Raw genomic sequence first — 1,153,433 nt, forward strand, 5'->3', positions numbered from 1 at the left:
GAAAAAGCTATTGAGCCACATGCCTAACATAGTTCAGAAAAATGGGTTAATCAAGATGTGAGAGTTAGCCAGTGAGAGGCAAGAGCTAATGGGCCCATCAGCTTATAATGTGTAGAGATCTGTGTGTGATTTTCTTTGGGGCTAAATAGTTGTGGGGTACTGGGCAGGACAGAAAACAACAAACATCAGTCCTAGCCCCCATTCACATTACAGATACAAACAAGACAGGTAATAAAAATATTTTCTTTTTTTCCTAGACACATGCCTTCTTACCTCCCACAAAAAAAAAAAAAAAAAAAAAAAAACAGATGTGAATGGCAGTGAACAGAATGCCTTCTCAGCCACACCTCTTGCTGAGCATGAACCCAGCAACATCCAGCTCTCCCCCTCCCCCATATCACCTCATGCCTACAGGAAATATCCAGACTTGAGTCCAAACTCTTTTTTCCAAAGAGAGCCTAAATGTTAGTCATAAATATTACCTCAGCTTCCTGTCAACCCTTATAGAGTCTAAAATGTAAATCCTGGTCTCTGGCCTCGATCTTTGAAGGCCTCGCTCCTGTGCCCCTTGAACCTTGACCCCTCCCCAGGAAAGATCAAGACCACTCCCCTAGGCTATTTAAATTGCCCTCCCAAATAAACATGGGGCTTTTCCCCCTTTCCCCAGTGGTCATGTTGGCAGCTTTCCAGTTCCCATTAGGGTCACCTGTAAGTGCAGGAGTCCAATTAAACCTGGATATTTTTTAGTTTGGTCTGATTTGGTTTGATTTGGGTTATTTTGCATTGGCAGAGAGCTCATGTTAGAAAATATCCTGTGCATCCATCAGGGAAAGAACGTGGGAACTTCTCCCTAGTAAGAGCATAGTGCCAAAACATATTCTCTCTCTCTCTCTCTCTCTCTCTCTCTCTCTCTCTCTTTTTTTTTTTCAGCTTCAAACAAGTACTATTTTGGCTTTGTAGACATCCATCAAAAACAATTCCAGTTACCCTCCCTGTTTAAAAAAAAAAGGGAATCTGAGAGAAGGCTGTCTGTTATGGAAAATTATATAAGACAGCCATAGATTCAGTTTTGAATGCATACAGTATATAGTAAGCAAAGCAAAAAAAAAAAAAAACAACAACAACAACAAAAAAAACCCCACAAAAAAGCAACAAGGATGGCAATTAGCAAATATACAGAAGGAGTAGAAGCAGAATTACAGCAAAACATCATCAAATTATGTCCTTACAATATCCAAGCAGGAAAGCCTAGGGAAACCCTGCTGAAACAGCCATGCTAGAGTTCCTGATTTAGATTCCTAGACAGAGCACAAGGTTCTCGCCAAGCATAAATTACTAGCTTCTCATTGTCATGACAGATATTTTTATACCATGAGACGAACAATAGTAGCCTCTGTGGGAAACAGTTTATCTTTTAGCTATTCTCAGTGGAGTAGTATTTTTAATATTGCTAGCTATTAGTTATGCTCTTTTTCCCACTACTATAGGGGCAGCAGGCCAGCCTGGCTCAGTAGAAAATTTTCGAAGACACTTGAAATAAACATACTAGGGTTAAGGAAAGGAAATAATCTCCTCATTTCTAGAGTGAACTTTCAATGATCAAAAATAATATGACAACTTATCTAAATGTTACATGGGTTTATTACAGAATGCTTTATAGGGACACACAGTGATACAGGAAGACCAATATTCTACTGTCCCTGCTTCAACACTAACCTCACATTCCTGCTGTGAGAAGATCTCACATGGGCATTAACAGCTACTCACAATTCACTTTATCCTCTGCTTATCTTCTGAGAAGGTGGCATCTCTTGGATGTCACCCATGGGAGATGCTGTGGAACCTTTGCACCAGAGCAGAAGTGCATTGCTTAAAAAATCTCTGGCAAGCTTAGAAAAGACAAGGGTACCTCAGGATGAAACAGTGATGTGTTGACTCTACTGTGTGATTTTTAGAAGCATTCACATTTCTTTTTTTTTTCCTAATGATAACCTAAGTCATAGATTGGGAATAGCCTCCCATTACATACAACTGACAATAAACCAGCTGCATGCCAGATCCAAGCATTTGTGATTCAAAGACTCTGCATTATTTTTAGTAAATTATTTTGGTCATGGTAGCAAAATCTTTATCTGCAAACTGAGAAAAATATTTACATTTCCCATGACTTTGTCACAACAACAAATGACATATACAGGGGCACAACATAGGTCAGCAAATGATGCCTCAGTTTTTCTAGATGTGTGTATTTGTGTGTGCACCTGTATATGTGTGTGTGTGTGAATGTGTGTGTTAGTGTATGAATGTTTGTTTGTAACATGACTTTGTGGAGTGTGTGTCTGTGTATATATGTGTGAGTGTGTGGTATATGTGTGATTATGTGAGTGTGTGTGGTGTGAGTGTATGTATGTATTGTGCAAATTTGTGTATAAGTATGTGTGTATATGTGGAATGAGTAATTACAGGTAGATTCTAGGAGTCAAACTTTAGTATCATTCCACAGAAGCCATATACAGCTTTGTTGAGGTAGGATTACTCACTGGCCTAGAGCTCAGAATTTTCCCTAAACAGATTGGCCAACAACCATGGGGTCCACCCTGCCTCTGGCTTCTGGGTGCTAGGACGTAAGAGCATGGCACTTTGCCTAGCATTTTGTTTTACAAGGACTGAAATCAGATTTGTATCACAAGTACTCTGTGGGCTCAGTCATCTCTCCACCCTTCTGATAAAACATTACAGTCCACTGATGACAATATTTGACTCATTTCAGAGCTCCACCCTCACTTTTATCTTGATAAAATGTAAAGAACAAAGTTCATTATGTTTTATTGAGCTACATATTTTCTTCACTCCCCTCCATTCCCCTTTCCTTTATTTCTACCCTCTCCTATGGTTTCTGTCCTCCCAACTTGCTGTGGGACAATGGTCTTGTACTTTGTAAAGATTTGACACTTGTATTTTAATAAAAGGCTGATTGGCCAGTATCCAGGTAGAAATGATAGGCATGGCAACCAGACAGGAAGTAGAAGTGGGGCAATCAGGCAGGAAATAGAAGGGGACAATGAGTACAGGAGAATCCTGGGGAAAAGAAAGCTCAGTATGCAGTCTTCATCCATACACAGAAGAAGTAAGTGGAGACTGTCATGCTGATAAAAGGTACCAGGCCACATGGTTAACACAGATAAGAACTATGGGTTAATATAAGTCATAAGAGTTAATAAGAATGTAAGTTCAAGGCCAGCCTGGTCTGCAAACGCTAGTTCTAGGACAGGCACCAAAGCTACAGAGAAAGATGGTCTTGAAAAAAAAAAGAGTTAATAAGAAGCTTGAGCCAATAGGCCAACCAGTTTATAATTAACGTAGACATCTGTGTGTTTCTTTGGGACTGATGGGATTGAATGGCTGTGGGACGAGGCTGGACAGAAAACCTCTGGCAACAAATGGTGACAACATGAATAACTGTATCCACATAAAACCTAAAAAAGCTTGGAAAGTAATTCTAGACACAAAAGAACAGAGTTAAATATGGCTTCTTGATAGCAGTATTTTCTTGGGTTGGAGAGGCTGAGAAGCAAGCTTGCTAGAAGCAAGCACATCTCTTTTAAGAGAGGCTTCCTGACTAAGCTTTACCTGCACATACTTTGCAACCCTTTTAAAAGACTCTACTACTAAGCACTTAAATTGTGTTTATGAATAGCCAACAGCATGTTTCTTGGTGGTGGCAGGAATCTTGAAACTCCAAAAAGTTGTGGCAATAAACAATGCTCTCACCAGTACCTTCACCATGAAGATAGAATCTCAGAAAGCCAAGGAATGGTCTGGCTCCAACAGTCAACATCACAGTTTTAATCCTAGAAATATCACTTAGCAAATTAATGACTCATACGGTCTGAAAAGAAGAGATACAGTAATGATAGTTTCAGACAAAAAAAGCCTCTAAAAAGTTTATACTGAATTTAAAAATAAATGTAGGCTTGGGAGAGAAAAAAATGATAAAGTCCTTAAAATAAAAAAGCAAAAAAGAGAGTAGTTGAGTGTGGAACACACCTTTAATCCCAACTCTTAGGAGTCAGAGGCAGGCAGATCTCTGTGTGTTCAAGGACAACTTGTCTACAGAGTGAATGTCAGGACAGCCAAAGTTACACAGAGAAACCTAGTCTCAACAAAAGAAGAAAAAGAAAAAAAATAGAGTTTAAATTAAGCTACTTATAGATGGAAAATACACAGACAGTCTGGATACTTCATATTATTGTGTTATCTTTGAATTGTTTGATGGCTGAGCAAGGAGCAACAGCTGCTAAAAGACGTTGATTATAAATGCTGCTGTATTAATCCAAGATAGGTATTTTGAAAATGCCTTGACTTCAAAATTGATATTAAAAGATGTGTTTACTTTGGAGAAGAGATTTTGTTTTTGTTCCCACAGTAAATGAGAGGCTGCTGATTAATTCTGGGCTAATAAAAATCTAGTTTAATCAAGAAAGACCCCCCTGAAAAATCTCTGATAGGAGCGGATGGCCCAGATGTCTGAGTTCTACATTCAGAACAGATTCAAGACTGCTGCCTGAGATAGTCAAGCCTCACAGGATACTCCTGTCAGGACTTAAATTTAATTCTAAATTTTCTTCAGGTACCCATAAAATTATCAGCACCCCCAATCAGTAAGAAGTAGCCAGGAAATCAATGCACACACACACATTCCCAATAAATGGACTATGGATATTTTTCTTTATTTTGTGTATTGGTAACAAGTTGTTATTGGTAATGGTGAGGAAGAAAGCTAAACAAGGGGATTAGATTCAAAATTCTTGCTTTAAAAAAAGTGGGAAGTGCTGTGGGACAACGGTTTTATACTTTGTAAAGGTTTGTCACTTATATTTTAATACAATTCTGATTGACCAGTAACCAGGCAGAAAGTATAGGCAAAGCAACCAGACAGGAAGTAGAGGTGGGGCAACCAGGCAAGAAATAGAGGCAGGGCAACAAGAAGAGGAGAATTCTGGGAAGAAGAAAGCTTGGTCAACAGTCGTTATCCAGACACAGAAGAAGCAAGATGAGTCTGCCTCATTGATAAAAGGTAGCAAGCCATATGGTTAACACAGACAAGAAATATAGGTTAATATAAGTTATAAAAGTTAATAAGAAGCCTGAGCTAATAGGCCAACCAGTTTATAGTTAATGAAGACCTCTGTGTTTCTTTCAGACTGAATGGCTGTGAAACCAGGCTGGACAGGAAACCTCTGCAAATGCCAATTTACTCAGGAGAGCTTTACTTTTTCTAGTTCTCATATAGAACAGATCTATGTATGTCTCTCTTAGGATCCTCATTGTTGTCTAGGTTCTTTGGGATTGTTGTAAATTGTAGGCTGATTTTGTTTGCTTATGTCTAAAAGCCACTTATGAGTAAGTACATGTGATATTTGTCTTTCTGGGTCTGGGTTACCTCACTCAATATGATGTGTTCTAGATCCATATATTTGTCCACAAATTTCAAGATGTCAGTAATTTTTTTCTATTGTGTAGTATTCTATTGTCTAAATGTACCACATTTTCCTATCCATTCTTTGGCTGAGGGTTATTTAGGTTGTTTCCAGGTTGTGGCTATGACAAACAATGTTGATATGAGCATAGTTGAGTACATGTTCTTGTGGCACGATTGAGCATCCTTTGGATATATGCCCAAAAGTTGTATTTCTGGGTCTTGAGGAAGATTGATTCCTAATTTTCTGAGAAATTGCCATACTGATATACAAAGTGGTGGTACCAGTTTATACTCCCACCATGAATGCAGGAGTGTTCACTTTACTCCACATCATTTCCACAATAAGTTGTCATCAAAGGTTTTGATCTTGGTCATTCTTACAGGTGTAAGATGAAATCTCAGAGTTGTTTTGATTTCATTTCTCTGATGACAAAGGATGTTGAGAATTTCCTTAAGTGTCTTTCAGCCAATTTTAGATTTCTCTGTTGAGGGTTCTCAGTTTATGTCAGTACCCATTTTTAATTGAATTATTTATTCTTTTGCTGACAAACTTCTTGAGATCTTTGTATATTTGGAGATAGATCAACCCTGATGTGAAGTTAGTGAAAACCTTTTCCCATTCTGTAGGTTGCCATTTTACCTTGTTGACCATGTACTTTGTATTACAGAAAATTTTCAGTTTTAGGAGGTCTCATTTATTAATTTTTTCTGTCAGTATCTGTGCTACTTGGATTATATTTAGGACATGGTCGTCTGTTCCAATGCATTTGAGTGTATTTCCCACATTCTTTTCTATGAGGTTCATTGTGGTTGGGCTTATGTTGAGGTCTTTTATCCATTTGGACTTTTGTTTTGTACATGGCAATCAATATGGATATATTTTTATTCTTCTACATGTTAATAACCAGTTATGTCAGAATCATTTCTTGAATATGCTTGCTTTTTTACACTTTATGTATTTTGCTTTTTTGTCAAAATCAGGTGTTTATAGATGTGTGGATTATGATTCAGTTCCATTGGTACTCCTTTCCAATTTTATGCCAGTACCAGGCTGTTTTCAGTGCTCTAGCTCTGTAGTAGAGTTTGAAGTCTGGAATTGTGATGCCTCCAATTTTTTTTTTTTGGATTGTTTTGGCTATACTGTATTTTTTTTTGTTTTTACATATGAAGTTCAGTACTGTACTTTTGAGACCTGTGAAGAATTTTGCTGGGTATGATATTGAATATGTAGATCTCTTTGGTAAGATTGCCATTTTTACTATGTTAATTCTACCTACCTAAAAGCATGAGAAATCTTTCCATTTTCTGGTGTCTTCTTAAATTCCTTTCTTCAAAGATTTGAAGTTCTTCTCATACAGGTGTTCCACTTGTTTGGTTAGAGTTACTCCAAGATATTTTATGCTATTTGTGACTATTGTGAAAAGTTATTTTTCTCTGATTTCTTTCTCAGCTCATTTATCATCTCTGTAAAGAAGCACTACTATTTGTGTGTGTGTGTGTGTGTGTGTGTGTGTATGTGTGTGTGTGTGTGTGTGTTAACCTTAAATCCTGCTACATTACTGAAGGTATTTATGAGCTGTAGAAATTTCTTGGTTGAATTTTTGAGGTCACTTATATAAACTATCGTAACATCAGCAACTAGTGAGAGATTGACTTATTATTTTCTGATTTGTTTCCCTTTGATGTCCTTTTGTTGTCTTATTGCTCCAGCTAGAAACTCAAGAACTATATTGGATAGAAATGGAAAAAATGGACAACCTTGACTTGTTCCTGATTTTAGTGAGATCACCTTGAGTTTCTCCCCATTTAGTTTGATGTTGGCTGTTGACTTGCTGTGTATTACCTTTATTATGTTTAGGCATGTTCCTTATATTCCTGCTTTCTCTAAGACCTCATGAAGGGATATTGTATTTTGTTGAAGGTTTTTTAAACATCTATGAAAAGATCATGTGGTTATTTTTTTTTCAGTTTGTTCATATGGTGGATGACATTGACAGATTTTTGTATATTTAACATGCCTCCATCTCTGGGATGAAGCCTAATGATCATGGTGGATTATTTTTCTGACCTGTTCTTAGATTCAGTTTGCCAGTATTTTATTGAGTATTTTTGCATCAATGTTAATGAGTGAGATTGGTCTGTTATTCTCTTTCTTACTAATGTTTTTATGTGGTTTGTTTTTATTTTTTGTTAATTGTAGCCTCATCAAAAGAGTTTGGCAATATTTTTCCTGTTTCTATTGTGTGAAACAATTTGAAAAGTATTTGTATTAGTTCTTTGAAAATCTTGTTGAATTTTGAGATGAAACCATTTGGTTCTGGGCTTTTTTTCTTTGTTTGTTTGGGGGGCTTTTGATGACTGTTTCTATTTCTTTAGTACTTATAGGTCTATTTAATTTCCTTATCTGGTCTTGATGTAATTTTGGTAAGTGACATTTATCCAGAAAGTTGTCAATTTCATGTTCTATAAGCTTCTTGTATCTTCATAGGCATATCTTTCTTTAGGTTGGTAAAGTTTTCTTCTATGATTTTGTTAAATTTATCTTCTGTGTGCTTCTGATGTGGACATTTTTTTCTTCTATCCCTATTATTAAGTTTGGTCTCTTCATTGTTTCTTATATTTTCTGGATATTTTGTGTTAAGCTTTTGTTAGATTTAATGATTTCTTTGACCAATGAGTCTATTTCCTCTATTGTATCTGCAACACTTGAGATTCTCTCTTCCATCTCTGTGAATTCTATTCATTTTTTTTAATTTCCATTTCTATAATTCCCTCGGTTTGTGTTTTCTTATTGTCTCTATTTTGGTTTTCATGTCTTGAGTAGTTTCTTTCATCTGTTTGATTGCTTTTCTTGATTTTCTTTAAGGGATTTTTTAATGTCTTCAATTTTTTTTGTTTGTCTTTTCCTCCATTTTTTTTGAGGAATTTTTTTATTTCCTCTTTAAGGTCCTCAAACATTCTCCTAAAGTTAATTTTTACATTATTTTCCTCTGCTTCATCTATATTTGGTTGTTCAAGTCTTGCTATTGTAGGGCCACTAGTTTTTACTGATGTCATGTTTCTTTTTATGGTGTTGCATGTGTTCCTAACCTCGTTTACCCATCTTTTCCTCTGGTTTAGTTGGGGCTGTCTGTGATTCTGGTTATCAGTCTTGCAGGTGTCAGTAGATCCAAGGCTCAGACGGTTGCTCCTTGAGGTGCATTCAGGGCCATGATTCCAGTCACCTTAGAGGTCACTCTTGTTCCTGGAGGTCACTCAGCACTCCTGGGGGTTGCTCTGCAATACCAAGTGTTGCTTGGGCCTGTTCCCATGGTGGCTGCTTGCTTGGGGCTGGCTATTCCTGCTGAGGTCACTGTCTTGAGCCTGCTCCAGCAGAAGTCACTGACTCAGACCTGCTCTGTAGGAGGTCACAAGATGGTTGTTCCTCATGGTACATTCAGGACCAGTTATCCTGGAGGCCCCTCAGTGCTCCCGGGGGTCATTCTGCAATACCAGGGGTTGTTTAGGCCTGCTTCCATGGAGGTAGTTTGCTTGGGGTTGCTCTTGCTTAGGTTGCTGCCTTGGGCCTGCTCTGGCAGAGGTTTCTGTCTCATGCCTGCTTCAGCTGAGAGGTCATTAATTCATCTGGCCCCACAAAGATATCTGGCTCTAGCCTGCTCCCTTGGCAGTCACTCCCTTGTACCTGCTCCTGTGGAGGTCTGCTGTGGGACAATGTTTTTGTAACCTGTAAACATTTGTCACTTGTACTAGTTTAATAAAATGCTGATTGGCTAATAGCCAGGCAGGAAATAAAGGCAGGGTGACAAGAACAGGAGAATTCTGGGAAGAGGAAAGGCTCAATGTCCAGTCATTACCTAGACACAGAGTAAGCAAGATGAGAATGCCTCACTGATATAAGTACCAAGGCATGTGGATAACACAGACAAGAATTATGGGCTAATGTAAGATATAAGAAGCCTGAGCTAATAGGCAACCAGTTTATAATTAATGTAGGCCTCTGTGTGTTTCTTTGGGACTCCACATCTCTCGGACCAGGTGGGACAGAAACCTTTGTCAACAGAGGTAGCTGTCTCAGGCCTGCTCCCACAGAGGTCTCTGGCTCAGGCCTGTTCCCTCAGTGGTAGCTCCCTTGTACCTGCTCCTGTGATCATTGCCTCAGGCCTGCTCCAGTGGAGGTCACAGGCTCAAGCCTGCTCCTGTGGAGGTCACTGCCTCAGGCCTGTTCAGGCTGAGGTAGCTGACTTAAGCCTGCTGAGGTCATTGGCTCAGGCCTGTTCCCACAGATGTTCCTGGCTCAGGCCTGCTCCTTTGGAGATCCGTGACCCATACCCAGTTCTACAGAGGTCTCTGGCTCAGGTCTGCTCTCTCAGCAGTGGCTCCCATTTACTATGTTCATTATTTTAAGTGTTCAGTTTAGGGATATATAGCATTGTTCTACAGCAACCTCCTGCTTCCATAATGTTTTTTCTTCTCCCTAAACTGAACATCTGTGCCCATCAAATAGAAATAATTCTCCATTCTCCTTTCCATGCACCCTCAAGCAATTGCCCTTGTACCCTTTGTCTCTGTGACTTTGACTCCTCTTACTATGTCATACAAATAAACCAGTCAGCCTTAAAAGGAGTTTAGATTACAATCATGAGACCTGGCAGACAAGCACAGGTGTTACATTCTCACAACCAGAGGGTGAGCAAAGAAAGACACTCTGCTTACTTATGAAAAGTGATGCTTGTCCACTTTCTGCCAAAGCTGTTTCCACTTTCCTCTTGCGTAAGACAGATAGACCCTCAGACAGATTTGAATTCTCAAAGGCCCTTTTGAGCAGTCAGAGTTCCTGGGAGACCATGGCTGAGACAGATTTACCATTCTGACTAGTCAGCACTGTCATGAGTGCTCATATTTCCTCCTCTGTGGTAGATGCTGCACTCAAAGAGAGATCTGGCTTTCTGCAGCAGCCTGACATTCAGGTGTGAGTGAGCTGAGTCACAGCTTCTATATATCTGGGAGCTCTGCCACCTTGTCTTTGGCTTAGAATAGCAATCATTGTGATTGTGAGATCAAAGTTTGACCCAGGAAAATTCCTTTCATGAACAACCATGAAAAACAACTTAATACTTGGTTGGTATGAAACTTAATGTTAGTGTCCTGCACAAAAACTTACACTAAGATGAGAAGCAAGAAAATGCCATTTAGAAGTCAGATCTTAGGGCTAGAGAGATGGCTCAGTGGTTAACAGCATTGCCTGCTCTTCCAAAGGTCCTGAGTTCGGTTCCTGGCAACCACATGGTGGCTCACAACCATCTGTAGTGAGGTCTGGTGCCCTCTTCTGGCCTGCAAACATACACACAGACAGAATATTGTATACATGATAAATAGATAAAATATTTTTTTAAACAAGAAGGCATATCTTAGAAGGTGATTAGATGGTGAGCTACTGTCCACATGAATGAAATCCTCACAGTTACAAATGAGGAAACTTCTCTTTTTACCATGTAAAGGTGGAATATGAACACAACTTTATTTTTTCTTTATTTTATTTTATCTTTGAAGTAGGATCTCATATAGCAAAGGCTGGCTTTGTACTTGATATATAGCCAAGGATAACCCTCGACTTCTGAACCTACTACATCTACTATCTGAGGACTGGGACTACAGGAATGCACCACAACATCTATTTTTAAAATGTGTTAGAGATCTAACCAAGGCCTTCCTGCCATACATGAAGGGCAAGAGCTCTTTCTTGGGAGTTTGATAAGAGCCTAGTCACCTTGGTACTTTCCTTGTAGACTGCCAATAAAAAGGCAGAAACAACAACATCAACAAAGTTTTGTGGCTCATAAGACAGGGAAAAAGAAGATAGTCAGCTGGTGAGATTGTAGGAATTTATTAAAGCACCTTGGGATTTGAAGTTGAAAGTTTCCATCCCCATATTCTGTCTGTTCTCATTAGAGATATTCTTTTAGGAAGTTCACAAGAGACTGGGGGTTTCTGCCCAGCCAACCAGGTAAGCCCCAGGCCAGTGAAGACCCTATCTCCAAGATATGAAGGTCCATGGTTCCTGAAGAATGTCATAATCACCTGACATTGTTTTCTATTCTTCATTCATTTATACACTCATACATCTGCATACCTGTGAACACACACACACACACACACACACACACATACACACACACATAGAGCAGGGGGGTTTCATTCTTCATTCTACTATCTTAAAGCAAATGAAGACAAATACGCAAAAGTGGATGCCACGTCACACAGTCTTCCAAAAACTTATATCATTCTTTCAGTAATAATGGTCTCACATCCAAAATATAGCAAAGAAATTCAATATTGAGTGAATAAAATTGTTTTAAAGTCCTTTGTGTGCTGAGATAATGAACTTCAGCTTAAGAAGCCATACATTGTTTACTGGCTTTCAGCTGCTTGCAACGCTTAGAATCTGAAGACACAACTGCCTTGCTAGAAGCCTTTGAGGTAAGTTAACTAATATTGAAAGCTACTGCACATATTTATTTTAAGATTATTTTTTGGTTATTTATAATCATGCCATCTCTTTCAAGCAGGCTATCTAACCAAATTTCTACAAATGATATGCAAATTATATTTATTCATGACTAGGTTAAATTATGACAGTGAGAATCAGAGAGCAGATGCTACTTTTAGCATCACCCACAAACGGCCACTGAGCAGGGGTTCCACATGCATCCAGGAGTCCACTTCTCAGTGGTGTACATAACTTGTTTTCTAAGAATTATAAAATGACAGGGGACAGCAGGGGTGACTTGGTTGGGAAGATCTTCCAACGTAGCTGTAAGAAGCTGACTCCTATCCCAAGCACTCATATAAAGTAGTTTGGCAGCAGTGCCTACCTGATCCCATTCTGGAATGACAGTTACAGAGATAGACAAATGTCTGGGACTCACTGGCTCATCAATTTAGTCCAATTGCTGAATCAGATAAAGTGAAAGAAAGTATGTCAACAATATAATGTCAAGAGAGCTTGAGAGACATAGACTTTCACTTGCCTATATGGTATAGATTCTTTCTCTTCCTCCCTCTCTCTCTCTGTCCATTTCTGACTCTGTCTGTCTCTCTTACACACACACACACACACACACACACAGTAATTTTCAAGTAAAATTTTGGAGGACCTCAGTGAGTATATACTTAGCTCGTTTATCTACAGGAATTATTTAATTCAGAATTCAGGATCTGTGAAAATTCAATTTTGTTTTCTGATTTTTATTAGGAAATCTGGGCATTTCCGTGCCTAATTCTGATTCACAAAATTGGGTGTTGGGATATTAAGGGATTGCATATAAAGGATGGGTTTTTCTGGCTCTTATACCCATGCACCTCTTATAGTCTGTGACTGTGAGTCTTGATCCATGAATCATGTAGTCCTCAGCTGACTTCCAATCTCTTTCTCCCCCAGTTTCTTTATTAAGTGTGTCTAATAAGGAACCTAAGTATATTTTTAAAGGAGTCTCCTGTAGCCCATTTCCATCCAATAATAGCATCCATTTTTCTACCCAATATAAATACAACAAAAACCTTTACACAATCCATTTGTTGTGAAAATCAAATATTCATTCTTTGGATTTCTTTTTCTTTTATACTCTCCTGCCTTCCATCAGCAAACTTCTTTGATTCCTTCCAGTCTCAGATACACAGGGAATCTCCTTTACTTCTGTTTTCCCAATGCTGCATTCTTCATAAATCTTAGCTGCTTCTTTTTTCTCATTCCTTCTTATTTCTCTGGAATGAGCAGTTTAAAATTTTTGTAAATATTCTGTCTGACATACTTAATCCCTTGGTAGACAGATTATATAACTCAGACTTGCCTATAGATCTCTATGTAGCCAAAAATGACCTTGGACTTTTGGTCCTATGGTCTTCACTTCCTGGGGAATATTGAGGTAGTAGCTCTGTACCAAGATGACTGCTTTATTTGGAGCCGAGGATCACACCTAGGTTGTTTGTGCATATTATGAAGTCATTTATCGACTGAGCTACATCCCCAAACTATTAAATCACTTTTAGATTTTATTGATAATTCTGTGTCCACGGGATGACTCCTAAACACAAGTATAAATAAACACTATACAAAAACAAATCTAGTCAACAAGAATGTTTGCCTGCTTTTTCAAACATAAAGCTATTATGTAAGTAACACAGTGACAGTACTCCAGAACAAGGAAGTATAGGCAGTGTAAGACACAAGGTACAAGTTTTGTGAGGGACACTGTGAAGGGGTCAGCAGGGCCATAGGATTTCTGGGAGATGCTGAATTCAGGATAGTTCAAGAATGGTTTTTACTAAATCAGTGAGCTTGTTCATGTGCACTTTTGTGCCTGACGTGCAGTTTGGTATGATTCAGTTAAGCATAAAAAAAAAAAAAACCCAAGACAGTACTTTGAGATGCACTTAAATCAATAAACCTGGACAGTAGGAGATTTGTGTGTTTCATGGGTCATGTTGGCTAGGAGTTAATGATCTGAGAAATCAGAGTGGGCTCTCAGGGATTAATTACTTGACTCCTCATTAACCCAAAAACAACACAGAAAGACATATTTATGTTCCACACAAAATGATACAAAATTTTTTCTTTATTAAATATACAATATTTACAGGTAAGTCTTCTGTACAGCAAAAAACATAGAAAACAAAGAAATCTAAGGCTAACTTTAAATTTCCCCATACAGTGTATTAAGACATGTTACATGGCATACAAAAAAGACTTGGGATGAGGAAACATCACATGGGGCTGGTGATTCTTCTACAGGACCAAAATCTATGATATCCAAAGAAACAAGGAGTCTCCAGCTAATTCCCAAGGATATGGTTTGCTTTGCCTCTGTTGTGCTTTTGTCAAAGAAAGCCTGTATATATCATTCATGTATATTAACAAAGTATAAAAGAACCTCTCCCAATCATATACACTTATGCATATAATTCATATATACATAAGTGTATATGATTGGGAGAGGTTCTTTTATACTTTGTTTATTATTTGCTAAAAGCAATCTCCCTAGCCTCTCGTTTTTTTCAAAGCAGGTGCCAGAAAAACTTTAATTTCTCAATTGAAATGAACATGGTAATTTTCTTAGGGATTTAGGAATTTCGTGAACGCTTGCCTATTTTATAAAATATAATTAGAATGTGTCATGTGTCTTCATTTCCCTATGTTCTATCTTCCTGCCATAGGCTAGTGGGCTGTGGGAAGTGTCTATCTAAGACAACGTAGGCTATTGGGAAGCCTGTCTGTTGACAAGTTCAAGAGAAAGTTATTGATTTTTATCCTCACCAAATATGAAGTTCTTCTCATGATATAAATACAATACTTTAAGCAAGGTATAGTTACTTACTGTTTTTTTGAAAGAGTATTTAAGGCAGGGCAAGGCTACACTGTTTGCTACTGCCATTCAAAGAGAAAAGATTAACCTACTTCATGTATGTCCTTTGCGATATGGCTGACTATAATGTGAAAGTAGAACTAGTCAGAGGTCCATTCATATTATCCTGTAAGGTTGCAATGAAAATGGCTCCCCCTGGGGAGGCCATTCAAGGAGGCTTCAGGGTGACAGAAGGCCTGTTCCGCACACCCAGTGCCTTTTTCATTTCCTCTGAGATTTAGTGCTGGGATCTGAAGCATGGCATAGTATAATGCTAATGAAAATATGAGCAGGCTTTAATCACTGGCTCATATCACCTTTTTCATAACTTGGTATTAGCCTTCTAATTTTAACCTGCTACTCAATGCAAGCTTCACTTGTGTGCTGAATGGCAGAAAGGGAGCAGGGTTCACAGTGTGTCCGGTAGTGGCTTTCCGAAGTACACACTGTAGGTGATAATAAGCTCTGTACCTTTCTATCATGATGCCGTGCCTATAGATGGCACGACCAAGGAAAGGGAAAGAAAGATCACTAGACTGACTCCAATGTTTCAGGATTTCTATCCATGGAGTATCTGATTATGGGCAGTGGACCTGAGGATCATGACAATACTTTATTTTGCTTAAAGTGGCCACCTGGGTGCTCACACTGGCCAGATGAAATCACTGTGGTGATAATTCAAAAGCATTCCAGGACTATAATAGTGAAACATACAACTTAAAATTCACTGGGATAGGGTGAAAATGCCATGTAACGATGAGTAAACCATTTTTCGTGCAACATCTGTAATACTGCCTCTTCTCTAAGTGTTGAGACTCCTGAGTTAGACTCCTGAGCCAAGAGAGTGTGGAGAGAAACTACCCTTACTTCATGGTGGAAGCTTTGACCCTTTTAACCTCCAGCAGCCACTGCTTGCTCCATGAATTCCCTCTTCCTCCTTGACAAGCTCCCATCAAGTCTGCTTTAACACAAAAACCCACTGTTCCTTGATCCTCTTGTGTCCCCTTAACCACTTTATGGACAATAAACATTACACACCACAGAGGACTAGCTTACAAAGTACACTGTCTCACTACATCATGTGCTTCTTATTCTTCCTCAGAACACCTTAATACATAATAATACCATGGAAATCATTCAAAAATAACAAAACAATCACTAGAAACTTCTATGAGGCATTTAAACAGTTTCCAAGATAAAATGGTGATAAATCTCTGGTTACAAAGTAGGTATGGATATAATTTCCTGGATAACGTTTGAGGAACAGCCCTATTCCTTTTCACTTTTGTGTGTGTGTGGGGGGGGGTACACACATGTGCCTGTGTACGTGTGTGTTGCAGCTCCTCTCTTTTTAGGTTAATCAACTATTTAGAATTAGTGAACAAGAGCTGAGAATGAAGAACAACTAACATTTTCAAAACAAATGATTTGAGGATGACTGTGAGCAAGGCCTAAAGAGAAGTTAAGAAAGCCCCCAAACCTGGTACAGAAGTGTTTCAGTGTTTGAAAGTGTGAGTCTTTCAAATAAACAGTTCCAATATGCATGAGAGACATAAAACAGTACGCAGGCATCCTTCCAGAACCCAAGCATGTTTGCGCTTGTCCGTACCACCCTTCCATTAACCTCCTTTGCCACTTACACGTACAACATTGCTTGTTTATTTATTTAGTTGAAACTTGACCTGTGGGTCAGCTGAGGACAAAGCAAAGGCAAACAATGGCTTCAGAGAGTAATGAGTGGCAGGATTCTATAGGTTCCTCAGGAGACTCTTGCCAGACTGCTGTTGCTAAAAGGTTGCTAGATTATAGCTCTAGGGAATTCAAGAGAACTGAAATAGATAAAACAAGCAATGTTCCACAGGCTTGGTGCCCTAGTCCATGGATTCTATGGGGATACTATAAATGCAACTCGCTAATGTTAATGTGTGTCTTCTAATTGAGGCGACATTATATGGAGAGATTACATGCATGACCTTCAAGGTTGGAAACATATAGATACAGAAGTATGATCTTGATTAGGGGGATAATACATCAATAAATTATTCGCTCAATAGGTGACTTCTAGTTCTCAGAGGTTTACCTAAATATAGTCAAATGCTTCTTTAGGCTGAATAGGGAGAATTAAAAATGCCAGAATATCAACCAGTTAAGGGGGATCTAGAAGAGCCATGATCATCAATGAATGTCCACCAAAGAAATGAAATCAGAAGGGGGGTGGAATTAAAGACTTCTATTTTATGTCTCCAGTCTTTCCACGGGTCTGCCCTATGCATACAGCCTACATTTGGAAAGCTTTAACTGGAACTAACATGTGAGCATAGAGAATTTAACACCTTTCGAATATATCTGATATAGTCAGAAATGGAAATCCACACCTTGGCGGAGTTAAGTGGTTCTCTGTGAGTTTGAGGCCATCCTGGTTTACAATAGAGAGTCCTAGACATGCCAGGGCTACCAAATAAAAGCTGTTTAAGGAAAATATACAGGGGCCATTATTTTCTTTCTCTGTCCAAAAATTCCATTTACCAACTTCTATAGAAATTTATCTCTGTGACCCAGTACCTTAAGGAAGATAAACAAAGCAGTCATTTCTGGAATAATTAATAAATATGACACAAAATTAAAAGATTTGTCCAAAAATATGTTTGCTTTTAGAACCCTCTGGAATGGGGTTTGCACATGAACTGTGCCTAGTACTAGTTCTCTGCTACCTGGTGTTGTGTGGACATTTCCGTTGTTGTAAGATATGCTGTTTTATTTGCATATCTAACAGAACACTGGAGTCATGGGCACTTCACATATGTCTTATGTCTGAGTACAGGAAAAAGAACTGCATACTCATTTAGCTGTGGTGTTACTTCTGCTTTGATGTGGTAGTCACGATTCTGTCAAAGGCTGATAATTAAGATAAAGCCACATCTTATTACTAAAGTGAATAAAATGATATATCAGCTCCAGGATTCTTCAGATGAACACAGCTGATCTATTTCTGAATAGAAATCCAGAAAATGACAAATATCAGTTGTCCTAACCTAATTCTTGGAGAAACCATGGCTATTGCTAAAATTTCTTTAGGAGAAATAAACATACAGCTGCTTTCATTGATAGATTTGTTCATGGGATAATATCAGTACTATCCCTTGGGATGGAATATTACATAGATGTTTTTTGGTCTTACTGTAAAGGAATCATATTCCACAAGTTCTTTTTTAAACAGCAGGCATCAATGACTGAGCATTATGTAATAGGGGCATCATGAAAACTATATACCATAGGGAGAAGTGGTGGCTAAAGGAGGATTAAAACACACTGACTCTTGTTTTAGGCTGTAATTGTTTGAAGGTGATAAACACAGCTGAATAATTGTACAAACCAAACAGGCCTTGCCACCACCTCTGAATTGAGCTCTTGCTTCTGGCTGTGATGTGCATTCAGGGGGAGAAAACAAATTGCTAGATTTTTCACCCGATGTGTGTTGTGGGGATAAACTCTGATTTAGCCCTGAGAATACTTAAATATACCATCTTGGTGTGCATCTACCATTTGGTCTCCATGCCCAGGGTCCTGGCATGCACAGCCTGCACATACAGGAGTGAAGTCAGTAGAGTGTGTGCTATGCAGAGGGCAGAGACTAGCTTCACAATTTCCGTACAGGATTATCTCTAAGGACATACTTGTGGTGAGGGAACCATACACATTGATTTGGCTTGCACTTCCACATCTATCCAATCACATCGTGCCAGTAAAACGTGGTGCTTGGTTCTGAGGACTCCAAAAAGAAAGTGTTTGAGTATGGGTACTCTCTCTTACCTGTTGTTTTACTACCAGAGGTGCTTAGCGCTAAACTTCAGCATGACTTTTATTTCTTGTGGCAAAGAAGCAAAAAGGTGACTTATACAACCTTTTATAGAGACAGAAAATTCAAATTCAAAAGAACAAATTGGAAAACAGGGAATGAAGGGCATAGGGAAAGAGACTTTCAATATCTTTCATTTTATTAGATGATCATTTGTCATATTAAAGATAGAAAATTAAAAAGGGCATCTTTGTTAAAACTGCTTTAAAATAAATTCAGTAGCAAAATGATAAAGATATCCTAATAGAGGAAGAGGGTGTATAAGAATCATAGAAAATTTTAAGGAAAGAACATATATTTAGGACAATATCTCAGAGCTGTGGACTGTGATGCCACACCCAATCCTTACCTCTGTAGTTCTGCAGTGAGAATAGCTACAGATTGATACCTAGATGAAGCCAGTGATGGCTTAACTGCGAGCCTTCTGTTCAGGGCACTGCTGAAGAGTCAGAGATAGGACACACACTAAGAAGATGGATGACCTACTGACTGTCAAGGCACCTGCTTTACAAATCAGGTCTGCCCTTCAAAGAGAATTGGTCAGTACCGTATCCATCAAGGATCTTGCTTCTAGCAGTTCCTAAGTCCTAAAGTGTTTGGGTGATTGTTTTTATTCCAAGGTGGTACAAGGGCAGAGTTAAAAAACGATCAGGATGACTCACCATGAACAAAATCAAGATGCCTTTTGAATCGACTATGTGTTCTGCTACCAAAAGAACCTGAAGCCTGAGGTGCATGAGATTACCTTATTTAGGCAAGCAAGGCAAGTGCATGGGCACCTTTGTGTACATGAGTACAGATTTGAAAATGAGATGTGCTTCATAGGCGAAGGGATTTCCCCAAACCCCTGATCTAGAGGGTTCCACACTGTCCCACACGATAGCCAGGCCCTTGCCTCCTAGGAAACAGCTCAGATGTCAGTGAACTTATAACATGTGTTCTAGATGGTGTACCCTGCTTCTCTGCACCTGCTTCCTTTACTGGATCTTTCTGGGTGGGTGGTTGTGGAGAAGTCTGCTCAATATTTCTCATTTTTTCCTGCACCTCTTTTCTGTATTTTAAAAAGTTTTCCTCCAACCTGAGTTAAGAGGACCTTAACATTTTTTTTTTATGGAACCATTTTAGATTTTTATTTGAATTCCATTTAGGTTTCCACAATACACACGTGTATAATTTTTCTTCAATATAGCAATTTTAGGAATAACCTATCTAACAAGTTCTAGTAAAGTGGAGAAGGCAGTTGTTACATTTCAGGAGCAGCTATTTCCTCACAACTTTCATGAAACCCCCTTCTTTCAGGCTACTGCATCCATGCCTCAAAACAGAGCAGCAAGAGAGGCCCAAGTAGTTCTCACTACTCTGCCATTCTCTATTGGAAAGAACTGGGACTCTAGGGGAAGGAAGATGAACAGTACTGGGGGATACTCATGATGCCCACACTAAACAAACACAGATGTGTCTGGTTGCTTGTAAAATGCCATCAAAACAAACAGGCCAGAAGGATCTCCTTCTGCCCCAGGCACCCCATGGGTGTTCTCATAGCCTAGGTCCTCCAAGTACAGTGTCTGTTCTCAAGGGTGCTATGAAAGTCTTCCACCTCAGGCAGACCTGTAGCCTCTCTCCCCTCAGCTCTCAAGGGAAGCATGCTCCCATGGAATCAGATTTTTTCAGTTATTTAAGTCTGAACTGGAGAAGGTTACCGGCAGCACACATGATTGTTGACTTGTCAAGGATCTCACACCCACTTCACTCATTGCTCTTTAATCAGTGTCTTGGGAAAGAATGTCCTGGATACTTTACAAATACCTGCTTCAGCAACAAAACAAAATAAAGTAAATGAAATAAAAGAATTAAAATGTCTTTAAGCCTGGCCAGATGATGTCTGCCTTAGAAGAATTTCTGTGTGGCATAATATCTCCCAAACTTCTGACCACACTCAAGGAACCTAAAAGAACAAACATTGCTTTCTCTGGGCTGGTTACTTTCCCTTGTACACTACTGTTCTACCAGCATCCCTGATAGACATTTTACTTAAACGATGATCTGATTCTGTCTTTCTATGTCACACACACACACACACACACACACACACACACACACACACATTTCTCTTCTTTCAAGCCATGATACCTACCACTATGGTATGGGGCAGGGTGCCAGGGATAATTGTGAAACACCAATGCCACAGAGCTCGTCTAACGGAAGATATCAAGACCAAGTGCCTGAGAAACTGACTTTTAAAAACTCAACTACAAACATCAAATGTACATAGGTGCACACGTGTCTCCTGTTTACAATAGTGAAGTCTGTGTCTCCAGTGGTTACTTTCACAATGATGCACATGTCAGTGAACTACAGTAGCCACAGCTACCTGACCTCCTGAGCTGGATGAAGGAGATCAATGCTTTCGGTGGATGCAGGTGTGTTCCAGAATATTAATGTTGAAAGAGAGAAAAGAAATGCCTAAATTAAAAGATAGGAAAGAGAAGAGAAAAGGAGAGGGAAAACCCTACAAAATAAAAGAGGAGCAGGTAACCCTGTGTCATTTCAGATGAAGTATTCCCGTTTGCACTCGCTGGCTGTGTTTTGCAAGTCAATGTCATTTCTAAAGGAATTGTCCAAAGTCTCTGGGTATTCCTTCTCCTTCATCTGATTGGTACGGTGTGACTGCTTATGCTGATATAGAAAGCGGGTCATGATGCCGATGACACAAAAGGTGATAAATGTCACCACTGCTATGACACCTGCAAAGAAAAGAAGGGGAAAGAGAAAAAAGGTGTCACTGAGGAAATCCAGGCTAGACAAGCACATACATTGGAGGGAAAAATCATAAACAAATAAAATACACAAACAAAAATCTACTCTTTATCCAGAGATAAAGACCTGCTCAGAATCCCTTGACCTTCAGTTTGAACAAATGTTTCTACAAGTAGAGTAATGAGGGAGAAAGGCTGTTTCTCCTAGAAGGTTGTGTTTATGACCTAATAATGCACATGGAGTTGGAACAGCAAAGGATTTGTGTGGTTTCTGTGTTGTTTTATTTTTGTTAATAGGGATCAAACTCCGATTTCAGAGATTTTAAGTACACCAAAATTTTCCAAGAATTACTTGGACTAACTACCACTCCCCACCTCTGTCTGTGAGAATGTAAGGGTGTGAGACGATGTATCTGTCTGTGCACCTGTGCGTCTGTGTGTCTGTGTGAGTAGGTGTGTGCAGGTGCTTGGCCGCCATAGCACTTGTGCGGGTATCAAGGAGCAACTTGAGAGTCTGTTCTTGCCTTCCACTTTTTTTTAATGTAAGATTTCTCTTGCTCTCTCTGACATTTCTCAGTCCCGGGTTACATGGTGGGCCCTTATTTCAAAAGCAACAAACAGCATGCATGTAAAATTAATAATTAATAGAAGCAAAATACTTAGGTTTTGGTCATCAAAAATAATTTAATTTCTGACTAAGTATACACATTTGCATGTTTCATATCTTCTAATTATTTGTTGGTCATCGTTCATTACTGTTTATCTGACTAGATACCAAAAACTTAAATATATACACCCATCTTCCACCAAATTTTTAAAATTTGTGACGATAACTAAGATCATTTACATTTGCTCATTGGGTAACATGTTTTACAACTATTTTAGAAAAAGGCAAAGTAAAATACCAAAGATGATAGTCTAATCTGGGTGGCAATGAATGAATCTGAAGCATGAACTGCAGTTTTATAATCTGGCTGAGGTTGCTTCTTTTCTACTCCTGGGTTGAAGGGGTTATTGCAGGCTGGAAGCTGGGCAAGCTTCCCAGGATCTCCTGTGGAGCTGTGATAATCTTCTCATTCATAGAGACTCAACGGGGCTTGCCAATGAGTGGGGGAAAACCAGAACCCATGATTTTTCCTCATCAAATGAAAACTTACAGGAATAGAGAGAGTTATAAAATTTTCCGTGACATTTACTGATTTCAAAGAAAAATCAAGTTCAACTCTCTTCCCTGGAGAAGGCATTCAGCTCATATTTTAAGTACTTCCCTAAGGAAAGTCCTTAATTGTCCCCCTGCTCTGGGATGCTACTCTGGGGGGTTCTTCTGGTCGCATTCATCTTTGGAACCAGCTTCTATGCTGTTATTGCTGTCTGATTGCCTACCTCTTTCCTAGCCAGTCTGCTCATTCTAGGAAGACAGTAATTGTATCTCCCATCCTGCATCTCTATGTTTAGTACAGGTCTGACCCAGAACTGGAGCTAATTAAATAGAAGTGAAATGAATGACTCCTGCAGACTTTTAAAGAACTCCATCTGGTGTGGAGTCATTCATCCCAGCTGCCAGAAGGCAGGGTTGAGGCACCTGCTATGGTTATAAGTCACCAATGGAAATGGATTTCCATATCTCAGGCATCTTACATTAAGCAAAACTTGGGAGACATTCTGTGTTGCAAAATCCAGATGGGAGCATCAAACTCCTGTAGGCATTAGAGGGGCTGTGACAGAATAAAGAGTAGGGTAGGATGAGACCAGCACACAGTTTAACAACTATAAAGCACGGGAAGGTGGTAGGAGAAGCTATAAGCAGAGCAAGCAAACTCTACGTCCATAGCCAGATGGACTGCAGGATTTGGAACTTCAGTCATATGGGCTTCACCCTACTCATTAGATCCAACCCAAATCACTCTGTAAAGGAAAACCGAAAACAAAGACTGCTCTGTTCATCTGTCTGCCCCAATGAGACTTCTTTCCATATGTAATTTTATTGGTCTATTTTGGTTGTGCTTTAGAAATGACAACGGGATGCAATGAACAAATGCAGACTGCCTATCTGTAAGTAAATGCCCCAGCTGTTGGCTCAAAGTTCAACTGCCTGCTGACTTTGAGGCAGAATGAAGCCACAGAGCCACAGAGCTGCTGGCCCTGGAGGAGAGTCTGCTATTAATCTTGAACCATGAAAGAAAAGGCTAAGGGATGGAAGACAATGCCTGATTTGGTGTGCTAAATGATCATGAGTAAGGAAGGCTTCAGATAATTTTCTGCAGACCACAGAACCAGATATATTTTTCCTGCTCTTATTGATGAAGACAGGTTACCTCCAATGACTGCTGAGTCACTTCGGACGGCATTTGTGAGTGGTTCACGCTCATCTGTCTTTCCAAAGGGATCTAGATGGAAGAAAAGACCAAAGCTTAAACTTTACTCTTCCCTCAACCACAGGGAGAACATAGTCAGTGGACAACTGTACAGTGTAACAAGATTCCTATAGTGAGATATGAACTGGCGTTTTGAAGGAAACTGAAATAAATATCATTTAAAATGATTAGCTGAGCCGGGCGGTGGTGGCGCACGCCTTTAATCCCAGCACTTGGGAGGCAGAGGCAGGCGGATCTCTGTGAGTTCGAGACCAGCCTGGTCTACAAGAGCTAGTTCCAGGACAGGCTTCAAAACCACAGAGAAACCCTGTCTCAAAAAAAACAAAAAAAAAATGATTAGCTGAGTTCAATCCCAGAGGCCACATTAAAAGCTGTATTTTGGGGATCCAGTCTGTAATCCCAGTGAGGGAGCAGCTGGTCCCATGTGCAGATCAGGTATAGATACAAGGAAACCTGTGCCTCTGAAACAAGGTGAAAGAGAATCCCAACTCCCCAAACCATGCCCTCTCACCTCCACATGCTTCATGACATGTATACACACACTAAATATAAAAGATGAATAAAATATACTGCTTACAACCCATATTTCATGCCATCATTAGCTTCTAATTAAGATTTGAGAGAGCCTTGGGCCAGTGAGGTTGGTGCCCGGCCTGTGCACCTTCTGTCATCAACTCAACCTCCTTCACTTTGCTGGAGAATTCCTAGGAATGACAGCTGTCTTTTAATTCAAACACTCATTCCCTTATGCCCCAGTGGACTCCTTAACTGTGTGAGGTCCTCAGTCAACTGACAAGGAAGACCAGAGCAGTGGAAGAATTAGCATCTCAGAGCAGCCCTCAGCAGAAGAGCAACTGTCCAGGCTATACTCTTAACCTCTGAGCCATTGCTGTCACCCAATTTATTTTTCTTGACTTTCAGTTGCTATGTAGTAGAAGGTGACCATGAACTTGCCATGTAATAGAGGATGGGAGATGAGGAGAAGAAAAAAAAAGAAAGATACGAAGAGATATGAAGACATGAAGTTAGGGAGGCAGGGAGAGACAAAGGAAGGGATGAAGGGAGGAAAAGAAGAGAGAAAGAGATAGCTAGGGACAGAAGAAGAGAATGAGGAAGAGAATAGGTGAAGGACCCTCACAGTCCTGGGCCTGGTAACATGGCTCTGTCGGGCTTTGCCCTTCCCCCTTCACTCTTGTTATGTACCACAGATTGTATCCCTAAAGCTACCCACCAAGGTCTAATACTTTATTTAGACATTTTCTAATGCCAGACTCATTCCTGAGAATGACTACCAAAGTTCAGAAATTGAAAGCCCCCTTTGTTTGAGCTAATAATATAGCCAGTAAAAATATACCACTGCATCATAACCCGTTCTAACACGGACCTCCCCATTTTCTCTCTTAAAAGTTACACCAACAAGATCATTTACTTCCGTTTTTCTGCCTGAGTCAGAAAGCCACCACTTTTTCTTCACCACTTAATGAAAGGGAAAGCAAGTGTTTAGATGTTGTTTGTGCCTAATCCAAGGTCTTGGAGAGAGGAAAGAGTCCCTAGATTTGCAGGTCTCTCTTCCACAGGGAAGGAGATAGAGAGAGGTAGAGATAAGGAGCTAGAAAAATGTAAGAAGGGAGTCTGCATTATAGGGAGTAAATATTAGATGGGACAATGGGAGGGAAGAACTATGATGAGGGGGATAGTGGTGGGACTGACAGAATGGTAGGGAGAAAGGTAGGAAGGCAGAGAGAAGCAGGAAGGTATGGATAGAGAGGGCTGAGGAGGGAGAGAGGAAAGGAGAGTGAATGAGAAATATTTAGCTATTCTACCTCCTATGTCCTTACAACCTCCAAACTCTGACATATTTCTATGTCAAGCTTCCTTCCTGGAATTCATCCTGGTTCTCCATGAATGCTCAAATTTTAACGCTGTACAGTTAAGATTTTTCCTTTTTCTGCTCAGATCCTACTGGTTCCAACATTATTTAGTACATGCACTGCTTTTAACGTTATAAATAACAGAGTTATTTATAACTATGTTAACCAAGATTTCTCCATTTCTAACATGTTTTGATGTTGATAGGTTAATATATATTAATTTACTTCATTAATTCTAATTCTCTAGTGTTTACTAATGCTACAGAGAAAACATCTCAGATTGGCTAAGATAATATTTTCAGTAGTATGTTTGGTAATCAGGTTCTGCAAAGTAACCCTTATCTCAGTGATGACTCATTTCAGGAGTGCCTTCTTTTCATAACTGATCAACATTAAATATTATATTTTAAAATCAATCTTAGCTTTAATTCTCCCTCCTTGAAAAAGAAATGCCTTAGCCTAAATGCAGAAATGCATCCATGCATGTGTTTCCATCCATCCTTAACCTGCCATCTACCATCTATCTACCTGCCATTTATATGTCCATTTCTTGATCTCTAACATTTGTCTGTCAATAATTTAATGCTATATGATATATATTTGCTTATCTACACTGTTTAAGGACTCCCATTTTTAAGTATAATTCTAGACATTGTGTGATGAGTAAGCAAAGGTGAGTTTTCACCCAGTACTAGGTCTCACCAGAAATATGTAACAATACTTAAGACATTTTCTCTGAGAATGGTCTTCTGCCATTTGAGAATGTCAAAGAACAATTTGAATCAGGACAGTGTTGCTCCTTTTTCTATATATAATATCAGTCTATAGCTGAATACTGATATATCAGAGTTTTTCAGAAAACTAATAATTTAACACCTTTCTCTGTAGACCTTGCTGGTCAGGGTGTAGATATGATTGTCAGGTGTGAAACACTTTTCTGGGAGTGATCCATTCTCCCTTCAAGAGGGTTCTTTATGACTCGGAATGTTCTAAAGGGAAGTTCCTTAAGGCTCAGAGAATAAACAACTCAGTAACTCCACTAACTGAGCAGATGTTTTAGTGCCCTCCTTCCCCAAGCTTATATAAGTAGAAAGGATGGATAAGAGATACTCTCATATAAGTCAAGCTTCCTTGAAGGTTCTCAGACCATCAGAGCTTCCTGAAAAGGACAGATATTAGCAAGACTGCCTGCAAGAGATACTCTCTGAGCTGTTGAGCTGCCCATAAATCTTGCAGTGAGCTTCAGAGTTTCAGTCACATAAGCCATCGCCTATGCCAGGGTAGGCTTTGAAGCTTTCTTGAGTCATTTCTATTGCAATGAGTGACCCATCATCCACAATCCTGAAAATGACCCCAGGGAAACTCACTGGTTCTTCATATTGGAATTTGGAGGTATCCTAACTCTTGTCTATCACCAGTTCTCTAAATTGAGTAAATATTTTTTTTTTTACATCTCCTCAGGAATATTGTCACACAGTGATAGGCTAATTAGTTCCTAGAGACAATAAATGTTTTACACACAAGCATGCCTTACACACACACAAATCAATCAGTCCACAGCCTACCCCCCCCACCACAACCACTCTGTTATCTAACTTATACTTCCCAAGCCAATGTGCCTTCTCCATCAAACACCATAGAGATAATTATGGGACTGCTAGCAGTAGTCTCCATAACACAGGTTTGGTCAAAGTTACTCAACAGATTCAGCCCTACGGGGCTCAGTCTTGCCAGCCCTGCCTCACTTCCTTCTAGTAGAGGACACAATCAAGTCCCTAATTCCTGTTTTCCCCCAATTCTTTGTGAGTGTGTGTGTGTGGGGGTGGGGGGCTGTTCGACACAGGGTTTCCCTGTGTAGCCTTGGAGCCTGTCCTGTAACTCACTCTGTATACCAGGCTGGCCGTGAATTCACAGAGATCCACCTACCTCTGCCTTCAGAATTCTGGGATTAAAGGCGTGTGCCACTACTGTCTGGCCCCCATTTTTTTTGTTGTTGTTGTTGCTGCTGACTAGTCCCTATACTTCTTTATGTAGATCAGATAAATAGATAGACACTCAGATAGATTGATCAATTGATAGATTATAGATGGATATGTGATAGAAAGATGATACATGTGTGTTAATAAGTGTACACACACACTTTCCTTTTTCTGAGGAATATCAGTAATGGATCTTCTTTCTTTTTTCCCTTTTTTCATTGATCTTATTGAGTTATACATTTTTCTCTGCTCCCCTCCCTGCCTCTCCCCTCCCTTTCTACCCTCTCACATGGTCCCGATGCTCCCAGTTTACTTAGGAGATATTGTCTTTTATTATTTCCCATGTAGATTAGATACATCTATATCTCTCTTTGGGTCCTCGTTGTTGTCTCGGTTTTCTGGGATTGTGATTTGTAGGCTAGTTTTCTTTGCTTTATGTTTAAAAACCACTTATGAGTAGGTACATATGATAATTGTCTTTCTGGGTCTGGGTTAACTCATTCAATATGATGTTCTCTAGATCCATCAATTTGCCTGCAAATTTCAAGAAGCCATTATTTTTTTCTGTTATGTAGTACTCCATTGTGTACATGCACTACATTTTCCTTATCCATTCTTTGGTTGAGTGACATTTAGGTTGTATCCAGCATCTGGCTATGACAAACAATGCTGCTATGAACATAGCGTGTGTCCTTGTGGTATGCTCGAGCATCCTTTCGGTATATACCAAAAACTGCCATTGCTGGGTCTTGAGCAAGGTTGTTTCCTAATTTTTCTGAGAAATTGCCATACTGGTATCCAAAGGGGCTGTACCAGCTGCTGGTGAATCTTCTTTCTAACATCCACCCTTTGCCTTTTGACCACAGCTCTCCTGAGAGTGATAAAAAAGCATTTTATTGCCAAGGCTTTGCCACCCCCAATGATTGAAGTGTTAGTGCTTTTCATAGGGTCATACTTTTCATGTGTCAATTTTCTATTGGTGATTTTTATGTCACTTTGGCATAATGTATATGTGAATGCTTTGCCTAATTTTAATAAGGTTTATTTATTCATTGGCTTTTGAATTAAATCAATTAATATGTCTTGAAAATTGAATACCAAGAGATATCGAATCCACAAGTCTTTGATCACAGCCAACGCATTTTACTAATCATTTCATTTTCTGTGGAGAACCAGTTCTAGCTGGATGCCATTTTACTCACTCATTTATTTTTGCTTTTGCTATATGCATTTTAGTCATATCAATACAATATCATTTTCAAGAGTAATATCAAAGATATTTTTCTATAGGTATTTCTGAAAGTTTGAATGTTTCAAACCTTATAAACCATTAATGAGTCCCATGTCAAGTATTTTTTATAGATTAAGACAAAGTTTCAATTATATGATTTTCTTTTAGTTAGCTAAACCCAAGGCACTTATGAAGCAAGTGCTTTTTCCCAGTACATGCCAAACATGAACTGACCACATATGCCCATGTTTAGTTCTTCGTTCTCTAATCTACTGTTTTTATCTTTATATATGTATCTACGGCAGTATTATATAATTGATTATTATGCTTTTCCAATATAATGCAAAATCGGGGAGTGATGCCTACAGATTTCTATAATCTATGATCATTTTAGTATTGTTCACAATAGTCAAAATGTGGAAGTAGCTTAAGTATCAATAGATGAGTATAAAAAGAATTTGTACATCAACACTCATAGCCATACATTCATAGATATATAAACACACATACACATACATTACATGCACACACAAATATACACTAGAATTTTGCTCAGTCACAATAGTTGATTTCTCCATTAAAAAAGAATGTGGATGGAAACAATATCAGATCAGTGAAAATCATCCATAATAAAGAAAAGGAATGTAAATTTCACTAATACTCAGAATCTAAAAAAAGAAAAACAAAATTGGTTGTAGAACATAATGATACTTGACAGTAGCTTGGGCATCATTGGTTAAAGAATACCAATTTTATCATGAATAAGCAAAATCATAAAATGTACAAATATGCTTTTATGATCAAGTGTTCTCATCAGACACATAAACACATACAGTGTAACTATGTAAAATGATGTATGTACAGAATATGCATTTGTATATTTATTTATATATGTATGCATTTGTTTATACGTGTGAATGATACACATGTATAGGCAGGTATGTTATCCAATGAGGGCCAATGCAGAGGCAAGAGATTTATTTCCGATGTTTTCTTCAGTTATTTTTTATTGGCACTTTCTGAGGCTACATCTTTGACTGACTCTGGAGGTAACTAATTCAGAGAGGTTGACTGGTCAGGAAGCCCCAAATATCTCTTGTTTTTGCTCCAGCACTGGGGTCCAAGGGCTCACTGCTATACTCAGCTTCTTATCTGGCTGCTGGGGATTTAACTTAGCGCTCATGATTGTACAGCAAGCATTTTAGCATTTGAGCCTTCTTCTTAGCGCCTTCCTGCTAATTTAATAAAGGAATCATCAGATAATACATACAAACTATCATATTTTACACTTTTTGTGTCTATAATTTTATTACTTCTTCCTTAAAAAGAACTAGAGAACAATACTATAGTTACTATTATCCAAGTCCCCATTATGATGCCTTCACAACCCTTAAATATTTAGTTCTCATATCACTTTCCACTAAAACAATAGTGATGCAATAATGCACATGCATATTATGAATATGTGTATTATATGTACTACAAGACGCTACACATTAATTAAAACTGCTCATTGCCTTAAACTAGAATTATGTTAAATATGTGTAGGTAATTTTAATTGTTAATTTGTTAACTATTAATTTTCAATAGGCTAAATGCACAATATCTATTTATTGCTAAATTTCATACTTAAAGTATATTACTAAATATATTACCAATTAGATTAATTAGTATTCTAATATTCACACCATTTTTTGTTTATTTCTATCCACTACTGTTTTTGTTAAAAGTCAATTTAATAGAATCTAGAATCACCTGAGAGACAGGCTGCTGGGTATGTTTGCGGGATTATATTGATTTCTTAACTGAGGTGAGAAGAGCTAACCACTGTGCTTGGCACCACTCCCTGGATGGGATCCTCAACTGTATAGATGGAGAATGATCAGAATACTAGCATGTTTATAACATGCTCTGCTTCCAGATTATATGTGTGACATGACCAGCTACTTAAAGCTCCTGTTGTCTTGATTCTTTGTTATGAAGAACTGGATGCTTGTACTGTGAAGCAGAATAAACCTTTTCTCCATTAGCTTGTTTCCATCAGAGTATATTGTAAATACAGATATGACCTGTGAGAAGCCAGTTACAATTTGTAACCACCTATAATCATGAAAGGTAATGAGCTGAGTGCTGTTGACCAGCTGTTTAACTCTATAAGACAGCAGAAGAGTGATGGAAACTCAAGAAAGCAACCTCTCGGAAGTACCTGATGAAGAATGCACAGTGGTCACTGCATTCATATCAGAGTCCACCATGAAGCCACAGTTGGATTCTGTCAAGGTCCCTTGGACAGTCACAGGTGCAATGTTGGCATGACGAAGGGCTGCCTTCAAAGGTGCTATGTGGTTGTATTGGACTGAAGAAAGGCATCCAACAAAACCCAACGTGTTTGCTCGAGCAACTTCCGGATCCAAGCCAAGTGTCTCTGCAATAAAGAGAACCACAGATCTTAGTTTTTCAAATAATCCGTGTTTTCCTTGACCATTAGCTAAAATGACTGAAAATTCTTTGTTACTCTCTAAATAGAGCTATGCATACCCCTCTTCCTCGTCTCAGCAGCACATTCACTGCAGGCACTAATTGAAATGACTGAAACTTTCTTATTATTCTCTGAATAAGGAAACTATACACACCTCTCTTCCTTGTTTCAACTGCATATTTACTGCAAGCATTAACTGAAATGGCTGAAACTTTCTTGCTATTCTCTGAATAAGGAAGCTATACATACCCCTCTTCCTCGTCTCAACTGCACATTTACTGCAGGCATTAGCACACGACTCAACTATCTCATAGAAAAGAGCTACGACTATCTCTGCTTTGATACAAAATTGTTTAAAGTTTCTAATTTTTAATTCATGTATGTTTTGAACTGTGAAAAAGGGTAATGCAGCTTTATTATACTCTAATAAAACACTAGATAGCTGAAAGAATTTGTATCTCAGTCCTCATCACTATTTATCTATGGATGCAGGTGATTAACGCAAGCAAATCATAATGCTTATTACAACATTTGATTCACAATTGTAACACAGGAAAATGATAAGAAGGGAACAAAGGGTTTAGAAATAAAAGTGTGTCTCCTAGAGGTGTATCATGCTTGTCTCAAGGAAGCTGAATAGACTGAGAAAAGGTACATCTCTACCTGCATCAGTTCCTTTCATCATACTGATTGGACACTAATTGGGGAGATGGCTTTTGCCTATGAACATATTCAAATTCCCAGGGCATTTTTAGTCTTTCTGAAAGATGAAGATGCAATCACTTGGGATTCACAGCAAGATCAAATGTCTCATTTTCTTCAAGACATCTCATTCCTTTTCTTAAAAGGGGTCATTTGAACAAATTGCTATGGTGCAATTACATAAAACTGCAAATCATAATGAACAGTATTTTTCTTAAGGTATAATACTTTCAACACAACTAGATGGCTCAACTGGTTATTTCATTATGATAAGCCTTTCAGTTTCAGGAAGAAGGGCAGGGATTTTCTTATCTACCAGCATACATTATAATTTTATTTTGATTCATAAATGGTCAAATGGTGTCTTCTTTGAACTCTAAGAATGCATTATGCTGACAGCATTAAGAAAATATGTCAGGAAAGTGTGGTAGAAAATGAGACGGTTAATAGTTCTTAGTAATTCTTGCTCTCCTATATCACCCCTAATTATTTTCTTTAAAATATTTATTATTCTTAGATATTTCTTTCTCTTTGTGTGTGTGTGTGTGTGTGTGTGTGTGTGTGCTTCTGCATTTGCACACACCATGTGTTTTTGTGTGAGTGCTTCTAGAGGACAAAATAGAGTATCAGATTCCCTAAAACAAGGATACCTTTGTGAGTGCTGGGAACCAAACTAGCTTCCTCTGGAAGAGCAGCAAGTGATCTTAACCATTGAGCCATCTCTTCGGCACCATTAATTTTTGTTCTCATCTTACTTTTTCACTTCAATGGGAAAAAATAGCTTGTCACTTGTCTTTTCTTACATACAAAACCAGGAATGACACTTTACTTCATGTGACTAGTATAACAAACTACTACAAATTTAAATAAATTGATTAAAACACAAATTCCTTATCTTTCAACTCTCTAAACTGGAGGCCTGACAGTGCTCACTGGGCTTAAAATCAAGGTATCTGTATGGCCAGATTTCTTCTGGATCTTTTGGGGAATATGACATTCCTCTCCCATGACCAGCTTCTATAGCCTTGATTCATACCTAGCTTCCTTTGACTTTCTTCATGATAAGCAATATTGTTGCATTTCTCTGAGTCTTTTTATCATACTCATTTTAAATTATGATTCTCTTCTTTACCACTTTTTTTCACTCTTAAATACCATTGTAGCTATAATGGTTTCATCCAAATAATCTAAAAGAGTCTGGATCGAGGAGATGGCTCAGCCATTAAAGTGGTTGTCGAGTTCGATATGTAGAACACACAGTAGTTAGTCATTTATTGGTAGTTAGTGGAGGGTGGAGTTATTCACTGAGCGGTAGTGCATGAAGGGCAGAATTATATCTCAGGAATAATAGAGAAGCAAAAGACTAGAGAAGGGAAGTATAACCTGGAATGTCATTTTAGTATTGAAGGATTTCAAAGTAGTAGAAAGTGAAGTTTCACTGAACTATGCCTTCAGGGTCTAAGTCAGGTGTGCCTCTTCTCACGCTGTGAGCTCACTGGAAGGAAGCTTTTACTGATCCAAAGAGAATATCACCGTACAGGTTGTCACAAATCAAAGTTTTTGCAACAAAAATAGACATATAGAGAAATTGTGTGAAATGCTAGGAAGTGACATTCTTTCTTTAAGGAAAGGTTGTGTGGAACAAAACCTTATCTCTAGAAGTGTTTATTCTAGACACATTAAGACTGTAAATAATGAGAGGTTTCAGAAAAGGAATAAAAGAAACTTCTATATAAAGTCAGAGGTTTTTTAATAGGTTTCAATTGGTTCAAAATACTGTACAATGTTCCCAAGTTCCATCTGAAAATACCACAATAGGAAAAGGGAACCAAGGATGTGTGTTTCACATGTCTGTACACACATACCAAAAATAGGAAACTAAAATTTTATAAAATATAATAAAAAAAACACACTCAGTTTGATGGATGAGGGAACTATTTATTTGATTTTTACAAAAATAGAATGGTTTTCAAAAACCATAAAGGACAATTTAAAATATTTTTACATGTCACTGTATTATAAACTTGTAATAGCAATTAATAATTTTCTTCCTACAAATAAGTGAAGGAAGGAATAAGAAGGGAAATAAGGATGGAAATCTTCAATATTTATTACTCATTGAGTAGCCATAACAACACAACATTTATTTACTTTTAAAAGATATTATTTTCATTTTTAATTCTGTATATATGTGTTTGTACATGCTCACAGATGCACTGTATATAGAAGCCAGAAGAGGGCATCAGTTCTCAAAGAGTTTAGTGAAATAATTTTACATAAAATACATAAAAGAGATCACAAAACTAAGAGAAACTCAATACTTTGGTCAAATATTACACACTTTACTGAATTCTGTATTAAATATATTATACATTTTATAAACTCTTTATTTCAGTGCTTAGGTTACCATTGAACTAGATAAAGAAATAGGTAGGTGAGGTGTCCCAAGCCAGATAAGCAAAACCAAAGGCAAGTTTCACTGACAAGAATGCAGTGCTACGCACTGTTCCCGAGATTTCTTAATATATGTGAATTCTAGTCAAAATAGAAAACCATGAAGTTTCTTTTCATAAAACATGTTATCACTTTGTAGAAACATGAGAATTTATGAAGAATAAAAACTAATTTCTAACTGCCTTACTAGGAACAGCTTGAGGTTGTCTCTCTAAACACACTTGAAGATACTAACAAATATCAGTGTCTCATTCCCTTCAGATTTCTCCCCTGCCCCGAAGTGCTAACAGGGAAGTGGCATGGAACACTGACATAGTGCAGGCAGACCTGTGTGGACGTGAGCTGATGAAATTTGCTACAATACAGAAGACCTCCGTCTTTATTTCTAAGCTTTGGTTTTGCCCACCGTTAACCAACAGTCATTATGTCTGCCACAAAAAGAGTGGGAAAATAAAACAGTATCTATAAATCTTAGCTAAGTGTTCAGAATGTGTTTTGATGACTATTATTTTTGCTTACATGTTCTAATATACATTTATGTTGCCCACCTTCAATTTGATCTGGAAAGTAGCTCTGTAATTATGCGTGCCTATTACACATGCTTGAGAACTTGTGTTTGAAGTCCCATAGCTTACAGAAACGAGCTAGGTTTCATAGACTTTGCCTCTATCACCTGAATTTTGGGGTTTACGTGGGCAGATTCTGGGAACCCCCTGTCCCAGTCAGGGTAGTGTAATTAACCACCTTTCATTTCAGTGAGAGACTGTCTCAAGGGGATGAGCTGGAAAGATGTAATGGATAGTACTTGATATCCTTCTCTAGCCTCCGCCTGTTCAAGTATACATACACACACACACACTATACATGTATGTGTATGTGTGTATATATGTACGGTGTGTGGGGTGAGTTATACTCACAATTCACCCTCTGTCTTTGTCTGGGGGTAAAATCTCTTAAAATATAATCTTTCAATTCTTTCAAATGAATAGCACGTTCTTTTCATGGGTCTGTTCATTCATTTGTTTGCTTGAGACAGGGTCTCAGCAGACAGTTCAGATTATCTTGAAACAGAGTTCTCCTGACAAACTCTCCCAGGTTATGGGATGACAGGCCTTTGCTAACTCACCTGGCTTACAACATATTTTCATTAACTGAATTCTTGAGCTTGGTACGCATTACTGAAATTTTGAGTTTTGATTAACATTTCTCCATATTAAATATATACTGTTATTTGTGCACTGTCAGACATGTTGTCTCTTTATTGCTTCTTTATTTGTCAGTTTCAGACTTCTTTGCCTAATTTTGATGTCCCTTCAGTATATTGAAGAAATAAAATGCCCACGAATTAAAATGCAGGTGTTGCTCTACTTATTAGAAAATTTGAATAAATGTTATTAAAGCATTGAATAGCTCAGTTGATAATTTACTAAAAACTTTTTCCATAATTCTAAATATTTTATTATTATTTTTATGTGTATGCTGAATATATACCAAACACGGGTGATGGTAAATGAACTGGGGGTACCCTGGAAGAGCAGAAATTTCTCCTAAGTACTGAGGCCCCCCCTCCAGGCGCTTCTTTAGACATTTTTTTTATTTAAATTTATTTATTTATTAAGGATTTCTGCCTCGTCCCCACAACCGCTTCCCATTTCCCTCCCCCTCCCCCGATCAAGTCCCCCTCCCTCATCTGCTCGAAGAGCAATCAGGGTTCCCTGACCTGTGGGAAGCCCAAGGACTGCCCATCTCTATCCAGGTCTCATAAGGTGAGCATCCAAACTGCCTAGGCTCCCACAAAGCCAGTACGTGCAGTAGGATCAAAAACCCACTGCAATTGTTCTTGAATTCTCAGTATTCCTCATTGTCCGCTATGTTCAGCTAGTCCGGATTTATCCCATGCTTTTTCAGACTTTCCACATTAAATTGCAAACGCGCCAGAGGATTTGCAAGGGCAAAGAAAGAAACTCAAATCATTCTTAGTCTGATCAGCAAGTTTTGATAGGGAGAGAACAGGGCTAGTCCAGAAAAACTATTGAGGCAGTTTTAGTGAAATTTTTTATCATTTAAAGAAAGAAGCAGAGGAAGAAGTCACAAATTTGCTCAAAATAGACTCAGCTCTGGAATGTAACATGACATTTGCTATATGTGAAAAGTCATTTATGATATTTGAATCTGAAAGTGTCATAAAACAAGCCAGGTAGGGCCGCATGACCCTGGCTTATAAAAGTAAAATGTTGTACCGATATAAAATATAAATAAAGGGAACTGTTGTAAATGGAGATGTGAACAGAGAATACAAGCAAAGTGGTTATCCCACTAGAGTTCAGTGTAGCTGAAACAAGCTTCACTAAGTGAAATGTCCAGTGTTAAGGTTGGGGGAGATAGTCCAACCCTATCTGAATTCAAATCCTCAGTATCTACATAAAAGCTAGCCATGGACATTGACCCCTGGAGCGCCATCATTTGGCTGTGGTTGTGCAAGTGAACATAGAAGAATTCCTGGGGTTTGATTGCTGACAGCTTAATCCAGGTTTCTTAAGAAATCCTGTTTCAAGAGAATAAGTTGTAGGAGGGTGCTTGGACAAGCTATGGTCTCTGCATGTTTCTCTATTTTTCTAAGAAGCAATTGTTTCAGGTGACATGACTTACAGAAGAGAGAGATGCCTGGAAGTGAGAAGATGGAGATAAATGCTGACACATCTAAGACAAGGGGGTGGGATAGAATATGAAAATTCCCCCAGGGAAATGAATAACATTATTTTCATAATCTTTGTGCAAGCAGTATTCTGAGAGGAAAAGGTTTAGATGCTTAGGCCATGCACTGGAGCAGTGGAATTTATCAGCGAACAAGAGGATGGTTTCCCTTCAATACATGAAGTTCAGAGATGTGGGGATATGAGGTGAATTAAAGAAGGTAGGTGTTGGAATATGATAGTAGTTTATTATAAACATGTATGAAATTCTCTAGGATAATGTGTAATAATACAAAACTAAATTCTCTCTTGGTTATAATAATATGTTTGAATAGTAAAGATGATGTTGTATAAAACTAAAGCATTTATAAAAACTAAAAATGAGAAAAACTATTTAGATTTTAAAATAAATGATTGGACAATTATAGCATAGATGATACAGGGCCCTCATTTTCAGAAGCACTAATTGCGTCTGATTCCAATTTGAATCATTTCTTCCCTGTAGGTCGCTCCTTAAGTCTCAGGATGTAAATAAAACTTTTAAGGCCCAGATAACAAAATACCTCAAGGTTCTAAGACGTTTTCAGAACTTAAAATATTCACAAGATAACAATTGCGGGGGTGAGGAGACTCTCCAACCAATCAATCTTTCTGAAAGGTGTACAGAGATCTCGAGCGGTGCAGCTTTCCGAGTCATCATTGGGGATGGGGTGGGATTTTCAGGGATGCCACTGCTTTCCAGTCTACATGCTCCTGTAATTGACCCCTCACTCATATTTCCCTAAGTAACACAATATATTCACATGCTCTGTAAGCTGGACTGTAGTGGGATTGTTACTGTGATCTGCAGTGGGTTTCCTATCTAGGGCAAATAGAAGTTTGCTTGCCTTTCACAGGAAGTCACAAAACTGACTTAAGAAAGTTTTCTTATTTATTTCTAGAAACCAATTATGAGTGAGTACATCCCATGTTCCTCTTTTTGGGTTTGGCTTACCTCACTCAGGAAAGTGTTTTCTATTTCAGTCCATTTGCATGGAAAATTCAAGAAGTCAGTGTTTTTTACTGCTGAGTAGTACTCTAATATGTATATATTCCATACTTTCTTCATACATTCTTCCATTGAAGGGCATCTAGGTTGTTTCCAGGTTCTGGCTATTACAAACAATGCTGCTATGAACATAGTTGATCATATACTTTTCTTGTATGATAGGGCATCTCTTGGGTATATTCCCAATTGAGCCTATAATTTGTGATCCTAGAGAAGCTAAATAATAAGAAGGTGAACCCAAAGAAAAACATATAGGCATCCTCCTGGATATTAACCTGCATCAGGCGATGAAAGGAGACAGAGACAGAGACCCACATTGGAGCACCGGACTGAAATCCCAAGGTCCAAATCAGGAGCAGAAGGAGAAAGAGCATGAGCAAGGAACTCAGGACCGCGATGGGTACACCCACACACTGAGACAATGGGGATGTTCTATCAGGAACTCACCAAGGCCAGCTGGCCTGGGTCTGAAAAAGCATGGAATAAAACCGGACTCACTGAACATAGCAGACAATGAGGACTACTGAGAACTCAAGAACAATAGCATTGGGTTTTGATCCTATTGCATGTAGTGGCTTTGTGGGAGCCTAGGCAGTTTGGATGCTCACCTTACTAGACCTGGATGGAGGTGGGTGGTCCTTGGACTTCCCACAGGGCAGGGAACCCTGATTGCTCCTGGGGCTGACGAGGGAGGGGGGCTTAATTGGGGGAGGGGGAGGGAAATGGGAGGCAGTGGAGGGGAGGAGGCAGAAGTAATAAATAAATAAATAGAAAGTTTTATTAGAATGGATCTTGTTGAGCTAATCTATTTGTTCTTTCGTTTTCCATTTCTTTAATAAACATGGTGAGCAAAAGCAACTTGGGAAAGAAAGACTCAAACTGGTTTACACTTCAAAGTCACAATCAGTCACTGAGGGGAATCAGGGTTGGACCTCAAGGTTGTAGCCATGTAGGAAGAATGCTTATCTGGTTCACTCTTTCTTGGGTTTTTGTGCTCAATCTCAGCTAACTTTCTTATAAGGCCCAAATATACCTGTGTAGGGATGGTGTCACCCAGAGTGAGCTATACCCTCCTCCTGCATCAATATAATTGGTCAAGAAAATGTCTCTTAATCATGGCCACAGGCTGATCAATCTTGGCAATCTTCAGAGTGAGACCTTCTCAGACAACTCTGGACTATGTCCAGTGTATTTCTGAAGCTAATGAGGACAGTGGTTATAACATGGGATAAATGTTAGAATTTCCAAGGCATGGAGAAAGGCACACACAAGACAAATAATCACACCAGGAAGAATCAGAAAGGTAAAAGATGATTTTGGAGAGGTAGGTGGGAGCCACATGAAGATGAGACCCTCTATCTTCCAAAGCACTTTTCTTCCACCCATTCATTGTACTGATTTTACTTCACCATATGGCTTGTCTTCTGCCGGGTTGTTGGAAGCCTTTTCTCAGTTTTCTACCTTTGTCAACTAGAATCCATTTTTTTCCTATGAAAAGTGGTTCCTTTACTCTAGTAGAAGAAAATTACAGAGAAAAAACAAACTGCAACCACTTTCTATTATCAACTGTAATGCAGCCTTATGGGGTTATAGATACCAGTATATCCTATGTGCTCTCACTCTGGCCATTTAAAACATGGAGCTCTACTTCTACATCCATACTAATGACCTGTCAACTGAAACTTTCTTTGAAGAGACAAGATGTATTCTTATGACAATGTCATTTGTTTCCTTTGAGCCTTTCCAAGACTGAACAATAACATTTCTCTCTGATATCCTGAGACTTCTGTGATTGTATTTGGAATTATAGAGGTAATCTAAGTCTGTTTGACACAAGCACTATCAGCTCTGTTTATAATGACCCATCACATTTTATAAGTAAGGGCATATACATTCGGTCTTTATGTGCTTCCAAGGAGACTTCATCCACAGGTAACATGGCAGATGTTTTCCTCCATGTGGCAGACTGAATCTTTTCTTCAGGAATCCTCTGGGCTCCTAATTAACAAGTGAACTCCCAATTTTATTTTTTATTTATTATTTTTGTTTGTTTTTCAAGACAGGGTTTCTCTGTAGCTTTGGAGCCTGTCCTGGAACTAGCTCTTGTAGACCAGGCTGACTTTGAATTCACAAAGATCCGCCTCCCTCTGCCTCCAAGTATTGGGATTAAAGGCATATGCCCCCACTCCCCAGCTTAACTCTGAATTTTATATCCTGAACTTGTGATGTTTTATAATTGTAACCCTCCCTCCTTTTCCCCCCCATCCCATATGTACCTATACATATATGCTTAATGGTTTATCTTTTATGAACTATTACAGTTGATAAATTTTATGAAGAAATGATGACAAATTTGTATACAAGTATAGAGGAGTTTATTTCTTTGAAAATGCAAACTTTTGGTGATAGAGATTGAAAAATATACATTCTTAGGTGTTCAAAGAAGTCAGTATTGCATAGGGTCTAGAATATATTAGGTCATATATCTTTTATTTATTTAAAATAATTATTATATTTAGATATATTATTATAATTATTAAAAATACAATATTATTATATTGCTATAATTAGATTATATATGGATGTACTAATAGATTATGTGATAAATGGATGAAGAGATGATAGATTGGATAGATGGTAGATGGGTAAATAGATGTGATACAATATAAGATGGCAATCAGGAACAAAATAAGCAGGGTAACTAAAGTACCAAATGTCTATCATAAAGTCTCAGAACAGGACAGAAATAGAGTGGGTGGAGAAAAGCCCAAAAGGCCTCCATCCCAAACAACAGGGAACAGAAGAATTCTGAGACCAGGGAAAATACTTTTTTGCAAGTAAGAGTACATAAACCAATTACACAAAACCAAATGACCAGTTCTGAAAACACATATAAATAACATTGTACAGACCATGGTGCTTTTATATATCTAGATATATGCAAATATATATTTATATATTTATTTATATATATTTAATAAAAAACAAAGCCATGAATTTGAAAGACAGCAAGGAGGGGTATATTGAAGGGTTTGGAGGCAGAAAAGGGAAGGGAGAAAATATGTAATTAAAATAATAAAAAATGAAAGAAAACATTAAAATTCTACCTTTGAGAACCCATTACTTCAACTTAACAATTCACTGACTGAACAATTGAAAACATATTAATTGGTTGCCTAGCAACAGGCATTATGCAATGACACCTCAGTGGATATAAGACAGTGAATGCTGAATTGCAGAGACATTAGCAGCATGACTAAATTTTAAAATTCTAGGTATCATACACTTAGAGCATATTCTGCATTAAGTATATTTTCCATAGAGAAATTAGTTTTGAGGTTTTATGTTAATATTTAAAAGTGACTGTAGAATTCATTTCTTTGAATTAAAGATACAAAAGGATTTCCTACTCCCAAGATATTTTTTATTGATTTAACAAGGAGTCAGAACTGAGTAAGGGCCATGAACTGGTTTATTCCTGTTTTAGACTTTTTAAAAGTGAATGAGCAAAACTAGGGCATTTCATGTCCCAATAGCAACTCTTTGAACAGGCTCAAATGAGCTACAGAAACTTATTAACTGCCCTGAAGTGGGACTTCATATCAGAGTGGTAGGAAAGCCACTAAGGGAGAGAGAGTCATATTAGAAACCTTCAGGGTTTTTATGCCCTTCCCTTCCTAAGAGTTGGAGTTATATAGATTTTATGCACTAGAATGTTTTATACAACAGATAGCAAAGCTCAGTGTAGAGGATCTAAATAAGAGTAATTAATTCTCTCAAAGAGTAATGTGCTTATAGCCATGGGCAGTTCTCAGCACAGGAATTTAGGGAAGCCCCTCTGAGGCCAACTCATTCTCAGGCTAGACTAAGGGGATCATGCAGTCCCTTATGTCTCAAGAAGAGAACAGAGAAAGAAAGGAGGGGCTGGGGAAATAGTTCCCTCAATAAAGGGCTTGCCACACAAATGTGAACACTAAAGTTTGTATCCCAGTACCATGTGTAAACTGAGAACAGCACTTGGCAGGTGGAGACAGGAGTGCCACTGGGACTTGCTCACCAGACAGTCTAGGCAATCAGTGAGCTCCTGGTCCAGTGAGAAATCTTTTCTCAAAAAAATAAGGCAGAGTAATTAACAAAGGTATTAACATCAACTCTTGTCTCAGCATGCAGGGGCACATACATACATGTACACATGTACATCCAAAACACCCACAAGCAGAAGAGTCTGCCTCATGCCACAGGTCTGTTCAAAATTTGGTGATCAAAACTTAGGTTCAGAGACTTTGCATGCGTCCTTTTACTGTGTAGACTGTACCACATTTTATTCTTAATATAACCATGACATTAAAACTGAGACATTTCCATAATTCAGGATTTTTTAAACATTCGGACCACGGGATCTTTTATCAATATTTTAAATTCAGGTAATTTTTAGATACCTACATGTATTTTCAAATGTAGTAGTGTTACTTTGTACAAATAAAGTTGAGAACATTGAAAGCAAGCACATGTCCCATGAACTGGCCTGGCAATGCTAGAGGAAACAGAATGCAACCTCTGGAAAAACTACTCCCCTGTATGTCTAGGATTGTGCATAACAAGGTAGAAGGTGTGGATGAAGGTAACTTATGTGTTGTCATTTTTCAAGTCAAAGTTTTCCTTCTTTAGTATCCTTGAGACAACAGCTGAAAACTACAACTAAAGCCAATTAGAGGTAACCCTCAATATCTGCCCATGGTGTAACTCCCTTGGAGCACTTGACTTTGAAAAAGAAGAAGAGTTCTTTCACAGAGCTGGGATTTATCTAGGAGGGACAGGACCAGTATTGGTTAATATTGATGATCACCTAGGCACCATGGATAGCCACCTTTGATAACATCTGTGAAGAAATTTATAGCTTTCAGTTTTGAGGTGGGCAGCACCATCCTTTAAGCTGTGGCCTTAGAATGGCCCCATTGCATCCAAAGTCAGGAAGCAGAGAGAATGAATGCCAGTGTGCAGATGACTTTCTTCTTTTGTTCAGGCCATGAATGCTTCATTTAAAGTGGGGCTTCATTCCTCAGTTAATTCAACAGCCATGCCCAGTCTGTGTCTCTAAGGTGATTCTAGAGTCTTTCAAGTTGACAATCAACATAAACCATCACATCCGGAAATGAATGAATGTGGAGTTCAGAGGAAATTTCCAACTCCCAATATATCTATCTGGCTGAGCCCAGGCAAATGATCTTGGTGTGGCCAGCACAGTGACTCCAAGTCTTCTGCTGAATGAATGCGATTTTCAACTGAAATGAAATTCTTTCTAAGTGTTTTGCTCAAAATTTAGTAAACATTTTCTCCATGACCTCATTAACCTCCCACAAAATATAGCCCCATATATCCAATCTCATTTCCTACTAAAGAAAACCAAGTTTAACTGACCAGGAAATTAATAAGCTAATTATGTTTGATGATTGCTGACTATGCTCTTCTTCAAGAAGGCACTTGTGCATGTGTCTCTGTGTGTGTGTGTGTGTGTGTGTGTGTGTGTGTGAGAGAGAGAGAGAGAGAGAGAGAGAGAGAGAGAGAGAGAGAGAGAAAATGGTTGTGTGGAGGAAGTCTGGGGTCAACCTTAGATGTCTTCCTTGGCCACTCTTCACTCAATGTTTTTTTTAAGATAGCCTTGCTCACTAAACCTGGAGCTCAAAATTTTGGTTCTACTTGTATATATAATCAGATGCAGGCTTCTTCTACAATTTATTTCCTTGGGTACAATCCGCAGTCATTTTCTCCTTTATAAGATGGCTTTAAAGTGTGCATTCATTACTCCAATTTCAGTCAAAATTACATGGATTCTCCTGTATATTCACCTTCCCCCAGTACTGGGGTCACAGAGACATATCTGCTTGTTACATGGGCGACAGGTATCTGCTCTCAGGTCTGCCCAGGCTTTTCCATATATTTTGAAATGAGTCTTTGAACATGTCCTGATGACAGGACGTATATCTTTGGGATTTCAGTAGAAGGTGTTTGGAACTAGTGTGGATAATAATTGCTAGTCAAGGAGGCTGAGGCACAGCTCAGCACACATCAACCATTGGGATTACCAGCCTAGATGCCCTGTGAGCACTGCTTCTTCTCTCCTGTCTGGGAGCAGCCACCATCTGAAGCTACAGACCTTCCTGTGGCTCTAGCTTCTCACTAAACTGCATGCTTCCTGTTTTGCCTACATATGAACTTTAGTCACAGTAAGGGACCTCCACATTTACATGTCCCAGCTTGTCCACTGACGTCTCAGTGGGACCAGTGACTTCTGAAGGATCGCCCCTGGCCTCAAAGTCACCAAAGGTCAGTAGTGATACATTAATTTAATTAGAGCATGGAGACCAGACCAGTGACCCATGAGGGATAGCCCCTTGTCTCAAGTTACCATGACCATGACCCAGGAGGGATAGCCCCTTTTCTCCAGTTACCATGACCAGTGACCCATGAAGGATAGCCTTTTGTCTTAAGTTACCATTGCTTGTCATTTTTATCACAAACGTTTATCTTAGAGAATGTAAATTTGTCCAAAATGGGAAAAATCATCTTTCCACTTTTACATTGTGATTCCATAGGTCACAAGGTCACAAATTATCCTTTTCCATATATAATTTATGCATCAGAAAAATCAGTTAAAGGATTCTCAACGCGAAGTTTCCTTTAACTCAAGTTAATAAAAACTCTAAGACTAGGCAGCCCAAGCCTAGTACTTTATTATGGCTATAGATATTATCAGACATTCCGTTTTTATTTTTATTTTTAGATTTTTCTCCATTTTCTACATGCTATACCTTTTATCTCCTTCTGTATAAAACGATGTTATAGGTTCCAGCCACCATCTCTCTTCCAGGCACAAAAAGAAGAGTAAAGATGAACATACTTCCTCAATCAGCCTTCAGAAGAACACTAGTGACTTCTGCTTATAGTGTGCCTAGCATTCAGAAGATGGGCACATTACCATTCTTAATTCAGTGGAAGTGTTGTGCCAGGTTTTAAAATCTAGGAACATTTCTCCCTTAAAAATTATATGAAAACCTCAAACTGAGAAATGGCACACTGTTCTATAAAGGAAGGAAAATTAATACTTGGTAATTTCATAAACACTCCCTGGAAATGTTGTTTTTCACTTTTTCTTTCAATTAAACATTTATATAACACTTCCTCCAGAAACAGTGTTTATCATTAATATATCAGAATCCATGGATTGAACATTCAGTTTTCCTATTTATTAATATTGTTCTTGTTGACATCTTACAAATTATCTTTTGGGAACTTCTAAGTCCCTTACACATAGCTGACTAAAGATAACAGGAGTAGCTCACATCTAAACCCTCAAACTCATGGGATGTTTCAAAACAGATGCTAGTTATGCTGTTAGACCATCTGGTACTTTAATACCTGCTAGCTGGTTCTTGGAACTGTGTGTTATCTTTGTGTTGAGTGTTAAATGCAGTACTGAAGGTTAAACCCTTATAGTTCACTGCCAGGCACATGGCATACAATGTATAAACATCACATTCTCATACTGAAGAGCCTAATCATGGAAGGAGACCCCATCCAGTGCAGCAGCCTCCCAGCAGCACAAAACTGCATCTGTTCACATGTTGATTTCACTCAGATTTTCCATAACTGATTCTCTATCTGGGTAGTTATTTAATGTCTGTCTATAATTCTACATAGTGTAGAGTTAGGCTTATGCCTCATGTGCTTTTCATCAAAGACTGGATGATATAGTGTAGTACAGATAATCTTTGGAAAGTAGGCAATCTGGGTTTGCTTTACAACTAAATCAATTCATAAATGGAAGAATGGCTGTTACTATATCTGAAGAGTAGAGCAGGGATAGAAAGGTACAAGATTAATGTGTTAGCACTGATAAGATGTTTCAGTGGATGAAGCACTTGTCCTAAAAGCTTGAGAACCTGAAAGATTCATATTGTTCTAGAACCTAAATTAAAACAAGGCAATCACAAAGGTGGGCTGTAATCCCAGTATTTGGAAGATCAAAATAGGACATGTTAGGTGCAAGCAACTTAAACAGACTAGCTAATTAGTGATCCCTAGGTTAAATGAAGAGACCCTGACTCAGTAAATGGAAATCTAGATCAATTGAGGAAAATATTCAATGTGAACTTTGGGCTCCTGAACACACATATATGCTCAGCTACATGCAGACAAATTACTACAGGTATGTTAACAAATACAGACACATGTGCACATATATACACATGAAAAATGGTTGCTATTGGAAAACCTGAAAATACCTCCTGATAGGGCTACTTGTATGGGATAGAGCTTGCAAAAAACAAGCCCAAGATTTACAAATGACCCTTCGAGGGACAGCAACCTGGGTTCTTTTGCCTAGCTCCATGAGTTTCTAATTCTTCTTAACAATCTGGTGTCCTGCCACCGTCATTAGTGTTCTCCTAATAAGATCTCTTCATCACTATCCATGTGCCCCTGTTCCAGTTCCTTGTTCTAAGACACAGGGAAGTGGAAATCAGAGCAAGGGCCCTAAGAAATCTAATCCACAGCTCTAATACTATAATTTGAATTCTCCAAGAACTGTATTAGAGTACAAGTAGTTTATTTGAAAGGAAAAAAAATCAAAGGACAAAGTAGTAGAGTGGTTACAGGTGTGAAAGAATCATAATGGGTGCAGTATGTCACCCAGAACTTCCTCACATAGAGCAACTATACTGATGTCTCTGAAGACTGTGCATGATCCTCCCCAAGTCTAACTACACAAAAGAACAAAGTTAAGAAAACAGTCAATGCAACAACTAATATTCAACTAAAATTCAGTGGTCCTGTTAAAATGAACAATGGGTAAGTGTGTCTAAAATATTTGTGTCCAAGAAATGGCTCAACATGTAAGAGACACTTGATAAGCAATAGTGGATGCTGAGTTCTGATACCCAACACGCACATTAAAAGTTAGGCACACTGAATGTGTCAAACTGAATGAAGAAAAGACTGTTAGTCTTCAACCCTACACAAAGAACTATAGGCAACTGAGAAAAGATGGGGATGAGAATGGTGGCCTTACCCAGGGAAGAACACATGAACCACTTATCCAGTACTAAACAGACAGTGCTGAAAAATACAAACAGGTAGCATTATATGAAGTGAACAAATTATATTTAGGAATATATACTTGTAAACATATTTATATATGCATGCAACACCAATTAGTGAAAAAAAGAGGTCATGAATTTGAAAGAGAGTAGGGAGGGATATATGGGAGGATTTAGGGGCAGAAATAGGAAGGGAGAAAAGTAGTAACTAAATTATAATCTCAAAAATGAAAAAATAAAAACCTTTTTAACATTGTAAAAACAAATAAATATGTGGTCAAGATTGTCTATGTATGTGTTCCTGTGACTCCAATATGGTGATCCTGGAAACTGGGACATTTCTGTGGGTTGATGGGGCTACCGTAGCTCCAGGTTCAAGGAGAGATCCTGCCTCAAATTAAAAAGATGGAAAGTAATAGAGTGAGGCACCAGACATCCTCCTCTGGCTTCCAATGAGCAGAGTAGGCATATATGCATGCATGTGGGAATGCATGCCCCCTCTTAGACACACAACACATTAACACACAAATACACAAAGTGCTCCTGTTAACTGAGAAATGGCAGAAATATAATGAAATTGTAATAGTATTGCTTTGGTTTAAAACACTCAAATAATTACAATACAATACTGAGTAAGAGGAAAATCTTTACATAAAATAGTGGCAATTTAAAACCAAAAGCACTTCCTACATGTTTATTGCAGAGATTACCAACATTATCTGCAACAGACATGAAGTGTATTTTGATATAACATTATGAACTGCAGTGACATCAAAATAACATCTTTGGAAAACCCACAAAAGTAGTGCAGACTACAATCAAAAACAAAACTACAGTCTGGGAAAAGAAGGAAAAATTTTATTCTTGAGAGTCTCCACTTTTCTATATAGCACCATCCATGATTATGTTGCTTTTCCGTGGGGGGATGGAGATGCAGCTCTGCATCACAAGGCTCCACAGTCCAAGGAGTTCTAGAGTTTTAGGGACTATGGCTTGGGCTACACCAAGCACTTCAATGCAGAAATGAATGCTTCAGTGCTGGGAAGAGCTTTCGTACGAGACAGTTTATGAAGCCGAATGGGATATTTTACTATATTTAAATATGAGAGTACTTACATGGGTTAGGAGGAAGAGAGGCACTCAGCAGAAAGCATGACACTGACTAGAGCATGTGTGTGGGCTTCTCAAGGAAGAAGAGTCACAGTAAGAAAGAAATACGCAAGTGTGGGAACCAGTTCCCGACAGGAAAGTGACTCATAACTCTCTTGACATTTGCCATAGATAGCATACCATTTTGGTGGTTCTCAAGTTACATCTCAAAAGGTTGCTAAGAAGCTGTTTTTCTCCCTGTTCTTTGTTTCCTCTGGTAAGAGACATAGAAAGAGGGTTCTGGAAATGACTTGGTTGCAACTATAAGCAGATCAGTAAAATCAGGGAATACTCAGAATGCACGTGTGGGTTAACATGCTCTTCACCTTTAAATGGACTTCCCCTGAGATTCCTAGAGAATCGCTTGTTCACAGTAGGAAGGAGTAGGTCTTGTGAGGTGATTAATTAACTGAGCTTGGAATCTGCTGATCAGAGGCTTCACTTGATTCTAGGCTGAAGGGATTCTCTCTTCTCATACCTGCAAGATGTTTCCACCCTTTCTATTCTCTCTCAGGGTAAAATGAGACATGAAGTCCTACTAGCAGAGAGCTCAGTATGCTGGACTTTTTCCTACCCAACTACCAGGGCTTTCATATAATTTAGATGTACAAACCTGGAATTACGTGGGAACTACCCTGTTAAAAGACAGAAATCTAGGAGGTATGGAAGTCGGTGAAGTTTTGGTATGACTTTCAGCTCCCTCATGTTTAAACATCTTCAATTACTATTTAGATATCATGTAGCTCTTACATACTGGGCAATGTGCACAAAAACATATGAGCAGCTTGTGAGTCCAGCTCCCAAGACTACCTCCAGACCTGGTCAGAAACCACAGAGCAGCGAAAGGAACTTAGGCTATTTCAAATCTAAAGGGTTCTGAATAACTCACACACATGCTATTCAGGTCTTGTTCTATATTTTTCTGCCTCTAGTTTCAAATCTCTACAGTGTTTAGTTCTCCTTTGTTTCATTTCTCTGTTCCAATTCCATAGTTCTAAATCTTTCTCTAATTCTCTGTTTCAATTCACCTTGCTTCTGTTTTTTATCTAGCTTAAAAAACACTTTTTTTTTTACTGGAGGTTTAAGGCAAGAAAAAAGTTACAAGGTCACATCTCATTGGCCATAGCAAATTCCTAAGGTAAGTTATAAAGGCAGAGCCACTTACTGTGACAAAACAAAGTTTCAAGGTTTCTGGTATAAGACTCTGACCAGATGCCTAGAACATAGTTTTTTTTTTTTCAGCTAGATTTGGCAAGCAAAGAATTGGCATCATTTAGTAGGTTTCTTTGTGTTAACATCCTTGACTAGACACCTGGGACTTTCCCCTTGTGCTTAATTGTCAAGTTTTTAACTTAAGGTCTATATACAAAAATCTTTAATCAAGTTTGAAATTGCTCTAGGGTAAAAATGAGCTATGTGTCTTAGACTGAAGAGAAATTGTTATTTTCTAATATATGTCTGAATAAAAGGAACAAAACAGACTTTTAAGTCCCTTATAGCCATTGTGGGACAATGGATCTAGTTATGAAGCATATCCTAGTATATTTTCTTCATTTAAAAATTATACAGATTACTGAGAAGTCATCTTTCTGACCACCCATGGATATGAGTGACCATAACACTGAGATGGCATCATGAGATTACACATACATATCATATGAAAGTGCACACTACAGTGCAGGAGAAACACCATAGTTGCTTTAGCAAATGTGAAATTATAGACAGGAGCAATAGTTTCTAGAGTTGTTCCTGCAGACCCTGCCTGAATGGGATTCTTCTCTCTCAGAGAATTATTCCTCTGGTGGCTTAACATCTAAATATTAGTTATCATATGCTATATACTTCCATGGCCCTCAACAAAAACACACAACATATACCTGATTATACCACTTAATTATCAAACCAATCATGGGATGGAGAGACAGCAAAGTTGGTATAACATCTGCCTTTTTCATGTGGGGAGCTGAAATCTGTTCCTAGAAACCAAATAAAAAGCAGCGTGTACTGGTGCACAATTGTAATCTCAGTACTGGAGAGGAGGGGACACTGGCCTTTTGGAAGTTCATCAGTAAGCTACCCTGGCCTACATGGTGAAGTTCTAAGAAAAGGAGAGACCCTGATTCAAAAACACCCTAAAAGAAGACTTGGTCCCAACACCAGAGTATGGTCCCTGACTTCCACATAGACACTGTGTGCATGCACACACACACACACACACACACACACACACACACACACACCACTACCACCACACCACCACCACTCAAGAAAAAAACTATCAAAAGCAAAATTAATATCATAAGTTTGGGTATGAAAACTGAGGAACTCCCTTAAGAATTCAGTTCACATTTTGACGCCAGCTTTTCATACAAACTTTTCAAGATAGAGCTTGGGCACCCACCATTTCACACTCTACTTACAGAACGGGGACATTCTAGGCTTTAAATCTCAGATGTGCTTTCATTAGATATTCTATGAGTAAACATTTCCCTGTCAAAGGACCAGGACACTCAATTTCCCTTTTTATACATTTTTTAAAAAATAGTATTAAATATGACCCAAGAACTGCCTTGGCATCGGACCTGCCAGGTTTTCATCAATTTTTCATCTATCATATGATATCATTTTCATATATCATACATTATAATTTCATAACAGATCCCTGGACCATCCCTGAAGTTTGAAAGAGGATGAGTTTCCAGGCAATAGGTTTGAGCAGGTACTTGATATCACACAGCAAAGTAGTGAGCATAGGCATCCTGCCTGCTGCCCTACTCCTTAAACCCACACTGTGGCCAATACATCCTTGAGTCTCACATTGAACAGACTCATACTATTACCAGTGACACTTCTGATTGATCTTTGAGATGCATTTCTTACATTTTTTTGTTATTTCAGTAAAATACCCAACTAAAGAACTTAAGAAGAGAAGCACACATTTTGTCTCATGTTGAGAAAACAATTGATCTTGACATATAAGTCATGGAGGCCGAAGAATGAGGTTTCTGGTCACACTGCATCAGCAGCAGAAAGAGATGAATTATGGGGCTCAGTGGACTTTCTGTTTTGTTTATATTCTAGGAACTCAAATAATGAAATGATGACCTCCATGCTTACAGTCTTCCAACCTTAGTTAACCCTACCTAGACAGTTTCCCACAGACAGGACAGAGGTTTGTCTAATAAGTTATTGTACCAATGTGAAATATATGAATAGGTCCCTCAATAAAGACGATTTGAAAGGAAGCTGTTGACAGGGGGCTGAACAGACTGAAGAATAGTCAGTGGTTACCAGGAATCTTTTCTTGGTTATGAAAATATTTTGGAGCTACAAGAAATCATGGTTGGTGGACTAACTACTAGTGACTTATATGCTTTTAAATATTTTGACCCCACCATACTTGATAATGTGGAGCAGTTACATCTTCCCAAAGGCTAAGTACCTAGAATTCAATTATGTTCTATCGGGGTCTAGCAAGAATACATATTATCTTGTGACCTGTGGCAGTTACTTTGTGCATTGTGAAATCTTGAGTACTTAGCCTTTGGTAAGATGTAACTGCTCCACATTATCCAGGATGGTGGGGTCACTTTTGTCAAGGAGGGCCTTGCCCTCTGATCAGGTTTAGGAGTGTAGCTGCCTGACAAAATGGTTTCATGTTTGCTTTTTCCTTTCTCTAGAAACAATAACCTCTAGGCTTTAAAGACCACCTGCTCTGGAATTAATTTCTTGTACATAATCTTACTTATCTATTCTAATTGAACTTTTAAGACCAGAAGTGAACTCAAGACTTGAACACTCTTGATTCAGTATACCTGACTGAAGCCCAGTAACTGCCTGTCACCATGTACTCACAGATTAGTTTTCACTCCTTCCCCAGCCTCTGCTAACTAATCTATGACCACACCTTCCTGGATAGTGGCAGTAAGATCCAGCTGTCCATCTGTCATTGTTAAAAACAAAACCAAAAACAAACAAGCAAACAAACAAAACCCTGAGGAAACAATGGCTCACCTGATATTTGGTGCTGATTCCAATTCCATCCAACCATGAAAACCTCTAACATGAGCAAGATTTGGGGTAACCTATTATCTCAGCTGGACTAAATCCAGTTCAGTCTTCAAACCCATGATCTTGCACCCTGAAAAACACCCCAGTCAAGAGAAGCCCAGAATGGTGTCCATTGTGGTTTGAATGTGAAAGTTGACTGTAGGCTGATGTACATAATCATTCCACCCCAAGATTTCTGCTGTTTGGAAAGGAAATGGAACTTAAGGGGGTAGATATTCTTGGGTGGAAGTCCTTCTCTAGAAACAGTGTTTGAATATCATAGCATGGTAGCAGCTTCTTGTCCCTGATGTCATGCCTTCTCTGCCTATCTCCATTATAAATGGTTACCTAAATAAAATTGTAACTGAAAAAAGCCAGATATTTCACAAATTACTTTTGTTGTCAGAATTTTTATCAAAGAAACTGAAAATAAATGGATAGATTTTAAAATCAATGGAAGGGAGGTAGTGATGAGGCAAGCTGGCCTGCTTTTCGTGCCACCCGGCTCCTGCATGGCTAGCTTCACACCCTAAATAACAACTCACAAATTGTATTCATTTAAACACTGCCTGGACCATTAGCTCTAGCCTCTTACTGGCTAACTCTCACATCTTGATTAACCCATTTCTATTAATGTGTGTAGCACCACGAGGTGGTGGCTTACTGGGAAGATACTAATCTACATCCATCTTGGGCCAGAGCTCATGGTGTCTGCCTCATTGCCTTCTTCCCAGCATTCTGTTCTGTCTGCTCCACCCACCTAATTTTCTGACATCTCAGGCCAAGCAGTTTCCGTATTAATTAACTAATGAAAGCCACAGCTAAATAGAAGACACTCCTACATCAATGGAATGCAGGCCTCTCCATCCTGCACACTATCTGCAATGCACTAATGAAAAGAATTGCAGAGTAAAACTTGCATGGAGCCAATGCAGATCATAAAGATCCGTGGATCATGTGGGGGAAAAGAGAAGAAGGTGGATAAGAAGGATAACACAAAAACCATAGTCTTCCCAGGGAAGAAGCTGCTAAGAAGTGCAAGAGAATACTGAACAAATTCAGGGGTTGGTGTATGGTTTGGGAAATGGGGGCAGTTCCCAGTAGTTGTGGAAGTATATGAAGATAACCACTGTGATATATTTACTGAAAGTCATCTTGACAGGATGGAGACTCACCAGGAAACAAACCTTTGTATGTGTCTGTGAAGGAGTTTCTAGAGATGGGAGACCAAGCCCTACTGTGGGTAGTGCTATTCCATGGGCTAGGGTCTTGGAAAAAATAAAAATTGAGAAAAAGAGCATCCATTCCTTCCTGCCTGACTGCAAATACCATGTGACTATCTGCTTCCCACTTCTTCTTCCTCAACTCCTCTGACATGACTTGCTGGAACACTTAACTGTGAGTCCATTAAACCCTTCCTTCTTTAAGTCTCAGGTCAGGTATTTTGATACAACAAAGAGGTAAATTATTAACACAATCACTCTGCAGGTTCCAACTAAGGTTCCCTCCATGGTAAGATGGTCTCTTTATTTTTCCTGTGGTCAGGTTGCTAGTTGTAGATCAGAAGAACAGGACTGGAGATCTTCAATTGGGAAGGCAACACAGCAGCTTTATAATATTGTGATGTGTGCCCCAAAGCAGCAGTTTCATGAGACCCTCCAAAGTTGTTCAGAGAGTATATTACTCTTACAAGAACTCTCTTCAGTTCATTTCCTGGTCATCATTGATATTTACAATACCAGGTCACACTCCCCAGGCAAAGTTCATAAAAGTCAATAGCAGTGCCATGGGCCAGGAAGAGAAATGCCAGTGAGAAAGATTAGAAGACAGCAGTGTTTGCAAGCTTAGGAGCAACTCCTGTCTTAAAAAGCTGCATGATTCCACATTTTATGCCTGATGATGTATCTTCACACAAATCCAGTAAGGAAGTATCCCCACTCCTGTATCACACATCAGGAAACTGAGGTACATTGAGGTTGCATAAGTTACTATTTTTGTTGATGAGACAAAACAGTTTAAGGAAGAAAGGGTTAATTTGGGTTTATGGCTTGAAGATACAGGCAATCACCTCAGGGAGGTCATGTATGTAGGACATGAAGCAGCTGCATGCATTGCATCCAGTCAGGAAGCAGAGTGAAATGCAAGCTGGTGCTCGGTTTTCTTTGCCCTTTTTATTCACCCCAGTTCCATAACCATGGAATGATGCTGCCCACATTCAGAGTGAGCATTTCCACTTCAGTTTATTCCTTAGGCAATTCTAGATTCTATCAAGTTGTTAATCAATATTATTCATAACAAAGATCACTTTACTGGTGACTAATCTAGCCAAGTGGTCTTCAAAAAATGTCAAACCAGAGCTATTTAATTCCATTTGTTTTCCACCTGACTGCCATGTAAATCACTGTAAGACTAAAGATAAGTATAGGTACTCCTACAGATCTGAAGTCCTGACTGCAGAGCATGATACTGCATTGTAGTGAGTTAAGACAGAATATGATGCCTTTCAGGCTCTTACTGCACACATATGCATATACACATTTGCTAACACACACACGTACACACCCCTATATTTCCATGAGTACATACACACAATGCACATGTACGCATAATTGTGAATGCATGTAAACATATATGTACAAATGTGTGAGCACATTTTTACATAATAAAAAGCACCATGTGATGTCAATAGTGCAATTTTAGTAAGAGGATAAATTTATGAGTCTCAGGTCCTCTATTTGGTACCTCATAGTTTAACAATGCTGAAACAGAGAGAAATGATGTCTGAAATCTTCAAACATCAAAGTAGATTCTATGATTTTTAATGCTAGCCCACCAATTACCTCTAGTTCTGAAACTAAGGGTGTTCACCACTACCACTTGGTTTTTATAGCAAGATAATATGTCAACTGGAATTAAAGGTGTGTGTCATTGTGGCTACTTGGATTAAAGGTGTGTGCCATTGCTGCTGGAATCTAAGGTTGGCCAGTGTGGCTGTTTCACTTTTCTGATCTTCTTGCAAGCTTTATTTTTAAAATACAAATGGAAGGCCACACAAAGGTAGGTAAAGAACCTTGCCACATCATCAAGATCATGATCACCACTACTGCTGTGAGACTTTCTCCTCTGACTTTCGAGTACAAATCAAGCAAACCATGGACATGATCACCTAAATTCACAGAGAAGACCATTTATCTGTCTGTGTTGCATTAGCCAGCAGAGAGTGATGATAGAAACTCTAGGCTGACTCCAACACATGACTTCCAGGAAATTTGCACCATAAAGTCCTACTCTACCTGGGACATTTGCTGTACCCATTTTAAAGAGTAAAGCATTGAAGAAAGAGCTCTCATCAAAAAACAGTATGTGGGAATCATTGTTTTATATCTGTTTTTATTTTGTTAGGGATGCTATTCCATAAAAATTAAAATGAAGCTAAACTGAATAAGAAACTGAAATCCCTGCCTTTAAATGTTAGTTCTACCACCTACTACACTGTTGATATTGGGAAAATTCCTAACCTACATTATTTAGTTCCTCTTTTCCTCTCCATCTCCTTCTTTTCCTTCTCCCCCACATCTCTTTTCCCTTTCTACCCACTTCTCTGTTTCTCTCTGTGTCTCTCTTTCTCTGTATCTCTCTCTCTCTCTCTCTCTCTCTCTCTCTCTCTCTCACACACACACACACACACACACACACACAGAGAGAGGGGGGGGACGAAGGGAGAGAGAGAGAGAGAGAGAGAGAGAGAGAGAGAGGTATCTACATTTGCATGTGTATGTGTGTGCAGATGTTCTGCCTGTGAATGAATAAGAGGGGTACGCAGACTCATGGAAAGTGTCTTCGTTCATCACTCTCTACCATACTTTTTAAAGATTTATTTTATTTTTCTTATTTGTTTGTGACTGTGTGCCTGAAAGTTGTTGCCTATGGAGACAAGAAAGAGGATCAGACTCCAGACAAGTGTTGATAAACAAAGTTGCAAGCTGCAAGGTGTTGAGAACCAAACTCAGGATTTCTGGAAGACCAGTAAGTAGATTTAACCACTAAATAATTTTAAGAATAAAATATCATATGGTCTTGGGCCAGGTCTTAGTGAACTTACACTTCACTAATTTGGCTCTATAGAGCAGTAAGAACTCAGGATCCATTCCTTCTGTTCCTGACTCTAGAAGAACACTGAGTTTAAAGATGTCTGCTGCCATGCCCCGCTTTTTTTCTGGGTTCTGGATATCTAAATTAAGTCTTCATGCTTGAATTGCAAGTATTTTGTCCATGGGGTCATCTCTCCTCATCCAACTCCATGTTCAAAGTCAAATAACACCAGCGTGATGAGGAAAAAAATATGAGTCAACCTAAGAAATGAGCTTTTAATACCTCATAGCAATATATTATCAGATAATGATGATAATGAAAAAATGAACACTTTATTCTAAATTAACATTCTAAAAATTTTCCATTTATATTAGAATTATTATTAGGTATTATTTGGGTGTAACAAAGAAAATCTAGGGAGAAAAACTACAAAAACACTACAAAATTTCATAAAAATTGACATTCTTAACCTCACCTCAACTTGATGATATTTGTTTGAAAGAAATAATTTTAAATTAAGCAGAACATATGGAACCAAAGAAGTGTTTAACTCATTTTGAGCAGATAATGCTCTTGCAGAGGACTGTAGCTTAGCTCCTAGCTTCTATGTGAGGTGGCTGACAATACCTGCTTCAGAGATGATATCTATACAGTCATATGTACACCATCACCAATAATTAGAAACCAATAAATATTTTAAAGCACCATTATGATAGAAATTGTTTGTACTTGATTTATGTCTGATCAATAGTAGTGATCCACAATTTTTGCTTGAAGATAACTAATTTGAAATTTTTCTCAATAATAGTCTTGTTACCTGCATTCTGGTCATACATAAGACATTCTTTACTATCACAACCAGACACAAATATATAGCCTAATCCAAGATGAAAATGCTTTCCTTTTTTTTTTTTGGAATGGTGTAGTAATTGTTGCTCCAATCAAAGGACAATCAATATTTGGGGACAACACTTTACTGATGCCTTTGCTCCAGAAAATAACTCACCTTTCTGCTGCATTAGACAAGACTAAGCTATTTACTGAATTTCTCCATGGGGAGAGATGTAGTTCATTTCCTTTAAGAGAATAACAACAGTCCCATATTACCCACTTGTAAGTCTTCCTTAATCAAAAATTAAGATGTATGTATCTGAAAAGTTAAAGGTTGCTGAAATCTAGTATTTCAGTTTGTGTTTTCAGTTAATGATACAGAAGATCAAATTGGATTAATGAGTCTAAGATATTTTATGACTCAGAGAAAATAATAATTAAGTACTATCCAGATGCAGCATTAAAACACAGTATTGCAATTGAAGTGAGGTAGAGTCTGTGCTTTAGGAAGTTTTATTTTTATTATTACATTCCTTGAGACAAGTTCTCATAAAATCAAGCTGCCTTTAAGCTCCCCAAGTAACCAAAGATGACCTTGAATACTAATTGTCCTGCTTCCACAACTCACATGTTCAGATGTGGCACCACAGTTCCTACAACGCTGCAAATCAGAGCAGCTGTCATGCATATCAGACAAGCACTGGATCAATAAGCTACATCCAAGCCAAGGGTATTTTAATCTTGAAGCACCAGGCACAAACATAAATTGAAATTACTTTTTATAAAACTCTATGCATCTAGACTGAAATATTGCATTAGAGTCACATGATGTGATGGCTAGTTTTAAATCAACTTGAGAAAAGCTAGAGTGAAGTTGATACACACACACACACACACACACACACACACACACACACACGAGGAGGATACCTCAATAGAGAAAATGCTTTAATAAGTTCAGCCTATAGGCAAGTTATTGATCTTAGAGGATCCAACCCATTATTGATGGTGCCATTCCTGGGCTGGTGGTACTGGGTTCTATAAGCAAATTGGCATTTAAGATATTCATCAATTTGACCACAAGGCAAGGCAAATTCAGGCACCTTCTTCTCTATTGCTTAGGGTCTTAGCTGGAATCATCCTTGTGGATTCTTGAGAATTATTCTAGTGCCAGGTTTCCTGCTATCTACATAATGGCTTCCTCAATTAAAATATCTCTTTCCTTGCTCTCATCTCTGACCTTCCTCCATCTCTACTATCCCATTCCCTCAAGTTCTTCTCCCCACTCCTTCCACCCTCCCTTCTCTCCTCACTTTTGTGCTCCCAATTTTGTCAGGCGATTTTGTCTATTTCTATTTTCCTGATGGATCTATGTATGTTTTTCTTAGGGTTCACCTTGTTACATAGCTTCTCTAGGATCATGAACTATAGGCTCAATATCCTTTGTTTTACATCTAGTATTCACTTATGAATGAGTACATACCATGTTCATCTTTCTGAGTCTGGGTTACCTCACTCAGGATGTTTTATTTTTTCTAGTTCCATCCATTTGCACGCAAATTTCAAGATGTCATTGTTTTTTTTACACCGAGTAGTACTCCAATCTGTAAATGTGCCATATTTTCTTTATCCATTCTTCAGTTACAGGACATCTAGGTTGTTTCCAGGTTCTCTCTGTTACAAATAATGCTGCTATAAACATAGTTGAACAAATGACTGTAATCAAATGAGTAACTTAAATGTCACCGTAGAACCTTCTTCCTTCAACTGATGGAAACAGAGGCAGAGACCCGCAATGGAGCACTGGGCTGAACTCACAAGGTACAGTTGAAAAGTAACAGGAGTGAGAATATGAGCAAAGAGGTCACGACAATGATGGTGACACCCACTGAAACAGTTCATTGAGCTAATGGGAGCTCACCAACTCCAGCCAGACAGGGAAGGAACTACATAGGTCTGAGCTAGTCCCTCTAAATGTGGATAACAGTTGTATAGCTGGGGAAGACTGCAGGACTACTGGCAGTGACACCAGGATTTATCCCTACTACTTGTACTTATTCTCTTAGGATGGTTACCTTGCTCAGCCTAGATATAATAGGGAGGGCCTTGGACCTTTCACAAAGCAATGTGCCTTAACTGTTCTGAGGAGTGGATGGGGGTATGGTGAGGAAATAGGTGGAGGGAATGGGAGGAGAAGAAGGGTAGAAATTGGGATATGTATGTAAAATAAAAAAAATATTGTTTTCTCTTTTTAAAAAATGAAACAAATTATTAAAAAAAAGTGAAGCTATTTAAGCCCAAGGTTGAGGAGTGCTGGTGTGTGTGTGTGTGTGTGTGTGTGTGTGTGTGTGTGTGTATGATATTATTATATTTTAATTAAAAATAAAATAAATTAAAGAAAAAGAAAGAAAGAAAATGGGCATAGAAAGTCATCAGGAGCAAGACTCTAAGCAACATTTCTCCATGGACTCTGCATCTGTCCTGATTCCAGATTTCCAGCATGAGTTCCAGTGCTCACAATTTTTTATGATTAACTATTTTATGGGGATGGGAAGAAAATAGCACTCCCGTCAAGTTGCTTTTGTTCACAACAATGTAACCCTGACTAAGAAAAAAAAATGGTACCAGGATTGTGGGATCTAGCTGTGACAGACCTGGCTGTGATTTGGGGAAGGACTGTAGGAGAACTTTGGAATTTGTCAAGTGAAAAACCATTGATTGGTCAAAACCTGTTGAACTGTTCTGTGGGAACATAGAAGATAGAATATTGGGAGAAGTTCAGATTCTAGAAACCTAACTGGTAAAATTCCGTAGGGAAATTTGAGGTGTATTTAAAGAGTCTATCTGGGATACTGCATACTTTAAATTAAGAATCTATGGGTCTAGACTGGTGGGGCTGAAGGTTGTCTGTGATTGAAAAGATATTTGAACCAATAAAGTGAAACCTTTGTTTGCTGGGACAATCAATTCTGCTCAGCTGGAGCTGAGAAATTTCCGGTGACTGAGAAGAGACCAGTATTGTTGATTGTCTTCTGGGAAGTGTTTGCTCAGGGTCAGCACAAAGAAGCTGTGTTCCAGAGGCAACCAAGGTTGTACCTCATACTGGGAATCGAATCTGGTAGTGCAACAATCATCTTGATGGCACGGGTTTGAAGGCATTAAGAGGTGATAGAGAGCAGCTGAGGCTTGGCATTACACAGCCTTGATAGACTCCTTGAACAGAGCCCAGAGAAAGCTATTGGTGAAAGTGCAGACCAGTTGAAGCAGAAGATCTCAGGATATTGAAACTGTCCATACTGTAAAATGTCCACGAAGGCATCAGCAACCATGAAGTGCACAGTCCTGAGCCTAAGAAACAAGCTATATGGGCAGCAGAGGGTGGAGTCAGAGAAGAGCCCACAGATGAGAGACTGAAATTTAAAGATACCTACGAGTTTTAGAAAGACTTTTGAATATTATAAAGAAACTTTAAAACTTAAGTGTTTGAATTTGAAAGACTGTGGGACATTTAAGTTTGTAAAATGTTTTATGGTGTGGTATTAATGTTAATCTGTGATCTTAAGGGTGAACAAAAGGGGAAAGCCTATGGTTAAACAGTAATGTGTTTATAAGTCAAGTTGACATTGGATCAACTGTGGTCGTTACTAGTTATTTTAAATTGATATAAGCTAGAGTCATCTGTGAGGAGGAAACCTCATCTGAGAAAATGTTTCCATAGGATCAGGCTATGGACAAGCCCATAGGGCATTTTCATAATTATTGACTGATGTGGGAAGTTTCAGCCCATTCTTAGCAGTACCCATCCTGCACTGGTTTTCCTAATAAAGCAGGCTGAGCAAGTCATGAGCAGCATAGCCTCTGCATCAGGTCCTGCCTCCAGGTTCCTGCTGTGTTTGAGTACCTGCCTTGGCTTCCCTTAATGGACTCTTACTCCTGATATCTAAGTGAAACAAACTCTTTCCTCCTCATGTTGCCTCTGGTCACACCATCTCTTCATAGCAAGAGAAAAGGAAGCAGCACTCTTGGAAAGATCTAAACATGTTCCAGTGCAACCACACACACCGATTTAAAAGAAAAACTAGTCTCTCTGATGTGGGAAAAGTGGCTCATGGTTAAAAAGTCTTGCCTTGGAAAAATGAGGATAGAAATTATGGATCTCAAGAACCCACACGAATGCTGGGTGGGCATGTGGTAGCCTCCCCTTTAATTACAGTCTCAAAAGGTGGAGACAAGTTTCTTGGAGCAGACTAGCCGGCTAGGCTAGCTACATAGGTGAGCTATGTGTTTGACTGAGAAACTTTGCCCCAATGAATACGATGGAGAGTAATCAAAAAAACTTCTAATATCAACTTCCAGCCTCCACAAGTATCCCCTGCATGCACACACACACACACACACACACACACACACACACACACACACACGTACGCAGACCACATAAAAAAGACAAAAGTGAAGGCAGAAGTATGTGAATCCTCAAGATCCAGAATAATTGGATATGAAATGGAACACTCACAGTTAACAAAGAGAGCCGCCACCACATGAAAAAGCAAGAGCCTGCCTTCCACTTTCTTTTAAAGGAATTACATCAGCAGGGAGGAACTCAGCCACCATCTGGCCAGATAATCCAAAGTCATGGGTGGGTCGAATATCCAGTACAAAAAAGTTTAAAATTCTCCCAAATATCATTTCTTCAGTTGGATTATTGCTAAAGATAAGCATATCCCAGAGCTAAGATTACCTACCATTCCCAGTTCCTTCTGAAGCTGCAACTAATTTCTTCTCTTTTACTTTTGAATCAAGGTTGATTATTCCTTCTCGTAGTCTATATCTCCCAGAAAAGACCACCTCAGTTTCCTGTTTAAACATTTTTCTTCCTGTTTCAAATATATGCACTTGATTGATAGCCTTTTGTATTGCTATAGACAGATGCCATAACCAAAGTAACCTATCTATAATAAATCATTAAATAATGTGTCAATAGACACACTGGTGTCAGGATAGTCATTACTTGTTTGTAACGATTTTCACAAAGGAGAGATTTTACTCAGTGGGATACAATTGTAAGGACATGGAAAACTTTACAAAGCTTTACTTGATTAGGATCTGGTTAAGACACATGCCCTTTGTAACATCATAGGAGCCATGGGCACAACACAATGAACTGGCAGTGTTTACTCCTTAGGACACCGATTTCATCACTTTTATCGCTAACATTTCGTCTGACTAAATCCGTACAAATGGGGGAATGAAGTCAGGTGGAGTCAGAAACAACCAGACAGGTCCAGGGAGACTGAATGCTGGTGCCACCTGTGTTTCTGAATCCATCAGAATTCTGTGAGCTGACCTGACTTCACACTCAAATTCTCTCTCGTCATTATGCTGACCTGCAAGTGATATATGTTTAAGACATTAAGAGATAAGGAGCCATACTCACCTCCCAATGTACCTGAGAGATAAATTCACTGTATCATTTTGGAAGTCTCCATTCCAAAGAGTCTGCTAGATACATTACAAAGTCAGTTCCCTTTAATATTCATATAATCTTTAAACTCAGAAACCTAGCTTGGTAGATGACTCAGTAGGTGAAGCACTTGCTGTGTAAACATATTTCTCAAAACCCACAAGTAGTTAGAGGTGGGTGGGAACATGAAGCTCCTCCTTTGAGACAGGAAAGAAAAAGAGGAAGATTCTTAACAGCTTTCTATCCAGGCAATCTGCTCAATTCAGTGATAAACAAGAGACCCTTTGTCTAATGAAGTGGACATCATGGGCCAACATCCAAGACTGTCCTCTGACCTCCACACACATCTGTGACAGGCACATATGCAACAGTATTCAAACAAATAACAAACACACATATACCCATAGATAACACACTGCATCATACATACCAATCATTATCCATTTAATTTTGTTTCTTGGTCTTATATTGACTGTATCAGACCTGAATCATAAGAAAACCCAACTGTGAACACAATCAAAATAAAATCATAGTCTTTAAAAACGAGGACTGCAAAAAATACACTTTTCATTGATAGTGTAACCCTCTTCTTTGACATCATCTATATGTTGTATGGATCATTCAGGATTCTCATTTAGCTATACTGTGCTGCTGAGGAAGATGCTGTAGACTTGAAATACAAATGAAAGGAATCTGAGAACTAAACAACCCATTCAGTAACAGGCGCCATTAGAATTTGCTTCAGCTTACCAGATCAAAAGCATTTGAAGGTTATCACTAATTGCTCTAAGAATTCCTGATTAATGGGGTTCTATGCAAAGTGAAGTGGAATTCATCTTATTTCGTTGTAGCTTTTTAGATTTGAGTGGATACAGGAGGCCACATGAGCAATTGTTTAACCCATTTATCCCTTAGAAATAATGTCTCTGTTAGGTTTATGGTTTGAGCTACCAATTCACCAAGCAGGGGAGGGTTGTCAGCATCACCTGTAAAAACAAATACCTATCAGTATCCTATGAATACCATATTAATGTCAATTTAGGATTGTATCATTATGATTATTTTCTATCTGACATTAACATGTTTCCATATTTTAAAGAGTATTTTTCCCTAAATCTATATAGATCATGAAGAAGTTACTTCTTAGGAAAACATTAATAACAACCCTTTAATTCTGGCTTTTAGGAAAAATATATTAGAATAGAGTTGGTCTGGAGGTAGGTTAAGAAATACAGCAATTGCCTATCAAGTGGAGCCCCTAATTTCTGTCCCCAACCAGAAAAGTCTCCACCAATTGCAATGTTGTTGCAGTTATTAAGGGTTGCTGAATTTAGGAACTTCAAATTTTTTGAATTCTATGATCTATTGGTTCTGATGAAAGGATCAAGTGAAACAAAGGCTTTAAAACACACAGATGAGCTGATTTAGATGAATGCCCAAGGGTACCTTCTGAGGCATTAGGAAATTGTCCAGGAAAAGATGGCTTGTTCAAATGATTGACTTGCTTAAATATGTTTCTCTCTCCTTCTTTGTAAAATGTTACCTTATCTTTCTCTTTTTGGTGTGTATGTTTGTACATATATAGATTTGTGATTGTATGTATGAATGGATATACACATATGTGTGATTGTGTATGAGGTGGGGGTGTCTCTTAGGGTTTCCTCCTAATACTGCAGTTCTCTTTGGGCACCACTTTCTATCATACCACTACAGTGCATGTGTACCAGAAAACAGCCCTAACTATCATTTCTCAGGCAGTGTATGTTTTCTCTCTTTTATTCAATTTTAGTGTCTTTTATCTTACAGTTTTATTATTGCCCTGGAGCTTATTAAGGAGGCTAGACCAGCTGAAGAACCAGCTGCAAGTATCCACTCTACTTCTCCAGAACTGGGATTTGAAGTGCATGCCACTATGCCTGGGGTTTTCTGCAAGATTTGGGGCAACCATTCAAGGCAATCACTATTTTTTGAGTCACCTCATCAATCTCCCATACAACTTTCTCTTAATGTCATTAATTTAATATTTGCTATAAAGAAGTAAAACATTTGAAGAGTTAGGCAAAATGACAGTGAGCAATTAAAAGTCCAATTTGGCAGCATCTTATGATTTTCCCTAGAAAAGCATCTTCATTCATGGATATTCAACATATTGTGGCTTTATTATTTAATTATTTTGTGATATATATATATATATATATATATATATATATATATTTGAGTGCTACAGTACATATATGTAGGTTAGAGGATGATGTGGGAAACTTAGCTCTCCCTCCCACCAAGGGAGTTCCTGGAGCTCAAACCAAGATTCTCAGGCTTGGTGGCAGGGATCTTGCCAGCCCCACGTCAGTTTTAATATGGACAGTGGCATTGATTCTCTTCATGGGCTAGAGTCTCCATTGCAGAAGTCCTCAAAAAATAATCTCTTCTATTTATCGTGGTGCCTAAATTGCCAGAACTAGTACAGAGTATGTACTAAATCACCAGGCTTTAGGACCTTGAATTGTTCCTTGCTCTCACAGAAAGAAAATGAACAAACTCTGTTCGACTTTGAAATGGAAGGCTTTTGAAGAAAAACAAGACAAATTTTATACACATTTTCCCCTTAGAACCTACTATGAAAAATGCTTGCAAATCTTTATTTTACAGTAGAAAATGTCCCTCAGAGTAATCTTTCCTGAAATCGTGGAGTGGGTGACATTTGTTGTCAGGTGTGTATCATTTCTACTCTACCCTTGCTTTCTCTTTGCCATGCTACCCACACATTCATTTCTGCCCAAACCTGTCTTGTTTTCTCCATTTGTGTACCTCTCTAAAGCCTGCCCCCCCCCCCTCTCTCCTTTTACTTTTTAGAAAAAACATGGATTTGTTTACTTGGTAGGAGGGGTCACATGTGTAGAAATCAGAGGAAATTTTTCAGGAGTCCATTCTCCTTTATCATATGGGGGTTGGGAATTAAACTCAGGTCATTATGTTAGTAAATAGAGATCTTACTCATTGGAGCACCCGACCCACCCTTCCCTGCTTTCCCTCAGGCTACTGTGTCCCTTCAATCATGAGCCAGATATATATGGCTCCATTCATTTTCTACTGGAGTTCATTCATCACCACAAATTTGAGCATAATGGTGATTCCAAATCATCATCCTAAAAGCATTTTTGGTGTGGAGGGAAGCTATGTGGCTTGCAGAAAATATTTTCAATTGAAAAGTGGTGAAGTTCATTCAATTCTTTATTCAGTCATAACCTACTCCACTCCTACGTGACACCCAATATAAAAGCACCATAAAAAGAGAACAATATGGCACTCAAACTCTTAGGCATCTTTCTTTACTCTTTCTTGTATGCATGCCATTGTTGGGTTGATTCAGATAAGTGAAGGGTTCTATGAACATTGTGTCCAACATCAAGCTTCCTAGAGATATTTTAGGAGAGAATGTTATTCTAGCTTCTATTGCACGTGGATGGTTTCATCTAAGCTTTGGCTAGGCAGATGGGTTAGTCAATAAATTCATTGCCTTTCAAGTATTAGGACTTTCATTTAATCACTGAACAGAAGTAAAATACTAGAATGAGAGGTGAGGCATGTGTCTATAACCCTAGCGTTGGGGAGACAGAGACAGACATATTCCTAGACCTGCTGGTCAACTAGGCTAGCACACTCTATAACCTTCACTGTAGAATTAAGATGAACTAAGCCTGAAGATCAGTACTTATCCTTGTGACTTCACATGTATACACACACACACACTCACACGAGGCTGAGATTGATGATAGGAAAGCTTTAGCTTTCCCCTCAGATTCCTACTATGTCAGTTAAAATGAAGATTCAATGACTCAAAACACTTTGAAAATACAGGATGAGCTAAGCCAGATGAATGCAAATGAATCACAGTATAGGAAAAAGCACTAGAGTCACAGGCCACTTGGGAAGGTAGAGTTAAACAAGAAGAAGGGTAGGAGAGAGCAATGAGGGTGAATATGAACCAATATGAAATCTTGAAATGATAAATAAAATAAACTGTTATACAGCATGATACTAGCATAAACACCCTTTATTCTAAGAAGCTCTACCAACAGCCTTAATATATTGAGTTTCAGACTTCAAATTTGTACTGCTGTTCTATCCAGGAATGAACAAAATGAGAGACTGGAATTATCCTCATCGGTATCTCCATGTGTCACCTAGTATAAAAAGTGCAAATCCTACAAGGAGGGAAATGCTCCATTTTCTATGCTCCAGGTTCTCAGATATCAGTTTCAATTAAATATGCAAGTATGTGTTTGTTCATGTGTATGTCAGCAAACAGATATGCACACTCACACACATTCCTGCACACACACACACACACACACACACACACACACACACACACACACACCATACACAGAATAAAGAAGCTGCCAGAGGACAGATTTACAACTAGAGTCAGACATTGGGTCTAGCAGAGACACCATATTTGATACAGTTATCAACTTGCTTTACAAACAGACAGAAACCAAGAAGAAACAAGTAAGGACAATGGATTTTCTTAATTACTAGTTTTACTGGTGATACAATAGAATTTTAGTTTTAAAAACAAAAAGAAAAATTATCAATAAAATGACTCACATATTATGTCAGTTATAAGTAATCACACCTGAGGGAATTAAAACATAAGGAGAATAAAGGTAAAGAAAAACTCATCCCAAAATGACTCCATGGCTAAACTGCTTACTGTGCAAATCTAATAAGCCTGAAGAAGCACTCAGTGGCATCACCCATATTACCCTCCTTACACACAGACAAACACACACCAAAAATTATGATCAAAAATTAAAAGTGTTTTATATTCTTTGAATTCATACTGTTTTGATAGTATTTGATGTTTTTAAAATATGTGAGGGTGAAAATAGAAAGTCCAAGAATTATCAAATTCAGACCTCAAAGATTTGAATACATAAAATGTAAAAGATGCAATAGTTGGTATATTGAAAACTTGAGAGTTAATACATACAAATTAATACTGCATGTGACTAGATACAAAGATACATAGGAACTAATTGGTAGACTTAGAAAGTATAAAAATATTTGAAATATAATACCCTTTAGCTCTCTAGGCAAAAGATCTTCCAAGACTCAAGGTAAGATAAATACCTTGCTTCAGATAAAAATTTATAATTCAGGGACTTTAAGACAGAAAAATATATATCAAAAAGATTTGGCTCATAAAAGAGAAAAGTGACAATTTTTGCCAAGCAGAAATGTCTAAGATTCAGGAAATAGGAAATTAAAACTTACCAGATATGCATTAGTGAACCAGAACAAACAACTTCAAAACAACATTTTTATTATTACAATATTATTATTATTAGGCATATGGGGTAGGGTAAGAAATTGCCCATTCAGAAGACATTCATGCTGACTGAGTTATCTGTCTCTCACTTGGGTAAGTGAAATCAACATTTTCTAGACTAATTGTACATTCACATTATGCTCTGGAAATGTTATATTCTCGATCATCTGGAAGACTAGAGAAACAAAAGATCATTTCTGGTCCTATCTAAGTTATTCCACTGTTAGCAAAACACATTTTCTATACGAATTTTTCATAGAATGATTCCTTTGCCTTGCAAATCTATATTCTGTATGAGTTAAAGCAGCTCCTAGACTCATGTTGGGGATTACTAAGCAAATAAGCATTCCATATTCCTCAATAAGACCCCCAGAATTTATAAGAATTCATTCCAAAAAGTGCTATCGAGACTCAGAGATGAGGGCTGAAAAAATTTCACAAGAGAGCGATTTCTTGAGTTGTTCATTCTTGCTAGAGATACCCAAAGTTGTAAATGTTTTCTTAATCTTACTGAGACCAATAGAACCACAGAAACCATGATAGAAACACACACACACACACAAAAATAGTTGAATTTCTGGGAAATAAGGGGTCAAGCAGAAGTCCAAATGTACACAATATTTCAAAATCTGAAAAAGACTTGCATTTGCTAATTTGTACAACATAGATTTCCAGATTATATAGAGAGAAAAAAAAAGAAAAAGAAAAAGAAACTGGAGCTAGCTTCTTAAAGATCTGAATTTCAATCCCCCAAACCCATGTAAAGTCAGCCTCAAGGGTAGATAGATCTGAAATTCCAATGCTTTTACAAAATGATGGGAGGAAAAGATAGAATCCCTGGAAACTAATAATCTAGAATCCTCTACACTTGTGCACAAAGCACAGAACCAAAGATCCTATCTCAAAGAAGGTAGAACAGTCAACATTCATGTTGTTGAACACCTAAAGCATCCCATGCTACATCCTTGTCCACAGCCACACATGTAAATGGGCATAAATCACATATTATACATGTACACATGAACAATACACAAAATTAAACTTTACTGTGTGTTCTACACAAGATAATACAAGCTTAAAAAAAACTAAAACAAAAAGATGGATCAAACTGTGACCAAACCAAAGGCTTCTTATCTACATTAATTGTAAACAAAATAAATTTAAGATCTAAAAGTCATTGTTAAAGATAGAATATTGTTTAAAATATTCATTTTTTTCAGGAGAGTATGAAAAGTTCAGTGCTGAAGATGCAATAAATATTCTCAAACAGAAAGTGAAATTTCACAAAACCTGTATGAGAACAAGAGGAGAACCCACTTTTCTTTCTTTCTTTTTTTTCTTTCTTTTTTTGAATTTTCGAGACAGGGTTTCCTATAGCTTTTTGGTTCCTGTTCTGGAATTAGCTCTTGTAGACCAGGCTGGCCTCGAACTCACAGAGATCGCCTGCCTCTGCCTCCTCCCGAGTGCTGGGATTAAAGGTGTGAGCCACCACCGCTCGGCTGAGAACCCACTTTTCTAATGTGAAGTTTCAATCCTCATTCTTCATTTATCTCAGTTTCCTACTTTATTTAAGGAAATTCAAGTATGTGTGAGTACACAGACACACATCCACACACACACACACACACACACACACACACACATATGGAAATTCAAGTAAAAGTTGACTTTCTAGAAAAATAGTTAATGAATATAAAATTTAAATTAAAATGTTATTTTACTTTATTACCTGATTACTTTTCTCCCTGATTACTAACAATTAACCAACAAAACAATTACCATAAATAATGAACCAATAATGATTAACTAGTGTTCTAATAAAGTAGACATGAACGGTTTTCTGCACCATTGCCACATGTGTACCTGCTTATATCCTGCTTCAAAGACAATAGATGGGTGCAATGTCTGCAGTTTCTGACCACAGCAACAGAGACTACTCAGTCATTAATTTTAACAACATCCACCATAAAGTATAGGAAAGAGAAACAGACCTGTGACTTTGCCTAGAACAAGCGACCTTGCTGTTCTGAACTCAACTTCTGGGGAGAAGCTATAGCTGAAGAGTTGTTGGTCCACCTGTAGGAAAACAAAACAACACCATGCATGAGCCCAGGTTTTTATAAGGCGTAAAGCAAAACTTTTGTTAAAAAGTTTACAGTCTCACACAATTCTGTTCAGGGGTTTTCTTTCAAGGGAGATTTGAAGTGTCATGGAACTTGTTCCACAAAACAAACAAAGTACCCTTTCTTTCTTCCTTGTAAAATAAGATCTTTTTATAGATTTCTATTTCCTTGGAGAGCCTACAGACCTATTGTCAAGTATTTATCTCCCTACTGAGAAGTTTTCACCCAATTTTTCAATGACAGCAAGTAAACAGAGAAGCCCATCTACTCCCTGCAATGGCACAATAAATGGAGCCCAATATATTCACTTATTCCTCCCCTTTTATTCCTATAGCCACCACCTCTTTCTTTTCTGAGCTAACCCTGACCTGTTCTTGGGTGTGGACTGTAGGGCTTCCTATTCACTAAACATAGTTTGGTAAATACTCGAGGAAAGCTGCACATATTGTTACCAATAAGAGAGACAACTGATTATGTCACATTGGAGGCTCAACAGAAGTCACTGCTGGATTCTCCAGGGCTTTATTTTTAGGGTCCTCTGACTTCACATACCACTGATTCTGGCTTTTTCCCATTCTCTTTCTCCTTTTGGGCTACACCACAAATATATTCTCATTTTTCTCCATCTAGTCAAAGCCAATAGATTCTTCCAATCTCTATTACTTTGGTGAAGAGTGTACATCTATGTACATAAAAGTCAGGGGACAACCCCAGGTGCCATTTCTCAGGTGTCTTTCACTTTTTGTCTGAGACAGAATCTTCTTTTGGTCTAGAACTTCATCAAATAGGCTAGGGTACCTGGCTAGCAAGCTCCCAGGGATCAACCTGTCTCTATCTCTTCTCTTAACATCTCAGAGTTTACAAGTATGTGCTTGTCATCTCTTCTAGGTTGTTATAATGTTTCTGGGATCTGAACTGAGTTCTCCTACTGACAAGGCAAATGCTTCATCAACTGAACCCTGACTCCTGTCCTCCAATCTCCACTCTGAACTTCTATATTATTCTATCCACATCATTTCCTAATACATATGCTAGAAAGAAAGACAGACAGTAATACAATGTGGTGAACGAGTTTGCTTTACTTAAGGAAAATCAAACGGATCAGGACTAATATCTAAGCTATCTACCCAATTCGTCATCTTATCACTTTCTTTCTATACACATCTGCTAAGAGTGAATCTCTTCGGGAACCTCCTGACCTTGCCATTTATCCTGTGACTTTAGTACAAACTATGATCCATAATATGTGAATTAATACTACATTCTGCTCTGTGAATTAGACCATAATATTTCTTATTTAGTAAAAAAATATGAAACTTGATATAAATGCATACTTCCAAATGTCTTTCTCCTTACAATGCTGTAACATAGATCAACCTAGTGACAGATAACTCACAAAGATGAATAAGTTAGCCAAGCCACACATTATTGTATTAACAGTTGTCTGTGGCCATGTAATTTCAGGAACTTGGAATCCCTCTCTATGTCTCCAAGTACCCAGACTTGTCTACCTATCCATGAAAAGGCAATTTGAAAATTCAAATTAGGATTATGGGGACAGTGAAGAGTCTTGTGATATTGGTGGTTGAGTGCATTGATAAGCACCTGTTCTTTCTCTCTGACAGGTAGGCGGCATTCCAGAAATGTTCCTTACTGCCTGAGCAGAGACTAAGGATATACCAGGGACCTGCTTTTTGCTCTTGCTTTGTTTGTTTGTTTACTCTAAACAGCTTTTTCCAGATGAAAAGAAAGAAATATAGATTTGATTGAGAGGGGGTAAGGATGATCCAAAAGACAAACATGCTGCCTTCCTGAACCAATAAATTGACCTAAGGATAAACATATGAAGTCTCTGCTCTAGTCTTTTCTGCTGCCCTCAGCACTTTACAAATAGCAAGAGGCTGCTTATTATTGACTATCAATTGATTGGTGAAAATACGTAGACCGAGAAGGCAAACACATACATCTTACTGCTCTCTCTGTGTTCTACTTCCCTGTTTTTTTATTTGTGAAGAGCACAGAAAATAAAACGGTGCTAAAAATGTTATATGTGAAATGCTCTACAGGACATGCCACAGTTTTCCATCAAGGCTTCATTAAAAGTATAAACAAACAAAGCTTGTATGGATAGCTCAGTCAGTGAAGTGTTTGCCATATGGATCTAAGAACCCGAGTTTGATCCATATAACCCATGTAAAATATCAGGTGTGGTGCAATGTATTTGTCATCCCAGGGCTTGGGAGGAAAAGTCAAAGAGACCTCTTGAGCTTGCAGGAGAGCCAACACAACCTCCTTTCTAGATTTCTAGACCAATAGGAGCCCTTGTATCAAAAAAAAAAAAAAAAGAAAAGAAAAGAAAAAAACCTTGAGGAGGAACTGTGCCTCCTCAGTAATGAGACCTGAGGTTGTCCTCTGACCTCTACATGGTACCTACACACAGTACACAAGCAGGAAGTTACCATTACTATTTCTACCATTTACAGTTCAACAACAACATTCTCAATCCAAACAAGCTCAAAGGTGTGACCCTCTACTCATTTCAGGAATATTGTAACTGGTAATAATTTACTTTCTGAAGGTATAGGAATTATTCGCATGAAACATTCAATAATTATTCCTAAACATACATCTAATTAGAGTAACTAGTAATCATTCTTCCTCACAAAGTCCACATTAAAATGGACTCCATTTCTGCTCACTAGTAACCCTTGAAACTCTCTCCATGGTCCCCTATGAAATGTTTCAAGGACATAGAATCTTCCTGGATTATTTTGGTCTCGTGGTACTCAAGGTGCTCTAAAGCATATCTTTCCATGCACGATCATAGATAATTCAAAAATGAAGACTAGACCCAGTATACCCCCAAGCTTAAAACCAAAACTCATCCCACTTGTCTTAGTTTAGTAATAAACTTGAAACAGCCCAGAATCACCTGGAAAAGTCTTAAAGAGAGACTGCCTATATTGCATTGACCGGTGGGCATGTCTGTAAGGAATAATCTTAAATTAATTGATGTGAGAAGACCCATCCCATTGTGAGCAGCCCTATTTTCTAATCAGGGAGCCCTAAACTGTATGACATTAAAGAAATTAAGCTAACACAAGCAAACAAGTGGTCATAGATACATTCATTTCTCTTTGCTCTTGAAAGCTGAAGGGACTATTTTTTTATTTCTGCCACCCTGACTTTGCTCTAATGGTGGACTGTAACGTAGAATTAAGAGCAAAACTAAATCCTTTTTGCCTATAGTTGGGTTTTGTCAGAATATTTATCATGGCAACAGCCATGAAGCTAGAACATCTCCCCTTTTCCACAAGGTCACATCTATTTTAATTACACAGCTCCTGCAGCCATGTGGAATTCAGCTATTTTGTTCACAAATGTTCACTGAGGACCTAGTGCAAGGGACTGCTAGGTAAAGAACAAGCTTGGCAATAACAAATGCAAACTAAGTTTCTGGTTTTACCACACTTACATTCTAGAGTTCTAGCAGAGGGGTACTGAATATAAAGCAAATAAATACATTATATTCCCTATTAGATAACATGAGTTCCTAAGAGAAAGCAATAAAATGAGTCACTATATGGTAAAATCAAAGGAATAGGTTACAGGACATCAGGAAAGGTCTAGATAAATATAGACACTGCTATATTGAGAAATTTATACCATTAAAAAGCACCTAATTGACAGGGCAGTGGTGGTGCACTTGAGAGGCAAAGGCAGAAGCAGGCAGAACTCTTTGAGTTCAAGACCAGCCTGGTCTACAAGAGCTAGTTCTAAGACAGCCAGAGCTGCTGCACAGAGAAACCTTGTCTCAAGAAAGTACATAACTGAATTACATAACTATAGATACAAAACTGCAGGAAGTCTAGCAGAATCCTGTGTGCACAAATGGTTAGGAATGATAGAAGAGATAACAGAAGACTCACAAAGAGACAGCAGAGATTGACTTATGGTGCAGAAAAAACCTCACGGACTGATAAAAAAATATGTGTAAGTCAAGACCCAAAGGATGGGGGGCAATCTCTGCTTCAGATGTCAGCAAGACAAAGGCTGGCATGCCCCCCATGGTGGGTAGCACCTTTGTCAATTGGAGGAAAGCTTGGGTCTAGGAAACCATGGAGTTGCCCTGGTCTAGTTGCTATGAAAGGCATGCAATATAGTAATGGGGGGATTAGAGTCATTGACTCCTGGAGTACTGGGTGCCTTCTGTTCCTGGGAAAGTGATACACCCCTCAGGCAGTGAAGCCTTCAGGCCTCTTTATGTTTCTCTGTATTTTTTCCTTTGAAGTCAAGAAAGTGTGAAAGCTTAACAGGACATTAATCACATGTATCCTGTATAGCATGGAAATGTCATTGAATCCTGGTTAGCACAACTGTATTGATCCTGGCAATTGCAACTATATTCTGTAGAAGTGGTTTCGGGCAGGCCTGCTTTTTGTCCCACCTGGCTCCTGCATGGCTAGATTTACACCCAAAATAATAACACACAAACTGTATTCATTTAAATGCCTCCTGGCCCATTAGTTTCAGTCACTTATTGGCTAATTCTCACATCTTGATTAACCCATTTCTAATAATCTGTGGAGCACCATGAGGTGATAGCTTACCGGGAAAGATTTAGCATGTCTGACCTGGTGGCTGGCTCCATAGCATCTGACCTAGAGAGGAGAGGCATGACGATTGCCTCACTTCCCTCTTCTTCCCAGCATTCTGTTCTGTCTACTCCACCCACCTAAAGGCTGGCCTATCAAATGGCCAAGGCAATTTCTTTATTAACAAATAAAATCAACACAAAACAGAAGACCGTCCCACATCAATATTCTGTTCCTGACAAGGGTCTAAAGAGTCTGATTTCTCTCAATAAAATTGTCACAGGTTCAGTCTATCTGGGGCTCCTCCAAACCAAGTATGGTTTTATGCCTTGACAGCCATATCAGGTAATCCTGGCTTGGTAAGAACGTGTGGGCATTTACACCTAGGGATGTAATATATTACATCTTACAGGAAAGTTCATTAAGCTTAATAAGTAACTAACTCAAAGGCTTCAGGAAGGCCCTGAAACTGACCAGATACACTAGGACTAGGCCCATAGTTCCCCAAAATGAGTTGCTTGATCTGACTTCAAGTTGTACAGTGCATCCCAGGTTTCCAGCTTTAGTGAGTTGCCACCTATGCTAAATTGAATTGTAGTCATGTTTTTAAATCACTTCTGTTCCTGTAAACACTCATCTACACCCCTGTTTGTAATCTCAATAAAACTTAGTGGTTCATTGATTTGGAATTAGAGACATCCTAATCTTGGTTTGTTGTTTATTCTCTGTATGGAGTGTGTAGACATTTGTTCATACTTCTATTGAAATATTTCACACAGCACTTAACTATTGGGCTCTGCAAATACAATTTCATTCATATTTTGAACAGTACAATTTTGAGTAATCTGGTGGGACTATGGGGAAGGAAAGCAAAATAATTAATTTTGATTGTCAGCTACATGAAATTTAGAATTATCATGGAAATAAACTTCTAGGCATATCTTTGGTCAAGTTTCTAGATTGGATTAATTGAAACAGAAAGACCCATCTCAAAAAAGTATCACCACTACATAAAACTGGGCTAAAAAGAAGAAAGTGAGCTAACACCTTCATTCGTCTCTGCTCCCATACTGAGGACAGAATGTGACCAGCTGCCTCATATGCCTGGCACAATAACAGAATGTACTTTCCAATTTCAAACCAGAATCATGTTTCTTAGGCATTTTGTCACAACAAAGAACAAAGTAACTAAATCAGAAGTTACACTTTGGAAATTGGAGTATATTAAGTTTTCCAAGGAATTTGAAAATAAAATGTTAAAATTCTGGAAAAAAAATGGAATTCTTCCCTTGATCCAGAGAGATCTTGGTTGACTTGTTTGTTTTCTTGTTTCTAATGCATTCAATAATTACATAGTTTGTGTTTCAGGGAGCTATTAGTGGAGTTGGAAAGGTGGGAAAACAGGAGGTTGTAGAAGCTATGCTTGTTAGACAGGCATGAGAGCTGACTCACACAGGCAGTTGGGCAGGCCTTAAACCTTTGAGACATTCAGCACTCAAATGTCATGGGAGGAATAGAGCCCTCATGTCCAGGTAGGAGGAGATGGGGCAGGAGGAGCTAGGCTAATGAAATTGTGTGATATGTCTTATAAAGAATACACTGTTTGCAGAGAAAGAGAGCAAAGTCATCTTCTAAGAGGGCAGATTTCACTTCATCTGTTGCTTGTAAGGAAAGAAGGAGAACATTTGAAGTGACAATTGTAGAGAACATATATGAATGGATTAAACTCACCAATGCAAAATGGTGATTGCTAAGCTGATGAACACTCTCCCTTGAGGTTATGATGAAAGAGGGCTCATCCAGACTTTGGCTGAACTTTATATTCAGCTATGCCCTGCTCTTCTTTTGACTCTTTGTACAGAGTCACTAATCTTTCAGAGAAGCCTTCCATACTGTTTCCTTAGATAGCTATGCCTGTGATTATACAAATCATTTTTTCTTTATTTTATTGATTTTTTGAGCTCTACATTTTTTTCTCTGCTCCCCTCCCTGCCTCTATCCTCCCCTTCAACCCTCTCCCATGGTCTCCACGTTCCCAGTTTACTCAGAAGATCTTGTCTTTTTCTACTTCCCATGTAGATTAGATCTATGTATATCTCTATTAGGGTCCTCATTGTTATTTAGGTTCTCTTGGATTGTGATTTGTGGGATAGTTTTCTTTGATATATGTTTTAAAACCACTTATGAGTGAGTACATGTGATAATGGTCTTTCTGGGTCTGTGTTACCTTACTCAAAAATGATATTTTCTCGCTCCATCCATTTTTGCCTGCAAAATTCCAAATGTCATTAAATTTTCTGCTCTGTACTACTCCACTGTGTAAATGTATCACATTTTCCTCATCCATTCTTCAGTTGGGGGACATGTAGGTTTTTTCTAGGCTATAGCAAACAATGTTGCAGTGAACATAGTCAAGTACATGTCCTTGGGGCATGGTTGAGCATCCTTTGGATATATATACAAAAGTGGTATTACTCGGTCTTGAGGAAGGTTGTTTCCTAATTTTCTGAGAAATCACCACACTAATGCCCAAAGGGGCTGTACCAGCTTGCATTTCCCCTGGCAATTCAGTAGTCTTCCCTTTACCCCACAACCTCTCCAGCATAAGTTGCATCACTTGAGAACTTTCTCTGTCTTCTTTTTGCCAGCCAGCTCTTCCTTGTTGTCAATACCCACTTTGTACTAGGAAGTGAGTAGTGATGCATAGAGGAGACCTGTTCCTTCCTGAGGGTTTCCACAACACCTGTGTCCTCCACTGTTCCCACCTGTACCCTATGCCAATTCCCATGTAGCCCTTGCTGGAGTCTTCTGTACTTTCCTCTTTGCAAGCAACCCTTCATAGCTCAATATGGTTAAGACATAATTAAACGAGCACAACCAGAATCGACAGTGCTTCCTCTTCCTCTCAAGTAGTTTCTGATGGAATAACTCTGGTGAGGATTCAAAAACTTACATTTCTATCTATTTCCCAATTGATCACAGTACCAGTGAGAAGAAGGAGCATGTCTCAGGGATTGACTGGAGTCTAAGGCAACTCTATACTACAGTATGTGGCTGGGGATAGAAGCTCAGACATGTGTGAGGGAGAAGCCTTGGTATGCAAGCTGAGTAAAAAAACGAGAAGTGAAATACCTGAACAGAAAGCTCAGGCCCCTCGCGGCTAATCTTCACCTGATGCACCCTTTTGTTGGCCAAGTTCTCTGTGCTGATGGTGAACACATGACTTTCTTCCTTGGTGAGCCGATAGCGAACTTGTAAACTTCCTTGAAAGCAAAAAAGTAGGAGAAGATTAGAATTAAGAATAGCAAGCACATGTTCTCCCTCCTTCTGCTCCTCATTGGGACCTTGGGAGCTCAGTCCAGTGCTCCAGTGTGGGTCTCTGTCTCTATCTCCATCCATCACCAGATGAAGTTTCTGTGGTGATATGCAAGATATTCGTCAGTATTGCTATAGGATAGGGTCATTTCAGGTTCCCTATCCTCAGCTGCCCAAGGAACTAACTGGGGACATCGCCTTGGGCTCCTGGGAGCCACTCTAGGTTCAAGTCTCTTGCCAACCCTAAGGTGGCTCCCTTAACTAAGAATTGTGCTTCCATGCTCCCCTATCCAACCTTCCTTTATCCCAATCATCCTCTTTCCCCAAGTTCCCCCCATCCTCCCCTTCTCACTTTTCTCTCTCCATCTCCCCTTACCCCCATCCCACCCCACCCCCAAGATCCCAATTTTCTCCCCGGCAATTTTGTCTACTTCCCATAGCAAAGAGGATAACTATATGTTTTTCCTTTGGTTCACCTTCTTACTTAGCTTCTTTAGGTTCACCAATTGTAGACTCCATGACCCTTATTTATGGCTAGAAACCAATTATGAGTGAGTACATCCCATGTTCATCTTTTGGGGTCTGGGTTACCTCACTCAGTATAGTGTTTTCTATTTCCATCCATTTGCATAGGGACCACGAGGGTTGCACCCACCCACTGAGACAGTGGGGCTGATCTATTGGGAACTCACCAAGGCCAGCTGAACTGTGACTGAAAAAGCATGGGATAAAACCGGACTCTTTGAACATGGCGAACAATGAGGGCTGATGAGAAGCCAAGGACAATGGCACGGGCTTTTGATCCTACTTAATGTGCTGGCTTTGTGGGAGCCTAGCCAGTTTGTATGTTCACCTTCCTAGATATGGACGGATGGGAGAAGACCTTGGATTTTCCACAGGGTAGGGAACCCTGACTGCTCTTTGGACTGGTGAGGGAGAGGGAGAGGAGTGGGGGCAGGGGGAGAAGGGTGGGAGGAGGGGGAGAAGGGTGGGAGGAGGGGAAGGGAAATGGGAGGCTGTGAGGAGGCAGAAACTTGTTTTTTTTTCCTTTTCTTAATAAAAAAAAATTCAAAAAAAAAGAATAGCAAGCACAACACAGAAAAATGGGATTAAATTGTTCATGAGTTATTTGTTTCTGTTTTCTGGGTCTCAATGACTTAGCACTAAAGATTTTTAAAATTCATAAATTCATCAGAGTTGAAATATAAACTTCTGAATATCTCTACTAAACAAAATGAGTGTGTCTCTGTGTTGTTCTTCTTTATTCTATATGTACTATTTTAAATTAAAAGTCTAATTTGAGATCATCATGGTGGTGTAGAGCTATAATTTCAGCATTTATGAGGTGGAGACATGAAGATTGGGATTTCAGGACAGCTGGGTTACAGAGTGAGATCCTGCCTCACAAGAGCAGCTAGAAAGAAGGAGAAAGGGGATAAGGAGAAAGAAAGAAACAAAGAAAGAAAGAAAGAAAGGAAGAAAGAAAGAAAGAAAGAAAGGGAGAAGGGGAGAAGGGGGAGGACAGAGGAAGTAAGAGGAGCACTTTGGCAAGCACAGCCACAGACCACTTTTGTAACTGGAATATGAAAACATGAGCATGACTTGATTATTCTCATGGCATGGTTCTCTCAAAGTCACCTTCCTCCTTCTGAGGTTGAGGAAGAAGAAACTTACCTGTTTCCATCCATTGATGTGTAATGTAATGTTTCCAGTTTAAGTATGGTCTCATTAAGGCTCGTTGGCCAACCTAAACCTTCATGACAAAAGTCAAATTTTGCCAGGAGAGTGTTTTTCAAGTAAATTTTCACTATCCCTGGGGTCAGGAAATCAATCCACTGATCCTCAGAGGTACAAAACAGATGGAAAATAAATGGAATTTAGGAAGTATATGAAGGTATATGAAAGGTGTATGAAGGACTTTCCTCCTTGCCTTTTTTCCATGGGAGGGGAAAGGAGAGGATTGGGGGAGTGAGGAAGACAAAGTGTTGCAGCATAAATGGAATGGCTACTTTAGTGTGATTTCCATTTTCAATGGGAAAGCTACTCTACATGGAAAAAGTGATGTGGAAGACAAACATTCACTGGCTTCTTTATCCCAGACATGTTTTCCCATTTCTCCTCTTCAACATGGCTAATGGCCTCAATTGCTCTGTCCACTCTGAGGGTTCATGAGCACTGTATGTACAGTTGGGGTCTTCCTCAGACACCAGAAGTTCTCTCCCGTAGTACACACAGGAGCACAAAATGCTGGGAGCAAAGTACAGTATCATATTCTGAGAGCATTATGGAGAAAAGTACATTTACTCAAATTTGGGCTAAGAAGTATGATTCTAATCCATACCTTCACATTTTCCCGTTGCTTTTATCTTCCTCAACAGACTCATTTTTCTTATTGCGGTCAACCATAGGAAAACAACAGGGCTTGTGTTCAAGACTGATATTCTTGGTCACCATGCCAGTGCTTGCATACTCTTTGCCTTTCTCTGCCTCTTTCTATGACTGTTAATATTCATTGTCTCTCTCTTCCCTTGGGTTCTCTATCACCACACTCCTTTCTCAAGCCTACACAATGGTAAACACTTTAGATTTACAGTCCCAAAGGTAGCAAACTGTCAAAGGGAATGTACTATCAATATAACAAACCAAAGAATAGGCTAAGTGCCAGGTCAGAAGCACACTGAGAGCAATGCATCATACCGCATTTTTCCCACTTGGTCTCGTTTTTCTCTCTAGTATACATTAGTAGTGTTGTGCATAAATGGGATACTTTTTCTGTATGAATTTGGGCAGAGATTTGCTGGTTATAATATGGAAATTAAAAATAAAAATGATTTTTGGGATGCAGTTATCTCCTTCTTTCCACATATGTTCCTTAAATAAATATTTGTAATAGAATGCACTCTGGTCCCCAGCAAGTACTGCATAAAATTTTAGTGGGTTCTTTTAATGTTGATACACTCAAATATATATATATATATATATATATATATATATATATATATATATATATGAGCCAAATCTATACCTTTATTTCTTTCTGCACATGAGAACTATACAACAGTTATTATCAATACTGCTTAAAAAATAACAATTGGACCTAGTGAGATATCTTAGCAGGCAGCAGTGCTTGACTATTTGCATTCCATCCTTGGGTTCCATGCATAAGAAGGGGAGAATTGGCTCTGAAAACTTGTTTTCTGATTTCTACACACACAGCATGGCACACTGTGCACTCATACAGAAACATACAATGAATATATTAGTATAAAAAACTCTTTCATTGAAAATAGTAGTGTGAAACTTACACAAAAACAAACAAACAAAAAAAACCCTAGAATTAAACGTGGTGATGAGGATCCTTTTTCAAAAGAATCACATTCACATTTTTAAAAATGCCCTTGTCAAGCTGAACAGAATTACATTGCTTGACTTACTAAGCAAATTCATTATGATTGAGTTCCTGCCTTCCATGTTCATCTAGAAAGTTCTTTTTCTTAATTTTACAGTTAAAAGAAAGCAAATGAAAGTTTTAGAAATTGAAGAACTTCTTAATGTATTTATTTAATAGATTTTAGAGTCAGGTGTAGAAACTATAGCTAGGTGGTTACAAACAATGGTTGCAGGTTTCCTTTAGAATGCCATAGCCCCAGTTAGCTAGTCATCCCTTCCTAAAGGGGTCTTTAGTGAGAAGTTTTCACATTAGGTTCCTTTCCACTATCCTTCAGAATTCAGCATGATGCTTCTCTTGGGAAACAACCTGGATTCTGTAAGCTCTGAGGCCTGTCCATCATTATCCTAGCTTACACTGTGTGATATTGATCATAATCTGCACTCTCTAGAAGTCAGGACATAGCGTGTGTGTGTGTGTGTGTGCGTGCGTGTGTTTGTGTGATGTTAATTTGTATTCATATATAGTGTGCATATCCATTTTTGCACCTGTAGAAGCTAAAGGTCAATACTGAGCCTTTCCTGGTTCATCCCCACCTAACTTTTGAAATGGGGTCTCTCACTGGTTAACCAAGAGCTCACTGACTGGTTAGACTGGGTGGTGACGGAGCCCTGTAAAGCCTCATATCTCCACATTCTCAGTACTGCAGGTTTTACATGAACACTGGAGATCCAAGTTCAGGTCCTCATGCTTGCATAGCAAGCAATTTATTGGTCAGGCCATCTCTTCAGTCCACTTAGTTCCATATTCTATATCTTCCTGAAGTGTGTATCTTTAAAATGTTTTTAATCTAGTTGAAACAGACTAAAACAACAGTCCTTCCTGGTGCTATGACATACCTGGCAGGGATGAGCTATGTAACTCCATATCAGATATGTTTACCTTGAATTAGGAAGTGAAAAATCAGGGCTGAGGATGTATGTTGCTGGTAAAGCACTTGATTCCCACAGGTAAGATTCTGCCTGGATTGGATACTCATCCATGCAAGCACAAAATACAAGCAAACAAACAAAGCTAACCAATGTCTATTATAGTTTGAGCACTTTGTTTGGTGGTACCATTATTCATTTATTTATTTTTTGCTCATGTTAGAATCCATATATATATATATATATATATATATATATATATATGGATTCAAGTCCTTCCTGCGTTTCTCACCAGTGTTGTCACCCATAGGTTCCACATTCATGACCTACTGCTCTCCATAAAATCAACCGTGAAGCTGCGTTTCACCCACACACTTTAAAGTAGCCTGGAAGACATTTACTCCGAGTGCTTGTGACATCTGAATGAGTCACTTTGGTTGCTGTCACACCTCTCCGTCTTTCACATTTGTGTAATTTTATACCACATATTCAAATAAGTATGCAACCTGTGAAGCAACATCGCTGTTTCAATTGTTTTAGTAGCTCCCCAATGTCCGTAGATTGAGCCAAACTTGGACATGGTTAAAAGACACTGTGTTATCTTTTACCATTTCCCTTAAACTTAGTTCACTGCATACTTTGCCTCACCTCTATGCTCCCTGACTATATTTTCTGTTGCTTTTTTTTTTTTTTGCCTTTTACTTAGTACAATTGTTTCTCTTTTTAGTTAGCAATGTCTTATACATCTTTACCAAGGAGCAGCTCCTCATTCATTAGTTAGGTCCAAAGCAGTCAACCAAATCATGTTTTCTTTATGCATGCAGACATCAATTTTAACACTACTTGTTTGGATGTATTATCATAGAATCAATATCAAACTTCAATATTTATTATTGCTTTCAACTCTAGAACTGCTACAATACAAATCAATTATCTATCTCTTTCCATTATCTTTTACCCCTTCCTCTAAGACCCAGTCTTCTCTCTAAAATGTAAGATTAACGGTCATGTTCAACATTTTCAAGGCCTCTCTTCTCTCAACAAAATTACCCAGATCATCACCCTGACCAAGCTTATACAAACTTTGGCCCATCATGGATCACTGTGGGTGGGTATTGGAGTGGCAGAACCAGAACCAATAACACTGTTCTTAGTGGCTGAACTGAGGGAAGAAAAATATAAATAATGTGAATCATTTGTTGGCCACATTAAATTTATGCCCACCTTTAAGTGAGTATTTCTTGTGTGGTTTCAATAAATGTACTTCTTATGCCCCATCACCTCTTGGATCAGAACCTTTAATGCCTTTCTTCTTTCTCAGACCACAGTTTAGGATTTTCTTTTCTCAATCTCAGCTAATGACCTTATTTCCTATTTAAGAATACTGAAGCAATAAACAATAACATCTGTAATTCTGGAACAGTATATACTGTGACCTGTTAATACCAGATTTTGGCTCATCTGCCATCCTTTCTGTTAGTTCTTGTGTGTGTTTATATGCACACTTCTGTGTAACATCAGAAAACAATGTCATGTGTCCTCCTTTGCTTTCCACAGTTTTGGAGACAAGGTCTCTTGCTGTCTGTCACTGTCCAGGCTTATCTAGGTGGTCTGGTCTGTGAGCTCTGGGTATTCTACAGTCTTTGCCCCATAGCATCTGTCTCACTTTAGGATTGTTGAGAATATAAATATGCACTACTGTGTTTGCTTTCTATGTGGGTTCTTGGGATGCAAACTCATATTCTCAAAGTTGTGCAGCAAATGCTTTGCCCATTGGGCCATCTTCCGAACTCCACATTTGGGAGTCATATCAAAGAGACTACTTGTGCTCTCATCCAGTGTCAAAGTATATTCTTCTCATCCTTCATTTCTAGTTAAAGACAGTTCCAAGTTGTCCTCTCTGCCTTCCACATGTGCACTGTGATAGCATGTGCAAACACACACACACACACACACACACAATCAGACAAATACTATATTGAAGATTTTTAGATGGAACTCCCATGTGATTTAGCTATCATAAATATGTAATATTGTATGTAATACATAATATATATCCATAGATATTGAATAAAATGAGAATTTCAAAGAAATACATGCATCCCCCATGCCTTTCTGCATAAGAGACACACTCCAAATATTACAGTAAACCCTAGAGGTTTGTTGTGGCATGAATGAAGGAATTGTGGTTTGTGTATACAGTGTCTTGTGAGAAAGAAGTACATTTTTCCATTTGTGACATGGCTGGGCCTAGGGGCACTCTTGTAAGTGGGAAAGGACAGACACAGAAAGATGGGTATCACAGATTCTCACTGACATATGGTCTCTGAAAGTGCAGACCCACAGACTCCATGAGGAGAGCGGTGGGTAGTACAGGGTGGGACAATCAGAGACATTGATCAAAGAGCACATCTCTCCAGCTATAAGAGGAAAAACAGTTTTAAGATCATAATACTTTGAGATCTAGAAATGAAACAGTTATATTACTTTCTATATATATTTAATCTTCAAAAATAAAGAATTATGAAAAAGACACTAGTTTTATAATTAGTACCTGAGTGAACAACCAAATTTCCCAAGGAAGTTTATTATAAACTCATAAACTACAATATTTTTACACGTTTTTATAAATTCCCGATGATGACAATTAGAATCTCAGCTTGAGACACGGCCACTCGCCCACAAGAATAAAAACAAATACAAGGACCCAAACACCTCTTTCCATTTATGTGTGGTTTCTGCTGTGGATAAGAGTTCCAAGGCAGGATGATAGTCACTAGAAAGTCCTAACTAAGCACTGATTTGGTGTTTACAGACATTGGTGTCTGTTGTAACAGGGACAATATGCACTGAGATAAACTGCAATGTTATCAAAAAGTTGTATTGCTTTGGGTCAGGAATCAAGAAATGTTAATATTGTGCCATGGCTTAGTCACACTCCCTGTGTCTCCCATACAATGATATGGAAAGGATAACAGTTTTTTTCTCTCTCTCTTTTACTAAGCCATTTATTCATTTATTGTACATCCCTGCTGCAGTTTCCCCTCATTCTTCTCCTTGCATTCCTTCCCCCACCTTCCTTTTGACCCTCCACCCATGACATCACCCCACCTCTGCTACTTTTCAGAAAGGGACAGGCTTCCCATGAGTGTCAACAAAGCAAGGAATATCAAAGTGAAGTAGGATTAAGCTCCTCCCCCTGTCCCAAGGCTTGGTAAGGCAACCCAGTATGAGGAAGAGATTCCCAAAGTGTCAGGAACATGCCCTGCTCCCACTGCTCAGAGTACCATATGTAGACCAAGCTATACAACTGTAACACATTTGTAGAGGACCTAGGGCAGTGCCATGGGGAACCTTAGCTGTCAGTTCGGTATATGTGTGTGCTCCTATGAGACAAAGTTATGGAACTGTTCATTTAACTGAATCACTTACTACAGAATTATAATTTATTTACTCTGTAAATATGGAATATTTGTCAACCTAAAGAAGTAAGATAGGGAACTGGAATGATGGCTTAGCACTTACAAGCATGTGCTACTTTCAGAGAGGACCCAAATTCAGTTCCCAGCACCCATGTGAGGCAGCTTGCAACTGCCTGTAACTCTAGTTCCAGAAACCTGATGCTATTTTCTGGTCTCTGAGGAAACCTGCACACATGTACATATGCACACACACACACACACACACACACACACACACACACTATTAAAATAGAAAAAATCTTTAAAAACAGAGTAATATTATTCTGCTTTTACAAAATCTATTATTTGGAAGCCTATTGGCAAAGCTGTATTCTGTGGAAATTATGGTCACCTTTGGAGCAAAGGTAAATATTAAGGTTATTTCACACAGTTCCTATCTTGCACCAGGGAAGGGCAGGGTAGTTGGAAGAAAGTCAGTCACCCAGGAGCTCTTTGAGACTTCCTTCTAAATTAGTAACCTCAATGCTCTGAGCTTCCTTCATCCACTCTGCTCTTATGGCTTTCTTGGGCTCAATTCATTCCTTATTCAAAATGTCCTTGAAAATCCTCAGAGGAAGTAATAAGCGGATGCCAAGGCCTGAAGCGCTTTCAGTAGATGGGCTCCAGTTTACTTTATTCAGCCGTATTCTGAGCACTTTAATAAGAAACAATTATCTTCTTCTATTTCACTGCTTCTGTTTACGCTAGCACAAAATATCCCGCAACCTGTCTTACCTTTAGCTCAAAATGTGTTTGCATAGAATCAAATCCCATTACTGCAACTGAATGCAGACCTCTCATCTCCTTCTGTGGCACTCTGTTCTTATCTATTTCCCTATGCCTTGCATCATGGAATAGGAACCTTTCCTGAATGACAGGGGGAAATGCTGAATGATGAAATTAAGAGTTTCATTATTTTTAACTTCTCACATGACAAATATTAGGTTTTAACGATTGGTTTGACACCATCTGAAATCATCTAAAAAGATCATCTTAAGTGAAGAAATCTCTAGATCTGCTTAGCCTGGAAGAATGTCTTGGGGAGGGACAGTCTGCACTGTTAATTGAGGTGGGAGAAGCCAGCCCACCTCGGGTAACACTATTTCTGAGCCAGGGATCCTGAACTGTATATACAGGTGAGAAAAAAAAAAATCAAGCGATGAAGCAGACAGGGCATTTATTTCTCTCTGCCAGACTTACACTCTGAGCTTAGTCTACATGTATATGAGATACAGGGTCCATGGGAGAGACTGGTGATCCTTTATGTGTTAAGAGATTCCATTAAGTTACTAAGGATGTGTGTTCCTTTCTTTGGAGACCAAATTCGAATTCGCTTCCATTAAGATGTGAACATTTCTCCTATTTGTGTATGATTTATATTATTTGAAAGCAACAGTCATTAGAACTCAGTGCAGTAATTAGTCTTTGAAGTGGTCCCAATGAGGCAGCTTTGTGAATATCACATTATGTTTTATGATCCAATTTCTCTTGACAATAGCCACTCTTCATAACAACACTTAAAATTTGTAAATATTTGGCAATAATGTCACTCATGTGTGTCTTTGAATACTCTTTGTTTCAATGGTCATAGACAGTGATGGAATGAAAGAATACTAGGTGACCACCTGAGGCCTTTTCGCCTGTTTGGAGGAATGTTGCTCATATCTACTCCTTCTCTCTCAGAAGGATCTCCCTCCCGTGTTCTTATCTCTCTTTTGTATTGCCAAGGGTTCTTATTTGCAGACTGTCTATTGACATGTTCCATCGAAGGGGAATATCCCTCCACATGCACAGAGTCATAAAAACAAGGCACCAGAAAGCAATGGAGAGCCATCAGCAGTCAACACAAGGGAATCAGAAGACCATGGAAAATTTAGCAATAGAGGACTGAAAAAGGCTAGTCTGTAATGTACTTTTTAGAAAAAAAAAACATGAGAACTTGTTTTTGCTAGTTTCTTTGTTCTTTTCCCAACATCAAAATAAAAGCTGGGCACAGGGTGCATACCTACAACCTCAGTGCCAGATGAAGTGAAAACATGGATCCCTAGTTATCTGGCCTGTCAGCCTACCCACCCAAAGAGTTTCAATTTGTAGGGGATCCTGTTTAATAAAATAGCATGAGGAAAGACATAGAGGAAAACACAGACTTCCACTACTGACCTCCAAATCCATACACACATGTGCACATACATACAAACATCTACACATGCGTAACATATACCTATACACATATAGACATACCAAGTACACACAAGAGACAAAACTAAAATGTTTTACTAGAGAAAAGAATGTTTAAAAATCATGGAGCTAGGGATACTTGGAGACAGCTAACTGGGTAAGGGCACTCGTGCAAGCATGGGGACTCAAATTTGAATCCCCAGCATACACATAAAATCTGAGTATGGCAATAGTTGCATATAATCAAAGGACATTGAAGGTACACAGAAAGGTGGAACCTGGGTTGTCTTCTCAGTCAACCTTGGATTGAGTGGGAAATCCTATCTCAAGGGATTGAGGTAGAAAGTGGCAGAAGAAAACATCTAGTGTCTATCTTCCCATATGCAAGTATGGGTGTAAACACACACACGTGCACACACGTGCCATCCTATTTGCAAATACCCCTTTAATTGGAACTGGAAAAGGGATCATGTTTGACTTTATGTCCTTCCTCGAAGATAGAATGAATGTCAAGATCTCAGTCCTGTCTTGGCCACTAATGTTGCATTCATCATATGAAGCTCAAATCTCTGAAGAGTTTGAATGCAGGCAAGCTGGAGTTCCAGCTGTGTAGTATCATAGAAGACTGATTTTCACACAACCAGCCTTTCTAAACAGAAGCCTGTGGTCTTAAACAGAGGAATGAGAAACTACTCCTTTTTCTTTCCATAAAAGTTTGATTGAAAATTAAATGAAAAAGAGGGAGAAAGGAAAGGAGTGTGTGTTTGGATGGAGGTAGGAATGTATGTGAGGATAAACTGAAAGACAATGCCTAGCACAAATTTTGGATATGAAACAAAACTGACCTGAGGGATACTATTAACTCAAACTGTGAGCTTTGTAAAAAGCCACCATTTAATGTCTTCAAACTACTACTCAGAACAGCTCAATGTGAATGGAAGCTCTGAAGAATCACTGCCCTATGTTCAGGAAAGCAGTGGATGGCAGCCAACCCATTCAACAGCCGTCCACAGGACAAGGAGCTGAATCCTACTCTGATTTAATAACATTCTCTAAAGCATCTCAGTATCCAATATGTAGTGTTCTTTAAGAAAGTTGTCTTATTTAGGGTTTCTATTGCTGTGATGAAACACCATGGCCAAAGAAAAGTTGACAGGAAAGAGTTTATTTGGTTTACATTTTTACATTTAATTGAGATTTCCTCCTCTAAGGCCACTGTAGTTTATGTCACATTGACATAAAGTTATAACACAAAATTGACCACTTGCCAACTGAACATAAAACCACATCACTGGCACAGTCATATCTGGTGGGAACTGCAAAAGTCATAAAGCCTGCACAGCTGCTTGACAAAGATTCAGCAAAGCTGAGATGCATGATAGTTGCCAGTGACTTTTTTTTTTATTTCTGCCTGTTGCATACTTGAGGAACCTTTAATATTTGTACAATTTGGGGGTATTGGGAACTGATCAAAAATTTCTTATGAATCATTTATTCATTTTCCCAATAGTTAGTGCTACTTCTAAGCTTTCCCAGGAAAGTACTGAACGTATTACCTCTCATGCTTTTAGGGAAATATCCTTATCTACTTGAAGGTCTTCCCTGTTCCTTTGAGGTTGTGACAAACAAAAAGAAGTCAGAGGTCTCTTCATGAGGCTATGGAATATTCTTAAAACATCTGCCTTGTACTTACTCAGGATCAAGATCATCAAAACAAAGTAAACTTTAAAAGATCAAAAATATTTGTTGAGCTGGAGAAGTTGCCCACAGATCAGATTACAAGACACTTCCTAATATGTATTGACTATTATGTGTCAAATATAGCAACAAAGTTAAATTAGCTGAAGTTACTTCTGCCCAATGTGGAGACTTTCATTGATTGCAAAGAATGATATAGAAAGATGATAAAAGAATGAGATGTCAAGTCCTCCTTTTCAGAGAAAAGTTAGCTCATGCAGAGTCATCATGATCAAAGAACAAAAGAGTGCCAGAATTAGATATATAAACCAATTATATAAAGATATAAAAATGTAAACATTGTCAGAATTTGAATAATGATGCTACAGCTTTGGCCTGAGGATTTTTCTTGAGCATTCTGTCCATTTATACTGTTTGGGACATGGCAATCTGCCTGAACTGGCTTAGAGTTTTCATTTTTTTTTTTTTTTGGTGACCTTGAAGCCACAAAAGTCACTATCCTGAGTAGAAGCTGTCAAGTGGGCTCTGGATTCCTAAAAATTGGGTAATGGGATTCATGAGTAAAAATCATTACAAAAGATAAGGGTTTATCAATGATGATAAAATTTAAGGGGGAAAATTACTGTAAAAGGTAATTCTTTTCTGTCATGGTTTATCAACGATAACTAAAAGATACGTAAGAGGAAGTGAAACACACATCCAAAACCAAAAATGATATAATGTATGTTTTGGAACAGTATGAATCTATACTGGCTTACTGCCTTCTATATAAACAAACACTCTGGCTGCTAGTCAGTCAGGCTGAAAGATCCTCCAGTCCATCATTCCTGTCTCCTTTTCCCTCACTGACTCCTTACATCCAGTCAACTGCTGGCTCTTGGTACATCATCATTAAGCCACAACCCTTCCTTTCACATTCATGAACCTTCAAAAATACCACAGTATTTACAAATTCAAGCACGTTAAATGTTCAATCCCTTTAAAAGATCCAGTGTGCTTTAAAAAATTGTTTTTTTTTTAATCAAAATATTTCTACTGTGGGCTCCTAAAAAATTAAAACTAAGTTAAATACTTTCTTATTTCAAAAAGGAAGAAGCTGGGCATAGTTACAGTCTGAACAATGTAAAACCAAACTCACAATGTTGTAAATAACCTATTGATTAACGTCTGGGAACCACTCATGATCTTCTGGGCTCCTCCAAGGGCTTGGGTGACTTCTCTGGTTCTATCTTCTTCAGCACACACAGATTGTCTTCCAGGCTCATATTTCCTCCACTCTATACTTGCTGTTTTCCTTGGTGCCCATCTCATATTACTGGGTCCAAATTCTGGGGTTTTCTTCTGCAACTAGACTGCACTTTCCTAATAGCCTCTTTAAGGCTCTCTTCAGGGACTTCAGAACTGACAACTAGTGCCAGGCCTCAGACAACCTTGATGACCCCTCCATACTAGTACTAGCTGGATGATTCCTATACTACTGAGTTTGGCTGCCAAAGGAGGTATATGTCTGGCCATCTCTGGGACACAGTTTGTGTATGCTGACCCTGAAAAAATACTTCCCAAAAGATTTCACCTCACTGATGCTATTCTCTTCTTAAACATGACTGATATTTAATCCCAGCTAAACAGAATCATTATTCCAACAAAACAAATGTTTCAATTTAGAGGTTTTGTGTTTTGTTAATCACAGCCAATTCTTCAGGCACTGAACCACAGCCAACCTTCAGCTAACATGAATCACAGATTCTTAACTCAAATGACCTGGTAGAGTCTTGCTTCTCTTTCAGACCTTCACAAGCCAGGCCTTCATCATCTGCACTGCTCTCAACATTCTTATCCCTTAAAGTCCTACATCTCACTAAGCTCTCAACACTCAATGGCTTTTCTAACCCAAAGTGCTAAAATCCTTCCAAAGTGTTATCTCCAAAACACGGTCAGTTTTGTCACAGCAATTTCCCCACTCCTGGTACCAACTTGTTTTAATTAGTGTTACTATTGCCATCATGAAATGCCATGACCAAAGAAAGTTGGAGAGGAAAGAGTGCATTTAGCTTATATTTTTATATTTTAGTTCATCACAAAAGGAAGCCAGGACAGGAACTCAAACATTATAGGACCCTAGGAGCAGGAGCTGATGCAGACACTGTGGAAAGATACTGCTTACTGACTTGCTGCTACTCATGAGTTGCTCAGCCTGCTTTCTTGCAGAATCCATATCCACCAGCTCAGGGAGGGTACCACCACAATCATTAGGCAATCTGGCATCACTCTCTAACTAAGACAATGACTTTCAGGTTTGCCTACAGCTTCATTCTGTGGAGTCATCTTCATAATTGAGGTTCCTTCCTGTCAGATAACTTTAGTTTGTGTCAAGTTGACATGAAACTATCCAGCACAGAAACATTAAAAATAGGCTTTTTGGGTAACGAGCAAGATGGCTCATGGGTAGAAATGCTAGCTGAAATGGCATTAGATGAACTGTGGGGCTTACACACACACACACACACACACACACACACCTGCTGGGCTTAATATGATCTTACTCGTTTAGTGGTTTGAAATGTGTAGCTTGATCAAAATAAAAATCCACATGTTTGGGCCTTGTATCTTCTCAGTGTCTCATAGCACCACAATAGTGTTCTTCCGAGTACAGAGAACATAAAGCAATTTTAACTAGCATCAGGCAAAACCATAAATGAAAATATAAATGATGGTCAATTAGAGATGATTTCCTAAATCACTTTCTGAAATCATTAACACACAGAATAACTAGCCCTTAAATAGCTTCAGGCATTTCCCACATGCAGAATATTACATAACCATAGTGTTTTGCTAGTTGTCATGGAGCCAATTCATTTTTGAGTTTCATGAAGTAACTTGTGTGGGGGGAAGTTGCATCAGGTTCCGACTCTGAAATTTCTCTTGTGCAGAAGCAAGAATCCTATTTAAGATGTTGTTATTTTTGGATTCATTATTCTGTCTTGTTTTTAACATTTCCTGGAAATGGGAACACACATTTGTATTCATCTAGATGTTTCCAGAGAAGAGGAAGTGAGGTCTACAGAGTGCCTACTGTGTGCCATGCTATGTATTTATGCGTCTTTGAATAACAGTGGAGCTCTTGAGGTTAACTAGGATTCAGGTCTGTGTAATCTGTTTCTCGTCCTTTCATAAGTTTCCTGCCCACTGTCCTTAAGAAGAATAGCTTTTCCCTGGAATTAGAACTATGATGGCATAATAATTTGCAAAAGCTATTACTATTTTTAAAGCTAAAGCTAGTGAAGTATTCAGTGGCTAAGTACTTGCCAGTCAAGCAGATGACCTCAGCTCAATCCCATAAAACCTAAACTTATAAAACAGCATGGATGTAAGTATTTTACAGGGCAGGGAAAGTATCCCCTCTGATTTGAACTAGAAAAGAGATAAGAAACAAAGTCTAAAATAATTTCTAATTACCTCCTCAGACCTTCTTTAAGGTATGTAAAAGAAAATAAAGTATACCATCACAGGCTTTTACTAGTGTACATGCAGCATGCCCTTGTTTAGATTTATATGGCTTAGTCCCCAAATAATGAAGGATATTCCCAATATGCCTTGAGAGATATTCCAAGGATCCCAGTTGTTTAAAGACATTGAGAATACCATTGAACATCCTTACATAATTAAACTCAGGAACGAAGAGCAGTAATTTCCCTTGAAGAGAAAACCAGAATGATATAATTAATGTAACTGACTACTGTCACACTGTAAGGGTCACATATTGATTAAGCCTCACTCTTCTACCCAGATAATGTGTGACATCTGTCCCATAACCTAAACCACATCTAACCCTCTTTCCTGCCTGTGATATAAAGCTTAGATTCCATATGAACTCAGGTTACCTCTCAATGCTGTAAGCTCTTACCTACCCTCAGTCCTTGATGAGTACACACCTTGCTTTGTTTGGAAGGCTTGATACTTACTTCATACTCTGATCCTACTGCTTGCAGCAGTGTTAAATCTCTTTTCTGACAAATGGTTAGATTCGGTGTTTCTCTCTATGTGTGCTATCCATCTTTGACCCAAACACATCAGGCCCGTGGTAGCTTCCCTGTACTAGGAAAAAGCTTTTCAATTAATTACATAATACTATCCAGTTTGTGATTTATAATTTCATACTATGTATGAATTTGTCTTTGGGATCTATTTTCAGGAAGGCTTTCCTGGAGTTCTGTATTCTATTTATCAGAAGCCCCACCTTCACAAATTAATCATTCATACTTTAGCAAGTCAGGGTATTCTTCAAGCTCTTCACACCTTAGCAGGTCAGGAGCAGAGATGGGAGTAGAAGCACTATCAATCTGCTATCCAGAAGGTTCTTCCCTTTCTGCCTATATTTCCCAGCTAGGCTCACAATGTTTACAGTTTCATAACCTTCTAGAGCATCACCCTGGTACTAAGTGTTCAAACACTCATCTCTATTGGTGACATTTCAAATCCCAGCTATAACATATCCCCCCCGCACCCATAGGTTAATGATTATATAACAATAGGAAGTCACATAGTCCAACCCTAAAAGTCTCAATAGAATTTTGACTGTTCAAATATTGTTAAGTAGTCCAAATTCTTTACTAAGACTCAAGGTCCCAATAGATCAGCCCCACTGTCTCAGTGGATCAATGGTAGGGGATAAATATTTCCATTAAAAGTGGGAAGAATGGGAGGCTAGCAAGGAAAAATGAGATAGCTTAACCTGAATTCCAAAAGGGCAAAAGCAGAACCCTACAGCATATCAGGTAGGGAAAACATGGTGGATGGAAAAATTCCATAATTCTGTAGTTTGCTAATATAGGAAAAACATAATGGCTGGAAACACTGCACAATTCTACAGTCCCTCACTGTAGGGAACGGGTGGCAGGAGAGACTCTATCTGTAGTGGCTGGAACAGAAAATGGCAACTCTTCACATCCCAATAGATCAGAAAGGAGAAAGAATAAACAGGACCTGCATTAAGGTTAGGAAATAACCTTCAAAGCACTCTGCAAGAAGCCTAGGTCCTACCTCCCAAAGGTTCCATGACTTCCCAAAGCACCACTATGAGAAGATTACATGTTCTCACATACAAACTTGTTGTAGGCAGGTGATGATCTAAGATTTATTTTAGAAAATTTTCAGATCAATTCTTCAGTCTCACTTCAAAGATACTCTAGGGTAAATGGAGATGGTAAGAGGGAAAATAAAGAATTATGGGTAGAAATCAGGAAAGACATGATAAGAGAAGCACTCATTTTGACATGATGTGCTGGCAGGTGGTATGCATGAAGACAGATGAAACACCTTTACCTATAAATATTAGAGCCAGGGGTAATATGGACCTAGCGTGGTTTGTAGTCCCCTCTCACAGGACTCAGTATGTTTGCCCATAGCTCTGGACCTTCTTCCAGCTTCTTCCCACTTCTACAGGCTTTATTTTCCCAAGTCATTCTCTTTGCTGGAGTCAACTATTCCAAAATCAGCAAGCATATCTACCATCAGATCTCAACTGAAACATTTCTCCTCTAGAGAATCTTTTCCTGATTCCTTGCCCTCCTCCATCTTGAAATAGGCTCACATAGTATTAAAAAAGTAATAAAGTGTTATGTATTCTCTCACTTGAGGCTTGACAAAGTATTAAATTATGTTTCTACTAGGGTATATATTATATTAAAATGTGATCCTTCCAGTGCAATGTGAGCTCTAGGAGATCTGAGATTATGGCTCTTTCATTCATCTTTGTTTCTTCTGTGTTGCTTAGTACTTAATAAAGGTCAACAGAAAGCATTAATACAATATGAAAGAGGAAACAAAAGGGTTTTACCACAAAAGTTCAAATAACCTCATGTTGCATAGAATATTATTATTCAAGTAACTAGCAAGAAATGTGAGACTGTAATTTTGAGAGAGGTGGAGACTGAAACTGCCAATCTAAGAATCATGCCCAGTAGCCTCCTATAGGCAGATGACTGACTTGCTCAATTCAAAGTGACCACATATAACATGACATTGCCGTAAAGTCATGTTTCAAGGTCAATTTCATGTTAGCTCCTACTAGGTCATCAAGCTAAAGTCTGACTATGCTTTATGAGATCACAACCATGTTCTTCTATAAAACACTGCTCACTTCTTTAATAACAGAATCACTGTAGAGCTCTAGCGTATGCTGGTTCCATTCAAATCTTGAGTCTGTACACATATTCATCAACATGTATTTTTCTAAAATGATAAAATGAAGATAGTACTGGCTTCACCTAATCAGTTTGGGTCAGATTCCAGGACCTCAAGATATTATATAGATGGCAGTAGTCAGTCATTTAAGCACCCAAGCATATTATCATCTGGCTGCAAAATGAATATATAGTTTATAAAATTGTGCAGAATAAAGATATCTGAAATACTTTGAGAATTTGGAGTGTAACACTGAGAGATGTTAAGTTGCATTGCGATTATCATTTTGATGATTGTTTTTTATCCTCTTTGATGCTACATCTTCAGCAATTCAATAAAGGACCAAGATAAACACTGCAACACCTTCATCACTATTATCATTACATTCACCGTCATCTTTATCTTCATCCTCATCCTTTTTCCTCCGAGTCATCATTTTTGTCACTGTTAAAATGATTCTGAATAGAGCTCAGTTAATGCCACATCACATGCACACCACGGGGATTTGGAAAAGAAGCAAGTGTAGTGCAGAACACAGAAGACTGCCTGCAGAGCTCATCTCATTAGTGACTGCGTGTATACAGTTTGCTGGGTAGGCAGAAGCCTCGCAGAATGCTCAGATGCCTAATCTTCATCTCAAGTTTAGACTTCAGTGCTGTGAAAGAAAACTTTAAAAACAGATAAAATACTAGAGTAGTTTATATAGAAAGAAACCAAAGCTTCTTATTTATTTGTTTTAATGGGAAAAGTGACTAAAGCTCATTTGGTAAATTCTAACTCAATTGTATTTGAATTCATGGGTAACCAAAGAATGACCCTCATATCACTTTCCCCCTTTTCTCTGGATAAGGGAAGGACAAAAAATAGAGCAAACTGTGATGCAGAGGACACCTTATTTGCATTCATTTCATCTAGAAAATTCCCTGTGCTAGCCCAGAGTTCGTCTTTCAGTCATGGAGATGGAATTAGACAGTGAGGTACTTCAAAGGCAATTCATTAGTTTCCAATTGTAGAATCCTTGCCTATGCTTTAAACTGTTCCACTGCATTCATCATTATAGCTGATCAACACAATATGTAATGCCCTATAGTTAACACAGGACCATACATAGTTTTCATACTAAAAGCCGCTTACTGTCACCTCCGTGAGCTTAAATCCTCAGTTTACATGATCATTCTCTCGTGTATCCGAGATTCAATTTAGTACAATGTGCCTGATGATAGCTTGCAATGTTTTCCCCAAGAAGACTACGTGTGTTTACTTTTGCCCTTTGACAGTTGTGGTGCTGTTACTGTTAGCATGCTTAGAGAGGCAAACACTTAAGTTGTCAGTGATGTGTGTCTTAGAAATCCAAGGTATTATTTATTGTTTGCAATTAATATTTTTAAAGTGATTTGAGGTCCCCAGGGAAATCGGGAATAGAAACACAAGGTGTGTGCATAATTAGTCATGCTTCAATGGGAATTACAGCTTCTTCAGAGAAGAGTGTATTTATATATTGATACACACAAGATATTAAATGATTTCAAAACAGTCCAGAGTATAGGCTTGTCTGGCTATAGGATGAATTCATTTAAAGATGGTTTAAGAACACAGTACAATCTAATCATAGGTATAACACATTGCAAGCTATTCTCAACTTCAATGTCCACAGCAGACTTGCACAAATTATCACAATGGCACCATAGTACATTGAGGGGGAAAGGGGCATTGTGATATTCAAGATCATGCAGGAAGAATTTGGATATCACGATGAAGAAACTGTATCAGAAATCCTCTCCTAATCATGAAGCAGATTTCCAATTGTTTTCTCTGTAATTAAGTACATAGAATTTGAGGCATTAAACATATACCAGTGGATCTCAATATTTCTAATGCTATAATCCTTTTATATAGTTTCTTATGTTGTGGTGGCCACCAATACATAAAATTATTTTGTTGCTACTTTATTACTCTAATTTTGATACTGCTAGGAATCATGATATAAATATTTTATATGCTTGATATCTGATATGTGACCCCAAAGGAATTTTAATAAACAGGTTGAGAAATGCTAACCAATACAGATGGATATGATATAAAACATGAAGGGGGCGGGAATTTATTTTAGAGACTTTTTCATTTCCACAGGGTATTTTAATCTCAATATTTTCCCTGGCATGTTAATTTCCAGATAATACTAAATACAACAGTATTCTTGTGAGCATGACAAAGCACCTTGCTAATATTTCTTCACTTTGCTTCAGAACTTTTCATGAGGACTAAAATAAGACTAACTTCCTTAAATCTGTTTTTGGACATTAACTTCCTTATAGTCATTGTCATGGTTAATATTGCCAGCTTGACAGGATCAAGCATTACCTAGGAGACAAACCCCTGGGAAGCCTGCAATGCAGTATTGTTTAGATTGAGCAAACTGAGGTGGGAAGCATTCTAAATGTGGTGTCATAATTCCATGGGATGGGATCCTGGACATGGAGTGAGCTGAGCATCAGTATTCATCCCTCTCTGTTTCCTGAGTGCAGATGTCATGCTGCTGCCTCCATGAGCTCCCACCATGACGGACTGTACCCTAAAACTCTGAGTCAAAGCAAACTGTTAATTCCTCAAGTTACTTTAGTTAGAATTTTTGTCATAGTCATGAGAAAAGTAACCAATACAATCATTCTCTGAAAAAAAAAATAATTTCCCCAGGATCACAGCTTTCTTCTTTGTAATTTCGCTGTACTTAAACCCAGCTTTGGTTCATCAGCAACCACAAAACAAAAGTATAGTTCCCTCACAGAAGATAATAATCTCAGTTCTGACTCCTCTTTAGTCTTTTTTTATTTCCACTAAAATTTAGAGCAGATGTATATTGTCTGAGACACTAAGGTCTTCTTTTGATTACAATATATATGGTATGGATCAAGAGATAGCCCCATGAGCTTAGTCAGGTAAAAAAGAGGTAAGCTGTCCTTGATGGTATGAATTCCGAAATGTCATCAGCCACCTCTGCTTCTTATCTACAAGATGAGGGTATTAATGTCTGCTTCATAGAGATATCTGTAGATTTTGACAAAAGGTGAGACAGCAGTCTTGATCCATCCATTATAGGTGTCCATTGGATGGTTTTCTTGTGTTTTATTTATTTTTGTGTATGCATGGCTATGTGTATATTAATGTGTGAATGTAAACTTGTGTGTGTGTGTGTGTGTGTGTCTATCTGTCTGTCTTTCTGTGCACATGCAATATAAAGAGCTTGCAGTTAGCCCCCAAATCTATGTCTCTACTCTCTGTTGCTGGGGTTACAAGTGCACGCCACCACGCCTGATTTAAAAATAGTTGGTTCTGGAGATTTCATTTAGATACTCATGTAGATTAGATCTAAAGGAAAAAAATCTTTTCCCATCTGCACAGATGTGATTGAGAGTATTTGATTATTTCTTTTTTATGTATATAGTCACTTATTTTTAATTTTTCTTCATTAAGTATTTGCTAATAGTAAGTTAACTTGAAGTTGCTAATAGGGTTGGGGTGATGACTCAGTGGGTAAAAGTTTCTCTTGTAAGCATGAATAAAAGAGTTCAGATCCACAGAATCCGTGTAAAGCTAGACCATCCATCTGTAACCCCGGAACTCCTACACCAGGCAGGGAAGCAGCAGCATGAGCATCTCAGAGGCTTAAGGCCACCCAGCTCAGTGTATGAGGTACAGACCTAGAGACCCTGTTTCAAATAAGGTGGAAGATGAGAGGCCACACCTGGGATTGTGCTCTGACCTCCACATGCGCAGTGGAGGAAGATGGTGGGTAAAACACAGGAATGGGCCCATTCTCCGCCGTCATCAGGTTTCTCCCTGGGAGGGTATATCCCTTCCCTCAGCAGGATATAGAACAGCTGCTGTCTGTTACTTACAGATCACGCTGCTACCAGCCCCTGCTCCTATTGCCATTCAACAAGAAATATCTTCTGACAGCTTGCACAGGCTTCTGCTACAGCACCTCTCCTTTATAGCCTGGATATTTAAACATGAACTACCTCTCTGTGTATGAAGCAGCTGGCTAGGAAGCCTGTGCCTTAATTAGCATCTTCTCCCTGGGGATTGTGCTCAGTAAATTCACTCTACAGAGAAAGTACAGCTGGTGAGATGAAACAGCAGAGCTAATTGTCTACAATTTCATCTTTAGGGGAAACTTGTGAAGGTTTGTGTATACACATGCCTCTTGAAGGGGCTCATTGATATCACAGGTATTAGAGGTCAGGTTCTCTCTGAGCCAATCTTTCCTAACTTATGCTTTGCAGAGGCCATGCAGACAGATTTTTTTTTCTTATTGAGCTATATCAATTTATCTGTTTCCCTCCTGTCCTCCTCCTCCCTTTATCCTCTCCCAGGATCCACACTCTCCCAATTTATTCATGAGATCTTGTCTTTTTCTACTTCCCATGTAGATAAGATCCATGTATGTCTTTCTTAGGGTCCCCTTTGTTGTCTAGGTTCTCTGGGGTTGAGGACTGTAGGCTGCTGTTTCTTTGCTTTATGTCTAAAATCCACTTATGAGTAAGTACATATTATATTTTTCTTTCTGGGTCTGGTTTAACTCACTCAATATGATGTTTTCTAGATCCACCCATTTGCCCTCAAATTTCAAGATGCCATTATTTTTTCCATTGTGTAGTACTTTGTTGTGTAAATGTATCACATCTTCTTTATCTATTTTTCAGTCTAGGGGCATTTAGGTTGTTTCCAGATTCTGACTATCACAAATAATGCTGCTACGAACACAGTTGAACACATGACCTTGTGTCAACTACAAGGTTCTATGTGTACCCTGTATCCAAAGACTCTCAGGTAGCCCATTATGTTCTCACATTCAATATATAGCCAAGGGTGATCTTGAACTTCTGATCTATCTGCCTCTACTTGGCAACTGCTGGGATTAAGGACAAGCACCATTCTGCCCAGTGTACATGATACTGGGGTTGAAACCCAGGATTTCACATAGGCAAGACAGGGTCTTTACCAACCCAGCCCCAGCACAATCTGCTTCTTTACTAAGGGAAAGTTTTTTTAAACCCACTTTGTCTCGTTTTTCTCTGTGTTGGTTTGAAATGATCTTGGTAGCATGTACCACATAAAATTACAAACCTGAACATGTAGCAAGTGCTAGGGGACTTTATTATCTGGTAAATCTGTGTTTATGCACAAGGCTCATGGCAAGTCTTTCTTAGACAATTCCTAAGCAAATAACCACACTGTAATAATAAGAGGTCATTTCCCAGGCATATTCAACTACATATGCACAGTTCAAAGAGGACTTAAAGGTTTTTTTTTTTTTCAATTTAAACCTCTTTTCTTTGGAATGGCTTTTTGTTTTCTGAGAAATTATCTCCTACAGATCACACTGACTTCAAACTCATCATGCAGCTGAATATCACCACAAAATTCTGGGCCTCTAGCCTCTCCCTTCCCAACAAATGTCAGTCGTATATGATGCACCACTATGGCTGGTTTGATGGGGATCAACCCAGGATAGCCTTCCACCAGAGCAGCATCCCTGGGTCTCAAATGGTTTCACAAATGTTTGTCACAGAGGAAAGAAACAATTCAGACACGCTTACTAGGATGTCATGTGATATTTCAGTATCAGTACATAATGTGTCACGTGTTATTTCATTTATTCTTACACATTTTGCCACTTTTAAGTCAGTTTAGGCAAAGCAAACTCCTCACTCATCATTCCTCTAAAATGAAAACATTTGATATATTTTCTTGTAGCTTTGAGAAAGTCACATTGTATTATAATTTGTCATCACTGTAATGAATGCCATACAAGTGAACATTTTATACATCTTAGTATCCACTGGTAACTTTAGCCTTTATGAGTATGCAGTTTTTTCCATTGTTCTGTGCCGCTTGCTCTTCTGGTATCCAATAAGTAATACTCTACCTTCAACTTCCAGGAGTCTAGCATTTTAGATTTCACATATATACAAGATCTTGTGGTTACTGGTTAATTAATTTAACTTACTATGATGGAAGTTATATTGGTTATTCTTGTGTGTGTATATATACATGTATATGTAAATAGGTGTTCCTATGCATGTGGTGTGTCAGTGTGGGTATGTATATATACATATGAAGGACAGAGGTTAGACAAGGCTCTCTTTCTTGATTGTTCTTCACCTTATCTTTGGAGACAGAGTCTCTCACCATACCTGAAGTTCATGGAATCAGTTAGAGTAGTGGACAAGCTAGCTCTAAGAATCTGCCTGCCTCTAGGTCCTAGCACTAGGGTTAGAGACAAATGGTATTATACCCAGCTGTCTTATATTGATGCTAGAGATTCAATTCAGGTTTTCATGTTTCTGTGCAAAGGACTTTACTGACTGAGATGTCTCCCAGCCCTTTATTAATTACCTTTGTCTAGTGCTACCAAATACCTGACAAAAGAAACTGAAAGGAGAAAATGCTCTTGACTTCCAAGACACTGTAGCTCACAATGGCAGGAAAGTCTGGCGGCACACCCAGTATACGTCTGCACTGCCCAAGGTAGAGGTCCCTTCATTTCAGAAAGCAGATATAAAAGACTGGATCTTTCACAGAATACAAAAAGTAGATTCTCCATCAATCAGTCGCCAGTTCCTAAAGGATCCACAGCCTTAAAACTGTGCTACAAGCTGGGACCAATCATTGAAACAGAGAGCTGGAGGGGCACGTTCAGATTCAAACTGTGACATAGACATTGCTATCAAATTTTCTGGCTGTATTCTCTGAGAGAGTAAAGCACTCTTGCAAGATTATCCACTGGTGATGATAGGTATGAAATGTTGATCTTCTTCTAACAGTTGGAATGACATCTCAGTCATTGCTTGTAAGAGAAATTTGGAGGTCACATGGATGCTCTTTGCTTAAACATTTCTCACAGACTATAGGCAATTAGAGGCAATGAGACTAGTGGCAACTATAGGTAAAAATTTAAAGGCTATTGTTTTCAAAGAGCGTTGATCAGAAATAATTGATGGTAAGAAAAGTGTGGGGGGGGATTATGCAACACAGAACAGAAAACTCAGTTGCCTTAAGAATGGCTCTATCAAGACCCAAACTAGGCATCAATATTTCATTGCTAGCTGCATTGGGTTGGGTTGGTCACTGAAATAATAGGGGAAAGGTAGCATGAATGCTGAAGCTGTAATATTTTACTGATGAATCACCTTCTCTGGCTTTCTTGAGCAAGCTCTCTCCCTAGCCTTCATGAGGCTCGGGTGCAGGGAAGCTACAGCTGTTGGCTGAGGAGGTATCATGAAGAACACAACTGCAGATGGTCTCAAATCACATAGGTAATGTAGGAAGAAAGGAGGTTAAGTCTCAGAGTACTCATAAGTTTGAGGAAGGACAAAAAGGCAGGAAGTTTTTATCTTGGGAAGGAAACAAGCCATCCCCACAGCTGAGGATAAACCTCTCAGCTGCTGAGAAGAGTTGGAATTCCAGCACAACCAACATTTGCTGTGAAGATTGCCGATACCAAAAACAATATTTCTTTTATATCAAAATGTTTTCAATGTTAAAATAGCAATACAGCAGAGTTAAGGATTTTTCTACTTGCATTTCTTTTGCTGTATTAAATTCTCTTGAACAAAACAAAGTCGGGGAAAAGGGGATTTATTTCAGTTTACAATTACAGTAAATGGTTCATCACTGTTGGAAGGTCAAAGCAGGAACTTCAAATGTCACACTCACAATCAGGAGCAGAGAAAATAAATTTATGAATTCTCACTTGCTAATGTTTAGCTAGCTTTCTCTACTATTACATAGCTCAGGTCTGGACCAGTGCTGCCCACACCATTCAAATCCCCACAGACAAACCTGCTCTTGTCATTAATATTCTCTTCCCAGATGAATCTAAATTATGCAAAGTTGATAGTTAAAGGTTCTGGCAAATACCACCTTGGGGAGGATCTCATTTCCTTTGCTAATTAGGCTAGGCTGGTCAATGAGTCCCTAGGGATCCACTTGTGTCCACCTCCCGCACATTGCAATTGCGATGGTATGCAACTGTATCAGATGTTGCACACATTGTTTTTGAGGATGGAATTCGGGTCTCAGTGTTTGCATGGCAAGCACTTTAACAACTAAGGTTTCTTCCCAGTACTCAATAGATGATTTATGATGCAACTTCTTAAATGAGTGAAGTGTCTTCCTCAGGTCACTCAGACATTTGCTTATCTCTGGTCTAGGGCTAGCTGGACACTAATATTCAATACAGGCACACTGTGCTGGCTCTCCTCCTGGGGCCAAGGCAACTCCAGAATTCTTCCCAGGGACATTGTCACAATCGGTGATTGCTATACATGTTCCCAGTACAAGAGAATCTAGCACCCTCTTCTGGTCTCCACAGATATATGCAAATACATCTCTCACTCACACATAAATAATTCTTTGAAAAAAAATCTTTAAATGGGAATCTTTAAGCTAGGTGGATGGCTCAGAAGGCAAGAGATCTTGCTATGCAAGGATAAGGACCAGAGTTGTAACCCTCCATACCTCTGTAAGAGGCCAGATGTGGTTGTGCTCCCGTAACCCCAGTGCTACAGAAGGGGTTCACTATCCTGTGCTTGCCACCAGTATAACCACAAGACATGGGGTTCCAAGCTCAGTAACCTCTCTCAATGGAACAAAGCAGAGAGTGATAGAGGAGGTCACCGGACATTCTCCTCTGACCTTTGCATAAGCATGCGTGAGCAGGTGCTTCTGTAAACACACACATACCTGTACACACAGATGTACCCATACACACAAAAATAAGTAAATAAATAAAAGAAAAACTAGATATTCACAGGTGAGCACAAACATGATGGTAACCTTGTAGTTAACAGTGTGTCCAAGGTCATACAGTAAGGTCAGAATACCTAGGTCTACCTACATCACTTATTAGTCTGATGGTACCTAAGAATAATGTAAGCATCAGCACTGATGAGTTCTTTCCTAGTTTCAAGAAAAGTACAGTGAGAGGCCTTGAGAAACAAAACCCAAAGTTGTCTCTCATCCTCCGTATGGTCATATGTGTGCTACACACACACACACACACACACACACACACCAGTATAACAACATTAGATCTTCTAAACCCTCACTTCTCATTTTGCATTTAATGGTGAGCATAGAATTGGTGTGCTGAAAGCCTGCACAGATGTGAATGTCTGTTATGATTGATAGACACAAAGTATTGGCCATGAGTCAACTTTGGAAGAGCATTCCTACACTCAATACAAAAAAGATCAATAGGACAAGACAGCTTATTTCCTCCAGCAGTAGCTCTGCTGCCTGAGGTAGCTTTCCTAGAACAAACTTCAAAGGAAAGGCTGGTTCTCAGCCTGCTCCAGACCTATAGATCCTGTGCGTATCCAGCATGCCGTGCATGCCATCTGTGTCCTGGGTAGATTTTAAAGTTAGATTTGCTGTGTTCTTGAAAATATAATCAGCACACCTGAACTCTCAGAACCTCTCCTAATCATTTCTGGTTTCATTAAACCCACCATTTGTGGCAAAACTTTGTTTACTTTCTAGGTCTAATTTTTTATTACTTTATGTACAGATGTGTATATCTGATTGTCTAAATGTACCACATGTGCGCTGACATTAGAGATGGGCAGAGAGGGGGGTGGATTTTTTGGAATTGGAATTACAGTTAGTTGTAAGCTATTGTGGAAATGCTAAGGGTTGAACCCATGTCCTCTGTGAGGACAGCAGGGGCTCTAATAACTATTGAGCTTTGTAGTGCAGGATCACAGGGACGGTGCCTTTCACAGCTCTTTATTCCTGGTTTATTTTGATTGGACACATGGGTCCAGCTGAAGCACAATCTTATTCTTAGAGTCCATCTTGCTGGTTCTCCACTTGAAGTACTTCTACCTCTATTTTTGTGCAAGATCTATCTAATTTCTTTACTTAAATTTTCTTTCTGTGTTGCCAAAACACACACAAGCAGAGCCCACAAAAGCTCCCCAACTCAATTCAAGACTCTCAGTCTCTGCTCTGCAGACAGTAAACAGAACATCTGTGTTTGCCCATAAATATCACAGATGTGGAGCAAAATGACTCAGTCTGCCTAGATATCATGGCAACACTGATCCATTTCTCTCATTTTCTGAAAATATTTTTTTTCTTTCCTTTCCTTTCTGTACTTAAGGGAAAAAGTATTTCTAGGTACCGAAACACTTTTCCAAAATGACCATGTGGTGAGTTGGAAGAAGGTTTCTGCTGACATCATGACTTCCAATTTTTACACTATGATTCAGTACTGAATTACTTGCATATAATAAGAAATGAACATCCAATAGTCTGACTATGATTGTTTAATGCACTGGCTCAGGACCTTAAATTTAGTCTCAAAAATGAGGGGAAAAGTCAAATAGGTAAGGTCCTTAAGTTTTAATGGGCATGACCCTTTTTGGGAAAAGAATGTATGCATGGTTTACACATGCATGCTCACATGTAGCTTAACATTTGAGAGTGAGTGGATAAATGTGCACATAGAGACTAGAGGTTGACATCTACCTCTTCCTCTAATAACACTCACTTTGTCAAGCGGGAAGGCCTATTACTGAAGTTGTTCTAATTAACCATTTTGCTCTGTACATCCTGTCTCAGCCTCTCAAGTTCTGACATTACATTAAGGTCACATGCCTGTTGGGCTTTTATGTGGGGATTCAAATGTGTTTATGCACCAAGTGCATTACCAACTGAGCCAGCTTCAGAGGTGCAAAGTCATGGATAAAGTGACTATGATACAGAGGATGCATTGGCTCCTTTCTCATTGTGAAAAGGCAAGAAGCATCTAAAGGCTGGGAACTTGCTTGGCTCACAATTTGGGAGGATACAATCGATTGTGGTAGATCAGACATAAAGAATGAAAGCATTATAGCAACAGGGGTATATTCCAGTTCATAGCTCCATAGACCAGCATGCAGGGCAACTGGTACAAAAATCAGGGTTGTATCTATCCTCAAAGCCTGTCCCACAACCACCCATTTCTTCCAGTGACTTCTGCCTTCTAAAAAGTCTATTGTCTCCCCAAACTGCTATGAGCTAGGTAAAAAATGCTCAAACACATGAGCTTCGGGCGACAGTTTATTATCAAACCATGGCTGATTTTTCAAGTCCTGGACATCCATCTCCATAGGAGAGGTTTGGAAACCCAAACCCAGGGTTTATTTCCTCAGGCAGAAATGAATATTAGAGCTAAAAAGCACAGAGGCAAAGGATCAGGCAGGGGGAAAGTCCCAACTGAAGGTAAGTCAATGCAACAGCAGGGCTCCAAAGATGAACAGTGACTGCTGTGAGAAACCACACAGAACGATGAAGTTGTAAGGTGCCATCGCACTGTCCCATTTTGCTTTCATCTTCTTTTATTTTGAAATATCTAATCTCTGTTAGATTTAGTCTTGAACTGACAGGAATCATTTAAAGACATCAAGCTTACTAGGTCCTAGTTCTTAACCTAGAGACAATTTATTCCCCAAGAGGACTAAATATTGCTTCCATGTAGACAACCCTTCAGCAAAAGTCATAAGAAAATTAAGCATGGTTAGAGAGATTGCTTTGCGGTCAAAATCGCAGAGGACCACAGGGAAATGTGCTCAACTATGCTCATAGCAGCACTGTTTGTCATAGCCAGAACCTGGAAACAACCTAAATGTCCCTTGACCAAAGGATGGATAAGGAAAATGTGGTACATTTACACAATGGAGTACTACACATCAGAAAAAAAAATAACATATTGAATTTTGCAGCAAATGGATGGAGCTAGAAAACATCATTTTGAGTGAGACACAGAAAGACAATTGTCACATGTACTCACTCATAAGTGGTTTTTAAACATAAATCAAAGAAAAAGAGCCTACAAATCACAATCCCAGAGAATTTAGACAACAATGAGGACACTAAGAGAGACATACATAGATCTAATCTACATGGTAAGTAGAAAAAGACAAGATCTCCTGAGTAAATTGGGAGCATGGGGACCTTGGGAGAGGGTTGAAGAGGAGGGGAGAGGCAGAGAGGGGAGCAGAGAAAAATGAAGAGCTCAATAAAAATCAATTTAAAAAAAGAACACAGAGGACCAAACTTAGTTCCTACCACATGTCTGGCAGCTCACAACTGCAATTACAACTCCAGGAGATCTGAGAATATGTCTTAAAATTTTTTTATGCATTGTTCCTTGAGCCACGTGAAGAATATAATAAAGTATCTCATGTTGTGGAATAATCTTTTTGTAACCTGTGAAGATTTGTCACTCATATTAGTTTAATAAAAAGATAAAAGGCAAATAATTAGGCAGGATTTTCAAGACAGAGAAGGATTCTGAGAAGAAGAAGGGCAGAGACATGGAAAGTTTCCAGCTAGACACATGGGACATAGCTTTGGCATTACAAAGCAAAGGTAATAAAGCCATGTAATGTTGCCCATGCCCCATAGCCATGCACATAGTGGTAGCACTGATTGGATTCAGTGAGCTATGAAAAAATACATAAAGTCATGAGGAGGGTATAGCAGACAGGGGACTGAAAGGAGTTCATGGGGGATTCAAGCACTGATCAAAATAAAATGCATGATAAAAGTAAGAAATTCACAAAGAATAAGAAAAAAGTATCACTAAACTTTGCTGATAGTGTGTTAAAATTCTATACCAACCTTAGGAAGTGGTTTCAAAGAAATTTTCTCTACCATTTTACTGGTTGAGAAAATGTTACTAGTAGTGAGGTAATAGGAACCCCCAATGGTTATGTGGAAACAACCTATATACTTTGTGGGAAGTAGAATACACAAACTGTAAGGATTTAATATCAGAGTCCAACAGCAACATTTCCCTTTCATAGATACCAACAGACACCTTCCTGAGACATGGTCTATGTGTCTCATCCATAGGAATCAGACAGGCTTGTGTTGTCACCCTCCCGCCATCCTCAGAAAGCTAGATGAACTAACTAGCTGGAGTGTCCAGCACATATGGGATCTGATTCCTTTCAGGAACCTCGTCAGAGCCTGTATCATGTTGTTACCTTCTTTACTGTCTGATCATGGCATTAGTAATTCTAATAAACTCTTTACTCCCCTAGTAATTTACCCCAGTGGCCTCTTGAATCTCCCACCCCAATCTATAACCCAACATAGAATGTCCCCAATAAAATCTGTGCTAGCCCAGTATGAGACAAGAACTTCACATCTAATGTCTACACAGCTGCTCCAGATTTTATACCTGCAGGCACACTCCGATGCAAGGGCTTTGAAGAGGGTCAAGGCCAGACCTAGGTCACACAGAAATTGTTTTTGCTTTGTTTTGTGCTGTTTAGATTTTCACTGAGGCGTAATGCGTAGTTATATTAGAAAAAGAACGTGTATCCTTTATAATACAGTTCACACACTTTCACAGATGGATGAATCCAGATCAGGAGACAAGAGTGCGGAGCCCCCACAATCTTGCTCATTCCCTTGCCATTGCTAACAGTGTAGGTTAACTGCTCTGTTGCCTAAAAAAAAGCACAGATTGACTTCACAAGATTTTTAAAATTTATAACAAATTGAATCTTGGAAAATGTGACACTTTTATCGGTGATTTTTGTTAACATTGTGAGATTTGTTAATTTCACTTTTTGCAAATATAGTACAGATATTTTCACTGTTTAAATGAACTACATAAGAACACTGAGCTTTAATGACAAAGAGGAAAGGTGAACGAAAGCTGAGGGCAGCCTTCATGTCCACCTCATGGAGAACACAAACCTCTGAGGAAAGCAGGACTTATAATCCATTTCTCTAAAGAACATTTCTACTTAAAAACTTTCATTATGTTCTTATTATAGTCTTTTCCCTCCCTTGACTTCTCCCAGATCTTCTCAACCTCCCTATTTATCAAACTTCACGCTCTCTCTCTCAAAAAGGAATAAATGAAAATAAAAATGAAATCAGATAAAGTAAAAAAGAAAACAAATAAGAGAGAAAAACAAAAGAAAATAAATTAAAAAGCAGAGAGAGAAAGAGACAGAGAGAATATGGGAGTTTTGCTTGTGTGAACTATACTGAGCATGGAATCTGCCTTGGAATGTGGTTGATATACTCATTCAAAGAAGAAAACTGCTTTTCCCTTTTCCAGCTTGCAGCAATTGTAAATATTATTTTTGTTCAGACTGGGTCTTGATGCCACTTCCACTTCTTAGTGATGAGATTTTGTCTGCTTTGAACCTATGCAGCTGTCACAAGTAATTAATACCATTATCCTCCAGTAATATTCAGGTTGCCTTCCAGCACCATGGATGCTGGTGAGGAGGGATAATGATTTGAGCTGGGCACCAGATGAACTTCTCTGTTGTGTATGACATAAGCAAGCGTTTATATGTACTTTTGTTTGTTGCTGTCCACCTGGAATTATAAATTTGTATCTTCCCAGGAAAAGTTGGTGGAACACCATAAAGATACTCATTATGTGAAAACCAAGCAGATACCTGATAGACAGGTTAGCATCTTTTCTAAATAACGCATTCCTCAGAGTAACCAACTTGATAAACACAGAAAATGCCAACTACAAGTCCTAGCATTGTAATCTGAACCTTCTAGTGACCATATATACTTGAGAATCCTTTGCTCATTATTCATACAGAAAAATAAAAAAGCAGTTGAAGAAAATGAGGTTGGCAGCTTAAGACTCTACTCACAGAGGAGAAAATAAGAAGAGAAAGGAAAGCAGAGTTGATATGTTTTCAGATATTTAGGGATGCTATTTCCCACATATGCATATAAAGCACTTGGAGCACTGCCAGGCAGGGTGCGGTGTGGCTGTAAGTCAATATCCTTACAACATAGGCACTTAGCAGGAAAACATGCCTGATGCAGTCCACCTGCAGGCATGGGGAGAAAGCTGGTCTGCTCTGGGGAAATAAGTTTCCGATAACCTGTTTCTATTCCTTTTTACTTTGTCCTTGATTTATTGCCTTTGTTCCACTCTGCCAGGACAAAAGCTTCAGCTTTCAGCATGAAATGATATTCCAGACTCCACTAAATATATTTGTAAGACAAGGGCAGCCAACAAAATTAAACTTGGAGCACAGAGATGGGCTGTTATTTAAAGCTGGGGAGAGATTATGGGAGGATTATTACTTTATCAAAAACTATTTCAGCTACGACACGAGCACTGCGCTCTTCCCGTACCTTTGGCGGTGTGCTAATTTATCTCTCACCTTGCAAGGATTTAGACTTTCATTGCCAATTTATTGAAAAGCCTGACAAATGTCAGTGGCCTTTGTTACAGGACATCCAGGCTTACTTAGTTATTGCTAGGAGAGTGGGGAGTCAGGACCTTCAGAGGGGAATTGTGTGTGCTATTTCTTGGAGTTTTATTGCTCTCCTTTCATTTGAATGATCTATTTGAACATCCAATTGGATCTCCTTCATTGTTTTAGAGGTCCCTCCCAAAAAGGGCAATGCAAATACACACAGAAAACAAATGTATTACCATAAGGAGCCACACTCTTTCTTTTCTTTTTTCCCATAATGTAGTATATTTCATGCACTTTAAATTGTCTCACTCTTAAAATTTATATGTCTTTGTATATATGTATGTGACTATCTGTGTGTGTGCAGATGCATACATACCACAGTACACACGCAGAGATCAGAAGATAGCCTCTGGTATTAGTCCTCACATTCCATATTGTTTGTCACAGGATCTGTTTTTCTGGGATGCACTTACCAGGGCAGAAGGTCTAGAAGCTTCCAGGGAGCTTCTGTGTTCAACTCTCACCTCAACCACAGTAGCATTGCATTAAGGACTTGTGCACATGCAAGGTTTATGTGGGTTCTAGGAACCCAATCTCAGGATCTCATGCTTGTACTGCAAGCTCTTTACCAACTGCTCCACCTCCCCAGCCCTGCATCTTTTATAGTATCCTCCCACCTAAGTCTTTAATATACATTGAGAGGATAAACAATCATTAAACTTAACAGAGAAATGATGACTGCAATCCATTTTCATTACTGTCTGTAAACTTTGCAAGTTTCTTCTCTAATTTATTTCACTCCAGATTTTTTTTTTGTTTTTTTGTTTTTTCGAGAAAGGGTTTCTCCGTGGTTTTGGAGTCTGTCCTGGAACTAGCTCTTGTAGACCAGGCTGGTCTCGAACTCACAGAGATCTGCCTGCCTCTGCCTCCCGAGTGCCGGGATTAAAGGCGTGGACTCAGAACTCTCTGAGGTTCTATATTAGTGTCAGTGAGTTCTGGAATCAATGTCTTCACAGGGATAGTAGCTTCTGTCCACTTGTATAATGGGCTACTAAGCAAGTGCTTTAGGAGGGCACCCAACACAGCCTTTGTGGAAGGAGGAAAGAGAGTTCTCATTCGAATCTGTTTTCATAGGCATGTTATTGGACGGAAAAGAGGCAGACAGGAAAAGGAAGTTTCAAACAAAAGCAGTGATGTGCAGATACCCAAGGGAAACTGAGTAGGAAGCCTTCAAGGACACAAATGTAGAAGGACTGAATTCAGGTACAGGTTCGAACTGAATATGTGAATACTAATAGCACAGATATCATCAGAAAGCAAGAATCTGGAAAGTGGGAGATTTTTGACATGGAGCCAGGGACAATGGAGAGCGGTGGGAAAAGAGAGGCCTCGATGTAGGATTGCCCTCTGTATGCTGTGAATACCATTGTTTAATAAAGAACATGTTTTGTGCCTGTGATAGGGCAGAGCAGAGCTAGGTGGGGAAAGCTAAACTAAATGCTGGGAGAATGAAGGCAGAGTCAGTGCAAAGCCATGTAGCCTCACCAGAGACAGACGATAGAACTTTATCTAGTAAGCCACAGCCTCATGGCAATACACTGATTAATCGAGATGGGTTAATTTAAGATATGAGTTAGCTAGAAATACGCTTAAGATATTGGCCAAACAGTATTGCAAATAATATGGTTTCTGTGTGGTTATTTTGGGTCTAAGCAGCCAGGAAACAAACAAGCGGCCTCCTACAACAGTGGCCTTTTTGAATTTCCAGAAGACTGCTGTGGTCAGAATAGAAAGTGAATTTATAACATATACATTTATAGATTAGAAAACTCAGTAAAAACTGCAGTGATAATTTGATTCCAAGATTTGGATATCTAGAACAAAACAAAAACGACTGAAGTAGGAGTTGGTTGAGAGCTGAGGACATGGCACAGTCAGTAAGGTATTTTCAACTAACTTGAGGACTTAAGCTCAACCCTCAGAACTTGTATAAAAGCACTGGGTGTTGTGGTCTATACTGCTAATCCCAGCACTGAGACAGCAGAGACATGCAGATTTCTCAGGCTGACAGGTAAACCAGCTAGCTAAGCCAACAAATTCCAGTATAGCAAAAGAACAGGCTATCAAAAATTAAGGTGGACAGCACCTGAGGAAAAATACCTGAGTCTGTCTTCTGACATAAACATACATGTTTATGCACATATGTGCATGCACATGTGTTCCCACACACAGGGGTGGGGAGGAAGGGAGAGGGAAGAAGAGAGAGATAGAGGCATTCACATCTCTCTTCGGCTACAAATTTGTTAAATAGTCTAGCTAGTCAGAGAGCCACGAAGATTTGTCTGTCTCCATTATCTTAGTGCTAGCATTTGCACAGTTTTTCCCAATGTGTGTGTTGGTGACAATTACGTTATACACTGAGACATTCCCCCAGCCTTTCTATGCCTCTTTAGTAAATGAAGCACATGACAGCAAGCTGCTTCTACTGCAGCCTTTGATCATCCCTGCGCCCCACTCTTCAGCCCATATATCATTACCTCCTATAGTGTACTAACCGCCCTCCATTTCTGCCAGGTTCTTCTTACTGCTTTCCCCGATGGGACAGAACAGCCATTTCTGATGAACATTATTAAAAAGCAGGGAGCTGAAAGCCCCTGTGAGCAGGCCCAGGAGGTAACTTAGAAGGGGTCTTTCAGATTCCAACAGTTCAGGACAAGGGTCTGACATCTTTGGAGACCACAGCTAGTATTTTCCAACTAAGCCAAGCCCAGGCATTTCCAGAAGAGTGTGCCATGGTAATAGTTGCTGTTTTAAGATGTTAACTTTGGCTAAGTATTACACCCATAAGGGAGCCTCTCAGGAAATGTCCTGAGGAAGGCTCAAACAGCAATATCACACGTGACTGATAAGTTAACAAATCCTGTAATTGCAGCTTAGAAATTATTTTGACTTAAAATTGTGAAGAAAGTTTTTCTACCATCTCCAAAACACCCAAGTTTTCCTTGAGAACTTCTGTCCTACTCTGACACCTAATCACCCATCTTTAGATTTAGACTCATGATTTGCCTCAGTTCTACTCACTGAGCTGCATAAGAAAGATTGCAGGGCAAAACCTGGGAACTTGGGGGTGAGGTGGCATGGAGCTAAGGGGAAATGGGGTGAGAAACGTGAGAAGGGGAGAATGAGGGAAGCTTGGGGGAATGGGATGGTTGGAATAAAGGAAGGGTGGACACGGAAGCAGAGAAATATATATCCTAATTAAGGGAGCCATCTTAGGGTTGGCAAGAGACTTGACTCTAGAGGGGCTCGCAGGTGTCCAGGGAGATGTCCCCAGCTAGTACCTTGAGCAACTGAGGAGAGGGAACCTGAAATGACCCTATCCTATAGCCATACTGATGAACATCTTGCATATCACCTTAGAACCTTCATCTGGCGATGGATCGAGATAGAGACAGAGACCCCAAATTGGAGCACCAGACTGAGCTTTTAAGATCCAAATGAGGAGCAGAAGAAGGGAGAACATGAGCAAGGAAGTCAGGACCACGAGGGGTGCACCCACCCACTGTGACAGTGAAACTGATCTATTGGAAGCTCACCAAGGCCAGCAGGACTGGGACTGAATAAGCATGGTATGAAACTTGACTTTCTGAACGTGGAGGACAATGAAGGCTGATGAGAAGCTAAGGACAATGGCACTAGGTTTTGATCCTAATACATGAACTGGCTTTGTGGGAGCCTAGCCTGTTTGGATGCTCACCTTCCTGGTCCTGGATAGAAGTGGGAGGACTTTGGACTTCCCTCAGGGCAGGGAATCTGGACTGCTCTTCATTCTCGAGAGGGAGGGGGAATGGAATGGGGGAGGGGGAGAGGGGTTGAGGAGAGGGGGGAGGGGCGATGTGTGCGAGGAGGGGGAGGGAAATGTGAAACGGGAAGGAGGAGGAAATTTTTTTTTTGCAACAACTAAAAAAACTAAAAAAAAGAAAACATTTTTTTGTCATTTTCATTTCATAAATTATTTTCAATAATATATTTGCTAATACCTTCTTCCACATCTGATCTCTCTTTTTGAAAATCCCTTAAGGTATTAGACATCCTGTTTAAAACTTATAATTTCCTCTCTTGTTCCCATATTGAATGCTCCATAGTTTCCCCCATCCCCTTCATTCCTGCTCACTTCCCGGGGAAATTTTTTAGATTCTATCTTCCAAATTCATAGACTTAAAATCTCTGCCGCCGGATGGTGGTAGCACATACCTTTAATCCCAGCATTCAGGAGGCAGAGGCAGGCAGATCTCTATGAATTTGAAGCCATCCTGGTCTACAAGAACTAATTCCAGGACAGGCCCCAAATCTACAGAGAAACTCTGTCTCAAAAAGCAAACAAACAAACAACAACAACAACAAAACTCTTCTGTCAAACTGCCAAGACTTCTTTCTCTTTATCTTTCATTTTCATTTTAAAGAACCATGCTTTCATCTCACAGAATTATATATTTTCCTATCTTTATAAAGATATGTGTGTGTTATATATGCTTCTTCATATGGGTGTTGTACATATTTGTGGACATGTATACATAAATATTGAACATACGGGAAAGGCTGAAGTGAATTCTTCTTCCATTCTCATGCACTTTATTGTTTTAGACAAGGTCACTCTCTGAACTTGGTATTCATCAAGTAATGAAAATAGGTGGTCAATAATATCTGGAGATCAAACTCTCTCTGCCTCCCAGCACAGTGGTTACAGTTCCATGATGCCATGGGTCAGGGTTTTTCAAAGGTGGTAGGGTAGATATCTGGCCCTCCTTCTTGAGCAGCTTAATCTGTCTCCACAGTTCCGCTGATGTGTTCTTTTTCTGCAACTCACTTCATTCCTATGAATACCTTGGTCTTTCCTTTGATTGCTCATTCCTTATCTTGGAAGGTTTATGGAACAGAGGTTTTTGTTTCTTATTCAGACAGATGATTGAGACACTGAAAATCAGAATGGAAATTTTACAATGTGGGCTAAGTTTATTACTGAGTAGAGATGATTACATGATGATTACATGAGAGAATGATATTCAATGGCGGATTACGTATATTTTTCATAAAGCTGTTCATTCTCTGGAAGAATGCTCTCCTTTCCTGCATTGAAGAAGTAAAGTCAGGCTTGGATCCCAGAACTCAGTGTACAGAGTACACTGCATGTCTGTTGGCTGCTGCATCTGCAGGGAGACTTCATCTCTGGCTAATTGTTGGTTCCATTTTTATAAGTCAAGGTTAAAGGTACAAGGAACCTCTTGTCTATCATCCTGAACAAGGACAAATGGACTGAGGTTCGACATCTCTCTTCATTACCAGCCTCTGCTGTCCCCCTGTTTGGTGTTCAAGCCCAGGCTCTAGGATAAAGTGAGCAGCCCCGTGATAAACAGCTGTAGTGAGGCAGGCATACCTAGAACCTGCTTGGGTTAAGCTACAGTCAGCTGTCTCCCAACAGTGCACTTAGCAAGCTGGCTTCCACTTCTGCAGGTCTAAAAGCACACCCCTTAGGAAGCAATGGAGTTCCTCGAGAGCCTTCAGTAATTGCCCTTGTGTGCCCAAACAAATTCCGAAGCATATCTCAGAGCTAAGGCCAGTTCACCAATGCATTCTATGCAAGATTTGGATACATGTACAGCAATGCAAAGTAATTTAAGGGAAAATCCTTTATTTTCAATTTCATGCAAAAGCATGATGGGTATGCATATGACTAAAATTAGATGCATTGTGGGGTAAGATATGTGCAATGAATAGATGCTTACATAACCCAAGCCTATCAATAGAAATAGAAAACAGCTCACATGCTATCCCTAGCAACCAACTCTTCTCTCCCAGAACCTACAAAAAGAAGTTCCAGACGGTGAGCAGGGGCTCTTGAATAAATCCCATTCAAGCTCATTGTTCTCTTAGACAGTATCTGACTTGTACTTTCATTTTGTTTTTTAATTTGATTCCTTGCTATATTGTTATTTGTGTGCATGACTTCAAATCTTCGAATAAAATACCAAGAATCTTTAGAGACAAGGTCCCAGCAGAGACCACCAGTGACAGTGCAAGGCGTTCTCATGAACTCACTCCTAGTATAGCCTGGAAGAGAAACCATCCCTTTCTCTATCTGTTCTTCAGTCCTACAATTCCAGCAGTTTGTTTACATTTCAGGTCTACCTCTATCTGTCTTCTATTTTCTTTGATTTGTGGGGGGTAGCATTTTTAATTCTTTATAAAATCTCTTTATGTAGTTTAGGAGGTGTTAAAAGGGAGACTTCATAAATTTGTCCATGCTTAAACAGGATGACCCCAAATCAGTTTGTCTAAACCATAATACTGCTAAGCCTTATTATTAATATGAAGGTCACTTGCTCTTAGAGGATTCTCCAATGTTTTATTCTACTGTCAAACTTTGCTTCTTGCTCTCACAGATAGGGGCTGCATTGCAACTGGGCCCTCCAACATGTGTGATAACAGCTGGCACCGATGAAGAAGTTTTCTTCCATCCAGATTTCTATGTGCATCTGTATGTGCCACAGTACAGTTACAAAACACAGGAGCCCCGTGGCAGTCTTTTCTTATTTTATGCTAACAACACGTTTCTAAAATGTTTTACCAGGGTTTTTATCCTCTTATATTCTTGCCCATAATTTCAACATGAACCCTCTTTAAAACAAATGTCTCTTAAGTGAAGCATTAAGGTTAAGAAAAGTCAGGATATAACTTATCAACCAGAGACCTGGTTTGGCTGTCTACACACACCACCTGTCAAATAAGCATGCACATGGCAGCCTGAGACATTTACCCACAGGTACTATGTGGACCCTCCCAAATCTGAGCAATCCACATAGCAATCAGACAGCAGCATCAGCCCCAACTGCATCCAGCTGCACACGCACCCCTCTCTGACCAATGGAATAAGCTTCTTCTCAGTTCAAGGAAGATTAAATTTAGACACATTCTATTCATTCATCCTCTCTGATGTAGCTTGAACTGGTTTGGGATTATGTGTAATAAGGCAAAACTGTGTTGCTAAGTAAAGTTATAGGGAGAACCCTCTATTTACCACCTCATGGTTATGTATAATCAAGAAAGCACATGATTAATATCACATACATTATGGAAAGGGACAATCAGAGTAGAAAATTTATTCCACCAGAAAGGACCCCAAAGACTTGTGCAGCTAGGGTATCTTCATTTATGTGTGGCACTGTCAAACATGAGGGTTCATTTCTTTCTGTTCTGTACCACTGCTTTGTTGGGGCCTAATACTCAGCAATCTCTTTGTGCTTTTATTACATTCTCGAGTAAGAGGTCTCTAACACTCAGCCTAAATCTAAATCATCAAGAACAGTATAACCAAGGATGGGGTGGTATAGGAAGCAAATGCAGTGTTTGCCACAAAACATATACACTCCTTGAAACCTCAAACAAACCTAGGAAGGCAATTGCCTGTCACAGGAGATAAGCAGGCATATATGCATAGGGAAAAGGACAGAATACAAGACATGCTAAAGTATGAGAAACCAAGCCTCACACTAAGGTAGAAGTGCATTTTGAATAACTTTGAAGTACAGGAAATTAACGACTATTCAAGGCATACTTGCACACAAAAGGAAATGAACTATACAGAAGAAGGCCCGAGTTAGCACCTTCTGCAGAATTCATTTCCCATCCTAAGATGCAAGTGTTTACAGGTCAAGGACTGCAGGAAGAGTAACAACACATCTTTTACCCAAGAAAAGCTTTCCTTACACAGATGTTAAATATTTCCTTAATCCTTAAACCTCTAATTAGAGGTCTATTCCAAAAGTTAAATATGCAATTGCCCAATCTCTCCACCCCAGCATTAAAAAAAAAAAAGTCCAGGTGGCTCAGTGTGCATTCAGCTCTTTGGTGCATCCTGTAATAACCCTATTTTGTATTTATCCCACATCTTTCATCTGAATTCTGTAAACCCTTTACAAACAGGATCTCATTAATCCCTAAAACCTGCTGAGAGACCCTTGACCAGAACAATTCTCCCAAATCTACAGATGAAAACTAAGGGTACTTCGAGCACGCCTTCCCCTTTTCAAACAACTGCATCCCAAGGGAAGATGATAATTAGAGGCTCACACTATAATGGGAAGAAAGCAACCTTGCTTGAAAAAAAAAAAAAAACAAGCATTGCTCAGCTTTAAAAATATTTTTGAGACTTTTTTAAATTAAGAAAGTACAAATTGAGAAGGTACATCGTCTTTTAAAAAGTACAGCCACAGAATATCTGGTCAATAGTGGGACCTCCTAACTCGGTACCTCTGCAACACATGCCAACACATGGCCAAATGGAAATCCAAAGAGGATACTCCGAGGAACCATAACACTCACTTCAGCCTTTGTTTCTGCCCAAGTTCACTCAGAAGCCTTTGTTCACACAGCAGGAATGAGGCACATGACCTCCCCAGAGTGACTCCACTGAAGACTGTGACACTGTCACCCTCAGGCAGTTGGAGGTGGGTACTTTGTTGCCTCTTTGAATGAGTGTACATTGACCCTCAGTTTTCCTTCTTTTAGCTAAGATGCTCTGGAGAAACTTGTCCTTCAAAATTGCCACGTCATTCTGACTCTTTTTACAGGACCTGATGCAGGCAAGTTTTGCTCATTCTAATACCAATTGCTCTGCCTGAAAGTGTCCATTTCTGTCAGTTGTTTGAACATGTGAATCTGAACAGAAAACAGTAGCTACTGCACATAAAGAGAGATTCCTCCATAAGTGTGCATGTCTATACCCCAAACCCTTTGCTTTCTTTGGGGAGAGCATTGACTGAAGAATTACTTACTGTAATAGTAAACCTTCCTCTGTGAAAAAAAGTTCCTGAAAAGATGCATACTTTCTGGAACCTATGTACACTTTGTCATGGGCCATCTTTAACAACCTCAATAGCCATGACTTGCCCATCTTTATGTCTGAACTAACACATTTATTATTGACAAATAAAGCCTTTTGGGGTACATTAACTTAAGAGGTCATGAGCTCTCAATGACCAGGAGGCTGAGTGTCCTCAGCTAGCAACTGATATAACCTTCCTATCTAATAGTTTCCAAATGTATTGGATAAAAGTCTTTGCTGTTGCTATAAAAACTTCATCAAACTGCTACCACATTGAAATGTAAAATTTGAGGTACTTCAAATCTGTGTTCTCTGAATACTCGGTGCTCTGTGGTCATGGTCCCTCATAGCCTACTCTAGAATAAAATACATCTTAACCCCTTTGGCATGAGAGTTGTGTTTTGATGTTGATACTTTACCTTTTTTGTCTCATCTTTTTGTTGGCTCTGTGGGTCTCAAGAGGCTGAACCATTGCACTTTGGTTACAAAATCTTCTCATGGACTCTATGGGAACTTTCTACACTTGCTAGCTGTGTGACTCTTTATTTTATTAAAGGCGGAATACATATTTCTTTTTTTTCCGGTACAGGATTTCTCTGTAGTTTTGTAGACTGTCCTGGAACTCGTACTGTAGACTAGACTGACCTCTAACTCACAGAAATCTGACTGCTTCTCCTCTTTAGTGCTGGGATTAAAGGCCTGCGACATGACTGCATGGCTCAGAATACATATTTCAATGAGAGAACACTCCATGGACTAATCTCCTTTGTTCATCGATGATATTACTAAGAATCAAACATGATTATCTCATGAATTTCCTAAAAATCAATAATACTCTTAATTTTTATTACATATACATAGGTGCATATCTAGTACTTTTTAGGTGTTATGAATAAAATAAATTTGTTGAAGTCTAACACCTAATGTGGGTACATTTGGAGATGATAATTAAGATCAATATTTACATTAAGAATCTACCTCTTACTATCATTACATCTTCCCTATGAGTTAATCTAAATGAGTTGATCAACCAGCTGTTAAAAGGATCCATCCTCAGGACGGCTGACTCACACTGAGCCAAGCTAAAGAGATGGAAAGGATAATTATTCCTTTAATGTGCCTTTCTTTCCCAGAATCCATCAGTGCAGCTCCATAAACATCCTGAGGTTCTGTCGGGTGTGCGTTCCTTTGTGGGTGTTGTAACTCTTCTTTTCTGTATCTTCTTCCTTTCTTCCAGAAGCTGTACAGGGTCCACCTGTGCTCTTTCTGACATTCTGAGCTTTCTGTAGTAATCGGAGAGGAGGGGATGCATCCCCAGCACCCAGCCGCCCCCACGGCTAGCTTTACCCGAAATAATTACACGGAAACTGTATTCTTTTAAATACTGCTTGGCCCTTTAGCTCTAGCCCTTACTGGCTAATTCTGATATCTGGATCAACCCATCTCTAATAATCTGTGAGCACCGGTCTTATCGGGAAGATTCTAGCCTACGTCCATCCTGGGTCGGAGCTTCATCGCGTGTGTCTGCCCTGGAGCCGGGCATGGCGTCTCTTCTGAGGCGTCTGCTCCCGAGAGGAGAGCTGTCGAGTCTGAGCTCACTTCCTCTTCCTCCCAGCATTCTGTTCTGTTTACTCCACCCACCTATGTTCTAAGCTATGAGCCCAAGCAGTTTGTTTATTACTTAACCAATGAAATCAACAGATTGATATATGACACTCTCACATCAGCTTCCTTTTCTCTTTTTGCCATGTGGCTGATCTCCATGCCTAGTGCATATGGCACAGTTCTTTCTTTTTCTTCTGTGTCTCTGTCCTCTCGGCAGCTGCAGTGAGTTTGCCAGCTTTGAAGCTTTTTTGTAGACTCTAAGAAAGTTATCCTTACCCTCCTTTTTGAGCCCACTCTTGAATACTTTCATTAAGAAACTTAGAACCTAAAGAGGGAATGTTAATTTCCCCAATAACAATGATGTCATCAAGGATATTCCCTGATCTTACAGAATCCACACACTTCAAAGAAAAGATGTGAGAGAATTCAGAATCCCCTCCCCCCCTTCTCTCTCTTCTCCTTCACACACACTTCCTCTCTGGCTCTTTCACCATTGCTCCCTCTCCTTCTTCATCACCCTTTTCTGTAAATGCATAAGCCCAAGAAAAGGCAGACAACCCAACAGAAGAACCCTCAACAGACAACAGCTTCATCAGCTAGCACTTGATTTTGCAATCCTAGCTTACAAATGCTGTACAGAGATGAGTTCTCGTTCAAGTTACCAAGTCAACAACATTTTGACTGCAGCCCTCGAAGACTAAAAATACACTCAATAGGTGTCTTTAGATTTACTTATAACTGGTATTACATTAGTTTTAATTCTATATAAGGCTTTGATTAGTGTTCTTTGCTCAAGGCTTAGAAGACTGATTCAGAAATTTCAACTTTCCCTGTTTTTGTTTTCATTGATGATGGTTTATGCAGGCAGATAGCTCCAAACTCACCATGGCTGAAACAATAAAATGTTCGTAGCATGTTTAAATGTATCTACTGATGGGGGCTTAGAGGATTTGCCCTGGCAGTATACTAGACTATAGCTCATCACATACACTCTCTCTTCCTTGAATGTTATCCCTTATGCTGAGTTCCCTACCTCTCGTTGGAAGCTATGTTTCACAGGGCCTCAGAAATAAAGCCATATCTAAACATTCTTACCTTATCTTGCTTGTACATGGATAAATCTGCTCTCACTGTGCCATGGTAGCCACCTGATGTGAGATTACCCATACCCTTATTTTTCACCCCCCTCTACTAATTTTCTGCCCATAAAGTACTCACCCCTTAGGCTGTTATCACTTTCCATTTCCGCTTTTAATTATTCTGTAATGTCAAATGTCCTAAATATTAGTCTTTGTATTCATGCTCTGATAACATAATATTAAGGTAATAATAATTCATATTATTACTACTATAAATAAGATGATGAAATGCTTTGTAAATTACTATCTATGAAATACATATATGTATTATATTATTTTGTCTGTACTCAATTGATTAAAATAAAACAATATATTGAGTAGTCTTTGGCTGAGCTAGACTTTTTTTTCTTATTCTTCTACCAGCTAAAGATGATAGATAAAGTTGTTTATCTTTTCTTCTAGGAGGGCTCTTTTCGTTGCATGTTGAGACTGACTTCCCAACCCTGTCCTAGATGCCATGAGAAAAAAAAAGATAAAGTCCTCCAGAATCTTCTTTGGGATCAGGGATCAAGCCTCCATGACCTTGTTTAACATAATTACTCTCTTTCTCCAGTTCTAGCCATAACGGAAGAAAGAGAAATCTGTACTTCAATGTCTAGCTGGAAAAGAGGGACAAAATTCTGTTTATATTAGATATTATTACATCCAAATAATATTTAGATACTTAGGAGACAAAAAAACTTTAAAGGGTTCAATTAAAAGAGAGAGAGAAACAAGAAATAGTATTCACATCACATCCCACCCATATGGTTTATTTCTCAGCTCAGACACACCACTTAGCAGTGTGGGTTAGTAAGGTACTATACACTTCCTGTCCTCAAGGAGCACTTATGGCCATTGCTAAAGGTTATAATGGGTCACAGTCACATAATTATGAAATGGATTATGAAAGCGAGGTAAGAAATTATTTAAAGGTCATAAGTATGTGGAATGATGCGAATCAAGCCTATACTGGAGACTGTCAATAGATAGAGAAGTCCCAGGGACTGAAGTGTATAGGGCTGCGTGAGGCTAAGAAAGTAACGTTCTGGAGAATACCTCTCCAGCTCTTTGCATCAGATCTTTTTGCCCAGAGGAACTCAAGCATATACTGATGTCAGAGAAGTGTGCGGCAAGAGGAGGCAGTGACCTCTGAAGGGCTCCCTTGAGAGGAAGCAGGAACAGTAAGGACATCCTATAGTCAAGTTAACCCTGTCTGGCAACTGTTAGGTTTTGCACTTTGAAGATACTTCCTGGCATGACTCTTCTTCTTTCTATTGCCCTTGAACTAGAACATATGAAATACAAAGTATCCCATGTCATAATTATTCCTTTTGAGATGTGGGCAATCAGAAATTCAGACTGCAAAGCTTATAAATTTCTATTCCAACAAAATTGATAGAAGAGAAATGCTGAAGCAAAGGTACACAAATCCCTCAATTCCAAAGGCAGCTGAACAACCACGAAGGGAAGGTGACCTGGGAGCTTCATTTGGATTTTGTACTGAATTTCAGCATAGATCGATGGTTTTATTTGTCCATCTTCCAACTTCACTTATTTATTTCAAACAGAAGGGAACAAAAAAGACCAATTAAAATATTTGCATTGAGGGTACATATATAGACAGTGTGAGAGTTAATATTTATTGTCAACTTGTCAGAGTCTAAAAATCACAGAAGAGGCAAGCCTCAGGCCATGCCTCTGAGGGTTTGTCCAGACTAGGCTAACTAAAGTTAGAAGTTAGGAAACATATCCCACACATGGGCAGGACCATCCCATGGCCTGGAGTTCTAGACTGGAGACAAAGGAGGAAGTGATCTGAGCACCAATATTCTTTTCTCCTTTCTTCCTACTGCCTTCAGCTCCTTGCTACCATTCTTTCTCTTCCACGATGGACTGTACCCTCAAACCATGATTCTTTCTTCTTAAATTGCTTTTTTAGTATAATTTATCAGAGCAAAAAGTGAAGAAAATAATTCACACAGGTGCATATGCACACACATTTTATAATATATAGAGAAAATAGCATGATAAAATGAAGGAAACACAATAAAATATTTTTATTAAAATTTTGTTTACCAAAAGAATATTGACACATCACCAGTGATTGAAAAGTCACTTACTTCATGTAATGTTCTGTGACTTTCTCGGTGAGAATGTGTTGGCACCAATGTGGCAAACTAAAATACACTTAACCTGAGAGGGCTTGGAAAGAAAATCTATGGTGTAGGAGGCCCTTCTGTCTATATGTTGCTTACATGGTTAATAAAGAAACTACCTTGGCCTGTTGATAGGGCAGAACTTAGGTAGGTGGGAAAGATGGAACTGAATTCTGGGAGGATGAAAGTAGAGTCAGAGAGATGCCATGGATCCGCTGGAGACAGACACTGGAAATTTTATCCAGTAAGCCACTGCCACATACCAATATACAGATGAATAGAAATGGGTTAAATCAAGATGTGAGAGTTAGCCAGTAAGAGGCTGGAGATAATGGGCCAAGCAGTGACTTAATACAATTTCTGTGTGGTTATTTCCGAGCTAAGCAGGCCATGTGACCAGGATGAACAAGTGGGCCTACTTGCAACGGTTCTAGACACAAAATAGCAGAGTTTTACACAGTTTCTTGGTTGACACAAATTTTTTTCTAGATGAACTTGCAGCTAGTATGGGGCACAGTAAAAACTATTTGGATTCTTTAAGAAAAAAAAAAAGGTGGCTTCCTGATTCACCAGCATGAACGGCTCGGGCTCTTTTGGGAGGTTTGGCTAAGAAGCATATAAATGGGGTTTGTGGATACCATACTACAAGTTACTTGGTGACAGCATGGACCAACTAGTTATCAGAATTGAGGGGTTGAGGATGACTCCCACCCAGCAGTCTCAGGCACTAAGGGCCACCACATTGGACTGTACAGAACAAGCAGGAAGTAACATATATACCCTAGCAATGCCACAGCTTAAGTTTTTAAGTAGCGCTTATCATATCAAGAAGCATTCCTGGACAGTAAAGAATTACAGATACGCAATAAAGACAAACTGAGATAGAAACGATCTCTAAATGAGACCCAGTGTGTTTAAAATAAGTACATACATAGGCTTGAGCGAAAGAAGAAAAACAGTATAGAGAGTTATAAAAAGAAGTTAAAAAATGAAATAAAGTCTTTAAAGAGACAGAGTACAGACAGTTATTGATTAAAAGGAATATAGAAAAATAAGCAACATAAAGACAGAATATACATAAACAGAGTCTGGATTATGTATATTAATGTGTTATCTTTGAATTTTTTTTACGGCAGAGATATTTGATTCTTGGGACTGCTAAGCTAAGCCAACATATTTATTTCAAAGGTATCTTAAATTCAAAATTTGAGTCTAAGGATATGTTGTTTTGCAAAAGAGTATCTGCTTTTGTTTCCACAGAGGATGAGGACCTATGAATTGCTTCCAGACTAATATGACTTGATTGACCAAGACCCCATGAAAAGTTGTCTTAAACACCCCAAAAAATTACTTTGCCCAATAAATAGCAAGAAAAAAAATGGACAGAACTATGCCCATAATCCCAAATATTGTCTATAAATGTTTGTTTACACTTAAATGTGTTTAAGCGATAAAGATTTGCATTGGTATGGATCTTGCTTATTGATACAAATTTAAGGTCAGTTTTGTTGTATGTATATTTCTACTCTTGATTAAAGTATTTTGTTTGTGCAGCTCATTTAAAATGTAATATATAATTAATAAATATAGGTTAATAGGTAGTCATCTATAGTAATCAAGCTTGTAGTCACGTTAGTTAGAGTTCCTAGATATTCAGAGATGTATTTCAGGTGGATAGACATTCTTCAAACCTTTCAAAGACTACAGAATATGGCACTTAAAATATTTTAAAAATTTAGGTCTTATCATGACAAGGAGACACATCTACTCCTGGCAGCACTATTACTTTAAGAAGAAGATGGGAATTGAGGAGGTTCCTTATGAAGTTGGTTAGCCATTTGGGCAATAAAAGACTGCTCTTGCCTGGACTGCCTGATGAACTGGACATACAGGACCCAAAGAAAAATGACTGCTAAACTTGTGTAAAGGTGAGACAATTCTTTGAGGTTCCTGCTTAATGAATGAGTCTGCAAGACATTGTGTAGGACACAGAAGAAAGTGACTGACAAACTGCCAATATAGGTGGAACTGTCTTTGAAATTTCCTGCTTCATGTTAAAGTGTGCTGGATTCTATGGGCCTATAAGCTTAAGATGGATGCTTCAACGATACAGAGAAATTTGGGTGACTGTTCAGGTAACAAGATGCCTCTGTTAGTTCTATAGTTTTGGGAGTTGCTTATAATGCACTTCCAGTTTACTTAGGTAATATTATATCCTTCTGGAGTCTCTGCTGGAGTTGAAGAATTGATAGTTATAATTATAGTTTTACTTAGTTATGATAAAAGATAAAGAAGATATAAATATTGTAACTATAATTCTTACTTGATACCTGCTTTGTTATATGTAATTTTACTATGTTAAAGTTAAAACCTTTCTTTTTATTTAAACAGAAAAGGGTAGGTGATGTTGATTTCCATCTGCATGCTATGAACACTTGTTGCGGGAGGTCCTCCCGCTCCTCCAGCCTATAGCCGCTGAGATACCAGCCCATTGGGGCGTGGTCTCTCTCCATTTAGAAAAGCAGTCACTTCCCTCTCCTCTCTCTCTTCACTTCCTCCTCCGCCGGTGACTAGACTCCCTTCCTGGTTGCCCAGAGGGCTGTTGTCTTGGACGGTGATCTGTAAGTTTTTTTCCCTTTTAAATAAATACCACCCTATTAATCATAATTCCAAACTGGTTTGGCATTGTTTGTGACTCACGCCTTCAAACACTATTGGTTAATTAAACAACTGCTTTGGGCCTATAGCAGAGCTATAGGGGAACAGAGCTGGGGTAGGGGGAACTAAGCTGAATGCTGGGAGAAAAGGAAGCAGAGTCAGAGAGAAGCCATGTAGCCCTGCCAGAGACAGATGCCAGTTGGAATCTTGCCATTAAGCCACAGCCATGTGGCAATACACAAATTACTAGAAATGGATTAAATTAAGATGTGAGAGTTAGCCAATAAGAAGTTAGAGCTAATGGGCCAAGCAGTGTTTTAAATAATATAGTTTCTGTGTGATTATTTTGGAGCTAAGCAGCCAGGAACTAACTAGCCACCTCCTACTACAAGAATGAATGGGACTCTTTGTTCTCTCCATGTTCCTAGTATTCAGTCTTCTTTGAAGAAGATAGTCTCATTGTATTCAAGCTGTGTGAACCTTATGCTTGTGGGAAGCTGATACTTATATATGTTTCTGGCTAAAAACCAGATTCTTAATGGCAGGGTCCATGTCTGTCTCTCTGAAATACTAAATGGTTTCTGCCATTGGAAGGAGTGCTGAGAATATTTGTTACATTGGTAATTTTGAAGAAAAAAAAATGTTAGTATTAAGGGGAAGGGAGAATTGTTATTTAGTAAAAGGTACAGCTGGACTGGTGTTTTAGTTAATACAGCACTGACTTTGCAAGCATAAGGACCTGAGTTTGATACCAGGTGTGGTGGCAGGTACCATAACCTCAGCACCTGGTAGGTAGGGACATACAGAATCTTGAAGCTCATAGGCCAGCCAGAATATCATAATTGGTGAGCTCATAGCCAATGAGAGATAATCTCCCAAAGAAATGGAAGGTCTTGCTGGCCTCCATGAAAGGTTATCTTCTGGCCCCCACATGACCTCCACATGGCTTCCTCCTTCTTTGGGCATGTGTACGTGCGCGCGCGCGCGCACACACACACACACACACACACACGCACACACACACACACACACACACACACACACAAATAAAATAAAATAAAATAAAATGTAGAGATCAAGGGTAAACTTAGAGTGTTCCCCCCCTCTGAATATTCTAATTCCATTTAAAGCTTCTGCTCCAATTGCCAAGTTTCTGAGTAATTTTCTGTAGCTCAAAACCTGTGTCTTCTAAGGACTCTCCCACCTCTTATGTGTCTTGTGTGTTTGTGGGTATGTGTGCACGTACGTGTGTGTGTTTGTACATGTTTGAGAGAAAGAGAGAGAGAGAGAGAGAGAGAGAGAGAGAGAGAGAGAGAATTTACATCCCAGAATTTACTATCATTTCCTTTATTTAAACACCAGGCCCTTTATTCACTGAAAGTGACAGCAGCAACTTAGGGTGAGTATGTCCAGAACTGGAGACATCGACACTAAAAAGAATAACAATGAAGAATTACATGAAGTCCTGCCAGATCTAACTGCTGCCAGGCCAAGGCTCACAGCATACTTCTGAGTCACAAGCATATTCTCACATCTGGCCTGACAAGCTATGTAAAATAAATTTGCCTGGTGAGAACTCTGTTGACTGTTCACAAGATTTATCCTTTTAACTCTACACTGTGGCTTCTTAGCCACAGTGCTGGCGTTAGAGTTTGCATCCTACTGAGAGACAAAATGGGACCCCTTTTAAGCTGGCCATCTTAGCATCACCACCAAATTGCCAAAAGTACCTTAAAACCAGACAAAGTAATAATCTTTCTAACACAAGACTGTTGCTTCTGCCCAGGGATTGCTGTGAGTGCATCCCAATTCCAGAAGGTTTCAGGGTAAACATCTTCACCAACTGAACTTTCATTCTCCTTACCTTCCTTCAACTTGTAAGGACCCCTGATGCCCAAAGGGAAACTGATTCTCTTCTTTTTTTTTTTTTTGAGACAGGGTTTCAAGTAGCCCAGGAAGGTCTTGAACATGCTACATAACTGAATTTGTCCTTAAACGTTAGTCCTCCTGCCTCCACTTCCAGCAGTGGGCCACTGCTTTGGGCTCAGATGCACATTTTTCACTAAATAAACCCAAATTTCATTAAAATGTTCTTAGTTTCTGGCCCACTGTTAATCAGGTCAATGGCTTAATGCTGTAAATAAACTAGGAACATGCTGAAAATAGGAATTCTTGATAATTCCTCAAGCAGCATTTCAAAATCTGCAAATGAAGCCTTCACAGACAGAAATATCCATGGGAGATGATTCAAGGTGGGAATAAAAAAAAAATCCCAAAATCTAAGACTTAGGAAGAAATTAAACACTTGCTGGTTGTTATTTTGCATCTCACCTACTCCTCAAATTACTATAGTTTCCTCAGCAAATGTCACTTAATTGTTATTTGAAGACCTCTAATGGTAAGGAACTTAAAACCACTAAAGGCTTTTGTTTCAATAGTATAATTTCTAAGCTCTGAAGTCTATTGTTAATGTTAGTCAAAGACTTCTTTCTAGCTAGTCTACTACTACAGAAATCAGATCACTCCAAGTCTGTCTAGTTTGTTTTTTGCACATTTTGGGCAGTTTCTGAATCTGTCTCTTTTCATATGTCTCATTTGGAGACAGCACTAGGTTGCTGGTTGTTATTTTGCATCTCACCTACTCCTCAAATCTCTCACATTAGTCATTCTAGTGATACCACCAGGAGAATTAAGGAAACAATGGGGATAATGTCTTAGCTGTGTGTTGAGTGATAAGGTGTCAGGAGCCACTTTCTCCTAGGATTATTGCAGGAACCATCACCCTGGGGAGTCTGCAGAGAACCCCACACCCCTAATTGTGTTAGGAATCGTTCTATTGACAGAGCCTACCCCATACCCAAATTGGCTGTTAATGGAGAGCTATCTGTTAGCGGAACCCACCCCACATTCCAAACTATCTAGAGAACTAGGTGTGGTCAACTCCTAGTTGTGACTTCCTGGCCTATGTGACCTGACCGAAGGTAACCTGGACCACGTGACCAACATGAACCACGTGGCAAGAGCCCAAGCCCCTGTGCCCACCCCCCAACTCCTTACCCTATATAAGCTGTACCCCGTCTCTAATAAACGGAGGCTCTGACAAACCTTGCATGGCCTTCTTCCTCTCTCTCAGCTCATATATTCCAGATAGTGCCTCTCCGGGACCCTGGAATAACTGACTGCAGGGTGGGTTACAATCTCTAGACTGAGTAGCCCACCCAAAAGCGGTCAACAATAAGGAGATGGGTGGAAGCACCACAGATGCTGAATTCACCATCTTCTACACTACCTGACTGCCCACTGCATGGGGTACAAGGGTGGTGGGAGGGCAGGGGTTAGAGGAAGGGAATCAATGAGTGTATAAAAGCCCCTTAGCAGAGAAATCCCTCCCCCTGAATAAAACATGTGATCAAACAGAAAATGTGCAAGTTAAATTCCTGGGCTGGGAAAAGGAAGGTTTCTGTATCAAGAGCCTCTTCTGTTAGCCAGAGAAGCCATGCTGCATACCTGAGCTTTCACATCTTCCTGAGTCCTCCACAGTCAATAGTAAGGATCTATGCATCTCTGATTTCTGAATTTCATTGGAGTTTTTTAAATGTAAGTATTTATATGGTCAAGTTGGTTGCAGTAGAGACTTTAAGGACGTATTGAAAGGAAGACACAAGTAAATATTCCAGGGAGGATTCAAGAATGATTTCCCACTAAAGAAATGTCAATTATTTAAAAGAATTATGCGTTTCAAAGATTAAAGGATTAGCATTTTTCATCCAGCCCTAGTAACTAAGAAAACAGACTTGCTGTGGTGGTGCACATCCATAATCCCACCACTCAGGGGCTGGGGCAGCAAGCCTGAGAGTTCCAAGGAAAGTCTCCCACAAGAATAAACCAAACAACCAAATACTATGGCATTGGGCTGAGTAAGGGAGGTTGCATCCCCTTGCTGAAGCTTGTTTGTTGTTGTAAGAGCTAAGGTTCTTCTGTAAGCCCACATGTCCATGGGCAAGGTAACTTCTTAAAATTCGGGGAGTCATAGTTTTGGGGAAACAATATGTCTGGTGTTTTTACCTCTCAAAACAAGAGTTTTTTTTTTTCCTTTTCCTACTACACCAGATGTACTTGATCACATGTATATGGGAGGTACATACATCAGGATGTAGCTTTGCCTCTGATTGGACCTGATAGGAAATGCAAAGGTTTGTCTTTTTAAAGTGTGACTCTCGCAGGAAATCAGAGTGATTCTGACCAGAGTTAATTTTTCTAGTCAATACTTAAGTCAACTTGCTTCAAATCAGTCTCAAAACTGTGAAACTAGTTTTTCTCTCCAAAATCTCAAAATAAACTCTGTGCTATTATGAACAAGTTATTTGATGTCCCTGTACCTCAAGTTTCTAGAACTGTAGAAACCTGCCACAGCAAGAATATTAATTTCAATGGCGAGCCAGATACTAGGAGAGTTAAGCACAGTATGGCCTCATTAGAATAATTGGATGCGGTGATTCCTGTTGTGCATTTCATGTATTCTTGGCAGTTATATTATCAGAAGTATACTGTGAGTGGTGCAGGCATGTGAAGGCCTACTCTAGAAACACTTCGGGGACAATTGTGTCTGTATACCCATCTTACTGTGGCCCAAAAACACCAGGAGAAAGAGATACAGGTTAGAAGGGAGAGTACTGGCTGACTCTAAGGAGACCATTCTAGCAGTTCCATGGATTATCTGTCTGCCCAATATGTACCTGCTCGAATTGTCCATGCCCATGGTCCAAAGACAGCCTCAGACACTCAAAAGGCTTGACATGGCAAGACTCAAGATCGAATCTGTTGGCATATTTTTGTACATAACCTTAAAAGTGAGAAGCGGGTGATTAAAGGGCCCTTGGGCTTGAAAACTTAATCAAACCTCCTCCTCTTTACCTTCTTCTTCCTCCCATTTTTGTCTTTCTCCTCCCTTCCTCTTTGCTCTACTCCTCTGCTTCCTCTTCCTTTACCTCCTCCTCATTATTCTCTTCTCTTTCTCTCCCTTCTTTCTTGCCTATTCATATTTTATTTTTTCCCATCTATTTTAGTCTCAGAATAAATGACATCTGTATCATCTTATGGGCTCTCGATTATTATTTTTGACCTTTAGGCTGGTTCATCCTCCACATTCCCCATGTTCCATTATCAATTATTATGAATAAATGAATAGTTCTTTATATTCAAATCATACATAGTACACTATGAGAAAGATAACGCACACACAGAAAGAAAAAAAAACAAACACCAAAAAAAAAAAAAAAACCAACGTAGTTTGCACCTGAGATGCAGACAGGGTCGTGTTCATGCTGCCTTCCATGTGTGTCACTTCTGCTGGACCACACCACCCTCCACCATAGATCTTAGCTTTGTGGTTGAGATGAATTGTTCAAATGTCTGAAATCCTGTCATGGTACATGGAATAGAACCATATTCCTAACCACAGGATAGTGCTTGTGTGAGATCATGTGATAGGGAAGTATGTATATGTTTCAGTAGCTCATTTGTTCAAACAGCTATACACAGTAGGATTCTGATTTCATAGAGTACTTGGTCAGCTCTATTAGGAGGTTCTGTCCTGGAATAGTGTGATTAAAAAGAAATCATATGATCATAAAGCTTGACTTTCAACTACTGCTGTATGTGTTACCATCAATATTTCTTGCATGATACAATTTCTGTCTTTTTAAAACATTCTTGTATCCATGAGGTCCCTTCTTTCCAGAGGTCAATTCACATCATCATCATGTGCTCATGAACATCTCGACAGCTAGATGCTGTAGATAGCTCGAAAACCAAGAAGAGAAGGTTCCTTTGCAAATTCTATTGCACTGGGAATGTCAACAGCAAAGAAGCAAGATAACAACAAACTGTAGCCTTCAAAAGACATGAGTTCATCTATGCATGTGATTTCAGGGGACTAAGCCCTGGAAGAAGGCATACGTTTTACAAATAATTGAAATAATTGCCAGAATTGAAAGAAATAGCAAAATTCCATTTATGAATCAGTAGTGCTCTTTAGCTAATTAGAATACTCTAAGCCTTGCCATTTCAGTGTGGCAAATATCACAGATTAACAGTCAGTGACTATGGAGAAAGAGTTGGTGTCTAACGGAAAGTCAGATTCTCAGAAGTGAGGTTCTGTGCCACAGCATATGGCTCCCACATCCTACTTCTCTGAAAACCTAGACAATGCCCATCTATAAACCAACCACTATTTATGCTTTGCCAGGCCACAGTTAAGAGCATGGCAGCAAAGATGACAGATACATGTGGAAACTGCCCTTCTGAAATTCAGACCTCCCTATGACCTTTTATACTTAATGGGTTACAGCACAATAAAGAGTTACCACAACATAATCAAGACAAATTAAAGTTGATGAGTTTGATATCTTGATGGCAAATGAACATGGTCCCAAGATACGAATTATGGCTCACGAAGGTAAAGTGGAAGGAAGCATTCTGCTGAGGCTGCCCAGCTGCTAGGCTGTGCATGGCATTGCTGAGCAGGAGCTGTACCTTCCATCAAGGCTGGTCTTGTGGCTTCCTGCCACCAACACTCACCATTTTTGCAGAGCAGGAGAGCCAGAAAATCATGAGAAGAGGAATTGAGGAAGAGCAAGAGGCTGGGGGCCTGTGCTGTCACAAAGCTCAGTGTGATGGTTTCCTTTGATGGAGCTGTATCTGCGTAGATAGCTGAAGATGACAGGCTTGTGTTCTTGGTCACCGGGTATGGTTCTTGAAACATGTATATAACTGAGCTGCCGGAATCAAAAAGAGCTGAAATCTCTGCAAAAAAAGAAGACGAGAACATACTTTCAATCACATAGCCACTAAGCTACTTGAGGTATGTATAAGGCCTGCTCATTCTTTCCTTGCACAAAGCACTGTGTGAGCAGTGTTTAAAAAAATCAGACAATGGGCTTCTTACTAATTTTGAGGCAGATCAAATCTATTCTTGTGTATGTGTTCACATGTGCAGATGAGCATTCGGGTTGATACTGGAGATATGTCCTCCCCTGTCACTCTCTACTTTATTGAGACACTGAACATAGAGATCATGGACGGGTTAGACTGGCTGGCCAGGGAGCTCAGGACTCTTATTATCTCACGTCTTCTAGTGAAACTTCTTTTTTTTTTCTCAAATGCCATTCTTTTTTTTTTATTTTTTTTTAAATTTATTTATTTATTAAGGATTTCTGCCTCCTCCCCGCAACCGCTTCCCGTTTCCCTCCCCCTCCCCCGGTCACGTCCCCCTCCCTCATCTGCTCGAAGAGCAATCAGGGTTCCCTGACCTGTGGGAAGCCCAAGGACTGCCCACCTCTATCCAGGTCTCATAAGGTGAGCATTCAAACTGCCTAGGCTCCCACAAAGCCATTACGTGCAGTAGGATCAAAAACCCACTGCGATTGTTCTTGAGTTCTCAGTATTCCTCATTGTCCGCTATGTTCAGCTAGTCCGGATTTATCCCATGCTTTTTCAGACCTAGGCCAGCTGGCCTTGGTGAGTTCCCGATAGAACATCCCCATTGTCTCAGTGTGTGGGTGCACCCCTCGCGGTCCTGAGTTCCTTGCTCATGCTCCCTCTCCTTCTGCTCCTGATTTGGACCTTGAGATTTCTGTCCGGTGCTCCCGTGTGGGTCTCTGTCTCTGTCTCCTTTCATCGCCTGATGAAGGTTAATAATCATGAGGATGCCTATGTGCTTGTCTTTGGATTCACCTTCTTATTTAGCTTCTCTAGGGACATGAATTATAAGCTCAATGTCCTTTATTTATGGCTAGAAACCAAATATGAGTGAGTACATCCCATGTTCCTCTTTTTGGGTCTGGCTTACCTCACTCAGGATAGTGTTTTCTATTTCCATCCATTTGTATGCAAAATTCAAGAAGTCCTTGTTTTTTACTGCTGAGTAATACTCTAATATGTATATATTCCTACATACAACAAAAGTATATGCTCAACTAGTGAAACTTCTTGTTTATCTTGTTTTCTACTGTGGTGCTGGGTATCTGGACTCAGACTCTTACGCTTTTGGGGCAAACATGCTGCTGGCAGAGCCATTTGCCCAGTCCTCTGCATCCATTGTTTATAATTACAAATGTGATTAAGGAAGTTGATCAGAACACTAACCCTTTCTTGGTATTACTACGTTGTTTAGTGAGACAGTCTTCATAAAGCACTGAGGAGGATTGCCCAGCAGGGTTTGGACTTATGGAACCTCTATGTTGCAAGAAAGTGTCACCTAGAGCTGGGGAGATAGCTCAGTTGGTAAAGTGTTTGCTGCACAATTTTCAGGAGGTGATTTTAGACCTCCAGCACCTACATAAAAAGATAGGTGTGGTGGCATGTATATGTAACACCAGAGCTGGGGAGGCAGAGACAGGAAGAACCCCAGTGTTCCTTGACGAGTCTAGAAATTGGTGAATACCAGATTTGTTATGAAATCTTGTCCCAGAAGATAAAATGAAGAGCAACTGAGGAAGGCATTTATTAATGATCTCTGGACTCCACATAAGTGTTAATGCATGCATGAGTACACACATACACCAGTCCACAATGCTGCAAATACACAAACACAGAAAAAGAAGATCATTTAACCTAAGTCCATCTCAGTTGCCCTTAAGTAAAATGTCACATTGTTGACTGTATGTCAGTTAACATGCTGAAATAGTGAAATACTTATTCTGCCAAGGTCCAGCTTGATCTTGAGCTAGATTTGACTTTCTTCTTTTTATATCCAGGTATGAAAGGAAAGTTGCCTTGTATAGTAAGACAATTCAGATCTGTGTGCACACATCTGACTGGAACACTATGTGGTAAGCTTGAGTTAATATGGATATGATAGGTTTCTTTCCTTCTCAAATGAAGGGTGGAGTGTTTCTAATCTTTCTCAACATTCCCTGGTATGTGTGGGACACTGAGAACATAAGCAAACTTGAACTTACTTCGTAATGCCCTTGCCACTTTTCTGCCTTGTGAGAACTCTGCTGTAGACGTGCCACCGAAGGAATGCTACAAGTTCATGCATACAGTCTGCCAGACCAGGACTCCAGTGCACTTTGGGCAAGGTTCAGAAAGAATGTTCGGTTTTAATCAAGGAAGTCGTATCAGTGATTCTTATGTTAAAAATAGGAGGCATACACATATGGCCATGAAGATGTTGGCTCATGATCTGCTTGATACAGGTGTTTTCCTTAAGGACTTAACAGGTGCATTTTGAGCTAGTATTTTCTAGTTAACAAAATAAAAGCCTTTACTTGATGTTTATGTATACAGTCAAATGTATATGTGATTCATAATATATGAAAAAAACATATTAGATATGGGCATATAGATTATGATTTTTTCATGTATAATTAGATGTGCTACACAAAAATGTTCTCATTCTTTCCCTGAAACTAGTATTAATTATTCCTCATACTTAGACATTGTTTCAATATAAAACTTAATTCAACAACATGTGTAGATTCTGCTTTTCAAACATTTTCTTCTGTTTCATGACAGGAAATAAAGCTACTGGAATGGGTTTAGTTTCCCCATATTACTTATAAATAAATTCTAAAGTATATTTAGTGAATTTTATTTTTATTATTATTTTAACTTCTGATAGTATAACGTTTCAAAAATACTAAAAGCGAGCATTTGGAGAGAATTTGAATGCTGTATGCAGTATGCACTGAGTGCTAAACATGATCCCTATTATAAAATTCTGCATTTTCCACTCATTATAAATGCAGAAATCAAGGAATTTTGAGATTAAATACTTAACTACTGTCTCAGAGGGACAATGGTAAATGAATAAGAACCAGAACCCAGATTCTTTCTGTAGAGATTCAGTGGCAGGTGAATTAAGTAAGAGAAAATAGTGCTTACAAAGGGAACTATTATAATGGTTAAAACATATGTTTACAAGTATTTATGATATATGCAGGAAGTAATTATAAGATGAAATATGTGGCATAAATACAAGATACACCATGATTGCCACATCTCCACTATATCAAATATAATCAATATTTTTGTTCATTTGTTTATTAAAAGATTATGCCGTTAGGTTTAACTTTCTAGATTTGTAATCCACTTCCAAATTTATTATCTAGCAGTTTTAGTGATGGAAATATTCAAGTGATAGAAGTGATCATTCAGTCAACAATGGAAGAGAGCTGAAGGCAAAGAGGTACACATGGATAAATCATGATCAGGTATATGGATATTAGCAGGAAAACGAATCATGTCAAGTCTACCAGCGTGGCTGAGAGGATAAAGAAGTCTGCAACCAAGCCTGAGGATCTGAGTTCAGTCAGTTCAGTTCAGGCCATGAGGCAGACTGAAAGGAGCTGCTCATAAAAGTTGTGCTCTGGCATCACAGTGCCCTGGCATGCTGGTAATCTCTCTCTCTCTCTCTCTCTCTCTCTCTCTCTCTCTCCCTCTCTTTCTCCCTTCTCTCCCTCCCACACACATGCACACACTAGATAGATAGAGAGCATCTATTAAATAAATAATAAAGTAATTGAAATTTGGCAAAGTAAAGAATAAAAACATATAAAGACCAATCTTGCATTAAATATAAAAATAAACTCAAAATGTAACAAGATCCTGAATAGAATAGCTAAAATTATAGTATACTTAGAGGAAATCATAGATATAAATTGTTGTGTTCTTAAACCCACCAATTGTTTCTCTTGTATGACAATAAAAGTAGTATCAATAAAAGAAAGGAAAGATAAATTAGGTTCCATCAGAATGTAGGAATTTTTTTGCCTTTCAAAGATAAAATGAAGACTGTGAGAAGAAAACTCACAGAATGAGAGGATAAATTTGCAAATTTTCTATAAGGAACATATAGTCAGAACAAAAAGAAAAAAAATGAAAATGAATGGCAACCAGAATAAAGATCTGCAAAAGATTTGAATATGCCGTTTTTCAAAAAAAGACGTAGTGATGAATGGTAATGATGTAAACAATGTTTAGGATGACTAGTCGTTAGGTATGAGCAAGTTGGAAGCACAGTATGACACCATTTCCTATACAGTAGGCTGTCTGCTTAAAGACTGACATACAATAACAGGTGTGTAAGAGTGCAGAAAAGCACTAGAGCTTTTGTGCACTTCTGGTAAGGATGGAAAAACTGCAACCTACTTTGAAAAATGATTGGGTCATTCCTCAAGAAATAAAACACCCTTAGCAAGGTGGTTCAGTAGGTAAGTGCCTTGGTCACTCACCAAGCTTAGTGACCTGAGTTTTATACCCAGTGTTATACAACGATGTTAGGTCTAAAGGGGAAAACCCCATGTATCCCCAAAAATAGAAGGCCAATTTAGTTGGTCAAAAATGAAAGTCTGGGCTTAGTTCAAGATGAACTCTAGGAGGATTTCTGGTGGATATATCAATCAAAGCTCACAGGCAGCATTTCTCAGGAACCTGTGAAATGGGTTTCAGCCTACTGGAAAGGGCCAGTTCCCTTTGCATACAGCTGTGGTTACCTATCAAAGCCCAAGGATAACATTCAGCCTCCCCTGGTACCTGACAAATGTACCTGTTACACAGTTCAAATGCTACACTAGAATCCTGGCCCACTGAGCCATCTCACCTCCTCCACTATGCTACTTCCCAGGTTATTTTAAATTACAAAACTGGCAAGTCCCCTACTGCTGCCCACACTCCTGCTTCTCTTGCTAGTCTATCTCATCTATTTTCTTCTACTTCTTTGCCAGCCCCCAACCCCCGCAAGGGAGGTTGCCCTGGCCAGTCCTATTTTCTTTTTTTCTTTCTTTTCTTGACTCTTCCAAATGCTGCTGTCTGTTATCTCTTTCATATCCACAATCAACAAAGGTATGCTCTTCATGGAGCAGCGATTTCCATGGTTTCTCCTCTGCGCCATCACTGACAGGGGGAAGACAAGAAACCTGTTTCTGATGGTTTCTTCACTGTATCGTCACAAACAGAGAGAACAGAAACCGAGTTCTGAAAGTTGTTTATCTTCTACAGGACCACATGGCACATATGGACCCCAAGAGCTTAACTTGCTCAAATAAATAAATGCAGCAAAGTAACACAAAATTAAAAAATAAATCATGGCATTTCCAAACATGCGCATGAGTCTCAGTGGTAGTAATACTGAGAAGCATCAGAAAGTGGGGAAAGTTTAGTGTCCACTGACTGACAAACTGCCAAGCACAGTTAGGAGTATCCACAAAACACTTTAGCAATAGAAAGAAAAAAATCGTCATGGCATGAATGAAGTGACAGCACTATCTACTGGGAGAAAGGTGACACAAAGAAGAAATATGTATTAGGCTTCTTTTATAAGAGAGTTCCAGTCTCAACAAATCCAGAGACAGAAAAAGGAATGGCTTCCAGGGTGGCAGAAGGTTGCTGGTGGCCAGGAGCGTTTGAAGTGGCTGACAAAGAAAAGAATCTGAAACTGCTTAGGGAAGAGCATGTGCAAAAGCAACAAGAACCAGGACAGCATACCCCTTAACAAATAGGATTACTTTGGATTTGAATTGTAACTAACTAAAAGACTAGCAATAAATAAATGTTTTTAAAACACACACACACACACACAAAGCTACATTCCTGGAGGGATATTTCTATCATAGTTTCATTCAGAATGAAATCAGAATCTCAAATGAGAAAAAGTCCTAAAGCAAAGCAGGAAAACAAATAAATCAAATGTTCTCAGCAAAAAAACGTGATTGGCTTTTACATCTCTTGGTCTAGAGAGATGGCTCAGAGGCACAGCGCTCTTCATCTTCCACAGGACCTTAGTTTGGTTCTTGGCACCCATCTCAGGCAGCTAACAACACCCTGTATCCACAGTTCTAAGGAATCCCTGATTCTCTCATCTGGTCTCCTTAGGCACCCCCACACACATGACATAAAGTTACATAATAATCCGAAAATAAAAATAAGCCTTTATAAGCAACCCAAGAAGGTAGAGCCTGCTGGATAGCAGCTGGGAGAGTGATGGCATGATTTTGAAAGGGAATTTTGGGATCTCCACACACCTCTCTTTTATTTTTGTATCACAAAAGCTGTAAGAAATAGATTTTTCTCTGCCACATGTACCTGTTATGTCCATGTCAACAAGGACACAAAAGCTCTAGCCAAGTAACTGTGGAATAAAATGTCTGAAACTATAAGTCCAGATGAATGTTTCTTCCTTGTTATAGTACTATAATGAACAGGAAATGGGTGATTTGGCCCAGGACTGGTAAATGAACACGCATCCTTAATTCCATCCTTGATGTCCCAAGTGATAACAAACCTCATCTCTGACATACATGACGCCGCACTAAAAACCAGGAGGAACACACCAGCAGGGAGCACTCTTTGTTCAGGGTTCTCTCTTAGAGCATGACTCTCCTTTCCAGTTCCAAATTACATTTCCCAGGGGGAATTGTAAAGACGAATATTTGGTTAAGAACATCTTATATCCATTGGTTATGCAGGGGATCATTTAATTTCAATAAAGAGGTAGAAATCGGAAGTCCCAAAGTAGGCAGGACCCTAAAAAGGCTAAGAAGGACACAGATGTTTATTTAACTGATGGGTTGAAATGAGAAAAATGTACTTTACCAATGCAGGCAAAAGTTGTATCAGTATTGACAGAGGAGGATGGATACAAATGTTGGAGGAAAGGGGCCTGTAACAGTGAAGCTACAGCTATAGGATGGGTTAGGTGATATTTGGATGTCCCTTGAGAGATGCAGGAAGGGTCTTTGTTCAAGTCCCCCCCCCAGAAGATTTTGACACAGAGGCTACAGGACACTGTAAACTTTGGTGTCATGTCTGGCCTGTATCTGCATTTGCTCCTTGTAATGAGGGGACTACTCATGAAGGTCCTCCAACCTTGCAGAGAGTGGTAGCAGAGTTTTCCCCATGTGAAAACTGAGAACACCTTTGTCTTTGAATTAGTTTATAATGTATTTTTTAATTACATGTTGTTGTTGGGCCTCATGAGGCCCAGGCGGGAGGCCCAGTGTAATTTCCTTAGCCTAACTTGGCTTGTTGTGAGGCCTAGTCTAACTTCCTGAGCCTAGATATAGTTTGGAGACCTTTCTCTGGCTATCCAACCTAGACCTGCCTCAGCCCAGCCACCTCTAGCGTGTCAGAATATTATTGGCCCTTGTTCCTTACTCCACCTCCACCCATCCCAAGCTTCTCCACCCCTATCACAACCCGGTATAACTCCCTGCTTGATATCATTAAACAAGATTCTGCTTTGACAGACTCCTGATTCAGTGGGTGTGTTTCTCCCCAGTGGCCAATAGGGGTGGGGAGGGTGGCTGGGTTGTACTCACCATCCTGCTCAGCCTCAGGGAGAGTCGGGGAGTTCCAGCTTTCTGCCAGAGAACCCGGCAGATTGGTGCCCCATATAAGGAATGGAAGAAACGATGATGGGCCTATTGGTCTGTGGGTGAGTGGGTGAGTATACCCCCATTAAAAATGGGGCAGTTCTTTACTAAACAAATCCTGCTTTGGAACCAAGTTCAGTGTACCTGACTAAACAAAATCCCACTTTAGAATTTAAACAAAATCCTGCTTTGGAATTCAGTCTGCCAGTTCCAGCCAAGTCTGATGTGCCACACACCTTATGCCCCTGGTACAAAAAGAGATTCCATTGGACAAGGGATTGTAGGTCCAAGTTCAATCTCTAGAGAAAGCCTTTAAACTTCCTGAGGGGCCATCTCTAGCCCCTTTAAATAAGGGGAAAAGGGCAGTCAAAACACATTGGACCTTTGATACCCAGACTAAGACCAAAGATGGCCCTAACAATATGAGATAGAACCTTTAGGTTCCTTATAGACACTGGGGCCAATCTCATGGTCATCAGAAAAGAGGAGCCCCTCCCCCTCTTGGCAGCTGGTCCTGGGAGAGATGTTGGGCCTCATGAGGCCTGGGCGTGAGGCCCAGTGTAATTTCCTGAGCCTAACTTGAGCTGGCATGAGGTCTAGTGTAACTTTCTGAGCCTAACTAGAGTTTGGAGACCTGTATCTGGCTACCCAACCAAGACCCACCACAGCCCTACCACCTATAGCTTGGCAGAATATTATTGGCCCTTGTTCTTTACTCTGCCTCAGTCCATCTCAACCCCATTATAACACTATATAAGTAACTGCTCAATACTTTAAATGAGATCCTGCTTTGATAGACTCCCAATTCAGTGTGTGTGTTTCTCCTGGTGGCCAAGGGCGGGTGGGGGGTGGCTGGGTTGTTCTATACTCATCATCCTGCTCAGCCCTAGGGAGAGTCAGGTGATTCTGGCTCTACACCCACTCTTTCTGTCAGAGAACCCAGCATGTTGTCTTTGTTAGGGTCAAGGTAAACCAGGAAGAGGGAACTTAAATTGAGAAAATTTCCTCATCAGATTGGCCTGTAGGGAAGTGTGTAGAGGTCATTTTCTTAATTAATGATTGGTGTAGGAGATCCAAGTCTACTCTGGACAGTGATACCACTGGACAAGTGCTCCTGGATTATCCAAGGAAGCATTCTGAGCAAGTCATGGGAAGCAAGCCAGTACACAATGTCCCTCTTGGTGTCTGCTTTAGTTCCTGTCTCTAGGTCCCTGCCTTGGGTTACAGCCTTGTCTCCTGATGATGGACTATGACCTGTAAACCAGATAAATCCTCTCCAACCCAAGTTAATTTGGTCAAAACAGTTATCATAAGAGAAGAGAAAAACTGAAACAGAAGTTGGGAGCAGTTTCATGGTATGCTGCTGGATAGACATAAATGTACTGCTTTAGGGAGGACCGTGGAATGTATTTGGCACTTTGGGCTGTTTTTTTTTTTTGTTTTGTTTTTTTTTTTTTTGACACTGTGTGCTAAGAGTCTACTGGGGTATTCTGTAAAAATTTGAAACATAATATTGAAAGCAAAGAAGATGATGGAAGCCTAGCTTGTTAAGTTTCAGGGGGAAAAAATAGACTCTTATCAGGATTGTTTGTATGATATTTTGTATTTACTATCTTGATACTACAAACTGGAAGTCCAGTGTGAGCTAGCTAAATCCACATAAAATCTGAGAGAGCTTGGAAAAGAATTCTAGACAGTAAAAAACAAAGTATAGCCTCCTATTTTTCCCATAATGGTTTTTGCTTGCCGGTGCATGTTACAGCTCTTCTAAGAGAGGTCTTCCTGATTCAGTGGTAGCAGAAAAAAAAAAGCTTTGCTTTTGAAATGACTTCCTGGGCTGTGCTGCCAGCATGAACTCTGACTCTTTCTGAAGGTCTGGCTATGGAACATTGAAATGACGTTTGGGAGCAGAGTGCTACAACTTGCTTCTTGGCAGCACAGACCTGCTGCAACCCGATCCTGATTCTGGGGTGGAGAGAATGCCTCTTAGAGGCAATAACTGGATGTCCTCCTACATGTTAGACTGGGCAGAGCTAAAAGGCAAAGTAGCCTTAGTCATAGTTATGTAACTTAGCTTTTAAGGAAGTACTTCTGAGCAAAGAGGGGCTTCCAGGTGCCCAAGGTGAGGTCCCGAGTTAGTTCCTGCGACAGCTGAAGATAGGGAACCTGAAATGATCCTATCCTATAGCCATACTGATGAATATTTTGCATATCACCATAGAACCTTCATCTGGCGATGGATGGAGATAGAGACAGAGACCCACACTGGAGCACCGGAATGAACTCCCAAAGTCCCAATGAGGAACAGAAGGAGGGAGAAGATGAGCAAGGAAGTCAGGACCAAGAGGGGTGCACCCACCCACGGAGACAGTGGGGCTGATCTATTGGGAGCTCACCAAGGCCAGCTGGACTGTGACTGAAAAAGCAGGGGATAAAACCGGACTCTCTGAATATGGCAGACAATGAGGGCTGCTGAGAAGCCAAGGACAATGGCACTGGGTTTTGATCCTACTTCATGTTCTGGCTTTGTGGGAGCCTAGCCAGTTTGGATGCTCACCTTCCTAGACATGGACGGAGGGGGGAGGACCTTGGACTTTCCACAGGGCAGGGAACCCTGACTGGTCTTTGGACTGGAGAGGAAGGGGAAGAGGAGTGGGGGGAGGGGGAGAGAAGTGGGGGGACGGGGAGAGGAGTGGGAGGCTGGGAGGAGGCGGAATTTCTTTTTTCTCAATAAAAAAAAAAGAAGTACTTCTGTTCAGAAGAAAGTTACAGATACCCAATAAAGACAGATTCAGATAAAAAAAAAAAACCCTCTAATTGGGTCACAGTGTTTGGATAAATTTATTTTGGCTTGCTAGACAAAAAGAATATAGTTATAAAAAGAAGTAAATGTTTTTTTAAAAAAATAAAAGAAAGTCTTTAAAAAGAATACAGACAGTCATAGATTAAAAGGAGTAGAGAAAAATAAGCCATGTAAGATAGAATATACATAGTCTGGATCATGAATATCACTGTGCTTTCTTTGATTTTTTTGACTGTGAAGGATCTGAGTAACCAACATATATATATATATATATATATATATATATATATATATATATATATATATTGAAAGTATCATGACTTCAGAATTTGGGTCTAAGAATATGTTGCTTTGGAAAAGAAGTTCTTCATTTGTTTCCACAGAAAATGAGAATCTGTGGATTTCTTCCAGACTAATGTGATTTGAAGGATCAAGACACCCTGAAATGTTGCCATGAACACCCCAAAAAATTACTTTGCCCAACAAAACTCAGGTAACAATTTAGAGAGAATTACACCGATATTCCTAAATATTGCCTATAAATGTTTGCTTACATTTAAAGGGGCATATGACATAGATATGAATAATTTGCATTGGTATTGATCTTGGTCTATTTATACACATTTAAAGTCAATTTTGTTATGTGTATTTCTGCTCTTGATTAAGCTATTGTTGTGTAGCTCATTTTAAAATTTAATACATAAGAAATACAGGTTAATAGAAAGTCATCTATAATAGTCAAGCTTGTAGTCTTGTTAGGTTTTCTAGATATATAGATATATTTTTCAGTTCTATACGTATTCTTCAAATCTTTCAGAGACCTTCATAATATGGCATTTACAATGCTTTGAGAGCTTAAGATTTTTCATGACAGTGAGACACATCTGCTCCTCAAAACCTCAAGCTACATCAAGAGGAAGATGGGCATCAAAGAAGCTACTTAGGAAGTTTGTTAGCCATTTGGGCAAGAAACTGCTCTTTTCCCAGACTGCTTGCTGTTATGCTGTATGAATTGGACATGTAGGGAAGACAGAGAAATGACTGCTATATTTGCCTAAAAGTGAGATGGTCCTTTGGGATTCCTGCTTTATGAGAGAATATACAAGACATTCTGCAAGACACAGAAGAAAGCAGCTGATGGACTTTGCCACTACAAGGCAAAACAGATTTTCAAATTTCCTGCTTTATGGAAATGTCTCCTGAATACTATGGGCCTGTAGATTTTAGATAAATGCCCCAATGATACAGAAAACTTTGGGTGACTATCCAGGCAGCAAGATGGTCTCTGTCAATTTTAGAGTTTTGGAGGTTGCTCACAATGAACTTCCTGTTTACTTAGGTAATACTACATTCTTCTGGAGTCTTTGGTGGAGTTGAAGAATAGATAGTTATAATTATAGTTTTCCTTAGTTATGATAAAAGATAAAGTAGATATAAATATTGTAACTGTAATTCTTGCTTAATATCTGTTTTGTTTTATATAATTTTATTACATTAAAATTAAAACCTTCCTTTTATTTAAACAGAAAAGGGGAGGTAATGTGGGATTCCCCTCTGTATGCAGTGAATACCATTGGTTGATAAAGAAACTCTCTTAAGCCTGCACAAGGCAGAATATAGGTAGACATGGAAAACTAAAGTGAATACTGGGAGAAAGAATGCAGACTCAGGAGAAGTCATGTAGCCCCACCAGAGACAGATACTAAAACTTTACTCAGTAAGTCACAGTCTTGTGGCATTACTCAGATTGATGGAGACAGGTTAATTTAGGATATGAATTAGCCAGAAATATGTTTAAGCTGCTGGCCAAACAGTATTGCAAATCATATGGTTTCTGTGTGTTTATTTCGGGGCTGAGCAGCCAGGAACAAGCAAGCAGACTCCCACAACACAAATCTCTGAAGGTGAAAGGTATAATTCACTGAAAAAAACAGATGCTGCTCAGGTGGAGCTGAGGAATTAGCTGTAATTAATAAGAGATCAGCATCACTATGGCAAAAGTTTTTGGGAGCTATTTACTCAGGGTTAGCACACAAAGCTATAGGCCAGAGAGGCCACAGTTACATTTCAAACTGGCACAAAACTTGGTATCATCTAAGAATCTTCCAAATGGTTCTGGTATTGGTGGTGTGAAACTGAAGAATTGAAGTAGTCATAGAGAGAAGCTGAAGCATAGCACCATGAGAGACCGTTGATGAAGGTATATCTTCAGGTACAGCATAAACCCCAGTTTTAGAGGGGTCATGGGAGAAGTGGAACTTTGGTACCATATGGTAATGTCAGAGTCACCAAAGGGAGTCATTGGTGAAGATAGAGATCTTATCATATTAGCGATGCCAGGACTGTGGGACAAACAAGGTAAGCAGCAGTTGTGGGGTAGAGCTGGTATGACTGTAGAAGAGGAGCTATGTGTACTAGAGATAGGAGAACCAGAAAAGTGGAGCTGGTGAGGTCCTCAGAAGGTATAATCATGAGTGAGTTCCAGTGCCAAGCACTGAGCTTCTTACACTGTCTACATTTAGTTTTACTTTAGCTTGCTTGTAACTGGGCTCTATTTCTTTTCTTCAAATAAGAAAGGATGTTACTTATTTTTTATTTTAGAGAAACAAATACTTCAGGGACTAGAATAAATACTAGAGAGACTTCAGATATTTAATAAATAAACTTTTAAAAGTGTTTAAATTTTTAAAAACTGTGGGACTTGTAAAAATTAGAATACAAGAGCTAGTTCCAGGAGAGCTAGGACTGTTAGATAGAAAACTCTGTCTCAAAATCCCCCCCCCAAAAAAAAGTTGGAATGTTTTATATTTGTGATACTGATATTCTGATATTAATATGAGATCATAGAGGCAAACAAAAAAGGAAAGGTTATGGTTTAATAGTAATATATTGGTGTGTCAAGTTGAGTAGGGGGCATTTGTCCTTGTTAATTTTGTTAACTTGATACAGGGTGGGAAAATCTGGGAAGAGGGAAATTTAATTTAAAAAAAAATGCCTCCATCAGATTGGCCTATAGGCAAGTCTGGGTGGACATTTTCTTTATTAATGATTTGTGTGGGATGGGATAGTGCTGCCCACTCTGGGCAGTGAAACACCTAGGCAAATGGTCCTGGGTTTGGCGAGGAAACAGTCTGAGCAAGCCAAGAGGGGTAAGCTAGTAAGCAGGATTTCTTCATAGATTTTACTTCATTTCGTGATGGAGGTGGGTCTTGTATCTTATCTGTTGCTTTCATTGGTTAACTAATAAAGAAAACTGCTTGGCCTGGTAGGACAGAAAATTAGGTAGGTGGAGTAGACAGAGGAGAATGCTGGGAGAAAGAAGCCAAGTCAGGCAGTCGCCATGATTCTCCCACCCGATACAGCCGCAGGTTAAGATCTTCCCTGGCATGCATGTAAGGCCATCTGAGATAGCATGGACACAGGAACAGTGGTCATAACCCTAAAGAAAACCAACTCTTCCTCAACTAATCAGCTAACCAACTGTCAATAGGTTGTCAGCTAGGGGCAGGGCCTCATGAATCCCTCCAAATCCATGTGGAATATTGACCAGATTGATCTTTTGCAGGCCATGTGTAAGTAGCTACAACTGCTATAAGTTTATGAGCCCTTATCTAGAAAAGTTTTAGGGCTAGCAAGTTAGCTCAGTGGGTAAAAGCACTTTTCACCCTACCTGAGACCTGAGTTTGACCCATGGACCCACATGGTAGAAGGAGAGGACCAGTGGTCACAAGTTTTCCTCTAACCGCCACATATGTGTTATAGCACATGAATTCCCTCAACAAAATAAACATAATAGAAAAACTTAAAGTTTTGTCTTCAGTAAAGGGCTATTGGTTAGGGGCTATTTTATTATTCAACCTCTGATTCTTGACTTAATATCTGGTTGGCACTAAAGTTTGTTCCAGTGTTTGTTTTCCCTAGGATTTTATCATGTTTCCTGGAAATAACAAGCAAATAATCCCAAGTAGTTTAAGAAAAGCACACAATGAATGAGAGGAGAAATTAAGTTATAGAACCCTTCAAGAAAAACACTGGGTCCTTTTTTTTCTTTAATTTACAGATTAATTAGACTAAATAAAAAACAATTGCTTGGTGGAAGAGCTTGAAAATGTATTTACAAGCTGAAGAGATGGCTCTGTTTTTCTAGTGCTTACAGTTTTATCCTTAAAACCCATGGTAAAAAATAGTAACTAGTGATGGCTGCAATTTAAATGCTGGAGAGACAGAGTCTGGCATATCCCTATAGCTTGCTTGCCAGTCAGCCTAGCCCATTGGAGAGCCTAAACCCCTAAGAGATTCTGCCTCACAATACAGGGTAGATGTCACCTGAGGAACACATACCCATTTTTTCCTATGGTCTGTACTGGCATGTATATTCCTTATACATAGAAATACACACACACACACACACACACACACACACACACACACACCAAAAGAGAGTGTCTTCATGAATAGATAAGTGTCATGTAGAATGACTGGGCCCTGCATCAGTTAAAATATTTCATTTTAATATTAAATATTGTTCTCTTGACATTGTTTACATTGGGTGCACAGCAAACTCTTCTTTTTTGTAAACAAAAGTTTAAAAATAACTATAATTATTTTTTTTTTTTGAATTTTTTTGAGACAGGGTTTCTCCGTAGCTTCCTGTCCTGGAACTAGCTCTTGTAGACCAGGCTGAATAAATTTTTTATATTCTTCACATGTATACTTTCAAAAAAATTAAAGATAGCCTAAGTGATTCTATAGCTTATTTTGTACTCAACTCTGTGGTCCTTTTATAAATTTTCTAATTGAGGTACCAGAACTAGAAATGTTAGTAAGTTTCCAGCTATTTCTTTAGTCTGGATGATGTGTCCATTTTCAACTAGACCAAGCACAATTGCACTGCCTGCAAACATGCAAGTCCAATACCAGGAGAGAGGATATGATTATGTTGATGATCAAGCTAAGTTAACATGGGAGAACTTGAGAGTACAAAGCCAGGGCAACTGCTTGAGGGCATGGAGAATATTGCTTTAACCATTGCCACACAGAGAAGCAATGGTATGTATTTGGGTGGAAGCATCACTCTAGCCCCTGGCATTCATATACCCGAAGAGTCTGGAATGTTTACTTGAAGGCATCACCCCAGACCCTGGTATCCACATATCCATAGAGTCTGGAATGTAAGGGTAGAAGTTCTACCCCAAGCTCCTTCCCTTGGGAGTTACCTCAGTTCAGACTCTGCCCACAAGAAAGCCTGCCAAATGATGACCCCCGAGCCCCAGAGATGCTCAAGAACATTCCTATAGGGTATTTAAATTGCTCCCCAGAGAACAAATATGTGGTTTTATCATCTTCCTTTCCTGTCTCCTCTCTGGGGGATGGGGGGGGGGGCTGGAAGGTAACCTGAGAACATTTGTATTTATTAAACCTGGGCCTTTTCTAATATGGTTTGATTTAGTCTGATTCAGATTATTGTGTCAGCAGAAAGGCTTATTGGGGTGTAGAAACTTTTCAGTATATAGTTCCCAAAGTCTTTGGTACCATTGGCTTGACCATGCCACGTGGGTATAGGGTATCACATACATGGACATACAGGAGTGTTGGGATTACGGGCCTTGGTGTGCAGATGCTACTGGACTGGACACAGTAGTGGCATGCATACCCAGCTTACCTTTCTGGCAGAAAGGTCCTTCATATGGTGAACTGGTACAGTCACAAGAGTAGCCACTGTGCTTTTCCACACACTTGCCACCATTGTGGCAGTTGCTTCCATAGCTGCTGCAGTGACCTGGGCAGCCAGGCCTGACCCCAGACGTGACCTTTGCCCTCTCTTCCAGGTCCACTTTCTGCCCATTCAAGTGTAAAGAACGGATGCATCCAAGAAAGCCCTTCTGTCTTGATGATGTGCCTCCTAGGGGTAACAAATAAGAAGGAAAACATGAAAGGTGTCTTTGCTGTATTTCATAGATGTGACTGGTAGAACACAGAACCTCTGCCTGTCCCCTCTCCCAGAAATCAGACCACTTCCTGCTATGGGATCTCTCTTTGGGCACAATGGGAGAGCCTGCTGTGATCATCCAGCTCTTCACAGCTTTGTAGTTGCTAAGAAGGCCAGCCCCTTCCCTATTGTCATGAACCTAGAGGGCCTTGAGTTAAAGCTGGATGCTAAAAATGGAATTTAACATGGAGATTGGGGCTTTTGGTGTGGGACTTATGACAGGCTTCTTGAAAACCTATAACATCAAGATGCCTTCTCTTTGCTCTTTGAACCTAAGAGCTCCTCATTGTCATTTCAGGCTGTTGGGCTTTTGTGGTCTTGATGCTATTACTCTCTGAAGGAAGCTCATCTGTAGGGTAATTTCATCTCACCTTCCTTCTGCTGACGTGTAACATTGTATTTTGTAAGAGTCACTTCTTTTTGTTAACACTTAACTGAGTTGTCAGGGCTGCTGATCTTTTCTTTAAGATCCCAGTGAGAGAAATGAATTTAGAGAATCTTGAAGTCAGGGCTGTGGCTGTAATCTAGTTAGTAGAGTACTAGCCTGGCATACATAAAGTCCTGAGTTCCATTGCCAGTACCACTGAATAAAGCAAGCAACTTGGTACACATCAATACTCTCAGCACTAAAGATGTGAAGGCTGGAGGATCAGAAGTTCAAGGTCAGCTTTGACTATAAACCATGTTCAAGGCCAGTTTAGGAAACATGAGACCCTGTTTCAAAGGAAAACATTCCCAGAGAGAGAGAGAGAGCAAGACTAAGAGAGAGATATACCTCTTCTTAGATGCTTAAGAATGAATGTTTACATGACCATGATCTCTGCATATAAATAAAATATGGATAGTTTTTGCAGCCTATGGTGTGTTTTATCTGATATAAAAGGGATATAGTCAGATTTTGCCTCTTGGCAAATTTCAAAGAGAGCTGTCAGGTGCACAAGAGAGACAAAACTGCAACCTGTTATGCAGCACAGGGCTATGCACTGGAAGAGGGATAGACAGGTATTGGGGTTCAGCACCATCTCCTTCGCCATATTGAGTGCTGAATTCTTTAAATTTCAGCTGTTCCATCTCTCATTCCATGTTTTTATAGTAAAGTTTACTGTAGACCACAGAGTATAGTGTGTGTTCAGTTACTGCTGTCCTCTGGGCCTTTCTCTCGAGTCTTTACCTACTGCCTAGACTCAGTAGGTACATTATATATTATCTGTTTATTGATCTGAGAGTTTATCTATAAAATACTATTTTGCAGATAAGATTTCTCCACTCAAATTGAGACTTCGGCTGTAATCTGACTGTCAGCAGATAGACATCTGGATGCTGTCAGGAGACAGTTATATACCATCCCTTGTGCATTGAGCAGATTTTAACTTTCTCATTGTTTTGTTCCACAGAAAATCCGGCTCTTCCCAGACGTAAGAGAAATGTGTGCTAAGAGACAAGAAGGTGTAAAGTACAGCTAAATCCCATTTGCCTGTATGTATGGTTGCTGAGAATTCTGAGATCCCAGAAGAGTCAGAGGCCCATTCTTGCTATAGAAAACAGGCATTTAGCATCCTATCCTTGAGCACAAGGTTATATCATAGATGAGTGGAGAGTGCATAAAAGTCCTTAAAGTCTGCCTAATGAACTAATGAAAAATAGAAAGAAGAGCAGGAGAATGAAAGGAGGAGGATGGGGATGAGGAAAAAGGGGGAGAAGAAGGAACAGGAGTAAACACTGAATGTAGAAAATACACATCAGTTATATTCTGTGTTTATAGGATGACATAACTGAGACTCATTCCTCTCTACACTTTATGCTACAACTCTAATAAATTTGGTCTAGAAAGTAACTCGATCTGTGTGCATGCATGTCAAAGAAGACAGGATAGGCATTGGAAATTTGCCATTTTTGTACAAGAAATATAAATGTAAACAGGAAAATTAACTGTAAATTGATGCTGGTTTGATGGGTCAGCCAGTAAACTCACAAACATGGAGACCTGAGTTTGATTCTCAGAACCTAGGGAAAATCTGGGTGATGTGATGCATGCCTATAATCACAGTGATGTAAGATGTGAGATGGAGACAGGATGAACTCTGGAAAATCACGGCGCAGATGCTTAGAAATACACTTTGCTTATTCCAGCTCAGGTATGGTGGTTTGAATGAGAATAGCCTTGTTAGGCTTATGTTTGCATACTTGCTCCCCAGTGGGTGGAACCGTTTAGAAAGGATTAGGAGGTATGACCTTGTTGAAGAATATGTGTCACTTGAGACTGGCTTTGAGGATTCGAAAGTCTATGCTATCCCAAGGTAGTTCTCTCTGCCTCATGTTTACATATCAAGATGTAAGCTCTCAGCTATTGCCTCAGTGTGATGTCTTCCTGGTTGTTGTCATATTCTCCATCAGGATTGTCATATACTCTACCCTCTGTAACTATGAGCACAAACTAAGCATTCTCTTGGTCATGGTGTCTTGTCACAGCAATAGAAAAGTAAGTAAGATACCAGACCAGGAAACACATGAGTCACTGCTTGAGTCCAGAGAATAAAATAGAACATTCCCGTGGTACAAAGCTAGTCTCTTACTCTGAAATAATGAAAAACCTTGAGTTTGCTTCCAATTCTGATAAGAATGCAGGCCAAGAGGCCAAACCTCAATTGCACTGTCTTGTCTGTTTCAATTTCAGTGAGTAAGTCTCCTTTAACCACAAGATAAATCAATGGCACATACAAGCCGGTCACAAAGGAAGGCTCATTATTTCTTTTCTGGGGGTTATGCACAATAAAGAGGGAGGATTGATGGAGTCTAACACTTGCTCTGTTTCTCCGACTCTGTAGTCACTCCCCTTCGTGGATTTGAATAACTCTCCATCTGTCTTCTTAGTGTCATTTTTCTCCGAGAAGAGACGGCGAATGCAAGATCTATTGCACATTTTCTTGTGTGTGTGGCTTAGTCAACAAGCTTATAAATGAAGAAGGGGTGACTGAAACAATTTTTTTGGTAAAAATGTACTTCTTGATGCAGAGATATATGAAATGTAGTGCGATTTTTGCCAGACTAGCTGTTCATGCCCTTCCACATGCTGATAGACCAAGATGATACAAGGCATTGGGCAACTACCTTTCACATGAGCTAAATTTGTGCTTTTTTCAGGCTACATTTTGTTTTTTTCAAAGGAGAAACATCTATAGGACAGATTCTTTTTATTATAAGAAATGAACAGACTGGGCTACATGTTGAATAATTTAAAAAACACATGCCAACACAAACACACACGTGTATACATCCATGTACTCACGTACAGAACAAATACCCATAAACATACACATAGACCACACAAAAATACATCTATTCACACATGTACATGTAAAAATAGAGACAACACAAGCACACATACACACATACATACACACATGTGCACACAGAGCCAACACAAACATACACACAGAAAAAACCACGAATACATGTATACACATTCATGTGCATGCACACACAGAGGTACATGTACACACATCTTAAGGGACATGTTGCAAGAGTCTGTTCTCTTCTTCTACCATGTGTGTTCTGAGTACTAAACTCGGGTTTTCAGGCTTGACAAGTGCCTGTATCTGCTAAGACATGTTTTCTTTCCAAAGTTGCCAATTTTTAAATGGAAAAAAATACTTGCAAAATTCAAATATGTTTTCCATTGAGAAATCAGATGATGATGTGTGGGCTTTCTTGCTGACTTCTTTCCAAGACTCCACCAATATAGAGCAGGTGGAATTACTTTGCTGTCTTTGCACAGACATATTTCAGCCATCATTCTAATACATTTTCCACTTTGCATTTCTGAATCTTGACTTATGTACAGTTGTTTGGTAGCTATTTTTTCCAAATCATAACATTCCTTCCTAGAGAGGCTCATTAAGAAAAATCCGTGACAAACACAAAAGTTGCACCATTCACAAGCCTCATCCAAAGGTTATATATAACTATTTTTTTTTATTTTTTGGGGGCCTTCTACTGGCTCCCAAATAAATACATGGAGACTTATTATTACTTATGAAAGCCCAACTTTACCTTGGCTTTTCTAGCAAACATTTTAACTTAAATTGTCCCATTTCTTTTTAACTATGTTTTTACCTTTATTTATTCTATACATTTTTCTTTCCTTTTAACTCCATAGTTGACTGTGTGTTTCAGTTGTTCTCCCCAGGCATCTTCTCTTTCTCCTTTGTCATTCATCCTGTTAATCACTTGAGTCCAGATTTCTCTTCTTTTTTATTCTCCCTATCTGGCAGCCTTGCCTATCCTTTCTCCTGTCTAGCTATTGGCCATTCAGTTCTTTATTTGAACAATCAAGTGTTTTAGGCAGGAAAAATAACATAGCTTTACAGATTAAAATAATGCAACATAAAAGAATATAACACATCGTTGCATATTTAAACAAATACTCCACAAAATAAACAAATGCAACAATTTTAACTTAATGTTCCAGAACAATTATATAAGTAATAACAATAACTTGAATAATGATATATGCTTTAACATCTCCCCCCAACATTCCTGGAAGTGGTTCCAGAACCTTGAGGGATGCTTTTTTGAGTTATTTTTCAGGAAAGACTGAGCTGTCAATGTGGCAGCTACCTGAGCTGCCCAAATTCTGTGAACAAGCCTCATCTGTAATCATGAAGAAATCAGTAAATTCCAACATAAGTTGTCATCAGTGTTTTTGATCTTGGCCATTCTTACAGGTATAAGATGGAATCTCAACATTGATTTGATTTGCATTTCTCGGATAACTAAGGATGTTGAACATTTCCTTAAGTGTCTTCAGTCATTTTAGATTCCTGTATTGAGAGTTCTCTATTTATGTCTGTATTCCATTTATTTATTGGATTATTTGTTCTTTTGATGACCAATTTCTTGATTTCTTTGTATATTTTGGAGATCAGACCTCTATCTAATGTGGGGTTAGTGAAGATCTTTTCCCATTCTGTAGGCTATCGTTTTGTGTTGTTGACCATGTCCTTTGCTTTACAAAAGCTTTTCAGTTTCTGCAGGTCCCATTTATTAATTGTTTCTCACAGTGTCTATGATACTGGGGTTATATTTAGGAAGTGGTCTCCTGTGCCAATGCGTTCAAGTGTACTTCCCACTTTCTCTTCTATAAGGTTCAGTGTGGGTGGCTTTATGTTGAGGTCTTTGATCCATCTGGACTTGAGTTTTGTGCATGGTGATAGAAATTGGTCTATTTTCATTCTTCTATATGTTAATATCAGAAAATTACAGCCTTTCTCAAGACCCAGCAGTACCACCTTTGGGTATATATCCAAAGGATGCTCAATAGTGCCACAAGGACATATACTCAACTATAACTATGTTCATATCAGCATTGTTTGTCATAATCAAAACCTGGAAACAACCTAAATGCCTTTTTACTGAAGAATGGATAAGAAAAATGTGGTATATTTACACAATGGAGTACTACACAGCAGAAAAAATAACAACATCTTGAATTTTGCAGGCAAATGGATAGAGCTAGAAAACATCAATTTGAATGAGGTAACCCAGCCCCAGAGAGACAATTATCACATGTACTCACTCATAAGTGGTTTTTAAACGTAAATCAAGGGAAACCAGCCCACAAATCACAATCCCAGAGAACCTAGACAACAATGAGGACCCTAAGAGAGACACACATAGATCTAATCTACATGGGTCATAGAAAGCGACAATATCTCCTGAGTAAATTGGTAGCATGGGGACTTTAGGAAAGGGTTGAAGGGGAGGGGGTGGCAGGGAGGGGAGCAGAGAAAAATGTAGAGCTCAATAAAAATCAATAGACAAAAAGAATCAGTAAACTCATTGTCTCAATAAACTAGACTTTAGTGGAAATGCTTCTTTGGTTTGTTATTTATTCTTGATACCAACCTCTTGCCTCTCTACATTTATATGTGTGATCATATAAAATATGCTCACACATATGCAAACATGCATACAAACCACACACATATATGCATATATAAAACCTCACAAAGTATAAATTATGAACTGTCAAAATTACCAAGGGTGAGATTGCACCTCAGCTACACATTACATATTTAAAGCTACATTCTATACAATTTCTTGTATTCTAATAACTCAATGCAGGGGACAACATGGCCTTGTTGCAGCTATCCCTTACTCTCATGGTGACAAAACCATGTTGAGTTGCAATATCGATTCTGGGACTCCATCAAGCAATGAGTGATTGATCAGCACTTTTCATGCTGTCACACTGAAATAACCAGCGCAGTGCCAGAAGATGCATCCTGTCTTATAAGATGCAGTCTGTGTTTGGCACACAGAAAGCACTCCTGATCACAGCAGAAGACCAGTGATCAAAATGCTGCTGGACACTGTACTCTGATTTAAAAATTCTCCCATGCATGACTGAAAGTAGCTGGAAAGGTATATCCATACTGACACTTTAAAAATGCCATGCTAAACCTATCCCAGTCAAGAAACATACTCCAATAATGGTATCTTTTGCTACCTTTGAAAGACAAACATGTAATGTCTCCACATTTCTGAGTTATAGAGGACATAGTTCTTCATTTGGGTAATACAACTGTGATAGCTAGTTTTGCTAATTTGATGCAATATAGAATCATCTGTTACAAGATTCTCAATGAGACTGCCTTGATTAGTCTGGCCTTTGGGAATGTCTTTGGGTATCTAGATTAAGTTAATTCATGTGTTAGGACCTATCATAAAAGTAGGTAGCACTATCTTTTGGATTTGATCCTGGACAATATAAAAGAAAAGAAAGTGAACTGAAAGTACCCATGAATGTATTCATTCCCTCTCTGTTCTTGACTGTGGATGTGAAGAGCTGTTTAAAGTTTTTGCCTCTACTTTTCCTAGTGATGGATTCTACCATGGAACTATACAACCCTGGTGCTTTTATTGGGACATTTTATCACAGCAACTGGATAGGAAATGAGGGGAGTAAGTAAGAAAAAAGTTCATTCATTCATTCATTGCACAGATAAATTGCACAAAAATGCAGTTGTTGGTTCTTCAACTGCCTTTGACCTGATAACATCTGCAAATATACCTATTACTGAACACTAAACAGTGAGGCATAAGCCAGCAGACAAAGATGGCCTTTAACAGCAGTTTCCCCATTTTTGGTTTCATGGAGATAAACTCAAAGAAAGCAAAGTAATTACTACGATGGGACTCACTGGAGGGAAGAATAACAGAAGTGAGTATGCTCATTAGACTGACCTTGGCTACAACTCTGTCAAGGTGTCTCATTCAGTCCTATTCACATGCTTGTACAACTCACTGATTTGTGATCAATTTAAATGTCTAGTGAAAAGAACTTGGCACAAAACACTGCTGCTACTCTTCCATTTTAAGTTGTCCAAAGTTCACCTCATCTCTTTTCTTGGGATAGTCAGGTAGCTATGATGGCATAAAAAAACAAATCCTCCACCTTTAGTTTCTGGTTCAGATAGAAAGATTCAAAAGCACTGCCTAAAGATAAATTCGACTTTCACATGGAGTATAATTTATGAAAATTATAAAATACTTGAACTGATTCCACCAAAAAAGATATTAAATCTTGATGAGTAGCAAACTTCTTCCAAGAATAAAATGTGATGCTTAAGTAGAACTAAAACAGCAAAATATATTAAAATTTTTTCAGTAGTAAATCATATTACATACAGGAGTTATTAATTAAGGAAAAGACCTATAATCATTTGAAGGTTTTAAATCACTTGATATTAGATTCTAGTGGATGTGTAAAACACAGTTAATGAAGATACATGTATGGTGGGTGATACTATGAAAATCTGATGTTCTCGAATTCTCCTATCTCTTTTCCTTTAGCAATTGTGTTTTCAGTGGTTATATTTTCAGGTTTAGAAATTACATTAGTCCGCATATAAAGAAAACAAATGAAAAATGCTCAAGGAATTAAGATGGAATTTTATGACTCATGGTGAGCTATATACAGTGATATATTGTATTGATAGAAAACAGTATAATTCCTGGTCTTATATCAGTACTAGACGAGCATATCTAAAATATTCCCCATCCTTTCTCTGTCTCTCTCTCTGTCTCTGTCTCTCTGTCTCTCTCTCTCTGTCTCTCTCTCTCTCTCTCTCACACACACAATCTCATACATATACAGGCATGCATACATACATGCATGCACACAAGGCACATGCCCACACTTATAAACAAACACATACACACACACACACATGCACAAGCACCCTGAAAAACAGTGACTATTCTTAATTCATATTTCTATACCCACTATCAGACAAGAAATGTTTGAATAGAATTGGTTTCTCTGTGACTATTGATGGGAGAAATGAGTAAGGGAAAAGGGAGGAAGAATGGGGAAAAAAGAAGGAACAAATTCAAAAGGGAAAAGGGAGTGACTTCTGAACCTATCCACTCCCACCACTGTCAGTGGCCACGTATTCAGAGATAATATAGTTGCTAATGCTGAGTCTCAATCAGGGAATGAGTACCACCTTACCTTAGTTAGTTTTTCTATTGTTGTGACCAAAAGCAACTTGGATATATATATATATATATATATATATAGAGAGAGAGAGAGAGAGAGAGAGAGAGAGATTTTCTCAACTGAGAATCCCTCTTTTAAGTATGTAGCTGGTGTCACGCTGACATATATCCAGTCAGCACACTTCCTATATTTTACGCCTGAAAACTGAACTTCTTTGGGTTAGTCAAACTTTTTGTTCACACTGTTAACAATAGTAATTAGGATTTGGGGCACTAAGAAAAATGATGGGCTAGAATCTCTATACCTATGCTGTAAATTTTTATTACAATAAGTCAAAACATAAAATTCCATAGATATCTGAACACAAAACATACAAGGAGAAACAGTACCAAAACAATCTGAGACAGCTCCTAATTTTGTAAAGGAGTAGCACAAACTTTATTTTGATGATTTATGAAGCTAGAATAAAACAATTTATAAAATGAAACAAATAGTAAAAGTAATAACATATTTAGTTTTTTAGTGTAAAATACCAGGGAGTTTTCTTGAGCTAGGGCAAAAAACTACCTTGTAAGTATTTAGTACAAAGTATGCTGTATGATGTATCCTACCTACAAACAATTGGCTATTCAGCTGAAGTCGGAAATGGCCTTCCTCTGAGGTCTCCCTTGTACTTCGAGGAAGATTGTCCAGCTGTAGGGAAGTCTCCTTGAGGTTTCTCTCAGCCCGGATATAATGCCATTGGTTGTCATTCAGAGGAGAAGGGGACTGGACGAGGAGCTCAACAGGGCCATTCCCAACATCAATGGCAAATGTGACCTCAGAAGGAGCTGTAGCCAAACAAGAAAGAAGGATGAAAACCATTGTCAGTGTGTTGCAGGCACAAGCATGTTCAGGATGTTTAGGGAAAATCAATCTCCATCAATGTGGAGAGGACATCTCTGGACTCCCTGGAACACTTGGATCACCATCAGCATTATCAACTGCTAAAGACTAAGAATGCATGTGTTCTATACACTGTCCACTTGAGTTGTTCCTGGTTCTTCAATACAGGTAGCAGGAACCTGTGGCATTTGCATCTGTCCGAATCTCTGCTGAGGCTCTTGGTCTCCTTGGTCTACCCTGATTTTACCTGTGTCCAACTGTACACAAGGGTCTAGGCAATCATCTTCAAGCTGCAGAGACCCATATCTTTAGAACAACAGTACCACTTGTAGGGATATTTAGTCAATGTATGTGATCCAAACTCTTGTATTTCCATGTCTGAAAATGCCAAAATCAGGCTGGAAAGAAAGTTCAATGGGTAAGAGCATATGCTACTCTTGCAGAGAATCAGAGCTCAGCTCCCAACACTCAGATAGTTTAGCCTATGACTGCCTAAAACTCCAGTGCCAGGGATATGATTGCTCTCTGACCTACACAGGATCCTGAACACATATGTACATACCCACAGAGAAACATACACTTAAATAAAAATGAATATGTAAAATATTAAGATGGATTTTATGTCCGTTGCTTGTCCAGTGGAAAAACTCTGAAAATAGCACTGCTTTAAATGACTCAGAACCCCACCCTCCATGTTGGATACTGTCCAGAAAGTTTTTCACAATATATTATGGAAATCAATTGACAGCTATTCATTAATATTAATACTGATAATATTAAAATGATGGTGGCACTGAAGATAGTAATGGTTCTGGTCATGCTGGTGGTGGTATTAATAATAATCATGGAAATTGTGGTGATGTTATTGGATAGTAGGGATGAACTCTGGAAGAAGGGATATTGGAGAGCATGGTGATAGTACCTCAGATGGTAGTTATGTTGGTGGTGATGATAAACATGGCAAATGTAATGATGGTATTAGCAATGGTCAGCATTGTGAGCCTGATGGTTAACTATCAACAGGCTTCAGAAGCACCTATGAGATAAGCCCCTGGAGAAGATTGTGAGGGCAGAACTAGATTGAGTTCGCTGAAGTGAAAAGATCAATGTGAGTAACAATATCCCTTGTGCTGTAGCCCTAACCTAAACACTGAAAAGAAAGTGAATTGAACAGTTGCATTCTTTACTCTGTTTCCAGTCTGCATGTGATGGCACAGACTGCACGGTGAACATTGCTCCTTGCCAAAGTTCAGCTCCAGCATTTTGACATTGCAGACCATACTTATCCAGCAACTTTTTATTTTCCTTTTCAGTGATGCTCAATATTAATGCCTCCCCATTTGTGAAATTTTGTAGGGGCTTTAGTAAAGGATAAAAATGTGCACAATGGTGGCCTCTCTAAACAAAATAATCCTCTTGGGGAAACAAATCAACATGTTAATCTTGATTAACTATTCAAACTGTCTTTGAAGAAGACTAGACGCTCATAAATGATGGTTGTATTATTTCTGTATCATGTGATTTTCCAATGCAGGAAAATTTGTTTAGTTTACAAAGCCATTCATTGAAAGAATGGGATTGAAACAAACAGAGGAGGCAATAAAGAATTAAAAAAAATTCCTTGAACCATTTTATGAATCTACCTTTTTCATTTCATTTTGTTTCTCTTTTATCCTTCCCCCTTTCTCCTTTCTTTCCTCTTTCTCCTCTCCCTCCTTGTTTTCTTTTTGTTGTTGTTGTTGTTGTGTGCATGTCCAAGTATGTACATATTCATGTGTATGATGTGTGTTTGTATGTGTGTGTGTGGTGTGTGTTGTACATATTTGTGGGTGCATGTGGAGGATAAAGGTCAACCTCAGATGTCATGACTCAGGTGACATCCACTTTATTTTTGAAAGAGTTTCTTATTTTCCTGAAGCTTACTGATGAGGCCAGGCTGGTTGACAAGCCAAGTCTCTTTTTCTCAATAGTGGGATTATAGCACATGCCACCACACCAGATTGTATACTGTGTGCTCTGAGGGTTAAACTCAGGTACTCAGGATTAAGTAATTTTGTATGTTTTATCTGACTATGCCTGTGTAACACATGCAAGTCTGATGTTGACAGAAGCCAGAAGAGGGTAATGGATCCCCTAAAACTGGCATTGCAGATGGCTGGAATCACCATATATGTGCTGGGAACTGAAAATAGGCCCTCTGTAAGAATAGCCAGTGCTATTAGCCAGTGAACCATCCCTTTTGCCTCCATTTCTTTTTCTTTCCTTCTTACCTTCTCCCTTTCTCTTTCTCTATATCACACTCACTTTCTGTCTTTCTTCCTTTTTATTTGTTGAGACAGTGTTTCTCTGTGTATCTCTGGCTGTCCTGGAACTTCTTTGGTAGACCAGACTGACCTTGAATTCAGAGACATAACCTTGTTTGTGCTTTCCCGCTGCTGGGATTAAAGCCACACACACCACCACTTTTTGGATATATTTTTTTATTTCTTACTTAGATCAGTGGTTTCATCTTGAAAATCTTCCCATTTCAAAATCAAATCTTTATTGAGAGATGACTGGTTTTCTCTCTCTCTCTCTCTCTCTCTCTCTCTCTCTCTCTCTCACACACACACACACACACACACACACGGAGAGAGAGAGAAGGAGAGAGAAAAAGATTAATAAGAATATGGGGCAGAAATATTAAAGATTTGGGTAAAATTTTCCCTGATGATTAGTCTTAAAGATATTAGGCTACCATCAGACAGCATATCTTTGTAGGAGGCTTGATGCTCTGCTGTGATTACTGAATTCTGTCACCAAGTTGGGTTTCTTGTCTGTGCAAAGGTTGGCTATACCATGCATCACCTGTACCATATGATCTGACTGCTGTCTGTCTCTCCAGCTCATCTGCAAGCTGTAGAACAGTGACTCTCAACTTGTGGGTCATAACACTTTGGGGGTTGAATGACTCTTTCACAGGGGTCACACATCAGATATCCTACATATCAGATATTTACATTATACTTTATAAGAATAGTAAAATTATAGGTTTGAAGTAGCAACAAAAATAATTTTATGCTTGGGGGTCACCACAACATGAGGAACTGTATTAAACGGTAAAAGCATTAGAAAGGTTGAGAAACAGTGCTGTAGCGAACTTTTACTTATCACAGACCCGGCCACTAACACTGTGCTTGATTAGAGCAAGCTTACTTACTACAAGCCCAACCCCGACTCCTCTGCTTGTCTGTATATAGCTCTGGCAAAACCATGGCTAGACTCCTCAAAATGAATAAATGCTGCACTTCCTCTTTATCTTGTTTTTTTTTTTCTTTTCGTTGTTGCTGTTGTTTTGCTTTGGTTTATTTGCTTTGTTTGTTTGCTTGTTTTCTTTTTTGAGACAGGGTTTCTCTGTGTAATAGCTATGGAACTTAATGCTGTCTGCTTTTTCTTTATAAGCTTGGGTCCTTGTAAAAGTCTTTTTAAATGTTTTGATAATGCTGATATTTATTGATGTAACTATCAAAGACCAATAATATGTAAACCACTCTTGGCTGTTGAAGAATCAGTGAAATAACATTAGCAAAAACATTAACATTTATTAAGTGCATCACACAAGCCAGAAATACTGCTAAGCATTTTCTGTTATTGAATTCAGTTGGGCCTCAATACACACTTGACAGGACTATTTCATAAGTGAAGGAACTGAGCACAAGTTGTCACAGTGGCTGGAAGAACTAAGATGTAAATCTCAGTAATATACTTTTAGACCTTTTCTACTTTTTGTGACATAATTGTTTATTAATTCTTTGGGTATTTCACATCATGCACCCAAATCCCACTCACCTTCCAGTCCCTCCATGATCCCCTCACTTCTGCAGCATCCCTCAAAAAAATGCTCCAAAGTGTCAACTGAAAACAAACAACAAAGCACCTCGCTCCTCTGTCTTTCCAAGACCTCCTCATTCATCTTTGTGCCATTGGTTGCTGCAGTGTATCTACTGTACACCAATTAGCCTCTAGCACACCAGCATCACTGGACTCTCACCAATACCCCTCTCACATAGCCTACTGTTGTCACAAGTCATGGAGATGCTGTGGCTATTGTTCCACAGGACCAGTCTCTTCATGCATTACAGCAGGTCACAGACGGGGAAGATGTTAGGGTGGACCAACCCAAGGCTCAGGATGTGGGTCTCTTTGGTAGTTGAACTACTTGGTCAGGACTACTGGGGCTGTATCCCTCAGGGGAGATGTAGATCTTGCTTTCCTAGGCCCATCTCATCCAGGCAAGGACTCCTATGTCCATGGTTGGTGTGGGAAGCCCTTCCGTATACGTGTTGCTTTTGTTGGTTAATAAAGAATCTGCTTTTGTCCAATGGCTTAATAGAATGTAGCCAGGCTGGAAGATACAAGTCAGTGAGAAGCAATGTAGTCACCACAGGAGACAGATACCTCCATCAGAGCCAGCTGGAACCTTGCCAGTAGGCCGCAAGCCTCATGGTAAAATATAAAATAAAAGAAATGGGTTAATTTAAGTTATAAGAGCTAGCTAGCAGTATGCTTAACCTATTGGCCAAGCAGTGGTTTAAATAATATAGTTTCTGTGTGATTATTTTGAGTCAGGGAAGTTGGAAACGAATGAGCAGCCTCTGCCAACAAATTGGTGCCCAATATGGAGGCTGAACCCACAAACCTGAGATTAAGAGTCTCATGCTCTAAAGTAGAAATAAATGTTCTAACAGTAATTTTTGCTTGATACCAGTTTTGTTATATGTAATTTTACTATGTTAATGTTAAAATCTTTCTTTTTATTTAGACAGAAAATGGGAGGTGATGTGTGATTCCCCTCTGTATCATTGGTTAATAAAGAAACTGCTTTTGGCCAATGGATTAACAGAATATATCCAGTCTGGAAAAGATATATAGAGAGAGTAGGCAGATTGAGGGAGAAGCAATGTAGCTGCCTGCAGAACACAGATTCCTCCACTGGAGCTCTCTGAAACTTTGCCTGTAGGCCATGAGCCTCGTGGAAAAATATAAAATAATAGGAATGGGTTAATTTAACATATAAGAGCTTGTTAGTAATACAGTAGAGTCATTGGCCAAGCAGTGTAGTAATTAATATAGTTTCTTTGTGAATATTTCAGGTCAGGGCAACCAGGAACGAACTAACAGCCTCCAACAACACCTGATGAGGGTTGGGGACATCTCTCCCACGTGGAAGGGAGAGCTCTCTCATGGGGGTGGGGCCAACTCACCTGCTATAGTATCCAGCAAGGTTCAGAACCAAAATTCCCGGGGCCAGTGAGGGGCAGAGCCAGCTCAGCATGGCCCTTGGATTTCAACATGTATAATTCCTATGAACCCTTGCTGCAACACTGAAAATGGGCATCATCACAGACCTCAGCTGTAGCAGGACCATAGATCCAGACATGACCCTTGTCAGCAACCCAGGCACGGAAGATACCACGGCCTTGTGTGGCAGCACAGACTACCCGGGTTGGTACGGCCGTGTGGCAGCATGGCCCTTAGACTTGACAATGGCTACAGTTTGTTGCCTGGACATCCACATGGCCGTTGGTGTTACCATGGGTAGAGATATCTTTTTTAATATCTTGTTAGAGCTTCTGCCCCGTAATAACAGTAGTAACAAGAACAATAATCTTCATAAATTTAGGGAATATGAGACCTTAGAGTTTGTTGATTTTATGTTTATGTATTTGTTTATTTTCTATTGTAGGGACTGAACTTGGGGTCTTACATATCCTAGCCACGTTCTTCACTCTACTACTGAACTGCATCTATTTTCAGGTCATACACTTAAAAATATTTAATGCAAAATGTTTGTGTTTTAAACAGTAATAATTGAGAGTATGATGATAGTAAACATCAAACAATTACATTACAGGTTTCATTTGTGTGTTTTTAAATAATTTAATGCTAAATTGAATTTTGAAAAAATGGTACAGCCTGAAGGGCACGGTGAACTGCTACAAAGCACAAACAAATTGGACACTGATCTGTAATTAACACTCACTCACTGGTGATTATCTTGTGATAATATACCATAACATTGATTTCGGCTTTAATGAATGAAAACGCTTTAGGGCCTGTTTTGTTTTTTTTATTAAATTTTACATTGAGGTTATTATGTCCACACTGTGGAATGGTTGGTATTCAACCTGCTCTTCAGAGTCTGAACAAGTTAGGTATGAAGGATTTTTATTTTACACAAAAATCATAAGATCTTCCCCCATTAGTAGCTTGTGTCCTTGAACAATTAATGAAAAGTTACATGGAGAAACTTTCTTTTCCTGTGTGTAGTCTGCAACTGCATAAGAAACACTTAGCCGCTCCCCCATGTGCTGGAGACCCACATACCCCTTCACCATGCCCTCTGCAAATGTACTTGTCTTTTGTTGGGGAACGCTCAAATTTCCAATATCTGTGGATAAGATGCTTGCTTAGCTTTCAAGGGTATCTCATGGAGTTACATCACTCTGATACGGCCAATCACCTCACTCACACTATTGGAAAACGTCCACTTCACAAGGGTAGAGGGATGCTCAAGGACAAGCTCGAGTAGGTTGTGGTCAAGAGAAGATTAAGAGCGAGGCAGGGTACAGGTAATGGAGTCCACTTAGTGTAAGGAACTTAAAAGCAACAGAAAGGGTAGCTAAAATAGTTCTAATGTTTCTTTTTATGTATTTATCTGTGTTTTTATGTATTCACACTCATGCTGGTACATAAGTGAGCAGGTGTATTCATTCACGTGTATGCACATTCATGAAGTGGCTAGAGGACAATATTGGTGTCGTTCCTCAGGATTACCCCCAAACCATGTTCCCTGACACAGAGATTCTCACAGGCTAAAGGACTCTCTTGGTCTCCTCAAACTGGGATTATAAGCACAAACCACTACACCACATCTGGCTTTTTACTTTTTACTTGAGACCGGCAGATAATATTCAGGTTATCATGCTTGCAGAGTAAGGACTTTATTGACTGGGCTATCTCTCAAGCACTGAATATCTGTTTGTTTACTTGTTTGTGTGTGGTTTTGTAATCATGAGCCACTAGTAATTCTAAAATGTTTTGATGATTAAGCACTCCTGCACCAAATGCATGTACAAACACAACACACCCTAAAGTCACTGTCAATTTTTAATAATACATGTGTGACTCTTAAATAGGTCCAATTTACTGCTTGTTGCATAGTAAAAGTTATACCCTAGAGAGTAGCCTCCTAAGCTCCACCGGCTCCACGAGAACCAGGTGCGTGTGTTTGTTTGGAGGAACAACTAGGCAGTGTCCGCCTTCCACCTGTATGACTCACGCTTTCCTCTGTGAACAGACTCTAACATGAGAGTCCACACAGGACACAAGTGTCAACACAGAAATCAGAAGAGCTCTAGCCATTGCACACCCGAAAGGGGTCTGTTTAGTGTCTACCTAATGTGGAGAAAAACCTGTGATGAATTCTGCATTAAAATAGTTGCTGGAAAGATTTTTGATTATTTAGATATTTTGAAATCATTAGAATTGGGCCTGGTTAAAAAAAGTTATGGAGAGTGTTATAATTTTTGGAGTTGAAATAAAAATGGTTTACTTTACCAAACTTGTCCTTAAGCTGAAAATTCTTTCCAAACTTTTTAAATATCTGTGACTTTTTATGAAAAAACAATCATATCAAAAATGAATAAAAATATTTCTTCTAAATGCAATAAAAGATAAATGGGCTAGTACAATTTGTAGTTTTATTTGAACAAAAGCAGCTATAGGAAATTAACTTATATGAAGCCATTGACAACATTGCAGAAAATCAGACTTATGGACAGACTTTTAAAGTTCTTATTACTAAAAGAGACTAAATTATTGCTATTTTTCCATTTTCATGAAAATTAATCATTGAAAATTTTTCCTTTTTTGTGCTTTCATGTATTTTTGTTAGCATGCTGATATGCAGTGTCCCACTGTAGAATGAATGTCTTGTCATCCATATTTCTTTAGTGTCCATTTGGCTTAATGATCGGTAAAGCACAGATCCCACAGATGGGGGCAGGGCTATTACAAAGTTGTAATCCATGCATTTAACCCTGAACGCACACTGCTACAGACAAGAAAGACGAGGGAAACTGGCATAAATTATCACTGACTTGTTACCCTATCCTATTGGAGCAAGAGAAGAAATTGAATTGTGCATACTTGCATGCGTGTGTGTGTGTGTGTGTGTGTGTGTGTGTGTGTGTGTGTATTACCTGGTCAAGATGTGCTCAGACTTGCCAGAGGTCAATGTCCAAGTTCCTCCTCAATGATTCTCCACCTCATATTTTAAACAGAATCTCTAACTGAACCTGGAGCTCACCAATTCTGCAAGAGGAGCTGCAGGGCTCCACCTGTCTGTGCCTCCTTTGGCATGGGAATGCCTGGCTATGTTACATGAGTTCTGGGGAACTGAATCAGGTCCTCAGGCTTGCATGTATGTGCTTTATTGGTTGAGCTGCCTTCCCAAAAAATGACTTCTGAAGCATGGGTACAGTACTAATATGAGGAGAATGTTCAATAGCAATTATCCCTGCTTCCCACAGAGTGCAATCCTGATGCATGAAAACTTAAAGCAACAGGTAAGGGATAACAATGTTGTAGTAGAGATTGGAGCCTGCAAGAGGAATGCACAGATACTCATGGAATGCACGTATCCCTTATAAATCAGCTAACCAATGATGATAGAACACCCTAAGTCATAGCACATTAGCAGGGATCTGACAGCTTCAGAGCTAGTTCTACTGATAACTGGTGATATTAGCTTGATACTTAAAGTCGGTACAGTGCCTGGTGACAGAGATAAAAAGAAGCCCTCTCCATGGACCACTGACATCAAACTCATAAATGAAGGCACTTACAGCTCATTTCAAGTCGGATGAAGTCTTTAATGCCAAGGTTCTCTAGGAAAACTCCAGATAAAGCGGTGGTTTTAAAAAAGAAGGAAATGTCAGCGCTGAATTCGGCATGGAAGGTAGGAAAGTGGAGGTAAGAAGCTTCGGTAGAAAATGAGACAGCATTCCAGTAGTGCCCTGTGAAGCAGAGAGTCTTTCAACATGGATTGTGTCTTTCCACCAGGTATAGGAAACAATGGGCTCATGGGTAATTTTTAATACTAAAAGGACACTAAAAGGAAAACGGATAAGGGATCCAAAACATCTTCTGCTCATGCAATTCAGAAAAAGAGGGATGTAGTACTCACGGTCACCATAGCAACGCAAGGGGCCAATTCTCCAAGCAGCTTCTGAGTTTGATCTGTTGGTATCAGTGATAATTATCTGAGTAACAGGCAAGTGATCTTTGAAGGAAAGAAAGCCAGTATCCTTTGTCCTGAGAAACACAAATTTAAAGGGGGAAAAAAAAGGAAGGGAAATGTAGATTATCTAGGGAATCTGTGTCAAGACCCCTCTTTGCAAAGTGACTTGGATTGGATTCAGCCTGGCTAGGGTTGGGAGGAGCATAACAGAAGGCCTTTCATCTCTGGGCCTATGTGAATAGTTGGGATACCAATTACAGAACCCATGGCCTGCTTCCAAACACCTCTGGATTTTATATCTTCCCTAAATGTGCTGGCAGGAGCACAGGTAGTTTACAAAGTTCGTTGTGCTTATTGTTGGCGAGAGGACCCCAAGGCTCACTGCAGCATTAATGTGACATTAAACGTCACTTCACTTTCCCATAAAAGAAGATCTGCTATCTGAGGAACTAACTTGAAAACAGATAACACAATTCCCTCTCAAAAATTACTCAGAGTACGTGGATGAACCACCTGCCAACAGGTTTTAATCAGGTTAGAATGTTCCTTATCACCTTCAAAGTTCTGTTCAAATGAATCTTTATAGTTATTGGTTGCTTTTTGCTTTATTCTTTAGGAAGACCTTGGTTGTTAACGACTCTGACTTTGTTATTGTTAATTATGCAAATAAGGAAGTACCTAGTTTTGTGTTTATAGGAAAGTTTAAAAAGAAATAGAGAAAGTCAATATTTCCTCCTCTTTTAAAGCTGTCTTTTGGAATCAAGGTGAAAACGGTACCACTAGGTGTGTGAATATGAAGACATGAATCCAGATCTGCTGTACCCAAACAAGAAGACCTTCCCTTTTGGAAATTGCTTGTAATCATAGGACTGGATAAGTAGAGATAGGTAGGTATCTGGGACCTCTTAGCCAGCCAACCTAGCTAAATTGTTAAGCTCCAGGCCAATGAGAAAACTTGCCTCAAAAAACAAAAATATTCTCCAGTACCCAGGGTATAATAACAAAATCTGGTTTATAGCCTCAGTATATGCACTCATAAACATATACACATGCATCAGTCTACAAAAAATAAAAATGTACACACACACATATATATCCATATACACACAGGGCACACAAGGGGGAGCTAGAAAAGGGAGTGTAGAAGATGGGTGTTATCCAAGTATGCTGTGTGTGCATGTATGATATTTTCAAAAATAAATAAAAAATAACATTTGAAAAATAATAATATCAATTCAACTAAAATAAATAAATACACATCGGCAGTGAAGACACTTCCAGGATGAAATTTGTTAAAGAAAAATGTCCACACACTTCTCTGCAGCATATACCACAGTGTCCTCTGCAATGTACACCACTGTCTCCTCTGCAATGTACACCATTGTGTCCTCTGCAGTGAAAACCTTTGTGCCCTCTGCAATGTACATCACTCTGTCCTCTGCAGCGGACACCACTATGTCCTCTGCAGTGTACACCAATCTGTCCTCTGCAGTGTACACCACTATGTCCTCTGCAATGCACATCACTATGTCCTCTGCAGTGTACACCACTATGTCCTCTGCAGTGCACACCTCTTTGTCTTCTGCAGTGTATACCACTCTTTCCTCTGCTGTGTACACCACTCTGTCCTTTGCAGTATACACCACTGTGTGTTCTTCAGCATCGAGCCCTGTGTCCATTTACAGATTTTGACACTGCCTCAGAGGAACATAGTCATTGCCTAGGGTCACAGGACAGAAAGAGCAGGAACCAAGTCATGTTTTTGCTTTCCTGGTATCTGTCTTGTGTTTAAGTACACACATTAGGGTCAATATTTCCTAGTTCGGTAGTGTGGGTGAGTAATATCTTTTTGGAGATGCTTGGTTTGCTGAGGCACATATGAATAGCAGCGTGCTGTTGAAATTGGGAGCGGCAGGGCTGCGTCCCCAGCACCCCGGCCGACTACATGGCTAGCTTATGCCCCAAAATAATTGCACACAAATTGTATTCTTTTAAACATTGCTTGGCCCATTTCTATCTAGCCTCTTCTAGGCTAATTCTGATATCCTGATCAACCCATCTCTAATAATCTGTAAGCACCGGTCTTACCGAGAAGATTCTAGCCTACGTCCATCCTGGGTTGGAGCTTCATCACGTGTGTCTGCCCGGGAGCGGGCAGCATGGCATCTCTGGTCCAGAGAACAGAGCTGTCCAGTCTGAGCTCACTTCCTCTTCCTCCCAGCATTCTGTTCTCTTTACTCCACCCACCTATGTTCTAAGCTATGAGCCCAAGCAGTTTGTTTATTACTTAACCAATGAAATCAACAGATTGATATATGACACTCCCACATCAGCTTGCAGAGGATTAAGTGAGATTTGCAGCTACTGGTCACAGTGTCTGGTCTGTATCTAATGCTCAGAACCGGTTTCACTGACACTTTACTTTTCTTCTTTGTCCCTAAACTATTTTGTGGCCTCAGGCAAGACAACTTATTTCATATGCATCCAGCTCTGATCTTGGATTTGAGATTTCTTGCTACATAGCACATGTGGAAAATTAAATTTTAAGATTTTCAATTGAGCTCATGAGATTTGGAGAAAACACTCAATAATTTATCTAGGTTATAAATAAACCAAATATCCACCTTAACCCTTACCCTACAGATCTACTAAAATGCAAAGAAATATATAATATAATATAATATAATATAATATAATATAATATAATATTTGTAATCTGAGTGCTTTTTTAACAGCCATTCAAATGATAAAATTTTGGTTCAGCTAAAAAGCACACTATATGTATTGCACAGACAGAGAGAAGAGAGTTGCCTTCTTGTTAAAAAATATTCACAAGTAAAATTGTAAAGTAGAGCTTAAACATCCACGGTGAAGTAAAGAAAAAATCCCATTCTGATGCTCCTCTGAAGAAACCATAAAATGCTATGTCATGATACTCCATCCCATTTTTATTTTCTGGATGCCCATGCTGGTTTCTGATGTCTGTCATTAATGCTGCGTTGTCCCACCCTTAGATTCCATGATATCTTGTCTACACATACTTGATGACCTTGTAACAGCATATTGGCACATATAAAAAGCATGCTAAGTATAAAGAAGCTCTTCCTAATAACACAGGAAAATTTATATTTGGTTTAATAGTATAATTCATTTTATCAAGAATGATTTTTATCTGGTAACTTTAAACAAGAAAAATAACCCAGGATCTCTTCCTAGGGAGTGGTATTTTTCAGTGAACTTAGTCTTCTTGCATAAGACAATCATCCCCAGGCCAACCTGATGCGAATCCTCAATTAAAGCTGACTTTCCTGAAATTCTAGGTTATAGAAAGTTGATGTCTGATCCTAACAACTGTTGTAATATGAGTGGCGGGGCTAAGTTCCTGGCACCTGGCCACCCGCATGGCTAGCTTTACCCGGAATAATTACATGGAAACTGTATTCATTTAAACACTGCTTGGCCCATTAGTTCCAGCCTCTTATTGGCTAGCTCTTACATATTGATCTAATCCATTTCTAATAATCTGTGTAGCCCACGAGGTGCCTTACCAGGAAAGATCTTAACCTGCATCTGTCTGGAGTGGGAGAATTATGGCAACCCCCTGACTCAGCTTCTTTCTCCCAGCATTCTGTTCTGTTTACTCTGCCTACCTAATTTTCTGTCCTATTAAAGGGCCAAGGCAGTCTCTTTATTTGACCAATGAAATTAACACAAAACAGAAGACTCTCCCCCATCAAACAACCACATTGGAGAATGCAACTGGTTCACGCCAGTGAGGAGAAAGATGTGCCATGAGTCATCTGCAGCTGTTGAATCACAATTGTGTGCCATGCAAACTCGCAGTTTCTCCATTTACCCTGTCTATGCTCTGACTAACACTGACAGCATCCACAGAGGTATTCACTTCTAAAATACTACTGGTCACTTCTGTTTTCACATCTAAGCTTTGTTACGCAAATGGCTACTCTGAAATTCTTTCTCCCAGGGTCCAGGATGTGAAGTGCAATGACCAGTTTGTGAAACCAAGAGTGGATTCCTAAATATTAACACGTTAGTGTGTGGGCATACCCTCTGATGTCCTCCTGGCTGGAAGCTGGTGCAGCACCATGCGGTCACTATCTTTCCCAGACATTGCTGGATGCAAAGCAACAGCCCCGAGTCCTTGATCTGTCATCCTAGGTTGGTCTCTGGCTGACCATCCTCATTTTGTTCACACAGGCTTTCTCCACACACAACACAATTCCATTGATTGGGTTTCAGTTTACTAATTTGCAATCATTTTCACCACTGACTCCCTGAGATTACACCTGGGTCACCTTGGCAGATGCTGTGGGAGACCACAGCTTCCTCAGTTCCACACTAACAGCCGTTTTGCTACATTCAAACATGCAGGTCTTGCTACTGCATGGTGAATTTACCAGAAATACCATTTGGGAGTGTTTTAGATTTCTGAGCTATCTCCTTGCTCCATCCAGAATTAGATGGTTGAAGGAAATTTTATTACTCTAGCATGGTGTTTCTTTCTTGGTGTTAGTCCTTTGAATTCCCATATATATTAATTCATATTTTTCATAAACATAAATTTAATATACAAACCAATGTTGCCTCTTATAATTAATTTAAGACTTTGTAATATTACAAAAATAGTAATAAAAATAACTGCATACTTTTTCAAAGTTGACGGCATGCCATATATGAGAGCTATGAAGATTATTTGTTAACTCAGTTAGCAATCTCCAGAGATAGCTACCCCACCTTTCTTCATTTTTAAAAATAAAATAAGGACCTGAATTTCCAAGAGACTGAATGATTTAGAGTCTCTAATTAAGAGATGACAAATGTGTGATTTGATTATCCTGTTCCATAATAAAAAATTAGTTAAGGATTTATTACAGTTAACATCCAGACTGTGACAGTGCTAGTAGAAAAAAAAAGACTTTAGGAAAAGCTGTGTGTGCTAAACGCATGAGGAGCTCACAATATGAGTGCTGTAGATGTGCGAAGGAGGAGCATTAGTTCTTTCCCCCATGTATAATGAAAATTATGTGCTTTGAACACACAGTCATTGAGATTATCTCCAGAAAGCTGTGTGCTTTTTCAGGGGCTGTGGAAACACAACAAAAGGGATGACATTGGGACGGATATGAGGAGCAGACTGCTCCATCAACTCTGTTCTGACCCTCACCTAATCAAGGGCTCCAGAAATTTCTCTGGAAGAGGCTAAGGGATCTCTCTGGGTGGGGCAGTGTGAGACTGGTGAGTACTCAGCCTCCCTCACCTCCCTGCAGCACATGAGTTACTTCACTGATTGGCGTAATAAGGCAACGCATGAAAGGAAAGGTTTATTCTGGCTCCCAGGTCAAGGGAAATGTTCCACACGGTGTCAGAAGCTTGAGGCAGCTGGCCACAGTACAGTCAGGATGCAAAGAGGTGAATGTTGGTGCTCAGCTCACCCTTCCCCTTCACTCTGTGTGGACCCCCAGGACATGGATTGGTCTTTGGCTCTCAGTTGACTTAATCATATTTGTCTTCTGGGTGATTCTAGATCCTGTCAAGCTGGTTATCAGTGTTGAGCATCACATTTGCTGTGCTATCCTGTCAGTGAGTGGGAAGTTCTCTACATGCTCTGAATGACCAGAGCAGCCCACTTGGTATTGGATCTGTTGAAATCAGCAAAATGATAAAAATCTCCTTAGTCATTTTGCTCAATCTGTCATAATATATCCTCTAAAGATTCTAGTCAATATAATAATGTATAAAACAATAAAAAAATAGAAATCAAAAATCAAGGTATTTTGATGCTGCTCTATTTGCTAATAGCATAAAAACAGCCACAAGTCAAATGCTCATGATGGAAAGTTGGCAATAAGTAATGATAAAAGCAGAATTATGGAGGACTTTGTATCAATTAAAGTCATCAAGGTGCCTTAATTTGTATGTTGCTTTAGTGAAGTCAAGGAAAAGGTTTATAAGAAATTTTTTTCTGGAAGTAGAAAGTTGGAATTTAATACATTTAGCTTGATAAATGTTTAGCAATAAATACTCCAATCATATTCCACAGGAGTATTTTCTATGTGGAAACATATTAGTGGTTACACCATTGATGAAAATGACACTCATTCCCATGACTACAGTTGACTTTCAATAATCCTTTCAGGAATGGTCAGATTTCATGTGTTCCTTCTTCATCCATGATGATTTTAAAGGCTGATATTATTCAGGTCTTACATACTGACTGCATCAATAGTGAAATGGCTAGACATGTACAAATAGCACGTTTTCAGTGCATTTCTCTTTCTTTGACTCTTATATTTTTCCTACTACATCTTCTGTGGTGTTCTTTGATCCTTGGACAGAATGATATCTCTGTTTCATTTAAGAATGAGCAAACTATATTTTTGGTTGTGAACCTAGCCTTTAATGGCTGAGCCATCTCTCCAACCCAAAGAAAAACATATATTTATCCTCCTGCATATTGGAAGTAGACAAGATCTCTGGGCAAAAGTTGGGAGCACGAGGGTGGGGGTAGGCTGGGGGGAAGTAGAGATGGGGAGAGAGAAGGGAGAAGTAGAGGATTGGAGGGACCTTGGGGGAATGGGATGGTTGAGATGGAGGAAGGGTGGATATGGGAGCAGGGAAGAAAATATCTTAACTGAGGGAGCCATTTTAGTGTTGGCAAGAGACTTGGCTCTATAGGGGTTCCTAATTGTCCAAGGAGATGTCCCCAGATAGGTCCTTGGGCAGCAGAGGAGAGGGTGCCTGAACTGGCCTTATCCCATAGCCACTGATGAATATCTTGCATATCACCATAAAATCTTCATCCAGCGATGGATGGAGATAGAGACAGAGACCCACATTGGAGCACTTGACTGAGCTCCCAAGGCCCAGATGAAGAGCAGAAGGAGGGAGAACATGAGCAAGGAAGTCAGGACTGTGAGGGGTGTGTTTACCCACTGAGAAGATGTGACTGATTTAATGGGAGCTCACCAAGGCCAGCTGGATTGGGACTGATGGAGCATGTGACCAAACCGGACTCTCTGAGTGTGGCTGACAATGAGAGCTGACTAAGAAGCCAATGATAATGACACCGGGTTTTGATTCTACTGCATGTACTTTTTTTGGAGCCTAGTCTGTTTGGATGCACACCTTCCTAGACCTGGATGTAGGGGGGAGGGCCTTGGACTTCCCACAGGGCAGGGCACTGTGACTTCTCTTAGGACTGGAGAGGGAAGGGGAGGGGGGAGTAGGAGGGAAATGGAAGGAGGGGAGGAGGTGGAAATTTTAAATGAATGAATAAATAAATAAATTAATTAATTAATAAAATTAAAAAAAAGAACGGATCAGGAGAAAAATGAGCAAACTACATTCCCACTCTCAGCACTAACATTTCTGCATTGCTCCTACTCTAGTAGGTAGCCTCTCACTCTGTCTTGGGCAAGTAATTATAATTAAATTCAGTGGCCAAACACAAAATGAAGACATGAAAGTAAAAGGGGGTTTACTCAGATGGGCTCCAATAGGGAGCACTGGGCTCAGAGACAGGAACGGAAGAGTTACCAAAGTTCATTATAGAAATGTAGGAAGCTATCAATCAATTAAAAATAAAAATATTTTACACATGGGCTAGATAGATGAAATTCAAAGCAGTGGTGAGGTAAAAACTTTTTTATTCATATATTCTGGAATCTTTGAATATCATAATAAAGGTGTATTTCTTTTTAAATAAATATTAAAGTTACAAATTCAGTGAAATCATTAACCTTATGCATCATTTGAAGGGTGGCAGAGGAGGGCTTAGAAGTGTAATGAGGCTTGAAGAGCAGATAAAAGATTAGAGGGCTCATTTTGTAGAATCAGGTCTGAGTGTGGGCTACACTTATAGTAAACGCTGGGAGTCACTGGCTCCCCACATTATTTATGAAGGCAGGTCTTCTTCATGTCCTGGAACTTGCTGACTTGGCCATGCCCCACATATTACTAGGGCTTGGTGTCTCTGTAGGACTTGAAAGATGACAAATGCAGACAGAAACCTCAGACTACATCTTCATTTCTGTGTGTGTCTAATGTTTATAAATATGTGGATTTACCTGTATGTATGGATGTGCTTGAATGTGTGTACAAATGTGAGCAGAGTCCACATGTATACTTTTGGATGTCATTTTCTTGGAAGTTTCCACCTAGCACCAGGATGTGTCCTGTGTTCACGGACTCAACCTTGATGCGCATGACTCCTCATGCCTGGTTCATTTACATGATCACTGGAGACGAGACTTAGGTTCACATGCCTATTCACCAGGTACTTTGACCCTGAGCTATCTCTGTGGCCTCATCTTTGTTTCTTACAAACTTTAGAAGGATGTGCCACAGAGCTGAAGTCAGTCATAGCTAGTCATACTGAGTATGTTCTTTCGGTAGATGATAAGATGGCTGCATCATTGAGTCTATTTCCAGAAAGCTTCTTAATGCTTCTTTACAAAGCACCAAGTAATTCCATTCCATCCAGAATTTTCAAAAGAAAACTTGTGACATTTAGCTATAAATTTCAGTCATTTTTTATAAGGACTCCCTACCTCTGTTTTGCACTTTCCTGTCATCTCTGGAGTATGCAATACCATCTACTCTCTCCACTGGCTACACTACAAGTCAATTTTATTTTTTAAAACATGTTAAAACCAATCTTGGGCTTAAACAAGCTGTTATAAAGTGACCTTAGCCTGTATATGCTTAAGGGGCAATCAATGATTCAGGCAGCAGGAAGGGTTAGGGGAGGAAACTTGGTACTAGAGAGACTTGGTTGCTTCTCAAGAACCAGAAAAGAGACAACAAATAAAACACAAAGCAGCACAACCACGTAAGGCAGAGAGCAGCGTTAGCCAAGAGGAGATAACAGAAAGGAGTCTTTCCAAGGCCTTCTCTTCACTCGCTCATTCTTTGAACACTGAAAGCAAGGCAATCTCACAGAGGGCAGACACACTCCTCTCCAACAGAAAGGGCTGACTCGCTGCCAATTCCAGATATGCATGGGAACCCAGTGACTGACAGCTCCCTCAAAGACTTAATCACTTACCATTTTGCCCTCTGGGAGAATGGTTCCAAAACAGAGCAAAAAGTAGATTAAGAAACAGATAAACATTAGCAAGTAAAGTGTTCTGATGAGACAGGCTGGCAGAGCCTTCAGATCTGTTTCTGTCCACCTGTCCAGATCAGGAACTATAAGTGCTTGCAACATGCCTGGATTTTTTTCCTTTTTAGGTTCTGCATCTGCCTTTTTAATTGGATATTGAGGATCAAACTAAAGTTTGATGCTTTTGTGGTGCACACTATCATCCAAGTTATCTCTCCAGTCCCAAGAACCACTTTTGAAATAGATTAGAAAATTAATTCACAACAAAACTGCATACAAAACACGTGGTAGTTAGTTCTTATCATAATGTTAGAGATGAAAAAATGTGTTCAACACTGGCTAAGTCTGAATTGGATTTAACTCACCTACCAAAAAAGAGAAGGAAACATTTGTCTAAGAGACGTTCTTCAATCATCATCCATTCATGACTGAAGAATTATACCATAATTAATTTCTATAATTTCTATACAGTACTTTAAGTCTCTGGGGTTCTATATAATGAAAAAAGAAAAGAAAAGAAAAAATCCCCTAAAATTGTAATGTTTTTAAAAATAAGAATGACAGTTTCCCTGTTGACAATCCAACAGAAACACTGTTTCACAAGAGAAAGCACCAAGGGCAAATGCAAGGACTAGAACTCAAAACCTCCAAATCCTCTGCATTTTCAACAGTGAAGGGAGTGTCTGGAAGGTCTCTGTGAAGGGAACTTCACTTTTATTGGTCCTGGTATCTAGATGTGAAACCTTGCATTTCAAACTAAGGGTTATCACCAGGGTCTTTATTCACAGACTCAAACTAGTATATAGAGAAAATACTTAAAATAAAATTGTGTTTGACTTGGGCAAGGGCATTTTTTTCTTTTTTATTGATACTATTGAGCTCTACATTTTTGTCTGCTCCCCTCCCTGCCTCTCCCCTTCTCCCCTTCAACCCTCCCCAAAGGTGCAATAGCAATTTTTAAAGCTTGTCAATGTTCTTAAAAAATAACCAGGTAAAACTATTTAAAGGCTATCAACTTTATATGAGGCAATACAATAATCTGATGATTGACAGAGGGCTCTATAGATTCCATGTAATTGCTATGCCATTTTATATGAAATATCAGAACATCTGTGGATTTTAGTATGAGTAGTAGGCCAGGAACTAAACACCAATGAATATGTGAGCTGAGTATGTCTTTGACTGATATATCCAAAATGGTTCTTCTAGAAATGCTAATTGAGTCATATGTATTTATATTTTTCCCCATGTGTCTCTATCTAATTCTCAGCTGCCTTCCCCTTTCAGCAACCATATGATACCCCCTCATTTTCCTAGTTTACCTGATCTCATTGGAACACATGGCAATAAGTGCTCAGTTACCCAGGTCTATTGTAATAGAGCAAAGAGAAATCAGTCATAAGCACTGAAAGAGTTTGCCTAAGGCTCCACAAGAAGCCTCACTTAACAAGAAGGAAGATAGATGCTTCTGAAGTCTGACTTCAGAAAGTCTATGAAACCTCTCTGAAATCCTCACTGTTGACCTGCTTCATAATCCCCACATTAGCAGTTTCTGTGGTGGAGTTAAGAGGATCCTTTCACTCAGCTGGAATAGCAAAGGTGCTGCTCAGTCACGTGATATTCACTATGCCATCACCATCAGAATCTCCGGGATAGATTTTCTGGGATGTGAATATTGTACATGAAACACTTCAACACTTTTAACTAACATCTTTGTCTAGCATATAGAAAGGCTTAATGTGCTCCACAACCCATTTTTTGTCCTAATAATTTTACCCAATAGCCAAAATTGTTGGAAATTTAGAGGGAAAAGATCTTGAAGATTCTAACATTTACTCAGAACAGTGGAGATACAAGAGGAATTATAAAGGTCGGAAACAAAAATATTGAAATATGTAGAAATCCAGCTGAGATCTATGTTAACCATGAATGCAGGGGCTGTGGAACCTGATCTATTTGGATTCCTTCAGTTTTGTCGTCAGTAGACCCTGGAGTTGGGTAGAGAAGTGACAGATGCATTTTCAAATTCTACCAGATTTGTGGCTAGCACAAACACAATACTTTGTGCTCACTGGTATTTCCATAAGAAGTTCTGTGATCTGGGCTTAGTAGATAGCTGATAAGGAAATTGCTTGTCATACTAATATAGAGAAACTGAGGCAGGCAATCAAGGTATAGTAAGTATGTATAGTGCCATAAATTCACCATCCTGGAGTTGGGGAGATGGAGATAGGCAGATCCTTTGCATTTTCTGTCTGACTAACTTAGTCTTCTTGACACCCTCCTGGTTCTAGTAAGAGACACATCTCAAAATAAAGACAGACAGCACATGAAGGACAGCTGAAGTTGACTTCTAATCTACACACACACACACACACACACACACACACACACCGTACACATTCCATCATCCAATGCTACCTCTTTCTATTTTTTCATTTCAAATACCAACAACCCCAGAACGCTTATGTAGTGACTTTATATGCTTACACGTTTCTCAGTTTGAGTGACAAGGTTGTTTCTTTTTTATGTCACACTTGTGTATTTGCTCCACCTTAACTCCCTCTTCTCTTTGAACATCAGCTCCCCCAAATTCTAGACTCTGGTTCTAGACTGAAAATTCTTAACTGCTACCAAATGTATCATATTGATCTACTCATGACTAAGGAGCACTTCTCCCCTATCCTGTGGATGCTTCAGAGACAGACACTCGGCTTTTCTCTGTCTTTTTCTTGACTAGTTGGCACAGAGTGCTATTCAACCAATACACTTCAAATTCACAATCTCACATGCAGCAAAACTTGCACTGTCATATAGTATAGTATTTTGGGAATCATATGAAGGTCCTTGTAGTGAAGATTGTCTTAGCTCCATACCCATGGCAACTAACTGAACAGAATGATACAGAAGGAGATAGGTCTATGATCATGGTTATGGAGTTACAGTCACTCTCTAATAGAAGGAGAGGAGGTGATGTTAAGTTCTCTCTCTTGGATTCCAGACATTACTCCTTCCTGTCTTACCCCACATGAATTGGAATATACTAGAGTACACAGGATGTGGAAGGCCTCATGAAGCAGAGACTCCAGGATGTGGTTTCTATAAGGTTATTATTCATGATTGGGTATGACTTTGAAGTGACAAAACTGTTTGGATTCACTCATGTTTCTATAAGTGCTGTATAAGTAAGTTTAGTAAACTCCTTGGTTCACTTACTGAGACTTGGAAGAAATTGGCTCTTGGAACTGTCACTGGTTCCCTAACTCAGGTGAAGAGATATTTGGGAAACTCCTAGGAAAGTTAACTCAATGAATCTTTTCATAATGGTATGTCCTAGAAAACACCCACCACAGGATACAACTTCTTCTCAAGGCACCAGTGAAATTTGGAAGAGTTGACTCCAATTTTAGCCTCTTTTTCATTAGCAGAAAGATGTGAATGTCTAGATCTCTTCTCCCTTAGACTTTACACGTACTTGTTCAACATGGACTCTATTGGGTAAAGCGATCATCCTAATAGGAACTTTCAGCCCTTTCCTTTGGGTCTTAGTAGGTTGGATGTGGTGGTTGAATGAGAACATCAACCATATGCTCAGATATTTGAGTGTTTGGTTCCTAGTTGGTGGCGCTGTTTGAGTAGGTTTAGGAGATGTAGACTTGATGGAGCAACTAAATCACTGGGGGCCATATTTTAGGTTTCAAAGTTCCACACCATTTCTACTTTACTCACTGGATTCTCTGCTTGTAGTTTAAGATGTGAGCTCTCAGTTTTGTGTTTCAGCCACCATACCTGCCTGCTGCCAAACTTTCCTACAATTATAGTAATACACACTTATCCCTCTAGAAGTATAACCCTTAATAAAATCCTCTTTCTCTAAGCTGTCTTGTGCATTTATCACAGCAATAGAGAGCAAATAAAGACAGCTGTTGAACAAGACCTGTATTTAAAAATGCTGATAACCCTAAGAAAAGTTGCTTATTCCATAAAGAAATAGAAGGATTTATGAAACATGTGTTAAACTATATGATGCTAAAAGGTCTTACAAGTACTGAGGAAATGACTCGTTTAGCCAACTGAGTGCTGTGCAAGCAAAAAACCTGAATCTGACATCCAGAACCCAGATAAAATTAAGCTGGAGATGGCAGCACATGATTCTAATCCCTCTCCTCTGTAGAGTAGAGACAGGTGGATCCTTAAGGATGACCAGCAAGCTGACCTTGCTAGATAAATGAGCTTCAGGACAAACTGAGGTAGATAGAACTTGAGGAACATCACCTAATGTTGGCTTCAGTTCTCAATATACTCATGTGTATGTGCATCTGTATGTATGCATACCAGTGTGCTGGCAAAGAAAATTGGGGAAGAGGAATTCTGATAAGTTGCTATAAGCACAACATAGGTGAGGAAATTAAATCAGCTTGTAAGTGATTCAGAAGTAAGTGAACTAATAATCAAGTCAATAGAGGGTAACTGGGATCGGAGTGGATAGCATAATCAGTAGAATGTTCTGGAGAAGAAAGTACAGGAACACTTCATCTTCAGTAAGTGAGGTATGGCTATTATCTTCACTCTTTACTGTACAATCAACTTAGCCTTGACAATTTACTTTCAGAAGGGATGCACAGTGGCAGTGTCTCTGGGTGAAAAAAGTACACAAAAGAAGAAACGCTCTACTTTCAATGGCAGCTTCCACCTTGCATTTTTTCCCTGTGTCAGCTTCTCCAATCATATGATTTCCAGGGAGGGCATTTTATGCTGAGCCTATAAATCTGTAAATGCTTTCTAATAGTAGACACAGTGAGGGGACATATGACTCAGATTTACGAGTGAAGCCGAGTACCTTGGATTATCAAATTTTTAGTTGACTTTTTGTTTATTTGTTTGTTTGTTTTGTAACACAATCACCTAACAAATCTTCACACATCTCTCCTAAGCTTGAAGATGATGTTTAGTTTGATTGTTCCTCTTGACTCCTAGCTTAATAGGATGTAGAAACAAACATCTGGTTACTTGAAGTAGAAAGGTTTATTCTAAATGTGGGTAGCACCACTTTCTGGACAAAAGTGAGCTGAGCTGCAATATTAATCTCTCTGCTTGCTGATTTTGGACACAATATGATCAGCTGTCTCAAGCTCTGGTCACCACGATTTCCCAGTCATTATGGACTACACCCTTAGACTATAAGCCAAAATAGATCATTCCTTCCTGGGGTTTCTTCCTTTTGTATAAAGAAAAGCAATTAATATATCCCTTTCCAAAGATTTTCTGAATTTGTTTCCATGAAACTTTCATCAAATGTCTATTGCATCAGGACCAGATAGAATGAAGGCTAGTGGTAGATAGAGATTTGTTTTCCATCCAAGACACAAAGGGGAGTTATGTGTAGGCCTTAATAATGCTGCAATAAATTTTACTGCAAAGTAAAGAGGAGGACCAAAGAAGAAAGAAGCTGACATATGGCGTTCAGTCAACTTTATTTTTCCACATAAAGTGTTTGGGGTAATGGAGGCATCTAAAGGAACGCATCTCTGTGTTATTCTGAACTCGTGGTCTTCATATATCAGAAGCAGATGGAGACATTGCTTATTCTTTATCTAAGATTAGTTGGGTGTGTGTGTGTTTTCAGAAGCACATGAGCATTTGCACATGTAAATATGGAGCCCAGAAGACAAATTTGGCTGCCATTTTCCAGGTACTTTCCATCTTTTTTTTTTTTTGTTAGTTGTTTGCTTGAGTATCTTTTTGGATGGTTTCTCACCTGGAACATCCCCAGTGTGCCCAAGGACATATGTGTTTCCACATTACCAGTGCCATGAACTCAAGGCCATACCAACATGGCAACATGTTTAAATTATTTAGTTATGTGTGTGATGGGAGTTCAATTCAGAACTCCATCCTTGTGTGGCAGACACTTTACTGAGTGAGTTATCTCTCCAAAAATTAGCTTATTTCAATGTTTTGATTAGACATCAAGTCTCACTGAACTGGACTTTACCAGTAACAGTTTCAACAATGAAATAAACTATTGTATGCGACAGGAATTGCAACTGGTCTGAGAGAAGCATCTCTGGGCTTCTCAGATAGAGTTGGGAGATATTTGATGAGGAGAGAGAAAAACCCAGCAAAACTTGAAAAGACAGACTGAAGTTCATGAAAAAGAAAAGTGGATATGCTGTATGCACATTTTTATAACTGATAAAGTGAAAACGGAAGAGTTTGTCTGGAGATTGAAGAAGATGTAGACCTAATAGATATGAGAGCTTAGACATCACTCTGCATAAAGGAGATACTGTAGGAGAGCACTGGAGACTGAGTATCCAAGGAACACGGGTTGCATTTTTGGTCTTTCCATTTGACAGAGGTGTATATCATCAGAAACAATCATTTAACTCTTCTGTAACAAATATTTCTCAAGGTAATGCTCTTATGGAATATCAAGATTATTATGAGAATTATATGATCACTAACTCAAAATCAGTAAGTAAAATAAAATTTTAATTTTATATTAAAGGTCTCTTTAACAATGGTGGTAAGTGCACTAAAACATCCAGTGAAAGATAAAAAACATCCATATAGTTACACATCTTTCTTTCCAGGCCTTTCCCATCATATGTGTTTCAAATCTAACTCAAGATCTGGAGTGATGGTTGGGTGGTAAAGTGCTTTCCTTAAACTTGAAGGGCTTGAACTAATCCCCAGAATGCAGTTTAAAGGCTGGGTGTGGTAGTCAGAGTATATAATCCCAGCACTGAGGAATCTGTGACATCATTGCCAGCCAGCTAGCCATGCATAGTTGGCTAGTTCTGGGGCAGTGAGAGATCCAATTTTGGGAAATCAAGGTGTGTGATGACAATGAAAGTTGTTTGCTGGCTTCCATACACATACATGAACACATGCATAGACACTCATACACAGAAGAGCATCAATACACACACACACACAAACACTCACACACACACACACACACACACACAAACACACACACACACGGGAGGGTGTAGAAAAAAGGAAAAACTGACCAAATAGCACATCTCATATTACATTGCATTCTTTGCATTGAATGCAAACTTCATAATTCAAAGAGTTGACATAAACCTTAGTATTAGTTCTGAATATACAAGGGCAGACTTTTAGCATTTTTCTTTTTTGTATATGAGTTTCTTGTTTTGAAGCATGTTTACCATGTGCATGCAGAGTTCAGAGGGGCCAGAGAGAACCTCAGATTATTTGGAATTAAAAACAGTTGTCAGTCAATACATGGGTGTTGAAAAACAAATCCAGGTCCTTTGGAGTAACAGCCATTGCTCTTAATTGCTAACCCGTCTTTCAGCTCAGGCTCCCGGGTCCCTTTCTTTCCCTTCAGCCTTAATTCCCATTGCATTTTTTATCTGCATTGTTTTCTCTTAGTAGTGATTCTGTGCACCAGACATTTCCCATCATTGCAGGAAAATCGAAGCTCTTCTTACCATTCGTCTGTGTCTGCATCACAATTGCAGAAGTGTCGAATGTCCAAACAGCTCTCCTCTAGGCCACATCCACACTGCTGGACCCCAGGAACAGAGCCTCCCCAGTAAGGGTGTCTTTCATTAGACCTCCCAATCCACCAGGTGAATGGGGCTCCATCTGAAAGACAAGAAGTTTCCTAAGTCAGGAGTGTGAGTTGAAATAGGACAGAGGATCTCATGGTGGTGGTGGTGGTGGTGTGTGTGTGTGTGCGCGCACATGTGCAAACATATGCAGTCTCTCCTGCCCTCTTTTTCTTACTTTCTGGCTTTAGTTTCTCTTTCTTCCTTTATCTCTGTTATTTCGCTATATGTTTTAGTATATATATGCATGCACACATACAATTATGCATGTGTAAACTTTTTTTATTTAAAGAACATATTTAAACACTGATGAATGATAGCACTAGGAGTCGGGGACATAAACTAAAACAGAGAACAATTAAACAATATTACAACTGAGTTAGTCAGATGAGTTTAAAAACATTTAAAACCATACTTTATTTACAAATGTAGCAATGCAAAATTTACAGTTTGAATAATGCATAATAGACCGATTTGACATAGTTTTAAGTAAAATAAAGTGGAAATTACAACACACAAATTCTTTTTCTTAGAAAAATAGTTTTGAAAAGTTACTTTAAGCGGGTTAGTGCCACATGTGTTTTGAGCGACTGGGTCTTATCTGTGTGCTATTGCACCAACACTCAGTGGAATTAAAAGGAAAACGGAACTTTCACAGCCAGTGCCTCAAAGGAATAGCATATTTGGATACTTTTTGAATGTTAAGATGATCTAGATGGTCTGCTTCACAACACAGAGAAATGAATTCACATATACATCATGAAAAAGAACAAAAACATAATGAAGTCAAAACTAGAAAAATTATCTGTATAGTCTCTTTCATGACCCGTGTGTCATTTCTCTTGCATTTGTTCATCCACGTCAACTTAATCACTAGACATTACTCTCTCTCTGTCTTCTAAAGTTTGAATCTGTTTTAAAGCAAACAACACATATACAAACACACACACACACACACACACACACACACACACCTCCATATATGTGGATAGAATGGCTTCCCTTTGAAACTACCCAAGACAAAATAATACAGTAAGGGCCAAGATTAGCCAATGCTGTGTTCTTTTTGGTAGATATCAAAGAGGGTGGAAATTAAGGTGAAACAGAATGTAAGCACATACAAGAGGAATCTGACACACTGATTTGTTTCAACAATACCAGAAGCACAATGACCTCATGCTCTAAGAGATGTCATAAACTTTCAGATTCACAGACGTAAGGGAAAAATGCCTGTGAAGACCATACCCTGGAGACCTTCAGGGAACTATGATTCATTAAGGAGGAAAAACAGAAAACCTACCTCAGGGTCCTAATTTCATTATGATACTTCTGTAGTCTTTAATGATTGTGAATACCACAGTAGCCTATAACTGCTATTCAGAAATTGATAGTTCATTCCAAGCAAGAGCAGGCAGAGATATGGAGGCCCTGTGCAGCATCAGCTGAAGGATCCAAACATGCTTCCATTGGCTGTCCTCCTGTTGCTTAGTAAATGTCAGACACTTCAAATTTAAAACAACAATAAAAATTACAGGTTCCTTACCTAATTTTTTTTTTAATAATTTTTTTTATTAAGAAAAGAAGAAAAAAAACATAAACAAAAAACAAGTTTCCACCTCCTCCCAGCCTCCCATTTCCCTCCCCCTCCTCCCACCCTTCTCCCCCTCCTCCCACCCTTCTACCCCTCCCCCCACTCCTCTCCCCCTCCCTCTCCAGTCCACAGAGCAGTCCAGGTTCCCTGCCCTGTGGTAAGTCCTAGGTCCTCCCCCCTCCGTCCCTATCTAGGAAGGTGAACATCCTTACCTAATTTTTGAGATGTAATATTCCTCTCTTGAGCTTGGGGATATATATAGTCCAATGGGCACAGAGCACTATGCTTGCCTAGTATGTACGAAGCCCTGGGTTGGATTCCCAGCACCACACTCATAAACTAGGCATAGTGTTGCAGGCCTGGAATCCCAGAATTAGGGATGTGTAGACAAGAGGATCAAAAGTTCAATGTTGTCTTTAGCTATACAAGTCAGGTGCTCACCTGTGCTATAAAAGATACTGCCTCAAAGCAAACCAAACAACCCTACTGCATGTATTGGCTTTGAGGGAGCCTAGGCTGTTTGGATGCTCACCTTCCTAGACCTGGATGGTAGGGGGAGGACCTTGGACTTCCCACAGGGCAGGGAACCCTGACTGCTTTTCGGGCTGGAGAGGGAGGGGGAGGAGAGCAGGGGAGGGCGAGGGAAATGGGAGGAGGAGGCAGGGAGGAGGCAGAACATATAGTTATCCTCTTGGCTAAGGGAAGTAGACCAAATTGCCGGGGAGAAAATTGGGATATTGGGGGTGGGGTGGGATGGGGGTAAGGGGTGATGGGGAGAGAAAAGGTAGAAGGGAAGGAGGGGGGACTTGGGGAAACAGGAGGATTGGGATAAAGGAAGGGTGGATAGGGGAGCACGGAACCACAATTCTTAGTTAAGGGAGCCACTTTAGGGTGGGCAAGAGACTTGACCCTAGAGGGGCTCCCAAGTGCCCAAGATGAGGTTCCCAGTTAGTTCCTTGGGCAGCTGAGGATAGGGAACCTGAAATGACCCTATCCTAGAGCAATATTGACGAATATCTTGCATATCATCATAGAACCTTCATCTGGTGATGGATAGAGATAGAGACAGAGACCCACACTGGAGCACTGGACTGAGCTCCCAAGGTCCCAATGAGGAGCAGAAGGAGGGAGAACATGAGCAAAGAAGTCGGGACCACGAGGGGTGTACCCACACACTGAGACAGTGGAGCTGATCTACTGGGAGCTCACCAAGGCCAGCTGGACTGTGACCGAAAAAGCATGGGATAAAACCGGACTCTCTGAACATGGCGAACAATGAGGGCTGATGAGACGCCAAGGACAATGGCACGGGGTTTTGATGCTACTTAATGTGCTGGCTTTGTGGGAGCCTAGCCAGTTTGGATGTTCACCTTCCTAGATATGGACGGAGGGGGGAGGACCTAGGACATACCACAGGGCAGGGAACCCGGACTGCTCTGTGGTCTGGAGAGGGAGGGGGAGAGGAGTGGGGGGAGGGGGAGAAGGGTGGGAGAAGGGGGAGAAGGGTGGGAAGAGGGGGAGGGAAATGGGAGGCCGGGAGGAGGTGGAAACTTGTTTTTTGTTTATGTTTTTTTTCTCCTTTTCTCAATAAAAAAAAAATTAAAAAAAAAGTAAATTAATATTACAAATGTTGAACAAACTAATAAAACATTAAATTAAGACAAAAAAAGAAATAAAAAATAAAAGAAGGAACTAATTTCAGTTTGCATGTGCTAATATATGGGACTTTTACACCAGCAAGATTTTGTTTTACAGGGACATCTTTATTTGCCTACAGTCACTCTCTGCATATACAAAGTACCCACTAAATTGTTCTCTGAATTGTCCCCACAGCTGACTTCTCCTGGAAGTCTTCACGGCAAGCAGACAGTGAGAAGACAATTAGAAGACCAATGCTATAAGCCATGAGAAAAATTGGGAACTATTTATAAGAAGCATAGTTATTTTGATGGGCTGCTTCACTGAGAAGAGCTGGAAATATCCACCTCCAGCTACTACACGTGTCTTATATTTTACAACCCCGTTGGTGCTGTCTTCCTGCTTAGAATTCCCATGTGGATGATTGAGAACTGGTACTCTTCTCTTCCTGAATGACAAAAAAAAAAAAAAAAAAAAAAAAAAAAAAAAAAAAAACCTCTCTCATTTCAAGTAAACGTCAGATAAATTGCCTTCCTCCTAAATCCCTGGCTACAATTCACTCTCAAGGATCCTGAACAGCTGACAGGTTATTTATTTTGACTGTATACAAAGAAAGGAAAAGGAAGGAAACAAAAATACTTAAATATATCCATATTTAAATATGTGTGTATGAAGGTTCATTTTTTTTTATTGGGCGATCCGTCTTTATTTCTTCACCATTGTAAAAGTAATGGAGAGAGAAAATAAGGAAACTGAGAACCACAAACAACTGTGGCTTGCCTTAACTCACAACTCAATCATATAGTCAAGGAAATCATCTACACTTTAACTGCAAATTTTGGCCTTTGAGACATTTCTATTGACAGAAAACGGCTCAGTCAGTGAATGGATAAAATATTTTAATTATTTATATTTAAAATATTAAGTTATTCAACAAACATTTATAAAAACTTTTAATCTATTTTGGACAATATCTTAAGCACTGCATCATCAGGGATAAATAACAGAACAAAAGCTAAGCAAATAAACAAATTGTGCCTCGGACTTTACTTTGTTAACAGCAGAAATTTATTCAAATTATAGGTGAGGAGAAATCATAGGCAGTCAAGTGCTGGTCTTGTTAGCTAAAGACCTGATCCCTACCCATATAACCTACATTACAAAAAAAAAAAAAAAAAAAAAAAAGAAAAGAAAAAAAAAGGAAGAAAAAGAAAAAATGAAAAAGAAAAGGAAAGTCCAGATACTGTGGTGCTCCCTTGTGACTCTAGTGTTGAGAAGGTGGAGGCAGACGGATGTCCAGGCTCCATGGCCAACTAGCCTATACTTCGCAGAGCTCCAGTCCAGTGAGGGAGAAAGCATGGTGGCAGGAACCTAGGGAAAACAGTCAATGTTGTTCTCTGACCTCCACATACATGCATGTGCACACATGCACACAAAAGAAAGAGTCATGAGAGCCAAGTGTGTGTGTGCACATGTGTGTGGGTGTGCACAAGCATGCATGTGTGTGAGTGAGAGAGAGAAAGACAGGAAGAAGTAAGAAAAAGACAGGAAAAAAGGATAAAGAAAGAGGAGGATCAAGAAAAAAATGGAAGGAGGAAAGGAAGATGAGAGAGGAAAGAGGAATATTAGCCCATAGGTACTTCCTCATGAACTGTTAAAGAACAATATTGGATCTGCATTCCAACCATTGTATAAGAACAAATCCAAAATTTTTATTAGTAAGTAAGACCCACCAGGCTACTCCTACAGTTTCCCCAATGAATGTGAATATGTAACTTACAGAGAAATGGCTTAAAAAGAGAAGAAAACATAATATATGTGTACTTGCGTGTTTATTCATATGTGTGCAGGTACAGATTACAGATGAGTGTCCAGAGTCTTCCTCAAATGCACTGCACCTTATTTTTTAGATAGGATCATTCCTTGAACCTGGAATATAACAAGTTACCTAGACCAGGAGGCTCTAGGGATCCTCTTGTTTCTATTTCCCCTAAACTAGGGCTGTATATAATGATGGGCATACCCAGATTTACAGCACCACATCTGGCTTTTTATTTTTCTTTTTTATTAAAGTAAGTACTGAGGATTAAACTCAGGTTCTCATAATTGAAAAACAAACACTTGAGCCATGGTGGCACCCCCTCATCCTGAAAACAATCCATTGAATAAAATAATTAGGTATGAGACTATTTTGTGAAGGCTTAGGTCAATTATGGTTTTCCTGATACAATATATCCACATGAAGCCATGGACCAGCCTCTGTGCACAACTGGGGTTTATGAACAGAATTCAAACTGGAGATTCTCTTGAGTTTTGAATTGTTAAAGTTTAAAAGACTGTAAACACACAGACTCTCAGTGATGTCTGCACAAAAGTCAGGACAGTTTAGCTGTACTTACTTATAGGAGTAGTGCAGGCAGCTCATGAACAATACAAGCAAGGAGCTAGAGAGCTCTGGAGTTCAGAGGCCTGCTGTGCTGAGCTGTGGCTGCCACAGTTATTACTGCTTTAATTCATTTTATTTTGTTTTGTCTCACGTTCTTCAGAGAATTAGTTTTCTCCTTTTCTTATTGTTAATTTTAATTAAGATGTAATTGCATCATGTTCTTGCTTCCCTTTCCTTTCTCAATCCCTGTCAATGCCCCACTCTTCCAAGTCCTTCCTTTTACATTGCTAGTCATTATCTTTTTATTAAACATATATGCATGAATATATAAATGCAACCTGCTGAGTACATTTATTTTTGCTTGTTTGCATATGATTTCTGGGCTGACCACTTGGTACTGGAAAGCCAATTAGGGGACTAATCGCTAGGAAAGACTAACTCTCCCTCTCTCCGCAGCTGAAGCTTCTTGTCTAGCAGTGGGGCCCCGACAGAATTCCCCTTTCCATATTGGCATGAATTTAGTTTTATCATTATTTATGTCTTGTTTAAGCAGCCCCCTCGTTGATGTATCATGGATGTAGCTTTCCTGTTCTTTCTTGGAGAAGTAGTTTCATAGCATCTTCCTGACCATCTGGCTCTCACAGCTTTCCATTCCTTTCTTCATGATATTCCCTGAGCTTTTGTTGTTTTGATATGGTACATGGGCACAGGTTTATATTCTGGCAAGCTCAGTAAGTCAAAACGAAGAGTAAGATCAATCTTATCTTCAACCCAGACCTGTTTTCTGCCATGCAACCTTTATATCTACACCTATCAGCCCTTACAATAGGGTGTTTGTAAGTTTCTTCGATATATATGGCCAAGTTTACTAAAAATGATGTTCTCAACTCATCTCTAAAGCTTTTTTCTTAAGACAGCGTCTTTTACATTCCTGGGTGGTCTCAAACTCACTATGTCACCTAGGATGACCTGGAACTCCTGATCCTTTTGTCTCAGTGTGATACCTAGTATATGCAGTGCTAGGGAGAGAACCAGGGCTTCAGGCATGATAGATAAGCAGTTCACCAAGTGAGCTCCACCACCAGCTCTTCCTCTGTGTCTAACACCTTTCATTTATGTGTTCACTTAGCATCTCTTCTGAAAATGTTGGAGAAACTATTCTCATGGCTAATCACTTACAACCTCATTAAGCATGCACTCTTTTCTACAACTTCAAAAGAAATCTCTAACCAAGTCAACTTAAGGGGAAAAGGGTTCTTTTGGATCACTGTTCCAAAGCCTATCATGACAGAGAAGACATGGTGGCAGGAGCAGAAGGCTGGATGGTCACATTTCATCCGCACTCAATCCATACTAGGAAAAAAGGGAGGTCTTGAGCTACAAACACTACTTCTGTGACTTACTTTCTCCTATGAGACTTCATCTCATAAACTTCCCCCAAAACCCCCTCAATGCGGAAGTAAGTGCTCAAAAACATGAAGCTGTGTGGGACACTTCATATCCAAACAACAAAACCACAAGTCAACCCCCCATGTGTGTGTATATATGTGTGCCAGACATACACATATATGTATATATATACATGCAAAGCATATATGAATAATTAAGTATGATGAATTATTCATGGAATAATATAAAAAGTATATACAATCATTATATTTACAGTTTCTCATATCTATGTTGTGCAAGGTCATGCTGTGATTCATCAGTCATAGAAATTTTAAAAAGCTTTGCCTACATTGAATTTCTCTTAATTTCTAGAGGAAGAAAAGAATATCTTCAGCTATGAATAACATAAATCTGAGTGAGATAAGTATTCAAATACAACTCAGACCAAGAGTCTGACTTTTGCCAAATAATCCTAAAGAGTCTCATGGAAACATTGACTCTTGTCTGGATGTTCCATGTTGAGGACTTCCACCAATACTGTCTTAGAGAGGGAAGTACTTGGGCAGGTGAGGACCCCACAGAAGAGAGATCTGATATACTACAGTATCCTTAGAGAAACAGGACTCCACATGTACATTGTCTGTTATTGATTGCAGCTAGAGGGTGTGGGAATAGAAAATAAGAGAGAAAGTTGAAGTCACTGAAATTTTAAGGCCAAATAATTACTTCTATAATGAGAACACAATGCAACTTGGTGTGGGAAGTCCTTCTATAAATGTGTTGCTTTTATTGTTTAATGAGTAAAGCTGCTTTGGCTTGTGGCAGGGCAGAATGGAGCTAGGCAGGAAAACTAAACTGAATGCTGGGAGAAAGAAGGCAGAGTCAGACATCTGGGAACTTTATTGGTAAACTCCGAACATTGTGGTAAAATACAAAATAATAGGAATGGGTTAATTTAAGATGTGTTAGTTCACAAGAAGCCTGAGCTAATAGGGTAAACAGTGTTGTAATTAATGTAGTTTCTCTGTGATTATTTCGGGTCTGGGCAGCTGGGAACGAACAAGCAGTCTCTGCCTACAGTAAGTCAGCTAAACAATGGTATAGGAGAAGAAATAGACACACAGTAGGGCTGGAGAAATGGCTCAGTCAGCAAAGTATTTTGTTGAACATGTGTGAGGACCAGCCCATCTAAAGCCAGGGCGGGCAGTATGTCGGTATCCTAGCACCAGACAGCCAGAGCCAGGTCATGGTGCCTACCTGTCAGCTAAACTAACTGAATCAGTTAACTCTGGTAACAGACTTTGTCACACACAGACACACACACACACACACACACACACACACACACACACACACACAAAACTTAGCTGTGGAAGAGAGTGACTGAGGAAGACAGTCAACATCAGCATCTGTGCCCACGTGCATTTATACATTCCTATATATGTACACACACACACACACACACACAAACACACACATAGACAAACACATTGTATGCATCCTTTCTTTATATACAGCCTATTATTTCTGAGAGGCAAAAAAAACAACAACTAACATTTAGTTAGAGAGAAAGCAACCTCATCCATATCAGAAGATAATGACAGACATTTATCAATGTCCATCCTGGTCTTCCTGCTTGTTGGCCAGGATGATTAAATCAGAGAATACACTTAATGGTGTGATTAAGAACTACTCAGCCACAGTAGGAATTAACATTTCCATAATGTTGTTCATTGTTCTCTTTCCTGCTTATTCAGCTGAAGTGAACCCAAAGGGGAGGAGGAGAAATAGAAGAGATTAATGACACTGCTGCTCCAAACAAATGATAGACATCCCTTTGATGAGGTCGCTTAAAGCCAGAATAGCTAAGGCTCTGGAGCACAGCACAGGGTCGAAAGGGGCAGGCGAGGAGTAATCCTAAATTATTCTATTAGCCTTAACATTTTATGAGAAAAATTACTAATTTTTTGAGAATCTTCCTTTTAAGGAAGAATGGTGATGAAGAACTCAAAATATTAAATCATGTGTTCAAAGTCACATGGCAAATACATCAGGGACAGGGATTCAGGTCTTGACCAATAAGCTTTTCAAAAGTGTGGTCTTATCTTAAGCTGTACCCACATTTACATAGATTAATAAACTTTTCAATGAACCAAAAGTATGGAAAAGTGTGAAATTCACAGATAAAATTTGCTCGTTGGGGACATTTTGAAAAATTTATGGGAACTGATAATAATTTGGAGAAATTTAGCATGGGAGTAAAATCTTTCATTTACCACACAAGTTATTTATTCCTTGTTTAATCTTTGTGGGTAAGCATGTGGTGGTGGTGGTGTGTGTGTGTGTTAGTGAGGGTTTATATACCTGCCATACCATTACACGCGTATGGAAGCTAGAAGTCAACATTCTGTATTCATCCGTGCCTTAAATCTTGTTTGAGACAGGTTCCTTCTCTAGAAATTCTCCCATTGCTGCCTCTCTTCTTGCTCTACAAGCAGTTGGCTTAAGCACATGTGCAACACGTTGTGGCTTCACAAGGGTTCTAGGGATCCCACCTCAGAATTTTACTTATGTGGAAAACACTTTAACCACTGATCAATACTGCATTCCTCCAAGATTTACCACAAAATTTCTGATGTGAAAATTTTGAAGTTGGATCTTAGAAATACAAAATAGAGTAGGGCTACCAATCTGTATCCAAGTGTGACGCAAGAAGGGGGAAACCATCACTGAGTGAAGCCAGAGTCAGCTGTGAGGTATGTGATGACAACGTAAGTTAACCTGTGCTGAGTGATACAAGAAAATATAACCAATGACAAAAGAGCTGGACAAGCAAAACAGCTGCTCCCTGGCTACCACTGGAGAGACTGTGGATTGCTTTAAATAAAGGAGCGAAAGACCAGGAATGTCTTTATGTTAAACTCTTGCCCATTCTGAGCTCTTAAAACGCTCCAGTCAGTTTCCAGCCATGTTGGACCTTACTTTATTTAAAATTCAAAATACTTTAAAGGTAAAACCTTAATCCACATTTTGTACATAAGTAACAAAGATGCAGACATAGGTAAGAAACAGCAACTTTAGGAAGATCATATCAAAGCAATAACCAGGTTTAGATCATCATGGCCACCTTTGTAGGGTTTCTCATTTGCTATAATAAACAGAAACGCAAAATGTCAGATTCCACAATTTCTCCAGCCAATGAATGCTGTTCTCACAAGATGGAAAACACTTTAAATAATTCAGTTATCTACAGTAGTAATAAAATGAGCACATGCATCTGTGCATACGTGTGTGTGTGTGTGTGTGTGTGTGTGTGTGTGTGTGTGTTGGGGATTGTGGATATATGTACCCACATGTAGAAGTCAAAGAACAACTTATAAGAGTCTGTTCTGTCCTTCTACTATGTGGGTCTCAGAGATCTCACTCAGGTCAATAGGCTTAGAAGCAAGCCCCTCTTTCCACTGAGCTATCTCGCCAGTCCTCAAAGACCATTTGATGAGAAACTGGTTCCTGGAACCTGAGACTACCAAACCATGGAGCACCTAAAATCCCTCATAGACAATGACAAGGAGTTTTTATAGAGCTCACATTGTTGTCCTCTGAAGTTCAAATCATGCCAAGATCATTTATAATATGCAATTTAAATGTAAATGTAAACAGTCATCATACAATATTTTAGGGAAAGGATACATTTTAAAACCCAAACATATTTACTACAAATACATTTAAACATACATCCCTTTTCATTTGGATGTAGGGTGAGAAGATAGGGGCTGATGGTGGATAATAGATGATTCACCTTTCTATACACAGTCCTTCTGGATTTCCCCTAAAGACAGTAATAAAATTCACAGACCCATGAGACTCTACAGCAGAGGTTTTTCAACCTGAGACTCACATACCATATATTTACATTACACTTATAAAAGTAACAAAATTTGTTAGGATTTAGAAATAAAAATATTTTTATGGTGGTAGGTCACCACAATGTGTAGAATTCTATTAAAGTGTCACAGCATTATGAAGGCTGAAGCCCTCTGCACTAAGGACATTTCCCTGTCATAGACTGTGGTTTTACATTATTTTACTTCACAACAGCTCAAGCAGCAGGCTCCAACCAGACTGCAGTCTTAGCAGCTCTTACATCTGCCCTTCCCATTGGCTACATTCTGTCCTAACCTCTACTCAGGTCTTTACAGTAGCTGACTGCTGAATATTTGGGGTCTGAAGTTAAATCACATGTCTTTCTTGTTTAATAGACCAAAAAAGTACTGCAAATCATTTTCTTATGATCTTAAACATGCTTGTTATCCCATGAAACTATCTGGCTTTTTATTTTACTTTAAATCATGTAGATATGGTGTGTTTGTGTATGGGTTTGTGTATGAGATTCCAGGTGCCAGCTGAGACAGAACAGTGGAAGATACAGGAGGCTACCTGACTTGGATGCTGGGAAGCAAACATGGTTCCTCTGCAACGGTAGTGCATGCTCTTTAGCACTGAGCCACCTTCCAGCATCATGAATAATGCCTTTTCTTATTTTATTTATGATTATTTTATTTGTAAAATATTATAGATTGTTTATTGGATTTCTCTCACTCTTCACGAGAATTATGATAAAACTATCTATGCCTATACATAACTATTACCCCATACATAGGATGGTGCCTAATGTGTATGTGAAATTAAAAAAACGAACTTGCATAAAGATCATGTAGCTTTATGGGGAAATAGCTCTATGGTTAAAATCACTTGCTTTTCTTTCAAAAGCCCTCGGTTTGATTCTCAGCATCCATATGGTAGCTTATAGCCAACTCCAGTTCCATGCAATTAGCTGCCCTCTTCTGACTTCTGTGAGCACTGGAAACACACAAGATGGCACATATGAATAAAAAAAACATAAATACATTCATACATTCATACATATAGGCAAAACACTCATAAACATAAAATAAAATAAAAATTTCCAAAAAAGAATAGTCAAAAACTAAGAATTTCCAGAATTTCCCAATGATGAACAGTATAAAAAACAAAACAAGTCAAATAACACAACACCAAAAACATTTCCTGTACTATTTTTTTCACTCTATGTTATTCTCACAAAATCTCTATGTAAAATATTTTGGAGGAGAAACGTTTTATTTTGACTCAGGGTGTCTGAGTTCACAGTCTGTTGCTTCTGGAACAGAAGGAATCAGAGCATCACTACAGAAGGCTGTGTTAGAGAACCATGGCTTACTTTACAGTATCTGGAAATTGGTACCCGCAGAACACATTAAGAGAAAGGATGCACTCTTCAAAGCACACATCCTATCAGATAATTACTATGTCCTACTTTCTACCACATCACAATAGACTCACCACACCAATGAATTCATCCATATATGAAGCCAGAGGCCCTCAAAACAATGACCTCTCAAGAATTAGACCAAACAGCTGAGGGATCAAGCCTTTAACATTTTAGACTTTGGTTGTATGGTTTCTAAGCAAAAACCATAACACAAAGTACATATGATTAAAATATTTCCAGCTTGTACGTGAATGAATGTGTGTGCCTGTGTGTGTGCGCATGTGCTTGCATGTGTGTGTGCACACATGTATGTGCTTGTGCATTCGTGTAGGCCAGAAGCTAACATTAGTATTTTCTTCAATTGTCTTCTTATTTTTTTAAATTATTTATTTTTTATTGAAAAACAAATTTCTGCCTCCTCCCAGCCTCCCATTTCCCTCCCCCTCCTAATGCCCCTCTCCCACTCCCCACACTCCTCTCCCCCTCCCTCTCCAGTCCAAAGAGCAGTCAGGGTTCCCTGCCCTGTGGAAAGTCCAAGGTTCTCCCCCCTCCATCCAGGTCTAGGACGGTGGGCATCCAAACTGGCTAGGCTCCCACAAAGCCAGAACATGAAATAGGATCAAAACCCAGTGCCATTGTCCTTGGCTTCTCATCAGCCCTCATTGTGGGGCTGATCTATTGGGAGCTCACCAAGGCCAGCTGAACTGGGACTGAAAAAGCATGGGATAAAACCGGACTCTCTGAACATGGTGGACAATGAGGGCTGTCTTCTTATTTTTTTAAGAGTTATTATGTATAGTGTTTTGCCTGTTTGTATGCCTACAGGCCAGAAGAGGGCACTAGATCTCATTACAGATGGTTGTGAGACAACACATGGTTGCTGGAAATTCAACAATGGACCTCTGAAAGAGCAGCCAGCTCTTTTAACCTCTGAGACATCCTTTCAGCCCCTCTCTATCTTATTTTCTGAGTCAGCCTCTCACTGAGCCTGAGTTTTCTGGACTGTAAACCAGAGGGGTCTTCCTGCCCCACTCCCCTCACCACTGGGGTCACACACATGCACCATTCATAGTACTGTTTTGTACGTGGGTTTTAGAGATGGAATTCACGTTCTCTTCTTTGCGGCAGCAAGTACTTAACCAAAAGATTCATTTTTCTAGCTCCACTATCTCTCTTATCTTAACAGAGATCCAGTCACACACTGTATAATGCCATTTTGATAAACAATGGACCACCAGACAACAGTGGTTCCAAAAACTTAGGTTACCAAGTGGCTTCATAAGAATCTTTGTTTGTCTCTTTTAGGGTCCTCATTGTTGTCTAAGTTCTCTGGGATTGTTATTTGTGGGCTAGTTTTCTTTGCTTTATGTTTAAAAACCACTTATGAGGAGTACATGTGATAATTGTCTTTCCGTTTTTGTGTACTCTATGATGGTTACACAATAACAAAATCTCATAATGTTCCTAAAATATCTACCATGTTCATGCAAATGGTAATAATCCTATTATCAAGATTTCAAAGTATGGTACAGGAAGAAAATAAAAATTGACCATTAGCTTTAATTCAAATTAGAATGGCATAAATCTGAAGTACAATTTGGACAATATGTGGAAGTCAATGAGAGAAAAATGCTACTATTGAGAGGAGAGTACAATTCTTGGGAAGCATATCAAATATATCAATTCTATTATAAATATACCTGACCATTTCGTTCCATTTTCCAACAAAGGAATCCAAATTGGACTCTCATATCATTAGCATTCAAAACAAGGCACACATAACATATCTCATTTAGCCATTCCAACAATGCTATGAACATTTACCCTCTCTTTTTGTAGATAAAGAAATGGAAGTGAGCAAAGGAGTAGTCAAATCTTCAACTTCACATAAGAAGGAAGACGGGACTTCAGATTGTATGACTCCAAACTTCAGCAATACTTTCTTTAAATTATGTCAAACCACCCCAATTATAGAAGAGAATGAAAAGATATCATAGTCCCTCAGAGCAATTGTTCTTGAACCAATATTACAATGATTACTTTGGCAATGCTGCAGATGTTTTTTTGAGTATGAAGCATCAGCTGTCTTAGGGATTCTCTCAAGTACACAGTTATGCTAATATGCCTACTCATCTGTATTGAAAATCTGACAATGAAACAAAAGACACCTGCACAGATAAGGATTCTAATAATCATCCTTGCTGTTAAAAAGTCCAGTTTGCCTAAACTTGTGTAAAGTTGTTCTATAAAATTTCACACTGATGTTGAACAAAATAATTCAAATGAAGGGATGATAGGCTATAAAAAACATGCTAGAGTCTTCATTTAGGTTGTCTAAATAATAAATAATGAATTTTGATTGTTTCTACACAAACTCCCTCCCTCTGACTTCCTCGGGGACCACATAGCATCTCCTAACTTCTTGTCCTCTTTACTAAAATAAGCAAGCCACCAAATCTATGTATGCTGCAAACAGGAATCTAACATGGGTCACAATCTCAGAACAGTGTTCTACCTTTGATCTTACTTATATACATGTATATACAAAATACATATGAAAATTTCAAAATCCTCTAAAATAATACATCAAAAATATGAATTATTTTCCCAAGATAGGCAGTAAATGCTTGTTATATAACAAGAACCAACTGAGTCCTTTCTCTAAAATTCCAAACTTAGTGCCTGTCAAAAGGGAGCCTATGGCCTCTTGGCTTAAAATGTTCTGTAAAGCTTGTAAAAACACATGTCACTGAGCAGGAAATTGTTTAAAATTTTGCAGAGGATAGAACAGCAGAGTTCAAATTCATACAATTGCTTATTACTCTAATCCTGTCCTCAGCATATCAGTTAACACAGTTTCAAATCCTTTCTCAGATGGTTTCACACACCCATTAGCCACACTCATTTGAGAAGAACAATGAGGGCACTTTCTTATGTCCATTCTGTTCCTCTGTCAGGCTACCCATCATTAGTCCATCTAATCACACAAGAGCTAGGCTGTATTCACAGCACTGCTTTCCATCCTCCACCGCAGTACTGGGTCTGGCTCTCACAGGTATTCTTTATCATTCTGTATCGATATTTCACCTCTTTCCTATACCTAAATCCTTTACAAACCAGCTTATCCAGCCCTACATCTTCATGAACCATGTGATGGACATGTCCAGCAATGTCTCACAACAGCATATGTGTTCCTGTCCACCGTAGTTTTTCTCCTGTTTCCTTCCCTCCCTAGGTTTCAAGGCTAAGAAGTTGAGAGCCATAATCAAGCACAGGGAATTCCCTTATTAACAAGGCATGAAAGACAGCCATGTTCTTACAAGCAAGTTTTGTTCAAGTGAACCCACACTTCCTGAATCCTTAGACATACCCCAAAAGTTCTGCATGCACACACCACCACTCCACCCTGAAATGAAGCACTATTTATCTTATGCTTCCATTAGGGCTCTTTCTGGCCACAAAATATTCAACAATATCTTATTGCCAAATTAACTTTGAAAGAGAAACACCATTTGTAGCATGAAATATAGATGCTCTGAGCCCTTGACCTCTGAGGGTTTTCAGATGTGTTTATTTTCCTAAATGTATGCTAACTCTTCAATCAAACTGCCAAGTTCATCCTTTTAACATTTTTAGAAAAATATCTTGTTTTACTTTGTTTGGCTCGCTGCCTACAAAATTCTCACAGTTTTTTTTTTTTATAGTTACAGAAAGCAAGTAAGAAAGATATTAATCTATTCATGGTTGTTGTAACCACCTAGAAACTGTATTAATTAAAACACTGCTTGGCCCATTATATCTAGCCTTTTATTGGCTAAGTCTCACATCTTGATTTAATCCAACTCTATTAATCTGTATATTGCCATGGCAGTGGCTTACCCAGAAATATTCTAACCAGCATCTGTCTCAGGGAGAGGATCCATGGCATCTCTCTCTTACTCTGCTTTCTTTCTCCCAGCATTCAGTTCTGTTTTCTCCACCTACCTAAGTTCCGCCCTATCAACTAGGTCAAAGCAGTTTCTTTATTCATTAACCAATGAAAGCCACACATGAGCAGAAGAACCTCTTACACTACCTGGTGACTCTACATGAATAACTAATCATTTCCTGACAGAGTCACATTAGGGACTATACTTGAACCTATAAATTTTGGGTAACACAAATATTCAGATCATAGCAATAATAAAACATTTTAAAATGCTAACAGCACTTTCTAGGAGAATTGCGAACATAGCAGGACAAAGATGTTAAGTACCACAAGTTTAACCATGCTTCCTTCTTCTGTCTACACAACATTTATTCGTATTTATTGCACACAAGCCCACCACTTAACAAAAGGAAATTTGATTCTCACATAGAAACCAATAAAATTATAATATGGATCCTGGCCAGAAGGTCGTAATTGCTTTTTGCTTTATTATTTAATAACCTTCTAACTCTAGATAGTTATGCCCACATACAGATGGACTTAGGGTCATCCAATGCTGTATGGAACAGCTTCTCCTTGCACCAGAAGGAAAAGTGACTTTCTTTTTTTTTTTTTTTTTTTTTTTGATTTTTCGAGACAGGGTTTCTCTGTAGCTTTTGGTTCCTGTCCTGGAACTAGCTCTTGTAGACCAGGCTGGCCTCGAACTCCCAGAAATCCGCCTGCCTCTGCCTCCCAAGTGCTGGGATTAAAGGCGTGCGCCACCACCGCCCGGCGAAAAGTGACTTTCTTTTATCCAGCAGGCATCAGATACCAGTGGCTCCTCATCAGGTGACAGGTATTTGGAGCCCCTTGTAAAACCTTTGGACTCCTCTGAACTTGTGGAGGTCACTGTGCAGGTCACTATAACTGCTGCAGCCCCATAATGGTAAGATGTCAGCATTTCACAACACTTTTCTTTGTGCAATATCATTTACATTCTCTCAGTCCCCCCCCCTGCCATGTGATGTTCCCTAAATCTTAGGCATGAGGACTGATATAAACCTTTCATCTATAGTTGAGTACTCATGACAACTTATTCTCAGAGCTTTGAACAGTAAGAGGTCTCTGCCTTAAACACTGTCCTTTACAATAAGAGGTTTCTCTGATCAAGGTTAAGAGCAGCACAAGGCTTTAAGTTCCAAGAGCTAGTTTGTTTGTTTATGTATTTATAATAAAATGGAAAGCTGAACATGTTGAGAGTAAACAAATAAAATTTCACTCAGGCATTTAACAAAGTTACTTAAACAAATGGAAGAGTAAGTATAAATATTTAGTAGAAATTTAGCTTATTTTACTTGATTAAAATTACTTAGCTCTAAGAGCATGTGTGCCGATGTGCACATGTTCACACATACAAACACATATACACACACTTAAATCATTTTTTCTTATGGGTATTTGCCTACATGCACTTTTTGTTGATTCTTCTTTTCACATCTCTCTATTTCTGATTTTCTGTCTCTATCTCCTTCCCTCTTGCTTTTTGTATCTTTTCTCTATATCCTTCTTCTGTCTCTTTCTTTCAGTGAGTCACTGATCCTTTCCATAAATTGTCTGTCCCTCTTTTGCTGTATACACATCTGTGATATGCTATCAGGAAAATCTGTTCAATTCTTTTAAAACACATACAATCACAAAAATGACACAATTGTTTGCAAGTTGAAATTCTAGCAGGTTGCGTAGAGAGTTAACAGGCATTTTCTGATTATTGCAAATAATGAAAGAAAAAGAAAAAACACAAAGCAAGAAGACTTGATGTGAATGCCTACATAAATCAAATTTCTTTTCCAATTGGTTTTTTTTTGTTTTTTGTTTTTTGTTTTTTTTCGAGACAGGGTTTCTCTGTGGCTTTGGAACCTATTCTGGAACTAGCTCTGTAGACCAGACTGGTCTCGAACTCACAGAGATCCGCCTGCCTCTGCCTCCTGAGTGCTGGGATTAAAGGCGTGCGCCACCATCGCCCGGCTCCAATTGGTTTTAAGAGGAGAGCAAATTTATCAAAGATAACATGAAGGAGATAAAGTGAGTTGGCTTTCATAATACTAATAGAAAACAAAAACTTTATTCATTTGTTTCTTACTTAAATAGATCGGTACAAGTCTAATGCTCATTATAGGCTTGAGCAAATCACAGACAGCAATTGGATGGAGCCACGGATCACACCCATCAGAAAGTGTTGGGCACAGCACAGCAGCAACATAAAAGGAATGGGCACAGAGAAGCTTTACTAATGAATAAAATATGAAGACTATGCAATTACACCGACCAGAGAGAAGTGGTCAGAGGATCATCAGCATAATGATAGCAATAAAAACAGGATTTCACGCCCGTGTCTCCTATTTCCCATGCCTAAATCTGAATAATATTTATTAACCACTCTTCTGTTTATGATTATGTGCAGAGCACACAACAAAACATAAAAATAAAAATAAAGCAAGGCTGTGGATTTCCTGCCCTCAAGGATTTTCTGTTCCATGCTTGCAAATAGAGGTTATTTAGTTCTTCTGGCAGATATTTCACAGCCAGAAAACACATGAAAGCTGTAATTTAGATGTCTTAGTTGTGGTACACCAATTAAAGATGACCTTACATGCTGAGAAATTAGAGTGAATGACCACATAATGTGATTCATTTTTCATGTTGGTAGAAAGCAGTTCTCTAAACATAACACTGAAAACCTTAACTAATTTTTACTGGGAACACACAATGCACTTATGATTGTGTTTCCGTGGCATAAAAGGTAGAGAGCAAGAAATGAGTTATAAGCTGATGAGATGGCTCACTGGGTAAAGGCACCTGCCGTCAAGCCGTATAAACTGAGTTCAGCCCCTGGAACCCTTGTGGTGGAAGGAGAGAATAAACTCGAACTAGTGGTCCTCTGACTTCCAAACATGTGCTATGTCATAATAAAGCCTTAAAGTGGTGTTAGGAGATGCTGACAGCAATTTACATAATGGTAGAGATGCTTAGTAATCATTATAATTATATAATGCATAGATTACTAATGCTTCAGTAACTGAATGAATTGTGTGTGTGGATATGCATATATGACATCTACACATTCACGGCAGCACAACCAAGTCTCACTTTGCAGTTGTGCTGGCCAGGTACTAGCTACATAGATCAGACTGACCTGAGATTCACAGATGTCTGCCTGCCTCTGCCTTTCAAGTGCTGGCCTTAAAGTTGTGCATAAGTGCAGCCCATTATTTGTTTAGTTTGTTGTAGAAGTGAGGGAATTAGAATCATATTAAAGCTTGTAATTTCTAATCCCATGCTTTAGATGTTAGAACAACACTACATTTCTCTCAAAGCTTTCATTAATGATCTGAGTCATAAATAAATTACATTCAAGACTTCTGTGAACAAAGTATACATGTTGTTCGGTAATATAAGAAATTGTTAAGTTCCTTGAAAGAAGGAACAAAAACTACTTATTCCTAACAGTATTCTTGACAGGATGAATTTTTAATAAGAATAAGGCCCACTTGATAGATAAGGAGTCAGCATGGGACCAACCTAGGCCCTCTGCATGTAGGTAACAGTTGTATAGCTTGGTCTTTTGTGGGACCCCTAGGAGTGGGATCACGACCTAACCCTGATGCATGAGCTGGCTCTTTGGAACATATTCCCTATGGGATGCCTTGCCCAGCCTTGATGAAGAGGGAGGAACTTGGTACTTCCTCTACTTGGTATGTCATGCTTTCTTGACTCCTATGGGAGGCCTAAACTCTTCTTAATAGAGACAAAGAGGGTGTAGAAGGCAGGCATGAGGGAGGGAACTGGAGAAGAGGGAGGAGGGGAAACTGTAGTTGGCATGTAAAATAAATAAATTAATTAATGAAAAAAACATGGTCCAGTAATTTCAACAAAGTCACAATAACGGTATTCAACTAGTAATCAAATATCTCCCAATGTTATACTAATACCAAAACTAGATAAAAATTAAAAACTTATAATTAAATTTTGATATAATAAGCATTAAGAAATCATCAACAAAATATTACCGAGCACACAAACTGAATTAGACAACAAATGTAGCACAAGCAAATGTGATTCGCCCCTGGAAGATAAGAATTGGTCAACGTGCAAATAAATATGTAATATGTCGCAGAAACAGGATAATGTGTAGAAAATATTTGATCATCTTAAAGGAAAAGATTTTTGCTGTAAATTCAAAAATTACATATGAAATGGATGTACATCAATACATGCCAATCAGAGATAATGAAGCTGTTTCTAACATATTCAAGAGCAACAGTTTAAAGTTTTTATGATAAAGAATAAGTCTGGAAATCTATGACCAACAAAAAGAGTTAGAAATCCTTGTCATATCAGTTAGCAGAAGCAATGATTAAAAAAATCAGTAAGGTTTCTACGGACTAAACAAGCTATTTGTAAAAGAAAAGGAAATCAACTCCAGATGTAATAATCTGTTTTTTTTTCCAAAAAAATGAAATAATTAGAAACAAAATTACTCAAAAAGAGAAAAATTTTGCACTTGGAAAGGTTTAAAACACTAACAAATAAAAGCAAACTATATCTTATGTTCATAAATTAGAATATTTTATATTACTAATATAAGTATACCACTCAATTTACTCTATAGTAATTTACAAACACAGTCACTAAAGAAATTTTAATGTCATTTGCAACAGAGATATAAAAGTAGTTCTATAATTTATACAAAACTAGAAAAGATCTTAAAAGCCAAAACAAACATAAACAATAGAAGCATGATACCAACTGGTTACAAAATATACTACAAGGAGCAAATAAAAGTGGCAAGATTCAGCATATAGAACGACATAGATCACAAGGACAGGATACAAAGCTGAGAAATATGTACCCACTCAATAAAATGATCATTAACTAGACTGCTAAACATAAAAGTTGGAAATATATTTTTTTGTAATAAAGTTTGTTAAGTAAACTGGATATAGATAAGTATGTTATCTGACACCATTTACAAAACACAATCCAAAACAAATATTTACGTAGAAGACTGGCAATACTAAAACTACTAGAAGAAAACATTTGGCAAAAAATCTCGATGTCGTCCTGGCAATTAAAATTTAGGATGTGAACAATCTCCGAAACACACATACATCATAATCAAAACCTGACAGGCAGTACTACACCAAATTAAAAAGCTACTGCAAGGAGCACAGAAAAAAAATCACAAAATATGAGTACATTAACAGATTGCAGTGGCTTATATTTCAAAACATATGCACAACCCAAATAACTCAATGGCTCACAGCTAAGAAGTCATTTAAATAAGAGGGAAGGACCTGAACAAAACTTTCCTAAGATAAGTAGACTTGGCAGTATGGTAAACACTCTCTGAAGTCAGCAAAATTCAAACCAAATTTCTAATGGGATATCATCTCTGAGCTCTTAAGAGGAATGTTACTGAAATATCTGTAGAAAACAACACTTGAATGTCATTGTTAGCATAGGAAGTTGGTATTTAACCACATAGGTGTTTTTCAACAACCAAAAATAAGTGTTATGCAACTGGAGAGTTCATTCAGTGGTTAAGTATGAGTCAATACTACCTTTATAGAAGGCCACTTTTGATTATCTGTATTCTCACTCTGGCTGACAAGACCATTCCTTCACTGATGTTTCAACCTCCTTTTTCAGGATTCTGACATATTCAGAAGACTGTGGTCTAAGCAACCACTGGATTCTTGGACTTTCGACTGATAGAGAGTCATTGACAGACTAGTAGGACCACAGCCTCTAAATTCTTCTAGTAAATCCCATATCTATAGTTGGATGGATAGATAGGAATTAGATAGATAGATGATAGATAGATAGATAGATCTATTTTAATATATTTAGCATATTCTCTTTATAATTATATGTATATAACATACATTCTGTATATATTCATTCTATCTGATCAGTTTCTCTAGAGAACTTGAGATTAATACAGTGAAATTCAGCTTGCCACTATCCAAGGTATATAGGTTGGGCTGCCACCAAGGTACAAAGGTATGATACTGCCATCTTAACAGGACAGGACCATATAGCTAGAGCGACGATGGACCTAGAGAATGGGAATATCAAATCAAAAAATTTCAGAGGTTAAAATGTAATAGAATTTGAAATTATGAGAGCTAGCCTGGCTTAGCTTCTGCCTTAGCCAAATATGTGGCAGGATGGAGTACCATATTAGACATGCAAACAAATAAGGAAGTTTTTAAGATTCATCATAGAGACAAAACATAAACAATACAGAAGGCAAAGACAGCGTGCCCCTCCCTAAGTGCACTAATCATATACAAATGTCTCCAATGATAATTACGTAGATGAAGATCAAAATACAGAATTAAAAAGAACAATAATTAACTAAAGTTCAAGAAAGACATGAATAGCTCAATGCACTTAAAAGGGAAGAATAACAATAACTCCGTAGCAATGACCCAGAAAAGAGAAGATTATTTCTGAATAAAGTGAGGAACAAAATTAGGATTGAAGACTGGATTTAGTGAAAATATGAAAATATTGCAGAGAACTCAATCTAACATAAAGGTGAAATTGAAAAACACAAAAAGTCACTAGAAAGCTCAGAAGGCCTTACAAATAAAATAGATCAAGTGGAAGATAGAATATCAGGAGAGCCATTGGGCCACTAAGCAAAGAATATGAAACACACACAGACACACACACACACACACACACACACACACACACAAACACACACAGAGAAAGAGAGAGAGAGAGAGAGAGAGAGAGAGAGAGATCCATGATTTATAAAATAACATGAAAAGACTAAATTTTCATACTATAGACATATTCTAGAGAGAATAACCCAACTTCAGTGACATAAAGCAGTACTTTAGCACACATACAGGTACTAGGAGCACACAGAACAGCAACTAGACAAGACCAGAAAAGAAAATCCCCACAGCATATTATAATATTAACTAAATACACATAATAAAGAGAGAGTATTGAAAACTGTAAGAGAAAAATCAATAGTTACATATGAAGGGACACTGTCATGATAACATCTGATTTTCTCACTGGAAATGTTAAAACTCAGAAGAGCCTGGAACAATGCATATAGTTGCTAAAAGATCATGGACACCAGCATTGAGTACTGAAATTTCTCAGCAAAGCTAGTCACCACAGCAGAAGAGAAAGAGAAAATTTTCCATGATGCAAACAAGTTAAAAGAATTTTTGTGTACCAAACTAGCCCCACATTAAAAATATAACTATAACCTTTAGTATACTTTATAGAAATTATGAGAATATTGCAAGCTGTGTCTGTAAAATATAAACATAAAATGATTGTGATGGACTTAGGTCTCTCTCCCAGGCTTATTGTGTAAACAAAAATGCATTAAAATGTGAGAAAATCCCTCAAGTCAAAATCTCTTCTAGTCCAAAGCATTGCATGAGGTTATTTTCCCTGTTCACTAAAGGAAGAGAAAGGAAAATGATGGGAATGACATCCTCTGTGTGATCTCATAAAGTACAGAATTCCTACTAGTTCCAAAACAATGTAATCTCATCAGGGTTTCAGGTCCAAAAGTGACATATGTATCATTTTTAAATTATGAAAAGTACAACAAATGTACTTACTGTTATAAATGGACATAAACTTGACAGTTTAATTTGTAAATATTGTGTTTGGTATTTTTCAGGTCCCTAAGGCTTTTTCTTGGAAAATAAACATTTCTGGCTATTATTTTCCTCTCCTTGTCTGAACAGTCTTAATATAGCTAGCACAACCGTAGAGCCATCTAATAATTTAAAATGGAATGTAAAAAATAATCTTCTGAGTCCTTTAAATATTTCATCTTGGAAAGAAAGTTATCTCGGAAATGCCATCAGGTGTGAGCTATTTCTGGTTAGATCAATTGCAGTTTTGAGTATCATGACAGCAGAATGGGAGAGGAGGAAGCCAGTAGATGCTGCTTGTATCTGCACCAAGAGAAGGAGAGCTCATGTTTTCAGGAACCATTCAAAGAGGGAAACCACCAGGTATCTCAGGGCTTTACTGACAACACCTAATAGCTATAATGCTTCAGGTAGAAACACTGAAAACTACTAATAGATTAAGTCAGCTCAGAGAATCTAAGCAATAGCCATGGCTATAAGTAGTAGCTCAAGTTCAATCCCCCAGAAAATATTTGAAAGAAAAAAAGACTAGCAAATTGGCACAAATTCTTAATCCCAGGAGTAGCAAGACAGAGGTAGAGGCCGACTGATAGCCTGCTGGGCTTGTTCTAAACCAACAAGGTCTCATGTCCTCATTTTGGAAGTCAAGTAGACTGTGACTGAGGAATAACCAATAGGTTTGGCCTCTGGCCTCTGTATGCATACACACATGCACGTGCATCTCTCATAGACACACCCAGTCACACATGCACCTACACAGGCACTCTAAGGTAAATCTAAATTAAATCAAAGAATTAAAATAAGATGTCCACTATCATAGTTTTTATGAGAATAAAAATAGAAAGCCTAAGGGTACACCTTATATGTCTTCACCAATTAAACAATAACCTCTCATGGAGTCACAAAAAAATCCTGTTTTGGCACTGACAGTAACCATGCATAAGTTTTCAAATTTCTACTGATATGAAAAGAAAAAGTAAAATGTCATTAAAACTCTGTTATTGTATACCAGAAATCAAAATAAATGACTTCTCCATCTTTAGACCCTTACTGAGCATATTTATTTGTTCAGCTGTTCTTGGTGTGTATGATGTATATGTCCCTTTAGTTCATACCCACCCAGAGACCAGAAGTGTGATTCTATTTATTATGCAAAGAATTATTTGTATCAGACAAAATTAAAGGAGGTTTTGCATCCCTGTACTAGGTTATAATGGGATTTAAGTTTTATTAGTAGTATTTAAATCACAGGAGGTGATTTAAATATTTAATCAGACTGTTTGTCCCATCTTTTCAATAGCTTATAAAGAGAGTTTTACTATACAAATGTAATGGCTGAAAAAAAATAAGACACTAAACTCTTATTTAGATGGGGTGAGGGAGATGCATGACCCAGCAAAGTCCACAAGCTTGAGGATCTAAGTGTGAATCTCAGGAGCCATGAGCAAAGCTGTGTTCAGTGGCACATGCCTGCACTCACAGGCCGGAAGGCAGTGATGAGAAGATTATTTGTATTTGCTGACCAGCAAACCTAGGATAAGGTAGGTGAGCTCCAGGTTCAGTGAGCGACTCTGAATCAGAGATTAAGATGGAGGAAAATTGAGAAAGACATCTGACATCAACCTCTTCTTCCACATGTGTGCGGACACACACAGACATGTGCACAAACAGAAGTATACATGCATGCAAAGAGGAGGGAGTAACTCCATGTCCTGGAGCTGACCTTTCTATGAAATATGTATGATGCAAAATATTCAGATTTCCTGTTATTTTTCAAAAGTAGAGACATGATGGTGGAAAGAAAGTTAAACTTTATGAGAAGAACCAAACCAACAGAGGAGAGAAAGCGAGAACAAAATCTGAGTTAAAGCTGAGCTGACTATAGGCTCAAAAGCAGAGAGCTTGCAATGCAGAATCAAAAGCCCAAAGTGGAAGCAAAACCAGCCCTGCCGAGTTCAGCTTTCTCCATGTTCAGTGATTTTACTAGTGTCCCTTTGCTTTACCCTACTTGAAAAACACTTTCTTTTTTTATTTGTTCATTTTAATTGAATTCTCTTCTTTTTCCTGTTTTCTTCTTTCTCCTTTTCACCATTTTCTTTAACATTGTTTTTGCTGCTACACTTTCCACCTCTGTTTACTCTTGGTACCTCCTTTGCAATCTTGTGCCATTTACATTTTTTGTATCATTTTAACTAATGTTTAATTTCTAAGGGTATTTGGTATTTCTCTCTCTCTCTCTCTCTCTCTCTCTCTCTCTCTCTCTCTCTCTTCAAGACAGGGTTTCACTGTTTAGCTCTGGCTGTCCTGGAACACACTCTGTAGACCAGGCTGGCCTCAAACTCACAGAGATTTGCCTGCCTCTGCCTCCCTAGTTCTGGGATTAAAGGTGTGTGCCACCACTGCCAAGCTATAATATTATTATAGCTGCTGTAGTTATGGTTACAGTATTTATATATACACTTTGCTTAAGTAGAGAAGATTCTGATGTTAACTGACATCCTCCTGGGTAGTGCTAGAGGTACAGCCTGGAACACCTCCATCTCAGATGAAATAAATAACAACTTACTTTCACCATGGCTTGGCTCCAGTGGGACCTTTGGGGAGAGCTCAACTTGAGGAATTCAGTGTGTGATTTTATAGTTTTGACTGCTGATTTGAAGTAACCTAAACTCATCTGAGAGGAGATTTCCATTGAGGAATTTTCTAGATCAAATTGGCCTCTGGGCATATTTATGGAAGGTTGACTTGATTGTTAATTGATGTAGGAAGACTTGTGAACTGTGGCCAGCACCATGCACTAGGCCGGCCCTTGACTGTGTCAGAGAAGAGAGAGCAAGGCTGCATATGTTTGCTTCTCCCTATTCATGACTGTGGATATGATGTAGGACGAGCTGCCTCAAGCTTCTGCACAGTCATTTCTCTGCTATGATGGACTCTAACCTGAAATGATAAGCACATACACTTTCTTCCCTAAGCTTTTTTGGACAGAGTGTTTTTGTTGTAGCAAAAGAAATGAAACTGGAGCACAGTGAGTAAAAGTCTTCAACTATGATCTCGCCATAAGCACTAGAGGCTGAGAAGGCTTGAGAATGAAGTCCATGACATTTCACCATAGCTGTAACAAAGAGAAAGAATGCAACTCCCCTACCAGCCCTTCATGTTATCTCTTTCATTTTTGGTCATAAGCACCTAGGCTGATGAAGCAGGAGTAACAATATAAAGCTCCAGTTCTGTACTACATGCTGGTTTTAGGGGGATATTCCTTTCAGATCTGATAGAAAATCTAATCCTCCAACTCTTTTATTACCAAACAGTGAAAGCCATGTTATATTTCCAGGGACTGGAAAGAGCTCTGTGGTTACAAACATGTGCTGCTTTTGAAGAGGACTCAAGTTTTCCCAGCACTCATGGCATATCGCCAACTGAAACTTCAGCTCTAGGGATGCTGGCACCATTTCCTGTCCTTCATTGGCACCATACACACATGTACCCACACACACAAACACACACTTACACATAATCAAAAGCAAAATAAATCATCAACAACAGGGAAATGACATGGTCTACTTTTAAAGAAACTCAATAAGTTTTTTGATATTTTCCCCCTGATTCTGCATAAATACATCACATACATGGTCTGTAGCCAGTTTTATATAATATTGTCAGTACCACCAGAATGTTGACTGTATATTATGACACCAGGTATGGAGATTTCCTGTTGCTATATCATGTTGTTTTAGATGGGAAGATTACACCTTTCAGATCTCTCCGCTGAGGGAGGCTGTCTCAGCAATTGTGCATGTCCTTCTGCCCAAGACATTGCCTCTTTTTCTATTATTGGGAGCTAGCTGTCTTTCATTCAGTAAAATTCTTTGCTTAACTGAGTCCATGTTATTCCCTTTTCTCAGTGGTTCCATGTCACATGAAGGTCACCAAAATTGAAGTCTATGACATGCCAGGAGGAACCATTCAATATAAATAGTCACAAATACAATTTAGCACCAGCACATTTAATAAGATAGTTGAGTATTAAGATGCTCAGTCTTACTTCTGGATGGGGATAATGATGTGTGAAGATCCACTCTCCTTCCTGGCATGAATGTAATATGATCAGTTGCCTTACACTACTACTCCTGTGATTCCTTTAACTCTATGATATGCAACAGTCTCAAATTGTGAGTTAAAATAATTAAACAAACAAAACCTTTTGTCATTGGTAGTATTAAATTGTTAGAACCTAAAGTCACCTGACATACTTGTCTATAAAAATGTCTGAGGGGCATTCTCTTGACTTTTCATTGTAAAGACCTAACTACTATGGATGCTACCTCACCCTGACAGGGATCATGGACTCTTTCTATCAGCAGAGAAAGGGAACTGAGCTGTAGCATCCATTCATCTCTCTCTGCTTACAGACTGTGTATGTGATGAATAACTGACTCAAGCCTCTGTTGCCATGACTTTCCTCTCATGATAGACTATAATCTTGAACTTTGAAACAGCATAAACCCATTTCCCCTAGTTGCTTTTGTCGGTGTATTTTATCACAGTAATACTAAGAGTTGCTAAGATGTCTTTTTTTCTTAGGTCACATTCATCAAGCATTTTGTCACAGCAACAAGGAAGCTAACTGATGCAATTTTGTTCATTTACTTTCTGGGACTCACGAATCATGATCTCATTATTTCCACTTGATAGCTTATACTGTGACACACTCTGACACCATCACACAACACAAGAAAAGAAATAAAAGAAAAAATACAAGCAACGACTTCACTATTCTTCCATTCTTTGAAAGTTGGCCTGCAGAGAGTCTGTTTGAAAGATTTTGATATTGTGTTCTTGATGGCTTTATAAAGTGAAGTTGAAAAGTCATCTTTTTTCATCATGTCCTACTGAACACAGCTTCTTCATATAGGGATGAGGTACAATAATGTTTCACTTCTGGGTAATTTGTGTCTATAGGTTAAGGCTTTAATGTTTTGTGAGAACATGACCAGTATGGGAAGGGGTGGGCAAACCTGTTCAGAAAGCAAAGAACTTTCTCCTTCACATTCCAGTTCATTTGGATTAAAGATGTGAAGCAGCTACAATGGGTAGGCTCTGAGGGTGTTGGAACTTTTTAATAAGAATGACCTAAGTTTCCTTTCTCATCTGTTCATCTGTATGGACTCCTTTAAGTCTCTGCTTTGTTGTACTGTAACTACCAGGTAATAAACAGGAACTTGTAATTTGGAGGGGATGATATTGATGTTCCATTTAAGACTGGACTCTCAACATCACTTACCCTAAGCTTTTAGACAAGCTGCTGGTCTTAGCATTAACTAGCATCTTCCAGAATCTCCTTTGACCAAGACTCAAAACAGCCCTAATTAATGGGTATAACTAAAAATATTTACACCTTCCAAGGCTGAGAAGATTGAAGAAGCTACTGGTGGGGGGAGAACATGATAGCTAGAGGATGGGAAGGAATTCCATGCAATGCTATCTTCTGTTCTTACGTCTGCGATGTTCATAAGCTCAGCTCCACTGGCTACCTTCACAACACCGTGCCCAGCAACCTTTCGTAATGGATGATGACTCACATGTACACATGAGAGCACCAGTGTAATGGTTCACTGAGTAGAGACACTTGCTACTAAGCCTGAAGACTTGAGTTTGATTCACACAGCCTACACGGTAAAAGAAAATCAGCCCCCGCAAGATGTTCTCTGACCTCCATGCACATGCATGCTATGGCATGCCACCCTTCATTCAGGAAAACAGTTTTAAAGACATGAAAAGTTGGAGAGGATATATTTAGAAGCAGGCATTTGGTGGGAGTAAGATAGTGATAAGAGGGGCTAATGGACAAATATGATCAAGATATATATATATATATATATATATATATATATATATATATATATAGCAAATCCCATTAGTGCTTCTCCATTCTGCACTATCCCTTTAGACTGAAATGGCTTATAATACTGTTTTCACACTTACCCCATATGCTTCCCAAACTGGCAAGCCTGAAACAGCTCCACCAGACTCCAGCTGGGGTCACTGCTGATTCTCTCAAGTGGCAGATTGCAGACCCTAATGTCACATACACTAAATTGGAATTTCCCAGGATATGTATTGACTTCAGAGAAAGCTCCTCAGATAACTCTTATCCATAGCAGGGCTTGCAGGGGAACTGTGTCAAATCAATGCCTTTATGTGTGCCTGTGTTTCAACGTAATTAAAGCAATGTTTACTGAGAGCTCCAGGCAGGTTTTACTGTCGCACATGCTGAAGTGCATCGTTCAGCACATCCAAGAATTCCCTGGATGCTAAACTAGTACCAACGCACATCTTTTACAAGAAAGGGGAACCCCCTAAAAGGCAGAGATTGCACTGTAGGGCAGCAGGCATCCTCTGGTCTTCATTAAGACACATCTCAGAGTGCACACCCATTGGCTCCATTCCCTTGAAAAGGCCATCACAAAGCAAAAAAAATTGGATCCTCACCATTTTAATTTTCTATCCTCATCTGAAAACAGAATCATTTGTTGTCACAGTTAAAGGAGTTGAAGGAGGTGGTGTTCCTGGCTCAGATAATTCCACAGTAAGAGCAGGCAGATGAAAACAGTGTGAAGGAAGAGCACCAGGGATTAAGAAACATATTCAAGAGCAAAGGATCTCAACCTGTGGGTTTCGACCCCTTGGGGGCCAATGGTACTTTTCATAAGGGTTGCCTAAGGCAATCAGAAAGCACAGGTTCATTACAGAAAACGCTATGATTTGTAACATTAGCAAAATTGCAGTTATGAAGTAGCAACAAAAATGATTTTGTGGTGAGCAGTCACCACATCATGAGAAACTGCACTAAAGGGTCACTGCATTAGGAATGATAAGAACGGCTGTTGTAGAGGATGAGCACCCAGGATGCTAAGATACGGTGATCATACATCATAGAGGGAATCAGGACAGCAGAGGACCATGGCAGAACACCACAGAAAGTGTCAGAATGGCCCTGAGTGGAGTCCCCAAGGAAAGGGCATTTAGTCACAGGCTACTGGACCAAACCAAGAGCCTCATATTCTGTGTCTGTACTACACTGTCAGCTAATCAATATCTATTTTCTCTTCATCTTACATTTGCCTTTTCTTAAGAAACCCTGAGTATATTTTGTTCTCAATTCATTTAGAGTATTATTGATAGCTATAGTAAATATTTACATGCAGTAGGTGTTTGATGAAATTTTAAACAAGAAAAGGAGATGGAGACATGAAGAACCTCGTTTACTACTCTTAAGTTACTTTAAGTTACTTGTAGTCTTTTTTTTTTTTTCTGAGACAAGTTTTTTTTGTGTGTAGTTTTAGAGCCTGTCCTGGAACTCACTCTGTAGAGCAGGTTTTCTCTCTGAACCGACAGAGATCCACCTGCCTCTGCCTACCGAGTGCTGGGATTAAAGGCATGTGCCTCTACTGCCCAGTAATTTATTTATATAACTATAAGAAAAATATATTGGCCTGAGATGATAACTTGATGAGCACAGCCCTTGCCATGTAAGTGTGAGGACCTAAGTTAAAATCCATTGAACACAAGTAAAGTGGGCATGTTAGCACACTACTGTATTCTGAGTTCGCCTATGACAAGGAGGAGGTGGAGATAGAATCTGTAAAAGATGCATGATCAACACAGCAGCGAAGAACAAAAGACCTTCTCTCAATCAAGGAGTATGAGACTGCTCTGATCTTTACACAAACACACACATTATAGTACATGCACACATACTTACAAACCTACAGTATGTACAGACATGCACATTATATAAACACAAAATGCAAATGTATGAAAAGATGCTGTAGTTTTAAAGATATTTACATGTTATCTGACTGACAGCTTCAGCCATTACTACTGGTGGCATCTGATTCTTCTAACAACTTAAGAGATTTCCTGTTATTTTTTTTTTTTGTGCATGTGTGTGAGCATGCATACTTGGGTGCCTTTGTCTCTGTGTCTCCGGGTTTATGTGTGTATGGGTGCACATGCATGTGGAATCCAGAGGTCAACCTTTGATGTTGTTTCCCATGACTTGGTTTTTGAGACCGAGTGTTTCTGTGACTTGAACTCACCAAGTAGGCTGTACTGGATACCCAGCAATTACCAGAAATCCATATGTCTCAGCCTACCCAGCACTGAGATTACAAGCTTTGTGTGGTTACATTTGTATTTTCTACATGGGTTCCGAAAGATCAGAGGTCCTTGGCTTGAACAAGTGCTCTACTAACTGAGGTACCTCCATGGCTTCAAATATGTTTTCAAAATACAGCATCTCAATTATAAGTGAGCTAATTCTAATGACTGGCTTACTTTTGCATCACCTATGATAAGCCTACTGCCTCGCCCAGTTTAATTCTTGAGTATTTAAAGCAGAGTGGACTGTTCACTAGTTCTAACTCAGAAAAGTACCAATTAAATTCAGCTATAGCTATCTCATGTGTTTGACCCCTGACAGTTCCAGGCTCAAAAACAAGATTACCTTGCTTGTTATTATGGTGATGCACCGTCCTGCTGTCAGGTCCCTAGTAGCTCTGTCCAATACTTAAAATTATATTTGCTAATTTGTCTTACAAGTTAATTAACAAAATTGCTGGAGTTTAGCTTAAAGAATCAATGAGGCATTTCCTATAATCCTAAAACATGTATTTGGAAATCTGTTTTCATGGGCCTGTGGGTTTTTGATTGTCTAGAGTTTCTGCATTCTTGATTATTTTAGAAAGCTAAAATCTATAATTACATAGGCTCCTACTGCATATACTGGCTTTGTGGAAGCCTAGTCTGTTTGGACACTCACCTTCCTAGACCTGGATGGAGGGGAGAGGACCTTGAACTTCCCACAGGGCAGGGAACCCTTTGAACTGGAGAGGCAGGGGAAGGGGGGAGGGGGAGGAAAATAGGAGGAAGGGAGGAGATGGAAATTTTTAAGTAAAACTAAAAAAAATGTAGGTTACAAACTGAATAAGTAACTATGCTTTACAAATATATTTGTATATATTTGATTACGTTTTACCCAGTATAAAGTATGGACTTAAAATATAGTTTACAGATTACATATTTCTTAATAGAGTATGTATTTGGCTGTATCATTTAAAACCCTTGTATTGAAAAATTAGTACCCAAGGAACAGTTTTGAGAGTTACAAAATATAAGAAGAAAGCAGATGATTTATAGATTTAAAAAAAATTTATTGTTTGCTTGGGAACTTTACACCAGCTCCGGGAACAAGCTCCCTCCCCTGGGAGTTGCCTCAGTTTAAAGCCCACCAAATGGTGATCCCTTCACAAGGAAGGTCTGGACTACTCCCACGGGCTATTTAAACTGCCCCTCAGAGAATGATCATGTGGTGCCCAGGTTTTGTGTGGTCTTACCCTCTCCATGTTTTACCACTGCCACCCAGGAGTAAGGTAATCTATTAAACATGGGCATCTTTAATTCAGTCTAAGTTTATTTGATTGGAATTATTTGCGCCAGTGGAGAAGCCTAACACTTATGGCAACGGTTTTGTTAAAAGTGAGTTTAAAAGCTGAAGAGACTGCTCAATAACTTACTCCACTTGCTGCTCTTGCAGAGGGCCCAGATTTGGTTTTCAGCACTCACAAAGTTGTCAATAACTCCAGGTTTAGGGGACCTAGCACCCTCTTTTGGCCTCAATAGGCACCAGGTACACATACTGGGTACATATGTACATCTGTGCAAAGATTTGTGCACATAAAATAAAAATAAACAAATCCTTAAAATAACAAAATGACTGGGCATGGTGATGCCATGTCTTTAATCCCAGCACTCAGAAGAGAGGCAGGATTTCTGGGAGTTCAAGGCCATTGTGGTCTATGTAGTGACTTAGTATTCATGATTGTTTTCTCCCTGTCTTTGTCTCCATCTCTTGGTTTACTTTCAAGAGACATAAACTTTTTATAATTATCAATAATTAATTCTGGATGACCACCTAAAATCCAGGTATTTGATAAAGATAATATTTGACACAGACTTCACACAAGCCCCCCACAACTCTCCGTGTGCAGGGATGCCTCCCAGTAGCCCATCAAGCTCTATTTAATGTTTATCTACAAGAACATTTAACTCCTAAGGTGAAATCTGGCCAGTCCTCTGCATGTAGTCAGGTTCTAAAGTGAGAACCTTGAAGTACACACCACTACAAGGAAACATTTCAGGATGAGCCTGATGACAGGAAACAGGGACAGGAGCCAGAGACAAATGGCCTCTTAAATTGTGTATTGTCTTTTTCTAAGCCATTTCAGAGGCAGAGAATGAACTGAAGACAGATGACCACCAGCAGTGATGTTACATGAATGTGTGTGCCACTGCAAACCTCACTCTACAAAAAGAGAAACTGAGTCTGAGAAGACGGCTTAGTTGGGAAAATGTTTACCACTCTAGGAACTTAGTGGTTCCACACAAATCTATATTTCTTGGACCAAGTGTTTTCTTTCTTCTCACATTCTGCCCATAGAAAAAAAGATGGAATGTCTGCCCTCTGTCACCCACATATCTAAACTCTGTGTTTGGTGTGTATTGCCCATAGGACTTAGCTGGTATATATTTCCTCTATGAGTCACAGATCAGGATTAAGGTAGCTTGAAACACTAGAAAATATCCTCCAAAAATAAGACATGGATTCACCAAAGACTGTACTTGAAAACTAACCCAGTAGAAAAATCTATGGGGTCACGTATTTAATGAGGAGGCAGCAGCTGCCAGTATAAAACGGCCACATGAACCACCAAAGATGACAGCCGTTAAAAATAACTGGAGAAAGGTGTTTCTTAGCACCAGCAAGAGGTCAGGTATGGGAACACAGGAGGTGTAAATGGGAAATTAGGTGAACTGACTTAGACACACCCAAATCCTCTTTCCAGAATGTACTTCCTAGTAGACTACCTGAAAGTACTATTCTTCATTGAGTGTGGCCTCTCTGGTGAGCATCACACAGCTTTCACTCCCGCGTCTTTTAGTCCACAGATTCAGGTCTGGCTCCTGTACTGTGCAAAGATTGTGGTCACATCACATCTTGTTCCTCATTTTTATTTCCTTGTTCACCCTAGATAGACTGAGATGACCAATAACTACAATTAGTGCAGATTTTTAAACCTCTCTGTCTCTCTTTGTCTCTCTCTGTGCATGTGTGTGTGTGTGTGTGTGTGTGTGTGTGTGTGTGTGGTGTGTGGGTGGGTGGGTGGGTGGGTGCATCAGTGCCATGGAAAGCATGTGTAGATCAGAGAACATCTCAAGTGTCACTCCATTAATGTCCACCTGTCTGAGGCAAGGTCTCTTGCTTACTGCTGTGTACATGGGGCTCATTGGTCTATAAACTTCCAGGGAGGTTCCCAACTATATCTGCCATCTCTCCATAGGAGTACAAGGATTGCAGACACTACTACATTCAAGATATACATGGATTCTGGGAATCTTAGCGTAAGTCCTCACATCCACACAGCCAAGCTTTAATAAGCCATCTACTAAGGCTAATGTTTTGTTTTTAATATTAAATTTCTATATATCAAATATCTCATAAGTGATACTATAGCTAACTGTGAGTCATCATGTAAAGCAAGAGCTAATGCTCCCTGTTTTTTTGTCCTTTCCTATCTCCAACTACAGGGTTGAGATTTCACTCTTCAACAATAGAAAGTCTTTGAGGAAAATTGTCATCACCTTTCAGAGGATAAACTGAGAGTTTGCACATAGCTGGGGTCTGTTTATGAACCAATTTTATGATATAACATTTCTTAAACTATTTAAATACTTAATTTCAAATGCATTCCTTACCCCAACTTCATTTATTTCTGTATATTCATTTGATGAGAATCTATATTAAGTGCTTTCCCATGATGTCCTACTTATACAGAAATGAGTGAGGACCAATAACCAGTGACATGGAGTTCACACAGCCTTGATGGGGGAAGGGGCACAACTAAAAGACATATAGCATACTTCCTAATCTGAGGGGAATCCTGGCAACTAGGATAGAGTTCATCAACCAATGAGGACTGGGAAGAAGACATATAGCAAGAGAGACATTAAGCTGATCTAAGTAGACTAAGAGCATTCATGGTGTGGCATTTAGAATGAGAAACGTGACACTAGGCTCACATATTTGAGCACTTTTTCCTCCAAGGGTTGCTGTTTAATCAGGTTGTGGAGCCTTGAGACTGTGGAGTCTTGCTGGAAGAAGTGCATTCCTGGGGGCCAGCATTCATCTTACTTCCTCGTCTTCTCTCTTTCTGCTCTGTGTGTGTGTGTGTGTGTGTGTGTGTGTGTGTGTGTGTGTGTGTTTGTGAATGAAATGCGATCTCTTTGCTTCCTGTTCCTGCTATCATGCCTTCCCTGTGATTACAGACTCTACCCCTTGGGAACTGTAAGCTAAATAATCCTTCCTTTCATTTGATCATGGATATTTTATCATAGCAACATAAAAGCAACTGAGATAAATAATAATAATAAACAATAATAGTATTAGTAACACTTGCTTATAGTAGTAATGATAGTAATGATAATAATGAAACAAATGTATTTAAAAGTGTAGTACATGATCATTGTCAATTTATGGGATTAAAATTCCTATGAAAACAAATCTGGGCATTGTCTACCATCTATTAATTCAACCTCAATAGTAAAAATGGGATCTAGATCCAATTTTTATTCTGTTATTGTTGGATCACTGCCTTCCCATTTAAGAAACTAGTCACTCTAAGAGACCAGATGTCACAACTTGAAATAATCAGATCATATCCTGCTCTGTCAGTACTATGGTTTTTGTTAGCCTTTATTGTCTTACCTGGCTCCTAAATGATCTGAGCCACATAAGTTATACTGAACTAAGTCACATGTTGTTGAACTTCCTGCCAGATCCTAAATGATATATAAGTACAATATTTTCCTTTCTTTAGAAAAATAATCTCTGAAGGCTCCTTTGGCATCTTCCCAATATGTTGTACATGATTGCCCTCTTTCTTAATTTTACAATAAAAAGTACAGAAAGCTACCTACCCTTCTTAATGAAGTTCCTTCCCAGGGTTTAGAGTATAAGATCCCTTTCCCTTTAAGGTCCCATCATATTGTCTCTGTTAGGATGTAATGATCCTTTTAATGCTTTTCTTCCTCAAGGCTCAATCTTGGCTCCTGTGGACTCTGGGTCATTTGTCCTAATGAATGCCATTTCTGATTCTGTGTCATTTTCATTCCAAAACCATCTGACCCACTGCCATTTCTTTTATAGTTTGTAACAGTATAAGAATTCAAAGGAAAAGATAAATTTTATATGTCATATTTATAAATCTGAAAAAAATAATGGCAGAGTTCTAATGTTAAGAAAAATTAAGTATTTCTTCATAAAGAAAGGTATTGGAAGCATGGATGGAAAGACAAAAGGGTCATGATCTTCCAATGTCACATTGAAGCCTTGTTTATTGAGACTACCTGATATGGAAATTAACTCTCTTAACAGCATCTAATTGTCTGTGGGATTAATTATTTCATTATGGCTTCATCTTTGTTTGATGTTCTCTTTACCATTGATTAGTACTACAATACAAGTCAACTTATAGGTTCTATGTGGTGGCCATAAAAATTATTTTTAGCTCCAAAGTGATTCTTTATTGTCTGAGACAGTAACATTTTTTTCTTTGGGGATACTGGAAGTAAACACTGCAGAATATTTTTGAGAGTACAGGGATGTCATTCTTCAAGTACTCTGTGAATCATATTACTACCCAGCTAGCTACCTCACTAATGAATTATAAACTTGAACTTTAGGCTTATTCTACATTTATATATGAGAGCCATATTTTAAAATTGGTCATAATATGACCTTGTTCTCCTTGACATAATGTGTTTAGTGTATTGTTATCTTAGAGTAGGTCATACCTTGGCCATGAAATGGCCACTAAGAAGAAAAATAACACAGTAGTAGTCAGATTCATGCTAATGATTATGGAGCTGTTGACAGTGCATAGAAGATGGAGCATTCCCCAGTAGACTTGGGAGGCAGAAGTTTGATTGAATGTGGGAATCCATGATGCAACATTTGTAAGATCTTCATCTACAAGGGATGGGATTTCTCACTGATTAAGCTGCTTTGGACTAATCCATACTTAGGACCCTACAATTAGCCCTTTACTCATGCTCTGTAAGTAAGCCCAGGAAACTAGATGGAATCATTACTTTGATCTTCCATTGGTGCCCTACACGGCATGAATACCTGATTTTTTAAGGGATTCCCAAGAAAAAGTTAGTACAATAAACTTTCTGAAAAGCATAAATTTGAAATAGGCCAAATCTTGCTTAAATATTTGTTATTTAAGCAAGCTATATCTTTGTTGAAATGTCTTTATTTGTGTTACTGGCTTGGCTTAAGGTGGTAATGTTCTTAGATAAGAACTCACTCATTCCCTCCCAAGAAAGTAGGAAGTGCTTCTTCAAACTACTTATAACTTGGCACACAGCCGGGCGGTGGTGGCGCACTCCTTTAATCCCAGCACTCGGGAGGCAGAGGCAGGCGGATCTCTGTGAGTTTGAGGCCAGCCTGGTCTACAAGAGCTAGTTCCAGGATAGGAACCAAAAAGCTATGGAGAAACCCTGTCTCAAAAATCAAAAAAAAAAAAAAAAAACTTGGCACCAATGTGAGTTCTAATTGTAGTAAAATTTGACTCCTAAATGTTGATATTTTTAGAAAAGCTTGTGGCAAAAAAAAATTGTTAAGTACCAATAATATCAGATATACCCACCTCACAACTGTGTCCATTGTAGGCCAGAAAGCCCACAGTTGAATGATGAGCTGGTATTGTGTTTTGCTAAGCAGAAAGTTAGATCACAGATCTTCTAGCTGTCTCTCCACCTCACTAAGATATGTAACCATGCTCCTGCTTCAGCTTTCTCTGGGACAGCAAGGTGATAAGAAGCTTTGCTCTGGCCTCGCAACTCCTCTTCCCTACATGCAATATCAAGATAATTTTATGTTCCTACCCAGTGCCTGCGTACATGATTTCAGGCATGTTGCTTAGGCCATGATCACAGGTGGAAGATTTGACCTCTATTCTTTTGAAAACTTACAGGACAGAGACACTCCTTTGTTTTCAGGATCTGAAGAGAACTGAAGAATCTAGAAGCTTCTGTATTTTCTATTGAGTTCTCTCATGGCTGCCTATGGCTGTGAACCTGTAAGTTCCCTCATTCTTTCTCACATGAGGGCCTTTTCCTGCAGGAGTATAGCATTAGACCTGTAACTTCAGTAATAGTGTCTCTTGCCAGGGCCTCACCATGACTGTCTGGGGTCATAAGCTGGTAACTCTCCTAATAACTCTCATCTGGAGTATAATTTTCTGCACTCTATTCTATGAACTTGAATCAAGTTTACAGACCAGACTTCCATTACCTGGCCCTTTTCTGTTCAGGAAAGAAAGGAGAAAGAACCCATTTTTGAGCTTCTCTGTAGTCAGGCCAGATAATATCACAGAGAAACTCTGTTTGAATAAATGCTGACTCAACACAGTTGTCAACTGTTGAATTATTTGGGATTTGAGAACTCAACAATTAATGTCAATAGTTAATGAACACTGACAGTGTGGGAATTCATAACCACCAGAAATGAAGTATTACATCAATGTTTAAGAGTAAACAGAGGGACATACTTTCTAACATCATTGTGGTAAGGCATTCTTGCAAACAGTCCTGTAAAGTATATGTAAATGCGAATATCTCAATAAGATGTATTATTCATTACCTCCCCTTTGGGCTGGACATTGTCCTTGTCTTTCAAGCCTAGAAGAATTACACATTGGCATGTATTTTATGTGTCCTTTAAGTCTATTTCTCATGGAACATAGAGATCCCATAAGACATCAAGAGGAGGTCATGGCACTATTTGAAGGGACAAAGCTAATGTGCATTTCTTCGGCCTTCCTTGAGTCTCCTCCTAGCTAAGGACAGCTTTCATGGGTAGCCCTCTTCCACAGTCCTGGATCTTTCTCTCACAGTAGTAGAGGTGACTTCCTGCTTTTGCTACAGGTTTTATTTCACCTGTTGGAACTTCCTACCCTGGCAACACTCTATTGTTGCACGTTCTTCCTTGAAGTCACTTCATTTTAACTGAGTTAAAGTCTACTTGATACAATCACAATTCTAAAGGGAAGCCATGCTTTATCTTCCTCTGCACTAATTATAAACACAAAGAATGCTATAAATTCAGTTGTAAATATTCTGATGATGTAGAAAACAAAACCTAGAACATAACATAATTAATTACTTAATACATTAATTTTCTTCTGCCCATAGCAGCACTTTCTATTGGTATTACTGACAGCATATTTATTCTCAGTTTAGTCTTGGAGACATTTCTAGTATATGCAGTTATTCATTCCTACATATACATTAATATATCTTTAAAGACTGCATGCAATCCTGTTTGCAGAGAAAGGCAATTCATAATGCATGAGACTGATGAGAAGTATTATCATTATTTTTGTAACTATAACCAATACCCGGAATAATCAATTTAGGAAAGAGGATTGTTTACTTTGGTTTGCAATATTAGGACTGCAGTCCATTTCTATAAATGATAAAAGTATTTTCCTTCATGATTCCTTATGTGGATTGTGTTCTGGAATTATGTAGATAATCAGATAATGTGTTGAAGTGCCAGAGATGTATTGTGGTTTTCTGAGATATTTCTATGTCTACTTACTTGATGAATTGCAGTTTTCCTGTACCAAAGATGAAAACCTCATTTCCATGGCTGTTTTGGTGCGCAGGGGTGAGTGCAGTGCAATGCTTGTTTACACATGTGTATGTGTGTGGAGTGGAGGAGGTGCTTGGGCGTGTGTGCACCTGCACAGCCAGAGGTTGATGCCACGAATCTCTCTGTATCACTCTCCCCCTTAATTAACTGGTCCTGAAGCTCACCACGTGAGAAGATGAGACAGCCAAGGCGTCCCAGGAATTTGCCCTTCTCTGTCCCTCCGTGCTAGGATTGCATTGATCCACTAAGACTAGCTTTCACTGTGGGTGTTGGACTGTAAACATAGGTACTCACGCTGATAAGTCAAGCTATTCACTGCTGAGACATTTTCCATGCCCCCATTTTCTGCTTGGATGGGTCCATTTCCTCCATTGCTTTATTTGTCCTTTCTGTGAACCAAGTCAGTAGTGTCAAACTACCGAGCAGAGAGGGTTAGCTTCTCTCTTCTGAACCAGCAAACAAATGCATGGTTCTGTTCTTGTCACACAGTACTGCTGAGGACAACAGAGGTCATGACAAATGAGCCACCAGGTAGCAAGCAATGTACACAAGAACCTGGCAACCTTTCATCCTGGCTCTGAAGGCCTGACCCACTCTGTGGAGATATAGGTAGGGAAGGGTAATAATTGCTGGAGGAAGAAGGAATGAGGTTTGTGACAATCCTCAGTGGTATTGCCAATAAGCAATCGCACATGCTTAAATTAATAACCTCTCCATTCATGCTCTCGCAGAAAACCCCAATTAAATGAAATTGGTCGCAAACAAACATAAAAAGACATGAAAGTAAGAGGGACATTTGTTGGAACAAGATGGAAAAGGGAAAGGGGATAAAAATGATAATTAGGAGAAAGATGCTCAGAGTAAATCACATATACATATGAAATGATGAAAGAATAAATTAAAAGGGGACATAAGCAGAGTTTCACACCACTGTAATTTCTAATAAAATAAACTGTTCTGAAACTAGGCATTTTCATTAAACTTTAGCTTGGCAGACAACATCAGAAGAGCTGGAACCATCAAAACTGTAAAATCCACCTGTTCATCAACCTCCAATCACAGCAGCCAATCATTTAGAAGGTTCACAAAGTAACACTTTTCCATTTGCCTAACTTCCTTACTGTCATCGACAAAACCTGAGTTGATAACGCAGTCCAGGACACCATGATTCCTCATGCAAGAACAAAGTTACAAACACACCTTCATCCTCTGGGATCAGGGCCTGGAATGCAGGCAAGAAGGATGGAACTTTAGAAAAATAATCTGTTAGATTACCCATCTCATGAGATGAGAAGAGACCTGGAGGGCAGGGACTACCACACTGATGTTGAGAGCTGTGAACTTCCAGATTCTGAAATTTTGTAAACAACTTGTTTTCCTCTGATCTGAATGCCTACAGCTGCTCTGAGCATGAGACCCTCAGGAGTTCCTGATGGCAGGGGAATGGTTTCTGGTATGTTTGGCCTGGGCATGGCTATCAGTTAAGGATCCCTATATAAGCTGCCCCTGGACACAATAAAGGGGGCATTCTTGTTTCAAGGATGACCCGTGTCACTGTCTGTGTGTCTTTATGTGTTTCAATCTCCAGCCCCTTGCCTGGTTCACGAACTGTATGGTGATACATAGAGCGCAGACAGATGTGGTGTGCCGCACACTAGGACTTGGGTTGTTCATGTTAAACATCACAAGAGGTGGTACGGTAGTAAAATGGGTCTCACTATGGATGCTCCATGAGTTACACACCAGGATATTTCTGGTTGTTTCCTCAGATTTTGTTACTCCTAGTCTCTCCACGTTCAAATAACCATTTGTGGGTTGGCATCCCTTCAATCCCAGCACTCTGAAGGCAGAGGTAGGTGGATTTCTATAAATTCAAGGCCAGCCTAAACCACAGAGTAGTTTCAAAACAACCAGGGTCACACAGTAAGATATCTTTACAAATTTTTTTTCTCTATTCTGATTATGAGTCACCAACCAACCAACCGCTATCCATTCACTGTCAATCCACAGAGCACTTAGAAACACTGCCCTAACAGCAACAGACAGAGTTCTACATTTAAACAGAGCAAGAACATTTGCTGCCCTGGAATGGGGAGTAGGGGATCAGGAAAGATTCCTGATAGGGTCACACACACACACACACACACACACACACACACACACAGAGTCACTCTGTTGTCTATAAATTAATGTAATATATAACTGTATTCAGCCATGTGACAAGATACAATGACAAATTCATGCATTGCTGTAGAAAATACAATTAGATTTTAAAATTTAGCTTGGTGAAGTGTATGTATGTGTGTGTGAGAGAGAGAGAGAGAGAGAGAGAGAGAACGAGCAGGTTGGTATGTCTCTTTATATAGTCATTCCTTGATGATAACCTGGTTTATAATTTTAGATTTCCCTTATGTACCAAACACAATGTATGATCAATCCTTCACTAAGATAGCACAACATTAGCCTGTAATGTATAAACATTCCTCTACATATTGTAGAACTCTAAAATAACTCTGAGGCCTCTCAGCCTAAGTGCTCCCCCGCCCCCGGGAACCAGGAATCTAACAATTACCCACACACGTACTGAAATGTTGGGAACTTTCCATCTCCCTCAGTCCCTGTGACTGTTCTCCAAATAGAGCCCCGTTCCTGGAATTGGGACAAGATAACCCACAGATGTCCACAGATGTTTTGACTTAGTCCCTGGGAAGGGGACAAAGTGACCCTCAGATGTGGCCTCTTACCTCACCTGATTTGGATACTACTCTTCAGCCAATTAGTGGTAATAGCCCTTTGAATAAGCCAATCATAATAGTTAAAGAACAACCCCCAGACTTCCCCCTTGTTTTTGTGGCTTTTTGCTTTAAAAGTAGCCTGTACCAGCTATTTGGGGTCTTTCTGGCTTCTCGAGTGCTGGAAGACCCTTTCATGTCAGAATTATCTAAATCCTCATGCTTTTAAATCAACTGTGGTCTCCTCGGGGCAACTCCTCCTTGGTGTTGGACTCCAAGTTCTAACAACATAAATCATCTGTATATAACCTAAGTAACATAGTATTCAAGTTACATAGCAAAGTTTACAATTCTGTAAACTTCATAGCACATAGCTGAAGAAGCTGAACCCGTATAGAAAGTTTATGTGACCTCTGTAACATACATGGTTTGCACAGTATACACAAAGGGTACAGGATACTTAGCTTGTTTTTCCATGGTTTAAGACTGAGCCTTCTGCAAGAAGCTTAGCAGTACAGTTTTGTTCTCCTGTACAGACTGAAAATTTGCTTCAGGTCCTTACTACATGATCTGCATTAATAAAAGTGCCACTTATCTTCACATGTGTCTCAAACTGAAACCCTCTAGGGCTCCCCAAAACATGATAGTATCTTAAGAAACTATAACAAGAAAAGTCCATAGATGTTCTTTGAAGGAAGTTTGTTTTTTATTTGTTTTCCTGTTTGTTTCTACCTTGAGTGTGAAGTTAGTTGAATCTGAGAGTGTGGCACTCACACCTGTGAGGATCTGTATAGAGAACAGAGGCAGAGCAAGGAAGACATAGGCAGAACACTCTACATGAAGTTTTCCAGGAGAGATCTACCAGAAAATTACACCTGACTCCATTAGGATGGCCGTGGGCAATGCACCAAAAGTCATATGCCATCAGCAGACTGGCTGGGAAGAGAGCTGTTCAGGGGACAAACAGGCCAATTTAGTTGGAAATCCAGTTTGGTGGGATGGGAGTTGGAGTGAGAGAGAAGAAAAAGCATGCTGATGAGTGGACTTGTTGGCCATTACAAAGAATGGCGAGTCACACTACCCATATTTTAAATGTGCTAATGTAGTATTAATTATGTTTCATTAATTATACAACACAGGCATTTCCCTGTTATATACATATTTATATAAGGACATATTTAAAGACAGTATGATAATCTTATATTTCCTACAATACATAGGCCAGGAATTAGAGACAATTAATACTATATTTCTGGAATAATGGTATTATAAATAATTAGTTTCACACATGTATATTATATTTGCTTAATTCTTTCTGCAGAAAGCATGAAAAAGAGGTGAAAAATATAAAACCACTTCAACATTAACATTTTTTTTTGAAGTTGATTTATTGGGCCCAGGTTCACAAGAACTTCAGACATTAAGAAACACCTGTATTTGCAATACAGGAAGAGCTGTCCCAGTGTTTATATCTGGAAATGAAGTTACCTTCATTGCAGTCCTTAGAGGATTAAACCCAGTGGAGAAGTAAATCCATGTATCACTATCTTAATAAGGAATGCGTAAAAAGTAGAATAATCAAATCAATATCCCTGACCTTCCAGGTTTTATACCAGAACAGAAAAATAAATCATTCATCAAACTCAGCTGTTCAAAGGGTGCCAGTTCTCAGAATGCATGGCCATTCCTCCTCAGGTTGTGACCAGTCTTTCATAGCTGAGGAAGGAAACTTCAAAAGAACCTAAATCTGAGATAAATTCTTTAAACTCCCTCTGTTGGCACAAGGATGAAAGTGTGTCAATCCCTGACTGGGCTGATGCCGTAGTGCATGGACCGCTTTCATATATTTACACACAGGAAATATTTTCCCAAGAAAATTTGATTCTTTCTAAAGAAAAACAACGAATGAAGGAAGGAAAGATGCACTGGAGGGAGTGGGAGCTAGGCTCTTCCCATGGATATGTATGAGCAAAGGAGTTTAAAGGGCTTCCTTTCACCTTTAAAGAAAATGCATAAAAGCTTACCCTGACAGGAGAGCAGCTGGTGCATTTAACATTATAATGTAAACATCTGTTCATGTTCATGTGTTGAAATAAGCATATCAAATGTTCATGTTCCAAAAATTAACATGGTTTAAAATAGTCCGTTCTCATAACTGTGAAATAAATGCCGAAATCCGGAGAACAGAAGAAAGGCAAATCAATGCTGTCCCTGTGCCCCCGAGTGTGTGATGCCTTTTCATCTTTGCCAACTGTCTTAAATTCAGCTGCTCCTTCCTCAGAGCTGCTTTTACACAAGTTGAAATTTTGTTTGAATTCTCTTTTCCCAGAGCTGTGCAAAATTAATACAGGGCAGACGTTACTTGACAGGCAATTCTCCAGTCCTTCTGAAATTCTGCTGAAGTTTCTCTTTGGAGCAAATAACACAGGTGAACTCAGCAGCCATTGAATTCACATTGTTAGATTCAGGGACATGCAGTATGACACAAAATGTCAGCAATTCTCACTCACAAAGTCTTAACAAACCTAGGATGTTATTATTTTCATTCTTTCCTATGCAATTAATTCTGCTGTTAGAATATCATAAAGAGTGTGGGGCTAATAGTGCTTGCCAGCCAACTAGCAGGATCTGAAATCACCTGGCAAATTGTCAGGTACACCTGTAAGGGACTGCCTTAATTAGGTTAATCAAAATGGGAAGATCTACTCTAAATTAAGATGGAACAGTTCCTTGGCATTTGGGTCCTGGATGGTACAAAACGATAAAGCTAACTAAGCATAGGCATTCATCTCCCTTTGCCTCCAGGATGTTTGAACATGTGAGCAGCTGATTTCATGACCTTCCTGACTTTATGAACTGTACCTTCACACTGTGAGCCAAAATAAATCTCTTTCCTTTTAAAGTTACTGCTTATCGTGCCTTTTGTCACAATAGTGGAAAACAGACCCAAAAAAGGTAATATTTAAGCCTGTTGTTACCTGATATTTCTCTCACTAATGAAAGGAGATAGTGAGTTTATACATGTGGAAATCATTGATAGATTTCAAAAGGTTCACATGATGCCTGCTGTTCCACATTAGGTGAAAAAGGATGTATACAGGATGCACAAGGTCAAGGCAATGGCTGTAGCTCTACAGTAGACACGTTACATAGGATGCACAGGCCCAGGTTTAGATTTCCTAAACTCTTACTCCTGAGACAAGGAATTGCTAATAAGATCCTTGCTAATTAATACACTGGAACTTTGATTTCCATATGATGTGCTGAATAGAAGAGCTTCAACCCAACATCATTCTTATGGCAACTAATTAGAGAACCCTCAAATGCAGCTATTTAATACAAATGAGGACTTATTTGATAACCAATTTGGTTGTGAGGTAACTACCAGTTCTGAAGAATCACAGCTTTAATGGGTATTGAGAAAAAGAAATATACCAAAGTTTTGGAAAGTAAAGAGTGGTTCTAGGAATGGCCATTAAGATGGAAGTTAAAATGAAATTGATAATTGTGGAGGATGAAAATGCAGGCCCATTTCCACCTTCTCTGACAGAGAGTTTAGAGATTGACAAACATAGTTGTACATCCCAAATCAGGATATGATTGCTTGGTTCTTTTGAAATTAAAATAGGCAATTCTAGTAAGTCCATGCCATCCTGACAGGTGGTCAGGATATGCAAATGGACTTCTTTGCCTTCTTTTATAACTATGAGGTCACCTGGGGAAAGGTGGTCTTCAGGACACATGATCTAGAGCACCTTTGCTACCCCCCCCCCACTTACATTAGCTATAAACACTCTGGAAAAATAAACATGGGAGGATTTCAGTCATTAGAATGCCGTCCCAGTATTATTCTAAGTTCTCCTGTCTTATTATTATTATGCATATTCATAATCTTTACTTATATTTCTCCCATTTCCATGACCCTACCATGGTAAGAAGTATTTTTGTCGAGGCTGGTCCTCAACAGATAATCACTGAGGTTTAGATAGCTCAGTGGGTAAGAACCCCTACATCACAAGAATGAGACCATGAATTCAAACCTCCAAAACAGAGATAAAATGTTGCATGTAGTGACATTTGTGCCTGTAAATCATACTCAGTGCCCAGCTAATAAAACAAGAATAGCCATATACAAATCACCCTAATCCCAGTCATTACAGAAAACAAAGTAGATATTTCTAAATACATCAAATAAAGAATGAATGCATGACCCAGTAAATCAACTTCTGAGTATATAACCTCTGGTGGCTAATCTTAGTTGACAACTTGACTGGATCTGAAATCAATTAAAATGAAAGCCACTAAGTATACCAGTGAACGACCTTCTTGATCAGATTATCTGAAGCATGAACACTTACCCAAAACATGAGCAGTGCATTCTGTTGCAGTCCAGATAAAAAGACAGAGAAAAAGGAAGTTTTCTTTTTACCTGTTTTCCCTCACTTTTATTACCAAGTTCTTCTGTCCATTGGTGCAGCATCTTCACTGATACTAGAACCAACTTCTTCAGGACACTATTGTATACTGAAGACCAGCTCTCCAGGACTAAGTCCTCTAAGCCTTCGATGTCAAATTGGGACCTCTTTGACCTCCTGCTTTACAGATTGAACATGTACTGGATTCTTGGCCTCTCTAGTGTAAGGTGGCTGGCCCTTGTTGGACTATCCAGACCATATTATGTAACCCAATCTAATAAATTCCCATATATAGCTTCCATTGTCTCTCCTTCAAAAATAGGCAATAGGCAATAACAATCTGTATTCTCTCTAGCACTCAAGACATAGCTACAGAGAGTTGCTGTGACCTGGTAGCCTTTTACACCTTATAGCTGTAAACACAATTTAGCCACATGTCGGACCTCAAGACTACATTTAATTATACCTTTACCATTTTATCTAGAGCCTACTTGCTTTATAACAAGGTGCATGAACTTCCCCTAACCTAAAATCTATATAAGCCAGAAACTGTCTTCTGAGGAAATGAAGCACAGATATACAGATATTCATTCATTCATTCATTCATTCTCTCTCTCTCTCTCTCTCTCTCTCTCTCTCTCTCTCTCTGTATCTCTCTCTCTCTGTCTGTCTCCAACTTGTAAATGGAGGCTCTCCTCTTGTTTCCTGTCTGCCCAGATTCAAATATTGACATAGAAGCTATATTTATTGCAATACTGGCCGATGGCTCAAGTGTGTTTCTAGCTAGCTCTTATATCTTAAACTAACCATTTCTATTAATCTGTGTATTGCCACAAGGCTGTGGCTTACTGGGAAGATTCTTGTGTCTTTCTCCTTTGGCAGTTACATGGCATCCCACTGACTCTGCCTACTTTCTCCCAGCATTCAGTTTAGTTTGCCCACTTAACTATACCCTGTCCTGTCATAGGCCAAAGTAACTTCTTTATTAACCAATGGCAATAAAGCATACTCACACCATACAGAGGGGAATCCCATATCACCAGCTTCCCTCTCTCCAGGGCTTTATCATTGCAGTCTATGGGATGACTCTAAATGACTCTCCTAATCAAACTCTTCTTCAAGGAAAGGGTGGCAATGTATAACTTACAACATCTTTATATTAATAACAGCAACCTCAAGAAGATGCATGCATTCCCAAGTCCATTACAACAGCCAAAATGTGAATGGAATATACATATTTATTAATTTAAAAAAGTATGTGTGTTACTCAGTTTTAAAAGAGATCTGTCCATTTTCCATAACTTAGTTGAATCTGGAGGATAAACTGATAACCAAATATACAAGATACAAAACAAGACTATCACATGATTTTATTTATGCTTAAATAAATATACACGTAAAGAATAGACAATAAATTAATATGAAATGTGGGGAGCATGTAACACAAAGATCATTGTAAAATATAAATGATACAACAGGACACACAATAGGAAAATGAACTGTAGGCCATGTATGCATTAGCTTTCCCATAGCTAAGTGCTCAATAAATGTATGACAGAACATCATAAGAACAAAAAGACTCATTTTGTCTCAGAGCTTCAGTTCAGCAATTTCATATCAGTTCTTTCTTGGCCTTATGACTTTGGCAGACCATCAAGATCACGTCATACGTATAATCCAGGTTAGGACTGGGAATATAGCTTCGTGGTAGAGGGCTAGCATGCACAAAACTCTGGGTTCAGTCCTTACTGCCGGCAAAGTAAATGAATTATATAGATGTATACATGCATATAATACATATATGGACTGAATATGTGGCTCAGCTGTAGAGTGCCTGAGCCATGTGGCAGCAAGCGAAATTCAACTCAAGAGATTAGATTAAAACCCATCATAAAAAAAAAAAAAGACAGTTGGAACATGAGGCAAAAGAGATTCTTAATCCCAAGTCAGACAGGAGGCAGGATTTGGGGAGTGGCCAAGAAATCCCCAGGAACAATACCCTAATCACTTACTTCTTCCAGCTAGGTCTTATCTTTACCGCATAACCCCATTAGCTGCTCACCAGGCATTCGAAATATGAGCCTCTGTGGGAACATTTTACATTCAAACTTTAACTAGAGATCCAACATACGTCAAAAAGATTATATGCAATATGTGTAATTATAAACAGGAAGGATACCAAGGGTACTCAGAGAGTCAGGCACTGCCCCTCTATATTTATAGCATGATCAGAATCTTTACATGCTTTTCAGGACTCAGCAGTTGGAATATGTACCAAGTTATATTGATATTAGTAGTTACCTTAGATTAATGTTTATCAAGCCATTCTCTACTATGGAGTTGAGTGAGACTAATTCCTCAGACACAAAAAGAATCAACCAATAGTCTCAAGAAAAGGCATTTTCTGACAAATGGGTTCAGATTCAAATCTAACTAGTAAAATAATTATTTTTGATCACCAATACCTGTCAAAAAGATTACTCTCAAATATAAATCAACTAATACATGATGACAGATATAAATATTTATTTATATAACCACTTGTGTTTTGAATGGAAATGCCCTCCCCAGTTTCCATACTTGATCTGCAGTTTGAGGGATTGTTTGATATGGATTGGAATGTGTGGCCTTTTTGGAGAAAGTGTTTTCACTGAGGGAAGAATTTGTTGTTTCAAGAAGAAAAACTCACGCCATTTCTAGTATACACTCTGCCTTCCGCATGTGGCTCAAATTGTGAGCTCTCAGCTTCTTCTTTAACTGTCTAGCATCTTTACTGCTCTGCCATCAGAAACTTTATTCCAAAATCAAAATCTCCAAAGAAACTTTCTTCTGTAAACTGCCTTGGTCATATCTTACCACAGCAATATAAAAGAAACTAATGTATCATTAAATGAATGTATTTACACACACATAAACACACATACATGCACAAATAAATAATTAGCTATAAATTAACCAGAAGTATACATTAATATGTAATAAATATGCTCAATAATAACAATGAATTGCACAATGGAGTATTACACAGCAGAAAAAAAATGATATCTTGAAATTTGAAGGCAAATGGATGGATCTAGAAAATATCATATCGAGTGAGGTAACCCAGACCCAGAAAGACAAATATATATACTCACTCATAATAGGCTTTTAGACATAAAGCAAAGAAAACCAACCTACAATTCACAATCCCAGAGAACCTAGACAACAAAGAGGGCCCTAAAAGAGACACACATGGATGTTATCTACATGAAAATAGAAAAAGACAAGATCTCCTGAGTAAATTTGGAGTATCAGGACCATGAGAGATGGTTGAAGGGAAGGGGAGAAGAAGGGAGTGGAGCAGAGAAAAATGTATAACTCAATAAAAATCAATAAAAAAGAGAATGATCGCAAGTGCAGCCTGTGTAAACAACCAAGCATGACCCCATCTCAAAATACCTTTTAGAAAGAAGGCTTCAGCTGCAGCTAAGAGGTAAAACCCACCTAGCATGTGGGAAACCTCAATATAATCCTCAATGAGAAACCTCCTTTGGCAGAGCCAAGAGATTGACATACTTGGCATTACCACGGTGGGAACTTTTCCCCACTTCTACCATTCAGACTATCCATTCCACCTAGATTGCCCAGCATGCTTCATCTAATCTGTGTACTCACTTGGTACCCTACAAGAAAGCCAGCTCCTTAAAATACAAGTCTGAGAAATCGTCTACCATTTTATGGCTCTCCTATTATTTCGTGTTTATACATAGGAAGATCTGTGGCCTTTGAATGGTTAACAAGATTCTCCAAGTTGTGGTCCTGCTCATTAAACCAGCCAGCCCTGTCATTCACTCCTTTTCATGAAATGATTTGACTGCACTGCAAGCCACATTGTGTCTCTAAACAGAGCTTGGTACACACTGCTTCCAATTAAGTGCCCTTTATTTCCTCATATAAAATGAGTATAATGAAAAACCTTAGCTCATAAAGATGATTTCATATTAACTAACGCAAGTGTAAGAGAATGTGTCTAATATTTGGAAGACAGAGTGAGATAAAAAAAATTATAAAAAAGGCTGAGTTACTAGCAGTGTACAGAGGGCTGCCGCTGTGCTGCCCTGATGAAGAATATCTGTGCTCTGGAAGGCATTTACAAGATCAAGGTGTCGCTGAAGCACATATAAACTTTTGTCACACTCCTCAAGGGCATATTAATATTGTTGTTAATGATGGTAGCCAGTGTCTGTGTATACATGTGGAGGCCAGAGGACAACCACGGAGTCATCCTCAGGACTGCTTTCCACCTCCTTTAAGACAGGTTTTTCCTTAATCTGGAGCTCACTGATTAGTGCATATCAGCTGCACAGTGAACTTATGCTATCTACTTCTCTCTTCTTCCCCAGCAATGAGATCACAAACAGAGGCCGCTGTACCCAGTGTGTCTATAAGAGTTCAGAGATGAATTCAGCTCTGCATTCCCACAAAATAAGCACCTTACAGGCTCAGCCATCCTCCCAGCCATTGCTGTCTAACAAGCAAACAAAGCAAAAAGTCCTCAGACACACCCATTGGTTTACTCATGAACACTGCTCCTTTAAGATAAGATAGGTCTTGCTGGACATCCAATACGAAAAGGTTGCACTACTCGTATGCAGCATTATTTTAGTAATATGTGGTAGCTACTCTTGGATGTCAACTTAACTACATTTGAATTAACTGCAGCTCAAAAATGGAGTATACACCTGTGAGGGATTTTTGCTTAATTCTAAGGAGGAAGATCCAATTCCTCCTTATCCAGATCTTTGAGGCATGAAGGTTTGCCTTTAATTCAGGTCATTTAACTGCAGAAAGACACACCTTCAATGCAGATCCTTAATGGAGATCTAATATGGGCCAAGGCTTCTGCTTGAAGACTATATAAGGACATGTAAGAAAGGAAATTTTGTTCTTTGCTTGCATGTCTTTGCCTTTCTAGCAATCCATTCCTTCACTGGTGGTAGAGCCTACTTCTTTGGGATTCTGCCATATACTGAAGACCAGCTGTGACATTCACCCTTGGACTGAGCAGCTACTGGATTCTTCAACTTTCTGTTCATAGCCAGCCATTGTTGGATTAGCTGGACCACAGCCTGTAAAACATTCTAATCAATTTTATATATGTGTGTATATGCATATACATATACATACATATGTGTGTGTGTGTGTGTGTGTGTGTGTGTGTGTGTGAGAGAGAGAGAGAGAGAGAGAGAGAGAGAGAGAGAGAGAGATTCATTCTGTAAATTCTGCTACTCAAGAAACCCCTGACTAATATACTGGAAAAGAAGACAATGCAAGAATGCAGGAAGATCAAACAACAGACTCCAGTGCCTTTTGAACTCCACAGTGGTTTCTGGGGAAGAACAAAAGTGGTACTTCTGTCTTTCCATCAGTCCAGTCATCTCAGTCTTGAAGATAGGAAATTAGCACCAGCTGTTTGTTCATCCAAATGCCCTCTATCTGGACCAAATGGGGACTATTGCTTCTTAAGCCAACCAGGTTAATTTTGATCAAAACATTCATTATTTAAAGATGATAGATATTCTTTATATCCTAGTAATCAATGATATTTCAATGCTCTTGGTTTCTTTTAAATGGTTTGAAAATGTCTATCGATTAAGATATGCAAAACCTAGCAGGAGAAACTATCTTTTTTCCTGTGAGCCAATTCTTCAGCTATACCTGTGCTATGTTTTAATAGGTCAGTTATACGAGTCTATGGACACTGATTACAAAATATAAAGAAATATGGAGCATTGACTGTGAACTACAATTATTACTAAATCAAATCATGTATACTTATAACCAAAATATGTTAAAAACAAAGAAATGTATGATCAGATGATTCTTTGGTTTTCTCAGCCACATGCTGAGAAAGCTTGATGACCTGAGTTTGATCCCCCAAACACAAAGAAAAGTGAAAAGAGAGGACAGATGTCAAAGTTGTCTCTGACCTCCACATACCCACAAATGTATACCATACATAACCACATAATAATAATTACAAAATAAAAAATCAAGGATATCTACATATAATGCTAATAACAAACTATAAGATAGTTCAATGGGTACAAGACTGACAGCACAGGTTAAACCTACAGAGACCTTGCAAGACCCAAATATAACATCACCATCTGCATTTCTGGAACTCCTGCAGACAAAATATGCAGAAAAAGAAAGTCTTTTTAACTAAGCTAAAGGTGAGAACCTTCTCTCAAATGGTGTCCTCAGTCTTCCAAACAAACATGATCTGATGGACATGCACACATAGTAGATTTTAAATAATTATTTTTTCTAAATATTAAAATACTAAATCACTTTCCAGTAATGTTAGCTAAATTTTACAACTACCTATTCTCCTGACGTTGTTACTTATTTTGTGGCTCTCTGAAGGGATCCTAATTCATGTCTGCTGGACAAGTGTTCTAACATTGAGCTGCAGATGAAACCTAAAATTGTTTTCTGTCTGTTGAAAGTGTGCAGCATGGCAGAAGTAGCAGACTACTGGTTAGACCTGGAATCTCTTCCCAGCTCCCTTTATAGGTACAGCACATAGGTAGGTAAATCCTGTTATAAGGAAAGTACTCACAACATAAAAAAAGATAAACACTACAAATGAGGCTCAATGCACAGGTCCACTGTTTTCCGGATCTGAGAAAGTGATGGGTGAAAGCCAGAAGCAAACACTAACCAACTCAGGGATCCATGGCACCCTGTACCCACTGCAGTGTAGCAATTCCTAGAGCTCTGGTGAGACAGCCTCCTAGGGTTCAGAGACTCTGATTATTCTAAGCTGCCTACATCTTTGGGAAGCCAGTGCCCTTTCCACGTCGGCCTCCACAGTTTTACTTCTTTCTCATTAGTGTGAATGAAAATATCAACTGATAGTGCATGTGGCATTATAGACATTCATCAACGGTAATTGTAAGTTAAACACAAATACCAGAATAGGTCACACTACCTCAACCTGAACATAAAATGGATTTACGCAGTCTACAGTAAGAAAATGTATATCATATTTTTACTATCACCTATAAATTATATTCTTTTTATCAGCAAATTTATAAGGAAGCTATTTTCATATACATGAGTGTACACATGCATACACACACAGAGAGAAAACAAAACAGAAATAGGAGGGTATTATAAATGCTCTATTTCCAGTTCCAGACTACAGGAGCCAAATTTATAGTTTAGTGGTTCTACAAATTCACATCTTTGCCACCATGTTTGGGAAGATCCTTCACATAAACTACATTGCCTCTGTAAAGAATTCCAGAATTCACAATATGAGATGCATGTGCCATGGAAACACTCTATCTGGTTCAAAACAACAGTTGGATGCCTCTTTGAGGAGTGGCCAGCAAGTTCTGAGAATGAATAAAAGTGGCTACACATAGCAAGAGTCCTTTCATCACTGGGCACATTTCTCAAAACCCACCAGTTCTCTGCCTTGGATTTTAATTGGTTCATTATTAGATTCCATTTGGAAACCATAGGATATGGGATATAAAGTGACTTTCATCTTGACTGGGTTAGCCAGGACACATTTGCTCTTGAGTTTTGTTTGTATCAATCAACCCTCATTCACTGGCTATCATCAACAGTCTTGTAGATGACACTTAGCTTTTGATGAAACCTTTTCCAGAGATCAAGCTTGACTGTCAACTTAGTAGGATTTTGAATCATCATGGAGTCCAGTTCTGTGTCTGTGAGAGGATTTCTACATTAGGTTACTTGAGACATGAAGACTTACACTGCATGCATGTGCCCACACCATCCATGGTCTGTGTACTTGAACTGAATAAAAAAAGTAAAGCAAGCTGAGGACCTGCTTCTGGATGCTTCCTGACAGCCGATGTAATGTGATTGGCACTCTTCTGTTTTGACTTCCCTGCTGTTGCTGCTATGGTGGACGGTACTCTCACATCAATGAAATCAACCCTTCTTCGAGCCATTTGTCTTGTGTATTGTTGCAACAGCCAGGGAAAGTGATCAAGATAATAACCATGACAAACCAATGCTCAGTCAACAGAAAACACACTTAACATTTTCAAGTTTGATGCTTTCCTCTTCAGTTACTAACTTTCAGTGTGATGCTTTCTAACTGTGCTAGGCAACAGAGTCACAGACTCCTTCAACCATGGAGCAAGAGGACAGGTTATAACACTGTATATAAGTAAGGTATATATGTGATATGTTAGAGGAAAAACACACAGGTTTTAGTTTCAGAGAAGTTAAAAAAGAGGCAGTACTGTGACAATTGAAGAATGTCATTTTCTCACATCTAATTCACGACCCTTATGACAGCTTTCTCTCCTTCTCTCTGTGGATCAGTGAAATCTGAGAGCAGGTGTTCCATTGTTCTTATGCTGATTAACCAAATTTCTCACTGACTCAAGTACTTAAAGTCTTAATAATAGGATCTCACAATGGGAAAGAAGGCTTAGTCGGTAAAGTGTGTGATGCAAAACCTTGAGTTTGTGATCTGGAGATGGTGGATCCCTAGAGTTTGCTGGACAGTCAAGCTGAAATGCAGAGTTTCAGGTTCAGTGAAGATGCACTGTCTCAAAAAGGAAGGTTGAGTGTGATGGAGGATGAAACCTAACATCCTTCTGGCCTCCACTCCCATCCACATACATGGGTATTACTACTGAACTCAATGTTTTCCTCCCCATTTATTTTAATCATGTCTTACAGCTAACTCTTTTGAGTGAATTATTCATAATGCATTTTAAATGAATATAAGATAATTGACCTTATCTGCAGGAGGAACCCAAGATATCACCCTGCAGTAATTAACTCTGATATGTACCATTTTTTAAGGGTAATGGATTTCACCAGTTGAACAAAGTATGCTTGCTTAATAAACCCACGCAATTTTCTATGCCACATCTTGCTTTTGTGATTTCCCCAAAGTACATTTATTGCTGTCTTACCCCTATCCCCAGACAAACATGGCTCTTTCCTTCTACACAGAGGTCTTCCTTCTTGCTCCACCAATTACTTTGTCACCTGACTTTCCCAGAGTTTCAACCACTTATTTTGATTTGTGTCTTTGTACTTCTTTTTTTCTTGAAAAAAAGCATATCAATCCTTTAATACTTATTTTATTCCTGAAATCTGCTCCTGTTTATCATAGTCACCAGGAGCATAAGCTATGAGATATCTCAATCAGATTGAACTTCTGGTTTTCAATCTATCTCCATTTTGTGGTCTGTTTCTTGACTAGCTGCCCAAATGAGGACTGCAAAATGTAACCCAGACTATAACACTGGGATGCCTAAAAGTATTGAGAATCCCAGTTCTCCTAAGAACTCTGCTTGCTATTAAAGAACAATCATGTCAGTAGTCCCAAGGAGCTCATTGTCTAAAGGTTCAGGAACAATTTTCGAATAAATGCTAAAGACAAATATGGCAAATCAGAACTGCAGTCCTAGCTACTGGGGAGACTAAAGAAAGAGAATCAGTTGAAATCAGGCTTTCGGTTTAAAACCAGGAAATACAATGAGCCTATGTCCCAAAACTGTCAATTTAAAAATAAGTTAAATGGCACTAGGTAAGTTACTCATTGGGTAAAGTGCTTCTGCACAAATATGAAGACTAGAGTTTGGATCTATAGCACCCAAATCAGAAGCCTGACATGGAGATGGGAGGCAAAGAGCAGGGAAGGGACTCACTGAGATAGTGACCTCTAGGTTCAGGGAGATACCTGCTTCAAGAAATAATCCGCAGTGTAATCAACATAAATACTTAAGGCTGACCCTTCCAACGTACACATAAACACTGCAACTACAGATAAGGAAACATATGAGAAAAAAGAAAAAGAGAGAGAAGAGGGAGAAGAAGAGGGAGGAGAGAGAGAGAGAGAGAGAGAGAGAGAGAGAATTTTGTAGGTTATAGGTGGTGGTGAGAAGTGACTCAAGAGAGTGATTCCTAGAATGATTTTAGCCAAGGATGTGTTATGGGTAGCAATATTTCCTGCAGTGTATATAATAGAAATAATAAGTTTTAGGAAACAGATGAAAGAGGGAATATGGAGTTCCTATCAGGAGCATAGCACATTTATAAATTTAGACCCCATGCATTCTGAGTTAATATCTGTAAGTTATACTTAAATTCTTCAGTTTTAAATTGTTTTCCTTAGTAAAACCATGTCTTGTTAAAAGTAAAACCTCAAGAAAACAAACAACATCACTAAGGAGATTTAGTGCTTCTTAGTTTCCTGATAGTATTGCCCTATGTACACAGAACTGGTAATTAAAAATGATAAAATGATGCTTCTGTAATTATTATAATTGGGGCATTTTTCCAGAAAAGAATATGGACACCAAATAAAAAACAGTTACTTGGTTTTATTACACTTTGTAGTTCGATCACATCTTCCTGCCACCCAATGCAGGTTTGTCTCCCTGCCATCTCTAAGCACAGGAAGTGCAAACACTACTGAATATAGAAATTACTTCCCGTGATTACCAACCACCTTTCACATCAATTTTCTCTAAGCACTCAAGAGAGGAACTTAAGAAAATGATATAATTTTGGGTGAAAAGGAAACCTGTGAACCATAATAAAACATACAGAACTCATGCTGCCTCACAGCATAAAAGAGAAAAAAGGGTCATGGATATGGTTCTGACAAGTGGTAAGGAGTTCTAAGCATGCAGAAAGAAAGGCTTAATGAATGTTGCAGAAAGCATGGCGCTATTACCTCCAACCTCGAGGAAAAACAGAACCACACCACCTAATGAAAAGCTACATAATAACACTCTGCACATTCCCACCCCATGAACCTGGTCCTGACACCTTTCATTCAAGAGCTTGTTGAATGAAAGAGCTGTGGCAGGGAGATGTTAACAAGGCCCTGTGATACGTCTGCGATGGATCCTCTCTACTGTCAACTTGGTGAGATAGAGCAGCACTGAGAGGGAAATATCCCAGTGTGTCTCTGAGGGAGTTTCTAGATTAGGTTAAGGAAGTAAGAATGCCAATCACAAATATAGACAGTATCATCTGTGGCCTGGGGGCTGGGGCTGAATAAACAGGAGAAAGTGAGCTGAGCACAAGCATCCATCTCTCTGTTTCCTGACTTATAGGCATATTACGATCAGTTGCCTCATACTCCTGAGCTGTGCTTTCACTGCTGAGATGGGCAAAGACACCCTTCCTTCCTGCAGATATTTTTAGCAAGGCATTTTATCACATCAACAGGAAAAGCAACTAGCCTGCATTTCATGATTTGAGAGACAAATTTATAGCCCTGCTAGCAACCTGGTCATGCCTCCTCATTCTTACTTGCTGAAGGCCTAACCATTCAGGAACAGAATAGAATTTTCTATTTCTGTTCTAAGACACCAAGACCAAGTCAACTTATGAAAGAAAGTGTTCAGTTGGGGTTTTTAAGTCCAGAGGGTAGATCTAACATGGTGGGACATAAAACATCAGGGAGGCAGGAAAGGTGCTGCAGAAGTAGCGGAGAGCTTCATCAGATCCACAAGCATGAAAGCAGTGAGAAAGAGAAAATGCACTACCTGGGAATTGGGTGGGATGTTGAAATCTCACAGCCCACCCCCAGTGACATACCTCCAACAAGGCCACATCTCATAATGCTTCCCAAACATTTCCATCAACTTGAGATCAAATATTGAGATATGTGAGGGCCATTCTCATTCAAACCAACAGATCCAATAATAACTCAAGGTATGAATTACAAAAGAAATAATTTCCATGATGCATCCATCACTCAAATATATCTGCTCTTAATTTTAGAGATGTGTTCTATAAATGAGGATTAACCTGTGGTTTAAATTGAATAGAAATGAAAATTAAGTACCTCGCTTTCAATAACTACTTTGTGGGTGTGGGTGTGTGTGTTTGTGTGTGTGTGTATGTTAGGCAAATATAGAGAAAAATATTTTAACAACTATGACTAGACTTAGCATGGATTACATTCACAACTATTTTTTAAATACATTTGGCAAGTTAGAACGCTCTATCGGGCATGTATATGAGTGAAATCTAAAGTACTGTGAAAAAAAAACAATATTCTGTTAAAAAAAAATCCTTATAGTTTACAAAATCCATGCCTGTCAGTGAAAACCAAAGAAACATCTGTACTATGCTCCTTGGCAACCATTCTCCTTCTCCAAGCCCTCATAAAGGAAGGCTGAGGAAACCATCTAGGCCTTTGAGTGCTCTACCACAAGAACCCCCTTATTGGTGTAGCGGATAGATCTGAACAACCACTTTGTTCCTGACTAAATTTCTCTTGCTACACAATAATCTCTGTGTACATTTCTAATGCCTTGAAACACCCAGTTCAGACAGTGACTTCTGGTAGTGTGAGTGTATACACCACACAAATGTTTGTAGGCACACACGTATGTGTGCGCAAATGAAGGCTAGAGGTCAACCTTGTCATGGCATTCCTCCTCTGGAACACATCTACTACTACTATAGTTCTGATTAAGAAAAAATTACTTGAGATTTTAGTTGATTTACTTAAAACTCAAAGCCCAAAGCCAGGAAATAACAAATATCGATGTGTTTAGACAGATTTGATCAAAATTCAAATCTCCAGCTTTTTGCTGGTTTACTATTATGGAATAAACCAGCACACTCCCCACCCCCAATAAAAAATTGTAGGAGTCAAGAACTGTTTGCTCTTCCTCACAATTCTATGGTTGGACTGAAACTCACTGGATGGTCCTTTTTGTGGCTGTACTTAAAACTCCTCAAATGTTTATGATCAGGGGGCAACTGGGGTTAGAATGTCTGAGGTGACTGCATCCCATGTCTGATGTGGTGCAGTGGGGGGTTGGGGAGGGTGATTGGGTTGGCACAGCTGGAGCACAGGAAAAGCTGCTTCCCTTCCTTCCCCTCCTCTGTTTCTAAGTAGGTCCAAGGCCTTGTCTTTGCAGAAGCACATCTTTAGGTAATGTCCACTAAATTTCACTTTTCCTCAAAGTGGTTCTACCACTTTGTTTCCTCAAGTCTATTCTAGTATTTATATATCACTTCACATATATCCCTCTCCTCTCTGTCTCTCTGTCTCTATCTCCGTGTCTCTCTCTCTCTCTCTCTCTCTCTCTCTCTCTCTCTCTCTCTCTGTGTGTGTGTGTGTGTGTGTGTGTACATGCACATACACACAGATGCAACTGCCTATGGTATGTGTTAAGAACAGAGGAAATCCTCATGTGCTGTCCCTCAGATAGAGTGACCTTCATCATTGTTAAGACAGAATCTTCATTTAGATTGAATCTCACCAATGAAGCTAGGTTATCTGGCCTCACTAGGCTCTCATCCCTTTCTCTCCAGCACTGGAATTACATTGTGTACCAGCAACACAAGCTTTTAAAAACAAGGTTCTGAGTATGAAACGTAAGACTTCATCTTCTAAACCTAGCACCTTGTTCACTGAGTCATTTCCAAAGCCCAGCCCTCAACCTGTCCATAAACATGCTCCTTATCCCACCCTCCAACAGGCAAAAGGAATGTGGCTTCAGAAGAGGGTCAACTCCAAAATACAGATGCATCTCAATCTGAGTTCTAAAGAAACCCATGGCAACTTGAAAGTATCATAAGGAAAAAAAAATGTATTTAACATTCATAATCAGTCACACACTCAGCAGAAACAGAGTAGACAGTGTCTGCTATTCATCTTCATAATCCCTTGTCTGACTGGGAACAGAGCTGATGTTGTTGCCCAGATTCCAAAGACAGGATCAGATTACTTACCATTGTCCTATAAAACACATTTCTACTAATGTCCACCATGTTTATGTGACTGTAACATCAAAACTTTACAGGTCAGGTACTGCATTTAATATCTAAATACCCTTCTCCATGTGGAAACATCTAGCTAAGTGTTTTACACAAATTAAGCTAACAGTGAACAAAAGATTGAGTTGAATCTCCTGATTACTCCAGGAAGCAGGAATGTCCAGCAACATCTATGGGAAGAATTAAGACAAAGTGTATCTGTCGACTGATTAAAACCCCTGATTGTACTGCACCATACTGCTTCAGAAACAGCTGCAAAGTATACAGCAGAGTGAGAAATTTCAGTATATAAAAAGTTAAGCAAATAATTAAAATTAAAAACAAACAAACCGTACAGGAGATATGGAAATGGCTCAGACAATAAAAGTCTGGCCCTGACCTGAATGTTATTCACAGAATCCTTGTGAAATGTCTAGGAGTGTTGGGATATGCTTACATTCCCAGTGCTGGGGAAGTAGAAACAGGCAGAGCCCTGAGGCTCGCTGGCCAGATGAACTATCCAAGCCACTGAGCTCTAGGCCAGTGAGAGAAAAGTCTCTCAACCATCAAGGTGGACAACCTTCTGCGGAGTGGCAACCTGGGCTGATCTCTGTGTTCCACAATAACATAGTCACATACATCTACACATACACACTTGTGCTTATCACGACAATGAATCAGGAACTCAGAGAATTATTGCCCAAGTCTTCTGAAGGTTACTTGGCTTAGGCACACAATATTTTATCTTTGCTACTTCTTCTCCTCATTGCTCATAGAAACACGCAATAACTCTCTCTCTCTTTCTCTCTTTCAAATTATCTCCCAATTCTTTAGAGGTATTAACCACAGAGACAAAATTGACAATGAAGATTAACTAGGTAATAAATTGCTCTCAGTTAAAACAAAATAAAACAACAACAAACATAAGACAAAACAACACGAAGAAAAAATAGCTATAAGCAGTGTAGTTTAAGATACTGAAAATCCAGATTTTAATGATTCAGGTTTGAATGCTATAAATTGCCTTCGTTGGTCATAAAAAAATTTCAGAACCTGAAGACATAGCAAAGACCAAATGTAAGTACTTTCACTATGAGAATACTGGCTACTCAGACTCATAACCTGTAAGGAGGAAATTTTCTCAGCTGCCTTAGCCTTTGGCACAAATATTTTATAGGTGATTGTGATGATCAATGTGGGTACTAAGAAACAAAGTGGAAGCAGAAATGAGCCATTTGCTGTGTTTATTCAGCACAGCCTCCAAAACAGCAAAGGAGGCAAGACAGGGAAAAGAACAATATGCCCACTTTAATTTATAGGAGCTATAAGCTCCTGTACTTGGGCATCAGGAAGTAGAAGACATCCAAGGAGAGCTACATCAGGGAGCACATGAGCTCACAGGTAATTTACATTTGAAAGATCAAGAGGCTTTGAGACTTTATTAACCAGTTTGAAGCCTGAGTACCTCAGAAGCTCACTAGAAAAGTCCTCATATAGAGCTTTGATCCCTATGGTAGATATGAGGAGCAGATGTGTTAATAAGAGCCCAAAGGAATCTATTTTTATTTTAAGATTTAATTTTACTTATATATGTGTGTGTTGGGGGGAGTAAGTATGTTTAAGTAGAGAGATACCTTCACAGGCCAGAAAAGGGTGGCAGGTCACCTGGGGCTTAAGTTACAGACAGTTGTGATTGGACTGACCTGAGTACTGAGCATTGAATTCGGGACCTCTGGACCAAAGGCAAGTCTTGTAACTACTGAGTTATTTCTCCAGCCCTTGAATGAGACATCTGTCAAGGGCCACTATTAATATAGTGGTGTCTTGTGATTGCTAATCAAGGCTCGGAGGCCAAATGTCTTGGATCTGAAGGTCTCCTCCCTCTACTCACTAGCAGGGTCTTTGGGGAAGATATTCAACTTTTCATACTCCACTCTCCTAAAATATAAGATATAAACCATAATAGTTTCCACCCTGCAAGTTTGCAGGGAGAAGGAAATGCCACAATGCACATAAACCTCCTTTCAAACTTTGTAGGGTTCATTTAGATTTATCTGTGATTAGTGTTGTTTATATTCTTTCCCTATTTATCTTCACAATTAAACCCCCCACAAGGTGGAATTACTTGTTTAATTAAACCTCACAAACTTCCTGAAGGCTGCACATACTATCAAACAGTCTATTTGATTGCCTGGCCCCTGCTTTAAACCAGTATGTTCAATAGCCGCTGAGATAGGAACATTGCTGTTTCTAATTCACATAAGTAGAATGCAAAAAGCCAGTCAGTGCCTTGGCATACAGCAAGACCTGCTAATACTGCGGCACATCAAGGGCTCACTAGAAAGGCTTTTCCTGGATAAAGTGCTTGCTATGTAAGAGTGAAGACATACGTTCTATTCCAGCAGCCATATCTAAAACTAGGCTGGCCAGTCAGTGTAGACAATCAGCAATAGGTTCAGTGAGAAGCTCCGTCAGAAACATGATGGAGAGTGATTGAGGAAGACACTCAGCATCAACCTCTGGCATACACGCACACACATACACACATGCACACTCACACACGCGCGCACACACACACACACACACACTCACACACTCACACATGTATTTGCACACATGAACATACACCCATTCACCTCTTGCAAGGTAAATAACAAATTTAACAATAAAAATGGTGAAAATTAAAAAGCTCAGTCATTTTCCTTTCATATAACAAATCTGCTCACACTGAGGAGCTGAGAAGTCTAGCTTGGCCTTCAAGCTCAGAGGCTGTCCCCAGGGAGTGTGGGTTTAGACACCACATACTAACAGCATTTCACTGCTTCTGTTTGAGTGGCCACCACCTCCACCACAGACTGATAGTTCCTGTCATTCCAGGGCACTTCGGCTTCCACACTTCACTTTGGCTTCCTTCCCCAACCCAGACTCTAAACCATAGCAGTGGGTCTAATGACCTGTTTCTCTTTGATAATTTACCTATTAATTTTGCAAATGGTCTGTTTCATGGGTGATAAACCTTGGCTTCGGAAACATGATGTTCTTAGTACAACCTGTCTTGAAGGATGCTCAGGTCTTTTGTAGTGAATAAAAACACGAATTGTCGGGAGTGGCTGTGGCTGTTCAGAACGTTCTCTCCCCTCAGTTTACTACATAGATAAAATAATGCTGCAGTCAATGGAGCTATATAACTAGTCAGTCTGTGAAAAGAAACTGGTTAAAACTTTGCAGGACTGATTCAAAATTCTTTATTTCCATTTTTGCTATAAAAATGATAGAAAATTAGTTACATATGTATTGCTATGCAGGGTTCGATGAGAGGCTGAACTGAATAACATAAACACAAGCAACATGATTAAGGAGGAGGAAAATCAAAATTAACGCTTTAAGGGAATGTGCTTTGCAGGATTCCTTGGTTAAAAAGACAAACATGTCTGTTTAGTAAAACTTGTGCTCTGTACACATGAAAAACAGAGTTCAGATTTCCAGCTTCTGTGTGAATGGTGTGCAGGGGTGATGAGCCACCTATAATGCCAGGGTACTAGACAGAGGATCTCCACAGCAAGCTGGTTAGCTAGACTAGCCCAACTGACAAACTTTGGGCTCCAGTCAGTGACTTTGCCTCAATATACACAGTGGGAAGTGGTGGAGGAAGATACCTGCTGCCAGTCTCTCAGCTGACTTGCACATGTACACACTGCTGAGGGAAAGGGGTTTCCCTCATATGTATGAGACTGTGGCTCTCATAGCTGACAGTGGAACAGAAATAAAAATCAATGGACTAATCAAGTAATCTAAGTATAAGCATTACAGTGTGCATAGTAAGATACACCAGCTCCCAACAGATGGTGGTCACACTTCAGCCGCACTGCCTAAAGACACTCATTGATAACAGGCCAACTACAAACAACACTCAAATTGTTTTTCTGAGCTTCAGAGAATAGTTGATTTGATCTCAATAAAATATCTTAAAGCTAAAACAAACATAGTCCCAAACAAGCACAAGGGTCCCAGCCAGCCCCTTACCCCTTGGAATAACAAATCCATAAAGAACTGCCTTAGATGGGTGGAGTTTATGATTATCCCTGCCACTACTCACCTGTAAGTCAACTCAGGAAATATTTGTAGTGACTGAACACATTTTTACATTAAGTGTGTGAATAATTTCTATTCTATTTTTACCAAAGTCCTTTTCTGTAGCCTGGTAAGAAAGCAGCATAGTTCATTAAAAGCCCTGACAGTAAGTTCTGAATTTAAGAATTTAGGCAGGAAGGTAGGATCACATGTGGAACTGTAGGCCATAAGGAACTTAATTCCAGAATCCAGCAAGCAATAAAGGCTATCATGAGGTCTGCCCCAGACTGACTCAAGGCTGTAGGATCCCTTCCAGTAAAGAAAATCAACTACTGGGAGACAAATCCAAAAAGTCGAGTTATTTAAAAACTCTCCATTCTTAAGAAATGAGAGGGCCCTGGACCATAATGTGAGGTTACAAAGACTATACTACTTGCTGTCCATTCCTATCCTATGGATTGAATACTATGCCTTTCCAGTCATTTCTAATATATCTGTATTTCACTACTCTGTGCCTTGACCAATTCATTGTTTCTGACATAAAGACCCTTGTCAAGGAGCCACAGGTCACTCCCAAGTCCCTGCCAGTAACAAAATCACAGCTAAGAAAAGAGTTTAGTGGTAGGGGGGTTATCTATAATTCCTAAGGCCCTGAGTACTTTAAACACACACACCCACACCCACACACACACAAACACACCCCCCCACACACACCACCACAAACACCACCACCACCACCACCATCATCATCATCATCAACATCATCAACATCTCTCACCTCCAGGGAGATAACAGAATCAGATACAAGTCACGGTGGTCTAGGAATATAGTTTAGGTGGCCCCAGTTTCACACTCCTAGGTTGTAACTGTTTTGTGAGTTTTTTTATAGCAAGAAAACAAAGTCATAAACCAAGTTATTTTCTAAACATACTGGGATAAACATCAGGTAAGCTGGATGGAGCAAAGCAGGAAATATCCAGCTTCAGATACTGGCAGATGATGTTCTTAGCCTTTTGGTTGATTAGAAGCTAGTGGTCAGTTAATCTGTTCATCACACAGATGTTAGTTCAGACACAGAGCTAGTCAAAGAATGGCTTCAGGAGGCTGAAGGCAACTGGAGGTAAATGGTAATTAGGCTTTCCAACTGCATTCTATCCTGTCTAAAAACATGGACATATCAAAGCCATCTGCCTTGTAGAGGGTTGGATGAATAGACCATGTGGTTATTTGCAGCAAATTTCATTCAGAGTTCAATACTCAGAACTTGGAAAATTAAAGCACAAATAGAGCAAAGTACAGTGGTGAGTGCTTATCATTCTATCTGCTGTGGGGGCTAAGGCAAGGGGATTGCTTGAGTCCAGGAGGGAAAATAGTGAGATATTACTCCACTTCAAAAACAGGGAGAAAGAAAACTCAAAAACAAGATCCAGGTGAGGAAAGGAAACTGTTTCTGAAATCCAGCAGAGAGGGACTAGCTTTGTTTATTCTACCTCTAAAACCATAACATGTGTATCAAGCTGCAGCAATTGCTGCTTCAGAACACAAGCAATTGGCCTGAGGAGCATCACAAACGTAGCAAACAAAAATCCACTTAAAAGCCTGAGAGAGCTTAATTCTAGACCCCAAAATACAGAGTGTAACACAGCTTCTTGCTGTTTGCTGCTGGCATGCCAAAGCTCCTTTAAGAGAGGTTTTCCTGACTCAGTTACAGCAGAAAAGCCACATCATTTTAAAGTGCTGGCTTTCTGGGCAATGCTGCCAGCATGACCTCTGGCTCTTTCCAGAGACCAAGTATTTGGATGGGTTTTGTGAGCAGCATGCTGTGGCTTGCTTGATGACAATGTGGACTGGCTGTGTGCCTGAAAGTGGGGTGGTGTGTGCTGCTCAGAGGCACAAGCGGCTCCACCATGCTGGACTGGGAAGGGCAAGAATAGAGTACATATGTACCATAGTAATGGTGCAGCTTAAGCTTTAAGAAGTGCTTAGCATTTTAAAAAGTGCTCCTTGAGGTAAGTCCTAGGTCTTCCCCCCTCCATCCATTTCTAGGAAGGTGAACATCCAAACTGGCTAGGCTCCCACAGAGCCAGCACATTACGTAGGTTCAAAATAGAAAGGGAGGGGGAGAAGAGTGGGGGGAGGGGGAGAAGGGTGGGAGGAGGGGGAGGGAAATGGGAGGCTGGGAGGAGGGGGAAACTTGTTTTTTTTTCTCCTTTTCTCAATTAAAAAAAATAAAATACAAAAAAAAGTGCTCCTTGACAGTAAAGAATTAGAGATATAAAGACAAGTCCAGATGAGTCAAGGTATTGGATAAATGTATGTAGGCTTGGAAGAGAGAAGAAAAAGTATAGTCATAAATAAAGTCAATGCTTTTAAAAAAATAGTAAATTTTTTTAAAGAGACAGAGTACAGATAGCCATAGATTAAAAAGAGTAAAGAAAAATAAGCCACGTAAAACTGGAAAATTCACAGAGAGTCTGGATTATGTATAGTATTGTGTTTTCTTTGATTTTTTTTGACTGTGAAGGAGCTAAGTACAAAGAGACATTTCATTGTATGGACTGCTAAGCTAAACTAGCATGTATATTACAAAGGTATCTTGACTTCAGAATTTGGATTTAAGGATATGTTGCTTTGGAAAAGAGGTTCTTTTCTTGTTTCCACAGAGAATGAAAACCTGTGGATTGCTTCCAGACTGGGGTAGTTTGGTGGACCAACACTCACTGAAAGGCTGCCTTGAACACATCTCAAAAATTACTTTGCCCAATAGACATCAGGAAGCAGTTTGGATAAAAATGAGCTCATATTCCCAAATATTGTTTGTAAACATTTCTTTACATTGAAAGGGGGATATGCTATAGAGATAGATACTTTTCATTGGTATGGATACAAACAAATTGAAGGTCAATTTTGTTATACTGTGTATATGCATTTCTGATCTTGATTAAGGTATTATGTTTGTGCAACTCATTTAAAAATGTAATGTATAACTAAGAAATGTAGGTTAATAGATAATCATCTATAATAGTCAACATGGTAGCCATGTTAATTAGATTTTCTAGAAGTATAAAGATGTATTTCAGATAGACAGGTATTCTTCAAACCTTTCAAAGACTACAGAATATGGCATTTAAAATGTTTTAAGCATTTAGGATTTCTTATGACAATGAGACACATCTGCTCTTGCCAGCACAAGCTGCTTCAAGAGGAGATGGACATCAAAGAGGCTTCTTATAGAGTTGGTTAGCCATTTGGGTAAGAAGCTGTTCCTGCCTGGACTGCTGAACTGGATATGCAGGCACCACAGAGAAATGACGGCTAAACTTGACTAAAGGTGAGATGATCCTGTGGGGTGCCTGCTTCATGAAAGAGTCTGCTAGACATCCCACAGGACACACAAAAAAGATGTGATAGACAAACTGCCAGAATAGGTGGAAGTGTCTTTGAAATTTCCTGCTTCATGGAAAAGTCTGCTAGATAATTTGGGCCTGTAGGCTGAAGACAGATGGCCCAATACTAATGGAAGAACTTTCGGTGACTGTCCAGGCAGCAAAATGACTTTGTCAATTCTAAAGTTTTAGAAGTTGCTTACAATGTACTGCTTGTTTACTTAGGTAATATCATGTTCTTCTGGAGCCTTTGATAGAGTTAAAGAATTTATAGTTATATTTATAGTTTTTCTTAGTTATGATAAAAGATAAAGTATATATATATATACATATATATTAACTGTAATTCTTGCTTGATAACTATTTTGTAATATGCAATTTTACTATGTTAAAGTTAAGACTTCCATTTTGTTTAAACAGAAAAAGGATAAATGGTGTGGGAGGTCCTTCTGTCTTTGTGTTGATTTCATTGGTTAATATTGGTTAATGAATAAAGAACTGCTTTGAACCTATAGCAGAACAATGCAGGGTGGAGCAGAGCTAGGCAGGGAGGACTGGACTGAATGCTGGGAGAAAGAAGAGCAGAGTCAGAGAGACTCCATGTTTCCTTGCTGGAGATAGATGCAAGAACTTTAGCCAGTAAGCCACAGCCACATGGCGATACAAAGATGAATAGAAATGGGTTAAATTAATATGTAAGAGTTAGCCAATAAGAAGCTAAAGCTAATGGGCCAAGCAGTGATTTAATTATTACAGTTTCTATGTGATAATTTCAATTCAGCGTAGCCAGCATGAACAAGCAGAAAGGAGCTGGGAAGCAACAAGCAGTCTCCTTACTACATCTACCCCCAGTCCAGTTGTCCAAACTCCCCTCAGCCATAAGCCTACAGACTTGCAGGCAAAGGCAGCTTTCAGGGATTCGATGATTTCTTCAAAGTACGGTCATAAAAGTCCTGTGAATGTGAAATGTCTAAATTCACATTTCCCTTGGCAAATCTTTCCTCATGGAGTATGATGGCGATTTAATTTAGCTCAGGACTCAGTGGGGCCAGGAAGCTAGAGAGGCAGCCGATAGGGCTTTATTAAAACAATAGCAAACTTCTGGCAGCCATATGGCTGCTGAGGGCTGTGATTTAAATTGCAGCAAATCAGAGGTTGGCAAGGAATTTAATAAGAAATCTTAGAGAACCAGACTGCCAGAGAGACTTTGAAAAACTCTAATGTGCCCCTAGGATCTCTAAGATGCTCTCACAGGAAGAATGGGAGCATCCCAGAGAATACCTTAAAAGAGAGTGATCCATTTACTTCTTTCTGCATTACCTGGAGTTCATGCACAGCCAGAGAGAAAACTAAGGCTGTTTCAGAAGATGTGTAATGTTTAAAGGTATTTCTTTGTGAACAGATCACCTTGGGAAGGGCATTTAAACAAACTTCACCAAACATTAGCCGCCACTTAGTTATACTTACCCAGATGTAGTTCCCAAGTACCCAAGCTTAGGAATTAAAAAAAATATATATACATAAACAGATAAAAGAAAAACCAACAGTGAACTCAGGGGCTACAAAGTGCTGAGAACACAGAAAGCACAGAATGCGTTTAGGCATGTCTGTAGATTATTAAATAACAGGAGGAAGAACAATACCAGTGAACCCAGGGCTGCGCAAAAATAAACTAAGAGATGTCATAATATATTATTCATGATAGATGGTTTGCAATAAAAATATTTGTGGTGGGAGAGTAAGGTCTGGAGAAAGAAACATCAAAATTAAGGTATTAAAGGAGCCAAGCTGATAATGGGGACTGAATGCCTTCCTTGTCTGAAGGTTCATCTAAGGAGTATAGCATGCTTGGAGTGAAGAAACTCCAAACACAAAGGGGAGAGGCAAGCCTCCAAGGGTCTTCCAGATGGCCCTATTCTCGTGGATGAGTGCTTTTTGAGTTCATTCCTTATCCTACTAGTCCACTTCCATTCTTGGGACTGATTTAAGTTTTTAAAATATCTGGTCCTATTTCTACTTCTAATCATGGGACCCCAACACAGTCCATTGCCTTGGGGCAAAAGGGTCTGGAGTCAGGTACTTAAGTCCTTAGCTGGACACAGCTAAGCATGTTCTCCCTGGCATTATGGACATTTTCATTTGCTCTGACCTCCATGGCTAATTTAAAGAGCCTGGCTTTTCCTCCTTCTCTGTTTTCCCTAGTAACTACCAGGATTTTCATCTTGTCTTTCCAAGCCGAAAATTTCTTAATTTCTTTTAATATTTTTACCAATGTGATTAAAAATCCAAAAGGGCTATCAGTTTCGCTGGTACCATGGGAGCATGAAAGAGAGTGTCTGTAAATACACAAGTACAAATAATTATCAGGAAGTGTTCCTGAAGGACTGATATTTTGGACCCAGTAAGCATGGAGCTAAGAGGGAAAAGAACCGTGCCAAAGTGGCCCATTTGGAATCTCTGGTGCCTGCATTTACCAGACAATTTCTTGGCAAATACTGGTCCACACTGTGCCAGACTGTAAGTACAAAATTGCCCTAGGAGAATGGAGATAATTCATTCTAGCTTTCCTAGAGACTGCTTCTGTTGATACCTTAGATTGGGAAAGGTATAGTTGTGAGGTGTGGCCCAAGAAGATGTACATACCCCTTTGAAGAGAAGCCCCAAAGCATCAGAGCTGAGAAGAACCCAACCTAACTTGCTGGGGGATGGTTAATGACACGCATGTGGTATCTGTGTGGAATCTTGATTCTTGACTCTTACCGAAATGAAAGCTTTACCTAGACACCTTTAAAGGACACTGAATCATCCTATCATCCTTCCTTCCTTCCTTCCTTCTTTCCTTCCTTCCTTCCTTCCTCCCTCCCTCAAGATTAACATATAAGGTAAGCCTATTGACCAAGAATACCGAACCCTTCTTGCCCCACTGTATCAAACAGAGCATGCCCAAGAAAGGCTGACTATATGAAAATGTAGGAAAGGCAACTACTAAATAAATGACCTATGAATGGTCAGAGGCCTCCCGACCCAATGTTTTTGAGCAAGTCTTTCCCCAGCTCACTAGGTCACTATGCTTCTTGGGACTCTCTCTCTCCGTCTTATTAAACTGTCATTCTTTTCATTACTAGCCATATGTTCCTGATGAAATTCTCTGTCTTGAGGCATGAGACTTTCAAAAGTTCAGTCACCCTGAACTAAGACCTGAGAGAAAATAGCACCATCATCTAGCTGATTAAACCAGCTCAGTGGTCTCACATGATGTATTAGTAGGGAGAGTCCAGAGCTTCTGTTTCCTTCATACAATACAGAGATGGAGGATGGCATGCCCTCCACCTCCACAGGGCTTCTCCCGTGAATGCTTTGTAAACTCAAGTGCTTTACAGTCTGAAGCAATGAGATGATAATGGTGTGGTGATTGTTTCCAATAGCAATAGAAACAGAGATGGCACCAGGATCTGTTTCTATTAAGAAAGAGCCTTGGGTCTCAAATGCTGCTTCCCAGTGTGCATCGGGGCAGCTGGACTGTTTCTCAGTTCTGCTCATTTACCAGACATGTTTATCTTGCAGGGCACAGAAGTGACTTTACAACTGTGAAGTGGTGTGAACCTCTGTACCTTGAGCACGTCCAATAATTGTTTGTCTTTTTAAGAAGCATTAAGTTTTCTTATGTTACTTACATCCATATGTAGTTTTTAAAACATCCACAGTTCACTCCCACTGCTCTCCCTCACAGCCTTTCCCCTTTTCTGTTGAATCCTCTTCTTCCATGTAGTACCACTCTACTTTTAAATTTTATTTACTTCCTTATTTATTTGTGTCCATGGGTAAAAGAAATCTTTGTGAAGTTCGATCACACCTTCTATCTTTACCTGAGTTCCAGAAACCAAGCTCATCACTTCTTAACAATAAGCCCCTTTTCTGCTGTTGTGTAACATGTACTCCATTCGTCTACTCGCCTCTTTAAAATCTTTTCCTTCCCTCTCATCATTCTCTTTCTAACATTGTATCACACACACACAGTGTGTGTATTCATATATTTATGCGTGTGTATACTTTTCGATACACATGAGAGGATGATGTGGCATTTGTATCTCACTTGCATACACACACACAGAGATACATACATGCACACACACAGATACACATAATCAAAACGAAAACTTTTAAAATAATTCTTCTTTTTTTTTTTTTTGGATTTTCGAGACAGGGTTTCTCTGTAGCTTTGGTGCCTTTCGCCGGAACTAGCTCTTGTAGACCAGGCTGGCCTCGAACTCCCAGAGATCTGCCTGCCTCTGCCTCCCGAGTGCTGGGATTAAAGGCGTGCGCCACCACCACCCGGCTAACATAATTATTCTTATGTTTCAATTCTGTATGTCTATGTATCTATGTACATTTGTGCAGTTCCCTGAAGAGTCCAGAGGAAGGTATTGGATCCCTGGGAGCTGAACTTACAAGGAGTTTGTGAGCTGCCCAATGTGGATGCTACAAACCAAACTCAGGTCTTCTGAAAGACTCAGGATCAGGCACATTCCTGCCCTAGCATCTCCACTGCAAAGCAGGGACACAGAAAGATATTAGAATTTTCTGTTCCTTATCCTCAATGCCAGGAGAGACATGGCTGGCACAAGAGGCTCCTGTTGTGAAGATGACATTTATTAAGACTGACCATGTTCATATTTTGTATTTTTCTTTGTACTGTGCTCCATTCATTAAAGATTTCTATATTTATTCAAAAGATTATTTAACTAAATGACAAATTTGTCATTTTGTTTGGTTTCATGCCCATTTATCATTTATGGTAGTTTTATCCTATCTTACTTGTGTGTTTATACCTTGCTTGGCAGGCTCTTTTATTGTTAAAATGGCTTTTCTGTTATCTGAGTAATATAGTGGGCTGAGTCATCAAGTGTAAGTGTTTGTAAAGAGAACCCCAAATAAAAGCAAAGGAGATGTGCATTCAGAAAAAACTAAGAAATCCAATTTCCAAGAGATCATTACTCTCCAATCACCAGGTCGAATGATACTAAAATAGCTGAAATACCACACAAAGTATTCAATGGTTTTCTCATAAAATCAATAAATGGGGGCAAGAGGGATGGCTCAGCAGTTAAAAATGTTTTCTGTCCTTGCAGACGACCCTGTTTCAGTTTCCAGCACCCAGATAAGATAGCTTGCAACCAACTACACTGCATTCCACAGGATCCCAGTGCACTCTGCCCTCCTCAGGAACCTGCTCACATGCAGTGCACATGAATTTACAGGTACACACATTCACATAAGTTAAAAAAAAAAGCATTAAAAACCCTAATGGGCATAAAAACACCCACACAGGTAGATAATATAAACCAGTTGAAGATCAGGATGTGCATATGGCAGTCAGTAATGAAGAAGAGTAGGTCAGCAATAGAAGCTAGGAAACTCAATGAGGAAACAGACCTTGAGAATGAGGAACTAATGCTGCAGGAGAAAACCTCTACCTCTGAAAAGCACAGTGTGAGTCTGAGTCACTAAACCAAATCCCAGAGGAGAAAGAATATTGTTGACATCAATTAAGACACAGGAATTTCCTTCAAATATCAGCAAAGAGAAATACACACTGATAGCACAATGAGCTGTCAGAGAACTCTGAAATGACCAGGAGTCAGGACCCAAGACTCAGTGTGGCAGAATACAGAACTGAAAAAAAACAAACCTAGAAAATCCATGGACAAAGGGTGGCCTTTTTAGCAAAGTCAGTGGAAACATCCCACCCAAGCTCAAAGTTTGGGTTAGTAAAATTGTCATTCATGAATATGTCAAAAAATTAATAAAGCATGTTTAAAGAAGTAAAAGACAATAAGACAACAACAAATAAAAATTTATAAAGCAAGGAATATAAGCTTTTATTGTGTAGGTTACAGGGAAAAAGAATGAAGAAGAAATCAGTGTGTTGCTTCAAGGTCTTTGAACATCAGTGAAGTTAAATTGATATTCATACATACTATTCTGGTGTGTGTGTGTGTGTGTGTGTGTGTGTGTGTGTGTGTGTGTATGTATTGTGTGCTTGTGCATGTGATGAATTGGGAGTTTGAACTCACAGTCCTCCTACCTTAGTCTGCCATGTGTTGGCATCAGAGGAATGTACCAACAAAGCCAGATTTACTGTTTAAATTATAATGCCAATTGCAATTCTAGTATAAGCAATAGTAAAATACAAAAAACAAAATAATGAGGGATGTAGTAAAGTAATGAAGGAACTTAAAGCTATATTAGAACATATCTACATGACAAAAGAAAAGGTAGAATGAAGTATTGGACAAAAAAAATGTAAAAAACAGAAAGAAATAGAAAAATAGCAGATGGCATTCCTATCAGTAATTGAATTTAAAGTAAGTAACTCAATGCAAGGCAGCAGTAGATGAAAGAAGAGAACATAGTTTTTAAAGATGTAGATATATTCTAGGATATCTATGTAATATTCAAAGAAACAAAAATGATGAAAATAAATTAATATTAAAAGATAATATAACAACACAGTTAAAAGGAAACTAGGGTGGCTGCACTCACATTAGAGAATATACATTTTAAGAAATTGTTAAAGCAGACAAAAGTATATTTTGCAATGATAAATAGTGTTAGAAGGATGTATAGTCACTATAAACATATAGCACATTGTAGCAGATCCATAAAATCGGGAAGCAAACACAGAAAACTGGAGAGACATGAGAGCAATAGTAGTTATGGAATCCAATACTTTAGTGTTCCATGTCAATAGACCGGAGCAGAAGTTCAGTCAGAATACAGAAGGTTTACCACTCCATATCAAATCCACCTAATATTGACAGGACAGTACAAACAACCGCCGACAACCGAGTTTTCTAATTGTGCAAGGAATCTTCTTCAGAGGTTGACAGAAGTTGAAGAGGACACATCACTGCGGGAGCTGGGGCGCTGAAAGGGTGGAAAATGGCGGGAACTGGGATGTCTACCATTTGTTCTATTGGGTATTTTTGTTTTCATAAGATACACTGACAAAAACAGGTTAGGAAGGATTGATTTATGCTCCCTATTTCCATGAGATGCAGTCCATCATCGTGCTGCACAGGGAAGACAGAGGAGCAAAAGCACAAGGCACTCAGGAAACCTCAAGGCCCCGCCCCCAATGACTCATTTCCGCCATTAAGTATCCACCTCTTAAAGGTTCCACAACCTTCACAAACAGCACCACCAGCCAAAGGCCAAGTGTTCAAACACACGAGCCAATAGGGGACAGTTCACACCACACTTGGTAATGGGTAGGAGGGATTATTTGGGGATGCTAACTAGTCTAAAATCAGATTGTGGTAGTATTTTAACTCTAAGGGTAGTAAAATGTACTGAATTAATTATTACACTGGGTAACTATTTGGCAAGTTGAATCTATATTAATGAATCTTGAAATGATTGCCAATTCTATCCACTACCAACATAGTGAAAATATTTTAAAATTTTGGATTAAAATATTTAAATTAAAATCTCTGCAGTTGCCCTTCTATCCATGTGTCTGTACAGAAATCAACAATCTTTTTTTCTGTACCTTGAATATGGTTCTGAAAAAATAAGAAAATAGTGTGTGTGATGATTCATTTGTATAATACCCTTTACAATTAGTCTGATATTCTAGCACAGGACAGACGTTCAGCATATGAATTATTATCTTATAGCTATCTTATTACATATGAAAGCAAGCCCCAACATATAAAACATACTTGAAAAATCAACATATCCCTTCATATCTGGTTTTTAAAACTCATTCATTAAGTAAAATATATAGTAGCTCTGGCTGAATAGGGGCAGAGAATTTGATAAAACTTATTAAAACCTTGATGTTTTTTAAAAGAAAATATTACTCACATCCTACCAGGACTTGAGATTTCTGATAGGTCTAACCACATATGTAATCATTACTATAAATACATTAAGGGAGTACAACTTAAGGATATGTTATGTTTCAATATGATGCAGAGCTCAGAGTAAATCATTCAGACCCCTGAACTAGAACAACATCATGATTATTATTAATAAGCTCGCCATAGCTAATGCTAGTAACCATTCAAATTCTCTACACTTCATACATGATGGCTCAATGAGAAAAGTGTCTGACTTGCAAGCACAGGGCCCAAGTTCTAGTCCCCAAAATTCACACAAAGCCAGGCAAAGCAGGATGTGCCTTTAATACCAGCATCCCAAAAGAGGGATGGGATCTGGAGATAAGAGAGTCCCTAGAAGTTCCTGGGTCAGTCAGCCACACTCCTTATACAGTATTAAATAATGAAAGATCATGCCTCATGCAAGATGCAAGATGAGGATATATACCCAAGGTTATCTTCTGACTGCACCTGTGCTCTGGCATGTGCACACACAGAAAGGAAAGAGAAAGGTTGAGATTTTTAAGAAGAAATCTCTGCCAAGCTACCTTGGCAATTAGAAGCACAGAGTTCATTTTGGTAACACCAGCTCAGGAAGGAGTTTATATAAATAATTTGGTTTAGGGTACTAGGGATGGAATGCAGGATCTTCTAGGCAAGTGTTGTAGCATTTAACAATATCCCTAGAGCAGAAATGTTTTTCTCTCATCTCTACAACCCTAGCAACAGAAAGACGAGGAAACTGTGACTGAGAATGACCTTCATATTGACATAGGTCACTCAGTTCCTCACCAATACTGAAGTTTCTTATACACACAATTTTTGACAGAACAAAAAAAAAAGGGTTTCTTTATCTAAGATATTTATTTTTAAATTTAGAATGTCCTGTAAAACCCCAGAACAGTGCTTCTGTAGCTATAGTTAGCATCGTGAGAGAATGGGATCGCTCTAAATATTGCTTGATAATGAATATGCCAGCAATTCTACCAGTGATGAAGCAAGAGTTGATGTCAAGGACAGGCGAGAAAAAGCACACAGATCTGCTTATGCACACAGGATTAACCAGGATCTGGTGGCAGTCAGAGAAGCAGGCTGCCCAGGTTGCTGGCCACTCTCTGCCTCCAGGCTCTGCCATAGGCAAGGCAAATGAAATAGGTCATTCACAGGCAGAATTCCTACAAATACACATGCACAGTCAGGAAACTTTATGAAAGTCAGAGCTGAAGGGCAAACAGGGATAGTGGACTGGAGAGTCAGGAGCCAGGAAATGTTTATCATTTTAAATGTATGAATTGGGAAAACATGTTAAGAAGACTAATTTTGTAGAGAGTTTGAAATATAGCTGGAGAAAGACATGGGAAATTGGAGCACAGATTTGCACATATGAACTAAAAATCCAAGTGCTTTAAAGTTGATTTCATATGACATCAAAAGTACAAATACCAAAATAAGTATGAACAAAAACGGAATTCAAGTCAAATACTTTATATCAAGATTAAAAATAATTGGATGAAAACCTATAAACTGAAAAATAATATTGGCATTTAAGCATCTGATGAGCACAGTAGCTAGTGTAGAATTTATATGTGTGTGCCTATATGTATGTGCATGTGTGTGCACATACATTACATAAAAAGGCAAATGAGTTTAAGAGGGCATAAGATTTGAGAGACATATATGTGTCTTATCAGCCATCTGTATTTGTCCTATCATGGCATATGTAGATAGCTGACAAACTCATGAAAATATCTCATTAACTATTAAGGAAAACAAAACAAAATAAAAAAGAGAAATCCCATCAAATCCATTGAGTTACTTATTATAAAATATAAAGATGGATGTCAGTGAGGGCCTAGGGAGATGGGGTGCACACGTTCCCAGAATTCTAGAGTGGGGAGAAAAACACACACTGACTTCAACGCTGCAAATAAACTAAGTCTGGGGAGACGAGAGAAGTGCTTGCTGTTTTCGGACCTCATTTCAGCTCCCAGTACACACATAAAAAGCCAGGTGCTGTGTTTCTCACCTGTAACCACAGAATGGAGAATCCCAGGCTCTGTGGCCATCCACTCTAGCTCAGTGGTCAGGTTCTAGTTCAGTAGGGGCCCATCTCTAAAACCGAGGTAGAAATTGACTGAGAACCATTGACAGCAACCCTCGCCTTCCACTTACACCCATATGGGCAAGTGTGCCTGCTCCCGACTAATGAATTCTCTTTCACAACTGCATACACACATTTCTCTCTCTCTCTCTCTCTCTCTCTCTCTCTCTCTCTCTCTCTCTTCTCTCTCTCTCTCTCTCTCTCTCTCTCTCTCTCTCTCTCTCTCTCTCTCCTATCCTGAATAACTGGCTTTCCATAAGAAAGAGGTATCTTGGGCCTGTTAGGTATTTATAGCCATGGTGCAAATAGCTAAATTTATGCCTATTGTTAGAGGACAATGTCAAGGTTTGAGTCTAGATGTCTGGAAAGGTGAATCTATTCACAGAGTTGGGAAGTGATGCTGTGTGAACAGCACTTTAGGAAGATGATCACAAGCACAGGTTTGAACAATATAAGACTGGTAGGCTGGTGAATATAAGAATCTTACTAAGTAAAAGAAACCTGAGTGGAAATGTAAATTCGAGAAGTTCACTATTGTAAATGTAATTGAAATTGAAAGGTATCCCCAGAATGGAGGCCTGAATGCCATGGCCAGTCTTGATTGTCAAATTCATGGGGTTTAGAGTCAAGGAGACAAATGTCTGGGCACGTGTGTGAATGAGTTGTTAGATTAGCTTATTGAAGTAGAGAGGCCCACCTGAAATGTGAGAGGCACCATTCCGTGTATACTCAAGGGGGAGGGTAAAGTGAGCTGCGCACCTGTATTCTTTTCCCTCTGCTTCCTTATTACAGAGGCCTTAAGCTCCCACTGCCAGGCATTCCTGGAACGATGAACTGACCCTTCAATCAGTGATCCAGAGTAAATGCTTCCTTCCTTAAGCTGCTTCAGGCAGGTGTTTAGTGCAGTTTAGGAAAGCAAGTGGTAGGTGAAGGTGAGGGCCAGGAACCAATCACTAATATATCCATACACAGTTATGTGGAAAGAGAAAATAAAGAACCAACCACAGAGGTAATGAGAGTTAAGGGCTGCATCCTGGAGGTCAACAAACAAAACAGTTAGTTCAAAACTCAGGAAATGACAAACTATTGCAAACAGTGGATACCAAGACACAATCTCCAAGTGCCTTGCTTCTTCTTCTTCCTCCCTTTCTTCCTCCCTTTCTCTTTCCTCCTTTCTTTCTTCCATTTCTTCTTTCCCTCCTTCTCTTCTCCCTCTGTATTCTTAATTTTCTCCTTACCTTTATTTTTATCTTCCATCTGTTCTTTAATAAGGAATTATTTTATTTAATTTGTGTGTGTGTGTGTGTGTGTGTGTGTGTGTGTCTGTAAGTAGTCGTCCCCAAAAGTCAAAGGTGTCAGATTCCTCTAGAGCTGGGGGTATGGGCAGCTGTGAACTATCTGATGTTAGTGCTTAGAACTGACCTTGGATTCCCTGAAAAAACTTGATATGATTTTAACTGCTGAGCCATCTCTCTAGCTCCTATTCTCCCCCAAACTCCCTCTCTCTCTTGCTGATACTGGGACACATAGTCTGAATAATTAAATAATTTAGGAATGGAAACTTGAGTACAGTTTTATTATCATTTAAAAGAAAAACCCAAAGGAAGAAAACTATAAATCTCAACAGCTTCCTGGAAGAGGACAATAGAGAGAACCCACCCTAAAATCTTACGTTCTTTTAATAATTCAACAAAAGCAGTTTTCTCTGTGGCCTTCAATACCTCTGGAATGTAGATCTTCATAAATAGTTGTCCATATACCTCTGAATTTGTTACGTAGGACCTCAGCTGCTCTGGTATTTTCCCCTCCTTTAGGGGTATTTCCCAGAAAAAGATCAAAGGGAAATTCTTCTCATCCTGGAACTGCTCAGCTGAGACTGGAGAAAACCATCCCTGGTACCAGTCTGACCAGGTTAAAAGCACAGCTAGAATGAAGTTAAGTGATGGCTCTAGAGTCTTATGGTTGTGCATAAACTGAAGCAGGCCAAGACTCACATAAACTAGACAGTGCTAAAGGGCCTGGGACTCCCCGTCACTTACATTTAACCTTTACAGTAATGGCTCTCTACTGTAATGGCCTTTCCATTTTAGTATAAAGGAAAAGTTCACATTTTATCATCTGATGGACACGCCCCTTCATATTTTCTCTGCAGCACACATTTCTTGCTAACTTCTCATCCTTTGGGCCTCTACCCCAAGGATTGCTTCGATCAGCTAAGCAAACAGTCTCAAGGATATTGAGTTTCCCATCTCTCCCTAGTGGAATGATAAAGAGGTAAGCAAAAACAATGACCACCGTTGAGGTCTCAGGAACAAGGTGGCAATTTTAGTATTAGATTTTCATTAAATGGTGCTAGAAAAAAAAACAAGGAAAGGGAATAGATGTGGAAATGGCTACTGCTCAAAGAATGAAGCCTCTGGGAGCACTTTCCATGAGCTAACAATGTTAATGTAGTAGAACTGCTCCATCCTCTTAATTAGAACCATAACTCTTAACCTTTAGGTAAACTGTGTACTCAAGCGTGCCTGAGGATGAGAAATGAAATTAACTTTGCTCAAGGCATGAAACAACTCATGCATCAAAGGCCAGAGGCTCCTGATGGATGACCCTTATGTTTGCTAAAATCACACCACGTTGCAGGTGTGACCCAGCTCGCTAACATGAAAATGCTGCATCTCAGGATCAAAGGTCTCATCTTCCAGCTGTGAAAGACATGCTATCTATAAGACACTAAGACATGAGTATCTGGTTGTGGCTATAAAAAAAAGTCTGCCATTCCCAGTGCAGAAACGGGGAAGGAGGTAGCGTTGAGGAGTTCTTGGAGGCAGCACATAGCAAGTGGCTTCCAGGCAGCAAAGAGGGATGCTTTTCAGGTGTTTCTCAGTCAGCACTGGGAGGGTCTCAACTCAAGTTACAGAGAAGTATTCCAATCACCTACAGCCACAGGCCAGCTAGCTCCACTTCCTTGGGTTAATGTTCCCCAGTTCTAAAGATCTTTAAAGTGTTTCATAACATCTAAGGACTTCTCCTAACCATCTAGTCATTTAAAAACTATTTTCCTCATTTCTTCTCAGATGCTACCTTCTTATAATAAAATGTCTCTGCCAATCTTTTTAACACATTCTGAAGTCTAAGTTATCCTTAGTAACCCAAACTTGCAAAATGTTAAGAGGACATTTCTAGAAACAAAGGACGCATGCATTTGCTTCTGTAACTTGTTTTAAAAAGGAATGATCCTGTCTCAACTGATCTCACTGGCAAGAAGATTGTTCCTTTGTCCAGACTACATTGGAGCAGGCCAAGAGTCACTTAGTAAACATAGTTGCTCATTTTTTATAATCTCTTGCTTATACTAACTTATTGTACCTAGTTTACAAATTAAACTATGTCATGAGTATATATGTTAGGAAGAAAGCCTTTCATGTTAAGATTTGAACCTTAAGTTTCAGGGTTTGGAATGTACCCCTGTGGATAATAAGGGGGTCTGCTTGAATCATAACATCTGGCTTAGTTTGCATTGCACCTTTGCCATAGCTCACACGTAATTGTTAGGCATCTTTGAAATACTGAAGAGATCCATATAGACTCTGGAGCAAAGCAGACAGCAGCAGACAGGACACTGTGGGGGGTTCATTCTAGCTGCTGAGAAGCACCTACAGTAGGAAACTTGCTGAATGCCCATGGCTATGGGCACTTTTCAACACTGAAAAGACCCTCAATGGCCTCAGTTGTTGTCACTGTTTTGTCAGGGCAGGTTTCTGACCATCATAGGAAATGTCTCTCAGGAATCCATACTATATTTTTTGCAAATTCACAAGTATGAAAACGTGGACAAGATGCACAAGCAACACAGTTTTTCAAACTGGTGTTAAGTAAGATGCTTATATTAGTCAAATACTTACATAGTAGTTTTCTAATATCTCTCTCTCTCCCTCTCTCTCTCTCTCTCTCTCTCTCTCTCTCTCTCTCTGTGTGTGTGTGTGTGTGTGTGTGTGTGTGTGTTCATGTGACGGATCATCAGAGTGCTGAGCCATACACACATGTGGGAATGATACAAGAACAATGTGTGTCAGTCCTCGATTTAAACTTTGCTTGTGGACAGCTCCCCTAGCTGCTATTCACACTGAATATGCCAGACTAGTCAGTCCGTGAGCCTCTGGAGAGTCCCTTAACTCCACCTAGTGTCATGCTTAAGGAACACTGATTACAGAGGCACACTACTGAGTCCAGACTTATCTGAGTGCTGGAGAGCCAAATCTAGGTCCTCGCACTTGCACACACACACACACACACACACACACAAACACACACACACAGGCACTTTAACCACAAAGCCATCTCCCCATCCCCTCAGTATCATCTTTAAGCTATATATCATCATATGCATATGAAGACAGTTTTAGACATACGCATGTCAGAGCTATATGAACAATTATTAATATTTTCGGAAATTAGTTTTGCCTTTCTAAGAATGTAAAAAATATTATTCAAATATGAACTTCTTATTTCTTATTGCAATTAACATGAATTAACAACAATAAAAGCAACAAATCAGATAACCTAAATAGTGATGCTAATCTTGACATGAATCAAATATATGATCTTACCTACAATTAAAATTCAAGGTGTACATGCACATGCTGACATGGAGATCTACAAATAGATTCCCGGGATAAGAAATAACGTTTTATTCCCAGGAGACCTCATGCATTTTTAAGTGTAATTTACTTTTTTTAAATAATATAATTTGGGAGCTAGAGGTGTACACACTGGCTAAAAAAATCAAGACTCTGGTTAGTAAATCAGCAAGGAAAGGAAGGGAGGTAGGAGGGAGAGAGGAAGGGAGGGTGGGAGGCAGGAAGGGGAAGCAGCCTTCTATTGGAAGTATGGAGGAGCAATTCTGCACACCTCTTTTGCCTGCCATTGTTTTTTTTTCCTTCTGAATTTTCTAGCCCTTTTGTTTTTTTCTGCATTCAATTGTCTCTCCATTTGCTTTTTCCAGGGGCAGGTAGTCATTGTGATTACACACCAGCGATATCAACTATTCACCTTCTAGGCACATGGTAGCATTAACTTTTCTGGTTCTCTGGGCGGGGGGCAGAGACTTGGGTCAGAAGTGACATGTCCACTCCACACTGTGCTGAAGCATGTTTAAAGCATTTCAGTACTCTTTTCTCTGCTAACGTGTCCTAGGTTAGCTTTGTCAACATGACAATCTATGCAGAAGAACTTTATTTGAGGAACTACTTAGATCAGATTGACATGTGAGCATGTCTGTGGGGGGAGCAGTGCCTTGATTATTAATTTATTTAAGTGTCAGCATGCTATGGGAGGTACCATTCATTACTAGGCCAGTGGCACTGGGCTGCATGAGAAAGCAAGCTAAGCATGAGCCTGTGAGAGAGTTAGCTAGCAGCATTCTGGCGTGGTTCCTGCCTCTGCTCCTGTCTTGATTCCTGCTGACTTCCCTTTCCATGGTGATGGACTGGGACCTAGAAGTGTAAGTCAAATCAACCCTTTCCTTGCTGAGTTGCTTGTGTTTTAAGTGTTTTCCAAGCAACAGAAATCAGCCAAGAACACAGGTAAGCAGAGCATTCAAAAGAAGAATTCTTCTGGCTACTAAAGAAGAAATAGCCCCAACCTAAACAGTCCGTGAAAGGTGTCTGTTCTACTTGACACAAGAACTGTGACATTAAGTCTTTAAGATATTTTGAGTTATTTGTTCATTTAGGATATTGGGTTATCCTGTCTGGTTAAAGGATATTATTTATCATTTCTCAAACAAGTTTTCTATAATTTATACATAAATTTCATGTATAAGAAATATTTTTAGGCTTATGTGCATGAGTGCTTTTCTATCTGTATGCATGTAGCAGTGTTTCTGAATTGCCAGACCCAAAATTATGACACAGAAACTTATTATTCATTATGAAATCATGGTCATATCTTAAACTTGTTTCTATCTAGGTCTTCTAACTAAAAGTCACCATTTCTATTCATCTCTGTGATGTCACATGACTTATGCTACTTAGATCTCCTCCTACATGTCATGTTTCCTCTGTGTCTGACTGGGAACTCTACCTTTATTCTTGCCCAAGACCCGTCTGTACCCATAAGACCCACCTAACCTCTTCTTGCCTAGATATTGGCAATTCAGTTCTTTATTAAACTTATTACAGTGATACACAGTATAAAGGAATGTTCTGTAATGTACATATGTGCATTATATGCTTGTCTAGTGCCAACAGAGGTCTAACGACGGTATCAAACACTAAAAATGGAGTTACAGATAGTTGTTAGCCCTGTATAGGTGCTTGGAAATGAAGCAGGATCTTCTGGAAGACTAGAGTGTTCTCTTAACTATTGAGTCATCTCTCCAGACCCCAAGAAATGTTTTTTTTCAAACTTCATTTGTGTCAGTTACCAAACTTGGTACTGGTCTTGAGAAATAAGTATGACTTTTGCTTCTTTTGAGAGCTCACCAAATTTAAAAAAAAATAACTCTTATTAAAGGAATATTCATCTGTGACTATATCATCTTAAATATTCCTGATGCTATGAAAAAAGATATTTTCACTTCAAATTTATCTTCAGGAAAATTTATTCCATTGTGCCTCTCTGGTATGGTCACTACAGAGTTCTAGTTACCACCACATCCTTTAAACCACTGTATGTCTTCATGCAACTCATGATATACACTGTCGATTCCAACAGCTGTTCCCATTGTCAGGGGACCTTGTCTTCTTCTCACTCCATAAATTCAGGGCAATGAGAAAATGGTGCAAGGTTATCCTCCCCAGCATTTCTCCATATTGATAAGTTCAACTTTATTCAAAATGAAGACACAGAAAATTTGTCAGAGTTCCCTCCCTCCCTCCCTTCCTCCTTCTCTCTCTCCCTCCCTCCCTCTTTCCCTCCCTCCCTCCCTCCCTCCCTCCCTCCCTCCCTCCCTCCTTCCCTTCTTATTTCTGGCACTTCTAATTGCTCCTAGTCCTGCTCCTTATCTTTCTGCTCCTCCTCATGCTCCTCCATCTGTTTTTCCTCTTTTTACTCATCTGCCCTATTTCTCCTGTCAGTGACAAATTTCTGGAAGGACTTAGTTCCCTAGAGTATCTGAGAGAACAATTACTAAGATAGATTCTGATTGTCTTCTTCCTGGTGCCTCTTTCTCTGCTTCTCCCCCTCCTTTTCTTCCTCCTCAAGGCTTTCCTCTTCCTCTCCTCTTGATGGTCCTCTCCTTTACTCCTCCTCTTCCCTTCCTCTTTCTGTTCTCTCTCATTTCTTGTTTTTAGACATTCCCTAGTTCTTTACCAAGGTGATTTCTGCAGCGGTTTCCCTATTCTGACACATGATTCTTTCATGATCCTTATGAAAAATTTCTGCTTAACCCACAGTGATTGTAACAGTATCAGCATCTTCATGTCTACTTTTCTCCATTCTGTTCTCCCTTTGTCAGTGAGGTATTTCCAAAAAGAATTGGTCTCCTCATCTCTGGGGTCTTCCAAACCATTACCCAGATAGGCCTTGAGTGAATTCTGACTGCGCCTGTGTATTAAGGCAAAACTCTCTCTGTGTTTGACTCAGCTCAGGAGACTACTGAAACACTGGCATCTGGTGGCTTCTGACTTGTGGGACTCACGTCATGATTGTTTTTGTCTGGCAGTGAAAGTGGAGTTGATTTCACAGTTACAGAGAAGGTTATGTGAACTTTAGTTTGCTCATGGCAATAACCTACACCTTATGGGACTGTAAGGAATGGCTGAGATGTTATGTTAGTATAATGAGTCTATATGAGCAACTGAATCTATGTATCACTAAGAACTTGTTTTATGTAAGTATATAGATAAGGAATCTTCAATCATACATATATAGTAGAACTTTATATATATTAGAACTATCCTAAGAAACAAAGGCATTTGGGTACAGTACATTATCTAATCTCCTTGTCTCTTTCACTGCCTTAACTGCTGTATCTCCATTTCCTATTTACACAACTAAACCCATCGTGTCATACTCGGTGTCTACTGTGAGAATGCAGTGCTGGGTATGGGGAATGCAGGTGCTTGCACACACACATTCCGTAGTCATATATGGGTGCAGACATTCACACCTTACTGTAATGTTTGGCCGAGCTCAGGCAAATGAGAACTTTGGCAGCACTGATGGTTTGCTAGGATGATAGTTCTTAGTGTATTGGTAAGTTCTTGTGTGATATTTTGATTGTGTTCTGACAAATCGAGCTAGCTTGGAGCCAGAGGGTGGAGTTAACTTTTTGTCAACCAAACTTAACCACAGAGTATTTGGAAGACTGAGGACAAATAGGAAAGAAAGTAGGAAGTTGGGGTGTGAGGGATCTGACTCACTGGTTGGAAGATGAAATGGAGCAGGTAGGAAGGACTGGTGGCCTCTCTTCTTCTCTGATCTTTCAGGTTCTTACCCCAATATCTGTCTACTGGTTTCTTATTGATAAAGAATAATTAGAGTAACACTTCAATTTGCTTCCTTTCTCTTGCTGGCCATTCATGTGCACTTGGCTGCAAGTAGTCTAGACCCTTCTTATTTATTGATTTTTACTGAGCTCTACATTTTTCTCTGCTCCTGTCGCTGCTTCTCCCCTCCCACCTCCAACCCTCCCAATTTACTCAGGAGAACTTGTCTTTTTCTACTTCCCATCTAGTGTCCTCGTTGTTGTCTAAGTTCTCTGGGACTGTGGTTTGTAGGCTGGTTTTCTTTGCTTTATGTTTAAAAACCACTTATGAGTGAGTACATTTGATAATTGTCTTTATGTGTTTGGGTTACCTGACTCAAAATAATGTTTTCCAGCTCCATCCATTTTACTGCAAAATTCAAGATGTCATTTTTTTCTGCTGTGTAGTACTTCGTTGTGTAAATGTACCACATTTTCCTATCCATTCTTCAGTTGAGGGGTATTTAGGTTGTTTCCAGGTTCCGGCTATGATGAACAATGTTGCTATGAACATAGTTAAGCACATGTCCTTGTGGCACAATTGAGCATCATTTGGATATATAACAAAAGATGGTATTACTGGGTCTTGAGGAAGGTTGTTTACTAATTTTGTGAGAAATTGCCACTGACATCCAAAGGGGCTGGACCAGATTGCATTCCCATCAGCAATGCAGGAGTGCTCCCTTTACCCCACAACCTCTCCATTATAAGTTATTATCAATGTTTTTGATCTTGGCCATTCTTATAGGTGTAAGACGGAATCTCAGAGTTGTTTTGATTTGCATTTCTCTGATGACTAAGGATGTTGAACATTTCTTTAAGTGTCTTTCAGCCATTTTAGATTTCCCTGTTGAGAGTTCTCTGTTTGGGTCTAAACTCCATTTTTTTTATTGGATTATGTGTTCTTTTGATGATCAATTTCTTGAGTTCTTTTATATTTTGGAGATCAGACCTCTGTCTGAAGTGGGGTTTGTAAAGATGTTTTCCCATTCTATAGACCTTTCTTAAGATTACCCTCCCCTTTTCAGGACAAAACACTCTGATATACTTGATTGCAAGCCATTCTTGGTTCAGTGAATGTCTCCAACACATATGGATTGCTGCTAAGAACCTCTGCCCTCTGAGCCCACCACAGCTCATAAAGCTCAGGCATAGCTTGCATTGCAGAGAGACTGGTCCCCCCTCCTCATTCTCACTAGTTAAGTGTTCTTATACTGTTGACCTTTCACTCCAAGCTCCTGCATAATTGTATCATTGGAGATGTGCTGGGGAGATTCTATCAGTGATGCTACCTCTGATGTCATGTCTCCCTCGCACCTCTGATTCTAACCTCAGGCCTTCACAAAGCCTGTTGCAATGACTGCCCAGCCCCACACATATCTCAATATCTCTATGCTTAGTGAAAAATCTCCTCCTTTCCTTACAAATGGAATTAAAATGCTTCCCCTCCCTAAAAACTGTCATTTGGTCATTTTTATGTTTTTGTCTTTCCACTTTTCCTTGGGGCTTAGCATCATTTTGGACCTGCTCTGGCCCTATCTATGCACATGCAACACAGAGTGGACTGTGCATGACAACATTTATGCTCTATTCTGGCAAATAATCTGCCTGAAGAAGTGTTAAGACAGCATATGAACCATGTTGTCCCAGGGGTACTCTTTACTGTCCTCAGATTCCCACTGAGAGAGAACAGAGAGGCAGGAACGTATGCACTGCATTAGGGAAGACAGCAGACGTGAGTTTAAAGTTGACTGAGGCAAAGACAAAGAAAAGCACCTGTAATGTTAGCATGCCATTAATAAAATATCACAGATTTTGTGAGGATGGCAGGACAGGGGACAAGGTGAGACTGTACGTAATGAGAGTACCAGGCTGGAACAGTACAAATGTATTGGAAAATTTAAACAGAAAGATCCTCAGGGTATCAGAAGGATACCACAGGATATCCTCAGATAGAAGGTATTTTCGCAACTGCAGCCATCGCAGGTGCCAAGAAACCACTGCAGCTACAGCCTAAAGGGAACATAGTACATCTCCAGCTTTGGCCATGTCATGTTGGTTTTGTGGATGTGTGAGATGGAAAATTGGGGCTTGTACTGAGGTTCTAGGAAGCCACTGAGGCCAGGTTATGTGTACCAGGCCAGAGTCACAATGAGGAATTATAGAGATTTAATTTCTAGGCAGAGTCTTGCTTTGGTCCCATGACTTCTTTGTTGAACTTCACAACCCCTTTCTGTAATAGGAATATTTACTCTGCATAAACATCTGTTTGTGTTTTGGTTTTCAGTTTGTTTTACAAAGCTTCAAAGTTACTAGGGAGAGTATTATAGCTTTTGAATAGGGTTACAGATACCAAGATGTTGGAGATTATAAGAGATTGACTACTGAACATTTTGATATGAGATGAACATGAGGTCTACCCTTGTTTGCAGACCAGGGATAAAATGTGATAATCTAAATTAATCTTTATGTAGCAAATTGATATGGAGTAAATTTATTTTTTTTGCTTTTTTATTATTTAGGAGGAATTATTTTGGAAAATAAAGTTATTTTCTTTTATACAATATATTCTGAACATGGTTTCCCCTCCCTAATTTCCTTCCAGACCATTCCTGCCTCTCCATCAAAAAGAACAAAAAGCTTTCTTTTCCATGTCTTAACAGAACAGACAGAACAATAGAAACAACAAAGAAACAAAAACAGAGCAAAATTAACAAACTAACAAACAGAAAATCAAAAAGAAAGAGCACAAGAAAAGTGGGTGTACACACACACACACATACACACATACAGACACAAACACACACAGACACACACACACAAACACACACATACACACACACAAACACACACAGACACACACACATACACAGACACACACATACACACACAAACACACACAGACACACACATACACACACAAACACACACAGACACACACACATACACAGACACACAAATACACACACAAACACACACAGACACACACACATACACAGACACACACATACACACACAAACACACACAGACACACACACATACACAGACACACACACATACACAGACACACACATACACACACAAACACACACAGACACACACACATACACAGACACACACACACATACACAGACACACACATACACACACAAACACACACAGACACACACACATACACAGACACACACATACACACACAAACACACACAGACACACACACATACACAGACACACACATACACACACAAACACACACAGACACACACACATACACAGACACACACATACACACACAAACACACACAGACACACACATACACAGACACACACATACACACACAAACACACACAGACACACACATACACAGACACACACATACACACACAAACACACACAGACACACACACATACACAGACACACACATACACACAAACACACACAGACACACACACATACACAGACACACACATACACACACAAACACACACAGACACACACAAACACACATAGACACACATAGACACACATAGACACACATACACTCAAACACACACATAAACACACAAACACACACAGCAAAATCACAAAATCCAAAGCAGTAATATACAAGCAAAAGGCCAATATGATGTAAAAGAAAAAAATATCCCCAATACCGTTGAGTTCATTTTGTGTCAGCATCTGCTAGTGGGAATGGAACTGCCCTTAAGTATGGTTTGTCTACGCAGTGAGACTCCTTTGGAGAAACTAGCATCACTTGATGATAGGAGATACATAGTTGGAGCATTGTCTCCCTTCTTATTTAGTGATTCCATTTAGATTCTTTCATAAATGTGCATATTTTAGATTCTTCTAGAGAATATTCTCTAGTAGATTTCCAAATGATCTTTCAAATGGCCCTTAGTGTTAACAGTCCCTCCCCACAGTCCTCCCTTAATCTCCTTCTAAATTTGTGGTTGTTGATTATGATTGGCAATTGACTGGGTTAGGAAATGCCAAGAGCATTAGTGAGGGACACTTTTGGGTGTGCTTGTGAGAGAATTTCCAGATTGAGTTAACTGAGAGGTGAAGATTCACTATGAGTGTCTGATGCCATCACATGAATTGGGGTCTTAGACTAAAGGAAAGAGAACAGAAGAAAACCAATAGAGTGGTGGCATTCTCCTCCCTCGGCTCCTAGGTCTGTGAATATGGGAGCAGACGTATAGTAGCCTTATGCTCCTTTCCCACGGCCAGTTTTACTGGTTCATTATGTCAAACCATGAGCCTTCTTTCGTTCAATTGCCTCTGATCGAGTGTTCAGCTGCAACGACAGTAGTGACTAACAGAATAAAAAATATTTTCCTCGAATTTATTTTTAGTAGTAATTGTTAATTATTTTGTGTTGTTTGGAATTGAACTCAGGGCCACATATAAGCTAGACAAATGTTTTACCACTAAACTGCATTTTCTCTATTTTTCTAACTAATCTTGACCTATCACAGCAGTAGATCCATACTTTTCCTGTCAGTAAGTATTAGTATATGGAGAGTGTTTTCTGAAGAAGTCAGTGAAATGAAAACCGAAAAAGGATTGCTAGTACATAAATCCACAGTTGTGTGTCATTGGCTGAAGGATTTCAAAAAATAATTTTTGGGGGCTGTGTTTTCCCAGCACTTTCAGTTCTTTCCTCTGGCAAGAAAGCACTAAACTCTGATGTGCATTTCCACTCAGATTGTTTGGTTAGTGTAGAGACATGAGCGCCATGGTAGAAAAGACACTAGGGGAACATGAAATACAACCTCTGGTGCTAAAGAGGAGGAACTCAAGGGCTGTAAAATGTAAGTAACTTGTTCAAGGTCACAGAGAGTCAATGACAGCCTCCCAGGCCAGCAATTTCTATGCTGTGATGTGACTGTCAGCCTGTAAGGATCCTGGCTGAAGGCTCAACCACATGCACTTGGTCTGTCTCTGCTCTCTTCTACATCACGTATCGACAGTAACTGAAGCTTAGTGCTGGGGAAGAAACATTTTATTAAGCCAACAACTATGTAGTAAGTCTCTTTCATATCCAAGTACAATTGCAGATGTAAGATTTGGGCGTAAATCATGAGATAACACAGACCTCTTTTTCCTCAATATCTATTAATCAGGGCAGAAAAACATCAATAAATAAATGGGAAAAATGTCTGCAATGGTATCTCCACAAACTATATACACTTGGGATAAAGCAGTAAGAGCAACAGGATAGACTTTTCTGTTTATGTAAAATTCAAGAAAATGACTAAAGAGATCCAAGTACAGAAACAGGAATGGAACTTTTAAGAAGAGTGAACTTACTACACTTAAGAAGCAAACCAACCTTAGCAAGGGACAAAGAGGGTCCAAGTGGAGTTGGTTTGTGAGAGGAAGAGCCAGCAGTCTCCATCAGTTGGAGTTCTGCAGGCCATCTAAAGAGTTAAGGCAGAGGGGAAGATCTGAAATCCAATATCATAATATCTCCAAATTAGCACTTTGGTTGAAAGACTGGAGGTGTGATATAGAACGGTACAATAAAGGAAGCATGTGTACAACACTAGACCAGGTTGGGAAGAAGGGAGTGCTACAAGAAGGGTTGCATTGGTGGAATTAGAAAACTCTAAGTCTGAGCATATGCTGATATTCTCAGTTGGGAATAGATATGAAAAAAAAGGTCTAGATTTTGACTTGAAATTTAGCAAATGAGGGTGCCATTTGCTCCCATGAGCTAGGTAGCTAGCTATATGAATGAATTTAGATGGTTAAAAGAAGTCAGAAGGGCACCTACGCTTACCTCTAAAATGATCAAGAAAACATCTTAGAATATTGGACAACCATGTCTATGTGTAAACCAAAGTTTAGGTGGCTTGTATGCCATCAGATCAAGAAGAGTTAAACTCCAAAGCTAAACTCTCTCAGGAAAACAGAAAGGGGTCATGAGACTCTCACGGGTTGCTGATGGAGAGCATATTCCCTGTGTTCACTGGGTAGTGTGAAGAAGATGCTGAGTAACAAGAAGCTAAAGCATCTTGGTTATCTACCTCAAGGCATAGCATGTATCCCATTAAATATTACCAAGACACAAAAGCTCAGGTATAATAAGTAGGCCTGAGCATATGGCTCTATTAATAAAATGGTTCTCTAGAATGAGCAAAATCCTGGTTTCAGTACATCAATGAACTGATGCACACCTGGAATACCAGCATGGGGGAGGAGGAGTAGGAAGGTCAGAAGTTCAACTATCCTCAGGTACTTGGCACATTCCATTCCAGGCTGGTATCTATGAAACAATATCTCCAAATAACAACATGTTATAAGCTTATGTGGGTGACACAAGCAACTAACATCAGGTTTTATGATTTCAAATTTCATGTTCATTTCCTGCTACTATTCCTGCATTTTAGGATTGGAAAATTAGGTAATTTTACTCATAGGCATATTTGAGATTTAGTAAGTGAACACATTCTGTGTTACAGAAGCAGGGGAAATTCAGATAATACCTTGCAGAGCATTTGGGTTTGGGTGCTTGTTCAATAAAAACCACTGGTCATTGAAATAATTAGTGATCAAAGCAGCAACTTAATTATGGCTAGGTACATTTCTGTCACACTTTTATAGGTATTAGCTTCCCATTAGCTATGCATCTATGTCTTTGGCTTAAAATAGGTGGATATTATTTTTTTTTTGGTTTTTTGAGACAGGGTTTCTCTGTGGCTTTGGAGCCTGTCCTGGAACTAGCTCTTGTAGACCAGGCTGGTCTCGAACTCACAGAGATCCGCCTGCCTCTGCCTCCCGAGTGCTGGGACTAAAGGCATGCGCCACCACTGCCCGGCTTGGTGGATATCATTTTTACGAATTCACTCACTTCTATTCTAACTTTCTTCCTCAAGTGAAGCATCAAGTGTCCATTCTTAGAGAAATATTATGGTAAGAGGTTTGCATGCACAGTGAAATGTATTGAGTAGATTCATGGCGAATCTCTATGTTTATTTATAAATTATATTAAATTGTGTGTATATGTGTGTGTGTGTGTGAGAGAGAGAGAGAGAGAGAGAGAGAGAGAGAGAGAGAGAGAAAGCGCCTCCATATGGAGAACTTATAGGAGTCGGTATCCCTTCCCTATGGGTACTTGGGATATAAATCAGTATGCCAGGTATGTCAGCTCTTGCTTTTGATTGCTGAGCCATCTGACTGGTCCAAGTCACTATGTTTGAAGACTTGTGACAAAATCCTATAAACTTCTTCTATTCGAGTCTCTTACAAAGATATATGAGTGGTCTCACTGAGTTAAATACCACAAGAAAATATGAAGACTTCTATATACAAGTGAGCTTAAAGATCTATTTTGGTATAGTAAGTATGAATTATGAGTATGTACTATCATTTCCTGGTATGATACAGTGTATGCTGGTTTGTGTATAAGTAGTACAAAGTCAACACTGGGCTTTCCTGGGGAACTATTTCCAAGAAACAGTCATCAAAACTGTTGACTGCTCCAGATCCTTCTACACAATGGTATAGTATTTGGAGTATTTTCGTAGAATCTCTGTATATCCTGTCATCTACTTTAAACCACTAGTTATAATGCTGTGTTTTGGAAGATAACAACAAACGAAAGTGTTTGTGAGGTTTCATGTGAGTAAACGCTTTTGTGAAGGGCATACATGTACACAAGTGTGCAAATGTACATTGTGTTTAGAGGCCAGGAAATAACCTTAGGTGTTGTTCCGCAAGAGTCCTCTACCATGTACTTTGATACAATCCCCACTCCCTGTTGAAATAAGTAAGTAAAGTCGGCTGACTGGTCAGTTAGCCTCAAGGTCCAACCTGTCTCCATCTCTTCCAGGCTTCTTATGTGCACAGTGGGGATTGAATTCAGGTTCTTATGACTGAGTCACCTAGTGATGCATTTTTTCCAGTATTTTCAACCTGCACTTGGTTGAATTAGAAGATAGAGAAACCCTATAAATAAGGATTATGATATAAACTTGAGTAAGGTAAGCCAGATCCAAAAAGAGGAACATGGGATGTACTCACTCATATTTGATTTCTAGCAATAAATAAAGGACATTGAGCCTATAATTAGTGATCCTAGAGAAACTAAATAAGGAGAACCCAAAGAAAAACATATAGGCATCCTCCTGAATATTAACCATCATCAGGCGATGAAAGGAGACAGAGACAGAGACCCACATTCGAGCACCGGACAGAAATCTCAAGGTCCAAATCAGGAGCAAAAGGAGAGGGAGCATGAGCAAGGAACTTAGGACAGTGAGGGGTGCACCCACACACTGAGGCAATGGGGATGTTCTATCGGGAACTCACCAAGGCCACTGGCCTGGATCTGAAGAAGCCTGGGATAAAACCGGACTTGCTGAACATGGCGGACAATGAGGACTACTGAGAACTCAAGAACAATAGCAATGGATTTTTGATCCTACTGTACGTACTGGCTTTGTGGGAGCCTACGCAGTTTGGATGCTCACCTTACTAGACCTGGATGGAGGTGGATGGTCCTTGGACTCCCCACAGGGCAAGGAACCCTGATTGCTCTTTGGGCTGACAAGGGAGGGGGACTTAATTGGGGGAGGGAGAGGGAAATGGGAGGCAGTGGCGGGGAAGAGACAGAAATCTTTAATAAATAAATAAATTTGTGTGTATTATATTACATTTTGTTAAGCTATAGATCATAGATACACTGTTCAAATAATATATTATATAGTGTGTGTGTATACTTAGTTGCATGTTCACTAAAGTATGAAATATGAAGGGAAAAGGGCAATTGAGGAAGTGATAATTCTCTCTCAGAGAACACATTTTGTCCCTTTAAATTCCACTGGAACGTGACTAGATTAGGCATTTCTCTGTGAATCCAAACTCCTGAAAGCCAGTAGGAATGAGTGAACAGCGCTGAGTGTACCTCCAGCTCCTGGGAAGGAGACAGAGGTGCAGTGGAGGAGGCACTGGATTAGAAAGAATTTGCAGTCCTCATAGTCAGGCTTGCAGGGTTGATTTGCTTTACAGATGCTTTCTATTCAAAGAAAACCAAAGAAAATTCCAGCTCAGTCTTTCTTATGATGATTAGATTTCAAAATAAAGGAGTCTGAATCTCTGATGGCTGTACCCTAACCTAGAGGCACATGGCTGCTTCATCCAGTAGTGAGCAGTGAAAGGGTCTGCCTAGCATAGGAACCTGGCTACTTCCCTGCTCTGAAAAGCTGTTCTGTAGTGACGCCTTAGCTTTGCATAAAGTTGTGGCAAAAAGAAGCAAACGAAGTAGGAAATTTGCGAATGCATGAAAGTTACAGGGCATATGTCCTATCACTTTGGGGTTTCTATGACACAGTTTCAGTTACAGAGAACGGTTTCACATCACCTGGGGTGGCAGTTATGAGTAGATCTGTAGGAAAACTGCAGAGGAATACTCAGAAAATAAGAGTGTCTTGGCTTACTCACCAATTGAATAAATGAAACAGTGGTACACTGTAGCTGGGCACTAATGTCTTTCTAGGGGGAAGGGGTGAGAAGGTGCAACATCAACGACATAGAAGACAGGACTCCAGTGAAAGGGATACAGCAGACTCTAATTTAGCAATGAGGATAAACTTATATCCATTCCCAACACTCAGGCGTTCCTATTCATTGACATGGTCTTTTTGCCTGTCATTAACTAGGCATGATCAGGAACTCTAACATTGCCATGGAGACTCTAGGTTGACTCCTCTAAGTCAGGTAGGCCTTAATTTTCTACAAAACACTATGCATAGTATACATTTGCCTGTCTCCTCTCTGTCCTCACTGTTACTGGGTGAAGATAACCAAGCAAGTTCCAGAGCATGGAGAGAAAACTAAGAAATTGTTGTGGTGTACCACAGTCCACATCCCAAGGAGCCTAATGGTACAGTCATTGGGTATTTCCCAGAAATCTGCACAGACACTAACAGCTATGTGACCCTGGTTGCTCTTCTCTCTCCCTCTTTATTTTTCTACACTAAGGAAATCTATACTAAAGCACATTCTGAAAATACCTATTTTCTTAGTTTTGTGGAGCTTTCCATACCATCAGTAGTGTGTTTAAATTCAGGAGAGCTTCATATAAGGCATAGCTTAGCCCTTCTCAGCTTTCCAGCATGAATCAAGTTATGTGGGAATAATAAATGTTTCTGTGCAGATCTTGGGCTTGGTTTAGAGAGAATGCTTATCTGACTATCACACATAGCCTCCATCATAAGAAACCTTGGTCAACAGTAGCCCTTTGGGTGTTTTCTTCTTTTCTCTCTGCTTTACTTCTTTGCTTCCTTCTTTCATTATCCATGAAAAAAGACAATGAAAATGCTATGGCGAGAAGACTTCTTCCACACCTTCTGCCAACTTCAGTCCATCTGCAGATGCTATTTGCACCATTTTCTAGTTTTTATTAATCATGACATCTGACTATCAGTTAACTGCAATCAATGAAGTAAGGTATTCTCTCTCTCTTTCTCCCTCCCTGTCTCTTATATGTGCATGCATAATTACTACTTCCCACAGAACTTACTTACAACTTTCTTTGGTGATGTTTTACAATCATAAAATTACCAACACTGAAATGAGAAGTTAAAGTTAATATCCATTGCTTATAAATGGGCATACAGTTCCTCTTTATTGTCAGTGGTATAAATTGGCCCCACCTTGATACACAGTGGCAAAAATTCTTGAAAATACATACACTTTTTGTCCTGGCAATGGTATGTCAAGGTATTTATCTCAAAATATAATCTGATATGTTCACAAGGATCCATGTACAAAAATGTTCTTGTAGCTCCAATCTAAAACATATCTGAATGTACATGTCAAATGGAGACTGTTTATCTGAAATACCTATATAAGATGATATAATATGGCTGGTAAAAATTAATTATTTGTAATATTATGTTGGCTTATTAAATATGTTATAAAATTTATTTATCTACTTAGTCTGTGTGTGTACTCTTGTGCACCCAGGAGTCCTAGAAAATTTTTGTAAAAACCAGAAGATAACTTGTGGGCATTTATTATTTCCTAATCCCATATGTATCCTGGGAATTGAACTCGGATTTTCAGGTTTGGCAGTAAAGCACTGTACCTGCAAGGGATCTCAGCAAACTTATTTGTTCTTCCTTTCGTTGGTCTGATGTACAGGATAAATAAGTCTATAATGGGGCTGAGAATTGTTTCTTAAACTACTTTGCAATTAGATAATAATGGAAACCTACCCCTACCTACTACTGCAAAAAAATTATAATCATGCACACACACACACACACACACACACACACGGAGGGAATTAAATTACAGTCAACCTATAGTGGGACAATGATATATCTATTGTACACTATAAGGTTACAGATAAAAAGCTCAATTTCAAAAAAATGCTTTCTTCTTTTGAAGTTGTTGGCCAGTAGAGCTCTATAAATACACAAATGGCACAGGCTATTGCCAATCCTATTGGCTATCTTTTAGAAACTGATAGTAAGGCCCTATTGGATAAGAAGAATATCTTCTGTCTAACCGTCTGTGCACCCTGCAAGATGCAATACCAGTTGATCTGGTAAGACTGGCCCACTGCTACTCTAGAGGTAAGAACACCATGCAAGGAACCAACCACATTCTGGTGGATGTAAGTCCCTTGCCACAGGATCAAAAACAAACCTGGGAGCATTGTTGGGCGGTGTTCATGGGTCCTAAGAGAGAGAGCCTACTAATATATATATATATATATATATATATATATATATATAATTAAAAACAATCTTTTCTCATTTTACATGCCAAATCAAGTTTCCATTTCTTTCTTTTCTCCCTCTCCCCCCACCTTCTTCCCATCCCAGCCCCCATCCACTCCTCATAGAGGGCAAGGAGTCAACAAAGTCTAACACATTGTTGTAAGGTAAGACCAAGGCCCTCTCCACTATATCTAAGCAAGCAAAGTATCCATCCAAAGAACTGAGTTCCAAAAAGCCAGAACAAAGCTGTGGGGATAAATCCTCATCTTACTGCCAGTGGCTCCACAGTCTGCCCTAGCCATACAAATGTCACCCACATTCACAGGGCCTAGTTTGGTCTTATTCTGCTTCCCTCACTGCCAGGCCATAGTTGGTGGGCTGCCATTAGCTTACGTAAACTGTTTCAGTAGGTATTTCCATCATGGTATTGATCTCTTTGCTCATATTCTCACTCCTCCCACTCTTCAGCTGGGCCTTGGGAGTTCAGCCCATTGCTCTACTGTGGATCTCTGCATCTAAGAGCCTACTACTATTATTCTGCTAGATGTACACAGTATTAAACTGTCTCCTGATGACTTCTCATTCCCATGGATTAATTCATCTCACAACCCCATTCAGAAAATCTTTTATTTTTAGAAATTGATGATTAATAGAGACTCTCAACTAGCCAAGGTCATAGAATACATGCCTGGGCAAAGTGCAGTTTTAAATGGAACATCTGTATCACAGGCCCTCCTCCAAAGGTTCACAAACTACTACTATAGGAGAGGAAGAATATAATATTCAAATTTAGTGAGTGAATAAAATGAAACAGTGTTCTCTGGACACCACGGGGACAGCTGAACATATGAACTCAAGAGCTGTGCAATCTAAAGCCAGACAAAAGTACCAGCATAAAGAAGGGAGGTAGGCATAAAGTTCTGACCCTAGCTGAGGAGCTGTTGGCAACTGATAGTGGCTGGAGAAAGAGTCAATTTTCTTATGAGCTGTAATCCCTGAGAAATCAATCATTTTGCTGTGAAAGGACACAGCACCATGAATATATGGGTAGAATGAACTGGACTAGATGGGTACTAAAAAAATAGAAACAAATCCCAGCACTCGGGAGGCAGAGGCAGGCGGATCTCTGTGAGTTCGAGACCAGCCTGGTCTACAAGAGCTAGTTCCAGGACAGGCTCCAAAACCACAGAGAAACCCTGTCTCGAAAAACAAAACAAAAAAAAAATAGAAACAAAGTTAGATGGGTACTGGATGTGTATCTTGAAGGAATAGGAGGAGAGGCGGTAGACATGGTAGAAACTCATTGTATAGATTTTTTTCAATGAACAAATAATAGAAAGGAAATTCCCTTTCAGCTTGTTCTTCATCATAGCATCCCCTGTGCTCCTTTTCTGTTGAGAAGCAAACTGGGAGCAGAGACACTGGTTACTGGATGCCTGAGACAAACAGGGTGCATTCTAAATTTCAGACTGCTTGTCTTTCTTTCATCCTATCATCATAATGAATTTAATTTTTTATGTAAATTTAACAGGTGGTGAAATTAAACTGTAGAAACTAAGCAAGCTGACACAAGTCAGGTAAGAACTAGATTGAGACATCATTTCCAGTCTGGTCCCCCTCCCAAATCTAGTCTCTTCCTATACAAACCTAAACTCAAAGAACGTAAGACAATCTAGTTAAGAAGACAATGCATGCACACAAAGGAATAACAGGGACTGGAGAGTTAACTGGCTCAGCGGCAAACGTGCCCCAGTCTGACAGAGGACATGAGTGCTATACACCCACATAGGGTGGCTCACCACAGCCTATAATTGACTGATGGGCGGGTTGTTAAATATAACCTCCGAGGGCACTCTAGTCATGTGTGCACAGCACACACACACACACCCACATGTGCGTGCATGCATGCACAAATAAATAAATAAAGGAGATAACATAACATAGTTGACATGACTGTCAGTCCTTGAGGAAAGACCCAAAGTAAGACAGGGAAAACTTCTATTTTTTCACCTGAACACGAACATTGGAAAAGGACAAGAAAAATTAAAAGACAGGAGGGCAGTTCCTAGATCCAGACATCCTGAGAAGAGCTTAGGTGGTATGAGTTCATTTTAATCATCAGGGGACAGAGACCTACTCACAGAGACAGATAGTGAACCAAGTCTACCGATGTGTGGGGAATGGAATGCAAGAAAAGGAACACGGAGAGGCAGCACTGATCTTATCAGCCTGACAAGCATGGCTGAATCCATGCTGGAATTGATTTCACAGTGATGATCCTGAGTCATCAAAATAAGGGTCCCATTTTCTGTTCTGAGTTCTGTGTTTAAGAAGGCAAGGAGGCATGTAATCCATTGGAAAAAGATTTCCATTTCAAATAGTTAAAATTTCTTTGAAAATATTTTCAGCGTTTAAAGGGATAAGTGACAGTAATCTGGAAAATTCACTTAGGTGGAACAGTATCTTCCCTTGAAGATTCTAGATTAGTCAGGCAGTGCGGTGTACTTAGTCAGGTGTCTCCCACCCATGCGTTACTGACATTTCTGTCTCTATTTCACCCCAGCCACTCTAAACCTGCAAACACTAGCCACTGGATACTAAACTTCATGATAGGATGCGATAACTCTACCTTGGACACCCGATACCCTTGTGGCCTTGAGGATGAATTAATGTTGGTGTTAATGAATGACTCCATATGGGCTGAGTGGCACATACTTTCCATCTCAACACTCAAGAAGAAGATACACATAGATCTCTATGAGTCCAGGTCTAATCTGTTCTATATACAGTGTTCTGTGCCAGCCAGGGTAACATAGACTCTAGTATGTCAAACCGTCTATGCATTTTATGAAAAGGAAAATGGAAAAGCCTAGCTGAATGTTACTATTACCCTCTCTGCCTCCTGGTCCTCTAGGAGATGAGCAGGCATTTGTTCCATGCTCCTGTTACCCTCGGCCATCATTCTGTTACCACCATGCCTTCCCTGGCATGGTGGCCTTTAAACTATGAACAAAGGCAATCTCTCTTCTGGATACTTTGTTCAGCGTTACATCTCAACAGCAAGAGAGATAACTAGATTCACACATAATAACCAAATCATTCATTCACCATAAAACAACAGAACTGGACGAACATAAAAGGAGTTAGCCATTGTGGGTTTTTTTTCTTCTGAAATGAAGCCTCAGGGCTAGGGACGTCTCCCTTGGTAAAGTGATTTTCAAACATGCACAACAGCCCTGAACTTGAAGGCCAGTATTGCAGGGAAGAAAACAAACACACTTCTGTATTCTCGGCACTCCAGAGGTGAAAGCATGTTGACCAAAAATTTAAGGTATTTTCAGCTACATAGCAAGTTAAACGAAAATGAATGCTACTTGATAAACCCCATTTTAACTGCTGCTTAATTCATTAAAATAAAAATTTACTTTCATATCCACTAAAATCTCTCTTCTTCAAGAAACAGAAATTCTGTGAACACAGAGAAGTCTCTGCCTGTCTTGCTGGCCTTATTGCTCAGTGCTTACTCCTTAGATATCCATTATTTTAGACATAACTTTTGTGTGTAGGAACTGGAATATTTGATAACTCTGATGCCATCTTTCCTCTCCAACAATGTTCAATTATCATCCTTTCCATATCAAGCTCAAATGCCCTGTCTTCAAATGCATTTCTGACAAAGATCTCTTCATCTCCACAGCTGATGAGGGTGGGTATTATTACTATGTCATTCTGAAGATGTAGAGATAAGTACAGACTCAATAGACCTCCCTCAATATCAAAGCCAAGATTTGTGATCTTCTTTGAGTCACATCTTCTCCTGAAGCAGAACGAACAAATATGTTGCAGTCATTTTCTTGTCAAATATCCCTCTCTTTGGATGTCTTAGCTAGTATTTCTATTGTCATAAAACCCAATGATGAAAGAACTTGGGAAGGAAAGCTTAACGATTCTCAAGTGACACTCCATCACTGAGATAAGTCAGGGCAGGAACCAGGAAACATGAACTGAAGGTTTGCTCTCTCCTGGCATTGTCAGGTTTATTTTTATTTATTGTTTTTCTTATATATCCTAGGACTATGGACCCAGAGGTAATACTACCCATAATTGGCTTGGCCCTACCACATCACTCACTAAGAGAATTATCATTTGAAGACATTTTTTAAATTGAGATTTGCACTTTTTCAACAACTCTGGCTTGTGCCAGGAAAAACACAGAGTATTGCCATGTGGGTTTCAGAGTACCATAAAGAAGGGCAGAACCTTACCTGGTGTGTTAAGAAGGCGAGATCTCCTGCAGTGATATACCACCTCCTGTTCACAGTGCTCTGAGCCGTCAATAAGAGCCTCCAGCTGCTCCATACTGGCACCATAGTTTAAGGTCATGGAATAGGGTTTCTCAGGGTTGGAACCCTGTACCCGAGTCAGCTCTGTGCTGTTGTGCTGAACTGTCATCCAGATCTTGTCCTCTGCATAGACAACAATGTGAAGCAGGAGAAGTAAGAATGGAAGTTCAGAGAAAAGGACATAAACAGTGGGTTACTCAAGGTACGATGAAATCTCCCCTGAAGCCTCTATACAGACAATGGTATCAAGGCATTCTATTCTTTAAAGCAAGAGCCAAGAATTTTGGTTCTTATAGGGCTCTATCTCAAGTTAATATGGGGGCAAATAGTATTAGGGGTTATGTTTATGAGCCTTTATTCCACGGGCTTTACACTATATATTTAATGTAAATTATTCATTTAAAATTGACCAATACAATCTCTCTCCTTATCCCTGGGGAGACTGTTCAAAGACATTCTAAAGTATATCAAAGTCTACAGGTGCTCAGCTTTCTCACAGAAAATAGCATAGTCATATACCTAGCATATACTCTAAATCATCCCAATGTTGCTTTTGATACCTAATAAAAGATAAATGCTATGTAAACAGTAGTTATACTACATTGTATAGGAAATTTTGATAGGGACAAAATATCTATGTAAGTTTAGAATAAACACGATATCAGGGGTAATTTCTTAAAGAACAATTAAATAGGTTGAAAACAACAACAACAACTATATATCATAAGCATATTTAAAACAACCCATCATTATCAGAGATGAAACAATGCTATGTAGGCATAAGGACCTGAAAATTAAGCCTTGAAGTGACATTTTAAAAATTACTGGGGATAGCGACACAAGCTTGTAATTATAGTGCTGGTCATGGACAGAGAGAAGATGACCCCTTGGTCTTATTGACTAGACAGCCTAGCCTCCTTAGAGACCCCCAGGCCAATGAGAGTTTTTCTTAGGAACAAAAACAGGCTGGGAAAATGGCTCAGTTAAGAGACTATACTGCTTTTACAGAAAACCCACATTAGTTATCTACAACTATCTCTGATGCATTTTAGGAGGGTCGAGTGCTCTCTTCTGGTTTCCACAGGCGTTTGCACCCACATGCACAGCTACCAGCCCCACTCCAAGCATAAATACACACATTCTTTTAATATCCAATGGAAAAATCAGATGAATAACATCTATGGGATGATACCTGAGGTTCCCCCTGGCTTCTGAATATGTGCAAGCATACACATACATGCACAAACATGTATGATGACTGTTCTTGGTTGTCAATTTGATTCCATTTAAAATTAAGTAAAACCAAGTATTTAGGAACACCTGTGAGGAATTTTTCTGTATTGAATTGTTTGAAGTGGGAATCTTTTGATGTGGGATGACCATCTTTAATCTGAGCCATGGATTCTGGTGGCAGCCTATATAAAGTGCATGGAGATAAGAGAGTTTTTGCTTTTTACCTGCCTGGCCTCACTTCTGCTGGAAAGTCCATTTACTGGCATGAGAGTTAACTTCTTCAGGATTCTAGTGATTACTAAAAAAAATCGAGACATTCAGCCTCATGGACTGAACAACTTCTGTATTCTTGGACTTTCTACTGGTCAACAGTCATTGCTGGATTAGCTAGACCACAGCCTGTAAGATGCTCTAATAAATTCCATATACATATGCCACCTTTCTGTTCCCTTGAAGAACCCTGGCAAAAACAACATTCATATGCACATATATAAAAAGTTATCTTGATTTTTTATATTGAAAATGTGCAGAGACGTGCCATTCTTTCAATAAAAATGAAAAAAACAAGGTAAGGAGGAATTAAAGTTAGTGGGAAGAGGGGAATATGGTTTTAAATACAGAGAGCTCTGTTCTTGAAAGCCATTTTTGCCAGTATGAAACTTAGGGCACTTCCCTTCCCTAAACTTGGGGTTTTAATCAATGACAGCATATGAGAATGAAACCAGGGCATCAGTGGCCAGTACACAGGCTGACAGCAGGGCTGCAAATGTGCAGAAAAGCTGTCAAAGCAGTTAAGACAGTCTACCTGCCGTACAGAGGTCCCATGTTCCATTCCAGCCCCCACGTTAGATGGCTCATAAACACCTCTATTACTCCAGTTCCAGGGGATACAATGCTCCTCTCTCCACTCTGAGGAAACTCTACTTACAAGTGAACATACACACTCACACATAGACACACAGGGACAGAAATAAAAATAAATAAATCTTAAAGTTGCAGGGACTATGTGGAATGTCTGTAGGATATTGTGCTAACTTGAGTGGAAGCACTTACTGCATCTTGGCATGGAAATTAATTCTGAACATCCTCACATCAAAGCAGAGGAGGAAATGGGAAGGCTTGAAAAGCCCATCTGAGAATCTTACCCACATAATTGCAACACTATTCTTCATAGATTCAAAGGGCAGAAAAGGAACTGAGCAGAGCAATCATGTGGTTTCTTCCCTCTTCCACCCTCTTAGTATTACAAATGGGGAAACAAAGGCCCATAAAGAAAAGCAATAACCCACAGCATTTCTACTAGAGAACACTGACAGGAAGCATGTTGAAGGCAAATGTTATTATAAGATTAGAGCCGTTGTGTGGTTTCACTAAAAATAAATAAAAGGGGAAAGACCTCGCTGTGCGGCCATCCTGTGCTAATTCTTTCCACCAATTCTTTCTGCCATCTGGGAGAAGTTATTTCATCTCCTCACACCTCAGTCTCAGTATATTAGAAGACAAAAGAAATGATTTGGTTTTAACTGTTTCCTTAGTAATAGCCATTATACCATGCACTTGCATTATGCTGAGTGACTGTGAATCATCCTAGGAACAGTTTCCCAAACCAGCTAATTGATAAGCATAGTATCTCCAGAAAGACATGTGCTTTGTTGTTTTGAAATAGGACTGTATTCTTCTGTAAATTCTAGTGAAAAAAACTAATTATATTGAATCTTTACTCCTAAAATAAAAATAACATAAACCCATAGTGCTACGGAAGTTACCCGAATGCCCATTTTGTTAACAGATTCACCTGAAACTTCAAAAATGATTTTAATGTCTGATTTGATTATAGTTTCTATTACTGAGATGAAACACTGCTACCAAAAAGCAAGTTGTGGATAAAAGGGTTTTCTTTGCTTATACTTCCGAATCACTGTTCACCATCAATGTAAGTCAGATCAGGAACTCAAACGAGGCAGGGAGCTGGAAGCAGGAGATGATTTGAGGCCATAGAGGAGTGCTACTTAATGACTTGGCTCCATATGTCTTCCTCAGCCTGCTTTGTTATAGAATCCAGGACCAAAAACCCAGGGTTGGTAACACCCATAATGAGCACGGTCCTTTTCCATCAATCACTAATTAAAAAATTGCCCTACAGGCTTACTTATAGACCAGTCTTACAGAGATCTTTTCTCAAATCTCTCTTCTGATCAGAGGCACTGTCTTCTGATGACTCTAGCATGTGTCAAGATGACATGAAACTATCCAGTACAAGGAGAATATACACAAAGGTGATAAAGATAGCAAAAAGATATTATTCAATGAAAAGATGTTATAGAATGAAAAATAAAAATGGACAGCTTTGAAATGGACATAATATTTATAAGAAGGTTGAAGTTTATTTCTAAGGTATATTAATGTAGCCCCAAAGCTTCTTTCCCCATGCTAGGTAATATTTCAGACATTATGGAATAATTTTAAAGATATGACAGATATAATAAAACATCAAAGAATGAAGACCATGGTGAGAAATGATTACTTGAAAACTATATTGCTTTGGCTAGTTTTGTTTCAAAGACTTCCTAACAATTACTCATTCTCACTACCATCTATCTATCATATATTTAGCAATGTTTTATAATTTATCTACTATCTACCAATTGTCAGTGATCTATTATTGATCTGTATGTCTAATATCATTCATCCATCTTTCTGTCTGCTATCTATCTATCTATCTATCTATCTATCTATCTATCTATCTATCTATATCACCTACCTATCAACCTATCATCTATCAGTACTTAACTTGTCTACATTTTCCATGTATCCAACTTGGTTATAAAACTAGTCCAAATATCATCACTCAATCGTTGCTTTGACATTTCTTTCTATATTGGATGTACATTTTCAACTTTACGTATTTATGTGACTGTTTATTCATTTAATTACTTTAAATGAATCATGTTCTGTCTTTGGCCAAAATGGAGATGGAAACTGTATCAGAGTTGAATGTTCATTTTAAATATGCTCATGTTGCCAATTCTTCCTCTAGATCTTGAATGGGGAGTAAATTTGAAATAATACTTGGCACTTTTGGTATGTATAATGTACAGAGGATAAAATAGAACTATTCATGGCTCCACATTGCTCCCCATAACATAGTTAATAGGCATCACAAGTTTAGCTTTAAGCATAGTGTTAGGATAAAGATTGGAGATGAGGACATATAACCCATACTCACACCTGGTTTTCCTTGTGGGATACTCATATCACAGGATTAACTCTAAGTAGCCTTGTGCACATACAAACAAGGTGGCATTGTTACCTAGGTTGACTCCTCTGTGGACTACCCCATTACTTTAATTAAAATGGACCTGTGAAGCTGATGCTTGATTGCATCAATGGGGCAGTGAAAGTTCTTGTGTGGATTTTGGAGTCAGAGTTTTGGTGTACGTGTGTGATACCAAATAGTTATTGTCAACATGACAGAAACCACAATCATCTAGGAGATAAACTGGGCATATCTCTGCTGAAATTTCTAGATTAGACTAGTTGAGGAAGAAAAGCCCATTTTAAAGGAAGCAGCAATATTCCATAGGTTAGAATCCTGGACTGCACAAAAAGGAGGAGGTTAGCTGAGCACCAGCATTCATCCCTATCTTTCTGCTTCCCTACCTCAGAAGCAGTGTTACCAGAAGTCTCAAGCCTTCTACAGATGCAGTGTGACCAGGTGTCTCAAGAGAGGTCTCCCTGCTTTTTTATTACAAATGTACCATGAGCAGCAGTCTTAAGCCCCAATGCCATGCATTCCCCATGATGGATTATATCTTTCCATTGTCAGTCAAACATATGTTTCTTTCCTAAAGTTGCTTTGGTTAAACATATCATTTACTATAGAAGCATGTAAGTGATTAAAACAGCATGTCTGTTCAATACTTTCTATGAAAGGGCCCTGGACAAATCATTACAACTATAAAGCCATTATAGCAACATTTCAACAGCGATATCTCATGATATTACTGGCATTAATATTACTCTGTGCCCCCACGATAGTGTCATTTTATTTTGAAGTTATGTATTACCAGTGCACATAACATGCTACATGACAATCAAATGAGTGCCTAATATTTATGTTACAGGCATGTACAATTGCTGCTAATAGGCTGCATGCCTTCCAGGGTAATTGTCAGTAAAACCCATCACAGTGGTAAGAGGTTGGGCACTCCCACATTAGAACGTTCTACAACATCAGAAAGTGAACCAGAATGTCATTCCTCAGAGTTGGGGGGTGCAAAGATTATTCTTCAAATGAGCTTACAAGGCATGAAAGATTGATTATAACATCATTGCTGCTACACAGGACCAATTATTCCCACCTTCCCCAGTGTTAATCACACTGTAATAACCTCATATATCTTTATTTTCTCTCTCCTGATTATCTTGAAATTCCTCAAGAAAATTTGTACTTTACAATTTGCTAACATTTTGCTGCTTCTACTTGTTTTATCCAGTTGAGTTGCTTCTACTACTTTGACTGTCCAGTGTTACACAATCACATTATTCAAGACAGAGCTTCATCATTATCACTCTTCTAAGGTGAGTCTGTGTGGACTTACCGAGGCCATGACTTTGTCTAATTGAGGTGGACAATGGGTATATATCATAGTATGTGCTTTTAATCTAAAAACTTGGGTGTGTTGGATTCCTGGAGATTACTTGCCTGGAAATTTAGCAAATGTGGTGAGTTCCAGGATGTGGAAAAAGAAAAAGGTGAGGAATGACACCGAAATTTGTTCTGTGGCTTCTACATGTATGCATACATTTGAATACATATATTTACCTAGACAGTCATAACCATGCACTTATATACAAAAGCAAAATAAAACAATAGTCTTATAGATAAACCATTTAAGTATTAACTTGCATAAGACACCATTCAGCCTAATGAAATGGTATGAGAAATAAGGATCCCTGTGTCTTGGTAAACACCAGGGATTCCACTATATATATATATATTTTACAAATTATGCCCTTCAAGGAATCTGCATGATGAGCTTCTAAAGTATCATTCACAGTTGTCACCATATAGAATTATGTGAACCAAAAAAGCATTCAACTGTTTTCCCACAGAGTTATGAAATTTTCTAGAATATACACAATATTATGCCTTTGTGGCCAAGGGTATGATGAGTAATTGGATGCCAAGGATACTCATGACAAAATGCATTTTCCAACTTTTCTAAAAGTTGGGGATAAAATTGTTGTGGTTGTTTGAGTGGGAATGGCCCCCATAGGCTCATATGTTAGAATACTTGGTCCTCAGTTGGTAGAATACTTTGGGAAGGATTAGAAGGTATGGATTTGGTGAAGGAGGTGTGTCACAGGGGTGGGCTACGAGGTGTCAAAATTTCCCACCATGCCCAGTGAAATACCTGTTTACTGCTGGCAGTTTTGAGATGTGAAATCTCAGCTGTTTCTTTGCCATGGTTTTGCCATGGTTTTGGACTCTAAACCTAAAAAAAACTGTTAAGTCCAATCAAGTGCTTTTTTTGTAAGTTGCCTTGATCATGTGTTTTTATTACAGCAACTGAAAAGTAACTGACATTTTAAAGTCTAGTTTCTTGAGTTCTTTATATGTTTTGGAGATCAGACCTTTGTCTGTTACGGGGTTGGTGAAGATCTTCTCCCAGTCAGCGGGTTGCCTTTTTGTCTTACAAAAAGTTACAGTGTCATTTGCTTTACAGAAGCTTCTCAGTTTTAGTACGTCCCATTTATTCAATGTTGCCCTTAATGTCTGTGCTGCTCAGGTTATACCTAGGAAGCGATCTCCTGTGCCCATCTGTTGTAGGGTACTTCCCACTTTCTCTTCTATCAGGTTCAGTGTGTTCGGACTGATACTGAGGTCTTTAATCCATTTGTGTAGTAATATGAGCGGCGGGGCTGCGTCCCCAGCACCCTGGCTGCCTGCTTGGCTAGCTTATGCCCCTGAAATAACAACACACAAACTGTATTCATTTAATCACTGCTTGGCCCATTTCTATCTAGCCTCTTCTAGGCTAATTCTCACATATTAATTTAGCCCATTTCTAATCATCTGCGTTGCGCCCCTAGGTGCGCTTACCGGGAAGATTCTAGCCTATTTCCATCCTGGGTCAGAGCTTCATAGCATGTGTCTGCCCAGGAGCCAGGAGATGGCTTCTCTCTGAGGTGTCTGCTCCCGAGAGGAGAGCTGCCGAGTCTGAGCTCACTTCCTCTTCCTCCCAGACTTCTGTTCTGTTTACTCCACCTACCTATGTTCCAACCAATAAAATGGGTGGGCCAAGGCAGTTCCTTTATTAGCCAATGACCTTCCTCCATCACATTTGGACTTGAGTTTAGTGCATGGTGATAGATATGGGTCTATTTTCATTCTTCTACAGGTTGACATCCAGATGTGCCAGCACCATTTGTTGAAGATGCTTTCCTTCTTCCATTGTATACTTTTAGCTCCTTTATTGAAAATGAGTTGTTCATAGGTTTGTGGGTTAAAATCCGAGTCTTCTATATGATTCCATTGGTCGACTTCTCTGTTTTTATGCCAGTACCACACTGTTTTCATTACTGTAGCTCTGTAATAGAGTTTGAAGTCAGGGATGGTAATGCCTCCAGACAATCCTTTATTGTATAGGATTGTTTTGGCTATCCTGGGTTTTTTGTTTTTCCATATAAAGTTGATTATTATCCTCTCAATATCTGTGAAGAATTTTGATGGGACCTTGATGGGGAATGCATTGAATCTATAAACTGCCTTTGGTAGAATTGCCATTTTTACTATGTTGGTCCTCCCAATCCAAGAGCAGGGGAGGTTCTTCCATTTTCTGGTATCCTCTTCAATTTCTTTCTTCAATGCCTTAAAATTCTTGTCAAATAGCTCTTTTACTTCCTTGGTTAGAGTTACCCCAAGATATTTTTATGCTGTTTGTGGTTATCGTGAAAGGTGAAGCTTCTCTTATTTCCTTCTCTGTTTCCATATCATTTGTGTATAAGAGGGCGACTGATTTTTTGGAGTTGATCTTGTATCCGGCCACATTACTAAAGCTGTTTATCAGCTGTAAAAGTTCTTTGGTGGAGTTTTGGGGGTCGCTTATGTACACTATCATATCATCTGCAAATAACGAAAGTTTAACTTCTTCCTTTCCAATTCGAATCCCCTTGATCCCCTTATGTTGTCTTATTGCTATTGCTAGAACTTCAAGCACTATATTGAAGAGGTTTGGCGAGAGTGGACAGCCTTGCAATGTTCCTGAGTTTAGTGGGATGGCTTTTAGTTTCTCTCCGTTTAATTTGATGTTAGTTGTCAGAAACTTGATTTTAAAATGCGAATTAACCCAATTAAAAAATGGGCACTTAATTGAACAGAGAATTCTCAACAGAAGAACTTCAAATGGCTAAAAGACACTTAAGGTCATGCTCAACCTCCTCAGCAATCAGGGAAATGCAAATCAAAACAACTTTGAGATATCATCTTACACCTGTCAGAATGGCTAAAATCAAAACCACCAATGATAGCCTTTGCTGGAGAGGTTGTGGAGGAAGGGGTACTCTCATCCATTGCTGGTGGGAATGCAATCTTGTGCAACCACTTTGGAAATCAGTGTTTCGGTTTCTTAGGAAATTCGGGATCAACCTACCACTGGACCCAGCCATACAACTCTTGGGAATATACCCAAGAGATGCCCGATCATATGACAAAAAAATTTGTTAAACTATGTTCATAGCAGTATTATTTGTAATAGCCAGATCCTGGAAACAACCTAGATGTTCTTCAATGGAAGAATGGATGAAGAAAGTGTGGAATATATACACAGTAGAGTACTATGCTGCAGTAAAAAACAATGACTTCTCAAATTTTGCATGCAAATGGATGGGAATAGAAAACACTATACTGAGTGAGGTAACCCAGACCCAAAAAGATGAACATGGGATGTATTCACTCATAATTGGTTTCTAGCCATAAATAAGGGTCACGGAGTCTACAATTGGTGAACCTAAAGAAGCTAAATAAGAAGGTGAACCCAAGGAAAAACATATAGTTATCCTCTTGCCTATGGGAAGTAGACAAAATTGCCGGGGGGGGGGGTAAGTGGGATCTTGGGGGTGGGGTGGGTTGGGGGTAAGGGGAGATGGGGAGAGAAAAGTGAGAAGGGGAGGACTGGGGGAACGTGAGGAAACAGGATAATTGGGATAAAGGATGGCTGGATAGGGGAGCACGGAAGCACAATTCTTAGTTAAGGGAGCCACCTTAGGGCTGGCAAGAGACTTGAACCTAGAGTGGCTCCCAGGAGCCCAAGGAGATGTCCCCAGTTAGTTCCTTGGGCAGATGAGGATAGGGAACCTGAAACGACCCTATCCTATAGCAATACTGATGAATATCTTGCATATCACCATATAACCTTCATCTGGTGATGGATGGAGATAGAGACAGAGACCCACACTGGAGCACTGGACTGAACTCCCAAGGTCCCAATGAGGAGCGGAAGGAGGGAGAAGATGAGCAAGGAAGTCAGGACCACGAGGGGCACACCCACCCACTGAGACAGTGGGGCTGATCTATTGGGAGCTCACCAAGGCCAGCTGGACTATGACTGAAAAATCATGGGATAAAACCGGACTCTCTGAACATGGTGAACAATGAGGGCTGATGAGAAGCCAAGGACAATGGCATGGGGTTTTGATCCTACTTCACGTTCGGGCTTTGTGGGAGCCTAGCCAGTTTGGATGTTCACCTTACTAGACATGGACTGAGGGGGGAGGACCTTGGACTTTCCACAGGGCAGGGAACCCTGACTGCTCTTTGGACTGGAGAGGGAGGGGGAGAGGAGTTGGGGGAGGGGGAGCAGGGTGGGAGGAGGGGGAGGGAAATGGGAGGCTGGGAGGAGAGGGAAACTTTTTTCCTTTTCTCAATTAAAAAAAAAAGAAAAATAACTGACAAACAAAGAAATCAGAACAAGGAAGTGGGCTGTTGTTCTGACAGGGTTGGCTGTGATTATTATTTTTTTTTTTTTTAGAAATGTAGAGAAAGTGGATACTACAGAATGTAAGGTTGGAGTTAAGGCTTAAGTTGAAGAGAGAGAGAGAGAGAGAGAGAGAGAGAGAGAGAGAGAGATTAACTAAAGGCCAAATCTGCATTGGAATAAAAGGAAGGATGTCCTCAGGGCAGGACCTCATACAGACAGGCTTCCAATTTGTGAAAAAAAAAAGGCCTAAGTTGTTTTCTGCTCCTAAAAAGCAATAAGAACAGATGTTTCAATTGTTATTCAGTATGATCAGACTCCAACTCAATTTGTCAATGAAACTTAGTAGTAGCATTCATATGTTCTTGTTTTAGTGTTATGAAAGATAAAAGAGCAAAAGTGTTCTGGATCCTTCCTCCACTGTTAAAAAGAACCACCGAGGGCAATGTGTTACAGAGAAGTCCATGCATACAGTCTGGGAGTGAACAAGTGGCCCAAAGAGGCTATTCTGAAAGGCGAGAAATGTTGCAAGGAGCCACTTGTTGGTTCCTGGCTGCTCAGCCCCAAATAATCACACAGAAACTATATTATTTAAATCACTGCTTAGCCCATTAGCTCTAGCTTCTTATTTGCTAACTCTTACATCTTAATTTAACCCATTTATAGTAATATGTGTATCACCATGTGATAGTGGCTTACTGAGTAAGGTTGTGGCTTGTCTCAGGCAGGGCTACATGGCTTCTCCCTAACACCACCTTCCTTCTCCCAGCATTCAGTTTAGTTTTCCCAGCCTACTTCTACTCCCTGTACAGTCCCAAGACAGTTTCTTTATTAACCATTGATATTCACAGCATAAAGAGGGGAATCCCACATCAGAGAAAGTTAAACATAAATTTTGTTAAATATCTCAAAATGCTTGAGTCTCCAAAGTCATGGATATCTGCCCACAAGAGATGAACATGGGCAGTAGAAACCTGCTATGAAAGAGAGATTTATGTTGCCACAGCAAAACTGGAAGAGGAGAATTATCTAAGCTCTTTGACACTAGACATGAAACTATAAGATTTGGAGTTTTTCCTGCTGGCTTTCAGTTTTGCTTTGGTCCAGTATTTCTTTATGCTGCTTCCATAATGATAACATGTCCTTAAATCTTCTTTGTCAAAGAAATTCACCAATTCCTTTTGAGTTTATCCTCAGAAAGATTTGTAGGACAAAGGCAGAAAGCAGCCACACTCTGCCTAAATATGCAAGAATAGTCTCTAGCATAGTTGCTAATATTGTTTTCCTCTGAAACCCCTTGAGCTGGGTTCTCTATAGTCTATATTTTAGAATGGTCATGTGTATTCTGTACTGTTATATGTTAGAAGTATGCAATTGTATTATTTGATTTTATAGGATGTTTTATTAAGGGATTGCTTTTAAGCTCAGAAAAGACTTTGGAATTTAAAAGTGTAGATGCTGCAAATAATTGTAGTGATTTTCAACACTGTAATAAATGCATTTTAAACTATGAGATATGGTCACAAGCCTGTGGGATTCAGTGTATAGAATGTAGTAGTTTAAATGACAATGCTTCCTGTACAATCATTGTTTGAATATTTGCCCTCCATTTGGTAGAAGTATTTGGGAAGAATTGGGAAATGTGGCCTTGGAAGGGATGGTGTGCCACAGGGATAAGCTTTGAGGCTTCATAGGTATCCCACCATTTCCAGGGTGGTATCTGATTCTGGCTTATAGTTTTGACATGTGAAAATTCAGCTGTTTCTGTTACCACGCACCTGCTCCACCTTCATGGAGTCTAATCCTCTGAAACAAGAAGACCAATTAAATCCTTTCTATTATAAACTGCCATGGTTGTAGAGATTTATCACAGCAATAGAAAAGCAACCAATATAGGTTGTGTAAGAGTGACCAATGTTTCTAATTGTTATGAATGTCTTGAATATTACAACTAAATGAGGAATTCCAGGCAATTTGCTGGAGATAAATGAAGGGGATGGAGTTTCAGTCAAGCCTGGCCAGTTGTCACAGTCCTCAGTGTTAAACAGGGCTAACTGAAAAGAAGAAATTTTCATCTATGAAATACAAGATATTAGGTTTAGGTTGAAACCCTATGGAATAATATCTACTGCATGAATAGATGAATTCATCTTGACAATTTTTATTGGGCAATTTCAAAGCTACTCTTTTGTGTATGTTTTGTATAATGATCTCAATTAAAATAATAAGCTTTGTGCATAAAGGGGCTGGATGACATATTGGGTGAAGTGCTTGTTACTCAAGCCTGAGGACCTGAATTAGAGCCCCAAACCTGTGTGATAAAATTAGATGATGTGGCATGTGTTTGTATTTCCAGAATGTGGAGGTTGAAATAGTAGATTCTCATGGCCAATGAGTATTTTTGCGTCACAAAACAAAAGAAATAGTATGTGAAGTTATCTTCTGGATTCCACACATTCCAGCACACACATGAACACATATGTACACACACACACACACACACACACACACACCACACACACCCCAAAGGCATCCAAAGTAAAGAAGATAGTGCAGAAAGAGTGTGATTACTAGCCATAACAGGACATTCTGGAACATTCTTTCTTAACAATTCCTTTGTAAAATTGTTCCTTTTCAGTGCCCCAGTAAATCAGTCCTCCAGAATAGGTCACTAGACATTCTACCTAGTTCCACTAGCTCTCATTTTGGGAGCTATAAATTGTTTACATAGAGAGTCACAATTCAATTCCTTTTCGTATTTTTCTCCCCTTACATCTAATAGGTATTATTATCATTGCTATTAATAATAGTAATTATAGATGCTATCCACTGTTCATCTGTTACCATGAGGATACCACTCAGAATGAAGAACAGACAAAAGAAAAATTATTTAAAGAGAGAAAGGAACAAGAAATACCTATGAATATTAAAGTTATATTTTGTACATATATCTGTCTCTGCACAGTCAAAAACATATTGACGTTTTTCCTATCACAGTGCTTGGAAAGAATGGAAATCTACCGATTGTCAATACCCTGCTTAATTGAACTGAGATCACTGTAGGGAGCTACTTATGTTCCTTTAAACAGTGTGCCAATTCACTTATTCTCCAATTGTAATAAAACAAATCTATATTAAGGTCTCAGGGGGTCACTTCTGATACCGTTATGCATATTGACAAAGTGAATTTTTTTATGCCAAGGGTAAAGCAAGTTTAAATAGCCCTTAAAAAACTGTCTCTACTTATTCACTGTCTACTCATGATATACTTTTGATGTCTCCCATCCTTTTGAATTGATGCTTATCTAACTTTTTGTGTTTGTACCTTGTCTCTCAATTTAACTTATAAATAATAATGGGTAAATAACATTGACTTGGCCTGAGATTCCATGTTTTCCAGAGGCATATGTGATAGAGGGTTACATTATTAGATCTAGCTTCAAGGACTATATCTACTAACCATTAAATCCCTGGAAGAAGTAGGGTAGCTCCCCAAGTATCAGTCTATTAATCTTTTAGCTAGGCAGTATCTAGCATGAAGAGCTATGAGCAATAAATAAGGACACACAGATTGGATCAAAACATAGAGCCAACTCAGACTAGAAGTTCTCCCTAAAACGTTCATGGCTCTTGATGTGTTTTCAACTATGAAACCAGTAAGCCATTCTGCCAAAGCTATTCCAGGGTTATTTGAAAGGTTACTGGAATAAAAGGAGGACTGAATAGCAAGAGAGACTCGAGAAGCTAAACATCCTTAAAGACTAAAAAATACATTTTTGTTTTCCACTATGTTGTCTATATGAATGTTTGCATGTATATTTTCATGAATATGGAATTATGTATGAGCAGGGGTCCAAGTGCCTATGTATGTTTTACATATGGAGGCCTAAGCTTGATGTTGGGAATCATTATTTTTATTCTTTTTTCATTTTTTAATTGCTATTATTGCTTTTTAAATAATACCATTCAATATTTCCACTTCCTTTACTCCTCCCATTTCCCTCCCACTCCCCTACTCACCCTCCCTTCTTCCCCTCCAATCCTAAGAGAAGTCAGGGTGCACTGCCCTGTGGGAAGTCCAAGGCTCTCCCCCTGCTTAATCACTGTTTCAACTTATTCATTAAGTCAAAGTTTTCTCAATCAAACCCAGAGCTTTCTATCTGTCTACTAATGGTAGTCAAAATGCTCTGGGGGACTCTTGCTCCTTTCCCAATATGGAAATACAGGTGAGCCACCATTCTCACCTGTCATTTACATGAGTTCTGTGTTGGAGCCCAGGAATATGGATTCATTCTACCTTGATCAAAGGTCAGAGAGTTTGGGCCTATTCTTTAAGGTTACAACAGGAGATTTGACTCTGTAGGGTATGGCTGCCTACAGAACGCTTGGCCTAGGCTGTGAGTGCTGCATGTCCTGCCTAAACAACATAATACTTTACTCAGGATGCTTCAGGTATAGAAGAGGTGATTGCTTTGTTTGCTTTTTGTAACTTGACAAAGAAGTCTTTTGCCCCCCCCTTTGTAATGGGGTATATAAAGCATATAAAAAATAAATACGGATAGATTCAGTATTCACTGGGATGCCCTCCTGACTCTACTCTGTGTCTCTGTCTATTTCTTTTGAATCTCTGTTTAATCTGTCCAATACTTCTAATCCATATGGCCCTATCTTGGAATGTACAAACATATTGAGACTAGACCCCGGCAGATGGATCTTCAACATGGGGCTAGTAACAGTTCTGGGAATACGAACTCCAGTCTTCAAGTTTACGTGGCAAGAATTTCAGGTATTGAGCTATTTCCCCAGTAAATTGGTATACTTCTTTATTTTATTACTGTTATATATATATATACATATATATATATATAATAAATACAACTTGACGAGTTTTTTAGTGCAGCAATAACATTTTAATGAAAAATATTGAATGAACAAACTGAAGAAATCAGAGAGGAACTTTTTTAAATCCTCGAAACAACTGAAAATGGTAGTACAATCTATCAGATCTTCTGAAACATAGCTAAGGCAGTCAGTACTTAGAGAAAATTACATAGTGATAAGTTCTAGCATTAGGAAATCAGATCGAAAGTAAACAACCTAATGATGCTTCTTTACTCTTTAGAAAAACAAGAAGCCAATTGCAAACCCAGTGTGAAGCAAGAAATAATAAATGTTATGATGGAAATAAATGAAATAGAGACTACAAGAAAGTGCAAATCATTAATCAATAATAGTTGGGTCTTTAAAACGTTAATAGTTTTGACAAACTTAACCAAACACAGAGGGATAAGACCCAAATAATTAATAAAAATCAGAGATGAAAAGATAATGTTAGCACAGACTAATCCAGATCATTTTACTATTATAAACAAATCCAGGAACCTATGCTGTAAAACCCACTTTCTCGTCAACCTTTATAATGGGAAGGATGACAGCGTAAAGCAATTTCTACCTTCGTTAAAAGCCATAAAGGTCTACCAAGAGATGTTATTTCTCCCAAGAGTATCAACCCAGCTGCTTAGGTAGGAATGCTTCCTTGCCTGCTGTACCTACCACAGCCAGCTGCTTTCAGAACAGGCTGCTCTTTTTGATAGGAGCATGCATTATCAGTTCCAGACCACTGCACTTCTTGCATTAGCTGTGATGTACACAGTATCGCATCCATCATCACTCTTCTACCTGCCTGTGCCAGCCACATTTACGACTTCCAGACAACCTACTTGACTGAGATTTATCCTCTCACTTCACTCTAGCCTTTACTTTTTAGGTGCCTTTTTGGTGAGTTATTTTTCTGTTCCCCTTGCTTTAAAGTAGATGGCATGATCAAAGAGACCTAGGAAATCTGTTTTATGGTGTAACAAGGTGGTGGATTAGATTCCACATATACTGAATCATATTTGGTAGCTGTGTGATAAAAGAAAAAAGGTTATGTGTCTAGGATGTACAGAGCTGTCTGTTAGTGACACACACAAGGCTAGCATGAGGATTCCTAGTGTAATAAAACTGTGGACCCTGAGCTCTAGAGTGTATAGCTGGGGGCTGAGGTTTAACTCAGCAGTATGCTTACCTCTCATGAATGAAGATAAGGGTTTGATCCCCAGCCACATATAAACTAGATCTGGTGGTACATCCTTTTGATTTCTGCACTTTAAATAGAAGCCAGGAGAATCAGGCATTCAATTATCCTCAGCTACACAGTGCATTGAAGACCAGCCTGGGTACATGAGACCCTGTTTAGGAATCTTTATAGTGATTGGCTCAAGGGAAAAGAATTTTTACATTGCTTTCTCATTGAGGTATATATTTGAGAAAGTAAACATGGAGGATAGACGATTCAGGTCCAGGACCAGCCATTTTTCCTATTGATCATTCCTGTTTTATCTTTGTGGCATGAAGAGAGAGTTTTCAAGTCAAATTACACATTATAAGTTGAGAAGAGAGCAGTGATGCTGTGTGTGGTTCTTTCAGTGGTCTTACAAGTCTCTGCTTTCTTTCTTTCTTTCTTGAGAACCTTGTCATGGTCTCTTGTCACCTAAGCTGATCATGAACTATTCTTTTTTAAAGTAGTTCTCTTTAGGAGGTTGGAGAGATGATGACTCAGTAGTTAAGAGCACTTGCTACTCTTGCAGAAGATCCAAGTTTAATTGTAACCCTTTGAAACTCAAGTTCCAGGAAATATGAAAGCCTCTTCTGGTTTCTATGAGCACCAGGAATACACATAATATTTGTACACAAAAACAAACAAATGCTTATACTCACAACATAAAAATAAATATATCATGATATGTGTGTGCACATCTGTGAGATAGGAAGTATCTAGGCACTCACATGCCACAATGCACTTAGGAAGGTCAAAGGACAACTTGTAGGACTTGGTTCTTTTCCTCTACCTTGTAAGTCCCTGAGACTAAACTTAGGTCATCAAGCTTAGCAGTTACTCACTGAACTAACTTGTTGGTCTTTGAACTTCTTATGTAGCCAAAAATAAACTTGAATTTCTGATATTCCTGTCTCCACCTCTCCCATGCACGTCATAGACATAGCCTACCACTGCTTTCTTTATACAATACTGAAAGTACTACCAGGAGATTCCTGTAAGCAGAGTAAGCACTCTACCAATGGAGTTATGTCTTAGAAGTTTCAGTGAAGTATTGGAAGATTTTTGTGGCAGACTATCTAGGTGCAGCGTGGAGATGAAACTGGAAATTTACCTATGTTTCACTTTAGTTCCAACTTGTGTCATTTTCACTATAGAATGATGGTAATATTGAGCCTTGATCTTCCACAACCTCAGCTTTCCATAATTAAAAATAAGAAATAATACCTCCTCTATACTTCACCATGTGTATTAAAGGTGGTAAACTCTCTAAACTTATAACCCAAAGCCCTTAATCTTCCATTTGAAGATATCACACACGGGACTTCCTGAGATTCAATCAAATGCAAAGGTCTTGTCTTCAATTTCAGAAATTGTAGTAAAGAGCACCATCTACATTTGCTTTTATAAGACCAAAAGATTATTGTTTCTTGCTGTCTCTATCTCTGTTTCTCTCTTTCTCTGTGTCTTTCTGTGAGCTCTATACATGTATATGTACATAAGTATGTGTACGTATAGTTGTGTGGGTTCACATGGTTGTTGGCAACAGGTGGCATTTTTAATTGTTCTATCAGGCTTCTCACTGTTCCGGTAATTCACCAATTATGTTATCCCACCTAACAAATTTTCCTAGTAATCCTATGTATTTGATTCCTGAGTACTGGAATTACTGATGGGCCACTGCAACTGCTAAGATTTTTCATGTAGGTTGTGGAAATCTAAACTCTGGTCCTCATACCTACATGATAAGATTCTCCTCTATACAAATATCTCCCAGCCTGCAGACAGCTATTTGTAAAAGGAAAACTGTCTGCCTATTCTGCTTGTGCTCTTTCTGAAGGAACTTGGAAAAAGAAAGCTCAGAGACAATAGAATTTTAACTCACTTTTCAGTTAATACTCATACCCCCAAGCCTGTCACAACGTAAATGGCATTGTCTCTGTTACATGACATCCTATGTGGGAAGACTTTTCTAACTCCTCCAGGTTTCATTCATATTAATGAAAATAAAAGCAATGCCTGTATCTATTCTTTCTGTAAAGCTACATATGTTACATTTGATAAGAATGGCACATAAACTTCTGTATAATATCTTGCTGTCTTGTAACTTTTCTACTGCTATAATAAAATATTTCGAAAAATGTAAATTAAAGAAGGAAGAGTTTCTTTTGTCTCACAATTCAAGGTTCCAATATAGCACAGCAAGGAAAACATGGTAGCAGGAGAGTGAAGTATTAAGAAGCAGAGAGATGAATGTTTTTGCTTGACTCATTTTCTCCTTTTATACAGTCCAGTATCCAAACCCAGTGAATGATGACACCAACAGTGGATGAGCCTTCTCACCTTATTTAAATGACTCAAGATAACTACCCATAGCTATATCCAGAGACTAACCTAAAGCTAACCATTCCTCGACTAGTGTGACTGGAGCCTTGTCTTAGATTATTCTACACCCTGTCAAGGTGACAACTATCTCCCCTCTACCACCCAAGCAAATATACATGCGTTATTCAGCTGAGAGATCATCACCCTTTTCTGAATTTTTCTGATTTCAGTAATAGATCTTAAAATGAGGGAGAGTGTGACATTTGATTTAAAATAAGGTTTTTGCTTATAGTCTTCATAGTTGCTGTACCACATGAGAAAAAGTTAAGCGTCTATCAGTAGATGCCTGACTGAATAAAGCATACTTAGCTGACACAGTGAGGTAAAATAATGCTCCGGTAAATAATGTATGTGGCATTTAAGCTGATCTAAACTGATTTCTATTGTACACTGTCAAGTGACAAATGCAAGTATAGATGCAGAAAAGAGGATGTTACTTACTATGCTATAATAAGTGAGAAAAATGAATACAAACAATAAGGACAAAGTAGCATGAATGGATATCTAGAAGAGATGGATAAGATAGGTTGAAGGCAATTGCAGAGTGATATTTCTCTGATCAGTCCTGGTGTGTGATTTTTGACATTTCTCAGATTAAGAGCCCCGAAAAGATGAGTAAGTTCACTCCTAGGTGTGTGTGTGTGTGTGTGTGTGTGTGTGTGTGTGTGTGTGTGTGTGTTTATGGAGATGATTGACTGAGAATCAAATACCTTCCCTGATTGTGGCTGCAACCCTTCAATAACTTTTAACATTGAAACACTTCTACTAACAGATGTGAACTCCAAAGGATGAAGAAAGTGAAATTCTGACTTCTGAATACTAACCAAGAAACAGATTCTTACATCTATATTAAAATGTTAAAAATAACCACAGCAGTAAACAAAAATAATAATTCAAGTAATTTCTGAAGAGAGAGTTTTGTGTAACAGTAAACTAGAAAGTATATAATCTAAAACTGAAAAATAAATGATGCTCAACATAGTCCTAAACATGACTCTGTTATTGGCCCTGATATTACAGATTTGATTCTGAGCCTGTTTGGTATATACTGTAGGATGGAGTAGAAGATAAAGTATATTGATGTCAGGAGAAGTCTCACAGGGAGGAGAGTCAGAGAGAAGAAACAATAATCAGGAGAATGTTGATGCTCTGGGGTTTGTATCAGAGGAAGTTTCACTGAGGTCATCATTTAGACATGCATATTTATGCACATGCTCATTGAAAAACATCTTAGTGTGATGATGAAGTCTCATATCTAGAAACTGATTTCCAAATACCAGTCTTTATAGTAGGAAAGAGACAATGTCAGGAAAATAATGGGATCTGGTCTAGAACAGGAAAAGTTCAATGTGACACTTTGAAGCCCACACTGTTTGTAATGGTTGATATTGTACTGATCTAGTACACAAGGTTCTGGGCATGTCAATGAGAAAATTTCTGGACTATGCTAATTGAAGTAGAAAGAGTTTGATGTGTGTCCTGTAGACTAGTGTCTCAGACTTCATAAAAATGTGAAAGGATAACTGAGCACCAAAATTCATCGGTCTCTGTTTCTTGACTGCAGTAAATGTGTATAGACATCTCTTACTCCTGCCATGATGTACCATCAAACTGTGAGGCTACATTAATCCTTCCTTAAGTTTATTTTACCAGGAATTTTAGACCGAGAAATATGTAAGAAATACATTGCTATAGAAAACAGGGAGATGCCCCAAGGGGCATGAAAAAATAACACAGGAACTGAGTTAAGGGTCACCACTAGCTGTTTATGAATAAAAGAGCCTCCAAACCAGTATTGGAGCCAGTTAGATGGGTTATCAGTTAAAAGTACTTGACATGCTTTTGCTTGCTTATTCATTTGTTTTCCCATACACACAGAAGTGTGGGAGCTGGAGATAGAGAAAGAGAGAGAAGGGAGAAATGTAATAAGGAGGCTGTTTGTTTTGTTCCCAGTTGTTCAGCTCTGAAATAATCACACAGAAACTGTATTAATTAAATCACTGCTTGACACATTATCTCTAGCTTCTTATTGGCTAACTCTTACATATCAATTTAACCCATTTCTATTAATCTGTGTATGGCCACATGGCTATGGCTTACTGGCTAATGTTCTAGCATCCGTCTCAGTGGGGCTAAATGGCATCTCTCTGACTCTGCCTCTTTTTTCTCAGCATTCAATTTTGTTTTCCCTGCCTACCTAAGTTCTGCCCTATCAACAGGCCAAGGCAGTTTCTTTATTCACCAATGGTATTCAGAGAACACAGAGGGGAATCCCACATCAGAGAAAGGTATTATAAATGTCAGTGTAATAGGGACTGAGTCTCTCACAATGTGAAGATATACTAGGAAACAGATGGATTCTCCAAAGGCTTGTATCAACTATCTGCGGTATCTGACTAATGATAAATCATCTTCATGATGCAGAGACTGGGTACACTGCTTCAGCCAAATAAAGAGCTGAGCATCTTCAGACTGAAACAGCCTGACTCCATCTATTGGATGACAGGAAGCATCAAGGACACACAAGGCCCAAGAGGGTTTCTTGCCAGTGTCCTAACAATAAGTAAGTAGTTAAAATTATACTGCACTATACTACACAGAGCATTTGTATAATGACTGAGCATTCTACACAGAAGTATGTCACAGAGAAATAAATTGTGAAGGTTAACTTTTATTTTAATCTTGACTGGGTTGTAAAGAACCTAGGTCATTAAGAAGGGAATTCTGCTTTGGAATCCAGGGAGATTGTCTCCTAAACTTGGGGCACAGATGAGATAAAAGTAAAGAAGGAGATATCAAGCAGCTCTGCTTTATCGTGTGCAGCTTCCTAGACATTCGACTTCACATAATCCCCCATTACTGATGGACAGTGCTGAACCTGAGAGCCAACCTTAGTCTTTCTTGTCTTAGGTTTCTTCCAATATGTGTGTTACAATAAGTAGAGAGAATTCAGACCCTAGAAAAACAAACAAAATGGGTCTTCAGAGATGGCTCACTCTGGAAAGTACTTGCTGCATAAGCTTGAGGGCCTGCATTTGAACTCGTGATATGGAACTCATTAGACAACAAACAAAGGTGAAATGCTCAGCTTCAGGTTCAGTTAAAACCTCTGTCTCAAAAATTAAGGTGTGATCATCTAGGAATGCAGCTAATATTGACTTTTGACTTATATTTGTTTATGCATACATATGTATGCTCACCCTCATGAACAAGAGCTCATGCACTACACGAACTCACCCATACCACATATGTAACATACACACACACACACATACACACATCATGTGCCATACAGAAGAGACAGAGAGATAAATACCCATACATAAAAACACATACACAAAAGGGGAGAGAGAAAGAGAGAACACAAAAAGAATTTTAGGAGATAAAAATTACTATATTGAAAGCAAACAATGGGTCTTAAAAATCAAATCCAAAACATGAACACTGAATTTTGAACAAAAATATGAGTAGAACAGGTACTTAACAATTGATGTATAATGGTAGGCATTTTTCTTGTGGTTTACATTGATTATACCATATAATCTTCACAATAAAATTTCAAAAGCTTTTCTTAACACTAACAGTGGAAGACACTGAGGAAGAGGAAAATTAAATCCCCTAAATCAAACAACCTGACAAAGCTAGGGAATGTCAGGCCAGATTCAAACCAACCCACACTCTTAAAAACTCACTTGGATTCAACAGAAGTTTCTTAGCTACATGATTTGATCAAAAGCCACCAAATATAATCCTGCCCAAAGTCACTTCATAGGAGCTAAAAAATCTTTTTTGAACAAAGATAGGAATGAGGAAAATTCTTGAGAGCAAAAGTGCTATAAACATTAGAGACATGGGAGTGGCAAGGCACTCTTACATCTTAGAAACGCCTCTATTGACTGTGTGTTCATTGACTTTCTTGTCTCTGTGATATCCTAAGATTGGGACCTTGTTTTAGAAGATTGTGAACCTAAGAGGGGTGACTACGTTTGAGATAGGCTTAATGGTAATCTCCCATTGCAGAGAGTTCCCCCTTTCATGAGACTGAACTAACTACAGGAAGCTACAAAGCTAATTTGGATTCCTTGATACACCTCTTGCTTCCTCTCTTGTGCTGTGTCCTATCTCACACAGGCATCATTTGCTAACTCCTGCCATGTTCTGACAAAACCAGAAAAATATTAGTTAAATAGCAAGAATACTGGTAAGCTAAATAAATGTCTTTACTTTAGAAATAATTCAAGCTCAAGTACTTTTTTGGCAACAGCAGAAAACAGATCCAGATAACCCATAGAAGGAAAGAAAAATGGGAAATGTGTCCCCAGGTGAATTGTTTCTCTCCAGATCCTCCTTCACAGAACAAAAGTCATAAGCTGACAGTAACATTCCTTGAGATCTCTGAACTATCTTTGATTCACATCTCTCCCTGGAATCTAGGGCTCAGAGCAAAAATGAACAAGAAAAACAAGCCTTCTGGGCAGTACCTTTGACCTCGTTGCTTCTCTCTTCTGAACAGGACGAATGCTCATACAGCTAAACTCTGCCCTTCTGTGGCAATCCCTGTCTCATATCCCTGAGACAAGGCATCCATGCCCTTACTCATGCATAGTGCTGATATTTCACTTCTGCTTTCCTTTGTTTGCCCAGACACTGATCTCCAAAATTTTACTTTCAATGAGGTTGTTTAGGAAGGACTTGGCAACAAGCATGGTGAACAGTCTCCAAGTGGTTGTCTGTTCTTCTCCCTCATCCTCACCGTAGTAGGACCTGGTGTCTATTTCTGTGTAATCTTTTTCCAGGGCAGTCATATACCCCTGGTCACAGGTATAAATTCCTATCCTATGCCCTCATCTACACCAGAGTACCAAAGACGTTGGTTAGGGCATCAGTTCAAGAACTGGTGTCACTCAGATTTAGAGTGTGCCTTCTCACATAAATCATAATAATCAAGAAACTTACTCACAGAAATGACCAGAGATTTGTTGCCAATATTTCAAGTTGTGACAAGATGGCAGTCAATATTGCCATCACTACACATTCTGATTCCCTTGAGCAGCACAGTAAAACAATAACTGATGGCAGCAATGATGGCAATCACATCCTTGGGTACCACTTATCTATGGTACATTAGGCAGCAGTCATGAATTTGTCATGCCTAGGCTCACATTTTAGTATCTAGTTGGGTCTTAGAAGCAGGTGTTAATGATGCCAAACATGCCAGTTGCTCATGGCAAGCCCTCTCTACAGAGATTACTGGCACATAAGTAGTCATGAGCAGGTGGGTGAGACATGGAAACAATATATCTCCATGGAGCTTTTCTCAGTCAGTCCTATCTCTGCATTCATTTTGTAATTCTAGCCTTGCAACATTATTTTAGCAACTTTTAAAGAATGTTAGATGCTGAATCAGGTACCTGATCAGTCTCATGTAATTTTACTTAACTTGTTCATATATCCATTGATGTAAGAATAATTACTCTTATTTATACCCATGAAGAAGTTTAGCATCATAGAAATTAAGTAAGTTGGCCATATTCCGTAGCTAAAAAACTTTTAGTATATAAATGAAATATGTGAATGAATTAAATTTATTTAAGGATCAGATGACTTTGTTCTGTTTGTCAAACATGGGTATTTTGTGCATGTGCAGTTAACAGGACACAAGGACTCATATTGATTGATATTTGTTGGTTTCTCTTGTCCCTAGAACTAAGAACATTCCATTTATCTGTAAAGAAAATTATTATACAGATTCTGTCATGACATTCCTGTCCTCAAGACTTAAGAATTGTCTTCTTAATTGTGGAAAAATGAATGAAGTCAGGGCTTCACTAACTGCTCAACAATGGGCTTATTGCCTTGAAGAAGTATGTTCCAAAGCCCACAAATTTCTATGGCATTTACTATCTTCATTTTTTAATGGAAAATGTTATCAAAACCAATTTAAAGAAGGAAGGCTTTATTTAGAATCAGATCTCAAGGGTGCAGCCTATCACGGTGGTGAAGTTGTGGCGGCAGCAGCTTGAGAAAGCTGATTACATAGTCCCATGGCAGGAAGCAGAAAAGAGATGAATGCTGGTTTTCAGTCAGCCCTTTTGCTTCTTTGTAGTTATCCAGGACCTCAGCTCATCAAAGGTACATCTACATTTAGCATGGGTCAGCCCACGTCAGAGCAACGCAGAAACACTTAGGCATGCCCAGATGATTGTCTCCTAGGTTATTCAAATTTGACAAGTTGACAATCAACACTGACCATTATAGCATGCTAAGCACAGTATTTCTGATTCATGTTCATGCTTACTGAATAAACAGCACCAGGACCAGAGTTAGAAAATGTCACTTTAAACCTTTCGCTCAGCTTATTCATTATGGATAACTGAACATTGATGACTCCCAGCTTTATGTTGTTTCCATTCACTCTTCAGCAACCCTGGCTGGAGGTAAGATCACATATATCTTATAGAAGAGGAAAGTGGTGGAGAAGGATGCACGGTGGGCACTGGAGTTCTCTGCTCGTCTCAGTCCTTTCTAAGGGTCTACTGCCCTATGGGAGGAACAGGGCAAGTCGAATGTAGAATGTCAGCACACAGACCTGAGCACTTAGGCTTGACAGTCACAACCTGACAACTTCAGTGGTAAATTCAACTCCAGGCAAGATGTTTAGCCACTCGCGATTGCTGTACCTTCCACATTAAACAGAGAGAATGCATCTTCTGCAAACCGGTGCTGGGGAAACATCTCCTCTGTGAAATGCAGAGCATAGCACCTCCGGCTAGTAGTTGCTCTATAAATAACAGCTGTTTCTATTACAAAATCAGCTCAAGGACAGGGAACATGGCTCAGTGAGTAAACAGTATCTGTTGGCCAAGCTGAGAACCTGACTTCGAATCTCTATTACTCACATAAAAGGCCATGTATGACCACCTATGCCTATAACCCCAATATTGTTGAGGGCAGAATCAGTGGGAGTTGGGGGTCTTGCTAGCCACTAGTTTATTTTCAAGTTCAAGAGATGCCTTCTCACACCTGTTTTTTCTCTAATTTCTGTGCATATTTAGGGGTACACATACTCACACACATATGTATGCACACAACATCCATACATACATTGCACACATAGAAACTTATACATATGTACACACACACACAACTTGGCTCAAGAGGCAGCTATTCAAATATATCTTGAGGACCATGACTCTTTGTCCCCTTCTACACCTTCCTCCTGTATTCTATTTTGGTGCCATTGATGGCTTCCCACTCTGTTTTCCACACTGCATCTAAAATATCTGTGGACTGCACCTGTCTTCTCTCAAATGTGTGTTTGTGAGACAAGAATAGATTTATTCACTTTGTGATTTTGGTGCTCAAATCAGTCAATATTATACTATAATTTGTGTGAATTATTTTTTGCATAATTGAATGAAGGAATGATGCATAAAAACTCAACTCATAAAAATAAACGAGGAGGCAAATAAATAAGAATTAGCACATACATAATTTATTGAGAGTCACAAAATAATCTGAGGTTTGGGGATTTATCTCAGTTGGTAAAGTGTTTTCCTTGCAAGTACAAAGACCAGCACTCCATCAGTAAAAATTGGAAAGAAAAGTCAAGCATGTTAGTCCTGGGTGGCACAGACAAGACAAACCCTAGAGCTTATGGGCAGTTAGTCCAGCTGAATTAATGAGCACCAGGCCAATGAGAAACCCAGGTACTTTGGCCAAAAACAAAGGTAAGTGGCACCCAAGAACAATACATGCAGGCATACCCATACACACACACACACACACACACACACACACACACATACACACACACCCATACACACACACACACACATACACAAATAAATAAATAAACTGAAAAAGTCAATTGAATTTAATTATTTAATTTATTTTTATTTATGAGTTTTGTAAGGGCACAAACAGATTTATTTACTCTGTGAACTTTGGTGACAAGCTCAGTCAACAATAGAATGTAATTTGCATGAATTAATTTCTGCATAATTGAATAATGCATAAATAACTAAGCACATCAAAAATATATGAGGGAGCAAATAAATATGAGAGCTGATAAATACATGAATAAATGAGAGATTAATAAGAATTTGCGAAATTTGTGGGTTAATAAAGAGGAGAAGCATGAAAAAATTATAAGGCCCTTGCCAGAAAATCTCACTCAGGCTTCCTCTCCTCATCAGTGTGCTTGGAACCAACAGGCCATACTAAATGGATGTGTGAAAGGAATTTCTCTAAGTGGCTGTTAAAATTCTTGGCAATTTGAAGGTGACAGTGCTTTAATTTCAGGGTAATGCCACAGCTTTATGACTTCGTAGTTTTGTTTAATGGCTCAATTTAGCAGGAGATTATGCTGTCTGCTGCTCACCCAGAGAGACCACTTCAAAACCGAGACTTCCCCACATGGCATTAATATCCACTGCTGGACTTAGCTTGAGAGACAAGCCTTCTGGAAGCCCTGTGTATCCCACACTGCAGATAACAATACAAAGCATAAAACTCTGCTTCTTCTAACTGGTGGATGGCTGTTCTTGAGCCCTTTGGAAAACCCTTCATTACAGAAGTCAAACTGCCCCTCTGAAATGTAAGCCACAATACAACTTGGAATGATACAAAGAAGTGACAACACTAGAATTATTCCAAGCAACTAAACTGCAAATGAGTTGTAGCACATACATCACCCATGATAAAGTCTTCATGAGAAACCCATTTTCAAACTTCTCCCAGGATGAGATAAACCTATTGCCAAGAGGACAATGGTCCTTCTTTCAGGGAAGGTGAGAAACACAAAGCAGGACAGTCAGGGAAAAGTAAAATAAGCATGAGAAGGGAAAAGAATCCCTCACTGTGGAGTCTGGTTAATACTTAGAGAAGCCAGTTCTCCAGAACAATGACAACTAAAAAAAGTCTTTCTTTCCTTCTGCTGAAAATTCAATTTCCCAAGATTCCTAACAGAAACACTGCAACCCTAGCATCTCCCAGTTAGCTCTTTAGATTATAATCTCCTTCAAGAAATGTCTATAGCCACTCTATAATCTCAGTTAGCAAAAGAGAAAAGTAGACGGGTGTCTGTGAACAATCCTTTCAGATGTATCCTGAGAGCTCCTAAATAGTTTATATACCCAATGCTAAGGCACTTGGTGGTTGCTGTTCTTGAGATGTACAACTCACACCTGGATGTTACCTATTCTTTCTCTGAGCACCTCCCCCCCCCATCTCTCTCTCTCTCTCTCTCTCTCTCTCCCTCTCTCTCTCTCTCTCTCTCTCTCTATATATATATATATATATATGTATATATATATATATATATATATTTCCATTGATGTAGAATAATCCTTTTGTACACTCTGAATTTATCACTTAGATTGGTTTAATAAAAAGGTGATTGACCAGGCAGAAATTATAGACTCGACAACCAAACTAGGAGAATGACGGGTAGAAGAAGCGTCGAGTCAGAGGAGATGCCAGTAATCTGCCAAGGAAGCAGGTTGTGTAGAAAATAAAGTAACAAGCACCATGAGCCATGTGACAAAGCATAAGGAAGAAATATGAGTTAACATAAATGTAAAAGTAGCTTATAACAAGTCTGAACTATTGGCTGAGCATTTATAATTTATATTAATTCTCCAAATCAGTTACTTGGGAAGCAATTGCCAGTTATTTAGGAACATGAGGTCGGGACAGGAAAACTCTGCCTACACTCAATACTTAAAGTCTATACTAATATAGAATTTCTAGACTCCAGTTATATGCCTCAGTGGGTACAAGCACTTGTTTTTAAATTTAATTCCTGGTACATACATGACAAAAGGAAAAATCGGACTGCTGAAAGCTGTTATCAGACCTCTACACCTACACAGACATCACACACACACAAGTATAATAGATGTAATGAAAAATTGCTCCCCAAACCCAAGACACAGAAACAGAGACTAAGAAGAAATAACTGCTGAGACACAATCTCCAACATCCCCAGAATCTGTCATTTTTTCTTTGAAGCAAGAATGTCCAAATACTCAGCTTTCTTCCCCGACTTCCAATTCACCTAAAGCAGGAGTGATTTTTTTTTTTAAAACGTGGTTTTGCTATGGTATCTTTTCCATTTCCAACTCTGCTGATGTAAGTTCCAAGCTTCTACCCATGGTTAACCATGCCAAAAGGCATCAGTGTGAAGATGTGACAACTGTCCTCATCTGTTGAGGTGCTTGAATACTGTCTACACTAACTGCAGACTTTGAGTAATCATATTGTTGTATATTATGATTATTTTTGTGTCAAAATCAAGGCACTTGCTCAATATACTTTGTCCAGATTCTTGTGAACAGTTCGCTTGGTCTTGTTACCTGTTCTGAGGTAAATAGGCTAACATATAAGAAACATCAGAGAATGGCTGTCACAGAGCAGCAGTGAGGGCAGCTTGATACCTGTTTTGTTATATGTAATTTTGCTATGTGAAAATTAAAATTAAAATGTGGGATTCCCTTCTGTATGCTGTGATTGCCATTAATGAATAAAGAAAATGCTTTGGACCTATAACAGGACAGAACAGAGGTAGGCATGGAAAACTAAACTGAATCCTAGTAGAAAGAAGGTGGATTCAAGGAGAAGACATGTAACCCCACCAGAGACAGACTCCAGAACTTTATTTGGTAAGCCACAGCTTTGTGTCAACACACAGATTACTAGAAATGGGTTAAATCAAGTTGTAATAGCTAGTCAATAGGAAGATAGAGCTAATGGACCAAGCAGTGATTTAAATAATATAGTTTCTGGGTGGTTATTTCACGGCTGGGTGGCCAGAACAAACAGGCAGCCTCCTATAACACCTTTCACTGGTGGGGAACAGAGGAACATTTCTACCCTGCCACCATAAGAAGCTTGAGGAACTCTTTTAAGGATCTCAGCTTAAAACAAACTGGGATTTTTAGGTTTGTCACAGAAAGATTTCAGTACTAACCAGTCTGAATCGAAGTTGTGGTTTTATTAATGAATCTCTTCTTTCTCTATCTCTCTCTATCTCTCTCTATGTATGCTTGTATACACACTTACACATGGCAGTATGTGCATGCATGCATGTGCATGAATGAGTGGTGGCCATAGGCAGATGGGGTTTTATTTCTCAATAGTATTCAATCATGTTTTAGAAGACAGTCTCTCATTGAATATAGGTTCATTGATCAGCTATATTAACAAGAAAATTAGCTCTAGGGTTCTGCTTTTTTCTGCTCTTCAGGAATGATATTGCGTATTTGCATCCCCTCTGGTTTCTATGCAGTAGTGGGGATCCATCCTCAGTTTCTATGTTTACATAACAGAGATATTACAGACTGAGCCATCCCCAGTCGCAAATATAAAAATTTCTCCCATATTCCCAATGGCTCACCATCACTGTGCTAGAGCAGTGGCCTAGCACATATGAAGACCCAGTAATATCAATTTTTGTATTTCTGTGACAGAAAACACTAAACACAGAGCAAATGACTCAGTTCCAGATAGCTGTAGTTGTTATTCTGTTTCTACTACCCACTAGCATCATCAATGCATTATTGAACCTAAGCAATGCCATTTCTTCAATCATGTCTGTTTCTTCAGGTTAATACTTGGTATGTTCAATATATGGTCTCAACTCCAAGGATAGTTTTGGCAACAGTTATTTTATGTGTGTCTATATGAACACATGTGCACATACATGCACATGTGTTTGGATGCCAGAGTAAACCTTGAAAACTGTTCTTTACAATATACATTGTCCATCTTGTTTATTTGAGAACAAGTCTCTCATTGCCCCAAAACTTGATGACTGGTCTACAGTGAATGACTAGTGAGCCCCAGAGATTCACCTGACTCTGTCACCCCAGTGGTAGGATTATAATCAGGTGCCAGCAAAGCTGGATTTTTTTTTTTTTGCAAAGGTATTAGAGATCAAAACTAGATTCACATGTTTGTAAACAAGCACTTTACTGATTGTGCTGTCTTATTGGAACCTTGAAAACAGTAATTTTACAATGATGACTAGACAACTGATAATTAAAAAAGAAATTGGAGACATTGGCATATTTTATTCTTGTTTCAGCCTTTGGTAGAGCAATAGAATTCTTTCTGTTCTGTGTACCCTCACACATGTATAAATATGTATGTATGTTTTAATTATGCATATGTATGTATGTATATTGTGTCTTCACAGGATTGTATATGCTTGAGTGTGACAGGATATATCCATGAGTATATATGTGTCCACATGTGGGAAGTAGGGTGCTTGGGAATGCAGTCAGTAAGAAGATACCAGCACAAAAAAACCATTAGAGCCAGGCGGTGGTGGCGCATGCCTTTAATCCCAGCACTCGGGAGGCAGAGGCAGGCAGAACTCTGTGAGTTTGAGACCAGCCTGGTCTACAAGAGCTAGTTCCAGGACAGGCTCCAAAACCACAGAGAAACCCTGTCTCAAAAAACCAAAAAAAAAAAAAAAACATTATAAATATCATTGCACAAACTACTGAGCTCTACTTAGTTTTCTTTTTATTATGTATGTCCAACATTGGTTGTTGACTCAAAACATGAAGAGAAAGAAATGTCCATAAGTGTCTCTTTCTTACATTCTCAATAACTATCATTCACCCTTTTCTGACAGATAGGTGGGTGCCCAAGGAATAACTCAGAGCCACTTCTTTAACCAGAAAGCAAGGCTAACCACTAAGGCCAAACTTTGTGGATGCAGTTCTTTCTTTGCTGTCAATAGCTGGAATGATAATCTATTACCTGCAATCACACTTCACAATTATGTCTAGAAATATTGAAGAGATCTCAATCACAATCATCTCCCTACTCCATTATGCATGCTTGGATGAGTTTTAATGAAAACGGAGGTTGCTGCCAAAGCAGAGAGAATTGGAGTATCATAATTGCGAGGGTGTAAGACTGAGAGACTATAAAGGTGGCTTGCAAATGGATTAGGAAATATTTGAGAATGAAGAACAAGTTTGGTTGGAGATTTGCCTTAACATTTTTTTGAAAATTTGCTGTAATGCTTGTCTATTGCCCTACATATGTGAAACTGGCATTGGCTCTATTGAGACAGAGAAGGGAATGTGTTCTGTGAGTGACTACACACACAATTTTGCTGGAATTTACTAATAACAGAAAAAATGTGCAGTTTGAAAATAAATATATTTAATAGGTAGCCAACTCTCTGCTGGCATTAAAAATGCACAAACTAACTACACACTGAGACCTAAGAAAAATGTGTGACAAGTGCCCAGACTGACTGCAATCTGAGTTCTGAAGAAAATGTGGCCAGAGATTCTCACTCTTCTAATTGTGCTTCTTCTTTATTAGAAGATAAAGCTTCTTTCTAGAATCCTAAAGTTTTTAGTGGATAAAAATTCTCTCCAGACTTCTAAAGTCTTGTAAATAACAAAGCCATTTAGAACAGGTGAAGGCTTTATTTTCATCTCATGATGAGAATGGACATAAAGCTCTCAATTGTGTGGACAACTGTGAGCATAATGGAGAGCTGATTCTTCAATCACTACATAATATCAGTTAATTGTTTCAAGACTGTCTGATTTAGAAGAATTGAGATTTCATGTATGCAATGGTTAATACTAACTGCCAACCTGGTAGACTCTAGTCCTAGTCACCTAGGACTCTGAGCACATTTTGGAGGGACTTTTTGGTTGGGATGGACTTCAGTTGGGCAGAAAGACCTCTCTTAAGCATGGAACTAGGCACTATTGTATGGACTGGGATCCCATTGTGAACAGAAAGAATGGATCAAGGAGTAATCTAGTATCCACCTCTCTCTGCTTTCTGCATATGGATGCAATGAGGCCAGCTGCCTCATGTTCCGGCTGCCCTCCTTTCCACACCATGATGGCTTGGATCTACAAGCTGTGAGCCAAACACACCCTTTTCACCCTTTCTCTCTTCAGTTGTTTTGTCTGGTATTTGTCACTGCAATGAGAGAAAGATCTATTTCATCATATATACTGAGATTTTCACATTAATCCTGAAAGGCAGTTTTATCATCATTACTAACAAGCAAACCAAATCTAGAACGATTAAATAACTTGTCCAAAGTTGCATGGCTATAATGTTCAAGAATTTGAATTTAAGCTCTAGTGAAATCCAAAACATATTCCACTCCTATGCCTGTTGGGCAGTGAAGAATTTATAGGAAGGACTTAGAATAGAAGCAGCAAATCCTAAAAACAGCCAACACCAATTAAGGCAGAATACTAAGTCTGTTTCCACAGCTCCAAACTGTTCAAAATTTAAAGGAAAAGGGCTTTAGTCCAACATACACTGTACAAAAGTAGAACAGAGTAAAGGAGAAAAAGGTTCTTGAACTTGGTAGTGATTTCATTCTGCTCAGTACATTGGCATCATCAAGGAAGGGATAAGAGTAGACCTAAATTTGCCACACTCTGCATTAGTCTTCTTTCCACTGTTTAAACAAGATGCCTGAGGGTGGTCTGTGAAGGGCTTTGTTCAGAACATCAAGCAGTTGAGTGCCCACTATGGCAAAGTTGATGGAGGTAGGGGAGATTATGTGATGATAGAGGAATCCAAAGAGACTAAGAGAGATCATTCTGCACTTTTATAAAAGCAATCTTGTGAGAATTAACCAGAGTTCCATGGGAATTCCCTTAATCTCTCCTGGGTAATACCCAAGTAACCTGCCAGACTTCTTACTAAACCCCTCCCTCTTAATGTTCCATAACCTTTCATTGGAGCAAGCAGTATAATCCCTGCTCAGTACTGGGTTTGCAAGTCTATGGTACTATGCCCATATATATGTATTCTTAATCTGAATTTAGGTCCTTCTTGCTTCTGTGGTGTGGTTATTTGAATGAGAATGACCTACGTCCTCCACAGGTTCTGGAAATTGAATAACTGGTTCCTAGTTGTAGGCATGGTACTGTTGAAATAGGTTTAAGAGGTGTGGGTTTGATTAAAGAATTCCATCATTAGAAGTAGGCTTTGAAGCTTCAAAGTCATACCTCATTCCCAGTTTGCTCTCTTTTTCTTCTGCCTGTAGTTTAAGATGTGAGTCCAGAGCTTCCTGTTGCTGCCGACCATACCTTTGCTCCAGCATCATAAACTATAATTCTCTGGAAGTGGAAGGCAAAACAAAACAAAACAAAACCAAAAAAAAAAAACCCCTCTTTCTTCTATAAATTATCTTGGTCATGGTAATTTTTCTACCATGTAACTGAGACAATTGTCAAGTACTTTACCCACTGAGCCATCCCCCTCAACTTGCCTCATATATTTTAATGAGAAATTTAGAGGCTCAAAAGAATATCTCAGTAAATAGTGATGGCTTTCATAAAGTGTGACAAGTGTCAGTGAGTATCTACACAAAGTGAGAGGTATGTCACATGGTTGAGACATTCATCCTGGCCTCAGGGTACCCTCTAGGGTACTCAGCCTACTGAGGTGTGTGTGTGTGTGCGTGCGTGCGTGCACGTGTGTGTGTGTGTGTGTGTGGTGGGTGTGGGGAAGTGAGAAAAGAAATTGTTGCACGAGGGAGGCAGAGGCAGGCGGATCTCTGTGAGTTCGAGACCAGCCTGGGCTACAGAGCTAGTTCCAGGACAGGCTCCAAAGCCACAGAAAAACCCTGTCTCGAAAAAAAAAAAAAATCAAAAAAAAAAAGAAAGAAATTGTGAAGGCTTACTATGATTAAAATCTTCAAGATAGGTTGGCAGGCTAGAAACTCTGGAGATTTGCAGTTCAGGTCCATAACACATTCTGTCAATTCCTTCTTATCTGGGGGATGCCACTGTATTTCTCTGACTCTCAGTCAATTGCATGAGGTTCCTCCACATTATTAAGGACATTCATCTTTGAATTCACTTTGTAATTGTTAGCCTTATTTAAAAAATACATTCACAGGGAGTGAATATGAATGACTATGCCTTGTGACTAGGTAGTAACATTACCAGATTTAAGCAAGCTTTGCTATGTAGATAATGTACACTGATATATAAGTCACAGTGGCAACAGTTGTCTATATTATATTTTAGGAGTCCAATTTTGTCTATTCTAGATTCAATGAAACCAAACGCGCAAGTGTCTGATGGGTGACCTTTTGATTTCAGAAGGCCAAAACTCTACGATCAGAACACCTTCCTGCTGTGGCCCTTAGAATGTCCCAGCCCAGTAGGTCCCTGGGAACATATTTATCTACATAGGACCTCTGCTTCCTCTCTCTCCCTCACCCCTTAAGTGCCCTTTTGTGGACATGTAGCAAATTTCTCTCTAAACCTACCATCACAGGTCCTTGAGTTTCTTCTTTGAATTCTTGAACAAAAATCTGAAATCTACTTGCTGTAGATAGCTCTTGAAGTAGCTGAGTTTTCTTGGACCTTCACCCCCAAACTAAGCTTACCAGAAAACCTAAAAAGCTGACAAATCTAAAGAAATTCAACAATTCCCCAATATTACAAAAGCACATTTGTATTTCATATTTTAGAATAAAATTTGTAATTCCACAGTGTAAACAACTTATTGTGTACAGGTTATGCACACTGTTAAAGGTCTATAAATCATTCATCATGTGCACACTGATAATTCCTTATTATGGGATACACTTGAACCTGATGGCACCTTGGGAGTATGGGAACACCAATCCTATGCAGAGAAACATTATAGATAGTCATCAGGGGTACAGACAGAAAATCTCACAAGACTCACCACTGAACAAGAGGACCAAGATTCAACTTTGGGATGATTGACTGCCTCTATTTTTAATTTCCTGTAAAGTTTGGTAGCTGGAGATGGGATGGAAAAATAGATCTGGGGAGTGATTCTCTAGTTTCCCAGATAGCCATATCTTTGAGGGAAAAAAGCCTAAAAATTAGATATGGGGGGAGCGCCTTGGTCCTGCCTCAAAATGATAAGCCAGACTTTATTAACTCCCATGGGAAGCCTTACCCTCTTTAAGTAGTGGATAGCGGGACTGTAAGTGGAAAGTGGAGGGAATGGGAGGAAGGAGAGAGAGGGAACTGGGATTGGTATATAAAATAAAAAGAAATTTAAAACAGTAAATTTTTAAAATGTGAATAAATAATTCAATTCCTAGCTCAGTTTATTGGCATTTGTAAAGACAGCCAGCTTAAACCCTCGTGTTACGGTCACACTTTCTGCATGGCTTTTCTACATATTTCACAGCATCACAAGTCACTCCAATTTAACAACATAGAAGATTTAAGATTCCCCAAATAAAGGTTCATCTTTGATCACCATCATGGAAGGTCCTATCTATGACCATCTAAACTATTCACTCAGCATCACAGCAGCAGTAACAAGCCCATTGTGGAAAAGCTTCTCATTAAGGTAGTAGAATCACTGGTCTCATTGGAACCCAACACTTCAGGGAGCTGGTTCAATCACACACCCCATGGGCCATCTGAGAGAAGGCAGGTTCACCTCAAGCCATGACCAGAAGTAGCCAAAATAGATGTGCCACGTTGGAAATTTTCTGCTTTTCCTTCCAATAATCCGCATTCTCTAGCTTAGTCACTACAACCCAAGAAGTCATGACACGCAGCTGAGTCTTCCCAACAAGTGATCCAGCTTTTCTTTCTTTCCTGTCTCTTTCTTTCAGATGCCAACCAGATATCACATATGCACCTTAGAGTGCACTGGGCAGTCCTCACCCTTGCTCAAACATTGCCCTCTTATCATACAGCTTTCAGCCATGATATCGCCAATCTCCATGCTTCCTTAATTCAAGAAACATGCTCTTCATTTCCTTCTCCATCCTCCTTCTCTGGGAAGCTGCTGAGAAGTGCTACTTTTACCTGTCCTGAGATATTTCTCTTTTCAACTGTAATAAAACTCTCGTGGAGATGCCATTGAACTTATTCTTAAATTCTTTTATTTATGTGATTAGGAATGCCAAGAGGGGAATGCTGATTTTCCATCAGGACACAGGTCCCAAGTTCTAGTTCCTCCAGGACTACAGCACCAAATTAGCAAGCCGTAAGATTAATTACTCATTCTTCCTTAACCATAAATGGATAAATTATCAAACAATAAATCCCAGAATAGGTAGGTTTCAGAAGCACAGTTCTGGATGAATAAAGTCTTCTATGTTCTTAGACTTTTGCCATTTTGGAAAGTTTAATTTTTTATGCTATTGTAATATATACATTTTAATTTCAAAATATGTTTTACTGGATCAGGAAAAAGCCTGAATGTGGGCACTAAAATACAAATATGTGATTTAAGTGTATCTTAGGTTTAAACAAACAATTCATTTATAGAAAAACAGGTTTAAACTTCTAAGAATTTGGTAACTTAATACTTTGAGATTTGATAATGTTTTGTTTTAGCATTTTAATAAATTTTCTATTTTTTTGAATTTTTAAGTATAATCATTTATTAATTTTATAACAAAAAATCAAAATGCTGATTGTAAATGGAGATAGAGGGTTTTTTTTTTTTTTTTGCCCAGAACCATCCGGTTTAAAATTAACACACAAAAACTTATATTAATTAAAATGTTTGGCCTATAGTTTAGGCTTATTACTAGTTAGCTCTTAAGTTTAAATTAACCCCTTTATATTAATGTATATTTTGTCACATGTCACACTTTACCACTTTACCAGTCCCCTGGCATCTTGCGTCTTTGCTGACTGACTTGTCTCTCCTGACTCCACCCTTCTCTGTATTTTTAGTCTGGCTTTCCAACCTAGCCTTATTATGCCTCACTATAGGCCAAAGCCGCTTTTTGATTAACTAATGAGAGGAATACATATTCACAGCACACAGAACGATTATACCACAGCAGCTGATTATGGTGAAGATATATGAAATGCAGAATGTCTAGTTAATGTTTCAGGGATGTGGATTATTACTGGACCACAGGGAAGTCATGGTCCCAGCTAGGTGTTACCTGCAGCAAGTCATGAAATTCTGATATTCTATTTATTCCATACAAGTTGGAGATTTTTTTAAATATCTATTTGCTTACATTTTTCTGGTAGAATTAACAGAGATGATATTTTTAAGTTCCAATTAAACTCCCTAAAATGTCTGAGCTCAGTAGCTGGCAGTCACCTCACAGTTTCTGGATATATGTGGTATCTGCTACTCAGCAGTAGGTATTTGTCTCCTTTACCTTCTCTTTTAGCCAAACCACCTCTTTGGAAATCAAGAACCAGGGTGAATTTGCATCTAAATACCTTATCAATCTTAGAACAAGTACATTTAGTGAATAAGGATATAGACTATCCTAGAAGTCTGTATTTTTTTTTTAACTAAGAACTCATGTGTGAGTTATGTTTTGAATAGAACAAGCCCAGTCCTTGACTAGGTTGTTGAATAGTACTAGATAACAACAACCAAGAAAGCAAAGAACACAATTTCTATTCCTGCTCTAAAGCAATCACAAAGAGACAGATCTCCGTGAGTTTCAGGCCAGTCTGGTCTACAGTGTGAGTGCCAGGACTGGCTCCATATCTATTGTAAAAACCTACCTTGAAAAAACAAATCAAAAACAAACAAACAAACAAACAAAAAAACAAAACTAAAAACAATTACAAGGTAGCTAGCATACAGCCACTCTTCTCTAGATGAAGAACTATGGGAAAGCAAACGAACAAAAACAAACAAGAGAAAGCACAACAACAAAATGTTAGCCCTTTCTGCAAACAGTGTCTGGCATCTAGTTCTTTACATTCAGTTGGAAAAACTGTTGAATATGCTTTGTCATTAATTCTTTTAGTGCTTCCCCTATATTCTGACTGCAGCATTGCATGGCTGTTCCTGAGTTGACTGTCACCTGAACAACCATGGTGTCATTCATTTGCATATTCTTAGTGCCTTGGACACTGCATGTCCAGAAAGAGCTCTATAAGTATGCTGCTTCACTGAAGTGGAGCGTGGGGCAGAAATATTCTATGAAATGTGAGAGGCCTGGTATTTGTTGCTTTGCTATTTGGTGCAAGGCTTGAAATGAATTATGAATGTTTATGTGTATATGTGTGTGTGTGCGTGTGTGTGTGTGTGTGTGAGAGAGAGAGAGAGAGAGAGAGAGAGAGAGAGAGAGAAGGAGAGAGAGAAGGAGAGAGAGAAAGGGACAAAGAGAGATAGAGAAAAAGGAAGAAAGAAAAAGAAAGAGATATGCCAATTAATGATATTCTGACAGTCATAGTAGGACTACTGGCAAAGCTAAATGCTCAAAAAATTATCACATCAATGTTTGGCAATGTGGAATTTTATGATAGAATAAATTACCCATAAAGTATCACTTTTAAATGTTTTTTTTTACTTGTGAAGAGGGTACATATGTACCAATGTGAATCTGTGTAAATCAGAGGACAACATGTGAGAATGCTTTTTTGTTTGTTTGTGTTTTTTGAGACAAGGTTTCTCTATGTAACTTTGGAGCCTGTCCTGGAACTCACTCTGAAGACCAGGCTTGCCTCAAAATCACAGAGATTCACCTGCCTCTGCCTCTCAAGGGCTGAGATTAAAGGTGTGCACTACCACTGTTCAGTTTAACATGTGTAAATCTTGTTGGAGTCTGTTTTCTCTTCCTACTATGTGGCAACCAGGGATTAACCTCAGATCATCAGACTTGGCACCAATGGCTTTTACCTGATCATTCTCAGATGTCATTTCTGAACCTATGTAATTAATTTTTAAAAAGTTACATACTCTCAGGATATTCCATAGAATACAGTCTTCCTGATGAAGAAGATGATGATAATGATGGAAATGATGGTGACTTCCAAGAAAACTGCAATTCACATAAAAAGAAACTATGCCTATATAGAACTTTTGTACAAAGCTAATTGGAACTTCAGTGATGGGAGGCAAGTCAAAACTCTGCAGATTCAATGTACAATTACCTTGTAAAACATTGGCCTATTGAACAGTAACTTATTGACCATCTCCAAATATAACATTCTGTGACTTTCTGGCAAGTACTCTTGAAATAAATGAAGTAGTCCCTTTGTTTCATGAACATAAAGTCTGAGAAACCATCAGATAATAGGTGAGACTCAGAGCAGAGACATTCAGCTTTCCTGAATTCTTCCTACTTGATGTTTGACTAGTCTATAGAAAAGAATTTTGATTCAATAAATCATCATGAAACTATTAATATGATGGAATATGGAATTTGTGATAACCTTTATCTGTTTTCTCAGATTGATCATTTACTTGTTTCTAGAATAAGAATCTCTTATTTATAAATAGATTTCTAGAATCTCTTTTCCCTTTTGAGGCCAGGGCTATGTTTTTTAGGTCCTCATTGCTGTTCCAACACATCTGATTATCTATAATCTTCACAACTCCTTGATGCAGTAATATCATTCCCATTTCACTGATGAACTTCTGAAGATCAAGAAAGTAGGACTCACCCAGACAGACAGTTCATAGAACCTTCTGTGAATGAATTTTCCCCTTTGTGAATTATGACTTCCCATTGGCTTTTATGCTTTATTTTTTGTTTGTATGTTTATTTATTTTGTTCTTATCTCCTTTTCTTTTTGCTGTTCATTTTCTATAGATAAGATGACCTTGGCAAGCCCTACAGAAAATAGTAGGTAATTTACTCTGGATTTTTGAAATAGTCTCATTACCTTTACCAAGCTCCCTCTACCACTCTTTCTCAAAAATAACTAAGCTAATTCCTAAGATTTATCAAGATAGCCTCCTTCCCCAACTAAATCTAGTCTTGTAAATTTTGTTCACTCAGGTGTCCCTTTGCAGAAACTCTATTCCATCTCATACCAGCTGTTACCCAGGTTAAGCATGCGTGGAAAACGTGGCCCTTACCGGTGATATTGCAGTACACCTGGAGAGGTCCCAGCGGCCCGCTGCCATCAGAGTCAACATAGAATAAGCCAGCCTTGTTCCCATGGTGTCTGTATACTTCACAGGATTGCTCATAGATGGCTGGAAAGATAGAAAGACAAACTTTACTTCACTTTGTACATCCTTCTGCAGGGGTCAGTAGCTCATTCTTAAGCCTACTTTTCATGCTTCTTCCTTTCCCTTCCTGTACTGCTCCAAGAGCCTTTACAGCCCAGGGTTCTAGTACTTCGTGGACTTCTTCCCTATTTTAGTTTTATTTCTGTTGCTGTGATAAAATACCCTGATAAGAAAGCAACATAAGGGAGATAGGGCTTATTTTAGCTCGCAGTGTTAAGTTGCTGTCTGTTTGGAGAAACCACAGTTGTAGGAACTCGAAGCAGCTAGTCATATCGCATCCACAACCATGGACACTAAGAAGCAAATGCACCTTTGTCTACTTGCTAGCTTGCTTACACACTGTTTGATCTTTCCATTCAAGTCATTCAGAAACTATGCTGGTTGGGCTATTATCAATGGACACAGCTAGAGTCATTTTGGAAAATAGAACCTCAATGGAAAAAAAATGCCACCACATGACTAGAGATTCGGGAACTCTTTAGGGCATTTTATTTATTAATGATGAATGTGTAAGGGTGCAGTTCACTGGCGGCAATGCAACCCCTCAGAATATTGTTCTGTGTGGCCCATGAAAACAAGATGAGCAAGCCAGTAAGCAGTATGAATTCATTGCCTCCCTTTAGTTCCTACACCAAGTTCCTGTGAGTTCCTTCCCTGATTTCCCTTCATGATGAAATATGAAAAAGAGCTGAAACTAGCACTTTCCTTGTGGTCTTTATTGTAGCAATAGGAACATAATTAAAACAAGGACCCCTGTTGCCATCCACAGTGGGTCTTCCCACACACATTAACAAAATTAAGATAGTCTACTACAATTGTGTCCTCACACCAACCCAATAGAGACTCCCTCTCAGGTGATTCAGGTTGTGTCAAGGGGACAGTTAAAGATAACCATCACACACCATTGCTTCTATAATTCATTCTTCAAAGCCCATCTCAAGGGTACATTGATCATAAAATCTCCCCTCTTATCTGCCCCTGGTATTTGCTGATTTACATTCTGTCCCTATGTCCTCACAGTGTATTAAACTAGGATCATCAGCACAGGTCTGTCTTCTAGAATGTGCTAAAGAACCTCGAAGAATCATGACTGTGTCATGTGACACTGAATCCTAGCACCTAACATATCTCTAAAGGCATTACAGTTCAACAAATGTTCAGCTAGTGAGTTTAAAATTCACATTTTTAGCAATAAAACATGAGGACACATTCTTGGATGTGTGTGCACATGTACTTGTGGGCTTGTATGTGGCACCAATAGTCAATGTCAGAGGTTGTTTGGCACCACTTGGTTTTCTCCTTGCCTATTTGGCTAGAATGCCTGATCAGTGAGTTTTAAGAATCTTCCTATCAAAACCTTAAAATGAGAATTACAAATGTGCACACCATGCCTGCTTTTACATGCTCTAGGGATCAGACTCAGGTACTCATGCTTGCAAAGCAAGCACTTTACCAACTGATATATCCTCCAGGCAAAAGGAACATTCTCTTACACTTATATGTGCGAAACTTAGGAAAGTAACTGATATAATACTGTATACATCCATTTTCACCTGACAATTGCTGCCTAATTTATAGATTATGTTAACAAATATAGTTTCACCAAGGGACAGAGACATATATAAGAACAACAGTCTGTGTCCTCATGTTTACAGGCCATGACAGGCACAGAGGTCCTTTCATGCTCATGCAGGAGCCAGAATAGGAAGAGGTCACAGGGGTCACATAATTTGGAGCATTAACGCAGCTGTAGACTTGATAAATACTTACTTGATTATACCCAGCAGATTTGGAAGAATGCAAAGCCAACATCTTAAAAGACACATTAGCAATCTTAAGAATAAAAAAATATATTTAACACTTCACACAAAATCCTATAGTTTGGAGCAGCATGTGGACATTGAATTATGTCTCCTAGTCGTGCTTAAAACACTTCAGTGACTCCTAACATCATTCAAGATAGAGTACAAGCTTGTCACCTTAGCTGACTTCTGCCCCTGTGACTAATGCCCCATCCCAGGAATATGAAGCTACCGTTCATCATGATCAAGGGTGAGGGGAGCTTCAAATAATTCATTACCAGTCAGGTCCTAAAGCCTGAGAGAGTTAGAAATTCTTATACTTTGGAGTGAATTCAAGGTTATAAGTGTATTCATAAAACTCTCTCTGGTATTGATGCACAATTTCTGAAGCAGAGGTAAATAAGGGAGTCATGGTGTGTGCCCTGAACACTGAACACAACAGGCTGAACCCTGAATCTCCATTGGTGAAGCTTGCCTGGAAGAATACGATCTTCAGAATCTATGTAATGCACATTGATGTGCACTACACATGGGAATGCCAGCTAGTACGAGCAGCTATCAACAAACACACCTACATTCATAGGAGAGCAAACACATGAGAGAAGATGCCACTGTTGTTTTCTCAAGAGCATGAAAGGAAAATAACACCCAGAAAACATGTGAGCATTTATTTAACTGCTGAGATCACCTAACCAGTGAGATAGCTCAGAGAGTTCTAGCCCTGGTACCTACATGGTGGAAGAAGAGAGCGAGCTTCTGCATGTTTTCCTCTCACCTCCACACTTATTCTCTAGTGTACACAATCACACAAATGTACTCATGTGAGCACACACATTAAATAAAATTGTAATATTTCACAAAGAACTTGAACCCTAGAAATGAACTTGGCAAACGTTTGCATTATGGCCACAAATTAGCTCCTCCATTACTTTGGGAAGGTGGCTTTAGCCTTGCTAGCCTCTTCTAACATAATTTCCATGATGGACACCTCCTGTTATTCAGATACTCATGCTTGTCTTGGTTAATGCTCCCATTGCTGTTACAAAATATCTGACAAAAATAACACAAAGGAGAAACAGCTGTGTCTGGCTCACAGTTCAAGTGAATACATGTTATAATGGAGGAGAAGACATGGCAGTTGGCATAGGAGCTGGGGTTAGATTATTAGAAAGCAGTGGTCACCATCTTCACAGCTCTTGGATTGCTCACTGAAGTAGAAGTCACTGGTCTCCTCAGGAGAGAGTCTGATAGAAAAGTACTATCTGAGACATCTTCGGAGACTCTACTACTGCCACAAAGGTGAACAAAACTACAAGGTGTTTGAAGAGGGGCTGGGGATCTTTATGTTTTCAGATAGTGTTATGTTTCTCATAAATCTCACATCTTCAACTTGAAGAACTGGATGCCACCTGCAATTGTTATATATTTGGGATAATTTTGGAATGTAAATTTGTTGTTTGTTAAATTGTACTTCTGCATAAGTGTGTGTGGTGTGTGTGAGAGAGAGAGAGAGTGAATGAGTGTGTGTGTGTGTTTACATGCACACAATGTATGTCTTTGCATTTTTACACAGGTGTGCTCCATGTCTTAGTTGGGATTTCTGGTGCTGGGATAAATACCATGGCCAAAATTCATGTTGGGAAGAAAAGGTTTACTTCATCTTGAGCTTGTGTTCACCATCCAGGGAAGTCAGTATAGGAACTTAAATCAGAAACCTTGAGTCAAGAACTGATGACTGTGCCATGAAAAAATATTGCTTACTGGCTTGCTCCTCATGGCTTGTTCTGCCTGATTTTTTATACCATTCAATAGCACCTACCATTAGACAGCACCACCCACAATGGGCTAACCAGGGCAAACATTATTCAAGAAAATGCCCTACAAGATTTTCTACATCCCAACTTAATGGAGGCATTTTCTCACAACTGAAGTTCCCTCTTCTCAGATGACTTGGGCGCTTAGGTATAGTTGACAAAATCTAGCCAGCACAGCATTCTGAGGTTTGCAAATGGAAGTCAGGGGACAACCTTAGGTGTTTGTCCTCAATCTTTCTCATTGATTGATCCAGATCCCTTTGTTGTTTTTCCACTACATAAGCCACAGGCCAGCTGGGCTGAGACAGTCCAGAGTACGAGCACTGTCTGGCTTTTATGTGGATCCTAGGGATTTAAATTCAGTCCTTCATGATAAATGTACTATCACCCATTGAACTGTCTCTCCACCTTCAGTTCTGCTATTTCTATATAAGAATTCAACTCTGAAGATCGACTACTTTCTCTCTTGCTTTCATCTATGCACTCTAAACTCTTAAAACTTTTCTTGCTCTTATTTCCTGTGCTTATTTGTTTGCTTTGTTTTACCATCTTAGTTTAGTTTGTTTGTTTAGTTGTTTGGTTGGTTTTTCAAGATAGTTTTTCTCTGTAGCTCTGAATATCCTAGACTTTCTATGTAGACCAGGCTGTCTGCAAACTAACAGAGATCCACCTGCTTCTGCCCCACTCCAGAGTGCAGGGTTTAAAGGCATGCACCACTGCCACCCACACTCAGCTTTTTTTTCTGTCTTTGTTTTTCTGAATATGTGTTTTTAGCTTTTTCTGGTCACTATGAGTTGAAATTACAGCTGAAACTTCAGTTGAGTTGTGTCAAATAAGACCAAGCATGTCTTACTTTTCCAGCATCCGTTTGTCTGCATAAGTTTGATTTTGCATGCCCAAAGGACATGAGACACAAGATTGGGAACACATCAAAATGTACTTACAATGTCTTTTGAGAATAAGACAGGGCACAGTCTTACAGACTGCAGATTTTGTTGATTTTTTTTTGACACAGGTGTGTAACACATGAGGTAAAAATTAACTAAGACATTTAAGGCTAAAAGACCCTAAAGAAAAAAAGCCCATTTTTTTTTCCTTTGGCTAAAAGCCAGATATGTCTCTGTGCCTCTGGTTAGCCCCATTTTTGCAAGAGGTCAGAGATGCCAGTTCCTCATCAGAGGGGGTATTGAACAGTAATCAAGACCCATTAAGGGAAAATAAGCAGAGTTCTGTAAACTTGAGGTCAGCCAGTGCTACATAGTAACACCCTCTTTCAAAAAAACCAAAGCAAACCAAACAAACAAAAAAGGAAAATAGAATGTCTGGCCTGGATGGCAATTAACACTGTAGTTGTACCAGTTCAATCGTGTGACTTTTGGACTGAGTTAACCTGAAGCCATGCTAAGGAGATAGAAGGGATAAGTGCCCTACAAATGAGATGCTTCACGGAATTAGTGCTTCTGGTGCAGTCTTTATGAGGTGAACCCACATGAGGTACAACTAGGTCTGTCCCCTTTTCTGAGTCCTTATTCAGTGTTGTCAGATGACTAGGAAGCCACAGGGAAGAAGGCCACCATGGACGCAGTCATACAACGGGCACCAGCATCAAATTACAAGTGAATCTTGAACTTAGATATTGACACATGAATGTTCTTGTGGGTAAGAAGACCCAGTATATTTATAAACTAGAAGTGTCAAAACTCCTAGCAATGATTCAAATTCAGATATAAGAAAATAAGATGGTCAAACACAGTTAAAATAAAATTAATGAAAAAAGAAAAGGTAAATAACTTAATGTAAAAATATAAGATGTCAAACCAATATTGATATCACAAAATATTAATGTCAAGTCTAAAATTTGATAGAGGACATGGAGGCAGACTGCCCTGGAGGCCACAAGATTTATTTAATTCAACAGAAAACATGAAGGAGCCCCAAGTGAAAGGGAAGGAGCTCGTATTATACAGATCAGCAAAGATGTCTGCTCCCTTCTGACTTTTGTGGTGAGAAGAGGTGGCTGTCTCATACTGAGAGAGAGTGAGGGAGGAGCCTAGCATGTGACTCAGACAGGGGAGATATTGGGATAGGTCACATTTAATTAACTGATGCCCCTAAGACCGGAAACCTGATGTCCTTGGGGGATTTAAGAATGTCATGCTAGGGCTGGAGAGATGGCTCAGTGGTTAAGAGCACTGTCTCTTCTTCCAGAGGTCCTGAGTTCAACTCTCAGCAACTCTATGATGGCTGACAACTGTCTCTAGTGGGATCTGAAGCCCTCTTCTGACATAAACGTTTACATGCAGATAGAACACTTATACATAAAATAAATAAGCAAACCTTTGAAAAAATGAATGTCATGCTTTTGGAATCTGAACAATTGGAGAGTTTATAGACTCGCAGGCACACAGTCTGACTCTCCATGTAGAATCAGATGTGGCAGAGCCAACACTAAGGATGACTCTCTTTTGGGATGTTAGTCTTTCTGCTACAGATGCCCAGACCTGCTATCCTTGGAGTGCTGTTCATTGTTGCTGATGCTGCAGATGACTGGAGCCTGATTAGCTCTGCCCTTATGTCTAGCAACATCATTTCTAAGTTTTTCTTAGCTAAAACTGAAGCTGCAAGACAATGATTTATTGAAATGGATGCTGAAATACAGAAGGGCAGTTAGGAAAATAAGTATTATAAATATATCCACAGAAAGTGAAGGTATTGTTATTTCTGAAAATGATGTTTTTGTTACAGAAAACAACTCGGGGAAAGTGGCATACGATGGCGCACCAGCAGCTGAGGTAGGAGGCTATTCATGAATATGCGGAAGAGCCAGGCTACAGAACAGAACCCTATGTCAAGCATCAGAAAGACAGCCAGCCATTGCACTGATACAGACTCAAGTTCCAGGTCTCAGAAACCCACTGCTTCCTCAATAAACATTATCAGATGCCCTTTCTGCCACTGTCAATGTGCATTCTAATCCTATGTCCATCTTTTGGCCTCCTCTGTTAGAGTGTGAGTGCCTATAGTACATATATTTTTTCTCTGTTTCTAAATGGCCCATTGGTCTGGGGAGGTAGCTTTGCACACAAAATGTTAACTGTGTAAGCACAAAGATATCATTTTGACTCCTCGGAACCCAGGTACAAACCAGGACTGTGGATACATGCTTGTGATCTGAGCACAGGGAACTTCAGACAGGAAGAACTTTGGATCCTGACCAACCAGCCACGCCTACCTAATGAGTTCCATGCAAGTGTCCCCAAAGGCAAAGAGGATGGTGACTAAGGAATTACAGCCAAGATTGTCCTCTGGCTTACACACACACACACACACACACACACACACACACACACACACTCAAATGTACATAATTAATGACTATTAATTGAAAATTTCTATAGATGATAAAAGCTGAACTGAGGAAGTCCAACAGACGCTATGGGAACCACTGTCTCTGCAGCAGCAATATAACTCAAAGCAGTGCATAAGATATCACGTTATGCATTCTTTCTGGGTACTCTAGATTAGCACAGGAAGAGACCTATAGGAGAATCACAGCACACTCTGCTGTGGAGAAACTGAATGACTAAGAGAAAATTAAGAGGAAGTTGTTGGTAGGGCTTGGGTGATAGCTAGCAGTAGAGTGCCCGAGGACCTGAGCTTCATGATAGAACCAACATAGACAGCTGTGTGGAATAGTGTGTGCCAGGAATCCCAGCTGAAATGGAGATCTCCAGGTTCAGTGAGAGACCCTATCACCAAAAATAAAGTTAGAGTAAGTGCATAAGATATCCAACATTGACTTCTGACATCTTTATGTACATATAGCTATGTGCATATGCTTATATATTGCACATACAAGCACACCCATGAACAGGAACACATATATTACTGGAAGTTTGGAGAAATCTCTTTGTGGCCACCAGATGATACCAGGAAAAGATATTTTCTATTTTTAGCCTCCCTAATAGAATAATTTAGGAATTATAAATAGATTTAATTGGAAGCCCAAGAAATTGTATGAAATTCCCCAATAATCAATAAAAATATTATGCTGTGAAAAAAAATTTAATAAAGAAAGTCCCAAAAGCAGACAAAGCTGAAAAATCTCAGTAGCTGCTCAGAGATGGAGGATGAAGATACAGAAATAAAAGCCATTCTGTTTGTGTTAAGCAGACAGGGAGATTAGCCACATGATGACAGGAGGCCACAATGTGGGAAAGAGAGCATCAGAGAAAGGAGAAAGTCTGAGCACCAGGGAAGGCATTTTTAGGCTCCAGTCAACATCCAATAGAGAAAGACAAAAGAGAAGAAAAAGGAAGATTTTTCTTAGTAACAACTCAAAAATGCCCACAGATCCATGAGACAACTCATGGCAGCTTCCCGTGACTGCACAAGGCAGTAGGGGCTCTAGGAACAACTTTACCTAAGTAAAGAAAGAATCCTGTTTTCACTTTCAGCAGATCTTAAGAATCTATCTTCTGGAGGCTTAGTCCCATAACCAAGTAATAAGCAAGCCTAATATTAACTCTTAAGAAAGGAGACAATGGTATACCTTCAGCAAGAAGGAGATTCAATTCTTATGCACATAAAAATGCTTTTGAGACAGCAAAGTTTGTTGCATTAAAAAAAAAGCAGCCAGCAAAGTGAGCATTGCTGTTGAAGGGTCACAACCAGGAATTCACACATTTAGCACACTCCTAAGTGAAGAAGACAATGGTAGACACATCAGAGTTCTTCGGGATAAATTTTTACACAGAGCATATGTGTAATGTGACCAGACAGAGCAAACAGATCCATGTTTTCATATCTAAGAGAAATAGTCTTAGTTCAGTCCTGGCAGATAATTTATTGCCTAAGGGACAATTTGAAACGTCCTTGTGATGTTCTCTCTCATTAGAGATAATGATAGTATTCAGACAGCAAAACAGTTTTATTTAGCCCTCACCTTTTCAAGTGCCAAGGTCAGCACTATAGATTTGCAGGTTTATCATTTTATATTCCTACTGTGAAATTATGGAAACAAATATGAAACTCAATAAGTATGTGTGCACATGTGTATATGACCATTCATGTGTGCATGTAGTGGCCACAGATTGACATGAGGTGTCTTCTGCAGTCACTCTCATTACTGCCTACCCCCTATTAAATCTGATGTCCACAGGACTTGGAATTCATGTGAGGTCAGTGGAAAACTTGCTGGAGCAGGTTTTCTCCTTTCCTCTTCTGGGTCCTGGGAAGAAAACTCAGGTTGTCAAATTTGTTGGCAAGCTCCTTAACCTTCTGAATCAACTTGTCTGCTTGTGCACCTTGGTTTTTGAGACTGAACGTGAAGCTCACCAATGTGGCTAGAGTAGATGGTCAGTGAGTCTCAGAGATCCACCAGTCTCTGTCTCTCAAGCACAAGGATTGCAAATGCATGCTATTATCCCTGGGTCCTGGGTGTGGGTGCTGGGAATTATAACTCAATTGTTCATGCATATATGGTAAGCTCTTTGACCAGTGGAATCTCTCTTTAGCTTCTCAGTACATTCTTTGAAAGCCTTAAAAATGTTTCAATTCTTCTTAGCATGTTTATTGTTGTCATTATTCTACACTACACATATATGTATGTGTGTATATATCTGTATATATGTTCATAACAATAACTTATTTAAAAAGAGTCCATGAATTTAAAGGAGAGCAAAGAAGGTATATGGGAAGGTATGGAGGGAGGAAAGAAAGAAGATAAATGATATAATTATAATCTCAAAAATAAAAGTAGTCATGTAAAAGTATTTCATTCCTATGTCTCTTCATTTTTGCGATTTCCTGGGTCTAGTGTATATGCCGTATGACATAAATAAAATCAAATTAATTCTAGTATCTAAGCAAACAATTGTGGAGCATTTTATTCAGCAGTCATTTATTTAATTAAGTTTTTCAAGCCCTAGTGCAGTAGACTTTTGAGAATTTGACTTGAGCTTGTTTCAACAAAGAAAATAAAGATAGTATTAAAACAAAATAACAAAAATCAGTTCAAAGACTATCAGTAGATTACACTGGAGAGAGAAGAGCTTTTGATGGCCCAAGCCCCAGACCAAATTCAGAAGGCAGAGCAAAATGTCAGATTGCAATATTGGACCTCAAAAAGAGTAAGACATTTTTTGGTCTCCTGGGCTACAGTGCTTTAGGCCCTGATGCTGATGGCATGCTTTTAACAATGTCTGATAAAGGCAGGATGCCTGCCAGGTGACTTCTGGTGAATTGCAAAGGCTAAGACTAATACATTCTTCCAGCTTCACCTCTACCCAAGCCTCTCCTTTAAAATAAGCCATTAACAGCAGTCAGTAGCAGCAGTCACTACATACTATACACAGCAGTCACTGCATGCTATACACGGCAGTCACTGTATGCTATACACGGCAGTCACTATATACTATACACAACAGTCACTGTATACTATACACAGTAGTCACTATATACTATACACAACAGTCACTGTATACTATACACAGCAGTGATTGTATACTATATGCAGCAGTCACTGTATGCTATACACAGAAGTCACTGTATATTGTACACAGTAGTCACTGTATACTATACACAGCAGTCACTGTATACTATACACAGCAGTCACTGTATACTATACACAGCAGTCACTGTATACTATACACAGTAGTCACTGTATACTATACACAGAAGTCACTGTATACTATACACAGTAGTCACTGTATACTATACACAGTAGTCACTGTATACTATACACAGCAGTCACTGTATACTATACACAGCAGTCACTGTATACTATACACAGTAGTCACTGTATACTATACACAGAAGTCACTGTATACTATACACAATAGTCACTATATACTATACACAGAAGTCACTGTATACTATACACAGCAGTCACTGTATACTATACACAGTAGTCACTGTATACTATACACAGCAGTCACTGTATACTATACAGAGTAGTCACTGTATACTATACACAGCAGTCACTGTATACTATACACAGTAGTCACTGTATACTATACACAGCAGTCACTGTATACTATACACAATAGTCACTATATACTATACACAGAAGTCACTGTATACTATACACAGCAGTCACTGTATACTATACACAGTAGTCACTGTATACTATACACAGCAGTCACTGTATACTATACAGAGTAGTCACTGTATACTATACACAGCAGTCACTGTATACTATACACAGTAGTCACTGTATACTATACACAGCAGTCACTGTATACTATACACGGCAGTCACTGTATACTATACACGGCAGTCACTGTATACTATACACAGTAGTCACTGTATACTATACACAGCAGTCACTGTATACTATACACAGCAGTCACTGTATACTATACACAGCAGTCACTGTATACTATACACAGTAGTCACTCACTGTATACTATACACAGCAATTTCTATGTACTATACAAGCAGTAACTATATACTATACACAGCAGCCACTATTTGCAAGTGCATCACCTTATATGTGATACAGAGGACATTATGCCATTTTGCATTGCAGTAAAACAGTTTGTGAAATCACAGTAAGCAATTTAATAATATACTGTGGGTCAAAAGTGAATATGCAAACCCAGAGGATAAAAACTGTTTTCAATAGCCCATATCTAAAAGAAGTCCATCCTATGGGAGCATGAAAGCAAATGCTTGTTATGTTGATGATGAGCTTAGGTGAATGTCAGTGGGCATGGCTGCAATGACAGTGCTTCTCTGACTACATAAATTAGCAATCCTCCAGCTTACCACAGTCCTGGAAAATCATGATCCCCAAGGTGACCTAACATCAGACTGAAAATACAAGTCTGAAAAGTACCTTAGAAGATATTCGGATAGGACTGGAGGGAGGGACCAGTCACTGAGCACATACTCTGCTCTGCAGAGGCCCTAGATTCCATTCCCAGTACCCACAGTGCACAGCTCACTATAACTCCGGTTCCAATGGCCAGTGAGGATAGCTATATACACATGATACACATAGAAACAAGCAGGCACACACATATACATGTACAAATAATAATAAGTGAAAATGCTTTAAATTTTTTTAAAGTCCTCCAATTTACCTTTTCACAAGTTAGAGAAGCATTATTTTAAAACTAACAACAAAATTACAGAATCACAGTGATGTGGGAGAGAAAGAACTCAGTAGAGGATTGCTTGTCAAGATGGTACCTTGCAAGCATGAGCATGCCAGTTTGATTCCCAGAATTCATATAAAACAAATAAGCAAGCAAACAGAAAGGCTGGGTTTGCAATCCTAGCAACAAGGAGGCATTTCCTTTTCATGAGTTCCAGGACAATGACAGACCCTGATTCAGACCAAAATAACAAATAAATGTGGACATGTTTTGAGGAGCAAAATGAATTTATCCTCTTGCCTCTACACACATACATATGTGTACCAGTACAGAAAGGAACATGCAGTAAACTGCACAGACAAATAACACTGATTAAACAACAGCAGACAGCAAATTGGTATGTCTCTGTCGGGTGCTGAAAAAATCTCAGTACAAGCACCCTGTACTCAACATGAAGTCCAGCTGTTGCCAGATGCTATATCCGTCTTTCTTTTCATCCTTTTGTCATCTTAAATTTTGTGTTTCCAGGAGATCCTCTTACCAGAAGCTGCCATAGGAACCCTGTTCGTGAAGATCACTCTCTAACTCACCCTGTGACAGACTAATCGTTTTGCTGCCTCATGCATTTCTATGAAGGACCTTTGGAGGCTGGCAGCTCTGAGTTTAACATCATGATAGCTGATAAAGATAGCCTTCTTAGAGACAGAAAAGGCCATTAAAGGATCCAGACTATGCCACCCTAAAACAACCCACTTCGATACTCATTTTTGTGCTGATGGTATTTAAGGAAAAACAAACGAACCAAACAAAATAAATAGCAACAGAAACAGATTCAGAAGCTTAGGAGATAGTTTAGTCAGTAAAATGTTTGCCTTGCAAGTTTGAGTAGCTGAGTTCAAACCCCCAAACCCAAAAATTTAGCTTGTAATTTTGGAATTCACTTGGAGTCTTGAAACTGGAGAAGTAAAAAAATAAAAAATTTCTGGGCCTCCCTTGTTAGGCAACCGACCCAGATCACTGGAAAATCTTGCCTCAAAAATTAAGGTAGATAGCAGGAGGGTGGTGCTACATGCCTTTAATCCCAGCACTCAGAAGGCAGAGGCAGGTGGATCTCTGTGAGTTTGAGGCCAGCCTGGTCTGCAAGAGCTAGTTCCAGGACAGGCTCCAAAACTACAGAGAAACACTGCCATGAAAAACCAAACCAAACAAACCAAACAAACAAAAAAGTGGACAGCCCTTAAAGAATGGCACTCTAGAGTACCCTAAAGTATCCTCTGATCTACACATATACTCATATACACATACATGTGCACACACCTGAAAAATCACATATAACTATTATATACACACTGCATTTTGAAAAAAAAAAGAATAAGAAAAAGACACACCTGGAAAGCTATCTCCCCACCCACCACTGATTGTCTGAGATCAGGGCATTCATCTGGAAAGCTGTCATACACTACTTACATCCCTACCTGAAGAACATAACTCCCAAGACATCTATCTGCTAAAACACGACTCTCAAAAAGCCATTAAAAAATAGAACCTTAATACATTATTTTTTTCCAAATATTTGCTTTCTGTAAGTCTACATACAGAAGCAGGCCCTTGCCAGTTCTGCCTCTAAAACTGGTTTTCTTTTTATTGAGGATGCTGCACAAGCAAGAACTCTGAGTCCCTGCTGCCCTGCCTTGCAGTGTTGTTTTGCCTGGCGGTATGGAGAGCACGTTTACCAAAGCACTTTGCTTTATCTTGTTTACGGATTTCCACTTGTTACAGCGCCTTAGCATGCTTGGGACTCAGGAATACTTGGAAAGCATGCTTCCTCTTCAATGTCAGGAACGTAGGAGAGGCAAGTGAGAGGAAGAGGAGGAGGAGAGCCTGCAAGGGCGACAGTGACTCTTTTTAAAAGAGAAGCCAAAAACACAGGTGTGGTAGTTCATGATGTGCACACCCAGTGTGAGGAGGCAGAAGTAGGGAGGAGGGATGTTTCGGCAAGCAGCCCAGCCAAATGATGAACTCCAGGTCCCAGAGAAAGACCCTGTGTTGCGAACTGCCTGGACAGTATGGATGAAACAGCACTAAGATTTGACCCCTGATTACCGTATTATCCCACACTTGCATGCTTACACAACTTCACACATGTGTTCATCTCTTCACATGAAAACATAGATCTTTATAACAGAAGCCTGACTGAATTCTCTAGCAGTCCTACCTACTCAGGAGGCTGAGGCAGGAGAATTGTTTTAATCTTGGAGTTCTAAGCTTGGAAAACAGAAAGATATTATTTATTAAAATGTAATATAAAATTTAAAAAATGATTAAGTGTGATGCAGGAGTATTATTAAATACACTATAACTTGATATTGACTCTTCTATAGCTAATCAAGGGCTTTATACTTGCACATCTCATAATGAATAAGTCAAACTTCAAGGAAAATAATAAAAATACTCTTTTCTCTAAGTTGGTGCAAAATTACGGCAACAAAGAAGCCATAAATGTAGCTATGCTATCACTGTCATCCAAATATTCACTTCAGAATTACACAAGGGGGGTACAAATGAGATTCAGTCGGTAGAGCGCTTGGTTTGCAGGTGCACAGCCATGAGCTCCATTTCTCACACTGCATAAACTCTGGATTATACTACATCCCTGCAGTCTCAGCACCCCGAGAGAGATGCAGAGGATCAAAAGTTCAACACCATCTTTAGCTGCATAGTAAGTTTGAGGTTGTCTGAAAAAGTTAAATAACATACTGAAAAGTTTCTGTATACGTTTAGGCCACTTGCCATCAAAATCTATGAATGAGAAGCCTGTCCAGAATTAGGAGAGTGCAGTGGTAACATGCTATCCTTTACAGATCTAGAGAGGTAAAGCCAACACTTACTTTGTCAGTGGATGCAATGATCACCAAGGAATTCTACCTCACTGCTTTTTACAAGTCTACAGTTTCTATTTTATAACAGACCCAGCATAGTCATGTTACACACAGGATCATCCACCTCCTACTGCTTTATGAAGTTTCCACTTTGCAAGGAAGTACAGGGAAAAGCAGGCCAGGACCTTGCTAAGCATCTACGTAAGTCAGCAGGAAGCAAAAAAAATCTCAATTTACACAATACAAAGCCCAAAAAATAGAGCTAGGGATGTGGCTCAAGGGTAAGAGTACTTTCTATGAAAGTATAAGGATGTGAATTTGAATTTTTGGCGTTCATGTAAAAAGCTTAACATGTCCTTTCATTATCTAGTAACCTAAATACTGTGAAATACCATTGGGAGAGGTGACAGGAGGGTTTTTAGGGCTTTCTGGCCAGCAGCCTAGCTCAGAATCAGTGTTAAGGATATAAAGTAAAGCATGATACAACCGGACATTGACATCATCCTCTGGCCACTGCATGTACACATGTTTGTGTGGTCCTACACACTCAGCTGCACACACATCACACGTACCCACAGCAAAATAAAACAAACCATTAAAAGTCAAAAATTAAAAGTAAACCTGAAGTTCAAGAAACAGAGTTCTATTGTCTTCATTCAGACTAGTAGCTGCTCCAGGCTGGGGCTGGTCTTCCCTAACCTGGCTTCTATGTCTGCCCTCTGGCCCTCAGCAAGCAGAATCACATCATTCCTATCATGGAGGAATTGGCATTTCAGCAAAACAGAGCATTTGGTGCGGAGTACAGCTTCATCACTACTCAGTGATTTCTAAACTTGCAATCATTTCTAGAGACAAAATGATAGAGCTCACTTGGTGACCTCACAACTTCATATTGTAATCACCATGCTGTGAGAAGGGTAAGCAAGGACCCAGGACTTTTTCATTAGATGTGACATACAAAGAGAACACTGCAGCCACAAGTCTTGAGGGTCATTTCAGATAAAAGACTCTAGTTTTCCTTCCAACATAGCTTTTACCCAAGATACACTGTTTGAAGCAAACCCACATAGCATTTGACTTGGTTCTTTCTCTACTCCATACCTGAAGTCTTTAGTTACATCTCTATGGTAACGACCTTAAGGACAGTGGTCATGGGATACAGTATAAAATGGGAAATTAGTTAAATTTTTGTAGCTCTTGTTTTTACTTGTTGGTTTGAGCCTTGGTATCACTCTATAGCTCATAATAGAACTAATATCTCCACAATTAAGTTTCTTGAGACCTAAAACTGTAGGCCTATAATACCACACCTAGTTCAACTAAGGAGTTTTGAATTAAAACCCTGGAGTTGAGTTGTGAAACTTTGTGTGTACTTGGGTATAGATTTGTATGAATGCATGTGTATATGTGTGCATGAACATATAAAGGCCAGAGGTCAATTTCAGATGTCATTTCTCAGATAACGTGCACTGTGGATTTTGAGATGGTAGTCTCTCATTGTCCTGAGTTCACTAATTCTGCCTAAACTGGCTAGCCTGTGAGTCCAAAGGATGCCCCAGTCTCTGTTTCCCAAGCACAGAGATTCCAAGGGCATACCAACACCTTACTTTTCTCTTTTTTATTAAATCTTCTCATGTTGATTGTTTGGATAGGAATGTACTATACATTTTCCAGTACTCCACTCTCACCCTCTCCCCTCCCCTTCCTCCCTCTTCCTTTCCCGCCATACAACATCTTACTTTTTACACAGGTTTGGGGGACCAAACACAGATCCTCATGCTGCAAAGCAAACACTCTACCTAATGAGCTATCTCACCAGCCCAATGATGAGTTTTATAAACCTGGTGTTTACATTATTTCAAGTTTAAGTTGTTGAATAATCGAAGTTAAGGAATAATTCCTAACTTTTGTACTCACGTCGAGTTCAGCACACAGTACGTGTCCAATCACTGTCAGCTGCTGCCACTTTTGATTCCTTGCTCATGTTTAACTCTACTCAGTAGGCACGCAGCAACTATTACTTTAAAATACTTCAGCTTAGGGAATAGATAAATGGCCAGTACCCACTCACTTAGATCTGAAATTAATTTACAGCAAGTGTTCTGCGTAGGATTCACCCCTAAAATAATAAGTGTCATTCCTATACCACGTGCATGAACTCATGTATCTTCCTACCAGAAAAAAATATTGCCCTTTAGTAATGGTAAAAAGAGAAACCAGACCTTCAGTTCTCAAACAGATGGACGTTTAAACACTGCTGTGTGGTGAGGAAATGCAGAAAGCTTAGTTTTAACTGACAAAAGAGGAGCTGGGTCTGGGGAAAGCACTCGATAGAGGGGCTAGAGCTGAGAAAGAAAAGAATATAAGTGTCCCAGGCAGACAAGCAGTCAGAAACAATACAGGGCATTCTAATTTCTTTTCTTTCACTTTGATGAAATAACCTAATAGAAAGCAACTTAGGGGAAAATGGAGCACATTGGCACATAATTCCATCGTATTACATCCAGTTACATCCATCAATTTACAATCCATCATGTTGGGGAAATCACAGTAGCAAGACCTTGACTCAGCTGACCACATCCACAGTGAAGAGTGGATAAAAAAGGATGCAAACACACTACTGACTTGCCTGCTTGTGTTCAGCTCTTTTTCTCCACTTTTAAAAAGTTCAGTACTCCTTGCCTAGGAAATGGTGGTATATAGACAGGATTCTTTCTTCCCACAGCAATTAATTTAGCCAATCTCCCACAGACATTCCCACAAGCAACCAGGGTAGCTTCTCACTGAAGCTCTCTTCCCAAGTGGCACTGGGCTTTATCAAATTGATAATTATAGCTAACTACCACACAGGGTAATGTACCAAGGAAAGAAAAACCTGTGTGGGTGACTGAGAGCCTGTATTCAAAGCTGAAATGGATGGGACACAAGCTCTATTCTAAGCAGGATCTTTTTAATATTGCCACCTGAGATTCCCAATATATTCCCACTTGAGTGACAGACTAGAGGTTCTTTAGGAGCCAGGGGAAGGTAGAATGAAGTAACAAGACAGAAGAAGACAGAGTCTCTACAAACCATTATGAAGCAGTAAGATTTCTGTGAGATGTTAGTACAATTTAATTCTGAGTAGGCTTGACTCAGAATTTCTAAGACTGAAAACTTCTTATCCCTCTTTATTTGCCTTGGAATGTAGTAGATGCAAGGAAAGGTTGGTGTAGTGTTTTGATTTGTCATTTTTTCCCATTAAATCAAAACAAGGTGAAACAAAACAGTGATGTTCATGTCCTAAAGTGCTGCTCATCTCCGCAGCCCACATTCCCCCAAAACCCTCATCCTTAAACGTTAGCTCAGTTGCTGGGAGACTGAACAGAACACAGCTGGCTTCCAAACCTATCTATTTATGTATATTGCAAATGAGCTCATGCTCTAAGCCACCCAGCTGGTATGGGCTGTATTTGAGAATTTGGTATTGACTTTCTGACTGCAAACTCCATGTTCTGTCCTCTAAATGCTGGAAATAAGTTAAAACACGAACAAATTGTTGTACCATGCTCATAAGTTTCCAGACTGACTGCAACATGACAGTGTAAACATGAGTAATTCTAGAGAAGTTCTCAGAGGGCATTTTATTTACACAGAATTTGTCTGTGCCATCATTAGTAATGTTTCTCAAGTCTTCTATGCAGGAGCTACAGAGGTAGTACAAAAGAATATATTTTGCATTTATATACCATAAAGAATTTTGGTAAGTATGAATTGGCAAATGCCTCCTTTTTAATCTGCAAAGAAGACACTTTGCAATGAAAAATGTATGTGTTTCAGCATTGCAGGCCCCATGACATTTGACACATATGTATAACAAATGTGCTTTGAGCAAACTTTTAGGGACAATAGGAAGTTGTATTACCAGGTGTCTCAATGGGTATTCCATGGGGTATTTAGAAACAGACTATATTTTAAATTTAAAACACGGTATAGTCTTTTCATTAAAATCATGCTATGAAAACCTCTTGTGTGTATTTGTGTGTATATGTAGGTGTTTGAATATGTGTGCAGGTGTGTGAGTATGTGTATGGCTGTGTATGTACAGATATGTGAGCATGTATGCAGGTATGTGAATAGGCATACAGGTCTGTGAGTATATGTGCAGGTATGTATGTAATATAGGTGTATGAGTATATATACAGGTTTAAGTGTACAACATGTTAGTATGTATGCGGGTATATGAGTATGTTTGCAAGTATAACAGTATGTATGCAGGTGTGTGTATACAGGTGTGTGAGTATGTAGGTGTGTACAAGTGAGTATGCAGGTGTGTGTGTGTGTGTGTGTGTGTGTGTAGCTCAAAGGTCAACCTAAAGTAGTTTTCTCAGGAGCTACCATGTTTCTCCTCCTTTATATTTTTTTACACATATTTTAACAAAAAGGTCTGGCCTGTAAGTCTCCAGGCAGACCAGGCTAGCTGCCTAACAGCAATCCCCAGGTATTCACCTATTCCCATCTTCCCAGGAATAACATTATAAGCACCCGCTATTAAGAACAGCTTTTCATTGAGTGTCTGGGCTCCTGGCTGGTTAGTCCTGATTTCTAGGCTCTAATCCCCCCAACACATCCTGGGCAACACCCCCACCAACCAAAGCCCCAGGGACCTGGCAGCAGCCTCCCCACACCACCAAACATTGCCCACCTCCTCAGCTCTACAACAGCAAGAACTGAACTTCCCAATGCAGAAGAAGCAGAAGAAAACGACCTTAAGAATAACTTCATGAAGATTATGGAGGCCCTTAAAGAGGAAATGATAAATTCCCTTAAAAAAGTAGAGGAAGTCTTTCTCAGCACTCCAGGAGTGTTTTGGTAGATGCAGTTAACCATCACTAATGCCTTAAGAAAGCAGTTTACCTGCACCCTTGGTGGAACTCTTAAACACAGCTTGCTTCAATACTAGGGGACTTAAGAGGTGAGTGAGTAGCCACACGGTGGGACACCCCACTCTCTAAGACTTCCACAGTGGGACAAAACCACAGACCCCCCAATTTCCTCAGATTTTCTAGCCAGCCAGCGGGGAGTTTCCTGCAGATAGGCACTCCCAAAACCCAACTCCATCTACTGGACCCTCTAAGCTAATAGCCCCACACCACCTAAGAGCTGAGAGCTTGCTATAATACTGAAGGGAGCAAGAGCTTGCTACAAGACTGAGGAGGACCAAGATGTAGCAACAACATTGACGGAACCAAAAGAGAGGACCAAAAAAGCAAACCAGGAGAGAAGACCAAGAGAACATACTTATAGAGATTTCAGAAGCTATCTGAGACACAGACATTGTCAGTACAGAGCAGACCAAGAAAAACTCCCAATCAATCAGACAGCCACTGCAAGGATAGGACCAAGATGCAAAGAAACTGCTGGCCTCGGGGCTGGAGAGATGGCTCAGAGGTTAAGAGCACTGACTGCTCTTCCAGAGGTATTGAGTTCAATTCCCAGCAACCACATGGTGGCTTACAGCCATTTATAATGAGACCTGGGGCCCCCTTCTGGCTTGCAGGCACATGTGGAAGGAATAGTATACACATAATATAATAAATAAATAAATAAATACTTAAAAAAAAACGAAACTGCTGGCCTCATTTGAAGGAAGAGATGGGTAGGTACCAATGCAAGATTTCCTCCAACAACCTAAAAAGCAATATGATAACACCAAAACCTAATGGTCACACAACAGGAAGACTTGATCATCCTAAACTAGAAGAAGTAGAAGAAAACGATTTTAAATGTAATTTATGTGGGGAGAGGGGGAGAAGAGTGGGGTTAGAGATAGGAGTGGGAAGAGGAGGAGGGAAATGGGAGGCGGGGAGGAGGCAGAAATTGTTTCAACAAAAATAAATAAATAAGAAAATAATGGAGACCTTTTAGAGGAAATGAAAAACTTCCTTAAAGAAATGGAAGAAAAGACAAACAAAAAAATGGAAGAAATTAATAAATCCTTCAAAGAAACCCAGGAAAACCAAGAAAAATAATCAAACAGGTAAAGCAAACACTTCAAGACTTGAAGATTGAAATAGAGGTAATAAAGAAAACACAAATATAGGGAAATCTGGATATGGAAAATCTGGGTAAATGAACAGGAACTATAGAAACAAGTATAATCAGCAGAATCCAAGAGATAGAAGAAAGAATCTCAGGTGCTGAAGATACTATAGAGGAAATAGACTCATTGGTCAAAGAAAACATCAATTCCAACAAATTCTTAACACAAAACATCCAGGATATCTGGGACACCATGAAAAGACCAAACCAAAGAATATTAGGGGTAGAAGAAGGAAAAGAACTACAGATCAAAGGCACAGAAAATATATTTAACAAAATCATAGAAAAAAAACTTTCCCAACCCAAAGAAGATTATCTCTATGAAGGTATAAGAAGCTTGCAGAACATCAAATAGACTGAATCAAAAAAATTCCCTTGCTATATAATAACCAAAACACAAAACATAAAGAATAAAGAAAGAAAATTAAGAGCTGCAAAAGAAAATGTTCAAGTAACATATAAAAGTAGACCTATCAGAATTACACCCAACTTCTCAATGGAACCCATGAAAGCCAGAAGGTCCTGGACAGATGTGCTGCAGACACTAAGAGACCACGGATGCAAGTCCAGACTACTATATCCAGCAAAGCTTTCAGTCACCACTCATGGAGAAAAAAGATATTCCACAACAAAAACAGATTTAAACATTACATATCTTCAAACCCAGCCCTATGGAAATTACTATAAGGAAAACCCCAATCCAAAGAATTAATTGCACCCACAAAACACAGGCATCTGATAACCCACTACCAGCATAATCCAAAGAAGAGAAACACACAAACAATACTACTGAAAAATAACTGGAATTAACAACCACTTGTCATTAATATATCTTAATATCAATGGACTCAATTCAACTATAAAAAGACACAGGCTAAGAGAATGGACATGAAAACAGGGTCCAGCCTTCTGCTATACACAAGAAACACACCTCAACCTCAAAGACAGACACTACCTCAGAGCAAGGGATTGGGAAAAGGTTTTCCAATCAAATAGACCTAAGAAACAAGTGGGTATAGCTATCCTAATATCTAACAAATTAGATTTCAAACTAAAATCAAAAATAGATGGAGATGGACACTTTACAGTCATAATAGGAACAATAAGAGGTAGTCTCAATCCTGAACATCTATGCCCCTAATACAAGAGCACCCACATATGTAAAAGAAACATTACTAAACCTTAAATCACACATCAAATCCCACATACTAATAGTAGGAAACTTCAACACTCCACTCTTACCAATGGACAGGTCAACCAGATGGAAACTTAACAGAGAAATAAGAGAACTAACAGATGTCATAAATCAAATGGACTTAAAAGGCATCTATAGAACATTCAATCCAAACACATAGGAATATACCTTCTTTTCAGCACCTCATGGAACCCTTTCTAAAATTGATCACATACTCATATCTGTGGAGGTGTGTAACAAAACAAGCTTCTACAGATATAAAAAAAATTGGAGTAACTCCCTGTGTCTTATCTGTCTTATCGGATCACCATGAATTAAAGTTAGAATTTAACAATACTACTCTCAGAAAGCCTACAAACTCATTGAAATTGAACAGTGAACTACCAAACCACCCTGGGTTAAGCAAGAAATAAAGAAAAAATTAAAGACTTCCTTGAATTCTACAAAAATGAAGGCACAATATATCCACACCTACGGGACACTATGAAAGCAGTGCTAAAAGGAAAGTTCATAGTACTAACTGCACACATAAAGAAAATGGAGAAGGCTTACATTAGTGACTTAAGAGCACACCTGAAAGCTCTAAAACAAAAAGAAGCAGACTCACCCAGGAGGAATAGAAGACAGGAAATAAACAAATTGAGGGCTGAAACCAACAATATAGAAATAAAGAAAATAATACAAAGAATCAATGGAACAGAGAGCTGGTTCTTTGAGAAAATCAACAATATAGACAAACCCTTATCCAAACTAATCAAAAGACAAAGAGAGAATATCCATATTAACAAAATTAGAAACGAAAAGGGGGACATAACAACAGACTCTGAGAAAATTCAGAGAATCATTAGGTCAACTACAAAAACCTGTAGTCCACAAAATTGGAAAATGTAAAAGCAACGGACAATTTTCTAGATAGATAACATATACCAAAGTTAAATCAAGACCAGATAAGAAATTTAAAGAAGTAGAGGAAAAGACAAACAAAAAATTGGAAGAAATCCTCAAATCCATTAAAGAAAGCCAAGAAAGTCCAAGGTCCTCCCCCCTCTATCCAGGTCTTGGAAGGTAAGCATCCAAACAGGCTAGGCTCCACACAGCCACTACATGCAGTAGGATCAAAACCAGGGAATCCTGACTGCTCTTTGGACTGGAGAGGGAGGGGGATGGAAATGGGGGTGAGAAGAGTGGGGAGGGAGAGGGAGAGGGGAAAGGGAGGCAGGGAGGAGGCGGAAATTTTTAATTAAAAAAAAGGAAGAAAACAAAAAACAAACAAAACAAACAAACAAACAAAAAGAATAAGCACAAAAAATGTGCCCTCTGGAGTTCATAAAGCCAGACAGGGACAATTCCATCAACGGGAGCAGGAAGAAACCATGGAAGATCAAGTTATTTTATTCTATTACCTTTGTAAAAATTGACAAATTATGCTGGAACAATACAAAGAGGAGAAATGGGAAAAAAAAGAAAGTCAAGAAAGAGCAACTTTTTCACAACAATGCAGGAGTCTAAACACAGGTCCTTGTGATTGTAAAAAAAAAGAGAGAAAGAAAGAAAAGAAAGAAAGAAAGAAAGAAAAGAAAAGAAAAGAAAAAAGTGCCTATTACTCAAAGAAAGTACCCCTATTACTCAAGTAACACTAATTACTAAAACAGTACAGCCTCTGGATAGGAGGCACACACTACTGTAATGGAGGTGATTTTCGGTGACGCTAATGAACCTGAAACATCCGGACAGTCTTGCTATGTTGTAGCCTAGCCATATGTTTCTGAGGTTACATTTTTATAAACTGTTCATGCTGGTTGTTACAGCATTTTAATCCGATGAGAAGACTGTTAGGAGAGTTGTACAGATCTGTAGTAACATAAAAAAGCTATTAGGCATTTGTCTATGCATTGGGCAAAGACTCCTAAGAGCCACAGTAGGGAAGAGATAACAAGAAAAGGTATGGACAGGTCAGAGGCCACAAACATGTACTGTGATCAAGACAATAGAATGAAGCCTGTGAACTTTCCTATTGTCTTTGACTCTCATAGTGTCCTTCAAAGGTTGGGGAAGACTGCAGCAGAGAGATGCTCAGTCAGTTAAGGGCTTTCCCAGCAAACAGGAGGACCTGAAGTAGATCCCCATAAACTGTATAATCACCATTACACAGTTGTGGTTGCAATCCCAATGCTGGGGAGGAAGAAACAAATTGATAACTAGGGGTCACTGACTGGGCAAGCCTTGGCAGTGAGAGAACCTATCTCCAAAAATGAAGAAGCTGCTGCCTGTAGAATACCTCTTAATGTTGTCAGCTGATCTCCATTCAGATGTTTCTGTACACCCTTTCCAACACACACACAAGTTTGGAAACTTTGTCACATAGTTAAGCACAGACCTTTGAGGAGTTAAAGGATGGCAAGTAGGATGCAGAGGGGCATGTAGCAATTTCAGGTCCAGCCCCCACTGACAACGTGAGACATGCATTAACAAATCATTCACAAATATGTGAACTCTAGAAAGGTCAATGCTTCCTGTCCATTTGAATCTTTTCTTATCCTTTTCGAGATGTCTATTATTGGTTGTCTTGAATACAATTTAGAATCAACTAGAACCCAAAAACTGTAGGCATACATGAGAGGGTTTTTTTTTTTTTTTTTTTTGCTTAATTTGAAGTAGGAAGATCCCCTTATAATATGAATATTAGCAGTAGGAAAATAAGACTTTAATCCAGATCTTTTGAGTTAGGAAAACACATGTCTTTATTTAGGCTTTTTGAGGTGGGAAAAATACCTTTAATCCAGGTAATCTGAGCTGGGAAAACCTCTCTAATATGAGCCACATTTTCTACTTTAAACCCATATTAAACATGGAAGAAGAAACTTTTGCTCTTTGCCTGCCTGCTCTTTCTCACCTTACTAACAATTCTATTTTTTCACTGGCATTAGAGTCTACATTTTTGGAATATTAGGATCTACTGAAGACCAGTTGAGACATTTGGCTGTGTGGACTAAGCAGATTCTTAAGACATTCCACTCAGAGTCAGAGCCAGCCATTATTGAATTAACTGGACAATAATCTGTATATCATGCTAAAAAATTTCCATTCTTTCTTTCTTTGTCTGTGTATATATATATATATATATATATTATATAAAATATAGAAAATATAGAAAATATATAGAGATCCATTCTGATATATATATATACATATACACATATATAAAGTCTATAAGTTCTGTTACTCTAGAGAACTCTGACTTATATACATCCTTCCTAGGCCTAAATATGTAGGAAGAAAAACACTGGAAAATACACTATAGCCTTATCATATTGCAGATACAGTTTCACAAAATTCAGCAAATGTTGGTTACTTAAATTGCAATTCTTTGACCTAAGAAGCTGCAGTACAACTTATTAATACTATGGCTCTTTTCTAAGCTATCTCTACTGTCACAGTTCTCATAGTGGGCAGCTTTGGAGAAGACACAGAAACATTTATGACAAGCACAAAACTGGGAAACCTCTGTTCCCATAGTCACTCTTTATGGGTACTCACTGCTTATTTATATGGATGGGCCTAATATCTTTATTCAAACAAACAGAAAAACTTATTTCCAGACATAGGGTTTCCTTGGTATACAAGGATTTTGCCTTGCTTTTGGGTTTCCAAGCTATATTTTTTTTTCTTTTTGTGTCAGAAATTGAACACATTTTCCTATTGAGATGTAGCTCCAAAGTCCTGCGTGGTGCCTTAGATCTTGAAGAACTTTCATTTTGTGACAGTCACAATCACTGGCAGCCCAATCTTAGAAGTTTCAGAATCTCGTATAGATCAGTCTGGCCTTGAGCTCACAATGAAGACAGGGATGACTCAAACCCTCTTTCCTCCACTTTCCAAGCAATGTGAATGCTACCTAATGAGGTACACCTTATGCTCTTGGGTTCATTTTAATAGACATTTAAAGCATAATAAAATTTCACCATCTGCTCTAATAAGTACTTTTCTTTCTCCTATCCCCTTGTTGTAAAAGTGTCCCAGCTTTAAAGAGTTTCTCCTTCTTAACTGGAGAGAGAACATTTTCCCAGTGTTCTATGTCTCCTGGGACAAGTTTGTTAACCTCCGGGGAAGGTGTCCTCAGGTATGAATGGCACAGTCACCCTGAGCAGTAGTATCAAATTCTTCTTCCTCAAGGCCTGGATGTCATCCCACATTCCTCCCTTACCTTCCTGTTATACAACATTCTGGGATTCAGCTCAGTTCTGCTCCTGTCACACTCTGGGCTTGAGAGCATCTCTCAACTAATCATTTCCTGTAAGCATCCTCTTCCTGTTCACTCTCACTTCCAAAGGAAAAAAAAAAGAAAAGAAAAACTTCCATCTGAAGTGACCCAGACTTTCTCCAACTCTTAAGCATCTTTCCTAATTCTGTGCCGTATGAACTCTGCCTAGCCTTTACAGATGCTCTACAGAGCTCTTAATGAGATTGTTTTATGTTGCCATGCTAGAAAATTGAAAATTAAAGAGCTTTGATTTCTTAGTTGAGGAATCACATAGGGGAATCTGTGCTATTTCTTTTATTCTTTATCTTCTAATTAGATGATTGGACTTTTTAAAGCAGAAAGGAAGGATATTTGACACTCTTACAGAGATATTATTTCAACTTCTGCTTTATTTCTTTTCTCCATTTTGCTGCTATTCCCACCTCACCATGATTTCCATTTACAATTAAGAAACCTGAAATCATCTTGCTGATGATAAAGAAGAAAACAAAAGTGCTTCAGAGAATTCTGAAAAATTCAAAAGTTTAAGGAGGACTTGGATGCCCCACCTTGCTAGTGACTGACTTCCTGGCTGCCACTGCCTCCCCAGGCATGTAATTCACTACAGACACACAGTTAACCCAGCCATCTGGGGCCTCTGCTGTCTCCCAACAAGTTCTCATTCACATTTCAGTAATTTTAGTAAGAACAGACCCTAACTTCCCTCTAGGTAATGATGGGATCCAGGGAGCATCTGCAGAATAGGTGTTGTGATAGAGGAGGGAAACCAGACAACATGTATGGCTTCACGTTGCCTCGCCTTCCACATGCTAATAATGGGCTAAACCTCTGATCTCTAAGTGAGCCCCCAAATTAAATGTTTTGCTTTCTAAGAGTTGTCATGGTTATCATGTCGCTTCACAGCAACAGGAACCATAACTCTGTGGCGAAAGAGTGTTGAACGAAGTTCTCGTGCTGTGCTCGTCTTCTGCCACTATGATAAAAGCACTTGACATCGATCATTCGTGAAGAGGAAAGTGCTATTGGGGCCAACAGCTTCCAGTCCATGAAGCGGAAGACCCTTTGCTTTCAGGCCTGTGTCAGGAGAGTTCATCACGGAGCAGCTGCTGGTGGGCAGTCATGAGATGGCAGAGTGATCCCCTACAGTCTCTTAAAGGACCCCAAATTTTAAGTATCTAGTTTCTAATGGTACTATCCTGGTATCCAGCCTTTAAAACACAGGTCACTGGGAGATAGTAAGAATGCGAACTAGATCTGATGTCTTTAGATTCACATGTCGAACTTAGCTTTTTATGACATAAAAGAATCGTAAGAATGCTTATTCCTTAAGAAAACCACTGAATTTTGAACATGATAATTAACAACCTCAGGAGTCAATTTCCCCATTGATAAAATGTGTCTGTGCATCTCTCTTTCTCTCTCTCTCTCGTGTGTGTGTGTGTGTGTGTGTGTGTGTGTGTGTGTGTGTAAGTCAGCAGTCAACCTCAGATCTCTTTCTTGGCCACAGTCTTTTGAGGTAAAGCTTCCTAACTTGCCTAGGACTCCCTGACTGAATTGCCATGTCTTGTCAGTGAGAGCTCCAGTGGTCTGATTGTCTCTACCTCTGCAATGCTAGGACTATAAGAACATGATGTTTGCCTTCATACAAGAGTTCAGAAGATCAAACTCAGTCTTCCTACTCATGCAGCAATCACTTCACCAACTGAGCCATCTCCCTAGACCCCACTATATAAATGTTAAGGCAAGAGATAAAGAGTCATGCTTTGTTTGCATAATACACAGTGTACCTTCATTTTAATCAAATGCAACATGACATTAGGAAAAGTGTCACCATCATGGGGCTGCACAAATGTAAGTGACATGGTTAGAACAGAAGAATCAAGGCATGTTAAGTTGCAGCATGCCATGTTTGGCGGAAGCATAGCTGAATATATTTGAATGGAGGAGGACAGGGTCAAGGTGATGTATGACTGTGAGGATGAGTGTCATGTATCAACTTGGCAAGAATACAGCACCTGGTTATCCAGCAAATCACTGATTGCAGTGCTGCTGTTAAGGTGTTTTGTAGATGAGATGAAAATCCATGAACAGTTGACTTTATTTAAGGGAAGTTATGCAGAAAATCAGGGTGGGATGTCTGCAATCATCAGAAAATCATAAAGCAGAGCTGAGTCTTCTTGAAAGAAATATTGCCTCAGAGCTGAGAGACAGCTCAGCCAATGAAATGCTTGCCTAGAAGCATGAAGTTTTAACTGCAGAACACACCCCAAAAAGCTGGATGTGATTGCATGAGATTGTTATCCTAGTGCTGGAGAGCCAAAGACAGGGGCTCAATGGCCAGCCAGCCTAGCCCCATTAATTAGTTCTGCCAAGGGAGGGACCGTATCTTTAAAAAAATAGACAATTCCTGAGAAACAACACACAGGGTTATCCTTAGACTTACCTAACACACGCACAAATATGCAAACACACACATGCACTCATATTCATGCATATAAAGATTCACATATTTACACACAGGTGCATACTCACCCAAACACATAAGCATGCACAAATGCATTGTACACACTGACAAATATATACTTGCACATACTCACATATACCACACACACAGAGACAGAAACATGAATGTGCACAGACGTACGCATGCAGGCACAGGTACAAAATGCATGCACATACACTACACAGGAATGAACACATACGCACTCACGTATATACAGGAACATACACTCACATACATATGCACATACACACACAGGCAATTCACTCTCAAATGCACACAATCACACAAGCTCTCATGGACACACATACATGCATATACAACACATGCACTCACACTGCACTAATAGAAAAAAGCTTCAGCTCCTATCCTCGACATCCAGCCCACTTTCCAGCTATATACCCTTTAGATTTCAGACTTGCCCAATCAGCTCCTGCAACCACATAAGTAAATTTATTACAGTAAATCTTTTAATACTTTTTTCTGTTAGCTGTTCCTCTGCCTTCAGTCTAGCTATTACCAATGGTGTCTATCATTTTTCATCATATCTTGTAATAACTCTAGACGAGTCAGGCCAGTCCTCTCCATGCCTACCCACTCATGTCCTCTGGATTCTCGATTCTTCCTCATGTTCTATGGCTGTGCAGATCATGCTCGTGCTATAGAGCATAGCTGAACTTTAAAACTAATATGTACTCCCTTCCTGTGTAGCTCTTCCTCTTTGTTAAGTATATCTATATGTAGGCCATATGTTTTATTGAGGTTGATTTGCTAATGTGTAACCTTACATTCTTTTCAGTGTGTGTTACAGCACTCTGATCCACAGTCTTTTTATTTTGAAGCCTTTGACTTTAGAAATCAAGCCATGAGGTGCTTGAATATCATACACAGTGCTTAGTCTAATGTTGGACCCATCATAGACCCTTGTACATGACTAATAGTAAATATGCATTGCACAGGAGGATGAATTTCAGAGAGATTTATGAGGAAAGAACTGAATGAAAATAAATGGCTGTGGAATTCTAATGTGATCCCAGAGAAGTTAAAGTGTACGATCAGCTATAATGACTGATATGGAACTCAGCTTACAGTGATGATCACTTTACAATAAAAAGCAAACTCTATACTAGTTATTGAAAATAACTGAAATTCCTCATTCTGGTAAATATTTCTTGATCATTTTGTAAGTTCAACAATTTTGGCAAGTGTTCATTCTTCCCACAAAACCCTGCCAGAGACAGTGGCATGAGAGGTACAGGAAACAGTGAGATTTGGGTAGATAGCTCAAGGATTAAGAGTGTGTAGTTTTCTTAGAGAGAACTGGTGTTCCTTTCCCATCAAACACATTGGTTTGCTCACAACTACCTGTAACTCCAGTTTCTAGAAATCCAACACATCTTTCCGGCCTCTGCAGACATCTTCACTTACATGTATGATACATTTACAGACAAATGATTTAAAAAGAAAATGAGTCTCTAACTAATATTTAAAAGTGATAGTCTTCTACTTTTTATGACTCATGGCATTCTGAGAGGAGGGCCTCAATGGCGGGTTCTCTGTAATAGAACTGTTGGAGACCCAACTATAACTAGAGAAGCTAAAGGATAGATAGACTTCACCTCCCAGGAGCAGCAACTCCTCCACATCTCAGAGAAGAAAGAGACGTTGCAACTGGAACAAGGCAGGCGGTTTTAAGAATACCAACTTGAGGAAAGACACAAGGCAACCTAGATGTCTTTTCAGATGCAGAAGTTAGAATTTCATACTAATCCACAACAGAGCAGAATGGACAAAAGTAGGGTCCGATGAGTGGAGCAATATAAACTCAAGAGAACATATGGCTTCATGGTATAGATCTTACTTAGCATGAGCCAGGTCCAGCTTCAAGACCCAGGGTCACAGAAGAGAAAACTTAAGTGAAACAAAACTAAATGAAGTTGCTGAAATAGAGGCTAAATACTGAAGAGCGCTTGTGGCTCTTACAGAAGACCCAAGTTTGGCACCCACTACACACTCTAGACAACTTGCAGCTACCAATAATTTCACTTCAGTGGATCCTAATGCCTTCTCTTGGTCTCTTATGGAACCTTGAGTCATATGCACATATATACACACAGACACATACAAATAACACATAAATAAACATAAAAAAGTTAAAATCAATAATAAACAAACTTCCAAACAAAAAAATAAAAATTGTTCATCTGCTTTTTAGACACTATGTCCATCATCTTACTTTGTAATTTACTCTCTCATAAAAGACTTCAAGCTGTTGTTGCTACGATCATATTTAGAGATGAGAGTAAGCCCAGGCTTGATGTAGAGTATTATCCTGTAATTCAATTAGGTTATTACTAGAGTATAGAACTGTCTACCTTAATTTTCAAGCACACTCCATTTTCTTGCTACATTTCAAATTAAAAAATAAAAGGAATCAGGTTTATTTCCTCTTTATGTGTGCATATGTGTGTATGTGTGCAGGTGTGTCTTGGGTACACATATTTGTACTTGTGTGGGCAGAGGCCAGAGGAGGACATCATTGTATATTGTCTTGTCACTCCACATCTTGGGATCATTTCTTTCAAAGTCTCTTGCTGAACTGGAAGCTCACCATTTTCTATCTCGGCTAGCTGTTAAGCAAGACTCGGCAATGACAATTTGCCTCCTAAGCCCTCTCCTTCTCCCTCGGCCAGCACTGAGGTTACAGGTGCCTGTGGCAGCACTGACTTTTCATGTGGAAGCTGCAGATCCTCATAGTAGTGTGGTAAGCACTCTTCCCCTTGGAGTCATTTCCCCAGCCATCGTGTTCTACAGCTTTTGAGTATTCCTTAATGACATCATTAAGCAGAAAGTACCTATAAAGTGGACACCAGCGAGTATGGACCCTGCCTCTGCTAGCTCCTGAGTTTAGTCATCCCCATCTACATACATTACACAGCTATTTCCACACTCATGTCCCATTTAAACAACTGACAGCAATGAATTTAACTATTGGTAGAGAGAAAACACTCGTTTTTCTCTTCCATTCACAACGACAGTGGCATCAGGGCGGCAGGAGCAAGGGGATGATTGCCAGGGTCTCCATCATCGCATTAGGTGCCATGGAAATCTTAGCTGCTGCAAACTGACATTGATAGCTCTTCTGCTGACAGACTAATAAACTCTCTTTCATGTCCTTCTTTGACAGTGAATGGTTTTATTTCTCTTTTATGTTCTGAACATATATTTACTTATCCAAATGTCCTATTTATCCTAGCATCTTAAAATTGGACACTCCTACAACTATATCAGCTGAAGGATGGTTTACAAGCCTCTTTGAGAATTCATGGTACTTAATGTGGAGAGATTTAAGAGATACACTCTGAATGAAAAATAGGAGTCTCAGTCCTTTCAACCAATTAAAATTGGAAAATTTCTCTACATGGTGGTTAAAGAAAGCATAACACTTGCTCTGGGACACAGGATACTGCCTTCACTTCCGCCAGGGTAGAGATCATAGGAGGAAGTGTCAATAAGATAAACTTTACAACTCTATTCTCTCAATGTTATTTTTTTTTTTTTGCACAAACAACTTTCTAAACCTGGTGCTGCTTTTCAGAAACATTCTCAGTGAAAGCCAATGTGTCTGACCTCAAAGAACAAGAGAAAGAGAAATAATTTAATTGGGGCATCCATGTGTACATATATAATGTGAGGGGAATGTTGAATAAAATAGAGAATTAACCTGAAATAGGAAGTAAGAGCTAGAATGAAGTGACCAAGTTGAAATAAGGTCAATAGTCAGGCAGGGTGGGGAATGGCTTGATATGATCAAGTAAAGACTGTGGCTCAGAGCTGCCCTGAAAGATTCAGAAGCCAGAGCCTTCAGGCCTCCCTTATGCAGTCCAGCAGATGTAATATGCATAAATGTAATGAAGAAGGAGTCGGGAGCTGGCTCTTTTGGTAAAACACATGCCATATGGGTACAGTTGTCTGAGTATGATCTCCTGAGCCCAAACTAAAAGAGTGTGCCTGGTGGTAGCCATTGTAGACCTAGCACTGGGGAGGCAGAGATATGTGGAACCCTTACAATCCCTGGGCAGTCAGGCCAGCCTGTTGTCCATTTCCCATGACAAAAAAGGTGGATGGCACCTAAGGAATGGGATCCAAGGTTTCCAGCTTCCAAACAGATGTTAATACCTACATATACAGATGCACATATACATAAACATTTCAGTTAATTAAGACTCATTCGAAACAACACAGTGATACAGTTAAGTAACTTTAAGAGAACCACAGAAATTTAAATTCAAAATTATCCCTGGTGCTAGAACACAGTAAAGTAAGCAAAGTAATTGCTCTGCAAGCTCAAGGACCTTGGATCAGATCCCCAGAACCAACTAAGCCTGGGCTTAGCCATGCTCAGTCATGTGTGCCTATAACCCAGGCAATGAGGGTGTGGAGACAGATCCTAGGGACTTGGAGGCCATCCAGTCTACATGAAAGAGTGAACTCTAGGTTAAATGAGAGACCCATTCTCAAAAGAGAAGTTAGAAAGGGGTTGCTCTCTCTCTCTCTCTCTCTCTCTCTCTCTCTCTCTCTCACACACACACACACACACACACACACACACACACAGACAGATAGACACACACTCATATACACACAGAAAGAGAGAGATAGGAATAGAGAGAGATACACCTCTGTATGCATGTACATGAACACACACATGCCAAAGTATGCATCAATACACAGACACACTGGTAATTCTTCATAAACAATGGACCCCACATAGTGTGATGTAGCCATCCTCCTTCTGGAAGGGGCCACAGTATTCAGGCTTTTGAAATTCAATTGATTTTGAAATTCAATGCCCTTAACTCTCCATTCTGAAGTGTTCTTCATCTTATTCTTTGTCTTTATACAAAAAAGAAGGCTCACGTTGCTCCTTCTCAAGGTTGCAGTGTGGACAAAATTATATAAATGCAGCAGGAACCACAGGAAGGGCTATGATCTGACTTGTCAGGGAGATTTCACGCCCAATGACTCATGAATTTATCTCAATAGCAATAGGGGCGGATTCTATTACTTTTTCCTTGAATGAGGCACCAGCAAGGCTCCAATTAGTAGAATAACTTGACACAGGTCACTGAGATGCTGTGTTAGAGAACTTCAACATGTGGTGAAATACTTTCTGGATCTTTTCTCTGAACTACAGTCAAGATGACCTACATCTGTCCAAGTGAACAGGTTGGCATTGATTTACTTGATTGACAATTTAACCAAAGGAATCAGTCACAGTTTAAAATGAAATTGATAAACTATTGATCAGTAACAACACTTCTATTCTCCTGCTTACTATTCTTTGATTTTTCCTACTTTAGCTGAAAATCTTCATGATTCACATCTTTGTACTGCTTCAAGGGAACTTCAAGTATCTGTGACTCTTAGAAAAACAAACTTTTTGTTTTGAATTGTTTTTTTTTTTAAGTTAGGAGAGAGGATAGTGCCAGAGAATCCTCAGCATTTTCTGACCCACAGACAAGTGATGAGCTAGGAAATTTATGTAGATATTGTACTGAGCAATGACATTAGGAATAGTTTAAATAAGAACTGAAAAAAAATGGAGACTGAGGAGATGGCTCCCTGAGTTAAAACAATTCTTGTGAAAATGTATAAGGACTTGTATTTTAATCTCCAGAAAGAAAGTAAAAATCCAGGCATGGCACACATGCACCTACACCTTCATCATTGGAGCAGAGACTAGAGTATCTCTGAGACCCACTGATTGCCATCTTAGATGCAGGTCCAATGAGAGAGCTTGCCTCAAAGGAATAATGTTCAAGTGTTGGAGCAAAACATCAGCCATCCTTCTCTGGCATGTGAACTCACACACATATGTATAGATGTCAGACACACATGCACACAGAGAAAAGACAGAGACACTGATAAAAATTAAAAAAAGAGAGGTGGACAGGGTGATTGTGACATAGCACAGTGAATCATTATACTCATTCTGAGTCCGGTTTCCAGAGAGATTTTAAAAAGTCATTTTTAATTAAACCAATTCATAGCCTACTGTGTATTTCTGAGAAATCTTAGGGCACAAGAAGTCAGCAAGTTACCTGAGATCATGGGTGCCAGGCATGCTCTGAGCTTGTGTTTCTCTTGCTGATGACCACCCTATGCCAAACCCTCAACTAGACTGGGAAATTTATGCAGCAAAGCTGTTGACATGGGATTTCCCTCTGCATGCTGTGATTACCCATTAATGAATAAAGAAACTGCTTTGGACCTATAGCAGGACAGATGAACAGAACTAGGTGGAGAAGACTGGACTAAATACTGGGACAAAGAAGGGCAGAGTCAGAGAGAAGTCATGTAGCCCCTCCAGAGAAAGACGCTGGAAATTTTCCCTGTAAGCCACAGCCTCGTGGCAATACACAGATTAATACAAATGGGTTAAATCAATATGTAAGAGTTAGCCAATAAGAAGCTAGAGTTAATGGGCCAAGCAGTGATTTATTTAATACAGTTCCTCTGTGATCGTTTTGGGGCTGGGTGGCCAGGAACCAACAAATGGCCTCCTTCAACAAGCAGCTCCAACAGTTGGTTGTCTGGGAAACTGTCAATCGTTTGTGATCCAATAGCCATAAGATGTGGTCCTCTGGGAGTATGTCAATCATTTGTTGCCTATTTTATGGGAAATATTCATGAAGTTTGATAAACTTGAATATACAATATATAATCGGTGGAATTTAACATGGAACTATTAGATACTAGATACTTGGTTAGTCGCTTTCTGTGCATTTCTAGCCCCAAGAGTAACTGTGTAGAGGATTGTGTTTGAAGGAAGGAATGGAAGTTGGCTGAAGTCAAGATATTGTTTAATGGAAAAATGCCACCTCCAACCTTCATCTGCCTGAATCCAAAGGGATGATAAACCTCGCGTGTTGTGATCAACATGGATACATCTTCCAGAACACTTCATTTTATGTCTTTAATTGAGTATAAGTATGTGAAAGTATACCAATGATGTGTGTGTGTGTGTGTATGTGTGTGTGTGTGTGTGTGTGAAATTGTGTGTGTGAATGTCGACATCATGGCACACATTGGAGTTTACAGGACTTCAGATATCAACTTTCCTTCCATTTTACTTAAGACAGTTGTTTTTTTGCTGTGTACACCAGATTAGCTCGCTTGTGAGCTTCCAAAAGTTTCCTATCTGTACTTCTCATTGTTCATCTGGTTTTATGTAGGTTCTGGGGGGTCAAAATTACATTTCTGATTCTTGAGTGGCAGGTAATTTACCCATGAAGCTTTCCATTAGCCTAGATTAGCTTTTAGTTAAGGGGAACACTGGGAATTTGCATTTCTTTGGCAAGTAGTCTTCCTTTGATTAAAATATATGAGAGAAAAAGTTCTCATTTTCTTGCTCATTGTACACAGTAAATATCAATGTACTCCAAATGATGTCACATCAACAACTGACTTACCTTCACTTAATTCTCATCTATAAATTTAGGATGATTTCTTGCTTCTATGAGCCAATATTTGTGACTACATTTCTGTGATGCTAATCTCATGCAGTCATTTGAAGCTAACTTTCTTGTGTCTTCAATGAAATAAACACAAGGTGGGGAAGACGATGGTGATGCATAGAGAAAGAGGAAGAAAAGAGCAAAAGGAACAATCCAGCAGGCAGGAAATGATGTGGAAGCTATAAAATGACTGATGTCTTCAAAGGGAGAAAGTCCATCCCTTACTATGCCTACTTTATAAGTTTAACTTCATCATAGGTATCATTGACTCCCAGCAGGGAGGAAGATAATCTTCAAGGAATCTCTCTTTTTCCTATGAGACTAAGAGAGAGAAGGGTCCACAAGAAACTGAGATTTCTATGGGAATTTCATGATGTGAGATGAAAAGGGCTGAAGGCTTACACAAGTCTGTGTGTCTAGGACAGAGATTTCATACTGTTCTGATAATTCATCAAACTGCTTTACATGAGAGACTGAGACAAAGGTGAGGGTCAGGGCCACATCTCATCTAGGACTGCTTAGCTATGCATACTGCTGGTTCTCTCCTTAAACCTGCTCTTCATATTGGGACCCTGAAGAAGGATTTCAGGGGTAGCTGGGTCTTCTTGTTGCTCTTCCCAGTGTGGCCACAATGATCAAGTCTCTCTTCTCTGCTCTATTTCTTGTCTTTTGAACTGGCCTGTTGGAAATGGGTGGACAAACCTAGCTTGTCAGGGGGGTCTCAGGCCTCAGACTTTGACCCTAAATGCTCTGGTAACAGGTAGGAAGACAAGTAAAGGAAAATGCCTTCTAAATATTGGGTTTGGTTCTGCTTATGAATACAGGGATCTGGAAGAGGTCTTAGAATTTTCCCTATGAGCCGGTTGGCGGTGGCGCACGCCTTTATTCCCAGCACTCAGAAGGCAGAGGCAGGCGGATCTCTTTTGAGTTCGAGGCCAGCCTGGTCTACAAGAGCTAGTTCCAGGACAGGAACTAAAAAGCTACGGAGAAACCCTGTCTCGAAAAATCAAAAAAGAAAAAAAAATTTCCCTATGAATTTGGGGAAACTACTATGCTAAAAACCAAAATCACCAGCAAAGCTCCAGGTGACATTAAAGTATGTTCAGTAAATGTCTATATGTACATTCTGATCCCTTTTCGTGGAGTTACAAGCTCCTTCCAGGCAGGCCTGGGGACTTCCCCTCTAGCAGCCTTGCATACGTGTTAATATTTTATTGAATGGGAATGAAAGGAACTAGCTTTTGTTGTTCCTAGGGGCAGAGAGTAAAGTCAGTGTTTGCCTCACTTTCCATGTAAGGGGAAGATTCTGAATATTCTGAAAGATTTGCATTCTGACAGCACCTAGGAATGGCAACAGTCTTTTTTCTCAGACCAGCTAATGCCAGTCACCCTTAGACTAGCTACTTCACCCTAGCTGCAGGAACAGATTCATTTCTGCTCTGCATTTTTTCTTAGCTCATTGCAACTTTTCTCCAAGTTTCTTCAACATCCACCCAGTCATCCATAAACTGACACCTGTTATGGTCAGAGGTGATATATGGGGTATGACTTACCAACTCTGTGAACAGGGCCCCCAAATTTCTTTGTTATGGGGACAGTTTCTAGCATTGCTTCCTTAATTCACTTTTAGCATTTTATCATCACTGCTCTGCTGTCCTATAAAAATGTATTAATCTGACAGAAAGGAACAACACTATTAACATTCAGGTACACACATGCCGTTGCTCACAAGTGTAGGTAGGTAACACTTTGGGGAGTCAGTTCTCACTGAGACTGAGATGTTTCTGCCTGTGCACAGCCTCTTCCAGACTACCCATTTCTGCCTCAGAAACTACTGAGAACGTCTCCCATCCCCCTTCTAATTTTGCTACAGAAGTGCTAGCGTGTTAGAGGCCCCTCCCCCACATTCAGATTTTCTAATGACTCCTCGGACTTGGATTTGGGTTAGCAGGGTTGTATGACTAGCATTTTATCTGTGAAGCTGGGACTCTCTCTGGTCCACCTAAATCTCTTCTCTCCCTGAGAGTGTTTCACTTGTCAAAACTGAGGAAATGGTTTTGTTGTTAATGGATTTGCCTTGCCCGTAACCCGTATACTAAAAAGATGAATTTGATGGTGCACACTTGTAATGTCAGCTCTGGGGAGGCTGTTATATGTAGAGCCCTGAGGTAATTGGCTAGCCACTTTAGCACACTTTAGTTCCAGCCCAGTAAGAGGTCAGCCTTACAAAACGAGGTAGACCACATAAGAGTAGTTGATTTCTGCCCACCATATGCATATCCACACATGCTCATTCCCCCAAAGAGCACACACACACACACACACACACACAACTTGTAACTTCCAGAACATACCGTTAGACCTCCAACACTTTATTGATTTAAGCTACACATTCCAATTACAAACTTCCTTTTGATATTCCTGCAGTTTTTCAGCTACAGTGGTTAGTTCTCTAGACACAGATTGTGCCAGGCTTGACCAGTGGCATTATCACCTAAACTTCATCTCTTTTCTACCTGTGTCCTCTTTACTCACACAGCTAATCTGCTTGCTGGGCCTTCAGTGATCCCACCAGCAGCTCCCCTTCTTGCCCCCTTTATTCCTTTCTCCTTCTTTCCCTTCCTTTTCTCCTCCCCTTCCTTCCCCTTCTGTTTCCCCTCCTATTCATTTTGCTCATTCTTTTTTCTCCTCTTCATTTTTCTCATCTACTTCAAGTTGAGAACCATCTGCTATTGGCATTGATGATAAAGAATGCCAGTATTGAGAAGAACTACTATAATAATGTCAGTGTATGAGCTAAACCTGAGATAAGGATATGAAAGGTACTTTGAAACAGATCTCGTTGTCAGAATTTCCTCACCATGCACAACCATCGAGATGTGACTAAGAGGCCTGTTTTCCTATGGAGGAACTAGCAAAGCCTCCCTGCTCCGTGATGACCGTTAAGTCTGAGAGCCAGACAGCTTGATACGCTCCCAGTCAATATCTATCTATTGACTGCCCAAAGTGAGCAGTACTCCATCAGACTTGAAAGAAGGAAGCTGACATCCTTTTGTAAAGCTGAAAAATGACCTGAAAGGCTTTGTTAGGGTGTCAGCAATCTACACTGTGAGGAGATTATAGAAGCCTGAGACATGGTAGAGAGACCCTGAATGTGCACCTGTGAATGCCACCAGAGAGATGTTCAGCATATCAAGGACAACCCCTTGATGGAAGGCAGACAGGGGCTGATGAGCAACTGCCCTGTCAGTTAGCAAGCCAACTCAATATGTAGCAATCATTAAATGCATGGCTACCGAAACCCAGTATTGCTTGAAAGAGCATGTGTCAAATGAGAAAGGACCACTTTGAGGGGACACTCAATCTACTATCATTCCAGCTATCTGAAAAAAAAAATGTGTTCGAGACTCCCCAAGAGCACAAGTGATAATCTCCATTTCAATAAAAGATTGTTTGGCAAAATGATATGGTAAATAGTTTGATCTATTAAGTAATTCTAGCAGGAAAAGGAAAATAAGTCACAGAAAAGAACTGTGAAGTATACATTATCCCATGACTTTTGGAGAGTTAGAAGTATGAAGTTATATATTTCACCCACGAGCGTGGGCTCAGTATCATCTCTAAGGAGTAATCATGCATATAGTACATCTCATGGGCTTTGGAAGAAAGCTCAACTAGAAGTGCTTGCTGTGAACAAGCATGAGCCCTGAACCTGGTCCTGAGAGCTCATGCGGAATTGAAGCAAGAGTGCTGTGTACCTGCAACCCCAGAGCTAGGTAACAGACAAGCAGGTCTTGGGGTATTGCTAACCAGCCACTGCAGCCAAAACAGTGAGATCCCAGTTAGGCGAGAAGCCCCATCTCAGAGAAAACTAAGGAGAGAGGAAATGGACAGATGTCAGCCTCTGCCTTCTACATACACTAGTAAAAGTGAGCACATGTGCAGACTTATGCCCACACATACATACACACCAATACACATACCACAAAAGCAAACATAGCTGTGGACCATGCTACGACTCTTTGATTATCCTGCTCCAAACAAAATGACTCTCATCACCCCTCATACCATTAGACTCCCCCTTTCCCAGACAGCTTCATTTCTACTTTCAAGTCACCTGTAGAGTGACTGGAGGATCTAATACACTCTAGGACCAACAAATGAGACAGCATGCCTGGAAAACTGAACATTAGACAAGCCAGATGCCTCAGCCACACCACTCATGGGTTTTTACCTAAAGAACCCCAATTCAGTATCTCATAAAGACGTGTACATCAGTACTGTTAGCAGCGCTTTTCACAATAGCAAAATATGGAACTTTCTTAGGTGCTTGCCAAAGGAGGAACTGATAAAGCAAATGTAGTTGATAGGCATGATAAAACTCTTTTCAGTCCTGAACAGGGATGAAATTATGCCAACTGCAGGAAATGGATTCAGCTCCTTTTCAGATGTGTGAGCCCAGCCCTCTTCTCCGGTCTCATCACTCGTTTTATGATTACTGTCCTCTTTCAGGTCCTGGGATCCTGCCCAAGTCCTCCAGTAGATATCATTATACTCCCTGGATCCACTTTTTCCAGTACTCTAAGAATCCTTTTCTTCTCTGATTCTATAATCTTACTTCTTGTGTTTGAATGCATTTCCCTCCTATCGGTGACAGTAGGGCAGTATCAGGTCAATGGAGTGTGAGAAGTAACTGCCAACCCCTCTTTCAACAGAAGCCTTTGAATAACCACGCAGGTTTGCTTCCTTACCATGTGATTGGTTTCTTTAGCCATGGCAACATTCAGATGAGGAGACTTCTGCCATAATGAGGACAATGAGGAAGAAAGCCTATCAATGTCTGGGGTGCTTGTGGGCTAGCCGTGTTGTAGTTTGAGTGTGAAATGGCTCCCACATGCTCACACTTGAACACACTTGAACCCTGACTTGTGGTGCTGCTTGGGAAGATTGCAGAATCTTTAAGAGGTGGAGCCTCATCACAGGAAATGAGTCTCTGGGGGGAGGGGGGCTTGAATCTCTACAGCTTTTCCCTATTTTCTGTTCACTTTCTGCTTCCTGATTGTGAATACAAAGTGACCTTTCAGGATGTCCATTCTCTCTGCCTTGCTGACCCCCCTTGTAGACATGTCTTCCTCCTTTGTGATGGAATGTATCCTCTGGAGCTGTAAACTCAAATCAACCCTTTCTCTCTTAAGTTGCTTTTGTCAGAGTGTTTTTATCAACGCAATGGGAAAATGACTAAGACGTACATTGTGCCACTTGCTACTTGTACCAGTGTAATATATATTAGTTACCTGTTGCAACAGTATGACTGAAGCCATCAAGACAATGCCATTTGTCCCACAGCTCCCCTATATACTTACAGCACCATCTCTCCTCTTTTTTAGCATACGTCCAACTTCACTTTGTCCTAATTTCATAAATCCACAAAATATATCTTCTGTCATTGAACTTTCCAAGCATGATTTAGGATTTGAGATATAACATCCTATTGGATAATTCGTGCTAAAGGGATAAACAATGCCCACACCACACTGAAGAGTCAGGGTCCCCACACTGCATTCCTTGAGCTGTGCCCATTCACTGTGGGCACACTGTGTGTGTACTCACAGTCGTGACAGGTGGCTCCCGTGTAACCGGTGTCACTGCAGTTGCAGTCAAAGGTAGTCCAGGATTGGACACAGTGTCCTCCATGTTCACAGTAGTTTGGCAAGCACCTAATGGGAGATAATGCATAATACACAAGGTAAACCAAGACAATTGCAACAGATTGAAGCAAAAACTTTGGGAGCAGCACTGAAAAACAGATTCGCTAAAGTCCTATAACTGTCAGAATTAAATATGAAAGCCATACAGATCTGCCGGCACTTCTGGGGAGTGGGGATCTCAGAACTGAACTCTACCTCTAGTTAGAGTGTAAAGCTGTTGCACATGGTTAAACAGAAGTGGGAGCACTCTATTGAACGCAGTGTTTATTGTGGTGCACAGTGCAGAAGGGTGATTACTTTATGTTTAAAAGTGTAGAGGCTTTTGAAAGGAAATGAAGAAAGTAACAGTCGTGGAGATTACTGTCTGTGCTTCTTTTAGTTATGATGCCAAGAAAATTACAAATAGCCTGATTTTGATGGTGTGTACTATGGAAAACAAGATCCCAACATCTGATATGGTCATGACTTCATGCATATGAAGAATGTAAAAGATAAACTGATAAAGCTCTGGTGACCTACCGCACACAGCACAGCAAGAGATGGACGGAGTGCTGATGACAAGTGCCCATTTGGTTTTGCTTGTCCTCAGGACCACCTTTCATTCCCATACCCTCTGAGGACTGCTGTAAAGTGTGTTGCATTTTGTGAGATAGACCAAGAACTCTCCAGGAAAATAAAGATTTCATGTAGTTTGGCTGGATTTAAGACTCTGTTACTTTGAACTAACCGAATCTTAATTTTTTTCTAGGAAAACCTCCAAGGTTGTGGAAGAAATAAATAGCTTAACAAGTAAAGTATTTGCTTTACAGACATGGGGACCTGAGCTCAATCACACAGAATCCAGGTATATGATGGTGCGTGCTTGTAATGCCAGCGTTGAGGAGGCACAGGGAGCCAAATCCCTTGAACTCACTGGCTGTCTATACTAGTCAGTTTGGTGCGTTCCAGATCAGTGAAATATCCTCGTTCAAGGATCCTCATGCAAGGTCAATGGTGCCTGAGGAACAACACCCAAGGGTTTCTGCTGGTCTACACATAAATAGGCACACAAGTGTCTCTGTACATACATCAACACAAAAACTTAGAAGTAAAGTAGGCACGCACACACACACAAACACACACACTACAGAGTTCTATCTTTATATAAAGACATGAAACCACAATTTTCCTATATTATTCACATTATGTTGTCAGTGCTATATTCTTCATATCCAATGTATATATGAAGGGAGAAGGCTTGCGGGAAGCTGTGAGAAATAGTGGCCTCTTTGAGCATAACTTTAATAAGCCTCCCACAGACCTTGCACTAGTGCTAATAAGCTCAATTTAGCACTGCATATGTAGGCTACAGAGTCATTTGTCTATGGTCACTGAAAGAATCAATGATGTATTTCTGGAAGGGAAAAATGTATTTGGGAAATGGAAAAATCTAATATTCTTAGAATAAGTAGCAAAATGAGTGAGAACATGCCGAGTGCTTTGCAGCGAGGTACATTTGGGACCAGTGCACAGAGATTAGAAAAGGTCATCTCAACACATACACTCAATATCAGATTTATAAACACAATTTGCTTATTGAAGAAGGCTGTTTTATGAGCATGATTTACAGATCAGAAAATATTTGTATTAATGTTGTTCTGTTTTTTTTTTCCTTCTCTCAGCTTGGCACAAATTCAGTTTTTTGAATGGAACACCAAAGGAAAGCATCCTAGAGCTGAAAGGGGGAATAAACAGCATGTGTGGATGCTGGTAGTCTCAGGCACAAGGCTATTAATTCAAATTGTCATGAAGGGTAGTTGAGGAGGTAGCTCAGTAGGTAAAGTCCTGGTAGTGCAAGTATGAAAAATTGAGTTCGAATCCCTGACAACCATGTCATAGTAAAGGTAAGACAGGCCACCAGTGATCCTTGTACCCAGCAGGCATGGACAGGGGATCCCCAGGGCAAGTTGACAAGCTGGGGAAAAAAAAGCCAATGGTGGTGTTGAGTGGGGAATTCTGACTCTGGATACAAGGTAGAAGTCAATGAGAGAGGATATCTTATGTCACCTCTGACCTCCACCTGCATTCTCACCTGAAATAAGGTCAATCCACACACAATATTCACAACTGTTGCCTCCCCAACTCTCTCTCTCTCTCTCTCTCTCTCTCTCTCTCTCTCTCTCTCACACACACACACACACACACTCTCTCTCTCTCTCTCTCTCTCTCTCTCTCTCCCTCTCTCTCTCTCTCTCTCTCTCTCTCACACACACACACACACACACACACACTCTCTCTCTCTCTCTCTCTCTCCCTCTCTCTCTCTCTCTCTCTCTCTCTCTCTCTCTCTCACACACACACACACACACACACACACACACACACACACACACAATTGTAAACATTCCAGACAGATGTGACTGTCCAGTCAATATAAATATATAAACTTTCTTGGCTTTCCAAGAGTCCAGACAAGCAAGAAGAGTGGGGTCTGACTTACAAAATATGACAGATAAACCAGGAGACATCTTGTCTATTTGTAAGACCAGAGTACAGAAGAATTTAAGGAGGTAACAAGAAGAGCTCAAAGAAAGCCTAAGATATGGAAGGGGAAGAAAATCAATAATGATAAAAAGAAAAAAAATTATGATAACTCAAAAATAACCTCCCAATTCAGTTGTTTTCTGGGGCCAGGGAGATGGCTCTGTCTCTAGTTAGGAAGGCGTGAGGACCTGACATTGAGTCTCAGAACACAAGTAAAAAAAAACAATATTGACCACATGTGTCCATAATGTAACCTCTAGGGAAACAGAGACAAGCAGTTTCCTGGTCTTTACTGGCCTTCCAGCAGCATAGGCCCATTTTGTTGCTGGTGATCAGGGGAATTTTCCATATGTAACTTGTCTTTGACAGGGCCTGGCAAATGGTTGATGTGGGAATTCCCTCTGTATGCTGTGATTACCATTAATCAATAAAGAAAACTGGCTTGGTCTGACAGGGTAGAATAGATATAGGATGGGAAATCTAAACTGAATGCTGGGAGAGAGAAGGTGGAGTCAGGGAGAAGCCATGTAGCCTTGCAGGAGACAGAAGCCAAAACTTTGCCTGTAAGCCACATGACAATACCCAGATTAATAGACATGGGTTAAATTAATGTGTAAGAGTTAGCAAATAAGAAGCTAGAGCTAATGGGGTAAACAGTGATTTAAATAATATAGTTTCTATATGGTTATTTTGGTTCTGGGCGGCTGGGACAAATAAGCAGCCTCCTCCTGCAGATGGTTAGTCTGGGTGAAACGATTATAAGTAGAAAAGGATTTAAGATAATTCAGGAAAATGCAGCTTGCTAGTTTATTCATACTTTGGAAAAGTTCACAGAAGAAATATGAAATTTGTGTTTTCTCTTAAAATCATATTGCCATGATCAATACTAGTGGGGGATTACATCAGCAAAGTCCTAGCTTATGTCTTGATTGCTGTCTTTTTTCTTGAATTTAGCAGACTTACATTTTCAGCTTTCTAATGGTCAACACCACAGAATGATGGAGGAGGGTCATCTTTCTATCTGTTGTTTCATCGGTTAAGTAATAAAAAAAAACTGCTTGGCCTCTGATAGGGTAGAATTTAGATAGGCAGAGTAAACAGAACAGAATGCTGGGAGAGAGAAGCTGAGTCAGTGAGTCGCCATGATTCTCCTACTCCAGGCAGACACCGGTTAAGATCATTCCTGGTAAGCCAGCTCGTGGGCTACACAGATTATTAGAAATGGGCTAGGCCAGGTGCGAGAGTTAGCCGAGAAAAGGCTAGATATAATGGGCCAAGCGGTGTTTAAAAGAATACAGTTTCTGTGTAATTATTTCAGGGCATAAGCTAGAGCTAGCCATGTGGGTGGCTGGGTGCCAGGGACACAGCCCAGCTGCTCATATTACTACAGATTGGTGCCCAGCGTGATGTACTAAATCCACTTAAAAACCTGAGAAGGCTTAAAAATAAGGGAGAGAGAGTTTAACACAAAATTTTGCTGTTTGTTTGTGGCGTGCTTTAGAGAGATTTCCTGATTCAGCAACAGCAGCAAAAAAAAAAAAAAAAAAAAAACCGCAGTGTCATTTTAAAGCACGGCTTCCTGGGACTGTGCCACCAGTGCAAACTCTGGCTTTAAAGCATTTCAAGGGCTTTTATGGGACTGGATGTTTGTGTTCCCACTTGATATCGGAAGGAGAGTGCTCTAAGACCATGCTGATGGCTCAGTGCTCCCCGCCTGCACCTGGGCAGAGAGCCGAATCAGGCTTAGGCAGGTGGGAGAGCATGGCGGATTCCTGCCGCCATACAGAAACATGTTTTTAGACTGTGCAGTTCTCTGTATGTCAGATTTGGATGTAACTTGGATGAAAAGAATTTCTGTGCTGCACGCTCAGTCTCAGAATTAAAGTGCTGAGTGCTGCTCCTACCTGGCAGCCCCAGACCTAGCACAAAATGGTACGTCCTCCATTTGAAATTTTCCTGACTCAGCAGCAGGAAAAAAACCTGTGTTGTTTTAAAATGCCGGCTTTCTGGGCCGTCCTGCCAGGGCAAACTCTGACTGTTTGAGGCAGGAGGGCCAACTACAGAGAGAGGACTTGTGTGTTGTCTGTGGACATAATGCTGCAACTTACTTGCTGGCCGGAACCTTGAAATGCCATAGAGTTATGGCAGTAAACATGGCTACAGCCAGTACCTCAGCTATGAGGCTGGAAAGCTAAGGAATGGGCTGGATCTAGCTGGCAAAGCCACGGCTTTAGTCCTACTGAAATTGCTTGGTACATTAAAGACTCATGTGGTCAGAAAAAGAGAGATATATAGTAAAAAGAGATTCAAAGACAAAGAAAATTTCTAAATGCTTTACAGTGTGTTAAAAATATATGCACACTAAAAGTTCTTAAAAGTAAAAAAATGAAAGAAAGAGAGTTGTTGGGTGTGGTAGTACACACCTTTAATCCCAAAACTTGGGAGGCAGAGGGAGATTGACCTCTGTGACTTCAAGGTGTGGTAGCACACGCCTTTAATCCCAGTGCCTAGAAGGCAGAGACGAACAGATCTCTGTGAGTTCAAGGTGTAGTAGTGTACACCTTTAATCCCAATGCCTGGGAGGCAGAGACAGGTGGATCTCTGAGAGTTCAAGGACAGCCTGGTCTACAGACTTATTCCAGGTCAAAGATACAGAGAACCTGTCTCAAAAAGCAAAAAATAAAAGTAAAAAAAATAAACAAAATAGAGCGCACAAAGATGGAAAATACACAGAGAATTTTGATACTGTATGCTATTATGCTCTCTTTGAATTATTTGAATGCTGAGGAAAGAGCAACAGCTGCTAAAAGATATTTATTTATAAATGCTGCTGAACTAATCCAACACAGATATTTTGAAAATGCCTTGACTTTGAAATTTGGATCTAAGGACATGATGCTTTGGAAAGGAGTTTCTTATTTTGTTTTCACAGAGGGTGAGAGTCTGTGGATTGCTTCTTGCCCAATGTGGTATGATAGACCACGCCCTCCTAAAAGGTTGCTGTGAACATCCTCAAAAAATTGCTTCACTCAACTGCCAACTGAGAAGACCCTGGCACACAGGTTACCCCATGAAAGATATGATTAGCAGCGCTCCCATTCAGCAGGAAGCAGTTTGGAGAGAAAAAACTGTGCCCATGTCCCCAAATATGGTTTATAAATGTTCTTTAACATTTAAAGGGGGATATAATATAGGTATGAATAATTTGCTTTGACATGGATTTTGCTTTAGTGATATAAATTTAAGGTCAATATTGTTATATGTATATGTGTTTCTGATCTTGATTAAAGTATTGTGATTGTGTAGTTCACTTAAAATGTAATATATATATATATATATATATATATAGCTTGTTAATAGATAATCATAATAGTCAAGCTTGTAGTCATGTTAGTTAAGATTTTCTAGATGTACATAGATATATTTTAGATAGGTATTCTTCATATTTTTCAAAGATTATAGAATATGGCATTTTAAATGTTTTAATAACTTAGGGTTTTTCATGACAATGAGACACTCTGCTCCTGGCAGCACTAATCTTCTTCAAGAGGAAGATGGGCATCGAAGTGGATCCTTATGGAGCTTGATAGCCATTTGGGCAAGAAACTGCTCTTGCCTGGACTCATGCATAAACTGGACACAAAGAACCCACAGAGAGAGGACTGCTAAACTTGCCTAAAGGTGAGATGGTCTTTCAGGGTTCCTGACTCATGAAAGAGTCTGCGAGACATTCTTCAGGACACAGCAGAAAGTGACTGAACTGTCTTTGGAATTTCCTGCTTGATGAAAATGTCTGCTGGATACTATGGGCCTGAAGGCTGAATATGGATGCCCCAAGGGTACAAAAGAACTTTGGGTGACTGTCCAGGCAGCAAGATGTCTTTGTCATTTCTAGAGTTTGAAGTTTCTTAGTTCTTGTTTACTTAGGTAATATTATATCCTTCTGGAGTCTTTGATGGAGTTGAAGAATGGATAGGTAGTTATAGTTTTCCATTGTTATGATAAAAGATAAAATAAATATAAATATTGTAACTGTGATTCTTGCTTAATAACTATTTTGCTATATGTATTTTTTTTTTTTTTGGTTTTTTGAGACAGGGTTTATCTGTGGCTTTGGAGCCTGTCCTGGAACTAGCTCTGTAGACCAGGCTGGTCTCGAACTCCCAGAGATCCGCCTGCCTCTGCCTCCCGAGTGCTGGGATTAAAGGCATGCGCCACCACCGCCAGGCGCTATATGTAATTTTACTATGTTAAAGTTAAAGCCTTTCTTTTTTGTTTAAACAGAAAAAGGGGAAATGATGGAGGAGGGTCATCTTTCTATCTGTTGTTTCATTGGTTAAGTAATAAAGAAACTACTTGGCCTCTGATAGGGTAGAATTTAGATAGGCAGAGTAAACAGAACAGAATGCTGGGAGAGAGAAGCTGAGTCAGTGAGTCGCCATGATTCTCTCACTCCAGGCAGACACCGGTTAAGATCATTCTTGGTAAGCCAGCTCGTGGGCTACACAGATTATTAGAAATGGGCTAGGCCAGGTGCGAGAGTTTGCCGAGAAAAGGCTAGATGTAATGGGCCAAGTGGTGTTTAAAAGAATTCAGTTTCCGTGTAATTATTTCGGGGCATAAGCTAGAGTTAGCCATGTGGGTGGCCAGGTGCCGGGGACACAGCCCCACTGCTCATATTACAACAACAGAAGAACCTTCAACCTTTGAACAACTACACCTGACTTACACATCTGTTGCTGACCTCTGCTTCTAGGGTCCCTCCAGAATTTTCCCTGTCACCTCTAATAATCACAAGTTTCCTAACAATTTAGCACAAGTCAGAGTCATTTCAGAAGATATAACTTCAATTGAGAAAATTCCTCAATCTGTTTGTCTTGTAGGTAAGTCAGTGGTGTATTTTCTCGGTAAACAATTGCTATGGAAGGGCTCAGCACACTGTGGACTGTTCTACCTTTAGGAAAGGGCTCCTGGATTATAGGAAGAAAAATCAGATGGAGAAATCCGTGGGAAGCAAGCCAGTAAGCAGAATTCCCTTATGGTTTTGCTTCTACTACCATTCCTGTCTCCCAGTTCCTACCCTGCTTGAGTTACCGCCTTGGATTCCTTCAATAAACTGCAACAAATAAACCAACTAAATCCATTCCTCCCCAGGTTGCCTTTGGTTTTTGTGTTCTTCTGCAGCAAGAGAAAAAAGAAATACAACACTTTTTGAAAGCTGCAGCCTCTTTACCTCAAAGCCATTACTGGTGATATGAACAAGTCCTACAAATCCTACTCTCTGTACCTCTGGAGACTGTCTGATCTGAATCACTAGGATCTCTCACATGAACAGCTGAGGTTATCAGAGAACTTACACCCTTGACATCCCAGCTTATATACTACTCAAAGACAGAAGATGCTTTATTGACTTGAAGGCCAAGACATTCCAATCACCTTCAGCAGATCTGTATTCTTCAGCCAAACAATGCTGAAAATGATAAATGGGTTTCTAGTGACCTATAATGTACTCACTTAACTCTTCAAACACCTCTGTTTGTTATATCTTTTCTATGTCGTCTCCAGCCCTGTTGACATCCTGGTTGTCCCTAAAGTATATTGCCCATGTTCCATTGTCAGACTATGTATGACTGCTACTGCACAGGTCATTCTTCTAGATATTTAGACCCATTCCTGACCTTCTTGTGTCTGCCCAAGTGTTAACTTTTCAGTGAGGACTCTACCATATTGTTATTTAAAATTGTAATGTGTTACCACTGACTACCTCCATTCTTCTTTCACTGCCCCATTTTTGTCTCCTAAAACTTCTTTTGTGTTCAATATTTGTTATTTACTTAGTGGTTTATTTTTATCTTAAGTGTGTGTGTGTGTGTGTGTGTGTGTGTGTGTGTATGTTTGTGTGTGGTGTATGTGTGTGTGTTTGGGCATGACTGTAGTTGCCTGGGAAAGCAAGAATAGGGTGCTGCATCCCTTGGCTGGTTACTTACAGAGAGTTGTGTGATGTTGTATATAAGTACTGGGAAGAACAGCATGAAATCTTAACTTCTAAGCCATCTCTCTACTTCCTACACTTCCTTTTGTTCGTTTTTTGTCATTTCTTTTCTCTGCTCTCCTCCTTCCTAACTCACCCATTCTCTCTTTCTGTGCCAGTACATATGGTAGATGCATGTGAATGTGAACAAACACGTGTGGAGAGGAAATGGTGTTAAGCTTGACTGCTGATCTTCCATAGGTGCTGTCAGTTGTGAGCTGTTTGTTTTTCTACTTTTCAATCTCTCTATGCCCTCCATTGAATGTGATGTGGGATTCCCCTCTGTATGCTGTGATATGTTTTATTACCAATGGTTAATAAAGAAGCTATTTTGGCTTATGGCAGGACAAAGTAAAGCCAGGTGGGAAATTTGAACAGAGATATATAGAAAGAGTAGGAGAAGTTGAGGAGACACTATGTATCTGCTGAAGTTGAAGGATGCCAGAACCTTACTGGTAAGCCACACCCTAGAGGCAAAACACAGATTAATATATATGTGTTAATTTAAGATTTAAGAGCTAGAAATACATCTAAGCCATCAGCAAAACAGTATTGTAATTAATACAGTTTTTATGTGATTATTTGGGTCTGGGCAGCTGGAAAATTAAAGCGTAATCTCCGTGTGTGTGTGTGTGTGTGTGTGTGTGTGTGTGTGTGTGTGTGTGGTTTGTTTATTTCATTGGTTGGTGATTGAATGGTTTGGGGTTTTATTTTTCTACTTTTGTTGTATTGGTTTGCTTTTGAGACATGGTCTTTCATTGGCTAAGAACTCATCCAGTAGGTCAAGTTATTTAGCCTGTGAGCATCAGATATCTACCTTTCTCTACCTCCCCAATGCTTGCATTACAAGTGAGTACCATCACATCTGGCTTATTTTATGATCAAACTCAAGTCCTCATGCTTGCAAGGCAAACACTTTACCCTCTGAGCCATCTCTCCAACTCTCATTCACTTTTCTCTCTCACTCTGGAGACTGTGTCTATCTGTGCCTGATGTTTAGGATGTGTTTTGTCTGCTCCCTTTGTTAAATAAACCAAGATCCACAAGGCACTGCTTGTTGTCTATATGACTGCTATGATTTGGATTTTGTGTTGATGTCCCCCAATGTTTTGTCCTTAAAGTGGTACTACTGGGAGGTGGTAAAACTGTGGGGTGGGGTGGGGCCTGGTGGGATGTTGGGTCTTTGGGAATGCATTTTTAGGAGGTAGCTCTCACTTAGCTCCTTAATTCTCAGGGAAACACTGTTGTAATAGGAGCAAGGTTAGCCTGTTCCTGCTTCAACCGTACTCACTTGCTAGCTTTTTCATGTGGTCACACATTACTATCTACCCCATGAGTAGATGCAGCCAAGGGGAAGCTCACATTGAGGTACCTGGACTTGTCGCCTCAAAATCTACTATGTAAACCTTTTCTATATTCGTAGCATATATGTTGGTTATTTCATTATGATAATCATTATGATAAGGTAAAACTAGATTAATACATTCACAAACATCTCCAAATAATAAAGCAGTAAGCATTTAGCAAATGACTATTTCATTGATTCTTTTTCCTGTTTTTCTTCCAGTTCACTGACTGTTTTCGGATGGTATCACATTTATGTGGGTTGGCTTTGAAACTGTTAAGCATTTGAGAATGGCATCAAATTTCTGTGTTTCCCGCCATCAGGCTCAGTTTATGTGGGACAGGAAAGTGAACAATAGGTTTTATACATGCTAGTTTTATACACTTACAACTTAGCTACATCCCAGCTGAGGATAGATGATGCTAATGGGGAGAATGAACACGTATTTCAGGTGAGTGAGAGCTACCTGAACTACCTTCTTTAGAGTTGGGCCATGCCAGTAAGACACAGTGTAGCCAGCTTCTGCTCCACCTACCAGCCTGCTCCTGAGTCACACAGGAGAATGAGAATGGAAAGCTGAATAGTGAAGAGATGGTACTATAAAGTACAAAGAGCTTTGACCAAGATATCAGACAGACTGAAGGAAAAGAGGAAAGACTCATTTTGTTCACTGTTTCAACAGATTCAGTCTCTTGCTGGGTGTCTGCATTGTGCACAGTATCAGGGTGGCAGGAGCCTGTAGCACTAAAGATTCCTCAGTTCATGGTAAACAGGAATCAAAGGGCACAGTGTGGGGCTGGGGAGATGGCTCAGCTGCTTGCTATGAAAGCATGAGTATCTGCGTTTGAATCCTGGGCATCCATATAAAATACAAGCATAACCATATACTCATCTGTAACTTAGCCCTACAAGGGTAGAGTCAGGAGGACCACTGAGGCTTTCTGACTGCCAGCCCAGCTCTGCGTTCAGTGAGAGACTGAACCCTGCTTAAAGAAATAGTGTGGAGACTGACAGAGAAGTATACCCAATGTTTTTTGCTGGCTCATACCTGTATATGCTTAGGGGTATAAACTCCCACGCACATGTACTCATTCACCGTACACACCTGTGTGCATGCACAAAAACAATAGAAGGAACCATGGAATGAATTTATCTGAGAAGAGAAGCTGGGTCTACATGACTCCTACTTTGTGGTGTTTAGGGATGCAGATAGATAATTCCTGGCTTTGACTGTTCTGGCAATTGAATTGTGGTGTTGGGCCCCAACCACCTTTACTCTCTATGTAATTTCAGATAATGGCCCCAACCGGATTTGAAGTCGAATATATGCATATGAGGAAAATTGAAGCTTCTTTGGAGGAAGTATCTAGCAATACTGATAAAATCTGTGTATAATATTTGCTTTAAAAATAAACATTTTTTTTGGCCAGGTATGGTGGTGCACATCTTTAATCCCAGCACTGCAGAAGCAGAAACAGGCTTCATAAGTTCAAGGCCAGCCTGGCCTACAGAGCAAGTTAGGACTAATACAGCTAAGATGGTGACACAAAGAAATCCTTTCTTGAAAACAACAATGACAATGACAAAATTGCATTATTCCATGCCTTTCCCATGAGGTCTCAGTCCACTTGGGTGTATCTCACATTCTACCATTTTCTGGGAGACCACACACCCATGTTCTTGGGTGCACCTCACTTTTTTTCTGAGAGATTCTCCTTTTCATAATTCTTATGTAATTTGCCTATATTAAGTTCCATTTCACCTTACAAATGACATTTATATTTTAGCAATGTAAACTGTGCTGTGAACTTTGACTTACCCCTTTATCTTTCCTTCAATCTCATAATCTTTAATCAAATATTCAATGATAGATAACCAGAATATCCTAATTGATTTTATTTTTTTATTTTACTTATATTTATTTATTTATTTATTTATTTATTTATTTATTGGTTTTTCGAGACAGGGTTTCTCTGTGGCTTTGGTTCCTGTCCTGGAACTAGCTCTTGTAGACCAGACTGGTCTCGAACTCACAGAGATCCGCCTGCCTCTGCCTCCCAAGTGCTGGGATTAAAGGCGTGCGCCACCACCACCCGGCCCTAATTGATTTTAAAGCAAACATTATTTTTTGTCTGACCTTCTCAAGTATTTCCACAGAGATCACTGGATACTGGCTTTCTCAAAGTTTTATCCTCTCAATATACCCTAAATGAAAACTTGACATGTGTTTGCAATCACAAGAGTAATTTGGCCTTGATAGTGTTGTTTTCCATTCTATAGGTAAAAAATATAAAACCTAGACGATGACAAAATAGCAGCCCCATAGTTAGGCCTGTAAGCTTCCATGCCTGAGACTACCATGAACATTTTCTTTCTCCCTTTACCTAGGTCAGAGGTTCATCTTCAAACTGAGCTCCATGTGTATATACTAGGGCATCACTCTGCCAAGGAGAAAGGAGAAAACTCTTCATAGAGATTGTTAGGATTTTACTGATAGTAAACGAAGCTATCAAATTAGATTCTTTAAAGACATTTTAGAAGCTGGGTCAATAGTTGAGTAGGAAAACTATTTTTTGTTAGGTTTGTTGCTTTTTTTTACTCCTAGAGAGCCCGCCACCCAACTCTCAAATAAATACAGTTATTCTTACTTATGAATGCCTAGCCATAGCTGACTTGTTTCTAGCCAGTTTTTCTAATTTAAATTTGTACATTTCTCTTTACCTACATTTTTGCCTCTGGTTTTTTCTACCTTTTATATTCCGTATATCTTTCATTTCGTCTTACTCCATGTCTGGTTGTGTGTCTGAGTACCTGGCACCCTCTTCTCCTTATCTGTTTCTCACTAGTCTCTCCTCTCTCTTCTCTTAAGCCTATATATTTCTCCTCCTATTCTTTTTCTCTGCCTAGCAGCCCTGACTGTCCTGTTTTCTTCCCTAGCTATTGACCATTCAGTTCTTTATTAAACCAAGGTGTTTTAGACAGCCAAAGTAACACAGCTTTACAGAGTTAAACAAATGCGACATAAAAGAATACATCACATCTTTGTATCATTAAACAAATACTCCAGAGCATAAATAAATGCAAAACATCTTAAACTAATATTTCACAAAAGGAAACTGTCATGTAAATCAGGACCTGAATTCAATAATCCTCCAAACCTACTAAAACAGTAAAATACTGCAGGCATGTTGGCACACATTGGTAGTCTCAGTACTGGGCAGGTGCAGATAGGGGTATCACTGAGGCTTTCAGGACAGCTACCTTCACCTGACCTTCCAGGTCCAGGTCGCAATTATGGCATATCTCAAAAACAAGAAAAAAATGGAATGACACCTACCATTATCTCTCTGGCCTCCACCGCATGCAGATGAATACACAAACACACACACACACAGACACACAGACAGACACTTGTACATATATGTGCACATGTACATAAATGTATATACACAAAATCTTGGTACAAAGGAGTTTTTAACCATAAAATGGCTTAAATGGGAACAAACAAAATTATATGTTTAAAAATATTTATGCACTTATGTATTATATTAAACGATGACACACAAACAGTTCTATGAATTCCTTAATTCAGGAAATTCAGATTGCAATTTTATTTTCACTTGTGCTTCTTTACTAATTTGTGGAATCCTTAAAATACAGTGAACAAAAGGCAACCCCTTCCATATTCCTTAATTTTCCACTTTCCAGGTGGCAGAGTTTTTCTGTGATTTATCTGAGTTGATGTAGTTTATTCCTTGTCCTTGACACTAATATAAAAGACATTAAACCCACTAGACTGCCTACTTTCTGAATAGCAGTACAAGTAATTGCAGGTCATATGAAGAAGCTGTTAAACCTGAAGTTATCAGTGTTGAAACTATACACAATGTTGTTGCTAGTCATTTAAGAGGCTCATAAGAGTTCTTTATATTCAGCAATAAAAAAGAAACTTCTAAAGTTCTACTAAATGCTAGACCACTAGCTCTCAATATCCTCCAAGTAGATGAAGATCTATTTAACATGCCTCTGTGTTCTCTGGACTTCTTTTCAAGTGCTTCACTGTGGACAGTGTAAGGCATTGAGTGAGGACCCTATGAAAATGGCAGGTGCTTCCCCAGGGCCATGATGAGCATCCTGCTCAATCCTGCTCAAGCTTTTATCACTCAACATGTTAAACATGTTCCTTATGAATGGAATTGTTTTATTTAAGATATTTCTCAACTTAGTATGAACGTCAAATAATCAGACATAGTATTAATATTTGGGAGTGAAGAAAAGTATGGTACTAAAAGAAATAAAATTCTATGTGAGTCTTTCTGGGCCAGGAGCTTCTTGTGACATAGTGTGCACCATTCTGAAACTGAACTAGAATTAATGATTTTAAATATAAAAGCATGCATAAATTTTAATTAAACATATTCGCAACAGATAATAATAGAATTATGACTCAAAATCAGTCGTTAATGTCAGGAAAACTCTAAAGTAGGGTCTTATACTGCCAACTAACTAATAATGTAATAACTATTAACAATGCTTTCAATCTTCATATTTTATACCTCATGTATAACAATGAATATGCCATATTTTCTTTCTGGAAATGTCACATCTCTAAAATAAGAAATAAGAATTTTCTCTTGTATTAAGACAGCAATCAAATTTTAAAAACCTTTACATAATTATTTTCCATTTTTAATTTATGATGATATGCCCTTATTTTTATTCTTGCAATTTTCAATTTAATATGTGTGAGTAGACTGACTTAGATCTTAAAATAAAATATTTCTAAGACAGAATATTACTGAAGTTAAATTATCTTTTTGTAATTAAAATTTATTCACATATACAATGCACCATTGTTAAAAAATTGATGTATTCATAAAATAAGTAGAATGTAATTTAAATGTATTTTGAAATAGCCAGAGGTGTGTACTAAATGAGTGAGACATTTAATGGTTAAAAGTTCTTTAGACCTGCTCAAGACAGCCTACTCGATCTAGGAATATACTTATCTGTGTGTATGTATGGAAACAATTTGATTTTTTAAAAAATGGGGTTTTGAATTCCTTGCTTTTAAGAAATTCAATTTTACATTGTATGTTGGTGGTTATTTGTGCATGTATGCATGGGGGGTAGGTGTGTCTGCACATTTGTGCATGCTGTGGAGGACTGAAAAGAACTCCACATAGCATTCTTCAGACACCAGCCATCATGTTTGCTTTGGTTTATTTGTTGTTAGTTTACAGCTATTTACTTTTATTTATTTTATTTTCTCTCTGGCCTAGAGCTTGCCTAATAGGTTGGCCGGGCAATAAGCACCAGTGTTCAATGTAGCTGTTTCCCCAGAGCTGGGCTTACAAGTACAAGTCACCTAACCTGACGTTTTGCACATGGATCCCAAGTAGTAAGTTCAGGGCTCTGTACTTAGAAGGCAAGTGTATTACCAACGGAGCCAGTCCTCAACATTCCCCCTTTTTTTCTAGAAAAAGAATGTTTTTAATTTCAGATATCAAGTAGTCTTATAATCAGTTTTGTTAAATTCTGGTCACTAGAGATATAAACCAATCTTTCAGCCAACAGTGACTAAAGGAAATAATTCTCTATTTTCCCCTAAATTCTCTCTCTCTTTCCTTTTGTATTAGCTAATCTTCTGCCACCCATTATGTTCAGATCCTTTTGATTCATATTTTGTAATGAGTTTTCTTGTTTTAGGGCTCAGATACTAAATGCAAAGATGTATTCATTTATTTTCTTTTGAGTAACTACTAAAGAATCTCCTTGTAGATTAAATACTTATCCATCATTTTCTTTTCTCTCTATCTCCACTATCAGGAGCTACTACAGAGATCCATGCAATTCTGTGACACAGGAAAAATGCACACTCACACAAATTGCATAAGGTCTCACTATGAAACTCTGACTGACCTGGAACTTGCGATGCAGACAAAATTAGATTTAAACTCACGGATGTCCATCTGACTGTGCCTCCCTTGTACTGGGATTATATCATGTACCACTGCACTGGGCATAATATCACTTTTAAAATGAGAAGGAAACTTTACTAATCATTTGTTCTGCATATAAACGCCACCCTTTATGTGTCCAGACCTATCACAGCAGCACCCACATGGTTCCTGCTTCTGATACTGAATCTTGTTCTTGCCCTAACTGAGGGGTAACTCTGCCCTTCCTATTCTTTCTGCACAACCGTAAGCCAGACACCATGTGCCAGCCTTTTGTCACTGTGAAGAAATACTCCAGGTAAACACTTAAAGGAGGAAAATATATTTTGGTTTTTGTTTCTGTCCATCATCATGGTTTCCGTCCATCATGGTGACATGGTGATAGAGTGAGCCGAGAAACTCATATCAGGGCAGCCAAGCAGCAAATTGAGGGATATATGGAGACAAGATCCAATCCCAAGGACACACCTCAGGTACTCTATTGTTCTCCAACTAAACTTTATTTCCTAACGCCACTCATATAAGACTAACCAATCAATGCAACACTCATTTAGGGCAACCTCTCATCTAAATCGTGAGATCTCAGAACAAATTCTTTGGTGTATCCAGAAACTCTGAAGTAGTTTTACAGTTTCTCTACATCTGATCCTTTTAACATCTTCATGAGCTACTGTTGGCATGGTACCATTTTCAAAGCATAGATTGTACACATCCTAAAATAATGGTCCAGAAATATTTATGCATACATACAAAATCATCTACAAGATTAAAAGGATAGCAATTTTAAAATGTAAAAGTATATTTAATAACTAACATGGAAATACAACAATTTTTGGACGGAGAAATGGCGGTACACATTCATGTGGAATACTGAGAGAGCTAAAATGCAGAGTTGTCTCTAAATGTAAGGATGGGGAAGTCTCCCAATGGACAACACGCTAGAAAGTGAAACACAATATGTAAGGCTGGGAAGATAGCTCAGTAGGCATCATGACAGTAAGTAAAACACCCTCCATTGGGTTTTACCCGGTAGACAAAATCCCTTGCAAATGTCTGAGTTCACTAGAACAATGTCAAAACCCAAGATGCCTGAGCTCACTTGTAATCCCAGCACTTGGAGTTGGGGGCAGAGACAAGTGGATTTTTATCAACTTAGCCTGCCAGCTTAGCCTAAACATCAAGCTTCTGGTTTAGTAAGAGACCCTATCTCATAGCAAAAAACAGAGGGTTATAGAAAAGCACACTCATATCCTGCTTTGGCCACCAACTACAATCCCATGGGCACAGGCATCCACACACCCATATACATGTGTTACATATACAATATGGAAATTAAATGTGAAGCTTTGCCGTTATGATCACTGTTGCTTTTTAGAAAAAAAATAAGACCTGGTGGTTTTGTTTTTAATGGTGGTTAAGTGTGAAAACAGAAGCAGGTTATTGAGAATTGAACCTAGGACCACACACATGCTAGGCAAGCACTAGCTATTTTCCTTGCCCTAAAAAGACTAGAATTGCCTGTGTCTGGAAGTCATGTTTTGCCTCACAACAGGAACTCTGATGGGAGTTTATCTTTAGACCATGGAATAAATACTTAATTTGCATAAATTAAGATGACTCTAGAATCACCAGTGACAGAATGCTAACAGGCAAGCCTTATATACATAGAGAGTCATTGGCTGAAATATCTTTACACAGTGCAACTGTATTTTGTTTGTGTGTATATTTTAAATGTATATGGTGTGTATACTTGTGTTTATGGGATTTTGCTTGTATGAGAGCACATGTTGGTAGTGTGTGTGTTTGAGTGCGTGAGTATGTACATGTGCAGGCATGTGAGGGCTAGCAGTTGACCTCTCTTGTTGTCTCTCATTGTTACAATTTTATTTACTGAGTCAGGGTCTCTCAATTGAACCTAGACAGGGCTAATTTGGATAGTCTAGCTAGGCATCTTTCTTCAAGAATTCATTGCCTCTGCTTCTTACCTGCTGGTATCACACATGGTCTGTCATATCCATCTGACATTTACATGGGTACAGGGATCTTTATCCTTGTGTGACAAGAGATTTACAGACTGAGCAATCTTTCCAGCACTGTACATACTGTTTTTAAAAAATTTTGTTATCAGACAAGAGTAAAGAGAAACACATCCATGTAGGAAATGTTGTAATAGGAGCAGCGGGCTGCGTCCCTGGCACCCGGCCGCCCACATGACTAGCTTTATCCGAAATAATTACACGGAAACTGTATTCTTTTAAACACTGCCTGGCCAATTAGTTTCAGTTTCTTATTGGCTAGCTCTTACATATTAATCTAACCCATTTCTATTAATCTGTGTAGCCCACGAGCTGGCTTACCAGGAATGATCTTAACCTGCGTCTGCCTGGAGTGGGAGAATCATGGCGACTCCCTGACTCAGCTTCTTTCTCCCAGCATTCTGTTCTGTTTACTCCTCCCACCTATGTTTTAACCTATCAGGGCCAAGCAGTTTCTTTATTGCTTAACCAATGAAATCAACAGATTGATATATGACACTCCCACATCAGGAAATAGTCTCAGTCTAAAGATGGAACCCAATTAGACCAAACAAAGATAAGGGAAGGTGGTATATTGCTTGAACAGAAAGGTATTAAAACTGCATGACAGCCAGCATTTCAGTGACCTCCCAGGTAGCATCTGCGGTTATTATCAGGACTCAGCTCCTATAGCAACCATAGACTGTACAATGTAGACTCCCTTTATATAAAACCCCAAGGCCTAGTGGGTCTTCTCATTTTCACCTATAGTAAGGCATTTGTGTTCACTCTGCTTCCTTCTCTGATTCTACAAGTAAAATTAAATAGGTGAGGAATGAAGCCCTTCTGGTAATACACTCCTAATGACCTCCATTCATTATAGTCCTCTATTGATCCAGGAAAAATTTAAAAGTCACTTGTAAACATTAACATAAAATGCTCCTCTGTCTAAAGAAATAAGCACAGTGGTTAAGACTGTGTCCTATAGAGTAGCCATTCATACAGATGTGCTGTTACTAGAAGCCTACTCCTCCAAAGTCCTCACTTTGAACCCATTTAAAGAAAGCCACTGGTTAAAGAGTAAATCACAATAAGATCTCTCACTATACTTCTAGAGAAGCAGAAGAAAATGTTTTCTTACTGTTAATCCCCGACTCCACTTGTTCAGTTCTCATAATAGATGAGATGGGCAGGACCCCTTTTGATAGGCATCTCAGTTTCCAAAAGTCCAGATGACTGATGCTCTACAAGCCTTACTTCATTTTTAAAACTATGCTTATGCATGTGTGACTGTGAGCATGCACCTAGAATCATAGGTACAGGAGATGGCTAGAAGGCAGTATCAAAAGCCCTAGTGCAGTAGTTCAATGAGATGTTCAATAGGGATACTGGGAGCCAAACTCAGGTCTCCTACAAAATCAGTAAGTGTTTTTAACTACTGAGTACCTCTCCAAACCCAGAGTAATGCTCTGTAGATTATTCAGCATGTATGTATATTTTATGTTCCCCCTTTAAGAATTCATATTCCTTCTCCATGCATTGAAGATCAGTTTCAATTTCTATATGCACTCCTTAGAGACCAAAGAACAAAACATTTCAATAGTCTTCAAAAGGCAAGCTGATTAATGTAAGCTGTTTAATGATGCTCATACATTAAAATCAGCTAGGTTGCCTTCCTTTGTTTGTTCTCTTTAATTAGCAGCCAACTGCGTTGATCTTGTTTTGGTCAGATAGCTTTTTCACAAAAGCTTTTGAAACCCATTTCTGTGCCTCTCCAGTCCACCAATTATCATAATCCCATTTTACCCCCTTGGTTGGGTCTTCATTATAATTGAATGTGTTGTAATTACAGCAGATGCAGATGTTAAGGAATTAAGTGAATAAAAGAGAACATGTCAGAAGTCAGTCCCCTAAATTTTCCAGGGTCTGGCTCACCGTAGAGAGTCCCACTGTGAGTTGTTGATGGGGAAATCCTTAGCTAAATAATGGACATGTGGTGGTGGTCAAATGAGCCTGCAATCTCATCAGTGATGCTGCAACAGCACTGGAGATGAGATTGCTGGTCCTCAAAGATGAGCCTTAGATGAAAGCAAATGTACCCCCTTCACTGCAAGCTGACGACCACTGAGCTGCACCTCCCCGCTCCCCAAGCTGAATACCTAAAGTTCATAATTTTGCACTGTCCAGGACTTTTTGAAGGGTTCCTCTGCAAAGCAGAGAACATTCAAGGGCAGCATTATTTTTGACAGTATTTCATATCTGTTAACAAGAGAAGCAGGAGAAGAACAAAAACTATTATTTTTAAGATAGGAAAGAAAGTCGAGTTAATTATTGTAGATGTGGTAGGGAAAGGGGATCCACACCTCAATCTGAATGAATAAGAGCTCAGGGTCATTCACACAATTAACAGCGTTTGGTTGAAGCACTTCTTCCTCCCCAGCTACAAGCCACAAACCCTAGGAATCTCAGCATGAAATAAGCTATTCTTAGAATGAAAGTCAGACCCTAATCTCCTGGTGGAACTCTAGTGGCTCGATATTCTCAGGTTGAATTCCCATCATGTCCAGAATCACCCTATAACCTGAGAATGAAATGGGAGAAAATAGGCTAATGTCCCTCAAAAATGTGTTGAACATCAAAATTATAAAAGTTCTAATTATTTTTCATTCATGTGCATGTTTATGAGCAGTGTGTGTGTGTGTGTGTGTGTGTGTGTGTAAGATGCTATGGCTCCATTGGAGCTGAAGTTACAAACAATTGTGAATCCCCTGAAGTGGATGTTTGGAACAGAACATTGGAAGAACAGCAAGTGGAGATGGGTTCACTTTCCTGCAGACATTTCTAAATTCCTACATACAACCACATAATGTGGGTGACATTCTCTGAACTTGGATTTGGATGCTGGACTGAACAAAAAGAAGAAAGTGAGCTGAGCACCAGCGTCCATCTCTCTCTTTTGCTTCAGTGTCCTGGTACCATGCCTTCCTAGACAGCACAGGATCATAAAATCAGGAGCCTGAACAAATCCTTTCTATCTTTACATTTTCAGGTGTTTGACACAGCAGCTAAAACAAGTGTCATGGACAATGCATGGACAATAGAGTTTTTCAAGTTACCGGAATAATTTCCTTTAGAAACTTTAGAGCACCAATAAATTTGGAGGGCAAAATTTTAGTGTTTGAATCAATGCTTAAGTTTACAAAACATGCTTACAATGAGAAGCCTGATGGTAGATGATCAGTTTTTGTTGCTAACCCAAGCTAAAATCACCAGAGAAAACTTCCATTGAGAAATTGTCTTTTTCAGGTTGTCCTCTAGACATGTCTATGGAGATTTACCTTGCATATCCTGATTGATTTAGAAAAGCATAGGTTAAAACCAGTTGACACCATTCCTTTGGTTTGGTCCCTAAATCACCTAAGAGGAGAAAGGTAGTTGGGTAGTAAGTGTGAATATGTTTGTTTTTCTCTGCTGTTGACTAGGGGATGGTGCCTCTAGCTGTTTTAACCTCCTGCTGCCTGTACTACAGTTCTGTCGTGAACTGTAGCCTGGAACTGTGAGTTAGAGTTATAAGCAGCTCTTCTCCTTTAAGTTACTTTTGTCTGGATGTCCTATCACAATAACAAGGGGATGAAACGGAGGGTATAAAACAGTGGCTGCAGGATGCAATCCAAGCTGAGGTGGCTTCTACACATATTCCCATCTGACATCAGAGCAGGTAGGTGCAAGATTCAGGGAAAATATTAATTATTGTTACTTTGTTTTAGTCCTCTTTTATCTTGTTTCTGTCCTTGTGTAAATATTTGTAGTCATTTCATAAGACTTAAATTAAAATAGTGTATTTTTAGATGTGTGATATATCAGTTTTATACAATATGCTCATTTTGTGTTTGGGGAAACTCTGGAGGCCTTGCAAGTAATCCTTTATTCACTTTAGATTGCTAGAACCTTCTGGCACATATGTTTTGAATGTGGAACAATCTCACATGCACAAGTCATGAATCACAGGTTCTGCTGGGAAAATTAGACAAGCTAAACAAGCAAATCTTCCAGTCTCATCCCTGTAAACCCAGCCATGGGATGTTCGCCTGGCACATGCCCCTTGCAAGGCATAAAGGAATAAAGCAGGAGCAAGGGAAGGGGTGAACATGAAATCAGAGCAATGCCATTTTATTTGGAATGGGAATGCTGGCAGTAAGTCATGTACACACAAAGAATACACAGCACTCTCAGTCTAAATTGAAGAAGTAATCAGATCTACTTCTGATGCTTCCAGCTCAGTCCTATTGAAGAGTATCTGTTGGAAAGTGAGGCAGATGGAATTCCTGGCAGGAGAAAGCTTCACTGTGCAAATCACAATGTACTTAGTATTCAGCAACTGAAGCAGAAGAACCACGCACAGTGCAAGTGAACAATCTGTGCCTCTCTCTACCCACAGAGATCTTGATCTTACAAAATGAGTTTAGAAATGTTTAATTTAATCTTCAAGTATTGCTCTTATCTGTTATAGACAGTCCTAGAATATGATTTGACCGAACAAAATCATTTTAGTTAATGAAAAACATTTAGCTCCAAATGTCTCATTGATATAGGCCTATATTTCAGCTACTCAGGAGGGGAGGCTGACAAGAGATGATCTCACATTCAAGGGCTTCACAGGGAATATAGTAAGACATGGTCTCAAAAGAAAAATAGAAAAAAATATCGTTCAGGGGTAGGGCTCTTATCTTTCATGTGTGGGGCCTTAGGTTCAAACCCCAATACTTTAAAAGTAGTAAGAATAACAAACATCAAAGGCTACTCAAACAAGAAGCTTTGAAGATTGACGTCAAACAGGGGCTCATCAGGTGCCCTATCAATTTTATTACATGCATCTTTTAACTTTTTATTTATTTGTATATTAGTTTAAAAGTTTTTAATTTTTAAAAGGTATCTAGCATTATTCTTGCTGATTTTGCTGTTTATATGAAAGGACAAGAGGGGAAAAGAGAAAAAAGAGTCAATATCAGCATCTTAGGAGCTAGAGAGAAAGCTTCACAGTTAAGAGCATGTACCATTCTTTCACAGAACTGAGCTCAGATGCCAGCATCCACACCAGGCCACTTATAACCTGTAACTCTAGCTGCAGTGAACACACATACCCCTTCACAGACTTGCAAAACACAAAAATAGAATACTTTTTAATATTAGAACATTAATAAACAATGACAGAGTAAGATTGGAAACCTACCATGATCAAGGACTACCTAAAAGGGAAGGATCATGAACAAGAAAATACTTCAGTGTATGAACACAGGAAGAGGTGGAAAGGAGCTGCAGAATCAGCTAAAAAGAGCCCAGTTCTCCTTGCTCAGGGCTCTGAGCACCAAGCATCCTTTCTTTCCCAAACCTCAGCCCCAAGTTCTTATTTGAATGATCCCTTTTGAAAAAACTGTCTCTATTTCCACAACTATCAACAAGAATTTTGCTCCAATTCTAGTTCCTAGACCTCAAAAACTATAAATCTAAGAGGGCATGTTCTGGACTCATCCTCTTTGCCACAGCTGTAACCACTGCCATAGCCTCTGGAATGGTGGACAAATTGAACACCAGAGACCAGTTCTTCTTTTTTTTTATTTTAAGCAACTCATTTTTTTTTAAATTTAACATCAAAGCTTGCATGATATAATAGAAATTGAGCTGATGCTAAATAGCCTGAAGGTAAGGGGCTGAACATAGAGTGCAGTGTTGAAACATGGGAACCATGTGGTCCCTGTGGTTTGAATGTGAAATGTTCTCCCACGGGTAAATGCGTTTGAACACTTGGTCTCTAACTGATGGTAATGTTCAGAAAGGTTGTGGAACCCTTAGGAGGAAGAGTATCCACAGAGACAGTGGGTTGCTGGGGTGGCCTTAAGGCTTTCTAGCCCAGCCCCACTGCATTTTCGCTTTCTGTTTCCTGGCTGTGAGTAAGGTGAGCAGTTTCTACCTGATCATTCTGTCATTCTGTCTCCCAACCAGGATGGACTGTAAGCCTTTAAACTGCAAGCCAAATCACAACTTGCCTTTCTAAGTTGGCACTGTTGTCACAACAATGAGAAGAGTACATGATACAGTGATGATGTGGCTGGTGGAGGCTGGGGATTTCCTAGTGGACTTCAGGAAAGGACAGCTTGGAATCATTCACAGTGGTGACACAGGGCATCCCAGTAACCCAGATCTCAGAGAAGTAATCCAGCTCAAATCCCAGTGCAAAGGATATTTGAAATTATCTATGCTTTCCTGAATATCAGTTTCATGATTTGTAAAATTCAGAGAAAAATGACATTCAAATCCTTGTGAGAATTTCATAAAGTCTTGCAGAATGTAAAAATGTGGAAATTCATCATTAATGCATCCATAATTGCAGGTATCTCCTAACACAGTAACACAGACATAAACTGTAATTATTTTCTTTCCTTTATAAAAATTCTTTCTTTTTACAACTCATGGAGAAAGGCAACGATCTGCTTCACACATGGCTAACCTAGTTAACTCCTTGATATATTTCTATTCTCTGTGGCTAACCAGATGAACTGCTAAGAGAGACCTTGCTTCACTTTGGCTCATTTACATTCTATCCACATCTTGTGTACCTGAGCAGAGAAGCCAGCTCCTTGGCCTGAGCAGCCCTTCCCCCCTGCTTTAGTGCAGGCCTGCCTCTGGGGTTTGAGAAAGAAAAGCAGAAAACTGAACCACACAGACAGAGCATGGTGCTGACAGGAATGAAAGTATTCCAAGGATACAGTGATTTTCTTTTTGACTACCAGAAACAATAGACCTAAAGAAACTAGAATTTCCTTAGAAATCGCCTGCTGGGAAAATGAAAGACTGAAATGGTGAGTGTGGACAGAGGAGAACTTGTCTACTTTAGAAAGATCTGCAAGGCACTGGACACACTGCAGCAGAGATATTGTGTCAGAGAAACAAACCTTGGCTAGAAATACTCAGCTATGCACATCTTTTACTTTCAATTAAAACTGGAACCTAAAGTAAGGATTCCGAAGATAGTCTTAGGTAATGGAGGGTCACTTCACTCCTCTCTTCTTCTTCCCAAGGTGAGCAAATTGAGTAAGTTTTCTGCTACTTTCATTATTACTCATTGGTTTAACTGACCTACTGATGATGAGTGGCTGAACCTAGCTTGTCAGTTGGCCATTAGGGTTTGACTCTGACTCTAAGAACTCCAGTAACAGTTGCTGATGTTTCCAGACAGAGACAGCTAACTGCACTATTAGCTCCTGATTTTGTATCTGTCCTCAAAATAGACTTTGAATACTGTTTGAACAAACATCTGTGTCTATTACCCATGAAGCTTATGGCAAACACAAGGTGACTGGTTTATAATTTGAGAGACCTCAGGCTCCACCATGGCCTTCTGTATGCTAGGCAGACATTATAGAAGGATGACATACACACACGGAGAGCATCAAATCTCCCTTGATATGATTATATTTTTGCTTTCAGATTTGCTTAGACACTTCACTATTTAAAAGTGTGAACATTGTGTCCTTATGAGTCTCTTGTTAATAAGAAGTTTGGCTGGAAATTCTCAAAACCCCAACTCAAACCATGTTAGGAAAAGTAAGAAATGTACTTGCAGAACTCAAATACAGAGTGAGCAAGTCCACAGCAGAAGAACAAGATGCACATACACCACATACACACACACACACACACAACATTCCAAGCCTGGGACTTGATTCTTGCCAGGGTCTGCACTTCTAGGGCTTTAGATGTTTCAGTTCACTATTCCTGCTTTCCAGGGCCTGCATGGATGACTTAGTCACTTTTTTATATTGCTGTGAAAAGACATTATCAAGGCAGCTTAGAGAGGAAAAGCATGTCTTAGAGCTTCCAGTTTCAGAGAGTAATTGCATGACCATCAGAATGGTGAATGTAGCAGCAGACAGGCAGCCATGACACTGGACCAATTGCTAACAGCGTACTTGTTGAGACAACAACTACAAGGGAGAGAGAAGATAGAGCTAACTGGGGATGACTTGAACCAATCCCCAGTGACAAACCTCCTACAATAAGACCATGCCGCCTAATATTTCTGGTAACTAAGAATTCAAACATGAGCTTATTGTGGCCATTCTCATCCAAACTACCAAAGTGATGATTATGCTATTTGAGCACTATACAGCCTGAGGCATCCCTACAAAAACAACCTTTCTCACTAATTCCATATTTGAAAATCTTGAAGACAGAATCCTTCTTCTGAATGGGTGTATGGGTTAGTCCATAATTACAATGGCAAGGCATTAAGGAAGAATATAAAACTCTCAGGGAACTTGGAGAATTGTTGGACAGGAGGTATCTCTGGGAAGGACTGCCTAATCACAAATTCTTTCCCAAAAAACAGGATGCAAAAAACAACCATTAGTGAGAGTGATGCCAGGAAGTCATTACAACAGGATATAAAGAACAGACCGTGGTGATGTTGGACTTGAACTGAGTCACTCAAATCTGTCTTCCTCTCTGGGGCAATGTGTGCAGCATGCTGTTTCGCTTTCCTCTAGCGAACTTTTGGACTTAAATGGCTCCTAAACTCCTTTCCACAGTGTACATTTACTAACAGTTGGAACTCTGAGTAAATGGGCTTTCAAAACATGCATTCCTTCTCTGACAGCACCCAGCAGGGAGGAGGCCCACAGGAGGGCAGCAGAGAGAGGAGAGACAAGAGCCCCATGCCTGCCAGGGTCCAGCTTTTTCTGATTGATCTGTTCCCTCGTATCATGAAAATCTGCTTCAATGTTGGTGCTAATTACACTCTCAACTGTTTGTTCTGTGACTGTATGTTGTCTGAATTATTCTCTTTTGAGAACACTAGAACCAGACTGCTATTGAGGAAACCCAAGATCTCCTCATAACAGTGTCTTAGTTAGGGTTTCTGTTACTGTAATCAAACAGTATGACCTAAACAACTTGGCAGGGTTGGGGGGTTATTTCAGATTACAACTCTCACTCTATTGCTGAAGGAAGTCAAGGCTGGAACTCAAATAAGAGAAACCTGGAGGCAAGAGCTGGTACAGAGACCATGGAAGAGTGCTGCTTACTGACTTGCTCTTCATGGCTTGCTCAGTCTGCTTCTTTACAGCACCCAAGTCCTCCAACTGAGGGGTGGTACTACCCACATTGAGTTGCCCCACCTCACATCAATTACCAATCAGGAAAATTCATTCACAGGACAGTCCTGTTGGAGCACTTTCTTAACTGAAGTTTCTAGTTCCCAAGTGACGACAGCCTCTGTCAGGTTGATATAAAAACTAGCCAGGAAAACCAGTAATGGCAAAGCATGCCAGAGTCTGAAACAGAAAAAAATTAAAGGTGCTTGGGTTGGGAAGGTGGCTTAGCAGACAAGAGAACTTGCTGGTTAAGCTTAAGAAGGATCCTGAGTTTGGACCCTCAGGAACCATGTTAAATAAATAAAGTTGAGTATAGTTACATGCACCCATATCCCTAGCAGTGTGCAGGAAAAGAAAGGAGGATTCCTGGGGCTTGCTGGCTTCCAGTTTAGTTCAGGGTCAGTGAGATCCCTTGTCTCAAGGGAATAAGATAGAAAGTGAAGAAAAGAATGTATGATTCCTTCCTCCAACATATGAATATGTACACAGAAGTATATGTATCATACAAATGCATATCACACATGCACACTCACACAGAGATACACACGTACTCACTCTCACACACCCCACAAATTTTAGATGCTTCTAAAAGACACCCAACAGTCACCTATTTCAGTACACAAAGCCACAATTTCCTACTATCATTGTCTCTCCCTTTCAAAGACAATTCTCTCATTTTTGCCTCAACATTCATAATCCACAGCAGGAATTCCAGTCCACAACTGTTTACCAGTTGCATTTCACTCATTTTAATGGAATATCAAGTGACAATTCTTAGCTGCCAGGAGTCTCCTTTCATTTTATTTAAATTTTCTCTTCAGAGAGTCAGAAACTTATCTTGTCCCTAACCCCTCCTCTCTTCTCTGTGGCACATGCCCCTACTGCCTATCTCATTTACCAAACACTGGCTGAAATCTGCTGCCGGTTCAACATCACCATTATTAGAAATACTGACTGAGCTTGACATGAAAGCTGCAGGGGTTAGTTACCTAGGGTCTTTGGAGTTACAGAAGATAGATTCAACTTCTTTTTATCCTTGCCCCATTCTCTAATATGTAAAACAAGGTCACTGTCTCTGCCATGTGTTCAATTCCACACTCATTAAAGTAGACTTAGTAAGTCTCCAACAGGAATTATTCTAACATATCAATAAAAGGACCCTTAATACAGTACCACTATGTCGAGAAAACTAAGGCTCGGATGTCCAGACACTTGGGGACTGAAGATCTTAGAAGTCAAGCAGGCGACTGTGGTCCTCCAAATGAATAATTCAAATGCACAAGTTCTACAACATTATAAGGATAAACTGCTGAGAAAAGAGTAGAAAACAGAAGCATCTGCTTCACAGAGAAGGAAATGGGGGTGCCAGTGTCTACCTATAGTCTTCCAGGTCCCTTCTGTGCAGCCTTTGTGCCCACAGTGAAAGCTGAGGATTCTTGATGTTTACGATGATTTATGAAGCTCACAGCAGCATTTTGAGAAACATGCTGAGAAGCAGTTTCACCTAGAGAAAGGCTTCATGGCTGTATTAGTCACATCCCTTGTGGCCACTACAAAGCACTTGACAAATTCTGATAAAAGAAGATGAGTTTGTTTTGGTTCAGCTTGAGGGAACAGTCCATAATAGCAGGGGAGGTGCAACCACAGATTGAACCAGACATCATAAAAATATCCTCAGTCAGGGAGTAGAGAGAAAGATACTGCTGGTAGATACTTTCTCCTTTTCATTCTTTCCAGGACCCACTCCATGTATAGGTGCTGCCCATATCCAGGGCAGTTCTTTCTTAATCAGCTCAATCTCATTCCATCTGGCTATCTTTCATTGTCCTAGAAGGTTCCAGGACAAGAGGAGAACAGTAATTTCCAATCTTACCCATCTATGAATTCTGCACTCTACAACAATGATTGACTAACATGCCATTGGGAATAGATAGATGATAGATAGATAGATAGATAGATAGATAGATAGATAGATGATCTATAGACAGACAGAAGGATGGATGGAAGTGAGAGTGGGCAGGAGAGTCTTATGGAATGAAGCTTTCCTTTCATTCAAATCAAAATTCAAAATTTACCAAAATACTGTTATATTAAATACTTTTTTAAGAATAAATGTTCATAAAGGTAAAAAAAAAGTCCTCATAGACATGCTCATATGTTTGTTTTCTATGAGTCTCGATGCTACCATATTAAAAATCAATGTTAACCATTACAGTGATCAGATGTATTTTTGAAATTGTAAGCTGTTTCCAACGACTGAATAAGCAGCCTCCAACTACAAATTGGCATCCAGCGTGGGGCTTCATGGAAAAGCCTGGTGGATACTATGGAACTGTAAGCTAAAGATAAATGTCTAAATGTTATAAAGAAACTCTGGATGACTGTCCAGACAGAAAGATGTCTCTGTCAATTCTAGGGTTTTGGAAGTTGCTTACAATGCACTTCCTGTTTTCTTAGGTAATATTATATCCTTCTGGAATCTTTGATGGAGTTAAAAATGATAATTTGGTGTAGGAGGTCCTTCTGCATTTGTGTTGATTTCATTGGTTGAATAAAGAAGCTGCATTGGCCTTTTGATAGGGCAGCCCTTAGGTGGGTGGAGTAGACAGAACAGAATTCTGGGAGGAAGAAAGCAGTGTGGCAGACGCTATGGCTCTCCTCTCAGAGATGGACCGTGGTTAGACTAATGCTGGTAAGCCACAGTCAAGTGGCGATACACATTAATGGAGATGGGTTAAACTAATATGTAGGAGTTAGCCAATAGAACTAATTGGCCAGGCAGTGTTTAAATGAATACAATTTGTGTCTTGTTATTTTGGGTATAAACTAGCCGAGCAGAAGGACACAGCCCGCCACTCCTCCATACTACAGAGTGGCACCCAACTACTACAATAATCACAATCATAAAAGATAGATTAAATATAAAACTTTAGAGTCACAAAGATAAGATAGATAATAGAGTATTTTCATTAATTTGCCAAATGTAAATGGACTAAATAGTGTAACGATACTTCTTGCTTGATAACTGTTTGGTTGTATGTAATCTTGCTATGTTAATGTCAAAACCTTCTATTTATTTACACAGAAAAGGGGAGGTGATGTAAAATTCCCCTCTGCATGTTTTGAATATGTTTTATTACCATTGGTTAATAAAAAAGCTCTTTTGGGCCTATGGCAGTACAGAATAGAGGAGAAAAGAAGGTGGAGCCAGGGAGATGCTATGTAGCTACCAAAGAAGACAGATGAGCCAAAATCTTATCAGTAAACCATGAGCCTTGTGGCAATACAGAAAATAATAAAAATGGGTTAATTTAAGATGAAAGAGTTAGTTAATAAAAAGCCTGAGCTAAGGCCAAACAGTGTTTTATTTAATATAGTTTTTGTGTTATTATTTCTGGTCTGGGTAGCTGGAAAATGAACAAGCAGCCTCTGACTAGAAATGACTTCCCCTCTTACAGTTCATAAGTATCTGAAATATAAACCTGTACAAGAGAAAACACACATAGAGAAAGAGAGGGAGAGACAGGGAGAGAGATAAAAGAGGGGAAAATCGTTCAGCAAAGAAATTCATTTAACTTTTCATACTTTGATATTTCTCAAATTTATTTGAACAGAGAAACAAATTTCTATAGACCATGGTTAACTTCAGGCAAGCTGGGTATCTGGCTCCCTACTGTGTAGTGAAAAATTTTTTTGTTGAGCCAATGTTATGATGTGCCCAATATACAAATGTGTTTTGTCTGCTGACTCAATATTTCTAAAAGGCCCATAGGCCTCCTAAAGAGTTAGACACCATGCATACCCAGAGTTCATTCTATTTTAACTGAATCTGAATGTCTATAATTAAAAGCTAACAAATTCTACATTTTAGAAAGATTTCTTAGCACTCTGGAATTTGAAGCTAGTAGTCAAAGAATCAGGACCTAATTGAAGATTAATTTATTGTAGCATTAAATATGTGGTAGGTTATTACTTAAATTCTGGCATGAAAAGCTTTCATTTATGCTTATACAAAAACACAGGTAAGAGACTTGGGATATAATTCAGTAAACAAAATATAGCATGATGATCTCCAGTATCCTTCTAAAAATAAGTTGAGTGTCACATCAGCCACCATGACTAGGACTAGAAGACAGAGATAGGTGGAGGCTGGGCTTTCTGACCATCTAGTCTACAAACTTCAGATCATTACACAGGGTCTAAGTGGGAGACCCTGCCTTGAAAATTAAGGTAAGAGTGATAAGGAAAGACTTATGTCATACACACACACACACACACACACACACACACACCAGCTATAGTCATATAGTCAGCATGCTTTTTATGGAGACCATATAAATGGCCTTTACCTTGGAGCTCATCATCTGAGAAGACTAACAACTCCTAAGCCCTAAAATTCACCATAAGTTGATTTTGCAGGATCACCAAGCACCAGGATTTTGATATGTGCAAACAAATCTCACAAAAGAGTAGTGTGGGATATAAGATTCTCAGCTCACAAGCTGATTTTGCAAATTTTAAATTTTATTGGTGCCCAATATTTTTACTAGATTGGACAATATGTGTTCCTCATCTTCATGAAACTGCAAAATATTGAAAAGCCTCTAAATTAGACCTGGGACCATAATAAGGACAGTTATAGCATTTCTAAGTTTGATGTCAATCAAAAAGTAAATTAGTTAAAATAGAATTAATTTTTAAAAATAAGTTAGTTCCTGGCTTCAATAACCCTAGTTCAAATTCATAAGCATCACTAATGATTGCACCCATTTCAAAGCAAAATGGAACACTTCCCTTATCACAAAAACATTCCAATGAGTATTGTAGTCTATACCCATAATACTTGAATCTTTCAAGCTAACATTATAGTGCAACCCTAACAATTATATGTGCTGTGTATTAGTTGCTTCCACAGTTGCTCTGATAAAACACCTGATCAAGGCTATGTCAGGAAAATTTAGCTGGTTTACAGCTGGGGGGATGGATTCCATCGTGGCAGGGAAGACATGACAACAGGCAGGGAGTCCCTGACAGCAGAAACAGGAAATCAGCTGGGCACATTGTGACCACAGGAAACAGAACGTGAACAGGATATGGGCTTGACTATCAAACATCAAGGTCCACCCCAGTGGTGCATTTTCTCCACTTATTCTTTAGCTCCTAAATATCAACAACCTTCCCAAACAGGTGGGGATCCGATGCTTAAGCACATAAGACATTAGGGGACAGTTTCCATTAAAACCACAACAGCGGAACTATTCTGATCCACTTTGCCTGCAGGAGTAAGGAACACAGAGGCGTACAACTAATCCTTTCCTACTATTTCCAGTCTGATATTTTTACCTGAGAATGGTTTGCCATTATTTCAAACATCCATTATGAGCAAGTTCATTGTTTAGATCCTCATGTCCAATTATGTCCAGACATCAGCTTATCAGCCTTTTTAATGTGACTCATCTTTCCCTTGACAACATTGTCATTGTTCCAGGCACAGCATAACTTTGCATAGATGCTATACTGCATCTTTCAAAAGCTTCACAAAGACCCATTCAGTGTGTTGCTTAAATTTCAAGGGAAAACATTTTTTTAAGATTTCAAAGGTTCTCAATAGCCTGTTAAATTTCTAATGAAAATACTTGTTCTCTATATAACTTGAAAAAGCCATTTAACACCTGTCAGTGTCAGCTCTCTCCCTTGTAAAATGAGAAGAGTTTATGTTTATGCTCCAATATAGAGCTCCAAAGGTTTGAGCCAGGTAATTAGGAGAGAATAGGCTCTGGTATGGAGCCTGTTTAATTTTGCAATATTTGTGACCCTACTTAGAAAGAAGATAAGGGAAAACTTCAAAGCAGAAAAAAAAACCACATCTCATATTTTTTCATCATTATTTTTCATTGTTTTAAATGGCATTTTCAGGACTAGGGATATGGATTTGTCAGTTACATGGTTGTTATGCAATCATAAGGAGCTGAGTTTGGGTCCCCAAAACTGATGTAAATGTGAGACATGGTGGCATACTTCTGTAATGTTAACACTGAGGAAGAGACAGGAGAATCCTAGAGTTTGCTGGTAATTAACAGTAGCCAAGCCAGTAAGCTCTAAATGATTTTGGTAAGAGGCCCTGTCACAAAAGAATAAGGAGAGCATTTAACAGCATTGTCATTGGGCCTACACATGCATACACATGCACGTTTACCTGTGCATGTGCACACATATACATACAGAGAGAAAGAGAGAGAGAGAGAGAGAGAGAGAGAGAGAGAGAGAGGTTAGAAGTCAAACACATCTTTCTAGACCTGAGAATGGTGGCATTTGACATAGCCAATAAGTAAATAAATAAACAAACGAAAGAGTGCTGCTTAAGACATCGACAGGCACTTTCGATAAAGATGAGGAAAAAGTAAAAGTTCACACTGTATATGATTATGCTGTTGCTGTTTTGGGCTCATGAAGAATTCTTATTCTTCAGTAATTTCACTTTCAGACAAGAGCTGACATGGACACAATCTTGTTAGCACCCTTTCCTACCAAGCAAAGAGAGCCAGCGTCACAGCTACTACACTGGCCTCGAAGCTGCATGGCTTCCTAGGGCATTCTGCCTATGTTTCACTGTGGGAGAGCACTCATACCCTGAAGTAGCCTCACAGAAGTTTGTCTGTTTCTTCTATCTCTTGAGCAGCCTTCTTTCTACACTCCTCTTCCAGAGCAGACCTTCTGCATTCTTTTCTTAGAGCACAAGACTGTAATAAGGATATTGTGCGAGCATGCTTCCTTCCACTGTATTATTTATAGATTACATTGCTGTGGCTTGCTTGTCTAATTTTATGATCGCCTTGCTAAACAAAAATATTCTATCTAGCGGTTACAGAAGGAGCACTTAACACCACGTGAATAATGACACCTGGCACCGGCGGTGCTCTTAGGAGGCGTTCTTGCTTTTCAAATCGAGCAATATCTGGCACTCACCATGTGGGAAAATTTCAAAATGAGAAAGAGGTGAAGGGCTGAATTCCTAACTCTTAGTTGGCATATCATTACTTAACTGTGTTGAGTGTGTATTTCTGGAAAGCGCATCCCAGAGTCTGGATCGAGCTGTGAGAATGTGCCACTCTCTTTAAACTCCACTTCCTGTAATACTGCCATGTTGCAGATGTTGGGGAGCTTTTTGCTAGCACTGAAAACCTCAGTTATGTGTGTTCTTTCCAGACTATCCGTACAAATCTCCACCAACTGGCTCTCATCCCTCTCCCAGCTGGAAGGGTTTTAGGTGGATATTTTTCAAATTCCTTCTTCCTCTTGAGTAAGTAATATAGTCAAACCAAAGGATGCTGTTTACTTGTTTTAAGCTTCATGTGTGGTTCATCCCCCAACCACTGAGAGCAAACACTGGTAAAGTCTAAACTCTTCAAGTTATGGCTCACTGCAAAGTAACCGCTAGAGGAATAATATATCATTTGACATCAAGAACTCTTTTCCAGAAAGCAAAATCTAAGTACTGATTACAGTAAAGGAAATCTAATCAAACAAGAGAAGAGCTGTGTGGATTATTGGGGTCAGTGGCAAGTGGGGCCTGGGTGCAGCTTTACTCTTTCTGACAGTACTGGGACCAGCTCTAAGAGACTCACACATGCTTGGCAAGCACTCTACAGTAGCCAAATTGGTAAGCTCCATGTTCAGTGAAGGACTCTGCCTCAAAACACAAGGTGGAGAGAGGCTGGAGAAGACAGCATGTGCGAGCATCTGGCCTTCAGGATACTCACATATGGACACATGCCACATAGATACCAACACATATAACTAAAACCAGCTCTATTTGTATTAAAGTAACAAATGCACATTTAGGAAAGTGGGAGCATGGTTTAGGGACGTATTGTGTTGAAGAGAATCATTATCTTCTATTTTATTTCTACAACTAAAACATGTTCTCATAATTTAAGAAAACATTGCCTAGAAATTTCATACTACAAATTCACCATACTTGGATAAGTAAGTAGGGCTTTTTTGTTTGCATGTGCATGTGTGTATGCATGACTGTAAATATGTGGGAGGGGCTGGAGGACAAACTTGGCAGGGAACCTGAAGTAGATACAATGAAACATTAGAAGACAGTCTGAAAGGGGTTGTGGTGGTGCATGCCTTTAGTCCCAGCATTTGGGAGGCACAGGCAGGAGGATTTCTGTGAGTTCAAAGCCAGCCTGGTCTACAGAGCTAGTTCGTGGATAGTTAGGGCTGTTACACAGAGAAACCCTGTCTTGAAAAACAAAAATCCAAAACCAAAAACAAAAAACAATTGGGAATGAAGGCTAGTGTATATCAGTGTCTGGATGTTCAGATATAGGTGTCTCTCTCATAAAACACTGTAAAAATAGTTATTCAGAAGTCAGTCGATCACTCTCAGTGAACTTCTGAGTGAACTACAGTGCTTGGAGATCCAAAAGCTCTAACTTAATCTCCTTTCTCTCAAATCACTATCTGCTTTTGGATAGGTATTTCTCCACATTTCTCAATGATGGAGTGTTTTCCGCTTAGTCTATGAAATTTTCTAATACTAGAGTAAAGGCATTTGCAGAAGCCTAGGAAATCTTGTTGAAGGGATGCTCTCAAAGTGAGAGTAAATCTCTAGGGACAATTTAAAACCTGTTATGTTTCTCAAATAAAAACATAAATTGTTTGCCCAGAAGACATGCCATGTACATTAGATACATAGGTTATACATGTATATATTGGTTATATACATAGGTAAATTGTTACAAGAAGTGCTGTCTCTGCTGCAGGTGTCAGGGTTTTAAACATGGCATGCTGCTGGCCATGGAGCCCAATCCATTGCTGTCTTTCTTGCTTTTGAACCAAAAGAACTTTCTACTTCTTGTTCTCAATCAACCCTTGCCCAAACTCCAAGAGTCATAAAAAATAATGCTATCTGCATTTTGGTTTTTAACACCTTCTAATTACAGGATGCATGTATGATCCCTCTGAAAACTGACAGATCTCTAAGGAAGCGTAAAATGGCTGGCAGTGTGCAAACTTGGGTCAAAATGTAAATAGCAAAGGCTTTACCCACCTCTTCAATATCTAGAGTTTGATTCTGTCTAAGGTAAATTGGTGTATGTTAATATCAGTTTCTCTTTCCAACAAGCAGAGAGACAAGCACTTCCTTTAGGCATCTGAAAGTCTAAAGTGATGATGACATAAGCAACAATGATACCCGAGCAGATGGATCCAGTTAGGATTCAGAAGCAGGTATCATTATAAGAACAAGACTCAGAGAGTAGAGTGCTTGACTAGAGGTCTTGAAGCCCTGGGTTTGATCTGACGCTACTCAGTCCAGGCTTGGTGGCACATAGCTATTATCTCAGCACCTGCGAGGAGGAGATAGAAGGATGAGTACTAAAAGGTTATCCTTGACTTTATGGAGGGTTAGAAGTCAGTCTGGGCTATAAGAGACTCTGTCTCAAATTCAATTAATTACATAAAATTATTAAAGAGCTCAGGTCACAGATAAATGAACAAGGTCCTATTTGTGTCCTGTCAACTTCTTATGAGAAATCTTAATTCAAAACAAAAATGGTTCAATTTATAAATTTATTTTTCATAGCCATAGTAGACAGGTGCCTTTTTAGGATGCCAGATCCAATCTTCTCACCAACTCATTTTACTTTTTCCTTTTCTTTTTTATTTTTATTGAACTCTACATTTTTCTCTGCTCTCCTCCCTACCTCTCCCCTCCCCTTCAACCCTCTTCCAACATCCCCATGTTCCCAATTTACTCAGAAGATCTTGGCTTTTACTACTTCCCATGTAGATTACATCCATGGATGTCTCTCTTAGGGTCCTTTGTTGTCTAGGTTTGCTGGGATTGTGATCTGTGAACTGGTTTTCTTTGCTTTATGTTTAAAAACCACTTATGAGTAAGTACATGTGATAATTGTCTTTATGTATCTGAGTTACCTCACTCACAATGATGTTTTTTAGCTCCATCCATTTCCCTGAAAAATTCAAGATGTTGGGTTTTCTTCTGCTGTGTAGTACTTCATTGTGTAAATGTACCACATTTTCCTTATCCATTCTTCAGCTGAAGGGCATCTAGGTTGTTTCCAGTTTCTGGCTATGACAAACTATGCTGCTATGAACATAGTTGAGCACATGTCTTTGTGGCACAATTGAGCATCCTTTGGATATATACCCAAAAGTGGTATTTCTGGGTCTTGAGGAAGGTTGTTTCCTAATTTTCTGAGAAATTGCCACACTGACATCCAAAGGGGCTGTACCAGCTTGCATTCTTACCAGCAATGCAGGAGAGTTGCCTTTACCCCACAACCTCTCCAGTATAAGTTGTCATCAGTGTTTTTGATCTTGGCAGTTTTTACAGATGTAAGATGGAATATCAGAGTTGTTTTGATTTATATTTCTGTGGTGACTAACAATATTGAACATTTCCTTAACTGTCTTTCAGCCATTTTAGATTCCTCTGTTGAGAGTACTCTGTTTAGGTCTGTACTCCATTTTTTATTGGATTATTTGTTCATTTGATGACCAATTTCTTGAGCTCTTTGTATATTTTGGAGATCAGACCTCTATCTGATGTGGGGTTGGTGAAGGTCTTTTCCCTTTCTGTATGCTGTCATTTTATCTTATTGACCATGTCCTTTGCTTTACAGAAGCTTTTCAGTTTCAAGTGATCCCATTTATTAATCGTTTCTCTCAGTGTCTATGCTGCTGGGGTTACATTTAGGAAGTGGTCTCCTGTGCCAATGCATTCAAGTGTACTTCTCACTTTCTCTTCTATAAGGTTCAGTGTGGCTGGCTTTATGTAGAGGTCTTTGATCCATTTGGATCTGAGTTTTGTGCATGGTGATAGATATGGGTCTATTTTCATTTTTCTACATGTTGATATCCAGTTATGCCAGCACCATTTGTTAAATATGCTTTTTTCCATTTGACCAACTCAAATTATTAAGCTATTTTCCTTCTAATTATATCTGTGAATGATACTGACAATGGCAGTCAGTGCTTCCTTTGGGACCAGCACATTCCCTCTCCAGTCCAAAGCATGTATATCAACAGAGATAAGGAACAAACTAAATGTTACCTTGGTTGTACAGCAGGGAGTCTCTTCAATGTGATAAACAGATGAGGAGCCCTTATCAGGGTGTCAGATGAAGGCTCATTGAGGTATTGATCTTGGGAAGAGATCAATAACACAGAGGAATCTTTTGTCTTCTAATTATCAATTTAGAAATGTTCCTGCCTCATAGAAGTGACTTGAGTGTAAAGTTGCCTTTTTTTTTTCACATTTCCTTCTAGCCTGAAAGCTTCCTTGGCTCCTGTGTTTCAGAAGCTGCATTTCTTAATATTACTCAGGAAGGCAAGGCAGGCTGCTCTTGACAACAGATTTCTCAGTGTTCTCAAAACATCTACTTTGCACCTGCCTTGTCAAACAGTAGACAAACTCTTGTGATAATTCACTGGGCCACTGTTATGCCATTGTTTTAAGCACTAGTGTTTCAGATTGTCAGTCGGCAAGGGAAACTTCTTACAGCAGCCTTATGGGAAAGCATTGAGGTGCCGCCCCAATGTGGTTGGCTGTTTGTGTTTTCTATGAATAAAAGCACCCAGTGCACACTTTAGTTTCTTTCCTCGTTGCTGTAACAAAATATCAGACAGGAAGGAAGTAAAGGGCAGAAGGGCTGTTTCTGGTTTACATTTCTAGGGTATTCAAATGACAGCGGTGGGAAAACATGGGGACAGCAGAAAGCAGCTGGTAGTATTGTCTCCATAGTAGTGAAGCTAAATGCAACAGGACTCAGCCCTGCTGTCAATCATCAGGTACAGTCCCCCTGATCCTCTTCCTCCAATAAGGCTCCCTCTTCTAATAGTCCCCCAACTTTCCCAAACAGTATCCCCAACTAGGATCCAAATGTTCAAACACATGCGCCTATGGAGGAAATTTTACATTCAAGCCACAATAGTGACATCCCTTCGCCCAAGAGGAAAGTGACACTTTATCAACAAATTGATCAACTTTTCTCTTAAGATCAAGTGACAAGAGAGATCAGGCTGATAAGAGAACACAGATGCCCTCCTTCAAGGAAGCTACGGCTATGAAAGCCAGGTTCATAGTCCTTACAAGACCTACTGCTTCACTCAGGTCTTAAAAACTTTAAGGAGACGGTGTGACAGCCACCATTGAAGAAAAGAGGATTCAGTAATTTTTTTTTTCTTCTGAGTACTAGATGGACTGCCCATTCTGAAGTTGGTCAATGTTTACCTCCATGCAACAGGTTTTTTTTTAGACTAATTATAAAGTTCCTCCCTTCTGGAACCATCCCCAAGAACTAGGTAAAACCAAAGACTTGGACTGGAAACCTTAGGTCTCAGTATGCTCCAGTTCTCAGTATGTTCTACACATGGCTGTGACAATCAGTAGTATGAAGAGTAACCCATTTCTTGTTGTGTGTGCATACACATATGTTTGAAGATGCATGTGTACATGTGTGTGGTGCATGTGGAGGACAGAGATCAATGGCATTGGTATTCTTCAATCACTCAATACACCATTTCTACTTTGAGGACGGTTTCCTCACTGAATCTGCAACCCTTTGATTCAGGGAAACTGCCTGGCCAGAGAACCCCAGATCCCCTGTCTCTGCCTCTCTATGCTGGGCCTGTAAGTACACCATTCTGACTGACTTTTAAGTGGGTTCTGATTTCCAAACGCAATCCCTCATGCCTTGGCACAAAGCACTTACCAATTGAATGTCTTTCTAGCTCCGACAGTGTGTGATTTCTGAGCCAACATGGAAATTCATCGCTTTCTGCTTCACAACCTTGACATGTTAGAGGAGGGAGTACAATGGAGAAAACAGGCCCATGTTTTCCAAGTAGATTTGTTGATGCATAACCTATTTCTGCTACATCCTGCTTGACTGTATAGCTTTGGAAAGTTTACTTAGAATCTTTGTGTCTCAAACTCATTATAAGAAAATGTAGTTAATGATGAACCCTACTGTTAGAATTGCATGCACACACACATACATATACACACATATACACACACATGCACACATGCACACACACACACACACACTTTTACTGACTCATAGCAAGTATTATTTAAAGCTAAGCTATTCATTTTTCTCTTAGTCAGATTGTAGACATTTTATTACTCTCCAAGTCCCTCCGGTCTTGGTTCCCACTCATTGCTAGGTATTGTTATTACCAGGTACAGCCTTCTGATCATGCACACAGGTACTCAACAACACCTCCTGTACTCTCAGCCCTACACTGTGCTATCTACAACAAATGCCTAGGCTGTGCTCCTTGACCTCTCCAAATCTAGCCCACTCCTCAGCTTCCTCCTTCCTTAGCGGCACCTTCCTCTACATGCTCTGGCCACCCAAGTCCTTTTTCTTTTTGCAAATTTAAGCAACAAGCCCTGCACACTTTCATAAACTCTGGAATTGGCAAACACTAGGGTAGAATCTTGCACCAATGATTACTAAACATGTGACCTTGACCAAGCATTTGGTGAGCTTCTCTGGGTATTGGCAACAACCCCCATGAATCTCAAATGTGTGTTTCTCTAAGAATTACCAGAATTTCTTAAAACTGCAGCCATGTCCCTGTGCCTGTTCTCGTAAACTAAGTCCTTTAAGATTTTTTTTTTAACTGTAGGTATGTATTAGTGTAGAACTTTGCATGGGAATGCAAGCACACAAGGAGACCAGAAGAGGAAGTCAGATCTCCTGGAGCTAGAGGTACAAGTGGTTGTGAGGTCCCAACATAGGTACTGGGACTCAAACCTGATGCTCTCCCAAAATAGTCAGGACTTTAACTGCTGAACTATGTCCTAGCCTAGAAAGTTTACTTCTAACAAGTTGCACTGTGCACTGTGATGTTGTGCTTTGGCCTCACTTGAAGAACTACTTTGGGCTTTTTAGGACTGTGGAGAGAGTCAAAGGAAATAATATTTAAAGATTGCTTATTCAGAAATTACTCCATAAACCACAACCTTTCCTTTTCGTCCATGAAACAGGGCAAAAATGGGTTTTAAAAAAAACTGCAGAGATGCTCTCATTCTGATTTTGGCCTCATTTCACGCATGAAGGGAGAATACCATATTGTAGCATTTCTCACTTAGGGAGAAGAACTCAGATTGTGTGGGCATTGCCCTTTCCATGGTTCTCCTGGCACCTGACATGAAGGCTTTCAGTTTACATAAGAGCTCAGACATATGTATTACCCAGCAAAGCAATCTTTTTATACTAGCGACTGTTTTTAACACACACCCACACATGGGGTGGGCTGTATCAAGAATCTGTTTGTGGAGGTTATCCAACATAATGTTTTCTCTTCCTCTGTGTTTGTGGCTCCGCATGCTCAAGCTGAGAAGCTAAGAATCTTGACCAAAGAGCAAGACACATGCTTTTCTTAGTAGAAAATGTGCTAGGAGGAAAAGAACCAGATATGGAGGGGGAAACAGTGTTTAACGACAAATTTGGCAGCAGGAAGCTGAATACACAGTTATGTGTGTGATCCACCCAGTGGGAAAAGCATTTTCAAAGGGAATAAGAAGAAAATCTCCTTAGGATACAGTAGCCTTCTTCTGTAATTGACTTTGTACCCTCCATGTAATTTCCATTTCTGTATGTTTGGGACTAGGACTGGATGATATTCCAAAGCCTACTTCAATTGTGTTGCTATATGAGGGCCCTCCACAGGAAATGGGACTTGTGACATCCAAAATTTTCCTGGCATTTCAGAAAGCTCAATAAAACTCAGTGTCAGTTTCTGAACATTATTTGTTGTTGTTGTGTGCGTATGGCACACTGTGCACAAGTGTGGAGGCAAGAGGTGGGTGTCAGGTACCATCCTCCATCGCTCTTCACATTATTCTTTTGTGTTGGGTTTCGTTCTTGAACATGGAACTTACAGTAGATAGGTTGTTTTTGTTGTTGCTTTTTATAACCAGGCAGGCCACCAACAAGCCCTAGAAACCTTCCAGCTCTACCCCCGCCCCACAGCACTAGGATTACAGTGATGCTACCACCCACAGCTTGTTTCATGGGTGCTGGGACCTGAACTTAGTACACATGCTTGTGAATCAAGTACTCTTGGCTAATGAGACATCTCTCTAGCCATAAAATGATGCTCCAAAGGTTGATTTTAAACAACTCAAAACAAGCAGAACCTACCAATTTGTCAGTACCATTTCAAAGAGCCTGCGAGACTCTGCTAGAGAAGCCTGTTAAGATTTTGGAAAATGGAGGCCTTTTTTCTTGAAGACTGCAATGACATTCCCATATCTGATTTCCCCCAAAATTGATCATAACTACAACATTTAAATATGTAAGATGCACAGTTGGGAAAAAGGAAATAAAATCCCAGGTGTGGAGGTGTGTCTCCTTTTACTGTGAAGAAAGAAGCACACACAGAAGGCAAGCCTTAGTATCAGAAGTCCAAGAAGAAGAGATACTCAGTACTGCTTGAAGAACTGGTTTGGAAACCTCTGCCATCCCTAGCAGCAACTTCATACCAGCTGGCTAACAATGTCACATTGGTAAACACATGAAAAACAGAACACTGGAGAAGTTTTTTCATGGACCTGAACCTCACTGTGTCAGCTGGCTAGGAACAACCAGAGGCCCCTGTGCCTGCTTCCCCAAGCAATGAGGCTTTTAGCTCCTTGCCTGACCTCTGACCTCTGGCCGCTTTATTTAAACATGTATTATTTCTCCTGGTTCACATATCTATGCACTTTTACTTTGACACTTATCTTTATCACAAAAAGGAAAAGAAAACACAAATCTCAGGAAACACTTGCCTTTGTAAGCCTCCTCCTCTCTCCCCACTCATCGCAGATGTCGAACAAGTAAATTACATCAGTAAGAGACCAAAGCTTTGGTGCACTTTTCCTTTTTGTTATAGAAAGTGACGGCGAATCAACAGAAACATATCCTTTACCCACTAAATGAAACACATTCCTCATTATACAATTAACCAAAACACAATTGTATGTAATATAATTACTCAAGACTACAATTACACAAAGGTAATGGTGCAGGGTAGATGGCAATGACTTTCATGTAATCAAAAACAATGAGAGCTTTCTTGATTGTATATTAAGGTATCAAAGAGATCCCAAATGACAAATGTCCTGTATTGATCTGCAGTACATAAAATACTGCACCAGCTGATGGATTTGGAAGCTTCTCCCTTGCCGGGAATAAAAACGTGGGGTGGTAGCCATTCCCTGTAATAGCTTTGGTTTGGAGATTTCTAAATTAGCACATTTTAATGAAACACACATTTTATTATCCACTTTCACAGCTGGTCAAATGAAAAAAAAAGCTCAAGGATCAAAAAGTCAGTGTGAAAACAAAAAGAGAAGTCAGTATGGTGTAGAGGTGATTGCATGTGAAATGGTATTTATTATCAGAAATGTGTGCTAGGCTTCATCTAATTACAGCAACGGTTTCCAGAATTAGCAAAGACCATGTTCCCTATGGCTTATTTCCTATGTCCCGCAGTATCGGTACCTGACTGTTTTCTTTGTTTCTCCTATGCACTGGGACACTCACTCCCGAACTCCCTTAACTCTGCCCTACATTTTTTCAAGACATGGCTCTAGCCACCAAATCAGATGTGTTCCTTCTTTGTTCTCACACAGAGCATAGAACCAAATTCTTCAAGTACAAAAGCCCTCTTTGTGGTGATTCCATGTCCACACCCCAGCCTTTTGGAAGCCATGAACCTTCTCTGCAACACCTATGTACTGAACTGCAGCAGCAGAAAGTAAGACATAGTAAATTGCAAGACAAGGCATTGGTTACTTGTTATTCAGGAAATAAGTTTTGTCAAGGAAATTATTATATGCTATTAGTTATAAAATGTATCCCAGTACTAGAGATTCTAAATGCAAACTCAAAGCATTTTGAATTGATAACACTGTGAGCCATATATTTTCCACACAGTTCTGTGGCGCTATTTCCTACCATCTTTTGCCTACCGTCAACTTTGCCAAGCATGATTTTGCCTTATCCTTTAAGACATGATTCAATCACATTCCCAAACTTCCTCAGTCTCATTCCTTATTGTCACAGTGGTATCAACTTACTGGAATCATGTGTCCTTACTAGTGACAATGTTTCTAAAATAGGTATATTTGAGTTTACAGCAACAACTAGTTAATATAGCCAAGAACCTCTAATACTAACACATATGTAAACACTTAATCTCATCTCCCTACTGGCCCATTAATATCTCAAAGGATTAAGCAGAATTCGAAGAATGAGGCAGGTAGGTGATACAGTAGGAATATGGCAAAATCCTGCTGAAATTTACCATCTATTGTTTTTGGTTTTCTGACTTCAAATCTAGAAATTTCCAACAGAAGAGAAGTCAAATTTCAGGAGAGATATAACTGAAAACTGACTGTCATGCTAGATCTTTAGGTTGCAAAATTAAAGAACTCATTCTCACTGTCGTACGGTCTGGTCTCTTTGGAGCTAAAGAAACAGTGGGTGGGGTTGGTGGCAGTTATACCAGCCATCCCAAACTGAGGACATTCACGTTGAGCACAGCCAAACCTTAGCAGTAGATTTCCTAAAGCTTTATGCCATTTTAGGAAGGATACCCACAGCGAAGAATGAAATGGTTTAGGGGAGAAGTAATTCCCCCCTCTTTCATGCTTTACTCTTAACTTCAAAGTAATCAAATGCTGTTTGTGCATAAAATTTTAATCCTTTCACAAATTTGTATTTTGATTCAATTTGCATATCCCATTTACTGCAAGTCAACATGAAGAGAGAGACTCAACTAATTTAAACTGTTTTTCTCTGGGCCTGAAATCCTTTCAGAAATATTTTCCATTAGGCGACTCAATTATGTCTAATGTGGTTAATGTCAGCGGATTAGAATTTTGCTTAAAGAAACTCATATTTAGAACAGGAGAACGGGAAGGGGTGGGAGAACAGAGGAGACAAGACAATAATTACCTGTCTTTGATGCTACACAGATCAATGTGTAAATCACTAAAATTCCCCAGGGAACCTTGCTGAACTGAAATGAGGTCCTTGGGCTGGTTATCAATAAAGATGAGCCTCATGCAGCCTTGGAAAGCCTTAATGGGATTTAAGCATTGGGAATCGGAGAGATTGTCAGGGCACCCTGTGGGACAGAGAGAAAAGATGAAGAACACTGAAATGATCTGTCATTGCTTTGGCAACCTATTGATGGAAGATCTTGAGCTCTAATTATTTGGGCACTTTTTTATTCTCAACAGGGGACACTTTTGCTGTAAATCCAGGCTCAAGAGGAGGGGCAGAAATGATGCAAAATGGGTGTATTCAGTCACTATAAAGGAAAAAAATTGCCAAAGGGAATATCATTGGTATAACAGTTACCTTAACTCCACCCATGTGTGTGTGTGTGTGTGTGAGTGTGCGTATGCGTGTATGTGTGCGTGTGTGTGTGTGTATGTGTGTGTGTGGTATGCCTGCAGATGCATTATTTCATGTGGGCATCTGTAGAAGGCAGAGGTTCATATTAGTATGTCTTACCACTTTCCGTTTAATCTTTTAGATAAGATCTCTCTGTGAGCCAAAGGCTCCACAATTTACCTAGACTTTGGTCATGAGCCCCAGGAATCTGCGTTCACTTTTCTTTTTGCTTTTTGTGACACTGTCCCTTCACCCAACCTGGACTTGGATTAGCTGGGTCATCAGTGAGCCTCAGGAGTCAGTTTATCTCAGCACTGGAATTCAAGGTATTCCATGCCTTGCCCAGTATTTTATAGATACTGAGAATTCAAAATTAGAATTCCATGCTTACTTAGCAAGCATTTTACTAACTGAGTCTTACACACACACACACACACACACACACACACACACACACACACACTTTTTTTCTGCTGGAAAGCAATTTGTCTTTCTTTTGAATGACATCCTTCATATATTGTTCACATATTGTAAGTGCTTGGAAATGTTGGTTCTGTCTCAAAACACACATCAAAATTCACAATGCAATTCTGAATTACACTTTCTTTCTAAGGAAATCATGCTCTGCTAAGGATGGCAGTAAAGTAATTGTCTGGTTAATTGTGGAGCATTAACAGGCTTAGTTCACGAGAAAGGTACTCTCAGAAGCCAAGCAGGAATTTTGACATGCTGTGCAAAGCAAATCCAGACATTAAGAGAACTGCCTGCTTAAGTGTGCAGTTACAGGCTGTAACAGCACACGCAGAAGGTTAACCCCACACATCTTAATGACTGTTCTATAGAGATAAAACGCTTTGCCCTGTTTAGCATCACCTGCTGCCAGGACAATGTACTCCCGGTTAAGACAGGTGAGGACCAAGCAGGGAGACAAGTATGTGTGCTCTTACAAACTCCATCTCAGTGGTTTTAAAAGGTTCAGAGCATATGGGAATGGAGCCTAAAAACACAGCAATAAGCCATAAATAATGGGGAATTATTTCAGCCATCGCTAATAGACAGCCACTGCAGGGCTGAAGCCCAGCAGCTGGTTACCAGCTCACAGGCACACTATAAAATGAAGAGATGCTACAACTTCTAATTGAAGCTGTAGAGAGAATTTATGGAAGTTGACGATTACTGCTGAAGCTCGTTTTTCACCTTCCTTAAGTTTACAGTCTGTGTGTGAGGGTTTGTTTAAACACTGTTCAAATCATAGATAAATCTTCACATTCTAAGTATAGCACCCCTGGAAACACACCCAGAATTTAGCACTATTCTAGCTAGGGGAGGAGAGCCATTTTGCCTCTGTGATATTTTAGATGATTATTGTAACATGATTATTCAAAGCCATTTTGCGTGAAAATAAATTCCTGACCATTATTCTTTCTCCATTGCTAAAATATAGTATGTGATTCAGAATCCTCAGCTTTGAGTTGAGACCACAGCTCTGCACTTGTTCCATTCATTTGCTTTCACTAGGGGTCTACAGTGAAGACAGATTTGAGCCTTCTCCATACATATGCTGTCTCTATAGTCATCTACAGATTATTTGATTTTCTTAACCTTTGAGTGACAATGTATATGAGTTTGGGTGTGCAAATGCCACAGCCCATGCATGGATATTACAGGACCACTACAGGAGTTGGCACTTTCTAACTTGTCTGAGGTTGGGTCTTTGGTTTGCCACTGTGTACACCAGGTTCACTGGCATGAGCTGCCTGGAGATTACAGACAAGTGCTACAGAGACTGGCTTCCCAGGGGCTCCAAACATTGAAACCCAGGTCCTTAGGCTTACACAGCCAGTCCTTTATGACTGAGCTGTCTTGACAACTGACTGATTGTTTTATTTCCACAAACAGCAGTCTTGTTATATCTTATATGGAAATATTATCACTTAAACATGTATGCCATGGCTGTGAATGTAGTAGTGATTGTAGGGGGAGGACAGTGGGGCTTCCTCATACTAAAATCCAACCTCACTGATCTTGTTCCACATTGCTTCCTTCCAAGGAGATCCTACATATGAATTCTGTACCTATGCAAAGACCCTTTTGTGTTTCAAGCCTTCCATGTTTTTCCTTGGGAAGAAAGGGATGATTTGTAGATTTTGGAGGTAAGGGACTACAGGGTTTTTGGTGTAGCTCAGTGTAGAATGTATGATTAGTATTTGGGTGACTCCAGGTGTAATTTATTGATATCATCATCATCATCATCATTATTTATGAAAAAGAGAGAGTGCAGACGAGCATGTGCATCCATGCATGTATGAAAGTCAGAGGACAGCTTTATGGAGCCAGTTCTCTTCTCCCACTCCAGGTTCTAAGAATAGAACTCAAGTCCTCAGGTTTGAGTAACAAGGGCCTTTGCCTAGGGAGACATCTTGCCATTTCTTCAGTAAATGCTATTTTTCAGTGCTAGTCTTCAGCTACCTTATAAAAAGGAACAGTCAGGTCTAGGGCAGGGTAATTTTATGCTCCCCTTGACAAGATCCCAACCAGTTTGTGTCACTCTCTCAATTGTATTGGGGGAAGCACGGGGGGCTTTGGAGTTGGGTGTGTATGTGTGCTGTGTGAAGAACATGCTTGAGGTTTGGGTGTGAATCTGTTCATGGAGACCAATGCCGTTTACACACTGAGTAAGCCCTCCACCACAAACTTCACTAAGCCTGTATTCTGCTCCTGTTTCTATCTCCCAGCAATTCTGAAATTGTTCTCTGTGTTTTAGGAAAGTGAGTACAATGACTGTATTTTAAGAGCTTAAAATCAGAGAGCTGTGGGGTCTAAGTGCCCTTTAGATGTGGCTTCTGTAAACAGACCATGACTACAGAAATAGGCACTATCTCTTTCTCTTCTAATAAAAGATACACTTGAAATACTCAACATGTCATGGTATATATTGTATGAGAGAAAAATAAATAAAAACTGAAAAATAATCAACATAGGTGTATTTATAAAAATGTTAAGCTGTCACATAGGTCATCTCAATTTACTTTAGTTTGTGTCTCTGGAAGTAGTGCAAGGGTTTAGAAAACATTAGAAAAAGCAGCCATGGCGCTTCGTTTGGAGCCCCTAGCTCCTATACACTTTTCTCTGTCTCCTTCTTGAGTGTGGCTGAACTCCAAGGTATGGGAAAGGGGAAATAAGGCTCACAAGGAAGAGAGGCAGTGGAGCAACATAGATGACTGAGTAGGCCACTGGTGCCTCCCTCTTGAGTTTTCCCACTTGCAGGTACTTTCTGACTCTCAACTCCTTTTCTCTCAGTTTTCAGCTGACTTGTTTCTTTCCAGTGTGACCAAGCAGCTTGGCACGGCTACAGCAACTCCCTTGTTGAGTTATGTAACCAAGCTCTTGTAACCCCTGCCTTTTCTGTCCTCAGCACTGCTCTAGATTAGTTTAAGGTGACACAGTTGCCTGATGTTTTGGTTTCTCACTGTTTGTTGCTTGTGTGCATGCATGTATGCATGCAGGGCTGTGGGGAAGATAGCCTAATTAACAAAGCACATGGTGAATAATTCCCCTATCTTTTTATTTGAGGTCTCAAAAGCTAGGGAATTTACCTCCAAAGTAGTAACTATTTCCAGAATAAATTCGCAGCCGGGAGGTGTCCGGAGCCGGGGAAGCGGCGTCATTATCCAGTGTGAGAGTGACCCGGTTTCTCCTGGCATTGACGCTGACAGAATGCCACAGGCCATCATTCAAGTAACTGCCTGCAAAAGAAACAGGGACGGGTATTTCATGAGGGTCATCTCTTTCTTCTGACTTACAACTTAGTCTCTGTTCCTAAGCCATTTCTGATAGTTTTGGCTAAGAAACAAAGGGGACAAACCTAAATACGTGGGGCATCTGTGCTAAACAAATGCAAGTTATATATTAATTAGGATGGTGATTAGTGACTGCAGAGAAAAAAAGCAATCCTCAAAATGAGACCAGCAATTATATCCCCAGAAATAATTGTTTTAAGAGATGATTCCAAGAATCAAAACTAGGACCTAGCACATATCCGATGCATACCCTCTACCACTTGGATGCACTGGTTCTGATAAATTTTTATTTAATTATTGAGGGTTAATTGTCTTCATTTCTTTTTCTGTTGCTGTGACAAAATACCCTGACAAAATTAACTCAAGGAAGACAGGGTTTATTTCATCTCACAGTTCAAGGATACAGTCTGCAGTGACAGGGTAATCAAGCAGCAGAAACTTGACTTTTCACAATTAGGGAACTAGAAGGATGAAAACACTGCTACTCAGCTTGCTTTCTCCACTGTGCACAGCTCAGGATCAGATCCCCAGTCCAGGCAATGGTTCTTCCCTCCATTTAGATGGGTCTTTGCACATCAACTACTATGGTCAAGGGAGTCCCTCATACATATTCTCAGTATAACCTTAGTTTCTGCAATCCATCTTGAGTGTGCCTGAAGGCTTGCTCCTGGGTGATCTAGATCCCATCAAGGTGACAGCTAACATTAATCACCACAACTGCACTAGTGTGGTTTCATTTAAGACTGTAATATGCTTTGAACAATCCTCTTCGGTATCCTACTAGCCTTCTCCATGTCCCACACTGTCTCATTCTCCACACGTTTGCTTACTTCTACTTTGTCAGATTACTGAAGTGGACAAGGCCAACCCCATTGCAAGGCAGAGTTTCTTACCGTAGTCAGGGCCAGATTAAATCAATACCAACTGTAGCAATTTTAATATATTTAGTTGACTGTACAGGTGTATGTGGGGGAGGTGTATATGTGGAGGTCAAAGGACAATTTGTGTGAATTGAATCTCTCCTTCCACTACCTGAATCCAGGAATCGAACTCATGATACCAATTTGATATCAGTATTAAAGTATCAAACATGATTAGAAGACAATCCCAGAGCATTTGGAGGGCAAGAGGTGGCTTATTAAAAGCAAACGCTCCTAATGCTTTACTCGTTCTCTCTTTCAGCTGCTCTGCAACACTGACCTACCTTACTAAGGGAGCTGCATTAGGAATTAATCATGAAGGGCCAATTAATTCCACTCAAAAATTTCCATCTATGGAGACTTCTGCTTGATTATGCCCCCACTGAACGCTCAAAAAGACAGCTATATCAAGTGTTAAGGCTACAATGACACAGAACTATACATGTTCATCATTCAGACGATTTTCAGCTTGCCTGGCTGTGCACTGAGCTGCTTTCCTTCCAATTGTCTCAGTTTCCTCGCCTGCAAAAGGGTGTACTGTGCTTAAGGATGGCTCTAGGGATTGTAACTACTACTATAATTGTATGCTTAAGTATTTTGGCACTCTATGAACTAACACTGATAGGCAAAACCATGAATCAAAGTCACCCTTAGGGTTGGAAAAGTACAGATAATAACATATTCCTTTGTATTTTGGAATGAGCCACAGTTAAAGGGTAGGGGTAATTGTACAAAGAATAAAAACACTATCCTTTGACAATATACAAATGAGGAAGACAGATAAATTAACAAGCCAGACAATGGACATTCAGACTGACGCTGGACATAACCTTGCTGTTTGCACTCACAGGAGCTACGATTACCCACATAAAACCTACATAAAATTTGGCTCACCAATACTCTGTCAGAGAGTGTGAGAAACTTGTGACAATTCAACCCATCATTATTTCTACTCAGTTAATCATTGCTGGATAAGAGGTCATTTTCTTCAGTAGTACAGTCACTATTAAGTTATCTTAGAACCTGTAACTCCTGACCTGTACTCCTGTACACAACACCATAAAACTCACTAGTTATTGAAACTGGACCCATAAAAATAGAAAGGGGACTAGTTTGGAAAGTGAGGGGACCAATACAAGTTAGGGGGCCAGGAAAAAGAGTGAGAGTGTAAAGGGGTGAATATGGTCAAAGTATAATATACATGTGCGTGAAAATGTTATAGTGAAACCAATTACATGTAGGTTAATATATGCCAAAAAATCGAAGCAAAATCAACCCAACAACAAATAGTCTCAAACTTCCAGCTCTAGGTGAGACAATGATGACAGGCAAGGAAGAAAGAGGACTTACTGCCTCTGTATGTGAAGTCTAGGAATGTTTCACTGAGTAGGTAGGAAACAGTTCAGTCCAGTGAGCAAAAATTCTAGGACACAGCTATCTGCTCAGACAACAAAGAAATAGATAATGGAAAATAGAAAAAGAAAAATGAAAAAGAGATGAACAAGGCCTTGGATGCCAGGCTAAGAAGAGTCCAGCAAGAGCCTTTGAAACAGGGTTCTAAAGAATATTTTACTCAAATCAACTTCCTTAGAATCTCTGTGGAGGGAATTTGGGCATTTTCACTAGAACAAACAAACAACAAAACCTCATGAACTAGATGGGGTTGAGGAGTAGGTCAGGGGCAGATCCCTGCATTTCACAAGCAAAAATCCCTGGGACCCAGCGAAAAGCTCAAGGCAGTGGCACCAGCATTTATAATTCTGGTATACCTCTGAGGGATGACAGGAGAATCTGCAAAACTTGAAGGCCAGCTAACCCCACTGATACATTGAGTCTCGGACCTTTCCTCATGACAAGGTGGAAGGAAATGAGCAAGACAAAAAGATTGTCCTCTGACTCTCCATGTGTACTCTAGAGTCCCAACACCACTGACAGGTGCTCCACGAACTCACACAGGAACACATGGACTTACTTTTCCCTGACTCTTATCTCCTACCATACACACACAAAAAAAAAGAATCCATATATAATGTGTCTATGTGTGTTTGTGTGTGTGTGTGTGTGTGTGTGTGAGAGAGAGAGAGAGAGAGAGAGAGAGAGAGAGAGAAAGAGAGAGAGAGAGAGAGTCCAATGAATAGCCAGGATACAAATCACTAGTGCAGATTATGGAGAACAATGAGGGGTATTTAATTTAGGAAGGGCCAAGATAGAGGAACAATTTTCAGAGGGCCATATGAACCTAAAAGCAGGGCTCCTCGGTCCTTTCCACTGGTGATAATCACCCCAAAGGACAGAACGATAGGATCAACAGCAAAGGATCAGCAGAGAAAGCAGAGACAGCCAAGGATCACTAGATAGGACTTAGCAGAAGGCCCTGGAGCCTTCACGATGAAGCCCTCTGGGAGGAAGGTAGAAAGAGGGCTACTTGGCTCTGAGTCATCAGGGCACAGTGAGCAGCTTCCGTGTGGAGAATCTGCACAGGGCATTCTCAGTACCAAGGCTTAAAGCCAGCTGTGCTCCCACCAGGGTAGCTGTGCCCCATCTGCTCAGAGAAGCCCAGATGGCACAGACCCACCATGTGCACAGCTCCTTCAACATCTGCTTCCTGTGGAGGGGAGACCCAGAAGCTTCTCCAACTGGTAGCTCCAACTTCTCTCATGGACAGCTATCACAGACAAGGTAGGATTTGGGTTTTGGACATGGTGACTGTGCTAATTAGTTAAGGCTTCTGTCAACTGATTCCTAGGGATGAACATTTGATATTTTGAAAGAGCATTTGAGGTGCAATCCAACTGTAGGTCTGCTTTGCTTTCATTTGCATACTAATTTGAATATATCTCCATAACACATGAAGCTGTATTTGAAAGCAAACTATTGACTGGGCTGGAAGAGGAAGTATGATTCACCATGCAGTATCTGGCTAGTACCCAGGAACCAAGCACTTGGCTAGTCATAGATGACTGTGGAGGAGGTTATACACAAAGGCTGTAGAAGTTTGCTCTAAGCACAAGTCCATCATCTAGCCTCATTACAGATGCTGAGCGTCAGAGGAGATGCTTGAGGTAGAGATGTAGGAGCCTGAGCCTTCCCTTATCTGGTCATACCCGAATTCTGAGCTTGGAACCTTTCCAATATCATTATCCATATCTTTCTGTGTTTAACTGTTGATGTGTGTGTATGTGTGTATGTATGTATGTATGTATCTGTGTGTGTGTATGTTTATACATGTATGTGTTTGAGATCAGGGATCTTTTTCAAACACTCTCCAAAAAATATTTTGAGACAATTTTTTTTATTTAACCTACAGTGTGATATTTCTGGCTAGCTTGATGATCATTGCACTCTAGGAATAATCCAGTCTCTAGTTCTCTGAGCTGACACTATAGTCAGGACCATTGTACCCAGCTTTTTATGTGCTTGCTGGCAGTCTGAACTCAAAATCCCCTGCTTTTGAAGAAAGCACCATAACTGCACCTCTCAAGACCTTGACTTTCTTGGTTTTTAAAGTGTTTTGTATTCATTGGGTGAGGTTGCATAATGTAGATGTAGGAATGCACATGTGCTACAGTACACATGCGGGGATGTCAGAGACAACGTTGTGGACTCAGCTCTTTCCTTTGATGTGGATTTGAGTTTGAATTCAGGCCGTGGAATTTGTGTAGCCAGTGCTCTGAACTAGTAAACTAGCAGTTTTAATAGAACAAGGATCACCAGGGGAAGTTTTGAAAGATCAGATGCTGGACTTCATGAGACATTAAAAAAGCCAGACTTCTGTAGCATCTCAGATATGGAAAAGGTCAAGGATCTCCAGGGACTGGGCCGTGCAGCCAGATATAGGGCTGCTTCTCTCTAGAGTTCAGGAGAAGGAAGAAGCTAGAGAAAGAAAACAGAAAACATGCTATTATCAAGGGAACATGGACTAGATTCCAAGGGAGTGAGGTGGCACACCTTCCTCTAGGATGCTCTTTATACCCAGCTATCACTTCTACTTAATTCTGTACATGGACTAAAAATAACATATCTTGATATTCTCCAGAGTGTTATTGTTAAGAAAAATTTATTAGAGCCAGCAAGATTACTCAGCAAAAGTAGGCTCTTCCCAACCAACAAGTCTACAAATGTAAGTTCAACATCTTGAACACATGAAGTAAAGAAGAGAACTGACCCCTGTCAGCTGTTCTCTGACCTTCACCTGTACATCATAGCATGTGTTTGTATATGTATACACAGAGAAACACAAATAAACAAGAACTTATTTTAAAAGACAAACCTGGGGATGGGGATGGGGTTCAGTGTCTAGAGAAGTTGACTAGCATGCAAAGTCATTATGTTCAATCTCCATAACATGCAAACAAGAAATCAAACAAAATACAAAGCTGAAGTTAATATATTCAAAATTAGAGAGAACCCTCTTGGATCAGGTTGCCCCCTCTCAAACTTCCTGAGACAAACAGTTCTGAGTGAACAGACAGATCTCAAGGAGAACAGAGAAGTACCAGTGTGGGATCAGAGCAGTGTTAACAGGATTGCCCCCAAGGGTCACTTCAAGGGATTCAGTACCACAAACATAGGAACTGAGTCTTAATGCATCCTCAATTCTGAGAGGGTCTCTGGGTGGTGGCAAAGTTCTCAAAATTTAAAGTGATGGCAGAAAATAGTAGTTTGTTACAAAGATCAAGATTCAGAACTCTGATTTTTAAAGCAGTGTGTGTGTGTGTGTGTGTGTGTGAGAGAGAGAGAGAGAGAGAGAGAGAGAGAGAGAGAAGGAGGAGGAGGAGGAAGAGGAAGAGAAGGAGGAGGAGAAGAAGAACCAAGTCATAGAATCAGAAATTTCTCTTCTCCGAGGAATGCTATAAAAATTTGAACCACTCTCCCAAAATAACAAATCATAGTACCTAGCCTGGAAACTCTTTTCTTCCCTTAACAACCCTCATTCCAAGTGAATCCTTCCCACACTAAGGAAAAAGAGAAGCTCACAGATGGACTAAGAGAAGACAGACTACTGGATTTCCTCCCCTGGTCTTTTATAACACTGGGATTTTCTAATTTGGTTGACACTCTGGTTGGATCTGGAATTTCTCAAGAGACTTGTCTCCATATGAGACTGTGAGGGGATTGCCAAAGGGAATCACTGAGAGTTGAAGGTCTTCCCTTTGCTGGTGGTATTTACAGTGGCAGTTCAGAAACAGAGAGATCCCGGGGGAAAATGGTACTGCTTTGCCTGTCCAACTCCACAGCCTGCTGGTGTGTCTATACAGTTGCTTCCAGTGCTGTTACTATTACCATCCTTTGCTGCCAACTAAATCTAGTCCATTTAGCCTCCAACAGCTCTCCAGGAATTCTCTAGGTCTTCATAACTGGAACTGCTAATACATGAACCTTATAGACTGAGCCAGTACTGGGTTCTCAGCCTTTCTTATTATCTGAAAACAAGTGTTGCACTACCAACCCAATACCTGTAAACCAACATAATAGATGCCATTTGCACTATACATTCTGTTGGTTATTCTCCTTCAGAGAAACTTGGCTGATACATTTTTATCACACATTTTTAAAATTATGCCCATTCCTCATCAAATCTAAGCCTAAATACAAACAGCTTTCATTGGGCCTGTGTGTCTACTTCTGTAAGCTCTCCATTCATTTAAAATTTCATCCAGTGAGGGTTAGTCGTGACCCTCATGACTGATAATAGATGGGAATGGGCTACTCACTTTTGCCCCTATTTAATGTTTGACTTTCTAAAGTAGTGGTTCTTAATTCTTGGAGCTTGAACAATGCTTTCATAAGGGTCACATATCAAGTCCCCTGCATATCAGATAGTTACAGTACGATTCATAGCAGTAATAAATTACAGTTGTAAAGTAGAAATGAAATAATTTTATGTCTGGGATCACCACAACAATAGAGACTATGTTGAGGGGTCAGAGCATTAGAAAGTTTGAAAACCACTGATCTAGAGAAAAACAGAAAATATTATGTATTGATTTTAAATGCAAATTTGTGTATTATTTCTGGAAGGTGATATATCCACAATATCAAACACTTTACAAATGTAATATTTCATTTTCCATGGATGCTGTTTGAAGAATTAATTCTAAATATTGAGGCCTGAAGCCAAGCTGGAAGATGTTTTCAATTGTAAAAATTCAAAATGATCAGTGTTTCTAATAACACTAATTTAGTTGAAATGAATATGGTAGATTCATGTTAATTACAAAGAAACACTGTCAGTATCCTACAGAGTGAAATGCCAAGGGTTTGTCAAGATATATACTGGACTGTGAGCTCAAGAATTGGCTCAGGAGTTAGAGCACTTGTTACCCTTACAGAGCAGTGGAGTTGAGTTCCTAGCAACTGCCTGCAGTACCCTCTTCTGGCCCATGTAGGCATCCATACTCACATGATCAAATAGTACTCCCTTCCACACACACATAAATAAAAATAAAATAAATATTTTAAATTTCAAAACCAACACATATAGACTGATAAAATTATGTATTTTTTTGTGGTTTTGCCTATAAAGAATTAGAACTTTCAGTGTATAAGTATAAAATAGGAGGTCTTTTAAAATTACAGATGATAAAGGATGTAAGAAACAAATTCAGTTGAAACAAAAGGTATTATGTAGACCTTCATTTACCCTCTTAGTATCTTCCATTCCATGGAATTCAGTTTGACACATAAAGGGAGTTGAAGACAGAGAGACAGAGAGCGTGAACAGACAGAAAGAAAGACAGAGAGCATGAGCTTCCATCTGTTTTCCCAGAAACCAAGTTAAGGTCTGAAGAGTTTTCTACATGAAGAAAAGGAAGAGAGGACAGAGAGTGGGGAGAGAGGAAGAGAGAGGAGAAGGAGGAGAGAAAAGATAGAAACTTCCTAGTTTTGCAAGTGAACTTTCAAAACATAGATTATGAAAATAGCTAGGAGCATGCTCTGTCAGTCCTGGAGACTTCCTAAAGCTCACAAAAGTAAAGTCATTTCCTGTTCTCCTGTCAAAGTCAGTGAAAGAGAAAGCCAGAAGCTAGTGCTAGAATACTATAGAGGCAGGGCAGTAATTAGGGATGGGGTGGGGTCTTAGACACATGTTGGAATTCCCTCTACCAACAGTCCACCACCGCTGCCAAGTTTGCCTTTGAGCTCTCTGTTTTTCTTCCTTCCTTCCTTCCTTCCTTCCTTCCTCTTTTCCTTCCTTCTTTCTTTCTTTCTTCCTTCCTTCCTTTCTTCCTTCTTTCCTTCCTTCCTTCTTCCTTCCTTCCATCGTTTCTTCCTCCTTCCCTCCTTCCCTCCCTCCCTCCCTCCCTCCTTTCTTTCTTTCTTTCTTTCTTTCCTTCTTTCTTTCTTTCTTGAGGCTGGGTCTCATAATCATACTGCTTTAGCCTCCTAAGTGCCAATGCCTTAATCATAGGCAAACACCACTATGCCTAGTTGGCCTTAGGTTTCATTTTGTAACTACTTTATTGAAATATATTTCATACATTGTGTAGTTTATCTGCTTAGAGTTCACTGCTCAATAGAATTTTGCATGTTCAGGTTCCTGAAAGCACTAAAATGATGAATTTGTATTTTTTCATTCTGCACACATGTAACTTTACCTACTATTCTCCAGTTTCATCCTGTCTCCACTTCTAGTCCTGTTCATTGATATTTCACCTGCCTCTAAGAATTTACCTTTTTTGACCTGTCACAAATATAACGTGTAATATATTCCACTTTACTACTTAACTTAAAGACTGTAAGGTTAACCCAATGTGGAAATCAAAAATAAATATTTGTGGCTTAATTATGTTCCATTGTGTAGGTAGTTCATAGTGTGTTTACTCACTCACTGATTCTTGATATTTGTGTTGCTTTCAGTTTGAATTAGTGTGGATAACTATGCTATGCATACTTGAAAATATACATTACAATGATTCTTTGTTCTGTGTTCACTTATGTGTACATTGGAGGAGACATTTCTGGGTTACATGGTAATTCCACATGACTCCTTTTGGAGAACCACAGCAAAATTTATTAAGTGTATTTGCTAGTTATATACTACTATATATATATACCATATACTACCACTGGACCACTTGAAATGAAGACGATGATTTTATATTTAGGTCACGTGTGTTCTTTGTGTGTGTGTGGGGGGGAAATATACATGTGTACATGCATGTGGAGTACAGAGATCAATCCAAAGTGTCTTTCTTAGTCACTTTTCACCTTGACTTTTAATTATTTTTTATTTTGCATATATGAATTTTTTGCCTGCTTGAATGTTTGTACATTACATGCATGCCTGGTGCCCACAGAAGAGAGAATAAGATCCTCTGGAAATGGGATTGCAGATGGCTGTAAACCACCATGTGGATGCTGGAATTCTGAAACTGAGTCCCTGTAAGTGTAGTTAGAAGTTAGTAGCTCTTCACTGCTAAGCCTCTTAATTTCCAGCCCTTCCACTTTGAGTTTTGATAAGGGATCTCTCAATAGCATTAGACTCGATAAATCAGTTAGGCTGGCTGGCCAACAAGCTGTCCTGGAACTTGCTTTGTAGTTCAGGCTGGACTCAAATTCACAGAGATCTTCCTGCCACTGTCTCTAGAATTCTAAGGAAAAAAAAAAAAGCACGAGCCACCACTGTGCAGTGACACCTACATTTTAAGGGTTGTCCATATGCTTTACTGGATTGACCATCTCTCTAGTCCTCATGATTCTGTGAAGAAGGAAAAGCAGTCATTTGTGCTTAGGGTATGAATGTCTTGGCATATCAGGATCAGTCATGACTAGACAAGGTTACACACAGAGGTGGAAGGAACATAGTCCAGGCTGGAACACAGATCTTGAGCCCTCCTTTGTAAACCCTGATGAACCTGCTGCAGCTTTTCCCCACTACCCATTACCATTTACCTAAACCCTGACATACTTTCCAGGAACTTAGACATATTTTTAAATCTTTCTAAACCTGTTTCTCTCTATATAAAGTACACAGAAGAGACTGGCATGGGTTGGACGTTCAGGTTTCCTATTCCTCATAAAACCCAATTCAGTTGTTTCTCTAGACTGTCATAACATATATCCCTATGCATCAGTTCAAAGATACTTTTAATTTTTGTGATAACTAAGAAAAGAATATAGACATAAATAAAGAAGACAATCTCGAAAGGTCAATTTCATGGTAAAAGATCATATTGTAACTACTCTATTATATTCTACTGCCTGAGCCATCCTTTTCTTAGACACCATTTTTCTATCTATTATCAAATATTAATTGCTCTTCCTTGCATATTGTAGACTGGATTACCACATGTGGTATTTTGCTTCTTCCCCATTTTTGTATGTATGTGTATTTGTGTGTGTGTGCACATTTTTCAGGGTATACAAGTGTACATGTTAATGTAAAAGCCAGAAGTCAGTAGTAAATACTTTCTCACCCAGTTTTCCCTACTAATTACTGGCTTATTCTATGAGATAGGCTGTCAGCATTCTCATAGATCCTTGCCTCTGCCCGCTGCTCCTTTGCCCCTCTGCCCCTCTGCCTCTGGCTCATTGATACTGTGGAATAGATGTGATGGTTCACGTGCCATTTATAACTGCATGTTATGGATCAAAATGAGGACCTCATGTTTGTAATGTAAAATCTTTACCCAAATTCTTCTGATACTTTTATTCTTCTCACCAGAACAGGGTTCCATGTTTTTCACTCCCTTTGTCCTCCTTCCTGCCTCCTTCTGGTATAGGCTACCCAATTATTTAAAGAAAAAGAGACTATTTATAAATTTTAATTTTGTATGGGGCTGAGGCTCAAAAATGGAACCTTGTATCTACCAAGAAAGTCTAGTCCAGTACCACCAAGCTATCTATATCTATCTATCTATCTATCTATCTATCTATCCCTTGGTTTGTAGACAAGGTTGTACTGTTGCCCAGGCCTGCCTCAAACTCATACTTTTCCTACGTCTGTAACTGGATGGTTCTCTCTCACCCACCAATTCCTGAATAATCCTCAGAGGCTTAATATTAATTACAAACTGTTTGACCTATTATCTTAGGCTTACTGTTAACTAGATCTTACAACTAAATTAACCCATCTCTGTTAGTCTATGTTTTACCACAAGGGTTGCACCTTGTTACCTTACATCTTGCTTCTCCTGTGGCTGCTGGTATCTTTCTGACTCTATCTTCTTTTTCCCTGTATCTTTGCCTGGATTTTCCTCCTGACTCTATTCTGCCTGGCTATTGATCAAGGCAGCTTCTTTATTAACCAATGGCAACAAAATATATTCACAGAATACAGAAAGGCACCTCACACCATATGTCTACTCCTTAGTAATGGGATTACAGACATATGCCATCATACCTAGCCAACGAGGAGGCTTGTTATGATGTCAGTGTCCTTGAGATGTATTGTGCAGGCCGAGAATGAAACGTCTTGCTTATTTTACAACTTATCATAATGTGGACTGTCTCTTCACAGTTATGTCTACTAAATCTTGAACTCTGTGCTTGATCAGATAGCTTGCTGTGACAGTAACGGCACTGGGCTCTGCATTTATAAACCTTCATTAGTGAGATTTTCTTATCAGCATGATCAATTTTAATAAATCAAATATGCACAAATAATCACAGATGCTGAGAGTTCAATAGTATAACAACCATGCCAGCCTGCATAAGACCTGTGCAGGATTGAGCCCATCAACACTCCATCATGGAGCTGGGATGGTCTCCTAGGCAATTATTAATTGCCAGTGGAGGGGAGGAGACTGAATTTTCAGTAGTATAGTCACTGGTAAGTTTCTCATGCTCCTGTAAATGATCTCTCATACACATCACTATGAACAATTCTCATTAAAGTTATTGGTCCATGTAAAAAGAAGACATGAGAGTATAGGAGGATCATTTGGAAAGAGGAACCTGTCTTCTCAGAGTAGGAGAGAAAAAATAAGACAGTAGGATAAACCTGATTAAAAATATCTACATTCATGTGTGAAAATGTTACAATGGAGCCCTCATTCCAGGCTAATGAACAACTAAAAAAAAACATACTGACAAACAAACCAAAAAGTAGGTTTATCCTGAATACACCGATCCTTAGCAATTTCTTATAAATATCTGCAACATCCACTGTCTGATCCTTTCATTTGGGTCATGTTATTTACGGCCTTGTGTTCTTAATTAACAATTTGTCTGTGTAAGCCTTCTGTCCCAGTGGAATGAAAAGTAGCTAGGGGTCAGAGTGTGAGTCATGTTTCTGTGTCTCCCTTGGCATCAACGGGGCCATGTCCTGCCCTCTCCAAATGCTCTTTGATTGATGGAACATCCAAGCAGCTGAAAATCCACTGCCAAATGTCAGCAGCAGGCCCTCTCATTGCATTGTCCATAAATGACTGACTCAAGCTTTCCTAATTGTGCAAACCTGGCTCATGATTCAAGGCACCATGGATCTGGAAGCTTTGGTCAGCGTATGAGAAAGTGACCGTCTGGTGTTGTCATCATTAATGTCTGACAGAAACAGTGAAACTGAATATGACAGTCCTGCCCTTCTAGTACAGACCTGAATGTCTAGTTCTAACTGCTGCACACTGAAGTTACATTTAACCCTGAGACCATTCCCATCCCCACGTTGCACTCCATCCCTAACCAGCCCTGCTTCCTCTGTGCCGGTCTGTTCTGAGATTTGCTCTCCAAGTATCCTGAGTTCTCATGGAATCTTAAGAGGCTGGTTCTGTGTCTCACATCTCCTTTAGGATTGGAGTTGTCTTCTCCTCATTAATGACTTGGTCAGATTCTATTCATTCTACAGGAGAATTAGAAAAATTTCCTTCCTTCTCATGTCATGTGTCTTTCTTGTGCTTTCCTGTAATCTGTGTCTCTGTTCCTCACCTTCAAATGAGACATGGGACCTGCTAGGAAATGCAACTTTCATCTGGCCTATATTGTGTGCAGAATGCAGACCTGTAAAGCTTAAATTTAGGAGAATAAAATTGAATTATCAAAGAAATTACCAAAGTGGAAACTCAGAAACTGGCAGAGAATGATACCACGTGTAGTTACTAGATGATTCTGCTTTGATAACAGTGATAATAACCAGTTACCCTCATGGAACTTTCATCCAGCAACTTGTGGAAGCACATGCAGAAATCCACATCAGAATACTGGGCTGAGTTCCAGTTGAAGAGCGGCAATAATATGAGCAAAGGGGTCAAGATTATGATGGGGATACAAGCTGAAACAACTTACCTGAGCTAATGGTAGTTCACTGACTCCAGACTGACAGTGGGGGAACCAGCACAGGACCAAACTACTCCCTCTGAATGTGGGTGACAGTTGTATAGCTTGGGAAGTCTATGGGATCACTGGCAGTATGACCAGGATTTATCCCTACTGCTTGAACTGGCCTTTTGGAACCTATTCTCTTTGGATGAATACCTTGCTCAACCTAAATATAGGGGAGGGGTGTCCTCGGCCCTGCCTGAAAGTGATGTGCTAGACTTTGCTGACTCCCTATGGGAAGCCTTACCCTCTCTGAGGGGTGAATGGAGGGAATGGCAGGAAGGTGTAGGGAGTGGGAAGAGGGATGAGAATGGGAATTGTGATTAGTACATAAAATGAGAATTTTTTTAAGAAAAAATAATTAATTAAAAAATAATGATAACGAACTAATTCCTTAAGATCCATACATTTCTCAAGCCTGAGAAAGCTACAAATAAGCCAAAGACTACTAGGTTGGCAAATATTTCCAACTTAGGCATGATGCATTGTATCCTAAGCAGCTTTAACTGACAACTTGACACAGTCCAGAGTCACATGAGAAGGTGGTCTCAGTTGAAGGATTGCTGTAATTAGGTTGACTTATATAAATCTTTGTAGAGCCGGGCGATGGTGGCACACGCCTTTAATCCCAGCACTCGGGAGGCAGAGGCAGGCGGATCTCTGTGAGTTCGAGACCAGCCTGGTCTAGAGAGCTAGTTCCAGGGTAGGCTCCAAAGCCACAGAGAAACCCTGCCTCGAAAAAAATAAATAAATAAATAAATAAATAAATAAATAAATAAATAAATCTTTGTAGAGAATGTCTTGTTTTCTGATTGACAGAGGTGGATTCAGTCTACTGGAAAGGCTCCTGTCCCTGGACATTGGTCATCAGCACAGTCCTGACAGTGAGCTGGTAAGCAGCATTCTTCCATAGTTTTTCCTTCAGGTTCCTGTTGAGTTCTTGACTTGATTTTCCTCAAAGATGGGCTATATGATTTACAATCGAGACTAAACCTTTTCCTCTCCTACACTGCTTTTGGTCAGAGTGTTTCATCACAGAAACAGATTTGAAACTAAACCTCTTGAAAGTCCAGTAACTGCTTTTCTCAATTTCTCATAATGTAGAATGTCTCTTCACAGTTCTGTCTATTGAGTCTTGAACGTTGTGCTCAGTCAGACAGCTTGCTGTGACAGTTATGGCACTTGGCTCTGTTTTTATTTGCCCTCATTAATGGGATGTTCTTATCCATGTGATTTTACCTAAAACACTAAGCCATTAATGATAATTTAAATGAAGCTAAGTGTGAGGTTCCTAGACTCATCCTGTTTATTTGATGTGCAGATGGAGGCTAGTTACAATGGCTTACATAAATGCGGGCAGTGTTAGGAGAGCCACTGTGAGTTCCAAGGCTGTAGACTATAACCATCTGGCCACTAGTATTAATCAGACAGAACATTTCCATTCCTATACCACAACCAACTCCCTGTCTCTTGCCACGCCCAGCCTCTACCCTCAAGGATGACGCGACACCCGGAGCTCTTCTTGCAGCAGTTTATCCAGGACCTTGTCTCTCTTTCTCTCTCTCTCTCTCTCTCTCTCTCTCTCTCTCTCTCTCTCTCTCTCGGCAAACCTCTCCCAGCCCTTAAAAAGGCATGGGTTACCAACCCCGGATTGCCAGGTGGGCACTGCCCATAGGTCCACGCATATGCAAACAGCTGACAATCATTGCGTGATAATAGCATAAGTCAGGTCTTAGCCAATATTCGGAGCTGATTATCACAGAGAGCGCTCGCTTTCGGGATCGCGGAGGGCGGGAGCCAGTACCATCAGGTGCGGCTCCAAGCAGCTCTCTACATTGCCATCAGGTGTGGCTCTCTACAGTCTCTTAGCTTCAGTGGCTTGTATTTCACTGATGCTTCCACTGAGGACATCTCCTTCTTAGGTTTGACACCTTCTATAGCATACAATTGCTATAATATAAATGTTTATTAAAATTCCTACTAGCTCATTTCTCTTTTAAATTTATATTTTTTGGAAATGTTTGTCAGGTCCACTCCATGCATTATTGAGTGGTGACAGTGGATTAAAATGTTAGATGGCTTGAACCAAAAGAGATTTTTCTATCATTTAAACTGTTTATTTCAGGCATTTTCTCATAACACCATAAATCTGCCTAACAGAAAATTATCAGAATCATATTTAAATACTTGGCTTCTAATTCTCTATAAACGACCAAAAGGTGTAGATATGTCCTCTCTGGTACATACAACACCTCTGTTATAAAACTATATTATGAAACTTGCATATTTCCATTTTCTTATTCTATTTGTTACAATTTGAGAAGCATGGATTCTTAGAAGTTCTGTTACTTCTCAGTAACACTCTCCATGGGTACCAATCCTTTAAGACAGCTCTCTAGAGTAGTCATTTAAAGACTTAATTTAAATCAGACTAGAATATTGTGTATACTTTGAAGATGTTTGCTCAAAAGAAACCCCATATTAGTTCAGAATTGAGAATAACATAGGGTTATTTATTTAGAGGTAGACTCACAAATCACTATCTTCTGCTGGAATAGAGAACAGCAACTGAATCCCACAGTCAGAAAACAGGCAGGACGCACTAAGCATAAATAGTAAAAGAGGCTATGCAGAAGTGGGTTGGTAACGTAAAGGCTACTGGCTATAGGATTTCCTACAGCAATACTTGAATGTTAGAACATGTCTATTTTGTCAGAGGGCATCTAGAACATGGAGAATATTGCAACTCTGTTAATACAGAAGAGGTGAGAGAGATGATGTCATTTAATGTAGGAAGAAAACAACACAGCTATAATCAAACTTGCTTACACATAAAGATTTTCATATTTATTTTTAAGGGATTTGGCACTTGGTATACCTCATCAAGTCATCTTGACCCAACTTCCAAAGACTCTTGATTAGCTGACCTTAAAAATGGCAAGGGACAGGGTTGACTTCCTTTTCTCTTTGAAGGCCTAGAGACTGGGTTAGCTGAAGTGGCCATAATTCTATATTGTACTCTTTCTGTTTGGTGACAAAGGACAGGGGTGTTTACAGAAAAGGACTTAGTCCTGCAGCCAAGCAGAGCTCTGTTCAACAGTGCCCTGACCACAAAGGTTTGAGCTCCAACTCCTGACTCTGCAGTGGGGAGGGAAAAACACCACAATAAAAATTATTTTGAAGACTGAGGTTTCATCTTTCCTTTTAGACCTGTTTTTGCTGCCTTTAGTTTTCCCATAAGAAAAGTAAAATTCACAAGACTTTTGAAGGGAAACATAGCAGTGCTATTTTTCCTTTTCTGTTATTTACTATTTTCCCCCAAGTCTTATTTATGAAATAAACTAAAGGCTTTCTCCTACTTTTATGAAATAGCCTGTACTCAGATAGACTTGGATAATACTAGCTTCCAATCTAAGCATCTTATTCAGGACTTTTATAATATCCTTAAAAATATAGTATGGGTCTGAAGTGATAGACCAGTGGGTAAAGTGCCATGCATGGATGAAGTCCTTATTCCCAGAGGTCTCAGAAATCCAGACATGGCAGCACTGTCTGTATGCCTAGCACTCCAATAACAAATTTGGAGAAGGAATGAGAAAATTCCAGATGCTTGTGGGTCAAGTAGTCTTGCATACACAACAAAGAACAAGAATATCCTGTCTCAAACAGGTAGAAGCAAGGACTTCAACCCAATATAGCCCTCTGACTTCCACACATACACTATGGTGCACACATACCTGCAGTCCGTACTGAAGACACAAAGACCAGAATCATAGTTTCGCGTGCGCGCACGCGCGCGCGCACACACACACACACACAGACACACACACACACACACAGAGAGAGAGAGAGAGAGAGAGAGAGAGAGAAGGATTAAATGATAAAATATGAGGCTCTCTTGACAATTCATCCCTGTAACTGCAGTCAGAATGACACAACAATAGTTAGAATTCAAGTCTTGCTGGGCTATATAGCATGTCCCATCTATAAAAACAGAAAAGATAAAGAAGGAAGGCAGGAATAAAGGAAGGAAGGAAGGAAGGAAGGAAGGAAGGAAAAAAGGAAGAAAGGAAGAAAGGAAAAAGGAAAGAAATAAAAGGGAAGGGTAGAAGAAAGGATTTAAAATGAAAGAAATAGGGATGGGAGGAAAGGAAAGAGGAGACAAGGAGAAGATAAAGGGAAAGAAAAGGTAGAGGAGTGGAAGGTAGAGGAGAGAAGTGGAGAGAATAAAAAACAGAAACAGAGAACAATGATATATGTTCCTAGAAGAACATGTGCTGAGATCTTAGGACCACATCACCCTATGTCTCCACAGTGCATGGCAGTCTATGGGGAGTAGTAAAAGACAGTGAGTCAGGAATACTCAGGGAAGTAAAAAGCCCAAGTGTCTTTTATTCATAGGACCTTTGCCTAAATGGACTTTCCTGTCCCGAGAGGACTTAGCCAGGTACCCTCTAGGCTGCGATGCTATGAGAGTGTTTTTTGTGCCTGTGCTGTTTCCGAGTCTCAGAATACAGCCAGAGGTGCAAAAAAGAGTCTGCAAGGAAAGGGGCTCTGTAGTGTGGGGCAAAGTCCCTGGAAGAGGATTTGCCTTCCTGAGGTAGACCTCATGTAACCTCAGTTCTCATCATAGATGGTAATCCCATTGCAGCATCATTAGGAATAAAAAGTATCTAAGATGGCCTATTAATGGATTAGTGGAAAAGTGCCTACTGTTGACACATGAGGACTTAAGTTCAGAGTTTCAAAATACATGTGAAATCTGAGATTGGCAGTCCAGGCCTGGCATATGGAGACAGGGGGATCCTGGAGGTTCCCTCACTAACCAATCTAGCCAACCCAGTGAGCACCAGGATAAATTGCTCCTGCCTCAAAAAGCTATGGTGAAGGGCAATAGAAGAAGACAAAGTCCATCACACCACATGCATGATGTCTGACATAACACATGTCATATGCAAAATTCTCACTGAATCTTTCTTAATAAATTAATCTATATTAATTATGACACTAAACTAGCTAACTCAGTTGACATAGACTGCATGTCTGTTTTTAAAAAGTAGACAGTCCAGTCATGTTGTATGAATTCCACCTAACCCCAGAATGAGCCCACAGTGTAAAACATTTGGGAAAGAAAGACACAACTTTTGGTCCCAAATAGCATGTTTCTTATTATCCCACCACAGTTTGGCCATAGAGCTTTCATGTCAATCAGGTTCTTCTCTTGCATGATAATTAAGGAACTGATAGGAAAAACAATGTATGCAATTGAAGTTTAAATGTGTCCTTGTTCTGTTTGACTTCCTTGTTGTCTTTTGTAAAGAAAAGTGCACGGGACTAAATGTGAACTTGATCAGATCTAGAATTAAGTAGTAGGCAAGCTTCCAGGCACATCTATGAGGGAACTCTTGGTTAGGTTTGTCTTTGTGTAGCCTGTATGGGATTGGCTTGGTTAGATGGGAAGATCCTCCCACTGTAGGTGGCATCATTCCTTTGGTTAGGATCTTGAACTGTATAAAAGAGACAGTGAGCTAAACACGAACAAGCACTCATCTCTCCTACAGTGCTTCCTGACAGTGGATGAGGGCCTTTAACCGGAAACAGTGAGACGCAACAAGCTTTCCTCTCTATATTGCTTTTATTGAATATTTTTTTTTTAATCACAGAAAGAAGAAGGAAACTGTGGCCCAGAGAGATCATAGTCTTATCCATCAAGTGCCTTGTAGCTCTTTCTACAAGGTCTTAGAGAAAAATCAAAACAGGAAAAGCCAGTCCAGGATTTTTGGGGAAATTATCAAAAATGACATATTGCAACCTAAATGAAAGGCCTAGGCTCAAATGTCATTTGGTTTCTTGAAAACACCATATAATTCATGATTTTTTCTTCTAGATGTGTAAGTCTTAAATGATGAGATATGTTCACTGTGGATTCCTGTGAAAAGGTCTAGCCTGATCATCAGGGCCCATATGTAATACTTACTGGCTCTAAAATAAACTACTTGACAGAGAAATGGGGTCCTTTATCTCTCTTGATACTCACATGTACGACTCACAAAAAGATCAAAGAAAAAATACAAGGCAGACATTATACTTTCTCAAATTCTATCCCTCAGAATGACGGAACTTAGGTGCTTCCTATGTGGGGAGTGTATTTACTTGGCAATCTGTTCTCTCACTTTCAGTGCAAAAGATCTCAAACATCTTGGAACTGCCTTGACCTTGTAGGAAAAACTGTGAGTAGAAAGGCAGCAGATTTCTGTGCTATGCTTCCCACAAGAGTCAACTCCCTCTCAGACAGAGATACAGGAAACTCTGACCTAGTCTGGATGCCACAAGCCATTAATAAATAAGTCACATTCTGCTTTACAAGACACATCATATGTCAAGGAAAGACTTATTGGCCCTTAAAGCTTTCTAAAGAAATAGCTCATATGAAGGTTCTATGGTGATACGCAAGATATTCATCAGTATGGCTATAGGATAGGGCCATTTCAGGCTCCCTCTCCTCAGCTGTCCAAGGAACTAGTTGGAAACATCTCCATCAACACCTGGGAAAACCTCTAGAGTCAATTCTCTTGCCAACACTAAAATGGCTCCCTTAATTAAGATATATACTTCCCTGCTCCCATATCTACCCCTTCTCCATCCCAACCATCCCATTCCCCCAAGCTCTCCCCATCCTCCCCTTCTCACTTTTCTCTCCCGATCTTCCCTTACCCCCACCCCACCCCCACCCCCAAGTTTCCAATTTTTGCCTGGCAATCTTGTCTCCTTCCAATATCCAGGAGGATAACTGTATGTTTTTCTTTGGGTTCACCTTCTTATTTAACTTCTCTAGGATCACGAATTATAGGCTCAATGTCCTTTATTTATGGCTAGAATCCACTTATGAGTGAGTACATACCATATTCATCTTTTTGGGTCTGGGTTACCTCACTTAGGATAGTGTTTTCTATTTCCATCCATTTGCATGCAAAATTCAAGAAGTCATTGCCTATTTACCGCTGAGTAGTACTCTAATGCGTACATATTCCACACTTTCTTTATCCTTTCTTCCATTGAGGGGCATCTAGGTTGTTTCCAGGTTCTGGCTATTACAAATAATGCTGCTATGAACATAGTTGAACAAATGCTTTTGTAGTATGACAAGGCATCTCTTGGAACCTTCATATGGCAATTGATGGAAATAGAGACAGAGACCCACATTGAAGCACTGGACTGAGCTCCCAAGGTCCAAATGAGGAGCAGAAGGAGGGAGAACATGAGCAAGAAAGTCAGGACCGCAAGGGGTGTGCCCACCCACTGAGACAGTGGGGCTGATCTAATGGAAGCTCACCAAGGGCAGCTAAACTGGGACTGACAAAGCATGTGATCCAATTGGACTTTCTGAATGTGACGGACAATGAGGGCTGACTGAGAAGCCAAGGACAATGACACTGGGCTTTGATCCTACTGCATGTACTGGCTTTGTGGGAGCCTAGTCTGTTTGGATGCTCACCCTCCTAGACCTGGACGGAGGGGGGCGGACCTTGGACTTTCCACAGGGCAGGGAACCCTGACTGCTTTTTGGATTGGAGAGGGAGGGGAGGGAAACTGGAGGAGGGGAGGAGGTGGAAATTTTTAATAATAAAAAATACTCATAATTGGTTTCTAGCCATAAATAAAGGACATTGAGCATATGATTTGTGATCCTAGAGAAGCTAAATAAGAAGGTGAACCCAAAGAAAAACATATAGTCATCCGCCTGGATATGGGAAGTAGACAAGATTGCCTGGAAAAAACTGGGAACTCGGGGGTGAGGTGGCAAGGGGCTAGGGGGAAATGGGGTGAGAAACGTGAGAAGGGGAGGATCGGGGGAGATTGGGGGAATGGGATGGTTGGGATAAAGGAAGGGTGGATATGGGAGCAGGGAAGTATATAGCCTAATTAAGGGAGCCATCTTAGGGTTGTCAAGAGACTTGACTCTAGAGGGGCTGCAGGTGTCCAGGGAGATGTCCCCAGATGGTACCTTGAGTAACTGAGAAGAGGGAACCTGAAATGACCCTATCCTATAGCCATAATGATGAATATCTTGCATATCACCTTAGAACCTTCATCTGGCGATGGATCGAGATAGAGACAGAGACCCAAATTGGAGCACCAGACTGAGCTCCTAAGGTCCAAATGAGGAGCAGAAGGAGGGAGAAAATGAGCAAGGAAGTCAGGACCACGAGGGGTGCACCCACCCACTGTGACAGTGGAACTGATCTATTGGGAGCTCACCAAGGCCAGTTGGACTGGGACTGAATAAGCATGGGATGAGACCGGACTCTGAACATGGCGGACAATGAAGGCTGATGAGAAGCCAAGGACAATGGCACTAGGTTTCGATCCTAATGCTTGAACTGGCCTTGTGGGAGCCTAGCCTTTTTGGATGCTCACCTTCCTGGACCTGGGTAGAAGTGGGAGGACCTTGGACTTTTCGCAGGGCAAGGAATCTGGACTGCTCTTCAGTCTCGAGAGGGAGGGGGAATGGAATGGGGGGAGGGGGAGAGGAGTGGGGAGAGGGGAAGGGGAGTGAGAGAGGGGACGATGTGTGGTAGGAGGGGGAGGGAAATGGGAAACAGGGAGGAGGCAGAAATTTTTTTTCAACAACTAAATAATAAACAAAAATAAATAAATAATAAAAAAGAGAAAGCTTATTAGAAAAGATGGTTGAGCATCATGAGGACCTAATATGGAACTTCCTATATATCAAAAGCCAAACCTGGACCCAGTAGTGGTGGCGCATGCCTTTAATCCCAGTACTCAGGAGGCAGAGGCAGGCAGATCTCTGTGAGTTCAAGGCCAACCTGGTCTACAAGAACTAGTTCCAGGACAGGCTCCAAAGCTACAGAGAAGCCCTGTCTCAAAAACAAAACAAAACAAAACAAAAAAAACTCAAAAAACCAAACCAAACAACAACAACAAAACAAACAAACATGGGCACACAGGGCTCTGTAACCCTAACTCTTTGACAGGTAGTGGAGGAGGATTCTGGGTCTTGGTAGCTGTCACCTTAATTCCAGGTTTAGTGAGAGATCCTGTCTTGAAATAATAAAGCAAATTATAAAGTAGGTGCCCTTCATCACCCTCTGACCTCTGTGTATGTGTATGTGGTGTACATGCACATGTAACCCCTGAACATACAGACATGCCCAGATGCATACACACATGTATGAGTGCACATACACACACACACACACACACACACACATACACACACACACACACACACACACACACTGAAAGATTACTGAGAAAACTGCCATTCATTCACATACTATTTTCCTCTCTCATGAAGTCAGTAAGATCTCTACTATTTTAAAAGTAAATTTGGTTAGAAATTTAAGGAAGAAAGATCGATAGTGCTCATTTTGGCTTTTTTAGTCCTCTCACTCTTTCCAGGTGGAAAAATGTGAGAACAAATAAACTTTTAGTCCATTTGAAAGGCACATTAAGAGGTTCAATTCTTTGCAAAGTGTAGGAAAACCTCCTGGAGAAAGACGGATCGGCTAGTCTTCTGACACAAGCTGTGGCTCTCATTTAAATTCCTTCCACTTGATCCAGCACGTGGAGACATATCTGAAATAATACAATTCCTCTTCTCCCTTATGACTGGGTAACGCAGAAACTCCTCTCAGCCCTTCTCTCAGCCAAAAGTGTGTGTTAATGGACTGATGTGTGCTTAATAGTAGAAGCATTCCTGGGTTCTTAGAGGACCTACCACCCTGTATCATAGTGAAACTGCATTTGGGAACCACGGCCTACAAATCTCTGTGTTCAAACATCTTATCAATCAGCAAGAGACAGCTCAGTGCCAGCTCACATTTTTATTCTCTAAATAAGGAGGATCGTGGTTTAAATTTTATGACTGTGAACATGAAAAATATTATTATTCAAAGTGAATAACTCACAGCTATTAGCAGAAATCTAATAAATATTAGAACACTCCTCTGACTGCAGATTTACTGACAACTCTTACAACCCCATGGATGAGGCCCTTCACTCAGTATGGAGGGAATGGATATTTATTAATCAGCTTCCCAATGCTACGCTGAGTATTTCAGGTACTCCTTTCTCATTACTGGCTGCTGTAGTCTTAAAAAGTCATTTTTATGGTTGTACATGTGTGTGTTTGTGAGGGAATGTTACACATGCACGTACATGAAAACCAGAAGACAGCCTTAGGTCCCACCCTAAGTAACATAATCTACTTCCTCTGAGACAAGGTTCTTCTTTGGCCTGGTGCTCACTACTTAAGTTAGACTAGCTGCCAAGCAAGGTCCAGGAATCCAACTGCCCTCAACCACCCCAGACTGGGATTACAGTGTATGCCTTCTTGGTCAGCTTTTTATGGTGTCTTTGGATCAAAGTATGGTCTCTGTGCTTCAAATATAAACACTCTTCTGACTAGGTCATCTTTGAAAGCTGAAAAGCAGAATTAATGCACTCGAGTGAGCAAGAGCTGGCCTTGTTTCTTGGCATACAGTGAATGCAATATGGCAGAGATGATAGGTTGCCGTGTTCAAAATTAGCTTACAGAAAGACTATTGCTTCTGTTTTGGGTGTTGTCACTGCTAATATTGATTGACAGTTTGACAGGATGTAGAATAACAGGGCATGTCTGTGAGAGAGTTTCTACACTGGGTTAATTGAGGTGGGAAGCCCCACCCTCAGTGTGCGAGGCACCATTCCACTGACTGGAGTCCTACACTGAATAAAATAAAGAAAGAGAGCTATGCATTCATATCCCTCTGTTTCCACACTACAGATTCAATGTGCCCTACCAGCTGCCTCAAGTTCCTGTCATCAAGACTGTGCTCTCAAGCTATGAGCTGAAATAAATTCTTCAATCATGAAGCCGAGGTGAGAGACACTACATCAAGAGAATAAGGTGGAAAGTCCTAGAGTAGAACAATGAAATGACTTTCAGTGATCTTCTGTTACCCTGCCCTGCCTTCCACACATACTTGAGGCTTTCCCATGGCCTGACTAGACTGTGACTATTGTATCATATTATTAATATTTAACTTAATATTATCCAGTCTATTTTGGTAATAAAATTAATAGACCAATAGGAGAATGGCATCTAAACAGAGCCTAATACATTGTAGTGAAATCTGTGGTGCATGACGGTTCACAGCACAGCCAGGGAAGATTGGACTTGGATTGTTAAGGTTCAGATTTCTCACAGGGTCTGTTGACTGACCCAGGTGCCCCAGCCCCAGCCTAACCACATGGTCCAACCTCAATCAGTACTTGCCATCTAAGAAAGCACAGTGCCACTCTACAACCAGGAGATACCCATAAGCCAGTTCTTCTGTTTAAGAAACTCAGCTTGAGGCTGGAGATGCAGCTTTGTGACCTAGAACGCTTGCTGCTCTTTCAGAGCAAGTGTGTTGGATGACTCACAACTGTCTCTAATTCCACCTACAATGCACTCTTTTGACTTCAATGTGCAAATATCCACAAATACATGCTCTACACACCGTGCAACACACACATGCACACACACACACACAGGCACATGCATATGCACATATTTTAAAAAACACGAGAAATTCAATGGAGGGTCTGGAGTACTGAAAGTAGAACTGCCTGTGGATCTATACCACTGAGATTGAAAATCCACACAAGAAAGTTAATGCTTCAGGGTAAGAAGATGGTCCAGTTAATAAAGTGATTGCTATAAAGGAGCATGAAGACCTGAGTTCAGAGTCATAGAAATCACATTTTAAAAAATGTTACCATATGATGGTGACCATTTATAGCTCCAGGTCTGGGGAGGCAGAGACAGGGGAACTTCTGGATTTTACCAGACATTCAGCCTAGTATACTTAGCAAGTTACAGACCAGTGAAAACACCAGTTTCAAAAGGTTATAAAAACAAATAAAAGCAGAAGGCATCTAACAGATAATACTCAATAAGGACATTTATTTTCTATTGCATATGCATACATGTACTCATATATGCACACACAAGCATGCTCGAGGACACTACACAGACACCAAAAGACACACACACACGCAGAGAGAGAGAGAGAGAGAGAGAGAGAGAGAGAGAGAGAGAGGACCTCAGCCAGTATATACTTAATGTCTTCAAAGTGTATTTAACAAATAAAATTATTAAAGTTCACTAATAAATATTAAATAAAACTTAGGGACTGTGAAAAAGAATTCCCAAGATCTTTTGGGAGACATGGAAGGCAGATATATTCTAAACAAATTTTCAGTTCTATTATTTTGAACATGTGATTCTGGAGACACTTAGGCAGCCCTTCATTTGCTAATGTATAAAGTTTGAAAGACACCCATTTCCTGGAGTGGCCATGGTAAAGATGATACACAATGTGAGAAATCACTGCACAGGACCAAGCAGGCCACTTCACAGGTGGTATAGAGTGTGCTCAATCCTCCTGGATGGGAACTCTTCACTGCACAGGACTAAGCAGGCCACTGCACAGGTGGTATAGAGTGTGCTCAATCCTCCTGGATGGGAACTCCTACTTCCACTTTCCTGATGATACTGCAGAGAAACAATTGAGACATTTGCTGGAGCACAAATGGTTAATTCAGACTGTTCGTGAGGGAGAGCAAGCCCCCTTCACATTTATAGTGAACCTGCCACAACTAGCCACCCCTCACCCCTAAGGATGATTCGGGTACTCTTTAGGCAGAAACACAACCTTTTTTGACTTAAGAAGCCATTATAAACAAAAGGAAGAGAAGGAAGGAGGGGGGAACGTGAAGTAGAAATGGAAAGGGGAGAAAGAAGGAGGAAAAGAGGAAGAAAGTAAGATAGAAAAGGAAGGAAATGTAGGGAAGAAGCAATTAAAAGGAAGGCTGCAATGACTGTACCTGTAAGGATTTCAGTTCCATGTCCTGCCACTTTCTTAATCAGGAGCCTCAGAGTCCCACCCTCCAGCATGAGCATCAGGGTCCCTGAGCCTTCAGACAGCTCCGTAGATAGAAGCAGGCCATCCCTATTCCATGTTCGAAACTGGAAACTCACTGACAGTCCGTCAATCTGGGGGGTGCCGGGCAACAGCAGGTAACTGCTTCTGGAGCTGACAAACGTGATGGGGACTAGTTGTGGTTCTGAGCAGGAAAAAGTGACATTGCCCTGAAACACAATAAAAAGCAGACATAGAAAAGCCATTTTTATTCCACAATCTGACAGTCAGTATAAACAACCGTCCAGCGCTGACCTTAATTTCGGGATCATTCCACATTCACCTTCATGATCTCAAAGGAAAAATATGTTATTTTGGCTCAGACAGACTCAGAAGATTGCTTCTTGTTCATGTTTTAAGATCCCAGTGCTATCTGTGAAGGAAGCCTGAGATTTCAAGAAGATGGAGCGGAAAGAATCTTCTATATTCAAAAAATATAAAAATAATTACATTAACACCCTGAGAAAAACCATATGGTGAGTCAACCATGTAACAAACTGGAATCACATTGAAAGAAATACACATAGGATAACACTGCTGTAAAGAGGAATATGATTAAAAGGGAAATTGATCCTGGCTCCCAAGGAAGAATGGCATGGGAAGAAAAAGAGAGATGAAAGATTTTCTAAGCAAATGATGCTTTCATGAAAATGAGGTGGGCAAATAGAGGGAGGAGTGTGCTGTGATTGCAATTGTCTGTGAAGAGTACACGGGAAAACCTTTGGGAAATTAGTAAAATGGAATTGCTGGTGATCAACAGAGAGATTCAAGGAGCTAGAAGGAATTTCAAATTCCAAGGACAGAAGACAGGAACAGAGAACAACGCTAAGGTGATGCTGGCTGCATTTTAAATTCTGTAAGAATATTTGCGGAGTAAGAGTAAGGACTGAAGGAGAGGGTTGAACGTGAGAAATATCAAGAATGTATTAGTTGGCCATGTAGCTCATTTTGCTGAATTCTTATCTAGCATTCACAAAGCCCCTAGTAAATCTTTAGCAGCTTATGACCTAGGCACCGTGTTGCACACTTGTAATCTCTTTGCTTAGGAGGGAGAGGCAGGAGAATCCGAAGTTCAGTTTCACCCAGGGCTACTAAGTGAGATTGAGGCAAGCCTGGACTACATGAGACAACAAAAAAGAACCAGTTTTTAACTAAAGTAGAAAAAGCAGAAATCAGATTACTATTTTCCTGGACCCTTGTATATCCAAGTCCACAAAATAAGTTCCAATTTAGGAAGTTATTATAAATTAAACAATGAATTTCTGTGCTCAACCCCAAATATTGACTGTTTATCTAGAAGAGTAGAGAAGAAAGGTTGGACTACTATTTGAGTAGTGGAAAAGGGTTCTTTTGGAAAAGCCATTTGCTGTCTGGTTAGCACACTCTACATCCAAACATGTCATATCTTCAATTGCACTACACATCCCCTTTAGCCTCTAGAACTATCTCCACAGAAATGAATGACCATCATTAATGTCATTGCAAGGTGTCACACATTGTATCCCCTGCAGATGTGTTCTTCCAAAACCATTGAACTGCAGTTTTTGCATAATCAGGTGCGATTTTTCTTACCTTTCTGTGGTGTGGGAAGTACTTCTGTATATGTGTTGCTTTTATTATTTAATGAATAAATAAGTTTGATTAGCCTGTGACAGGTCAGAATGGAGCTAGGTGGGGAAAATCAAACTGAATTCTGGGAGAAAGAAGGCAGAGTAAGGAGAAGCCACGTAGCCATCAGAAGGGAAAGACATGAGCTGCTTACTGGAACCTTGCCAATAGGCCAAGGGCCTCGTGATAAAATATAAAATAATGGAAATGGGTTAATTCTGGATGTAAGAGCTAGTTAGCTATACACTTAAGCATTTGGCCAAACAGTATTGCAAACAATATGGCTTCTGAGTGATTACTTCAGGGCTGAGCAGCCAGAAACAAACGAGCAGCCTCTTACTCTGTGTCTCCCCAAGCCAACACCACTTATGGAAATCAGAAAGAGCCAGTCAGGGGAGCGTGCTATCTGGAGTAGCTGCCTGAAATTAATTTCCACCCAGGGCCCATGTGTCAGAAGGAAATACTTAGTGCAGATCAGGAAGTCGGAAGTCTAGGCCACAACAATACTTTCCAGGAAAGACATTCGCAGGCCTTGGTTTCAGTGAGTAAGTTACTTGCTGTGCAAAAATGCCAAACTGAGTTCAGACCTTCGGAACCCAATTTAAAACCATATGTGGCAGTGTGCACTTGTAATCCCAGAACAAGGAGGTGGCTACAGGTGTGTTCTGGATGTTTGCTGACTAGGCAATCAATTTACCAAACAGATTACTCCAGCAGAACTCTACCCTCACTCAGTGCCCCTCAATACACACTTCCTTCCTCATCACCATACCTCACTTCCCAACTTGGCCAAAAGATTGGTGTTATATAAAAGGCCATGCTACCACCCAGAAATCCAGTCCTCAGCTTGGACAGACACTCTATACTGGATCACAGATCATGCCAGCTCCCAGAAATCTAGAACACAAAGACCAGAAGACCAAAGAGGAAACAGAAACCAAGGAGCAAAACACGCATTCAGTAAATACAAACTCAGAAATCAGCACATAGACATACAATCATCCTAAACTCATATGCCTAAGTGCTGGTTTAAGAACACAGTCAACAACATCTAGGACAATATGGTACCATCACTACATAGGTATCTTAAGACATCAAGACCTGAATATGCCAAAGCAGCTGAAAAACAAGACAATACCCTTAAAATACCTTTATTAAGGTGATAGAGGTCCTTAAAAGAGGAAATAAAAAAAAATCCTTTTAAGAAATTGAGAATAGCCAGGCATGGGAGTACACGCCTTTATTCCAAGCACTCCTGAGGCAGAGGCAGGTGTAACTCTGTGAATTTGAGGCCAACCTGGTCAACAAAGACAGTTACAAGAAAACTTGGGTTTTGTTGCACAGAGAAACCCTGTCTTGAAAAATCAAGAAAAAAAATCAGTAAATCCCCTACAGAATACCAAGAAAGTCACACAAACACACACACACACACACACACACACACACACACACACACACACACAAAATAAATAAAAGGGGAAAAAAAACAAGTGAAGGAAACTGTTTACGATCTGAAAGTGGAAATAGAATTTAAAAAAACACATACTGAATGAATAATGGTACTGGAAAATCAAGGTAAGTGATCAGGAATTACAGATACAGGCAACATCAACAGAGATGGAAGAGAACATAGAAAATCATAGGAGTGGAAGATACTTTAAAAAAATAGATTCATTGGTCAAAAATTCCTAACACAAAATATCTAGGAAATCTTGGGCTCTGTGCAAGGACAAAGCCTATAAATAGAAATAGAAGAAAAAAATTCAAGCTCAAAAATCTAGAATATATATTTACTTAACTCAATGGTTTTCCTAACCTAAAGCAGGATATATGTATAAAGGTACAAGAAGGTATAGAATACTAAATAGATTGTACCAGAAAAGAAAATCCATGTGCCACATAGTAATCAAATACTAATCATACAGAACAAAGAAACAATATTAAAAGCTTCAAGGAAAAAAATCAAATAACACAAAAGCAGATTAATAAAAATACACCCAACTTTTCAATGGAGACTCTGAAAGCCAGAAAGGTCTGGACAGATGTCTTGCAGACTACAAAAGACTACAGATGAAAGCCCAGAATTCTAAACCCAGCAAAAAAAAATCATTCCCCATAGTGAAAACAAGATAATTCATGACAAAGTCAAATTTGAATAATATATATCTATAAATCCATCCCTACATAAGGTTAACTACTTCCATGAAAACAAAATAAATAGATATTATCATACTAACAAAACCCAAATAAGGGAAACAGACACACACACATACACACACACACACACACACACACTATCTCTACCATCAAAAGCAACAAAATAACAGGAGTTCACAATCACTGGTCATTAATATCTCTCAATATATGTACTCAATTTCTCCAAACAAAAGACTCTAAGAGAATGGGTATGAAAACTTGATACATCATTTTGCTGCATACTCAAACACACTTCAACAACAAAGATAGACATTGCCTCTGAGTAAAGGGTTAGAAAAAGATTTTGCAAGCAAATGAACCCAAAAAGCAAGCTGGAACAACTGTTCTAATATCGAACACAATGGACTTTAAATCAAAATTAATCAAAAAAGATGTAAATGGATATTTCCTTTTCATCAAAGGCAAAATCCATCAAGAAGATGTCTAAATTCTGAGCATCTATGCTCCAAGCACAATGTCACCCCCACTTGTTAAAAAAAAAATTAGGGCAAAGTGGTAGTGGCGTATGCCTTTAATCCCAGCACTCGGGAGGCAGAGGCAAGTGGATCTCTGTGAGTTCGAGGCAAATCTGGTCTATAAAAGCTAGTTCCAGGACAGGCTCCAAAGCTACAGAGAAACCCTGCCTTGAAAAAACAAAAATAAATAAATAAATGAATGAATATTATTAAATGATAAATCAGATATCAAACCACACACATTAATAATGGGAGACTTCAAGACCCCACTCTCACCAATGGACAGGCTATTTAGACAAAACTAATCAGAGAAGCAATGGAGTTAACAGATGTTATGAATTGAATTGACCTTACAGACATCTACAAATATTTCACCCAAACACAAACAAATATAGTTTCTTCTTAACACTTTAGGGAAGATTTTCCAAAATTGATCACAAACCCCCTCTCTCTCTCAACAAATAAAGGAAAATTGAAATAACCCCCTGTATACTTTCGGTCTATGGATTAAAGCTAGATTTCAAAAATAGCAAAAACAATAGAAAGCCTAAAAACTCATGGAAACTGACCAACTCCCTACTGAATGATAATTAAGTCAAAGCAGAAATAAGAAAGCACTTAAAGATTTCCTAGATTTCAATGAAAATGAACACATAGCATACCCAAACTTGTAGGAGAAAGTGAAAGCAGTTCTAAAAGGAAAGCTCATAGCACTACATAAGTGCCTACATAAAGAAATTGTAGGGTTCTCCTACTAGCAACTTTAGAGCACAGCTAAAAGATTTAGAACAAGGAGGAACAAGCATACCCAAAAAAGTAGATGGCAACAAATAATCAAACTGAGCTGAAATCAATAAAATAGAAACAAGGAGAACACAAAAAATTATTAAAACAAAAGTTGATTCTTTGAGAAAATGAACAAGATAGACAAACCCTCATCCAACCTAACTAAAAAGACAAAAGAGAATATCCAAATCAGAAAATAAGGGAGACATAACAATAGACATGAAGAAAATCCAAAGAATCACCGAGGTCATACTTCAAAAAACCAGTACTTCACAAAATAAAAAGGATACCACTTACCAAAGTTAAGTTCAGATTAGATAAACAATTCAAATAGATCAATAACCCCTAAGTAAAGAGAAGCAGTACCAAAGTCTCCCAACCAAAAAAGGAAAAAGAAAGAAAAGTCTAGAGCCACACAGACTTAGACATAATTCTACCAGATATTTTTAAAAAAGTAATATCTACACTCAAATTATTACCCAAAATAGAAAAATAAGGAAAACAGCCAAATTTATTTTATGAGGCCACTGTCACTGTAATACCCAAACCATACGGACATTTAAAAAAGAAAGGCAATTACAGAACAATTACCCTGAACATAGATGCAAAAATACTCAATAAAATATATGCAACACAAATGCAAGGATACATAAAAATGGTAAAGCACTATGAGTAGGTTTAACCCCCATAGATGGTAGGTGTAGGGATGGTTCAAATCTGTCAATGTAATCTACCATATCAAAAATCTGTAAGAAATAAAAGGCACATAATCATCTTAATAGCTACTGAAAAAGACTTTGACATAAGCCAGTACCCCTTCATGATAAAAGCATCAGGAAGATCAAGGAAACCAGGGACATATATAAATAGAACAAAGGCAATTTGCAACAAGTTTGCAACCTATGTCAATTAAATGAATAGAATTTCAGAGAAATTCCACTAAAACCAGTAATAAGATAATGCTGTCCATTTTCTCCATATCTATTCAAAATAGTACTTGAAGTTCTAGCTAAAGAGACAATTATAGGAGATCAATGGATACAAATTGAAAAGGAAGAAGCCAAAGTACCATTATTTGCAGATAATACAATAGTAAACATAAGGGAACTCATAAATTTTATCTAGGAACTCCTACAGCTGATAAACACCTTCAACAAAGTTCCTGGATACAAGATTAAAAAAAAATCAGTTGGTCAGTTATATTCATACAGCTTTACTCATAACAGCAAGAAACTGAAAACAGTTGGATGTCCTTCAACTGAAGAATGAATAAAGAAAATGTAGTACATTTTCACAATGGACTATTACACAGCTAATAAAAACAATGGCATCATGAAATTTCCTGAAAAGAACATAGAATTTGAAGAAACTATCCTGAGTGAGGTAACCCAGACCTAGAAATGCAAATGGTATGTACTTACTTATATATGGATACTGGCTGTAAATTAAAAGATTCACCCATCCACTGAATGGCTAAGTAACAAGGGCAATTTAAAGGGTGAAAACAAGGATCTCCCTGGGAAGAAGAAATGGAAGGGATTTTGTTGTTGTACGGGGGATGGGTGGGGATGGGAATAGGAAGGTTCTGGTGAGGGAAAAAGGGAGAAAATACTAGGAGAAATGACGAGAATTGATGTGTGTAGGGGGAGGCATTTGTGGGATGAGCTGGAAACCTAGTAAAATGGCAACACCATGAAATCTACAAAGGTAGCCCTAACAAATATTCCCAGTAGTGGGTGACATGGAACCTGAAAAGACCATCTTCTATAAATAGGCAAGGCCTCAGGTAGAGGGACTGGGACAGCAATCCAGCCAGAAAACCTTTGCCCTACAGTTTGCCTTGACTGCAGAGTGCTCTCGGACCTGAGACTTCACCAAAGAGACCAGAGGGACTTAATCCAGCAACTGATGTGAGCAGATGCGAGTTCCACAACCAAACATTAGGTGGAGCTAAGGGAGTCTGGTGGAAGAGGGGAAGGAAGGATCAGAGGAACCAGAGGAGTCAGGAACATGAGGGTTCACAGAACCAGGGAACCTGGATACGCTTGATCAATGTCCTTTGCATATATGATATGGCTGAGTGGCTGGCTGTGTGTTCTTGAGGGATTTCCAACAAAGTGAGCAGGGGCTATCTCTGACTCATTTGCCTATTTGCTGTGAAGAGACACCATGACCATAGGAGCTCTTATACAGGAAAACATTTAACTGGGACTGGTTTACAGTTTCAGAACTTTAGTCCATTATCATCATGGCAAGATCATCATAGCAGACATGGTACTGGAGAAGTAGCTGAGAGTTCTACATTTTGATCTACATCTTGATCTTCAGGTAGCAGGAAGTGAACTGTGTACCACAGTGGGCATAGCTTGAATATATTAGAACTCAAAGCATTCAAACACATGAGTCTATGGGAGCCATTTCCTAGTCCTAGATTTTCTTTTGGTTCCAATAAGGTTAACAAGGCTCACATTCAGCAGGAAGTAGTCTAGAAAACTATGTCCATATTCCCAAAAATTGTTTATGGATATTTGTCTTTGTTTAGTGTTTTGGTTACAAATTTTTATTGACAATGGTAAGTAAAAGAGCTAAACACAGAAGGCTAGATTTAGTGTCTTGCTTTGAAAATAAAAAAGAGAGAAATGCTGTGGGATAATGCTTTTGCACTTGGCAAAGATTTGTCATTCATATTGGTTTAATAAAACACTAATTGTCCAGTAACCAGGAAAGAAGTATAAGCAAGACAACCAGACTAAGAAAATTTTGGGAAAAGAAAAGACAGAGTCACAATCATCAGCCAGACACAGAGAAATCAAGATGAGAATGACTCATTAAGAAAAAACATCAAGCTATGTGGCTAAACATAAATGAGAATTAAGGACTAATTTAAGTAGTAAGAGCTGGTTAATGATAATCCTGAGCTAATAGGTTAAGCAGTTTATAATTAATACAAGCTTATATGTGTTTCTTTGGTACTGAATGGCTGAAGTACCAGGTGAGACAGAAATTTCTGTCTACAGTTTTCCATGTTCTTACTAGCATGACTTATTAAACATAGCTTAAATCATTACATGGATTTTCTAATTAATAATTCTAAAATCCCCATTCCTTTAAATAAAATCAGGGTCAGGCCTATAACCACAATACCCCAGTCCCTGGTATTAATTTCTTCCTTAGTTAGAGTTTCTATTTCTGTGAAAGGACACCATGACCATGGCAAATCTTAAAAAGAAAAACATTTATTTGGGACTACCTTACAGTTTCATATGTTTAGTTCATTATGATCAAAGTGGTACATGGTCACATGCAGGAAGCCATAGTGCTAGAGAAGAAGCCAAGTGTTCTACATCTTGATCCACAGGCAACAGGGGGTGAATGTGTACTACACTGGGTGTAGCTTGAACATATGAGAACTCAAAATCTGACCCCACAGAGATAATCTTCTTCCAGCATGTCACACAAATGAGGCCAGACATATTAATTATGCCACTCCCTAGAGGCCAAGCATTCACTCATATGAGTCAATGTGTGCCATATCTATTCAAACCACTACATCAGGTATGATAAACATGAAGGCAGAAGCTTGAGGCAGCTGCTATTATTATATTTACAGTTAGGAAGCAGAAATAGGTAAGTGGTGATACTCAGCTCACTTTCTCCTTTTTACTAAGCCCAACATCCAGTTTATAGCATGGTATTGCTTACATTCAGAGTGGGCCTTCCCCCTTAGGTAACCTATTCAAGATAATACTGTGTAGCATGCTTAGAAGCTTATATCTCAGTCTGATCAAGACCAATAGTGTTAACCACCATGTTGTCTCATTCTGTTCTATATTGTTAAATCAAAAACTCTGATACAGAAGATAATTCCATATGCTGAGGATAGCGGGTACTTCTGGAACAGGATCCACAGGCTGCTGAGATGGAACTTAGCTAAAACCCTTTCCTGACTACTAGGTTTAACAGGAGGTTACATGTAAGCTTCCAAAGAGTGAAAGAAACCAATAGTTCTATCTAGCTATGTCGCCCACATACCACATCAACAACCAGCACAGCATGATAACCATACGGTTGAGGCAGTGGCAGTCATCCCTTGGTGGTGATGACCAACATGTCTCTATTTGGATTTAAGAATAGATAAACAAGAGAGAAATCATGCCTGGTACAGAAAGCCTGGCCAGCTATCCAGGACTGGTGAACTTAAAGATCTTGGAGAACCTACAACCAGCTCTTCACTAAACTAGCACAATCCCTAACCGCATTGTAGATATTTGTCCTTATTCCCACAGTTAAGTGAAGCTCTCATGCTACATCAATGAATTCTCTTCGTAAGAGACAGATACCATTACAGACACAATGAGTCATGGAGCCCAATCCCAATTAATAGCTGCAAAACAACTCCCATAACTTGGGCTCAGAGAACATTGTGGAACAAGTGTCAGAGAGTTTCTTTGAGATTATTTCTCATAGAAATGTCGGAAACTATACCCATTAAATACAAGTTAAAAAAGGACAGTAACAATACACATGCTAATGTAGGCAGGGGAATGCCCAGTAGGCCTCAACTCTATACAAAAATTGAAGCAACTAGGGAATGCTGAAAACGGGACAAATAGTATTACCCAGCGAGGAGCACACTGATTGTCCAATACCAAATGGTCAGTCTCAAAAACATACATACAAGTATTATTGTACAGATTGAGCATGTTGTACTTATGAGAGTGTGTAATAACAATTAAATTTTAAAAAGGACATGAATTTGAAAAAGAACAAAGGTATGGAGGATTTTGGAGGGAGGAAAAAGAGAGGGTGAAATAATATATTATAATCTCAAAAAATAAATAATTTTAAAAGGATAAAAACAAAATCTTTGAGGTTGAGTATCTTATAACAAAAAGAGGTTTGTGTACCTAGGTCTAAGGTTGGCAATCCAATATCATCAGCTTCCCTGAAATGTCTGACCTCTGTTCAGGGCCTGTTGACTGTATCCCAAAATAGCAGAGAAACAGAAATGGCTCCATAGAGAAGGAACTAAACACATGACATCCCATCTTTTCTAAGGAGTTTCTGCTTAAGTGGTGGGCGGGTGGCATTGCACACTGGTATGCAGTGCCCACAGTCAAAAGTGTTGTAGTTCCAGATGATGTTGAGCTGCCTGATGTAAGTACAGGGAACAGACTTTGGTCCTCTGCAAGAGAAGTGCATGTCCTTTGCTGAGCTGTGACCCTGAAATGTGATCTATAGTTTCAGAGGACAGAACCTCCATATTTCAGTTGTTATCTTGAATTCAGAGTCAACTTTACTGCGGGCACATACAGTGGTAAGGCTGCTCATTAACTATGGGATGGGATCACCTTCCTAGGACATCTATAAGACGCTTGCTTCATCTGGTGAGAACAAAGTCTCTTCTAAATCCCCCAATGTACTATCCCAGGATTAATAATTCTCTTGCTCTAAAGAAGAATCTCTATCTGTACCTTTCTCTCAAACCTCCCTCTTTTCAACCCCACAAAGCTTTGCAGATAAGTCTTGGTGCTATGAACAGCTATAACTGAGACCCAACACAGAACTGTAAACATGGAAACTTTGTTTTACAATTTAATCAAGTGTTACTCAAGCAGGATACACTGTAGGTGAATGTGTCATGTTATACTTTCAAAGAATCAAAGACCTAGAAAAAAAGATGTACAGATTAATATTACTTTTGGTTCCACAGGGTATGGTCAGATGGGACTGCCATTTGAAACAGACAGCAGAAGGAAGAAGGTGACTCTTCCCAGTGTGCTTGAATACCATCTTATCTATTTAGTGTTCAACAATGATACAAAGCATAGGAAACAAACATTCATAACTCCCTTCTTCCTATTTTTCTGTTTGATCCCCAGTATCTCTTCTAATCATTGGTAGCTTTTGGCTGGAACTTTCCCCACCAGTTCAATTTCCCAGTTTTCCCAACTTTCAAACTTCATATTTGCTTCCATCATGGATTTTCTTTATTCATTTGCTCATATACTGTTTTTGTTTGTTTGTTTTTGGTGGAGAATCTAAATAAGAACTATGAGATCATAATACTTCACAGACACCAGAATCCAGTAGACCAACTCTTTATAAACTACCTTAGCATCTGTCTGTTCTGTGTGTATGTGACTATCCTGTTGGGAAGGTGGGAAAGGAAGAGACATGTGCACCCCTGTCTTTGGCCACTGAACTATTTAAACAATGGACTCCAAGAAACAGAACTTCTCCAGAAACTACAGAATGGGAAAAAGAAAAGACTGAGGCCTAATTCCAATCTGAGTGGAAGCTTGTATCACTGAAAGAGATTTTGCACAGCTATGACAACTTTTCTGACCACCTGGCAGATGATACTAGAATTCAGACATGGATGATGGGCAAGTAAGCTTAGGTATGAATAATGCTTGCCTCTTTTTCAATCTAAATCTCTCATTAAGATCCCACAGTTGAATCTGAGGTGCACACTGGACGTCCTTTCTCCTCAAGCTAACATTATCACATTGAATAGATCTCCATTCTCTGCTTTTAACTAATACTCTATGTTTGGTTGACCTCCTGAAAAAATGTATCTGAGCCAACAGTGTCAGGGCTGTCATTAGTCAACATCTGACTCTATCAAGTGTACGTGTGTGTGTGTGTGTGTGTGTGTGTGTGTCTTGGCTGCTTCTATGGAGAATGAAAGCTGACTAGTGTAAATAGCAGTGGGGGAAAGGAATAATAAACTTACTTTTAAGACATTTGCAAGTACACTGGGGTGAGAAGAGGCCCGGCTCATGAACCCTTTGCTGACTCAGAGAATAAACTTCAAGCAGGAAAGAGCACATGGTTCCTAACTGCTAACCGACTATCATCTGCCCTGTTTGTGTGTTCCATCATCCCTACTAGGGTGTGAAGACACCCTAACTGCAAATGAAGCTTTTCACTCAGTCATCTATCACATTGTATTGTTTCTATGGCAACATAACTCATAAGCATACTTGGGGCCTGCTTCCCCTAACACAAGTTAACCTTTCCAGATTTCACAATCACCATTCCATATTCACCCCTAATTCCCCAGTGATACTTATTGTTCACCCACACCTGAGCTTTTTGCAAGACCCACAGATTTCGGAGTCCTGACTTCCATGGTGTCTTCCAAAATGTTGTGTTTTGTCTGCAGATATCTAAATATTTCTAACAACACTGTAATACTTTTGTGCTACCTTTTGACAATTGTATAAGTATGTAATAGTGTGCCAGAAGGATGTGGAGACAGAGAGAGAGAGAGAAAGAGAGAGAGAGAGAGGAGAAAGAGCAGAATTACCATATGAAGAAGCCAGTTGATCGAAAAAGACTAAAATCACTTCTCAACCTGGGTTAGTTGTAAAACAAAATGTGTTAGAAATGCCATAAAATTGATGAAGTGTTAGTGATGCGTGGCTGGACTTTGGAGCACATATTTTCCCAATAGAAACTTGACATATATGTCTATGTATGTGTGTGTGTGTGTGCATGCATGTGTGTGCATGTCTGTGTGTGCATGTATTTTGTGGGTCACAGTCCCTCACCCAATAAAGCCACAGCAGGATTTCAAGCCAGAAGCCTAGAAATAGGAACAAAGGCAGAAACCCTTGAGCAAAGCTGCTTACAGATGTTCAGCCCCTGGCTTGCTAAGCCTGTCTTCTTCCACAACCCAGGACCACATGGGGGTTGTGTTAACCACATGCAGTGGGTTGAGTTTTCCCACATAAATCAAGACAATTCCCCACAGACTTGTCTACTGCCCAGTCTAATGGAAGCTCTTCCTCAGCTGAGGATCCTTCTTCCCAGGTAATTCCCATGCTAATGATAGCAGTGTCTTTTTCTTTCTTACTAAACTGTCTTTCTTTCGTTTCTCTGTGTTCGGGTCAAATGATTTATGCTAGGACATCAGGACGAGGAAATCTTGGTAGGCACCCTCGGAATTCCTACCTGCTCCGATAACAAAGGGCCATTAGAAACTGAAGACAAAACAATCTTGCATTCGATTTTTGAGATGAAATTGAGTGTTGTAGTATGGCAGAACTGGATTCTGGTCACGAATATTTACTGGGAAATCCACATTTTGGGGTGCTTTCATTGTTTACTACTGTATTAGGGGAATGATAACACAGAGCATAATTTATGCAGCAAGAAACCACATGTAGTATTGGTCCTGTCTGGTTCTTCTGTTTTCCCCAGATCTTACAAGAGTTTTCTTGTTTGTAACCTAGAATGTTAGAGCAGATGGTTCTATGGTGTAGGAGGTTCTTCTGTCTATGTGTAGCTTTCATTGGTTGAAGAAAGAAACTGCCTTGGCCTTTTGATAGGGCAGCAATTAGGTAGGCAGAGTAGAGAGAATAGAATGCCAGTAAGGACAGAAAAGCAGATGCCATGGTTCTGCCCGAGACGGACGCTGGTTAGACTCATACTGGTAAGCCACAGTCAAGTATTGATACACGTTAATGGAGATGGGTTAAACTAATTATCTCTAGCCAAAAAGAGGCTAGATATAATGTGTCATGCAATAATTTAATTAATAAAATTTCTGTGTGGTTATTTTGGGTGTAAGCTAGTGGGGTGGCTGTGACGAAAAAAGTAGGCCTGCTCCCTCTATCAACAGTTCTAGCATTCTCACAGATTCCCATATTCTTGGAGACTGAACACACACATTTTGTCACATCTTTTCTTTGTAGCAGGAGTCACATTTGAATCTTTCTATTGCAGCAATGAGAAATTTAATTAAGCATATACATCTAAAAAGACATTTTCCTCGGGTGATACTGCACATAAAGAAGGAGCATTAGGGTTCCTTCCTAAATACCTGCCTCACTGCAGGAAAGAATCCAATATTCAATCAACATGGCTGATAATAATGTTAGTGTGCACATGTATATGCATACATGTGTGGCGGTGTGGGGGTGTGTGCTGTGTGTTTGACTGTTCATATAAATCATCACCCACGGAGTGACTACCAACCCCCCTTTTGTAAGACAGAGCAACTGGGTGAGACCTGAGAGTTATTAATTCAGACAGACTACCTGACCAATCAGCCCCAGAGAGTCTTCTATTCTCACCTCTCAGTATTGACAGTACAATTGTATGTTCCCAGTTCTCACACCCAAATTTCTATGTGAGTGACAGTGTAGAATGCAGACGCCCTTGTTTTCATAGCAGGCACATGTTATGAAGTGAACTATCTTTCAGTCCAATGATATATGCAGATTAGCAGAAAACAAAATATAAATTTTGTTTTTTAAATTATTTTTGTTGTGCTATACATTTTTGTCTGCTCCCCTCCATTCCTCCCCTCTCCCTTTCTACCCTTAACCATCACCCCCACAATCCCAATTTACTCAGAAAATATTGTCTTTTTCTCCTTCATATGTATTTCTATGTATGTCTCTCTTAAGGTCCTCTTTAGGCAACATATAAAATTTAAAAACTTTTATTTTAAGTACCCTTGACAGTTGGTTGAAGTGACAACCAACTGGCTGATTTCCTTCTCTCTCCCCTCTCCATGCTATAGTGTTCTCTCAGGAGAAGACTTGGTTAATATTGAATTCTATAGAGAATTAGGGTGGCTAACTTCACTGGAGATGATAGAATGGGAGAACTATATACAGTAGCTTAGCAGGGTGCTGATCCAGGAGTGACACAATGAGAAGCAGGGGAAACCAATGAGGGTGGGTATGAGTTTTGAGCAGACTTCTCCTTCCAAATATATTCAGGTCATTCTGCCATCACATCTGAAGTGTGTCAAATGCTGACTGAAATCCAATAAAATCCATCCAACTAAAAGCTTTCAACCGTGGCAGAGGGGCTCATCAAAACTGAGATCTTGTAGTAATAACACAATTATAGTGATTTCCTCATGATTGATGGGTGGAATATCATGACAGCAGCTGTTGTTCAAGGACTACTGACAGGGAGAACTGGTACCATTTATGTCTCTGTAATGGGACTTCAGTACAAATCAAATGCACTGGCACTGGTCTTCTACACACAAGCATCAGCTCATAAGATGTGGCTACTCTGAGACACTGTGGATGCTGGCATGAGCTTATGTATTTACAACTCAGGATAAGAAAATAGGACTTGTTTATCTTTTATGAAGACAGAATCAGGAAACTTCTGATACCATTCATAAAGCCCAAACTGCCCAATGAGACAAGCATATTTTGCTATAGAATTCTCAATTATAAGTGTCAAAAACATTAAATGAACTACTTTCTTAAAACTAAAATCACCTAGAACTTTAAGGGATCTTTTTAGTATTCTATCTCTTTCATAAATCTAAATAACGTACTTCATGAAATAAAAGTAATTTGAAAGCTATCCAAATTCTCTATGAAGACATATAAAGATTTGAAAACAGACTTCCTATGGGAATCCCTTGCCTATGCTTTCCAGGGTCATCTTTCTAGTTTTACTAATTCTCCCAAGATGCCTCAATTGGCTCATCCTGAAATTCTTTTCTCATTGAAGCTGTAACTCTTGGGATTGATATGAGTGGATGCCTCTGAAAAGATATTCTTCTTCTACTGGTGATGTTATAGATGTATGGTTCCATCCCTGCTGCTGACCTGTCCAGAACATTCTGCACCCAACATGCAGTATAGGTTCATTGGTTAGCAGCCAGATTGCAGCATAAGCCAGAAATATCATAATTTACTAAGGTGGAACAAGGCACTGGTAGAACTGAGAATTCTGAGAGGTATTTGTAAAGGATAAATTACTGTGAACCTATTTTTTTATATTTTTTGAATTAAACAGAACTCATATGGAACAGAACAGAATGAAAAGGACAGAGATAAAATAAGAGTGAATTCATAAAGTATGAATGCTTTACCAGGATGAATCAACCTTGTTGAGCTCTGGAATGCAAGGTAAACAGAGCTCTGTCAAGTCCACCTTCCTTCCCCTGCCTAATTCCCTATAAAAGCCTATACCCAAGGTCCAAGGAGAAGCATTCAGTGACAGTTCCTCCTCTCTTTGTCTATCACAGTTTTTTCACATGAAAGTTAGTATAATAACACCTTATTCACATATAACAGAAAAATCAAGCTAGAAGTGAACTGGAAGCTTCTTCCTTGCAAGTTAATTTTCAGATTTTCAGAGTCCCACAGGTACTATGCATGCTATTGTGAAGGGTGGGATGGAAAAGTCATCAGCAGTCTTAGATATCTGTGATCCTTATGAAATATGAGACCAATCTACCAGGTTATATGTGCCCACTTAGGCATCAATGGCACCATTTTTGTGGTGGTAACCACTTTCTGATTAGATTTGAGGTCTACTCAGCAGGAATGAATTCACTCCTGCTACTGTTGTAAACCTGGTCAAAAACCATGGCCATGGAGGTCATGGTCCATATGGGAAAACTGAATAATGATGTTTAGTTAAATTGATATAGCATCAAACTAACTTGTAAATTATTTGCATTTATATCCACAAACAAATGTAAACACTACTTCTAAGTTTAATCAAAAGAACCTATTTTTACAGGGAATAATGATGAATGAAGAGACCCACAACTGCACATGATCCTGAGAATAAAAATCATTGCTCAGCTATAAACAAGACACTTCTACTGTCTCCTCCAAGGCTCAAGGAGTAATACAAAAGAGAGGAGCAGGAATGAATATAAAAGCCAGAAAACAGTAAGGCTGTGAAGGTTTTGTGTACAACACAGACAATGCAGTTATGAACTCACAGCAGCTGTAGATTCCTTCACTGAGTAAATTAAAAACAGTATGTTAACAGGGATATAGGAGGTCAAGCTTAAAGGAAAATTTCAAAGAAAGGTGTGGAGCAATTTTCTATTTTGTGACTCTCTCAAAGAATTTATGCTTAAGAAAAAAAAAACAAAACAAAAAAAACAAAACAAAACAACAACAAAAAAAACATTTCCAAGCACAGAAACCTTCCACTAATCTACTCCCAAGGTCCTAAGATGAGTGCCCCATTTGAGAATTGGGATTGCTTTTCAATAAGATGTATAATGATAGAGCCCAGACATGAATTAAAACCATCTATCTCTATATCTGGCTCTCCAGTTTTGTTTCCTGGAGGCTACACAGAGTAGACCATGCTGACCCAGCCAGAGCTTTGAGTTTAGTTGAGTCTATTGACCTATAGGGCTATTTAAACACTACCAATGAAAGACACAGAGATGGATCAGTAATTAAGAGTACTGCCTACTCTTCCAAAGGTCCTGAGTTCAAGTCCCAGAAACCACATAGTGGTTCACAAACATTTACAATGAGATCTGGTGCCCTCTTGAGGAAGATACCTGGTCAGTCATCCTCATCAACTTAGACCATGAAACCAAATATGGACAAGTTGAACAGAATGGCCATATACAGGCTGCCAATGCATAACTCAACATTGCCAGGGTATAAATTTCATTTTTTTCATTTTCAGTGAAAGAGAGTTGTCTGAAGTTTCCACTAGTGTGGATCTTTGGCCTGCTGGAAATCTACCTTCTTTTAAGGTCTTACTTATCAATCTGTGTTGGCTTTGTGAGCCATGAGTCATGGCTGAAATGAGCTGTTTTTGATAGGGCTCATTTATAATTCCCAAGCACAGGCAGTGCAGGCAAATTTTGGCACGCTGTTTTGGATTTGTAAGTGCATTTTTCTTCAAATCTCACATCTGAAAATCAATTTACTACCTACTAGTGACTCAAATCATTTAAACGCCCCATGGAAAATTGTGGAAAACTATTATGTTGAGGTTGAAGAGGTGATGAAGAGGTTAAGCCTAGGAACACTTCCTGAGCAATCCTGAAAAAATGGCGTTTGTATCCCAGCGCTTTTCTAACAAGCTAGGTGTCTGTCAAAAGCTTGAAGCCTCAGTTTTGAGGTGGGAAGAAACCATACTGCTGAGACTCCCAGTCAGACTGAGAAAGCACAAGCTCCAGGCTCAAAGAGAAGCTTAGTCAAAGGAATGGAGAACAGTAAAAGAGGACAACATATGAGCTCTCTGGTCTTTGAACATGTGTGTAGATCTGCACAAATACATATGCATATACTCACACACATATGTAATTATGCAACATACAATTATTCATGATATACATGAATAAATATTTAAAAACAAGAAAGAAAACTGTCACATCCCTTGCTATAAAGGATAACCTGGATATAAACTACAAATAAAATCTAGAGAGTAAACCAATAATATTTAGTCATTCTCAATTGTACTGTTTGTTTACTACACACCTCTACTACCAGCTCCTGCTTTGGAAGCTTCATTTCATGGCAAGAATGTAGGGACGGGAAAGGGCAACATCAAAATTAGAATTCAAAATAATCCAATCGGTAGAGAAAGACTATAAACTGCTCTCTACAGACAGAGTATCCTCAAGAGAAAGCCAGGATATATAAATGTGGGGCAGGTGAAATTACATGAATATTCTATGAAAGGCCGGAAGACTTGTGGCCTTGTGGCCTCGTGCTTTAGGACTTTACTCTCAGTTCACCAACCAACTTCTTTTTCTTCATAAAGTAGCTTCATTCCTATTTCTGATTTTGTATCTCTGGTCTAATTCGCTCATCTGGGACATTAGAGCCTGCCAACATTGTAAATGCATCGGGACTCACAAATATGTCTACAACAATTTCACCATACAAACAGTGATATATTTTTTTTTTTGAAATAAAACCCTAGGCTGGACTAGAGTCACCTTGCAGGAACACAAAAGGAATTATAACCTGGTCACCATTATGAAAAGGCCCAAGCTCACAAATCAGAATGGGATGGGCCAAGGATAAATGTAAGTAGACTAATGACTAAGGTTGAAGCTTCATGGAGCAGACTAACACAGGGAAGGCATGTGCAGGTCCCTCTCCTGGAACACCCCAAATTTGGTTAAAATGAAATGTGGTGATACCTCCTCCACAACTTTTTTTGGCTCTGACTGGAGGTAATAAGTCAGGTGCAGCTGACACACATTTGTTAAGATCGTTTTGTAACTGTGTGTACATGTGTGCACACAAATGCAAGAGATGTAAAGATATCACTGGATTCCCTGAAGCTAGTTACTTTCTGCTGTCAATCAACTGATGTGGGTACTGGGAAACCAATTTGGCTTATCTGCAAAAGTGATACACACTCATAACTGCTGTTCTATCTCTCAGTACTTCACTCTAATTTTTAAGACCCCCGCCCCCCCCCCCCACACACACACAAAGTGAAGCATATCCAGCTTGAGGTTCTTCTTACTTTGGCTGATTTTTTAGATTTTTTTAGAGGGGCTATTTCCAGAGTTCTATCACAGTGCTGAACAGTTATTTACAAGAATGCTCATTGTGGGTGTTTGTTGTGTTTCTAATCATCATTCAAGCACTACAACATGCTGCTGGGTGAAAAATAAAACCAGCAGTTCAAGGCTGAGCTTCAGTCACGAAGCATCAAGCTAAGCCAATCAAGCATTGATAAGCGAGGGGAAAAAATTATCTTGATTCAATTTAATTTGTGGGGAAGGATTTCAAAGCCAGTTCTTGATTTTTTTCTCTAAAACAAGTATAACCAATTCTAATTTGATTTATCTGAAAACTAGCCAACGTGACTGGCATGCCACCAGCAAATACAGGGAATGACTGCTTGTGTGCTGATTAATTTACAAATTCAAGGAGGGCACCGATTCAAATGAAAGCTCCCTTTCATGTTTGGAAGAATAATAGGCTCCTTCGTAGATTGATTTATTTATTCAACAGATGTCTATAAGCAGCTCATGCCAGGTTGAGCTTGGTTCTGTGGCTAAGAACAGAAATCAGGAAGAAGTCATGTTTAGACAATGTCCACCTGAAGTTTCCACAGCAACAGAATAAGGCTCAGAGATTACACAATCAAGACTATGATCAAGAGCCATGAGGGTGGCAAGTATCTTCCTGCGATAGCAAGTAACAGGGCTCCAGGTAGTTTCTTCTGATTCGAGCTTTGTAGGCAACTAGGAAGGAGTTGAGATGGAAGCAGAATTCGGATACAGAAACAAAAATGAAACAGAAACCAGAAAGGTGTCCACTATAATTTGAGAAAAAATGAGGCACTTAGCATCTAGATGTGATAGATGTCAATACGTTGTTTCTGTAAAAGGAGGCATTCCAGCTTAGAGACTGGGCTTTTCAGAGGTTCGGTTAAGGGACATCTAGTGAAAACATATCTGTGATGTTGTAGGAAGAGTTCCACCATGGGAGTACAGAGACCTTGTAAGCCATTCCACTGGCCTGTCAGTCCTGTCAGTCCAGTCACCCACAGACACAGCAAACAGAGGCTCACAGAAACTAGGCACTACCTTTGGTCTTAGATTTGTCTTCTCTCTCTCTTTCCTTTTCTTTCCTGTACCCCTTCCTCCCCACCTGCCTGTGTGCATGTGTGCATGTGCATATCATAAATCACTCACTGAGGGTTTAGAGGACGGCTTGCTTGTGGAAGTCAGTTGCTTCTGTGAAGTGAGATGTGAGAATAGAGCTCGTGTGGCAAGCACCTGTGCACATGAAACCATCTTGCAAGCATCTACCTTATTATTTTATACCGAATCCCTCCCAAAATCTGGAGTTTATCAATTCAGCTAGATTGGCTGGCATGTGCCATCATGCCCAGATTTTTACCTGGATGCTGGGTTCTGACTTTGGATCTTGATGTCTGTGGCAGGCAGTCCACAGACTGAGCCACAACCACAGTTCTCTGGTTCACTTTTGTTTTTGCTACTTCTTTTCTGTCATAAATCTTTATTATGTATACAGTATTCTTGGTATTCTGTCTGCAGGCCAGAAGAGGGCACCAGATCTCATTACAGATGGTTGTGAGCCACCATGTGGTTGCTGGGAATTGAACTCAGGACCTCTGGAAGAGCAGGCAGTGCTCTTAACCACTAAGCCATCTCTCCAGCCCCACTGTCATAAATCTTTTACTGAAGTTAAGCCTTGGGATTCTGCATTGATTCCCCAAGTATTGACATCTCTGTTTAACACCTAAATTTTATGGTTTTCTCTGGGGCACTAGAAACAAAATTCCTTTCAAAGCACAGCATTTCATGTTTTTAAATAATTTTGACCCTCACTGTAAGACAAATCCAGAGGAATATTTTGGAATTCAAAGATGGAGGGTTTGAAAAATAGACCCATGATTAAGCTTAAAGAAATTTAGTTTTAAATTAGAAGGTTAACCAAAGAAACTTTATTCAGAATACTTCTTTTTAAATTTTAATTAAATATGATCAGTTGATAATATAAAAACTGTACCTTAATAGGACACGTACCTTATGAAACATCAGTACATGAACATATCATTTAAGATCTAATCCAGGTTACGCCTATCCATGTTCTCTATTCTGAGTTCTCTTTAATTTTTGTTATCAAACAGAATAAAGTTATATGGGAATTAAGTTGAGAAATTTCAAAACATTAATACTTTTTAGTATTAATTTCTAGAAATTAATTCTAAAGGAATAGTCTGGAACTTGATAAAAATTTATAAACTTAACATTATTATCTATAATAAAACAAAATGGCATCTATAATTAAAGGAAGAGTTAAGTAAATACTTGTATATACATGTAATAAGCTACTTTACTACATGAAACATTGATATTTGAGAAAAACATGAAAAAATATAATATCAAATTGAATGTATTAAACACAGATCATACATTTGAGACTGTAAGTAAACATTCCTATTAGAAAATATAAATAAAAATCAGATGAATTTTCTCAAAGCTGGGTTTCACTGGGTAACAGAATCATGCCAATTTTCATTTTTGTAATTAATATTTTCAACACATTTAAAAGGAAAATGGTTGAATGTTTAAAAGCACTGACTTTTCTCCCAGAGAGCCTGGCTCTGATTCCCAGCATTCATTTTGCAGCTCACAATTGTCTGTAATTCCAGTTCCAAAGGATCACCTGCCCCTTCCAGCCTTCAAGAGCACTGCATGCATGTGGTTCATGCCCTGCATCCTTTAGTCATGTGTATGCAACTCTTCAGGAATTATCAAATAGTAAAAGGGAGGTGGTAGTAGAAAGGTATGTTTATGATTCCTTGTGGGATTTTGTTTTGTTTTTCTAGCTTATTTTTGAGACACAGTCTCATACTGTAGCATGAACCAAACTTAGATGTGTGAGAATCCTCCTGTTTCAGCCTCCAGAAGGCATAAAGCATCATACTTGAACTGTCATTTCTTTTCTGAATTACTTTTCTTGCTTTACAGACCAAATAATTATATTGCACAGGTGCATGTACATGGATATGTGTGTGTGTCTGTGTGTGTGTGTGTGTGTGTGTGTGTGTGTGTGTGTGTGTAGGCAGGTATGTGTAAAATGGAAGCCACTCATCAAAATTCAGTATCTTTCTCAGCAGAGCTCCCTCTCATTTTTTGAGACAGAGTCTCTCACTGAACTTGGCTCTCATTCATTGGCTAAACTGTATAACCACAAGCCCCAGGGTCCTCCTGTCTCTGTCTCCACAATGCTGGAATTTCAAGTACACATTACCACACCTATCTTGCTTTGCATGGAGATCTAACTGAGATCTTTATGTTTACAAGGCAAGCACTTCACTGAATGGGTCAGCTCCCCAAACCTGGTAGCATACAGAGCTTCACTGTAGACAACACTGGAATTAAGAAAGTTAATTGTGAATGTGATGGTGTTGAATTTACTAGCTATATAGTGCCAAAACAAGAGAAGGACCAAATGTTCTGGTGCACATGGTGTTGTATAAGGAGGACACATTACTCTGCTAAATCAAGGAAATAGTGTCAGCAGAGGGAGACACCAAAAAGTGTTTGTCTTCCATGTAGCAAGGAACTCAACTGTGTTATAAGGTCCTCTTTGTTGAATGTTCATTTATGTGAGTACATGTGTGTGTTCATGTATATGTGTTTGTGTTGTGTGTATTCATGTATATGTGTGCTTGGATATATCTATGTAAATGTTTGTGATTCTGTATGTTCATCTATGCATGTGCACATGTATGTGTGTATTCATGTAGGTGTGTTTGTTGTGATCATTTTGTGTGTTCATTAAGTTGGGTGTGCCTGTGTGTTCATGCATATATGTGTGATTATGTATGTGTATTCATGTATTTATGTGTGCATATGTGTTCGGGTATGTGTGGTCATAAATGCACTTGCCTGTGTTTGCAAGCATTCATGTGAGAATGTTAGCTGATAACCTTATGCTATCATTCTTCAAGCACAACCCACATTGACTTTGGGACAAATTTTTTCGTCACTGGCAGGTCTTACCAGGGATCCTGCTGTCTCCATCCTTTGTTCCTAGCACTAGGTTTACACATGGGCAGTGCCATAATCATCTTTTTGTTTGGATTCTGGGTATCAAGCTCAGGTCTTCACCTTTTCAAGTCAAGCACCTAAGAATTGTGTATCTCTCTAGTGCCAACGGTCTCTTAATACAATGCAAAGATAGCCTCCTCCACTGATGTTTCAGTGGCACACCAGAAGCTGCTTCTCCCAGTGAGTCAGAGCCCACAAGCATATCTTCCTGCATTATAATGTAGCTTTACCTAAGTACTGACTATGCAACACTTATTTGTAGTGGGCTTATTTCTGCCCTGGGAACTTGGATTATTCTTTATCCCTTACAAAAGAATGCTGTTTGTGTATGTATTAATCACTATTACATGATATGATTTTATTTTACATAATATTTTAAAACACTGATCAGAACAGAATGTAAAATCTGAGTTAGACTCAAAACCAGGACTATGTCTGGGGCTGTAGCTCAGTGACAGATCATATATCTGGCATGGTCAAGGCCCTGGTTCAACTTCCAGCATCAGTAAATTAATTAAATTGAATTAAAAATGAGAGACCAGTTACGGTAGTATGAATACATTTGGCTCCCATAAACTCATAGATGTGGCTGGTTGCCTACTTGATGAAAGTGCAGAGGATGCTTTTCTCTGGAGTCATTAAACAGTAGTATTTCACAGAAGTTAAATTTTAGGAGTTTTCAAACTTAGTGAGGTGCTGGAGATATGGTTTTGCAGTTATGTTCCTCTGTGAATGTTCTTCCAGAGAGCCTGAATTTAATTCTCAGCACCCACCCAGCAGCTCACAATCATTTGTAACTTCAATTTCAGGAGATCAGTCGCCTCTTTTGGCTTCTGTGGCATGATGCACAAATATCAGGCAGATAAAATATCCATATGCATAAACTCAAAATAAATTAGTCTTTTTAAAAGCTTTTTGGTTTGAATTTTGAACTAATATTCTGATTACTGAGTAGCATTTGGGGGCTATCTTCGTGGTTTTTCAATATTCTTTGAGCACTGTGAGCCCCAACATCTTAGCATGTTCAGGAACTGTGGCAACTTGCTCCAGCCCAACATAGCTATTGGGACTGCAAGGAATCCAACCCAGGTTAGAAATTCTGCATGTATGTCATAGTTTGACAAGCACTGTATACACAGTAGGTAAAACCATGGTTTTACTTTGTTTATAAAAGTTGTCTCTTAGTATTGCTGAGCTTTGGCAACCAGTACAATGAGCTAGAAATCTGACAAAGTTGCTTGTTTTCTATTTTGTTGAAGGCCTATGGGGGGAAAAACTTTCATGTTGCTGTATCTTGAAGGGTTATTGGGGTGGGAGGTCCTTCTGTCTGTGTGTTGCTTTTATTGGTTAATGAATAAAGAACTGCTTTGAGCCTATGGGAGGGAAGAACAGAATTAAGTGAGGAAAGCTAGGCTGTATGCTGGGAGAAAGAAGGTGGATCAAGAGAATCCATTGAGCCACTAGAGACAGACGCTTAGCACTTTACCCGGTAAGCCACAGCCATGTGGCCATACACAGATTAATAGAAATGGGTTAAATTAATATGTGAGAGTTAGCCAATAATAAGCTAGAGCTAATGGACGAAGCAGTGATTTAATTAATGCAGTTTCTGTATGTTTGTTTCAGGTCTAAGCTAGCCAGGTAACTGGGAACCAACAAGCACCCTCCCTTCAACAAATTGACGCCAATGTGGCAAACTAAAATCCACTTAAAACCTAAAAAAAGCTTGAAAAGGAACTCTAGACACAGAAAAACAAAGGTTAGCCTCATTTTTTTTTCAGCTGGTAGTGTGTTGCAGCTCCCTTAAGGGAGGTTTTCCTGATTCACTGGTAGCAGAAAAAAAAAGCCACCTCTTTTTAAAAAGGCAGCTTCCTGGACCATGCTGCTAGTGCAAACTCCAGCTATGGAGCATTTCAATGGCATTTGTGGTCTTGGGTGTTTGTGTGACCACTCAGGGTTGGGAGGAAAATAGCTGAGACCATGCTTATGGCTCAGCGCTACTATCCTGAGCAGGCAGCATGATCAGGACCACTAGGAGTACACAGGCAGGAAAGTGTGGCAGATTCGTGCTGCCATACACAGAGATATTTTCACACCATGCAACACTCTGCATGGCAGATTTAGTAATTAGTCAGATAAAAAGGGTTTATGTGCTGCACACTCATTCTCACAGTTAAAGTTCTGAGCATGACTCCTCCCTGACAGCCCCAGAGCAGTTCACCATTTATAAAGTGGAGCAAGGTGGAGCCAGCATCCAGAGCAGCTGCAACCAAGCTGCTTACCATTTTAAAAGTTCTTCAAGACAGTAAAGAATTATAGATAATGCAATAAGGACAGATTCTCTAAATGGGTCACAGTGTGGGATAAATGTACATAGACTTGGGAAAGAGAAGAAAAAGAGTATAGAGAGTTGGATAAGAAGTAAATTGTTTTAAAAAGTCTTTAAAGAAACAGAGTACAGCCAGACCCAAAAAGGAACATGGGATGTACTCACTCATATTTGGTATCTAGCCATAAATGAAAGACATTGAGCCTATAATTCGTGATCCTAGAGAAGCTAAATAAGAAGGTGAACCCAAAGAAAAACATATAGACATCCTCCTGGATATTAACTTTCATCAGGATATGAAAGGAGACAGAGACAGAGTCCCACATTAGAGCACCAGACAGAAATCTCAAGGTCCAAATCAGGAGCAGAAGGAGAGAGAGCACAATCAAGGAACTCAGGACCACGAGGGGTGCACCCACACACTGAGACAATGGGGATGTTCTATTGGGAACTCACCAAGGCCAGCTGGCCTGGGTCTGAAAAAGCATGGGATAAAACTGGATTCGCTGAACATAGTGGACAATGAGGACTACTGAGAACTCAAGAACAATGGCAATGGGTTTTTGATCCTATTGCATGTACTGGCTTTGTGGGAGCCTAGGCTCTTTGAGTGCTCACCTTCCTAGACCTGCATGGAGGGGGGAGGTGCTTGGACTCCCGACAGGGCAGGGAACCCAGTCTGCTCTTCGGGCTGATGAGAGAGGGGGAGTTGATTGGGGGAGGGGGAAGGATATGGGAGGGGGTGGCGGGAAGAGACAGAAATCTTTAATAAATAAATAAATAAAAAGAAACAGAGCACAGGGCTGGAAAGATGGCTCAGCAGTTAAGAGCATTGCTTGCTCTTCCAAAGGTCCTGAGTTCGATTCCAAGCAACCATATGGTGGCTCACAACCATCTGTAATGAGTTCTGGTGCCCTCTTCTGGCTTGCAGGCATAGACACAGACAGAACATTGTATACATAATAAATAAATAAATAAATAAATAAATAAATATTTTTAAAATAGGAAACATAGTACAGACAGTCATAGATTAAAAGGAGTAAAGAGAAATAAGCCACGTAAAGATGGACTATACAGAGAGAGTCTGGAATATATATATATATATATATATATATATATATATATATATATATATTTGTGTGTGTGTGTGTGTGTGTGTTTTCTTTTAATTTTTTGATGGTGAAAGAGAGAGATTTCATTGTATGGGCTTCTAAGCTAAACTGACATATATATCTTATTGGTATCCTGATACAAAATATGGACCTAAGAATATGTTGCTTTGGAAAAGAGGTTATTCTTTTGCTTCCACAAAGGATCAGAACCTGTGGCTTGTTTCCAGACATATGGTTTGATGGACCAAGACCTCCTGAAAGGTTGCCCAGAACACCCCCTCAAAAAAATTACTTTACTCAATAAACAGCAAGAAGCAGTTTGGACAGAACTATATTCATATTCCCAAATATTTTTTATAAATGTTTATTTAAATTTAAAGGGGAATATGCTATAGAGATTTGTATTGGTGTGAATCTTATTTATTGATACAAATTTAATGTCAATTTTGTTATATGTATATTTTTTGTTCTTATTAAGGTATTTTGTTTGTGAAGCTCATTTAAAATGTAATGTATAATTAAGAAAAACAGGTTAATAGATAATCATCTCTAATAGTCAAGCTTGTAGTCATATTAGTTAGATTTTCTAGAGGTACAGAGATATATTTGAATTAGATAGGTGTTCTTCAAACCTTTCAAAGACTATAGACTATGGCATTTAAAATGTTTATGAATTTAAAACTTTTCATGACAGTGAGACACATCTGCTCCTGTCAGCACCAAGCTACTTCAAGAGAATGATGGGCATTGAAGAGTATGGAGTTGGTTGACCATTTGACAAGAGACTGATCTTGCCTGGACTGCTTCATTAACTGAACATTCATGACCCACAGAAAAATGATTGCTAAACTTGCCTAAAGGTGAGATGATCCTTTGGTGTTCCAGCTTCATGAAAGAGTCTCCTAGACATCCTGCAGAACATAAAAATATATGACAGACAAACTGCCAGTATAGGTGGAACTGTTTTTGAAATCTCTTGCTTCATGAAAAAATCTGATGGATACTATAGGCCTGGAAGCTGAAGCTGAATGCCCCAAAGGTACAGAAAAACTTTGAGTGACTGTTCAGGCACTGAGATGTCTCTGTCAATTCTAGTATTTTGGAAGTTGCTTACAATGCACTTCCTGTTTACTTAGGTAATAGCATATCCTTTTGGAAACTTTGATGGAATTGAAGAATTTATAGTTATAGTTACAGTTTTCCTTAGTTATGATAAAAAATAAAGTAGATATAAATATTGTAACCATAATTTTTGCTTGATAACTGTTTTGTTATATGTAATAATACTATGTTAAAGTTAAAGCCTTCCTTTTTGCTTAAACAGAAAAGGGAAAATGGTGTGGAGGCCCTTCTGTCTGTGTCTTGCTTTTATTGGTTAATGAATAAAGAACTGCTTTGAGCTTATGGCAGGGAAGAACAGAATTAAGTGGGGAAAGCTAGGCTGTGTATACTGGGAGAAAGAAGGCATAATCAGAGAGATGTCATGTAGCCCTGCTAGAGACTGATGCTGAAACTTTAGCTGGTAAGCCACACCACGTGGCCATACATGGATTAATGGGTTAAATTAATATGTAAGAGTTAGCCAATAAGAAGCTAGAACTAATGGGCCAAGCAGTGATTTAATTCATACAGTTTCTGTGTGATTATTTCAGGTCTAAGATAGCTGGGTGCCTGGAAACCAAAAGTGCCCTCCCTCCAACAGGCTATTATGTCCAATTTACAGAACATTAGAACTATTTACCAAAACATGCCTAGAAAATTGGAGGTATTTCTGAGTGAGTTAAAGCTGTCTGATCTTTCATTTCCCAGAGATGGTTGTTTAGGATGCTGCAGAGCAGAGTTCAAACCACAGTGTTTCCTTGTTTAAAGCAGACATGTGGTATTAATAAATGCCCCTGTTGCAGCATGTCTTTGCCATAAATGGTGGGTTTCAGAGCGATCCTACTTCCAAAATCTATTAGCATAGGAGACTTTTGGCACCAAAACCAAATGCAACTTAAGGAGACTAGCAATTAGTCCATTCAGCCATGGTTTTGATCCCAGGTGTATGTCTGAATTGGATCTAGTAATCTGTTACCCCCCCCCCTCTCTTTGTATGTGTCTTATGTACATATAATGTGATGTATATGTATTGTCTATTTATATGTGTGTGTGAGTGTGCACATGCGCGCTCACCTGCATGCATCATGGTACCTACAGAGGATAGAGGATAGCCTTCCACCTTATCTGTAGCAGGATCTCCTTTCCTATTCACTGCTGTGTATACCAGAGTGTCTGGCCCACAAGCTCACAAGGGTTCTTCTGCTTCTGCCACCTCTCTCTCTTCAGGATCACTGGGACTTTACATGCATGCTACCCTACTCAGCATTACATGGGTTCTAAGCATTCCAATGTGGTCCTCACATTTATGCAGCAAGCAATTTCCCCTCTGAGCTATCTCCCCAGTTCTAATGGATTACTTTTAAATTATTATTGTTTTAATGGCTTTTATTTGGCTACTAGATTGTATTATTATAAAGCAGACAAAATTGAAAACATTTCAACAAGCTTACTTTCTTAGCTGAAGAAAGGTGAAATTTATAAACTGTTATCATATTGGGGGGGGCGGGGTGTAGATGAGGACTGAGCACCTGCTGGAGAAAAAATGCAATCCCCAAAGCAGACTTACAGGGGGTGGTACACTGTTGTGGTCTTAGAGAAACTGGACAGAACTATTCAGGAATAAAGTGCTTTGGGAGGAGGAAGGTAAATTACATAGAAAAAATATTAGCTGAAATGGAAAAAGGAAATTTTTGTGAGAATCACAGAAATCATGTGGAGAAGTCAGACATTTAGGTTTTTTCAATACAAGAACACCTACAGAGGGTTCAGACACTTTAACCAAGAAGTTCTCTTAATGTACTAAATTATGAGACTCATAAATGAAAACCGTTGTATTTCCTTCATTGCTTAATAGCCTACAGGTAATGACAAAGTTAGTTAAGCTCATTTTTTCCCTAATCATATGACAACAGTCCTATATTTCAGAGCTGGTTTCTAACACATTTGTGGACCATGCTATGTTTTCCAAGTGTGTCCAGGCAACATGTGAAATCATGGATATAAACATGACTCCCTTGGTCTTCATATTTCTCCCTATTAGAGATCTAGGTATTCTACTTTTTTAATTCAATTTTTATGATTTTGTAAACATATTTAATGTGTTCTGATCACTCTTCTCCTCTTCCCTCACCTCCTGCCAGCCCTGATGCTTTCCTGCACACATGTTTTCTATATTCATGACATTTGTCTTGGTTTTTGTTTTACAGAGCTTAACCAAGGCCATGTGTTTGGAATTATGCATTAGTCTGGAGGTACAAAGCTAGAAATTTTGCCTCTTCCTCTTCTGTAATTTATGATCTGCCAAAATTCAGCAGTATATAGTGGGGTCCCATGATTTAAATAAAGATTTTCAAACTACAGAGTAATTAGGAGATGGGATATTTACTTCTAAATTTCAGTGCCAAAGTTACCCTTCTTTGCTGAACTTTTCATAATGTAGTTCAACACCCTATATTTTCATCTTCTGTCAGCTGTCTGAATATTTCTTTTGTTATATTTTTTGCTTTGTTATTTTTGACTTTCAGAGACCACTGTAGGGAATAAGAAAAGTTCTTCCCCTCACCCCATCATTATTACTCTGGGGGAAGACCAGGGACTCTAAACATGTAGTTTACATTTTCACTTTCTTCATGTGCATATGTGTACATGCACCTCTCTCTCTCTCTCTCTCTCTCTCTCTCTCTCTCTCTCTCTCTCTGTGTGTGTGTGTGTGTGTGTGTGTGTGTGTGTGTGTCGGTGTGTCTGTGTGTGTGTGGGGGGATGTGTGGTTGTGTGTGCACATGTACCTGTATATACACATATGCATGCAGAGATCAGAGATCAACAAAGGATAGCCTTTTTTAGCTGTCACCTATCTGGTTATATGAGACAGGTTCTTTCACCAGTTAGGCTAAAGTGCTAGCCAACAAGCCTCAGAGACCAGTATCTCTCCACCATTAGTGATGGCATGACCAGAGTGTGCTAATATGTTCTGCTTCTATTATTACTATTAATATGACTACATAGTGTATGTGGGTATTCCTGATGTGTATGAGTTTATGGGAGTGCTGGCCCATGTGCTACAGAACATATGGATGTCAATGGAAATTTTTGAGAGATTATTCTCTCCTACGTTATTTGAGGTAGTCTCTCTTATTATTTCTTTTGTGCTGCATAATCCAGATTAGTTTGCTCAAAAGCTTTTGGATTATTCTTTTGTCTCTGCCTCCCATCTCATTGCCAGTGTGCTGCCATTATGGGATGCAAGCCAAAACATCCTATTTCTATTAGTTTTTGGGGATCAAACTCAGGTCCTCAGGCTTGCAAGTCCAGTGCTTTACAAACTGAACCATGTCTTAGTCCCAACTACTTTCTGTCTCTTGGACTCAGATTCACTAGGAAGCGAGGACCTATGTTCTGTAGCCAAGGACTTTGCCAGTGGTGTCTTATGTGGTCACCACCTGCTCTTGAGGAGGCCTGAGTCTGAGCCTGGAAATCAGGGCTGCACTACTCCTGATGCTTCACTCACTAGACACTGTCCTACATCCTAAAGGACATACTGTTTTTTTAAATAACTTTCAAGAATTTTTAGCATGATCACACATTTATTTATTTGTTTTGGGGAGCACACACGTGGAGGTCAAAGCAAAACACACAGTTGTTAATTATGTCATTCCACTATGTGGACCCAGGGATGCAAGTTAGGATACCATCCTTACAGTAAGTCTCTTTACTCACCAAGCTATTTCACCAGCCTTAAATATCTTATTGCTTCTGTCTCCCCCTGGGCTTTTGTCCATGCCACTCCCCTACTTGGAAGACCATTCACATTGCCTAGAACTGTCCTGGAGACACTTGCTCTTTCAAAGCCCAGGCCAGAAACTTCAGTTTTCATAAGGGGAATACCAGAGTTATGGGCACAAGTGAATGGCGTTTCTTGGGAAGCACTTGATTCTCACATAGGATTCTCAGCCTTTTCATTCAGTGAGGAGGACAAGCTTGGCAGTTATGTGTCAGAAGATGGGGATGTGTGAGAGGAATGTGGTGGCTTAGACACCCTCCTCTTTGCTGCCACCTTATGTAGTCTTGCCAGAGGCAAAGATTCTGCCCCATGCTCTTTCATATCAAATATTGCCCAGGAGAGATTTCTTAAGTAATTAGCCAATGACAGGAATCATTTCTAAAATATCTTATTGATCATTAATACCCAGTTGAGCAATGCCAGTCATAGATCTGCCCAGTTTTGTGTGCATGTATTGGTGAATGTGTCTTTGTCCCTGAACTTAGATTTGAAAGTCATTCAGGACCTCAGGAGAAAAAATGATGTATAATAAAAATGGGTAAAAGCTGATTGTATCATGTTTTCTGGAAGAGAACAAAGGAGACTGTGAACGATAGTCTCCAACTGCTCATCATTAGCATTCACTAGCCCTGACTATAAACTGTCCTTTCATACAAATCATGGATGGTAATGGCTACTCTAACCCTGCCTCACACAGATATGTCAGGAACAGAAGCACCATTCCGGCCCCAGGTTCATCAGTCATTCCTCTCTCTGTTTGCTCTCTCTTGTAGTGGCACTCCAATCTGCCACTCCTTTTCTGTAAGCTAGTTCTCTGAAACCCATGCCTCCAATGAAAAAAAAAATAAACATTTCTGCTCTTCCAGTAGGTGGAATTATGAAGGAGTCATGTGCTCAGCTCATTAGTAGGAAACATCCGAAACTGAGTTGATTCCAGTCTCCATTTGGCAATATGCTTAAATTCCTTCCCATTCATTTTCATCACTTGCCATCTTTCCTCCTCTCCCCCAACTCTCTTTTCTCTTCTTTCTTCTCAACAGGTAGTCAAGAAGCCCAGGTTGACCACTTACTCACTATATAGCCATGGCTCTTTGAAATCTTAATCCTTTTGGCTCCACTTCTCAAGTACTTGTAACCATAATTATTCCTTTTTCTCCACTTCCTTAAATAAAATTAAATTCTCAAGTAACCAGACAGCTTCACATATACCTGGTAGGATATGCAGTCTTTCATATATGCTGTCGGGTGGGCATAGAACTTAATACAGACTTTAAACTACACAGATTTAGTAAAATCTTCGAATTTTCATTAAGGCATGCTCTTCTGATACCAGCCTTAGAAAGTTGAGGCAATCAAATCCAGGCCAGCTTGGACTATATGGCAAGATTTCGTTTCAAATCACCTAAACAAAACAACATTAAAATCTGACTCAGTGGTTTTCTTTTTCATTCAACTGTTTAAATTTCTTAAAATTGTTCCAAATCATACTCGTTCTTTCAACATATTTTTGGTAGTAGAAACATAAACAACTCAAACGTCAAGCAGTCAACTATTAATGAGATAAAGATGAAGTAATGTAAATTTTACGTAATATTTAAACAGATTTTAAAACTTCTAATGAAAATGTTGAAATATTTTAAGTGTTTTGAGTTTAACATTTTCATCTTTTCCTTACTTTATAAATAATACCAATCAAAATTTCCATTTCTTCCCCTCCTCCCACTTCCTTCCCACTCCCCAACACACCCTCCCTCCCTCCCCCTCCAATCCTCAGAGAGGGCAAGGTACCCTGCCCTGTGAAAAGTCCAAAGACCCCCACACACATCCAGGCTTAGGAAGGTATGTATCCAAAAAGAATAGGATCCCAAAAAGCCAGTACATGCAGTAGATACAAATCCCAGTGCCATTATCATTGGCTTCTCAGTCTGCCCCAATTGTCAGCCACATTCAGAGGGTCCAGTTTGATCCCATGCTCATTCAGTCCCAGTCCAGTGTAGTGGTTATCATGTTCACCTAACACTTTAATCTTAAATAAGATTTTCAGCCTGGGTTGTCCTCTCAGCTGATGGTTATTTGTCACATATCCATGAGAAGTGATGTGGAATGTTCTTCTGTATATATGTTGCTCTTATTGATTAATGAATAAAGCAGTTTTGTCCTTTGGCAGGGCAGAATATAGAGAGTAGGTAGAGTCAGGGAAATACCATGTAGTTGCCAAAGGAGACAGATTCCATGTAGCTGCCCAAGAAGTAAAAGGCAACAAACCATGAGCCTTGTGGTAAAATATAAAATAATAGAAACAGATTAATTTAAGATGTAATAGCTAGCTAGAAATATACCTGAGCCATTGGTCAAACAATGTTCTAATTAATATAGTTTCTGTGTGATTATTTGAGTGTAGGCAGCCAGGAAATGAATGACCAGTCTCCATTTAGAGAGAAGTTCTTGAATTTCTAGAATCCCCTCAAAAAGTTATAGAATAGTTGCATATACTTGTAACCTTGTCACTGGGAAAAAAGAGACAGATACCAAAGAGCTGGCTGATAGTGAGCAATCAGTGAGATACCTCTTTACTGAAAGAAAACATCGCACATTGATTCCTGGTATGCACTGCAAGACACCCTCACCCCATGACTTGCAACCACATACACACACACACCATCTACACCATATTTTTAGTGTCAATATAGTATAGTCTCATTTTCTGTAAAGCATATATTTACATGTGGAAATGAAATCCATGCAACCAAGAATGATGTTTTGTTCTCTGCTTCTTTTGGTGTTCTGTTCTCCATATGTCACATTTTTATTAAGAAATACATGGGGTGATTCAGTGGATAAAACCCCTTACAATGCGACCATGAAGCCAGAGTTCATGTCTTAGAATCCACATAAAAGCTGGATGTGTTAATGTGTATCTGTAATCCCAATATGCCTAAAGTAATTGAAAAACAGGAGAGTCACAGGCAACCCAGGCTGTAGTATAGAGAAAGCAGAAAGAAAAAAGAGCCTGCCTGTACAGGTAGAAGAAGAAAGCTGACACTGGTGTGATGGTTTGAACAAGAATGATCCTCATAGGCTCATATATTTGAATGCTTAGTCACCCAGAAGTGATAAGATTTGAGAAGAATTAGGAGGTATGTCTTTGTTGGAATAGATGTAGTCTTATTGGAGATATGTCACTGGTGGGCTAGAGGTTTCAAAATCCAAAGCCAAACCCAATGTCTTTATCTTTAAGCTGCATCTAGATCTGCATGTAGATTTTCAGTGACTTTTACAGCACTAGGTCTGCCTATGTGTTATCATGTTTAGTCCATAATGATAATGGACTAAACCTCTAACACTGTAAGGCAGCCTCAAGTAAATGTTTTCTTTATAAGAGTTACCATGGTCATGGCATCTCTTCAAAGGAATAGAACATCAACTAAGACCTCCTGAAACCTTCAATTGCATGCCATGGTACACATGGGCACTCTTATATATCACAAACATATTCACATCAATAATAATAATTAATAAAATTTAATTTTTACATTTACAGAAATTGTTTCATAGACCTCCTCAAGAAGTTTTGATTCAATAATTCTGGTAATTATTTTCTTGGATGAGCTGGTTACTTTAAAAGAGTATTGCAACACTGAATTAAGGTCATTTTTCAGAGAAGATTACCTCCAAATTGTGAATGTTTGCTTTCTTCAAAATTGCTACACTGAAAGGCAATCTCAAATGTAAAGGTCTTGCAATAAGGACCATGTTCTAGACTCTGCATTGCTCCCCTTCAGTCATCAGACAGTTTAACATGGATACTAAGAAACTGGAATTCCTCTAGGACTCTCATGCTGCAACAAGGGAGAGACTGATAAGAGAAACCTGTCTCCTAGGATGGCATCTCTCAGCATGTTGACAACTTATGAGACCCCTGTGTGGGAGAGACTGGAATTCAGACAATAACGATTCAATAATGGGCAGGACCAAACCTTCACCATGAAAGCTTCTTGTCCTCTATTTATAACTAAACCCCATGTCAGGTCTCAAAAAGTGGATGTAGGGACCACTGGTCTTCCTTGCTTCTCATTCTATTGTGGCCACATTGAAAAAAAAAATCTTTCTCTGCTTTTCAATATCATTTGTTTGAAATGGTTTATTGAACTTAATTTACTTACTGAGAATAGATAACTGAACTTGGCTTGTTAAGACTACCAGAGTCTAGCCTCTGGCACTAAGAACTCTTGAAACATTGAAGTGATTTAAGGGGAAGCCATGCAGGAGATGCTGAGATCCTGATTGGACACTCTTCTCTATACAGCTTTAGTTGGAGGTAGAATATCATCAACCCAGAATCCAAGTCTCTCGGCACTCAGCATGCTGTGCTATGAAATCCAAGAGCCCAACCTCCAGGACTGTCAAAAATAAATTGCTGTTGTTTATAGGCCACCTGCTTTATGGAATTTTACTCCAGCTTCCCAAATGAATTAAGATAATGACCATTCCACTCTTCATTTATTTTATTATTATTTAACTTTCAGCCGCATTATTCTTCATTTGACCTTGAACTATTTCATCCAAATTTCCCAAAGAAATGAAGCACGTGAGGCTCAGGAGCCTAACAACTTAGAAATCATTTTTTCCCGGTGTCTGAGAAACACAGCACAGAGGCATGTGATGTGAATGTCAGACTGGTCAAATGGCCAAGGAAGACAGCCATCATAAAGGGAAAGTATCATTTATCACAGAGAACACTCACGGAGATGAAAGACAATCTTAGGGACAAGCTGCAGAGATTATAGGTTTCACTATACAGAAGGTACTTTTCTCTGAGCAACTTTGATGGGTTCCTGGGTCATAGGAAGATAAACAAAGTTTATTATTCCTAGGGTGTGTGTGTGTGTGTGTGTGTGTGTGTGTATGTGTGTGTGTGCACAAATGCCTGCAGGCTCCCATACACTTGCACACTTACCTTGTAGTCTCTTAGGTGCAGAGAAATAGTGCTAACATTCACAAATACTCACTTCCTGCTCATTTATAGATCTTATTTACCAAAGTTCACCAGAAAACATCATCTATATTTATACTCCAAAAAAATATTCTTTTAAAGAAGCCAATCAAAGCCGTGAGGTGTTGGCGCACGCCTTTAATCCCAGCACTTGGGAGGCAGAGGCGGGGGGGATCTCTGTGAGTTCGAAGCCAACATGGTCTACAAGAGGTAGTTACAGGACAGGAACCAAAAGCTACAGAGAAACCCTGTCTCAAAAAAATCAAAATAAATAAATAAATAAAATAAAGAAGCCAATCATTTACTAAGTCAAGATTGGAGTGATCATTATATTTCTCCAGCTTAAAGAGATAGATGAGATTATAATAATATAACTATTCAAAGGTACTTTGTAATGGCATATTTGGGGGCAAACTACAATTCAGATGCAGTCAAAGGCCTGGAAACTATATCTTACTCCATTCTTGCACTGTGTAAAATGACAGGTTAGGCTCACATGCCAGCTTCAGTTAAATACTTTGCAGGATGTTTTACTGAACAGCCTAGAGTGCCAGGTATTTTTTCTGTTGACTATGAATTTTATTGGCACTTAAGTGCAGATACTGTAACTATCTCACTTTTCATTAGAGAGCGCCAGTATGTGGTCATTTGTCCAAAGCTGCACAGGTGAGTGATTCATGGAAGCTCTCTACTCACACTCCCCACCGGAACGCCAGGAGAGCTACTTATGGGAACTCTGCTTGAGTAGACCATCAGGCCTTGTCTAGAACAAATGGAAGAGAACACTGCGATTCTTCAGTAATGTTAGCCATGTGCCTGAGATGGCATAGTATGTGTTTAGTGTTGGCCTCTGTCCACTCAGTGCTCTGACTTCAGCTGCTTGGAGACAGCCACACACAAGTGATTTGACTTGATTTATTGGTTTCATCACTAACTGTCTAAAACTTTCAGGCTTGCTTTTAGCTATCTGCCTTTTTCTTTTCTCTAATGGAAGACCACATAAAGTAACAGGAGTCCTTTGGGTTGTGTCATGTGTGTGTCTGCTTGACAACATGTATACAGAAACGTGTTGGCCAGAGCACAACTTCGAGTGTCACTTGTTTTTGAAAGGCTCTGTGACTCTGCTGAAATCCAGCAACCAGACTAGAGATCTGCTACAGGCTTAGTCCACCATTTTTAACTGCTTTTTCATTTGTTGTTTGTTTTGTTTTGTTTTTTTTCTTATATGAGTTCTGGTAATAGTCCTTGTGCTAAAAATCAAACAATTTATAGACTTAATTGTCTCTTCAGAGATGAGCTCTATGGTCATATATTAGAAAAGATCATTTGAAGCCCTACGTAAAGAGAATGGGAGTTAACCAATGACCAAATAATCATGCTATTCTTCTTGTGTCAGAAGAGGGGGGGGGGTGGACCTTACACTCAACAAGAGAAAGGTCACAAGGAAGCATCATTTCTTACAGAGCACAGGAAGCTTTCAAGGCATTATGCTCCCTATATTCTGTGTATGATAATTTACATTACAGCTACCACATACACTTCAATGGCCCATTTGCTCTCTGATTATTTATTACATGGAGCTGTGTTAGCACAGGGTGGTGGATTTGGGGAAGAATAGCCAGGTATTTTTTATGTCTACTTTGAGCTGTTAGTTTTACTGCGTTCTGAAATGTGGAAGATTGTCCCGTAGTCAAATCGGGCTATAGAGACTAAATTGAATTATCCCCATGGAGCAGCTGTTAAATCTTCAGGGAGTGGGCAGGTCCCATAAGAAGGGGATGAAGGATTACAAAGGTGACGCTGGCTGAATACAACCTACAAGAAAGGCTTGTGTTCCATGAGCAGACGAAGGCCTGAATTTCCTTGTGCCTTGAGTCAAAATTTGTCACTAATGGGCATCTACTAATCCTCTCTCTCTCTCTTTTTTTTTTTTTTTTCAATTCTGTAAATCACATTATAAGCCCTGAACTTCTGAGCCTTCAGAAGACTCAATGGCTTCAGGAGAACTATGAACACTGGAAAATAACAGACAAAAAGTTACCTTTGTTTTTTAGAATTCCTCATAGCACCACAGTGACTGTGTGACTTGGAACAAAGTTAACTGGAAGGCAGATGTGGTATCTTTCAGGGAAACTTTAAGCTTGATTACGGCATAAAAATATCTGATTTTGTATTTAGTAGTGTGAACCATTGCATTTTTGAAGGGATGCCAAAGAAATATACCAGGTATGCATGTTTATATTTTATAATAATATGTGTTTTATATGTGTGTGTGCGTGTGCGTGTGTGTGTGTGTGTGTGTGTGTGTGTGTGTGTGTGTGTACGAATTCTCATTTGATAAGAGATGTGAAAACAATTTGGGAAAAAGTAACGTGTGTTTCTTTCTTTATATTGTAAACGGGAAAGCTAAGATTTTCTACCTGCACAGTAAAATTTATTCTTAGATTCAATCTTTTTTTCCAAATGCATTAGTGCTAAATGGTTCTATGTGCCTTATAATAACTATACTGTCAATTAAGCCCCGAGGACTTAAATGGACTAGAAAGTTTTGGGCAATCTGGTAAAAGCTGTAGTTAGTAAAAAGATGAAAAACATTTATTAACATTTAGATTCAAGATTCACCCAGAAAAGGGAATAATATAGAGGTTGCTGACATCCAGAAACCCATATTGTCTTTCCTCACTCTATTAAAGTTTACCTACACACACACACACACACACACACACACACACACACAATGCCCTGAAAGCTTACAAGAGTCTGAACCCTTTTCCGGATGATGAAAGGCTCTTTCCTTCATGCCCTGTTTACACAGGGTGGCTGCCAATAACAGGATTGAAAAGGAAAGCTCTCTCTTCCTTCAAAGCTCTTCCTCCTCGACCTGGTCAAAGTTGTCCAAGGAGTGAGACTTTGTTCACCTACTAGTTCTTATTCTGAATGGATTATTTTATGTTAGGCTTTTTTCTAAAACTATGTTCTTTTACATTTCTAACAAAATATATTTTAGAATGGTGTATAGAGCTCTTCCCTTTGCAGATATAGACTTACAGAGCACAGAGATATCTACACAAAATGTAGAAATCTTCTCCCTCTCTAAGATCTGGTTTGAGCAGATGGCAGAGTGAAAGAGCATCTGAAAGCTCACATCTTGACCCCCAGCCATGAAGCAGAGTGACAGCACTGAAATGGTGAGAGTTCTTTTGAAACCTTAAAGCCTAGCCTGGATGTCACGCCTACTCCAGTAAGGACACACCATCTTTCCTCCAAAATTCCAGCAACTGGAGAACAAGAATTCTAATCTATAAGCCTATGGTGTGTGTGTGTGGGGGGGGATCCTTATTCAAATCACCATAGTAACCCCTGTGTTAGCAATTTGCGATATAATTGGCAAGCCAGTGACTCTACACAAGATAGGTAATCTAAGTTCTTATAGGTAAATAGGAAAATTTTCAAGACTCTTAAGTATGATCTACTGATGGATAAACATTAATATCCAACATCCCAGAACTAGCCAGGGACTACTATCTTCTTAACACTGTTGCGGTAGGTCCTTCCGCTCCTCCAGCGTATAGCCGCTGAGATACCAGCCCATTGGGGCGTGGTCTCTCTCCCTTTAAAAATGCGGCCACTTCCCTCTCCTCTCTCTCTTCACTTCCTGCTCCGCTGAACACTAGACTCCCTCCCTGGTTGCAAAAAGGGCTGTTGTCTGGAACGGTGATCTGTAAGTTTTTTCCCCTTTAAATAAATACCACCCTATTAATCATAATTCCAAACTGGTGTGGCATTGTTTGTGATTTACACCTACACCTGGCGCCCAACATTTGGTCTGGCGCCCAACATTTGGTCTTAGGACCTCTCCTTCCCCCCCCCCCCACTCGGCTGCTGGCTGCGAGTTCGGCTTGATGCGAGCCCCTCCCTTCCTCAGCCTCGGCCTGTGTCTTGTACATGGAGCCAGCAGTTTAATATAAATTTTCACGCCCTGGCTTTTCTTGCTGCAGTTCTTTATATTTTTCTTTTAGACACCTCAGATTGACTTCAAGTCCCCACGTACCCTATCGTTTGCCTCCCCACATGAATTTAAACTCCACAGGCCCGCGTAGTCTCTGCCCACGTGGTTTGCTCTTTGCTGAGTTGTTTTTAAATCTCCCTTGCAAGCACAGCTCTTAAGTAGCGCGAACCAGAACATGCGGTTGCCAGTTGCCGAAAGCTGCAACCGCTTGGGGTGACTCTGTCAGGTGGAGGCATACACAGCTTCCAGGTTGCTCTTCTCTACCCCTGGATTCTGGGTTTATGGTTCAGTGAATGGAATTGATTTAATTACATTTACTTTGTTGAGCAACTTGAATTTCCCAGTTTTTAACAAATACTAGGCAGACTCTGAAACAGGACCCTGTATTCGTCGCCACTTGGCAACAGCGCCACCTGCTGGATAATAGGTAAAAAGGCAGTTTTCGTTTCCAACGCGAATTTTACTGTTCTGGTTACAAATACAATGGGTTATATCATGCAAGGTTTATATGAATATGGGGACAACTTAATTTACTGGTTACTAGGTTTCAGTATTCTTTTGCATATTCTATCATTTAGGAAGAATATGGCACTCCTAAGAACCATACAATCTTTACTAGAAACTCATGCAGGTCAGGAGATTCAGGATTCAAAAGAGACAATAATAAAGACAATAATAAAAAGACTTGAATGACTGAAGAAATTATTGAAGCTGGTGAACAGAGTAATAAGGCACAAGGACAGGATACAATGCCAACACCAGCTATTAGAACTGGCTTACCCAGGGTTTTAGCGGCATACACTACACTGAATTCTGACAAAGTGTCAACTTCTAAAGGCTCAAAAGGAGTCAGAGAAGCTAGATGGACACCAATAGCAATGAATGATCTAAAATAAATTAAGCAAGCTATTGTTAATTTTGGCTTGCACTCTGCATATGTAAAGGAAATGATAAGGACTTGGGCTTCTAATGCTAGAACTACCCCCCATGATTTCCATCAGTTAGTGTCTGCAGTTTTAGAAAATGGACCTTCCTTGATGTTTGGAATTTATTTCAAAGAAGAATCCAAACATATGGAACAGCAAGGAAGAGCAAAAGGTGTCGAGGTTTCCCAAGATCAAATTCTTGGTGCAGGAGAATATACTGATCCACAGGTCCAAGCTCTTTATGATGATGAAGTACTGTGTCTATGTCACCAAGCAGCCTTAAATGCTTGGAATAGGATACAAGATCCAGCAAAAAGGGTTGAATCATATACCAGAATCAGGCAGGGACAGAGAGAACCCTTTATTGACTTTTTGCAAAGATTAATTAAGGCTCTGGACATAGGGGTAACAGACTCAGAAGCTAGACGAATACTTCTTGAATCTCTAGCTTTTGAGAATGCAAGCATAGAATGCAAAATGATAATTGGGCCTTTAAAGTCTAGATCAGCACCTATGGATGAATGGATTCAGCATACGATGAATGTTGAGACGTTCAGCAATAATGATGAATCTTGGGTAGGAGAAGCGATTTCCACAGCAATGAGGAGACATCAAACTGCCAGGTGTTTTAATTGTGGTAAATTAGGACATCTGAAAAGGGATTGCAGGCACAGAATTTCTAGGAATAATATCTCCTCTGGGAATGACAAAAATAGGAGACCTAGGCCTTCAGGTAGATGTAGGAGATGCAGTAAAGGCCGACATTGGTCCAATGAATGCAGGTCAACAACAGACAAACAAGGTAACCCAATACCATTGGGAAACTCCTTGAGGGGCCTCTCTCAGGCCCCCAAGCCAACAGTGGCCCAGTCATTCCCAGTCACAGTGGAGAACGTGCCTCACCAAGAAAATTAAAAGCTCCAATTTCTGCTGAAGAAAGTAATACTGGTCTAAATGATGAATTACGCATGGAGGATGAGTCAAAAAACCCAGTAGGACAGTGTAAATGTATATTTTGGCAGACTTCTATTAACGATCAAAGACCAAAGCTAAGAGTCTGTATAAATGGCACTTTTATTGAAGGCTTATTACACACAGGTGCGTATATAAGTATCATTACTCCAGAATCTTGGCATCCAAATTGGCCTCTTCAAGAGGTAGATGTTCAGTTTCTGGGAATTGGAACCCTATCTCGTGTAAAACAAAGCACAAGATGGGTTGAATGCATAGAGCCCGAAGGGCAAATAGGAAGATTAAGGCCATATATAGCCAATATTGCAATAAATTTACGTGGCCGTGACCTGCTACCACAATGGAATACCCAGATTAACATTCCTGTATTTCCAGGAACTCATAATTCTGGGAAAGATATAATGAGGTATTATGGAAAATGGTCACCAGCCATTCAGGCTGTACAAGAACATACAGCAAATACCAAACATTAAGAGGTACCAACAGCCCTACATTTAAAATGGCTAACTGAGAAGCCAATATGGATCAAACAGTGGCCTCTAGCTGAAAATAAATTACAGTCATTGGAACAGCTGGTGCAAGAGCAACTAGATGCTCACCATATTGAAGAATCAACCAGCCCTTGGAATTCTCCTGTGTTTGTTGTAAAAAGGAAATCTGGTAAATGGAGAATGGTGACAGATCTAAGAGCTGTCAACAAAGTAATTCAACCTATGGGCCCACTATAATCTGGAATTCCTTTGCCTACTCTATTACCAAAAGGATGGCCTCTTACAGTTATTGATTTGAAAGATTGTTTTTTCAGTATACCATTACAAGAAAAAGATAGAGAAAAATTTGCCTTCACAGTGCCGACTTATAATAATTCTCAGCCTAATAGGAGATAGGGTATACTCAATATTCCTACATTGTGCCAACATTTTGTAAGTAAGCAATTGGAAATAATTCATAAACAATTCTCCAAGTCCATAATTTATCATTACATGGATGACATCTTGTTATCTGATTAAAATAAAGATACGTTAGAAAGGATGTTTGAAGAATTAAAGAAAGTCTTGCCTAGGTGGGGATTACAAATTCCCCCTGAAAAGATTCAAAGAGGAAATTCTATTAATTACCTAGGTTACAGAATAGGGTTAGAGAAAATTAAAAGGCAAAAGGCACAAATTAGGAGAGACCGGTTTAAGACTCTTAATGACTTCCAAAGATTGTTAGGAGACATTTCCAGTCTACGACCAGCTTTTGGGATAACACCTGATCTAATAGTTCATTTAAACAAAACCTTAGATGGTGATAAAGATTTGAATAGTCCAAGAAAACTGACAGCTGAAGCAGAAAAAGGAACTGACAATGATTGAGGAAAAATTACAGGAGGCACATGTGGATAGGATGAACCCAAATCTTGGCTGCATCCTAGTCAGATTGCCTTCCAGAATTTCTCCTACAGGGATTCTAATGCAGAGGGAAGATATTATTTTAGAGTGGATATATATACCTAATAAACCAAGTAAAAAATTAAAAACTTATATAAAAAAAGTCTCTGAATTAATTATAAAAGGTAAGCTGAGACTTCGTCAACTAGCAGGTATAGACCCAGCAGAAATTATAGTGCCTTTTACTACTGAAGAAATAAAAATTTATGGGAAGACAATGAACCGTGGCAAAGAGCTTGTGCTAATTTTTTGGGAGAAATTAATAGCAACTATCCCAAAAGTGGTAGACTTAACCTCATAAAAAGAACTTCTTGGATTCTTCCTATAATTGTACGTGATGCTCCAATAACTGGAGCCCGTACATTCTATACTGATGCAAATAAATCAGGGAAAGCAGGTTACAAGTCAGATGAATTGAGTAAGGTGGAACAAAGCCCTTATAATTCTGTCCAGAAGGCAGAATTGTATGCCATTCTTATGGTGCTAAGGGATTTTAAAGAACCTCTTAATATAGTTACAGATTCACAATATGCAGAAAGAGTTATCCTGCATATTGAAATGGCTGAATTTATACCAGATGACACAGAGTTGACTTCATTGTTTATCCAGGTACAAGACATAATCAGGAACAGGCTTTGTCCGATGTACATAACACACATCTGGTCCCATTCAGGTCTGTCTGGTCCTCTAGCCCAAGGCAACGCTGAGATTGATCAATTATTGATTGGATGCTTTTTCAGCATCTAATGAAATGATCATATGGTTTTTATCTTTCAGTTTATTTATATGGTGGATTACATTGATAGATTTGTGTATGTTGAACTAGTCCTGCATCTCTGGGATGAAGCCTACTTGATCATAATGGATAATTTTTCTAATGTGTTCTTGGATTCGGTTTGCCAGTATTTTATTGAGAATTTTTGCGTCGATATTCTGAAAAAGCATGGGATAAATCTGGACTAGCTGAAAATAGCGGACAATGAAAAATACTGAGAACTCAAGAACAATGGCAGTGGGTTTTTGATCCTGCTGCACGTACAGGCTTTGGGGGAGCCTAGGCAGTTTGGATGCTCACCTTACTAGACCTGGATAGAGGTGGGCTGTCCTTGGACTTCCCTCAGGTCAGGGAACCCTGATTGCTCTTCGAACAGATGAGGGATGGGGACTTGATCGGGGGAGGGGGAGGGAAATGGGAGGCGGTGGTGGGGAGGAGGCAGAAATCCTTAATAAATAAATAAATTAAAAATATATTGATTGGAAGTGTGTTTCAGGCCTCAGAATTTCATAAAAAGCATCATGTCAATAGTAAAGGCCTAAAGAAAGAATGTTCCATTACTTGGCATCAAGCTAAGGACATTATAAAGAGATGTCCTACATGTTCTTTTTATAATCAAACACATTGCCTGCAGGGAGTAAACCAAAGGGTACTAAGAGAAATGAAATCTGGCAGATGGATGTGTTCCACTTTATAGAATTAGGTAAATTAAAATATGTACACCACTCCGTAGACACGTATTCAGGTTTTCAATGGGCTACTGCCCTGAGCTCAGAAAAGGCTGATTCAGTAATCACACATTTATTGGAAGTTATGGCCATCATGGGTATACCTGCGCAAATAAAGACAGATAATGGTCCAGCATATGTATCTAAGAAAATGAAATGCTTTTTTGATTATTATAATATAAAACACATTACAGATATACCAAATAATCCTACAGGTCAGGCAGTTATAGAAAGACCAAATGGTACTATAAAGGATATGCTGAACAAACAGAAAGGGACGGAAAATACCCCTAGAAATAGATTACATAATGCTTTATTAACCTTGAATTTTCTTAACGCTAATGAGAAAGGAATGACAGCAGCAGAAAGACATTGGATAATGGAAAAGTCTGCTGAACTAAATCAACCGATTTATTTCAAAGATGTGCTGACCTCTCAATGGAAGCCAGGAGATGTGCTACGTTGGGGAAGGGGTTTTGCTCTTTGTTTCCACAGGAGAAGAAAAATTGTAGGTACCTTCAAAATTAATAAAGTTTCGATTTGAAGAGGAGAAACCTCTTGGAAAGGAGAAATGACAACTCATCCACAATGATGATATTCATATAGGTAGTAAGAAAAACATATAGAATGGGGGCAGGGTTCTGGTCTTATCTCCACAGGAAAACACTCATCTTTGAAAAATTCAAGGGACTCTGGATATTTGGATACTGACAGATGGAAAAATACCTGCCCAATAAGAAATATCAAGAAAACTGAATGGATTGTGTAAATAAAATATATTAAACCATATTTCTAAATTTATAGAGCTGGTTTTGAAGTTGGACTCTGGCTCAGTCCCTCTCCAATTCCAAGCCTGTTAGGAAGAGAAAAACCCAGAGCTTCTGGAGTTTCTGTCTCATGTCAAGAGCCATGATATGGGACAGAAAGAAATATGAGTTTAGAAAACATCTTTGCTTTTCTTCATATCTATCATACTTTTCATTGAATATATCTATCATGCCTTTCAGTGAATATATATATATATATATATGATTAATGTTTAAGTTTTTTCACAATGAACAATGAGTTTTTCCTGAAGTGACATTTGAAGTTTCCAGGAAGAAGATGGGGCCCCACAACAACAACTCTACCTGGCTGATATGACGTCATGATACTGATAGCGCTACTACAAGACCTGTTTTGGGTACCAGCTGCACAAGACGATCCCAACTTTGTTAGCAGAAATGGTGCATATCTTGTAAAACAATCTGGCCAGACCTGCACAAAATACTCAGAGACTATTTGCAATTTTAAAAGACATTGATCTTGAAATTTAACCATCATTTTACTTTCACAGGATCCCCCAGAAAGAACGTTGCCCCCATGACAGCTGGAAGTAATTCTAGAGGACGAAGTTCCCTTTCCCAGTAAAGTTTGCCCCTGGGTTTAGGGACATCATTTAGGGGTTGGGAGGTTGGGGGAGGAATTTTATAAGGTCAGGGATCATTTTGGGGGGAAAAAAGAGGGATGATGGGATAATAGATTTATAATTGTGAGTTACTGTTTTTAGACAAATATATTGGTATCGATTCTTGTATATTGATACAAAGTCAAATTTATTGACTATTGTATGCATGCATGTTTCTAACTCTGTTTAAAACATTTTTTATGTATTGACATATATTGTATTGATACATATTGTATATATTTACCATATTGCAGTGTGCATTTCTACCTCTGATTAAGATACTTATATAATGTTTGTGTATTGATATATATTTACCATACTGCAATGTATATTTGTACATTGTTTATATTTGGAGGTCATTGTCCTCATTTGTTTCACAGTCATTTATTGTCTTAGTCTTTAAGTTAGATAGATATTGAGAATTATATAGATTAATAGTCATCTAAGTTTGTCATTTATAATTAGACTAATCAGGTTCTTTAGATATATAGAGATTATACTCAGTATAGATAGATAATCATCAACCTCTTCAAAGAGGTGTAGAAAATGGCCTTTAATCTAACTCAGAGTTTGGTGATAGTGAGACACAATTGCTCCTGGCAACACCGCTCTATTCCCGAGAGAATGTTGAGCACCAAAGACACTTCACCTGGAGCCTTTCTTTTTGGCAGAACTGGCCTTGGGGCAAAGAAATGCCCATAACTCAACCACTGACAGAGATACAGAGCATGCACAAATGGATAAAACAGGACTGTCATATCCTGCCAAGACAGGGTAAGATAGTTTTGAAAAGTTGCCTGCCTTTGAAAATGGTATGCCAGTTATGTTTGGCCTTAGCCAAAGTTGGTCGCTTCAACGCTGCTAACATGACTTTGGGTGATTGCCCAGGTAGCTAGTTGTCTCTGTGATTTGTTGCATGTTTTGGAAATTGTTTTACTGAACTTCCTAATTACCCAGGTAACATTATTTCCCTTCTCAGATCTTCGATGGGGTTGAAGACTATATAAATGTAGTTACTTTTCTCTCATGACTTGACCAAGTTATTTATTATACAAGACCTAAGCTAGTTAGAATAGGATATTTGTACTTATTGTATATAATTTTGTAGTAGGTTTAGAACTCTCTTATTTAAACAAAAGGGGGAGGTGTTGTGGGAGGTCCTTCCGCTCCACCAGCTTATAGCCACTGAGATACCAGACCAATGGGGTGTGGTCTCTCTCCCTTTAAAACAGCGGCCACTTCCCTCTTCTCTCTCTCTTCACTTCCTGCTCCACTGGCATCTAGACTCCCTTCCTGGTTGCGCAGAGGGCTGTTGTCTGGGACGGTGATCTGTAAGTTTTTTCCCCTTAAAAAAAATACCACCCTATTAATCATAATTCCAAACTGGTGTGGCATTGTTTGTGACTTACGCCTACATAACACCACCCTAAAGCCTTCAAAATTAAGGGAGTTAGAAACAAGGCACAAATCTTTTTAAAAGCTGTGGTTCCTTGTCCAAGTGTGAGCTTTCTCAGACATGCCTGGTGTATACCCTAGAATCCAACAGGAATTTTTAAATGATGCAGTAACATGGAACCCCCAAACACAAAATGCCTACTATACATTATGTTTATCAAGCAAAAGGACCCATTACATTATTTAAATATTGTAGTTTATCCAGACAGTTGAATAATCAGATTAGAAAAAGAATTAAGTTTTATGTATCACTGACAAGTTGGTTTATTCAGCTATTGACTGACAAAGGAAACAGCATAACACACAACAGAACATTTTAAGACAACTACGTACCAAAACTAAATATTACAGAATAATTGTCAAGCCATTATTTCCACTCAGCGTAGCTGCACCAAAAAAATCCCAAAATCACATAGTGACAGAGAAGGACAATCAGGGAAAATAGGTCTGAAATCAGAAAGATGAATCCCAGAAATCAAAGAATTCAATCTTTTACAGACACTACCAAGTATCTCCCTATGTTATCATCAGGACTTTTTGAAGAGGTTAGACATGTCACCCACTCAGGAGATATGAAGGATCTGTCCACCCATTGCAGAGATGGTGTCAAGATGGCTTTATGAGGACTCACTCCACAGTCTGTTGATAACGTGGGCATCCCAGAGACTCCACTCAAGGTCACTGTGGAGGATGGGTAAATAGTGGGGCAGCAATGAGTTTTGAATGCCCATCTTAGCCAGAGAGCTATAAGCAAAAGGCTAAGAGGGTGCTGGACTCTCATGAGTCATGTAATATCAAGTAGTATCTCACCTGCAAGTTTTAATGAAGGCTGAGGAAATCTTAATTTCTATCCTTATCTAAGGCTATTGAGGCTAAATAAACCTCCCCATCTTTTGCTCTGATAGAGTCAAAGGAAGACATTTTAAATGGAAAGTTTAACTATGATTTACATAACGTAATAACTAAAATATTAAGTTTTCCTAAAAAGCAACTCTTGTTATGTTATTTCTGACTGAATGAAAAGAAGAATGACATTGATAGTCTAAACTGGGATGTTGGAGAAGTTAGAATCACCTGATAAATTTAAAGCAGAGTTTATAAAGAAAGCTGTGTAACAAATACAAAGTCTTAATAAGAAAATAAAAGGTATAATGAAAATCAAATAAAATTTTTAGAACCCAAAACACCTGTAGTAAGAGTGCTTACTTTGCAAGTGTGAGGATAAGCTTCCAGCATCCACATAAAAATCTTGGTGTAGCAGTGTGCCTCTTGTCCCAACACTGCTTAGAGTAAAAAAAGGGGGATCACTGAGCCTTACTAACTGGCAGCCAGCTCCAGGATCAGTAAAGGACTTTGTCTCAAGAGAAAAAGAAAACTGAACATGATAGACTACTCCACATCTTTCTTTAGCCTCAGTGCATGCACAAAGAAAGGTATATACCATTGCAAACACATACGGACACCACACACACTCATACAGACACACACAAAGAGAGAGATGCATTATACTTTAAAAAATAATACATGCATGTTATAACAATGAGAAGAATAAAACAGATCAGTGGTGAATCTATATACCAATGGAAGAGAATATGTCAAATACGTAAGAATTAAAATCATTTAGTTTGAGCAGCATACAAAGTGAAGTAGCTTGTAAGCTATAATAAGAGGATTGTGTAGTTCAGAAACAAGATATAAAAGACACTAACTATAAAATTAGCCAAAGAGAGGCTGGAGAAGTGGCTCAGAGTTTGAGTGTGTGCGGCTCATGGTGAAGACACAAGTTCAGTTCCCAGGACTTACATTGGTTGTGACAGATCTGACAACAGCCTGTAATTCTGCTGCTGGAGATCCTATGCTGTCTTTGAATCTCTTCTGTTACCCACAAGCATATTCTCACCCTCCCCCACAGCATACACACAAATAAAAGGTCTATGCATACCCCAACATAGAGTGATAGAAAGCTGCTCAAATATAAGAACAGAAAGTTGCCTAAATATGATAAAATATCAGAAGCTCAAGAAACTGAGAAAAAGCCTAACACAAAATGTCGAGGAAGCCCAAGTCCTGACACATCACACTCAAACGTCTAACATCACAGACAAACTTTGATATAACCCGGAGAGAAAATACATCACACCCTCAGAAAAAAGCATCCTGGTTATGTTCACCACTGAGACAATACATTTGTCACTGAGAAGAGGGAAGAGAGTCAACATTTCCACTTGCTAAATAAAAAGCTGACAACTCTCAATTTTACATCAAGGAAATCAACCATAATATTCCCAGTTGAAAGAAGATATGAGAATCTGGAGCATTCACATATATACTAAAAAGCACAGCTAAAAGAAAGTATCGAAATAGAAGGGGCATAAAAGGAGATTTAAGAGAATAAGGAAGAAAAAAGACAAAGCATATTTAAAACTAAATCTTAGCTTGAAGTATAGCAGTGCTGTTTCTATATATATTAAACTGTGTTAAAATGGTTTTATATTGTTTTAAACAGAAGGAAGAAGTATAATTTCTAAGGTTACACAACTCCCTTCTAGTGGGCAGGATGACGCTTGTGCTCAGTGACTTGTCGTGTATAAAAGTCAAGGCAGCTTTCATAGTCTCTGCCTCAGTGGAGTGGCACATCTCACTGCCTTGCCAAACCGGCTCTTGCTATGCTATTCAATAAAGAGGAGGTTGGATTCTCACACCCACTACAGGAAAAAACAGAGCAACCACAACTATGGATAGAGTTGAAACATGGGGTGGGGGGGATTAGATGCCTTTTTATGACTCATGTGTCATTTCCCTGCCTTCTATGTCTCCTTGTGCCTAACCCTTTCTTTGCGTTCCTTCCAAATTTATTTTTATTGAAAAAGGAAAAAAAAAAGTTTCTGCCTCCTCCCAGCCTCCCATTTCCATCCCCCTCCTCCCACCCTTCTCCCTCTCCCCCCACTCCTCTCCCCTTCCTTTTCCAGTCCATAGAGCAGTCAGGGTTCCCTGCCCTGTGGAAAGTCCATGGTCCAATAAACACCTATTCTCTTACATTTTTGAAATTATTTTGGAAAATTAAAGCAAAAGTGAAAGCAACCGATAAGGTTCTAATTACAAAGAGAAAAAATTAGCAAAAATAAACATAAAAGGATAGATGGGTTTCAAGAGAGGTAACATATCTATATTTCAATTATATTGATCAAATGATAAAAACCATTAAGCCACCAAAAAGCTATGTATAAACATTATAACACTGAGAAACCATGAACAAAAACTATGCTAAGAGACACTTGTAGGGTTTTTTGAGGGGGTGTTTTTTTATTTTGGTTTTACTCTTTGAGATTTTACCATCAAACTCTTAATAAATACACTTATTCTTATAAATTCTTGGCCTTAGCTTGCCTTGTTTCTAGCCAACTTATCTTAAATTATCAGAACTACCTTTTGTCTCAGACTTTTACATTTTTCTATTACTGTATATTTCGTCTTTCCTTCTTCGTCTATGATTTGCTGTATTGCTGGGTGGTTGGCCCCTTGCAATCTCTGCTCCTCCTATTCTTGTTCCTCATTCCTTTCCTTTTTTCTTCTAGTTATTCTTTCTGCCTGGCAGCCCTGCCTATCCATCTTCTGCTCAGCTATTAACTGTTCAGCTCCTTATTAGACTAATCAGGTTTATTAGGCAGGCAAAGTAACACAGCTTCACACAGTTAAACAAATGCAACATAAAAAATGCAATAATCTTTACATAAATAAAGAGATATTCTACAGCATAAATGAATGTAACACATCTTAATTAATATTCCACAACAGATATTCACATACCAAAATTAAGTTCTAAAGTTCATTCAACATCAACACATGTATTATTTTTAAAAATAAGGAAAAGAATTAAAACAACAGAACAAACAGAAGGCAAGAACTGTAGATAAGTGCTTAAGCAATCAATAATTGCATTAAGTGTAAATAGCCCAAGAATACCAATAAAAATTTGAGTTGATTAAAATACATGACTGAACTATTTATTATTAACAACAAATAATGATACCGATGACTTAAAAGACAAACAATGTGGGAGAAAACTATAGAATACAAATATTGAAAGCATCATTTTGGGTAGTAATGGTACATGCCTTTAAACCAAATAATTCAGGAGGCAGGGAAAGGTAGATCTCTATGTTCGAAGCCTGCTTGGTCTACAGAGCAAGTTTCAGGACAGTCGGGGCTACAACAGAGGAATCCTGTCTCAAGAAAAATAAAAGTGAAGAAAAAAGGGAAGGAAGGAAGAAAAGAAAGAAAGAAAAAAGGAAGGAAGGAAGGAAGGAAGGAAGGAAGGAAAAATTATGGAGGAAGGAAAATAGAAAGAAAGACAAAAGGAAGAGAGCTTATATGTCAATGCTATAGTTGAGTAAAGTAGACTTTAGAACATGATTATCACTAGAGAAAGAGTTTGCTTTTACATGACCAACAGGCCCAACTACCCTCAATAAATAGTACTAAATGGAACTCAACATGTAGTAACACCAAAAATACTCAGAGAACTAGAGCAAATATATAAGACCTTAATTATACCTGGAGGCATACATATTATTACTGAGGCCTCATTATATTCAAGGTAGCCTGTGTGTGTGTGTGTGTGTGTGTGTGTGTGTACACCTAGAATATCTGATGTGTGATAGTATTTTTTATATTTGTCAGGGAAACTGCACCCATCAGTCTCCCCAGTACAGCTGCCTAAGCAAAGCCTGAACAGTAACAACACCAGTTGCCATGCAAATATGACAGGTGAAATCTTACTAGATGAAGAGTTGCAGAAAATTAATGGCTGCTGAGAGAGGTAACATAAGTCTTTTCCAGGGACGAGCATCTTGATAGGTTATCCAATCTCAGGTCATCAGCCCCGAAAAGATATGCATATGAGCAGCAATAAATGGACTCAGCAGCCTGTATGTGTGTGTTTGTGAGTGTGTGTGTGTGTGTATGTGTGTGAGTGTGTGTGTGTGTGTGTGTGTATTTAATATAATTAAAGAAAAGGAGGCCTTGGATTTGAAAGGGAATGCAGAGAGATGAAAGAGCAAATGAAGGGAGGAGAGAAAATTCAAGGATAATTTTTTAAAGACTCCTCGTAAAACTCAAGGTGTGTTGGAGAAAATAGACATTAGTGAATTAGTGAGGCCTTTAATCCACTGTCATTATAAGTGATCTGCAAGGAACCTCTAAGACACTAATATTGCAGTATCATTTAAAATGTCTTGCTTAATATAATCAATAAGTATACACAAAATGTCCTAGCCACATAATTCAGCAGGATCTATTCTTTCATTGCATTTCTTAGAATTATTTTTAATGAAAATCCATATTAGTCTGCATAGATTTCAAATCTTCCACATAGCCAAGAAAGCAATATTCTTTGAACATCTATACTTGATTTTACCAAAGAAATGATTTGCAGTCTCTTTTTCTCAGCCAGCTCTTTTCCAATATAAAGCCAGCTAATAGGATGATAATTCTTTTATTTCATTTTGAATATTTTGAGGCAGGGCCTCATGGAGAAGGCTGCCCTCAGAGTTGCTATGTGATGGAGGATGACCTAAAATTCTGATCTGCCCGCTTTCCCTCCAAAGTTCTGGGATTACAGGTGTGCGGCACCGTGACAGTCGTGGCCAGAGGATGAAATATTCTCTCTAAGCTCGCGTGTTTGAACACTTAAGCATGTAGAAGGTAGTCCTGTTTGGGACGATTTAGAACCTTGAGGAGGTGAAGCCTTCCTATAGTTTAGTCACTAGCAGAGGGTCTAAGACTTTTATATCCCAGCAACAATTACTGTTCCCTCTGTCTGAAGTGTTGATGGAGTGTCACCAGCTAGCTTCCTCCTTCTACTGTCATGTTTTCTCTGCAGTGATGAAATCCATTCTTTCATTCTATGAACCAGAATAAACCCTTCCTACTCCAGATTGTTTGTGTCAGACCATAGCTCGAAAATTAACTAAAACACCCATTTTTGTATGGAGGTGGGAATGGAACTCAGGATTTTATGCACTCTGGGCAAGCCCACTAGCAACTGAACTACAGACTCAGCCTTGCCTGACGAAAATTCTAAACACGCAAGATTAACACAATGTGAAGAGATGCAGGGGTAGATGACCAAAGCAAGACTTACCCAAGTCCACAAACTGCTAGGTAACAGACAGAGAAAGTGGACTTACCACTGAGTAGATTTGATGCTTGCGTCTTTTAGCCAAGTCAATTATGTTCACGCCATTGTAGTAAAGGTTTTCAATACAGCCGTGAAAGTTTTTCTTCAAAAAGGTTCCAGGTTTGCTTGGCACTGGAATTCCTCCAAAACTGAGCTTCATGGTGAAAAATAAATAAATAAATAAAGTCAACGCTTTGTAACAAGCTCTGAAGATGTAGGAATGTAAGAGAAGTAAGTACATCCTCTAGATTTAATTGTATGTGTGAGCCACGCGGCTTTAGTAATTGCAGATGCCACTTGATTACTCTGTTTAAAGGACACTGATGAGCCCTTATAAAAATATCTGTAATTGCTTGCCTCTTATGGGATTGCTTTACAAAACCGTCTTCATTCCTTTCTTAAAACTTTTTAATACTGAATAAAACAGTAATTTACAAAGGAAAAAGAGAAAATAAAATAAATCAACATCTTTATGGCTATCTGGAGGACAGCAGAAGAGAGAAAGCAGCACTAAAACAGCTCAGAAACCAAACAGATACTTGCTCACCTCCAGGGACACATAGTTCTAAAACTCACAGTAACCAAAGAACTTATATGCCCAGTGCTGTTCCCCAATTGCTAACTATAAAGATAAAAGGCCGAAATAACACAAAAATGTCCTATGGATTTAGGAATCAATTAATAATCAGTATTCTAGAGCTGTAAGCATGACAATTTTCAAATATTTATGGTAAAACAGAAAATTAATGCAATTTTGAGTGTAAAGAAGAAGAATTATTATTGGTTGTGAAATATGACTCCAGTGATGAGAAAGTTGTACACAATGGCAGGAAAATCTCAGGGGGTAAGAGCACTAGCCATAGAGTCTCAATGCATGCAAGGGCAGAAGATGCTCAGGGGGTAAGAGCACTAGTCATAGAGTCTCAATGACCCGAGCTGATTCCTAGAACCCCTGTCAAAAACAAAACAAAGCAAAGAAAACAACAAAAAAAAAAAGAAAAAAGAAATAGAAAGAAAAGGAAGCCAGATGAGGTAGTCTAGCTGGCATCTGTGATCCCAACACTACCATGAATATTTGTTATGGCAGGACAGAAGAATCATCCAGAATCTCACAGGCCAATTAGTCTGGGATAAACACTGCAGCTGCTCAAGCAAGAAAGACCCTACCCCAAGGAGAAACATCAACAACTGCTGAAGGCTGCCTTCTCACCCCTACAGGCACAACACGGCACATCCACACATGTGGGCATGCAACCCCCAGCCTCTGACACACACACATCTACAACTGTAGACACAGAACTGTATTATAATGGCAGATGCTTGAGATAATTACTGGATGTTAGTTTTCTTTCCTATGTATATTTTATGAATTTATGATGGATATAGCGAACAGCAAACATCTAATGCTTCTATTACACAAGATAAGAGGTAGTAGCTACCCTCTCGTTTGCCTCCCTAGCGTTAGCCAGCACCCAGATTTTCTCCATTCTTTGAAAAGGTACATTACCTAAGACTCCCCTTGCATCTCTCTTCTCTTTGACCTGTCACCTCCCTCCCCTGTGTCCTCTTTTCTCTTCTCTTTCCTCTGTCTCCTCTATCACCTCCCCCATCTCCTTTCCTCCTGTCTTTCGAGTATACAGTGTGAGAGCAGGACATGTTCTCTCAGCCATGGCATCTTCTCTCAGTTTCGTCCATCATGAGTCATTAACTAACATATCAGTAATATATTGGGCCCAGATATTTATTTCATTATAAGTTCCAAAGAATTTTAAGTATTTCCTACTGTGATGGGGCTGTATTTATTACTTTCCTTCTGCTTTACTTTCTAAATGTAATTATGATGCTTTCATCTATTTTATATTTGAAGTGCTCTTTATTCTCTAAGCAGTTATTTCTGTATGCTTTCTAGGCAATTTCTTTGAATTTGAGGTGTACAGTGATGGGATAGGCACAAAGCACTTTATTCTTCAAATTTATTTTTTATACTTTTGTTTTACTTAATTTTTCTGGTTAAAGTTTTCTAAGACTTAGCTTTGTGGGATGGGAGTAAAGCAAGGAGGAGCCTGGGGCTTCCTCTCTGGGCCTCTCGGGGGCACTAAGGAGGAAAAAAGTACTTGTGATGGCTAATGTTGATGGTCAACTTAAGAGAATGAAGAATCCCTGAAGAGCAAGTCCTTGGGCATCTCAGAGAGATACTTTGCATTCCATTGAATGGTGCTTCCATTGAATGGTAGGGCCTCCAACTGATTAAGAAGGGAGAAGGCACATTGTACATAGCACTTGACTTTTTCTGCATCTTGACTGTGAATGTAATATGACAAGCTGCCTCAGTTTCTAATGCCACACCTTCTTGGCGGTGATGGACTGTGTCCCCAGACTGTGAGTCAGAATAAACCCATCCTTTTTTAAGTTACTTCTGTTTGGGTGTTCTGCCTACAAATATGTAAAGTTGTTATGAAAGCACTTCTGCCCTGGTTTTTCTATACATTATGATGCAAGACAGAGTTGCTTGGGACTCAGAATGGCAGCAGAGCAAACCAGCTGGGCAGGTGGAACACAACCTAGAGCTGATAGGTTGTGACATAGTCACCATTGTAAGGCTACCAAAGGAACAAGAACATGAAAAGAGGTTTATATACTGAAGCTCTTGGAAAATACACAAAAAGCAGAATAGTGAGTAGCTGGACCAGGATTTTGGGAGGTCCCAGGAGCTGTATCTCACAGGCTGCATCATAGCATGGCAGACATCAAGTAGCAGAGGGGCAGGTAACTGGTCAGGGAGGTTGGGAGGTCCCAGGAGCTCTGTCTCACAGGCTGCATCACGGAATGGCAGACATCACATCCAGAAGCAGTAAAAGATGGCACATGATTTTCATTGGCACAAAACAGCTGAAGCTACTGGGTGACATTTCCAGGTAGAAGAAGTAAATCACATGTCTGTGGTGATGATGTGAGACACCATGTGAGCCACTCTGCTGGTTAACAGCCCAGAGTGAAGAAATGAAGAACTCTTTTCTGTAGACGGCTTTAAGAAACCAATGACAAATTGTTAGTGCCTTAGTTCACTTCAGCTGTCAAGTTGACACAAACTCGCACTATTCAGGAGAATCTTAACTGAAGGACTGCCCAGGTCAGATTGGCCTGTGGCTATGCTTAAGAGAGATTGTATTGGTTGCTTGCTTGTGGTTGAGGGCCCACCCACTGTTGGCAGTACCATACCTAAGCAAGTAGGTCTTGGCTATAGAAGAAAGCAAGCTGAATGGAGGCAGGAGAGAATCAGAATTTTGTTCAAGTTCCACATTGAATTCCTATCCTGATTCCCCTCAGTAATGGATTGTCACCAGGAAGTGTAAGCCAAATACACCCTTCCTGACTCAAGTTTCTTTGCCAGAGTGTTTAATCACAGCCGCAGAATGAATGTAGGACCGTCACCACCGCTTCATCCTTCCCTCAACAACACTGACTTATCATTGCACTGGTGTTCACGGGACAACACACTGAACCCAGCTAAAAGGAGAAAATGACAGTTTTACTGAGGCACACTTGATCATTTCACATTTGATTTATACATCTTAGCTTCTTTTATATTAGCAGAGAAAATTTAAATTTATTTAGAAAATTATGAAAAAATAACTTTCTGAGAGGTGGTTCCATTGGAGGAATGGCCTCCATTTTTTGTTTTTTTTTCCCAAAGAATTTGACATCATAATGGTACTATGAATTGAACACTTAATTCATTTTCAGGTACTCAGGATGGAAAAGTCTGTTTATGTATTGATAACTTTCCTTCAATATCGTACATTAATTTCTCTACATATTTCCCAAGACTGTATATGCCATCTTAATAGAGAATTGTGCATTGTGCATTAGTAATCACAATCTTAGGTCATTTATATTTGATTTTTATCTGATTTATGAAAGATTTGATAGCAAAAGTTAAACTTTCCACTTGGGATTATCTCTCTGACCAGGTTACACTTGTGTATGGTTTACAGTGGGTAAATTATGGAAGGTATTATTTGCAAGGATTGATATTGATTGCTTGTAAACTGTTTTCCTGACTTGCTCAGGTAAATGTGACCGACGCTCAAGTTCCCAGTTTTGGTTTTCTCCTTGACTCTGTCAACTGAAGTTCTCAGGAGAATGTCTTAGCTGTGTCACATTTTACAAGCCTGGGTCTTAACCTCTTCCATTGTCCTGAGTAGGAGTCTTGCAGGTCTGGGGTCTGTTTAGTCCCCTCTGTAGTGATTCATTGTTCATCTCTGTGTCAGACCTAATATTCCAGCAATTAGCTAAAGTCCCCATTGGAATATTTAAATAGACTGCTGGCTTCCACCAACCAAAAGTTTAAGAATGTAATCAGAAGATATTCAACATCTGTGGAAGCGACTTCTCACCCTCCTGTACCTGTTTGTGTTTTAAAATGACGTTGATAGATGACTTTCTTTGTTCTGTCTTACAATGGTGGCACATGCTTCTGGAGGCAGTGTGAATTTGTGTTCTTAGGTCAGGGTCACTCATATTTGGGTCTAGAACACACTACCTCTTATTCCCTTTGAGGTGACTCTGTCCCTTTGGTGAATCACCTAGCTGTACAACTGCATTGCTTAGGCAGATTCCCTTAACCATCCATGCCTCCCACTAGAAAGCTGCTACAGGGCAGCTTATAGCAAGGCAGAGGGAGCCAGTGATTTTAGAAGGCAGTAGATAGCCATCTACTATGTAGTGCTGCATTTGTTTATAGTTTGTGTGATACCCTCATACAGTAAATTCAGAGTAAATAAGAGCATAATGACAGACATACCGTGACCTTTACACTTTTATCTTAATTTTTACTTTGAACTGTCCTAATTTTGCTATCTATGATGTTTTCCATATCAACTTAATTAGTTTATTGTTGAAATATTTTAAAATAAATTGACTTCAAAGATGTATCTTACTTAATTTTGCATGTGTTCATGTGTATGTACATCTGTGTACATATGGATATGTATGTAGAAGCCAATGATCAACATTGGCCTCCATCAACTTTCACCTTACATTTTGAGGCAGAGTCTCCCACTAAACCCAGTACTTACTAATTTGGTGGTACTGGGTAGCCAAGAGCCTCCAAGATCTTTCCTCTTCCATCATCCCAATGCTAAAGCACAAGGCTGAGCAATGGTGGCCAGCTGACTTTTTTTCACAGGATTGGGAGTCTTTATGTTGGTACAATATGCACCTTATCTGCTAAGGTACCTCTCCAACATCCTCGTTCTGAGTATATCATTCAAGCATAGCAGATTAAAACAATACTTGTTGACTTGGATGAAAAGGTATAATAAGCGATGTCCTTCTCACTCTGTTCTTGACTTGTGCTTTTGAGAATTTTGTTGCCTGTTGTTTGTCCTCTTTAATTGTGTGGTGTGCCTTGCTTTGATCTTAGATCTGATGAATCCAGGTAGACTACACATTCCACTTACAGCTTGCCTCTGACAATCTCCTCTCCCCAAGAGTCTGATGGGATTTCTAGTGTCACAGACAGTCTGCAGCTGGAAGAATTGCAGGAAGAAGCCCCTTTTGATGTTAAATGTATGATGTTCCAAAACTTGCCTCTCTTTTCCTTTGACCTTATAACCATTCCTTTATCTCAGACTTGCCCTCTTTTTTTTTCTGATTTTTGCTGCTCTTTGAAGACAATGAGTTCATCTCTCTGTTACATAATTTTTCTCTAGCTCAGTTTAAATGCACATTATTGCTTTTGCTCTGGCTGTCAGTTTTGTAATAGACTGTCTCCAACAAAAGATGTGAGCTATTGTCTTCTTTTCCAGACTCCTCTGAAATGTAACCCAGCTGGCTATCATTGAGACACATAAAAATGTCATCACCATCAAAAGGGACAGCCCTTCTTTGGAATGTAACCAAAGGTAATGAATTTCTATCACTGATAAATAAGAAAAGAACTTTTTATTTTCTGGTAAAATCTCTTTATTTTTAAATATTTGTTTGAGGGCTGGGGAGATGGCTAAGTAAGTGAAAACACTGGCCAATAATCCTGCCACTCTGAATTGATCCTTAGGATCCAGATGGTGGATGGACAGCATGAACTCTTGCAAGCCATCCTCTGACCTCCATAGGTGAATTATAAGAAGAACATATGAAGACACAATAGATAATAAAATGTAATAAAATATTTTAGCATAATAATTTGAATCTAAGTGTTTGTATGCATGAATGCACACACATGAATATATGTGAGAAAGATCATCCTAGAGTGTTATTTTTCAGGCTCTGCCCACTGTATTTTCTGAGACAATGCTTCTCCTCGGGATTTGATGTCCACTAGTTTGGCTAGACTGGCTGAAAAATGAGAAATTTATCTGCATTTGTCTCCCCTACACTGAGATTGCAAGTGCTCTCCAGCACACCAGGCTTTCCCTCATCATCAGTGTTTTGGTTAGTTCATTTACTTAATTTTTTGTCAACTTGACACAAACTGGGTCATCTAGAAAGAGGGATTCCAAATTTAGAAAATATCTCCACCAGATCAGCCTGTTGAAGCCTGTGGGCATTCTCTTGATTAATGATTGGTTTGGGAGGGCCTAACACACCGAGGGCAATGCCACCTATACGTTACAGAAGAATGAAGACTGATCAAGCCATGGAAAACAAGCCAATAAGCAGTCCTCTTCCATAGGCTCTGCTTGAGTTTCTCACTTTATTCCCTCAGTAATTGGCTGGAAGAATGAGATGGAATAAACCCTTTCTTCCTCAATGGTTTTTAGTCATGGTATTTATTATAGCAAAAGAAAGCAAACTAGAACAATGTTCTAAGGACAAGACCCAGGTCCTCATTTTTACTAGGCAAGTGCTTTTCCCTCCAAGCCATCTCTATGTGTTCATGTCTATGTGTTCCTGGCTTACTTGGAACTTCAATAGAGACAGCCCAACCTAGATGGCTGGAATTCAGATATATTTGATGAAGCCAGAAATCTCAGTTTTCTAGTGAAATCTGTGGGTTTTTTTAAAGCAATGATTTAAATGCATATGCCTGCAATTTCCACTCTGCTACCATGGAGTCTAACCCCTAAACTGTGAGCCCCAAATAAGCTCAATTCTTTTCTAAGTTGATCTTGACATTATGACTTACCACAGCAATAGACAGTAACTAATATAGATAGGGTATCTCCTTTAATCTGGAGCTTGCCAGTCCAGCAAAATTGGTTGACCAGTGAGCCCAGGGATCCACCTACCGCTGTCATCACAACAATGAGATTACAAACATCCACCACAGTACCCAACACTTTTGAAGTCAAATTCTCATGCTTGAATGGCAAGTACCTTACTGACTGAACCATCTTCCAAATCTATACTATTTTGAAGAAAACTCAAAGTTCCATAGCCCCAGACTTCTATTGGTCCATCAGTCTACCCTGGTAATTTGCCACATTGCCACGACAACAAACAGATCCATGATCTTTAAAAGCCTTCTACAGCCCTTGAAGAGAACAAGCAGATGGTAAGGCAGAGAGCAACAGATGCTGCCAGTGGGTTCTTCGTAGTACAAATTGACCACTCCAGCTTTCCCACAGGCAGCGCATTGTTCCATGTAATAGGATCTTGCACTTGAGGCTGGATCCAGACAACATTTGTATCAACATTGTTTTTGTCCAGCCCAGAGAATGAGTAATGCCTGTGGCTTCTCCTGTTAAGTGAGTAAATCGGTATCTTTCTCACATTCACAGACTCCAGGGAATCAAATTGGTATAACATAAATTTTATGGGTTTTGTCTCTATATAACAATAACTAGGTTCTTTGGCCAACTAGTCAAATTGTATACATTTTATTCTTCTAGAAAAGATCTGGTTGAAAATATGTACTTCAGTGTTCTCCATATGCTAAGACAGCAAGGGCTCCTGCTGGGGCCCTCATTTGTCTGTGGTTCCACAGAAGACATCCTGCTTCATAGGAGCAGTGTTCATAAGCCAGGTGAGATGACCACAATGTGTCATTACTCTTTTTTTTACAATGGCTTTCCCAAGACATCCAAGTCTGTTGACTTAAAAGTGTGCTGCCACCATCAAAATCAGGTCTCTTCCCCTCCCACCTGTTCTTCTGATGATATGGGGTAGCTATTCCCAGCATGGACAGATCTGAAAATGGTTCGGTGTGATTCTGAAGGCAATTTGTTAATGTTAGGAGAGCTGAAAACACATCTGATTGAGTAAATCCTTTGCTTGATTTAAACCTCTTTAAATATTTAGATTGCGGCATGTGGCTCTCTCCATTTGTATTCTCGCCCCAGGCTCCATGTGTGTCTGAGAGAGCCTGGCTAATTTTCTATTATTTTATTGATGACTATACTAATTCAGCCAGTCTCCAACTATCTGATTAGCCACGTCAACTAGAAGTGGAAGGCTAATTAAGCCGTGTTATCAACATTCCAGCAGAAACTTGGAGAAAATAAGGAAATATGTTATCAGTGGCCTCTCTGAATACTGATAAAGACAAGGAATCCAGGCTTGGTGGCTCAGTGCTGTGACCGCAGGTGCTTTCACGAAGATCAGGAAGATCACAAGCAGCCCTGCTACATAGAGTCCTGCAAGCCATCCTAAGTGCTTTAGAGAACAGAAATAAAATTAAAAGCTATTTAAGAACTACATGGGGCAGAGGATTAATGGTTGAGTTTTTGGCTAACATGCTTGAGGCCCTTTATCCATCCTCCAGCACTAAAACAATAAAGGGGAGGAAGGACAGTCTTTTTTGGTGTGATGTCGATATTAAAGACTTTCTATCATATTTAAGATCATCTGTTTATTTTTAATATATTAAGATATGTCTTGAATATATACATATTCGTGTATGCCTGTGAGTCCTCATGAATATGTGTGCAATTTACATGGAAGCTAGAGCTCAACAGTAGATTTTTTTCTCTTGTTCTCTTCTTAGATTATTTTATTTATTTATAACACATTTGTTTATTATTTAAATAGTCAGCATATAGGAGATATCCACCTGCCAACGATAACATGTGGAAGTCTAGAAACAACTGAGAAATTGTGTTCTTGCCTTACCCATGGGACTGAACGCAGGTCATCAGGCTTGGCAGCCAGTGCCTTTACCTACTTAGCCTACTAAAACACCAACTATCTAACTCATTAAAAAAAATTAAATGATGATAGAGCCAGTGAAACTGGAGCTCACCTATTAAGCTAGAATACCTTTCCAGCAAATCCCATGGATCCTCCTACCTTCTAATTCCCGTGCTGGAATTATATGCATATACACAAGCCTTATAAAGTAACTTTTATGGCAACTCATAGTAATAAAATTTGAGGAGATATTAGATTACAATTTTAATTTGAACATTAAAAAGAAAGGGAATAACCCAAGAGGATATAAAGTCTTTCCCAGAAAGTGTTCAGACCCAGTTCTATTATCCATGCTTCTAGATCCAAAGCTATTTCTCTGTCTCCAAGACAGGAACCATTTACTCTGATAAATCTCTGGACAGCGTGTGTCTGTGCCTTGGTGGCTATGAGGAAAGAGGACTGAAGAAGTTTTTTTCTCCTTATGTCTTGGAGCTACCAAGGAAATATATCATGAACTATACCCACTGCAGGGCTGGTTGAAAGGTTAAATCAGTGATGTGACTTGAATGAGAAGCACATCGGAGGCACATCTTTCAAGGGAATTCTTCTGTCCATAAAGGCTCTGGAGCCTTAAGGAGATAGAGCCATGCTAGTGAAGTGTAGTAGGAGCGGTGGGCTGTGTTCCCACCCAGCTCCCTCAAGGCTAGCTTATGCCCCGAAATAACAAGACACAAACTGTATTCTTTTAAACACTGCTTGGCTCATTAGCTCTAGCCTCTTTTTTTAAAAAAAAAATTATTTATTTATTTATTATGTATACAATATTCTGTCTGTGTGTATGCCTGAAGGCCAGAAGAGGGCACCAGACCCCATTACTGATGGTTGTGAGCCACCATGTAGTTGCTGGGAATTGAACTCAGGACCTTTGGAAGAGCAGGCAATGCTCTTAACCTCTGAGAATTTATTGCCTAACTCTTACATACTTATTAACCCATTTCTAATAACCTGTGTAGCACCACAGGGTGGTGGCTTACCAGGAAGGATTTTAACCTGCGTTCATCTTGGAGAGAAGAGCTATAGCGTCTGCCTCACTTCCCTTCTTCCCAGCATTCTGTTCTGTTTACTCTGCCTACCTAATTTTCTGTCCTATCAAAGGCCAAGGCAGTTTCTTTATTAATTATCCAATGAAAGCAACAGATAGATAAAAGACCCACATACATCAGTGAAGAGCTTCACTTAAGGTTGACTTTGAGGTTTCATAGGCTGGACCTACTTCATTTGCTCAAGATTCTACACTGTTACAGTGTGACAGCTGTCCTCATGCTCCTGCCCTCTGACTTGCCCTTTGCCTTGCCCCCAGTGATGGAAGGTATCCCTCTGTAACTAGAAGCCAAAATGAGCTTTTAAAATCTTTCCTCAAGTTACTTCAGTCAGAGTATTTCAGCACAGCAACAGTAGAGAAACCAATATAAGAGTACAAATGTTATTTATCTTCGGAGATTTTCTTCTTTCTTTCTTCTGCATCTTATCATTTTCCATTTTCTTGTGTTATTTTCATGTGATTCCCTGTATTATCTCTGTAGTCCTTTTAGACTAATCTAGCAACTTAGTTTCCACAGAAGGAAAAGACCAATAGCTTCTATACTTTGCATGTCTTGGAAACTAATTTGCTGGGTATCTTTGGTTATTTTAATCATAGATAAACAGCTCTGCTGTGTCTAGCTGGTCATTCAATCTTCTAAGTGTGAAAGGAGAAGCGATCAGTAGGTAGAGCCAGGCACTAGCAAGAACTGCAGCAAGGGCAGCCTCTGAGCATGTGGCCCTAACCACCACCTTCTTATGGGGGACTGGAGGTAGCTCCACTGGTAGACTGTTTGCCTAGTCCACATGAGATCCTGGATTCCATTTTAAAACTGCAAAAATGTGGTAAGGCAGAGCACACCTATAATCCCAACATTTGAAGTGTAAATGCAGGAGAATTAGAAAATCAAAGCCATCTTCAATCACATAGTAAGTTCAAGACCAGAGGCTTTGGGCTACTTGAGAGCCTCTATCAAAAATTGCATAGATAGAAAATTGTACCAGTAGTGGAGTAGGATGAGGATTAGGTTGATACTATGTTAATTGACACAAAAAATAATTTATTTGTTTAAGAAATATCCCCTGTATTATCAGAGACTTCCAGTTTATAGAAAAAAAATTAAAAGGAAGTAGAAAAATCTCAACTCTTATAATAAAAACAAATTCCAATGTATGTATTTATTTAGTTATTTAGATGCTATCACCTACCCTAACTATCTAAATAGTAAATATATGCATTTAAATAAGTAAGTAATCTAGGAGGAGAGCAAGTCAAACACATAGTATGCAGCTCTGGCTCCCATACATATGCACACACATGAAAGGAGACTCACATGTACACAGGAATATGTACATATGCAAGACCCATCTTAATATGAATTAAAAGTAAACAAATCACAACAGAAAGCATGATATATATATATATATATGTATATATATAACATTATTAATTAGGCAAAGATGTGTTACATTTGTTTATGCTGCAAAATATTTTTAACTGTGTAAAAATGTGTTACTTGTATATACTGCATTTGTTTAATTATGAATTTCATAATTTTCATCTTGCATGCCCAAGGCACCTGGCTGTTCTAACAAAGAGCTGAATGGCCAACAGCTGGACAGAGAAAAGAGCACTGGGGCTGGCATAAAGAGAAAAAGAGGGAGAGAGAGAGAGAGAGAGAGAGAGAATAGGAGTAGAAAGTAGAAAGCTAGGCACAATAGAAAAAGGAAGATCAAGAGAAGGAGAAAGAGAAAACAGGGACATGCCCTAGATAAGAAGCCAGACATACTCCAGCCAGTCAGACATAGAGAAGCAGTGTAATATATACAGGAATAAGAAAGGTAATGAGGCAAGGCAAAAGTAGATAAAGAGAAATAAGTTAATTATTTAAGCTAAAGTGCTAGTCAGAAATGTGTCTAAATTAGTCCAAGCATTGAAAACTAATAAGTCTCTGTGTCATGATTTGGGGGATGGTTGTTGGTCTAAAAGAAAAAACCTGGCATGTGCATATATGTATATCAGCATAAATATATATGTGACATATATATTGACACAGTGTCTCTCTATACAGCTGTGGCTATCCTGAAATTCACTATGTAGATCAGGCTGGCCGCAAACTCATAGAGAGGTATGTGCCACCATGCCCAGTAAAACTGGAATTTTTAAAGAAAATCTGTGAATAAAAAGATTTGAGTAATTTTAGAAGCACATGTTAGGACTATGTCACTAAGAATTCATCTTTTCTATCATCTCTGTTTCTTTTTAAAACATGACCCAAAATTTAAAAAGTTACTTAATGATAAATATTAAAAATAAAATGTCAGTAGGGTGGTGGTGGTGCACACCTTTAATCCCAGCACTCGGGAGGAAAAGACAGGTGAATCTCTTTGAGTTCGAGGACAGCCTGGTCTACCAAAGCTAGTTCCAGGACAGCCAGGACTACTACACAGAGAAACCCTGTCTCAAACAACCAATAACTAACTAACTAACTAAATAAATAAATGATGTCATATCTCTTTAATCCCACTCTCAACCTCTACCTGAACAACAACTTCAGTATCCTTCCAGCATTCTCTATGTTTGGTTTTCTTTCTAGTTTCTTTGTTTGTTTTTAAACAGATCTTATGTATTTCAAGATGTCCTCGAACTTGCTTTATAGTCACAGATGACTTTCCACTTCTCATCTTCCTGCCTCTACCTTCCAAGTGAAGGGAACACAGAATCAACCCACCCCACCTAGTTTATGAGATGTTGGTAATGGAACGTCGGGCATTTTGGCTCTTTGGTGGGTACTAACTATATCAACTGGGCTGAAACCATGTCTTCCACATTTTCAAGTTTATATTATCTCTTATTTTACAGTATATACTAGTCAAGCTGCATTACATACTAAAATCTTTTCTTATAAGAAATATTTGGGGCTTGAGAGATGACTTAGTGGTTCAATGGCTAAAAGCACTGACCACTTTCGGGATTCCATCTACAATGGAATCTGATGTCCTCTTCTGCCTGATGCCCCCTTCTGTCATTCAGGAATAGATGCAAATACAGCACTCATAGACATAAATAGACATTTTTTTTAAAAAAAACTGCATTTCAAAAGCAAAAAAAAACAAAAACAAAAACAAAAACAAAAAAGACAGGAGTGGTGGGGTATGTCTTTTATCCCAGCACTCTGGAGGCACAGGCAAGGGGATAGCTGTGAGTTTGAGACCAGCCTAGTCCACAAAGAGATTTCTGTATTAGCCAGGGCTGCTACACAGAGAAACCCTTTCTTAAATGCACACACACACACACACACACACACACACACACACACACTTATATATAAAGAGAAAGAGAGAGAGACAGAGAGAAAGATAGGCAATGGTACCGTACCAGAACACACAGGACTGTTTCATTTCTTCCAACAAGTGTACTATATTTTTTCACGTTTCTGTAAAACACTACTACCCTAGGTGAGATCCAATAGAACAGAATCTGTTAAGTGGTGAAGATAAGAATCAGTTTTAAGGTGCACCATTTTTGATTCACACTAAGAAAACAAAAGTCCAAACTCTGTGGCTCCCCATGCACCTTTCTCTGTATGTTTAGATGATACTTAACAGAGAGTGTTAGATGACAATCATGTGAATTGAGAAATTACTTTATCTGGGGAACTCAAGCATGCTACACTTACACTTTATAGGTGCGGCTGAACTCTAAGAGTGGGGTTGTGAGAACCCAGTCCCCATCAGAATCTAAACAAGATAGGAGACTGTCCCCTGAAAGCCTCAAGGTTCTACACCTGAGTTGGACACGGCAACCATTTAACAAGGCTGCACCATGTCATATCCCAGATGACCCAGGAAAACCATGCCATAATTCATCAGATGGGCCCTAGTATGAGGTTTTGTCTGTGTAGACACAAACAATGTCATTGTGACACTCTGGTGAGCTAACTCTAATGTGGGGCTGATCAAAATTTATTAATTACCAAACCTTTGGACTGTGGACACTTTTTCCATCCGAATTCATCAAAATTATATAGGCTATTGTTATCTTTTCAGTTGTCCGCAAGAACTTGATGGGAAAACTCTGCTGAAGACATGCACAGTTTGGTCACTGGATAATAAAAATCAAGCTAGATGTGAAGGAGCTTTCTCCCAGTCAGCTCATCATCATAGTACAAAGGCATCAGTGGTCTACCCAGCCACGAACTCTGTGCGCTGCAATGATGACTGTCATCTAGTGAAACAACGGCTTGACTAGTATGGCAGTAAAAACTGTTTTCAGTATTTTTGCACTTCTTAAAAAATTCTTAGCATATAACCTATTATATATGTTCCTTTATAATTATGGACAATTTTTGAGAAACTCAATTTGGGTGTGTAAAAACATGTCTTATTTTGAAGGATATTATTATTTCTCAAATATTTTATTTATTATAATACCAAAATGAAATACAACATAGTTTGGGCTTTCTTATTTACATACTAATATAGCATGTCTCAAGGTGTTGCTCTTGGCATCACAAGGATCATGGTTTTGCAAATGTGAAAATACTTTATATTATTAATTTATCCTCAATCTTTTGTTGTCTTCCTTTCCTTAGGTAAGTTGATTTGTCAAAACTATATTTATTAATTTGTTAAAAGATATTTTTATAACAATATTTTAAGTTATTTTATGTTATATGATGCCAATAAACATGTACTTTTTAATGGAAGGACTTTCAAGTGTTTGTAGAAATAAAAATTATATATTTTACTTCTGGTCCCCCGGAATCTATGTCATACTTAGAAGAAACTGCATGTATTCAAATGATAAAACTATTATTTCATTTTCTCCAAATATTCCTATATAGTTAATCTTGAAGTTCTGTTTATATTATGCACTTGTTTATTTCATAAGAGTAATTCATTCCTTTACAATTTTATTGCATATGTTTGCAATATATATACAATTATCATAATGATACTCTTTACCATTGTTGTCGCATATTCCCTTCCCACTGGCACCCTTCTAACTAGTCTCTCTCCTGTTTTCACGACTTTTTTGCCTGACAAAATTGGTAGCATGGGAGCTGCGGGAAGAAGGAAGAATAGGAGGGAAAGAGGAAAGGAGAAGGGGAGGGTTGAGGAGAACTTGAGGGAATGGAATAGTCGAGATGGAGGAAGGAGGTGAGAGCAAGGAAAGAGATATCTTGATTGAGGGAGTAATTATAGGTTAACAGAAACTTGGCTCTAGAGAAATTCCCAGGAATCCACAAGGATGACCCTGCCTAAGACCCTAAGCAATAGAGGGGAGGAGGCCCGATCTTGACTTGCCCTGTAATTAGACTGATGATTAACTTACATATCGCCATAGAACCTTTGTCCGACAATGGATGGAAACAGATGCAGAGACTCATATCAGAGCACTGGACTGAGCTCCCAAGGTCCAGTTGAAGAGTGGAAAGAATGAGAATACGAGCAAAGAGGTCAAGACCATGAAGGGTTCCTCAACTGAAGCAGTTTACCTGAGCTGGACTGGGAATTTCAGCTATTTTTAAAGAAAATAATGTAGTTATAAGTGTGTGTGTGTGTGTGTGTGTGTGTGTGTGCACATGCACATGTGTGTGTACTTGTACATGAGTACTGTTGCTCTAAAGATGGCATCAGATCCTCTGGAGCTGGAGTTACAGGCAGTTGGGAGCCCCCCTTGTGCAGAATGGGACTCAGCTTGGGTTCTCTGGAAGGACAGTATGCACTCTTACTAGATGAGACCTCTCTCAAGCCCTCCACAAATGTGAATTAAAGTGTTCAAAAATTTTAGTTAGTCTAGGTTTGGAGTTTTGCATGGTTCCTGGTTGTTGTCATTGTTGTTGTTGCTTAGTTTTAGATTTTTCTTCTTTTTTGATATCTTAATTTTTTAAAAATTTTTCTTAGTGTATATGGAATGTCTAGGTATAAACCATATACTTTTAAAATGTTTATATAATTTAGGGCACTTATTAGAGAATGATATGAAATGGGATCACTGAGAGCTCTTGAAAGCAAAGGACTTCTTGAACTATAGGGATATTGGAGAACAGAGGTCTTAAAAATACCTTTCTAAACTGCTTCTGGCTCCAGGTTGGAGGGATGGAGAAAGGCCGTCTGTCATCGTCTCCAGCATTTAAATCAATTTGTGGTTTCAGTGATGTGTGTTTGGAGAACATTCCAGGAGCTGTCCATCATCTCCCTACTTCTTACCTGCTTGTCAGGATTTTGTAAGTCCTGATCTCTGTTGTGTCTGAGGCATAATCAAAGCAGACAGCTGCAAACATCTTATGATGGCAACTGCTACACCAGCTAATTCACAAAATATCGCATGTCACTACTGGAAATGCATTCTATTGCTGTGATAAGACAGCTTGAGCAAGAACAATTATAGAAAAAGCTTATTCTGTCTCCCAGTCTCAGAGGGTTAATGCGCATGACCAACATGGGGTGGAGCACAGATAACTGCAGGCAGGCAGGGATAGGACTGGAGCAGTGGCTGCGAACTTATATTTTGGTTCATAAACACTGGGCAGACAGAGAGAGCTAATTGGAAAAGGCCTGGCCTTTTTAAAATTTCAAAGTCCTGCTCCCAGTGACACACCTCCTCCAATAAGAGCACATCTCCTAATCCCTCCCAAACAGTTCCAATAATTTGGTCCAAGTATGTAAATATGAGTCTTGATGACCCTTTTGATTCAAAGCACATGGTCTAAAAGGAGTCATAGGTACCACATTTTTTTTTTATCAAAAGTTCTACATTTTGGTAAAGCTTATAAATGAAGATAGAGTTGCATAATATAGTTAGCCCTGAAACAAACTATAACAAAGAAGATCTAGAAAATATCCTGGCATGCTCTGACAGTGGGACCCAGGAAATGGCATCAACATCCTATCAACTGTAGGAGTCTCTATCTCATGTGTACACAGAGCTCAGGGGAGAACCTGGAGTGTGCTTTCTACTAACAGAATGCACTGTGATGGAGCCCATCCTCTGATATGAATAGCAATGTTCAGTGGTGCTTCTACTAACAGCTGAAGTGGTTTTGCTTCTGAGTAGCTGAAATTTCGAGTTCTTATCTTTTAGGCTTATACCAGCTTGTGGATGGGAAACAACTGAATACAACATTTCCCTCACCTAGAAGGCTCTTTCTTCTCCTCAACTACTTTGAGGTAAATCTTCAAGGCTAAAGGCTTCTGGCACATAATTTCTGTCTTCCCGTAGAGCTGGTGTCCGCCACCACCTCAATTTGTCTTCTTTTTGTGATGTCTAGAGCAACCTGTCTGCACATTCTGGCAAAAGTTTGAGGTTCCTGAAGCAGCAACTGCTTAAGAGAAATATTTCAAGGAGTTTTGTTCTTAAGAAGTGTTTCTCACAGGCAAGGAAGGGTCTCTGATTTCATAAACTAAGTGACATCATTGAATTTCATTTCCTTGAAAACTATCAATCATTTCTATGTCAAACAGCTGTGATCTCATAGAATAGTTTTACAAGTGAGATCATACACTGGCACACAGGCTTGCAAGTCAGTGGTGAATTAGATAATGGCATCGATTTTAGAAGTCACCTTGGACATGAAAGTATTTGAAAAAATAGTGAGATTGAACAATGACTTTATGGTGTTCTTTTTGTCAATGTTATTTTCAAGTTCATTAAAGACACTTCTGTGCTTTGATGTAAATCTAAGCTGCTGTGTTCTCTTTGTTTTTTCAATCAATTAAACAAGTTGACATAAGAAAGTGATGGGTACTCAAAAATGTTCAGTTTTCAACAATTCAAAAATATCTACCTGGAATCCTATCTTTTGAGTCACACAATGTCAGTGAGTCTTTTGAAGTCCCTAAATGACATATATTATCTATACTATACTGAGCAGAAGTTTGGATTAAAGAAAAAGACCTATCTTAAGTTTCATGTTAATGATTGAAAAAAGAGAAGGTCTGCTCCTAATCTTTCAATTTTTTCTTTATATATCATCCTTTAATTCCCTATCCTTCCAGGGTCTTAAATTGTGTTCTAAAGCTTCCTAGTCATTGTCCAACAATCCATTCTAGTCTAGTTTCTTTGCCTAATAAAATACCCTGATAAAGCAACTTAAAGAAGGAAGGGCTTATATGTGCTTATTGTTCAAGGTTACAATCCGTCATGGCAGAATGAAGTTTGAAGGAACTGTTCCCATGCTACCCACTATCAGAAGAGAGAGAGAGAGAGAGAGAGAGAGAGAGAGAGAGAGAGAGAGCGCAATTAGTGCTTGTGCTCAACACACTTTCATTTTTTTAATATCACCCAGGATCTCTTCCCAGGGAATGGTGACAAAATGGGGGGGGGGGTTCCCATCCAGTTCAATTTACCTAATCAAAGCAATCCTCTGTTCTGGCTGGTTTTATGTCAACTTGGCCTAAGCTAGAGTCATTTGGGAAAGGGAGCCTTTATGAGAACATTTCCTTACTAGACTGGCTTCTGGAGAAACTTGTGGGGTATGTTCATGATTGGTAACTGATGTGGGAAATCCTTCTTCATAATGAGTGGTGCCTTTAATGAGTATTTTGTTCCTGGCCCTGTCATATATAAGAAATATCCAAAGCTCAACCTAATGAGAAGCCATTAGGAATAAACCAGTAAGGAGAACTCCTCCATGGTTTCTGCTTCCGTCCCTGCCATAAAGTTCCTGTCTTGAGTTACTGTCCTGATGTCCTGGATGATGGAGAGATACTTGGAAGTATAAGAATTGCCTGCAGGATTTCTGAGTAAAGGCAGAAGATCCCTCTCATAGAATTTTTGACTCAGTAGGTCTGGATGAAGCCTAAGTGGGTTCTATTCAATATAATTTTAGGAGTTGCTGGGTGGTCTGGGCCCTGAAATAAATAATTAGAATTGCTAGCTACCCTTCAAATAATTGTTCAATATTCTTTATTCACCATAATTTAAATTATTTATAAAGGCCTATATATGCTCTATCAGTTCATCTTTGACTAATTCCTTTATTTCAAAAAATGACGTATGTATTCATAGGAATGATTTTTATTCTTATGAGTATAAATGTCCCAAGATACAAGAGGAAGCTGTCAGATCCCTGGCACAGAAGAAGGAGGGAGTTATGTTTTACCTCTGTGTGTATGAGAACTAAACTCAAGTTCTCTGCAAAAGTATTATATCCTAGCCGGGCGGTGGTGGCGCACGCCTTTAATCCCAGCACTCGGGAGGCAGAGGCAGGCGGATCTCTGTGAGTTTGAGGCCAGCCTGGTCTACAAGAGCTAGTTCCAGGACAGGAACCAAAAGCTACGGAGAAACCCTGTCTCGAAAAATCAAAAAAAAAAACAAAACAAAAAGTATTATATGCTCTTATTGTCCTTAGTGAGGGACACATACAAACACACACACACACACACACACACACACCCCACACACACCCACACCAAGAATTTACAAGTGCAACTTCATGTGTGCATTAAATTCACAATCTTATACTGACTAAAGAATCTATTGCATAGAATTTAATAAAGAAAAGCAATATATTTATCTTTGTTATATTTTAACATAGTGAGCTAATTCTTAGAAGCTTTTGATCCTTTAAGATAAATTTTTCTAAATCTTTACCTGTAATCAAAATCTCTGTCACATTTACTTCCTCCCTCCTCCCTTCCTCCATCCCTTCCTTCATTCGTTCTTTCCTTCCTCCCTTTCTTCCCTCCCACCTTTCCTTCTTTTATGAATGTTCAAGAATGGAAAAAAAAATAGTCTTGTCTAGCTGGTGGGACAGGTCTCTATATCCCATACTCAGTAGGATAAGGCAGATGATTTTATCAATTATTTTCTTGAATTTTAAAATAAGAGCCATCGTGCTGACACACACCTTTAATCCCAGCACTCAGGAGACAGATGCAGGTGGATCTTTGTGTGTTTGAGGCCAGCCTGATCTACAAGAGCTAGTTTCAGGGCAGGCTACAAAGCTACAGAGAAATTCTGTCTTGAAAAACCAAAAGGGGACTTGTTATGCAGCTTTGTTGGTAAATTCTAACTTTAGCACCACATGGAAGAGAATGTGGGTGTACACCTGTAATCCTAGTACTCAGGAAATGAAGGCAAAGGGATTAGTCCTTTGAGAGTTCAATGACAGCCTGGGCTACACAAAAGCCTCTCTTAAAATAACATAATGGTTTTAACTTAATTTAAAAGCTAATGAAAGGACTGTGTCTATAGCTTACTAGCAACGTGGCTTCTAACAAGTAAATACCTCTAATATCAATCCCAAATAACACACACACACACACACACACACACACACACACACACACACAAATATTAACCTTCCACAGTTAAGCATAGAGAAATGAGCTTTCATTCAGACACAAAGTTAGCAGGCCATCTATACATCTATAAAACAATGAGTCAAACTCCAACTTGGAGCATTTTTCTACAGTGTAGGTATAAGACAAGACCTTCCCCAGACAGAGCAGTTACAAAAGTTCTGGTGTTCAAGTAGATAAATGAGATATAATTACATAGAAAAGTAATTAGAAATTACCAAATTTATTTCCTCAAAAATATTTCATTTAATTGATTCTCAACCCATTTAATCAAGTTTATGCAGTTTATGTTTTAATTATAGACAATGTCTACCAGGAAGCTTTCAAAATTCCTGAGAAAATCTGGTGTTTGGACTTCTTGTACTTAGCTGACTTCTACACAGCACTGCTATTGTTTAAACTCTGTCCATTGCCTTGTTTGAGTTTCGGACCTTGGAACCTATGGCACACATCTTAGGTCGTACCTTCTGATCAGGTTAATTGTATCCTTTGGTAAAGACCCCGTGAGGTCTCCTGCTGGAAGACATGTGCTTCACTGCATGAGCCTAAAGCCCCCTTTTCTCCCAGCCCCACCAAGGGGGTCCCACCCTTCTCTCCTCTGTCCCCTGGTCACTGACCCTGTTGTACTTTGACTATTAGACTAGAAGAACTGCAGCCTCCTTTAGCGTGATGCAGTCCACTTATATCTTCCATCATGGCTCTAGGTTCAGTCCCTAGTACCACAGAAAAGGGAAAAACAGTTCTAGTTTACTAGCTAGAAGTTCAAATGGTCATGGATGTAAAAGACCAGGGACCCTCTGAGAGCACGGGTTTTAAGACCACTGGCAATTTTTAGAAATTAGAATTCCACCATGTGGTTCTTGGGAACTGAACTCAAGTCATCAGGCTTGACAGAAAATTTCTTTACTAGCTGAGCCATTTTTCTAGTTCACACACGAGATTTTGTTAATATTTTCTGTATCTTTTAATACTCCAGCTAATTAAAGTTTTCATTAAAGAATGAATGGTTTATATTGAACTAATAGATAATAACTTCGGGAAGCTAAAAGTACATATATACCTATAAGTGTGTGCGCACATGCGCGTGAGCGCACATAAATACACACACATACACACACACTTAAAGACAGATGGGCACAGGAGATCGCTTCCTATGTATAACCCCAGAAGCACAGACATTAAGGGCAACATTGAATAAATGGGACCTACTTAAACTGAGAAGCTTCTGTAAAGCAAAGGACACTGTCACTAAGACACAAAGGCAACCTACTGACTGGGAGAAGATCTTCACCAACCCCGCAACTGACAAAGGTTTGATCTCCAAAATATATAAAGAACTCAAGAAACTAGACCGCAAAAGCCTAATCAACCCAATTATAAAATGGGGCACTGATCTGAACAGAGAATTCTCAACAGAAGAACTTCAAATGGCCAAAAGACACTTAAGGTCATGCTCAACTTCCTTAGCGATCAGGGAAATGCAAATCAAGACAACTTTAAGATACCACCTTACACCTGTCAGAATGGCTAAAATAAAAAACACCAATGATAGCCTTTGCTGGAGAGGTTGTGGAGAAAGGGGTACACTCACCCATTGCTGGTGGGAATGCAAACTTGTGCAACCACTCTGGAAAGCAGTGTTTCGGTTTCTCAGGAAATTCGGGATCAACCTACCCCTGGATCCAGCAATACCACTCTTGGGAATATACCCAAGAGTGGCCCTATCATACAACAAAAGTATATGCTCAACTATGTTCATGGCAGCATTGTTTGTAATAGCCAGAACCTGGAAACAACCTAGATGCCCTTCAACGGAAGCATGGATGAAGAAAGTATGGAATATATACATATTAGAGTATTACTCAGCAGTAAAAAACAAGGACTTCTTGAATTTTGCATACAAATGGATGGAAATAGAAAACACTATCCTGAGTGAGGTAAGCCAGACCCAAAAAGAGGAACATGGGATGTACTCACTCATATTTGGTTTCTAGCCATAAATAAAGGACATTGAGCTTATAATCCATGTTCCTAGAGAAGCTAAATAAGAAGGTGAATCCAAAGACAAACACATAGGCATCCTCATGAATATTAACCTTCATCAGGCGATGAAAGGAGACAGAGACAGAGACCCACATGGGAGCACCGGACAGAAATCTCAAGGTCCAAATCAGGAGCAGAAGGAGACGGAGCACGAGCAAGGAACTCAGGACCACGAGGGGTGCACCCACACACTAAGACAATGGGGATGTTCTATTGGGATCTCACCAAGGCCAGCTGGCCTAGGTCTGAAAAAGCATGGGATAAATCCGGACTAGCTGAACATAGCGGACAATGAGGAATACTGAGAATTCAAGAACAATTGCAGTGGGTTTTTGATCCTACTGCACGTACTGGCTTTGTGGGAGCCTAGGCAGTTTGGATGCTCACCTTACGAGACCTGGATAGAGGTGGGCAGTCCTTGGGCTTCCCACAGGTCAGGGAACCCTGATTGCTCTTCGAGCAGATGAGGGAGTGGGACCTGATCGGGGGAGGGGGAGGGAAATGGGAAGCGGTTGCGGGGACAAAGCAGAAATCCTTAATAAATAATTAAATTTAAATAAAAAAAATAAAATAAAATAAAGACACATACACATAGTTAGCTTTAAAGGCCCACTTGTTATAGCTTAGCATTACCTAGTAAGTGTCAATTGAGTCTTTATTATACTGGTTTGAATGTAGGAGACTCTCTTGGTTGTTAATTGAGGTAGGGTTATCTACTCTGTGATCTACACAATCCCACGTGGCAGGTTCTGAACTGTATAAGTGAGAAGAAAGCTTCTTGACAAGAAACAAATAATAAAAATGCATTTATTTTCTTTACTCTTAACTGCAGATGCAATATGACTATTTGAGTTCTTGCCTTGACTTCTGTGAAATGATGGTTAACAATCAAGAATCATAAGCTAAATAAACCCCTTGTTAGCCGAAGTGTTTTGTTGTTGTTTGTTTTTGTTTGTTTACACAGCAACAGAAATGAAACTAAATACACACATGCACGTACATACACAAAGGCATACATAACTACCCACATGCATACATATGTGCATACAAAAAGTTAAAAAAGAAGTATTGATTTTAGCTGGCACTCTTGATACCTCATCAGCTGCACACAGTTTGGCAAAGGCATTTCCAGACATAGCCCAGATGGAGGAACTTAAAGGTTCTATTTACAGACAACCTACTTCTGGAAACTAGCAGAGAGGACTGACTTACCTCATAGTCAATGTCCAAGACATCAGTCTCACCCTTGGTCCGGAAGTGCTGTGTGTTTGTGTCCACGGTAAAGTTTGCCTGTTTGCCCACGCGCTCCAGGAGAACCGAGTGCCAGTGCTGGTCATCCAGAAGGCTTCCCAGCACAACAGAGGGTGTGATGCTGCTGAGTCTAGCTTTGCTGTCATCTGCAGAGGGGAAAACAGGATGGAGTCTTAGCCCAGGTAGCTTTGAATCCTGCCCATCAACAGCAGTGAGTACTGACCTCCTGAAGTTTCTTCAAATAAAGACCACTTGAGCTGTCCCTCCACACCTGCACAGCTAAAACCCTTTGTAGGAGTCATCTACAAGCTTTTCCCACAGATTTTAGAACCCAATTTTACCACAAAAAATATACAACCCCACTTCACAAAAGGAAACATAATGGTTCTGCGACACCAGTAATTGCATAGTGACAGGAATGCTTATAATGTTGGCCACAGAAATAAAATTTAAAAGAGACGTTTCCATATTCAGAAAAAATTAACTAGATTTATACTCACATGTTTTCTAATATTATAAATGAGGAAATCAGGTCTTGAACTGGCTTGGGAGTATGCCAATAGTCATACAGAGTATCTGTGCACACAGGAGCAGAGAAAGACAACCATTCCAGCTGCAACTGTCGAGTGCCTACGGCATGAATTGATTCTCTACCAAAAAAGTTATGACTGCCACCATACAGAATTTTGTCTCAAATTTAAGGGGCAACTATCATTACTGATACGTAATTTTTAAAATCCTTATAAATATCGTGTGTGTGTGTGGGTGCACACTGGAATGCAAGTGCATGAGTTCATGTTTATAAAGTTGCTTCTCTTCTTCTCATGTGTGTGCTGCTGTATACTCTAACCTATCCGGTTTCGTAGCAAGCACATTTACACACCAAAACATCATTTAGGCTCCCAATACATTAATTTCCATTTGAGAGAATAGTTTATGTCCCTACCTCTTCATAATATGATACATAAATGTGTTTCTTCTTTCTTGCACTGTGTCATTCTTGACCCCACCTGTACTCACCTGTGCACAGGTGGCAATATGTGACATTCAGGAGTCAGGAGAAGCTAATATCCCTGTAGGATGCTCACTCCGACCTCTAGTATGGATTAATGGTGCTGTTCATCTCACTGAGTCAAGATGTCTGGCTTCCTGCCAAAGCTGGAATGTTTATGCTCCACTTAGCATACTTGAAAAGCAGGGCTGGTGAATTAATATCTGATTCTGTTTTGTTGGTTTATTATTTATGTATTTCATAAGCCTTGAATTCCCACAATTGTCATATCATGCTAATGCCTTAATAAACATCCCTGTCTCTTCTTTCTGACGTTCCTTCAAAGAACATTGTGATCTCTACCAAAACTGATCATGGTCATACAGAGAGACAATATGGAGGTAGGTGGAGCTATCTCTTCTGAAAGTTCCAGTGTTGGTGTAATCCTGTAATAGTAGGACAGGTGACTACATAAACACAGACTAAAGGCAAAGTACACAGGAAGAGGTGGTGGCTACCCAGCTCTTCTCTTTTACAGTGCATCCCTGCTTTGAGATCACAGAGGAAATCTCCAAGTGTGTTTCATCATTACTTCATTGAGAATTTAGAAACCCAGTTCATGCTTTATGTAGGAAAGCAGGCAGTTGGTACTATCTGAACCCCACTAGTGCCCTATCTTGAATGAAGATCTTAAGAAAAAATGGTCACTGAGGTACAGACTCAGGAAGCTATGCTGCTAAGCTAAAGTTGGGACATTAGACGGGAATTTCTAAGTCCTGGTCCTTTAACCTAGTCATCTGCATTCTCAAAATGTATTCTAAGGCAATAAATTAATGGTGATTAGTGATTTAAAAAATGGAGATTAAGGTTCAGTAGTTTGCAGGGAGATTAAACATATATATATAAACAACAAAAGGGTATTAGATAGCTGTTCCAGCAGCGTTTTAAGGTTCTCATAATATTTTTAAATATTTTAAATATTTATGAAAACTACATGTTTAGATGAAATCAAAGTGACAGCTAATCAATAAAATATCTAAGAACTTAAAATTCTTAAGATACATACAAGTAGAACAGAAATGTGTGTATATATGCACAGTAAACACAACTATGCAAAAACATTAATAAATACTATAAACTCATAAAATGCAAAAATTTGCCACATAAAAAAGATTTTTCATTTCTATTTTACAGTTAGAATTAAATTACAATGTGAATCCTCTGAGAGTTACTAAACGCCACAAGGAGTTTCATGTGTGTATGTCCTTGGTGAGTGCAGGGTGAGTTCATGTTGGTCAAGTTCTTAATATATTCTACCAGTGAGTTATGTCCATACTCATAGATTCAGTTTCTATTATGAGTATTTGCTGATTTATGGGGTTAGTGTGAGTGTGAGCATGCAGTGGTGTGCATGTGTAGACCAGAGAAAAGTGTATGAGTTGGTTTTCTCCTTCTGCCTCCTGGGTCCCAAGGTTTGAAATCAGGTTGGCATCCTTGGGCAACAAGCACCTTTACCCATGGAGCTATCTCACCAGTGCCTGAGGCTGGTTATTAATTGATTCCAAAAATGAAGATATGAATGAACTCCATCTAATCCTTCTTTAGTTATTTTTTAGCAAGAACTCAGATATCCTACACCAAAACAAGTGAAAGTTAGTTTGATAAAAAAAAATGAGGAAAAAAATCTATTTGAGGATTAGTAGCTTAGAATTCTATTGATGAAGAGAGAATAGCAGTCATCTAATGAAACCTCCCCCAGAAATCTAGACTGCTGTTATGGAAACCATAGAAAACAATTCTCAGCACACTGTCACAGTCTTTATTGTGGGACACCGGTTTCCAGTTTTATCTCGGTTGCATTTGATGTTCAATTATCTCATTTTAACAGATTTTCAATTTATTAAGACAAGACAAAAATCCTCATGAACAGTTGAGAAGAATACAAATGAAATAATGAGGAAGAAGCTGCCTTTGGGGACAGAAGCATAAAGAAATTTATTTCTAATTAAATGAAATTCTTTTTTTCTATTTAGTTTGAAAATGATGCAAGTAGTACCTAAGCCTTATTGGAATGAATGTGGGAAACAGACGCTTGCACTTTTAAGAGATTTATTACTTTTAGGGATTTTTATTTTATATGCATGAATACTTTCCTCACATGTCTGTTTGTGTGCCATGTTTGTGCCTGTGGAAGTTAGAAGAGGCCACTGAATTTTTTGGAACTGAAATTATGGATCAATGGCTGTGAGCTGCCATGTGGGTCCTGGAACTTGAACCTAGGTTTTTTGTAAGAGTAAAGATGTTTTTAACTGCCAAGCCACCTCTCCAGCCACCCCTTAAAGATTTATTTTTAGCATTTGTGTGAGTGTGCGTGCCTATATCAGTCAGTGTATATGTGCAGTCGAGTGCAAGTGCCCATGGAGGCCACAAGAGCACCCCCCAATCTTCTGGAGCCAGAGTTATAGGCAGTGTATGAATGTGTGTGTGAGTGTGTGTGTGTGTGTGTGTGAGAGAGAGAGAGAGAGAGAGAGAGAGAGAGAGAGAGAGAGAGAATGTGTGTGTGAGACTGTGTGTGCCTATGAAAGTTAGAAGAGTGCATTGGATCTTCTGGAGCTAGAGTTATAGGCAGCTCAAGCTGACTTGGATGTGAGGAAACAAACTCCAGTCCTCTGCAAGAGCAGGAAGTGCCTTTAGCCACTGGACTATCTCTCCAAATCCCTCCACGCAGTGTTGTTTAAAAAAGAAAAAAAAATAAAGAAAGAAAAAGGAGGAGGAGGAAGAAGAAGGATGAGGAGGAGGAGAAGGAATTGGTTACAAAGAAGCTGTGTGATTTCCGCAAGGACACAGAGAACTAGTTACCATGCCGCTTGACCTGACCCAAAGCTGACAAGCTAACATTTTCTCTATTCTTCCTGCTAGCGAAAGAATGATGCTCACATTCTTCCCCGTCTCTGTGTTCTCACTATCCACATTCAATCCCAGTTCTGTTGTTTGTGAGCAGTTTTTTCAGACTTGGAGTGGAGGGGTTCAGAAAATGACTGGAAGAATTGGAGAGCAGAGAGCTGTGCTGAAGGAAAATGATGGAATACAATGGCAGAGGACATTGTATAGAATGCCAAGGCAAACGATAGCTGCATAGGTTAGCCAGGATCAGAAAAGCATGACTCCAGAGCTGTTTTTTTTTTTTTTTTTTTTTTTTTTTTTTTTTTTATTATAGACGGGACTCACAGTGCTCTCCTAAGGCTGCAAGTGAGAGCACTAAAAACAAAGGAAGTGATTCCAGCTGGTGTGTTCCCATCCCCCACACCAGCTGCCTTCTCAAAAAGACAGGCCAAATCTCTGGGTATCAATAAAGCAATGAAATACAAATGTTGGTCGTAGGAAATCCAGTGTAGGTTACTCCATGCTTGCTGCTTACTGGTGTCCAACTCCTGTGACTTCACCACCGTATAGAGGTGTTCTCATGGTGAGTCTATGTGACACGGTTTGGATGCTGCATGGGTGCTATGTTTTAATTAGCATAGCTTGACAATAAGTAGAAACTTGTTTGTTTGTTTGTTTATCAAGACAGGGTTTCCCTGTGTAGCTTTAGAGCCTTCCTGGAACTCGCTTCGTAGACCAGACTGGCCTCAAACTAATGAAGATTCAAGTGCTTCTGCCTCACAAGTGCTTAAAGCAATGTGCCACCACCACCCAGCCTAAGTAGAAACATTGTTAAAGCAGGGAGTGACAAGTACTTTTAGATCAATAGTTCGAAGCTCATTGTTTAATTGCTGGTGGGTGATAATTAATATTTACTGACAATTTTGCAGGATGTAGAATCACTTAGTAGACAAATCTCTGGGCATGTATGCGAGTTTCTAGTCTGTGCTGAGGTAGGAAGATCCATCTTAAATGTGAGCAACAACTTCTCATGGACTTGACACCAGGAGTGAAATGGAGGAGAAAGTTTGCTGAGCACAGCATCTGTCTCTCTCTCCTTCCTGACTGCAGACACAAAGGGACCACAGGCCATAATTCCATTGGATATGCCCAACCCACCATAACAGACAATAGTACCCTTGCGTTATAAGATGAAATAAATCCTTCCTTCCCTAAGTTGCTTTAGTTGGGTGTTTGGCATAGAAACAGGAAATAAATATATAATCCAACACATGCTTATTTCATATGGTGTAGCAGTTATGAAGTCAGCCAGGGATGCATGAGACCGTGTCTCCCCCCTCCATCCCCACAAAAAGAGAGAGAGAAAGAAAAAGATACTGCATAGGACTTTTATGTGATGTAAACAGAATATGCATGTGTGTGTGTGTGTGTGTGTGTGTGTGTGTGTGTGTATGCCTGGATGTAGGCTCTCAAAATGTAAAAAGCTGGAAAGAAATACTTTTCAGAAAAATTGACAATTATTCTAGAAATCTACAAATACATGTTTGTTGGCTTAGTTAAATGCCTGAAATTCAAAGGAGCTATAAAATAAATGACTACTGAGTTGGATAAACTCACCATTGTCTTGATAAATTGTCATGCAGTCCGTGGCTTTAACCTCTGAACCCTGCACCTGTCTCCCAAAAGACACCCAACTCTGCTAGTGTTCTGTAACAAGATTCTTATTGTTCTCCATCTGCATGTGCTGGGATCATCCAACATTCTGCTCCAGCTCAGAACTATCGAACACTTGTAAGCATGAGTATTTCGCATGCTCTGTTGATGTCTTCTCAGTACTTAACAACAGGTGCCCAGTCCCAGGGTTCTCCTGCCCTTTGATTCTCCACCTGCCCATGTGGTTCTTTCCTTTGTGTTTCTACAGAGAGCAGAAATGCCATGGGCAATTGAAATGAAGTCTTTGAAAGCTGGGAGGAGAGTCACTCCACCCAAGCCCCCATGGACTGAAGAGTGAAATCTCATGCCTAGTTAATAATTCTAAAAAAAAAAAAAAAAAAAAAAAGTCTGTGCTCTACCCTTGGAATGTAGGACAAGGGCAAAGTGAAATTTCACCACAGAACCAATTCTGCCTTCAAAGAAAGGCTAAGGACTAGATAATACAAACTGTCACTTGAACAACAGTGTGCTATATGTCTCTGGTTTACCCTTTCTCTTTGTTTTAATGATTTATTTACGTGTGTGTGTGTGTGTGTGTGTGTGTGTGTGTGTGTGCGTGCGTGTAAGAACAAGCACATGCATGCCGGATGTTGTTCTTCTATTACTTTCTACCTTGTTGTTTTGGAGTTTTGTCTGTTCATTTGAAGCAAGGTCTCACACTGGCTTAGAACTCACTAAGCAGTATAGCTCACCCATCGAGGGAAGTGGCTTCCTAACAAGAGAGTATAGTGAGCCTCTGGGACCAATGTGTTTCTGCCTCCCAAGTACCAGGATTGCAAGCATACACTATTAAACCTGGTTCTTTGCGTGGATTCGGGGATTGAACTCAGGACCTTACGTTTACATGATCAGGAAGTTAGCAAGAGTCATCTCTTCAGCTCATAGTTTATATTTTATCTTCTATGTTGGGTCTCAATTTTATGAAATACTTCTGGAAAATCTGTTCTTTCCCCCTACTTATTTTTCTTTTATTGATTATGTAGGCCAGAGGGATGCTTGGAGTTGCCACTGAAGAAGGACCAGAACAAAGGCACAATGGAGATTCTCATGTTTGTCTCCTGATGAAAATACAGCTTGCTCTGATGTCGCCTATATACTATGATTTTGTTCCGAGTATTGAATTATATTTATCCTTATTGCCTACTTGATATTAAATATTAATAACAATGTATTTCCTCTCCTTTATACAAATAAATATTAACTGGGAAACAGGAAGGGAATCTCAGACAAATCAGCCCATTTCTGGCCCAGACAGATGGCTTCACAGTTAAAGGCATGTGCCATTGAGCAAGATGACTTGAGTTAGATACCAGAGAACACATGGAAAGCACTGAGACCCAATTCCCTTTGTCTTCTGACCTTTACACCTGTGTCATGGCACACCACAGCTACATACAAATAAAGGATTGTCATTGATTTTAAAAAGCCATTTTCCTCTTCTCCCTCTAGCATATTTTTCTTTTTGCTTTTTCTAAAGGAGGGCTCCTTTGGTTTACTTCTATACCCTAAGGAACTCAAAACTTACCTCCTGTGACCTCCCTTGTCCTTCCTTCTATAAGAACTCATAAAAGATACCCTTCCTTTCATCCTGGGGTGAGAAGTTGGGTACTATGAATGTAGATCTACTGGTGATGAGGCAAGCCCAGGGAGTAGCTCACCCATCGAGGGAAGTGGCTTCCTACTAAAAGAGGTGGAAAGGTGTTCTTTACTACTCCACCTGCCATCTGGGTCCCAGGCTCATCCTTCAGGGCAAGGTCATCTTTCAAAGGCAAGCCCAGCAACTCAGCTTTTCCATGCACACATTTTACCTCCCACTAAGAAGAACAAAACGATTATGTGTTTCTCCTGACAGCTTTTTTAATGTGCCTAATCAGCTCAAATATGAGAAGCTCATTATAACGCATGTTTAACATTTTTACGTTACTTAAGATTTTGAGTTTTGAAAAAAAAATAAGGTTAGGTATGTACATTAAAAGAATTTAAAAGTTACATTGTAGCTTCCCTTACATAGAAATATTGTCTTTTACCACAAAATAATACCCATGGCAAAAAGAAAAAGTTTTTTCTATCACATGAATATAAAATATTTGAAAATAAGTGCTTTTCTAAACACAAAGATAAAAGAAATAGATCATGTAGGCAATGCTCCAGTGATACCATTTGATGTTCTGGAAGGTGCTCCCATGCGTGCTATAGTAACCTTGTACAAAAATCAGTAAATATGAACACTTTCATACCTGAATTTGAATCCCTAACACCCATATCCTAAAGGAATAGTAATGATAATAACAATCATAATAATAATTACAACCACAACAAAAAATGTGTGTACAGCTGTGAGAGCCTAACCCAGTGACAGAAGTAGGTGGATCTTTAGAGTTTGCTGGCCACGTAACCTAACCCCAAATCAAGCCATTGTGTCAGTAATATTATCTCAAGGCAATAGTACAGATAGAAAAAGGTGGGCATCTAGTGTCTTGCACTGTCCTCCACATGTGTGTGCATATATATGCACACCTGGATATTCATGTGCATACAACACTCACACACACACACACACACACACACACACACACACACACACACAAGAACCAGTGAGTTCTAGGTTCAGTGAGAGAATGTCACAGAAAATGAGGTGGGGGTGATAGAGGGAGACATGTGGGTATCACTTCTTGCCTCACCAGTCAGGAATACATATGACTCAGTCTGACCCTACCTAGGTTCAGGTACAGGGCTAGCCTGCCCTTCTGGAGCTCCAGGGTGATATAGTCTCCACGCTGTCCTTCTCCATGGAACAGAACCCCATCTCCTTGCATGCTTTTGAACTTCAGGGAGATCACATCTTTGAGGGTGCTCATCATCTTCTGATTGAACCTGTACAAAAGTGAGCTCCTGCCATCAAAATCAGCAACATCTGATTCTGGGAACAGAGAGAAAAGAGGAAAAATATCAGCTTGTTTCCTCAGGTTATTCTTGATTCCCACCCTTGGTCCTGCTCAGTTCACAGGAATGTTCCTAAAATCTTCAAGATCTGTCTTACAAGGAGGCACATGTGGTAGAACCATCCGAAGTAGTCAATAAGGAACCATTCATTTCTAGGCACTAAACACATACCAGACTGAAGTAGAAATACCATTAGAAGTTATTGAGAAAAAAAAAAAAAACAAGAGATGAACAGCAATTTGTCCTGGAAGGGAGCTGACACGTAACCCTCTTCAATGAGCTGTATTGAGATTGGACCACGAGTCAGGAGGTCTAAGCAACAGACAGAAATAATACAATACATGGAGATCCAGATAAGATGGGGCCTTACAGGGAAGGAGTGGCTTGCTTTAAAGCCTTGAGAGGTGCTTCATTGACATGAAGAATAAAAAGGAGATAGGGTGAGCGAGAGAAATACATATCTGCTTTGCAAAGGATGCTGAGAAAGGCCAAAGAAGCCTCCTCAGAGAGCAGCATTTAGAGCTTACATGAAGAAATCTCTCTGGGGAGTCTTGAACCCATCCTTGGAACAAATGGAACATCCAATATTTTATAGCCTTTAGGGGTAGAAGACAGACTGCTTCTTAAATTCTCTGCCACAACAAGAGTTGCAGGGAACTGTGGCTGAGTTAGGTCATGTGATCTAGGATAAAGTTGCAGGCTCATGATTTAACAGCCATGTTCCAGGCTGTGTTTAAGGAGACAGGATGACAGAGCCACAGACACCTACATCAGAATTTTGGACCAGTGCCTGGTTTGTAACAACCACTCATGATTTACCCTTCTTGCTAATTTGATTCTGACATTTAGAGCCATTTTTTTTTTCTCTTCATTATAAGTTCCAAGCTGAAGTTGAGAAAGAGACATCCTTTCTTATGGCAACTCTGGTTAAAGAATTCAGTATTTTCCAGAACTCTGTACTGAGAATTCTGAAGATTCTTTGGAGCTCAGTGAAAAAGAATGGCCAGTGTATGGAGACTCATAATTTTGAACATACTGGTATTGTGATATTGATACCTTTATATGGGCTGGTAATGTAGTTTTAGGGTTTATGCAAAAAACATTCAGTCACTATTATTATGTTGTGGCATTTATTCTTATCTGAGATAGTCCTTTAGTTGAGACATAAACTTAAGGAAATATGTGTAATACCATGAAATCTCTCAGTATGTACACACATTTTCTAATATCAACTCAGTATAAGTCTATCTTGTTTTTGAAACATAGGCTATGTTGATCAGTATGACCTGTTTCCTCCGTTGACAACATATTCCCATTATTATTTCAAAGTAGAGATTAGCTTGGCCTCCTAGTCATGGCAAATGACTGACCAAAGCAATATGGAAGTAGCTAGCTCTATGGTAATGTGAATGGAGCTACTGACGCCACCTAAAGGCAGGAGGGAGGGAAGGATCATAGGACCCTCACCTGGAAGTCAAACCATTATTCCTTTCTTTCCTCCCCAGCTGTGAGCTTGTGAGATTCGCAAATATAGGGAGTAGAAGGTTAGGGAAGGGGACTCTGCAGCTTCCATGAGGTAGTCATTCACAAGAGAGTGAAACTCTGCAGTGAAGTAACGCTTGTCCTCTCCCCAAAGCTTCTTTAATTAATCCCTCACCAATGATAGATTATGCTCTAGAAGGAAGTATAATCAATTTATTTTTTGTCAAGTTGGGCTTTGGTGGCATCCTCACTTTGGTCTGTCTTCTATGCACTATTTAGAAAGTAGACATCTCTTCACATTTCCCAGGCAAACTTAAATTATATATTATATATTATATATTATATATTATATATTATATATTATATATTATATTGTGACTCTTTCCTTCACATTCTCATCATATCCAGAATACCAGAGCTTTATTTAATCCAACTTCAATTTAGCATCCGTTCATCCCCACCCTTTTGGGCCTTCTAAGACTTTAAATCTCGGTTCTTTTCTTTCAACTTTCTCAAGATCAACTTAGTCAAGTTCCATGCAGAATATCATGTAGTATTTGGCACTATATACCAGCATCATTCTATTTAGCCCATTTATAATTGAATCAGTTTTATCCAGCAGGTATGTATGCATAAACTGACAAGTGTCTATCAAAATATCCAGTGAAGAAATGATCTGGCTGTGTGTGTGTGTGTGTGTGTGTGTGTGTGTGTGTGTGTATGTGTGTGCACATTCATATACATGTGTAGGTATGCACATGCACTTGTATATACATGTAGATGTCTTGGGTGGATAGTGCATGTCTTCCTTAATCACATTCTATCTCATTTTTGTTGTTGTTTTGTTGTTGTTGTTGAGAAAGAGGCTCATAGAGCCCAGGCTATTCTTGAATTTACAACACTGTCAAGGAAGACATTCAACTGCTCATCCTCATGTCTCTGTAAGAGTGTACCACGTGCTTCGTTTTACAGTTCCAGAATCAACTCCAGACCTTGTGCATGGTAAGCACACACTCTACAAAATGAACTGCCTCCCCAACTCTTATCTTTCACAGATAAGGAACCTGGTTCTCAGCAATGAAGCAGACCAGATGACCAGTGAGCACCATCTTAAGGTGAGATTACTGAAGTGTGCTGCTGAGCCAAGCTTTTTACATGTGTGCTTAATTCATGTCACTATGCTTGTATGACAAGCACTTTACCACCAGGCCATCTCCACCACCCGTTGGAAGACTTATTGTAGGTTACCTTCACACCCTTTCACTATTTTTATTACAAAAAAATTTACTGTAAAATGTTATTACTTACTTCTATAATACAAAAAAAAATGTAAGACTACTTAATTGCAGCTTGGAAGAGAGAGTCATCATACACCATCTTAGCAGGGTGAACAAGAGGTGAAGGGATATATGGACAGGATAGAATTATTCTTATTTGAAATCCAGAGCCATAAAACTCAATTTTTCAGGATTTACTAAGCAATTAAATTCTCAGATGGAGTATTCATAATGACAGCAATTATCTTTCCTGTTCAAGGATATAGAATTATCTTTAATAAATAAAATTGTGAAATACAAAGAGAAATCATGATATTCTGTAATTACCTTGAAAGTAAAATTTCATAATTTATTCTTTGCATATTCAGTTAAGAAAAAGGTCCCCGATGACTCCATGCTGTAAAAAGAAACTATCAAGATTTGGGGAGGTTTTTTAACTTCTGTGTGTTTCAGAACCTTCATGTTTGATGCTGGCACTACATCTATGCACACTGTGCTCACTGGACTTCTAGCTGAGCCAGTGGAGCCCTTGGCACTGTTGCCCTGTCTTGTACAATGAATATCATGGCTAGACAGAGCATGAGAACTACAGGTTACCACTAGATCACCTTTGCAGCTTTTTCTCCTTAAGACTTAACTTCATAATAAGACATATACATTAGAAACACATAAAACATTTCCTTAAGGAAAAGACCCTCAAGGCTGGGAAGAGTAAACTATTTGCTATGTATAAATGAGGGCCAAACTGAGTTCCAATCCCCAGCATCCCTTTAAAATGGCCAGGAGCACCTGTAATCCCAGAGCTACAGAGACAGGCAGATCCCTGGAGCTGACTGACTAGGAAAGCTAGCCAAATAGGCAAGCTCCAGGTTGAAGGAGATAACCATTCTTAACCAGAAGGTGTTCATGGGACTGAAGAAAGGGCTTACCAGGTAAGAGTGCACACTGCTCCCTCAGTTTCTGGCACTCACATGAAATAGTTAATGACAGAGTATGAGTCCAGATCCTGGTCACCCAGCTCCTTCTGGACTCCATAGGCATCTGCACTCACAAGTGCACAATACTCCCCCAAACATATACTCATTATTAAAAGTAAAATGAAAATATAAATAAATGAGTGTTCAGAAACTGAGGAAGACACCTAATACCCATCTCCACACACAAGCACACCCATGTGAGCACATACACACACATGTTCATGAACAAAATATTGAAAGAGTCCAGATAAGTTGGGAAAGAAGACTTGGGGGAGACAGTTGTGATTGTGATACATTGTAGATAAGTATGAAATTATCTGAGAATGACCAAGGAATTAAACAAATAAATGCATAACCCAATAATTAATTGTGCTAAAGCAAGTCACTTGATAATACATTAAAAATTAATACCATCCTACCAGACAAACTATTTTTTTAATCAACATGAAATACATTATCAATTCTGTCTGGGTTTTGTAGAAGGGTCTTGTGTTCATGAACTGATCCTCAATTAGGTGGCCTTACTCCTACACCAACCGGTACTGTTTTATTCTGGCATTGCAGTTTGCTGCCACGGTGTGCCAGGTTGAGCCCAAGCCTCATACTGAGCCTTATTCCCACTTTCCCCAATGCTATTGAAACATACCACAGTGCACATATGCATACTGTGGGATCCTGCTCTCTTCTGGTTGTTGTCATTCTGCCGCTGTAGCAACAATTGGAGATTTACTGCCTGTCAATGCACAGAACAACCATATAGTACCAGTCAGTGCTTGGAAAGGTGAATATACACACAGGGAAATTGAACAGTTTCAAAAAGGAAAGGAAGGCATGAATGCACAAAAGGAACATGAGTACGCTGGTCCTGAACAGTACGCTTGGGGAGAGAAGAACCCAGTGTCACAGGGAAGAGTGAGAGGACAGAATACATGAAGCTCAGTGACCAGACCAGGCTATAGACAGCCAGAACTCTGCTTTTCTGCATGTTTACTGCCTATGGGCTGTGGCTACACCTAACCAAAATGAAAATCACCATTTATTCACAGGTGCATCAGTCTGACCTGCATGAGAAAATACAGTGTTTAACATCTACATTCCCACAGCATGAAGAATGTCACTGCATCTCCCACATCATCCTGTTAAAGGTGCACTGAGTACAAAGAGCACCTGATTCCAATAAAGGATTGCACCAGGGACGCAAGGTTATAAGTAGAACTAGTTTGTTAAGAAAGGAAACGTACTCCTGAGGGTGAGAGCTGCCTAGTGAGCAGAGCGGAAAACATGTGTTCTAAATCCCTGGGCCAGGAGCCACGTGACACTTCATGGGGTAATTATACAGCGCCTGTAAGTCACAGCTTTTTGTAGCCTGTGCTTTTCTCCAGCATGCTCAACCTGTGTGGCAACCAGGTTAGGACAAGATTCCGCACCCCTCTGCCAACTGGCTCCTTTCCCAAGTTAATCTTGATGCTACAGAGTCCCATGCGCGTTCCCTTGCCACAATCCTACGCTGGCAACATGGGAATTGCAGTCTTAGTAGAGTCTGACACTGGTCATGTCCTGTGTGTGTGGTGGGAAAACGAAGATGGACAAGTGTGGTTTTGCTTTTTGGAAACTACAGAAGAACTGGAACAGGGCTGAGTGTTTCAGAGCGTCAAACACATACAAATCACAGGCTTTATGCTTTGGAAAATTTATGCATAGGAATGTACTTCCTTAAAAACTAAATCTTTATCACACACACAATTTTACTATAATTTTCCACTTCTCACTTCATTTCATGCTTTCACATTGGAGTATCATTGCCACGAGAACCCTGTAACTCCTGAGTTTCCCAGTCAAGTTCTACATTCTAGAACTTTCCTTTCTCTGATAACTTCATGGTCTCCCCTTTACTACCTTTCACAGCTGTGATGATACATATTCTCCTTCCTGAAGTTTCTGGATGGTCTAGAGCACCAACTGATAAGATGAAATGTCTAAGACCCACAATAGCTCCAAGACCCGGATCTGCATGCTGTTCACAACACCTAAAGCAGTGATTCTCAAGATGTGGGTTGGAACCCATTTGGGGCTTGCATATCAGATATCCTGCATATCAGATATTTGAATTACAATTTATGACACTAGCAAAATTACAGTTATGCTGTAGCACTGAAGTCATGTATTGGCTGGGGTCATCATTAGGAAGACTGAGACCTAAAGAAATGCAAGCATCTGGTGGAAGAGAAACAAACATGTATAAATGTCTTATTCTGGTTCTGCAGCTTATTATCTGGGGACTCCAGGCAGAGCACTAGACTTTCACAAATAGTACTTCTACTGATTATTTGATGAGGTCTATGGAAGTCTAGCCTACAAAGTCACTATGGGAATTACAGAATTAAAGACACCTCCACATGAAAACACGTTTAGCATCAACTCATTTCATTATTAATTCAAAGGAGAGTTCCAATGGAAAAGATTGTGTGTGAGAGATGGGAATTTTCTGATGTGATCAGTTGGACAGGGTACTCCAAAAATGCAGCTTTGGCTATTTTCACCTATGTTCTTTCAGGTGGTGCAGAAACAAAATTGTGATGAGTTATCCTCACTCCTGTAATTAATTCCTTACTCATGCTCCATAAGTAATCCCAATAAACTCATGGGTTTTTCCAACTGACCTTTGATATAACCTGTTTTTGGACTATTTTCAATGCCCTGTCTGGGATGAACATATAGTTAAGTTACATCTCTCTAGAAAAAGTCACACAAGAGATTGTGATGCAAGAAAATACCTGTGGGTCATGTTGATATGATTATTTGCTAACTTGCTACATTAACTGCCCTACACTTAGGTGCTAAGTATCCATTTACATTAAAAAGTCTACTTCTCTATGGAACAGCAGTTCCCCACTTGCTATAATCCCTTTGACAACTCTGTCTCTGAAAATATTTACATTATGACTCATAATAGTAGCAAAATCACAGTTAATGAAGTAGCAACAAATAATTTTATGGTTTTGGGTCACCGCAGTCTGAGGAACTATGTTAAAGGGTCACAGCATTAGGAAGATTGAGAACCACTGCTCTAGAGGTTTATGTTTGCCACTTGACCTGTAGTGCCTGCAGTATCCCATGTATTTGCTGACTCTCACAGCAATGAGATGTTCCCTTCATTGAGCACAGATTCTGGCACAAGCTTTTCTTCTACCACCACAACCATTCATCACCAGAAACATTTTGCCCATTCAAGAGAACTCAGTCAAGCACCCTGGACGTTTGCAGTATTAATTAAGTTGCACACGGATTGCTACAGCCATTTCACAGATGGAGAATCAGACGTTCAAGAGAAGTTTTGAAGAAATGTTAAGTGCGCTCCATGAATACTTAATCCCTTCTCTATACACTAGAGAGATGCTTAGTGTCCCCAGTGCCACTTGGATAAGCAGATTTAAAATGGTAATAATGGTTCATAATTTTTACTGTTGCTATTAAACAAAAAGAAATACAACATACATTAGATTTTCATCACTGGATGTTATTATACCTCTGGTTTGATTGCCTTGATTGGACTTTAATTTGCAGATAGGGTCCAGTTTTGCACATTAAAATCTTTAGTTGTGTTGTATAAATATCTTGGCAGATTCTGTTTAAAATAAGATAATGAAAGAAAAAATATAGCATGCCATAAGATGCATTCAGGTTAGAAACGATCTCTTATTTTTTTTTAACAGTTATTGTTCTGTGAGTACAGTTTGCAAACTCTGTGGGGGGCATGTGTGTGTGTATGCATGTGTGTGTATATTTACACATACAGATTTACATGTATTGTTGTGTGTATGTGGAGGTCAGAAAATAGCTTTCAGGAGTCAATTCTTTCCTCTCACCTTTTATTTGTGGCCAGGTTTTTTAATTCAAGCTATCTGGCTATGAACTTGCACATAATTCTGCTTCCAATTTTGCCGTAGGATTGCTGGCATTACAGATGTATGTTCCCACATTTGGCTTTTTGTGTGGGTTCAAGCTCAAGTCATCAGCCTTTCACAACAACCACTTTACCTACCAAAGCGTCTCCCCAGCACCACAGTTACTGCTTATCAAGGACATCAAAATAATCAGTAACAGATCTAACTGTGCCTTTGACATTCTCTCACAATTTGCAGTGGCTTATGGAGATGTTGTGCCCTGGGTTAAACCAACTGTCCCCGGGGGAATGAAAATGGTAGTACCACATATTTTACTTCACTTAATGGGCTTTAAGGCCCTGCATGATCTAGACTTTCCTTCCTTTGGAAAATGGGAAACTAAGGACACAGAAGATCACGTACCTGCTCAAAAGCATACAAAAGGCAATGACTTCTTTGACAATGATAAGTTTTATTTCACTAAATAATTGGGGTGTTTTAAGAATTGTGTGAGGTGTAAAGAACTTTGTGCAGATGGAAGAAGACATACACTGTGAATGGATATTAGGCAGAAAGTAAATGATAACCAAGATCCAACCCATGGACCCAGAGAGCCTGGGGAAAGGAGAGCTCAGGTAAGGATGCATGTATCTCCCAGGGCACAGGAAATAGAATAGATTTTGTGGGTTAACTGGGGTCAGGTGGGAACAAGAGTGGGAGGGATCAGTTAATGAGGGGAGATGGGATGAAGGGAGAGGATCCTGGGAGCCATATGTGGAACTGGTGGACATTTGGGGAGCTGTGTAGAAGCCTAATGCAGTAGAAACTTCCTGGAACTATGAGGGTGATCCTAGAGAGGACTCCTAGTATAAGAGGATATGGAGAATGAAGTGGCCATCTCTTGTTTCAGGCAAGGTTCACAGCCATGGAACTTGGGTACATTCAGTTAAGCTGTTGGACAAGGAGGTACTGTGTAGATTCCCAAATAACACAGGCTAGGGCAAAGGATTGCTCTCTGTAAATGGACAGCAAGGTGCCATAGTTGAAGGCAACATCCACATAGCTCAACTAAAATGGAGAACTTGAGTTTGTGCCTGTATGGAGCTGTTACTCTTATGTTTTATTCTCTTTGGTGCAGGAAGGTACTAATAGGCAACCTAAAAAAAATGTGGATACAAACCTAGCAACTAAACCATTAACATACAATCTGTCCTGCCTGGAAGATTTGCTGGGGAAATTGCTGTGCAGAACTTGTGGGAGTGGCCAACTGATATCAGATTTGACTTGAGGCACACTCTATGAGAGGAAGCCCATGCCCTACCCTGCTTAGATATCCAGGAACTATAGTCCAGAAAGCTCAGAGACCTAGGGTAGAACCAAGTATGACTGGCCTACTAGAAAAATTAAGAAGTGATTCCTAATCTTGTTGACTCATCATCAGAGAGGCATTGTCTGGCAACAGATGGGAGAGGTTGCAGATTCCCAGAGCCAGATACTATTTGGAGAGACAACAATGGAAGTCGTCTTCAGGCCCTATCCTTAGAGGTCAGGGTGGGAAGACCGTAGGAGTCAGAGGGGATGGAGGACAAGAGAACATGACCTACTGAATCAACTAAGCAGGGCTCATCTGGCTCACAGGAACTGAAACGGGGTCTGCACCATGTCCCCTGCATATATGATATAGCTATTGACTTGGTGTTTTAGTGAGACTCTTAACTGTGGGACCTGGTGTGTCTTTTACTGGTATGCCTGCTCTCTGGAATATTTTCCTCCTGTCACATTGCCTTGTTTAGCATCAGTGTGAGGGCTCTTGTTTTGTATTATTATATTTTTTTTATCCTGTTTGGATATTGTCCCTTGGAGACCTGCTCTATGCTGAAGGAAGACAGAGGTGAGTAGGTGGGTAACTCTGAGAAGAAAGTAGGGGGTGTTTGGAGGAGTGTAGGGAGGTGAAACTGTGTTCTGGATATATTGCATGAATAATAAAAAGAAAAGAAAAAAAGAAGACAAATCAAAGGAAAGAGCAGGGCAGGTAAGATAGTCTAAAGAGTACAAACCTAACAGTCAAGTTCAAGGCCTTCAACACAGAGAGATTAGAAGAGACAGACAAAGAAAAGTTTTGTGTGACTTCTACATGTGCACCACAGGATGGGCACAACCAAAAATAAACATCACACACACACACACACACACACACACAATTTTTTAAATAAATTAAATAACATATTGAGAGGTAGCTTTCTTTTTTTCCGGGCTTCTGCATTGCTTCCTGTATACAAAGGCTGAGGTCACTCAGAACAATGACTTTTCATGAGAGAACCTGAGCAAAATCCATTCATGCTTGGATAGTTTTTAGCATGGAATTCCTTGGTCATAGCCATGGATTTGAGTCTTTAGAGTACCCACAATAATTTCTGTGTTTTCATGCCCAGAGGAAAGACTTGCTTTGGGGACAGGTGGAGTGCTAGAAGTAAAGGCAGTTTATGAAGGGCACTCTTTGTAGAGTGCAAGGTGACCAGATAGCTAGGAAAGTCAGGGGCTTGATGGCAGCTGATCATGAGGATTATGATACCGTGTGCTATTTAAAATAACCATTTCTCATGAACTGATGTACCTCACGTGATAAATCCCTTGTGTAAAACATTTGCTCATGGAAGAGTGGAAATGTTCTAGTCTACCATATGTCAATTTTTTTTTGATACCTTCCCTCAGTTCTATTCTTCTGAAGCCTACTTGGTCCATACTAAGTTTCTTTCTTCTAGTTTATCTGTATGATTTCAGTGATCTCAGATACTCTTGGCTTATATTTGATTTTTTTTCTTTTTTTTTTTGGTTTGTTTTTCTTTTTGTTTCTTTGATGTGTATGCATGCATGGATATGTGTGTGTACATGTGTGCATGCCTGTATGTATGTGTGTATGCACATATACATGTTCAAGTATGTGCACAAGAAGACCAGAGGCTGATATCTAGCATCTTCCCTTATTGCTTCCATCATGTTTAATGAGAAATGCTCTCACTTGAACCCAGAGCTCACTGACAGCTAGTCTAGCTTGTCAGCTTGTTCCAGAGATTCCTCTGTCTCTACTTCCCAAGTGCTAGGATGACAAGTGGGATTCTACATCTGCCTGGTATTTATGAGGCTTCCTGGAGTCTGAAATGAGGTGTTCACACTAGTACAGCACACGCTTTGACATGGAGTAATCTCACCAGCTCTGTGGCTTGTGCTTCTATTAAGCCCTTCTGGCATAGTGTTTCTTAACTCTGCATGTAGGTAGACAGTGACAGTCTTGACAAAGCTTTAAGTTGGATAACACGAACACAAACTCTAGCCAGGAGAAATAGACCAGTTCCCTGTGCTGGCAAGAGGAAAGTAGAAGTGCCCCAACATCTCCAAGGTGAGGTAGAGTGTCAGGGGTTTATTAGACCAGGAGAAGTGCTTTTGAGGGTTAAGAGAATTACCAAAAGAGAGATGCCACTAAGAGAGAACATGTGGAGTCATATCTTGGATCTGTAAGGATCAGCTGGGTCCAGGCCCATCCTCATAGGACAGCAGTGTTTTATGACAGGGGCACAGGTCAAACAGAAAAGTACAAGATCTCATTGCAGAAACTCCTGCCATGTGTAACAAATAAAAATTGTTTGCTCCTTTTCAAAATAAAAATAGCTTGAGACACCTTATGTCCAGATACAAATGGTCAGCAAACACTGGGAACCTCTAACTTAACAACTCCCATGCAAATTCTCTTAGCCTGACTACTCTGTCTCTCCAAACTAGAAGTTTATAGTAGAAAATCTTGGGACAGTCAAGCTTGTCTAGCAGCCTGCAGGCATAACAAGGTAACCTGCCTGGTAAGCTCTAAAATAAACTGAATGTAAAACAAAGAGATAAACTCGGGCACAGTGTTTATTGAAAAAAGATGAACGTAAGTGACAGATGGAATGAAGACCTAGATAACACATAAGAGTGTACACTCCTTACTACTTGGCCAATGAGAAAGGAGGGAAGGGAGGAAAGTTCTGTTTCTAAAAATGATTCTCTGCTCTCAGGCAGTGTGCCTTTCTTGCTGGGCTGACAGCTAGTATTGTAAAGTGATAAGATAAACCGTTCTGTGTCCGAGCAAACAGACTTGAATCCATTCGTCCTGACTAAACGTCAGAAAGTTCAAGTCTGTTCTTGCTCCTCAAGGACAAGTAACAGGATATTTGGTCAAAGGAGCGGCCACTAGATACCTGACAACAGGATGTTTTGAGATGTAAGGAGGTAATTATGTTTGCTTGTTCCTTGTATCATGGGAGGGAAGTCTTTCCTTTCCCCTTTTGGTTGGGAGTATATAAGGACAAACCCTAACCCTAGCCATAACCCTAACCCTTGTCTAACACTAACCCTAACCCTAATTAATGAATAAAATTATTCATTAATTTATTTATATGAATGATAAACTTGAGGCTTTTACAGTATTTACTGGAAGCTCTCCTGACTCTGTCTTCGGTCTCTTGTCTATTCCTTTCCTCATTCCTAACTCCCCTTTTCAGGATTATGGGAACAAGTCAGGCCAGACCCACACCAGTTCTGCTTTCCCTACACAGAGTCTCCAGTTCTCTTATGAAGTAAGGGTCAATGTTTCTCAGAGCATGGGTCCACAGCTGGTATGTTAAGGAGCCCCCTAGGTTACTTTGATGTTCATAGAGTTCCAACTAGGGTCACTTTGCTGGCTTTCTGCACATGCACTAGGTTCGCTGGCACACTGCTTCTGAGAGTTCCTGATTTCACTCACAATGCCAGTGACCGGAACATAGCTGTTATCTACTTAGTGGAGTGAATAATCTTTCTTTCTTTCTCAAAATTGATTTTTAAGACCTCATTATTATAAACTCTATTCAATGCAATCTGTAGTTTGTTTCAGTGATGATTCATTGGCTGATATTTCCAGACAGTGATAGATAAGCCAATCATGGTCCTGAGAATCCCCCAGTAAGAATGGGTGGTACATTTCCTCAGCCTGGTTTTCCAGGTCAAGGCAAATCCTGCCTAGCTATCTTTTTGCCAGAGGAACTCCAGAATGCCAATGAGGACCTATTTCTTACTGGCCCCATAATTGCTGACCCGGCTGTCAAGCTTATTTTCTGAGAAAGACAGAGTTCTCCAGACAAATCCTGGCATGTTTGATGGGCTTTGGAAGCCTGTCAACAAACCAGCTTTAAAAAGGTCTTTTCTGACTAAAACAGTCCAAGCTTGAATTCCCAAGTGGGTTGAAGCACAGCTTTGGTGAGGGCCTGTGTGGAGGAGGTTTGCATCTCAGAGTTAGAAATCTGAAGGTCAAAGCTGACAGGAGAAATACTGACCCACCCTGAGACAATTAGTCCCACCTAGACTCTTCATCCTCCCAGAATAAACAATATTTTCAATACAAATACATCTTGAAGCTTTTCGCATGATACATTATATGAAAATAAACATCATATTCAGATCATATGACTGCACTAAAGACAGAAGGGTTCTTGGCTTCTAATCCACAAACCACAAAGGTTTATACAGTCAGCTTGAATTTGCAACCAATCTCCCACCCACTCTGATTTTTCCAGGCTTCATTAGCAACTTCAATGACCTCAGATGAACCCTCAGTAGAAGAGAAACTTCCACAGTAAACTGTCAAAGCTTAAGAATAGCTCTTTTAACAAAATTTCAGGATTTTCTGTGTTTGATGAGCAGGTGAAAAAAATAGGAAAAGGATCAAGGCAACTTAAAAGAAAAGTTAACACCATTAAAAGCCTAATCCAATCCTAACCGAAGAACATGTGCTTTGGGGTTCTTATAGTCAGACATCCATCCATCCATCCATCCATCCATCCATCCATTCATCTATCAATTCACTCATTTTTCCTCCCTCCCTCCCTTCCTTCCTTCTATCCTTCCTTCCTTCTTTCCTTTCTTTCTATCTACTCTCTTGTTTCCTGAAGCAGATCTCTCCCAGACCAGTTTGCCTCAAACCGGCTGTGTAGCTGAGGATATCCTTGAACTTCTGATCCTCTTGCTTTTACCTTCTGACTGCAGGGACTCCAAGTGTGTACCATCGAACCTGGTTTGTACCATCTGGGGATTGAACACTGGGTCTCACCTTGTTAAACAGGCAATCTACCAACTATGCTATATTCTCTGCCATCAAACTAGTTTCTTTTAATGGGATTTTCTATACATTTTAGAGCACAAACCTGTGAACATACTTAAAACTGATAGTGTAATTATATTGTTCACAAATTACAAAGATCATATATATCAAAGTCATAATAGAGAAATTCTGTAGTAGATTTTTTCTCTTCTGTTTATACTTGAGTTAGCTGTAGGCATTAGGCATGCCTCCCCTCTCTCTGTGTATGTGTGTGTGTGTGTGCAGTCATGAATGTCTGTACACAAGAGTATTTAGATGCCTGAGGACAGTATGAAGTGTTGTTTTCAGGAACTTTCTACACTGATGGTAGGATAGAATGTTTTATGGACATCTCTGTCTTACATAGTCAGTTTCATCACACGCAGATTATTTTAGCAAAGTCCCTGACACATGGGTGCTGGGAACCCAACTTGTGTCATCATTTCTGCATTGCGAGCATTTTACCAACTGAATCAGTCCCATTTGAGCATATTCTAAATTCATTTTGATTCCTTTCATCTCTAATATAAATATGATGAAAATGATAGGTCAAGTTATCTGGGAAATCATACACAATATTGTGTACCTAAACGAATCACCATGATGGAAAGGTATATAATAAAGAGAAGTGTTAATGTGCTTTGTACTCAAACAAGCCCTGTGGAAGTAAAACAATAAGATATAAATACTTAGGTAGGGACAAGAAGAATGGAGTAGGACATCATGGAACAAACTAGAAGATGAGATTTGAAAGAAAAGTGGATTCCTGGGAAGTGGGAACTCGTTTCGGCAAGGACAGATTAACCAAAGGTTTCATTAAGGGGGCAACATTTCATATATGGTTTTCATAAGTCACCACAAGGAAAGGGATGATCCTGGATAAGGCTGACAGTAGGACATCAGTCTTCATGAAAAATAACTTTATCTAGTTTTAGCTGTGTCTCTCGTTTACTCCATTTTCAGTGGTCTTCTCAGATCCCACAATAGATGCCTCAGTAAGGCCATTCATTTGACATTTAAATGGGAGTCTTGAACTTGGAGCAGAAAGCTGCTCATTTTCCCTTTAGTGATAGCAGGCCTGGAGTTCTATGAACACACTCGCCATGGGCATGGGGAGATGGTGTTGTGGGAGCTTGATCTGCATGACATTTGGAGTTGCTTGTCCGATGGACGTGGTTTTCTCTGACTACATGACCACATAAAACTGAGAAGGAGGTGCACACTCTCTCAGGTGATCAGAGTCTGAGAAGCCTTGCGGTTGGTCATCATCGCCCTTGGGCAGAACAACAAGACAGAAGCAACTGGTTCAGCAGCAGTGTCTACTTTGTTCTGTATTCGCGAGTCTGTTTTTCCATTGCACCCCTTCAAAATTAAGAAATAGATCTTTGTAGCTTCTTGAAACAAGATGGAGTGCTCAGTAAAGGGTGGGCTTTGAACGTGTGAGGACCTGAGTGCAGGCTCCCATTCCCTTTGCAAACGAGGTGTAGGGCTGCGAATGACTCAGTGAACAAGAGTATTTGCTTTTCAAGCAAAAGGTTTCTGAGTATCCAGAAACTGCATTAAAGAAAATAATGAAAAGGAATGTAGCCACTTGCTTGTCTGTCATTATACTGTTATAGAGGTTAGAGATAGGAGGATCATGAAGGATTACTGGCAGTCAATCTAGTGCAAGCTCAGTAAAAGACCCTTTCTCAAGGGAACAAGACAGTGATGAAACAAAATAATTGATGGTCATCATTGGCCTCCACCTCACAAGGGAGTATAGATCCCAACAGACATATACCACACACACACACACACACACACACACACACACACACATACACATACATGCATACATCTACCATATAGATACACTACACACACAATCTACCACATTGATACACGACACAACCACAAACATATCCTCAGAGCCACATAAGCAAAAAAGCTAGGTGAAACTACGCAGCTTGCATTGCAATCTCAGAACTGTAGAGGTGAAGGCAGGAGGATTCCTTGAACTTGCTGTCTACTCAGCCTAGTGAATTCAGTGAATTTCTGGTTCAGTGAGAGACCTGTTTCAGTGAAAATAAAATGTCTACCCTTGGGGTCCTCTTACACATGCATATGCACACATGCTCTCACACAGACATATACACACACACATATACCATATATCCACACAACAAAAAAAAAGTTCTCTATGAGTTCATCTTTTGGATAAATCATGGAGATTCTACCTGGGTGCTTAGTGTTGTAACCTTTGAGTCAATGCATTAATCACTGAAGTGACCACTTCCACAGGGACTGAAGGTAAAAGAAACATCAAGCAAGGCCCTGGCCTTTCTGTGAAAACTGGCAGCAGAGTGACTGGTCCAACTATGAGGGCAGCTTGCCTTTTAAATCACCATGGTTAGCATAAGCTTCAGAGTCGTGTAAGCCATCCATCCATGAGGCCCTCACTCATCAGGACAGATTTGCTGCCTGAAGATTCCTCCCCTTTCCCAGCTTTACCTGCAAGGACTTGGTTCCTTCAATCTCCACAGTTATGAACAGTTTGATTTTGTGTTTTGAGTGTGGGTGCATGTGTGTGTTTTGATGTGTGCATGTGTATGTGTGTGTGTTTGTGCATGAAGAGACCCCAGTGTACATATATAGTGTGTGTGGAAACTAGAGGATACCTTGGTATTGTTCCTCAGGTTCTGTCCACCTTGAGATATGAGACCAGGTCTATTGCTGGACTGTAACTTACCACGAAAGCTAGAAGATAGACTGACTAGTATTCCATAGGGGTGCACCTGACTCCACCTCCCCATCCCTAGGATTACAAACATGGAGGAACCTGCTCAAAGTTTTTCTAAACATGGGTGCTGGGGATGAAACTCAGGTCCTCCTGTTTGCAGGAAAATGCTTCCTAATGAGCTCCCTCCCCAGTCATGTGCATTCCTTTCACAGCTTCCTGAAGCTTTTCACAGTCCACATTTCTACTGGGCAAAGGTTATCTTCTTCACTTCCATAGCCCAAAGGAAGTGGTGAAGGACAATGGACTAACATATATCAGTGGTGGAAGGAGTATTCAGATTCTCACCCAATTAGAAACAACATAAAGAGGCAATGGATTAAGACATAAGTTCTTAGTATTTCTGTGTACTATCCTCTGTTGCCTATATCTATCTCCTCGTTTTCTCAGTTATTTCTAAAGGTTAAGACAGGTGCCAGAAACCTTGCATTAGCCCAATTTACGATACACTGGATCTCTGTTTTGTCAACCCCAAGTGAAAGAATTACAAAGATCTGGTGAGATTGTCCAGTTCTAAGTACCATATTTACAAAGTGGGGTCTCAAATCTGACCACTGTCATCCTACGCTCCACACCTCCAAGACTGTTCTGACTGTGCACCAGGACATCCAGCATTCCCATGAAAAGATGATACTGACCTTAGTACTCCAAAGATGAAATTTGCAGCATTCAGGACCTGTGCTGCTTATGATAAATGGCCCTGGATAATAAGAACGACAGCAAAGAAGATGGGGGAAGCAGAGACGATAAGGGATTTATTTGAGGAAAGAGAATATGACTTTGGCTCAGAGGGTGATGAATTTTGGTTGATATCACTTGGCGGTAATTAACCAAATAGAAGCAAGGTCTTGTGTAGAGGGAGGAACCTGGGGTAGAAAAGAGGGTTGTAATTCTTAATGAGTCTGGGGAGCATAACTCATTATGCTTTATCAGAATTTATAATGCTTTTTAAAATTAATTAGCTTCCAATACATAAAGAAATTCAAATAAAAGCCCCAGAGAAAATTCAGTGTAGCTTAAAGTCTCCAGATGGCTTGATGGAAGAGGTCAAAATCCTTGAGGACCAGGAATGTAAAAGCCCAACCACCTACCTCTAAAGTACTAGAAAGATGTGTACCTGAATAGGAAGGAGGAGAGGATGGGGAACATGTGACTTTAATTTCTGAACAACATAGATTATTTGAGAGCTAATCACATGCCAAACTACTTTAAGGAACTGCAGTCATTAAAGCAAGCACAGTGATTGTTTCCATCTTTATAGAGGACTTTAGATTACCCAAGGTTATAGTAGGTGTTCATGTTAAAGTCAGGTCACTCTGACATCTTTGGTATTTCAAGCCCAGTCTATGTGTTGAATGTTGCCATATGTGACTTTAGTAAGCTTTCAAGAAGGCTGTGAAGACAGTTTAATTGGTAAAGCACTTGCAACCCAAAAATATGGACCTGAGTTCAATTCCCAGATCTGCTGTAAAAAGACAGGCCTGGTGGTAATTACATTCCTGTAATCCTAGTACTGGGGAGGCAGAGATGAGTGGACATGCAACCTAGACTAATTTCTCAACATTTATTTATTTACTGTGTGGGAGAGTGCATGTGTATCATAGGACAACTCTTGGGGGTTCTATCTCTCCTTCCAGTGTGTGGGTCCTATTGATCCAACTCAATTCATGAGGCTTCATGTAAGAGTCTTTACTCACTAAGCCATCTTACTGGCTCACCATGAAAATTCTCAATAATGACAGCTACTTGTAAAAATGACAATGCAAATTAAGAAGGAATTAACTTTAAAAAATAATTCCATAAAAATGGAGTTTGAGACAATGGGCTTAAATTCTGGTTCTTTATCACAATTACCCATAAACAACAGAAAGGCTCCTGGTGTAGGAGGTTCTTCTGTTTGTGTTTTGCTTTCATTGGATGAATAAAGAGACTGCCTTGGCCTTTTGACAGGGCAGCCCTTAGGTGGGCAGAGTAGACAGAACAGAATGCTGGGAGGAAGAAGGCAGGGTCAGAAAGAGCTGCCATGAAGTAGCCAGAGTCATACATGCTAAATCTTTGCTGGTAAGCCATGACCTCATGGTGATATACAGGTTATTAGAAATGGGCTGAGTTAAGATGTAAGAATTAGCCAATAGGAGACTAGAGCTAATGTCCAGGTAGTAATCTAATTAATACAATTTCCGTGTGGTTATTTCGGGGGTTAGGATAGCTGTGCAGTGGTACACAGCCCGCAGCTCCTTACAACAGGCTCCAGTGGCCAGAGTAGGTATTTTGGTACTGTTTTTCTCTTGAGACAGGGACACTGGTCCATTCTGACTTTGAACTGGCTATGTAAGCTGAGGTTGACCTTTAGCTTCTGCTCCTTCTACCTCTGCATCCTGCATAAGTGTTAGAATTACAGATAAGCTCATTGCACCAGATTTGTATGGTGCTGGCAACCTCAACTGAGGTTTGTGTGTGCTAGGCCAGCATTCTTCCCCCAGAGTGACAGACTGTGCTCCAGGGACTTATTTAGAAACCAGTGGAAACAGTAATTCTTATCCAGAATTAGGTGTAAAGGTGTAGGTGAGGGACATAGGAGTGGAGATGTGTGAGTGTAGGAGTGTGTTGCCCCTGGCAACAATTCTACTTTGTCCCTGGAGCCTCTTAATGGCTTGTTTTAGGCTTGTTTTCAGAAACTGAAGGTTGCTGTTTTGGACTTTGCGAGTGAAAAACTAACCTGGCTGTCATAAGATTGATTATCATCTTTCTCTTCCAAGAAAATGTTTTATGCCACATGATTGAATACTTTCAGACATAAATGCAGGGCGACAACGGAAGACTAAAGGCAACTTTGTTCAGACCCCACCTCGCCACAGTCACTATGGAATTATTGTGTTGGAGATGCTGTCCCTTTGCTATTCAATTACTACTGAATGAAATCAGTCTTATCTGTGCAGAGTACTAGGGACCCAGGAACATCACCTTCTTGGCTGTTTGGAACTCTTAACTTGACAGGAGATGCAGGTAGTTTTCAATGAAACATATCTATAAATTGTTAAACAAAATCATTTAAAACAGATGGATAGATGATAAACAACAGATGAAAGAAAAATAATTAGATAAAAATATGATAAATAATAGAAAAAGAGATGATAGAAAGACAGATGATATTAGCTCTTATATCACTATTCATAGAAACCTTACCAAAAGGGATAGTGGATTCTGCTAGGGACATTCTTTCTTAGAAATTCCAGCCTCAAGAGGGCTTCCCTTGTCAATTTCTCTAAGGGTTCTGTGAACCCAATCTGATGATGTTTTGCTATGTTCTTATGTTTCTATCTGAGTCCTATCTGTGTATCTTTGTGCTGTTTATTCTTTCACTTTTTCTTGCTATATACTTAATAAGCCCATTCATTCTAACCAAAAGTACAGCTACTGGACCTCATTCTCTAGACAGTACAAAACAACTTGAAAAGTAATTTAGAATGAACTTCTCCAGGCTCTTGGGTCTACGATGTTCCACAGAAACAGTGAGACAAATGCTTATATATACATCAGGAGAATTAAGAATTTCACTGAGCAGACTATTCATTGATGGGCTTAAAACAGTCAGAAGCTGAAGTTGCTGTCCAAATGAAGAATGTCTTCTGCATCAGAAAACCTCAATTCTGCTCTTGAATCAGCCCATTATTTAAATCAAAGTCACCCAGACTATGGTGTGTTATCGCCTGTACTTAATCGCTTGGTTGCAAAGCTGGAGAGATAGCTGAGAAGAAAAGAGCAATGGCTGCTCCTCCAGAAGACCTGGGTTCAGTTCCCAGTGGCCACAGCAGCTCACAACTGACCCAATGCCTTTCTCTGGCTTCTTTGAGCATGGCATTCATGTGACATGTACACATGCAAGGAGGTAGAACACACATGCACATAAAATTAAAGTTAAAAGTAAATAAATAAAATCAACTGCTTACAGACATCTGAACAACATCCCAGCAACACTTAGAACAGGGTGAGGTTGCATATCTATAGCCCTGCTAGGTTGACCCAGCCAGCAAAGCCTAAGTTGTCTAAAGACTTTGGTGAAGTTATATGCAAATACAGGGAGGTAGAGTCAGTAATAACTACAAACAGATTTTAGAAAAAGCCTTGAGTGGAAAAAAAAATTATTTAAAGAGGACTGAGCTTCTTTTTTCTTTTGGGATTGCTGTCTGTGGGGAACTGGGCAGAACATAAACCCCAACAAGCAGGCCCCCTCATGTTACAGAATGATGCTCACGTGGATAACTGCATCCACAAAAAGCCTGAGAAAGCTTGGGAAAGAATAGAGTAAAGCATGCTTTCTTGGTAGCAGCAATTTCTTGGGCCTACTCTGCTTGCTAGAGGCAAGCAAGCGCTCTCATCTAAGAGCCGCTTCCTGACTCAGTTTTAGCTGCAAAACCTTGCAGCTCTTTTAAAAGGTCCTGCAATGAAACACTTAAATGGTGTTGATGAAAAGTTGACTGCATGCTTTTCAGATTTCAACCATAGCAGGAAAAAAGCTGTGCTGTTTTAAAATGCTGACATTCTGGGCTGTCCTGCCAGGGCAAACTCTGACTCTTTCAAGTAGGCGGTCCTGACTCTGGAGCTTTTGAGAGTTGTTTAACATTGTTGCAGCTTTCTTGCTGACAGGGACCTTGAAACACCTTAGAGTTGTGGCAATAAACATGGTTACAGCCAGTACCTCTGCCATGAGGCTGTAAAGCTAAGGAATGGGCTAGATTCAGCTGTCAAAGCCACAGCTTTAATCCTTTCCATAAAGACTCATGTGGTCAGAAAAAGAGAGATATACAGTAAAGAGAGATTCAAAGACAAAGAAAACTTCTAAATAGTTTACAGTGTGTTAAAATATATGCAGGCTAAAGGTTAAAGTCCTTAAAAATAAAAAAAGAAAGAAAAAGAGTAGTAAGGTGTGGTGATACACACTTTTAATCCCAATGCCTAGGAGGCAGAGGTAGATTGACCTCTGTGATTTCAAGGTGTTGTAGCACACACCTTTAATCCCAATGCTTGTGAGGCAGAGACAGAGGGATCTCTGTCAGTTCAAGGATAGCCTGGTCTACAGAGGGAGTTCCTGGACAAAGATACACAGAGAACCTGTCTCAAACAGCCAAAAGTTAAAAATAAAAATAAAAGAAATGGAGGTTAAAACAAAGCTGCACAAAGATGGAAAATACACAGAGAATCTTGATACCGTATGCTATTATGCTCTCTTTGAATTGTTTGATTGCTGAGGAAGGAGTAACAGTTGCTAAAAGATATTTGTTTATAAATGCTGCTGAATTAATCCAAGATGGGTATTTTGAAAATACCTTGGCTTCAAAATTGAAGTCAAAAGGTAAGTTACTTTGGAGAAGAGGATTTGCTTTTGTTTCCACAGAAAATGAGAGGCTGTGAATTCATTCTGAGCTAAGGAAAATCAGGTTTGGTCAAGGAAGACTACCTGAGAAATCTCCAGTAGGACAGGTGGCCCAGATGTCAAAGTTCTGCATCCAGAACAGGTTCCAGACTGCTTCCTGAGATGATCAAGACTCACAGGATACTTTAGTCAGGAATGGATTATAGCTCTAAATTTTCTTTAGGTCCCCATAAGATTATCAGTTTCCCCAACCAGCTGGAAGCAGCTTGGAAAACTATAACCACATTTCCAAAAATTGGACTATGGATATTTTCCTTTTTTAAAAAAAAGAGGGGGAAGTGGTGTGAGATAATTGTCTGTATTCTGTCAATCATGTTTTAAATAAATGCTGATTGGCCAGGCAGGAGGTATAAGCGGGTCAACCAGACAGGAAGTAGAGGTGGGGCGATGAGAACAGGAGAATGCTAGGAAGGAGGAAGCCCATTCCTCTCAGTCCTGCCCAGACCACGGAAGAAGCAGGGTGTAATCTACCCAGCTGAGAAAGTTACCAAGCCATGTGGCTAACATAGATAAGAACAATGAGTTATTATAAGCTACAAGAGTTAACAAGAAGCCTGAGCTAATGGGGCAATCAGTTTTATAACTTATGGAGCTCTCTGTGTGATTTTTATCTGTGACTAAATGTCTCGAGGACCGGCAGGACAGAAACCCCAAAGAGCAGCCCGGCCCTCATGTTACATAAACAGGGACACTGAGTTTTTGGTTAGGATTGTTTGGTGGTGTATATGGCAGGGTTTTACACTAATGGGAAGAGTTCAGGGTAAAATGGGGTTTCAATGATGATGGAAGGCTGTGTCTGTGATGGTTGTTCTTTGTCAACTTGACATGTCTGAAAGGAGTGGCCTCCATACAATCTGCCTGTATACATATTCATGGGGCATTTTCATAAAAGAAGACTCCTCTCACTTTGGGTGTGGTTATATAAGAATGACAGCTGACTATGAGCTAGGGCATTAGCCAGTAAGCACAATTCCTTCATGGATTCTGCTTTAGGTCATACATCCAGGTTCCTGCCTTGAACTTTGGCTGTTCTATGTGATGTATTGTTATCTATAAGCCAAATTAACCCTTGATTGCTTCAAGCTTCTTTGGTCAGTGTTTTAGCAAATCATCAAAGGAACAAATTAGAAGAGACTGTATCCAGAAGCCATGGGTTTGGGTTTTTGCACAGGGAAACATATGTGTAGGGTGATGGGAAATCAATGTCAGCTACTTGTAAACTAGAAAGCTCATTCTTTCTTGAATAGCTTACCAAGGTGACTAACACTCTACTGATGGACAACTCCATTGCTTTATATAATTCACCAGATAGAGAGAAATCTGTAATGATGGTTTCAGGCCTGGGTTCCCTCACACTCAGGAGTACCTTTGATTGAACCAGAACTAGGTTTTAACAGGTCTATGGGGACATTTCTACTTCAGAAAAATACTCAGTTGCATAGGGTATGAAGGAGTCCATCATTAAATAAAGCTAAAATATTCTTCAGAGATACCTTTCAACCAGGTGTCTTATTGGCTGCGGAGCTAGCTCTGTAGGTAACATTTGCTTGCAAACACAAGGGCATGAGTTTGATCTCCAGGCCCCATGAGAGAAGGCTGGGGTGGTGGTATGTGCCCAGTGTTGGGAATGGGGACAAAAGTAGATGCTGACCAGCCAGCCTGGCCCACTAGTCAAGCCCCAAGAGAGGTAATATGTGCCTATATGAGTTCAGCTTTGAGGAGAGAGAGACAATTAGATCCCTATGGTTCACTGGTCTGTCAAGACATAGGCCAGCAACAGACAATAAAAATCAAGGTGATCAGTACTTGTGGAAGGATAACTGATGTTGACCTCTGGTTCCTACATACATGTTCATACACGTACTGGCAATCCTGTACAGACACATGTAACAACACACACACATGTATCCATGTATACACATAAAGTAACAGCTATGATCTAATTGAAACCATGATCTTTTGTGGTGGGCATACAGGATGAGTGCAAAAAATCTATAATAATAAGTAATGTCATTCTGGGGAAAACATTGAAATATGGAAACATTTGAAAGACAAATAAAAATCACTAGACCAGGGCTAGCAAATTACTCCTTAGTGAATAGGTATGCTTGCTGCCCAGACTCACTACCTGAGCTCAGTGCTCAGAATCCACATGGTAAAATGAGAAAATAGACTCTCAGAAGTTGTGCTCTCACCTGCACATGCACACTGTGATGGCATGGCATATGTGTGAGCATGTACACACACACACACACACACACACACACACACACACACACATTCTATCTCTAAAATGTAATTGGGATTATTAAACCCAAAGAGTTGTATACAAGAAACACACCACAAACACACCTCAACCTTGAAGATAGATATTACCTCAAAGTAAAGGGTTGGGAAAAGATTTTTCCAATCAAATGAACCTAAGAAACAAGCAGGTATAGCTATCCTAATATCTCACAAAATAGACTTCAAACTAAAATCAATCAGAAGAAATGGAGAAAGACACATTATACTCATCACAGGAAAAATCCATCAAGATAAAATCTCAATTCTAAACATCTATTCCCAAATACAAGAGCACAGACATACGTAAAAGAAATCTTACTTAAGCCTAAATCACACATCAACCTCCACACACTAATAATAGGAGACTTCAACACTCCACTCTCCCCAATGGACAGGTGAACCAGACAGAAACTTAACAGAGAAATAAAAGAACTAACAGATGTCATGACTCAAATGGACTTAACAGACATCTACAGAGCATTTCACCTAAGCACAAAAGAATATACCTTCTTCTCAGCACTTCATGGAACCTTCTCTAAAATTGATCACATAATTGTTAACAAAGCAAACCTCAACAGAAACATAAAAATTATAATAATCCTCTGTATCTTATCAGATCACCATGGCTTAAAGTTAGAATTTAACAGCAACACTAATTGCAGAAAGCCTACAAACTCGTGGAAATTGAACATGCTCAACTGAACCACTGCTGGGTCAAGTAAAAAGAAAGGAAGAAATAAAAGGCTTCCTACAATTCAACAAAAATGAAGGTACAATGTACCCAAAACCTATGGGACACTGTGAAAGCAGTGCCAAGAGGAAAATTCAATGCGCTAAGTGCCTACATAAAGGAAGTGGGGAAATATCACACTAGTGACTTAATAGTGCACCTGAAAGCTCTAGAACAAAAAAAGAGTAGATTACAGGAAATATTCAAATTGAGGACTGAAATCAATAAGGTAGAAACAAAGAAAACAATACAAAAAATAAAATAAAGAGCTTGTTTTTGAGAAAATCAACAAGATAGACAAATCCCTATCCAAACCAGTCAAAAAGCAGAGAGAGACTATCAAAATTAACAAAATTAGAAATGAAAGGGGTACATAACAACAGACATTGAGGAAATCCAAAGAATCATTCGGTCATACTAGAAAATCCTGTACTCCACAAAATTGGAAATGCTAAAATAAATGGACAATTTCCTGGATAGACACAACATAGCAAAATTAAATCAAGACCAGGTGAACAATTTAAATAGAAATAAATTCTATTTCCTGCAAGGAAATAGATGCAGTCATCAAAAGCCTCCAATTAAAAACAAATCCCAGGGCCAGAGAAGAATTCTACCATAACTTTAATGAGGAGCTAATACCTATACTCATCAAAATGTTCCACATAATAGAAACAGAAGGAGCATTGCCAAACTCTGTTTCTGAGGCCTGATACTCTGATGCTGAAACCACACAAACACTCAACCAAGAAAGAGAATTACAGACTAATCTTATTCAAGAATATAGACATAAAAATACTCAATAAAATACTGGCAAACTGAATCCTATAACACATTAAAAATCATCCACCATGCTCAAGTTGGCTTCACCCCAGAGATGCAGATATGGTTCAACATATGAAAATCTATCAATGTAATACATCATATAAATAAACTGAAAGAAACACATTATATGATTACCTCATTAGATGCTGATTAAGTGTTCAAAAAATTCAACACCCCTTCATGATAAAGGTCTTAGAGAGACCAGGGATACAAGGAACATATCTAAGCATAATAAGAGCAATATACAGCAACCCAACAGCCAACATCAATATAAATGGAGAGAAACTTAAAGCAATTTCACTAAAATCAGTAAAAAGATAAGGTTGTCCATTCTCTCTATATCTATTAAGCATAATTCTTGAGGTTCTGATTAGAGCAATAAGACAATGAAAAGAGATCAAGGGGATTCAGTATGGAAAGGAAGAAGTCAAACTTTCATGATTTGCAGATAATATGATATTATATATAACTGACCTCAAAAATTCTACCAGGAACTCTTATAGCTGATTAAATACCTTAAGTTATGTTACAGGATACAAGATCAACTCAAATAAATCAGTAGCCCTCTTATATACAAAATGATAAAGAAGCTGAGAAAGAAATCAGAAAAACATCACCCTTCAAAATAGCCACAAATAGCATAAAATATCTTGGGGGTAACACTAACCAAAGAAGTGAAAGACCTGTTCAAAAAGAACTTTAAGTCTTTGAAGAAAGAAAGTGAAGAAGATACCAGAAAAAGAAAGATCTTTGATGCTCTTGGATAGGTAGAATCAACATAATAAGAACAGCAATCCTACCATAAGCAATATATAGATACAGTGCAATCCCCATCAATATCCCAACACAATTCTTCACAGACCATGAAAGAACAATACTCAACTTCATATGAAAAAAAAAACAGAAAAAAACAGGATAGCCAAAAGAATTCTGTACAATAAAAGAACTTCCAGAGTTTCCTAACATCAAGCTCTATTATAGGGCCACAATAATGAAACAGCTTGGTATTGTCATTAAAAAAAGACAGCTTGATCAGTGGAATCAAATTGAAGATACAAATGTTAATCCAAATACCTATGAACACCTGATTTTTGACAAAGAAGCTAAAATTATAAAACGGAAAAAAAGAAAGCATCATCAACAAATACTGCTAGCATAACTGGATGTCAACATGTAGAAGAATGAAAATTGATTCATATCTATCCCCATGCACAAAACTCAAGTCCAAATGGATTAAAGACCTCATTGTAAATCCAACCACACTGAACCTGATAGAAGAGAAAGTGAGAGGAAGCTTTTAATGCATGGGCACAGGAGATTACTTCCTAAATATATGACCTGTAACACATACACTGAGAGCAACAATAAATAAATGGGAACTTCTGAAACTAAGAAGCTTCTGTAAAGCGAAGGACACAGTCAATAATAAAAAGGCAGCCAACTGAATTGGAAAAGATCTTTACCAACCCCACATCAGACAGAGAAGTTATTTCCAAAATATACAAAGAACTTAAGAAATTAGACATCAAAATTTCAAAGAGTTCAATTAAAAATGGGGTACGGATCTAAACAGAGAATTCTCAACAGAGAATCTCAAGTGACTGGAAGACATTTAAGTAAATGTATAACATCCTTAACCATGAGGGAAATGCAAATCAAAATGACTCTGAGATACCAACTTACACCAGTCAGAATGGCTAAGAGCAAAAACACCAATGACAGCTTATGCTAGAGAGGATGTAGAGTAAGAGGAATACTCCTCCATTGCTATTGGAAATGCAAACTTGTACTACCACTCTGGAAATCAGTATGGTGGTTTCTCAGAAAATTGGGAGTCATCCTAACTCAGGACCCAACAATATCATTCTTGAGCATATACCCAAAGGATGTTAAATCGTACTACAATAACATTTGTTCAACTATGTTCATAGTAACATTATTTATAATAGCCAGAATCTGGAAACAACCTAGATGCCTCTCAACTAAAGAATGAATTTTAAAAAAATGTAATATTTATACAATGGAGTACTACTCAGTGGCAAAAATAATGAGATCATGAAATTTGCATGCAAATAGATAGAACTAGAAAAAAAACATGCTGAGTGAGGGAGCTCAGGCCTCAAAAGATGAATATGCTATGTACTCTCTCATAAGTGGATAACCAGCCCATAGTCCATGATTGTAGAGAAGCTAAGTAGCAAGGCGATCCCTAAGAAAAACATATAAATTCACCTGGATAGGGGAAATTGAGAAGATCACCTGACAAAATTGGGAACATGGAGGTGGTTGGGGGGAGAAGGGTGGAAGGGGAAAAGAAAGAGAGAAGGGGAGGGGGGAAGAACTTGAGGGAACTGGATAGTTGAGATGAGGGACCAAAATAGATAAAAAGCAAGGAGAGAGATATCTTGGTTGAGGGAGCCATTATTGGTCTAGCAAGAAACCTGGCACTAGGGAAAATCCCAGGAATCCACAAGGATGACTCCAGCTAAGCCCCTAAGCAATAGAGGAGAGGTTGTTTGAACTGGCCTTGCCCTGTAGTCAGATGGATGACTACCTTAAATGTCACCATAGAACATTTATACAGCAACAGATGAATAATACAGAGGCAGAGAGCCGCAGAAGAGCACTGGGCTAGTTTCCCAAAGTCTAGTTGAAGAGTAGGAAGAATGAGAATATGAACAAAGAGGTCAAGACCATGATGGGGACACCTACTGAAACAGCTTACCTGAGCTAATGGGAGTTCAACAACTCCAGCTGGTCAGGGAGGATTCAGCATTGGACCAAACTAAACCTGAATGTAGGTGACAGTTGAATGGCGGGAAGACTGTGTGGTCACTGGCAGTGGCACCAGAATTTATCCCTACTGCTTATACTGGCTTTTTGGGAACCCATTCTCTTTGGATGTATACCTTGCTCAGCCTAGATATAGTAAGGAGGGCCTTTATCCTTCCCCAAAGCAATGTACCATACCCTCTCTGAGGAGTGGATAGGGGCAGGGGAGGGAATGAGGTGGAAATGGAAACTGGGTTTGGTATGTAAAGTTAACAAAGATAGTTTGTTTTCTTTTCTAAAAATAAAATAAAATAAAAAGTGCTTGTTCATGATAAATATAGTCATTTCTTCAAAAACTCTCTTCCAAACAGGATTTAATTTTTCTGACAGATACATCTTAACCTATAGTTAAGTTGAAGAGTCATTAACCTTTTTTTTTTAATTTTCATTAACAAAAATGTTAACTCAATGCAAATAGCATTGGGGAAGCAAATGCATTGTCATGAAACACTTCAAATTCTTCCGAGGCAAGGGCTATTTTAACCTGACTTTGATGAACAGTGATAGTCTGTGTCATATGTGAGGTCCCTCTCTGACCCACACCAATAATTCACTGAACTGTTGTGATAGTTCTAATTGCCTACATGACAGCAAGGAAACCCCTGTGAAGAGAATTTCAGAATGGGACTGTTTAGATTAGGTTGGCTTATGGCCATGTCTGTGGTAGGATTATGTTGATTATATGAAGGCATACCTCCTCTGGCTAGTCCCACCGACTGAGCAGTGTGTCCTTGATTGGTGAGAGTGAAAAAACAAATTGAGCACTGGCTTGTGTGCTTGCATTCTTTGCTCTCTGCTCATAACTGTAGATGGGATGTGACTAGCTTCTTAGGCTTTCTGCCACCTTGACTATCATGAAATGATGGTTTGCAAGCTGAGATTATGAACTGAAGTAACTGTCCTCCATCTCCTTTAAGTTGTTTGTAAAGGTATATTATCTCAGTAATAGGAAACAGAGCTAAGATAACTATGGTTTTAAAAAGTGTTGATTGAACAGTTAACATCAAACTAAATGGAGAGAAACTCACAGTGATCCCACTGAAATCAGGAACAAGACAAGGTTGTCCACTCTCTCCATATTTATTCAATATATTTCTTGAGGTCCTAGCTAGAGCAATAAGACAATGAAAGGAGATCAAGTGGCTACAAATCTGAAAAGAAGAAGTCAAACTCTCACTAGTTGAAATGATATGATAACTTACAGAAACAACCTCGAAAATTCTTTCAGGAAACTTCAACACTCAAACACTTTCAGTAACTTAGCAGGATACAAGATTAACTCAAAAAATCAGGAGACCTATTTATACATTTGATAAATTGGCTGAGAAAGAAATCATAGAAACATCACAGAAGCCACAAATAGTATAAAATATCTCAGAGTAACTCTAAACAAACAAGTCGAAAACCTATATGACAGGAAGTTTAAATCTTTGACGAAAGAAATTGAAGAGGATACCAGAAAATGGAAAGATCTCGCATGCTTTTGGGTAGGTCAAATTAATGTAATAAAAATGGCAGTCATAAAGCAATCTACAGGTTTAATGCAATTCTTCACAGACCTCAAAATGTAATACTAAACTTCATATGGAAAAGCAAAACTCCCAGGATAGCCAAAACAATCCTGCACTATAAAGGAACTTCTGGAGGTACCACATTGTATCCCTGACTTCAAACTCCTCTACAGATCTACAGTACTGAAAACAGCCTGGTATTGGCATAAAAACAGGCAGGAGGACAAATGGAACTGAATCAAAGACTCAGATGTTAATCCACACACCTATGAACACCTGATTTTTGACAAAAAGCAAAAATTATAAAATGGAAAAAAAGAAAGCATATTTTAAAAATGGTGCTGGCATAGGATACCACCATGTAGAAGAATGAAAATATATTAATATCTATCACTATGCACAAAACTCAAGTCCAAATGGATCAAAGACATCAACATAAAGCCAACCACACTGAACCTCATAGAAGAGAAAATGGGAAGTAAACTTGAATGTACTGGCACAGGAAACCACTTCCTAAATATAATGCTTCTAACACAGACACTGAGGGAAACAATAAATAAATGGGACTTCCTGAAATGGAGAAGCTTCTGTAAAGCAAAGGACACAGTTAACAAGATGAAATGGCAATCCACAGAATGGGAAAAGACTTTTACGACTCCCATGATGGAGGAGGGTCATTTGTCTATCTGTTGCTTTCATTGGTTAATTAATAAAGAGAACTGCTTGGCCTGATAGGTTAGAACATAGTTGGGTGGAGTAGACCAAACAGAATGTTGGGAGAAAGACGCAGATTCACATAGTCGCCATAGCTCTCCTCTCCAAGATGGATGCAGGTTAAGAATATTCCAGGTAAGACACCACCTTGTGGTGCTACACTCATTAGAAATGGGTTAATCAAGATGTGAGAGTTAGCCAGTAAGAGGCTAGAGCTAATGGGCCAAATGTTTAAAAGAATACAGTTTCCCTGTAATTATTTTGGGTAAAGCTAGCTGGGTGGCAGGATGCAGCCTGCTGCTCCTTCTACAGAGTGGTGCTCACTCCATCTACACTCCCTCATTACATAGAGGGCTGATCTCCATGATATATAAAGAACTCAAGATATTGGTCATCAAAAGAACCAATAATCCAATTTAAAAAAATGGAGTACAGACATAAACAGAGAACTCTCAGCAGAGAAATCTAAAATGGATGAAAGACATTTAAGGAAATGCTCAACATCCTTAGCTACCAGAGAAATGCAAATCCAAACAACTCTGTTGTTACATCTGTAAGAATGGCCAAGATCAAAAACACTGATGACAACTTATGTTGAAGAGGTTGTGGGGTAAAGGGAACACTCCTACATTGCTGGAGGGAGTATTGCTGGTACAGCCCCTTTGGATATCACTATGGCAATTTCTCAGAAAATTAGGAAACAACCTTCTCAAGACCCAGCAATGCCACTTTTGGATATATACCCAAAGGATGCTCAGTCATACCACAAGAACTCTGTTCATAGCAGCATTCTTTATCCTAGTCTGAACGTGAAAGCAACCTAAATAAATGCTCCTGTACCAAAGAATGGATAAGGAAAGTGTGGTACATTTACACAATGGAGTACTACACATCAGAAAAAAATAACAACATCTTGAATTTTGCAGGCAAATGGATAGAACTAGAGAACATCATATTGAGTGAGGTAATGAACCCAAAAAGATATATCATATGTACTCACTCATATGTGGATTTAGACATAAAACAAACAAAAAAAACAGCCTACAAATCACAATCCCAAATAACCGAGACAATAATGAGTATCCTAAGAGAGACATACATGGATCTAATCTTCATGGAAAGTAGAAAAACACAAGATATCCTGAGTAAATTGGGAGCATGGGGCCATGTGAGAGGGTAGAAGGAAAAGGGAGAGGAAGAGAGGTGAGCAGAGAAAAATGTATAGCTCAAGAAAATCAATTTTTAAAAGTGTTGATTATGTTTGCTACTTATTCATCATTGGATATTGATATATCAAATAATCAGGTGAATGACACTGCTTAAATGAAGAAAATCAAATCAAAATGACACAGTTTACATGTTTAGCATTATCCTTGAGGAGAGAATTAGGATAAGAGCATTCATGCATGACTCCTTCTGTATATAACTACCTTCATTTCTGTACACACACACACACACACACACACACACACATACACATACACACACACACATGTTATTTAAAGTCTAGAATAAAATGAGTTAAGTAGAGAATGGGAAAAAACTATGCTTCAAAAGAGCTTGCCTTGCAAGCATGATGATCTGGGTTCCATTTCCAAAGCCCAAATCAAGTTGATGTGAGGATACATATTAGGAATACCAGTAGTGAGGAAACAGAGAGGACAAGACTTCTTTGGGTCACTGCCAGCCAGCATAGGCACAGCTGGGAGCTCCAAACCAGTGAAAAGTACTGGTTCAAATGATGAACTGTGTTCTTCAGGAACATTAGAGATTTCTGACTGCCTTGCTTTTGAATCCACACACATTTACACACACACACACACACACACACACTAATTGCAATTATCCATATGACTAATCGGGAATTCCATGGGCAGCGTCATTCACCCACACTGCTGTGTACCTTTGTCCATGTGAGTACTTACTGTAGGAGCATCCATAGACCTCCACTCTCATGCCAATCCTTCCACTTGGGTTCCACTCCAAAGGCACAAAGCGAACAAAGCGGGTTCTCACAGAGTGTAGCAGCTTGTGGTGCACGACACTGTCAGCATTCATGTTTCCTCCAAATGTCTGAAGAGAGAGGGAAACTCAGTGAGCTCTACAGTACCAAGACATGTCAATAGAAGTGTGCATGCTTCGCCAATCAGACCTTTGGGGAAGGACAGCAACAAAAACCCTAGTGTCTTTGACATTACTCTGATGTGGGTTACAGCCCTATCCCAGGCTTTACAATTTTTCTTAAGTACCAAATATTTTAGTTTATTTTCCTGTACATTTGTGATTGATATTTACTTGAAAATAATCTCACATTCTGAAGAGACAGTTTAGTGGTTAAGCATGCTTTCTGCATATCTCACTACCCAGGGCCAGTGTGGTCAGGGACCTTAGATGAAAACATAAAATCACCACTTTACTAAGCCAGGGTAATGTCTAATTACATTCTTGATAGTTATCCTTGTTCTTTATGATATTCCCCTCTATATCATCTATGTCTAGCTACATTTTATGAATAAAGAAAGTTGTAAGATATGACACCTGAAGATTTAAAAAGTTAACCTTAGCATGAAATTTCAGTCTCCAACCTGTCCATACTCACTGTGTACTATAACATAACTGACAATCCCCTCCTTAAAGGAAATGGACTTTGCTAAAATAATTGTCAATGTTTTTCAGGCCAGTTATTACACTAAGCTTGTAACATCATCATCACCATTAAAAAAATAACAAAAACAAAAACATAAAAAAATCTAGTGCTAGAAGGAAAAGATAGGAGGAAATGAATCTTCAAATCAATCACCCAGTAGTTAGAAATTAGACTGATTTTCAGCTCCAAGACTTCCAATTCTCTGATCCCAAGACTCATACTTGTTTTAGTAGTTTCCACTCCCTAGCTATGCAGTCAATGGGTTTTACAGGAAAGATCCAGCACAGTTTAATTACATATGTAGTTTACTTTTCTGTTCATTTGTGATTGCTGTTTATTTGAAAAAAAAATCCCATGTTCTGAAGAGACAGTTAGTGGTTAAGCATGCTTTCTGCGTACCCAGGGCTAGTGTGGACAGGAATCTGAGAAAAAACACGAAATCACCACTTTACTAAGCGTGGGAGGTCCTTCTGTCTATGTGTTGCTTTTATTGGTTAATGAATAAAGAACTGCTTTGAGCCCATGATAGGATAGAACAGAGCTAGGTGGGGAAAACAAAACTGAATGCTGGGAGGAAGAAGGCAGAAAGAAGAGAGAAGGCATGGAGCTGCCTGAGATAGACTTGCTGAAACATTGCTGGTAAGCCACAACATTGTGGTGATATACTGATTAATAGAAATGGGTTAAATTAATATGTAAGTGTTAGACAATAAGAAGCTAGAGCTAATGCACCAAGCAGTGATTCAATTCACATGGTTTCTGTGTGATTATTTTGGGTCTAAGCTAGCCTGGTGGCCAAGAAGAACAGCAACCTCCCTCATCCTATAAGCCAGAATAATGTCTAATTAGATTCTGAATAGTTAGTTATCTTTACACAGGTAAGTGAAAACCTCACTCCTCATCAAGGCAAATTTTTCTTGAAACAGATAGAGAAGCCATTACAGAAAAACACAACTGAAAATTTGCCCAGTCCCAACAGATACATGTACAATGTAACTCCAGCACCAAAGGCTGAGAGAACATTATGGAAGTGATACAGGAAAGATTGTTAAGAGCTATAGGAACAGCAAGTTTCCTATAAGATTAAGTCATCTATGAATGTCAGGAAAGCTACAACCATGAACTCTCAACCATATGGCTTCCTAAATAAGATGCAAACAAGCATAGCACCCATAGATGTGTTAATAGGAAAGGGGGGAGTTCCTGAGGCTTCAGTCCTAGAAAAGGAAGCACAGGCCACTGGTTATCCACTATAACATGTTTAGTCCTAAAATCAGTTATGTCCAGGTTACTGAATATGTTTTATATAAACACACACACTTGTAAGTACACAAAAATATGTATAAAATATGTATATTTTATATAATATTCATGTGATATATAATATATATGACCAATTTATAGAAAAAGAGGATACAAATTTGAGAAAGAAATGGGGTAGTACATGTGATGGGTTGGAGGGAGGAAATAAAAGGAGGAAGTGATATAAATATATTTTAAGTTCAAAATTAAAAATAAATCTTATTAAAAATAAATATTTTCTGTACAAGTGTAAATAACATAGTTTGGATTCCAGTATCCATATGATGAGTTTGGCATGGATCCATTCACACCTGCAATCCAGCACTAAAGGGGGAAGAGAGAGTAGTGTTGCTGGGACTTGCTAAAACTAGCTCAAACCCAAAAGCTTAGAGTTCAGCGAGAACTCAAAGGACAAAGGCACAGAATGACAAAAAGGCAAACACATGAACATCTCATCCAGACTCTGTGCATTTGCATAGACAAACTCATGTGAATACATATGTACACATATACCACACACACATATATGCTTCATATGTGAAGATGTGCATGCATGTGTGCACATGCACACACATATACACACACTTACATACATACACAAAACATAGCACAAGTCCTGTGTAGTCTACTTGAGTTATGTCTCATAACTTTATCTGCATGACTGATTATTTTAGACTTATATTTCTTTTCTGCTGATGGAACACAAAGGCTTAAATCTCATCTTGAAAGAGAGAGAGAGAGAGAGAGAGAGAGAGAGAGAGAAAGAGAGAGAGAGAGAAAGAGAGAGGATGGAAGGAGGAAAGGAAGAAGAAAACAAAATATCCATAAGAAAACTCATCAGTTAAACCTTTTAAAGCAGGCCATTTGGTATCTGTGTGTTTATGCTGAACAAATGTTCCCATTGAACATGCCAAGTTGTCTCTGTCCCATTGACAGCCTGTGAGCTAACAACACTCAGAGGTCTGTGTTTCAGAGTCAGGATTATCCTTCTCAGCTTCAGTAAACTATAGAGAGTCCACCCTACTCATGTGCAGTGACAGTTACAGCAACCAATAGAAATCTGATTCCCTCCTAATGGCCAAAGTAAACACTAAGAAATTAGATTTTGAGATGTAGAGAGAGAGAGAGACAGGAGTGAGAGACAGGTATAAACAGAGACAAAGAAAGATTCCTAAAGGACATACTTGTGAAATTACCATTGTTTGAAAGTATATTGTGTTTTTGTTTGCGACCTGCCCACCAGCACGGAGGCCTGATCTCTAGGCGCCAGGAGACCCAGCGTTGGGGTGAGTTTCTGACCCTGCGGCGCCAGCCCGGGAAGGGGAGTTCAGAGGTTGCTTGGCCCCCTGTCCTTCTTGAGCTCTTGGCAGGGCCCCCACTCCCTGCATACCTCCTCTTTCTTCCTAGCCCACCCAGCTTCCATCCAGAACCCTCCCCACTTTGCCCCACCGCCTTCTTTCTGCACATAACATCACCCAGCCCAGCCAGTCTGGGCACTGGGTCTGAATCATCGGGGCACCCAAGCAGGTGGAAGTCTCTTTGTTTCTATGGCCTGCCTGCACCAAGCAGGGTAGGCGCTTTGTTTGCGACCTGCCCACCAGCACAGAGGCCTGATCTCTCGGCGCCAGGAGACCCAGCCTTGGGGAGACCCAGCGTTGGGGAGAGACAACGTTGGGGAGATCCAGCATTGGGTAGGCAAGGAGACCTGATCCGGTAAAGAAGATCCATAAGGGAGCATTTGGAAGAAGAGATGGGTAGACGCCAAGGCAAGAATTCGCCCAACAAGCTGAAAAGCAACATGAAGCCACCAGAAACCAGCGACCTCACAACGGGAGGACATGAACACCTTAATCAAGAAGAAGTAGAAAAGGTTGACTTCATGAAAGTGATTGACGCCCTTAAACAGCATGTAAAAAATGCCCTTATAGAAATGGATGAGAAATATAACAGAAAGTTTGAAGATCTGAATAAATCAGTGAATGATACCCTAGAAAACCAAGGAAAAACAATCAAACAGATAATGGAAACGGTGCAAGACTTGAAAACTGAAATGGAGGCAAAGAAGAAAACACAAACAGAGGGCCGGCTGGACATGGAAAATTCAAGTAAACAAACAGAGTCTACAGAAACAAGCATAACCAACAGAATACAAGAGATAGAAGAAAGAATCTCAGATTCTGAAGATACCATAGAGAAAATAAACACTCTGATCAAAGAAAACAGCAAGTCCAACAAACTCTCATCACAAAATATTCAGGAAATATGGGACACAATAAAAAGACCAAACCTAAGAATAATAGGAGTAGAAGAAGGAGAAGAAGTGCAGCTCAATGGTCCAGAAAATATATTTAATAAAATTATAGAAGAAAACTTTCCCAACCTAAAGAAAGATATACCTATGAAGGTTCAAGAAGCATACAGAACACCGAATAGGCTGGATCAAAAAAGAACATCCCCTCGCAATATAATTATTAAAACACAAAGCATACAGAATAAGGAAAGAATATTAAGAGCTGCAAAGGAAAAAGGCCAAATTACTTATAAAGGTAAACCTATCAGACTTACACCTGACTTCTCCATGGAAACCATGAAAGCCAGAAGGTCCTGGATAGATGTACTTCAGAAACTAAGAGACCATGGATGCAAGCCCAGATTACTATACCCAGCCAAGCTTTCATTCACTATAAATGGAGAAAATAAAATTTTCCAGGATAAAAACAAATTTAAACAATACGCAGCCACAAATCCAGCCTTACAGAAAGTAATAGAAGGAAAATCACTAACCAAGGAGTCCAACAATGACCACAATAACTCAGACATCTAGAGATCCTTCACCAACACAAATCAAAGAAGGGAAACACACAAACTCTACGACTAAAAAAATGACTGGAGTTAACATCCACTGGTCATTAATATCACTTAATGTCAATGGACTCAACTCACCTATTAAAAGGCACAGGCTAAGAGATTGGATAAGAAAACAGGATCCAACATTCTGCTGTTTACAAGAAACACACCTCAACCACAAAGACAGGCACCTACTCAGAGTAAAGGGCTGGGAAAAGGCTTATCAAGCAAATGGACCTAAGAAACAAGCAGGTGTGGCCATACTAATCTCTAACAAAGTTGACTTCAAACTTAAATCAATCAGAAGTGATGGAGAGGGGCATTTTATACTCATAACAGGAACAGTTCAGCAGGATGAAGTCTCAATTCTGAACATCTATGCCCCTAATTTAAAAACACCCACGTACATAAAAGAAACATTGCTAAAACTCAAGGCAGCCATCAAACCGCACACACTAATAGTAAGAGACTTCAACACTCCTCTCTCACCAATGGACAGGTCAATCAGACAGAAACCTAACAGAGAAATAAGAGAATTAATGGAGGTAATGAATCAAATGGACTTAACAGACATCTATAGAACATTCCACCCAAAGAGGAAAGAATATACCTTCTTCTCTGCAGCTCATGGAACCTTCTCAAAAACCGACCACATAGTCGGTAACAAAGCAAACATCCACAGTTACAAAAAAAAAAATATTAGTAACCACCTGTGTCTTATCAGATCACCATGGATTAAAGATAGAATTCAACAACAATGCTACCCCCAAAAAGCCTACAAACTCATGGAAACTGAACAGTCAACTACTGAAACATACCTGGATTAAGGAAGAAATTAAGAAAGAAATTAAAGTCTTCCTGGAATTCAATGAAAATAAAGAAACAACATACTTAAACTTATGGGACACTATGAAAGCAGTCCTAAGAGGAAAGTTCATAGCACTAAGTGCCCACTTAAAGAAAACAGAGAAAGCTCACATTGGAGACTTAACAGCCCAACTGAAAGCTCTAGAAAAAAAAGAAGCAGACTCACCTAGGAGGAGTAGAAGACTGGAAATAATCAAACTGAGGGCTGAAATCAACAAAATAGAAACACAGAAAACAATCCAAAGAATCAATGAAACAAAAAGCTGGTTTCTGGAGAAAATCAACAAGATTAACAAACCCCTATCCAAACTAATCAAACAGCAGAGAGAGAATTTGCAAATTAATAAGATCAGAAATGAAAAGGGGGACATAACCACAGACACAGAGGAAATTCAGAGAATCATTAGATCTTACTACAAAAGCCTATATGCCACAAAACTGGAAAATGTAAAGGAAATGGACACTTTTTTAGATAAATACCATATACCAAAGTTAAACCAGGACCAGGTGAACAATCTAAATAGACCTGTTAGTCGCGAAGAATTAGAAGAGGTTATCAAAAACCTCCCTACCAAAAAAAGCCCAGGACCAGATGGTTTCAATGCGGAATTCTACCAGAACTTCCAAGAAGACCTAATACCTATACTCCTTAATGTATTTCACAATATAGAAACAGAAGAGTCATTGCCAAATTCCTTTTATGAAGCTACAGTTACTCTGATACCAAAACCGCACAAAGACTCAACCAAGAAAGAAAATTGTAGACCAATCTCACTCATGAACATCGATGCAAAAATCCTCAACAAAATACTGGCAAACCGAATCCAAGAACACATTAGAAAAATTATCCATTATGATCAATTAGGCTTCATCCCAGGGATGCAGGGCTGGTTCAACATACGAAAATCTATCAATGTAATCCAGCATATAAATAAACTGAAAGAAAAAAAACCATATGATCATTTCATTAGATGCTGAAAAAGCATTTGACAAAATTCAACACCCCTTTATGATAAAAGTATTGGAGAGATTAGGGATACAAGGGTCATACCTAAATATAATAAAAGCTATATACAGCAAGCCAACAGCTAACATTAAATTAAATGAAGAGAAACTTAAAGCCATCCCACTAAACTCAGGAACACGACAAGGCTGTCCACTCTCGCCATACCTCTTCAATATAGTACTTGAAGTTCTAGCAATAGCAATAAGACAACATAAGGGGATCAAAGGGATTCGAATTGGAAAGGAAGAAGTTAAACTTTCGTTATTTGCAGATGATATGATAGTGTACATAAGCGACCCCAAAAACTCCACCAAAGAAATTTTACAGCTGATAAACACCTTTAGTAATGTGGCAGGATACAAGATAAACTCCAAAAATCAATCGCCCTCTTATACACAAAGGATATGGAAACAGAGAGGGAAATCAGAGAAGCTTCACCTTTCACAATAGCCACAAACAGCATAAAATATCTTGGGGTAACTCTAACCAAGGAAGTGAAAGATCTATTTGACAAGAATTTTAAGGCATTGAAGAAAGAAATTGAGGAGTATACCAGAAAATGGAAGGACCTTCCTTGCTCTTGGATTGGGAGGATCAACATAGTAAAAATGGCAATTCTACCAAAGGCAATTTATAGACTCAATGCAATCCCCATCAGGGTCCCATCAAAATTCTTCACAGATCTTGAGAGGACAATAATCAACTTTATATGGAAAAACAAAAAACCCAGGATAGCCAAAACAATCCTATACAATAAAGGATTGTCTGGAGGCATTACCATCCCTGACTTCAAACTCTATTACAGAGCTACAGTGATGAAAACAGTGTGGTACTGGCATAAAAACAGAGAAGTTGACCAATGGAATCGTATAGAAGACCCGAATTTTAACCCACAAACCTATGAACACCTCATTTTTGATACAGGAGCCAAAAGTATACAATGGAAGAAAGAAAGCATTTTTAACAAATGGTGCTGGCATAACTGGATGTCAACCTGTAGAAGAATGAAAATAGACCCATATCTATCACCATGAACAAAACTCAAGTCCAAATGGATTAAAGACCTCACTATCAGTCAGAACACAGTGAACCTGATAGAAGAGAAAGTGGGAAGTACCCTACAGGAGATGGGCACAGGAGATCGCTTCCTATGTGTAACCCCAACAGCACAGACTTTAAGGGCAACATTGAATAAATGGGACCTACTAAAACTGAGAAGCTTCTCTAAAGCAAATGACACTGTCACCAAGACAAATAGGCAACCTACTGACTGGGAGAAGATCTTCACCAACCCTGCAACAGACAAAGGTCTGATCTCCAAAATATATAGAGAACTCAGGAAACTAGACTTTAAAATGCTAATTAACCCAATTAAAAAATGGGGCACTGAACTGAACAGAGAATTCTCAACAGAGGAAGTTCAAATGGCCAAAAGACACTTAAGGTCATGCTCAACCTCTTTAGCAATCAGGGAAATGCAAATCAAAACAACTTTGAGATATCATCTTACACCTGTCAGAATGGCTAAAATAAAAAACTCCAATGATAGCCTTTGCTGGAGAGGCTGTGGAGGAAGGGGAACACTCATCCATTGCTGGTGGGAATGCAATCTTGTGCAACCACTTTGGAAATCGGTGTTTCGGTTTCTCAGGAAATTCGGGATCAACTTACCCCTGGACCCAGCAATACCACTCCTGGGAATATACCCAAGAGATGCCCTATCACATGACAAGAGCATTTGTTCAACTATGTTCATAGCAGTATTATTTGTAATAGCCAGAACCTGGAAACAACCTAGATGCCCTTCAATGGAAGAATGGATGAAGAAAGTGTGGAATATCTACACATTAGAGTACTATGCTGCGTTAAAAAACAATGACTTCTCAAATTTTGCGTGCAAATGGATGGAAATAGGAAACACTATCCTGAGTGAGGTATCCCAGAGCCAAAAAGATGAACATGGGATGTACTCACTCATAATTGGTTTCTAGCCATAAACAAGGGTCACGGAGTCTACATTTGGTGATCCCAAAGAAGCTAAGTAAGAAGGTGAACCAAAGGAAAAGCATATAGTTGCCCTCTTGGCAATGGGAAGTAGACAAAATTGCCAGGGAGAAAATTGAGATCTTGGGGGTGGGGTGCGATGGGGGTAAGGGGAGATGGGGAGAGAGGGGGGAGAGGGGGAGAATGGGGGGAGCTTGGGGAAGGGGGAGGATTGGGATGAAGGAAGGTTGGATGGGGGAGCATGGAAGCACGGCTCTTAGTTAAGGGAGCCACCTTAGGGTTGGCAAGAGACTTGAACCTAGAGTGGCTCCCAGATACCCAAGCTGAGGTCCCCAGTTAGTTCCTTGGGCAGCTGAGGATGGGGAACCTGAAATGACCCTATCCTAGAGCAATAATGACAAATATCTTGCATATCATCATAGAACCTTCATCTGGTGATGGATGGAGACAGAGACAGAGACCCACACTAGAGCACTGGACTGAGCTCCCAAGGTCCCGATGAGGAGCAGAAGGAGGGAGAACATGAGCAAAGAAGTCGGGACCACGAGGGGAGCACCCACCCACTGAGACAGTGGAGCTGATCTATTGGGAGCTCACCAAGGCCAGCTGAACTGTGACTGAAAAAGCATGGGATAAAACTGGACTCTCTGAGCATGGCGAACAATGAGGGCTGATGAGAAGCCAAGGACAATGGCACGGGGTTTTGAACCTACTTAATGTGCTGGCTTTGTGGGAGCCTAGCCAGTTTGGATGTTCACCTTCCTAGAAATGCACGGAGGGGGGAGGACCTAGGACTTAGCACAGGGCAGGGAAATCTGACTGCTCTTTGGGCTGGAGAGGGAGGGGGAGAGGAGTGGGGGGAGGGCGAGGGAAATGGGAGGCTGGGAGGAGGAGGAAATTTGTTTTTTTTTTTTTCTTTTCTCAATAAAAAAAAAAGTTAAAAAAAATAAAAAAGAAAGTATATTGTGTGTTCTAATGTAGGGACTTATTAATACCTGTTATTCCCATGCAAATATTTAAAAACCAGCATCTCTAAATACTATCCTAAGGCCTGTCTCTCTGAGAGGGCAAACTAGAGGAAAATAAATCCTGGAAGCTCAGAGCTATTCACAAAGGCATTGTCTTTTATTTGCTAAGATACCTTTAATAAGGTATGAAGTGATTAGCATGCAAATCACAGAGTTAAAGCTGATATGCATAAATGCACTCCAGCTTGCGCGTTCACAACTGCTCTTCTGTGGCATGTGATAAAGTGGATTTCCATCAGGCACTCAGATAATGGAAAGGAAGAAGTTTGGCTGAAGCGAGGTGTTGGCCACTCCTGGTGACTGAGGAGGATTGTAAAACAGTGCATTTTAGGAGATAAAAGGGAAGAAAAATCAAAACATTGGATTCTCCTCTAAATTCTAGCTTTCTTTTAATTCGTGATAAATGTGTGCTTTGTCATTTTAAATAAACAGAAACATATCTCTTATTTTACAGGCCAGTCACAAGTTTATTCTAAAAGACCTCTCCCTATCTGAGGGTCCTGTAGAAATGTAGTTGTAACTTGGTGGATAGTGGAAAGAGATGTTTGACCCATGTTATATTTCGCTGTTATATAACAGTTCCTCTGGGATTAAAGCATTCTATTCTGCAGGAAGCTCCTCAAACAGGAAGGAACTCAAAAAATAGCTCCAGGAAGTCCCTTGACCTGACCAGAGTCACTCCATTCACTAGGTCCCTCCCTGTGGAGTCAGCAATAACACCCAAAATTCATGTTCAGAAAAGCAGAACCAAGTTTCAGAGAAGACACTCTGACCAAAGCAGCTGGCTGGAAGACAGCAGAAGGCAGCCAAGCTGCTGAAAAAGTGTAGGCCATCTGAGGACCCTGGAGAGGACACTTTCCAATGTGCTGAGCTGCCTGCAGCTTGTGCGGTGTGGTGGGCTGCAGCCTCCCAGTACTGGGAGCTGCCACCCATGGAGCTGGGCCTTGATGGTGAGTCATTTATGGTCCTGTAAACTACTCCTCCTCTATACTTCTGTAAGTAATCCCAATAAAACCCATTAGTTTACCAAGTTGAATTGGTGGTATCTGTACTTTTGTCTGTCATCAGCTGCCTGTCTAAAGTAAACAGACTTCTGTTACATCTCCCCAGGAAAAGTTTTGTCACACACACCGCCATAGCATCCTGCCTCCGTTTTCTGCTTTTGGCCTCCATAAAAGGAAGAATACAAGAATTTCAGGAAATGATACGTCTTAACTGAAAAATGGGGACAAGTTAATATGATTCAACTTGCAGATGATGTAAAAGTGATACTGATTAGGTAGAATCTGCACATCCAGTGGTGATGAGCTGCGTGGTCCTCTCTGCTGGTTTGCTGAACCGTATGAGTGAGTTGACACTGCCGCCAGCCACAAACAAACTGCTGGCACACGGTTGCTGAGCTAGGTGTCATTTGTTGCACGCATTTATAATGTGGAGTAGACTTATCAGGATGCAAATTTCTGAAGGATGTGTAGACAGCTATCTGGGTATTATGCTTGTGTTCATAGGTGGGACCAAATTAGGACAATCAGGAACTCATGCCCATCTTTTACCTCTAGGAAGCACCCACCCCTGACTGTTCAGATAGGGGACTACCCCACATATGGCATGCATGCTAACTCCAGTGTCTCTCTCTCATTACAAACCTCTCCAGGGAGTTTAGCATTTTCTTAGTACTACACATCCTTGGCCCAGCCTCTGACACTCATGATCTTGCATGGTAAAAGACCACCTGGACAGCTTTCTCTTCTTCTTCAGTTTTGTGACCTCAGCTGATAGACACCCTCCCAGTCATAAGAGAAAACAAAATAAAAACAGAAGTCCTAGTATTGGAGACTTTGTTGTTAATTTATCTGCATTGAAGCTATTCTCCATGCAAATCTTATCAGCTGTAATGTTTGCAGATACACCGTCTAGAACTCCATCTTAATTAAATACAGGTCCCTTTATGTTCCCAGTGACAATAAGCTATAAACTTAATGGGAATTACACCCTACCCAAAAAAGGTTGAGTATAATTATTTAATTTATTCCTTCATCTACTAGAGGTGCCATTTGAAGAATAACATGGAGACCTAGACAACAACACACACACAAAAACAAGCCATTCCTCGGTATGTGGACCCCAAGACAATGGAGCTTCTAGATTCCTCCCCTAACTCTCCTTATTAAGGTTGCTAGTCCTAGGGACAGGAGATGGGGCAGTCGGGAAACTGATTCACATCCAAGGGGCTAGGAGATGGGGCAGTCAGGGAAGTGACCCACACATAAGAGGTAGGACATGGGGCAGTTGGGAAACTCATCCACATAGAAGCATGAGAACCAGAGTTCAATATCTTGAACCTATGTAAAAAGGTAAGCACAAAAGGGCAAGTGTGTAATCACAGAACTGGGCAGGTGGTGAAAGAATCCTTGAAGCTCATTGGACAGTAGCCTAACTAAATAGGACAGTAGCAGACTCCATGTTCTGTCTCCAAAAATAAGGCGTAGAGATGGTTCAGTGGACAGAGACTTATACTCAGCCTTAGAGGCATGAGTTTAATCCCTAGATACTAAAAGTTAACAAGAGGTAGCTGACTACTGAAGGTTCTGACTCCACATATGTGTTGTGGTAGATACACCTGGACACAGATACACATAAGTAGATAGATGATAGATAGATGATAGATAGATAGATAGATAGATAGATAGATAGATAAAATATAAAAGATAAAAAGCAGTTGAGAAAAACATCTTATGTGAACCTCTGACTTCTGTGTGCTATTTGCAAGCCTGTGCACACACAGGTGCACATGTGTGCACACACAAATAAAAAGTAAAAGTGATTATTCATCACCCTATTTCCTTATCATTTATCTAGCTTTATGAACCATCATGATTCCCTAGAATTTATTTTTAGTATCTTCTATCAATAACTTAAATTTAAGTAAAGTTCTTTGGACATTCAAAGTTGTAAACATCAAAAAAGGTTTATTAACAAGGTGATATTGAAGTAGAAGTGGATGATGTCTCAAATTACCTTGTCCCTGACAATGCAATAACTTTTGATTTGTAAGGAAACTTCTTTAGTAAGTAACTCCAACTTTTTTTCATACCAATAATAATCTTGTCAGCTGTACAAGCAATGGATTAGCTTCCTCATGATAACTTGTGTTAGTGTGTGGTTCAACTGTTGCTACAATAGAAATAAACCATGTCCGGCAACAGTGCTGGTTATTTCATCCACTTTATTCCTGACACAATACCAGAGCAACTTAAGGGAGAAAGGGTTCATTTCTATGCAGAGTTAGAAAGGTATCATGCCCATTATACATGGCAGCAGCTACAGAGAGACCTGTGGTTACATTGCATACAGAGTTAGGAGGCAGAGAATGAACAGGAACATGGTAAGAACTATAGAGCCTCCAAGCTCACCCCCAGTCAATAATCCACTTCCTCCAGTGAAGCTCCATCTCCTGAAGGTCCCACAACATTCTCAAACAATACGGCCAGCTGGGAATCAAGTGTTCAAAGACATAGCTTATGGTGGAATGTTTTGTATTCAAACCACAGCATCAACCAAGGGCCAAACAGATATATGGGTTTTTGCCCATTAATTTGGATGATTCAGACAAGTAGTTATTCATAAAAGTTAAAGGCACATTGGTATTAAAATTGTGAATGTCAAAACCTTCCATTGCTGGTGAGCTTTTCCAACTCCAGTTGTGTGGAGGATACGAGGTGATTGTTGCCAAGCATGTCTTATGCTTATGTTTCCATCTCTACACTGCAAGTGTGCCACCAATATGCATGCAGCTCTGCCGTGTGCTGCACACTTGGGAAGACTGAAACACTCACTTAGCAAAATCAGGCTTTGCACAGTCAACTAAGGAAAGACAATGTCTTTGCCCTTATGAGAAACAAATAGAAAGCTTTCCTCCCTACTCAGTAGAAAGCTACAGTATCAAAGTTGACAGCAGGGCTAGGCCTTCTATTCTTAAATCTAGAGATTTCTGTAAGGCCTAGGAGGAGAGATAAGAGGGAGCTCACTTATGTGTCTAAGGTAAGACCCCAGAGCAAAGGGGGTAATGAAAACCAAGATATAAGCATGGCTAAGATTGTTAACTAATTCACTGGCAATGGCTCAAGGGATGTGATCCTGCTTGTATGCTTGTGTGCCTGACAGTGGCTCCTGAATGTTCCTGCTAACTGCATGCAGAAGATTAACCATATGCTCCTCTTGTTGCCACATGGCAAATGAAGTGTATTAGATATGAATATGTGTATATATAAGATTTTAAATCTATCTGTCCACTATCTCCATCTAGTATTTACCATCTATCAGTTATTGTGTATCTTCCTGCCATCACACTGAAAGCTGCAGGATTTCTTAGCATCACAATGAATACCTGCAGAATGGATTCTGAGCTGCTACTGTGGAGATTGGTGTACAGGGACAGTCTAGGACCACCTGCATGTCAGATGTTTAAATTAAGATTCACAACATAGGCAAAGCTGCAGTTGTAGCCCCCTTGTCTTTGATAACTTTATTGGGTTTAAGCTATTTGGATAAACTGAGTAATAAATTTTTATATTGATACTAAGAGGTTTGTGTCTGGTCTTGTAAAATAACAAGTTGTTTCTGTGTCAATCACTCCAGGGTAATTAGAAAATCAATAGCTTTGTTAATAATAGAAAACAGGACACTCACAGAAAAGCTGGATGAAAACTTGTTCAACTGGTCCCCTTGGTTACCCTAGGGCAATGCTAGTTCTTAAATGCCCTCCTGTTCTCATTTCACCTTGGGACTTGTCCTTGCCTTTGCAGGAGACAGCATTAACAACTAGATATAAACTTTTTCTCTGTTTACCCTCAGAATGACTAATTTAGTTTCTTTATTAGCTTTAATTCAAAATCATTACAGAGTATGGAGTTTTAGTCTTGTAAAAGCTGCTAACTTATTATAGACTGTTAAAAATTACAAGTTGGTCAGTCATCCTTAAATTATTAATATGATTAGTTACAGAAATAAGCCTTATTTAGTTCCCTGGATATGTTTTCAAAGTCAAGTTTAAAGCAAGTAATAAAAAAAACAAAGTTTTTCTAATCAGACATACGTAGGCAGCCCTCATACTTCAGAGATCTACAGAATATGGCATTTAGAATAATAATTTAAAAGCTTATTACATTAGACAGAGACTCTGGGATCCTAGCAGTAACCCAAGGTCTCCAAAGAAGATTATAAGACTCCATAAGGTCACCACCTGGATTACGATGACGCTGACCACCAGGCAGGATGACCTCCAGTACAACACTGGCTTCCAGGACCTAGTCCAGACTGTGGACAAACAGCAGGACCTTGGAGAATTGATTGCACCACTTTTGCCTAGACAAAATAAGGTCAGTCTTTTCCATGTCCCTCTTCCACAGAAAACAAAAAGTTCACTTTATGGGCCTGACTTGAACAGTAAGACTGCTGTTCTGGGTATTTCCGCCCCCAATGCTGTGGAGACCTGGGTATGACTAACTGTATATGGACTCTTGTCCCTGACATTTTTAATAGATTTAAAAGCTGTTAGTTCTGTACTCAGATATACTTTATTTATTCTTCTGAGAGCTCTGATAGTATTAATGGCTAAGGCAGTGATAATGCCAGTTTAACAACAAAAAAGTTCCAGATTCTTCCACAAAGCCAGCTTGTTAATGCATTAAAAAATGTTTTAAGGTCTGAGAATATAAAATTTCATAAGCTTGAGGGTCTAAAAAATGACTTAAGATATAAATACAGGTTAAAATATAAAATATGTTTTAATTTCTTCCCCTCTTTATGGTAATTCTAATAAGCTAATACAACAATAATTACTTACTATGTGGGTCACAAGTTTAAGATTTTAAATCTATTCTGGTTGCCATTTAAATGTAAACTTAAAGGCATTTAGTTTTTAGCTAAGACCCAAAGGAATGAGTCTATTCCTTCTGTTTACAGATGCCTGTTTTCTATTCTTTTTCTACAAAATGGGTTTTTCGTTAAATAAATAAATTCTAACTTCTGTTTGTGGTTTAAACTTATCTCAATAAGCTTCCACTTGGCTGGCAGATGCATCTAAGCATCAGTTGCTGGCTACAACCTGCTCTAAATGGTGGCCAGCCTTGGACTTCATGAAAGCTGATGTAAACCAGTCCAGCTAATAGGAACTCTCCTGGTTCCTTCAACAAAGTCTGAGGAGTGCACCATTGCCTAAATGTCCCCCCCCCCCCCCCCCCCCCCGACACACACACACTTTGGGCTAGCCTTTCAACCTGCTTGGGCTGGGATAACAATGCCTTGATGTCAGCTTGAAGTCGTTGCAGAAAGGAATATGTCATCCCATGCCCCCTGCCCAAAATAGGTTGAAAGGCTCAGAAAAGAAAAAACTCCCTGGCATGGGAGACAAGATAACTACCTATAGTGCCTGTTAATACACTAGGTCCAGAGTTGTCAATTAATTTAAGTAGTTCCATGCCTCCTTAAAAACCAGGGGCAAGCAGAACCCAAGATTGGGTCCTCTCATCTGCTTGTAAAGGGGGAAATGTGGGGGCCAGCCATGATAAGCTAAGTAGGATCAGGTCATCCAAAGGAAGTTCTTTATTTCTAACCATTATCTGCCTGCAAGAGTAGAATTCATCCCTCAGTAAATTTAATAAGAGGTCTGAGTCTCAGTAGTTTACCCTAAGGCAATTCCTGGCTGCAAGAGGAAAGACAAGCTGAGTTATCTGACCCCCACCCAAGAACAGACCATTCAAATGAAATGCCTAACATTCCAACCACTGTAGATAGGATTACCTGCCACAGCACCTCACCAGGGCACCCCTAGACAAAAGTCAGCCAATCAGGGGTCCTGAACCTCAGAGATGCCTCACCCCCACCTTTACTACTATAAAAACCCAGTTCTAATTGAGCTCCAGTTATTCCAATACGTTGGATATGCAGAGAAAACGAGTCTGCAAACTTGATTAAAATAAAAGCTCTTTATTTTTACATATGGGACTTGGTTTCCTTATTGGCTTTTGCAAGGACTTCGTGGATTTGGGCATAACTACTTTCTCATGGAGCACCTTACAGAATTAGTGTTCTCTAGAAATGTGAACATATTGTCATAATGTGAGAATTCATTTACATAATTTTAAATCTTTTGTTAGCATTTGGAGACAGTCTTATATAGCCCAGGTTGGCCTTAGACTTCCAATCCTTCTGACTCCGCCCCCAAACTAAAATACCCAATAGGTATGTGGTGCTTCAAATCTTGCTCATGACTTTTAATGATAAATCAAGGAATAGGAGTTCTAAGACACACTCTTAATGCTGATTCAGTAGTAAGAGCCATTGGAATGTCAATGCAACTTAGAGATTCTTCCACTCCCACTGCTGACCACAGGGCTCTCCATTCTCAAACTAGAGTGCTGTAGAGGAGCAAATAAACTGTCAGCATGGAAGAGTCCACATCTCCATGATAGCTGCCTATCAAGAGGGTGAGAAAAGAATCTCAAGGTATTGATGGGTAGTACTTGTTGTTTCTTCCTTGATGGCATCTCAAGTGTTTACCATCTAGCAACTATTGTGTTTCTTCCTGATGGTAATGATCAGCTTGCTAACTCCTCCATATATGACTATATATATATATATGACTATAGCGTGCTTTCATCGTCTTTTACTTGCAATTAACCAGGGGAAAATAGTATTTCCTTCCAGAGCTTTTTTTTTTTTTTTTTTTGGTTCTTGCCCAGCTATCAGTGTCTGTTTCAGTAGATAAGTCCCAACTTGTTGGTCAAGAAAGCAGTTTCCTTCAAAGATCACTTAACTTCCATGAGTGAGAATTTTGGGAGGAGATAGCAGTCTCCTGGAAATGTAGCATAAAAGCTGATAACACGTCTTTTTCCTTTCACTGTCCTGAGATTTGGCTCCCAGAAGAGGCCATGAAGTTTGGTGTCAGCCTTTAGTACTCTATGGGACAGACCAAGCTGATCATGATCTCCTCCCTCCTGCTCTCATTTTCATTCCAGTGTTCACTTAACTTTATTGGGCCCAAGGATCTGTAAAATTATGAGTTTTTCAAGCAGTGATTTCCCCCATAGAGAAATTACAAACAAACAAACAGGATTTGCAGTTTTGAAAGAGATTTTTGGAATACAATGGAAGAAAGAAAAAAAAAGAAAAGAAAGAGAAAAAGAGTCAAGGAACATTTGCATGCCAAAGGAAGTAATTTCTGATATCAACTCTGCTGATAAATTGACAGTTGTTTGCTGCAATTTTGAGGTTTGGCCCTGAGTGAATGGAAGCCAAATTAAATACCTGGCAACATACTTTTGACAGTTGAAAAGATCACCTGTAGTGCTGGGAAGACAGCTGGTGCAGGAATGCTTTCTGTGCGAGCCTGAGGACCTGCATTCCATCCTTAGAATCCAGGTGCACTTCTTTTTTTTTTTTTTAAGATTTATTTATTTATTATGTATACAACATTCTGCCTCTATGTATGCCCGCACGCCAGAGGAGGGGGACAGAGATCAGAGGATCTCTAGGGCTTGCTAGCCAGCCAGTCTAGTTGAAGTAGTGAGATACATTTTCAGTGAGAAACGAGTGATATCCACCTCTGGACTCCTCTTGTGTAACAGGACAAGACGGGGCAGAAGTTCCTCCATCTTGTATTCTTGTTGAGGCAATTTCAAGGTTAAGGATAATCTGATCTCCTTGATGGAGAATCCAGCGGAAAATTACCCCACTCAGTTCTAGAAATCTGAGGTCAAAATGCCCCAGCTAAATTTTCCCAACTTCTTAACAGAACTGCTTGCTTGTGAAATCCGTGAACACCCTGCCTACCACAACACAGCTGCAGAGAGAGAGAGAGACCAGGATATGTCTTTTTGTTTTTGTTTGTTTATTTACTTATTTTGCCTTTAAAAGCATCTTTCTCTAAATGCTTGGGGCTACCCTTAGGTCCCAAATACCTGAGTTTAGTCACAGTCATCTGGAATAAAGGCTTGCATTTTGGCTATAAACAGTGTCTGATTGCTCATCTCTGGTAGACTTCCTGTGATGTAAGCATACCTGTACTTACGCATGAGAATTCATAAACATATGGCCAAAACACACACGGGGAGAGAGAGAGGAAGGGAGGGAGAGAGAAGAGAGAGAGAGAGAGAGAGAGAGAGAGAGAGAGAGAGAGATTCACAGAGAGAAAGAAAGAAATGGCAGAGGGCAGCAGTGGTGGAGGAAGAGAAATAGGGGAAATAGAGGGTCTTTCTAAATGCTGAAAGAAATGCAGTTCTTTGGTCTGTAGCTGGTATCACAGAGCTATTTCTTTTGAATACATGTTAAGATATACATGTGAAGAACTGTTGCTGTTTTACCAGTCTACAAATGACTCTACATTTCATGTACCTTTCTTTTGCTAGAAACCTCCTGTGAAATGTCACAGATTGTTGATGTCATAATGAAGTACGAAGTCACTGGACTTTGAAAGGGAGTACCATTGGAAATTACCCATGACTGTTTTCTTATGTACAACGTCAGGATCTCCATATTGTCTCTCAGAATCCTTTGCAATCTGTGTTATCTCGTCTATTGAGTAGAGTTAGACTCCTGGTGGAATGAGCTATGTAAACTTGATAAGAGTTCTAGAACCTGATAAGAGTCTAGCATTGGAGGGACCATGGCAGGAGACTTTAAAATTCCTGAGCAGTCTGGGATAGAAACTGACTTTGAGACTAGATTGCTCTAAACCCCCTACCTCAAAAAGAGGAGGAAAAGGAAGAGAAGGATGAGGACAAGGAGGAAGAGAAAGATGACGAAAATTATCATATCAAATACTACTACATTTAATTCCTGGAATCAAAATATAGTTCTGGGAAAGGTGGACATGGATGTTACTGTGTCTCTAAAAGTTTATGTATTGAAACCCTGGCACCCAGTCTTGGTATTAGATAAGCTTTGGGAAGTAAATTAGTTTTTGAAAGTTCACCTCTTGTGCTAGGATTAATTTTGTCACTGTGGTGATTTAAAAGAAACTAGTCCCAAAGGGAGTGGCAATATTAGGAACAGTAGCCCTGTTAAAGTAGGTGTGATCTCTTTGGAGGAAGTGTGTCACTGTGGAGACAAGCTTTGAGGTCTCATATATGTTCAAGATATTGCCCAGAGTTTTAGAGCACTTCTTGTTGTCTGCAAGAACTCTCAGCTATTTTTCCAGTATAATGTCTGTCTGCACACCACCATGTCCCACCATAATGATAATGCTCTGAGCCTCTGGAAATGGGAGCTACCCAATGAAATCTGTTTCCTTTAGAAGAATTGCTGTTGTTACATTGTCTCTTCATAGAAGTAGGAACTCTAAGACTCCTCACAATAAGACAGTAGCTGTCTGCTGAAACGCTGCACCCCAAGAAATTAGAGTTCCCTCAGATGTTCACTGTGAGGGGAGGAAAAGGCCTGGTGCCAGCTGGAGGAGGAGCTATAGGGAAACAAGTCACACAGTGCTGAAAGGACTTGAGCAGAACTAGCAATGCAATGCGCAGGGCCACACTCTGACCAGGACTTCATTTTACTTCTTGATTTCTATTTAATTGTAAATAGAAGACACCTTAGTTTGAGAAGTAGAAAGGTCTTTGACCCCGATATGTGGCCACACTAAAAAAATCTACTTTTTTTTTTCTTTTGGTTTTTTGAGACAGGGTTTCTCTGTAGCTTTGGAGCCTGTCCTGGAACTCCCTTTGTAGACCAGGCTGGACTTGAACTCACAGAGATCCGCCTGCCTCTGCCTCCCAAGTGCTGGGATTAAAAGCGTGCGCCACCACCGCCCAGCTCTAAAGAATCTACTTACCCCACTTTTAACCACTGCTAGTTTGTTGTACCTACATGGGCCCAGACACTGGTGCCCACAAATCTGTTATTGGTGTCTTTCAAAATGAAAAGGGGCGATATCTTCCTCTCTTGTTTCCTCTGCTGTGGTCCATCCTTTTCTTTTCCTTCCTCCACCATACTAGGACACAGGAGAGGAAAGCTATCTGCAGATCAGATAGTAGGTCCTCACCAGATATTGCATTGACAAATTGGTCTTGTTCTTTCTGACTTCAAACACATGAGAAATAAATTTCTGGATTATTTTGGTCTACCCAGTCTACAGTGATTAAGACGACAGATCTTTAAAATGACCAATGTACACTGAAATCTAAGCACAAAGAGCCCCACTATGCATACTTGATGGCAAAGAATGTCCATGGCTTCTTTTATTAAGGCAATATGGGACATTTTTCTCTACACGTGAAGGTTGACGATGTATCTCAGATGGTAGACTGTTTGCATGAATCCCTGGGTTTTATCCCCAGCACTGGAAACAGGCACGGTGGCATGCATCTAGAGCACTGGCATTCACTCAGGAGATGGGCAGAAGGGGATAAGAAAATCAAAGTCATTGTTGTCTATATAATGAATTTGAGGTCAACCTGGGCTATATGGGAGCCTGTTCCTATATTCTAAAATACCTAAGGACCTTCAACAATGCAAATTCAAAATGCCCTAAGACCCAAAAGACTCCCTGATGTCCTGCATTAACTTCTGTTCAGCCTCAAAAGCAGGATTCTTTATTCTTACATTTGACTGACATTTAGTCTAGAGTTTACATAAATTGAAACAAAATGCCCAGGATTGTGATACCACTTACAAGTATATGCCAAATGGCCTCTACTGGTTGCTGCTGTTGTTGGCAAATTATCTGATGTTCGGAATCCATCCATAAAACTACAGCGTATTTACTCAGCTAAGAAAGTGTAAGGTTTTTTTTTTTTTTCCATTTCCATGGCTACTTGGAGCATCCACAGGCAGCTATTTATTTAGAGTAGCATAAAACTGAAAATAAGAATCTGACATTGGATTTAAAATAGCAAACTATTTTTAAATTAACAATTTTGGGGGAAATTATTGCTTACTATATCCTGAATTTCATTTGTAACTTAAAACGAAGTTATAGAATATTAAAAATTTAAAAAGAATAAAAGCAACAGCAAAAGCAAGACCAAGAAGATGCCCTAGAACTGAGAATTGATCAGACTTTTCCAATTGCTTGCAACAGTGCTTCCTCCAGTGGCATTTATCATGCTGTAGGCTGTTGCTCTCCACAAACACCAGGGGGATGAGGAGGCTGCAGAAGCAATGCAGAGGATTAACAACACTGTAGAGATGTGTTCACACCATACCACAGTGAGGGTAAGAAACACTTTCATTCTGTCCACACATCACATCTTTCTCAAACTTGAACAGTGATTTTTCACACAATTCTTAGTGATAATTCAACACACGGCCTTATTTTTCAGTTAAGAAATTTTGCTGGCAGCTCAAAGGTGTTCTGAGTGCCAGAGTACTTGACTATTATAGGTGACAACCTATTTCTTCTCTTCTTCTTTCTATTTGGAGGTGTATATGCACACATACATGTGTGTGCACACATGGTGCTTGTGTGCGCATGCGTGTGTCCATGTGTGCGCACATACACATGCCCATGTGTGTGCGTGCTTAGTGCCTGTAGCAGCCAGGAAACAGTGCTGGATTTTTTGCTTCAATCACTTTCCACTTCATTTGTTATAACATGGTTACTCAAGAATCCACTGAGGCCACTATATTGGCTATCCTGAGAGTCACAGAATCTGTCTCCAGCTCTTAAATACAGGAATTCTAGGTGTTCTGTTTGTCATTCCTTGCTATGATAAAACACTGATCCAAAGCAACTTGTGGCGCAATGGGTTTATTTCAGTTTATAGTTTACAGTCCGTCATGAAGACAAATCGAAACAGGAACTTAAGAACTAAAGCAGAGTCCAAGGATGAACGCTGCTTACTGGCTTGTTCTTCATGTCTTGCTCAGTCATGAGTTTGGTAACCCTCCCCTTTTACTAGGATCATGGGAAGAACAGCCTTAAAAGGAAAATTTAATCCACCATGATTTCAGGAGGCTGGGGTGGAAAAGGACCATCTTATCACATGGATATGCTACATGCCTCATAAATATTCACACTAATGTCTTTAAAATCCATACCACAGGACCCACTAAATTGCTACCTACATTGAGGCAGCCCACTCCAATCTCTCTTTTTAGTATTTGTTTTGCTTAACTTTGCTAAATAGACTTCTGTTTTAATTTTCTTTTTTACTTGAGGGAGTTTCTCTTCTCAAGAGGGCTAGAAGCAAATGTTCGTGTGCCTTGTAACATTAGGACCACAAACGCATGCACACACATATACATATAGACACACCCACTGACACAAATGTATATATACAAACACATACATGCACACACACAGACATCCACACATACACAAACACCTAGACACACACATGCACAAGTGTGAGTATATAAATGAATGTTTATAACTGCAAAACATTTAATGCAAATGGTAATAATTAATGTTAATATTAATCAAAATAATGCAGTAAACACATTAACCATAGAATGCTTGCGTACTGCTTAGAACAGTTAAAACTCTATGAAATTCTAGCATAATGTGTGATCTTTATAAATGTTTACTACTTTAATTGCTAGTTCCACATATTTAGTTAACTGTAATTATTCTTAACACACAAGTCAAATACTGGCTCCCTTATTAAGCAGTTCTCAATTATCCAGGCAAGTGAGGAAAACAACTATTTATTCATCTAGAAAGCACTCCAGGGAGAAGTCACATCCGTCTCTGTCACATCTTTGCTGTTTCTGGGCATTTTAGAAATGGAGAAACTAAAGTCTAGAAGTTGTGCACAGTGTCCACAGTACTGCTGGGATGTCCTCCCTGCTTCGATCTTTGTTCCTGTGTAAGTCTAAGTCTCCATCATCCCTGCTCAACAGTCTTAATTCCCAGGGGGCTTCTCCTTGTCTCTGATGCAGTAAATACTTTAAAATTCTACCATTATTCTGAAAACTTTCTATTTTCTGTTATAGTTATATGTATACCAATGTGGTATTTATTATGAAAGAATTATTATCGTGAGAGAAGGAATTCACATCAAATCACATGTACACATAAACACACACACACACACACACACACACACACACACACACAATTCCCAGCTAGTGCTCAGTGTTACGGATTAAACATTCTCAGAGAAATATTATAAAGATGGTAGGAAAAACTCATGTGTTGCTGGTCCCCTGCATCCAGGAAATAGTCTTCATGTTTAGTATCCATCTTCTCATTTCTGTTGAGTAAGGGTAGGTTCAATATTGGGTCACTGTATCTATAGAGATCTATGCCATTGTGCCAGGAGCTGTGCTGGTGATTCTAGCATTGCATTACATCACTTATTTCTCTCCAGTTTTATGCTCTTTATTCTAGTTTTATTAAATGGTTAGAAAAAGCACAAAATGGAACTAACAATTGGGTATTATAAATGTATGAAATATGGCTTGTATTCAAATTGTAGTATAACAAAGCTATTCAACTCCAATATACCTTGAGCATCTGAAAATCTGGAATTACTTAGAGCTTGAAGGCAAGGCTACTTTTCATTCCTACGTGGGAGGAAATCACACATTGTTTAGCGAAAGATAAAACACAATGCTTTGGTAAACCTAAGCAAAGCCAAAGTGTCATCCAATAAAGCAAAGCCAGAGACAAAAAAGTGCAGTCAAATAAATCAGCATGTGTCATGTAGGAGGTAAGGCAGTGGTTCACCCAGCAGCAGCTGATAGAATGTGAACAAATCCAAAAGTAATATTCAGTATTAGGGAGATGGCTCAATGGGAAGAAGCCCTGAGATCAAATCCCTAGGACCTGTGCTAAACAGAGATATGCCAGTATACACCTGTAATCATGGGTCAGGTAGCCTGACATTCTGATATCTACACTTAGAGGACATGAACACATAAAAGAATATAATAAATGCCCTGTAAGATTTCTATGCTGTATTTGCTCTCTTTATCCCCAAGCGTCTTCCTTGTCTCCATGTCCTATGGTGATGACCTGCCTGACTGAGAAGGACTGTGAAACTTCCAAAGGAAACTTTTGGATCCAGTCTTCAAAAAGAAAGAAAAGTTGGCTGATCAGCATTTGGAAATCAGAGAGAAGTACAGTGTCTGAAGGTGCCACTGACTATATTACAGAGACCACACATTCAGTCTTCCCCAATAGGCAGCAGTATAGCTGCACAATTTGAATCTAGTGCAATCCGTGGTCATGCAACAGTGTCTTTCCATTCTTACACCTGCCACAGAACAGAAAAGAAACCAAAGAAGAAGCAACATGTGGAGAAAGAAGCTTTACACGGCAATTGTAAAGCCCTGCACAATCTTAGGAGTGCCTGGGAGTGCATCCTCAGCCGAATGAATTGTTGACACAAAGCAGGATAAATTCCACAGTTTTGACAGGCATTATGGCCAAATGGCTTCCTGGTGATTTCCCAGTTACCCCGAGAGCCACATTGCCAAGAAAACTGGCTGAAGCTTTGGTTGTAGTTTCCTCTCCTCTTTGTCTTCTTTCATCCCACCCCCTTTCTGGCAAAGAAAGACAAAATGCAAATCCCCAGTCAGATTTATTCAAATACCACATTTAGGAAACATAGTCAAACAAATTATTCAGAGCAGAAGCTGGGGATTCTGAGAGAGATGTCACGGTGGTGTGAATAAATCTCAATTGGGTCTTTACTTCTTGGTGAGATCATTCCAGTCTTAATTTCCAATGAGGCTGTCAAAATGCATTAGAGCTCCGACTCCAGTACAGTGACTTTGGGTTTCAAAAACTTGCTCGCTGACTTTTTAGAAGTTTCATTCAATCTAACAAATTGCAGAGATTGTAAAAGACAACCGGTTTAAAGGATTAACCGTCCTTAACTTGTTTTCCTTTTAAAGACAATCAAGATCACTTCTTCACATCACCAGGGCTAATTGTTGAGCATATACCATTTCATCCTGTTTGGATTATGCGACCTTTTCTTGTCAGCTTTTACAGGCTTCTTTCTTGCTAACATTTCTTCGTAGTAAGCAATCTTGGTGTATAGTAAATGCTAATTGGACCTTTAAAAGGTTCCCATGATAAATATCTTTATGCCTCAATTTAAATTTTCTGGGCAGAGAGCAGAGATGGGGGAAGTCACTTTGCCCTGTCCTTCATCTGTATTCATGGTCCTTTTGCATCATCCTTAGTCTCAGCAATATTTGATTACTCCTGCCTCATGCAGGTGTCCCCACCAGCACATTTCACCTTCTCACTTTCCACTAAGAACAGGAAGGCCCCAGCTAACAAGACAGTCTCTGGCATTGTCTGAGTGTTCTCTGAAGGAAGGTCCTTTCCTTTGATTTTATTGTCTTGTTACCAAGGTAAGGACTGGAGTAAGGAGGGTGTCTTCGTTTCATTTTTGCTGCTGTGATAAAATACCTTGACAAAGCAATGATTAGTGGGGAAAGATTTCCTTTAGCTCATAACTCCAGTTTACAGTCCATCACTGCAGGGAAGGTACGAAGGGCCTGAAGCATCTAGTCACATCTCAGCCACAGTTAGAAACAGAGAAATAAACACAAACATGCCTGCTAGCTTGTGCTCATGTTGTTTGCTCTACACTCTTATACAGGTCAAGGACCTTTCTCTTGGACACTGTGTCACTACAGAGGGATTGGTCTTTCTATTTCAATTATTTGATTTATGACATTCACCATTCCATTCCATTGTAGCCAATTTCTCTTTGAGATTCTTTTCTTAGATGAGTGTAGGTTCTGTGAGGCTGACAATCAAAGATAAACATCTCAGAGTGTAGCCCACTGAACTTACTGCAATAACTTTATCCTTCCCATATATGATCAGATTGTATCTCCTTTCCATTCCTTGCTTTCTGTCTTTTCTATTTGAATCAGCATATCTGAATAAGTTAACACCATGCTACATATCATGACTAATGTATTTTAATCTTCACATTCTTTTGAAAGTTTGGGTATCTTTTTTGCAATTTTTTTTCTATTATACTAGTATCACTTTTACAATTATGCAGAGCCACAATTTCGATATGATGGTGGTCGGTTTCTAAAATTTAAAATTTCTACTTATGTTTACAGAATGTTGTTAAAACAAAGTACACCAAACTGGTGTCTACAGTATAGACCTTCTAATGACTCTTTTACATACATCGTCATGGAGGTATTCAGTTTCAGTCTTTTGGTTTTGTAGATGGTTTTGCCTTTCCTCATATTCTACAAAAAAAAAATCCTGAACCTCCTTCATGCTTTTATATCATGTCATTTATGTATCTCATAAAGCAAACTATTAAAACATTATTTATTCTGACACAGAAAGATCAGGCAAATACTTTCTTTTTGTGCTTAACCATATAAGAAATTACCAACTTATTATACCAAGTTGAACCATATGTTTCTGTTGGCATGGCTGAGGGTATGTATCTCTGCATCTTGCCAGTCTGCCTCAGCTACTGGGGGAAATGATACTTCCCATGTGTCTTATTCTTCTCCAGTAAGAGTCTCCTATCACACTCTGCTGCCCCATACAGCGGTGTTGCAGTATTCTCTTTTTACAGCTTCCCTTAATGAAGCTGGGGCTAGCAGGTCAGGGGCCAGCATAGTAAGAACTGGTAGGCTATTGTGTTGTTGTTTTCATAGATTTCCCTTCCTGCCTCATGAGAATACATGTAACCCCAGGAGAAGAGCTAGCATACTAGCATATCACATTACTGTAATTGTTAACGTCATCCACTGCTCCAACAGGCCAATTAAAGGCATAGATTTATAGTAAAAAGCAGAAAAAGATATCTTGCATATCACCATAGAACCTTCATCTGGTGACGGATGAAGCTAGAGACAGAGACCCACACTGGAGCACTGGACTGAGCTCCCAATGTCCCAATGAGGAGCAGAAGGAGGGAGAACATGAGCAAGGAAGTCAGGACCACGAGGGGTGCACCCACCCACTGAGACAGTGGGGCTGATCTATTGGGAGCTCACCAAGGCCAGCTGGACTATGACTGAAAAAGCATGGGATAAAACTGGACTCTCTGAACATGGTGGACAATGAGGGCTGATGAGAAGCCAAGGACAATGGCATAGGGTTTTGATCCTACTTCATGTTCTGGCTTTGTGGGAGCCTAGCCAGTTTGGATGTTCACCTTCCTAGACATGGACGGAGGGGGGAGGACCTTGGACTTTCCACAGGGCAGGGAACCCTGACTGCTCTTTGGACTGGAGAGGAAGGGGAAGAGGAGTGGGGGGAGGGGGAGAAGGGTGGGAGGAGGGGGAGGGAAATGGGAGGCTGGGGGGAGGCGGAAACTTTTTTTTTTCTTTTTCTCAATAAAAAATTTAAAAAAAGCAGAAAAAGGAGATTTATTCAATTGATCACATGGGGGAAAGGAGGAGGGAGGTCCACTGAGTGATCCACCCTCAAGTCTATCTTCAGCATCCTAATGTGCAGTTCAAATCTGAATACAGAACAAGAAATGTGCACAGCTGTGGAGTCTCCATCAAGGGGTGATTTTGCCCATCTTTACTGTATCACTATCTGGGGTAGGACAATAGGTTGTCAGAAGTGCATGAAATCTTTATGACAGAAGACAGGTCCCCTCTGCAGCACTAGACTGCAGCCTTTTCCTTCGCCTAGGTGTGGAACTCTTGAGGAAGTCTAAATTCTTAGAGGTCATACTTTCAAGAATCTGATGGGAATACAGAAGCAAAAGGGTCTCTTGAGAAGATCTCTTTTCCTCTCCGGATGTTTACATAGTGAGCGCCAAGCTGTTTAGTACAGAGAAGAGAGGGGAGAAGTCACTAAGAGGATGCAGCTAAAACCTGCATCACCAACAACATGAGTAGAAAGCAGAGGTGGACTTTGCATGGCAAAAAATACCTTAACAAAAAAGTAACGGGGAGAAAAATGGTTTACAAGAACTTGTCATCAGAAGGATTCAGCTGGACTCCCTTTTAGTCGTATTTTGGGGCACTTTTGCCTAAGGTTTTTGAGTGGAAAGATACTCCAGGGTGCCCTTCTCCTCTGGAAGCAACCAAAATATTTCTCTTGTTGATCCTGTTCACATTTTCCGTTCGTTTGTTTGGAAACTACTGGCATACCAGTCCTCCTTTGTGGTTATTCACGTCTGATGGCTTGTGAAAGGCAGAGATATTGTGTACATGTCACAGCGCAATTGAGCCAGAATCTCCATTGTGAGTAATTAATCCACTTGCTAAATGTATATGCATGTCTTTCCTCAGATAAAACTAAGCTGACCCTACTTTGAAAAACATGAAAGCTAAAACAAAGTTTTAAAAACAAAAGTTAGTCCTTATGAGATAATAATTAGCTATATTGAAGACTGGGGTCAGGAGTCAGATGAGTAAAAGCTAAACAGTACCATATTCCTGAGTAATGAGAGTCAGAAACCTGAGAGGGATGTGAATGTGTATCTGGAAAGGAGGATGGAGAGTTAGATTCCATTTCCAGCTCACGGTCTCCTCTTCCACGTGGGAGTAACACAGTTTCTTTTAAGTAACACAGTTCATTAGATTTTCCAGTAACTTGTTCATGTTTCTTATCTGGACCTAAATATCGCAGGATAGAAAATACTGCTTTCTGTTTGTTTGTTAGTTTATTTTTTGTTTTGTTTTTTATCATATGTGTATCTTTTACTGCATCACATGTAGAGTTTGATTGGAGTGAAATGAGATCCTGGAAAACAGTCTACACTGGGCATGCATGGAATGCCTGTGTCTGGCAGTGTGATAGTGATGAGAAGGAGCTACATTGGAGTGGATGGAATATGTCTTCCCTGTGTCTGGGGTTTGGGGTAGTATGGGATAATGGCAAAGGCATAAGAAATGTGTTCCATTTTCAGAACCTAAACTCAAGCTGGGGCAGATGGGCATCAAGTGCTTACAGGGGAACTCATAATTGCAAAGAGCCAAGAAACGAGTAGTGCACATTCTTAACAAGCCTGTAATCCTCCACCTGGCTTGGAACACCTGCCCAGGGAATGAATGCTCCTTAAAAGCCTAGGTTGTTCTTAATCATAGGAAGATCACAATCTGGGCTGGAAATAAGGCCCAGTCAGTAAAACAATAGTACAACCATAAGGATCTGAGTTCAACCCTCAGAGTTCATTTGAAAATCTGGGTATGATAAGGTGTGTTTGCAATCCTAGCACTGCTGAGGCAGGAACAGATGGATCCCTGGGCTTCAACTAGCCAGCTGTCCTAGCCTAATTAGTGAGTACCCATCAATCAGAGACCTATTACCTATGGTCTCCATAGGCATGCATACAAATATGTACACACATACAAGCACACACACACACACACACACACACACACACACACACACAATGAGGTGGAGGGCATAGCCAGAAGGAACTGTTTGAGCTGCATTCTGAGCTCCTGTATGGTCATGTGCTAGCCTCCTAGAGTGTTTTCTGCAAAACTTTGCAGTATTTGCCCAGTCTGGCCTCCACGGACTTGGAGTGCCTCTATGGTAGCTGCTCCATAGCCCTCCATTCTGCCAGGTAACATCCTGATGGAAGTATGGCTCAGGTTAATACCACACATCTGACCCCAGGTCCTGAGGTATGAGTTTTCAAGGTGTGCTCTATGATCAGAGGCTCCACTGAAAGTCTCTGTGAAAACAATAAATTCTGTCCCTGGGACAGAGCTCAGCTGGTCTCTGTATAGTATGCACAAAGCCCTGTGTTCAGTCTCTGATACCACATAACCAGGTAACCAGGTATGGTCTTGCATGAGTGTAATCCCAGCACTCAGGAGTTGGAATCAGGATGATCAGGTATGTAAGGCTAGTCTCAGTTACATAGTGAGTTTGAGAGCAGTGTGGGCTTTATACAACCTTATATGAGAGAGAGACAACAGAGAGAGAGAGAGAGAGAGAGAGAGAGAGAGAGAGAGAGAGAGTTCGGCAGCTTCTCTCTGACTCCTTGGAGGAGAGGTAGCCAGTTTAACACCACACCTTTAAATCTCCTGTTTTGTATTCTCAGCCTACTTTTCCGGGATTGTCTTCCTTCTAAGAAATTTGTCCTGCAGACCCCACTTTGAGCATGGTCTGCCTAAAGGTGTGAGGGCTATGTGTGGAAATGAGGACTGCACAACACGGCAAAAACGCAGAGATTAGAAAAAAAATATTTTATCAAAAATTATGAATCCTACTAAAATTCCCAGAAGTCCCAGAAGCACTCAGAGGCCAGAGCTACCTGTTCACAGTCTCACTCTCCCCAGAAGAACTGGCCTCACGCTCCTTCTTCTGAAGCTCAGCCACAGTGAGAGCTCAGAAAGGGAAAGGTTTTAGGCTTAGGATCACTAACCATTATCACAGATGGAACAACACTGTACACATTTCTCAATTAGTTGCCATGGCTACAGCGTCAAGGTAATTTCTACTTCAAGATAGCAATCATGTTATTACCTCAGAGAAAAAGGAAACATGGGTTTGGATCCTCCTGGGAGAAACTTAAGTCATGAAGGTTAGTGCACAGTTGCAGTCTGGTGAAAGTGAGCAGGTTCCCTGTTAGGCTGGTTATCATGGTTGTGGGACCCTGAACGTGAGTCTTTGACTACTTCACTACCCAGCTTATCTTCCACTTTCTGCCATGAGTTAAAAAAGTGTGAGTGGCTGATCTTACACTTCCCAGCCTACAGGAACATGGGTCAAATTATTCCTCTTTTCTAATGAATTTAGTTGGCCTCAAGTATTCTGTTATTCCATAGAAACTGTATTATGGTCGGCACTAACCCAATCATGATGACAGGATTCCTTTCCAGAGGTCTCCAGATTCCATCATATTGGAATAAGGCTTTTGGCAATTTACCTTGTAAAGCACACAACTGTGTGGCATACCGAGGAAAATGGCATCGTTTTAGAAGGATGTTTAGAGTACTTGACCAGAAGAAGGTACTACACTAGGGTGCCATTTGCAGCGAGATTGAGACACCACCAGAGTGCAGGGAGAAAAGGTTGAGAAGCATATCAAATCTCCATAAGGCATTGCTACTGTTTGGATTTGCAATGCCCAGAGAGGCCTGGCAATGTGCCAAGGACATAGTCCTTGGTCTGAAACCATTGAGAGTTTGTAAAAGATGTAAGACAGAGTATAGAGGAAAGACACAGAACCACTGGAATATGCCCATAAAAGAGATATTGGATACTCAGACCTGTTCTGTCTCTCTTTTGCTTTAAATAGCGTCTATTCTTGACAGACATGCTACATTTCCATTATCCTGAAGGGGTGGGGCCAATAAGCCACAGACAGTATACCTCTCAAAATGTGAGTCAAAATAAACTCATGATTTTTATGTTGATTATGTTAGGTTTATTTTTTATAGTCATGGAAAGTTGTTTGCATAGGTACTACTGAATAAAGATTTGAATCATTTTTATAAGTGTAAAACACAAAAGTAGAACAGTTTGGAAAAATTTATTAAAGGAGGATTCAACATAAAATAATGAAAGTGTGTTCTTGGGGGGAAAGGCTTCTTAACAATAGAAAAGATTAGAAGCTGTAGCAACACATCACCATGCCAACATTTTACACCTTTGTAGCTTGTCACAGAAGGGGATTTCTGTGGAGGATGAGAACTCGATTGGATGAGTGCCAAGGTTACAGAAGTTGAGTTTGTATTTTCAATCAAAGTTAGTGCTTCATTTAGAGAAAAAGTGTGCTGTAGATCTCTAGAGGACACAGACCTCCTCTGCTTCCTGGGCATAGTTTTAACACAGTGGAGAAGAAATTTAAGAAGTGGCGTTCAACAGCCCTAGGAAATTTTGAGCGGATGCCACAGGAATGTTGAGTTTTGGTTGCAGTAGAGCATGTGAGGAAAAGGGATGGGACTATCCATCACTCTACAGGAAATACAATCCAGTGTTCAAGGTCAGCTGAGCACATATCCCCTGGTGCTCTCACCCCAGGCAATCCACTTACTCATTGAGTGACTTATTCATCCAATAAATATCAGTGCAGCCTAGGTAAGGGATACTGTGAAGATTCATGATGAATGACGACCTCTGGAAGACTGCACAGCCAAAAGGCAAGCAACAGGAAAGGAAGAATAATACACCATGACAAATAAAGCATTGAGACCTTCAGGCTGGCCTGGAATTGTTCAGAGTCTGTCATTTCCTTGCTACTTTAATCCACATAAACACAGCTCCACATAACCAGAAATGGTTACTGTGGTTGTTTATTGAGTGGGAAGTGCCATGTAAAACACAGAAGATGGGGTTTTGAAGTAAAAATATATATCCTCATCTAGAGGAATCATTTGTGTGAGGTAAAATAGAATTATCAATTGCAGAGTAATTTCCTTATGTTATATGTTAATGTTTCATGACTGTTATAAAATAAATACCCTAACAAAACACACTTAAGGGGAGAAATGGTTTATTTTAGCCCACAATTCTAGGGTATAGTCCATCACTGTGTGGAAGTCACCAAGGCAAGAATATGAAACAGCAAGTCACATCCCAACCACTGAGCAGACAGAAATGAATGCGTGTGTGCCTATTTAGGTTCAGCCCCTCTCTATACTTTATAGTTTGAGATCTCCTGCTTCACATGGTGAGTGAGTCTTCCTACATTAATTATGCAAACAAGATATACTCACGGGCCAATTTCATCTAAAGGATCGTGTCCTGAGACTCACTTCTCAGATGATATAGACCATGGCAAACTAAAAATTAAAACTAACCTACACACATGGCTACACTGTACAATGCAGTGAGTTGAATGGTAGACCTAGTTTGTCCATCAGTGCCACTAATGATAAGCGTGCCATGAGCCTAGTACTGAAGTGGGTTAAGAGAAGTGGCATGTATACAGTGCCAAGCGCCATGTTTAGCACAGTAACTGATAGTTGAATATTCACTGAGTATTTCCCACTTATTCAGTGCTCACTCAGTGGTGTCTATTGCTCTCCTATTAGTTCTCCTGTTGTTAGAGGAAGCACAAACACTATCTTCATCCATCTGCTGGTCTTGCCTTTTGGAATTTCTGGCTATGATTCCCTTGTATGCCAGATTTGTAATAAAGTTCACTGAATGGCTGAGTGAGTCAATAAATAAATGAAGTGCCCAGGGAGATAAACCAGGGGATATGTTCTCAGCTGACTTTGTACCCCATTGTTGTATTTCCCATGGGATGGTGGATAGTTCTATTCTCTCTCACTATGCTCTATTGCAGCCAAACCCCTGTGTTTCTATGACATCTACTTCAGTAACCTCGGGCTTTTGGGGTAAATACTGCTTAAATTTCTTTTCCATGGAATAAAATCCTTTGTACCACAACAGAGAACTGAACCCTTTAGAGACTTGCAGTGCCATGTTTCTCTCAGTGACACCCTAACTTTCTTGCAACCTCAGAATCAGAGATTAACATCTATGTCTAATTGAGGTTGAAATGACAAAGTGTGGTTACGTTTGATGACAAAACGCAAGGTGTGGTAAAGAACCACTTCCTTGATGCCTGGGTACCTGCGTTCACAAAGTGACCTCTAATAATTTGCCAAGTGCCAGCTGCTTTTGGAAAAAACTTAAGCCAGTTAAACATTTGTCTCATTCTTGAGTCCATATGGCATCCCTGCCTTCTTCTGGGTCCTTCGACCTGTCTGCCACTCACCTGTCAGAAGTGGAGCTGCAGATGGTCAAGGCAGGCGAGCAGGGAATGCGAAAGAATGGGATGCACCTGGCACTGTGGTTATCTCTGCCTCCCTTGACTAAGGTGGTTAAATAGCAGAGAAATAACATAACTGGAGAACATGAAACACAGTTTACTTTGCATTTACTTTACTACTTATTTATCTTTTTCTTTGAAAGATCAGAAGGACATTATAAAGAATGTATGTGTTAGTCTTAGATGTGTTTGAATTAGAATCCTAACACTAAAATCAAATAGATTTTTGAATTCAGAAAATGTGCTTATCTTTTCAAATCTCAGTTTCCTTGTATTTCAAGATAATGAGTATGGTGGTTTGTCTTAATTGTCAATATAATGGGGTTTAGAATCATCATAGAAACAAGCCTCTGGATGTGTCCGTGAGAGTTTTCAGAACGGTTTAGAAGATTCATCCTAATTTTGGACAGTTCCATTCCTGTGGGCTGGAGTCAATGTTTTAATAAAAAGGAGAGGGGCTGAGCACAAATATTCGTCTCTTTCTGCTTCCTGACTTTGACCAACTGCCTCAAGCTCCTGCTGTCATGCCTTTCCCAGCATGGTGGATGGTATCCTCCAACTATGCAACAAAATAAATCTTTCTTTATGGTATTTTGTTTGTTCGTTTTTGGTCAGATTTTTGATTACAGCAATAAGAAAAATAATTGACACTGTGTCTCTTTTAAATGGAGACAAAGATACAATAGAGGAAGAAATACACACACACACATGGGTGTGGGGTTACAACTATTTATCAGTTATCAAATTTTAGCAAATTTCTCTGTATTAGGTTAAGGTTAAGAACACATAATGCTCTCACAGAGGACCCAAATTCAATTCTTACCATTCATATCAGGGCATCTTACAGTTGCCTCTAACTACAGCTGCAGGGAAGCCAATGCCATCTCCTGGCTTCTGCAGGCATTGCACTTATTTAAACATACCCATTCACATTCAGGCACATACACATAGCCAAAAACAGAAAAAAAGTAAACCTTAAACAAGGCATAGTGACCTTTCCCTGGATCCCAGGATTGTGGAGGCAGAGACAGGTGTATTTCTGTGAGTTTGAGGTGAGCCTAGTCTACAGAGTGAGTTCCAAACCAAATGAGTTAAGATTTATTTTGATTATAACCCACAAGTTATAAGCCACTAAGAGCCAATAAGGATAGAAACTACAACGAGATATTTTGCAGCAAACAGACTTAGCATTCACAGGAGCCTTTAATTCATTCAAATAAGAAAATGAAAATACTGGAATCAAATATTATCTATTAAATGTATGTCATGGTCTACTTATAATTAAGTTCATGTACTCATGCTTCTTTAATTACTATTGTTTCCTTTTATTTGTTTATGTGCATGTGTGTGTGCAGGCACATGTGTACATAGGCATGCACATGCGTGTAGAATTCCTATCACTCACCTGGTTCACTGGGAAGGCTAGGCTAACTGACTCGCAGTTCTCAATGGCATAACTGTTGATGCCTCCCTAGAAACAAGTTGACAAGTGCCTGTCATCACTACAGTATTTTGGTTTGATTGGATTTGTGTTCTTTTTAGTTGATTACATGAGAATGCATCTTAGTGTGAGTATATGTGCACATATGTGCCCACAGAGGTCAAAAAAGCCCTTGGAATGGATTTGTGGGTGGTGGTGAGCTGCTAAATCTGGGTGTTGGCAACTGAATTCTGGTCCTTTGGAAAAGCAGTATGTGTTGTTACCCACAGACCCATTTGTCTAATCCACATTGAAACCTGACCAGGATTTTGACCAAGCATATTTTACAGGAGTGTTGGAGATCAAACTCAGGTCTTTCTGCTTGTAAGGCAGATATTTTCCAAGCTAAAATATCTCCACATCTGTCACATATGTTCTTCAGTGTTTATCATTTCACATTGTTCTCTCTGGACTATAGTAAGTTAGTCCATGTCGCTGTCCCTGTGGTTATGTATGTATGTATGTATGTAGCTAGGAAGAGAATGAATCAGAGAAGCCTCCACAGTGCAGAGGGCCTACAATGGGTCCCCACAGCTGCCTTTATATTCAGCATTACGAAGGACATTAAACAACACAGAGACACCTACAGTTTCAAGACCTAGAATCTTCTGTCTCCAAGTCTAATGTTAATGTTAACTTCAGAGTGGAGACAGATAAGAAAGTCAGGCCATATCAATGTCTATCATGCCTATCCAATGGTCCAGTAAAGAACTGCTATCATTGCACCAGGGATAATGTTTACCAAGTGTGTAGTACTCCTCTGGGGAGTGGTGGTCTGAGAGTGCCTAGGGACGTTGTGATCCTAGGCAGGGACCTGTGGGACTGGGGATAAGAAGAAAGGCACATGTGCAAAAAGAACCAAAGCCAAGGGAGCAACTTGACAGCAGCACATTGCAAAACTTGACATTTTCAAATACACACTAATTTTACTTCAAGAAAATGCCAGAATCTGAGAAATGTTAAGAATACTTTGGGGTGGTGGCGGCAGTTTTTCCCCAGTTAAATATTCTGTTTGACTTTAAAGGAAATACAGAGTCAATCTTCACACTTCAGATACAAATATTAATCCAAGAAGCAATCTAAAGAATCAATTGAGCAATAAACAAAGTCACTGGTATTTGTGGACAGAAATAGGGCAATGGAATGTGTTGAAGGTATAGTTTCCAGACTTTATTCTTTCTCCTCCCCGACCCCTTTCTCTCTCCCCTTTCCTTCTCCCTCTTCTCTGTCTTTCTTTCTCTCCTTTTTTCACTTTGATTCTCTGTCCTTCTGTCTCTCTTTCTTTCTCTCTCACATCTCTTTAAAACATCTTCTCTAGTACAAGTTACAATATTTTACATATTAGATTGAATCACAGCATACATGTCACCAAAGGGTTGTTATACAAAAACCTCCATGTGATTTGGGTGTACATGTGTATATATGTATGAATGCGTGGACACTTGTTTGCATGTGTGTGTGAAGGCCAGAGGTTAACTTTAGCTGCTTCCTAGGAGCTGCCCATCATGATTTTTTCTTTTCTGAGACAAGTTTTCTCATTGGCCTGAAGCTTTCCATGTAGAAGGCAAGGTTACCTAGGCAGTTAATTCTAGGGATCCCCTTGCCTACACTTACCAGACACTAAGTTGACAAGTACACTTCATTATGTCTGGCTTTTTATATGGATTTGATACGTTTGACTAGGGTCATCATACTTGCAAAGAAAATACATTACCCTCTGAGTTATGGCTCCACTCCCAGATATTGTGATATTTTAAAATTTGTATTGGTAGGAAAACTAGATTAAGTTATTTGATATGTGTGTGTGTGTGTGTGTGTGTGTGTATATATATATATATATATATATATGATTAAGTTCTATTTATGACACATCTATGCAAATATATCTACATGCATATAAATACACACACATCAGTATAAAACTGGGAAGAATGAGCTAAGACTCAAATCTTTTGAGATTTAAGCTGTTCAGTGGTTTTCCCTGGTAAAAATCTTCTCGTCCCTTAATATGACCTCTTATGTTTATGTCTGCTTCCCTACCCAAACACATATGCTTTCCTTGTGCTCATTTAGTGTCATGCTACGAGGCTGACTCCTTTATATCTGTAAAACTTGGTAGCAGCAGGATGCCCCTCCATTCTCCCTCTTCCTTGGCCCGCATGCCCAGTGTAAATGGCTGTACTAGCACTTCTCACATATATGTTGATAGCCCCTCCTCCTCTTTGATGTCTTACCTTCCTGCCCACCATGTCTTTGCAGTGATCCTTTCTTCATTAGACTCCTTTGCCTTCTGAGTGATTAATTTGGGTACCAAATATGCTATAATCATTCTCTTCTACAGAACAAACAGCACACAGAAAGCAAGCCAACAGAAAGGCAAGCTCATTTGATAACTGTGTCTCTTATCTATTCTCTCTATGATTCATAGGGGTTGTTTTCCTAGCAGGCCTTGTTAGAGCCATGGCTGTAGCTAGCATGTTCAGTATTATCAACATCTGCAAAACAGTCATACCTTCTAGGGAATCTAATTTCATCTCTATATGTATCTAATGGGTGATTCAAATTTTGTATCAAAAATAATCAATACCCATTTTACCATCTTACCAAACCAACGTTGCTTAGCACAGGTCAGCACAGCATGGGCTCTGTGTCTGAAGGTTTTCCTTCAAGTCCAGTCTTCAGGGTTGTCTTACTCATTTTTATATTGCTGTGATAAAACAACATTGACTTAAAACAGTTTGTGGAGGGAAGGGTTCACTTGGTTTACACTTCCACCTCACAGTCTATCACTGAAGGAAGTAAGGACTCTCGTGATTCAAACTTAAGGCCGGGGAAGGAACTGAGACAGAAACCATGGCCAAATTCTGCTTGCTACCTAACTCTCTGTGCTTAACCTGCTTTCATATATAACCCAGGTCCACCACCAGAGATAGCATTTCATACAGTGAGCTAGGTCCACATACATTAAATATTAAATAGGATAATACTCCATAGTCTTGCATACAAGCCATTCATGTGGAAGCATTTACTCAATTAAAATTCTCTCTTTCTGGGTATGTTTAGGCTTGTGTCACGTTAATAATAAAAAAATCTGTACAGGGGTCATCCTATGCGTACTTTCCCCCAGGTCCAATCAGTTATCCTCTTAGCTCCATCGCAGTATTATTGCTTTATCCTTTGTTCTATGCTCTCTCTCTCTCTCTCTCTCTCTCTCTTTCTCCTGTGTGTGTGTGTGTGTGTGTGTGTGTGTGTGAGAGAGAGAGAGAGAGAGAGAGAGAGAGAGAGAGAGAGAGACTATAATTCTTTGTTAATCAAAGGAGCCTAGGCTTAGGCTTAGTCTTTTTTTTTTTTTTTTTTTTTGGTTTTTGGTTTCCAAAGGAGCCTGGATTTAGTCTGCTTTTTGTCTCCGACAAGCATGCATATTCCTTACAACACTTACCATACATTCTGTGCTCCTCAGAACTAAATTACACACTCTGCTCAGCTCATTGTTTCCTTCCCATGGGTTTATATTATCTCTTTCCAAACTTGCAATAAAGGTTGAATTGAAAAAATCACTTCCCTTGATGCTGCTATTGAAGCAAGAGTCAGTCAGTCAATATTCTCTGGGGATGTGCTGAGTGCAGGGCAATATTATAGCCTCTGGGGAGAAGGCAGCCACCAAAACAGCCTGCATCTTCAGGAAAACAGTGCTCCACTGAGAAGAAATGTAGAAAACACATGCCCTCTAAGAGAACAAATAATCTTAAATAATGATATGTGAAAGTCCCCTACTGTCCTATGAAGTATAAAGGATGTGACATTTCCCGCAAAGACCTAGGGAATAGAGTGCTGCAGTCTCTAAAAAGTGACACTTGATCTGAGTCTTGGTGGATCTGAACAAATATCTCTGAGAAGAGATCTGGGGATATGAGTTCTGCACAAAATGAAATAGAACACATCTATCTATGTTTAGGCACAAATAAAACATGGATGCAAGTGTGACCAGAGGCAAACATACATGCAGAGAACAGTGGAAAGTTAGACAGACCTAGAAGAACTTTTCACTTCGTGAAATTATGAATGAATATCAAACATAACACTGTGTATGCTGGACAGCTGTGATCCATTTTGCCTGTTCGCACAAGCAGAAAGTTCATGTCTCCTGCTGCAGAGACATTCTTTTGCTGGTTTAAGAACCTACATCTTCTAGATTCCATTGTAAGATAATGACCTGCAGTTCTTGTTTTGCTTGGCAGAAAGCAAATTAAACTTGAAAAATCATTTCATGAAAAATTGAGCAGTGGCGGTAAATATGGGGATTCTCTCTCTCTCTCTCTCTTTCCATTTATCTCTCTCTCTAGTAATAGCCAAATAGGTTGATATGATTCTGTAAGCTACTCTAATAAATCCCTAAATCCCGTGTGTGTGTGTGTGTGTGTGTGTGTGTGTGTGTGTGTGTGTGGTATAATTCTTGAGGCAAAGGTTTATTTCTGGGTATCTTCCTTTTGCTTTCTACATGATTTTTTGATACAGCTTTACTGATCCTGCAGCTTTCAGTTTGTCAAGACAGGCAGACCAGCAATCCTCTAGAACTTTTCAGTGTCTTCTACCCATGCTGAAATTACATGCAGACATCAACATGCCCAGCTTTTTATGCAGGTGCTAAAGATTCAAACTCTAGTCCCCATGCCTGTGAAGCAAGCCCTTCACCGACTGCACCATGTCTCAAAGTTACAAAGTTGCTTTATTTTCATATTTGTAAGTTGACTGTAAAGAATGATCATGAATGTCAACAGTCCCTAGAGTTAGCACTATCTTCCCACACAGTAACCTCTCAAAATAAGGCAAGTTCATGTGCACATTCCAAACCACAGCATCTCCCTCATTTGTATTTGGAAATACACATATTCCTGGTCACTAAATCAGGTCTTCACTGTATTCAAGAAAAAAAAAACAAACCAAAACCTAATTACACCAACATTAATTTCCCAAAACCAAGGACTAGAAAAAGGAGGAGGAGGAGAAGAAAAAGATTATTCTAGTATATGTTTCAACTGCTGTAATTAAAAACATCCTAGTCAGAGCAAATTTGGGAAGAACGTGTTTAATAAACTTACAATTTCAAGTTATCAAATAAGTCTGTACTGTTTAATATGAGTACTATTTCAAATGAGGCTTGCTTGGCCTCTGAAAGTTTTCATCATTCTTATGTAGATGGGGCCCAACTTTGGGAATTACGCACCTGCAGTGGACTGTGACAATTAGTAAACTGAACAGTTCCCTAGAGATGCCTACAAGTCAACCTGATCCAAATAATTCCACTTTGAAATGTTTTTCCAAACAACCACCATAAATACAAAAATGCTGTTTTAAGTACCTATTTTAAAAATCAGAAACATATGCATAGAGTAAAAAGAAAAATTTTTGAAAAAATATTTTACTTTACATTTATAATTATATGTCACTTAACAGAAGGTTCATATTCTTAGAAACTGTTACTAATAATTTCATGATTGTATATGTAGAAAAGTCTTAAAAATATACACACAAAAAATTAAAAAAATTGTTATCTCCAAAATTCTACTAGGGTTGGTGAAGGGCAACCATATTTCCACTTTTATTCCTTTATACTTCTCCAATAACCTCTTAGTAAATAATTAGCTCATTTCAATGCATTCAAATTTTTACTTAACATTATTTATTTATTTGGTTTTTTTGGAGGGAAGGGGCCTACATGTGTACCATGCCCCAAGCGTGAAAATCAGAGAACAACAGTTAGTTCTTTGATACAACCATGTCAATCCCTGAAATCAAACTCAAGTCCTCTTTGTGTTGGTTGGAAATGCCTTTACCTACCAGGTCACTTCCTTGGCTTTCATTTGGCACCTTTAAAAACTGAAAATTACATATACTTTATTTCAGGGAACAAATTCAGCCTTTCTCAGTTTTGGTGATAATCATAAAGGCTTTTTAAATTTAATTTATTTATTTTCTGTATATGGGTGTTCTATTATCATGTATGCCTGCACACCAGAAGAGGGCATCAGATCCCACTATAGATGACTGTGAATCACCATGTAGTTACTGGGAATTGAACTCTGGACCTTTAGAAGATCAACCCATGCTCTTAACTGCTGAACCATCTCTTCATCCCAATAAAATTTAAACTGTAAATATTTAAAAACCTTTAAAAACATATATATATATGTATATATATATATAGAGAGAGAGATAGATAGATAGATAGATAGATAGAGATGTAGATGTAGATGTAGATGTAGATATAGATATCTACCAGCCCTTGGAATTCTCCTGTATTTGTGGTTAAGAAAAAATCAGGTAAATGGAGAATGGAGATAGATCTCAGAGCTATCAACAAGGTTATTCAACCTATGGGCCCTCTGCAATCTGGAATCCCTTTGCCCTCTTTATTACCAAAAGGATGGTCTCTCATAGTTATTGATTTAAAGGATTGTTTTTTCACTATACCTTTGCAAAAAGAAGATAGAGAAAAATTTGCCTTCACAGTGCCTACTTATAATTATTCTTAACCTTCAAGGAGGTACCACTGGGATGTCCTCCCCCAGGGTATGTTAAATAGCCCCTCCTTGTGCCAATATTTTGTGAATCAGCCATTGCAAATGATCCGCAAGAAATTTCCCAAATCGATAATATATCATTACATGGACGACATTTTGTTATCCGATTCAAACATGGATACCTTGAACAGACTGTTTGAAGAAATAAAGATACTATTACCTAAATGGGGATTGCAAATTGCTCCTGAAAAGATTCAGAGGGGAGATTTTGTTAATTATTTAGGTTATAGAATAGGTTTGAAAAAATTAAGACACAAAAGGCACAAATTAGGAGAAATTACCTACGGACTCTTAATGACTTTCAAAGACTGTTAGGAGACATTTCCAGTCTTCAACCAGCTATTGGGATAACACCTGATCTAATAATTCATTTGAACAAAACCTTGGATGGTGATAAAGATTTAAACAGTCCCAGAGAATTAACAGCTGAAGCAGAAAAGGAACTGACAATGATTGAAGACAATTTACAGTAGGTACATGTGGACAGGGTGAATCCAGAGTTCAATTGTATTCTTGTCATACTACCATCAAAAATTTCTCCTACAGGAATTTTAATGCAGAGATATAATATTATCTTGGAATGGATCTTTTTACCACATAAACCAAGAAACTGAAAACTTATGTGGAAAAAGTCTCTGAGTTAATTATAAAAGGCAAGCTGAGACTTCATCAACTAGCAGGCATAGACCCAGCAGAAATTATAGTGCCTTTCACTACTGATGAACTAAAGAAATTATGGGAAGATAATGAACGATGGCAAAGAGCTTGTGCTAATTTTTTTGGAAGACATTAATAACAACTATCCAAAAAACAAGAGGCTTAACTTCATAAAGAGAACTTCTTGGATTCTTCCTCGAATCGTCCGTGATGCTCCAATAATTCTAGCCCGTACATTCTATACTGATGCCAATAAATCAGGGAAGGCAGGTTACAAATCAGAAGACTTGGATAAGTTGGAACAAAGTCCTTATGATTCTGTCCAGAAGGCAGAATTATATGCCATTCTTAGGGTGCTAAGGGATTTTAAAAAAACACATTAACATAGTTACTGATTCACAATATGCAGAAAGAGTTATTTTACATATTGAAACTGCTGAATTTATACCTGATGATATAGAAATAGCCTCATTGTTTATCCAGGTTCAAGATTTGATCAGGAACAGGCTTTGCCCTATGTACATAACACACATCCGATCCCACACGGGTCTGCTAGGTCCTCTAGCACAAGGTAATGCAGAAATTGATCAATTATTGATTGGTAGTGTGCTACAAGCCTCTGAATTTCATAAAAACATCATGTTAATAGCAAAGGTTTGAAGAAAGAGTTTTCAATTACATGGCAACAAGCTAAGGAGATTGTGAAGAAATGCCCTACTTGCTCTTTCTATAGCCAAACGCCACTGCCAGCAGGGGCTAATCCGAAGGGCACCCATAGGAATGAAATCTGGCAGATGGATGTGTTCCACTTTGCAGAATTTGGCAAATTGAAGTATGTTCATCACACTATTGACACTTATTCAGGCTTTCAGTGGGCAACTGCTTTAAGTTCAGAAAAAGCTGATTCAGTAATCACTCATTTATTAGAAGTCATGGATATCATGGGTATACCTACACAAATAAAGACAGATAATGGTCCTGCTTATGTCTCTAGGAAAATGAAACGGTATTTTTGATTATTAAAATATCAAGCATGTTACAGGTATACCATACAATCCTACAGGTCAAGCAGTCATAGAAAGATCAAATCGAACTCTAAAGGATATGTTGAACAAACAGAAAGGGGTGGAAAACATCCCCAGAAATAGGTTACATAATGCTTTGTTAACCTTGAATTTTCTCAACGCTAATGAGAAGGGAACAACGGCTGCAGAAAGACATTGGATAATGGAAAAGTCTGCTGAACTAAATCAACCAGTTTATTTCAAGGATGTGCTAACCTCACAATGGAAGCCAGGAGATGTGCTGCGTTGGGGAAGGGGTTTTGCTTTTATCTCCACAAATAAGGAAAAATTGTGGATACTGTCAAAATTAATAAAGGTTCGGTTTGAAGAAGAGAAGCCACTTGGAAAAGATAAATAACAATTCATTCATAAGGATGGCGAGCATACTGATGGTAAGGAATATAGATAGGTTGGGGGCAGGGTTCTTTTCCTATCTCCACTGGAAAATATTCATCTTCAAAGAATTTAGGGGACCCTGAATATTTAATTACTGATGGCTGGAAAATAGTTACGACCCACTAAGGATCAACAATAAAATTCTATACATTCTGTAAGTATTGATTTATATATATATATATATATATATATATATGTTTTATTGAACAATTCTTTATAAATATGTAGAGCTGATTTTGGAGTTGGACTATGGCTCAGTCCCTCTTCAATTCCAAGCCTGTTGATAAGAGATATCTCAGAGTTTCTGTCTCAGGTCAGGAGCCATGAAATGGGACAGAATAAGAATAATTATATACTTGATAAACTTTCTTTGCTTTTCCTCATATCTGTTTCTTTCTTTATATGTCAGTATATGTCCTTGTTGTTAATGTTTAAATTTCCCATAACAAGCAACAAATTTTCTTACAGTAATCTTTGAAGTTTCCAGGATGAAGTTGGGGCCCCACAACATCAACTCAATCTGGTTTTTATGATGTCATGATTTTTTTTTTAAGCGCTAATATTAGACCTGTTTTTTGGTACCAACTGCATGAGACAATTTTGAATGGTGCACATTTTTGACAACACTCTGGCCGGACCTTCTCAAAACGGTCAGGGACTAGTTACAATTTTCTTAGGTGAAAGGTTAATTTGTGAATTTTACAATCATTTGCTTTCACCGGGGCCCCTAAGGAAAACGTCACCCCCATGTCAGCTAGAAGCAATCTAAGAGGACGATGTCCTCTCTCCCAACAGAGTTTGCGCGCAGGGTTAGGGACATGTTTTAGTGGTTGGTTTAGGGTTCAGGGGATGGGGAGATATTTTATGGAATTAGGGGTATTTTCAAAAAAAAGGGGGGATTAACTGGTTTGATGGGATGATTGGTATTTGTGATTTACTGTTTTTAGAAAATTATATTGGTACTGTTTCTTGTATATTGATATATTGAATATTGAATGTGAGTGTTCCTACCTCTATTTTTGTATAAGAGTATGCTTATATTGTATGGATACATCTACCATATCACAATGTACATTTCTACCTCTGATACTATTTATGTAATAACATTGTTTACATTTGATATGTAATGACATTGTTTACAGGTGAAGATCATTGTCTTCATATATTGCACAGTTGTTTATTCTCTTAGTCTTCAAATTAGATAGGTATTGAGAATTATATGTTTGTCATATTTATTTTTAGGTTAATCAGGTCTTTTAGATACATAGAGATTATATTTAGTATAGATAGTATAATCTTCAGCCTCTTCGAAGAGCTGTAGAAAATGGCCTTTAATCTAACCTAGAATTCTGTGCCACTGAGACACAATTACTCCTGGCAACGCCACTCTACTCCCGAGAGAACGCTGAGCACCAAAGACACTCCACTGGGAGCTTGTCTTCTTGGCAGAACTGGCCTTTGGGTTAAGAAAAGCCCATACTTCAACTACTGACTAAGATATTAAACAGGATTGTCTTATTTTGCCAAAACAGGGTAGGATAATTCTAAGAAATTTCCTTCCATTTGATAATGGTATGTCAGTTATGTTAGGCCTTAGCCAAAGTTGGTTGATTCAACATTGCAAACAAGACTTTGGGTGATTGCCCAGGTAGTCAGTTGTCTTTGTCATTTGTTGCACATTTTGGATATCTCTCATTTGTTAAGAAATATTTATTCCCTTCTCAGATCTTTGATGGAGTTGAAGATTATTTAATTGTAGTTACTCTTTACATTATTTAGACTTTTTGAGATGGAATGTCTAGCAAAACTTTTGTTCTCAATATTGTTTGTTATATTTATTATTTGTTATTATTGTTTATAGTTGTATTTGGTTTAGTTCTGTCTTATTTAGACAAAAGGGGGAGATGTAGGGTTAAGCCAGCCCCTTAGGGGGTGGGCTTGCCTCAGGCGAATGTTTACTTATAAATCGGCGCGCGCGCTACTGTAAGTCTACTTTCCCCATTAAAGCTGTGTATATGTTTTACAATCTGTTTTGCATTCATTTATGCTGTTACACATCTTTGTTTGCATGTCCAAACACATAAGCTCATACCAAGGACATGCGCTACAGTTAGCTGTCCCCGTGTTTTAGTTTCAGTGCCACTGCGGAGATGCTGGGAGATTCTAATCAAAGCCTGGGGAGATCATTTAATTGGTAAACTGCCTGTCATTCAAAATGAGGACCTGAATTGAAATCCTCAACAGGCAAATACAAAGGAGGTTCTGAGGAAGTAGAGGCAAATGAATCCCTGTCTATGGGCCAGTCAGGGAGCCTCAGGTTCAGTAAAGGATGTACTATGAAATAAGGTAAAGAGCCATTGAAGTAAACACCCAGTGTCAATCTCTGGGTTTCACACAATCTCATATGTACACATGCACCTCCAGTACATAGACTTACACATATGAGCACAGCATGTCCACACACATACCCCACAAACACCACACAAGATATAACACACAAACACATGCACACACATACCATAGTCATTCCCCTCACACAGTCTACACATGACATACCCTACACAACCATACCCATAAACACATACCACATACCCACACACTACACATACACCATCACTAACACCCCCCCTCTCTCCATCTTCCTCTCTCTCTCTCTTTCTCTCTCTCTCTACACACACACACACACACACACACACACACACACACACACACACCCTATAAAGCACATAAAGTGTTTTCTTAACTAGAGAAAATCTGTACATTCCTTTGACTGTATTTACTTAACTCGAAGGAATCTGTACCTTTCTTTGACTACATTTACTTGAGAGCAACTGCTTCAGAAACTACTCATCGTAGCCCGAATTTATGTTCTGGCAATTTCTATACTGTTCCCATGTCTACCTTTGGGAATAGCATTAAAAATTACTTTTGCCTTTTTATAGATTTCCAATAAATAGAACTTAATTGTGTTAAGTGATTGGCAGCTGTAAATCATATTTTATTTCACCCAGCTTTATGACAGACAGTTTCTTGTCATTTCCATATGGATCTATATTACTATTGTGATATAAAAAGCTCTAATTTCATATGACTTTTCTTAATATGAGTTTTTAATTCAACTATCCAAGTTAATTTTGAGGACCAGATTCCTTCATCTCACTTCCTTATTCTTTTTTGTCAGCTTCATTTCTTTCTTATGAAAATCTGTAAGTCTGAAATCTCTTATAAGACAGTTCCAGGGTAGGCAGAAAGCCAAGGTCATGATGGCCTTGTGATTCTGTCTGAACTTGGTTCAGTAGGAAGCATCTATTAAAGACCTGGGAGTATTGTGTGGCCTCCAGCTCTGGTCCAGCTACTGCAATCACTTTATCTACATAGAGCTCTTAGAACATAAACTATAGAATGATTATATACTGTTTAACTTTTAATCATTGTAATAATTTTGCATCTAAGAGTTGGGGAGATAGCTCAGTAGATAAGGCATTTGCTACCAAAATATGAAAGACAGAGTTCTGATCCTTGAAACCCAGGTGAGTGTGGGTCTGTCATGTGATGGCAGAACTCAGAGGCAGAGATGGGATTACTAAGCCTAGATAGATTGCTAGACTAGCCAAATCATTGAACTTCAACTTCAGCAGTGATGCTAATTCAGCAAATGAAGAAGAAAAATTAATGAAGGAAGACACCTGAAGTCAAGCTTCAGATGGACGTGTACATATGTGTGCAAGCATATCACCACACACATGTGCCAAAACACATGGAAATATGCATGTGCATGACACACATGAATACAAATTAAAAAATAAAATAAAAGCTCACTGGCTAAATTTGTACAGCATTCTGCAAGCATTCCTGGTGCACAAGAATTGTCTATATTCTGTCAATTATGTTTTAAATAAATGCTGATTGGCCAGTAGCCAAGCAGGAAGTATAGGCAGGACAACCAGATAGGAAGTATAGGTGGGTCAATGAGAACAGGAGAATTCTGGGAAGGAGAAAGTCCATTCCTCCCGAGTCCTGTCCAGACACTGAAGAAGGAGGATGTGACCTGCCCCACTGAAAAAGATACTGAACCATGTGGCTAACACAGATAAGAATAATGGTTATAAGAGTTAATAAGAAACCTGAGCTAATGGGCCAATCAGTTTATAACTTTTGTAGACCTCTATGTGATTTTCTTTAGGCTAAACGGCTATGGGACCTGGCAGACAGGACAGAAATCAAGCAGGCCAGAAACCTCAGACAACACATTCCTAACAGCTGTACTTTATCTAGGAACACAGGGCAGGAGATTATGCTGATGCCAACTATTCCTGCTTTCATCCTCTTGTTTACACTCCACAGTTTCATGTTAATATCTCGTCTGTCTCCACAATTCTAGAATCAATACGTCCTTCCAGTGAAAAATCACTGTGCACACTTAAAGCCTAATAAAGGAAAAGCCCTTTGACATAGAACATGTCCTATTCTGCCTGATGCCCAAAAAAGAAACTGGACCTTGATAGATTTTACTGATACACACACACACATAACTAAATATATACGTACGTGTGTGTGTGTGTGTGTGTGTGTGTGTGTGTGTGTGTGTATTAGGCTTACACATCCCACATATGAAATCTTTTACTCTCTCTTGAGTCCCTAGCTCAAGTTAGACTTTGAGAAATTTCAACAAACATAAGACACTCCAAGTCTGACCACTTGGACAATGACAAAGGCCAGAATTATTTAAGTATATCAGTACTGTTCTTTTTTAATAGTTGTTACCCAGATTCATCCTGCCCACCTGGCAGAATTGTGCTTTTTCTGATAAGGACACTGGCAACTTAATGGCAGAACAAGGTGGTTGTGACCCTGAACTACTCACTTGAGCTGCTTGTTAGAATCATATTCCTTGACTTGAGGATAAACCTAATGGACATTTTTGAGGGTTGCATCCTTTTGTTGTGGGTTGGAGCCTAATTGGAGATCAATCTTTGTGAATGAACATTAGCAAAAGAATAATCAGCAATTCTAGACTTCAATTATGGTACAAAATTATCTTTCTTGCATTTTCTAACAAGACTGGTTGGTACATTACTTATCTTTAATTTTGGAGGCAAATCTCATTGAACTAAATTCTGCTTTGTATAACTTTATATTTCCTAGGCAAGTTTGCATTAAATCCTTCACAGTATCAATCTTACTGTTCAAGTTTCTCATGTATCATCACTACCTTCTCTGTCAGAATTCCAGGATCCCTTGTGAGACCAGAAGCCATGACTCCTCTGGTCTGTGGAAGTCACTCAGTGTCTCCTTGTCCTTTTTGACCTTCTGATTGAAAAAGCACCTATTGGCATTGTTAATGTCTGTCTACTTGGGCTTTGCTTTTAAAATTCATTAGATTAAATCATTGTAGATTTGTCAAGACTTCCAGAGAAGTGGCATTGTGCTGCAGGAATGCTTTGTGTTGTGCTCTTAGAATGCTAGTGTTATTATTAGTGAACTAATTGATCTCTCCTTCCTTCCCCCCTTTCTTCCTCTCTATCGTGCACTCTCTCTTTTTCCCTTCCTCCCTTTTCCACCCCTTCTATGCATGTGGATACTGTAAGTTAATTTAGGGCATCATTTTTTAGTTTAGATCTGCCTTGAATTTTTTAAAGAAATAATAATCTTTGATTTTAATCACTGTTGTGGGAATACAAAAAAAATGCATAGAAACTTTTCACTTTTTTAAAATTCTTTGTGGATTTTATATCAAGCATCTCAATCCCACTCATCTTCCCATCTTTCTGTATCCACACTCTGCCCTTGCAACTACCCCCCCAAAAAAATAAAATAAAATTCTAAAAATTGCAAAAATGTCAACTTGTCACAGTATGTCACACAGTATACTTCTTCATCCATATATTTTTACTTGCAAATGTTTAATGCAATGAGTCCATTGTTTTTAAGGCCTCTGACTTTCTGACTTTTGCTACACTATTGATTCTGGGCTCTCACTGGGATTCCCCTTGGATGTCCTGTTGGTGCCCTGAGTTGTGGAGACCCTGCAACTTTGGATCTGCAGGACCAGTTCCTTCATGTGTTGCAGCAGTTCATAGATGGAGTGGATGTTGGGCTGAGCTAACTCAACCCTGGATCTGGACCTGGGTAGTAGCTGAGTTAGTCAGTCTGCCAGTTCTCCAGCATCCTCACCACTGGGGTGAACTCTCCAGGACTGTCCTGCTAATTCATTCAATGCTGTAGTTAGTAGGAGCTCAACCAGTTCTTCTGACTCAACCACACCCACTCCACCATGGCCAGTTCTACTCTTTTATCCATGCAAGGCTGGGTCTGCTCTCCCATCTGCTGCAACTGGTGAAGGACCAGCACTCCTGCTTTCTTGCACCAAAGGCCAGTTATTCTTCCTGCTGCGGGTGGCGAGGGATGAGGTGAAAGACATCTCTCCTGGGCCCATGGAGCCAGCTCTCCCTGATCATACCCTTGGGCTGCTCACCTCTGCCCCCATCAAAAGGGTCAGAACTACTGTGCTTCCAAGGCAAGGCACAGGGCCAACTCTCCCAAGTGCTGTAGCCAGTGAGGAGCAGGACCAATACTGTGCAGCCCTTGGATATCAAAATGATTCCAAGCAGCAGTCCAGACCAAGGACATCAAGAGGGCCTTTGGTGGAACCGTGGACCATGGACATCAACACAGACTCTGTTGCTTCATAACCACTGGCCCAGGTATGACCTTCAGCCACAGCCCAGGCCAGGATTCACCATGGCCTCAGGTGGCTTTGCAGACTATTCACAATGAGTTTTTCCTGTCCACCCTTGAGTCTGCACATCTGCCTCTCTTCATAATGCTCATGCTGTTCCTCTCCTCTTTCTCTCCCATAGCTTCACATCATGGTGGCTCAGGCCTAGTGTTGAGTAGTGTCTTCTGGTGTCTTCATCCTGTCCACTCTGTGTGGAGGCAGGCGAGGCCTCTGAGTGTCTTCATTTGTTTGTCCAACCCAATAAATAAATCTCTGGCCAAAGACAGATGTAGCACAGCAAAACCATAATTAAACACAGAGTCATCAAGTCTCATGGCCGAACTTCCACCACAACCAACTAGAGAAATAGGCCAATGATGAAAAGTCAACACAGCAGGACTTGTCCACTCAGTTGTGATCTTTCTTTTGTAGACACTGTTCTTCCTGAGCTAGGATGTGGCTCTGGGAGTCAGAACAATGCATTCAGTGGTTGTTTTCTCAAAGGAAGAAGGCACAGACCTACTAGCACTTGTGTTTGTTATTGGCTCTATTGATGGGCATCGTAATTCACCTGTTCCCACCAGTTCTGTGTCACCTCACAGGGCACAAACCACTCTTTTCTTCACCTCCTGTTTGTTCAATTCTTTCTCTGCAATCACACCACTGTCTACTCATCTGTGTCTCACCACGCACAGGTAGGCTGGGGGCCAGACTCCTTGTTGTCTTTGCCCTTCACTTCCAGGTGACGAGCATCTCTTTCTTAATGATCCCAGTCATGATGTCTGCCTGGTGCAGACTCTGCTCTCTCACCATTCCGCACAGCTTCCTCTCTTCCCAGGGGTCCCCTCTCCACCAGAGCACTTACTCTAGTGAGAGGTTGAGGCCTTGGCCAAGGCCGCAGCTACTATAACCACTGAAAGAGTTTGGAACATGATGCTCAGGCCACTGCTGGCCACCAGCGCCATCATGACTCTCATCACCTTGATTTTTTTAAAATTATTTTCATTGCCTTTTGTGTACTTATTGCATTATGTGGTAGGGGTGTAGGGGTGTGGGGGTGTGCATGCATCTCAGGGTCCACAAAGTCACAAGACAAATTTTCTTCTGCTACAGTGTTAGGAGCCAATTTCCTCCTAAAATCATTACAGGAACCATCACCCTGGGGAGTCTGCAGAGAACCCCACACCCTTAATTGTGTTAGGAATCATTCTATTTACAGAGCCTACCCCACACTCAAATTGGCTGTTTATGGAGAGCTATCTGTTAGCGGAACCCATCCCACATTCCAAACTATCTAAAGATCTAGGTGTGTCAACTCGTGACTTCTTGGCCTACAGTTACCTGACCGAAGATAACCTCCTGCCTACGTGACCAACTCGGACCATGTGACCAACGTGAACCACGCGGCAAGAGCCCAGGCCCCTGTGCTCATCCCCCAACTCTTTACCCTATAAAAATTGTACCCCGTCTCTAATAAACAGAGGCTTTGACAAGAACCCTTGCTTAACCTCCTTCCTCTTTCCTAGCTCATATCTTACAGATAGTGCCTCTCTGGGACCCTGGAATAACTGAACTGCTAGGTGGGTTACTAACCCTAGACTAAGTAACCCGCCAAGGCAATCAACACTACAGATTAGGTTAGACACCAAACCTCTTTATCTGTTCTGCCTTCTCCCTAGACTTCTATCAAAGTTTTGAAAAACAGTCTCTGCCATGTCCTGAAACTCGCCAGTTCTACCAATGTGGCTACCCAGAACGTCCCTCAAAGACATCTGCCTCCCCTCCCCAGAGCTGGGAATACGAACATCAGCTGCTTAATTTTTAAATTAGTTTAGAGGTCTGTGGTTTTTCTTAATAATAAACTGGCTAATTTTTCCTTTGTAATTAATAAATATCCCTAGAGAGATACTGTATTATTAACCAATATCTCATATTCCCTCAGATTTGTGTGCAGTAATGAGTATGTTTACGAGTGAGCCTTGTGTGGAAAAATGTGACTAGGGACTGTCTATGCTGTTGCCTGCTTTGCCCAGAACTCTACCGTATGGAGAGCTGTGTGACTGGGGGACTGTCTGCTGTCGCCCGCTTTGCCCAGAACTCTACTGTATGGAGAGCGGCATCTTCTCGCACTGTGTGTTATTCATTATTTATTCTCGTTAGGATGGATTCACAGAGAGCTAATCCGCAGTCAGGCAATTCTAATATAATATGACGTTGATTTACTTTACTTCTCTCTTTTTCCCTGGTTTGGACAGAAATGTTTAATTGACTGAGGAATCATCCTGACATACCTTTGTCAGGATTTCAATGTTTTCCTGCTTTACCCATGAAGCTCCAGAACCCTGCAGCACACTCCCTCTCCCAGGTCTGGTATGAACCTCTTCATTTGACTGTTTCTGGATGAGTTTGGAGACCTGTATGCTGTTCTCAAAGAGCTCTTTCCTGTTGTGCCAAGTCTAGCTGATTTGCCATGCCTCTTGCTGTCTGGTATTTCACTGTTAGATATACATTAGTTTAACTCACGTAACAATTTTTCCTAAGATTCTTGCTTTGTTCACTTGCATATACTTTGTAGTCTATCATTTGTGCTTTCCATCCCTGCTCTATAATCACATCCGTTCTCCATTTCTGAGCAGAGCAGTATTGGCTTCCTGTGAGATATGCCGCACAAACAGTGAACATACATATGGAGAGGAGGGCATGAACCGAGAGATTGTTTCAAGCAGCTACAATTTCTTGTATGAACTGACTGTGATTGGGAATTCAAGAGTTACTTATCATGTGAGCTCAATCTTTCATAAACTATAGAAAGGAGCTGATCAGTGGTTTAATCCCAGCACTCAAGAGGCAGAGGCAGGCAGATCTCTGTGAGTTCAAGGCCAGTCTGGTCTACAAGAGCTAGTTCTGGGACAGGCACCAAAGCTACAGAGAAACCTTGCTTGAAAAAAAAAACAAACAAAAACAAAATAAAACAAAAAAGTAAAGAAAGTGGTATGTGATAAAATGTTAGAACACTGACTTTTGTTAATGTTATGAAAACAATCTCCCTCTTAATATGATTGCATAAAATATTAGCCTAGGTATAATCATTCTCAATCTCCAATATAATTATTTCCTAAAATATCTCATTTAAGGTTTATTTCATATTTTCAATTTAATGATTCATTTTTATCTAAAAATAACACCAAATTCCTCTATGTGATCACAACTTAAAAAAAAAAGTCCTTAGGCTCAGGAAAAGTCTCAGTGGGTAAAGTGCCTTCCTCACAAACACAAAGACATGAGTTTGCACTTCTAGCACCCATGTAAAAGATATGCAACAGCCCATGTGTGGAATCTCAGGATTCCTACAGCCATCATAGTGTAGTAAGAGGAGCGGGCTGTGTCCCACTGCCTAGCTAGCATAATCCCCAAAATAACCACTCAGAATTTGTATTAATTAAATTATTGCCTGGCCCATTAGCTCTAACCTTTTATTGGCTAACTCTCACATCCTGATTAACCCATTTCTATTCATGTGTATTGCCACTTGATTGTGGCTTACTGGCATGAGTCTAACCCAGCGTCCATCTTGGGCAGTAGAATCGTGGTGTCTGGCACACTGCCCTTCTTCTTAGCATTCTGTTCTGTCTAATCCACTTATCTAAGTCTGCCCTATCAAAAGGCCAAGACAGTTTCTTTATTCAACCAATGAAAACAATACAAATACAGAAGGGCCTCCTACACCAAGATGGGATACAGAGAGAGGAGAATCTCCAGAAGCTTATAAGCCAGCTAACCGGAGATACACAGCATAAAACAAGTGATCCTGCCTCAAGCAAGATGGAAGGAGAGGAGCACACACACACACACACACACACACACACACACACACACAGAGAGAGAGAGAGAGAGAGAGAAAACTCCCCCAAATACCATCTCCACTATGTATATATACATGTAACATATGCATATATACATACTTTGTTAACACTCATTTATATTAATGTTTCCAATATCTCAATTTTGCATCTAAAATTATTCAGGGAATCAATTTTTATTAACACACAATAGTGAAATCTGTTCATTATAGTTAGATATTTATCATCAAAGGCATATTTGAATATTATACACTATAACAAACAATTTTCCATGAAGTCATCTTTTCCAAGTTCATCATCATGAAGCTGACTTTTCCAAGTTTAGCTTTTTCTCAAGATTGATCTTTTGGCAAACAAGTGAATAGATACTAATATAAATGATGAAATATGTGGATAGAAGTGAGGACTTTATTTTGCTCTTTTACCTTTTGTCGTCTTGATAATCTCAGTTATTCTAAATTGCACACTTCTAGACAATAATTTGTACATTTGCCCCATTTATGGAATTATTTTTGCTAAAATTTGAATTTATGAGTCTATGTCTTAGGCAATTACATCAACATTTATTTCTTGCCCATTGACTCAAATCTCATAGCCACTGCTAGTCACTTCTTCAATCATTATTTCAGTTTAGATAATCTTCGAATTGTCTTGATATATGGCTTCCTTCTTTGTCAATGGTGAGAACTGTGACAACTTTTGATTCAGTTTGTTGGGTTCCCTGCAATGGGTGAAATGAGTGCCTCTGTAGTTTCCAGTTTAGAAAGCAATACCTCTTTACTGGTGATAAACAATAGCTTCCTTTACTCTTTGTTGTACCTTCACGTGTATCAAGTTGCCTGTAAGGCAAATGAAAAATGTATACCATGTTCCTCTTTCAGCTGAGACTCCAAGACAATATCTGGGTATGGGTATGTTACTGTCTAAGTATCGTCTTTGATTTATCCCCATGCCTCTTCCTCTGTCTGCACTGCTGTATCCTTGTCTTCACCTGAACAATAATCTGTTCCCTCAAGGCTACATTTTCTGTGCCTTTGTCTTTTACATGTCAGTTTTCTCAAATGCACGTAAGCCATCAAGAGAAAAGAATTCTAGACAGGAGCATATGGCTTCCTCAATGCAAATACAATTCTAACTTTCGTTATTGTTTCTCTTAACATTCTAATTTCTTTAGACATAGTTGATTTTTCCATTCTGCTACTGATTATCGTATTATTCTCAGGAAAGGTGCCCTTTTGCTTATTTTAATGGAAGTTATATAAATATTTCCCAGTTGGTTTAAATGAAGGGGGGTTTGCACATTTGTAAATTTGTAAAGTGGGAAACACTTATTCCATGTGGTGTTTTTTTTTTTAATCTCTCTTTGTATGTGGGGGTACCTGGATTAAACAGCGTGTGGATGCACATATGGCAAGATGTGCGTGTGGAGTTCAGAAGACATGATTATGTACTGTGTTTTGTTTTATCTTGGTTGAGACAAGGTCTTTTGTGTACTGCTGCATATGTCAGGCTAGCTGGTCCATGAGATTCCAGGGTATCTCCTGCATTTCTCCCATCTTATCATGAAAGCACAAAGTCCCTTTCTACCTTGTTAGGCTTTATGTGAATTTTGTGGATCCAAACACCAGTCTTCACACTTGGGCTCCAAACACATGAACTACTGAGCCATCTGCTCAGGTCCAAGTGAAACAGCTCTATCATAAATCTTAAGCACAGATTTTCTTTGTGACTGTCCTATTACCCCAGTGATAGGGTCTTCCACGTACAATCTGAGTGCTTACAGCTACTAGTGAGTTGATTCCTCAGATTTATTAAGAAGAGAAAAATTGAACACTGTCATAAATAATGTAGAAAAAAGCCACAGTGAATGTTCAGTCAGGGATGGAATAGTTTTGTTTGTCCTATATCCTCAAGGCTCAGGGGGCATCATGAAAGGAGGGGCAGGAAGATTTAAGAGTTGGAAGAAGGGAGAGTCTGTGAAATGCTCTCTTCTGGCATTGATATGATTGTTGTACATGGAGCCGTCAATTGTGTATGTGTACATTTAGGCGGGACTTGAGGCTGGGAGGCAGATTTGATGTGGGGCAGGAGTTGAAGGGATGAGTAAAGAATGGATGATCAAGATAGTTTGTATATATGTAGGAAATGTCCAAAGAATAAATAAAACCTTACTTAAAAAAGAACTCTTGCTTTCAAATATATTTTTAAAATGTGGAATCTGGGTCATTTTTCATAGTGTGAGTGATACATGTCATTGGATACATTGCCGAAGTCAGAGAAGGTGTGGACCAGTATGCTGCCATGCAACAGGCTGAGGCACTGTGCAGAGTATGGCATCGTCTTGTGTATTGTGGGTGTCTCCTTTAGAAGCCTCTCTGAAGTTCATTTCAACAAAACTTTATTCTTACTATAAATTGACAGTGCTTTCATTGCAAACTTTATATTTTCCTGGTTCATGAACTCTCATCTATCATATCTGCAGTGACAGTGTATTTTAATATGCTCAAATCAAAGACACTCCCATTCCAATTTGACCACAGCATGAAAGAGTCTTGCTGCATGTTGACTTTTAGAATCCAATGGCAATAGTATCCAAAGAAGCAGCTTTAGCAAAGTGATTATAATTTATTTAGTAGATTTACAATCAAATGGCATTGATCAATTATTTGGTAAACTGAAATACATATGACAAGATGGCTAATGTCCAAGTAAATGAATGTTTTCTGTAACAGATGGATTTTAGGATCTGATTATCCCAAATACTTTTAAGATGAAGGAACTTGAGGAAACACAAAAGTAGGAAGGTTAATCTCACCTTCTCCTGGTCACCCTTCCTAAAGCAGATCTTATAACCCATTATGCTCTCCTCACCTTCTTCTGAAGTAAGACTCAGAACCCTACCCTCGTGTGTGTGTGTGTGTGTGTGTGTGTGGTGTAAGTACATGTGTAGGTGTATGTGTACTAGTGTGTCTGTGCATGCGGGGGTCAGAGGACAACCTCAGGTGTCATCTACCTGGCTTTGTGAGGCAGTTTTTCATGAATTCAAACAGACTGTCTCATTAGGGTGCCTCAAGAGCTTGCCAATCCCTAAGTGTGCAGCACAGGGATTAAAAAGCACACATTACCACATTCATGTTTTATTTCTTGGGGTCCTTGGGCTTGAAAGTTCTGGTGCTTGCAAGGCAAATGCTTTACTGACTGAGATACCTTCTCAGACCAAACTTATATTTTTAGGCAAGAAATAATATAATAGATAGAAAAATGAGATATTGCAATCTGAAAGTTTTGTATGAATAAACAAGCTTTTTGAGGTATTGTTGCAGTGTTAAACAAGGTTAAACTCCAAAATATCTGGTATGTCTAAATATATCACACACATGTGCACAAATACCTATACCTACAGATGTATCCTTGAACACACACACACACACACACACATGCAAACATACAAAAAAGTAACAATTTGACAAGTTTCAAAATAAATTTCAAAAAATAGCAAAATTGATGAATTGGGTTTTAGTTCTAGCTTTGATTTTGTGTTGAGAAGCTGTTTTTTTAATTTGTCAGAGCTTATATCTCACTTCAGTCAGACTGATTGGGAATGAGGCTCACTTCTCTTTGACCAACAAATGCATATCTTTTAAAAGTAGCCTTGTTTAATCCAGTGTGTAGCCATGATTAAGAACCATGAGATTAGATGATTCTATTAGAACCATTAAACTAACTTTTGCAATTAGATTTAGTCTCCTCATTTGAGACCCAAGATCTATATCTACTAGTCACAGAAGTTCCACGGCTTTTGTTTATGAGAATAAACAATGATGTTTAAAGAGCCTCCCATTAGAAGCCCCTGGCTTTTCTGCCCAAGCTAGATAGATGGAAATTGATGTGGGATTTCCCTCATAAACAAAAGAATTGCTTTGAGCCTATAGCAAAGCAGGGCAGAGTGGAGCAGAGCAAGGCAGAGAGGACTGGACTGAGTGCTAGGAGAAAGAAGGGCAGAGTCAGAGAGAAGCTATGGAGCCACTGGAGACAGTAACTGGGAACTTTACCCTGTAAGCCACAGCCACGTGAAAATATACTGATTAATAGAAATGGGTTAAATTAATATAAGAGTTAGCCAATAAGAAGGTAGAGCTAATGGGCCAAGCAGTGACTTAAGTAATACAGTTTCTGTGTGATTATTTTGGGTCTAAGCTAGCTGGGTGGCCCAGAACCAACAAGCAGCTTCCTTGCAATAGGAAATGGCTTCCTCACAATAGGAAATGGCTTCCTCTTTTTCTTTCCTCAAAAATCATTGTTACACTGTTCCCCTTGCTCAAGAACCCTGACTTGACCACTCAGGATCATGTAGCCAGAGGCACACCAAGCCTTTGTAACCCATGTTTTCACTTATTATTGACTTACCATCTGCCAAGACATTTTCTTTATTCTTTTTTATTATTTTTTAAGATTATAATATAATTGCATCATTTTCACTTCTATTTCCTCATTTCAAATCTTTCTGTATACTCTTCCATGCTCTCTTACAAATTGATGGCCCCATTTTCATTAATTTCTGCTATACACACATACATGTGTATGTGTTTATCCATTCCTAAATAATTAATACAAAATGATCCATCAGTATTATGTTACTGGTATGTATGTCTTCAAGTCTGACCTTTTGGTATTGCAAAACCAATTGATGTGCTCTGCTCTGAAGAAGACTATTTCTCCCATTCTCAGTATCCCTTAATTGCCTGTAGGGTTTTTTTTTTTGTTTGTTTTTTGTTGCAAATGTGTGTGTGTGTGTGTGTGTGTGTGTGTGTAGAATTAAAGATCATGTGTTTTAATCCATTAATGTTAACTTGTCTATTGTTTTTCTTCTTGTTCAGTTCATGTTTAAGAAGTCATGTTGGTAAAACTTTATATAGACTGTATCTTCTGCAATTCCAAGGAGACACAATCTTATAGCAAGTGCCATTTCCCTCTGACTTTTGAAGCTTTTCTGCTCCCTCTTTTGCAATATTCACTGACCCTTAGGTATGGAAGTTGAACTGTAGACATATCGATTGGGGCTGGGCTCCACATCTCTGAATTTTGATTGTCTGTGGTTTTTCTATATTAGTCTGTTACAGAGAGACGTTTCCTGATTAAGTGTGAGGAATATACTTGTCCATGAGTATAAAAATAAATATTTGCAATGTAGTTAGGGGTTATGTTAATTTAGCAAAGTGCAGTTGTAGGCTGTGCTCTAGGATCCAAGACTTCACCACCTGGAAAGCCAATTGTGTAGCTGGATAGCTGTCAGGTGCCAATGATGGTTTCCCTCTTGGTGAGCAGGTATTTCTTGAATCCAGTAAAAGAACAACTTCTATTGCACCCTTAGGGTTATCATGCCATGTTGTTGTGGTGGTAGTTCATAGGTAAAATTGTTGATTGCTTTTGTCCTTTCCAAGTGTGTATGGCACCTTCTGGTACCATGAAAAAATAGTCCTCAAGGAAGAGGCTTCCAGGTTACTTCCTGCTCAAGGATCTCTGGGTTCTTTTTCTGAAGAGCATGATGTCTTCAGCATTAGAGACTCACCTTCAACCTCTGGGGCAACCTAGGGAAATAGCAATAGCCAACAGTGTTCTGGGGTCTCTTTAACAACCTTGACTAACAGCTCAGCAAAGCGCTTCTTGTGCCTAGTATGAAGTTTTTGTTTTAATGGTCTTTGGTTCTTGGAGGAAGAATTGGCAATCCAAATCAGAAATTTTTGTTTAACTATACATGTGCATTTATACACCAGCTTATGAGTATTATAGTTATTTTATATAGATAGTTAATACTATAATTCATTATGATTTTTTTGTTTTCCATTTTTTTAGGGTTTATTTGTTTGTTTTTTCAAGAAAGGGCTTCTCTGTAACTTTGAAGCCTATTCCGGAACTATCTCTCATAGACCAGATTGGCTTCAAACTCACAAAGATCTCTGCCTGCCTCTGCCTCCCGAGTGCTGGGATTAAAGGCGTGCGTCACCACTGCCTGGCTTTGTAATGTAGCTTTTAAATGTCCTTACTGTTATTTTGCCTTCTCTTTTCTGTATTTATTTAACTCTCCCTCCCTAATTAATCTCCTACTTGTTTTTTCATATCCTTTTTTGGATCTTTTGTATCTAGTTATTCCCTTCTCTATTGCTATCCTGATTCCAAAGAATGGTTTGGTTTTATTATCCTATATTCACAGTTACAGAAGGATATGTATTCACATCAAAAAAATCAAATCTAGGAGTACCAGATTAGAGACAATATGTGAGGCTTGTATTTATTGGTCTAAGTTACCTCATTCACTATGAACTTTTATAGTTCCTTACTTGTATCTACAAATTTCTTCTTTTAAAAAATAAATAGATTTTTTTTTGAGGTAGAGTTCTCTCAAACTCATTCTGTTGACCAGGCTGATTGGCCTCAAATTCAGACATCTGCATGCCTCTGCATCCCAAGTCCTGGGATTAAAGCTACACACCACCATCACCCAGATGTCTACAAATTTCATGATCTTATTTCTATTTGCAGCTGAATAGTATTCTCTAATATATATGTGCTACATTTTTATTATCAATTCCTTGGTTGAAGAACATTTAGGTTGTTTCAATTTCCTTGCTATTATGAACAGCAGCAATGAGCATGGCTGAGTAGGTTTTTGTGGAGTAAACTGTCTAGTCTTTTGGGCATATGTTAAGGACTGGTATAGCTGGCTCAAATCATAGGTCTATTTTTAGCTTTTTGAGAATTCACACCAATTTCTAAATTTGCTGCCCCAGGTTGCAATCCCACCAACAGAAAATAATGGTATCCTTTTCCTCGTGTCCCCTCCATGATTTGTTGTCCATTGTTTTGTTGATTGAAATCTCAAAGTTGTTTGATTTGCATTTCTGTAACTGCTAGAGACGAATATTTTTGAGATATTTCTTAGCCTTTTTCTTCTTTTGAGAATTTTCAGTTTATCTCCCAAAGACATAATTTAAATTGGTAATTTATTTGTTTGCTTTTTGGAATTCTTTATATATTCTGGATAGCTATACTCTGCCAGTTGTACACCTTGCAAAGGTCATCTTCCACCTCTAGGTGTCCCCCTCACTTGGAGATTGTTCCTTTGGTTGTACAGGAGCTTATTACTTGTATAAGTCCCACTTGTCAATTATTGACCTCAATTCTTGGGCAAATAAAGTTATATTCAGGCAATTCTTTTCTACATCTATATCATGTAAGGTACGGCCAGGGATTTTTTAAAGTGTATAAGTGTGTGTGTGTGTGTGTGTGTGTGTGTGTGTGTGTGTGTTACTGTGTGTGTAAGTTATATATGTGATTACCAGTGCTCACAGAGGCCAGAAGAGGGTATCAGATCCTCTGATTCCATAGTGATAGGTTGTTGGTAGCTTCATGACATCATGGCATAGGTGCTGGGAACCAAACTGAGGTCTTCTGAAAGAGTAGTTAAGTGTTCTTAACTACTGAGCCATCTCTCCAGCTCACTGTAGAGGCATTTAAAAAACATTATTGGTTTTAAACCAATACTTTTTCAGGAATGAGCTTAACAACAGATGAAGTGCTTCCTGGAGGGATTCACTTCCCAGCCATCCAGCCCTTCTACTTTCCTCTACATGCTGTTCCTCAGGGGTGTCATATGATTAAACCTCAATGTTTTTAATTATTTTAATCACCATTGTGTGAGATGTTTCTTTATCTTTTTACTAATTAATCATCTGAGAATCATTCTTCTGTGCACAGGTTGCTCTTTCGTCCTTTCTTATGTCACTTCCATTTCTACTCTCCTCCCAAAACATGTTTGATTTTCCTCAAATATTTGGTTATCCCACAGAAGATTATCCACTGATTAATTCCATAATATGCCCACCCGGAATGTATTTCTGAGACACATTTGTAAAAGTGATGGGTCTGGTCCAGAAGATTCACCTGTGTAAGTTTGGAAGATCTTGCAAATTGATGTCTACAAAGCATGTCTGAGGATGCAGCACTCCATGTAACCACATCTAAAGAATGATTTGATCATTTCAGCTGGACAAATGGGAATGACTTTAGGGGAGGTTATTTTGTCTTCAGTTTTAGATATTAATATTCAAAGTTATATTTTGTTTCTCTATGTTTGTATGTGTATAGAAAGACAGAGAGGCAGACAGACTGACAGACAGAGCATCAAGTGTGGGCATGTGCATGAAAAAGCAAATGAATACCTCTGACAAGGTTCCTCACTGCCATTCACCATGATATTTTGAGACAGGCTCCTTCATTGACCTGAAACTCATCTAGCAGGCTAGACTGGTTGGATAGTTAGCCCCAAGGCCCCTCTCTCTGTATCCCCAGTACTGAGATTACAAATATACAATACTATGCCTCATTTTTCCAATGAATTTTAAGAACTGAACACTGGCCCTAATGCTACCAGGCAAGCAGTTTACTGACTGTAGTATTTCCCCAGCCTCTTTGTTTTCCTCTTGTATTGATTCTCAGAATCACATTTATCAAACTTGTCACTCATCATTGTGATTATTTCTCTATGCACTAAAAAGGCTTGTATGAGAGACAGCCTGAGAATCTGTCCAGTCATTGCCTTCTATTGACGCAAGGGACATCCAGTCATTCCATGCAAATGAATCATCAACATACTTCACAGGGCACTGCAACTCCATGTTCTCTATGCTTTCCTCACACATAGTTTCTGGGAGGCAAATGCCTGCAGAGACACACAGCACTGTACAGTAAGTGTATTCAGAAATTATCTGCCAGCCCCTTTCCAAAAATTGATTTCTCTCCCTAAGTAATTGATCTTCAAATGAAGGTCATCAAACAGTCATAATAAAAGAGTTAGCATTATAGAAGGTTTTGTGAATTTTATAATTTTCCCTCACACTGGGGAGCCAGATTCTTTCTCTGGTTCTGATGAAGTTCATTTAAACCTCAAGCCTTCTCAGAATTCAATGCATGCCAACCTGCAGCTTTCAGACGTGAAGGAAAGGCCGGCAGTCTAGAAACTACAAACAGTCCCACCATAGACAGTGGCTTCTAGAAATGAAGAGCCGGGTTTCTGCTGCAGTGCCAAGGGCGCCTTCCTCTCTGCATTCACTGTTTCAAATGCTCAACTACACAGTGACAGTTCCAAACTGAAACTAATAATTATCCTAAGAATTTAGTATTCACAGAAGGGGTACAGTTCACTAGGAAGCAACTCCTCTTTTTCTTAATCATTTGCAGTGTGTATGTGTGTGTGTGTGTGTGTGTGTGTGTGTGTGTGTGTATGTGTGTGTGTGTGTGTGAGTGTCCATGCGTACTCACACACGCATAGATACTGCAATGAGAGTGCAGAAGAGAACAACCTCAGGTCTAAGATGTAGGTCCTTGATGTGGGATTCCCCTCTGTATGCTGTGAATGTGTTTTATTACCATTGGTTATTAAAGAATCTTCTTTGGGCCTATGGCAGCGAAGAATAGAGCAAGGTAGGAATTCCAAACTGAGACAGAGGAGAAAAAGAAGATGGAGTCAGAGAGATGCCATATAGCCTCTGAGGGTGACAGACGCCAGATGAAAACTTACTGGTAGGTCACATTCACATGACAATACACAGATTACGAAAAACGGGTAAATTTAAGATGTAAGAATTAGTTAATAAGAAAACAGAGCTAATAGGACAAGCAGTGTTTTGATTAATATAGTTTCTGTGTGATTATTTGGGGACTGGGCAGTCAGAAAACAAAACAAGCAGCCTCCACCTACAGCTCCTCACCCTCCATTTGAGATAGGTCTCTCTCTTTTTGTCACTGTGTGACTCAGGGTAGCTAGTCCATGAGTTTCTAAGGTATTGTTTCCCCATAAGATCGCTGAAGATAATACATATTTTAGGCATAAGATGGAAGAGTAAAGCTGGATCTGACCTGGAAGCTTTCTCTCTGGGAACTGGCTCTAATTACATCCAAAGTTGTTAGGCAAGCTGCCAAGAGACAAAACCCAATCAAAAAGCTACCCAGCTTAAAAGGCCTGTGAAACACAATGAACAACTCACCAAGACACAGCCAAGTATATACACAGTGGCACTTATATCTCATGGGCTGATAACAATCACCCAGTTGGTGTTAAGGCTCTCTCAATAAAGAGGAACCATACATAATACTACAAACCTCGCCAGTTACCTGTGACTGGGGTCATAGATCTGAGAAGAAGACCTATTACTGCCACATTCCTAAACAAGTATAATTCCCAACTATAGTCTAAATACTTATGCTTATATGCCCTGGTAAGTGTTACACTCATACCTCATCAATGAAGCTTGTTTTTGCAGCAGACAATGACTGTTACAGAAACTCACAACCGGACAAAGGACAGAGAACATATTAACAGTTAGGTGTCAGCCCAAATTCTTACATCTCCAATATAACCCTACACCTAAAGTTTTGGGAACAGTGTGAAAGAGGTGGCAGAAATATTTAAAGAACAGGAAGACCAGGGCATTTATTTTGAGATAGCATCTTCTATATATACACTTTCTAATGTGATAGGGAAGCTGTGCCCATGAAATCTCAACAATATGGTTATCTAAACAAGATCTGAACAGTGACAACATCATTTGGCTGCCAATGTGGAAGAGGAATTCCACACGACCTTACAATAAATAAAAAGCTGAGAGACAGACAATCAGGCTTCTCCAGTTACAAGTCACTTGATGGGTTAGACAATCCCAAGAGGCTAACCAGAGCTTCATATATACATGAACAACATGAAATGAACTCAGAAGTTTCATTTATATATGCATGTGTGTTTATACACACATATACATATATCATTCATTACTATATTACATATCATATAATGTCATAAAATTGTGTAATAATTAATTATATATGTACATTATGTATAATAATAATAAATAAGAGGTCATGAAGTTGAGAGAAAGTTGGGGAGCATGGGAAGAATTGATAATATGGGGCACAAATAATGTAAAGACAGATTATGTAAGAAAGTTTTTAAAATAATAAAACATATTATTAAAAAATAAAAAAGTAAGACATGTTCTTCACATACAAAAAACTCACTGCAATTACAGTTATACACTTTTGAATTCATCTTTCTAGTTGGGCACTGGTGTCTAAACTCAGGTCCTCACTTTTGTATACCAAGATCTGCACCCTGTGAATTTCACTTTGTCCCTCAATTTTTTCTTTTATTTAACAGCAAGAATGTGCACTGACAGGGTGACACATGAGAGATCATGTCTGCTAGGCTTGATGTCAAATTGAATAACCTAGATCCCCTCGAGAACTGAGACTTCACATGTACAGACAACAGGTATCGACAGCTTGTAACATTCAACCTAGTAGCCCACCTAGCATTGAGATCCTTCTTGACTATCACTTTTCCATCCAATATGGCAGGGAGAATAAGGTGGCAGAAGGTTGAAGTGACTGGTCACATTGAATCCATAATGACAAAGGAGAAGATGAACATGTTGCTGAGCTTGTTTTCTGTTTTGTTTAGCCCAGATACCAGCCTATGGGCTAGTATCACCCATTGTTGAGGTCAATGTCCCACCTCAGTTGACCTAATCTAGAAACTCCCTTGTAGGTATGCCTTGAGTCTTGTCTCCAAAATGCTTCTAGATCCTACCAATTTTATAATTAATGTTAATTATCACCATAGTATCCTTAACTTTAATGTGTAGAACACTATAGCAGGACTTTCTAGAACTTAATGATTTTCTATAGTAAATAGTTTTGAAATTGAACCTTGTGAATTTTTATAAATATAAAAGGAAGAAAAGAATGAGACTATCAGTGACAATTAAACAATGTGGCTCTGAGATATCCAAGGCTGAGAGTAGAGCAGGTTTGGGAAAAATAATATTTAATTTTTGGTGAGTTGAATTTATATTACTGCCACAGTAACAAATGACATGAAGATTAAACAGGTGATGTATATACTTAGCGTACAAAAGGGAACATGCAATGTGTGTGTGTTTAGGAATGAGGGTAGACAATGTCAAATCAGGTGACAGAATCAACTTATAGACAAATCTACCCTGGGCCCATGACTGGGTAAAAGGGAAATCCAAATAATGACAGGTCTAGGGTGAAACTGAAGAATGAAGGGACAAAATGAGATGGGGGGGATTAGGATGGGATGTGTCCTGCTTTGAAAACAGTCACAGGGCAGTTAATAATAAGAAACATTATGACATTGCGCTTTCCTCCCATTTGCTACCTTCAATGAGTTATTTTAGTACTGGTTTAGTATTTATCTACTCTATTTATCTTCATATATTTTGATAATTTTGTCCATTATCTTGAACAATTATAAGATACCCATCAAGTAGTTACTCTCCCAAATATTTGTGGCACAGCGATAGACTATGTTCAAATACTAGAATGATGTAACTGATGTGTTGAAAAGGTGGCACTGTCCTTTACAGCACAATAGCCATCACTGAAGAGTGAAGTGTGCACTGAACTCAAAGAATGAGCTCAGTGGGTGTAAATGGAATTGACTCTCAGGGTCCCATGCAAGGCTGGCACCTAATAGCTCAGAAAAAATATGATTGAAAGTAAGGTAAACCTAGAGCTCTTCAGGTGATATTACTGGGTTTATTCCCTCACACCCAGGGGACAAGAGCTTCCTTTCTCTGTTTTATTCACTTTTATCTATTGTAGAAAAATTTATACATATGGCCAAGCTATGTGTGTAAGGATTGATTTAGAAAACCAGAAGAGAGGGCCTTACGAGATTGCTCACTAGATAAAATGCTTGCTGAGCAAGCAAGAAGTCTGCATTTGGTTCTATAGCACTCAGTTAAAATGCTTGGTGTGGTGGCAAGGGCCTGTACTCCCACCCCTAAGAAGAGAGAGCAAGAAAATCACAAAGTCTCTGAGACAATTGGAGTGCTCCAGGTTCAGCAAGGGATAATGTCTCTAAAAATAAGTTGCAAGTATATAAAGGAACATACCTAATGACAACTTCTGCCTCATACATGCATTAACATCAGCATATACACTCACACACTCATAACATATATGCACATACATACACTCACATGCTCATAACACATATGCACACAAGTGCATGATCATGCATGTGTACAAATAAGAATATATGCCTATGTTCTGAAACAGTAGTAAATAAAGGAAAATTTGTCCAAACTATTTATGCAAGGAATGGCAAGACAAAAACAGTGGGGCAGGAGGGTGGAAGCCCTCAGTACTTACTGGCACATCCTACTAATCCCATTCACTAGTGCTTGGCTGCTTCTTGAAGCAATTTTAGGTGTTGGAATTCCATGGATAAACATCTGTCAAAACATACTTTTCAAGTACTGTACTAAAATCATCAAGTATGCACATATATTAATGGCAGCTAAACATAATCATTATTTTTGTATTCACTGAAATGGTTGTTTTGATGTCTTCCTATTTTTATAAAGGTTGGACTAAGGACGTTTGAAATCATGAGACAGTCTTGACTCTGTTATTTTATCATAGTATGTGACTGATGACACTTAGAAAGAATAGAATTTATTGATGTTTCACCTATAATATTGTTTATTCTCAATTGCCCTTAGCATCCACAGAACTATGAAATGCAAGAGGGAAACTCACAGCCACTTGTATTTCATTGGCAGATGTGTAACCCAGCATCACATCTGTTAATGTAAAACTGGATAGCATTGTACCATTCTACTGACTAAGCAGAGCTCACAGAGTCAGCCTTTCCACCCACAGACATGTGCTCCTTCCTCCGTGTCACAGAGAATGTTTATGGACTCCACTAGATGCCAATTAGAGATACCCAATGTTCTCTTCTGTTTGTAAAACTCTGAGCTTGGAAAAACTCAAAACAGACTCTGGCTGTAACATTTATGCAGCACTTTGCTGCTGGGGCTTCACCCTTAGCCCTGAAAGTGGAAGCAGGAGATGCTTAGTTCTCTACAGAGGTTGGAGATAGACTCCATAAGGAAATGATTCCATCTTCCTGCTCTTTTACCCTGTGATGGCTTAGTTCTGGTTGTTAACTTGATAGGATTTAGACTCACCTAGGAGATGAACCTCTGTGCTTGTCTGTAAAGAAGTTTCTAGATTAGGTCAATTGAGGTGAGGTGAGAAGCCCCACACTAATGTGTCTGAAACCAAACTGCAATGAACTAACAGCAGGTAGTGAGTGAAAAAGCAAAGCAAGCTGAGCCCCAGTACCTGTCTCTCTGATGCTGACTGTGGATGCCATGTGAGCAGCTGCTCAACTCCTCTGCCACTATGCCGAATTCTTCCCATAACTGATTGAATTCCCTTAAACTGTGAACTAAAGGAAGTTGCTTCTGTCCAATATTTGGTTACTCCAGCAAGGCTAAGACATCAGCCAAACTGTTGACTGTAGCTCTCCAGAATATGCTCCTGTTTTCTGGGGAAAGTTAGTTTTTACTATCTTCCCTGTCTGTTGGAAATCATGAGAGTTATAGCAGGTGACAGCTAGAGTTCAGATGTCAACCTATTGGACTCTAGCGTCCAAACACCGAGAAGGAGTCACCCCCAGAGACCATCTCATACACCACAGCCGATGCAAAAGCATGAGGATTTTATTAATTCTGTCATGACAGGATCCCCCAGCATTCGGGAAGCAGAGGGACCTTGAATAGCGGGTACAATCTACTTTTAAAGGGGCCACAGAAGCAAGGGGGGTTGTTCTTTGACTATTCTGATTGGCTTATTTGAAAGGGCTATTACCAATAATTGACTGGGGAGCTGTTGCCAGATCAGATGAGGTAAGAGGTCATTTTGACCCCGTTTCCCAGGGGACCGAACCAAAGCATAAGTATATGGGTAATTGTTCAGGAACTGAGTACGTGCCAGTGTAGCTGTTAGGTCCTTGGTTCCCAGGGGAGGAGGAGAAGCACTATGGCACAGAGGCTGAGAGGATTCAGAATTGTCAAAAATGGCTTCAGGATTGTCTTAAAGTCTTACAAACCCACCAGAGGAATGGTTCTCAGATGGAGGAGAATCCTTTCTGGGCAGATCCCACAGGACCATTGACTCTGGAAACTGTTGCTCACATTAGCTAAAGCATCAATGATGTCCTCCCAATGCCTGCACTGTAGTGTGTGATCTCACAGGATGTGTATATATAATTATCTCATGGTTGCATCTCAATCTTATGGGCACATATATTTGGGGATGTTCAGAAAGATGACTTCTCTCTACACTATTCTCCACAAATAAGGTGAGGAACTTAGAAGCCCGTTCTTTATCCTTGGCTCACTGACAGAGCAATTTGACCAGACATGTGTTCTTCTGGACCCACCACAGGAGACACTTTCCTGGAGTGGAACTGCAGGTGTCTGGCGTTGCTAGATCTAAGTCCTTCAAAGATTTGTGATAAATTGGGGCTATATTGCAAGTGTTTGGTCTTATTATAACACAGTCCTTCAAGAGATCAACAGCACCTATGTTGCCCTAAGCTTCCTTTATCAGCACCTCCCTGCTCTGATTCAAAATAGTAATTAAGACTCTGTACTAGTTTTGACGTAATATTTTAGGTCCAGTAGATTGTTATTGTCTAGGTCCTGAGATTCAGGTAATAAGAAAGGCTGTTAACTGACTATGTCCAGATATTATTAATCATACCTAAGAAATGTAAAATAGTGTAGGTATTCGTTGTCTTTCCCTTAGATATCTCTATGGTTATTTCTCTCTCTCTGTAACCAATAGCAGCCCCTTTATGAGATGGCTGGGATCTCCTCACAGTTGCAGCTGTGGTTGGCTACAATCTAGCTGATAAGTTTAGCTATGTATCTTCAAAGAATGCTTGTGTTCCTGAGAATTTTCCTTGTAGGTATTTTATTACTAAAAAGTTGCTAATGAATGAAGGTATATATGCTCATAATTTTGTAATAGTGATAAAAATGAAAATATAGATGCAGAAATAAGAATGTAAAAAATACGATTGGAGGGATAAGAATGTAGAATGTAGAAAAATAAGAATGTTAGAATTGGGACAGAAAATTAGAGCTAACAAATTATACAATTAGTACAAGAGAATTAGAACTAAAGAAAAGGCCCTCAGATGCTGTGTGAAGCTATTATAGAAATCTTTTACTCTCCCCCATCATGGGAAGTTTTTCTCTGGGACTGAGAGCTGGTTCTTGGCCTTTACACCTGCCCTCTGTGAAAAGGACCTTACTTTGTTCTATTTCCCCTTTTATTTCTGCCACAAAAGTGAGCCAATTTTCAGATCACAATAATCTAGGGTGGTGATATTTTATTTGTGATCTAACAAATAAAGCATGCCTGAAGATCAGAGTGCAGAGCTAAACCCCTAGTTAACCATAGAGACCAGGTAGTGGTGGCATAAACCTTTAATCCCAGCACTCAGGAGGCAGAGTCAGAAGTATCTCTGGTAGTTCAAAGCCATCCTGGGCTATACAAGATTGAATCTGGTTAAAAGAGAAACAGAGCTCCTTTGATCCCAGCACCTGGGATCACACACCTTTAATCCCAGCACTAGGGAGATAGAGACAGGAGGAATATGGCTATGCAGAGAAAGGAATATAAGGCTGGAGGAGTCAGAACCTCACGGCATTCAGTCTGAGGAGTTGTAAAGACAAGATTCTGTCGCCTTTGGTTTGAGCATTCTAAGAGGATCCTAGTGGCTGCCTACTCTGCTTCTCTGATCTTTCAGCTTTCATCCCCTAATATCTGACTCTGGGCTTTAATTTTAATAAGACTAATTAGGATTGTGTTACAATCTAATGCAGAATTTACTCTTCCTGAGGAAAGAAATTAAGACATCCATGAAAATACATGCTAATTAGTTACTTCTCTTCCAATTTATAAAACATCCATGGTTAACAGATGCAGCAACCTGCACATTAGGAAAGCAAACTATTTGAAATGTAAAATTACCCTGGTGCCTGCCTTTCAAATAAGCCACCCAGCAGCTCCCCTTACATACTTTGTTCAAAGACACTGGAATGTAGTGTTTGTTGGTGACAGTCTGCCATCTTTTTTAGTTCCCTGGCTGTCAAAACACTTTCTCTGCAGAGGAAACTTGCCCCCAAGCAAGCTGCCCTTACAACTATTTAGTAGTGGTCACGCGTTGTTCAGCTATTTCCTTAAAGTGAAACACTCCCTATTGTCGAAAGTCTCCTTAAGGTGCAGAAGATGTCTGGCCCAGCCTTGATGCAGGGGGAGGAGCTTGGACCTGCCTCAACTTGGTATGCCATGCTTTGTTGACTCCCATAGGAGGCCTGCCCCTTTCTGAACAGAGGAGAAGTTAATGTGAGGCTAAACTGGAGGTGGGGGGAGGGAACAGGAAGAGCAGAGGAAGGCGAAACTGTGGTTTATGTGTAAAATAAATGAAAAAAAAGAATAAAAATGATTCATGGGGTAAACTAAACTTTTGAAGCTCAATTCACAAATCTTAGGAAGCCACTGAAACTTACAAGATTCATTGAGTCCTTTTGAAGTTTTATAAGCAGCAATAATTAATAAGAAAAGGAGACTCTCTGACCTGCCAAACTTTCTGCAAGTCGCACAGAAAGCTCCAGGGATGAGGCCTTTGTGAGTTCTTACATATACAGATATAAACTCTTTGATAATAAAGATATCCTTTAGTTACCAGTATTCTTGTAACTTAGCCTAATAAAGCTCACTGGTTCAGTGTTCTAAACTTTGCTATCAGTGAATTGATTATTATTCACAGTGAGTTGATTATTGTTCAAAGCTCCCCAAGAAAAGGTTGCCCAGCAGCATGGATTTACACATATGACAGAATATGCCAGTCCTGGATTTTTTTTTTTGTTGTTCTTTTAAGTTTGTACACATACAGTTGCTTCTCTTCTGCACTGTTCTGAAAGTGACAAAATTCCTGCAAGGCTTTTAGCCACTGTCTGGAGCTAGAAAGAGAATAGCATGAATTCTAGTGGTCTTCTCGACTCAGGCCCATGCTAGGACAGCTATGCCGGTCTCTGCAACATTCTTTCCTGACTTCAAGGGCCATTGCTTCAAGTCAGAAGTCTGGCTATCTCTGGAGTATTCATAGCCATTCCGGCTCACACTTCATCCCCACTAATTCCTTGTTTTCTGAAAAATATCTATAGATCTGTACCAATGTTGTCATGGTCTTCTTTACATGTATGTTTCTGTGAGCATATGTGCAGATGCACATGTGTGTGGATATGTGTGCCCTCAGCTACACACCCAGGTTGAGACTAGAGGATCATCTCTGTGATATTGCAGGTGTTGTAATGCAGGTGACATCCATTTATTCTGATGTAGGGTCTCTTATGGGCCTGGAAGCCCAGACAGCCATGTCTCTGCCTCCCTAACACTGTGACTGTAAGTACAGGGCACCACATCTGACATTTTTTATATAGGCTCTGGGGGAGGAACTGGGGTTAGGGTGCTTAGAGTTGACAATCTTTCCAGATCCTGTCGAGCTCTTCTTATGGCGCTTCCATATTTTTTTCTAATTAATTTTATTATGTGTGTGCAGTGTGTAGTATGTGTGTCAGTGTGGGCATACCCATGCCATAGTATGTGTGGATGTTAGAGGACAAATCCCATGAATGGGATCCTATGACAGGACTCAGGATGTTAAGTTTACACAAGTAATTGATTGTCTAGCTGCTTCACTGGCCCAGGTTACTTTTCCACCAAGTTCTTATTATTGTTTACTTTGAAAATTAGAAGAGATTGAACTCAGATTCACCTTAACATCTTAAATCCCCGGAGAAAGGGAAATTCTGATGCCAGCTCAATGTCTCCACTAGCATCAGCCCACATTTAGGATGAGCTCCTGTCTTCTGCATTAGCTCCAGCAGTCTGCTCATTTTCCTGATTGCTCTCCTTCCCTTCACAACCTTCCTGCTGAGGACACTTCAGTACTGCACCCTTCCAAAGGTTGGGTGCCTACTCCAGCCTCTTTTACCTCATCTCTGCCTCCCCTTTCCGGAGACTTGAAGCCTTGGCACTATATTGGCTGTCCTTTTTTTGGAAAATGAACAAGCACCTTAACTCAAATATTTTATGGGTTTAATAACTTTACTCAGAATTTATGGCATTGTAAGGATGGGTCAATTCTTGGATTTGTGGTTTTCAATTTTTATGCTGCCTTTAATCAGGCCTTCAAACAATACCAATTTTTTTATTCTTTTCTCATAAGCAGAAAAATTTTTATCTATACCTAGAGCCTGAACCTCTATCCTAAAATGTGCTTATTTCATCATGATTATAACCATAGATGGAAAAACGAAGGCAAGCCTTTGATATTACTCCTTCCTCTAGACTGATGCCCTCCTGCACAGAGCAGAAGAGGGTTCAGAAAGGTGACATGCTGTCCTTAACCTCTACCAACGATCAGTGGCAGATGTCCAAACTTTCACTGGCCAAGGTCTTTATCCAGACCTCTATTCCTGCCCATGTGAACCACTTTCCCCTTCACAGATGGCCCCACGAGGGTGCCTTTTCTGCTCAGTAGGCTGCTTAGCTCCTGTGAAGTTCAATGCACTGTGGGGCAGCAGGGCTGGGGCTGCTTACCCTTCCTAGGAATTCCTTCCGGCTTCCAGAGAGAGAGAGAGAGAGAGAGAGAGAGAGAGAGAGAAGAGAGAGGGAGAGAGAGGATTGCCCTGTGCAGTGCATATACATAAACGTGAAGATGCCAGGTTGACATTAGGACATTAGGAATTTTTCTCCACTAATTACTACACTGATTCTCTAAGGCAGGATTCTTAGTCGACCCCAGAACTCACTAACCAGTCAGCTATATCCAGGAATATCCTGTTTCTGTGGACCTCCATGTCCACCTAGCTTGGGTTTGTTCAATTAACAATCAAGGAAATATCCTACACATGTGACCGTAGGCCAAGCTAATTGGACAATTCCTCAGTTGAGACCTTTTCAGATGACTCTTGGCTACATCAAATAAACTGTATTGTCAGCTAAAATCATCCTCAAACCATGAAAACATGAAAGGAGGGCAAGGACGCTATGAAGCTGTGTTTTGACCCCTACACATGCATTGTAAAAGTTATGTCACTGTCTCTATCCCTCTCTCTTTCACATACACATGCATTGTAAAAGTCACTGTCTCTATCCCTCTCTCTTTCACATACAATGCATTCACACACACACACACACACACACACACACACACACACACACAACTAAAAATTGAAAAATCAAAATATAACAAAGAACACCTTTAGCATGGGGGGATACCTTTTCTGCCCCAATTATGTATTCATTTGCCCCACTCGAGGAATGAATTCCAAATGAATGCTCAAACTGTCTTTACCTCCTTAGAGCAATACAATTAGAGCCATTATCTTCTGTACAGAGATATAATCAGTTATAACTACTGTAAGTCGCAGTCAAGGGAGGTGGAAATTTGGAAAAGAATTCACCTAGTGCAAGGCAGGGCTCCAGCTTCTGTGGTAAGATATAAACTCAGCATTTTGTACGTATCACATAAAATTCTGAAAGAAGCCTTGAGTGCATCTAACCCTGGTCATTCTCAGGAATGGCAGACATCATAATGCATGTATTCTGTCCTTTTGAGTTAACCCTCAGATATCTGTGTTTGGTTGGGGACATGCAGAATCATATATAAATTATACGTAAGTGTCAAGTTGGGAGCATAGGCCCCAGTCCCTCGCATCTATCCCAGCCTCCAGGCCTGGTCTGGATTCCAAATCCCAGCAGGCCAGGTCCTGACCCCTCCCTGGGGATGGGGTCAGGACCACTTCCCAGAGTACTTAAGTGATCTCTGGGAAGAGGAAAACATGTTCTCCCTTTCTTCCTCCAAGGAGTCACGTAGATCTCCCATTAAATCTGGATATTTCTTAATTTGGCGTGTTCTGATTTGGCTTGATTGGGAATTTTTGTGTCGGTAGGGAGGTCATGTTAAGAAATATTCCTAACAATAGGAATCTGGGTGAGGCAGTGCATGTGTGTAATCCCAGCCCCACAGTGGCTGAGACGAGAGGATATTGATTTCAAGGGCAACCTAAACAGTAAGAACAAACCTCAGAAAGAAAGGCATCACTGATAAAGCAAGCCAGCAAACAATAATTCAGATTCTTATTCCAAAATTTGCTGAAGTTATAGTTCACAAAGCGTCGACACCAAGTTGTTGAAGGGTTTGCCAAAGCAGTAATAGAAAAGTTTCTGCACCCCGATAAGTCTCCACTGAAGCAGCAGTCTAAATCAGGCAAAATCAAATCAAATTAGGAAAGGCCCAGGCTTAATGGGTAAAATGCTCCTGGGTGATTTTCAAACTCCCCACCCCCAAAAGAGATAAGCAAGAGAAACTGAAAACTCTCTTGACTGTTTTGAGGGGGGGGGGGGGGGCAGTTTAAATACCCTGTGGAGGGAGCCATTATTTGAAGGGCTTTCTGAGAAGTGGCAGGATTTGGAGAGAGATGGGGGAGGGGTCTTGGGGTGGAGCTTCAACAGAGCATTTGAGACTCTTTGAATATAAGGATGCCAGATGTTGGGGTGAAGCTTCCATCAGAAAAGTAATGTTAAGCAAATATACCATGAACTGTAAGAAGAAGAGTATATTTTAAGAGAGTGGACAAGACAAAGAACTGACATGCAAAGAAATATTTTCAAACAGCAATGAAACCTTATGCTAAATCACTGTACATATATTCATATACTTAAACACAACCACAGACATACATATACTTTAGTATCCAATGTAGTGATAATGGGAAAGAATTTGAAATTTTCTGGTAATGCTGAGCTTGCCCAGAATAGTTTAAAAAAATTATCTTTCTTATTTATTTAGATCAAGGACTTTTCTAGAATCTTGGTTGTTTTCAATGAATGTATGTTCATGTGTGTAAAGGTATATGTGCACACGTTGGAGGTTGACCAGTCAGAGGATACCTTGATTATTATGCTTCAGGCACCCTCCGGCGTGGGGTACGTTTGCTTACTTGTGTATCAGTTATTACTTGTTTGTTTGTTTGTTTGTTTGTTTATGTTGACTCAGTCTCTCTCACTGGCCCGGAGTTCTTCAAGTAAGCTAGGCTGGCCAGTTCACAAGTCCCAGAAATGCACAGCTCTTTCTCTACCCAGTACTGGAATTACAAGTGTGTACCACTGTATCCAGCTATTTTTAAAAATGTGGGAAGTGAGTTTCCGATGCCTGTAAATAAGGCATGCAATTTACTGCCATGCTCATGACTCACACCTTCTCCCTCTGATACAGGAAAAGCAAAGTTCCACTCTTTTGAGCTAGATTTGAGTTAGAAATAGTTAGGGGTCACTTCAAATACTTGTCCAGAGAACATTACGATATGCTGAACTGGGCTCTCCATAATGAAAGGGGACCAGTTTGACTCTGGCTTGCAGGACAACTCTTATGACTATTTCATAATGGCTCAGAGTTGAGAGTGTGCTGCTCTTGTAGTGGACCTGAGCTCAGTTCCCAGTATCCACAATGGGCAGCTCACAACCACCCTAGCTCTGGCTCCAGATCATTAGACGCTCTATTCTGGTTTCTGTGAGTATGTGCACTCATGTATACATTACACACACACACACACACACACACACACACACACACACACACACTAAAAACAAATAACATAAACGTATATATATATATATACATATATATATGTATATATATATATATATATATATAATATATTCACTAAGAAGATAATGGCCGCCCCCCTTTTACCTGCTCACACAGGGGTCTCCCAGAGGAAATAACCTTCGTCCTCTTCGGGTATGATTCTCTGGGCATTTACTCACTGTGCTTGCTTTCTAAAGTGTTTATTCTCAGTTGAAACTTTCAGATGTAACTGTGCAGACCAAGTCTCTAACTATTAACCCTTGAGGACCATTAAGAAACAGGAATTTCCCCCAGCAGTCTCAAATTGAGAAAAGGAAGTGCCCCAAATAGCTGGGGAACGTGTCTTCTAGAAAGGGGCTTCACACAGTTCTAACAACTTGCCATACCACCAGACAGGACGAAGCTGGAGCCCAGACAATAATGGGTCAACCACGACATGAGAGGGACTGCTTAGATGTGAGACACCAATTTCACTTCAGGCCCTTGAAAGTAGAACTCAGAGGATTCACTGTTATCTTTGTCTTTCTTCTTAATGTGGCCGTATTGAATTCCTCTCCTTTAATTTAGGTTTTGTAATTGACTTATTGAGGTCAGGTGTCCAGGCGTGATTTGGGTCACAGGTTGTCACATGAAATTGAATCACAGTATCCGTTCTAGTTTGTTAATACTGTAACCCACACCCTGGCATGAGAAAGGCTGTTACTTACTCCACAGAAATCTGCCCTTCTGCAGGTATCACAAGTCCCAAATCTGAACATGCTGGTGCATGTCTCTTTATCCCAATATTTGGGAATTGGGCAGGAGAGTTCAAGTTTGAGGCCAGCTTTGTCTGTGCAGTAAAATTCTATCTCAAAACACAAAACAGCAAAGCAAGTTTGAGACACACGTGGTTATCACTCTGAACACAAACTCTCTAATCAAGAACATTACTAACTTACTCTTGCCATTTCTCATATGCAGATATTTCTCTTCATTTAACATCCTAGCTATCCCCACATAAGCAATTCGACTCCTAACTGTGGTATCAAATAGTACCTTTCCTAAATTGTGTTTGGTCTGTTCTTGTCTCTCTGTGTGTGTGTGTCACAGGTTTGTGCCATTGTTCTTGTCTGTGTGTGTGTGTGTCACAGGTTTGTGCCATTGTTCTTGTCTGTGTGTGTGTGTGTGTGTGTGTGTGTGTGTGTGTGTGTCACAGGTTTGTGTCATTCTGGCATATGTGTGCATTTCAGAGACCAAATTCAATGCTAGCCCTCAATTTTCTCCTTGTCTGTGATAGGATTTCTTGTTTGCCCATTTGTATACCAGGCTAGCTGGCCCACTGTCTTCTGGGGATCTTCCTGTCTCTGCCTTCTATCTCCCTGTAGAATACTGGGATTATAGATGTGCTGTTGCACTAGATTTACATGGCTTCTTGGGATCCTAACTCTGGTATTCAGACTTGAAGACAAGTGCTTCGTTCACTTAGACTCTTACCCAGCCTCCCCCTCTTTCTTGAGACAGGGTCTCACTATGTAACTCAAGTTGGCCTCAAACTGAAGTTCCTATTGCAGTCTCCCAGAATGTTGGGATTATTGGTGTATATAATCACATTTGTGCCTTTTGGTTTTAAATAATTGTTTTAAGGATTTGTTTGTTTGTTTGTTTATTTATTTATTTATTCATTTATTTATTTTGTGTGTATTAATGTATTACCAGCAAGTTTGTAAGTGCACCATGTGCATGCTTGGGGCTCTTGTAGTTCAGAAGGTGTGTGGTATCTCTACTATTGGAGATACAAATGGTTGTGATCCATTATATAGGTGCTGGGAACCAAACTTGGTTCCTCAGAAAAAACAATATGTAGTCTTAACCACTGAACCATCTCTCCTGCCCATCCTCTGATGCTTTTTATTCCCAGTTTATCCAGAGGAACTCCTTTAGGCCTCCTTAGCACTTTATTTATGCCTTTTTCTTTTATGGAAACACTTGCTTTATCTATCAAAATCTTTCAGCTGAATCCTTATTCTCTGAGAGGTATCACACACTTACTTCCATTTTCCTCCCCACAAGCCCCTGTGGCTTGTAATTTACATTTCTTTGAGATAATGCTTTGCCAGGGGCCAATCCTCATAGGCATTTAGAGGAAGTATGATTTTTTAAAAAAGGAGACTTTAATCACCTTCCTGGTGTGTGGAAGACTGAAGAAACTCATTTAAAGAACTAAAAACGAGATTGTAGATGGCACAATGGGATGAGAAAAAGAATTGAATGGGTTAAAAGAATTCTGGGTAAAAGGCAAGAATAATGAATAGTTCCTGTGATGCTAGGCAGGTGAGCTCACAACTCAGCAGGAAGAGATGAAAACAAAATACTGGAGCAAAACTAAAAAGAAGGAGAGAGATGTAACATCTACAGTTTTGAAAGTATCTTTCCTCTATGGAATTTCTACCATGAGGAAGGAACCTTCTAGATCTTATTCGTCTCATGCATATTCTTTAAAAAAAAGGTAGAAATGGGCTTTGGCCTTCAAACATTACACATTAGGGTCGGAGAAATGACTCTGCAGTTAAGGGTACTCACTGCTCTTCCACGAGTCCTGAGTTCGCTCTTAGTACACAGTTTACCCACAACTACTACCAGCTCCATGGCATCTAATTCTCTCTTCCAGCCTCCCCAAGTCTACACACACACACACACACACACACACACACACACACACACACACCTTTTTATTAGGGTTTTTATGACAGTGATGAAACACCATGACAAAGAACAATTTGAAAAGGAAACTGCTTATTTCCCTCACTGAGGGAAGTCAAGGATGGAATTTAAGCCCAGAACCTCAAGGCTGACAATAATTCAGAGACCATGGAGGACTGTTGCTAATTGGCTTGCTCCCCATGGCTTGCTCAGCCTATTTTTTTTTTTATACCATTCACCTACGGAGGCATAGCTCTGCCCCCAAGTGAGCTGGACTCAGCCATATCCATCATCAATAACAGAAGTGTTGTAGACACTTGTCTACAGACAAATCTTACACAGGCATTTTCTCAACTGGGGATCTCTCTCCTCAAATGACTCTAGCTTGTGTCGAAATAATATACATTTAGTCAATACAATGCTGCAAACTCAAAGTTGCATAACATTTATAGAACAAAAATTTCACTGATATCTGGTTCTTTTAATCTTTCATGAAAACTTCTTTCCGCACAAGATTTCACCATTGTGCAAATTGTATGTCAGTCCCTGTTGCAGTTCCCTTTGGCATCTCACTTAATTAGCATCACAATCTTAGGAGATAAATATTTGTATAATGCTCATTCTAAACACAGAAAATTTGCTTCAGGCCCTGTAAGACACCATTAATAAACCCAGTAGTTGATGTAAAAGAATCTGCCTCAAGAGTTTTCTCTTTTAACTAGTCTAGTAAATTTCTTCTTCTTCTTACATATTATTGTTAGGGACTTGCTCTCTGAAAGCACAGGATTATCCCTCAGAGATAAGGGTATGTGATCAGAACTATCAGGGTCACAGCCTGAATCCTGGCAGTTCAAATAAACCAGGCTTGGCAACCATCCATAATAGGCTAGTTAAAGAGACACACAATCATGAAGAGCAGATAAGAAGAGCCACATTTAGAAGAGAAATGAAGAGATCCAGCGACCTCCCAAGCTCATCTTTGGGGTCCTGATATGAGTCCTGGGTTTAAATAGATGGCTGGAACCGCATTTAGCTAATCAACCCTTGTCAAAGTGCCACACATCCTCTTTATCTATTTCCAGTTGCTCTGGCCAGGTGTTCTGACAAGTTTTCCTAACTGTGGGGAATCTCTTTCCAGAAGACAAGTTCTTCCTCTAGCTGGCACTAAGCTTCAGTCTTTTCCTTTCCTGAACATGAGACTCCTGGGGAAATTTCAGTTTTGTGAAGTTTATTTTTCTATAACTTGATAGCCAAAAGAGGGGTTCAAGGATCCATTTAGAGCATATTTATTTTTGCCCAGGAGGTTATACTATGTTAGAGTTTTTGATTTATTACATGTCTACACAGGTGTTTGAACAGACCTCACTAACCTTCAGTAGAAAAACAAGTTTACAGCCAGCAAATTGTTCAACAGATCAGAGTGCTTTTAGCACAAACTGACAGCCTGAGTTTGAGTTGGATCCAGAACTATGCACAACAGCTAGCTAGATGTGGTGGCATGTATCTATGACCCCAGCGTCTGGTATGGAAATGAGAGAGAGAGAGAGAGAGAGAGAGAGAGAGAGAGAGAGAGAGAGAGGGAGGGAGAGAGAGAGAGAGAGAGAGAGAGAGAGAGAGAGAGAGGAACAGTCTGTAAGCTTGTGGACAGGTAACTGGGAACATGAGGAACAGCAAAAGATGGATGGAGAGAATCCACTATAGAAAGTGTTACTCTGATCTTCACATGTGTACCATGGCACCTATGTGTGTGTGCATACAACCACAGAAGAGCACACTTGCATGAGAATATATATGCATGTATACATACTTAAACACAAACATACACATGCACAATACAGATACACACAGACAGAGACAGAGAGTGAAGAAGTTGTAAATCTTTATTTCTTTGTTTGCTTATGTGTATGGGTGTTCTGTGTAAAGTGTGTGTCTGTGTACCATGTCTGCATCTAGTGTCGCAGAGGATAGAGGAGGGTCACATCCCCTGGAACTTGAGATACTGATAGTTGGAAGCTGTCATGTGGGTACTAGGAATAGAACCAAGATCCTCTTGAACAAGAGCCAATGCTCACTTTGCAAGCAAATTTTCTAAATTTAAGTTATAAAAATAAGTACAATGTTTTAACCATAATCCTAAAAACTTCTTAAGTTTATAAAGCAAGGCTCCTCTGTGCTGTGCTGTGGATGCAGTAGATGATGGTAGGAATTTCTCCCATGGGTCCCATGGGCTGGCTATGCATTATGTGGGGGTGATGAACACTCCCATAGGCCTGCCCCATGGACTGAACACTTCACCACAGCCTTCAACAGAGAAACATCACCCTCTCTCCCTGTCTGGTGAAAACCTACTGCTTCCCAGCTTTCTCCCAGTGCAGCATTCCCATCTCCTTCACCTGCAAACATTTAATCCTATTCATGAGTTGTTTGTTGCCTGTACCTATTCTTATACTTACTTCTCGTTTTCATTGTTGTAGCCAGTATGTTTGTGCTTAAATCTGAAGCCTGTGGCTGCTAGGTCTAGCTCTCAAGCTTTCTGTGCAAAGCACTGCACATCCTCTAAGGAAAAAGGACTGGTGAGGATGGGACCAACTCCATAACCATAGCTGTAGCTGTAGGGCTAACAGTAGTTCCCCAAGAGGTGGTGGTGGACCATGAGAAGAAGCCAGTCCCAGGTGGGGGAAAGCCAGTCCCAGGAAAAGCTGCAGTGGCAGGTGATCAGAGACTTAAGACCCTCAGCCAGTGCTAGTGGGTGAGAGACAGAGATGGATTAACACGCCATGCAGAAAGAGTCTGGGTATAGTTTATTCAGTGAACCCACTGAATAAACTATAAATATAATGAATAAACTACAAAATAAATGGAAGGGAAGGGGAAAGGGGAGATAGAGAGAAACAGAGAGAGGGAGAGAGGTGGGGGGAGGAGTGGCAGCAACCACTCTTGGGTCAGAGACAGAAAGCTCACAGGAGGAAGACCAGCTTGCAAAGGCAGAGGGGGGTGGTGGCAGTGGGCTGGACTTGTCTCTTAAAGGGACAGGGTAAACAAGTGACAGACCAGGCCATCAGATCATAACATTCCCATGTCTTTCTTATAGAGGTCAGGCACAACAGGTTAAAGGAATTGGGACAGCAGATTTTCAAGACTGTTTCCTGCTTATTTGTATGCATTGTCTTGGGAGAAAGCTGGGTGCTGGTCACATCCTGGGTTAGCTGGTCTCAACCGTCCATCTGAATCCATATTTTAATTATTTTTTATCTGGAAGACTGAAAATCTGCAGAAGGGACTGTGTGATCCCTGTGGCAGCTGGATTGTTGATGCTAAGGAGGCTGTGAGAACCAAGTTGGTGCTCACAGGGAAATTTTTTTTTCTTTCATGATGAACACATTAAATTAATTTTACCAAAGACCAAAAAATTTTTAAAAAATAATTTATGAAGGCACACTAGCACAGATACATCCTTGTTGAGAAGCAGGTTTTACTACATGGCTCTGTAATTTCCTTGTAAACTAGTTTTTATATTTTCCAACTAGTAGATACTATAAAAATCTACTTTCTAATCGTCTTGGCATGGAATTGCTATGATTGAGTCTGTTAGATAGGAAGATAGCATTGAGAGAGACTGAACAACATTTTCAATAACAGGACATAAAGAGCCACAAGTAGTTGATGTTTGCCTCCAGGTAGTTCAAATAAGGGCATCAAAAACAAGATTTCAAGAACTATAGGTGTTGATAAACTCTGGATAGGACAAGTCAAATTAGTGCCAGAGACTTCCTTTCCAGGGATCATGGAAGAGAGCTGTTCCTCTGTCTCCTAGTTAACTTTTCAACTTTGGAAAAATGAAAATCCATGCTCTCATTCCTATTTCTTCATCTACTTATTGCAGTCTCAATTTGGGGTAAAATAAACTTTCCTGAAAATGCCAACTAGGTGAGGTACAGAGGAGGAGATAGCCTGAAAAAGAGGTAAGCAAGCTCTGTGCCACAGACAGAGTCACTGGGGCTCAGTTCACACCTTTTGTCAAAGGCTTCCATTACCCATCTGCTGGACTGGAGCACCCCAAGCATTCCCTCAGAAACTTCAAGTCTAACTGCTCTCCTGAGTTATCTTCCTCCCAGTCTTTGGTCTTGATTTTACTTTCATAGTCTGATTTAGATAGAATATATTCTGTCTTTTTATCTATCACATGTTTCTTTCTGTCTATTTATCATCTGTCATTCTCTATCATCTATGAATGCTTGCGCACACACACATATGTGCACCACACACACACACACACACACACACACACACACACACACCTTGAACTAGACTGTTATGACTAGATTGTCTCCAATGTCCTTCCAAGCTCTCCCAACTCTGACCCCAGGAAGTCTCACTCTTTTCGGATCATGTAATCCTAGGCTTCCTAAGAAACAGCATCATGTCTTTAGGGTAAGACTGAAGTGCAATCAGAAGGGCAGCCTATGTTATCTTGAAGCTAACCTGTAGTTTCCCAAAGATCAAGTTTTCCTTAGAAACGGGACATTTCTGTTTGGTACAGTCCACACATTCACTATCCATCAGAGTGATAGAAAATATGGTCAATTACCAAAATAAAAGATTATCAAGATACTGAACATACCCACTTTGGGCTTTCATATTTTTCTCTGAATCCTTCTCCTTACCCAAAGAAGAAATGTAAATCTTAATACAAATATTTTCTCCTTCACCCTACACTTTTGACATTTTTGCTTTACTCTCTTTCTCCTCTATTTCTCATTTTATATACATAATCAAATCCATCAGGAAGATAGGCTTGGAAGGAGTAATTCAGTAGGCCTGAGAGGAGACACATCTATCCTTTATTTGAGGTACAAAAGAGGTTGATGTATGTAGAGGCAATGGACCATTGATGCCAAAGTTCCCACCACACGCTGAGAATTCTCTCTCCTAAAGTCTGAGTCCATATCCCATCCTGAACAAGAAATCCTGACCCTGACTTGTGTGTGTGTGTGTGTGTGTGTGTGTGTGTGTGTGTGTGTGCTTGTGTCCAGATGTGAAGGCCAGAGGTCAAAAATGGGTCTCTTTCTCTACCATTTCCACCTTAGTATTTAAGACAGTGTCTCTCACTAAATCTGAAGTTCACTAATTCATCTAAACTAACTGGGCAAGAAAGCCTCCTGTTCTTCACCCCCAGCACTGGATTTCAAGCCAATGACCACATCTAGCTTTTTATGTTAGTGTTGGAAATTTAATTCTGGTCTTCATGATAACACAGCAAATATTTTACCAATTAAGCTATCTCTCCAGTTCCTTCTTATTCTTGGTCCTCTAACAAGCCAAGTTGATAGAAGAGTTACATTGCTGAGTGATATGACTCCTGGATATAAGAATTCCTCTCATTTGTATTAAGACCCTCTCTATACTTTCAGGCTAGGTATTGATTTGAGTCCATGGAATTCTTACCTTGAGCATCCCTGTCCTCTTAGAATCAAATCAAGAACCTTGGAGACAGTCTGAGGTGATTTGTGAGATCACTGTCTTGCAAAACTCTGCCTTTCATTGGACCTTCAGCCATCAGTTGCACCTCTGGTCAGGAGTTCATACCCACCACTGCATATGTATGAATTCCTTTCTCTGTGCTGTGACATACAAGAGCCATGAATGCATAAGCAAGAAAACAAGTATACTAAAGGTTTGTGACCCTGTAGCTAATGCCATATTCATGCTGCCAGAGTCTTTACAGACCAGAGTTGCACAGGAGATTTCAATTATACAGAAAGGTCATTGCAAAATAATTGCTGGCCTACAATGTTTGTCAATATGAGATTTTTACCAAGCTTCTCAAACAAGGTCAGACCTGTTCCACTCCATAACCAATGACTATGTATATATATATACACACACACAGAAGTACAGGGGTTACTGTACTTGTTCCTAACTATGCCTTAGTAAAGCTCTCAAGGTGTACATCTTACCTTTTTATACTCCAGGCCCTTGTACTCCTGCCTGCCCCCTTTGCTATTTGGCTGCAGTGAAACTTCTCAGATCAATCAGAGTGTTTATAAACTAAATGCCAAGCTTGTAAAAGACTAGAATGCACTAACTAATGAGTATTTTGACTCCTGACACATGCAAGAACAAATACAGTTGCTACCTGTGTAATATGAACTAATATTTAAGAAATTTTGTTTGTCAAGTGCCAAATGAGAAAGATTTATTGTCTTTCTACATGTATTATGAAAAATAAATTAGCTAAAAAAGTACTGATGGAGGTTGATGTTGGAGCTAGAGAGATGGTTCAGTGGTTAAGAGGACTTGCTGATCTTGCAGAGAACCCAGGTTTGGCATGGAAACTCATAGGGTCTGTAACTCGATTTCAAGGAAACTTACACCCTTTTATGGTCTTTGTATGGAACAAGAATCCATTTATGCATATACGTGCACTCATGAAAACAATAACACAAAAGTTAAAATAAATATTTTTTAAACTCTGCAAATATTAAAATTTATTTATAGAACTTCACATCTAGGAAATTGTAACAGAAGTATGCCAATGACCTGTTTTGTGTTTATCTTTAATATATCAAACCTCTAGATCAGGATTACTTTTGCCTGCCTAAAATTTTACCATTTGCATAAAACAATAAGACAGTAAAATCCTGCATCAAGAAGCAGAAAAAAAAGTGTCCCGAAAACATTGAAACATTTTTACTAAATTGGTAACTGATTGGAACTGATTACCCAATGCTAGAATCTAGAAAGCATTTCTACCAAATCTTAATCATACTTACTGGGAAACAAACAAAAATAAACAGACAAAAATTAAAAATAAACTCTCAGTAGCCACTGGAATAGAGTTGCCTTCTTACAAATGAGGAGACAGGTTAGCCAGTGAAGTGCTTATTGTATGATGAGATGAGGCTGGATCTCTGTCTCCCATGTGAAAATCAGATATACCGTGACCATAGTGAGGAGAGTCAGGGAGATCCCTGAATCATGTGTGCCAGTCAGGCTAGCCAATGGGTAAGCCCAAGGTTCATCTAATGCTGACTCAAAATAATAAGCTGGAGAACAATCCAAGAAGACATTTCTTTGTTGTGAGAGGACGCTAGTTTGTTCCTGACTGCTCAGCCCTGAAATAACCACACAGAAACTGTATTAATTAAATCATTGCTTGGCCTATTAGCTCTAACTTCTTATCGACTAGCTCTTATATTTCAATTTAACCCATTTCTAGTAATAAGTGTATTGCCATGTGGCTTACCAGGTGAAGTTTTGGCATTTGTGTCCGAAGGGGCCACATGACTTCTCACTAACTCCTCTTTTCTTTCTTCCAGCATTCAGTTTAGTTTTCCCCACCTAGCTCTGTTCTATTCTGTCAGGCCAAGCCAGTTCTTTATTAACCAATAGTATTCACAGCATACAGAGGGGAATCCCATATTATTTCTTGGGCTCCATACTCATTTGCACACATGTATGAACCCATACACACATGTATGAATACACATACAAATACACAGACATGCAAAGTTATTTTTTTGTTCAAATTTTTCTAGAATGAACACATGCCATTCTATAAACTGAATATTTCCCAAAAGTCCAACAGGAAACCAACCTTTCTTGCATCATTTTGCAAGGTAATAAACATACAGGATAAAAGTTCTTGTTCTTTCCTTCATCACTAGCTCCAATACTGACTTTCCCCTTCATCTTCATGGCAGGAATCAGAACTGAAATTAAGCATCATCAGGATCAAAAGAAGCAAGAAACCAGTGACAGAGGAGAAGGAACCTTCCACCCCCATCCACCCACAAGATAGATTAGTGAGAGAACTTGGTCCTCAAATACCAGAGAAGGAGAGCTCAGTGCATGTAAATGTCCTGAGGGAATGATCAGGTGTCTCAAGGCCCACAGCATTTTAGCCTTGGACTTTCCATATCTCTCTATCCCCACTTGCCTTCCGTATATTTTCCATGTAACCCTTTGCTCTGGGACCAGGCAAGTACAGCAGGTACCCTGGGAAGTCCAGTACACATCTCTTCTACCCAGTTGCATGGTAAGCCAGCTCCTGCATCCTTTTCTCCGAAGAGCAGATAAGAATGAATGTAGAAGATATGAGAATTCCAGAGTGACTGTTCTCTTAGTCCTGGCACAACCTACTCCCTTCAGGGAAGAGTCCATTTTCCCTTAAGCCAAAACAGTGATTTGTTTCACAGTTTATCTCAGTATACATCATGGAACATTCCTGAATACTGAAGAGACTTAATGTGTCATTAGACACATTTCGTCTGTGCATAAGTGCATAATGTGACCAGCCACCATATCTTCCCGGTCATGGCATGCTATATCTCCTGGAACTTCAAAGCAAACCTTTATTTCCTGAAGCGATTTGAATAAGAATGGGCCCCAGAGGCTTCCACATTTGAATGCTTAGTCACCAGGGAGTGGAAGTGTTCAATAAAATCAGGATTAGGTGGTATAGGCTTGTAGAAATAGGTGTGTGGCTGGAGCGCTGTCCAATCTCTCTCTCTTTCTCTCTTTCTCTCTGTAGTTTGTGATGTAAAGTCCTTAGCTACGACTACATCATTACACATCCACATCCAGCCATGCTCCCTGCTATGATGATCATGGACCAAACTCTGAAAGTGTAAGTAAGTCCCAATTAAATGCCTTTTTTTTTACATGAGTTGCCATGGTCATAGTGTCAGTTCACAGCAGTAGAGCACTGCTCAGACACTCCCTGACTGCCGACTAAGACACTCCCTTAAGTTGCTTCTTGTCAGGGATTTTTGTTTCAGCAACCTAGAATGTAGTGAACATAATATCTGTGATTTAGGGCAAGTCTCCCTTGTACAGAAATATCCTTTTCTGTCCTCCATGGGCACCAGAACTCAAGTGTACACACTGCACAGACAGACACACATAATTAAAAATTAAAATTAAAACAACAAAAAGCTAGAGCAGGATCTAGAGACATAGTTATATCAAGTGCTTGCCTAGCATGTATGAAGACTTGGGTTCATCACCAACTCCATATAAACTGGTGTGGTGGTGTATAGCTATAGCCCTGTACTTTGGAGGTAGAGGCAGAAAGATGTGGAGTTCAAAACTGACTTCAGCTATGTAGTATGAAGCATACCTGGGCTACATGAGACTCAGTATCTAAAATAAACTAATGCCTTGCAATAGCTGCTATTAAACAAGTAGGAAAAGGGGGGGTTACACATCCATACTGTGTGGAGAATGTGTGGCTGTTTTCTGTCTCAGATTAAACACCTATCAATACTCAAATCCATGAACTGTATATTTCCACACAGTGGTGTAGAAATTTCAGTGCAAGACACAAACATGAAAGTGAAGTGGCAAGGGATGTGGCAGGGCTGTCAGGGTCCTCTGTAGTTCTGTGTCTAGAGGAAAACAAGCCAGCATTGATATTCATAAGGAAAGAGTAGCGAGAACTTTGATTAACATTTCTGCATATGGAAGATTGTGTAACTATTTAAAGAACAGATTGCTATACTGCTTAGAAGGAAATAGTGAAAGGGAGGTATTGGCTCTAGATGAATGAAACAATAAATATCCAAATTTCCTATTTCCAACTTTTGCTTTATTGCTGTTGATCAGTGAAATTATATGAGCACTTCCCTAAGACCCTGTCTTTGAACTTCTGTGCCAGTGTGTGCTTAACTTGAGACTGAATTTGGCTATTTTCCTCATGGGGATATATGACAATACCTGTAGATATTAGTGATTACTACAACTTGGGAGAAGGGTGCTAGCATGGTAGACTTTAGGAATTCAAAATCAAAGAAAAGGTTATCTGGTTCATTGCTCCACAGTGCTGAGTTAGTTGAACATTCGTGAACTCAAGTATAAATATGATCTAAGTGAAATTTTGAAATTATGTATGTACAATGATAAAAGACAAATAGGCATACAGACTTTTAAGAGGACATCCGTAACATATACATACATACTCGCATTTACGTCACTAATAAACACAGTATTAATGAAATAAATAACATTAGTCTGAGCAAGCATTTTCATAGACTACAATAAGCTGAAACATGAGATTGCATACCTATTTTTGAACTGTTCTGGTCTGAATTTTTCAGTTTATTTTGTTATTGTTGTTGTTAATTTCTTTTGCAGGGGGGGCATCAATTTTTTGTTTGTCTGTTTGTTTTCAGTTTAGCACAATCTTTTTTGAGACAATAGGATGTCATGGCACCTAACCATGGTAGCTTCAAACAGTTTATGGAGCTTGAGATGACTTTGTACTTTTGATCCTCCTGCCTTTTCCTCCAGAGTGCTGGCATTACAATTGTGAGCCACTTTGTCTATACAGTGCTGGATAGTAACCTTCATGCTAGACAAATACTATACCAACTGAGCTATATCCTCAGCCCTTTATTTTCTTCATGGAGTGGAATGGTGCGGAGAAAGGAAAGAGCTTTTCGTACTTTGCAATGGAAATTGAGAAACTCTTCATTCTCTTATTGTGTAGAAAAGTAGTTGTTTGTACACATTTTCTTATTTGCCATCTCAATGCACTGAAAATTCCTCAAGCAAAGACTAGTTATCTGATTTGAGCTTACAAATAAATATGTATGTTTATTAACAAGGAAAAGTATTAAAAATTAGGGAATTAGTAACTGAGTAAGGATACATTAGGTATCTTGTCTTTCATTCAACAAATTCAAGTTGGTTATGCAGTGTGCCATGTTACCAGTGACACAGAGGAAAATGAACATTATACCATCTCTCCTTGGAAATCTTTAGCACAATGTAAAACATTTATACAATATGAAGAGAAATCAGCTCTATATAATCATATAGCTGTTGTAGAATACTAGTTGAAGATGTGTTACATTTGTTTAAGCTGTGGACTATTTGTTCAATGATGCTTAAAGATGTGGTCCATTTTTTTTTTATGTTGCATTTGTTTAGCTCTGTGAAGCTGTGTTACTTTGTCTGCCCCAAACAACTGATTGGTCTAATAAAGAGCTGAACAACAAATAGCTAGGAAGAAAAGGTATAGGTGGGGCTGACAAGCAGAGAAGATAAATAGGACAAAAAGAGAGAGAGGAGCAAGAAAAGGAGGAGAGGGGGATGCTGGAGGCCAGTCTCACAGTTGGACATGAAATAGGAAGGAAAGGAAAGATATACAGAAATATAGAAAGATAAAAACCCAGAAGTCAAAGATGATTAATTTAATTTAAGTTAAAGAAAAAAAAAAACTGGCTAGAAATAAGCCAAGCTAAGGCTGGCTATTTATAAGTAAAAGTAAATCTCTGTGTCATTCTTTGATAGCTGAGTGTTGGGCTCCCAATCAGAAAAGAGTTTTAAAAAGAGGAAGAAAAAAAGAAAGAAAGAAAGAAAGAAAGAAAGGAGGCATATATAACATATCCATCCTCTCATGAGGTAGGTGGTACATAGTTAAGAAGGTAGGACAGACATTCTGTATAGAACATGTGAAAACTGTTTTAGGAACTTGTGTATGGTCATGAAGATGTGTGAGAGGAAGAAGGGATTGTTTACGACTTGGTAGCACCAAGAATCACACAGGAGACAAACCTCCATGCATGTCTATAAAGGATCATCCAGAGGACATTAACTGAGATTGGAAGGCCCACCCTGCCTGTGGGCAGCACCAATCCATGGGCTGGGTTCCTGGAGTACAAAAAGGAGAAAGGGAACTGGTGTAGGAGGTCCTTCTGTATTTGTGTTGCTTTCATTGGTTAATCAAGAAACTGCTTTGGGCCTGGTGATAGGTCAGAACTTAAGTAGGTGGGGAGACAGAACTGAATTCTGGAAAGAAGAAAGCAGAGAAAGAGCTGCAATGGAGCTGCCAGGTCAGACATGTTGAATGTTTCTCGGTAAGCCATGACCTCATGGTGACATACAGATTATTAGAAATGGGTTGAATCAAGATGTGAGAGTTAGCCAATAAGAGGCTAGAGATAAAGGGCCAGGCAGTAATTTAATTAATACAATATCTGTGTGGCTATTTCAGGTATAAACTAACCAGGTGGGATGGAACAAAGGGGCCCACCATCCTGCTTCTTGCTTATGGATACACTGTGATAGTTATTGCAAGCTCCTGCTGCCATGACTTCCACCATGATGGACTGCACCTTCCAACTGTGAGCTAAAATAAACCCTCCCTTTAAAAATGTTTATCTCTGGTATTTCTTCACAGCAGAGAGAAAAGCAACTGAGACAAGAGGGAAAATGCCTGCCCTTTCCAGGGAAAGGGGCATTGGGTTGTCCAAGGGAAGATGAGTAACATCAAATGTCTTTGAGTCCTGAAATTACAGAGGTAGAACTGGAATTACACAAGGAAGGTTGAATTGGTCAGATGTGCAAGTTGGAGGAGAAGAATTTGCCTTGCTTGCTGGTGTCAGCCACATAATCAGAGACTCTAGGGGATAAGGCTTAAGACACAAACTAGCCATGTATCCTGAGACTCTCAGGGCACAAGGTAAAATGGCTGGGATGCTGACCCATGTTTATAAGAAAATGGTTCTTATCCTCAGACAGGATCATAGACGTAACAGTAAAACAAGAGGCTACTCTCCAAACTCTTCACTTCATGAACAGCTTCAGCAATTACCTTGTAGGATTTTTCACATTCTTTGCTAATACTGAAACCAGTCGTGAAGCAGAGAGCAGTAGCACTATCCTAATATTTCCTGGTCTGTGGTTGGCATTTGCACTGTGAGACAGATCTTGCCCTAATTTGAGGGATCTCTGACCCCTTACGCCACCTTTGAGCTTGAATAGAAGTGTGTTTAAAGTTGTTCCCACTTTCACATTGCTTAAAGTTAAATATTCTTGATGCTTAGAACACAATGCTTCCAATTAGAGTTCCTTGGTGTACTGAGTGTTTTGAACAGAGGAAGTTACGAAACAGCTGACTCCAGAGCTCTTTCCGACCCCTTTGGATCTTTTGCCATCCTGTCCTCTAACTTTTCTAAAGTGAGGAAAATGAGCCACAGGACTCTTCCTCAAGAGGGTCATAGAAAAGAGAACTTCATTGCCCCAAAGTAAGGCACAGCCTGGAAAGCTTTGTATCCCCGTTTTCACGGGAAAACCGCCCCTGTGGAAAGGTCCTGTTGCCTGGTGTGGGAGGAGGGATCACTAACTGGATCGTTCAGCATGTCTGAAGAGCTCCCTCCTTAGTCTGCTGTTGTTTGTGTAACCATGCCGGCAGGAATGAAGGTATTCTAGAAATATATGGGGACCCTTTGACTAGCAGGTTATGGAGACAATCGTCACTAAGAAATTGGGGAAATGAAATGGGTGAAGCCCTGGTATCAGCTGCAGGAAAATCCAGTGTCCTGAAAAATTTTTTCACAGTTCTGGTAACTTACCAGACTTCCTTTCAGAGAAGACCTGTCCTAACAAAGATGATGGGCAGGACCACATCCCACAGAAGGATCAGGACTTCTTAGCTGTGTGTTCCTCTGACTCTCAACTTAAATCCAGACCTTGGATTTAACTGTAACTTAGGGGGGATCACTATACCTCTCTCTCCATCTCTCCAGGGTAGCCATATTAGATCAGTATTCTTTTTTTTGTTTTTTCCCTGTGACTTATTCCTTTAATTGGCTTACTGAGGACAGATGGCCAAGCTTGGTTTGCTCAGGTTACCAGGCTCTGACTACAGGGTTAGATCACACTATTTCTCATTTCTATGTGCCTGACTGTACTTCACTGAAGCTAAAAGCATCAACATAAGCTCCTTTCCCAAGGAGTTTTTGAAGTCTTTCATGTCACATAAATCTGTATTAAATAAATAAATAAAACTGTCTCTGGACAACCTGTCTTGATCTTTATGAAGGAGGAGGAAAAGTCTGTCTTTTCCTACTACACTAAATTGGCTCATCTACCTAACAGTAGAGGCCTGTCTGGTTTTTATTTTTCTTCCCTCAACACTGTCATAGTAGTCATTTCAACCCTATCAATTGCCCCATCCTGCTTCTGAGGACCAGGGACACTTAAGTCCTGTGTCACCAATGATATTTTAAAGCAAGCAAACCAATTGATTCCACTTTGAGTCACATGTGTGTCTTCTAATGTCAACTGCTTTTTTCTGGGTTGTGAGTTGCCACACTTTGGATCTTGAACGCCCCCAGAAGCTCTCTTTTTATAGATTTTGTCAGTACTTTGGCTCTTTGGGGAGGTGGTAGAACCTTTAAGAGCTTGGGACTAGCAGACAGTCTTTGGTGTCAGGGTATGTCCATGAAGAGAACACGGAAATTCAGCACTCCCTTCCCCTCTCCTCTTTCATCATGTCCTGAGCTCAGTGGTTTTGTTGTTGTTTGCAGGCGTCCCCATCATAATGTGTTGCTTCACTACTGGCCCACAAATAAAGATGACACATGGGCCATGTATTAAACCCTCTAAAAGTATGAGTTGAAATAAGCCCTTTTTTATTTTTAATGTGTATGGTGTACATGTGTGCATACACTTGTGTATATGTGTGTGTGTGTGTGTGTGTGTGTGTGTGTGTGTGTACTTATAAAAACATGAGGATGCATGTGTATGTGAAGGCCAAGGCTGATGTCAGCAACCATCCTCTGACATTCTTCCTCCTGTGCCACATCAACCTCCAGAATGGAGAATGAGCAGAGAGTTGGGCAGACCTCACAGAATACTCGGGAGAGTTGCAAGGCCAGCTGGAGGAGAGGCGAGCACTCTATTGAGATGCTGCACAAAGATCAGCATTTTGCAAAGATATTTTGAAGCCCTGAGAACCTTTAGACTCAAAATAAATAAGTACAGTAAAGTAAAAATGTCACCCTGTGGAAGTTGGCAGTATTTATAAAAAGAGAAGTAGAGCAGCCCCAGGAGGAGTGGCCTAAGTTGTCTTCCTCCTCAATCCAAAGTAACTCTGAGGCAGCTGTGTGGAGTCCTTTGAAAACTGCAGGGGCAGGTGTTTACAGAGCTCACTCTCAAGCCCGAATTATATTTCACTGTATGAAAGCTTTCCTCTAATGACAGAGGGATATCAACACCGAAATAGAAATTAAAACCAATCCACATGCTTGCTTATTCCACCCAGGTCGTTTATGAACACATCCATTGACATCCCAGTAAATTTCCTTTAATATCAAAATGGCTCTGTAAATACAAACACTCTCTATTCAAGCATAAAGTCTTGGGTTCAAATCCCTAAGTGGTAAGCTGGCATGGTCATGTCTGTGCTTGCCATCCTTGCACTGAGGGGGCAAGAAAAAGAATGGCTCTTCTGAGCTGCTGGCCAAACCAACAGAGATGCAATGAGGAGTGGCAGGCTCAACAGAAAATCCAGTCTGCAAAGGTGTGGTAGAGAGTAACCGACAAATACACTCAATGGCCTTCTCTACCCTCCACATGTGTACTATGAGTCCATGCAGTCACACGTCTGTACAACACACACACCACAGACAGCGGATATTGTGTATGTTGTCACAAATAAAAGTATATATTGTCAAAGTAAAAGAATTCCCCAAACAATGCCATATGTATTTACTATAAATAGATGGCAACACTTTCTAACAACAGCTGCTTAAACACTAGATTATACAATAACAAACGGATGCTTGGATAGTTGGATAGATGCCTACATAGGTGGTTTTAAAGCTTTTAATATCGTTGATGACATTATGGATGAAATTTGTTTCTTAAAATTCATTCAACATTGTGAGTAGTGAACATATATGGATAAAAACAGAAACACATAAATAATTTAATTTTAAAAATCAAAATGGAAATCCCAGGCTCAGATCAGGATAAGCCTGGTATGATCAAGTCGAGGCCCCCTAAGTATATTATCCACATGAAAATAATTCTCACAGCGTGTGCCTCTGTGTGTCTTCTCAGCTACAACCATGAATCTGCTCAGCTTTGCACCTGCAACCAAAGACAAAATATGAGCCTCTCAGATGGAGGCAGAAACAAGATCCTATAAATCCAGGAAAGATGGCTGCTCTGCCGAGCTTTGGCAAGATGCTTTCCAGCTTGAACTACATGTTTCCTTCCACCTAACACCAGGAAACTGCAGGTTGAAGAGAACAGAAACGATGGATGGGATGCATGGATATACTACTTCTCGGAGATGAAGATGAAGGGGCAAAATACTTTTCCTCCTACTCCAGGTCTTCCCATCTGAATGCTCTGTAAACATAACATCAGTAGCCTAGTCCCTCTTGTGACTCCAGTACTTGGAAAATGGACACCTCAGCTATCTACAAATAAATCATCCACCCACTGTACTCCTGAGACTGCAGTTACTGAGAAAAGTTGTCAAGTCTTCTAAACTCCACCAGCATTGAATAGGAAATGACTGTTGTTTATCCTCAGGGAGAGTCTTGGTGCCATAGACAAGCCATTACCAATTTAAGGCTGTGATAGGTTAATCTTGATTGTCAACTTAACAAAATTTAGGATTCCCAAGAAAACAAACCACCTGGGATATCCATGAAGGGAGTTTCTGGATTGTGTTAATTAAGAAGACCTGAGACTGCGGGCGGAATTGTTCCTTAGGGTGGGGTACCAGAATGATTAAAAGGAAAAAGAAAATGAGTTTAACATCAATGTGCATCTTTCTCTTTATCCTCACTATGGATGTAAAGTGATCAGCTGCCTCAAGATGCTGCTATCCATACGCCAATCCTGCCATGATAGAACTAAATATATATATATCTCAGACAAAACTTGTCCTTCCTTCTTGAAGTTGCTTAGGTCACAGCAGTGTAAAAAGTAGCTCATACGAATGGACAGAAGGAAGGGTCTAGAGGTGACATCTTCCCTGTCCCTCCTACCTCCATTATACCTTCTGTCTGTACCATAGTTTCACTGCACTTTAAATTGCTCTTTGGGAGCTAAGCTTTCTGGAGTGTTTGCAAGAATTTGTAATAAGGCTATAGAGACACAAGGAGAATATTCCAGGCAGTATCACAGGTAAAATTCTTGATAAATAACAAGGCTTTAAAGGTTATGAGAACAGAGTAAAGTCTTTCTTTTACTTTTCTTTAGTAGAACAGACAGAAATAAATGCACCTAGAGGAGAGTGAAGAAAGAGGTAGGGACATAGATGCTGAATCTGGAGTCTCTGGGAAATTATGCCAAGAAAATACAATCTTAAGACTAAGAAGGAGCTTGGCTGGTATAGTGTTGGTACAGCATGGTACAGTGTTCAATTCAGTCTTTAGCTCTGCACAAACCCAGAGTTTGTGCCATACTTTTACCCCAGAATTCAGGAAGTGAAAACAGAGGGATCAAAAATTAAACATAATGAGATCCAGGTCATCCTGGCTTATATGTGACCTCTTAAAAAGAGAAAACAAGAAGGAAAAAGGAGAAAGGAATGGAAAGAAAGGGGAGAGAAGATGGGAAAGAGGAAAAGAAGGAAGGAAAGAATGAAGAAGGGAGGGAGGGAAGGAAGTAGGGAAGGAGGAAGAAGGGAGGATGAGAGGGAAAGAGGAGGGAAGGAGGCAGGGAGAGAGGGAGAATGGAAGGGAGGGTGAGAGGGAAGGAAGGAAGGAAAAAGAGAAGGAAAGAAAGAGTGAAGAGTGAGGGAATGAGGGAGGGAGGGAGGGAATGAGGAAGGGAGGGAGGGAGAGAGGGAGGGGGGAGGGAGGGAAAGAGGGAGTGGGGAGGGAGGGGGGAGGGAGGGAAAGAGGGAGGGGGGAGGGAGAGAGGGGGAGAGGGGAGGGAGGGAGGGGGGAGGGAGGGGGGAGAAAGGGAGAGAGGGAGGGAGGGGGGAGGAAGGGAGAGAGGGAGGGAGGGAGGGAGGGAGGGAGAGAGGGGGGAGGAAGGGAGGGAGGGAGGGAGGGAGGGAGGGAGGGAGAGAGGGGGGAGGAAGGGAGAGAGGGAGGGAGGGAGGGAGGGAGGGAGGAAGGGAGGGAGGGAGGGAGGGGGGGGAGGGAGAGAGGGGGGAGGAAGGGAGAGAGGGGGGAGGAAGGGAGAGAGGGAGGGAGGGAGGGAAGGAGGGAGGGAGGGAGGGAAGGAGTGGGGAGGGAGGGGGGAGGGAAGGAGTGGGGAGGGAGGGGGGAGGAAGGGAGAGAGGGAGGGAGGGAGGGAGGGAGGGAGGGAGGGAGGGAGGGAGGGAGGGGAAACTCGGACTCTTGCTTTCATTCAACTGCTGCTGCTTCACACTTTTGTCGGCAGACTTCGCTTGTCACAATGCCAACTGAGTACCAAATTATCTTAAAATATATGCATTTAGGCCTTGAGAAGAGAAATTGCTGTCTTGGTAAAGAAAATTCTAGAAATTTTGCTATTCCTTATTATAATATATTTAATGACCACCTGCCTAAAATAGTAACTTCAAGGAATTTTTTCAGTCAGGCCTGTCAGGTGATTAAGAGTATAGTAAAGGAATGTCATCACCCCTAGTCTGTTTGTGGGATAAATCAAATGAATAAGTCGGAGTGACTATCACATATCAATAATGACACAGGGTTAACTGAAAAACTATGAGTAATGATCTTTGATGAGTAACATGTGCACACAGTGATTTTTGGCTCATGCAGGATCCAAGTCCTATTCATTCAGTAGCTTTTAACAGGACTTATGACAAGCACTCAAAGTACTAAATTCATGCTCACCAGCAAAACTCACTTTTACTCCAATTTCATATATATCCAATACATCTCTTATTTTAAGTGCTATACTTTATAGTTCAAATATATTTGATGTTTTCAAGGACAAAGAAGCTGTTGCTTTGGAAGAAATATACAGTAGCCCCCTTTTGAATGCCAAGTTTATGCTACACTTAGCTAAATACTTCCTACTCAGCTTCTGGAGTTGTTGGATTGTCTAAAGTTTCCTTGTCCTTTTTTGCTCCAAGCGCTTCTTGCTTTCCTTTCTCATTCATATCTGTATTTAATAATATACCTGGGATCTTCTCTGCAGTCCTGAATGGGTATCTTCCTCCCTGCGCCCTATAAAAACATCACCTAAATTTTATCATCTAATACTATACTGTTCTCAACACTCTCTTCCTCTCTGCTCCTTCTCCTTTACCCCTCGTGTGTGTGTGTGTGTGTGTGTGTGTGTGTGTGTGTGTGTGTGTGAATATGCATATGGAAGGCAGAGATCAAGCTTGGGTGTTAGGTCCTGTTCACATTGTTTTTCGAAGCATGTCTCTCACTGGCCTAGAACTTGCATTGTAGGCTGCCTGGCCAGTAAGTTGCTGCAGGGTCGGTCTGTTCATCTTCTCTTCCCACCACCGGGACTGTAAGTGTGCAGCATGCATGCAGCACTGGAACCTGATCTTTTTAGAGCTTCTGGAGACTAACTCAGATCCTCATGCATTCTAGGCAAGTACTTTATCAACTCCGCTGTCAGTCCGGCCCCACTCTTACTGTTGAAGGCTTCTCTGTCCTAGTTGTCTTTGAAGGAGCAGACATCATGTTCTATTGAGTCTAAAACCTCAGGTAATGCCCTCATTTTAACACAGGTAAATAGAATGAATTCACTTGGGACTGTCCCAGGGTCACATGAAGAGTTTGTTTTAGTATAAGAGTAACAAAAACAGAGAAGCTGACAGTTAAGCTTTATAAGAAGGCTGTGCTGTGGTTTGAACTATGCTTTCCTCAAAATCAAATGTGGAGTCAGACATGGGTCAGTCTGTCTGTCATTTTACTACTAGAAATAGAGAGGCAGAAGGATCATATATTTGAGGATTCTAACTCCCCAAAGCAATCATAAACTGAGATAGAACATTTAGCAGAAAACTAATGTTAAGTTAAATTCTACCAAAAGGGACATAATCTTACATAACAGCAGTCTTATAAAAGGAGAGACATTTTAAGTTTCTTAAATTCTCTCTCTCTCTTTCTCCCTCTCCCACTTTCTGAGTGTCTCCGTCATTTGTCAATCTGTATTATTTGGAGTTTTCTAAAGGAACAGAACTGATAGAATGAGAGAGAGAGAGAGAGAGAGAGAGAGAGAGAGAGAGAGACAGAGTCTATCAGATTTATTAGAGAATTTTACAGGTTGTAGATTAGCTACTCCAACAATGGCTATCTACCAGAGGAAAGTCAAAGAATCCAGTAGCTGTTCAGTCCACATTGCTGGGTGTCTCAGTATACACCAGAATCCTGAGGACATAGACGCCAATTCTAATGAAGGAATGGATTTGCTCCCGGAGTGAGGTAAAGCTTCATTGTTTGTGTCTTTTACATTGCTGTCAGCTGACAGTATTACCCAGATTAAAACTAAATCTTTCCACCTTAAAGATCCAGAGTAAAGGTGAGTCTTTGTACTTTAAATTATTTAATTAAGAAAAGTCCCTCACAGGTATGCCCAGTCACTTGGATTTTGGTAAATTCCAGATGTAGTCCAGTTGACAACCAAGAAGAGCCATCATACTCTCCATCTTACCCTCCTTTTACAGGGAGAAAAGACCACGTGAGAAGGTGAAGGTGTCCAGTCATTAGCAAGCCAAGTAGTGACCCTCAGCAGGAAGTGAATGTGCCAGGACCATGAAATCTTGGGCTCATAGCTTCTCAGAACAATGAATGAAAGAGATCTGTGTATAACAGCACTGTGGTAATTCTTTCACTGCCCAAACTGACTTAAATAGGCACCAATGAAAGAAGCCTATTAGATCTCATGGTAATTAATCTTGATTATCAACATTATTTGATTTGGAATCACTAGAGGAATGATTGTGAAGGTGTGCTCATGTTGCACGTGCATAAGTGTGTGTTTCTGTGTGTGTGTGTGTGTGTGTGTATCTGTGTGTGTAGGCTCATTTCCTGACCACTCAGACCCATATAATCACACAGAAATTATATTAATTACAACACTCTTGGTCAATTGCTTAGGCATATTGTTAGTTAGCTCTTATAACTTAAATTAACCCATTTCTCTTCATCTATGTACTATCAAGAAACTGTAGTTTACCGGTAAGGTTCTGGCCTGACATCTTCTTCCTTCAGTAGCTACATGATGTCTCCCTCACTCTGCCTACTCTCTCTATATATCTCTTCCAGCCTGGCTATATTCTGCCCTTTCATAGGACAAAACAGCTTTTTTTATTAATCAAAAACCTATTCACAGCATAAAGAGGAAAATCCCACATCATCCACTCTAACTTTGGGGTTCACCTTTTCAAAGGTTGGTTTTCCAGACTTAATAAAATGAAGAAAGTAAGTTGACCATCGATATTTATCTCTCTGCCTCCTGACTGAATACACTGTGAGCAGCTGCCTCCTGCTCCTGCTGTACTGGCTTCCCGTGCATGGTGCACTGTATCATAGAACTATGGAACAAAATAAAATTTTACAGTATTAAGTTGCTTTTGTTGGGTATTTTGTCATAGCAACAACAATAACAACAAAATTAGATAATATGAATGTCCAAGAAATACAGAGGTGAAATCTAAGAAACAATAAAAGTTGGGTAGCTCTCATCAGAGATGGAGTCCTGTCCATCTGAAGGGACTCCACTAGAAGGTTCTCAGTTGTTATAGAGTGATAGTGTAGTCATTGGTTGTTGAATACACAGTAGAGAAAGGCTCGATTTTATTTACAGATAATTTCTACCTGTTTTATATTATTTAACAGTACTCATTTCTTTTATATGAAGAATTGAATCTTGGATGAATATTTGACAATAAAGGGCATAGAGCATCTCTAATTTGTTTTTGTTTTTTAAGTGTTGATGATATTTCCATTTTGCAATAATCAGTGCTGAGGATATTAATTCACATCTATATATAATATAAAGCAACAGAAGTACAGAAAGAGCCTTTTCAGAAATTGTTGGAATAATTGTCTACTTTTAATATTCATTTAAAATACCCAGCAAGATGACTAGTGAGTCAAGGTGCTTGCTGCCAAGGTTGGTTTCAAACTCTGGGACCTACAAGGTGGAAAAAGAAATTGGGTTCCTTCAAATTGTCCTCTAACCTTCTCACAACACATGGAAGAAACAACCATGAATGTCGCGTCCACCTCGTCCAGCAAGGAAGATGCGACACCCGGAGCTCTTCTCACTGCAGTTTATTCCAGGACTTTATTCACTTTCTCTCTCTCCCCGGGCAAACCTCTCCCAGCCCTTAAGTAGGCATGGGCTGCCAATCCCCGATTGCCAGGTGGGCATTGCCCATAGGTCCATGCATATGCAAGCAGCTGATAATCATTGTGTTATCACAGAGAGCACTTGCTTTGGGGATTGTGGAGGGCGGAGCCAGCACCCTCAGGTGGCTCCATGCAGCTCTCTACATTTCCATCAGATGTGGCTCCACACAGCTCGCTACACATGAAACAACACTCTATTGAGAGTTCATAGTAATCTGTATTTGAACCTGGGACTATCAGTATCAGTATATAAGACTGGCCAGTCAGATAAGCTTCTCTCCTCCTGTCTTAGCTATTTGTCTATTGGTGTGAAGACACATTATGACCAATGTAACTTATAAAGAAAGGCTTGTGATTGGGGGGCTTGTTTACGGTTTCTGCAAATGAGTTTATGACCATCATGGTAAGGAGCATTGTTTGAGCTGAAAGCTTACATCTGATGCACAAGTGGAAGGCAGGGGGGGGGGAGGGAGAAAGAGAGATGGAGAGAGAGAGATTGGGTTTAGTATAGGTTCTTGTAACCCCAAAGAACACCCCTGGAGACACATTTCCTTCAAGATCACACCCACTTCAAGGAGGCCACACCTCATAATTCCTCAAATCTACCAACTAAGGACCAAGAATTTAAATTTATGACCGTAAGGGGTCATTCTCATTCAAACCACCAGGTCTTGGGAACTGACTCTCAGTGTGGTTAACTGTGGAGGGAGACTTGCTGCTCATTCTGTAGCTCTGAAGTCAAGCTCTTTGAAGACACTTGGCACTGACCTTGAAATCATTCCCAATCTTTCTTAATGAAAGCTTCCCTAAATCCCACAAGGCCTTTGCCATCCTTCTAATAGGTACATTGTTTGAAAAGATCTAAAAATATAAAGTTCTTTTTAAAAAAAAAGCTTTCTGAAAGAGCCATTAGGGAAATTGATGAAGCCTGTTTTCTTTTCTCACTCCCTCCAAGGGCTCATTAAGGGAGGAGTCTGTAGAGTAAAGGGGAGAGTGGATGAAGGCAGAGAGGGAGGCTATAATGGGAAGTTATGGTTCTAGCCAACCGTGACCTTTCTTTCAGGAGGGATAGAGAGCTGAAATTTATTATTAATAAGAAGGAGTGACTTTACCCACTGTCCAGGAAGTACCACACACATGTATATTTTTTTTTCTCAGTAGGCACAGACACTTCATTTATTTATTTTTTTTACTTCCTGACCCAGGAAACATAGATACACAGTCGTATATGTGCACAGACATTCATGCATGTGTGTATATACAAGCACTGCATGCATCTCCACTTAGGTTCTTTTACAGAGATCTCAAGGTGCATCTTTCACCAAGGTCCTAAGAAACACTTTATCAGTGGATTTTATCTGATGGTGGGAAGCGAGATGCATAGTTCCAATGAGCCCCTCAGAAGGTTCTTGTATATAGATTCATTTACCATTTACCCAGTCTTAGGGTTCATATGAATTACATTAGAGATGCAAATCCCTTGCAGATGAAGACTGCCTGGAACATACACCCTGTGTAAGTTAGCCCTCCATTCCCATTGTAAAGTAAAAAGCCCATGTTGGACGTAGAAAGATGGCTCAGTAAGCTGAACACTTGCTGTGCAACCAAGAGTATTTTAGTTCAAATCACCAATACCCACGCAAAAGCTGAGCATGGATGTCCTAATGCCTGAAGGCCCAGCACCAGGAATGAATATAGGAAAAAGCTCCCTGGACATTTAGTCTAGTCAAAATGCAAGGTTTGTGTTCAAAAGAGATTCTTTCTCAAAAAAAGAAGTGGGGAGCCCACAAAGTGGCTCAGAAGGTAATAGCTATTGCTGTGATACATGCCTGACAGCCTGCGTTTGGTCTTGAGATCCCATGGTGACAGAATAGAACCAGTTCTTGAATACTGTCCTCTAGCCGTCACACGGTCACACGCATACCTTGGCATTTATCTCTCTCTCTCTCTCCCTTCCCTTCCTCTCTCTCTCTCTCTCTCTCTCTCTCTCTCTCTCTCTCTCACACACACACACACACACACACTCACACAGTTTTTGACTAATATGGAAAATATCCTCAATGTCTTCTAGCTGAGGTTTAATGTCTCCAGGGCATCAGATCGACCTGTGGAACAGAACAGAACCCTCCCTTGATGGATGGGTGTTCTGTTTTCTCTCCCCAGAGCTTCTCTTGTCTTTCATATCTGATCCGTTCCAATGGAAAACTGACTGGGAAAAAACAGGACAACGTGTATTGACTACAGAGTCTTCAGACCTTGAGGTTCGGGGAATAGTGGGGCACAGCCCCTGGCTTTAGGAGGAGGCTAGGAATCCGTGCTCGCTCCACTGTAGACCAGAGAGGTCTTCAGCCCTCTCTTAACTTTGCGTGTAGCTTCCGCTCTCCATCTATTAACTTGGAAAAATATTTATCTTTCCCATCCTACTTCAAAGGCTCCTGTGAAGTTCAAATCTGAACATGGAAGTGGTTTCTTATATTCAGCTAAAATGGGCTTAGCGGATGTTTTTCAGCATCAGTCGGTCTCTTATTCCTGCTTTAACTCTTCAGTCAACAGTTCCCTCTGAAATGACTGATTCTCCTCTACTGTGTATCTGTAGCAGATGCCAGGCTCTAAACGCAAACAATCAATCGCATCTACTCAGCATCACCAGCCTTCATCAATTATGCTTGTATTCCATGTATAATCAAAAAGCCTAAATCAGCAAGTGCAAACAGCCGCGCTTTTGCATGTGGCCATTTGGACACGCAGTCTATCCTTACATGTGGTCAAAGGGACATAAAGATATCCATGCATGTGGTCATTGGCACATGCAGCCGATCCTTACATGTAGTCAAGGGGACACACAGATATCCATGCATGTGGTCATTGGGACACGCAGCCAATCCTTACATGTGGTCGTGGGGACACACAGCCGATCCTTACATGTGGTCAAGGGGACACACAGATATTCATGCATGTGGTCACTGGGACATGCAGCCGATCCTTACATGTGGTCATGTGTACACACAGCTGATCCTTGCATGTGATCATTGGGACACGCAGCCGATCTTTACATTTGGTCATAGGAACACACAGACGAGCCTTGCAAGTGGTCATTGGGACACGCAGTCAGTATCTGACCTAAGACTGACCCTCTTCCTCTTTCACAAGACCTGTTTTTCAAGTCTACATGAGAGATTTTCCACACAGTTATTTGCCAGTGTTATATTTATACATAAGTAGTGGGCTTATTTTTTTAATCCCCAAAGCAGTAAAGCACTTGATACTTTGTTTAAAAAACAAAGTGCAGGTCAAGGGCCAGCATTTCCAGTCTCAATTCAGCTTAACTTCTTTTTCATAACTCAAACAGACTTATTCTGTTTTGTTTTTTTCTTTCTGGCAACCTCTTAAGCCTGTTTAAAGAGTTGGTGGCTTAAATTTTCTATGCTTTAATTTTCGACTAATTTTGTTTGAACCTTTTGATAATTCAGCTTGTTACATAAATAGTCAATAAAAGTCTCAGCACATCTGGTTTGATTTGAATTTGTAGCATAGGGATTGGTTATATGTGCCAAAGGAAATGAAAACTGAATGAATTCTGGCTCTTAGGTTGGCAGGTAATAATCGTGTTAGAAATTAGAGTAGAAGGGAGGTGCGATGGGTCAGCAGGTAAAGTGCTAAATAAACCTGGAGACCCAAATTCCATTCTCTGAACCCACATAGAAGATAAAGAACCAGCTCACCAAAGTTGTTTTCTTACATCCATACTGACACTGCAGTGTGTACTTTTACATGCACACACATTCTCTCTCTCTCTCTCTCTCTCTCTCTCAAATTAAATTTATAAAAGAACCATAGAAAAGACTGAAGATGAAGCTTGTCCACCAGACTGCTTGCCTAGTGTGCAGGCTGCTGTTCAATTTTGATCCCCAGTATTTCATAAACTGAGTTTGGTGAACACCTATGATCCCAGCACTTTAGAGGTGGAAGGAGGAGGATAAGGAGTTAAATGTCATCCTTGGCCACATAGCAAATTTGAAGTCAGCCTAACATGGGCCCTGATCAAAAACAAACAAATTATCAAGTTTAAACATACCAATTAAAATCAAATTGTTCAAGGATAGTCTGAGATACATAAGACACTTTTGCAAAATTAAACGAATAACTATTTTAAAAATTAAAAGAAATCAGAAGAGAGTCTAGTGGAGGGGTTGGGGACATTGTTGGAGTTCAGGGTAAGTGGCCAAGGCTCCCTTTAGGATAGTACACAACAAATAACGTTTGTCTATTTATAACCAAGGATGATATTTGAAAAATGCCTTTCAGAGCTGGACGACCATTTGATGGGTAAGAGTGCTTGTTCTGGAAGCTTAGGCAGCTGAGATTTTGAAAAACTGAGCCCAGCAGTGGGTGCTTGTATCTCTCCCACAGGGGGCAGAAGCAAGTACCTCCTGACAGTTTACTGGCCAACAAGTCTAGCCAAGATCGTGAGCTTCCAGTTCAGTGAAAGTTGGAGAACCATAGGGAAAGGTGCCAGCTATCCTGCTCTGGCCTCTGTGTGTCTCCACATGGGCTGTGCACCCATTTACTCACATGCATGTACATATATACACACATACATCACAAGTACCAAATACACAACTGCCAAAATACACATGAACACACACGCGTCTTTTGGTTTGGCACCCCGGGGAGACTCTTCAAGCATGAAAGAGAAGTTCAGGTAGGCCTTGTCTTTCTCCCTTGAAATGAGCTGGTTTGTGTAATGGCCTGCTAAAGAGCTGTGCCCTGTGAAGACCATAGCAGTGTTCTCACTGTCCTTTTTCCTTGCAGCATTGTGTCTTGTGACTTGAAATATCAGAGCAGTGTTCCCTAACTGTCAACTTCTTACAGATTGCTTGGCTGCTTAGTTATGGGTTGTGTGCTCATCTTCAGCAGGCCTAGGTGAGACTTTCAATGCTGTCCTAGCAAGATCCTGTTTAAAACACAGAGGAGACTGCTGAAGTGTAGGAGGACCAGGAAATCAGCAAGCACCAAGGACCACACTATCTGGCTGCTGAATATGCTCGTGCTTTGCTTTTCTCCATTATACCCAATTCTTTGCTAAAGACTAGAGCAACACTATTGATTAGATTTTTTTTGTCCTTCAGTAGTGAGGTATCTACTTTGCCTTTCCAGCCCCTCAAAGCAAGCATACCTTCCTGCTGGGTCTGCAGTTTCTGATATCAAAAGGCTGTAGCTGTTCTCTCAAGGATGACCAGAAACCTTGCTTTACAACATGATCCAGTCAATGGATAGGCAACAGCTGGAGTGAAAACCCAAAACCAGGGAGGCCACAGATTTCAAGGTCCAATGTAAAAATCTCAAGGTAGAAGCACTGCCTTGCTAGACAGAAAAGTTAGATAAGAAAGGCAGTGATATTAACATATGAAAGAAACCAAGAATAGAGTTAAGATTTAAACCCTAGGCCCAATAATAAGTTTTGAATCCCTGGTTACTGGGAATCCACCACAGATGTAATAAGCCAATCAAGCCAAATTAATAAAGCCAGGTTTAATCTGAGCAAAGCACTCCTGGGTACGAGAAGTGTATAACATGGCAAATATGGCTATCAGGTTTTAAGTAGCTTATAGGCGTGGTCTTGAACAGGCGCATGGGGGAGCTGACTTTTGGTGGGCTTTCTCAAAGGCTGTTTGAAGAGGGCAGCTCCAGGGGAGGGGCCACCACTTAGTGCATTGAGGGTGGCGATTGGAGAGGGCACCTCCAGGGGTGATGCTGCTCAGGATGCTGAGGGAGGGATCTAAAATGGTGCTCTGAGCTGGAGATCTGAACATCTCAGACTTTTGGGGTATATATGGAGGCTGGTAGGGCTTTCACCTAAACACCCAGTACAAGCAAACGACAGAGCCAGTGTAAGAAATCCCTGGTGTCCAGTGCAGAACATGTTGGGGACTATGTGACTGACTCATGAAGGAACAGGATTCTCATGACCCAGAAGCAGTAAGGTTCTTCAGCCTCCTTCCATCCAGGAAGGTATTTGTTACTATACTCTCTTTTTCTACCACAGTTCTTTATTCTGGAACATCTGAACTCTCCGAGGGAAGCTGTAGACTCTGATTCCCACCTTTAGTAATACAATATGGATTTGCTTCCAGTAAATGAGGGTGATTTCCATGTGGAGAGCTTCACTGTGGATTAAGGCTAATCCCTGTTGTGATGATATGTGGAGGTGGGGACTTTTGTGGCAGTTGAGATTGGATTAAGTTACAAAGATGGATTAGTTTTCTAGTGGTGATTCCAAGGACATGTTTGCACTGAATTTCGTTTTTGTTCTCTCTCCCTCTGTCTTTTGATTTTCTCTCCCTCCATTTCCTGTTCCAAGCAGGCCCCAAGCTAAGGACATAGGGAAACACAAGTAGAAAGTGGGTGGTTATCAATATCTCAATTCTGTGGCACCATGGGCTTAGGTCTGAGTCTTCTATTATCTAGAACCACACACACACACACACACACACACACACACTTGAATGCTAAAGCTAACCAGGACACCAAATAACTATTCTATATTAATTCTGTCTATAAAATTTTCAGAAGTTCATATGGTTCTAAAGTATCAACTTAGTAAACACTTCATGGTCCTCCTACTAGGTCACACACTTGTGGGTTGTGGTTCTGCAAAAGAAAGCCCCCAATTTCTGACTCCGAAGAGACACTAGAAAGATAAACCTAAAGACGAGGAGGGGAGATTTATAAATTACTGGTCATTCTCATGAATGTGGCTAGCAAAAATGAGGCTGGATTTAAACAATCATCTGAAAACTAAGAAGATATGGCAGGTATGACATGTTTGGAGGCTCCTTGGATTTTCTGGGAAAGTTGGCCCTTATAGATCCACAGAGTCATTGACATCTTCCCATATACTTCAAGTTAGCTTTAGATTACTTAGAATGTGTCATGTGATCTAAATGCCATGTAAATAAGTATTGGCTCGTCTCACTGCTTAAGGAATAATGACAATAAATATTAGTACATGCTGAGTACTCACACAAATCTTATTTTTGAAATAGATTTTTATCTACCTTTGGTGGAATCCGGATAGTACAATAAGGGGCACAAACATTAAAAGCATGGTTTTCCTTTCTAAAATGTCATGGTTAGTAAGAAAGTGATTAGTGAGCTATTGCCTCACCAAGGGCAGGAGTTCTGTACTCCATCCCTGAGGTTTAGTGCCACACAAAATGTTAATCCACAATAAATGAGGATTTGTGAATTGAATGAATAATGAGTAAATTAATGACCAAGGTCATCTTCAAGAAATATTTAGTGACAAGATGCCTTTTCTGCTAGGTGATTTGAGGTCATGTCAAGCTAACAATCAATATTGATCCTGATCAATTGTTTCCAATTAGTTCTTGAGCTGTAACATGAATCTTGTTTTTTAACCCTCCCACTTACGACAGCTTTCTACCATCTCAAGTCACCTGAGAATGAGTGCAGAACATGAATGAGGGTCCAGGACCCTCTCTCCAGGCTCCCCTAATGGCCCGCCAGTATTTGGGGCAGAGTTTTCTCAAGATCTGCCCATTCTGTGTTGTACTTTTCCAAGTCGCCCTTTGGAGTTGGGTGTTTTTTTTATCTTCCAGATGTCAGTACAATGCCATCATTTTAGAGAAGCTGTTCTTGGAACTCCAGTCTGGGTCAGATGCTAAAAATTTGAGCACTCCATTTACAAAGTACTTCTCTTTTGTAGTATAGTAATTATAATTACTTACGATTCCAATAACTTGCTAATTTATTTTCTTAATCATTCTCACTAATAGAACATACAATTTGTAGACATCAGAGCCTTTGTGTATCTTATCATAGAGCATCCTTCTGGCAAAAGTAGAATGTGTCCTGATGCGGATGATGATGGAGATGGTAACCCAGATATATTTGAATCTTGAAACCCAAAACTTGCCTTGGCAGTTATTTTAATTTTTTTTTCAAGAATCTGTACTTATCCAACACATATAACTGGAAACTGTAATCTAATGTATTATTGTTCTATTTAAACAGATAGTAGTAAAAAAATTTGTAAATTATGTTTTTTTTCTTTTCTAAATGGAACACCTGTCTTGATGGCGATGAGTTTCACTAACTTTTGCTCTTGAGCTTGGGATAGCTAAAGAAAACTCCTCTCTGTACCAGGGACCCTCCTCAGTACCCATCAGCCTCTACTCGACATTCCTGATACATGAACTCCTATCAACCGACACCCTCCCCAGAATGGTGTAACTGCTATGAGATAATTAACCCTTGCCCTGACTTCTACAAAACCCACCTATCACTGCTCCATACAGGGGGTGAGACACCTGTTATTGCTCTGTTCAGGAGAGACAGAAATCTCCTCATGTAGCTAAGGGGAGTGTATCATTTCTTACGCTGTTGAAAATTCCACAGAAATAAGATAATTGTTGTCTCCACATTTAAAACCCTTCTTTTACCCCCTTCTAGGTGGCATGCCTTCGATTTGGCTTTAAGGCTGTTATCATGCTAGCATTTTTTAGTAAATTCAGCTAATTAAAATTTCAATTGAGCTTCTGTTCTTTTTCCAGTGGTCTGGAACCTCAGAGGATGGGTTAGAGACTTCAATGGCTGCTGCCATGGGGAAACTGCCTCTTCATCTGTTGGAAGCCTCGGCACAAGAGTTTGCAGGACAGATCGGTCTGTTTTTGAGAAATCATCATTTGAAAAATGTATTGTGCTTGAAAGCAGAGATTTATATGCATATGTCCTCAGAATATCTGCCGAAGTGTGAACACAGCTCCTAGCCCACTTGTGTCAGTTCCAGAAAGTGATGTTGAGCCTATGCTCCCTCTTCTCCATATGCAAATAAGTGATCTGGAGGGCTAGGAGCAAGGACAGAGACAAAAATAAGTCTCCTAACCTATTCATGAAAAGGAGTAAGGGAGCTTCCAAGGCACCGTAGAAGTTGGTGTTTTGTTAGCTTTTCCTAGGAATAGGAGTTCATTCTAGATAGATAGCCTAGATAGTCTGCCAGCAAGATCAAACTAAAGTATATTTTTATTAAAATTGGGTGAGACTATTAGCTTCATCAGACATGCTTAAAGATCATACATGAGGGATTACTTATAGGAGCAAGTGACACCTGACAACAGATACATGACTGCAGAGTCCCACCCAACCATGTATGATGGTTAACTTCATGGAAAAAGATACACAACCCTGCTTTCAATTAACCATCTACTCCCTTTTAATCTTCAAAAATCAACTGCAGCAGTGGAAGCAGGTTAGGGGAAAGCTGCAGTCTCCGTGAGGGTCTGCTGAGTTTAGCCCATCTACTAGGGAGTGTCAATAGCTCCATTACCACCACCTGGCTTCCCTTGTAATGTTCTCTAGTTTCCATGGCTACAGGGGGCACAGTCCAAGACAGCCTCTTCTGACCTGAGAAAAAAGCTCCTCACAACAGCCGGTAGAAAACAATCCATGGTATTTTTAGTCTAATGTCAAGCAGGTTAGCTGGGTGAAAAATCAGTAGGTGGGGACTTGCACCTTTAGGAAGGCAAAGATCAAATGTTTAGTTAGAATACTAAGAGCAAACCCAGGATTCAATTCCAGGGAAGACAAGCTGAGCAATGGGAAGATGAAATTCAAACCAGCAATTGAGAGGCAGTGTGTATTTCACCAAGTCTTCAAAATTATGTCACCCTCATTCTGTGTCAGCTTGCTCCTGTTAATAGAATACTATGCCTTCCTAGTGAAAAAAATAAGACTTAACACTTAAGAGATCTAAAAAAGCTCTTTAATATGACTTGGATCAGGCTCTGGCTGATGCCCTAGGAGGATCAGTCATGAGAGAAAAACGTTATAACATATATTAAGGTATGTGTATGTATACATTAAGGTATACACATAACTTAATTTAGGGGTTCCCAACTGTGGGTGGTGATACCCTTTGGGGGTCAAATCCCTTTCATAGGGGTCACATATCAGATATTGTTAATCACTCATCAAGAATAAGACCACTACCACAGTTTAAAGCCAAAATTGAAACAAGTTTTGATTAAATACAGGCCAGGGGGATGGGCTCTGGTCAGGTCCATACCCAGGTTCCCAGGAAAATGCCCCAGACTCACAGTTTGCGGCAGTCTAAGAAGGAAACCCACAATTCATTGCATTTCCCATCAGGTCGAATCAGGGACAAGCAAACATCCTCACATACCTCCAGCTTGTGAACCTCCTGCCATAAGTTATCTCACACATAGATGCAGATGGATCAAACAAACTTGTTTAGGGGAGTGCAAACATGTGGCTTGTTATCTCCCATAAACAACAGCCTCCAGCATTTCAGGAACCATCTGTACTTAGGCAAGGGGCTTGCAGATCAGAGGCATTTTTGTCTCATGGATCTCTTAAGTATTGTAATTAAAATGTGACTTTGACTCTCAGGATATCCTACATATCAAATATTTACATTACCATTTATAGTAGCAGAAAGGTTACAGTAATGGAGTGGTTGGGGGTCACCACAACATGAGGAACTCTATTAAAGGGTCACGGCATTAGGAAGGTTGAGAACATTTGCCCTGTGCTTCTATCGCCTCCATATGCTATCATCTTAAATTCCCTCTCAGGTTCCAGCTCTAGGTTTCACTTTGAACAATTTAAACAGAGACAGGAGACTGCAGGTCTAGCCAGTTGCACAGAGCTGGGATTTACATAACAAAAATATTCCTGGAATATGTCTTAAGCACACCAATGTTGTTCTTTTCAATAACTGTTACTGGGGTTGTCTTGCCCACCTGGCAGTATTATGCTTTCTTTGATAAAAGTCTGGGATGCAGGGAAATCAATGGTTGTTGTGACCCAGCACTGCCCTCATGGGCTACCTTAGAAGCATATCCTTAGACTTAGACCATATGAGATGGGTTAGACATCAGGCTCGTCTCCTCTTACTGTGGCTTGGAACCTAACTGAAGGTCAATCGTGGTGAATAAGCATTAGCAGAAAATTCCTCAGCAACTCTGAACTTCAATTAAGGCACAAAATCATCTTCTGGACATTTGGTAACAAGCCCAGTTAGTGTCCGGGCTTATTGAAAGTAGTATTCTACTTTCGGTAAGTTAATATTTACAAAGCAAGTTTATAAGTAAATCCTTCATTGCATCAATTATATTACTTCAAGTTTTCCCTGCATCATTTAGACACCATATCACATTGACAATGAAGGCTCTAAACCTACAGAGGCACAGATGCAGAAGACCTGGTATAAAAGACATGAAAAGAGCCAAAGACACATCCATTCATTCACTCATTCATGCATTCATTTTTTTTGATGTGTGTATGTGTGGCTGTACTTACCTGTGTGTGCTAATGTGAAGAGTTGCCAGATGGTAACCTTGAATTCTTCTTTTGCTTTCACATTAATTGTTGAAACAGGCTCTTCCACTGAGCCTGGATCTTACTAATTCAGTTATGCTGCCTGGCCAGTCAGCTTCAAGAATCCTTTGCCTTTGTCCCCAGGACTATCGTTACAGATGCACACTGCCACACTTCCTTAAAAAATGGAAATGATGGATAGAAACCAGAGTCCTAATACTTGTGAACCAAATGCTTTGTCCATTGTGGTGTTTCTCATCATTCATATTCATTCATTCATTCACTCACTCATTCATTCATTCAGTATAGCAAATACTGAATGAATTCAATATTCTACGCAATACTTACTAATATGCCATAACAAAACACTACAGACTGAATTGCTTAACCCATGGATGTTTTCTTGCATTTCTAGAGGAGAGAATTGTGGGTCAAAGTTCCCCACGACCAAGCCAATGTTGAGGCTCATTCCTTGGTCTGTCAGTAGCTGCTTTACAGATAAGTCCTCTTAACATTTCTCCCTCTTCTTCATTAGTTATATCCTTACCTAATAACCATATTTAGGCTTAAAGGACCTGTAACCAAATATAGTCTCATTGAGGGAAAGGACTTCAATATGCAAATATGAGTTATAGGACACACAGTCTATAACATTCCACACCAGTGAAAATTTCCCTTATATGTTACCTGTGATGGTGATGGGCATCTTCCCTTCAATACCCTGCAGTAGACCTTTAGTATGGATACACAAATCAATCACCTGAAGTATTATCAAACAATTTAGAGAGAAGTTACAAGTATCTGAGTCTGGGGAGATGGATCAGTCAGTGAAGTGGTTGTTTCTTTAGCATAAAGACCTGATTTCTATCATCTTCACTCAAAAAGTCAAGTATGGCAGCATGTCCTATAATACCAGCACTGGGAAGAAGATGGCCAGGATTCCCGGGCTCTTACCTAGCCAGTAAATTTTATCTTCTGTGAAAGACCACATCTCAAAAGTGAGGTGGAACTCAATTGAAGAGTGGCTCCAGACATTGGCCTCTGGCTTCGAAACACCCATGCACACACACATGGATGTTTGCACATGCATACACAAACACACACATACAGGGAGACTGGAAGAAGGGAGACCACATAGGGACAATATGATACTAAGAATTGGGAAAGGTGAGACATGGTCAGGTAGGAGTTCCTGAGATAGCTTCGCAGCAAGCTTATAATGAATGGGACATGAATGGATGCCCTGCCTGTTTTTAACAAAATGGTATAAGAGGGAGTACCAGAAAAAAATGAAGAATAGTCAGCCAGTTGATCTGCGTGGTGTAAAAAGATGATATGCGTGATAAAATAGAGATCATTTTTCCTAATAATACAAAGATTGAATTTCAGTAGGCTAGCCAATAGCAGCACACTAGGCATAAAGACTTAGTAATTTCTTTTGGATGTAAGAATCTGCTGTGGGAACACAGGTGTGATGGAAAAGGACTGAATGGATAGGACAATTTTAGCCCACATTGTGTAATAGTTTAAGAGGTTGATCGATACTATACTTTACTTGGCAAATACAGCTGTCCAATTTTTGGAGATTATATACTGCCTCTGCAAGGAAAATAGAGATTCACTGGCTATCAAGCGCATGCATCGTGCAGTCCATCATCTGAGCAAAGGAGTTGTCCTTGTAAAGCATGATGCCTACTTCCTTAATGACTGAGGCACAGATCAGAGTGGAAACAAGGGTGTTCTTAAGTGCAATACCTTCTTCAAGGAGTGCACACGAAAGCTAAGGCAACTTATGCCTTTTTCTTTTAAAAATATTTTAGTTACATTTATTTACTCAATTATTTATTCTGTAAATGCAGCATATATGCCTGTGTGTGTGTGTGTGTGTGTGTGTGTGTGTGTGTGTGTGTGTGTGGTGTATAGAGGTTAGAGGATACACTCAAGATTTGGTTTTCTCTTTCTGTCATGTTTGTCCCAGAAGTTAAACTCAGGTCATCAGTCTTGGCAGCAGGTGCCTTTACCCACTAAGCCATCTTGCCAACCCATTCTTCATCATTTTTGTCCTTTATTTTTAATTAGCATATACTAGTTATACAAACTAGCTTTTATTTCATTTTCATGCATGTATACCGCATTGTAATCATGTTCCGTTCCACCCCTGCTGATCTCTTTATCCCTTTCTACTTTTCAAATAGTCCCCTAATGTTTTCATGCCCCCCACTCTGATCCAGTGAGTTACACTAGGGCTGTTTACAGGATAGCTGCACTTCCAGGATTTTCAGTAATCAGACCACAGCACCAAACAACCCCCTACCTGTCCCAACACCTCCAAGCCACTATATGGTGCCTGTCTGTCCTTCGATAGACATAGGAAGTTGTGAATCCCTTCCCCTCCAAGACAAGATGTAGGTGCACCCAATGTTGGGAAGGTTCCCTGCAGTGGGCACAGCTCTTATGAGTTTGTAACTGTAGTCACCTCGTTGGCTCCCTGGTCCTCTTTAGAGAGCCAGCTGCAGAACCTGCTAAGAAGCCACTGTGGCCCAAGCAAGGCATACAGTCAACTTCTGCAGCCTGCAGAGGCTGGGAGATGGAAGCATGATTACTTGCAAGTTACCTATAAACTCCTGAATGTAGCTTTTCCACCAGGCTGAATCTGTCTCTTCATATGGCCTGAGCTTTTATGACCCTCTTCTGCACCAGGATTCAGCAGTCCCTGTGTCTAGCAGTAGAAATGACCCTCGTTCACTACACTTCTTTCCTGAGCCTGATGGAATCTGGATGGAGGCAGGCAATACAAGGATAATAGCAACATGGAGCTCTAATGGGCTTGTGATATTTACTTGCCCTTAGCATTGTAAGACAACCAACTGCACTGAAGTAGATGGTAATTATGACTTATAAGTTCCCAGCAACCTTTTGTAAATTTTGATTTGTCATACACACCATGAACCATATCCCAGAACTGGAGGGCCAATTTATCCTTGATTTCTAGGTACATGTATTTCTAAGTACAACAAACAGTGTCTGATGAATCACTCTTTGGGAAAGTTCCCTATTTGCCACCTTATGCCTATACATGACTGACCTGTACAATAGCCAGTGCTGTCAATTTGATATAGCCTAGAATCATCTGGGAGGTGGGCCTCTAAGCCCTCCTGGGAAGATAATCTTGATTATATAAATTGAGGGGGAAGACCTGAGTAGTGCGGGTGGAACAATTTCTTACCTGCTAGTGGACCCACAAAACAATGCAGTAGGCTGTAAGCAGGAACCTTGAGCCAATACCATTGAAGCCTTGCTGTCTCTACAACGAATCTACTCTGTATCTTGTACCTTTGCTTCTGACTTTGCTGTTTGTGAATTTCTCCATTTCTGTGAATAGGATGCCACAAACCTGGAACTACCATCATCTTTCTGAGATACGATATGCCTACTTATGAGACAACATCACTATGGGGCCTATGGAATGTTACATTCTCTCCAAGAAGGAGGGGTAGGGAGGAGCACTGGACCCTCACTAGAGAATAGGCCCACTACTACCACCCATTTGTATGAAAAATTGCCCTAACTGCATTTAGATGAGTACATAGGTTTGGGACTAGTAGGAAAACGTGGTTCCATCTATGTGTTGATGGGAGAGACAGCATCCATACCAGGCATAGGTTCTCCAGTGAGGCTACTTTAGACGCACACATACCCCTTTGAGCAACATCTTCCCCCAATCTCTGTTGCTTTTATTGTCAATTTGACACAACCAGGTTGGTAATTAAGTAAGGAGTATCCGTTGAGTGATTATCTGGATCGAATTTGTCTGAAGGAGGGCTTAGCCCACTATAGGTGCTATCAAACTTGGGCAAATGATTCTAGACTGTAGAAGAAAGTTCATGACCCACAGAGAATTAGACAGTAAGCTTCATTCTCCAAGGTTTCTGCTTCAAGCCTGACCTTGAGTTCCGGCCATGGCTTCCCTAGATTATGGACTATGTCCTTTTCGATTAAATACATTCTTCATTGCCCAGTTTTTGTATGTTTCTGTGTGTGTCTGGTTTGTTTGCTTTGTTTATGGTGTTTATTACAGCTAAAGAAACCAAACTAGAACAATAAGTAAACTCAACAAACTTATATGCTTCCTAGGTTGAGCAGATGTTGTTCACATCCCCAAAGGAATAAAATTTCACAGCACATCAGCGGAGATAGGGAACCCTGGTGCCTAATTTACCCCACCTCTCCTGTCTTCAAGGCCCCTTTCCACCTATTCTCCTCCTAAAGCTCAGCAGGTTTGAAATGCCTACCCTCCTAGAGGCTTCCTCGGTGCAACTATTGTTTATCATATTTATTTTCCTTCCTCCCTATTGTTTGTTTTCCTGATTGCCGGAATTTGTTTGCTCAGTGTTTCTGGTTGAAGCCAGTGCAATAGAGAACTGGTGTACTCCCATTTCCATTTTTTCATATCCAGAGAATTGAAATATGTCTGCGCTCAGCTGTCTCAATTTTAGGAGAGAACTGGAATTATTCTTAATTATGGATCTTCATATGATTCTAAAAAGACAGAGTGTTAAGTACCAGTGTCACACAGACTTCTTCCCAAATATTCTGTGCATCTTTCAACTTCCCAGACTCATCTGGACTGCAGGTGGTGCCATTGAGGAAATTCCAGCACTGAAACCTGTTAAAGTTAAAGCCTTCCTTTTTTTGTTTAAACAGAAAAAGGGAAAGTGATGTGGGAGTGTCATATATCAATCTGTTGATTTCATTGGTTAAGTAATAAAGAAACTGCTAGGCCCATTTGATAGGCCCACTCTTAGGTAGGTGGAGTAAACAGAACAGAAGGCTGGGAGAAAGAAGCTGAGTCAGTGAGTCGCCATGATTCTCACACTCCAGACAGAGGCAGGTTAAGATCATTCCTGGTAAGCCAGCTCGTGGGCTACAGCAGATTATTAGAAATGGGCTAGTCCAGGTGCGAGAGCTAGCCTAGAAGAGGCTAGAAGAGAATGGGCCAAGCAGTGTTTAAATGAATACAGTTTGTGTGTTATTTCGGGGCATAAGCTAGCCGTGCAGGCGGCTGGGTGCTGGGGACGCAGCCCCGCCGCCCCTTATTACTACAGTTGGCGCACCACGTGATGGACTAAACCCACTTAAAAAAACCTGAGAAGGCTTAAAAATAAGGGAGAGAGAGTTTAACACAGATTTTTGCTGTTTGTTGGTGGCATGCTGTAGAGAGATTTCCTGATTCGGCAACAGTAGCAGAAAAAAAAAAAAAACGCTGTGTCATTTTAAAGCGCGACTTCCTGGGGCTGTGCCACCATTGCGATCTCTGTCTGGCTCCTGCAGGAGACAGAGCTTTTGAATAGAGCATTTGGAGTAAAGTGCTACGATTTGTTTGATGGCAACTAGACTCGCTGTGTTCTCGGGTCTGCTCTGCTTGCCAGAGGCAAGCAAGTGCCTCATCTAAGAGAGGCTTCCTGACTTAGCTTTAGCTGCAAAGCCTGCAGCTCATTAAGAGGTCCTGCCACGAAACACTTAAACGGTGGTGACGAAAAGTGAACGCATGCTTTTTGGTTTTCAGCCGTAGCAGGAAAAAAGGTGCACCTTTTAAAAATGCCGGCTTTCTGGGCTGTCCTGCCAGGGCAAACTCTGACTCTTTTACGCAGGCGGTTCGTGCAGTTTGCAAGCACAGGCTGCTGAAGCTCGCTTGCTGGCAGGGACCTTGAAATGCCATACAGTTGTTGCAGTAAATATGGCTACAGCCTGTACATCCGCCATGAGGCTGAAAAGCTAAGGAATGGACTGAATCTAGCTGGCAAAGCCACGCCTTTAGTCCTACTGAGATTGCTTGGTAAATTAAAGATTCATGTGGTCAGAAAAAGAGAGATATACAGTAAAGAGAGATTCAAAGACAGAGAAAATTTCTAAATGGTTTGAAGTGTCTTAAAAATATATGCAGACTAAAATTTAAAGTTCTTAAAGTAACAAAAAAAAAGGAAGAGAGTTGTTGTGTGTGGTAGCACATGCCTTTAATCCCAGTGCCTAGAAGGCAGAGACGAACAGATCTCTGTGAGTTCAAGGTGTAGTAGTTTACACCTTTAATCCCAATGCCTGGGAGGCAGAGACAGGCGGATCTCTGAGAGTTCAAAGACAGCCTGGTCTACAGAGTTACTTCAGGTCAAAGATACAGAGAACCTGTCTCAAAAAGCAAAGAGTTAAAAGTAAAAATAAACAAAATAGAGGTTAAAACAAAGCTGCACAAAGATGGAAAATACACAGAGAATTTTGATACTGTATGCTATTATGCTCTCTTTGAATTATTTGAATGCTGAGGAAAGGGCAAAAGCTACTAAAAGATATTTATTTATAAATGCTGCTGAACTAATCCAACATAGATATTTTGATGCCTTGACTTTGAAATTTGGATCTAAGGACATGATGCTTTGGAAAGGAGTTTCTTATTTTGTTTTCACAGAGGATGAGACGCTGTTCATTTCTTCTATTCCGATTTGGTATGATGGACCACGCCCTCCTGAAGGATTGTTGTGAACATCTTCAGAAAATTGCTTCGCCCAACTGCCAACTGAGATGAAACTAACACACAGGTTATACCATGAAAGACCTAATTAACGACGCCCCCATTCAGCAGGAAGCAGTTTGGAGAGAAATAACTGCGCCCATATTCCCAAATATTGTTTATAAATGTTCTTTTACATTTAAAGGGAGGTATGATAGAAATATGAATAATTTACATTGATATGGATTTTGTTTTAGTGATTTAAGGTCAATTTTGTTATATGTATATGTGTTTCTGATCTTGATTAAGGAACTGTGATTGTGTATTTCATTTAAAAATGTAATGTATAATTAAAAATATAGATAAAAATATAGATTGTTAATAGATAATCATAATAGTCAAGTTTGTAGTCATGTTAGTTAAGATTTTCTAGATGTACATAGATATATTTTAGATAGGCATTCTTCATATTTTTCAAAGATTATAGAATATGGCATTTTAAATGTTTAATTTAGGACTTTTCATGACAATGAGACACTCTGCTCCTGGCAGCACCAATCTACTTCAAGAGGAAGATGGGCATCAAAGAGGATCCTTATGGAGTTTGATAGCCATTTGGGCAAGAAACTGCTCTTGCCTGGACTATTGCATAAACTGGACACAGAAAACCCACAGAGAGAGGACTACTGAACTTGCCTAAGGTGAGATGATCTTTCGGGGTTTCCTGATTCATGAAAGAGTCTGCGAGACATTCTGCAGGACACAACAGATAGTGACTGAACTGACTTTGAATTTTCCTGCTTTATGGAAATGTCTGCTGGATACCATGGGCCTGAAGGCTGAAGATGGATGCCCCAACGGTACAAAAAAACTTTGGGTGACTGTCCAGGCAGTGAGATGTCTTTGTCATTTCTAGAGTTTGAAGTTTCTTAGTTCTTGTTTACTTAGGTAATATTATATCTTTCTGGAGTCTTTGATGGAGTTAAGAATAGTTACTTATAGTTATAGTTTTCCTTAGTTATGATAAAGATTATTGTAACTTTTACTTGATAACTGTTTTGTTATATGTAATTTTGCTATGTTAAAGCCTTTTTTTTTTTTGTTTAAACTGAAAAAGGGGAAATGATGGAGGAAGGTCATTGGCTAATAAAGGAACTGCCCTGGCCCATTTTATTGGTTAGAGGATAGGTGGGAGGAGTAAACAGAACAGAACGCTGGGAGGAAGAGGAAGTAAGCTCAGAGACTCCACAGCTCTCTCGGGAGCAGACGCCTGAGAGAGACGCCATGCCCCGCTCCCAGCATGAAGCTCCGACCCAGGATGGACATAGGCTAAAATCTCCCCGGTAAGCGTACCTTAGGGTGATACACACAGATGATTAGAAATTGGCTAAATTAATATGTGAGAATTAGCCTGGAAGAGAATGGGCCAAGCAGTGTTTAAATGAATACAGTGTGTGTGTTGTTATTTCGGGGCATAAGCTAGCCGTGCAGGTGGCTGGGGTGCTGGGGACGCAGCCCCGCCGCCCCTTATTACTACAGAAACCCAAGTGTCAGAAAGTGTTGGTTTGGAACAGGGAGGTTAAAGGGCATCTCATCCGTGAGTCTTCCCCTTCACCAGAGTTTCATGATAACCATATGTGACAGCTAATATTGGTTGTCAACACGTCAGGGTAGAGAATCAACAACAACAACAAAGTTTCAGGGTATATCTGTGAAGGATTTTCTAGACTGGGTTGAGATGGGATGATACATGCCAGCGGTGGGAGGCACCCTTCCATGAGCTGGCATCCTGAACTGAGTGTAAAGCAGACAGCCGGTGGTTAGGTACCCGCTTTCCTCTTTCTCTGCTTCCTGACTGGATGTCATGTGACCAGCAGCCTCATGTTCTGGCTGCCATGTCTTCCCTGCCATGGTGATCTATAACCCTGAACTGGAAAGAAGTTCTTACTTCCTTAGATTGCTGTCGTCAGGCTTTTTACCTGCACATACGGACAGTCACTTACACACTCTGTCCATATGGCCATGCTTTCAGAGGGAAGATGCCTTCTGTGCTCCAACTGCAGTCTGAAAAACAGATTGTTGTGCTTAAACTTGAGATTTTGGAAGCTTATAACATGAACAATTTGTGTTCAGTCTTTAAACTAATTAGACTAGCATCACAAAGTGAATTGCCACTGTGTAAAGTATAAAAGAGAAGAACATATGCACAATTATGTGTGGCTGGCCTGGAATAGTGCTTCCTGGTGAGGGAAAAGAGGTAGCCTGGAATAGTGCTTCTTGGAAGAGGAGAGGAACTAGCCTGGAATAGTGCTTCCTGGTGAGGGAAGGAGCTAGCCTAGAAAAGTGCTTCCTGATGAGGGGAGGAGTTAGATATTAAGAGTTCCAAAGATGGAGACCCATATTCTCCAGTGCAGAATACTGAAACTATTCATATGAAGGTTAAGCCTTTGTTTAGTGATCAAATACCTTAAAGGAAGATCTGGAGAAGTCAGAACATGCAAAGAGGAAGTGAGAGAACAGAAGTTGGGGGAAGGGCACTTTTCCAATTTAGGAACACTGAATTTTTCTGTAAAGTTATACAAAGTAAAGAGGGTTTATAAAAATCTTGAGACACTATGTGTGGTTCAGCAAAACCCCACAGTTAGGTAAAGCCACTCAGTTTAATGGTCTGTTTGAGTTCCAGCCTTGTTCTAGGCATTTTCTTACTTAAGTTGTTTTCATGGGTAGAAGATGCGGAGACAGAAGATCATAATATATCTATGAGTCTACTTCTCAGTAATCCACGCCCAACAACAACAACTAACTCTGAGCTGTAGCAGTAGCACAGGCTCATAGCACAGCCTGTCTTGTATGGAAAGGACATCCTGTCTCCTTCAGCTCTGTTCACGTTTCAGGCTGCACCCTGGATGTGTATATGTATATGGAGTTGACTGTGAGTGATGGCATTAGTTTTACTTTTTCTTATTTGTAAGATCAAGATCTTTGTTCCAAAGGGACCATTTGCAGTTTCTGGAAAGACTACCATGTTCTTTGTCTTGGGAATGGTGCTGTATTGAAGGGACTTCAGAGTGTCTTCTCAAGGTATTGATGACAATTACGTGGGGTGCTATGACAACAGAGAGGCAAGAGAAGTAAGGATGCATGTAATTGGAACAGGGTAGATATTTGGTGACAGAGGGTAAGAGTGACAGAAACAGTGCTCTCCAGCACTATATACCCTGCACTGTTCTTGGCAGCAGAAGCTGAGCTGACAACCCTCCTATTGATACCTGCCTCTTACATGGCTGCTAAGCAGTTGAGCAGGTGTGTCCCCTGTTCTGGATCTATTTCCCCTACTGCTGAAAGACTGTTTCTGTTTATTTTATGTGGCAAAGTAGAAGGTACTTCAACACGCAAATATGTCTATGTGAATTTGATTAAAAAATAAATATGATATTAAATCACCTGTATTTCAAGGATAATTTTCTTTTATTTTCCCTACTTTTGCTTTCTATCCCTTTTATATGTATATATATTTGCATGTTTATGGGCTCTGGTGTATGTATGAGGGTGGGTACACATTTATATATACTCATATGTGGATGCCTGAGGTCTGTTGTAGGGTGTTTTGTTTAATGCCTTTCCACCCAATATATTAAGGCAGAAGAATCTGGAACTCGCCATTGTGGCTAGTATGACTAACCATCCTTCTCAAGTGGCTTCATGTCTCTGTATCCAAAAAGATGGGGTGGCAAGAGGACTGCTGTTCCCATGTGGCTTTGACATGAGTTCTGGGAGTTGAAATTCACATCTTAACATGTGTCTGCCAAATGCTTTCCCACGAAACCATCTCCACAGCCTGTCAAGAACAGTTTTCTGTTGTGAGTAGCTAATGTTGACTTTCTTGATCAATTTCAAGGAAAATAAACAGCACTAATATTCCAATTCATCAAACAGCATTTTCTATGATATTGACAGAAGTAGACAAGCACATGTGTAGAATAACAAAATGAGGATGAACCATCAAAGGAAAGGAAGTAGCAGGTGTGTTTATCAGCTTTTAGCATCTTCTTTATTTTCATTGCTGAGTTCACATGAGGCAAACACAGCTCCAAAGCTTGGCTGCACCCACAGCACCCCAAAATGTGTTTTGAATATATTAATCTAACATGCAATATGATATATTACCTAAAAATTCTGTTTTCTTTTTAGTTGACTACAAAATTCTTTTGCTGGGTGGTGGTGGCACAACCTTTAATCCCAGCACTTGGGAGGCAGATGCAGGTAGATTTCTGAGTTTGATACCAGCCTGGAAAATAGAACAAGTTCCAGGACAGCCAAAGCTACATAGAGAAACCCTATCTCAAAAACAAAGAAACAAACAAAAATTTACAATTCTCTCATTTACTCATTCCTTACAGTTGATCACTATCCTGAAAAAGGCTGAAAGAAAAGTCAAACAATATCAAAATGACTTTGTCAGATGGAAAATAAACCAATTTCTGAAACGATGTGCCTTTGTCATATAATCAAACTCCCACAGCTGGAACTGATGTCTCCCCACACAGGGGCCATGGCCTCTGCCCAACACACCACACACTGTCCACCTGTGCACTCAACTCACCTACTTACAGGTATCAGTCTGAAATCTGAGAGAGGAAATGTCTTTATCAACAACAACGTAACCCAGAATCTGGAGTGATGTCTTAATCACTAAAGTGCTTCTCTTCACATGAGGATATGAGGTGGACCCCCCAGAACACATGTGAGAAAGTGAGACATGGTGACCCTCCCTTTTACTCCACTGCTGCAGAGGCAGAGACAGGTGAGGCCCTGGGGCACCCTGGTTTGCACACCACAGTGTACATGGAGAACCCCGGGACACTGAGAGTCCTCAAAAGACAGGGAATGTTTGATCGTGTTGTAAATAAGGACACATCTAGGTTCAAATTGGAGTGATAGTAACAGAGAACTAACTGGCTGATTATAAGAAAATAAACAGGCTTTTCTAATTATTTCATTCCACTTTTAAAAAAATGCCTAAGACTTGCCCACAGCAAGGTGTAAAGTACCTGACAAATGAAACCCATGTTGCTTCTGAATTTGCCACACAAACAGTAACTTAAAGGGATATACTAGTTGAGAGAAGGGAGAGAAAGAGGAGGCAAAAGGAGAGCAAAAAAAAGGGAAGGAAAGGAGAGAGAGAGAGAGACAGAGACAGAGAGACAGAGAGAACGTGAGTAGATATCTTCAGTTCTGGTATTTAGTTCTATGGAATATAACAGAGCATTTCCAAACATTACAGTCAGGGAATGTTTCATCATCCTGTGAACACAGATTCATCCCAGGCCACATTGAATGATAGTAAGAGTGAGACAAAAATAAATAGGCTTTCCAAATATTTCAATCCACTGCAAAAATGTCTAAGAGCTGCCCACAGCAATTAGCTTCAAATGCTTTCAAATCTTGCAAGCGTTGGCTCTGTTTTGGCCTCTAATAATCTCCATGCTTTCTTCTAGTATCCCTGTCTCTTCTCACACAGCAGGTACAATATTTTCTTCTCGTTCTTGGGATACCACATCCAACTTAATCCTTCTCTTGGACATCATTCTTACTGTCTGGTCTACCTTTCCTCTGCTATCGAAGAAAGCTGAGCACTCAACTGTGCTGTAGTCTGTGGCAGTTGGTGTTAATTGTCAAGTTGATGAAATCCATCATCATCTGAGAGATGGGACTCTGGACATGCTTCTAGGGGATCATCTTGATTTTGTTATTTGCTGTCTGAAGGCTGATGGTGGTTTACATAGGAACGGCTGCCTAGGCTCATATATTTAAATACTTGATCATTAGGCATTCTGTAGTAATAGGAGCGATGGGGCTGCGTCCCCGGCACCCCGGCTGCCTGGCTAGCTTATGCCCCAAAATAATTACATGGACACTGTATTCTTTTAAACATTGCTTGGCCCATTTCTATCTAGCCTCTTCTTGGCTAACTCTTGCACCTGGACTAGCCCATTTCTAGTGTAGCCCACGAGGTGGCTTACCAGGGAGATTCTAGTCTATGTCCATCCTGGGTAGGAGCTTCATCGCGTGTGCCTCAGAGAGCAGAGCTCTCGTGTCTGCCCTGGAGATGGGAGCATGGCGTCTCTCTTAGGCGTCTGCCCTGAGAGGAGAGCTGTTGAGTGTGAGCTCACTTCCTCTTCCTCCCAGTATTCTGTTCTGTTTACTCCTCCCACCTATGTTTTAACCTATCAGGGCCAAACAGTTTCTTTATTGCTTAACCAATGAAATCAACAGATTGATATATGACACTCCCACATCAGCATTTGAGATACTATTTGAGGGATTAGGATCTGTGGCCTTGTTAGAGGAATTCAGTCATTAGGATGGGCTTTGTAGTTTCAAAAGCTCAAGCCAGGCCCAGTGTCTCTCATTTCCTGTTGCCTAAAGATCCAGATATAGGACTCTGAGTTACTTCTCCAGCACAATGCATGCCTGCGCGCCTCCACGCCTTCTACTATGATGACAACTGACTAAGCCTCTGACACTGTAAGCAAGTTCCAGTTAAATGCTTTCCTTTGTAAGAGCTGCCATGGTCATGATGTCTCTTCACAGCAATAAAACACTGATTAAAACAGGCTTCATCTTAATTGTGTTCTGGACCATTTCCTGAACTGGGCATCCTGGGCTGTTTAAAATGGAAAGTGAGCTGAGCACTAGCCTTTATCCATCTCTGTACTTCCTGACGACAGATGTGATGTGTGCAGCTCCTGTAGGCTCCTGTTGTCTAGACTTCCCCACTGTGATGGACAGTAACCTGGAACCATGAGCCAAAATATGCCCTTCTTTCTTAAGCTGCCACTGTTAGAGAATTTTATTTTAGCAGGAGAAAAGGAAATGAAGACAAATCTGCACAGCGTTTCTGAGAGACCTATCCCAACCCCTTAATATATACCTAACTCCGGTGCAAGCATTTCTGTGAAACACTACCTGGTTGTATTTATTTCATTACACTGACATTGTTTAAATACTTTCTTGTTATTTTGTTTATTGTAACTTTGCTTAGCAATTGTGCCCAAAGCCTTGCTCCTGGGGAATCATTTGTGTTCAAATATGTATAATAAGATATTATTAAAAATGTTTTGAATGGATATACTAACTGAGATAATAGTAAATTGCCGCCTTACCTTCAAAAATGCAGCTGAGAACAAAGAGAGCATCACCATCAGGATGAAGATGACATAGCCCACTCTTCTCATTATTGAATTGCTATCATATGTATGTGTTTGTGTGTGTCTGTAATTTATGTATAAACCCATTTACAGGTATATCTTCATGGGTGCATTTGTGAAATCCATCCAGAGTGTTAAAGCCCCACTGTTAAGCACCCAGAGATACCTTCTGTGCCTACAGCCTGCAGGAACCTCAGTAGAACAAAGGCAGCTGTTTAGGATAATTCACACACACACACACACACACACACACACACACACACACACACACTTAGTAATTGTGTCCAAAAGCCTTGTGTATGTGTTAGTTATCACCAAAAGACTCTTAAAAGGGCATCTGTGTCTTCTTTACCTTGAGAGCTACACCATCGTGCACAAAGCCTCAGACATAGCAAAGATCCAAGATCTGCCTTAGTTTAAAAATATAATTGACTGAGCAAAAAATAGAATTATGCGACAATAATTTTCACAGGTACCCTTCAGATAATTTGTTGAACATTATCTTTCTACAAAGCCCTATTGCTCTTATTCTTTTAGTTATTTAAAGCCTATTAACTTTTTTCTAAATTATGCATTAGATTTTTTATTACTATTATTCCCTAATATATTCAGAAAGTACCGTTCAAAAGACTTCAGTGCAATTTGTTTTTTTTTAAATATAAGATTAGAAGTTCCTCTATTTGGATTAGCCATAGATAGCAAGTTATCAGGACGGCATACAGACAGGGACATATTTAGCAACAAGTATAGTTCAAGAAGTGGTACTTGCTGAGCATGGAGTATAGGGATGGAGAAAATGAAAGGCCTCTTATATAACACAGGGTGGTTATTTCTAAGCATAAGAATTTAAAAAAAAAAAATAAGTGCCATGTTGGCCTAAACCATGTGATTTCCCTGCCTCACCTCTCTGATTATTGAGGTGAAAGACAGGGCTACTAGTACAGCTAGTAATTTTAGAAAATGTTTATTTGCTAAGTGAGATATTGACTTTATTTTAATGGTGAGATTTAGAGTAATGCAGTCAATTTTAAAAACACAATTATTTCTAAGAGGGAGCTGGGGAGATGGCATGGTAGAGGAGGGGCTTACCAAGCAAGCATGGCAACCTGAGTTGATCCAGAGGACTCATGGCATAGGAGGTCCTTCTGTTTATCTGCTGATTTCATTGGTTAATGAATAAAGAAACTGCTTTGGCCTTTTGATAGGGCAGAATTTAGGTAGGCTGGGAAAACAGAACTGAATGCTGGGAGGAAGAAAACAGAGTCAGAGGAGATGCCATGGATCTTCTGCCTGAGATGGACAGCAGTTAGAATTTTACCCTGTAAGCCACTGGCACATGGCAATACACAGATTAACGGAGATGGGTTAAATTAATATGTAAAAGTTAGCCAATAAGAAGTTAGAGCTAATTGGCCAAGCAGTTTTTAATTAATATAGTTTCTGTGTGGTTATTTCAGGGCTAAGCTAACCAGGCAGCTGGGACAAACAAGTGGGCCCTCCTTGCAATAGACTCAAGTTAAATACTGAGGGCTGCTGTGTGTGTCTTTGATTTCAGGGCTGGGAGTCAGAAGAAAGAAGGGTCCCTGGGGCTCTCTGGCTAGTGATTTTAGGAGAACCAGCAATGCAAGCACAGTGCAAAAACTGTCTCAAACGTAAGAGCGATTTTGACTGATGAAGACTTTCTACAATGACTTCTGGCCTGGACACACATGTAGCCACACTTTCATGCATCTTTACACACATCTACTCATAGAAAAATGTGAATACACACACATACATACACACACACACACACACACACACACACACACACACACACTGAATTAAGTCAGTTAACTTTCTTTAATCAAAATCCCCAAAGGAGTAAAATGAAAGAAGGAACTATTCATTGCAGCTTGTGGTCTCAGAGATCTCTGTCAGTGGTGTGTCAGCTCCATTTTCCTGGACCCTAGTTGAAGCTGACGATACTGTGTTTAGGCACATATATAAGAGGCTGGCCACCTCAAGGCGGATAGGAAGCAGCGGAAAGAACTGGACATACGTTCAGTGATCTGCTTTCTTCCGAAAAGGCCCTGCGTTTTAAACTTTTTACTTTCAAAATAGTACCACTAAATGGAAACTCTGCCTTTTACCAGTGGGCATGTGAGGGACACAGCATATTTGCATCACAATTAGCCAGCATCTTGAAAGAAAATTTCTAAAAATTAAACTACACATATTTATTTGTATAAGTGTGGAAGGAGGAGTGACACCTATATGTCATCAGAGGATAACTTGCAAGAGTTGGTTCTCTTTTTTTTTACTATGTGTTCCAAGAATTGAACTCTGGTGGTCAAGCTTGGAGGCAAGTGCCTATAATCTCCCGAGTTATTCACTGTCCTGAAATAATAACTCTTTTATGATCTAACTACAGATTATTTGAGAATTAGGAATCAAACAAGCAAAACATTTGTTTTACTTACTCAGATCAGTGTGTTAGTTGTGCCATGCCTCATTGCTGATCTTAAAAACTGTAGAGAATTTTCTTCAGAGGAGAACTCCAAAATCTCTGTGATGGGTGTGACCCGAAGTTTTTCACTTGATTAAATATGACAAATAGTTTTCTGAGTTGTGAAGGTTGCTGGCAAATTCAAAGAAGACACAAACTAAGGGTATCCTCAGTCTTGAATGGTTGTAATAATGTTTCAAACATTTAAGCCCAAGTTATTTCTAGATGCTCTATTTTTGCCTCTTTTCACAATCTCTCTCTCCCTTCGATTAATAATTTTACACAACAAAACTGTCAAATAGATTGCCTCTAAGATTTGCTCACAGGTTTTATTAAATTTAGATTTATGCAAAATCATAGGATTCACTGATTTCATTCCCCCACGATTCAGAATATGAATTTATCTAATTAGGAAATAAGAGCTACGTGAAAATATTCTCCCCAGGAGACAAGAGATTCCATCATGTAATCAGAGATTTCAGAGATTAAATTTGGGAATATTTAAGTGTTCATATTTTAATTTTGTTCAGTACTACCCGTGCTTTTGTTGGAATGCTTTTTAGTATGTTCATTTTTTTGCTTTATTTTTCAATAATTGTAATTTTCCAAAACAAAAAAACTACAGTGTTTTCCTGGCTCAACATTTGCTGGGTAATTTGAGAGAAATAAGTTTTTGAGAAGGTTTGAAGATACTGGGAAACATTCCCAATTTAAGACTGAATGCTAAGATAAAATTATGTAAACCACCCTAAAAAGGAAATTATGCAAACTATATATACACATTCTTCACACTGATGCATGCCTGCAAATGTGTTGTAGCTTCCATTGATAACCTAAACTGTCCACCCTACCATTGTGCTTGGTTCTTAAGGCTTAATGGAGACCATCCTTATCATTATAACTGATAGTGCCTTGTTTTTAATGCCAATATTTAGGTTAATTTTTTCTAAATGACTTTAAAGCAGTATATTATATTTCAACACTGAAAAACATGGCTGGCAAGGAAGAATTGTTCAGAGGATGACGTTGTTGTCCCCACATGTGGATAGGCCACGGGCATCCCAGGGAGACAAATTCTGAGTTTAGGACTATCAATTTACATTACCTCTTTTTGCTCTCTAGAAAGGATATTGTGAGGGGAAGTTTGGCCTATCTGTTAAAGGATCGTTTCAAATTATACAAGACCAACTTTCTAGGTGACACCTCCTGTGTGTCTATGGGTCAGCAGAGAAGAAATGAAAAGTCTTTCCATCGTGGCACTTGAGGCTCTCTTGTAGTCATGCATGAGGAGAACAGAGAAGATCTTGAATGTCACCAGCAGGTATCTATGGCCTCCAGAATTAAGAATGCTTATAATAACTATCATTTTGAGGGAGGGCCTTATGTGCTGTAGGCTGATCTCACACTTGCTATGTAGCCAAGGACAACCTTGAACTCATAATCCTCCTGTATCTATTTCTCAAATGCTGAGGTTACAGGAATGGCCTACCACTCTGCTTTGGAGATGCTCAGGATGGAACCCAGTGCTCCGTGGAAGGTAGATAAGGACTCTACTGAGTGAGTTACATCCCTAGCCCATAGCTCTAAAAAATTGCTCTCTATAGTTTCCAGATGAAAAATATAATATTTTTACACATATAAAATAAATGTGCAATTGCTTATACTTAAAAGATTAATAATGTCCAGTATTTGTAAGTGTTTATGTGCTTTACTGGTAAAAAAAAAGTTTAAAATGTGTATAAATATGTGTGATTACATATTTTTAAAAATGTAGAATTAATAAAATTGAAAGGGGAAAAACACCAAATGTTAATAGTAATCACAGATAGTAGTGACAGACTCAAAATGAAAATGCTTATTTTCTCTTATCAATTTTTTAATAATGTATAAAAGCACAAACAATTTTCAGAGCCTTTAGCAGAATGTAAAAGATACCAGGAAAGAAAAAAAATCAGTATAACATTCACAATGATTTACAACTTTTTTTTTTTTTTTTTTGGTCTTGTGTTGTTCAACACTCGGAACCTAAGAGACTGGCATCCCTTCTCCTAAATGAATGAAAAAAGGTGCTTTTTAGACTTTTCTTTTATCTCCATTTGTTGAATATTATGGATCTTGGAATACTCAATATGCAAAAGGAGGTATTTGGAGAATGGGAATGGAGTCTGAACATAAAATCCATTCATGATTTTATGTGCAATTGAAAGACTATTCCACTTAACATATTAGTGTTTATATTTGACTCTTATACAAATTAATATAGACTTTTCCTCTCCTCTCTCCACCCTCCACCTCCAGTCAATGTGTGTGTGTGTGCGTGTGTGTATGTGTACACGTGTGTGTGTGCGTGTGTGTGCACATGTGTGTGCATGTACATAGAGGTGAGAGGTCAGTGTCAGACATTGTCCTCATCACTCTCGACCTATTTATCTGGCCTTGGAATTGGCTGATTGTGCTAAATGAAGAAATCAGAGCCCTGGTTGAAAGAATCCTCTGTCTCTGTGGCACTGGGGTTGTGGGCTTGCACATTTTAAACTTGGGTTCTAAGGCTCAAACTCCGGTCCTCACACTTGTAGAACGTCGCTGAATGAGCTGTCTGCCCAGTTCAGATGTGGAGTCCTGTATGGTAGTTCTCCAAATGTTTTGGAGCCTGGAATGTTTCAGACTGTCAGATCCGTGATGCTTGGTTTGAGTAGTTTGATTTCTACACAAACACTTTAGGGAAAGCCTGGAATGACTTTCAAGTGTATGGAGACTGCGGCTCACTGTGGCTAGTGAGTGCTAGAAAGAATTGAATGTATTTTTTTTTAAAAAAACTTTTATCTGGATACCATCACTATGTAATCAGGACATGCCTGTTAAGTCAGTTATGGATGGTGAAGCAGTCAGCATTACAACTACTGTGAGAAACACTGTGACCAAAGCAACTTGGGGAGGAAGAGTTTGTTTGACTTAAACTTACGCATCACAGTTCTTCACCAAAGGAAGTCAGGTCAGGAACTCAAACACAGCAGGAACACAGAGGCAGGAGCTGATGCAGAGGCCATGGAGAAATGCTGCTCACTTTGCTCCTCGTGACTTTCTCAGTCTGCTTTCTTATAGACCCTAGGACCTTCCGACAAGGCTAGCCCTAGACACCATGGGCTGGGCCTTCCTACATCAATCACTAATTAAGAAATTGCCCTACAGGTTTGCCCACAGACCAGTCTCATAGAGGCTTTTTTCTCAATTGAGGTTTTTTTCTCTCCATGAACCCTAGCTTATGTCAAGTTGACATAAAACTAGCTAGCACAGATGGGGCAGTTCCCATTTTATATACAAAGAAACTGGGGTAAAGATAGACCAGTGCCTATTAAATGAGAACATTCACTGTAGGCCCTCGGTAAACACGATGAACACTTGTGAAGAAGAATCGAGAGTGAGTCCCCAAATCTTGCTTCAAATAGCCCCGAGGCCTCATTAGCACCAGAATACCATTTTTCTGAAGGTGATGTTTCATTCCTGAGTCCAATTTCAAAGATCCATGTGTAGAGTATATTGGGACCATGGTTCTTTGATAACAGCTTTGCAGTCGAGATGTAGACTGAACTGATTTCCCTTTCCTCTGGCAGATGAAGGTGGAATGTAATAGCAGTGATAACTTACCTAGTCATTCTGAGCTCTGTGAACTGGGGAAAGTGCAGCTCGATGCCGTTTGAATATGGCATTCTGTTAGCTCTTTGGCTTCGAGGACTAGAACACGGGAAGAAGGCATATTAAGTTGAACATGATCAGAAGTTTGTCCTCACACTGGGTATTCTAAAGGAGACTAGATTCTTCCAGCCAGGGCTCTGCTTTCCAAGAGAGCACTGAGGAAAACATTACTAGAGTTCTCTGTAATTAGACTTCATACATGTATAGAAATTTTCTGAAAAGCCCAGGGATTTTTTATGCTAGTAGAGAAAATATATGCTTTATGTTTCTTGTAGAATTTTTGAATGATAAATAGAGGCTGGAGAGATGGCACAGTTAGTAAAGTCTTTGTCTTTAAAGCATGGGGACATGAGTTGGGTATCCAGAACCCATGGAAAGAAAAAAAGCTGAGCACAAAAGTGCCTGCTTATAATTCCAGTACTGGGTAGGGAGAGAGTGACAGATTCCTGGGCTTCACTGGTCCTACAGTCTGGTCTACTGGGCATCTTCCAGGCCAATGGGAATCTCAGTTTTAAAAACAAAACCAGAGGAATGACCTCCAAGATTGCTGTTGGTCTTTAGGTGTGAGTGTGCTTGCATGTGTCCCACATACACACAGAGACAAACAAACAGCCTTGTACACATATAAACAAACACACCGCATACATTCAAACACACCATTTACAATGAAGTTTTTCTTTGTTCCATTCTACACAGATCCAAGGTTGGTGTTAGAACTCCTCCTGCATTTCTCTTCCTCCTTATTCACCGAGGCAGGATCTCTCACTCAAACCCCGATGTTACTGGTATGGGTCATCCTGCTAGCCAGCTTGTTCAGTGGATCCCAGGCTCCACCTTCTGGGACTGGAAATACACAGCTGCCCACCTGGCATTTACAGCAGTTTGGTGTGTCCACACTGAGAAACCTATCCAGCCTTACTGAACAAGTCATGTAAATCAGACAGAAAACACCCTCATCATCTTATTGGTCATAAAAAAAAATCATTTTAGAAAAAATTACATACATGGGAGGAACATCTTAAAGTCTTTATTACTGTCTAAGAGAGTATGAATACTTTACAATGTTGTTATGGCTTTTTAAGGCAGAAAAATAATCAACAGTGTTACCCCACTGAGAAGTACAATAACAACTCCTAGTAATCCATGGCCATTGGTTCAATAGTGGCGTGGCTGCAATGGGAGTGACCAAAAAGTTTCTGATTTAACTTAAATCTTCTCCACAGTGTTTCACTGTTAACTGGGACAAGCGCTCATGAGTGAATAGATCTTAGGTCCTAGAGGAGAACCTAGTAACATTACCCTATTAAATAGACTTAGTATTAAACTGCGCACTAAGTCCTTGTCTTTATACCCATAGATTAGATCTCTCAATCCTCATCAGAGAAGCTTCTTTTTGTATTAGATGACAACTAGCAGAGACCCACAACTGATTAGCGCTCAGATAATAAGAGATTGTGAAGTGTCAGCCCTAAATCAGACATTTGTATTATACTCCCTCTTCACTTCTCTCCCAGGGCTCAGAGATCACCACAGGAGTCAGAGGTGGTGGGTGACGGCAGCAAAAGAGTGTTTTGTGGATACAGAGTAGATGTCGTACACATGAACTCAGTTTCTGCATGCGTAAGGCTTGCACAAGATCCGCTGGACAAATCTCAGCTTCTATGGGAAACATAGTGGCAAAAATCACACCACTATCTAAGGAGCTCTTGCATATTGATGGCTGCTTAAAGTAAAAGAATCACTTTCCTTTGGGGATGCAGGTCTTCTGGAGGCGACTCATGCTCCAGGAGATGCCCTCATGCCTATCCACATAGAGATAGCACTATTTGGCCTCAGTGAGGGATTTTTGTTTGTTTGCTTTTGATTTTGATTTTTTTATCACATGATATTTTTGAGGTCAAAGTGGTGAAGGTGATGTGCATGAGTTGGATGAGAGACAATGGGGATAAATTTTATCAAAATGTATGCATGTATGAAATTCAGTCTATACCAAAGAGGCAGTGTTGCAGCATGCAGACTGAATGTGATCAAATTGGAGATATGCTCTGACAGGGTTTTTCTCCTTTCTTCATCTCTCAGATGGGGATGGCACATCTATTCCGTGGGATCTTAGTAACATCTAAAATTGCACATCCTGCAGACATTGTCTTGCTCACCAGTAGAAGATCCTATATGGGTTATAGGTTAGATAGGATGTGTTTTGCTATTTTATGCTTCTCATATAACTAAATGTAGTATTTCGTACCCAATCAATAGTACTCTAATATTATAAGAACTGATGAGGAGTTTGTGTTCATAAACTTGTAGTTTTCCATAGCCCTTAAACATATTCTTGTAACTGGTCATGACTTTCGTCCATGTGAAACAAATTCTCTCTCTATTATCAACACTTTATAAAAGATAAGAATGCTCACATGTTTTTTCTTCTAATTGATTCCTAGCAGTATTTTGTCTTTCTATTTTATTAAAAAAAAACAATCTCTTTTTAATCAATTTTGTGCCTGTTAACTTTGGTTCCCTGACAGAAATGTACATTTTTGTGAAATAATTTCAGAAGATGATAAAGAGATCAAAATAACTTATACAAGCTTAAAGAATGGAATACCAAAGTCCAATACAACACAACAGACACGGTGTGAACAGAGAAAATTGTTTTCAGAAGATGAACCATTGCTGTCACTAGATACCTAACCAGTCACAATGACCCTGTGTTGGTGGATTCAAGAAAGTGTTATGGTTAACTGGAAAACTAAATTTGAAGTACCCCATGTTGTAATTTAGAACAAGCAGTGTGTGGGAGAATGACGCCATGCAACAGAGTTCACATGGAGGGGTCTTTATTAGGTGAAAAAGGAACATAAAAAGAGGGAAGGGAGGGAAGGAAGGGAAAGAAAGGAAGGGAAGAGAAGGGGACAGGGGAGGGGAGCTTGGCCTCTGGGGATAGGAGCAGCAGAAGAGAAGAGAGAGGCAGAGAAAGAAGCAGGGGCGGGGTAGAAAGAGAGACAGAAGGGATGGGAGGTGGGGCAGGGCTCTTTTAAAAGGGAACCTAGTGAATGTGCTGCAGGGGGTGTTCTAGTGGCTAAAGCTGAAGACAGAGCCTATCAGAACCCCAAGGGAAAGCCAGTACAAATGTCTGAAAACTCACACCCCAAATCTGATGATTTTGTAGAAGAAGATCCTAAGAAGACATCTAAACAGGATTATTTTTTTATCCTAGACTTAGCTAATTAGAGTGATTCATTTATTTGTTTTTCAAGGAATATTCATTGAATGTATATTTCCTAGGCCATATTCTTATCTTTGATGGCATGCTGCTCTAGCAGACACAACTTCTAATGTCCTACAGTCTACATCCAGAAGAGGAAGTATGGACAAGATGGTACAGATTTCTAATTTATTTCAGAAGAGGTTTAGATTGACAGCTCCTATACTAGGCACTGGTTTAATGCCTAGTGATTGAATGAATGGAGGCGAAAGTCCTGCCTACACGGCAATTGTGCTCCTTTTTTTTTTTGTAAATTGACTTTAAATTTGCATATATGTTTGTAAATATCTTGTGTGTTATATGTGTGCTTGCATGTTCATGTGTACTCATATGCATGCGCGTGAATATGGAGGTCAAATTTCATTGTCAAGTGTCTTTCTCAGTTGGTGTCCACATTACTTGTTGGCACCAGGTCTCTTGGTGAACCTTGAGCTCATCAATGCAGTGATGCTGTCTGGCCAGCAAGCCCAGGGTTCCTCTTGTCCCCCCAGCACTAGTGTTGCAGTACTGAAACAAGATAGTTGTAGCTCCCTTTTAGATGTCTTTTAGATGTTTGTTTGTGAGACAGAGGCTCATGTCTCCAAGACAGGGCTCATATTTCCTCTACAGCTCACTGTGACCTTATGTTCCTGATCCTCTTGCTTCTATAAACCAAAGTGCTGGGATTAGAAGTCAGCTTTCATGCTTAGTTCAGGAGGTGCTGGAAATGGTACATAAAGTTTCGTGCTAAGTAAACACTCTACCAAATGAATTACATATCCAGTCCTAATTGTTTTTAATTAAACTATTTTTTCAAAGTCCATGAGACCTCAACCCTATACAAAGACCTACTGGCAACTGAGTAAATCTGGGAGAGGGAATGGTGGTCCTCCCAGGGAAGAGCACACCAACTGGTTGTCCAGAGTCAGACTGTTAGTCCTGAAAACACACATATAAGTAACATTATACAAACTTAATTGATTATATATATATATATACATACATACATATCATATATATGTATATATATATATTCAATAATAATTGATGGGAAAAGATGAAGGGATATATGGGATTTTTTGGAAGAATGAAGAAAGGAAAATATTACAGTTAAATTATAATCTAAAATATAAACAATAAAAATAAATTAAAATATGTTTTTCCAAATTACTGTTACTAATGTAACATGTAAACATGTAAAATCTGAGTATACCTTGTAACATGCAAACAAGACAGAGACACTAGATGAAACACTGAGAACTGTGAACCAATAGACCTTATCTCAGGTTCTGGCTTAGAAGGGTTTCTTTGTAAACCTGTGATAAATCAGAAGATAGAGTCAAAATGATGATTAGACCCATTTATGAGTGGTTCAGTGAGCAGACACACTGACTACTCCATGGATGGAGTTAAATCTTGTTAACATTGGATCATTGTTCAGGTTTTTATTTGTTTTAAAGGCTTAAAAGCACAGGGTGGTGGTGGTACATGGCATTAATCCCAACACTCAGGAAGCAGAGGCAGGCTGATCTCTGAGTTTAAGGCCAGATTGTCTACAGAGCAAGTTCTAGGACAGCCAATGATGCATAGAGAAGCCCCATCTTTAAAAGACAAATGAAGGAAACAAAGCAAACAAAAACAAAAATCAGTGAGGCAGTGGTCACCACAAAGAATTCAGGCACAAAGCAGAGCATTAGAAAGTAAGATAGAGACTGGGTAAATCAGAACTTTGCAGGAAATTTCTAACTCTTGAGACTCACCATCATCCACACCCAGTCCCCTTCAACCAGAATCCTCTCTGCCCCCTACAGGGTGCAGCTGTAAGAAGGCAAAGACCCTCAGCTTAGTTTGTCTTCTACTTCACCGGGACAAGGGTGGTACCCAACAGGCAAACATGTGGAGGCTGTTATTTCACTGCCCATGTTGTGGGGTAGGGATCTCCAGTGAGGATGATGCTGTGGTCTTCCATGTGCACAGGAACTGGACAGGAATGCTTTCCTGGTGAGAATGCCTTGTGTCCTGAGAGGGGATGAAGCTTCCACCCCTCAGAGTTTGCTATGCTCTCTGTATGTTGCTGACCTTGAAACTTGTCCTCAGCACGGTAAAAGTTAAAGAATTTCTTCTGCATGAAAGTCTCACCATGAACCTGAGACCTGGATTAATTACATGCCACCCCGATGACATCTAATCGAGTATTTTGGATGAACCTCAAGCTTTCTTAGGGCTCACTGGGTCTGTTAAGGGAACAACTGTGTAGAAAAAAGATACCAGATTTCTCCCGGGAGAGCAATAAGCTGGAGGAGGTGGCCAAACTGGTACACTGAGAGAAGAGAGGTGGTTTGGGGGCCTTGTCACTGTGAGCGCAATGGGGGCATGAATAGAGCATGATGAGGGCTTAGAGAAGTGGAGAAGCTGAAACTCAACTGCAGTTTGACATGTAGCATCTTCCGTCAGGAATCCTCGCGAGATTTGAAGAGTACTACTGCAAAGCCCTGGTGCCAGCTCTTTCAAACATCCAAATTGCCAGAAAACACCCTAGCATGCCGACGTGGGGGGAGGGGCCTGATGCAGGCTTTGTAACCAGGAAGTTTACACGCAGAACCTGTGCTGATGTAAATTGGTGCAATTTTCCAAGTAATTCCAGGCGCCAGGGAATTTAGGCCTAACCTCTCCAGTGGAAATGTGAAGTTGTTCCTGCTCTCAGAGCTGAGCCTGAGCTGGACAAGAATAAACAGGCTGGCCCTGAGAAGGCTTGAATCTGTGGGGAAAGAGGGAGATGGTGCTGAGGGAAAGGCCAATGTGTTCAAGAGCCAGGAAGACCTAAGATAAATCCCAGAACCACCAATTAGGTACCTTTAGGACTCAGGGGAAATCATATAACCTCTGTGGTTTGGTTTTCCCATATGTAAAAATGGAGATTAAAAATAACCAATTTAGAGAGTTACCATCAATACTTAAGGCTATCTATTGAAAGCTCCAGCAAATTGCTGTGCACTCAGTAAATAATTAGCATTGTCATAACACACAATTAATAATATAACTATGTATAATATATAGATACATAGATATGTGCATAATTGTATACATGTGTTCAAATGTATATACAGATACCCATGTGCATTGGAATGTGGTTTTGTGTGATTCCCCTCTCTATGTTATGAATATGTTTTATTTCCATTGGTTAATAAAGAAGCTGTTTTGGCCTATGACAGGGCAGAATATACACATACTGGAAGAGATACAGAAAGATAGTAGGCTGAATCAGGACACTCCATGTAGCTGCCAAAGGAGACAGATACTGGAAACTTACTGGTAGGCCACAGCTTCATGGTGATACGTAGATTAATAGAAATAGGTTAATTTAAAATGTAAGAGCTAGCTAGGAATACACCTAAGCTATTGGCCAAATTATGTTATAATTAATACAGTTTCTATGAGATTAATTGGGCCAGGGCAGGCAGGAAATGTAAGCACAGTCTCTGCTTACAATGTGGAGGTTAGTGGACAACCTTGGATGTCATTTTTGAGGCACCAACCTTCTTGGATTTTTTGAGATGGAGTTTGCCACCAAAAAGAAACTTCATCAAATAGTCTGGCCAGTAAGCCCCAGTGAAACTCTATCTTCAAATCCACAGAGCTGAGATCTGGCTTTTATTACATATATACATGTATATATATATATATATATATATATATATATATATATACACACACACACACATATATATATATATATATATATATGATTCTTCTCTCATAAAACACATCCTGCCAACAGTTTTTCCTTCCTCTACTCCTCACAGCCTCCCCAGCCACCTCCCCTCTTCCCTAGATCCACTCCTCCTCTGTATCCTATTAGAAAAGAACAGGGCTCTAAGAGATAACAACCAAACACAACAAATCAAAATACAGTAAGGCAGGAGCCCTTACACTGAACCTGGAAAAGGCAATTTAACAGCAGGGGATGAGTCCCAAGAGCAGCAGAAGAGTTAGAGACACACCACTCCTGTAGTTAAGAGTCCCACAAAAACGCCAAGATAATGGTCATCACATACACTTAGAGAGGATCTGGCCTTCTAAAAAGCAGATTTATTTTTAGTTTTAGTTGTATGACTCTGTGTGTGTGTATGTGTGATGTCTCTGTCAGCACGTATATGTATGCATGTATGTGTCTCTATGTGTATATGTCACTTGTGTGTGGGAATCCACAGAGATCAGAAAAGAGTGTTGGTTCCCCTGGAGTGGGATTAAAGGCAGTTGTGAGCTGCCCAACATGAGTGCTGTGAACCTAACTCAATCCCCTGTAATAGCATATTCTCTTATCTGCTGAGGCTCTTTCCAGCATGCCTGGCTTTTAAACATGGGTTCTGGGAATTAAATTCAAGTGTGCACGTGCACCAACTGAGTCATCTCCACAGGCAGTAATTTTAAAAACTCCTTCTAAATGTAATGATATGGGATTGAATGGAGTTTAGTAGAGATTGAACTAATTGTATTCCATAAGGTTTTAGAAATGGGACATGTGTTCCACAAACTGCATACTGGCATTGCACTAGATGGGCATCTGGAGATCGGAAATCCAGAAGGTTAGAGACAATGCGGTTAGCACACGGAGGCTGGCTCGCAGTTTGTACATTTCTACTCTCCTACTGTTTAGTGTATGTTTTATATAGCATATAGTCAATTTCATTCCAGAAGAAAACTCTATGAAAAATGAGCTTATCATGTGCCCCACACATTTCCATGAGTGCCAAACCGAGCTTCCAACAAGACCATAACTGATAAAAGTAATTATTCTAAAACTCTTGTGAATCTGTATTACTTGAAAAGTGGTAATAAAAGAAGACTGCAGCTTGGGGTTTCAATATAATACAAAATTAGTGGCAAAGGAAAGTAAAACCATACCTCTGAATTTACATTAGTACCCCATGGCTAACATAATTAAATAACAGCCAGGATTGAGAAGCCATGATCCCTGTGTCTTCTCACTTCTTAAGAATATGGAGTTGTTTAGCCAGCCAGTGTAGCCTGCATGCAGAGTTCCAGGCTTGTAAGAAACATCATCACAATAAAAAAACAGGAAGATGACATCTGAGGTTGTCCCCTGGCCACTGCACGCATGTTCACATATGGGTACGCATGGCCACATATACACGTAACCTATGCTAATCTAACTAATTGGGGAGCTCAAAAACACAGTGGGAGATCATATCTTTAAAAAAAGGCTGGAAAGCATCCAACATTAACCTCTGGCCTCCACACACATACTTAAACATGTGTGTGAAGCTACACACATATGTATTCACAGAAACTAGCAGACATGACAGGAGCATGGGACACCAAATGGCATGCCTGGAATTGAGCTCAACATTTGAGAATCTGTCTCAGAAAGTTCTGTAACATTGTCTGATCCCTGTTCATTCACCTGCCAACGTGATGTCAATCAGATGGTGTTCGCCATGGTGGAAAGTTTGACTCTAAGAGTGCCCACAGTCACTCCATTTTTGGTTCCTCATTCCACCTCAGGGAAACTGGTCTTTCGGAGCCTCAGATTTCCTAACCACAGAATAGGAAATAGTCTTACAGAGTCTGCTCTTCAAATTCCAATTAATCTGTATCTGATGTATGCCAAATATATATAGGTCAGGCATCCTAACATACTGTCAGGAGTGATACAAAGAATGAATGAAAGAAACATTACCTTCTGCAGAAGTTCATAATTTAATTAATATTTTAATTGGATGCAGGATTAACTAGAAAATTCCAGGCATGACTGTTGAAATAAGGGCAGCGGGCTGCGTCCCCGCACCCGGCCGCCAGCATGGCTAGCTTTACCCGAAATAATTACACGGAAACTGTATTCTTTTAAACACCACTTGGCCCATTATATCTAGCCTTTTCTCGGCCAACTCTCGCACCTGGACTAGCCCATTTCTTATAATCTATGTAGCCCACGAGCTGGCTTACCAGGAATGATCTTAACTTGCATCTGCCTGGAGTGGAAGAATCATGGCGACTCCTTGACTCAGCTTCTTTCTCCCAGCATTCTGTTCTGTTTACTCCACCCACCTATGTTTTAACCTATGAGGGCCAAGCAGTTTCTTTATTACTTAACCAATGAAATCAACAGATTGATATATGACACTCCCACATCACATGACCAGTTCTGTAGAGGTAAACAATAGTGTGTGTGTGTCTGTGTGTGTATGTATGTATGTTTGTGTGCTCTTGAACATGTGTATACATGAGGAGGTTAGAGGGCAGCCTTGTGTGTCCTTCCTCAAGAACCACCCACTTCATTCATTGAGAAAGAGTCTCTAGTAGACTTTATCTCACTAAGCAAACTAGTAAGCCCTGGGAACTGCCTGTCTCTGTTTCCCCAGTGCTGGCATTTGTTAAATGTGCTCTGGCACTCCTGACTTTGCAAGTGGATTCTGGGAATCTAACTCAGGTCCTAATGTTTGTGTAGCAACTTCATTACTCACAGTGCCATCTCCAAGTCTATGTGTTGAGTCTTTTCATTGAGAGCATTAGCCATGATTGCTGATTACAAAGATGAATGAGGGTCTAACTCTAGGCAGTTATATCATGTTATCTCATCCATTGTTTACTGAACACCAGAACCTCAGGATCCTCTCTTATTCCCATTTTAGAATTAATTTTATAAAGGCTTATTAATCTAGACTTTAAATTCAAGGCATACATCTGCTACACCAGAAGGGTGGACGACAAACACAAGTTCATCTTATTTCAAAGCCTTTTGTTTTGCCACCAGTAGCGTGTTTTGAACTTAGGAGTCAAGACTTATTTGAATTCTCTACTTATATGTTTCATGGAAGCTTTAAGACAGCTCTGAGTTATTTCTTAGGACCCACAATGTCCTGAGCCTATTTCATGCAAACATAGGAGACTGCTGATTCATCATCTGAGGAGAAAGAAGAGAGGATGGGAAGAGTGGGTTCAAAGTGTGTCAGTCTTACCAGCCTGCAGTTGACTATGAGACCACACTGCAGGGGGAGGAATTCCGGTCTGTATTCCTTACAGAGAGCCTGTGAGGTAGGGCTTTGAGAGAAGAAGCCTTTTACTTTCTTCTTTAAAAGGTTCCCCCTGGCTTCCGTACTGATCAGAGGCAACCTTGCAACCATGCTGGGAAGCCACCACAGAAAAGCCAGGTGAAGCTCATTTCTTATTCTTACCTAATTGGTCTCAGAAGAATTTGAATAATTTGGCAAACTAATCCTCGATTAGCTGGCTTTTCCTTTGGGTATACTTTCTCAGTAACACTAACCACATGCCAACAAGAGTCCTTTAAATATCTCTACGTACAAAACAAAATTAAAAGTGATTTTTGAGGAGAACATTGCTTTAAACTTTATATAAGAACATGTTTTTACTATTACTTTGGCCATGCTCAAAGATGCATTTTACAGAATGGTAGCTGAGAATGATATTTTTGTAAAATATCTTAGTGTTACCAGAAGCACAAGGGTTAAGGGTTTAGGAAATAAAAATAAACATTGAATAAATTTTAATGAATTTCTTTAAGGCACATATGTTTCTTTTCATGAACTCTTTCCTTTTAATCTTCTAACTGAAGATTGATTGTAGGCATTGCAGTAGAAACCCTAGCCATTTCACTGCTTCCCTGTTTGATCCTTCTGCAGGATTTTCTGACCTCAGCTGACCTGAAAACTCTGAAAGCATGCTTTTTGAATGTCACTGTGGAGCCTGTGCTCTCCACACAGTGCTAAAGTCACGCAGGAGTTCACTGAATGTGCTTTTAGTGATTAATCCAATGTATTTCATGTCTAGTGTTAGAATCAAATTGTTGGTCTAAAAGCTACTTTCAGTATTTCCTTATTCTAGAGTTCCAGCTAGATAAAGAGCTTAATGACTAGCCACAAAATGATCATGGAAAAGTCTAGACAAAGGCAGTGAGAGGCCAGGTCACAACAAAAGTCTTTCTTTTTATCAAGCAGTTGCTCTGTGGTGAAGGGGTTTTCTGTTTGACTTCTTAATATTTAGTTATGTTATTTTAAATACTTAACTTTTCAAATATTTAAGAATGTTTTAATTTATGATAATTTCACACAATACTGGCTTTTATATGACACTTTCACACAGGAGCATAATGTATTTCAAACATATTCATTCTATAACTCTCTCATCCCAGTCCAATTCCCACGTTTCCCAAGTATATTATCATAATCATTGTAAGCATATAGAGTTTACTAGTGTTGGATATGATAGCATTTTTGTGAAACAAAAAAAATAGTCATTCACCTTGTCTCCTCATCCTTTCTTTCCTTCTTCCCCTTCTCCCAACCCCTCACACCTTTGTCATGCTAGGATTGTATGGGAACCTACACATGCCAGACAAGAACTCTACCACGCTGTGATTGATGAGGGCCCACATGCCAGCATCCTATGAGGAGGGCCCACATGTGCAAAAGCAAACACTCTACCACTGAGTTGCCTCCTTAGGCCTATGGGATCTTTTTAAAATTTATTTATTCAAAGACCTGAATAAGAGAAGGGAGTGCAACCAAAGGCAAAGCATTCTCAAAGGGTTGGCATCTCTGAGGGTAGCCAGTTAGCCAGTGAGATATCAAAGAACAGCTGAACACAATGGGACATCAGCCAGAATCTAATATTTTTCTTTTTTGTGCTATGATCATTCTTATCACCAAAACTTCAGAAAATTTACTCTAAACAAACAACCTATGCAAGGTGAAGAGAATTTCCAACAGTGCCCAGAGAGACAGTGGCTTGGATGTGTGAAACAAACTGGGAAGTTAGGGTCAAAATTAGGACTTAAAAGCATACAGTAAGAAATATCTTATATTCACAAAAAATTTGCATTTTCAGTAAAATAGAACATGCAAGTAAACTGTACATTTGGATATTTATAAAGAAAAATGCTAATGGACTTTATAAGCATAGGATGATGTTTAATACACATTTTTATTTGGTAAGAAATAAGTAATATTTATCTAAAGGGAAGAAGGGCAGTGAAAGAAAATGTGCACATGAAGGTGGGAAGAGAAAATGATAGATCAGTCCCTAAGTCCATCAGATTCCACTTGTACGATTAGCATCACACAAGCCTATTATCTTAGTTAGGGTTCCTGTTGCTTTATAGATGCCATGACCACAGCAATTCTTTAAAAGGAAAACATTTGATTGGAGTGGCTTACAGTTTCGGAAGTTTAGTACATTATCTTCATGGTGGGGCATGGTGGCATGCAGCCATACATGGTGCTGGAGAGGATGCTGAGAGTTCTACACCTTGATCCATAAGTAGCAGAAGGAGAGACTAAGATCCACACTGGGAGAAGCTTGAGCATATGCGATCTCAAAGTCCACCAGCACAATGACACACTTCATCAAAAAAGGTCACAACTACTACAAAAAGGCCACACTCCCTAATCATGGCACTCCCTGTGGGCCAAGCATTCAAACACACGAGTCTCTAGATGCCATCCTTATTCAAACCACCACACCCACCAAAGTCAGAATCTTGAATCTTCTCTCCAACCTGTTGGGTCATCATTACCTCCAAATTGAATTGTTTACATAAAAGCCTTAGGAAGGTTCTGACACTTCTGAGATTCATAAGCCCCTTCCCAAAGTTACACAAGCAGGAGCAATTGCTTGGGTGACAAAACTTTCCAAGACTGAGTTGTGCAGCAGGAAGCTGTCAGGATGCATCTTTTCTGAGTCACCACTCATGCTGGGTGGGCTGTTCAGTGATGCACCCGTTTGTGAGTTAGCCATGTTCCTGTAATACTCCTCACTCATACCCCTGAAAGAAAAACTGATAATCTCACTGGTTCATTAAGTTCAACTGTTTTTTGTTTTGTTTTGTTTTGTTTTTTTTAATGTTACTGGTGCCACATTTGAGGTAAGTAGATGGTTGTTCACATCTCCTCAGGAAATACCACAAGCTTGCTTCCTCTCTCTACCCAATACATGGCCAAGTGTAATAGATTTTATACAAAATATGAACAGCACTTTTAGAATACAATATATAGATTTGCAAACATCAACCCCTAACTTAGTTCTAACTAAGGGAATGGGGAATTCATCTCTCTTGTATTCAATATGAAGAGAGAACTAAATGTGCCTACTCTATAGGGCTGTTGATAAGTATTAAATGATGGTCCATGACTTTTATACAGTATCTGGAACTTCATTTGTAGTCAATGATTACTTTTATTATGATTATTTTTATTACATGAAGTAAAAGCAGATGGAACATTTTAACTAGTAACTATTTTTTCTGGTACACATTGGAACTAGATTCCAGACAGGAAATCATGGTACTTCCTTGTCAAGCAAGTGACTGGAATTTTTCTAGTCTATGAAAGACTGTCCAAGACTTGGCCACCCATGCAAAAAACAACACATTTCTTATGGTCTTGTGAGAAGGAAACTGGCAACAGGCATTCAGAGACAGGGTCGGGGGGAAAAGGTGGCATGCTTATACAACGGCTGAACCTTAAATTACTGCTAGGGTTTAACGTATCACCTATCAATGGGAGCATTTCATGCTAAAATAGCTTACTCAAGACTCAGGGCTGAAAAGAAATTTACTAGTCTCATGAAATAAATAAATGTTGCAAGACTCAGGAGCTCCTGAAATTTACAGGGTTCACAATGCCCCTCTCCAAGGTTATGTAAGCAGTGAACAGCTGCTGAGAAAGGAGTCATGCAGAGAGCCACAGGGTTTCAACCTCTATGAATCATTGCTCTGAGTGGGATGGGCTTTGCAGTGATATAGTTTCCATTGAGTCATCCCTGCTCCTATAACTGACTTCAGTAAATGTAGCAAGATTTCTAATTGGTTTTAATAATAAAAACCTGGAGTCAGATATGGGAGGGGGAGCTGAAAGAACAGAGAAGTAAGCAGTGAACCACTAGTTCTTTTCTCTACAAAATCCTCAGACCAAATGGGGTATTCTGTCTATATAAGTCCTCACACTGGACATTTTGAGCTCCTGTCTCCTCCCACTTTATATTCCTTTCTTCACCCAGCCGCATCTCTTCCTGTTTCCACCTCCCTAGTGTTGGAAATAAAGCTGTGTGACGCTCAAGAACTGTGATTAAAGGTGTGAGCCACCATCATCTGGCGATGTTTCTCTCTTAGACAGGATCAATTTCACATAGCCCAGCATGGCCTTGAACTAACAGAGATTCATCTGCCTATCTCCCAAGTGCTGGGATTAAAGGGATTAAAGGTGTATGTCACCACTACCAGGCCTCTATGGCTAACTAGTGGCAGGCTCCACATGCTGATCTTCAGGCAAGCTTTATTTGTTATATCACAAATAAAATATCACCACAAGTAAACTTGTTGGTTCCCTAAGCAAGATATGGGTGGAATCATTTCTGCAGTCTTTTGTCTGGGGTAAATTGCCATTTGTTCATGTCTTGCCAGGAAAAGTCAGACAACTACTGAAAATTAGACATTGGGTCTGATATTCAAAGTTTTAATAATTTACAGAAAATATGGAGATTGTTGCCTATCTAGAGGGTTTTAGATTTTCTTTTTAATGGACAGATCCATGAATATATGATCAACTACTGGGCTGTTAAAATTCTTTCATTTCCATATAAAACTGAGTATAATGAATAACTAGTCATAGGTAAATGTTTTCAAAAATCTGTTTGGATTTTATCATTGTAGGAGGAACAGCTTCACATTTGATTGAATTGCCACCTTTTTATAGTATTTTCCTTTTGAAAAGAATTTGTGATTCTCTTGGTAGATATTAATTAAACGAGATGAATCTGTTTGCACCTTATTATGAACTTAATACTCTCTGTGTTTCTCCTTAAATGTAGCATTGGGCCTATTTGCTTTAGGAACTTGGATATTCTGGGCACCTTTGATGTTATTCCATCAAACTTAATGATTGGCTAATCTATATTTGTGAAGTCTGCCATTTAGGCCCTAAAATTTCCTTCAACTTTTGTAGTTATAACCATATCTAGTGCAGATTCCATGCTAGGACAAAACTACTTGGGCAGCTCAACAAGAGACAACAGTATTCATTTTCTAAGATGAGATGGCAGCAAGGTAACAAGTCAAAGTCGAACAGACCTGCGTCTTGAGAGAAGCCCTCCCTGTGAAGCAAGGGTATGAAAATGGCAGTCCTTTGGAAACTGTCTCAGGCAGACTGGGTTCAAATCCAGTGCCACATTGTTAATTGTTTGATATTTGCTCCCTAGACCTAAACTGGATTCTGATTTCTAATGGTAAATAGCCCCTTTTCTTCCATTAGAGCTAGTGCATGTGGTGTGTGTGTGTGTGTGTGTGTGTGTGTGTGTGTTTGTTCATATTCTCATGTGGGTATGAATACTTGCGAATGCCTGTGTATAGATTTCAGAAGAACTCTTAGGGTATCATTCCCATTGTATCTACATTGTGTTTTGTAATACTGTTTCTCACTGGTATCTAACTCTCCCCCTGTGTAAGACCTATTTGTCAATAAGCTCCCAGGATTCTCCTGTTTCCAACTCTACAAAACTAGGCTGTCAAGCATAATCCATCACATCAGGCTTATATATGCTGGTTTTGGAACTCAAACTCAGGACTTCACTCTTACATTATACTGACTGAGCTATCTTTCCAACCCCTCAGAGCTAACCATGTTAACAGGTGAATGAACCTAACTAATGAACTAAGGCTATGCTTGATAATGGCAATTATAATAATAATGAAAAGGATGTCTGACTGAATATTTCTTGTCATATAATGCACTGTTTACATAGCAAACATTTAGTAGCTAGAAGCTGACGAGTATTGTATGTACCCTCTCATTTATATAAGAAATAGATATGAAGGTTTTGTAGATGATGAGCATAGACTTTTTGTTTTTTGAACATAGAGAAAGTGTAGTATCAGTATCTACAGTAACCAAATATGACCTTGGATTCCTGATTGCTTAATCCCTATGCTCTGAGTGTTGGGAATTCTCTTACATGCTATGGCAGCTCATTTTATAGTGATGGGACTCAAACCCAGGGCTTCCCACATGTTAGGCAAATACTCTCTTAACTGAGCTACAACTGCTGTATCAGAATTGCTTTGAGTCTGCCTAATACTCCACTACATTTCTCCAGGAGACAACTCATTTGTTTGTACTACTCTTTTAATATGTAAGTAATGAGAAATAAACACCCCAAATCATATTTTTGAGGAGCATCACAAAGAAGAAGAACACTATAAGATGGCTATCTCCTGAACATGAGTTTGGAGGGTGCTCATGACATGTTTAATACCAGAGTCAGAATTTGTTAAAATTTCCTCATGGAAAAATAGTTTTGTTCTGATTCTAATAAAATTCTACACATCTTGCAAGTTTGGGCACAATGTCTTCTCTTTGGATTGGGCCCTACATCTGAGCATGTGTAAATTACAATAGATTCATACTATTTCCAATCAGAGGCATAATACTTTTAAAAAAATCAAGACATGTGTTTACACAAATGCTAGCTGGAATATGGGGTGATCCACTGTTTAGCGGGTAAATTGAATTCATCAATACATCCTTTAAATTGGAATCAGAGATAAAATCTTCCCTTGTTCTGCATAAGTATCTTTGTTCTCAAATCACTTCATAAAGCAGACATGCTGGACATGGTCCAGCATGGGCTATTAGTCTTCTTTATTTCTTTCCAATGTTCTCTACAGTTTTTAACTTAAGAGCTGTACTCTATTTTACACTCATTGCTTCAAAATTCATGTAGAAACACTTACATAAAAAATTATTGCTGTGGGACAACTGTCTTGTATCCTATAAAGGTTTTTCACTTGTACTGGCTTAATAAAATGCTGTTTGGCCAGTAGCCAGGCAGGAAGTATAGATGGAGCTATCAGAACAGGAGAATTCTGGGAAGAGAAAAAGCTCAGTCTGTAGTCATCACCCAGACCAAGAGGAAGCAAGATGAGAATGTCTCACTGATAAAAGTTACCAAGCCACATGGCTAACACAGACAAGAATTATGGTCTAATTTAAGATGTAAGAATTAGTTAATAAGAAACTCTGAGTTACTAGGCCTTCCAGTTTACAATTGATGTGGACCTCTGCATGTTTTTTTGGGACTGAACAGCTGCAGTACTTGGCAGAACCAAAATCTCTGTCAACAAATTATTCCATATATCTTTAGGTTTTGGGAGTCTTAAAATATTTCCTGAGTGTGGGGAGATGACCTATCATGCAACAAAGTTTGTTAAACATGCAGGAAGATCTGGATCCAATTTCTCAATGCCTCTTTAAAAATCTGTGTGTGGCCACATATGTACCTGTAACCCTGTGTTTGGGGATACAGATACTGGGGTTTGTTGCCTATCAGCCTACCTCAAGATTCATTAAAGAGACCTGTTCTCAAGGAATGAGGTGGATAGTAATAAAATAAGACGTCCAATGTCTTACTATGGCTTCTGTAGTTGTGCACACAGTACAATGACATACAACCACACACACACACACACAAACACACACACACACACACTCACACACAATTATACAATCATATAAAACAACAACAACAGCAAAATCCTTCCAGGAGGATTTCATACAAAGTAGACTTGGGTTTTTCTGATCAAAGATGCTAAGCTTATTTTTGAGAAACTGTATAGCACAGAAAATTGCAAAAAGAGCAATAGCAGTGACACACTACCATTTCCTGCCAGTAGACAGTACAGTGCCACTGGCAGTAGAAACTGGAAGTCATCCTGGGTCATATGAGTAGCCTTCATAAAGAGAGATACAGCCCAAATACAAGACTGGAGACCTTGGTAGCAGTCACTGATGAAACAGCTAATAACAGGCTTTGCACAAGCTGTGATAGTCTGGAGCTTGGTCAGAAATTTGCAATTTGAAGGAATTCAAGAGCCCATAGGCAAGAATAGAACATCAGCCCATGACCAGGCCAGTTTCTGCCTGATGTCATCATAGAAATAATAATACAAGGAAGGCAGTGGGTGGGGAAGCAAGGCTTCCATTAGAGCAGGTATAATGGATTGCAGTGAGGATGATATAAAAGTAGCATTAGAAATTGAAATAGGCAATGCTATGTGGAAAGGAGGAACTGACAGCCAAGAAAGCTTAGAGATTGTAAGTCATGTAAATAATGAGGAAGATTCTAGACACATGCTAGAAATGTGTGTGTGTGTGTGTGTGTGTGTGAGAGAGAGAGAGAGAGAGAGAGAGAGAGTTGAAATAGGAATTGAGATAAAATTGGGGGCATCCAGAATCAATGAGTAAAATCTACTCTTAACTGGGTCATAGGAAAGGGACTGGTGGCAAAAGTACCTTCAAACCTAACAACCTGTGTTCAGATCCCTAGTACCCATGTTAGAAGTGAGAGAAGTAAGGATAGCAGTACATACATCCACAGTCTTGTGCTCCCAGGATAAGATTGGAAGCAGAGACAGGAATATCTTAAAAGCTCATCAGTCAGCTGGCCTGGAAAAAGTAGTGGTGAACAACCAGAGACCTTGTACCAGACAAGCTGCTAGGTAAAGACTGTTGTAGGAGGCCATTTGCTTTGTTCCCGGTCACTTAGACCCAAAATAATCAAACAGAAAGTATATTAATTAAATCACTGCTTGGCCCATTAGCTCTAGCTTCTTTTTGTCTAACTCTTACATCTTAATTTAACCCATTTCTATTAATCTGTGTATCGCCATGTGACTATGGCTTACAGGGTAAAGTTCTGGTGTCAGTCTCTGGCAGGGCTACAAGGCTTCTCCTTGACTCCACCTTCTCTCTCCCAGCATTCAGTTTAGTATTCCCTGTCTAGCTACATTTTGTCCTATCAATAGGCCAAGGCAATTTTTCTTTATTAATTAACCAATTGTATTCACAGCATACAGAGAGGAATCCCACATCAAAAGACTGACTCTTATGACTACCAACGTTATGCCAAACCTCATGTGCTCTGTGGCAGGCTCATGCACAAACTCACACATGAATATGCACACACACATGCACACAAACACCATATACATCATATACACACAGCATCTCACACATAGTTTAAAAGTCCATTAGGAGTGTCAAAAATAGGATGAAGTGCACACACTTTGGTAGTAGGATTTACAGCCTGATCTTGTAAGACATTTGAGAAATACATACAAAGGTAGTACCTTTTCTTTCACTTCTCATTCATTTCAAGTATCTGCCTTACCATTCCCTGCATCATTTGAACCTAAAATGACCTTGGACAGTAGGAAAATCTAGTAGTAGTTTAGTTCTATAGAAGAAACAATAGGAATAAAGGATCAATACTCACTTAATACCTACGATGTGGCTGGCATTGCTCTGCCTGTGTTGAGCACTGCAACTTATCTGATAATACAAAATTTTTCTTTTTGGCTAGAAAATATAAATGACTATGTTAAGGCTACAGAGTTAGCAAGTGCCTGAGTGGAAAGAAATATGACTCTGTGTTAGTACTTCCCTTTCAAGAACAAAATCAGGAGGAAAGATTCCAAGTGAAGTTATTACAGAGCTTAATAGTCTTTGGTGTCATTTTCTAAATTTATCTTTATAATAGTGACATTAATAATAAGAATAAAATAGTGTATTCATGTTGATTTAATAAATCTCAGCAGACTTTTTATATACAGTATGTATGAGTTAGCATTCTGTAACAATACATCTGACAGAAAAAGCTTAAAGGAAAAATGGTTCATTTAGGCTTATACTTCAAGGGTGGGGTCCATTCTAGTGTTGAAGGAATGGCAGCATAAACATTAAGCAACTGACCACAATGTGTACACACTCAGAAACAGTAAGTTTGAATGAGATCTGGTGGACATCTCGCTTTCTCATTTTCATTCAGTCAGGGCCCCAGCCCATGGCATGGAATCAAGAACATTTAGAGTAGGTCTTTCTAAATTACCCAGGTCTAGATGTTTCCTCACAGACCTACCCAGAGATTTGTCTCTTAGGTGTCTGTAGATCTTGTCAAGTTGACTATCGATGTTAACCATCAATAGGGCATAACTTAATCATTCCAACATTCCTCTAAGCTGTATATTTCTATGTAATTTTACGGACAAGAGAAGAGGCTTAGATACCTGAAGCACCTAACTAACACACTTAGGTAAAGAATGCCTAAAAACCTCTATTAAAATTTATTGAATTTACTGACGCCTTCTACTATTTGTGCAAAGGTAAAGTAGTGTTACATTACTCTGATGCCAAAATGCTAAAATGAAGCATTCTCTTCCCTTTTCTTTCCTGCCTTCTTCTGAAGACATAGGGGAGAGAGCAGATGGTGCTGTGCTTCCTTTTCTGTAAGCACATTCAGGGTGAGTGTCTGGGGTGTATGCATATATATAAACATATGTGTGTGTTCCAACTAGTTCCTATAAAAGACCATTTCAATCTACTTTCATAACATAGTTAAAAGTAGAGTTGAGTGCCAGAAAAAGTACCTCTTCCATAAGCCAAAGCAATCCATCTTATCTGAACTAAAGAAAATAAATGAAAACTGGAAGTCCAGATCAGGGATTGGGAAAACTGAAAATATCTCAGAAATAAGCTTCTTGGCTGCTTAATTTTTGATGATAGCTATCAATAGTGAAGTCTCAAGTGTGGAGGATTCAAAAATGTCTATAAGCAGGTACACACAATCAAAGCAACAAGACAGGAATGTCTCAAGTAGAAAACTGTTTCTCAAAAAGAAAGTATAAAATGATTTAGAAACAAAGTTGAAAATAAAAGATCTGTCTTTTGTGTGTGTGTGTGTGTGTGTGTGTGTGTGTATGGCTTCCACAGCCTCCTTCAAATATCGACCGACTCCTGAAAGCCAAATAAGGCCTTTCTTTGCCTGGGTGTGTTTTGACCAGTGTGTTATCATAGCAACAGAAAGTAAACCAGATTAGTATGTTACACCTTTGTCTCTGACCTTCTTCCTGGTCTCTCATAAATCACATCGTCAAGTCTTTGACCATGATATTAGACCTGAATAGATGTCTCTCATCCTTAATTTGTTTTCTAGAAAGCCACATCTGTCCTTTCATTCAATATCTGTCTTTATTCTCTTGTGAAGTCTATTACCTTTCTGCTGTAATTTTAACTTGTGTTCTCCTGTTAATGTGCTTGTAAATATTACTTCCTCCAGAATTTTATCCTGGTTCATTCAATTTATCCCCATTTCTATCTTCTTCATACTTCCCTTGGAAGTGATTTCCAATGTCCTGGGATCATAGCACTCAGTAATTACGGATGGACTGTAGCACAGGTGGCAGACCGTTTGTCATGGGAATGGGGTCTCTGTCAATCCTGCAGAACCCTCTATTAGCTTTGAAAACTGAGAGAATTGATGATTGTCTGAAAATGACCCATCTCCATCCAGCAGCAAGGGGGTGTTGTCAGCTGGGATCTAAATATAGATGTAAATAATGAGCTAAGTATACACATATTCTAATAGTGAGAGAGTTGAGATGGAGGGACAGGAGCCTGCCCTTCTCATATAATCACAGATATAACAATTGGAAAAGGAATATGCTATTTCCGTTGACATGCTTTTTTCAGTCTTGCTGATTTGGTCATAAAACATAATCAACTTCCATGAATTTACAAACATAATAGTTTCCAAATCACACATTCAACTCGCATTCCGGTCCCCTCCTTTAAAACTTAGACAAGCCAGATGTGCTTGGAGCCTGGTGTTCCCAGGTATCTGTGAAATCAGTCATGTGATATTTAATCCTCTTGTCAATTTGGCTAAATCTGGAATCTAGGAGACAAACCTCCCACGATGTGTCTGGGGCAATCCTACATTGGGTTAATTGAGATGAGAAGAATCACCCCAAATGTGGGTGGCACTATCCCATTGGATGGATGAACTGGACAGTAGAGTTCATCTCTTTCTACTTCCTCACTGTAGACAGTGTGACCAGCCTACTCATGAGTCCGTTTCCATGCTTTTCCTACCACAAAGGACTACACTCATTAAGCCACAGCAAACTTTTTTCTTTCTTAAGTTGTCTTTGTCAGATATTTCCTTGCAGTAACAAGAAAAGTAAATACTACAGAAGAGGCATGCTCATCTGGGCATGGTATTCACAGGAGATATAAACCTATAAGCTGGAACTTGTCATTTTTATGTAGAGGCACTAAAACATCTCTGCCAGATGATCTAATACCTGATTTTAAACGTTATTTGACGTAGCTTATTTATAACTCAAGGTCATTTGTAAGCATGAGAACTCTTCTGCTTCTTGTCCTGGTCTGTCCTTGGCACCACCTCTAGACAGGGTCTGAGTATACAGGATTTGTCTCCTTGATAATGTGTAGGATTCAGGCTGTTACGGGTGACTCAGCAGATAATGTGCTTACCATAAAGGTACATGGATTGCAGTTTGGATCTCAAGAACTCACATTAAAACGAGGCAAAACAAAAACAGAATGGATATGGTGACCTTTTTATTTCCAGTGTACCAGAGGCAGAGACACCAAACCAAGCTGGCCAGTCAAGTTAGCTACAATGGTGAACTCTGGAGACAAAGATAGATCCCCACCTCAGTGTATAAGGTAGGGAGATAAAGAAGAGCCTTTGTTAAGAGCCTGAGACTACAATACACACCCCTACATGTTACATGCAGCATCAACCACACACATGTACACACACACACCAATGCCTGGATTTACAATGGTCTCAGGTGTTTTTCTTGTTCTCACCTCTCTCTGACTTGATGCTTTGGCCTGTTTAAATAGAGGCAACCATGAGATGAGACCTTTTCTTGTTATCTGCATTTTAAAAGATACTTTCATTTCTTTTGCTGCGCATGCTGTCAGTTTGGGCAGTGACTGGAATAAACAGGTGTCCTCCAGCCAGGTTCAATTTTGCAACCATCTCATCCTCTTGCATCCGCAGCTCCCTTTTGTTCAGCTTATGTTTTCTTTCTGGGTCAGTGTGCAGAGACCTTCCTCTCTTATCATATTCTGCATTCAGAGGACAGGCAAGAAAAATCCCTCTCACAGGTGCTTATCTTGGCCTCTATTTCCTGTTGACTGAGCAGGGAGAGCAGCCCGGAGCTCCTATCACTCACTGTGAGCTCTACAGGGACATCAGCAGGGCCCTGTGTCTTATCTTAAGCTCAACTAACAGATAAATGGACCAGGGTACTCCAAAGTCCCAATTCAGGGAGATCCCCCCAAAAGAAGTTGGGCTCAGTTCACAGGGGCCTTCTTGATGGCAGCAGGGGACCCAGTGACTCTGCAGGCTGCCTTCTTTAGAAATCTTTTATTTTGTGTCTTTTGAAGGATTACCCGCAAAGCCAGATATCCACAGTAGTGATTTAATCTTTCTTATGTTTTCACTTAAAAACACTAGAAATTCAGCCAGAAAGAGTGGCTAAAACAATGTTCAAGTTCAAGGTCTGTTTACATTTCATTTCTTTCAGTCATCACCGGCAGGATGTGGGCCTCTTTCTCCTGGCCCCTTGGCTTCCAAGGGACCTTGCTCTGTGCTCTTTCTGGATCATTTCCCTGGTAGGTTCACTTTGTAGGACTTGGTAGATAGTGATTCTACTTGCACCTATCCTCTTTGATGCAGCCCTCTTCACTTCTCCATTCCAGCTGTTACATGAGATTTATTGTTCCTCTGTGTACAGCATGGCCATACCATTATGGAGTAGACAATGCCAAGTAATTATGACAACAAATGTGATTGCCAGACCTATAGTTACAGATCTACTGGCACTCCCTCAGTAAATGAGAAGATGCGGACCACAGGACCCTTCTTGGGAGACCCAGCAGGAAATGATTCTGAGAGTAGCTAGAGGATTTACGAAGTGAAACATTGACAAAAAAGAGCACTTCATTTTGCTACTTCTTGGAGGGCATCCTCCATGATGGTGTGGGGTTTACTGTGAGGATGCTGGCTGAGGCCCACCCAGGAACCTGTAAGTGTGTATGTGTGTGTATGTGTAAGCTGTGAGTGTGTATGTGTATGTTGTATAAATAAGCATGTGTAAGCTGGAGGCCAATAACACGTGCTTGCTTGATCACTGATTGTTCTCCACTTTATTTTAGGGACTGAAATACTGAATATGGAGTTTGTTGACTCCACTAGAGTGTAGGTCAATGGACTCCAGGGATCCAGAGATCTGCTTCTCACTGTCTCTCAGCCCTGGGGTTACAGATGCATGTCATCATGCCCAGCTTTAACGTGTGTGCCTGGAGTCTGAACTCAAGGCCCATATGAGAGCCGTCTCCATTGCCTTATTAATGTCATCCTTTTGACAGTAGATAACCACCTAGTTACCTCTGTGGTGATTGGATGCAAGTACGCACCATGTAAAGATCAATTGGTTCTACGTGGCACACCTACCATTTCATATATTAGTGGTAAAATTATTTACAAACTGTCTCTTTTGGCCACTTTGGAGGATACTATATTTTGGTTAACTTTAGTTTCCCTGAAGTGTACTAGGTCACCAGAACTTGCTATTTTGGGGACAGTTATACCTGCTGATCTGTATCCAATCTTCTCACCCTGGTTCTCCCTGGCCTCTGTTAAATGCTCTATTCTCTACATGTATAGGAGGCTCTTATTGCCCTCCACATGCAGAAATCATGTAGTAGTTATCTTTATATGTCTGACTCATTTCTTTAGCACAATGTCTTCCAAGTTCATTACTGTTGTCCCCCAGTCCAATTGTGGCAATGCCCAGGCTTCACAATTGCTTGGAGAATATGGTCTCCCTATGAGCTTTGGAGTAGAATCCTTAATCTCTACTAAACACATCTTTAAAACCATATCTATAAAATGAAGATTAAAAATGCAGATTATTTTCGGGGCTGGGATGAGAGCTCAGTCAGAAAATTTCTTCCCACACAAGCATGAGGACCTGAGTTTATTCCCAGACCTACGTAAAAAATCTAATGTGTTACATTTTTGAAGCTCACTACTAGGAATGTTGGAATATCTATGGGACTCACTGGTCAGCCTCCTTGGTGAGGGTCTGTATCACTAAACAGCATGGATGGAAGAGCACCTGAGTAGACCTGTGACCTACAAATTAGTAGGCATGTCACACATGAACATAGACCCTCACAGTCATGTGAACATACACACAGATATGTACACACAAATTCACTTGTCCACATACAAAGATACATATGGACACATTGATAAATAGATGTTTATTTCTTACACTTAATTTCATTGTATCTGTAGCAGTAGCAGTAAACATGGTCAGTCATAAAGTTTATAAACTTTCTATTCATAATGAGTCACAGAAGGCAGAATAGATTTTAAAAAAACACAATGGTTGGGTCTAATAATATTGATAATTCCATCCACTTCTTCTGGGGTATTCCCTAAGCCTTGCAAACGTTCAGAGCCAGGGAAAGTGGGGATTAAGATGGGACACCAACACCTAGGAATTATATAGCCATTGCATTTTTCAGCTCATGGCAACTTCAATTACCTGCACAAGATCTATGAAAGACTGAGCCCTCAACATCCTGTCACAGAGGAAGAGTTTACCCAGCCCTTCCACCTATTAGGATGCAAAGACAGTTCATAGTTGGAGGGGGTGGGAAAGACATTTTCTTCAGCGGAGTAGCCACTGGCAAGGTTCTCATACAAACCTCTCATCCATGTTCCTGTAAGTAGCCTTATCGATACTCATTGACCATTCACTAAAAAATGAAAGATGTGAAAGTCTTAGTGTGACCATTTGGGACATGAAAGGGAATCAGCAGAAGTGGGAGGGGGCAATAAGAGAAAACAGGACTATGAATAATGGACTAAACATATCACTTAAATTTATGAAAATCAAAGTCCTGTAGACACAAGTTTCTGTCCTGCTTGGACCCACAGTTATTCAGTCCCAAAGAAACACATAGAGAATTATATTAATTATAAACTGGTTGGCCTTTTAGCTCAGGCTTATTATTAACTAGTTCTTATAACTTAAATTAACCAATAATTCTTATCTGTGTTTAGCCATGTGGCTTGGTACCTTTTTTTAGTAAGGCATCCTCATCTTGCTTCCTCTGCTTCTGGCTGACGACTACATCTGTCTTTCCTCTTCCCATAATTCTCCAAGTCTGGTTTTCCTGCCTATAATTCCTGTCTGACTACTGGTCAATCAGCACTTTATTGAAGCAATATGAATGACAAACCTTTATAGTATACAAGCAAAAGCCCAAGTCCAACCACTCACATATAAGTAACTATATGTATGTGTAATCACAAATGTATGTGTAGTATAAGCATGTGTGTGTATGCATGTGTCCTTGTTGCACATATGTGTGTAAAGGCCAGAGGAGGAAGTCATGTGTCCTGTTCTATCATTCTGTACCTTACTTCATTAAGTCAGGATCACTCACTGAGTCTGGGACTAGAATGGGAGTTAGCCAGACCCAGCTATCCTCCTGTTTCTATTATCAACAGCTATGTGTGGCCATATCCAGATTTTGTCAGTGCTGGAATTTGAACTTAGATACTCATGGATATGCAGCACACCCTCTAGCCTGCTGAGCTAGCTTCCAAGCTGTGGATGCAACTTTATATTCTTCCAAACAAGAGTTAGAAGTCATAAACAAGTCATTTTCTTTGATGGTTCCAAAGGGTGGGGGAATACGTGGCTACAAAGCATGTTCCTAGCTTTACCAGTATATATCTGTCCAAAGACAGAGAACATGGACCAGTGTGGGAGTCACATCCCAAGGCCCTTTATGAATTGTCAGGAGTTTACACTGTTAAGTGTGTTTCATGCTGCGGGAACCCTGCTCTGAAGAGTTGATCTCTATCTTCACAAAGGCAGTAATTTTTCATCCATGTGTATACCTTTGCCTCCATGTGCACAGAGCTCAGAGCGAGTTCTCTCTCTCTTTCTCTCTCCTCCTTTGTGTGTGCGTGTGTGTGTGTGTATGTGTGTGTGAGTCAGCTTTTCTAGCTGCATATTTTAAAGTATGAGAAATGAGGTTATGTTGTTTTCCCTCTGCTCCTGGGCTTTCTACTTTTTCTTTTTGAAAACAGTTTGCTTGCCAGCAACATTTTCCCTCAAATTCTCCCAAGCTGTGATAATCTTATGTACAGAACATTTTATATTTATCCAAAGCTACATATTAGAAAAGATATATTCTTCCCTAGATACTCATGCTGTATAAACAATGTAAGTCTTTGTCCTAGAAAAATAACACAAATTTTATTTATTATTGTATCAGGATTCTTTCCCCTAACTTAATCAAAATTGATAAATGAGTAAAGAAATAGACACTAAACCCCTGAAGCTGACATATCTGGCCATCTTATGAAATGTGGATATTTATCCCTCACAATTAAATGGCACAGAGCAGAAAGGTTATGTCCCACAGAACCAAGGTAGTTTTAGTAAGTCTGACACCACTCCTGTGTTCATAGGAGATGGTTTTCTGGAATTTTTTGCCTATAAGGAGAATTCCTTTTGATGTGGGAATTAATCTTCATGGCTCCAAAGGTAAGGATTTGGATTTTTGGCTTTAAAATGTCCTTACTATAAATTTTAGTCAGTTCTTCCCCCAGGGCTCTATGGAATACTCACTCTGTTTAGGGCTTAGTGTCCCCCCCCTTTCGAAAGCTGCTTCTGGGATAGTGTGCTGGTTCATCTTTGCTGGCAGCTAAGAGATATGCCTCTGGGTAAGTCCGTGAAGATACTTCCCCGAAGGACCAACAGAGGAGGCAACACCCTTTCTCCAGAGTAACTCAGAGTACAGCAACTCTCTGGAAACCAAAATATAAGGAGACTCAGGAAAAAGCTGCAGTGTCTGTGATTGTGACTTCACTGCCTGAAGGCATGTACATCCACCTGCTGAAGCTGCTGCTGCCCTCCCCTGGCATCAGAATCTACCTTCTTCAGAGTTCAGTGATAACCAAGGACTCTCCAGGAGTCTTCTGTACTTCAGCAACACTTCAAAACTGCTGTACCTTCCAGCCTTGCAGACTGGAGAGATCCTTGATTCTCAAGCGCACCAGCCTGGAGATGGACATTTTTTAAATTACACAACTGGTAATGGGTAAGGTAATCTAGTGAATTCCTGTGTCCTCAGTATTTCCTCCTTCAGCTCTGTTCCTCTGGAGAACCTTAGCTAACGCAGATGGCAGGTGCGCATTAACCATTGCTCACACTTCCCACGCTGCATGCATCTTCCATGCAGGAGCAGAGGATGCTTTGAAATTATGGATCTTAAAACAGAGTTTCCTCATAAAACATTGGAGAGAGACATCAAATAGCGCCTGCCTTCTAATGATAATGAGGACAGTAAATAATATTAAAGCTTTCACAGCTTGTTAAAAGAAACATGCATCTATCATCTCTGTGTAATAAATCTGTATTATGCTTAAAGCAGCAAAAGTGCATGCAGTTTCTAATCCATGGGGCTGTGTTTGTGTAACACCGAACAAGATGCATTCTCTTCACCATCCTGGGATAGCACAAAGCCACGCTTGTCAGAAGCATCCTAATTGGCTACTGGGTCTGAGTTTTACGGCTTCACTTCATCTGGCCACAAAGACCCAGACATTAATATGCAGGAGGGGAAAACGGGACATAAACTTCACAGTGCAGGAGTTAAAGGGAGAAGAGCAAAACATCAGTCAAGGGCGACAGGACCACTGCCTGTCAAGAGAAAGTTTCAGGAAGAATTCTTCTCCTCGACTAAGGTGTCTAAGGGACAACAACTCGTCCTACATGGGGTGCACGCCTAGAAAGCTCTTGACAAATGTACTAAAGAAAATGAGATTTTATGCAGCACAGTGCCATGCATAAATCATTCTAAGGGCTGGCCAAATTTTTATACAGAGAAGCTGAAATTTAACTTCTTCCAGAGTCTCAGGCCTTCAACACGAGATGGAGACTTCTGAGATATTCAGCCTTGGAGACTAAGCGCTTAGCTGATTCTCATTCTCTCCGATCTGAAACAGCTACTGTTGGACTATTCAACTGCTGTCATTGAAACCAATCTAATAAGCCCTCTTGTAATACACGCTATGGACCTCTAGGATGGGATAGGTAGGAATAGAATAATCCCAGTTTAAGGTCTTTAAGGTTTTCTGCCCCAGCAGTACAGCAGTAATCATGGAGTCACCACTTCTTTGAGACTTATTTTTCCTCTAGCACTATTCTCCATTTCTCTGAAGCATGGACTATTTCCCTGTGAATTCTCCAAGTCTCACCATACCTGATAGAACACAATGAGCAGAGAGCTGGGGACTCCATTCTCACTCTAGCCAACCAACAAGTCAGCTATGCCATGCTTGCCAACAGTGACAGAGACATCCCTGCCAGAGAAGGGGTACAGAGACACTTTAAATCAATGGAAAAGGAAGGGAGGGGAGTCACCAAGTAGGACACTTTAAACCCAAATAAAAACCCGAACCCTGCTAGAGTTGGTGGTCTCGCCAGCTCCACCAGGGAATCTCTGAGGCTTGTGAATAAAGTTGACTTTGACTCTACTGCTGTTCCTTTAGTCATCTAGTTCTTTAGCTGATGACAGCAAGAAATCTATCTATTAGCTGTTATCAATTCTATCAATTCTGTTCCTCCAGGAAACCCTGATCTTACAGGAGAAATTAAGTAACTTGCTCAAAATCCTACAGTTAGGAATGGCTGGAGCATGACTGAGGCCCAGACTGAGGACTCAGACATGAACTGTGTGTTGGGATTGGTGAGAAAGCCAGCCACTTAGCACATACTGGAGTTTGGTTGTTTGTATCATTGTGGCACTGATCCAAAACCTCCTCGAAAGAAACAATTTTCCTATACTAATGAATAAAAATTCTCATGCTACAAATGTAGAAGTGGAAGCTGATTTATTTTGCATAGTCCAGCCAGGGCTGCTGGAGCAGAAGAGAGGTCCCAGGCTCCCAAACTAGCCCTTTTACCACCTAGAAAAACCAGGTTGCACCCACACCCTACACACTCCAGTGTCCTGTACAGCTTCTTTTCCTATGAGCTAGTTACATAGATGGTGTTATAAAACCTTGCCAGAAGGCTTCCTATTCTCTCTTCATCAATTTGCAATCATTTTTCTAAGTCCTGTTGCACTCTGTACCTTCGTTCTTTTCTCTTACAATGCTTCCAGAAGATAGCAGGTAAAGTCTTGTGCAGTGACAAGTTCCTGGTTTTGAAGAATGATGGCAATTGATTAGTACTGAAAAGATACTGTTCAAGTGACACAGTCACTTTAGGCCAGAGATCACAACAGTTGATGATTCCTCCATTAATGAAGCCAGTGAGTGAGCCAGAACTACCATCATAACAGTGCGCAGGCTGCCATCCACCCAGACTTTAATACAAGCAGAAGGTGGAAAGCACTGATAAGCTGCACTTCAAAGACACTGTTCTCACCTGAGAGATTCCATATGCCAAGGCCGAGCATAGCTTCATCATGCACCTTCCTGTACCTAAGAGATATGGAGATGGATGTGTTTTTATAAAACTGTGTGGGTGCTAAAAGGTGTTTATTAAAGTCTTTATACAAAGTTTACTCTTCCCCAAAAGTAAAGTTGTATGACCCTGACTAAAAGTCCTTAAGAGAAAAGGTCTCCATTGAAACGACACCACTGATGGGTAAAAAGAGTCATCTGATGTTGTTGTCCTGGGAGAAATAAGGATATTCTAGAATCACGTATGCTCTTTGGTTATCAGACTATTGAACCACGGAGCCCAAATAATTGCAATTTCCCATGAAACTCCATTTTGGTACAGGGAAAAGGCTGAAACATTAGTGACATCCACAGGGAAGCTTATCACAGAAATAGATTTCACATAGTTCCACAGCTTGTCAGACTACAGGGCAGGAGAGACCAAACCCCATACAAGAATGTGATAAGTGGGACCACATTTGATCATGAGTAGCTATGCAAACTATGTGCCCTGTTTTTAAACTTAAACCTCATCTCAGAACCTGAAGATAGATTTTGGGTTACCTTTTCCCAGTGTGGTCACATTGAATAAATCTCCTCTTCTGGTAAACAGTAGAGAAGGAATACTGAGACCCATGGCTGCACATGGTACAGAAGTGACAGCTAAGTGCTTTATCTTACTCTGGCCTAAATAAGAGATTTAACACCCCCTCCAAGGCTCAGGGCATGTTGTTGGGGATACATCAGAAAGAATGTAAGAGTCAGAAAGACAGGGAGATGGCTGTAAAATGTCATTTTACAGACAAGACAGCAACTCCAATCATGAACTCAGCAGTTGTAGATGTTTGTACTGGGTCTTCAAAAGTATGGGTCCATCAAAACTCATGGATGGAGAAGGGGCCCAAGAGAATCTTCCCTACACTGCTGAATTATATCCTATTTAGAGATCCAGGGAGCTGAGAAATCCTTGGCCGTTAGTTACATATACACATATGACCCTAACAGGCTCCAGTGGACATTTCTAATCCAATAGTCACATAGAGAGTCCTGGTTAAAGTAAATGAGTCACAAAACAATACCAAAATTTATGAACTGGGGAGAGAAACTGGTAGATGATGGGGGAATTCAGAGGGATGGCATAAAAGATGGTGAGGGAGAGAATAATCACAATGCAATAATAGAGAGAAATTGCGGTACAATAAAGTATGCAGATAAAATTCCACAGGCACAGAGGGTAGTCTTTATTATGGCTGTTACTCTGTCTCTGAGATTAGACAAACTCAAATGCATATATTATTGAAGATCAGTTTTGACAAAGCTCATACTTTCTATGGTAGGAGCGTGAGGATTAGAATTATTAGGCAAAAGGAACAAAGATACATAGGACAGTATCGGGAGGGACACTCAGTGAATACTGAATTCCACTCATTTATCCTTCACACATTTATATACTTCCCTCCAAAAGGGGAGCAGGGAGACAAAAGACTTCATTAACAAGACACAAGGCATAGACATGAATTCTCTGACCTTTGGTCCTGCTGGAGCAGATCTACATCAACCTCAAAATACTAATTAACCACATCCTAGGCCAGAATCTCTTGTTTGTAGTCACACTTGTTGTTAACAGCTTTGAGGGAACAAAATAAGCTCAAACTGTCTGACCTTCAGGCAAAGGGGAATGGGCTCACATCTGCATGTGCCCCGACAATATATACACACGATAATATCTATATATGTCCTTTTTTTGATGACCTGAGAATTTGACTAGAATTACAGAGACTGAGAAATAAATTGCTAACGACAATTATTTTGCTTTCTACTAATCACTTATGTGTTGTCTAGTCTTATGTCAAAATGATACAGCAAGAATCATCTGAGAGATGGGGACCCTAACTGAGGAAATACCTCCAAAACTCTGTTTCTAAGCAAGCTTGCAGGACATTTTTTAAAATTAGTGCTTGATGGGGAGAGCTCAGTCCATTTGGGAGGGGCTAGCACTGGACAGGTGGTCCTGGGTTCTATAAGAAAGCAGGATGAGCAAGCCATAGGGAATAAGTCTGTAAGCAGCACCCCTTTGTGGCTAATGATCACTAATGAAACTTTTGCTTTTGTAAATTGTAAGTGGGTGTGTGAATTGTGGAAGGTAATCATCATGCAGTCTTCTTTGCTATACTATTGAATTTGATCTAGTTAATTCCTTTCATGTTTGCTTTGTGATAGTGAATTTACAATCCCACACCACTCTGGAGTTTTTGCATAACAACCAGAGAGTAAACTTCGGTGTTACACAGCGTAGAACTGCTACAGTGTGAACACCTGCTTGGGAACACACTTCGTATTCTTTCAATGTTGAAAGGTGAGAGAAGGCATCCTATGTTGAAGACAGTCAGTAGCTGACAATAGTGTCCTTTTAGATTTACCCAGTGCCTTTGCCTAATACAGCTTTGTAACTGATGGATGCCAGCATTCATGATTATTTCCCAAATAGCATCACCAAGCTAAGGATTACTATTTTCACACGCCCATCTCTTTGTTCATTTTAAAGAGCATATTCCACAAGCAATAGAAACTTTGCTAATCCTTTTAAGTTGTTTGATGGGTACAAATTAATGAGGACTTGTCTCTTCTTTCCCTAAGCAACTAGAGGCTACTTTTCCTAGTCTAGCTCATTTATCATCCATACCCCAAATCTGTAGCCACCCAGCAGAGCAGTCATATGATCCTTATTGCTGTAGGTACTTTTTTCATGCTAGGCTATTTACATGGGTCACTTTCCAACATTTTGCTCTTCCCATGGATATTGTGGTATATGAGGACAGGCTTAATGAGCTATGGAGCAAAGATAATCCCTAGCAAATACATCAATTGAACAGCTTTAAAGCCAAATTTATAATGATGTCAAAGTCATTTTGGAAAACATTTTAGTTATATCATTGAGAAATGAGGCAGCCAGGACAAATATTCAGGAAATTTTTATCAGGCATTTGCTTTGAGGGATACAAAGTAGAGAGATGGAGACAAAATCAACTTGTTCAGCTTCTTGGGCAAGAGCTGTCCACCTGGTAACATTGGGAGAGATTGTAATAAAATGTCAAAAGAAAGGTGTCAACCCTAAGAGGAGACCCAAGAGGAAAAGGAGCACACAGATGTAAGAGGATAGGTCTACTTTAAGTAGTTGAATTGGGAGAAGGATGGCTTACTGCATTTGAATTGGATCTATAAAGACAAAGTTCCCAGTGATGGAGATGAGTGTTGCATATGGCAACTGATGCTGAGTTCCAGTGATGGTGCTACTGTGAGCAAGAACTGGTGGAGAAAAATGATGCAGTACAATTTTACAGACACAAGAACGTCAGGCCTGGTGCCCTAGAGGATGTGAGATGTTCTCATGTTGGGTGAGTTGGTGTGTAAGTGTGTGTGTGTGTGTGTGTGTGTGTGTGTGTGTGTGAAGTTGTGTGTATAGAGGCCAATGATGGGCTGCAGTTCTTGAGTGCAGTTTTACTGACATTACTTTGCTGTGTACACTGGAATTGCTGGTCTGTGGACAATAACCTGGCTCCTGAATAAGAGGTCTAAGTTATATGAGATTAACAAAACAGAACAGTAAGTACCAAAATGCATTAGATTCTTGAGTTGTCAAAGCAAATTCCTCCTAAATAGCTGATTTATATCACCAAGAATATTTCATAATTCTGGAGATCAGAACATCACAAATTAAAGTGGTATAAGGCTCTATGTTCTCTGCAAATCTCAGAGGAGTGTTTTCCCTTTTTTTCCTCCCAGCTTTGACTGCCTCCTGCCAGCAGAGAATGTTCCTTGTAAACACATCAGGCCAGTTCCTGGACTCTTTTTATCTATGACTCCCTTTACATTCATTTGACCTAATACCTTGTAGGTATATGTCTGTACAGCAGCACATGTAAAGGTCAGAGATCATCCTTGGCCATGATTCTTTAAGAGCTGTCTACCTTGATGATGTTTGTTGAGACAAGGCTCATTCACTCTTCTGTCAGGAATTCACTGTCTATGCTAAGCTGAGTGACCATTGAGCTCTGGGGTCCACCTGTTTCTGCATCCGCAACGCCAGGATTATAAGGGTACAGCACCAAAGAATCATTTACTTGTCTTCTGAGATTAGAATTTAGGGCTTCAAGCAGTTACCTAAACAGCCATCTCTCTAGCCCCACCTCTACTCTTAATAAGGATACCAGTCACTGGGGTAGAGGCTCTTCTAGTTCCACAGACAGTTCACATAAAGATTAGTTATACCAACAAATACCTTGTTTCCAAAACAGGCCACATTTTGAGGTTCTGCGGTCTGTGGGAAAACATTCCAGCTCATCTCAATGAGCTTATTTATGCACAATCTTATAAATGAACGACAACAAAAAATTATGATTTAAGCTTACATAATCTACTTTTAATTCCACTGAGTAGTTAGTAGTGTAGTTATTATTTTTCCATGTATGTGTGTGTCTGTGTGTATTTATGTATGCATACATGCAAGAATGTGTGTGTATGTACATGCCATGGTGTGAGTGTGGAAGTCAGAAGACAACCTTAAGAACTTTACTTTCTATGCTGTTTATAATATGGTCCCCCTGTTTCAGCCTAAGTATGCCAGACTAACTAGCCTTTAACTTCTCTGCCCATCACTGTGAAGTTACAGCTGCTTACTTAGGTTCCAGGTTTCAAACTTAGTACATCTAATTTATTTGTGAAGTACTTTTCCTTCATTGTTATCTCCCCAGCCCATTGCCCCTAGGCTCTTACATTTAAGTAAAATCTTATTTCATGAGGCAATTATGTCTTTAAATATACAACAGAGAAATGCCTGAGAAATTAGGGTTTCCAAGAGTATAGCATTATATCTAACTCTAATAGCAAGCAAATTTTCAAAGTCCAGAATCTGACACCACCCTGGGTAGCACATGAACAGTTTTAACTACGAACAGCAATTTTATTTAGCTAAAAGTTTAAATTTTGAAAAATGAGCAATAGTCTCTCAAATTACTGCAATGATGAGGACCACTGAACCTCAACTAATACCAACAAATGCTCTCTAGTCATGTGCATTCAAAGAGAACTGCTTCCTTCATTTATTTACTTTGCTTGCTGTACTTTGATAACATGTAAAAGGGCATTGATCACATGACCTATTATCAAGTCTTTGTATACATATGCCCGTGTGTGTGTGCATGTGGGGGCCAAAGTCAATGGAAGGCGTCTTCCTCAATAGTCTACATAGTTTTTGAGACAAAGTGTCACGCTATACCTGGAGCTCACTAACCAGTGGTAACTAGATGACTTGGCTATTAAGCACCATGAACCCTTGAGTTTCTGCCCACCCATTGCTTGGCTCACAGGCACAGGCCCCAGTTTCTAGCTTTTTTATATTTATTTGCTGGGGAATCAAATTCAGGTCCTCATTTCGGTGCAATAAACATTTTGATGAAGGAGTTATCTGTCTATCCCTTTAAAACTATTTGTTTTTTTATGATGACAAATGGCTTTCAATTAATAGTTATGTCAGAAGAATAGGTATTTGCATGATATTTTCTTCAGAAAAAGCACCAACCACTAATGTTATTCAGACAAATCTTTAAAGTCTTCAATGCAAGTACTTTGTTCTCACCAAATTGATGACATTTTTGATAACTTCTAGGCAGTTAAAGGGAGTCTTGTGTATTTCTCACTAGTCAACCCCTGTGATTTATCATAATACTAACTTAGCTGCTTTTTATTGAAAAATGATATATCATTAATTTTTCAAAGCCAGCATTTATTATTGCATAACTTTTGTGAGCTTGGATTGGGTGGTGCATGTATGTCTAAGACATAGCCTGAAAGGCTCAAATAGATTAAGTAGGCTTGAAAATGTATATGCCAATAACAGACATGGTCAACAACAGAATACAGATTCCTTATTTCAAATCCCAAATAATTATTTTTCTACCTGTCCCAAGACATTATTTCTGGTGTCAGAAAATAGTGGTGATTTTATATTTGGGGACATCATATGTCTAAGATCTTTGTTGAGCCCATATTTATCTTCTCTCCCAAGACCAGAGTCTGTTACTTTCTTGCGTTCCCCTCTTGGGGTGGGGGTGGAGGTAATCTGTCATCTTCTCAATGCCCCTGTTGTTTCTGAGTAATAGTAATAGTAATGTTGCATTGCTTATATAGAAATCTCGACTAGAGAGCGTCCAAATTTTCTGGGAGGAGTTTTAATAGGGAAACTGAGGCTGTAGTGGGTAGAGTCCTTGCCCAGGATACACTAAACTCTGTGTTCAGTTCCAGCAATGTACAAGGTTGACATGATAGTCCATGCCTAAAATACTAACATTCTGAATGACAAAACCAGAAGGTCAGAATTTCAGGGTCATCTGAAATTACATAGCAAGTTCAAAGGCAACTTGGTGTTATTATTTATAAATATATGGTGGTGGGGGACCACAAGGGGCAGCAGTCCCAAGAGGAGCGGCAGTGGGTTACCCGAGGCCTCGGCAAGTCTCTTGGTGAGTGGGAGACCATGGTGTTTATTTAGAGTTATTTAGTGAGTTATGGAGGGGAAAGGGAAGGGGAACAGGGGAAAGGGAAGCCAGGGAGGAAGAAGGGAAAGGGGCGGTAGTTACCACTTCAGAAGAGGGATGGGAAGAGAGAGAGCAGGCTGGAAAGGAGGCAGGAGATCTGCTTATGTGGAAGCTGGAGTGGGAGGCGGGGGGTTGGGAGTCGGACAGGGTACCCAGGTGACAGGGAAGGTCACCAAAATGATAACACTTGGAAGATAGGAACCTTTATTTTATAGTAAAAATAATAATAATTATTATTTTATAATATAATCTAAGCAGTGAAACTAATTGCAAAACAAGCTCTTGCTGCTGGTAACTGTTATGCCCAAATCTGCGAAGTTCCCCAAAAGCCAAAAAGGAGACCAAATTCTGTATGTAAAAGCAAAGAGCCTTTATTTTATGCAAGTTTGCAAACTTGGTCTCTCTGCATGTCCAATGTATTGGGATAAATGGAAAGTCCCAAGCTCAGTTTGAGTAGGGTTTTTATAGTAGTAAAGGTGGGGGTTTCTGAGGTTCAGGACCCCTTATTGGCTGATATTTGTCTAGGGGTGTCCTGATGAGTGTGTGCTGGCAGGTGATCCTATCTACAATGGTTGGAACGTTAGGCATTTCCTTTGGATGGTCTGTTCTTGGGTGGTGCTCAGGTAATCAGGTTATGGTCCATCCTGCAACCAGGTATTGCTTCATGGTAAACTGCTGAGACCCAAGCCTCTTGTTAAGTTTATCAATGGCTGAGTCCTACTCTAACAGGTGATAATGGTTGCAAGTAAAGAACTTCCTTTGGGAGATGTGTTTATATTTAGCTTAACATGCTGGATCCTACGGTAACCAGTCAAAAATGAGCATTTCGACTTTTTGAACAGCTCCTTCACTTACTCAAAAATGAGTGTGCAATACCTCTTTCTTTCTGCTATTAATTACCTCATGTGGCTCATATATGATTCTTGGGGTCCTATACCTCCAAGGGAGATGCTTAACACAACAGCCTGGCTTCAGGCAAGTTCCCAGTTGTTATTTTAAACCTACACTGGGATGCTTTTCCTGGGAACTGACTTAAACAAAAATGCCACTGGCTTACAATCTGCTGTTAAATTCCTGGCCCACCAGGTGGTTTTATTCTGCTTGCATCTGCTAGCAGATTACTTAGTAACTTGGTCCATCCCCACAGTAGGAGAGGATTTCTCCACCCTGAAGCAGTCTGGGGAGGGGAGCTCTGTCTGTATAGTGACAACGCAGGAGCCACTTCTCATAGGACCAAGTGCTCATGTTTCTTAGTCTCTAGAGTCTGAAACGCCACTCTTCTCTGAAATGATGCCCAGGGATGTGACAGCATTAATGAGTCTGGGCTTGGATGCAGGATCTTTATGCACAGGTGCAGGGGGACAGGATCAACTTTGGGCGTCATTTCTCAGGCATTGTCTGCCTTGTTTATTCAGCTGGAGCTCTCACTGGCCTGGGATTCACAAAGTAGAGCAACAGGGAGCCCCAGAGATCCGCCTGTCTTTGTCCCCAGTGCAGTGACTACCAGGAAGCAGCACCAGAGCTGGGCTTTCAGTGTGGCTCTGATAGTCTAGCAGGGACCCTTCTGCTTGCAAAGCCAGCACTCCACTGACTGCAGTATCCCACTAAGCAGCGGGAATGTGAAGGCAGCCTAAGCATTTTACATTTAAGAGAAGAAAGGTGGCTTTGGGGATTCAAACAGGCTATTATTATAGAAATACATAAATAATGCCAATTTGAGTACTTCCTCATGTAAGGGACCCTGTGTGTCTATATAGAACAGCCCAATGAGTTGGACATAGGTTTTATAAATGTCTGTTTCAGAGTGGTGAAGTTCTGCTCAGAATGATATGATTACCAAATAGCAGGGTTCAAACTCCAATTTGTCTGAATCCAAAGCTCAGAGGAGAGTTAAGCTAAACACTTTTAAATTAAAATGATTCAAACGAAACAGTGTAATCCTGCTTCAGTCTCAGGGAGCAATCCGCCTCTCCATCTTATCTAAATCCACAGGACAGACACAGGTTAGAGACACACCTCATCTACTGTTAGATAACAAAGGCAGCTCAAGCTGAAAGACAATGAACTCAGAGTCCGTCCTTCATCCTTATTAGCATCCCTTCTGTCAATCGCCCTAATAAGTGGTGCCTAGTAATTTCTAAAACATGCTCATTTATTTTCTATTCCCCCTTTTCTTGTTTAAATCAGGAAACCATACAAATCCCTGAACAAGAGAACAATGAACAAGTCCTTTATATGTTCATTCACCTGGGGTCAGACAACTTAGAGACAGGAAAAAGGTTATGACTCTTTTCAAGAACTGGGATTGGCACATTTTATTGTGGAACAAGGCAGCTGGGTGTCTGGATTTGTGGGCAGGCACTGTGTCGTGGGAGGGCAGAGGTGTTAAGACTGGCTATCTCTTCTTCAAGTCTCAGCTCTGCTCTTCATCCTGGACCTGGGCTTGTGTCGCACATCAGAAACTCCTTGCCTGATTTTTCCTTTTTTCTCTTCCCTTTTGGGAAGTACTAGTGTTTACATGTACAGTCATCTACATAGCAGGTTAGTTCTCTGCAGCTGAGCTATAGGCCCACTCCCTATTGACTCATCTTTACATGGGCACCACCTCTCCTGTGTTCTGAAATGAGTTTACGAAAACACTCAGCACAAATGTCACTCAAGAAAGACAGATACTACCCATTGTGTCTAACAGGCTTGAAACAAAGAAATGGGGGAGGGGGAAATACACAATCAAAAACAAATAAACAAGGCCTACTTGCATGTTGGGGTGGTAGTTCATTTGGGAAAGTTCTTGCCTTGCTGGTATAAGGACCTAAATTCAATTCTTAGAGTCCATTAACAACAGCAATAACAACAACAAAATGACAGGTATTAGTGGCGTGTACTTACAAAGGCAGATTTCTGGGGCTTATTACAAATTAGCCTAACTTTGTGATTAGCAGGCCAATGAGAGACGCTGTCTCAAAAAAAATTAAGATGGACAATATCTCAGAAACTATTGTGAGGTGTCCTCTGCCCAGGTCACCCCCATGCACCAGCAAACAGGCATGCACCTGCAATTGTAGACACTGAAATAAAACACTTGTAAACCCATCAAAGGTGTCTGTGAGTCAAAGACAGGCCAGCCAGAACACACACTTATTAATGTGCACTTCATCTGGACAGGAATTAGTTCAGGGACTTCTCATGTCCTTTACTGGTTGCTGTAGTTTTAAGGTGGAACTTTCTCTATATGATTATGTGTTTGGACACTGGGAACCGAACTGGTGCTACTATTAGGAAAGATTGTGGACCCTTCAGAGATGAAGCCTTGTGGGAGGAAGTCTTTGCTGTTTCCCATTGCAGTGACACTGGGTTTTGGGAATACAATCTTTCAGTAATTTGGCACAATTTACACATTTATCTTACTACAAAATTAAAATTGTAATGCAATGTATTCAACATTTTTTAGATCTTTTAGTAATTTATTAAAAAGTCACAAAAGTAAATGATAAAATTTATTGTTCAGGATAAGTAAAGTGTAGCACATTAAAATTCATCTATCTATCTATCTATCTATCTATCTATCTATCTATCTATCTATACTGATTTGATACATGATTGTATACATGTAAATAAATTTAAATCTATAAACACAAGTGTAAATTCAGTGTTCTGGCAGTCTGACTTTCAGCGACTCAGCAGCAGCAGCAGCTTATGTCATCATGGCATTCCCACTGTTGCTAGGAGTTGCACATTTCCACCCTGCAGCGTGTGCACCCTGTAAAGGGGGCCTGCTGTCACAGATATCTCCCTTGTTCTGTGTCCTATTTTTGTCTCTGTCTCCTGGTCTCTCTCTGTCTCTCTCTATAGCTTTCTCATGTTCTCACTCTGAGACGGTCGTTTGCTCTCTACGCACCCAATAAACCTCTTGCATGAGATCTGTTGCTTGCCATGATCACTTAGCAGCAAACCTGAGCCCCAATCTGTCAAGGTACCATTAGCTGGCTTATTCTGACAACAAATACATTTAATTTATATGCATGCATATAAATGAGTGCATCTTTGACTAATGATGTATATTTCCATTTTCAAATACATAGAAATGTCAGTGTGTATGTGTGTGTGTGTGTGTGTGTGTGTGTACACTATGTGTATTAAGAGAATCTAGCAACTCTGGCTTAAATACTAAAGTCACATTCTGAAAGTAGCATTTTTTCATTCACATCTGTACATTTAAATACAGCTATCTTGAAGATTTCAGGTTCCAGAAAAATGGTTTCTAAGCATTCACATCAATTTTGCAAGTTTAAAGAACTCAAAATTTTTAAGTGACTTTATTTCTAAAATCTTTTCACAATGTCATTTGAAGTAAGATTTTGCATTTTCTTCCTTGATAATTTGACTTTTGCATTACACAGAACTGACAAAGCCATTTATTGGGTTGTCATCTAATTGTTTCAGAAATTATTAAGTGACAAATCCATCTAAAAAAGAGAACATTGACAAGCTGACACATTTTGTGGGACAAAGGATGCCTGAGCTGCGACTAGTAACCCTGACAGGGAAGGAAAAGCAGAACACCAGGGCTCTTTGATCAAGCTGCCTTTCCCTGGGCCAGTCTAGGAGAGAGGCCGCCTTGCACTGAGCTTGGCAGAGTGTTTGGTGTTCACCTAGGAGTCCCTGGATATGCAGTCACTTGCATATGCACACCTGCACCAGCATACAACCTTAGTATTTCCAGATGTGGGGAAAGCCATCTTAATGAGAAGGGCACTTAGTACTGGCCCTAAGGAGAGCTGGTTTGTCAAACATGAATTCACTATTTGCTCTTCCCTAAGGAGACTTGGACTACCTCTCTTATGCTATGTGCAGTTAGTCTTCTGCACATATGCAAACCCAGAACATGTGCAGGTACATGTTTCTTTTTGCATGTGTGCAGAGTCCAGAGAAGGATATCAGATATTCTGCTCTGTCATTCTCCACCTTATTCCTTTGAGATGGGGTTTCTGATTGAACCTGGAGCTAAGCTGGCAGCCAGCAAGTTCAGTCATCCTCGTATCTCTGCCTTGCACAGCTCTGGGGTTACAAATGTGTGTGGCCACATCTGGCAGTTTGCATGCGTGCTGGTATTTGAACTCAGATATTAGTGCTGATGCAGCAAGTGCCCTTGCTCATCTTAACTCGTGTAGCCATGTATGTTTTCCTTTTTTAGTCCTAACAAACATACAGGACTCAACATGCAATGTCTGAAATAACAGCATGTCCCAGAAGCAGCTACATTAGGGGAAGCCTGTGGAAGATCCATGCACTGGAGAATATTCAATCACTGTCTCCATACCTAGCTGAGGTAGACCCACAGCCAGCATAGATGCTAGAACATCATGCTGATGTGTGTAACCTAGCCTTCTTGGACCTTGTCCCTTCCAGATACTCAGTTTTTCAGTTCATTATTAGAAGTCTGGCCCTCTGTCATTGTAACTTGTCACAAAGGAAGAAAGATGACACAAATTTTAGCCAAATCCTTACAGAGGCAAAATTGCTTCCAGGGAAAACTTACCATATCACTTGATCTATGGACAAGCCTGAAGTACATATCTCCCATCTTCATACAGCTCCTCATGATGCCCCTTTCCATGAATTTGTCTTCTGCCTCACAGAGGACGGCCACATCCTACTTTTAAACAACTTTATTGTCTTACATATGCTTATATCCTAAATTATAATCAAATAAGACAAGAAACGAGGAACCCAAGATTCTTTGATAACTCCAGCAAAATTCTAAGGGCCTTTTTAAAAATTTAATTTTAGTTTTTAGCGTGTATGTGTTTGCCTTGTGTGTGTATGTGTCAGGAGCCATTTCCCCCCAAAAATCATTACAGGAACCATCGCCCTGTGGAGTTTGCAGAGAGCTCCACACACTAACAGTATTTAGAATTGTTTTCTTGGCAGAGCCTATCCCACACCCAATTATCTGTTAATAGAGAGCTATCTGTTAGCAGAACCCACCCCACATTCAACTATCTAGAGAACTAGGAGTGTCAACTTGCGACTTCCTGCCCGAGGAATCATGACCGATGGTAACCTCCTGGCCAACGACCTCGCGACCGGCTGGAACCACCCCTGCAAGATTCCTTCCTGACCATGCCCCTGCCCCCCAAATTCCTTATCCAGGGGCTGTATAAGCTGTAACCATGACTCTAATAAACGGAGGCTTTGACAAATCTGCTTGGCCTTCTTCCTCTTTCCCGCCCATGTCTTTCAGATAGCGCCTCTCTGGGACCCTGGAATAACTGATCAGCCAGGCGGGTTACAATCCCTAGACTCACTGACCCACCAGGCGGTCTACATGTATGTGCTTGTTTGCTTTGTGTGCGTGTAAATGAGTGTGATCCCTTCAGAGGCCATAGGTATTGGATCTGCTGGAGCTGGAGATACAGGTGTTTGTGATCCACCACACATGCATGCTGGGAGCTGAACTGAATTCAGGTCTCTGAATCTGAGCAATCGCTTCATTCCTGGGGACTTCTATGTAATACCTTTAAAGGGAAAAAAAATTCCCTACTACCTTCGTCTCTAGGCTGTAGCTCAGGTTCTGAAACAATCTCAGGTTATATAGTGAAATAATTATTTTCAAGGCGAGTTGGAGATGCCCAACACATGTTGACGCCCCATTTGGAATTTCCCTGTGGTTCAGAAGGGCACCGAACACATCTGCAGATTCTCAGACCAGGGAAGGATTTTTTCCATGTGTAGCATTGTAGCTGGTCATAGACATGAAACACATGAGCTCTGCACACCCCCTTATTTGGCTGGTTCAGCTGGTCCACTTTTATTATCACCCTGCATCATCACCTTTGCATTATGGCTCTTCACTTGCAGCCCACACTGAGGCTATCACAACAAAGCCCTCCTTAACAGCAATAGTGTCTTGTGGTTTTTACATCGCATTTCTCTCCTTAATACTGACTGCTATTGTGATAATGAGCTTAGTAATCTCACTGAAGATGAATTTCCTTTGAACTCTTTTTCTTTTTTAAAAGCTGGAGAGAGTCTTTGTTTCCAGGAGCCCTTTTCAGGCCTGGAAGCTTTCCATTTGAGTACAAGCCAAGTAGACACCTGGGGCTTCAGACTTTGGCCTCAGAGTCCTTTTCTTTAGGCGTCAGCAACTCCCCCAGGCTCTTCCTACAGCTCCTCTGTCTGCTGCAAGGCCTCTGAGCTAATTGTCTTTAATGAGCTTGCTGGGCAACTCTGCCCATAACCCAAGGAGAGCTTACCTTTCCCATTGAGCTTTCAGTTTACTCGAAAAGTGCTGATATCTTAGGCTTCTTCTTTCTTTTGTGTACAAAACGGAAATTAAAGAAACTGAGAGTTAGTGTCCGCTGGGCTCCTCTACCAAGTGGATGCCCTTTACCTGCCTTAATAACAGTCGTGGTTTTCACTCTTAGCTCTGACCAAAGCTCATCAAGTACAAGGATCCACTTACAATTTACTCCGAGCTTCACAAAGGGAGGTCGCAACCAGCTGCCCACAATCGCTTGATATTGTTTTAGAAATGTAAATTCTTAACCCAACTCTGACCTTTCGGGTCAGATGTTCTACAAGCAGAGCTCAGCACACTGCGCCTTAACAAGCCCTGTGGGACATTTTGAGGCATGCTCATTTTTTGAAACTCCCTTTTACAGGTCGTATAAGGTCAGCATCCCCATTACATTCGCTTTTCAAGGGAGGAAGCTAAGCCTCCTAGGGATTTAGTTATCTACCAGAGCCACGGATTATTTTAAACTTCAAAGCAGAGACAAAATATAGAAGAAAACAACAGCTTAAAGATGAAACACTAATTGCACATGTAGTAGTCAAAAGCTCAGTACTGGGGCTCAGATGGTAAAGTGCTTGGTATGCAAAATGAGTATCTGAGTCCAAGCCCAATGAGAAGTAGGGTGTGGGTGTGTGCACTGGGTAGGTAGAGACAAGTGGATTCCTGAGGTCTACTTGTCCGCCAGCAGAGCCAGATTCAAGAGATCCAGACTTCTGAGAAAACAGGTCTCTAAAAATATCTAGAGGAAGGACATCTAAATTTGAGGTCTGTCCACTATATGCATGCACACATAAGTGCATACCATACCAGCACACACACAGACACACATAAACAAAAAAGAAAGAAAGAAAGAAAGGAAAAAAGGAAGGAAGAAAGAAAAACTCAGTAACAAGAAGACAATTAAAAATAACTCCCTCTCTCAGACACTGTACTTAATACAACTCAATAAATTTAAAGAAGCAAAAACTATGATAAATTGAAATATTAATTCTGATCTATTCTAAGGAGAAAGTTTTCAGAACCTAATTGGTTTATATATACTGAAAATACAATTATGAGCCGAACATCCTGAGAAACATGGGGTACTTCGACAAGAAGATTAATTTCGTAGCAGTAGATTTAGAAGAATTAATTTTAAACAGATCAACCCAGTCCGTTTATATGTACTGCTGGGGCCTGTCCTACTACAGAGGGGACAAGGGTGGGGACTGCAGTCATCTGCTCCTTCATGGGAAGTGTCCATGTGAATATTAATCCTGAAGACTGCGAGTCGACTCCCTGTCTGTGGAATGTGTTTAAATGCCACCTGTGTAAATGCGGGAAAGCATTAGCTTCCTGAAGAGGCTAGACCCCTCGCAGGGAGGAGCCCTGAAACATCACAGTGATTTCTCACATTAAATAAGGAAACAGATGGGCATCCGCCAGGAAGTGTAAAGACTGTGTATGAAGCAGAGGACTAGAGAGAAGCCTGCCGAAGCTGGAGCAAGCACCAGCTGTTGGGTTGGCCACTTGTACCCTCTTTCCTTCTCAGCAGTGGCCCTTTAGCCTTAGGAGCATCTCAGGTCAGCAAAAGCCATAGGCAGCCACTAGCGCATCTCAAGGAAAGCAAACACCGAGCTTCTGAAGTCTACCCTTGGTAAAGCTAGATCCACGTGAAGATAGGACTTCATTCCCATGTACTGCCTTCCCACAAGCAAGGCAGGTTGTAAGACAAAGTGTCTGAGGAGGAAGTGTGGAGGAATGGATCCTAGGGGTCAGAAAGCAGGTACATCTACATCTGCAAAGCAGCTGCAAGGATTTGCTCAGGGAGATCAAATTACATTTCTGTCCAGTGGCACAGCTGGGACCCAGCCTGCTGCATGGCGGTGACTGATTTGTGCATTCGTGGTCCCTGTTAAATTGACAGTCTGAGTGTACACAGTTCTTCATTGACTTCTTAAGAAAAATAAAAACAAGAATGAAAAGTACAGCCTGTATTAGTTCTTTGGGAATTTTATTGAAACAAATATTCATGTATATGTATTTATGCATTCATTGTGTTTACTAATTATTTGAGAATTTCATAGAATGTGTCTTGATTATATTTACCTTCATCATTGCCCCAACTCTTCCCAGATCCATTCCTTATCACTAACCCTACCACACACACATTTTTATTTTTCTGGTTCTTTGGCTCTTAACAACATTTTTACCAACTCATTTGCAATGCATCTTGAACCTTAGGCATTATTGGGTTGTATTACAAATATATTAATTGGGGCAGGCATACTGTGGTAAGGTGATCTGCATTTTGACCGGTCACTGGTTCAAAAGAAGAAAAAGAAGAAGTTGTTTCTTTGATGAGGCATAAGTGCTGCACTTATCTGTGGGTATTCAGAATGCAGTCAGAGATTGTACTGGTTAGGAAAGTGACTTTAGGCTGTTTTCTTATTGGCTCCATGGTCTCCCCAGCCTTGAGTATTTGGCTAGCTTGTCAGTAGCAGACATGAATCCCTTCCTATTGAGCAGGCCTTAAGTAGAAGTGCAGGTAGCTGTTGATTAGTCCCAGGATATGAATAGCACTCTCACACCTTTAGGAAAAGCTCCATCATTGTTGCATATGCAGGCATTAGAACTGAGGAGGGATACTGATCATTTCTTTTCCATGGCAGCCTTCTTGGTTCCTCTCAACACTGTTAGAGTTAATCCTCAGGAAGGAGGCTTCCAGCTAAGATCCAGACCGATTCCTTCAAGTCCTGGGTCCATGGTGTGTGGTATCGTCAACAGGATGGCTGGACTTTGTTTTTCTAATACCAAGGACAAGAGCAATAGCCTATATTGTTTGGAGGTCTCTTGAACTCCCCTGACCAACAACTCAAAAGTTTTCCCATGTCTGATTGCACTGAGACTTTTGTTAAATAGATAATGGATTTTGTGTGTGTATGTGGCAAGGGGGGAGGGGATTGTACTGTCTTTCCAAGTAGCATAACTTCAATTAATGTACACAAACATACGCTATATGTAATTTTAATAAACATAAAATAATATAATTCCTTAGGGTCTTTTCAAACACTTTTAGTGTTATTTATTCTTCATCCTCTTTGACTTTTTAATAAAGTTCAATTCAAAAATTAATACCCATAGTTTGCACTTCTATGTATACATGTGTGAGAAAACAAATTACAAAAACATAGCTTTAAAATCCTGGCAGTTGCCAAGCATGGTAGCCCATTCCTTTAATCCTAGCACTCTGGAGTCTGAGGCAGCCAATCCCAGTGAACTCACTGTCAGCCAGGCCCACACCATGAGTTTCAGACCACAAAATGCCCAGCAAATGTCTTTGATGGTATGCTCTTTTGTCTAGTCCTTTACTTTATTTTAAAGATGTTAAAGAAAGAAGTGTGGCAATGATGCAAGTAAGAGAGCTTGCTAGACAAGCATGATGCTCTAAGAATGAACCCTTGAACTCTAATTAAAATTAACACCTGAGGTTGACAGTGTACCTACCTGTAGCCCCGGGACTCTCAGAATCAGTGATCAGGCAGAAGGATCACCGAGGCTTGCTGGCTGGCAGCCTAGTTCCAGTTTCACTGAGAGGACCTGTTCCAGGGGACTAAGTAAGAAAGTGGCAGAGCAAAGTACACATCTGCCTTCATTTCCTAAATGCACAGATGTGTGTAGCACGTGCACACACTCAAATAAGAGCATGAGCCATGTTACAGAGGAGTCATATTCTTGTCTCAAATACATACACACATCCACTCAAATAAGAGCCTGGGCCATGTTACAGAGGAGCCATGTTTTAGTCTCTTAATGGTTGTGGACATCCAGGAGAGGAAGAGACTGCATCTTTAAATCTCTATTCATGTATCTAGCCTTGTGCTAGGCATATAATGAGAGCTTAAAAGATATATGTTGATAGTAATGAGCTTCTTTCTCTCAAATTGTTTTCTGAAATTGGTAGGCTTAAAATAGTATATCAAACAGTGATCAATACTCAGGACATGCTAGGCAAAATTGGCAGAATAAATGTGTGTAAATCAAGAAGATAGGAGAGCATCTCCCAGAAAATTTGGGAGCTGCTCAAGGATGAAATTGGGGAACTGATGACTGAAATGCGCAATCCATTGTTTCAATTGACCTCGGGGTAATGAGACTGCTGGGCAACCAGTGCAAACCTTTTATGAGCAAACAGACTCCAAAATGTTACAGAAACCACAGAGCAATACACCACACAGGCAGCGGGATCCCACTGTCAAGTACTTCATAGCTCATGTGTTTTATAAAAAGCTGCATGGTCTTAGGAAAAGTGAAATGCAAAATGAACCTGGAGAAACTGCAAGGTAGTTGGAGGAAAGTAAAAGGCTAGTGGATCCTTTGATTTTCTGGTTGTTGTTACAAGATAGCTGACAGGAAGCAACTTAAGGGAGAATAATTTACTCTGGTTTATAGTTTGAGGGAATATAATTCCTCACAGGTACATGGATGTAGGAACAACAGCCTTTTCTTCACTCTGTAGCTTCTGTCATGAAGCAGAGTGGGAAGCAATTAAGCATTTCTCTGTTCATTACACGTCTTCCCACAAAACCCTGAAATACTCCATAGTGGGTTTCTTCAAGGAGGATGGAGATTCCACTGTGATTTAGCTCAGTATTTTGTTCTGAAATCTTGGTGGAAGCTGTTTCATCTCCTTCATCCTCGGGTCCTAACTACCAATGCTTAGGCTACTGTATTACACTAAGTGTAATACAGTATTACACTTAGGGCCTTATGAATTTCGACATCATTGAGAGGTAGAGTTGAGTATGTAAACTGCTTCCATCTCCTTATTACATGGGATACAGCCCAGCCCCCTTGACCTTTTGAAATTTCAATTTCTTCTATATATTGAAGCAACCAAATAGGCTTTAATAAAAGGTAAAATGACATGCTCCTACTATTAGCAGAGGGCCCAGTTGCATGGAGTTCTAGCTGAAGAATATCTGCCACACAAGTGTGTGTTGTTCTGGGGTAAGATACCCATAGGAAGCCACTTTGAACTCTCGGAGGCTGTCATCTGAGTTTAGATTATCAGTTGCATAGGTACGGATGGCCTTGCAACCTTGCAAAATTCCTTGTTTTCTCACAGACATGACTCTTCAAGTTTCTCTTTTTTCTCAGGAAACTTGTCCATGCCCTTCACATCTTTCAAGGGTTTTTATGTTATCACATAAAGGATGGTGAGAGCTCTATCCTCTTAGAAAAACTGACCTGCATCAAAAGAAGGGTGTCCCTTCATAGAGGACAGACTAGATGGAGTTCGGGAAGACGTGCATAGAAAGGTCAGTCAAATAGGATGAGCTATAGTCTGCTGGATCCCAACAGAAGAAGCTGCCAGCAGCACATGCTTGCCTGAAATTTGCACCTGAAAGTTGCTTCTTGGAGCATTATTTGCAAAAGACCAATGGAACAAATTATCACAAAGAGGCACAGGCATTGGCAATGTGAGAAGTGCATTTGAAAGTGAAAGCAAGTGATTGGAAGGAAGAGAAGATGTAAACACCAGAACTCACAGCAGTTGACCAGTTTCTTGTTTTGTGCTTTCTTAGTGAACACATGGTGTCATCAAAGACTTTAGGTGGCTAGGACATTTCCAAGTAGGAAGGACATGGGTTGGTTCTCAGAGACAGGTTTTGTAAGTTTTTGATGTGTGTGTGCTCACTAAATACCTAAATGCGGAGCTGGGTAGATGGCTCAGCAGGTAAAGGTTCTTCCCTCTAGTCTAATGACCTGGGGTCTATCCCTGCAACATACAGCATGAAAGAGAACAGACTTCTGCAGCTTGTCATCAGCTTTTCCATACACCCCACCAACACACACAAAGGAAATCACATTGGCTCAGGCTGCTGTTAGAGTTAGAATTTGAATCTTTACATTCCTCTAAAACTTCTACAAACTCAAACTAGGGAGACTTCAGATGCACTAGGATTCTGAAAATTGTTGCAAGTCTGTCCCTGAGACACCTTCACGCCTGATCATTTAGTGGCCAGGAGCTTAGCTTGTTAATAAATTGCTAGGCATTGCTAAGTGGCTGCTCAGTGCCCTCATTCATGAATGTTCCACTCAGTGCCAGAGCAGGAACTCTACAAATCGGATTTTTAGTGCACAGAGATTTTCTCCTGTCTTTTGCAAAGGTGTCTTTTAAAGAATCTTTTCCTGAAGTGAACTTGAAATAAAAGAATTCTCTTGGGTAAATTGATGTTCCGCGCTGAGTGTGCTGTTTGTATTGTGTAGAAATTAACCCGATTTGGGAAATAACCAGGGTAGCTAAAGAATAAAACAATTATATTTTTATTTATTATAAGGGGAAAACTCATGGAACAGGAATGAGAAGTCCAAACTCAGCTGTGCCCCTTGGGAATCACAGAGAGTGAGCACCTTGGCCAAACACCCCTTTTTCTCCAGAAAGCCACGCCTTAACTTGGATCCACCTCTTAAAAAGAATTGGCTAACAGGGTTTCCCCCATCACCTCCCCCTTTTCTCTAAACAAGAGTGATCCAAACCCAATACAAAGCTATGTACAGTAGGAACAGATATTAAGTATAAAATTACAAAGAACATAAGTAATATTCAACAAGGAACACATGATAAATGTTTTAATAAATATTCTATTTCAAAGAGTCTAAATCTTACATCGAAAATAAGCTTGGCTAAATCATGAGAAGAAGGTAACTACGACTACCTAATCTTCAACCCCATTGAAGGCCTGTGAAGGGAGATAATGTTGCTTGAGTAGGCAGGAAGTGCAATCAGTAGCTTCCAAAGCAAGCAGTATATGACAGAGACAATTGGCTACCTGAGCAATCACCCAAAGTCTCATTTGCAACCTTGAAGCAACCAACTTTGGCTAAGGTCTGCCGTAACTGACAGACCATTTTTACAGGCAGGAGATTTTTAATTTTTTTTTCATGCTTTAGCTGTTAATTTTTGGGACTATTTAAGTTTTTATGACCGTCTAAGGTTTTATTTAAATGAATTATTAGATCAGATGTTATCCCAACAGTCAATCATAGACTAGAAATGTCTCCTAATAATCTTTGAAAGTCATTAAGAATCTGCAAATGGTCTTTCCTAATTTGTGCATTTTGTGTGTTTTTATTATTTTTTATAAACCTATTTTGTAACCTATGTAATTAACAGAATCTTCTCTTTGAATTTTTTTAGGAGCAATTTGTAATCCCCACTTAGGCAAAACTTATTTTATTTCTTCAAACATCTACATCTTGATGAGGCCAATTAGGGTGCTAAGATTCCGGAGTAATGATACTTACATCTGTACCCATGTCTAGTAAGCCTTTAATAAAAATGTCATTTATATACATTTTTAGCTTTGGTCTTTAACATTTATAGAAGTCTGCCAAAATATATGTTTCTTATGTCCTATTGGAGTGTTTGATTTGTCCTTCACATTGATTTCATCATCCAGAACAGTATGGTCTTTTATAGAATGCTCTGGATTTTTAAATTTTTTTGGTGCAACACATTCTCCATAGTAACTGGGAATGATTGGACCACATTTGTCATGGGGGCCTACAAGAGGCCCCCAAAGAGTTTTTTGTCCCTGGTCCACAAATTTGATAAATTTGTCAATATTTTTAAATCTTTTTATCATTGCCTTCTGTAAAGTCTGGATCTCCTGTCCAGTGTTCTGTTTTAATGCCCTCATTAAAGATTTCAAGGTGTGAAGTCTGTCCAGTAGAGATAATGTCTCATCCTTGGACATTATTTCTATAGCATGCATATTACCTTCCTGGAGAGACATTCTACCAGTCAATCTATCACAACCCTTCAACAGAGTCCGATTAATACATTTAACAGTACAAATTATCTAAGACAATGTCTTAGCATCCTCTCTTATTGACTGGGTTTTGTTTGTAAAATTGGCTGTATCCTTCCCAGAATGCTGGATTTTTCTCTTAATTGATCATTATCAGTCTATAAAGACTATATCCTTTAGAAAAGTATCTCATTTGACTGGGTTTTATTTGTCAAATTGATTGTATCCTTCTCCAGAGCACTGAATTTTCTTTTTAAATTGATCATTGTCAGTCTGTAAAGACTGTATCATTTGTAAAAGTGCATCATTCTTGGCCCTATTATCCAACCACGCTTTTAGGAATAAAATAAGAAGAACAAAGCCAATCCCTGGAATCAAATAGAGGGGTGTAGGAGGAAAATCATTTAAACTTTGCATAACATCATACATGGCGTAAGTAAAATGGCTATTGAATTCATAGATGGTTAAATTGTCCATAATTTTCCCTATAAATTATAAATTTATAATTTATATTTCAAATTATAAATCTTACCTATGGTTGAATTTGAGCTGAATAGGTGCAATAACCATTACCTGCCATTAGGTGCTGTGGCGCACTTGGAGCCACCTGGCTGGTTTGAATCTGATTTTAGTGTTAAATGCTAAAAGATATGCTCAGATTATAAACAGTTATTTAGTGTAAATCACAGACTGTGTGCTCTGCAGAGGACCCTGACTGGTCAGTGGCCACACAGCACTAGAATAGCAAGGTTGCAATGCCAAACAGAGATATCCTGGGGAACCTGCGTCTCACCTGACTTGCCTGAGTTTTTGCGGTGCGGAAATACCCAACCCAGAGCGGCTCCAAGTCCTTAGGCACCTTGGCCCTCCGTGATTGCATGGCTCTGAGGCATTTAATGAGGAAATATAAAGGCCCTTAGCTAGTGGCTACTCAGGGGCACTGCTGCACGGGAATCCTATACACATAATGAATAGCAGCATAGAGTCTGACTGCTGCTGGCCAGAGCCGCCAGAGACTCTAGCCCTGTTGGGTGCCAACTGTAGGAATTAGCTCAATTCAGGAATCAATCAGGCTAGCTAAAGAACAAAACAATTTTATGTTTATTTATCATAAGGGGAAAACTCACAAACAGAAACAAGAAGTCCAAGCTCAGCTGTGCCCCAGGGGAATCACAGAGAGAGTGCACCTGGGCCATGCACCCATTTTACTCCTGGTCCCAGAAAGTCACGCCTTAACTTGGATCCACCTCTTAAAGATAATTGGCTAATGAGGTCTTCCCATCAGTATTGTTTGGAATACATTTTTTAAAAACCATTATGAGATGAAGCATATCCAACTTCAAGACTCTGCAAATAGCCACATGAGGCTGAGGATTTAACTGTTAGGAAGGAACTTGCCTGGCATGTCTTAGGACATGAGTTCCATCCCCAGCAAAACACACACACACACACACACACACACAAAAAAAAAAAAAAAAACCCAGAGTGTTGAAGAGATGACTCAGTGTGGACCATGGTTGCTCTACAAGCATGAGGACCAGAGTTTGAATCCCAGGAATTTACTGCAAAAGCTCAGTGGGTGTGGCATTCTGTGTGTAACCCAGTGCTCAAAAGGTAAAGACAGGTGCTCATTAGAGCAAACTGGCTAGCTAGTTAGAATTTAAAGATGAGCTCTGAGTTCAGTGAGAGATCCTGCCTTAATGTATGAAGGAGAATGATCAATGAAGTTGTCCTTAATACCATCCATGGGATTCTATACATAATAGTACACATGTACAGACATGGGAATATTAACAAAATTTCAACACACATGTGAGTCAACATCATGTCAGTAGGCATGTACACATATTCATACATGACATACACATACAAAAAGAAAGAAATCCTTAATAGATGCGCTCAGCCAGCATCCTTGAAGTTGATATTTATTATTGATGGGTTTACATATCGGAGTAATATGGGAAGTTAAATGAGCTATTCAGACAGTTGTATTAAAAAAAATTCTCTTATTTTGTCCATTTCATTCTCTGAAGCTATGATCCTAAAGTGAAATTAAAAATAAAAACTAAGGAGAAAAAACTAAGGCATCTATTGTATGTATATATGTGTGTGCTTGCTTGCATATTTATGCTTGTCTTCCTTAGTCTCTCTACACCTTTTTTTTTGTGAGTCAGATTTTCTAACTAAACCTGAAACTCACCAATTTGACTAGACTATCTGTCCAGCAAGCCCGAGAGATCACTCATCTCTCACTTCACAGGGTTAGATGTATGTGTCACTATGCACACTTTTTCTTTTTTTAAAAAATATCCACATTGGAGACTGAAACTCAGACTCTCACAGCGTGTGGCAAACATTCCACTCCCTATGCCATTTCTCCTGCCCAAGACGGTCGAGTGAACCACAGCATGTTTTGATGCAAGTTCCCATATTAGCTGAAAAGGAGACTGTGCATATTTTGTGAAATGTTTGTAAAACACCAGTTTGACAGACTTTCCTAGACAATTTCAGAGTTTAGACACTATTTGCCTCACACAGGTACAGTTAGGTATAGTTGATGATTTCTTACTTTTATATTTAGCATTGTGTGAATTAAATGGTGGGGTTTAATATTATTCTTCCAGAGTAAGTCTGACAAGGTTCACATTTCTAGTGAGAAAAGAAAAGGAAAAAAAAAACTGTGAAAATAAAAAAAAAGCAAGAAAGGAGAAACAGATCATAAAAAAAGCAAGAAATGAGAAATAGATCATAATTTTGCACCCAAGAATATTTAGAAGTAAAACTTAATTTTGAGTAATGATGCTAATGGTGCCTGGACAGTGTTGGGCTGTTGAGGATGATGGGATATGGTGGCAACAATCTTGGCTCTACACACCACAACTCTAAGAGCCAGGGTGATTCCAGAGTTCTTTTACTAAACACCCCAAATTAGCCCAGTGTGTCAAGGCTTAGTTCTCCATGGAGGCAGAAGAGAGAGGTGCTTGCCTTGAAAGAAATTAGAAGCACTTGAAACTCAAGTGAGCCAACATCTCAAGCAAGGCTAAGAGCCCTGCACAAGCTGTTCCCAGACACAGAGAGATGCCAGCCTTGAAAGCATCCTGACGCCCAGGGAGGCTGAGAGAAGGCCGCTTACGATCTGAAGAAAATGGAACTTGGATCTTTTTTAAAGATGGAAACAAAATGACTCAAAACTGCAACTTCGTCTGAAAACAACCTGTTTTGATTGAAAACCCCAAGAAAATAAATAATCCCACATCTATCTTCCCCTTGAAAGTCAACATAAAAATTTGAAATAGTTCCCCAGATAGAAGGACTGCTTATTCCTCACTCCAAACCCAACAGCAAACCGAGCACAAATCTGCAAAAATTGATGTGAACTTCAATATTGAGAAACAAAATAGAAGAGCCTCCGAAGAGAATTTTGAAAACGAAAAGCCTTGCCCTGTGAGAATATTGCAACTGATATCATAAGAGACCTACTGATGTTCAATATTCCGCTTAGTAACTAATCAGAATGCTTACTTTATCCCAAGCCTCAATTAGAGACCCAGAGAGTAGGAGAGACAACAAATACTAATGCAGGCAAAACACATTCTTTTCAACAAGGTTGGGCTGACATTGGAGGATGGCGTAACTGAAGTCAGGGTTGCAGACAAGGAGGTTCTGTGAGGGCAAGAACACATTAGCTTTCACTATGTCTTCACATTTAATGGTCCTTTAGAAAAATGGTGATGTTTTTCTTCTAAAGTAAAAGAAGCATTTGTTTACATGCTATTTTATACAAAGCATGACTTTTTGATATGTATATATATTTATGTATGCATGCATGTTCATGCATGTGTGCCTGTATGTGCAGAGGCCTGAGGCTGACTTTAAGTAAATTTCTCTGTCATTCTTTATCTATTTAGGCAGTGTATATTGTCTTTCAGGCAAGTCTGGCTAGCTAGCATGCTTTGGGGAGCTCTAAGGATGCCATCACACCTACCTGGCTTTTTGTGGGTTCTGGGGATCTTAACTCCACACTTTGACGGTAAGCACGGTGCCTACCAAACCATCTTCCTAAGCCTCAAACTCTAGCCTCGAGAGACAGGTAACATAACCTATTCAGTTAGCATAACCCTGTGCCTCTTTCCCTGCTTTCTTTTCCTAATGATTTTTGGACAAGCTTTTGTTGACATGAAGGTCACACAGTGTGGGCTGCAGCAGGAAAGAAAGCTCTGTTTTGTAACTTAGAGAAAATGTGTTACTCCCAAACTGATAATTACAGTGCCAGGATAAATCTAAACTTTGCCATTTTTTCCTACATTTGAATTTTTTTTAGAACCTTGAATGGTGACTGTTCGACACAGTGAGATAAAAGTACAGATTCTTCAGACCAAATTCCACACTTAGCAACCTTGAACAAGCGACAGTTCAGTTATTTCAGCAAGTTATATAAAGTGTCTGATACATTTAAACAAACAAGTAGATATAACCCTTTAACCGATATGATGGTGAGTGTTAATTGTCGATTTCACAGAATCTAGAGCCAGCTGAGAGATAAGCCTCTGAGCACGTCTGTAGGGAACTATCTTGATGGTGCGAATTGGCATGGGAATGTCTTCCCATTGTAGGTGGCAGCATTCCCTGGCTAGGAGCCTGAACTGCACTGTAGTGGAGAAAGTGAGCCGAGCACCAGCAAAGCCTTTTTTTCTCCTTCTAGTTATGGCTGCCACATGACTAGACTCCTCAAGCTTCCGGTACCATGACTTACATCCCTGCCATGATGGATGGTACATTTGAACTGTAAGTTTCATTGCTGTCATTAGGGCATTTTTCCCACAGCACCATGAGCCAAAGAAAAGAAGACAGCCAATGATGCAGTCTTACTGACACTCAGATTTTGTCAGCGTGTATCCCTACTCTTATAGATGAGAACAGATTCTGTCACAAAGCTCTCAAAATCACAAGAACGGGAGGAGCACACTGAACTCTCTCCAGCTGACACTCTGATTTCCCTTGGGAGAGAGTTGGAACCAGGGCTAGACGTGATTTCATTATTTCTGAATGGGTACAGGACAGTGATCAAACCTCCACAGTCTGGATACAACAAGCTGCCAGAAACACTTGTTAGCATTAGCACATCTCATATTTGTGCACTAGAAGACGAAAGCATTTCCTACCCATATGTTGTCTTCTTGCTTGTACTGTTGCCAGTTGTGCCCTGTGTCGCTGAACATCAGGCGATAGCTTGTCACCCAGTCAGAGCTCCCGTATCTTCCCTGCGTGGCCACTGCTGTAATCTCCACTCTGTTGCCCAGGTCCATCTGGAGCCACTGTTGGGCATTGGAATCTGCTGGGGACCAACCACCAGTTCCTGGAATAGCATAAAAGAGAGAATGGTAATGATGTCTTAGAAAGCCTCCATTTCGTATGTTAAAGATCAATGAAAGCATGTTCAACTAAAGCACCACTGTTCCCTGCCTCTGAACTTAAACTCCTAATTCTTGCAGGCCCCGATTCCTCTCCTGCAGCTCAGGGCTCCAGGTTCACTGCGGATACAGTGTTTTCAGTGTCTCCTCCCTTCTTCCGTTCCCTTCTCAAGTCTTTCTTTCCTCTGAATTTTTCCTAGGAACCTACCAGGGGACCCGTGCTTCAGGTCTCACAAGGCTTTGATTGGCCTTTACATGACATCATTTACTCAACCTTTATTTCTCACAAGGAGAATGCTGAGTGAAAGGGAAAGAAGAGTTCGGTGAAAGCCAGCGAGGAAGAAGACAGAAGCTGCATCAGAGGCACAGGGGACAGGCTGTCTTAGGAGGTGTTCAGGAAGGCCTTTCCTGACCGAGACAGTGAAGCTGAATCCTCAGGCTGGGATACCATGCCTGGAAAGGCTGGGAAGCAGACAGGCAGTATCTGGTGCACAGGGAACAGAGGATGAAACGGAAAAACACAATCTCAGTACATGAGGAAGCATGGTGCATTTCACATGTGGCCCCCGGCACCAAGACATACAGGGACTTTTCAACAGCTGTGTGGCTTCCAGACTATTTATGACATTTGGACTTTGTAGATGACAAATATTCATTCTCATGGAACTGGGAGACTCGGCTTAAGTTTTTGCTTCCTTCTCAAGTAGGAAAAAATCAATATAAACTTTTACTGAATGCTGAATTCTCAAGTTCTCTGGAACCTGGGGTGAGAGGCATCACAGAGTCTCGCGAGTTGGGCAGGTATGTGGTGAAAATCAACAGTTTTGCTCAGAACATGAGGTGAGAGGCCTACTAAGCTTAAAGGAATGAGCAACAGATTCAAGTTTTCCTTCAGCTTATGTGCTTGTCCCATGATGCTCTAGCTTCTCTTCCACTTAGTGAAAAAGCATTGACTCACACTGCGGTTGGCAGCTCAGGGATTTTCTTTATCCTAACGCTCACTGCACAGGGCTGTGTGTGACAAAATCTGTAGATACTGGAGCTGGGGAAGTATGGCAGAGCCCCTCCTAATCTTAAGACATATGTAGGCTGTGAGGACTGTATTCAGCATCACATAGTCTCTAATAGTTTTGTTTAATAAGCTTCTTTTTATTTCTTATTATTAATAAGATTTTTTATTTTTATTATTAAATTTATTTATTCTACTTATTATTATCAAAATTTTATTTCTTATTCCTATTATTAATAATAAAATTCAAAGCAAGGAAGAAGAAAGGCATGTGATTGTCATCTACTCTGAAATGTGTTCTGAGTGTTGGGTATGACACCAACAAGCTAGGTCCTGAGGTACACTGATACTTCCCCTTTTCAGTAGTAAGCGGGCTGCATGTGTGTGTGGGGGGAGTAATATGGGGTAACTGCATTCTTTAACTTTCCATATTGTGACTACTATAGCCACAAGACCTAGTTCTCCAGAATGAAAGCTGTAAGTGAATTTCCAACTTCCCTCTGCCTCTTGTTCTCACCTTCCCATGACAGACACAGTGAACAAGGTTTAGGTATTGCTGGAACCATAGTTTCTGACTAGTTAAATAAAGGTTGATTTGTATGTTTGTGGTTTTTCATATAGCATTTCCTTCAGGTATATCTGTTAAATAAACTTATTATAAATGATATATGGGGAAATATAAATGTGTAAAACTATACACAGAAATTTAAGAGTGGGCAGAATAATATGGGACTTTGACCCTTTTGAGTGATGCTTGCTAGTTTGGAATGAAAATGCTCAAGTTTTCATAATTTGCTTTTCACTGCCGACAATCCCCAACCTAACTTCTTGATCACACTATAGACTTTTTCATTTATATAAATATTTACATCTAAGATAAAGTTACATTAAAATAGAAGAAAGCAGGTCTATGGCCATGGCTCAACAAGTAAAGGGCTTGCAGTGCAAGACCTGAGGTTGGGTCCCAGCACTCATGTAAATCCTAGGCAGGTGTGCTGGCTTAATTGGAATCTCAGTGCACAAGAAGCAGAGACAGAAGGTTCCACAAGCAAACAGGCAAGCTAGACTAGCAGGGTCCATGAGCACTTGGTTTAGGTGAGAGATACTGCATTCTTATAAAAGGTGGAGAGAGTAACTGAACAAGATACCCAAGCAACAGAGCCTTGGTCCTCAACTTGCACACCTGCATAGACAAACATGTATCTTCCCACACACATGCAGACACACATACCCACATTCAAGCATACAACGCATACACATAAAAAAAAAGAAAAAAGTAGCAATAAGTGTATACCTTTGTAAAAACCAATAAAAAAATAAAATAAATCAAAGTCAAAACTGAAAGTCCATTGTGTTTGGCTTAAGATGACTTTTTCAAACATCTCTGAAGAAAATCACATTTTTCTTTTATTTGGAGTAGGAATGGGAGAAAACCCCACCTCAGTTTCTTAACCCTCCTGAATATGAACCAGCGTGGAGCAGTTACCGTGGGCTTTCATACAGATGAAGTAGGCATGTTCTGAAACTTCCAGTCGCAGCTTGAGCACTTAGCATGAAAGACCACTCCCTGACTGATAATTGCCCAGTCCATTCTCCTTAGTATTGAAGATGCCCCTCCACACACATTACAGCTAATAGGCAGACCCTCGGAGCTCCTGTGGTTGTTCCAGCAAACACTTTCTTTGCTAGCCAAACAGTAAATGTGTTTTGGAATAAAAAGGGTGACTTCAAAAAATGGATAGATTTTCTAAGGCAAACTATGTGCTCACCAATTCCCGGTTCTGAATTACATCAATATTGAGTGAGCATGAAGTCAGGTGTCAACTGCGATAGCGTTGTCCATAGCACAGCTGGTGACTCTGTGATTTCTGGATATGAGGCTGCTGTCAGTCCTGCAGTCTACACTTAGAAGCACTTAAAAGAAATTTCAATTTCAAGAAAGTTTACTAATATTTTTTTGTAACTGTGGATGTTTGCTTTGTTACCGACTATGTGGTCGATTTTTGAGAAGGTTCCATGAGCTGCAGAGAAGAAGGTATATTCTTTCCTATTTGGGTGGAATGTTCTATAGATGTCTGTTAAGTCCATTTGATTCATTACCTCCATTAATTCTCGTATTTCTCTGTTAGGTTTCTGTCTGATTGACCTGTCCATTGGTGAGAGAGGAGTGTTGAAGTCTCCTACTATTAGTGTGTGCGGTTTGATGGCTGCCTTGAGTTTTAGCAATGTTTCTTTTATGTACGTGGGTGCATTTATATTAGGGGCATAGATATTCAGGATTGAGACTTCATCCTGATGAACTGTTCCTGTTATGAGTATAAAATGCCCCTCTCTATCTCTTCTGATTGATTTAAGTTTGAAGTCTACTTTGTTAGAGATTAGTATGGCCACACCTGCTTGTTTCTTAGGTCCATTTGCTTGATAAGTCTTTTCCCAGCCCTTTACTCTGAGTAGGTGCCTGTCTTTGTGGTTGAGGTGTGTTTCTTGTAAACAGCAGAATGTTGGATCCTGGTTTCGTATCCAGTCTCTTAGCCTGTGCCTTTTAATAGATGAGTTGAGTCCATTGACATTAAGTGATATTAATGACCAGTGGTTGTTAACTCCGGTCATTTTTTTAGTCGTAGAGTTTGTGTGTTTCCCTTCTTTGATTTGTGTTGGTGACGGGTCTCTAGATGTCTCAGTTATTGTGGTCATTGTTGGACTCCTTGGTTAGTGATTTTCCTTCTATTACTTTCTGTAAGGCTGGATTTGTGGCTGCGTATTGTTTAAATTTGTTTTTATCCTGGAAAATTTTATTTTTTCCATTTATAGTGAATGAAAGCTTGGCTGGGTATAGTAATCTGGGCTTGCATCCATGGTCTCTCAGTTTCTGCAGTACATCTATCCAGGACCTTCTGGCTTTCATGGTTTCCATGCAGAAGTCAGGTGTAAGTCTGATAGGTTTACCTTTATAAGTAATTTGGCCTTTTTCCTTTGCAGCTTTTAATATTCTTTCCTTATTTTGTATGCTTTGTGTTTTGATAATTATATGGCAAGGGGATTTTTTTTTTTGATCCAGCCTATTCGGTGTTCTGTATGCTTCTTGAACCTTCATAGGTATATCTTTCTTTAGGTTGGAAAATGCAAATCAAAACAACTTTGAGATATCATCTTATACCTGTCAGAATGGCTAAAATAAAAAACTCCAATGATAGCCTTTGCTGGAGAGGCTGTGGAGGAAGGGGTACCCTCATCCATTGCTGGTGGGAATGCAATCTTGTGCAACCACTTTGGAAATCAGTGTTTCTGTTTCTCAGGAAATTCGGGATCAACCTACCCCTGGACCCAGCAATACCACTCCTGGGAATATACCCAAGAGATGCCCTATCATATGACAAGAGCATTTGTTCAACTATGTTCATAGCAGTATTATTTGAAATACCCAGAACCTGGAAACAACCTAGATGCCCTTCAATGGAAGAATGGATGAAGAAAGTATGGAATATCTACACATTAGAGTACTACGCTGCAGTAAAAAAACAATGACTTCTCAAATTTTGCATGCAAATGGATGGAAATAGAAAACACTATCCTGAGTGAGGTAACCCAGACCCAAAAAGATGAATATGGGATGTACTCACTCATAATTGGTTTTTAGCCATTAACAAGGGTCATGGAGTCTACAATTGGTGATCCCAAAGAAGCTAAGTAAGAAGGTGAACCAAACGAAAAACATATAGTTGTCCTCTTGGCTATGGGAAGTAGACAAAATTGCCGGGGAGAAAATTGAGATCTTGGGGGTGGGGTGCGATGGGGGTAAGGGGAGATGGGGAGAGAAAAGGGAGAAGGGGAGTATGGGGGGAACTTGGGGAAAAAGGAGGATTGGGATAAAGGAAGGTTGGATAGGGTAGCATGGAAGCACAATTCTTAGTTAAGGGAGCCACCTTAGGGTTGGCAAGAGACTTGAACCTAGAGGGGCTCCCAGATGCCCAAGCCGAGGTCCCCAGTTAGTTCCTTGGGCAGCTGAGGATAGGGAACCTGAAATGACCCTATCCTATAGCAATACTGACGAATATCTTGCATATCATCATAGAACCTTCATCTGGTGATGGATGGAGATAGAGACAGAGACCCACACGGGAGCACTGGACTGAGCTCCCAAGGTCCCAATGAGGAGCAGAAGGAGGGAGAACATGAGCAAAGAAGTCGGGATCACGAGGGGTGCATCCACCCACTGAGACAGTGTAGCTGATCTATTGGGAGCTCACCAAGGCCAGCTGGACTGTGACTGAAAAAGCATGAGATAAAACTGGACTCTCTTAGCATGGCGAACAATGCGGGCTGATGAGAAGCCAAGGACAATGGCACGGGGTTTTGAACCTACGTAATGTGCTGGCTTTGTGGGAGCCTAGCCAGTTTGGATGTTCACCTTCCTAGAAATGGTCAGAGGGGAGAGGACCTAGGACTTACCAAAGGGCAGGGAACCCTGACTGCTCTTTGGACTGGAGAGGGAGGGGGAGAGGAGTGGGGGAAGGGGAGAAGGGTGGGAGGAGGGGGAGAAGGGTGTGAGGAGGGGGAGGGAAAGGGGAGGCTGGGAGGAGGAGGAAACTTGTTTGTTTTTTTTTCTCCTTTTCTCAATAAAAAAAAAAAAGAAAAATGCTAAAAGCAAAAAAAAAAAAAGAAAGTTTCAAAACCTTTATTTATCTATTTTTTTATTTGTTTTTTTTTTGGTGTGTGTGTGTGTGTGTGTGTGTGTGTGTGTGTGTGTATTTGCCCATCTTTCAGTACATGTCTGCTAAGGTATGCATGTGAAAGTTTGAGGATAATTTTGGGGATTTTATTTTCTTCTTCCATCATGTACTTCTAGAAGGGCTTACCTCAGAATGTTAGCCTTAAAAGTAACTACCTTTAGCTGATGATCTGTCTTTTAACTTGGAAATGAAAAATAAATTATCTCACCATAAATATGTACAATATTCATAATTCAGCCATTCTTTCCCAAACATAAAACCAGAGATGACCTTAAGACTATCTCTGATTTCATTTCTAACAACCCATAACCCTTACTCACTGCATACTGGACTCTTGACATCTTACATGTGATGTATGTATATGTATGTATACACATATACATATATATATACACACACATACATGAATGTACACATGTATACACACACACAGGACACAGGTGTAATGTTGGGTCTCTAACCAGGGCTTAGAGCATATTAGCTAATTACCAGTTCAGCAATATCTGGGTCCCTCCCCTACACCGCTAATTTCAGTGCTTTTTTTTAAAAAAAATATTTATTTACTTATTATGTATACAATATTCTGTCTGTGTGTATGGCCTGCAGGCCAGAAGAGGGCACCAGACCTCTTTACAGATGGTTGTGAGCCGGGAATTGAACTCAGGACCTTTGGAAGAGCAGGCAATGCTCTTAACTGCTGAGCCATCTCTCTAGCCCAGTGCTTTTGTTTTTGTTGTTTTGTTTTTCAGAAAATGTGGTGCAACTAGATGTTAGTGCAGAAAGTAGAGGCCGAGTTCAGTACCCTGATCTGCTTCCAAGGCTAAGGTAGAGGACCTTCTCCAAATTCTACTCAGCTGCAGTGCCAGGGGACTCGGGCAGCTTATCCAACCTCGTGCAGCCTATAACTGACTAAGCAGGGACTCCAGCACTGACATCCAGTGTGCAGCCCCAGAGTTCTTTACTCCCAAGCACCAGCAGTTCTCTCGCTCATCAGCCTGCTCCCACCAGAGCAGTGAATCACACTTCACCCTCTCCCCAGTGTCCCTCTGGGTTTTCCTGAAAATCAGCAGCCGTATTTCATTTGAAACATAATTTGCTATATTAGTGTGTACATGTGTGCATGTATGTGTGTGTGGTAGGTGGGTGTATCCCATGGTGCCCATTTGTGGGTCAGAGGACAGCTTGTGGGAGCTGACTCTATCTATCCTTCCGTCATGTAGAGCACAGAGATTGAACTCAGGCCCTGAGGCTTGGCAGCAGGTGTTATTACCTGCTATACTATCTTGTGGTGGTTTGAAAGAAAATGACCTTCATAGGAAGTTGCATTAATAGGCAGTGTGGCCCTGTTGGAAGAAGTATGCCATCGTGGGGGTGGGCTTTGAGGTCTTCATTGTTCGAGCTATGCTCAGTGAGACACAGTTCACTTCGGTTGCCTTGGATCAAGATTTAGAACTCTCAGTTCCGTCTCCAGCACCCATGTCTGTCTGGCCACTGACATGTTCTGCCAGGATAATGGACTAAACCTCTAAAACCGTAAGCCAGCTCCAATCCATTGTTTTTCCTTATAAAAGAGTTCCTGTGGTCATGCTGTCTCTTAATGGTGAAAGAAACCCTAACCAAGTCATAGCCCCAAGCTCCTAGAAATGCTATTTTAATTTCTGTGTGTCGGGGAATATTAACCTTCCTTACAGCTGGCCTAGCGGATATAACTAGAGACTTTAACTCAGTTCTTCTGTCTTCAGGTTTATGCCTCGTGGTTTTAACAGTGACTAAAATCAAAAGCAAGTATAAAAGACTCGCCTATAGAATTATAATCAAACATTAAATAAGACAAAGAAGATGTGACTCTGCACCCTTGTAACTCTTTGCTTCAGCTTCCCGTGTCACAGTGCTGATTGCCACCTTGAATGCAGGATACAGGCTGAGAGAGAGACTGGGTGGGATGCAGAACAATAACTCCCTCCGTTTCTGCCTATTTCCGTTTCCACCTCAGAAATGGAAATAAGAATTGATGGACGCCACACCTTTGAAACGGCACAGCATGGATTCTTTTCAGAGATGCTGAATAGCACATATTCCAAAATAGACTCCATCTGCAGAAGATCAGCTGCAGTCATCAGTTAGGACATACAATACTTTTACACTTCATATGTTTTAAGCACACAGTTTGGCTTATTTTGCTTCATTGTGTGTGTGTGTGTGTGTGTGTGTGTATGGTGCATTTCTATGTTCACGTATGTGCCTGTATGTATTGGATGCTTGTGCACATGTGTGAAAGTCAGAAGCCAGTGTTGAATGTCTTTCCGTATTGCTCTTTATATTATTTTTCAGACTCTCTCTCCCTGGACCCGGATTCCTAGTTAGCTTAAATTTGATATAGCCTAGAGTCATCTACGCTCTCAATTGAGAGATTGCTTAGAAAAGCCCATATTGACTTATCTTGATTATTAATTGAGTTGGAGGGCCAGGTCCATTGTGGGCAATACCCTTACCTGGACAGGTGATCCTGGATTTGATAAGAAACCACAAAATTGAGGCTTGTAATTAAACCAGCATGGGCTATGATTTCTGCCTTCAGTTTCCTAGTTGAATGCCTGTCCTGACTTCCCTCAAAGATGAAGTGATTTGGAAGTGTAAGCCAAATGAAACCTCTACAGAATAACTTTGATCAGAGTGTTTTTTACCATAGCAACAGAAAGCAATCTCAAACACTGGAGCTCACCAATTCAACTACACTAGCCAAGTGAAAGCCAAGTATTCCTTTTCTCCTCCTTGCCATTGCTGGGATGGCAGAGGTGCACATCCATGCCTGGCTCTTACAGGGTGCCAAGAATCCTAACCCAAGGCTTTGTGCTTCCACAATAAGCACTCTACCAACTGAGCTATCCCACCAGCTCTTGACCATTGTTTAATACCTACAACAAATTTCACAAGGGACATGTTTTCCAGACCTGTGTCTTCCCACACATCACAGAAAACCCTATAAACAACAAATGATTTCCATTGAATGCACCAGGAGCTAGCAAAGAGGATGAGTTGCAGCCTCAGTTATGACACACGTGTTAGCCCGGTAAGCCAAGATTCAAAACTGTTTCACGGACAAATCCACGTAAAGAGTCAAGCACAGTAATAAGTATAAACAGAAGCCTTGGACTGGTAAGATGGCTCACTCGGTAAAACACTTGCCTTGCAAATATGGACACCTGTGTTCAAGCCCCTGCACCCATATTAAAATACAGAGAAAGTGGTGCACAACGGCAGTCCCAGACAGGGAGGAGGAGACAGGTATATCACCAAGACTCACTTGCAGGCCAGCTTGGTAAGCTTCAAATCTCCAGAAAACAAACAAAAAAACCCAAACAGGTGGAGTCTGAAGAATAATTCCTGAAGTTGTCCTTTGACATACACATCAACATGCGTACATTACACACGAGAGTTTCTTCTCTGAATATTTAATACCCAGCCATGTGTCTACAAGTAATAAAATTATGCTCACATGTGTCTAAGTAGTGAAATTATACCTCACATTCAGAAGAGTATCCATTCTTCTCTTTAGATTAGTCTCATCCTCATGAAAGAGGCTTTGGAGAGAGCAAAGACCCTTAAGGCTGCGATAACATTGGATGAAACACATGCACACTTCTTGTGTTACCAGACAGGTGTAGGATGACGGGATGCTGCAGCTGACAATCACCCATGGACAACACTTCTGGTTTAAGGGATAACAAAGCTTCAGAGGTAAGCCAAGTAGAAGCTTCACCAAATACCCACCCAATGTGTCATCTTAAAATACTCAAATCCTGTAGGATCGGGTTGGAAAGATGGTCCACTTAGTGGACCTTTTGGAGGACTCAAAGTGGATTCCTAACACCTCCGTCAGGCAGCTCACCACTAATCCAGGTCCTTGGTATCTGATGCCCTGTTTTGGCCTCTACAGATAGGGGACACATATGCACACAGACACAAGCTAAGGTATATGCACAGAAATAAAACTGTAGATTAAAATTAGAATAAAGCTATAGATTAAAATAAATGTGGTGATCAAAAACCATGGCCCAACCCAACTTGGGTGGGAAAGGGTTTATTTCACTCAGTTTCTTATAACTCTCCATCTTCAAAAGCAGTGAGGGCTGGAACTCAAGCCGAGCAGGAACCTGGGGGCAGGAGCTAATGCAGAGGCCGTGGGTGAGATCTGCTTACTGGCTTGCTCTCCACGACTTGCTCAGCTTGCTTTCTTATGGAGCCCAGGGACATCAACATAGGGGTGACACACCCACAGTGAGCTGGGCTACCCACATCAATTAGAAAATTGTCCTACATGCTTGCTTACAGTCCAGTCTATGGACTCATTTTTTCACTCGAGGCTCGCTCCCCTCTAAAGACTCTATCTTGTATCAGATTAACATAAAATTAGCCAGCACAACTGTTCATAGACTTGTTCAGTCTAAAAAGAAGCCTGCTTGCCTCCTGCACATCCCAGGCCATTGTGGAATAATGGAACTTCCACAATGTAGCACTGGCTGTCTCACTGCATAACTGATTTTATGGAGCCTTTTGTGATCTAGATCTTCCTCCTGCCATGCACGTTTCTTCTGGCTCCTCCATCCTTACCCCACTACATTTCTCGGGAAGGACCCTCACAAATCTCTTTCACATGAGATCCTTTTTGGAAGGAATGTTGTCATGGTTCCTACCAGTCTGGCTTTGTGACTAAATAGTGAAGTGGTGAAGTGTGAGAGACGTGGACACAAGCAGCCTCCGTGAGCCTGTGCGGATGCCACTGCTCACCTGTGCCTGTTTGTGAAATATTGAAGTGCTTGTGGCTCAGGCATCTTGGCTATGGTGTCCTTCAGTGAATAGTTAGGTGCTAATCAGGCCATGCCCACATTCAGAAGCTTGGAAGAAGAGGGTAAGAGCTATACATAGCCTGTCTGTGAATCTGTAGTCTTTAACAGACTCTCCAGGCATCAGGATTCAGGTGCTTAAGAGGCATTCAAATTTAAGTCTCACTTTCTTAGGGCATTTTCACAGGGTTCGGCTGCTGGACCTGTGGACATCAGAGGGCGGAGAGTGTAATGAGCACCTTTACTGGATGTGCCCATCTTTCCCACACCCTCAGACTTGCATGTTCTCTCCCTATCATGGAGGACCCCTCACTTCTTGCTGCCTCGGAGTCAGGGACAGTCTGGCTGCAGGTTGTGCTGTGGAATACACATCAACCTCATATCAGGACACACCCTCCTTCCTCTGAAACCTGGAAGAAGGGACCCTAGTTTGCCATGTGAGCCTGAAGTTTCTCAGAGCTCCACCACGCTGCTATCTTTCTACAGTATTAATGCCTCTCCCAGGAAATGTATTACCCCAAAGGGCAGTTTGCCTCAGTGCCCCCACCCCAAACCAAGGCTTTTCATCTGTGGAAGAATGAATCCATTAAGGCCATGGTAGACAGGGAATGTCTGCCTGTCTATTTCACAGGTCAGAAGTTACATGTGTCATGATGAAGCCATTAGGAGTTCACGGAGGCTCAAAAGATTTCAAGTTTAGTTCTAAGTAAGAAAGCTTCATATTTGCCCACTTTGACCCAGAATTGCTTCGTACGCACATAAACAGCCAATCATGGATAGAAATGTGAGGGGTGCTCATGCATACAAAAGTGCGAAGACTGATTAACAGCTCAGTGTGATACTGGACACCTAAATTTAAATGAAATAAAACTGACTAGACTTCCTTGATGAAACCAGCTATATCCCAATGCTCAATCTCTCTCTGTCTCTCTCTCTCTGTGTTTCTCTCTCTTTCTCTCTGCCTCATCTCCCTCTCTCTCTGCCCCCCCCCCCGCCGTGTGTGTGTGTGTGTGTGTGTGTGTGTGTGTGTGTGTCGGGGGGGGGGTGTTTACAGGCACACATACACACACCTGTATGGAGATCAGTTGTCAAGCTTGCCCATCATTTCTCAGGAACTGTCCCCCTTGCTTTGGGAACAGGGTCTCTCATTGGTTTGTCTAGGCTGGGAGCCTGCAAATTCAAGGGTTTCTTCTGTCCTCACCTCCTCATTTCTAGGATTACCTTTCTGTTCTAACATACTCAGCCTTTTATTGTGCTCTGGGAACAAAATATTGTCTCAAGCTTGAAAAGCAAACACTTTATCAAATAATCTATCTCCCAGCCATAATACATGGTTGCTTTATATAGTGACTGACTACTGTACTGTATGACACAATCTGCCATTTCTGAATTTGTAGAAGTTTCTATCAAACACAGTTGGTCTAGAATTTTTCTCATTTAATGAGTGCTTAGCTCCATATTAATTTGGTAATTCACTATACTAACTGGTATCCCCTTCTCAGGCCTAAAGAACTTTTGGTGGATTTTAGTGAATTATTTATAACTTATCTTATTTATTTATAATTATTGAGTTCCATCCATAAGTAAAACCCTGTAGAAGATTTAACAACACAGTAAGACAGCATTCCTGGTTTGGTGCAGGTATAAGAAAAGTGATTTGAGCCGGGCGGTGGTGGCGCACGCCTTTAATCCCAGCACTCGGGAGGCAGAGGCAGGCGGATCTCTGTGAGTTCGAGACCAGCCTGGTCTACAGAGCTAGTTCCAGGACAGGCTCCAAAAAAACCACAGAGAAACTCTGTCTCGAAAAAAACAAAACAAAACAAAACAAAACAAAAAAAAAAAGAAAAGTGATTTGTCCTCTAATAATACATTTGGGAGGAAAGAGGAGATGTGAAACCTTAATCATTTGAATGATGAGTCTTGTTGACATTATACTTAAACCTGTAGTCCATTACCAACAATTTTTACATGCTGGTGCACAGTGCATTAAATAGTTTTCTTCGTGTAATTTGTTTTATAGGTCAGTGCTGAAGGTAAATCTGTTTTTGTTTGTTTGTTTATTTGTTTTTGTTGTTGTTTTTAAAAGGGTTACACTTTACTTTCAGGACTTGGGACAAATAATCCACACCTCTCCCATGTAAATACTATGATGAAGACTTGGATGACAGCTCAGTTGGATGACAGCTCAGTCGTTGGAAAACTTGCTCTACAAGCATGATAGTTGATTCCCAGAATGCTCATTTACAAAGCAGGGAATGATGATGCAAAGTTATAACCCAAGAACTGGGGAAGTGGAGACAGGAAAATTCTCAGCATTTGTCTGGCCAGCCAAATTGGTAAGTTCCAGTTCAGTGAGAGACCCTGTCTTAATAAATAAGGAGGATGGTCCCTGAGGAATGACACCCAAGGTTGCTTTATTGCCTCCAAATGCATTGCTTGGGCATACAAGTGTATATATGCACACACACAGTCACAAAAAACACAATCCTAGCAAGATGCATTAACTTTCCTTCATGCCTAGAGAGCACTGCTGTATTTAAATGAATTTGAGTGCATTTATTAACTTCAGAACGCTGCTGTCAGGAAGATGACGGGACCCTACTGGTCTGTCTCTCTGCACAGGCCTGGCTGAGTTGAAGATTTTGTTTATATAGGGAAATATATTTTAATTTCACACTGGGAAAACATTCCCACAAATATAACAACAATAAATATTGCACAGACAGTGCTTATGTATAGCTGAGCCCAGAGTGTATGCATAAAATCATAAGTTTATGTCCCAGAATGAACACACACACACACCACATGCATGCACACACACACATGATGGGGAAAGGAGGACACATATATACATATATTATAATGTCACAAAAACATTGCTTGCTACAACAAACATTAGGTTGCATCTGTGAGATATTTTTGTGTAGTCATGGAACTAACATTAATAACAGGTGCTGTGTGTTTTATTGAGGAGGGATGTAAGGGTTCTCTTTGCACTTCGTGGCATTTTAAAGGCTCAGGACCATCTCTGTTTTCTGATAGTAACAAATAGTCAATTATCAACCACTAGACAAACAATTGTGTTTAACAATTTTTCCCTTTTGTACTTTATATCACAACATTTAAGTTAAAAGCTATCAACTGGTAAACATAGGCACTGCATTTATGGATATGAAAGGAAATGAACATGAGAAGAGGAAACGGCTTGGCCAATTTCTGTAAGTCTAATTGAGACTATTCTTCTCTTGTTTGTTAGTTGTTGAGGAGGAATCGCTAGCCGAACTGCTTGCATTGCTGAGGGTAACCTAGAACTTCTGTTTCTCTAGCTTCCACCTCCATTCTTATGTTAGAAATCCTGGCACACTGCCACGCCTCCTTTACCCAGTGCTGAGAAATGAACACTGGCCTTTCTGCATGTTACAGCAATCTACCAATAGAATTCCACCCCTAGCTCTGAACCTGTTTTAAACACATTAAATCCACATCACGCAGCCTCACGCAGTCTATATGGTAGCCTGGAGCTGACATTAAGCAAGCAGACATGGTGGCACTACCATTATGGGTCCTCGGTGTTCTTACCTAACATCTGAGGCTAATCACACTGAAGAACTCTGCTTCCCAAATTTTTTCTGGTCTCATCTCCTCATAATCAAATGATTCAAAATAAAAAGTAACTTCCAAAGACCTTTATGGAATCTTAGTGACTAGTGTTGCCCAAAGAAGGTAGTGTGTACATATGTGTGTGTGGTGTGGTCTGGGGTATGTGCCATGTCTGGTGTGTGTGTGTTTGTGTGTGTATGTGTATATGTAGTGTGTATGTGAGTGTGTATTCTGTGTGTCTGGTGTTGCATATGTTGTGTGGTACATGAGAATGTGTTATGATGTGTGTGTGTGTGTGTGTGTGTGTGTGTGTGTATGTGTGTAGTTGTATTCTGTGCCAAAATAGAAAGTCAAGAACTTGAAACCTTTTCACTCATCCATGAACTCTGGAAGCTGACCATACATTGATGTAAAAGAACCAAATTCTCCATGTAAACAAAATTGTCATGACAGAGGTATACAATCTGGACTTCTAAATACAAAAATTTCAAAGTAAAGAAAAAGATTTAAAATTTCAAGGGATAATGTTAAACATAATTATATGGAATTCTGTTTTACAGGGAAGAAAGTCATGAACATTTTTCCTCTTATGGGTATAAAACCACTTTGATTATTTGTGTTTAATCACACAAGATAACTTAAATTCTCTCGCTGATCTAGATCACATCTGGCAGTTTGATACTTGGCCAGCAGTGGCTAAATTTCCTGCTCTCAGTGTTTGTGAAAGCCCATCTAACTTAATCCCCCAACTCTGAAGCTTTCTTACCACCAAACACATGACATGTGACACACAGAGATCCTCCCTAAGCTGTAATTACATGGGGTGACTTGGCCATCTAAGTTAATGGCCACTGACCTCAGCTTAGTGCACTTCCCAGGCCTTTTCAAGAGTGATTAGTGCTCTTTCTTGCTTTTCATTTCCCTTGTGTGAGATGAGATGAAGGTTAGAGGGGCCTTGGAAGTAAAAGAACAAAAATCCATTCAGCAAATCCCCTCCAGTGATGAGTTAGCGATACTGGACAATTCTTAGCTCCTGGGCTGGCTTGCCAAAACTTGATTTACTCAATAGCTCCATTAGTGGTGCCATTTTTATTTAATTTTATTTTTATGTTTTAAGAAATTAGTTTATCCCTGATGGAACTCATTACACTTGTATTGCTTGGGATTGGAACACAGGATTCCTGGGTTCTCAATCTCACCAACCATTGTCTCTGTTGGTACATATTCACATGTTGTGTACTTTCTCCTTTTGTGTGACACTTGAGAATATTCAACTCTGCTCTTAAACATTGGAAATAAAACATTTTATCCATGTTCAGTGCATGGTGGATTTTATGTGGTTTACAGAGGGTTCAAATACTTTAAGATACCCAAGAACATGCAAGAAAAGTCCTTTTTTCACGGAAAATGGAGGAGCAGGTTGGAGAGCAAGAATATGGCATGTTGAAAAGAAATTTCCTCTGAATTAAAATAACTTTTTTGAATGAAAGGAAAAGGCTTAGGAGACTCAACAAGTAAATAAAACTCAAAAGTTCCATGAAGTCTTGGAAGCCTACAACACATGTAAGGCCTCTCTCAGATGTGATACCAAATGTATCATTTGTGGAGAGGAGACTCTGGGCTCAGGTGAGCTGCTGAGGGATCCAGCTGAGTTTTTGAGATCATCACTGCTAATGATCATCCATGTTCCTGTAAGTGGCCTCTCACCCACAGACCTGCCAGGAACCCCAGTAAACTCAGTGGTTCATTAAGTTAGACCAGAGTAGACCCCTTCCTTGGGATGTTATCAGTGTGCTGTCTGTAGTGAACAGATGTTTTTCGTATCTTCTCAGGAAATTTCAGTCACCACCCCTGAGCTTCAACAGACCTTCAGGATGGGACTTCATTTATGGGAATGAGATCTATTCTAACCTGGATTCCATCTTCAGGAAAATAATGGGGCGTTCTCTAACATCTGCATGGAAAGCTGGATGGCACAACGCAGGAGGAATCTGTTAACTACTGTGACAGGAACAGGAGTGAATGAATAGACTGTTAAGAAAAGCTAAACAAATCTCAGAAATCTCAAGGAAGAACAGTGTGTTCTTCAGTAGCATCAGGGCTCCTTTGGGACGCCCCCACTTCATGATCATCAGGTCTTCCAGACCAAGCCAGCTGTCTCTGCAGATCAAAAGTTTGCTACTGATTAGATTTAGCTACCAGAAAACTATGTGTTAGCTTATGAACATCTGCCCTGTGGAGTTTGGTTCTCCCCTAAGATGCGACGATAGTTGATTACAAGTGTTAACCAGACTTGGTTAAGGACTAAGGATAGTTGAAAGCATCATGTCTGTGAAGATGTCTCTGGGAGAAACTGGTGTTTCAGTCTCTTAGTGGGACAGATCAATTCTCATCCATGTGAGGAGACACCATGCAGTCCCTGGAAGGATCAGACGAGTTGTACTTGCCCCTCCTTTGGGCACGAGACACCTACCTTCTGTTCTTAGCCCAGAGGCTTTCAGGCTCAAAAACCTTTGGGCTTGCAGAGTTACAATGGGCAGTTGCCCATCCTCAAGTTTCAGCTCAAGAGTTACTCCATCAGCTTCTCTGTTCTCGGAGCTCTGGGTCACAGGTATGCATCAGTTTCCCTGGTTCTCTAGTTTGTAGAGAGAGCACCAGGGTCCTTCTCAACTTCTGTGACCACAGGAGCACAGTGAGCCTCTTCCTTCATATCTGTACTAACTATTATATGCCTAACTGTTTACTGTGTCCTTTCACATATATAGCTGTATGCATCTGTAAATAAATATATGTAAACATATGTACATACTGTCTCTCTAGAAAATCTTAATAAGTACAGACATTTGCATCTTTTCAATCTACTTGAAATTCTTTTGTAACATTTCACTTTTCCTTCAGTTCTTCAAATGACTTTGCACTTCTGGAACAACTTTTCTGTCTTCTAGCTTCTCTTGTCAATAAATTGAATATTCCTTTATGTGCTCATTCTACATTTGTACGAGACTTGTGACTTTAACAGACTAAACATCATACTCTAACAGATATTTATTGCTTAGCAATTTTACGCTATGTCCTTGGAAATAAAAAAAAGAAAACCTGCATGTGTATCTTATTCCTTAGTCTGCAAGAGCTAAAATCCACTTTAGAGACAGATGGCTATGTTTTAGTGTGGCTGTTTGTACATATGCAAGTGTCAGCCCTGGTGCATGGATGTTTAGAGGGACAGTGACTGTGTATTGGGTGAGTCATGAGGGAAAAAATGAATGTGACTAACTCAAAGAGGCTGCCAAAATGTATGCTAGTATGGAAAACACGGTATTTGGAGGACTAGGGAATGCAAGTAGTTGGTCCAGTGCTTGTTCAGGGCTTGATGCCAAGCACTGTTTAATATAGGAATGGCCATACAGGCCTGCAACCACAGAACTGAGGAGACAAAGGCAGGGGATTCGGACCTTCAGGGTCATTTTCAACTGCAAAATGAGTTCCAGGCCGGCCTGAGCTAAAGACCAGTGGAAAAACAACAGAAGAATAAATCCCGAGGCTGCAATGGCAGTGTGGAGACTTATTAATCACAATCTGCTATTGTTCACTTAAAGTCCAATAAAGCTGGTAAAGCAGATACCAACACATGCACTCACCGAAAAGGCTGTATCAGTGAACCCGACAGTGCTAACGATTTCACAACATACACATATGTAAAATGATCACACTATGTAGTTTAATGTATATAATTAATTTGTTCCTTATGCTTCAATAACACCATGGGGGAAATAATTGCACTAATAAGAATAAGGCACATCTACTTCTCTGTTCATTACTGAAGTTTTGAGACTCTGCTGGACAGAGACATGGGGAGGGTGTCCCTGGATGACAATGACAATAGAGGAGGAGATAGCTTGGTGAATTCCTGGCATGGCCATGGGATTTCTCCGTGTTGAAGCTCTGGCACCTTGGGAATGGGGATTATTGATCTGTAGAGCGTGGTACTGTAAGGAGAAGCAGCCAGACCTTCTGCTTCTGCTTCTCTGTCTCCTAGCATACTGCTCTTGTAATTTTTTTTTTTTTTTTACAGTTCCGTGTTACATAAGCTTGTAACAAGACTGAAATCCTAGATAGACATCCCGGTACTAAAGGAAAAAATCCTTGATTTTTTTTGTGGCTATCAGAGTATCTGACATTTCATACCTATTGTAGTATTTGCTTTGGGGAGAATATTTGATCTCTGTCCATTCATAAAATAAAAGGGGAGGTTTAAAGGACTCCAGTAGAAAGGGGATGATCAGGCTTTTATTTCTTGGGGCCTTGTTAGTTTATAAATAGGACAGAAATCTAGTCTTAGAAGAAAAAATAAATCACCATTTTCCTGCAATTTTCAAAATCAATTAATGTTACACGGTTCCTTTCTAAGCTTACTAAATTTTATACTTGCCTATTTATTCACAGGAAAAATGTGTTCTTCACAATGTTAACATCCTTTTACGTTTTATACTAAAATAATCAAACATATGTACATATATCCCCTATGTAAAATATATTTGCATATACTCATATTGATTACTTTATTCACTCATCTGTGCATACATTTTAGACTGAATTCTTGGGTGCTGTGCTTACATTCCCAATGCAAACTAATTTTTTTATTTTATTTTACATTCCAACCACAGTTTCACTTCTACCTCTATTCCCACCCCCTTGCTTCCCTCCCAGCCCACTGCCATCCACTCTGCCCAAAAAACTAATTTTTAAACGTATCTATTTTTATTATTTTTTATTTGTGGATATGTGTATGCATGGGTGTGCCTACATGCAGATATCTGCATGTGAGTGGAAGGCCCGTGGAGGCCAGAAGAGGGCATCATAGCTCCTGAAGCTGGAGTTGTGAGCCACCCATTATGACAGCTGGGAACCAACCTCAGCTCCCCAGGAAGAGCAAGAAAGCTCTTTTAAACCACTAAGCCAGCTTTCCTGCCCCTTCACTATGTTCTTTTGTTCTTTTGAGTCAGGGTCTCTCGCTAAACCAGGAGCACACTGGTTTGACTAGACTAGATGGCCAGCAAGACCCAGGGAATCTTCCTGATTCCATGTACTCCTCACAATGCTTGGGTTACTATGTACACTACCAGGTCAGGAGTTTGATATTGCTTATGGACTCAGGTCCTCATGATGTGAAGCAAGTACTCAGACAACTGAGTCATCTCCTCAACCCATCAACTCTTTATAAATCATATTCCTACCTGCCCAAGCCAATCATACATTAAGCATCTAGCATAGTCCCTAACACATAAGAGGTACTCTTAAAGTCACAGAAGCATTGGCTGGTCATTAATTGGCCCCACATCCTTAGCTTGTAACTCTGGTTGCATTTTAAAATCTCTTGGAAACTTTTTGTGTATTTATTTGATCAATAACCATGCAAAACATCTGGGTTATGGGTTGGACAATGTCACTGGCAAAGGTGCCCAGGTGGTTCAGACAGAGGAGAGCCAGGGTGCCAATTTCCCTAGAGCCTGGCTTTGACCATCCCTAAGGGAGGATGTGGCTCTGTGAATGGAGAGTGGTGCCAGTCCGTTGCTCACTCTGTTCTCTCCATTCCAGCTTCATGAATGAAACTTCTGTTTAGTCTCCTCAGTTTAGAGTCCAACAAAAGGAGACTTCAGTCTCCTCTCACACACACTGGTCTGAGGTAGAGGTGCCCAGGATCCCCACCCTGCCAGAAAATGACAGGTGTAATTATTCATTGCAGAGACATTGTCTCCAGTCAATATCTGTTTCATAGAGAGGTTCAATGAACCCGCTTTTCCCCACAAGTGGATAAGGTGTTCCTAGACAGTGCTGACCTGGCCCCACACACTTTGAGTAGAGATGAGGCTAATTGTCTTTGAAGCGCTTCTAGAGACTGTATTAAAATGTCTCAATCTGTGTTTCTTCCTGAAATAAAAATGGGGTCTCCTTGTTTGACTCCCAGCTTTCTGTTCTACAGTAGCGAAGCTTTTCTCAATGTGAGTCTATAGCCTGGTTCTCCAAATAATACTGTAAGGCATCATTCAGAGATGCCAAAGATATAAATGCAATCTTCACAAGTGGCTTGCTGATACCCATGGAACACCACAGTGTCAAAGCTGGCATGTGAGTGCTGACTGGTTAGGTTCCAAGCCATTCTTCTTCCTGGACAACCCCTCTCCCAGCTTTGCTAAAGAATCAAGCTATTATTACAGCAGCAGTCAGTATGTATTCTGAATTCATTTGAGTTTGGTTTGAAATCAAGTTTTTTCCTCCTTTCCCTGCTCTGTGATATCGGGCAAACTATGCCATTTCCCTGAAGTTCAGCAACTCTATTTGGTGGGAAAAGGTTATAGTTAATACCATATAATAGTTTGGGGCTAATATGATAATGTACATAAAATAATTAATAAAATTTGCTACTTATCAGATTAGTCAAAGATCAGAATTAGAACAGACAATGAATGATGGAATGTTTTATTTTCCTTTTAGATTAGTACAGTGCTCTGCCATCCACAAGGGCTTCAGAATCTTCTGCATAACACCCATAGATGGTTAAGTCTTTGATATAAAATGACTAAATAGTGATTCTCTGCAACATCTAATATATTGTAAATGCTAACTAAATATCTGCTGTACAGTTTTGTTTAGGGAAAATGACAAGAAAACATTCATATTCAGTATATAAGCAAATTTTCTGTTGTTTCCACCCAATGAATAGGGAGAGATATCTGCATTCTTAGATGGCTTTTTCAAATCATTAATGACTCTGACTTATTGGCTATTGATAACCATTATAACTACATGCTTATAATACACAGCATAAAATAAAATACAACAGTATAAACAGACCTATAAATCAGAACTGATGGAGATTCAAAATCATAAAGTGTTAACAAATTAAATCGATCAAGGGTTAAAATATTAATAATTAGATAACCAACTAAAACGTATTCCAGAATGTAAGAAACATCAAAATAGAAACATGTGAGATAGTCTGCTTAATATATAGACAGTTAAGAGGAGTTGGAGTGAATGAGAAAAGGCCAATGGACAAGCTGCACTTACATACAAAATTTCTATATAAATTTGTGTGTATGGTGAGTGTGTATTTGAATATATGTTGGTGTACATGTCCTTGTTTATGTGTAAGAAGGCCCAAAGTTGACATCTGTAATGCCCTAGATAGTTTTAACCATCAACTTGACATTGACATAGCCTTGAGTCACCTAAGAAATGATTCTTGAGTGATTGACCATATAGTGCCTGAGAAAATGACGGAGCAAAGGAATATCACATAGGGGAAGAATGATCACACTGGCCCTGGAAGCCACACACCAGTTCTCTCTCTCTAGTTCTCTCTCTAGTTCTCTCTCTCTTTATCTCTCTCTCTCTCTCTCTCTCTCTCTCTCTCTCTCTCTCTCTCTCTGGAATGTATAAGGGGACTGTCTTGATTGTTAGTAGATTTACACTGTGGACAGCATCATCTACTAGACCAGTAGTCCTAGACTGTATTAAAAGCTTTCTAGGCATGAACTTGCAAGTAAATCATCAAGGATCATCCTGACCCTCCGCAGTTTCCTTGGTGGTGAGTGAAATCTTAGGTCAGAGGTAATAAAGGCCTGTCCTCAGATTCCTGCTTCAGTTCCTGCCCAGGCCTCCTTCAGGGATGAACTACAACCAGGAAGCTTGAATAACCTCTTCTTCTCTAAGCTGCTTTTGGTTCAACTGTTTTATCACAGGAATAGAAAATGAACTGTAGGAGGTGTTACCCACTGCTCTCTAACTCACGTGCTGGACCGCATTTAACTAGTCTTGCTAGCCAGCCTTGCTCTAGGCATGGCCTGTCTTTAACTTGTGAATGCTATGACTGCATTCAGGCAGCTGCCACACCCTCCTGATGTTTACATGGGTTCTAGGAACCTGAACTTTTGTCCTAATGCTTGGGAGGTAAGTGCTTTACCCACTGAACCATCTCCCATCACCCATCAGCCCTAGGATTCAACTTTTTTTTTTTTTTTTTTGGTTTTTCGAGACAGGGTTTCTCTGTGGCTTTGGAGCCTGTCCTGGAACTAGCTCTGTAGACCAGGCTGGTCTCGAACTCACAGAGATCCGCCTGCCTCTGCCTCCCAAGTGCTGAGATTAAAGGCGTGCACCACCATCGCCCGGCACATTCAACTATTTTTAAACCAAGGAAAATTTTATAATAACAATCAGCTTTTAGAATTTTTCAAGCTAAGGTCTTTAAAAAAGAAATTACCTATTCTCTATATTTATTTCTATATATCACAAAATCAATATCAAAATATGATTAAAATATAGGTAAATATCCAACATCATATTGATTAAGTTCAATTTGCATTAGTTATAAGTTAAGTGTAACTGCTCTATTTTTACCAGACCAAGTAATAACCCACAGTACCCTCTATATATGGCAATGTTACAAATTATTTATTTTCTTACCTTTAATTCAGCACATTTAATATATACTTTAAAACAGTACTATTAATCTCACAATAGAACTAAATGTATTGAAATATTTTAAAAAACATTCAATTAAATTATCATGGGCATGTTTTGTGACCATTTATGCTGACATATGAAGTGTACATAATAAAACAAATATTTTTAAAAATGTAATCTTTTTCTCCAATACTTTTATGATGACCAAAAAAAGGAATTCACAAGGTTGTGGATGGCTGCGTGGATAAAATGATTACATACAAGCATGAGGACCTGAGTTCGATCCCACAGATCTATTTTAAAAATAATAGGCATGGTAGTGCATGTTTGTAATCAGGCAGAAGGAGAAAGCCAGGCAGCCTAGCCTTCAAGCTTCAGTCTTATAAAAGAGTAGATGACATGTAAGAAACTTCACCCAAGGTTGTCTTCTGTTCCTCCCCAGCACACACTAAATACATGTATGACTGCATATATACTCATATGTTGTTTGTATGTACACATTCATGCACACATAAGAATCTACAAAAAGAATTCCACAGGATGGCATGACTATGTGCTTCCAAGAGAGAGAATTTTCCTGACATGGATTCCAGGGTTAACACCTCCAGAAACACAAAACAAAACCCAAAGAATTCCTTAGTGGATCTTTGGATTGGAGAAACGTGATTCAGTGTGCATTAGCTCTATGAAATGATGGGAAGCATTTTTGTTATAGACTTAATGTCGCAGATTTCTTAAGGTTGTCTTCTGTCCCCCCCCTAGGATATGTTGAACATATGTGTGTCTGTATATATACGCATATGTTGTCTGTATATACACATGCACGTACACATAAAAATCTACAAAATATTCCACAGGATGGCTATGTGTTTCCATGAGAGAGTACTTCCCTGACATGCCTGAAGTCATGGGTTCCAGGGTTATCACCTCCAAAAATTCCTTGGTGGATCTTTGGGTTGGAGGAACAAGATTCAGTGCACATTACTATCCATTACATGATGGGAAGTATTTTTGTTATAGACTTAACCTTGTAGATTTCCTTCTGGACTGTGACTTTGGATGTGACCCCAGAACAGACAGACACAATATCTCTCCTCTTCTTAGTACTCACCATGTCCTCATCCTAACACATGGATTTAGGGCAGAGTCCCTATACTTACCCATTCTCCAGTTCAATTGAGCTGGACTGGAACTTCCAGTGAGATCTGAGGAGCTGGAGAAAGCCATTGGTGAGAGGAAGGAGCCCAATGGATCATCACAGTTGTCTAAAAAGATAGGGAGAGAAGAAGAGGTCAGACTCTATTGGCAAGAAAAATAGGACTTCTCATTTATTAGCCATCTGTGCTGGAAAGGGTTGGGGAATATTCTGCAGTGTGTGTTATTATTGTGGTTGTTTCTCATAGCACTCAAATATGGTATGGCTTCCTTGCATGGATGGAGGAAATGGAGGCTGGAGGGGTTCAAGTTCACAACTCTAGAGAGTGGCATAACCAAAACAGGAAGATTTCTTTGCGTCAAAAGCCCAGCTCCCTATGCATAACTTCAGCTGAGCATTTGTGCAAAGCCTTTTACAACATGTGTGCGTTTAGTCCATAAGGGAGATTCTTACAGGAGGGTGTTGTTTATTCTCCCAGCTCTGTCTCCAAGGACCCTTGCAATAAATGTGTCCATCCCAATAGGATAGTTTTGAATTTCTTGCTACAGCTTATAGGTGAGTGGGTGAGAAATATGCTGCTTACCCAATAGCTCACTTGTGTCACAAGAAGTAAAAGAGTAGTCACAGATGTTACACAATCTGGAGCTGGGTAGCAACTTCAATAGCTAACTTTCTAGTCTTCCCTGCTGAGATACTAGCAAAGGTTGCTTTGAGAATACTAAATAAGCATGGGTCCATTGGGTCAATGAGACCAAATGACATGTCTTGACAACATGGTTATGTCTTTTCAAGTTCACACTAATCCATAGTCACTGGATTTCATATGGAGGGACTTGGTCTTCACACAGCACATACCACATGCATAATTGATTTGGATATTTGGGCTCACCAAAACTAGCATTGAGATTTAATTACCATGCAACCAAACTAAGAGGCAGGATCTTTAAGTGGTGATTAAGTCATAAGGGCTCTACCCTCCTTGTGAATTTAGTGTTTCAGAACTGCAACTTCTCAGCCTCTTTCCTTCTGACACTTAGTGACTCAGAGATTTGGCCTTGCTACATCCTGACACCTTCATATCAGACTCCCCAAATTTCAGAAATGAACAGCCAGCTGTTCCTTATGAGTGATCTTGTCTTGGGTATTCTGTTACAGTAGCACAAGACAGGTTAGGGAACTTAATCATTGATGTAAGTAGTGATGCATTTTTCTGAATCTTCCACTAGATGGTCCATGTTTTCATAGGTCCTTAGAAAGGAGTCTACTGCATAATAGAACTCAAGTAAATGTATGTGGAAAAAGTGGGATGCTGAATGATACTGACAGAGACAAAAGAAAGGACCAATCAATCAACCAATTAGCTAACCTACAAAGCCCACATTCTTTTCCCATCTTTCCATTTTGAACACAATTGATTCTCTGGGACATTGAGAAATGAATTCACAAAATCTAGACAAACCTTATTCAAAACAGATTTGAAATGTGCCACTCAAGGTAAATTTCCTGGTGTGCAGGCTCTCGGGAGGAACTGAACTGACATTTGAAAAGAACATTTACATAGGATCATGCTTGCTTATCCAGCCATTTCTTACAAAGCTGCGTTTCAGATAATTGCAGGAAAAAAATAATTAGAAAGTGAGGATTAAATTCTTGTTTGTTAAGTGTGTTTGAAAATCACCTGGTAAACTGTGTTTCAGGTTTCTCCAAATGCAAATGCTACAACATTGTTTGAGAAAAAATGGAGCAGAGGCATATCTTAACTGAAGAAGAAAACATTAGAAACAGCAACGCAGCTTGTTGGCTCTGGGGCTAGGGGCATACAGCAGGCGAACATGGGGTATGCAAGTGCTTTGCTCTAACACAGGCTAGAAATGCATTAATGCCAAAAAGCACTGGCTCGATCTCTCTTACATATCTTACACATGCACACACACACACACACACACACACACACACACACACACATACAAGGCAGAAATTACATTTGTTTATGACCCTTTTGTCATCAAGAGATATAAGAACCTCAGATACAACTGGAAGCATAGCTCAATTTGTGAAGTGTTTGCTATGCAACCTTAAGGACCTGAGTCAACCACCCATGTGAAAACCTGCCTACTGAACATCAGCACTGGGGAGGAAGAGACAAATGAATCATTGGGGATTGTTTGCCATGTAAAACAACCTATTTTGTGAGCTCCACTCCAGTGAGAGACCCTGTCTTAAAAGAGAAGGTTCACGGTATCACGCGAAATGATACTTGGTTCATCTCTGGCTTCCACAGACACACAGACATGTATCAGAATACATATGCACCTGCACACTAGGACATGGATACACATGCACAAATACACATGCACAGACACAGGCACAGGGAAGCTCACATAGCGCAGTTGTCCTTACTGCAGTTGCCCTCTGATAACTTTTCCATGTGTCATGGATGTCCATTATAAACACAGTGTGCTCCCAGCTCTGGTCATTCCTTGAGACTTTCTTATCAAATTTTACAGTAGAATGAACCCTTTATTTTTCTACAAATTCACATTTTGCATTCTAAGGGAGCTGACTATACTCTTTTTAAAATCTGAAGTTAGTTCAAGCCACACATCACTTAGAGAACAGCCCTGGAGCTTCATTTCTCTCCTTTTCACAGTTGCCCTGTGTATGCATGTAAATTGGTAAAATGCCTACAATGTGGAAACAGACTTGTGACCTAATCATTTAAATTTAAGCCATCTCATGTATTTTAAGATTCTATTTGTGCCTGTCCTCACGTGGGCACTGGAGAAAGTTCTGAGCAAAAGGAGCCATACCCTGCAGGTTGCTCACAGACCATTCACAAACATAAGTGTTAAGCAGATGGATGGGGGAAATAGCTTAGAGCACATTCCCTAACGTTTAGCACAACACAAAATCCTTCATACTTGTTCAGCCTTCTGTACTCCCTCAACAACAACTTTAGCAGGAGCTAAACCTCAGGAGCCTATTGCCCTCTTAGCAATAATAGCCGTGCTTCCTACTGGCTATTCCCACCTCTCTCCTTTCTGAGGACAATTTTTCCATGTTTGGCATTAACAAATCCTCAGTCAAGTGACAGGTTCAGTGACGATTTTAAGTATCTTGTCCTCACAGAACAGTATACTTAAAGAAGGGAGTCTAAAGAACCCATCTGAATTGAGATCTCCCATCTCAAAACAATGATAAAAATAGATAAATTCCAAACCAGAAAGAGAGATTATCCCGATTTCCACTTAGCATAATGAGTGGATTTCCTGTAGATTTTCCATGGTTACCACAGAGACTCCATGATGAAGGATTCCCCTCTGTATGCTATGAATATGTTTTATGAACCATTGGTTAATAAAGAACCTGCTACAGCCTGTAGTAGAGCAGAACATAGTCAAGCTGGAAGAGATATATAGAGAGAGTCAGCTCTTGAAGGAGACCAGTCACCAGTCAAAACCTTACCAATAGTCCACAACCTTGTGGCAGTACACAGATTTTTTAAAAAAGGGTTAATTTAAGATGTAAGAGTTAGCTAAAAATATACCTAAGCTATTGGCCAGTGTTGTAATTGATATAGTTTCTGTGTTATTAATGGTGTATAGATGGCCAAGAAATGAATGAGCAGTCTCTGTCTACAACTTAATAACCCTAGCAGACAATAGACTTGGCCTTTATTTTTTTTCTTTTTTTAATTTATTTCTTTATTAAAGATTTCTGTCTCTTCCCCGACTCTGCCTCCCATTTCCCTCCCCCTCCCCCAATCAAGTCCCCCTCCCTCCTCAGCCCGAAGAGCAATCAGGATTCCCTGCCCTGTGGAAAGTCCAAGGAACCCCCACATCCATCCAGTTCTAGTAAGGTGAGCATCCAAACTGCCTAGGCTCCTACAAAGCCAGTACATGCAGTAGGATCAGAAACCCATTGCCATTGTTCTTGAGTTCTCAGTAGTCCTCATTGTCCACTATGTTCAGCGAGTACGGTTTTATCCCAGGCTTTTTCAGACCGAGGCCAGCTGGCCTTGGTGAGTTCCAGATAGAACATCCCCATTGTCTTAGTGTGTGGGTGCACCCCTTGCAGTCCTGAGTTCCTTTCTCGTGCTATCTCTCCTTCTGCTCCTGATTTGGACCTTGAGATTTCTGTCCAGTGCACAATGTGGGTGTCTGTCTCTGTCTCTGTCTCCTTTCATGGCCTGATGAAGGTTAATATTCAGGAGGATGCCTATATGTTTTTCTTTGGGTTCTCCTTATTTAGCTTCTCTAGGATCACTAACGATAGGTCCAATGTCCTTTGTTTATGGCTAGAAACCAAATATGAGTGAGTACATCCCATATTCCTCTTTTTGGGTCTGGCTTACCTCACTCAGGATAGTGTTTTCTATTTCCATCCATTCGCATGCAAAATTCAAGAAGCCCTTGTTTTTTACTGCTGAGTAGTACTCTAATGTGTATATATTCCATACTTTCTTCATCCATTCTTCTATTGAAGGGCATCTAGGTTGTTTCCAGGTTCTGGCTATTACAAACAATGCTGCTGTGAACATAGTAGAGCATATATTTTTGTTGTATGATAAGGCCTCACTTGGGTATATTCCCAAGAGTGGTATTGCTGGGTCCAGGGGTAAATTGATCCCGAATTTCCTGATAAACCGCCACACTGCTTTCCAAAGTGGTTGCACAAGTTTGCATTCCCACCAGCAATGGATGAGTGTACCCCTTTCTCCACAACCTCTCCAGCAAAGGCTATCCTTGGTGTTTATTATTTTAGCCATTCTGACAGGTGTAAGATGGTATCTTAAAGTTGTCTTGATTTGCATTTCCCTGATCCCTAAGGAAGTTGAGCATGACCTTAAGTGTCTTTTGGCCATTTGGACTTCTTCTGTTGAGAATTCTCTGTTCAGATCAGTGCCCCATTTTATAATTGGGTTGATTAGCCTTTTACGGTCTAGTTTCTTGAGATCTTTATATATTTTGGAGATCAGACCTTTGTCAGTTGCAGGGTTGGTGAAGATCTTCTCGCAGTCAGTGGGTTGCCTTTGTGTCTTAGCGACAGTGTCCTTTGCTTTACAGAAGCTTCTCAGTCTCAGGAGGTCCCATTTATTCAATGAGGTCCTTAATGTCTGTGCTACTGGGGTTATACGTAGGAAGTGGTCTCCTGTGTCCATGTGTTGTAGAGTACTTCCCACTTTCTCTTCTATCAGGTTCAGTGTGTTCAGACTGATAGTGAGGTCTTTAATCCATTTGGACTTGAGTTTTGTGCATGGTGATAGAAATGGATATATTTTCATTCTTCTACAAGTTGACATCCAGTTTTGCCAGCACAATTTGTTGAAGATGCTCTCTTTTTTTCCATTGTATACTTTTAGCTCCTTTATCAAAAATCAGGTGTTCATAGGTTTGTGGGTTAATGTCAGGGTCTTCTATTCGATTCCATTGGTCGACTTCTCTGTTTTTATGCCAATACCAAGCTGTTTTCAATACTGTAGCTCTGTAGTAGAGTTTGAAGTCAGGGATGGTAATGCCTCCAGATGATCCTTTATTGTATAAGATTGTTTTGGCTATCCTGGGTTTTTTGTTTTTCCATATAAAGTTGATTATTGTCTTCTCCAGATCTGTGAAGAATTTTGATGGGATCTTGATGGGGATTGCATTGAATCTACAGATTGCTTTTGGTAAAATTGCCATTTTTACTATGTTGATCCTCCAAATCCAGGAGCAAGGGAGATCTTTCCATTTTCTGGTGTCCTCTTCAATTTTTTTCTTCAAAGACTTAAAGTTCTTGTCAAATAGATCTTTCACATCCTTGGTCAGAGTTACCCCAAGATATTTTATTCTATTTGTGGCTATCCTGAAAGGTGATGCTTCTCTAATTTCCCTCTCAGTTTCCTTATCCTTAGTGTATAGGAACGCCACTCATTTTTTTGGAGTTGATCTTGGTGCTGTAGGTGTTTATCAGCTGTAGGAGTTCTTTGGTAGAGTTTTTGGGGTCGCTTATGTATACTATCATATCATCTGCAAATAACGAAAGCTTAACTTATTCTTTTCTGATACGAATCCCCTTGATCCCCTTATGTTGTCTTATTGCTATTGCTAGAACTTCAAGCACTATATTGAAGAGGTATGGAGAGAGTGGACATCCTTGTCGTGTTCCTGATTTTAGTGGGATGGCTTTGAGTTTTTCTCCGTTTAACTTAATGTTAGCTGTCGTCTTGCTGTATATAGCTTTTATTATGTTTAGGTATGACCCTTGTATCCCTAATCTCTCTAAGACTTTTATCATAAAGGGGTGTTGAATTTTGTCCAATGCTTTTTCAGCATCTAATGAAATGATCATATGGTTTTTTTCTTTCAGTTTATTTATATGATGGATTACATTAATAGATTTTTGTATGTTGAACCAGCCCTGCATCTCAGGAATGAAGCCTACTTGATCATGATGGATAATTTTTCTAATGTGTTCTTGGATTCGGTTTGCCAGTATTTTATTGAGAATTTTTGCATTGATATTCATGAGTGAGATAGGCCTGTAATTCTCTTTCTTGGTTGGGTCTTTGTGTGGTTTTGGTATCAGGGTAACTGTAGCTTCATAAAAGGAATTAGGCAATGCCTCTTCGGTTTCTAAATTGTGAAATACATTAAGGAGTATAGGTATTAGCTCTTCTTGGAAGTTCTGGTAGAATTCTGCATTGAAACCATCTGGTCCTGGGCTCTTTTTGGAGGGGAGATTTTTGATAACAGTTTCTAGTTCTTCACGACTAACAGGTCTATTTAGATCATTCACCTGGTCTTGGTTTAGCTTTGGTATATGGTACTTATCTAAAAAAATGTCCATTTCTTTTGCATTTTCTAGTTTTGTGGCATACAGGTTTTTGTAGTAAGATCTAATGAGTTTCTGAATTTCCTCTGTGTCTGTGGTTATGTCCCCTTTTTCATTTCTGATCTTATTTATTTGCGTGTTCTCTCTCTGTCGTTTAATTAGTTTGGATAGGGGTTTGTTGATCTTGTTGATTTTCTCCAGGAACCAACTTTTTGTTTCATTGTTTCTTTGGACTGTTTTCTGTGTTTCTATTTTGTTGATTTCCGCCCTCAGTTTGATTATTTCCAATATTTTACTCCTCCTGGGCGCATCTGCTTCTTTTTTTTCTAAAGCTTTCAGGGATGCTGTTAAGTCTCCGATGTATGCTTTCTCCGTTTTCTTTAAGTGGGCACTTAGTGCTATGAACTTTCCTCTTAGCACTGCTTTCATAGTGTCCCATAGGTTTGAGTATGTTGTCCCTTTATTTTCATTAAATTCAAGGAAGACTTTAATTTCTTTCTTGATTTGTTCCTTGACCCAGGTGTGGTTCAGTAGTTGAGTGTTCAGTTTCCATGAGTTTGTCGGTTTTCTGGGGGTAGCGTGGCTGTTGCCTTCTAACGTTAATCCGTGGTGATCTGATAAGACACAGGTGGACACTGATATTTTTTTGTATCTGTGGAGGTTTCCTTTGTTTCCAAGTATGTGGTCAATTTTCAAGAAGGTTCCATGAGCTGCAGAGAAGAAGGTATATTCTTTCCTATTTGGGTGGAATGTTCTATAGATGTCTGTTAAGTCCATTTGCTTCATTACCTCCAGTAGTTCTCTTACTTCTCTATTAGGTTTCTGTCTGATTGACCTGTCCATTGCTGAGAGAGGTGTATTGAAGTCTCCTACTACTAGTGTGTGTGGTTTGATGTCTGCCTTGAGTTTTAGTAATATTTCTTTTACATAAGTGGGTGCTTTTATATTAGGGGTGTAGATATTCAGGATTGAGACGTCATCCTGACGAATTGTTCCTGTTATGAGTATAAAGTGTCCATCTCGATCTCTTTTGATTGATTTTAGTTTGAAGTCAGTTTTGTTAGAAATTAATATGGCCACACCTGTTTTTTTCTTAGGACCATTTGCTTGAAAGACGTTTTCCCACCACTTTACTCTGAGTAGATGCCAGTCTTTGTGGTTGAGATGTGTTTCTTGCAAACAGCAGAATGTTGGATCCTGTTTTTGTATCCAATCTCTTAGCCTGTGCCTTTTTATAGGTGAATTGAGACCAGTAATATTAAGTGATATTAATGACCAGTGGTTGTTTATGCCGGATATTCTTATTGTTTTTGGAAGTAGAATTTGTGTGTCTCCCTTCTTTGAGTTGTGCTGGTGAAGGGTCGCTAGATGCCTCAGTTATTGTAGGCAGTGTTGGCAATGTTGGATTCCTTGGGTTGCGATTTTTCTTCTATTACTTTCTGTAGGGCTGGATTCGTGGCTACGTATTGTTTAAATTTGTTCTTATCCTAGAATGTCTTGTTTTCTCCATTTATAGTGAATGAAAGCTTGGCTGGGTATAGTAGTCAGGGCTTGCATCCATGGTCTCTTAGCTTCTGCAGTACTTCTATCCAGGACCTTCTGGCTTTCATTGTTTCCATAGAGAAGTCAGGTGTATGTCTGATTGGTTTACCTTTATAAGTTACTTGGCCTTTTTCCTTTGCAGCTCTTAATATTCTTTCTTTAACCTGTATATTTTGTGTTTTGATTATTATATGGCGAGGGGATGTTTTTCTTTGATCCAGTCTGGTTGGAGTTCTGTATGCTGCTTGAATAGTCAAAGGAATATCTTTCTGTATGTTGGGAAAGTTTTCTTCCAAAATTTTGTTCAAAATATTTTCTTGGCCTTTGAGTTGTGACTCTTCTCCTTCTTCTATTCCTATTATTCTTAGGTTTGGTCTTTTTATTGTGTCCCATAATTCCTTAATGTTTTGTGATGAGAATATTTGGCTTTTCAGTTTTCTTTGATCATTGCATTTATTTTCTCTATGGTGTCCTCAGAATCTGAGATTCTTTCTTCTATTTCTTGTATTCTATTGATTATGCTTGTTTCTGTAGGCTCTGCTCATTGGCCTAGATTTTCCATATCTAGCTGGTCCTCAGTTTGTGTTTTCTTCCTTGCTTCCATTTCAGTTTTTAATTCTTGAACTGTTTCCATTACCTGTTTGATTGTTCTTTCTTGGTTTCCCAGGGTATTATGTACATATTTACTCATTTCTTCAAACTTTTGGTTATACTTCTCATTCATTTCTATAAGGGCATTTTTTCACATGTTGTTTAAGGGACTCTACTGCTTTCAAAAAGTCAATTTTTTCCACTTCTTCTGTGTTAGGGTGTTGAAGACCTTCTGTTGTAAGATCATTGGGTTCTGGTGTTTTCATGCTGTTTTTCAGATTATTGGGTGAATTCTTGCCTTGGCACCTGCCCATCTCCTCCTATGGATGCTATCTAATGGGACTTTTAAAACTGGTTCAGGTTTCCCTGCTGGCCAGGGGCTCCTCTTACAAAATGCCCTCCCTCTGTTTCCTGGTTCCTGCAGGGGGGGGCAAGGTCCCTCTCACCCCTCAGAAGGGTTTTCAGGAATAGGGCCTGGCTCCTCCTTTGCCAGGGACTTCGCTAACCAAAGGCCTACCTCTTTGATTTAATTTTAGTGGGGCGATCTGGTCTCGGTGTGCAGTCCCTGCAGCCTGTATCTGCTGCCACGACGGTTCCAGCCGCCTGCGGCCTGCATCCTCTGCTGCTGTTCAGGTCCCAGCTTGTCCCCACTGGCTGAGGGGGGTGACCGGGTTCCGTCTGCCTCCCTAGACTTGGCCTTTAAAGCTTGGAGGTTCCAATTCATGGATGTCTTTCTTCTCCTGCCACAGTGTCTGAACACAGTCTAGGTCATTGGACAAAGTTGTGTTCTCATGTCTGCCAAGCAGGTACGCATCTGTATGATATCCACCCATAACTCTTTGATGGAAAACGAACAGGAAGAAAAGCCTTAGAATGAAGCCCACATGAGAGTAGGCAGCAGCAGGAGCTTCTGGGATACCCACTGCCACCCAGGAGAAAGGAGACTAAGATTCCTAGGATCTTGCTGCTGTGCTCTGAACCCCTTCAAAGAACTGGTACTGTAAATGGTTCTTCTATGCTAAGTTCTCACCGTGAGCCAAAGACACAGGAGAAAGGTGGAAAAGAAGAGGGTGGACCTCCGTGACAAAGAGATTACAGGGTGTGTTCAACACACAGCTGGGCATCCTAGTAGAGGCTGGTTTGACTTCACACCCAACACATGCATGGGAAGGAAGAAGATGCCGTCTGCTCCATCACTCCTACAGGCTTCCTACCACATTGTCTTTAAAATTTAGGCTTCTCTATAGTGTTCTCATAAGTTGTGGGTCTGTGGTGTGTGTGTATGCATGTATGAGTGTGATTGTGTGTGTGTTTGTGTTTATAGAAAGTAAAAGAGTGAAGAAACCTTGTCAGGAGAGACTTTCTGTTTGTGAAACGGTGTTTATGTAGCCCATAGTGTGTCTTCACTTGCAATTCTTTTGCCTCAAAGCAACAAGGGTACCAGGCTTTCTTGTGTAGAAGGAAGTGTTTTCAGTTTTGAAAAAAAATCTTGAGGAGCTATACTCATTAATCTCAGTTGTCAACTTGGCTGAATTTAGAACCAACTATGAGTGGACTCTCTTGGAACAAGTATCAGGGATTTTCTTGATTTGGTCAGTTGAAGTGGGAAAGATCACTGGGAATGTGGGCAGAGCCTTCTGGAAGAACCCAGGAAGAAGGCAGTACAAAGGAAAGGCTTTTCTTCATTTTTCTAACTGTTCTACCATCCTACCCACAGATTCTTCTACCCATGTCAAGACTTCTACTCTGTTGCTGCTGCCGACTGATGCCGTCCTTCACTGACATCACAACTCAGCTTCTTTGGTCAAAGACCAACAATTTTCCAGGAATCCTTCAGGTTGTCAGCATCAGATCAGGGAAATGGAAGCATATAGCTTCCTTTACCAGATGGGGGTGCCAAAGCCTTCAACCTCTATTCTGAGCAGCTACCAGTTCTCAGCTTCTCCGGTGTGAAAAAGGCCATTGGCAGTTATCTAGACTGGCATGTAAATCAATCTAATAAATCCTGCTTCAATGTATGTGCATTCTGCATTCAGTTTCTACAGAGTATACTGAGCAGGACAGGGAGTAAACATCAGGTTACTTATACCCACTTCCAATGCATTATTCTCAGATAGGCCATAAGCTTCCTTGGAAATTGTAAAACAGATATCACTAAATGCACAGTGCACTGTTTCCAGAATAACATCCCCTTCCTGTGATATTCCTTCCAAATTGCAAATTCAATTAAATTTTAAGCCCTAATTAAAGTTGGTATGATTGTTTTTCTTTAGCCAATGACTATCATTTCAGCAATTGATCATCTTTTTTCTTTGTTTTTAAACTTGACTGTATTTTTATTTAGGTACATGTGTGTGCAGGGCAGTTGTGTGCACATGTGGGCGGGTTCTGAGGAAGCCAAAGCAGGTCCCTGATACAGTAGATACAGGCTGTTGTGAGTTGCCCTACTTGTGTGCTGGGAACTGAACCCAGGTCCCCTGCAAGAGCAGTAAACAACACTCTTTACTGCTGAGCCATCTCTCCAGATTCTGCTGTTTTCTTTTATAGCATAAAAAAGAAATGATAGCTATACTCCATAGCTATATAAATAAAAACTCAAGCATGACTGGTGGAAATAAAAGCTCATCTGTTTTTATAGCTCAGAAGCTGTTGAATCAACCTTTGATCTATCTACAAATAACATATTCTAATATTCAAAGATTATTGGGGGTCCGGATGGCAGTGGTGCATGTCTTTAATCCCAGCACTTGGGAGGCAGAGGCAGGCGAATCTCAGTGAGTCTGAGGCCAGCCTGGTCTACAAAAGCTAGTTCCAGGACAGGCTCCAAAGCTACAGAGAAACTCTGTCTTGAAAAACAAAAATAAAAATTAAGATTATTGAGTCTGTGGAGCCTGACAAACATCTGAATTTCCTTTATAAGTGAGGAGATTTGGGCCAAAATAGGTGACAAAAATCCATCGAGGACTATTACTGGACCTGCTTGGACCAAGACATATGTATATCACTGTGCAGTGGTGGGTGACCTCTGGTAGATTCCACTTCTGGATGAGGCAGGCTACAATTATTTACATTATTCATAACAGTTTATTTAATGTGCCTTATGTTTTGAATGACAACTGTCTCCAGAAGATCACGTGATTGAACACTTGACGGTGGTGGTGGTGGTGGTTGTGTGTGTAAGGCTGTGGAACCTGTGTCTGGTGGAGTTTCCTTGGAAGAGATGCACCCCTGGGGGCACATCTTGAGGTGTTGCAACTCATCCTCCTTCAGGTTCAGCCAGAGTCTGGCGACAGTGGATACAATGTATATTGTCACAATGAAGAATAACATAACTAAGACAATAAGTAGCATTTATTAACATATCTTATTGCTAAATGGAAGTCTGTGGAAACCTTTGAGGAATAACAGTTTGCAGTTTCACAATTGTTTACATCTTCTTTGGACCCTGATTTCTCCCTTCATTTTCGATGCTTCCTCCTCCAAGGGGAGGAAAGACAAAGGGCAGATGTACAAGTAAGAAGAGAAAATCAGAAGAAATTCATGTGTTTGTTTCTGGGTATCTGCATGGAAGTCCAAGAAGGTTGACGCTAATGCTGCAGGGTGGGGGTGACTGCTTCTTCAGACACATGAGTACCACAATCCGGGGATGCCCGTTCAAAGCCCAGAGCAGCTCCCAGGGAAAGTGGAGTGAATCCCACATTAACACGCATCTTGGAAGTTACTGCTCAATGTTTAAGATCCTGCTGCTTTAAGTAACATTTTTTTTTTGTTGCCAGCATATATTTTTATTCATTATTATTAAAATACCAATAGAGTTACAGATGGTACTGAAGTGAAATTGTGTGTATCATCTTGATTACTATAGTAAATTGTCTGCATATGGGGATTTGGAGCTAAAGAGATTCACTTGCATTTATCGGCAAGATAAAATCCCTCTTAGCATTAAACATGTAATGACCTACTTTGTTTAAAGTATGAACTCTGTGGCATGTCTTTACGGGTACTTAGAGGCCATAACTCCGGATTCTACCTTCCCTTACTTTTCCCATTGTTACCTGTAATTTCACTTAGCAAACAACGATAATAAATACATGGCTTTGCTCCTAAATCTGACCCTGTCTCCTTTCTCTACCATAAAACCCAATGACAGATGACTTCATTACAAGCAGACTGATGACAACAGTTCTCTAAAGAGCAGCATGGAGAACTTCATCTTCTGTGCCCAGCCCTCCTTCTCCACATTACTACAACAACTGCTTTTGCATTATGTTCTGGACAGTCAGAGCCAGACTGCTGGCTACAGGAAGACATTGGACTCAGACAGAGACCTGAGATCAACCATCAGATCTTCCATTTTAACAAAAAGTGCTGGGGTGTGTCCCAGGGGTAGAATAGTTGGTTAGCAGGCATAACACTCCTGAGAGTTCAATTCCTACCACCAACTCCAGTCACTGTATTAAAAAAAAAGTTTGAATATTTGTGCTTAGGAACTCTTGCATGTAAAACTGAAATGACATGGCCTGAGATCCAGAGTCCTACCCCCTCTTCTTGAGAACTGTAAATACTCCATCACTTTCTATTTCTCTCGTGTAAGTTCTTTGGCTGTAAAAAAGTGAATTACTCCTGTCTTTCATTCCATCAGGCTTTGGAAAGAGTAAAAGTTAGGGATGAGGAATCCCTCAAGAGTGCTAGACATGAATACAGAACCTCACATTGAACTGTGACTCTTGTTGGTGACAGACTAATGTGTCCGCAATGGAGTGCAGACACCTAGCCCATCAAGGTGCAAATAAGAGGGCATCATGGAGCATTTAGGCTTTTTAGGCAATCCCATCCCAGATGGTGGAGAAAACTTGCTCTGGAGTTAGTAACATTCCTCCCAAAGTGGCTTCTAGGTCTGCATCTCACTTAGATCCAGAAAGCAGAAGGCCATAGCCAGGAGCTCAATGTTTTGAGAGACTGCTAGAGTAGCTCTGTCTGGGGTCAGAAGTGCTGCAGCTCTCCGTCTGGGGTCTGCAGTGCTGCAGCTCTCCGTCTGGGGTCTGCAGTGCTGCAGCTCTCCGTCTGGGGTCTGCAGTGCTGCAGCTCTCCGTCTGGGGTCTGCAGTGCTGCAGCTCTCCGTCTGGGGTCTGCAGTGCTGCAGCTCTCCGTCTGGGGTCTGCAGTGCTGCAGCTCTCCGTCTGGGGTCTGCAGTGCTGCAGCTCTCCGTCTGGGGTCTGCAGTGCTGCAGCTCTCCGTCTGGGGTCTGCAGTGCTGCAGCTCTCCGTCTGGGGTCTGCAGTGCTGCAGCTCTCCGTCTGGGGTCTGCAGTGCTGCAGCTCTCCGTCTGGGGTCTGCAGAGCTGCAGCTCCCTGTCTGGGGTCTGCAGTGATGCAGCTCCCTGTCTGGGGTCTGCAGTGATGCAGCTCCCTGTCTGGGAACTGCAGTGATGCAGCTCCCTGTCTGGGAACTATAGTGCTGCAGCTCTCTGGGCTCTGCAGTGCTACAGCTCTCTGGGCTCTGCAGTGTTGCAGCTCTCTGTCTGGGGTGGGCAGTACTGTAGCTCTCTAGGATCAGCAATAGAGCAGTTCCCAGGCTGCTGGGTCAATTTTCTGTCTGGTAGAGGGAACAAAAAAGAGGAGCCTCTGGGTGGTCAAGAGTAGATTTCTGAGATGTTGAGAATAACAGTAGGAACAGCACAGAGAGACTATTATGAGGGTGAGGAATTGGCAATGACAACCATGTGTATACAGGCTGGTCTTTTCTTTCTTTCTTTTTTCTTTCTTTTTTTTTTTGCGTGAACTTTCAATGTAGATCAATGTGAGTCTCTCTCCATTGTTTGTCTTGAACCTGCTTCTCAATACTAAGGTAGTTACTGAACCTGGTGGACCTTGTGTAAATGTAGCTCTATCTTTCTCAGATTTTACATAGGTATAGCACAATCCTAGGCATAAATTGTTTTCATATCAGAGTATAACCTCAGTCTACCTACACTTCCATATTGCTGGTGGCTTTTATTTAATTTTTTATTCTTTGGATATTCTATGCCTCTCTACAATGAATATTATCATACCCATCCACCATTGCCTCCCCCTACTTGAATTCCACAAGCTCACCCTCCTGGTTTCATTCTTATTTTCCCTTTGGTTTTGTTGTTTATAACCCCCCAGTCCAATTACTGCTCCCCCATGTACATGGGTTTGGCGTCATCCACTAGGGCAAAAGTAACATACCAGGAGCTTTATCCCCAAATGAGAGTGCTGTCTCTACCCTTAGAAACCAGCAGCTGACAGTAGCTCCTCCAATAGGGATTATCTTGGGGCCATCCCAACCCTTTGCTGGAATTTTGACTGGTTTGGTCCTGCACAGGTCTTGTACAGATAGGCACAGCTGCAGGGAGATGATGTATATGACAGTCATGTCATGTCCTGAGTCCTTTTGTGGGTTTTGACTTTTGTTTTCATCCCAAGGTAAGAAATATTTTGATCCCTTCAAACAGCTGTCCATTAATGTGCGAGAATGAGACCCAACAGTTGAAGGTTAGGAGTCCTTGGTCTGGTTGGTAAAGCGCCTGAGGATCATGCCTATGAAAACAATGCTGTGGTGCTGGATAAACTGAACCATAATGCTACTAAATGATTGGAGTTATGAATATAATTGAATTAGATAGAAGTCATGGGTTCCTTTTCTTATAAGGATAGATACTATAAGATTTCTAGAAGAAATTATTCAAAGATTTTACATTATTAGAAGCCAGGAGTAGAGACTAGATTACTTTGCAAGGTTTTGTTTTTTTGTTTGATTTTTGAGCCAAGGTCTTACCATTTAGCTCAACTTACAGGGATCCTTCTGTCTCAGCCTTCCTCATGTTGGAATTAAAGACCTGACTTTAGACAGTTTTCAAAAAGACTGTTTAGAAAATCAAATCTTTGAAGGAATAGAATTTTATTTGTTCTCTCTGTGGCTCTAAAGAGAAGCTATGATTGCAAATGAGTTCTGTGTTTTCCAGAGGATCTGTGTTCAGTTTCTAGCATGCAAGTTAGGTGGGAAACAAATGCCAGTGGCTCCAGCTTCAGGGGACCAAATTATTCTGGTCTGTGAGGGGAGCTTCACTTGCATGCATGCTCATGAGAGCACACACGGAGGCACACACACCAATTATGTAAAAAATAAATATTTTAAAATATTTCCTTTTTACAAGCACACATAATGTCATGCTTTATGTTCCAATCTATAAATATCTTATACCATGTCTACATCTGTGTGTGTGCATGCAAGCATACATGTGCACATACACACACATAGAATGTTCAAGTTCAGATATTCTCAAATTTTATAAGCATGCTCAATACATGAATAGACACTATAATGTAAAATGATAAGATTGGTAAATGACAAAAATAAGGAAGATAAAAAGTCATAAGTATGGACTTTAAAAGTATACTGTCCAAATCATTATATACAAAATATAAAGGAGAGATAGGAGGAGCATCTTCAGGACAGTGCTTCTTTCCATTCATCTCTCATCAAAGTTGGGGGTTTCTCCTCTAGAACTGCATTTCTCTCACTGAGAACCTGCTCTCTTTTATAATCCAATTGGGTAAAACCTCCAATAGCTAATCATGATCTCCAATTGAGCTGTTGTAAATTACACTGAAAATCTTAGTTACTCAGGAAACCGTAATCTAAAAGTGCTGCTCAATCAATCCATGCACATCCACAAAGTCATTTCAGTTCACACGTGTAAGGCAGAAGTGTTCCCAGGAGAAACACTATAGTCTGTGGACTTCTGTCTGCTAAGTGGGAATTAGAGAAATGCCTGATTAGAATCCTAAGATAGAACTGATGCCTGGCCAGATGACCAATAGTACACTAGAGAGTTTAATCCCAATGATCCTCCTGTTGGATGCAGGAAACTTATCTTGGGAGCTTGAACAAATATTGACCTTCATCAGTATTTGAAGATGAGGAAATGACGGCAGACTGCCCACAGTAAAATATATCCTTCCAGGTCCTACTTCGTTCTTGACAACATGACCATTTATCAGAAACTTTAACATGCTCTCCCCTAGGGGCTATTCTTCCACAGCTGAGTCGCAGGGCCAGGCATGAATTCTCTCCTATGGAGCAGGCTTTAAAACCAATAAATACATAAATGTATTTGTTATGTGTGTGTGTGTGTGTATGCATGCAGTGTATGTATGCACATGTATGTATGTGTGTGCCTGCACTCATGTGTGAACATGTTCGTGCACACATGTGTGTGAGCATGTATATGTGTGTATATATTTATATATACTCATAAATGTGTGTGCATGAGTATGTATGTGAATATGCATGTGTGTATTTGTGTGTTTGTGTCAGATACTGTTATGTAATTACAAAGAGAACAAGCTGTTTAGAATACATATATAGGTTTTTTTTTTCAGGATAAATTCATTTCCCAGCTCTATCATTTAGTATCTAACCTACTGGATATTATTTAAACTCAATATATAATGGGGTTGGACACTATACATTGTCATGTGAAGTGACAAAGAAACAATCATATAAAATGTCCAGCTTATTGATTGGCACATTATTATATTCACATAAGTATCTTTTGACTTTTAAACATACACACCTGCAAATACACAAGGTCACGACTTTATGTATTCTAGTACTAATGTGAAATTTACTTTAAAATGTAGCCACTAAAATAGGGTCTGTGAAGTTTCACTTTTGATGCTAAGCTTGAAAGCAAAAAAAAAAAAAAAAAAAAAAACAAACAACAACAAAAAAACCCACTGTACTGGATAAGAGAGACATTGATTTGTCAAAACTTCGTTCTTGACAACATGACCATTTATCAGAAACTTTAACATGCTCTCCCCTAGGGGCTATTCTTCCACAGCTGAGTCGCAGGGCCAGGCATGAATTCTCTCCTATGGAGCAGGCTTTAAAACCAATAAAGAGAGCAGCTGGTTACATCCATAAACAGCCTCCCCAATGTTATACCAATAAACACACTGGCTGGCAGGTAGGGGTGGACTTCCTGACCAAGACTCATTGTATCCATGTGTGAAATTTTCAAATAATGCTAAAAACAAGAAAAAGGAGAAATTTTGTTTTTATTTCAGTTTGAAAAGTATAGCATCTCTCTCTCTCTCTCTCTCTCTAAAGATATATATTTGTTTTTTGATTTTTTTGTATTTTTTATTGATTTTTTATTGAGCTCTACATTTTTCTCTGCTCTTATCCCAGCCCTCCCCTTCAACCCTCTCCCAAGGTCCCCATGCTCCCAGTTTTTCTACTTCCCATGTAGATTAGATCTATGTATGTCTCTCTTAGGGTCTTCATTGTTGTCTAGGTTCTCTGGGATTGTGATTTGTAGGCTGCTGTTCTTTGTTTTATATTCAAAACCACTTATGAGTGAGTAAATGTGATAATTGTCTCTCTGGGTCTAGGTTAACTCACTCACAATGATATTTTATAGCTCCATCCATCTGTCTACAAATTTCAAGATGTCATTATTTTTTTCTGCTGTGCAGTACTCCATTGTGTAAATGTACCACATTTTCTTTATCCATTCTTCAGTCGAGGGGCATTTAGGTTGTTTCCAGGTTCTGGCTATGACAAACAAAGCTGCTATGAACATAGTTGAGCTCATGTCCTTGTGGCACAGTTGAGCATCCTTTGGATATATACCCCAAAGTGGTATTGCTGGGTCTTGAGGAAGATTCACAAGCACTATGAAAACTTCGTGATGTGCTGATTTTAACAAGAAAAATACAAAAGTATGTTTTCTTTGAGAAAAAGGAGGGACTAATCAAATTTTTACAAATATCTGTTCAGAGAATGGTACCATAGGAAATGTCTTTACTTCTCCTCTGTAATATCCACAATTTGTGAATATAACCATAATTTGTATCTAAAGTATCAAAAGACTTTATCAATAAAAATAACTACCAATATAAAAAAGATGTGTATTTGTGTTGTGGTTATGATGGTAGGGTAGTGAGTATGATGTTTAGAGTTTCCTATTAGGGAACATAGAAAAGTACGGAAGAAGCTGCAAAGCCTAAAGATTACAATCCTCATTCAGGATGGAGATGTGAGGAGAATGAGCAAACTTGTATCCAAATCACATGACTTTGAGGACAGAAAGGAAAGTGGAAATGAAGGGCTGTTTCTACATTTCTGGATAAATTGATGGTCTGCTTTTATGTCCTAGGAAACTCACAGATGAGTTTAAAATTATCAAAACTATATCAAGAGAGAGGTGACAAATAATCACACATCTAAATGAATACCAGTCTTCTCTTGAGATAAATTTAAACGATGTCATATAGCTGTATTAGCTAATTTACGCTGCTCTGGTAAAGCACCATAGCCAAGAGCAGCTTATGGATGAGTTTACATTAGCTAATGTTCCAAAATGATGAATGGGTCCATCATGGGGGTGTCATGGTGGCAAGGGTCAGGAATGGTGAGAGCAGCAAGTTCAGTGTTCACGTCTAAATGACAAGCATAACGAGGGGGAGGAGATAAGGGAGAGAGAGCGAGCACGAGAACTGGAAGCACCTTGAGGTTTACGTTCCCAAATCCTATTCCTCCAGCAAGACTGTGCCCCTCAACCTCCGCATCAGCACTGTGACGTTTCATTTTAAGCCAGCACAGTAAGGGACTGAAAACTACAGCTCTCTGCTCTCTGTAACTAGCCAAGCAGCGTGTCACAGGATGTGGGCAGGTGCTAGATTCCTAATTGTCCGATGACAAGGAACTGGGAGCCCTGTAGTCAGGGAAATGAAAGACGCTATAAGCCTGTTATTGGGACTCCACACAACTTCAAAATACAATTCTAGTTCTTTTGATTCTGAATATTGCTTTGTGTTCAGACTCTGGGCCACCTTATACCCTGGATCCCTTCTTTCTCAGTCCACTGTCAGTTCTTGGGTATGCTGCACCCCGCAGTATGATGCACATTCATTTGGTTGATGTCTCTCCAGGACATCTCTTTTTGAGCGCAGAAACCATGTCTGACTCTCTTTCCACAGTGAGAGTCACCAGGCATTTGATCAGCAATGACAAGAAGAGTTTTATATACTTAAAAGCAGTCTTAAATTGGAGCCAAAAATGTAGGTCCTGAGCAACTTTCTCTGCAGTTATATACATGTATGTAGATCTGTGTGTGTGAGCACACACAATATATGTGGATCTGGTATGCCACATGAGATCCTGTCCACGTGGAGACCAGAGGATAGCACCATACAAACTGTGTTCTGAGATAGGGTAGCTCTCAGGGTGGCACACTGATTACGTTGGCTGCCTGCTCTGGGAGCACCAGGGACTTTCCTGTCTTGATTTCCCACACAGTGCTAGGATTAATAGTGTGTACCATTGCATGGACATTTTTTATGTGGGTTTTGTTGACCAAACATAGACTCTAGTGTTTGTAAAACAAGCACTTTAAATTCTAAAGTACAAATCATCATTGAATATCAGTAAAAAAAGAAAATTCTGTTTACCATGTCCCACAGGATTGTAGAGTGAATTCTTAATATGAATATGGAGAAGATCAATACTATACTCAAGCATGTGTGATTTCTAAATCCTTCTTTATTTGTTCTAAAATGTATCCCAGGCAGGTAGGCTGAGGAATGATATTCACTGTCTGACAGACAAGAAAGCATATGATCCAAAGTTATGAGAGATCTCCTGGGGTACAAGGCACTTACTCCAGCAAGAACTCATATTTTGCTAGTAAAGATACATAAAATGTATCAGAAATGGGGAAAATCTGATTATATAGAGCCTGGAAGTCTTAAGCCATGCAAAGCAAATTAAGTTTCTTAACTGTAAGTAGTACTCCTTTGTTAAGAAGGCGGCACTCAACTGACTGGCTTGGGAAATTAAAGCAGACCCATTGTCTTCTCTGTAATGCATGGTCTACTCTGACCAGAAAGGATGCCCATGCAAAGATAACTCGGGAGCCACCACGAGAGAACAGTGCTTGTCCACAGAAAGAGATCAGTTACCATTAACTACAGCGCTGTGTTGATAATATGCTGTGAAGAATGTTGAATAAGGAAGAGACGTGGAAATTCTGCGGACATTTGGATCGGAAAGTTGCAGTGTGATAACACTTCTGCTTTATCACCAGGTCCCTTCTTGTTCTGAAATTTTGTATTTTATTTATTAGCCAGGAATGGTCACTACTGACATGAATACTCTTCACTCACACTCGGGTTCCATTTAATATATGGTTTTAAACTAAGTGATTCCTCTCAACTGGAAAGATACTTTTTACTAATACTGTTATTTGTATGCACATTCACATTTGCTTGGTGTGTGTGTGTGTGTGTGTGTGTGTGTGTACACCTATGAAGGAACAAGTAGAGGCCAGAGGTTGTTTGCCTGAAATTGCTTCCCAACTTCTCTTGCTGAGAGATTCTCTCGTTGACCCCAAAGCTTACTATGTGGCTCTGTTTGTTGGTCAGATCAATGGTCCTGGGGGATCTCTCAGAGTTTCAGGGTACACTGCCTGCCTTAGTTTTTACCTGGATGTTTGGGATTCTAACATATTCTCATGCGTACAGTTCAGGGAGCCATCTTCCCAATCCCCTGGAAAGTCATTTTCTTACTGAAAAAGGAGACAGGGCAGTGCTTACATCTAAATCCCCAATCCATCCCTGTTGGTGTTTGTATCCTTTCATATGCATAGTTTTAAAAGTATATCTAAGCCTGAAGGGGGAAATAAATAGATTTCATTTGTGGAAGTATAATATTAGCTTGGATAACACATAGTCAAAACCTTGCGCAAATTTACCCGGCCAGAGTGTGGAGCTGGATGGCATGCTGATGACAGAGGGTCACTGGGGTGACCTGATCCCAGTTGTGCCATCCTTTGCAGACAAAGCCCTCTGGTATAGAGAACACAGCCATCCGATGGAATACATCCAGCAGGAATGACCTGCTGCTTCTCAAATGTAATGATTTTTTTTTAGGCATTTCCGGACTCTAGATAATGATTTTTTTGGGGGACAGACTAAAAATAAAAAGCTTGTTCCTGGCAAAACGCTTCTGCATGCTCTACTTTTCCTTGTAAAATGTTCCCCTTGCTTGTCCTAAATCACAACTGTGATTCTTGAGCAAATGCTGGCTGTAACTATGAGGAAATCAAATGCTATGTTAATGTCACATGGACAGGTCCAGGGATTCTCTTTTATAATTTGAAATCATCAATAATGTTTAAGTTGGCAGAATTATGGTTGAATAGAATCAACCTTCGTTGAATCTCTCCCCACCCCAGACCTCTCCAATTATGCACGAGCAGATTAAAAACTGCAGGGAAACACACTTTATTGTGTTCACTAAATATCTTCCATTTTGGAGAAATTCCTTAGCAATTAAATAACATTAAGGATAAAAAGGACACTGTAAAGCAATTATAACCCTGAGAAAATTACATGTCATTGATGAGCACAAAAACTTTTGTGTTTCAAAATAGTGAGCAGAGATTTGTGGAGGAGGAAGTGGCTGAGAATCAAGGTGTTCTACTGCGATGTCCTCACGAAATGTGATACATTGATGCCCCAGTGTCAGCAAAGTCAAATGGAAGCACACTTTTGCTGGTTTCCTTCCTTTTTCTAAACAAGAAAAGAATGTCCTACCTTGTATTTTATAAGTTGAATGGTAATGACAAAGAGATGATTTAAAATCAAGGAATTTTTCTCTTGTTTGATTTTTTGTTTGGACATGTGTGGTGTGTGTGTACACATATGTTTGTTTGTTCATATGTCTGTGTACATTTGTGTACCTGTACATGTGGAGGCTCAGATGTGACATTGGCTGTTACCGTAGTAATTGTGTTGGGAGCTCTCAGTTGAGCCCAGAGAATGCTCATTTGTTCATTTGTTCATCTGGCTGCCCAGTGTGAAGCCCGGGACCCTCCTTCTGGAACTCTGCATTGCTGAATGAAGGGACTCAGGCTTTCAGAGACTAGACATCTGAATTTCTGTCCTCACATGTTCATGGACTCAGCTATCTTCCTGACCTAGGTAAGGCTTCCCTCAGTCCCACTCCCCCACCCCAAGCAATTAAGTTTAGCTTTGATGGAACAATAGTTCAAAAATCTGCCCAGCGCTTCTTCCAGGAAAGAAGATAAGATATTGTCTCCAACAGCTTTACCTCTCTGTCAGGTGGTTAAGTCAAGGGTTGGAAAGAGAAAAAGCAGAATGATAAAAACAAGTCTTGGTGATTCACCTTGGTGGGAGGTTTCCAGGAAGACTTGTCAAATAACAATTGGAATAACTAGGTCATAGGCTACCAGGCTACTTCCTTAGAGTCTATGAAAAGTATTCAGAATGAAGTCTAGCGTCTTCACTGTGTGTGTGTGTGTGTGTGTGTGTGTGTTTGCGCACGCGCATGCCCACACATGCACACGTGCGCACGTGTATGATATGTGGGTGCATATGCATATTCACTTTGAGTCAGAGGTCAGCATCAAGTGTCTTCTTGAATTGCTTCCCAGCTTAGTTTTTGAAATGGGGTCCCTCACTGCCTGGAGTTTTCCTTCTCTCCCTCACCCCACTGCTGCCTAGCCTTGAACTTAGGTGTGAGGATATTTTCTTTAAATGAAACTTCAATTTAGAGGTAAATATAGCAGATACAGACGGGGAAGATGGGCATGAAGACTAATTGACAGAAAGTATATTTGTCATGAAGACTGGACAGGGTAATTAATACACAAATTCTGGCTTCATACAAAGTTCCCAAGGGCCTCTGACAAAGCTGTTTCATTAATCGCACTTGGATCTTCAAGGCACAAAATTCTGGTGGTCTTTTTTTCTCCAGTTTTCTTCTAACTTATTTTTTCTTGGAAAGACCCTTACTGGCTGATTCAGACCTCTGGCATCTGCCAACCGTTTGGGATGGAATCCTGACAACTGGGAAAATGTATTTTATCCCTGAGCTGGAGAGAAAAGGGATAGTTCATGAAAAGGGGCTGTGAGTCATATTTTCCTTATGGGCACACCAAATTACCCTTTTCTATCTCATAATGACCATCCCTTGTGACTTCCCTCATTTACACACACTTCTCCTATGACAGCAGGCCAGCTACTGATTCAGACAATAGGGCACTGTCATTGGTGACCCCAGCCACCACTGCGTGAAGAATCATCACCCTGCTTTTATAGGCAAATTTAGCCTTCAAGTATTCACGTGACTTGCTCCAAGCCACAAAGCTGGAATTTATTTCAGATCTGTCCATGGTAGGTCGTTCATTATCTTTACTCTTTTCTGTTACCATTGTGAAGAACTTCACCTAGACACGACCTCCTGATAATCTGGAGCCAGTCTGGAAAGGCTGAGAAAATAAAAAGTGATTTCTACGTATTTCTTTCCCCGGATGGCTACACTGTCCAAGTACACCCCAACCACAATTCTTTGTCACCAGGAGTAATTGCAGATTCAAGGGAAAGTCTGCCAGAGTAAGTCCCAATGTAAGCCATTTTTTGGAGACGTCTGCTCAGAGGTTGGAAACAGCATAATAACACATATAGCAATAGCGCCAGAGTCCCCTGCAGCTGTGGCAGTGTGACAGGGCATCCCGAAGAGTCTCTCTGGTGGGCTACAAACCTGACTTACTTACTGCAGCTCCGAGCCCTTTGGTTTGGGACTTCCCACCAGCCACAGACAGCATTGCTCACCGCAGGGCCTTCCTGTGAGTCTTAAACCAGCTGTGGCCTGCATCCTTCCCAGTTTCACCAACTGCACCTGGGCATGTCCTATTCTCTTGTCTGTATTTGTGGTAAATTCTACTACTGATGAAAAATTCCAGTGTATTCTCTTTAATCAGCCAATCAAGTTGCAGGACAACCCTATAGCTGTGCTGAACCACATATGAAAAGAGAAAATTAAAGTTGTAAAAAGCAACTTGTGACTGCACTTAGGGCTCAGCCCTTCAGGCAGGAGTCTGCTGAGCCTGTGTTGGACAATTAAGCTGCTTCCTGGCTTAGTTTGAGTGCCTTATTTTTCCTCTTTTATCCCATAACTGGGCCAACAAGACACAGCAGGGAAGTAAAAAGAAAGCCTCCTAAAACTTAGGTTTGGTCTATGTTGTGCAGCAGTTTGCATTCAATTGAAGATTAGGGGAGGATTATGAGACTCGAACATAGACAAATGTCAGATGTCTGGGAAAGCTGAAATAAGATTCACCAGGGTCCTGGCAGACCTGCTGAGAGGAGATTCTCAGACCTGCCTGCAGGGAGTGCAGGGAGCTCCAAATTGCAGCTTTCCTGAGCTATCTATCACACTGGCAAGGGCTTGCTGTGATGTAGCTGCAGCTTTCCTGAGCTATCACACACGGTCATGGGCTTGCAGTGATGCAGCTGCAGCTTTCCTGAGTGATCACACACTGGCATGGGCTTGCCTTGATGCAGCTGCAGCTTTCCTGAGCTATCACACTGGCAAGGGCTTGCTGTGATGTAGCTGCAGCTTTCCTGAGCTATCACACTGGCAAGGGCTTGCTGTGATGTAGCTGCAGCTTTCCTGAGCTATCATACAAGGTCGTGGGCTTGCGGTGATGCAGTTGCAGCTTTCCTGAGCTATCACACACGGTGGTGGGCTTGCGGTGATGCAGTTGCAGCTTTCCTGAGCTATCACACAAGGTCGTGGGCCTGCGGTGATGCAGCTGCCTTTGATCTATCCTGCTCCTGTATGTACCCTCACCACACTCCTCAGACTAACCTCAAAGGTCCCTTTGTTCTGCAGTGGGTTCCCTCTCTGTGATTAGTAGATATTATGTAGCAGTCTACACTATGGCTTCTGCTCTGGAGCTACAGCTGCTTGTGTTTGCCTTTTTGAAAAATGTGGATTTTTTTTTATCCCAAACATTACATTGTTTCTTGATCAGTGAGGCTTACTGGGTTTACTGTCCTAGGAACTTCCTTTGACTTCTAAGGATAATCCTAGAAGACAGGGTGTGGATCCTCAGATCTTTGGGGTCACTGAGGCGTTCATGTCTCCATGCTGTCGCGACACTACCTTGAGGTCCTCTCCTTCCTTTGCTTGGTTGTCATGTCTCTATGCTGCCCTGACACTAGCCCTCAGGACTCTCAGAATCATGCCTTCATCCAACTTCTTCAAGGCTCGGCTTCTTCAGCTTTGCATTACTAAAATGTCATCAACAAAACCAGATTTTGAAAAACCAAGACATTATTTTGCGAAGGCTGCTATTCACTTACGTGGGTGTAGAAGGGCAAGCTTTGATGCCCCACATTTAATTCAGACTGTAGCTCAGTGCAGTTTGGAATGACCAGTGAAATATTCAGATTGAGAAAGGAAGGGACATGTCTCAGACTGGACCCCCAGGACATGAGGAAGTGATAGAGAACTTCCCATTTTAGAAATAGCCTCAAATAATTATATTATGTGTATTTATTTTGCATGTTGAGGTCAGAGTACTGTTTCTGGCAGCTGGTTCTCGCCACTGTGTGGGTGGTAGTGACTGAACTCCTGTTGCCTGGCTTCACAGCAAGCACCTTGAACCTGGGCATCCCACCAAACTTAAAGGTAATGATAATATTTTTGATATGCACTCTCTCAGAGATTCAGAACTTACACAAGAAGGAGAACCCAAAGAAAAACACATAGGCATCCTCCTGAATATTAACCTTCATCAGGCGATGAAAGGAGACAGAGACAGAGACCTACATTGGAGCACCGGACAGAAATCTCAAGTTCCAAATCAGGAGCAGAAGGGGAGAGAGCATTAGCAAAAAACTCAGGACCGCAAGGGGTGCACCCACACACTGAGACAATGGGGATGTTCTATTGGGAACTCACCAAGGCCAACTGGCCTGGGTCTGAAAAAGCCTGGGATAAAACTGGACTCGCTGAACATAGCAGACAGTCTGAACAGGTTCATGTCAATAGTGGAAAATGTTTTGAGAAACATTTAACTAATGATTGGTGCCAAGAGGAGAACCATACAAATAATAAACTTGTCACTGAGAAGGAAATGAAACCTCCAAGAACACAGCATCAATCAACACGACAGGAATTTCTTTACATTGGAACACTATGTAAAATGATTTTCAAAATTAAAACCCCAAAGGCAAATTATGATTACTTCAATAGATAAAATTAGATATATAATAAGATATACAAACATCTACTACTGACAAACAATTTTAGCAAATTAAAAGAGGAGACTTGTATTAGCTAATTTTTTTGTTGCAGGGATCAGACACCTAACAGGAGCGAGTTAAAGAAGGACAGATTTACGTCTGCTACAGTTTGCCGGTACACATCACTCCATGGAGGACACACGGGGAAAAGAGAGAGGAAGTCGGTCACAGGGCACATTCAAGGTGAATCTTTTCTACTCAGCCAAACTTTTCTGGAGATGTCCTCATAGACATACCCAGAGATATGTTCCCATGGTAATTTTAGCTCAGATAAAAATAAAAGTAAAAGTTAAAGATAAAGCTCTGGAAATCAAGAAGGAGGTTCCTCATAAAGGTAACAATATGGCTATCATATGATTCAGTTACACTACTAGAGAACATTCCCAAGGAATAAAGGTCAGCATTCAGAGAAAAGTTTGCAACCTGTGTTTTTGTAGCACTATTCATAATGGGCAAGCCTTAGGGTACCTTGACTGTTTATCATCAGAAGAATGGATGTAGAAATCTGTGTCTATATGCACAACAGAGCTGTATTCATCTGTGATGGACAGCAGAATTATATGATTGATGTGGAAACTGATGGAACTAGAAATCATCATGATGAGTGGATAATCCAGAATTTGACAGGCAAATGCTACAGTTTTGATTAAGTATACATGTCTGTATGTGTGTACGATATGAAACAGGAAGGTCATTAAGGAAAGGACTGTAAGAGAGAGAAATGAAAAAAGAGATTAAGCCCCATATGCTGTGTAAATATGCATATCACTTAAATGTGCACCTATACAGGCATGCTCCTGCACATATGTGAACATACACAAAAGAAACGATGTAGATGCTTCTGAACAGATTTGGAAATCTGAGGCACTAGCTACCTGTCATTTGAGCAAACCTACCAGCAGTCAGTCCACCTACCATTCTGCCTACATTATGATTTGTAGAAGGTATGTGTGTATCCAGATTCTCTTTCAGAGAGAAGGCTGGGCAAACAATCAGGGCAGAAAACCTGTACAGACAATACTGTCTCTGGGGCCTGGCATCTAAGAAGGAATTACATACATTAAAACCTCACAGATGCTTGTAGCAAGTAGTCTTTCGGGGGCAGGCTATATGACCACCATGGTATGCCACTTGTCATTTTGCATTGTTTTTCATTCTTTAGCCCTTTGAAGGTCTTTCTAAAGTATTTTACATTTTTTTTGTACATATTTTAATACATTTACTCCAAAGTTCTTCTCTGCTAAGGTGTTAATTCTGTCATATGCTGGCTTGTTACCATCAGCTTTTCTTTATATGTCTTGTCTTTTCAAACGCTCTATGACTGCTTACAGAAAAACTGCAAATGCTGCCCAGGACCTTGGCATTTGAAGATAATCCTGATGGTAGTCCATAGAACATGTCGTGTTTTCATGAGAGCTGACTTCCTGTTCTTAGCACTGTGAATAAACACGTAGTCTTAACCTGGAAGTAGGGGGAGTTTGACAGCTATATTGATTTTAACACAACAGGAACTAGATTCACGTAGGAGACAAGCCTCGGTGCATACCTGTGAGAGGGTTTTTAGCTCAGGCTAAAGGGATTGGGAAGACTCAGTTTCAATGTGTGCAGTACCATCCTGCAAGCCAGTCCTTGACTGCATAAACAGAAGAGGATGAGCTGAGCACCAGCAGTCACCTGTCTCTGTTTCCAGTCTGAAGACAAGATGGAGCTAGCTGCCCCATGGTCCCATCAGCATGTTCTGTACCTTCCGGCTGGGAGCCAGAACAAACCCTTTCTTCCTTAAGCTGCTTTTGTCAGGTCACATCATGAGAAAAGTAACTGATACAGAGAGCAATCGTAGATTAGGAGGTGACTGTCACAGAAACGCCTGTGACAATTGGGAGTAATTTCTGTGTACGCACACAGGTCTTCAAACTGAGTCAGAAGACCTTAAGCCAGCCCGTCAACCTGACAATTATAGGGACTGGAACAAGTGAAAACTGTGGCTCAGAGAGGATGAAGTTTAGCCAGGAACTGAGAAGGTGTAATCCCCAAATTTTCATCTAATCGCTCTTTTCTGATTCATTCACAAATGGGCACCAGGGTCAATCACAAGGAGACACCTGCTTCCTCATTATCAGAGGTAGAGTTTCCAACACTGTAGCTTGACAATTGTCTCCTTCCCTTTAGCATTTTCCAAGTAGTTATTTCCTGATCAATGAAAGAAAAATGCTGTTGTTTTTATGAAGTGTCATGTTGTTCACTTTAAGAAGGAATGCACACTAAAGAACTGAAAAGAATGGAAATTCTGTTTGCACTTTCAATGCTCTGTGTTTCACGGTGACCTAGGATGGTTGGTTATACCTCATATAAAAACTCAGTTCCTGGAAATTCTGAGAAAATTAAAGGTGGTTATAAAAATCTATAGCTTTTTATGCCTTTTCCTAATAAGTGCATTACATGCTGAAGAGATTAGCTTAGTGGGTAAGAACACTTATTGTACAAGCATAAGGACCCCAACTTCAATCCCTAGTACCCATATATTAAACAGGATATACCTGCGTGCTTGTTTGGAAAGAAAGCGCTGTGGACATGATCACTGGGATTTACTGGCAGACAGCGTAGCTACTGATTCAGTGAGGGAATCTGACTTAAGTCACTAAGGCAAAAAGTGGTAGAGAAGGAAACCTGAGGATCTGACCTCCTCTAGCCACCGTGTGTGTGCATGTGTGTGCGTGCACAGGCACCTATATACATATCTGCTTATGCTACACAGACACTCAAACACGTACACATATACATAAACTCATATAAACACACACACACACACACACACACACACGTGAACTTGGTCATGGCTGTAGAAATGAACGGTGTGATGGTATTTCAAATCTTCAGATTCAGTTTCCTCATTCTCTTCTCTGCTATTGTTTATTCTTCTAATAGTACTTCTACTCTCCTCCCTCTTGATAATGATAACCCACATAAACCCAAAATATATTTTATATCCACATGAATTTCTACCATGAAAAATTAAATTTTCAAACAAATTTTAGAGGAGCAGACGAAGAAGAAATGATAGTCTGAACCAAACCAGCCCACTTTTTGTTATTTATTTTTTAAGATTTATTTTTTAAGACTTTTAAATTGTGTGTGTGTGTGTGTGTGTGTGTGTGTGTGTGTGTGTGGTTGAGTGTGTATGTGTGTTCAAGTATATGTGTGAGTCTGTGTGCAGATACCTTTGATGTTCAGAAGAGAACATTGGATCCACTAGAACTGGAGTTCTGGCAGTTGTGAGCGACCTGGTATGGGTGGTGGTAACTGAACTTGGATCCTCTAGATAAGCAGCAAGTACTCTTATACATTGAGCCATCTCTCCAACCCTACAGCTTCATTTTTGTGAACCACATTTCACTGGATATGATCTCTTCCTTTGCATCTTGTCTGTAGGCTACTTTCGAGAATATGGGGCAGTGTGAATTAACTGTGAGAGAGACAATAGCTCCTGCCTGCCAGTTCCAACTTCTGGGATCTTCACTGAGAAATCCCTGCTCACAAATAGAGTATGGGGGTCTATAACTTAAGTCTGTCTAAGCTCACAAAGGAACTGCTTGCTCCATTCCCAAAAGTGTTCCCATGGGGAACTCTTTTTAGAATCCTCCAGGCTCTCTGCTCATTGTGGCAGGTAGTTTCAGTCTCTGCCTCTCCCTTCCAGCTGGTTCTCCACCATATGCCCATCCCTGATCTTACACAGTTCTGTGCTTCATGCCAGGGTAATAAAAGGCAAGAGATCTCTCATCACTGTTTAAATATACACTATTGATTTTCAGTATGACAGTGCTTTTTATACATTTTGAGTTGTTTTTTTTTTTTTTTGCTTTTTTCTGGAAATGCCTTTGAATAACTTGTTTATTTGTCTGTTGATGTGGTATTACTTTTTCAGTCATGATTTAAGGCTTGTGGACTTTTTCCACAATTTATAAACAATCTTTTCTGAATTAGAACATTTTGAATAACATCTGCTCTTCTGTGACCCATCACTATTTTTTTCTCATTTGTGCTCCAAAATTGAGAAAATTCTTGTCCTAGTTTCATTTCTTTCATTGCTGAAGATCCTGAAAGAAGAATATTTGACTTATAAATTCTGGGTAATTGTCTCTTGTTTGGGGAAGTCAAGATATTAACTTAGAGCATCATACCACATACACACTTATAGGAGAGACCGTTGTTACAGCTGGTGTTCAGCCATCACACCAAACTCTTACAGACTCCAGGACCTGAAACCAGGACCTGAGACCTCCACCAATGAGCTAAATCCTCCTACCACAATGAACAACCAAGACAGTCTCCCCACAAACTTGCCAACTCCATCTATATAATTTCTCTGCTATAACTGTCTTCTAAGGTGATTGTAGATCGTGTTAAGTTTAGGATATAAATAACCAGTATAGATTACAAATTGCATGAAATTTTGGTACAATTATTATTTTACAATGTTATATAAAGTATGCTACAATAATGTGTTATATTATTATAATGTAAATAATTATAATGTAAATTGTTAATATAAAATTATTAAGAATCAGAAACCTAGTAATTGCACTTACTAACTGTTTTTTGGTAAAGAGAAAAGTATTGTCCAATATTTGTAATGGTTTTTCATCTTCAAAAGCAATCAGAGAAACCAGTGGATTCATCCTTAGCAAATCATAATCTGTTGTAGAGGAGAAGGCTGAGTTCTACCTGGTCATCTCAACATACACCTATCTGCACACAAGGAGGCTAATTTCTGATGGTACTCAGTATAATCTAGGTCTTTAATGTTTACAGCAGGTACATGCTTCTACATGTGGTTCCTCATAGCTGCCTGCCCTGATAGGGGACTCAGCTTACTCATTTCAAAAAAAGGTACACAGAATGCTGACCCTGAAGAAAAATCAGTCTGAAACTCTCTGGGAGGTTGTTTGAAATGAAGGTGTTACAATATTGTGTGGGTCCTGGAACTCACAAAAGTGTGCAGCAACCGCCAAGACCCAGGGTGAGTTAGAAACAGAACCCTGTAGAGACCAGACACAAAGTTATCAGAAAGATGCAGTCTATATAGTAGATCATCTATGCTCTGAACACAAGGATCAGCCATGCTGATATGTCAACATCATCTCATGTTTATCTGATGGACTGACTCAGAGTACAGGGTCACCTCTCTTCTGGCTCCATCCTCTCTTTCTCCCCAAGGAACATAGCAAACATCTACTAAAGTGTCAGGCCTAAACCTCAGGAAGATTATTAAGGATTAGTTGAAAATTAAGATTTTAATTTTATGAATATCCTGTAAAATAGAGGAGAAACATCAACTAAAATAAAACATGGATTCCCAAGTATCGAATGTGGCAGTATTTGTAGAGAGCCACACAGATTGGTTCCCTTCTGAATCTTACTATGCTTGCTTTTCAAGAGTTGAGCCAGAGAGTCTGAGGCATTATCCTTGTGTTGAGTAGAATTTCATGTCGCATTAATACTTAAAATAGCCTGTTATTCATACTTTCCTTCCAGTCACAAAGCACCTCTTTCTTTCCCACACAGCCCTGCATGCTTAGCCACAGCAATGCTAAAAGAAGCAGAAATTCCTGCTTAAAAATCCCCATTTTGTTTTTGAGACAGAGTGTGAACAGTGACCCTATACATATCAACTAGATGTCATAGGTTTAACTGTGTGACCCTCAAAGACATATGTTGGGGGCTCACTGGCTCAGCATTTGAAATGCTTAATACATAAACATCAAGTCTTCACTTCAGTTCCTAGCAGCCACATTAAAATTACTCATATACGTTCCTAAAATAAGAGATAGAGACAGGAGGATTCTTGGGGCTTGATGACTAGCTGAACTGGTGATCTACATGTCTAGCTAAATAGGTGACCTACAATTCAAGTAAGATGAAGAGTTATTGAGGGAGACATACTATGTTGATATCTAGTGTTTAGATACACAAATATACAAATGTGATTGCACAAATACAAGAGATTATACACATGTACATCACCCACGCATGCACACATGGAGGGCAAGAAAGGAAAGGAGGAAGAGAGAGAGGTAATTTTTAGTGTGGAAGCTAATGTTGACAGTCAATTCAACATTGTTCAGGGGACAAGCTTCTGGACGAGTCTATGAGAGAGCTTCTAGACAGGGTAAATTGAGGTGGTAAGACGCACCCTAAACTAGGCAGCACCATTCCATGTTCTAGGGTTTGATGACTGAAGAGGAGAAAGTGAGTTAACAGCAGCACTCACCTCTGGTTCTTTAAAGTGGATGTCATGTGAGCAGCTGCCTCACTGTTCTCCCACCTTTCCCCCCCTCCTGCAACAGTGTCTTCCATTTGTGACCTAAAATAAACCTTTACTCCGCTAAGTTCTTTCTGTCAGGAACTGTGTCATGGCAGTGAGAAAAGTAACCAATACAAACATATCAAGTAATGTTACATGCTTTACACACTAGTGAACCATTATCATGCCAAGAAATAGAAAACGTCAAGACGAGGTTGCAGAGGAGCGTTGAGAGAAGCAAGGGATGAAACACATTTAAGTAGGGTAGTCAGGATGGAACTAGACCATATGGAAGGATGTGTAGGCACAGGGACAGCAGGAAGGCCTTCAGCATACTCTAGCTAATGGGACTGAGTGTGAGAGCGTTAGGACTTAAGATCTGGGGCTTTGCTTACCTTGCAGAGGCCTCATTTTGCATTGGGACTCACCAATATGTGTATCACAGTCTACGTGATATGTCAACTGCAGAGCTGGTCAAATGGGAATCAAGCACTGGAAGCAACAGAACCACTGAGGCCCTGCTGTACTAATCAAATCAAGGGACGATAAGAACCAGAGCTAGCTCTTGTGCCCAACCACTGGAGAGAGGAGACTGACAAGTTTTAGCGTGTGTTGAAAATAGAGCCAATGTAACTTCCTTAGTGATTCTGTGTGGTTCACATGAGGAAGTGGGCAGCAGACAAGATGGGCTCTGAGGTTTAGAGTCTGACAACTGGTGAAACGGAATTGCGGCAACTGAGAGGATATAAAAGCTTGCCAGGCAAGGAGTGCTGTGAGGTCTTCCGACGTGTGGAGTGTGAAATATATAATAGATATCAGTATCCATGCGGGCACCAGTGGGCAGCAGCTAGGAGAGTAGAACACAATGAGAGTAGAACAAAGACACTGTCTCCAGATTGTAGGGTGATGGAGGGAAGCTTGACTTTGACAGGCCACAGTGGACAGTAATCAGTGGGCTTCACTCTGGTACAGAGGCAAAAGGGAAGCAGGACTACAGGATCAACCAGAAAGAACAAGCAGGACCTGGGGCATGGCTGGAAGGTGCCACACCTGCTCCACCTCACTCTTCTCCAGCCCGATATCTCTGGGAAAAATAAACAAGCAGAAGCCAGGAAGAAGGAAAAGTGACTGGGATAGTACCATAGCTAATCCTGACTGTTAGCCAGCCGGGGTTTAGAATCACCATGGCAACACACCTCTGAGCATATCTATAAAATGCTCCCTGAAAGGTTAATTGAAGAGGAAAGAGCTCCCCAAGATGAGTGCCTGGAGTAAACAAGAGAAGAGAAAGCCATTTCCTGGTCTCCAGCGCTCATATCTCTGCTTCATAGTTGCAAAGGCAAGCTGGCCAGCCACCTTCTGCTGGTGACTTTCCCACCATGGCAGGCTGTAGTCTCAAAGAAGTCAACCGTTTGTCCACTAATGAGCCTTTGTCAGGCATCTATTCACAGCAATGAGAAATGTAGCTTACAGAGTAGAACCCAAACACCCAGGCCCCAGCCCTGTCCTCCAAAGTCAACAGAATGGGTCCTGGCTACCACCACCACTATGCAATTATTTTTCACAGAATTAAAGAACTCTATAGGCTTCAAGTCACTAGGTCTCATCCCCAGCCCTGAGTGTAAGAACAGAAGACAGAAAATGCCTATAGTATCAAAAGAGGCACTGTTTTGTGTCTCTTTTTAGAGAACTTGTGTTAAAACCCATTAGTAGGTTTTCACTTCAAACCTTAGCCTAGTGGTTAGGGCCTTGCTGACCTCTTTAGCCAGATGTCCCCATCTCATTTCCTCCTGTAGTTTCACATCAAGGAACACTGAGTGCTTTGAAAGGAGTAGCAATTATCTCCTCTCTCCTTGACCCAGGAGTGCTATGCCCCACCTCCTTTCCTGGAATCCCCATCACCCTTCCACCCGAATATGTCACAATCACTAGTTTGGGACACTAAGTATGAGAGATTTTATAAAGTCCTCTAACTCCCCAGGAAACCACAGATGCACGAGAAACCACCAGCAAAGGTACCTGGAGACCAGAGACTTGGTGAGGGAAAGCAAAAGTTCACCTTAACTTTGCTGTGTGGTGCTCCTTATCAGCAAATTCAACCCACCATGGAGGGTCCACCTGTCCCAGACATCGCTTTCTGCGGCTACGTGGCACCTAGAGTAGCCTGTCAGAAAATCTAGCTTCATTATCACATTTGAAAACATCCCTCTCTCTTCTCACCTTTGCTGCAAATTCAGACGGGCAAGACGCATCACTTCAGCTTGTTCTGCTCCCAGTGTGCCTTACACACACACAGCCAAGACCTTGTCCAGTGAGTGGAAAGCGCTGAGCTGCCATCCTGTTACCTCACACCTACGTCACCTCTTAGTGTCCATTAATAATCATAATTGCATTACCTCATTCACTGTGTCTCTTGAAAGGTCCAGAGATGAGCACACATTTCTCTTCCCCAGCAAGAGCATGTTAAAGACCTTCGAAGAATGTTTTGTTTTGTTTTTTCAACAGCAACAGACCCTAGAAAACTATCCAGTGTTGGCAGACTTTCCTGTCTCTTGTCTTGGTTTTTTTTTTTTTATTTTCCTTCTGTTACTTATATAACAATTATGGTTTGACTCCAAATGGGAAGTTTCACTGTCTGAACATAAAAAATGTCACATTTGTTCTGCCTATTTCAAAATAACTCATTTCAATTTTAAATCACTGCCACTGCTGTTCTAAGAGTAAAGCGAGCAAGACAAGTGTGTTTGTGTCTCGAAATAAAAGATCTCTGTAAAATATCAACAGTACTTCCAAGCTTGGGTGTGGAAAGGATCATTTCTTTGTAAAAGATTACAGCTGATACTTAGAAAGCTCTGGGTATTGCAAGGAAAAGAAGGGCCTGGGTGACAGCTCATTTAGTAAAGCACCTTTTGTATAAACAGTAGGACTTGAGTTAAATTCTCAGAACCCACCTGGAAATTGGGAGTCAAGATGACTTAATGGATAAATGCACTTGCTGCTAAGCCTGGGGCCCTGAGCTTGATCCCTGGGACTCACATGGCAGAAGAGAATCAACTTTCACAATGTGTCCTTTAACCTCCACACGCAGGCCATGATATATGCACATGTATACTCATAGTAATACATACACTCTTAAAAAGTTTCAAGCTAAACAAAGTGGCAGAGGAGTATAATCCCAACACAGATGAGGTGCTAACTGTGAGTCTCTGGGGCTTCCTGGCTGGACAGTTTGATCAAAATGGGCAGTCCCAGATCAAGGGAGACACAGTTTCTAAAACCAAGGTGATTAACACCCTGAGGCAACACCCAAGGTTGACCTCTAGCCTCTACCTACCCATGAACGCATGCATGTATATGCCCACACTCTCACATGCACCCACACTCATGAACACCCACACATACAGAAAAGAAGTAGAACAAATCTGTCTCTAATTTTGATTTTATAACAACATGCTGACTTTAGAAATGTCCTATGTTATGCAACTGGATGTATGAAAATGAGTGATCTTGGATTTATTTTCAACAAATTCTGTTTGAATTCATAGAATTAATATTTTCTCTTTAAATGAAAAGGGCATCTGTGTTTATTTTCATTTTAACTTGGAAATAACTCAGGCACAATAATAGCTTTTTATGATCATGTTTAATATCGAGGATGGTGTCTTTGGTTGGTGAGATGGCAGGTAAAGGAGCTATCCACATAAGCCTGATAACATAGGTTCAATACCCAGGACCTCCCTAAAGCTTGAAGGACAGAATCAACTCCACAGTGACCTTATGACTGCTACACAGGTGTCATGCTATATGTACTAACTCCAATAATAATAAGTAAATTAAAAAATAATAATGCTGTCTTGGATGATCTAGATTTTAGCAAGGCAAGCAGGTTTGTTCCCCTTCTAATGACTCACCTTCAGAAGCTAATGCCACAAAGGTGTAACATATCAAAGGAAGCAGCCTGTCCTTCTGGTTGACAGAAATCACATTTCCATTAACCATTTCCCAGAGTAGCTATTTCAGTCACCGTTCATATGCACTCTCATATGTCTTCTGAAGGAGGTTTCCACATTTAAAGGAAAGAGAAATAGAATGAAAATCTCTAGTTCTATTTTGGAGGAAATAATTAAATATCAGAATTGAATGGTGGTAGAAAGCCCAAAGAGACGAGTCCTGGGCTAGCCCTCACCTTGCCCACAAGCTTAGACTTCTGTCAAGCTGCCTTCTTTCTGGTGAATTTCATTAGACATAAAAGGAACCATTTGAGGCTCATAGGAAGACTCTTTCCCTTGAATCTTTGCTCTTTATGCTTTTAAATTAGAGAAGAGACTGAGTTAAAAGATTGATTTGGGGTGAACTCAATGATCTTAAGTGAAAAATAGTCATGCAATTTGATTTACCGCCCACTGTAAAACCATACATCATCTTGCAATGTGCTAATTTCTGGGTTTTATGGTTTTTAACTTGGACTGTGGTTATGGGCATAGGTAAGCTTTGGGCTGGGGATTTCTGATACAAGATAGCAACATTTCCACTCTTCTTAGTGTTGGCGAGACTGGTGTGACAGTTCTGTCAATGATGTGAGTTGTCAAGGAATATTGAAGCTTTCAAAGTCTAAAAGTAATTTAATAAAAATTTGCTGTGCAAAATTTAAATCTTTTTAAAGAAGCATGTGTGGGGCTGGGTGATGGCTCAGTATTTTCCCTGCCCACATGGACACCTACATTCCATCCCTCTAGCACATGGGGGCAAACCTGGGGGTGGGACACACACTTTTGACCTCAACAGTGGGAAGAAGAGACAGGCAGATCCTGGCTTTTGCTTGACAATCAGTCTAGACAGGCAGATCCTGGCTTTTGCTTGACAATCAATCTAGCATACATGACAATCAGGCAATGAGATGTGTTGTCTCAAGGAAAAAGGTGGGTGGCTCCCAAGGAATGAGAACTGGGGGGGAGTCCTTGGCATACACTGGTGTGTGAGCTTGTTGGTCATGGAAAAGGCTAGGCTACTGTGAATGTTCAAAATTTTTATGAGACTTTATTCCAAAAATATGAATACATTTTGGAATCTACGGTTAAACACAGTAGACCCCAGTGAAAGTAAGACACAAGTCTGTAAAATGTACCATGGTTTATTGGAAACCATCTGAGTTTCCAAAATAATTTGTGGCAGAATGTTGGACTGGCAGCATGAAGTTCAGAAAGAAGCCTACGTTTGTAACAGCACCATCCTGTGGACTCAGTTTCTGAACTGGCTTGAAATGAACCAGTGAGCCAAGCCCCACATTCCCCACCACCTCTCTCTGCTTTCTGAGTGTGGCTGTCCTTGGAGCAGCTGCGCCCTGCTCTTGCTGCTGAACCTTCTCCACCGGGGTGGACTGCACACTCAAACTGTGAGCTATAGCAAACTCTTCTTCTGCAAGTGCCGTTGTTGCTATTCTATTACAGCACTGATGATAGATATTGTACCAGAAGATACTGTGTCTGAGTATGACATCACAGTCAACAGTCTACATAAGAGAAGACAGAAAACATACCCACAGATGTATATGCACAGGAAACACACTGATAGTCCCATGGTGGTGGTGATGGTGACCTCACTGACAGTCTGGGTAGCTTCAGTACTCTAACACTATACACGAAGACAGAAGTGGATCCTGGGAGTATGAGCCATTTGCATTTCTCTTTGCTGGAATTTTTCAGACTGTGCTGTTTTATTTTGTTGCTAAATACTTTTTTATTCATGGATAATCTTGAAATTCATTATTTCTCAAGTTGGAGGATACTGGATTTTAAGGTATGACAATTGATCCAGTAAGTTCTGAATGGCCAGGCTGATAGTTTCCCAGCTGTCTCATCAGGGCTTATGGGAAGCTACCCATTACTAGACACTGTTCATCTCTTTTCCCTAGTAGGAATTTTATGCATATGTGTGTTTGTGTGTGTGTGGTGGATGTGAATATGTGCTTACGTGTGTATAAACACTTATGAAGATGAACTTGAAGGCCAGAGGTTAACACCAAGTGCCTTATTCAATAGTTTTCCACTGTATAAAGACAGAGTCTCTCACTGAACATGGAACTCGGGGGTTTGTCTAGGTTGCCTGCTAGTTACACTCCTCAGGGCTGGAGACACACATGCACGTGCCTGTCTTTATTTATAGTATTTTTAGTTTTTGCTCATGTGATCTAACTCAGGTCCAGATGCTTGTGTGGCAACCACACATTAAAGACTAGAGCCTTTTCCCATGTCCCTCTGTTATGGAAGCTTAAACAGCAACATTTAATACAGTTGACTCATGAAAGAGTTACTTGCTTCTAGACTTCCCTTCTGACTACCTGTGACATGGACTCTTACAGATCTTTGCTACCCGTTAGGCTAACAATAGCTCATATTACCTTCTTATTCAGATCACCACAGCAATGGACTCTTTAGAAACATGTGCATTAGGAACCAAAAGGAGATAAATCTCACCCCGGAGGATTTTGAGGGAAAGTGGCCTTGCTAACCAAGTGAGAACACTTTTAGTGCAGGCATGAAGGATTTGCATGTTCTTTTCTCACTGGAGGGAGGATTCAATTTTCACTCTCTAGAACTAGATATAGGTATTTTCACCCTGCCTCACTTTTCCAGAGGTGAAGGTTAGTGGAGCTGAAGGCCTTATTTCCGGGAGGCATGAGAGACAAGTAGAAGCCATCCTTGTAGACAACACCTGCTTTTCTTTGTGGTACAGGTAACAAGCACAGGTATGGGAGGCAGCAGGGTCTTCTCCAACACTGCTTCTCGTTGATTGGCAATCCCCCAGCAATCTCATGGCAGGGACTGAACCAATTCTAAACTGAAAGCCTCCGAGTGCTGCACTTTAGAAATAGAGTAAAATAAAAGCCTGCTCTAGATCAAAGAGGTTCTTTCTCCTTGGTAAATTGTGGTATTACTTGGACTGATGAATTTACATGAAGGAAGAGTGTCTATTTTATATTCACAATAGGACTTCTATGATGTCCTATAAATCTACCGCCACTGCCAGGAAGTGGGAATATGGCTATAATACCAGCTGTTTGGGAGGTCAAAGTGGGAGGATTGTGAATTCAAGGACGGCCTGGACAATTTGAGAAGGAAGCCTGCCTAAAACTCTCCAAACAGAAACAAATAAATACATTTACATTCTCAATCAATTCTAAGGTAAATCTGATAACCAGAAAGCCTAATGTGGAGCCAGAGTGGTTCAGTGTCTCACTAGGAACCAGGGGAGTGAGACTTTAGTTGCATGAGGACCATACATGAATATGTGGCTCCCTTGCATGAAGAATCAGCATTGGTCCCTGGAGCTACTCCAGCTAAGTAAGCCAGAAGCCCTAATGTGTGCATTGTGTGTGTTAACTGTTTCCATTATTATATAAATTCTATAAGGGCCAAAAGCTTTTGTATTACTTCCTCTGAATCTCTGACATCAAAAAATAACACACACTGTTTAGAAAATGTTTCCTGAACAGTAAGTATCTAAATCACGAATTACTTAAAGAGATGGTTCAATGGTAAATTCTTCAGATGTCCACACATGTGCACACACCAATGCCTCCCACATGTGCACCCTGACAAAGAAGTATGTGCAAAATATAAGAGACACATGCACACACATGCACACATGCACACAATACACACATGCACACACATACACACATGCACACATGTACACACACGCACACACGTACACACATGCGCACAATGCATACACATACACACATGCATACACGTACACACATGCACACACACATGCACACACATGCACACAATACACACACGTACACACATGCACACACATACACACATGCACACACATACACACACGCATACACATACACACATGCACACATGTACACACATGCACACATGTACACACATACACACATGCACACACACATGCATACAGTATACACATGCACACACATACACACATGCATACACGTACACACATGCATACACATACACACATGCACACACACATGCACACACATGTACACACATGCACACATGTACACACATACACACATGCACACACATGCATACAGTATACACATGCACACACATACACACATGCATACACGTACACACATGCACACACATACACACATGCATGCACACACATACACACACGCATACACATACACACATGCACACACGTACACACATGCACACACGTACACACATGCACACACGTATACACATGCACACGCATACACACATGCATACACGTACACACATGCATACACGTACACACATGCACACACACATACACACATGCAAATACATGCACACAATACACACATGCATACACGTACACACATGCACACACACATGCACACAATACACACACGTACACACATGCACACACATACACACATGCACACACATACACACGCATACACATACACACATGCACATACGTACACACATGCACACACGTACACACATGCACACACGTACACACATGCATACACGTACACACATGCACGCACACATACACACATGCACATGCATGCACAAAATACACACACGTACATACATGCATACACGTACACACATGCACACACATACACACACGCATACACATACACACATGCACACACGTACACACATGCACACACGTACACACATGCACACACATACACATATGCACACACGTACATACATGCACACACGTACACACATGCACACACATACACATATGCATACACATACACATATGCACACATACACACACGTACACACATGCACACAATACACACATGCACACACGTACACACATGCACACATGTACACACATGCACATTTTGTGCTGAGGATGTGATTCCGTAGCAGAGTGCTAGTCTAACCTGGTTGAGACTCTGATATAGACTGCCATACTGCTAAACAGTTAAATAATAAATGGTTTTAGCAATGCTTCTGTTTCCCAGGTCACCATGTCCAAAAGTTCCCACTTGTTCTCTGTCTAAAGTTTATTCAGTTGCAGAGCATGGCTCATCCAGGTCCCTGTATTTGTCTCCACCTGGTTATAATCCCTGTGCTCATCCACACTCAGTGATCGCATCCCAGTCATCTTCTCTGCTCCCTACTACACTTTCATCTTTGCGGTTGATCTTGGATTGGTTATATACCCTTTCAGTTGTGGAGACAGTGTCCCCTGGCTTCCTACATTATTTGTATTTGATCTTATCTTAGATGGTGAATAAAAATCAGGCCCCTTCTCCAAATAACTTTAGTTATTAGCAAACTTGAAACAGGGTGTCTAAGGTTATTATTGCTGTGATGAAACATCACAACCTAAGTAACTCGGGAAAGAAAGAGTTTGTTTGTTTTGTACTACTACATCAAAGTTCAGCACTCATGGTAGTTAAGGCAAAAACTCAAAATAGGACAAGAACCTGGAGGCAGGAGCTGATGCAGAGGCCATGTAAGAGTGCTGGTTTCTGGCTTGCTCCTCATGGTTTGCTCAGTGTGATTTCTTAAAAAACCTAGGACCATTAGTCCTAGGGTGGCTCAGTGCACAGTGGTCTGGTCTGGTCTTTCCCCAGTCAATCACTAATTAAGAAAATGGCCTACAGACTTGCCTACATACCAGACTTATACAAGCATTTTTCTCAGTTGGAGTTACCTCCTCTCCCAATGACCCTAGCCTGTGTCAAACTGACATAAACTCATCAGCACACAGGACCATCTCTAATTGAGCATTTAATTCCCAGAAGTTCAGCTGTGAACTACAGGCCATAAACCTTGATAAAAGCTGTGCACATGAATAAATGTATATGAACCTCAGACACTGATGGTGGTTATGGTGAGGGCTGCTCGCCACTCTGCATTTAAAATATACTGATATAGATGGCTTTTTACACCAAAGTCCTACCACCCTTCATGTGCCAAGTTCATCTTACTGGTGCTCAGGAAGCTACCTCAGCTGTTCACCCTGATTGGGAGATGTAGGTTCTAGTAAATTCCCTGGTATTTTGATACATTACTGTAGTCTCCTTTATCAGCTTCTGTTGAAATAACTGCCCCTCTCTCAGCCTCTGTTTCTGAAAATGGAAGGTCTGATCCAGTGTTCTGGATCTGAACTTTGAGATCCCTAACAATTGCAACTGCATTCCTGATTTCTCCACTTTAAGAAGACAACTCACCAGCAAGTTGTTAGTAGACCCTGGTTGACATCCACATTGGTTTAAGGATAACATTGATCAAAAACAGTAGTATAAAGATACAGTGCACACTGCACTGTGAAGCAAGTAGCCAGCAACACATATAAGCCTCTTTTCTCAAGGTTTTCTTTTCTCCTTTTCTTTCTTTCTTTCTTTCTTTCTTTCTCTCTCTCTCTCTCTCTCCCTCCCTCCCTCCCTCCCTTCTTTCTTTCCTTCCTTCCTTCCTTCCTTCCTTCCTTCTTCCCTCTCTCCTCCTCCTCCTCCTTCCTCTCTCTCTCTCTCTCTCTCTCTCTCTCTCTCCTATGCCTCTTTTTCTCACGGTTCCTGATGAACTGAGTAAGGGAAAGTAGTGCTGAATGCATCAGTGGATGTCCTGTTTAAACCTAAACAACTGGCCGGTTTTTTTTTTTTTCTACATGGTGTCATTGTTTCTCTGTGTATGTGGATGATGTGCTGTGTGACTGTACATTTCTGTATGGGAGTCATGATCAGAGGATCCCTACGTTCTATGGTATTTGAAACAGGCTCATATTTTAGTCAGGACAAGACAGGCCCTGGAGCTTCTGGGAAATCAGCTGCCTCTGTCTGTCAGCTCGACATTACAGGGGCATGCTGTCGAGGCTCTTTTATCTAGGAATCCAATCTTAAGTCTTTATGCTTGTACAGAAAGCATGTCACCCACTGAACTTTTTACCTCCTAACTGTTAAGGCCCCAAACCCATTTTTCACATTTCCTTCTCTTTTTCTTCATCCTTCTTTTCCTCCTTCAAAAGCACTTTTACCTTTGAAACAAGGGGAATTCCTATCAGAGGGCAGAGAAAGACCGAGGAATATAAGACACATTCAGTTTGTGCTGTGTTCTCATTCATTAAATGCTGGAACAATTTCTGTACAGCCGAGTGAGAAAGGAAAAGAGGGAAATGGTCAAAATTTGACTTTCCAAGAGGCCCCTGGTGGTCCCACAAATGTATGGACCCGAATAGACTAGGCAATTTCACCTGTGACGTATGGCTGTGTGGAATGCACTCCAGGCAAATTGAAAAGATCATCTTACTAATAAAGTTTAACACAGCCATCAGGAAGACGAGTCTGTTGGAACACTTTTGGAAATGAACTTAACATAAAATATGGATTGTAATCATGCACTTAATCATTGCTGAGGATGGAGACAGGTTAATGATATGATGTGTTCATGCCCAGCATAAGGGCCACCTAGAAAGGCACTTATAACTATGTATTCATGTGGAACATGCCTCAAGGGCTGGGAAGATGATTCAGTGGCAAAAGTGCTTGCCTTGAAAACACCTAGATGAGAATTCAGCCCTGAATACATAAAAGGATCCAGGCATGGTAGTACACACTTGTGATCTCAATGCTGGAGAGACAAAGACAGGCAGGTCCCTGGGGCATGCTGTATATTCAGGTTAGTCTACTAGTTCCACGTGTTCAAAAACCAAAGTGAAAAGCACCAGAGAAGTGACACCCAAAATAGTCCTCTGTTCACTTTGAATAAGCAACCATGCAAGTGAATGCACACACATATGAACACCCACGTAAATAGATACACATACAAAACACACTTCAATGCATGCTATGAGTGGGTGTATAAAAATTTATACTTAGGTTGATCACTTTATATGAAAAGTTATTTTGATGTATTTGTATGTGAATACATATATTATTTTCATTTTATAGATGTAAGTATAGAAATGCAGATAAAAGTGGGAAATGATCTGCTTCTAAACATAATGGGGAACTTTAGAATATGTATGTAAACATAACGCACAGAAAAACATCAGAACGTATTTCTTGAAACATCTGGTTTCAAAGTGTGGTTCTGTTTCAGCACAGTTAGCTTCACCTGGGAACTTGATAAGCCTGCAATATCTCAGGCCCGCTAGGACCATCTGGATTTAATCTCCACTGCTCAGCAAGCTGCACACTCAGGTAATTCTAATGTGTGCATCACCATGAGAATAGCTGTTACAGCCAACATGTAGGGAACACACGCAGTTCATATACATTTTATTTAGAAGAACATATAAAGATGGCTAATGATACCACGTGGGATACAAGTTGAAAGTATTTATGAACATAAAATACTATTAATGTTGGGGAGGTAAAGCAATTGGGGGGTTAACTTCCTCGATAAACTGAGAGATTGCACCCTAACACCTGTACCCAGCATAGTACAGAACCTAGACAGTGGCTAAGAAACATAAAACTCAAAAGGTCCCCAAAGAAGTCAAGTACTGAGCAGGGCATCTTGAGAAGGCAAGCAAGAATCAGATGTCAGCACTCTTACTAAATATATTATTTTAAATTCGTACATGTGTGTGTATGTGTGTGTGTATGAATGCATGCCACATTGTACAGATGCCCTAAGAGGACAGAAGAGGTTGGATTCATTGGAGACACAGAGAGAGTTGTGAGCCACCTGATATGAGGCCTGCCGTCTGAACTTGCATCCTTCCTAAGAGCAGAAAGTGTTCTTACCCTTGTGAGGCATTTCTCTGAGATGGTTCATGTTTGAGAATTTGGATCTGAGACCCAAGAGAATGCTCTGAGTCTTTGTGTCTGAGGTATTATTTAAGTAGCATCTTACTTACTGTTAGCTGTCCTGTTCTTAACTATTCAATATTAAGATTCTCTTTCGTGTGGTTTATGTTCTACTCTGCACTTCCTATTGGATGATAAGAACACCCTCTAAATAGTCCCTTGTGAACATACCTCCATGTGGTTCCTCGAGGCAAGGACTAAAAAGGGCCTCGGGGGTCCAATGTGTATAAGATACCATATGACCCTGGATCCCTGTGCTATTTCCTGGCTGTCAATGCTAGTCCTTTAATCAAATATTATTAGGTGTTCCATACGCCCAATGACCAATAGGAATACATGGATGTTTCTTAGAACAAGGCCGAGCTTCATCTTCCTCTTCTGGTAATCTTCATTTTCGAGTGAGTACAAAGGTAAACCAAGCAACCTCTCAAAGAAGAGCCATGCAGCATCCTGAATTATGCTGCCACTGTAAATGGCAAAGGAATCCAGTGTGGACGTGAAACTTCTGCTAGGAAATGTGTGGTTTATGACAACACGGAAATAACAAAGTGTACATTACCATGAGAAAGAAACCAGAATACTTGATTGCATTTATTCTCTTATCTGACACTTTGACTTAAACATTAATGTCCTTTGACAATAAAGCCATTGAAATGATATTTATATGAAGACTTTGGAATGTTCAAATCATAATAAAGACTTTAAATTTGTCCATTTTGAGAGCTTAGGCCTGAGACCCAAGAGAAGCATTAAGCCATTGTGTCCTAGGTGTTCTTACAACACTATCTGATTTACTCCACCGTCTGCAGCGCAGACATGCACACATGCATCTACTAGCAAAGGAACAGATGTCTCCATCATGTGACCAGGGCTGCAGCAAAGGAACACTAACACCTCTATTCATCCTAAAATATCTGCTGACTTCCGAATAAGACCTAAAGATAGTCTTTCTCTGCAGGTTTTAGCTCTCTGTGTCCTGACAACAAAAGGGTCCACATCCCGAACACCAGCATCAGCACTGCGTGAGTCTGGCATGGAACAACTCAGACCTCAGATTGCTCTTTCTTCTCCAATGTATTCTCTACACTGCCACTAGGACAAATCTGGGAGATTTAATGCATAAAAATGCAGGCCCCCAATGGAAACTTGACTTTCCCAGGTAGCACTAAATATTTCTTTTCATAGTATGTATAGGTACCCAGGCAAGCTTTAGCACATGCTTATTCTCAAAATAAGCATCACATATTTATCTAAAATTTAACTGTATTTTATATGAGCATCCTATTATAGGTGACTAGGCTGCTAATCCAATTACTCCTCCTAGCTCTTCAAAGATTTCATTTCTTCTTTGAGAAATGGCTTTATTGTGTATCCCTGCCTGTTTCGGAACTCTCTTAGTAGACCAAGCTAGCCTTACAGAGATGCACCTGCCTCTTTGTTGGAGTTAAAGGTGTATGCTACTATGCCTGGTTATTTTTAGTATTTAATTAGGTATGTATATATGTATGTACCTGATCATGAGTTTGCAAATATTGAGTGTAATGCCCTCAGAGGCCACAGGAAAGTATTGTGTCTCCTGGAGGTGGAGTTTCAGGTAGCTGTGAGCCACCTGATGTACCTTCTGGGAGCCACAGAACCCTAGTCCTCTGTAAGACCAGTATGTGCTCTCAACTGATGCACCATTTCTTCAGCCACACGTCCAGCTCGCTAAGGCCACAATCTTCTTAATGCTGGGAAGGACACATAAGGTCCATTGTGGAATATTTCCTGCTTGTGTCCCCAGATATACTGCCGCCCTTCTCACACATGAAGATCCAGTGTACGCGATCCGCCCACTGTGTTCGAGGCCCCTTAACGTGATTGCCAGTCCTGTGAGTAAGTTTTGATCCACACTGGTGTCTGCTCATTAAACTTTTCTTTGTCACCTTCCCAACATGTCATGGCCCCATTCAGTGTGACATCCTCTAAAATAGTCCCTGTGGATTTTCTTGCTAGCCTGTCTACAACCCAGGCATCTTTCTTCCTGCCACATAATCACACAGTAATCATCACCCCCAATCTATGTCCCCACCTGGACCTTGAACACCTTGCAAAGGGAAACTCCCCGACTCCCGCATTTTCAGTTTCTTAACACACAGAATTATAAAATGGGTAGGTGGGTTGAAAGAACATACAGAAGTTAAGCCTCATGGTAATTATTTCTAAAGAAACATTAGAAAGGGAAACCAAAACATAGATGGTGTTTTACCCTAGTCTTCATAAGAGAAAGAATCAGGTGCATTAGCCTCTGTGAATAGATTGATTAGGATCCGGGGAGGTGCTTTCTGAACGGCAGCTGTTGAGCCCCCCACAAGCACAGTGACAGAAAGTCAATATCGGCCGTTTCCACTGCATTTTGACTCAGTGGCCATGCATTTTCATTTTTATTTTTTTGCATTTCTTAGGACTAGAGTATATTTCAAAGAAAAATGGACACTTTTTTATATTCTGTATTATTAAAAAGGGAAGTATTTTATGAATTTCAAGGGTCCCCCACAATAGTTAGCAGAGAACATGCCTCTGTGGAGTTGACATCATAACACAAGACAGTCTCACAAAGTTTTAAAGCAACTCTCGCCTTTGGATATGTATTTTATTTGTCCACCCACTTATCCTTTTCTAATAATAACTTAAATTTATTATTTGAAAATTTAATCCTTGTATGCAATGTATCTTGATCATATCAATCTTCAATCCCATTTAGAATCCAGTCTAGTACATCTAACATAGCCTCCTCCCAACTTCACGACCTTTCTTAAGTATGTGTTTTCCACTGAGTCCAGTTAGTTCTGCCCATCTGCTGCACATGAACGTGGGATTACCCATGACCACACAGGGAACCTACCAGGAGCCATGCCCCTGAAGAAGAGCGACTCTCCTACCTCAGTAGCCATCACTTGCCAACATCTCCTCAGCATAGGTGGAGCCTCTGTAGCTCCTTCCCTCTTCAAGCTGGGATATTAATTGCTTTGATGCTATGCAATTCTTAAAGTCACTGTGAGCTTATGCAAGCAACAGTCATGTCCTCACTAGAAGGCAGCACTTCCCAGCACCCTGAGCCTTAGGTGAAGGGATTCCTGGAGACTTTTACTCTACAGCTAAACACTCATGGTCACTTATGTTTAGTGGAGTACTTGCTTAGTGTCAGGCACTGTGGTGGTGAATAGGAATTAGGAGTCACAGAGTGTGTTTATCATCCTAACACCAGGTAGGTAGAATGAAAGTGTTACTGTCACCAAAAAGAGAAGCACAGATACAAAGTACAGAAACATACAAGTAAAATGTGGAAGGAATGCCATTTTGAGAGACAGATCTTTCTTTTTCTTCCGCGGAACAAAATATTATATATCGAAGCTTGAAGGCAGGTGAAATGTAGAAATTAAAGATTAGTAAATGTCAAAATAGAATAACTTGGTTGGGATGGGTGGCTGTGGAGAAGGAGGCAGATCATATAAACTTCTTGGGAAAAAGAAGACTATTGAGAGTTAAGTTTCATACCAGTTATGATATTATAGATATTTTCTATATCTATTTTTAAGGAGAAAAGCAACTGTGTAGAATGTTTTCAACATCCTCAAGAAGAACAGGAAAAGAGCACACTTGTGTACTTTCCTGTCTCCGTGGAGGAGATAATCTACTGACTGAAAGCTCCTAAGTCCAACACTTTGGGGAACCAACCATCCACATCAAGGTTTGATAATGAATCTACTTCCTTCACAATGTAGATAACTAAACTGGCACAACTCAATCCAAACTCTACTTAGCTGCTTGAGGCCTTTCTTTCTAGCACGTTTGAGCATCATGGCATACCCTTCTACCACACTGCCAGATTTGAAAGTCAACATATCCTAAATCTAAGAATGGCCACTGGTTAAATTCAGATCAAAGTGTGAAACAACAATTTTGCTCTATTTGTTAAGTCAGCCTGCAGTCTTTTCCATTGCAGAAGAAATCTTGCCTTTAATTCACTAGGCTTTGAATGCAGGAAGTCCATGCTGAACATAGGGATGGATTGGTTTATCAACTCACAAGGGATGAACACTAGGATAAAAGGAAGTGACTTGTTCAGCTACTGTCGTCTAAGGAAGGTCAGTATCCAGCTGGAAGGGTCCTTGCCAGGGAAGCAGGGAATTTTCCTATTTGACTTGTTACATCAAGTAAATAAGTTCAAAGGACACAGGATGAAAACATGTTGGGAGACATACTGATAGCAAGAAGAAGAAGGTACAACAATGAAAAAGAAAAGGGAAATTTAAGCTTCTATGCGTGTGTCGAGAGTAAACTAAATTCTGTAATACAGCAGCTTGGATATACCCAAGGGAAGGATTCATCAACAATAAAAAAATTGACTCACAATCATTATAACAGTTGCAAGAATATGGAAATTTTCACACATGTTACCTCAATTCTTCAGTTGTTGACTGAGCTCTCCTTACGTACAATAATGTGGTTACTTGTGAGGGTTAATTTTGTTAGCTTAACAAGATCTGGAAACACATCTGGAAATGCCTGCAAGGGAGTTTTTGATTGAGTTAATTCAAGTGGAAAGACCCAACCTAAATGTTGACTATAGTTCACAGTCTGGGCCCTGGCTTGAACAAGAAGGGAAGACTAAAGTGAGCACCAGCACCCACCTCCTTCTACTTCCTGACTTTGGATACAGTGGAGTCAACTGCCTTGCACTCCCATTACCTTGCTTTCTCTCCTCAGTGGAGAGGGACACCGAACTCTGAGCCCAAACCAACACTGATTTCCTTACTTTTGTCAGATATTTTCCATTGCAATGAAACACGTAATGGACACATGATTTAAAGAAATACCAATGGTTTTATGAAAGATAAAGTGTTAAACAAAAAGCATAAATCTATAATTTTACAAGGAACTAGCTGTAAATTAGCTTAAAAATGGGAGAAACGCAATCTCTGCATAAATAAGGAAAGAAGTTCTGGCTTCTATCACAGTAGCTTCAGTTCCGTTACAGAATGGGAATGAGCAGTATCCATGGGTGGCCTCTGGGCTCCTTCCCTGCAAAGCTTTCACTTTCACCCGAACTCACTTTATACAGAGAAAGCCTCACAGAAAGACTCACTGGGGAACCCAATACATGAGCAACAAAGGCAAACACGCTATCAAGGTGTTTGGCGTTTCCTGTGGCTTACATCACAGTTTGTATGGTGGTAGGGCCGTAAGCGGGGGGTGATTTTAATTTCTAGGTCCATGAACTGAGACAACAAAATCATTTTATTACTATAAGTTTCATGTAAGATATTTGCAAGTCATACTATAATTATTTTTTAACTGTGTTGTGTTGTGTGTGTGTGTGTGTGTGTATGTGTGAATGTGTTTACCACTGCCTGCATGTGAAGATGAATGGATAAGCTTTTGTGTTGACCATTGTCTTCCTTCCACCTTTTTTTCTTTTATTTTGATATGTATGAGTGTTTTGTGTATACGTTTATGTGCACTACATATATGTTTGATTTTCTGGAAGACCCTAAGAGCTGTCAGAGTCTTCCTGGAACTGGATTTAGAATTGCTATGGGCTGCTATGGGTGTTCTAGGAACTGAATTCAGGTCGTCTGGCAAGGAACTATTCTTTGTAACTTTTGAGAAATCTCTTCAGTCTCCACTTCGACCATGCTTTGAGATGGGCTGTCTAGGTTGTTTTCCATCAGCAGGAGTCAGTTAGCTGGCCTTTTGCATTCTTTTATCTCCCATCTCACCACAGGCGTGCGGAAATTTCAGATGTCTACTATGGGGGTCAGCTCCCGTGTGATACTCCCTCATGGCTCTAACAATTCTAACACACTCGCGTGACAAACGCTTTCTCATTGACCCATCTTCTTAGCACAGTATCATCATTCTTTACATGATTTCTACCAATTGTTGGAGTCTGTTATAATGAGATATGATAAAAATTCATCTTGAATTTATATGTAGTTTTAACCTTATCTAAATATTTAGAAATTTCCCATTTTATTCTCAACTGATGTACATTCACATTGTGTGAATTCCTACTTATATTTCAGAATTAAAGCAGGTCAAAAGCAATACATACAATGTTACCTTTGATATCACCAATGAGGTGGCAAAATGCAAAAGAATTGAATTAAGATGAAAGTATATATTTCAATTTTTTTAGCCACTGCTTCCAGAAAATAAGCAGAAACAGACTCTCCAAAATTACATCTGACTTTTGCTTCAAATCTTTTTCTCTTTACTATTTACAGGAAATTGATTTTCTGTGCTGGGAATCTTCTCTGCCCCACAGGTGCTTTGAAGTCTTGTCCAGAACCAAACTGTATTTTTATGCATTGTTTGTAAGCTTCCAAAATATTCCTTTATAAAATTAATTGGCAGAGTAGGAACCCAGAAGCCAAATGCTTTATTACTTCAGATTCATAGCCATTAGAACCACCCACGTCATACAGGTATGAAGGAAACAAAAGTCCCGCAGGTTTACAGCCCTCCCTAGTGTGGTTTTTTTTTTTTAAATCAAAGAATGTATATTCTGAAACAGCTTTGTCCTCAGGGAGCAGAAACAAGCAGATGAACGGCTGCCAGCGCAGGCATGGGGCCAGTTTTGGGAATCTAAAAGTCAGACCTATCAGGAATGCATCACAATCCTATCAATCCTGAGAAAGCCACAGGCTTTGGATTTTAATAGCTGGAAATAGGAAGAGCATCTGTCTTTGGTTGGAGTGGAATCCCCGCTTCTACTCTGGTCAGCTTGCAGAATGGAATTTCATGTAGTTAAAAGAAACAACTGGAAGAATGATTGCTCGTGACTTGTGGAATTCAGCAAGAATGTGGGAGCGCTAAGAAGTGTTTTAACTTCAGCCATTGTGTGTGTGTGTGTGTGTGTGTGTGTAGGGCTGTGTGATGTGTTGGGGGCAGGGTATGGGCCTGTGTACACATGTGGAAATAATGAGATAACACGGTAGAATTGGTTTCTCTTCTATCTGTGTTGGTTCCTTGTTCTCAACTAAGGTTGGCAGGCTTAGGCAGCAAATGCTGTCACTCACTGAGCCATCACCTATGCCCTCACCTTATTTTAAGACAAAGTCTCTCATAGGGCTAGAATTCACCAGAAAAGACAGGTGGCTAAGCAGGGAGGCACTGGAGTCTTCCTGACACTGCTTACCTGTTCTCAGAGTTCTGAGCAATTCACTGTGCCTGACTTCTTCATGTGGGTTCTGGAGCTCAAGCAGAAGTCTCAGGCTGAATTGGGGCCCGGTCTCTTTTGCCAGGGGCAAAATGGACCACCCTATCAACAGCATGATTAGGCCACTTTGTATCCCTAGTGAATGAGCAGTATCAGGACTAGGCTAAGATCCAGTGCAGCACAATGCTCACGTTAACAGTAAAGAGAAGGGGCACAGGTACAGGTGCTGACTGATGAGCCTAGTGACCTGAATTCAGCCACTGGAATACACAGCAGAAAGAGGATGGAACTGAGCCTTGTGACCTCTACATACATGCCTCTATATACATGGGAGGTGGCATGCAAAGAAATAAGTGTTAAAAAGAAAAAGAAACTAGACCGTAAGATACAATACAGATTTATTTTACAGCCTAGCAGATGCCTGGATTGGGTGGTGGTGTTAAATTTCACATACACACAATGTGTTTAGTGGAAAGGGAAGCAACAGTAAAGAAAGCTAGTTGCTTAGCATCTTCAGCAACACAGGTGGTGAAAGGGATGGATGCTGGAGAAGATACACAGGCAGAAAAAAGTCAGCCATAAACACAGTAAAACAAACAGAGCACAACAAAAGTAGTGAAACAAACACGGAGATAGCTCCGGAAGCAGGAAGAGCGGGAAGCTGCAGGGACAGCAGCACATTCCACCTGTCTACTGTCTGAGAGGCGTTTTGGAGCATGTGTGTGTGTGTATGTGCGTGAATGTGCGTGCGTGTGTGTATGCATATAAGTGTGATGTTGTGTGTCATGTGCCTGGTGTGGACATCACTGGGAGTCTGCGCGTGTGCCGAATTAACATTGATTAAAAGTATTTACTACTCTAGCTGGTGTGACGGCTCATTGCATAAAGTATCTGCCATACACACATAAGAATCTGAGTTCAAATCTCCAGCATTTATTGAAAGTCAGAAAGAGTAGTGAACATCTATAATCCTTGGACTTCCAGAGGGAGATGAGAAATGAAGACAGGAAAATCCTTAATAACTCATGGGCCGGCTAGCCTGGTGTACACTGCAGGGAATAGGCGACACTGTTTTCAATAACATACAAGGTAATAACACTGGAGTGGTCTTCTGCAGGCATTTTGTGGTATGTACATTGTACACCTGGATCCACATACATGAGAGCACACTAGCATGCACATGCGCACACATACACACACACACACACATAAAGTCCCCCCCTCTCTCTCTAGCACATGCCAGTACCTGTTCATACATTTGTACATCTATCCTTCTCCAGATCCAGCTTAATCAGGGATTAAGCCAGGAATGGACCAAGCGGCATCATTCCACATGCCATTCAAGTAGATAAGACAGAATTGAGTCCAGCCCTACTTGACTTCAGAGACTCAATTTTCTCAGCACACTTTCTAATAGAGATCTTGGCAGTTGCTTTGGGAAGAACTAGAGCACTGGACATCCACCCCAGGAGTCCTTTCGCCATGGAGATCAAAACACAGTCTCTGCCACTGCCCAAGTTAATCCATGTCTCCTAATGATGGGGCATGGAGCAAGAGCACTGCTCTCCCGTCACGATCATACACTGGGCTTTGAAAGAACTAGCCTAGCATGTGCACTTGTGTCTGCATGAAATGATTGAGGGGAAGAGCCCAGGAAGTGGAGAATTAAAGGATGTAGCAAGCACTCAAAGAGACATATAATTTTCATTTTCAGGGACTTTCAAGCAAGGGTGTAAGTTTTTATTATTATAAATTTAAAAATTAAAATTACTCCAAGCAACAAGAAAGGGGTTTTGAGCACAGCCTATGTGGTCCAGGCTGGTCTGAGACTCCAGGGTTCATGTGTTTCTCACATTTCAATAGTCAAATTAGTTGATGGTGCATTTTCCTTTTAACTCATCTGTAAAAATATTTTGAGATTAGTTAAACCATGGGAAATATTAAAATGGAAGCAGTGTTCAAATACATCAACATATGCAATAATTAATATATTTCTTTACTCACATATGTGTAAATGATGTATCTACTTATTTGGTATGTGTGCACATTTATTTATACATATATAGTAAATGTGTATAAGGACACATACACACTTATATAATACATTTATGAATATGCATATAAGAGGAAAGAATAAACTTAAAAGCCAATTTAAGGACCATGTTATAAACAAATATTAAGTCCCTCTTATTCATAAACAATTTAAATATAATGCATTTTTTAATTTATAAAATAAAATTTATTAAATAAAATGTAATTTATGAACTTCTAAAGTGAGCATTGTCAGTTTTAAAACAAAACAATATTCAAATAGTTTATGAGGACTTAATTGTTAATAACTTACTCAAAACTACGGGGAGTAAGAAAACTTAGTAGTAATGTCCAACTTACTGTTACTTATCTTCATGAATATGGCTCTCCTCTGAAAGCATATTCTGTATGGATGCAAAAATCTTCAAGAATATAAATCAATAAGAATATATTTATCAAACTCATATAGAGGAAAGGAAAGAGTGTACACAGACTCTAAAATTTGGAGCACTTCAGTGTAATTGAAAGATGGGAGCCATGGAAAGGTTTTTTAAAAGGTGTGTGTGATGCAAATTCTTTTACATGTCTGTGTTCACATGTGCTTGGAGGTACATATGTGTGGGCATGTATGTGGAGGAGCAAGATTAGCATCAAGATTTTTCATCTCTCTACACTTATTCATTGGAGAGATGTATCACAGTTTCATTTCTCTTGTTGTAATAAGATACCCTAACAAAAAGCAACTTGATGGCCTTATTTCAGCTTACAGTTCCAGGTACAGCACTATGGGGTAGTCGAGATGGTAACTTCAAACAACCAGTCACATCACACCACAGCAGAGGAAAAAGAACATATGCACGCTCACCTGCTTACACTCTGCTTAGTTCCTCTGCTCATAGTTCAGGACCCCACACCTAAATGAATGCTGCCACCATAGTGTGATGAGTATTCGCACATAATTTGATTGACTGTCCTCCACAAACATGACCACAGAGCCAACCTAGGTAGACTAGGTAGTGTACTTCGACACTGTCCCCAGGGGATTTTAGGTTGTGTCATGTTGACTGCTGAAGCCGACCATCATATAAGGGCTCTCAGTTTAACTCAGAGCTCTATAGAACAGTTCGAGTTTCTCCCTTATGAAAACTGGAATTCTAAGAGTGCTGCCATGTTTGTTTCACATTTACATATGTCCTGGGTGAGAAGTCTTTGTACCCAGATAAGCCTCTCTGTCAACCCAGCAACCCAAATCAGACCAAATCAAACTGAATTAGACAAAGCTCAGGTTTAATGGATACCTTGCTCCTGGATGTCTTTCCAGACCCAAGAGAGGAGATGGGAAAGGAAGATCAGAAAACCACACTTTTGTTCTCAGTGGCAGGGGCAGTTAAATAGCCTGTGGGAGTGATCTTGAGCATCTCTGGTCAGGGGTCATCTTTGGTGGGCTTCTTATGGGTGGAGTCTGGACTGAGGCAACTCGAGGGGAGGGGATTTGGGGTGGAGCCATCCAAACATTCCATATTCTTTGGATATATGGATGGGATGCCAGGAGCTGGAATGAAGCTTCTATCCAAATACAGGGTATCCTGCCTCTCCTCACACTTGTGTACCTAACACTCAAACCACTGAAAATCATCTTAGCCCTGGTTTTGACAGCACAAGAACAAATGGTCACAGTTTCGTACTGCAAAGTTGGCCAAAGGAGACTGTTTTTGGCTTACGTGAGGTAGGGAGTCACGATGCTGCTATTGTTCAGAAGAAATGTAAAGCAAGACCAAATTTGGCTGTCAGAAAACCTTTCTGGATCATTTCCTCAGAGAAAACTGTCTCATTTACCATCCATCCTAAAAAACCTTGACCTTTACCTTAGGACCAACATGGGAAGGAAACCCCACCCTTCCCTCTAACAGATAGGGCTCCTGGGATACAACCCTTTTCTAGCATTCGAGTTAGGAGAAGGTCAAGAATTTGAGACAAAGATACAAACTATGTTCATAGCTCGGTCTTCAAGCTCCTTTCTAGCTAGCAAAATGAGCCCAGAGACTCCAGGTTGTCTCCTTATACCTGAGGGCCAATCCTCCCATTCTGAGTCTCTTGCATTTCCCAGCATCTGGCCTTTCATGCCACTCACGGCTTTCTTATGTAGAGAGCACCTTAAACTGGCTGCATGCTGAGGCTCTGCTATCCCAACTCTGTGGTTTGGAAAACAAAACAAGGACAATGTGCTGAGATCAATTGAGTCCCATGACTCCTACTTTCAGTAGTTAGCAGAAATTGCTCTTCAGTTTCTCATCTGTCCTTGCTCAAGGAGATGAAGGAGTCAGATCAGTGGGCAGGGGAAGAGCTTTCACACAAAATCCAGCAGAACATCTGAAAATAGCCAATGGAAACAACTCTTTATATCCCTGCTGTAACACTACACTGTTTTGAAAACCAATATGTTCCTTTCTCTCTGAGTGACAGCTAAGGGAGTCTTATTATTATAGTTGTCAGCAATTTGGAAATAAAACATATCAGACTTCATAACGGCATGTAGAAGATGGGCATGGAAGACAAGGGGCTCCTCAAAAATGGCTGGTGGATCAGAGTAGAGCTACCACCACCCACCGTGTGTCTTTTGCTTGGGCAGGTCTGGGTAACTGATACAATATCAGACAGCAAGAAGGACCAAGCCTTCTGCTTGCCTGTTATTCAGTAAACTGTGTCTCATTGATCATGTCCTGCATTGGCTTTCCCTAAACCTTTCTTCCTCTTACCCATCCTTTGTCCTCTGTGGCACTCCCAGCACTCCCCGCATTATTCCATCACCATGGAGACCTGAAGGCCAGTCACATGCTGTGGAGAAGTTTACACACTTAACTGTGATCCAGTGCTAATCCCTCCCCTGAACCTGTCCTCAGCCTAAAGCCTCTCATCAGAGTAAAGTTCCACCCTTTAGACTCCTAAGAAGTACCCCACGGTTTACTGGGCAATGAACATCCCGAGCTATGGACCCCTCACCTGACTTTCACACAGTGACAGAGAATACCACTGCATGATTTAATGGCATCATCTTTGCTAACATCCCTAGGCGCCATTTATTTGAGAAGTGTCGGCACACAATGCTAATATTGGCAACGTTTCTTGAAGACTCACTCAGGTACTAAATCATGCCAAATGAACAAGCCGAACCATACTGGCCTTCTCCCAAGGCAATGACCTAGGAAAACCAAGGCCATGTCATTGTCTGAAACAGAAATCAACCCCATGCCCTTCAGGGAGAAGGAGAGAGAAAACTGGAGAAACGTAAGGCAAGCTCTGAAAGGGGTTCCTTTATAACTGTCTCCATCTACTGCATTCCTCAAGGTACTTGTGCACTTCCTAGCCTCAGACTGCATTACCCTTGTGGTATCTCAAGAGAGATATGTTACAGAAGTGCAATACTGACCCCCATACCCTCTGTTCTCTCAGGACACTTCCCTGAAGGCGAACTGCTGGCCAGACTGCCTCTATCATGGGGACTCAAATCAACCTCTTAGTGAACTTTACCTGCACAAGGTATTCTGTTGTGTTGTCAAAAAGCTGACTAGTACAGCTTAGATTCGGGCAAGATATAAGCTTAATTAAGTGACAATACCCCCCACGGCCAGTTTCGTTTGTTTTCCCTCTCTTTAATAATACATGTTGATATGCCTGAGACATAGGCAGGATTAAGCAATTTCAGTTGCTTTCTCTTCGTGTTCTTCTTTCTGCCCTGGGCAAGTCGAATCCCAAAATGAGATTGCAAAGAGACATCAGCATCAAATCAAGATACTGCCTCTTCAGTCCCTCTTTTCTTCCAACCAAGCAGGTAGAGGAAGAGAGGGACCAACTCTCTTCTCAGTATTGCATAAGTGAAGAATTTTTGTCAAACAAACAAACAAAAACAAAGTCCTGAGTCATTTGGGTGACATTAGGTTAAGTGACCTTATGCTCGTGACTTGTCACAATTGCCAAGTAACAGACAAAACCCACAGTAGATGATACTAATAGTTGTGAGATAGTTTGTGTAGTGGTTTTCTTCTTCTACCCCTGAGATTTCCATGCCATGTACACCATTTCTTTGCTAGCTCATAGTACCACTACAACTTCAGGAACTTTTTAGTGTCCTGTCTACATAAACACACATTTCTCGTCTTTGTATTCTTAATATATTTAAAAATCTAGACTGGGAATCTGGTAGGAGAATGAAGCCAGTTTCCCCACACTAACCAACAAGTAGATATGTTACATAGCAGGCCTTTGTTAACCTGTTGTGGTATGGCTGTGATGCTATCTAAGTGGGTAGCTTTCCAAACATGACAACCTAAGTTTGATCCCCAAGAATTAATGTAAAACAAAGACATGGTATAGCAGTGTTCATTTGTAATCCCAACTCTAGTGAGACAAAATAAGCAGATTCCTGAGATCGGTCTACTTGATGATTTTCAGACCAATGAAAGAGACCGTCTCAAAAATCAAGCTAGGTGGTATCCTAAGTAATGACAACTGAGATTGTTTATAGCCTTCACACATATGTACAAAAGTACATAGGCATGCGCACACATGCACATACACCTGCTAGCATACTTTGGATATATATCTGCACACACATATGTAGCTGCACACAGATTCGGACACAAGTCCCCATACAATTTTATGCAAATAATATTCTGCCTCCTTTACATGCTGGCACTGAGCATGTATCCTGAGCATACATCTAGAAAAAAACTAACTATAACAGCCATTAAAATTAGGAGTAAAGTCCTCTTGCCTGGGTTTCCTTTCTTCTCTGTCTCTTCCACTTTTCTTTCTCCTTCCTTATTTTATTTTTCAAGAAAAAAGAAAATATAAATATGTTTTTAATTTCTAGTTTTACACTTGAACCACTTGAGGTATTCCTTGTCTTTTCATAACAAATATCAAATGTCCATAATCAGCATCCAAATGGGTACATAAACATGCAATACCAATATCTGGGAGGCTAAGGCTGGAGACTACTCTGAGCTAGATAGTAAAACTTTGTCTCAAAAGAGAGAATGAATAAATAAATATGTGATCTGCTGGTAATGGGGACATTGTGTTGGGAGAGTTCTTTATAGGGTGGCCCATTCCAGGCCTCTGGAAATGTAATTGGGAAGATCACTGGGTGTGAGAAGGACTTCAGCATTCAGTACAGCAGATGTACTGTTGTCCCCTTAGGTTCCTGTCTACATAGACTGCCTGTTTACCACCTAACTGGAGACATAGGTACAATCTGTTTTCCAGTGACCTCTGTGGCCTAGAGAGTGATTACATGATAATGGAACTGATTTCTCCATATTAAGCCTGTTGCTTTCTGCTTGTGCCTTTGAAAAAAATATGTGAGAAAAATGTATGTTTTTGTTTTGGTAATTTTATGCAGCGCTGAGAAAAGTGAGAATCCATTTAAAAATATTTTTGCACTTGACAACTTCCGATGATAAGTGAAGTTGGAATTACCACACAAAACTGGACAGAGGTGTATGTGAAAGAAACTTCTGGCAGTTATGAGGGTGGAACGGTAGAATGCTTGCCTAATATGTATGGGGCTGTACGTGCCATCCCTACCCTCTCCATGCATATTGTAACATCATCTGGTTTAAAAATACACTCACATGTGGATATACATCTAACAGAGAGCACTGCTCCAACTTCTAGTTAGAGGCAACACTGTACAACTGAATTATGCCTGCTTTCAGAAACACTTTCCAGTGAAGTCTTTGGGAAGCAGCAGAAGCCAGATGTGGCCCAGCTGCGCCTATAAATTTGGAATGTCTTATTTGATTAAAGGTAGATATGTGTGACATAATTTATAAAATGAAGTGAGCTACATTGGAGAGTTCAAGGAAGATGGGTGCAGAATATGTGTCTTGACTATGAAAGTGAGGAATTCACTTCTCTTGGGGGCTTTGACTTCACAGGAGACTATTACAAAAGTGCAAGGCTGACCCCACTCCCTGCTTTCTCAGGTTACCTTCCTGCGGGTTTTCTACTGTATCTGCAACTTGATAGGATGTATAGAATTAAAGAAGAGTAGGCCTATGGGCATACCTATAAGAGAGTTCCTATATTAGGTCACATGAGGAGGGAAGGTCCATGCTAACTGTGGATGATACCTAGCCAGGCTGGGACCCCAGACTGCATCAAAAGCAGGAAGCAAACTGAGCCACAGCATTCATTGCTCCCTGGTTCCTAACAGCAGCTGTAATGAGCTGTCTCATGGTTATGTATCTATGCTTTCCCCTTCATGATGGACATATCCTCGAGCTATAAGTCAAAACAAACCATTCCTCCCTTGGGTCTCTTTTCTTAGGTACTTTGTCACAGAAAATAGAAAAGTAACTAATACAGAATATACTATAAAAAATAAGACTGGAGTTTTTTGTGTGCTTGATTTTGCTGTTGTTGCTATGCATTTGCAAACTTTACAGGCAAAATGAGTACAGAAATGAATTGACTGAACTGTCTGGCGTGCATATAGCTGATTACTAGCTGATAACTAGGTTCTGTCGCATGCCTCCGTAGGGCAGGATTTCACAGGCTTGCTCTCTGCCACCCCACACACACACCTGGAACTCAATGAGACTGAACCTGATTTCCATTTTATATCTTGAGAATGTTGAGAAAAAGTTTTAAGGAAAGTCTCTAGTGGAACTGAAGAGAGATGACTCAGCATCTAAGAGCACTGACTGCTCCTCCAGACAGACCTGAATTCAATTCCCAGCACCCACATGACGGCTCACAGCTGTCTGTAACTCCAGTTCCAAGAGACTCAACACCCATGACCAAACACCAAAACAGATACAAATAAAAAATAAATTAGAAAAAAAAACAGTAAGTGGAATTATTTGCTTGGGAAGTTGGGATCCTTTGGGCCTGCCATCTCTCCCAGGACAGAGCATCTTTGCCAAGTCAAGCACTCAGCTCATTCCCAATGTGGTATCATTGCAGGGAAAGAGTCATCTGGCACTGGAGATGGGGGAGATCAGCTTTTGGTGGCTCCTGTTAATTAGCCTGAGTTATTGATATAAGAATACAGCAGCACAGGCATGCAAACTAAGTGAAGTGGAAGCTTGCCTGAGCAAGAGAAAGCCAAAGACCCGACTGCCAAAGCCTCCACTGCTGACTGTAAGCCTGTCAGCTGTGAGAGCTCTCGTTACATCCAGAAGACCAAAGCAGAGCCTCACTCACCCCCATGGTCCAGATGTAAATGAGTGTGACTAGTTCCATGCTCTAGATTATTAAACATGAGTTAGATTCTTCCCGGCTCTAATGAGAACTGCATATAATTATTATTATAAAATCTCCCACATGATACTTTAATCAGGATTATAGCACATTCATTTAAACAAAACAACAGTCCGTGTAATTCAATCCATGTCATGTTTACAGAAGCACAGATGTTAAGCCAGAGGACTGGGGGAAGTGGAAGCGCAATGGGCACATCTCAGACTGAACAACTGACTGCTTGACAGATTCATTGGCATTCACATTCCAGCCAAAAATAGATTTTGGGACCTGGGGCTTTGGAGAGTATCACATTCAGATCGTGCTCTCTCTCGCTCTCTATCTCTCTCTCTCTGTCTCTCTGTCTCTCTCTCTCTCTCTCTCTGTCTCTCTCTCTCTCTGTCTCTCTCTCTCTCTCTCTCTCTCTCTCTCTCTCTCTCTCTGTGTGTGTGTGTGTGTGTCTCTCTCTCTCTTATGTGTGTGTGTATCCCAATATCCTCCCTCTTCACTGCACTGTTATTGTAGGTTTGTACTACCTCACCTGGATTTTTCTTATGGGTTTTGAGAGGTGGAACACAGATCATATTTGCAAAGCAAGTACTTTTGCCTTCATTCCACACCCTAAACCATTGGACACACATTGGTTCACACAGGTAAGCCAGCAGGCTGCATCTGAGAGTACTAGTGGTCACCATGGACTTAGTGATGTGAAAAAAGTTCTTAGGCTGCATAGAAATAGCCAGTCTCTGCCCTGTTCCATATACTTGCAGAGACATTTACCCTTGCCAAAAATCAGATTTCAAGTGTTTAAGACAAGAGTGACATAATTCCCCTTACTGAGTATGCATAAGCTAACAATAGACCATATTTGAGGACTTTAGCTTTGTACTGCAAACATTTTCAGATTATATATCAGGATCCTTTCAACAAGAAAAAAAATAAATAGACAGATGGTGGATGAATGGATGGATGGATGGATAGAAAGATAGATAGATAGATAGATGACAGATAGATATTAGATATATATTTCTCAGAGTACACTTTTTATAGGGAAGGACTATATCTAAAAAGGGAAAGGACTTTCCCCTCCAGAATGTGTCCTGCCATTCCTTCCTCTAGGTTTGATGACCTAAAGGGATGGAAAGAGAAATTTTTAAAGATGGATAATTTCAAAAGTGGAATGAGATCCTCAGTAGAAAAGTGTCTCAGGTTCATGGAGGAGACAGAGGTGCAATAGTGGATAGTAGGTTGCACTGTTTCTCCTTAATGTTGTGTGCATGTAAGTCATTCTATTTAATAAGTACTTTTAACATAATGTTCAAACCATATATATTTACACCATATAAAAGAAACTGTGGGCTTGGGAGCGGGCTCAATGGGCAAAACACTTCTCTCACATGGATGAAGACTAGACTATGAATTCTCAGAACAAGAAAAATAAATTGTGGGTGTGGCTGCAGGCTTTAATCCCAGCTCTTAGAGTTCCTGGAACAAGCTGGCTGGCTCAGTTGGAGGCATTGACGATCTCTGAGTTAAACTGAATGACCTTGTCTCCATTAAGTTGGAGAGCAATTTGAGAAAGATTCGTGACATCAACTTCAGGTCTCATAAGCACATGTGCCTGCATATCTGCCTGTGAATTGACATGTATGCATTTGTGTAACACACACATACACACACAGAGAGAGAGAGAGAGAGACAGAGAGACAGTGAGAGAGAGAGAGAGAGAGAGAGAGAGAGAGAGAGAGAGAGACAGAAAGGCGTATTTGAAAAGTAAACTGTGGGAGAGATTAAGCATATTGGTCTAAGTTCCTGCAACCACCAGATGGTTATCTTCTCTGTCATTGATGCCCTTACACATCATTTAGTTCTCAAACCATTATATGAGTCACACAGCATTGCACATTTTCATTCAGAGAAGAAAAAGGTTCCCAGGGGCCACAGTGAAAGAACAAGATTGTACACCCCAAAACTGACTGTAAACTGGCCTCCAAAGTGAAGTGATGTCTGACTCAGATGAGATGATATCTTTTTCTAGAAAAATAATGGTTGCTCTGGCAATCTTATCATACAATGGTTCCTGGAACCCATATGGGTCCAGTAATGGGATTCCACAAAGTGTCCACACTTTACAGTTGAAGGTCAGTCCCTCATGCACATCACATAAATATCAACCAACTCGAGAAGATTACAGTCTGAGGATGGACCTTCTCTCTGTGTGACACCATACTCTCATTCTTCCCGTCAAAACGGTGTTACCCTTCTCCTCGTGTCCCTCCCCTGGTACACACACACACACACACACACACACACACACACACACACACGCCCAACTCACGAGGAAGCTCAGTGTAGACTTTAGCTTTCCCTTTCCCAGCTATGGCCTTTACAGGATCTCTCTGCTGAGCCGAAGGTCATCTAAATAACATTGCTAAACCCCATTTGAAGGCTCCCAGTAGCTGCATATTATATTTAGAATGAAATCCACATCCCTTCATGTGACTCCTGTGTCCCTTTATGACGTCTTTGTCTAACCTTCCCAGTTTCCACTGGTCTATTCTCTACTTCCTGTCTCCTCTTCATCTTTGAAGATTCTCTGAGAACTGAGGTCATCTTGCCATAGGGAATTGTCTCCTCTACTTAGGTCACTTTTTCTGTACTTTGTTCTCACTTTATTTACATGGCTGTTCAAATATCACCGGCTCAAAGATAATACTTTAAAGGGAAAAACAAAAATAAATATAATTTAAAATAGAGTTACTGCATTCATCTGAGTTTTCTTTTAAGATTTTAAAAGTTATTTAAATTTATATGCATGAATGTTTGCCTGCCTTTATGAATGTGCACCACGTGCCTACCAGGTGTCCCCAAAAGTTGAGTAGGTCACAGAACTCACAGACACTTGCATTAAAGATAACAGTGAGCTCCCATGAAAGTATCGAGAATCAAGCTGGGTCTTCTGGAAGAGCAGCCACTACACTTCCTTAACTGCTGAACCATCTCCCCAGCTCTTTCCACTTTAAAATAATTGTTTTATAATTTCATGCATTTATTCTATGATTTCCCATGATTCCCCTCTCTCATCCTTCTCCTTCTATATATTCTTCTCAACAAGTCCCCTTTTCGTTTTCATGTATTCTTTGTGTAAGGGTCACTGAGTTTAATTAGTCACTTGTATACCCATGGGTGGGAGGCTATTCAACCTAGCAAAGGTAATGCTTTTGTGGCTAAATCACTGAAGAAAATCTTCCCCTCTCTGTCAAAAAAAGAAAATTGTCAGTATTCCCCATGGGAAGGGCCATCTTTGTTTTTTATCTTTGTTTTCCATTTAAGGATATCTAAAAATCTATTATGGTATAGTATATGTATTTTCTTACTTCGTGCTTCTTTCCCTTTGTTTTAAGTTCCATGCAGGCATGAAGTTGGAATATGCTCATCTCTTTCTCTCCAAAAAACATCCAAGTAAGTGTGATCTGCACAGGTCTCTGGTGAGCACTGGACGGTTGCAAACATGAGCTGAAGTCAGATATTCTAGAACGGCCAGGTTCTGAATTCCACTGAGACATATGTTAGTGCTAAACACCGTTGTAAGGGAAAAAGCATGCTTTTATTCAGATAGATTCCAGCTAAGCTATAGAAATCATAGACATTGGAGGAAAGGTTGAACATGTTAAAGGTTCTATGTATAGAAAAATGCATACAGAGATAATTTGAATTTGAAAGGAAGAAGAGGTCTTTTTCTCATGGCAGGAAAGCAGAAGTTGTTCTTCCTCATTTTACCACTCAAACTGGAAACAGTGGGACTGGAGAGACATCTCAGTTGGTAAAATGCCTTCCACACATATTGAGCATTGGAGTTCAGACCTCAGACCCATATAAGAGCCAGTTGGAATCTTATGCAATCCTATCTAGGGGCAGCAGATAAGATCTCTAGGGCTCACTACCCAGCCTGGCACAAAGAATCTTTAAGTGTCAGGGTCAGCAAGATTTTCTGCATCTAAAACATACAATGAAACGCAGTTGAGAAAGACAATGTTGACCTCTTGTTTCCACATGCACGTACATCTGACTATGCATACGGCTGACTGCATGCATGTATCTATATGCACATGAACATGTACAAACATAGAAGAAACCCGAAGAAATTGATTGGAAGAAAGAAACAAGCTATCAAAGTGTGGTGGAAGAGGATATAATTTCAAGGAGGTCGTAGTATTGACAGTGGTGTAGTATAAACATAAAGAAATTATTACCTTGCCTTCAAGAAAGGCAATCAGGGTATGTACTTACTAATAAGTGACTTTTAACTGTAAAGGATAGCCATGCTACAATCCACAGACCTAGGGAGTCTAGGCAACAAGGAAAGCCCAGTTGTCTATGAATGTGAGGTACATGGATCTCCTCAAGAAGGAGAAACTGAGATCTCCTCAGAGAATTGGGGGCAGCCAGGCAACTTGAGCAATAGTATTGGAAGGGGTGGCAAAGGGATAGAATGCTAAGAAAGATGGCTAAGAAGTGCGACTTTACCAGTAGGGTAGACTCCCAGGAGTCTACAAGGATGGCCCCAGCTCAGACTCCTGGCAACAGTGGACAGATAGCCCAAACTGACCATCCCCTGTGATCAGATTGGTGATGACCTCAGTTGTCATAAGAGCACCTTCTTCCACTGACTGATGGAGACAGATTCAGAGACCCAAGGGCAAATTTTGGACAGAGCTAGGGAGTACTGCTGAGGAGAGGGAGGAAGGATTGTAGGTGCCTGGGTTTCAGGGGTACAGCAGTAAAACCGACAGAAATGGATAGCTGGCTTGTGAGAACTCACAGAGTCGTAACTGACATCCAGGGAGACTGCATGGGACGCATGTGGGCTGGCTGCACGTAGGTGATAGTTGTGTCTATTTGTGGGACCCCTGGCAATGGGAGCAGGGACTGTCTCTGATGCATTGGCTGGCTCTTGAAACCCTATTTCTCATGCTGGATTGCCTTGCCCAGTCTAAATATAGTGGTAGAGGATTGGGGGGGGGTGCTTCATCTTATGGCAGCTTGCTAAGCCATACTTATGGGAGACCCGCCCTTTCTGTGTAAACACAAATATGGAGGATGGGTGGATTGGGTAGGTGGGAGTGGAAGGAGAGGAGGGAGGGGAAGCTTCTTTCAGGATGTAAAATTAATTAATTAATAAATAGAAAAATACTTTGTCTTCAAAATGGAATCAGTGTTGTTTCATATTAACCAGAAAAGGGGAAGAAAATGGTTAGCATTTGCTGTCAAGTCATCTAGAATCTTGAGTTCTCAATAGTCCTCATTGTCCGCTATGTTCAGCAATTCCGGTTTTATCCCATGCTTTTTCAGACCCAGGCCAGCTGGCCTTGGTGAGTTCCAGATAGAACATCCCCATTGTCTCAGTGTGTGGGTGCACCCCTCGCGGTCCTGAGTTCCTTGCTCGTGCTCTCTCTCCTTCTGCTCCTGGTTTGGACCTTGAAATTTATGTCCAGTGCTCCAATGTGGGTCTCTGTCTCCTTTCATCGCCTGATGAAGGTTAATATTCAGGAGGATGCCTATATGTTTTTCTTTGGGTTCACCTTCTTATTTAGCTTCTCTAGGATCACGAATTATAGGCTCAATGTCCTTTATTTATGTCTAGAAACCATATGAGTGAGTACATCCGATGTTCCTCTTTTTGGGTCTGGCTTACCTCACTCAGGATAGTGTTTTCTATTTCCATACATTTGCATTCAAAATTCAAGAACTCAAGAACAATGGCAATGGGTTTTTGATCCTACTGCATGTACTGGCTTTGTGGGAGCCTAGGCAGTTTGGGTGCTCACATTACTAGACCTGGATGGAGGTGGGTGGTCCTTGGACTTCCCACAGGGCAGGGAACCCTGATTGCTCTTCGGGCTGAGGAGGGGAGGGGACTTAATTGGGGGAGGGGGAGGGAAATGGGAGGCGGTGGAGGGGAGGAGGCAGAAATCTTTAATAAATAAATAAATAAACAAACAAACAAACAAACAAATAAATAAATAAATAAAATTAAATCAGCAAAAATAAAAATGTCATCTAGAATCTCAAAAGCCAGTCTTTATCTCCTGAAGTACCTACATGTAGATCAGATTTGGCACTCTATGCCTCTGTGCTCCAAGCATGCAGATGCCATCTTGACATTTTCAGTGAATGAAAACTGTCTGACAGCTGGTAGATAAGAAACTTGCTTTCTGAGGATCTCCAACCATGATAATGTGCTATGAATCACGTGCCTCCTAGGATGGAAGGAGCACGTCAGCCTTTCACTGCCACCTGAGAGGGAACGCGGTTGGAAACAGGGCACATGACTTCTGGTCCAATCCCACCATTAGAGAGTATGTGTCTATGTCTCAGTTTCAACTTTTCTTCTTGGGGAATGAAAGGATGGTTAAGATTAAGAACAGCCTTCATTTAAAGTTCTGTGTTTTCAAATCATTATCATAGGAGAAAAACTCAAGACTACTCCAATAAAATAACATTTCAGAAGTACACTGTCAATGGCAGCCATCACACGCTATTTTAGTCAACTTTGAGGGCTATATTTACTTTGGAGACAATTTGTTTTCAAAATACTCAGCCTTTTAATGAGATTCCCACCTCTATAGTAATATTTGCACATGCAAGGTAGCTTTGGAACCTGTCCTGGAACTAGCTCTTGTAGACCAGGCTGGCCTTGAGCTCAGAGATCTGCCTGCCTCTGCCTTCTGAGTGCTGGGATGAAAGACATGTGCCACCACTGCCTGGCCTAGCTTTATGATTCTTACAGACCAGGCATAGCTAAATAATTCCTTGCCTCTTTTCAGAAAGGAAACAATTAGTGTTTCCCACTTCTGATCAGTTTTGAAAAATTTCTTGTTCCAAAAATTCTTTTCCCAATTATGATTTCTACATTCAAGCTTAATTTCAATGTATGGCTAGGAACAGGCTCGTAAGGAAGAGGAAGGATACTACTTCTTCACTCTGAGCACCAACTGCTTCATTTCCATATCAGTGATGGTTGAATCTGCATTATGCTGATTGAGAACTTGAGAAACACAAGGCGGTCTTAAGACCATTCTCACTAGGTTGTGAAGGTAAAGCCCAAGTTTGTTCCCTGACCTAAGCAGAGTTCCAGAAGAGACTTAACAGCTTTATGTCTTGACTCACTGTCTGTAAAATGAAGATTATGAAACAGATAACTTTATAATTGCTATCACCATGGTCAAATAAATTAAGAACAGTGAAGTGATTGATCTATTGCTTGGGCAGTAAATAAATTTCCAAGTTTCATTGGAAATGTGGATGATTATACCCAAGGAGGGTTATCTTAGTTAGCTTTCTCCTTGAGTTACAAGGTCCTGACAGGAGCACCTTGAGGGAGAAAGGGTTTATTTTGACTTACAGTTTCTCTTGTCTGGAAGTCACAGCAACAGGAAGGCGATGTAGCTCATCACTTTGCAAAGAAGGTTGAGAAGCAGAGAGTAACAAGCATGTGTGTTCATACAGGATCCCAGTATAGGGACTGGAGTCACTTATCGCAGGCACATCTTCCCATGTCAGGAAACCTAATAAAGACAGTCACTCACAGGCGTATTCAGAAGCCTGCCACTCAGGAGACACTAGAGCTCATTGAATTGATGATGGAGATCAGCCATCACAAGGGTTTAAACACAAAATGCTCTTTGTAAGGAAGGGGAACAAGATCAAGTACAATTTTGTTTGTATAAAATGTTAATGAAATAATTGCAAGTCCCAATGCTGATGCTCTAATTTTTAATGGAGTTTCTTACAGAGGGACATACATAGAAAGGGACATGGCCAGGTTTATATAATTAGTAACACAGGATTCCTGCCAGTGAACTTCACTATCGCAGCTCCACAGGTATGTTAGAAGCTGTACATTTCTTTTATCTTTTGTTCATTTCATTGTTTTTAACTCTTGACATCCTAAGTTGAAATCACTCTTCTTTCCTTCTTTCCTTCCTTCCTTCCTTCTTTCCTTCCTTCTTTCTTTTCTTCCTTCTTCCTTCTTTTTTGCTTCCCTCTGCTATGAAGACAGAGATGATATTCTTTCTAGATTTTCTTTGAAGAATGGGTGACATTTAAGAGCAAGGAAGGGTTCTATGCTCAAAGTAAAAACAACAATGCTTTTTAAAGAACTGTATTGATGCCTACATGCTTGATACATTTTTGAAGTATGTCATCAATGCACAACCATTGACTAAGTGCTAATCACATAAAAATTACTGGGAATCATTAGGAATAGTTGTCACTTGGCACTTGACAGGGTGTGTATTTGTATAGACACTCAAGCCGTCTCTTTACTAACCTAGTTCTAAATGTTAAAAATTCAAAGTTTATTTTCTCCGTATCTTAGCCTTGCCATTTCCCTCATCATCGTGCTATCCCAGATCGCATCTTACTCTGTGTCACACAACATGAGATTGGTCTTCGAGATCAAGTTTTAATCAGCTCTGCTAATTACTATTAGCATCTCTTTAGCGTATTTACATTCCCCCGGCTCTATCTGTACAATAGGAATTAGGTGGTTGACTTCAGATCTCTTTCAAAAAATGCTAAACGAATTGACATATTAAGCATTTATCCCACAAATGTTATCACCTTGCCACAGCTGGCAAGAGCATCATCTCTAGTGTCTATGTTTCTAGGTCTAATTTGTGTTTTCTCTGATCTTAATGTTTTGTTTTTAGTTTAGCATCACTAATTGCTTTTGCAGGTGATCCACTAGAAGCCTTTTGGAAAAGTGACAAGATTTCATAAGACACTTGAAGGAAACATATAAATATTAAAAATATAAATACCGCATTATGGTCACAGTTTTCCAAAGCCTTGTGTTCTCTAGTTATAAAGTTTGTCAACAATGACAGTTATTTATAAACCTCAAAGAACCAAACAAGTGAAAAATATAAAACTTAACAGAGGGCTTGTCTGTGCAGGAGCAGTGCTAATTGCAATCATTTATGTCAACAACTTACCATTTATGCCTAATTACCATGCCTCAAAACTACATTATGTATATCATTAGGTGTGTGTAAAATAAACTCTGTTGTAAGTTTTATTTGATTATACTAAGATTCTCCACACCTGCAGGCTCAGGTTTTATAGTTTGTTGCTTCTATGTCATGGTCAATTCATTTTAACCTAGAAAAAAAAAGATGGAGACAGCAAACACCAGGCAGAAAGGAATTAAATTATGGAGCATCTATCACAAAGAGGTGTTGAGGGTGGAAAGGTAGATCAGTCAATAAAGCGCCGGTCCAGCAAACATAGGACTTGACCTCAGATCACCAGTACCAAGTAAAAGCCTTATATATTTGTGTGTGTCTGTAATACTGGTGCAGGAAGGAGAAAGGAGGACTGATGAGTCCAAGAAAGGGTAGAGAGTAATTAACAAAGACAAATATCACTATATTTGTTTTCCATATGCATGCACACACGTGTTCGTGTCTACTAACACCCAAATAAAAACGGACACAGACACACACACATATACACAAACACACAGACACAAACATCATTCATATGCATATTTGAAGTAAATATCCTTTTGGTCTTCTTGATTTACTTTTTAGTTAAGTCCTTGCCCTTGAAGTGTCACTGACATCACAGGGTACCACATTTGAGCTGGGAAAGAAGACCTAGGGTCAATTTTATTTCTCAGATGAAGAAAACAAGAAGCCAATTAGATGAAATAACTTCAGCCACGGCCAAACAGTTGGGCAGGGAGAAAACTGGCACAAAATTTAAATTTGACCTTTTCACCTAGTAAGTTCAGGGTCTGGAAAACTATGACCTCAAAGCAAAATGTCACCTGCTACCTATGTTTGCAAGTAGAGTTTGACTGGGGTGGCCGTGAACTTGTGCATTTACATACGGTGTAGTTTGCTGATCTAACAGAAGAACTGAGTAACTGTGACAGAAACCATCTGGCCTGCAAAGCCAAGTGTGTTATTGTCTGGCCTTTGAAGGAAGTTTTCTGACCTCTGCTAAAAAAAAAAAAAAAAAAAAAAAAAAAAAAAAAAAAAAAAAAAAAACAATGAATACAAACTCCAACCCACAAACTGAGATAACTACAAACTTTTTGTTTTTAATCAAGTGAATAAAACCAACAGCAAACTACTGTGCATGGTCCCCTTCGGCAATGCCAGTGTCATAGGAAACTAATCCTATTATGGGATGTGAATGAATCTGGAGAGACAATGTTGAAACCAAGGAAATATGAATGTTCTTGTAAACCACACTAGGTAGATTCTCTCCATTAGGTTTTCAGCATCTGTTAAAGAACTGTTTTTTAAAGAAGATATGTTTGAGCTTTAAAAGACAGTTGTTTGTAAAGTGCTCGCTATACAATCATGGGGGTCTCACTTTGATATTTGGAGCCTGGCGGTACGTGATATAATCCCAGCGCTAAGAAGATGGAGACAAATAGACCCTTAGGGATTGTTGGCCAGCTAAGCCAGATGAGCTGGCAAGCTCCAGGTTCAGAGAGAGACCCTATTTCCAAGAATAAGGTAGAGAATGATTATGGAATGCATATGACCTTTGACATCCATGAGCTCATCTACACATGTGTTAATACATATAAACGATGCACATATACATGTCTAAAAGAAAGATGTGTTAGCATTGAGCTATAAGACTTCTCTGAGTATAACATATTATTATTCAGTTCACTAATGTATAAATAATATGTTATCCACCCATATGGTATGCCATAGCTGAAAGGAACTTCTCAGGTTTAGCTTCTCAATGAGCAAAGCATCAAGTGTTTTATCCAGTGGTATACCTTGTAAGAAGAGCTATACGTAGTGAGACGATGGCGACAAAACTAAAACGCTATGTCTACAACATGTGTTTTACTATCAATAAAATTAAACACATACAAAATACTATTTTACCATAAAAATGACTGTCTTAAAGCATGTCAACAGGACCATCACAAACAAGTCAATAATATGCATTATACATTAAATACACCATCATCTCCTTCAGTACAATATCATATGGATGATACTTACCAAAGGAGACATGATATCATCAGAAACACATAAAGCAAAACCAGTTAGTATAAAGAGGAAAGGAAACCCCTCACTTAGTGCAATATACAAGGAATTTAACTCCTGGAGCCGTTAATTCTCTGGCTCAGCAACAAGTTCATGTTTCTTCATTACTTTCTCATGACCATTTCTTCCATGTCACACTTCCCTAAATTGCACAGATTGATGCTACAGCAATGTTTAATAGAGGAAACGGAGGTGTTTATTGCTCAAACAGCCTTTTAAAAATCCAACTTTTTTTTTTTTTTTGGAGATTCATCACAACCCCTTGCCAGTTTTAAGTCACTGGACCCATAAGCTTAAAGGAAACAATGGGATATGGAATTCCCGTGCTGATATATTACAATGGGATTCAAAGCAGGGGGTCAGCAACCATGGCTGAAAACCCTAAAACATGAGCAAAAATAAACTTCACATCCTCATAAGTTGATCTTCACCAGATATTTATGGTAGACACAGTAGACATATCTTTTTCTTCTAAAAGGAACTGTACTATTAATTTTGCTGTAATGTAACAATGTAAAAACATGAATATCCATGAAAGGATGTACTTAGTAAAAGTACTAAGCAGAAGAAAGAAAAAGAGAATTAAATTAAGGAAATTAGGAAACAGAAGATTCAGAATTCATCTCTCAGATTTTTTGCTCAAAGGCTCTAACACAGTTTTCTCACCAGAGAACAACCGAGAATCCAAGATGTGAAATCTTAGAAGATAAGCCATGGATTTCACGATGTGTAACCTCATTTATTAACATAAGACAACTACAGGCTGGGTGTGTTCTCAGTGGATAAAATACCTTTTGTACAAGGAGGAGGAGATGAGATTGAGACCCTAGCACCCACATCAAGCTGAATGTGGTGGCACATTTGTAATCCTAGCTTTTCTCCAGAGAGGAGGGAAATGGAGCCAGTCCTCAAATGGTGTACTAGCTCTGAACACAAGAAGAGACCCTGTAATAGTCAAGGCGAGAAGTGAGACTGATACTTTCTGACCTCTGACCTCCACACATGTAAAAGTGCATGTCTGTAATTCATGAGAAAACACATGCGTGCACACACACACACATACACTCACCAGTCACAGCAGCAACAATGAAGAAACAATTAACTTAATACAATATGACAGCCAGGTACTGGGAAAGGAAATCCAGTCTATGCATGTAGGAAGAGGGAGGTTCTGAGAGACAAGTGTGTAACCAATTTTACAAGCTACTTGGGAATGCAATAGTCAGAAAATTACTGACAATGGGAGCCAGAGTCTTCAATGAAAAGTCCTCTATTTGCGGGAATTGATACTGTGGTTTTAGGACTAGCAGGCACCAGTTTAGGAGAAGACCCTCAAATACTAACTCACTCTATATGTTTGTGAATCACCAGGTTCTATTCTACAGGTTTTAAGTTTTCTGAATGTAGAAGATAAACTGGGCCACAATCTAATCCCAGAGTGAATATTCTTATTTTGTGTACATGCACATGAGCTCACAGGCACACACATACTTACCTATGTATGTATGCATGTATGTATATATGCATGCATGTATGTATGTTCTTGTCTGTTAAAGGCAGCTAGACAACCTTGGGTATTGGTTCTAGCCTTGCACCTGTTTGAGAAAGTGTCTCTTGTTTTTACTGTTGTGTACTGAAGATTAAGTACCCCATGAACTTCTGGGATTCCTCTGTCTCTGCCTCCTAGTTCGCTAAAGGTATACTGGGAATATAAACACACACGGCCATGGTTGACTTTATGTGGGTTCTAGGAATTCAAATTCTGCTTCTTAGGCTTGTGTGGCAACTGCATGCGCTGCTAAACCATCTACACAGTGCTCATGGTGGGTATTAATAGTCGTATGGTCTCCCATTTACAGAAGACAACATTGAGGTGTAGGGATAACAAATTACTTCTGTAGGGCAGACAATTGACTACATGCATTATAGAGCTAGGTGATCCTGACTAACCTCAGGATCTCTTAACAAGTAGAAATAATGCTATTTTCACCGGGGTTTGCTATCTTCCTTCACCATCCCTCAGGCTACCTTATATGGACTTAAGTCTTTCTAGAGGCCAAACTGTCACTTTAGAAACCTTTGAGAAATGTCCATGACAGCCTATATACCTTCATCTAATTTTAAGATGAAGATCACTCATGATGATAAGGTACCATTCTGCCTGTGTTCTCTAAGATCATGTAGTATTAACTGGAATGAATTTACCTCCTTCATAAATTTTCTCTTAGAGACACCTTGGAGTTGGACCCGTTTTCTGTGCAAAGTGGGGAAACATGGCATGCTCACTATCTCGAAAGAAGCCTTAGACCTCCCATCTAGAGGAGACACAGCTGCAGCCTTTAAATTTGTAGTAGACTTAGTCATGGAAATAAAATAAAAATCTTTCCCCCTAAGTTTTCAGCCACTTATTTCCTTTCTCTCAGAAGTCAATTAATTGGTTTTCATTTTGCGTTCACGTTTTGAGTACTGAGAATTGTGTTTTTTCTTATTAAGCCAATTAAAGACAATACAATTTAAGTGGGTCAATTGTTAATATTACACGCACACACTTGCACATGCACACACTTGATTTTATGACTTGAATATTTTAATTTGCAGACACATAGATTCCATTGGGAATGCTATAGGAAAACGTGATATTCGAAAGCTCACATATGATTAAAAGAGTTGGAATAACAGTTGCAGAAGGAGCTACGAGTGTTCTGAGGGCACAAAGGAAGGTCAAGTTAGGGCATTGCTGTGCCTTTGAATGTCTAAAGGGTAGTCATCCACAAAATGGAATAGACTTATTGAACCTTGTTCAAATCTGTGCAGCAGGGATGACTGATGTAAGGTACAGAAGAAGGTTTGGCTCAGCCTAAGAAAATAAATTTAGAACAATTAGTGCCGTCAGAAAGGGGAATAGTGTGCTTCTGAGAATATCAGAGTCTTTTCATGAACAATTTCTAAGAGAAGCTTGAATGGCCATCTGTCAAGGATATTGTGGAGTAAATGAATGCATTCATCAAACATTAGTATTTCTTGGCTTAGTGCAATCATATGGCGAGCTAGGGCAATTTCTCACCCCTAGAGCCCATCCCAGAAACTCATTTGAGAGGTATGCAGTGGAGTCACGATATTATATTTGAAAGTTTCCAATTGGTTTGTTATATGCAGCCCAGCGAAGCACCATTTGGTTAAGAATAATCAACCTATTGCTTATTCAAAGGACTGTATCATAGCCAGTTTCTATGGCTATGACAAGACATGATGGTTGTAAGCATCATGGAAAGCATAGGTTCTGCCGGGCGGTGGTGGCGCATGCCTTTAATCCCAGCACTCGGGAGGCAGAGGCAGGCAGATCTCTGTGAGTTCGAGGCCGTCCTTGTCTACAAGAGCTAGTTCCAGGACAAGAACCAACCAAAAGCTACAAAGAAACCCTGTCTCAAAAATCAAAAAAAAAAGAAAAGAAAGAAAGAAAGAAAGAAGGAAAGAAAGAAAAGATAGGTTCTACTTCACCTCACAGCTTATGACCTATAAGAGAATTTTGGGCAGGAACTCAAGGCAGTATGTCGTCATGACCTTGAAGGCGAGAGCTAAAGCAGAGGCCATGAAGGAACTCTGTTCACTGGCTTTCTATGCATGCCTTGCTTATCTTGCTTCACTATATAATATTGAACCACCTGTCTAGTAGTAGCACCACCAGTGGACCAGGATCTCTTACATCATCCACTAATCTAGAAAATGCTCTACAGACCAATTTGATGAAGATATTGTCTTAATCAAGTTTTTACCTATTTGACTCTAGCTTGTGGCAAATTGGCAGAAAACTAACCAACATGGACATACACATGACAGAAGCCTCCTCTTTGAATTAAGAAGAGTAAGGCACACTTTCATTATGTACATGGGAGTTTTACCAACTTTAACCACCAGACCTTCCACTGCAGAATTTTCTCTCAACACTGGCGGTTTCTGTTGCAGTATGACAGGACAAAATTCAGATTGAGTATTCCCTGGAAGAGCTCCTCAGCCAGACCCCGACAGTATCACCCTCACTCAGACAAGGCTGTGCCATTGTCAACTGTGTACTATACAATGGCTTTCTGCGCTCCTGCCCTGGAATCACTTAGCTTCTAACCCTGGTTCTTCTGCCACAGTTGTAATCTAACACCCTTTCTTCTGTGCCTCCTCTGTTTCTGTCTCTGGTTCCTGTTCTTTCCAGAACAAGTTTCCTACCCTTCAGTATTGACTGCTCTAGTGAATCCACACCAACTAGAGAACAACTAGTTCTTTGTCTTGAGAGAACACACAGTGCAGGGAGCAGAGACAGACATTCAGATGAGGGCGTGAAGACTACAGCATATGATAGCTCATATTGACAACTGAGAAGACACACAATCAACCTGAATCACCAATGTCCATGAGAAACTTTGTGCACTGGGTTAAGTTGGGTGGAAATGTGGGTAGTCCTATCACATGGGCTGGGATGTCTTAGAGTGAATAAAAATGAAAAACTGAGCTGGATATCAGCATTCGTTTACCATTTCTTTACTGTGAATCCAGCATAGCTAACCATCTCACAATCCTGTGGCTGTGGCTTTCTCCTCATGATGGCCTGTACTCTCCAACTTCATTAAACTGCTTTTTTTCCTTTTTTTTTTTTTTTTTGGTTTTTTGAGACAGGGTCTCTCTGTAGCTTTGGTGCCTGTCCCAGAACTAGCTCTTGTAGACCAGGCTGGCCTCGAACTCACAGAGATCCGCCTTCCTCTGCCTCCCGAGTGCTGGGATTAAAGGCGTGCGCCACCACAGCCCGGCATTAAACTGCTTTTGTTGGGCACTTCATCACAGCAATGAAAAACATACTGATACAGAAACCTTAGACATTTTCTTGTTACGTGGAATATCCAAACCTCCACAAACCCATCCAGTGAAGTCTGACTCTCAGTGTGATGCTGTTGGGAGGAGGGACTCGGGAGGTGTTTAGGATGTACAGAAAGTTTACTATAATTGGGTTTAGGATTTACACTGAAGAATTCTCAAGGAGCTGCTATATGAGGGTGCAGTAAGGAGATGTGTGTGCAAACAAGGAACAAGTTCTCATCAGATGCAGAGTTGGATTTTGACTTGGTCTTGAACCTCCAATTACACAACTGTTAGAAATAAGGATGAGAAGGTAACTAATCTGCCTGTTTGTCTTTCAGGTGTGAGGATCTGATTTTGACCCCCAGCAACCATGTAAAAAGGGCAAGCATTGGTGGCACATGCTTCTAATGCCAGCTGTGAGCAAGCAGAGTCAGGGATGTCCTTGAGGTTCAAGGGCCAGCAGCCTAGCATAACCACCAAGCTCCAGACCAGAAAGACCCTATCTCAAAAACCGAAGAGGACAGCATCTCAAGGAAATACCTGAGGTTGAGCTCTAGCCTTTACATACATGTGTGTATACGTACACTCACAGAGAGAGAGGGGGGAGGGAGGGAGGAAAAGAGAAGGGGGATAGAAGGGGGGGGAGAACTGGGAGAGGGAGTGGGGAGGGAGGGGAGAAATAAGTATCTATTTTAACGTTATTGTGTCTACGGTATTTTGCTCTGGCAGCTGAGTAAGACAATGCCCTATTGAGCACAGCATTCAAGCAGCCCCATTAGGCTCTGAGAACAGCAAGGTTTGATGCTGGGAGTATTTCTTTAAACCTGTGTCTCCTCTGGCTACAAGTAACAATTATTTCACATATTTTCCGTTTCTTCTCAGCACATGAATTTCTAAGACTGATCTCTATTTTCCAGTTTTCAATTTCTCCTCCTTTATTTTTTAAATGCCAAATATAGTTCCTCCCTTTTTCAAAATCAGTGGGTCATATGAATTATTTAAGTCATAACGTTATGCTACAGGGGAGTTAAGTTTTTTAGAAGTCCTCTGCCAGTAATCTTGACCTCCAATCTGAACCTTGGGCCTAAGGGTAATTTCAGTTGGTTAATTACCCCCAGAATATTCTAAACTTTACTTCCCCTAGGGGTGGTCTCAATGACATTGACCCCAGAAATCTGGATGAAGCTTTCCTAGTAGTTTCCATAGCAACCAACATTGTTGAATAATTTTTGCCTGACGCTGGTGTGTGTGTGCATGTGGAAGTCAAAGATATTTTGATCCTGCTTAATGTGCTGGCTTTGTGGGAGCATAGCCAGTTTGGATGTTCACCTTCCTAGATATGGACAGAGGGGGGAGGACCTAGGACTTACCACAGGGCAGAAAACCCTGAGGGCTCTTTGGACTGGAGAGGGAGGGGGAGAGGAGTGGGGGGGAGGGGGAGAAGGGTGGGAGGAGGGGGAGAAGGGTGGGAGGAGGGGGAGGGAAATGGGAGGCTGGGAGGAGGTGGAAACTTGTTAAAAGAAAAAAGAAAAAAAAAGATAATCTTCGAATGATATTTTTCAAATACACTTTACTTTGGGTTTTATTGTGATTTTTGTTTGCTTGTTTGCTTGTTTACTTTGTCGACAAGATCTTCCAATGATCTAAAGTTACTGTCTAGACTAGGCTGTGTGCAAACATCAAGGATCCATCAGTTTTGGTTTCCCCTACAATAGGCGCTATAAATTTTGACATCATGCTTTTGTGTGGGTTTTGGGAACTTAATTCAGGACCTCATGCATACAAGGCAAGGCTTTACTAGCTGAGCTATCTTTCCAGCCATTACCACATTATTTTAATAGAAATCCAGAAAAGAATAAGCATTGCTGAGCAAGCGAAACCTTGTTGCGAGAATAGGGCCGATTTGCCAGCTCTCTATTAGCATGCTGAAATCTGCGCTCCTGCTTGTCTGTTAGTCATGATCGCTCAAAGAGCTGCTGAGCATCATCTGTCATGTTTCTTTGCCTGCAGATCTTTATTTTCTCCTTTCTTTCTCCATGAATTCTCTCCAGATTCCATTCCTATGTCTCTCTCTCCCTACAAACACTATCAGTCTTCTTTAAATAATCCCAGCTCTAGATGAGAGCCAAGTATTTAGTTTTATTGGCTATATTTATATATGCATACATATGCATATATCAATGCACACACAGGATTGTATAATTTTGTATAAGTGTAATGACTGCTCTCTGCCTCAAAACATATTGGCAAAAGGCAGAAACCTGACTCAAACTGCCCAATTTTACTCAGAGGCCTTGGCCTTGAACTATGCCTTAACCTTCATGACACTCGGTATATTTTATGTAAACTCTGGATAGGAGTGGAACCTACCTCTTCTATCTGCATGCCATATTCAGTAAGATAGGGATATAAAGAACAAAAACTAGCATCTGCATATAGCATGCATTAAGGAACTCAAATCTAAATAAGCAGCAGTGTTTTATGTTGTTATTTCCTGAGGTATGCTCATGTAAGGCACAGAGACAGAGGAAAAATTAGTCTCTGATGGACAGGTCTCCTGCACGTATACTCAAAGGTGGGGACTAGACTACAATCAAGCAGATAGGCATAGGGAATATCTTAGAAATTTGGAACTCGACTTATCATGGGCTGTACATACATTCTTCCTTCAGCAATGTGATTTGAAACATCATCTGCAAGTACTATATATACAAACACATTTCCTAGCAGCCCAGACCCTGGCAGCATTGTGTTATATAAACATCCAACTTTGAAATATGTCTTCTCTTCTAAAATCCACCAAGAACTTTTAATGTACAATTTCGATTCAAATTTATTACAGAACTTACCCAGATGTGAGAAAAGAGGACTGATCCAGCCCACGGTGGGTTTGAACGCATGGATAGTAAGCTAGACTTTGTCCTCTGGGTAAACTATTAAGGAAAAATTTATTTACCATTCCTAATTGGACACATATACTATTAAAATCAGGTGTATCGTAGGAAGGTACATGCACATGCTTAAAGCTTATATAATTCAAGCTTGTCAAAGAAAATAGAAATCACTCCTATTAAATGCCTTAGTTTTCCTTCCCATAGACTCTGATAAAAGAAGTCTCTAAAAATCATTCAAGGCCATTGAGAACTCTCCTGCTCAGGTGGAATGCTTTCTTAATAATGCTATACTTTTGAATAGTTTCCTTGCTTCTTTGAAATATGATTATTTGAATAAGATACCAAGAATCTGGAAACACCTAATGTAGACAACAGCCACAGTCAACACTAATGACAGTTGCTTTGTGTCACTCGGCTCTACGTTTTTGTCTATAAAATGCATTTGCTACTGCCCACTAAAGTCTCAGTCAGGTTCAGTTCAATGGACCACTGTATGGAACGTATTTGTTAATGGGATTGCTTAAAGCTGATATCTACAAACCTGATCTTATTTCACTTGTTCCCTCCCTTACCTTTTATTTCTGCAGCAGCTGTCAGTGCCTGGTTCTTACCGGATAATTACTGCATTGTTATATGCCTGAGGACATACGTACATTCTATACTAAGATATGCAATATAGAAGAGAGCTAAACTAATAGTAGTTAACTGAATACTGGTTGTGAGATTTCTTAACTTCTGGGGCCAAGAATAATAGAGAATAGTTAGCCAAGTAGATCAGAGTGTGTTGTCATCAATGCAAGGCAGCTCCATAGAGTCATGTTTTATTTACTCTGGTATTGCAGGCAAGAGCTGAAATACAATGTATGTATGTGTATGTGACTGTGTGCATGTATATCATATATACATATAATTTTATTATATGTAATTTATTTTGAAAATCCACTGAAATGTCTGTAGCCAGTGAATTGGGGAATGTAACTGAAATCTACATTGCTATAATAACAAATAACATTCTTAATTAATGGACTTAATTAACAGTCTGTTTGGAGACACAATTAAGGGAGACAACTTCAGCAAACTGGGTCTTAAATCACAAAGGGTTGAATGGCAGACCTAATTTTTAACCTGGAGTCTCAGACTCTAAAGTCCTTTTCATTATATTAGCAGTGTTTGCCAAGACCTGAGAGGAGGCTCAGGACAGTACCAAAGCAAGCGATGACAACCGGCTATGTGGAGAGCAAGCTTGGAAAGATGTCCTTGGAGAACACATGACATCAGTGCATTTCATTTCCTGGTGTGGCCTTGCTCTTAGGATATAGCTCACATTCCTGAGCTTGACCACAAGGCCATTCATGAGCCCCAACCTAGTTCACCCCATACCCCGGATTGCAAAACCTTTACACACAATGATCCAGTCACTCCACACTTACACCAGACATAGATATTATCTTCCTGGGCCCTTTTCTAGGAGCTCAACTAACTTTTGGAAATTTCTTTATCTGCCTTTTGCAAGGGTCTAAGCTAAGTTTGGTCTTTTTCACAAAATTCCACTTATATCTCCATTGGGTACTTCCTGTATCTCAAGTCTCTACAGCTGAATTGGGAATCTCTAACATGGAGCTTTGTAAAAAGGCAGGGACTTGGTGTTCAGTGGGCACTTTTACAAAATAACTGAAAATAATTGCACACATCAAACATAATATGTTGTATTTTAGAAGGAAGAATATCTGGGGCATAATCTCCAACACTGATGTGCTGTGTGTGTGTGTGTGTGTGTGTGTGTGTGTGTGTGTGTGTGACATAATCTCCAACACTGATGCTATGTTGTGTGTGTGTGTGTGTGTGTGTGTGTGTGTGTGTATCTGGGACATAATCTCCAACACTGATGCTATGTTTTGTGTGTGTGTGTGTGCCCCTCAAAAGTATATTCCGAGATTCTCATTCCCAAAGTGAACCCTTAGAAGTTAATCATATCGTGATGGCACATATGAGATTAACATTCTCATAACAATAGATTGGAAAGGGTGTTCCCTGGCATTACCTCTCTCCCTCTCTAGTCTACAAGGTAATGGGCTGATCACAGCAGTCTGAAACCAGGAACCTCCCTCACCAGACTCTTAATCAGGTGATAGTCAGTTTGAGCTCGATTTCTAATCCCAAGAATTGAGAAATAAATATCTGTTAATTTATCTGTCTGGCCTATGGTATTTTTGTAACAGCAACATGAAATAAGAAATGCAATTTCTCTAGATTGATGATCCCATTATACATAATTAAGATCAATTTCTACATTTTCAGCTAAAACTTTCAATTGTGATGTAATCTCCAAGGATAAAGTAAATGAATACACAAAATGAATAAACGGAAGTTGTAATATTTACCCCTTGGTCACATCCAGAGCTTTGGTTGGCTGAGTTTCAAGTCTGAGTTATTAGCTTACCCACTTGATATAGTTGAGACCAATGGATTATAAATAAACACACACACATGAACAAAACAAAACAAAACCTACATGTATAAACTCCAAACCTAAGACACTAGGCAAGTGCTTTACCACTGAGATACACCCAAGTGTGTATCTTTTGTATTATTTAAGAATTAGAACAAAAAGAACACAATTTATTGCTATAGTTTTTGTATCAAAAATAATTCACATGATTATAGAAAGCAAATAGGTATCTTAATGCATAGCGTACTTTTTTCTCTATTTTTGTAGTATTTTTAAAAAAACTGTACACACATTTATAAGTATATAGAGTTCAGAGACAAAGGAGGAACTCATGTGTCATCCTCACCTTTCCCCTGTGGGCATGGACTGCTGTACGAGAACAAGACCTTCTGTAGGAGGCCCTCCATCAGTCCAGAACAGCACTTTTGTAAGGGCTAGTTAATGTGCCTTTTTTCCTTTCAATAAATACACATACATTAAACGTCTATAAGGACTATAAAGATAAAATTCATTAAATCTTCTTCTAACTTCTCAAATTTAAATTAATTTAAAATTAAGTCAAAAGTATAACAAACTTTTAAAAAGTCACACATATATATGTATATGTGTATGTTTATATAAATAATTTAAATTTTTTTCACATACTCCTATATGGTCATGCTATTTATTGATATAATTAACACATACTATTTTTTCATGTATTATTATCTATAATCTAGAATATTTTAACAAGTACAGTTTGGTTAGTTAATTTTAAGCAATTCTTTCCATAATGACTCATAAGATTGTTCTTATATGGTTATTCCTTGTGTTTTTGTACACACATATATGTATATATATGTAAATAACACACACACACACACATATATGGTTGGTTAAAGAATAGGAGGGAATAAATTTGAGAGGGGTTGGGCAGTTGGGAGAAGAGGGAAGGGGAAATGATGTAATCATATTTTAATTTAAAAGTATGGATATATCTATCTCATTATGTACAATAGAATGATAGATGTGGGAATCATAGCTAAGATATCCAGTGTGTTAAAATCCTTAGAATTAAAAAATGCTAAACATTTCTGACCTCCCTGGGCCTTTCTTTTAGGACTACTATGATAGGTGTGTGTGTGTGTGTGTGTGTGTGTGTGTGTGTGTGTGTGTGTGTGGTTTGAAACAAAATTTACAAGCATCAAAGACTTAGCACATTTAGTGATCTGATCGTGTAGCATCTGCCTTCAAATTGACCAGGCAGCTTCCAGAGGAAAGCACACTTGTCTTCTGTCTGTACTGTTGGTGCTGCTGTCCCCTTCTGCTCCCAATGTCTGACTGCTTCTCTCTGTGCCTTTGTTTCCCCATCTCATCTCTTTGTTAGCAGTTGTGCTCACCTCTGTCCTACCTGCTTTAATGGGGATACTGACAAGAGAAATAAAATATTTCTCATGAAAAGATCTTCTAAAGTAAAGATTGCTGCACAGTTCCATGCTGTTATTAATTCCACTCGACAGCAATTAGAACTTTGGTAAGCTACATACTATTTACAATTGCTATCAATGTGTATCAGTTTCACTCCAACTTATGACATTAAAAGCAGAATTCTCATTAAATACTTAAGCCATCAAATCTTCCCTATAATTAATAGCAGTAGTTGGGCAAAGAATTCTCAATATATATATATATATATATATATATATATATATCTCACTATTCAGCAACGGTGAGTACTAACGAGAGACCAAATGGAGTAGATAATTATAGACAAGAATCCCCTGTGCTGTTTTACAGAGAGCACAGAACAGAACCACACCAAAGCCACTTTGTGTGACAGGCATCCTATCTGTGCCTTCTTGTTCCTCAGTTGGGGGAGGACAGGCTACTGGAGGGTGGCTCTGTGGAGGGCCCATCCCAACACAAATGTCCCAGAGCTTCAGGAGCTCCATCAGAGCAGATGAAATTCAGGACCAAGTCTTTAATTTGTTCTAAGTGCATATCCCACTCCCGATCTAGATGATCTCACAAGGGAAGCTCAGCCCGTGGCAGCTGGGAGACACAGTGCGTAGAACCCCTCATAGGGAAAAAGAAAAGAAGCCATCTGTGTTCTGTGAGTAAAATTCCACAAGCCTATCTCTGAAAGTTGATCCATTGACATTTGTCAATTGACTATCTCCTCATACAACTTAAAAAAAAAAAGAGTCTCCATCAGAAGACCTAAGTAAGATTGGGTCCATCAATAACCCATTGGTGGTGGATGTGGGGCGGTCATGAGGCCCTACCCAACCCTGACTATCTAAGAACCTTCATCATTCCTGGGAGAAGAAAGATTTTCTTCAGTGGTGTAACCATGAACAAGGTGTCTGTCTTCAGTAAGTAATCCTAACTAAACTTCTTGAGTCACTGCACACATACACACACAGTGAAAAAGTATAAAAATGTATGAAAAATAAAAAAGTACTAGAAAGGGAATCATCAAGAGTGGGAGGAGACAAGAGATGATAACAAAGATTGAGTATGGCAAAAACAAAGCATATTAAAGATACTTATGATAATATCATAATAAAAACCATTATTACATATGCCTTTAGTTAAAATAAAGTCTTGACAACTGCTTTGTGGAGTCTGGAGAATAACATTTTATGAATGATCCAATGCTGGCAAAGGTGTTCCCTCCTCTCTCACTTACTTCTTGCTGCTTCATGGGAGAGGAAACAAAATTACTGAAGGGAAAGGAAGCTGCTTACTCTTACTGCAATTGTGGAAGTCACTTAGCTCTGGTCAAAAACACTTCTGTTTTCATCTGCAATGCCAACGGACAAATGGCAGGGAGACTGGCTGCATATTCTCTGCCTTTTGTCTTGCACTCCCCATCTATAAAGAACAATTTGGTTCATGAAATATATTGTTCAGCGGGTAAGGGCACTGGTCCACAAGCCTTACTGCTCAAGTAGTAAGTCATTGCAGGTTGTTTATGTTTCTATATTTCACAAAAATGCTGATGTGTAACATCATAGGGTCTTTAATAAGCAGACTCTCGCCCCCCAGCCTGTTTTCTCTGCCTGTTTTGTTACTTTCCCACCATCTGCCATAGGAGGACCCAGAAAACTATCCCTTGTTAGAAGACATGTGTTTGTATATGTGTGTGCATCTGTGTGTGCATGCACATACACACATGTGTAGGTCAGGGGACAAATCCAGTTGTAATTCCTTACGATATTTCCTTTCTTTGATGGTGATGTTGTGGGTCTTTGACCTGGTAAATCTCTACATAGGGTAGGATAACTGACCTGAGAGCTTTGGGGAACCCCCTGTCTGGGAGTCCCAGCTAATTATGATTGAGATTCCATTCCTATGCCAGCACACCAGACATTTTACATTGTCTTTGGTGATCCAAATTCTGGTTCTCCTGCTTGTGGGGCAAATGCTTTTCTGACTGCGCATCTATCTTCCCAGCTCCTTCTCCAGCATTGTTTTATATGTAAGTTTTATTTTCTCCTTAATAAACTTAAGCTCACTAATATTAGAGAGTAGTTTTAACCCCATATTTTTCCTATTAAATACCCAAGTTAGCAGTTTCGTGTGTGAGCTGAACATGAGGCTGAATGAATAAAATATTTCTGAGAAATGTACCCCTTTCTGAAATTTGGTTCTAAACTATTTTATCTGTGTAAATAAACCCAAAATCTAATTTGACATAGCCTACAAAGTTGAAAGAGTTTGCTGGTATTTTCTCACTAAGGCGTATATGAACTGAGAAACTCACCTCCAGTTGAGCTGAATGGAAGATGGTAGAGTTGCTGTGGCAGCTAGTTCATAATGGATTGATAGCAACATCACAGGACTGGAATCCTTTAATGGTCACAATTTGGCTCCTCCTGCTTTCTCTATCGGTCTTGTTACCTTTATACCTTCTGCCACTCAAAGACCAGAATATAGGCCTTGCCATATACTGTCCTCTGGATCATGTATTTTCTCATCCCTGAAGTCAATAATAAATCACTTAGGAACATAAAACTTGCAAAGAAGAATAAGTTTAAGAAAAAACATTTGAGGGCCTGTTAAGATGGACCAGTTGATAAAGAACCTGCTGTGAAAACAGAACAATATAAATTCTATCCCCAGAACCCAGGTGAGAAGCTAGACATGGCAATGTACACCTATAATCTCAGTGCTGAGGAGCTGATAACAAGAGAATGACTGGACCTCAGTGACATACCGGTTTATCCAAATCACTGAGCTTCAAAGTCCCGGTTGGAGACCCTGTGTCCAAAAAGAATGGGGACAGCATCTGGTGAATGATAGCTAGAGCCAAGATTGTCATTTTGCCTTCAAATGTATGTACTCATATGTGCATCTTCACCTGTACACAGCTGAAACATGAACACACACACACAAGAGATAAAGAAAACACATGTTGTTTGCAATATACAGATGATTCCTGATGAAGAGGCACATCCTGGATGACACAATGAATAATCTAAACAATTTTTAGAGAAGTTTTTGCTATCAAGCTCCAAAATAAAGTACATGTGTTACAATGTCTCACATGTTCACCTTAGTTAATGACAGATATATCATCTTTTCTCACTATTGTGACTTTCTCTTTTAATTCTTATAACCTTTGACTACAAAAATGCATGAGGTCCCACGGCCATTGTTCAGCTTTCTCTGATTCAGCTCCAGCTCCAGGATTTATATAATGGGAAAAGCATGACCCTATGTCTTTGATAGAGTCAGGTGATTACAAGACAAGGTCATGCTCTGAGAGGAAAAATGAGAACTATATTTAGTCAAAAACTGAGCACCTCTGTCTTTAGGAATGAAAACAACTTGCCCTAGATTGCCTGCTTGGCACAGCTTTAAAGTTTGTGATTTTCTTCTACTTTTGAATAGTTTGTGAGATTTAGAGTTCATTGTCATTGCAATAATCTATTGTGTAAGAGGTCAGCAACTAGCATGATAAATATAGATCAAGGTTATCTTATGTCTTTAGAGAACAAAGCTATGTCATTTGTAGGAAACGAATGATATTGGAGATTACTGTGTTAAATAAATAAGACAGACATATTTAATCTCATTCAGAGGGTCAGCATCATTAAAGCATTATCTATCATCTATGTTACAGACATCCATATATATCTGACTATATCATCTATCTATCTATCTATCTATTATCTATCTATCTATCTATCTATCCATTTATCTATCTATCTGACATGGAGAATAAAATGTAATACTTAGGAAGGAAAGATGAGCTAGGTTAAGAAAGAAAAATATGGATAACATGAGAGTAAATACAGGTAAAGTGCATGATATGCATGTATGAAAATGTTACAAAAAGTCCATTATTTTTATATAAATTTTAAAAATGAATATTTGACAACTCCTCTATACATAAAATTAATGGTGTTTTGGGAAGATGCTACATTTGTCATGGCAACGAATAAACAATGTTTGAATGATAAAAGTAGAGTAAACAAGAAAGGGAAGTTAGTACCTCAGTCCATACAAATACAGAACAAATAAGAGCATTCAAAGGAATTAAATAAACTATTCAAAGTCTCTGTTTAACGTTGGTTCAAGGAAAGGTGGTGGTCAACTGAGGATGTGTTGGTATTGCCAATGTTGACATATGGTAACTGTGGCAAAGGAAGAGCAGGTGAGACAAGTTCATGAGGGAAAGGTTTCCAGCGTGAGGGGGACTGACATCTCTTTTTTGAGTTAAGTTGCTATCAGCAGGCTAGGGACCTGGTCATCTTTATGTCTCTCTTCAATCAAAACAAGAAGGAAAGAGGGACTCTAGCTATGTTCTGTTTTCTAAGAGTGAGGCTCAAAGGAACATGAGGACTGGAGTGGATTCCTATGTGAAAAGCTTGAGATTCAGAGCCCAGAACCAAAATAAAAATAAAGTCGGAGGCAGACAGGGGTCCCAGTTGCTATGTGCTTGAGGTACATGGGGCATCTAAAGTTCAAGCTCGCATTGATTCCTGAACATGAAACAGGCACTCCTCTAGAGCAAGGCAGAGGGAGAAAGAAGAGATCTCCAGCAAATACAAATTCTCAGAAACACTGCAAATTGTAGGACTTCATAGGAATGAAACTCTTGGCCAGGTGTTAAGTGATGCGAAGGCTGAGGAGTGTTTACAGTTCTAGGCTGCCTTTACCTTGTCTTTCTATCAAGACCCCAATTCTGGAGAAATGGATGGGAAGTAAGGCAGAGCAGGAACACTCAGGATGATAACCTCTGTTATTTTCATTTTAATGCTGCAGGAAATCTATAGAGTAGGTATTTTTATTTTAACTAAAGAAGTTATATCACCTAATATTCTGACATGAATTATGTTACACTACAAGGAAGAAGTAAAATTTACATTCTTAATCCTAGGTTGTATGATTATAGAGTTCAGTTACATTTCTATAGCTGGACACTTCCTTTTTAAAAAATGTGTGTGTGTGTGCGCCTGTGTGTGTATGTGCATGCATGCACGCTCACACACATGTTTGTGGGTGCTCATGTGTATTTATTATATGTGTCAGAACATGCCTCAGGGCAAGTGTGGGCATCAAGGACAGCCTTAGCTATTGATCTTGCCTTCCTTCTTGGTTGATGCAGGGTCTTTCTTTTCCTAATTTGATGCATATACTGTAGTGAAGAGGTGAGTAGGCCTGCTTTTAATCCTGCCCAGCTCCTGTATGGCTAGCTTTACACCAGAAATAACGACACACAAATTGTATTCATTTAAACACTGCCTGGCCCATTAGCTCTAACCTCTTACTGGCTAACTCTCATATCTTGCTTTAACCCATATCTAGTAATCTGTGTAGCAACATGAGGTGGTGGCTTACCAGGAAGATTCTAGCCTATGTCCATCTTGGTCCAGAGCTTCATAGCGTCTGCCTCACTGCCTTCTTCCTCCCAGCATTCTGTTCTGTCCTCCCCACTTACCTATGTTCTGATATATCAGGCCAAGCAGTTTTTTTTTATTAATTAACCAATGAAACAACAGATAAATAGAAGACCCACCTACATCAATATGCTAGTTTAGTTGGCCTCAAAGATTCTGGTGATTCTTCCGTCTCCACCTCAATCTTGATTCAGGAGTGTTGTGAAGACAGTTGTGTGCTACTGTGCCCAGTTTAAAGAGCTTTCTAGGGATTCACACTCAAGTCCTCATAATCATGTAGTATAAGAAGGGTCAAATCTAGGGCTTAATGAGGACTCATCTTTTCACAGAGAAGGATATATGCTCATGAATGCAGGTGCACCTAAAGACTCATGGGGTATGATCATTAGTAATATTGACTATAGGCACTTATTTATACTTTTGTGACTTTCATTTCAACTACTTCAGGACCATGCACAATTGGCATTTTTTTTTCTCTCCCCATCTCCCCTTACCCCCATCCCACCCACCCCCAAGATCCTAATTTTCTCCCCGGCAATTGGGTCTACTTCCCTTAGCCAAGAGGATAACTATATGTTTTTCCTTGGGTTCACCTTCTTACTTAGCTTCTTTAGGTTCACCTATTGTAGACTCTGTGGCCCTAATTTATGGCTAGAAACCAATTATGAGCGAGTACATCCCATGTTCATCTTTTTGGGTCTGGGACACCTCACTCAGGATAGTGTTTTCTATTTCCATCCATTTGCCTGCAAAATTCGAGAAGTCATTGTTTTTTACCGCAGCGTAGTACTCTAGCGTGTATATATTCCATACTTTCTTCATCCATTCTTCCATTGAAGGGCATCTAGGTTGTTTCCAGGTTCTGGCTATTACAAATAATACTGCTATGAACATAGTTGAACAAATGCTTTTGTCATATGATAGAGCATCTCTTGGGTATATTCCCAGGAGTGGTATTGCTGGGTCCAGGGGTAAGTTGATCCCGAATTTCCTGAGAAACCGAAACACTGACTTCCACAGTGGTTGCACAAGATGGCATTCCCACCAGCAATGGATGAGGGTACCCGTTCCTCCACAGCCTCTCCAGCAAAGGTTATCCTTGGTGTTTTTGACTTTAGCCATTCTGACAGGTGTAAGATGATATCTCAAAGTTGTTTTGATTTGCATTTCCCTGATTGCTAAGGAAGTTGAGCACGACTTTAAGTGTCTTTTGGCCATTTGAACTTCCTCTGCTGAGAATTCTCTGTTCAGTTCAGTGCCCCATTTTTAATAGACAGTGTGTTACATAGACTGAAAGCAGCCTGTATGGACTGTATGAGATGGAAAACGAATCATGCCAGACCCCTTTGCTGGGGGAGCTTCACTAAGAGCAGTGTTTATGAAGAAGAGATTGTCATAAACAGGACACACTGTGCTGCTCTTTCTAAACTAATTTTTATTAATAGACCACATAGTTTCCATTTGGAATATAAGTTCATTAATATAAACAGTAACAAGATAACAAGATTTTACCTTTCTTTTTGCTTCTACATGAGCTAGTTTGGAAGGCGTTTCTTAATTGTATCACCCTTCTTTATTGTTACTGGAGACAATCTACTCCTCTCTGTAGCTTTTCTGCCTTTTTGTTTGTTTGTTCGTGGTTTTATTTTTTTTTTTATGCTAAGAAGAAGGTGAGAGTAGAATTAGGCCACCAACGGCCAGGGAAATGAACCCCTGAGAAATTCACTGCTACAACAGAGTTAGAGATTGGCACTGTACCAACTTTGGCCTTTACAAATGAGGAAGACCAGAATTAGGGGCTATGTACATCTGTGAAGTGTGTCAGGATGACATGTAGGAAGAATCAGCACATTACACCGGTAATGTTGCAGGAAAGAACAGCAATTAGAGGCCAGTGAATGAGGCAGCTACTTCAGCTGCTTCAGTACCCAGAATATCCCAATTGCTTCACAGAGACCACTGAAGCTCTGCCCCTTAACAGGTGCAGTGCACTTCTCCGTTTACAAATTTATTCACTCCAGAACGAGGCTGGTGTTTATTGTGTACGACTTATGGCACTAGGCTATGCCGTCAATGACATAGTCAAATTGTGCTCTTGATTTGCAATTACAGCAAATAGACAGTGTTTCAGGAATTTCATCAAAAGTCGATGTTGGGTTCAGAAGAGCTGCAAAGAGAGCAGAGATCCTCGCCTATCTAGTTCATTCTGCTTACAAACGGAACTTTGTTGCACAATATACAAAAAGCTTTATAAACCAGGTAGGCTCTTATAATGGAAAAGTATATTATATCAATATTACTATTGTCATCAATACTAAGTTACTCAGATTGTTATTAAAGAATTAAAGAGAGTAACAGACGTGGGCATGCTGTTGAACAGAGAGACTTGAGTGCCAGAGTTGGGTATTCTGCTTTGTTGCCTAGAACAATCTTTCTGCATAACCAGTAGGTGTGTAAATGAACACTAGATGGTGAGCACAAAGCTAGTAGGTGTGTAAATGAATACTTGCTGGTAAATGGTACCTAACAGCTCAACACATTCTCCCATAGATGGGTCCACAGCCCCATGAAGGCACCAAGCCAAATTATACTTCTGATTTACTGGAAAGAAAACTGTTTGCTGGGTGCCTAACACATAAAGAGCAATAATCAAATGCAAGCTTTTTACAGTATTTTGTGTTAGCACAAATACGATTGCACCTGAAGTTATCAAATGTTCATATAGTGTTTTTATTGGGTAGCCCCAGAATCAATACTTATAATTATCAATCATTCATCAAGTGGTTTATCTGAAAAATGGGGTTAATAACATTGATTCTATTTGTATTACAGAATTATGGGACATTCTGGATGGTCTGCTCTGTCAAACACATGTAGTAGTGGAAAAGGGCTGTATACAAGTAAAGATGATATCATATATACCTAGGAGGCTTTTCCTCTCTTTCAGGCATCTTCCACTTAGCTCTTGTATGGAAACAATGCACTTTCTTTAAGTGAAAAACAACTTTGATGCCTTCTAGACACTTAACACATACCCAAACCAAATCTGCAAGAAGCTACCAAAGCTGAAGTAATTCTGGGTGCAATCTCAGATTTATTATCCCAGTCAGTGATACATCAGGGTATTCTGATGCAAAAAAAAAAAAATGAGCCTATATCTCAGATTAGGAATCATGCAAGCTTTAATTCAAATCTTAGTGTTGGCATCCTTCTCCACCTAGCTTTGTGCCTTTAGCTATTCCATTAGTTCATTTTCTCATCTGCAAAAGGTGTTGGAAATATTGGCCTTTTGTCATAACTTTTCTTGGACATTTTCTTACAGTATGAATACCAGGGTGTCTCTCTTTCTGAATGTGGCCATTTAGAGCCCCGGTTTCAAAAGTACAATTACAGTATAAATGTAATGTAAAAGTTTGCTGTGTTAATCAAAGTTATAAATAAGAACAGTGAGGCCCCATTATCCTTAGCAAACACATATATAATTGTACCCCCTTCTATAAGAGATGCTTCTTTAGCCCTAGTCAACAAATGTGCTCATGCCAGTGATGACAGTATACCTACTGAAATGTAACTGGTCACAGAGGTAGAAAATTAGTGAGACAGAATATTCTAATAATTAAATTCCAAAAAATTCCGGCTGTCACCCATATTTGTGGAAGAGAAGCTTTGTACCTCTGGGAATTGACATCATACAACAAAGACGAACACCACAAGTCATGGTAATTGATGCAGATTTGTTGTACTGATTCGGTCAGAGAAGTTATCACAAGTTAACCTTTACTGTCAATTGACAATTTAGAATCACCATGGCAACACACTACCGGTGTGGGTGGGTGTGTGTGGGTGTGTTCATGTGTGTGTGTGTGAAAGAGAGAGAGAGAGAGAGAGAGAGAGAGAGACAGACGCACACACACAGAGAGAAAAAGAAGAAGGGTGTGAGGAGTTTTAGACTGTATTAACTTAGGATAGCCCACCTTGAATGTTGGCGGACTCTTTCCATAGGCATGAATCCAAGAATAAAGTGGAGACCATAAGCTGAGCACCAAACTGTGACCAGTCATCTCAGTTCCTATTGTCATGGCTTCTTTGCCATGGTGGACAGAATGTAGTGTCTTAAACTGTAATTCCAAACAAGCCATTCCTCTTTTAATATTTATTTATTTATTTATTTATTTATTTATTTATTTATTTATTTGTCAGGCATGTGTTCACAGTGGCAGGCAATGTAACCAGCACAGCATTTGAATGTCTCAGGTCAGAGTGTGGCACTGGGTGTGGAAGAAACAGACTGTCTATGAAGAAAATGGCAAACAACTAGGTAAGATAAAACCCAAATGAAAGCCTATAGAAATCATACAAAATGAATGTATAAATGAATAATGAACCTGGGCTCTCGCTGTTGATGGTAAAGATCCTAGAACCACCAAGGATACCCCAAATGTCAGATAATTCTTTAAAAGTGGAATGGCCAGAGTTTTTGCCTGGCACTGCGAAGTTTCATTATTTGAAACTTTTTTTAGACACAATAATCATGTTCATTTCACTTCCAAATGATTGTTTGTCAACCCGTGGATATGTCAAAGGCAGTCATTCTATGTGAATAATACTGCTTGAATGGAGGAGGGGCTAGACAGGTTCGATGGTAAGAGTCTGGGTAACTTCCTTGGCGTGTGTGTGTGTGTGTGTGTGTGTGTGTGTGTGTGTGTGTAAAAGTCAGATGGGCTCAAAGGCTTGGCAATGCAGCCTTCTACTTGAGCACCAAACAGGCTATAGAAAAAAAATGAGTCTGATACTTTATCTTCCTTCTCTTCACTCATGTCACCATTAGGGCTTTAAAGCCAGCCAAACTTACCACACACAGAGACATGGAAAGAATTGCATGCACAAACGCACACATACACACACAACTGACCACTGCCACATACATATTTACACATACATACTAAAAACAAAAGCGATGGCTAGAAAATTCCTCTGACCCTAGAGTTGAACTGAAAGACAACCAGAGAGAGAGAGTCTGATTATACAGTGCAATTTGTAATTTCAGGCACAAATCCTGTTGACAGAAAATGAAATCAGGGGAGGGAAGTTATTTTGATGTCTAATTACAGTCATAGCTCCTGGCCTTGAATTTGGCAAGTTGATAATGTTTATGGAAAGAAAATGAAGTCCCAGACCATGATAATGCCCCAAAGATCATTTTCTGTGTGCATGTAATTTCCTGTGATTCATTTGTTGCTTTCTGAATTAAGGACAATGACAGACAGTACTTTGGCATGCAAGGTTGGTCAGCTAGAAGCACCCTTATCGCCAAGATCAAATGGTAAAATCACAAAGGAAGATAAAGAGATTTTAAAAGCAATCATTTTTTGAGCTTCAATTAAAACTTTCTGAATATGCATCAGCAAAGAACTCAGGCCTTTTGTCTTAAGCTACATTTTTATTGTACTCAGTCTAATATTTGTGACTAATAAGATACACACATGGTACTTTAAAATATTCAATATACTGCATTTAAGCATATTTTTCAGGGAATAAGCAAACACTTGAGTATAATTTTGAAAAGTTGGAATTACACTGGCCCCTTCCTTTCCTTCTCTCTCTCTCTCTGTGAGTGTGTGTGTGTGTGTTATATGTGTATGTATGAATGTGTGTACAAGTATGCGTGGGGTGACTGTGCATGTATGCACATAACAATCAGAGGCAGAAGTATGAGTCCTCTTGTCAGTAACCTCAATGCAAATTATTGGGTCACCCAAAAGACATAAAAGTAGAAGAGGACAGGATGGTAGTTGGAAGTAGCAGTGGGTGAAAGGGTAATTTGTAAAAATGTGATCAGGATACGTTGTATCTATGTACAGAAATGACATGTGTTAACGCAAAACCCATCATTATGGAAAATGAATTATATAATTAAGGTATACTAATAAAACATTTTAAAAATGAAATCTTGTCTTTTTAACTAAGAATTGTTGGAGGAGGGAAATTTTGTATGCATAGCTATTCACTCTGGTTTCTCTGGGTTTTGTTTTGGCTTTTCATGTTCCAAATACAAAAGGTTAAGTCAGCATGGACCAATCAGAGGACAAACATGCTTTACATCGCTAGTCTGTCTCTTCAGCCTTCCCTTCTCCTGTCCTCAACCTACACTTTGACTACTCAAAACGGAATAAGGTTTGAAGCTGCTTCTAAAATTGGATAAAGACATATCCACAAAAGGTCTGGAGACATCGTTGGGAGGGACTTATTTCAGATTGACTGCCACCCTTGCCAGTTTCATAGAGATGAGCACTTTGGACTTGGTCTGACAACTAGAAACAATTTCACCCAAATTATTCAAACTGCAAACACTAAAAATAAGCAAGAGCTGTTATGTCTTTAAATATATCTGTGCTTGACAGCCTGCCTAGTGTTTCACGATTTAATTAGTAATATCATTTCCATGGGCTTAAACTTATCCATCATTTTACAGTTGCTTCATTTCTGGCTGTGTAAATATAGCTGGATATGGGTTCTGGCATTGTTCCTTTTGTGAAGATGAGTGAGAATTTTCAAGGAAAAATATCAGTGAGAAGAAATAATATGGCTATAACTTTGGCTCACCAAGTAATTCCACCTATAATAAATCCATCGCCATTTAGTATATTTCCACTCTCTTTCATGAGTTGGCTGACATGGAACCTCCAGCTGAAAGCTCACCAAAGAGCTGAGGAGGAAAAAAATGAACACACAGAAGACAATTAATCTAATTAATGGCAGTAATAGTGCCATGCATCTGTTTAGTACTGTTCACAGCAGGCACTTTTGCAGAAGTGATTTTATTTAACCTCTTTTAATTAGCTTTAAGTGCTAACTTGTTTGGTACACACTATAAAACTTAGCTGATGCTCATAGCAGAGACCGACATGGGTTTCTTGGTAGGACAGCCTTCACGTCTCCAAGAAGGCTGTAAAAGTGGAACACACCCGTAGTTCAGGAAAGGATCGAGACAGGGAAGCAATAAGTTCCTTAGCTCATTTCCTATGGCACAGCTCACGAGTCAGAATATCATTTCTCATCATTTCCCCATCTGTAGACTGTCTTTAAATCTAATTCAGCGTTTGACCACAAAGACATATGCATTTAGCTCCGCAAGTCTCCCCAATGATGATAAAAGTCCTGGAAGGCAGACACAAGCAATAATTGTGTTGACTGTGCAGGCACACCAGTCAGGCTGCCTCTCTCCTGCAGCTCAATTGCCTCAGCTGCACTGACTTTGATGAAACCGAAATACTGAAAAAGGAGAATGCCTCTGAAATATTTCAGGGAAAATGATTCCAACACGAAAAGCAAGCAAGGAGAGCTGTGTAGCAATGTGCCAGCAGACCAGCTGGGGAGGAAGCATTGGGCTTTTTCAGTCAACGCTTTGCAGTGATGAGGCATCATTTAATTGGTCAGAGTCTAGCTGATGGGGCAGTTAAGACTTTCAGGGGAGACTTATCAAGGTTTTTAATTTAGGAATAAAAGTCCATCGTTGTTGTTGTTGTTGTTGTTGTGTGTGTGTGTGTGTGTGTATGCATGCTAAGGTGACAATGTTGTAACAATAACAAAACTTCCATGCCTGTAATACAGAGAATTTCTACCAGGAAGATGGGGGTAGCTGTCTTAGTTACTTTTCAATTGCTATGAACAAACATCATGACCTAGGCATCTTATAATAGAAAGCATTGAATTTGGGTTTCATTGCTTCAGAGAGTTAGAGCCCATGACCATTATTATGGGAAGCATGGCAGCAGGCAGGTAATAGAACAGTCACTGAGAGCTCACACTGATCTGTGGAGCTCTGACAAGGCAGAGAAATCTAATTTGGAATGGTGCAGGGTATTGAATCCTCAAAGCTGACCCCCCCCCCCCCCCAGTGACGTACCTCTTCCAACAAGAACACACCTATTTCTTCCCAAATAGTTACACCAACTGGGGACCAAGAATTCAAATTTATGAACTTTTGGGAGCCATTCTTATTCAAACCACGACAGTCGCCAAAGCCAGGACGACCCTGAACTTCCTAAGTGATCCATTTTCATCACGCAGAGGAATCAATGCGTGACCCTATCACCTTACTATATTAGCTTCCTTCCTGTTGGTGAGATAAGACATGGAGACTAAAAGCAATCTGGAGAAGGAAGGGTTTATTTTGGGTTACAGGACCAGAGTGGATACAGTACATCATGGGGGGAAGGCATGGATGACACCAGGAGCAAACTGTGCTTGTCAGGAAGCAGAGTGATCACATTTCATCCACAGAAAGGAACAACAGAGCGGGACCAAGTGGCGTACTTCCTTCAGTGATGTTCCTAGCAAAGCAAAGCCCAGATTGTGTGGTGGTCATGAATAGGTGTATGCACATGTTCAGACTGTGCACACATGTATGCATATATTTATGTCTGAAGATGCCAGATTTTTTTTGATTGCTCTCTCTCTCTCTCTCTCTCTCTCTCTCTCTCTCTCTTTTGAGACATGATGTCTCACTAAACTTGCAACTCAATTTTGTTGGACTGGCTGATCAATGAGCTCCAGTGATCTGCCTATATCTCCCAAACCAGGTCTGGGATTACGAACTCATGCCACTGTGCCCAGCATCTTGGCATAGGTTCTAAGGCTCTAAATTCATGTCCTCATTCTTACATTGTAAGCACATTACCTGATCAGTGGTCTACCTAGCCTAAGAGCTATCATTTTATAAAAGAACATCCTTGAAAACCAGACTGAAATAAGGGAAATCGAATACCCAATGATTTCCCTTAGGTCATACAACAACAGATGGCATATGTGTCTACATTCTGTTGGCATCTATGCTTCTCTCATGTCAAATTAATATCCTAAATCTCAGACACACTTTCACAAAAGTCTCCAGGCTTATACAGCAGTTCGCGTTGTTCCTCCACAAATTTCAGGTCTCTTGCTTGGGCGGGGAGGGTTGAATAAAAGTATTGTATCAATAGTTCCTCACTAGTAAAATCATGCACATATTTTCCCCTTTCCTTCCTTTCCATTTTTCTCTCCTACATGCTCGCTCCTTCCTTCCTTCCTTCCTTCCTTCCTTTTTTATCCTTTTCTTGCACTTCTTCTGCTTCTTCCCCACACACTGCTTTCTTTCCTTCCTTTTCCCCCTCCTTCTTTTTGTTTATTCTTTTAGGAGATACATCTTTTTGGCAACTTTGTAACTCAGGGTAGCCTCTAACTTGCCACTTTTACAACACACCTTCCAACAACTTATACTGCAAACATTTGCCACCACTCTCAGATTTGTATTTTTTTTATCATTAGTGTTGCTTATGGTGTCTACTTCTGTTTTATCCATCATTTAGAGATTATATCTTGAGTCCTCTAACAATACTTGTCTGTGTCTACCTTTATGTTTTTTCTCGTCTATGTATTTATGGACAAACAGTGTCAAACGTTTTCATTTCTCTAACTCTCCTTCAACCCTTTCTGTTTGAACTCTCTCATATTTCTGCCTCAGGCTTTGTGTTTCCCTCCTTCACTCTTCAGCTAAGGCTCTAAGAGGTGCTCAGTGAATGCTTAGGGGAGACCACGTCTGTTTTACCACAGCTTCTCTGGCCAGGGTTATTGTCAAACTTCGTGTCTAGTCCTAGATCATGAAAATCCTATTTCTTCCTTTCCTAGGACAGTGATGTCTGAATGGCCATTGCTCTCTCTCCATTCTAGTTTGTCTTACTTGACACTATAGCAGACTGCTCTGGTAGCCCAGTCTACGCCACAGTACAACTAAGTCCGATGCAGATTAGAGTACCATAGCCAGGAAGATTTTCCTTCTTTATAGTGATATCATGTTTTAGAGGCACAGCTTCACAGAGTGTAGGACAGGACTGTCCTCATGTGTTCCCCTGAGTAGACTCTTTCCTGTTAAAAATGCCAGAAATCCTCTTCCTGTTTTTGTTTGTTTGTTTTTGTGTTTATTTTATTTTTTCTAACTGTAAATTTTGCTTGTACAATCTGTGTTTTGACTGAATCAAATGAAACTCTGTAATAATTTTGCCAAATTATTGTTATACAGCATGGTGCCATCTGTATATGATTTGACTGATAAACTTATTTTGAACAAAAATTATTTATAGGTTATTTGGATGGAACTTAAAAAAAACTTCAGTGTTTTATTCTTACCAATGTGAGAAGAAATTATTTGGCTAAATATGTTGTGCAATAATTATCTCAGATTCCACTAAAGGTCTTGTGTGTTACAGAGAGTAAGAAAGCACTTTGCTGCAAGAAAGTTTCTCCTGTAATAGGGAAGTGGAGACCAGAATTCACTGAAGGCATCGGCACTGCTGCCCTCTGAGCTTCTGAGTACTTGGAAGAAAATGCAACAAGGTGAGCGATTGAAAGTGAGCCAGGTGACCACTGTGCTGGTTGACCAGGGGCAGACGCCTGGCTCTCAGCAACTCAAAGGCAGCAGCTGGGGGCCTTGCAAGTGCCTACCTCATGTTCCCACCAATGGTCTAGAAAACGGACCTCCAACTTTCTTTGCTCTGTTAATGTGTGTACATCATGAAACTATTGTCATGTTGGAATATGGCATGCAAGACAATCTTTAGAGAAAATTAATTTGGGTCTCCAAAGCTCCTCATTCATTATATACATTAATATGTATTTGAATATATATTAAGCAATCTCTTCTTTCCTTTTAGGGCAGAGCTATGTTTCAGTGCTGGTACTACTATGTGGGTTACGATAGTGATGTGGTTATCCACACACATTCCTGAGGCATATGAAGCATTTAAAAATTGTTGTTTTTCCTTCATAGTCCATGTCATCCAACTGTTGCCTAGCAACACCACAAGTCCCATAGCAGGCAGCTTGCATTATGAAGTATGGGCTGCTATGTCTCCTTGACCTCCCACTAGCCTTATCTCTCTATGGGGCTCTCTGTCAATATTCTCTCTGAAGCTCCAGATTCCCACAGCTGATCGGGTCATGCTGCTTTGCAAAATAAATCAGCTTACCATCACAGCACATTCTTGGGGAAGACAACCTCATTATTTCTGAGTCCACTTTACTGACCTTTCATTCTACTCAGTGACAGAGAAGTCCTTTGGGGGGGAAAGGACTAGGAATACCTTGTCATCTTTTTTCAGGTTGAACACAGGCTGGGTTGCCTGGATAAACTGCAGTCTGAAGCAAGGTTTGTGCTTTTATACTATGAAGTTTTCCAAACATTGATGCACATATATGTTGTGTTAAATACTCTCTGTTGGTATTGATGTACATAGTAGTGCACACACGTACACACGTATATACATACATAAGTACATGTGTTATACAAATGCATGCACTAAAATACATGGACATGTTCTCAACTCTTTGTTGAAGTATCACTAGTTTCATCTTTTGTATTTTCTTAAGAGGGTTAGAATTAATTCTTGAGACAAAATTTCATGTAGCCCAGGCTAGCCCCTAAATCTCTAACTATCTAAGGATGACCTTGGACTTCTGATTCTCCTGCCTCTATGTCTTGAACTGTTGGAGTGCAACATGATGTTCAATGTATATGGATTGGGGAGCAAACTTGAGACTGTGTTCTTGCTAGGTCAGTACTCTAGCAGCAGAGATTTACCTCCTTGTCTTAACAAAAAAAAAGTAATAGAAAATTGCAAATTCATTACAAAACAACAACAGACCGCATAGACCAATGATTCACAACTGATATTGTGCGTCAAAACTCAGCGACGCCTGCACGCTGATTTGGGCATCCTGCACCTGCTTTGGAATTCACCTTTTATATCATTGCTTTTACTCAGTTTTTTGGCTTGAATGCAGAATAGGAGAGATCACCAAAGGTATGTCAGTAGCCAAGATTAAGGAAGATTGGTTCCTGGCCCAGAATTTCTTTTTATTAGAAATAACTTAAAGCTCAATACTCATTAAATTAGTAGTTCATACTAGGTTGAGTAATGTTTTCTCTCATCTTGCAGACAATTCTCTTTTTGCTTGAGCGAGCAGCCTTGGGTACATGTCACTGTAAATGGAAATTGGGATAATCTCAACAAAATGTATCGAGAAATGTATCCTGTTTGTTTCAAACGTTGGAGACTCATGGCATTTCATCTCCTTCTTTGTGGGATGTCAGTAAAGGAAACAGATTAACCAAATAAATAATAATATTTATGTCAAATTCTTAGAAAAGAAAATCCCAAACATGAAATTGGGAGTAGGAAGTGATGGGATGTGAAATTTTAGATAAGGTGGCAGAAGAAGGACCAGAGAGGAGAGCTTCTTAATACAGCAAGTAGATTTATATTTGCAAGGGTTGCAGTGAGTGCAGAGGTAGCAATGTGGTGAGAACACGTGACTTTTGAATTCTCAGCTCTAAACAGGAAATCTATGTCTTGTCTTGAGAAATGGTGTGGGAGGTGTAAGGCCAGAGCCTGCAGAGAACTGCTAGAAAGGCCTTTTACACAGGACGTGGCTGCTGTCCCAAACTCACAGCGCAGGGTCACCAGGATATGGTTGCTGTCCCTCAACTCACAGAGCAGGGTCAAGCCAGCTCACATCCCAACATGGATGGTCTGAGCGTCTGTAAGGCCCCACTACTCCCTGGGGAGATATAGATTCTTGGTAGATTCTGGGGAGAGGAACTACATTCATCAATGTTCTAACCATTGGTAAATAGCGCTTGCTAGAGCAAATAATCCCATATCCATGCTCATGCAGGCAAGTGAGAAGGAAAAGTTCAGTGGCAGTGAGAAAGAGATGAAATGATGCATGGGAATGCTGTCAAAGTACAGAATGCAAATGTATGAAGCTGTAGAAGAATAAAATGTTTAAAGTATAAATATATTTACAATACATGACTGAAATCATCTATAGATTTATGATTTAAATTAACCACTTGTATTTTCTGTCTTTTCCTTCCTTCCTTTCCTTTCCTTTCTTCCCTCCCTCCCTCCCTCCCTTCCCTCCTTATTTCCCTTTTCCTTCATTATTTCCCTTTGACTCAGGATCTCATGTTGTCTACGCTAGTTACAAATCACTTTGTAGCTACTCATGGCCTTGAACTCCTGATCCATCTATCTCAGCATTCCATGTGCTAGGACTGTAGGTGTGCACCACCACATTCAGCAACAGGTTTCATTTTCTTAATTAACCCAGACTCAACAAAGAGAAATATCTCCTATTTTCTCTAATTTGCGGATGTTAGTTTTATATTTTAAATATTGTGTTTCATTTGGAATATCCACAGAGGTCAGGAAATTATTAAGGGTTCGTGCATGGAGGAGTACTTCCCAGGCAGGGGTGACAGAAAACAAGGGTATAAAGGACTAAAACAGGATGTGTTAAATGGGTGGGAGTTTGAAGACAGAGTCAAGGAAGGACTGCGGAAAAGGTTAACTAACAAAAAGACTTTTCAAGAAAGTAATGTGTAAATCAGTACTCTAGAAGTTTCCTAAAATGCATATGCATATAGATTTACATTTACATACATATACATATACAAGAATTTATGTGGAATTATCACATTGCAGGGCAACAATACCCCTATTACACAACACAGAGAAACAAATAAAAACCCAGAACCAGAAATGGCTTGGTTCATTTGGAGTTATTAGCCAATGGCATCCCACAGATTCTCCCCAAAAGTTCAGATTATTGTTTACACTCTAGAACTTGATGGTAAAACTTTATTGCTTAAGACACAGCATACTCAATTCACAGAACATGGAGACATCAAACTGGTGCTCACCTGAATACCACACCCTTACTATATAACTTTTGTAGCACCGGAGGGTACTTTGGTGCTTTTCATGATCCCAGAGGAGAAGCGCAAACACCAACCTGAACCTCAGTTCAGGGAAACCTAAGAACTATAATAATGACAAGACATGCCTATTGGTTCAATAGTGGCACAAGTACAATGGGGGTAACTAACCACTTTCTAATTGGATTTAAATCCAATTCTACAAATTAAACCCATTCCTGACATTGTTATTAGGGTCAATAATAGATGTGACTGGATAGGGCACAGGTCATAGAACTTACTTTCATCACTCTGTTGAATGATTATGGATTTAAACAGATTGATAATGATAATGATAATGAGTTATCATTACATGCTCAGATTGGTGCGTCTCTCTTTTCTGCAATAGACTGTGATTAGCACAGAGGCCCACAACTGGTCAAAGCAGAGAGGTTAACACTGTGGAAGACTAGGATATCTCTATAGCACCTCTCCTCTTCATACTGAGAGATATTTGAAAAGAGGTGGTGGACAGATAAGATACAGGGACAATGAAAGAGTGTATGCTGGACAGAATAGAGAAGCTGCACACACTCATAGCAGCTGTGATATCATACACAAGACATAGACAAGCTCAAGCTAGCTAAAGTCCCAACATGGGGAGGGAAGGTGGGCAAGAAGTCCCGCCCCGTCTAAGATACTGTTGTGTGGAGAGGAAGTTTTTCTTTTTCTTCTTCTTCTTTCTTTATTTTCTATCTTCCTTCCTTCCTCCCTCCCTCCCTCCCTCCCTCTCTCCCTCCCTCCTTCCCTCCCTCCCCCTCCCTCCCTCCCTTCTCTTTCTTCCTTCCTTCTTTCCTTCCTTCCTTTCTTTCTTGATTTTTGTTTATTTGTTTGTTTGTTTGCTATGTGTGTGCTTGTGAGTGTGTGTGTGTAGTCCTTGTAGTTCATCCATGTTCCAGTGGCTGGCACACATCTGAAGGTATAAAGGAAGCACAAATTATACCTGGTGACTACATTTAAAAAGAAAAAAGAAAAAAATATGCAATGCAAAGTTCAGTAGGTCCAAGGAAAGGGGAGATCTAGGAGGTAGGAGGCAGAGTTGGTAAATATAATCAAAATTCAGTGGGTATAATTCTCAAAGGACTAATTAAACATGGGGAAATATGGCTTGCCTTATTTAACCCTGGGTTATAATTTAAAGGCAATAACAAATATTGGAGTTGAGAACCAAGTTTGACTGTGAAACTTATACAGCCGTGAAATATTCATGACCCAGAATGAAGACAGAGTAATCTCAGGCTAATTCTATCAAGAGGCATGCTCATTTCTTTGATGTTGTTTTAATAGAACCTCCAAAATTTGGCATGTATTAATATACAAACACAGAACCCTCAGTAGAAAAGCCTCCTGCAATGTAAGCTGTGACTACACATGCTTCTGTTAAGTTGAAGTCATTCTAGGAAAACTCCAAAGTAACCAGGAACTTAATAGCATCTGCTGCGGTTCATTAGCACAGTGAGGCAACCCTGAGGCAACAGAGGATGTGGAAGGCATGCGAAGACACTGCCACGCAGGAGGAGGCACAGTGTGGAATAACTATGTTATTGTTCACCAGGGCTGGCATTACTTTAAAAACTGTAATCGGTTGCCTTAGTTACTTTTTCTTTTCTTTCTCCTTCTACTGGTGCTTTCCTTCCCCTCCCCCTTCCCTTTCTCTCTTCTTTTCCTCCCTTTCTCCCCATTTCTTCCTTCTTCATTTCCCTCCTTAATTTTGATGTATGGTCTCACATTTCCTAGGAAGTCTTCAAACGTGGTTTGCACTTGAAGCTGACATTGTGTTTCTAATTAATATCTTATGAGGAATGTTGTACATGTCCCTTCTTTTTAATTATTTCATTATGTCCCACAAATACAAGAAAAATAAAGCTGGTTCTTGAAACATTTAATAACTTTCTTCATCCTTGTAGGTCTGCGGTAAGAGAACAGAGACAGAGAAAAAAAGCAACACCAATGAAGCATTAACTGCACTAAGTTTCAAGCCAACTGATATCATTTTGTCTCTGAGAATACATTCAAGGGGAGCTGGGGAAATGGCTTAGTTTGTAAAGCACTTACCTTGAGAGCACAAGGAGTTGAGTTTGAGTCTCAACAAATATGTATAAGAATCTGGGTGTGGCAACATGCATTTGCCATCCCAACACGGGGACTCACTGGCTCCAGCCAGTCTAGCTTCATTGGCCTGGATAGGGAAAGTCACTCTGTGTGTGCCTCTCCATCAGGGATGTCTCCTGGGACACAGTGGGAGGTATTGGTTCAGCAATGTATGTGTCAAATTATGCAGTGACAGAAAGCCCAGAATAGGCACGGTGTGGTGACTAAGAGCTTATAGTTTGGAGAAACTGTGAAATCACAAATGAAAGCTACTACTTGAAAGGAGGAACTTGTGTGTGATGAATGTGAGGAAGGGCCGGAAAGAAGATGAATGGGTGTCATGGAAGTGTTTATGTCAGCACCAGTGAGTCATTAGTGTTGGGTCTTGGATTTGGAGTGTTTGCTATTTCTTCTAACAGCTGCCCTGCTGTTTTTGCTGCAGTAGTGTGGCATCTCCACAGTGTGCAGCAATCCACATCAGTGTTGGAGCCTGAACTGAGAGGAAAATTATTTGAAGCTCCAAGGAGAGAACAAAGCAATTATGCCTCTGGGTAATCAGATGAACATTCTAGTGAGGCACATATGTATCAGGGTTCAGGTGATGTTGAGCCCATTAGTAACATCAGTGTCTCTCACGATTACAGACAATGGATCTGAGCTGAGCTGCTCCAGGAGAGGACGGAGGCAGCAACTTCAAGACTGACACATAAAAGAAGCTGGTTCAGATTGCTCAGCAGCTGGGGGAGCTTGACACTACATCTAAAGATTTGAATTGGATCCCAGGACCAACATGGTCATTCTCTTATTCTCTCACCTTCAGAAATGCTCTGAGGGATATAGCTCTATCTCCCTCCCGCCTCTCTCTCTCTCTCTCTCTCTCTCTCTCTCTCTCTCTCTCTCACACACACACACACACACACACACACACACACACACATAAGCATACAAAGAAAAGCAAGCACACATTCATAACACAGTGAGTAATTAAAACATAATAAGAAAGTCAGTTATGAAAGGAGTAGAAACTCATGCCCACTTAGAATACATTAAAGAAAAAAGAGAGGATGGCTGAGAAAAACCCATGATGAACAAATGTAGAAGAGGTAGATATTATGCAAATGACCTCTGAAGGGTCATGAGCCTCATGCCCAGAGCTTTAGGAACAGATGTCTTCCCAAATCTCTAGTCTCACATTCTCAGATTGCTTCTACTTTCTTAATAAATGGCTCTATTTCTATTTATAACCGCATACTCCTGCTATAATTATTTGTCTTGGGACACACAGACTTGGAAACTTCACTGGCTGCCCTCCAGATTCGGACCTGGGCCTATACATCACCGCAGGCTGCAAACTCATGAGACAACTCACCTGTCATACCTATCCTTATCAGAGCCAGAAAGGACACTAGCTTATCTGCACTCACAGCGATGGCATGCACTTCCTGGTTCCAGTCTAAGGTACACACTACATGCACAATCTGAGGTACACACTACATGCACAATCTAAGGTACACACTACATGCATGTCTTTTTCCATAATGTGCATCCAGACGTCTTAGGCATCCAAATGTATCCTGAACCCTCAAGAGTTCTCTCCTTTTGTGTTCCTTCATTGCTCCCTATGGCCTTCCCCAAGCTGCGTATGGAATTTGCCCAGATTTCATTGCATTTTTTGATTGTCTGCCAGGCAGATGATAAGAGGCATCTGATCAAGGGCTTGCTTAAGTGCTCCATCCAGTGCTGTTGATGTGCTCTGCATTATTCATGCAGCACCACACGGAACAAACCACACTTTGATTATACAGTCATTTGCCAGTCCATTCATTTACCAGACAAGTTAGAGATCACGGGAGATCAGAGGAGACACACTTATGAATCGATAATGAACTTTGGCTCTTCACCCCCTCTGTGCCCTCGGCTCCCCTTTTGGTGTGGGTGATCACTGGCAAGGGCTTTTCTGAAGTTCAAATGAAGGGACAGATGGAAAAGTTCCCTGAATGGTAATGCACTGAATAAAGGGAGACACTTACCCTTGGAAAACAGAGGCTTTGGGGAGAATGTAATCAGACAGACCTACTTCTGAATGTCAAAGTATGTGAGTGGCCTCTGAGAATAACCTAGATTCTTACAGTCTGCTTTAGGGACTTCTGAGGAAAACAGGGCTTCAGTAGATATACTGCCTGACATATAACCAGGAGGACCTCAGTCCCAATCCCTGACACCGTGCAAAATTTCAAGTATTGCTGCACATACCTCTTATTCCATGGCTGTTTGGTGGAGAGGGTACACAGGAAGGTGATTGTTTCTGTCTCTATTTCTGTGTGTTTGTGTATGTGGCATGAGCGTATGCACCATGTGTACATATGAAATATGCTGTTGTGTATCACAAGGAGTATTTGAGTTCCCCTATTGATGTGGGAAGTCCTTCTGTGTATGTTTTGCTTTTATTGGTTAATGAATAGAGAAGCTTCTTTGGCCTGTGATAGGACAGAATAGAGGTAAGCAGGAAAACTAAACTGAATGCTGGGAGAAAGAAGGTAGAATTAGGGAGAAGCCATATAGCTGCCAGAGAAGACAGATGCCAGAACTTTGCTTGGTAAGTCACAGCCACATGGTGATACACAGATTTAAAAAATGGGTTAATTTAAGATATAAGAGTTAGCTAGAAATATGCATAAACTAATAGGCCAAGCAGTGTTTTAATTGATATAGTTTCTGTGTGGTTATTTTGAGTCTGAGTGGATAGAACAAATGAGCAGCCTTCTCCAACAATATCCAAGGCAGACTTAGAATTCTGTTGCCCCTGCCCTAACACCCCTAGTGCTAAGTTTACAAATTTGAACCATGACTCTATACATGGTGGTGCTGAGACTATAGAATACAACCTAGGAATTTGTGCATGCTAGGTAAATATGATGCCGTCTGAGCTACTCTTGTGCTCTCCATGGTGCCTTCATGATTTAAGGAAAAGAAAAGAGGCCCTGCTTGCCTGGAATGTATTTCAGATCTCCTTCATTAGGTCTACAACCTCATGTTGTCTTCTGAACGCCTGAAAGTACAGAGTATCAGAGCCATCAGGGTGGAAATGGAGAAGCTTGCCACAGTTCAAAGCAACACTGAGATGCCAGAAAGGACCTGGAATTCTTGCTCCATCCAACTTTCCTACATACTAGACTTGGAGCATGCACACCACAGACCTAGACTCTGCGAAGCTGGCTCACAGTTCTTTAAGACCCTGAAGAATGGTTCATCTCATGACCATTCCCTGAGGAGCAGCAAGTTGCCCCAGATTTGCTCATGATGCCTGCTCTTGATATCTCCTGGCTCTTTTACATCTCCTCCCTGAGGAATCATAATCAGCCATTTTTATGAGAGTACTAGGCCAGAAAAATCTTGGACACTATGGTTATAATTACAACTCCTTCATGTCCTAGCCTACTCAAACTCAGAGAATATCTCATCCATGGTAAAAGTGCCCTATTATGACTGTCTGGACCCCACAGATGGCTCGGTCTGTGGAACGTAAGACATAGGCTCACATCTACTTTCCTAGCCTAAGAAACACTGTGCTCCAGGTTAAGGACAAACTCAAATCACAAAAGGAAAAAGAGAAGGGGAGTCGGGGAGAAAGGGGAAGAGGGAGAGATATATCGGAGGAGAAAAAAGAAAGAGAGATGGAAGAAGAGAAAGAGGAGAAGTAGAGGAGGATGGGTGGATGAGGAGGGGAGGAAAACAAAAGGCCAGTAAGAGATGATATAAAGAGCTAGTGACATCGCTTGAGACCTTGGCTGCAAAGGATGCTCTCCTTTTCATGAGATGCCTTGCTGGGCACAGTCTTCCACCAGGCCTCCTAAATACTGGACAGCCAGCTGGGCATGCACTGGCTAGCCTGTCCTAGTCAACCAAGTTCCATATCTAGCAAGTCACCCTATAGCACAGAGCTGTCACAAATCTTCCTCCCCAGAGACCAGGGAAGCAGTAACAGGAAGAAAATCCCTGCGTTAGAGCACCTGGAGTGGGGTTTACCCCTAGCTCACTGACCATGTAAGAGACAAGTCATCCACATCTATTACCTTTGCCAACCACTACAGGGATAGGGGTGACCTGCTCCCACTTACCAAGCATCCTCAGTGGCATGGAAAAACTCTGGCATTTTGTCAAATATGCAACAAGACAACCAGGCCGCAGATCATAATGTAGATGCCTTGGATCATAAGAGGCAGGTGCTAGCGTCCTGCATTGCCCTTCAGTCTTCCCCACCTCTCCCACTGGACAAGTACTACATGGACTGGATGCACTATGTCTCTGTTCTTCTGTACTTTAACTAGCTTCCTCCCTATCCTTCCATTGCCTTGAACTAGGAGGCAGCTGAGCCTTCCATCATGTCTGTCCCTCTGCCTTCTCTTACAAACCCACCCACAGACACTGTTTCAACTCCTTTGGCACTTTTGTTTGAGCCTTAGCCCTCTAAGTCCCAGCTTACATGAACAAATCCTCCAACCCGATTTGTGTAGTTGCTGAGGTGAGACCTGATATAACTGAAGATTTATGTGACTACTGTTACAGTTCCTCCCAGCCCTCTACTCCCTTACCCCCTGACACCCTTACCCTTACAGCATCCTTCCTGCAGGAGGGAATCCTCTCCACCAATGTAAGTATATGCCTCCCCTCCTCCTTCCTTCCCCATCACTCCTCTTGCTCCTTTATCCTGAGTCCCTCCCCCAGTCTTTTGTAGCTCAGCATCTCATACATCTGAACCTGTGATCTGGCAGCCTTCCTCACCTACCATGGTGAAGGAGATGGACTCTTCTTGCCCTGCCATTGTCCATTGTAGTGAAATTACTGCAGGCAGGGACTTGCAATGCTGCTTCCACTGCTGCCTGCAATGGAAGACAGTGCTCATCCATGAGATGGGGTCACCATCCACTGTCCTGCCTGTACCACCACCACCAGGCAGCTGAATGTCAGAGCAGGGCTGAAAGCTACAATAGACAAACTCTGATGTTTCCCTCCCCCCACTGATGAGCAGGGTTGTTGTCCCTGTAGGGGGCGGGTAAAAGCAGGAATCAAGCACTGACTTCCTCGATTTCCCATTTTTCCCTCCACCAAGACACTGTGCATGTGTATTCAATTCTATGTATGTAAGTGACTATATACAATTTTGGGTTTTTTGAATCATATTGCTAGCAAGCATAATTACTGTCATTATAATTTATATTTGTCCATTATTACAAAAACCTGTATTTTATATATTAGTCATTAATGTGAAGTTTATTTTGTTGAGGTGTGTTCCGCTTATACCAACATTAATTCATTCATTACCTGACTTGTAAATTTACTTTTCAATATGTGTTTAAAGAAAACTGATTTACCACCCACGGTGCTGAATTCTTAGCAGAATGATGACAAATCATTTGGTTTACTTAACGTGTCAAGCTTAACATTATGTCAAATACATAGGGAAGACATTTTCTCCTCCTTCTGTTTTAACTATCAGTCTTGAATTAAATGCTCACATGTCTTTTTTACATTCATTGCTATATGAAACAGGAAGGTATATTATGTCAACCGACAAAACCAAGCACAATTCTTTTTTGAAAATCTAATATCAATAAGAAAAAGCTTGCAGAACAGTAGAAAAGCAGTCTAGGAAATAAACAACAAATAGTAAGCATTCCATTCTTGCCCACACTTGTAACCTGGAAGTTACTTCTATGTCCTGGATCACACACATAGCCGCCCATTGCACCTTGCTGAGAAAACCAGAAGGCTTTCAGGTTTGTACAAGGACGTTCATGAGTGCCATGAAGTATGACGGCCATCTCTAGAGGTTTTATATATTGGGATATGCATTGGCTTTGAAGGGGTGCTACTTAGGTTATGATGTATGGTATTCAGTGAGGTTTGGATTGGGTTTATCCCAGACCCATCTTGTCAAAGATTTATGTTTGTCTAGACAAGATTTCCTTATTGGTCCTGGTGGTCTCTCCCCAAACAGGGTGTTTCTACACTAAGAGGCAACAACATGTAGGTAGTTTTCTTTTTTTTTGTTGTTGTTGTTGTATGTAACATTTATTATTTTACAGTATGTTCTTCCATTCCTAATGTCCCAAGAACTTTTTTTTAAAAATTTATTTATTTATTAAGGATTTCTGCCTCCTCCCCGCCACCGCCTCCCATTTCCCTCCCCCTCCCCCGATCAAGTCCCCCTCCCTCATCAGCTCGAAGAGCAATCAGGGTTCCCTGACCTGTGGGACTATCCTAGAGAAGCTAAATAAGAAGGTGAATCCAAAAACAAACATATAGGCATCCTCCTGAATATTAACCTTCATCAGGCGATGAAAGGAGACAGAGACCCACATTGGAGCACCGGACAGAAATCTCAAGGTCCAAATCAGGAGCAGATGTAGGTAGTTTTCTGTTTTGATAAAGAGGCTACACAATTCTTTGCTCAATGGATATGTAGCATTTTCCCATGATGCATCTGATTTTAAACATTTACACACTGAATTATAGTTCAAGCTGGATTAATGTACTGCCTCTAGTTCTCAGTACATTCTGGGATGTGTTTGACCACAAAACAAGCTGGCTAAGGTTTGCTAAATTGTTGCTTGTAGCAGCTCAGGTGGAGTGACTGGTTACTTTGTTGGAGAGGAATATTACTTTGATGGAGAGCTCAATAGTGTTAGTGATCAAAGGTTTCTAAGCTACTGATGAAAACTCCCTGCCTCAGTAAAGTTACCTAAGTAATGGCAAATGGTGAAGACCGAAGCTTCAGGGGAATATGTCCGCCATCGGGGCACTGTCTTACAAGGAAATTTAAGTGGTTTTTATGTAGTCCCAGCTCTCAAGAATGAATACTTATAATAGAGCAGTGCTGACTCCCCCTCCCCAGCACCAGGTTCCAGCTTCCTGATTTGCCATCTCTCCATATTGCCTGCATTTCCCCAGGATGCCATCATGAGGCCCTCACAAGACACAAAACCAGTGTAGCTACCTTAACTTGGACTTTCTGACTGTGAAGTAAGAAACTTTATTTATTTATTGTATATACTATTTTGAAGCATTTGGAATGTTTTCAAAAGCCCATGTATTAAAAGTTAGGTTCCATCCAAACCATAGTGTTGTTGGAAGGTACAGGAAGCCTTGGGGAGTGCAACCTAGTTAGAAATTTTGCAGTCATGGAGCATGTGACCTTAATAAAAATTATAGGATCACAGTGACCTTTGGTTTTCTTCTTGAAATATCTCAAAGCAACAGGGGAGATCAATCATGAGCTGAAACCCCTCAAAGTTGACCCCAAAGAACTTTTCTCTCTCTGATAATTACTTTCATAGTTGTCATGACAAGAAAGCTAAGGATCACACATATGCGATGTTGGCTGTTTTGTTATAGACTGGAAATAGAGTAATTATACTCTCCATATCAGACTTAAGACAGGACTAGAAATTGGCAAGGACTGGGAAAGATGTAAAGTAGTTAGGAGGACATGAAGGAAACCATATAAGGGAATGGAGAGATGGCTCAGGGTTAACAATGTTGCCTTCTCTTCTAGAGGACCCAAATTCAGTTCCCAGTACCTGCATGCAGACTCATAGCTGTCTGTGACTGCAGTTCTTGGGACCCAGTTCCTTTTTTTTGGCCTCAGTATATACAACAAACAAATAACACACACCCACAGTGCACACACACAGTGCACAGATATTTCATGTGGGCCAAACATTAATACATATAAATTTTGCCTTTTTATAAAGAAATATGCATATGTGTTCTAATGTTTACTCTCCATAGTAAAAGTTTAAAAACAAATATAGATGATCTTAGCTTCAGCCAGTAGTTCCCTAATGCAGTTAAAAAAAGAAACATACCAGACTATTTCCTGTGAAAATTAAAGGAAATCATGAATCAAGGCTGAGGATGTAGCATGATGCCCTAGTTTTGTTCATTGCTGCTGTGATACCATATTCTGATAAGAGTAACTTAGAGGAAGGGTTTATTTTTAAAAGCTCATGATTTCAGCTTATAGTCCACTAAAGAAGTGAAGTCACAGCTACAAGAGCTAAAGAAACAGTTCGCAATACATTCACAGTCAAGAGCAGAGACCAGAGCATGGCTGCACTCAGCTTGTTATTTTGTTTTTGTTTTTGTTGTTGTTTTGGAGCATTGTCTTATAGGTTCTAGCTCTCCTGCTAGGGAATGATGCTACCTACAGCAGTCAGAAGGCAGATCTTTTCACCTCAATTAATATAATCTGAGTAATTCCTCACACACATGCCTGCAGGTCAAGCTAATCTAGCCAATTCATCATAAATAAACCCTTCCCAGGAGACTGTAAGTATGTCAGGTTAACAAAACTACCCTTCACACTCAGTCAGTAATTCCCCAGTAATAACACCATGCATGAGGACCTGAGTTCAATTTCCAATATCAATGTAATAAATGTTTGGCAAGGTAATATGTGTCTATAGTTCTTGCATTATCAAAGTGGAAACAGGGAAATCCTTGGGCATTACTAGCCTGCTGGCCTAGCTGAATGGGCAAGATGCAAGTTTACTGAGAATGCATATGAGTGTGTACAGGGTGTACAGGGGAAGTGTATGGGAGAGGGTACAGTTATCTTCTTTCATTCTCCACCTATTTCTTTAAGACAGAGTCTTTCTCTGAACCTGAAGCCATGAATTTTAATATGTGCAAGTATGACCAGTATCCATGTGCATTTTGTTTCATCAATCTTGCTTCCAGAATTTCTTATATATGTAGTCAAATATTTGCATAATGTTAAGTGTGCAAAGACACTAGACCATCATTTATTATCTTTCATATTTATTTTTTTTGCTTTTTCATATTTATTTTTATCTATCTATCACCTATCTCTCTTTCATCTGTCTATCATCTATCTGTGTAAGTTTATAGACATATGTGTATGCAGAAGCCAGAGGTCAACCTTTGCTGCTGTTCATCAGGTACTGTCTACCCTAGATTTTGGAAGAGAGTCTCTCACAGATAGGCAGCCCATGAATTAGGCTGTTCTGCCTGCCTACCAAGCACAGGGACACCCCTCTATCTCAACAGAATTAGGGTTACAACTATTGACATCACACCCAGTTCTTTACCCTGTAATTTAATTTGGGTTTTCAGGTTTGTGCAGCAAACACATTGCTGTCTGAGCTCTCTTCAGATCATACTATTTTTAATAGTGGTAATTAGTGACAAGCTACATGTCCATTAGTTGAAGAGAGATTGAGAGAAATTATGATAAGCCCACACAATTTGATATCATGAATCTTTAAAAGAAATGAAGGTTTTCAGTTCTTGATCTGAGAAATTTACTAAGATATATTCTTATGTGGGAAAATCTCAATGTTTAAACTGTTTAAGTAGAAGAGTTGCCTTTGCATGTGTGTGAAAATGCAGAGCATTCCTGAATGCCACAGAGCAGCCAGAAAAGAGGGTGCTTGTTTTGTTTGAGAGTAGAGACACCCAGAGACTCATGTGTCTATTCTCACTTTTGAGTATGTATGTGTAGTTTGTGTGATCATGCATGTGTTTGTGTGTACACTTGTGAGTAGCTGGTGTTCATATGTGTTTACAGGCCCAAAGCTGATGGGGGGAATATTGCTCAATCATTCTTCAACTATTCTTTGAGTCAGGGCCTCTGAAACCCTGACTTCCCTATATGGCTAGTCTCCTTGAAATCCCTTATCTGTTTCCAAAGAATACAAGCAAAGGTGGGCTGCCATACATACTTGACATTTACCTGGGCTCCAGTTATTGAGATTTTTGTCTTCTACCTTAAACAGAAATTGTTTTAATTGTTGAGTTACCTCCTATGCTGTCAGGAGACTTTCAAATACCATTAAATACATTTCAGTGTATTAATACAAAGAAATAAAAAAAAACTAAACCAATCTTACTCAAAGTACCACACTACCATGAAGATGGATATCTCTGCCCTTTTGCATGAAACAATGGCTTGAAAGTGGTGTCAAGCCTGGTGCATGGGTGCTTCTTCTCATGTTGCTATCTGATAAAGATCCTGTCCTCACTATGACTTCCACCCATACTGAAGGTGTGGTCAAAAGGGTAAACTGGTCTTAGAATATCACTGTACTTTGTCATAGATTTGACTGCATTCTATAGCAAATAACTCTTACATTTATATCTTCATAAATGTGCCTTGTACATCAATTGTACACTTGCACAAGACACTTATATATGAAATAATCTTGATCACAACAGTCATTCTCCTCCAAGTTACATGCCCTAATTGTGGTGCTCAGCACACTAATATAACTTGGGATCCCTGTATTTGCACATAGTGTACACATTCCATAGGTGCCTAGACTCTTAATACAAAACACCCCTCCAGTGCCAAATGTGCTCTGCTGTGTGTGTGGTATGGTGTGTGTCTCTGTGTGTGTGGTGTGTGTAGGTCAGAGGACAGACGGGGCAGACATAGGCCTTGTCCATCGTACACCTTGTTTGTGTCACAGTCTCCTGTGTATACCAGTCTTGCTGGCCTGTGAACTTCCAGGAGGAGTCTTTGCCTCACCTTTTGCCAGAAGAAATCTGTGGTTAGAAATAAATGCTATATGTCCCAGTTCTGTGGGTCCTAGGGACTCAAACCCATGTTCCTCTCTGAATGTCTCTGCAACGCTGGTTCCTTGACTTAACATTCATCATGGACATTGAAGGCATGGGCCTCAGACCTTATCCAAAGTTATCTCATTTAGCCTTAAAATAGTCTTCTGAGGTGAGTAACATTTTTTAGGAAAAGCTTTAGGTGTGTGGATTGAAACTTCTGGAAGGTGAATGTGTTTTTCAGGACAGAGGCCCCAGGAATGGGAGGCACATTCATGGTACACATAGAGTGAGCAGATTTGTTCAAAGGCAGAAGATTTTACATTGAAATGAAAACATTGGACCAGCTCCTCATTTGAATTAATGTAAGGACCCAGAGAAAGACATATTGAATGTAGCTGTCTTACTGCTCTCTGGTCTGCCTCTGCAACTTTGCTTTCTATTATTTCAATATACCCCCTAAAATCAAACCACTCTGGCTTGCCTGTGGAGAGGCCAGAAATCCAGTAGATGGACCACTTAGCTTTTGGCCCTGTGCTCTTTTTATCTACAAAGTCACCCAGAGACCAGGGTGTAATTGTCCCCTGAGGAAAATTTCATATCTTTACTGCATTATTCAGCAATTTTAGCTGGTAGTTTCTTCATCTATTTCATAGAGAGGGTTACATATTTTGTTTTACATTTCTTTGAAAAGTGGCTCCAGGGATTAGACTAGGTCCTATGCCTGTGCAGAGTCTTTACTATCTGCAATGGAAAACTCAAAGGTCACTTTCTTCCTCCACAGTTTCTGTTTCCTCAGTTTTTAATTCTGACAGCAGTAATAGCTCTGGAAGCTTGGTGTTTGGAAAGAATGAAACTGATACAGAGGTCATGCTTGTATTTAACATCGGCGATGAACATTAAAGGCTTCCCTGTTTCGCAAATGGTACAGTGGAGATAAAGCAGTGTGGCATGAATGTTAGGCACGAAGACACAGTTGCTGACACGAGCCTAAAATGCTGGTCCGCTAACTAGAATGCATGACTTAGAAAATCAGCATCCCCTGAGAGGGGCGTTGAGTAAGTAAGCAGCACGGTGCAGGCATTTACATAGCTAATAGTGTCAATGCCAACTTGTGTTCTGTGTGAGTTCAAACACCAGGATCATGGTTATACTGGCACAACCTGTAGACAGTTGGGTGTTTGTGTTGAGCAAGACTAAAGACAGTAAAGAAATGAGTTAAATAACCTTTTATACTAAATTTGAGGAAATCTGTATATAAGGATAAAGAAAAATTTAAAAAATAAAGTAATTCTATATAGATTTACTTTTTTTAAAAAATTTATTTATTTATTAAAGATTTCTGTCTCTTCCCCACTACCGCCTCCCATTTCCGTCCCCCTCTCCCAATCAAGTCCCCGTCCCTCCTCAGCCCAAAGAGCAATCAGGGTTCCCTGCCCTGTGGAAAGTCCAAGGAACCCCCACCTCCATCCAGTTCTAGTAAGATGAGCATCCAATCTGCCTAGGCTCCTACAAAGCCAGTACGTTGAGCTTCTACACATAAGCGAGATGATATGTTAAAGGGAAACCATAATAGTGCTTGGGATGCAGTCTGTCTATGTATATTTCTGATGTCTGTACCTGATGTGGGAAGTCCTTCTGTATATGTGCTGATTTTATTGGTTATTGAATAAAGCTGCTTTGATCTATGACAGGGCAGAATAGAGTAAGGTGGGGCCATGTAGCTGCCGAAGGAGAAAGATGCCTGCTGGAAACTGTTGGTAGGCCGCAACTTCGTGATGATTCACAGATTAAGAGAAATGGGTTATTTTTAGATGCAATATGCTTGAGTCATTGGTCAAACAAAGCTGCAATTAATATAGTTTCTGTGTGATTATCTTGCATCTGGGTAGCAAAAAACCAAACAAACAGCCTCTGTCTACATGTACTTGTGTGTGCATTGTTTGCTAGACTTGCATGTTAGACTTTCATTGTTGTAGTAAGGCCACTTACTTGTTTCCTGGCCGCCCAGCAGCTCAGACCCAAAATAATCACACAGAAACTACGTTATTTAAATTACTGCTTGACCCATTAGCTCTAGCTTCTTATTGGCTAACTCTTACATCTTAATTTAACCCATTTCTAGCAATCTGTGTATTGCTACGAGGCTGTGGCTTACCAGGTAAAGTTCTGGTATCTGTGTGTGGTGATGCTTTATGGCTTCTCTCTGACTCCACCTCCTTTCTTCCAGCATTCAGTTTAGCTTTCCCTGCCTTGCTAAATTCTGCCCTGCTGTAGGTCCACAGCAGTCCTTTATTAACCAGTGGTATTCATATGCTATGAATATACATATACAGAGGGGAATCCCACATCAGTGCTAAGGTCTGGGTCAAAATTGCTGGTGAATATTTTGAAATTTCTTTTAAGCAAATCGCTTTGTTTTTCCTTCTGTTTTCATACTTGCCATTGCTATAAATTTTTTGCTGTTTTCCAACTGTGGTGCTCCAAGTTGACATGCCCAGGTGTTGATATCTACTTGGAGGTGAGGAATAAACACCAAGGCAATGACGGATTACTTTAATGTGTGTAGGATCTGATGCCAGAGTGTCTGGGTTTGAAACTGAAGTCTGTATCTCTTGTTTAGTTCATTGTCCCTCTATATCTGTAGTGGTTCCAAGATAGCAATTCAGTCAGGAGTTCATGTCCTATACATAATGCCTCAATATTACCATAGAACATGTTAGCAGACAGGGAAGATGTCTCAGTAAACCCTCACCTCACAAACATGAGGTCTTATATTTGGATTACTAGAACCCATGTAAAAGCCAGTTGTGAAAATGTACATCTGGAATTCCATTGTTTCATGGTCAGATGTGAGGAAGAAACACAAGAACTCTCAAAAGATCATGGACTAGAGCGAGAGTCATGCACAGAAGTGTACAAGAAAGAGATATTCTCTCAAATGAGGTGAAGGACTAACACAAAAAAGGTGGTCCTCTGTCTTCTTTAACTTAAATTTTCAGCTGTCCAAAAGTCATATGAGAGGAAAGCCTCAATTGTTGAGTTGCCTAAATAAGATGGACTGTGAGGCAGTTAGGTTGATTGTTAATTGACATAGGAAGAGTGAGATCATGATGGGCAACATTGTTTCTAGCAGGTGCTCTAAAACTGTAGAAGAAAGTTATCTAAGTGTAACAATATCTTCAAGTCAGTTAGCAAATCGTGTACTCCATAATTCCTGATGTACCTCTGTGCTGTGTTTTTAGGCAATACTGTGTAGAGTAGCAATCATCCCTGCACTCGAGTTTTGCAGCTGCTGCTTTGACTTCTCTCCAATAATGGTCTATGACCCCAGTAGCAAATACAAATAAACCCTCTTCTCTCCAAAGTTGCTTTTGGTCAGCACAGAAATACAACTAGAATGCCCTCTGGCTTCTATATATCTATCCGGCCATATCCATGCTGACACATATACACATACACGTCTCACATATTAGAAAACCCTACACACATTCTGATGTGCATTTTAAATAATCTTTGCACTAATTATAGTACCTAATAAAATAGAGTTTTATGAATAGTTGTTATAGTATATAGGGAGTGTGAGTAATAGAGAGGAAGATAAGTGGGGAAAGAAGAGGAAAGGAAGCATGTTTAATATAGATGCAACCTCTAGCTGTGTTCGTTTTTGCTAGTATATCTGTGGGGTGGTGGTATCTCATTATATAGCCCCAAATTAGTAATGTTTCTACCTTAAAATCCTAGTGTTATAAAGACAGTCATACATCCCACTATCCAGAAATATTTTCTAAATATTTCCAATTCACAATCAGTTTAATACATATATAGAGAGCCTACGGATAGAGGAAATACTATATGAAGAAAGTTATCTACTTTCTCTTCATTATTTCAGTCAATCAAAAGAGGATGTGTATGTGTTTATGAGGACAAAGTACTACCATTTAGTAGGGCAGTGAAAGCCAGTGAGGCTTGCGACAGGTGATCACAGGCATCAGCAATCGTTTTCACTAGACTGGGCATCATTACAATAACTCATCTGGGGATTTTCTTGTCTCCAATTTGATGATCTGGTGGTCTGATCTTGCTGTTGCTGAGTTCTGTGGGACTGCCACTCTTTAACTCAAGTAAAGGTGATAAGAAGGGAGGAGCTCCTAGGGCATGCCAAGAGTCTCCTTTATTGTAATTTGCAGTCCTGCTGACCCAAAAGCATGCAAATTGTAAAACAAGAATAATGATTCTTTTTACTCCTTGACTCTCTTTGGTACTAACGATGAACCAGAGCTGATTTTTCTCTTCCTCTGTCTCTCTCTTTCCCTCTTAAGTCTCCCCCTCCCTGTCTTTTGTGGGTATTATAAATTAAACCCAGGTCTTCTGGTTTCTATTTCCATGTTTTCCTTTTCATCCTTGTCTGACTGTCATTCAGTCTCTGTCTCTCTCTCTCTCTCTGTCTCTCTCTCTCTCTCTGTCTCTCTCTCTCTCTCTCTCTCTCTCTGCCTTTGTCTCTCTGTCTCTCAAGTACTGGAAATTGAAGCCCAGTCTCTTTGTGTTTCTCTCTTTCACTGTTTCTGCCTCTGCCTATCCTGGATATTGGAGAGTGACCCCAGGTTTCTCTCTCTTTCTCACCATCTGTCTCTGTGTTTGTCCTGTACCCCTGTGTCTCTTCTCCTGTCTCTGTCTCTGTACGTTGTATGAACTGAGGCCTCAGGCATGCTTATCATGCTCCACTACTAAAGGAAACCTCAAGTCTATATATTGTGGCTCTGGATTCTTCTGTGTAGCTCCTCAAATATCAACTGTTATCGTACTCTAGGAAAGAAAGGCATTGGACATACATGGTCTTTGCTGCGAAACAGAAATAATACTTAGCTGGGGAGATAATACAGACAGAAAAGTATTTGACATGTAAACATATGAACCTGTGTCAATCATTAGCATCGTTGTAGAAGGCAAGCTCGTAAACCCATCATCAGGAAATGATCAAGAGGAGAATCCCTGCGTCTCCTTAGCCACCAGTCTGGCCTATTAAATGAGCCCCATGCCTCAATGAGAAGCTCTGTATTAAAATTTGACTTTTGAGTCTCTTGAGGAGCAATACTCACATATTATGACATTTGACCTACATGGGCACAGAGACACAGATGAATACACAACACAACACAAGTGTGCATATTTGCACCATCCTTTCTAACAATTCAGGTTTTTTTTTTTGATTCATTGTCCCAAAGCTCTTCCAATTCACCAAACATTCTGTCTCCTCAGTTAATTTTGAGCTAATCAATATCCAGTGTTTATCTATGCCACGTTGTATATGCCATCTATTAGCTTTCTATTAACTCAAGGTACTCAAGTGAGGAAGTGTCTCTTCCATCTGAATGCTTGGTCTTACGATTTGTTTTCTTCATTGTTTAGTTGCTTCTGCAGATTTCCCGACACTGGGGCTGTGATATCAGTAACTATCAGCACACAGATGGTGATACGCTGAAAAGCACACCTTTATCATGCTGGCACATGAGCACAGGGCTGTCACCACTTTTGTCTGAGGGTCCACTATGTTTGCCCTCTATTATGCCCATGTAAAGGGACACCAAGAGGCAGGGAATAAGAATATAAAATGATCCTTGTGTTTGTTTGTTTTGTTTTATTTTTCTTCTCCCTCTCCCTCTCCCTCTCTCTGTCTCTGTCTCACTCTGTCTCTGTCTCTGTCTCTCTCTCTGTCTCTCTCTCTCTCTGCATGTGTGTGTGAGTGTGTGTAGTTTTTATTCATATGTGTCATGTGTTCATATGGAGGCCAGCAATTTCTGCCATTTGTCTTCCCAGATTGTTCTCTTCTCATACATTAAAACAGGATCTCTTAATTGAACTCAGGTTAAACCTGAATTGCTGGTTCAGGTAGCCAGTTCACCCTGTGGATCTTCTCTGCAGGTTGTGATTATGGACAGGCAGCCATATTTAGTGGGGATTCCAACCCCAGTCTTCAAGTTTTACGCAAGCACTTGACCCATTTTCTAGTCGTCAGATAAGAAAGGCTTGAAAAGGAATAGTTGAAAATCATATATCAGCTGTGACTATGTTTTGCATTTCATTGACATTGTTAAATGTGTTCTACTGTTTAATATGCCTACATGTGCATACGTCTCTTAAAATAAAGGTTCCCGTTATCTCATATGCTGGAGCAAACATATTCTATGAGATCCCTGGGATTTGGGCATCCTCTGAGACCTTCTCACTAATGAGTACAGAGCTGCAGCTGTGTGCACATTAAACTCTTCCCTCCTGCAAAACTCAAGTCCAACAGTCTGTACCTCAGGGCCAGTGTTTGTAATTTCAGCACACTCCTACTGGACACAAGATGGAAAGTGGAGACAGTGGGTTTTCCAGACCTCATCTGTCAGCTAGCCTGGCCTGTGCAGCCCTGAACAAAGATAAACCCACCTTAAACTAGGTGGAAGGACAGGACCACCACCTGAAGGTTCTTCTGAACCCTGCCTGCTCTCTCTCTCTCTCTCTCTCTCTCTCTCTCTCTCTCTCTCTTACACACACACAGACACACACACACACACACACACACACAAACACAAACACACACACGCATCCACATCTTACACACAGGCAAAAAGAATAAAACTAAATGCAAGTCAAAATAATACAGAAGGTAACAGGAATAGTGACTATTAGGAATGTTTATGGAATACTGGTCAAATATCATCTCTTCTGAGGGCTTCACATGTTTACTGTTCCTCACCATGAGCTCCTGGATAGCTATCCTTATTTTCTACTTCACAGATTAAAGCAAGAAAATCAGAAGAGACAAGGCATTGCTTTAAGCACATAGCAACACTGCACAAGGTTACTATTTTATGCATTCATTCTTTATTTTTACTGTATATCCTTTGATAATTTTATAAAATACTATGAATATGGGCCAAACCCACCTTACCTAGCTGCCTTCAACTCCTAGGATGGAGAAGAAACATAATCATCGGTCACCTTGAGCTGAAAGAGTGTAGTGAGCACATTATATAGTATATATATGAAGATAGATAATGAGAGTAGCAATGAGTTGCAGACACAGTTTTGCATAGACAGTTGTTGAATAATGAGTTTTAGATCCTGGAAAGATGGCTTAGCACCTAGGACATAAGCTTTTCAACAGGAGTTTGAACCCCAGAATTCCCTGAAAATGCCAAATGTGATGGCATGTATCAGCAATCTCAACACTGCTGTGGGATATAGGAGGCAGAGAGAGGAAATCATCTACAAGTTCAGGACCAAAATAGCCTGCAGTGAAGCACGGGGGCAGAAAGAATAAGGAACGCAGTTCCTTAGCAAGGTGGAAGGTGAGAACTGACTCCTGAAGGTCATTCTCTGACCTCCACATGTCCAGCATGGTGCACACATGTCCCACTTAGGCACACATACACACAAACAGAAAATAAGCGTTATTCTTACAGAAAGAATAATATTCCAACTAAGACTTCTCCGGCATCATGAACCATAACGTAGTCAATAAATACTGCAACTTCTAGTGTGATATCAGCTAAGAAATTTTAAAAAAAATCTATGAGCACATGCAATGAGTTTGTAAGATCCACCTTTCTGTGAGAGCTAGATTTGTTGTGCTCAGAGTTCTTCTTGCTTTAACCTGTTTCCCACTTGTGAACAGAATTGTGTTGGGAAAATTATGCTTTTCATTGAGAAGGGACATAAAGTCATATTACATATATTCTAAGGACACTCATGAAAGACCAAGGATGTCCACATGGCCAGGTGCTTAGTAGGCTAAGGAGAGATAGGTTTTATTTGGGAGTGAGTATATGTTGTTCAAATGGCAAATTCAAGTCCAGTTTCCATCATGGTGCTCCCTGAATATGGTGGGTAATTAAATGCAGTCTCGGAAATGCTTCAGTGGAAGTGATCTCTGTAATCACAAGGGTTAAAAATTCTTGCTTTATTTACTGTGTTATATTGCAACCATTTAATATATACAACTAATATCCATGAATGGAGTTACTGATCCCTGTTTCCATTCTCAAATTGCCTGAACTGCATGGGATGCCATAGCTCTTACAGACACTACAGAACTCTCAGACTAAATAAGAGATATCAGTTCTATGGCAGTTAGGAAGGCAGAGGATTCACAGGGCAGTAAGAAGGGTGGGGAGATGGGTAAGGAAAGCACTTATCTCACAAGCATAAGGGCCTGAATTTACTGCCCAGAACACACATAAAAAGCAGCAAGGTAACCTACTTTTGTAAACCCAGAAATGGTAAAATGGGTGGCAGAGGCAGGCAGAACTCTTGCAGCTCTCTGACCAGGTAGCCTAGCCTATCTATGAAGTTCTAGGTCAACAAAAAACTCTGCCTTAACCACAAAACAGAAGAAACCTGAGGAGCAACACTCAAGGTTGTATCTGACTTACACACACACACATACACACACACACACACACACACACACACACACATGCACACACACCACAGTCGAGCCTTATATCATTAGCAGCATTCAGAAACAAGTTATCAAGAGAATCTGAATGCACCTAAATTGGGGAGAATGGACAAAAATGTATGGGGAAAAAATATTTTCCTTCAGGAGAAATACCAGTGAGAGAAGGAAGGAGAGACTGTGGGCCATGAGAATGGAGGCAACAAGGACGGGGAGAAATATCTCTCTGTTGTGAGTCTTGGAAACTGCCACGTAGACTATATTTGGTGCTATCAGTAAAGAAGGAGTCCACCTGTGTGCTTGGACCTAAGGTATTCTCTCACATGTTAAAATCTGGTACTCATTGCGAATCTGTTGAGAGAGTATAAAACTTTTAAGAGACGAGATTTGGTGGGAGCTCTTTCATAAACAGTAGTGGAAGGAGCTGCCCTGAAGGGAGATCAAAAGACCCAGATCCTTCATTTCTCTCTTCTGTTTCTCATCCAAAAAGTCAGAAGTTTTTTCTTCCACTCACTGTGCTCAGTGTGATGTGCTACCTTAGAGATATCTGAGTGAGTAGGTAGGGCAAGACACCACGAGGAATGCCAACTCTGAGCACAGTAAATCCTTTCTCTTCATAAGATGGTTATCTCAGGCATTTGCCACAGTCACAGATAGTTGGGTGAAATGATGTTGAAAAAGTTGTTTTCCTCTGGGACAGGGTCTCATTTTCCCAGGTTATCTTCAAACTAACTATGTTGCCAAAGATAATCATGAACAGTTTGCTGTCCTATCTCTACCTCCTCAGTGCCAGGGATTATAGTGTACCCCATCTTCTCTGGTTTATAGAGTACTGACGATTAAATGAAGGGATGTTCTACTTGCCAATTAAGAGCTCTACCAATTGAACAACATCCCAACCTGTGATTTCAACAAATTTTGTGCTCAGGGCTTTAGAGATCACTCAGCTGTTAAGATAGCTTTTTATTTTTCCTCAAGACCTGAGATCAGTTTCAAGCACCCATGCTGAGTGGTTTACAAGTGCTAGCAAGTCCTGTTCCAGGCAATCAAATGCCTTCTTCTGGCATTGCAGGCATCCACACAAGTGGCACACACAGCATAGACAGAAATTGTCTTAGTTACTTTTCTGTTGATATTTAAAGGTACCATACCAGGGCAAACTATAAAAGAATAAGTTTATTGGGAATTTGATCACAGTTTTAGTGGCTTGGTCCATGACCATCATGACATCAGGCAGGCAAGTATGGCTCCGGGGCAGTAGCTGAGAGCTTACATGTTGAGACAACAACCATGAGAGAGAGAGAGAGAACCAACTAGAATGATGGAATGATATGGACTTTTGAAACATCAGAGAACACTCTCAGTGACATACCCTCTCCAGAAATACTACACCTCTATAATCAAGGCCAAACCTCCTAATTCTTCTCAAAAAGTTTCATGTATTGGGGCGCAAAGTACTCGAGCACATGAACCCATGAGAGTTATTCTCATTCAAATCACCACATTAAAAAATAAAAAATAACTGGAAACTAAAATAAATTCTGTTTCCTGCCTTTGGAAAGTATCAGCCATATTGGAAAGGGACAGCCTAAAAGAAACTGAACTATTACCTTTCTGTTCCTTTATAAACTTTTTCAGTTGCTGAAAAATAGACAGCAAAATTTGCTTTGAGAACATACTCACTTACACTTTCAGGGTTGAGAGTTCTGTTTGTGACTTTTGCCAAGTCTGACATTTCTCCTCTAAAGGCATCGAAACCCTATGTATCCTACATCTTCCACCTCAAGGAGATTTTGATTTCCTCTCATTCTCCTTATCCTTTCAAATCTTGAGATGCATATTTATTAAACTCATGCTGGCTGTTGAGATCAACAAGCTTAACAAATTTGACAGAACACTGAGTTGTTTTTTTAAACTCCGCTTGAATCCGGCTTATTTCCATTAGTGTGTAGCACTATGCAAGCTGTTCAATCTCTCAAATTCTCAGCTTTCTCCTGAGTGTAAATTTGAGTGAATATTGTCTGTTTTGAAAGCATTCTCTAAATAATTACTTGAAAATAGCCTTGGTCATTGTGTAGTCTACAGTCAGTGCATATTACCTTGCTCTCTTTTCTTTTTTTTTAAATAATACTGTTTTCAAAAATGTTATTTATAGGAGTATGTATCTGTAAATGGATGCACACATGTGTGTGTTGGGGGAGGATACACACACCTATGTGCGCTCAGAGTCTAGAAGACTGTGAGAGGGCGTGGAATCCCACAGAGTTGGCGAGAATTGGTATTTGAGAGCTGTCTCGCTTTTTAGGTGAGTTCTGGGGTTCTAACAGGCCAGACTTCATGTTTTTTCAGCAAGAACTATTAATCATTGTGCTGCCTTTCCAGCCCTTTCCCATTCCCGCACTGTGCTAATAGTGTGACTAAAAAATGCACCACACAGAGCTCAGTGCTCCATGTAACAATCTGGTGTTGTTTGCATCCTTTAATGTATATATTTATATTAGTTATTTATTGGTCATACTATAGATTGAATTCAAGACTGTGCATAAACTAGGATGTGTTCAACCACTGAATCACACCTCAGTGTTCAGATCAGAGATCAAGCCTGTCAATGTTCTTGTATGGAGGCAAGAGAGGCTCACAAGGCCCCAGCCTTAACTTGGGAGCTGTTGACAGCTTATAAATCCTGATAATCAGTTTGCTTTAAGGTCATGACCCCTATAGGTTGACTGTGTTCACAACTATGGTTCTATGGGGAGCACAAATTGGAGTCAATGGCTAATTAACAAAATTAAAGGTCTAAAAAGATGGCTCAGAGGTTAAGATCACTGCCTGCTCTTCCAGAGGTCCTGAGTTCAATTTCCAACAACAACATGGTGGTTCACAACCATCTGTAATAAGATCTTGTGCCCTCTTCTGGCCTGCAGGCATACATGCAGGCAGAAATATAAACATATAAAATACTGAAGGAAAGTACCAAGTTTATAGAGACTGGAAATTTGGTTACATGTTAGCATTAAATCACAAAAACTTTGTGCTCTATCTGATGGTCTGTAACAAGATCCTCTACGTTTCTTTCTTTCCTTTAAAAAATTTTTTAATTATCTGTATGCCTGGGATGGGGGCCTTGAGATCTGAGAAGAATATAGCAGGGAAGGTTTGGTCTCTTCTTTCTGCATCATATATGACAAACTTGGAGCTGAAGAAAATGGAACCTGGAAAAACCAATGCTGGCTGAGAACGGACCAAAAGCTAGACAAATAAAACAATCCCCATCATTCCCAGCATGAGAGGCCGCTCTCCAGAAGAAAGGGGTGTGAAAAGAGAAATATCATAAGTCAGAGAACTTTGGGAAAACTACTGCCTTGTTTGATCAAATATCACGTAAAATTCTTTCCTCATACACAGACTGAAAACCCACCCCCCGGATACTATGAGGAGGCAATTACATTACATGGTGAGAGGAAAGGTCAAGTACAAAGCTAGGATTTGAAGGCCAGCAGCAGCCCTAAGTCCTCCCCCACAGAGTCCTGGAGTCCTCCCGGGGAGGGTGGCTCTTCTCTGGCTCAGGAGTGAGGAATCAGGCCATTCATTGCACAGCTGAGAAAGCTCAATAGGAGACTTGAATTTCAACATCTGTATAACATCACAACCCCCTAGCAAACATTCACCCACACACACTCATTCGAACATGCACTTTCTGTGCACACACACACATTCACACACTCATTCACATGCACACACATGCACACATACAGAGAGAGAATCATTTTTTATAAATACAGACACAGAATTTTTACAAAACATTCAGCAACATGTAAAAGCAATTCCATACTATTTAGAAGTGAGATGTCCTTCTTCTCAGATATCTTTATTGATTTAGTACTAAATATTTGAAAATCATTTAAGATAAGCCAACACATTAACATGATAAAAGGGAAAATTTGATTCTTTGATGAAGTTGAACATCCATTTGTGAAGACAGTTCTTAGGAGCAGGAATGTAAGTCGGTGGTAGAGTTCTAAGCAAGCATGTGCAAGAAGACCCTGGGTTCATTTTCTCAAACTACTGAGCTCTTTCTTGCTCCCAAAAACACTCTCATAATACTAAAAACAGAAGGCACTTCTCTTCTAGATAAAGAACATCTATGAAATATGACTAGGGCCAGTTTGATAGCTTAGTGGATAAAATATCTTTCCTTGCACCCCTGGAGACCTAAGTGTGATCCCTAAGACCCACATGAAGAAGGAAGGAGAGAAATGACATCACAAAGTGGTCTTCTGACCTCCACACGTGTACCATGCATATACCTGGCCCTATACACACCGTACACACACAGTAATAGCAAATGAAATATTCTGCGAAGCACTGGCTGCCACTTGTTTACTGGTATCCCAATGATTGTTTTCTACATAAAATGGAAGTAAAGACTGTTCAAAATTATTACCTGAATAATAAAGAAGGAATCTTCAAAACACTCTGAGGATTGAAACGTGAGTTGTATTATTTAATATATAATTTATTAAATTATTAAGTTAAATGATAATTGAAGATAAACATAAAAATATCAATATATTCGATGTACTTGGAATGAGAATATATGAAAAAATAATTGCATATATTAGTAACCACTCTAATAATTAGCACTTATATCTAAATATAAACTAAAGACAGACAGAACTTTATATGCTGGAAACTAGAAATTGATGAAAAACTAATTGAAAGATAAAGAACATCAATACCACAGAAGTGAGGAGAGGCTCTGTTCTTCCCAGAGAACCACATGTGAGTAACGAGCAATGTTTATCATTTCAGGACCAGCCAGATGTTCTGCCTTGCAAAAGTCATCCCTATGTGTATATTTAAAGATAACAGAACCATAATAATTAACTATTTAAAAATAAAATACAAAAAACAAAAAAGGAAGGAAAGGCATGAGGGGGCAAGGGAGCATCTATCGCTCTTTTCCAGGACTCCTCGCAACCCTATTATGGTATCTTGCCTGCTGCTGAGGCAGCGGCAGATGTGTAGGTCAATGCAACAGAAAGGGAACTCACACTAACTGATTTTAAAAAATGCTTAAAAGCAGTTCAGTGGAGAAAAATAACCTTTTGAAACCATTAAACTTTAATAAGCAAACCTTGGCAGAAAATCTTTGGCACCTAAGACTTGGCAAAGTGTACAAGATACATAAAAATAAATCAGACTTCATCCATATCAGAAAGTGTTCCTCCAGCAGAGACAGGGAAACTGAAGAACAATGCTGGAATTGTACTCAAACAACTTTTACAACCAAAGGACCGTGTCCTGTGTGTGAACCCACCCTGAAACCTCAACAGTAAGTAAACAATCCGTTATCTCAGGATATTGAAAATGAATTTCCCCCCAAAGGACCTTCAGATGGCAAATCACCATCTGAAAGATGTTTGGCCTCATTAGGCAGTGGAGAAATGCAAATTAAAATATAGGGAGTGATCAGTACATAGCTACAGAAATTCACAAGTGATAAACAGTGGAGCCACCAAGTGCATTTGGGATGTGGGGAAAGCAGTTCTCTTGCAAGTCTCAGTGAGAATGGGAACCTGCACCAACATCTGGAATTCGTTTTGGCTGATTCCTTAAAAGTGTTTATGCCATCACAATATGGTTTGTGTATTATACTCTTTCGTATTCACTTAAGTGAAAAAATTTCAAAGTACTTATACAAAAACCTTGATGCAATTTTACATCATTTTCATAACCAGTAGCAATAAACTATAGGTAATCCAATTATTCTTCAATGAAGATTGAACAAAGTATGGGCACACCCTGGAACACTACTGGGGAAGAATACAATGGGAAGGGGTAAGTACAATGGGAGGGGGAAAGTACAATGGGAAGGGTAACTACAATGGGAAGGGTAAATACAATGGGAGGGGGTAAGTAGAATGGGAAGGGGTAAGTACTATGGGAAGGGGTAAGTACAAAGGGAAGGGGTAACTACAATGGGAAGGGTAAATACAATGGGAGGTGGTAACTACAATGGGAAAGGGTAACTACAATGGGAAGGGTAAATACAATGGGAGGTGGTAACTACAATGGGAATGGGTAACTACAATGGGAAGGGTAAATACAATGGGAGGGGGTAACTACAATGGGAATGGGTAGCTACAATGGAAAGGGGTAAATACAACATGAGGGGTAAATACAATGGGAGGGGGTAGCTACAATATGAGAGGGTAAATACAGTGGGAAGGGGTATATGGTGAATGCCGGAGTACATGCTGCTCTGAATCTGCGGAGGATCATGCTAAATGATAAAGACCAACCCACACTATTTACAGTGTGGTTATATTTGTAACATTCATGGTGGTAAGATTATTGGATGAAGCGCTGTTTGGTAACTTCCCAGAATGAACATGAGTTTGAGGCCACGTGGATACTAAGTATCAAAAGGCAAATGGGGCATCCTGCAGTGACAGATTTTCTGTTTTCACTATTTTAATGCCATTATCTTGATTGGCATGTTGTAGAATTTTGTGACCTCTTGCTATCGGGGAACTCTGGAAACAGATTCATAGAACCTCTTTGTGCTGTAATCTGTGTCTGTGTGTCTTTGTGTGTGTGTGTGTGTGTGTGTGTGTGTGTGTGTGTGTGTGCATTTGTGTGGATGGGGGAAAGTGGCCATTGGAGGCGAGAGGAGGGCACTGAGTTGCCTCTTCTATCACTCTCAGGCCCTATTCCCTTAAAAAGAAGGCCTCTCAGCAAGGCTAGCAGCCAGCCCATCCCTCCAGCCCTGGAGTTAAGGCCTGCACAGTCACACTTTTTGAGTGTTCTTGAATGTTGGAGACCCAAACTCAAGTGTCCATGCTTACACAGAGAGTGCTCTTATCCCACATCCATAGCCCTAGTCCTTTGTTATTATAAGGAAAACTGTACATGAGTCTATAGTTATTTCAAAATCTGAACAAAATGCAGGTATGGATGAGACATTTGCTTGATTATTTTTGAAAGCTTTTTATTATCCATTGTCTTCAGACAAAGGCTCAATAGCCAATCCAATGTGACCAGAAACCTGAGCACTCCTAAAATATGCTGAGAAATGCTGTTCCGTCCTGCGCTTCATCCAGTCTGTGGTTTACAGACGTCAGGCCCTCAGGGCTCACACTCAGTACAAGGAAACAGCGGAGGTGGGTGCTTCTGTGTTCTAGAGAAAAGGAAGAAGGTAGCACCTTTGAAAGCTTCCTTCCACTTTCTAAAACTGACTTTTGCACACGAGGGAGCATTTAAAGCGAAGCTGTTAGGATGGAATCAGCTATGAAGTCACTTAATGCAGGAAGCGGTTCAGGAAGATTTGGAGATTTAGCTCAGAAAGGAGAAACGGTAGCAGGTTCATGTACCTGAAGGGCTGTTAGCTGAGACAAATAAGAGGCTTATTTTCTGATACAAATAAAGAGCATTGCCCAAAGGAAGGCTCTAATGGATGATTTCAGGTGTTGTAAAAAGTGATATTTTTGTGCGCATTGTGATGTTATCATTTAAATGTGTATTGTAGACAGGAGCATATGTAATAATACAAAAATTGTCACCTATAGAAGGATCTATTCATTTCTCAGTTATGATATATCACATATTTTAAATGAAGATGTTTTGTTGCTTAGGCCATTTTCATACATGTATATAATGTACTAGGATTATACTCGTACATACTCCTAGAAGCCCCACCCAGACTCCCCGCTCCCTTTCTTTGCCTTCTTCCTCTGAAATTGTCTCTGATTCTCTGTTTCATTTCTACTTCCATGTCATCAGAATGTGAATACTTTTATGTGTCTGTGAAGTCTAAGCATTTGTTGTCTGAGATGAATATATTTCACTTAATGTGATTTTTTCCCAGCTACATTCATTTACCAGCAAACGACATACTGTTCTTCTTTGGGGCTGAAATATTTTCTATTATGAATTTGAATAAAGGTTTAGCACAAGAAAAAAAATACAAGTGGGGTTCAGAGAGAAGCCAAATGGATAGAGTACTTGCTGTGAAACCAAAGGCTTGACCTGGGATCCCCAGAATTCCTACAAAGCCAGGCAAGACACTGTTTAAAGAAACCAATCTTTTTTCATTTTACATACCATCCCAGTTACCACTCCCTTTCTTCCTCCTAACCCCTCCACCTACTCCCTCATCCTAACCCCACCATCCATTCCTCAGAGAAAGTAAGGCACATATATTAGGTAAGGTTCAAGGCCTCCCTACTATATCTAGGCTGAGCAAGGTGTATACCCAAAGAAAATGGGTTCCCAAAAGCCAGTACAAGCTGTAGGGATAAATCCTGGTGCTACTACCAGTGGTCCCTCAGTCTGCCCCAACCATAGAACTGTCACCTACATTCAGAGAGACAAGGAAAGAACCAAACTAGACCTTAGACTTTTTATGTTTTAACCCAAGAATTTTTGTGATGAAATGAGAGGCTGGGACAAGAAAATCCTTGGAAGCAATCCTGGCGTGCAACACAGTGAACAATCACTAGACCGTTTGGAACTGGGTGGAAGGTGAAGATTGACACTTGAGGCTGCCCTCTGACTTCCAACTCTTTCAGAGTCGTACATATATGCCTGTACTCCTGTGGGCAAATATAATGTTTTATCAATAGGGAAAAACAAGAGCAAGTAAGAGTATATATAAATGGTTCCTTGCCACAGCTGCAAAAGAGGCTTCCATCATAGTTGGGGATCATCACTGGAGGCAAAATGCAACATCACCAGATGCTGTCAGTGCAAGTCAGTACAGTGTATCAATGATGCTCCAAAGTTTGACTTTGATTGGGACTTAGGAAAAAGTGCTTTCTTAGAGGCATTCCTGACATGTCAGGATCTCATTACCCATGATTCCTTTAGGCTGACTGTAAAGGATCTGGAGACATTAACTTATGGAATAATTGGGGCAGATGTACAAAAACAATCATGACAGCATCATTTCCCGCCCAGAAAAGCAAACTGTAATCCAGGGCTTCTCAGAATTGCTGATCTCTGTTTCCAGTGATGCTTTCTAGCCATATTCCATCCTGAATGAATTTGGGAAATGTCAGTGTTTACTATCTAACAGGCTCAATGAGACAGAAAATGATTCTCAAAGTTGTCCTGCAGTGTTTGGTGTGCAATCAATTCAGGCATGACTCTTCCAGATTACATCAAGAAAACTGCCACACTCAGGCAGTGTTAGTTCAAAGTCACTGCCTCCACCCCAAAGCCTGGACTGTGGTGCTCTTTCTGAGCTAAGTGTGTGTTATACTAATGTAATTTCCTCTGAATTGAAACATTCCATGCTGGGAAGAGTCTCCTTAATAATCAGGAAGTAAATAAAATTTAACAGTCACAGGAAGAAAATAAAACAAAAGACATCAGAAGTTTCTTCAAATTTCTGGGATTTACAGGGTCCCATTTCAGAGTTTTATAAACAAGAGCAACTCCAGAAGAGACAGCTCTAACCAGACCGGGTGAGCTACCTGTGTGTGATGCAGAGAGATGCTCAAGGATGCAGCTTTAGGAAGTCATTCCAATGATGGGTAGGCTTTTCAGCAAGTCATCCACCCCATTAGTAATCCCAGGATGCTCTCTGATTCACTCAGATAGATTTGGGTTGAATTGTTTCTTTGCTTTGTCTTTGGTGTCCAGTCTGGGGTGAACAACAGTGTAAAAACACTGTGCTAGCTTATGGAAACTTAAACGCATTTTGCTAAGATACCAAGACTATTTGAGGCACCAGATGATGTTTCCCAGGTCATCTGTCCTTTCGAAACTGGACACCCTTCATGCTTTAGAACGGGGTGTGGTTTAAGAAAACAAGCACTTTACTTTGATTTTCTGAACATATTCATGGCTTACATTGATAAATCCTATACTTGTAGAAACAGAACATTAGCTAGTGGTGAGTCCTTTAGAACAGAATATGAAGACAATTGCAGGAAATTTTAGACTTAAATCAATTCTCAAAATACATCTTTCTAGAAAATTAGAAATATCGATGACTTTCTTGTTTCTTCTCCCTCATTTCATGCTGAACAAAGAGGGTATGCAAACTTAATACTTCATATGTTGATTCTATTTGTAGAATAGAGAGAATATTTATTGAGTGATGCTAATATGTAAGCGCCATCCTACAGCTGTCAGTGGATAGTCAGTAGTTTATTCCTCACAGCACTGGCCCTTGTGGGTGATGATATTTTATGGACAGAATATAAAATCAGAGTGGTAGGTGATGTAGCTAAGATTTGTATGCTATGCGTTTAAACACTACTGATCCGATACTTTGAAACTCTGATTTAGTAAATGACTTCAGATGTTTCTTTTTCATGATACATCATAGGAAACTATTTTCTGCATAAGATCAAAAGATGCACACACAAACATACATATACACTGATCCACATATATGCATATATACATACACATATAATGCACACACACCAAAAGAAAGCACTGTTTTTCTTTGTAAAGTGACATAAATCATGTCCTTTGACATTTTTATTTTCTTGGTTATTTTATTCTGAAAATGCTAGTCAATTGATTGTAAAATTCATCTCACAGCTCAATATATTGCAATCAACAGATTAAATATTAACAGTATAAAAATATGAGAAGTTAGAAATTGAAAAGTTTTAGAAAAAGACAACTGAAACAAGCAATCATGTCATGAATCCATGCAGGGAATTGTAAGGTTGCAGGGGATTTTGCTGGGTTGATACAGACCAGCCCTGTTCCTGTAAGCAGCTGAGGGAGACACCAGAGGACCAAACGTTCCTGTACAAGCAGAATGCAGGAGCTGGGCTTTCTGGAGTCAGTGATTTGGGATGGGAAGAGAGGAGGCTGTAACCTAGAGATCAGAGTCTCTAGCATAGGCGTGGCAGTGAGCTAGCCGAGTGTTTTCAGGCAAATAATTAATCTCTCAAAGATAATTTTCCTGCCTTACTATATAGGAATTGTATAGCAGGTGGGTGTTTCTGCTGCCCTGAATCTTAGCCTCTCCTCTTTATGATTTTTGCCACTTTCTAATAAGTAGTTCATATAAGCTTGATTAACACATATGTAATTCATCTTCTATACCCAGTACTGTGACATTTGAAATGCTAGAACCTGTGAGGTACAACTGCATACTTTCAGAGGATCTGTTGAGCCAGGGGTCAATCTTCAACCAGTCAGTAAATCTCCCAGCTTTCTGTCCTTGGGCCTACAAATCCCGAGATCATTCTCTGCCTTTCCCAGAGTCCCCACACAATCAAGTACTGCTGTTTCCAGTGTCTGTTGGCTATTGCTGCTTTTTTTGCCCATGGATAACACGTCCCTGGCCCCTATTTAGCTTTCCAGAGTCTGTGACTGTTTCCAGGATGGTCAAACCACAATTGCTGCTATCAGAGATGTGAACCACACTCTCTTATCAGATGAATCAGATACAAATCCCAGTCACAAGCCAGAGTGACATTGACAGAAGGAAAACAGAGGCATGGAGCTCAGTAATAAGAGGTGGGGATACAATGCTCAGTTTAAGTAAGAGGAAGTCAGGATTCCAATAGTGGACAGTGCTGAAAGCAACAGCTAGTTTTTATCCCTGCCCATGTGCCTAGTCACAAATGTATAAGATATTCTCAGTGGCCTCTCAATAACCTGCGACAACATGAATTCCAGGGAAATTGACATGTCATTATCTTAGACTTATCTTGAAGGTTAATTCAAAAGGATCTCCTGAGCAAGGTTTATAATTGTGATTACATTTTTGAGTATACCTGTCAAATAGAATGGACAATATGGAGGAGTATTTGGAAGTATGCCATCCAAATAACAGCTAACAAATTAGTCTGTCATTATTGGTGATGCGCAGACCATAGATATTGGCAAATATAAAAATATATATCTGGATGTTGTAAGTAAATGCATAAACAAAATAATTTGTTTATTATTGCACAAATCACACATTCTCACACCACCGAAGCCTGATATTAGAATTACTTTTGCAAGGCCTTTTATGTGCATAATAATTGCCTTTCAACCTTCAGTGGCTGCCTAGACAGAATCTGAGTTTTATTTTTACAAAGGACTTTGTAGTTGTGAATATTCAGTCTTGACTCAAGTCTTGGACAGTGCACTTGGTCTTCACAGATGGGGCACAGAATGTCAGACCTGGGGAAGTTTCTTCTACATTATCTTGGCTCCAAGTCAATGCTCACTCTTTGGAACAGTCAACAATGTGTTTTTAAGTGTGATGATTCCAGTTTCTAATTTAAAAAAAAAATGAGTGATGAAAGCCAAGTCAGTGGTCAAACTGGTTTTGCGAAGAGCAGTTCTTTGCTTGGGTAAGAGATCAGTTCTTCCAAATTATCTCATGCCTTTGTAGCCCCCTCGGTTTATGTTACACATGAAAAGAATGACAATTGTCACATTCTCTTGAAATTGCAAAGGGATTGCCTAGAAGACATGGTGTGTTGTCTCAGTGTATAAAGTGTGTGCCTTGTAAGTGTATGAACCTGACTTCTATCTCTTATAACTCATGTAAAAACATCTGGCTGTAATAGATGGACTTGCAGTCACAACGATTACAAGGCAGAGTCTGTTGGATCTCTATGCTCCCTTGGCAAGCTCCAGACCAGTCAGAAACTCTGTCTCAATGAAACAAGGTAGATAGTGCGTGTTAAGCTCCACCCAAGGTTCTACTCTTTCTTCAACATGTATGTACACAAATGTGCACAAGAACACATGGAAACACACAAGCATTCATGCTCATTCATAGTTGTCTGAAAGACAGAAGGTTTTGCAAATGGATCTTTTTTTCTGGAAGAGATTAGAAAGGTAAAACTTCAAAGGCAACAAAAGAGCTCTTCTGGGGGAAAAGCCTCAAAGAAGCAAAAGAAGCAGCAAGTAGACCCAAGAAGGTTCGTGAAGGAGAAAAGAAAGGGAAAAATTCAAATAGTCATGAAAGCACCCACAGGAAGTTAAGAACATACACCTATTAAAAGGGATCAAATCTATGATATTCCAACAGGCTTATGGTTTAAAAAAATGTATTCCCTGTTCTGCTACTAATTTTTTTCTGCTGCCATTTTTAAGCCTGAATAGAGTTTTGAGGAGGTAGTGTCTGACTGGTAGAAATATATTACTGAAAAAAGGCCTGTGAAATCTGCCCCACCCTAATTCTAACATAATCTCTGTTTCTCGGCATATCTGTATGGGAAGAGCTCTCTTTAACTAAAAATTTACTTATTTATTACGTGTGTGTGTGTGTGTGTGTGTGTGCCTATATGATTTATTTGCCCTATCTTCCTACAGGTACCCATGGAAACCAGAAGAGGGTCTCAGATCCCTCGGACCTGTGCTGCCATGTGCATGCTGGGAACAAAGGTAACTGACTTGAGTTCTCTGTAAGTGTCGTAACTGCTGAGCCTTCTCTCTAGACCCAAAAGGAAGTTTTCTTTACCCACCCCAGTCATCAGAACTTCCTCATGATGATGGATTGATGGATTGAAACTTAGCCAAACTGCTTTTCTTCCTCTTAATTGTCGCTTATTCTGTCACAGTGATGTGAAAAAGAACTGATGCCGCCATACTCATACCACACAGGCACAAACCATGGCTTCAAACTGGTGGTTTTGAGACTTTTCATATGAAGACGGAGTCTCCTGAAATTCTTTTTAAAAACTGAGATGTTGGATACACTGCTCTCAGCAAAGGTCTTTGCTGGACTAGAGACAAGCAGAGTGCTCTGGACACTGGAAAATTGGCTACACTGTAACAGAGAGCTCTACCTGCATGCTCATGAGGGCAGCCTGGCTTAAATTCAGAGAGTCAAAACCAAACAGAACCATGTGATTGTGGGAGAGAGAATCACTGGGAGCAGAGGAGAGTTGCAGGTGCTGGGGAGAGTTGTCAGAGTACAGATTGAGAGATCACAATGCATTATATACATGTATGAAATTGTCAATGGTTACATTTTTTTTCAAATTTGGTTGTAATGCATAATTTGGCCATGGTGAAAACAGTAAAGATTTTCCAGAAGCACTGATGATAGGCAGAAGCTTGAAGGCCTACAGATGTTTCATGACATTGAAAATGCAAATGATGCCAGCTAGAGGCTTTTGCTGACTAAAAGGAGAATATGGCGATTTACCAAAGCTAAAAAAGATGCTATTTGTAAGTCATACCATGGAAAAAAGCCAAACACTGTTCAGAGAATTCCGAATTCCAGTAAATGTTTTTACAAAGAAAGAAAACACCTTAGTTTTCAGTGTTTCTAATATGATTGAATTCAAGTGCACAAAGTCAATATTTTATAATTTTTTGCATTGCCTTATATATTCATCAATAGCTGGAAGAACGTTTTAAGATAATTAATTCATACCTAGCACTGGGTTTTGTGATAGCCTATTGTGTCTAAGAAAGTCATTGTTCCAACATAGGATAATTCCATTCAAGCTTTTTTCATATGTGATTGTGTATATGTTAGAAAACTTCTCCAAAGTAGGTTTGTACATGACTTTTTTTAAGGTGTCCAGTGTTACTCAATCTTCCTCTATAACCTCTTTGACCCATTTCTCACACCACTCCATCTAACACTTCTTGCTCCTCTGTTGTGAATCCCTCTACATGCACTTGTATTATATCTTCCTTTCCTTAAAAATTCCCATGTCCCCTTACCCACTTCAAAGAGTTCTGACTTCTAATATACTCCAAGCTAAGCACACACATGAAAAGATTCGAAACCAACACCCATAAATGAGAAAAACATGTGGTATTTGTGTTTTTGAGTCTTAGATACCTCAGAGTGATTATTTCTAGCACCGTCCATTTACCTGAAAATTTCACAATTTCATTTTTAACAATTGAATAAATTTTCATTGTGTAAAGATACCACATTTGCATTATCCATTCTCTAGTTAATTGACATCTAGACATCTAGACTGTTTTGATTTTTTGGCTATTGTGAATAAAACAGCCGTGAAATGGAAAAAGAAGCAGAATTGTAGTAGGATATATAGATAGAGTCTGTTGGGTATACACTGAAGAGTTGATTGGCTGCATCTTGTGGTATATCTATTTATAGTTTTATGAGGAACAATGAGTTTCCAAAGGTCCCCAAATTTTACACGCTATTGGCATTGCTCTTTGTTTCCATCAAGAATTAGTGGTGACAACCTGTTGATGAAGACACCACATACTTAGATCACAGAACACTGAGAAATCAGTCTGGAAGCTTGCTCCTACTGGCTAGCTAGCCTTCATAGGGCTGAGAGGTGATGTCCATGCTTCTAGAATAGAAAAGTAACCATTAATCTTAATCTTACCCATCTGTAAACCTTGAGAACTACAATAGTTAGTAACTTGGCAAGATGTGCTCACTGATGCAATAATGTCATGAAATGTTGTGATAGTACCAATCGCTTTCTGATTTTATCTAAAACACATTCCATAAGATAGAATTCATGCCTGGAATAATTAGCAGGATCGAGATCCATGAGTGACCAAGTAACAGGACCTAAGGGAAAGTCTATTCTGTTAAAGAAACATACACAGAGTATTAACCAGTCTTTTGGGGTTAAATGTAATGTACATAGATTAGTGCCGCCCTCAAAGCTCACCTGAGAAGCTTCTTTCTGCAGTAGATGATGATTGGCACAGCAATCCACAACATGCAGACAACAAGAGACAGGCAGTGCTCAGTGCCAAAAAGATAAACTATACCAAGTCCTTTCTCCTTTTCTTGCAAGGCTGAGACATTGCCTCAGCATATGGGGCTGAAAGATTATAGGAGCCAGAGGTAGTGGGAGACTGCAGCATAAGAGTATTTGCGGGGCACAATAGAGGGGTTGCATGTTTGACTCTGAACAGCTGTGCCATCACACACAGTGCCTGTACAAGTTCAAGCCAGCAAAACTCTCAGCATGGATGGGGATGGGGGCTCAAAACCTCTTCTCTAACTAAGAAGTGATTAGCAATTGATGGTTTCCAGAAAAGCAGGAGCCAATTTCCTTCAGGTATTCAGGCCCAAAGAGTCTACCAACTATGCAGTAAATAATCCTACAGCCAGCAAGCCCTTTGTCCACTGAGTCATCTCCCCAGAGGTCATAGGCGCTTGCTGCCAAGTCTGATGACTTGAGTCTGATCTCTGAAACCTACATGGTGGAAAGAGAGAACTGTCCTCCTTGAGATGTCCTTTGACGCATGCTAGGAGATGTGTCCTTCCCCCTTTCTCTCTCACACAAAAAAGCAAATTTAAAACCATGAACTTCTGTTACTAATTCTTAGCATTGATGATTCTTCAGCAAAAGATATTTGTGTACTCATCTCTAATCCATTTGGACTTGATGCTTTTTCTATAATTTTTGCTCCGGTGGAAGCTGCATATTTTTAATGTCTTTGCAATGCCCCCAATTTGCCATTTTTACTGGAGCATTTGCATTTACGTGATGTGGCATGAAGTGTCTTGGCAGATAACGTTCATTTTCAGATACTACGCTCTGACCATCAAGAAATGTCTGTTGGAATCTAAATGTAATCACATGTTTCCTTCAATGAGAAAGATCCAGAGAGAGTTTATTCAGAGAATTTATAAAATGACCAATGAGAACAGAGATTGGAGTAATGTGCCCACAGCCCAGGAAATGCTGCTCATCTTCTAAAGGTGAACAGGCAAGGAATAATTTCCTCCTGGAGTTCCCCTGGGAGGATATCTTTGCTAACCTAACATCTTGATTGTGGCAAAATAGCTAATTTGATTATTCTGGTATCTGCAATCAGAGAATCCAATTTCTTTTTCCTGCCATAGACCTTGTATTGATTAAAAAAAATCCCAGGACACTGATATACTTCACTCCTATATTTTGAATATTTCCTCCAAGTGTCTTTTCACTTATTGAGTTAAATCAACCTCACAAATAACTATTGAGAAATGACTGAGTACAAAGTGTGTGGGACTGTGTAGGTTGAACATGACAAGGCCTTTGTGTTCTAGTTGCTCTTGCACTAACTGAATAGGTGAATTGAGTAGCCACGACACTACACAATCCTTCAAGTTCTGGGGCTGGAGGGTTAACAGCAGAGTATTATATACTGTAATTTTCCCTGGCTGTTAAAAATAAGGTTACACGCAAATGCACAGAGAAACACATTCATACACAGATATATGAAAGATGGCCATCAAATGAGTCTTAGAACATATTCAAATGATCATGGAATAGAATATGTGACATGAGACATTGTTCAGACATTCTCTGAGATTAGAGAATTACAGTGTTAATTTTAATCTTCACCTCGATTTGTTTACCAATGTCCTGATTTTAAATAATAAGAAATAAAAGAAGGTGTTTTATGTCAAATGCTGTCTGGGATCTATGCCAGGTAGAAGTACACTCCAGACATAAAAATGACAGAGAGAAGGGAGATCTGATGAGCTGATATGCCTCCCTGTGGAAGATGACAAACACAAGAGCCACACGCGGCTGCCATCAATCAAAGGGAATGTCATGACTTCAATAATGATTTTCAGGTGGGATAAAATTTATCGCTAGATTTAGCATGCAAATTCTGATCTCCAAATATTATACTGTGAAAAGAAACTGCCCTAGATCTGAACTATTTTGAACATTCCTAAAAATGAAACCCGGCTTTGGGTTTGTTCCAGGGTAAAGTGGAATCATGAGAGGTAAACAAAGCATTCCAGGGAACGGTTACGTTCCTCCCTAGAGTGCGGATAGAATATGAAGCAAGAATCGTGTCCTTCTCATGGATGGCTTCCTGTCCCACCCTGGCACACAAAACAGTATAAAAACACACTACCAGCTGCTAAGCGCACAAATGCATACACACATACACACATCTCAAACAGCTCACATATGTGCAAGCACACACATATACGTACATACATATGAAAATACACATACGTGTGTGCATGGCTATATCTGCAGGTATGGGCACATTCAAATACAAACAAGAACACATTTTTGCATTCATTCACACACATGTACGCATGCTTACCCTCATACACATACATACAAGAACCAAGACCTCCAGACCACTCCTGTTACAGCCCCGAGGAGGAAGGCAGACAACAATAGGGAGAATGTCCTCTGTCTGATTATGTGCAGGACGTTTTGAAATTCTACCTGGAGAGCATATCCACTTACTGCTAAGAGCTTTAGAAAGTATTTCTTAATTTGAAATCCACACCAGACTGCGAATACATTGTTCTGGCTTTAGCTTTATAAAGCAGATGGACTTTAAGCCGATAAATCTCCAAGCAGGGGCTAGCATTAGCATCAAGTCTGCAAACTCAATTGGCTTTTTAAAACTTTTAATTCTGACTCGTCTGTGATTTGCACTGTGGACTCAGCATGGCACACTGAGAAGCTGGTCCTGAGAAGAGGTGGCCAGAGCTTAGTGTTCACAGGTCTGCTTGCTCTAGAGTAGCACCTTGCTGACCGTGCTCATGATTGAGCTTCTTTGTGTTATCACAGTCAGAATGTGGGGAATATAGGTAGGGGTGTTCCTGTGAATGAAAGCGTACATTTATACGCAGGTACATTAGCATGTAAAAAAGGATGGATGTGTAGGTTAGAGGTCAGCCTTCGGTGTCTTCTTCAGCAGCTCCTTAACTTATTCTTCTTTTGAGACAGGTCTGCACAGTGGACCCTGAGGTTTACCCTCTTAGCTAGGCTGGCTGGCCAGTGAGCCCCAGTGATCGTCCTCCTGTCTAACCTCCCGAGTGCTGGGATTGCAGCACAACACCGCATCCAAGTCTTTATCCAGGTCCTGAGGGTGAGTTCCGGTCCTCATACATGTACTACTGGCACTCTGCTGAGTAAACCATCTCCCCAGTCCTACAGCCAGTTTCATTACGGGGACATTGGAGCGGCTTTTCCACCTAGAATCTCTAAACCCCCAAAACTTTCTGAAGTGTAAATGTAGAATAGGCACACCTTTTGGAAGTCACGTGGATTTGGAATGTGACTGTTGTATGGCTTAACTACGGTAACTGCTCTAAGCAACTGAATTGTTGGGTTATTCTCATTATCCCTTAAGTCTCACCCTGACCACCTTGCTTCTATGACTTCCACGCATGTGTCTTTCTCTTCCCTGGCAAGATACTGGAACTCTAACCTCACGACCCTCCACTCTGAGCTAGATCCAGCTGGCATGCTTTCCCATGCTCAAGGCTTCAGACCACTCTTCTCTGTCTTCAAGAACATCTGGGAATATATCTATCTTTTTAATCACCTGCTGCTACTCATCCTCAGACCCTATTGCTTCCTGACTAATAAAAATAAATTTGTGGAACATACAATGTTCTCAAATATTATTTCACAAATTCCTTCTACATAAATTGGCACATTATCAGTTGTATGGGCCATATCCTGCCCATCAGTAGTCTTCTGAGTTATAGATCCCTACACACTAGCTTGTCATTCTCGTCCTCATGCATTCTGTTTCTCTTTGCTTTGTTTTGACAGTTATTTCCTGATCGTGTGTGTTCATGCCTATGTGTATGCTCACAGGTCCATCCGCCACCATAGCTGGCAGGTGGAGGTCAGAGAATAACGAGTGTGGACCCCAGAGATAGGACTTATGTCATCATCAGTCTGGGCAGCTAGAGCTTTATCTACTGAAACATTGCATTATCCCTGGTCCTGCTATATTTAAGCCGGTGATTTTTCAAGCCTTTTCCTATTGGTCCAATGTGCCAGGGATGTTTATCTGCCTTGTATCCATTCCCAAAGTGCCCAATAAGGTAAATTACCCCCTCATACTCTATGACAGAGTTCTCTTTTTCTGTAGGTTCCATTTCAGTTACAGAAGTGAGCTAATTATAAGCAATATAATTGACAACTATGTAGTTGAAGTTTTAGCTTCTAATGTAATTTTGTCTTTATTTTATGCTTCTAATTAAAATGCATATTAAAAATTAATGTGCATTTAATTTATTATATATATTTCTTTCTCTTGCCTAAGGAATGACTGCTGTTCTTAACAACATTATTAATTTTTTCAAAAGTGAATGAACTCATGAGCTTGGAGTGTAAAGCCACCATTGTCCATAACTTCACTGTTTGTTGAACCGACATGAGTAGGGAAATTGAAGACTTCTAAGGGCATGGACATCCTCTGAGACCTAGGCTTTAGCCATTATCTTGAAGTTAAAACTTCACCAGAATGACTGAAGATTCTAGGACCTGGTCTATAACCTGTTAGGTAAGATATTGTTCCTAATCCTCAGACTTTTCTTCATCAATGTGGAAATGGATCCAGAGAGATGGCACAGTGGTTAAAGTATGCTTGGTGCTTCTGCAGGGGATCCAAATTTCAGGTCTAACATCTTTGTCAAGTTTCTCAGAATTACCTAGACCTCAACCCTGGAGGGAATTGCTATACCTTCGTCCATGGGCACCTACAACTCACTTCACATGCTGTCTCACACACACACATATACATATGCACACACATGCATACACACACACACACACACACTTAAAAATAAAGCAAATCACTGAAAAAATAAAAAGGAATAAAGAATTTTAGTTATCCTTGTTTTTTGTTTTTGCTTTTCCATATAAAGTTGAGAACTGTCCTGTGAAGATCAGTGCCTTATCCAGTCATCGCCAAAAAGGCTCCTTCCAGCAGCATATGGGAACAGATGCAGAGACCCACAGCCAGACTTATTCTGAGAGAGAATCTAAGTAGATGATTTCTATCAAATCATTCCTTCAGAGCTTAGGGAACCCTGAGGAGGGGGGCAGAAAGATTCTAAGAGCCACAGAGGGTAGAGGACACCAGGAGAACAAGGCCTTCTAAATCAACTAAACAAGGCACGTATGGGTTCACAGAAATATTGGCACAGAGCCTACGTGGGCCTCCACCAGTTCATATATATATATATATATATATATATATATATATATATATGTATTTTTATGGAGATCCTGCCCGTGAGTATGAGTGGGTCACTAATTTTTGTACTTTCTCTTGGGACGATTCTCCTCTGTTGGGTTGCCTTATCCAACCCTAATATGATAGTTTTTGCTACATATTATTATATTTACTTCATCATATTTAATTTTTATTTCTCAAAAGCCAGTTCTTTTCTAATGAGAGACAGAAAATGACTGGATCCAGAGGGGAAGAGAAATGGGGAGAAACTTGGTGAAGTAGAAGGAGGGGAAACTATAATTAGGGTATATTATATGAGAAAAAGCTCTACTTTCAATAAAAGAAAACTAATGAAAAAATAATACTAAAAAACTAAAGGGTATATAATTATATGAGCACTGTATGGCTGGTAGACAGTTGAAAAATAACCCATATTGTCCATTGTGGTGGGCAACCTGCAGCAGGCACTTAGAAAAGGCATTTTCTGGATTGTTTGTTTGCTTGCTTAAGTTTCTGTCACAGTGGGGACTTTTGTTTTCTTACAGAGCTATTAAGAAAGAATTGAGGAAACCATCTATCTTTGCTGCAGCTTTCTGTCCCCTTAATCATCTTCTGTGGCCCCAGTTTCACGTAAGATGGGCTATTCTGCCATTCTGCTCTTCCCAACAAGAAGACAAGTTTCTTAAGGGCAGGAAACTCGTGCGTGTCAAGGCAGAAAATGTGTTCTTTGTATAAAAATATCTGATGGATAGAATAAGGGAAATATTGACATGATGTTGTGTATGGAAGGCACATTGTACTTGAAAAAATAATATAATTCTGATAGATACAGGTTCCTTAAAATGAAGAGTTACAAGTGGCTTGAGTCTTGTCTGAGATTACGACCTGGCAGCCAGTGACTGGTAAGACTTTAGCTGTAGTTAGTTAGTCCCCATGACCTCTAATGCTTGTCACAGGAGGGTAACTTAGAGAGAATTTTGTTTTATTTTAAACAGGGTGGCATCTTTTACATTACTGGGTCTTGCTGAATTGGAATTGATGCTTTGAAAGAGCTCAAAGCAGAATCCCTAGCCCAGAGGCACCTGCATACACCTGCTATAGCAGAAACCCATCTACTGTGCAGAAATCTGTAATGACTGATCGGGCCAACCTGTCCCCAGTCAGGAAAGCATAGGTCAGTTTGTTTGAATCACATTAGTTTGGAAGACAACTGGAGGTGGCCAATGTACTTGGTGCAAACAGGCTGCTTTGGAGTATGGAATTGCTCAGGCTCTCTCAGGCAGCTTCTCTAGTCCACAGAAAGCCTCTGCTTGCATCTGACAGTGTGAGCTATTGAAAATTCCTGAACTAACATATTGTGACCACACCTACGTGTGTATTGACTTCAGGAACCTGCATGGGTATGTAACAAGGCTTCACCTGACAGAGAACAAATAATAAAAAACTGATATTGGGAAGACTTCAGCTGGATCCTTTATCTGCCACTGATTGCTCCAGATTGCTATGTCTAAAAATCAGGCATGAAAAGCCACAGTTCAGAGTCACAAAATAAATTAGAGAATCTTCACACCTGTACTTGTTACAAAGTCATCACTTTCCCATATTTAGACACAAATATAATCTGATTTCAGACACATCTAAATTTTTCCTGAAATTTATAGCTTATAGTTGTATGGGGTATCTTTGATACTCACTACTCATGTTTAGCTCCTATGGAACAGGCAATAAAACTACTTCTTGGGCGGGAACTTAGGACTGGTGCAGTAATTTTGGCTAGAACCCATAGCCAAAGAGCTTCTAACCCTAGGGGAGAATCTATTACTGTTGTTTTTCTAAATGGGCATCATGGCAAACTGCCTCCTAAATACTCATGATTATGTTCAGAGATTAACACCACTCTCAGCCTGCAGCACAGAATCTTCTTCTGCAGTAGGCAGCTGTATATATATATATATATATATATATATATATATCATAAATGGTTAAAGTGTGGAGAATAAGTGAGAGTGAGCACTCAGAACTAAATGAGGCAGGTATGTTACCACCCCAACCCCCATCCAAGCTCAGGAAATATCACAGAGAAAGAAGTGGGAAAACGTGAGAGGCAGAGGCTGGGGAGAGTCCCCTAAACTGCCTTCTGCACAAGGCGGAATTTTCCATTCACGAGCTCAGTGCAGCAGTACTCGTCTGTACATAAGCCATGCCTCATGGCTGCCAACCCGGCACTGAGAGGCTATGGGCAGTGAAGAGTTGCAGGGGGAAGGGTACTGTTTTCTTCACTGGTCTAGCGAGTGATAACTTGTTTTTGTTCTGTAACTCTCCACTCAAAATCACAAAACAACCTTTGTTAAACTCCATGGGTCATAAAACGACATTGGTGAGGAAGAATGGGAAGAGAACTTGTTTGGAGAAAAATTTCAGTGTGAGAGAAGGGCGTAGGAAAATTTGGTGAGGTGTGAGAATGACCAAAATTTAGTATATAAATATATGGAATATCAAGTAACTGAAAAGAAGGAATTACAGCCCTTGCATTGCGAAGAGCAGATTACCATTTTAAGAATTGCTTTCTGATAACTTCCTCGGGTGACAAACTATGTTTTAGGCTTGGGTAAGTGAGCTTCCAGTATCCCAATTGGAGCAGTTTTTACAAATGCTGGACCTCAGAAACAAGAAAGTATGATGTTGGAAGACATAATGGAGGATCATTAGATTTAGAACTCTCTGGGTTCCATCCTCAAAATCTGAACCTCAAAAATCTGGACAAAATGTTACCTTGGCTTTTCTAGCATGCATGGTGTTGCTTTGTACATGTCCCCACCCTTCAATCTCAGAGTGGTAACTCTGAGTGGCTGTGTTCTCTGCTTCTCTTTCCCACTCCCTCTTCATTTATAAACAGTCTGTGTTGTGTTCTGAATGAGAAATGTCCCTGCAAGCTCATGTGTTTGTGTAGTTGGTCACCAGCTCATCATCCTGTTTGGGAGGAAGAATCTTACTGAAGGAATGGCTGACTGGGCTGGGCTATTAGGCTCTAAGGCTTGGCCCCACTTCCTGTTCACTCTCTGCCCTCTGACTGAAGAAGCAATGTGGGTACAGCCTCCTGTTCTTGCTACCAAGCATTTCCTACCCCTGGAAGTGTCTGCCAAAATAAATTCTTCTCAAATCTCCTTTGTTGGTTATTTTAATCCAAGAGAACCAAGAAAGTAACTGAGGCATCTTCTTTCATTTTTATGGAGCGGTATACATAACCTTTCTCTTCTGTCTAAATAGTGGTCTCACTTCCCACTCTCCCCACTCCCCACACTCCCTGCTACTTTTATTACTTATTGGTGGTACAACTCTGTTGCTCATTTCTCTGCCTGCTCCATAGAGAAAAATGTAGGATATAATAGATTCAACCATTAAATAATGAGCTGTAGGTACAAGACTCAACACAGTGCAAAGTAATTAATAAATACTCAGCAACTTTACTTACATATGCATATATTCACACACATATATTTGAATATCTTATTAGTTTTATGTAGTTTGTCTATTATAAGCAAAAAAGCACCTGATCCCAGTCACGATTTACAGAACTTTAGATAGCTACTGAGGAACAGTACTATCAGATATAGCAGAAAGACTGCTGGTAGCTGCTGGATCCTCCACAGTCGAGCACTGAGCAGGCATTAACACCTTCATCCTACACACAGTCTACGGCACAGGCATCACCAGTGTCCCAACATGGCCCACGGAGCAGCAGAGATAGAGAGAGGCTGAGTATTTCACCAAATCTCACACCTCAAGTCCCACCAATGCAGGCTATCTTTTAATTATGACTGGATAAATGAATGTCTGCCTATATAAAAGAGCGAGTGATAAAGGAGTGAAGGGGTTAATGAAAGTATTATTAAAAGCACTAAACATCGCACATGCAAAGAGAATGCCAGTTGTTACTCTAAGAGCAGAGAATGGAGGAAATCTGAGTACTTCTAAGAATATTTGCATTATTGCAGCATAAAGGCAGACGGCACAGACCTTCTTTTGCTGTTCTTTTAGCTTTGTTGTCATTAGTTTTTTTCTCTTCTCTTTCTTTCCCTTTAATTCAAGCCAACGTTTAATGTATCTCAGACTTGGCTTATGCTCACTGTGTAGCCAAGGATGACTTTGAACTCTTGATCTTCCTGCCTCTACATCCTGAGAGATAAGGATTACAGGCATGCACCACTGCCTCTGGTTTATTTAGGGCTGGAGATAAAACTCGAGTATCCTAAATGCAAAGTAAGCATGCTACCAACTAAGCTACATCCTCAGACAATTTTTGTAAGCTTTTTGATGAATCATTCAATGAAATAGAGGGTAGCCTTGGATGCACTATGTAGCCAAGAATGACCCAGAGCCTCTATTTCCTCACTTTTGGAATTGTATAGTTTTGTAGACAGCACACAGTGATAAGAACTTCTTTAAAAAGAGGAGTATTTCCTCACTGGTGATCTTTAAATACATTTACACTGAAGCAAGAATGGATCTCTTCACCCAGGTTTCTCGGAATTTCCTGGGAGAGCTGCACATTTCAAGCCGACCCAATATCAGATGGACTCAGCTGATGCTAGTTTTCAGCCTTATGTGACTGAATGGACCCCATGAAAGCTCTGCTACAACAAACACATTGGGGGGTCTTCTTCCGTGGAGATATGGGCCTCTCTCCCCTTTGCAGGCTCTTCTGCAAATGATGTGCTGGTGTTTTTTTCTTTTAAGAAGGATGTTCCCAGAATCCAGGAAAACCCAGAGTTAGATGAGTTCGGTTTTATCCTTCAATCTTCCTCATCATGAGAATAAAATAAGGCTTCAGCTTTTTTCTTTACTATATTTTTCCCCAGAAGGTGGAAATTATTTTGTAAATCAGAGAAGCATTTATCACTTACTGCAATTTTTGTGTGTGTATGTATCTGAATCTTTCAAAATTTAATTCTGTCCATGAATGATGCATCAGTAATAGTCTGGGTTTATATATAATTTGAAAGTGGTTTTTATTATTTTACATTTCCTCAATGTGTTTCTCTCTTCATCCCGAATGCTATCTTCCTAGAACAGAGATATTCAAATCCCCCCTCTCGTCTGCCTCTGTGCACACAGTGTGGAAAGTGCCTGGTATCATGACATGGTATTAACCCATCCTCTCACTGAAAGCTCGACCATTTCAGACAAAAGTCCTGACTGAAGTAACATGGGAGTCACTCAGCAAGCACTCTGTGCCATTTGAATGGCTTTTTGTTTTTTTGTTTAATAGAGGAGTTAAACAAAGATGATTAAAGATGTATTTGAGATGACTGTTGCGATTTGAATATGAAATGTTCTTCACGTTTGAACACTGTCACCAGTTGGTCATACTGTTTGGGAAGATTGTGGACCTTCTGAAAGGTGGAGTGGCAACGGAAGAAGTGAGTCACCAGGGGAAGAACTTGAGGGTTCCTAGCTCAGCTCCACTTCCTCTTCTCTATTTGCTTAAATACCAGTTATTGGACCTGACACTATGCTAAGTGTTTATGCAAATTGTGCCATCTGACCTTTAAAATCATTTAATGACATAGGTTTTTTCATTCTATTTTTTTTTCATTTTGAGAAGAGATTCAGAAAGCCAATGCCATTTGAACTTATCATCAGTGAGGCTGCAGGGTAAACTGGATTATGCCTATATCTCTAGGGTCTAGCTCCCTTTTCTCAAGCTCCTTGTCGAAACTGATGGGATTTTGTGTCTTGATGCTGGTGGCTTCACTGGCTGCACCTAACATGCGTGTGTAAGTATTTAGTTTGTATCAAGTAAACCAGATCCAAGAATAGAGCATGAAGAGATTGCCTTGTATTTTTTTCCCACTGAGTTTCTTGTTTGTCTAATGAATTTTGGTAGTGCTTTGCTTCACTCAAATATGTATATAGAAATTTACATTTCACTGATCAGTATACATGTCTATTCTTGAGGGTCTCTCAATGTAATCTTATCAGATGATTTAGTAATGGTCAGTTCTCAAACTTCTGTTAGGCATTTACTGATGAATAAGGCATGAGGACAAACAGATAGATTTAGAGCAATGCAGTCAGTTCAGTGGTCAAGGTTTTCAGAGGAAGGTCTGAAGCACACAGATCACTGGAGGGGTTATTAAGAAGTTAGCCAGGAAAGACATCATTGTCATGGAGTAAGCAGGGAAGAGGTATAAATAAATGAAGACAGAGAAACATGAAAATGGGAAGAAGGGGCAGGGACAGTCAAGAGTTCTGTGTGTGGACTGTGGAGAGAGCCCAGTGTGTACAGTTCTCTCTGTGCAAGTATGATGACATGCTTTTGTTTGGATCTATTGTGCTCATGAAGAAACTGGGATGTAGTGCCAATACCTGTAACCATTGTGCTAGGGGACAGGGACACATGGTTCCTACGGGCTCAATGTCCAAATAGTCTCTTTGAAACATTGAGGTCCAATGAGAGACTTGAGAGATTCTGTCTCCAAAAATGAGCTGGATACTGCATCTACCTGATACATAGACACTCACTGATGCCCATATATGAGCATGATAGGTAAATGAATACACAAAGCTTTAAAAAATAGAAGCTGGGAAAGAGATTGAGGAAGATATTCTGAGTCCAACCTCTGGATTACACATAATCATTCACTGTTGGGTGTACCTTTGTACACATGTGTATACCACACACACACACATACACACACATGTGCACATACACAATAAAGTATTTTAAAAGAATTATGAGAAATTGTAAGATGAAGTACAGCTTTAAGAAGGAGAGGAGAGTCCAGAGAGGTCAGCTAGAATGGAGCCAGTGAGGCTGAAGCACGCTTCACAAAGGGAAGAAACATGAGCAGAGCAGGTGGACACTTTACAGGGCTCCTTCTGTCACAAGGTGGGAGGGGCAATGAGTAGCGGGTGATTGCTCCCACAAGCCTAGTGATCTCTAGCCCCTCAAGAGAGCCAAGGGATTATTAATAATTACTGAGTGGAAACTTTGGAATGGAAATCTATAAAATGTTAAAAATTCTGCACTGTAAAAATGCCTGCATAAATTTCTATGTCCTGTCTGCTATGAATATCAAGACCTTTGCTAGAGAGAGAATAAAATCAATGTCCAGGCTCCCTCTGATTCCTTCATCACTAGTGCTGTGTCTTACTAATTCTTGTATTAATATTCTTCTATCTGCAACCTTGATGTCTGTTTGCATATGATAGTTTCAGGCTAGATTTTACCACAGTTGGTAAGGGGTATAGTTTTTTTTTTAAGTTTGTTTTATTTAATTGATGTGTATGCATATGTGCCTGTTACTTTGTATATGAGCCTATGTAATGTATTCACACATGTGTGTTCAGGTGTTCCACAGAGGACAACCAAAGGTGTTAATTCCTTGTATCTGGAGAACCAGGGGCTTGTGCCTTGCCAGCTGTGGGTGCTGGTAACTGAACTCTAGTCCACATGATGCAGATAAGTGCTCTTGACCACCAAGCCATCTCTGCAGGCTTCAATATTACTCGTTCTACTAATTCTTGCTTTGAGTAAAGTATTCCAGTGAATTATCACAGTGATTTCCAATGTCATCCTCTCCTGGTTCATGCTACCTGAATGTGCTGCGCTGACAACAAGGGTCCAGGGTATCTCTGTCACCCATCCAAAGTAAGACAAGGCAAGCAACACTACATCTGTATTATCTGAATTGTATCTTTATTGAATAGAATCATTACAATTGGTCTTTTACAGATTTTCTATTTTTGAAATTGTTCTTATTCTACTTTTCTAATATTCCATAAGTTCTGTATTTTATGATTATACTAGTCAAGAATAGATGGAAAGAGATAGAGTGTTGGGGACAAGCCTCACCAAAAAACACCTTTTGTCAGGGTAGAAACATGGGGATTTAGAAATATCAGTAAAGACTATGAAGACACATGTGAAAATAATAAAACAGAACCATAAAATAGTATCAAAGGAGTGTTTTAGTGACTACTGAAATTGTCCACGTCTGTTTTTTCATATGCTTTTTTTTTTTTTTGGTTTTTCTAGACAGGGTTTCTTTCTTATGCTTTTATATCCCAATACAAAAGAAGAAAAAAGGCAACAAAAGACTTCTTTAACATGATACAAAGGACAAGTAGAACAGTTAATTGCTTAAAATCAAATTATTAGCATGCACCTGAACGGTTCTGGAAGGGTGTTTACTGAAAAGATTAGCGGAGGTGGGAGGACCCTCGCATACAGTGAGTAGTTCTTTCCCATAACAATCCAGATGTGGGGATCTGAGGGAAAGCAGTACTTTACACCTGCCTGTCTATAGGTGCTGCGTGAGAGTGCATAACTGTCACTCTGTTGCCCTTTTTCCCCAACACCAGAACTCACCCTTTCTAGTCTTTCAACATCAGCTGAATAGCAGAGTCTCCAGGAATCTTTCAAGCCTTCAGCACCAGATTGGGACTGCGGAGGTATCCAGCCTCATGTACTGAGAGTCTACTCAGTTATAAGCTTCTCTAGCATGCAGACAGCAATTGTTAGACTCCACAGACCATATAGTGTGAGTCAACCTAATTATTTTTTCTGTTTCTCTCTCTCTCTCTCTCTCTCTCTCTCTCTCTCTCTCTCCCTCCCCCTCTCTCTCTCTCTCTCTCTCTCTCTCTCTCTCTCTCTCTCCCCCTCTGTGGGTGTGTCTCTGCCTCTGTCTCTTTCTCCTTTTTTCTCTCTCTTTCTGTCTCTCTCTGTCTCTTTGTCTCTGTCTCTCTCTGTATGTGTGTACATTCATTCATTCTGTTGCTTCAACTCCACAACAGAAACCTGACAAATCAAATGCCTATGGGAAACGCTACTGAAAATCCCTTGTCTATGTTCTAGACATATACTAGGAGGGGATCTTTGCCTTCCATTGTAAGCTAAAGAAAAAAAAATAAAGTTTAGATCAATTTTTACATCTCAAGGAAAGATTTAATTTCATTTTGGAGAGCTCTGTACTCATTTGAGAAGAAATGGAGAGCAAGCTTGGTATTATTGACCCTCACACTATGGCAGGTGGCCATATGAGCTACAACCAAGGAAACACTTTGTTACAGGCCATTCTCTCCGACCCTAACAACCTCAGCTCCTTATAGCATTAGATTATGTGGCTGTCTGGGTGTGTGCTCTTTTAGGTTGTGGCATGAATGTTTAACAAGAGAATTCTCCACACGTCCTGAATTAAGCACCATGGCTATTCTGCAGGTGCCCATTTCATTCAGAGCTAACAGACATTGAAGACCATGAAGAGAATGTGTGCGCACACTTATCCCCCTTTAACTCGCTCCCAGCCCTTGAAGGTGTCCTGCTTAGCATATGAGAACGGTAACCAACGCTGCAAGAAATCGAAATTCAGTCGGAAGGATTCTTCATCAGAGTGCAATGCTGTGTCCTGGAATCATTTAGCTCCCTCTGGGCCAGAGGCCCCACATCAAGGACAAATTAGAGAGTCAACTCAGGAACACAGTTGGAGGAAAGAAGGTTCTGGAGGATTTTAGTTCAGGGAAACCCTGGACAGCAAAAAAAACTATTAACTCTTGCTTTTTTTTAATTTTTATTATTTTTGGCAATACTAAAAGATTGGAACATATGGCTCAGGCAAGCTGGGCAAGTACACTACTAAGGAGCTGCACCCTGCCCTTGGGTCTTTATTTTTTTTAACTTTTTAATGTTTATTTTCATACAGCTGTATTTATCTGTATGCTTGTGTCTGTGTGTGTCTACCACATTTGTGCAAATGTCACTGGAGGCTAAAAGAAAGCATCAGATCCCTAGGAAGGGGAGTTACACATAGTTGTGAACCACCCAGCCTAGATATAAGGAGTCATGTTGTTCAGGAATCACTTTATAGTGACTCTTTGTGTTCACCATCAGCTGGTAAAAACAAAAACAAACAAACAAAAAAGAAAAAAAGAAAAAAAGGAGTTTCTCTGATGAGGGTTGAAAGATTAATTTATGGCTGTGACAATAAGATTAGGAGTTTGTTGAGTAATAGGTCCCTTTATGTGGTAGTATATTCTCCTCTGGGTCCTGTGCCCTGTTTGGTTACATTTTCTTGGCCCTGTGACATGTACAGGTCTATCTTGTGAAAATGCTCATAAAATCCAATTGGAAAGAGGTTAGCTATTCTTACAAAACTTGTGCAAACAACTGCACAAATGAGTATTTTTACCAAATGAGTTGACCTGAAAGGGCTCACAGCTGGGTGAGATTCATGACTCCTTTTCTCTCCCAGGAGGGAGCATCGCACCTTCCACCATGAATGCTAGCCAGCACGCATCAAGCCTTGAGGTCAGTACTAGCTTTTTTTTTTTTCTCTTCATGTGCTAGGACGTGAGTTTGATGATGCATTCAATAGTAGGTTCTTACCATAAGTTCTGGAGGATGACCAGTATTTTCTAGACACTGGTCTAGAACAACAGGGCAATTCTATATATGAACTCATAGCAGCTGCAGCAGCAGGTACAGTACTTGTACAAGCTCAAGTTATATAAAACCCCAGCTTGGTGGGGGAAGTTTGTCATGAAATCCCAGCCCTACCTAAAGAGCTATTGACAATTGATAGCTGTGTGGAGAAGGAAAAGGACTTTTATTAAAGGTGTGACCCCTGATAGTTATACCAAATATGACTAGATGACTATACCCCAAAAAGTATATAAATAGTATTAATAATAATTTTTATTTATGTTATATTTTTAATAATAGCATGAGAAGTTAGTTCAGTCTGGAATGGAAGGGTGGATCTGGGAGGAGTTGGGAGAGAGGGTTGAATATGATCAAAATTCAAGGAATTAAATTCTCCAAGAATTATGTGTGTGTGTGTGTGTGTGTGTGTGTAACAAAGTTACCTAGACTAGAATGTTGTACTAAACTATCCAGTCATCACATAGTAGCTCCTTTAGCCTTTTCTTTAATCACAGAAGTAGCTAATGTTAGAATCAAGAGGCAGATGAGGAAGTTGCCATGAAGCAATGACCAAAAGCCTGCCGAGAAACAGAGCATCTACTGGGCCGATCTTTAAATGAGTATTTCTACTATTACTTTATTATTATTGTCGTCATCATCATCATTTTTCCGCTATCAGGAAGCACAGAAGCTCTGTACACTGAGGAGTCAAAATGATACACCTAAGGATTTTTTTGTTCTGATTAAAAATAGTCACTGCTTGTGAATTTGTTATTCATTACTGTGTGTGTGTGTGTGTGTGTGTGTGTGTGTAGGGAAAGCATTGTGATGTGGATCATATCTGGAGGTCAGAGGACCACTTATAACAGTTTATTTTCTTCCTGCGATTGAACTCAGATGCTCTGATTTGGGGTAAGCATCTTAGTCTGTGGAACTATCATATGAGTTCTTTAGCACATAATAATGTGACAGGGCAAGTCAGTTCAGAGGCTCCTTTATCTTCTATTCTTTCTGAGGCCATGTTAGATTTAGCTCGATTTTGATCTCCCTGATGGGAAGCTCGGCAGAAAATTATCTGACTCTATTCTAGGAACTCCAGGTCAAGATGTGCTAGCAAAATTAAACTTCTGTTAAACCTCCCTCTCAAGCTAACTGTGCATCTTAGCTTTTATTAAACTGCTAGCTTGCATAAGAACTCCCCCTGAAGCTGCTGAGCAAGATACCAGAATGTGGGTTTTGGCTTTAAAAACCCCCTGCTCTAAACATTTGGTACACTTGGGTCCTGCACACTTCAATCAAGTCAGACACTTTGAATCAAGATTTTCAACTGGTTATGGACTGTGTCTGAGTGGTCTTCTCTAATGGGACCTATTTACCAATAAATTGGTGCCAATTATAGTGGTTGCACAGGCATATAAGTTTTTGCACCTTCTGGACTCTCAACCTTATTTGTTTCCAAAGACAAAAAAAAAAATGAGGTTTTCTTGAAGGCAACAAATGCTTGGTTTCTTTCCTTCTGGCGCCATTGCAAGAAGTGCAGAATGGAAAACACAAACACACACACACACACACACACAAACAGAGAGAGAGAGAGAGAGAGAGAGAGAGAGAGAGAGAGAGAGAAATTAGGAAGCCTGTGGTTTGACCAAGTACTAAGTGTTTCTTAGATGATTTACATAGAACAGTGTTCCTAGCAGGTGAGTTGTGTGGCCAGTTGGCAGGGGCCTCATTACTTCTCCCCAGGCTTTGGACATTATCTCTTGATTATTAGTCTATCAACTGCCTGGAATGAGTTCAGAGTGCCCAAATTCCACTGATAGCACATTAACAGAGTCAGGTATGGTGGTTGTAATCTCTGTTCCACAGAGGTAGATTCCTTGGGTTTGCTGACTAGAAGCCCATTTGTCTGGCCTCCAGGATTCCAGGTGCATATTCATACACACCACACACACACAAACACACACACACACACACACACAACACACATACAGTCATGCATGTGCATGCTCACACATGTGTTCGAGAGATAAAAGTACTTTAAATCATCCACAGTGGTTTCTGTTATTAAGTGCCATATAGCCATGGCCTCTACCATTCACTATGAGCTTCCTAAGGAAAAATCTTTATGCTTAACCCTTTTATCTTGGTGAACCAAATTAAGGGGAAACAAAAAAGACTACACAAATAAAGATTTTCAAGGAAAACTAAACCAAACCTTTAACTGTAATATTGGAATCTGTACGGCTGCTCTGGCCAGAGTATCTGCAGCACGCCTCCTCACAGAGGTATGGACAGGCACCCTGACATGACTGTGACTGATAGACTTCTTAGTGCATGGATGTCTCACCCTTACATGTGAGTGGACATCAATGAAGGTATTGGCAGCCACATATCCCATTCCTCACTACCTTCTGTGCCTCCTGAGGAAAAGCTAAAAGCCTGGCTGCATGTCCCTGCTGTGAAGAACCCCTTCTTTTTTTTCAATTATTTATTTATTATGTATACAATGTTCTGTCTGAATGTATACCTGCCCACCAGAAGAGGACACCAGGTCTCATAGATGGTTGTGAGCCACCATGTGGTTGCTGGGAATTGAACTCAGGACCTCTGGAAGAGCAGCCAGTGCTCTTAACCTCTGAGACATTTCTCTAGCCCATGACCCTCTTCTTCACAGGGTTAATTAGAGAGGACCCTGATGCTTCAGAGCTTCAACAATGCTCTTGTCTGTCTGCCCACCGCATTATAATCTCTTCTAATAAACTTAACTACATCTACTCCCCTCAGTGTTTCCATGGATTGCGCGCGCGCGCACACACACACACACACACACACACACAGCCTCTTGGTAATCTTTTCAACATACTGCTACAATTCGACACAATCTCTATAAACAATTTAAGGAAGTTGGAGTTAACCCTTAGAATTACATGAATTCTTCCCACAACCTAGCCAACTAACTCCTAGATAAAACCAGAAATCATTTTAGGACTTTAAATTATCAGTTATTAATTCATCAGGAAGAACCAGTAAGACTCTTTCTTTGAGTCTTTATTAAATGCAGAGACAGAGAAAAGGACAGCCATAAAAAACCACATGTGTCTTCATTTGCATAAATAGCCACAAAATATGACATATAATTTATATCTGTCTACTGGTAAACATCCTGTGGAGAGGATTCTCATATTTTATTCCTAGGATAAAGCTACTCATTTTCCTACTTACTCTGGAAAAGGCGCCCTTATGGTAAGGTGTCACGAGTCTAATGAACCACTAAAGATAGACAAGAGTTGTTGGTATCTTCATAGGATAACCTGCTGGGGACAGATGAGAGATTGGTGCCCAACAAGAAAACTAGTAAAAGACAGAAGCATGTACGAGAATGAAGGGAAAACACTACAAGAGAACTGTTTCAGTGCTTTAAGAAAGACTGGGACTCCAGAGCTGGGCTGAGTGTATAAGAGCAGGCTACACATACAAAGGACCAGAACCCAAATCCACAACCCTACATAGAAAGGACAGGTGTGGTCCCTTAAATCACTGAATGATTCAGTGCCCCAGCACTGTGAGGGATCAACACAGGAAAACCTAGTTCTGGGTCCAGTTAGAGATCCTGACTCAACTGAATAAGACAGAATGTGACAGAGCAGGATCTAGTCCAAGAATGGCCTTTTTAGATCTGGCATCTAACCATCTTCCAGGCAGATGCTAGTACACTGTCCACACACAGCAAGAACTCCTCCAGCTAATGTGGGATTCCCCTCTGTATGCCATTGGTTAATACCAATTGTAATACCATTGGTTGATAAAGAAGCTGCTTTGGCCTGTGAAAGGGCAGAATAGAGCTAGGCAGGAAAACTAAACTGAATGCAGTGAGAAAAGAGGCAGAGTCAGGGAGATGCCATGTAGCTGGCAAAGAAGAAAGACACTGGAAACTTCCTGGTAAACCACAACCTTGTGGTGATACACAGATTAATAAAAATGGGTTAATTTAAGATGTAAGAGTTAGCTAAGAATATACCTAAGCTGGCAAAACAGTGTTATAATTAAAACAGTTTCTGTGTAATTATTTAGGTCTGGGCAGATAGGAAACAAAAGTGCAGTCTCTGCTTACAACCAATACATATGCAATGCATGGAAATATGAGAATTAAAAAGGGAGGGGGAACTAGCTGACAGAGTAATTCACATTTCTAAAGATTTGTGTTTTATACCCTTTAGAATTGAGCTTTTCTTCCACTAAGAAAGGGCCCACGTGGAACTGCAAAACATGAGATGTAAAATAAATGCACATACACAGACATTCACACGAGTCTATATGAGCATAGCATTACCACCTGAATCTCATCAGACATTACATGACTACTATGGTAAATTCCAACATAATGACATGCTAGGTGTACTTTATGTGAAGTCATATTCATTTGTAAGGGACATATGATAGAGAAAACTAAGTCAAAGCCAAATGTTGTTTATGTTAATGACCTTGGGTGAGATGGCAGAACTCTGTTAATTACATTCTCTTCTCTGTTTGTTAAGTTCCTCCATTCATTGCTGTGACAAAATGTCCAAGAAAAGTAACATAACAAGGGAGAATTTATTTCAGTTCACAGCTCAAAGGTGTGACCAGTCAGCATAGACTGGTCACATTGCATCAGCATTCAGGAAGAAAGAAATGAATACTGATGAAATGAATACTGATGTTCAATCCAGCATATTGCTTTCATTATTTTTTATTAAATAAAGGGACCCAAGCGCATAAAGAAACACCATACCAAGGGATCTTATGAAGGAAATCATTTAATTTGGAAGCTCACTGTTCCTGGGGTTTAGAGTACATGAGCATCATGGTATGGAACATCGGAACAGACAGGTAGGTATAATGCTGCAGCAGAAGCTGAGAGCTTACACAGGCAGGAGGGATAGAGAGGAAGCGCGCGCGCGCGCATACACACACACACACACACACACACACACGAGAGGTGGGGGGAGAACTAAGTGAGAATTTTGGCGGCTTTGAAAACTTTCAAATCTCCAGTGAAGTCACACTGTTTGTTTATTTTTTTGTTTGAGGCAGGGTACTTGAACTCATAGAGATCTGCCAACCTCTGCCAACCAAGTGCTGAGATTAAAGCAGTTGTCCATTGCCTGGCAAGGTCACATTTATTAATCCCTACTAAAAAGTTCCACTAATTAGGGATCAAGTATTCAAATATGTGAGATTATGAGGGACATTGTCTTTCAAGCCACTTCAGCTCTAGGCTGGGTCTCCCCACTACACTTAATCCTGTCAAGATACCTCCTCCAGAGCAGTCCAAAGGTAGCTCTCCTAGGTGATTCTGTAGCCCATCGAACTGTTAATCAATGGAAGTCACAACAGCTGTCAAATGAGAATTCTGACACTGACCTTCACACTGAAAACTGCAAAGGAAACCACAGGGCTAGACAGCTGGAGGTGACTTTCCCCTTTCCAGCTTCATGAACAAGAGCAAACCACTTCACCTCTCTGTGCCTGTTTCCTTTCAGTAAACTGGAGATCCAAATGTGCTTGACTATAGATACTCTGTGGATTAGTATGCTGAAAGACCTATAGCTAACTCCAGTGACATGGGAGGTAATGCATGCTGTGAATGTGTTTTATTGCCATTGATGAATAAAGAAGCTGCTTTAGCCCAATGGCTTAATATAGTAAAGCCAGGCCGAAAGAGATATATAGAGAAAGAAGGCAGAGTCAGGGAGAAGCCATGGAGCCACCAAAGACAGACATACTGAAAATCTGCAGGTAGGCCACGACCTCGTGGTGATGCACAGATTAGTGGAGATGGTTTAGTTTAGGATGTAAGAGCTAGCCAATAAGAAACTAGAGCTAATAGGCCAAGCAATGATTTAATTAATACAGATTTCTATGTGTTTATTTCGAATTTGGGCAACCAGGAATGAACGAGCAACCTCCTGCAACACTCCAGGTGGCTTAGGCTTCATCTCCATGATGGCATTTCACTGTCATTTTTTCTTAGCCTTGCTGTTGCTTTCGGTCAGAAGCAGTCAGTTCATAGGTCATGGTGGAAGCTGAGGACAGAGGATTTAAGTAAGTTGCTTCCTCAAGGCTTTGTTTAAGGATTCTTGAAATTTTAGTATCAAATAAATCTCTTATGAGTGGGGATATAAAAAAGCCATTTCAATATTCACTGAATTAAAAAATTACTGAAATTGCTGAAGTCCCAAGTCCCCATCTTGCTATTCACACAAATTCAGACTAGGTTCTTTTTCCATTGTATAAGGTGTGGATTACTTGGGGAATGTCGAGACACCCAGTGAAGCTTTTGATAATGCAAAATCCCTTTTTATGTATTTCTCGCATTGCCCCTATGTATTAACACCCACACGACTCCTTTTCTTGTAGGAAATGTGCCCTATCCTGTAATGTAACCTGACAGAAACATGATTAGATAATTGATGGGGCACACTGGTATTTGAGGAGAAAAATGGATCCCTCAACGGTCTCTCTTCTAATACAGTGGGGACAATCAGAGCTTATTGCTTTCTCAGTAGGTGGCAGCTGTTTCAGGTGGATATTCAGAGAGTCACAAATTCTAGATATTAAGCTGTTCTTTTTGTCCTTTCCTCTTTTCTGAAGGAGCCATGGTAGTGATAGAGGAAGGGACCAAAGGATGGGTCAGGAATAATTTCTTATGAAAACCTCTTCTCTTTATAAGGAAATGGTTCATTCCTATTAATTTCAGATTGTTTGCAACTTGCATACTTGGCCACTGGCAAAATGGTGACATCGTTAAAGTTCCCCCTTTCCTGTCCTTGTGTTTCATATTTTGTAAGAATATTCCCTTTGTGTGTTCCTTCTCACCCTCATTCAATTCCCAGGAGTTAACACACCCTGTCAGGAGCTGACAAAGAACACGCTGTTCTTCTAGAATAAGATAGCACCTTTTCTCCCAGGGGACATTCAGGGTAATGAGATGTGTGGAGCTTTTCCCTCTTTGACTATTACTGGGTCATGGGTATATTTTGGAAATCAGATGAAATATAAAGACATTTATCCTAGACAAATTCACAGATGTATACATATACATGACAACTTTTGTGCACTTTCAGGGGATTCTGTGCACCACTTAAACACAGAAGAGGAATATTTAGCTGATGAGATGACTCTGTGGTTACAAATTCTTATAATTAATCAACACCTGATTTCTAATCTAAATACCAACACAACATACCAAATACAATATGGTCTCCCTTATTTTCTTTGTTTTTATGTTTATGAGTGTTTGGCCTGCATATATGTATGTGAACTCCATTTGTGCCTGATGCTTTTGGAGACAAGAAGAGGTTTCATAGCCCCTGGAACTGGAGATACATATGGTTGTATGCCTTCTTGAGCATTCTCTGAAAGAGCAGTAAGTGTTCTTAACTGCTGAGCCATCTCCCCAATCCCTTTTGTCAGGTATTTCTTTTATCAGGAAGACAAATAGCTAATTCAATTCCCAGACCTATAACACCAGTCATAAGGATTGCCCAAAGGCTGATAATAAGACTACAAAGAAAGGTGAATATTGATAATATTTGCTCTCACAATGTGCTTTATCAAAGACAATTAGGAGATAAGATGAATATAAATATCACATAAGTTCTGTGTATCAACACTATTGACTAGCCTGTTTTAATAGAGAAAATGTATAAATATTAAAAGAAAGGTCAGAAGGTTATGAGAATACAAGCCTTACAGCATGAAGCATAGCCATGATTAATTCAAAGGTTTGATATGTTGCTTTTCCAAAAACTGAGTTCTAGTTTAGAACTGTCACTCAAAAAAAAAAATATGTGTGGAGTAAATTCAATTTCTTCTAATCAACAAGGAATGACATTCAGAATCTGTTGGCAGCTCAAACACAAGGGGTGGTGGAGAACATTTTCACTGGTTAATGATGCATCATTGTCTATATTAAATTTCAGTCCAACCCCTTAACAGTTGTGTGGTCTTGAGCACTCTCTCTGTGCTCCCTAAACTTACGTCTTCATCTACCAAGCAGAACTAAAGATGTTAGCCACATTGTTTTGATGCACTTCATCTTCAAAGATTATACTGTTATAAAATATTAGATGTCTGTATATGTCTGTAAATGTGATTGTGCATGCTTGTATGCAAGCTTGTGTGTTCATGCATATGCATGTGGAGGCCAGAGGACAACATCTGTTGTTGGTCTCAGACACCAATAATTTTTGGCATTTTATTGTATTTACATAAACTTTTAATGAGAAGGAAATTAGAGGCCAATAAATGATAGCAAACATTTAGGGGCTTAAAGATCTAACTGTATTATTCAGGCTTTGGTATTTGCTTATTTATTTATTTACTGCCTACACTTATGGGTGTTTTATGCATAGGTGTCTGTGCACTGTATGTATGAACCACTTGCAGAGGATAACAGAGGGCATCAGATCCTCTGGAACTGGAGTTATGATAGTCATAAGACTTTACATGAGTCCTGGGAATTGAGGCCAAGTCCCAGGTCCTCTGCAAAAACTGCTAGTGTTCTTAACAGCTTAACCATATCTCTAGCCCCAGGCTTTGGGGACTAACAGGAAGGCCATCATACTTAGGCTAGAGAAGAAAAGAATAAAACTAGCCTGTGGGAGAAAACTGTGTTGACAGAGGTAAGGTCCACACTGGAATCAATTTAGGAAAACCATCCTATGCATTTCTTAAGGTATGAGATATGAGCATATGTACCAATGGAAGGTTTGTTTCATAAAAAGGTGAGGTAGAAGAGGGAGCGATATTGGTTGATTGACAAAAAGACTCTTTACTGATGCTAGTTAGATTAACTCTTTTACTTCAATATTTAAATGGTATTTTGTGTGTGTGTCTGTGCATATGAATATATTTACTTGTTCATGTTCATGTGTGAAGCTGTGAGTATATTTGTAGGGGTATTCATGGATGTATATGTGTATGTGCATGTGTGTGTGCATGTGGGGTGTGCATGCATATGGGAGCCTGAAGTCAACCTGAAATGGCATTAACTAAGGCACCATCCATTTTATATATATATATATATATATATATATATATATATATATATACACATATATATATATATATTACAATACACACACACACATATATGTATGTGTGTGTGTGTGTCTTGTAAGGAGGCCACTTGTTCATCCTAGCCCCTCAGAACTAAAATAATCACATAGAAACTATATTATTTAAATCACTACTTGGCCCATTAGCTCTAGCTTCTTATTGGCTAAGTCTTACATCTTAATTTAACCCATTTCTATTCATCTGTGTATAAACACACAGAGTGGCTTACCCACTAAAGTTCCAGCATCTGTCTGGAAGAGGGGAACTACATGGCCTTTCTCTGTCTGACTCCACCTCCTTTCTCCCATCATTCTGTTTAGTTTTCCCCGCCTAGCTCAGTTCTACCCTATCAGACCAAACCAGTTTTCTTTATTCATTAATGATAATTACAACATACAGAGTGGAATCCCACATCACAAGCTCTCTTACTGGCCTGGTACTTGCCTAGTAGGCTGGGCTGGCTGTTGAAAAAGCCCCAGAAATTCACTTAATTCAGTCTGCTGAGAGCTTCAGTTACAGGTGTACTATACTGTGCTCTGTTTTTTTTTGTTGTTGTTGTTGTTATTCTTTCTCTGGAGATTAGACTGCAGCAAAGTTTTTATAAACTGAACCCAGCCCACTGCATTTTCTTGCCAACATAGCTTTCTCTGTGACTGTCATATTGTGTCCTCTGTGGTTTTGTAGGAAAGAATTAGGTTGTGTTGTCTTCTGTACATTCCATTCCATACCTGTAACTTTGACAAAAGGGATTAAAAATAAAATGAGAGAACATGGACATGGGAATTATAAGGGGGGGAAAGATAGGAAAACAAAGACAATCAAGAAAAAAAGTTGAGATAGACATGGTAGCTAGTTATTTATTCATAAGCATTTGTATAAGGTTCATAATGAAGAGGCAGGTGCCTCTGTTGGCAGTCAGGAGAGGGAGCTGGTGGTCCTAGATGTATTCTTGGGTACTTTGGAGAAAAGGCTGTCTTATTAATGGGAGACACTGCAATGGAAACGGTCTCTGAGGTCATATCTCTACACTTAAGAAGTTGGCTAAAGCATAATTATGAAGCGTCTGCAATGCTGCGTGCAAAAGTGAAAACATGCATAGGTGATGCAGGTGTCTGCTTTGCTGCCTGACATCACAGACCTTAGTGCAACCCTGTGGTCTCTGATATTTGAACCTGCCTTTTGTTCAAATGCAGACATCTGGTAGAGGAAAGGCCACTCTTCTATTCCTATTTAAAAGATGAATTAAAGACTGTGCTTAAGATTTAATTTATTTTGAAATTGAAGACTGAAGGTGAGTAGATAAGCAATCAATGGCACGGTCCTTATCTATCTGATCTTTGAGCTGCTAAATGAGGTAGAAAATGTCACCTGAATATATCAGGTACACGGCCTTTGCTGAGACAAATAGCTATGTCACCTTAAAAGCTTATACCAGCTTGCCACCTTTAGCTTTTATCCCAGGATTTTCTCAGTTGAGTTTTACCTCTTGTGCTAGAGGATTCTATAAACAGATGGCAGGAGATGATTTTCTTATGGTGTACTTCAGTTCTCATGTGGCAGTGAGTGGACTCCTGCCAAAAGCACCCTGACCAGAGAGTTTCAGGAAGATATTGAAGGCTGAGTCACAGAGAGCCAGAAAACCTGAAAATAGTTTAACAGTGGCCATCACAGTTCTCACCATAGTTAAACCCTGAATCCCCATCACAGAGAAGTCACATCATCTATGTGGCTTCCTTTCTCTCCAGAGCTGGGAAAGAGAGAATAAGAAGTCCATCACTCCTCCAAACAATAACTCCAGCACCTATCATCACAGAAAAAAAATCTTTAGAGCTCCCCAAAAAACTACTCTTCATATAATAATTATATGAATTATAATTATAATTCACTATTACTCAAAATCACAAATAGGTGACCAATATCATTGTCTCCACATTTGCTGGATTGTTGATAATGGTGTTGCTGTCAATAAGTGGAAAAATTAGAATACAAATTTTTCCTTCAATTTTCCCTCTTAAGGCTTTTTTGCATGGGGTAGATGTTGGAGGCAAGCATCCCTTGATTTTCACCTAACATAGATTATTGTAAAAAAAAAAAAGGTGTGAGCTAGTTTTTCAACCATTGCTAAGGTTGACTTTAGTGTGACATAACCACATACTGTGGTGTCCTCTAGATTATAGGATATCTTTTTTTTTATTATTATTTCCCTGATCTAGACAGTAGCTACAAGCAGCAAGTTCCCCACGTGACAACCAAAGATGGCTCCATGAAAGATGGATTTTTAGTTTCTTGAGAAGTCTCTATGCTGTCTTCTGTAGCAGCTTGAGTAGTTTACACTTCCCATTAGCATAGTATACAGCTTCCTTCTTTCCACATTTTCTATTTATGTTTTCAATGACAGCCATTCAGACTACAGTGAGACAGAATCTCAATGCAATTTTGATTTGCATTTCTTTGATGGCTGATGAAGTTGACCGTTTTATTTTCATAAGTTTAGTCACTGTTTGAGAAGTGTCTGTTCACTGCATTTGCCCATTTATTGATTGGGTTGTTTGTGCTTCTGTAAGCTCTACAATAACTGAATATTCATAAGTCAACCTATTACAGGGATACTCATATAAAAATATTGATTGTAGCACTATTCAAAATAGGTAATTTATGTAACCAATCTTATCATCTAAATATAAAGTAAGTGACAAAAATGTGGTATGCTGGAATGGTAGATTTTTCTGAACCATAAAGATGAACAAAATTTTGTCATTTGCAAGAATAAATGATATAACTGAAGACAATCACATTAAATGAATTAAGTCAGTCTCAGAAAACCAGGTATTTCTCATTTATAGTCCATAATACATAAAGTCACAAATGAATAAACATATTATTGGTTTGTTGCTTTTTATTTTATTTTTTTTTACTCTTTACTCTTTCTGCTTTTTGAGGGGCCCACTAAGCAGTTCCCAAATAAATTACCAAGTCTTATTCTTTCTTATTAAACCAGGAATTAATTTGATTTGTTTCTAGCCAGGTTTTCTTAAATTATCTCATCTACCTTTTGCTTCTGAGCTTTTATCTTTCTCTTCTATACAATTTTTTAACTTCTTTCTCCATGGCTTGCAGTATAGCTGGGTGGCTGGTTCCTGGAGTCTTCCTCTCCTCTTCTTTCTCACTCTTCTTTCCTTTCTTCCCAGATTTTTCCTCCTATTTACTCTCTCTCCCTGGCAGTGCCAACTGTTTCTCTCTCCTGCCTTGCTGTTGGTCATTCAGCTCTTTATTTTATCAATCAGATGTTTTAGACAGACTAAATAGCACAGCTTCACACTGCTAAACAAATGCAACATAAAAGAAAGTAGCACATCTTTGCATCATCAAAATATAGTCCACAGCATAAAAATAATGTAACAATCTTAAAATAATATTCTAGAACATAAATGTCATGAAATAAAAGTAAAATTGTCCAGGGAGATAAAGGGGCTTGATGGCAGGGGCAAAGAGGGGAAAAGGAGAGTAAGAGAGCATAGGAGGAGATACGCTCAACTTACAAAATACAGTGTGTAAAAATGGAAGACGCAAATTAATTTAATAAATGTTTCTAAACATTGCCATGTACTTTCTAGAGGAAAGTCATTTTTAGTTAAAAACGATAACTCTATGCCTACCGAGTGTGTTTCTATGAAAAGAGGAACAGAAGATTGACAGTGTTTCAGTTTCTGCTGTATGTGACATGGTGCTATACAGGTAGGAGAAGCAATATCTCAAAGGCTTTGGCTTCCTATAGGAGTGAAACCACCAGCTAACCATAATGCAGAGGTGCCGTTTTGTAATCTGGTATGTGAATTGGATGTATGCTAAACTAGACTTTCACTGGTCATTACATCTGTGATATTTTCACAAAATTACCTCATTCCTCCATGAAGCCACAAACACTTAACAATAGGAGCCCAATAAGTCAAATTGAATTTACCAATAAAAATTGATATTTATGTAGAAAACATAGAACTCCTTACCTCCAAGCAATGTTTCAACAAGGGTGAAAACATCAATAGAGTTATACATTCTCCTCTTGAATTGATTTTATTTCAAATACTCAGATGCTTCTTGGATTAACTGTACTAATGGATTTTCACAGTATTTACTCCCCTGCCTATGAAGTCAGTCTGTACTTAATAACGATGCTATTTCCTAAGCCCAGGTCTTTTATCAGACCATTAACAGCTGCAAAAACATTTGCTAAGATGAGAGAAACTTTGCTGCTAATGAACAAACAAAAATGAAATGTGTGTAAATATCTGTTTATAAAAGATAAGATGATTTTCTTGAATATATGACCATTCGCTGCATCTATTCTGTTATTTTATTGAATCAGTACTTTATGTGATAGAACTTCACTCAGATAATATACTTCAATTCTGAACCTATAATTCATACAAAGATGATGTCAAAAATAATAGGAAGGATCTATATCATAGACTCAATTTTTGAAATAATTAATATGGGTCTTATATATTACAAGATGTCTACAAAGAGACATGTTAATACTGTTTTGACTTGAATATCAAATGCTAGGCCAGAGAAGAACACCTGCTACTCAATCCTGATCACCTGAGTTCGAATTTGTAAACCATATAGAAAGGGAAATTTGTTGGAACACATCTGTAATCCTAGTGTTCTTAGAGATGGGGTGGGGGGGGCGGAGGAGACAGGAGAGTCAGCCAGAGACTCATGGACTGGTAACATGGAGTATGCAGTGCAATGCTGAAAACAACATGGAGCCCCTGCCTCACAAACAAAGTAGGAGGGAATCAACTTCCAAAACATTGTTTTATGACCTCCGTATGCACACATTATGCCTACATGCTCTCTTACACACACATGAAATGCATTAAATACATAAATATGATATCCCAAATAGGTATACGCATTTAAACACGTTCTTTTCAGAAGTGGCTGGTGGTGGTTTGGGAAGGTTGTAGAACCTTCAGAAGATAGATTCTAGCTGAAGTAGTTTTGAGGTTTATTTATTCTTCCTGTGTGTTCATTCTTTCTGCCTGTTTATTCTTCCTGTCTGTTATCTGTTTCCTGTCTTACCAGAATGGGAGGAGGTGGGAGGTCCCAATCACATTCTTGCAACACCGTGGAGATGACTTTTCTCGCATCTTGTGATTGTTTGATGAGCTGATACTAGAAGCAAAGTGTTTCTTTCCTCAACTTGCTACTCATATGCATTTGGTCACTGCAGCAGGGGAAGCAAATGATACAAGCACTTTTTAAAAAGATGATTAGTGTGTGTGTGTGTGTGTTCACATGCCACTGCATATGTGTGAAGGTCAGAGTACAACTTGCAGAAATTTCCTCCTTTCTCAACATGGGCTTCGAGGATGGAACTCAGGTTCCAAAATTGGCAGAAAGTGCCTTTACTGATGAGCCCACAAATATTAACTTTTCAAAGCAAAAAGATGAACACTATTCACATACAAACAAACACACACACACACACACAGAGTCATACCCCAGGGACTGTGAGAAAACAAATCTGTATCATAATCTATAGGACATGAGAGGCAGCGGTACTCACTTTATCATTGTTGGCACAGTCCTGTGGTTTTCTGGAAACAATATTTAGCCTAAATGAATCCCAGGGCCAAAGTATTCATTGGCCCATGCTGTATCTGCTATCCATATATTTAAACATTCCCACCTCCTGCTCTGATTATAAAATGCCAAGCTGAGTACATTCAAACTCACATTCTGTCTGTTAGTTTGAAAACAGTACACCCTTAAAGAATTTCTAGAAATAACTCCAGCAAATCAGAATGCAAGGCAGACTTCTGCAGAGCAATCCTAAAACAGAGCCACTCCAGCGGGATGTGACGCCACACCTTCTATCCTCTTCACAAAACATTTGATTTCAGAAAATAAATGGATATTAATTTTCATTCAAATGCCCATTTCAATTCATTTTCTGGAGACGTAAATATTCACAAAGGTGACACCAAAGTCAATATTGACTTTGGGGGATAATAAATCCTGACAGTCACCAGAACAAGTGGTTTATGTAAAGAATACCTCCACGTGCAACTCTGCTGGATATGTTAATCATAATAGAAAGCTAATAATCCATCAAAAATAAGGTGGATATGCTGGGGAGATGACTTAGCTTGTAAAGTGATTGCCATACAGACATGAGTTTGAATCCTGACATTAACCTAGGGACCCTAACACTTGGAATATGGAGATAGGTAGATCTCTGGAGGTCATTGGTAATTCAGCCTAGTTAAATCAATGAACTCAAAGTTTGTTTGGAAAACCTGTCTAAAAATAGAGAGTGGTTGAAGAGGAGACCTAATGTCCATGTCTGTTTTCTACATGTAGTTGTACACACATGAATACATAACCCCGTATAGTTGTACACACACACATAGGAAAAAGTACATATACACATATAGCACCTCTTCACAAAAAAGATCTATAATGCTAATTGCTTAGAAATAACTTATCAAATATTAAATCCTATATTAAATTATTATAAGAAATAATATTAGATCCCATTAAAATATAACATAAGGCATTTGGAGTTCCCTAAAGGACAAAGTGAGAACCATCAATATCTAAATGCACACATCATTCTCAGAGCAAACATTAAGGATTTGAATCAATCACCAAAGCAAATACAGACGTGCAGCAATTGCATTTAGCTTGTGTTTGTCTCTTCTACTCACAGTGGTCAGCAGAAGGCAGTACTAGGACATCATTTTCACTATTAATGGCCCAAGGTTCATTTATTACCACAATGCAAATAGGTGCAAGACAATGGGGGTGCCCCCCATGTTCTGGATGAGAGTTTGCTGCCTTGGCAGGAGTTTCACTCAATTTGTCTGTGCTACAGTTTCATCAAGTAGTTATTTCACCATTCACTGTGCTATACACAGACAATTTAATCATAGCTAACATGAGATCTCTTCTTTTGAGGAGGTCCCAAGGGGATGCCTGGGATGTAGGTGGATAATTCAAGGACCTTTACAAGATAATTCCTTAGCATAAAAATAGCTCTTGACTGCAGACTAAGGAGAACAAGGTGAGAAGGCAATTTTTTTGACAAGTTGCTATCTTTTCAGATCAGTAAATGCCAATAAGATGACACTTACATAAATAGCAGCAAGAGAAAACCAGTTTTCCAATGGGTTAAACATAAAAATAGGAGCGTCTCTCCTAGTTAGCTGAAATATACATTAACCTATCACTAGTTAGAGGATCCTACTGTATAGTTAAGAATGCCCGAATGCACTGCTGTCAGTCAACTGAAAATAGTGAATGCTTATGGCGACATGCTGAATACACTGGTATGATCAGAATGCAATGAATACAGTGAATTAAAGCATTATACTTTACCATATATATATATATATATATATATATATATATATATTATGTGTCAATAACACCAGAAAATGATGCCTACTTAGTTAATATGACTTTGGACAGAGATCATATTAATAACCTTACCAGACACTCAGTACCCCTGCCCCACACTATTCAGTGCTATCTGAATAATGACACTTCTATATTCTTTCTCCAAAATGTTTAATATATTATTGTTTTTGTATATAATTATGAATTTAAGTTCCTGTAACTGAGAATTAGATAGTACTAGGGAAATTGCACAGAAGGGCAAGCACTAGTCGATAGAGTTTGCTACCTGGTTGGAATTCCCAAAAACTATGGAAAGCCGGATATCATAGAGCATGTTTAATCACAGAATGTCTATTCAGAGATAGTGTATAGGGACAGTAGAATCCCTGTAAGCACTTGGGTCAGCTAGCCTCGGATGAGTGATGTAGCCTGTGTCATACAAGGTGAAAGGCGAGGATGAGGACTGATACCAAGGTTGTCTTCTGCCCTCCATGAGCTTATACTCACACACACACAGAAGCACAGAGAGAAAGGAATGGAGACTAGGGAGAAACTTTGTTAGATGGTGGAAAACTTCACAACAGGTCCCTGAAAAATCAGAAGAGAAAGGATATGCTGAAGCATGGAATTCTGGGCAGTCTCGCCCATTTTCTCTGAAGCAGCACTTTTTAATTTATTTTTAGCTGCTGAAATTCTATATAAAATTTCCTTTAGAAAGTTTCAGTATTTATTTAATTACCCTTTGCCATACAATGCTTCTTTTAAAAAACAAAATATTTATTTATGGCTTTGTGGCTAACAGTAAGGATAATCAAAGATCTTTCCTGTTCAAAATAATTTATGCAAGAATTGAGGTGTGGCTCCAAGGAGAAAACTTTGAGCAATGTCCTTTTAGATTCCCTAAGTCTGAAGAAGCATGTCTAAGGAGCCAAAGCATAAATTGAAAAATAAAATGCAGTAAGCGAAGTTGTGGCCAGGGTTGAAAGGATAAGCTCATGAGACCTTGAAATTAAAGCAAAGAATTTATTGGTCTAACAACGCAGCTGATGAGGAGAGCAAGGGCCATTCATCATTCTCAAATGAATGTCCTGTGGCCAGTAGGCAGGGTCCTTCACTGCACCTGGCCAAGGATGAAGAAGACATTGGATAGAGGTTTGTGATTCTTACCCTCACGTATAATCAGTATTCATTGGTCGATAAACCCTTGACTTATTCTGTGGCATGGGCATTGTGAACAATGTGCGTGTTTAAGAGCGAAGGATTTAGATAAAAGGCAGAACCTGCATGCTCACCCTTGGAGTTCCATGACCAGTTATGTCCTATGGCACTGAACACTCTTCAGTTAGGTAGAAGGGTTTCTAATATGCACGAATACGTGAGACACCCTCTCTTAGTTTATTTTCTTGTGGCTGTAATTTCTATCTGTAATATATATATATATATATATATATATATATATATATATATATCTTGTAATTTATGTAAAGGAATTTGAGGAAGCAAGAATTAATTTGGGCTTATAGTTCCATGGCACAGTCCATTATGATGGGGAAGTCATGGCAATGGTGAAGCAGATAGGCACATTACATCCATATTCAGGAAGCAGAACAGTGTCTTGGAACCCAGAGATGATGTTACACATATTTGGGATGGGTCTTCCCATCTTAATTAACATAGTCTAGATAATCCTTCATAGGCATGACTGGGAAGTCATTTCCATGGTGATTATAAATCTCAGCATGTTAATAATCAGAATTAAAACCACCATGCTTGGATAGTAGGCACTGATAGTGCAAGTTATTATGCTATTTTGACAGTTTGGTCTTGACCATTAAAAGGTGGTAGGAAGATTTAGTCAGCGGCTCCAGAAACTTTATGATTTGGTAGTCATATAGAAGAGTGGTGTCCTTTACATATGGGGGAGGGAGTTTTTTCAAACTTAGCATAAGTTACCTCACATAACAGTGGGCCAGAATCTATGGGTCTGGACACCATAGCCATTTCCCTACAGTGGTCAGAGAGAGCTAGCTCTAAAAGGATGAGCAATCTCTCAAGTTTTAATAACAGCCCCATTTGGCTTTTAGTCCCAGAGAAACAGTAAACTGAGAAAATAATATATCTGAGATTTGAAATCATGGAAAGTGGACTGAAAACCCCCTGTGATCCCTACCCATCTAACCTAGCACATTGACAGTAGTGAGAACAAAATTCCCTTTCTATATGACTCTAGCAAGGGACAGAGTGAAGTGCCACAAGTTGCCACCAAGTGCCACAGTTGGGGTGGGGTGCATGCCTGGAACCCTCACAAAGACAAACACATTGGCTCCTGCTGTCTCTGCTCTCTGGTCATCCATCACTCCAGTCTGCAGCCATAGCATTTCTCATCATGTCTAAGTATTTGTAATGACTGTAAAATGAGAGGGATTGATTTCTCTTAATTTCCGGTTATCAGAACGAACTTATCCTCGTGGCCCCCAGCCCAGGCTGCACACATGGCTCAGTATGAGGGAAGCTGGCAGAGAGGACAGAGTTAATCTGCTCTCCCAGGTGAGTAGAAGATAGCATGTCCTCAAAGCTCCAGTTCTGTTCACTACACAAGCTGGTGGGTCTCCCCACTCCTGAGAATTAAATTTTTCTAGTTCCCAACATTGATTGACTGTCATCTGCATCTTACAGATCAGTAACAGCTTACAGATCATGGATAATGAAATGAAACAAACTGTTGCTCTGAGAAGAAGGGACAGACATTGACCTCTCCAACATATGAATCCTGGGAGGCACAGACACACTGAGAGAGGCAAAATGTTAAGCCTGTGCCATGGTGCTTGGAATTCTCTGCTAGGGGTTAAGAAATACATTCAGCTCATCCATTTAATGAAAAATTTGAGGAAAAAATATCAAAGTAAGGATATAATTTAGCAGTAAATGCAAATTTGCCTGAGTGTTTAAGATAAAATTTCTAGGAATTTTCACTGGTCATTGACTGCTGTCCTGTTCAAATTCGCACTGCTCTCCTGAGACCCTGTTCCTCTAGATATGGCATTTGAGGGGGGAACCTGTAAAAGCATTAGCTTACACCACAGTGTGTATATCTGTCACTCAGAAAAAGGTAAATGAAGCAGGCAGAGGAGGGAGGGAAGAGCAGAAGGAGAGAGCATGAAGAATGAGGCAGGGAAAGGAGTGGGAAAAATAGAAAGAGAAAGAAGATCCAGTGGAAAAGACAGCAGAAGGACTGGATACAGTGGGACTAGGCCAGAAAGCCCAAACTTTGGCAGAGGACAGGCTTAACTCTGACACCCTGAGAGGACCTAAAGTCCCTTTCCTCAGCCCAGAATCCCTCTTTCCCTGCTTCCTTATACTTAGTATTGCTATGTCGACAGTCTGTCTTCCCAGCCGTCAAGAGATCTGTGCAGACTGTATACTACAGTGTCTCTCCTACCAGACCCTTACAGCTAATTTCTATGAACTGGAAGTTGTTCCCCCAAAATTACAGATTTGGGGAATTAGTGGGATTGGTAGAGGAAGGTTTTAGAGACAGATGGTTGGGTATGATGGGACTAGGTGGCATCATCAAGAGTCCTGTAGGTGGGTGATCTGTGTCAAGCCTGTGCTTCAGCTGGCCTCACACGGAAGCATCACGTCCTGTAATTGTGCCCACACAATATAACAAAGCAGTGCTGGAATCCACTTAAGTTTCCTCCTACACCGTACACATTCTCCCCAGCAAAGAGCTCAGGGAAAGACACCAGTAATGTACAAATTATATGACTTCACAGAAAGGGCTGGAAACCAAGGAAAGACAAGTGATACTTGGAAGGAAGTAGAAAAGGAAATGTTTATTCCACCACAGCAGCCCAAGAGTGCCTATTATATACTGCTCATTCTGCAAACTGATTTCTTAGGTTGTGTTTATGATGTATGTATCTGTATGTGGTATTTGTGTACTTAGGAGATATTTGTGTGATTTGTATATATGAATATGAAGTATGCGATGTTTGAGAAAAGGAATGTGATTTTTGCATCACATGTGTGTTCATGTGCAGGACAGAGTATTACACAAATCTTGGTGTGTGCGTGAAGCTTAGATGCAGTAGGAACACTGTGGTAACAGAGGTTTAATACCACAGCTGGGTCTTCCTGAGTACCGGGATCTACTCAGATCCTCACACTTACACAATAAACACCTTAGTCATTGAGTTCTCTTATGAATTCTGCAAAGCTCCCTAAACGGTTAGAGTGTTTCAAAGAGATAGTTCTGCTTCAAAGGCAAATTGTTCAAATGATATGCCTAAATGTGTTGGTGTTTTCTCTCGCTTTCTTTCTGTCTTCACCATTGCTAGTGTTATCCAGAAAAGCACAATCAATTCTGCTGATGTAGAAAACAGAAATAATCCAGCCACCCCCCCCCCCCGACCTGAACATGTACAAAGGCAAGTAGACAGTCTAGAGACATTGGGATTTATTCCTGAAGATCAGTTACTAATGATAGAAAATCAACCTGAAGCACTCAACTCTAGAAATTCTCCTTCCACAGAGCAGATTCTTTTTTTTTTCCTTTTTTTTTCTTTTTTTTTAATTTATTTATTTATTAAGGATTTCTGCCTCGTCCCCACAACCGCTTCCCATTTCCCTCCCCCTCCCCCGATCAAGTCCCCCCCCCCCCTCATCTGCTCGAAGAGCAATCAGGGTTCCCTGACCTGTGGGAAGCCCAAGGACTGCCCACCTCTATCCAGGTCTCGTAAGGTGTGCATTCAAACTGCCTAGGCTCCCACAAAGCCAGTACGTGCAGTAGGGTCAAAAACCCACTGCAATTGTTCTTGAATTCTCAGTATTCCTCATTGTCTGCTATGTTCAGCTAGTCCGGATTTATCCCATGCTTTTTCAGACCTAGGCCAGCTGGCCTTGGTGAGATCCCAATAGAACATCCCCATTGTCTTAGTGTGTGGGTGCACCCCTCGTGGTCCTGAGTTCCTTGCTCGTGCTCCGTCTCCTTCTGCTCCTGATTTGGACCTTGAGATTTCTGTCCTAGGCATCCTCAGGAATATTAACCTTCATCAGGCGATGAAAGGAGACAGAGACAGAGACCCACACGGGAGCACCGGACACAGAGCAGATTCTAAAGTGGGTTACAATGCTTCATCAACCCCCAGTTGATGGGGGACAGAATCCATGATGTCGAGGTTTAATTATATGTTCCTTAGTGACTAGTTCTCATTTTGCTGATACAGACCAATATAATTTATAGACTGAACGATTGCATTAGTGTGATGGATACAGACAGTGTGTGCTAAACGGTCTTATGTATATATGAAATATGCTGCATTCAGATTATGGCCACTCTGTCTTACAGAAAACAAATTCATTTCAGAGGAATGAACACATTTTGAGAATCTACTGCTTTCATTTGTCATAAACAACAGAAGCATCTATAGAGTACATTTTGACTTCAAAACTGTGCTTTTATGTGTTTAGTAGTTCATTCATCCCTGTGCCTTGAATATTCTTGGTCATTATTCTCTTTGCAGGTCTATGTGAGCTTAACTTTCAAATATCATTCTTATAGTCTTACTAGCTATCACCTGAGCTCTTCTAATCATTTCAGATAATTTGCTTACCAACATTTTTTCTATTGCATTCCACAAATCATTAATCCTTAAAAGAGGGGCAGGTCCTAGAGAGAAAACTTACATGGTAAAGTTCTTACTTTGAAAGCTTTAAAACCCAAATTTAAACCTTATAACTCACAGAAAATCCATATATGTGGTTCATGAGATGCTTTAGACCATAAAAGTACATGCCACAAAAGCATGGTGAACAGAATTTCATATGTGCAATACACATAGAGGTGAAAGGAAAGAATCAACTCCATGAATTTGGTTATGACCTACACATACACTTTGGTATGCACAGAGTTTATGTGCACACAGTCACCAGGCATGCACCACACACACACACACACACACACACACACACACACACACTATCTATATCTGCATGTGAAGACACACACACACACACACACACACACATATATAATTCCAGCACCAGAGGATAACTAGGAGCAGCCTAACACCTGTCTATACTAGTTGACATCCTCCAAGTCCATATGAGACCCTATCTCAAGAAAGATATATATCTTTCTAGAGGATAACACACAGTCTGTTCTACAGTATCCACATGTACAAACACATGTGCATGACCACGCATAAATAAAATTTTAAATGGGGAAAATTAAAATCTTACTGTACTAAATTTACTGTACTTACTGTACTTTTAGTTCCTAGCACCTACATGGTGACACACAACTTTCTTTAACTCTAGTTCTAGGGTTTCTACTTCCCTCTTTTGAAGTCCGCAGGCACCAGGCATGTGGTTGATACACATTCAGGTAGCAAGACACTCATGCTTATTAAAACAATAGTTATATCTTAAAAATTAAAAACCCTCAGTGATACTCCATTTTTTAAATATAGAGAGATCCATTTTCCATACTGACCCAGTTGTTTACTTTCTCCTCTATCCCTATAGCAATCCATAATGTTCCCAGCTTTAGGGCTCCCATCTTTCAGTCTGCAGAGTTTATTCAAGACTTAGCTTCAATTTCACTTCCATGAAGAGCACATTTGGAAGCTACAGACAGTGGAAGATGTGCACTGTAAGCCTTCCTTTGCACCCAAGCTTAGTAATGTTGAAGCAATTAGCACTGATGTGAAAAACGGCTTTTTTCTTGGCTGTCAAGCTTTTTACCATTCCTGGAGGTCCTGTTCTAGATCTCACTAGTTATTCTTCAACTCGGCAGCTACACAGAAAACTCAACTGTAAGAAAGAAAAATAGTACTTGGAGCAAAGTTCTTCTGTGAGTTCTGTGATGAGCAAGACAACAGCTTTTGACACTTAACCTTTTCTTATTTATCATAGTTAAAATGGCATAAGTGTCTCAGAGTCATTTCATAAGAGTAAAGAGATGGGTTTGCCATGAAACAAAATTCTTTCCCCTAATCCAGCACTTAAACTCCATTGAGTAGAATCCAAATGCTTCCTATATTTCAAACCCAAGGCAATGGAAAAATTTCTTGAAGCAATGGGGGCATGTGTTTTTTTAGATTATAGCGAAACATTCACTGCATTGCATAAGGAAAGTTAATCACATGAACTCCAAGCTGTAGCAAGGTCAAGTAGCTAGGGAGATTTTTTTCAGGGTACAAAAGACTTTATGGTGCCCACGTCAGGCCTATTCTCCAGTGAATACAGAGAAGCATGCAGTCGGGCATCCATGCTGCAGACTTCACACTCGATAAGGCAATCTGGACTTCTGTCTCATTTTACAGCTCACTTCTACTTGGCATTTCCACAACAGTGACAAATAATAGTTGTTAAAATAGCAATATGAAACAAACACATCTTAAAAGCAAGACTCTGCCAATAGGGAGTAGAAAAAAACTATCAGTTTAAGATTGAAAGCTCTCACTAGAAAACCATTAGATCATTCCCTCGTCCATCTGTTTTCTCAGTACTTTAGACATTAGGTACAGGAATTCAAAGAAAACATGACAAAGGGGCAATGCATCTTAACTGAGAGAACAAGAATTACAGAAAGTGCTACAAAAAATGAAATAAATAGGGGCACCTTACCTAGACTTAAAAAAAAGTCAAACATTTTATTCTTTGACAATTTCATACACATATGGATTATCATTATCCTTACCTTCTTCATTCTCCCCTGACCTTTCCCCCATGTACTCCCAACACATTCCATACTACATGCGTGCATGTGTGTGCATGTGGGTGTATGTCCTTTGAAAATGGTGAGGAAAAAATTTAAGGGGAAGTGGTATTGTAGGTCAAATTAATAACCAGCCCAAAAAAGTAAATGCAAAAATATGAGACATCTTATTTGTTTGTAAAATGTAGAGCTCCGTATTTTGCTAGAAGGGAAAATGGAGGTGAGAGTGAGATCATTATATGAAGCCAGATCAGGGCGTTCACCATACAGCAGGTGAACCAGGGCTCCACAAGCACTACCTCAGCATACCTCTGGTCTGACATTGACAGACTTATGGGACAGAATGCCAACAAAAGTGCCAAGCTTGTGTGTACCCACCAGGGTTTTCTAAATTGTTCCTCAAGGTTTTCTTCATCCCCTATAAAGATTTTAACTTAAAAATATGAAAGAAAAATAAATCCTCAACTCTGGGTACAAGCATAGAGATAAAGTCGCTTTTCTTTGAACATTGCAGTGTTTAATGTCATGCTTCCAGTCTTGATCTGAATGTTTTTGGCATTTTTTTTTCAGGTATGACTCAGGAGTTGGGTGTGTTGAAAACTGCTAACTCATGCCCTTCTCCAAGGCTCAGGTTATGAGGCTGATCTTATAGAACCCTTGCCAAATTCCTGCAGATGCTACGCAAGGTACCTAGTGAAGTGCATTGGGGATATTTCGTTTCAACGATGTTTGTGTTTAAAAATGGTTAAATGAGTAAGGTGCGCATCCAAACGGGGAGGGGGAGGGAAATGGGAAGTGGTGGTGGGGAAGAGACATAAATCTTTAATAAATAAATAAATTAAAAAAATAAAAAAATAAAAATGGTTAAATGTCAGAATTCAATTTTTTTTCATTGCTTAGATTAGTTATATTGGGGACATGTTCTACTCATCTGAAATTCATTCATATGAACCAGATCATTTAATGTCTAGCTTGCTGAACAGTCTCGTAAAGTGGGTGCAGTAAGTGAGGGATATAGGCTGCATGCCTACTACTAGGAATTAAAGTCACATTAAAGTCTTATTCTGATTATAGTTGCCTCCCAGTTTTAAAGTGCAGTGATCTCAAACACATGCAAGTGAAATGACCAATAAGTAGCATTAATAGTTAATTATGAAAACACATTAGAAGTAAACATTGTCCTAGTGACTAAATCAGGGCCTTTTTTTTTCAGCAAATCAAGTTTATTTGAGTGAGTAAATAACCTCTACAATGTCACCAGGTAAAGGTGGCATAGCTTTACTGAATGAAACAGTTTCCTTTAGAAATTAATGATGTCAATACTGTTTCAAAATTAAAGCAATGCAACTTCTTAAAATTGTTAGTAAAACTGTTGTCTTCTGCCTGATTAAGTAACTAAACCCATTTTCAATTTTATTATTTGCTGGGAAAAATTATCACATGCAAGTCATATTTTATCACAATTCTTGGTTATCAACTGAAAGACAATGAATCACCAACTAAAGGATTTAGAGATGCTCTGAATCATAGCCCATTATTTTATGATAAATGGATACAGAAAAGAAAAGTGATTCACCCAGAGAAAACTACAGCCAGTTGTGCAGACGGGCAGGAAACATTGAAACTACAATAGGAGGGTTGGCCCTTCCTTAGAAGGCTATGCAGGTGAGAGCATGGTTATCTCATAGACATTGATCATCTCCTAAGTCTCTTCTTTTGTTGTGAATCCCTCCTCTAGTTCTTAATTTAAATTTTATATTTTATAGTTGAAAGGTGTTCATCTGCTTTACATATGGGGTTTGTGTGAAGGAAAAACTATTTCATGTTGAGCAGTAAAGGTCGAAACGAGCTAGTTTGACGATGGAGAAACCTTCCAGACTCCACCAGCTGAGCAGTACGTCGTTATTGCACTGCTGGTAGCTATAGATGTCAAAGAAAGCACTGCACAGCCATTTATCTGCCCCATGAGAACAGCACAATCTTTGCTCATCTTACTCTTCAATTTGGTTTGTTAACAGCCTCAGGCAATTCAGAGTCTGATATATCTTTACTACCATGATCAACACACTCACAGGTCTTGTGAAATTCAGTATGCAAGAAAAACCTAAAACAGGGAGTTATGAATTCTTATCACAATAATCTGTCTCTGGGACTCTTATTGGGCAGCAACAAATTTCAAGGAGGTACTTAGTGATTGTTCTAAGTTATTTCAGACAAATTAAAGTTATGAACAATTGTGTAATATGTTTCTTTTTTAAGAATTAAATCGATAGTGGTCCTCTGTGTGTCATGTGCAGGCCTTCTCTTCTGATACTCTGTCATTATAACATTTTATTTAGCCTCATATTAGGTAAATAGCCTTAGTAAAACATTTAGCTGCTGTGAAATTGGGGTGTACATGTATCTCTATTGCTGACTGCATTTCACTTTCAGGATGGAAAGGACAATGACTGACTAGGTAGTTGGCACCTGAGCTGAGACAGCACTCGAACTAGAACTTCATAGACACTTCTGGTCTCATTTTATCCAACCCTCAAGCCACACCATAGCTTATTGTGTCAAAGGAGTTGAATATATAACAGTTCTTAAAATTTTAGATTGGTCTATTATGTATATTCGGTATTATATACAATATATAATCAAAATTAACCAGTTCCCTCAGGATATACCCAAAGGAAACACTCTTGCTATTTAATATCCTGAAAGTCCAGAATGAGGGAATTTACAGAGGTCTTATTTCTGGTAGGCAATTGCACTCTCATCACGGATTTGTAATATCTGTATTATGGCTAGACCCCTTCTAACCTGACTCTCTTGTCATTGTGTTTAATTAGAAATTTATAGAATGTGTAATTGGATAAGCATTCATTTATCCCTGTGGAGATAAAAGCCCATGTTTGGAACAGAGTATGAGAAAATTAAACATGTATACAAATAGATACTCACATACTACACAACAATAACAACAACATCAAGTCATTACAAAAAAGGGCATACAATTAAAAGTCTTTTTTTTAAGAGACCCACTACACTTAAAATATATTACCTATGATTATGTACCATGGAAGATCCTGAGGGAAGATAATCTCTTTTCAAGATTGCTTGTTTCTGATGACATGGAATAATCCTTATAATATAGGAAAAACAATCTTTAAAAAATATTTTCACAAATCAAATTAAAAGAAAGCTCTTCAGAAAGAAATGTCTAACCTATCAAAGCATCTATATAAATGGAAACAGATTGTACATCTGTAGCAAAGCCAATACCTACACTTAAAGAATAAAAATTCTGAGCAGCAGCCTAGATAAACCGGGAAATATTCATGATTGCCGTGAGGGATTTGCCATATAGTCTCTGAAGACCACTAATAAGTATTGATTTCAGAACCAGTTCTTACTGCAACCCTATTGCTTACTGGATTGATACAATTTTCAGAGTACAGCAAACAGTCCCTGCTATTCCTTAAGAAAACGGACTCCCGAATATTTAGCAAGCAGCACTCACTCAATTGCTATGTTGCTTGAAAATGAAAGGCACAACTGTCACTTGTGAAATTCTAAAGATCAATATCACCAATTTTCTTTTGAAATGCTCGGAGCAGACATTGCAACTGTCTTTACCATAAAAAGCTAAAGTCTTAAACACATGCCATTTAATTTTATGCACGATATTGAAATATGTTGATCATATTAAGTTAAGTGAATTTACAGAAAATATGACTCCAAGATTTTTTTATGAATTTTCAAGAAGGATAATAATATTTGACGAGGCCAAAGTCATGCACTTGTACCTTGTGCTCTACCCATTTCATCAGTATCCCTCACTCCCACCTTTTGGATATTCACAGTGTTCTCTCCAGATAACAGAATGTGCTAAGAGGAAAGCGCAGTTTAGAGCCACATCTTTGCATCATTTGGACAACACTGACCTCTAGTGTTCCAGGAGGTAGTGAAAGTAGCTCAGTTGCGAAGCTTACTTTCTAAGGCTTTTGGGTCTTTGGCACCACGGGAATAATTTCAAAGAGAGTGGGAAAGAGGAGAAGGAAAGGAGAACTAGAGAAAAGAAGTGGAAGAAGTCAGGACAGAAAAGTCAATCTACCTGACTGTAGCCTGTTTTAATATGTTCTCTGAAATAATTTCTTAGTTTCTCCCTTCTTGTTAGAGAGCATAGCCTCATTTGCCCTCCTCTGTAACACAAACTTTAAGAAAATGATATAACTATAGATTGTGAGCTTTCCAATCTTTGCATCACAGAAACACTGGCTTTACTTTGAACATTTATCTACTTATCTTCACTTTGGGATGGAAATTCTGAGGGAATATTCTCTAGGGATGAAGCTAGGGATTAAGGAATAAGGCAGTAGTAAGTCTTCCTGCCCCCTTTTACTGATATTGGTAATATAAATTACAGAAGTTAAATACAATAGTTCCTAACTGGATAATATTTCTGAGGTTAAGTGCAGGAATAGAAGATGAGGGAACAAATCCAGAAACTTGAGGGACCATGATAAGCCATCCTTGCAAACAACACAGATGGCTTAATTGCATCCTTTCTCATTTAGGAGTTCCCAGAGATGGGAAAACTTCCCTTCCTCTGCCTAGAGAAGCAGCTGAGCAATTGAGCTTGAGCCTCTTGTAGCTTTAGTGATTTATTCAAGTTTGACAAACTGGATTCTTTAAATAAATAGTGCAGGTGGCAGATCTCTGGGAGCAAAGACTACCTGCCTGCTAAGTGAAGTTCAAACATGTACAACACGGTGCATGCTCACTATTCCTTCATCGGCAGGAGGATTGTGATGGTGAGATAGGCACTGAAGCTCTCCCTCCTGTGACAGGACAGCCGTTGGTCTCCTAGGGTGACTACATTTGAGCTACAATTTTTAGGCCCAAACTTCCAATCCCCTTACACAGTTGCCCATTGGTTACAAAACACCCCAACTGAAGCCTTCTGCTTAAGGCAGTGGAGAGAGCTCGGTGCTTAGGGTGGAGGTGAGCGAAGAGGTGTTAAGGGCACATTGCAAAGCCATGGGAGCTGCAGTCCGCTCCTGTCACCAAACTCGGTGACTCCGGAGCATCTCTGCCCCTGGAGGTTTGCTCCTGGCCCGTGCATCCCTGTCTGAGATTAAGAACCATGAAGCTAGCAGCAGGATAAGGGAACTTTAAGATTCCAAAGGGCAGACAATTCAGCAGAGCAAGCTCATGAGAGCTCTCCTAACTTTTGGGATGGTTGGAATGGTGGAACCACACTGGTTAGGGTTTTCACCCAGCTCTTTCCCAGAGCATATACAATCGGACGGTGGACACTTATTTCTAGTAGCGTCATATCCCACCTCACCTTCCCGCCCCCAGCTCTGAATACTCACAATTTGTCGCTGTTAATCCTAAATGCCAGAAGCCAGAGAGTACCAAAGTCAAAACGCTGGTCAGTCTTGGTACAGAATCCATTTCCCCCGAGTGAACGATCTCTTCCAATCTAATCCCAAATTCGCAGGCAGCAGGCTTGGCTTTTCTCTCTTTTCCTTTCTCTCTTTCTCGTTCTCTCTGTTTTCTCTCCTACACAGCACCGGACCCCTCCCACCCCCCTTGAACAGACACTCTTCTTTACTCCATCCTGCTCCTCAGACGCTCCAGCAAAACCGTGGCAGGGCTTCCTCGGAGCTGTGAGCTGCGACCGAGGTTTACAGTTCCCGAAACTGTCCCTTTCCGTGCTCACCTTCCTCGCCTGCCTCTTCTTCCTCCGGATAGCCTTCCTTAAAGGTTCAAATCCGAACTCAAGGGTAGCTCTTGGCGCTCAGCTCCCGCAATAGCCAAAAGCACCTCGTTCCGGTTCTAGAGCTGGATTCAGCACTAGGGTGGCGGACAGCTCCTTATAGGAGCCTTCTGCGCGGCACCGCCCCCGGCCGATCCCGCCCCGCGCTCGCCTATAAGAGTGGCCTGGGCGGGTCCTTGGTCGCTTGCACGTCCCCAGCAGACTTCTGCTGCGGTGCACTTAGGCTACCTGCTGGAGAGGAAAGGAGAAAAGATTTCTCTCTCTCTCTCTCTCTCTCTCTCTCTCTCTCTCTCTCTCTCTCTCCTTTCCACTCATGCATTCCAGCATCCCTAAAACCATAACTACTTACCCTTTCCCTTTGAGGGTCCCAAATGAGGGTCCAGATACTGACATTTAATTCAGGTTTTCGAACAAAGCTGCTGAAGCGGTGCCTAAGGGAGTAGGAAAACCGAAGCCTTGGGAGGAGGGATTTTCCCATGGAGAGCTTGGCAATGACCTAACCTGATGCCTAAAGCCTTTTACTTCACTTGGCAGGGGAGAGTCAAAGAAAGCTTGAATTGTGTGATTCAATTTCCCCTGCAGGGATGCGTGATTGACAGGTATTGATCTAATTGGGATTTCTGGTTTAGCCATTTAGGGATATGACCACTCCCCTGCTTTTCTGACTTCTACATCTGCATCTCTCCCTGGTTGCTGTTGGCATATTGCTTCCGCAAGTACTGCAGAGTAATTGGTGCTGTGGGTTCCAATGGATCCGGGGTGGTTCACTAGCATCAGAGAGAAATCAGAGAGAAATGTTTGGAAAAGAAAAGGCGGGGGCTGGAAGATGAGCAGAGACAAATGGATGCGAAGGGTCAAGTGTAAGTCCACGGTTGGCTCTTAGAAGCTTTATATCTAAAAAAGAAAAGATGGGTTTTGATTTCTTCCTCGAGGCTCACTATTAGCAATCTTGATTCTTTAGCATGCATTTGGGGACTCTCTTGCCTTGCCACAGATCAACTTACTTTGTGTTTAGTTTAAGCTGCCAGCAACCTGTCAAATGTTAACAAAATAAGGAACCAGTAACGATATCTTTTATGTGAAGTTTACAATCAGTTAGAGTCTCCAGGCTCTCTCTGTGTCGGGGGAGGTGATGCCTCTTTCTCTTACTTGCTTGTCATTCTCAGCGTTAGTAAGCACTCTAAGTCCCGCCAGCCTCTGGTCTCAGCTGCCTGTCTGAAGCTACTGGACACTGGGCTGAGTTTCAAGCAGCCTTTGCATGAATTCAGACTTTAACCTTGTAGTCTGGGAGCTCCAACTGCTAGCACTGGAATACTGAATGACAGTTCAATGACAATTGGACCAACTGCCACATTATTTTACTAAAGAAAGAATTCTGAAGGTCCTGTTAGCTGTAAACAAATAGCCTTTTATTCATAATTTGACTCAAAACAATTATGTCAGTAGATTTCTGCTTCACAGGAAACTCAGCATAAGACTTAAATTGAGGTATAAGCACACAGAGGGACTTTGACTCCCAAAAATATCAATGTTGAGGGATCCACCCTTTTCTGTACTGTTGGGAGGGGACTTTAGAAAGGAAAAGTGTGAAGAAACTCTCAGTCTCTTTTCTTGGGCTGATTTTTCTCTCCAGTCTTCCTAAAGGTAGTCCCAGAAATACGGCCCTCATAGCCTTGGTCTTTGGAAGCTCCAGACTGAATGTTGTCCTTTGGTTAGTTTAATCATTCTAGACAGGTTTTGAACATATACACCTGTAAACCCTATTCAGTTTGCATGTTCTAAGCACATGTAACATATAAACTTTTTCTATTTCTTAAGATTGAAAACATATTTTATCTATATGTGTATGCATTTGTACCACATGCATTCACTGTCCACAGGGGCCAGAAAAGTATGTCGGATCCCCTGGAACTGCAGTTACAGATGGTTGTAAGCTGCCTGATGTGAGAACTAAACTCCTGTCTTTTATAAGAGCAGCAAGTGCTCTTAACCACTAAGCCTCCTCTCTAGCCATGACTCTTGTACGGGAGAGTCAGATTTTAAAGGAATAAAATATTACAGATATAATTAATAATCTTTTCAAGGTTTTGCCTCAAAGCACTTATATCAATTCATGACTATAAAAAGTTGTTGATTGTAATGTATTATCCTCATTCATAATGCTTTTATGGTTTTCACCAACATGTATGTCCTTAAACATCATATTGCATTATTTTTATTATCTTTCATTAATTTAGAAATAGTGGGACTGGGAATATAGTACAGTTGGTAAAGTGCTTTTCTACAATGCAGGGAGCGTTAGGATCAGTCCCCAATAGTACAAAACCAAGTGTGATTGTTCAGCATGATGGTACATACCCATAATGCAGCCACTATGGAGATGGAGGCAAGAGATCAAAAGTTCATGTTGATCCTAAGCTAAATATGTTGTTCCAGGCCATGAAGGCTACTGAGAAGTTGAGAAGTTTCTGCATTATCTATGGCCTATCTATTTATCTATCTATCTATCTATCTATCTATCTATCATCTATCTATCTATCTATCTTTCATCTATCTCCTACCTAATATATACAGAAAAGATATCAAACCATTTTATTTTCTGTTTTAATAAATTCAATGTTATTGATGAAATTTAGTGTTTTGATACATGAATTTTTACTTGTGTCATCTTATCTACTATATTCTTTTGCATTTTATGAATATGCTAGTATTTACTCTTTAGTGGTTCTTATGACCCGAGTTATTTCTAGTTTTCTCCTCCAATTTAATCTCTAAAATCCTTTAACCACCTTGTAATCTGTCTGGCTTTAAGCAGACAGATTTTCTTCATTGTTAGGAAATGGTCTCCTTTCATATTTTGTCTCTCCAGTATTATGTAATATGGCATCAACTCACATTTCTTCCTCTGCAAAATGTGTGTGAAATTCTCCAGATGGAAGCAACCTGGCTTTTCTGAAGATAAAAATGATGGCTAAGAGTCAAGGCCACTGTTGTCAAGGCCACTGTTCCTTAATAACATCAGAGCTTCTATTTATCTCCAAAATACAGTTTTACTAAAATACTTTAATAATGAGAGATTTAGCAATTCTGTTTTTTCTAGCAGAATCACTTAAGATGAACCATCAGTGCCAGAGAAATGTGTTGGTTGTACATGTTCAGACAATTTAGTACCTTGTCACCATGTAGTCCACACTTGTGATTAATTTTCAAGTTGTTGATAAATACCATTACTCCCTATTTCAGATGTTCATATGAAGACATGGTGTATAGTATATAAATTACACCTAATTTACAACCCTATTTACAGTTGTAACTTTTATTTATTTATTTTTCTCAAACACACCTGTTCTTGCAGCAACTTTGAGCTTTAACCAGCAGACGTTTGTCTAAGATTTGCCAATGTTTCACCCAGCTTATTGCGCCTCTGACTGTGGTGAGGGGCAAGCAGCTGTTCCTCATTGTGTAAACAATGCTATCGTCTGAGTGGATTTTGGCTGCAAGGAGTTTTTAGTCACGGTAAAATATTAATCACTATTAAAACTGTTTTCAACCAGATTGCTATTTACCTACTGAAATTCTTCCTTTCATAAGGTTTTTAATCTGATCGATGCATCTACCACATGATAGAGAGAGGCTAAACAATTGTGTATTTCTTTCCCCATGGTTCTGCACACAGAACAATTTATACCTGCAGAGCATCTGAGTTTAAAGAGGTGTTCAGCTTTTTCACCATTGGTAGATGCTTAATAGAAAATCAGGGAAATAGACAATGAAGACTTGGAAGGTCTATATTTTAAACAATCCATCTGGACACCTTCCCAAATCAAAATCTTATTCAAATTAAAAAGCAAAATAATGAGGTTTATATTAGTTGGTAAAGTTCACGTAAGCTAAAAGACCTGAGTTCACTTCTCTGGCAGTTAAGTAAAAATCCTGGTGTATCTGGCATAATCTGCAACCTTTGTTATGGGGTAGAAAGTAGAGAGAGGCAGATCTCCAGCATTTATTGGCTAGCCAGTCTAACCATCCTGTGCATGCTGAGTTCAAATGGGAGATTATCTCAGAATTAGAAGGTAGATAGTGATATTAGAAGACATGAATGTTAACACATTCATGCATGCACATATACACCTACAAGCACATGTACACACCCACACATTGTATGTAAACACACACAGGAAAATAAAAGATAAAACTAGTGGAGTAAACTGCATTGTATCTCACTCTTCTTTCATTTTCTCTTGAACAATTCTATTCTTCCAAAATGGGACAAAGAAAAGCCATCGCTCATCTCATGGTGTCTGCTGTTGAGTAATCAGGAAGTGGTCCATCTACTGACTCCACCATACTCTTGAGAAGCATTCCTGGGAGATATGTTTGGCCATCTTCATTTTATTAATAAGATTCTGGTAGGATACACAATGCAATATTGAATAGTATAAAAATTAAGCGCTCCTACTCATAGGCTCCTGGCGGATGAGCCCCACTCTCCAGCAGCTTCACTTTTGGAGTCCTGTCAGATGTAATTGCTGCTGTGCAGATGACAGACTGGATGAGAAGAGGGTTTCTATATGACCATGCTGTTCATTCTGTTTGGAAAATTTCTATTTTTGGAGAAGTTTGACTTCACATTTCAAGGTTTGTTTTAGTGACTGAAGGATGACTACCACCACATTTTCAGTTTTTGTTTTGTTTTTGTAAAATGTCAGTGCAGCAGAAGGTCATTATGTTTTAAGTTTTTTTTTCTTTGCAACTTAATTTTCTTATTTACATTAGGTTTTCCATCCTTATAGTAAATAATTGGTAACAGGACAAAGTAAACAGAAAACATGTTACCCTTGAGTCTTGCAGACCTAAAACTGACTTAAGAAAGCAGGTTAGAAAACACATAAGTAAAGGGCAGCCATGAGCATCAGACTCTGTGTCAAGTGTCTTCCATTATGAGCACTGTTGGAGATTTTAAGTTAACAAAGATCACTTCCTCTGAGAAGAGAAATTCGTAGGTGACATCATAAATCAATTCTTTGTCTCTTTGTGGTAAACGTTGTTCAGGTCAGGCCAAATCAGGGGTTTTTGTCTTAACAGGATAGCCAAGCCTTAGAATAATGAAGGCAGAATTCTGTGTTTGTGGAGGGGTGGACATCCATATGAATTACTAGGCAGTTGACCCACATGATGAGTGAAATATCCTAGAACATGCTTGCTTCCCGTGGACATGTGATACCAGGCCCTGCACCGAGTTGGTAATCAGAGGAGTGTTCCTCTTCCAAAGTGTCTTGTAATTACATTTTAGAGGCACAGGTATGTCACATTCAGACAGAGATATCAAAAGGAATCTCTCTTTTACGGTTGTGCCTGTGACTTTCCAAAGAGCTGCCCTCTCAAAATGACTTGGATGTCATTGGATATGCTTTTTTTTTCTGAAAAGTTTTCTTAAGTAATTTTACAAAATATGTTCTGGGAGTGAAGCTGAAATACTGAGACTGACTCTTGACTTGGAACTGCATAGTATGATAGCTTTAGCTTTAGCATAGTTTGATTCCTCTGAGATCCAGTCTCTTTTTCAAAACGTATTGTGTGTGTATGCTTACAAACATGTGTATGTATGTGTATCTGTGAGTGTATGTGTACATGTGTATATGTGAGCATATGTGTGTATCTGTATGTACCTGTGTGTAAGTGTGCACGCATGTGTGTGTATGCTTATGCATTGGGTGTGTGCTTATGCATGCTCATGTTGTGAAGTGTGAACCTGTGTGTGGGTAAGGGTGTGCATGTGAATAAGTGTATATTTGTGCCATTTGTTCATGTTGTGTTCATGTGTGTGCATGTCACCTGTGTATTGATGACTATGGATGTCAGAAGAGAGCATCACATATATCACTGGAGCAACTGGAATTACAGGCTGTTATGGGCCGCCTGAAAAGAGGGTTGAATGCAGAAACTGGGTCTTCTAAAAGAGCAACAAGTACTCTTGAGTGCAGATCCATTTTTTCCAGGCCCCTGGAATCAAGTTTAAACACCTGTAATGCATAGACTCAAATAGTTTTTGGCTTTGTCGGTCTTTAATATTTCATGGGAGCATATGAGGAATGATAGTTTCATTGTAAAATTTCAGTTATCATTGTGAAAAATCTAGGCAAAGCAGACAATTTATCCATTTATCCCTGGAGTAAAAATAGTTGCAAACACCTAAAAAGCTCTTACTCATTCTAGGAAACTATGCATAATTCTTACTCAATGCATCATAACCAACTAACAGAAGTTGGGTGAGCAAAACTCTTGTGCCTACACTGTAACACTGTTTTTTTTTTTTTATTAGATGCCAAAGGGTATTTGGTCCTATTTTCAGGATTTGAGTCCACTCTACAACCAAATTCCTGAATGACAGCTGATTCCAACATCTCTGATTCCCCAACAGGACAGGAATATATTCTGAGCAAATTAAGCCTATCACAACTGCTGCAGGCTTCTGTAGGAGTGGTTATATGGTACTTGTTATGCAGTCAATATCTGACAAGAAAGACCTACAGAAAGAGTTAGTTTTCTTAAGATAAACAGAGAGGTGTGTGGATAAAATGCTAATTGGTCCTGTAGTTTCTTCCAATCAGTGGCATGAGCTCATGAGGATAGGAGGTAATGAGAGCTACTCTAGTCCATTAGGTGTGTGCTTGTGGAAACCAGAGATCTCTGCTGTGAGTCTTCCTCTATTCGTCTCAGGCTTTTAGAAAATATTCATCTTTAGTTTATGTTTCTCCCTCTGCATATGCCATGTATGTGAGTGCCTGAAGAGTCCTTCTGAGTATCAGATCTCTTGAAGCTGGAGTGGTGGACCATTTTAAGCTGTCCAGAGAGGGTGCAGGTAACTGAATTTAGGTCCTCTGGAAAGGTAACATATTTTCCTATCTGATGACCTGTCCCTGCAGCCACTCGATCTTATTATTTTTGAGACAAGGTTTCGCAGTGAACTTGGAGCAATGAACTTGGACTTGGCAACACTAGAGGCCAAGTTGATTCAAAACTCTCTTGCTGACCTCTCCATAAGTATTTACCACTGTACTCAGTTTTTTTTACATCGGTGGAGGAATCTGAATTTGTATTTGCATGGTAAACACTTGACTGACTGAGCAATATCTCCAGGCCCATTTTTTTGGCAGTTTTATTAACAATACTAAATGAGTTCTACAGTGGAAGATAACTTCTATATGTAAGCCAGTGATATTTAGGTTCTCTAGAAGGTATAATAATGCATATTGAATATCAATCTCTCTCAATGTGGTGGTGCATGCCTTTAATCCCCGCACTTGGTATGCAGGGACAGCAGATCTCTGTGAGTTCAATACCAGCCTGTTCTACAAAGCGAGTTCCAGGACAACTAGGACTATTACACAGAGAAACCCTGTCTCAAAAAACCGAAAAGAAAACCAAAACAAAACAAAACAAAATTTCCACTTGGGCTTCTTCACTTAAGCTAAAATATGACTGAAATTTTCAAATTCATGAGAAGGTTTCTTTATGGTTTCTGCAGTCCATCCATATCCCAGTACACAGCTGAACCAATGATATGCTCTTACTAAGTGTGCTGGACTTGATGACGGAAAATTGATGCTTGTCACACCTGAAGTTCCTTCCTAATGTTTACGTAATCCAGGCAACTATCCAAAGAGAGGATCTGCAGCATTCTCAAGTAGGAAGAGGCAAATAATATTATAATGTTCTCCAGAGTCATATTTTCAAGAAATCAATATGCAGTAGAAACAATTGCTTTCCAAGGTTTATTTCATTATGTAACCTTTCCCTTAGTGTCCTTTTATCCCTTTTGCATTTAAACTAGGATAGAAAACACACTGAAAATATCTCTAATAAGCTTTTTATTGGCATTTTTAATAACATGAAATGAATGTTAGCCTAGAGCCAGCAGGGGGTGTGTTGACTAGGAGGAAGGAAAAATGCACACAGCTAGCATGGGCAGGGGAGGGACAGAAGAAGGGAGGGAGAGAGGGAGAGAGAAAAAAAGATCTAAAATTTGCATGTGAGAGATTTTGTAAGGTTGCAGACTTGTGCTTCATTGTGCTAAATAGGAGGCAGGATGCAGCAGGTTTCAGAAGAGAAAAATAAATGTATTAATATATACTTCAAGTATGCCGTAGCATCTGTGACCTTATTTATGTGAAATAAAATTAATAAATGTTTGCAAGTCAATGCAGAGAAGTACATTATCTTAATTATTCTTATTAAAATGAACATGCCACCTGTCCCCTTCTAATAGAATATTTAAATTATTGTTACCATCTAAAAATATACACAACGTAGATAATGTATGTTCATTCTCAATATTACAGAATCAAGAATATATAGGTTTAGGCAATGCACAGGAGTTTCTACTTTCATTATAAATCCTTTCAATCATTTTCTATTAAGTAATTTCTCTGTGTTAATCTCATTAGAAATGATGTAAATTGTAGGTCAACTAGGTGTACTCTGATTTTGTGGGAGTCATGATATAGCATTGGAACCAAATGCATCCAATGTAAGAGAGTATACACTGTGACAAACAAGGGGGTCGTCTGTATATGTGTGGGTGTCACACCTGCACATCCACAGGCCTGAGTCAAAAATACTGAAGTACATGTGTGCTGGATATGCACTTGTTTTCTCTTGTGGTCATCTTCAAAATAGAATAAGGTAAGGGTTTGGTGCAATTTGAATTGTTTTAGGTATCATAACTCACCAGAGATGTTTCTATGAGTAATGATGCATAGGTTACATGCACATACCCCCTCATTTCTTGCAAATGTTTTGAGCACACTACACTTTTCATTTCTACAGCTTTGTTCTGGAGCCATGTCCTGAATTTCCAAGAAAAGTAGTCTTTGAAAACAATTCCATTCACAAATATTTAAACCGGGAAATTTGCCATATGTGTTAGTGGTATGAATTTATTTCAGTGGAATGCATATTGTTTGAGTCAAGCAAGAGTTCTCTATTAGTGACATAATAATTAGATTGAAAATATTAAACTAGATACTAGAAGCACATAGGCATCACAGTTAAGAAAAAGTTTGGTAGCCAAGTAAAATAAAGACCCAAAAAGAAAAAATAGATGAAGCTTACAGCTTTTTGTCTATAGGCCAAGACATGGACATAAACTGCTTTTGTATTTAAAATATCCTAAAAAGACTAGTGCACTGTAGCATATGAGAACTACATACAATATTTCAATGTTCCCGAGTACTTATTTGTATTAAACAGTCAAGTGTAACCACCTTCCTTCACAACAGTTGTGGAGCTGGAAGTTTTCAGAGAAGTTGCAGGAAGTCGCAGGTGTCTCTCAGTGACACAGTGCCTTCCTACCATGGTCAATAAAGGAAGGCATCCTCAATTCAGTTTCTTTCTCTTTCTCTTTCTCTTTCTCTTTCTCTTTCTCTTTCTCTTTCTCTTTCTCTCTCTCAATCTCTCTCTCTCTCTCTCTCTCTCTCTCTCTCTCTCATACACACATACACACACAGAGGGGAGGGGGAGGAGGAGAGAGGCTTGTGTATGTGTATTTGGATATAGTAACTTATATTCAGATTTCAAAATATAGTCAGTTTAAGTCCTTTAAAACCAGAATGATCCTTGAGAGGTTTCCCTCTTCTGAGAATGTATGTTGATTCATGGGACTACTTTTCCTAGCCCTTGACTATGACTCTGTGTCACTTGTATCTTGCCGCTTCTTGTGAAATAGGTGGAATTTACACAAAGAATTCCCTTAGACATCTTTTGGAACATGCATGTGTTTTGTGTGTTTTTGTATGTAAGTGCTTGGGTGTGTTTTCATGTTGAGGCTGGAGACTGGCATGAGCTATTTTCCTTAGCCAGTTTCTGCCTTATTTCTGAAACAGTGTTCAGTGAACCCGGACCTTGTCAGCACAGCTTGCACTACTGGCCATTAGCCCCGGTTGTCCTCCTGCCTCACTTTTCCAGTATTGGGATTATAGGCACATGCCACCCCAATGGCATGTGTACATTGATGCTAGAGGCTGATAACTCAGATCTTCACGTTTTCACAGCAAGCATTTTTTCAATGAGCCACCTCCCCATGAACATTTACTCTTTGAGAATTCCTTAAAGCGCTGTGTCTCATTTACTTAATAACTGCCTATGCCTCTTGTTCTGTCCTTCCATTGTGTTTTATGGCCACAAAATCTTGCAATTTATTTCACTGTCTGACTCACTTCCACCTGTATCAGCACAAAGGCAGTCCAGGATATGGACAAGCAAAAGAAAAAAAGAGCATGACAGCTCATGAATATTCATGATTTAGCATGTTCCCTTCAGACAACTGATTACTGTTGCTTTCCATGGTTAGGAGAACAAAGCCAAGTCATTAGAAAGTTGCCCTTGGAAGATGACCTGTGGCAGAGGCTGGAGGTGTGAGAGGATGCCTGTGTATGTTTGTCAGGAAAGAGGGAGCAACATTTCCACAAGAGCAGGGTAGACTCACTTGCAGCTTCCAAACGGACCAGAGCTGCATCTAGAAGTAAGGTTTTGTGACATTTACAGAAGCCTGATGCGAACACTTGATGCTCAGCAGAGCCACGGGTATTTGCAATGGATGATAATTAAGCAACAGCTCCACAGGAGCTCCAGTGACCCTGGAGACAATCCCGTGAGTGAGCTGACTGTGAGAGTTTCTTCACGTACTGTGTTGATTGAGGTGGGAAGACCCACCAAAACTGTGGCTGATACCATTCCATGTGCTGTGATTCCGGACTGAATAAAGAGCTATCTGAGCGCCAGCTTCCCTCTCTCCGCTTCCTGACTGTATGCCATGTGAGCAGCTGCCTCACACGCTTGCTGACAGGTTTTCCCCTCCTGGTAGATTGTACCCTCAGTGAGAGCGGAAATAAAGCCTTGTGATATTGCTTTCTGCTATTTTCCTGGAGAAATGAGGATAATAACAAGAGTAACACAATACTGACAGTTCTTACTTTTCAGACATAACTAAATTTCATATTTCATAGTTCTTTGGTCATTTCTTATAGATAAACTCTCATTGATGTAGCAGAAGGAATAGGGATGGGGAATCTTGGAATGTAGATGGTTATTGGAATGATTCTGAAGCCAAAAAAAATGCATCTTCCAGGAAAAAAAAAGATAGCTCTATCCGTATATTTCTTGGCTTACCCTTTTATCATTGAGAAAAGTTGTACAATCTTGCAGGCAATATAGAAAGAGGCCAGGCATTTCACTCTGCAGTTTTGACCCAACCTATAAGTACATTCATTTTTTTAATTTTCTATACTTAAGCATTTAAATCCAGAACCAGGCTTTAAGAATGGGGCCTCTAAAGTAGGTGAAGAGATACAAGGATATAATTTCTCTTTCAACATATGTTTTTGTATTGATTATTTCTAACACTTTACATAAGAAAATAACAACTTATGGAACTGAGATTCAATGGTAGGATTATTGGGCATATATTACGTTTTCACCTCTTTTTAGGTATATTACAGAGTAGGCAGAATATTTAAGTTAATTTTATCTCTAAAATGGCATGGTGTCAAATCAAACAGTATCATAAAAGTCAGCAATGAGGTGAATAAATACATGACTCATGCCTGAAGGACTCCTTAAAAATTCACTGTTTGCTGGTTGGTTTTGTGTGAATTATGTATTCTATAAACCCCAGCTCATGGCATACCCTGCTTGCTTTTTCTCTTTTACATAGAAGAACCTCATGAGCAGAGCAAGGTCAGCTATCACATTCACTTCAGTAATCCAACATCTAAAATGTGGATAATCAGTAAAGTGCCTGTTGTGCAAGCCTAAGGACCTGAGATCAGATCCTCAGCTGCCATGCAAACAGCAAAGCACAACAGTGGGCACCTGCAGTCTCAGCACCGGAGATGTGGGGTCTCACTGGAAACCACTCTGGCCTCCGGACACACTCAGTGTACAACAGGAGACTGTCTGCACACATGAGGGAGGAAGAAAGCAGAGAGAGAGAGAGACACCATGGAGCCACCAGAGACAGATGTGCTGAATCTTTACCGGTAGATCACATCCATGTGGCAATACACAGATTAATAGAAATGGGTTAAATCAAGACGGGCGATGGTGGCGCACGACTTTAATCCCAGCACTCGGGAGGCAGAGGCAGGCGGATCTCTGTGAGTTCGAGACCAGCCTGGTCTACAGAGCTAGTTCCAGGAAAGGCTCCAAAGCCACAGAGAAACCCTGTCTCGAAAAACCAAAAAAAAAAAAAAAAAAAAAAAGGGTTAAATCAAGATGTGAGAGTTAGCCAGTAGGAGGCTAGAACTAATGAGCCAAGCACTGCTTTAATTAATACAGTTTCTGTGTGGTTATTCCGGGTGTAAGCTAGCCAGGTGGCCAGGACTAACAAGGGGCCCTCTCCTTGTAACAGAACAGCTGGGACAAGTAGCTGCAATGGTTTACTCTGTCCTGGATGTGGTGTAGAAGGAGTCCAGGAACTCTAACTTCCTGGAAGTCTTCCAGTTGACCAAATGACTGAGTGGAAGCACAGGTTTAGAGTAGTCATCATGCTTATCAAAGAGATCTGAGAGGAACATCAAAACTACATCATAAGTATCTCCAGTGGAGTGTCCAGGCCATGCTCAAGAACATCTTTCAAGCCTACCTCTGTCCATCAGTTGGTATTGAACACTGATGAGACCTACTAAGTTAGCAATGAGACCTTCTGTGATATCTATCCTTGTACCTTCAGTTTTAGCCCACTGGCATTCAGGGATCTGTACTACCTCACTCAGTCACTATACTGGGAGTCACCAGCGGCCTCTACTTCCCTGATCAGCTAACTATCAACCTGGTGCCCTCCCCACGTCTTAGTTTTTGACATACAAGGTTTTGCTCCTTTCACTAGCCATGGAAGCCAGTAGTACCAAGCCCTCATTCTTGCTGAACACACCACCCAGGAAGATTAGGATGACAGAAATATGATGAGTGACTGTGTCCCCCACCAAGGTGAATACTGTAGTATGTCTGCGGTCTTACAGAGACAGACATGCATGAATGAAGTTGATGAGAAAATGTTCAATGCAGGATGAAAATAGATGTTCCATTGAGGAATAAACCCTCAGGAAAGCCAAGACTTCTGTGACATCTTGCCACCTTATCAAGACGGCAGTCACCTTTACTGGTAACAGCTCAGCTAGCAAGGAGCTCACTGAGTCCATCTCAGAGAAGTTCACAACAGTGTTGCACAAGATGGCCTTCCTCCACAGGTACAAGTGTAAGGCCATGGAAAAGACCAAATTTACCAAAGCTGAGACGGCAGCACCAGGAGTCTGCTATAGGAGAATAGGTGACCTAAGGTGGAGTCTGTCATCATTTCAGGCTTTTCACGTCCCTCTGCTTTCTTTGGGAGCTCTTTTCCTCCAGACGGTATCTGCCTGCTACTTCTGTATTGTTTTTTGTTTGTTTTGTTTGTGAGAGTAAACAGTGGCTAACAAGCCTAAGTTTCTGCGGTTCTGGGTTCCATCTTTTTATTTACTGGTAGCTTCTTGTCAGAATGTTGTCCTGTCTATATTCCTCCAAAACATTCTCCAGAAACCTGAGTCTGCTCCAGGTCCTATGTAGAACCAGCTCACTGCTGCAGGGGTAGGATACCAGTTCAATGCTGCAGTGAGTAGGATTACCATATCAGCACTGCAGGGGGTAAGATTGCCAGATCTGTGCTGCAGGGGTTAGAATTACCAGCTCAGTACTGAAGCAGGTAGGATTACCAGATCACTGCTGCAGGGGGAAGAATTACAAACTCACTGTTGCTTTGAGTAGGATTGATTACCAACTAGTGCTACAGGGGTTAGATTTACCAGCTCTCTGCTGTGGCTGTAGGATTACCAGCACACTGCTGCAGCAGGCAGGATTTCCTAGTCTAGGCATTTGGTCAGGGAATTGACCATAGCTTCTGACCAGGGACAACAGTTTTGAAGTCTTGCCTTCTCTATCTCTCAGGCTCAGGTGAGCTATTAACAGTATCTTCTCCATTGAGAGCCTCCAGCTACCCTGAGCCTCAGGTGCCTTTGGAGTGTCTTCCCCATTGCTCTTCCTTTCTGGAAAGTGTGGGGGACACCATGGTCAGATCCTTGGTCTTTAAATACCCAGAAACCTCTCTGAACTCCACCTTTTCATATCTCTAATACCTGGAAATGTGTTATCCCTAAATGTTTGGATTACTCCCCAGAGGAATAGGAACCTATTTTTGCTTCCGTGTTTCCCCTTTCTCCTTGGTTTAGTCCTACACTATACCTCAGATTTTTGTTTTGTGATGAACTTGCTACTTACTTTCATATTGGAACAAGAAACAAATCTTGTTTCAAGAACCAAAATAAGAAAAAAAAAAAGGACAAAACAGGCAGAAGTGGTGTCTAGTCACATCAGCAAGGCTAGTGACTAGGCTAGGACGGTCAGATGCTGAAATTCAAAAGCTGCTACATAATCTTTCGAGACAAACATTTCCAGAGTGACTTCCTTCCCTTCTGTGTGCTGAGTCTATCAGCTTCCCTTTCTTTGTTTCCTCTTGTGTATAGCTGGGCGATGGTCACCATAGGCTTATAGCTGGGAAGCATTGACTCACAACAACAGCAATACAGGGAAAACTTGGTTTCTTACTCATATTTGTTTCTTACTCAGAAAATTTGTTCTTGATTATCAGAAAGTCTGATCAAAGGATTTTAAACTTTATTTACTCATTTGTTTATTTGTTTCCTCCTACTTTTACATTGAGCGAAGATGAGAATTGTATTAGACATAAATATATGAGTACCCAATATGCACTTTTAGTTTCATGGGATTGGATGATTTATGGGTAGATTCTGTGCATGAGGAAAGCTTGGGTCTAACTTAATCTTAATGAGATATTTTATATGGGAGGTTTACTTATTTTAGCTGTTTTTGAACTATTTATACACTTCCTGCTAGCATATACTTTGCTTTTAAACAGAAAATAAGGCAAGCCCAGAGCAAATGCCTTAAAGATAGGATACAGTCCTATTGTGTATTGTAACAGAGAACATCATACAGACACGTACACCTGGGTTTACATGTGAGACTAAGTTTTTGTGCTTTGACTAATTTAGGCAAAGAGATTAGTTGATTATCATGACGAACATTCAGGAGCAGGGCGTTGGTGGCTTCCTAGGACTTCTTCCCACATGTATGGATTTGCACAATAGTACTTCAGAGATATTGATGAAGCATTCCATTTGTTTTTTTTTACTTTGACAGTATCCATTGATACAGGCTTTTAATATCCATGACACTGTTATTATTGATACAGTCATACACTATTGGGTATGAAGTTTAGTGTGTAGGTATGAAGATTTTTACAATTTGGAGTTTAAATGGCCACAGTGAGCAGGTAATAGCTAAGGTTTTAGCTCAAGATGTTTCTAGATGTGAATGATGTTGGGCACTCAAACAACAGAGTTACTAAGTGGGAAATGAATGAAGAAAGTAGGAGAAGGGGAAATGGACTCTGTCCACTTGAAATTCAGTAATAATGAGATTTGCTGATTGTTATGAATTTGCAGCGAGTCCCCAGCAGCTTGGTGCGGGGTCCCAGTGGGGGCAGGTCTACAAACCAAGGTGGCTGGTCCCACGAGCATCCCTGGCAGCTAGCCACATGGGTGGCAGGGGCAAGGGGCAGATAGATAGGCACACCATGCAGATGGGTTTGCTACAAGCTGCCGGGGTCCCAAGCAGGGACGGTGCAAGGTGCACGAGACAACGCGCCAGGCTCCATGTGACTGCAGCGAGCGGCAAGAGAGATGGACAAACATACCATACAGAGTAAAGTTAAGTTAGATATTTATTAGATGGGTTATGGAGGGGGAGAAGGGTGGGGAGAGAGAGAAAGAGAGAGCTGCAGGCAGGAAGGGAGTGGGCCTGGCTTGTCTCTTAAAGAGACAAAACAATCATAACAATGATTACATAGCTATTTGCATGGAAGGACAGAATTCACAGCAAGCTAGAGGCTTGGAGTTATGAGCCTGTTTAGTGTGCTGAGAGAACTAGAGATACCCAGCAGTCAGGTGTGAAATTCATAAAGAGATGATGAATGTTAGTGAGTGTGCCTATGCTGTCTATTCTTTAGACTGGACAAAAAAGAGGGAGCCTTTAAAAAAAGACAATGCTGACCTGTAGAGTAATTGTCATATTTATGTTTACAAAATGATACAGATGTTATCCATAAAATACAGGGATAAATGCTGTGGGCAGTTTAAGACAACATAACTTTGAATTATATGTGGTTGTATTTACTTTTCTTTTTTCCAATTTCTTATGCATAGTTTCAGTGTAGAAGAGAGAAGTCTCCAAAATGGCAGTCTTTGAAATTAGCATAGAGAAGACATGTTCTAAACATGGCTTCCTGGACTCTCTCTCTTCCCTCCCCTTCCCTCCCTCCCACCCTCCCTCCCTCCCTCTGTTCTTCTCCTCTCATGTATGTGTATGTGTGTGTGTGCGCGTGGGTGGGTGTGCACACACGCATGTGTGTGCAAGTGAGTCTTACCCATGGAAGTCAGAGGCAATCTCTGGTGTTGAGGCAGATCTCCTGCTGTTTGCTGCTGCATATGCCGCACTCCCTGCACCCCAGTCTTCCAGGGCTTCACCTCTTTGTGCCTCCCATCTTCCCGTAAGAACACCGGGATTGTACATTTATGCTGTCGTGTCCTGCTTTACAGGGTTCTGTGGGTTCTCACTCACTTCTTCATGCCTGCGTGGCAAGTACCTTACCCACTTGAGCTATCACTTCATTCCTTGCTTCCCAAATGTAACACATCCTGAGGCAACCCAAGCCTGAGGAGTTGAGATACACTGGTTAGGTTACAACGATGCTGGAAACAGGGAAGCCTTCTGAATACTATATCGAACTTTAAAACATACTGATCTTATTATTTTGTTTACAATTATCTGACACTTTTTTATCTGAAGAACAAGTTCTTCCACACAAATACTAATCATTCATTGTCTCTAAAGCCCACGCTAGTTAACAAACTTTCAGAATTCAAACAGGTTGAGAATAGAAATAATAAGGTATTATATTGTGTAGTACAATGTTCATAAAAAATATTCTCTTCCAAATCCACTTAAGAAGATCCCAAACATGCATGATATGTGGATAATGGGGCAATATCTGAAATTTGTTTTAGATCCAAGCATCTTCAAAATAAAATAAATTATTCAGTGAAAGAAAGAAAGAAAGAAAGAAAGAAAGAAAAAAAAGTTTGACTGAAGTCCTTCTATCCTCTGAAAAGCAGGATGTGAGTGATTTTCATGTTGAGCCCTGTATTTCTTGCTATTGGTTTGGAAGAACAAAGTAGGAAGCACGTGCAACCCCCTGAAGTGGCCCCAAATTTTTAGGGGCCTTGATCCAGAAAAAACCAGAACTTATTCTTCTACATAGTAAGCAATTTCAGGACTAACAAGTATAAAACTGTATTGGAATTTAGTAAGGATGTTTCATATTGACTTAAATACAAGTGTCAAAATAAAAAGGCATTGAGAAAGAAACAAACACAGCATGGGTGTGGGCTTCTCTAAGAAGAGTCACCCTCTACTCAATTGTCTTATAGTCCAGTGCATTTTAAAGTTACTATCCTTAGGAGTTTACTAAGAAATCTAAGTTAGATCTTTGGGGTGTTTCCTGAGGGGCATCTGGCAGGATTCCACTTGGCAAAATGAAGCTCTAGATTATGGAGAGGCAGGAAGGTAAGCTATGACCACTGTGAGCAGCGTTAACAGTCTTGTGTGAGATTCCTGGGAACCAAGGGAAAGGAAGGAGTCCTTATCCCTAGTCATTCAGATTCAGACACTGGGAGAACTGGTGTTAAATGTCTACTTGAGCGATTTGAGAAACAACTGGGAGATTCATCAAGACATGGTTCACTGATGAAGGAATTAATGAAGTGGAGAAACTGAACAAAGGAATAGCATTCATTCATTCATTCCTCTCTGATTCCTGATCTTGGGTGTAATGGGACCAGCTGCTTCAGGTTCCTTATTCTTTGACTTATCCCAATGGTTGACTGCTCCTTGAACCAGAATAAGTCTTTTCTCCATTGTTTCTTTTTGTCAGAATATTTTATCACAGCAGAAAGAAAAGAAAAACTAAGAACGTCTCTAATCTTTATTCACTGATATTTTAAAATAAAATAACAATATGTGAAAGCAATATTGTCTGTATGTTGAGAACCCTTACAAAAAGTGTTGATTTTATTTTAATTTTGGCTTCTCAGCTGAAGTCTTAACCAGCCTCTTTATTCAGGGTTTTCTTTCCTTCTTTGTATCTACACAATTTTCTCTGATTCCATCCCAAACAGTTTCTACATACCAGTGTTGGTTTTATTAGTACTAAGTTGGCTTTATTTCTTATTTTCAGAAGCTCATGACTGTAAAATCTTCAGTAAAGGTTAATTGCTCATAATCCACAAATTCAAGCATCTTCTAAAATGAATGTTTTCAACAATACCTTACATTAGATCCTGGGAGTATGTGCAAACATTTTTCAAGCAAACAAAATCAGTGGAAACAGTACTACTCTCTGGATGCTAATAATGAATGATAGGCCAGAATTAAAAGCATTATCATCCTTTCCTTTTGTGCGTATGTATACAAGCACACATATGCCTGAACACACATGTGGGGTCAGAGGACAGCCTCAGGTACTGATCCTCAGTTACCACCTTGTTTGAGACATGGTCTCTGGTGAATTCAGTGTTGCATATACCGGATTAACTGGCCTGAGAGCTTCCAGATCCCATCTCTGCCTCTCATTTTGCTGTAGGTGTTCTGGTATTATAGATGAAAGCTACCATATCTGTCTTAACATGGGTTCTGGGGATCCAACTTCAATATCTGGCTTTGTGTGGGTTCTGGGGACCTAACTTCATATTCTCATGCTTGTACACCAAGCACTTTACCCACTGATCCAGCTCCACAGATCTTGTGTGGATGAAATGAAGAAGACAAAGACCCAACAGAACTGGTAAGTATGGACACGGCTGTGTGAGCCTTTCTCTAGATTCCAACCCTATGCTGTCACTAATGTAATAATTAGCAAGCATTCATATCTCAAGGTTGAGCTCATATCATCCTCCTCTGTGGATTCCCTATCTTCTTGCAAGTCAAATCTCCATGGCCCATTGCAGTCCATTGCTTATTCCTTCCCCATAGAGCCTGTGGCTATAAAGAGAGAATACTGTTATTGCTGTGGGTCTTGGTGCTCCCTCCCCACTGGATTGCGACTCTTCTAAGGCACATCTTTTCATCATTACTCCAATGTCCTTCAATTGCCTTACTATGATAGGTTAGTATTCTCATCTTGACTAGATCTAAATTCACCTAAAAGACTAGCTTCTGGACATGTCTATCAGAGATTATTTAAATTGGATTAATTGGGGTGAAAAGATCCACCGTAAAGACAGGAAGCACCATTCTAAGGTTGGTGTCTTGGACTGAATAGAAAAGAGAATGGTGAATACTAATGTTTACCTGGGTCTGCTTCCTGACTATAGATGCCATGTGACCAGTCACCTCAGGCTCCCGCTGCTCTGACTTCCTCACCATGGTAGACTGTACCTTGAACTGTGAGTCAAGGCAAACCCTTCTGTGGTAGTTTGAATGTAATTGATCCCCATAATCTGATAGAGAGTGGCATGAAGGAGGTGTGGCTTTGTTGGAGTGGCCATCACCTTGTTAGAGGAAATGTGTCACTGTTTGTGTGGCGACTTTGAGATTTCCTATGCTCAAGATACCACCGGGGTCTTAGTCAACATCCTTCTTCCTGCAAGATGTAGGACTACTCCTCCAGTGCCATGTCTGCCTGCAAGCTGTCATGACGGTAATGGGCTGTACCTCTGAAACTGTAAGCAAGTCATCCCAACTAAATATTTTCTTTATGAAAATAATAATGATGATTGAGTCAAGAATTTACACTTTGTTCGTAGTGTGTGTGTGCATGTGTGTGTGTGTGTGTGTGTGTGTGTGTGATAAAGAGAGAGAGAGAGAGAGAGAGAGAGAGAGAGAGAGAGAGAGACGGATTCCAGCCTAGGTTTTCACTCTTCAATGCAAGGATTCTGCCGTTGAGCTACACTCCCATCACTAGTGTGTTCATACATGGTTGCTGTAATGTCCTCTTCTATGCTGTTTATAAGGACATCCTTCCAAATATAGAAATGGCTACAAGGACATTTTCCTATGTACAGAATTTGAAAAATGTGTACAGATTATCATTATAGCTTTTCCTTTACAAGAAAAAAATCAATATAATAAATTTGCAATTCACATGTTAGCAAATGCATTTTGTATGTTCATACCGTGGACTCTTACACAGTCATTACCAATGGTAATTATGGAGAAAATGACTTTAAAATTTAGTAACTTGCTGAGGCAAAATTAGCTTATAATGAGGATTCAAGGCTTAATATAAATATGTGCATTCTCTCTGTACACAAACAATTAAATGGGCTAGCAATGACTTAACTAGATATGTTAGAACAGAAGGTTCTTCTGCCATAAAAGTCTTATGTCTATTTCAGAAAATTAACTTAAAAGTCTACCAGTGGACAACACAGAGGAAAGGAAAGGCATTGATGGAGACAGGATGAATTAGTGTTGCCTTTCTAATTATCTGGGGCTGATGACATAAAGTCAATCAACAATTCGAACAACTTCTCGTGAGAATTAGGAAGAGGAAATGGGATTTCTGTGCAGGTTCCCTGTAAAGATTCTCACAAGTATAATTTGTGACAAAAAGAGAATATTAAAGAGTATGATTGAGGGGCTGGAGAGATGGCTCAGAGGTTAAGAGCGTTGCCTGCTCTTCCAAAGGTCCTGAGTTCAATTCCCAGCAACCACATGGTGGCTCACAATCATCTGTAATGGGGTCTGGTGCTCTCTTCTGGCCTGCAGACACATAGACAGAACATTGTATACATAATTAATAAATAAATATTAAAAAAAAAAGTATGATTGGAAAGTCTAGTATTTCAGGCTTCCCGTCAGGTGCTGAGCACACATGTGGATGTAAGTTTGGGTTTCTTTACACAATCTCTAGGGATCACTTTGTAGTGTATCCAGGACTGACCTCAGTATTTCAAAAGTCTTCTTGAACTTTTGAAGGTGTTTGATATTAGTATTTACTTATTTTAGAATATTATTTTAGAGTATTTAATTCTAAAAGTTTCAATAGGACACATTTGTGATAATAATCTTAATTTTAACTTGACAGGATAATTATTTACAAGACAAAGTTGTTTGTTATGTCCTTGAGACTTCCTAAAACTAACTGTGGTGACACTGTACCATGGGAAGATAGTTCTAGACTCAATAAAAAGGAGAACATGAGCTGAGCAGCTGTGTTCGTTACTTTCTCTTCTTGACTGGGTACAATGTGATCAACGCCTTCCACCCTGCCACCATGCTGTCCCCACCATGATGCACTGTGCCTGGAACTGTGATACGTACTCCCTTCTTAAGTTGCTTTGTTCAGCTGTTGTATTTTACCAATGAGATAATTTACTAATACACATTTTAATGGATGAGATATATAGAAACAGAATAATAGCCAGCTGGAGGTCTTGGACCTTTCCCATGTTGTCAGGAGGAGTGTGTGCACACACAAGGTCTCATCATGCAGATAGAGCTTTGTGAGAAAGAGGAGGACAGATCAATCCAAGTTTTCAGAAATGACAAAATATCTTAGCAAATTTCTTGCCTGGAAGTGGTCTTCAGTATTTCAACCATAAGCAAGCCCAATAATAGCTTCGCCATTTGTTTTGAATATTTTTGTGAATGAAATAATGTGTTTTTAAAATAACAGCACCTAACAGAGTTCTAACACACTCTCTCAAACTAGCTGCTAGTTACCAAAACAGAAAGGCAGTTCACCAGTCCCCTCTTTTGCTATGAGGCAATAGCTAATCATTTGTTGCAGAAATCTCCAAATTGTGGGGCCATTTAGAAAATATCATAACGGTGTCCTAGAAACATCTTTGCATTTGACCTGACTGAGAAATCCTTAGTTTGTGGGATTAAATCTATAAAAACAACATGCTACAAAGCCATCCAAGGCAGAGGCTTATAATAAACTAATTATAAAGCAAGGTAAGTTTTCAACAGTGGCATACTGATTGGATAATCAAGAGTGTTATTGATAAAATTACATATTCTTTGTAAACATCTTTATAACTAATTACTTCTGTTTGTGCTTATATATCTCTCCTTCTCCATCTTCCTGCCTCCATCCCCACCGTGTGTGTGTGTGTGTGTGTGTGTGTGTGTGTGTGTGTGTATGTGTGTGTGTGTGTGCGTGAAGACAAGTTGCAGGTTTGATTCTCTCCTTCCACCATTTTGTTCCTCAGGATTGAACTCAGGTCATCATGCTGGCTAGGCACCTTTACCTAATCATCCTGGAATTTCTCTTCTTATGTGAATCAAGGCAAAAACCATAAATGTAGAACTTGCCTCTAATTATATAACCGTGAAGATGAATCTATTTTTTTAAGTTTTAAAAATTATGGTTTTATTTTTATATGCAGATTTATTTTAATCAGAAACAATTTTAACAAAACATAATATTTCTTTAAATGTGAAATAACCAACCTTGCCTACTATATACAAAAAACAGCTTGAATTTCCAACATAAAGAAAAATTATAATCATGATACTTTATTCCTCTTATAATTATCACATGTACTTCCTATATTTAAGAAGTTGTTTGTAGAGATTGACTGGTCATCTTTTCATTTGAATTATTTTTATTTGAATTATTTTTATTTGAATTATTTTTTTAAAAGATAGAAATTAGAATTCTTAAAACAAGTTTGTACACTAAAATCTAAGATATAGAATGTCATTCACAAACAGCTTTTTGGAAAGCAAAAATACTCTAAAGTATGTATGTGATTGAGTGCTCCAAAAATAATGTCTTCAAGGGTAGGAAAATATTTATTTGGTAAAGTACTTGCCATGAAAACATGGAGACCCGAGTTCAATACTCAGAATCTCTGTAAAAGGTGGTAGCTTGCCATTGTACCTCACTTCTGCGAATGTGGCGATAGGTCACCTCCTGTTTAAACACTCACTGTTTAGCCCTAGCCAAAGGGTGCCCAGTGAAAGAGTGTGCAAATATCTCTGAAATTAAAAGATGGAGTGCAAGCAAGAATTTTCGACTCTGACCTCTGCCCCCCTCTATGTCTCCCTTCTTACACATACACACATATGGTTTCCTATGTTAACTGCTATGATCCATTCAGCAGTGCCATAGATCACCATTTCACTCAACTCACAAGAATATCATACACAAGGAAGCTTCACAACTCTTTCCGGGTGAGAGAGCAGAATCCAGCAGAGCTATCCTTTTGAAGATGAGTCTTCTTGATTGAAAACCATTACCTTTTTTTCCTTTCAATCTTACCCATGGAGAAGCTAAAATGATAGGTGGAATCTATAAATTCAAAGCAATTAAGCCAGCTGAACTCTTGTTTGACAGATTTTTCATTTTGCAGGTAAAGATTTATTTGAATTAAAATTTTCCACTACTAGGCATCTTGCTACCCCAAGTAGTCACTGCAATTTCCCATATCTTCTATATATATTTGGAATGTCAACTTGTGGATATTCTTTTTCTCTACATTTCCTTTTCTTTTTCTTAATAGTACTATATAAATATAAGTATAAGCAAAATGAGGGGAAAATCGTAAGGATATCACACAGTGAACTACACTGTGATAGCCAAATTAGAAAGACTAATTAAAATTATTGGTACAAATAACATTTTTTGAGGGAAAGGGGGTTGCTTTAGGTTTTGTTTTCATTTTAATGCAAACAAACTTTATCCTCCTGTTTTGCTTTTTAATTCACACTGTGACACTAACAAAATTTTAATTCATTTAAAACTTTTTATGTGTATGTGTATTTATAGATTTGTGAATGCTCATACGCATATGTGAAAAGTCTCTCAGTGAAAGACCCTATTTAAAAAATTAGGATGGAGATGTTGAAGGGATGGCTCAGTGGCTGAGATCATTTTCAGATCTTCCAGAGGACCTAAGTTCAGTCCCTAACATCTATATCAACGACTTCATCTCCTGTTCTTAAGTCTGTAGTCTAGAGCTTCTCAAGGCCCAAATTCAGGATGTTTACTTTTTACCTATAGTTGTTGTCTAGGCGAAATCCTAGACAACAAATATATCTCCATGATTTCAAAGATGAAAATTGTATCTCAAGTCACGACCACTTCTTCCCCCAAGCTAGAGTCTCCATACTAAGTTATCTTCCCGATATCCCTGTCTGGGGGCTCTAGAGACACAACAGACATGGCTGGGGAGATGGTTCAGTGGGGTAAAGCTCTTGTAAGCATTTTGACCTCAGTTGAGAGGTCACAGGAAAAACAAAAGCAAAGCAGAGAGACAGAGTTGCATGGATGTCTGTATTCACATGTTTCTATGGAAATATGTGGGATGAGAAATGTGGGGAAAAAAGGATCCTGGGAAACTCACAGAGTAGCTAAGTTGGCTGTATGTAGTGAATGACAAAAAAGTTCTTGTTATGGCAAAAGACAAAGACCAACGCCTGAGGTTGTCCTATGACCTTCCCAGATATTTACCTGAGCTCATGCACATACACACCATATATATTCCACACATTCATACATGCATGTGTGCCTGTGCCCACATACAGATTTATTTTAGAGTTACAGATAGCATGTCCCAAATATTTTAATTTAGTGGTTTTAGTGTTACACCTTTGAAAAACAATAGACTGTTCACTGAATTTAAAAATCCCAAACCTGCATTTTCCCTTAACCCTTCATAGCTTATCAGGACCAAGTCCTATGTGTTTCCGGTAACAGTCAGAACGGTTCAGAGCTTCTCATACCTTGCTTTAGTTCCTTTTCAATTTCCGTGACCAAACACCATGATCAAGGTAACTTATGAAAGAAAGCATGTAATCTGTGACTAACTTGGAGGGTCAGAGTCCATGACCATCACGGTGGAGAACATGGCAGTAGGCAGGCCAGCATGGTGCCGAATCAGTAGCAGAGAACTCACAGTTGTATCCACCAGCACAAAGCAGGGAGGGCTAACTGGGAATGGCATGGACTCTTAAAATCTTAAAGCCTACCCCAGGTGACACACCTCCTCCCACAAGGCTACGCCTGGTAATGCTTCCCAAACATTCTACCAGCTGGGAACCAAGTATTCAAAAACATGAACCTTTAGAGGCCATTTTCATCTAATTCACCACATACCTTTGAGTGCCACATCCACAGGAATTTCCACATTTCCAATGGGCTCACTTCCTCTTTGCCAGACAAACCTGTAAACACTAGGCAAAGGGATCTACTGAGAACACAATTGTCAAGCTTAATCACCCTGCTGAAACTGTCAAATAATTATTCAAGGCTATCATGAGAATTTGGACTTTTTTGTTTTTATTTTTTGAGACAGGGGTTCTCTTTTGTAGTAGCCCTGACTGTCCCGGAGCCCACTTTGTAGACCCCAATGGCCCTGAACTCACAGAGATATGTCTGACTCTGTCTCCTGAGTGCTGAGATTAAAGGCATATACCACCATACCCAATAAAAATTCAGATTAATTCAGAATTTTTTTTTGAGACAGGGTTTCTATGTGGCTTTGGTGCCTGATCTGAAACTAGCTCTTGCAGACCAGGGTTGCCTGGAACTCACAGAGATCAGCCTGCCTCTGCCTTCTGAGTGCTGGGATTAAAGGCGTGTGCCACCACCACCCAACTTGAAAATTCAAATTTTAATATATACTTCTAGAGCCAACATTAACTGAACCTTATTTTCTCCCTGATGTCTTTTCATGGCACCCAGATTCCTTTTAGCCCCAAAATGTTGATAATTATAACTGACTTTGTCTGTTTTACTTACAGTGTCCTCTAAATGCACTAGTTTCCTTGCAACTTGAATTAGTCTAATTAAACTTCCCTTTCACATGCTCCACTTAGGTGTTCCATTCTTAACTTTACCACGGTTTTTGAACACTTGCAGTCATTTGATCATTTGTGGTTTATCTATATATTTATTTGTTTGAGTGTGTGCATGTGGTCTGTATATGTGTAATGTACACCAACATGTATGTGGGAACTCATGGAGGCTACAGGAGTAGTTATTACAGGAGTAATAACTCTCTACCTTATGTCCTTGAACAGGGTCTTTTAGTGCAGTAACAGAGAGGTTGGTGGCCAGCAAGGTATAGTGACTCTTCTATCACTCCCCCGACTCAGCTGTGGGGTTAGAAGAGCCCAAAGTTTACATGTGTGATGGAATCCAAACTCAGATCTTCATATTTTCACAGCAAGGGCACTCTCCTACTAATCTATCTCCAATCCCCCATTTGTGTGTGTGTGTGTGTGTGTGTGTGTGTACAGACAGGCATGTACTGTAGCACATGTGTGAGGGTCAACAGACAATTTTTCGGTAGTCAGTTCTCTTGTTCCATCTCATTTATGATGCAGGGTCTCCCTTATTTCCTATGCCTCCGGACTGCATACAGGTGCTTAGAGAACATTCTCCTTTCTCACCTTAGATGTACTAAATTGGTATTACAGATGAGAGACACCCCATCTGACCTTTTTACATGAGTTCTGGGGATTAAAAGAGATGATCAAGACTGGATGGCAAATGTTTTTACCTGTTAAGCCAGATCATTGCCCCTCGCCCAAGGTTCTTTTTGTGATCTGGCACATGATAATGACCCTGATCTTAATAAAACAGATGGGAACTGAATATGTATATACAAAAGACTACTTAATAATCCCCCTGGGTAAGTCACATATTAAGTAATGATGAAAATACCTTCATGACCATAAAGTCATAACTAGGTGTGTGTTGGAATGCTATTCTGGGCTACTACACGTAAGATCTCATTTAGTGTTCACAGAAATATTATTTAATGAAAGATGTTTTAGTATTGTTTTTTAAAGAATTATTTTATTGAAGTGTGTGTGTGTGTGTGTGTGTGTGTGTGTGTGTGTGTGTGTTGGTGCCTATGGAAGTCAGAAGAGGGTGTCAAATTCATAGAAGCTGTAGTTACAAGAAGTCATGGGCTGCCTCCATGAGTTTTGGGAATTGTCTTTACATCTTCAAAGAGCAAAAAACACTCTTAGCTGCGAGGCAATCTCTCCTTCCCTATAATATTTTTTCACAAACACAGACATTAAGAAAGAGAATTCAATAAGTTGGCTTAGGAATTTGCAGTTTAAATACAGTAGGAGATTTTTCCCAAACAAAAAACTTGCATGTACACACATGTTCCAACCACCATGTCACGACTTAGTGGGAACAACACTGTACTTGGACTTTCTGCCCAGCTCTTTTGTGAACTAAGCAGGAGCAAACCTGGCATAAATATTTCCCTTTCTGTTTTGCCTTCGAGTACAACAGTCTTCAGTGGTTTCCTCCCGTGCACATGGGGAAATCCTCACCGTTAGGTTTTAATGCTACAAACTTGATTTTAAAAAATCAAGTGTGGATCCACTTAGCTTCATAAAAAGACAACTGCACTCCATTGTTGTGGAATGTGGCTACCCGTGGTCTCCACACAATCTTATTTCCTCTCTAACCCTTCCAAAATGCACTTACTTCATAAAGTTGTGATTTATTCTTAGATTAGCATTGGGAGAAATCAGCTTCATTGTCAGTGAAAACTGAGGGACAGGGATGCTCCTGTCTGGGGGATAAGAATAACTTGGTAGGGAACATCCGAAAGGGCTAAATGGATTTTTTGATTAAATTTTCAAAGTGCTTGTTTGTGCAGATATAGCAGAGGGATTTTTAGCCTGGGAGGTAAATCCTTTCTAGGCACCAAAATGTTAAAAGTAAAATGCTATTAATGCACTTTCTTCCTCGGTGTCACGATATGATTAAAGGTGCCAGAAGCAAGTCATCGGGCAAAATATTTCCACGCTTGCTTGCACAAGCTATTCAAAGCTCCAATACTTTGAAGAGAATTGCTCTTTTGTGTTTAGAGAATGTCCCTAGTTAAAATTCCTGTGGAGATATGTTAATGCCTGATGTGGGAGTGTCATATATCAATCTGTTGATTTCATTGGTTAAGCAATAAAGAAACTGCTTGGCTGGCCCTCATAGGTTAAAACATAGGTAGGCAGAGTAAACAGAACAGAATTCTGGGAGAATGAAGCTGAGTCAGGAGTTGCCTTGATTCTCCCACTCCAGACAGATGCAGGTTAAGATCATTCCTGGTAAGCCAGCTCGTGGGCTACAGCAGATTATTAGAAATGGGCTAGTCCAGGTGCGAGAGCTAGCCTAGAAGAGGCTAGATAGAAATGGGCCAAGCGGTGTTTAAAAGAATACAGTTTCTGTGTAATTATTTCGGGTAAAGCTAGCCGTGGGGGCGGCCGGGTGCCGGTGACGCAGCCTCGCTGCCCCTAATACTACAAATACCCAAATGGATCATTGATACATTGTTCTGTATTGGGTGTCAGATACTGTCTAGCACTGCAGAGTTAAGAATCGGGGTGTAGTGTTCATATACATAGGAGCAAATGTGTGGGTGTATGTGCATAGCTACGGATGTGCAGGCAGCAGCCAGAGTCCCCTCAGTCACTCTCCACTTCATCTTTTCTGATAGACTCTCACATTGGATCCAGGCCTTACTAACGCTGCTATCCTAGCTGACTACCAAGCCCTGGGGATCCGAGTGTTTCCACAGCCTTAGCACTGGGATGATAAGTGTGTGTCACCACATTCATCTTCTTTTACTTTGAAATTGGCCCCGGGAATCAAATTTTTACGACGGAAAGCTTCACTAAGGGAAAGGTCACTCCAGGGCAATGAATACCGTGTGGATGGAGGAGAAGCGAAGACAGAGCAGAGCTTACACAGCAGTGTTTTGATAAGCACCAAGTGGCTTCTCTGGTTCCCAGTTCCTAGCGCTAATCAGGAGCCGGTTAATCATCCTGCTACCCCATTGGATCTTCGCAGGCACTGCGGAAAAAGCCTTGAAGGACAATGGTATTCTCCCCTTACCCAGATATGTTCGCGCCTAGACATTGTCAGTACAGTACTCTGGAGTCCAGAGAAAAAGGATCTCCACCAGCACAGAGCAAACACTAGGGACTTTTGGGGCTCTCTTTAAAATTTTGAGCATCTATTTAAGCCCTAGAGTTGCCCTTTCATCATCCTTATACATTGTCAAATTTAGAGAACCAGGTCATTCAAAAAATCAGAAAAGAGCCTGGCGAGCGGAAGAGACTTTCCTGAAATAACAAGGTGAAGTGATTCTTGCTGCGTTAGAAATCCGGCAGCTTCCGCTACACATCCACGTTCCATTCACTGTACGCTGCCCTCGCCAGCTGTGCTTTGATTCATCTGGCTGTAAAACCTTCCCACGCTCTTTCTCTCTTTCCTGTGCTGTGACTGCTAACTCAAGCTATAACCCAGGATAATTCAGATGAGGAGAGTGGGCAGTGAAGATTTCATGGTCCTGCTGTTAACCTTTTTAATTCAATCAATGACTTGAGCTTCTAACAAGGAGACAGTTCAGATGAAAATCAGGTGGAAGGACATTAAATTTCCTCCTTTGCCTGGTGCCTGGAAGCCGGCATTCTTACGTTTGAACATAGGAGTCCTCCAGAGGTTAAAAGTCTGCAGGGGCCTGATGGTTGGAAACAATCCTTCAGGCTCCACTCTGCCTGCACAGGAGGACAAACCATCCCCCAGAGAGCACCTATTAGCAGACTGGAGCAAGCCCAGGAACACAGGCTGTTTTGTTATTAACGGCAAATGAACTGTGGCTGATGTGAGAGAGCCTCTCTCCGTTGATCCGCGTTCTCCATTCTGGTCAATCCCTGCATCCTGCTACTTTAGGAGTTCTGCCCAGGCTCGTCTGAAGTCTGCCCTCCTGTGTTCTCAGAAGGGCAGGTAGCCAAAGTGTTTTATGTATGGAGAACTAATTAGGGGTGAGGCAGGGTGATGTGGTCAGCTGCTGGAGCTAGAGCAGAGGAAAATGTCTAGAGAACCTATTTTTAGTTACCGTGGCGCCTAAATTGGCCTCTCAGAGAAAGCAAGGCTGCAAGCGGTCACTAAGTATGTCCCTAAGTGCCTCACACCTGATCCTAAATTGCATTTGCTCCTGTGCTCTCTTACAGAGAGGGCATATTTCTTGCCATGATGTGGTCCAGGGCCCTCTACCTACTCTGCACTTCCGGGGTACTGGCTATAACAACACAGCGCAACTGTGCAGAAACAATAAATAGCCCCAGATGGGACAGGCTTGGGTTTGAATACCAGCATAGCCCCTTTCCATATTGATGATTTATTGCCTAAGTTCCCTGGGCTTTAGTGTTCTCATCTATCAATTGAGGATAATAATTTCTCTACTCAAGACATTTTTTTCCTAAGAATTAATTTAAATTAAACTGTCATTATCTAACAGATGAAATTGTTTGATTATACATTCCCCAAGGATATAGTCCCCTTCTCACGATCTTCTCTTATTCTTCACTGTGATTTCAGAAATCGCTTGGTGTGGGAATGGAACTTACATGCATTTTAGTGAATGACTTGATTCATAATTTGCAATGGCACCAGGAAGCTGGGGAGATGGCTCAGTTGTTAAAGTATGGCATGCAAACATGTGGGGCTGAATGTGATCCTCAGAACTTTTGTAAAAGCCGGGCTTGCTAGCCCTGTATCTGTAGTCCCAGCACAGATGCGGCAGAGACAGGAGAATCGCTGGAACTCTCGAGCCATGAAGTCTAGACAAGCTCGTGAACTCCAGGATAAGTAGGTGACCCCCGCCTCTCCCCCAAAATAAAATGAGGAAGACACTGGAAATTAACTGATGACTTCCACCTGCACACACACACACACACACACATACACACACACACACACCACACACAACACACACACACACAGCACTAATTTCGAATTCCTCACAGGTAACAACTCATTCCTTCCTTCTCTGTGTAGTCCTTTTAATGTCATCCCTCGTTCATTTCCTTGTCTTTAGAAGGTCACAAGCAATTAACATCTCTAAGAAAAATTCAGCTCTTTGTTTGCTTTATCCTTAGGATTTTTGTATATAAACTATATCCCATCTCTTTCCCCCACAACGGGAAAAAACAGTCAAATAAAAAGTAGTCTATACTTTCAAATTGTGAGAATCAAAAAAATGGTAAAATGAAGCCGAATGCCATTTCAGCCAATCATGGGTCAAATCCATAAGCACCGGACCTCACAACTGCTGTCAGATCTGAGCACGGATGTTGGCATCCTTTGTTGGATCACTCTTTAGAAGCTGCATGCCAGGAAAATGCTAGCAACACATTTCTCAGAACATGTCCCCAGTGGTTAAGTGATGTACCACGGTAATGATTTTGATAGAACCTATTTTTGATAGAGAAAAGAATAAATGCCAGGGGACACCTATCTGTGTGATACTTGCTAGTCTCTAGAATGAATCCTACTCTAGTGCATTATGTCAGATTTGGTATTTATAAATATGCTTGCCTCTGAATATGGGAGAACATGACTGTGTATAGTATATTTGCCTAGACAGATATTTTATATTTTCATAGGACCTTCATCAATTTTAATAGTGATGCCCATAAAATTTGTATCTATCTTGTTTTCAGGGTCTCTGGTACAGGCTAACTCTAAACTCAATGAACAAAGGATGATCTAGAACTTCCTATTCTCCTGTCTCCTTTTCCTGAGTGTTGGGATTACAGGCATGAGCCACAGGCCTGGTTTATGTGTTTTATTAAAAAAGAGAAAGCCAGGATTCTATCCATGCTAGATGAGTACTCTACCAACTGAACTATATCCCATACTTCAAGGAAGCCTTAGGGTGTCAAAATAATGGCCCCTCTCAAATGCATTCTTTGTTGAATATATTACAAATATATTTCTATAAAGGCTATGACAAACAAAAACAGAGAAATTAAATGAACTCTTGCCACTGGTTGAATGAACAGAGTTGTAGGCAGAAAGAATACATTTGTACTACCAAAGAGCTGCCCATAGCTATCTTTGTGGAAAGGCACTTGCCATAGAAACCCAAGAAGACGGACATGCCACCCATAAACTGGTCTTAAATAAATGAAGTGCACAGAGTTACTTCATAGTTGTGTTGGGAAAAGAGAAGCAGTTTAGGAGAGATTGGTGTCTCAATTGGTCTCCCTAATACATAATAGTACAAGGTCAAAATAATTTTTGATTTACTGGCATTTAATTTTGAGGTTTATTAGGAATTCAGGCTCAGGACAAACCCAACTCAATCAATAGACTTCTTCTATTTATTTATTTATTTATTTATTTAAAATTTCCACCGCTTCCCCTCCTCCCATTTCCCTCCCACTTTCCCCACTTCCTCTTCCCCTCCCTCCCCAGTCCTAAGAGCAGTCAGGGTTCCCTGCCCTGTGGGAAGTCCAAGGTCCTCCCCACTCCACCCAGGTCTAGGAAGGTGAGCATCCAAACAGACTAGTCTCCCACAAGGCCAGTCCATGAAGTAGAATCAAAACTCACTGCCATTGTCCTCGGCTTCTCAGTCAGCCCTCATTGTCAGCCACATTCCGAGAGTCCAGTTTGATCACATGCTCCATCAGTCCCAGTCCAGCTGGCCTTTGGTAAGCTTCCATTAGATCAGTTCCATTGTCTCAGTGGGTGGACGCACCCCTCGCAGTCCTGACTTTCTTGCTCATGTTCTTCATCCTTCTGCTCCTCATTTGGCCCTGGGGAGCTCAGTCCAGTGCTCCAATGTGGGTCTCTGTCTCTATCTCCATCCATCGCCAGATAAAGTTTCTATGGTGATATGCAAGATATTTGTCAGTGTGGCTATAGGATAAGGTTAGTACAGGCACCCTCCCCTCTACTGCCCATGGAACTAGTTGGGGAAATCGCCTTGGCCACCTGGGAATCCCTCTAGAGCCAAGACTCTAGCCAACCCTAAAATGGCTCCCTTGGTTAGGGTAACTTCTTCCCTGTTCCCATATCCACCCTTCCTTCATCTCAATTATCCCATTCCCCCAAGCTCTCCCCAATCCTCCCCTTCTCCCTTCTCTCTCCCCATCTCCCCTTCCCCCAATCCACCCTCACCCCCCTGCTCCCAACTTTTGCCCGACGATCTTGTCAACTTCCAATATCCAGGAGGATAAATATATGTTTTTCTTATTTAGCTTCTCTAGGATCACGAACTGTAGGCTCAATGTCCTTTGTTTATGGCTAGAATCCACTTACGTGTGAGTACATACCATATTCCTCTTTTTGGGTCTGGGTTACCTCAGACTTCTTAATAATGCAAAAGAGAGACCTCTCTTGCATTCTCTTTTCCTTATACTAACTAGGCTTGTTATTCACCTCTGATAAAGGCTCCTTGTAGGGTTAAGCCAGCCCCTTGAGGAGGCGGGTTTGCCTCGGGCAAATGCATACTGATAAATGGGCGTGCGGGAGGTGGCTCCTCCCTTTTATCTTTCCTACCTCCTGGGCTACGTGGGAACCTAGGTTCTGTAAGTTTATCACTAAAGTTGTAAATATTCTTTAATATCTGCATTGCATTTATTTACGCTGATACATTTGGCACCCGCCCCGTGGGGCTTTGCGGTTACCCGCCCCAAATTGGGCTACCGCTCCCAGTGGCACCTCGTCCCAGAGGTCTCCTTGGAAGCGCAAACTGGCTGCGGAAGCAGCTGAGATTCTGTGCGACTCGATCTTTCCTGGTGCTTGCTAGAGAATCAAGCAGGACAGGAGAGCTAGCACTCCCCGGCGGTTTGAAATCTGCAGCGCCTCTGTAACAGTGTGATCAGTCTCTGTTCCCTTCCCACCTCCGCCGGCGCTCAGGTCACATGACAGCGGCCCTGCGAGCCGGCTCAAACATGCCGGCATCCATTTAATTTGTTCACTTTGGCGGCTTCTCTCTCTGTTCCCTTTCTGGCCCAATTACTATTTATCAGTCTGGTGTCTGTTTCAATTTTGTTTTTGAGTCGTTTATTTCAGACTTAGGCCACGTGGACTCAAGTGGACTCTTTCGCCACAACTGGCAGGAACGGGTCATTGCAGGTAAAAGAATTTTTTCCTTTATAAATAAAATGTCTGAGAACGTGACTATTTCAAATTTCAACAGCTTTTTTGAGTGTACCATGTGGGAGATTTTACAAGAGGTGTCTATCACCCCACATCTAAGAATATTTCTGGGATTCTTAATTTTCCTTAGCACTATTTGGTTTGATAATAGGAAAATGATAAAATCTCTTAAGGCAGAGGTTGAACGTTTAAAAACTATTGAAAATGACAACAATCTTCTCAAGAATCAATTTGAAGTTCTTCAGGAAGAAAACAGATCTTTGTTTAACATGACTTGGTTAACTGAGCAAAATTTAGAAAAGGTACAGGCTGATGTTAAGTAGAAATTCATTACTATGGAAGAAGGAACAACTGAATTAGATCGTAAGTTCCAGCAGTCCCTTTCTGTAGGAACTGAAACATTAACTGAGAGAATCAAAACTGCTGAATATGACAATCAAATTTTGTCTGAAGCTTATGACAGATTGGCAGAAAGATTATCAATAAAAGAAGGCATGGTTTATGCCATAAAATTATGTCCAAAGATGACAAGTTACCTCTAATGGACAAATTTCATACTTTAAAATCCTCAATGAAGGCTTTGGAACATAATTCTGGACAGGAGATTCAGACATTACAAAAATCAATGATGAATAGAATTGAAAAGATTGAGGAATTTCTAAATTCTGATGAAGAAGAGCAAAGGGTAGAAAGGCAAATTTTAACTACATCTGTGGATAAATCCCTCCGGGACAATTTCTACAAAGCTCTACCTACAGCTCTACATGCCTTTCCAGTAATAACAACAAAAAAGGTGATTGGTTCCAGAAACCCTAGGGTCATCAAGGAAGATACATGGGAGCCTGTTCGTATGAATGATCTCAAAGAAATTAAACAGGCTGTCATAACTTTTGGGATGCATGCCTCTTTTGTTAAAGAGATGCTAAAATCTTGGGCCACAACAAGCAGAGCAACCCCCTCGGACTGGCTCCTGTTGAGCTCCGAGGTCCTTGAGAGTGGACCGCAATTGAAATGGAAATGCTTATTCAGGCAAGAGGCTAGACTTTTAGAACAGCAGGAAAAGGCAAAGGAAATTGACATTTCCCTAGATAAAATTCTAGGTGAAGGGCTCTTTTCTGACCCTCAAGAGCAAGCTAATTTGGATGAAAACACACTCTCCATGTGTACTACAGCAGCCTTAAGGGCTTGGGACAGAGTACAAGACCCAGGACAGAGAATGGAATCATTTGTCAGAGTTAAACAGGGTCAGAGAGAACCCTTTAGTGACTTTTTACAAAGACTAACTAAGGCTGTACAAATAGGGATATCTGACCCAGAAGCAAGATGTATAATGATTGAGTCTTTGGCATAAGAAAATGAAAATGTGGAATGCAAAAAGATCTTAGGGCCTTTAAAGTTCAGATAAGCGCCCTTGGAAGAATGGGTCTTACATACACTGAATGTTGACACATTTGACTATGGCACTGAAGCATGGGTAGAAGAAGCAATTTTCAATGGTAAAAGGAGACACCAGAATACCAAAAGTTTTAATTATGGCAAAATGGCTCATATGAAAAGGAATTAAAAACAACAGATTTTCAGAAATAATAATAATGCATCTTCTAGAAATAACAGAAATAGAAAGACTCAGCCTTCAGGTTTATATAGAAGATATGGAAAAGACAGACAGTGGACGAAATGAATGCTGGTCTACAAGAGATAGACAAAGCAATCTGATACAGATGGGAAACATGAGAGGGGGGGGCTCACAGGCCCCCATGGCAAACATTTTTCAGTCATTTCCAGTTTCTGCAGAGAACATTCCTCGTCAGAACAATTAGGAAGCCACATGCCTACTGTTACAAGCAATAGTGATCAGAAAGATGAGTTACATGTGTTTTGGCAAACTTCTATAAATGATCAAAGACCTAAGCTGAGAATGTGTGCAAATGGCATTTTTATTACTGGCCTGCTGGACACAGGTGCTGATGTAAGTATCATTACCCCAGAATCTTGGCATCCCTATTGGCCTCTTCAGAATGTAAATGTTCAGCTCCTGGGAATTGGAACCCTATCTCGAGTAAGGCAGAGAATGAGATGGGTTGAATGGATAGGGCCAGAGGGTCAAATAGGAAAATTAAGTCCATATGTAGCCAATATTGCAATGAATTTATGGGGTCGTGACCTATTACAACAATGGAATACCCAAATTAACATTCCTGCTACTTCTAGAGCCTGTATTTCTGAGAATAGTATTAAAAGATATTTCAAATGGAGAAAACCAGCCATTCGGGCTGTGCAAGAACAAGCAATTGATGTCCCTTCAGAGATACCAACAGCCTTGCCTCTAAAATGGTTGACTGAGAAACCAATATGGACAAAGCAATGGCCTGTAGCTGAGGAAAAGTTACAGGCTTTAGAACAGCTGGTACAAGAACAATTAGATGCTGGACATATAGAAGAATCTACCAGCCCTTGGAATTCTCCTGTATTTATGCTTAAGAAAAAATCAGGTAAATGGAGAATGATGATAGATCTCAGCGCTATCAACAAGGTTATTCAACCTATGGGCCCTCTGCAATCTGGAATCCCTTTGCCCTCTTTATTACCAAAAGGATGACCTCTCATAGTTATTGATTTAAAGGATTGTTTTTTCACTATACCTTTGCAAAAAGAAGATAGAGAAAAATTTGCCTTCACAGTGCCTACTTATAATAATTCTCAACCTTCAAGGAGGTACCACTGGGCCGTTCTCCCCCAGGGTATGTTAAATAGCCCCTCCTTGTGCCAATATTTTGTGAATCAACCATTGCAAATGATCCACAAGAAATTTCCCAAATCGATAATATATCATTACATGGACGACATTTTGTTATCCGATTCAAACATGGATACCTTGAACAGACTGTTTGAAGAAATAAAGATACTTTTACCTAAATAGGGATTGCAAATTGCTCCTGAAAAGATTCAGAAGGGAGATTCTGTTAATTATTTAGGTTATAGAATAGGTTTGAAAAAATTAAGACACAAAAGGCACAAATTAGGAGAGATCGCCTACGGACTCTTAATGACTTTCAAAGACTGCTAGGAGACATTTTCAGTCTTCGACCAGCTATTGGGATAACACCTGATCATTTCATTTGAACAAAACCTTGGATGGTGATAAAGATTTAAAGAGTCCCAGAGAATTAACAGCTGAAGCAGAAAAGGAACTGACAATGATTGAAGAGAAATTACAGTAGGTACATGTGGACAAAGTGAATCCAGAGCTCGATTGTATTCTCGTCATATTATCATAAATAATTTCTCCTACAGGAATTTTAATGCAGAGAGATAATAATACCTTGGAATGGATCTTTTTACCACATAAACCAAGTAAGAAACTGAAATCTTATGTGGAAAAAGTCTCTGAGTTAATTATAAAAGGCAAGCTGAGACTTCGTCAACTAGCAGGCATAGATCTAGCAGAAATTATAGTGCCTTTCAGTACTGATGAACTAAAGAAATTATGGGAAGATAATGAACCATGGCAAAGAGCTTGTGCAAATTTTTTGGGAGACATTAATAAGAACTATCCAAAAAACAAGAGGCTTAACTTCATAAAGAGAACTTCTTGGATCCTTCCTCGAATCATCCGTGATGCTCCAATAACTGGAGCCCGTACATTCTATACTGATGCCAATAAATTAGGGAAGGCAGGTTACAAACCAGAAGACTTGGGTAAGGTGGAACAAAGTCTGTATAATTCTGTCCAGAAGGCAGAATTATATGCCATTCTTATGGTGCATAACAAGCATCAAATTTTCTTACAGTAATCTTTGAAGTTTCCAGGATGAAGATGGGGCCCCACAACATCAACTCAATCTGGTTTTTATGATGTCATGATTCTTTTTTTAAGCACTAATATTAGATCTGTTTTTTGGTACCAACTGCATGAGACAATTTCAAATGATGCACGTTTTTGACAACACTCTGCCCGGACCTTCTCAAAACGCTCAGAGACTAGTTATAATTTTCTTAGGTCAAAGGTTAATTTGGGAATTTTACCATCATTTGCTTTCACAGGGGCCCCCAAGGATAATGTCGCCCCCATGTCAGCTAGAAGCAATCTAAGAGGACGACGTCCCCTCTCCAAACAGAGTTTGCCCACAGGGTTAGGGACATCTTTTACTGGTTGGTTTAAGGTTGAGGGGATGGGGAGATATTTTATGGAATTAGGGGTATATTACAAAAAAGGGGGGGATTAACTGGTTTGATGGGATGATTGGTATTTGTGATTTACTGTTTTTAGAAAATTATATTGGTACTGTTTCTTGTATATTGATATATTGAATATTGAATGTGAGTGTTCCTACCTCTATTTTTGTATAAGAGTATGCTTATATTGTATGGATACATCTATCATATCACAATGTACATTTCTACCTCTGGTACTATTTATGTAATAACATTGTTTACATTTTGATATGTAATGACATTGTTTACAGGTGAAGATCATTGTCTTCATATATTGTACAGTTGTTTATTCTCTTAGTTTTCAAATTAGATAGGTATTGAGAATTATATGTTTTTCATATTTATTGTTAGGTTAATCAGGTCTTTTAGATACATAGAGATTATTTTTAGTATAGATAGTATAATCTTCAGCCTCTTTGAAGAGCTGTAGAAAATGGCCTTTAATCTAACCTAGAATTCTGTGCCAACGAGACACAATTACTCCTGGCAACACCACTCTACTCCCGAGAGAACGTTGAACACCAAAGACACTCCACTGGGAGCTTGTCTTCTTGGCTGAACTGGCCTTTGGGTTAAGAAAATCCCATACCTCAACTACTGACTAAGATATGAATCAGGATTGTCTTATCTTGCCAAGACAGGGTAGGATAATTCTAAATAAGTTCCTTGCATTTGATAATGGTATGTCAGTTATGTTAGGCCTTAGCCAAAGTTGGTTGACTCAACATTGCAAACGAGACTTTGGGTGATTGCCCAGGTAGTCAGTTGTCTTTGTCATTTGTTTCACATTTTGGATATCTCTCATTTGTTAAGTAATATTTATTCCCTTCTAAGGTCTTTGATGGAGTTGAAGATTATTTAATTGTAGTTACTCTCTACGTTATTTAGACTCCTTGAGATAGAATGTCTAGCAAAACTTTTGTTCTCAATATTGTTTGTTATATTTATCATTTGTTATTATTGTTTATAGTTCTATTTGGTTTAGTTCTGTCTTATTTAGACAAAAGGGGGAGATGTAGGGTTAAGCCAGCCCCTTGAGGAGGCAGGTTTGCCTCGGGCGAATGCATACTGATAAATGGGCACACGGGAGGCGGCTCCTCCCTTTTTTCTTTCCTACCTCCTGGGCTACACGGGAACCTAGGTTCTGTAAGTTTATCATTAAAGTTGTAAATATTCTTTAATATCTGCATTGCATTTATTTACGCCGATACAGCTCCTCCTGCCAGTCAATATCAGTTTAAATCCTTCAGAAGAGTCTAGAAAGGTGTTTTACTATGGTCAGAGTGGAAACCAGTGAGATTAGCAGACTTACAGAAATGCCTAGGGGGATTTTCACCTCATTCACTTTGCTTTCCGGTGGAGGTGAATCACAGGGCATGTCTGTGACGCCAATTTGCAGGGCATACAAAGCTTGATACACATATTTCACTAAAAGAATTTGTATGATATATGTGCATGACGTGCTTGGGTTTATGCACTTGTGTGCATGTGTGTGTGGAAGCCAATGGTTGATATCAGGTGTCTTCCTCAGTCTCGTTCTTGTTAATTATTTGAGATATGTTTTAATCAGTAAACTTACTAGCAGGGTCCATGAAGCTCTAGGGACCCTCCTCCTCTCCAGAATCAGGATTGCAGATGTGGCCACCATCATCTGGAGTTTCATTGTGAACTCCAGGTATGCCAACATCACTCTAAAAACAAGAGTTGAAGTTAACATGAGGGTAGTAGGTATGTACCAATCTTTACTCTGAGCACCACGATTGCAGGTGTGTGCCAATATTTACCCTGAGTAACAGGTTTAGAGGTGTGTGCCAATCTTTACCCTGAGTCCAAAGTTTACATGTGTGTGTCAGTTCTTATCCTGATCACCAACATGGTAGATGAGTGCCAATCCTAGCTCGAAGCACCAGCATTTTACATGTGCAGTATCCATACCCTACTTTTTATATGATCCCAAGAATCAAACTCATATCTTCATGTTTATGTGGCAGGCACTTCATTGATAGAACCATATTATCTGGCCCAACTTAGTTGGGAAGCTATGTAGTTTCCAAGCCCAGATAATATATAAATTTTCATATATTCTGGCTGTTAAAATACAAGGACTACCACACTCTCTGCACTTTCTCTAAAGTCTATCTATAATTTGTGTTATTAAGGGAGATTTGGGTTGGATTGCTCTGGACTTTTGATTGACAAGTGTGGAAAGTTGTATTGGCCGAAAGGAGGAAGCATACACAGGAAGCAGATGCTGGCATCTGCTGCTTCCAAAGTCAGACACATGCTAGAAATAGAACTTGCTGTGGGATCACAGACAGCACTGAGGCCAGAGTGGAAAAGGACTGATGGTATCTTATGACTGTGACTCCAGCATGGTGTGTGCACAGCAAATCCATAAATATCCATTCAAGGGTCACTGTGGTATATCTTTTTCTTCAGCATGAAAAAGTAAAGGTCAGATCAGAAAACACAAAAGACTTTCTCAATAATTCAGTTAAGAAATGGTGTAACTTCGATTTGCATTCAGATATAAATCATTTGTTGTGTGCATTTTCAAAGAAACAGCTATTCCAGCACCTTCAACCAAGGCAACTATACTTCTCGGTGAGGATGCTGGTTAGTTTTTGTCAACTTGACATAAACTAGAGTCATCTATAAAGAGGAAACCTCATTCTGGAAATTGTCTCAATTTGAGTAATCTTTGGGCATGTCTGCAGGACATTTTCTTGACTAAAGACTAATGTATGAGGGCCCAGTCCACTGTGGTATATGTAGTATCATTTCTGGGAATGTGGGCCTGGGTTGTATAAGTTATTTTTTCAATGTGAGCCTATGAACAAGTCAGTAAGCAGCATTCCGCCACAGCCTTTGCTTCAGTTCTTGCCTCTAGGTTGCTTCCTTGGCTTTCTTCAGTGATGGTCTCTACCTGTAGGTCTAATAAACTCTCTTCTTACACCAAGCTGGTTTTGTAGCATCGTTTGCCACCACAGCATTGCTTTCCCATGCATTTCTGTATACCTGAGCCACTGAAGATGTTGATAAGTTTGAGGGATTATTTTTTCCTAGAGACTTGTCCAAGGCAAAGGCACTTAGTTACAAACCTGATAACCTGAATTCAGTTTCCAAGACCCACATAGGGGAAGGAAAGAACTGTCTCCCATAAGTTGTTTGCTTACATCTATGCACATGTACCTAAATTTCTCACTCATACTCCACATAAACAAACAAATATATTTAAAATATTTTAAAAGATTTGCCATCATACTTCTGTACAGTGTTACTCATAAATACATCATGAAACACCATAAAGGAGTTGGAGATGTTGGTTTCAATGTTCTTGACACTCTAGAATTCAATTTAAATAGTCATTGCCCATCTTCTTAGACTGAGTTGTCACTTAAAGTTAGAACAATATATCTGTCCTCCTTAAATCCATTTTATTTTTGTCTAGTTCTCAAAAATTTTCCTATTGTTCTCTTATGGGAGACAGAAAGCAAACTCTGACCTCCCCTGCTAGTCTAAGTGGCCCTTGCCAGGCCCACAGTCCATCACTCATTATCTCTGGATCTGTGCCTTGTACTCTGTCTACCCATGTCCTTACCTTGCTGTTGAGTATATTTAACCTGCTACTGCTGCTACAGCTTCTGCATCCCCTGCTGCCGTTCTTTGCTAACGTGCAGACTTTGCTTCACTGGCCAGTTGCTAACGTGCAGACCTTGCTTCATTGGCCGGACAAGAATGAATGAGGACCAACTACTTTCTGGGAATCTTACGGGCCTCCTGTGACAGATTGGGATGGCTGCAGCATCTAGCCTCATACAGAGACTAGAAACCAGATACCAGATCCACCTCTCCAGCTTGCAAATGGTCATTGTTGGACAACGCAGCCCAAACTTTCTCAGTTAATACAATAAATCCTCTTTTATTATATATATCATTTCTATTCCTCTAAAGAACCCTGTGTGTTTTGCCGGATGAATCTGCTCAGGATGCTACACTTTGAACGCTGTGCTATTCAATGTGGAAACCTCCAGACACTGCAGCTGTTGAGCACTCATTAAGTGCTGTAAGTTAAAAAAAATTAACTTAGTATCTAAAAAAAATGTTAAATAAAACTTCATTTTTTTCTGTGAATTACATGTGTGTTATAGTTTGAATGTAGTTTCCCCCACCCCAATCCCAAAAGGAGTGAAACTATTAGGAGGTGTGGCTTTGATAGAATGGGTGTGGTCTTGTTAGAGGAAGTATGTCACTACTTGTGGTGGGGGGAGGGACTTTGAAGTTTACTATAATCAAGATAACAGGCAGTGTCTCATTGACTTCCTGTTGCCTGCAAGATGTAGGACTCTTAGCTACTATTTCAGCAATGCATCTGCCTGCATGCCACCGTGTTCCCTGTCATGATGATTATGGACTGAACCTCTGAAACTGTAAGTGAATCAATGCAATTAAATGTTTTTCTTTGCAGAGTAGCTGTGGTCAAGGTATATTTTTACAACAATAGAAACCCTAACTAAGACAATGTGGAAAGCCATATTAATCTGTATGTGAGAGAAAGGACACTCCAAGAAGAAAGGCTATCACCTGCCCTAAAAAGAAAACAAAAGAGACTGTGGCTCAAATGAATAACAGCCAAGTAAATCAGATTGCTACAGCGAGATGCTTGAGGAATACTAAGCAGACATCTACATCTTCTGTAGTGTAGTCTGAGAAGGAGAAAAATAAAGTTACTGGCTGGTTTTGATGCAGCTAATAGACCACTCACAAGTTGGCAAGTGAAAGAAGAGAAAGAAGAAGTATGCCTTTGTATGTGCTTTCAAAGGCAGCTTGCTCCTTAGGAGTGCTTAATAACCCCATAGGACCTTCTGTAAATGACATCATAGTAAAGCTTGGCATTTTGAAGTACAAATTAGGGAGAATAAAACAATCTTTTCATTGCAAATGATTTCAATTTTTCTGTGCAATTAGAGTGAATGTACACGTTAAGGTTCATGAGAAAACGATCAAAGAAGAGCAGAGACAGAAAGGGATTGAAGCCAAAGGAGCCTTGAAGTATAAGGAAACAGATGTATGTTGGTCATGAAGGGTGTTACACTGGTAGAATCCAACCATTCTAAAAAGATTTCACAGACAACATTTCTAATTAGGTCTCCCCTTCCCACTTAAGGTTCAGGGAATATCAAAAGTCAGCTGAAGGAATATAAGAGCAGAGGATGGGGAGGATTTCTGTAAAATACTGTCCTTTAGGCATGACATGGCCATTGTACATTTGAACTCACAACAGTTTGGGTTATCTGCATAAGATCTTCACAAGATCAAATCAGTGAAAAATTACAGAAGGGAGTAGGAAGGGGTTTGTAAAGCTCCACCCCTGTTGAAGAACTTTTGGCTGTTGATGATTGCTGAGAGAGTAAGAGTCACTTTTATTTATGAGTGTGGCTACATGTAGGTTCCCAGTGATCCAGAAGGTGACCCCCTGCTCATCTGTATGTTGGACTTGGTACTAATGGAAATCAGTGGTTTCAAGAAATAATGTGGGAGCCTAGCCAGTTTGGATGTTCACCTTCTTAGAAATGGACGGAGTGGGGAGGACCTAGGACTTACCACAGGGCAGGGAACCCTGACTGCTCTTTGGGCTGGAGAGGGAGGGGGAGAGGAGTGGGGGGAGGGGGAGAAGGGTGGGAGGAGGGAGAGAAGGGTGGGAGGAGGGGGAGGGAAATAGGAGGCTGGGAGGAGGAGGAAATTTGTTTTATTTTTTTCCTTTTCTCAATAAAAAAAAAGTTAAAAAAAACAAAAAAAAGAGAATTATGGGAAGAGGAAAGGCGGAGACATAGCCACCAGACAGACACAGAGGAAGCATGATGAGAATGCCTTACTGAGAAAAGGTACCAAGCCAGGAGGCTAAACATAGACAATAATTATGGGTTAATTTAAGTTGTAAGAGATAGTTAATAAATCTGAGCTAATAGGTCAAAAATCTTATAATTAACACAAAAAAAAGAAAAAGAAATAAATATAAAGGGAGAGTATGAAGATGGAAGGGAGTTGTGAAGGAGAGGAACAGAGAGAAATAGGGAGAGGTGGGTATAATCAAGACACACTGTATATATGTGTAAAAATTTCAAAGAATAAATAATAATGGCTAATTTAATAATAGAGAAATGAGATTGTGTAAAAGTGATCTATTGGGTGGTGATAGGCCATGTTTTTGAGAACACTTTGCACATCATAACAACTAGACAGCTAACAGAAGATACATTGTTTCAAAGTAGGGATAACTTGTATTATGTATACATTTCAGTCTCCCACTCTGTGCTTAGGCCTTGATGTATTAGCAGAAAATTCCATCAAAGAATTTGAGTTGTTGACCAGTTTGAGATTGTTTGTACTGAGAGACCCTGTCCACCAGGTGGCAAACAGCAGTGAATTAGTCCAATAGCCCAACTTTCTGTTCGTTCTAAGCAATCTTAGACCTAAAAACTACAGAAATGCCATCCAATACTGGTAATTATGGAGTTCTACTCTAGATTTGAAGAAGACAGGAGAAAAATAACATTACTCTTTTTTTGTGTCTGTGTGAGAGAGTGTGTGCATATTTAAAGAGTACTTGGAAGACACTAGGATGACAGTATCATAGACTGAAGTGCAACTGAAAAGAATGCCTTTGTTTAGAGAATTGTATTAGTTCATGAGTGAGGATCCTCACAATTTGTTTTTTACTGTGTATGTGAAATACTATATATATATATATATATATATATATATATATATATATATATATAGTGTGTGTGCGTGTGTGTGTGTGTGTGTGTGTGTGTTTTGGACAAAATCTCTTATTGCTCTTAGGCTTACCCATTAAGCTTGACCTTAGTGGCAAGCACATTATTAGCTAAGCCATCTTTCCAGCCTTTGTGTGTGTGTGTGTGTGTGTGTGTGTGTGCTTTAGATCAAAATAAAACTGTTATGTGAAAGTTCTTATTATCAGAAGTATGAAAAAGGTATAGTAGAAGAACCATGGAACCAATGGGCTGAGCCTCCCAAGTGCTTTGAAGGAGACAGTGCTCACTTCTCTGCTTTTAGAGCCCCAAGCTTTCCTTCACTGGCAATCCTCTCTTTACCTTCCAAAGCTCTCTGAAGCTCCTGCCTCACTTTTTCACACACAGACTGTGCCAGTTCTTTCTGGTCATCCATCTGAATAAGTCATGATAAACTCAAAGAGCATATTCCTAGGTGGTGGAGTAGAGGAGGCCCATACCTGAGAGGCCCTTACTCTTTTCACCTTGATACCAGCACATGTTGAGTCTCTACTGTTCCTGGTGTCTTGCAAAGATCAAATTTCATTTTCCTACATCTCTGTGGTTCATTTGACTCCAGGACTTACAATAGTTCAAGATCATCAACTAGTAAACAGTTGTTCATTTCTACCAGATCCATATAATTATTTTAATACTTGACAGGGTCTCTACAGCTACATTATGTTTAAATGATTTCTAAGTGTGTTTATGTGTTTGTGTACTAGTGCCGGCAGAGGCCCGAAGAGGCTCTCAGATGCCCTGGAGCTGGAGTCATAGGCTGTTGTCAGCTTCCTGATTTGGATGCAGGAAACAGAGAGCTACTTGATGTGGGTGCTGGGAACAGAGCCCACTACAGCAAACCCTCTTCATCACTGAGCCGTTGTTTCAGTACAGGAAGTGTCTTCATGCCCTGTGATCCTTACAGTCAGTCTCATGGTCTTCTGTCCACCATAGACCTTCTGGTGATTGGTACAGTCAAAAGTGTGCCTTTGGTAACTTTACCTTGACAATGTCTAACTTTTTTTTTTTTTGCTGTGTTCTTATACAATTCAAAATTTCATGCAAAATGGTATGGTTCCAAGCTAAATAGGAATCTGTCATGTACCCCATTGCCACAACTTCTTTGTTTCTTTATGCTTTTTTTAAATGAGGCTTTTCATTTCTATACAGTATTCTCTCTCTCTCTCTCTCTCTCTCTCTCTCTCTCTCTCTCTCTCTGTCTCTCTCTGTTGTAACACATTTCTATTAGGAATACATATGACCACTGTTAGGTTACAGAACAGCTCCACATCCCTCCAAATCCACCCACCCCCCGACTCTTCTTTTGTGTCATTATCCCTAGTGCAGTTAACTGTTGGCATCCGCTGAAAACTTTATCCAATATTGATCAACAGTATCCTCTACAAGGACTCATAATATATAGGACATTTTAAAGCTATCTCTCATACAGCACTATTTCTTTCAGATCCATGTTTTGAATGGGTTAATATATATTTTTATTGTTGAAAGTAACTATCTGAATTCCTGATACTGTTGCTATTTGTGTGTACATATCAAAGCAGATGTGCTCCTCCTCTGTGCTTGTATAAGTGGAGGCTGGGGACTGACTTGAGTTATCTTCCTCTACTGCTTTCCACCTTATTTGTAACAGGATCTGTCATTGAACTTGGAGATCACTGTTTTAGAGAGACTGGATGCTAACCAATCCCAGGGATTCTACCTATCTCAGTTCCCCCAGTCACATTATAACAGCTGCTGGCCTTAGTCCCAGGTTTTATGTAAGCACAGGGAATGTGACCTCAGGTTGTCAAGCTTATACAACAGACTTTTATCCCCCTAGCCATCTCCCTTCCCATGCACTGTGTTCTTCCAACGTAGTCTGAATATGCACTTGGATGTTTTCATTTTTTAGAAATGATGATAGAATCTGTCACAGCTGTGCACAATTTTAGTGTCCAGATTTCAATTTAATGTGAAAATAATTAAAAGCTGGGTATTGTTATGTATTAATTGTTTATCTCAAAACAAAGAACTATTAGACTATGCTCCAGAGTGGTTGTGGGTTCTTGGCCCAACGATGATGTTAGGTATGATTTTTCTCCTGTGGTACAGGCCTTCATACCAGTTAGAAACTGGTTGGTTACTGCCCTAATGTTTATGTCACTATCACACCAGTTGGCATGTCTTGGCAGGCCAATTCTGGGTCGTGGTAACCTCAATCAAAATGTTAGTTTTTATGTATAACCCTTTATCTGAGAATTTCATTGCTTTGTTTATCTTAATGGATGAATAATATACCATATGTAAATATACCACATTTTTATTATCCATTCATAAGTTAATAAAGATTTTCATTACCCATTTATCAGTGAATTGATATAAAGGCCATTTCCAGGTCCTGGCTATTGTGAACAGAGGAATAATGAACATGCGTGAGCAGATATCTCTACAGAAGACCATAGAGCTTTTTGTTTATAAGCCTAAGAGTGGTAGAGCTGGATCATGTGGTAGATATATTTCTAGCTCATTGAGGAACCTCCACGAAGTTTTTAGTACTTGTTGCATGAATATACTCTCTCAGCAGCAATAACTGCTCCTTTTTACCTGCATCCATGCCAGAATTCAACATTTGTTATTATTTATTTTTGTTGTTGTTATTTTGCTGTTTATCTTAGCCATTGACTGGAATAAAATGCAATCTCAAAGTAGTTTGAATATGCATTTTCCTGATAGACAAGCATAACACATATTTTAAAATATTCCTCAGCCATTTTTATTGCATCTTTTGTGAATTCTATGTTTAGTTCCATGTGCCAATTTTTAAATTAGTTTATTTATTTATTTATTTTTAATTTTTTTCTTAGTTCTTTGTTTATTCTGTATGGTAGAACTCTGTCCAGTGTGTAGCTGATAAATCCTTTCCCCATTTTGGAGGTTTCTCTTTCAATTGACTAAAAGTGTCCTCTGTTATGCAGATTTTCAGTTTCACAAGATACCATTTAATAATTGTTGGTGTTAATGCCTGTGCTATTGGGATCCTATTTAGAAAGTTGTTTTCTGTGCCAACAATTACAAATGTATTTCCTACTTTCTACTCCAATAGATTAGGTTATTGGATCTTATGCTGAGGTCTTTGATCCATTTGGAGTTGAGTTTTATGAATTGAAAGAGCCCAGCCTGAATTACCTCCTACTGATCAAAACTGCTCATCATCACCAAGGCATACGTGTCACTATTGTCGTTACTACTTCTTTTCCTGTGTGCATTGAACGTCACTTTCTAATGGCATCATTTCTCCCATACATGTTATGCAAGAATTTGGAGAAAAACAGAGTGTATTTATGCATAAGCAGGGCTTTAACCTTCCTCCTGCTCTTCTTTCTGATAACGCAGGCTTCCCCTCAGCTCAGTACCTCATCCACCTGGAGCATCTTCTTCACCATGCTGGCTAAGACATGCACCTTTATATATATATATATATATATTCTATTTCTAACCCCTTCCACATTTTCTAGCTGTGCTGTTACTACTTTTCTTCTCTTGTTTCACTAACCTGAGTTTCAGTTAGATCTTTCACCAATATGTAAGGACAATCTGTTTTTTTTATTTTATTTTCCTTCATTTCTGGTCAGGAGATTTGCCAATGTATCTTTTCAGGCATTAGCTATTTCCTTGGTTATTTTTATCTACTATTGGGGCAGGTAAGGTGCTTTTGGTGATCTGTTTTGATTTTGGTGTTGTGTTTTGTGAGTTATTTTTCTATATTTTCGTTTTCCTCTCATTTGAGATCTTCATTTGTTTGAAAAGTCCGGGTTCATATTAATACTAGCTGACTTCAGGTATAAATTTGAGATTAAAACTACAAATTTTAAGGTTTATCTTTATGCAGGTTCCATGGATACTGGAAGGTAATTTGTTTTGATACATTTAGATGGAATGTCGGTTACACTGTGTTTCATTTGATAGTGCTTATCATTTATTATATGTGTTTTACAATACTCTTTCTACTTGATTTAACTATAAGTGAGACTTTGACAATTTCAACTTCTTTGTCTTTGTAGTGTTAACCTTTTTTGATAAGAAGTTATGGAGGCTCAGGGTCTTCTTGAGAAAGCTGATGTTCATGTTTTGAAGAAAATGGGTAACAAATGGGAATGTATAAAACTGTATATGACAATCCATTATTATGAATACTAGCCTAAGAAATTATGTTAAAACATAAGCAATAAAAATTTACAAAAAGGTTCATCTGAATATGCTCCTCAGCCAATTTCTACACACGTGATATCTGTGTATCTGATCTCACATGAATTTTGAAGCCTTTGCAGTTATATTCATAATTACCTAACTTCAGCATTCAACTACATGTTTGAGATATAAGCTTTAGTGTGTTGTACAGTTTTCAAGGTTTGGAATGCTTCTTATATCTGTAAGCATAACTTTGAAATGGATTTGAAATGGATAAAGCCATTTTGGGATCCCTTCTCTGGATATTCTCACACTTTCCAAAGCAAAAGTGCCCCTCTTTCTGATTTTCAAATATGAAACCAGGCACACATTTCCTTTCTTTGTGCTCCCTCGTATTTTATGACTTTATCTGTCTTGGGGAACAAGTATCACTAAGACAGGAGAGGTGTCAATCCTTCACACCTTTGTGAGCACAGATGGACTAGTTCCCACACCAAGCCTTTAAGGGGCATTCAGTGTCAACTGTTTCCCTGCTTCTCTGGGAGAATGCCAAGAACATGTCACCCTGTGGATGCTGCATTTTGTTCTGTTCTGCAAAGCCTGATTTCTCTCTGGTTGGGCCAGAAACATAGACATTCATTTGGAAACTTTCTGTAGATGTGGACTTTTGTTTTCTTTCTTTTTTTAAAAAAAATTCTGCCTTCTCCCCGCCTCCCTTTTTCTCCCCGCCTCCCTTTTTCTCCCCCTCCCCCCACTCCCCACACCCCACGCCCCTCCCCCTCCCTCTCCAGTCCTAAGAGCAGTCAGGGTTCCCTACCCTGTAGGCAGTCCAAGGTCCTCCCCACTCCATCCAGGTCGTCTAGTAAGGTGAGCATCCAAGCAGGCCAGGCTCCCACAAAGCAGTAGGATCAAAACCCAGTGCCATTGTCCTTGGCCTCTCAGCAGCCATGTTCAGAGACACTGTTGGTTTTTTTTGTTTTTTTTTTTTGTTATTTTTTTTTTCAAGACAGGGTTTCTCTGTAGCTTTGATGCCTGTCCCGGAACAAGCTCTTGTAGACCAGGCTGGCCTCAAACTCCCAGAAATCCACCTGCCTCTGCCTCCCAAGTGCAGGGATTAAAACCAATTATGAGTGACTACATGCCATGTTCATCTTTTTGGTTCTGGGATACGTCACTCAGTATAGTGTTACCTCACTCAGTATAGTGTTTTCTCTTTCCATCCATTTGCATGCAAAATTCAAGAAGTCATTGTTTTTTACCGCTGAGTAGTATTCTAATATGTATGTATCCCACACTTTCTTCATCCATTCTTCCATTGAAGGACATCTTGGTTGTTTCCAGGTTCTGGCTATTACAAATAATGCTGCTATGAACATATTTGAACAAATACTTTTGTAGTATGATAGGGCATCTCTTGGGTGTATTCCCAAGAGTGGTATTGCTGGGTCCTGGGGTAGGTTCATCCCAAATTTCCTGAGAAACCGCCACACTGCTTTCCAAAGTGGTTGCACAAGTTTGCATTCCTACCAGCAATGAATGAGTGTACCCCTTTCTTCACATCCTCTCCAGCAAAGGCTATCATTGGTGTTTTTGATTTTAACCATTCTGACAGGTGTAACATGGTATCTCAAAGTTGTTTTTCTTTGTTTTTCCCTGATTGCTAAGGTGTTGCGGGAGGTCCTCCCGCTCCTCCAGCCTATCACCGCTGAGGTACCAGCCCATTGGGGCGTGGTTTCTCTCCCTTTAAAAAAGCGGCCACTTCCCTCTCCTCTCTCTCTTCACTTCCTGCTCCACTGGCGTCTAGACTCCTTTCCTTGTTGCTTAGAGGGCTGTTGCCTGGGACAGTGATCTGTAAGTTTTTTCCCCTTTAAATAAATACCACCCTAATAATCATAACCCCAAATTGGTGTGGCATTGTTTGTGACTTACGCCTTCACTAAGGAGGTTGAGCATGACCTTAAATGTCTTTTGGCCATTTGAACTTCTTCTGTTGAGAATTCTCTGTTCAGTTCAGTGCCCCATTTTTTTAATTGGGTTAATTAGCATCTTAAAATCTAGTTTCTTGAGCTCTTTATATATTTTGGAGATCAGACCTTTGTCTGTTGTGGGTTGGTGAAAATCTTCTCCCAGTCAGTGGGTTGCCTTTTTGTCTTAGTGACAGTGTCCTTTGCTTTACAGAAGCTTCTCAGTTTCAAGAGGTCCCATTTATTCAATGTTGCCCTTAATGTCTGTGCTGCTGGGGTTATATGTAAGAAGTGGTCTCCTGTGCCCATATGTTGTAGAGTACTTCCCACTTTCTTTTCTTTCAGGTTCAGTGTGTTCAGACTGATATTGAGGTCTTTAATCCATTTGGACTTGAGTTTTGTGCATGGTGATAGATATAAATCTATTTCCATTCTTCTACAGGGTGATAACCAGTTCTGACAGCACCATTTGTTGAAGATGCTTTCTTTCTTCCATTGAATACTTTTAGCTTCTTTATCGAAAATGAGGTGTTCATAGGTCTGTGGGTTCAAAACCGGGTCTTCTACTCGATTCCATTGGTCAACTTCTCTGTTTTTATGCCAATACCAAGCTGTTTTCAATACTGTAGCTCTGTAATAGAGTTTGAAGTCAGGAATGGTAATGCCTCCAGATGTTCCTTTATTGTATAAGATTGTTTTGGCTATCCTGGGTTTTTTGTTTTTCCATATAAAGTTGATTATTGTCCTCTCAAGGTCTGTGAAGAATTTTGATGGGATTTTGATGGGGATTGCATTTGGACTTTTGTTTTCTAACGTTCTTACTATCCTTTGCTCTTCAGAGCACTCAGACAACTTCTATATACAGTCTAGACCTTTCTATTCAGTCAGAGAGACACATTATTTTATGCTTAATCAACCTGCCCTAGAATTACTGCTTTTTTAAAAAAACTCTATATTCTCTGCCTTTAAATGACAACTAAAGTAAAATTCACTATAAGTTGAAATCCCTTTCCAGAAAAAGTAATGTTAATTCTGTTCTACACTTTCATTTTTAGCTGTTGTTTCTTTCTTCCACCAAATGTCTCAAGGTTATAATATTTGATGTAACAAAAATTAAAAGTTAAAAGTTTGGTCTCCTGACTGGATACTGGAGCAAGCTTTATTTATGCTATAGCAGAAATGATCTAGAATTAACCCAGAGCACATACTCTTTAAAATGGATTTATAGGCGTCAAAGCTGAAGAAAGACTGAATTTTTCCATTAAGCCACAGGAGGCAGCAAGAAATAGCTAAAGACCACAGGGACCACAGGAAAAGAACACACAGCTGCAGCTATTTAAGATAATGCAAAGTACTGGATGAGTTATCACACTTATGTGTGTCTCTGTTACTGTATTCCCTAGAACACACTATAAAAAATCCACTTAGACATCCCATGGATGTGTTAAAACAAGATGAGTGAAATGTCTTATAAAAGGAGGAATTTAAAAGGACAACTTAATGATATATGATACCAAACATATACTTTTTGAAACAAAAAACAGAATTATACAAAATTGAATATAAGTTTAAATGCTTTATTTTAATTATATGTGCGTGACTGTGAGACTTTATGGGCAGCCTGTACATTACCTGCAGAAGCCAGAAGATGATGCTGTGTCCCCTGTAGCTGGAGTTATAGGCAGTTGTGAGCTGCCTTATGTGGGTCCTGGGAACTGAAACCCATTCAGTTAAGAGTACATACTGTATGTACTCTTAACTGCTGATCCATCTTTGTAGTCTGTAAACATAAACTCAGATATTATAGGAATAATTCTAATTTTCAGGAGTGACAAAGAGTTAGAAATACACACACACACACACACACACACACACACAAAATGATAACTCTGGAGGTATGGTTGTGTTTATTATATTCCAAGAATTATTTTTATTCCTTCACATATTACCCCACTCAAGTTTCACCCTCTGAATGGCAACATTATTCCTCTTATTTGACATATCAAGAAACTGAAGCTGCAAAAGGTAATATGGATAGAAATGCCAGAGTGATGACTCTAACTATGAACTTTAGTTCTACATCCCACCTTTATCCACTGTTCTGTGCTGCCTACCTTGATCACACGATTACATTGTGTATTATATTTTACGTTGTGTATTAGTTACTTACCTTGTGATGTGACGACACACCCGAGAAGAAGTAACTGGTGGGATGATGGGTTTCATTTGCTTTGAGCAAACAGCCCATCCTAACGGGGAAGGCATAACAGCAAGATCACGAGGTGACTGGTGACATTGCTGCTTCATTCAGGAAAAAGAGGGCAAACAGGGAATAGATCCAGGCTATAAACCCTCAAAACTCATCTCCAGAGATTGAATTCATTCAGCAAGACTTTACTTCCTGAAGATCTCATAACTTCCCAAACACCAACAACTACTAGGTCCCAAGTGCTCAAACACATAAGCCTCAGGGAACAGTTTGCAGTTGAAGCAAAGCATGATGTCGTTGTCATGTGTAGTTTTCATGGAAGTGTTGCCCTCATATTTTCCAGCATTGCCCATTGAATTGACAGTATTTGTTATTCTAGATTCTTTGACTTATACCCAAGAGTGATAAGTAGAGCAGACCCCCACCACCACAAGGTTTAAACATCTGTAATGCTCAGAGTAGCCAGTTGTGCTTGTAAAGAACTGCTTTGTGCCATCTTTGGAAATTAAATATGGACAAGACTGTTGACAGAAGCCACCTATTGGAAAGGAATGTCCTTTGGGTTTTTTGTTTGTTTGTTTGTTTTTTCATAAGTGTGGCTGATGAATTTCTTAGGCATCACATACTAAAGCCAGCTAATCAAACATCACCGTGGAGCATGCTATCAAAAGAGAAACAATGCCTGTAAAATCATAGGCTCATTTGAGGAATACACTACTTACCAAACATGTGAAAAATCACTAACCACAATTATCAAAGAAAAAGAAAATCTTACAATTCTGTCAACAGTGAACAAGATATTTTGAATGTATGTATGTAGTGTAAGCATATGTGAACATGTGTGTTCAGATACTTATATGTGCAGGTGCTTGTGGAGGCCAGGGTTTAATAGTGAGATGTCTTACTCTCTTGCCCTATGCCTTGTTTTTATACAGTTCCCCAAACTTGCTGCTTTGTGTAGACCAGTTAAGCAGCAAGTTCTAAAAATCCTCCTGTCTTTTCACCCTAAGTCCCGGGCTAGAATGTGTACTGTCATGTCTAGATTTATTTTTTGTTTTAAACCCGAGTCTCTCTCTCTCTCTCTCTCTCTCTCTCTCTCTCTCTCTCTCTCTCTCTCTCTCTCCTGTGTCAAGGTGTGCAAGTGGAGGTCAGAGAAACCTGCAGACTACAGAAGTCAGTTCTTTTCTTCCACCTCAAGCATCAAACTCAGATCTTCAGATTTAGCAGAAATCACCTTCCCTTTCAGAGACATGTTGCTAGCACAGTCTCCCTTTATTTTAAGTTTTTTTTCATGTGTATGGATGTTTTGACTGATGGTGTATCTGTGCAACTGCATGCCTGGTGCCCTCATATGACAGAAAAAGTCACCAGAACCTCTGGAACTAGAATTACAGATGGTTTTTGCTTCTGTGTAGATTCTGAAAACCAAACCCTAGTCCTCTGAAGGAGCAACAAGTGCTCTTAACAGCTGAGACAACGCTACAGCCTCAAGTGTGCCTGGCATTTTATGAGTGGTAGGGGCCAACCCAGGCCTCCATGCTTGTTTATGTAGCAATCACTGTACTGTTGCAGTAACAGAGCCCCAACATAAACAGGATTGATTAGCACTACATATTTCATGTAACAGTCAATTAAAATCAAGTAATATATCATTCTGCAATGGACATGCATTTCCTGACAGAAATGGTACATGGTACATTACATGCTACAGAAGCTCAAAATCAAGGAAAATCCACGATTTTGCAAGACTGGAGCTTGATTCTTGCCATGCAAGAAATATGTTAGGGGAGGCAGGATAGGGTCTCTTGGGTGCCGTTTGTACTCTTGAGCTTTGTGCCTGTGACACAGTATGGGATCTTTTTGGTCTTGTTGGGTATATGACATGTGCTTAGTGTACACTTACTTAGTGTTTTCAAAACACAGAATCAAAGATGTCTCATGGATTTAAGGAAATTTGGGTAATTCCATAGATTCACAAGGAATGCGTGGAGTTCTTTTCAATATTTTATTACATTTACTGTTTGTGTGTGCAAGGAGGGCCATGTGTGCCACAGCACATACATGTAGAGGTGAAAGGACAGTTTTTGGAGTTCAGTTCTCTCTTTCTCCAGTACATGCTATTTTTCTTCCAGCTCACATCATCCCAGGTCAGAAGCTTGCCCTTTCCATATGTGATCAAGGCAAGAAAAGAAATGAAAGGACCCCTCAGCATGGCCCTGATTCAATGCATCAATTGGAGTTGAGTTTGGGTGAAGAAAAGGACCCCTCAGCATGGCCCTGCTACTGTATATCTTTCATAATTGAGTGTGGTTTGAGTAAAGGACCCCTCAGCATGGCCCTGGTACTGTACATCTTTTGGAGTTGAGTTTGTGTGGAATTAAAAACTCCTCAGTGCAATCCTCATGTAAGATTTCTGTTGACATTGAGCTAGGGAAGAACAGAAGGAACAGGTTAGTGGAGTGGTGATGAAGAAAAGAGGAGGGGAATTGCTCATATTTGTATAGGGGTATCCGTCTACAGGAAGGTGGCTGAAAGGGCACAGGATGGGGCATGGAGGTTCAGGGAGGGGCTGCAACAGTAGCCAATAGACAGTGGTTTTCTATTTCTCAGCATCTGTACACATTGGGATGGGGGGTTTGCTCATGAAAGAAGAAACTTAAAGGGAGACGGCTCAGACAGGAGCACCAAAGGAGTTGAAACAGTGTCTGTGGGTGGGTTTGTAAGAGAAGGCAGAGGGACAGACATTATAGAAGGCTCAGCTGACTCCTAGACACTTGTGGAGTGGGAGAGGCGGGGGAGACTAAAGGGCAATGCAGAACGCTAGCACCTGCCTCTTGTGGTCCAAGGCACCTACTTCATGATCTGAGGTCTGGCTGCCTTGCTGCATCTTCGACAAAATGCCTAGGTCTTTCCATGTCACTATGAGGATAATTTGCAGGTAAGTATGCTTGACAAGTGGGAGCAGGTCACCCCCATCCTACAGTGAGGTGGATGGTTTCTCTCTTACCTGGTCTGTGAACTACAGCTACACAGATGCCATGAGGTTCTGGACTGATTGGATGCTGTAATTAGTTATCTTTTCCTATAATTGAGATCTATTCAAACTTCTTACACGTTTCATAAAACAATATGTAAGTGTGGGGATTGTAGGTCAGTTGGTAGAGAACTTACCTGGAGTCCATGAAGCACTGTGTTGTATCCTTAGCATCACATGAGATGTAGTACAAGCTTATAATCCTATCCCTATGGAAGAGGAGGGAGGATATCAAAAATAACAGTTCATCACTGGATATAGAGGAATTCAAGATCAACCAGTTCAAAACTCAATGGGACCACTGAATCAGGATTACACCTGAGTCCCCTTGTCATAATTGTGTCACATGTGACCATCTTCCTCAGTGCCTTGTTCTGTAGAATGAGAAAGTGTGGAGCAACGGAACCCACACTTCAGGTTCCCAGGGTGCAGACTGGAATCTCCTGGAAAATCCTGGAGTGGAGATGCTCAGCAGAGCCTCTTTCCCATCTCATTTGGAAGTCAGCCTTGCAGCCTGCATGTATTCCTTGTTATGGATTGAATCTTATAGTGTGTGCCTGTACTTTCAGCCCCTCATTATTTCATACAGTTAAGAAGTCAGGCTTCCTGGCCCAGGTGGAATATTTTCTGAGAGAAAATGTCTCATTGTTTGTGCAGCTAGTGGTGGAGGAATACATTGTATAGAAGGAAGATGTGCAGTTTGTTATTGTGAGATGGTTGCACTGTTTATTGCAAGTGCTGTCACCTGATGTCAATGTAGGTTTCCTTATACTGAAGAGAGGGGACTTTCTCTCGGTGTCAGAGGGCACATAGCCACTTTCTAAGAACTAGAAGCTTCAATGTGAGGAGGAAGGTATGCAAAGTCCCAGGCAACTCCCTGTGGTGAGATTCTCCTGCCTTGACTCCTGTGTCTTCACTGCTTCCCATTCTCTTCTAATAGGAATTTCTTTGTGTTAGACAGAGGAAAATGTTCACAGAAATTTCAGAATCTCAAATGACAGACATCAGTAAAAGTATTTTATATAGGCTTGAAATTAGGGATTTTTTTTACTCTGTGCCAGGCTTTCTCTCTGTAGCTGTGTTTAGTCAAACACTGTATTTTTCAGTCTTTTCTCATTAGTGCCTGGAGTCTGAGTGTACTACCATGTCCATCCTATTCTTTTAGATTTTCTAATTTTTCTAACATTAGGCACATTTTATAGGTTACATAAGTTGCTTAAGTCCTCTGTTCATAAATACTAATTTGTACAATATTAGAGAGATTGAGCTTCCATTATTAGTCAACTCTGAGACTGACACAGGAGAAAATGTTTGGTGAAATACCTCAATCCTGTCTGAAAAGATGAGGATCATGATCTTTTTGTCTTCAATGGGATCAAAATGATCAAACTAAAATGAATGATTATTTAATAAAATTTACTTCATCTTTAAAACACAATCCAGTAAGAAATAATATTTCCTTCAACAGAAATATGGTATCACAACTGCTGGTAACATATTTTCCACAGAAACGTTATTACTTATTGTTATTATTATTACCATTTTGTCATGTGTGATTGTGAGGTATGTGTATATACATGTTTGCACGTTGGGATGAACACTTATGCCATTGTGAGTGAAAGTATTGGCCAATCTGAGTTGCCTGTTATTTGAGGTATGGTTTTTCATTGCTCATGGTTGTATATGTCAGGTTAGTGGGCCCTGGGGTTTTTAGGAATTACTGGCCTGTGTTTCCCTTTGCTCTATAGCAACAGTGGGGTTGCAGACACTACTGAGCACCTCAAGCCTTTGTATGATACAAATTCAGGTGCAGGAATCCCCTGGCCCAAGGCTTACAGTTTTTTTTTTTTTTTTGTTTTTTTTTTATTAAAGATTTCTGTCTCACTGGACTGAGCTCCCAAGGTCCCAATGAGGAGCAGAAGGAGGGAGAACATGAGCAAAGAAGTCGAAGTCGGGACCACGAGGGGTGCACCCACCCACTGAGACAGTGGGGCTGATCTATTGGGAGCTCACCAAGGCCAGCTGGAATGTGACTGAAAAAGCATGGGATAAAACCGGACTCTCTGAACATGGCAAACAATGAGGGCTGATGAGAAGCCAAGGACAATGGCACTGGGTTTTGATCCTACTTAATGTGCTGGCTTTGTGGGAGCCTAGCCAGTTTGTATGTTCACCTTCCTAGATATGGACGGAGTGGGGAGGACCTAGGACTTACCACAGGGCAGGGAACCCTGACTGCTCTTTGGACTGGGGAGGGAGGGGGAGAAGAGTGGTGGGAGGGAGAGAAGGGTGGGAGGAGGGGGAGAAAGGTGGGAGGAGGGGGAGGGAAATGGGAGGCTGGGAGGAGGGGGAGGGAAATGGGAGGCTGGGAGGAGGCGGAAACTTGTTTTTTTTTTTTCATTTTCTCAATAAAAAAAAAGAGAAAAAAAAGAAAAAAAAAGATTTCTGTCTCCTCCATGTCACTGCCTCCCATTTCCCTCCCCCTCCCCCAATCAACTCCCCCTCTCTCATCAGCCCGAAGGGCATACAGGTTTTAAGTAGCTCAGGAAAGCTAAAGGATCAGCTCAGAAAGGCCTTTATTGAAGGTGTTGAAGTCTTTATCCACTTCTCAGATGGTTGTCTCTACAGAAAGAGAATGTTTTAATAAATTGGTCGCGATGTCCTTCATAAGCAAACACCACAGTTCTACTAACGCTGTGGACTCCAGTACAATTATTTTAAAACAGAATTTGTGACTAAATCTTTAAAAGCAACTTTCATGTGGTCTCTGAGACCCCTTTGGGTGAACATATTCCCTGCTTACTGGGAGGTATGGTCTATCATGTCTCACACACACAGAGCTTGGGCAGATTCATGAATGCATTCTTCATTCCCCAGGAAAGAGGTTTTTGTTTATTTATTTAATTGTTGTTGTTTGTTTTAGGAGTGCCTGTATACACCTCAGTTCTAGGCTGACTCAATTTGCTATTCAATCTCCAACACATTTAGCAGGTTTTAGATTTTAGCATTTGACTTAACCTTTTTAAGTATTTTCCAACTGTATGGTAATTTGATTTTTATAGCAATCTATGGAAAGTGAAATGGATAGATGTCAAATAGTAGAATTAAATTTTATTAAGTAAGTGGTAATAATTAAATTCCACCCTGATACAGTTTCTTACTTTATGTCTCTGTTTCTCAAAAACCTGTAAAACAGTTGTGCTAATTCTTGGTGCCAATATACTCCATTGCTGTATCAATCACGGATTAAGGATACAAACATAGAAGAACACACACAAATACTTCACCACCAATAAAATACTAAATGTCAAGATAGCATGCCATTTAAGTGGTGAGATCTGTATGAAATCAAAGTTATGGCTGTACTCTCTTCACTTCCAGGAGGAGCTAAATTCTTCTCAAGCATTTGGATACATATTTAGGAAAACACTCATAAATATCATAAATACAAGATGGGGACTCTTTTGTATATGGTCTTGGTTATAAATGCTAAATGTAAAATTAGGATCAATTTCTTCATGGGAAACAATTCAATCCTATATTGAAGACTAGCTAAGGCTGGGGAGATAAATGCTTTGTGAAGATGGGGACTTGAGCTTGATTCTCATAAGAAACATTAAAAATAATAATTGCAAAGAATGATATCCAGTACTTGTAACCCTGGTGCTGCAGAGAGGTGGAGAAAGGCATGTCCTTGATAAGTTAGACTAGCAGAACTGGTGTTGCAAATTAACTTGAGTACTTGAGGCTCTATGTCCTCAAATAAAAAAAAGAAGAAAGGAGGGAAGGAATGAAAGAGGGAAAGAAGGAAAGGAGAAAAGGAGGGAGGAAGAAGGAAAGACAGAGGGAGGGAAGAAGGAAAGAGGAGAAGAAGAAAGGAAGGAAATAAGGAAGGCATGCAGGAAGAAAAGCATGAAGAAAGGAAGGAAGGAAGGAAGGAGAGAAGGAGAAATGAAGAGAAAGAAGGGGAAGCAGGGAAAGGAAGGGAAAGGAAGGGAGGGGAGGGGAGGGAAGTGGAGGGAACGGAAGGGAGGGGAGGGAAGGAGAGGGGAGGGGAGGGAAGTGGAGGGAAGGGAAGGGAGGGGAGGGAAGGGGAGGGGAGGGAGGAGGGGAGGGGAGGGGAGGGAAGGGAAGGGAAGGGAAGGGAAGGGAAGGGAAGGGAAGGGAAGGTGGACAATGACATTGAAGAAAAGATCATTGAGGTTGTTCTCTAATCTCTACCTGAGTGCGTACAAATGCACACGTGCAAGCACACACTCACACATTATAGCACAAATAAGATCTTTGTTAACTAAACAGGGAGGAGAAAAGTGTTCATATCCCATGGCAGACTCAAGGCTGTACTTGCTGGAGTGGCTAGGGAGTATTTACAAAGAAATGGCCAGAGTTTTTTAACAACACTGATGTATAAGCATTGTTCCTGTGTTCTATGCTTTCTGATGATGTTTTAGTATCCAGAACTAGAAACAACAATAACAAAAACATTAAAAAAATAAAGGTATATCCTTTTGATGTACTGTATTTTACAGTATCTTTAATTTTAACATACATTTCAGGTTTATAAAAGAGTATTTCTTATTTTTTAATGATGATATTTTGGGAAAATTGTAGAGAAGAGCTGGTTATCACATCTGTTTTATGTGTGAATTATCCTTTAGTTCATAACTTATTTCTCTTTCTTCTTCTTTGTGTGTTTGTGTTTTCTGTGTCTATGTGTATGTCTATATTTACTTTTGTATGTATATAAGTGTGTTCCTGTTTACATGCGTGTGTATTTGAATGTTTGGTGTTTGCACCTGTGTATATATTTGTGTTTGCATATGTGCCTGTGCTTCTGTGTTTTTTTGTGTGTATGCATTTGTTTTATTTTGTGTGTGTGTCTATTTGTCTCTATATATTTGAGTATGTGTCTGATGTGTGTGTATGTATTTTGTGTTTTGTGTGTGATGTATGTGTGTATGTCTGTTTTTTTTTGTTTTTTCTTTGTGTATGTGTCTTCCCATTAAATTATATGATCTCCTCATGAAATCAAAGCTGATCATATCCTATACTGTTTGAAGTAAAAATAATCTGCAACAATACATTCATTCATTTCCATCAATCTCCAGAAATATCTGCTGATATTCTAGATTGTTAACAAAGGATAAGGAAAAGTGTTTTTCAAAAAACATTAGAGACTGCAATCTAGAGCATTCAGACAGCTAATGACTGGCTTTCATGACAAGGACATACTGAACCTCATATGTGAATATGGGTACTTCTTAAATGAACAATATGAGGCATATGGTTCTCTTTGAATAAAAAAAATGGATAAAATCATTCACATACAATTTTTTTCTGTTTTTATTTTACTTTATTAAAAATTTCTGCCTCCTCCCCGCCTCCCTTTTCCCTCCCCCTCCCCCACTCCCCACACCCCATTCCCCTCCCCCTCCCTTTCTAGTCCTAAGAGCAGTCAGGGTTCCCTGCCCTGTGGGCAGTCCAAGGTCCTCCCCCCTCCATCCAGGTCTAGGAAGGTGAGCATCCAAACAGGCCAGGCTCCAACAAAGCCAGTACATGCAGTAGGATCAAAACCCAGTGCCATTGTCCTTGGCTTCTCAGCAGCCCTGAGTCCACCATATTCAGAGAGTCCGGTTTTATCCCATGCTTTTTCAGTCCCAGTCCAGCTGGCCTTGGTGAGCTCCCATTAGATCAGCCCCATTGTCTCAGTGGGCGGGTGCCCCCCTCACGGTCTTGACTTCCTTGCTCATGTTCTCCCTCCTTCTGTTCCTCATTTGAACCTTGGGAGCTCAGTCCATTGCTCCAATGTGGTTCTCTGTCTCTATCTCCATCCATCGCAAGATGAAGGTTTTTGCTGCAGGCAGGCTATTGAAGCAAAGCAATTCCCGCCTGCCCTGTTGCCCTCAGCATCCAGACCCAGCGCCTAAACAGGCTGAGCTGGCAGATCCCGTGGCCCTGCGGAAGCCACATAAAATTTTTATTACTTAAAAAAATACCAATCCAAATTCCCACTCCCTCCACACACACCCTCCAATCCTAAGAGAGGGCAAGGCACCCTGCCCTGTGGAAAGTCCAAGGCCCTCCCTATTACATCTAGGCTGAGCAAGGTATACATCCAAAGAGAATAGAATCCCAAAAAGCCAGTACATGCAGTAGAGACAAATCCCAGTGCCACTGTCAGTGGCCCCTCAGTCTGTTTCAACTGTCAACCACATTCAGAGGGACTAGTTTGATCCAATGCTCGTTCACTCCCAGTCTAATTTGAGTTGGTGAGCTCCCATTAGCTCAAGCAAACTGTTTCAGTGGATGAACCCCTCATGGTCTCGACTTCCTTGCTCATACTCTCACTCCTTCCACTCTTCAGCTGGACCTTGGGAGCTCAGTACAGTGCTCCAATGTGGGTCTCTGCCTCTGTTTCTATCTGTTGTTGGATGAAGGTTCTATGGTGATATTTAAGATAGACATCAGTCTGACTACAGGGCAAGGCCAGTTCAGGTACACCCTTCTCTCTCTCAAGGTCATCCTTGTGGATTCCTGGGAATTTTTCTAGAGCCACGTTTCTTGATAACCCCACGATGGCTCCCTCAATTAAGATATTTCTTACCTTGCTCTCATATCTGTCCTTCCTCTATCTCAACTATCCCATTCCCTCAAGTTCTTCTCAACCCTTCCCTTCTCCCCTTTCTTCTACTCTCTGCCCCCATGCTCCCAATTTTGTCAGGCAATCTTGTCTGTTTCCAATTCCTAGGTGGGTCTATATATACATATTTTTTACTTTGGGTTCACCATATTACTTGGCTTCTCTAGGATCACGATCTATAGGCTCAATGTCCTTTGTTAATGGCTAGTATCCACTTATGAGTGAGTACATACCATATTCACTTTTTTGGGGTCTAGGTTACCTCACTCAGGATAGTGTTTTCTAATTCCATCCATTTGTATGCAAAATTCAAAATGTCATTGTTTTTTCTGCTGAGTAGTACTCTAATGTGTAAATGGCCACACTTTCTTTATCCATTCTTCTATTGAGGGGCATCTAGGTTGTTTCCAGGTTCTGGAAATATAATGCTGCTGTGAACATAGTTGAACAAATGTTTTGTAGTATGATTGAGCATCTTTTGGGTATATTTCTAAGAGTGGTATTGCTGGATCCTAAGGTAGGTTGATTCCCAATTTTCTAAGAAACCACCACACTGATTTTCAAAGTAGTTGTACAAGTTTGCATTCCCACCAGCAATGGATGAGTGTTACCCTTACTCTACATCCTCTCTAGCACAGGCTATCATTGGTCTTTTTGACCTTAGCCATTTTAACAGTTATAAGATGGTATCTCAGATTTGTTTTGATTTGCATTTTCCTGATGACTAAGGATATTGAACATTTCCTTAAGTATCTTTTGACCATTTGAGATTCTTCTGTTGAGAATTCTCTAATTAGTTCTGTAGCCCATTTTTATTGAGTTATTTAAAAATTTTAATGTCTAATTTCTTGAGTTCTTGATATATTTTGGAGATCAGTTCTTTAGCTGATGTGGGGTTAGTGAAGATCTATTCCCATTCAGTAGGCTGCCTTTTTGTCTTAATGACAGTGTCCTTTGCTTTACAGAAGCTTCTCAGTTTCAGGAGGTCTCACTTATTTATTGTTGCTCTTATTGTCTGTGCTACTGGGGTTATATTTATGAAGTAGTCTCCTGTGCCCATGCATTGAAAGCTACTTCTCACTTTCTCTTCTATCAGGTTTAGTGTGGTCAGATTTATAATGAGGTCTTTAATCCATTTGGACTTGAGTTTTGTTCATGGCAATAGACATGGATCTATTTTCATTCTTCTACGTGTTGACATCCAGTTCTGCCAGCTGTGGGAGACTTACTGCTCCTTGGCTCAGTTTCACCCACCCTGTTGCACTTGGCTTCTCCTGCTGTTCTGATCTGTCAAATACTAACTCTGCAAGAAGTTATTGCTCCATTGTTTCTGTGTTCTGAACATTCTGACTGTTTCTGCATGTTGCAGTTAGGGACTTTCCGCCTGACCATTAGACAATGGTTGGGCTGCCATTTCCTCCTTTCCCTTACCCAATATTTACCTGAACTATTCCCTTGAATAAACGAGACTTGATCAGAATCCTGTCTTGTCTCCATCTCTTGTGTCTCTTGTCCCATCCGATTCTCACATCCCCTCTAGGGTTTCCGTTGACTTACCTGCAGACCAGGGCAGCTAGCACTATTTGTTGAAGATGTTTTCTTTTTTCCATTGTATAATTTTAGCTTCTTTGTCAAAAATCAGGTGTTCAAAGGTGTGTGAATTAATATCTGCGTCTTCAATTCTATTCCCTTGGTCAATGTCTCTGTTTTTATACCAATACCAAGCTGTTTTCATTACTGTAGCTCTGAAATAGAACATGATGTCAGGGATGGTAATGCCTCCGGCAGTTCCTTTATTGTATAAGATTATTTTGGCTATCCTGGGTTTTTTGTTTTTCCATATAAAGTTAATTATTGTTTTTTTTCAAGTTCTGTGAAGAATTGTGTTGGGATTTTGGTGGAGTTTGCATTGAATCTATAGATTGCTTTTGATAGGATTGCCATTTTTACTATGTTGATTCTTCCTATCCAAGAGCATGGGAGATCTTTCCATTTTCTGGTATCTTCTTCAATTTCTTTTTTCAAAGACTTAATGTTCTTGTCAAATAGGTCTTTCACTTCCTTGGTTAATGTTACACCATGATATTGTATGTTATTTGTGGCTATTGTTAAAGGTGATGTTTTTCTGATTTCCCTCTTAGCTTTTTTATGTATAGGAGAGCTACTAATTTTTTTGAGTTGATCTTTTATCCTGCCACATCACTGAAGGTATTTATCAGCTGTAGGAGTTCTCTAATAGAGTTTTTCGGGTCCCTATGTACACTATCATATGATCTACAAATAATGAAAGTTTGACTTCTTCCTTTCCAATTTGAATCCCCTTGATTTCCTTATGTTATCTTATTGCTATTGCTAAAACTTCAACAATATTTTATTTTGTTTATTTTGTTTATTTGTAGATTGAATAGAAAAATCTATTTCCAAAGTTACTTAGCAGATTGTAGCTAGCAGGTTAGAGTCTTACTTGAATATCAGGAGTCCATGTTGCTATTTTACTTGATATTGTAATGATTTGTTTTGTTGTGTGTTAATTTTATTTTTTATGAAACAGGGATTCTATAAAGACAAATCTGTGAAAGAAAAAAGAAAGGAAGGAAGGAAAGGGGAGGAAGTAAGAACAGAAAGAAGAGTAAGCATGGCTGGGGGGATATGGAACATGGACCACTCAAAAGCAGTTACTTCATCACAAAGTCCCATCATGGCTGACAACCCATGAAGCTACTTTCCCAGAGTGCCCTGTATGAGAAGCCTGCAGCTCTCCAGTCAGTCTTCTTTCTGCAGCAAATGTTCTTCATTATATAACTTGGGGTGGTGGAGTAAATCTCCTAAGTTTCAGAGGCTTTCTGCGGCTAGCAAGTTTTGCTTCCTTTAGACATCTCAGAAACCTCACTCCTCTCTTTCTGAAGAAGTCATGGTTTGCATAAAAATGGCCCCTATATGCTCATATATTTGAATGCTTAGTCTTCAGAAAGTAGCAATAATTGAGAATGACTAGCAGATGTGACTTTGTTGGAGGACGTGTGTCACTGAGGTGGACTTTAAGATTTCAAAAGCCCAAGCCAGAAATTCTCAACTACTTTTCTAGAAACATAACTTCCTGTGTGCCACCATCATCTTTGCCAGACTGACAATAGGCTAAGCATTGAAAACTAAGCAAGCCCCGGTTGAATGTTTTCCTTTATAAGAGTTGCCATGGTCATGGTGTCTCTTCACAGCAACAGAACACTGACTATGGCAATGGGAATGCTTCATTTCAGAGAAAATAGCTGCATGGCATACACAGGTAGCTTCAGAGTTCACTTTTCACTTGGAAATTGTCTTTCTTAAGAGCAGGTGTCCTTTCGCACTGCATACAGCCTTCTTTCAAGCCTCTGAGACCTAGAAACTTAGAAGTCCAGAGCTGGAAAGCTGTGGTTTTGATTGCACTTTCTGCAAAGGAGCTGAAGAAAAGGACCACACATGTTCACATTCATGTTTGAAGGGAAAATGTAGTTTTAGAGTTGTCTCTTAATGAATTACTTCATCATTTTCTCATATATAGCAATTTATTTGGCAGAAAAAAATAACCTTCTATCCCAGTTTACTCCCTTAGGCTAATTCTTTAGTTTCTAAACATTTGAGCAGACCACACGTCCTTTAATTATAAAAGCAATTTTGGTAAAAAAGTGTCAGCATTTTTATTCATTGATGGATTGACTTTTAGCATGCCCATAGTTATGCAATTCTATATTCCACAATGTGAGAAGAAATCAATGCTTTGTTATAGCAGAGTAAAAAGCTTCACCTGTGGATCCCTGTCATTACAGGTGAGGTTATCTAAATGAGCTCAGCAATCAAAGTGGCCTTGGATTCATTTAATAATCATATACAGGACCCTCAGTCACCTGCAATTGCTGATGAAGAATGTAGGTATCGAGTGGACATCAAATATCCTGGGAACACTAATGTACTTGGTCCATATAAATTGTCCTATCTTCATGAAGCACTTACTTCTGCTTCAGATCAAGTTCTCACCTTTGGTGGGAGCCTGGCAGGACCAGAAGTTCTCTGGGAAGTGGCAGAAGCATCCACTGTGTCAAGTTCCTGACGTGGATGACTACTCCTTCCCACTCTGATACGCTTAAGTTTTCCAAAATTATTTGGCTGACAGATTTCTCACAGAAGCATGGACAAGTCAGAAAGCCTTAGAGTTCTACCCCATCACAGCTGCAGCTCAGAAAAGCCGCATCCTTGAGATACTGCACGATTTTGGCAGCTCTGTCAGGTAAAACTTTGCTCACATTTTATGTATCAACTAGTTTCCAGAATGGAGCTAATTGCGAGCCATCACTGATGAAGGAAAATTTCAGTCAGGAAAGTAATGTTTTCCTTATAAGTCAAAGTAATGGAAACACCCAGCAGAGTTGAGACAGAATAGGGAAAAGAAGGAAACTGGATTTTGGGTTTTAGGAAGGTCCAGCTTGAGATCCATAAAATGAGAGATAGCCCACCTCTGACACTGCCTGCAGGGCCAGGTCCCAGAGACAGGACAACCCAGAGACCTAGGGTAGAGCCACGCATGACTGGCAATTTTAAAACAGTCAATGAAATGATTCCTATTTATATTCGGTTATGCTCCTAGATTGGTGCCTAGCCTAATTGTCACCAGAAAGATTTCATACAGCAACTGATAAAAACAGACGCAGAAACCCACAGCCAAACAATAGGCAGATCTCAGGGAACCCTGTGAAAGAGGGGGAGATAGGATTGTGGGAGCCAGAGGAGTCAAGGATACCACAAGAAAACCCACAGAATCAACTAACCTGAGTGCATAGGAGCTCACAGAGACTGAACAGACAACCAGAGCTAGAAAGGGACTACCTAGGTCCTCTGCATACATGTTACAGTGTAATGTTTGGTCTTTTTGTGGGACTTCTAGCAATGGGAGCAGGGACTGTCTCTGATCTGTTGCTTGCTTTTTTGCCCCTTTCTCCTGGTGGGCTGCCTCATCCAGCCTTAATAGAAGAGAAGATGCATACATAGTCATGCTGCAGCTTGCTATGGCATGACTGGCTGATGTACATTGGAGGCCTGCTCTTTTCTGAAGAGAAATGGAGGAGGAGTGGATTTGGGGGAATAGGGGAGGTTGGGGGAGGGACTAGGAGTGAAGAGAGGGAAAAAGGGGAAACTGTATAAGCCTAAAAATTATTTACTTAGTTAACAAAAAGATTCCTTGTCGAAGGTGGAAAGTTATCAAGAATTGTATCTGGCACCAAGCTCTGGCCTCAGGCTACACTTCCCTGTGCAATTGCATGCACACACAAGTCACATGGATGTAGGCATGACTATAAACAAACATACAGATCAGCAAAATCCATTAAATGAGTCAAAATAACACTTTCCAGATCCTTCTAGCTTCTGGCCGATTGATTTCTCTTAATTACAGCAGTCTCTGAATTCAAAGACCGCACCCATCAGTTTAGCAAATGTGCAGTGATTTCAGGTGTCTCCAGTTCCTGGCACTTCAGTCTAAATTCCTGTCACAATTACTGCTTCATAAACAGCTTTACATTTTTATAACTCACCTGTTATATAATTCATCCATTTCAAATATACGACTCAAGGACTACAGAAATAATTCAGTCAGGAAAGGGCCTTGAAACCCAAGCACCTAAGTTCTAGCCTCAGAAACTATGTAAAAATTCACGTATGTTAAACATGAACACTACACACTTACACACACATACACACATACACACATGCACACACACACACACACACACACACACACAGAGAGAGAGAGAGAGAGAGAGAGAGAGAGAGATTACCCTGCCATGATCATGATTCTCGGTATATTCTTGAAAATATGTAATTGCATCACAGTCAGATTCAGAATGTGTATTTTCCAGTTCAGAATATAATGTTTGTCTGCATCCCCTTACCTCACTCTGTAATGCACTACAGAATTACAGGTTCTGTCAGTTAACACATCACAGGCCTTAAACAAGCACTCTGTCATTGAACTTCACTCCAAATCCTCTATCTAGTTTCCTTTGTAAAAATCTTGGACATTTATGCAAACTGAAAACAAGCACATGACTCCTTATGTCTGGTTATCTCACTCAGTATATTGCTTTCAAGATCCAGTCCAGTAACATTTATCAGATCCATCTACAGTCGTAGACTGTTTAGTGCTAGTGTGTTTAGGGAGTATGAATTGGAGTGCTATTTTGATTTTGACTTTTGCTTCTCCATTTATTCATAGGGCAGACATATTTTCCCATACTTCTTGATCATTTGTGTTATTCATTTGGAGAAATATTTATGCATTCTTTTGGAACATTTTATAATCTAAAACTTCCCACTCATTATTGTTTTATAATGCCATTAGAAGTTCTGGCTAAAAGATTCACACATATGGTGGCAAATCTTTCTTTTTTTATTCCCTGGGTTGCCTTTTCACTTTCTTGATAACAGCTTCTCCAGGAAATTTTGGTCTTAATGGAACTCAATTGTTTCCTTTCTTTTTCCCTTTTGTTATGACTCTTTTTATGTCTTATTTGAGTCTTCTGACCAATTCACGGTTATGGGAGTTAGAATAAGCAATTTCTTATAAGTATTTTCTTGCTTTAATCCTTACATTTTTAGCATAAGTTCATTTGAATTAGTTTATTATGAACATGAAGAGGTCTTTTTTTACTTTTTTGTCCTTTCACTTTTATGAAAACAGATTCTTTTCTCATATAATATATCCTGATTATAGTTTCATCTCCCTTCAATTCTTCCAGTTCCTCCTCACCTCACATCCTCTTTGGATTCACTTTCTTTCTGTCTCTCATTAGAAAAAAGCAGGCCCCTAAGAGATAACAACTAAAATTGACAAAATAAAATATAATAAGATAAAGCAAAGCCCATCATACTGAGGTTAGACAAGGTAATCCATGGAATGAAAAGTCTCAAGAGCAGAAACAAGAGTCAGAGACCAAATCATTACACTCAGGAAATTTATAAAGATACTGAGCTAAAAGCCATACTACATACTCAGAGTACTAGGTGCAGACTCTTGTCAATGCTGTGCTTGCTGCTTCAGTCCACGTGAGCTCAGCTGTTCCTTGCCTAGTAGATTGAGAAGGTCTTTTTCTCTAGTGTCCTCTATTCATCCTGGCTCCATGTATGCACCTTCTGCATGTTCAGTAAATTCTTTAGGTTTTGTCTTCAGCAATAGGGACCCCATTGTCAGTTTGCAAAAACCTGCCCATTGTCTTAGCAACAGCCTGAGTTGTACGTGATTTCCATGTGATCCCCTTGCCCAACATCTCAACAGAATGCAACTCAGTCTTGCTATTGGAAGCCTCATTTGGGAACAAGAGATGACCAGTTGAGGTTCCATATATTCTATAACTAGGGAAAAAAAAAGCAACCAAGGGAACTGCAGTTAAGTATGACTCCTGGAATTCACTGTATACACACACACACACACACACACACACACACACACACACACACGTAATCATATCACATTTCATATCTTTACATACTAGCCTTCAAAAAATTAATGTGAATATATCTGGAGAAAGGTGTTTTAGAGAAATAAAGTAGAATGAGGTAATTTGCATTGTAGTCTTTATAAAATGTAGATTTACATCAGCAATAAATAAAAGGACACAATAAAATAGAAATTGGTATCCATGGGCAAGCCACAAAGAGAGGCTTCAGGGTCTCATCATCCAGCACCTTGATCTTGTTCTTGAAAACTACAGAATACAGGAAGCTGAGTATCTGTTTCTACATCCACCCAGAAGGTAGGGTTTGGTTATAGCAGACTACGAATATGTTCCACAGTGGCAATGTCTCAAAGAAGCAATGGATTCGAGTAAACAGAAGATTGGCATCAGCAGAATGGAGACAAGAGTGCTTCACCATGTTCCAGTATCTTGGTTATTTATCCATTACTGTCCCCAGTGATAAGAGCCACAGGTGTCCTTTGGGAAATGTTCTGATTTGCATTTAATTTCTTTTGTAGTGACTCTAAATGAAATTTCATTTTATTCGTTAGATCATATGTTTGCTGTATTTCTGTTCTGCAGCAACTGCAATATATTAGCAATGCTGAGAAAGAACAGTAAGCAAAGTCACAGCTTCTTAGGTATTATTTTCTTAGATACCTTCTTAGGTATTATATTCACAGGCATGTGTTTTCTTCTGTCATTAGTTTAGTTTGGATTTCTAATGTCAACAACTACAATAAATAAAAATATGCATAGTTTTACTTGATTCCAGTTTTTCTTCTTTTCTTCCTGTCTTAACTATCTTTCTGTTGCTGGGTAAAATACCCTAACTAAAGCAGCTTAAGAGAAAAAGAACTTTTCTTGCTGCCCACTTCCAGGGGGATGCAGTTTATCATGGGAGCAGGTACAAAATTATCATGGTAAGAGCAGGAGGCTGGCTGTTCACGTTGCATCCTCATCAGGAAGTAGAGAATGATGAGGACATGAGTCTGGGCTATAAAGCCTCAACACCCATCAACAAGAGATCCACATCCTCCAAGAGGTTATGGATTCTAGAGGCTCCACAACTGTCCTAAACAGTGCCACCAGCTGGGGCTCACATCCCAAAGTTATGGGAGATATTTCGCATTCAAACCACAATAGTACTTTGAGATTTCCTATGCTCAGGATACCACCTACTGTCTCAGACCACTTCCTGTTGCCACAAGATATAGGACTCTCAGCTACTATACCAGTGCCACATCTGCCTGCATGTTGCCATATTCCCTGTCATGATGATAATGGACTAAATCTCTGAAACTCTAACTTAGCCACCCCAATTTAGTGTTTTCTCTGTAGGAGTTACTGTGGTCATTGTGTTTTTTCACAGAAATAAAACCTCTAAGAAGGTACCTTTCACCACATTTAGAAATGTCTGAGTCTGTCAATTTTATTTTGATATTATTTCTAAAATATTAGGGAATAAGTAGAACTTCTAAGTAACTTACCCAACAGATCCTTCAATGTCAGATTCTGCATTGATATAATACAGTTTCCTTGCAGGTTTTACTAAAGTTTGCCTGTTCTCCCAGGAATGTCCTTCAGAGCACTTTTCTTTACTCCAACAATGGACTCAATATCAAAGTTTCATTTATGCCCAGGGTATCTTTAATTGATGCCTATTCTCATGCCACCAGTCAACTCTTTGAAACATCCAGCTACGGCCCAGGAAGATGACTCAGCAGGTAAAGGTACCTACCACCAAGCACCTGGGACTCACAGTGTGGAAGGAGAGAACTGACTCCTGAAAGTTGTCCTCTCAGCTCTCTATACACACATTGTACCATGTACCTCCTCAGACACAGTTTGCCTTGAAATATGCCGCTACGGTTTATACCTATTTACAGACTGTGGAGACACCATCACTGATACTCTAGCAGTTTCATTACACTGAAAGTCTGATACTCTTTATTTGTCCTTTCTTCAACACAGTAAAACCACTGATCTGAGTTCTCTCTCCTTCCTCAGAGCCCCTAGCTTTGGAAAAGTCCTATAAAGGGCATTCATGTAATTGGCATTATACTGGATTTTTGTGCCTGACTTCTTTCAGTCAGCACAGTGCTTAAAGGTTAAAGCCCCTCAAGCATGTATCAGTGGCTTATCTCTCTTTGTGACTGATTAATATTCAATATTGCACAAATACCACATCCTTTATTACTTATTCATCAATTTATATGCTTGTCTTGAAAAATAAATCCAATGTGCAAGTCTCATACATGTAGAATTTTCTCTGTTGTGAGTACTTCTAGGTATTATATTTCCTATACTTCTTTTAAAATTCTTCTTGCATAGGTGTAAGCATGTATGCAGATGCATGCTTACACGTGTGCAGGGCTCATTGAGAACCAAGGTTCATTAGTTTCTTTTTTGATAACTCTTCATCTTTCATATTGAAGCAGGCTCTCTCACTTGAATCTGAGCACACTGTTTTGTATAGTCTAGCTTCTTATTCTGTACTGGCTATCTCTGCCTTCTATGTGCTGGGATCGCAGGCAGGCTGCCACCCCTGGCACATACTTTTAAGGGTTCCTGAGGATCCAGACTCAGGTCCTGAAAACTTACACTGCTCTACTAGCAGAGCTCTGTCCCCATCCTTGAGTATTAAATGGACACTTATTCTGATAATGTTTCTAGAAATTTAATGTGTTTAATTTTTCCCAAATGAAAAATTTTATTTATAATGTTCACATTTCTATTGTATATACATAACCATACAGCATGGGGGGATTAAATCTATATGTTGTTAGAATAAAAATGCATGATAAAGTTTAAATCTATTCTATATTAAGTCTAAACATTTCTTTAAGTGACAAAATACTTCTGAAATTGTTATATATAGTGCAATTATATTTCATAATACATCCACTCAGTGTGTATGGGTGGGTTTGTGTTCAGGCTCAGCAAATCATCAGTATTCAACACCTCTATATAGGTTAATTAGAAGGGACTGTATTTATATAACCTAAAATTTTGCTTTTACTTTGATAGACATGTATTAGATATTTCGACATTAGCAGAAAATAGTCTTTGCATTGTATGCATATTTTCCATAACTATTCCTTAAAATTACATCAATCATTTTCCCAAAAACGCTTCAATAAATTGCTGCTGCCTGAGGGAGAACTTACAGCCTTTATTCAAGCAGTGGAAGTCCTCCATCAGTCACTCCAGACGCGTGGTCAACCTTGCTGCATGTTTCCCAGGCTCCAACTTCAGTTTCAATCAAATGCTCCAACCACTTGTTCCCTCAAGCTTCTCCCTCTCATCAACACACCTTCCCTCAGCCCATGTCAGCATCCCATGGAACACCGCACCCGGAGGCTTCTCACCCCTGCATGTCAGAACTGTTCTTCAAAGCACACTTCCTTTATTAAAACAGAGATCTTGGAAAAAAATAGCAGCTTAATGAGACACTTCAAACTGGAAAATGCTGCCTTCCTCATTTTCTAATTGATCGCTGACAAAACTAATATGTGAGACAGCAGTTCCATGTCAGGGTTCAGCATGGTCTCCTGTGGTTTGGAACTTAGCCAGGCTTGGTAACCCAGAGGGTGAGTCTGCTTGACATCACCACCAAGTTCCTCAAGCCGGGTGCCCTGGCGGCAGGATGACTGTGGCTCTAAATATATAGAAAATGCTTTTAAACTTTCCATCCATAAAGAAGTGGTTTTGCAATTAGTCCGCCAGAGACAACATTCTTTTGTCTTCCTCCTAATCCATCTCAATTAGTTGTCCATGCTTTCCAGTTTTAAACATTTTTTTATTTATGTGTGTATATCTATGCCATGTGAACATGTCTGTGTGTGCACATGCGTGTGTGTGTGTTTGTGTGTGTGTGTGTGTGTGTGTGTGTGCATGCAGAGGCCAGAAGGAGGTGTTTGTTCCACCAGACCTGCAGTTACAGGCAGTTTGGTGCACCACATTTAGGTGCTGGGAACAGAACCTGAAGACAGCAAATGTGCTCAACTATTTTGCCATCTCTGCAGGTCCACATTTTTATAGTTCTTACTATTAATACTTTAAGAGTTTATAGCTATTCCATGGATATGTTGCAACTTTATGTATGTGTGTCATATCAACTGGTATGATACATCATGTTATTACAAAAAAGCTAAATATGCATTCAGGTATGTCATAGTACACTAAGTGGCATGTGAGGGCTTCCCTCTGACAGAGCTTCATTCTTTAAGCAAGGCTTTGTGTACTTGTATGACACAGCCATATAAAGACATTAGCAAGAATATGGGAGGTGCTTGTTTGAGAAATGAGGAGATAATGATAAGGTTAGCCTTTTCCAAATGTCCAAGCCTATTGTCCTTTATGTGCCCCCAACTCTCTGTGTGAGCATGTGTTCATTCATATGTGCATAGGTGTTTGTGGAGGCTAGAGTACAACCTGGGGCATCATGCAGGAAGAGCTGTACACCCTGTTTGTTAACACAGGATCTTTCACTTTTGCCCACGCTCCCTGACTTGACTTGCCTGGTTGGCCAGTGTGCTTCAGGGATCCTTCTTGCTTATGTCTTTTGTGCTTGAATTACAAGTGTGAGCTACTACATCTGGCATTTTACACAGATGCTGTGTATTAAACTGTTGTCCTCATCTTCATGCTTCTATGGAATGTTCTTTGTCAACTGAACTGTTGCCCCAATCCCTTATTGTTTTTTTTTTTTTTTAATGGTTTTTCGAGACAGGGTTTCTCTGTGGTTTTGGAGCCTGCCCTGGAACTAGCTCTTGTAGACCAGGCTGGTCTCGAACTCACAGAGATCCGCCTACCTCTGCCTCCCAAGTGCTGGGATTAAAGGCGTGCGCCACCACCGCCCGGCCTCCCTTATTGTTTTTAAATGTTCTCTTTCTTTTATTTTTGGTAAAACTGTGTTCATTATTAATAGCTCATTATTAATAGCAAAAGACATTAAAAAACTTCTACATGTTTTGCACATATTGTAGTAAACAGTCTGCTTGTTTGTCCCGGCTGCCCAGAACCAAAATAATCACACAGAAACTATATTATTTAAATCACTGCTTGGCGCATTAGCTCTATCTTCTTATTTGCTACTTCTTACATCTTTTTTTTTTTTTTCACTGTCACTAAGACACAAAGGCAACGTACTGACTGGGAGAAGATCTTCACCAACCCCGCAACAGACAAAGGTCTGATCTCCAAAATATATAGAGAACTCAAGAAACTAGACTTTAAAATGCTAATTAACCCAATAAAAAAAAATGGGGCACTGAACTGAACAGAGAATTCTCAACAGAAGAAGTTCAAATGGCCAAAAGACACTTAAGGTCGTGCTCAACTTCCTTAGCAATCAGGGAAATGCAAATCAAAACAACTTTGAGATATCATCTTACACCTGTCAGAATGGCTAAAGTCAAAAACACCAAGGATAGCCTTTGCTGGAGAGGCTGTGGAGGAAGGGGTACCCTCATCCATTGCTGGTGGGAATGCAATCTTGTGCAACCACTGTGGAAGTCAGTGTTTCGGTTTCTCAGGAAATTTGGGATCAACCTATCCCTGGACCCAGCAATACCACTCTTGGGAATATACCCAAGAGATGCCCTATCATATGACAAAAGCATTTGTTCAACTATGTTCATAGCAGTATTATTTGTAATAGCCAGAACCTGGAAACAACCTAGATGCCCTTCAATGGAAGAATGGATGAAGAAAGTATGGAATATATACACATTGGAGTACTACTCTGCGGTAAAAAACAATGACTTACATCTTAATTTAACCCATTTCTAGTAATATGTGCATCTCCACAAGGCTATGGCTTATATTAATAACTACTTTTTATTTTTATATCTGATACCTATTTTAATGCTGAGAATTGTAGAAACCCAGTTATTATTTCTTGGACAAATAAATTCCATCTCTTCATCAGTATATGCATGAGTTAGAACCCACAGAGTTCTTCATATTGGCAAACATACTGTGCTTACAGTGAGATCAGTGTCACAAGTCCAGCATGTGTAGTGTTCTTTTTTTGCACCTTCTCCATGTAAGAGGGAGCAGGGAAACACATTTCTCAGGCAGTGCAGTATATTGTCCTCAGTGTAGAGAAGAACTTTGAAAATCTAGTTAGGGAACACAGAGATAGTTAAGCAGTTAAGAGTGATTGCTGCTTTTGCAAAAGACCTGGGTTCAGTCCCTAGCACCCACAGCAGGCTCTCACAACTGCCTGTAACATCTGACACCATCTGGTCTCTTTGGGCACCTGTACTCAATGAGTGAATATAAACTCCTGCAGGGGAACACACGCATACACACACACTTGAAAAAACAATTTAAAGGCTTAGATAATTTAGTTTTCCTTAAATTCAAATCAGAACCTCTTTGCTGATAAATACTGTTTTCTGTACTTGCTTGATCCATAAACACCTAACAAAGCTCTTGGAAGCAGAAATTCAATGCTAGTGAAAATACTCTGAATTCTATAATAGCTAGGACTGGAAATGTGCTTGACTTCTATCAATCTGTTCAGTATGGTTCTTCATTTTGGAATTCTTATATCTGGTATTCATCCAATCATACAGATATGAAGAAGACCGGCACATATAGAAGTTAGTAACAGAAACAGATTTGGGAGAATTGTACACACAGATGGGGTTTATTGCTGGGCCCATCTGTGCAGATACCTGGAGGACAAAGAGCCTCTCAGAGTGAGCTTGTATTGATTCCATTCTATATATCACAACATGAGCACCTTTCTACCTCTGAGCATCACAGAGTTATCTTAGTTTTCATCCTATGAAGATGTAGCCCCCAGTCTTTTCTTTTGGTCTTAACTTATGAGACTATGCAAGTTCTTGCTGTGTGTATCATTACCCTTGCTTCAACTATGACTCAAAAGTGTGTGTGTGTGTATACTAATGTGCATGTCTTCTGTTAATCTTTTCTCCATCAATTATCAATCACTATTTGTGTTAAGATAATCATAAGCACTGTTTTTTTCATAACAGGGTACAGAGGGGTTTTTAGGCTGTTAATCATACAAGGTGAAAGTTCAAGGACACCACAGCCTTAGCATGCTGGAAGATATGACAGCGCTCAATCCCTCTTCTGGTTCTCACATTCTTCCTGTCACATCTTCTGGAATATCTTTTAATCTTTAGAAAAGGTATAGACTTAATTGTGAGAATAACCTTTCCCACTTATCTGAATTTTCAAATAGATATTTAAAAAGAGGCCAAATACTGAATCTTTGACTTTTAACTTCAACTTCTTCATACTGAGGCGAAATATTTGGGACAATGTTTATTTAATGGGCAATATTCTACAATGAAACCATAAACATGTTTACTATTGTTCTCTATTTCAAACAATAGAGAAAAATAGTCAATATGATGTCTGTATCAGGTCTGTGGTGGAACTCGTGCCAAAAAAGAAAGGAGATTAATGAAGACATAACCAGGCGCCATAAAGCTAATTAGTGTGCAGAATCTTTCTGGAGAAGGAAATTTAACTTCATCACCCCTGGGTCCTAATTTAAGAATGACCTCAGCCATACTTCCTAAGGTAGAATTAAGGGGATACCATCTCACAGGCTCTTGATAGATGTGAAAAGAAAATAGTAGTATGACTTGTATGTTTTATTTCTTTAACTGATAAACTTAACTGGTTTCTTTTTGCTACAGGCTTTCTCAGATATTTTCTGTAATAATGGAGATTGTCAGGCTCAAGCAGGGGAACCGGAGGTCCTTCTTTTGGTAGATTACACATCAAAGCTGAAAATGCTGCACTGGAAACTCATGGTTCGTGAATACTAAGAAACACACAGTAGGTATATTATTTTACTTAGTCATACTCCAAAGACTAAAATTCGAAGATTCAAATAGCCAGTAGTATCTAATTTTACAGAATAATACTGCACAAGTTCATGAGTGTATTATATATCTGTGTACACTTATGCATGGAGTGCACATGTGTGCCTATGCATGTGGGAGCCAACGATGGGTGATGGATGTCTTTTTAAGAAACTATCCACATTAGTTTTTGAGACAAGGTTTCTCACTGAACAAAGCACAGTAATTCAACTGACCTGGCAGGTCCAGATCTCCAGGGAGCCTCCCCTGTCCTCCCTCCCCATGTGTGGATTACAGGAGTGCACTGTCGCACCGGCCTTCCATATGGGTGACGGATGTCTGAACTCAGGAATTCATGCTTGCTTGGCAAGCAGATTACTGACTAAGCTTTCTTCCCAGTTCATGATTCACAGTTAATTGTTTTTATCTTATTAACTATGTGGACCACAGTAAATAATTAACTCTTTTTTATTTCATATTTGTATAAGTTTAGGACAATAGTATCACCAGTCTCCAATGAGTGTTACAAAGTCAGATCATAGAGCTGCATGTGCTTGCATTTATGTTCTCTTTCACACCTATGTCTGGTGTTCATATCAGTTGGGTTCATCCTCTTCTATTCAAATATTTGTTCAATTCTCTCTTGACCACTGCCTCAACCTGGTGGGCCTTTCTGTGTTTCAGCAAGTCAGAGTTTGGATATTTAGTTGTTTCTTACTCTTCTTAAGAAAAGCCTGGCAAGACTTGGCCAATGCTAACTAACGTGGGAGTCGATGATAAAAGCCCACAGCTCTCACATCAAAGGGAACAAAAGATAGTTTATTCCGGAGCCAAATTTGTGTGACTATTGCCAGGGACTGCATATTCCCATGTAGCACAGTTTCATGGAGTTTTATATAACAAAGAAAATTCTGAATCAAGACTTTTTAAAAATACATTGTTGGTTATAGTAAGACAGGGAACATCTCCCAAAGGTCTCAGATGTTCCCCAGTGGCAATCCTCACTTAAGGATAGGTAAGAACTAGTTTTCTGTAAAGCCAATAGACCTGAAAATATTAATATCTCAGTCAAAATATGTTAGTTCTAATACAGCAGTGATGTGGGAGGGTCTTCTGTTTTGTGTTGATTTCATTGGTTAATAAAGAAAACTGCTTGGCCTGATAGGTCAGAACATAGGTGGGTGGAGTAGACAGAACAGAATGCTGGGAAGAAGGGCAGTGAGCCAGATGCAATGAAGCCAGCCGCCAGGTCAGACATGCTGAATCTTTCCCAGTAAGCCACCATCTAATGGTGCTACATAGATTATTAGAAATGGGTTAATCAAGATGTGAGAATTAGCCAATAAGAGGCTATAACTGATGGGCCAGGCAATGTTTAAATGAATACAATTTGTGTGTTGTTATTTCAGGTGTAAAGCTAGCCATGCGGGAACCAGGCAGGACAAAAAGCAGGCCTGCTCGCCCCATCACTGCACAGCACTGGTCAAGAAATGTCTATTTTAGGGAACTAAACTAGCCTAAGGTAAGGGAATTAGGCTCTGGAACTGGAATATTTCAACCTTTCCACTTCCCCAAGGTTTTAGTAAGTAAATCACAAAGCTTTAGAAAGATTCTACAGTCACATTTTTTTTTCTAAAAATTCTCGTTCATATGGATGTAGTTTGTATTTTCATATTATATAAAATGTGTATTGTATCAGTTTAGATTAAACTTATTTTATCATTTAAAATATATATTGTATATCAGATTTACATTCTATGTCTGCATCTATATGTGGTTATATATGTATATATGTGTATACCTAATTCATAAATAATTTTTAAGTCAATGAGTAAAAGCTGCTTACCAGCAGCTGGTAAGCCAATTATTATATGTCAATAGTGAAAAATCAGAAAGAATTGAAATCAGAGGACTAGCCTGAGGATAGCCATAAGCAAAGAGGAGAAGTATATGTGTATTGAGAATCATAAGTCATTTGTGAATGTAACTGAAGTCACAAAATAAAGACAAGGTATCCAAATTCATGAACTGAAAGATGAATACCCTCAAAAGATTCATATAACCAAAACCATCTGCATAGTCTCTAAGTCTCTATCAAAGTGAAAAAGGAACTGTAGGGGAAAACCTAACTTAAAATTCATGTAGACATGCCAAATAGCTAAGGATATTGTGAAGAAAAGGAATGAAATAGAAAGCATTGCTCCAACTGACTTCAAATAATACTCTCCCTTTGTAACAACTGAAACAGCATGACACTGGTTCACATGAACTCCACAGGTTGACCTAACAGAGAAGGGAGCCTGAAGAGAAATGGCTATAGGCAACTGATTTTCAAGGAAAATGCTAAAAACATAAACTAAGGAAAAGAAAAGGAAAAATGAAACTCTACCCTTATATCTTATTGTTATGACCTTATTATAACCATGTATCTTATGTTTTAAATCTTATTGTTTAAAATATCAGCTTAAAATGAGAAAAAAAGTTATATGTGTAAGACATTATTTGTTCTGCTGAAAGCTTCACCCCAGAAGCCCCTGGCATTCATATACCCAAAGAATCTGGAATGTTTGACTGGAAGATCCACCCCAACCATAACCCCACTCCACCCCATCTCTCTCAGAACCCTGTGGCATCTCAGAAAGTTCCCCAAATGATGAATTCTCCCCCAGAGATGCTCAAGACCATTCCCTCAGAGTATTGAAACTGCCCCCCCCCTCCAGTGGGCTTCTGGTCTTTCTTTCCTGTCACCTCTTTGGGGGCTGGAAAATAATCCAGGAGCTTTTTTATCCACTAAACCTGGGCTTTTTCTATCTAATTCAGTCTGATTTGAATTGTTGCATTGGCAAAGAGGCTTAACGGGATGCATAAACTTTATTATTATCAAGTTGGGGGTCATAACTTATACCACAAACAAGGTCTAGACACCCATACTCAAAAAGTCAATTAAAAGAGTTTATCTAGGGACCCACTGCACACTGCTTGCGGCCACTCAGGGACCTGTGGCCTGGTCTCATGGCCTACAGCCCACTGCCAAGACTCGGGGGCATGCAGCATTTTGTTGAATTCATAACACTGAGACAGGCAGATTATGATTCACAGACTTGCCTGTTGGTCTCAAAGACCAAATAACAAGGACTGGAGAGATGGTCAGTGATGAAGGGCACATAACGTTCTGGTGCAGGACCCAATTTCAGCCACAAGAACCAGGGGATAGATCAGAAGCCATTTTCCTTACTCATAAGCACATGAACACAGACAGACAGACAAACAGACACACACACACACACACACACACACAAAGAAAAACTTTTAAAAAAATTTTCATAAAGCAACACAAAAGGTAATGTATTGTGTTCGTGTTCTGTTTTATGTGGATCCGTGGGAAAAAAATCAGTCACTTCCAGGATGCATTTTGACTTAAAACAGCAGGTGGGCTATGAAGTCAGCCAGTCCCAGTCACGGAGCCCCCAAGGGACAGCAGGTCCTAGGCAGGGAGCCAAGTGGTGGGTGAGAGACAGAGATGGATAGGCACGCCATATAGAGTGAGGTTAGATATTTATTTAGTGGATTATGGAAGAGAAAGGAAGAAAGGAAGGAAGGAGGAGAGGGAGAGAGAGAACACAAAACGAGTGTGGAGGGAGGGGGGAGGAAGAGGAGACATGGCAGCCTCTTTTAGAGAGAGGCACAAAGTAAAAACTTGGGCTGGAAGATGAAGATCAGCTTGCTTTGGTGGCTGGGAGAGGGAGTAGGCAGGGCTTATTTCTTAAAGGGACAGGATAGTAGGACAGACCATTACACTCAGTCTTCTGATTTATTTATTCTTATTTATTATTGATTTATTTACAATGAATAAAAATTTTACTTTTGTAGTTTCTTCCCTTTCCCCTTATCTTGACCACTTTCTATGTCAACATTTTCACTTAAAAAATTTGTTGAGTTTCCATTATTTTGACTGTATAGATTGTTTTCTGGTCTAAATAAAGTATATATTCTGATTTAAAAAAAGAGTTTATCTAAAAGGAAAAGCATAAAGGAGTTTAGTTCAATGTGGTCACATTCAAAAGAGGGGCAAAGAGATTCAGGGAATTTACAAGTCCATCTTTGGGGTCTTGAAGGAGGTATTAAATATTTAAATTCAGGGCCAAGAATATGAACATCCAAGCACTGACTATAAAGGTGTGGTCATACCCACCATTGACCCATCCCTGTCTGAGCTTCAGCCTCATCCTGTAAGGGGACAAGTTGTTTGAGCTATGTGAAGTCTCATTCTTGAAGATCTCTGGGTGGTGCCTTTTCTTTATCCTAGTATGAGATTTGCGGACAGATTCTTATTTCTTTGAGATAATCAGATTAGGAGACACAAGCATCTTTTTAGAATATTTTCATTTCTGCTAGACCTATTACTACCTCAGTCTCACTCCAGGAAAACTAGCTGTCTCCAAATTTATATATGAAGCTAAGTTCTGGAAAGGAACAGAGGTGATGGGCTCCCTTTTTCAGTGTTGGTGATTTTAATTAGTACAGTGGCAATGGAAAAGACTATGAGGCTTCTCTAAAATTCAGCCATAGCATGACCATAATAAGCATAAATACTATGTCTGGATCTGTATACAAGAAACTTAAGGCCAGGCAGTGGTGCCTCACACCTTTAATCCCAGCACTAGGGAGGCAGAGGCAGGTGAATCTCTTTGAGTTTGAGGCTCAGTTTGGTCTACAGAGCTAGTTCCAGGACAGGCTTCAAAAGCTACAGAGAAACCTTGTCTCGAAAAACCAAAAAAAGAAAAAGAAAATTAAAATTGGTATATTAATAAAACTTCTTTTTCCCCATTTTCACTACAGCACTGTTTGTGATAGTCAAGAGTTAGTACTAAATTGCCCATCAACTGCTGATGGAATACGTACACACACACACACACACACAGAGAGAGAGAGGGAGAGAGAGAGAGAGAGAGAGAGAGAGAATGAGAGAGAGTAATACTATTCAATAGTCCAAGAAGAAAATCCCACTCTTTGTAAGGAGACTCTCTTCAGTCCCACCAAAACCCAGAGCAGGAATCACTTTCCTGGAAATGGAAATGCAAGTTCTAGTTAAATCTCATTCCGATTGATCTTTGCTAATTTCTATTTGGTTTCTGGAATTCTCTGCATTTCATCTAGTATTACTCATCTCTATCTTCCACAACTCTCTGTAGATCATGCCATTCTTTTTTTTTTGTTTTGTTTTTGTTTTTTTTTTTGTTTTTGTTTTTCAAGATAGGATTTCTCTGTGTAACAGTTCTAGCTGTCCTAGAACTCACTCTGTAGACCAGGTTGACCTCTAACTAACTCACAGAGATCCTCCTGCCTCTGCCTCCCTAGTGCTGGGATTAAAGGCGTGCGCCACCACTGCCCTGTTCAAGCCTTTCTTGCAGAGGACCTAATTTCCATTTCCCAACAAGCATCCGTAACAAGCAGTTTGCAAAAACCTTTTAACTCCAACTCCCGGGGATCTGAGTATTTCTTCTGGTCCCTTTGTGTACTCACTCATGTGTGCTTATTTTCCAAGCCTTCCCATATAAACTCTCTGTAACAAATAATTCCCTATACTGCATAATTTTGGAAATGAAGTGATCTTGTATTGCTTGTGGTTTGGTCGTGAACATGCAGAAATAGCCACACCAGTTAGAATTTATTGAGTAACAATTTATTAATGAGCACTGAATATTTCATTGACTGCAATCTACCCAGCAGTTCTGTTTTCTCCTTATCAGCTGGCAATTGATAAACACAAATATTTCAATGTAGATGTCTAATAAATTCTCCAGAATCATGTAGGTTACAGTACAGGTACAAATGGCTAAAGGGCCTGTCAGGTTCCAAGAAGCCCTACTGGAGGAGACTTCACGCTGCTGCAAGAGAGTTCAGCTCCTACTGGTGGTGACAGGGTATTAGCCCAGTTAGAACACTGGGCTTGATGAGAAATGGACTTCCGGGTTGGCAGAAGGGGCCAGCCAAGCCACAGGCTTGAGCTAAACTGCAGAAACACAGGGCACCTAGGTGTTAGAATCCAGACAAGACTTCTGCAGCCATGATAATTCCCAGAGTTTCCCCTGTCTCTGTTGGAAGGCTCCTGACTGAGAGCCTGCCGGTGAGTCTGTAACTGTGAAAAACTCCTGAAGCACCCTGATTTCTCACTTATAGCCATCAAAGTACATCAGTGAGTACACCCCTTCCTCCTCAAGGTTCTGGTTGTAGTTACCGCATGGCTTCTGCTTCAATCCTGCCTCCAGAGTCTTGCTTTGACTTCCTTGACTCCCCTTGAAGATGGACAGTGGCTGGAAAATGTAAATAGTAAACCTTCTGCCCTGAATGACTGGTTCAGGGTGTTTTATACCAGCAGCAGAGACGTGAACTAAGACACCAGGAAACAGAGACAGCCTGCGTGTGTGAAGCCTTCCCTTTGCACTGAGATGGGTAAGAAGCAACTCCCCACTTTCCCTAACAGGCTTGAATCTTCTGCAAGAGTCTCTGCCAAACTGTCTGCTTGTCTGATCCCAGCCTAAGGAACTTTTCTAATATACTTCTTTCTCTAACAGGCAGCCTATTTTAGTGTCCTTCTTGAACTTCACACCTGAGAACTTTTAGTAGGTGGAGCTAGGCTGGGCCTGGAGGGATGAATGGATGAAATTTGAGATTTATAGAGAGAAGACAATTCAAGGAAACCACATCAATCAGTGGGACCTTGCTGAGCTAACGCCCTGGAGGTAATTGTGAGTTTTTGATTCTTCTTCCTGCAGTTCAGGTGCAAGTGCTGTGCAAGGGGACTGGGACTTGGCCAGAGTCCCTGATAAGTAAGCAGACAGCGATTGGAGCCATAACTAAGGAAGAAAGACCCCACACTTGCAGGCTGACTGGCTTCTCACTCCCTCTCTGCTGCAAGCTGAGATAAAAGCTGAAAGTCTGGAATCTTAAAATAAAGGCCTCGAGGGCTTTTTCTCCTGCTACTAGGAATCCCCTGCCTGTGGACTGGGAGTTGATTCTGGACATTGATTTTTTTTATTATTTATTTTTTATTAATTAATTACTTAATATTTCCCATCAGGATCACAGTTTTCTCTCCCTCCCTCCTTTTCTCCAGTCCCTTCGCCAAACTCCCCCTTCCTACCATCCCTACTCTTTCCCTTCTCCGGAGAAAAGGACTGGCCTCCCATGTATATCAGCCAGCCATGGGATATCAAGTTGCAATAAGACTAGGCATCCCTCTCCTATTAAGACTGGACTAGTCAGCCCAGCAGGTGGAAAGAGTGCCAAAAGCAAGTAACAGAGTCAGAGGGAGCACCTCTGCCCCGCCCCTCCTCCCCCCCCCCCCCCCCCGTTTCCCTCTACTCTGTGTCCCATTAGAGAAGCAAACTACATAATTCAACACGTGTGCAGAGGATCTTGTCAGTCTTGTGCAAGTTCTGTGGTTGGCAATTCTGCCTCCATGAACTCCCATGAGCCCAGCTCACTGGACTCTGTTTTGCCTTGTTTTCCTTGGCCCCTCCACCCCACAGTTCTTCTTTTCCATCTTCCACAGGATTCCTGAGCTCTGCCTAATGTCTGGCTGTGTGTCTCTGTGTCTATTTCCATCTGCTGCTGGGTGAAGCAGCTCTAATAACAGTTGGGCAAGGTAACAGTCTATGAGTATGGCAGAATATCATTAGGCATCATTACATAACCTTTTTTTTCTTTCTCATAAATGTTGTTTGGTTCTATTCTAAGGCTCTGAGCTGCCCAGCCTCTATGTCCTGGTCCTCTAAGCACTGTCAGGGGTAGGCTTCCTCTTATGGAATGGGTCTCAAGCTGGACCAGCTATAAGTTGGCCACTTCCATGGTTTCTGCACCACCTTTGTTCCAGCATATCTTGAAGGTAGGGGTAAATTCTAGGCCAAAAGTTATGTGGCTGGGTTGGGTTTCCCATCCCTCCACTGGAAGTCTTGCCTGGTTATAAGAGGTGGCTGATTCAGGCTCTGTATCTCTCATTGCTAAGAGTCTTAACTAGGCTCACCCTCATAGTTCCTGGCAGTTTTCTAGCTATTCCCAGGGATTTCCCTGATTCCAGGTGTCTCTCCCAATACCCTCTTCCTCCATCTGCCCTCATCTTGGAATTGTCTTTTGGGTGGATTATTTTGTTTGTTTTTGTTTTGTGTTGTTTTTTAATGATGAATAACTAAAATAAATTATCCTCTCCAGAGTGAGTGAGCACTGTAAGCTCTGCTCAGGGGCTGAACAGAACAGGAAGCAGAAAACAATAGAGGATTGGCTCTGGGTTTGCCTCTGTAAGTCACAACATGGTTATATTATCTGTCAGGATTTCTAGAGATGGGGCTTGCACTTTGAGACTTGCATGCTGGCAATTGAATTCGTAGCTGGCTCTCTCCAGCTTATCAGTACAGATGGCTAGGTACAGTAGGACTGGCTAGCCCCTAGGCCAATCTGCATGGCAAAGCCCTTGTGTTGGCATGGCATTTCTGTTCCTTTAGGAACCCTAACTACCACAACAAGCCAAAACTCATTAGTATTTCTTCATAAGTAACGTTATCTATTGCCTTAGAGAAAATATTGGCGATGATAGATAATCAAACAAGCGAATACTGTGGTATAGGCCTATGATATCTCTTGGAAAATTTGAGGCAGGAGGATTGAAAATCCAGAGTTTACCTAGGCAACAATGTGAGTTCAATGCCAGCTTTTATACTAAGCAACTTAATGATCTTTATCTCAAAGTTCAAAGGAAAGAAAGAAGAAAAAAAGAATCTGGGATTGCAAGATCCTGAGTTCAAGCTCCAGTATTTCATAAACAAAAATAAAACCTCACCATTGCAAGGTAGCAAACATCTGAAGAAGCACAGAAGATAAATTTGCTTAAGGAAGGAAGTATAAAGCAGCTCTCCTAAGGAATTAAATAAGGCTTGGAGATAGGGTTGAGGGGGTAAGAGCACTAGTTGCAGAGGACCTGAATTTGGTTCCCATCACCCATGTTAGATAACTCACAACTGCCTAATATGTCAGCTTCATTGACATTGCCTTTTGTCTTCCATTGGAAACAGGTATGTACACATAAACACACATACACACACACACACACACATCCTCAAAGTTACTCACTAAAAATTAACTGAAAAGGCAAGCAAGGAAAAGATACAGTGAGGGGAAGAACTGAGGGTTCTATGAATGAGGATATAGAGATAACAATAAGCAAATGTTGTGAAAACTGTGATACTACACACCTTCTAGACTGCATATAAACCAATCAAAATCAGAGCACACAAACAAGGCAGTGATAGCCTTGAGAGCTAGTAAGATGTAGAGGAGAAAGTTCACTGGCTCAACTCCGCACGCCCTAGGACACATAAAAATAATTTATTTTATGTGTATGTATGTGTGTGTCTGTGAGTTTACCCCACGTGTGTTCAGTTCACAAGGAGGCCAGATGAAGGTACCATATTTCCTATAGCTAAGTTATAAATGGCTGCGTGCTGTCCATCATGAGTGCTAAGAACTGAACTATAGTCCTCTAGGAAAACAGGGAGTGCTCTTAACTCAGAGCTATCCCTTCAGCACTGGTAAAAAGAATTATAAGTGAACCAAAGATAAAAAAATTAATAAAACAGATCAGTTATTAAGGAATCAGAGGACATACTCTAATTATTTTACTCTCCCAGTACTAGAAAGAAAGAAAAGCAACCAGATTCCAAAAAACCAATTAGACTTAATTTTAGTATGAAAAGATGATGGCAAAAGGGATGATAATCCTGCTCCAGAAAGGAGCACTTAAAACTGGGAGTAGGCTACTTCCCATAGCCAAGAGGACAACTATATGCTTTTCCTTAAAATTGCCGGGGAGAAAATTGAGATCTTGGGGGTGGGGTGGGATGGGGGTAAGGGGAGATGGGGAGAGAAAAGGGAGAAGGGGAGAATGGGGGGAACTTGGGGAAAAAGGAGGATTGAGATAAAGGAAGGTTGGATAGGGGAGCACGGAAGCACAATTCTTAGTTAAGGGAGCCACCTTAGAGTTGGCAAGAGACTTGAACCTAGAGTGGCTCCCAGATGCCCAAGCCGAGGTCCCCAGTTAGTTCCTTGGGCAGCTGAGGATAGGGAACCTGAAATGACCCTATCCTATAGCAATACTGACGAATATCTTGCATATCATCATAGAACCTTCATCTGGTGATGGACGGAGACAGAGACAGAGACCCACACTGGAGCACTGGACTGAGCTCCCAAGGTCCAAATGAGGAGCAGAAGGAGAGAGAACATGAGCAAAGAAGTCGGGACCACGAGGGAAGCACCCACCCACTGAGACAGTGGAGCTGATCTATTGGGAACTCACCAAGGCCAGCTGGACTATGACTGAAAAAGCAGGGGATAAAACCGGACTCTGAATATGGTGAACAATGAGGGCTGATGAGAAGCCAAGGACAATGGCACGGGGTTTTGAACCTACATAATGTGCTGGCTTTGTGGGAGCCTAGCCAGTTTGGATGTTCACCTTTCTAGAAATGGACGGAGGGGGGAGGACCTAGGACTTACCACAGGGCAGGGAACCCTGACTGCCCTTTGGGCTGGAGAGGGAGGGGGAGAGGAGTGGGGGGAGGGGGAGAAGGGTGGGAGGAGGAGGAGAAGGGTGGGAGGAGGGGGAGGGAACTGGGAGGCTGGGAGGAGGAGGAAATTTGTTTCTTTTTTCCTTTTCTCAATAAAAAAAAAAGTTAAAAAAAATTAAAAAAAACTGGGAGTAGGCAAGATAGCTACTTCTCTTATCGCAGTGGCAAAACACAGGACTAAAGCAACTTGAGGAAGAGCGAGTTTGTTTTGGCTCAGTGTTAGAGTGCTGTCTATAGTGATGAGGAAATCACAGCAGGAGCAGAAGGGGGCAGATTGCACTGTATCTTCAGTCAGGAAGCAGAGAGGGAGAAGAATTCGGTGCTTAGTCCACTTTCTCCTTATTTTTCAGTCCAGTATCCTACGCCCATGAATTGATGCTGCCCACAGGATCTTCCCCCCTTAAATAACTTAACGTAGAAACACCGTCACAGATATGCCCACAGGTTTGTCCAGTCAAGCTGACAGTCAATCTGAGCCGTCTTGTTGACCCACAGTATTCCCCTAGCTCTGCATAATGCAAAAGTTTCCCACCCCATGGCATCTGCTTAAGTTTACTGTAATGTTGCTTGCAAAATTTGGATTCAGCTCCCCCATATACAAAATTGTTTTCATGTGTTTCTGCTCTTTCTGTAAGAAAGGTGTGCTCTAGGGCTATTAATCATCGCTGCAACAGATAAAGCTGACTTGTATAAAGCAATCTCCATTATTCATTTGGAAGCATGTTGTGGACTGAGATACTGTATCATCAAAGGAAACAGATGGTTTGCGCTCCTAGTGAAGGCACTTTCAAAAAGCATTCCTATCTACAGTGAACAGGCTCGGGAGCCAGCACTTTCAAAGGCAATGTTCACAAGGTCATGCTGCAGCTGACCTTTCAGTTATCTTAAATGGGAAAGAGAAAATATGTGTGACTGCCATTAGAAGAAAATATGGTAACATTAGTTCAAAACTATAGCACAGTTAAACTTAGGTTCCTATTCTATGCTTAACAATGAAATGGGTATCCATGTTTCAGGAAGGGCCAGCTTGATGAGTAAGATGCATCCTGTCATTCTCCATTATCTGTGCTGTCTTCATTTACCTGGCCTACCATAGCCCAGGATCCACCTTCCAGTATGGAAAAGATCTCTGGACACAAAGCACATGCCTTTGCAGCATAGTGGAGGATCTTTAAGTGGCTGCCCATCAGATTCAGGAAGAGGACCTGGAATCTTAATCCCCAAGCTGTCTATGAGTCTAAGTAGTTCAAAGTATACTCCAGGAAAGAGCTGAGACTAACTCCAGGTAGTTAGCCTCTTGATCCAGCTCTTAGCCATGACAACAGTTTTCTGCCTTTTGATTGTTTATTTTGGGATAGGTATCATGTAGACATGGCTTCTCTAAACTTCCTGGACAACTGAGGATGACTTTGAACTTCTCGTTATCTGCCTCCACCTTCCTCTATAGTGGTGGGATCACAGGTTATGTGCAACTATGCCCCTGTCTTCCCAGGACTAGAGCCAGAACCCAGGGATCCATGCAAAATGTGTAATTACTTTACTGAAACTCACAAGAGCTCCTTGTCGTGATTTTCTTAACCAGCCAGACACACACATCCTTGGACTCAAATTTAGTTTGTCTTCTGTTTTTATGTGCCCTTCAGGCTAAACAAAGGTTTTCGAGAAATTAAAACAACAAAAATATTAATTTTATGATTGTGAAAATCTCGTGCAATTAAAATATATGAATCATTGAATGAAGCCTTCCTGGAACAAATCCCCACTCCCTAGTTTAAGGCTTGAATACGGCTGCATGTGTGGAATCACAGAGTCGAGATGCTGAGGGAGCAACAGTGCAGACCACAATCCTGCAAAATAGTGTTAGGATTACTTCCCAATAAAGAGGTCAGAAAAATTAATACCAGCTATTACATTTTTCAGAGTTCTCTAGAGGAACAGAAATGACAGAGTGGGTATATATATAAGGGGATTTATTAAATTGTCTTATGCGATAAGCTGAACAGTATAACAATGTCTGTCTTTCTTTGTAGAGGCTAAGAAGTTGGTAGATGCTTTGTCCAGAGGACTGAAGACCTCAACAGTCCCAACCTAGGATGAAAAGCCTGGAGGACTCCCAGGAACTGCTGGTCTTCACAGGTGGATTGTAGTAGCAGCAGACAAAAGGGCAGTGATGACAGTGCAGGGCAGTGACTGGGCAAGGCCGTGATGGTGCAGGGCAGTGACAGTGCATAATAGTGATGGCACAGGGCAGTGACATCTGCAGAACAGCCACCTCACTGGCAGGCTATAGGAAGCAGGCAAAAAGGAAAACCCTTTACCCAAACTTCTTTATTTCTGATTGCACATATTCAGGGTGGCTCTTCTCATTTTAATTAATCCAATTACAACTTGTTTACAGAAGATTATCCCTTGTTGATTCCAGATTCAACATTCTCACATTGTGGAAGGTTTTGAAGAAGCTGAGAGCCGAGTCTCTCAGCATGTCTGTGAGAGGTTTCCTTGATTACATGAACTCAAGTGAGATGAACAGCCCGGTGTGGGTGGCACCATTTCCTTGGTTGAGTTCTTGCTCTGTATGAAATAAGAAAACAAACTGACTACTAGCAAAATGTATTCATTGCTGTGTTTCATGTCTGCAAATGGAGAGTGACCAGCCCCCGCCTTTGTGAGTTTCTGATCATGAAGTGTACCCTTGAACCACAAGCCAAAACAAACTCTTCAACCCTTAACTTGCTTTTTCATGATGCTTTACAATAGCAGCAGGAAAAATTGTAAGACAGAGTTTATATCCCTTCCTCAAGCTTTTATAAGCTCTCTTTCTTTCTGTATCTCTTTTTCTATATCTATCTATCTATCTATCTATCTATCTATCTATCTATCTATCTATCTATCATCTGCTAATGAATCCCATCCATGATAATAGACGCTCAGGACATAATTAACTCCCAAGACACTTCCTGAGTAATCTCACCCCTTGGAAACTGGGATGATTTGAATATAGATTGAGCATGTAAGCTTACATACTAAATATTTGGTCCCAAGTAATGATAGTATTTTGAGAGCCTCTGGAATCTTTATGAGGTAGAATCAAACAGAAGAAAGCTGGTCATTTAGGTGAGGTCTTTTATTATATTTTGCCCATGCTCTCTCCCTTTCTCTCTCGCTCCCTTACTCTCTTTTCTTCCCTCTCTCTACAAACTAAAGAGTGCCTGTGCTAGGCAGGAGGAAGATCATCAACAATATGGCAACGGTGTGAGATGGAAAGTGAGAACAGGAGGACACCTTGATGCTCTTGTGCTAGTTGGTTTTGTTCATGTAGCAAAGCGTGAGGCAAGAAGAAACTCTGTCTCAAAAGAGAGTAGAAGATACCTGAAGATGCAATCATACCCACAGGTGTGACCCACACACTAATACACACACAGGGAGGAGAGGGAAAGAAGAAGAGGGAGAGAGAGAAGGACTTGTGTCCTCCAATCTAGTGCTCTGATATTCTGTCCCAATACATGGAAAGGGATCAAATGAATGGTCTCAACTATGAACCAATACAATCTTTCTTTTTGAAGTTGTTTATTCCAGGAATTCTATCTGAAACATAATAAAACTTAATCTGTTTAAAATCCATGTAGGAAATGGAACAATACATATTCAAACTGCAGCCATGCTCCTTTTTTGCTCACTGCCCCATTATCCTTTTTGGATATAGCTCTATTTTTAATATCTAAAAGAGAACTTTCAGAAATTAAAAACAAGAATATAAAACCTGGCAGCCATACTTTCCAAAAGGTGACCCTGTGACAACAGATGTCTGATGGAGACACATTGACTAAGTGTCTCTGGAGAAAAGAGCATAGCTAACTAAGCCCAAAGGGGCTGGGCAAGGGCTTCATTTCAGTAGCTGAATTTGGCAAAAAGTGGCACAAAGGAAATGAGAGATGATGAAAAAAAATAAGCCAATACTCCATTGCCAGAACACTCTAGAAGCTTATTGCTATGGGCAGGTGAAGAATACCATTGAATATAGTGAGGAGAATGGGCCTGATGTCAGATGTGGGTGAATAGAAAGACAGGACTTAGGGTATACCATTACAAGGAGAGAAACAATGGACAAAAGAATGAAAGAGTGCAGGATGAGATTGCAGCAAGCACTTGGTCCAGGGATGCCCACCATGAAGACAGGCCTTCTTTGTGACTGTGTACTATACTGCTACAGACAACACATGAAATAAGATTTTTTTTCTCAGATGATGAATGGTTAATTATCCTGACAAAGGTACTATGAAATACTATAAATGAGTTTGAATAGTGAGTCAATTTGAGTATTATTTGATAAGCAGCTTTTATATAAAATAACTGTTGCTTAAGAGTTGTGTGTGTGTGTGAGTGTACGTGTGTTTGTGTGTGTGTGTGTGCATGCAACTTGTAAGAGTGGCAACATTCTATACAAATTAAAAATCTGTTTTTATGTATTATAGATGTTTGTCTGGCGGGGGATTCAGACGTTGGTGTTTTATGTCTTTCTGAATTTCTCCCTAACTTAATTTTTGAGATAGAGTGTGTTCACTGAACCTAGCCCTTACTGATCAGGAGCAGGCCATTAGCAGGCCCCAGTAATCCTCTTGTCTCCACGATTCAGAATGGAGGTTACAGATGTGAAGCACAGCTGCATACTTTCATGTGCATCCCGGGCATCTGAACTCAGGTCACAACATTTGAACAGCAAGCACTTTACAGACAGAGCCAACTCCCCAAACTGACTGCCATTTTAAATATTTACTTTTTATAATACACATACACTTATATATTTATACATATATGTGTACACACATATATATGCTTGTATAGCTATATATGCTTATGTGTACGTGTGCATAAGTGTGTATATATATATATGTGTGCTGTGTGGAAGTCTGGGAAGATCAGAAAAGGCTAAGAGATCTTTGGAACTGGATTTACAGGTGGTTGTGAGCCACCAGGTAGGTGTTGGGAACTGAACCTGGGTCTCTGCAACAGCAGCCAGCGCTCTTAAGAGTTGAATCATCTCTATTGTCCTCTACTAAAAATTTTGTATATGTTTCCTCATTTTTGTGTAACACTATAAATTGAAAAGATAATTCAGATCATGGGAGAATGTTTAATGAACTGGTGATAGAAGAATAAAATTATACTTTATCTAATAAGCACATATGTATCTTAGTTACTTTCGTATTTATATGATAAAACACCATGAAGAGGTAACTTACAAAAGAGAGCATTTGCTAGGTGGTGGTGGTGCAGGCCTTTAATTCCAACACTCAGGAGGCAGAGGCAAGTGTATCTCTGTGGTGTACAGAGTGAGTTTCAGGACAGGCTTCAAAGCTACACAGAGAAACCCTGTCTCAAACAAAAAAAAATGAAAAACAAAAAAGAAAGGAAAACAAACAAACAAAGTAAAACTTAAAAGAGAGCATTTAGTTGACTTAATACTTCAGAGGGTCCACATCTCTGAGAGTGGAGCCAAAGGCAAGGCACCAGGAAGAACTACACGTCATATCTCCACCTGCAAGTAGGAAGCAGAGAGCACACTGGGAATGGCACCCATCTGTTGAAACCTCTCAGCCTACCCTCAGCCAATCAGCAACTCCAGCAAGGCCACATTCCCTAATCCTTTCCAAACAGTTCTATAATCGGAGGTCCAAGTAGTCAAATGTATGAGCCTATGGGGCCATTATCATTCAAAGTACCACAGAATGTATTTCCATGGGTTAAGCTGTTATGCAGAGAATAAAACCTGTTCATTAACCTAAGCAAAGCACTCTTCTTTATAACTTTATAAGAAAAGGCAAAGTGGATTGTGAATGAGACTATTCTAATAAATATTTCAATGAACCTTTTAGAGATATATTCTATGCTAATTTGGTTATATAGTTCACGCTAAAACCCTCCCTGAAAATGATCACACACTGGGCAAGGTTTCCAGCCTTAATTTGTTGGAACACTTAATTAAAGTGGAACGTTATTGTGGAGAACATCATACCATTTAATTCATGAAATAAATGCTACAAATGCTATGCCATTTAATTCATAACCAGCATTTAAGTTAGTTCTCATTACACTCATTTTGCATATAAAGTGATTGAGGTGTAGAAAATTCAACAAACCTATTCAAGGTCAAGTGAATTAACCAGTTCCAAGGTCATTCCCACGTCAGCCAATGTGCAGCAAAGATGGTGTTAGTCAGAGGTGCCTGTGCATAGCACTATCTTCAACGCCACAACTATGACATGAGTGCCTTCTAGAGAGAGAAATTATATCCCATCCTATTAACAAATTGTTAACTGTGGGAAATGCATGTGTGTACACATGTTCATGTTACCTGGACCCCACTCACAGATAAACTGTAGCTGCCGTATTACCTGAGGTAGGGTCTCAAGTAGAAACCTGGGAAGCACTCTAAGGTGGTGCTTGCTGGCTTTTACCAAAGCTTAAAATCTATCAAATCGTGTTGTTTCAAAGCCAGATAGGACTTCTGAGACTTGCTATTGCTAATCTCATCATTGTATGAGCAGATGAGAATAAAGGGCCTGGAGAGACAGCTCAACATGTAAAAGTACCTGCCACAGACCACCTGACCATCAGAGTTGGAGTGCTAAGACCCACGTGCTAGAAAGGTAGAACCAGATATTGTGTGTTGTCCTTAGACCCCCACATATAAGATTATAAAGCATAGCATATTTGCATTCTCTCTTTCTGCCCACCATCACTTTAATGTAAATAAATAATGAAAATATGATTTAAACATAAAACTGAGGTAAGAAAAAATAAAGCAAAAAATCATTAGATGCTAGCCTGTTTATTCAAAAATATGACACGAGAACTATCTGGAAGTTTTATGGATAACATTTATAATAGTGTGACATGTCAACATTTATATAAATGTCTGTAGGACTGCGCCAAGGACTCTGAGGCCGGGAGACTGTAGGATTAATCAACATCCCCTTGGGAAATGACAGTTTCCAATTTAAACGAACATGAGTTCAAACACCTACACATCCCCAGCTTTCCTTAGCCTCCTGAAGTCACCCAGTTCACAAAGGAGAATGGGTACTGGACCCCAGTTCTCTGTGTGCCCCATCTAACAGCCAAAGAAATGCTTGTTTTAAGGAAACTCACCACTCTGAGTGTGGTGGAAAGGAGGTGAATAGAAGCAGATAAAGAAACATCAGGGGAGTGTAGGGAGACAAGGCTTGCTGAGTAAAGCCACTTGCCATACAAGTACAAGGGCTGGGAATTTAGCTTCCCAGAACATATGTAAACGCCAGACATGGCCTGGTAACCCACTTAACAATCTCAGGGCTCAAGGGCAAGTCAGACTGCCAGAGAAGTCAAACTGGAGGGATTCAAGTGAGCTGCCCTGGAGAGCAATTGAGAAAGATACTCCATGGATACCTCCATACACAAAGTGGTGCACCCACACCCCACACGTTTGCATGTGTGTACGTGTACACAAACACACACACACACACACACAGAGTAAACAGATAAATGTATTAACTGACGAAAGCCATTAGTAATCATTGTATCTTCTTGAAATTCTGATGGCTCTTGTTCTAAAAGCAGGACTAAATTTTATCCCTGCTGAGAAGGCCCACATGGTCGGTGCATGCAGCAATCCAGGCTCGCCAGCTCTGAGTTTTCATCCTGAGAATGACTAGTGATTCATCCCATGGCCTTTATCAAACCACTAAACCTTTCTCTATCTCACTTTCTCCCTGCATAAAGTGATTGGAAATAATACATGGCAGCTAGCTACTTTGTGGGGGTCACAAACATATTCACACTGTAATATCCTACAAAGTACTTTAAAATTCTTGAATGAAATATGATATTAAAATATTGCTACACTCTAATATCTCTGACTATCAGGTTAAAATGAGAAACACATTGCTGTCTGAGCAGAAAATGTATCTGATGAGAACAAAAAAAAAATCCTTTCTGATTGTTGTTCAAGCTTCTCAAAACTCATGTGTATGTACTGTGTTACTGGCCTCAGTTTACTGCAGTTCTGCCAAGCTGGAATGAAGAATGTCACTATGAGGACCTCAGAACCAGGGTTCTAGGCAAAATATAGGAACACGCCTATGTGTATCAACTCTAGAGAAACAGCAAGCACAATTTTAGGCAAACAGATCCTGGATAATTATATTCCTCATTTTTACTTAAGAAACCAACCTTATTGCGAGTATTGGAAGTTTAGAACATGATGCTATTGAATACACACTGATAATAAAACGGTTGCTATGGTGAAGCTGACTAATATTTCTATACATAACTACATACTTACCTAATTACAGCCTTTGTGAGATGCAGGCAGCTCAAAACCTGCTTAACAGAAATCCTAATAGAATACAGCTTTCTTAATATAATTATATGTTGTATATTAAATTTTTAGATATGCTTATCTTATATATCTGTGATTTCATATTCATTGATGTACCAGTCCCATTTTCCTCCCCTTCTAAATTATATGTACTAAATAATATATTTAGTTTATTAATACAGTATATGTATAATAAATAATAATATAGTTAACACACTAATAAATATACTAAAAAGCGTATTTCTTTTTATGAAAATCTTCTCTCTCTCTCTCTCTCTCTCTATATATATATATATATATATATATGTTTGAAGTACAGTGCCTATGTAGGACAAGTTGAGACATCAGTTCTTTAGTTCTACCATATAAGTTCTGGGATCAAACTTAGGCTTTCACAGCAAAGGTCTTTATCTCCTAAGATATCTGACCAACCCCTAAATAAACATATCTGATACACAGAAAATGATATCTTTTATGCTTTAAATGTACCTAGATGGTACTTGTTTATATTTAGTAAATCTTCCAACATTGCCCATAATTCTACTTAGTTAACTAAATTGATTATTCCCCTGTGCAAATTAGTGAACATTTGGGATGATTAAAAATATTTAACTCACATTTTGTTAGATAAAATTATACCATATTCCTGGCACTTGGCTCTTGATTTCTTGTATTTTGGTTCTCTGAATTCTGAAAGCAATAGAAAGATGTACCTTAAGTAGATAGGGGGTAGCATCATTAAATAAACTGAACAAAGCTAAAGGAATTTCAGGTACCATCCTGCTAAAATACTTTTTAAGAATGCTTTGCTGTATGACAGCTGGACATGATGCTGCAAGCCCATTATCCTAGTTCTTAGGAGACTGCAGGGAGGATTTTGAGTTCTAGCACAGTCTGAGACATATATCCAAACCCTATTTCAAAAATAAGTATGTGAATTAATAAGTATGTAAAATAAAACACTAAATAAAATAATCATGTAGCATATTTATATTGTAATTATAATCAGCTACTATGAATTTTATATGGAAGGTTCTTCGAAGCCAATTAAGTAAATTTGTTAATTAAAATTTTTTCTTTTATTGAAAATGGATTCTTTTCTCACATAAAACACCTGATTACAATTTCCCCTTTCTCTACTCCTTCCAGATCCTCCCATCTCCCCTCCCAATCTGGGTCCACTCCCTTTCTGTCTCTTATTAGAAAAGAACAGGCTTCTAAAAGAAAATAATAAAATACAACAGAATTAAAAATGTAACAAGATAAAACAAAAACAATTATAGCAAAGTTTGACAGGACAACAACAGAAGGAAAAGAGGGCCATGGGAAGGCACAGGAATCAGAGACCTTCTCGCTTGCATACTCAGAAGTTCCCGTGAAAGCAGCATGGTTGGTTAATTCTCAGCGAGCTTTCTCATCGCAGTAGCTGTTTCTGGAGTACGTTTTGTGAGGACGCTGCTACTTGTGATGCGTTGTGTTGTTAATTACTTATCAAGGTATTTGCTATGGATTCTGCAGAAGATGCCACCAAGTCTTCAGTTACAGTAGTGACATCATCATAGCTTCTTGCTCCAATATGTTGCTAAGGGAGAACATCGTAAAGGAATCCAAGTGTAGTTAGAATAAGGAATATGGCGAGACTTTCAGATGAATGTGGGAAGTCAACTTAAGAATAAAAAGGAGAAGAGAAGAAATCAAGGTAAAGCAAAACTCTCTCCAGCACCCCAAAATCGAAACAGAACCTGGGGCTGCTATCAAAGAGCTGGAGTCCAATCCTGAGAGCCTTAAGAACTAACTCAGAGCAATTTGTTTTGTTTCATGCACATGAGAAGGTACACACATGGAGGTCAGGAAAAACTTTGTGGAGTTGGTTCTATCTTTCTACCTACACAAGTCCAAGGGACTGAACTCAGATCTTCAGTCTCGAGGGCAGCCATATTGCTAACCCTCTATTCTATGTTGTTATCACACCACATTGTCTGTTCTTTCCTACAGTCACCTCTTACAAAATAAGAAATTCTGGTCAAACTACCAAAAATACTCATGATGAATATTTTTAGTTTTAGTTCAGTTATTACTAAACTTTATCCTCTTTCTGTCTCTCTGTGTGTGTGTGCATGTGTGTGTTCTAGTGTATGTGTATTTGCATATATATTATGTGTGTGAATATATATTATGCATGAGGAGGCCAAAGGTTGAAACGGGGTATCTTCCTTGACTGCTTTCTTCACAAGATCGCTCACTGGACTCAAAGCTTATCAATTCAACTAAACTGGTTTGCTGGTAACTCCCTGGGATCAGCCTGGCTCTTCCTCCCTCGTACTAGAATTACAGGCTCAAACTGCTATTCATGGCATTTCACTTCACTACTGTGGATTGAACTTAGATCCTCATGATTGCATGACCATTGCTTAACACACTAAGATATCTCCCCAGCACCCCTGACTCTTCTTGCCCTTATCATGTTCAACTTCAAGAACTAACTATTGTGTTAAGTTTCATCTCTCCCAATCTGTGTAGAGGAGCAGAGACTCTCAAGGAAATCACAATAATTCTCTAGATGGGGACCAATCCTTAGACAGCTGAAGACCAGTAGTTGCTACTTCTAAATGCCTGGCTTTTTCTCTCCAAGTTAACAGGATCCTGTCACCAGGCTTGCTGTATTAAAGCACAGAGAGAGTTCTGGGTGGAGAATTCGATTTCCTTTGCTTGATGCTGAGCTAGGTCATCAGACATGTTTGCTTTACTGAACAAACTTCACTCACCAGCAAAGTAAACTCCTAAACTGAAAACTGAGCATCACAGACCTTGGTAAGCAAGGCTATTAACAATAATGATCTTCAAAACCCAGTGCTTCTGTGTCTGTCCTAGAGCTAGTGCAGAAGCATCACAGTGGACTGAAGAGCAGCAGGCCACTTCCTGAGCCTGTCCGGAGGATGTTCCCCACCAGGGGCTGCAGGGAACATCAATGAGTCTCGCTCTGGTGGTGGTGCTAATTTCAAGCTCTATTAAATACATGAAATAATAAGTGTACAATATCTTATTCAGAGCAAAATTACAACCCTGCTAACTGCTTTGCCAACAGTGAATAAATTAGCCCTTGCTATGTAATTTCCACTGATCAGAGAAAAACAAGATGTAAGAGTGGAAAGGAAGCCTTCCGCTCCACCTCCTGCCTTCCCCAGGCCTTTTCGTTCTGTCTGTGGCTCTTCCTCATTCCTTCCGTTACAATAGCTACCTCGCCTCCTCTAGTAACTCAAGCCCATTATTACTAATTACCCTGTTTGTAGCCTCCGTCATGGACTCCCTTGGAGACCAATTTTGCCTCTACTTCAATCACTTTCCCATGCCCAAGTGTATGTACTTCAATCTACCAGAGTTCTCCAAGTAAAGATTAATCAGTGTACCCAATGCTGTGGCTAACCCTCCTACATGAAAGTTCCTGATCCTTGAGTCCTGAGTCCACATTTCTATCTAGCTTCATTTTTATTACATATATGTTTATGGAACTATTTTGTATAAGGGGAGACAGGTGCATAGCACATGGTATATGTGAAAGTCAGTGTTCAACTCATGCCAGCTCTTCTATCCTTATGCCATGGGGTCCATGAGATCACCCTCAAGAGTTAGAAAGAGATGTGTCAGTAAGTGCCTTTCCCTGGGTTTGGAGACTGCTGCAGGGAAACTGGGAAGGGTGTGCTGCCTGAAGCCAGACCAGGTTCTTGACTGATACCCTAAGTGCTCCCTAGGAGTCAGGATCCGAGGAGTCACTGATCTGAAAGTGACCTCATCAAGGCCTCATAGGCTTTGTCAAAAGCAGGATGCAGCAGCTGGTTCAGCAGACTCAGGACCTGCAGACGGAAAAGCAATTCTCCAGCCTCCACAGGCATAACCCTTCCGAGGGTCTCCTCCATGATGCTATTCTGCTTTATCTTGGGCTCAGGAGGGGCAACAAACCTGTGGTATCTGCTGCCTTGGTTATTGATGATTTGGGAGACCTTGATGACTTCCTGTTCAGAGATGGAGGATGGCAAATGATTTCTATACCCCACTTTTCAAGGATCAGACTCTTGCCCAGATGCCATCTTTTGAGTCCTAGTAGAGAATACTACAAGACTGGATGAGTTCTTGTTCCTGTAGACAGGCACTGAGATGGATCTCAGTCCTTTGTGACAGCAAGAAGAAGCCCTCTAGGGTGGTTTATAACATGTGCCCCTGTTGTTCACTAGTGCAGGACTGGGGAACTGGCTCAGTTACACCGCTGGCCTTGCAAACATGAAGTTCAGAATTTGATCCCTTAAACTCAGGTAAAATGGCCCAGGCACGGTGTTTCACACTTGTAATACTAGTGCTAGAGAGGCAGAGAAAGGAAGAGCCCTGGGGCTCAACCAGCAGCCAGTCTAAATAAGCAAGCTGGAGATTTGGTTAAAATAAGCAACCTTGTCTTCAAAATTGGAGACAGTACCAGACATATGATACCCCCAGTGAACCGCACCGCACACCCATCCAGGCACATGGGTGGGTTAACTGGCAGAGTGGGATACTAATAGGCACATGGGAAGGTTAACAGGCACACATCATGTCGATAGGCACAGGGGTGTGTTAACAGGCACATGGGTGTGTTAACAGGCACATGGGTGTGTTTACAGGCACACGGGTGTGTTTACAGGCACAGGCGCATGTTAACAGGCACATAGGCATGTTAACAGGCACACAAGTGTTTTAACAGGCACACAGGTATGTTAACAGTCACATGGGTTTGTTAATAGTCACAGGAGTGTGTTAATAGGCACACGGGTATGTTAATATTAACAGGCACACGGATGTGCAAACAGGAGCACTGGTGTGTTAACAACCCCAGGGGTGTGTTAACAAGCACATGGGTGTATTAATAGGCACACAGGTGTGTTAATAGGCACACAGGTGTGTTAACGCTCTAGTATAACCCAAGCTACCAGAATCTAAATGACTTCTGGGTCCGTCTATAAGGGTTACGATGGCTAAAAAGCTCAGCTTTGGGCTCAGCACCCACAACTACACAAAACCAGTTTTCAAATAGTTTATAGAATATAGAAATCTCCACATGCATGTATTTCTTTTGTGTTGGGCAGGGGTGTGCACTCCCTAGTGCACATGTACAGGTCAGAGCACAATTTGTGGGACTTGTTTCTCTCCTGTCACACAGGTTCTGGGATAAAACTCAGGTCCACAGGCTTGGAACTAAGTGTCATTAACCTCCAAACAATTACCTTGCTGGCCTTCAATCCCCTTGCTAGCCCCAATGTCCTTGTTAAAGTCACATTTTGCTAACCATGCTCGTGCTGCTGAGGCTCCTGATACTCTTAGTACTTGCTGGTAAGCAATGCTGGAGACAGCTGACAAGTAGCAGGCTGAGAAGCCACTTGGATATGGATGTCGTCATCTGTCTTAGTCCATTGTCACTGCTCAAAGGGCTCCTCATCTCACTGGGTCTCTTCTTTCATTTCCTTAAAATTCAAGCTAAATGGTATCAACTTAGGCATGAAGAGGATCTAAATCAAGGCTCTCAGCTTTAAGAGCACATTAAAGTATTCTGAAAATCTGTAGAAGTACAGGTTTCTAGGCTCTTCTGCTTTAATAAGAGAAATTCTGACTCCCGATGTCAGGTGAAGCCTCTGAATTCGTTTCCACTAGATGCTAATTATCTGCCAGGAAATGATGATGTGGATCATATGCAAACCACACTTTCAGGACCACCAGGCTGATTCTTTGTTTATGTGTGGTGTGTGTGCCTGTGTGCCTGTGTGCGTGTGTGTGTGTGCATGTGCACATAGGCAAGTAGTTGCTATTGGATGACTTCATCACATACTCTCTATGTTGTTTTTCTGATGCAGAATCTGGAGTTTGCCATTAGTCTAGCATGGCTAGTCAGTGAGACAGTGACACCTACTTGCCTCCACTTCCTTAAGACTGGGGTTACAGTAGTATTATCGTCATATCCAGCTTTTTAAATATGGGTCATAGATGGTGAAACACAAGTCCTCATGCTGGCATGGGGAACACTTCACTTAACAATCTCCACAGGCACCTGAGGTTTATTAAGAGAGCGGGCTTGACCAGCAGAGTTAAACCGCTACTTCATAGATTTAATTATTTGCGTAGTTCCAATAAAATCTCCTTACTCCAGGTCTGTTTTTAACTGATTTTGTTGAAAGTGAGTTCCAGGGCTGTGGAGATGGCTCGGCCAGTAGAGTTGGCCATGCACAAACAAGGGCCTGAGTTTTATCATTAGAACCCCTGCAAAAAAGCCCATGTGTATTGCTATGCTTATAATCTCAGCACTGGGGCAACAGGCATATCCAGGGGGCGCACAGCCAGCCAGCCATGCTCACCGAGGAGTTCTAGGCCAATGCCGCAACAAACATGTGGAGAATGCCTGAGGAATAAGCTAGAGGTTGATCTCAGGCCTTCACAGACACATCTTCATACATACTTGTTGTCATGCACCCTTAAGAATACTCCTGATATTCACAGACAATGCATTCCATTTCTGTTCTTGGCCATTATGGCATATTTTGGTTCCATGGTACCCCACATATTTGGGATATGAAACACAATCCAGGTGTCAGATTGGTGTTATCAGGCCCTTCCCCAGTCTCTCTCTCCTCAGCTCTTTTGTCTAGTCCTCAGAAGTTCATATGCATAATCAATTACATGCTCTGATAGTAGTCAACAGGGAGGGCTAGGTTATGTCCTGCTCCAGTTGTAGGCTGGGGTTCCTCTGAACTACTCCTGTTCCAGTAGCTTAGAATATATCACACTCTTAAAACAAACAGACGATCTTCACACAGACAGCTGTGTTGGCTTTCTTCAGACACTCACCGGTGAAAAGAAGCAGCAAGATAAAAACATCACATCTATTCAGAGATTTGTCTGTGGGCAATAAACCTCATGTTTCCTACTCAGAAAAGAAGCTTTGGAGACTCACTTGCTTTCATCTCTCTATGCCCACCTCCCTTTGCCCATTGAGTGTGGGAACTCTCCCACACTTACCACCCCACCCTGCTCTGCCTGAGGGATGATGGAGGCGAAGATCAGACAGCACTTTTCAGTGATAAAAGCCAGGGTATGTCCCTTTTCAGCCCTGACTTCTTTTACCTGTGTTCTAGTCAGGAATCTCCAACCCAAACTTGAGTGATCTGCAACTCTCACTATTGCTTTTGGTTCCAAAAGTGAAGGGAGCTCACCCACAAGCCACCCTGTTTGAAATACTACGTCTAGCAGCAGCTGAGGCTGCAAAGTCCCTTTTGCTGTCTTAGAGATGGTCCTCTTTCTTTAATGTGTATTAACTATTTAAAGGACAATGTCAGTACAAATCAAAATAGTTCTATGTGATTAACTTTAGGAGCCTCTTTATATGTTAAATGTTTTATGACATATGCCAGATGAAATGAATAATTAGTCATCAGTTTTAGTGCCTGGAGAAATAGTTCACTGAGGAATGAGATCACTACCCAACTTTAAAGAACAGAATTCGATCACAAGATCCAAGTTTAAAAAGCCAAGCATGGCAATGTATACTTGTAATCCAAGGTCTGGGGAAGAAAGTAGAGGAAGACACTGGGCCCCCCTGGGTGGCCACTCTTGGTTAGTTGACAAGCAACAGCTCTGAGTGAGTGACCTTGTCTCAAAGACAAGTTGAATGACTCCCAAGGAATAGTCTTCTACATTGAACCCAGTGTCCACACACATGTGAATACATAGATGCATGTGGTTCTCACATATTGTTAAAAATGCTGCAAGATCCCCAGCGGCAGTAGACAGGCAGCGGGCCCACAGGCAGAGATGGCTGCTGGTTTCCAAGCGGTGGTTTCCTGTCCGGGAGAGTCACCTGGTGCTGGGCTGGGCCAGGTGGCAGGTAGAAGGCACATGGGCAGACACATAGTACAGAATAGAACTGGATATTTATTACTTAGAAGAGAGAGGAAGAAAGAGAAGAGGAGAGAGACAGAGAAGGGCCCAAGAGAGTGTGCATGCCAAGAAGGAACGGTGAGAATCAAGATGGTGAGAGGGGGGCAGGGGCCGCCGGGTGTGGGTGTGGCTTGTCTCTTAAAGAGAAAAAAACCATAACACACATGAACATACAAACATACACAGATAATCTATGAAGACTCTAAAGCTCATTGTGAAGTTAAGTACACAGCTGTGATTTAAACTTTTCTACACCAGAACTGGATCCCTTTTTCACCAGAAGGTTTCAAGGGTCAGCACCGACTTTGATCATGGGTGCTACCACTGTGTAGAGAAAGTAACTGACTGCTTTGCTCCTCTGAAGGTGGTGAAACAAAGATAAGAAGAGTGTTCCCCTTAGAATTTAATCGCTACAACCTTGAGCAGATGACTCAGTTTCTCTTCTTGTGCATGAAGGGACTCTAGCCAGTTCAAGTGTGGTGAGCAGGGATCTAACAGACCTTGCCCTTCTCCCTAGTTCCCTCTGATTTGCTAAACAAACAGTAGATTGCATTCCTAAACTAGCCCCCAAGGTCTATTCCCTTATTTGGCTACTTCCTTCTCCTGGGGCTGACTACCAAGGACTAGCTATCAAATTATTGAAGTGCAGCAATCAAAAGCCCCCTCTGAATGCCCTAATTAACACACCAAATAAAATTAAACATTTCATCCTACCATAGGGCTTCTCCTTTCACCTTTATAAAACACCATTTTCCTAAGTGTCACATCTGCACACCCTCTATCCAGAGGTAGTCCTTTGTCCCTGGGATAAATACCCTGCTACCTTTCCTTTGTTCCCTTCCCATTCTCCCTCATCTACTATCTCCTGCCTTATTTCATACATTCTGTCCCTATGGGGCAAATCAACCTCCTTTCTGCTGAGAACTTGGTCAAGGCAGTCCTGAGCTGGTTCTTTTCCCTTCAGTGCCTGAGGATAAACACTGCTGTTTCTTGTCTGCAAGGAGTGGGTCACTGTTTGTTAACTGGCTGTTGCTGAGAATCACTTTAAAAAATGGCCCAAATTCTGTTGAATTCTTTGAGTTCAGTTTTTGGTACTTTGAAAAAAAAAAAAAAAAAGCTCTCATGTTGTTGAGGCACTAGGTTTACATAACACGGAACATTCCAAAATGTGTAGACACTCAAGGTGAATCTCCAGTCAGGTCCCTACTTCAGGGGGCTGAAGTGTTGTGGAATGTGTCTGAGAAGGAACATCTGGCCTTGCATTTCATCATTCTTCTTTATTTCTTTATTTTGCTTTAATAACATCTTTTTGTCTATATTTAAATGTGTATGTGCATATGTGTGTGTTGTGTGTATGTTTCTGTCTCCCCACCCCACTATATGTGTGTCTGTATGTGTGTGTATGCATGTGTCATTCCTAAGACAACATTGGGTATTGATCATCAGGTGATGTCCACTTTGCTTTGGTAATCTGCATATGACTGTATCCCCAGGGATGTGACAAAACACCCAGCTTCACTGACGTGGGTTACAGGAATGCAACTTATCCTTGTGAGAGAAGCACTTGGTTGACATGCCAACTCTTAGATCTTTTTATCTTTTTCACTGACACAAATTAAAACTTTAAAAGCAGTGGTTTTTTTTAATTTTAAATTAGGCAGTCCTGTAATTACCTAGAACTTGTCCAATCAGCAGAACATCTTATGCAATCACTGAGACAAAAACATGAAAAGTACCATTCTTGCAGACAGAGACTTGGGGTGCATGAACAGGCCTGCTGTATAGACAGCATATCATATTATAGGAAATGAGCTAACATTCATTGTGTGTTGGTTCTGGGGCATAGTCCATTTATTTGCACTGAGATCGAATGTTGTATAGAAAATATCAAAAACCCAGATATGTGAGTTAGATTATACTACTAGATTAAGAGAGTTGGGAAACCTGATTAGTTTTATGTTTACTAGCCTGAACTAGGATTGAAAGGCAAAATTTACTAGCAGAGAATTCTGTGTTTGCAGCTGGGAGATTGCTTATGGGTAAGGTACTTGCCTTCAGGTCAGTAAGAACTTGATTCAAAATACAAAAAGGAATAATTAAACTTAATAACTGTCATCAGGCAAGTGCATATTTATACGCACACAGACAGACACACAAACACACACACACGGAGAAGGGATTATTCCAACCCCATGTGATGGGTTTAAGAGCAATTAGAACCAGATAATGAGAGAAGTTCACACAGGCTACACAAAATTTAGTCACTTTTTTCTGTATATACATTCTGGTTTTATCTGTGATTTAATTGAACCAAGCAATTACAAGTTGGCATTTTCTTGGCTTAGCCAGTAATTGCTTAGTAATTTGTTAGTTTAAGAACATTAACTCCCCTTAAAACAGTAAATATATGTTTAGATTTGGGTTCAAGGATCATCTAGCCTACTCTGTGGTTTTCCAATCAATTCCTGTTTTGTTTGTTTTAAGGGGATTTAGGGAGCATAGCCAGTTAGAGAAAGAATATGAGAGATATCACAAGATTAATTTCATGACATTCTACTTCATTTTCTTTGTTTTATTTTTGTAGTTTGGATGTGAAATGTTGGTTCATAGGCTCACATATTAGATCACTTCGTCTCCAGTTGACGGTGCTGTTTGGGGAGGACCTTTAGAAGATAAAGCCTTGCTGGAAGAGGTACATCATGGACTCAGGCTTTGAGAGTTTGTTTCCTCACCTCAGTTCCTATATACATATAAATATGGGTTCAGTCAGTCTCCTGCTCCTGCTGCCATGCCTTCCCCTGATGCCACATGCCAAAGTAAATCTTACATTAATTGCTCTTAATGATATATTTATTACAGCAACAGACAGCTAAAACTTATTCTATTATCTCTCTCTCTCCTTCCCTCCCTCCCTTCTTCCCTCCCTTCTTCCCTCCCTCCCTCCCTCCCTCCCCGTGTGTGTGTATATTTTGTGCCACAACACATATGAAAACTAGAGGACAGCCTTTAAGAAGTTTTTTTTTCCCTTCCAGCACAGGTTCTAGGGATCAATCTCATTTTGTCAGTCTGTGTACAGAAATAAGTGTATGTGCTCATGTGTGTGGGTGCACACACACACACACACACACACACAGAGAGAGAGAGAGAGAGAGAGAGAGAGAGAGAGAGAGAGAGAGATTTAAAACTTAAAAATCAAAGGCTTATAAATAGTCACTGTAGGGCTGAGAGCATTGGGCTCTCAGACACCTTGACACAATGCTCAAGAAAGAATGAGAAGAAAGGGTCCTATTAGAGTTTAGTAAATTCAGAGTTTTATAAGTGAAGTGGGTAAATTCAATGTTTAAGTCTTTCCTGGGGATTGTCCTCAAATGCAGTCTTATAAATATGTGTGTGTGTGTATATATATATATATATGTCACATAAATTCCCACACAAGTCTCTAAAGGAATGTACACAAGATTATCTATTGAGCGTCTGTGTATATATGGGGATTACAAGCAAAAGAATGCATGGGGAAATTTTCTACTTTTATGCAGCAACTGGCACCAGTAGAGTACAAAAATTTGCAGAAGTGGAAATGAGCCTTAAATTTTAAGTGATGTATAAGCATAATATAAACATATAAAAACATGCTACAGAACAATGTACCATTCACCTAAATTTAAAATATACAAGCAAAGCACAATTTTTTTATAAAACATTACATATTAAATTAACATTGCATATTAACATTACATATGAAGTTAACATTACAAATTAAGCATATTTAAAGAATCTCTTGCAGAGGGCATGTGGGATGGAATATGTAAGTCAAATAAAGAGAGTAAATGATTAATTTACTATTTTGTAATTATTCAAACCAGTGAAATTTTAAAATTTGCCTTTATATTCCTGTTTCTCATGAGTTATCAGAATAATATAGCTAACAGCAATATCACAACAGTGACCTCTACAAGTCAGGCAACTTTCCCACAACCTAGAGCCAGGGCATGCCACACACCATGGTAGTCTTCCCAGGGAATATAAGCCCCTCTGGAACTGCTTTCCTCCATGTCCATGGAAATATCCCCTCTGGCCATCCCTCTCACAATCTGTATTGGTTCACCACCGAAAAACACATGAAAGTAGAAGGTAGACAATTTGGGAAAAGAAGGGTTTGTGTGCAAGGATGGAGGGCCAAGAATGGGCAATGGGGCTGTGAATATGAGCGAATTTATCCTCTGCACATACTAAAATGTTATAATTAAAGTCATTATTATATGTCATTAATATATGCTAGTAAAACTTGAAACAACACGGTTGTATTGGCCATCACATTTAATCATTATGCTGATAGCTCCTCCTTTAAGAGCAACATCTTTCAAAGAGTTTTTCAAAAATAATCACATCCTTTCCTCTGATGCTGACTATGATGTCCATTTAAAGAGCCTCTGTACTTATTGCCACAGTCAAGCAAACTTACCTTCCAAATGATGATCAGGCAACTTATGAGACTGATTGAGAGCTGTAATTGTGACATGACTGACTACGCAAGTCATCTGGGATTAGTTTCTCTTCCTGGATGTCATCTCTGACTTTCTAATTTCTTTCTTTGTAGTTCTCTGCTGGACCATTTTGCAGTAAGCATAACCATCAGTGAGCATAGTTCCAAAAAGATGACTTGTACAAATAGTGACACCCTGGTACTTAGAGTTAAGATATGAGCTATTAAATTCTACTATGAATTTCTTCACATCTAGCATACAGTGTGCTAATAAAACTGTAAAAAGATTTCAAATCAATAGACTGCAAAAACATATTTTTTTCTATTTTTAACTTATGTAATAATTTAATGAAATTATTTTGATAGTACAAGTGAACTGGGCACACCTCTTACTTTTAAATGAAAAGAAATTAGACACTTGACAGACAGCCCTAAAATGCATGTTTTTCTTAACACTTGCTACAGTTGCACTTCTCTTTGTGAAGACTCTGAAAGTCATCCTGCCTGGGGATGGATTTGATTTAACACATCTCCAATGCTGAGTGAATTGTGGATCACAGGTGCCCACAAGAGAGTGATTGAAGTGGCCTTGGTGAAACGTCAGTTGCCTTTCATGATAAAGCAGTTAATTAGATGAGTCAAAGTTTGAATTAAACCTATAAATGACATAAACATGTGACCTTCAACTTGGAGACAATGGGAAGACTATACAATATTTGATCAGCAAATCATTCTAAAAAAGAAAAGGCATGTAAAGTGATCACATTGTTTGAGTTCTGTATATTAGAGAAAGAACAAAACAAAACAAAAAATACTAAATCTGGAACTAGGAAAATGGCTCCATATGCAAGCATGAATGCTTGACTTTGGATACTCAGTACAACCCTAGTGCTGAGAGGTGGAGATAGGAAGATACCTGGGGCTTGTTGGCCACCCTCCCTCATCTGAATCCCTGAATCAGTGAAATGTGGGTTCAGTAAGACATCCTATCTCAAACTATGAGTTGTCAAGCCATCAAGTAATATATTCGGTGCCTGTCTCTGACCTCCACTCATGTGCTCTAATGCACGTACCTCAACTCTCACACGTTGTCTCTGTGAATGAGAAAGACCCAAACTGAATCCCAACTATTATATCTCCAGCTATGCAATATTTGACAAATCATGCAAATCTTTCAAGTCTCAACTTTCTCTTATGTTTTCAATGTTGGCTCAAACATGTATATAAGCCACTCAGCATATTGCCTCTCAGCTGGGTATTTAAAAAAAAAAAACTGCAAGTTATTACTTGGAAGCATTGCCATTCAAAATGTAATTCCAGTTAAATCAAAAAGAAATAACAAAACGAGGACACTTTATATTCGGCACTTCTTACTTCCTCCCTTCTTTCTTTCATTTCTTCCTTTTTTTAAAGATTGGCACATAGACTCACGTATTAGAATCTGAGATGTAAATGCTAACTTCAAAATAAAATGATTACACCTCATTGGTGGCTGATTTGTGGCACCAACAACTATCCACTCCTTCCCTTGTATGCAGAATGAAATAAGTAGGTGTGCTTTTGAGTGTTGGGTGCTATGGGGAGAGAACATGAAGCTGTAGTTAGTTAAACCAGAACAGGGATGTAGCCAAAGGAACTGGAAGCAAGTTCTCTACTTCAGAAACAACAGTATGTGCTCATTGGGGTATGTCTGCCAATGAAGAGAAAGTGCTAATAAAAACTGCTCAACTTTGTGGGGATTTCTAGGATGTCAGATCATGTATCTCATGGGGATGCAGCACTTTCCAAATATTCTGCTGCTGGTGTCTGCAGCCGCAACAGCTGCCACTCATAAGCACTTGTCACATCCAAAATTGCCTTGTCCTGATTTGCATTCTGCATAGAATAATTATTATTGGCATGCTGCCATGAGGACAGTGAGCCTGAGGTGAGCCTCGGTCTGGTAGATGGCTCCGGAGGTAAAGGCTCTTGGCTCCCAAGCTTGAGAACCTGAGTTTGATTTATAAAATCCACAGTGGAAGGAGGGTTCCAACCTCACAAAAACTTTTAACATTCATCCATGCACTATGGCAAGCAATCATCACCCACACCAATACTTTGAGTGGCCCACAGTTACCTGTAATCCCAATTCTAGGGGACTTGACACCGTCTTCAGGCCTTCTCCTGCACCTGCCCACATGCGGGTGTATACATATAACATACATATTCAATATATATGAATAAAAATAAAAAGTAATTCACTAAAGGGTACTTAGGATGAGCTCTACCTGCCCCTTCCCCCAAATTACAGAGCCATTAGATGGTAGAGCTGTTGTGATTCAGTTAGCTCTTTTGTATTGATGATACTCTTCTGTCCAGAACTTATGGCTGCTTCCAAACAAGGTGCTAGTTCCTTGAAACCAATATTTTAGGGAATGAAATTACAATAAATGATAAAGAACAGTTCCATGAAGTGATAGAGAAATATGAATAAACTGAAACCCTTTTCACAGTCATGTAGCAGCCTCTGTCCATGAGGGCATCACTATAGCCATTGGTTATTGATTTTTCACTCCCTCCTGGTTTTCTAGTAATCTTGAGTACTGAAGACCCTTCATACCTGAAACTTGATGAAATAAAAATACACTGTAAGGACACTTTTGGTTTGGGAGTTTGGTTTTTCTTGAGACAGGGTCTCACAATAGAGCTCTGGATGTCCTGAAACTCACTACTTAAACCAGGCTGACCTTGAACTCAGAGTTCCACTTTCTTTGCCTTCCTTGTGTTGGGATGAAAGACACGCACCACTGCGCCAAGATCATTATGAGTACTTTGCTTTGAATGGCATGACATTTATTTATACTAAAACTACTCTCAAAGCCACTTCAGAAGGAATATTAATATCCTATTTAATGTTATGGTAAAAGACCGAGGCCGTGTCTGCCAAAAGATGAGAAAGGCTGCCTTTGGACCTTCTTCAATCTCTCTGCTTCCCCAGACCCAGTTCTCAGGGTCACTCCTAGCTCCTCATCAGAATATCAGCTGCAGCTTTCCTACTCTTTCCATGCCTCCTACGGATCCCTCAGACCATCGCCCCATTGTCTCCCATCCCATCTCACCACTGTACCCAAGACCCAATCTGGGAGACATCACCTGCCTTAAACACAGGCCACACCTTCCAAAAGAGCAGGTATGTGGTCCAGGGACCCTCTCCACTCTCTGTTCCCCCAAGATCAGATTATCATGGTCACGTAGAGCTCTGTAGCAGATCACCTGCTGCTCCCTCTAAGCCCACCCACACATCCTTACCTTCTGTGGATTCCACAGATCATTGCCCCCGGCCCTCCTCCCTAACTTGTCACTGTGTCCTGGCTCCCAGCTTGAGTGAACACCACAGGATAAGCCTTCAGAAGATCAGGTAGGATACTCAGAGACCTTCTCCACTCACTCTATGCAAAGGACACTGACAATTGGAAAAGTGGTAGCCTGCAGAATGGGCAATATTTTTTTTACCAACTCCATATCTGATGGAGGAATAGTATCTAAAATATATAAACAACTAAAGACATTACTTATGAAAAATAATCCAATTAAAAATGTGGTGCAGATCTAAATATGAAATTCTCAACAGAAAATTCTCAAATGACTGAGAAACACTTAAAGAAATATTTAACATTCTTAGTCATCGTGGAAATGCAAATTAGAACTACTTTGAGATTCTATCTTCCACCTATCAGAATGGCTAAGATCAAAAATACAAGTGACAGCTCATACTGGTGAGGGTGTGAAGCAAGGGGAGCATTCCTCTATTGATGGTGAGAATGCAAACTTACACAGCTACCATGAAAATCTGTAAACGAAGACTGTTTATTTGTTTCCTGGCTGCCAAAACCCAAATAATCACACAAACCTATATTAATTGCAATACTGCTTGGCCTATTAGCTCAGGCTTCTTATTCACTAACTCTTACTTCTTAAATTAACCCATTTCTACTAGTATACTAGTGTATCATCATGAGGCTGTGTCCTTATATGTATGGTTTTGGCATCTTTCTCCTTCAGCAGCTACATGATGTCTTCCTGATTCTACCTACTGTCTATCTCTATCTGTGTTTGGATTTTCCACCTGACTTTATTCTGCCATATCATAGGCCAAGGCTCCTTATTTTTTAACCAATAGTAATAAAACATATTTATAGCATACAGAGGGGAATCTTATATCAAAAATCAATATGGTGGTTCTTCAGAAAATTTGAATTGTTCTACCTCCAGACCCAGCTGTACTATTTGTGAGCACATACGCAAAGGATACTCTACTACAAGGACACTTGCTCAACTATGTACATAACAGCTTTATTTATAAGAGCCAGAAACTGGAAACATTCTAGATGCCCCTCAATAGAAGACTAAATAAAGAAAATGTGGTACATTTACACAATGGACTATTGCTCAGTTTTTTTTAAATGATACCAAGAAAATATCAGGCAAATGGATGCAATTAGAAAAATTAATTATCCACAGTGAGGTAACACAGACCCAGGAAGACAAACATGGTATGCATTTACTTATAAGTGGATATTAGTTGTTAAGTAAAGGATAAACTACAATACATAGATCCAAAGAGATTTGATACAGAAGAGGGCTATAGGGGGTGTCTGAATCTCCCTGGGAGGGTGAAATAGAGTAGATTTGGTGGGTGGACTGGGGGCAGCTAGTAATAGGAGTAGGAGGGATCAGTTTAGGGAGTGATGAAGGAAGAGAGAGCAGAAGGAGACAGCTCAGCTTGAACTGAGGGGCTTTGGGGAGCAGCATGAAAACCTGGTGCAGTGTAAACACCCTGGAGTCTTTGAGGGTTACCCCTTGTGAGGACTTCTGGTGACAGAGGATGTGGAATCTAAATTGGCCATCTTTTCTAGCCAAGCAAGCCTTCCAGTGGTGGGACTGTGTTACATTTTGTTGAGTTGTTGGCTGAGAGTGTCTCATGGTGATCCCTAAACAATCCTGTCTGGTGACAGGACAGAGTGCCACTCTCCAAAACCTGATAGCAGGGCCCCACTGCTGAGGACAATATCACAGTGTTGTGGGATATTACTTTAACTATGCAAAGGTATGTTTTATTTGTTTATGTTGCATTTTTTTAATTATGTAAAGATGTGTTACTATTTTACCTTGCTTGTCTAAGGCATCCGGTTGGTCTAAGAAAAAGATGAATGACTAGTAGTTAGGCAATAAAGGGATAGGCAGGACTGTTAGGCAGAACGAATAAGTTAGATTGTGAATTTAGGCTTGTAGGAGAAGGAGAGAATGAGGGTAAAAGAGAGGGAGGCAACCAGGGCCAGCCAGACATTACCCAGGCAGATAGATACTGAGTAGTATATACGGAATGAAAGGTAAAAAGTCCTGAGGCAAAACATAGATGAAGAGAAACAGGTTAAATTAAGTAATAAGATCTAGTGGGGACAAGTATAGGATAATGTTGAAATAGGAGCGGCGGGGCTGCGTTCCCCAGCACCCCAGCCGCCTCCACGGCTAGCTCTACCCGAAATAATTACACAGAAACTGTATTCTTTTAAGCACTGCTTGGCCCATTAGCTCTAGCCCTTACTGGCTAATTCTGATATCCCGATCAACCCATTTCCAATAAACTGTAGCACCAGTCTTACCAGGAAGATTCTAGCCTACGTCCATCCTGGGTCAGAGCTTCATCGCGTGTATCTGCCCAGGAGAGGAGAGGATGGCGTCTCTGCTCCAGAGAGCAGAGCTGTCCGTCTGAGCTCACTTCCTCTTCCTCCCAGCATTCTGTTCTGTTTACTCCTCCCACCTATGTTTTAACCTATGAGGGCCAGCCAAGCAGTTTCTTTATTATAATTAACCAATGACCTTCCTCCATCAGGATAAGGCCAAGCCTCCATAACTAATAAAAACTCCCTGTCATGATTTGGGAGCCAGTTGATGGCCCAAAAGAAAGCCTGTTATACCACAGAGTTCTCTGAAAGTAGAGGGTGAGCAGCTGCCTGTATATAGCCTTCACCCTATGTTCTAAACTATAGTGTGTGGAGGTACTCTGCAGGCTAGAGAAGGAGAAAACTGGATATTAGACTAGCCACAATACCCTCAATCTACAGTGTGTCCTACCTGGACAACATGCTGGGGCAATGGTGGGGTAGGACTTACGGGAGGGGCCAACCAATATCTGATTTAACTTGAGGCCCGCCCATATCACGAGAGGAAGCCAATGCTTGACTCTACCTGGATGGCCAGTAACTGGAGACTGGATAGCCCAGAGACCTAGGGTAGAACCAAACAAGACTGGAGAAAAGAAACAGTGAATGATTCCTAAGAGAAATATTCTATACCCATAGACTTGTTTCTTGACTGGGAATCATCAGAGAGGCTTCTTCTGGCAGCAGATGAGAGCAAAGACCCAAAGTAAGACATTATGGAGAAAGAGTATATATAAATGGAAGGTCCTCATTAGGTCCCTCTCCTTGAAGATCCGGGAACCCTACAGAAGAGGAGGAGAAAAGATTGTAATAGTCAGAGGGGATGGAGGACACCAGGGAAATATGGTCTATCGAATCAACTAACCAGTGTTCACATGGTTTCAAAGAGACAGAAGCTGCAAGCTTCTGTATACACGTTAGCTATTAGTTTGGTGATTCTGTGGGACTCCAGTCAGTGGGAGTGGGTATACCTCTGACTCTTTTGCCTGCTCTTGACATTCTTTTCCTCCCATAGGGTTACCTTGTCCAGCTGTGATATGAGGGCTTTACCTTTCTTATTGCATCTTATTTTGTCCTGCTTGCTTATTGTCTATTGGAAGCCTGGTATTTTCTGAAGAGGAAATGGAGTGGGAATGAATCTTGGGACGAGGACAGGTGGTAGTACTGGGCAGAGTGAAGGAAGAGGGAAACTCTGGTTGGGATGTATTATAGGAGAGAAGAATCTATTTTCAATAAAAAAAATAAGTAAAGTCATGGTAAAGATGGAATCGCCCCTGCTCTACCTTGTTTGTCCATGTTAATCATGCACATTTGTTCCATGTTGTCTTTGTACACATGCACACCAGGCCAGACCACCTCCAGCACTATGTATGATTGACTGTAATGACACCCTATGATGTTTGCCCTTGCTGGTGGCTCCTGGATGCTCTCCTATTGCCGTCCAATTCACATGGCAGGTGAGAGAATTCATGTCCTTCACAGTCTCTAGTTTGTGAGTAGCTGGCCTCCCTCTCCTGTTGGCCTGACTTCTCACGATAAGCACCATGCAAACAGACAGTGTAAAGATACACATTCAGGCAGTCACACACAGACAAAACTAAAACAGATATTTTAAAACACACCATGAAGAGCAGAAATGCTGCAAATTCAGATCCAAATGTATCTTGAGATATTTTTGTTCTTTTAGTAGCTATTTCATTTTATTTTCTGTTTCTGGCCCCAAATCCTATTTCAAACTACTATTTGAAATGCATTAGCTTTACAGACACTAAGTTTGTAGCAAGCCAAAAGCTAAGAATATCAACAGGTAGCAAATGAAAGCTATGAAGAGATTTTGCACTCTCTGTAGTCTGCCTTTCTGTTTCTCCTAATATACCTGTGATTTATGACTTTCCCTGTTCTATTCCTATAAAATCTTCATAAGACCACATTCTAGCACTGCATGAATTAAACACATTAGCAGTTAGCTCTGAGTCACCAAAAAAGCACTGGTGTCACATTAATGAACTAAGTGAAAGCTCTTCTCTTTGGAATCACTTAACCAAAATTGAGTTCAGGTTTGATTTCTCATCTTCATGTTCCCTGTGCTTTCTGTCTTCTGTCAGTATGTTGCATGAATATCAAACTGTGCTTGCCTGAAGACTGTCTTGTGACTCTGTCCTTACGTCTGTATCTGTCCTTCTATATGTCTGTGCATGAGAGTCTGTCCCTAATAAAGTGTTTTGTTTTTATTGAACAGCACAGAAAGCATCACATGAGGAAGGAGTGGGGTACTTTACAGAAATCATTAACAGAGTTTTACAAGGGAGTAATTAATTGATTCCAAACTGACCCAGGTAAGAATCAGTATTACAAACATCTTTGTTTGCCAACCAATATTTTTAAATGTTGTGTTCAACTTAGATTTTTAAAAAGTTGTTTTTAAATCCTATATTTGTTGTTTTCATCAAATGATATACATGCATAGTTCTTGGTCAGAGACAAGGTTGAATTCATAATTTAAGATTAGAGTTATGCATTAGCTTAGGTTATAAAAGTTGGTTACATGGGAAAGCCAAGGTAAGTTTGATTGTTCTCTTCAAGGCAGGTTAAAGAAACAGGTTGAATGTACTGCTGGATAGCAGTCTTAAGTCTTAAGTGGCCTCAAGCTTTATTGAAATTAACTCTGACTGTGAGGTCCAGCAAAAATTTCAATCTTTTAGAATACAAAAGATATTTTTCTAATTTTATATTGACATGGGACATATTATCTGGGAACAGACTGAATTCCTCTTTCTGGGCTGCTGTCATTCTGCTTTGACTCTGGGAGAACTGTTTCTCATTCCCGTTGAGGTAAGACCTATGCTTTGCTCAAATAGAATCTACCTTCTTCAAAGAGATAGGAGTGAGTAAAGGCAGCAGCAGACCAGGAAATGACAGGAATCTTGAGTTTTGCTGAGGGGACTGGTTGACCTCTGGATTCTAGGAGTCAGAAAGAAGAAGCCACTGCTTTGAACACTGAAGTCTGGCTTTAGGGGAAGGAGATCACCTGCAGCTGCAGCAAAGGTCTCTGAATTGGGGGATAAACCTATGGCCTATGTGATATGTAACACATTTAAATTAAAAATGGGAGAAGTGAACTGACCAGGTAGCTAAGTATGTAAAGGGATAGTCATGCAGGCATGATGACCTGAGTCTGAATAAGTAGGTCAGCTGTAGTAGCACCTGTCTGTAGGCCCAGTACTTGATGGGAGTGAAACAAGTTTGAGAAAGGAAAAGCTCTGGATTCATTTGGACCAGCTAGTCTGGAGTATGTAGAGACAAAACTCAAGAGACCTTTATCAAACAAGAGAGAAGTCAATGACCAATAGCCATTGGTTTAGCAAAAAAAAGGGGGGGGGGAGTGCAGTAGTACCTGCTGGCACCTTGTATGGGCCTGCTAGAGCCCTTCATTCCCACCATTTTTTTTTTGTTATTGGGTCACTGTGTATGTGGATATTGGTCTTCTGGCTCCTTTTTGCTGGTGGGGCAAAGGTCAAGAAAAAAAGGGTTATTAGCCTAAAATGATTGAAGGCAGAGTTAGTGAGGGAGGAGGTAAGAAGAATAAGAGACGCAAGAGGAAAATCCCAAATTCAATAAGCTTTGGACTGAGGAGCTGGAAGGATCTCTGGAGCTACAGATTTGTAATTGTCTCATTGAGGTCATCTGGCTTACTGAAGGGTATTTATTGAAGCCAAAAGTCTTACTGGAGACCATCAAAGAACTGTTCCCATGTGCAGGTAAGACGTTCACAGGCCAGAGGAGGAAATGACCTTACCATTGTAAGTGAGAGGTTGATAACACCTGAGGAACTCCTGCCAGTTGGGTTGGAGAGACAGAGTTGGTTGGGTGTATGAATGTGTGTGTGTGTGGCGGGGGTAAAGAGAACCTGAGTCTCCTTGCTGTATAGGACAAGTTGGGGGATTTATGAGTGACTTGGGAAGGAAGTGTTTGAAATATGCCCAGATAAGTGAACAGATTGTCTGCTGTAAGGAAGAGGACTGGAGTTGATCAGGAATGGGGTAATGTATCCCTAGGGAAAAATGGGGTCTCCTAAAGATCAACTCAGAGGGAGAAGTCTGAACGGTTTGCAAAGCATAGAGTGAAGATGGAGAAGAGTTAGAGGGAGAAGTTTAATCCAGTTGAGATGAAGTTTCTGAGTAAGTTTGTTTAGTATTTCTTTTAAGGTTCTGTTGGTGCATTCTACCTTATCAGAGGACTGTGCATTGTATGGGATTTGAAAATAATCAGGCTATTTACAGAGCCTGAATCAGGCTCTGGGTAACTTGAGAGGTAAATTCTGGATAATTATTTGACTGGAAGGAAGAAGGCAGTCCCAACCTAGAAACTACATTGGAGAGCAAAAGGCAGTAACAGTCAGTGCCTTTTGTTTGTATCTGGGTGTTTGTATCTCAGCCCAGCCAGAGGATGTATCAGTGAAGACTAAGAGATATTTAAAGCATTTTACAGTGAGCATATCTGTGAAGTCAATCTGCCAATTTTTGTCAGGAAGTAGTCTTCAGGCCTGGTGAGTGGCATAAAAAGGTATCTAATGGTGGAAGTGGGGTTAGTAAGCTGATAAACATCACACATTTTAGTTACATTACATAGGAAGGTCTAATCTGCCTGGGTGAGAGTCAGGTGGCTTCAGAGAAAGGACTGAAGGGATTTGGTACTATAGTGAAATATGTGATGTAAGTAATGAGTGATGGCCTGAGTGGAAGGAGGACTAGGTATGTTGTAATCTGGGTCATGCAACAGGTCAACCTGGAAGGAGGTGGCATGAGTCACAGAGCACAAAAGGGCACTGTGATAGGTCACTGCATCAGTGTGATTATTGCCTTTCCTGGCAGTGGAGGGGCTTGGTGTGATGTGTTTTCCAATGAACCAAGCCAATTTGAGAGGGTAAGACAAAAACCTTGAGGAAGTTATAGGTATATGAAAAGTTAGTAATTGAGTTGCTGTGTGTTAAGAAATCCTTGTTCCTTCCAGATAGGTAAGTATGTTAGTGAGATTATGAAAAGCATATTTGGAGTCTGTGTACATTACTAGCATATTTTTTGAAATATGAAAAGCTGTGGTGAGGGCTACCAGTCCTGCCTGTTGATTGGTGGCATTGATTGATGGATCTTATTGAGGGTGGAGATAAGAGAGGATATGGGCAAGATGGTATAAAGTGAGGTGTTTATGATTTGGAGTAATTAGAGAATAGAAGATGGGTGACCTGGGAGGAGGAGAGTTAAGCTTTGGAAGGTAAGACAGGGTAACCTCTGGAACTGAAGAAATTGAAGAGTAAGGAGGTGTCAAATCACCTATCAAAGAGGGAAAGACTGCAGAGAAGGAGTTATTTACAACAGAAGGATGTTATCTACATACTGAAGCAGATGGGAGGGAAAGGGGAAAGGCAGGCCAGGAACATAGTGAGTGCCTGGCTGAAGAGGTGGGGCTATCTCTGAATCCCTGGGGAAAGACAGTACAGGTCAGTTGTTGGGACTGTTGAGTATCAAGCTCTTTCTTCATAAAGGGAAAAAAAGGTCTTGAGAATGGTTATCTGGGGGTATTGATAAATAAAGAGTCTTTAAAGTTGAGGACAGAGAAGTGAGTGGTGTTTCCATGGATAATGGAGAGGACAGTATAAGGTTGGGGACCACAGGCTGTAGAGGGACAATGATAGTATTAATTAATAGAGAAAAGGTCCTGGACCAATTGGCAAGTTTCTTCAATTTTTTTTTTACTTCCATTATGAGTGCATTGTAGGGTAGAGAGGTAGGAGGTAGAACCCACTTGAATAAAAAGAATTGAATGATGGCTTTGAGGCCTCTGAGGCTGGTTAAGGGTGGGGTATTGGAGGTTGGAGATGTAGTCACAGGGTCTTTAAGTGTAATAGAAAGGGGTTAATGATGTGTACCAAGGGAAGGAGAGATGGTATCCCATACAGTGGGATTGACTAAAGAAGGGGACGAAGGACAAGAGATTTGGGGATACTGGAGAGAGAAACAGACTACAAATGGAGGCTGAAAAAAGGAAGAAAAGGGACACCAAGGTATCTTAGAAGCCGTTGCCTCAGTAGAAGGCAAAAATCATGCCAATTTTGGAGAGGCTATCTATTCCTGATAACAGAATATTACAAGAGGGTATGAGAAGAAAGAAGTTAGAAAAGGAAAGGCCTGTGAAGGATCAAGTTAAGGTAGGAGTCTGGAATACTGGCCATGTACTCTGACTATGGAGGTGGAAGAGGGGTGACCAGGACCCCAGAATTCCCTCAGGACTGAAAAAGTGACCCTGGTATCCAGGAAAATGTGAGGAAGCAATCAGAAGTAAGACCCAAGGCTCATGGAGAGTGGTCTGTATGGGTTTAGTCAGGTCAGTAGAAAGCCCCAGGTGCCATCAGTCCTCAGTTGCTACTCCCAATAGGTCCAAAGAGGGTGCAGGAAGGCTGAATGACCCCATGGAAGTTATACCTTGGGGCCAGTCCAAGGCTCATCAACCCTCTCGTTGACATTTAGGGCAAGGACAAGTAGGTTTGCAAGAATTTAGACAGACATGGACCCAGTGATCTTCATTAGTACCTTTGAAGCCAAGACATGGCATTTCCTTTTGACCTGACAACCCCTTCTTTTGGGGTATCCTGGCACAGGGAATTTGTTGGAACACCTTAACCAAGAGTTGTTATTTGTGTTTTCAGTAGCACTCATCACAGTTATGGGATGCCCTAAATGCTAGGGCCAGGACCTTGGCTTGCAATGTAAGTGGACCTTGGTCCAGTTGTTTGAGCCTGGCACTGATGTCTGGGTAGGACTGGGCAAAGAAGTAGTTCACAGGAAATTGCTGACCATCTGGGGTCTCTGAGTCAAGGTTTGTATGTTGAAGCAGGGTCTGTATGACGAGCTGGATAAACAGGGAGTGATTTTCAGGCCTGTCTTGAATTACCTCTTGGACCTGAAATTTAATTGGTTTAAGGGTCATTCCCCTCAGACCACAGAGGAGACAAGTAATGAAATGGATCCTGGCCTGAGAGTCATCACTCTCTCTGTTATCCCAATGAGGGTCTATGTTGGTGATGGCATATCTCCTGCAGGATTGGGTCCTGTCTATCTGCTGTGTTTGAGCTGCATGGTCAAGTGCCTTTTCTTGAACAATCCAGTGTTCCTCAGGGAGAAGGTTATTAGAGGGGGCCATGTAGAAGTTATGGAAGTTTAAGATCATATGACTGGGCTAGGTATTGGAATTGTTTGATAATGTGGTGGGGTCTGAGGTAAAGGAGCTCAGATATTTTTCAAGCTGGGAAAGTTTACTATGAGAGAAGGGGACATAAATACTAGGGGAATTATCCATCCCTAATACGTAAGGAGTAGGATTGGGGCAGAGACTGGGGGCAATTTGTCATGGGAGTTCAAAGGCAAAGGCGTAAGTCACAAACAATCCCACACCAGTTTGGAATTATGATTAATAGAATGGTTATTTCTTTAAAGAGGAAAAAACTTACAGATCACCGTCCCAAACAACAGCCCTCTGCACAATCAGGAAGGGAGTCTAGTCACAGGGAGCGGAGCAGGAAGTAAGAGAGAGAGGAGAGGGAAGTGGCCGCTTTTTAAAAGGGAGAGAGACCACACCCCAATGGGCTGGTATCTCAGTGACTATTGGCTGGAGGAACGTAAGGACCTCCCGCAACACCTCCCCCTTTTGTTTAAGTAAGAGAGTTCTAAACCTACTACAAAATTATATACAATAAGTACAAATATCCTATTCTAACTAGATGAGGTCTTGTATAATAAATAACTTGGCCAAGTCATCAGAGAAAAGTAACTACATTTATATAGTCTTAAATCCCATAGAAGATCTGAGAAGGTAAATAATGTTACCTAGGTAATTAGGAAGTTCAGTAAAACAACTTCCAAAACATGCAACAAATCACAGAGACAACTAGCTACCTGGGCAATCACCCAAAGTCACGTTTACAACATTGAAGCAACCAATGTGGGGCTAAATCCACTTAAAAACCTGAGAGGGCTTTAAAAAAGGAGAGAGAGAGAGAGAATTTAAGACAGCTTTTTGCTGTTTGTGGGTTGCATGCCACAAAGAAATGTTCCTGTCTCAGTAGTAGGAAAAAACTGGCTGTTTTAAAATGCCGCTTTCTAGGCTGTGCCACCATTGCGATCTCTGTCTGGCTCCTGAAGGAGACAGAGCTTTTGAATGGAGCATTTGGAGTAAAATGTTATGGCTTGCTTGATGGCAATGTGGACTGCTGTGTGCCTGGAACTGTGTGCAGCTCAGGGGCATCAAATGGCTCTGAGGCAAGAGTGGCTCAGCTCCACCATGCTGAACTGTGCTGGTCTCAGGCAGGAACTACTGTAATTACCATAATAACAGCGCAGTTAAGGTTTAGGCTGGGCAGGACACAGGCAGTACCTTATTACCCCTACATGGTGCAACTTAAGTTTTTAAGAACTGCTTAACATTTTAAGAAATGCTCCCAGCCGGGCAATGGTGGCGCACGCCTTTAATCCCAGCACTCGGGAGGCAGAGGCAGGCGGATCTCTGTGAGTTCGAGACCACCCTGGTCTCTAGTTCCAGGACAGGCTCCAAAGCCACAGAGAAACCCTGTCTCGAAAAAACCAAAAAAAAAAAAAAAAAAAAGAAAGAAAGAAATGCTCCTGGATAGTAAAAATTTACAGATTCACAATAAAACAGATTTCAGACGTAGAAGACCTAAAAATGGATCACAGTGTTGGATGAATGTACGTAGTCTTGAGAGAGAAAAAAAAAGAATATAGAAAATAAAGTTAAGGCCTTAAAAAAAAAAGTGGTAAAGTCTTTGAAGAAACAGAATAAAGTAAAGTGATCGAGTAAAAATAAGCCATGTAAAAATGGAAAATTCACAGAGAGTCTGGATTCTTTGTATTATTGTGTTTTCTTTAAAATTTTTAACTGTGAAGGAGCTAAGTGCAGAGAGACATTTCATTATATGGGCTGCCAAGTGGAACTAGAACGGATATCATGAGGGTATGACTTCAGAATTTGGGTCTAAGGATATGATGCTTTGGAGAGAGTCTTCTTTTGTTTTCACAAAGGATGAGACTCTATGGATTTCTTCTATCCCAATATGGTATGATAGACCACGCCCTCCTGAAAGGTTTCTGTAAACGCCTTCAAAAATTACTTCACTCAACTGCCAACTGAGAAGAAACTAGCACACAGGTTATCCCATTAAAGACCTGAATAACAGTGCCCCCATTCAGCAGGAAGCAGTTTGGAGAGAAAAAACTGCGTCCATGTTCCCAAAATATTGTTTATAAACGGTCTTTTACATTTAAAGGGGGATATGATATAGATATGAATAATTTGCATTGGTATGGATTTTAAGGTCAATTTTGTTATATGTATATGTATTTTTGATCTTTATTAAGGTATTGTGATTGTGTAGTTCATTTAAAAATGTAATATATAATTAGGAAATATAGGTTGTTAATGGATAATCATCAATAATAGTAAAGCTTGTAGTCATGTTAGATTTTCTAGATATATAGAGATATATTTCAGTTAGATAAGCATTCTTCATATCTTTCAAAGACTGCAGAATATGGCATTTAAAATGTTTTAATAACTTAGGGCTTTTCATGACAATGAGACACGTCTGCTCCTGGGAGCACCAATTTACTTCAAGAGGAAGATAGGCATCGAAGAGTCTCCTTATGGAATTGGTTAGCCATTTGGGCAAGAAACTGCTCTTGTCTGGACTGATGCATGAACTGGACACAGAGAACCCCAGAGAGAGGACTGCTGAACTTGGCTAAAGGTGAGATGATTCTTTGGGGTTCTGATTCATGAAAAAGTCTGCAAGACATTCTGCAGGATACAGCATAAAGTGACTGAACTGTCTTTGAATTTTCCTGCTTCATGGAAATGTCTGCTGGATACTATGAGCGTGTAGGCTGAAGATGGATGCTCCAACGGTACAAAAGAACTTTGGGTAACTGTCTAGGCAGTGAGATGTCTCTGTCATTTCTAGAGTTTTGGATTTCTTGTTTGCTTAGGTAATATTTTTTTAATTTATTTATTTATTAAAGATTTCTGCCTCCTCCCCGCCACCGCCTCCTATTTCCCTCCCCCTCCCCCATCAAGTCCCCCTCCCTCATCAGCTGGAAGAGCAATTGGGGTTCCCTGACCTGTGGGAAGTCCAAGGACCACCCACCTCCATCCAGGTCTAGTAAGGTGAGCATCCAAACTGCCTAGGCTCCCCCTGATAACCTGGAGTAGGTTTGGGATGGCAAAGGGTCTGGACTTACAAAGCAGCAGATCTTGAAGAGATTGGGTCCCAGAAGTACCAGAAAGTGTGAAATAAGTTAGTGGTCAATCTTAATTAGGAAATCAAAATGAAGGGACTCATGCATTGTGGAGTGGTCTATTCCAGACCCTGTATTAGGCATAGATTATACCCAAACACCAATTTCCACCACAAAGAGGACCTTTACTAAACAAGATAGAGAAACAAGGGTGGAGACTGAATCTGAGTGGGGCAGAAATAGCAGCCGGTGGTTCTGCAAGAGAGATTTTTTAGAACATAAAGAAAAAGCCCCATCTGGGATGAATTGGTAAACCCTGATTAGTTATTTTGATTAGTGTAGCTAAATAAGTAATTTTGATAGCTAAACCTTGGTGGTCTGCCTGAGGAATGAGGAAGTTGCCCATAAGAGAATCCAGTGGTTTAGCAAAGGGTCCCTAGTTTAGGCCTGGTAGAGACCTTAAGGTTTAGCAATTATAACAGTATTAGGTATTTCTGTGTGTGGTATGTAGAAGCTAGACGTTTCTGTCTTTCATAGACAACAGCTAAGGATGAAAAGAGAAGTACATAAGATATTTGCCACCATTTCCTAGTTTCTAATACCTAGGAATACTCAGAACATTTCCTAGATGGACCAAAGCAACTATTTGACTATAGATGATGTTTATATTGAAGTGTTGAGATGTTTGTTTGTTTATGAATCCTCTAGCTGCCTGGATCCTCCCAGGAACCAGGTTTCTCTCTTCTGCTACCTCCCCATCCTCTGGGATGGAGTTGATAAGACAGTGTGCTATGTTTCAGTCTTACAGAAACTGCATCAGCATAGTTGGTTTATGGTCCTACCTAGTGCTGCCTCCCTGCTCGTTGTAGTGCATCACGTTTTGTAAGGCTTACTCACCTCTCAGAAACCTCCTTTGTTGTGGTTAGCTGATGCCCCTGCTGTGGCCACCCCAACATCCTACTCTGTTCTCTGTTGCAGTCCCCTCTGGATCTGAGGAAGGCTCTTTGTTTCAGACAGGTCCATTTATACTGCATATCTCCTAACTGCCCTCCCACTTCAGGGACCCATCATGGCCCCTCTAATCAAGAGGTTCTCTCTTCATAAAGCTCATTTTAAAGAAAAAAAATCATGTCAGTTCCTTTTTAAGCATTTGTAATTTTAAGTAAAAGCAATGCTAACAATACTAAAGAAAAAATGTAGCAGATAAATATTTAAATCACTAAAAAATGAAAGTAAGTAACTCAAAGTTAGTATCTTGCAGCATTCTTTCTTGCTACATATATGAGATTCGTAGAAATAAACTTTCTAGGTAGTTGTTGTACTCTCCAGGACAGCAAACATGGATGTGTTCTTTTGAAGGCTAATTATTCCACTTTCTCCAGGAAGAGTGACTACAGAAGAAGAAGTATGGAAATCTCCCAGACTTGCAGTGGACATTTATACTTTGCTTTTATTGCTATTATCAAGGAATGGACTGCTGCATTAACTTTTTCTAGGGAGATGTGAATAAATGTTTATTTATAAGGTACTAGCCACATCCAAAGTAATGATTCTACAAAAGTCCAATTTGATAAACCACTACATTTTGTGGGCTTATGTAGAGAGCATACATAGATGAGGGGTTACTGATAGAAGCATGTAAGACTCCAAAACAGCACAGTACTTCAAAGTTACCCCACCATGTGTGATGTGATAGCATCATGGAAGAGACACAAAGGACTCTTTCCTTTAACATCTTGCTTCCTACACACCCTAGGATTCCCCAAGATAGTGTGCAGTCAGATGATGGCAGGTGAGATTCATGGCTGTAATTCCAGGTGAGGATCCTATGGTTCTCCCCTCATTCCTTCTACTGGGAAATGTGGATAGCTTCATTGCCATTACTGTGAACCTGTGTGCTTGCTATGGGTACCAGGGGGAGGAATCCCAACTGCAAAATGGTAATGTGTTCATGACTTACTCCCAGATAAAAAACTGTAGTGGAAGCCGGGCGGTGGTGGCGCACGCCTTTAATCCCAGCACTCAGGAGGCAGAGGCAGGCGGATCTCTGTGAGTTCGAGGCCAGCCTGTTCTATGAGAGCTAGTTCCAGGACAGGCTCCAAAGCTACAGAGAAACCCTGTATCAAAAAAAAAAAAAAAACTGTAGTGGAACAGGGATGCTAAGCATAAACTCAAGAACAATAGTTTCATTTTTTTACCTGGCATGTGGGATTGCCCACATCTGGGTACACAGTCTTTCTCCCCTAATTCCCTCAGCCTGCTGCCTCCTATTGGAATGTGCTCTTTTGTGGGAATTGTGCATCTCCATCTCCAGCATGTATTGCACGGAGCACAATATCCGTCTCCCTGCTCTTCACTACCAATAGTTTCTCCTAATTACCAGTGTTCTCAGTGAAACTCTAAGACTTAGACCCTAGTTTAGCTGCAGAGAGGTGGAGATATGGTTCTGAGACTGCCCTGGGCCTAACTCAGATCCTGGACTGTGCATCTAACAGGCACATTCACCCTGAAGCTTAAATTAGCAAATGGATAAAGAATTCACCCACTTCCCTTTTCTAGCAAATGACTGAGAATTGAGAAAGGGGAAATTGCACTAGACAACGACAGGTAATAAAACTTACAGGAACCTCTCTATTTTGAGCACCAACACTGAATCTGCTGTTGCAGGAACTATGATGTATGTGGCCAAGTGCATTTACAAATGGGAAAATATATACCATAATAAGACATCCATTTACAGCAAATCTGGTAATAACTTTATTTATCCTGCTTAATTTCATAAATTCCTATCCCAAGGGGTAAAAACAAAACATTTTATGGATAATAAACATGAAATTTAATGTTGTATGGGTAACTAATTTGCTTTCTTAAGAAAAGAACTGAACTGGGTGCTCTGGACTAACTTAGCTTTCTGGAGTAAATGTGGAAGATTAGTCTGACAGAGATGAGAACTTGGAGCTCATCACTTTTTTTTATTTCTTTTTATTTAGTTGTTTGTTTAAAAAACAATGTTTTTAATTTTTACATAACAATCCCAGTTCCCACTACCACCTATCCTCTCATACTTTCGTATTTTCCAACTGCTCCTGATCCCACCCCCTTCCACTCCTCAGAGAGGGTAAGGTATATTGCTTTGAGGAAGGACCTAAACCCTCCCTGCTATACCTAGGCTGAGCAAGGTATCCATCCAAAGAGAGTAGGTTCTAAAAAGCCAGGACAAGTAGTAGGGATAAATCCTGGTGCCCCTGCCAGTGGCCCTGCAGTCTGCCCCAGCCATGTAACTGTGAACCACATCAGAGGGACTACTTTGGTCCTATGCTTGTTCCTTCCCAGTTGAGCTGGAGTTGGTGAGCTCCCATTAGCTCAAGTAAACTGTTTCAGTGGGTGTACCCATCATGGTCTTGACCTCTTTGCTCTTTTTCTCAGTCCTCTTTTGGGGGCTGCATCCCACTGGCCCCTTGACTTTCTCTGCCTGCCTCAGACCCTTTGCCTGCTGGAGTGAACTGAGCAAAACAACTTGTTTACCTGTGCCTGCAGCTGCTCTGAGCATGAGACTCTTCATGAGTTCCTGATGGCAAGGGAGTGAATTCTGATGGGTTTTGCAGTTGAAAGATCCCAAGAGCGGGGGTGTGGCTATCAGTTAAGGATCCCTATATAAACTTCCCTGGAGCGAAATAAAGTTGGCTTTCTTAGCATTCTTGTTTCAAGATTGACCCACGTCCCCTTGTCTCTGCCTGTGTTCCCAACCTAGTTCCCAGCTCACATACAGTACTGTAGCGCATATAGCAGATATATTACATTCTTTCTACTCTTAAACTGGACTTTAGGAGCTGAGTCCAGTGCTCCCATGTAGGTTTCTGCCTGTGTTTCCATCACTTGTTGGACAATGAAGGTTCAACGGTGATATTTAAGATAGTCATCTATCCCACTACATGGCAAGGCAAGTTCGAGCACCCTCTCCACTATTGCTTAGGGTCTTAACTGGGGTCATTCTTGTGGATTCCTGGGAATTTCTCCAGTGCCAGGATTTTGCTAGCCCCATAATGGCTCCTTCAATCAAACAATCAAGGTATCTCTTTCCTTGCTCTCTGTCTGTCCTTCCCCAATCTTAACTATGACAGTCCCTCAAGTTCTCCTCTCCTTCACCTTCTCCTCTCCTCTTCCCCTTTGCCCTCCATTCTCCCCAAACCCTTATGCTCCCAACTTTCACAGAAGATATTGTCTATTTCCGCTTCTCATGGGGAGACACATATTTGTTGTTGCTCTCAGTGTCTAGGTTATTGGTATTATATTTAGGAAGTGATCTCCTGTGACAATGCATTGAGGGCTGCTTCCTACTTTCTCTTCTATGAGGTTCAGTATGGTCATACTTAGATTGAGGTTGTTAATCCATTTGGACTTGAGTTTAGTGCATGGGGATAGATAGGATCTATTTGTATTCTTCTACATAATGGCATCCTGTTATGTCAGCACTATTTGCTAAAGATGCTTTCTTTTTTCCATTGTATAATTTTAACTTCGTTGTCAAAAATCAAGTGTTCATAGGTATGTGGATTAATATCTGGGTCCTCAATTTGATTCCTTTGGTAAACCTGTCTATTTTTATGGCTTTAACAGGCTGTTTTCACTACTGTAGCTCTGAAATAGAGTTTGATATCAGGAATGCTGATGCCTTCAGAAGTTCCTTTGTTGTACAGGATTGTTTTAGCCCTAATGGGGCTTTTTTGTTTTTCCACATGAATTTAAGTATAGTTCTTTCAAGGCCTGTGAAGAATTGTGTTGGAATTTTGATGGACAAATCATTAAATTTATAGATTACTTTTTGTAGTATTGCTGTTTTTATGTTGATCCTACCTATACAAGAGCATGGGGGATCTTTCCACTTTCTGGTATCTTCTTCAATTTTTTTCTCCAAAGACTGTTCATGTTGAACAGGTCTTTCATTTATTTGGCTAGTGTTACCCCAAGATATTTTATGTTATATATAGCTATTGTGAAGGGTGATGTTTCTCTGATTTTTTTCTCAGTTTCTTCATCATTTGTATATAGAAGTGCTACTGATTTCCTTGAGTTGATCTTGTGTCCAGCCACATTACTGGGGGTATTTATCAGCTGTAGGAGTTCTCTGGCAAAGTTTTTGGGGCCACTTATGTATACTACCTTATCATTTGTAAATAGTGAAAATTTGACTTCATCTGGAGAAGACCACTTATTCGTTCCCAGCTACCCAGATCTGAACTATTCACTAGGAAACTATATTATTTGCAATATTCTTTGGCCAATAGTTTAAGCATATTTCTGGATAACTCTTATATCCTAAACTAACCCATCTCTTTTAATCTGTGCATCAGCATGAGGCCTTGGCCTACCGGCAAAGTTTTGGCAGACTCCAACAAAATTTGTCCCCAGTGGCAACTACATGGCTTCTCACTGACTCAGCCTACTTTCTCCCAGCATTCAGTTTAGTTTTCCTGTCTAACTCTATTCTGCCCTATCAGAGACCAAAACATCTTCTTTATTCATTAATCAATAAAAACAATGCGTATATAGAAGGACTTCCAACACCATTTCCCCTTTCCTGTTTAAATGAAAAGAAAGGTTTTAATTTTAAAATAGTAAAACTACATAAAACAAAACAGGTATTAAGCAAGAATTATAGTTACAATATTTATATCTACTTGATCTTTTATCATAACTAAGGAAACCTATAATTATAGCTGTCTATTCTTCGACTCCATCAAAGACTCCAGAATGATATAATATTGTCTAAGTTAACAGGAAGTACATTTTAAGCAACTTTCAAAACTCTAGAAATGGCATCTTACTGCCTGGACAGTCACCCAAAGTGCTTTTGTAATATTGTGATATCCATCTTCAGCCTACAGGCCCATAGTATCTGGCAGACTTTTCCATGAAGCAAGAAATTTCAAAGACATTTCCACTTATATTGGCAGTTTGTGTCCTGCAGAATGTGTTAGAGACTTCTTCATGAAGTTTGAAATAGGAACCAAGAAGGACTGTCTCACCTTATTTAGGTAGCTTCAGTAGTCATTTTTTCATGGGTCCTGCATGTCCAGTTCATACAGGATAACATTAAGCAGTCCAGGCAAGAACAGTTTTTTGCCCAAATGGCTAACCAACTACATAAGGATTCTCATCAATGCCCAACATCCTCTTGAAATAATTGATTATGCTAGAAGCGGATATGTCTCATTGTCATGAAAAGTCCTAAGTTTTTTAAACACTTAAATGCCACATTCTGTTAGTCTCTGAAAGTTTTGAAGAATACCTATCTGAAATATATCTCTATATATCTAGAAAACCTAACATGACTACAAGCTTGACTATTATAGATGATTATCTACTAACCTATATTTTTAATTACACATTACGTTTTTAAATGAGCTGTACAAATACAATACCTTAATTTAAAGCAGAAAAAATATGTATCAAAATTTATCTTAAATTTATATCAATATACCGAGATCCATACCAAAACAAAGTATTCATATCCCCCTTTAAATGTAAAGAAACACTTATAAGCAATATTTGGGAATTTGGGCGTAGTTCTCTCCAAACTGCTTCCTGCTTTTTGTTGGGCAAAGTAAATTTTGGGGGTGTTCATAGCTACCTTTCTGGGCTTCTTGGTCCATCCAACCACATTAATCTGGAAGAAATCCACAGGTTCTCATCTTCTGGAGAAACAAAAGAAGAATCTCTTTTCCAAAGCAACACATCCTTAGACAAAAATTTATATGGCAAGATAACTTTAAAACATATATTTTGCTTTAGCTTAGCAGACTGTACAATGGAATGTCTCTCTGTACTCAACTCACTTACAATCAAAAAATTCAAAGAAAATAGAATAATATGCATAATCCAGACTCTCTGTGTATATTACATCTTTATTTGGCTTATTTTTTTTATTCCTTTAATCTATGACTGTCTGTACTCTGTCCCTTTAAAAACTTTTTTTTTATTTTTTAAAGAAATATTTACTTCTTTTTATAACTCTCCATACTCTTTTTCTTCTCTCTCTCAAGGCTATATACATTTTATGAACACTCTATGACCAATTTCGAGGTCTTTTTCATCTGAATTTGTCTTTATTGTGTATTTGTAATGCTTTTTTGACCACATCTCTTCTTTTTAATTTATTATTATTATTATTCCATTCAATTATTTACACTTTCTTCCCTTTTCCCAATCCCTTCCTGTTCCCCCACACCCCCTCCTCTCTCTCCCACCCTGCTTGAGAGAGGGCAGAGAACCATACCCTGTGGGAAGTCCAAGGCCCTTCCTGTTACATCCAGGCCTAAGGAGCTATGCATCCATATAGACTAAGGCAGGACCTCTTCTTAAAATGTTAAATGGCATGACTAGGACTAAGGCTGCTTTGGCTTTTGGCTCCACCCAGTCTAATATGGCAGAGGTCTGTTTACCACCTCTGCAAGTCATGCATACTGCCCCAGTTCCAGGTATAAAATGAGTCTATGTGGCACTATTTAGTAGTTTGTAACATGCTGCATAGCCAGATATTCTGAAAGAGTCAGAGCTGTTTGTGCTAGGAAATTAGGAAACCACTGTTTTTAAAGAAGCTGTGTAGTTTGTTTGTTTTTCATGCTAAGTGGGGTCTAGAATTCCTTCCCAAAATTTCTCAGTTTTTAAATGAATTTAGCTGTCACAAGTTGGCATGCCAATTTGTTGGGGGAGGCAGCTTATTTGTTTTTCAGCCACTCAGACTTGAAATAACCACACAGAAACTGTGTTTATTAAATCACTGCTTGGCCTATTAGCTTAAACATATTTTGGGCTAGCTCTTACATCCTAAACTAACACATCTCCTGTAATCTGTGCATCACCATGAGGTCGTGGCCTACCTGCAAAGTTTCAGCAATCTCCTGTAGAAGCATCTATGCCCCCGTGGTGACTACATGGCTTCTCAATGACACCGCCTACTTTCTCCCAGCATTCAGTTTAGTTTTCCCATATAGCTCTATTCTGCCATTTCACAAGCTAAAGCAGCTTCTTTATTCATTAACCAATAAAAACAACACATATACAGAAGGATTTCCCACACCATTTTTCTTTTCCAGTTTGTAGCCCCTTGATCTTCTTTATTAGTCTTATTGTTCTACCTAGAACTTCAAGAACTATGTTGAATAGATATGGAGAGAGTGAACAGCCTTGTCTTGTTTCTTATTTTAGTGGAATCACTTTGAGTTTCTCTCCGTTGAATTTAATGTTGGCTGCTGGCATGCTGAATACTGCTTTTATTAGGTTTAGATATGTTCATTGTATCCCTGATATCTCCAAGACCTTTATCATGAAGGGGTGTTAGATTTTGTCAAATGCTTTTTCAGCATCTAATGAGATGATAATAGATTTTTTTCTTTCACTTTATTTATGTGGTGGATTAAATTGACAGAGTTTTCATATGTTGAAACATTGCTGCATCTATGGGATGAAGCCAACTTGATAATGGTAGATTATTTTTTTTTTGATGTGTTCTTGGATTAGGTTCATCAGTTTTTAATGAGTATTTTTGCATAAATGTTCATGAGGGGGATTGGTCTGCAATTCTCTTTCTTGGTTGAGTCATTGAGAGGTTTCTGTATCAAGGTAACTGTGGTCTCATAAAAAGAGTTTGGCAATGTTTTTTCTGTTTCCATTATGTGGAACAATATGAGGAATATAGATATTAGCTCATTCCAGAAGTTCTGGTAGAATTCTGCACTGAAATCAGTCCTTAGCTTTTTTTTGATCGGAAGGCTTTTGAAGACAACTTCTATTTCCTTGCAGATTATAGGTCTATTTAAATTGTTCACTTGGTCTTGATTTGATTTTAGTATGTGGTACCTATAAAAAAAAAACCTGGCATTTCTTTGACAGTTTCCAATTTTATGGAGTGGAGTACAAGTTTTTATAGTATGATCCAATGATTCACTGCATTTCCTTCTTGTTTGTTATGTCCCCCTATTCACTTCTAATTTTGTTAATTTGGATGTTCTTTCTCTGTTTTTTGATTAGTTTGGATAAGAGTTTATCTATCTTGTTGATTTTCTCAAAGAACCACCTCTTTGTTTCATTGAATTTTTGAATTGTTTATTTTTTGTTTGCTTGTTTCTGTCTTATTGATTTCAACCCTTAATTAGATTATTTCCTGTCATTTACTCCTCCTGCATAAGTCTGCTTCTTTTTGTTCTATTGCTTTTAGGTGTGTTGTTAAATAACTTGTGTTAACTCACTAGCCACAGCTGCTTGTTTCTTAAGTCCATTTGATTGGAAAATCTTTCCCCAACCCTTTACTCTGAGATATTATCTGTCCTTGAGGTTGAGGTTTGTTTCTTGTGTACAGCAAAAGAATGGATCTTGCTTTCGTATCCATTTTTTAGTGTGTATCCCTTTGTCCCTACCTGTTGCTGGCATCCTCTGCCCTCTACAGCAAACTTTCCAGACCAGGGCCTGGACTGCCCTTCCTCCAGAAGGTCTTCCTTATATAATCTAGCCTTTTGGTCACACACCCCTTCCCTTTTAAATTTTTGGCCTTCTGGCTATTGCATCTGTTTACCTTCTCTCCCTTCCCCTTCCCCATCCCCTTCTCCAAACAAGGCACAGCTCAGCCTGGTTATGTCCACTTTTGACTCTCCTAGATAGCCATGTATTGTGTGACATTTTATTCTTTTGGCTTTTTGGGGGCCAACTACCCAGTTCCCAAATAAGTCACATAGAAGCTTTTTCTTAATTATGAATGCCTAGCCTTAGCCTGGCTTGTTTCTGGCCAACTTATCTTAAGTTAAATTATTTTGTCCATCTATTGCCTCTGGGCTTTTATTGTTCTTTATGTCTGTATACTTTTCTTTACTTTTTTCTCCATGTCTTATTGCATAGCTGAGTGGATGGCCACTCATGTCTTCTTCTACTTGTTCTATTGTTTCTTGTTCTCTTCATTTCTCCTTCTATTTTATACTCTTTGCCTACCACCCCCATCCTTACTCCTACTTCACTATAAAACAATTACTTTTTATTAGGGCAATCAGGTATTTTAAACAGGGCACAATAACACAACTTCCCAGAGTTAAGCAAATGCAGCCTAAACAAAGGTCACACACGTGAAAATAAAAGTTCCCCAATAATATTGGGGAGACAATGCTCTCCCAAATATCTACAATAAAATTCCTCCTCCCCCACACCTAGTGAAATTACCTGGCGTGAGTGAAAAGGAAACACGAAACACGCAACAAACCCACATAGGAATTCATTAGAGGAGATGTGTACAGCCCTGTTGAAGTCGGTGTGCAAAATTAGAAGGCTTAAGATGGCACATGTAGCATTTAAAGGCTGCCTAGTGCATGTGCACAGGGGGATGATGTAGCCATTGTCATATGCAGATGATGGAGCTCATGTATGCATGCAAGGGCTTACGTAGCTGCATCATATATAAGTGCTACAACCATGCCACATGTGGGTCACAGAGGGCTTTTAAGGTCCCTGGGGTGGCTAGGTATTTTTGCCTAAGGCCTTGTCCACACATGCATGGCCCTGGAACTCAGAAGTACCCACCACGCTGGTTGGCTAGAATCATAACACTTAGGAAAAATTATGTCCTTTCCTTTCCTATTAATTTCTTTTTTCATTCAATAAACAGAGACCATCCTTTTCTCTGAAGTATCTATTGAAGGCAAAACTTTACTTTTGGATCAGGAGGCTGTGGGATGATCTGTCTCTTTAAGACACAATCATGCCTACTCCCTCCCCCCAGCTGCTGAGGTAAGCTGATCTTCAGCTTCCAGCTTGAGCTGACCTCTCTATTTTTTCTGTCTTCCTCTTGGAGAGGCAGCTTCTACCTTACTCCCCACTTCTCTCCTTTCCCCGATTTTGTGGTCAGATACATCCTCATCAATTCCCTGGTCCTAAATTTTTTTCCTTAATTTAACTTTGTTATTTGTTCTGCAAATACCTTAAACAGGTGTAAGAGACACCAGACATTTCCATGCCACAAACACTGGACAGGAGCAAAGAGACCAGCTATGCAAGGATGTGATCAGCACCCAGTCTTCTCAGGTTCTCCCCAAAAATGATGCCCACAAATATTCAGGAAGAAGTCTTGAGAATCCGCTAGCCCAATTCCTTTAACCTGTGGTGACTAACCTCCCGCCTTTTTCTTATAAAAAAAAGAGATGGGAATGTGATGAATGTTCTGTTTCTTTAAGAGACAAGCCATGCCCACTCCTTCCCCCATCAGCTGAGACAAGATAATCTTCAGCTTCCAGCCTGAGCTCTCTCTCTTTTCCCTCTTCCTCTTAGAGAGGCAGCTTCTGCCTCTGTCCCCATTTCTCCCCTTCCCCTGCTTCTATCTCTCTCTTCTCTCTCCTCTCTCTCTCTCTCTCTCTCTCTCTGCTCTTCTTCCCTTCTCCTTTCCCCCTCCATAACCCTCTGAATAACTATTCAATCTCACTTTACATGCATGCCTATCCATATCTCTGTCTCTTGCCCGCCTGCTACATGTCTCCCTGCTTGGGACCAGCCACTGCTCAGGACCGGCAACCATTTCTGCCTGGGACTGACTGCTCTTAGGGCCCACTGCCTGCCACCACATGGCCTGCTACCACCACTTGAGGACTTACAGCATTTCTGCTGCCTACTGTTGCAGGGGATCCTGCAGCATTTTTAAATTTTCCATTACAGCTGTGCTCAGAAGAGATAACAATGGTACAGGAAATACATTTGGTGTTAGAAACTGCCCACCTTCCAGCTAAACTTCAGTGATTCAGCCTAGCAGCTTTACCTTCACCAGCCCCCAAATGCAACATCTTCTGCTGTTGTCATGAGTAGGGCAACCTTTACAAAGTTCCTGCCATCACAGACAACTTCTCTCTTTCTCTGTTCTATCCCTATCCCCGCTGGGGGGTAGGATATTCTTCTACCTCAATAAATCTTGAGGTCTTCTGTAAGGCTTGATGTTCGTGGCATTTCTTTGCACTCCCAAAAAACCCTAACACTTGGTTTTTCTTCTAACCCAGGTGGTGACTGCATCTCCGTGGGCTGGGGGTGGGGGTCTGATCTCACAGTCTTCTTTGATTTTCTAGTCTTAAAAGAATTAGTATACTGGAAAGGGAGGGGAAATGGTCTAGGATACTTTAATCTGAGAATGAGAATACAGCAGGATTTTTGTGTAAACCAAGGTCTTCCCGAGTTTGGGGCAGGGAATTTAAAATATTTGCATAACAATCTTACAGGTGGGGAAGCAAAAATATTTGGATTCCTTGTAGTAAACACTAGTTTTATAGAATTTGAACTCATGCTTCATGTTTCTTACAATTGACAACGTTAGGCACATAGAACCTTTCTTCTTCACTTTACAGACAAAACTTCTTTCTCCATTATCATTAGGAGCAGCTTTTCTTTGGCATGCAGCTCCATTGGGTCATGAAATGAGTTATGTGTAACTCACGCCTGAAAGGAGCTAGTTCAGCCGTCTGTATTTCCTTACAATTAACTTACTCAGAAACCAGAGTCTGTTGCAACTTTTTGAAATAGATTCATTGTGTTGGCAATGAGAAGCCTTAAATGCCCTGAGGCAGAAATACCCAAATTCTTTTTTTAAAATTCTTTTTTTAAATATGTATTTATTATGTATCCAATATTCTGTCTGTGTGTATGCCTGCAGGCCAGAAGAGGGCACCAGACTTCATTACAGATGGTTGTAAGCCACCATGTGGTTGCTGGGAATTTAACTCAAGACCTTTGGAAGAGCAGGCAATGCTCTTAACCTCTGAGCCATCTCTCCAGCCCTCATTCTTGTGTCCCTGGGCAAGGAGTTGTATCAGAGAGATAGTATTCAAGAGAGTATAGTGAGAAAAGAAAGCACTGCAGAGAAAGGGAATTGCAAACTGAGGGAAAGGATACTCCAGGCAGAGACTCATGACTACAGGGAACATTTGCATAGCTTCCAGCTGGTTTTGTACACTTCCTGGTTTTTCTAGGGCAGGATGCTTTGGGGGCCAGAAGCCCTAGTGGGAGGGACTTCTAGTCTTTCTTTCCCAAATAGCTTCTTTTACATATTAATCTTGATGTCACGTTGTTAGTGTCCACTCTCACACCACAAAAGTAAGGGGATTTTTAGGAAGCTCTGGGTTTTCCTGTGCTGTCCTGAGAAGAGGACATTGCAGCTGAAGAAAAGTACAATGGAAAGATCTCACAGTCAAATCATGTTTGTGTGCCTAACAGAATTCTGTGATGGTCACTATTTAACGATGTAATAAAATTCCCTGAAAACAAGCCAAGCAAAGTTGGCATGACACATAAAGAGCTGTCTGATCATTTGCTTTGATGAAAGCAGAAAAACCAAAAACAAAATGAAACAAAACAAAACAAACAAACAAACAATAACCCAACTAGTCGCAAATGTTTGGCTATTATATTACCCATTCTCTGGACAGGGAGATCTGCAGGAACCCAGCTCTAAAGGTGGCTGAAATACTCTGCGTTTGTTGCTGACATCTCACTGAGTACTGGCAGCACCATTCTAGGTAGGGGTCCTAGAATGAATAAACATGTGAACAATTTCTCTCTGCTTCCTGACTGAGTGTGTAATCTGCCAGCACAAACTGCACTCTCAAACTGTGAGTAAAATAAGCTCCTTAAGAAAGATTTACTTCCTGCCTAGGGGTGCGACCCTGAGTTTTCTTCTCTTTCTATGCACTGGGGCCTCCTCTGGTTGGACCTGTGCAGGCCCCGGGCACACTGTCACAGTCTCTGAGTTCATATGTACATCAGTCCTGGTATGTCTGGAAGACACTATTTTCTAGGACTCATCCATCCCTTCTGGCTCTAACGCCTTTTTGTCTTCTCTCCTGCACAGATTCTGCAGGGAGGGGTTTGGTAAAGACATCATCCCATTAGTATTTCTGTGCCTGCACATTGTGTAGGTGTGGGGCCCTTTGTTAATTCCCATCTCCTGTAAGGAGAAGTTCTACTGATAATGACTGAGACACCCATTTACAAAGGAAAGCCTTGCTTTCTCTATTGGAATCAGGCTTGGTATATTATACTTCTGGGTTGGTTGCATGTTCAGTAGTAGATGGCCAATTAAAAAAAAAAAAAAACTCAGTATTTTTTTTTTGGACATTTTGCTTATTTTGCTTTGTTTGGACATTTTTTTATGTCTTATTAGTGCTATAATTATAATTCTGCTCACCTGCCCAGTCACCTAGGTACCTTGTCCTTTTAAGAGATAAGCTCTGCCCACTCCCAATCTCCCCCTTCCAAGCTGATCTGGCACATCCTCTCTTCCTCTTTCTCTCTCTGTCCTTCTGAAAAGGTAGCCTCTGCCTCCCCCTTCCCCTTTCTTCTTTCCTCTCTTTCTCTGCCCCATCTCTCTTTCTTCCTTTTTTCAATAACCCCCTTACCCTCATATTCTTCCCAATACCCACCAAATAAACTCTGTACCCAAGCTCTCTCTGCATGGTGTATCTGTTTGTCTCCCACCCACCCTCCCACAGCAGCAGTGGAGCATGCCAGAGACATGCCAGCATAAATCATAATATTAATGCGTGACTTGGCATGGCTCTCTCTGTGTTTCTTACTGCCCACAGGCAGACAGGCCAAGGCACATAGGGATCCTGTACCCAAACCTGCTTCTCCTCATGACAGTGGCTACAAATCTGTTAGATCCTTGTCCCCTCACTTCTGACCATGATCCATGAGTGAGGCTTCATCTCGGCTCTGAGTTCTCACCTTTGAACTTCACTCCAAAAGACCCAGTTCTGGTCACCCACAGCTGTGGGGGTTTGGAGCTCCCTGGCCCCTCCCTTTGTGCTTGACAGACCACATGGGCAGCTTTAGCCAATCATGTCTGGTCTTCCCTTTGTTTCTGGGGATGCCAAGGCTACAGACTTAAGACTGTCTACCCCACTCATGGAAAATAGTGTCATTCCAACCCCTTAAATAACAACTAAAGTGACTGCCTACTGACAGACCCCAATATAGGAGCTTGCTTTCTTCCTTCCTTTCTTTCTTTTCATTCTTTCTTTTTTTCTTTCTTTCTTTCTTTCTTTCTTTCTTTCTAGATTTATTTATTTATTATGTACATAGTGTTCTGTCTGCATGTACACCTGCAGGGCAGAAGAGGGCACCGGATCTCATTATGGATGGTTGTAAGCCACCATGTGGTTACTGCGAATTAAATTCAGGTCCTCTGGAAGAACAGCCAGTGCTCTTAACCACTGAGCCATCTCTCCAGCCCCAAGGAGCTTTTTAATTTATATCAGCTAATAGGCAGATGGAAGGGTTTCTATCCAGCCATGCTGTCTCACACCCACCTGCTTCTTTTCCTCTGATGGGCTGCCTCCCACCATGGTCAAACCTATCTGGGGTAGGATACTCCACCTCCCCTTACCCCCGCCCCTTCCCATAAATGCTCCTTTACTTTCTCCTCCTATTCAAAATCTCTCACCTCTCCTGTCTCTGAACTACCACCACTGTATTATCTAGCCCAGAGAGCAGGTTCCTCCCGCACCACAGCTAACTAAGGGTGCTTAAAAGTTTTATGTCTATTTAATGTATAAAAGAATGTGTGGATGGTGTGGCCACACTGATGTGATTCTGCTTTAAATGTATGTTCTATGCATCTTATATGTCTCTCTTGTTATTTCTATCTGTTTAAAATTTCCACAGTTCCTTCATGCTTTGTGCCAAGTGACCTTGCCACCATCTTTGTTAGGGCAACCACCATCATTTTTTTTTTTTTTTTTTTTAGAGCTAAAGATAGGAAGGAGCTGGACTGGTGAGGTTCCACCTTTAGCCAAATGGTGGCTGCATGGCACTAGCAGTTTGCTGATCCCAGCTACGTAATGTGTTTTAAGTTTTTAAAATTACTTTTATGCTCTGTTATATTTGGTGTTTTTGTGTGGTGGTCCATCTTAGCAGGGCCCCATGAGGCATCCATTACCTGAGAACCACCCGCAGTACATCTCTTCCCTGGCTTTCCCAAGAAAAAGCCAGCTTTCTTTCACTCACTTTTCATTTAACTTTATGCGTAACTCAAATTCAACTGTGTGTTAGTGTCTGTATACTTACTGTTAAATGTTTTAAGTAGTTCCAGTCCTAATGAGCTCTGTTCATTGTATCTCATTCCAGACTAAGAAAGCAATAAGTCTCAAATACTTTAAATTGCTATGTACTTTTAAATCTGTTACAACGTATTGTGATTCAACTCTGCTTTAAAATATATTCTATATAATGATAAAAATTTAATGTTATAAAAAAACTATTTTAGATTAACAAAAGCTAACCTACAGTTTTCCTGTAAGTTGTTCCTTAGTGTTGTCAGTTTACTGTCAAGCTTCTAGTGCAAACAATTAAGATAAAAACCAGTACACTCAAGCTTGAACCCAGCTCTCTAGGCAGATCCTATACTGGAGTCATAACTTTAAATATATACCCGACAACAGTCCTCAAGTGCTCAGAGATCTGGGAAATATGGCATGTAAGTGTTTAAAAAAAAAAGGCTTTTCATAACAGAGAGGCAGTTTGACTCCTAACAGAGGCACCCCATTTTCTCCAAGGAAGACAGAAGGCAGATGAGTGCAGAGCAGTGTCCAGCCACAATTCACTTCATCAAGTGAAAGTGTTAACCACTGGGAAATGGTTTCATCTAAACTCCTGAAGATCTCCAGTGGACAAAGGAGAACTGAACTCAACTACCTACCTGATCAGGGCAAGGTAGGCTTGTCTTACTACAAGTTCCTAAGGATCTTTTAGAAGCCTGGCAGGCCCTGCTCTAACAACAGTAGACAAATACAGCCATGAAAACTCCTGCCCTCAACAACCATGGAGGATCCTTAAGAGTGGCTCTAGGTAGAAAAGTCGAGTAAGTTCTCTGTCATTTTTTAAATTAATAACTCAAGTAAAATTTTATCCTTCCCAAAGATCTCTGATGCAGTTTGATGGCTGACAGGGTTTGCCAGTTTAAAAGGACAACCTCACAGATTTCAGCCTAACCTATTACCATGTCTAATAAAAGGTGTTTTAAGGTATAAAAATTCAAGTTATTAAGGTGTGTACCTGCAAGTTATGAAGGTCTGGGGACATGTAAGTTATCAAATTTTTCTTCCTCATTATGTTGCCATTCAAAATCTTAACATTATCAATAAAATGCTGATAAACTATTATTCTAACTCTGATAGAATACTGCCATTACTGCAAGATCAAGATTTTAAATTCTCTTTGATCATTTTTTTTAAAGATACTTTTCATTTTACAAAAACATCTGTCATAGTCTGCTGTAGGAAGTCTTACAGTCAGTGGCTAACCGCCCACTGGGGCGTGGCCTCATACTATTTATGCAGAGGTAGAGCATGTGTCTGGCCTCTTTCCTGGTTGAGGGGTTTGGTTTCTTATGTCTGCTTCAGCAGAGGATTCTGATATGTGAGTCTACTCCTAAATAAATAACTGCCTATTTCTCAACTCTGAGCTAGTATGGGACTTCTTTAAGGTATTCTTCCACAGTAGTTATTCTGGCATAAATATGATGCTGTCTATACAATGTATGTGTCTAAAACTTATGTTTTCACAAACTCAAAGAATTCTTCTGAGTTCCATGGAGGTGAATTGAAGGATTCACCTTAAATAGGTCAGCTACACCTCTGTCTCAATTACCAGACCCTAAGATCCCAAATATTCCTACCTTTCTCTGATACTGACACCCTCCTCCTCAATTACCAGGACCTAAAGAAAAACATTTTTTTTTCCTAAACTTAACTTTGTTCTCTGCTCTGCTAACACCTCCAACACCTTGCCAGGTCCAAGAAACACCAAACAGCTCCACGACACAAAACCTGGACAGGAGTGAAGCAACCAGATACCTTAGAATGTGACCAGCACTCCAGCTTTCTCAGGTCCCTCAAGACTCTGACGTTTACCAATCAGCAGGAAGCAGTCTTGAGACCTTGATATCCTCATCCCTTTAACCTGCCATACCCAACTCCTTGCCTTTTTGTTACAAGAGAAAGAGGAGAATGTTATAATTATAATTCTGTTGGCCTGGCCTGTCACCTGAGTACCCTGTGACAAGCTGTGCCCGCAACCAGTCTCCTTCTCCCACTGCTGAGACAAGCTGATCTCATGTTACTTCTCTTTCTCTTTCTCTTTCTGTCTATCCTTCTTCTGAAAAGTTAGCCTCTGCCTCTTCCTTCACCCTTCTTCTTTCCTTTTTCTATTTCTCTCTCTTTCTCTCGTTCCTCCATAAACCCCTTACCCATATACCCTTCCCAATACCAACTAAATAAACTCTATACCCAAGCTCTCTCTGCATGGTGTAGCTGTCTTTCTCCCGCCTGCTATGGTGTCATAACATCAGGGAAACATGCCAGGGTTGGTCTGGCATAAATCATAGTAATTAGTCTTGTAATAAGTAATTGTATATCATGGTGTCCAATTTTGTGAAGTTTTATTTGTTTATGTGTGTGTGTGTGTGTGTGTGTGTGTGTTACCACATGTATGTTGTTTCCCATCAAAGTTAGAAGAGGGTGTTGATTCCCCTGGAGCTGGAGTTACTGATGGTTCTGAACAGCCTGGTGTGGGTTTGAGGAACTGTACTGTGGTCCTGTGTAAGCAAAACTGCAATGATAAAACCACAAACGGGGTACCTTTGCCAGGTCTGGCCAGGGTGAGCCACTAAGAGATCATATCACACGCAAGAGATCTAATGCCTAGAGGTTTATAGCAGAAGGCACAGGACATCAGACAGATTGACAGACAGACAGAGTGAGACCAGGAGACAGAACAAACAGGGTAGATCAAGACAGACAGAAGGAGAAAGGCAAAGGGAGCAATCTGGGGTGGTCGGGAACTTTAAGGGGGACACATAATGCTATTCAATTCTACTCAAATTGTAAGGACCAGAACAACAGTGGAAATGCACATAAGCTGTCACTGCCACCACCACTGCCACCCCTTGCTCACTGAAAAGAGGGGTTCCAAATTCACAAAAACAACTCTTAGCTACAAAACCATTCCTTCCACCCAAATCCCCCCTTTCAAAACTTGCTTTAGTCAGATACCTTTTCACAGCAGGAGACAACTGAGCATTACAACACCACATGTGACCACTTGGTATGTTTAGTAAACCTATACCAGTAAATGGCTTGGGAGAAACTGTTCACTTACTCAGAGTTCTGTTCCAGCCATAAAGCTGACTGATTGACCCCTGGATGGTTGTCTCTTAGGAGGTGGTCAGAGCATGGCTGGAATCTCATCTCAAGGAATCTCAGAAGAGTCACAGGCTGATCTTCTTCACTCATTTGCTGTGTGTGCCAATTGCCTTTCCTACTTCTCAGCCTTGTGAGACTTTTTCCAGAATCCTCTTATTTCATGAATCAATATCTTTGATTATAGATCCTTTATCCCCAATAATTAGAGGTGAATGTATAGGAATGCTAGTCTACTGTGTACAACTTTAATGAGCACTTGAAGAAATGATATTACAAAGATCGCTTACTTGGCTCACTGTCTCAGGTTTTCTGCTCTGAGAGCTGTCATACATGTTACTTTGGCCTTAGACAAGGTTGCACATCAAGGCAAGGAATGCATGACAATGTAAACACCTCACCTCACCATTGAAGAACAAAAAAGATTTAAAAAAAGAAAAGAAACATTACTGCCCCAGTTTCACTTTCTGGAACACAACACATACCTCTCAAGAGCTGCTACTACATCTCATGGCCAGTTAGTATCAATCTGTATATCAAGCCTTTAATGTATAGACCAGTGACAGCATATTCTGAACTCAAACTGCAATCAAGAAGGAGGAGCTATATTTCTGCTCCAAAGCTGGCATTCCCAGCCAGTGCTGTTTCAGACCACACCATCATTCTGGAGTCAGTGATTCAATGTCTGTGCATGCCTTTTTCGGTCCATCCCTACTTCCTATAGGTCGGAGCAGGTGGGAAGTCCTCACCAATGCTGCACTTAGCTCTGCACTGATACCGTAAGTGTATTTCCCAGAGAGAGGCCAGAAGAAGGATCTGAGAACAACTGTGAGCCATGTGTTGGCTTCCACACTCTGACCCTTGGTCTCCAGTGTTATTAACAAATCACAACATATCTTAGCTTCAGTTGTCAACCAGTTGTTTCCCTTGCCAAGTTGTATACTGCCAAGAGTTATATTCCATATGATATTCCTAGTCTCCCTTAAAATGTTTGAGACATGCAAGATTACTGAGAATAGGTGGTATAATAAGTTTGTAGAAATGATATTCTTGCTGATAATTCAAAGGCCTATGGAAAGTAGAAAATGGCCTGGTCATATACAATATAGCTATTGAAACTTATGGTAAGAGTTAAGTATAAATTAAAATGTAGTGGCATTTCATTTGTATTTTAATAAAATTTGTCTGAGGATCAGAAAAGTAAAACAGACACTCTGGCCAGCCTTACAGACCAGGTAACAATGACACACACCTTTAATCCCTTTAGCCACACAAGCTTGCCCTAGAAACAGGCTAGAGAGGATTATAAAATGGGAGGAGACAGATGTCAGGCACAGTCTCATTCTGAGATTCCTGGAGGCAGGATTGCCATTTCAGACTGAGGTTGAGGTAAGAGCCAGTGGAAGGCTGCTTTGCTTTTCTGACCTTCAGATTGAACCCCAATTTCTGTCTCTGAGTTTTTACTAATCATTAACCCGAGAACAGCAGAGCTTCATGGGTATGTTCTATGCCGCCTGGGTTCACTGCTGTGTCAGTTGAATGAGTTGCTCAACGATAAAATACAATCAGTAACACTATGCTAAATGAGATCAAACATACCTATATACTATGGCGTATTTCATTTTGCTAAAATGTATTGTGTACTTTTAAAAAGAACACATTTGTTGTGGTCGACCACAGAGATTCAACTGGAGCTTGCTGTCGCTCAGAACGCAAATTGTAAAAGAACCCCTCAGTGAACAATGGAGGTCGAGCCCATTAGACACACAGGGAAGGATTTGAGTTATTACTGTTTGATTGAACTCCAGAAGCAGAGGGCACAGGCACACTGTGCTCAAACTGTTACATTACACATGACCTTAATAAAATGATCTTCATTAAGCTCAGAACTCTATCAGAACTATCTGGGTTGTTTGCAGAGCTGACTAAAGCTGGGGAACAGACATGCTTTTCTAATTCAAACACTGAGTGAGTGTGGTAGGAGGCAGGCAGGAGATGACTACGTAACTGAAATAATTGTGTCCCTCTAATTTTCTCTTATTTAAGTATTAATTATTTTTTCTTTCTTTATCACGAATTCCCTTTTTACAAAAGTTAGCTTTAATTTTGATGTTTCTTTTCTTATAAAAATAGTGAATACCCTTGATTTGATAGTCAGAAATTTGGGTTATTTTGCTGTTAATAAAGTGACTTATTTTAATTTACTAAATATTACAAAATGACAGGGACAACAGGTTTTCTTGTGGGTGATTTTTTTTTCACAAAGACAACGATAATGTTAAAGAGGTAATTGTTTCTATTCTGCAAATAGAGGTTCTGTGTTAATATATGCCTCTTCTCCTTTGGTCTAGTATATATGTCCCTCTCCTTTATGAGAGGACAAAGTAGAGTGTTGAGAGGGTTTTGAAGGAATTGAACAAATATCACCTCACCCAAGATTGGACACTGAGGCCGGACCAAATGAATGATTTCACTTAAGTCCACTTTGGTGGAGCAGTGAGTTTATTGGGGTTGTTTATAGGAGCTCATGTGAGGGATTGCTTAGCAAGGATAACTCACAGACAGCTGTCCCACTAAAAAGTCCACCCCAGCAAAAGTAGTAACTCCCATAATCCGCATTGCTGGAGCTCCCTGAATGACTGGCAAACAGCTCAACATATACCTGGTTGTTATTCTCCACAGTTGTCTCTATTACTTATATAATTTTGAGGGGACATTATTAGTCAGGTAAAGGTTTTGGAACTTTCTGCGACTTGTGATTTGTTTATTTCTTGAGTCTTAAGGAATGTCCCTCAGTCCTTCTGGAAATGTTTCAAATTAGAGAAAAAAAATCTATATAAGTTAAACTTTTGAAATGGCCACAATTTTCTAGTAGTGAGGCAAAGAACTTCATAGAGATTTATTCTATGAATTAACATTTGAGTATTAATAAAATAATGACTAAAACTTTAGCAATAGTAGAGTACAATTATAGTGACCCTAGAGGAAACCCTTGTGGCCTTACCTGAGTCATTTGGCATTTCCATTTTGCTCTGGAATAGTCCTTCTAAAATTTTAGTGTGCATTAAAGTCACAGGTTCCTATGGTTCCACATTAGAAATTATAATTCTATAGAACTAGAGTGCATTTTAATAATAACTTCCCATGCATTGGATGCTAGAGGTCACAGGCAATTTTAGAGGATATAGACAGATCTGAGTCTTGAGTTCTTAATAATAAAAGTCTTCAAATCTCAGTCACAGTGCTGACTGTTGAGGTCTTATGGTATGGTGCCACCGAGAATCTGTAATAAGGGAGAGCTTCTTTCCTATTTTAGCATTTATGGACCAGTGGCTGCAAAAGCCCATTGGTTATTTTAAAAGCTACTGGGGATTTGAGTAGATTATAGATGTAGCATAGTCATATAGAATTAACTGGGTTCTCAGGGAAGCCTCAGACCATGGAAGTGCATGGAACTTCTGACCATGGTCCTCTGCAGATGCTGGCAGGTAACTTCATCTCCACAGTGGTTTAGGTCATAGACTTTCACTCTTTATTGATACTGCTGCTCATTCCTTCATATCCTCTGTCTAATGTGTGTGTGATGTAGACAGTATCTGAGTTATTTAGTCTTCCACATGGCTGCCCCAGCCCTCATTAGAAGTTGTTGCTCTTGTGCTGTTAGCTTCCACGGAGCAGTGGGAACTGCCTTATTAAAACTTGTTAGCTGTCAAGCTTTGCCGTTTCTATACTCAGTTCTTCTCACTTTTCCTTGACACTGAAGGTTGTACCCAATCCTCCTTCTTCCCTCTAGTCCCCTCTGTACATGATGTGACAAACCTTTGGCTGTTTTTCTCACATGTCCAAACAATTCCACCCAGAGGAAAGAGCATGTGCTCTTTGCTAGACCTGGAATGCTTGCTCTCAGACACCTAGTCTAGTTTTCTTTCCACCCCTAAAATATACCAATAAATACTTGTTTTTGTTGTGGCCCTCCCTGACTACGCTATTTAAATCCCTAACTGACTCTTCCATGTTTAATGCACCATCCCCTCCCTTCTCTACCACAGTCCTAAAGAATTATAATTCATTTTCCTTAATCCATCAGTGTGTGCCATCTGTATTTTCATCTGTCCAGGTTCATGTATATGCATTCAGTTGCACACACACATGTGTATACATGCATGTGGAGGCTGGAAGACAACTTTGTCTCTCATTCTTCAGGTGTAGCCTGTAATGAATTTTCTGCAGGTCCCCGGCAACTTGCTGTGGGGTTGAGACCATGAGGCAGATCCCCAAATGAAGGTGGCTGGTCCCCAGCCACGTGACTGCTGGCTGGTCCCTGGCGAGCAGTGTTGGCAGGTGGCAGGTGGGAGGCACAGAGATAGGCACACCATATAGAGTGAAATTGGACATTTATTAGGTGATTAGGTGGGTTATAGAGGGGAAGAAAAAAGGGGAGAAGGGGGGAGCGAAACAGAGACACACTCACACACACCGAGAGAGAGAGAGAGAGAGAGAGAGAGAGAGAGAGGGGGGGGGGTAGGGGGAGAGAGGCTGCCTTTCAGAGATGGGACAGACAGAGAGAGAGTGGGGCTGAGACTGCAAGCAGGAAGAGAGTGGGCATGGCCTGTCTCTTAAAGAGACAGAGCATTATATAGCCCACCTTGTTTTTTGAGAGACGTCTCACTGGCCTGGAACATAACAAGAAGAGTAGGTAGGTTGGGTAATGAACCCCAGGAATCCACCTGTCTCTAACCTCTCCAGAACTAGAATTAAAAAGCATAAACCACTACCTTCAGCTTTTTTTTTTTTTCCTACGTGGGTCTAGGAAATTGAACTAAGACATTTATGCTTGTAACACAGGCGATTTTCTGGCTAAGTTATAAACTAGATCCATTTCCTATTTTCCTTGTGCTGTTTTCTATATGGGTTAGTTTGTGTAGCTCTGGTTGCCCTGGAAATAGCTTTGTAAACCAGACACTGGCCTCACACTCAAAGACTGCTAACTCCTGAGTATTGGCATTTAAGGCCTGCACCACCATTGTTCAGCTCATTTTATTTTTTTAACTGAGCATTTTTCCTTCTTTTCCTAGCAGTGAGAATTAGCATTTTCTGTTTTAATGAAATGATGTGTCACTAGCATATACACTAGATCAAAATGTATATTCTCAGAAAATCATTAATCAAGTGAATAAATCGATACTCAATAAAATGAATATATAACTCATACTAACATTTGTGGTATCCAGTGTGTTGAGAGATAATATTGAGTAATTTTTGTCTTAACAGCAATTCTTGGGATAGATCTTACAAGGTTGGTTTTAACAGATAGCCATCCAATTTAAAAACAAGGAATGGCATCTGTGATAGTGGTCATATAAAATAATATTTGTCTGCTCTCAAAGCAGGTACTGGCCTTTGCAAAGGAAGTTGTCTCTCATATCCTAGAAATGTCTAACTCAAGAGATTAAGGTAGTGGTTGGCAAAGATAGGGATTTTTATAAATTTGGTACATTTCTTTAATTGATTTTGAAAAAGGCAATACATATTTGGGATGACTGCCATTGTATCTGAATTCCCACTCACAGAGCTGAAGGGTTTGGGACAATGTCTAATGTGGGTTTTGTTGCTATTTCTATGCATTGCTAAAATCTTGCTGAGTTTATAAGTTCTCCTATTAAAAAATCTGTGTCTCTACTTACCATTAACTATGAAATGGGCTAGAGAGAAAGCCCCATTAATCTAGTGCTGACTTTGCCCTCAAAAGAACCTGAGGTTGATCCTTAAAATCCATGTAAAAGAGCTTGGCGTGGTGGGACACACTTGTAACCTCAGAGCTGCAGAAGCACAGACAGCTGCACCTCTGGAGTTCACTGGTCTGGCAACCTAGTCTACTTGGTGAGCTCCAGGTCAGAGGGAAACTGTCTCAGAGTTAAGATGGACAATGCTTGAGACACATCTGTGCATCCATGCTTGTCCTCTGGCTTGCACATGCCCTTAAACACACACGCAACTGTGTCAGCCCATGTAGCACGTTTGCATACACACAAATTCAGAAACAAATATATACCTGATAAAGAATTTCAGTTCAACTTTAAGATTACCATAAAAAGTATAAATTAAAATGTAATCTTACACAAGTAGGTAAGCTTTCTTGTCCTCTGGAAATTCCCAGAGGTGTCTGACATGGCTTTTCCAAGATGTTAACTATGTTGAATTATTGAAGTTAGTGTTTCATTGTAAACAGTCAGTGTTTCTTCCCAGGGACTCCAAAAAAACTCTCATCTACGACTGGCGGATCATCCAGGAAATAGTGCTAATGAATACCTCTTTAAAGACGTGGCGTCATCCTTCGAAATTATCTTATTGTTTTGTTTTTTTGCTTGTGTTTTTTGCATATGTTGGTGCACATAGGTGCAAGTGTGTGTGGTGTTCAGAAGTCCACTGCAGGTGTCCTTCCTCAGGCATCATCCACCCTATTTTTGTATCGAGAACTTTTTTAGTCCCGGAACTTGTCAAGTATAATGGGCTGGCTCCAGGGCTCCAGCTTTTCCTTCTGTCCCAGGGCTGAAATAACAACTGCGTATCACACCAGATTTGTAAAGCAAGTTCTGGGATCAAACCGAGTTCCTCATGCTTTTGGGGCAAGCACTTTACTCCTGGACCATTTCCCGAGTCCATAGCATCCCTTCATATGAGCTGACTCCCAATTGAAATCCATGTTCTGTTTTTCTAAATCTATCAAAGTGCCAGAAGCTTCTGATGCTCAGCAAATCCTCGGCCTTGTACAAATGTTCTGTTATCGTCTTTACTATTAGATAACATTGACATTGGGCTTCTTATTAGGCATACACCCATCCCCCTTTACCTTCTAATTTACCTTTATCCATTCATCTCACTGAGTTTCTACTCTTTGAGGTGCTTAGGACCATCTTGCCAACAGTCACATCACACAATCTCCAAACTCAGGAAGTATGCAGCTACTTTGCATGTGTTAAATTTTCCACACTTCAGAAGGATTTGTCCAACTATTGTGTTCTATATTTTTGTAGTCCTAAGGTAAAGATTAAGCTCTAGCTGTTGGTTTGCAAATGTTTGCCCTCTTTCGTGTGTGGGAAGATGGGAGAAGCCACTGAAGCCTAAGACTGCAGTTACATAAGGTCAGCTCTATACTTGAAATAAATACAGAACCATGGCAGAGACAGGAGAAAGAACATGTAGCCTGCTGGAGAACAGCCAGCCAAGCTAACCTCCAAGGGCCATGAGAGTAAGTCTTGCCAGACTGATCAGACTGCGAAGCCTTTAGAGAGCAAGAAAGCTTTACTATAGTTGTCTTCGTAAGAAATAAACCTAAAAGATGACGTCTGTGAATAATTAGGAACCTTGATTGTTATCAAAGGGTCATGTGACATGGAACTTAAATGACTTCTCACTGTTATATCCCAAACACTTCTATAGAAGTGTTTCTTCAGAAAGGCTCGCCTGGGGCTGAGTGAATGTAAAAGTCTTTCTACCTGAGTTCCCCTTCCAGAACCTATGTAGAAAAGCCAGATGTAATATGCTTTTACCAGTTCTGAGGAAGGATACAGGCAGATCTCTGGTTCACTGGCCAGGCAAAAAAGCTGAATTGGTGAGTTTCAAGACTCAGAAAGATATCTTGTTTCCAAAATATATGAAAGATATCTCACAAGGTACAGAAGTCAAGATCATGTCTGACCTCAATACATGTCCATACACCTCACATGCATGTTCATGCATGTGCTCCTGAACACACAAACACACATTTACAGTAGGAAAATTATGCAGCACTCGTCACTTTTCCTAGTCCTTCTGAAGGCACAACTAACAAAACTAATGCAGTTCCAGCTTCTGTGTGAGGGGATGGATGAAGAAAAACAAAGAAGACCTTCCATGGTCCTCTGTTCATCTGGTGTGTTAACATGTTGCAAGGAAAGAATGGCAGAAGAATCCATGAGTCAAGACACTACTTTTTGTCTAAGTTTCTTTCCTTTTAGAAAATTCTTCCAATTGTGATTTCAGGCTCTGAGTTCTCTACTGAATAACCCCACAGGTGAACTGGCTGCTTGGCACTGATGCATTCCTGTCCCCTGTGTGTTAGCTTCGAGAGGTCAATTGCAGCCTAACCTTCTGAGAATACATGGGGACACGGAAGTGAATCTATTCCCAAGCACAAAGACTTGAAAAAGACTCTAAGATGAGAACCTGCCCCTAAAATACCTGCCTTTACGTGACAACCCTTTCACACTTGCTGTGGGCTGCAGCTCCTGCCGCGTGCTGTGGTATCAGGAGGTAAGAGCCTGGCTCTCAGAAGGAGCTAATTAGCTACGTGGCCCCTAGCGAATCTTTTGACCTCTCTGGCTCTCAGCAAATCATCTCTAAAATGAACAATCCCCATCTGGCTCCAAAAACCTGACTATGAAATTATATAAAACTCTGAAAGAGACTTCTGATATCTTCATATCCTGTGCTCACAGCACATCTTCCCAGCTCAGGTGGGAGGCACATCAGAAATTACAGGGGGAACAATGCCGCTGAATTCTCTAAGGCTCTTTCAAGTCTTATTTCCTTTGGAAACCCATTGGGATTGTCCTTGTCTGATGCAAGTTCCTTCTTTATATCTCTTCAATGTCCATTAAAATATAGCTGACCTTGTGTTGAAATACTTCGTCCATTTTCTGCACCTCGGTTTACTATAAGTTCTTTGACATAGTAAATAGGACTCATCCCAAGTTGCAGACAAACACAGTTGATAGTAGTGGATGGACAAATGGACTAACAACACTGGCCGATCTCTGAACATATGCTATATTGCTACGGAACTTTTCCAGTGTAAGAGGAATCATTTTGCTTCCAATCAGTTCTATTTCCAAAGTTTGTGCTGTGTTTTAATAGTTGATTTAACTTTATTATCTATTTGAAAATATGCTTTAAATTTTGAAAATTATGTGTCTCTGTGCTTGTGTGTGTGCATGGAGAGTCCAGAAGTGGCTGTTGAATCCTCTAGATCTGAAGTCACAGGCTTTTTTGAACTGCTGAACCAGGATTCTAAAAACCAAAGTTGCAACAGCAGCAAATGCTCCTAACCACTGGGCCATATCTCAAGCCCCCCACATTGTTTTCTTTTTCAATTTCAAAACACAAATAAGATGAAGCATCAGCTGCTAAGAAGTAGAAATATGTGTTTAATACAGAAATTATTTATTTATTTATATTTTTAAGATTTTGTTGCTATTTTTCTGATTTTTGTAATTTGACAATCTTTTATAATGTGTTCTAATTATATTCACCCCTACTGCCACTCCTCCCTTAACCAACCTGCTGCTTCCTAATCCACCACTCTGTCCTCCTCTAGATCTTTGTAGACCATTATCTCAGCTTGTGCTGCCAATATCTTGAATGTGTGGCCTCACTGAAGGGTGGTAAACCCACCAGGTGACACACCTTTAAAGAAATCTGTTGCTTCCTCTCCCAGCAGCTATCAGTCACCTGTAACACTGAAGAGTCAGCTAGAGGTGAGACTTTGGACCTCTGTCCTCTCTCTGTGCTGGGGTTTTGTCTAGCTTCAGGCTGTAATGATTTTGGGTATGCTGTCTCAGCGCCTGTGAGTGTAGAAGTGCAGCTGCCCTGCTGTGTCCAAGAAAGTTTCCTTGTAGTCCTCTACTGTCTCTGGCTCTTACTTTTAGCCTATTCTCATCCACAATCATCCCTGAGCCTTGGGAAGAAGGGTTGGGAAGGAGATGTCTCATTTAGCTCTGTGCATTTCATTTCCTGTGTTCAAATATACACAAGAAGCTTTGCCTTTGGTGTTTGAGTACTATATGCAGAGGACTGGGTGATAAAAAAAAAAAAAGGGAAAACTGACTCTTTGCTACGCTTCACTCTTCCCTACACCCAGAAAAGTGGGGCACCCATCTTCATGTCACTGGTCCTTCTACCACTCACTATTCAGGTGATAAGTCAGGTGTCACTGCTCTGGGAAGCTTAGTTCCGCTTGGCAAACAATGTCACAAGCCCTTAGATTGCACATAAAAGTATAAAGGTCCTCAACTATAATCTTAACACTCAAGAAAATGAGGTAGGAGGATCCTATATTCAAGAGTATCTTGGGTATATATAGCAAGACCCTGTTGTAGGAAGTCTTACAGCCAGTGGTTACCTCCCTATTGGGCGTGGCCTCTTATACTATATAAGCCAAAGTAGAGCATGCATCCACTCTCTTTTTGGTTGTTGGGTTTGGTTTTTGTTCTCCCTTCAAGCAGAGGATTCGGATTTGTGAGTCTACACCTAAATAAATAACCATCTATTTTTCAATTTTGAGCTAGTGTGGGGTTTCTTTCTTTTCTTTTTGTTTTGTCTCATTCTTTTTTTTCTAATTTTTTTATTTTATTTTCTACTCAAAAATTTACACTTCCTCCCCTCCTCCCATTCCTCTCCTGCTCCCCCACTCCCCCTCCTCCCTCACCCTTCCTCCATAAGAGAGGACAGGGAACCTGTCCTGTGGAAAGTCCAAGCCCCCCCTCCCCCTACATCCAGGCCTAGGAATCTTTGCATCCAAATAGACTAGGGCCCCAAAAAGCTAGTACATGCAGTAGAAACAAGTCCCAGTGCCTTTATCAATGACTTCTCAGTCAGCCCCCATTTTCAGCCACATTCAGAGAGTCCAGTTTGATCACATGCTCATTCAGTCACTGTTTGGGTGACTGGTTCATACTTAGCTTATCATGGCTAGCCCCCACGATGTTCTTTCTTGGCCAGAAGAGATTCCAGTTCCAATACTCGCTTTTGTGAGGCATCCAGCCTCTGGTTCTGCAGGAGAAGGTGGCTTCTGTTATTCTACTTCCTTGGTGGTGTCAGGATGCTCATTGACCTCCCCAAGTACGTGAAGCTTCCTATTCAAGAACTCCATCTGCTGCTGCACTGTCTCACTGTCCTGCAGTTCTCCAGTTTTTTTCCCAGAGGCTGATGAACCTCTGGCTAGGGGTGGGCGCCAAATGTGGAGTTCTTGACTAGGAAGCATCAGGTACTTGGGGAGGTCAATGAGCTGTACTTGCAGCAGCTGCAGAGCAAGCATCCTGACACCAGATAAGCTAATTATGAACAGGTCACTCAAAGGAAGTTCTTTATTTCCAGCCATTATCACCTGCCAAAGTAGAACTCGGTCCTTGATAAATTTAATAAGAGGTCCATTTCAGTAATTTACCCTAAGGCAATGCCTGGCTGTAAGAGGAACCACAAGCTGAGTTATCTGACCCCCACCCAAGAACAGACCATTCAAATGAAATGCCTAACATTCCAACTGTAGATAGGATTACCTGCCACAGCACCTCACCAGGGCACCCCTAGACAAAAGTCAGCCAATCAGGGGTCCTGAACCTCAGAGACCCCTCACCCCCACCTTTACTACTATAGAAACCCAATTCTAATTGAGCTAGGGGCTCTCTGATTATTCCAATACATTGGACTTGCGGAGAGACCAAGTTTGCAAACTGGATTAAAATAAAGACTCTTTGCTTTTACACATGGGACTTGGTTTCCTTGTTAGTTTGTGCAGTGATCTGGTGGATTTGGGCATAACAACCACCTTCTCCTAAAACAAAAGAAGTACCTCAAGGATGTCAAGACCCAGATGAATGGACAACTGCTGGCTGCAGAGAGCAGGTATGAGGCTCAGTAAAAGATCACCTGGGTGTTGGAACTGAAGATCCTAGCCATGTATTGCAGGTTGGAGAAAGATGGCCACCTATGGAAACTAGAAGAGGAAGAGAGGCTTGACTGTTATAGTGATGGTTGCTCTGATTCCTTGATACGGCATAACAAAGAGGCTTCTGGCCACAACAGTGAGACCAGGACCTCCAGGCCTAGTGGTTTCGGGGTCAGCTGTGGAGGCAGAAGCACTGGAGGCAGCAGAAGCAGCAGCAGCAGCAGCAGCAGCAGCAGCAGCAGCAGCAGCAGCAGCAGCAGCAGCAGCAGCAAGACTCCTTCTCAAAAACAAAAGCTGCGAGAAGTACATTAACAGGATAGGCTTTGACAAACTATAGCTCCCTCTACTTCCTGCTCTAATCCTCTGCTTCCTGTATGTAGATAAAAATATGCTTGATCAGCATACTGCTTCAACTCCCTGTCATGCCTTCCTGTCATTATGAATTCTGCTTCAGGAAGCATGAGCCAAATCAAAATCTTCTGTAAATTGCTTCTGGTCATTGTCTTCTATCACAGCAAGAGAAAGGTAATGAGTATAATGATGTATTTTACGTGCATGTGTTTGTTGGATGAGGTATATACACCACAATATTAGCGTGGAGACCAGCGGACAGCACTGGTGTTGGTCTCCACCTTCCACCTTGTTTTAGCTAGGGTCTCTTGTTGTTTATTACTGTATGCAACATGCTAGTCAGTCCATAAACTTCCAGGAAATCTCATGCTTCTGTCCCATCTCACCATAGGAGCACTGGGTCATAGAAGTAGAAGATTGCATCTGACTTTATGTGTGTTCTGGACTAAAACTCATGTCCTCATTCTGAAGCCACCTCCCCAGGCCATGCATAGTGATGATTCTTTCACATTTTGCAGGAAGGAATAAGTGAGGTGATGTCAACAGACTTAAAATGGCTAGCTTGAAAATTTGTAATTAGGTACCTTCTTCTGATACTAGAAAATAAACATTAATGTGAAAATACATACTACATAGTAGAGATAAACACATACTGGAGAGAAAGTTAAGTGAGGAGATTAAACGTTAGAGGGAGAGAAGAAGACACTAAAGAGTTGGGATGTGGAACTAACTCAGTGAGTCACAGCCATGGAAATGTCTAATGTTGAAGTAAAAGATGTTGGCTTTATTGTAGTTTAGTATTTCAACACCTTCACTTGCTCAGTGGATTTTGGTGTCAGTTAAGAGAAAAAAATTCCTAAGAGCACAGCTACTTTTAAGGGACCATGGGGAGTTAACATACAAGTCACGACCTTTATAGAACCCTAAGTTCCAGGGACTGGGAGGTGCTCAGTGGGTAAAAACACCTGCTGCTCTATTGAGAGGACAAGATATTAGTTCCCAGCACCATGGTGGGTGACACACTGCTGCCCGTAATCCAGCTCCCAGAAAGTTAAAGCCCAGTTTTGGCCTGCCTCGGCATCTGTACACACATGCACACACACACACACACACACACACACACACACACACACACAGATAAGAAAAATAAAATAGTTTTAAAATGACTTACTGTGAAGGGCTAGGGAGGTAACTCAGTAAGAAGCATGTAGGTCTGAGGTTAATGGTTCACTTGTGTGAAATAAAAAGGGATTGGTGCTCAACTGTAATCTCACTGCTGGAGATATAGAACCCAGTAAATCCTGAGGTTCAGTATCCAGTCAGTCTAGATGAATTGGTGAGCCTTAGGTTCCATTAGGAGACCCTGTCTCCAAAATCAAGGTAGGTTGCACCTGAGAAGAAATGATACTTTATGCTGTCCTCTGGTCTCCACATGCACCTGCACATGTGTACATATATGCATAAACACACAGAGAGACACAGCCACACACACACATGCGTACATGCATGCATGCATGGACTTAATCACATAACCTCCCTCCACATAGAATTGTTCTGGTTAAAGATGACCTGAAGACATGGTATCAGTGGGAAGTTCTTCAATTAGGAATAGGATTTGATTGTGGTCTCTTGACTGCTTCATGAGGCTCATATCATAGTTACCTTACCTCATTAGATATTAGAAAACAGGTTGTTTGAAATCTATGATGAACTTCAAATACTTATCAGGTAACTTAAGTCCTCCACTGGCTATCTGCCACAAGACCTAATGGAAGGAAAAGAAAGCAAACATGCCTAGAATATTACAGAATGTCACAGAATCTTCATAGCCAACCTTCCTGGAGAATATCTAATCAGAAAGCTCTGGGGAAAAAGGGACTTACAAACAACCCTAATAAAAGGCTGAAGATTTAAAACTTTGGATAGATCAGTCAATAAAGTGCTTGCTGCTCAAGCTTGAGGACTTGGGTTCTAGTCTCCAGGAACTATTTAAAAACACTGGGAATAGTGGGACATACTTGGAACCCTAGTGCTGGTGAGACAGAAGCAAGCAGATCATCCAGGCTCAGTGGACGGAGAGGATAGACAGAGGAACAAGCTCCAGGACAGTGAGAGACCCTGTCTCTTTGCTCCTGACGAATGGCATTTCATGTCACCTCTGGCCTCCACATTCAAGTGTACGTGGACATACACAAGCATGTGCTAACATATGCAAACAGGGGCATACACACATGCATACATGTGCACACACACATGATAAATTATATATTAATTCGGCTGGGAAAAGTGGAAGGTGGAGAACTGTTTCTCCTAACGGAATGTGAATAGAAGCAATACTTAAAGCTATTGCTCTCACCTCCCGGCAGCCACTTCACACAACACAGTAGCAGCTTTGACGGATTTTGTGAAGCAGACAGGAAACAGGCTTGCTAAGAACCTTCTGACAATGGCCCAATCAGCACATTTCCAATGGCATTGTAGTTAAGTATCAACTATACATGGAGTTCTGTAATTTTCTTTATTAATAGACAAAGAAGTAGTGTAAGATGAAAATCTCTACTTAGAAGGTGGGAGAACTGAATGAATAGTAGACCATTTCTGCTCATGGCTGACTTTTGCCCTTGGGAGTTTAATTCAACTGTTTTTACACAATGACCCTTTAAAACCACTCGCAGTGGGAAAAATGTCTCTTTGTATTACCTGTGATTAACCCCTCAGACATGCCTGTGTGAGCCCAGAGTGGAACAAGACTGAACAGGGTTCAGCTGGGCCTTCCTCTTATTAAAGGATTTCAGAACAATTTTGCAAACATCGATTTAGAGCTTAGGCCTTTAGCTACAAAAGCCAGAATAAGTTATCTCAGGTTGGAAGCAGGTGTGGGTAGCAGGCAGTGATGGTGCAGAAGAGACCGACTGCATGCATTCATTCATGCAAGCTTCCTGACCACACAGCAAAAGGTAGCTCTATATTATAGCAGATGCAAGGGACAGGACATGGCACAATCCTCACATAGTAGCAGAACCTGTATGGAAAACTGGAAGCTCAGCCCTACTGCATAGAAGCACCATCTTTTCCCTTAAAAGTCTTTCACATCACTATTATTAGCTAGTCTTTATTCTGTAAATAATGTATTCTCCCTTTGTCTCTCTGCCTGTCTCTGTCTCTCTCTATCCCTCTTTTTCTATTTAGCTTTTCTCCAACTTAATCAATACTACATACCACAAATTTAATGGTTGTGAGTTGAAAATACATATTTAGTTTACAAATACAGCATCTACTTGTTCAATTTATGAACTACTAGGTGATATATCTACCTTCCCTTCCATTACTAATACCTTTGCTATCTACCCTCTTAGACCACCAAGTCTCCGAGGTTGCTATTCCATAGTAGAATGTACTGTAGCTCCGCTGATACCACTGGTTGTGAGTTCAGGCATTAAGGGCCCATATTTCTGTGCAGTATTCCTCACCAGTCCTCCCTAAGCTTTCCTATATCCTTGCGACTGAAACCCATCAAACATCAAAGCCTCATTCACCTCTTAGAACAGACTTCAGCAACCAGTGTTCAATTTTCTGTCTATATCATCACCACTATTTTATTCTCTCCTGTCATGCAGGCATCAGGATCAAACTCAAGTCTTCAGGCTTTGCAAGGAGAGTCATTACCTCCTGAACCATGTTGCTGCTTCCATCTCTACTCTTAAAAATGTCTCATATACATGATATCCCTTTTATTGGTATCTGCTCTTAACAGAGTTTCCTTAGCCTTTTTCCTATTGACTGCGTGAGGCCTGGGTCTGGCCCATAACCTCTGGTCGTGGTTGTATACAGGGGCCATGCTGCTGCCAGAGCCATTTTGATCTGAGTTACTGGGGCTACCACAAGGAGTTAGGATGTCAACCAGGCTGAGTTGCTGCCTGGTGCCATGTCTGGGTCTGTGGCCTAGCTGCAACTGGGGTCTATGTTGAAGTCTGTGGCCCAGGTTGCTACTAGGGCCCACAGAGTAGCTCAGTATCTGGGCTGGAACCTGCGACTTGGTTGGAGTCCAGCCTATGCCAACGGCCAGGTCATACAGATATGGGTGGCCTGTGCTGCCACCTGGGTCCATGGTGTCTTCTTGGCCTAGGCTGATGCTGAGGGCTGTGTTGTGACTTAGAACAGTCAGGCTCGTGTTGCTACTGAGCTATGAGGATGCTCAGGGTCAGATCAACCACCTGAGTCCAGGCTGATGCCAAAGGGCCAGGATGCACCTGAGTGGACATTCTTACACCCAGAGCCAGGATATTGTCCTGGCTCAAGCTGCTTTGGAAGGCCATGCCTTGGTCCATGGTCCAGCTGCAGTTGGGGTCTTTGTTGACTTCAGGAGGCCTTAGGGATCATGAGAGGTGAAATCAGATGGCCATGCTGGGCTGGACCCACCCTTCGGTGGCCCTGGGAAAGCTGGATACTACAGCAAGAGAACAGGCCTCCGCACTCTGGGAAGGGATGGCCTCCACTCATCACCACAGGCAAGACTGCACATCCCTGAGGGAATGCCTATAGAAGTGCTGACTCAGCGCCCTCACCCGATGTGGGTACCCCAGTGTCCTCTAGTGACCAGCTTGACCCACCCGCGGCCAACAGGCCTTGGGTTGGCCCACCCTAGCATCTACCCCTTCTAGTACTGGCTGGAGCTCGTCAAAAGACTGGTCTTGTGGAATGATACCCTTAGGATATCCAAGACTTGGGACAGTCACAGAATAGCTCAGAGGAGTGCTGGTAAGGATCCAGTGATGATGGTGTACCAGAAACCAGAGGTCTTGAACCAGACCACTGACTCATTGCAATGAGTATGTGCTAGTAAAGCTGATGGGATGAAGGGAAATACTATATGACACGCTGAAGCCCCCAATGCCGCCAGGATGAATGTAGAGGTGTTGGAGAGGTAAGAAAGAAACAAAGATGTTGTTGTTGTTGTTTTGGTTTGGTTTGGGAGGGGTTGTTTTTGTTTGTTTACTTGCTACTTTACTTTGTTTTGTTTTCTTTTGGTTGGTATGAGAGGAGTGAAGGGAGGATAAGGGAGAAATGCGAGGTGAGAAATATTGGGGTGCATGATATAAAACTCCCAAAGAGTCAATAAAGAAGTTAAATTAACAAAGAAAACAAAAAAGCAATAAATAAAAGAGAATAAATAATTTGGGACTTGTATACACCAAAGACTCACTACATTCTTGTAGTTCTGTGGTTGGTTCCACAAGGAATTTACTCAGCTCTCCATTGCAAGCATGCTGCTTTACGTCACTATGGAGAATTGAAGACTTCCAGTCTCTCCACATGCTGTCTAAACATGCTGATTTTCTGCTCTTGGTTTGCTTCTACGGTTTTCTGTTTTGTTTGAGAGATTTAGGCAGGCAATTCTCTTGAATTTTGTTCACTTCTATCAAATTAAACTTTTTTCCAGTGCTGTTAAAGTTCTGTGTTTCTTTATTGATGATGTGTCGGGGTTTTCTAGACATTATTGGAAGCTGTGTATTGATGCCCCATTCTCTTATTGTAGAACTATTTATCCTTTCAAGGCTGTCGATATTCCCACCTATATTATGTAACTGATGTTTGTTTCAAGGCTGCTTTGAATTGTTACAGATTCTTTGTGCGTTTACAGTTGTATTTTTAGTGTAAGATCTTGCTATTTTATCTCCTTGTAGAGCTTTTTGACATGAAACCTAATTTTAGATAGTACTCATCATGCTTCTACTCAGCTAACATTCAAACAAAACATAGCTTTTCAGTCTTTTAGTCTTAAGTTACTTGTGTTCCTAGGTATGAGCTGCCTATTGTGTAGAAAGCATATATTTTTATTCTTTCTTTTTCGTGTAATTTTTTATTGAATATTTACACTTCCACGTAAAGTTCTGATGGAGGTATTTTGCTTTTGTTTTATTATGTTTTAATGTGTTTCTCTTAGCTTTGTTGTTCTTCATTTTTCTATTATTTATTTATTAAAATATGTTATTATTAATGATTTTTAATTGTTTTCATTCTATGTGTGTGTATTTAAGATGTGTGTGAGGTTCTGTGAGAGCCTTTGCACATGTGTGGAAGTGAGAGAACAGACCTTGTGGAGTTAGTTCTCTCCTTCCTTTTTTAATGTGGGTTCCTAGGGATTAAACTCAGGTCCTTAGCAAGTATAAAGGTCCTTTACACACTGAAAAATCCCCATGACCCTGGAGTTCTTTCTTCATTTTACATATACTTAATAAATATGTAAGTTGTGCTTGTTACATGGCTACATGTAACTTAATACTGTTTTAATAGCCCATTTTAAATCAATACCAACAGTCCTGAGTAATTTTATGTCAGCTTGACACAAGGTAGAGTCATGTGGGAGCAGGGCCCCTCAACTGAAAAACCTCCTCTATAAAATTGGCATTTAGGCAAACCTACCAATCATTTTCTGATTAGTGATTGATGGGGGAGGGCCCAGTTTACAGTAAGTGGTACCACCCTGGGCAGATGGTCTTGAGTTGTATAAGAAGGCAGATGAGCAAGCCATGAGGAACAAGATAGTAGGCAGTATTCCTCCATGGTCTCTGCTTCAGGTTCTGCTTGAATCACCCCAACTTTCCTCATAGATAAAGTGTGATGTGAGAATTGTTAAGTGTTATAAACCCTTTCCTCCCTAAGTTGCTTATGGTCATGGTGTTTTATCACATCAATAGAAACTAAGACGCCAACTGAACTCTAACTGCATCTAAAATGTTTATTTACTTCCAGACAAACTTCTCTACCACTTGACTTTATTGACACCACATTTTACATTTTCATATATCTAGAAATTTTTCATATAGATTTCAACTGTTTTTATTTTCTTATCTTCAGACAACTATAGAAACCAAAATGTAGAGTTGTAAGTCAAAATTATCTAATACTTTTAATAGATGTTCACAAATATAAGTTTTAAAGAGCATCTTTGTGTGGCTTTAAGTAATTATTATTTTCATGTTCACATGCAGAGACTATATTTCATCTGTATGAACAGTGAGACACAAAGAATACAGTTAATTTACAAAAACCACAGAGTCTTAAACTATGATTGATATTTTTTCTTTTCTTTCTCTGTTAGCTATTTTTTAGTTTACTTGATAAAATCTAAAATTTGGGAAGAGAGAACCTCAATTGAGAAAATGGTTTGTAGTCAAGCCTACTGGGTATTTTCTAAATTGATGACTTTTGGAAGTGCCCAACCCACTGTGGACTGTATCATCCCAAGGTAAATGGTCCTGGGGTATATAAGAAAGGAAACTGGGAAAGCCAGGAGGAGCAAACCAGCAAGTGGAATTCCTCCTTAGTCTCTGATTCAGTTCCCATCTCCAGTTTCCTGCCTTGGTTTCCCTGATGATGGTCTTCAACCCATAAGTCAAATAAACTATTCCTTTCCAAAATTGCTCTTGATGATAATATTTTATCAAAGCAATAAAATGCAAAATAAGACAGAAATCCATGTTAGGTTCTTGGGGTCTTGCTGTGACAGACCTTGCCATCTACTTTGCATGGATATTGGAAGAACTTTGAAACCTTGGGCTGGAAAAGCCATAGAGCACTCAGAACTTAATGTGCTACAGTTGTGGGTGCTTGGAAAATATGCTGAGAGCAGCGAAGATAATGGAGGCTTGACTCGTGACATTTCAGAAGGCGAAGACTGTACCAGGGCTGTTTGTGTGCTATTTTCAATTAAGAAACTGTGGTTATGGTCAGTTGGGTTGAAGAATCAGCAATTATTAAGAAGAATTTTGCCCTACAAACTTTACTGGAAAAATTGATGCTGGTTAGCTGAGTCTGAAACATCAGCTGTAATTAAGAAGAGCCAGCATCACTGAGGTGAAATCTGGGAGTGTTTCCTTAGGGTCAGAACACAGAATTGTGGTCCATAGGGATCAAGGCTGCATCTTACACTGACAGCCAAACTTAAAAATATGTAAGAATTCTGAAGATAGTTCTGATAGTAAGGCACGAGGGAATCATGTTGAGCAGCTGAGGCTTAACGCTGTGTGACAGGTCTTCTCTCCCTGAAGACAGTCTGAATTAGGCCATTGGTGAAGGAATAGTCTCAGTTGCAAAGGATACCCTAGTACATTGGAGACTAATACTCTGAGATGACCACTAAGGACAAAAGCAGCCATGGAGAGAGCTAGTTTGAGCCTGTGAGATGAACTATGCTTGCTGTAAGTGGTAGAACCAGGAGATGGAGTTGTCCATGTCCTTTGGATCTCAGAAGTTGGCAAGTGGATCCCAGATGTCAAACACAAACTTTGTACTGTTGAACTTCAGTAATGCTTTAATTTGATCATGACTTTGCTCTGGTTCTTCCCTCTTGAAGTAAGAAAACAATCAGCTTGTGTATTATTTTATAGGAGCCCACAGTAGAGAAATGTTAGGCTTTTGAAGAGACTGGATTTTTTTCTTTTTTATTTTTCTTTGAGACATAATTTCTCTGTAGCTTTGGAGCCTGTGCTGGAACTACCTCTTGTACACAAGGCTGACCTCAAACTCACAGAGATCTTCCTGCCTCTGCCTTCCAAGTGCTAGGATTAAAGGCATGCATCATTACCACCCGGTGAGACTGGATATTTTAACAGAAACAACTTTTTAGTTTTTTACTTATTTAAAGACTGCAGAAATTTACATTTATGCTATTTTGTAATGTGACAATATTAATATGACATTTTGGTGATAAGAAAGGAATGTTATGGCTTAATAATAATGTGTTTGTGTCAAATTGAAAAGCAGTCAATTGTGATGGGTTTTATTTTTGGCAACTTGACACAATGTAGAGTCATATGTGAAAAAGGAATCATTATTGAGAGAATGCCTCCATCAGATGGGCCTGTAGCAAGCATGAGAAGGGCCATTTTCTTAACTGATGGTTGGTGTACAAGTGACCCAACACTGTGAGTAGTGCCATTCGTTAGCATGTGATCCTTAAGGTGTATAAGAAAGCAAACTGGACTAGCCATGAGAAGCAAGCCAGTTAAGAGACTTCCTCAATGGTGTCTGCTTCAGTTACTGCCTCCAATTTTCTGCCCTAACTTCCTGCCTTGACTGCCACTGATGATGGCTTGTAAACCAAATAAAGTCTTTCCTCTCCAATTTGTATTGCAGTTATAATATCAACAGAAAGCAGATAAAGGTGTCTTCTCTTGTCTTCTTTCTTTCTCTTTCCTTCTTCTTTCTTTCTTTCTTTCTTTCTTTCTTTCTTTCCTTCCTCTCCCTCCCTTTCTCTCTCTCTCTCTCTCTCTCTCTCTCTCTCTCTCTCTCCTTCTTCCCCTCTCTGTATGCCTATCTACATTAACAGCCCACATATTTCATCACCACAATTGAGAAAACAACAAGAAATCTGTTTAAGGAAGTTTGGGGAGGCAGAATAAATGCAGGCATAAGATTCAACTTTGTTTTTTGAGAGACTGAGAACCTTTCATGTGTTTCTTTCCATCAGGCTCAAACTGTTTTATCTCATGCAGATTGTTATTAGAGTATTCTGGGAAAGAAACAATACTTGCTGAGAGGTTATTTCTCTAGGGCTGGCCCTGTCTGAAAGATACAGAGTATTTAATACAAAGGAAAAATATGAAGGGAAATATGCTGGATTTTGTTTTAATGTTTTTAGTTATAAATTGGAAATTTGTCAGTAACTGGGAAGGTTTTGTTAATATTAAGTCAGTGGCTGGTATGTGAAAGACACCCTGCTAATTACCATGGGGAGACGATAAGGTGCACAGAGAACAAGTAAATCAAGATGTTTGCCTTCATTTTCTCTCATTTTGACTATTCTTCTTCTTTTGATCCTTCTTTGTCTCATAAATTATCAAAGAAGACAGCTTAAATAATGAAGGGGCTTCTTTTGACATAAGAGTTCAGATGTTGCAGGATATTATTAGCTGGTTTCATTGCTTTGGACCTGAGACAACATAGAACATCGTATTGGGGAGGATGAGAAGGAAGAGTTGCTCACATTATGGTAGTTGGGAAGCAGAAAGAGACAAAGAAATAAGAAAAGGCTCCCTGGACAAGATATAGTACTTGACTATTTGTACAGCGACCTCCTCAGTTTAGCAAAGGGAGCCCACGCACATCAAGCTATGCATGAGGCTAGTCTCTTCACGATTCAATGACCTTCGATTCAATTACCACCAGTTAGGAATAAATCATCTCTCTCTTTCCTCCCCTTCTTTCTTCTCCTCTTCTCTCTTCTACTCTATTTTTTCTTCCTCTCTCCTTTCTTGTATCCTTTTCATTATTTACTTGTTCCCTCATTCTCTCATTTATGCTACTCTTTAAACTGTATGTAAGAACTAACTGATGCAAAAACAAAATTTCAAAGAAACCAAAATATTTACAGTGTATTGATAATAGACCAAAGGTGAAAATGCAAATCTATAAGCATATTTACAAATATATTAACATGTGACTCTAGCAATTGATAACTGTGAACCAATTAGCAAGAAACTGTATAATTTTATAATATCACCTTTATATATTGCACACAAATAACACAACCTTCTAAGTAAATTATACAATTTCAGACTTATTAAATGCTATAAATAATCAAGTTGTATAGTTAATAAATACAATTTTTTAGAAAGATTAAATGTAGAAGTTCATGGTAGATATTTCTGGGATGGAGGGGAATTGATGCTGAGCAAATCCTCAAGCTTGTAGAACAGTGGTTCTAACCTTGCTAATGCTGCTGTCCTTTAATGTGATATATTATTTTTATTGCTATTTTATAACTGTAATTCTGCTACTGTTTTGAACTGTAATGTAAATATTTATGTTTTATGATGGTCTTAGTTGACCCCTGTGAAAGGGTCATTCGACCCCCAAAGTGGTCATGACCCACAGGTTGAGAATCACTGTTGTAGAACATTATGAGGGTAAAATAGTTCTCTATTCTAGAAAATCCTGAGTCAATAGCATGTTAGACTGTAGGTCCTAGTTTCTGGAACGGCTAATGAATATGGCAAAGGCAGTAGGATACTGGTCATTAGTAGGGGTGCTGTGCCCTACATCCTTTTGCATAGTCTATTAATATACCAAAATTTCTGAGACGCATATTCAATAAGCAATTAAATAAGTAAATTAGCATAACCTCATTTAACCAAAAATGACTCCCAATGACTGGGTCTTTTTCTTTTCACACAACCTTTAATTATTTTTAATATTTATTTTTATGGAAGTGGTGCCATATGCCAAGGTACACATGTAGAAATGAACGGAAAATCTGAATGAGTAGGTTTTCTCCATCCACAATATACATGTTCTTGGAACCTAACTTGGGTAGTCAGGTTTGGCAAAAAGTCCCTTTACACACTACACCATCTTCTTATATATTCATAATGGTGTTTGTGGTATTAGTACATGCTCACTCATGCTTGTGTGTGTGCAGGTGCTCACTTATGCACATGTGGATGAGGAAAGGTATCTGTATACCTTTCTCATTTGCTACCTTGAGTTTTGATACAACATCTCTGGCTAAACCTAAAGCTCAAAAACCCAGCTAGTCTGTCTGTTCAGGGAGCACCAGGAATCAATCCTATGCCCTCTGCCTTCCTCCCCTTCATTTTACAGATGTGGACCACACACTCACACTAGAATGGATGCTGGGAATCCAAACTGAGTTTCTCAGGCTCACAAGACCAGCACTTAACTGACTGAGACTTCTCCTGTTCCTAAGTGACGTTCTGACTCGTATTGCGGGGCAAATCTTTTTGGTTCAATTGTTTTTGGTAGATGGCCATTTACTCTGCACAAGGCATGGACAATTCCGTCTAGCTGGCAATCTAAGGAGAGCCTCAGCTCTTGTTACATTGATGAAGACCATTTCATTTCAGACACAGGTCTCACCCAGTAATTTATCACTCAAATGTCTTGCCCTACTGGCATGTCATGCTTTGTCTCATGGGGTCAATGGAACACAAGCAAAATGCCACACCACTGAAAAAGGCCATTACACATAGTTCCAGATGCTTGAAAAACACAGAAATAAAACATTCAAACTTCACCACACTCTCTGTAATGAAATTCTTTTTTCGATACTTCTCTTTGGTAGCTAACCTGGAAATGTGCTTGATCTAGTAATTAAAAACCCACATTGACACCTTTCTCAAGTCCTAGACATTTCATATCTGGGTCCATAGTACAGCCAAGAGACTTCTCGTCAAATATCTAGCGAGCTACAAATATCCAGCAGAATGCTGCAGTAAGAGCTTCATTGTGAAGCAAAATTTGTATAGCAAGTACACAGTTATAAGATAAACTCAATAGAAGAAAGTCCTAGAATGTTCACAAGAATTTAGAGAAGCAAAAACTATCTTTTCAAACCACTTTTTAGTGTTACTACTTTGTGTAGATAATGTACATATGTAAACATTTACATACATAGATTTCTTATTATATGTATATGCAAATGTTTCTGATATACCCATACGTATAAAATGTGATTAAATTGTGATTCCTAATATTGGATAGAAATTTTACAATAAATACATATGTATATATACATATATGAATACATATATGCACATGTATAGGTAACTGATATATATGCTTTTAGATAACCACATTCTGTATATTTCTTTTTAAGATCTTGTTTTATAAATGTGTGTGAAATTAGTGTGTGTATGATGTGTATATGTTTATGTCAGAGTGCAGGTTCTTATGCGTTGTGACATATGTGGAGATCAGAGGACAAGGTCATGTGTAGGTCCCCTCCTCCTTCCTTGTTTGAGGCAGGTTCTCACTCTGTCACCACTGTGTAGTCAGGGCTAGTTGTCACCACTGTGTAGTCAGGACTAGTTTTCACCACTGTGTAGTCAGGCTAGTTGTCACCACTGTGTAATCAGGACTAGTTGTCACCACTGTGTAGTCAGGACTAGTTGTCACCACTGTGTAGTCAGGGCTAGTTGTCACCACTGTGTAATCAGGACTAGTTGTCACCACTGTGTAGTCAGGACTAGTTTTCACCACTGTGTAGTCAGGTTAGTTGTCACCACTGTGTAATCAGGACTAGTTGTCACCACTGTGTAATCAGGACTAGTTGTCACCACTGTGTAGTCAGGCTAGTTGTCACCACTGTGTAATCAGGACTAGTTGTCACCACTGTGTAATCAGGACTAGTTGTCACCACTGTGTAATCAGGACTAGTTGTCACCACTGTGTAGTCAGGCTAGTTGTCACCACTGTGTAGTCAGGCTAGTTGTCACCACTGTGTAGTCAGGACTAGTTGTCACCACTGTGTAGTCAGGCTAGTTGTCACCACTGTGTAATCAGGACTAGTTGTCACCACTGTGTAGTCAGGACTAGTTGTCACCACTGTGTAATCAGGACTAGTTGTCACCACTGTGTAGTCAGGACTAGTTGTCACCACTGTGTAGTCAGGACTAGTTGTCACCACTGTGTAGTCAGGACTAGTTGTCACCACTGTGTAGTCAGGACTAGTTGTCACCACTGTGTAATCAGGACTAGTTGTCACCACTGTGTAGTCAGGACTAGTTGTCACCACTGTGTAGTCAGGCTAGTTGGCCCACATGCCTGTAAGATTCTCTTGTCTTCACTTTCGACCATACCACAGGACCCTTGTGGTTAAAGATTCACATGAATCATGCCCAGATTTTTTATATGGATTGGTTTTTGATATAGTGGGAGTTTGAACTCAGACCTGAATACTTCTATAACATAATCTATAAGACATTCGAGCACTGACGTGATATTTTTAAGTGTAAAACATCCTTTGGGGTTTGTACGGTTTAGAGTGAGTTCTTGGTGTCTGATCTTTGTACACGATTCAACCTAACTCCCTGCTCCTTTGAGTTTCATCAACTCTCCATCACATTCTGCAGTCCCATGGCACCGCAAGTGGCCACATAATGTATCACATCTATCAGTGTGATCTGACCCCCACAAATCCATTTCCTTTCACTTTCCTCATTGCTTAGCCACATCTCTGCTTTCAGTTGTCCCTTAAAGTTGCCAGGGGCTTGTCACTTCCTACATCTTCTACACAACTGCTCAATGGCTAGTGTCAGTACCACAATCACTAACAATGCTGCCCTCCATAGTCTCAATACTCTTTTCTCCATTTCCTAAAAATGTTTTTTTAAATATTACTTCCACTTCAAACTGTGTTCTGATTGTCAAAGACTGACCTTGTAATTAGCTTTATCTGACACTCACTATTTTATACAATAGGGATTTGTGCTGTTGTCCCTGCATCCCTAAAACTTAGGGTGACAGCCAAATCCTGACAGCAACTCAATATACACTTGTTGAAGGAATGAACAAATCTCTTAAAATTCAACAAGGCTGTCACAGAAGCAAAATTTCATAATGCTGTCATTTTCTTGACTTGAGACTCCATGGCTATTCTCTGTTTGAAAACTATTATTTGTATTCTAAGCTTAACTCCAGTATTATATTCTTCCAGGACATACTCAGGCAATCTACACACAATAATAGATATGAACAGGGTATATAGACACCCTTCCTAACCCCTGCCACACCTCCTGCACATTTTTCTTAAAACTTTTCATACTTAAGTACATTGTGTTGACCTGGCTGTGCCAGCAGCAGACTAAAAAAGCCTTCAGTGCTAATTCTATCTCACTTCCATTTATCTTCTCAGTGTTTACCATGGTGCCTACCTGCACATCTACAGCTTAAAATGACTATTGACTTGAACCAATTTTTCTTTCAGTATTTCAGAAAAGAGAAGCAGAAAAGCTTCATCATATTTTGCATTCATATGTATAATTTATTGAAGCTGAATCATCCTATTAACAGGAATAGAGAAAGGTCTAGGGACAGAGCTCAGTGAATAGGGTTTATTTACCATGCACAAAAGCCTAGGCTTTATGCCTATCACTGAATAAAACAAGAGATCTGTGCCTAGCACTAAAAAAAGAGAGCTGAGATATAGGTGAGTGATGTACACACACAAACATACACATATATACATGTATACATGCACATATACATAGGTAAATACATGTAAGTATTCACATATACATGAAGACATGCATATATAATCACATGCAAACATGCATACACACATAAACCCATATTCATATATACCTTTGTACACACACATACACACACACACACACACACACACACACACACTCTTACATGCCACCTGCCCCATCCTCTTAGGTTATACATTTACTTATATGGAACTATCTTCTCTCTTTAACAGTGGATATTACACTTGTGATTCTTTATGATGATGTACATTGCTCCAATGGAAGTCTAACAGATGTTTTGGGCCAGTTTGCCTGGTCTTTGGGCAAGTGGCTTAGATTCTATATCTGGGTAAATGTCTTAGAAACATAAAATGTTAATTGTTATTCTTCCCAGGGATAATGTAATATATTAAGACTCAAAGAATTTTCAGTGCAGGCTAGGCAGAGTACTTGCTTGATAAAGTATTTGGTATGCAAGCATGGGACCTGCATTTGGTCCACCGATAGAACCATGTGTCCATATTCCCAGTGCTGAGAAGGCAAAGATAATGAAGTTCCTGGAACACAATGTTTTATTAGCCTAACTGAATTAGTGAGGTCCAAGTTAAGTGAATGACCCTGTCTCAACATAAGATGACAAGGATTGAGAAAGTCTCCTAAGTCGCCTTCTGGCCTCCGCCTACACTAATGCGCTCATGCACACACATAAAGAATGTTGAACTAGATAGTCATCACAGTTACCAACCCTGTTTTAACCCCAGTCATGTTTGCATAGTACACAGACAAAATTTATAGTCTAGATTCGTCCCAGATGGACAGAAACCTGTATTTTCGGCTATTTTAAGGGTTGTTGGGTTTTAAAATCTCACATCTACTGATGAAGAAAATGAACAGATGCTAAGACAAAACTGTAAGAGTCTTCTTGTCTGTTTGAGTGGGTCTTTAGACTTCTGAGTTTGAGTTAATGTGTCATCGTCACACACTGACCTCATGGGAAGGGAAACACTTTAGTCGACTGGCAAGGTATGTGTTTCATTCTTCCAACAACGTGAGCAGGATGAAGGAAAATAGAATTCCAAACTTAGGCCCATATCCAGTGATCTCAGAATCAGGCTGGATGCATTTATATTCTATTACCTTTCCTCACTCTTTACAATTACAGCATTCCTGGATGCAGAATGAAACTCCTAAATTCAATAATACACCCAGGGAGTGCTGTTGGTAGTCAATCTCATAAGCTCAGGGTAAATGCCTTAAAGGAAAAATAACACACACATTTAATATAGACATAGAGCTTTCAGGTTTTCCAAATGGATCAAAAGATGTCTTTTCAATTTTAACGTATCAAGGGAAAACATCATTCCTTTGTTGTTTTATATCCACAGTTTAATACTGGATATAAATATCACTATACCTAAGGCAATAAGTGTAGATACACAGGTCAGACAGGTAATACTTGAGGGCCCACATAAGCAATTCCTTAAAACAGTCAGTAGTACAAAGACACATATCACAGTTTCAAATGCTTACCTGTATTGATGCACATGCTCGCTCTCTCACATACTAAGTCTAGATGGCCTGAAGCACTTTCTGATAGGATGTAAGGACACTGGCGAAGAGGAATTCACAAGACACTCAGTAGCAGATTTCCTATTCAAAGATGTTTAACAAACTGAGTTTTAAGTAAAAGGATATAAAGGCAGAAAAACATCATTACTTAGTATTAAAGGAACTGAAAATTACAGAATTGAGTTGCATCAGTAAGAAAAATACATAAATCATGATACCTGTAACAAATTAACTACTGAGTAACAAATGAGAGTTGGAGAGAAGGATTAGTGGTTTAGAGAATGTTCTGTTCTTGCAGACAACCTGATTTCAATACCCAAGACTGGGTTCAGACTGCTCACAACAGCCCACAGCTCCAATTCCAGGCAATATGATGCTGTCTTGTGGCCTCTGCGAGAACTGCACTCACAAGCACATGTGCACATAACCTAAATTAAAAACAAAATCTTGAAAAAGTGACAACCATGCTTCATGTCTAGATAAATTTTAAGAACCAAGCTGAGTTGGAATGCAATGGTATTACATAATTTATCAAAAACAGAACACAGTACTAGGTATTACATACAATGTAAGAAAATGTATTTTCATGTGAGAAACAGAAAATATTACTATGTCATTAACTCATCAATGTTTTGTTGTTTTGGAAGTTATATGATTTAGTTCTTCTAGAGATTAGTTTTGTAAAAATTGTTTTAGTTTCCTTTAAAAAATTTGCTTATATTCATTGTGCATAGTGATGGGTTTTATTAAATGAATATGTACAAATTATTATAAAATTTTTATATATTGATTGTGTATAGTGATCAGTTTTACTAAATTATGAATATATACAAAATATTTTTTAATTTTTTATATATTAATTTTACATAGTGATAGATTTATTATTTTACAAATATATGTTTAATTTATTTTTATGTATACTGCTCTGACCAAGGTCATCATCACTTAAAGCTACTGCCAATTTTTTTTTTTCAAACAGCTTCCCTTCAGTGCTGTCCTGAAAGGCCAGCAAATGTATGTTGGATTCCCTGTAGCTTGAGGAAAATTGGTAGATGAAAGCATATATTCCCAAAATATAGATACATGAAAATATATATGATTTTATGAATTTATATGCAATCAAGAAAAATAAAGTGAAAGAAAACATGTGGCATTTGCCTTTCTGGTCCTCGTTTCTGTTCTTTAGTATGATGATACCCATCAAATGACATAATTCCATTCTACTCTGTGACTGACTAAAACTCCACTGTGTATGTCCACCGTGGCTGAAGAAGTTCAACAGGGCCATGTTCTTGGGGCTATACTGTGATAGAACCTTCTCAAAATCTTGCCTCTCTCATTTGTGGCCACCGTTATATTGAATGTTCTTTTTTGCTCTATATTTCTACCTCCATGGAACTGGTCTTCCAGACACACTCACCATGTCCTGCTATTTCCATGGGTGTTAGGATCAGCACGCATGTTCCTGTGAGTTTACATCAAGCACTACTACTCCCTGTACTACTTCTCTGTTCTCTATAACAGTATTATTTTAATGACTAAAACATGCAAACAAGGCTGACATCTCATCCCCAGACAGAGGAAGTGAGAACATGTGGCATGATCAGTTCTCAGATTTACAAAGGAATTAAATTCTGCTCTGTACACTAATAAAATGAGTTAATCTTGACAAGATTTAGTTATCTGAATTTGGTGCCACACAACTGTGATCTTGGTTCTTGAGAGGTTGAAGAAATTTGCCTGCTTGGATTATATACTTAAAGTATAGTTAGAAGGACATAGACAAAAAAGAAAAGCCAAACCAAGCAACTTGAGGTGGCAGTTTATTGTTTTCAGAAGATATTTCAAGGAGAAACAGCAGAAAGACATGGTGGTACATATCAAAACAGGATGTAAAGGAGGAAAGGGAGGAGCCAAGGGCCCTATAAAACACCCAAACTGGTATTCTGTTAGTGCACTCCCAGCCGTAGGGTCTATACCACACTGAAGAAATAGAGCCGTAACTTTTACTTTCCTTCCAGATTGGTCTGTCTTCCAAGTTGTTTAATTATTTGTCCAATGGGGACAAGCTTGGAAAATGCCTAGAAAGCTACCAGCAGGTCAATTACATAAGGAGACCTGGACTTAGGTAGACAAACAACATCAATAGGCCATTCTAGGCTGCTTAATGTTGCCCTGACTCAGAGAGACAACAATAGCAGCAGAACAAAGAACAAGAAACTGATATCTGGGAAATGCACAGAACCACACACAAAGGGACAAATGGGGTGTGATTCTATTACATGAGTTCTCCAGAGGAGACAGAAAACAGAGAGGAAAGTTGAAAGCCTGAGATTAGGAGGTTGTATTTAGTTAGGAAAGGTCCTGCTTGGGATGCTGAAAAGGTTCTAGAAATGCAGAGTGGTTATAAAAAGTGTTCAATTTCTTAGCAGCACTTGGCAGTAAAATTCTAAATCTTTTGATTGATCAGAATAACAGTGTTGTGAAATGTTATCTTGATGAGTTACATTTGTTTATGCTGTGGAACATTTGTTTTAATGATGCAAAGATTGGCTGCATTCTTTTATGCTACCTTTGTTTCTCTCTGTGAAGCTGTGTTTCTTTGCCTGTCTAAAACACCTAATTGGTCTAATAAAGAGCTAAATAGCCAAGAGCAAGGCAAGAGAAGGACAGGCAGGCCTGTCAGGCAGAGAGAATAAATAGCAAAAGAAATCTGGGTGAGATCTAAGAGCAAGAGAAGGAGAAGGACTCCAGGGGCCAGCCACCCAGCTAGACAGGGAGCCAGAGTGTAAGAAGTAAAGAAAAGATATACAGAAATAGAGAAAAGAAAAAGCCCAGAGGAAAAGATAGATTTGTTAATTTAAGAAAAGCTGGCTAGAAACAAGTCAAGCTAAGGCCAGACATTCATAAGAAAGGAAAAGTCTTCATGTGTGTTTATTTGGTAGCTAGGAAGCAAGCCTGCAAAAGAGTAAAAGCGTAAAAAACAACCAACAGTGGTCAAGTTTGTATCAAGTGTATTCAACTTTGAAAAGTAAAGACATGTCTTTAAAAGGTGGTCTGAGAGGAGAGTCACCTACAAACAACTTTGTGTATACACAAAGGGAAGAAACTACACAGAAACAGAAAGACAGCTCTGTGCCCTGGGAGCAGGAACCCATAAAGGTAGACAAGGTATGATATTAGAAGGACTGTGTTTCTATAATCAAGAATGTCACAGTTGAAAGTAAAGGAGCTGGAAGTTTTATATGGGAGTGTTAGTAGGAAGAAATATAATTAAATTATAATTTCAGAAAGAAAAAATAGAATGTCATAAGTTCCATAAGTGATTTTGAGCAAAGTGTTTATAAGATGATTCTCATTTCAAAAGAATACCAAGGTTTATTTTGAGCATAGACTATCAGAAGGATGAAATTGCAATGGCATTGCCAGTTCCAGCCCAGGGAACACAAGGTTTGAGTCAGACTGGTAGCTGAGAAGAGACAGAGCAGAAGCACAGAGAGAACCCATCTCCACCCTAAAGCTGACAGAGCTCTCTGATAGTTCTGCTGCTGGTTAGAGAGACAGGAAGGCTTCCCTTAACCACTCCTGCTCCCCCCCACCCATTCACACACTTAAATAATGTAGAAAATAGGGAAAATTAGTAAAGATGATTTTTTAAGAGGATTCCTCCAACTTAGAATCTCATCTAATCTGTATAAAACCCAAATAACTTAATCACAGCTGCTTCTGGGGTAAAGCTTGAACAGATGGTAGAACAAATAAATAACACATGTTATACTTCCTGCTTAGCTACTTGTGTGACAGGTAACTTCTACAATGTAGCCATTCCAGAAAAACTTCTCAGGAGCTGTGCAAATACACAGGGACCTATCCTTTCTTTACATAGAAAAATCTGTTCAGGAGGAAAAACGTTCTCTGTAATCTGTGACAACTGATGAAAGCAGGGTGGTGGGAGAAAAGGAAAGCAGTTAAACTTGCTGTGTCAGAGGGAACCTTCTTAAATCCTGAGGTGGTCTCTTAGCAGTAGGAGCATGAGAACATGGCGGGCAGGGCAGAGCAGTCTAGAAACAATAACTCCCTTGTGCAGTATCACGGCTTAATAAGTTTTATTTTTCTATAGGTAGTAGAAATTTAATCCCCATACAAGAGTTTGCATCAGGATCTACATGGAGCATAGTAGGTCATTATTCAAAGGAGGGGCATAGACTATTACAATGATACAAGGATAAGATTTAGATTCCTAAAACCATCCAAGAAAAAAAAAAAAGAAAACCTTGTGTTCTTCACATCCAAGCTGAGCTACTTTTCTTGTTGCTGTGATCAAATACCCAACAGAAAGTAATGCAAAGGAAGTAAGGTGATGGGTGCCAAACGATGAAGCACTGTTAAATTAAACTCAGGGTCAGAAATTGGGGTTCAACCTGAAGATCCAAAAAGCAAAGCAGTCAGCCACTAGCTCTTACCTTGACCTCAAACTGAAATGGTGATGCTGCCTCCTGGAATCTCAGGAGACTGCATCTGAGAGCTGTCTCGCCCCGTCTTATATTCCTCTCTAGGGCTGGGATCAAAGGTGTGCACCACAGGGATTAAAGGCATGCACCACCAGATTTCTATGACAACTAAGGTGGCTACTGGGATTAAAGGCATGTGTTGTTGTGGTTACTGGGGTTTATATATGTTCAAAGCATTGAAGGTATAGTCCATCATGATAGTTAAGCCATGGTGGCAGGAGGCAGAAAGAGATTAATGATAAATACGCCATCCAGCTTGTTTTCTCTTTTTCATTCCAGCTCAGAAACTTAACCCATAGAATAGTGCTATCAACAGGTAAGGTGGGCCTTCATATCCCACATAATCTAATTAGAAAAATACATCTCAGACATTCCAGAGATAGACATTTTCCGAGATTCTAGATTCTGTTAATTTGATCTTAATAGTGAACACCACTCCTGTCTAATCTCAGGTATTTATGAAATCCTATGAGGAAATGAGGTTTAGAATTCACCTGAAAGAAACCAATTATGAGTGAGTACCTCCCATGTTCATCTTTTTGGGTCTGGGTTACCTCACTCAGGATAGTGTTTTCTATTTCCATCCATTTGCATGCAAAATTCGAGAAGTCAATGTTTTTTACCACAGCATAGTACTCTAATGTGTATATATTCCACACATTCTTCATCCATTCTTCCATTGAAGGACATCTAGGTTGTTTCCAGGTTCTGGCTATTACAAATAATACTGCTATGAACATAGTTGAACAAATGCTTTTGTCATATGATCGGGCATCTCTTGGGTATATTCCCAGGAGTGGTATTGCTGGGTCCAGGGGTAGGTTGATCCCGAATTTCCTGAGAAACGGAAACACTGATTTCCAAAGTGGTCGCACAAGATTGCATTCCCACCAGCAATGGATGAGTGTACCCCTTTCTCCACAGCCTCTTCAGCAAAGGCTATCATTGGTGTTTTTGATTTTAGCCATTCTGACAGGTGTAAGACGATATCTCAAAGTTGTTTTGATTTGCATTTCCCTGATTGCTAAGGAGGTTGAGCATGACCTTAAGTGTCTTTTGGCCATTTGAACTTCTTCTGTTGAGAATTCTCTGTTCAGTTCAGTGCCCCATTTTTTAATTGGGTTAATTAGCATTTTAAAGTCTAGTTTCTTGAGTTCTCTATATATTTTGGAGATCAGACCTTTGTCTGTTGCGGGGTTGGTGAAGATCTTCTCCCAGTCAGTAGGTTGCCTTTTTGTCTTAGTGACAGTGTCCTTTGCTTTACAGAAGCTTCTCAGTTTTATAGGTCCCATTTATTCAATGTTGCCCTTAATGTTTGTGCTGCTGGAGGTATACCTAGGAAGCGATCTCCTGTGCCCATCTGTTGTAGGGTACTTCCCAGTTTCTCTTCTATCAGGTTCAGTGTGTTCGGACTGATATTGAGGTCTTTAATCCATTTGGACTTGAGTTTTGTGCATGGTGATAGATATGGGTCTATTTTCATTCTTCTACAGGTTGACATCCAGTTGTGCCAGCACCATTTGTTGAAGATGCTTTCTTTCTAGCCATAAATAAGGGTCACAGAGTCTACAATTGGTGAACCTAAAAAAGCAAAATAAGAAGGTGAACCCAAGGAAAAACATATAGTTTTCCTCTTGCCTATGGGAAGTAGACAAAATTGCCGGGGAGAAACGTGGGATCTTGGGGTGGGGTGGGTTGGGGTTAAGGGGAGATGGGGAGAGAAAAGTGAGAAGGGGAGGATTTGGGGAACTTGGGGAAACAGGATGATTGGGATAAAGTAAGGCTGGATAGGCTAGCGCGGAAGCACAATTCTTAGTTAATGGAGCCACCTTAGGGCTGGCAAGAGACTTGAACCTATAGTGGCTCCCAGGAGCCCAAGGCGATGTCCCCAGTTAGTTCCTTGGGCAGATGAGGATAGGGAACCTGAAACGACCCTATCCTATAGCAATACTGACGAATATCTTGCATATCACCACAGAAGCTTCATCTGGTGATGGATGGAGATAGAGACAGAGACCCACACTGGAGCACTGGTCTGAGCTCCCAAGGTCCCAATGAGGAGCAGAAGGAGGGAGAAGATGAGCAAGGAAGTCAGGACCATGAGGGGTGGGGCTGATCTATTGGGAGCTCACCAAGGCCAGCTGGACTATGACTGAAAAAGTATGGGATAAAACCGGACTCTCTGAACATGGCGAACAATGAGGGCTGATGAGAAGACAAGGACAATGGCATGGGGTTTTGATCCTACATCATGTTCGGGCTTTGTGGGAGCCTAGCCAGTTTGGATGTTCACCTTCCTAGACCTGGATGGAGGGGGGAGGACCTTGGACTTTCCACGGGGCAGGGAACCCTGACTGCTCTTTGGACAGGAGAGGGAGGAGGAGAGGAGTGGGGGGAGGGGGAGAATGGGGGAGGAGGGGGAGGGAAATGGGAGGCTGGGAGGAGGGGGAAATTTTTTTTCCTTTTCTCAATAAAAAAAATAAAATATAAAAAAAATTCACCTGAAAGGAAAATCAGATGATAAATGTGGCCATGGAGAAAACAGTCACTGTCTTAACTAAGAGAGGTAAAGAGAACAATCCTTGAGAGTAGAAACAAGGAAGTAGAAAAATTCCTTGGTCCCTAGGAGCAAATGAACCAGAGCCACGAATAGAAGACAGTCCTGTTTATTGATCCATTCTTATGTGCAGCTAAAAGTAGTTCTCCTGATAAATCCCCAGCTCTTTATCAATTTAACCATTAACCATTGATAAATGAGTCACTTCTTAAACATTCATTTCCATTTAGACTGCCCACTTATTATGGTTAATGCTTTGAGTCTCTATGTGTGTGGGCTACACATGTGATCTGGATACCTTCGTTTGTTTTATTTCTAGTTTTATTGGTAATTGGCTGTTTATTGTGTCCTCTGTAGGATGCAGACAATGTCTGGGATGCTCCTTCTAGTGCACCTGAACCTAAGCTCCATTCTCTAAGAGCAAACAAAGTGGTATGAACAGCAATAACATATTCATTCCCTCTATATATTCCCTCTATATATGTAACCTGTTGTGTAGAAGGAGTGCTAGCTTGCAATACTGGACATGACTGAAGCTCAAGATTATGATGCAACTCATACACATCAAATGCCAAAATGTTGAGGTCAAATCTGCACCTATTGTTCTAATCAGGAGTGAGAGGAAGCAGTGGGCACAGCACTTGAGTTCAAGAAGATTTTCCCAGTATGATGTGACTTCAAATCTAGTCCTTTTCTAATGTTGATGTCTGGCCTCAATATCGTGTTAACCAAGTTAAGCTCAGCAGATTCTATTTTAGCCATATCACTACTAGCTTTCCTGCTACCAAACCTGTATGACAATATTTCTTTGCTTCCCAGGCCTGAAGTTTGTAAGCACCACTTACTGAGTTTCCACAGTATGTGTAGATACTCAGAGAGATGTATGGGTATGACTCGCAGCAGGATCCTCGAAAGGAGATACTGAGTAAATTATTATTTAATTAAAACTCAAATCAAGGCTGAAGATAAAATGACTGTCTGAGCACTTGGATGGTCCCTGCCTGAACCAATTAGACTGTAATTATATACAACCATGGACAAAACACTTCACTGGAACATAGGTGGCCATAAAGGTGACAAGCTCCAAGTAATGACTACATTAAATCAAGGGATAGTGATAGCTAATCTGATGGCTGCTCCCTCACAGTGGGAAGGTAAAATGGTGTACAAACAATTTCTAACACTGGCCAAGGTGAAGGCAACTGAAATTGTCATGAAAATGTCCTGAAGGAGACTTTGGCAACACCACCTTGAGTTACTTCATTCTGGCCCTGGAGTGCCTGGCTTTTAGATGAAGTGATGACTGCTTAAGCAGTGGTTATACATGGAAGGCTAGAGTGTGTCTGTGAGTACATGTGCATGCACTCACAAGTTTCATGAGCTTCGGGTCTAGAGTTGAATTTATGTAGCCACCTACAGCCTCAGATGTCATCTGCAATCTAAGCTTTGCTATTTACTTTCAAAGCAACTTCTGGTAAAGACCTCAGTCTTCTGATCATTTCAACAGTGGCGCTCTCTCTCTCTCTCTCTCTCTCTCTCTCTCTCTATATATATATATATATATATATATATATATAACTGCACTTATAATGCAAATATCTACACACACACACACACACACACACACACACACATATATATATACACATACACAGAGAGATCTAAACACACACATCTATCTATCTATCTATCTATCTATCTATCTATCTATCTGGACACAGATATGCTACCCTGGCATAGTTTCATGAGATTGATGATAAAATATTCAGTGTTCTATCTTAACATGTATGTGATAGTTTAGGCTCCAAATAAATGGTAGTGTCAATTACTGTCATGATTATGAATAATCATAATTTGCCAAATTCATTATTGTTACAAAGCAGTGAAAACTTTCTGTTACACTTATGTAACTTTATGTTGCATGAAAACCTAGACTTAGAAATTTGCTTGTTTTGAAAATCTTTTAGGGCAGGCCTTAGTGTGTCTTAATGAAACCCATTTAACATGTGCTGTTACTTTATTTCTATTACATATTTTATTAACTAAATTTATTACAGTAATTGTACAAGGCCCCTGAAACAATAGACACTCAGCTCCACACACAGACACATTCACTTTAGTTTTATAAACTTTGAATTCTGTGCCAGAACTGTGCATGCCACCTGAGCATCACAATGCTATTTCTCCAGAAGACTTGTTGATTACAGATGTGGCACCAGGCACTTATCGCTGGGCACTAGGTTTTTCTACTTTTATATTGTTGCTAATATCATGGATAATCATATGATATTTTTGTTTTGGGGATATTCTTCTATATCTTGGGTTGGCCTCATATTTGCTGCGTAGTTGAGGATGATATTTTCTGTTGAAACATGAAGTAGAACAGGATATAATGCACCAACTCCCTTGGTGTAGGGTCAGGAATCAGGAGAAGAATGATAGGAGTTCCCACACAGACAACAAGCACGTGAGTCCCACGGGAATGGCATCAGCAGGGGTCATGGAGCACTGACATCAGCTGGGGTCATGGAGCACTCCCCCTGGACTCTCCACAGTCTCCATCCTGTGCATGGCTGAGCTGCTGAATCAGCACTCTGTCTTCAAACTTAATAGAAGACATCAGAATATAGACAAAAAGGTCACAGACAATCATTCTCATTTT

At 39.9% G+C, this 1,153,433-nt stretch overlaps 1 protein-coding gene across 3 annotated transcripts; it reads right to left on the reverse strand.

Annotated features, from left to right (window-relative positions):
- Window positions 1-14,065: 14,065 nt before the first annotated feature.
- Cntnap5 (contactin associated protein family member 5) lies at window positions 14,066-970,088 on the reverse strand. Of its 3 annotated transcripts, XR_005974031.1 has the most exons (25): window positions 969,569-970,081; window positions 782,974-783,078; window positions 758,919-759,112; window positions 567,666-567,813; window positions 534,635-534,838; window positions 526,293-526,477; window positions 502,585-502,728; window positions 447,865-448,129; window positions 421,610-421,759; window positions 417,570-417,741; window positions 372,453-372,559; window positions 330,533-330,652; window positions 289,955-290,155; window positions 186,311-186,467; window positions 169,667-169,794; window positions 169,326-169,496; window positions 160,164-160,382; window positions 150,723-150,962; window positions 134,462-134,686; window positions 78,191-78,321; window positions 70,332-70,416; window positions 31,155-31,373; window positions 23,808-23,879; window positions 14,487-21,480; window positions 14,066-14,409 (listed from the first exon to the last, which is right to left on the reverse strand). XR_005974031.1 is itself a non-coding variant. In XM_041648128.1 (24 exons), exons 1-24 carry the CDS (start codon window positions 969,648-969,650, stop codon window positions 21,284-21,286), a joined length of 3,921 nt encoding a protein of 1,306 aa, XP_041504062.1. In that variant the 5' UTR covers window positions 969,651-970,081; the 3' UTR covers window positions 14,066-21,283. The 3 variants fall into 3 exon arrangements, 2 of the variants coding, with proteins under 2 accessions (XP_041504062.1, XP_041504064.1); XM_041648128.1 differs by having other exon boundaries at window positions 14,066-21,480; XM_041648130.1 differs by lacking the exons at window positions 169,326-169,496; window positions 169,667-169,794; window positions 186,311-186,467 and having other exon boundaries at window positions 14,066-21,480; window positions 969,569-970,088.
- Between the last annotated feature and the right edge of the window lie 183,345 nt (window positions 970,089-1,153,433).

This window comes from Microtus oregoni, unplaced genomic scaffold, assembly GCF_018167655.1.
Source record: "Microtus oregoni isolate MIOR12 unplaced genomic scaffold, Mior012 000003F_ref0000135, whole genome shotgun sequence".
In the NCBI taxonomy this organism is placed as follows: Eukaryota; Metazoa; Chordata; class Mammalia; order Rodentia; family Cricetidae; genus Microtus; species Microtus oregoni.

Bases quoted from the DNA above. Each gene is read 5' to 3' on its own strand.
- Cntnap5 (XM_041648128.1), bottom strand. From the start codon at position 969,650: ATGGATTCTGTACCAAGACTGACCAGCGTTTTGACTTTGGTACTCTCT. The intron at 78,322-134,461 runs GTGAGTGTTGGT...TTTGCTTTCAAG, and splicing joins TCTCCTGCTCTGCAAAAATG to GAAGTTTACAAGTTCGCTAT. The intron at 31,374-70,331 runs GTCTGTTTCTCT...TCTTTATTGCAG, and splicing joins TGTTCTAGGCAAAGTCACAG to AGACACTTGGCTTGGATCCG.